The sequence below is a fragment of the Sciurus carolinensis genome, chromosome 2, assembly GCF_902686445.1.
Source record: "Sciurus carolinensis chromosome 2, mSciCar1.2, whole genome shotgun sequence".
In the NCBI taxonomy this organism is placed as follows: domain Eukaryota; kingdom Metazoa; phylum Chordata; class Mammalia; order Rodentia; family Sciuridae; genus Sciurus; species Sciurus carolinensis.
In genome coordinates, this window is record NC_062214.1 from 170326232 (window position 1) to 171409653 (window position 1083422).

At 43.2% G+C, this 1083422-nt stretch overlaps 3 protein-coding genes and 2 pseudogenes across 8 annotated transcripts; 3 read left to right on the forward strand and 2 right to left on the reverse strand.

Moving 5' to 3' along the window:
* Nucleotides 1-169456: 169456 nt before the first annotated feature.
* On the reverse strand, nucleotides 169457-170218 carry LOC124976628 (protein FAM246C). The gene has a single exon (XM_047539401.1). The coding sequence runs from the start codon at nucleotides 170216-170218 to the stop codon at nucleotides 169457-169459; it is 762 nt and encodes a 253-aa protein (XP_047395357.1).
* Nucleotides 169724-736848, forward strand: Rgs6 (regulator of G protein signaling 6). 5 transcript variants are annotated; one of them, XM_047539065.1, is made up of 19 exons: nucleotides 169724-170291; nucleotides 193810-193913; nucleotides 561894-561993; nucleotides 640817-640867; nucleotides 644711-644817; nucleotides 646375-646426; nucleotides 652695-652759; nucleotides 656236-656312; nucleotides 658635-658716; nucleotides 659920-659994; nucleotides 661940-662038; nucleotides 663315-663376; nucleotides 674103-674213; nucleotides 687948-688073; nucleotides 695490-695676; nucleotides 712009-712098; nucleotides 715776-715829; nucleotides 728173-728239; nucleotides 736663-736835. In XM_047539065.1, the coding sequence occupies exons 2-19, from the start codon at nucleotides 193830-193832 to the stop codon at nucleotides 736833-736835; spliced, it is 1662 nt and encodes a 553-aa protein (XP_047395021.1). In that variant the 5' UTR covers nucleotides 169724-170291; nucleotides 193810-193829. The 5 variants fall into 5 exon arrangements, with proteins under 5 accessions (XP_047395021.1, XP_047395016.1, XP_047395018.1 ...); XM_047539060.1 differs by lacking the exons at nucleotides 728173-728239; nucleotides 736663-736835 and adding an exon at nucleotides 731484-732804 and having other exon boundaries at nucleotides 169726-170291; XM_047539062.1 differs by lacking the exon at nucleotides 736663-736835 and having other exon boundaries at nucleotides 169726-170291; nucleotides 728173-728791.
* Nucleotides 364383-364491, forward strand: LOC124978542 (uncharacterized; annotated as a pseudogene).
* A 66763-nt stretch (nucleotides 736849-803611) lies between the features above and the next one.
* Nucleotides 803612-1049161, reverse strand: Dpf3 (double PHD fingers 3). 2 transcript variants are annotated; one of them, XM_047539004.1, is made up of 11 exons: nucleotides 1049092-1049161; nucleotides 941249-941409; nucleotides 925244-925351; nucleotides 909074-909201; nucleotides 901954-902049; nucleotides 892317-892395; nucleotides 875176-875313; nucleotides 857241-857369; nucleotides 814635-814747; nucleotides 804792-804873; nucleotides 803612-804288 (listed from the first exon to the last, which is right to left on the reverse strand). In XM_047539004.1, the coding sequence occupies exons 1-11, from the start codon at nucleotides 1049121-1049123 to the stop codon at nucleotides 804218-804220; spliced, it is 1137 nt and encodes a 378-aa protein (XP_047394960.1). In that variant the 5' UTR covers nucleotides 1049124-1049161; the 3' UTR covers nucleotides 803612-804217. The 2 variants fall into 2 exon arrangements, 1 of the variants encoding a protein (XP_047394960.1); XR_007107004.1 differs by lacking the exons at nucleotides 803612-804288; nucleotides 804792-804873; nucleotides 814635-814747 and adding exons at nucleotides 845385-845793; nucleotides 852977-854340.
* On the forward strand, nucleotides 985954-986953 carry LOC124976173 (glyceraldehyde-3-phosphate dehydrogenase-like; annotated as a pseudogene).
* Nucleotides 1049162-1083422: the final 34261 nt, after the last annotated feature.

The following is a 1083422-nucleotide window of genomic DNA, read 5'->3' on the forward strand; positions in this document are numbered from 1 at the left end:
AAAACATGATCCATTTCAATATTTTAATTTATACATTGTAATGATTTGTTTTTGATAAGTAGTAAAATAGTTTGCACTTGACATACAATTACATTTATTTTTATTGGGTCCTTGATCATATGAGAATAATTCAAGATGAGGATAAAAATAGAAAGCAGATCTTTGGACCCCAACAAGAAAAAAAAAAAAGGCTGAAAAGAGAAAAGAAAGAATCTTCAGAGAAATGAACTGCACATATTTTTAGCAGTGGACACACTCCAAGCAAGTGGGTTTGCACATCAAAAACCACTAATGCTGATGGGGTGGTGCACGCCTGTGATCCCAGCCACTTGGGAGACTGAGGCAGGAGGATCCCAAGTTTAAGGCTAGTCTCAGCAACTTAGTGAGGCCCTAAGTAATTTAGCAAGACCCTGTCTCAAAATAAAAACTAAAAAAGGGCTGAGGATGTGGCTCAGCAGTTTAGCACCCCTGGGTTCCATCCCTAGTATGCGACCCCCTAAAAAGCACTCATGCTGCTACTAACGCCCACAGTCAGGGTGGCCAGCAAACTGAGGAAATAGATGAGGAGGTCCGAAATATTTATGTGCTACTATTTAACCAGGATTGAAGCTATTTTTACTATTTACACAAAACAATGGATCATTTTAATGTTTACTAGAAGGGATTTTGAAATTTGATACCAGAGTGGTCAAAATACATCATCAGGATAAAAATTGAAGAAATAATCCTTCTCTGCAATGGAAAACTCAAAATTGTTAGCTTATGAGTAATACAGTGAGAAAATGAATAATACATATACCTAAATCAACTCTAATACGCTAGGGACAAAATTCATGCTGAAAACCTAACACTTACGATATATAACCGTTGAACTAACTGAAGAAAGCAAAGAAGTTGAAATTAATGTTTCAATTGGTTTTACACATATTGTGAACAATAATATTTTTGTTTTAAGTGAAGAACTTAAAAAAAATCTCAATTTTAGACATTGATTTAAAGGCTTTTTTTTTTTTTTCATGAAAACAGTTGAATAGGAAACAGTTTTAGTCTTTTTCAGGTCGCTAACCCTACCAGCTAATTCAAGCATGGAGAAGTCCTAGGATCATACCAGGGTTGGCATGTCCCAGGCAGAAAGCTTCAGGAAATGCCAAAAGAGACCACAGGATCCCAGCCCAGAAGGCTGGCAGGGGTCCTGTCTCCAACCCGCCCTGCCAAAGGGCCTCTGTGGACTTAGACCCTGATCTCAGCTTCTCGACATCCTGCCAGGAGATGGTGGACAAGCCTGGCACTTGCCACCTCTTGCTGTTGCTGCATAGCTCCTTTGTGAACACTCTTGGACTTCTATCGTTTGATTGGAGTCCTGTGTTTTCTCAGAGATCCATGCTATTTGACCAGATTTTTATTTTGTCGATTCAGGGTAGAAGAATTTCCTGGTTCTTACATTTTTAAGGTTTCTGTCTGTGGTCCAAATCCATCACCTTCATATTTCTGGGAGAAGGAACGTGAGAAGGAAAAGAAAAAAAGCCCTTGCAACTTCATGGGGGCGTCTGTGCCAGTCCCCCAGGCTGGCAAGCGGCAGAAGCCAGCCTTAAGTTAAAGCGAAAATGTGGGGAACCCAATGTTACTACATGTTCCAAAGCAGTTTTGTTATTTCTGTAGCAACACCAAGTCTCCTTTGGAGTCACAGAGTGGAAGGGGTGTATGTCCCATTTTTCTTCTTCTGAAGGTACGACGGACTGGCCTGGGCCAGGCGGGGCACAGAACTTCAGCGAGGAAAGGAGGAAACCCCAAGTTTGCTGCTGGTCCCCTAGCAACGGCGGCAGGAGGACTCAGCTCGGTGAAGAGGCACACATTCGCTTTCCCACTAGATAATGAAGTTGTTTTTAATCACCATAAACACTCATTGAAGCAGCTGCTAAGGAAAGCAGGAATTTTCCAGAATGAGCTCTTCTGAATTGTTGTACCTGCTGTTGTGACCAGAGAGGCAGGTGTGTGGATGTCAGGCTGCTCAGCAGCGGGACCAAATGTAAACTCGGCGGGTCTTGGTGGGCACAGTTAGCAGCCATATAAAATGGGACAGAAAAGTGGCTGAAGCAAGCTTTATTGGAATTTGGCTCTCAGGCGAAATTCCCAGACCCCCGGGGTATAGGGACCCGGAGAAAATCGCCGTGGCCCTGGCTGCCCAGGGTTTTTATAGACTAGGATGGGAGGGGGTCTTGTTGAGTGACAGGTGGGTGTGAAGGGTCAGTGGAACTTTCCATCCACCTTGCTGCGAACTTTCTGGTCACCTTTGGCGGGCTGGTCTTTGTTCCAGCCGCTCAGTTGTGACCCCTACAGTTGCCTAATTTCCGACCTAACATCCCGACCGTTTTGGTGATATAGGGCGCCGGAGTCTGTCTGTCTACTTCTTGCACGTTAGGGGGCGTCGTGGGGAGAAACAGGTTTGGGTTCTAGGTCAGTGGGGAGGCGACCATAAGAGTGTAGGAGCATCTGGTTGTAGGTCACCCTGGCAACCTTACTTATGCGGTTCCGGGCAAACCTGAGAAGACAGGGAGCAATTGTTAGTAGAAATTCTATCACAAATAGGGGGGGAAGGGTAGGGGTCAGCCAGGTGACAAGAGTGGAGTTCAGCCATCCTGGCCAGGGGTCATTTGATTCTTCTTGCTTCAGCCTTTTATTTAGATGTCTGAGAGTTTCGATGTTGCTTTCATTAGACCGATTTCATTGATGCAGCAACAACATTCTTTTAGGAAGAGGTGTGTTATCCCTTTGTCTGCCGTCAGATCTAGTGCTCGAGGGTTCTGCAAGGAAACTTGATCGATAAATGTTATTCATCTTTGCAGGGATGTCAGGGGGGCAGCAGGTGCCTCTACTGCCTTCTGGAGTTGCTGTTCTAGCTTTTGGTTGGCAGTGACTGCGTAATTAAGTCCTCTTGTTGGTATAGCCTGTGTTTAGTAGAGATCTCTATATTCCTGTGACGTAGGGCTAGATAATCATACTAGCAAGCATAGATTAAGCCTACCTATGTAGTTTAGGAGGATCAGTAGGCCTTAAACTGACCAAAATCTCCTGATTCTGGCAGTGTCTCTTGATAGTTAGCAGGTACATCTGCCTAAGAATTTCTCTCTTGTAGCTTCCAGTCTTTATTTATTTTAGGGAGGTTAACACAAGTGTACATCTTAGGTTGCATTTAACTATTGTTTCTCTTAAATGCCAAAGAATGGCTATATTTAGGTTTTAACTGTTTTGTTAGGTGTCTAAGATTAAGCTGGTCAAATTGGCCTGTTACTGACTTTTCTTGGCCTCTGCATTTAATCTCAATTTCTAAGTCTGGTCTTAACCATCCAGCAAGTTAGTCTCTGCTGGTTGGCTTCCGCTCTTATCCGAGCCCCTCCACACCCACAGGGACAGGACCAGAGGGAGGCCCCTGGGGTGACATGCACTCTCTGGGAGCACAAAAGGCCGACCTGTACCCACATGACCCTGAGAACTAGCCCCTCCTTCCGTTTAGCCCGGGGTGCCTCACCTGGTGCTCTCTAGCCCTGTGGGACAGGGCATGTGCTACTCCTGGATGTCACCATGTGAACCTGTGAGCCCAGTTACAGGTCTCTTGATTTTCTTTTTTAAAAAAAATGCAGAAATTTAGATTTTTTAAAAAATCGTTTTTGTGGGCCAAAATCTACCAGTTAAAATGTTTTTTAACTAACTTTTTTCATTCCTTTGCGACCTAGGAGGGTCAAAATTCGAAGTCCAACTCTTGGCTTCAATATTTTCAAAGCACCCTCTGGCTTAATCTTTTTTTTCACAGCCCTGACCTCAGCCAGCCATTTTTTGTGGTACTACAGATGGAACCCAGGTTTTCCTCACATGTGAGAGAAGGGCTCTACACTGAGCTACCCCCAGTCCTTCTCGTATGCTGTTGCTCGAACTAGTGATCCTCCTGCCTCGGCCTCCCAAGCGCTGGGACCACAGTTGTGTGTTACCGCACCAGGTCTCTCCTCCCTTCCAAAGCGCCCTTCAGGGTGACATGGAGAGCTGGAGGCATCAGAGGCTTTCCGGTCGCACGGCTGTCCATGAGCCTGTCCCGGCAGACACAGGGGTCAGCTCTGGAATGACTGACCCCCACTGGGTCACAGATTCCTAGTAGACAGCTGCCCTGAGGGGTGTGGCCAACCCTTGGTGACCAGGGCTTGCCCTCCGTATTCTCAGGTTGGGGGTGTCGCTCAGTGGTTCAGCAAGATCCTGGATTTGATCACCGGCACTTCCCCTCAGAAAAATGAAGAATTAACCCCAAATATCAAGAGCTGTATAAAAGATGTAAAAGATCTGTGTATTTTAAACTCATCATTCCTTTCCTCTCCAATTATCTAAATACTTTGATTTGAACATTTTGGGGATTTTTTCAAGCTTTATGCTACAATTTTGATGGAAAACGTCAGTGACTGTGAATAGCTAAGACTATTTTTAAAAAGCATAAAGAGGGGAATTGCCCATCAAATATAAAGTACATTGCAGAGTTATGAAAAAAGCAAAATTAAAAAAAAAAAGTGGCAACATTGGCACAAGAACCGTGGAATGGACCGAAGGAAGAGGGAGGAGGCTCAGAAGGATTCAGATGTTTGAGAACTTCACGTGAGATGTCTGGTGCCACAGACTGAGGAGGGCTGGTGGCTTGTCTGATAAAGGTGCGGGGGAAGGTGACCACTGTGTGCCAAGAGTGCATCCGGACGCCTACGAACAGCACAGGGAAAGACCGCCTCAAGTGAGGCAGAGCTCACGCCCCACGGTTAAACCACGGTGCTATTACGGAAGATGTGGAGATGGTGTTGGTTTTAGTTTTATTTTCTTCTTTGTTCTTTTCAGTTGTACATAACAGCGGAGTGTCTGTTGACATATTATACATACGTGGAGTATGACTGGCCCTAGTTAGGGTCCCCTTCTTGTGGTTGTCCATGATGTGGAGTTTCTCTGTTCGTGTGTTCATATATGAGCACAGGAAAGTGATGTCAGCTTCGTGCCACTGTCTGCCCTTTTCCCTCCCCTCCCTTCATTTCCCTTTGTCTAATCCAATGAACTTCTAATCCTCCCCTCCCTAACCACCCCTATCGTGGGTTAGCATCCACATACCAGAGGGGACAGATGGCCTTTGGATTTTGGGGGACTGGCTTATTTCACTTAGCGTGATATTCTCCAGTTCCATCCATTCACCTACAAATGCCATAATTTCATTCTTTAAGCCTGAATAATATTCCATTGTGTATATAAACCACATTTTCTTTATCTACTCATCTGTTGAAGGGCACCAAGGTTGGTTCCTTAGCTTGACTATTGTTAATTGAGTTGCTATAAACATTGATGTGACTGTGTTGCTGCAGTATGCTGATTTTAAGTCCTTTGGGTATATACTGAGGAGTGGGATAACTGGGTCAAATGGTGGTTCCACTCCAAGTTTTCTGAGGAATCTCCATACTGCTTTCCATAGTGGTTGCACCAATTTGCAGTCCCACCAGCAATGTATGAGTGTACATTTTCCCCCACATCCTTGCCAACATTTATTGTTGCTTGTATTCTTGATAACTGCCTTTCTGACTGGAATGAGATAGAATCTCAGTGTAGTTTTAATTTGCATTTCTCTAATTGCTAGAGATGTTGAACATTTTTTTCATGCATTTTTGACCATTTGTATTTCTTCTTCTGTGAATTGCCGGTTCAGTTCCTTAGACTATTTATTGATTGGTTTATTTGTTTTTTTGGTGTTAAGATTTTTAAGTTCTTTACATATTCTGGAAATTAGTGCTCTCTCTGAAGTGTAGGTGGCAAAGATTTTTCTTCCATTCTGTAGGTTCTCTCTTCATGTTCTTGATTGTTTCCTTTGCTGTGAAGAAGCTTTTCAGTTTAATTCTATTCCATTTATTGATTCTTTTTTTTTTTTTTTCTCTCTTTTTTTTTTTTATTTATTTATTTATTTTTTTTTACGTTTACATAGGGTAATGATGTTTATTATATTTTTCCCCTCCCCCCCACCCCTCCCACCCCTCCCACCCCTCCCACCCCTCTTTTCCCTCTACACAGTCCTTCTTTCCTTCATTCTTACTGCTCTCCTTAGCCTAACTCTAAACCTAACCCTAAACCTAATGCTAGCCCCTCCCACCCCCCATTATATGTCCTCATCCGCTTATCAGCGAGATCATTCGTCCTTTAGTTTTTTGAGATTGGCTTATCTCACTTAGCATGATATTCTCCAATTTCGACCATTTGCCTACAAATGCCATAATTTTATCATTCTTCATTGCGGAGTAATATTCCATTGTATAAATATGCCATAGTTTCTTTATCCATTCATCAACTGAAGGACATCTAGGTTGGTTCCACAATCTGGCTATGGTGAATTGAGCAGCAATGAACATTGATGTGGCTGTATCTCTGTAGTATGCTGATTTTAAGTCCTTTGGGTATAGGCCAAGGAGTGGGATAGCTGGGTCAAATGGTGTTTCCATTCCAAGCTTTCTGAGGAATCTCCACACTGCTTTCCAGAGTGGTTGCACTAATTTGCAACCCCACCAGCAATGTATGAGTGTTCCTTTTTCACCACATCCTCGCCAACACCTATTGTTGCTTGTATTCTTGATAATCGCCATTCTAATTGGGGTGAGATGAAATCTTAGGGTAGTTTTGATTTGCATTTCCCTTATTACTAGGGATGTTGAACATTTTTTCATATATCTGGTGATTACTTGTACATCTTCTTCTGTGAAGTGTCTGTTCATTTCCTTAGCCCATTTGTTGATTGGATTATTTGTATTCTTCGTGTAGAGTTTTTTGAGTTCTTTATAGATTCTGGAAATTAGCGCTCTATCTGAGGTATGGTTGGCAAAGATATTCTCCCACTCTGTAGGCTCTCTCTTCACATTTCTGATAGTTTCCTTTGCTGAGAGAAAGCTTTTTAGTTTGAATCTATCCCAGTTGTTTATTCTTGCTTTTATTTCTTGTGCTATGGGAGTCCTGTTAAGGAAATCTGATCCTGAGCCAACAAGTTGAAGATTTGGACCTACTTTTTCTTCTATAAGATGCAGGGTCTCTGGTCTGATTCCGAGGTCCTTGATCCATTTTGAGTTGAGTTTTGTGTAGGGTGAGAGATAGGGGTTTAGTTTCATTCTATTGCATATAGTTTTCCAGTTTTCCCAGCACCATTTGTTGAAGAGGCTATCTTTTCTCCATTGCATATTGTTGGAACCTTTGTCTAGTATGAGAAAATTGTATTTATTTGGGTTTGTGTCCATGTCCTCTATTCTGTACCATTGATCTACCTGTCTATTTTGGTACCAATACCATGCCGTTTTTGTTACTATTGCTTTGTAGTAGAGTTGAAGATCTGGTATTGCAATACCCCCTGCTTCGCTCTTGCTACTGAGGATTGCTTTAGCTATTCTAGGTTTTTTATTCTTCCAGATGAATTTCATAATTGCTTGCTCTATTTCTGCGAGGTACATCATTGGGATTTTAATTGGAATTGCATTGAATCTGTATAGAACTTTAGGTAGTAGAGCCATTTTGACGATATTAATTCTGCCTATCCAGGAACATGGGAGATCTTTCCATCTTCTAAGGTTTTCTTGAATTTCTTTCTTTAGTGTTCTGTAGTTCTCATTGTAGAGGTCTTTCACCTCTTTTGTGAGATTGATTCCCAAGTATTTTATTTTTTTCGATGCTATTGTGAATGGAGTAGTTTTCCTAATTTCTCTTTCTGAAGATTCATCACTTATGTATAAAAATGCATTGGATTTATGAGCATTGATCTTGTAACCTGCTACTTTACTGAATTCACTTATGAGTTCTAAAAGTTTTCTGGTGGAATTTCCAGGTTCCTCTAAATATATAATCATGTCATCAGCGAACAGGGATAGTTTGAGTTCTTCTTTTCCTATTCGTATCCCTTTAATTTCTTTGGTTTGTCTGATTGCTCTGGCTAGAGTCTCAAGGACGATGTTGAATAGAAGCGGTGAAAGAGGGCATCCCTGCCTTGTTCCAGTTTTTAGGGGGAACGCTTTCAGTTTTTCACCATTTAGAATGATATTAGCCATGGGCTTAGCGTAGATGGCCTTTATAATGTTTAGGAATGTTCCCATTACCCCAATTTTTTCTAGTGTTTTGAGCATGAAGGGATGCTGTATTTTATCAAATGCTTTTTCTGCATCTATTGAAATAATCATGTGATTCTTAACTTTAAGTCTGTTGATATGGTGAATGACATTTATTGATTTCCGAATGTTGAACCAACCTTGCATCCCTGGGATAAAACCCACTTGATCGTGGTGCACTATCTTTTTAATATATATTTGTATACGATTTGCTAAAATTTTGTTGAGAATTTTTGCATCGATGTTCATTAAGGATATTGGTCTGAAATTTTCTTTCCTTGATGTGTCTCTGTCTGGTTTAGGTATCAGGGTGATATTGGCTTCATAGAACGAGTTTGGTAGGGTTCCCTCCTCTTCTATTTCATGGAATAGTTTGAGGAGTATTGGAATGAGCTCTTCTTTAAAGGTTTTATAGAACTCGGCTGAGAACCCATCTGGTCCTGGACTTTTCTTTGTTGGTAGGCTTTTGATGACCTCTTCTATTTCATTGCTTGAAATTGGTTTATTTAAGTTGTGTATGTCCTCCTCGTTCAGTTTAGGTAGTTCATATGTCTCTAGAAATTTGTTGATGTCTTCAAGGTTTTCTGTTTTGTTGGAGTATAGATTTTCGAAATAGCTTCTAATTATGTTTTGTATTTCACTCGTGTCTGTTGTGATGTTTCCATGTTCATTCCGAATTTTAGTAATTTGAGTTTTCTCCCTTTTTCTCTTTGTTAGTGTGGCTAAGGGTTTATCAATTTTATTTATTTTTTCAAAGAACCAACTATTTATTTTATTAATTTTTCCGATTGTTTCTTTTGTTTCGATTTCGTTGATTTCGGCTCTGATTTTAACTATTTCCTGTCTTCTACTACTTTTGGTATTGGTCTGCTCTTCTTTTTCTAGCGCTTTGAGCTGTAGTGTTAACTCGTTTATTTGTTGATTTCTACTTCTTTTTTTGAATGCACCCCATGAAATAAATCTTCCTCTAAGTACTGCTTTCATAGTGTCCCAGAGATTTTGATATGATGTGTCTTTGTTCTCGTTTACTTCTAAGAATTTTTTAATTTCCCTCCTGATGTCTTCTGTTATCCATTCATCATATAATAGTGTATTATTTAGTCTCCAGGTATTGGAGAAGTTTCTGTTTTTTATTCTGTCATTTATTTCTAATTTCAATCCATTATGATCTGATAGAGTACAAGGTAGTATCTCTATCTTCTTGTATTTACTAACAGTAGCTTTGTGGCATAAAATATGGTCTATTTTAGAGAAGGATCCATGTGCTGCTGAGAAGAAAGTGTATTCGTTCTTTGTTGGATGGTATATTCTATATATGTCCGTTAAGTCTAAATTGCTGATTGTGTTGTTGAGATCTATAGTTTCTTTATTCAATTTTTGTTTGGACGATCTATCCAGTGGTGAGAGAGGTGTGTTAAAATCGCCTAGTATTATTGTGTTGTGGTCTATTTGGTTTCTGGAATTGAGAAGGATTTGTTTGACGTACGTGGATGAGCCAATGTTCGGGGCATAGATATTTATGATTGTTATGTCTTGCTGATTTATGCTTCCCTTAAGCAGCATGTAGTGTCCTTCTTTATCCCTTCTGACTAGTTTTGGTTTGAAGTCCACATTATCTGAGATGAGGATGGATACTCCAGCTTTTTTGCTGTGTCCGTGTGCATGGTATGTTTTTCCCCATCCTTTCACCTTTAGTCTATGGGTGTCTCTTTCTATGAGATGTGTCTCTTGCAGGCAGCATATTGTTGGATTTTTCTTTTTAATCCAATCTGCCAGTCTGTGTCTTTTGATTGATGAATTCAGGCCATTAACATTCAGGGTTATTATTGTGATATGATTTGTATTCCCAGTCAATTGACTCATATTTGTTTTTGACATGATTCGGTTTCTCCTTTATTTGGCTATTCCTTTAGGCTAGCGCCTCCTGTTGCTGATTTGCATCGTTGTTTTTCATCTCTTCCTCATGGAATATTTTGCTGAGAATGTTCTGTAATGCTGGCTTTCTTTTGTAAATTCCTTTAGCTTTTGTTTATCATGGAAGGATCTTATTTCATCGTCAAATTTGAAGGTAAGTTTTGCTGGGTATAAGATTCTTGGTTGGCATCCATTTTCTTTCAGGGCTTGGTATATGTTGTTCCAGGCCCTTCTAGCTTTTAGGGTCTGGATTGAAAAATCTGCTGATATTCTTATTGGTTTCCCTCTGAATGTAATTTGATTCTTTTCTCTCGCGGCCTTTAAAATTCTGTCTTTATTTTGTATGTTAGGTATTTTCATAATAATGTGCCTTGGTGTGGGTCTGTTGTAATTTTGTATGTTTGGAGTTCTATAAGCCTCTTGTACTTGGTTTTCCATTTCGTTCTTCAGATTTGGGAAATTTTCTGTTATTATTTCATTGAATAGATTGTTCATTCCTTTAGTTTGTTTCTCTAAGCCTTCCTCAATCCCAATAATTCTCAAATTTGGCCTTTTCATGATATCCCATAGTTCTTGGAGATTCTGTTCATGATTTCTTACCATCTTCTCTGTTTGTTCCACTTTGTTTTCAAGGTTAAATATTTTGTCTTCAATGTCTGAGGTTCTGTCTTCCAGGTGTTCTATCCTATTGGTTATGCTTTCTATGGAGTTTTTAACTTGGTTTATTGTTTCCTTCATTTCAAGGATTTCAGTTTGGTTTTTTTTCAGTATCTCTAACTCTTTATTGAAATGATCTCTTGCTTCCCGTATTTGGTCTTTTAACTGTTGATTGGTGCGATCATTTAATGCCTGCATTTGCTCTTTCATCTCCTCCTTCAATGCCTGCATTTGCTCTTTCATCTCCTCATTAGCTTCCCTGATCGTTTTAATTACGTACATTCTGAACTCCCTTTCTGACATTTCTTCTGCTCTGCTGTCATTGGGTTTTATTGATGTAGTATCTAGGTTTGTTTGGGACATTTTCTTCCCTTGTTTTCTCATAATGGTCAGTTGTCAGTGGGACCCTGAGATATTGCAGTTTTCCACTATTGGCTTATAGTGTCCCAGTAGATTTCCAGTGTATCACCTCCCAGCCTTCAGTAGCCTGATGTCTTGGAGGAATCTGATAAAGCAGCTCATTCGAAGAATACTGCCCCTAGCCCCCTACTGGTTCCACGTTTTGGAACTGGCTCTGTGCGGAAATGCTCTCACTGTGGGCCTGCACCGTGCAGCTGGCCGTGTGGGAAGAGCCCACTGCCGGAGTGTGGAAGACTACCTTGGGAAGACTCAAGCTGCCCTGCCCGGCTCTGCTAAGCCACCTCTATCTGGGCCTGCCACCCCGGGCTGAGCTTTACCCAGTGGGCAGACTCACCCGTGGCTCCACTTCAGTCCGAGTCTCTCAATGCCTCCCCTTCTTAACTCCTGGGTTGTGGAGCGACCGGAGGTGCAGTCTCCCTCTAGGCCGCCATCTTGGATCGCCCCGTGAAGAGAGCCCGCAGCCGGAGTGGGCAGAGCCGCCTGAAGAGGTCTCCGGCTGCCCTGCCCTTATCCCTGAGGCTGACTGCAGATCGAGGCTCTCCGCTGGTTCTTTGCAGGAGTACACTGCACTGCAGGGGCTCCGGGACTCGGAGCGTGCTCTGTTCAGACAGGCTCTCACTAGCGGGCCAGTTCCGTTCCGAGAACCTGGAGAAGCTGGCTGTGTGGGCGGGGCCCACCGCCGGAGTGCGCAGGACTGCCTGTGGATGACTCTAGCTGCCCTGCCCAGCTCCGATAAGCCACCTCTATCTGGGCCTGCCACCCGGGCCGAGCTTTACCCAGTGGGCAGACTCACCCGTGGCTCCACTTCAGTCCGAGTCTCTCAATGCCTCCCCTTCTTAACTCCTGGGTTCTGGAGCGACCGGGGGTGCAGTCTCCCTCTAGGCCGCCATCTTGGATCGCCCCGTGAAGAGAGCCCGCAGCCGGAGTGGGCAGTGCCGCCTGAAGAGGTCTCCGGCTGCCCTGCCCTTATCCCTGAGGCTGACTGCAGATCGAGGCTCTCCGCTGGTTCTTTGCAGGAGTACACTGCACTGCAGGGGCTCCGGGACTCGGAGCGTGCTCTGTTCAGACAGGCTCTCACTAGCGGGCCAGTTCCGTTCCGAGAACCTGGAGAAGCTGGCTGTCCATTTATTGATTCTTGATTTTACTTCTTGTGTTTTAGAAATCTTGTTTAGGAAGTTGGTTCCTAAGCTGACATGATGGAGAGTTGGGTCTACTTTTTCTTCTAGTAGGTGCAGGGTCTCTGGTCTAATGCCTAGGTCCTTGATCCACTTTGAGTTGACTTATGTGCAAGGTGAGAGGAGTTTAATTTCATTCTATAACATATAGATTTCCAGTTTTCCCAGCACCATTTGTTTAAGAAGCTATCTTTTCACCCATTTACCTCTAAGTATTTTTAATTTTATCCCTGATTTCTTCTGCTATTCATTGGTCATTTAATGATATATTATTTGGTCTCCAGTTGTTAGAGTAGCTTCTATTTATTTTTTATCATCAATTTCTAATTTTCTTCCATTATAATCTGATAAAATGCAAGATAATATCTCTTTTTTTTTGTATTTGCTAAGAATTTCTTTGTGGACTAAGATATGGTCTATTTTAGAGAAGGACACATGTGCTTTGAGAAGAAAATGTATATAGTCATTGATGGATGAAATATTCTATATATGTCTGTTAATTCAAAATTATTAATTATATTTTTTAGTTCTATAGCTTCTTAATTTTTTGTTTGGAAGATCCATCAAGTGGGAGAAAGGCTTGTTAATATCATCCAGTATTATTGTGTTGTGAATTATTTTATTCTTGAAATTGAGACAGGTTTGTTTGCTGTATGTAGGTCTCCATTATTTGGGGCATAATATTTAAGATTGTTATGTCTGGTTGATGTATATATATAGTTCCCTTAATCAGTATGAAATGTCCTTCTTTGTCCCTTCTGATTAACTTTGCCTTGAAATATACTTTATCTGCTATGAGCATAGAAACCCCTGCTTGTTTACAAGATCCATCTGAATGATATTTTTCCCCCCATCCTTTCACCTTCAGTCTGTGGATGTCTTTGCCTATGAGGAGAGTCTCTAGAGACAGCATATTGTTGGATCTTGTTTTTTAATGGTTTTGAGGCAGTAAAGTTTCTACCCTGTGGTCTTATAAGGTCTCTGATGGTTTCTGGTACCTCACAGCTTAGGGGGAGACATATAATAACAACAACTGATGCAAACAATTTACAGCATCCAACCAAATAGTTCCTGCTTTGGTATCTATGTTAAGATATGTTAAACAGAGATGATATGATCAGTTATTGCCCACAGTAAAAACAGTAAGTATGAAAAAGGATTTACAATTTCCAGTGATGGACAGGGAGAGAACAGATGTGATGTAGGATGTAAAGATTATGTGGGAGGAGGAGGAGAGGAGACAGAGGTAAAAAGTTAAAGGAAGAGTGAAAGAGACTGCAATAGAGACTGGCTCTTAGCAAAAGAAAAGAGAGAAAGAAAATCAAGGGAAATAGATAAGTGAAAAAAATATAAAGTAAAAATTTTAAAAAATTAAAATACAAATAAAAGAATATAAAACAAAACTGAATAATATTAATCAAACATCCTAGTTCTCCAAATGCTGATCCTTGAAAAATAACTGACTTAAAAAATGTGAGAAACAAAAGAAAAAAAACAAATATGAATATGTATAAATGTCCATGAACCGGTAAGTTCACAATTAAACAGAGAAAAGAACAAAGAAAAAAATTTTTGATGAAAAGTTAAAGAATTGTTTGTGTTGGAGAGCAAAGGATTCTGGGCTTCCCTTCTCAGCCACGCCAGCAATTGCCAGTCCACGCTGGAAGACCACACCCCAGAGATCTCCCCTGGGTTCCACGTGCGTGACAGGGGAGCCAATTCTTAGTCCACTATGTTATTGTTGGACTCAACACTTCCTGATCTCAGGTTCAGCCTCCAGACTCCATCTCTCCTTCCCCCACCCTTTCAAATTCCTGGCCAGGTGCATCTCTCCCAGCTGGTCCTACAAGCAGCAGGATTGGAGAGGGAGGGGAAGAACCAGGTGGGTTTCCACAATCAGTACTTCCCTGTGTAAACCCCTCTCCACATTTGGTCTTAGGCACAGTCTATGTCATGCAGTGTGGGTTTGCCAGGCCTGTATTTTGGGCCAAACTTGGGTTTGCCAGGAATTGGCTCCCGCAGCTCCTGGGAACCTGTACCTCGGCTGCAAAATTGTTCCTTCCTGTCTTCTGCACGCAGCTGGGAGAGATGGAACTTCTCTCCTGCACTAGGATATTGAGCCGCAGCCTTTCAGTTTAGTCGACTGTGCCTTTGATCTCTTAACTTTCTGTACTTAGACGCGCCTCAGTTCCTTTAATTCCCCTGTCCCTCCGCTTCAGTCATGGAGGGACTGCTCTGGCTGGTGCCTCCTGCTGGGGATTTCTCCCTTATTATACCCACCCTCCTGAGCCCCTGATCGGCTTTGAATGTCCAGTATTAAATTCCAGGAAATTCACCCATTTTTTTGCTGTTGTTCACCCACTTTGCTGAGAAGCCGTCTATCTGCTTTCTTGGTTGTACATCACAGAGCAGCCAGGAAATCCACCATCTTCAAAACCCCTTCTTCTGGACACAGTTATGCTGTGCATTGTGAGTTTGCCAAACCTGGTTTTTGGGTTAGCACAGTTGTCTGGATTCTGATCCCCCAGCTGCTGTTCCCCCAAACTGGAGCTGCAAGATGTGTCTGAATTCTTGGTTTCATGCCATGGAGCAACCAGGAAAGCAACCTTCTCCAATCCACCATTTGAGTATCTCTGATAATGTTTTTAATCAAGAGGAAAATCCTGAAAAGAGAAATTGTATTTGTTTCTATCAAAATGAATTATTTTTCCAATAAACCATTGATATCTTTTGATTTGATAAGAGAAGATATTTGTAATATTCAAAACTACTAGGATAGCAGTCCTTGAACTTCAATAGGCATTCCTTGGGGATCTTACTATACTTCAGGTTCTGGTTCAGTTAAGTCTGGAGAGGAGCCCTCAATTCTGACCAGTTCTTAGTTGAATGGAAAGGAATTCGACTGTATTAAAAAAATTCCTGGCATATTGTATATATATATATGGAATATTACTCTGGAATATTACTCTGCCATAAAGAATGATAAAATTATGGCATTTGCAGGCAAATGGATGAAATTGGAGAATATCATGCTAAGTGAGATAAGCCAATCTCAAAACACCAAAGAACGAATGATCTCGCTGATAAGCGGATGATGACACATAATGGGGAATGGAAGGGGTTAGTGTTAGGGTTAGGGTTAGGTTTAGGGTGAGGGTTAGAGAGGGTTGCAAGAATGGAGGAAGGAAGGACTGTATAGAGGGAAAAGAGGGGTGGGAGGGGTGAGGGGGAAGGGAAAAAATAACAGAATGAATCAAACAACATTACCCTATGTAAATGTATGATTACACAAATGGTACGCCTTTACTCCATGTACAAACAGAAACAACATGTATCCCATTTGTTTACAATAAAAAAAAAGAAAAAAATAATTATTGGTATTGAAAACAACAACAACAAAAAAATTCCCAACTCATTAAGAAAATGGCAAAAATTCCAGTGGAAAATGGACAAAGGTCTTGAGCAAGTGAGTTACAGATAAGAAACTCAAAAGTTCATCAAATATACAAAAGGTTATTCAAACTTGATGATTATCAGATAAACACAAGTTTAAACAATTACAAGATATTGTTAGGCCAGATGTTAGGCCAGATGTTAGGGGCAGTTTTGGTTCGTTGATAACTCCCAGAAAAATGCTTCGCAGACACAGGTCCCACACGAGGAACTTTTTATTTTATGTGGATGAATTGTACCCGCTGGGGGAAAGGGGAAAAGGAAAAGAAAGAAGATGGCGCAGGGTTTCTTCTCAGTTATTGGAATTTCGCGGGCTGGGAGGAACCAATCGCGAAGGAGAATTATTACAGACTGACTGATGGACCAATGACATATTAGAAGGTAATGTGGGAGGCAGGAAGCTTACGGCAACGTAAGCCGGAAATTCCTGTAACGGGAGAGGCGGGCGTAACGGCAGATTGACAGGTGGGTTGGGAGGCTGGGTTCCTGTAACGGGAGAGAAAGATGGCTTTATACCTAACAGATATAACATGTACATGGACCAGAGTGTCAAAAATTGGATAACTTAGTCAAATAAAATATTGGTATGGATTTTGGGAATAGAGAAACCTTTATGAACTGCCAGTGAGAGGGTAGATTGCCATGGCAGAGCCATCTAGCATTGCTTGGTTAATCTAAATATATTCATACCACACTTGTAGCCAGTCTAGTCCTGGTTGTATTTTCCAGAAGAATTTCTCACATGGGTTCCTAAGGAGATATAATTATTGTAAGGATGTTTATTAGCATATCATTTATGGTATACGGAGTTGGATGCTCTCTGGAGGTTCAGAGTTGAGAAAAGGATAGATGTCCATTTTAGGAAAGGCACCGGGTTCATAGATCCGAAGACAGAATGTTGTTAAGATGACAATGCTCACCTCATTGATCTACAGATTCAACCCAGTCCCCGTCACAATTCCTGTTACCTTTTTCTGCAGAAATTGACAAGCTGATCCTAATACTCTTAACGGGAATGCAAAAACCTAGAACAGCCAATTGTTGGAAATGGGCCTTTGAGCATGGCGGAGGGAGCACGTGGGTAAGCCCAACAGCTGACCTCATACCCATGGGTAAAACAAAGGATGCTTTTCCCCAAAGAGGTGCAACTGAACAAAGATGCCCTAGCTTGTCACTTTCATTTGGTATTGTTCCCAGGTTCCATTCATGGCAGCTGGACAACAGAAAGAAGCAAAAGTCATCTGGGTTGGAAAGAAAGAAGTAGCAGCAAACCATTTTCAGATGATATCATCTTGTTCATAGGAAATCCTAAAGAATTCATAGAAGAAACTGCTAGAATCCATAAAGAAGTTCCTTAAAGTTGTAGAACACAAGATCAATATGTAAAAGTCAATTACATTTCTATACACATATATTGAATATTTCAAAAATAAAGCTAAGCATACAATTTCATTTATAATGCATCAAAACAAATGGAATACTAAGGAATAATATTGATAACAAATTCATTAAATTTATTTTTATTAAATAAATGAATAATTTTAATAATACTAAGGAGTGTAAAACTTATACTCTACAAAATGTGGAACAAGTGAAAAGAACTAAATTGACAGAAAAACATTCCATGTTAATGGATAATGTTTAACATTTTAAGGTTGAAATACTCCCAAATTGATCTATGCATTCAATGCTTGTAGAGAAAGGAAGCAGGTCAGAGTTTGCTGGGGCTTGAGGTAGGAGCAGGTATGGACTATAAGCAGAACCAGTGAACCTGTCATGATGTTGAAAAATGTGTTGCTAAAAATGGGTATTTGTGATGGTTACAAAGATATATAAATTTACCCAGAGGCATTGGCCCATACACTTATACTGGATGAATTTCACTGCATGTAAATTGTAGCTCAGCAAAAGGCTTTTCCTGCAAAGCCTAGCAGGAAAAGGACTGTGACAGTTTTGATAAACCAAGACTGGCAATACAGCTGTCTCTCAGCATCTTCAGGGCATAAGGATACCTCCCTCAGATACCAAAATTGGATTCTTGCATCCCTTATATAAAATGGTATAGTATTTGTATATAATAATGCATACACTATTTACATCCTCTGGTATACCTTAAATCACTTTTAGGTTACTTATAATACCTAAGGCAATGCAAATTTGTGTAGTTATTATGCTGAATTGTTTAGGGAATGGTGAGTTTTAAATTCTGTAAGTGTTCAGTACACATGCAACATTCTTTCTTTTTGAATATATTTGATCCTCAGTTGGTTGAGTCCATAGATGTGGAAGGGTCCTGAAGATGTGGAGGGATGACTATATTTTGGTAATTGGTGAAGCTCAGTGATTGGGGATTCAAGACACTATTCCTTGTGTTTTTGATTATTTTCATAATACGGAGTTAAAAAGTAAACAAGTAGTATTCTTAAAAAAAAAAGGAGTTTTTTTCTTCTTTTTTTTTTAATGGTACTGGAGGGTCAAATCTAGGGCCTCCTGCATGTGAGGCAAGCACTCAGCCACTGAGCTATACCCACTAGACCTTTAGGAGAATTTTGCATCCAAAAAGCCGTGTGGTGGGAAGACTATTTAATGGTAAAAATACACTGAAAGGAATTGATATTGCTGTTTACCGGTGACGAGTTCTGCTCCTTCTAATGTTGAAGATTGAACAGTAGAGAAGCACGCCAAGGCAAGCATATTAAGCAGGTTTTATTTAAAGTTAATAATACAGACTTCTCCCGGCAGGAAGAAGGGGGCCATGGCTGATATTCTAAAGTCCCAAGAAGTGAGCGCACCCTACATCTTTCATAGGTTAAAGTCTCTTTTGTTCTCCAGTTCTCTCCCCCCTTATCTCTAGGCCTGGTTCTGCATAAAGTGAGATAGGCAGGGGGAGGGCCAAGGTGATTCAGCCAGGCAAGGGCCCAGGGGGCATTAATTAGCAGCTCCACGCTTGCACTCCTTGAAAAAGGCAGGCAGATTTGGTAATCAATGGACTCTGGAGATCCTTGACATTCCAATCTTCCAGGAACAATCTCCAACTTCCAGAGGCAGATGGCTTCATGGCTTCATTTCCTTGATTTGACCCGATCCCCTATTTCTACACTAACTACCTGTCCTTAATTCTGGCTTCAGAATTGCACACATCTCTATTTGTAAATTCATACTAAACATTTGAGCTATCTTTAGTTAACCACCATTTTAAAAAAAAGATGTTATAAAAACCTGTATCACAACAGCCATAGGTTTGTGTCCCAGTCCCACAATGCATCACACAATGCATCAGTGTGCAGCATCCCCTCCTACGAAGACACAAACAAGATTGTCCACTGGATGACCCCAGATGCTCTCTGCAGGTTGCCTGGCAACAAGCCATCTGGGACCAGAGGCTCTCCCTGCCCCCCAGCGTGAAGGACTCACAGTCTTGACTTCACACAGGTCTCCAGGTACCTTCAGCGTCAGTCTGCTTCCCCCCCACCCCTCACCCATGGTTGGTGTTTATCTCCAGCTGTTTTCTCCTGTGGGTCTGCGCTTCTTGTCACCCAGCAGAGCAACAAGAGAAGTGCCCAGGTGGAGCAGCTGTACCCTGACTCCTTCCTCCAGGACGATGAGAGGGTGGGGGACCTCAGATCTTCTCTTAACGACTTTCTGCTTCTAAGTTTACCTAAAAGTCTGCTTTGTATTTACATCATGTCACTTGTAGGATGTCCTCTCCCCCTGTTCCTCAGGTGGAGGGAGCACACACAACTGTTCTGATTATTGTCTTTGTAATGTACAAAACTGCTCCCCCGCCCATCAAGTGCAGTAATTTTCCCCGCCTCCCAACCACTTGTCAATCTGTGAACATCCTGGCTAGCTATCGGTTCATCAGTCAGCTTGCAAGCATCCTTCTCTGATATTGGTCCCCTGTTAGCCCAGCAGAATTCAACTGTTTACTGTAGCTTCCCGCCATCTTTTCCCATCCTTCTGTCTGTCCTTCTCACTTTCTCTATCCTCCTGGCTTTCCACTCTCTCTAGCACGCGCCCTTTCTTTTCCTTTCTCTTTTCCTCTCATTTTCTCTCTTACCCTGCAGGGAGACACTGCTTAATAAACTCCCTTATGTGATTTCCCGTGTCCGGCGTGGTTCCGTGGAAATTCCCTTACAGTGGTGCCGTGACTCAGGATGGGCTCTTCCACTGTCTCTTAAGAGAGTGGAACCCCATCTGACGCCCCAGTGCCCCCGGACACGGCTCCACCTTCCATTCTGCCCGGTCGCTCTGCTCTGCATTCATCACCAGACTTCAGGTTGGTGAGTAGGCCGGTTCCCCTAGGCCGATTTATAGTTATGGCTGGCTCCTACGGCAGGTCCCTACAGTCGGTCTTATCTGCCGGGTGGATTCCTGATTTTATGGTGGAGATCTTTCTCAGGGTTGAGGCTCATCTCGTACCCGCATTCGCACTCGAAAACCCTGATATCAGGTCCTCAACTCTTCTCGGCTTTTGCCCGGCACACACATTGGTACTTGTGTGACGACACAATTTTCTGTGTCCAAACCTAAATTAAAAGGACCTAAGCATCAAGTTTCTGCTAGAACATTTTATCCCCTTTCGGATTCAGATCTCAGTCAAATTCTATTTGTTTTTTTTGTACCGGGGATCAAACTCAGGGCCTTGTGCTTGTGAGGCAAGCACTCTACCAGCTGAGCTATCTCCTCAGATCTCAGTCAAGGCTTACATTGAAATGTAAATGGAGGGAAGGGGGGGAAGAGGGCGGGGGTTTGGAGAGCGCCAAGGGTGGGGGGCTGCCCGGTTGGGAGGTGCCCCCGGCGTGGAGGGGGTGGCAAAGCCTTGTCCAGCCACGGCGCATGCCCAGCCCCACTTCACGCCCCAGCCCAACCGACCCAGCCCTTACAGCCAATCCTTATCCCGAAGTTACGGATCCGGCTTGCCAATTTCCCTTACCTACTGGAGGAAGGCGCCGTGGGAGACCAGTTTTAAACCCAAGGAAAAAAAAAAGTGTCCATTTTAAATTTCTCCTGGGCTACAACTCAGAATACTTTTCTCCCTTTCACCTTTTCTCTCCTTCTCATTTTCTCATGCTATAATTAATGACCATTATCATTTTTCTTCTAGGACTTTTGTTTTTCTTAAATGCTGTATTTTTGAGCTCACAATTTTGATCCTACATACCTAGGTTAATAACTTTTGATCAGTTCTTTTTATCCAACTCTGGAGTTATTTTTGAACATCTGTTACATTGCAATGGAGATAAATACTACAGGCCTTTACTTTTGTGTTAATATAAGCATGCATAAAAATTAAAATTTTAAAAAATGGATCCAAATATTTTAATTCATGTGATTTAAAGAGGTTCAATTTAAATTGGGTAAACTAATAGAAGTAAAATGTCTTTAAAATTAACTCACAAGTCTCTAGGTGGTCACACTAACAAAATATTAATGTTTATAAAATGTCTAACATCAATTTTTCTAGGACTTTTCTTCAACAGGAAAGAGACAGCAAATACTGTTGGTATACTTGTCTAATATCTTGGTTTTTCCACAATAAGATGAGTGAATTAGAGTCAACATGTATGGGATTACTCAAATGTGTTTGTTAGAGACATCTAATTAATTTACAAAGTTATTCCATGGAGTAACATACTTAAAAACATTATTCTTTGTATATTAAATGTGTTCATATTTTCCAGGTAAGCCGTTAAAGCAGAAAATTTTATCAAGCTGCTATTCTCCAAATTAAACTTGTCTGTAATGGTAAACCTATCATTTAATGTTCTAGTATAGGACCTGTCATCAATAGGGTATATGTAAAATTTGTTAAATGTATTTCTAAAAGTTATTGAGAGGACAGTTGAAAGCTCTCTCAGCTTTTCTTTAATGCTTACATACATATATAAATGTTGCTGACATAACTCTTTAGATCTGCATTTCCATCAGAGAACAGAGTTCCATCTGATCTCAGCTTAATCTTCAAAATCTGTGTTTATAAACCATTATTTTCTAATATTCATTTGCCCCTCACTGAACTTGAGAATTTGGTCATGCTGGTCATAGCAAAAGAGGAAAAATTAGCTTTAGGAAAAGCCCCGCCTTACCTGAGATAAGGCTCTGCCTCACAACTCTGCTGCACGTCGGAATGGCTCCAAAGTAAGCCAGACTTTAAATCATTTAAAGTTGTGTTCAAAAGTCTGATGTTTGTTGTAAAGACTACTGTGATCTCAAACGGGAACTCAGCCAAAATTCAAGATAGCTATTGCACAAACTGAATGTTTTAGTGTTGATGATTCCATTTTGTATTTTCCTTGTAAACTCTAATTGTTGCCTGATCAATATTTTGCAGAAGTACTGCTTCAAGAGCGAACACCGTAAATTAACTTGGAATAGTAAGCCATCAGCTATAGGACAGATAATGTAAACCCCAATTATATAAAAGGGGGTAAATAACTGTAAAGTCATAGACATTGAAGTTAAAGCCCAGTACTCTTGCTTTATGACTGGTGAGACTGACTTGCTTCATGGTTAAGATCAAACTTAGAGATTGAGATTAAATACAGAGGTCAAGAAAAGTCCATATTTGGGTCTTACCCTCAAAGTCAGCCTGAACCCAGGGAACAGGAGGACTTCTCCAAGGAGCTTTGCAACTCTGGGTCACACAACCTCCTGACTAAGGAGATTGATAAGGCCACTAGAGGAAAAGCCACTCAGTGTACCTGCTGCAGAGGAGGGTCATGGAAAAAGGGAGACACCCCTAATGCTTCCAAGGGGAGCCACCTCATCGAGAAGACCCTGCCTAACCAATGGCACTGGTGGAGCTAAGAAGCTGCTCTTAAGTTCTCTATGAGTGACCCCTGTGGGAACTCAGCTGACTTTTAATAGACAGGAACAGGACACTTTGACCAGCTTCATCTTAAACACCTAGCAAAACAGTTAAAACCAAAATATAGCCATTCTTGGGCATTTAAAAGAAACAATACTTAAATGTAACTTAAGATATACACTTGCGTTAGCCCACTAGAATAAAGACTAAAAGCTACAAAAGAGAGATTCTTAGGCAAATGTGCCTAATAACTATCAAGAGAAACTGCCAGAGTCAGAAGTTTTAGTCAGTTTAAGGCCTACAGACACAGGTAGACTTAATCTATGTTTGCTAGTATCTCTACCAAATGTTGTGTTTACATTCCTGATAACCTAGACAATGTTAAAGTTCCTTTAATTTAATAAAGGCCTTGTCCTCTCCAGCCTTTGCTAGGCCTTGTTATGGGAAAAACTTAGTTCTTCCACCCCCTGGTGAGGAATTATTGACTTCTGTCATCTTTATGATATGCATTGACATGTTCCAGATTCTGCAACATTTATATTGTAGCAATCTCATTTCAGTACTCATGTCTTTTTGTTCTTCTCTCATAGAAGCACCCATCCCCAGATGCCTTTACAACCTGCTCTTCCCCAACTGGACTTCTACCTTGGACCCCTCAATTGACCCAATTTCTAAAAAGGGAACTCCAAACTGCTTACCCCATGCTGCCCCCTTTCAGCTTGAAGAAGCCAGAGCAGTCATTGACCCCCTTTCCCTACACCAAAGGAGTTCCTAGAATTAGAGGGGTGAATCAAGTCAGAATTGGGGACAGGCAGTTAGTGTAGAAATAGGGGATCAGTCAAATCAAGGAAATGAAGTCCATGAAAACCATCTGCCTTGGAAATCTGGAAGGAGAATGGACTTTTTACATCTCACCTGCAAAACCAGCCCCAGTCACTTAGGCAGGAAGGAGAGAGGCGGCTTTGGAAAGAACTGGAGAACAAAAGATTTTCTTATAAAAACAGAAATGGGGGAATGTAATGTACAAAGCTGCTCCCCCTGACCTTTCTGGTGCAGCCATTGTCCCCGCCTCCCAACCACTTGTCAATCTGTGAACATCCTGGCTAGCTATCGGTTCATCAGTCAACTTGCAAGTATCCTTCTCCGATATTGGTCCCCTGTTAGCCCGGTGGGATTCAACTGTTTACTGTAGCTTCCCGCCATCTTTTCCCATTCTTCTGTCTGTCCTACACACTTTTCTCTATCCTCCTGGCTTTCCACTCTCTCTAGCGCACGCCCTTTCTTTTCCTTTCTCTTTTCCTCTCATTTTCTCTCTTACCCTGCAGGGAGACACTGCTTAATAAACTCCCTTATGTGATTTCCCGTGTCCGGCGTGGTTTTGTGGAAATTCCCTTACAGTCTTCAGAAACAAAGTGCTCAGTTAGGTCACCCTGAGTGTTGGGGACACAACTCCTGGGGGTGACGGCAGGCACCTGGCTGAGTTGGGGCTGTCAGTCACCATGTGGTCATGAGACTTATACTCATGGACTGCAGGAGCCATGGAGTAGTGACTCTAAGCTAATAGTGATGTTGTGGAACACCAAGATGCCTATACTTCTACTCTTGTTTTTTGGAAATTCTTTCATGTTCTAAGAAAGAGACAAAAGAAGACTTTCTTAGGCCACCATCAGAGTGACTGAATCATTTTCCCCACCTAGATCTGCAATCTGGCAACTGGAGAAATTTTGTGGAGAATCAACAACAGATAAAAGTGTGAGTTTAGCTCCGTCATTACCACCAACAGCAGAGGAACCCTGAGAGGTGTTCACTCTTAGGACACGGAGGGCCTACATCAGAGAACTTCTGAGAAACCAGAGACCGATAATGGGGTGGGAAGTCGATGCTCGATCCCGGCTGTTGGATGGTCTAGAACCCATGCAATTCATTCCCAAATTGGGTGTCAGGGTGCTCGTGACACACTGGCAGAGGGAGACCTCTCTGACTCCTGGAGTATGTGGAGTTCCACTGGTGCTGTGGTCATCTGAGGTGAATCAACACCGTATTACCTTCACGTGATGATCCTGAGCATCGAGAGGAACTCCTGACGATATGCCCTTGACTTAGTCCACTGGATACATTCACACAGAGGCTTCCAGGAGAGGAATGGCCAACCCAGAACCACGCATGGATGAGGGGTGGTTTGGGGACAGTCAGAAAAGATGGGATAATGATTTCAGTTGGTATATACCAAGCTTCAAGGCAAACATGGAGATGAGTGTCAATAAGGATTTATGTTTGGCAGTGACAGAGGGACACAGTGGATGGTGAGAAAAGAGAGGGAAAGGCCAAGGACTAGACTGTGGTGAAACAGTATGGATGTGATCCAACGGGCTGCTACCAAGGAAGAAAAAGACTGGTCACCTAATCCTAGCCTGTGAAAAAGAGACAGGCAGATTTGTGAAGTCTAGGCTGCTGCGAGCTTGGGATCTTCCTTCCCATGTGGGCCTGAGTCTGGGCCCGGTCAGGGGCTGATAAGTGTCCCAAGGGGCTGTACCAATCTCAGTGCTGACCCTAGAACAGAGGAGTAGGCCACTCTTGGCCAATCCTGGACCCTGCCTACAGGCTTTAACTGAAAGCCTGCTTTGGGACCCAAAGGGAAAGGCCAGGTCAATAGAGGGGACCTTAATACTAATAACCCATAATCTCTCAACTAAAGTTGTCAACTCAATTAACATCGGCAATCACTCACCTTCACTTACTAAGGGAGATTAACAAACCAACCAACCTAGGTGCTTAAGCCACTGCTGGTTGGCTTTCCCTTTAGGCAGATCAAAACACCTTTGCTGATCCACATGGTCCAAGAAAGAACCAGTCAACATCAACCCCATGCATGGGACCGGAATGCTTGGCCAGTGGATACTGAAAAGCAAATCCATCCCAACTGTCACTGAGCAGCCATGCTGGGTCAAAGGGGAAAGCCTGAGGGGCAAAGACTGGGAGGGTGAAAAAGAGGCTGATGAAATGGAAATTGGTTTATTCTGATAGGGGGAGAGGCTTGACTCCTTGGTGAAAAGCTCTCCATTATAGTAGGACAAAATAGACTGCACAGAACGAACTTAAGAAGCCTTAAAATTCCCCTGCAGGAACACACAAAAGATAAGAACAAAGGGAAAGACACACAATTCAGATGTTAAAAATGCCAGTTCTACTTTAGATAGCTCATGCCATAATCCTGGTTAATAAAGGAATATTAACAGGATGTTAGAGGGAACTGGGCTAGTGATGGAGTTCGCAGGGGGAAGTAAAGGGGCAATGCTCGCTAAGCCATCTCCCTCCCGCCTCACAGGGCCAAGTGGAAAAGGCACATGAAGCTTCTTGTAAAGCTTGGCCGGAAGTGACTCACATCATCTGTGCTTCACTCAGTTAGCAAGAACCAGTCACCTGGCCAGACGCAGTCACTGTGGGCGGGGACTCGTTGCCTTGTGTGTTTCTTTTGATGACTGACAGGAGACTTATTATCACGCCTATTTTAGAGACTTCCCTGAACCACAGGAAGGGTTACTTGCCTGAATTCACAATTACTATCTGCCAGAATTAAGAATCAAACTACAATTGTCTCAAAGAAATGAATCCCAAGCCTGAGCTCTTTTCTCCAGAGCAGGCTAAATATTAGAGCTGGAGGGAAACTTAGAAATGGCCTAGTTGGGGGTTGGGGTTGGGGTTGTGGGTTAGTGGTAGAGAGCTTGCCTAGCATGTGTGAAGCACTGGGTTCAATTCAGCACTGCATAAAATAAACATCTCTTGACATCTGAAAGAAAAAAAAAAAGAAAAAAAAGAAATGGCCTAGCTGTACCCTAGACATTAGACCCTTTAATATCCATGTGGGCCTCTCTGGGAAGCTCCTGGAAATACTGGTTCAGTGTGTACATGTGGCCTCGTGGACAGTGGAAAGGATGGTCCTCCATGAGTGAAGTGGGTTCCCAGGCCCAAGTCCTCAACTACAAATGGCAGAACTGGGACAAGACCTGTGTCAGGTCACTGCTATCTTCTTCCTAAGCCAGGCTGCCATGGTTCCCTTCTCTCTTCCTTCTGATCTCATTCCAATCAGTGAAACCCCTGCTAACAACTAAATCCTTTATTGTTCAGGAGCAGGGCTGACGTTCTTTACAGCGGGGACCATGCAGATTTACAGTAGAAGAGCTAGTCTCGTCTTCACTCCTTCCTGCACTTTAGGAAGCATGGCCCACTGCGCTTGTCTCTTGCTGACCCCAGTTCTGGAAGAAAACAAAGTTCTTTCTCGCTTCCCTCCCTCCTTGAACTTGGCTTGGAAATTTCTCTTTTCTCCCAAATGTCACATCTGGAACTTGTTTCTCTCTCAGCTGCTTCTCTCTGAATTCTAAAGCTCTCTTTCCCTGGCATTCCTTACCTGAGATCTACCTTTGGATTAATTCCTTATACCTTCTTCCTTTGCCATAATTAACCTTTGCCATCCCAGACATAGGGAAGAATTTCCCATTGATCTGACTCTGTCCCCAGAAACCTGGGTCACATCTCCTGCCCTGTGTTATGGTTCAGATGTGAGATGTTCCCTAAAAGCTCGTGTGTGAGACAGTGCAAGAAGGTACAGAGGAGAAATGATTGGGTTGTGAGAGACTTAACCCAGTCAATGAATGAATCCCATGATAGGGATTAACTGAGTGGTAACTGAAGTGGTAGGGTATGACTGGAGGAGGTAGTAATTGGGGCATGGTTTTGGGGTACATATTTGTATCTGGCAAGTGGAGACCTCTCTCTGTGCTTCCTAGTCACCATGTGAACTGCTTCCCTCTGCCACACTCTTCCGCCATGATGTTCTGCCTCACCTCAAGCCCCAAGGAATGGAGCCAGCCTTCTAAGGACCAAGACCTCTAAAACTGTGAGCCCTTAAATAAACTTTTCCTCCTCTACAATTGTGCTGGTCAGGTCTTTTAGTCCCAGCAATGAAAAGTTGACTAAAACACCCATTCCATAGGACCACTTTGTCCTTCCCCTCACTGTTTAGTCACTGGTAAGTACATTTCTCATCTGCTAGTAATTTGTAGTTGTAGGTGACATGCACATACCTTCGCTGTTTAGATAGGCTTGTTCTTTCCTTCATTTAAAGAGACACATGAGCACTGCAGGCTAGGGGACCCAGAGCTGCTTCACTTGTGCCTGTTGGGCATAATTCTCCTGCTGTCAGGAGAGAGTTAAGTTGACATCAATCATTTAGGTACACAAAACAAACCCAGGCCAAGTCTCATCACCAGTAACTGGAGGCCCTGGAGAACTCCATTGAAATTGGCGTTCTTTTCTTTAAAGAAAATTAGGAAAGGCAGTGATATCTGCTAAGGAATCCAGTCCCACTCTAAGGTGTCCTCCAGAGCAGGGAAATTTTTGTTTAAAGAGGCCAAAGTCCTTGAAGCTTCATTTGGATGAAAAAAGAAAAGTCATAACCACATAAATTAGAAAAGTGGTTCCTCCAACTCATTTATTTGACAGTGAGAATAATAGCTTCTATTACAAGTAATACTATGTGCTGTCTTGAACCTACAGAGCTGGACATTTGGTTATGTAATTGTCGGTGTTTATCCTTATTCACCTTTGCTCAAATCTTATTTCAGAGAAAATAATAAAAATGCAAAGAACCATAACGGAAACCATGGCAGATTCTTTACAGACCAAGCTCAGTCACCACAACTGTTACCCTCCAGGATCACAGCTTCAACGTGTTTGTTCCATTGTTCCAGAGGTGGAACACCTATAAAAACTTAAATATAACACATAATGTGATTGTGTAATATATAATTATGTAACAAAATAGAATTATGATAATATTACTATTAATATAGTATACATCTGCTCTAGATTGTGATTTCCATCCTATTTTAATGTACCTGTGTCAATTTTGTTGAAATATTTGTAGAATTGAAAACTTGGGACATAATGGGTTAAACTAAGTCCTAAGCACAAAGGGCGAATCTTGAAGGACTAAACTCCATTAACCCCCAACTGTTTTTTCTACCTAAGGAAAAATTGGGGCCACACAGAAGCCTTGCAGTCAAATTGAATGTCTTTAGATTTCTTCCTGCTCACGTCCTAAGCCTCCTGATAGTTCCTCAGCCCAGGAGGGAAAGGAATCTGCTGTTCCATTGGAGAGGAAGTTGGAGTCTGACCTCCATCCCAGGTTAGCTGTCAGGGAGGAGGTTCAATGGTGACGAGAGGGAGATGGGATAGGCGGGGTGGCTGTCAATCACCTGTCCTCTACTGAGGTTGCCTATGGCTGCAGCTCAGGGCACAAGAGACCAGGGAGAAGAGGTGGAGAGAAAGGTGCCTGAGGGATGGAGCCTGGCTTGGGAACAGGAGAGGAGGACCACTCACATGGCGCCAGCTTTGAGCGCAGCACCAGAACCCCAGAGAACAACAGTACTGCCCCTTATTGGGGTATCTCAGAGACAAATGCAGGAACTGAGCAGAGAGAAGGCAGGGCCTTGAGCTGGGTCAGCCAGTTAGCAGCAGGGAAAAACATCCCGTTCCCAATCAAAGAGCCCTGGAGAGCCTCTTATGAAGGGCAGGGGGTTGTATATTTAGATTTCCAGAAACTTCTTTGACAAGTAAGTGCAGCAGGGTGTTATTTTGAGGTTGACTAGTATGTTTTTCATTCCCAGGAAATCTATGTTCCTCCCAAGGATGTCACCATCAGTGAGATGTTCTCAGGGGAGAGTGTTAGAGAGCAGAGGGCTCAGTAAACACCTCCATGATTCTGGAGTCTGAGATGTCCCTGCGGACCCTGACATTTCCAATTGGGAGAAAAATTGACTCGTAAGCCAAAGTTTGTGCCTAACACAATAGGCCTGGAAGTCGGCCGGATGCCAGTGACTGCCAGTTCTCCTGCCCTAAGCTTGATGGACAGTCTGCTGGCTGGGAACTGGTGAGGAAGTTGAGAGCCAGGTGCTGGCCGGCTACACTCTCCTCCCCACCTCTTTGGGGGTTGAGTCTGGGAGATGCAGAGGGAGAGGGGACATGTGCCCCACTACCCATCTGGTGCTCTGAGGTCTCACCAGTGTGCAGGGGGGGGTAGGAGGCTGAGATGGTGACCAGCCCCCCATGTCCCTGAACCCACAGAGGTGAGGGCAGCCAATCAAACTGCCCAGGCACCTGAGAAGGCTCTGGGGTAAGCTTGCTTGTGTTGGAGAGAAAAGGAACAGAAACGGGAATGGTAAGATGCCTGAAGCTCATCATGCAGGAGTCTGGTGACTTTTGCCTGAGGTGGGCAAAAGGTGAAAACCGTTCGGGATTTATAGCTTTCAACCTACCTCTCTTCCTGGGGTCAGGGATTCCATAAGTTCACTTGTTAAGCTTGGTTATTATTTTGATTATTCATTCATTTCCATTATTTTCAGCACCTACTGTATTTCTAGAGTTTAACTCTGATTTTTGTTGTGGAACCAGGTCTTTCTGGCTTTATGGGGTGCTCCCTGTCTCATCCTGGCATGTGGGGTGGGGACCAGGTCTGAATTGCCCTGCCCTGCCTTGCCTCTTCTCTGTCTCTCTTTCGAGGTGCTGGGAATTGAGCCCAGCTCTCTACTCCTGAGCTGCACCCCAGCCCCTTCCTGCTTCCAATACTCTGATCAGACTCTTTCGTGCAGGACTGGCCCAGTTTTTAGAAATCTCAAACCATGGACAGGAAGAACCTTTCTGTGGACATAGTGAAGAGGAGGGAAACACATAACGCTTCTCTCCAGAATTTTCCACAGCCAGAGAGTTACTTAAGACATGAAGGAGCATCTCATCTTCAGAAGTCAAAGGCACTGAGACTCTTTATCTTTCAGGCAAGTGGCCATTTAACTTCTTCATGAACCTCAAGGTCAGAAGGGCTCAGAGAAAAGTTCCAGCTTCCTTTTAACTCCAAGTCCCTTGCCTTAGTATCACTCTTCTTGGTCCTGAGCCTTTGAGCAAACTCGGGGATGATTCTGAACCAAGAATTTCTGAGGAATAAGGACTCCACACACAGGGAACTCAGGACCTGAGCCTTAGGAATTTAAGAAATCTAGGAACAAAAGAGTCACAATTGCCCGAGGCTGCCAAGAGCTGCTTTCTTAAACCCCTTTATTCTTGGGCTTCTCTAGGAGAAAGATGAGCAGTAAACAGGTTTTTAGACCATGCCTTGGGAAGATAATCAACCCTGACATTCCAGAAGAATCCATTCACATAGCAGTAGACACCGTGGACATTGCTGCCCTCTGCATGTAGGCACAAGGTTTTCTACACATCCTGAATAGTTTTCAATATTTATTTCCCTACTTAAAGAAAAAGAGAAGTGACTGAGGTATTTTGTCTGGGAAGGTTCCCTTGGGATGTCTAGACTGGTCGTTAATGGTTGGAGTCATAGAAGTGAAACTGAGGGTTTAGTCCACCCTTAAACCTGTGGACTCAGTGTCTGATCACAAATCACCCTCCTATGTGACCTGCAAATGCCAACATCAGTCATGAGGATGGGTTGAGAAGTACAGATGGCTTGCTGCACATCTATCACCCCCAGTGGGGAAGTAATGCCAAATGCATGCTGATAGCTCATTCTAGGGAGCGACAAATGGCTTCCTTTCTGGTCGTGTTGAAAGCAGAAGGTTTTTCTTATTATAAAAAGATGCTATTTAAATTATTGTTTGCTTTTGCTCTGATGTGAGAAGAGAAGAAAAAGCGGGGATTGCAAAGCCCCTTTCCTGCCGAGATGAAGCGAGACGGCCAGCCGCACGCTGGGAGGGCATCTGTGGTTTTCCTTGGCCACAGCTCCCAGGGTAGCAGAGAGACACCTTCCTTCCATTACAGGGGCAAGAAGGGAAGTGCAACAGCCTCCAAGGTCACGGGCTCTTTCTGAGAGGGAGAAAGAGCTAATGAAGGAAGCCACAGGAGATGCAGGGGAGCCATGGAAGGAATGAGTCTGTCAATAGCAATTTCCCTTTGGCCTTGGTCATGCGCAGGATGATTAGGCGACATTTAAGGCTGAGTTCTTCAAGGACAGTCATAAACAAGCAGAGCTTTTTCAAGCATCTGCGGTAGGTTCATAGATTAACTGGGTCATTGTCTCATTTGCAACTCAGCTGGTGAATGATGTCCCTTGTCCTTCAGAAATCATTTGGCACTGTGCTCTTTGGGCTTTGAGGAACCCAAGAAGAAAATTGGTGAGTTGAAAAGTGATATTCAGAGGACAGTTGGTGTTAGTGGAGGCAGGACCTCTGGGAACTCAGGCAGAGCTCAAGCCCTAGTCTGAACAGGTTCTTACATTTGATTGGCCTGTGTGTTGAGAGGTGAGGTGGCCCAAGGGACCTACGCACACTAACCAAACCCATAAGAGACAGATATTCGGCATGACTCTCTAGAGAGGTGGACTATTCTAAAGTGTACGAAGCCAGGTAGGTAAAGAAATGAACTGACCAGGTGTAAGTCAAAAGCACAATTCCCGTGATTTCCTTTCTAAAATATTCGGTCCATGTGATCTCCACCTAACTGTAGCTGTTCAGGGTTTGGAGTGTCCCAAGCTTCTGATTTTTCATAAATTGGAGATTCAGAGTTAAAGGAGAGATTCTGATTTATAAATAAAGCCAGGTGCTGCACAATGACGTTTTGGTTGACAGTGGAGTACTTTTAAGATGGTGGTCTCATAAGATTACAACACCTAGTGACTTCAATGCCATCTCAGTCTGGGGAAGTGCACTCTGCAGTATTTGTACAACACCATGACCAACTGACAGTGCATTTCCTGTTGTTATGTGATGTGACATACGATGACATTAGCAATTAATATTGCAAAGGTTTAGAAATCATCATGCAAACCAAATATGCCTGCATACTTCTTATTTGCAATTGCTGATAGCCAGAGGGTTGCTGCGAAAGCCAATTTCAGGACAAGGGGAGTTCCTTGGTTGACCTCAATGGTTCGTGTCATGGAACTATGACAGGCTGATGTACCTGTTTCCGTACTGCAGGCACATCTGTCAGGAAGGGTCCTCTGTCTCCAACTTCCTAGTTTTCATTGAAAATATCCATCCCTCTGTGAGTATACTTTCTTCATTTACATTGTAGCAATTGCCAATTAAGGCAAATACATCTTCTGGGTTTATGTTTTCAGTCTCCAGGCAGATAGTACAAATTCCCAGCTTTTTCCTAAGGATTTAAGAGCATTTGGGGGGCGAGTTACTGGGGGTTGAACTCAGAGGCGCTTGACCACTGAGCCACATCCCCAGTCTTATTTTGTATTTTATTTAGAGACAGGGTCTCACTGAGTTGCTTAGTGCCTTGTTTTTGATGAGGCTGGCTTTGAACTCCTGATCCTCCTGCCTTAGCTTCCCAAGCCACTGGGATTATAGGGGTGCGCTACTGTGCCTTGCTTTTAGTAGTATTTTTGTCCATGTAGGTACAGAGTATTCTCCATTCACAATCGATTAAGTTTCTAAAAGTAACGATGATACTAATACTCATTCAGGATGTGTTTATTGAGCATCTACCTAGAACCAGTACCAAGCTGGACATTGGGAAGGCATTGGAAAATGAGCAGAACTGAGGAAGCGTATGTTTTAGTCATTGCTGATGTTTATCAAGCTCTTTCAACATACCAAAGTCTGTGCAAAATATGTCATGTAATTATATCATCTTCAGACTAACTTGACAAAGTCAATATTATAATGATTTCTGTTTCATGGTTAGGAAAACTGTGGTTTATTGAGATCACATAATTCCCACTCCACTCACCAGAGAAGCACCATGGGTCGGATCCGTGAACCTCAGCATCTTATTAGGTACCATAGGCTCAACTCCTTACACATACGCTGTCTTAGGAGTGGACTTGGTGGGTGGCAAGTGACTGTTTCGTTTTTTGATGAAAATTACACATATGTGTTGAAGGTCTTTCAAATTTAAGAGTCAGCGATAATCACTAAGAGATGCCAAGTACTTGATCGTGCTGAGTTCTTTATAGGCATTATCAAAGTTATCATATGAAATAGGTATTATTATCTCTTTTTGAAAGAGACTAGAGTTCAAAGAAGTCAATAGCTTGCTTGAGGTTACACAGAAAGCCACTGTCCATCTCTAGGGGACTCTGATCTTGCAGACAGATCGTGGAGTTGGGCAGTGCACAATCTAGTCAGTGGGTCACAGAGTTAGTACGTGGTGGCCTGAAAACTGACCCACAGCAAAATCAACAAGATTGGAATGTAGGTGAGGAGACTGTCCATGAGGAAGAAGACCACCATGGGTGGAATCTGAGCGACCAGGGGTTGGGAGATGCCACCAACCCATGGCAACACTCTTCAACATCGTGATTTTGCCTGTAGTGGATCTGACTTCCTGGAAGAGCTGGCTCAGCTATTAACTGACCCCAAAGACAAGCACCTGGTTGCTTCACCTATGAGGTAGTAAGAGTCTTGCCTAATCACTCAACTCATTCGGTTTCTCATTGGGGAGTGGCATGGACTGTCTTGACCAAGTATTTTGACACTCTATGGACAAGGTGAAATAAACAGTTGGGTTTTGAATTCTCCAAGTCCAAATCAAAGAAGTTCTTGAACTTCTTGGTGTTCAGAAGGGTTGAAAATGTTTTATAGATCATAATGCTTTCCCTGTTCATCCTATTATCCTAGCTGGGTTGGGGAAGGAAGCATTTTCTTAAGGCTTAAACAAGTAATTAGGATGCTATCAAAAGCCATAAACTAAATGAATCCTTGGAGAACAGCCAAACAGGACTCTTATCAATGTGGGGCAGCTTTCCTGAGCAACCTGTCAAATCAGCAGGATGTCAGAATAGCTGGCAAATGGGATAAATTGTAGAATGCTAGAATATTAAGATCTGGAAGGGTCCTAGCCAGGTCATCTTTGTTTTAAAAATTAGAAAAAGACTTAGATTAATGTGTTACTCTCTAATCTGTGCACTAAATAATCTTCAATGTTTTAGATACTGTAAGTACCAAATATATGTAGATTGTCCCAATGTTTCCAAAATCTATTCTTTTATATATATATTTTTTAGTACTGGGAATTGAACCCAGGTGTGCTTAACCACCGGACCACATCCCCAGTCTTTTTTATTTTTTATTTTTGAGACAGGGTCTCACTAGGTTGCTTAGGGTTTTGTTAAGTTGCTGAGATTGGCTTTGAACTTGTGATCCTCCTGCCTCAGCCTCCTGAGCCACTGGGATTACAGGTGTGTATCACCATTGTCCAGTTAGATTTCTGGTGTATTTTAACACCTCATGTGAATATGAAGTTTGGAGGGTATATTTGGATGGTCTTAAATAAAATCGTGCCCAAATTTGACATTATAAAGAGACATTTTAGAGGCTGGGGCTGTAGCTCAGTGGCAGAGTGCCTGCCTGGCATGTGCGAGGTACTGGGTTTGATCCTCAGCACCACATAAAAATGAACACATAAAATAAAGACATTCTGTTCATCTACAACTACAAAAAAATTTTTTTTTAAAAACAGTCATTTTACCTTTGAAGTTCTCATACCTCAAAGAGATTAGGTATCACCCATCAGAGAAGCAGCAGCTCAGATCCAACAGGAAGCCTAAATGGCTTCCAGCAGGAGTGACCTACAGCAGTATGTTACACTAAGAAGCTGTGAACAGAGAAACGAAACAATGCTTTCAGTGTGAGTCCCAAGTCAAAATTCACCTTGAATTATAGGTTGATTTGCAATTGAGCTTCTTTTCTCATGAGCATATTCCTGGGACAGCTGGGCATTGGTGAGTCTCCCAAATAGTACTGGGGTAACCTGAATTTTATATAGATATGTGTACACACACACACACACAATACATGTGTATATATGTATATATACATATGTTATGTATTTTTTGTTTTTATTAGTACATTTTATTTTTATTAGTCCATTCTGGTTGTACATAAGGGTGGGGTTCATTTTGACATACAAATGCATGTAACAGCTTGCTCATTCTCAATCCCCAGTGCTTTTCCTTTCCTCCCTTTTTCCCTCCCCCTGACCCCTTCCTTTATGCTAGTGTTATGATTATATAAACTAAAAGAGAATGAAACAAATGATCCTTTAACTGTTTTGTTTATATTCAGTAAACTTGAAAAAAATCTGAGAATGTATAGCAGCTGCTGCAAACTTGTGCTACTCTGGTCAAATTCAGTCTGTAGATGGAGTTAACCTAGTTTCTCAGTCTGGGCCTATGCAGTGTGAAAAATGACAAAGAGCAGGCTGAGGCTGTGGCTCAGTGGTAGAGCGCTTGCCTAGCATGTGTGAGGTACTGGGTTCGATCCTCAGCACCGCATAAAAATAAATAAATAAAATAAAGTTATATATAGTGTATATATAAAAGATGAAATGCTGGGCAAGATAGTGAGCACTTGTAATTCCAGACACTTGGGCGGCTGAGGCAGGAGGTTTGCAAGGTTGGGGTCAGTCTCAGCAATTTAATCAAGACCCTGCCTCAAAATAAAAAAATAAAAAGGGCTGGGATTGTAGCTCTGTGGTAGAGCACTTACCTAGCATGAGTGAGGCCCTGAATTTGATCCCCAGCAAACCCTTTCCCCCGAAAATAGAAAAAGAACAAACATTTAGGAGCAGGATGGAAGCTCACAAGTACCTGGATCTCCTCAACAGCAATACCTGGCTACATAAGCCAGGGTTCCCATATGGTGACAGTGCTGGGGCTGGGTGGGGGCTGTCCCCACTGGATGGGGCTTATACTCACCAGTGCTTCACATTCCCCCTTCTCTGTTTTTGTTTTATCTGTCATCAAGTGATAGTTGCTCATCACAGTCACCCTGTTTCTTAGAGTAGCATTCAGAGGAAGTGGCATAAGTCCCTCAAAAGTAGGAGGACATCAGACGAGGGACTACAGGTTTCCAGAAATGAAAGTGTGAATTCCTTTGTGAAGAGAAAGGCTACTTCCTGTGTTTTTAACACAGAGTTCTCTTAGGCCCGCCAGCCCGCTGCACTGACGTGGCCTCTGGAGACCCTGTTAGCAGGGATGTGCAGAACCCCTGGTCAAACTGGCTTCCGGAGAATAATAATTGCCAATTTGCTGTCCTCTGCTGCAATACTCATGGCGTGGAAGGTGGGTGAACTTTACACATTCAGAGCCCCCAGTTCATTTTCCTTGTCTTGCTCTCCCTAGAGTAAAGTCTCCTTTCTCACAAAAGTTTGAAGCCAGTTGCACTAACTCCACTTCAAACGAACATAATTGTCTTTTCTGGTAGCTTTTTCTTTTCCAATCTCCCTTGAAATAATTGAGTTATTGCAGCAGAAGTGTTCCTGGTGAAGGGAGACTTAAAAGCTAATAGAGATATGAACACAGAAGACTCAGAATTCCCTTAGGAAATTACTGGGGAATCTAGTTGAAAGGGAAGATATTTAAACCAAGATAATGTTGAATGCAATTGAAAAGGAAACACTGTAGTTGGGGAAGGGGAAAGAAAGTAGTTTCAGGGATTTCTTGATTTTAAAATTCATTCTATTAAAGGGATAGTGTCAGTGTAGGAAAGGCCTTGCTCTAAGTTTTTGACAAAAAGGTTAGAAAAAGAATGAATAGCTCAAACAAACTTCAGTATGGACAGATATGGCATTATAGATCACTCCTTTTAGAGGGAAAAGAAAAGTACTTGTTTCTTGCAATGGTGGAAATAGGACTGAAAAAGATCCACATCTCTCAGGTAATGAATCTGATCTACCTGCATTCAGGATCTTAGCATGAAAATATGAAGCTCTAGAGAGTTCTAGCATTCATTCAGTTTTTATTACTATAAGGAAACATCTGAGGTAGGCTAACTTGATAAAGAAAAAGAGGTTTATGTTACTGACAGTTCTGGAGATTCAAGGGCATGGCACAGGTTTAGCTTTGGAGACCTCATAGCAGATGGCAGGAGTATGTGACAGCAAGAGATCACATTGTCAAGCAAGAAGCCAGAGAGACTGGGGTCTCACAATCCCCTCTGAGACTTCATTCCCCAATTATCTATGGATCTCCTATTAGGCCCAACCTGTTAAAGGTCCCACCACATCTGGATACTACTTACACTTGAACCTTTGGGGGACACTTTAAAACCATATCCCAACCACAACAGTCACTGAAATCATGTCCTTAGAGGACTGCTTAATGGAGTGGTGAACCAGTGAAATGAAGAAAATGAATTGCCTTCTAAGATGTGGCCAAATGTAAACATACTGGTGGCCTCACCCCAGGCCCTGACTCAAATTTTCTCTAGGCAGCTACTTTTCCTGACTCATTAATGAGATCCAGGGCAAGTCCCAGATTTCTCAGATAAGGAAAAATTTTCTGTTCATATCAAGTTACAAAATTAATCACATATCAGTAATTTGAATGCAAAGTTTCACATAACAGCCGAAACTCCAACTATATTTAGAAGGAGAATTTCTCTCCTCCCTTAGCTCATGCCTGGTCCAAGAAAAGTAGGCCTAGGATGTTAACTTGGCTGGGCCAAGGGATGCCCAGAGAGCTGTAAAACATTATTTCTCAGTGTGTTGGCGAGGTTATTTCTGTAAGAGGCTAGCAGTGGGATCAGAAGATTGAATGAAGAAGATCACCCTCACCAATGTCAGGGAGCATCCACCAATCTGTTGAGAGCCCATGTTGGACATAAAAGTGGAGGAAGGGCACAGTTGCTCTCTCCTGTTGGTTTGGGACATGTCTCTTCTCTTGCCCATGGACACTGGTGCTCCTGGTTCTTGGATCTTTGGATATGGGCTCTGCTGGTTCTCAGGCCTTTTGGTTTGGACTGGAACTTCACCATCATGTTTATTGAGCCTCCAGTTTGTGACTGAAGATCGTAGGACTCCTCAGCCTCTATAATCATACAAGACAATTTTCATAAGGTTGTGGGGGACTGACTTGCACAATTATAGAGACTGAGAGATCCCATTTTTTTTCCCCTACATCTTCTATTGATTCTATTTCTTTGAGAACCCTGACTAATACAATACAGGGACTGGTTGGAGTCTTCAAGGTTTCCCAGTTTAGCCCTTAAACAAATGCTCTCTCCTCTCCTTCCTCAGTTTGCTAACCACAATTTCTGATCATTTCAGGATGAAACAGGGAGGAGGGAGAAGTAAGATGTCAGGAGAGGTCTTATCTAAGAGCTGATAACAGGGCTGAGATTAGGACATAAAATTTAATGAGCTCCCACAATTGGTAATCAAAATAAAGAACAGTTTAATGCAAAAGTTTAAAGAAGTAAAATTAAGGCAAATCCCACAATACACAAAATGTCAAAGTTTTATATAGGATAATTTAAAATTTTTTTTTTTGGATAAGTTTAAATTAATTTAAAAAAATTACTTCAGATTGTCACTTAGTCAAGAGAAATGGTCAGACCCAGCAGTTCTCAGTTGAAAATGAGACAGACAAAGAAATTGGTTGTGAAAATATTATTGATGAGTTTGTGTTCCATTAAAGTCAGGCAATTAAAATGATAATAAATCCGTTTGGGGTATAAATAAAATATTTAAATTTAAAGTGGTTTCAATATGCCTTTCAATTTTTCCATATTTTTCAACCGTGTTAATGTTCTGGAACAAAATTAACCACTGAAATATACATTAAAAATGTATGTAGAGGACACAAGTCTTCCTTCTGCCTCAGGCGCCAATATGGCTTGGCATAACACCATTGCTTTCTTTAAAAGGTTGATACTTTGTACATCATGGATGTTTTACCTTTAATTTTAAAAATATCATTATCAATGTTATTTATCTTGATTATTGAGTTTTTTGTGTCTTACCCCAACCAAGGGCCTCATTCTCTTGCCCTCACCCCAGTCCTGGCTGGCACAGGGGGATGGTGGGCTAGGCAGGTGTTTAAGGTTGACTTTCACCTGGGTGGTTCCCTTGCAGAAGGTGTGTGCGCCCTCTGTCCTGCAGCCTTTGGCTGTCCCATAGGACACTTCCACCCTCTGCACAGTTCCTTTACAGTTCTAGCCTCTCCTGAGTGACTCTCCAGTGGAGTGCAGTCACGTCCCAGCTCACACAGCCTCCATTACTGCTGTCGGTCTCTTGCCTTTTAGATTTTTCAGGCATATGTCACCCTATTCCCCAGGGATTCATGTCAAGCTTCTGAAGTGGCCTCCTTGGAGCCCCTCTCACTAATCCTGACGTGAAGGAGAGGCAGCCCCCGGCCCATGGGAGAAATTCTCCCCTCTCATCTTCTCTTCAGCCTCCAACAAACTTCCGGTCTCTCTTCTTTTTTTCTTTTCTGATTCTGAGGATCAAACCCAGAGCTTTGAGCATGGTAAGCCAGGGCTCAGCCTCTGGGCTACATCTCCAACCCTCTCCAAATTCTTAGAGACTGCAAAGTGGTGGGTCAGCAAAGATTGCAAAACTTAAAAAAAAAGCTTCATTGAGATATAATTTGCACAGGACACAACCCACACATTTAAACTGTACAATTCAGTGGTTTTTGGTGTCGTCTTAGGGTTGTGCAACCATCACCTCAATCAGTTGTAGCACATTTTGTCAACTCCCAAAGAAATCCCATACACATTAGTTGTCACTCACACTCCTTGTCGCTAGACAAGTGCTCATCTGCCTTCCTTCTCTCTGGATTTCCCTATTTAGGACACTTCCTAGGAATGGAACCTTGCAATGAGGTCTTTGATGACTTGCTTCTTATACTTGGCATAATGGTTTCAAGCTTCATCCACGTTGTGGCATGAATCAGCACCTCATTTCATTTTATTGCCAATTCCCATTTCATTTTATGGAGAAATGAATATGCCTATTCATGTTCTTTGATCATATTTTATGAGGTTATTTCTGTATTTACAATTGTGCTTTAAGAATCCTTTCTATATTCTAGATAAAAGTCCTTATCAGGTATTTGCAAAACATTTCTCCCAGCTTTTGGCTTTTTATTTTCTTGATTGTTTCCTTTGAGTCACAAAAGTTTTGAATTCGAAGGGTATCCAATTAATCTATTCTTTTTCTTTTGTCACTTGCACTTTTTGGTATTGTGTCTAAGAAAATGTTGCCTAAATTAAGTCAACACAGATTTACTTCTATTATTTCTTCTAGGAATTTTGTGGTTTTAGTGCTTCCATTTAGGTGTTTACTTCATTTGGGCTAATTTTTATATATGGTGTAAGGAAGTGGTTCAATTTCATTCCTTTGCATGTGGATATCCGAATGTTCCAGCATCATTTGCTTATTATTAAGGTATAATTCACATATCAACACACTCACCCTATGAATTATACAATTCATAATTTTTAGAATATTCACCAAGTTGTGTGACCATTCCCATACCTAATTTCAGAATGTCTTTGTTATCCCGTAAAGAAATTTCATACCCATTAGCAGCCATTCCCGATTCCCCTTATCCCCATCTCCTGGAAATCACTAAATTATTTTCTGTCTCTACGGATTTATCTACTCTGGACATTTCATATTAATGGAATCATCTATTGATTTCATCATATGTGGTCTTTTGGTTTCTTTCACTTGCCATAATAGTTTTAAAATTTATCCATAACTTTATTATAGCTTTATTGTAGCAATGTTTAATTTCTTTTTATGGTTGACTGATCATTTTATTTTATGGAAAACTACACTTTATCCATTTATCAGTTGGTAGACATTTATTTGAATTGCTTTATCTTTTGACTATTATAAATAATAGTGCTACTAACATCTGTGTATAAATGTGTATATTTTATTTTCTTGGGTATATACTTAGGAGTGGAATTGCTGGTCATATGATAATTCTATGTTTAAGTTTTTGAAGGACTACCAACTATTTTCCATAGGGATGCACTATTTAACATTCAAACCAATACTATATTGATGGTTCTAATTTCTTTGCATATTCCCCAATAATTTTAAGTATATTTTGATTACAATTATCCTAATAACTATGACATATTTTCTCATTTTGGTTTGATAAACATTTCCCTGATAGCTAATGATGTCAAATATTATTTCATGTGCTTATTGAAAATTTGTATATCTTCCTTGGAGATGTTTCTATTCAGATCTTTGGCCTGTTTTAAAGTTGAGTTATTATTGATTTGTCAGAGTTCTTGGTATATTTTGAATACAACCCCATATTGGACACATGATTTCCAAAATTCTTCTCCCATTTCTGCATGTTATCATTTTTCTTTCCTGATGGTGTCTGGATTTTGATAGGGATCACACTTAATCTGTAAATAAATTTGGGGAGTATTTTCATATTAATAATATTGAATCTTCTTGTCCCTGAAAATGGAGTGTCTTTCCATTTATCTAGGTTTTCTTTTAATTTCCACAATATTAATATTTTTTAGAGTATATGTTTTGCACATCTTCTGTGAAATTTATCCCTATTTTATCTTTTGATGTTGTTACCAGTGGAATTGTATTTTAATTTTTACTTGAATGATCTGCAGTTTTCTTGTGTTATGTTTGGTTTTGATATCTGAATAGTACTGGCATAGTACTGATTATGGCATGGGTTGGGAATTAGTTCCCTCTTTTTTATATTTTGGAAGACTTTAAAATGCATTTATATTATTTTTTTTTAAATGTTTGGGAGAATTCATCAGTGGAGACATTGAGCCTGTGCTTTTCTTTTTGGGTATTTTCTTAAATTACTCATTCAATCTCCTTACTCATTACAGTTCTATTCAGATTTTCTATTTCTTCTTGAGTCAGTTTTGGTTGTTTGTGTCTTTTTAGGAGTTTCAGAGTTTCAATTGTGTTATATAGTTTGTTGGCATACAATTGTTTATAGTGTTCCCTTATAATTTTTAAAATTTTTTGGAAGATTGATAGTAATGTCCTCTCTTTATTCCTGATTTTAGTAACTGAGTCTTCTTTCTTTTTTTCTCTGCTTATCAAGTCAAGAGTTTGCAACTTTACTGACCTTTTCAAAGAACAAACTTTTGGGTTCTTTGATATTCTCTATTGCTTTTCCATTCTCTATTTCATTTATTTTTACTCTAATTTCTGTTATAACCTTCCTTTTGCTTGTTTTGTGGTTAATTCGCCTCCTTTTTCCTTATTGTCTTATGTGGGAGATTAGATTATTGACTTAAGTTTTTTTTTTTTAAGTAAATTTTAGTTTTAGAACTCTTAGATTTGCCTAAGTTACCACATACTTTTTTTTAAATTAATAGACTTCATGTTTTAGAACAGATTAAGATTTACAGAAAAATTAAATAGTACAGAGGGTTTCCAAATAGCTTCCACTTAATTTTCACTGTTATTGAACAGCTTACATTAGTATGGTACATTTTATTGACCTGATATCAATTCATTATTATTGACTAAAGCACAATTTACCTCATGTATATATGTGACTGCATAACCAATGTGACCCTACCATCAGAAAAGTCAGAAATTTCATTCCATTTATGTATGATTTATCAAAATGTATAAATGCATTCTACTATCATGTACAACTAATTAGAACAAATAAAAAATTAATAAAAAAGCACACAGTTTACTAATATTGTCTTATTTTGCCTAATGTCTTTCTTATGTACCAGGATCCTAACTAGATACAGCATTGTAGTTATTTGTCCTGTCTCTTGGCTATGACAATATCTCAGACTTTGTTTTTGATGATTCCAATAGTTTGAGGAATAATTACCAGGTAGGTTGTGGGAAGACCCCCTACTGAAACTTTCCTGATGTTTTTCTCATAATTACATTCAAGCTGTTGGTTTTAAGAGGAAATTTATGGAAATGTCACTTTTATCACATCATCCCATTAAGAGTACTTACCGTCAACATGATTTATGACTCTCAGTATTGTCCTTGATCACTAACTAAGGTAGCGTTTGTTAGGGTTCTCCACTGTAATGTCACTCTTTTTAAAACCCACTTCCCATTCCCTACTCTTTGGAAGGAAGTCATAATGTGCAGCCCTTACTTAAGAAATGGGGAGGTAAGCTCTACCTCCTTCAGTGTGGAATAGCTACATCATTATTTGTAAGTTTTCTACATAGGAAATTTTTCACCTATTGATTTAATAATTTATGTACATCAGATAGACTTGTACATGTTTTAAAAATTCTTTTTAAATGTGTTTATAGCTATGAAATTCCCTTTAAGCACTGCTTTACATACCTGCAAAACTGATTTTTAACACACTGCTGAGCAAGTTCATTGCAGTTTTCGCTAACTCTGTCTTGTGGCTGATCCGAAACTTAGACCAGTGCCATTTTAGCATCTAGTCCTGTGTAATAAGGTTCTTTGGCATTTTACCAACAAATTCCTCTTTTATGAGGTCCACTAAAGTTTTGCATTTATTTCTTCTTTGCATATTAAGCAAAGTCTCTGGGCAAGAAGCATCATGTGGTTGGGGACTGACAGCAGGAAGTTGGATTTCTAATTTCACAATGATTGCTTTTAGTTTAATTTAGTATGCCCTTGTGCCAGTTGTACAGCTCTAATAAAGTTAAGTGGAGTCATCAGATGTATTAGTCTGTTTTGTGCTGCTATAACATAACAGAATGGCAAGTGAGCACACACAGGACAGAGAGAAAAACTTGTGTTGAATTTACTCTTTTACCAGGAGATTATTTTTGCAATAACTGACCCATTCCTGTAGTAACGGCCATAATCCATTCACAAGGGTGGAAGAGACCTAATCTCCTCTTAAAGGTCTTAATTCTGTTACAGAATTGCCCAAGGTATTTTTCATTGTATTTATTCAACCCCAAAACTTCCCTTAGACATTAAACTTGGATGTCATTGAAAAAGATCTGAGACTTCCCATATACCTTTAATCAGGTACGAGGCCGATTTTAATTAGTGTGGGAAGAACTCTGCAAACCCTGCACAAGAACCAAGCATTTCTGAGGCCAGGCCTCCATTATGTTTTCATTCAGGGCATTTTCAGTTAACAAAACAGAGTGGCAATGAAATAGAAGCAAAGAAAATCCATTTGTACCCATTTGCATTCTCTTCACAGGGTTGTTGTGTAATTCTGGAAGCAATGGTAAAAAAATGACAACAAAGGACTCTGTTGTGATTCAGTGGGTAAACAGTACACTCCAGTTCTTTTCAATATGCCAAAGGCTGGGGATGGGGTCAAATATTATGAGATTGCAAGAGCCTTGCTTGGAAAAAGTTCCCTGAATTTGCCACCCATGTTCTACCCACTGGAATCTATTGCAATATCTTTTCTGCTACATTTCAGAGAGTGCTTTTGAGGCATAAAGCAGGAGGAGAGGAAGAAAGAGAAATAATGTCAGCCATAAATCCAGCCATTTAATTTATGCCTGGAAAAGTCCAGTGTTTGAGGCTAGGTGTGGTGGTGCCCACCTATAATCCCAGCCACTTGGGAGGCTAAGGCAGGAGCATCAGCAAGTTAGAAGTCAGCCTGGGTAACTTAGCAAGACCTTGTCTCAAGAGAAAAAATAAAAAGGGCTGGGGAGGTGGCTCAGTGGTAAAGTACTTGCCTAGCATGAGTGAGCTCCTGTGCTCAATTGCCCTGTATTACCATACAAAAAAGTCCAGTGTTAGCAATTTCTCAAGAATGACAGTATATGAGAAGAGCACTGGATTTGGAGTCAAAGGCCTGGGTTTCCTACCTGACCTCACCCTCTGGACCTTAGTCCCTTAACTGTAGCCCAGAAATCCAAACACTTGTCTTACATAATTGTTGCAAAGGTCAGAAAAATATTTGCTAAAGTGCTTGGAAAACAGCAGCAATGTGTTTTGGCCATGGTCTTAAGGAGACAATTGCATTTCAAACAAAGCAGGGTTGTTGGGAGGGGGCTACATCTGGGGGTGGTGAGGGCTTCAGGGATTTGTACCCGATCCTTTTCTCTTCCTGTAGCAATGAACTTGTAAACAGTGAGGCAGGGCCCCTGTGGGCAATTACTGCAGGGACCTGGCCATGGGAACTCAGGTTGGGAAGTTATCCGAGGACCCTGTGATGCCCGAGGGAAAAGCCGGTGGCTCAGGGAGCAGGTGCAGCCTGCTGAAAACTGGCTTCTCCCTCCTGCCAGTCAGAATAATGTGCTGAGTTAGCTGGATGTCCAAGCTGCTCCTCCCAAAAAACTGGGGGTCTGGGAGTCTAGGCCTAGAGATCTAGGAGTTGTTCTTCCTTTAGGTTAATTCGCTTCTTTCTACTAGTTGGAGGAGAACATAGGCTTGTTCTTCAGGCTTCCAGGGGGCCTTACGCCCCCAGCTTTCCTCCCTCGCTTTGACTTTCTATTCCCTGTCCCCACAGTCTTGCCTCCCTGGTTGTCTTACAACTTTCTTAGAGAACTTCATTTTCTTCTACATAATAAAGGAACTCCAACCTCATATTCCCATATCTTGCAAATTTTGACTCTTTGGTTCTCAACAGGATGTTGAGATTTCTCAACAGGATGATGAGAATTTTCCTTTGCTGACTGAATGGCGTGGGGTCTGCGGGGGCAGCAGAGGGGTAACTGGTTATGAAAAGAAAACAGAGCTGTGGACTATGATGTGGTTTTCTAATCTAGTTCAGTTTTGGTGTTACCCAAGCCCAATGGGGAAAGTTTCCTCCTAATTAACCTTCAGGGAAAAACATCCCTTGTGTGTTTCTGGGTGATATGAAGGTATGAAAATTGTGTGTGTGTGTGTGTGTGTGAGAGAGAGAGAGAGAGAGAGAGAGAGCGAGAGAGAGCGAGAGAGAGAGAGAGAGAGAGAGAGGAGTATAGATGGGGAGTAGAGAGAAAAGAAAAGAAGGGGAGAATGGGAGAGGAAGGGAGAAATCTTAATGTCATTCTATTTTTAAGTGGGATGATTTTAAATTTTAATTTTTAAATTTTCAACTGGGAGCAAGAATAGATGATTGAAAATCAAAGTGTAAAACTTTGATGTCCACAAGACAATGAGGGACATTCAGAACAAACTGGAGTAAATACTGATTACAGCAGGCTTGGTGTGGTCTTGAGGTTTCATAATGAATCTCCATAATGGATAACCACGACAGCACTGCCAAATCGCTTCCTTCTACTAGTTGGATTCTGTAATTCTGTCTGATTGGAAATTTCTTTAACTCCACCAAAAGCAGTTTGCAAATCAACACCTTTTCACCCATACATCATTTAAAATGAAGCAAACTGGGCACAATAAAATATCAATTCATTAATTGCTTTCATCTAATCAGAAGGCAAAAATGGGGTAGACTTCAGCCTCTCAGAGTTCAAGTGTCTTTTGAACATGTAAAAGTGTATCGTTTCAGGGTTGCTGTGTCTAAGCACATTCAGTCAGATCCACAGCAGAGGACTCAAACAAATTTTATCCTATTCAGTGATTTCTTTTTCTTTTCCTCTCTCTTCTCTCTCTCCCCCTCCCCAGCACTGGGGATTGAACCCAGGGGCACTTTTCCACTGAGCCACATCCCCAGCCCTTTTTATTTCTAATTTTGAGACAGAGTCTCACTGAGTTACTGAGGCTGGCCTTGAACTTGTGATCCTCCTGCCTCAGCTTCTTGGAGTAGCTGGGATCACAGTTGTGCAGCCACTTCACTGTCTTTAAGTGATTCTTAAACAGTCTTTGGAAGATCGCTTCAGGCCCTTTTTATTTGCTTTTTATTGTATTATTTCTAGTCCATGCATCATTTTTTTTAGCCATAAGAATTTCTGAGTCACTCAAAATTTGCATAATTGATTTGTAAATATCACTGCAATAATGACTGTTCAATGATCAACTTTAAAACACAAGACTTAAAAAGTTTAGGCTCATTTGCATCACCACAATAATAAAACCCAGGTTTAAAATAAGTGTATATCTTATACTTTTTAAATTGCTCAGAGTCCCTTACTGCTAACTCTCTTGTTAGGCTTCTGTCTTACCTTTTATAAGAGGGTACCTAAGTGGTAATGAGCATGCATTCAGTTAGCATAAGCATGTGCTCATGTACGCATGTGGGTGAATCTCAGGAGACAGCTCACACCAAAGCCATTGCCATGGCCACACCAGTAGTCACCATGATTATGGAGATCACCTATCCTCAGAGGGCATGAGTCTTTATCTTAGCGAGCTCCAGGGTTCTCAGCTTGCTCAGTGGTGAGAATAACACAGAATAACACTCCTGTCAAGTCCTGGTTTGAATACTGACCTTAGAGAAAGTTGAAAGCTTGTGCTAGCACATACCTGTGAACTGTGTCAGGTGGAGAAGGCCCTCAATAAAAATTTCAGGTAAAGAATTAAACTACCCTTTTTCTTTGGTGAGAAAAGGTGAGAACTGGTGGCAAAGGTCAAGGTGTGAATGAATGAATGAACAATTTCATTGTTGACCTTGAAGATAACCAGCAACTATGTTGCCTTTTACGAAGCAGTGTTCTGTTCAAGACAGAACACCCTTATTAAAAAAAAATATTCACAAACCTACACAAACACACAGCCATCCCTCATCAGGAACATAAAGTGATCCAAAGTCTTTTATTAAGATATTCTTCTTTTGTTAGTAATGTACTTTTAATCATTCCATAATATATTTACACTTCAAAACATCATATTATACATGGTAAAAGACATATGATTCTGTCAGTTAATGTAATAATAAAGAAAAGAGACAATAACTGAAACAAGATTGATAAAGAATAAAAAATATGAACTAGTCATCATTCTTAAAAAAAAAAAAAACACAGTAAGCAAAGGGAATTTTTTTGGTGGGGTTAGTGGGGACTGAACTCAGGGGCACTCAACCACTGAGCCACATCCCCAGCCCTATTTTGTATTTTATTTAGAGACAGGGTCTCACTGAGTTGCTTAGTGCCTCACTTTTGCTGAGACTGGCTTTGAACTCGGATCCTTCTGCCTCAGCCTCTGGAGCCACTGGGATTACAGGTGTGCGTCATCGCACCCAGCAAAAGGAAATATTTTTAATTTTACGTGACTTGACTAGAAGTAAAAAAGTTTGAGAGTTGGATAGAGTGGATTCTGGGGGATGAGTCATTTCAGAGTCTCTTTAGCTGCAAACAAAATTACAGCATCGATGACAAAAGCAAGAACATTGCTAGTCATCTTCTATCATGGAAAAGGCGCTCCAGGATGTTCTCTGAGATAGCACAAGAGCCCCAGTCTCCTTCAAATTAAAGTGTAGCCCCAGCAACTTGACCTCCTAACAAAGACACATTTGTTGAGTTTACCTGGACTGAGATTTAGCAGCTTGAAAACATCGTGCAGCCCTATCTTTTGGGATATTTCTGACATCTCTCCTGAGGACTTACTGTGACGCTTGTTAGGCTATTGAACAAAAAGCTGAAGCCCTGAGATTTATGTAAATCTGTGTTTATGTGTATTAGGATAAAAAGAGGGGAAAAAACCTTCAATCCTCAGCACTGCAAAAGAAAACATTAAAAAAATAAAAAACCAGACCAGGTGTCCCCTTCATGCCCAGCTGACCTGTCCAAGCTCTGCCCAAGCTCTGTCCTGCCTACGCGGTCCGCGGTGTCCACTGCTCAGCTCTGTTGTCCACGTTGCTCTCTGTGCTCTTCCAACTTGCGTGAGCAGGTCACGCGTCGGTCACTTCCTCCTCTCCAGGTGGCGAGTTCTTACTGGAGAGTTTGCCAAGTGCTCTTCGGCGTCTCACTGGACCTTACCCCCGGCCTACGTCGCGGCTACCTCAGTGCTCGCGGTCCGATGTTGTTCAGCTGCTGCACTGTGGCCTGTCCCATCCTGGACGCTCAGTCTCCAGTCCAGTGTTTCAAAGGCCTTCTTTTCGTCCTAGCACTCTCTCTGACTTGGCTGGTGTCGAGTGCCTGGCCACTTTGGTCTTTGGTACACTTTTCCCTGGTTTCCAATAAGTGAACCTTTTAAAGGTCTCTAGGCTTCCCGTGGGTTTTCTTCTTGTGTTTTAAAAATCTCATATCTCTTCCTTTATGTTTTTCCCTAATTAGTGTCTACTGGTGTCAAATTCCTCTTTTCTCACATTGGATATCTATGCAGCCCATATCCTCGGTTTTCCCTCTCCCTGTGGGTGGTGGGGTAGGATTCCAAAAGGGGTGAATGCTAAGAATATTTATTATTCACACATTCTAGACTTTGCATGGGATGGTATTTAACCCTCACAAGTGCTTATGCCTGTGATTGTAATAATAGTCAATATTTACTGCAAATTTTTCACCTAAAGACCCGATATTTTGCTAGTGATTTGTGTGCAGGATCTCACCTATGCCCACAGCAACTCTACGAGGCAGATTATATTATTCAGATTATATTATTTCCTCCAGGTCTTGTGCATGCTAAGTATGTGCTCTACCATTGAGCTACACCCCGCAGCCCTAGTTCCACATTTTAAACACAAGGAAGCTGAGGTTTAGAGGCCCAGTGATTTGCCCAAGTTTATTCGACCACTAAGTGGCAGACATGGGCTTCACAGTAGGTTCAAAACTTTGGTAGCTGTGCGCTTGAGCACACTTAAGGGCTGTGGGTGTTGTGACATGGAGGCTGAGGAGGGAGAATCTCAAGTGTGAGGCCAGCCTCAGTAACTTAGTGAGGCCCTAAGCAACTTAGTGAGAACCTATCTCAAAAATAAAATAAAATAAAATAAAATAAAATAAAATAAAATAAAATAAAATAAAATAAAATGGTTGGGAATGTAGCTTAGTGGTAAAATGCCTCCGGGTGCAACCCCCAGTTTAAAAAAAAAACCAAAAACACAAAAACAAAAAACCCTGGCGTGAGCGTGGGTCAAACCAGGTCTGCCTGACTGTCACTCAGGTTCCTTCCCCACAGCACTCCTGCCTCCCTCATCATCGCATGCTATTAATTCAACTCCAGGTGTGTAATTTAATAGTTTCGTGATTAGTGGCCCATGGTGAAAAAATAAGACCCCTACTTTGTCTCTAAAGATGTTTAAAGTCATGATATGATTGAACAATTGTAGGCAAAAATGGGTAATAAAAAAAGATGAATGATCTGTTTATATTGGATTTCAAATAGTTTACAACATATTAGATGACATTGAGAGTTATTTCCATCCTGGATGCAAAAGACTCCTCAGCTGTTTCAGCCTGTTGACCAGATTCCCAGGGGACCTTATTAACCACAGTTTTGAAGCAGAGAAGCTGAGCTTGTAAAGGACTCCAATTTGTCCATTCACCCATCCATCCATTTATTCAATAAATTTTATATTTATTAAGTTTTAATGTGCCGGGTACTATTGTAGGAGATGTGGCTATAAACTGAGCAAGACAGATAAAGTGTCTGCCTTCTTGGATCCCTCTGGCTGCTAGAAGGAGAAAGGGCAAGAGGAGAGGGAGGTAGGCTAGGTGGAGGACTTTGTGGTCATCTAGGTAAGAAGTTATGGTGGCCTGAGCCGATGGCAGTGGCGCACACCTGTAGTCCCAGTGGCTCAGGAGGCGAAGGCAGGAGGATGGTGAGTTCAAAACCAACTTCAGCCACCTAGCAAGGCCTTAAGCAACTCAGGGAGACCCTGTTGTAACAGGTTGACATATTTGACTCCGTGGAAATGTTACAGGCCAGGCTATATGGGCAATGACTACACAGACTCCATTTTGCTCTGAGACCCCGTGTTACATTGGAAATGCTTCTCCCAGGGAACACCCTGCCTCTGTACCCGTCAACAGTTGCTTAGCATGACTTGTTTGGCAATACAAAATGACAAAATGGCAATTCTTCTATAATGAAAAATTGTTCTCTTTTTGATTCCTAGTTTCCTAAACAATGTACCATGGTGGTGTCAACAGTGATTATCTAGATGTTAGTAACCATACTTTAGTTTGTACCTAAGTAAGGTCATTTTGACCCACTACCTCCTCTGCTAATGCTTTCGAATCCCGTGATATTAGTTTGTAATTTTAAATCATAGCAATAGACACTTATGATCGATGTACTGACTTATGGTATAAAAACCCCTGCAACTCTACGGTCAGAGCTGTTCTCCCAATGGCCATTTTTGGGGCTTTGTGTGAGACAGTCAGCTTAATAAAGACTCTCAAATTTGGACTTCTCCGTGGTGATCACTCTCTCCTGTCTAGGTTAGTAGCTCCAGGATGCTATTGAATAATAGTGGTGATAGTGTATTTACCTTTTCTCAACCTTAGTAAGACTGCCTTCTATGGTGTCCTATTTAACTTTGCTTCAGAAATGAAATAGATAAGTCATGTTGAGAAGTATCCACTCTGCATTACTGTTTTGCATAAAGACTAGTTTATTGATTTTTGTCAAATGCCATTTCAGAATCTACGAACATGATGATATTATTTTCTCTTGAGAGTTATTACTATGATAAATCATATTGTTTTCTTAATGTGGGTGGAGTCACCTGGGCATTCAAGGAATAAACCCTACTTGGTTATAATGCTTTAGTTTTAATTAGGCTGTTGAATTTAAAATTGATAATTATATGTCAGATTGATCTATAGTTGGTTTAATATAAGCTTCGATAGACTTAGTGATCATTGTAATACTAATTTCATAAGAAGAATTTGGACATTTGCTTCCTTTTTTTCCATGTTCTAATATAGTTTGCATCAGAATTACGATCTTTACTTTTATACTGTTGGTGGGAAGTGAATTAGTACAACCACTATGGAAATCAGTATGGAGGTTCCTCAAAAGAATAGGCATGAACTACCATTTGACCCAGTTACACCACTCCTCAGTATTTATCCTAAAGAATTAAAGTCAGCACACCGCAGTGATACATGCATATCCATGTTTATAGCAGCACAATTCACAATAGCCAAACTATGGGACCAGCCTAGATGTCCATCAACAGATGAATGGATAAAGAAAATGTGCTACATATACACAATGGAGTTTTATTCAGCCATAAAGAAAAATGAAAGTACATCATTTGCAGGAAAATGAATCGAAATAGAGACCATCATGTTAAGCAAAATAAGTCAAACTCAGAAGGTTAAGGGGTGTATGTTTTCTCTCATATGCAGAATATAGAGAGGAAAAAGGAAAAGAAATGGTTGGAGGGGCCTCATGAAAATCAAAGGGAGACGAGTAGAGTAGTGGAAAGTAACCGGGAGAGGAAGGGGGAAGTGCTGGGGAGTGACATTGGCCTAATCATATTGTTATATTGTGCTCATGTACGAATCTATAACAACAAATCCCACCATTATGCATAACTATAATGCACCAATAAAAAAATTGGGGACAAAAAAGAAAAAATAATTCTGTTCTTTGATGGTTTGAGAGAATTCTTCTCTGGAAATCCCATTGTTTTTAATTTCTAATTTTATTGCCTTTGAATAGAAAATGTTCTCTGTCCCATTCCTACTATTTAGACTTTGTTGAGGATTTCTTTGTGGACTTAATATATGGTGACAGTCCCTTTGGTACTTGGAAAGAAGACACGTTTTTAATTTTTAGGGTATACAGTTTGATGTATCTCAATTCAGATGCACCTTGTTAAATATTTAAGTATGCCATATCTTATTTATTCCTTACTTCATTTAATGCTTTTTGGCCTAAATTCTAGCTTACCTTGTGTTTAAGATGATGACTTCAACTTCTGCTTTGTTTGCACAGTGTACTTCAGCACAAACTGCCATGTCCAACCTCACTGTGTAAATTTTATTTTGTTTTTCAGTTGCGTATTTTGTGTGCTGCATAGAGGTAGGTTTTGCTCTGTATTCCAAACTGAAAATCCTTTTATTTTAATAAGGAAATTAAGTCATTTATACACTGATCTGACAGATCTGTGTGGCTTCAGTTTTGTCAATTTAATCTATACTGTTTTCAGTAAAGGAGTCTTTTTACTATATGGCCTCTTTCCTTTGCAATGGTAGTACTCCTGATATTTAGAAAAAATCTAAAACTAATTCATAATTGTAATTACATGTAATGTCCTTATTCCTTCATTTTTAGAAAATATCTACTCAGTCCTTAACATGAGACATGATAAAGTTTACATGCTTCCTTCACTTCCTCTTCCCTCGATCCCCATCACTTGACTTTTTCAATATCTTAGCATTTGTTTTGAACTATTATATATGCTTATACTTACATTACTTGTTGATTTAAATGCTATTAAATTTTTTTTTTGGTACTGTGTATTGAACCCAGGGCTTTGGGCATGTTAGGCAAACACTCTACCACTGAGGTAGCCCCGATTTAAAATTTAAGTGATATGACTGACATGGTGGCGTATACCTGTAATCTCCATGACTCAGGAGGCTAAGGCAGGAGGGTTGCAAGTTCAAGGCCAACCTCAACAACTTAGAGGCTCTAAGCAACGTAGTGAAACCCTGCCTCAAAATAAAAAAGGAAAAGCGCTGGGAGTGTAGCTCAGTGGTAAAGCACCCCTGCGTTCAATCCCCTGTACAAAAAAAAAAAAAAAAAAAAAAAAAAAAATTAAATGATTCAGCTCTCACTTTTACAGTTAAGGCCAACTGAGAATTTAATTTACCTCTCAATACCTGTTCCCTTTGTCTCTCATTCTTTCTCACATAGTTTTTACAACATCAGGAACAATGCATTTAATATTCTATCCTATAGTATTTTCCCTGACACAAGGTATGTCATTTCAATACACAAATTAAAGATTCAGGAACAGTTTCTTAAATGTTATCTTTAAATGTTCTGTTTTATCATCTTGGGATTCTTCATTCTTTCAATGGAAAGTGTGTTTCCTTCATCTGTTCTCTGTGTATCACTGTTTTCTCTAATTCTTTTAATTCCTTTGTTTCTGCTTTATTTTCTGCTCTTATTTCTGTCTTTACTGTCCTTTATTTTTCTGAGATGCCTATGTTCCCTGTACTACTTCTGGAGTTTTCCTTCTGATATTTTCCTGTGTTTTACCAGGAAATTTTGTTTCTTCCTGAAGTCTTGCCTTTTCTTCCTTGATTTTTTTTAGTTTTAATTTGGGGATTTTCCTTTGTAGAAGCAAGTACTTCACTGGGTTATTTTGTCATGGTAAGGGGGTCTGAGGAGGTCTCCCCAGAGACAGAGGAGAACTGTCCTTAGAACTTCTAGGCTCTTGACACATCCCAGAAAAGAATTTAAGGATGTGTCAGGTTTTAGCAAAGACGAAGAGCTTTATTAGAAAGTGAAAGATGTGCACTCTCAAAACACAATGTGGAATCTTGGGGTCAAGAGCTGCTTTGGGGGTCTCAGTCTTTCTTTTAAAGGAAACTTTGTGAGGGTTGGGTATGGGCAGGTATGTGGGAATGACATGGGGACTGGAAACTCAGTTCTTTGATTATTGCTCACTAGGCGTTGATGGTGGTCTGGTCTTCTTCCAGGACCTTCAGGTCGACATTGTCTCTTATCTGGGTAATATTTAAAATATGCCTACATTATGGACTTAAAAATATACATCTCCATTTGCTTTATTTAATCTGATAATACAAAGTATAGGGTATCAGCACATTTAAGCTTGAAACTGACCTGTTTAAATTGTGTATGTCTTCCTGATTCAGTTTGGGTAGGTCATATGTCTCTATTGTTGCTGTCTTCAAGGTTTTCTATTTTATTGGAGTATAAGTTTTCAAAATAGTTTCAGATTATCTTCTGTATTTCGGTCATGTCTGTTGTGATATTTCATTTTTCACCAGGAATTTTAGTAATTTGAGTTTTCTTTCTCTTTGTTAGCATGGCTAAGGGTTTATCAATTTTATTTATTTTTTCAAAGAACCAACTTTTTGTTTTGTCAATTTTTTCAATTGTTTCTTTTGTTTCAACTTCATTGATTTCAGCTGATTTAATTATTTCCTCTCTTCTAGTTTTGGTGTTGATTCATTCTTCTTTTTCTAGGGCTTTGAGATGTAACGTTAGGTCATTTATTTGTTGACTTTTAATTCTTTTAATGAATGAGCTCAGTACAATGAACTTTCCTCTTAGCACTGCCTTCATATTGTACCAGAGATTTTGATATGTTGTATTGCTATTCTCATTTACCTATAAGTATTTTTTTTATCATGTCCCTGATTTCTTCTACTATCAATTTATCATTCAGTAGCATATTATTTAGTATCTGGGTGTTAGAGTAATTTCTATTTTTTATTTCATTGTTGTTTTCTAATTTCATTCCATTATGATCCAATAGAATGCAGGGTATTCTCTCTGTCTCTCTCTCTTTTATTTTTTCGCATTTGCTAAGAGTTGCTTTGTGGCATAAAGTATGATCTATTTTAGAGAAGAATCCATGTGCTGCCAGGAAGAAAGTGTATTTGCTTGTTGATGAATGATATACTCTATATATGTCTGTTAAGTCTAAATTATTGATCGTATTATTTAGTTCTATAGCTTCTTTGTTTAATTTCTGTTTGGAAGATCAGACCAGTGGTGAGAAATGTGTGTTAAAATCACCCACTATTATTGTGTTGTGGTGTATTTGAGTCTTGAAATTGAGAAGGGTTTGTTTGATGTACATAGATGCTCCATTGTTTGGGGAAGAAATATTTATGATTATTATGTCTTGTTGATGTATAATTCCTTTAATCAGTATGAAATGTCCTTTCTTGTCCCTTCTGATTAACTTTGGCTTGAAGTCCACTTTAGGTGATAGAAGGATAGAAACCCCTGCTTGTTTACATAGTCCATATGAATGATATGTTTTTTCCCATCCTTTCACCTTCAGTCTGAGGATGTCTTTGCCTATGAGGTGAGTCTCTTGGAGACACAATATTGTTGGGTCTTATTTTTAATCCAATCTGCCAGTCTGTGTCTTTTAATTGGTGAGTTTAGGCCATTAACATTCAAGGTTATTACTGAGATATGATTTGTATTCCTGGTTTATTTCTGGTTTTTAATTTGAATTACTTTCTCCAAGTATTACTTCAGTATATTTCCTCCATTTGCTGGTTTCCACTATTTTTTAAAAAATTTTCTTCATGGAATATTTTGTTGAGAATATTCTGTAATGTGGGTTTTCTAGTTATGAATTCTTTTAACTTTTGTACATCATGGAAGGTTTTTATTTCATCTTCAAATCTGAAGCTTAATTTTGCTGAATATAGAATTCTTGGTTGGCATTCATTTTCTTTCAGAGTTTGATATATATTATTCCGGGACCTCCTGTTTTGAGGATATGGGTTGACAAATCATCTGAGATCCTAATTGGTTTCCCTGTATACATAATCTGATATTTTTCTTTCGCAGTCTTTAAAATTTTATCCTTATTCTGTATGGTAGGCATTTTTCATTATAATATGCTTTGGTGTGGGTCTAGTATAATTTTGTACATTTGGGGTCCTGTAAGCCTCTTGTATTTTCCAGTTTATTCTTTAGGTTTGAGAAATTTTCTGATATTATTTCATTGAAAAATTATGCATTCCTTTGGTTTGTACCTTCATCTATTCTGATAAAGCTTAAATTTGGTCTTTTCATGTTGTCCCATAATTCTTAGAAGTTTTATTCATGGTTTCTTAACATTTCTCCATGGTCAACTGTATTTTCAAGATTATATATTTTGTCTTTATTGCCTGAGGTTCTGCCTTCCAAGTAGTTTAGTCTGTTGGTGATGCTTTCCATTGAACTTTTAGTTTGGTTTATTGCTTCCTTCATTTTGTAGTTTTCTGCTTGATTTCTTTTCAGAATCTCTATGTCTTTATTGAAGTTATCTTTCACATCCTGAATTTTATCTCTGACTTCACTCCTTAATCATCCTTTACATCACACATCAGTTTAACTATGTACATTCTAAACTACTTCTCCGACATTTCTTCTACCATGGTGTCAATGGATTCTATTATGGGAGCATATTGGTTTGTTTAGGGTGATTTGTTCCCTTGTTTTTTCATGTTGTACCCACCTAGTGGTGTGAATCTGAGGTATTACAGTTTCTGCCCTGTAGACTTAAAGTGTCCCTGAAGTTTTCTAGTACCTTGACTTTAAGGGAGAGAAAAATAATAACAGCACCCAAAGCCAACAATATACAGCCTTAAACAAACAGCTCCTATTAAGACATCTATAGTTTCGTTTAAATAAACAGAAATGATGTATTCAAGAATTGTCTACAATATGAACAATAAGTTCACAGAAGGGATTACAATTTCAAATGGTGGACAAAGAGAGAACAGAAGTGGTATAGGATGTGATATTTAAGAGAAAGGAGAAGATAGAAGTAAAAAATTATGGGAAGAGTGAAAGAGGAATTAATAGAGGTTGACTGTTAGCAGGAGAAAAGAGAGAAAGAAAATCCAGGGAAATACCTAAGTGAGAGGAAAAATAATTTATAAAGTAAAAATTTTAAAAAGGACAAAAAATTAAAATAGAAAAAAGTCTTGTTGGTATATAAAAGAATACACACAAACATGTAATATACTTTTCAGAGATCCCAGTCCTCAATAAACTGATGCATGAGAAAACTCTTGGTTTCAAAAAAGGTAGAAATATGAGAGATAGAAAAAAATAGAGATCACCATGAAAATTTAAACAGTTGTTTCCATTGGAGTTCAAAAGTTTCTCAGCTTCCCTTCTGAGCAGTTAGGTGAGGTTGTCTAGAGTTTATTGCTAGCTCCACCCTCGGGTTGGTTGAGGTTCCTAGGGTAAGAGGGTTAGTCCTGGAGGCAGTACTCTTGGAGGCAGGGTGTAGGCTTAGGTACGTTCTGGTCTCTTCACTAGGTGCCAATTAACTCGGTGCACCTCCAGGCCAAGCAATTGCTGGTCCACATTGGAAGACTGCACCCCAGGAATCTCCTCTGGGTTCTACTTGCTTTGTATAGGATCCTGTTCTTAGCCCACTACTTCACCTGTGGACCCCACAATTCCTGGTCTCTGATTCAGTCTCTGCACTCGATCTCTCCCACCCCTGCTCTTTTGAATTCCTGGTCAGGCACTTGTCTCCCAATAAGCCCTGGAAGCAGCCAGATTGGAGGTGGAAGGGGAAGCCAGGTGGGCTTTCAAGACCCACATTCCCCTGTGTAAACCTCTGTCCATGCTTGATTTTCTCCTGGTCACTTAGGCACACTCTCTGTCACACAGTGTGGGTTTGCTCAATTTGTTTTTCTAGCCAGACTCGAGTCTGCCAGTAATCGGCTCACCAAGCTGCTGGTCCCCATGCCATAGCTGCAAAATAGCTCCATCTGTGGTCCTCTGTACACACCTCTGAGAGAGAGAGAGCTTCTCTCCTGTACACAGATACTGTGCACACTGCTCATTGTTTTTATGAACAGAGTCTGTGGTCTCTAAGCTCTCTATACCTTGACATACCTCAGTCTTCCTGAGAATGGGGATTCCTTTAATTCCTTTATTGCTTTGCTTTGTTCATGTAGGGACTGTTCTGGTTTGTGCCTACAGCAATTGTCACGACTGTGGGGCTGGAGATCTTTCCCTTTTATTATACAAGATCTCCTGGAGTATTCAGTATTAAATTCCAAAAAGTCCCTCCTAATTCTTGATCATTGACCCACCTTGTTGAAGAGCTGTCTGCTTTTCTTGGTTCATGCCACAGAGCCACTAGGGAAGCAGCCCCCCTATTCCACCATCTCTCCACACACAGACAGACTGTTTTCTGAAAACAGGATGGAATGGGGAATTTTTCTGTGTGGTCCATCTTTACTACTTCTCTGGCCCAAGCCGGATCCAGGAGGTCATCTGTCACCAGCCCTGCCTGTCCCCATTTCCATACTTTTGTTGTAAGTAAGGATAGAGTTTTGCACTTTGGGGAGCCCTTCAATTGTAGAAATACTTTGTGTTACTTTCTTAGATCTAACACCTCTGAACTCTTGCAAAAATCTCTGTATTTCTTGTCTTTACTTTCTGCTCTATGTTAAATGCTTTGGGGGCATCTTTAGCATATTTTGAAGCCCATGAATTACATTCACCACCCAGTATAGCAAAGATTGAGTTTATGTCCTCCCCCATTCCCCAATTCTCTTTATTGCTTCTTGTATAATAGCCAGGGGAAGATAAAAGATTGATTTGTATAACTGTGCTTCTACCAGAAGTTCTGAAAACTGACCTTAAAATAAAACCAGATCGTCATTACCACCTTAAAATCCTTTAGTGGCTTCATATTTCATATTGAATAGAAGCAAAATTATTATTTTTTCCTTTTTGCTACTGAGAATTGAACCCAGAGAGGTTTAACCACTTAGCCACATCCCCAGCCCTTTTTATGTTTTATTTTGAGGCAGGGTCTCACTAAGTTGCTTAGGACCTTGCTAAGTTGCTGAGGCTGGCTTTAAACGTGTGGTCCTCCTGCCTCAGCCTCTTGAGCTTCTGGGATTACAGGTGTGTGCCACTGCTCCCAGTTCAAAGTTAATTTTTGGTGTGAATATGTCTCGTGGGATGGCCTAGTCTCTGCTTATCTTGCCAGTCTCTGCTTCGGTCTCTTTCATGCACTCCACGATCCAGCTACATTGACATTCTTGGGGTTCTTGGGAAATGCCAGTTACTTGGCTCCTTAAATCTCTGTCCTTTAAGTACTTCATTTGCTTCTCCCTTCTCCCCACATACACTATTTGCTCCTTCTCATCCTTTAGATCTGAGCTTAAGTAGCACATTTTCAGATATGTCTTTTCTGATCAGCCTATTTCCGCTTTTGGCTTGCTTTTTCTCATGGCACTTAATGCAAGTTTATTTCTTTTTCTTTTTCCTTCCTATCCTCTCTTCATCTTTCCTTTTTTTCCTTCTTTCTTCTCCTTCTTTCTTCTCCCCCTTGCCTTCTTTCCTTTTTCCCTTCTGAGTAGAGTGCCTGAACTGTGATTATCTTGTTCTTTATTTTAACACCTTACACCATGTTAATAGTACATACTGAACAGCCACTTGTTAAAAAGATGAGTGCCTTAATGAATAAACAGTGAAGACGGTTTTCACACATGGGTGTCGTGTTTCAAAAGCAAACTCCATGGCGCTTTGTTTGCATTGGGGAACTGTCAGGTTGGAAGGTCTGGAGGCCATTTCTTACAAGAGTTAATTATAGGAACAAGGAATATCTCATTGTAGAAAAAGCAAAGTTTAAAGTTAGTATTAACAGCTTTCAAATATGGGTAGTTTAATCTTGTAGAAAAGTGTGTTCATTCACCACGAGAATCATCAGAGGAGCTTGTGAAAAATAGGGAATTCCAGATTCTTCTGGATACTTGATTTATAGGGTTTGGAGAGGACTAGAATGAACACACACACACACACACACACACACACACACACACCCCTTTTTTAAACAAACTTAGGTATTTAAAAATACCACAGGAACATTTTTATTAGAAAATGTTGGGAAATACCTTTTTGTAAGAGGTGTTGTTGTTACTGTGGGAAAAAGAGACTCCTGGGCTGAGGTCATAGAAAGGCAGACTTTGACTCCAAGTAAGGAAATGATCCCCAAGGAAAGGCCTCAGAGTGGATGAGACTGCCTCCCTTGCCGGTTTCCTATAGAGTCCATCAACCCCTGGGGGTCATCTTGTAGTGGGTGAGCAAGATTCCGCTGACATCTCGAGTTCAGGGAACTGCCAGGTCTTTTAAGTGCTCTGGCTGGCCGTTACTGGGAGAGAGAGGAGAGGCAGCACATAACCAGAGCAAACAAAGCAAACCAAAGGAACTCTTGGGGTCCAAAAAAAAGGAAGAAAAACAGTGGATGTAAACCAAAGGAAGTCTGACATTTTAAATACACGTGTTCTTAGTGCAACAGCATAAACAAGATTGATGACGTGAACTGTGGTCTCAGTTATTAACTAGATTAATTTAAAGCAAAGAGCCTCAGCAATTAACATGCAGAACCATCTTGCATTTGCACGTAAAAAATTATGAGGAAATGGATTGTTGAAGCGTGTCTCAAGGCTGCAGGGAGATGGACTGGCCAGAGAACAGTCATCTGTGGCCAGAAATTCCCCAGGCAGCCCTGGAGGAGGACCGAGGCCTGTGGCCGCTCTGATCCCCAGGCGACAAGTCAGTAGCAAAAGGTCTGGTTTGTTTCTGGATCCTGGCGGAAGCTGCTATGGAAACAGTGGCTGGTACCGGAAACTGGCTGTAGCCGGGCCGGAGGGAGGCTTGGAAAGGTAGCCATGATCATCATTAGAGTTTCTTAACATTTATTAAGTCACTTAGATAATATTTAATGCTCACAAAAATCCTGATAGTTTTAATCATCCCCATTTTACAACAAGGAAACTGAGCCTCTGAGAGTTTGTGGAATTTGCTCAAAAGAATGTAGCTACATTCCCGTAACCAATGCTTATAATTTCTTAAGTATCAATAATTGAAATATTTCAGATTTGAACCCATATCTGACTCCAAAGGGCACATTTTTCTCCCTTTTTAATCAAAAGCCAACTTTAATAAAAGCTAAAATGCTATTACAAACCTGCGAGAAAAATCCCAATAATGCAAAGGAGTAATAGGCAAAGGACAAGAACAGGCAGGTGGCCAAAAAAATTAATGCAAGTGAATTTAAAGGGCATGAATGGGTTGTAAAATTTTACAGATGTCACAATAAGAGGAATGCAGAGAATGAGCAATGCATATTCACAGGGGACTGTGAACAAGGGCAGTCTCTTCAAGGGACAGCTCAGCAGTATCTATGAGAAGTTTAAATGGACACTATATTTGGCTCTAGGACTTTCTGTCTCATGTGCCTACATATGTATGGACATATATATACACAGACACTGGCATATAAGCAAAGATAGATCTCTGAAGAGACTTACTTCAGTGTTGTTTTTAAAAGCAAAAGATTAGAAACAACACAAATCACCTTCAATTTGGGACCTATTAAATATGTCATGGCAAAAGATAAAATGGAATGAAATTTACAAAGCCCACGCTGAATTCCCGAATGATTCTACCCCCTCAATAATGTTGGGGAGACCCAGGCGTCGTCATGGAAACTTACAGAAAGAAGTAAAGCTGTGAACCACCCATCAATCATTTGCAAATGGACTATGTATGTGGAACCCTTCTGCAGCCCTGAGAAGCAGGCAACAGGTCTCACCCTGTTCTATAGGCAGATCAGGAAGCAGAGTCTCTGTGAGTCCAAGAGAGCTGTTCGACACGATGGATATGTAATTACCACATGTGGTATGGTAACCATCTATCTATCTGCACACAGTACTATACAGTGGCAAAAAACTGTTCAGCTCTTCTCGGTTTCTGTGCTCAGTGATGTCACAGTGATAGATTAAAATTGACCATGGTGGGAACATTTATACCATAGAAATTGGCAAGTACCACAACTGAAGCTTATCTTATTGTCTTGTTGATCTTTAGACTTAAGAAAGTTATGGGAAAGAATGTTAACAACAGGTTAAACTTAAAAATATGTCTTGTCTTGTATAATCACATTGGGAAACACAAAACATTGAGGAAATAGTCTTCCAGCATTCAAAATTATTATCTGATTCAGCAGAGAGTTCCTCCTGTTATTGACAATCAGGTCAACATCTGAGATACTTTTGTATCTTTTACTTTCATTTTCTTCATTAGCACAAATACAAATATCAACTAACATTCATATCTAAACTATAAATGCAATCATATGATAACTAGAGATATGAGTTTGGCAAAATGCAATAAAAACATCTAGTAAACAACTGGCTATTTGGAATTTACAGTATTATTCTATTTTTATAGTATATTATGTGCCACACATCCTTTACATTATTAAAATTTATTTTAAAAAACTTATGTTTATGCAAATATATAGATTTTTAAATTCTACCAGAGGGTTTTCTAACAACTCACCACTACATCCCAGGAACTTTAAATATCACTAATACCTGGAACCCACCCCCAGAGTTTCTGATATAACAATTATATCAACCACAGGCACAGCTAAGGCTGTGAAACATTGCTCCAGGGATTTTCAAAACTGAATTTCAGAAATTCTGGGTTGATCTATTGGGCCAAAACTACCTTCACAGGAGATCTGGTTCTTTTTCTTGGGTATAGATATCTCTGGGGAAGCTTTACCCTCTGAGATGAAGTCCTCTCATCTTTGAGCAAGGACATGTAAGCCCCCTGCCCTCAAAAAGATCCCAGCTAAGTCTGGAAGGGAAAGTTGACATAAATGAAATGTGAAGAATGACATAGAGCTTACAAAACAGCTCCAGATCATGGGACGAGGAGGAAAGTGTGAGGAGGGTTTGTCACAGGCAACTAGTGCAGGACAGGTTAGCAATAGTTTACTCTAAAAGATCTCGGTGAAGGAGGCCAGAACTAGCCCAGGACCTGACGTGAAGATACTTTTAACTATAATATACATCAACTGTCTACATACTGAGTCATTTCTGATTTTCCTGAAGGAGTATATGTGAATTAGAGGGGAAAAAAAGGGAAACACAACACACCCCAAGTGAATGGCAAAGGTGGAAATACAGATCTTTTAGGGGCAATTCTGTCTAAATCAGGAGGTTAATCTTTCTTATGAAGAGTTCATTTTTTAAAAATTTTTACAGACTACAGAAATTGGGTACAACTTTTCATTTCTATGGTTGTGCACAATGTAGATTCACACCATTTGTGCAATCACACATGTACACAGGGTAATGATGTCTGTCTCATTCCACCATCTTTCCTTACCCCACCTTTTCCCCTCCCCTCATTTCCCTCTACTCAATCCATTGTTCCTCCATTCTTCCCTTACCTCCTCCCCTCACACCTGCTTATGTATCAGCATCTATTTATCAGAGAAAACATTTGGCCTTTGGTTTCTTGGGATTGGCTTATTTCACTTAGCATAATATTCTCCAACTCCATCCATTTACCTGCAAATGCCATAATTCTAATCTCCAGAATTTATAAAGAACTTAAAAAACTTTATACCAAAATTACAAAGAACCCAATCAATGAGCGGACTAAGGAACTGAGCAGACACTTCACAGAAGAAGATATACAAGCGATCAACAAATACATGAAAAAATGTTCAACATCTCTAGTAATTAGAGAAATTCAAATCAAAACTACCCTAAGATCTTATCTGACTCCAATTACAATGACTATTATCAAGAATACAATATTAGGTGTTGGCGAGGATGTGGGGAAAAAGACACACTCATACATTGCTGTGGAATTGCAAATTGGTACAGCCACTCTGGAAAGCAGTATGGAGATTCCTCAGAACACTTGAAATGGAACCATCATTTGACCCAGTTATCCCACTCCTGGATTTATATCCAAAGCACTTAAAATTAGCATACTACAGTGATGCAGCCACATCAATGTTTTTAACAGCTTAATTCACAATAGCTAGATTGTGGAACCAACCTAGATGCCCTTCAATAGATGAATGGATAAAGAAACTGTGGTATAGATACACAACAGAATATTATGCAGGCATAAAGAAGAATAAAAGATCTCTTAATTTTTGCCTTTGACTTTAAACTATTCTTCTTTTAGAAACTATTTCTTCCTATCAGTTTCTTTCTCTGATCTTTTTATTGGCCTCTTACTCATTGGAAAAAAATTAGAGTATTGCCATATTCTTCCTGAGTCTCCTCAGAGCCAACAGATGGCCAAGAGACTGGCCAATTACCCAAAAGGTGAAAACCAGAGCTCAAGACTTCAGAGAGACATAAGGGAAAGGGTAAAGGCCCCACTCATGCCATGCTCTCCCCATCAGTCCCAGGTGGGAATCAGAGCTCTACAGGTGGAGTGAGGCCTATGGGGATCAGTGGACGGGGTGGCAAAAATAGTCCTCATCTGATCCACATACATCAGCTGCCCTCAGGTCCCTCACAGGGTTCTGTAGGGGTACTAGTGGAAAAGGCAGAGCAGCCTGGATTAGTCTACAGTAACCTCTGATGTTCTATAACATATTTAAACTGACTAATTTCAATTCTAGACACATCTGGGATTTGTGTGTGTGTGTGTGTGTGTGTGTGTGTGTGTGTGTGTGATTGGGGGTCACTCCCAGGGCTGCACCATGTTAGGTGATGCTCCATCACTGAGCTACATCCCCAATTCTTTGGATATTTTAAAGAGGTGAGAATTAGAGCAAGAAACTGCAAAGAGCTAAAACTAGCAATTTATGAGAGAGGTTCCCACCTATTCCCACCTGCTACGTCTTTTCTTCCTTATTAGAAAATCACCTTTTAACTGGGCAACTGACTAGATGGAATAAAAACTCCTCTGCAGGATGAGTTTGTTGAGGTCTTTTGAGGAAACTTTGTCTGATAAGGTAATAGATATGGGTTATGTGAGATTTCTAGGAACTTTCTCAAGTGAAAGGGTGATTTCCTTATCTCTTCCTCCTTGCTGGATGGATTATAGACATAAAAACCGGAATGCTGGCAATTATTTGGACCATTGAAGATGGGGAACAGCAAGGTGGAAGGAGCCAGAGTTCTAGTTTCAGGTAAGATGGAGGGGACACTCTGTACCTTGTCCCTTCCACTAGACACAGCTGTGACATCTGGACAGAGTATTTCAAACCGATATGTTAGAACTCTAGAACATAAATGACAGTAGGGCTGATTGGAGAAGAAAACAAGAATTCAAAGTATCACCCAAACAGTGATATCATTTATCTCTGTTGTTCCCAACATGACCTACTCAAGGCATCTAAAGTTGGAAAGTGGGCACCCAGGCATGTACAGAGATCCAGGGAAATGAGAAAACCATTCAAGGTATTTCAAATGGAAGGAATTTAATATAAGAGATTGGTTTAAATTTTTTAGAAATGCTAGAAGAGCAAAAAGGAGCTTAGTAATTATAGGAAGTAATTAGCATCCTCTTCCACACAGAAAATGCTAAAATGGCTTTATTCAGATCCCAGGATTCCTGTATAGCTGAGGATGCTAGAGTGTCTACTGTTGCTATGAGAACCATTACTGCTGTCTTGCTCAAACCAGTACCCTGCGCACTGACAGGTACCGTAGGAGCTCAACAACCGGAAGTCAACCACTTCTGTTGCTGCCACTCTGGAGCCAGAGCTCATAACTGTGCCACTGAGGCTTCTGGTGCATCCACTATAGTTGTTGGAGCCAGACCTATGAGAGCAGATGGCTGAGGCTGCCCAAGTACAAATACCTCTACACCCCTGCCCACAACCTCACTGCCTCGGCAGGAACAAGGAACCCATGCGAACGGTTGCTGAATTTGCCATCAGAAACAGAGGTTGGGGCAGAGGGTAGGGGGAAGAAAGGGGCTTCTTTCTTCTGTTTTATGATCTATGGTCAGAACCTTCTATTGGCAGAATATAATCTGAAACTAACTGACAAAAGATGTGAAACATGTTTTGTAGGATTGTCTGAAACAAAGTTAGTGCTCAGAATGCCTGAAACGAAGAACAGAAACTAAAAGACCATTTAAAATATGTTGTTTAAATCTTCTATAACTTTATTGATTTTTTTTGTTCTGCTTATTTTATCATTATTGAGTTAGTTGAGTTGATCTATTTCTCCTTAGAGCATGTTAATATTTTCCTTAAATATTTTGAGACTATTATTGGATGCATAACAAATTTAATATTTTTAAAAACTTCCTGGTAAATTGAACCTTTATTAAAAAATTATGGAGTGTCCCTCTTTATAAGAAGTAGGCATTTTTGCCTTCAAGTCCATTAATGGGATATTAGAGTTTGTCTTAGGTTGGGTTTCCTGAGAGTAGAGGCAGGGATTCTGATACACAGGATGTGTATAAGTCATGCTCCTGGGAGAAAGCTGGTAAGAGAAGCAGGACAGAGGAGAGGGAGGAGCAAGAATGTCTAGGCTGGAGCACGTCAGCACGATCCCACAGGAATGCTCTGGGGCGTGACTTGCAAGAGTTGATCACCTGGAAAAAGATTGGTTGGAGGAGGGGCTGGGATGCAGAGCCTATGGGCCAAAGAAGTTATTATTTGGCCAAAAGCAAAGGTGGCATCTGGGAGTTGGTAGCAGGTATGCTAGCTTTGTAAAGGGCAGCTGGTGGGACACTAATGACATAGCTACATCACTGTTTGTATCTGGGCCAGAATGTCACATCATTTCCCAATCTTTTGTTTTCATCCTTTTGAAATTTTTATGTTTTAGATGAACCTTCTAAATCTGTTTCTTCTTTTTTTAAAATTGTTTATTTTTCTTTGTGGTTTAGACAACTCTTTCTATAGAGATTGCATATTACATAGTGTGAGACGTACCAATCTCACATCCCCACCCCCTTCACCAATCCATGGTGCTAGGGATTGATCCAGGGCTTTGCACATGCTAAGCAAGTGCCTACCACGGAGCTATGTCACCCGCGTAAGTTGTACAAATTTTATGAAAGTTTTGAGAGATGTATACACCTGTATAACCAACACCTCAATCAAGATAAAGAGCATTTCTATTAAATAAGGCAGACTCTCTTAATTTAATCATTCCCTCCCACCCCTATGAGGAAACTATGGATTTTTTTGTACTATAAATTAGTGGCACTTATTTTGAACTTCATGTAAATTGAATCATAAAAATATAGTCTTTTCTACAGAACACTGAAGAAAGAGATTAAAGAAAACCTTGGAATATAGAAAGATCTCCCATGTTCTTGGATAGGCAGAATTAATATTGTCAAAATGCCACACTACCAAAAGTGTTATACAGATTGAATACAATTCCAATTAAAATCCCAATGATGTTCCTCATAGAAAGAACAATCATGAAATTCATTTGGAAAAATAAGAGACCCAGAATAACCAAAGCAATCCTTAGCAGGAAGAGTGAAGCAGGAGGTATCTCAGTATCAGACCTTAAACTATACTGCAGAGCAATAGTAACAAAAAACGACATGGTACTAGAACCAAAATAGGTAGGTAGACCAACGGTACAGAATAGAAGGCACAGAGAAAAACCCACATAAATAACAGTTATCTCATATTAGACAAAGGTGCCAAAACCATGCAATGGGGAAAAGATAGCCTCTTCAACAAATGGTGCTAGGAAAACTGGAACTCCATATGTAGCAAAATGAAATTAAACCCCTATCTCTCACCCTGCACAAAACTCAACTCAAAATAGATCAAGGACCTAGGAATTACCAGAGACCCTGCACCAAATAGAAGAACAAGTAGGCCTAAATCTTCATCATGATGGTTTCCTTAACAAGACTCCCAAAGCACAAGAAATCAAAGCAGAAATCAATAAATGGGATGGATTCACACTATAAAGCTTTTTATCAGCAAAGGAAACAAACAGTAATGTGAAGAGAGAGGCTACAGAGTGGGAGAAAATCTTTACCACATAGACTTCAGATAGAGCACTAATCTCCAGAATTCATAAAGAACTCAAAAAGCTTAACACCATAAATATAAATAACCCAATCAATAAATGGGCTAAGAGACTAGGCAGACACTTCACAGAAGATACACAACCAATAAACACATATATGTGAAAACATTGAACATCTCTGGTAATTAGAGACATGCAATTCAAAAGTACTCTAAGACTTCATCTCACCCCAATTAGAATGGCGATTATCAAGAATACAAGCAACAACAGGTGTTGGCGAGGATGTGGGGGAAAAGGTACACTCATACATTGCTGGTGGGGTTGCAAATTAGTGCAGCCACTCTGGAAAGCAGTATGGAGATTCCTTAGAAAACTTGGAATGGAACTACCATTTGACCCAGCTATCCCACTCCTTGGCCTATACCCAAAGGACTTAAAATCAGCATACTACAGAGATACAGCCACATCAATGTTCATTGCTGCTCAATTCACCATAGCCAGATTGTGGAACCAACCTAGATGCCCTTCAGTTGATGAATGGATAAAGAAACTGTGGCATATATATACAATGGAATATTACTCAGCCATAAAGAATGATAAAATTATGGCATTTGCAGGCAAATGGATGAAACTGGAGAATATCATGCTAAGCGAGATAAGCCAATCTCAAAAAACCAAAGGAAGAATGACCTCGCTGATAAGAGGATGATGATACATAATGGGGCGTGGGAGGGGTTAGTTTTAGGGTTAGAGTGAGGGTTAGGGAGGGGGGCAAGAATGGGGGAAGGAAGGACTGTATAGAGGGAAAAGAGGGATGGGAGGGGTGGGGGGAAGGGAAAAAATAACAGAATGAATCAACCAACATTACCCTATGTAAATTTATGATTACACAAATGGTATACCTTTACTCTATGTACAAACAGAGAAACAACTTGTATCCCATTTGTTTACAATTAAAAAAAAAAGAATACAAGCAACAATAAACATTGGTGAGGATGTGGGGAAATAGATACATCGTACATTGCTGGTGGGATTGCAAATTGGTGCAGCCACTCTGGAAGGCAGTATGAAGATTCCTTAGTAAACCTGGAATGGAACCACCATTTGACCCAGCTGTCCCACACCTTGGACTATACCCAAAGGACTTAAAATCAGCATACTACAGTGACACAGCCACATCAATGTTTATAGCAATTCAATTCACAATAGCTAAATTATGGAACCAACATAGATGCCCTTCAATAGGTGAATGAATAAAGAAACTGGTATATATACACAATGGAATATTACTCAACCTTAAAGAAGAATAAAATTATGGCATTTGCAGGTAAATGGATGGAGTTGGAGAATATCATGCTAAGTGAGATAAGCCAATCCCCCAAAAAACACAGGTCAAATATTTTCTCTGATAAGTGGAAGCTAATACGTAATGGGTTAGGGGGTAAGGGAAAAAATGGAGGAACTTTGGATTGTGTAGAGGAGAATGAGGGGATGGGAGGGGTCAAGGGGTGGGAAAGATGGTGGAATGAGACAGACATCATTATTCTATGTACATGTAAGATTACATGAATGGTGTGACTCTACATTGTATACAACCAGAGAAATGAAAAGGTGTACTCCATTTGTGTACAATGAATCAAAATGCATTCTACTGTTGTGTATAGCTAAATAGAACAAATTAAAAAAACATTAAAACAATGTAGTCTTTTATGTCTGGTTTCTTTTTTTACCATAATATTTTTGAGATTTATCAATGCTTTTGCATATTTTGGTATGACTTGCTTTTTAATCTTCAAAAAGAGTCCCCTTTGTAAATATGCCACAATTTATTATTATTATTTACAGAGCTTTACATCATTGTCCATTGTTTTGAAGTGCTACAAAAATTCTTATTTGAGAATAAGAATTGTAGGCATGCTTTTATTTCTTCTGAGTAAATATCTAAAATGAGCATTTCTGGGCCATAATGAAGGTGTTCATTTAACTTTACAAGAAATGCCAAACTATTTTCCAGAGTGGTCATAACATTTTGAAGCCTACCAGAAATGTATGAGTGTTTAGTTGCTTCACATCTTTGTCAACACTTGCAATTGTCAGTCTTATCAATTTTGGCCATTGTAACCAGCATGTAGTTAGTAGTAGATAACAGTGATTTAAATTTGTATTTCCCTAGTGATTAATGGTGTGAAGTACATTTTTCACACACTCATTAGCTATTTGCATATCTTCTTTTGTAAAGTGTTCAAGCCTTTTTTTTTTTTAATTATTGAGTTGTAGGAATTCATCAGATATGTGTTTTATAAGTTTTGTCACCCAGTATGTGGAATTGCCATTTTATTTTCTGGATTATATCATTTAAGTTTCAGAAATTTAAAAATTTTGATGGCATCCCACTTGTGAATGTTTTTCTTTTATGGTCTGTGCTTTTTGTGTCTGCCTTAAGAAATCTTTGCCTCACCCAAGAACATGAAACTATTTGTATATGTTTCTTCCAGAAACTTAATGATTTTGAATCTTTATGTTTAAATCTGTGTTTTTTTTTTAAAAACTAAACTGCAGACTATTTTAATATTATCAGACATTCCAATAATGCTTTTTTTCTACTCCAGGATCCAATTCAGGATCTCACATTAAATTTAGTTATAATGCCTCCTTACTCTCTCTAGTCTTTGTCTTTCATAATCCAAGCATTTTTGAAGAACTTTAGCAATCACTTTGTAGAATGCATTTCAGTGTAGGCCTGATTTTCTTGCCTTATTTTCAATTGAAGTGATATGCCCTTCTCCATGAGTAATCTATGCTCCCATTTTGGGTTAATTTTTATGAATGGTGTGAATTAGTAGTTGAAGTTTATTGTTTCCATGTTTATCCAGTTGTTGCAGCACCATTGGTTAAAAACAACAACTTAATTACCTTGTCAACTTTGTCTCCTGTGATGTATGTCTATCCTTGTGCGAATATTGAGCTGTTCTAATTACTGTAGTTTAGTAAAGTCTTGAAAGAAGATGAAGTAAATCTTCCAACTTTTCTCTTTTTCAAAATTGTTTTGACTAAAGCAGACCCTTGCATTTTCATATTAATATTGTGATCAGCCTATCTGTTTCTACATAAAAAGTCTTCGGTGATTTTCACTGGACTTGCTTGAATCTATAGGACAATTTAGAGAAAATAGACATACCCACATTGGATCTTCAAATCCATAGACATGTTATATACTTATTCTTTTGTCTTCTTTCTCTTGGCAATGTTTCAATTTTCATTGTTCAATTGCTTGTTGCTAACCAATAGAAGTATAATTGGCTTTTATATATTGACCTTGTGTACTGTGACTTTGAAGCTTGCTAAATTTACCTGTTAATTCCAGATTTCTTAAAGGTAGATTATTAGGATTTAACTCATAAAGAATAACATTGTCTTTAAATAGAAACAGCCTATCTCCTACTAGTAAGGGAATGATCCAAAAAGAAAGTATAATAATAGTGAATATTTAGGCCTCAAACTTTGGTGCACCTAATTATATAAAACAGATACTACTTGAATTAAAGACTCAGATAGACCCCAGTACAATAATTCTGGATGAGTTCAAAACACCTCTCTCACTAATAGATAGATTATCCAGGCATAAACTCTTTGGACCTGAAAATATTATAAAATCAAATGGATTTAGCAGACATTTATAGAACATTTTATCCAATAACAGTCAAATCTACTTTCTTCTCAGTGGCTCATGGAACTTTCTTCAAAATAGACCATATTTTAGGCCACAATGCAACTCTTAGCAAACACAAAAATTTTGATATAATTCCTTGCATCTTATCAGATCATAATGGAATGAAATTAGAAATCAACACCAAAAACCCTACAGAAACTATATAAATGCATGCATATTGAGAAATAAGACACTTTGAATGATGAATTGGTGACAGAAGAAATCAGGAGAGAATTTTAAAAATTATTAGAATCAAATGGGAATACTAATACAACATACCAAAATCTCTGGGACACTATGAAGGAAGTTCTAAGAGGAAAACTTATAGCTATGAGTGCCTGCATAAGAAAATCAGAAAGGTCCCAAATAACCTAATGATGAATCTCAAGGTCCTTGAAGAACAAAACAAACCAATTCCCAAACCAGTAGACAGAAGGAAATAATTAAGATCATAGCTGAAATCAATAAAATAGAAAAGAATAAAAAATACTAAGTATCAATGAAATACAGTTTGGTTCTTTGAAAAGATAAAAATTAATTGTTCTTAGCCAAACTAACCAAAAGAAAAAGAAAGAAGACCCAAATTAATAAAATTAGAGAGGAAAAAGCATAAATCACCACAGACATCACAGATATCCAGAGTATCATTAGGGATTATTTTGAAAATTTATACTCTAATAAATTGGAAAATCTAGAAGAAATGAATATATTTCTAGACAAATAAAACCTGCCAAAACTGAGTCCAGAGGACACAAAAAACCTAAATAGACCAAAAACTAGTCATGAGATAGAAGCAGTAATAAAAAGTCTTCCAACAATGAAAAACCCAGGGACAGATGAATTCTCAGTTGAATTCTGCCAGACCTTAAAGAAGAATTAATGCTTATGCTCCTCAAATTTATTCATGAAATAGAAAGGGACAAAAACCTTCCAAATTTATTCTATGAAGCCAGTATCACACTCATACCAGGTTCAGATAAGGACACATCAAGGAAAGAAAAAAACATAGACCAATATCCCTGATAAACTTAGATGCAAAAATCCTTAAAATATTAGCAAATTATATTCAACATATTCAACAACATATTCAGAAGATTGTACATCACGACCAAGTTGGTTTTATCCCAGAGATGCAAGAAAGGTTTAACATACACAAATCAATAAATGTAATTCATCACAAATAGAATTAAGAACAAAAATCACTTAGTCACATCAAAAGACGCAGAGAGGGCCTTTGACAAAATTCAACACCCATTCATGATAAAAATACTGAAGAGACTAGGGATAGAAACTTACCTCAACATTACAAAGACTATATATGACAAACCCAAACCTAACATCACAGTGAATGGGGAAAAACCAAAAGCATTTCTTTTAAAATCTGGAACAAGACAAGGATGTCCACCTCACCACTTCTATTCAATATAGTACTAGAAGTTCTAGCCAGAGCAATTAGGTAATAGAAGGAAATAAAAAGGATCAAAATAGGAAAGAAATAAGTCATCACTGTTTGCAGATGATATGATCCTATACTTAGAAGATTCCTATCTTCTGTATTTTGATTTTGAAAAGTCAACTTGATCATTGAAACAGGAGTTTTAAAATTTCCAACTATGATTGTGAATTTACTGCCTTCTTTTCTTTGAGTTCTGTCAATTTTGTTTCCTGTATTTTAAAACTCTCCTATAGTGTACATAAAAATCTAGGATTATTATGTCTTCTTAATGAACTAACCCTTTTGTGAATGTTCCTGTTTATCTCTGGCCCTGCTCCTTGTGAGTTTGCTCCCCTCTTTTTAGTACCGAGGTTCAAGGCAGCTGATTTTCCATATGGTCTCCTGATTATGAGAGGCAGGGTGGTTCACCCTACAACTAACATGTGGTTGTTTTGGATTCTGGCTCTATGAATGGTATGTGCCTTGATCTTTTTTTTTTTTTTTTTTTTTTTTTTTTTTTTTTTTGAGATGGAGAGAGCAGAGAGAGGAAGAAAATTCAGGAGGATGAATCAGAACTCAGCTGTAGACATGTTATATTTGAGTCTTAAGTACCATATAAGCATAAAGGGAGATAATTTTTCTAGCCTTTTCTAAATGACAAGCACAATTCCAAATTCTTGGCATGTGCTAACAGATTTAATGCTTGTTACAGCCCTAGGAGGAGGGTGCCATCGTCATCCTCTGTGGATGAGAAACTGAGACTGAGGTTAAACCCCTTGCAGAGCGAGCAGAGGAGGGGGCGGGGTGTGAACGCAGTGGCACGGCTCAGGGGCCGGCTTGAAGCTCCGGGGTCCGTGGGGGCCGTGGGGAACTCAAGCCAACCGCTGCATTCTGAATCTGAATGCACACCTGGTCATGGAACTTTACTGCTCAAATCATTCCCGTATCTTGTCATGGTTCTCAAGATAGAGAGCAAAATTCTCTACTCAGCCTATAAAGAAAGATCCAGCTCCCGGTCATCTGCCTATTCTCATTTTGAGTTACATTCTCCCTTGGCTTACCTCATTCATGCTATTCAGCTCTAAGATTTTCAAATATGATAAGGTTTGTCCTCCCAGGACATGACCCACACCATACCCTAAGCAGGAAATGCTCTCCTGTTTCCCCTTTGCTTCCCAGGATGCCTTCTGGATGCTCTACCCTCGTAGGTGACAGAGCCCCACCGGCTCAGGGCCACTTCTAACCCTCACCACGTTGGAACAGCTTGTTGGACACACGTCTCCTCTTCTAGACTTTAAACTCATTAAGGTCAGGGATGGTGATGGTTTCAATCACACCTGTGTCCCCACTGCTAACCAAAACGCTTGGCATGCAACAGTCCTATGACACACATATTTTAACTGTTTAAGTTCTAGAGGCAAAACTGAGATATTTTCCTCTTTCTAGGGCTGTGGCCTGTGAGGTTTTGTGTATCTTATATGTACTGCAGACACTTGAGAGGACACATACCCATGACTTAATCACTATCTGAAAACTAGGTTAGCATTCCCCTGGGATCAACCCTCAGCAGATAAGATTTCTGGGATTTTTTTTTTTTTCCTTCATAAAAACTAGAGAAGCATTTCTTCCGGTATTTTGACCTCATAGATTGCAGTCCCATCTGGAACCTAAAAATGCAAAGTCATGTATATTTATGAAGGAAAAAAGTGACCAAAGCTGTGAAATAATCTTTTTTTCCAGATTATATGTAAGTTTGCTTAAACCAATGGGAAGAGGGCACAGTGATTATTGATTGATGGGTTGTTTGAGATACTGAAGATTGAACCCAGGGTCTCATGCATGCCAGGCAAGTGCTCTACCTCTGAGCTACATCCCCAGCTGTTTTTTTTTAAATATTATTTTGAGACAGTGTCTTGCTGGTTGCCCCAGCTGGCCTTGAACTTGCCTTAGCCTCCTGACAGGGAATATTATGTAAAGAAAGCTTGATTTAAAGTATTAAATGGAAGCCAACAAATCCCCTATGCCCTAGTGGGTACATAAATTTTTATCTTTTCCATTCTGTTTGCTTAAGGATCTCACATACTTCAATCCTACCTTTATTCATTTGCAATATTCAAAAGAAAGCTCTAGTGAAGTCCTTAACATTGCCTAAAATTCTACTGGTAATATTTGTTTATTTTGGATAAAAGTAATTGCCTCTTTTAAATTTCAAGAATCACTGAGGTTGGGGGTAGTGATAAAGAACACATGATGAGCTGGTCTTAATGTTCATTGACTTGATTTCTTGCTTCAATTTTGTGTCAATATAGAGGAGGAAAAGTTTATTTGGGGGCTCATGGTTTTAGGAGTCTCAGTCCATAGAAAGCCAACTCTACTCCTCTGGGCCCAAGGTGAGGCAGAACATCATGGTGGAAGAGTGTGGTGGAGGAATACAGCTCTGAATATGGAACCAGGAAGCAGAGAAATATTCCTCTCAAGGGACAAAATACATACCCCAAAAGCACCAGGAACCCATCTCCTCCAGCCCACCCTGCCTGCCTACAGGTACCACCAAGTTAATCCTTATCAGTGAACTGATTAGGTTAAGGCTCTCATAACCCAATCATTCCACCTCTGAATTTCTAGTGATATCTCACACATGAGCTTTTGGGGGACACCTCCTATACATACCATAACACACTCTGACAAGGGTAGCTTCCCTGAGGAGGAAAAGAGAAGATAAGGAGCCTCTGCCACAATGACCTTATTGGGAATAGGATGGTGAACCTCTGTGAACAGATGAGCTGAAAACATCACATATAGCCAGCAGGGGAGGGAGATGGGTCCTACACAGGCAGAAGGAAGACTTCATGAAGAACTTGTCCCGTTCTGGTATTGTCTGGGACAGATCTCTCTTTTTCATTCAACTTTGCTTTGTGACCTCACATTTCACTAGCCTACCTTTATTCATTTGCAATAAGTAATTCTTCTTTCAAAAGATAGCTTTACTGAAGTGTATTTGATATGCAAAAAACTGCACAGCTTTAAAATGTTTAAACAAGATGCATAGCTATGAAATGGTCACCACAATCAAGCTAATAAACATCTACCACCCCTAAATGCCTTCTCGTCTGTTCTACCCTGCCTCTCCACCCCGTCTCCCTCCAGGAAACTTCTCATCTTTCTATCACTATTATTTTGAATTTCCTTGAATTTGATGTAAATGGAATCATACTGTATGCATTCCTTCCACTTGGCACAATTATTTTGTAATTCTTTTCCATGTTACATATATTCATATATTACATATATTGCTTATTGCATATATTGCTTACATATATTGTTACATATATTGCTTTTTTATTGCTGAGTACTATTCTACTGTGTGGCTATGCTAAACTTTGATTATTTAGTTATCTGTTCATGAACATTTGGATTATTTCCAGTTTGGGGCTATGGCAAATAAGTTAACTAAGAAATTTCGTGTATAAATCTCTGGGTGGACTTGTGCTTTTAGATCTCTTGGGTAAGCACCAAGGACTAGAAGGCTCGGTCATATGGTGTTTTTCTTTTTCGGAAACTGACCAATGTTTTCACTCCAACCACTAGTCCGAGAGCTCCAGTTTCTCTGTTCTAGTTATCACATGGTACGGTCACGCTGATAGATTTTGGCCATTCTAACAAGTGCCTAGTGGCATCTGCTTGTAGTTTTATTTTGCATTTCCCAGTCACTGATGATGCTGAGTATCTTTTTGTGGACTTAAGTGCCTTTCATGTACCGTCTTTGATGAAGTATCTCTTCAAATCCTTTGCCCATTTTAAGAAAACTAGACTGTTTCCTTATTTTTGAATTTTAAGAGTTCTTCAATTAGCCTGGATAATAAGTTGTTTATCAAATATAAGGTTTGCAAATACTTTTTCTCCACCTGTTAGTAGTTTTTGTTTTGTTTGCTTAGTGATGTCTTTCAAAAGGCAGATGTTTTTAAATTTGACACAGTGCAATTTATCAACCCTTCTTTTATGGGCTATTCTTTTGATATCATGGTTAAAAAAAATCTTTATTTAACTCAATGTCACAGATTTTCTTCTAAATTTGTAGTTTGGGTTTTTGTATTCAGATCTATGATCTAGTTTTAATTTTTATATATAGTGTAAGGATTCAACCTAAATTCAATATTTTGGCTTATGGGAGAGCCAATTATTCCAGAATAATTTTTTGAAAAGATTATGTTTTCTCAATTGAATTGTCTTTGTGACTTTATCAAAACACAGTTGTGCATTATCTGTACGGGGCTACTTTTAGAATCAGGCAGTGTTAACCTCCCAGTTTTGTCTCTTTATAAAGTTTTAGCTATTCCAGGTCCTTTGTAGCTCCATATGAAGTTTAAAATAAGCTTGTGAATTTCCATAAAAACAATACAAAAGAAAAAAAAAACCTGTTGGGATTTGGATATGGCCTATATGGAATCTGTAGAACAGTTCGGGAAGATCTGCCATCCATCTTCACAATTTCTTATCTTCCAAACCGTGGAAAAAGCATACATCTTCATTTACTTAGGTCTTATTTAATATTCCTCAGATATTTTTGTAGCTTCCCATATACAAGTCTAAATACCTTTGTCTGATTTATTCCTAGGTATTTCATATGTTTGACACTATTGTAAATGATAATTTTTAAAAATATAAACTTTTTATTGTTCATTGCCAATAAATAGAAATATGACTCATTTTAATACTGATCTTACATACTGATAAATCCATTTATTAATACAAATAGTTTTTAAAAATAGATCCCAGCAGATTTTCCACATGGACAATCATACAAAGTATTGTCTACAAATGAAGACAATTCTTTCTTTCCAATTTGGATGTCTTTCATTCTTTAAAAAATTTTTAAAATTTTCTAAGTTTTTTATTTGTTCTTTTTAGATAAACATGACAATAAAACGAAAAGCTGTACCCCATTTGTGTACAATGAATCAAAATGTGTCTGTAAAAATAAAAAATATTTTAATAAAAAAACATGACAGCAGAGTGTTTTTTGACATATCATACATACATGGAGTGTAACTTCCCATTCTTGTGGTTATACGTGATGTGGAGTCACCCTGGTCATGTATTCATATATGAACACAGGAAAGTGATGTCTGATTCATTCCACTGTCTTTTCTCTTTCCCTTCCCTCACTTTCCTTTATCTATCCAAAGTACTTCTGTTCTTCTCTGCCCCTGCCCCCATTGTGTGTTAGTACCGCGTATCAGAGAGAACATTTGAACTTTGTTTCTTTGGGATTGGCTCGGGTTCCCTTAGGTCATATTCTTCCCTGTTGAATTGACAGGAACCCCACAAGAATGTCAGAGCAGGCGTCCTTGTCTTGTTGCAGATCTTAGAGGAAAACATTCAGCCTTTCACCATTAAGTCTGATGTTGGCAGCAGGGTTTTCTAGGGGACCCCTTGTCTAGTTGAGAAAGTTCCCTCTAGTCCCTATTTGCTAAGGAATGTTGGATTTTTTTCCCAGTGCTTTTTTTTTTTTTTTTGGCATCTATTTTAAATATTTGTTAATAGAGTAAATTGTACAGATTGATTCTTCCCGTGTTTAACCAAATTTGCATTCATGGTGTGAATCCCTCCTGGCTATACTGAACTTTTTATATATGTTGGATTCAATTGGTTAAACTTTTGCTTAGAATGTTTGTGTGCACACCTATTAGGTATATTGGTCTGTAGTTTTTCTTTACTGTAATCTGTCTGGCTTGGGACATTTTATTTCTTTTTCAATTTTTCTGGAAGAATTCGTGCAGCATGGATATTAATTCTTCCTTAAATATTTAATAGAACTCACAGTGAAGCCATCTGGCCTGGAGTTTTCTTTTTGGGAATGTTTTTAATTACAAAGTCAAGTTCTCTCACAGATATAGAGCTATTCAGTTTATTTTTTCATGAGTGAGATTTGATATTTCATTTCCATTGGCAAACTCAGTAACATAAAGTTTTTGGTAATATTTCTTGATTACTTGTTTACTACCTGTAGAACGTGGAATGAAGTGGCCACTCTCATTATTGACACTGGTAATTTTTTTCTTTTTCTTTTAAAAAATTTTTTGGTTCCTTTTAGTTTTACCTGACAGTAGCATCAATTTTGATATAATTATACAAGCATGGAATATATATTATTCTAGTTAGATTCCATTTTTGTGGATGTACATGATGGTGGAATTCACTGGGATGTTCATATGTGTACATGGGAAATTATGTCAGATTCATTCCACTGTCTTTCCTTTTCCTATTTCACCTCCCTTCCCTCCATTCCCCATTGTCTGATCTACTGAAATTCTATTCTTCCTCCCCCCGCCCCTTATTATGGGTTAGCTTCCACATATCAGAGAAAACATTTGACCTTCAGCTTTTTGGGACTGGCTTATTTCACTTAGTATGATAGTCTCCAGATGCATCCATTAACTGGAAAATGTCATAAAGTCATTCTTCTTTGTGGCTGAGTAATACTCCATTATGTATATATTGGTAATTTTTGCTTTCTTTTTTTTTAAATTTATTTTTATTGTAAACAAATGGGATACATGTTGTTTCTGTTTGTACATGGAGTAACAGCATACCATTTGCATATTCATACATTTACATAGAGTAATGATGTTTGATTCATTCTGTTATTTTTTTCTGTCCACCCCACCCCTCCCACCTCTCTTTTCCCTCTACACAGTCCCTTCTTCCTCCATTCTTGCCCCCTCCCACCCCCCATTATGTGTCATCATCCGCTTATCAGTGAGATCATTCGTCTTTTGGATTTTTGAGATTGGCTTATCTCACTTAACATGATATTCTCCAATTTCATCCATTTGCCCGCAAATGCCGTAATTTTATTATTCTTTATGGCTGAGTAATATTCCATTGTATATATATGCCACAGTTTCTTTATCCATTCATCAATTGAAGGACATCTAGGTTGGTTCCACAGTCTGGCTATTGTGAATTGAGCAGCTATGAACATTGATGTGGCTGTTGCTCTGTAGTATGCTGATTTTAAGTCCTTCGGATATAGGCTGAGGAGTGGGATAGCTGGGTCAAATGGTAGGTCCCTTCCAAGTTTTCTAAGGAATCTCCACACTGCTTTCCAGAGTGGCTGCACTAATTTGCAGCCCCACCAGCAATGTATGAGTGTACCTTTTTCCCCACATCCTCTCCAACACCTGTTGTTGCTTGTATTCTTGATAATCGCCATTCTAATTGGGGTGAGATGGAATCTTAGTGTAGTTTTGATTTGCATTTCTCTTATTACTATAGATGGTGAACATTTTTTGATATGTTTGTTGATTGCATGTAGATCTTCTTCTGTGAAGGGTCTGTTCATATCCTTAGCCCATTTGTTGATTGGGCTATTTGTATTCTTGGTGTAGAGTTTTTTGAGTTCTTTATATATTCTGGAAATTAGTGTTCTATCTGAAGTATGAGTGGCAAAGATATTCTCCCACTCTGTAGGCTCTCTCTTCGCATTGCTGATAGTTTCCTTTGCTGAGAGAAAGCTATTTAGTTTGAATCTATCCCAGTTATTGATTCTTGCTTTTATTTCTTGTGCTATGGGAGTCCTGTTAAGGAAGTCTGATCCTAAGCCAACAAGGTGAAGATTTGGACCTACTTTTTCCTCTATAAGATGCAGGGTCTCTGGTCTGATTTCAAGGTCCTTGATCCATTGTGAGTTGATTTTTGTGCAGGGTGTGCTTTCTTTATTTTCCCCTGAAAACCCCTGCATGGTTAGGGGTTTACCAATTTTATTAATCTTCTGATAAAATTAGGTTTTAGTTCTATTGATTTTTCTCTGCTGTGTTTTTTATTTCACTGATTTTTTGCTTTAATCTTTATTATTTCAATCCTTGTACCTTTATTGGGTTTAATTTGTTCTTTTTCTAGTTTCTTATGGCAAAAATTGAGGTCATTGGTATTATACCTTAATTCTTTTCTAATTTAGGTATTTAAAGTTATAAACTTCTCCAAGTGATACTTCTGTAGGATCATCCACATTTTAATGGATTGTGTTTTCATTTTTGTTTAGAACAAAATACTTTCTAATTTCCCTTTTGATTTCTTCTCTGGCTCATGGATTATTTAGAAGTATGTTATATAATTTTAAAATAATAAGCAATTTGCCAGAGATCTTGCTAATTTATTTCTGGGGTCCATGTTCATATTTTTCAACTTATTGGGATTTATTTTTGACCCAGAATAAACTTCCTTGTATCTTTGAAAAAAACTGAATCTCGCTGTAGTTGGGCGAAGTGTTGATCAGGTCAGGTTGGTTATTTGTGTTTGTTGAGTCTTTTCTGTTTTTACTGATTTTATCTCCATTAGTTCTATTAGCTACTGAGAGGGGGGCATTAAATTCTGACTACAGTTATAGGTTTATCTATCTATTTACTTATGCACTTTGAAGCATGTTATAGATATGCACCTTTGTTACTGTTATGTCTTCTTGGTGAATTGGTCTCTTTAGCCTTATGAAATGACCTCCTGAACCACAGGCACATGCTCTGCTCTGAGTACTAATAATACTCCAGTTTTCTTTCCATTAGTAGCATTATATTTGCTTTTCCCTGCTTCTACTTTTAAACTACTCGGGTCTTTAAAGGGAATGTGTTTCTTGTAGTTATGTCTTAATTTTTTTCTTTTTAGATCAACCTGATAATTTTTGCCTTTTGACTTCAAATTATTATTAGGTCATTTAAAGTTGTCTTACAGCTCATTTGTTTTTGTTTTTTGTTTCATTTGCTAGTTTCTACTGCTTTATCTTCAAGTTCACTCATCTTTTCTTCTTAAATGTCTAATCTGCCACTAAGTTCAACCAATTTTTTTTTCATCTCAGACATTACAATCTTATGTATGCAAATCCTTTTAGGTCATTTTTATTTTGTCTATATGTCTACCTAGGTTTTTTTTTTCTTTTCTTTTCTTTTTTTTCAGTGCTTTGAGCCCAGGGTCCCATGCATGCTAAGCAAATGCTCTACCACTGAACGACATCCCCAGCCCCTACCTAACTTTTTGAACATATAGAATATAGTTGTAATGACTGTTTTTATATCCTTGTTTGCCATGACCTGCTGCTATGGTTGTTAATTCAGAAACCAGTGAGGGGTGATTGGGGATTGAGAAAAGACGAACACATAGAGAGAGCAACTGGGACCAGGTGGTACACTGTCTTCTGATGGAGGAACAGTGATCCAGAGCTAGCTCAGTACGTTTATTATGTAGGTTTTTTTCATCAAAAGTTTCTGCAAAGCAGGAAATCTGAAGGACATAGCATTGGCAAGACATTAGGGTTATCTTGTTATGCTCAGAATTCTCCATCCCTGGGAGCTGGCACCTGAGCTCAAGGTTCAGATGGCTATAACTCTGTGCCTTTGCACAGAGTTTCCTCAGGCCAGGTGTCACCATTGCAACTGGGCAATCTTGACCTACACCTTTGCACAGGAAGTTCCCAGCACAAACACAGCCATGAGGCCAATCAGAGACCATGATCCAAGTCACTGCTCTCCACACTTGTTGACTAATTCTAATATCTATGTCAGTTTTGAGCGAGTGATTATTCTTTTCATTATGGGTCATGTTTTCCTGCTTTTTTGGATGCCTGGTAATTTTTGGATTAATGGAAGACATTATGAATTTTATATTGCTGAGTGTGGGATATTCATATCTTCCTGAAAATATGGTTGAGCTTATTTTGAGGACATAATTAAATTACTTGGAAACAGTTTGATCCTTTCAGGTTGCCTTAAATAGTCTTTAGGTGGGACCTTTGGTCATCCATGCAATGCCCCATCAATTCTGAGGTTTCCACTCTTCCATCTAATCCTTTAGAGTAGTTCTTTTCATTTTTATTTTTTATTTTTTTGTTTGTCCTTTTTAGATATACATGGCAGTAGAGTATATTTGGATATATTATACATACATGGAGTAACACTTATCCTAATTAGGACTCCATTCTTGAAGCTGTACATGATGTGGAGTTTCACTGGTCACACATTCATATGTGAACATAGGAAAGTGATGTCTGATTCATTCTACTGTCTTTCCTGTTCCCACAGCGTGGTGCTTGCCCTGGCCTTGCGCAGTTCCTCACATGAATGAGATGATGAGTACATTGCTGAATTCTCATGGTCTCTGCTCTGCTAACCTGTAGGGTTTTCTCTGTGGTATTTTTTCCTTTATGTCCTGCCAACTTTAACTGCCTTGGTCTGCATCAAACCCTCAACTCAAACTCTGCAAATCAGGAGTCTGCTAGATTCTGCTTTTGGTTCTGCCTCCCTGCATTATGGCTTGAAAATTCTCTCAGGAGAGTAAGCTGGGGAAGTTGTAGCCCTCACCTTCCGAGGGGATCATGGTCCTTCGTTTTCTGATGTATGATGCCTTGAATATCCTTTCTTCATGCTCTGTCTACTTTTTTGGTTGCTTTAGGTTAGAGGGTTAATCCAGTTCCCGTTACTTTATCTAGTCGGAAAATGGGATTCAAGGAATTCTTTTTTAAACTATAAAATTAGGTAATCATACTTACATCCTCTATGAATCCCTAGAGAACAGACTGGTTGCTGTCAGATTTCAACATAAGGAAGCTTCTACACAAGATTACAAACCTTGAATTTCTGATTGAGATGAACGGAATTCTCCACAAAGGCCGGGGAAGGGTCTGTTCAAAGGGAAATTTTGAGATGAGATGCTAGAGTATTTCCAAATCAAAATCAGGAAAAAGTTTTTTGTTTTTTTTTAACTGAAATCCCCTCAATGATGACACTCAGTATGTCCAGAGTTTCTTAAATGCACATCCTGCTTCCTTCCCTACATAGATTTCTTAGCAAATACAGCAAATCAATATGAATGAGAGGATCAGAGTTACAGTTTTTTTTTTTCTCACACTTGTTCTTGACACTGCTTCTGGACTTGCCCTGATTCTCTGGCAGGGTACTGTGTCTTATTCGCTTATTTTTCTTTCCCACCACACTCTATCACTTCTTTCTCGAACTTTCCATCTCTTAATTTCTCTTCCTCACTATATTGGAACATAGGACATACCACATTTTATTCTGAGAAGTATTACTCTCCATGAAACACTGGCTAAGTCACTTCTATACCCTCTGACTTTCAACAGGAAGATGATAAGGGTTAAACTGGTAACCTCCTCTCACCCTGTTTGCTAGGAAATGGAGTAGGTAGATAGTTTCCTCAAGGGCAACAGGTTCCATCTGTTGGAATTCTGCCACATTATTAAATGCCTGCATTGGCTTAGGGCTGAATAAGTGTTATACTAGGGTATGCTGACAGAGAAAGGGCTTTGGGGGAAAAGGAGCCCCTGGTGATTTAGTCTGATCATACTATTATCTTTAAGTACAGATCTTGCTTTGGGTTCCAAAGAACAGTGGCTGGGCCCTTATAGTTGGGTAATAATCACTACAAAGAAAGTGAATTTTCATATGAACATTCATCTAACCTGGAACCTTCGGATAAAAACTGAGAAAGTTTCCAATATTTAGCTCAGTCCTGTTGGTAGTTCTTTTTATAGAGACAGTGTCTCTGTCCCAAGTGGACTTGGTAAACAGGATTTGCCTGGCTCTTCACAGCCTGTGCTTCAGTTTTTAAAGTGGAGTGAAGCAGGTTTACTAGTCCTATAAATGTGGGCAGGAAAGGAACCTCTAAGCCTCGGTTTCTTCATCTGAAACATGAGAACACCCTATCCCTCCACCCACTTGCCCGTGTGGGGATTAAATGAGATGCTGCATGTAAAATATTTGGTTCACTGCCTGGCCTATAGCAGTTGCTCAATCCTTGTGGCTGCTATCATTCAACATTCAATATTGAGTACTAGGTCTGAGGTCTTTGAGATCTGACATGCCAGTGAAGTCACTTTGATTCCAGCGGATCTCCGTATGGTTCATTTCATTGGAAACAGAAGAAAAACAATGGCTTCATGAAGGTTTTACTCCATTTCTTTAAGTAGAAGTGTCTTGAGTCTGGGGCTGGGGACCTCTGTTCAGAGATAGCCCAGACCCTCCCCAGGAGACCCCTTGTGGTGAGGGTGCAGGCAGACCTGCAGCTGGGTGGTCGGTGTTCTGCTCTGGATGCATAAAGAATGTGCACCTGGTGCCCTTGGGTTTGTACAGTGGTGGACTCCGGTGGTGAGGATTATGAATTTTTAAGTGAGCAATAGTAATGAGGAAATGCATTCCTGAGAGGATCAATGGGAAGGAATCGGGGACAATGATGGGATGGCTTTGGACCCATCTGCCAGCTCTGTGTCCTTGAGGAAGCTACCAGGTCTCTTGAGGTCTCTTTTCATCATCTGTAAAATGATTTAACCTACTCAGTTGGGTTGCTGTAAGATAGCATGCATTGCCTTGGTCTCGTTGGGAGCTGTAAGAAGTGATGAGAATATTTTAGAGTTGAATATTTTTGCAGTTGAACCTCCCCTTTTCCTAGATGGCTTGTTACTCTTATCATTCCTCAGTCCTTCACTTGTAGTACTGAATTAGGGTTGCCCAATGGTCGATCCCAAATTTTACAACTTCCCTAGCATCCCGTCTTTATTTCTCATGTTGAAAATAGCTTTTTAACAGGTGCCCTTTAACTTGGAATCTTCCTTCTTCCTGCCTGGAATGTTTTGTGATTCCTAGAGGTGCAGGAACCATACTGTCACCATGAGGATGAACCTACAACCTAAAGGTATTAGAGTAGAAAGATCGAAGGAGACTAAGGCTTGGTAGCAGCATGGGACTGTACTGAATCTCACCTTTAAAGAACACACGTTTAGAATTAAAACTTTGATTCTCTCTCTCTCTCTCCCCTAGGGATTGAACCCAGGGGTGCTGAGCCACATTCTCAGCCTTTTTATTTATTTATTTTGAGGAAGGGTCTCACTAAGTTGCTTAGGACTTTGCTGAGTTGCTGAGGCTGGCCCTGAACTTGCGATCCTCCTGCCTCAGACTCCTGAACACACTGGGATAAAGGCATGAACCACCATACCCTGCTGATTGTCCCTTATTTAAGAGAGGTAGAAAGAAAATAGGTGAGCCTTTCCACTGCCATGACTAAAGGACCCGACGAGAACAACTGTAGAGGGGGAAAGGCTTGTTTGAGGGCTTCAGGTTTCAGAGGTCTTAGTCCGTGGACAGCCAGCTTCATTCCTCCGGGCTCCAGGTGAGGCTGAACATCATGATGGGCGAGTGTGGCGGAGGGAAGCAGCTCACATGGTGATCAGAAAGCAGGGTGGGGGGCGGAGAGAAGGAAGGAGGGAGGGAGAGACAGAGACTCCACTCGCCAGATACAAATATATGACCCAAAACCACGCCCCCAATGCCCCACCTCCTCCAGCCACGCCCACCTGCCTCCTTACCAGTTAATCTCACCAGGGATTAATTCTCTGATTAGATTAAGATTATGACCCAATCATTTCTCCTCTGTGCCTTCTTGCATTGTCTCACACGTGAGTTTTTTGGGGACACCTCACATCCACACTAAAGGTGCAGAAACATGGCAGAATATTAACAAATGATGGGTCAGGGGAACAAATACATGGGTTTTTATACTTTTCTCTGTATGTGTGTGAAATTTATGTAACAAGTTAAAAGAAATTTGAACTTCAACAGATTTCCAATCTTGATTGTCATGTGAAGCACAGCTCCTAATTAAGCCTTGGAAGAGCAGAGCAGTGGTCTCCTGATGGCAGTTTCCATTGGCCACATCCATACAACCCAGGCCCACCACAAGGATCCGCTGTGCTGCTGTTCTCTATTGGTGCCGGCCACTCTGTGCCCCTAAGACTAGGTGTGTTCCACTGTGTGGAGCACTGGCTATGAGCTCCCACAACTGAAGGCTTTGAGGGAACAAGCAGTCTCTTGAATTTAAGTTGTGTTTAATACCGAATCTCCCTTCTAGCCCCCAAATTCTTAGTGCCTTCTTTTTAAAAGCACCGTGGACGCGGAAGGATACAGGAGGCATAAATGTGCCTGCCTTTGACGTTGATTTTGTGGGAATGAGGATTCATAAAATTCACTCCCTCCTAGCTGAGGCTGCATTCCTCCTTTGATGCTCAGCCTTCTGATTTCTTCAGTTCTCGGCTCGCAGATACATTCTGGGATATATTTCTAAAATCCCAGTCTTTCTGTTTTTATTTAATCTTTGGTGTTTCATGAGTGTGAAGCCAGTGAAATATTTGAAAAGAGAAAGACTATTTGAGATGGACCAGGGAGAGATGCGGGGCTGAGTGCAGGTTGCTGGAGTGGTTGACTCGGTTGGTAAGGTCTGCCCAGTTGTCAAGAGGATTATGAAATCACTCTCTCATCCCAGATCAGAATGGAAATTGTACTACCATGGAAGGTTAGCAAGAGCCTGGGGGGTGGCGGTGGTATCTTTTCAAGTTCAGACCAAGTGCATGGATCCACATTCTGCTTTCTTACTATTAGGTTATGGAGATTGTCTTGTAGGAAGGAATCTATCTTTTGTAAGCAATCCCCCCAAGTCCCCATGGCTTGCTTCCGGGTAACTAAAGACAGGATGCTGGAATCCTGTGTCCATCCAATCAGGAGCAGACAAAATTGCTTTGTGAAGGTGTCAGGTAGAGAGGCGGGGAGTCCTCATTTTGTTTATTCATACAAGGAAGGTGGTATCAAAGACAAAAGAGAATTTATAGAGATTATCTAATCCACTTTCCGTACCTTCTGGGCATGGACACGGAGGGGCACACGAGATGGGGTGTTTTCCCAGCTGACCTATTGCCCAGTCTCTGCTAGAGTAGGCACTGCAGCTTGGATATCTTTTCAAGAGCACGGGAATATTCTCCAAAATAGACCACATCCTGGATCACAAAAGAAACCTTGGTACACTTAAAAGAATTGAAATTAGTAAGAATAAGAGAATTAAAATCATACAGGTATGTTCTCTAATCATAATGGAGGTAAAGTAGAAACCAATAGCAAAAAAGATAACAGGAAAATCTCCAACACTTAAAAAATTAAACACCACATTTTAAAATACTACAACTGTCAAAGAAGTCTTAAAAAAATTAGAAAATACTTTGAATTGATTAAAAATGAAAGTACAATATGTTAAGATGTGTGGATTGCTGTGCTTAGAGTAAAATTTATGGCATTAAATAATTATACTAGAAAAGATGAAATATTTCAAATCAATAACTCAACTTCAACTTAAAGAAAAACAAAACCAAAATAATTATAGGGAAGATCAAAGCAGAATAAAGATAATAAGGATAAAAGCATAAATCAATAAAATTGAAAAAAAATACAGAAAAAGAATATCAAAAGCCAGTTCCTGGAAAATCTCAATAATATTGATAAACCTATAGCAAGACTGAGAGGGAAGGAAAGAAGGGAGAAAGAAGAAAAGAATAAGAAGGGAAAGAAAGAAATAACCAGTTTATCCTGGTTCACCTGGAACTTTCTAGTTTTAGCATCAAGAATCTCACATCTCAGGAAATTCCCCAGTCCTGAAAAATAGGTAGGATAAAAGGAAATACTGCAAAAAACTCTACACACACACACACACACACACACACATACACACACATTCAACAACTTTGATAAAAGGAACCAACTTCTTGAAAATTAGAAATTGTCAAAGCTCACCTAAAATGAAATAGATAACCTGAGTAATACCATAAATACGAAGGAAAGTGAATTCATAGTTATCAAATTTCTGAAAAAGAACTCTCTAGGCCTTGATGGTTTCACTGGCAAATTCTACTCAATCATTTTAAGAAGAAATAACACCAATTTTACATTATCTCTTCCAGAAGATAGAATAGGAAAAAAAACACTTCCCAACTCATTGTATGAAGAATGAATCACTCTGCCACCAAAACCCAATAAGATAACTACAGACCAGTATTTCCCATTAACATACATGCAAAAATTTGAACACAATATTAGCAAATTCAATCTAGTACTCTCGCTCTTGTGCATGCTTTCTCTCTCCAGATAGATGTGTCATATGGATATATATTATGTAAACACACATATATAAAAACACCAAGACCAAGTGGGTTTTATTTTGGAAATGTAAGAAGTCTGGTTTAATTTTCAAAAGTAATCCATATAATCTGCAAAATTAACAATTTAAAGAAGACAAATTATACAACTTTGCCAACGAGTGCAGAAAAAGTTTTTGACAATATTCAATATTCAACTACCACAAAAATTTTTGGTGAAGTAAGGATAACATTTCCAATGTGATAAAAAGCATATACAACAAATGTAAAGTTAACATCATACTTAATGGTGAAAGAGTAAATGTTTTTTTCCTAAGATTAGGAACAAGACTGGGATGCCCATTATCCTTACTCCTATTCAACATCATACTGAAAGTCCTAACTAGTGAAATTAGGTGACAAAAAGCCAAGGCATACATATTGGAAAGTAAGAAATAAAATGGTCTTTAGTCACAGGTGATAGAAGAAAATCTCAAAGAATCTACAAAAAAACTGAGCTCATTTAATTCTAGAAGGTTTTTTTTTTTCTTCTTTTTCTTTTTTGGTAGATTCCTTATGGGATGCAAGATCAATTCACAGTATCAGTCATATTTTTGTACTAATAATCAACAATTTGAAACACAAAACTTAAGATAATTTATAACAGAGAAAGAGTTATAAATCCAATAAAACATGTACAGATTCTGTATCTTGAAAACTATATAACTTTTATGAAGGAAGTCAATACCCCTTCCCCAAATAGACATACCATGTACATGGATTGGAAGTCTTAACATAACAAAATGTAAATTTTCCTCCAAATGTATCTACAGATTTAATATAATTCCAATAAAAATCACAGAACTTTTCATAGATGTGAACAAGCTTATTCTAAAACTTACATGGAATAACAAAGAAACATATAAACAAAATAAGTTTACAAAAAAAAAGTCTGAGGAATCATACCAAACAATTTTAAGACTTACTATAAAACTACAGAAATTGGGGCTGGGGAGATAGCTCAGGTGGTAGAGTGCTTGCCTTGTAAGCACAAGGCCCTGGGTTCGATCCCCAGCACCCAAAAAAAAACTACAGAAATTAAGACAATAGAAAATAGAACAATAGGCCAGAACAGGGAGCCAATAAATAGATCCATACAAAGATAGACAATTGATTTTGGATAGATGTTCAAAGGAAACTTAGTGGAGAAGAAATCTTTTCAACAAATAATGTCCATCACTTCGTGAATGATATCCATTCACCAAAAATAGGAATAAAAACCCTTGAACTTCTCATTTAATAAAAACCAAACTCAAATGGCAAAGCATAAAGTTGTAAAAGTTTTGAAGAAAAAAACAGGGGGAAATCTTTATGACCTGGGGTTAGGCAGAGCTTTTGGATATGACAACGACACCATGATCCACAATAGAAAATATTACTAAATTAGGCTTCTAAATTAAATACTTTTGCTCTAATAAAGATATTGTTAAGAGAATGAAAATATATACTACACCTTGTGAGAAAATATTTAAAATTACATATCGAAGTATGCAAGGCATATAAAGAGCATTCAATACTTAAGAGGAACAAAATAATGCAATTCAAAAATGAGCAAATGACTTGAACAAATACTTCACCAAATGAAGCTATAGAAGGCAAATAGGTACATGAAAAAATGTCCATCGTTAGACAGTAGGAAATGCAAATTAAATCATGGTATGATACCAGTGCACACTTACTAAATGACTACAATGAAAAACACTGACAATATCAAGTGTTGGCAAAGATATGGAACAATTGGAATTTTCGTACTTCTGGTGGATGTGCAAAATATTTTACAACTACTCTAGAAAGTGATTTGACATTTTCTTTAGTAAAGTTAAAGACACACTTAGCATAAACATTTCTTTTCCTTACCCCATGATCCAATAATCCCACTCCTGGGTAGTTACCTAGCGAAATAAAAACTTTGGTTCATAGCAACTCTATTCAAAATCTCTCCAAGATGAAAACAACCCAAATGTCCCTCAAAGGATGAATAAGTAGCAAACTGTGGCATGTTTTATACCATGGGGTCTTACTCAATAATAGAAAGGACTGAATCACTGAATACGTTCCACAAACTGGATGATTCTTCTAGGCCACTTTGAAAAAGTTATATACTGTATTCCACTTAAATGACATTTTTGAAAAGACACAAGTGCAATGACAGCAGAGGTGAATTATAGGTGTGATTACAAAGAGAACAGGAGGCACTTTTGGATGATAGAATTGCTCTGTATCCTGACTGGTGGCGGTTATAAAAATCTATACATGTGCTACAGTTCATAGAAATGTGTACCATGCTGATTTAAATAAGAAAACATTAGAATCTTAATAATAATAGACATTTATTTTTCTGAGGTAATTTCTGCAAACCCTGAGAATCAGTGATTAGAGACTAAAGGACACCTCACAGTTTTTGGAGTTCCAGGTCTGATTTTTATGGAGCAATTCCTTTTGGAAAATAGGGATTCATCTAAATTGAATTGATGGTTTACAGTACTATAATTTTTGGGCAAAAGTCTCAAATACTGGAAAGATTATAGGAAAAAAGGGTTGATTATCATGAAACAGTCATTTTCTTTCATGTGTGAGACAAGAGGATGGAAGGTAAAGAATTAGGAGTCATTCCAATCTTCTTAGATGCATTTACATGTCAGTCAGGATACACACAATGGAGACCCAACCTTCTGATTTTTTGCTCCTCTATCCTTAGCATGTAGCCTGTATCTCAAAGGCCATCTCATGGTCCATAGCTGAATGGGGGGTGACCAGTATGTGCTCCTTCCCAGGCAACAGGAAAGATGAAGGGAAAGATCTGCCAAAGGATACAGCTTGGACCAGTTCCCTTTGAGGAGTCCTCTTCAGAGTTCCATAAACACTTCCTCTCGTTAGCCAGACCTTAGTCACACAGCCATACCAATCTGCAAAGGAGATTGAACATTTAGCCTTTTAGGGGGGCCCACTGTAGCCCAGGGAAAGTTCAGGGCTTTGTGACCAAAGAAGGAGGAGAAATGAATGTGGGTTTTCAATTAGTGTCTCTGCTCTGGTGTGGCAGTAGGTACTCCCATGGGGAGAAAGTTAGCTTGATTTTAGAAGGAAGGATGGCATAAAGACAGTTTGTAGTAACCCAGAGGAGAATTTCTTTTTCAGGGGGATGACCTTATTGAACATGCTGTGAACGAATCGACCTTAGTTAAAATTCCCTCACCTGGAGGATTGTCAGTCTGACCAGGTGAAGACTCTCCAACTTGGCGGGATTTTAGAATAAAAAGTATTTTCTGTACTCATAAGATTTGAGGGCAGTGAAAACAGTCCATATAATGGTATAGTCTGTATACATTTGTCCAAACCTATGAAATATACACCACCAAGAGTAAACCCTAATGTAAACTAGGTACTCTGGTGACTGAAGTGTCAATGTAGGGTCATCACTGGTAACAAATGAGTAATTCTGGTGGGGATACTGAGAGCCTATGCAAGCATAGGGGTCAGGGGCATATGGAAAATTTCTGCCTCTTCCTCTCAATTTTTGTAAACCTAAAACTGCTCTAAGAATATAATGTCTTTTTTTTAAAAAGTGCCTTTGGTTCCTGGAAGCAAAGGAATTATATATATAGCTCCATATTGACTAGGTCTTTCTTGAGTTGAAGACCAACGTGGTAACCATCAGCCTAGCAGATGAGGTAGGGCTACCTCATGGTTGGGGCTAAAGGCTGGGGTATAATTCAGGGTCTGCACAACTGGGATCAGCACAGGATTTGAACGGCACTCCCACTGACCCTCTTCTGTGAGCCTGGAGCATCTCTCCTTGCCTCCCCAGTGTGATATGCAGCTGACCTTAGTCAGAATGGCACACATGCAAGGTGTGTCCTCAAAGTTGCCATTTCGGCACCCTTCTTCGTTCCCTCCAAGGACTCCCTCCTCAGGGTCCACAAACACTATTTTCTGGAACACAAAGGTTTTCATTGTCTTGATCTTTCTCTTTCCTAGCCGTATTTCTCTTTCCATTTGTGTCTTCATTGTGGTATTTTCTCTCCTACTCTGTTGCTGTGATGGCCCAAGGTGGTTCTAAGTAAAAGGAGAAAACACTGCATTTATTTGGCATTTGAGTGCAGCAGAGAGGGGCACTGAGAAGCCAAAGAGCTCGGTGCGGATTTGGAGGGAATTTCTTTATTTTATTTTATTTATTTATTTATTGTAAACAAATGGGATACATGTTGTTTCTCTGTTTGTACATGGCGTAAAGGCATACCATTTGTGTAGTCATAAATTTACATAGGGTAATGTTGTTTGATTCATTCTTTTTTCCCTTCCCCCCCACCCCTCCCACCCCTCTTTTCCCTCTATACAGTCCTTCCTTCCTCCATTCTTGCCCCCCTCCCTAACCCTAACTCTAACCCTAACACTAACCCCTCCACCCCCCATTATGTGTCATCATCCACTTATTAGCGATATCATTCGTCCTTTGGTTTTTTGGAATTGGCTTATCTCACTTAGCATGATATTCTCCAATTTCATCCATTTGCCTGCAAATGCCATAATTTTATCATTCTTTATAGCTGAGTAATATTCCATTGTATATATATACCTCAGTTTCTTTATCCATTCATCAATTGAAGGACATCTAGGTTGGTTCCACAATCTGGCTATTGTGAACTGAGCACCTATGAACATTGATGTGGCTGTATCTCTGTAGTATGCTGATTTTAAGTCCTTTGGGTATAGGCCACGGAGTAGGATAGCTGGGTCAAATGGTGGTTCCATTCCAAGTTTTCTAAGGAGTCTCCACACTGCTTTCCAGAGTGGCTGCACTAGTTTGCAGCCCCACCAGCAATGTATGAGTGTACCTTTCTCCCCACATCCTCGCCAACACCTGTTGTTGCTTGTATTCTTGATAATCGCCATTCTAATTGGGGTGAGATGGAATCTTAGGGTGGTTTTGATTTGCATTTCTCTTATTACTAGAGATGTTGAACATTTTTCCATATGTTTGTTGATTGCTTGTAGATCTTCTTCTGTGAAGTGTCTATTCATTTCCTTAGCCCATTTGTCGATTGGATTATTTGTATTCTTGGTGTAGAGTTTTTTGAGTTCTTTATGAATTCTGCAGATTAGTGCTCTGTCTGAAGTATGATTGGCAAAGATTTTCTCCCTAATGGTAAAACATAGTGGTAATAACAATAGCTCAACATGCAGGATTTCAGCCTCTCTAAACTTTGCCAGCCAGATCCCGCAGCAGGTGAATTTCCTGCCTATGTCCATTCCTTTTCCCACTGCAGACTTGCCACCAGTGGGAGAGGCGTTTCTTTGCCCAAGGACCTTCTCTTGCTGCTGGAGCCCACGTTACTGCCCACGTGGTAGACCAGAAGTGTCAGGGAATTTATGCTCCCCAGATGTAGCTACTGGCCAAGGACTTCTGGGAATGGGGACATAAATACCTTCAATGACCTTCCTGCTGGGTGTGGCATTCTGAGGCATGCACTTTTCACTGGCTGTCAGTCACCCCAGTGGAATTAGGCTCCCAGCATCCTCAGGGGAAACTGCCTTGAAAACAGTGTTTCCTCTCTACTGGTATCCCTTTCACCCACAAGGACACTGTCTACCCTCAAACTCTCGTCTTCAGCTCTCCTTTGTGGGGAGCTGTGAGCAAGTACATATCACCAAAGGGAAACAGCACCAATGTACCAATTTCATGAGTTTTCTTTTCTTCTTCTTTTTTTGGAAGCACACTGCTGGGTCTTATGTCAATGACTTAGCCACTATTGCTTCATACCGGTTCTAACAAAACTGGATACCTATTTTCTGAATGCAGATTAGAAGTAAGAAATCTAGAAATGTTAAAAGGGGAATCTCTTAGGCCAATTAAATTTAATGGAATTTACTTGAGCAAAGCAAAACAAAAACTACTCAAGAATCAGAACCAGAGCAAGTTCTGAGAACTCCAACCAATAACCAATGTGAACCATCTGATGTCATCTGACAGCATTTCCAGAAAAGTAGAAATAAGGCACAGTTGGCTTAACAACTCAGTTGACTACAGCTCGGTCAGTCACCGAGTTAATTGGTTATAGTTTAACTGGGGAACTGTTTACAGCATAATCAGTCACTTGGCTACAAGGCCTTCTGCAACCAGCCCAAGTTCAGTTACTGTTAAACTCTATATTGGTTCAGTCTCTTGGGCCCAGTGCAAGTGTCCATTCCAAACCCATGGCCTCGTACAAATGTTTTAACAAAAGGAGGTTGCTTTATGCTATAGGAGGGCATAAAAAGTACTAAAAAATGAACTCAAGGAAAGTACAAAACATGGTAAAAAAGGAAGTTGTCATGACTATCAATATCCACAGCAATATGGGGCCATGTCATGTAGGGCAAACAGCTCGACACACACCAGGTGACTCCCAATCAGGGTTTATAGAATTATAGATGAAACTGTCCAATTCCTAAATCCTGCTCTTGACCATGCCTAAAATCATGATCTTGACCATTCCATTGCTGAGATCCAGGTTGCTTTTATTCTTGCTGGGATCATTGCAATTGCCTTCTTCCTGGTCTCTTGGCTTCGGGCTCATCCCTCTCCTTTTTATCCTCGCTGTTGTTGCCAGAAAGATCGCATTAAAATGCGAACTAAATTATGCTTCAAATCTTTTGGTAGCAGCATTTCCCAAACAGGGAATGTCCCAGATGTTCCAGAGAGCTCTGATGCCTTAAAGGTTTTTTTTTTTTTTCCCCTTCTATTTTCTGTTTTAGTTTCTATTTTCCTGAATTTGAAATCTGAATGTTGGAATTACTTTAATTTTCCTACCTGTTAAGGCAGAAGCACTGAATTCCCCTGGAGAGGGTATGCACTGTGGTAAATGGGATCAGAAGAAGGGGCGCTCTCCTGCAGCTTTCATGCACGCAGGATATCTGGGAACCCCTCAAAGGCACTGTGGGGGTTTTAGCTGTTAAACTATTTTAAGTTGTTCTGATTTTGGTCATGTGTTCAAAAATTTATATCCAGAAGGAATTCATGACTGAAGATGAGATGCACTAAGAATTTTGTGTTTAAATACAACAAGATAATGAAAGACATAAGAAAGAACTTTCTTGGAATTCTGTTTAAGACAATTTCATCAGATCTAGAAATTGCAATTATATTGCACTCAGGATAACTGATACTTCAACAAACAGTGATCATTGCACACAATTGTGTGTCTGGTTTATTGGGTATAAAGACCATCGACACCTGTAATGTATTCTTGCTGGGAAGAGCTGGGAAAAAGAAGCCTGAAAGCCTTTTCTAAATTCATCATTTAGAAATAAACATGAATGTTTCAAAAATAAACCAGTTGGTTATTTTCTTTTAATGGCAAAGGCAAGCATTCCAACATTAGGTCAGGAAAACAGTTTTAATCTATTTTTGCTACTGTAAAATGTAGTCAAAATCATTCTATATTAGGTGTGTTCAATCTGAAAACACACCCACAATACAAGATGTTAATGTTAAATGCACTGGTTGAGAAACCATGCTTTCCCTTACATAACTAATTAAGGTAGATCGAGGTGCATATGTTGCTTATTAAAGGGAACAAAAATTGTATTTTAAAATAAACATTACTAAAGATTGTATTACAAAGTGAAACTTGTAATATAATCTATAACATACTAATCTAAAAACATTTTAACTCAAACTTTATTATATGTAACATTTAAATGACATTAGATTTTTAAATCCCCAGAGAGTAGCACAGGCTTGTCTATGATTTCTCTATAAAAGGACTTTGGAGTTATATTCAGATCCTTCAGCCTGACACGCCAACCTCTCTAAGACTTGGTCCAAATTCCTGCCATTCACCACTGCACGCTACCACCTGGCTGTCCCAAATGATTGGAAGTTCCCCTAAGCATGTCCTCAATAACTTGGGGTCTTAGGGGTATTTTTCTGGCCTGGAATGGTCTGTTGTCAGCAGTTTGAACTATTCTTAATCCTTGGCCTTGATTTATCTCCAAGGACTTCCCTTTTTGATAGCCACAGAGAGTTAGGTGTTGCTTTCTATGTTCTGGAACCATGCTTCGCATGATTCATCTTATCATCAGGACGTTGTGTAACTAGTTGACTGTTCTCTGTCCCCCCTCCCGTCTCTCAATTTTTTGTCTTGGGTTTTTTCTTGTTCCCCTTAGCACAGCAACCCCTTGGCATGCTGCCCAGGGCAACAACTGTTCTCAATGAATGCTTAAAATGATGTTCCATAGACGATCCCCATCAAGAAAAGGCTGAACTCTACTCAATACATTCTGTGCAAACCCCAGAAAATATGAAATGTACTTTGGCAAGGATTACCATCTCAGACAAAAATCTTGGTGCCTAAAAGTGTGCCCTGTCGGTTCTGTACAGCTTTGCTGCAGAACCTAGTCCTGAAGGGAACCTGGATAGAGGGGCTGGCTTGGCTGAGAAGAGCCCAGGTTTCCCTCAGGCTGAGGTACCAGTGTGATGGATGGGACTCAGGTGGTCCTTTTATCTTCAGTACTGACTTCTGCTTACCTTTGGAGAGGGCTCTGGTGCTAGAGTTAATGAGATGAAGGTAAAAAAGGGCAAAGGAGTCGGGCTGTTGCCTTCAGATGTTATTTTAGTGTCTTGCAAGGAAAGAGACCCTTGGAGAAATGGATCTATGTACATGAGCATAAGGGGTCACACTTATTTTAGCTTCAGAGAATCCCTGAGAAAAGCTGAGCAAAAGCAGCAGCAGCCCATTCTCTCTCTCTCTCCCCCCCTCTCTCTGGCCTGGGAATCAAAAGGCGTGACTCCTGAGGGCTGCCTCCTCCTAGTAACTCACTCAGGGCAGGGTCTCCTAGGCCTCCTAGTAACTCAGGGCAGGGTCTCCTAGGCCTCCTCTTTACATCTGAGGAATGGTAGAAATCTCTAATGAATATCGAGAAAATGTACTCCAAACTTTTTAGAAACCTGTTTGAGCAAAACCCAAGGCATAAATAAGATGGGCAATAAATAAGATGGGTCTTAAATGTAAACCTTTTCTTTTCTGACGGAAAGAGCCACAGTACATTCTAGCAACTTCAGCCTAACACTTCTCTAAAGAAATGGATTCAAGATGGGTCACCTGAAATGCCTTCCAGGAGAATTTAATTATTTAACTCAGCTCCAGGTGATTTGCCTGAAAGCAATTTGAGCAAAAGCAATTTGAACAAACATAGGTTGGCCAATAAGAATTTTGGTCAAAAATGAATGCTTTTCAGTCATCGATTTTTCCATTTGTTGATCATCTTGGCAGACAGTCAGGGAGGTTTTGCAGCACTTACTGCATTTGTTTGGCACCTTTTTGTCTTTCCTACCTTTTTAAAGTGCAACGGAGACTCCGCCTTAATCTTTTCATATTTTAAATTTAAAATTAATTTTCAAGCAATGATTCCAGCTCCACCCTGGGCATGATAATGAAATATTAGAAACATTCTAAATGTTTAGCAAAATGGAATTAGTTGAAATAACTCCGTGTCCAACCATAGACAGATTGCTTTAATTACAGTACATTGCAAAGTGTGAAAAATCCTCAGTTAACTCCCCAATTTAGTATTTATCAGAACTCAGAGCTAAGGGTCATGGTGTGGAACCCATTCTTATAGAAAATACATATATATGCATATAGAAAAAGAATCTAGATAATGTGTACCTTTATGATTCTTTCTGATGGGTGGACCTACAGGAGGGAGTTCTTCATGTTTGCTTTTGTTTGTCTATTTTTCCCTTTAAACAAATGTCTATTGCTGTTTCAAAATTGGTTCTTTTTAGTTATACACAACAGTAGAATCCATTTTGACATAATTATAAAAACATGGAACATATCTTGTTCTAATTAAGTCTCCAGTACCTCTCCTCCCTTTTCCCTCCTCCTTCCCCCTGTTCCTTTCTATTGATCTTTCTGTCATTTACCCGTAGTTATTTTTTAAAATCACTTTCTTGTGATGTCCACGAGGGTGAGACTCACTGTGGCGTATGCCTGTATATACATCGGAAAGTTATGTCAGACTCTTTCCACTGTCTTTCCTTTTCCTACTCCCTCCCCTTCTTTCCCCTTTGTCTACTCCACCGAATTTCTATTTCTATTGCTTTCTAATGAAGAATAAATTGGGAAACTTCCATGGTACGGTGAACTATAAAAGAGAATGGCCTGGAATGTTCATGCTTTGGGGTGGACAGGGGACCTCCAGTTGCCTACCTCACCGTCTTGCTTTTGGAGACAGCAGTGTGCTAGCCAGAGGCCACCTCTTCCCATCTGCCCTGTAAGCTGGGGGCCTTGGAACTGGGTTCTGACCTCAGTAGAGGGTTACTTGGTCCTTTCAGAACAGCTCCTGAAAAGGGGTGGCGTGGGCTCACCCCATCTTCCGTCCTGCTGCCTAGAACTGGGGTGTGGTAGCCGAGACTCCGACAGGGAAGGCCTGGCATAAGTGACTGAAAATGAACTCAATGAAAAAGAAACAGGCAGAACACCCCCATCCCCACCCCCACCCCCATCCAAAACATGAAAACACAAAAGCAGAAGAAACTTCATAGAGGCTCCAAAACCACTCGGAAAGGCCTGAGAGTGCTAATACTTAGGAAAAAAGAGTGATTGATGGAAGGATGAAGAGGTGCCAAGTGGGCATTTTTTCTTGTCGTGGTTGGAGCTGATGACACTCCTCACTGCGAAGACAAGGCCAGTGGCTCCTCACATGCAAAGTGCAGGGACAGGAATATAACCTCCAAAAACACCTGCTGGGAGGCAGCACTTCTGCAGGTCCCACACCCCCGCCGTCACCCACTCCCGGGACCCTCTGACTCCCACCCCATCGCCCATCCAGTAGAGGACTGGGAGGGACAGGAATGGAACTTTAACTGGAGAGTGGTATGAGGAGTGGCTATGTCTCACCTTTCTTTCTGTCCTCTTGGGGACAGGCAGTGAGCACCAGGACAAGTGGGAGAGTCCGGCCTGGGAAGACTCATTCCTACAATTGGGAATGTCCTCAAGACGGGAGGCTGACATCTCAACTTCTGGTTCAGACTTAAAAAGAACCCTGGGAAACATGATAAAGAGAGATGACCAGGCAAGGAGGGAGCAAGGACCGTTTGTTTCAATTTTTCCATTCCTAGAGGCACAGAAAGCAGAGTCCACTTGGGCCAGCGATTCCAGGATTGTGGGCCTCCCAGGGTTGATGGGGTTGGGGCACTGGGTTCACTGAAGACCAGCACCAGGGAGCAAAGAGCCAAGGCCTCCCAGGGGGACAGCTCAGGCTGCCCTGGGTGGCCATGCTTAAGAAATGATTGCTCCTTTTAAGGAGCCCCAGAGTCTTGTTTGAAGGTGAGTCACCCAGCTATGAGGTCTGTTGAGACCATCGCCCATCCACATGCGGATCTTAGAAACAGAGTGGTAGTTAAAACCAACTGAGGGAAGGACCATGTGTCCACTAGGCTTTATGAAGTCAGTCATTTTCCTGCTTTCTCCTCCCTGGTCAACATCAAGAAGCAAGAACACAGGAAAAAAGGAGACATGTCAGGGAGGGCTGACCATACCCCCATAACACTCCAGTCTAGCCTGGGCTTGATGGGCCATGGACAGGTGTGGAGCTTTGCACTGAATTTGCAGTTCCAATGTTGTGCCCGAAGGCTCGAGACCCCGCAAAGACCACCAGAGACCACGATCAATGCAAGCAGCAAAGAGTCATTTATTAGCAAGCTCGAGCTTGGTCCTCTGCGTCCTTAACCAGTGACGCTAAGAGAGGCCCCGCAGCCTTCGTTAGCAGGGTTTATATAATAAAAGGCAAGCAGTTATACAGTGTTCTTCCTAAATAGCTAACATATACAATTGTAAAGCAAGTTATCTTAAGTTCTGAGTTGCTCTGACCTCCGGGAGGAGGGTTATCGTTAGCAAAGTTTGTTCTCAGGTCAGCTCCCCTGGCCTTCACAGATAAGACGAGAGAGGTCTGTGTTTATACATTCTTTACCATTTTTACAACCGGGGCTGTGGGCAGTTTGGGAAAGCTTGTGTTTAAACAGGTGCGGAAGAGCAGGGCTGTGGGCAATTTGGGGAAGCCGGTGTCTCTATCTTTCATTCCCCCCTCTCCAAGAGCATTTAGAGAGCCAATCTTGGGTCTCTATTACTTTAACCCTTGCTGCGGCTTCACGGGCTGATATTGGGCCCTTAGCACCATTAGCTGTACTGTATTTATTCTTTCCTTAATAAAAGCAATTAACTTATTGACCATACAAGGTCCTATAGTTAAAGCTAGTAGCAACAATAATAGGGGTCCTACCACAGCAGACACCAGAGTAGTTAACCAAGGGGAAAAATTGAACCAGGATTCAAACCAGTTCTGACTAGCTTCCCGTTCTTTCTTTCTGTTTGCTAGTCCTTCTCTGACTTTTGCCATGTTATCCTTAATTATTCCAGAGTGATCTATATAAAAGCAACATTCTTCCCCTAGAGCCACACATAGGCCTCCTTGTTGTAAGAATACTAAGTCCAAACCTCTTCTGTTTTGCAAGACCACTTCAGCTAGGGAAGTTAAAGATTGTTCTAAATGAGAGATTGAATCTTCCAAACGCTCCATATCTGCATCTATCGCTGCTCTTAGATTGGAGTAATGTCTGTTCTGAGTAACCAAGGATGCTACTCCAGTTCCTAGCCCTTCCAAGCTAGCCCCGAGCAGCAGACTAAGAGTTAACGTGGTAATAGGTTCCCGTTTGTGTCGAATAGCGTTTTGTTTCAGGCCCCATCCTTGTTCAATCATAGTCATAAAACTTTGGTGCTCATGGTAAATTAGCCGTGGAACCAATCTGACTAGAACACAATAATCCTTTGACTGTTTTAACACATTCCAGTGGACGCAGGGGGTGAGTCCAGAGGAGCAAGCCCACCATGTATCGTTGTGGGGGATTATAAAAGAGTTTTCTTCCTCCGGTTGGATTTTCCATGTCAAACGACAGAGGGACCGGCTGGCATGGGGCACTGCTCCTAAACAGAGCCCTTGCCCTGACACTTGTTCTAGGGTTAGGGACTGTGTAGATCGCCAGCGGCAATCCTGGAGCTTGGTGGAGATAGTAACATGCGCTTGCACTGCTACTCCCTCATAATATGGGGTTAGGCCCTAATGGCTGGGTGAAAACCTTTATAATCATTCGAACAGTGAACACTACCCCCAAATCAGGTCCCTCAGCATAGAGGCGTAACCCCCATGATCGGGTTTTTATCCATTGTTTGTCCCGCTTTCCCTTATCGGTGAAGGTGATGGAGAGGGGGTTACACCTATTGTTACATGAATCTGGTTTTTTCCCTCGCTTGACTTCAATTAAGTCACGAGAGGCTTTTATCCAATAAGCCTGCCCTGTAGTTTCACATCCCCACTTAGCACAGAAATAAGATTCTTCCCCTCCACATTCTTTCTGGTGAGAATAACCAGGACACACATAGAAGGGGAGACGCTGAAGTTCCTCCCTCCCGCGGGTATAAGCACAGTTAAATTTTCTTGTTCTCCCACTAACTGTATCTGTAAGGGCCCGCTTACTTAGATGTAATTCTTCATTAACACTAATAGTACCTGTTCGCACTGAAAAAGCCCCATTTGCTAAGGTACAAAGGTCTACTTGCAGTTCAGGCCACCACGTCCATAAGGGGTGGTATTCAGTCACAGTCAAGCTGGGAACCTTTGCCGCTGGGTTAGTTACTTCCCAGGTGATTTCATAAGGCTGATATGGGCTCAAGTTGGTGGCTCCAAAAACTGGAGCCACAGCTATGGTTGTGGCAAGAATGAAAGAACAAAGTAAAAGCAAGAACATAGTCACAGTCTGCGGCGGCAAAGCTTGATCTTCAGTGGGTTGTCCTTAGACCTGTCCACTCTCCAGGCAGAGTCGTCTAGGGCAGGAAGCACGATGTCAGAAAGGGGTTCAGTCAACTTGGCATGGGTGTGATGAATCCAGGAGGCGATGCCGTCGACTTTGAGGGCGGTGGGTGTAGTCAAAATGACCATGTAGGGGCCCTTCCACCGCGGCTCCAAGTTACTCTGTCGGTGTCGCTTCACTAGGACCCAATCACCCGGGTGGAAGTTGTGAGGAACAGGAGGCGGGCCTGACTCGTACAGACTTTTGAGCTTAGGCCAGACTTCTCTGTGGGCCCTCTGCAGGGCCTGGAGGGAAGATAAAAGTTCAAAATCATCCACAGTTTCTTCTGTTAAAAGCCGCTTAGTCAGATCAGGGAGTATTGGAGGCGGGGTCCCAAACATGATTTCATAAGGGGTGAGTCCCATCTTATAGGGAGAATTACGCACCCGATATAGGGCATAGGGAAGGAGAGCCACCCAGTTACCGCCAGTCTCCAGGGTTAATTTGGTTAAGGTCTCTTTTAAAGTTCTGTTCATTCTCTCTACCTGTCCTGAGCTTTGGGGTCGATAAGCACAATGCAGTTTCCAATTTGCCCCAAGTACTGAAGCCAGCCCCTGACTTACCTGTGAAGTAAACGCTGGCCCGTTGTCAGACCCTATCATCACGGGAAATCCATACCTTGGCAGGAGGTCCTCTAAAATCTTTTTAGCCACTATCTGCGCCGTTTCCCGCTTGGTGGGGAATGCTTCAACCCATCCTGAAAAAGTATCTACAAAAACTAATAGATATTTATACCCATACCTTCCAGGTTTTACTTCAGTGAAATCAACTTCCCAATATGCCCCTGGCCTATCCCCCCTTAATCTATTTCCGGATTCCCCTTTGCTATATCCTGCATTTGTTAACTTACAAACCCTGCAACTTTTGACGATCTGTTCTATCTTATTTTGTACACCTTTAATTTTAATTCCTGCTTGCAGCATCAAGTCCTGTAATTTTCTTGTCCCCATGTGGGTGGTCTGGTGGAGCCTGCACAACACTTTCTGCCCCATCAGCTCTGGAAGTATTATCCGGTTTTCAGAGTCTTTCCACCATCCATCTGAGCATTGGGCTAGTGGTTGCTGGCGAATCCATGATAAGTCCTCTTCCGTGTAGGTTGGGTCTTTTGGGAGGGTTCGTGGGCCAGAGTCTGGGAGTTGAGCAACCGTGATCAAGTCTCTCTGGAGGGCTATTTCACGTGCCACCTTGTCTGCTAAGCAGTTGCCCCTGGATACTGGATCAGATGGTTTTTGATGCCCAGGGCAATGTACGATAGCCAATTTCTTGGGTAACCAGAGGGCGTCTATCAGGGACACAATTTCTTCCTTGTTTTTAATAGATTTCCCCTCTGCAGTTAGCATTCCCCTTTCTCTGTAAATAGCCCCATGAATATGGGCAGTTGCAAAGGCATAACGACTGTCCGTGTATACAGTCAATTTTTTGTCTTTTCCCATCATTAGGGCCTTAGTCATGGCTATCAGTTCTGCCTTCTGGGCAGAGGTGCCTATTGGTAGGGGCTCAGCCCAAATCACCTCTGTCTCAGTCACTACTGCTGCACCCGCATACCTTTGACCCTGATGTAGAAAGCTGCTCCCATCCGTGAACCATACTGCATCTGCATCAAGCAGCGGATAATCTTGCAGGTCTTCTCTGAGCCCATGAACCTGGGCTAGGATTTCCGAGCAGTCATGTATGGGTGTGTCCAGGTCAGGGTCAGGAAGCAGTGTAGCAGGGTTGAGTGCTGAGGGTGCCTGAAAATAATCCTGAGAGGGTTAAGTAATAAGCCCTGATAATGTGTGAGCCGAGCATTACTGAGCCATCGATCTGGAGGTTGTTTCAGGATTCCCTCAATAGCATGTGGAGTGACCACATGTAATTCTTGTCCCATTGTCAATTTATCAGCATCTTTTACCATTAGGGCTGTGGCTGCAATCATACGTAGGCATGGGGGCCAGCCCGCAGCCACTGGATCCAGTTTTTTGACAAGTATGCTATTGGTCTCCTCCAGGGGCCTAGGTATTGAGTCAAAACTCCTTTTGCGATCCCTTTACTTTCATCTATATAGAGGAAGAATGGTTTGACGACATCGGGAAGCCCCAGAGCTGGGGCTGACAAGAGGGCATCCTTGATTTGTTGGAATGCTGTATCTGCTTCTATTGTCCAATTAAAAGGCTGCTTGTCTTTTGTGGCCTCATACAGTGGTTTGGCTAATTCCGCAAACCCTGGGATCCAGAGTCGACAGAAGCCAGCCGATCCGAGGAATTCCCTTACTTGACGTGGGGACTGGGGCTTTGGGATTCTTAGAACAGTCTCTTTGCGGGCTTGTGTCAACCATCGTTTGCCTTCCCTTAGGAGATAGCCCAAGTATGTTACCTCAGGTCTGCAGATTTGAGCTTTCTTTGCTGACGCCCGATATCCCAAGGTGCCCAGTGTCTGGAGTAAATCTTCTGTCCCTTGGATGCATTCATCCCAGTTTTCAGCAGCTATAAGGAGATCATCTACATATTGTAACAAAGTTAGGTTGGGATGATTTTGCCTGAACTCACCCAAGTCCTCATGTAGAGCTTCGTCAAACAAGGTGGGAGAATTTTTGAATCCTTGCGGCAATCTCGTCCAGGTAAGTTGTCCATTTATACCCTCATCAATGTCTGTCCATTCAAAGGCAAATAGCTCTTGGCTCTTTGGAGCTAGAGGCAGGCTGAAAAAGGCATCTTTTAAATCCAGCACCGTATACCATTGTCTGTAAGGGGGAAGCGCACTCAGAAGTGTGTACGGATTAGGCACAGTAGGGTGTATGTCTGCCACCCTTTTGTTTACTTCTCTTAAGTCCTGAACTGGGCGGTACTCGTTTGAGTTAGGCTTCCGTATTGGAAGCAGGGGGGTGTTCCATGCCGATCGGCAAGGACGTAGTACTCCTTGGTTCAGCAGTCGCCGGATATGGGGGGTTATTCCTATTTGAGCTTCCCTGGGCATGGAGTATTGTTTAACCCTAACGGGGTTAGCTCCTGGTTTTATTTCTATATAGAGGGCGGGCCGATGTTTAGCCAACCCAATTCCCCCAGTCTCTGCCCAGGCATCTGGAAACCGCCTTACCCAGTCTTCAATGTTTTTATCAGGGGACCGCGGCTGCTGGTGTAACCGATATTCCTCCTCCAAAGTAAGAGTTAGCATAGGTAGCAATTTTCCTTGCCCATCGGTTACCTGGGCACCTTCAGGGTGAAAATTAATTTGAGCCCCGATTTTGGTTAATAAATCTCTTCCCAACAAGGGATAGGGGCTGTCAGGTATGACTAAGAACGAGTGAGACACTTTTCCCGTTCCCAAGTCTACTGTTCTTTTGGTTGTCCAAGGGCACTTTTTAATCCCTGTAGCCCCTTGCACCCATGAGGTGCTTGTTGATATCTTTCCTTGAGGGTCAGTCAAGGCTGAATATTGAGCTCCTGTATCCACCAAAAACTGCACTGGAGTCCCCTCCACTTTCAGAGTTACCCTAGGTTCGGGGAGGGGTTCCGAACCCCGTCGCCCCTAATCATGCATTTCATCTCGGGTGACCAGGACTGATGGTCTCCTAGTTGTCCATTTACCATCTCGGGTTCTATGGTTCCTCTTTTTAGGGCAATCTCTAGCCCAATGGCCTTCCTCCTTACAGTAGGCGCACTGATTCTGACCCAGATCATGCACTCTGGAGTTCCCAAGTGGTGGTCGATTACTCGGGAGTCTATTTCCTTCTTTTTCTGCTCTCCCTCCCTGCACTGCTACTGCTAATGCTTTGGTCATCTCCCTAGTAGCCCTAAGCTGCTTTTCCTCTGGTGCATCTCTGTTATTGAATACCCGCTGGGCTATTCTCATTAAGTCTTGAATACTTTTCCCTTCCAAATCCTCTATTCTTTGTAGCTTACGCCTTATGTCCGGTGCTGCCTGGTTAACAAAGCTCATTACTACTGCTGCCTGATTCTCTGGGGACTCTGGATTCATAGGAGTATACTGTCTAAATGCTTCCATCAATCTTTCTAAATAAGCTGAAGGTGATTCCTGTTTTTCTTGCATGACTGAATACACCTTGGCCAAATTAGTGGGTTTGCGAGCTGCTGCTCGGAGACCCCCCATTAGAGTCTGGCGATAAACCCGGAGTCTCTCCTTACCTTCAGCCGTATTGTAGTTCCATTCATCTTGCGGAGGCCTGGACAAGGGGAAAGAAGCATTAATTAAATCAGGGTTTACAGTGGGTTGTCCATCGTCTCCTGGGACCAACTTTCTGGCTTCCATCTGGATTCTTTCACGTTCCTCGGTTGTGAACAAAATCCGGAGTAGCTGCTGACAGTCATCCCAAGTAGGCTGATGTGTAAACATGACACTATCTAAAAGGGAAATCAAGTCTTTAGGATTGTCGGAAAATTTAGCATTTTGATTTTTCCAATTATATAAATCGCTTGTAGAGAAGGGCCAATATTGAAGCCGGGGGTTGCCAGCATTGTCTGGCGGCCCAGTTTCTCGGAGCGGCAGAGCGACCGTGGAATCTGGAGCTTCTGGTCGGGAGGGGCCGGCTGCCCGCTGAGCTCGGCTCCGCGTTCGCCTTGCCAGCCCTCCCGAGCCAGTTCTTTCTTCCTCGTTTTCAGACGTAGCCGCTTCTCTCTCTTCTGTAGCCTCCGGTCCTGGGTCCTGAGGAGGAATAGGGGCTTGCATATAAGGGGGAGGATTAACAAGAAGGGGGTCTGGATCATCCTCCGGGAGAATAGGGTGGGGAGCTGTGGGCTTTTCTGACGAATCTAACTTCTTTAGGGCAAGCATCTTAGTTGCGGGGGAGGGCGGCGGTGGTAGGAAGGGAGAAAGCCAGGTTGGAGGGTTATTATCTACCAAGTTTTCCCAGGTTAAAATGTAGGGAATTTGATCTGGGTGGCCAATTTTTCCTGATTGGAAGATTTTATCTTTGACCTTTTGGATAGTTGGGAGGTGGAAGGTTCCCTCTGGGGGCCATCCCACTTGGAAGGTGGGCCAATCTGACTTGCAAAAAGTTACAAGTTTTCTTTTACTGATTTCAACTGACAAATTACGTGCTCTGGCTTGAACCTCCTCAAAATGGCTGACCATGATAGTCAAAGGGGTACTTTGAGTTTGGCCCATCTCTATAACAATTAGATATCCAACTATTGAGAGGAGAAGAGATGTAAGGGTTAGGTAAAAAAGAAACCGAGCCAGACGACGCCGATGTGGATTGGAAATGTCGTCACAGCAGAGAGCTGCCGCTGGTCGTCTATCCGGTTGAAAACCTGTTTCCTGTATAATTCCAAAAGGATGAAATGAATTTGACCATTGATTAGTATTGCTCCTTTCTATCAGGAGACCTATAGACCCGTCTTCCTCCAGATTGGAGATGAGAAGTTTGAGAGTGAGGAACGGTGCGCAGCCGCCGCCGCTGCCGGGGGATGTGGCCAGGGGATGTGGCTGGCGCCCGCCCCGAGCCGCCACCGCTGCTGCCGCCGCCGCCACAGGAGCGCTGGAAGAGGAGCTGGGAGTGAGGAACGGTGGTGAATTGTAACAGACTAACACAATGAAGAACTTGATAGAAGGCAAGAGTAAAGACCACACAGTACAAAACACAAACAGACAGACACGTAGCGCGCTAAATCAAAAATTGGCTAGCCAACAAAAACAATTTCCGATCTCAAAGAGTTGCCCAGGCACAATACAACACCCAAATGGGACAAAGAGTTACTCAAATGCGACAAAGTCGCCCAAATGCAGCTGCCCAGATGCCAGAGTCACCAAAATGCGACAAAGTCGCCCGACGGGTCGAGGGGACGTCTCCCGAGACCCTGCTGGGGTCCTATAGTCCGCCAGGACTGTGCCAGCCCAGAACCAGAACCTGCAGGCAATCCAGACCAGAAAACACACGGCAATGCCTTACTCACCGGCTGAATGACTCTATGATCAGGTGTCTAGGTGGGTTTGGGGTATCCCGGACGAGCCCCCATATGTTGTGCCCGAAGGCTCGAGACCCCGCAAAGACCACCAGAGACCACGATCAATGCAAGCAGCAAAGAGTCATTTATTAGCAAGCTCGAGCTTGGTCCTCTGCGTCCTTAACCAGTGACGCTAAGAGAGGCCCCGCAGCCTTCGTTAGCAGGGTTTATATAATAAAAGGCAAGCAGTTATACAGTGTTCTTCCTAAATAGCTAACATATACAATTGTAAAGCAAGTTATCTTAAGTTCTGAGTTGCTCTGACCTCCGGGAGGAGGGTTATCGTTAGCAAAGTTTGTTCTCAGGTCAGCTCCCCTGGCCTTCACAGATAAGACGAGAGAGGTCTGTGTTTATACATTCTTTACCATTTTTACAACCGGGGCTGTGGGCAGTTTGGGAAAGCTTGTGTTTAAACAGGTGCGGAAGAGCAGGGCTGTGGGCAATTTGGGGAAGCCGGTGTCTCTATCTTTCACCAAGTTTCAGATAAAGAGGACTGAATTTAAAAGGGCTAAATGGGGATGGACTTGATAACTGCAGGTGGTTGACAAGCTATGGGTAATGTCATGGAAGCTCTGTCTTCCAGTGGGAAAGAGAATTCAGCAGAGGCTGGTAGAGAGAAGGTCCTGGGACATGAGTTCCAGGTTACATTCTTATGTGGGATTTCTCTTTGTTAAACCAATTCTGTTCTTTAAAAAAAAAATTGTCCAAGTGACCAAACTACTTCATACCAAAAATATGCTCACCTGAAAGCTTGATAGGACATTGTAAAGGGGGTGTCACATTGCTCAAGTAGGGAAGAAAGTTCCAGAAAGTCAGTTTTGTGGTATGTCATTGTGTTAGATACCTTTCAGGAATCATTCATGTTCTTTTCATCTCACCTGCCCCAGGACCTTTGACCTCTTGATCTACTCCAGCAAACAATTCTCAAGGACTCCAGCCCCTGGGCTTCTTGACCTACCCACTGCCTCCACCTCCTGCTCCCAGGTGTTCCTGCCGATGGGGAGCCACCACTCTGCTGTGAGACCTCTCTTGTGCCCAACACAACTCCAAAGCATGGGGACTCATAGACTGTGGGGCGAACCTTCCAGCGGCGAGAGGTGGAGCCTGGATCGCCATGCTTCCCCTTTCCTCCAGGGTGGACTGCCTTGAGGTACCAGCTGGGAGCCATCTCTGAACCAGGTGTGTGCTGAGCGACGTTCCGGCCATAGGCAGGGAAGTCACTGCCTTGGGGACTCCCAGGCCACTTCATGCTGGCACCTTGCCCTGCCCACCGCTCAAGTTTAAGCCCCGCCTCGGGGGGATGGATGTAGCATGCCAAACGCCCACCAACCTGTTCACTGCAAGACCCGGCCATGCCGAGAACCAGGCCCCGAAACCAAACTCCTCCCACTAAACCTTATCCCTGCCTTTGACGTACTCCCCCTTAAATAAAGAATTGGGCCTTTTCCGGTTGTTCAGTTCCAGTTCTCATCAGAACTGGAAGACCCAACAGGTGCTCCACTTTTTATATCTGACCTTTGACTTTGTCTCTAATCTTTTACTGATTATTTCTGACTTTTTATCTCAGGTGGCTCACACCTGAGCAGGAACCCGCTCTGTCGGGGTGCTGGCCCCCTTCGCAGGGACCTTCTCCAGCACTCCTCGTAGGCCGGCCTTTGAGACTGGATGGTGAGCCACACTTCACACCAACACTGCTGCTTGCCGGCCTCACCCTCGGTCCCCATCTCACTCCCCTGGGATTGTACCCTCTTAATCAGGAGGAGCATGTGAGCCTTTGCATCAGAATCTGCTCCTGGGAATTCAGGCTGGGACAGCTGTGAATTGCATTTTTTAAAGAATCACATTGCAAATTTACTTTTCGAATCAGCTTGAGGGCTGGGAATGAGTGCTGAAGATCAGGCAGCTAGAGGAGAGCCAGCGGGTTTCTCATCTGCCTACACCTACACCTACGGGGCCCACTTACCTATCAGGAGAAAGGGGGATTACAGATCCTCTCAGCCCCCAACCCCGTTGTGACTACCAGAACTGTGATGTCGGAGGTCCTCTCCCAGGCGGAGGACGGGAGACTGTCCTTTGCTTTGCAAAGGGAATTATGTTGAAATGACAGCAATTGGGGAAACAAAATTACTCTCAAGACATTGTTGCTATAGTCACTGCTGAGACTAAAACCAAACCTAACAAGCTTCCCGACAAAGAAAAATGACTTCTCCTTCAATGGGCTAAATTAAGAGTAAAATACCTATTTTGAAAGAGAGAAACCCATTCTAGCTATAGAATGTCTGTCAAAAAAAAAAAAAAAAAAAAAAAAAAAAAAAAAAAAAAAAAAAAAAGAAAAAAAGAAAAGAAAAGAAAAAAAAAAAAAGAAATAATGTAACACCTTTGACTAACATCCCCTTAACTTCTGGATGGGTGGATCAAAACTTGATACAACATAGTTGCTAGAATTTGAATGTTTGTCCCCTTCAAAACTCATGTGGAATTTGATTGCTATGGTAACAGTATTACGAGGTCGGACCTTTAAGATGTGATTGAGCCATAATGGCTCCACACTTGAGGACAGGATTGGTGCCATTCAAAAAGGGAAAGGTGGGCCCCTCTTGCTCTCTCTTGCCCCCTGATCTTCTGCCATATGATAAGGAAATAAGGCCCTTGTCAGATGCCAGCTCCGTGGCATTGGACTTTCCAGCCTTCAGGATGATGAACCAATAAACTTCTGTCTATTGTAAATTACCCAGTCTCGGGTATTCTGTTATAGGAACACAAAATGTACTAAAATCATAGTTTACCAAAGCATCAAGCTGCTAAGTTCCAGGTCAGCATCTTCTGGTGTCACCCCATCAATTCCCTTTGAAGCTACACAGTGACCAATTCTGTATGACCAGAAAACAAAACCATCTCGATTAAGCTCTCTCCTTTTTTCCTTTTTTTCATTCAACCACTACGCTCTAGACCAAAGAGAGCTGAGTCAGGATAACCATTTAGCTGAAGGGGATTCACCTAGAACGTGGGAGGAAAACAGAATGGACCAGTCTTCAGACTCAGTAAGGCTCAGTTATGTACATCGCTCAGTGAGGAACTTCGCTGCCTCCCTGTGATGTACCTAACGCCACCACTGGCATGGGGAGGTGGAGGGCTGTCTGTGTGAGTGTGCATGGCCCCTGGTCACTATCTGAGAAGCTGTGGCTTAGGAAGTCGGAATCTGAGTCACATCCGGAGTGAAGGGAGTCTTGGTAGACTTGGGTCTGCTCAGTGAGTCAGGAGTGAGGCACTGTCATGGCTGATACCGGCTTGGTGTCCCAGGAAGCAGGCCAAGGCTGTGAAAAGTTCTAGAAGAACTGTTCTCCAAAGGCCTGTACTGCTCAACCGCTGTCACCGCTGGGTTCTGACAGTGCCCCTGAAGGCCCTGGGACACAACATCTGGAGGGAGGCCATCTGCAGCCATGTGGTTGACAGAAGCTGAGCTGCCTTCCAAAAACACTGAAATCTCATTGCTAGTCTCCTAGCGATGTCCACGTTCTTTCTTCTTGTCTCTGCCAAGCTTCTCCCTCTGTAGACTGTACACTGTGGATTCCCAGGGTTTGGTCTTTAGCTCTTCTCTGATTTTTTTTTTCCCTCTCTTTTGAAAGCTAATTCCCAAAAAGCCCACTCCCCAGACATGACCTTTGAGGATTGCTCCACTCCTGACTTTACTCATACAGCTACTTCTGTTTCCTGGGGTCACCAACAACTCCAGAGTCCCGTCTAAGCTCTTCTTGAGCACCTGGACTCCTTCACCTGCAAGTTCAGGAGACTTCCTTCTTCCCCTCCCTTTCTGCTGTTCCCACATCTCTCACCCTGATGGAGACCTTTGTCTTAGTTCCTCTGTGCTTCTGTTACAGAACGCCACAGATGTTTATTTGTCTTATGGTTCTGGAGACTGGGCTGCCCTGGATCCAGCAGCTGCATGCATCCAGTAAGTGTCTCCTTGCTGTATCACAACATGGTGTATAAGGAGAGAGAGAGAGAGAGAGAGAGAGAGAGAGAGAGAGAGAGAGAGAGAGAGAGAGAGAGAGGCAGATTTAACTCGCAGCCTCAAGCCCTTTCATAACTGGCAACCTGGTGACCTAAACACCTCCCATTAGGCCCCGCCTCCCAACACCTTTGCACTGGGGTTAAGTTTCCAGAACCCACTTTTGTGGGGACGCATTTCAACCACTGCGATCTTCATCCCCTCACACCTGAGCTGCTGTATCCGGGGATGGAGCTGGTGAGTTCTTTCTTTCTCCGACTTATTCCACGAGTTACTGTCGGATGCCCCCTCCTTGAGCATCCTTCAATGCGTCCTGTCGCCCACTTACATCCAGACCTCCCACGGCTATTTCCTGGTGCACCAAATTGGAGCTCCGCCTGCCTGGGGGCGGAGGAGGTGGGGAAGAGCAGAGGGCGGGGAGAGGGGCCGGCCTGCCCCCCACGACGGCTCCGCAGCGCAGGCGGTGGGCAGCGCTCGCAGGGCTGGGCCGCCGGGCTGGTTCACCCTGAGGTTCGTTCAGTTCTAATTACAAGTGAGCACAATGCTACGCCCACTCCTTAGCCACGAACTCCTGTTACTCTCACTGAGAGAAGCTGAAAGATGAGCAGTTTCCCACACTGCCGCCCACGAGATGGGATAAAAGAAGAGTCGATCGAGTGACTCAGGGCTTGCTTCTCCTGCGACCGTCCCAGCCTCTGGCCCACGGTGCGCATTTCCTGGGATTAGGTTCGCGGGTGCGCACGGCGCGGTTCTGGGCTCAGGATGCGGAGGGGGACGCTGAGCGCACCGTTTCCTTCTCCCCTTGGGCGCTGCCTGCCGGCTGGAGGGCTTCTCAGAGCCGCCCTGGTGCAGGGGCTCCAGTCCTTTCGCGTGGAAGCCCCAGGGCGCTGGTGGTGTTTAAAGGGTTTAAAAATCCAATACTACCCCTTGGCTAGAACCAAGCAAAACTGAAGAAAGAATATGTGTAAATATAGAAAACGCATTCCCTGGTGTCAAGGCGTTTTCAAAGAATCCTGCAGTCGGTGTCATCCTTGCTGCTTCTCGAGGGATGCGGATGCGAGCTCTTCTTAGAGTCCTGCTGCGTCTGGTTTAGTGCCACTTAATCACGCTTATTCGGGGTGTCTCTGCCGTCCACTTCCCAGCCTGCTTTCTATGCAGGGTCCTTGTCTGGGTTCTCCGTCCTTCGATATGCTGAACCAGATGTTTATGAAAACAAAGGAAAAACTCACGAAGACTGTACCCTCTCAGCTATAAGTCTTCACGGGGGGGAAAGTCCTCATTGTGGATTGATGAGAGAAATTATTTCCATTTGCGTTCTTTGAAAGATCTTAGAGATATAACAGGCTATTCTGAAATTTGTTTTATTCAGATTTGGCTGGAATGAAGAGGAGGCAGTTGAGAGGAGTAGTTAAGAGCACAGGCTTTAAACAAAGATGGAACTGGCTCTGCTGTGTGACTTAAGGGAATTGACTTAACCACTCTAAACTTCTGTATTCTCATTTTAAAGATAAACAGGATAACTCCTCGCAGTGTTGTGACTAAGAGCCTGACGCATAGTAGCCGACAAAAATCCCACATGCCCAAACTAAAGGTGGCTCTGACAGTTGGACAGTTCCTTCCCTCCCTCCCACTTCTTCTTTCTTTCCTTCCCTCCTTTCCTTCCTTTTCGTCTCCTTCCCCTTCCGTGCTTTTTATTTTGGTAAAATAAACATAAGAAAATATAACATGCTGGTCATTTTTTAAGCGTACTGTTCAGCCACATAAAATAAGTTGACCCCACTTGTGCAAACATCACCTCCATGGTTTCCGTAACCTTTCTGTCATCCCAAATGGAAACTCCAGACCCAGTAATTGATAACCTCTCACCCTAGCCTCCCCGCAGCCTCTGATAATTCCTTGTCTACTTCCTGTTATTAATTTGCCTGTTCTGTGCTCCTTGTTTAAGTGGAATAATGTGATATTTGTCCTTTTGTGTCAGGTTTCTCACTTAACATAATATCCCCAGGTTTCATCCATTTTGTAGCAGGCATCAGAATTTCTTTCTTTTTTATGACTGAATAATATTCCCTTGGCTGTATATACCACATTTTGTTTATCTATTTGTTGATGGGGACATTTTGGTGCTTCTACCTTCTGGCAATTGTAAACCATGCTACCTGGAACATGGGTATACATATATGTGTTTGAGTCCTAGCTTTCTGGACAGCATTTTAAGAGATGTTCCTTGTTAGGAAAAATTATTCAAAACTTAGAATTAGGCAAAAAGAATTACTAGATGTCCTTTTAGCTGGGTACTGTTTAATTCAACAGATTCACCCTGAGCAGGGATGATCTGATTTTCTAAGGATGTTAAACTTTGCGTTCCTATGTTTTTCATTGATTTTGCTATTTTATAGTCAATAAAGGCAGAGCTTAGTGTGTTGAAAACTGATGGGGTTACAAATGAGTCTTGTCCAATGGCTACGCACATGATTTCTGCCCAGGAGAAAATAAAGTGAGCTCAAGGTTATAGTTAATGCCTTGTCGAGTATTTTAACAGGTTTAACAGAGCCAGTAAAATAAAGAGAAAAAAAGCTTACATAATTTTAATAATAAGGATGATTTTTGCTTCTTGGTTCTTCTTGCTGTGCTTCCCAAAGGAGCACTGTCTTTGTTTCATAGACTTGCTGTCATTTCACCTCCCAGGCATTTCTTCTAACCATCCTTCCTTTGGCCAAGAGAGTCCTATACAAAACAACACCCCACAGGCCCTGGTGGGGTGCCAGCAACTCACCAGGAGCTCCTGGTGCTGGGCTCCCGCCTGAGCGCCCCCTCCCGGGCTGGCTGGTTGGAGTCAGCCTCTCCAGAGCTTCTACACTCCAGGCCTCCTAACTGGGACCTAAGTAAGCCCAGGTAAAGGGATTTCATATTTTGTAAATCACCGTGGCAACTCAGCAGACATTAAGCACCTGCAATGCAGTTTCTTGGTTTTGTTCTGAGTGCTGTCTTGAGTTGGGAGGCTCAGTTAGAGGACCACACCACCAAGCCCATCCCTTGTCTCCCTCCCAGACTCCAGGCCACTGTGCCCCCATCCTAATCCCCTGGGGACATGTCCCAGACAATGGAGGGCAGCCTCAGAGCTCTGGAGCCTGGCAAATTATTCAAATTAGCCAATCCTCAGAGAGTCATGAAACCTAATGACCCCACCCTGATTGCCCTACAAAAGCTGTCCCTGTAGCTCTGGTGTCCTTGGGTACAACCTGAGGGTCCCTGCCTGTGTAGAGTCCATCTATTCCAGTGTCACAGCATTGTGTCCCCCTCCCAAAGAACACTTGGATCTTATCCAACAGCACCTACTCTGTGTCAGTACCTACTGTGCGTGATAGAAGGTGGGCTAAGGACAGACGGCTTCTGCTCTTGAGTTAACGGGTCATCAGGGGAAGCAGAAATCCTTACCTAAGAGGCCAAGAGAAAAACACAAAGCATTGGAAATCTCAAAGCTCGTGGGTGGGATTCAAGGAGGGAGACTATCTGGGAGACCTGATTTGGGAGTGGGTAAGGCTTTTTCTAGACTTTTGCTCAGCTTTTTGGTCAAGAACCTCGACTCCTTGATTGGAGTCTTAATTCATGGAGAATCCTGTCCTCTCCTTAACCTTCAGACATATTTTTCCTACTCTAGTTCATTTAATGACTCATACCTGGTTATTACTACTCCTGCTGTTTTTGCAGTGCAGGGGATAGAACCCAGAACTCTGAGCATGCTAAGTAAGCACTCTACCTCTGAGCTGCATGCCCAGTTCTTCTCTTAATTGTTTAGTTTGGTAGTCGGCAGGGTGTGGGACAGAGAGCAGCATAGGCAACAGGAGAAGGGAGAAGGGGACAGGCTGGGTTTCTTCTTCTTGCCTCTGGAAAACGACCCTATCTCTGCGAGGCCAAGATACACTTTGTTCTCAACAGAGCAGGAAGTCTGCTTCTTTAGAGTGGTGTGTTAGTCAGCCTTTTGTTGCTATGATCAAAATACCTGACAAGAACAGTTTGGAGGAAGAAAAGTTTAGTTTGGGCTCGTGGTTTTCAGAGGTTCAGTCCATGGTTGACCAACTTCGTTGCTCGGGGCCTGAGATGAGGCAGAATGTGGTGGACACATGGGGCGAAGAAAAGCAGCTCAACTTGTGACATCCAGGAAGTCTTAGGTGGAAAGACCTAGGAGGACCTAGAGGATGGAGCAGGGACAAGATATGATCCCAAGGGCACACCCCCAGTCGCCTACTTCTTCCAGGCAGACCCCACCAGACTATGGTTGTCACCCAGTAGTCCATTCAAGTTATTAACCCATCCAATGGAGGTTGATGAGGTTTTAGCTCTCTTGATCTAATCATCTCACTTCTGATCATTGCTGTATTGGATATCATGTTTCCAACACACGAGATTTTCCAGGGACATTTTCTATCCAAATCTTAATAAGTGATCCGTCTGTTCACTATTCACCAGTCCTGTTCCCCATCTTGTCTTGACTTAGAGAATCTACGTCTGAGTCCACTCCCATTCTTGCAGGGTCAGAACCAGGAACTAGGGTGCAGTGAGTGAGGTACTCACTCCCCACGTGGTTCAAGTGCAGGGCTGGCACCTGAGTACCTCCTTCACTCTTAAAAAGGAGAAAAAAAATCTACACTATAACAGTCATATACTATTCAAACCTCCCAGTCTTCAGTAGCCTGATGCATGAGAGGTACCTGACAATGAGCTTCCAGTCTCCACCAGGCGTCTCAGGATGGGATTTGCCCCACCTAAAGATGGCAGCTTCTGCTTCCAGGATAATCCAAGATGGCTTCACTGGCTTCCAAATGTGTTGGCGATGGGGAGCTGCAGCAGGGGTTGCAGGCACCTAGTCTGTATGGGGCAGTCTGGGGGTCCTCAAGTTGGGGCAGGGTCGGTGGGGCCAAGGGTTCTGCTGGTCCTGACTGTTGTCCCAAAATGGTGGCAGCCACATGTAACCAAACCTACAGGTACTGTGACAATGGACTTCCAGGCAATAGCTGGCAGCAGGTTATTCTCTGGTAGTCTGTGGGCAGTCTGCAGGCTCTCAGCAGATGATTGGCAGGTAGACGTCGGGCTGTGGGTGATGGGCAGGCAAGAGGCAGACAAATGGGGAGATGGTGGATGATAAGCGGCAGTCAGTGAGTGATCTGCATTCAAAAGTAGGCAATATGCTGGCAGACAGTGGGTGATTACAGTGGACAAATGGGGTAAACAGCAGGGGATCTATGAACTGCAAAGACTGCCTCATAAAGAAACAGATTTTCCTCTGCTTGAGACCCGAGTTTTGGAGCGACAAGGAAGGCAGCCTCCCTGTAGTCCGCCATCTTGGATCTCCCTCCTTCACTCTTGTGCCCTGGTTCCTCTCTTGCCTCACCCTGCTATTTTGTCCGGTGAAACTGCCAGTACTGCTATGGTAGAAACTGCCTCTCCAACACATTGTCCTGCCTCAATACCATCCTCATGGGGGCTCAGAAAGCCTCTACCCAGCACTCCTTCACTCTCCTCAGTCCTACCCATTCTTCCAACTCACCTATTGAAATAGATGATGTATTTAAACTGTGACAAATTGCTGTTTAACCAACAAACCAAAAGCAAACAAAACCAAACATTTCCACTAACAAAATCAAGTTTTATTTTTGTTTTCCTTCCTAAAGTTGTTCAAACAACTCAGGATAGAAAGACATGTAATATTAATTTCTAGAATGCCTGAGTTAGGTGGTATTACATCCATCTCTGGATTTTAGAAATTAAAAGCATTCTTCCCTTCAGTTCTTATTAGAGCCAATTCTGAGGAGTGCAGCTTGCTCTAATTCTGGAACTCCACTGGTGGAGAGAGGGCAAAACACAGGGGAATATTGGGGTTTCTCCTGGGATTTAAGAGGGCTTGGCTCAGCAATCACATCAAAGAACCCCAAGGAGATTTGAGGAATAGCCATGAGGGAGGCTGTTGGAGAGTTTGAAACAAAAACAGGATCTTCAAAATTAATAAGACAGCACATTCTTTTGAACGTAAGAATTGGAAGACTGTTCTTGTGGGTCATTAAGCAGTTCTCTTCTGTACAGTCTACTTTTAGAGAAAACCCTCCTCCTTAACCCACATCATATTCCTCTTTGGCTAATGGAAGAGGAAAGCTGTTTAATAGTGGAATAAAATTCCTTTCTCCCTTTCTTCTGTTTTTTTTTTTTTTTTCCTTCGGAAATGCATGCAGTCCTAAATCCAAGCAAAAGAAACTGGCAATGCCATCCCTTGTCAGTCATCAAAACCAAAACAAAACAGAAAAAAAACAACTCAGGACTCAGGTTGAAGTGATTAAGGTTGAAGCCATGTTGACATGACTGCAGTGAATCACACTTAAATTCAGACTTTCCTGGACACTCCAGGTAAATAGCTCCATCTCTTAGCACCCTTTCTGCTCTCAGAAACTTATTTTTCTGTTTGGGATTTGATTGTATCTCTAACTAGATGATAGAAGCTCTTTGAGGGCAGTAGGCTTTGTCTTATGGCAACATCTTCAATTAGTATCACTGTATAGATTGTGTAGTAGGCAATCAAATAATACAGTTGAATGAATGAGTGTCTGAGTTCTGCTCCAATAATGAGTAATCCAGACAAGAAGATAGTAGGGTGTGTGAGTTCTTTGATTTAGTAGGCCTCTGTCCAAGATATATGTGGATATACAGGCCAGGCAGCATGTTAGGTGCTAGGGGTAAGGCAGGGACCTGAGGAGCAGACCCATCTGACCCCTGAATTCATGGAGCTTAGAGTCTAGTAGGAAATGCACACAATAAACAAGTACTTTCAGTGTGCTACATGTTTGAAAGGTAGTTCTTTAATTTTATTCATTGGTTTAGGAGGAAAAGAACTTCACTAAAGTTTGAAGGCTACTGGGGAAACCTTGACACACTTTTGAAAAAAACAACAAAAAACCCAGGACACTTGGAGGTGCACATCAATCAGAGATTGCTTTCCCAGTAAATATTAGAATCCTGCCTATGGAAACTTAACCACATTGGGATTTACTTTTCCTTATATAACAAGGAGGTTGGTGAGGATTCTAGGGCTGCTGCAGCAACCCCTGATGGTGTCAGTGCTTCTGGATCTTTCTGTCCTCCTGCTCTGATGTTCTAGGAATTATGGCTGCAAAATGATGTTCTATCTCAGGTCCCCAAGTTCACTTTCCATTCACCTAAGAAGAAGAAGGAAGTAACAGGTAGGAATCAAAATCTTCCTGGAAGTCACCATGTTCACCCTCAGAAGCAAGGAACCTGGGGCATGTAGTTTTTTTTTTTTTTTTTTTTTTTTTCCTTAAACCTTGAGCAAAAGTTATACTGGGTTGGGAGAGAATATAAAAATGCTACCCCTTTACAAAATCCCTTTGTAAGAAAAAAGGGGATGATAAAGGATTAAGTGTGTTGGGTAGAGCCCTAGTAACTGGTAATGTCTGTCCCCGAGGGACTCTTCCCTCCTAAACTTGTCCACACAGACTGAGCTGACCTCACTTCAGCTTAGTGACTGGAAACAAGAACTTTGTGAGTCACAAAGGAGGACACAGCTTCAGAAGGCTGGAGTTTCAGCAAGTGGTGGCAAGGAGTCCAGCACCAGCAGCAAAAGCAGCAACATGGCCCACAGAGGAACCTGTTATTTTGGTGACTGCAGGGTTCCAGAGCAACCAGGACTGGGTATGTGTTATTTTAAACAGGGAACAGATTATCCTGTTATAATAAAAGACTCTCAGTTAAAGGGACTTGAACAAGATGGAAATTTATATTTTTCCCCAATGCATTGCAGGGTTACTAGAGTGACTCTCTCTTTCTTGACTTGTGGTACCCATCTTGGGACACAGATGCTGCTCCAATTTTTTCCTGTCTGTCTGCCATGATGACAGAACCTGAGATGTATGGATCAGTTCTTTTAAATGCAAGGGCCAGAAGTGGTGTACACACACACACACACACACACACACACATGTCACTTCCGCTTATACCCCATTGACCAGAATGTAGACATGTAGATACCTAGAGGCAAGAGATGCTGGGAAACACAGTTGAACTAGGCAATCATGGCTCTGCTACAACTGTACTACATGTATGAAGGTGAGAGTGGATTAGCAGACAGCAATCATTTCTGACGCTTGTTGTGAAATCCTCCGGTGTCAAGAGGTTGCCTTCTATTAATGGTGCAAGAATGTTTGGCTCTAACTCTTTCTACATAATAAGACTTTGAGGAAAACTCCAGAAAAAAGAAGGCAGACATCTATAAAGTGGGCAGGTAAGAACTCAAGAAGTGAACTTAGAAATACTCCTAGTATCTGTACTAGTGCTACTTTTACTCCAGTCTGTGAATTGGAATATCACATCTCAATAATAAAATGTGGTACCTAGTTAAGGGGACTGTTTTAAATAGAGCCTGAGGCAAGGATTAAAGTGTTAATCCTTTTTGGGGGGAAGCACAAGCACAAATGAGGGAAAGTAAAAAAATAAAAATAAAAAAGAGCGAGAAACAAAACAAGGGAGATGGGAAGCAGGGGAGAAAGGCGTGTGTGCCACCCTGGGTGACATTTCATCACGAGCCACCAAGAGACAAAGATGCAGAGGGCACGTTCAGGCAGCACTCAGGAACTTCCCCCAGAAGGGTGACAAGGAGGAGAAACCACATCCTGGAATAGATAAGAGATGAAAATGAGAAGAGAGAATGAGTCTGTCTTGCTCCTTGAGAATTGACCTGCCTTGCTCTTTTCCATTCTCCCTGATCAAGGTCTACCCCTGTAATGGTTATTCTGAATTGTCAATGTGATTGGATTAAGAGATGCCAACGATTAAGAGGCTTCTGGGTGTGTCAGTGAGGGCACTGGAATCTAGGAATGACTGGCATGTGGGATATGGAACTGAAGTAGAGACCCTCCCTAAGCATGGGTAGCTCCTTCTGATAGGTTGCAGGCTTGGATGGAATAAAAGTTAAGAACAAGGAAGCAGCAGCAGATGCAAGCTCTACTCTTCCTGAATGGGTTCTTGACTGCTGCAGTGATCACATGCGGACCTCAAACTGGCACTCCTTCACTCTTCCAAGGCAGACTCAGCTGGGGAGTTTCCAGACCTTCAGTCCAGTACTGGGACAGCATCCTTGATCCCACTTGGTTTCAGCATCTTGAACTGTGCAGCTACTGGTTTCTCCAGCTCTTCAGCCTGCAGACAGCCATTGTGGACTATCCAGCTTCTGATTGTATAGGATGACCTAATAAATCCCCCTTTTATAATCATAGCACCTGTAGATTCTGTTCCTCTAGAGAACCCTGACCGATACAACCCCACAGGAAGCAAATTCTTCTTCCTTCCATTTTGCACCTGGCAGCCTCTCAGCAGTCACCCAGATTGGCCAGACCTCAAGATCTGCAATGGAGGGTTTCATCTGAGTCCATAGTGGAGGGATAACAGCTAGGAAGACTCCATCCAAGGGAGAAAAAAAAGAAGGAAGCAGTCACGGGAATTTGAGGAAGTGCACAGGTTTCTTCTGTCTTCATTGTAGGGCATACAGGCTGCAATGGAAATATAAAGTCTTAAGAGGACATATTTTGGTCTGAAGGGTCAGCTGAGCTACCTCAACATTCTTCTCCATTTGGCTATTGGGGAACAAAAAGATTAAATCCTTAGAATTATTCCCAAGAGTTATTGCATTATTGAAAATAACAGCAAAACACTTAAATGTATCAGCTCCCTGGGAAGAAAACCAAGTCAGGAGTTTGTGACATAGATTTTCTTTTGACCACAGTATTATTGTCACCTAATACAAGCTGAGAATTTTGCCTGGCTTATCAGAAATACCAGAGATGCATGATTTTGTTTTGACCCCCACTGAGAGAAAAAAATATAAACAAATGAATAAAGTTACAACCCAGTGACATGTGAAGAGCCAAGTGAGCAATAGAGAATTCAGAAGTGGCCAGGATTACTGGAGCTCAGGAGGACACTTTATGGAGCTGGTTAGATTTGATATGAGGCCTAAAGGAGAAGTGGATTTGGGTGTATTTGAAGTAGGAGGAAGTGCATTCAGGGTTGGGTCAAGGCACAGATGAAGATATGCTTGTGGGAAAAGACATGGTCACCGCCACCAACAGGAGAGATGATGGCTGCCTTCACCTGGAGAAAGAAAGTGTAAAAAATGCTGCAGAGATGGGCTGAACTTGCTGAGAAAGAAATGGAGAAAGCAATCCTATTCAGCGCAAATAATAATAATACAATACTAGGGTTACATAAATATTGAGAATAAACTGAGCAAGTGAAAGATCTCTACAATGAAAATTACAAACACTGAAGAAAAAAATAGGAACATTAACTGGAAAGACTTCCTATGTTCATGGAGTAGAGGAATTAATATTGTGAAAATGTTCACATTGCAGTTTACAGATTCGATGCAATGTCCATTAAAACACCAAAAACATTCTTCACACATATAGAAAAAACAATCCTAAACTTCATATGGGAACCACAAAAGATCATGAATAGCCAAAGTAAGCTTGAGCAAAAAGAATAAAGCAAGAGGCATCATAAGAATAGCCTCAAACCCTGTTACAAAACTATAGTATTCCAAATAGCATGGTACTGCTATAAAAACGGACACACTGACCAATGGAACAGAATAGAGAACACCAAAACATAAGCCCATGCATTTATAGCCAACAGATCCTCAACAAAGGTGCCAAAACCTACACTGAAGAAGGATAGACTTCAATAAATGGTGCTGATAAAACTGGATCTCCATCATGCAGGAGAATGAAACAAGAGTCCTACCCTCATCCTATATAAAACTCTGAATGAATCAAAGGTGTAAATTTCAGGCTTGAAAATATGAAACTACTAAAAGAAAATATGGGGAAGCACTTCAAGACAGCCATATAGAACTTTCTGAATATGACCCCAAAACAAAGGCAATAAACACAAAACAAAACAAAAAATGGGTACATGGAATCATATCAAAAAAAACATCTACACCCAGCAGGGTGAAGAGACACCCATGGGGTGGGAAAACAAATCTGCAAACAATTCATCTAACAAGGGACCAATATCCAGAGAATTTAAGGAACTCAGAAAAAACAGGAAAACAAAAAGAACAAATCCAAATACTATATGAGCAAACCATCTGAATAGACTACAAATGGTCATTAATATGAAAAAAAAATTCTCAGTACTACTCATCCCCAGAGAAATGCAGATCAAACCCACAAGAAGATAGTAGAACAGCTATAATCAAAAAGACAAAAATTAACAAATGATGGTGAGGATATAGAGAAAGGGCAACGCTTCTACGTTGTTGGTGGAAATGTTAACGGGCACAGTGATACGGAGAAGAGCAGGGAGCTTCCTAGAAAACCGAAAATGGAATTACCACGTGGTCTAGCAATCCCACTACTGCGTGTGTCCCCAGAGGAGACGAGATCAGCATATCAAAGAGATACCTGCACTCCCAGGTTTATTGAAGCACTCTTCAACAATAGCTAATACATGGAATCTACCTAGGGGCTCATTGAGGGGTGAATGGATTAAGGAAAATATGATACATCAACAGAATGAAATATTAATCAGTCACAACAGTGAATGAAATTCTGTCATTTGCATCAACATGAATGGATCTGGAGGACAGTATATTAAGTGAGGTGAGCCAGGCACAGAAAGACAAATATGGCATGTTCTCATGCAGGTGTGGAAGCTAACAGCTGATCTCATAGTAGTAGAGCAGAAGAGTGATCACTGGAGGTTAGGAAGAGAGGGAGAGAGAGAGTTGTTGGATAATCAGTACCAAAACGCAGGAGGAATAAGTTCTAGTGTTCTACGGCACAGCAGGGTAACTAGAGCTCACAAAAGTTTATTATATATTTTATAAAGAACTGGGTGAATAGAGTTTGAAGTTTCTCATCACAAAGAAATGATCAATGAATGATGAAAATGATAATTACCCTGATTTGACCATCACACATTATATACATGTATGGAAATAACACCGTATGCTAGCCACATGTGCAATTATTACGTATCAATTAAAAATAAAATAATAAAAAAGAGGTTTGATCTTAAATTGTGGCTATTCTTAAACATGAAGATATGGAGTCTGAATGTTTCCCCCCTACAGGCCCTGGAGAGTCAGTGGAGGGACTCTTAGCACTTAGAATGGGAAACTGGAGGGTAAAAGAGTTGGGAAAATTCATGTTATAGAAACTGTCCCTTAAGAAGGTCACCCACACCTAGCTGGCCAGAGAGGGCATAGCAAAGTGGGTAAGTTCTTGGGGCAGTGCACATCAGGGGAAGTCAGGTGCAGAAAGAAAGAGAAGGGGGTCAGTGAAAAATGTTCTCTGAGGTAGTTTTGCCATGTTTCTGCTTTGAGCAAAGATTTGGTCAGCCTGATGCATGTTCAGTCATTTTGATGTTGCGTGAAAGGTAAAAAGCACAGGACAGATCTGCCACCAACAACTATGCCTATAGTGTTAGTGTGATCTTGGGGCTTGAAGATAATTTGCCATGAGCATGAGAGAGAGAGAGAGAGAGAGAGAGAGAGAGAGAGAGGCACACAGCCCTCTTGGTGAGAGGCTGAACTGGACCCCTCCTGTACCTGTTTCCTTCTAATCCCTGACAGTTCGATGGTGTCTGCCTTCCTGTGGGGCCAATCATCAGATGATCCTGATGAATGCAGACTTTCATTCTAACCCGTGATGCCTTCAACAGATGAATGGATAAGGAAACTGTGGTAGGATAGGATATTATTCAGTCATAAAGAATAATAATATTATGGCATTGGCAGATAAATGGATGAAATTGGAGAATATCATGCTAAGTGAAATAAGCCAATCTCAAAAAACTAAAGGCCGAATGTTCTCCCTGATAAGTGGATGATGCTATATAATGGGGGTAGGGGGTGGGGAGGTGAGAGAAGAATAGAAGAACTTTAGATTATGTAGAGGGAAATGAGAGGGAGGGGGAGTAAGAAAGATGGTGGAATGAGACGTCATTACCCTATGTACATCAATGACTACATGAATGGTGTGAATCTACATCGTGCACAACCATAGAAACAAAAAGATGTACCCCGTTAGTATATAATGAATCAAAATGGAGTCTTTAAAAATAAAAAAAAAAAAATTAAAAAACTCATTTTCCATTTTATTCCATTTCTCACCAGGTACTCGCTGTGAATGCTCAGCATAGTTAATTCTAGGGCTTCCTGCAGATTGTGGCATGGATGTTTTATAACTGTTAGAGTGTATTTTTCGAAATCATTGGGGATGTTTCCCCTGTAGTAACTTACCCTTCTAGAAAGTCTTTAGCTGCTGCCCACACACTGCATGAGTCACAACAGAATTTGATTCAAAGCTAGCGAAACCTTTAAGAGTAAAACTGTTATTAGTGAAAAAGATTTAGCTCAGGAATAATTAAGGAGGAGTCAACTCAACTTGCAATTAAAAACTGCAAAATACTTTCTTAGGCAAAATTTTTTTCTTTATATCTCAAATTTATATGTTTTTAGAAAACACTTAGTACTCAGTACCCAGTATTCCTGGTACAGTATGATATGAGAAAGCCAATTCCAGAATTAAGGGGTGGCAGTTTATTTGACCTCTGGGGTGTAGGGCACTATTTTAAATCTAGAAAGAAGTCTCCAGATTGGTTAAGATAGTTTGCCAGAACTCGCAAGGTTCACACTCTAATTTTTTTAAACTCTCTTCATGGAGTTCATAGAATATTGAGTTTGTAAAATTCTGACCTAGATCTTCTGTAGGTCAATGCATTGGGTGTTTTTCTGGCCACCATTGACGTAAGACAAAAACAAAACAAAACAAAACAAAACAAAACACCAGGCAGAAATTCAGGAAGGGTTCCCCGGGTAGTTCTTGCCAGACGTCTCTCATGTCATTTCAGTCAGATGTCTGCTGGGGCTATCGTCCTCTGAAGGTTCTCCTGGACTGGCTGGTGGACGCGGGCTGCTGGCCAGGAGCTCAGCTGGGGCTATGGACCAGAGAGCACTCACTTGGCCAAGCAGAGTGGTCTTAAAGTCATCTGATTTCTTACATGGCAACTGACTTCCCTTGAGAAGACATCCCAACAAAGCCAGGTGCAAGCCCAGCGTCAGAAGTGACATGGAGACAATGATGGTATTGGCTGAACCAGTCACAGGCCCACCATAGTCAAGGGGAGGAGGCAGAGATCTCACACTGAACTGGGGAATATCAGATAATATGCAGCCATTTTTTGAAAACAAACCCAAACTGCTATAGTCCTAAACGGTCTTAAGGTCTCTCTGGACATCTCTCTGGGGAATCTTACCAAGGTCACTTCTAACTCTGTTAGCCTCTGCATAGCCACCTGTAGACTGTCTTCTCTGGCTTTTCCCTAGCACCTCCCTGTCATATATCTTCCTTTTCTTTCCATCTTGGACAAATCACAATGGGGTTCTCTTCACATTTAAATACTTTCTAGCAGCTTTGGTTTGAACCAGGGAATAGACTCCTAACTTGCATGTAGAAAGTCTATCATAAAATTTTATTTTTACATTTCTTAGGAAGCAGAGATGTGAATATAATAGTTTATTCTTTTAAATATATTTCACATGACTACATTACATGTGAATTCTATCGTACATAATTTTAGGGAAGAGTCTGGCTTTCACCTTAGCAGGCATCAAATTGCCCGTCTCTTTGAAATGATACAGTGAAATTCCTCCACAACAAAATACCTTGGACAGCTTTTGGAAACAATTATAATGGACTGGGTTTCCCTTTGAAAGGGAAATCTGGGAGCTGGTTCAATGACTGAGCAATTGAATTCAGTCTAACATTGTCAAGGTATGGACCACCAACAGGGAGACTAATAAAAATACATTTTTGCTTTAAAAACTCCAAGAGATAATTGCCAATTACCTTCAGCTAGATAAGTATAGCCTTCCCTTAACCAGCTTAAATTTTCCTTTCCAGGTTTCCCAGATCATCCTTGGAATTATGCTCATATGATTTGCTTAATAATGAGTGAACTAAGATTGACAGAATGGATCCCACCAACCATTTCCCCAGTTGAGTCAAGATACAAGAGCAGTTTCTTTTCCTGCCAAGAAGTTTGGAAGGTCCGTCCTGGGGATGAAATGCAATATGCAATTCAGTTTAACCTGAGTATTTCATTGTCACCATTTCCGAGACCGTGGGCTTTGGTTTACAAACTATTTAAATGATTATCCTAGCAAACAGAAGTGGTAAATTTAGAAGGGATATCATGCCACTGAGATGATGATAGGGTTAATCAATAAACTATGAATTCTTTCTTAGAAATTAAAGGAAGTTTATAAAAAAAAACAATGGATTTTTCGGAATTAGCAAATGTTAAATTGTTTTTATAATACAATGGCATTTTATAGTGACTTCATGTTAATGTTTTATATGTAGTTTTATCTTATAGGAACAGTGTAACAAGACAATAATATTCTATTTATATAGATAAATAAGTGACCAGAGCCAGCTTCACAAAATGGCTGTGTGCTGCCTAAGGATATTTATCTGTTTAAATGTCTGCCTAAGGATATTTGTCTGTTTAAATGTCTGTAAGTTACTTTGAAAACTCTTCCATATAGATATAGTAAAATCTGTATTTAGTTGGTGTTTATCTATACTTTAGAGGCAGTTAGCTAATATTTGAAGTACTCTAATCAGAAATTATGCACCAAAGGGATTGTTAGTTAGCATCTGAAAGTTCTAAATAAAGTCTGTACTCCAAAGACTGCTAACAGTAGTGAGACCAGCATTCCTTAGAGCTGATCTACCCTAGAGGACTTGATTCAAAGAGTGAATTACATAGAATTTTGTGACTGATGAAATGAAGGTCTTCATGTGTGGATCTGCTAGAAATATTGTTTGGGAAGCACACCTGCTTTCCTATAAACAGGGTACAGTTGTTCCCAAGTCTGTCTGCTGCCTACTTGAAAGCCAATACTTTGAAGATGAGAGTTGGTGAGAAGGAAATCAGGCTTATTCAAGGACTGGCACCAAAGGGCTTTTACAGGTAGGGAAAGAGGTGCAGGAAGCAATGGACAGAAAGACTAAGTGCTGGGGGGGGGGGTCTCTGTCGTCCAGGATGTGTGTCTCCTTTTTTTCCATTTAGTCAGAACATCACAATTGACTTTGACCTCCTGGGCTCTTGCCTGTAATTTTTTAGATCAGCCTTATTTTTCTGTAAATGAAACCTCACAGCAATTGACATGCTTTTTGCTAGTTGATGCATAGGACTGGAATAAGGAGGGTGTTATGCATCTGATGTTATCTGAGGATTACCAGATGTTTTGGGTTTTATAAATCTAAAAAAAAAAATCCAACAATTAACAACTTTTTAAAAATTTTATGTTTTCTTGATTCACTGTACACAAATGAGGTACAACTTTGCATTTCTCTGGTTGTACATGATGTAGAGTCACACCATTCATGTAATCATACATGTACATAGGATAATGATGTCTGTCCATTCCATTATCTTTCTTTCCCCCCGCCCCTTCCCACTCCTCATTTCCCTCTACACAATCCAATGTTTCTTCATTCTTCCCTTACCCCCACTCCCTGTTATAGATCATCATCCACTTATCAGAGAAAACATTCTGTCTTTGGTTTTTTGGGAATGACTTATTTCACTCAGCATGATATTCTCCAACTCCATCCATTTACATGCAAATGGCATAATTTTATTCTTCTTTATGGTTGAGTAATATTCCATTGTGTATATATACCATAGTTTCTTTATCTATTGATCTATTGAAGGGCATCTAGGTTGGTTCCACAATCTAGTTGTTGTGATTGAGCTACTGTAAACATTAATGTGACTGTATCACTCTAGTCTGCTGATTTTAAGTCCTTTGGGTATAGACCAAGGAGTGGAATAGCTGGATCAACAGCAGTTAACATCTCAATCAGTTAATATCTTAATCATTTAGGTATAGTTATTCGTTTGAATTTAGAATGCTGGATGAAGCGGAGGAAAGTCAAAGGATTAACTCCACAAAGGGGCAGCACCGTACACAGTTGTGCCTCATGTCCAAAGGGGACTGGATCCCCTATACACTTCAGATACCAAAATCCAGATGTTGAAATCTCTTACATAAAACGGCAGAGTATTTGCATATAACTTATATAATCTTCCTGTATTCTTTAAGTTCTCTCTAGATTACTTGTAATACTTAATATAATACAAATTCTGTGTCAATAGGCATTACATTTTATTTTTTAGGGTGTAATCTTAAGAGAAAAAGCCCATACATGTTCAGTACAGAAGCAATTTATTTTCTGGATATTTTCAATCTGCCGTTGATTAAATCCATGGATACAGAGCCCATGGATAGGGAGGACTGGGCTGGGGAGATAGCTCAGTTGGTAGAGTGCTTGCCTTGCAAGCACAAGGCCCTGGGTTCGATCCCCAGCACCACAAAAAAAAAAAAGAAAAAAAAAAAAAAGGGATAGGGAGCCCTGACTACAGGGATCCAACAGGGTCACTGCTTCTCTTTAGGATTTTGATTCCATATTTGCCCTTGTTCACATGCTGATTGCAGGATTTCTGTGACCCTGCTTTGGCTTGACAACCGAATTCTCTTGCTAGAATATTACCACATTTGTTTTGAGTGAACTTTTCATGAGAGCTTCTATGCCAGTACCTAAAAGCACAGAAAACTGAGACTTGGTTGAACTTACAGAAGAGGAGGCTGGACACTTTTAGTGTTTACATCATTAGAGCAACTTCCCAGGCAAATGAATTGCCAGCATATATCAAAGGTAGTTTTCAAACTTGCTGCCTGGCTATGGTCAAACTAACTAATGTTTCTTTCTTGATAGAGATCTATTAGGAAAAATAAATGTATTTAGGTAAATCACCATTAGACTTTACTTTTTAGATAAAGATCATTAGACACCCAGAGAGATGGTCAAAGGCTGATAAGCAACTCCCAAGGTTGACCATCAGCGGGTGGAGGTGGAAGTCAGGTGTTGGTGGAATGCAAGTGACTCACTCAAAATGGGGGATGTGAAGACAACTACGTGAAGAGACTGTTGGTTAGGATGTGCACAGAGGTTGGATCAGTAACAGGGGTAGTGCAGATATTCCTACTCCTAGGCTTGAAAGGGCAAGGGAAGGGAGCTGGAGCTAGGACCTAAAGAAGGGAACCCCATGGAAGGAGCTCTACTAGGAGCTGAGGACTATGGTGGGAGGGCACAACCAACTGCAGCATCTCTGCAGGAAGAGAGCCGGGGGTTTATCCCCAACCCACTCTCCTGACCTTTGCCCTCAAGCCTCCTATTGTCACCTTTCATGGGCCAGACCCAACTCAAGCTAGGAGGCCAGGGAGAACATGGCCGTAGCCTGTTCAGGCAGCATCCAGGGATGGCGAAGGGCAGGCAGCAGAGCTGGAGGGGTTAGCAGGGATCTAGCATAGGAAATTTCCTACAATGAACTTCTGAGCTCATTGAAGTCCACCAGAAAATCGCTTATGCAATTTATCAGGAGCATCTGATTCCATCAGACCACACAGTTCCCTCTCAGCTCAGGAATATTTTCTTTCTCAGTACGTGTAGCAGAAATTGGTCTGATTTGCCTTTGATATGAATCACCACCTGGTAGGAGGTTTACTGTTCACCCACCTCTTGGTGGTGCTGGTTATCAGGAAGAGTTTACCTCCTTAATACAGCATCCCTGTGAGGGGTTAGGTTGGACCAGGTGGGAACATGGCCCTCTGTACTCAGCACCCTGTCCTTCCCCCTTGTCCCAGTTACTCATGTTTACTGACTTCTCTCTGGCGATCACGGTCCATGAGGTTCAAGGGACTTCTCTTAATACACACTGTCTGTCAGAAAGCCTGGCATGCAGTAGGTGCTCAATGATTATTTGTTGAATGAACTCTGGGACTGCCAGCAAAGTAGCATTAGTGAAATATGGGTTCTGGAATGTGAAAGAATTGGGTTTGAATCTTGGCTCTACTTAAAAGATATGTGACCTTAGAAAATCGCCTAATCTCCCAAAGCTTCAATTTCCTTCTTTGTATATGGGGATTATGAAACTTACTCATAGACTCCTCCAAGTTTAAATCAGATACACTATCAAATGCCTGAAAGGCTGGGAGCAAAAAGAAAGACAGCTGGGAAACAGTGACTCCTGCTGAGAGTTCCATCCACCTAGTGTTCGGTTTAGTGAGAGAATATTTACAGAAAGCAGGAACGCATTTCAAATGACTAATGCTCATTAAAAAAAAAAAAATTTTTTTTCTTGAAGGAACAACTAGAGAGTGAGTATATATTATAAAGACTTTGGCTTTTAAACTTATTTATTACTCTTTTTTTCATTGAATAAGTCTTTTTTCTCTTCCTCCTCCTTCACTGGCACAATGTAATGTTTTGATATATGTATATATTGTAAAATGATTAAATCAATCTGCTTAACATTTATCACCTCATATAGTTAACTTTATGTGATGAGAATATTTAAGATCTACTCTCCTAGCAATTTTCACGTAAGTGATGTATTATTATTAATTGTAATCATCATGCTGTAAACACATCTCCAGAACTTACCATTTCTACCTAACTGCAATTTTGTATGCTTTGACCATTATCTCCTCATTTTCTGCCCGGAGTTCCTGCTCCTGGTAATCACCTGTCCTGAGGGAGCTATGTCATGACAGACTGGACACATTTGTGTGTTATAAGGCTGGAATTTTTAATTTATTGGATAACAATAAATTCATAAGCTACATTATTTTCATGGGTTTTAATTCACCAAAAGCTCATGATTCACTTGATAGTCATGAGCAGGTCAGTCTCAAGTTCTGTTATTGCATTCCAGTCTTAGTTTCCTAATATCCATGACACCAAAGTCACATAGCACACTCCACACAATAATATATATGTTGCAGAATGGTTAAGGAAGAGTTAACGGTGGCCACAGGGTTTAAAGAGGCAGTCTCAAACCAAAGACAGAGACCTGATACAGGTGCACAAGAGTCACGGCAAGTGGCCAGATAAGATTTATCAATCAGCTGACGGGGGATGGAACCTGTCCAGGACACAGAACTTGTTCAAGGTGAGACAGTTTCAAGTGGACTGCACCAAGCAGGAAAATCAAGTTGAACTGAATCCCCAAGGATAGAGTCAGGAGTTCCTTGACTGTCAATCACATGATGCATTCACTGGATGGTCCAATGATGGGTTGGTGCCTGTGGGCATGTCCAGCGTTGAGGTCCTTGTCCTTTTGTGTGTTTCAAGTGAGAGTACTGCATCATTTGCTGTTCCGGTGTGTCTGATAAGTTCATGGGCTGGGTTTCTCTGATATGGGTTTGATACACCCATGCATCCATATGCTTCTAATTTAATACCATAAGTTCATGGGTGGTCATATTTTATTCATGTGATTTATTCATTGGTCATGTTGTGCCTTAGGCTTGTGCCATGCCACTGGGGGTTATTCTTTTCACCAAGTTCTGAATGTCTGACATCTGGTATCTACTAACCCTGACCTAACCAAGTCCTTCTGCCTTAGCTCTTGCCTTCACACTGGAATAGCTCAGGGTAACCTGAGGGCTGGACACAGCCTGAAAGCTGCTGTTCTGTACAACACGGAGCAACTCAGAGTAAGACACTGCCCTCTTCCACACCACCACTCTCCTCTTTTTTTAGGGCTTATAGAGATTACTCTTTTAAATGATCACTGAGCTCTGGTGTCTAGTGGAATGTGGTGGAAAATATGTTCAGCCTAGTCTGAAGCCCTTAACATTTTGTAGGACGGAGTATCCTACAGAATTGGTGTGGGGCTGTGGGCAACTACACAGGCACGTTTTTCTAACAAAGGACATGCTTGAAATGCATCAGAAGTATCCATCCTGTGATGAATTCCCTTCTAAAGCTAAGAGTGACTCCAATATCATTCTTTAATACAGTGTCCTTTCAGGGCTGCTGGTGTCGGAAAGTCCATATGCTGGGATGTCCTCTGACCTTTCATGTGCTTGTCAATAAAGCATACACACTTCCCACCCCAAGTTTTTTTTTTTTTTAAGTGGCCTCTAAAAATGTTTATAGAAAAGATAAGAAATACATATAAGTAAAAACAGCAAAAAATGAAAATCCTCCCCATAATCCAGCTGTTCAAAAGTTAACTTGTAGTTGCCTTTTTTGGGGTAACTTTGGGAAAGAAAATACTTCATGAGAGCTACTTTCTTTTCTAGCTGCAGGATTTCATTGCTTTCAGTGAATAGTTTTGTAAACTGAATCCCTTTTGCAAAATTTTCCCACCTTCTGGGACCAGGGGGAGGGAGGAAGGAAGGAAAAGGGTAAATACTGGGAAATGATACTGATTGAATGATTTTGTTATATTGTGTGCATGTGCAAATATTTAACAATGAATCCCATCATTATGTGTAATTACAATGTACCATTAAAAATATGGAAAAAATTTTCCCACTGACCCCCTCTAGGGAAACTTTGTTGGGGACAGACCTGTGGTTGTCTCCCCAGCATTGACTTTTACCTCTACCATCATGAGTAACCATTATAGTCAGTCCCCTCTATCTGTGAATTCTGCATCCATGGATTCAACCATCTGCGGACTGAAAATAGCTGGGAAAAACTGTACTTGTTTCTGAACACATAGGAACTTTTTCCTTTTGTAATGATCAGTTAAACAACATAGTACAACAACTATTTACATAGAACTTTTATATTTACATAGCATTGTGTTAGGTATTATAAGCAACCTAGAGATGACAAAGTATGTGGGAGGATATGCATAGATTATATGCAAACATTAAGCCTTTGCATATAAAGGACTGGAGCATCTGCAGATTTTGTTGTCTACGGGGGTCCTGGAACCCAATTCCCTGTGGCATGCGATGTTCCTAGACATCCCTTTTTCTGAAAACATTCTTCCCCAACTCCCGTAATAGATATCCAATCCTGGTGTTCCACATACTCTCTTCCTTCACTCTCCTACTCTTGGTCTCCTTCCTGGTTCTTGATTACCAAAGTCCCCTGGGTTCTCCTTTGGCCATCTTCCACTATCCACACTCCCTCAGAGATCTGAACTTAAGTGGTTCTCCATCCACCTGTAAGAGGCACAATACGTCTTTTTCAGAGTACGTAAAATGGAAGAATTTGACTGAGTCAGCCCCACAGTCCTTACATTTCTAAATTCGTGGCCTCCCCCAATCAATTCAAGGGATTAACAACCTATATCAAGATTATGGTCTTTAGAGTAAGATTGCTTTGAATTCCAGTCTTGGCTCTGCTACAAACCAGTTGCATAAATATTGGCAGTTACTTGGTTCCTTTTAGCTTCAGTTTTCATCTCTGCGATCTGTAAATTCTGTAAGTTTATACAACATTGGCACAGAATAAGCATGTCATAAGTGACTAACACAATTATTAATGTTAAAATTTCCAGTGTGACATCTTTTACCATCAATCTGACCAGTAAACCCTAGTTCAATGCCAATGGACACGGACTACCAATTGGTCTTTCTTCTTTCCAGTTAATATATGTACCTTTTAACTAAGACCTTTCAGAGAAAATATAGTCAGTTCAGATGCCAAGGAGTGGCTCCCATTCCATTGCGGAAATCCCAGACCAGTCAGAAGGTAAGTCATATGACTCCCTCAAAGTTACTGCCTTTGGTCAATACCCATTCCCACCCCCACTTCCATGTTGATTGGTTTGTCCTCATCATAGAAGCTGTTGATTCCTCCTGGCCATTCCTCTTTGCTAATAGAAATCTAATTTTGTACAGTTATTAGTCATGTGGCTGCTTTAGAGGATTGATTCTTGATTAATTCCAATGTCTATGTCAGTGATTGGTTTAGAAATAGGGGTATAATGTAAATCTGGCCAATGAAATGTGAAAAAAAGTCTTTGTAGGGCTTCTGGAAAAGAAGGTGTTTTCCCTATCAGACAAATAAAGATGGAACTTTCTGCCTTCCAGCCTTTGGGTATTGATGTACCAGGCTGTAATGTCTGGTTGCTGCAGCCACCTTTCTACCTTAATATGTGAAGCTCAAGTTGAAAGTCAACATCATCAAGAGAAAAGAACTTGGAGCGAGAACTGGATTCTCCAAGTCACTGGAGATAAGCAGAGAGACCAACCTGCTTCAGGACTTCCTGCTCTGTGGTAGATCAAATCCCTTTATTGTTTAAGTAATTTAGAACTGAGTTTTTTGTTACATGCATTAAGAAAACATCTAAATGATTTAACTGTGGGACTTGGCAAGCTGTGGAAAAACAGGAATTACTCCACTCATTTTACAGACAAAATTACCAAAGATTCTTTTGGTAAATTGCTGTTGTTATGGTCACATCAAATCTTACCAGGTTTAAAGAAAAAGCAAATTCTTTGTTTCTGTTAGGTGTGGAGACTTGGGGACCACATAGAGGCCCTTGACTGTCTCAGGACATTTTATTTCATCAGTACAGTTTTTGAAAAGTTTGAGGAATGACATATAGTTATACAGTAAGTTTTTCTTTTTTCTTTCCCTTCCTTCCTTCCTTCCTTCCTACCTTCTTTCCTTCCTTCCTTCCTTCCTTCCTTCCTTCCTTCCTTCCTTCCTTCCTGTGTTTTCCTCAGAGAAATGAAAAACTGAAAACAAGAGGTTTGAAGAAAAAAAAAAATTTTTTTTTCTTACAGACAGTTGGAGGAGAAAACTCTCAGAATTCCAACTGTAGACAAATTTGATAGAGTAAGGGAAATAGAATAGATGCAGTTTGCTGTTTCTGGGTCATATTATGACAAAAGAAATAAAAAACTTACTTGTCTTTTGAAAGGAAAAGATTGTGTACCATTTATTTAAATGCATATCAATCCCTCTCCCAGACTGAACGAGAGAGGGTTAAATTGAAATCTTAATGAGACATGAAATTGGGCATTGGCATTACTGCCTGCAAAAACTGTAGATGGACAAATAATATAGCTAGTCTGTTTACATTATTGAAAGGAGCGCTGGGCAGGTGATGTATCTGATTTTCCTAAACTGGGAATCAAATCTTTACTTCTTGTCATGTGACTTAGGTGATGGCCAGTGCATGGATCACAAGAAGAATTCATCAAGACAAGGAGAAGCAGATAAGAGAGTTTATTGGAAGAAGATATACTGCACCCTTGCAGTGGAGACAAAAGACATCTGCCCACGGACTCAGAGGGGATCTGGGCTTCTGGGTTCTTTGTTCACCTTTGGTGAGCTTTATGCTAGTAGTGGTTTATGCTAAGCAAGTTGTGATTGACAGATTCCCATGCTTTACCCATAATGCTTATTGTACACGCATCAAATGCTCATTCCTGGATTTTACATTAGATGCATAAGATGCCAGTAATATGTATGGAGTCTTAAACAAGAGCTTTCCCTTATTAGGTTACTCTAGGTCAAACTTGGGTCTCTGCATATGCTCTCGAATTTGTTCCTTTTCAAAAATTTTCAACTTTTTGAAAAACAGGATCTTGCTGTTTATACTTCTGGGAAGTCAGCTCCTCTGAGGACACACTGGGGCAGGATGAAAGGAAAGTCCTTAGGCTCACGTCTGCTAATCAAGGTGGGGTGGTATCTGGGACAAGGGTCCCTAATCCATCCTGCCTCACTTCTTGGTTTTTGTTGGCAGGGTAATCTCCTGACTAACTGGATAAACCAGGTACATTTCCATCCCCCTTTGTTTCTGCCTACAGAAGAATAATGGCATTGGTCTAGAAATGGCGGAGTTAAGCGAGATACTATGTTGAAAGAAACTCCAGGAATCTGTGGTGCAGGAAGACCAGGCCCTGTCTGTCTAACTGCCGTGCTTCCTTGAAAACTGCAGAGGGGATTGCCTCTCGAAGCAAGTGTGTCATTACCATTCTCCTCTACGTGGCGGCCAACTTTCTGGTTCCATGACCTCTTCCTGACAGGGTAAGCTCCTCCAGGACAAGGTCCTTCTCTTACAAATCTCTTTATTTCACTCTTCCTGGTGTGGTCCTGTGCACATAGCAAATGTTTGACAAATCCTAGTTGGCTGGCATCCAATCCACATTTTGAAAAGTCAGGTTCCTTTTAGTGCAGATCTAGATAAAGGTCATGGGCGATTTGTATGCACTATTAGTGTCAGACATCTAATTTGCAGGCATCAGAAAGAAGGTGGGTTTTCCACTTGGATGACGGATGTTCCAGAGACAGGGGTCCTGACATTAGACAAATCATACCCTTAGATTGTGTGAGTCTGAATGGTGCTGAGAGGGAGGAAGAGACAGCAGAGGCAGGGAGGCCAGGAGTTGGAAGAAAACATGAACTAGTGGAATTCATACCACTCTCTCGGAATTTCACTGTGATGATATGACTTCTGAGCAGAGTGAGACTGTCATTGCTAATCCACATGCTCATATGCTAAATATTGATAAAACTTATTTTAATCCCCCTAAAATTTAGGTAAGGAAAATAAATAGAAATTCTGTGGTCATCATGTGCCTCACTTTTTTACATATCCCACTTTGTAGACTGATTGCTCAAAGATAAATAAGATAAACACAGTTCCTGCCCTCAGGCAGGCTAGAATCCATGAGAAAATGTTAACAAGAAGACAGGACATTTCAATAACATAATATCCACAAATAAATATAGAACTCCATACTCACTAAACCACATAAATTTTAACCAATAGTAACAGTTATATATAATTAAAACAAACGGAATATTTCTCTGCCATTCTAGTGAACAATTGTGGTTTCTGCTAGCCAGCATCTATTTTCTTTTCTTCTGGAGGGACAGTCTTAGGATGGTATCTCCCTCGTCCCCCTGTACTTTACTTAAAAGAGTTTTTCTTTCCCCATCCCCCAACCCTCAAAGACCTAAGGGTGGAAAAATGAACCAGATCTTGGCAATATGGCATTTAAATCCCTTGACATAGAGAATATTTCAGAAGGAATAATGTAACCCAAGCTAGCCTGATATAAGGTAATCCTGGGATCTTTCTTTCTTGGACTAGCCAGGAGAAAGGACTTATCTTTTATATAGACTTGGACCCAAATATGAAAGATTAGAACTTCAGAAAGTATCTTTTTCTCAAGGGGAGAGCCTGTGAAAAGAGAACCAAGACAGAGGAAATATAACCCTCAAAAGCAAAGACAGATTGAGTTTAAATGACGTTCTTTGAGCCCCTGAATATCTTGGAGATCAGCTCTACCACTTTACCTTCCATTTTTACATGGACCAAGAAATTCTTGATAATTTTTGCTTAAGCAGGTAATTTTTGATCATTTGAAATTCTTGATAATTTTCCCTTTGCAACCAAAATTTGGTCCCTTTTTTTCTTCTTGTTCGTTATTTCCATTTACTGCTAAACTAACAGCATCTTGTCAGAGGTGTGAACGGAACTCAATTTTCTAGTAGCCAGACTTTCTCTTGGATAAATACTTTATCTGATAGTTCTCTTTTACCCCAGGAATTTTAACAATGATAATGCATACTAGACTCCTTGATCAATGTGTTCTACTGGATCTTTAGCTCTCCTACCATAGTTTTTCCCCAGGCTACTTTGGAAGCATGAAATGCTCATTTGAAATGTAAATTCCTGGGTCATAAGAAGCCATGAAAACCACATTCCCACAGATTTTGTTAAGCACTGAAGTTTTAAAATCAGAGTCTGAGCACTAGACCCTTATCTGTGAATATTTCTACTGTCCCCTAGAAGACAGATTACCCTCTATCCTTGATTAGCTTCTTTTTCCTCCTGTGGATAGAAGATGAATGAGAAACAATGGGGCTACATAAACTTTCCGATGGCCACGTGACCCTAAGCTTCCCCATCCATTCACTTAGCAAGGAAAATTTCCCAGATGAACCATCTCAAAACTCAGCTCTTTGCCCTTTGACAATTTGAACTTATATTTTCTAAGTGTGTTGACATGTAGTTTTCTGTATTGTTTTTGTTTTTGTAGTTGTAGTGTTTGAAAGGGACATAGAATTGCTAAAACCCAGCCCCAGTAAAAAAATACATTCTTGAATAGAACATCACAGATACATAAATGTTTTCTGTCTTCTTCCTCGCTCTTCGAGAGGTAGAAAAGGCTTGACCTTGCATGTCCTTTCTTCTGAAAGGTGAACTCATTTATCCTGTGGGCTTGTAAAGCAGCACCATATCCTGGTCTTTAAACAAAGATTTTAAAGGATTTCCTCAGATTTGACAGGATTGTGGATGATTGTGATACATGAGGCTGAAGGAGAAGCCAACTTTCAGCTTTACCCTTTCCCATGACCTGTGCCCCCAAAATAGTAGCTCCCTGCTGACGACCATCTGAAGCCTTGATCTCACCCTGCCCTAAGACGTTTGGCATGTGGGAGCTGACCCAGCTGTCGCAGAGCAGGCAGATAAATCATTTCCCCAGTTTTTATAGGCTTCTCTTGGACCTCTGTGCATTCTTACAGTAATTGTTATTTTTAAAAAAATTTATTTGTTCTAATTAATTGTTATTTTAAAACACTTGACAAAACTCAAGAATGTGTCAATCAGAGTTTATCCATCGCAGGTGGGGCTGGGTGTCTGAAGCCCCAGATGCCGAATGCTGCTCCTCCAGGAAATGGGGACAGGGTGCTGTCTGCACAGGTGGGACTCAGGTTTACCTCACTGCAAAGCAAATGACCGGTCCCTACATGTGTAGGAAGACCAGGTGAGGAAAGTTTGCTCACTTTCCTCATCACCTTTCCGTGACCTCCCTTTGCCTCAGAGTCCTATTGCTGATTCACCCTGTCCTTCTGCCCTCAAATTTCTTAAAGCTTCATGCAGAAACCTTCAACTCTCTTCCCTTGACACCATGAATTCTCCCCTCTCCCTTCCCTCAATCTCCTCCATGATACAAGAGTCCGCGTAAGGCTTCAGCTGATGGAGATGTTAAAATGATATCACTTAATGAGGAAAATGATAGATGAGGTTTTCCATCTGAATCAAGAAATTGAGAGAGGCAATGTGGCGTTCATTTAGGTGACCTGGTTCCAGGCGATCAGGCCAGTTTATGCTGAAAAGCGCCACACTCATGTATTCCCAAAATTCAGGAAAATCTTAGGGAAAACTTCCCCAGGTTATTGTACACAGACATTTCCCATCCAAAGAACTAAGGCAAGGCTAGTGCAAGATGGGAAATAAGGGAGTTGGGACCTGGTTCAAGCAGAGGAAAAGCTGTACTTAGATCTTTTCTGCAAGATAAGTTTGGTAAAGATGATAAAGTTTTCCTTTCTTTTGAAAAGGACCTCTGCAAAAAAGGGAGGTTTAGGTCCTCACCAAACTAGGAGATTAATGTTATTCCCTTCCACAAATATTAAATGCCTCATGTATGCCAGGCAAGGTGTTGGATGCTGAGGAAGCAGTGATGAGAAAACAGATGTGGTTCCTGCTCTCATGGAGCCACCATCTAGATGGGTAATCCTATTAACCAATTAATCATTAAATAAATATGCAAGTGCAGCTGCAAGAAGAGGTCTGTGGGGATGTGGGAGCCAATATGAGACAGGATTTGGCCTCATCTGTGACATTAGGAAAAACGTTCTTGAAAAGGAAATGACTAGATTGAGATCTAAATGATGAATAAGAATTAGATAGAGAAAGAAGGGAGGTGTTATAGTTTAGATATGAGGTGTCCCCCAAAAGCTCATGTGTGAGACAATGCAAGAAATGATTAGGTAATGAGAAGTATAACCTAATCAGTGCATTAATCCACTGACAGGGATTAACTGGATGTAATCATAGGCAGGCAGGGTATGACTGGAGGAAGTATGTCACTGGGTCATGACTTTGGGGTTTGTATTTTGTCCCTGGTGAGCGGAGCTCTCTCTGCTTCCTGCTTCCTGTCCACCATGTCCTGATCTGCTTTCTTCCACCACACCTTCCGCCATGATGTTCCGCCACATCTTGGTCTCAGAGCTATGGAGTCGGCCAACCAGAGACTGAACCTCTGAAACTGTGAACCCACAAAAACATTTTTTAGAAATAATTGTTCTTGTCACGTATTTTGGTCACAAGCAACACAAAAGCTGACTAAAGTAGGAGGGCAAAGCATGTACTGAGGCTCTGCAGAGCCCTGGGGCATGGTGGGCAGAAGGTACTGGAGTAAAGAATGAGGTTGGAACAGGGGCAACCCAATTTGGGGGAAGGTCGGAGAAGCTCTATGGCACACATCAGGGAGGTCCTTGCTTGTAGACCTTGCCAATTATTTCAGTCTTCATTATATAAGCCACTGAACAGTTTTAATTGGTGGCTGTGGTGAAAGCAATTGTTGAGGATATGTAAATTTTGTGATGGAAAAGATTATTCTAGCTACAGCATGATTAGGGATGGGTAGGGAGGCAGATTCAAGGTAGAAAGATCAGACAGGATATTTTCCCCCCATGTTCCAGGTAAGAAAATGATGGAGGCTTGGGCTAAGTTGGTGGCAGTGATGGGAAGAGAGATTGAAGAGGTGAAATCAACAGGGCTTGATGTTTGCATGCACCTTATCACCTACAAGCTTCCTCAAGTGTAAATCTGACGGGATCCGGAAGGTGGCATGTCCGTTGGTGCAGGAGGGAAGAGATCAAAGCAAAGTTCCATTTATCTGAACAAATAGCACTGATGTCGGATCCCAAGGAGGCTTTTCCAGCCCTCCTGCATCTTCAGCATGAACAGGCACTGAAAATGAAGCGTGAGAGAAGGAAGCAGGCGCCCCGGTTATTTTTAGCAAGCTAAAGGAAATAGCCAACATTCTAATTCGAATCCTTCTCATTAAAATCCAGAGCCTAACCTCAAACAGTTCTTGTTCTAATGTCTGCAAACTTCTCTTTTCCCAGAAAATTGACAATAGGCCCCCACGGAAGTCTTCTCAGCACTTCTACAAAAATTTAAGAAACATTAGGTTTGACACCATCATCATGTTTGCCAAGGCAGCAAAAATCCCAGCCAGCAAAACTTCAAGCGTGATGAAGTGGAACAGTGAGGACAGCTCGGAATGACTGATCATCTCAGGGTGTCTTCTAGGGAGAGATTCCAGGGATGGAGTTTTCCATTGTCTCTGAAGCAGGAAAAGTTGGAAGTGGCTCCTTCAGGGAAATGGCATCCTGAAGTACATTGAGTTGTCTCCTCTCTTTTCCCTGCTTTTTCTTTCTGTTCTTGAGTGGTCCTTGGGGTTGCAATTCCTTTTAAATATTTTTTCTTTTCAAAACAACAAAACCGTTTTTAAATTTAATAAGTTCAATTCATATAGATTAGTTACTGAGGGACAAGATTTAGTCTTTGCTCTGCAGATTTTTTTTTTCGTTTTATCTACCTTACAGACACTTGTAGATGTGGCGATGTCTCAGGCCTCAGCCCTCATTGGTGTTTGAAGCAGTTTCACTAAAATGAAAAATGGTGGATCAGGATCTAACTTATACAACTCTCTTTCTGGATAATCATGTGCTTGTTTCAACTGCCCATCCTGACTGGTATCCGTAAGTGAGAGCAGGTAGGTTTAAATTCCTAGAGCCAGTTCTCAACTTGAGCATGTTAAAATACTGCTGGGTCGTCCAGAGGTTCTGACTCAGTAGGTGGGATGGGGTTTGGGGGCACAAGAACTCACACTTCTAGTGCTTTGTTCCCAGGGGATGCTTTGAAAACCACTGTACTAGAGGGATATTTAATTGCATGGCATTTGCAGATAAATGGATGGAATTGGAGAATATCATGCTAAGTGAAATAAGTCAATCCCAAAAATCCAAAGGCCAAATGTTCTCCCTGATAAGTGGATGATGAAACATAATGGAGGTGGAGTGGTGAGAGAAGAATGGAGGAACTTTAGATTATGTAGAAGGAAATGAGAGGGAAGGGGGCGGGGGTATGAAAGATGGTGGAATGAGACAGACGCATTACACTATGTATGTGTATGATCACACGAATGATGTGAATCCACATCATGCACAACCATAGAAATGAAAAGCTGTACCCCATTTGTGTACAGTGAATCAAAATGCAGTCTGCAAAAATTTAAAAAACAGATTGATAAATGGTGTAGAATATCATAGACCGTCTGATGGACCACCGAGCCGTCTTCTTGCTGGTACTCTTGGCCCTCCACATGCTTGACCTGGGGCATGCCATTTTGCTCTCTGGCCTAGGATCCCCAGCCTGAGCTAGTCAGACTAGCTCAGTCATTCTCCAACTCCATTTGTCCAGGGTTACTCTTGTGATATGTTGACTTTCACTTACATTATTACTATCGCAACACCTTTTCCCTTTAAATTGACTCATTTGTTTACCTAAGTCTATTTTATTTTATTTTTTGCCTATAGTAAGTTTAACCATGTGAAATCATGGGATTGATGTGCTGATCACTTTTTTCTAATACACATAAATAAGCAGACAACTTAATACAAATTTTTTTTTTTTTGGGGGGGGTGCTGGGGATTGAACCCAGGGCCTTGTGCTTACAAGGCAAGCACTCTACCGACTGAGTTATCTCCCCAGTCCCCAAATGTTTCTTATGAATACAGTCAAATCATGCTGCATACCACTGGGAGATACATGGAGTTCACTTTGGGAAACTCTGGTGGGCAGATTTCCCAGCTCTTTCCCAGGACTAACATCTTACTGTTCACTTCTGGCTGAACCTACTCAGGCTCCTTTCCCATGACTTCTTAAAATCTAAAACTAAAACCTCAGGTTCAGCTAAATGAGTGTCTTTATTGCTCCTGGAAACTGTAAGCATATTGTTCCTACCATCCAGAATCAATGATTTAATGAGAGAAGGAAAAGTTATAGATCGGTGGATAAGCTGCCTTTGGCCAATAGACCAAGAGATCCTTAGAATAGGCAGTTGTGCATGAAGGTCAGAGTTAAAGAGTTGAGGAGTTGATATCACATGGGCTATATTCTCCTTAAAAGAGAAGGTCACTCTGCCTATTTACTGGAAAAATTTCTATGTAATCCTATACCCTCTCACAGAGAAGGAACCTGGTTTAAAACTTATTGGCGATTAGTCATTAATTGCACAGAAATTTATTAATTCCTTTATTTACAATATATGATGTATTTATTCAATGCTAGTCACTAGACATAAAAAGACAATCAAGATATTTTCTCTGCCTTCCAGGAACTAAAGTTTTGCAGGAGATGGGAAAGAAAAAAAAATTCACCAATCCCATAGCAGAAGTTCAGGACACCTTGTGGAGAGTCAGGCAAACTTTCTAGGGGATGTATCCCTCACACTGAAGCTTGACTTGCAAGCCGACTGGTGCATGGGCAGTGGAGAAGGGAATACCCTTCTAAGGGAGAGTAAAGAGGATGCAGCTTGGTAGGGATGAAACATACGCTTGGCTCCATTTGTGTGCACAGAGAGAGAGGGAGAGATTGGACTTCAGTGTCAATCAAGAAGGACCTACTGAAGGCTGTAAGCTCAGTTCTCCCAAGCAAGGTGCCCTGCACATGTTAATAAACTTGCTTTTTCTCACCCTCTTGTTAATCTGTCTTTTGTTACAGGGGTCTGTCCCAATTTCGAACTTACGAGAAATTTATTTGCTGCCTGATGAGGGTCCAGATGAGAGAGGCTGAGGGCTGCAGCAGTGTGTGTGTGTGCGTGTGTGTGTGTGTGTGTGTGTATGTGTGTGGGGAGGATTAAGGGGAATGAGTGGGAGATGTTTAGGAAGATGCCAATATTTTCAGCTTGTGTGATTGGATAATGGTCTTGTCCTCAGAGTGGGAACCCAGGGGGAAGGAATTGTGTTTCTTGGGGCCTGGACGGTGCACTGCCTGTGTGTGGAGCAGAGATGCCAGAGTTCTTTCCCTGCTCTGTTGGTGTGACCTTGTTCAACTTCACAATTTTGCTCAGCCTTGTCTCTGTCCATATGATATAGGACTTGCCTTGGCTTGATTTCCAGTCTCAAAGAGATCTATGAAAGCGCTTAGTAAATGTCTTCACAGATGTAAATATTTATGTCTTCAGGGAAGGGCAAGGTATAAAAACAGCCATCAGCACATTTAGTTTATAAATAGGCTGAGTATGTGGCTTCTTTGCATTGTGACAGGGCATACAGTAGAGATCTCTGCAAACTATCAATATCACTGCCTGTCTTCTGACCAGGATGGCTTAATTCCTAAGGTGCTAAAGAGTACCATAGTGCTTTGCTACTTAACACCCCAGTTCAAGAACCATCACACTTCTTTATTTTCTTCAAATCTTATTAAATCTTCTTTAGGACCACTTGCTAGGGTAGCAAGACACCATCTTCTGTCAAAATTGGGATTTCCATTAGATCACACAAGAGTTCTGTTTGTCATTGGTGAAATGAGTGGGGTTCAAGATGTGTAGGTACGTTAGAAATATCACATAGTAGCCCACCCTTGCATAAATGGCATACTAAATGTCCTACCCCAGGCTTAGGCAAATCCATAACACCTATTAATACACATACAGTTCTTTCAAAGTCTTTGAAATTTGTTGCTCATAGGACTAAGGAGAAGATGAATGTGGGGTCTGATTAATCACTGCTGCATCAGTCAACTTATCACCACACACAAAATACCTGTCAGTAACAACCTAGAGGAGGAAGCTTATTTTAGTCTCTTGGTTTCAAAGGTCTCAGTCCATGGTCGGCAGGCTCCAAAGTGGAAGCATCATGGCGGAAGGGTGTATAGAAGAAAGCTTCTCAGTTTATGCAACTGGGAAGCAGAGAGAAAGGCGGGGAGGGGTGCTGGGGAGAAGACAAACCCTTCCAGAGCACGCCTCCAGTGACATCCTTCTTCCACCTAGGACCCACCTTCCAGTAGTTCATTCCACTATCAATGGATTAATCCACTAATGAGGTCAGAGCCCTCATGATCCCATCACCGCCTGGAAGCCCCACATCTGAACTTTGCTACAATAGGAACATGCTTTTAACCCACGAGTTTTAGGAAGACATTCCAGATGTAAGCCACAACATGGACAAACGGAAAACACACCCAAGGCAGCTCAGATACATTATCCTCCAGACCAAAGGACCTACAGGAAGATCTGTTTTGGTTACCCTTGTGTTCTCAATTAGCTATAGAGTAATCACGTTTCTTAAAAAAGAAGAGTGCTGTAGTGTCAACAGTGTGGGGAGAGTCAAGTTGGAAGAGAACCCCAAAACTGATCAGTGAGGGAATAGGGCTGAGAGGAGGTCTAATGGCTGAGTGTATGATGGAGCTGAGGTCTACTGAAGAGGAAGAGGTAGGAAAGAAAAACTCTATCTGAAGAAGAACCTAGAAGGGAGAGAACAGGAAGATGAAAGCATTTGAAGTCAACAGAAAATAATTTAAAAAAATTCTTATAATTCATTTTTACAAATTAAAAAGAGGTCAACTTGGGGCAACCACCTTTAGTGTAAGTATTAATGACTGGTATACTTCAGATGGTAACTCGCACCCACATCTTAGAGCCAGGATTCTAGAATAGAATACATCTACCACGGTTGGCCCATGAGATGATTGTTGGAGGTAAATATATGAAAGTTCTTTGGTTTTAATAGCTGCATATTTATTTTTATTATGACTATCATCTTTGGTGAATCATCATGGTTTTGTATAAGACAGTGCAACATTTTCTTTTAAAATAAATTCATTTCTGCAAAGAAGTGAGTGGATTTAAAGGAAAAGCACTGATTTCCAAAAGGATGATAGAGTATGAAAATACAGATGATAGCCCCATGAGGACAGACTTAAAGCATTGTGACGTTAAAATTCTTTTTTATTTCTGTAGATCCTGCAAATATCTCAGTGGTGCTTCGCATAAATACAGGCACTTATTAATAGTTCTTTTTTATTGTAAACAAATGGGATACATGTTGTTTCTCTATTTGTACATGGCGTAAAGGCATACCATTTGTGTAATCATAAATTTACATAGGGTAATGTTGTTTGATTCATTCTGTTATTTTTTCCCTTCCTCCCACCCCTCCCACACCTCTTTTCCCTCTATACAGTCCTTCCTTCCTCCATTCTTGCCCCCCTCCTTAACACTAACTCTAACCCTAACACTAACCCCTCCCACCCCCCATTATGTGTCTTCATCCACTTATTAGCGATATCATTCATCCTTTGGTTTTTTGAGATTGGCTTATCTCACTTAGCATGATGTTCTCCAATTTCATCCATTTGCCTGCAAATGCCATAATTTTATCATTCTTTATGGCTGAGTAATATTCCATTGTATATATATACCTCAGTTTCTTTATCCATTCATCAATTGAAGGACATCTAGGTTGGTTCCACAGTCTGGCTATTGTGAATTGAGCAGCTATGAACATTGATGTGGCTGTATCTCTGTAGTATGTTGATTTTAAGTCCTTTGGGTATAGGCTAAGGAGTGGGATAGCTGGGTCAAATGGTGGTTCCATTCCAAGTTTTCTAAGGAATCTCCACACTGCTTTCCAGAGTGGCTGCACTAATTTGCAGCCCCACCAGCAATGTATGAGTGTACCTTTCTCCCCACATCCTCGCCAACACCTGCTGTTGCTTGTATTCTTGATAATCGCCATTCTAATTGGGGTGAGATGGAATCTTAGGGTGGTTTTGATTTGCATTTCTCTTATTACTAGAGATGTTGAACATTTTTCCATATGTTTGTTGATTGCTTGTAGATCTTCTTCTGTGAAGTGTCTATTCATTTCCTTAGCCCATTTGTCGATTGGGTTATTTTTGTAAATTCTTTTAGCTTTTGTTTATCATGGAAGGATTTTATTTCATCATCAAATTTGAAGGTAAGTTTTGCTGGGTATAAGATTCTTGATTGGCATCCATTTTCTTTCAGAGCTTGAAAAATGTTGTTCCAGGCCCTTCTAGCTTTTAGGGTCTGGATTGAAAAATCTGCTGATATCCGTATTGGTTTCCCCCTGAGTATAATTTGGTTCTTTTCTCTCACAGTCTTTAAAATTCTGTCTTTATTTTGTATGTTAGGTATTTTCATTATAATGTGCCTTGGTGTGGGTCTGTTGTAATTTTGTGTATTTGGAGTCCTATAAGCCTCTTGAACTTGATTTTCCATTTCATTCTTCAGATTTGGGAAATTTTCTGATATTATTTCATTGAATAGATTGTTCATTCCTTTGGTTTGTTTCTCTAAGCCTTCCTCAATCCCAATAATTCTTAAATTTGGCCTTTTCATGATATCCCATAGTTCTTGGAGATTCTGTTCATGATTTCTTACCATCTTCTCTGTTTGTTCAACTTTGTTTTCAAGGTTAAATATTTTGTCTTCAATATCTGAAGTTCTGTCTTCCAGCTGTTCTATCCTATTGGTTATGCTTTCTATGGAGTTCTTAATTTGGTTTATTGTTTCCTTCATTTCAAGGATTTCTGTTTGGTTTTTTTCAATATCTCTAACTCTTTATTGAAATGATCTTTTGCTTCCTGTATTTGCTCTTTAAACTGTCGATTGGTACGATCATTCAATGCCTGCATTTGCTCTTTCATCTCATCATTCAATGCCTGCATTTGCTCTTTCATCTCATTGTTTGCTTCCCTGATCATTTTAATTATGTACATTCTGAACTCCCTTTCTGTTATTTCTTCTGCCATGCTGTCATTGGATTTTATTGATGTAACATCTAGATTTTTTGGGGGCATTTTCTTCCCTTGTTTTCTCATATTGTTCAGGAATCAGTGGGTCATTAAGATATTGCAGATTTCCTCTATTGACTTATAATGTCCCTGAAGATTGCTAGTATATCCCCTCTTAGCCTTCAGTAGCCTGAAGTCTTGGAGGAAGTTGATAATGCGGTGCTCCACAAGGAAGCTGCCTCTCTAGGGGTGGTGGCCTTCAGGTGGGGTATATTCCCTGATAGTGGGCAGAGGTGCCTCCACTTGTTGACCAATGGTCATCCAAAAGGGAACTAGGCTGCGGGCTGAGGCAAGTCCTGTTTGTGCCTGTGTCTCTGGTTTTACCGTCCTTGTGGGAAAACCTCACCTGGCAGGGAAGACTCACCCGGTGGGGAGGTCTCGCTGGTCAGTTCCCCTCCTAGAGGTTCCCCTCAATCTACAACTACTGCCTGGGCTGGGCTGCCTTCCTCTGCAACGTTCCCAGGGGCCCGGACCTACCTCCTGGGCCTGGGAGCCTCACCCTTCGCAGACGAGTCTCCTTAGGCTGCCTCTCCTCAGAGAATCTGCCCGCAGTCCTGGAAACTTCGCTCCGCCCCTTGGCTTGTCTCTGTGCGGCTCTTCCACCAAGAAGCCACCTAGCTCCTGGGACCCTGCTCTGCACCTAATCGCCTGGCTATGCGGCCCCTCCTCTGAGCTGCCACCTGGAGCCCTGTACAGTCGCTCCGAGTCCCAGCGACCCACCACACACCTCTTCCTCCGGACAGCTGCTGGTGTTCTGATGCGGTCACTAGGAGTCCAAGCAACTCACTGCGCGCCTCCTCCTCCCGCCAACCACCCGTAGCCCTGGGCAGTCACTCCAAGTCCAAGTGACCCGCCTTGTTCCTCCTCCTCCTCCGGGCAGCCCCCCGGGTGTTCAGGAGCCGTCGCTCTGAGTCCAAGCGACCCGCCGCACGCCTCCTCCTGGTGCGGCCGCTCTGAGACCAACGATGACCGCGCTCCTCCTCTGGGCAGCCCCCCAGTGTTCAGGAGCAGTCGCTTTGAGTCCAAATGACTCACCACTTGCCTCCTCCTCTGGGCCACCACCCACAGCCCTGGTGCATCACTCCAAGTCCAAGCGACCTGCCTCACTCCTCCTCCTCCTCCTCTGGGCAGCCCCCCAGTGTTCAGGAGCAGTTGCTCTGAGTCCAAACAGCTTGCCGCGCAGCTCCTCCTCTGGCAACCACCTGTAGCTCTGGTGCAGTCACTCCGAGTCCAAGCGACCCACTGCTCCTCCTCCTCCTCCTCTGGGCAGGCCCCAGTGTTCAGGCGTGGTCGCTCTGAGTCCAAACGGCTCGCCACACAGCTCCTCCTCTGGGCAGCCGCCCGGAGCCCCAGTGGTTGCTCCGAGTCCAAGCGCTGTGCTGAGCTGCCTCCTCTACGATGCTCCCAGTTGTCCGAGTTCACTGCTCCAGCAGGGGGAGGGGTGTCTCGTTGGGCAACTCTACTTTACAAAGTTCCCTGCGTTCCGGGACTACTGCCCCATCTGGGACGCCTCCCCAACGGGAGAGACTCACCCGGGGGCTTTGAGTTGGTCCCAAGTCTCTCAATATCTCCTCTTTTGAATCCTGAGTCCTGGAGCAACATGAAATGCAGCCACCCTCTAGTCCGCCATCTTGAAATGCCCCAATAGTTCTTAAAAGAAAAAATGAGTAGAGTTTTATATTTATAACTGCAAATGAGGGAAAAGAGCTCAGGAGTGGAATTATATAGAACTAAGTCAGGCTCCATTTCTGTCCTTGGCTTTTTGTGTAAACTTGTTCAAGTTAAGGAACCTGTGGATGAACACGCAGGCAGCTTTTATCCTATCACCAGACTGCCTCCCCTGTTCCCTGAATGGAATCAGATAGGACAAGTACCACTTGTGGTAACTGGCAGATAAGGGAAGCTTAGTAGACGCTACTTCCTGTCTCTTTCCCATTTCTATGAAAAATCCTTTGGTAGAAAAATGTCCTGGATCAGAAGCTCAGAAACGTTATTTTTATTTTTGAAAATGCACCCAAGTATTAGAAACAGGACAACATAAAGTATCCCAAAGACACAAATCAATCCAGACATAGCTCGACCGTTCCAAGGATTAAATTGCTGCCTATTGACCCATTTGACAAGTGGTGGCTTTGACTATGTATGGTTCTGCCAGGGGAAACAGACTGGTCAAGCAGTAAGTAGAACTCGGAGAGGTGGCCCAGAGGAAAACAAAAACTCCAAATTCTGAGCCCTGAGCCACAGTTTCTCACAGTCTTTATAGGTTATTTGACGTCATCTTAGATCCATTCTATTATTGGGGCTTTTCCTCTTTTTTTATTTTTTTAATTCCTAATCTGTGCAACTTGAAGGCTGTGCGGCACCTCTGATATGAAGCAGGCTCACAGACGATAAGAAGAAACGGGCTCTTTCCACAGGCACCTGTCACATTTCGGGAGGGAGTAATCAGACTCCTAGGGCAGTTATCGACAATCCAAAGGTAGGGATCCTGGTTCATCAGGTTTCCTGGAGAAAGGCAGAGAGAGAGCGGAGCGGAACTGACCCCTTCCCCAGGCATTGGTCTCTCACCATACGTTTTCATAATTTCATTTCACAACCGCTTCTGGTTTTGCCAGCTCAGTTCCTCCATAGGAGGGCACACGGGTCCTCCACTAACTTTCTACCAGAAGGCCTGGTGTTGATCTCCTGGCAAACAGGCTTCTCTCAGGCCTGCTCCCTCTGGCGTTAGTGTGTCATATGAGAAGCCCACGGGTGCTTCTGGGAATTTGATATCTGGCTATTCATTAAACATATTTGGAATTTGTTCCTTGTTACACATTTTCTGCTAGGAGAATTTCACAGTGTCCTTCAGAGATGTGGTTGTATCTTGTGTTGGAAGGAATTGGGGAAGGGGACTTGACTGAGTGAAGGGGTCTCCCGCCCAGCACTCCTGCCTCACCCCAGCCTCTGACCTGGCAGTCAGCTCCACAAGAGCAGCTAGAAAGCCAGGCTTGAAGGAGGGTGGCCAGGGGCGTGAGCTGTGGGGCTTCTGGGTTCAGTTTTCATTGCTTAGAAAGGAGACACAGCCAGGGACAAACTCTCCACCTCTGTTCCTACTTTTTGACATTGTCATCTGTGGATTACAGAATTGGAGTCTTAATTGGATGGATAAGTCAGAAGTCCCTACCTCCCCACTTCTTGTCTAGCAATATAAAAAAAAATCCTCATTGTGTAAAAGCCTTTTAGTAGTGTATTCTGCAATATGCAGTCAAAGGCTTCCTAACCAATATTAAAATAGATGATCTGACTTACCTGCTAGAACTCAATGGTTAGAACCCACGGTTATCAAAACGACAGAAAATCTGTATGATGCTTCCTAGTGCAAGGGATACCATGTCCTGACATAAGCTGGCTCCACGTAGGGAGGTCTGTTAGCTATGGGTCAGGGAGGACAGCATTAGGGCAGGCTCCGGTGGCCTGAGTGCTGGGGCTTTGCTTCTCTGACACACCCCTTTCTGTTCTCCCTGGGGGTGCATTGAGTTCTCAGGCCAACTGACCACTAAGCTCTAGGCTTCAGGTCCCAACAAGACAAGGCCCAGTGGAAGAAGAGGCCTCATCCACTCCTGTGGTTGTTCAGGGAGGAGAGAAAAGTCACTTTTCGGGGGGTTTGTTTTGGTTATGGTTCATTTCTGCAACCTCTCCTAAATCAATCCCTGGCAACAGAAACAAAGTTGTGATTGCCATGGGCTATCGTTAGGGTGGAATGGATTGAGGGGAACCCACGCCAACCTACTCCCAAGTTTGATTATCTTATCTTTCCTTTTCCTGAAGATCTTTCATGGACCCTAGGGAGCTTGTTTCCAACTCAGAATCTCTTTGAGCATGAATTGATCTTCATGATTTCTCCTCTAGCTTGGTTTTAAGTCTTAACTCAGGTCTCTTCTAGCTGATGAGCTGCTTTAAAAAAAATTTTTTTTAGTATTATATATGACATTAAGATACATTTTGTCATCATCGCAAAAGCATGGAACGTAATTTGCTCTAATTCAGTCACCAGCACATGCCCTCTCCTCTCCTCTCTCTCCCTGTTCTCCTCCTTCCAGTCTACTGATCTTTCTGTAATTTATTTATAGTTTTGTTTTACATTAGTGTCTTGTGGATATACTTGATGGTGGGTTTCACTGCATGTGTATATATATATATATATATATATATATATATATATATATATTCATATATTCATGGATGTACACAGGAAAGTTTGGTCAGAATCATTTCACTGTTCTTCCCTTTTCCCTGTTCCTCCCTTCTCTTCCTCCATGTGGATGGGTTTTCAATTCACTGGGTGGTAAAAGAATCAGGCCTTTTGGTTTCTGGGTACTTAGCCTCTCCCCCATCCAATAAAAAAGAAGTGTTTTTTTAAAAAACAAAAAGCAGTACCAATGTCTTTGCAGTAAAAGAAAAAAAAAATCTAGACACATATCTCATTGTTTTCCTAGTAAAAACAGTTTTACTTCTATTTATTCTGCTTGAGCATATTTTTATGCTCTGAAAGAAAACAGGCACCACTCCTTAAGAGTAGTGTCTCAGTGTATTTTCTGTGGTTGGAACAGAATATCACAGACTAGATAATTTATAAACAATAGAAGTCTCATGGTTCTGAGGGCTGAGAAGCCCTAACACATGATACTAGCATCTGACAAAGGCCATCATGCTGTGTCATAACAGCAGATGGAGAGTGAGTACGTGTGTGTGTGTGTGTGTGTGTGTGTGTGTGAGAGAGAGAGAGAGAGAGAGAGAGAGAGAGAGAGAGAGAGAGAGAGAGAAGATGGGGCCCAACTCTTTTTCTAAAAATTTTTTAAAATCGGGAGTCCATTCCTGTAATAATCCATCTCAGATCACACCATTAATCTGTTCTTCTTAAAAAAATTTGTTCCTTTTAGATATACATGACATTAAGAGTGTATTTTGACATATTATACATACATGGAATATACCTCATTCTGTTAGGATTCCATTCTTGTGCTTGTGCCTGATGTGGAGTTTGACTGGTTGTACATTCATATATGAACACAGGAAAGTCACGACTGATTCATTCCACTCTCTTTCCATCCCCATCCTCCCTCCCTTCCCTTCATTCGCCTTTTTCTGAGCCAATGAACCTCTGTTCTTCCCAACCCTCAGCATTAATCCATTCTTGAGCCCTGATGACTAATCACCTCTTGAAGGTTCTACCTCTTCACGGTGTCACGATAGCAATTAAATTTCAACACGCGCTCTGGAGAGGACATTCAAACCACAGCAAGTTGATGTCTGTAGACGTTTAAACTAATACTCATTAACTAAAGGAATAAAGCAATTAAAGTGAAGTGACTTTTTGTCTGGAATAGGCTTCAAGATTTAATTTGGAGGAGAAAGTAGAGGAGAGGAACTTGTCAGGTAGGTGTCTCCTCACGTGGCGGAAGCACCGCCCTTCTGGCTCCTTCACCTGTGTTCATATGAAGATTCAATTCAGACCTTATTTCTGCTGCTTTCGCTCAGGGAGGCCTGTGAGTTTCCCGGGTGAACCGTGAGCCAGCCATGGCTCCTTGGGCAACTATTGTTGGGCACTCAGCATCCCTTTCTCTCTTTCCCCATCATAATAAGAATAGGAGTGTCCTTCCAAACAGAAGCAACTTCCGTTAATGGAGGAGGTTCATCCCTCATCCCAGCACCAGCGTGAAGTTAAGTCATTCTGCCTAACCTCATCTGCTGAAACTTTGGGACCTGGTACCTCAGAATGTGACACTATTTGGAGATAGGGCTTTTAAAGAGGCAGCTGTTAGCGTGGTCCTGATCTAATCTTGCTGGTATCCTAAGAAAGAAGACATTTGGACACAGAGCTCAGGGATGTGCCAACACAAAGTAAAGACCATGTGAGAACCAGGGGAAAAGTGACAAGCCAGGCGGAAAACAAATCTGCTAACACCTTGATTTTGGACTTCTAACTTCTAGAACTTAGAAATAAACATCTGTCACTTAAACCACCCGTCTGTGGAATTTGTTACAGCAGCACTAGCTGACTCATACAGCATGTGCTGAAATGGTCTAAGCGGGTAGACTCTCAGGATTCTTGCTTTAGTGCTGTGGCAAACTTTTTCTCTTTCCTTTTGTGGTTTGTGGTATGAAGCAGGGTGCTGCTTATTCTATGGAGGCAAAGGAGAGAGCTTGAAAACAAACAAAAAACTAGATGGAGAGGTGCTAAATCAAACCAGGCCTGAGGCCTGGCCTGGCATTGGCCCTTCCAGTTATATGGGCCAAGAAATCTCTTTATTGTTAATTGAGTTTCCATTAGCCGCAACCTAAAGGCCCCAATTGATGGGATGGCTTTGCTGTGTGTTCATGGACTGAGGAAGAAACTGTCCTCAAGAAATTTTCGTAAATAGACCTATGTGTTTTATAAATCTGTGTTTCTCAAGGCAGATGCATTTTACTGCCTGAGAAAGGAAAGGAAATAAATCCTTTGTGTTTTTAGGGTTGGAAAGAAAATTAGCCTGATTTCAAGTGTGGATTTGCAGTGTGGAGTTGCAGGCCTGAGAAGTAGCAATGCTTTAAGAATTCTCCAGAGGTTCAGCCCATGTCCACGTGGAGACAGCATTGCTGAAGTGGGGAGCTTCTGGGAAACCGGGCAAGCAGGTGCATGAAGGGACTGGGAAGCCGAGGCAACCTCGGCTGGGGGAAGTGCACAGAGTGGTGTGTGGAGGTTTCAGTAGGCCCAGGGGTGGGGCTTTTCTGTGCCTGGGTCACTTGTGCAGAGGGAAGGATGGAGGGACAGTAGAATTTGCAAAAACACACATTTTCAGGACATGGGCCAAATTGCTAAGTCAGAACCTGTGGGTGCACAACCTGGGGACAAGCATTTTAAGAAGGGTCTCAGCTGAGTCTCAGGTGAGTGTGTTTGAGAGAATGTACACAGAGGGATAAGGTAAGGAAATTAATTCCCCAGCCAGAGAATGACTGGAAAGTCAGGGGTCTGGATTCCTTCTGATCCAGAAACAGGAAACTATCTCTTTGCGTCTACACTCATGGGTGAAGCTGGTTAAAGATCCTGGGTCAGGATGGATCTCAAAAGAGTTTAATTACCAACACTTCTGGTATTAGGACCACCTTTACTATTGTTGATGACCTCAGATGATTCTCCTAACCCACTAGCTTGCCCTGCCAGCTTTGATGGTGTGGAGATGTGGGGTGATGGTATATGGACCCTGATACGTCAGAACTCCCGAGGCCTGTGTTAGGGTACCACAGACCATGTGACCAATCCCATCACAGATAGCACCCGGCAGATGCCATTTTCTTCTGTCACTTCTTATTAAAGTATATACAGAGCAGTTGAGCAGGGAAAAGACTTTTGCCACCACTGTTTACAAATGAAGCCTGGAATACTGAATAATCAGACTTCTGCCAGGTCAGGCAAGAGGGAGTTTAGGGAGTTGGGAAGCACCTAGCTCTCTCCCTGGCCCTGGGAGTCCTCAGGGTTAGGTGTCACAGCCTGTGCTGCAGATCCTCTGGTGTCCCACCTGCTTCTCCTATTGTTTTTGAAGTCCTGAACATTTCTTCATCTTAAAAAAGCAACTTGTCAAATGCCAGCAAAAACTTTGAAAACTGTCATTCCCAAGAACATAAGGCTGGAACTGGGACAACTAAATTCTATCCAGCCATCAGCTTTCCACGGCGTGAACTTGGGTCACTTCATGATTATCTCTGGGTCTATTTCCTCATCTATAAAACAGGCAGCAGAGACTTAATGCAAATGTTTTTCTTGTCAAATCAGGCATCTGTAATACAACGCCAACTTAGAAAAAACATTGAATTATTGTATGTTTTTATAACGGTGATGCTTATATTTTTTTCAGGTTCAGCATATCACATTTGGAAAACACTTCTTATATTTACCATTTAGTGAAATTGAGGGCTCCACTCACCATTTATAGACTGGTTTCCACTTGCTACATTAAATGAGTTGCTAAACCATGAACCTATGAAAGGATTCATCAGTATAGTCCTGGTTTTAGAAACCCTTTCCAAGAGACTGAAAATGAATCGTTTATTGGGATTGGGATTTGATGGCTGAATTTCTTCATTACTTGAGAGGAAAGAGATGTAAACAGAGATTTAGTTTACCCCAAACTAATTTTGTGTTCTCATTTGAGTTGATACAGTAGTTTTTTGAAAAAACAACTCTCCACTTAAAAATACTTCCTCAGTATATTTATGTGTGTATATTTTCTTAAACCTTGATCTTTTTCCATTACATGGAATAGTTTTCATTCCCACTACGCAATCCTGTCAGATAATCTATTGTCCTCGAACTTAACCATTCTAGTAATTTCTGTGGGGATTAAGTTTATAACCTTCATTTTAGTCTGTTATCCTGTTCTTTAGGGATGATTTTATTGCACCCCAAGATATACATTTAAGAGAAAAGCAAATGTTTTTGTGGCAAACATGGAGTTACTATGATAAATGTTTGTTTGAAACATATCTGACAGTACAAAACAGCTGTGGTTTCTAGGCAGGTGCATTTAAAGTATTCACATTCTTTTCTCTGTGGATAGAGCATAATTTTTGTTTTTCCAAGTGAGTACTGTTTCCAACAAAGCCACCCAGAGGCAGGGGTCCACGTCCTCCATGGTCACGTGCCTGCAGTGGCTCAGAGACTCTAGATGAGAAGTAGGTTCTGTCACCTGCAGCTCTCAACCTCCCCACAGCTTCTGATGCAAGTTCAACCGTGGAAGGGAAGAACACAGTTCACCCTTGGCTTGTCTGTACCTTTCCAGAGTAAGTGCCTGGAGGGAGGGTCGGGGCAGGTCCTCCTTCACTGGCCATCTCCAGCAGGAGTCCTCACGCTCTGGGGGATATCAGAATGACCTAAGTTACCCTCAGAGCTTGTTAGAGTGATAATTTTTAGCTCCTGTTTCCAGAGTTTCCAATTCAGCAGATCTCTTTTTGGAATGAGAAAGCTGTATTTAAACCTTCATGTCAACAAGATATAGGGTTTGTGTGTGTGTGTGTGTGTGTGTGTGTGTGTGTGTGTGTGTGTGTGTTAAGTTTAATGGACAGATAAGTATGTAGTTAATATCTGGAAAGTCCTAACCAGGAATGCCTATTCCAGGAATAGTTTGGGAATCTCTAGAGGCTCCTATCTAAAGCTCACATAGGTATTTTAAGAGTGGGAGCATATAAAATATATGCAGCTTTGACTATTTCTCCAATCGATGTCAGAGGATGTGCTACCATAAGATACACATTAGAAATCATTTTTCATTGGTAAAATGAGTGGGCTTCAAGATGCACAGGCAGGTGAGAAGTATCTCACAGGCAACCCAGCCTTGCATAAACTCATTATCCGGCTGTAGGCTCAGGGAGATCCATAACACCTGTTAATTCAGATGGAGGTTGTTGAGATTCTTGGCCCATAGGATTGAGGAGAAGATGAGCGTGAGAACTGATGGATCTGTGCTAATGGTGAACATGCCCAAGGCAGCTCAGATACTTTAACATACAGACTAGAGACCCTGCTCCAGGGTCTACTTTTATATGCTGTTGTGTTCCCAATTTGTGGTCAAATAATCACATTTCTTACAGAAGAGGAGAATTGTAGTGTCAACGGTGTAGGAGAGTCAAGATCAAAGGCAACCCCCCAAACTGCTCAGGTGAGGGAGTGGGGCTGCTAGCAGGGCTGATGACTCAGTGTATGATGGAGCTGAGGTGAACTGAAGAGGAAGCGGCAGGAAAGACTTCAGCTGAGAAAGAGGTCAGGATGGAGAGACGTAGAAATACAGAAACATTTTGTGTTAGTTGAAAAGAACTAAACCATTCTTATAATTCTTTCTTGCCAAAAAAAACCCATCTACTTGGGGCAACCATCCTTAGAATAAGCATTTCTGTTTAGGGTATTTTAAATGCTAACTGCCTGCTCATGTGTATATTAAACCTAATGGAAACACTTATATCTTGCTGGAATTCAGGTTAAAATGCATCAGTTCTGAGGCAATGATTTCTTTGGCTATGCCCTCAAAAGCACAGGCAAAAAATAGATAAATGGGTTCGCATCAAACTAAAAAGCTTAGGCACAGCAGAAGAAAGTCAACAGAGTAAGGAGACACTTCTTGGACTATTTTTGAAGAAGATACTTGCAAACCGTATATCTGATAAGAGGCTAACATCAAAATACATAAGGAACTCAAGAGCAAAATGCAAATAATACAACTTAAAAACGGATAAATAGGGAATGTGACTCAATGGTAGAAGAACTTGCCTAGAATGTGTGAGGCCCTGGGTTCCATCCCCAGCACTGCAAGCAAACAAAACCAAACACCCCCCCATACACAATAAAAAAAAAAATGGACCCAAACAGACCTTTCTCCAAAAAAGGAGGGTTTTACAAATGGCCAACGGGTGTATGCAAAAATACTCAATGTCACTAACTGTCAGGGAAATATAAGTTAAAAGATATAAGTTAAATATCACCTCCCCTCAGTTGGAACTGCTATTGTCAAAACAACCGAAGATAATAAGTGTTGGTGAGGATGTGGAGAAAAGGGAGCCCTTCATACTACTGAAGGGAATGTAAATTGGCATAGTCATGAAGGACAGCATAGTGGTTCAATGAAAAATTAAAAGTAGAATTACTAGGTGACCCAGTAATCCCTCCTCTGGAAATGAGATCAGTATGTCAAGGAGACACCTGTGTTCAAATATCCATTGCCCCATTATTCACAATAGCCAAGACATGGAAAGAACTGAAGTGTCCATTAATGGATATGGATAAAGAAAATGTGGAATGTGAACTGTATGTAGGCACACACAGGTCTGTGCACACTCGTACAATGAAATATTCATCTTTAAAAAAAGAGAGTCTGTTATTTGTCACAACATGGATAAACCTGGGGGGACAGAATTCTAAATGAAATAAACCAGACATAGAAATCCAAACACTGTAGGATCTCATTTACACATGGAACCTGAAAATGTCAAACTGTCAGAAGCAGAGTTGGCTGGCGGCTATCAAAGGCTGAGGGGTAGAGGGATAGGAGATGTTGGTCAACAGGCATGAAGTTGTAGTTATGCAACATATAAAACATTTTTTTGAAAGCATCAGCTGCTGATGCCCCAGCTCCATACTTCCTAGGAGGGACTAGAACAGGGATTGTTAGAGGGAGGGGAAGACAGTCACTGCCCCGGGAAATCCTCTAAGCTCGATGACTTCCAACCCCGCTTATTTTATATCTCTGGCCCCAGTCTCTCTCAAGGTACTAAGATGAATGTACAACGTCCTGGTAGATGTGTCAGACCCAAGAAGGCCCCGGATGTTCTGCTCTTGTCCATCAGACCTGCTCCATCTCATTGTTCCCCACCTTGACCATGGCACTATCATGTTTCCCAAAGTGTTAAGGCTGGAATCCTCCCTGATTCCATTCCGTCAACAAGTTTCATCAATCAAATTTTATCCTGTGCTCAACTGTTTCTCATTACTTCGCCTCTGTCATGTATTCCAAGTCAAAACCCACCCTCTCAAGCCACGGTCCCTGCTCTCTCTCGCTTCCGGTGTGTTCGAACCACAGGAGCTAGAATGGAAACCATAAATGGCTGCGCTAACATCCTGTTCCGAGACGCTCTACCAGCTTTCCATCTTGCTTAATAGCCAGAGCCTTCATCGTGACCAGTGAGGCCTGTGTGTCCTGATCCCAGGTGTTTCTCTGACCCCCATCTCCTCCAGTGTTTCTGCTCTTCTCTGAACACGTCAGACTCGTTTCTCTTCAGAGCCTCTGCAAAAGCTGTTGCTTCTGTCTCGGACGTGCTTATCCTAGCTATTGTCAGGCTTGCTCATATTCTTTAGGCCTCTGATTGAATATCATTTTATCAGCTAGGCCTTCAGCAACCTCCTGCTCTCAAATAATATTATCTGACTCTGTTTTTCTTTATGACATTTAGGATCTGATTATATATTTATTTGGTCCTTCCCTCCTTTTCATCCCCTCTCTCACTCTCCTTTCCTTCCTTCTTTCTTTCCATTCCTTCACCTTTCCTCACTAGAATATCAACTGTATGAAGACAGGCTTTGTTTTGTACATAAAATATCCCTAGCATCTAAACAGTGCCTAATAGTAAGAAAAAGAAAGAAAATTCATTTATTGAAGGAGTTAATAAACTCTTAGAAGTATTGTCAGCAGCTAAACTGACCCCCTTAGAGGAAAAAAAAAATTATAAAAGTCTTTAAAAATATTATATGGTCCTAAAATTACTTTTTGTTAAACTTTGTTATCATTTTAGATCTTCAGAAAAGTTGCAAGAATAGTGTAGTGTTCCCACGTACCTTTCACTTAGTCTCCTAATTGTAAGGTCTTGTAAAAACTCTCTTGGTCTGTTTTATATCTCTAAAATAAAATACTTCTGGCTGGGTACTTTATCAGTAAAGAGGGTGGTTTGGCTCAGGGTTCTGGCAGCTGGACTGACCAAACATCAAGGCACTGGTGTGGGTCCCCTGGGTTGTATCATTACACTGTGGATAGGTAGGAAGAAACTCCTGTATAAAGAAGAGACAAAGCACGTGGGTGACCTCACTTCATAACAACCTGCTCTCCTGAGAACTAAGTCACTCCTGCAAGATCAAATCCTGTCTGTAAAACCAACATTAACCCAATCTTGAGGGGAGGACTGGGGACCTAATTACCTCCCATTAGGCCCCACCTCTTAAAGGTTCCACCACCTCAACACCATCACACTGGTGGAAAGTGGGTAGGGAGAGAGTTTGATAGACAACAAACAGGGACTGTTACAGAGTCTATTTATTCTGCATATTGGTAAACTTCAAATGAGACATGGCTTCCATAGCATATCAGAAATGAGGTATTTACCAAAATATGACTGTATGAATTCAAACTTTATTCCCAAATTCATACATTGATGGAAGTTGAAGTGGGATCTTTGGGAGGCAATTGGGGTCAGATGAGGTCGTGAGGGTGCCCCCGCCAACACTGTGAGAGGATTAGTAGCTTTAGAAGAAAAGGAAGAGAGCCCAGAGTTTGTACCTGTCACTCTCACACCACGCGATGCCTTCTGCTATGTTATAATGCACCCTTCCCACGTGCTGGCGCCACACTCTTGGGCTTCTCAGTCCCCAGAACTGTGAGTCAAATAAACTTCTACTGGTTATAAATGACTTAGTCTTTGGTATTCTATTACAACAGTTGAAAACAGACTAAGACACTATCCATTCTCCATCTTCCAGGAACAGCTCCCAGTTCATACATGGAGTTTGAATACTTCCCTGTTCTCCCTGGCTCTCAGTTCATGTGATTGAGCAAGACTGCACCTCTGTCCCCACTCTATGAAAATGTTCCTTAAGTCCAAGTCAGTCAGTACATAGTGTGGCCTTAACCACATTGCCTGTCCCAGGGATGCACACAAGACTCAAGGCAGTAACAGAGTTCTTGGGGAAGCAGACTTTGTTCTTGCCTATTGGTCTTGAGCTTAAGAGTGGGAAGGACTGGAGTGTTACCACATGGAGCCTGATACTGAAGCCTTACAGAAGGCAGAGGTAAAAGGTGGAGAGCAGTCCATGCTGTTGAGTTGTTAATCTTGAAGGCAGCTGTACTTGAAGCCCGCATCTATTATGGGACTTTTCAGTTACATGTGCCAATACATTTCCTTTTGAGACAGTTTTGGTCAGGTATTTCGGTCATTCATGACCAAAAGAATCCTGCTCATACACTGGAGTCTTACTCTATGTCAAAGGAGAGCTTTCTCTAGTCATTAGTGCAGAAAATATATATCTTCTTATCCTGTTTTTAAAAATTTTAATGCTTGTCAGAACCTCCAAGATTACTTATTTATTTATTATTTGTTCTTTTTACATATACATGACAGTAGAATATAATTTGACATATCATATGCACATGGAGTATAACTTCCCATTCTTGTGATTGTACATGATGTGGAGTTACACTGGTCATGCATTCATATACGATCACAGGAAAGTGATGTCTGATTCATTCTACAGTCTTTCCATTTCCCATCCTCCTCCCTTCCCTTCATTCCCCTTTGTCTAATCCAATGACTTCTAAAGAATCTCCTGTAAAAAAATATTTTTAGTTGTTGGACCTTTGTTTATTTATATGTGGTGCTGAGAATCAAACCCAGTGCCTCATATATACTAGGCAAGTGACTCTACCACTGAGCCACAGCCCCAGTTCCAAGAATCTCCCTTTTAAAGGCTGAATAATCTCCCATTGTGTGTAATGATTTCTTTATTCACTCCTCCATAAGTGGACATTTAAGCTATTTTCTTTCTATTATTCTATTGTGAATAATGCTGCAATGAGAACTGGAGTTCGGATATCTGTTAGACACACTGAGTTCACTGACTTTGGATATAACCAGAAGAGGGATTCTTTGATCATAGATTAGTTCTATTTTTAGTGTGTTGAGTAATTGCCATACTGGTTTCCATAATTTACATCCTCCCCACCAGTGTACAAGGACTCCCTTTTCTCGACATCCTGACCAATACTTGTTATCTTTGTTGTTTGGACAGTAGCCATTCCAAGTGGAGTGAGGTGATAACTCATTGTGATTTTAATTTGCACTTCCCTGATAATTCATGATGTTGAACATTTTATCATGCACTTGAGAAATGTCTGTTCAGAACCTTTGCCTGCTTTTTTTGTGTATACACAAATGTATATATTTGTTTTACTCCTGAGTATCCTCAAACTGGAAATGACCCCAATATACTTTTTTTTGTTTTTGTTTTTGTTTTTGTTTTTTTTGGGTGCTGGGGATTGAACCCAGGGCCTTGTGCTTACAAGGCAAGCACTCTACCGACTGAGCTATCTCCCCAGCCCCATACTTTTTTATTAATAAATATTAATTGTACAAATTGATGTGTTTTACTCTGATTCTTTGTCTGCCTTTAAGTTGGGTTGTTTTCTTGCTATGTTGAGTTCCTTATCTATTTTGAACATTAGTTCCTTATCAGAAAATGATTTGCCAATATTTTCTCTTATTCTATAGGTCATATGTTTACTCTGTTGATTCTTTTGCTGTGCAGTTTGATGTAGTCCACACTTATTTAATTTTAATTTTGCTTTTGTAGTACTTACTTACTTTTGATATGAGATCTACAAAAAATTGCTTAGACCAATGTCAAGAAGCTTCTATCTTTTCCCCTAGTGGTTTTATGATTGTAGGTGTTATGTTTAGGTTTTCAGTCCATTTCAAGTTGGTTTTTTGGGTATGTTGTAAGAAAAGGATTCAATTTCATTCTTTTGCATGTGGATATTCAGTTTTCCAACATCACTTATTTAAGATATTCTTCTTTTCTGATTGTATTTTCTTGGTGCCCTTGTCAAAAATTAGTTGACCTCTGGTCTTTCTATTCTCTTCCATTAGTCCATGAGTCAGTTTTTATGCCAGTACCATACTGTTTTGATACTAGAACTCAAAAAATCAACATACAACAATTAGTTGCATTTCTTTACGCCCATGACAATCTATTTGAGAAAAAATAAGTCAATAAGACAATCTAACTTATGATGGCATCAAAAATGATAATATGCATTGGAATAAATTTAACCAAGGGAGTGAAAGCTCTATACACTGAAAATTATAAAACACTGATGAAAGAAACTGAAGAAGGCACAAATAAATGGAAAGATATCTGTGTTCATGAATTGGAAGAATTAATAGTGTTAAAGTGTCCATGCTACTCAAAGCAATCTACAGGTTTAATGCAATCACTATCAAAATGCCCATGTCATTTTTCTCATAGAAAAAAACAGTTTTTTAAAATTTATACAGAACCACAGAAGATCCTGAATAGTCAATGCACAATCTTGAGAAAGAAAAACAAAGTTTGAGGCATTACTTCTCCTGATTTCAAATTATATTACAAATTTCATTTTTGTGTTCTTTCAAATATCAACACGGAGTGAGCAAACACAAAATTCGAAAGAGGGCCAAGAATACCCTCTGAGACCAGCTGTAGTTCTTTTAGAACCCACAAAGGGATTTAAAAGAATTAAAATAAGGTTTTCCTGAAGAAGAGATCATGGTCATGTTTTACATGAGTGCTATGAATTCAATTTTAGTGTCCTTTGTTTTGGGGGCTCCCTGGGGTCTTATATGACCAGACTTTTGATTAGGGTTTGTAACCGACATATTTTGACCCATTAAAAGATCCTTCCCATGGAAGTACACTCTCTGCCTAATTACCACGGTTCTAACAAAACACACCTGTAACCAACTATGATTGCCTGTGGGAATCCCAGCACCCAGCAGGAGGGAGACCCAAGTGGGGGTGAGGAACAAATAATTTTGATTAAGGGGTCCTGTCTAGCCCTGCAAGTCACATTACACAAACAGCTGCCTATTTTGTGACAATTCTGACTCTAAGAGGACAGTGCCTAGGTGAAGAGGCTTGGTCCAAACCTTCAGTGTGAACAGCACTCCATGCTTATTTTGGGCCTGATATAGGTTTTTGAAAGCTTTGTTATTGTTAATGTCAACTTGCTCCTGCAGTATTTATACTATGTACATATACATATCCTGATTATTAAACATTGCAATTTTGTAAATATGTGTTCTAGTCTGATATGAGTTCTAAGTCTCAAAATATAATCTTCCCAGTAGCATGATAAAAACACATCCATTCTCCAGTCACTTAGTTTTCAAAATTGCAGATCAGGTGCTAATACTGGAAAGGGAAGAAATCCACTTTGATAGTAATCAGCTTGCCTACCACGCATCCCTCCTGAAAAGGAGATTATGCAGTTAGTGGTAAGGGAAATGCTGAACGTTCCATGAAGGAAGCACCCCACAGTTCACAAATATGGTTCAAAAGTAGATTTCTAAGACCCATCACTAGAAGTTTGGACTTCTTAGTTCTAGGGTGGAATTCAGGCATCATTATCACCAAGTTGTAGTAAATTCCTCAGGAACACTGATGCTGGCCTTTGAAAAGACACTTTTCTAAAGTACCTGTCAGGACTTTAATTTTCTTTCAGGACTTAAGATGATGCAAAACTGACCCAGAATCTTCTTTTATTGCCCAAATGCAAAGAACACACTCCTTAGCCTCAGAAAAAGACTGCACTAAGTGTGAGGAAGAGAAAATATGGAGGTTTGAGGAGTCATAGCATCAGCTGTAAATGTCACAAATGCATAATCCTGGGAAATGGGTCACCTGGTACCCAAGCTCATTATCCTCCCCAAATAAACTGTCAAGTACACGCATCAAAGGCACTGACACTAGCAATCTTTTTCTCCTTCACCTGTCAATGCAGTTATTAGAACTACATTGCCACTCGTTTTCATTCTTCTGTTCAATTTGTCACCCAGTTCAAGAGTTATACCACAATCAATTCTATCACACACTTTCCTTTAGCTCCTTGCCTGATAATGAAGTAGGCAAAAGATTCAGGATTATACTTAAAAACATAAGTCATTTTATACTTCAGATGAATTTCAGGATGAATTTTTTGCAAGTAGCTTGTCTTTAATAATTACTGGGTGGATGGATGAAAAGTTGGATTGAATTGAATTATTGTATATGTTCACAAATTAGTATTTTAGATCAAATCATATTTTCAGTACAGCTAATGAGTTGATTCTTAAAGGAAACCCATAGTGAACACTTGAAAAGTGAAGATGAGTTTTTCTTTTTTAGTAAGGAGAACAATTACATCACAATGTATCTTTTTTAACCTTTTATTTTGAAATCATTTTAAAATTACAAAAATCTTGCAAAAGTGACTCAAGGAGGACTGGGGATGTGGCTCAGTGGTAGAGCGTTTGCCTAGCCTGTGTGAGGCACTGCGTTCAATTTTCAGCACCACATTTAAATAAATGAGTAAAATAAAGGTCCATCAACAACTAAAAATATTTTTTAAAAAAAGTGGCTCAAAGAGCTCCTTAATGTCTTTAAGTGTTAACATTCCTGAGCTCACTGACAGTAAGCTGAAAAGGTGGTATCCCTGTGTTCGTCCGTCTTCCCTTGCTGTGACAAAGTACTTGAGACAAACAACTTAAAGGTAGGAAAGAATTATTTTGGTTCATGGTCTCAGGTCATAGTTGACCTGTTGCTTTGGGCCTGTGACTGCACATTACATTACAGCAGGAACCCAAGGCAGAGGAGGATTGTTCAACTCATCATCAGAAAAAAAATAGAAAGGGGCCAGGTCTGAATATTCCCTTCAAGGGAATGCCCCAGTGACCTAATTTCTTTCCATTGGGTCCCATGTTCTGAAGGGTCCACCACTTCCCAATAGTGCCAGGGACTGGGGATCACATTTCCAATACATGGGCCATATGGACATATTCCAGATCTAAACTACAGGCACTCTTTAACCCTTTCATACTTTAGTGTGTGCTTCCTAAAAGCAAGGACACTCTGCTGAACGACTAGAGTACAATCTCTACAAAAAAGCAACATGGATCTAATTTAATCCCTCTTATTTAGAGAATCTATTGAAACTGCACTGATTATGCCATTAATGTCATTAACAGGTCTTGGATTCGATTCAAGATTACCAGCTGCATTTAGTTGCCTTGTTCTGTCAGTCGAGGAACAATCTTTACTTTCCTGGTCTTGACATTTTTGAAAGAGTACAGGCCAGTTACTTGACTTTCTCTCCATTTGCATTTGTCTGATGTTTTCTTATGACTTATATTAATGCATAAGAAGTGGTGACAAAAGGTGCACGGTGAGAAGGAAACTTTAAAGTTTCAATCTCTGGACCCATATGAATGAAGAAAGTCCAGTTCATCCATTCTTAAAAGCATTTAGGTTATTTCAAGTTCCCTCCACCCAAGACATAATACAATTTAAGAATAAATTCTTAATACTGATAACGTTAATGTTACACACAAATCCCCTGGTTACCATCCAGTACCATAATCTTGTCCTATCTCCACCTGCAGCTTCCTTAATCTTTAAACATTAAATTTCAAAACTACCACATTGAAGAAAATGGTCAGTTCAAGCTATCCTTTCTCAGTTTGTCTTCAACTTTTTTTTCTTATTTCCCAAGAATATTTATATACATTTTCTTAGAAGCCCTTTTGCAGTATTTTAAGATAAGAACAATCACAAAAAGCTCCACAGACAGCGTGTGGTGTAAATTTTGAACAAACGAAAATGACGAGGTTAGTAACATTATCACTGACGATCACGGTGGCCCATTTTATTTAGAGGACGCCAGCTACATGTCAATGAGGGATTCAAATGCTACCAGGCACACCACCCCGGGCCAGAAATCCCTAAGATCACCTTGACACCACTAAACTTCCCCTACTAGGCCAGCTTAGAACTGATGAAAGGAGCCTCCGCCTTGTTCAATCAGTCTCTCAGTTTTCTCAGCAGCTACTAAAGTGCCAGGAACCTCCAGATTTTCTTTTCCTTTGGTGAATTCGGGTCCGCGCCTTCCGCGATCTGGAACAGGTGAGCCGAGCGGCGGCGCCCTTGGGACGCGCTCAGGTGCCTCGGCCCCGCCCCAGCCGCGAGTCCCTCCCGGCAGCGCGCGGACCCGGACCCAGGTGCCGGCGCCCAGGTGCGCAGGGCGCGGGGCTGCAGCTCCGCTCGGCACCCGACAGCGGGCGCCGCTGCAGCAGCTCGCCGGCGGCGGAGCGGAGCGGCTTCGCGAGTTGGGGCAGCTCCTCGCGCTCGGCCCTGCTCGGCGGCCAGAGCTCCGCCCGGGCGCCGGGTTCCCACAGCTGCTGGAGCCGGCGGGCGCCGAGGGGGCGGACCCACCTCTGCGCAGCCCGCCGGCCCCGGGCGGGCAGAGGCAGGCGAAGCGCAAGTGCCCGGCAGCGCGGAGAGCCAGGCCCGCCCGGAGCGCGCTGGAGACACCCCGAGCGCCCCGCGCCCTGGCACCATGCGACCCGCCGCGCCTCCTCGCGGGCCCGGGGCTGCGCTCTCCGCTCGCTGAGCCCCCGCGCTCGCCACCACGGAAAGTCGAAAAGAGGAGGCGAGACATTGGAGGGCAGCGCGGAGACGGACTAGACTTCCCCTCCGCCCCCAGGAGGTGGCGGGTTCCCGGTTCCCGGGGCTTCTCTAGCTTTATCATGACCCTGGCGCAAGCTTGGCTTTAAGAGAAATTGAGAAGCGAAGAGAGTCAAGGCAATTCTTTGGTTGCTAAGGTAATTGTAGTTGTGAGTGGAAACAAATGGGGGAAAAGATGGTTTGAAACAACACCCCCCCACACACACCCATTCATATGTGTTGATTTCATCTCCTGGGTGTGGGTGCTTGTCCATTTCAGATGCGTGACAGGTGCCGGTGTGTGTCTGCAGTTTGGGACTGTGGAAGACGAGCTTACATAAGTGGTTAGACAAGCTGGCGTGCGGACTTGTGTGGGATGGGTGCAGGTCTGCATATAAATCATGTTCCTGGATTTTTGGGTGTGAAGCGCTCACCGACCAGGACAAGGGTGCAGAACGAAGGTGCTTATAGGTACTTCCAAGTCGTCCGATTTTGTGATCCCAGGTAGGGCAATTTGCCTCAAAAGCGGACATTCATTAACTTTTTCTCTGACTAAGCTCGCCCATTTGTGATTTGGAAGAGAAGAAAGCGAGTCTCCGTGGGGAGGTGTGGAAAGCAGGGGTGGGTGGTGAGTTGTTATTTGGGACCTGCCTTAGGAAAGGAAAAGGTAGGTATTCGCTCTGAGAGGATGACAAGTAAATTGATTATGTGCAGAGACCCTGTTTACAGTCGCTGCTAGGCTGCATAAAAAGTGGCCCAGTGAGATGGGGAAAGCGACCCAGAAAATTTAATTTTGTTCAGAATGAAAGCTGCTGTATTTTGTTCTTAATTTGATGGAGTAGGAATGTTATTTTCTTTCATTGAGACAAGTGGCATTTCTAAACTACAAATTGAAGATATTTTGAGTCTTGTCGGCTTGGAGTTGTTCCTTCAGCATTATCAATGCTTAGGAGTTGGATCTGCAGGTAAGTTCTGATCAATACCTTTTAGCAACTCCAAAGTAAAACTGTAAAAACCATCAGGATGAGGTAAAACCCAACAGTGGACCCTTCTCTCTCCAGAGAGGATGAGAAGAGATGAATGAGCTTGCATCAGAATGGCATTAGAGAATGGGCTACAAGTTTGTGCATGATTTGTCAAAAATTGTTAGTCTGACTTGAAATAGTTAAGGTTTAGCTCAGTATGTTGACAAGACTTTTCTAGAATAATTTCACAGGTAGATGGGCAATTAATATGGAATGGGAACTGGGCTGTTGGTGGGAAACCTCCAAGTTGTATAGTCTTTATTCTTATTCTTAATTTCTTAATTTTGCAACGGGTAGGACTACCCTGCGAAAGAAAGAGAACTGAGGGAATTTGGAGATTTATTTTTAGAGAGACGTCTTTGTAAACCAAAGCTTGTATGCTGAACTGGCAAAACCAAGAGCACAAATTCTTTTTGAGTTCTCTGATACTACTAAGGTAAATTGTTGTGTAAATATGGTGACCTCAAGTACTATAAACTATAGGGAGAGAGTTTACTCTCAATAACTCATCCTTTCCTGAAAGAGTCTGCAAATTCTAGAAATGTCAACAATTGCAGGGTATTTTGATGAAGAACATAGCTACTGGTGTTTCCTTTCCTATATTCATTCCATTGGCTCTTAACTTTACTTCCTGTTTCCTTTAAGAAATTTCAATTAACATTCACTGAATTTGTACTGCTGACAGTTTCAGTCAAACAATGTTAGTTTTTTTTTTTTTTTCTTTTGAGGCAATTTCTCTTATTGAGTGAAACATTACAAAAAATGTCAATGCTTTTGTGGCAGAAATGTCTCTTCAGCTGAATCCTACTTATTTATCTTTGGTTTGTGGAATGACATAGCCAACGTAAATATTTTTTAAATGAGCAAACATTTCTTGAAAAAGAAAAACATAAAAGATATTTTGCATGTTGGAATTTGCCAGTGATTTCAAATGTTTTATTGCCCCTTGGGGACAGAATTTTATGTGAAAGTAGGATCATTCTGTTTCTTATCTCTCCGATCTTCTCCCATGCATTTTATCCCCTCAACTCTAGAGACTTTGCCAGGAATTGCTGAACTTTCCATTTTGTGCCAGGGCTTAAGCATCAGAGAGATACGAATAAGGAGTCGTGTGTCACATAAATGCTTTTGAAAAGGGATGTGCTCAGAGATCTCAATACTGGGATTAATTTCTTCCTTTAGCTTCACTTAGTTTGTCTTAATTCTTAGTGCTTTGAACCTAGGAATGCATTTAACCTCTTTATTTTGAGGGCTAGCTGGAAGGAATTTATTTACTGAATTTCATCTTCATTGTGACATATGGCATGATATAAATAATTACTATATACACATTATCCTGCTGTATAGAAAGAAACAGAAATATAAAACACAAAATAAATCTGCATATTGAGTGATATGGCTATAACATTTCCAAAAACAGTTTTACTGATTATAAAAATAATATCTTGCTATTGAGAAAAATTCAGGAAAATACAAAGAAAAGAAAAAAAAAAAGATTATCTGTCATTCCCACAGATGATGAGTCATTACTAACATTTCTTCAAATTGTCCATTCTTTAAGATGTTAGTCACATCTTCATTGTATTTCTACCCTTCCCCCACAAAATCTTCAAATCTTAAAAATAGAACTTGGATGTACATTAAAGGTTTGGGAAATGACTGCTAGTTTACTGGATGGTTTTGATGGATCATATTTTAATTTTTATTAGTGGTCCTATTTTCAAAGAGTACTAATTCTCTTTTTCTACTCTTTGAAAATCAGTATTTGCCTTTTGGGGTAGTAATATTTGGGCCTCCCCATGAGATTTACACAATGAAGGATCAGAAAAGAAGTGGCCATTTGGGTGTGAGACCTGAGTTCTGGTTGCAGTTTTGCCATCAACTTCTCATGTGGCCCTTGGCCATGAGGCCTGTTTCCTCGAAGGACAAGGATACTTTCGGACTGGGCTCCATAGCTCATGATAGGTTCGCTGCTCTGATGTTTAATGATGACAGTCTTTGCAGAGGGCTTATTCAGACAGACAGTTGGCCTGGAGTGGGGCCTGAGAATTTACATTTCCAACCAATCCCCAGATGATGCTGACTCTGCTGAACCTGGGCACCACTTGAGAACTAGAGAGTAAATTCCTTGAGGCTAAAAACCCTGTTTCATTTGTTTTTTCTTTTTCCATCCATCTGTCTAGTGCCCAGCAATGTACTCGTCAATAGTTATTCAGGAAACATTCATTGAATCGATATCAGTTTTCTCCATTGGGTAAGCTTTCCAAATTAGTCAAGATAAGAGAATAATCGTCCAGAAATTTGGGACCATGATGTCTGTAATAAGAGTAATTATCAGTCATGAAACCCAGTTCTTCAAACTGCAGGGAAAGCAAAAATACTTACAAGTAGACAATTAAAATGGACATTAAACCTAATGAGTTATGTTAAATAACCAGGAGTACCTGCTTGAGATGTCACAAACCACAAAGCACACCAAATGCTTCCCAGTTACCTCTCTGAGACTTATGAGAGGCCATTCATTTCTACCACAGAGAGCTGGCCCTCCAGACATGGATTCTGCATCTGCCCATTCAACCAACGAAAAATCAAAAATATTCAGAAAAATAGCACTTGTATTAAATATGTACAGACTTTCCCCTCTATCATTATTCCCTAAACAATATAATATACTACTATTTATATAACATTTGTATTAGTTGTGAATAATCTAGAGGTGATTTGGAGTGTAGGAAAGAATGTGTGTAGGCTAGATGTAAGTATGCCATTTTGTTTAAGAGATGTGAGCGTCCAGGATTTTAGTTATCTTGGGGATCCTAGAACTCATCCCCCACAGATTAGTTTACCAAAGGGTGGCTGAGCAGGGGAAGTACCATGATAATTACCCCAATTACCAAAGCATCCTGTAAAGCAACCAATGCCACTCCTGCCGTCCCCCACCCAAAATGCAAAACAATGCTTCTTAGAGCCCCAAGGCCATTCTATAAGACGGAGGAAACTTAGACACAGAGAAACAAATGAACCTGTGTAAATCCACAATGCTAGTAAGTGGCAGCATGAGAAATCAGAGCCAGGCCTGCCTGATACTGAAGGTGGGGATACTGAAGGCAGGGGGTGTTCTTTACCATGTCCCTCTACTGACATTGAGAAAGCATTTGATAGCTGGGAGATTCCAGCTGGCTGAAATGCCTCAAAATTTTTGATTATCCTGTGTGGGTACATTTTGAATAGAAAATTAATCCTTCTCTTAGATACATAGGGTAGAGAGAACATTCACTCTTATGCATGGAGATTTAAAAAAATGCAAATACTTGACTTGCACAAACTAGGTGCCCCTTTAACTGTGGCTATTAAAATGAGTCATTGGGGCTGGGGAGATAGCTCAGTTGGTAGAGTGCCTGCCTTGCAAGCACAAGGTCCTGGGTTCGATCCCCAGCACTGCCCAAAAAAAATAAAATAAAATGAGTCATGGGCACTGTCTTGGCTTCTCTAAATACTTTGGTAAAACCATCAAAGAAAAAGCTACCTTCATGTATGTCCATAGTTGAGTTCCCATACTCACTAGTATCTCCCTCCCCAAAAGGCTATTTTCTGGCTCAAGTGTGCATGACACAGAGTCTGCTGAGATGAGGTGCCCTGTGAGGATGTGAACTACTGGAGGCCTCCTCTGGAAATACCTGGGTCACCTGTGTCCCACTCTGACCCTGTAGCCCAGAGCTCAGACGGCATCACTATCATTTGCTTTCAGGTAGCAGGCATCTAAAAACCCTGTTCCTTGTGTTTCTAACACCAACTTTCTCATCTGTAAAAATAAGAATAAAAACTATACCTCTTGAATAGGTGTGCCTGTGAGGACTTGCGGTCAGTCTAGCATTTGAAGAACTCTTTTAAGTCCTTCTGAGAGAATCCTGCTCTACATTTTAAAACTCGGATTTGAGAAGCCTTGTAGAAAGTAAGTGACTGACACATTTAAGAGGAGAGGGCAAAATAGGGTAGGTCTCTGAAGGTAAAGATGCTACAAAAGCCTGAGTGTCTTTAACACCAGTGGGAAGAGAAGAGGCTACAAACAGACTCAGCTACATTGATGCTTCTTGAGCCAGATTGTGACCCATACCTGGAGCAAGCCCATGTTTTATTTTATTTTTCTCTATAACCTTGCTGTTTCTTATAATGTTGGCAATAGAAGGAGACTGGTAAATGTTGGCTGAGTCACTGATGTTCACAGTGGAGGTGGGGGAATAAATGGGAGGAAGAAGGGATTAGTGCTGGTGTGGAATGACACTAATGGGTTAAACATGCAGGGATGGGCTTGGATGTGATGCAGAGTATTATGGATAAAACTCATTGCTTGCTTGATTTTTCCTGGCTACATCCACATCAGGTCCATGATATAGTGAGTTCCTCATCCTACTTTGTAATTATGCACAAATGTTTGTCTCCCTCAATGGGCTGTGGTCCATTTGTCTATCTTTTTTTCTTTTTTGTCATAATTTGATCACCATCTCCAGTACAAGGCCACACATATACTAAATGCTTGATAAAAATTGGTGACTTACCTAAAAACTGCCTAGCCTACAAAGCTGTGGATCTGTCATAGAGTGGTGGGCTGATCTTACAAAACAACAATCAGCATCTGTACAACTTTTGTAGATAAAAACCTTTCACAGGAGTTAGGGAGCATTGTTTCCATTTGACAGGTGAGGAAACTGAAGGTGAGGAGAGGTTCGGCCACTTGCTGCAGGTTAGATCATCAAATAAAGAAACCAGCACTTAAACTTGAAGCTTATCTGTTGGCTGAGTCACTGAAAATGACTTAGTCCTTAGTCTCTCTGAAACATCACAGGGTGGGGAACAAACAGAGACAGCGTCCATCATCTTGGAGAGATGGTAGAAATAAATAGAAAATGAACAAGAAAAGGCTGTTAAGTGACTGGGAAAAATGCATGGAATTTTGTGAGTTAGATTTGGTAGCGAATAGATGCTAAAGTAAGGGTACAGTTTTGTTCAGAGAGAGAGTATGTCAGAACTGGAAGAGAAAATCTTTAGGAGTAGGAAGAAATTTCATAGGTGAAGAAAGAGATAATGGAAAAATTTTTTTAGGTGAAAAGTGTTAATAATGATTGGTTATTAAGCCAGTTGTTTGCTTCCAGAGTAAGAACTGACATAATGGACTGGGGTGTAGCTTAGTGGTAGAACTTGTGCCTAGAATACAGGAGACCCTGGGTCCAATTTCATTAACAACATTAACATCAACGACAAACCAAACAGAGAAACAAACAGAAAACCTAATATGCAGTCTCTAAAGTCATCCCAGACAACTCCAGCTGAAATGGTAACTCCTGCCTCTGCTCGTTGCTCTGTCTTTCCCAGCTCCTTTTCCATGGCTTTCCCACCAGGACTTTATGTTGTTATCATCATTTCTATATCGTCTGCCTCCTTGCTCTAGGATGTACATTCCAGCTGAGCAGGTACTGTCTTATTCCCTGCTATAATGTCAGCATCTGTTGCAGATTCTGGTTCACAGTAATTAAGAATGACCTGTGGAATGAAGGAAGGAAGGAGAAACCATTAGGAAATGACTTGCAATCGCAAGCCCGTAAGACTAGGTAGGTAAAGCAAACGAGAGAAACAAGTGTAGTTTCTTTCACGAGAGCAACTTCAGTTGTATTTTTCCTTAAACATACTTTGTGTTAAATATATAGAAAGTTTTTATTCTCAGAAAGAAACCTATTTATACCACTTTTTCCCCTTGACCATGGGGCCCTCTGACACCTTTTCTAAAGAGACATGGGTGCCCAGTAACATTTCCTTTTTTTTCTAATGGTCACCCTTGTGCGATGATGAGTGGCAGCTGGAGCTGGACCTCTGGTTTGGGAAAGCATTAGGGTTGGGTGAGGACTGTGTTAAGGCAAAGGGTATGTGGCCTATTTTAAAGAGAGTGATAAAATTATAACAATAACAGGGCTTCTCACAAAGGCCTGTTATTGTCATATTTTAATCCATTTTTAATTGTTAGCTAATTCTAATTAGAAAGACATGATGTTGATCTGCATTGACCAATCCAAGAGAAACACTTGAGTTGGCTATACTTTATCTGTCTATGACCTCGCTAGAAAAAAGGAAACAATTAGAAGCAAATCCAATGGATTTCTCTCCTAAACTGCTATGTAAGTGCTACCATGTTCAGATTCCAAACCAAGCAGGAAGGTGCCCTCATTCTGCTGACCATACATCCTCATACAAAGACTGATTCAGCAGCCGGTCAAAATAGAAAGGATGAATTCACAAAGAATAAATGTATTGATTATATTTTAGGTTTTTTTTTTTTTTTTTTTTTTTTAAGGGGAAGGCACTTTCATTTTCAGTACAACAGGTAGTGTAGGGACTTACCTGCTGGCTTCTGCCCAGAGCCAGGGGTATGTGACATGAGAAAAAATAGCTTAACAGTATTGATCTGCATTTTTCCCAGTTGCAGAATAGAATAGAGGTGGGAAATTGTGATTGCTTTGAGGGCATGCTGAAGAGCGAACCTGAAGACAGTCCCTGGAACGCATACTCTGCTCTTCATCGGCTTGGGGAGATTCCCCACCCCGGACCACAATTAGCCTATGATCTGTGCTGTTCTTCCCTGCTCCCTGTTCTGCTGGTCCACATCAGGTTATAAGTCTCACAACCACAGACCCTTGTCTAGATGATGGTTAATTGGATAGGGCTCTTGTGTTCAGGAAACTTACAGTATTTTTTTTTTAATGTTCATTTTATTTATTTATTTATTTTTTTAAATTGATTTTTATTGTAAACAAATGGGATACATCTTGTTTCTGTTTGTACATGAAGTAGAGGCATACCATTTGTGTAATCATACATTTACCTAGGGTAATGGTATTTGATTCATTCTGTTATTTTTTTTTCCTTTCCCCCCACCCCCCCCTTTTCCCCACCCACGCCTCCCACCCCTCTTTTCCCTCTATACAGTCCCTCCTTCCTCCATTCTTACTCCCCACCCACCCCCCATTATGTGTCATCATCCACTTATCAGCAAGATCATTCGTCCTTTGGTTTTTTGAGATTGGCTTATCTCACTTAGCATGATATTCTCCAATTTCATCCATTTGCCCGCAAATGCCATAATTTTATTATTTCATTATTTTTTTAAAGATAGGGAAACGGCCTGGTAAGGAATGAGGGAGATTCCTTCCCACCAAGAGTTTTCTCCAGAGATGTTGAGTGAATAAACTGGACCTTGCAGGACTGTCAGTTTTGGGGCCTATGGGTTGGGGCCTGGGGTGGCAAGGGTGTGCACAAGGCACTTCAGTGCAAATAAAAGGAAAGGAGGGATGGCACGCAAGGAGCACGCAGAGAATACTTACCATGCTCTACAGAGTGGCAGGTCCTTAACCTTTCTGGCAGAAGTCTGCGGTAATGAACTTGAAACTTGAGTGAAAACAGGGATATGGGGAACCGCGGTTGGAGGCAAAACTGCTTAATAAATACTTGCTGTTTCCTGAAAGCAAAACGAGAAAACAAAGTAGATGATGAGTGACACCTCCCTCCACTGGTGTTGGTGGCCAAGGTGTGCCACAGTGAGTCTTATGGTTTCTGGTTTCCTGAATCTCACTCCCCCTCCTAAAACACTTGCAGGTTTTTTTTTTTTTTAATTAAAAAAATTTTTTTGTTTAGTGTTTTTTTTTTTTTAATTTTGATTCATTGTACACAAATGGGGTACAACTGTTATTTCTCTGGTGGTTCGTGCAGTAGAGTCGCACCATTTGCGTAATCATACATGCACATAGGGTAATGATGTTTGTCTCATTCTGTTATTTGCACAGTTCCCAGGCACTTGTGCATGTCCCTGCACCGTGTTAGGCTCTGGCCAAAGGTTCACTGCCTTTCAGACCTGCAGACACGGAGGGGTTGACAGCTGACGCCTAGATCTCTCTGTGACTCAAGGGCAAAACAGATGAGTCGTTGGATGAGCTTGATTTAACTTACTTGGCATGACTGGTTAGGAAGTCCTCAGCTGTCTCACCCCAATGCATAGGGTATTTAGCATCATGCCAAAGCATATGCTGTCAATTCCAGGTTTGTATTTTTTTTTGGCTTCCTTTAGCTTTCAAAAACTTCTCTGTAAAAACCACTTCCCCTGCCTACCATCTGCTGTACAACCCCCTCTCCCACTTAAAAGGAATCCGTTTCTGATCCCCAGTTTCATTTATTTTCTAATACTCCTTGACAGGAATGACTAGCTGGCTTTTCAACAATATGTTTGAAAAGAGACTGGTTTAAGTTGAATTTTGCTTATTGGGAGTTCTTGGCTGGGGAAAGTTTTCTGTGGTTGAGATTAGCCATTTTGTTGGATATATGAAGATGAAAGTGATTGATAAGACTAGAAATGCAAGTTGGAGACCAGTCTATGGAGGAACGTAGGTGCCACAGACATAAGATAATGGTGGTGATTATGGCGATTCAGTGCTCTCTCAGATGCAGAACTCCCCCTGAATCCCTGCCCCCACAGAAAAAAAGAAAGAAAGAAAAAGAAAAAAGATGATATCCCAACTGAACTTAAGTAAAATTCAGATGTCTCAAAAATACATTTATCTGGCCATATATCTGAGAATTCAGGTATGGCTGGATCCAGGACTTAAATGATCCCACCAGCACTCTTACTTGATGCTTGATCTCCTTGATTTCCTCCTTTTGTGACACTAAAGAAAAAAAAAAGATGGTCATTAATGTCCCAGATCTTCCTTCTTCCAGTGTCCAGTCTCAGGGAAGGACTTTGGTCCTAATCTGTCCCATGACTAGGTTGGTCCAGTCTGTATGTCCAATGATCAAGCATATTCTGTCCAGGACAGGTCACAGCCCCATTCTTCTTTTCTAGAAGAAGAAGATTTACTGGGAAATGGAATAGTCAACCAGAAGTAGCAACTGCCTCAATCTTCAAAAATTTTTTATTGCAGGGCAGTAAAAAGTCATTAAGGATGAATGCAGAGAATTTTAGCCACTGTGGGAGCTCTGAATTTTTTTTTTTTTTTTTTTTTTTTTTTTTGAGTTAGAAGACTTTCTAACTCTTGGGAGATGTTGTGAAGCATTCTTTTAATTGTCTCCATTCCACTTCTGGCCCTCTCATTCAGTGATGGTCACATCTATACCTACCACAGGTGCTCACAGTGGTGACAGACACCACCTCTGCTCCCTCACCATCCCTCTGACCTCAGCCCTGTTCTGATACCACTTTTCCCATTGCTCTCCATGGGATGGCTCAAGTGCCACCCTGAGAAACAGACATGGTCCCCTTCTCCTAGATCTGCATTTATTTACCCTCTTTGGTTTTAAACACACAATTCTATTAAAGTATAACGTATTTACAGAAAAGTGCACAAATCATCACTTCATGAATTTTCAAACAGTAAACACATCCGTGATATGGCTCCCAGATCACAAAATAGAATATTATCATTTTTTCCCCCCAAAACCACCTCATGCACCTCCCTGTAAACATATACCCTTATTTCTCCAGTGGTGACCATTAACCTGGTTTCCAACACCACAGCTTTCTCATTTTTGAAATACATGAAATATTCATATATATCTGCTCTTTTGTCCTGGCTTGTGCAGTGTTTGAGAGATTCATTCATGTTGTGATGGGTAGCAGTAATTTATCCATTTTTATTGCTGCACAGCATTCTACTTTGTGATATTCTGCAAACGGTTATTTATAAGGGACATTTCTAGTTTAGGCATATGATGAATAGTGCTGCTATAGTCATTTTTGCATGTGTTTTATGATATACTTCGGAATGCATTTCTGTTTGGAATACCTCTGGAGAGTGGCTTGCTGGGTTATAGAACATGCTCATGTTCAGATTTAGTGGGTCCTTACAAAGGGTTTTCCTGAGTAGTTGTACTGGTTTATTCTCCTATGATTAGTTTATGAGTGTTCTGTTTCTCCATATCCTTGGTGAGACTTGGGATTGTCAAACTTTTGGATTTTAGATATTCTGGTGTGTATCGGGTGGTAGCTCATGGTTTTAATTTGCATTTCTCTGATGACTAATGATGCGCCTTTTTAATATTTCTTTTGTCATTTTTAATAATGTCTCACTAAGTTACTGAGGCTGACCTTCTGTTTGCCATCCTCCTGCCTCAGCCTCCCAGATGGCTGGGATTACAGGTGTGTGTGCCACCACTGGCTGATTGTGGACCACCCCCCATTTATTTGTCTTTTGTAATGCCTGTTCAAGTTGATTGCCTAGTTTTCTATAATTGTCTATTCTGTGGATTTGTAGGTTTCTTTTTTCTTTTCTCAATACCAGAGATGGAACCCAGGGCTCTGCTCATGCTAGGCAGTTGCTCTACCCCTGAATTAAATGTTCATCCTAGGATTCTTCTTTTTAAAAAATAAATTCCTAATATAAATATTTTTACCCATCATTTGTATTTCAAAGAACTTTTCCCATCTCTGTGGTTCGCCTTTCACTCTCTTTTGATGAATAGGAGATCTTACTATAAATATAATCCAATTTATCAGTCTCTTCCTTTATTGGTTATTATTTTCTTGGTCTGTAAAAGACAAGTCCAGAAAGCTAGTCTATTTTAATTTGCAGAAGACCTATTGTTTTGCCTTTTGGTGTCAAAAATTCCACCTGGGCTTGATGTTTGTCTATGATGTGGGAAAGACATCCATATTTATTTTGCTTTTGGATGTCCAGTTAACCCAGCCCCATGTATTTAAAGATCACTCCTTTATCTACTGCTCTGAAATGTCCCCTTTGTTATCAGACAGGTGATCACACATATGTGGGTCTGTCTCTGTGCTTTCTAGTCTGTTCTGTTTTCTCTTGGTCTATTCTAGTGCTGACACGCTGTCTTAATTATAATGAGTCCTGGTATCCAGTGGTGTGTGTCCTCCCTCCCTGTTCTTATTTAAGAATAGCTTAGTTATTCTTAGTCGTTAGCCTTACATATACATTTTATAATTGTCTTTTGATGGGATTTTGATTGAGATTGCATTAAATCTCCAGCCCAAATTGGGAGTAAATCAACACCATTACCTTGTTTACTATTTCAGTCTGTTAATATGATAATCCTCTCATTCATTTAGAGTTTTTGTTAGTATTTTCACATCCTTCTATGATGTAAAGGTATTGCACATCTTTTAAAAGATATATTCCTAGTGTTTGAAGTTATTTTTGAGTTTATAAATATTTTTATAAAGCTATCATTTTCTGAGCATTTTGAGCATTTGTTACTGATACATAAACATACAGCTGAGTTTCACATGTTTCCCTTGTATACAGTGACTTTGTTAAATTCAGTTCTTAGTTCTAGTAGTTCTGTGAAGATTTTTACTAATATTTCATGTACACAATTTAATTACCTGCAAAACAATTTACTGCTGTCACCAGCACCACCAAACTCTCGGGTCCAGTGAGGGGCGAAGGGGGATTGGAAAATAAAGATTCACGACACAGATCTTGAAGATTAAGCTGGGATCAGGTGGAGCTAAGCTCTCTGATGGAGATGCACAGCTAAAGAGTTATGCCAGCAACCTTTATTTATATATGTCTTATTATCAGGTTAGACTATGCAACCATTATTCTTTGTATTCAGGAAAGTTACAGAAACCAGGACATCTGTGTAGCTTTTCCACAGTTGCAAAGTGCAACATTAGGAGCTTTGTGTAGCTCTCAAGGAAGTTCATTGTTAAAAGTTGCTATAAGGTGGGCAGGAACTGGAGAAGCGGAGCTGGTGAAACATTGTGGTTGTCTAGCATTAAGAATTTCTTCCTTCCCAGGAGCTGTGTGCCTGAGATCAAGGTCAGAGCTGATAGGACTCTTGCACAGAGCCTCCTCATGCAGGGCAATGCCTCAGCAGCTAGGCATCCTGTGCCCGTGTACAGGAACATTCCCATGCAACGGACATGCCACAGCCATGAGGTCATCAGAGACCCCATCTCAGTCACTGCTCTCCCATCCTCTGTCAGTGCTCTCCACGATTTGCACTTTTCCCTTTCTAATTATTGTGACTTTTATTTCTTTTTCTTGCCTGTTGGATTGCCTAAGACCTTTAATATAAAGGTGCAGGGAAGTGATAGTGGGTATACTTGTTTTATTTCTGATCTCAGTGGGAAAGTTTTACAATTTGACTCTTAGATATTATGGTTGCTGTAGGTGTTTCACAAATGTCCTCTGTCAGATTAAGCAAGTTTCCCATCACTCAAAATTTTCTAAGGATATTTTCACGAATAGCTGTTGAATTCGACTGAATACCTTAAAGCAATAGTTAACGTGGGATGTCGGTCTCTCCTCTGTGCTTCCCTTTTCTTTTGGATCTTGGCCCTGTATGCCCCACTGCCCTGGGAACTCTTCCTTCTCTATTCTACCCAGCTTTTCAGGTTGTTCTTGAGGGATGGTCTAGTACAAGGTCGCCCCCATTATAGGAAGTGGTACAATTCTAATTGTACTATTTTTGTCTTCCATCTACATGGTATGAGTAAAACTATAAAACAACCCCCTAGGAACCTATTCAATTGCTATTTCTTTGACTTATATTGCTTCTGGCTGGTGAGCTTTATGAATAGATTTTTCTTTTGTTAAGTTTTGCGCTCTCAAAAAGAGGAAAAGCCTACTGCTGTTCCAAGGGTGTGTATTATAGAGTCATAGAAGAGATGCCCTCCATGTTACATTTAAATGCTTAGTTTTAAGATCTAACCATACTGATTTTACCTGTCCTTTAAATAAGGGGAGAAAACAATGAGATCCCAAGGAAAGAGCTGACATTCTTAAGGAAAAAAAAAAAAGTCAATTGGAGTGCTTTTCTGCTTGGGTCCCCTGGGAACATGTCATCCTCGTCATTTCTTAGTCATTCCCTTTTTGTGCATAAAGATTGGCAAAGCTTCTCTGTCACTCCTACTTCTTCTCTAGCAGTCATACTATCTTTCATATGAAATTGGAGAAAAATAAAATGTTACTTCTGCAATATCTATAGTCAGTAGTATTAGAAACTCTGATCTTAGAACCCAGACTTACAAAACGTAAAAAACGTTAAGAGGAGATGCATTTGATATCTCAAGACCCAAGTTCTAATGCTGTTTCTGTTACTAACTAGCAGGGAAATACTAGAATATTGCTTGACCTCACCAGGACTTAGTGTTGTCCTTTGCAAAGTAAAGTTCTTGGGCTTATTCCCCAGACAGGAAAATTTTTTATACAAAGGACTAAATAATAAATATTTTGAGCTTCATGGGCCGTACAGTTCTTGAATCCTGCTATTGCAGGGGGAAAGTAGTCATAGGTAAGGAGTAAACAAAAATAAAACTTTATTTATGAATACAAATGCAAATATCATACAATTTTCTTATGTCACAGAATGTTATTATTCTTTCAACTTTTTTTCAGTCCTCTAAAAATGTAAAATTTCTTGCAGCCAGACCACGAAACCATTTCATGCATCCAGACCATAGAAAAAACAGGCAACAGGCTAGATTTGTCCCACGGATTCTGGTTTACTGACCCCTGTGCTCCTTGAATGTCAAAGGCTACTCCAGAACTCGGCTAGGAATTGAAATGCTAGTCTTTAAATTTTTTTCTTCTGTCCCATGAACATAGTTCAAAAGGGTCTATTCCTTTCTTTGTAATCAGTGAAGAATAAGAAAACTAAAAGATGTTTGTTTTACCTTCTCTGTTCCTTCTCTGATGTTGCTCTTTCTTTGTGGAGATCCAGGTTTCTGATTTACATACATTTCTCCTGACCGAGGGATTTCTTGTAGCCTTTCTTGCATGGTAGGTCTGCTGGTGATGAATTGCCTCAGTTTTTGCTTGTCTGAGAAAGTCCTTATTTTTCCTCCACTTTGGAAGGATAATTTCACTAGATGTGGCATTTTCAGTGGGAGGTTTTTTTTTTTTTTTCCTTTCAACATTTTAAGTATTTCATTCTGCACTCTTGCGTGGTGTCTGATGAGGATTCTTCTAGAGGCAGGATCCTTGTTCTTCTATAGGTAAGGATCTGACTTCTTTCAAGATTTGTTCTTTGTCTTTGGGTATTTAACCTAATTGGTGTTTTATAATCTCCCCAAATCTGTGGTTTGCTGTATGTCATTCATTTGGGGACTTTCTCAGTCATTTTTGCTTCAGATATTTCTTCTACTCCTTCCTCTTTCTTTACCTGAAATTCCGATTACACTTATGTTGTACCTTTTGATACTGTTTCATGGTTCTTGAACACTCTTTTGTCTTTCTTCAATTCTCTCTCTCTCTCTCTCTCTCTTTTTTAGTTTGGGAATTTTTTGTTGACCTTCAAGCTCACTGTTTTTTTTTTTTTTCTTGGCCATTTTGAATGTTCTGATGAGAACACAGAAGACATTCTTCATTTGTTACGGTGTTTTTTTTTTATTTTTAGCATTTCCTTTTTAAAGTAGTTTTTGAAAAAAGAGTTCCTATCTCTCTGCTGTTGTTACCATTTCTGTTTTCTATTAGAGCCCTTGACATTTTAAATCATATTTAAATTTTCTCTCTGTTAATGGCACCGGTAATTCCAACATCTGTCACGTCTGAGTCTGATTCTGGTGACAAATTGTCTATTTAGGATGTGGTTTTCCTTGCCTTTTTTTTTTTTTTTTTTTCACGTTTACTCATTTTCTCTTTTTTTTTTTTATTGTAAACAAATGGGATACATGTTGTTTCTCTGTACATGGTGTAAAGGCATACCATCCTTGCCTTTTAACATGCATGTAAGTTTCTCTTGATGTTCACCCGTGATTTATTATATAAGAGAAACTGAGGTAAATCAACCCTCTTGTGTGGGGTTTTATTTAGTCTGGCAAGGAATTGAGCTGTGTTTAATGTTTGCTGGAGCTGAAAGGTGTAGGTACTAGAGGCTTTGAAGTCTGCTCTCGTCTGTCTTTGCCTCTTCTTTGGACTTCAGTTTCCCTAGGTACTTCTTAGGGAGCTTGTGTCTTGGAGGTCCTTTAGCTGCACAATCTACTGTCGAACTGGAGTCTTGCTGGTATGGTGGTCAGGTACCTGTGGAAACGTACTATGACCATGTTTAAGAGTAGAAATGGAAGAATATATGAGAAGTCAAGATAGAGAACATGCCGACTCAGATAAGGGTGTCTGAATCCGAGGGACTTGCCTTCAGCTGCCTTGATTTCCTCAGTGAATTTTGAAGTGAGTCTGTCAGCTGAGACTATGTGCTAAGTTGGGCAAGAAGAAGATGAGATAGTCCAGAAAGGCAGAAAGAAACTTTGTAGAAAAATATCATAGATTTTATGGACAGTGTCAATGACTCATTTAAAATGTTTGTGGTCATGAGTTGAAGATGAGCTTGTTGTGTGATTTCTTCACCCCAGAGTTCCTCTGCTTAAATGTGAACTTGGAGTTGGTGGACCTCTGGGTTCCATCATGGTTGAGGTTTTACCAGGATAGAATGAGACAGAAAGGGAGAGGTGTGGGGATGCAAAGGAGTCGTTATGGGTGATTATCACTGTGGAGCCATTGAGAGAAGAAAGTGAAGGCATAGTGAGAGGCCATGGAAAATAAAACAAGTTGTAGGTTCCCGAGGTCAGTGTCCCGGTACGTTTGAAGACTGTTTGCAGTGAGTGTTGAGTAAGTGAGCTGGCAAGAGGGAAGGTGGGCAGAGTCGGGGTACACATATTGGGGTTTGGGAGGAGGCTGTCACTGGGAATTACAAGGTTCAGGATATGGCTGTGTGGGATGGTGTCTGAAGAGCAAATAGGTTGCGAGGAGCTAAGAAGCAACTGAGAATTCAACTTTTTCAGTGGATCTTTGATGTGAAGGTCACCCAGATTGATGAAGGAATTAGGAATGGAGAAGAAAACCCTGGAGAGTTGGAAGCTGGAGATTGCAGGCAATGAAAATACATAAGTAGGAGGGAGGGGAAACAGCGGCAAGGCTGAGCAGAAGGTGGCATGGCCAGACGGTCTGAGTGTCATAAGATCAGGGATTTGAGTAGGTGGAAGGGAGGGCAATCTTTTAAGGCAGCAATGGAGAGTCGAGGGAATGTCTCCCTTGCTTCTTGGTCTTGAGATATTTGGGATGTGGGTACCGGGGCTGCAGGAGAGGGGATGTCCTCAGGGGAAGTCAGGTTTCCACTAAGATCACCAAAAGGTCAAAGTTCAGAGAGCACGTGGAAGGGCATAGTGGGCATACTATTTACAGAAGACTTGTAAGGGCAGAAAGAGTCTACAGGGAGTCTGTGGGGCTGGTGGGGTTCAGACCTTGGTATGACAGGATGCCTGGGTGAACTTGACCTGAAGCATTGATTGCAGTCACCGTGAGTGCAGGACGGTGAGAGACCCCCAGGGCCAAGTAGGCTCTGCTACGTGGTGAACTTTCCACTTCTCCCTCCCAGCTTACATTTTAAGACCTTTGTTTAACATAGGGATACAAGAACATTTTACTTTATATGCAGCTTTGGTAGACTAATTTGTGTAGGCTCTTAGGCAGCTGTGGCAACTTGGAGAAGATGATATTTATTTATGTCTTAACATTGTGTTAGCATGGAGAAGTCAACTTCCGACACCCTAGAAAGTAGACTGAAGGAAACTCAGATGAGCTGAGGACCTACTAGGTACCAGCTTTTGTGTTAAACACTTGCTGTGAGTGGTTTCACTGGAGATTGGGATTGACATGTTGGAAAGATTGGATTTAGTTCTGGGTTGGAATTTTTCGTTCCTTGGCTAAGCTGTGCAACTTTGGGCAAGTCACTTATGGTCTCAAGTCTCCATTTTCTCATCTGTAGAGTAGAAATAATACCATGCACCTGTTGAAGTTTCTGGCTGAGCTGCCCAATGAGCAGGCAAGGCTGAGAACCTCTGCTACAGGGCAATGAGCGTTTGTTCCATTTTACAGAAGAGCAGGCAGAGGCTCAGAGGGGCTACATATGCTGCTCATGTCACACAGCACGTAAGCAATGTGGCTGGGATTGAAAGCCATTTCTTTGACTCTGGGACCCTTGACTCGTTCATTACATTTAGCATCTACCTTACTACAAGGGAAGCTAAAGGAAACACACTTTAGCATGTCTGCCTAACACAAGGCAATGTGGGAGGTGAGATGAACGGATCAGGTGAATGGAATCCAGGTCATTGGTTTCCAAACCTGGCCATGCTTTCAAATCACCTGGGGAACTCTAGGACTCTGAATCTCCAGGGACTCCCCAGGCCTACTGGATCAGAGTTTCTGGAATATGAGAACCAGGAATTTGCCTATTAAATTCTCCCCCAGGTTATTCTTGAGGCTGTTAGTCTGGTTCAGGTCCTTGGACCTACTTTTGAGGACCATTGAATTTTTCAGGACTGAAGTCCTGAAATGATCAAGCATTTATATCCCAGTACAACACTGGGTGCCTGGCAGTGCCACCAGAATTGGCCTTCAGGGGTCCAGCCCTATTGCTGTACTACTGGAAACAGACACTCGATCTGTCATTGAGCATTTGAACTTTGAGTGTATAGGAAATGTCAAGTTGGCAGACTCTGCTATAACAGAGAGAGTTATTTGTTCTTTAGAGCTGTTGTTCTTGCTTCTTTCCCCTGGAGGTTCCTGCCCACTCAGTCAGATTAGAGCTATATAAACAAGCTTGTACTACTGAGCTAGCACACATCATGTAATTTTTTTTCTCAAGTGCTTAACATTGCTGATATAAAAAAAAATCCATTGGTTTTAATGGGCTGAGGCAAACAATGTGAATTTGATATAATATGGAGGACAGGAAATAACATCTGCAGGAATTTTTATTTTGCAGCATCAATATTCAGACTATATTAAAGTCAGGGTTTAATGATGTCCCCTACATGACATTTCCCTGAACAGGGTTTTGAGGACTGAGCACTAAGAGTGGCAGGCCTGATGTTGAAAGCTGTTCGTGGTGTGCCGCAATGATTTTTGTGACATTGTCATGTAATTGTAGTTGTCTTGCTCTTAGTGCTTCATCAGGATCCCTTGAAGAGGTTGTGGTATTGCTGAAGGCTCAGTCTCAGATGCCCAGGGTTGGAATATCTGAGGTTGGGGATGGGCTTCTCCAGGATTCTGAGGCAGGTGGCCTGGGAATTTCACTCATCCCAATGCTGGCCTAGAGCAACAATCAATTTCTATGATCATCCTGTGCTAGGGACTCACCCTGTTCCCTCTTCAGCGGCAGCCTTGGGCCATGGAGGGTTTTCATCTTCCAGGTAAAGAGCTGGAAGTTTGGGGTGGGGGAATCATTCACCAAAGACTTCGTGGGAGGCTTAGTGGGCCAGGGCCAAAATGGCTTCTAAGTCCCTTAACTTTTCTACATCATCAAGTTTCTTCCTTCTAACTCCGCTCAGCATTGTTTTCTGCTGGACCCTGGGCTTTGCTCTACAGCAGCTGCTATTATCTAGAAAACAGCAGGTATTTGTTGTAACCATAAATTACAAATGCATGAAAGTTTGGAGTAAATCGCAGGCACATTCCTGACTCTCCAAAGATTTGTTCATCAGTTTGTGTCCTAGATGCTTAATTGGTCTCCCTCTTGGTTATACTTACCACTCTTCCCACATAGTCCTTTTTTACCTAAATTGCTCATGAATTCCAGAGGTGGATTCCTGAGTTTGGAGCTGGCTCAGGTCCATGAGCCCTGGGGACAATCCTCATGTGTGATTGCACTTGTGGGTCTTGGTCTGTGTGCAGTTTTACTGACATCTTATCCAGATGAATGTTCAGAAGGAACACACTGCATCTTGGTGGAATCTTACCAGTTCCATCATTCATTCAGAATATTTGGGTGCCCACTCTGTACTAGATCACATTCTAGGTGTCTGGGTAGAGGGGTGAACCCCACTGACAAAGCATCTGCCCATGCAGATCTGACTTTCTGGTGGAGGAAATCCCTGATACATAAGGACACAAAATGCCCTGCATGCAGACAGGTGTGAATCCCTGTTCTCACTCTCTGCACTTGGCTGCCTCCCACTTCATTTCTTTGAGATCAAATCATCTTTGTTTTGTTCTCTCAAGTGCTTCGCACCATGCTGAGCTGCTTCTGGGGCTTCCGATGTCCAAGCCTGCAGATGGTTGTATAGACTGGAATGGCAAACCCCGCCAACCTCAGCTGCTTGTCACCCTTCCACTCCCATCTCAGCTGTCACCTCCTCCTGTTCCAGGCCATCAGAATGGAGTGCCCACTCATTACGGCATCCACTGCACCTGTCACCCCTGCTGGGCTCTGAACATCTTAAGGAGCACCTCTGTGTGTCTTTGTCTGTGTATCCCCAGGGCCCAGCAGGGAGCCTTGAGAAAGGAGAGCTCAATAATTTACCCAAGGAATACATGTAGAGTCCCTGGAGCCTAGAGGTGAGGAGGGATGCTGGGTGGAACCAGGGATGCTCTGCCCCAGTACTGTGGTGATTCTGAGTTCAGCAGGAGGGCTGTCACCCGTAGAGGAGATGGGCTAGGATAGAGGCAGGGATGACAGAAGAGAGATGGCATGGAACATTCTAGCAAGTTAGAAAATTTGAAGTTCTAAGGTTCTAGCTTGGAGCACTGAAGAGCTCTAAGGATGCTGGTTTGCATAGCTAATGTCCATCTGAGGTCTGGGGAAGATGCAGCTTGACCTGGTTTTGACTGCTAGTTACTTGCAGAGTACAGGGTAGAGGTGGGGAGCCAAGTCCCCTAGTTCAGAGGGCTTTCCACTATGCTGGGACTGTGATTTGTGACAGATAAAGGAAAAAAAAAAAAAAAAAAAAGGCACTGAGAGGTGAAGTAATGTAGCCCAGATCACACAGCTAGTAAGTGGCGAGGCTGGGTTCAGATGTGGAGCTGATGACAGGGACCAACTTGTAACCACTAAGCTACATCTTCTTGAAGTTTGTACCATGTGTTAGTTTGAGCACATTTTCAGTTTTCCTCTTTTGTTAGCTGTGTGTCATTTTAGGAAATTAATATTATTAATATGTGTTCTATTTTTTCTATTATTATGTGTTTCCAGAAAAAAACACATCTTTTGAATAGTATAATATAATGAAAGTCCCTGGATTATTTTCCTGTAAGTATACAAGTGTGATATACATATAGAAAATGGAGAAAGTTCTGTTTTTTTTGACTACCATTAAATTTAAGACATTCCTACTTATTTCTGCTGTACTTTTTAAAAAAGAGATATTTTACAGCATAGTATAACGAATGAAAATCTGGTTTTCTAATTTCATGAGCCCCAGTGTTACAGCCAGTGAATGTAATTCTGAAAGTTTTTAAAAAATGTTTTTATTTGTTCTAATTAGTTATACATGACAGCAGAATGCATTTTGATTCATTGTACACAAACAGAATACATCTTTTCATTTCTCTGAAATTCTTACTGTCATGGGTTTCACATCCGTTTCTTCCTAGCATTTGTTGACACAGGGTTGAGAAGGTAGCTATATGACTCTTTTAGAAAAGATTCTTTCTAGACACAGAAAAATTAAGTGGCTTGTCTGTGTTTCAAAATGAGTTGATAGAGGGACCAAAAATAGAAGCTTTTCTAGTGAATACTAGATTCACTCAATTTCCTAACATAGACTCTCTGCATTCACTGAGCAGTTTACAGACCGGGTCCTGGACCCCTAGCCTGTTTGAACACAGAAATGCTTCTGTGGGTGGGAGGGGTTGCTGGGGAAAGGAGAGCTGAGACGTTTGTTTCTAGGTCATTTCCAACCTTGCTATTATTGCACAGTTTTCTAGGTGGAAGAGAATAGGCTTATTAAAGAGAAAGTATTCATTTTAAAATAAAGCAATGGAGATCCAAAAGAGCTCTGTTACATAGATAAATGAGCATACATAAATGGATTCAGTTTTTGTTTTTCATGCTCTGTCATATTCTGTATTAGGGCAAAGGAGTAGGCAACTAAGTAGTTGTTTAAAAATGAAACGGCATGCTGTTCATTTAACTTTAAAAGCCACTGATTAGAATAATAATCAGTGTTTCCATGTAGTACTCTATTCATGGAAATACTGATATAACAGAGAGCGGAGGTAATACAATGATGCTCTTTATTTTTTCATGTAATCTAATTTTAAAATACATTCTAATTCACAAATGATGAAGAAAGCCGGCGACATCATTCCAATGGGATATTTTGGGCAATTAAATTCTTTGCATAAATTACAAATTCCGGTCTCTCCAACTTCCACCCAAATTTGTTTTTATGGAATGAGCTTTGGTACCAATTTATTTTATAATAGAATGTTTCCTGAGTTTGTATTTTGAATGGATAGCCTTTTTTTGTTTTGGGTTAGACATGGTATTTATAAAAGTTTCTTGGATGAAAAGCCTCTGAATTTTGTGCAAATAATTCAGGCAGGCTCTTGGATTAGTGATAACATTTGTAAAGGACTCTTATGGCTTTATGCTGTGCTTTATCACTCAGTGTTGTTTACCCTTACCTGTGAGGTATATGTGCAATTCACATTTCACTGATGTAAAGGATGGAGTCCTCATGGTTCTGAGCATACAGCAGGTGTCCAGTATGTCAATTTTAAGGAGAAATTAACAAAGAGCACCCCATGGGATATTTAACTTGCCTGAGGTCATGCGGTAGGTAGAGTGTCACACTAAGAATTGAACTTCTGCATCTTCAATTAAATAATACAGTGGTATTTAGTATATTCAGAGTATTCTACAACCATCACCTCTTTCTGGTTCCAAAATATTTTTATCATCCTGAGGAGACTCCATGTTTTTTAAGCAGTGACCCTATTCCCTCTTCCCCTTTCTCCAGCTACTAGAAACCCTCAGTCTTCTGTCTATTTGGATTTACCTGTTCAGGGTAGTCCAAATAAATGGACTTCTCAATATCTCACTTTTTCTGTCTGCCTTCTTTCGTTTAGCCTAATGGTTTCATGGTTCCCAGAACTTCACTCCTTTTCATGGTGGGATAATCTTCCATTGGATGGGTATACATGTTTTCTGGATCCATTTGCCCATCGATGGACAATCTGGGCTGCTTCCACCTTATGGTTCTTACGAATAGTGCTGCTATAAATCTTCAAGTGCAAGTATTTGAAAATTTGTTTTCAAGTTGTGGGGCTATATACTTGGAAGTGAATTTGCTAGATCGCATGGCAATTTTCTGTTTAACTGTTTTCCATTGTGACTGTACCATTTTACATTCCTACCTGCAACATATAAGGGTTCTCATTTCCCCATTTCCTTCACAAGACTTGTTGTTTGAATTTTTGATTTTTATCATTATATCCATTTTAGTGGAAATGGAGTGGTATCTCTTTGGGGTCTTGGTTTGCATTTCCAGAATTAAAGATTCATATTTTAATGCATAGAATTAATCAGAAAATTGGTTTTGGTAAGACAAAAATCAACATCCAAATAATTGACTTCATCTGTCTTTGGGAGCTTAAGATGGGCATATATCTGCTCCTAGGGTATATGCCTCTGGACTGAAAATGAAGAATGTGTTGCACTGGGGTTAGAAGAGATTGAACATAGATGGTAAAACCATCATAATTCCCTAACTTTTAAAGAAATAACTTGTAAATTAATCAGGAAAAATAAAAATTATGTTTTGTTTTCATGGTACCTGCCAAAAGATACTGAGTTCTCTGCATTTTAAAATAAAAATGTTTTAAAAAATTCTTTCATGACTTAATGGTGTATCCTTTTATTTTCACAGTGTGAGAGAAGACACTCAGGATGGCTCAGGGATCCGGGGATCAAAGAGCAGTGGGGATTGCTGACCCGGAGGAGAGTTCTCCGAACATGATAGTCTACTGCAAAGTAAGACGTCTGCTTAAACACCGAGCAGGCCAACTCTATGTGTCTGTGCTCTGTAAGGGTTGACTGATGATTGACAGCAAGCAAGACAAATGTCTTCTTCTCAAATTGCATTAAATGATAAATAAGTATTTTCTTCTCATAGCTTCTGATGATCTAATTCTCAAATTCAAGGAAGTTAGGTGTGATCATACTTTAAAACTTGGTATTAAACATTTGAAAAGTATTACTCTATTTAGTTTTGTTTAAGCCTGAAGATTGCCTAAGCAATGTCAATGAGGATGTATTCTCCTTCAGCATGAAGGTCTTTACGGTGTAATGTAAGATATCTTCATGAAAATTCGTTGAACTCATAGTATGTACAAAATATGGACTGTATGCTGTGGGGATACGGAAGTATGCCTGCATTCGTTGCTTATAGGTGGCAGGAGACAGAAAATATACACACATCTGCAATAGAGTCTTAATGTTAATTTTCCATACCAGAGGTCTGAGTGGAGTGTTACATCATCTCCAAGGAAGAGGGGACTTCTCCCAGCTTCCCAGGTCAGGATGGGCTCATGGAGGAGTGGTCTTTGGACTTGGAATTAAAAGATGTGTGGGACTGCTGAATGGGGAAAGCAGAGGGAGGAAGCATGTTGCAGGTGATTTGATCTGTTCAGCAAAGGCCAGAGTTATAGGAAGTGAACGGCCACCAGAAAAGTATTATTTTGGGCAGAGGATAAAAACAAGGAGTAAACAGAGGTGAGATTTTGCAAAACGAGGCTGGACAAAGCCAGATTTTAGAGTTCTGGGCAGTTTAATCACGAGGAACTTGTGTGCTGAGAGTTGTACAATCCAATCCACGTCTTTGGGTTTAAGAGTCTCGCTTCAGTGTGCCGAACGGATTGTTATCAAGATAGGGTGCAGGCTCTGGGAAGGGTGTTTCTGTGCCTGTGAAAAGGGCAAGGAAGACGCTAATCTAGCCCGGGCAATTCCCATTAGAATCAAGAGGCACTGATCAGAAGGAGTGAAGAGTCTGAATTAAAAATGACTTGAAACTGATTGAATATGGAATTATGAGGCAAGTTAGACGGTCAAAGATGACTAGATTTTTGACCTTGGGTGATAGACGTTGATGCTGTGAATTTAAATAGGGAATTCAGAAGAATATGTTTTTAAAAGAAGGATAAATGGTACAAGAAGTTACTTTTGCACGTTATACTTAAGGAAATTATTCCTTCACATGTTCGTGAAAATGTGACCTAATGATTCTATACATTAATAAGGGAAATGAGTTAATGTTGATTCATTTCACTAAACATCAGAGTTGCCGGCTGGGTTTCAATCATTCTGCAACTGTGTTGAATTTATGTTAATCATATGGACAATGATGAACTTGGCAATTTTTCTCTTTTCTTTGTAAAAATGGAACTTTCATGTTATCCTTTCTTTGGATATAAACTTCTGTACTTTTTTGCTTAATTTGAAAGCTGAGTTAACCCATCTTTAAAAGGATGTTTATTAAATCATAGTAAGGAAAAAATTAGATTAATGGAGCTGAGCAATCAGTGAAGCATACAGAATAATAGACGTTTATTTATTGTTTCCTTCTCCACCCCAAATCAGGAGACCCTGCACCAGGTTAATAGCAGCCTTGGCTTTGGAGTTAGGCCTGGGTTAAAATTCCAACTTTACCACATTCTGACATTGTGACCTTAAGTTATTTGATCCTCAAGGCTTTCATCTATAAAAGCAAAAAAAGGAGATGAAGGTTATTGGGAGTTGATTCACTCTGTAGATACTGTGAATGAGGTATCTTAATGCTACTTGGCCATAACGTGGTAACGTAATGAATATTTCTTTTTATCTGTGAGTTTTATAGAGACAGTGACCCTTGGAGAGAAAATAAATTTTGGAGTGTATAAATATCGATGCTGTTAATAGTTGACCAAAGGAAATTTATATAGTGTGTTTTTTTAAGACATAAGAAAACAATAAAAATATTTTCTATTATGCAGGGGATTGCAAGTCCATGGATTATTAAAGGTTAATAGGAAATATAAAGATCATAACAATTAAAACACCTTTCTGCTAAAGTGTTTGGTATTATGTTGAAAGGAAAAATCTTCTTACAGTTTTGTGATTTTCTCTCTTTGATTTTTTGAATTTAGAAACAAACATATCAATTGCTGTAGTTCTTTAGAGATATGGCCCTTAGTAATGAAAAAGTATCTTGCTTCCTTGTGGACACACTTTTGCAGGGGTATGTGTGTGTTTCTGTTCCTTGCTAAATTAATTCCTCTCTAAGCAATTCATTACATCTGTTCCATTTATTGGAAAGAAAAGTTGCACAGTGTCCAGGCCCTAGAACCATTTCAAACCTGGTTAATCTGCCTTACTGGACCTAGGGGTATACCTGAACTGTGGGATGGTCACGTGGTTTCCTACTTCCAGCGCTTCCAGGCCTTGGGCTATAACCAAGAACGTAACACCCATGGTAGGAAGTTAACCTGGAGGTATTCAATCTTGAAAGCAAAGTCAATTCAAAGCATTTTCTATGGAAGTGATAGTTTATCTCTGTGATAATTTTTTAAAATTTGTAGCCTATAAAATCAAACCCACCTTAGGTAACTGTGACTAAAATTTGCCTTTTTGAAAATTGCACTTTAATTCTTATTTTCTTTCTCTTGTTTTTTGCTTCCTTCTCTTGCCTCCAACGTTTTCAGTATGAAAGTTTTGCTTGGGCTGAGTTGTGTTGGTTCAGAGGCTAACATTTAAAAAGCCAAATTAGAGAAATAGAGCATCTGGGCAAACTTCTGAATAATAAGTGAGATGATTATGTTCATAATGTTTCATTTTTCTTATTTTTAATTGACATAATAATTGTACAAATGTGTGGGATACAATGTGATGTTTCGATATATGTACAGTTTATGAAATGCTCAAATCACGGTAATTAGCATATCCTTTATCTCGAACATTTATCATTGCTTTGTGGCAAAACATTCAAAATCCTCTCTTCCAGCTCTTTTGAAATACACAAGACGTTCTTGTCAACAGTGGCTGTTGTCACTTTCAAACACCATTTAGGATGGCGACCTTCTGACACACGAGTAATGATGGGTGGGATTCTTAGGCCCACAGTTGTCGGAACAGTCTTCATTTTCTTTTCATGTTTTCATGTCATTAACTGTGAGAAGTTGTACTTTCCCAAGGCATGATTTATTTATTGACTTGAGCAGACTTTCTCATTTAGTTTTTCATCCTTCATATTCACATTTTAGATTGGAGGTGTGTATGAAAAATGTATTGGTCACATTCATGATCTATTTAAAAAAGAAACCTTAATTATTCATTAAGACACCCAGACCTGTCAACCTTTTTCATATTCCTGGATGCTAAGGATCCTGGGTCATTGAATTGCCCAGTATAGTGACAATATCTGAAATGATCATTTAGGGGTCCTTTATAAGAGCACTAATCCTCAAAGGACCCCCCCCCCAAGGTATTTTTATTTAATAGGTCTGGGCTGAGTCATAGAAATCTGACTTTAAAGATGTCCTAGGAGAAATTTGGAGCCCAACTAAGTTTGAAAAGCACTTTTAGTTTTGTTATAATCTCTGTTATATTATGTGTCACAAAGTCATGGGGAAGTAGGTGTTTTTAATTGGATATTTTATTTCATAATTATTCATAGACCTCTTTGGGTGCAGAAGAAAGGAGCTCTTGTCATAGTGCTAGAAGCAAGGGATTTTGGTAGCTTTTTCTTATCGATTTTCTAGTTAACACCCTTGTTTTACACACTAAAAAGTATGGAGAGGATGAATAACTTGCTTCAGGCTCCCCAGCAATTGCCCAGTGAGGCCACAACCATACAGGGCGCCGACGTGCAAGGGTCAGAGTTCTTTGTAGATCCAATGGAGCCTCCTTGTTATCAGCCACAAAGTACCATGGCCACATTGTCGGAGCTCAGCAACCATTGGTTAAGTCAAATAAATGAAAATATTTTGCAGTAGATCTTTGGCTTTGATGCTAACCCTCAGGGATGTGACCTAGGTTAACGTCTCTTATCTATCATGTTGAAGTTGCAATCTACACACTGGTCTTCTTATTTCTTGGGTAAATATTTTCTAAAATATGTACTCCCTTCTATAACTAGGAATTTTTTCTTTTTGAATAAGAGTAGATTGCTTTCTGATTTTGTTTGATTTTTCTCTGAGTATTGTTAACAACGTCTCTGGACAAATTTCTAGCTAGACTGATAATTTGATTTAGTAGAACTCGGGGCTCTTAGATGGTGGATGGAAGAGAACATTATAGCTTACCTTGACCTGGTTTGGGGTCAGGAGGCAGTAGTCTGTGATGGAAAATGCTGAGCAGGGAGCTGGGGCCTTTGGGTTGTTGATCCCAGCTTTGGTTCCTACTGCTTTGGCTCTCTGATGGGGAACTTGAACTTCCTGTCCCTGTTTCTTGTTTTGTCTTTCTCCCTTCTGCATTCTTTCCCTCCTTCCTTGCCAATTATGAAATGCTTTACACAAAAAGAATACATTCAGTGTCCACATAAGGTAGAAAGAAGAATAAAATATGCACTCCATGTACCCACCACTGACCTAATAAATAAAATATTATTTCAGCTTCACTTTATCTTTTGTAATGTGAGAGAATTGATTTAAATAATGTGCAAATACCTTTCTGCAATGCTTTCAAAGTCGCATTCTATAAATTTTTAGTCTCCTCAGAAATTTATGGTTGATATCAAAACAATGCTGTGAGATGGTACACATGTCCGGAGATCATTTGAACATTTTCAGAAATATTTTAGGCAGCTATGGATAACCTAAATTGCATTGATACACAACCAGATTTAGTCAGGTATCAGAGGGAAAATAAAGTTACTTGTGATGATTTAACACTCAACAGTGAAAGTTCACCAAGCTGTTTCCTTGGTGGCAACTGGTGTCTTTGACTTACTAATAACATTTATGACATTTGTACAATTATTATGCAGTAGTAGGCTTATGTTATATAGGCAGCAGCAACAGTATTTAAGTAGCACCACTGTACATTGTCAATAACACACAGCATTGTGGATGAATTAGGGGATTTAAAAAAAGAAGAAAAAGTCAACGTTCTGATATATCATGGGATAATTCCATAGCTTTGTTTTTGATGACTTCCTTTACCTTTTAGTTTCTAATTATTGACTTCTTTTTTACTGGAATTTGAGTCTAACCTTTCTTTTGTCCTGATATCTGAAGATCTCTTTTCCTAATATTTGAGAACCCTCAAAGTCCTGGGCAGAAGCTAGTATAGATATACTTCCAGAAAGTAATGCTGTTTTAGTTTCAGAAGCAGGGGTATGTAGCAAGGAGGGGCGATGGCAGAAGTCAGAAATAAGACCATCTTAAAAATCATAGAAGGAAGCGGTAGAACTGAGTCTGGGAACCTGCGAATCCTGGTGATCAAGGCAGGATGAGAATCAGAAACCATTTAACCAGCAAATGGATATTGATGTCATCACATTGCTGGATGTTAGGAATGCAATTTAAGGGCTGAGTTTTGAATGAGTCCATAAGCCAACAGAGGAAAGATGGGTGACTAGACAATTTCAGTGTTGGCAGAGGTAAGCTAAGGAGTCTGGGAGGAGATAGAAGGGTCCTAGATCCACACCAGCATAGGAGGGTTATGTTATAGAAAACATTGGAGGATTTGGCAGTTACCTTCATTCTTAAAAGATGAACAGGGGGCTGGGGAGATAGCTCAGTTGGTTGAGTGCTTGCCTTGCAAGCACAAGACCCTGGGTTCGATCCCCAGCACCAAAAAAAAAAAAAAAAAAAAAAGATGAACAGGAATTGACATGGTGGAGAAGGGAGAAAAGTCTAAGGGGCCTAAAGATTGACACAGGCAAAGGGGCAGAGCTCTGATGTTTTATACTGAGTTCTGGGAACTTCATGTGACTCTTTCCAGGGATCTAGGCTTCTATGACAAAGGGTTGAGAAATAAAGCTGGATAGGTAGATGAGGGCCAGAGCATGAAAGACACCATGCTTCCTGCCAAGGAGTTTGGACGCTGCACAGATGTCTTTCCTTTGTGCGTCTGCGTGCTCTCATTTGCTCCAGAAAACTGAGCCATGTGTACTACATCTGCAGGGCTCCAAAAACCTCCGGTTTCCATAGACATCTGGGGAGAAGCGGGAGGGGTTTCTTGCTTTGGTGCTCTCTCTGCAAGGTCTTGTACTGGCTGTATCCCTTGACTGAAGGTCACTAGTCCTCTCAGGGTAGACCGCTCTCCTCTTCTGGTTTTTGACAGCTTTCCTTTTCCTCTACTCAACCTTTGGGCCCTCAGGTAGCCCCAGTTCATATTGGTTATCTCTTGCTGTATAACAGATTACCTCAAAATGCAGTGATTTAAGCAGAAGATCCCTTAGGTCAGTTCTGTGGGTTAGTGACACAGGTGCAGAGAGGTTCCTGTGGCTCATCATCTCTCAAAAGACTACAGTCAAGATGTCGACTGGAATCTCAGTTTCATCTGAAGTCTCAGTTGGGGAAAAGTCCACTTCTAAGCTTGCTCCTGAGGTCATTGACTGGATTCAGTTCCTCAAAAGCTATTGGAGTGATGACCCCAGTTCCACACTAACTGTTGGCTAGTGGTCACTCTCAGTTCCTTGCCACATGTCCTGTCCACAGAGTGGCTCACTCTGTGGCAACTTGTTTCATCAGTGAGAAGAGGCAGAGAAGGGGTGTGGGTGATGGCAGTCACAGTCTTTTATAAACAATCTTGGACAAGATATCCCATCTCTTGTGTTAGACACAAGTCACTGCATCCAGCCCTAGATGAGAACTAATAGCAGGATTCACTGGAATCCAGGAAATCATTGGGAACCACTGTGGAAGACTCCACTATATATGGTTCTACTTCCACTAGACGGGATTTTCTGAGTGTTCCTTTATGGTTCCTGTCTACTCTGTTCCTTCTCTATACTTGGTCCTTTTGGAAGTAAATCTTCTGTGAATTATGCTGTATTATGTCTACCATCTGTTTGCTGATAAGATTCTGACTCATGCAGGATTATCCCACAAGCAGAGGGAAACCACTGAGGCCCTGTTATTGGTATCCACTGGTGAAAGGGAGGGTATTTTTAGAGTGGGGACTTGTTCAGTGTGGTTTAATGATTGTGTCTCCTAATTTGAGGCAGGGAAGTTATATGTTCAACCTGAAGAATGGGACTTGAAGTAGGGAAGTCAATGTGGGGGGTTCATTGTGGAGGTTCATGAGGTGATCAGTGTGGATGGAGTTCAGTGTGGAAAGAGGGTAAAAGAAATGGTGGGATTATAGTCAGAAGAACATTTTCAAGATTTTATGGGAATTCAGGTAAGGACAAATCACATCTATTGTTGGTGCCAGTGGTAATATAGATGAGAGGGAATGTTTGAGAGATGTGTTGGAGGAAGAATCAGTAGGACTTAGTGACTGATAAACTGTAGGGAGGATTTGAGGTAATGAGGAGGAAAGACCAGGAGTCTTTTCACTGTGTTATTACTGGGAGTGCTCAACCTCCTGGGACAAAGTTTTGAACCACAAGCCTGTAGAGCTGATTGTCTAGCCTTCTTCTCCCTACATGTATATGAGTTAAGAGTGTTGTTCTAAGAGTACATAGCTGCACCAAGATACCTGGGTATTTACTCTGACAACACATACTAGCTCACGTTTGGCTCTGAAGTTGTTTCTACTTTTTGTTAAGTCCAACTCTGTCATTTGCAAAGGGAGGCTGGTGATCTCAAAAATATTCTTCAGTTATAACCTTCTAGGGTTTTCATAATAAAGAATAAAGAAATCTACATTATTATCTTTCTATTCTTTTTCAACCTCCTTTGTTATTCTTTTAATTCTGTTTATAATGTTAGCCCAGACAAAACTTTAAAAACAGGTAAGTCAGAATGCTTAAGACAAATGCTTCTTTGGTCTTGAATATTTATGGCTTGCTCTTTCCTTTTTTTAACATTAAATAAAATTCCCAAGAACTAACTTCAGAGGTGTTTGGGGTAACTCACTTAATTGTTCATACTGCATTTTTTAAGATTCCTTTCATTAAATTTTTTGAAGTTTAAAAAAAATTTTTTTTTATTGCCTTAGGAAAAAACTGTTCTGTTTTCCTTTTCTCCCAGGATTAGATTTGCTGGAAGAAAAGCTTCCCATCATATTATCTTGGTTGGCAGGACACAGGCAGGCAGGCAAGTCCCAGGCCAGTGGTATTGGTATCTGCAGATGAAAGGGAGGGTATTTTTAGAGTGGGGACTTGTTCGGTGTGGTTTAATATGATGTGTTTCCTTGAGTATAACTTTCTAATTTGAAAAGCCTTTGGTCTGTTTAAGGCTTCATTTCATCTTTCCAATTTTTCCCCTCTTTTCACTTCAAAGAGTGTAGGATTTTGCATATTGGCAGTTTATCTTGGTATTGACACTCCTTTTCAGGGGAGAACTTGAATGACCAAAGAGTAAGTTCCCTATTGGCACAGTTTTGAACAAGAAAAATTAAAAACCAATAGATAGCTGTGAAAGGAAAAATAAGTAAGCTTTAAAATCATGGGAAGTAGGAGGATTATTTTTAAAGATTCTGTTAGTTTGCCATACAAAGGAAAAGAGGAGATGAACAAACTTTTTGATCTGAGTTCTCAAGTTAAAAATGTATTCCAGTGAGGTGATGGAAAACATATGCAAAGAGAGAGATATAGACGTGTACCCACTACAGACGAATATCGATTGCCCCGTGGTCAATAATATCAAAAGAATGGAAAGAAATATCCACTGAAAGACAGCTAGTTAAGTAATTATAGTGGGATAGGATTCCTATTTGGAATGATGCCACAGTTTATTGGGTCTCTGTTCTGATAGATTTAATGATTGTCTTGAAAAGGAAGATGTCTACTGATATTCTGTGATATGGTCAGGGTGAAAAAAATATATTTATATTAACTTGCAAGAGTTTGTCATTTTTTAAATTAAAATTTCATTTTATCTGTTAAATATCATAGTTATATAGATTTGCTCAGAAACAATCTTTTCCATTTATTCTTTTATACACCTCAGTGCTCATATCTGGGGTCATTTTTCTTGTGTCTAAAGAACCACCTAAAGAATTTCTTTAGGGTAGATTTGCCAAAGGTAAATTTGCTCAGTTTTTGTCTAAAATGCCTGCATTTCATCTTCCTTTTTAAAAATGTTTTTTCCTTGAATCAGAATTCTACACTGTCAGTTGTTTCTTTCCATATGTTGATACCTATCATTGTTCTTGGCCTCTGTTGTTTCTGTTGGGAGATTAACTAGAAGTTTTATTGAATGTAATGAAGCTTTTTTGAATGTAATGTTTTTCCTTTTCACAGATTTTTAGATTTATTTTACTTTGTTTTCAACAATTTTACTGAGTTGTAATTTTCTTTTCCTCTCTTTCTTTCTTTCTTTTTATTTGTTCTCCTTAGAGCTCATAGCACTTTTTCATTTGGTGCTTCAAAATTTCTCAGTCACTAACTTTTAAATTTTAATATTGCTTATGCCTAGTTTTTTGTCTGTTCTTGGAACTCTATGTATATGTTATGACTTTACCTCTGAATTTCAAATTCCCCTCATGCTCTTTCTGTATTTTCAGTTCATTTGTTGTTTTGTGTTTCAATATGTGTATTTTCCAGGGACTTGTTCTCCACATCACTAATTCTACCTTCAACTGATTAGATAATCTGTAGTTAAATCCATCCCATTGAATTTGTAACCTTAGTTATTGCTTTTTAGAGTTCTAAGATTTCCATTTAATTCTTTTATTATAGCTTTCAGTTTCCTGCCAAAATTTTCTATTTTGTCACTTAATTCCTAAAACATAAAAATCATAGTTATTTTAAAGTCTCTGTTTGATACTTCAAAATCTTTGTTACTTGCTAGACTGTTAAAATTATCTCTCTCTTATTCATATTTCTAGTTACTTTTTTTGAAGTTCTGGGCATTGTTTATACAACTAACATTGGAGAGAGAATTTGAAGCTCTAAGGGAATGTTATCTTACTCCTGAAAGGATTTAGTTTTTACAAATTTATCAGTCAATTAAAATGAGAACAGATTACCTTAATCTAGTCAGGTATTGTAGCTGATCTTTAGTTCTTATTAGGACTGTATATTTCCAGGTCACCTTTTTTCTTTGTAGGAAGTCCTCTGGTTCCAATCAAAACCTAGGTGTTCATTCAGGCTTCTCTCCTTGGGGCACTCTGACCTCTAATTTTTGCTCCATGAGACTGCTAAAGTCTCGGTTCAACTTTTCAGTTATGCCTTTTGCCTAAAAATTTGGTGATACCTTTGAGAGGAAAAGACAGCTCAAATTGTCAGGCTCACCTTCCTAGTTTTCTTCTTTCAGATCATGTCCTCACAAATTCTTACTCCCTTGGTTGCTCTTGGATGCCTTCAAACATATTTAACATAATATCTTTCAGCCTTCCTGATTGCTCTGAGGAGGGAGGTTATTCTGAAGTATCTAAGTAGCTGTTACCGGAAGTAAGAATCCAAGAACATTGACTTGAAAGAAGATGGGCCTGTCTTTTACAGTCTCAGTTTGCTCTTTTAGTGTTTTAGGAGAGATATTTCCTGAACATTATTGATTTAAGGTGGTGGTGATAGAGATGAAGAAGAGTGAGAGAAACTTTAAGTATATTTAGAAAATAGAATTGGCATGTGATTAATTTTAGGTTGAGGATGAGAGAGAAGGATCAAAGGGTTATGGCCAGGATTTGTGCCTATTTGGCTGATGGTGTCAGTCACTAGGGAAAGCAGCAGAAGGAGGATGACACTGGGCATAATGTCACCACAGTAACAAGATGACATTTTATTCACTTAACCTTGTTCCACAGAACTATACAAAGGGCAAATATATCCAGGAAAACAGCTCTGGTATGAAATGGGCGTGAACAAATGCTTTACCTGGAAGAAATCTTACCTGGCTCCAGGAAGCTTTTTAGTCTGGAAAACAGGAAGTAGCTTGTATCCATCTGTGGGTACAGCATTTCTGAACACTTCTGTGTTAGTTTCCTAGGGTACTATAACAAATCACCATAAACTATGGTTCAAAGCAAGAGAAATGTGTTCTCACAGTTCAAGGTGTGGCAGGGCCTTTCTCTTTCTGAAGGTTCTAGGTAGGAATCCTTCCCTGCCCCTTCCTACCTTTTTGTAGTTGTCAGAGATCCTTAGTGTTCCTTGGCCTATAGGTTCTTTCCTTGTTCCAATCTTTGCCTTCTTCCCTGTGTATCTAACTCCATGTCTTCCTATGGACACAACCATTGGATTTGACCCCCACCACCCCAACTCCAGTACAACCTCATCTTAATTAATTAAATCCACAAAACACCATTTCCAAATAAGGTCATGCACATAGGTAACAGGGGTTAGGACTTATCATATCTTTTTGGGGAAATTGATTCACCCCATAACAATTTCTAGTCTATCTCTGCCTGAATCTTAGTGCTTCTTGCAAAAATCAAATCAACAGATAATATATTTATTGAACATTGGCTTCTCACAAAGCACCGTATGGGGAATAAAAAAATAGCATAGTATACAGTTTCTATCCTAGACAACCTTCAATGTAATTGGGGAGACCAAGAGTGCTGCAGGATTAAGGAAAAAAATAAGCATTTATGGGCCATAATAAATGTCCCAGATACTGTGGTATGTACTGTACACATATTGAACCACTTAATCACCAGAATAGCTTGTTAGGTAGATGGTGTTCCCCATATATTATAGATGAGGAAACAGAATTGCAGTGAGTAAATACTGGCATAAAGTGCTGGTATCAGTATTTAAATCTATGTTTATTTTATTCGAAGGCCTGCAGCTTTTTGGAAGAAATCAGATTATGTAAACAAAATAATATCAAAGCTGTTTATAAATAATTATCAGAGAATTGATGTGGACAGTGCAACTTACAGAGGAGGAAGAAATTTGAAGACTTGAATTGTGTCTTTTAGAAAGGGTTGGATTTGGCCCAGTGGCCCAGTGGAAATGAGCTGAGAAATCTTTCTAGGTAACAGATGCTATGTTGGGAAAGGAGTCGTATATTTATAATATAGTATATTTTATAATACAGGTGCTCATCGACTTACAGTGGGGTTATGTTCCTGTAAGGCTATTGTAAATTGAAAATATGCTAAATAAAAATGCATTCAGTGCCTCCACCCTACCGTGGGAAGGCAGCAACGCAGGGTCTCAGTTGTCCGCCCCCCTCCACCCCAGGTGGGGTGGCCGACTGGAGCTAAGGCTTGTGCTGCCTGGACCCACAGGGCAGTAGTGCTACTTGCTGCTACCCTGGGAAAAGAGCACAACTCAAAGGACGTTTTCAAATGAACATGCGCCTCTTTTACATTGTCCTAAAGTTGAAAACTCCTAAGTCAAGCCATGGTTGAGCGGGGGCTGCCTGTCCTACATATAGAAGATGCACATGGTGTAATTATAGCCTCATTCTTCACATGAGGACTCTGAAGCGAGAAAACATAAACATTTTTAGTTCTCAAACTCATATGGTAAGATATTGGTAAAGTTGAGCTTTCTGCCAACCGATTTTCTTTCTTCCTTTGCTTTGAAAAATAGTTGTTTTCCATTTAAGAGTAATAGTTAATTTTCAAAAGACTCTGAGCATAAATTGGAGAGGAAAAAAAAATCTCATACATTCCTACGATACACAGATGACTTAAGTTAGCATTTGAGTCTGTTTTCTTCCAGTCTTCTGATTTATATCAGAAGTATATGATATGCTAACCTCTTGGGTAGTCATAGTGTACATCCTATTTTATGCCTCCCTGTCATCTTTCTCCTCAGCATTAATCTGTGCCATAATATGTTGTCATTGTCAATTTTGAAGGTTGCGTAGTATTCTATGTGGATTATGTACTAGAATTTAATTACGTGGTATCTTATTTTCCATTAATAGCAAAATTTAGAATGCTTAGATCAAAAGTCATGACCTATTTCATGACTCTTAGTTTATAGTGTGTTCTAGAAGGTCAGTGTTGGTTTTTACATTCATAAACTGGGCTTCCCAGGGCTTTTGGAAAGTCTGGTGTTACTGATCTGCAGAGCATGACCGAGGGGATTCCTGAAAGCTAGGGCCAGTGTTTTCATTAATCTCCACCTGTAAACTCCACCTCCACCCCAGTCTCTGACTAGCTTTGTGGCAACACCACCCTCACCCGAGAGCTTTGTTGATGTCAGGGTATTCAGAAATTTTCAACTTGGAATTTTCCCAAACCATTGGCTCTTTTATCCTCTATTTGTTTTTCTTAAGCGGCTAACCAAATAAGAATAACATTTCAACCTCTTTCTACTCCCCACCGCGTTTTTCCTGCTGGTACCACCTCTGCCTACAATTTAACCATGGGTTGCTTCTTATATTTTAAAGCTAAATACAAAAGCACAGTTCTGAGAAGCAGCCAAGTTCTGCAGCCAAGTTTGAAGAATAAAACTTTAAAACAGCTCTTCTGTCACATACTTGAGAGGGGAGGCAGGCTTTGCTATAAATAAAGTCACATTCCATTTCTATCTCATCCTTTGCAGTCCTCTGGGGTAACGCTTTTTGTAAATGACTGCAGTGTCCTCTAAGTGCCCACTCACCCCTTTCGACCTTCCCTTTCGTACCTCGGTTCTATTTCAACGTTCTGTAGTTTTGGAGTTTCGGGACCCTGCGCAAGAGAGGAGAACGTTTCTCTCCTTTGTTCAGGGTTAGGTGTAATGAGATTGGTGACTGGCTTGTTAAAACCTGCGCTGTCTTTGCAGCCCCACCTCCAAGTTTCCTATTGCTGCTCACCACAAACTGAGTGGCTGAAAACAAAGCACACTTTCCCCCTGGCACTTCTGGAGATCAGAAATCTGCGGCCTGCCACTGGAGACTAGGGGGAAATCCAGTTCCTTCCGTTTTCCAGCTTCCAGAGGCTGCCTGCCTTCCCCAGCACACGGCCCCATCTCTCTCCAACCTGTGCCTCCACCACGCCATCTCCCCTGACTTCACCCCTCCTGCCTCTCTCTCATAGAACCCTGTGACATCATGGAACCCCCTAGATGACCCAGGCTAACCTCCCCATCCCAGAGTCCTTAACCTAACCACGCCTGCAAAGCCCTTTTACCATATAAGGTAACATATGGTACCAGGTTTGGAGGATTAGGATGGGAGATTTTTGAGGGTATCGTTCTACTCACCACACTGCACTGTCTTAGCAAAGGAAAGGAAAATGATTTTTGGCATCTTACCTCTTTTCATTTTGTTTAACTGGAGGCGAGTATGCTGCCATTTGGGGTTTCCTCTCTGTACTTACCTTGGTAGATAGGTGGCCAGCTAAATTCTGGCCGATACATCTGTTGGGATCAGCTGAAGTCCATTGGAAAGCAGGAAAGAAGAGATTCGGAGGCAGCAAGGCACATGCCAGTCTGCTTATGGACCCTGAGGAGATGTCTCTTCCTACCATTCATCGTTCTGGTGAGAAGTTGTAAGGCAGAGTTGCCAACATAAGGGGCACAGGTGATAGTGACACTGCCCAGGGGGAGTATGACCTCGGGTACCAACATGACTTGGAACAGATGAACCCCTTCAAGGAGTCGGTCCAGGAGACAGACGATGAAGCCTTACTGTTGGGGAGTGAACTTCTTTTCCCCTAAAGCCAGTTATTAGTATCGTTAACTTCAGTGCATTGCTGGGAAGGAGAGGTTAGTAGGTGGAGAGAAATCTACTGTGACCGAGGATACTGTAGGACAGCGATGAGCAGGCTACTTGCCTGTCCTTATGCCATCTTTATAACCCTCAAGCTCAGAGTGACTTCTATAGTTTGAAATTGTTGGGGAAAAAAAAAATAAAAAGAAAGCAGTCTTTCATGACATGTGAAAATCACGTGAAATTCAAATTTCAGTGTTCATAGATCAAGTTTTATTGAAACACAGCCACACCATTTGTTTATGAATTATCTATGACTTTTTTTTTTTTTTTTGAGCTTACCAAGAAGGAGTTGAGTGGTTGTGACAAGAGATTGTTCGTATAATCAGCAAAGCCTAAAATATTTACTAACTGGCTTTTTACAGAGAAGTTTGCAGCCTCTGTTTTAGGAGATTTGGAAGAGATTGAAAAAGCATCTGCAAATGTTCTTGTTGGGACAATATTTCCATAGGAACCTAGACCCAGTGATTCCGTGTAGCGCTGACTCTGTGCCAGGAACCCAGGGAGGGCCTAGCTGGGGAATGGGTATGTAAGATAATTTAGAAAGCACTGCAGATTTCTATGCTTTAAATAGTCTACAAATTCCTCCATTCACCCCTTGAATCCTATGTTTCCCTATGGGGGAGGGTCCCATAATACATATTGGTACATTATTGATGAGATTGTTCTTTGTTTGCTTCTTAAATAATAATAATTTTAAAAAGAGCATATTGAGCTGCTGGAAGCGTTGAGCTGTGTGTTCTGAAATATCCCAGGAGGATTTGCCACCTGCTGGCTGGCGACCTCCCTTTTGGATGCAGTGTCCAAGTGGCTCTCGGCAGGATGCACGTCCTGCCAGGCGCTGGGCCAGTGCTTTGGGTGTGGGAACCGCCGCCAGATTGCTGTTCTTCCTACTCAGTGTACGAGGAAAGGGGGTTACGGGGAGAACACTGCGCCCAGGGCTCCACAGCCAGTGGGAAACCAGAGTGGCTCGTGCTCAGTCTGTCTCTTCTTCTCAGCCCGGGCTCTTTCCACCAGGCCCGAAGGAAGCAGAGGCACCAGCTGGGGAGCGGCTTGCTTCTGGTCTTTTCTCTAGGGCTATCAAGGCTTCATAAGCACCGCGTTCTAGTGTTCTGTGGTACTATTGACTTCTATTTTATAGTTCCCTCAAGTACTCTCTCCTTTTGATAGCGGGCCCTCTGTGTCCGTAAGTTCTATGTCAGGATTCAACCAACCTTCAGTCCAACATATTCAGAAAAAAGGTTGCATCCATAACTGAATATGGACAGACTTTTTTTTCTTGGTCATTTTTCCCTAAATCCTATCATGTAACAACTATTTATCTAGCACTTATATTATTTTAGATAGTATAAGTAATCTAGAGATAATTTAAAATATAAGGGAGGTCATGTGCAGGTTATATGCAGATACTGTGCCATTTTTATAGAGGGGACTTGAGTAACCAACATTTGATATATAAGGGAGTTCTAGAAACAATCCCTGGTAGGTACCAAAGAATAACTATTATGTCCATAAAAGTCTTATGAATTACAGAAGGGAGATGTTATCTATTTATAAATGACAGAGGCTCAGACCTGTTAAGTGACTTGGCTAGGGTCAACCAGCTTTTAGCTACTCCTGACCTGGGGTTTGGAGTTCTGTACATTACTTCCCATGGCTTCTGCATGGAGCAGGGCCGGGCACATCACTCCAACCTATCTCAGCAGAGGACTGTGCTACAGTCCAAGAATTTTAGTGACTAAGTTCCTCCTCAGTGGGGTCACTTCTGAATTCCAGATCAATTTCACATGACAGGCATTTTTGGCATTACTTTAAAATTGTGACCGTATTGAATAGAGCATACCGCTGAATTCGGCACGCCTTGTCTCTTCTGCACCACAACTGTTGCTTGAGTCTTAGCCCCAAACCAAACAAAATGAAATGAAGCCAAAACCACATTCCCATTCATGGTTCTCCCTCCCCTGACTATGTGGCTCCAAATAAGGAAGAACAGAATGCATGTATTTGACTCAGAAAAAGACTGAAAATTTGCAGGGAAATATATCCTCAAAGGAAGTTTGCATTCTTTGGAATACAGGAATACATCATTAATCAGGAGAGTCGCTTACAGTTTGCACAGGGCGTTTACTGACACAGCTCACTTAAAGCAAATTTTCAGTACTGGAGAAGGTCATTCTTGGGCACATTTAACTGCCCCCTGTCTTGGTTTTGCCTCAGTCTTTAAACATGGCTTCTCAGTCTTCACAGGGAATACTGCCCTTGGCCCCTGACAAATCCTTGTCCCTTTTCTCTTTCATTTGCCACCCAGGGGTAGTCTATAACTCTCTGCATGGAATTTTTTGCTATCATGTTCCCTTGGTTTCTTCCTTCCTTTCCCCCCATCTTTCACATTCTTATCTGTGAGACAGGATGAGGAAGGACAAAGTAGGGAATACCCAACCTATGTTTCTCTCACCAATTAAAAATACCTTTTCATTTGGTTTGACTATTAAATGTGTTATTTGCCTGCTGCTTCTCAGTGTCTGCTTTCCTTCCCAGTTTCTTTCTTAAAAATTTCTTTTATGACAGAAATGATTCATAATTAATATTTTTAATGTTCAGAAATCAAAAATAAGCACAAAGAAGGAAATAAAATGTATAATCCCCCCTCAGACTTACGTTAACTTTTGAAGCATTTGCTTCCTTACTTTTTTTGAGGTACGTAACTCAACAAAAATACTTATTTTACTTAATGTTAGAAAACTTCGCCCAAGAGGTTGAGAATTTTTTTCCATGAAAATCAATATTCTTCTAGATAGGGACTGGAATCTTTTTCTGTAGAGGGCCAGATAATAACTATTTTGAACATTGCGCAACATACTGTTTCTGTTTCAGCTACTCAACTCTGTCAATGTAATTCAAAAATAGTCACAGACAGTATGCAAATGAATGGACATGACTATGTTCCAATAAAACTTTATCTATAAAAACAGGTGTTGGGCCAAGTTCGGCCCATAAGTGGGCGGTAGTCTATCTGTACTTCTCTAGAATATCCTAAAGATTTAATTAGAGTAATAGCTAATGCTTAGGTCTTTGCTCTGTGCTCGGTACAGTGACTAGTTTATTTATTAACTGTCTCACTTATTCTCGCCTACAACACTGAAATGTGGGTATCATTCTTTCTTTCTTACAGATGCAGAAACTCAGATCAAGAACAGGTAGATAATTTGCCTAAGTTGGCTAGTAAGTAAAAATTTAAATTTGAGTTTTAGAAGCCATGTACTTAACAGTGCACGTTGGTGTTTATTTCCTGAGAACAAATTCCTAGAATTAGTATACCAAATACATTCTAATGTTTTGATATTGCCAGGTATAGCTCAGTCCTATTTCTCAGGTGGTTTATAACAGGGTTGTGTTCCTATAACCTTATCCACAATGAAGACTTTTTAAAATTTGCTAATTTAATAGGTGAGATGAATGTCATTATTTTAAAAAAAATTACATTAAAAATTATAAATGCAGATGAACTTTTATCTTATGCATATCTCTCATTAATATTTCTTCTTAGGTGAATTTCTAATTCATGTTCTTCCCCCATGTTTCTATAAGAATGTTTGTATTTTCTGTTGATCTGTTGGAACCCTTCATAGGCATTTAAGTTGATGTTATATTGCTTGTTAGGAATATGATCCTCTAAAGAGATGTTGTCCTTACAATCACAGAGAATTAAACAGAAAAGTATTTGGTTTTAACAGTACTTGTTAGACTTCTGGACCTAAAGAAAAAAATATCCCCAAACTGTAAGAGATAACTCATTTCTGTTGTGGAACTTGTCCCTTTACTTTTTCTCTCTTAAGTCACTAGAATTTGTGTTCTGTAATTGGAACTTCTGCTTTGCTGTGGCCATGGCAACACATCTTAGCTGCCATGAGCAACACACAACTTGACAAAATATTTTTTTAAGAGAGAGTGGCTTTTAGATGAAATTCATTATTCAATTTATTCATGGAGAGTTTAGAGGAATTCATGGACCCATAATTTTATATTAATAAGTTATAAAAATAGTGAAATTAACAGTTACTCTGTACTGATCACCTGCTGTATTTTAGCTATCATGCTGTGTATTTTTATATGACTTCATCTGGCCTTCACAGTGATCCTGGGTTTTAGATATTGTTATTATCTCTATTATATACATGAAAAAACTGAAACACCAAAGAGTATGGCTTGCCTTGGGCCATACAGCTTACATGTAGTGCCAACTTGACCTTGACCTTGATTTTCTGCTGCCTGAGTCTCACAGGCTCATTGAACTTGGGGTATATGTGTAATTCATTGGTGGTGGGACGGGTGGCACTCTTGAATGTCAAAGCTAGCGTCCACACCACTAGAATGTAAGACAGTGCTGGGATCACTGGGCCATAGTGAGTCTGACTCAGGATCTCAGTACTCATGTTCAGAGTCCAGTGTCATGAGGGCCATGGGGTTTTAAGAGCCCAGAAGTCAATGGCCCCAAAACATCCTCTCTTGAATTCCTCTTGAGGACAAACTGAAAGAAGGACTCTGATGAAGAAAATGTGGAGTGTAAGGCCCCTGAAACACTAACCTAGAAGGACTACTGTTACTGGCCATCTCAATTTCTCCCAGTTGCTCAACAGTTTACATCCAAACTCCTCACCTGCCAACTAAGGGTTCTACAAACTGACCCCAAACTATAGTCGAGACTTCCCTCACATGACTCTACTCCACACACGCAGTTCTCTGAGCAGAGACCTGATCCAGATGCTCTTGTGCTGTTCCTTGTCACTCCCCGGTCAACCTATTTCAACCCGTTTGGAATGTCTTCAGTTTCTCTGCCTCACCCCCAGACCCTCCGTGTCAGAATTCCCAAATTCGTACTGTGGTCAAATACTACCTATAGATCAATCCCTGTCCGTTACAGACAAAAGTCACTTCTCTCCTCCTGTTTTACTCTGATGGTTATTGGTCATGTCGTCAAGTCAGTTACAACCTGCTTATTTGTAGGATAGTCTTCTGTGTAGAGAACTCTTTACTCCAGCTCTACTGGGAGACCCTTGGGAGTGGGATCTGATTCACGTTTGCATGCTCTGCAGGATTTGCCTGATTCCTTCAAGATAGTAATTTTCCAAAGGTAAATAATGGTGTGCCTGTTTTAGTCATCTCTTTCATTGCTGCAACCAGAAGACGAGAGAAGAACAATTTTAGAGGAGGAAAAGTTTATTTGGGGTTCATGGTGTCAGAGTGTCCATGGTCAGGTTCATGGTGTCTGTCCATAGACAACTGCTCCCTTGCTCTGGGGCCTCGGTGATGCAGAACATCATGGCAGAAGAGTATGGTGGAGGAAAGCTGTTCAGCACTTGGCACCAGAAAGCAGGGGGAGGGGGAGCATCTGCTTCCCTTACCATGGACAAAATATGTACCCCAAAGGCATGCCCTCAGTGACCCACCTCCCATAGCCATACCCTGCCTTCCTGGTTACCACCCAGTTAATCCCTATCAGTGGATTAATACACTGATTAGGTTAAAGTTCTCATGACCCACTCATTTTGCTTCTGACCCTTCTTACATTGTCTCACACATGAGTTTTGGGGGCCACCTCATACCTAAACCATAATAGTGCCTTAATTCTGTTCATGGAGATCCTGACTCTGGAGAAATGAAACCACTGCTCCGAGTCTTGTTATGGATTGAACTGTGTCCTCTTGCCCCGCCAATCCATATTTTGACATCCTACCACCCTGAACCTCAGAATGTGGTCTTAATTGGAAATATGCCTGTTGAGGTATGATGAGGTACGTTGAGGGCATACTGGAGACCCCCACTCCAGTGTACCTGGTGTCCATGTAAACAAGAAAATTTGGGCACAGATACACACATAGAAGGAACTCCATTTGGAATTTGAGTTGTGCTACTATCAGCAGCCAGGATGGAGGCCTGGACCACATCCTTTCCTGGAGCCTTCAGAGGGCTTGTGGTCTTGCCAGTACCTTGATCTCAGACTTCTAGCCTCCAGGACTGTGAGACAACACGTTTCTGTTGTTTAGTCCCCTCTGTTGTGGCAGCCTCAGGAAGCAGATGCAAGCAAGGTGTTTCCACCATCCTCAGGACCAACAAGCTGGGGAGTGTTGGATGACCCTGTCCTGCGTGGGACTGGGGGCTTAGGTAGGGTGGCCCAGTATCCAAGACACCCAGGAGCCTTCCCTGTTATCTGTCCTCTTGGTGATGGGCTCCAGCCCCAGTTTCCCTGTGGCTCTCTGGGCAACTTTAGCATCAGACATTCTCTGCTCATCAAACCAAACATGGTCCCTTTCCCCTCTCAGAAGCCCATCGCAGCTATTGGTACCAGGTCCCTCGGTGATTGTTCCTTGTTTTTATCCCAAATTAAAAAAAAAAAAAAAAAAAACTGGATTTCTTCTTCTTTCTTTTGGACAATGGGGAAGATCTGGCAACGCGAGGCTCTGGGTACTGCGAGGCAGTAAGTGGCCAGATGGTGGTGCCACCCCTGACCCAGAACTCAAGTCTGTTGGATGTCACGTGCCCAGGCCGCGTGGGTACTGGAGACTGAGCCCTGGACAGAGCGGAATGTGAACCTGCCCCTCCCTCCTGGTGATGTATGTGGAGATCTCGGGCTCTGAGGCCACTGCAGGGGGGGCATCCTGCTGTGTCGCCTACTGGCTGGAGTGCAGCCGTGGGGAGGCGCCTTCCTCTCCCTCAGTCTCCGTTTCCTAATCTATAAATGGAGATAATGATAGTGCTTACCCCAGAAGGCTACTGAGAGCATTGAACGATTTCATGCACATCAGGAGATGAGAACCTGGCACATAGCAGGTGCCCCATAAATGTTCACTCGTGTTACTGTATATTCAAGGCAATCTTGTCACTGTTTATCCAGACTGCCTTACTTTTCATGAAGAAGGGCCTGCTCAGTTTTTCTTTGCCTCTCCCCATCCCCCACCAGTTTCACACAACACTGAGAAATGTGGTGGAGTTTCCACACACACAGTCCGGGCTGGCCTAGCAGGGAATCTGGAGCAAAGCTCTTGGGATCTAACTTGGCTGAACTGAGCCTCTCCTGGCTGCAAAGTCCCCTGTGCTTCCCTGCCTTCTATGTTGTTTAGTGACCAAGGGCACAGCTTGGTGACCGGCCTCCTGAGGCCTTCTGAGTCGCCCAGGGGGTTCTGTCTAATTAGTTATACGGTTGAGCATGCAGGTATTTATCCTGCAGGCAAGAAAGGCTGCTGGGAATAGCTGCTTAACATGAAACCCAGGCAGCAATCAGGTGTCAGTTAAAAGCTCGTTACCTGCGATTTGCTGGCAGAGACCGCGCAGGTAAACAGGGAGGACTTCTCCCCAACCCCCATGGTTTCCCCGGGTCGTATTCCCCTTCTAAGGTCACTGCTCAGCCCTGCTGACTCATTCAGCTAATATTTGTTGACTCAAGTTTCATGAATCAGTAAGAATTTATTAAGCATATCTGGGTGCCAGATCCATTACAGGATAAGAGTGATAAATGATAGGTAAGACACAGGCTGCCACGAAGAGCCTACAGCCTTGGCATTGGGAGAGATCTATGAGCCAACAGGGCAGCGTTGGAAGGTTGGTTAAGGGATCCCAGCAGGCGGATCCTGACCCAGCCTGGGGTTGGGACTGGGGGCTGTCATTACTGATTGTCCCTATAAGACTACACTGTGTCAGGACAGGGATTATGACTTCACTGCTGTAGGCTTTGGTGAGTTAGGGAATTAGGTGACCCCTAAACCAGAGAGCTGAGGGATGAGGAGTTCGTGAGGAGGAGAGTATCGGGGAGGGGAGGACAGAAAGTGGTGACCAAGGAAGGATGTTAGGGAAGTGACACAGACTGTGGTTCCAGGAAATGTTCGCTCATGTGGCGGGGTCGGGGGGGCCCTTCCAGCCGGGGACCTGGGGAGGACTGAATGCTGATAACAGCAGAGAGTTCTTAGTTTTTACAGTGTGATTAGATTTGATATGCATGTTCTAAGGTGCAGAAAATAGACTAAAGAGGACAGAGGAGAGGGAGAGATGCCATTTGGTGTCTCCTGCAGCACTTTTAATGAGAGGTGGTGGTGGCTGGACACATTGCTGACACCGGAGACGGGGGATGAATAGATTCAAAAGCAACTAAGGATGTGCAATTGTCAGGACCTGGCAATTCACGGTCCATAGAGAAGAAAGGAGCCATGTCTGAATGATGCCGGCCTCTGGGGGTGCCAGAACCATGCACTTAGGGATAAGTAGGAGGAGGAGCAGAGGAAGGTTAAACTCCCACGTGGACACACTGAGTTTGAGTTGCCTGTGGGAGGGGCCAGGGCACACATCAGCCTGCACCTCGGGAGAGTGACCTGGTTTGAGATGTGGGTGTGGACACTCGTTGCCTTGTAAAACCAGGATTTCATATCCAAGAAGTCCACGGATAAAACCCACAAGGCCCATGAACTCAGAAATTGTGTTAACCCTGTAAGGCACCTGCCTCATTCTGCAGAGTTATCTTGTGTCAACCTCTCATCCTGTCATGTCCTCGATAGGTTAACCCTTGATGGATACGAGTATTGAAGCTACAAGGAGAGATGGGATTTCTCAAGTAGAACGAGAAGGGAATAGAGCCGAGGGCTGTGTGGGGAGCACTCACGTTTCAGGGATGGGGGCACTATTTTGGTTTGGATCTGGAATGTCCCCCAAAGTCCTGTGTCTGAAAGCACGGTCCTCAAAGCAGCAAGATTCAGAGGTGGACATTTTAGGCAATGATGATTGTGCGAGATTAAGTGGATTAGTCCACTTGGTAGACTAATCCATTAGTAGCTGAATGGACTACTGGGAGGTAGGACCTGGTTGGAAGAAGTAGGTCAAGGGAAAGCCCTGGAAGGGTTTATCTCCTCCCTGGCCCCTTCCTCCTTCTCCCTTGGCTTCTTGGCTGCTGTGAGCAGAGCAGCTTTCCTCTGTCATGCCCTCCCCCATGACGTCAAGCCCAGAGCAATGGAACAGCTGACCATGGACAGGAACTGTGAGCCAAAAGAAATCTTTCCTCCTTGGAGTGGTTCTTGTTAGGTATTTTAGTCATAGCAATGAAGAGCTGACTAACACAGGCCGTGTGCCAGGTCAGAGGTCGAGGTCAGAAAACAGGGAACGAGATAAAGGTAACCACGGCTCTGTCATTGATGAAGTGTTTACGTGCATTGACATTTCATCTCTCAGTCACTCAACTGGATATTTATAATTTGGCTCTGTGTCAGGGTTCAGTATAAGACACAAAAAACTTGGTTATAAGTTAAAGAAGGGATCTCAAACAGGAGTTAGGTGCTTACAAACCACTGGAAGGACAAGACCCAGGGAAAGATTTCCAGAATGATGCAGAACCAAGGTCAGAGTGCACCCCGGAACTACCATCTTGTACTCAGGAAGCAGGGATTGGAAAGCCACTGTTGCTGCTGTCACCACTAGTTGCTTCTCTACTGTCCCAAAACCAGAGAAAGGATGCTGGGTACCACTGCTTCAAAAAGACCTTTGCTCTCTGTCCCTCCTTGACAGCAGTGAACAGTCAAGAAGGTGCCAGAAGATGGCCCATCCTCTGGAGCTCCTTGCGTGTGCACCTCCTATAAAGGGAACCCAGTTCTCTCCTGCATCCCTAGATACAGAGAAGTCTGGAAAATATTTTTAACCATACCACCTCTCCACCATGGAGAGTGAAATGGAGCTAGAGAAGGCATCTCTTTGTTTAGTAAGGGGCCAGATAATAATTAGCTGAACTTCTTGTACCCACAAGTGCTGCATCCACAGAATGATCCAGCTGTGGATCGAAAACGTGGGTTGGCCCTGATGGCTGCATCTATATGAACATGTACAGACTTTTTTTTCCTCGGCATCCCTTATAAAACACAGTATAAACAAGTATTTACAGAGCATTTGCATTGTATTAGGTATTATAAGTAATCTAGAGAGATGATTTAATGCATATGGGAGGTTGTGCATACTTTATATGTAAAACATGCCATTTTATATAAGGGACTTGAGCAACTTTGGATTTTGGTGTCTGAAAGGGGTCTTGGAATCAATCCCCCATGGATAGCAAGGGACAACAGAACTTTAGTTTTAGGGAGCCTTGTGGTTTCTGTTGTAGCTCCCCAATTTTTCTGCTGTTGCTTGAAAGCACCATACAGAGCACATAAGCAAATGACCATGATTGTTTCAGAAAGACTTCAGTTATAAAAACAGAGGGTGGGCCTGATTTGGCCTGTGGCCCTAGGCTGCTGACCCCTGGGGTAAGAAGGTCTATTTGCTATAGGTCCTTTTTACAGATGAGAGAATTAAAATTCTGTTATTTAGCCAGTGCAAACAAAAACACATACTGGTTATTTTGGTTTCAAAGTTCATGTGCTTTTCAGCAAACCATGAAGCCTGGACCCTCCCCTGACAAGGCTTGTGATCTAAGAGGAGATAAAATGAGTGCTTTGTTGTTGCAGAACATGGTAAACGCTCGGAATGACGAAAATGCTTTTGAGTACAGGCATTTTCAACAGGAGAAATCAGGGTAAGTTGCATTGTGGAAGTAGTTCGCACTGATTGTTGAAGAAAGATGTAACTCAAGCAGGTGGTGATGGGTAGGAGAGGGATCAAAACAGTCTTTTAGGTGAAGCAAGAAACCTCAAGGCAAGTTTAGGAAGCCAGCCAGGAATTGAAACTCTTCAGAACACTGTGAGTTTCTAGGGTGTTAGTGGAGGTAGGGCTAGGTTATGGAGACCCTTAGATGTTAGGATAAGGAATCTAGGCTTGACAAGGAGAAACACCAACAGCTTTTGAATAGAATTGTGGTACACACATCACTTCAGGAAGAGTTATCTGGTGTTGCCATGCAGGATGCTTTGAGTCAAAAGACAGGGCCAACAGGAATTTGCTTGGGAAGTTATTGCAGTATCTTTGCATAATGATGCAAACGTAGGTGTAGGACCAGAAGGATGACTTTGACAGGAGGAGATGAGATGAATGACAGGACTCAGAAAGCTAGGAATGGGAGCTTATTTTTTTGTGGGAAGCGTGGCGGGTTCCATCTTGGATATAAGATGCTAAGGAGGAAGAACGTAAAAATGGGCAGGCAGTTGGATATGTGGTTTGATCTTCAAGCTGGAGTTGGTTGAGAGTCATCATTTCACAGGTGGACAGAGAGCCACAGGAGAGCTCAGATCTCTCAGGGAGTATGGGGAGCAGAGGATACCCATCGGAGGACCCAGGGGACTTGGGTTATCAAGGACTAGAGGGACAAGAGGTAGGAAAGTAGAGTGGGGGGAGCACATGGAGTGCCAGGGTGGGGTGTTATATCAGAGGAGACAAGGAGAGAACTGTCTCCAGGGAAAGGAATGGCCAGGAGTGTTCCATGCCACAGGGAGGTCAAGAAACACAGTCACCAGTCCCCATGGGCAGTTGGTCCCAGGACCCCGTGGATCCCAAATTTTATAGGTGTTCAAATCCCTTATATAAAATGACATAGTATTTGCACATAATCTATGACATCCTCCTGTATACTTTAAATCATCTCTAGATTACTTACAATACCTAGTACAATGTAAATGCTATATTAAAAAGTAAAGTCTGTATATATTCAGTACAGGTCTTTCTTTTTTCCCTCCCTCCCCCACTTTCTTCCATTCATTCATCCTTGGGTGGTTGGATCTGTGAACGTGGAACCCATGGGTACAGAGGGACATCTGCATTCATGGAAGGCCCCTGGACTTGGTGATCCTGGCCTCTGTGGGTGACCCCTGAGAGCTGTTTTCAGTGTGGGGACTCCCAAGGATTTCGATGTTGAAAGGAAGGAGGAGAGAAGAGGGTAGATTTAGATGTGTATTTGTTGTAAAGTTGGTTAATGTTTTGGTGCCTAAATACCCCAGGTGAGGTGACTTAGAAAATATCCTGATTTCTCCCCAAAGCTTTCTTAAAGAAAAAGCAAGTCAAAAGAGGAGCATCATTTAGTTCTCTCTGGGGTTCGGGATTCATTGTTTTGGTCATTCTGACTGGTTTGTGTCTGACTCCATCCTTCTTTTGGCTCTGTTGGTGGCCTGTCCTGGCAACCTGGGCATTTTTTAAGCAGCTACCTTCAGCCTTTGTGGCCCTACTAAATTCGCACCACATTTGAGTCCGATCTAGTCTTCATTCAGGGGGGAAAAAAGGTAACTCCCTGATTTTGAAATTTCGGGGGCTGCCCATCTGTGGAGTACGAAACTGGTGTGTTGATGGTTGTAATCTGATGTCACAGAATTCTTTAAAACTCCGCTGGAGAATTGCTATGAAGATTTAGTTCTCTCCAGGGCCTTTTCTAGAAAAAAACAAAATCAAAGCGCACATGCTTGCGCTCCAAAAGAAACTGATTAGTTTACACCAGTGCTTTCTGACATCATAAAATAGGACACAAACACACACTGCCACCACAACAAACACAAACCCCAGCAAAACAACAAGCCAGACAAATTCCAGAGTGTCAGATGGAAAAGAGTTTATCAGTCTAAGCTAAAGAAAACTCCTGTTTTCTTTCACACCTTGATTTGTGGCTTTCACACATAATCATTTTGGTTTAAAATGGGGTGCGAGACGGGTGCAAGAGGAAGTTACATGCATGAGAACCCCCCAACCCCACAGTGGAATTCTCTCCCTCACTCATATTTAAACAGTTATGTTGCACCTAAATGACACTAAACTTTAGAGATTAGACGCGCTACAGTACTTTTTCACATTTGTCAGAACTTTGGTCTTCGAAGTATTTAGACATTTATTAATCTCATTTGACCTCACAACAGTCTATGAGCCAGGCAGTCCAAGTATTATCATTAAGTCTATATTGCAGATAAAGGAACTGCGATTCAGAGTTGTTAGTTGATTAGTTCAGGGTCACACAGCACATTAGTGGTGGATTCGGGACTGAAGGTCACATTTTTTAGCTCCAAGTTTATTTTTACCACTTGCCTTTGAGTGGCAGTTTTGGCATGAGTGTTTTCTTTCATTCTCCAGTACTTCAGTGTCTAATCTTTGTGTAACATCAAGTTGGTTTCTGGAAGTACATTGATTGTGGAGGGTTCAGAAGCAGAAACCGCAGACCTTAAAGGACAGTTACCCTTCTCAGAGGTTTGGCCTTTATTGAATAGAGGTCTCTTGTCAAGGGAAGATATACATTGAGGCAAGAGGCTTGCCAGTGTTTCAGAAAGTGGGATCTCCTGGCCTCCTGAGAACGGCCAATGATGGTTATGGAGGGATTTGTAAATGGGAAGTACTTTATAAATGCTGGAGGAGGGTCGTGGACTGTTTCTGGAGAGACCTGTGACCCTCTGGACACTGCCTGCTTTGGTGTGGAGAGTCAACCCTTCCAACCGGCAGATTTGGCGTTTGTGTTTACAACCAAACTCAGATGAAAAATACTAGGGAAAAAAAATTGCATCTCTATCGAAATACACAGGCTTTCTTTCTTGCATTGTTTCCTAAACGATACGACGCAACACCAACTATTTACAACAACTCTTTACGTGGCGTTTACATTGTGTCAGGTTTTGTAGGTAAATCAAAGACGCTTTAATGCATTTGGGGGGATAGGTGTAGGTTATATGCAAATGCTATGCCATTTTATGGAAGAGACCTGAACAGCCACAGATTTTCGTCTTTCTGGAGGGTGCTGCAACTGTTCTCTTGCAGAACAGAGGGATGCTGGGACTAGGTTATATAAGAAAGCTTGTTTGTTCCCTTGTAAGAAATCAGTCTTTTCTAGTTTCGTGGTGGTTTCCTATCCTGAGCTTGCACTTCAGTTAAATGGAACACTGGCACTACTGCGCAGCTGAACTTGGGGCTGTTGCCAGTATCTTGGCCCTCAAGTAGTCCTTAAATATTCTTAACTCCGGGAGCTGGTCCAAGAAATTGCTTATTTTTTTCCCCTGTACCACTCATTATATAAATCCTGAATTCTTGCTGACAGAAGATACATAAAGTACAAATCAATAAGCATTGTGTTTCTGTATTTTAGGGAATGGGACAATGAGTGCAAGAGAGTCCCTCAACGAGGGCTTAGAAATATTATCACCATTCTGTGGATTAACAGAGCCAAGTTTCCTACTCTCCTTGTTTGCTGGCCACGTGTCATGATGCTGCACTGGAAGGATTCGTTTTAAAACTGCTTCATTGAGATATAATGCACATATTCACCCATGTAAAGTGTATGATTCAATATATTTTGTATGTTAATTTTAAAAAACCCATTGTAATGTGTAAGATTAAATTTGCCACTTTAATCATTTTTGATGTACAGTTCAGTGGGGTTCATTGTATTCACAATTTTTTTGTGACTGTCACAACTATTTTCAAAACTTTTCATCACCCCCAAAAGAAACTGTACCTACTAAACAATAAATCCTCATGACAGGGCTTTTTAATATATGTTAAACATCACCTTCAGAAACACACAGCCCATGCCTCTCCTTCAGGTGTAAGGCCTTTGAGGAAGATTTTTCTTAATCTGTTCTTTTAGGGGAAGTTTATTCTTTTAGGCATGCTCCATACTGTGTGTGACACCAGACTGGGTCCCTCAGGGAGCGGCCTTAGAGAATAACCCTGGCGGTCTGTCAGGACCAACCCTGTCGGGAGGGGAAGGAGGCAGGGTTGGGTAGGAGAGGCTGGGCAGGGTCACAGTTAGAGGGTCAGTAGTTCTGAACCTGGGATTCTTGAGTTGGGGTACTATGACTTGAATGTCCCCTCCAAAACTCATGTTGAAATGTAATTGCCATTGTGATGGTATTAAGAAGTGGCATCTCTAAGGGATGATTAGATCACAAGGACTCTGTTCTCATGAATGGATAAATTCTGTTATTTGGGCGTGAGTGAGTTCTGATGGGAGTGAGCTCCTGATGAAAGGATAAATTTGACCTTCCCCCTTTCTATCTCACTTACACTCACATGCCCTTCCGCCATGTTATGATGCCATTATGAAGGCCCTTGCCAGATACGGCTTTAGGTTCTTGGATTTCCCACTTTTCAGAACCATGAGCCAAACCAACTTCAATTGTTAGTGCATTACCCAGTCTGTGGTAATCTGTGATAGCAGCAGGAAATGGAGTAAGATATGGGGCGACGGAGGTGGGTCTTTATGCTTCCATATCATCCAATCATAGGATGCAGCTGGCTGCCCCCAGGAAGGGGCAGATCCTTGGGCTAGGCAGTCTCCTCAGTCAAGGACAAGAGAGGCTTGACCCCTGAGGAGGGTGAGTCAGCAGCACTCAAAGCCAGGAGTTCCGATGCTTACTCAGCAGTTCCTTAAACTTGCCCATTGGGATCACCTTTGCAGCCTTAAAAACATGGTGCCTGAATTCACTGGTCTGGAATAAGAACTGGGTGCTGGGCTAAGAAGTTCTACCAAGCAACCCAGACTGGGGACAGCTGCCTTCCGTCATGAAGGTGCATCAACATTGTGGGGCCATCATCTCGACTTTCTCACTAAAATAATCACTATCATGTATTGAATAGTTATGTGCCTTACCAAATGAGGGGCAGTCATTCATCAGCACCGTGGGAAATGCCTGCGTTTTGGATTCAGGCAACTCTGTGAGTCCTTTTTAAAGTTTTGCCAAGATTTTGCAACTGGGCTTTAACAAATGTGAATGGATGGTGCATCTGAGTGGAGGGTGGGGGGGCACCTCCAAATCAATTCAGAAACAATGAACACTTCCATGAAAATTTGGCAAAAACCAAGATACACAATTCATAATGATAAAATTCAGTCTTTAAACATTTGAACATATATTGTCTTACTAGTATTGGAAGAAATGAAAATTAAGACTGTTTGCTTATTATATGTCAAAGGTGGAAAAAGAATTGGTAGTACTCAGTAATGGTGAAGGTGGTGACAGAAGACATTTTTATACTTTTGGTAAAACATTTATGGTGCAACCTGTGGCAATACGCATAAAATGCTTCAAAAGGAAATGTCTTTGCATGAGGTGTATTGCTGAGTCTTGCTGGCACCAGAAAGGAAAATGAGGAGCACCATAGATGCTCATTAGTAGGGTCTTGGTTAAATAAGTTCTGGTGAGTAAAATCAGAAACAGTTAAAAATACTTGCTGTAAGGGCTGGTGATGTCTGCTTGTAATCCCAGCTACTCAGGAGGCTGATGCAGGGGGATCACAAATTCAAGGCCAGCCTTGGCAACTTAGAACTTCTCTCTAGGGGAAAAAAAAAAAAAAAATTGAAAAGTGAAAGAACTGGGGATGAAGCTCAGAGGTAGAGTGTGCCTAGCTACAGTCCCCACAACTGAAAACAAAACAAAACAAAAATCCTGCTTAAAAAAATACCGCATTGTTAATAGTAAATTGTTTTTTTCCCTGGAGTAAAAGATTACAGATGTATTTTATTTTCCATCCTATATCTTGTCATTTTATATTTATAAAAAGCATAGAGCTATTTTTAATGGTTTGCATTTCCAAAATTACTCAGTCATCTCTAGTTCCCCTCCCCCTAAATTCATCCAGCAGCCTAAAAGATAAAGTGTGTAAGCCCAAGAATAGTCTTTCCTTAAATGTGAGATCATGAGTGATTTTATTTTTTTCTTTTGATTATTTTTACTTTAATGATTTTATAATAAGATTGTATCACTCTTATAATAAGAAATAAAAAAGTATTTTTTAATGTATCAGTGTGCTTGCCTGACATATTTTCCATTCACTCTGTCATCTATTTCATGTGGAGGATCCTTTGGCTAGCATTTCTTTCTCCATATCTTTCTTCCTGCCTTTTTATTAAATAATCACTATTATGTGTTAACAGTTGTATCCTTTACCAGTTAGGGACAAATATTCTACTCTTGCGTTTATTACCCAACTGTTCCTTTTTTGCTTTATTCATCATTATTATTTTTCTTAAGTAAAGCTTACCCTCTAGATAAGGCCTTTCCAAGCATAGCATCCAGCATCCACCATTATACCTTCTTGATTCATCTATTGAATGGTAATGGGTCCTCCAAAAATGTTGATATTAAATTAAATCTGTTTCATATATGCCCCTGGGAAGACTCTGAGGCTGTAGAACTTACCAGGTGGGTAGCATGTGTGTAAAGGGAAATGCATAACAATAACTACTTCTATAGTCAGAGGCTCTTCCTGGATCTGACAAGTCTCATTTATCTCTTGGCCCCTAAATTGAACTTCCTTTGTGGCACTCATCCTGACTTTCCCAGGGAAAACTGGTGCTGACTTCTCCATATGTTTATTTCGGCTCTGGTTACATTTTACATTTTATTATAATTTGTTGTTGCTGTCTATCTTCCTGCGAGGCCTTCAAATAGCTCCCAATATGACCCCCAAGGAACCCCACTTCCTGGAATTCATGCTCTTGACCAATAGAGGATGGCAGAAGTGATCAGTGGCCATTTCTAAGATTAGGTTATAAAAGATTAAGGTTTCGTCTTGGGTGCTTTCTTGGCTCACTCTGGGGAAAGCCAGCTGCCACACTGTGAGGATGATCAGCCAGTTTATGTAGAGAGGCCCAGGTAACCACAGTCAATAAAAAACCAAAGCCGGCTCGCCCAAGTCAGCCTGGTGCAGGTCTTCTGCTCCTTGAGTCTTCAGATGCCGCAGGCCCTGCTGTCAGCTGATTGCAACCTCATGAGACACCCTGAGCCAGTCATCTGTCTAACTGGCTCCTGATTCCTGATCCTCAGAAACTGTGAGAGAATAAACGTTTGTTGTATTAAGTTCTGAGTTTTGGGATAATGTTTCACATTGTCAATAGATAACAAGTTCAGGTTTTGGCACTAGACATGGGATGCTGCTGATAGAGCATTAAAACAACAAACAAACAAACAAACAAAACAAAAGACCTAAAATGTGCTGGTGTCATCGAACAGCCATGGGCAGTGAGAAAACGGTAAAGATTGAGGAGCATTCAGGTGAAGGTTTGAATACACTGTTCTTTGAAGTTCAGACTTTGAGAAGGCAGCCAGTGAAGGCTTAAAGGAAAATGAGAAAAATCCTATTGGAAACCAGAAAAAGGAGAATCCTTGTTACATAGTGGCAAAAATAAAATAAAAATAAAATAAAATAAAAATAAGTTTAGAAATACCATCACCTGCAGTATGTGGAAAGCAGAAATGTAGCGAATGAACTAGATGATACAGTTAAGAGATTTCTAGCCATGCTGTTGAGAGTGCTGATTTTTTGCTGTTGCATTTAGTAAACTTGCAAGAAGAGAGCTGCTGAGAAAATGAAAGAGCCAGGACTTGCTGATCTCGAAGATTCCCAACCTCTGCATGTGGCACCTGATGTTAAAACTAAGTCATAGCTTCTGAGCAAAAATCATATTCAGGGCCCTTTTAGGTAACGAATTTCCAAACATAAGGCCAAGGGTATGATTGTAAAATCTTTTCCTCAGATCCTAAAAATCAAAGCTGGTGTCTTAAAGTACTATTCATTCAGACCAAAAGCCCCCCAAGGAGATTGTTTGCTCCCCAGATCCTCTGCAGAACAAGGCAGAGTGATAGGCTCTTGGAAGTTAAGGACATTGTATCTCAGTAGAAGTCCAACGTGAAGAAGGTCCTGTTACAAAGAGATTTGTGACTGTGGCCTTTGTCTAGTAAAATGAACCCTAAGAGGACTCACAGAAGTCCTACCAAGTTTAAAGAGTTAACCTTGAAGAAACACTATCGGCTCAAAGCAAAAGGGTATGGAGAGAACAAGAGCAAGCATCCTTTGGAACACTGAGTGTCAGCCCAGAGGAAGCAGGCTGAGAAAGCTACTCAGCTGAGCACATGGTACCTTCCATGAAAAGAGAGATGATGGAGAGGGTAGAACAGGAGTCCAGGGGTGCGGCTAAGAGCCACAGAGAAGGATCCCTCAGCCTCAATTAGAGACCTAGTCAACGACCTTCTGATATCTGCTTGCCAATGCTTCCCATCTCCCCGCATGAGTGGGAGTGTTTGCAGGGCTTATCTCGTGCTTGCCCCGCCTTCGTAGATTGGGTGCCTGGGACAAGATAACTTGCCTTTCTAGTTGCACATGCCTAAAGGTCAGGGGGTACCATCTTCGAGAAGCCAGATGTCAGAGATTACACTTGACAAGCCTCATCTGATCCTAGACTTGACTTAGGAGGGTCTGAGCTTGGTGCTGATGCTGTAAAGGGATGAGGATTTGGGGGGTTGTGGGAGGGGTTAGTGTATATTGCATGTAGGAGGGATGTGAATCCTTGGGAGCAAGAAGATGGGCTGTGGAGGGCAGCCTCCAAGGCAGCCTCTACCCCTGACTCCAGGGCTTCAGAGTGGCTAACCCCCTCCCCCTGTACTAGGGTTGGTCCGTGTGCAGTAGCATAAGGTGGAAGTGAGGGTATGCCATTCTCAAGATGAATGAAAGGCTGCAGCTTTGCTTGAGACATATTCCATACTCTTGGATCACTCATGGTGGGGAAAGCCAGCTGCCACATGTGAAGGACACTGCAGCAGCTTTGTAGAGGCCCATTTGGTGAAGAACTTTGAACCAGTAGCCATGCAAGCGAGCACCCTGCAGTGCCTGCCAAGGCTTCGATGATGCGGCTGGACCTGCTGTTCTGCTGCGACCTCATGAGACGCTGGGTAGGAAAGAGCTGCCATTGCACCTGGGACTGCCATCCTTAGAAAGGCCCACTTGGCTCTTGGCTGGCATCTGGGAATTGAGATTTAGAGGGGAGGGTCCCACAATTCCCTAGTGGGTAAGTAAGTGACTCTGTGTGCTTAAACGGAAAGCAAAATGATTTATGCTGGATACCTGCTAGCCATCCGGAGACCCGGAATCTGGATATGTTTGAGCCGAGGATGTGTACCTGGGGCAGCCCCCAGTGTAAATCCTGAGCCCCGACTCGAGTGAGCATCTTGGTAGACAGCACCTGCTCTATGTTGTCACAATATGACGCTGGAGGAATTAGACCCATCCTGTGCCATTCCATGGGAAGAGGATCGTTGGAAGCTTGTGGCTGGTTCCCTACTCAGCAAAGGGCCAAGGTTCTGATTTGGCTTAAGGGCCATTTGCTGTAATGAATCATGGCCATGAGTAAAACTCAGGGCCTTATAAGATATTTATATTTCCTCATTGAGTATTACCTCTTACTCTCATGTGATTACCTTGAGAAAAGTTCAGATGAATGAACTAGCCATACCTAAATCTGAGAGTGGACTTGGGAACCCCTACAGAGTCCCTCATTCAGGAGGTTCTGGACTTGCAGAAATTGAGAAAATAAATATTTGTTCTTTTAAGCCACTAAGTTTTGGGATAGTTTACTACACAGATTAGGTAACTAATCTAGGAAGCCACTCATTTCTCTCTCCCTAGCATCTCGTTTAGCATCTGGAACACAGGTGTGCTGTGGTTAGATGAGCTGAGAATCTCCCAGAAGCTCATGTGCTGAGGCTTGATCCCCTGTGTGGCCATGCCGAGGTGATAGAACCTTCTAGAAGTGGGGCCTACAAGAAGGCAACTGGGTCATAGGACCTTCACCTCATGAACGAATTAATGCAGCTCTTTGGAGTGGGTTGGATCTTGCAGGAGTGAATCCTGTTGATAGTCAGTTGGTATAAATCAAAGCCACTTCACGTGCTTGGCCCCTTCTATTTCTTTTTACACTTCTCTACCACGTTATGAGTCATCCAGGGAGGCTTTTTCAGTGCTAATTCTCTTTGAACTTTCAAGAGCCATGAACCAAATGAGTTATCTTTTCTTTATAAGATATCAGACCTTAAGTATTTTGTTATAGCAACACAAAATGGGTGAATAGAGGTGCTAAAGAAATTCATTTGTTGAATGAATTGATGATAATTCTGCTTTTGAAGAATTTTATGGTTTACCTGATTACTTTACTGGAGAAATCTAAATTCAGACTTGGTGTTACGAAGCAGATATACCGTCTTTTTCTTGTGTCTGGCAGAACCAATACTAGTGGCAGGAGCCTGCCTGAGAGTTATTGCATTCTGTCACATTCTTATTTGAATAATATCCATGGGTATAAGAATTAGTGTGTGATTGTGACTGTTCTCACTTATTCCCTTCTTTTGTCTTCTGTGTGTGTGTGTGTGTGTGTGTGTGTTTCTCCCTCTCCTATACCATGGTGGTGATTATTATTCTTACCATTGAGATACAAAGTTCTTCCTGCTGAAAAATTAATTACCAAGTGTTTCAGGGCCTTATAAGATATTTATATTTCCTCATTGAGTATTACCTCTTACTCTCATGTGATTACCTTGAGAAAAGTTCAGATGAATGAACTTTTCATTGTACATTGCGCCCGACATCCCCCACTTCTGCAAATTTTCCAGAAATAGACTTCTGTACAAATATAGCAACCAGTCAGGCTGATGACTTTAATGTGGGAAAACCCAAGGCATATGCCAGGAGTAGACTTCTTTGAGTGATTTACAATTTTTTTTTAAAAAGTAATTTCATTAGAAGTGCGCACGCACACACACACACACACCTCATACTGATTCCGGTGGCACATCCCTTGGTAGTCATTAGAACCTTTTCCCTCCTTTCCAATCTCCTTCTGTCTTTGCACATGACCTTGATTCTTAGTTTCTAGGTAATTCCATTGTGGTTGAATAAGAGATCTCTCGTTTATCTCCTAATTTTTAAAAATTTGTTTGTCCCCTGTGTCAGAGAATCACCTGTCCTTTCAAAGGGTTCCTTCTCTACTGTTTCCAGTCCTGTTTTCCATCCCGTATACCATGGACCCCACGGATCTTTCCAAAGTGACATCCTTGCCTCTGGGGGATCATTTGCAAACGTCCCAGCACGGTTTCTTAAGGGAAGGTAAACTTTGTCCACCTCCTTTCCTGCTTCCATTTTGCTCATGGTGCCCCCTTGAATCAGATTATGTGAATGGAATACAGCTTTGAAGACAATTCTATAGCCTGGAAAAGAAACAAAAGCCCAGGAGTGTTAAGACAGGTATGTGGGCATCTGTCACAGCCTCTCACCTGAGCTTCCTCATCTTGGCAGGTTTCCCCGTGGTCTTTCAGGCCCTCCTAGGGATGACCCTCCTCCTCTCTGGCCCATACAGTGCTGTGTCTTCAGTGCTTTGATGCCACAGGGTGGGGTTTATGCTTATTGTGACTCACGGTTTAGGGATGACAATCCCCTAGGATAAGAAAATATTTGAACTTTTATCGATCTTATTTTAAAAATTTTGTTTTTGTAAAATTTAAAAATGTATATAAGGTTAGAGAATTGGTAACATAGTTACATATTCATATTTATGAAGTTAATGATTTCCATTATTTGTACAATTAATATGCTTGGATAATTAGAATTAAAACAGCTTACTAAAATAAAGTACATTATATTTTTTAATATGGTAAATGAAATATTTTTTTAAATGGACAAAACACTGAGACACTTTATGAAAGATATACAAATGTATTAATAGTATGAAATTGCCCAGGGTAAGATGCAATGGGAGATAATGGATTGGATCCCAGAACAGAAAGAATAGAAAACATGGAATCAAAAAGTAGAGTTAACAGTAATGTACTAATGTTACACTCCTTAGTTCTGACAAATATACTATTCATAGAACATATTAAAATTGGGGGTTAAAAAGTAAACTCAGGGGAAACTGGAAAGTATATATGGAAACTCTACTGTCTTTACAACTTCTGAAAATTTAAAAAATTACCTCAACAGTTTATTTTTTTTTTTTTAAAGTGATCAGCATCACAGCAAATGTTGGAAAGGTTATTGTGGAACAACCAAAATTCTCATAAGTTGCAAATGAGGGCATAAAATGGTACCACTTTTCAGAAATTATTTGGCAATTTCTTAAAATTCAACATTATTGTCTATTCTATCCCATCAATTTAACTTTAAGATGTTTATTCAGAAGAAATGAAAATATACATCCAAGACATACAAGAATAGTCATAGCACTATTAATAGTAAAAAAACAGTCCAGATATCAATCAATAGAATAAATGTATATTTCATACACTGGAATTCTACTCAACAATAAAAATGAACTGCTGGGGGTATAGCCCAGCATGCACAAAGTCCTGGATTCAAACCCCAGCACGGCAAAAACAGAAAACAAAAACCTACACATACATGCAACCACATGAACAAGTCTCACAAACATGCTGAAAACAGCTAGAGGAAAATGTTGAAATATTAAAATATGCAAGATTATCCTATAATAGAAACCAGGTCAGTGTTGCTTCTCTGGGGTTGGGGGGTGTTCTACTGACCTGGAAGGGGGTAAATGAAATATTAAAGACTCCATTTTATCAGTCCTTATAGCCAGGAACCATGAACACCACAATCTCAGTGGGTGAGAATGTACAGAGTCACTGGGTAATCTTGCAGATTTAAAAGGTAAATAGGAGCCATTTTGTAGAAAGATTCACATATTGCCAAGTCAGGGGAATTAAAGTCTTGTTAGAAGAAGGTCGTCATTTATTTTGTGAGCAAAGTAGTTCATCTATCGCAGACTTGATGAGGGCAAAGACATAGCTGTTCCAGTTCACAGTTTGCACACTGGACCAGCTTTTGGCTGTAGCAGGCACTCCGTAAACAACCGTGAAATAAATAAACGTTGGTGAGCAAGCACGTCTGTGCTTTGTTGAATGTATCGCAATGTATGTTGTAAAGACAAGGAAGGTGTTGTTTGCGAGGCTGCCAATTGACAATAAAATTCTTGTCTGCAGAGTGGGATGGGATGCTTTAGGCTTTCTCCTGATTACTGTCGCATTGGAGAGGGAGCACATTCGGAAATAAGGCAGGATGCTGTGCTTGGTGATTCCCTACTCGATGCTGGTCATGTCCTTCAGATCCTCTGCTGTTCCCACGTGTGTGTTCTGTCCTTATTGTAGCTGCTGGATCTGATCTAGCTGTGAAAAGTATTTCCTTTCCACTGACCCAAGGGGTTTAGTGTTTGATTAACAAGTTTCCCATTTTCTGAGCAAAATACCTAGGTAAATCCCCCGTGGATGATACGAGGATCTGTAGTAATTTACAGCTGGCCTGTCAGCCAGGTGTTGAATGGCACTCTCTTTGTAAGGATGTGGTGTAATTTATGATGCGGGCACCGACATCCACTCTGAGCATTCTCAGCACATGCATGGACTTCGATATTGGGTGACATTGTCAGTCATGGGAGGAATGACTTTAGTTGCTGCTGTTGAATTTAAAAAAAGCATCAGATTTACAACAAATGGATTTTGCTCTCTTCAGAGTGGTGACCTCAGGATTGATGTAATTCTTTGTTGACTCTCATTGATGTTGCTATTGCTCCAAATAGTTCCTGAATTCTTTTTCAGTTGCCCTCAGAGAGTGTGGCACATTTTTGTGAATGTTCTCCAGGCCGACAAATGCTGATGCTTGGTAGAAAATTTTAGTTTTTGGAAAGAGTCAAGAGTCCCTGGCATCAAGTTCAGCAACTGAGGTGGGCGGTAGGGGCAGGGAGCACTGGTTTTGTCCAAGGATTTTTTAATTACTTTACGTGAGACCTGTACCTTTGTTCCAAACATGATCTCTTTTTGACATAATGTTTCGAATGATGACGTATTTCAAGCTTGCAGGACACCATGAGATATTATAGGACAGAGAGGCAGGTTCTAGAACCAACATAAGCAGACACTTTCATTTTGCTGTATATGTGCATGTTCTTTCAGCTTTCTTCTTTTCCTCTATTCTTTCTGGGAAAGGAAATGTGTTAGATATTCCTAAAACCCTACTCTGCCCCCTCTGTCTCCTTTGTTCACTCCTTCCTCCTGTAGTTATGTGTTGGCCAAAGTTGCTACGAGTTCATACCCAGGTATGTTTGGACCTTGTGGGGGGCGTTAAAATGAACATGGGGGCTGGGGATTTAGCTCAGTTGGTAGAGTGCTTGCCTTGCAAACACAAGGAGGCCCTGGGTTTGATCCTCAGTACCACAAAAAAAAAAAAAAAAAATGAACATGAGTTGTGTTATAAGCATCCTTTCTACACTGTTTTTGAGATTTATCCTGATTGATTTGTTTTTACTGCTCTATAGCTTTTGAGTGTATGCATAAGTCAGTTTATTCATCTATCTATCTGAGAGGCAGTTAAAATGGCTCCACTTCTTTGCTCTTACAAATAATGATGCAATACATATCTGTGCATATCTATTTAGAAACCTATACAAGATTGTCTAAAACCAATACCTGGAGGAGAAAGGGCCAGGTTCTAAGAGCATGCATGTCTTCAGTATAGTCTACTTCTAAGCTGCACTCTAAAGCACTTCTAATTAAGCTCCCATCTCTATTTCCCCATATCCTTTTGGGTTTATCTGGTTTTGATTTTTGCTGATCTGCTTGGCGTGGAATTATAGCTTATGTCTCCATTTGCATTTCTGAGTTTACTAGTGTAGTGGAGCATCTCTTCTGTACTCAATGGCCATCTGAGTTCCCTTTTTGTGAATTGCCCATTCACATCCTCTGCCAGTTTTCCTCTGGTCACCAGTCTTTATTAATGGCTTGTAAGAATCATTTATATTCCAGATATTAATTCTTTGTCAGTTTGATGGACCACAAGTATCTTCTGCTTGCCTGTGGCTTATGTTTTCGCTTTTGTATGATGTCACTTATTGAACTGAAGTACAGATTTCTGTGTGCCCATATTTATCAACGTCTCCTTTCTGCCGGGGACTTTGGGTGTGTTGTGTGAGACATCCTGCTTTACCTCAATGTCCTAAAAATAGTTTCCTGGACCTTTTTCAAAAAGTTTTGAAATGTAGTGTTTTGCCGTCACCCAGAATGGATTTTTGGGCATGTGTGACATGGACATCTACTTTTACCTTTTTTCCACATAAAGGTACAGTTGTCTCAGTTACGCATACAGTGAATCACTTCTCCACAAAGGCCACCTTCCTACATAGGTGGGGGTTTGTTTCTGGTCATTGTTGATGGTGTGTTTATCCACTTGTTCTAGCTTCCCCGTTTTAATTGCCTTGGGCTTGCAGGTTCAGGTAGCTTCACTTTCCCGTTATTTTTCTCCTTCTGATTCCTCGTGGCATCTCTAGACTCTTAATATTTTCAAATATATTTTAGGAATGTGGAAACCCTATTGGACTTTTATTAGAATTACTCAAATGTTTCACAGGTAAATTATGAGAGTTTGCCTTCTCATGTCCAACCATGGTATAATGTCTATTTAGTTCTTTCTATAAGTCTTTCAATAGACATAGTATTTGCCATATTTTTTCATTCAAATCTGTTAAATGTATCCCTAAGTATACCATATTGTTTATTTTGCTAAGGGCCTGTTTTTATTTTGTCTTTTCTGGTTACTGGTGTATAGAAATGTTGTTTTTATATATTTTGTTGAATGCTTATTTATTTCTATGTTTGCAGATGCAAGTTATGCAGATAGATATGTAATATTTTTATAATGAGAGATCTTTCTTAAGTCAAGTGACTTTCACCTTTTCTTTTTGTCTTAACATACTGACTTGGGCTTCCACTCTACCTTTTATTTTTGCAAATACAGATTTATTGAAACACAGCCACACCCATATTGTCTATGGCTCCTTTTGTGTCATAATGGCAGAGTCAAATAGCTGAGGTTGCCTCCTTGGCAAAACCTGAAGTATTTGCTATTGGGCTTTTGCCAACAGTTTTTGGATGAACTGGGGATGTAGCTCGGTGGCAAAGTGCTTGCCTCACACATGTGAAGTCTGGCATTTGATCCACACTACCATGAAAAAAAAATAGGTTTATTTTCCTCTGCCCCCGCCAAGGGAAAAACAAAACAAAACAAAACATTGAGCAGAGTCAGTGTTAGTAACTTTTCTTGTCTCATTTCTGACTTTAAAAGGAGAACTTAGACTAGTGCACCTTCAAGAATGATGCCCCCTATAGGTTGTTGGTATGTGACCTTTATTGAGTTAAGAAAACGTCCTTTTATTCCTAGATTTATAAGAAGTGTTTTCTTATTTGTTATTTAAAAAAAAAAAATGAATGTTGAATTTCTGCAAATGCAGTCTTGGCAACGGAGGTTGGCTTTTCTCTCATTTTGAGCATGCTTACTTATATTCTCTTTTAACTTGTTCTATTATTTCCCGTTCTTGGGGCTAGAGTCCTCCGTTAGTGTTCTTTTATTGTGTGAGCTTAGTGGGCTCGAGTCTCCTGTGGGAATTGTCTGCCACATGGCTGGTGGGAGCTGTGCTTCAGCTTTTCCCACATCCATCACTGGTCCAGGACCAATTTTTATGCTAATTTCCTAGGTTGGGCATTTCTGTATTGTGCAGGAAGCCTAAAATTCAATCTTCCAAATGTTCCAGAGGCAGAGGTCTGGGATTTAAATTTTGCAGGTAAGTCTTCTGTTTTCCTTCCCTGAAGACAAACAGGCTAGCAATCTGAGCTCGGGGGGCCATTTCTCAACCGTGAGATGGCTGCTCTTTGAGGGACCTCATTTTGGACAGCAGCCTTCAGCCTTGGGCAGGACCTGCAGGCTTGGTCTCTCTTCCCTACCTGCACCTGGCAATTTTTCCTTCCCCTGGTTCTGTATTTATTCACCTCTTGCCCCTCCTCCTGAACTTCCCTCCCTAAGGGCAGACACCCAGTTGATTCCTGTGCTTACTTCAGGTTTTTAGTTGCTACTTTATTTCTGGCAAGTGATCATTTCTTCTTTTCTATTGCAAATTCAACTATGAATTAAAGAAAAATTATGTGATATTTCCAGGTGCTTATAGCAGGTGTGTGCACTGTCGTCTTAGTTCATTGTCTTGCTGGAATGAGAGGCTACCCTCTAAATATAATTTCAAGATTCAAAACAAAAACCCATTCGTCTTACCTGGTAATTCTAAGAAGGGATAATGATTACGCTCTTCTGTGAGAATTTACAGCTTTGCATTAATTTAAATTCAAGAAAAAGCTGAAAAGCAGTGGTTTAGGGGTTTCCTACCCTTGAAAAAGGAGCAGGGGTACATGACTAGCAGTTCTTTGTGAGTGAAGTAGACCCCAGGGAACTAATAGGGTCACATTGTTCTCCGTGTTGGCAAGATATTAGAGAAATCTATCTTACTCCTAGGTCTACTAAGACGTGTTTTAAGGACATGTTGTCATGTGTGTGGTTTGTGGAGAGCTAGAGAGAGGTGGATTTTTATATCCTCTCTTGGTTTATCTGCTCATACTCTGAAATCAAGGCAGACCTGCAAAGATGGACTCAGTGGTCGTGATATTTTTTGATTAGGGCTGAAGTGGCTGACATTTTAATCTCAGTTAATGGGGGAAGATAGACTCTAGGGGACCTCACCACAGCTCACCCTTGTTCACAATCTAATTTAGCAACATCTTAATTTGAATTGGAAGACAGCCTTGGGAATTTGTGCTCGGTGCTTGTAAGAGTGTTCTGGAATGCCTCATGTTACCCAAAGCTACCCGAGAGAAGGTACTTGGGCATTTGTGGCTTCTTTGAGCCCTGACCTATCTGTAGGAAGCTGAGAAGTGGCATAACTTCTGTCTGTTGGCTACGTAGACCTGTGTCACTATGAAGTTTTGTTAGTGACTTAGCCAAGAATCTCCTCAGTGCACAGTGGGCACATTTGCTGGAGGAGCTGATCTTGCAATCTCAGTCTATCTAGAGCAGTCAATTATGAATCTGCTAATTAGCTTGATGTTTGGTCTCCCAGCTAAGTGAGCTCTTGTGAACTCTGTCAGAATCTGGTTTTCCAAACAGTCTGACCGGAGGACAGGGAAGGATTGGGCCAAAGAAACATTTCAGGTCAATTTTCTTTTAGTGAGAAACTTGCTGAGCCCAAGTACCTTTCTTTTCTGTTGCCAGAAAATACCATCCTTCCCCTTTCATGACTGCTAGCCTATCCCCCTTTTTTGGTTTCTGTCTTAGAACTGGGACAAGCCTATAGCCCCATGACCTGAGATGTGGCCTCTCCAGCCGGCAGGTCTCACCTCTCTGCTCTGCACAGGAGTCCACAATTTTCTAATCTGTCTGACTCCAGCAGTTCTGTGAACTCCTCCTCTTCTTCCTGGTGTGTCTGTGTGACCGTTCTCAAGGATTTGGTACTTCTCAGCAGTCTTCGTCCCTTTACCAGTTTTTAGTCTGATAAAGAAATACAAAATCTGCAAATATTGATTGGCTATGTTTCATATGCCAGACACTGTTTAAAGCACTTTAACAACAATGACTGATATGTATAAAGCACCTACTGTGTGTCAGCATGAGACATGTGCCAGAAGCAGCCAGACAATAAGACACTTCAACAACTCTTCTGTTACCTCGCTTTGGAGTACTCTGACATGTACTCTGTTAGCTTTCTGTCACTGTGACAAAATTCTTGAGAATAACGACTTAGAGGAGGAAAGATTGATTTTGGTTCCATTTCAGAAGTTTCAGTTCCCGGTTGGCTGGCTCATTGTTTCTAGGCCTGGGTGGGGAAGAGCATCATGGTGGAAGGATGTGGCGGAGCAAAGTTGCTGACCTCATGGTGGACAGGAAGGAAGTGGGGGAAGGCCTGGGGACAAGAGGGAGTCTCCAAAGGCATGCTCCCAAAGACCCGCTCTCCTCAAATCTTCACCTACCGTTTCCACCACTGCCCAGTAATGCCATCAGACTATGGATTGATCCACCGATGGGATCAGAGTCTTCACGATGCCATCACTTCTCCAAAGCCCCACCTCTGAATGTTGCCACCCTGGAGACCAAGTCACCAACATGTGAGCCTTTAGGGGATGTTCCTGATCCAAACTATAACATGCTCTGAAGGAGAAATGAAGTTGGGGTGGAGCGTGACCGAGGGGGCAGGGGCTGACCAGGTGAGGGGAGATTGGGCAGAAGAGTCCCAGGGAGGTGAAGGAGGGAGGGGGTGGGTTCCTTCAGATTCCCTTCTTCCTGGGTCTTGCTGTCACAGACCCAGCCTTCCCGGTCTGCAGCTCTTCCCACCCCACGCCTCTGCTCATGGCTCCACTTTCTCTCAGGGCCCTGGCTCCAGGCCAACACCCTGTCCATCCTCTCCTTTTTCCTTAACTGTCCAATCTCTTTGACTGACTTTCTGTCAGTCAGCCCTTCCTTTCCTCTACCTTCATAGAGAGGGAACCCCCACTTTGCCACTTGCTCCTGAATTCCAGTAGCTGCCTCCTGCCTGTTCTTGGTTCTGGATGCTCTGCTCTCCATGATCTGTTACTCCAAAATGCTGGGACACAGAGAATACTTTGTGCCAATCACTGGGTCCTCTAAAGAGACTCATGATACTATGACAATTACTCTTCCTTGGGAAACAGACTTCCCCAAGGTCATTCACGGATCCAGTAAGTGGCTAAGTCAGGATTTGAATTCAGGTGCAGGGAAATCCCTAGACTCCTGCTAGTCACTGGCTTAGGCTGTGTCTACTCTTTTGTTTAGTATAATCAAGACCCTGCTTTGATCTCTCACTCCTGTGCTCAGAATTCTTTCATGCTTCCTATCATCTGTGGGGGAAAAGGCCACACATTTTGGAGTCATAGTCAAGATCTTTTATACGTAGGCCCTACTTACCCTATCTTCTGATTTTCCCCTGAGATAACCTTTGACCACTCTCAAATGAACCATGTAGGTACATAGCTACACCTGTGATCACATGGTGAATGTTCTTTACTCCTTTCCTTAAGCTGAGTCTTGCTCTACGCCCTAGCTCAGTCTTTACCTCTTACCTTCTTCTCTGTCTGTCTGTCTATCCAACCTCCACTCTCCATGAGAAGGGATGTCCTGCCTATTTGAGGCCAAACTGACCTCAGAGGACGAACTTGGCCATCCTTGGAGCCTTGGTGGTTCTTCTGGTCCTTGTCACCAACTTTTCATTGCCACTGATTTCCTTAGGACATTTTCACATGTGGTCTTAACTACTGAGAAAACTTACACCTCAAAGTGAGCACAAGTTTTCTAAGCCGTGGGTCGTGGGAGCTCTCTTTTATTCCACTGGCGCTTGCCGGGGCTCAGAACACCTTTGCTGGAGCTCCTTTTTGTAAATTGCCTTCCAGCTACCCAAGAAAGTCAATTTCCTTTTTTTAATAGCTGCAACTCATTTTTGGACTCATGATGGTATGAAGCCAGTCCAGTCGCCTGTCTGAGCCATCTGTAGGGACTCCATTTAAAAATTGACTTTTTCTCTATGTCAGATCCATCCTCGAGGGATTCAAAACTGAATCTTCACTGGAACGTGCCATAGGAAATTCTGAAAGTGTGCAGAACGTCCAGGGTCGAAACCAGGAGCCCAGTGGGGCCTGAATGCCCCTTCATCTCTTAGTGTCCTTCACCTCTCTGCTTTTTTGTTGAAGGGTAGGAAGGACGAAGCATAAGAATGAATGGAGGAACATTCAGAGGCGGTTAAAGCCTCTGGAAAAGAAAATTAATGGCATCCTCTCCCTAATTTAAGGTTTCCTCAGGGGAAGACTGAGCAGGACATTTCATTTTTAAAATAGAATGAGACCTGGCTGGCTTCATTTGGAAAGATGGATGATGGAGGCCAGAGGAATAAGGTAGAAAGGAAGGCCATTTATTTCCAAGTAATTCTCCTCAGGTAAGGGAGGGATTTCACAGAGGTTGAATAGCGTGGTCCAAGTTAGATCGGGAACTTGGTTTTTTTTATTCTTCCTTCATCTTCTTTACTCAAAAGTTCTGCCAAGGGCTGGGGTAGTAGCTCAGTGGCAGAGCCATTGCCTAGCATGTGTGAGGCACTGGGTTCGATTCTCAGCACCACATAAAAATATGAAATAAAGGTCCATTGACAACTGAAGAAAAATAAAAAAATAAAGTTCTACTGACAGTGAGTTCATTGGAAGCCACCCCTGAGTTTTACTCTACTTTTTACATTCAGCACTGAACACTATTTTTGGCATATAATAAGAACTCAATGGTTGCTGGGAGAGGTTAAGGCTTTGTAATATCTGCACTGTCGTTTCTGGTAGTGACCACCAGGTGGTGCCCTCTTAGAGCAGGAGCAAATGAGATCTCTCTAGTGGTGAAGAACTGAAAGAGGCCCTAGGGTATCCTCAGACTCCCCCTGCCCCAACCCCACTGATGCCTGCCCTCCGGCAGGTCACCACAGTTTCTTGTTCCTAATTTGGACTGTGCATACGGAATGCAGATACATGGCTGGCACTGGTTTTCTTTACTTGGATCAAGTTCACAGGAGGCCCATGGAATTCTTTCTGGAAGATTTTCATTTATGGCAAAACCCTGGGACTTGAAACCACTTCTAGCTAAGGTCTGCACTGTATCAGTTGGGTGCCTGTCATTCCTGCTTCTCCTGTGTCCTTCAAGAGAACACATTCTCCCACTGGTTCCTTATTTTTTTCTGAAATCCTTTCACACTTAGCTCTTGCAACTGATGGGCTGAAGTATTGGTGACACCTGTGTATCTTTAAGTGGCTACCTGATGCATACCGATTCTGTGTTTGTGGTTTCTGTGTTAAAAATTCTCAGGAGTTTCTCACAAGATAGGCATAAATAAGGAAACCAGCTCGGTAGGCTTCAGCAGTGTTATGGTTTGGACGTGAAGTGTCCTGCAAAGCCTGTGTTAACGCAGGAATATTCAGAGGTGAAATGATTAATTATGAAAGCTTTATTCTGATCAGTCCATCCTAGTTTGAATGGATTTACTGGGTGGTAGCTGTAAGCAGGTGGCGTGTGGCTGGAGGAGGTGGGTCACTGGGGGCGTGCCCTGGAAGGGTGCATATCCCCTGTGCCCTCCCTCCAGCTTCCTGACTGACCTGAGTGGAGTAACATGTTTTCACCACGCCCTTTCACCATGATATTCCACCTCACCTCAGGCCCAGAGCAATGGAGGCAACCCAGCATGGACTAAACCTCTGAAACCATGAGCTAAAATAAACTTTTTCTCCTGTACGTTGTTCTTGTTAGGTATTTTGGTCTCAATGACAAAAAGTTGACTAACACAGGCAACTTTCCCAGAGTAACGCAGATAAATGAGTGGCAGAGAGAGAGAGAGAGAGAGAGGACTCAAACGTAGAGCCATCTGCCCACAGGTCATGCTGTGATCTCTATTGGTTTATGCACAGTGCAGCTCAATGTGCCCATATTAATGAGGTCCAGGGACAATAATGCAACAAAATTCAAGTACTGTGAAGCAATTTCTTGTAAAGGAAGTCGAGTGTCACTGGGTGACCAGATACATGGAGCTCTTGGCAGGTTTCAGACAGTTGTAAAGGAATAAATACTCAGCCTGAGGCTTCTTTGTGCCCACAGACCTAATTAAGGAGAGCAGAGATTCTGATTGTCCTGAGCTGGAGACGATGCTGGGTGCGACTCTCAGTGGCCTCACTTTTCTGTTTATTTGGAACAGAGTGTGTGTGTGTGTGTGTGTTGGGGAGAAAATGAGTTCAAGCCTCTGTAAATCTGGAAAGGTCCCCCATCCCACCCCCCTCTTTTTTGGCCAGGTCTAGACTTAGGCAAAACAGCAGAGTAGATAAACTTTGCCATGAACTTCTAAGCCCACAGAGCCCTCCGCTAACAGGGGCAAATCAGTGGCTGACCTCTCCTTCAAAATTTCTCTGTCTTGTGTCTTTATGTTTTAGGTTTCTGCTATTTGGCAGGTCACAATGAAATGTACAGGGTTAATCAGATCAATAGAGCAATACATGCACTTAATAAATAGTGTTTCTTTGGGGAGAAAAATGATCTAACTCACTTAACATATGCCCAGGCATGGGGGATTTAGATGCTGGGTTATCAGTGATTGGGGAGGGTGAAGAGAGCGCAAGTCTGGATGATGAGGGAGCTGTGCTTTGGGAGGATGTGAGGAAAGGCACAGAGGATTTGGGCAGGAGTACCTCCTACAGTCCTCTGTTTTTGATGTCGCTTAGTGTTCTTCTATAAGACTGCGCCTGATCATCTCCTGTGTTTATGGTTAGAAATATCTTCTTTGAGCCCTTCAGAACTTGCCGCAGTAGTTACACACTTGGCGAATGTATTTGAACATGAAATAGAGGTTCGGGAGGATCATAAACTAGTTAATGACAAAGCTACAATGCAGAACCAGGACCATATGATTGTAAAACCATACCCTCAGCCACTGTATTTCACCATGAGAGTAGAGTAGCAAACCTTAAACTAAAGCAAAGAATCATTTATTCATTCAACAGTGAGTGGGCCAGGTGCTGTAGCAGGTACTAGGGTTACAGGGTGAATAAAACAAATGAACCCGATTCATGTTTACCTTCGGAGAATAATAAAACAAAAAGTTCTCCTATACTTAGGAACAACTTGATGTTTTGCAGTCATGGTTACAAGTAGCCATAGGAACCAATTTTGAACCTGCTTATTTGGTCAACAGTTTGACTGAGTGTAAGTTGGTTTCCAAACTGATTGAACTGACCAGGAGCAAATCCTTACTTCAAGAAAGTCAGCTAGTCAGGGATGGACACTGTTCAGCCCACGGGCCTCTGGGTATCAACCCATCAGCAGCAGCCTTACCTGAGCACCCACCTGATGTCAGTCTACGAATACCTGTGAACATCTGCCAATCACAGAACTTTCCAGGACTCTGAGGATGGACTGCTGTTGCACTGGCTCTTGCTGACATCGGTATTGAATTTAAACTGTGAGATACAGGGCCAGCTTCAGTTTATGTGGGTGGGTAGGCTTCTCTTTAATCCCTCCCTGGCTGCTTGGCTCTTACGAAAGCATTAACTCATATCAGGCTAGAAATCTCTTTTTCATCACTCCCAATTACTAAACCTATTTCTTCAGCCACACCTCCAGGCTGCCTTGGAGACTTCAGGCAAGTGCTTTGTACAGATAACTCCTCCCCGCATTGGTAGCTAATTGCAGAATTACTGAGTACCAGTTACCCTGAGTAGCAGGAAATAAAAAGATAAGAGGCACAAAAGAAATTTGCCTCCGTATAATAAAGGCTCACAGCTAGCATCATGCTGGATGGGAAACGATGAAAGCTTTCTAAGATCTGGAACAAGACAAGGATGCCCACTTTCACCACTTTTATTCAACATAATACTGGAAAGCCTAGCTACAGCAATCAGGCAAGAGAAAGAAATAAAGGATATCCAGAATGGAAAAGAGGAAGTCAAATTGCCCCTGCTTGCAGATGGCATGAGTCTCTATATAGAAAACCCCAAAGACGCCTCCAAAAAACTGTTGTAAGTAGTAAATGAATTCATCAAAGTTGCAGGATACAAAATCAACATAAAAAACCCAGTAGTGTTGCTATATGCCAATAGCAAATTATCTGAAATGGAAATCAAGAAAGCAATCCATTTATAGTAGTTACCAAAAAAGATGAAATACCCATGAATACGTTTAACCAAAGAGATGAAAGATCTCTACAATGAAAAGTATAAAACATTGATAAAAGCAGTGGAAGAGGACACACAGAAATGGAAAGATATCCTGTGCCCATAGATCCGAAGAATCGATACTGTTAAAATGTCACACCATTCAAGGAGGTCTGCAGATTCAGTGCAATCGCTATCGAAATGCAAATGAATAAACAATGCTGCTAAAATTCCTGTGGAAACAGAAAAAATTGTAAATAGCCAAAGTTGTCTTGAGCCAAAATAAGCAAGTAGAAGGCATCTCACTGCCTGCCTTCAAAATAGCCCCCAAAGCTGCAGTAGTCAAGAATCAAGATGGCGTGGTCCCCGCCTGAAAACAGACACAGACCCACGGAACAGAAGAGAAAGCCCGGAAGGAAACCCATGTCCACAGCTGAGTGATCTTTGACAAAGGTCCTAGGATCCTGCACTGGGGGAAAGGACAGCCTCTTAATAAATGGAGCTGAGAAAACTGCATAGTCACCTGCAGAAGCATGAAAGCGGACCCCTGTCTCTCACCATGTAAAAAAATCAACTCAGGAAGAATTGAAGACATGAATGGAGGACCCGAACCTATGAACCTACAAGAAGGAAGCACTGGTGAAGTGCTTCAGGGTACTGACGTGGGCGAGGATTGTTTTTTGTTTGTTTGTTTGGATAAGACTTCAGAAGCATAGGACACAAGAGCAAAAATGGATAAATGGGATTATATCAAACTCAAAAGCTTCTGCACAGCAAAGGAAACAACAGAGTGAAAAACATTTGCAAAATATTAATCGAACAAGGAGCTTGTATTCAGAATACATAAGGAACCCAACTTGGTAGCAAAACAAGAAAATGAAAACCAAATTAACGATTGAAAATGGAAAATAGGCCTAAATAGAGATTTATTAAAAGAAGACATATAAATGGCCAACAGTATGTGAAAAAAAGGCTTAATGTCACTAATTGTGAGGCTAATGTAAATCAAAACTATGATGAATATCACCTCTCTCCAGTAAGTGTGCCTATTATAAAAAGATGCAAGTCCTGGTGAGGATGTGGAAGGAGAAATTAGTACAGCCATTATGGGAAACAATATGGAGAGTCCTTAAAACATTAAAAATGGAACTAGTATATGATGCCACAGTGTCCCTACTGGGTACATATTCAAAGGAAATGAAATTAGTATATTTAAGGGACATTTATATATCCATGTTTATTTTGAAGCATTATTAACAAGAGCCAAGAAATGGAAACAACCTAAGTATCCACCCACTGATAAATGATGAAGAGAACATGGTACATATATACAACAGAATACTACGCAGCCATACAAAAGGATGAAACCCTATCATTTGTGACAACATGGATGGAACTGGAGTTTATTATGTTACATGAAATAAGCCAGGCACAGGAAGACCAGCACCACCTGATCTAATAGGTGGAATTTAATAACATTGATCTCATTGAAGTTGAAAGTAAAATTGTAGTTAACCGAGGCTGGGGAGAGTAGGGGGAGGGAGGGATGGAGTGGATCAGTGGGTACTTAGTATAATGTCTTCGAGGGTCATCTATATTGTAGCATGTGACAATATTTGTTTCTTTTTAAAGCTGAATAATATTTGGTCATATATTTATATTGCATTTTCTTTATTCATTCATTCAACTGACTTTAGTTTGCTTCTACCTCTTAGCTAGTGTGAATAATGCTGTAATAAACATGGATGTGCAAATATCTCTTCAAGATCCTGTTTTCAGTTCTTTCGGATACTTATTTTTGGATACAGATCATGATTGTCAGATCATGAGAATTCTATTTTTAATTTTTGAGGAAACTCTGCTGTTTTCCATAGCAGGTATACATTTTACATTCCCACCAAGAGTTCACATTTCCAGTTTCTCTACATCTTCACCGATAATTGTTGTTTTCTCCTCCCCCTCTCCCTCTCTTCCTTCCATAGTGACTATCCTAGTCAAGTAGGATATAATATCTCATTGTGGTATTGATTTGCATTTTCCTGACATTGAGAAATTCTGAGCATCTTCATAATATTTGTTCACAATTTATTTATCTTCTTTGAAGACATGTCTTCACCCATTTTTTAACTGGGTTTTTTTGTTTGTTGTTGAATTTTAGGAGTTCTTTATGTATAATGAACATTAATCTCTAACTTGATACATGGTTTGCAAATATTTTATCCTGTTTTGTAGATTACACTTTCATCTGCGGATGGTTTCTTTTGCTGTAAATAAGTTTCTTTCTTCTTTTCTTTTCCTTCTCCCTTCTTCCCTTCCCCCTCCCTACTTTTCTAATGGATCACAAGGTCTTATGCATGCTGCGTAAGTGCTCTACCTACCACTGAGATACATCCCTACCCCTTTTTAAAATTTTATTTTGAGGGCGGGTCTCCCTAAGTTACCTTGAACTTGGGATCCTCCTGCCACCATGAGTGGACATGTGCAGAAGTTTTAAAATTTGAGGTAGTCTTGTTTGTCAGTTTTAGTTTTTGTTGTCTGTGATTTTTGTATCATATCTAAGAAATCATTGAAAATCCAATGTAGTGAAGCTTTCATCTATTTTCTTCTATGAGTTTTATAGTTTCAGGTTTTATATCTAGATCTTTAGTCTATTTTGAGTTGGCTGATGTGTATGGTATAAGGTAAGGATCCCAACTTCATCTTTTGCATATGGATATCCAGTTTTTCCAACATTATTTGTTAAAGAGACTATCATCTTCCATTTGGGTAGGGGCACTCTTATTGAAAGTCATTTCACAGTATACCTGACCTTTTAATTATGGGTTCCCTATTCTGTTCCATTGATCTCATATGTCTGTCTTCATGTCACTACTATACAGTTTTAATTGATGTAGCTTTGTAATATGTTTTGGAAATAGGAAGTGTGAGGCCTCTAGCTCTGTTTTTCTTTCTCAAGATAGTTTTTGCTATCCTAGGTGCTTTGAGGTTCCTTGTCAATTTTATGATTTTTTTTCTATTCCTTCAAAAAGAACTAGTGGATTTTTGGTAGAGATTGCATCAAATCTGTAGATTATTTGGGTAGTATGGATGTTTTATTAATGTAAAGTCTTCTGATCCAAGACTGTTTCTTTCTGTTTATTTGTGTCTTCTTTAATTTCTTTTGGCAATGTTTGGCACTTTTATCACACAAGTCTTTGCTTCCTTGGTTATGTTTATTCTCAGTTTTTTTTTTTTTCCTGTTTTGGATGCTATTGTAAGTAGGATTTTTTCCTTAATTTTTGGAATGTTTTCTTAATTTAATTTTTAGAATGTTTATTGTTAGTGTGTAGAAGCACAACTAATTTTTTCATCCTGGTTTTGTGCCCTGCTATTTTTTTGAACTGATTAATTCTAATAGATTTTTTTGTGTGAAATCTTCAGACTTTTGTATGTATAAGATCACGTTATATGTAAAGAGAGATAATTTTACTTTTGTTCCAATTTGGATGCCACTTATAGGAGTTCTCATTATCCTGTGGTCTCATTTTCTAAGGTTTTAGTTACCTATGGTCAACTGTGGTCTCAAAATATCAAATGGAAAATTCCAGAAATAAATAATTCATAAGCTTTAAATTTCATGTTTGTTACCAGGGATTGAACTCAGGAGTACTCAACCACTGAGCCACATCCCCAGCCCTATTTTGTATTTTTATTTAGAGTCAGGGACTCACTGAGTTGCTTAATACCTCACCATTGCTGAGGCTGACTTTGAACTCGAGATCCTTCTGCCTCAACCTCCAGAGACACTGGGATTAGAGGTGTGCACCACCATGCCCAGCTCATGTTGTTTTAAGTAGTGTGATAAAATCTAATGCCTTCTGTGCTTTGTCCCACCTGAGACATGAATTATTCTTTTGTAGACAAAAAATTCTTTTGTATTGTACTAGTCAATTAGTAGCTGTCTTGGTTATCAGATTAACTATCGTGGTACCATGGTACTTATGTGTAAGTAAATTATATTTCAATTTGTAATGCACCCAAAGAATAAGAGTAATGTTTAGGATATGCCAAAGAGAAGTCATAATGATTCCTTTAAGTGAAGAAAATGAAAATCTTGACTTACTAAGGAAAGAAAAAAATTATATGTTGAGGTTGCTAAGATCTATGGTAAGGCTGAATCTTCTATCTGTGAAATTGTGAAGAAGGTAAAAGTAAGTCTGTTTTTTTGCTGTCACACCTCAAACTGAAAGTGTTAGACCCACAGTGCATGATATATGCTTAGTTAAGATGGAAAAAGCATTAAATTTGTAGGTGGAAGACATGAGCAGAAAATGTGTTCTGATTGATGGCTGGGTTATGCCAGAAAGCATTGAACCAATACAAAGACTTCAGCAAGGATCCCCTAAGATAAGTGACAACAATCTATTTACTGTAAGTAAGGAGTGACTACACAGATTCAGGAATAAGTTTGGGGGGACACATGAGAGTGCACACACACATAAGCACATCTGAGCATACATATGCATTCACATAACTTTCCTTATAGTATATTGTTATAATTTTTCTGTATTATTATTTTTCATCTATTTCTATACACAATTTATAAATTAAACTTTGTCACAGGTATATTTGCAGAGAATAAAGCAGTATATGTTTGTTTTATTACTTTCTGTAGTTGCAGGCATTCCCCTGAGATCTGAGATTAAGGGGACACTGATATTATTCCTTGTCCAATTGCTGGGTCCAGGACTTCCAGTACAATGGTGACCAGAAGCTGAAAGAGTAAGCCTTCTTGTTTTATTCCTGACTTAGAGGAAAAGATTTCAGTTTTTAACACCATGATGTTAACCGTGGACTTTTCCTTTATGGTCTTTATTACGTTGAGGTAATTTCTTTCCATTCGTAGTTTGGTGTTTGTTTTTATCATGAAAGATCGTTGTATTATTTTTTTCAAGAATTTTTATTTAGACAATTATGTGAGATCTTTCTTAAAAAATTTTTAAAAATAAATCCAGCCACTCTATGTCTTTTGATTAGGTAATCTAATTCATTATCAGTTATAAATGATAGGGAAGGACTTGCTATTTTCTGTATGTGTTGTATCTATTTTGTCCCCATTTGCCTTTCTATTATTGGCTGCTTTTGTGTTTATATTTTTAGTTTTCATTTTTTTTTTGCAGTGAGATGCTTTGATTCCTCTCTCACTTTCATTTGTACATCCTCTATATACAATTTCTTTTAGTCACCATGGGCTGACATAAAACACCTTATAGTTATGAACAATCTATTTTTAAAATTTTTTTTAAAATAATTTTTAGTTGTCAAAGGATTATTTATTTATTTATCTATTTATTTATTTATATGCGGTGCTGAGGGTCAAACCCAGGGTCCCACACATGCCAGCAAGTGGTCTATCACTGAACCACATTTCCAGCCCCATAAACAATCTATTTTAAACTGATAACAACAACTTTAATCATATATACTCTGTCCTCTTACATCCCCATTCTACGTTATGTCGTCACCTCCACAAACTGTATCTTTTTGTATTGTGTATCTGTTACATAGTTTTATGGTTATCTTAAGTTTTTATTCTTAAATACTACATTGGAATTAAAAGTGATTTATGTACTACCAACACAGTATTTATAGGATTTAAATCTATCTACGTATTTGCCTTTACTGTAAAGCTTTATATTTTCATATGCTTTCATGTTGATGTCCAGCATCCTTCCATTTGAAGGATTCCTTTCGGCATTTCTTATAGATGTTGATGGACCTCTATTTTATTCATTTGCTGAGAATCAAACGCATGCCTCACACATGCTCTGCCACTGAGTCACAACCCTAGCCCCTCATAAGGTTTCTTACAAGAAATTTTCTGGCAATGTTAAGGGATCCTCCTTATACACGATGAGTCACTTTTCCTTGCTGTTTTCAAGATTCTCACTTTGTTTTTGATGTTGATAGTTTGATAATAATTCACCTCTGTAAAGGCTATTTGGAATCATCCCACTTGGTGTTTGTTGAGTTTTTTGAATTTGGATGTCCATTTCTTCTCTCTATTTGGGAAGTTCTTAGTCATTATTTTTTTCATATAAGTTCTCTGCTGATTTCTCATATTCTCTTTCTAGGACTCTCATAATGTACACATTGGTTTGCTTGGGGGTGTTTTATTCTTTTTGCTCCTCTGACTGGAAACTTTCAAAAGACCTGTGTTCAGATTCACTGATTACTTATTGCTCTTGGTGAAGTCTGCTATTGATTCCCTCTTATGGAGTTTTCAATTTAGTTATTGTATTCTTCAGGTCCAGATTTTCAGTTTATCCTTTTTTTTTCCTTGTTTTTGTCTCTGTTCATTCTTCACTTTTTTGATTTTGTTTAATTGTCTGTGTACTCTTTTAGCTTGTTAAGTTTAAGATGACTGTTTTCAATTTTTTATCAGTTCTTTCATATAACTTATTTCTGTTTCTCTGGTCAATTTTTGGAAATTTAGTCCTCTGATTGGGCCATGTTTCCTTATTTCTTAATTTACTTTTTGATTTTTTTTTTTGCTTTAATTTGGGCATTAAAACAAACAAACAAACAAACAAAACCCCCCAGTTCTTCTAGTCTTTTTGGGCTGGCTTTGTGTAGGGGAGTATCTTTACTAGTTAGCCTGGACAGAGATTCTGAGCTCCTCCCCAACCTTTGCTGGAGATGTGTTTCCTTTTGCTTTGTATGTTTAATTTCCCAATTAGAGAGGCTTGCCAAATCTTCAAGAGTTTGTAACCCCTGTTCTCCCTCTGGTATTAGTCTACAGTACTACATGTTCTCTGCTAAAGCAACAAGCCACCAACTTATCCTTTGTTGTCCATGGCCTCCAGGCATTGAAAGTACATCAGTTCCCCCATCAGAACTCTGGGTGAGGCAAGAGAGAAATCATTCCCTCATAGATCCTCCTGAAAATTACAGAATGTTGGATATATTTTCCAGTTCTTTCTTTACCTGCTAAGGGAGAAGACTTACATTTTCTCCCCAATTCCATTGAGCGGTGCCAGTAGTATGAAAGACTAACAAGAATGAAATACAATGACTTTTCTTACCTGTTTAAATTCCACTGTTCTTGGCTTTACACTTGCTTGGGGGTAATGTGTCTTCTTATCTGGTTCCTTAAGGTCTCATAAAGTCTTTTTGAACTATATGTTGTTGGTGATTCAATGTCTGTGTGGAAGGATGAGATTTGAGGCTTCTGTTCTGCCATCTTGCTTTTACTTCCTCCCAGGAACACCAGATTTTACATCTATCAGTGTTTGGCAGAGGGAAGGCCTTTGTATTGAGGGACAGTAGATAAGACTCCACATTATTTTTTATGAAATATGGTAGAACAATTGCTACATTATAAAACAAGTAAAATGCACTAGAATAGAGATTATACTATGTAGTATATAGTTTATATTTTTTGCTATAAAATCTCAAGTCATTTATTCATTAACCTCTTCCTACTCTCAGAGTTTTAAAATAAGGAAATTTGCTTTAATAGTTTTGTAATCTTCAACACAATAGTGCAGAATGTACATGTAGACTAATGCTAATATGTTCAATCTATTTAATGACAACATTTTGGATTATTTCCTTTATATTTTGTATATATCTATAAAATGCATTCAAATTTATATATCCTTAAATAGTCTCTGTTTAAACACAGTTGTTTATTCTGTGATTACCCAGTTTTATATAATAAACTTTTTATTTCATGTGAAGCATTTAGTGATGTTTCAACAGGTACATATTGTCCTAACATATGGCTGTGCCATACTTTACTTAACCATATAAACATATCCTACATTTCTATTTGGAAAAGTTATTATAAATATGGGACTATGCATGTCTTTGTAGAAATATTACATCCTTTTAAAATATGCTATTTCCTTCAAATAGATTGCTAGAAATGGAACTTATAAGTCACAGAAGGGTGTGGACATGAATGGTTTCAGAAATTTTTTGTTCTTTGCAAAGTGCTTTTGAACAATATGTGACAATATTTGTTACATTGCTCTTGTTCCTTATGAGCATTATCTTTAATTTTCTTCATCAATTTGACAGGTAAAGATTGTATTGCAGTTTATATTATATTTTTTTTGATTATTAACAAGGCTGAACAATATTTAATTTGTATATTAATTGTTCTGCATTTGTGGCTTGCTTATTCTTATTACTTTGCCCTTCCTAATGTTGGGGTATTAGAAATTTCCCCTTCAATTTGTTTTTGTTTTTACTATTTATTAAAGGTATTAATACTTTTTTTACTTTTTGGAAAATAATTCCCCCTGATTTATGGTATATATGGTTTTAAGTTTTGTCTTCTTAAAGATAAAATCTGACACACTGAACTTTTTGTCAAATTTGCACTTTTCTTTAGTAATTTCTCTTTTTTGTTTTTATGCCTATAGTTATGTTCCATTAAATATTAGATATTTTCCAGCTACAGTTTCTTTTAACATTCTTGGTCTCTAACCTATACCATTTTCCTTTTCCCTGAAGAACTTTTTTAACACAGCAAAAGGATTTATTGGCACACAGGCTTCACAAGCTTAGGGATACCATGGGGCATGCGTGTCTAGAACCACATAGCAAAAATGTCACTAGTCATCTGTTTCTCCCTCACAGACAGGAGCCCTAGAGGAAGGGGGCAGGGCAAAGGCCCAGGTCCCAGGCCTTGGCCTGCCTGTGCTGGGATACACTATGGGAACCACGTGGGAGGAGAAAGGGAACAAAATGGAAAAGCAAAGATGGCAGGCTATTTGTTTCTCCCCATTCCTGAACATTTAGATTATTTCAAATTTTTATTATACACGGTGTTAGCAAGTTTTGACCCCCAAGGTCAGGTCCCCTTTCCCTCCTAGAATTGTGGAACTAGTAGCAATGATCAGTAGGGAGACATCTCCTCTTGGCCAAGAACTGAAGTCAGGGATAAACTCACCCATCAATTTCCTGTCCCCTTGTGATCTGGAGGTTGTAGATGTGGAGTAAAGGAAATGAGGGGCCGGAGAGACTCGTAAAGAGGGGAAGAAGCCCTGTCTTTTCTGGGTAGGGGTGGAGACTTTCCCTGGGAATTTGGGCACTGCCTTTTCCTATTTATTAATTTATAATTGGTTATTTTTAGTTATGCATGAAAGTAGAATCCATTTGACTTAAGTATAAAAGCATGGAACATATCTTGTTCTAATTCAGTCCCTAGTACTTCTCCTTCCCTCCCCCGACCCCTGCAGCCTGACCTTTCTGCCACTTACCCATAGTTATTATTTTTTTTTTAAATTGGTTTCTTATGGATGTACACAATGGTGAGATTCACTGTGGTGTGTTCATATATGAGCATAGGGAAGTTATGTCAGATTCATTCCACTGTTTTTCCTTTTCCCATCCCTGCTCCCTTCCCTTCATTCCCCTTTGTTTAATCCACTGAACTTCTCTCTGAGAATTTTTTTTTTTTCTTTGTTCCAGGGATTTTACCTAGGGCATTTAACCACTGAGCCACATTCCCAACCCTTTTTGGTATTTCGTTTAGAGACAGAGTCTGGCTGAGTTGTTTAGGGCATTGCTAGTTTGCCGAACCTGGCTTTGAACTCACCATCCTCCTGCCTCAGCTTCCTGAGCTGCTGGGATTACAGGCCTGCCCCACCCCACCTGACCTCACTGGAGAACTTTTAAAAATATTTTTGAAGGACAGATCTGCTGGCAATGAGTTCCCTTAGTTTTTATTTTTCTGAAAGTCTTTAGTTTTTCTTCACTTTTGCTGAATATAGTATTTTTAGGTTGTGGGGGATCCACCCACCACCCCAAAACTTCAAATAGTTCACTTTCTTCTTGCAGTGGTTCCTGATAAGAAGTCTAGTGTAATTTTGTTCTTGTTCCTCTATAGGTTGGATGCTTCCTTGTGGCTTCTTTCAATATTTTTCTCTTTGACTTTGATTTTCAACAATTAAAATCTGAGCTTAGGTGCAGATTTTTCTCCCCCTATATTTATCCTGTTTGGTGATGTTCTTTAAGCTTCTTAGGTTGGCATTTTGGTGCCTGTCATTTCTTTTGGAAAAACTCTTGGTTATTATTACTTCAAACATTTCTTTTGCTCCATTCTTTCTTCCTCTTTTGGCATTCAATTACCAGTATGTTGTACCTTTGAAATTATTTCGTAGTTCTTGGATGTCTTTTCTTTTTCCTCCTCCCTCTTCCTCCTCCTCTTCTCTTTCCTTCCCCTCTTCTTTTTCTCCCTCTCCCCTTCTTTCTCCTGCTCTTCTTTTTATTCTTTCATCCTTCTACTCCCTGCTCATTGCTTTTCTCTCACCTTTGCATTTCCCCTCGAGAAGAGTATTGATTTATTTTCAAGCTCACTGACTCTTCCCATAGCTATGACTAATCTCAGGAGCCCATCAGAGACATGCCTTTTTTCTATTTCAATGTGTTATATTTCTGGAACTTCCTTTAGGTTCTCTCTTGGAGTTTCCATCCATTTGCTGGTATGACCCGTCTTTTCTTGCCTATGTTCTACTTCTATCAATGCTCTTGGCATGTTGTAATGGTTAATTCTTGATGTGAATTGAACTGGGTTAAAGGACACCCAGAAAGGGTTATTTCTGGGTATGTATATTAGGCTGTTGCCAGAAAAGATTGACTCTTTAGATTGATTGGTTGATGGAGTAACGAAGAGTCACCCTTACTCAATGTGAATGAGTTCTATTCAATCAGCTGAGGGTCTGGATAGAACAAAAGGGGAGAAGAAAGATAAATTCATGCACTCTGGCTTTCTCCTGTGGCTGGGACACCCATCTTTTTACCTTGGAAATCAAAAATTTAGATTTCATGGCCTTTGGATTCTGTACCTATAGCCTTCCATCCTTTAGTTTTCCAGGCCTGTGTCCTCACACTGAGAATTACACTGTTAGCGCCCTTTGTTCTCAAGCCTTTGGACTTGGACTATGCCGTATTCCATGCCTCCTTAATTCTCCAGTTTGCAAATGTCATATCATGGGATTTCTCAGCCTCTGCATTCACAGCCAGTTACTGTATAAATCCCCTGTCATCCATCCATCTGTCTGTCTGTCCATCTATCTACATATGCTATTGGTTTTGTTTCTCTGGAGAACCCTGACTAATACACACATTAATCATAGTTATTTTAAATTTCCTGCCTAATAGTTCCTGCCTGACTCAGATGATTGCTTTGTCTCAAATTGTGTTTTTCTTGCCTTTTAGCATGCCCGGTAGCTTTTATTGAAAGCTGAATAAAATGGATTAGATAATAGATCTTCAGTATGAGGTTTTATGTTAATCTTGAGTAGATTAGTCATAGACTAGAGGTGGCCTGTGCTTAGTGTTTGCTGTAGCTGCAAGTGTCAGAAGCTTCAAATTCTTCTATTGTCTTCTTTTAGTCTACTGTTATTTGGGGAATTCTCTAAGAACTCCTAGGTAGAGTCTATATCTTGCAACTCTGTCACCTATAATTTACTTAATTTATTTACATTATACTGATATGGTCTGGTGGTGCTTAGTTGTGGGGAAGGAGAAGCATTTTATAATCTTAGGATTAAATATCCATCTTTTAGTGGGTCTGCCTTCTTCACAAGTGTTTCTTAGTTTTGGTTTTTTTTTTTTTGAGTTCCCTTAGATGAGCCAGGAAGGCTCAGGAGAAATGTCCTTCCCTCAAACAGTATAAGACTCTGGTAAAGTCTATTTTGGATTCTACTCTTGAGAGTAAACCTTTATTATTGAGAATCTTCTGGAATTTCACATTGGCTACCTTTATGGATTGAATATTTATGTCCCCTAAAATTCATACATTGAAGCCCTTACCCCAGTATTATGATACTTGAACATGGGGCCTTTTTAAAGGTAACTAGGGTTAGATGAAGTCATGTGGGTGGGGCCCTGATCTGATGGGATTAGTGCCCTGATAAGAAGAGATTTCCAAGGGTTTGTATGCATGAGCTTTACCCCCACCCCCACCACACTGTTTCCATGTATGCACACAGGAGAAAAGTCTTGTGAGCACATGGTAAGATAGCCCTCTGCATGTCTAGAGGAGGACCCTCATCAGAATCTGACCATGATGGCACTCTCTTGGACTTCCAGCTTTCAGAACTGTCAGAAAATAACTTTCTGTTGCTTAACTCACCCAGTCTGTGGTGTTTTGTTATTGCAGCCTGAGTTGACTCCTTCCACTCTGTTAGAGCCATGAGGGGTTTGTGGGGTTCTTGGAGGCAAAAACCCATTAAGGTGTGAGAGTCTCCCTGAGACTGAAGCCCTCAAGAATTTCTCATGCCCAAGCTAGTGTACACTCTGCCTACATTATTTGGGAAAATTGCTCTTCACATCTTCCTGCCAGCTTGTGGCTCTAGCAGCTTCTGTTCCTGGAAGCAGATCTCCATTATGACTCACTGGATTTTTCTGCCTCTCCAGATTTTGGGGTGGCAATTTGCCTTGAAACCTCAGTTCTATGGGTCCAAAAAAGTCAGTGGAAACTTCTTGATATAAGGATGGGAGAGATGACTTTCAAGCTCTTTACGTATCAGGGCTGAAAATGGAAGTCTCTGTGTTTGGGGTTTTTTTTCCTTTGAGTTTCATAAAGTATTTAGTGCTATTCAGTAAGAAATATTTTGAATTGTCTCAGAAATTACTAATTAAATAATCCATCTCTTTCTCAGTGATGTATGATGCTTCCTTTATCACATTAAACACACATAACATTTCTTTTCATTTGTCTCAGTATTTTTCAGTGCTAACTTGTTCTGGGTTCAGTCTTTTATTTTTTTTGCCCTGAAGTTATACCATTTTAATTTTTTATTCTTCACAATATATTTTATCATGAGGCAGAACAAATAGTCCCCTGGGAGTTCTTCCTCTAAATCTTTCATTCTCCACTAAATATTAATCCAAATAAAAGAGGTCATTTTTGTTATCTTCTTTAACCTGCCTCTCCCCAAAGCAATCCTACTGGGATTTTGGTCAGAACTACATTAAGCCTATAAAATAACATGTGAATGATTGTCATGGTATTAGTAAGTCAAGTTATAAAACTTTCTTTTGCTTTTGAAAAAATATAAACTTTTTTCATACAAACTATATATTTGGACTTACAGAAAAGTTATGAAGATAGGCACAAAGAATCCCCATCTACCCAGTTTCTCTTGCTATTGATATTTTACGGTAGTCTTACAATTAGTGTACCAATATGGGCCCATACTTTATTCAGATTTCCTTAGTTTTTTCCAATGCTCTTTTTCAGTTCCTGGATCCCATTCAGCATAGTAGTACTACATTCAAACATCATTTCTCCATATTCTTCTAAACTATGGTAGTTTCTCAGACTTTCCTTGGTTGGATGACCTTGGTAGTTCTGAGGAATGCTGTGCAGATGTTTTGTGGAATTTCTCCCAAAGGGTTTTGTTTGATGTTTTTTCCCCTTGATTAGATTGGAGTCACAGATCTTTGGTAGGAAAGACCACAGAGGCATAGAGCCTTAATCACCTACCAGAAGTGCAGACTGTCAAGATGACTTCTCCCTGTTAATGTTGACCTTAATCACCTAGCAAAAGTAGTGCTTTTCAGGTTGTCTTTATACCTCCTTTCCACTGCTAAAAACTTCGGAAGGAAGTCTGTATGAGAAGCCCACACTTAAAGAGGATGGGTTTATGCTCTGCTTTCTTATTGTCAGAGTATCTACATGAATTATTTGGAAATCTTCTGCACAGGAGATTGGTTTCTTCCTCATTTATTCATTTAATTACTTAGTCATATCAGTCTGGATTCATGGATATTTATTTCATGTTTTAGGGTATAATACAATGTCACTTTATATTTTTGCTCCACTTGTTTCAGCTTTTGCCATTGGGAACTCTTTCTTTTGGTTCCCATGTTCCTTTGACCTACCTCTATCATTGGGTTTGTTTGTTGAATACTTCTTTACCTTCCTGCCTTATGAGAGGCTCCAAGATTAGCTTGTATATTTCCCGACAAGCCCTAAAATCTACCATTTCTCCAAGGAACCCTGACTCCTTTTTGTGGAGAACAATAATAGAACGAAGATATGGGCACTGGGTGTTCTATTATTGTCTTTCAAAATCCAAATTTAGCAGAAACTAGAATTTTTGGAGAAAAGTTCTTTGCCAATGGAATTTATTGCAAATCAAACATATTTATCCAACTTCTCAGGAGGTCTAAATTCCAGTAGTTGCTGAGTATCTATCCTGTGCCAACCAGCAGAGGAGGAAGTAAGAAATTTTCATGTGTGTCTGGAGGTGCAGAGGTTGTAGGAAGGAATGAATAAATAGATAATTTTGATAAGAAGTAAGCAAAAGATAAAAAGAGTAATGTAGTAGAGAATGACTTGGGATTGGTACTGCTAAATCAATGGACATTGGGAAGGTTTCCATGAAGGTTGTCTTTTGAGTCACTTGGATAATGCAAAGAAGACAACTTTGAAGATCATTGGGAAGACTGTTCCCAGCAGAAGAAATAGCAGAAGGAAAGAATTTGACAAGTTGGAGAGAAAGAAAAGAGGCCAGAACAGGACCAGCTGGAGAACAGTGATTATACCAGAGAATGAAGGGAAAGGAAAATAGAGATGGAGATAGGGCCTGGTGGTGGTGGTAGAAGGTCCCCTCCAGATATTACCATTTTCACCCAAACCCTGATTATTCTAATTTTTAGTTCCTTGGGGCATTTTTAGCTGTTGTCTGCTACATCAATCCTGGATCAGAAGGCTTGCTTGGGGCAGTGGTTGAAGAAAGGTCATAGCTTCAGATTCAGAAAATTCTGCATTTGAATTCTGTGACATCTTAGAGAATTGACTTAACCTACCAGAGCCCTATTTTTCTTAAAACCTTGTAAATATCTTTTGTGAACTAGAAGTAATATATGTCAAGTGCTTTGGAAATACAAATGAATGTAGCTTATTATTTGTAGTCAAAGTTGAATTTTACACCATGAGAAGAACTACAGTCTCTGGCACAAACTCTGTACAGTTGAATCATTTTTCCCTTAAGGACAGCTTAGGGTTCTGTTCTCAGGGTCACAATTAAGCAAATGTAATGGTTCCATTTAAATTTAGTTATCTTCTTTGTAGGAGTTGCTGGGCAGGGCTGACTTTCCAATGACCTTTCTAGCACCTTCCACTGCTTCTGTCTGGTCTTCCATTTCATCTAGATGGGAGTCTGGGTCGTCTTCTTCCAGCTGCCCATGATGAGTCTCTCCTGCCTGCCTTATGTCTTCTGTGCCCCACCTGCCTGTGCTGAGCTGAGCCAGCTCTGCTTGATTCTTGGGCTTCTATAATTCTGTGTGCTCTTTGTGATTCTGTGCAGCCACCAAGAATTTCATGGTTCAGAAACTTCACTGACAGCTGGGGCAGGAGTCACAGAGAGGGTTGCCGACGGACCTTTCTTCTTTTCCCTTGTCTCCCTGATCCTTCACGGTCTTCTTCCCATTATGTTCCAGAAACAAACCAGTTCCTCTCCATCACTTAGAATCAGGTCTTTGGAGGTCCATCATCTATCCCACATTGGCTTACCAAGCTATTTCTTCTAAATAGACACATTGACTTTCCCTAAGAAATCCTGGGGTTAACATTTTTTACATATGTTTCTCCTGAACTTGTCTTCCTGGTGTCCTGTGTGATTGTTCAAAGGTCATCTTCTAAGGAACGCCTTTCTGACCACCCTGTCCAACAGTTTCCGTTCTCTTTTCCCTCCCCCATCACTCTCACTCCCTTCTTATTTGACTCTATTTATCTTCATGATATTTATCGCTACCTGATATTATTTCATGGCATTCATTGTTTTGTGAGGCAAGAACTCGATCTTATTCACACTGTCTTCAGGACTAGACCAGTGGCAGAACATGGCAGGTCTCAACAATGTTCTGGGTCCGTGGAACATATAGGTGAACACCAACCATCAGGTGGTTCACAATTTAGCATGGAAAAAGAGACAAACAGTGCCTACTAGATGCTGTGATGGGAGCGTGTACCATAAAGACCCAAACAATAGCACAGTCAGGGTGGTGTGGGTGAAGGAGCTGAGGAAGGTACTCCTAGAGGAACTCAAGAACCTAAGTAGAAAGGCATATTCCATGCACGTATAATCTTATCAAAATGGACTCTACTGTCATGTATAACTGAAAATAACCCATAAAAAAGTAAAAAAAAATATATATTTTGAAAACAGTCATGTGGATGTGGGGCACATGCCTATGATCTCAGTTAGTTGAGAGGCCAAGTCAGGAGGATCCCAAGTTCAAGGACAGCCTCAGCAACTTAGTAAGATACTGAGAATCAAAAATAAAATAAAATAATAAAATAATTTTTTTTTTTTTTTTTTTTTTTGCCAAAAAAGAAGGAACTGAATTAAAAGAAGCCCAGGATCCCATTGGAGGAAATGCTTTCTAAATGGAGGGTGATGCCTGCCAAAAGGTATGGATGTGTCCCACCTGCATGGTGGGGAGACTGAAGCAAGCAGAACAGGTGGAAGGTCTGGCAGGAGGGCCAGATCAAACAGTTCAGGCGGGAACGTGGCTCGCTGCTCATGAGGCTGAGCTGCTTATATCAGGCACTCTCTCTAGGAAGTTTGGTCTCCTCACAACATTTTGTCTACCTGGACTTTGATGTTTAGCCCTAGACTTTCCCCTCAAAACACACTGAGAGTCTGCTCTTCCTTCACGTTTGTGTATTGCAGTCAAGGCCGCCATGTTGCACACTTCGAGGGGCCTCCTCATGGTTGCTCTGTTTCGTCCTGTTTTTATTTTCTCTTCTGCCTCCAGATCTGGACTCCCTACCTTGAATTCTGATTGTGTGTGTATGCGTGTATGTGTTGTTTCTTTTCCTATTTTATGTTCGTGTTGTGTTGGCAGGGGCATCTTGCTGCTCTTAAGCTAAAGCACATGCTGTTGTCCTAGTCCGTGGGGCCCCTGGTTCTAGGGCATGTTTTAGGAGGCCCAGTCTGCTTGCCTTTCTGAATTCATGAACATCTATGTATGTGGTGGGTTTGGGGGTAGAGGGAATGGGTTTGGGGAACTCAGATTCCTAATACTTTCAGAGTCAAGTCCTGGGAGGTCTTATGGTCCAGATGCTTACTGACATCATCCATTCGTGATTATAGAAGTCAAAGTCTTGAAGTCAACATTTTTTCCCCAAGAAGTATCTTGTTCCCCATTCTACCCCTCCCCCAAATTGCCAGGCTATTGTTTGGGAGAGATTTACTACCTGATTTTTACTTCATCATGTTTAATGTTAAAATTTTAGCTTTAGACTTTTAGACATAGCACATGCATAACACATGCACACACCTCTTATTTTCCATATTTCCATTGCTTTTTAAATGTTCCATGTCAGGTGTCTATTTTTAATCTGATGTTTGACAACCTGAAACATTTTATTTCTGAAATTAATCCTCTGATTACACAGCATCCACATGGCTTGTGATGCCATCAGTGAGACTGAGTTTATCTAGGATCCAACTCAGGGTTTTGGCTTTTCTTCAAGAGTGAGGAGGCTATTGTCAGTGTAGGAAAAGGAGATTGGCAGGTTCCAGTGTGTGGTGCCTTGTGTGCATGCAAGTCAGTAGACAGTTCCTCCTCATCCTCTTATCCCCCACTAAAGAAGTTATTCTGGCATTAGAAATGCCCCTTAATGGCTCTACTTGTCAGATGTCATTATCACTTCAGCATTTCCTAGCTGATAATGGGGGGATTCTAAGGTAAAATCATATAGGATGTGGCTCTTTAAGTCCAGACATGGCTGATATTTACCACCCTCTTTTGAAGTCATATCCATTTTCCACTGTACCAAGCAATTCATGGCTTCCCAATATGGACGAACAGTAAAACCGACTCCACACATAGCATCTTTATTTTCCTAGACTTTTGACTCTCATTTCCTTAGATGATCCAACGGGTAGAAAATGCACCACGACTAACGCTCACACAAATGCTGAATCTCCATTCTCTTTATAGTAGATGCTTTTACCCTAAATGCCAGCTCTGGCAGTCATTTGAATAGGCTGCTGTTCACATGAAATAGCGACATCATGTACACCAAGAACTATGACCAGGTAATATTCTGCTCTGGCATATCCTGGTCTCTGGAAATTCCTCCTAACTGGTTTGAGTTGATAAACCAAAGAAGCCTACAATTAAGCTATGTTGTTTCTGGAAAGAGTGCTGGGATAATAGAAATGGCTATTATTTACTGAGTGTTACATGGCAGTCCTGCACTAAAGGCTGTCTGTATGTTATTTTGTTTTATTCTCAAAGCAAACCTGAGAGACATTGTCCTCCTTTTACATGGGAAGACACTGAAGGTCAAACAGCTGAGAAGTGGAACTAGTAATTGTGACCTGTTTTAGCCACTCCCATCTGTTAGCTCCATCATTACGACACATTTTCTCAGGTTAGTTAGCCAGTCAAGAGACAGCTGAGGGAATGGGACAAGGGAAAGGTAAGTAATGATTGGCATGAAGCAGAGAAAGTTCACTTCTCTTAGGAGTGAGAATCTGGAGTTATCTGAGATAGTGCTAACAGATGTGGCCTTGACCTTGATGCAGACAAATGCAATATTTGGCCTCTGGCAACCTCAGATTGGGGGCATTGTGTGTATAATGCCGACCACTGAGGCAAGCTGTCACATAGCACCTGAATGCATACCTCAGGTTCTCCCGAACTAGGATGCCCCAGGCAAAGTGAACCAAGTCCAGCAGAATAGTGATTCAGACTTTTCCTACGTTGTTGTGCTTCTGAGCAGGTAGTCAGGTGTGTCCTTGGGTAAGTGGTTTTAATGTTTTCCCTTTAACAGAGTTACCAGTAGTGCTTTAACCCTGAATTTCTGTCAGACTTCAGAACCACAGGCTTTGCTCTTCGGATTTTTCGAGGATTATTCCAGTGAGGCCCTTAACTCACTTCTCCAGATATCAAATTTTTTTTTTTTCTTAAAAGACTTAGAGTCTTTCCATCCTTTGGGTGGAAAGTACCTATTTTCCTGTTCCTTGTTGCCTCCTGTCTCCCTTTGCAACTCAACAGAAAGAGACAAATCATGGCTCTGTATAAAATGAGGGTGATTTGTGGGCTGATTTTCTTTTTGAATCAGAGTAGAGATTTATGGTCATACCTGCTTCTCACCAGGTATTTAGCAATTTCCAGGCAATCAGTGCTTTTGTCTGTACATATGCTTTGGGAATTCCTGGGTTGGCCTTCTCTCAGTGTAGATTGCCCTTGGTCTCAGGGATTCTTTTCTTTTCTGCAGAGTTTTTTCTTCTTAAGTAGGGGATATAGAGATACAAAATTGTTTCCACAGTCTCTAACATATACATCAAGCTATAATTGTTTCTTTTGTATTTGTTAAACTTTAATTTCAACAACAATACTTGGCAATTGCAGTAATTAAAAAAAATTGTGAAAAGCTTATAAAATAATAAAATCCTCTTTAATCCCACCACCCCAAACTAAGTGCCAACACCCTGATCATACGAGTTTTATACAACTATTGCATTTTATGCTGCCTATTCATTAAAAATTGAGACTAATGTTATTTTTATTATGATGTTTGTTAATAATCACCCAGAGTTAATTCATAGAGATGTAAAATGATAGCTGTAATAGAAAGTCAGGATTTTATTTTTTCAAGTAAAGAGAGAAGAAAAAGATGTAGCAGTGATAAAAGTTTATGGAGTGCATATTTGTGTTGGGTGGTCCTCAGTGCAAGACAGAGAAAGTTCTTTAGGTTTGGCTTTCTTTATTCTTTTAAAAAAAATAATAGAATTGTTTTCCCAGCAAAACCTTAGCAGGACAAATGAAGAAGTGGGAAATGGCAAGATGATTTTAATTTGGAAACTGCCACCCTTTGGAATACAGAGCTGGTCATGGCATTGGTCCTGACGTTACTTGCCCTGGCATGGGCTTTAGATTCAAAATGAAGGAAGGATTTCAAGCCACCGGTCCGGTAGCTAGCAAAGCTTAGCAAAATGGTGTAAGTCCCTTACGGTATCTACCTTTATTTAAGCTTACTGCCTTCTTGTAATGAGAACAGATTGAATCTTCTGCAGATGCACTAAGATCCTCCCAGTAGAAAGTGAAGGAGTGGGTGAGTCAGGAGAGCAGTCAGCCAGAACTAACAAATGGGTTTAAGCATGTCATCTCCAACAGCCCACAGAGAGCAGCTGATGGTAGCATTTGCCCCAAGGATCCCCTTGGGGTTCAATATAGTTGGAGCTTTGCATCTGAGGCCCTCTTGAAGTCATCTGACACATTTTCTGATTGGTTTTTGATCTTGAAACTGAATGGGAAACTTGCTGACTCATCTAACTTTTAAGACAGGAAAGGACTAGAAATTTTATCTACCATGTGTGGTCTCTACCTTTTTAAAAAAAAAATTTTGCTGTATCAAAAAAGCAGTTTTAGAAGGTAGAAAATGTAATGACCAAAACCAAATACTGAGAGTGAAAATGAAAACATGACAGCATCACAGATCTATTCAAAATTGATCAGCAGGATAGGATGGTCTTGATGTAGGAAAGGCATTTTTTTGGGGGGGGGGGTCAATAAGAAAAAAGAAAGGCAAATGGAAATTCTTGGGAAAACAAAAATTTGCAAAGGAAATCAGAATTTAATAAGAAGTAAACTAAAATGTGACATAATCCTGAGTGTTAGTATATGAGATAAAAGAATATCCTGAAACTCGATATTTTCATTTTTCATCATTAATAAATATGCAAAGTATGGAGGGAAAATGGAAATACTCTAAAACTTGATATTGCAAAATGATGGGTTAGAACGGGCTAGAAGCTGAAGTGCAGCATAAAGGCATATACTTTCATTTTAGGATGGATAGTTGAATGGTACTCTTTAACCTTGATAAATAGAGACATGGAGATTTGGGAATACAATTACATGATAAAACTAACAGTAAAAGGTTATATACATGAAGAAGATAATAGGAAAAGAAGATAGTGCATCCCAACATGCTTTTCCTTTCTCAGCAGCACATTAATATAGATTCAAGTTCACAGAGACACAGACAGATAAGGCAAGCTCCTACTTTTTATTCTGTGCCCTTGCTTAATTTTCTTTCTTTTTAAAAGGCTCCGTATGTGCATGTTTTGAAACCGAATATAATCAGCAAAGGTGAACCCATGATCTACAAGAAACTGGGATAAGCAGTTGCACTAGTAAAACTTAACTCTCGCTATTAGAAGACACAGTCTCAAATGCAGAAAAGAATAAAGACCTCCATGTTGTTTTCAGGAAAAGTACCTGAAGAAAATGGCATTGAATTTGACAATAAAGAGAGAGCATGAATTCTAGGCAAGAGCAGCAAAAGGAAACTAGGGCTGGTAAAATTATCATGAGGCCATTTCAAGGCAAAAAAGCATGAGGTAGAGGAGGGGAGATGTTTTATAATGGTAAAAGTTTCCATCCACCAGGAAACAAATGACTATAGCCATGTATCTTTACACGTGGAAAAATAGCAATGAAAATTGCTGAAGCAAAGATTATTAGGGGAGAAAAGAATTAAAGAATGAGTTAAGAAAATGTTAGTACATGGAAAATTAGAATAACAAATGCATTAGTTTGTTTAATATCCAAAAATAAAATATTTCTTAAAAAGTCTACATTTATGAAGAAAACTTGAAAACCAGGTCTCTTGGGGATGGGGTTTTTATGGAGGTGGGAGGGAAACAGTTTATCCTAATCATAGGCTGCAGTCAATTCCTAGTAGAAGGAAGAAAAAGTTTCATTTCTGTGACATTTTCTCATGGGAAAATCCCATAAAATTGAGAACTTGGAGATAAAGGTATTATCAGGAGATACTGTCATGATTTTTAGTAGGTGAGCTATAAATTCTGTTCTTATCACTAAGTCACTGAGAACTAAGACAGGTGATTTTTTCCAATTCAGTACCACAGAGTGGTCTGACCAAAAAAATGTTCTTTTGACTATTTTTTTTCCGGGCAACCCTTCCTGCATCTAGAGCTTATAGTCTGTCCCATTAGTGGGATGACTTTTTCCTCTGTTGGAAGCCAAGGCTGGGGGCACAAAGAGGTCTGTGCTAGGTGCCTGTGCAAATGTCAGGTGGCGGGTTTGTTAGAAGGGAGGCAGGCAGGAAACTGGCAGAGATGTGCTTTGAGCATCAGGAAAACCTTTCCTAGCACTTGGGACTTGAAAGAGAAATTACATCTAAACCTGAGAGGGCCTGTTCTTTTAAAAAATCTCCTAGTATATAACTTTCTAACAGCATCTTGATTTGATTGTAATCTACGGATAGTAGAAGGCTTAGTATATTTGATTCTTACCATAGAACACCTTAATGTGCTGCTTTACCCAAAGCCTGTACAGTTGTTTATCAATGGGTTGCTAGAACGTAAGAGGTGACAGTTCTATACCCTCTTCCCTGTTTCCACTTTTCCCAATGTATGGGTTGGAAGTGTTTGTGAAATCCAGACAGACAAATTAAGTTAGTAACTTTTCCCTGATCTAATGCTGTGATAAGAAACCTTGTTCTGGGTAGTTTTTGATACCAAAGAGTAGATGAGGCTTATTTTAACATGTGGACTGAAATCAGCAGCTGAAATTTTACCTGTTCAGTTGTCCTCATCTAGTAAGATTTCAACCAGCACAGGGGATTTTTCTTATTGTTTTTTTTTTTTTTTTTTTTTAATGCCAGCTATTTGATGGTGATTTATTTGAATTCAACACCAGGAGCTTAAAAAAGAAAAAGGCAATTTTCTTATATTATTGATAGAGTTGAATTTCAGACTCCCAGAGATTCTTTCAGTGTGTACGAGTAGATGTTTATTCAGATTTCCCTTGCAAACTGTATGTTATGGTTAAGATCAGGTGTCCCCCAAAAGCTCATATGTGAGGAAATACAAGAAAGTTTAGAGATGAAATAAATGATCAGGTTGTAAGAGGTTTAACCTAATCAGTACATTGGTTCCCTGATAGGATTAACTTGGTGGTGACTGTAGGCAGGTAGGATGTGGCTGGAGGAGGTGCGTCCCTGAGGGCATGACTTTGGGGTATATGTTTTGTCCTTGTTGAGCAGAGCTCTCTCTGCTTCCTGATCATCATGTCCTGAGCTACCTCCCTCCACCACACCCTTCCCTCATGATGTCCTGCCTCACCTCAAGCCCTGAGGAATGGAGCCAGCCTTCTGTGGACTGAGACCTCTGAAATTGTGAGCCCCAAATAAACTTTTCCTCCTCTAAAATTTTTCTTGTCAGGTTATTTTGGTCACAGCAGCGAAAAGACTCATTAAAACTGTATGACAGTGTTTTCTACCAAGTGTTGTTCAGGGGTCTCTTGTATCAGAATGGCCTGAACTGCTTGTGAATCACCAGCTTCCTGATCTGAGCCTCGGGAATCTGAAATTTTTTTAGCAGGCTCAGGGGTGGGGCGTGAGTTAGGCCCCGCTACCTTGAGAACCTCTGCTCCTGGTCCTTAGGTTTCTACAGGCAAACCTGTGTTTCTGTTTTCATTTTGCATCAGACAAAGTAGGAGTTTAAGAACTTATTTTTGGTGAAGCTGGAACACTTTCTTCAAATTAATAAGAGCCTGGTTGTGTAGGAGAAATCTTCTCTTCAAAATTCCTTTATGGAAATTGATCTTAAAAAGACCTGCTGAGTCAAAAGCTAAACAAATCTGTTCCCTATCTGACTGCTGCCTGTCAGAACGGCTGACCTTACGCTTGTATATTCAAATGCTTCCTGAAAGTCAAAGCATATTTTCAAAAGTTTCTAATGGAAAAGAACTAAGCCTGTCACTTGGTTTTAAAAGGAGGAAATTGAGATAAGACAAAATGGTTCAGATAAATTTCACATCACAAAAGTAGAGATGAGAAGAAGAGAATAAAAAATTTCATAACTCTTATCAATTATCTTTTGAGCAAGGGTCTCTTGAAGTAAATAACCCTTCCCTCTCCAACCTACATGCACATGATGTACCCCTCCTACTAGTTGATTCCTACCATGTCAGAGATTATACATTAATTTCTCGTGGAAATAGAATATAGCCTTCAAGAAATTGGGAATTGTTGAGATAGGAATTGGTGACTGTAGGCAGGTAGGATGTGGCTGGGGGAGGTGTGTCCCTGAGGACGTGACTTCGGGTATATATTTGTCCTTGTTGAGCAGAGCTCTCTCTGCTTCCTGATCATCATGTCCTGAGCTGCTTCCCTCCACCACACACTTCTGTCATTATTTGTGAGATTTTTTTTTTTCCTTTTCTCATGATCTTTTGCTCTCAGTGAACTGCATCAGAGCCACCCTTGTTGGCAAGGTGAAGCAGCCACCATGCTCCGTAATGACAGATCTCTCGTCCTGACCATTTTGAGGTCCTTGCTTCTGAAGTGGGATGGAACTTGGAAGACCGAATGGTTCTAGCAACCGAAGCATTTAACTTGGGGTAGAATCCTTGAAAGTCCCTTGAATTTCCTTCTCGTTGTTACTGGATTCTGTTGTGTTTACTGACAGAATTTTCTTTTTCTTCGATCTTTGGAACTCCAGTGCACAGAATTGGAGTAATCACAATTCTTGGTACTTTCATTCTACTTATATTTAAATAAAGACCTATGGACACTTTACCTCATCTTTTAAGAATCAGAAAATTGTTTATTTTTATATCTACCTCTGCAGTTTTCCTTATTCCTTTGCTTCCCAGTCCTTCTGCCAACAGAGAGGTAACTTCCATTCTGAACATTATTAATCCTTCTTTCACTTTACCCCTCATTATCTACATGTATGTTTAACTGTGCACTGTTTCATTTTGCATGGCTTTGAACTTCATGAAGAAGTTTAATGCTTGGCTTACACAGTAGTGTCTCCAGAGGATACCTTCCAAGATGTTCTTGAGATGCCTGTAGCCACGCCTAAGACTGAACTCTATTAATACTGTTTTCTCCTCTACATTTATACACATAAAGTTTAATTTATTACTTAGGCACAATAAGAGATTAACAACAACAACTAGTAACCAAATATTTATAATAATATACTGTAATAAAAGTTATTTTAAACCTATGAATGTTTTTTTCTGGAAATTTCCATCTCATATTTTCAGAGCACAGTTGACCATTGGTAACTGAAACCATAAAAAGCAAAATCACAGATAAGGGGGGCTCCTCTCCAGTTTCTTGACACTTGGTTTTTGCTCAGCCTTATGTTACAAAGGTATACCGAGGCTGCTGAGCAATGTTTTGTTTTGTGATTGTGCTGCACTTTATCCATAAATGATGCATAATTTATACTATGATTTATCCCTAGGCCTGTTATTAGATATTTAGGTTATTTCTAACTTTTTGCCTCTATGGCCAGAGCTGCTTTTTTGGGTTTGTTTTGTTTTAGTTGTAGATGGACACAATACCTTTATTTTATATATTTATTTTTATGTGGGACTGAGGATCAAACCCAGTGCCTCACATGTGCTTGGAAAACACTTTACCACTGAGCTACAAACCCAGTCCCAAGAGCTGCTTTTAAGTAGCCAAGTGTCGGGTGTGTAGGTGCTGAGGTTTCTCCTGTGCTGTGTTGAAGAGGTACATCATCAGTAAGGGCAGCTGTATTGTGGCATGAGATTGTTCCCCTTACAAGGCAACGTGAAAGTGCTTTGCATGGTGGTCCTATCACTTGGCCCACCCCACAGCAGTGCAGAAAAGGTCCCATTATTCCGCATCTGCACTAACCTGTATCTACAGACATTGGTTTTTGCCAGTTTTGTGGGTGTAAATCTTCTGATAGACGTTTAAAGGATTTTATCTATCTCTTAGAAAAAAGGAGACAGTGTTTGGTTCCCTTCATACACAGAGGTTAGAAAGCAATTAAATGATCATGCCTGCTTAGTTTAACAGCACCCAAATTTTTCTTCCCGGTTATCTCACTGCATGTACTTGACATTCTTTTTCCATGCTTGCTAGAAATTTCAAACCTTGCCTGCACAATGAATCACTTGGGAAATTTTTTAGAATATGAATGTCTGCATCCACCTCCAGAGACTCTGATTTATTTGTCTGGGGCACAGCTTGAACATAGGGATTTTAAAAAGCTTCCCAGGTGATTCTAATGTGCAGTCAAGACTGAGAATCACTGCTTTAAATCATCAAAATCTTGATAATTACGCATAAGCTTAGGGTAACCTGATACTGATAATTATTCTTTTTCTCAGTATTATGTAATAGAGTATTTTCTTTCCACTGTGTAAAGTTTGTGTTGCTTCAGAGAATTATTTTGCCTTTAATTTCAAGTGCATCAGTCTTTGAGGGTTTTTGTTTCGTTTCTGTGGTAGAAGTAAATAGCCGTTCAGTGAAGGGCAGTACAGCTGGCAATTGGGTTTGGCTCTTATTTTATGCTTTACGTTGTAGGTCTCAGACTTCAGTGTATGTGAGAACACCTGGGAAGTGTTTTGTTTGTAATGCAGACTTTGATTCAAAAGGTCTGGACATGAGTTTAGGCATCTGAAGACTTCCAAAGTGATTACAACATAGAAGCTTGTAACTTCACTTTTGGATAAAACAACCTTTTATTAATTCTACAATGCTGGTGGTATTCTAGTTTATAGATTAGGGAGTGAAGCTCAGAGAAGTCAAGAAACCTGCATGAAGTCACACAGCTTCCTGGGGCTCAAGCCTTTACTCTGCTTAGTCTCAGTCTGCTCAGAGTGTGCCTCCACCAATTTCCTGGAACTTGGGGTTGCCTGCCAGAGTTTCAAACATGTTACCTTCTCTATACTTGCATTCTTTCCTAATCTGAAATGACTTTCTCTCCCTTCCAAAAAAATAAAGGAGAGCTTTAATCTCCTTTCAAAATCCACCCCACTCCTGTGGGTCTTCAGTGGACTGCATTACAGAAATGGCCCTGGGCTGCCTGGTGTTTTGAACAGTGTGTCTTATTCCATGGATCTGAAAGGAAAAGGAGGGGTATTCTTCTAGACTTGGAAGTACAAGTTTCACTTACCCCTGGGTTTTGATTATGTGAGAATCTCTGGGTTGCCAGGGAGAGAGCACCGACCCAGGCAGGCAAAGGCAGCTTATTGGATTATATCAAGAGCAGGGCAGGGTGCGTCTGGGGCTCAGGCACCAGTTAACATTCAGGACCCTGCCTCTGTTCCTCTCTGCAGGCTGGATTCCTCTGACTGCCTTGTCCTGCTTGGTGGCAGATGTGGCCTTTGCCAGGAGGACTGGCTTGTCCTTCATAGCTCCACCCCTGGCAGGTGAGAGCATCGTCCATTCCAGCTGAGGCGAGTGACCCTGGCTTTGGCTTGGATTTGATTACATGCTGACTCAGGATCAGTTAGCTGTGTACAGAGGTGGGCCGCTGTGCTTGTCAGCTGTGTGCTGGGGGAGAAAGGAGCAGTTTTCTTGTAAAGGGGGGGATGGGATGTGAACCAGTTAGGGGGGTTGGGGGCTGCTGAGCAGCCAGAATGTCTAATTTGTGTGTGTCCAATTTTGGAGGGACAGAGTCACTTTGCGTATTTGACTTTTCGTATGGTTAAAGTATAGAAATTTACTTATGTATGAGTAACTTTCTTTGGTTATGTCTGTCCCCAAAGATAATTAAAAAATGTTTTAAAATGTTTACTTTTCTGTTATTGTTTTGGTATTCTTAATTTTGTTTTTAAGATGGATCCTTTTTTTATTTTTGAGAAAACTGTACACAGAAAATTTCTTACTAAAAACTGAGCTTGTAAAAAAAAAGTCAAATGTGTATGATGTCAACTCTTATTTGGTCTTAAAATGATGATTTTAGTTGGCAATAGCTTCCATGCAGCCTTAAGAATTATTTCAAAACTCATATACAAGTGGATGGAATTATTTCTGTACACATTTAAAAAACATTCAGTGGATTCCCCCATCCCTGCAAATTAGGACTTTACCATGAAATCTTGACCTCTGGCCTTGATATTTTTTATTATGCTTATGTTATACTACGTCTGCAGCCATCTGTAATACAGCTGTGCAAGTCTACATGAAACATAATATGCGTGTAAGTTTTATTTTCATTTGTGAGCAGATGGTAGCTTGTCAGAGAAACTGCAGATAATGTTTATATCTATATTTTGCTTTAAAAACCTCAAAATCACTGTCAATAATTACCCTTCTCATGTTTCTGTAGTAAAAGTATTATTATAGATGCTGGCATTGTGACATTTATCCTTCCTATCTGTGTAGTGTGGATCTGAAATGTTCCCCAAAGGTCCATATGCTGAGAGCTTGGTCACCAGCCTGTGGCAGTAGTGGGAGGTGGTAGAACCTTCAGGAGGTAGGGTCCCCTTGCGGGTGTGCCTTTGTGGAGGCTATTGGGAGCCTGGCTTCTTCCTCTCTCTCTCCTTTTTATTTCCTAGATGCTGTGAGGTAGGCAATTTTCCTTTGCCACTTACTTTCACCATGATATACTGACTCGCCACAGACTCAAAAACCGCAGGTCCAAGTGATCATGGACTAAAACCTCTGAAACCATAAGCTGAAATAAACCTTATCCCTTTTTAAGTTGTTCATCTACAGTATTTTGTCACAGCAGTGGAAAGATGACTAACACAGGATGTAAATACAGCCCTTTTAAAGGTGTTTGTTTCCCTAGGCACCTATCTGTTTCATATGGTATATCAAGAGTGTATTCCAGTTTGTATCTGTACTGCTACAATAAGAGGTTTCCAGGGTCTGTGACTGCTCTCTTGCTCAATTCTCATCTGAGTGTTTAGTCCTAAGAGAGTTCATGAAGTTAAAATTTCACTGGCTGCAGAACTTCCATCTGGCTCAGCAATGAATGCTGTATTATCTCCACACGACACTCTCCAGTTCTCTTGAAGACTGTGCTAGCCTCTATTTTGGGCTCTGCCTCAGGATCACACTATCCTTGCCTGCCTTGAGGTGAGGATGACATGCATGAGAGACTGCCATGAAGTCTGCTATGGGGATTTGTTCTATCTGCTTCTCCTATGTGATGCCGGTTGTCGTCTTTCATGTATTTCCAGTGTGTAGACATCGGCTTGCAGCTGGTGCAGTAGCTGCCAATTGAACATATGTTTTGAGGTGGTTTTCTCTTAATGGGAAAAAGCATCTCCTCCACATCCTCTAGTGTTCAGGGTTTTCAGAGGGCTGGTTAGAATTGAGGGTTCCTTCTTTGGGTGTGAAATGATGATGACACAATTCTAAAATCACATGATTATACATCATCATCAAAACATGTGTATGTCCACTAACTCACTTATTTGTAAAATAGCTGCTATAGCTTGTATCATTTTTTAACAAAGTGTTATTTGAGAATATCATAAAACTTGAGAAAGGAAAATATAACCATCATCTAGTTTAATTCTTTCACTTTACAGGTGAAACTGAATTTTGAGAGACCATGTCACTTTCTTATGGTTCCATAGACTATTAGTGGCCCAACAAATTATTTACCAGTCCAACAATGGTGGCAGGTTAAACACACATTGTTGTCTGAGACCTGACTCATACTCAGATTGATGTTGTCCCAATTATCAAACATTTCTGGATCTCAATTTCTTTACCTGTATAATGGATTATTGTGATTACTTTATTATAATGCACCTTAAAATAAAAAAAAAAACTATGAATTCAGTACCTTATCAGCAAATTGTTATATTTATGTTGGCCAGTTCACACCTGCATTTATTCTCAATGCTTTTTCCTCAGGGACCTTGGAAACCACACACCATGGCAGGGTTTTTTGTTGTTTTTGTTGTTGTTTTTTTTTTCATTTTAGAATGCCTTTGTTGGGAATCTTCATATGTATGTTTTTGCACTATCATTTAAGGTTCCCCTAATGCAACTTAGAAAGATTTAGCTTGGAAGAAGAGCAGGGACATTGTTTGGGAGAGAGTGTGGTGATAATTTGTCGTGCACTGATTCCCTTTAAATCTGAATGAGATCATTCCCCCTTACTCCTGCACTGTGAAACACCCTGGCACTTAAAACAGGTGTCATGTTGTGCTTTAAACCTGGAAGTCTCCTGTTTTGAACACGTGCTTCATTATCACCCTGTCATGCCATGCGTTGCCTTTGGTTATGGACTGAATGCATTATGCCCCCTGATTCATATGTTGAAGAACTAACCCTAATTGACAGTGTTTGGAGATAGAATTTGTGGCCTTATAACAGGAGGAAGAGAGACATTTCTTTCTCTCCACAGACCCCAGAGGAAAGACTGTTGGAGGACTCAGTCAGAAGGCAACTGTCTAAGCTAGAAAGGGAGGCCTCACTAGAAACCAAACCAAGCCAGGTTTTGATCTTAGACTTTCCAGACTCCAGAGCTGTGTGAAAATAAATGTTTGTTGTTTTAAGACTCTCAGTCTGTGGCATTTTGTTAGGGGCAGCTGGAATAGATGAAGCCATCTCTGTCAGGGTGTGTGTTGGTGAGCTGTCTGCCTCCTTGTTTGCCTGCATATGCACTTTTAATATGTCTCCATGAAGGGAGAGCTAGGACTTTTGTGTTGTACTTAGGACCCTCTCTTGACTGTCCATGAGGTTCTATCTGTAAAAGGACATTGGGTCAGAACTCAAGCAAGAGCAGTCATCCAAAACCTTTCCATAAGGTCTTGGTGATTATAAGACTCCTCCTGAATGAGTCAGGAGTGGGGAGAGTGTTGATGTCTACAGGTCTGTGTAGAATGTGAAAGCTGAATGATGTTATTTTGTAGGGTATACAGTTTCCCTGTAAGTATTCATTCATTTATTTATTATTCATTTCTATAATTGCTTTTGATCTTTTAAAATTATCCTTGTTCCTTGGAGCTACCCACCCACTTATGATTTTTATTATTTTACCATCATCCACCTGCTTTTATGGAAAACCTTTCATGGAATACTGTGATAGTCCTCATTTTTGTCCTATTCCCCGTATGTGTCATTTTCTTGTGAGGTGTACTTAATTTATCATGTACAAGTCTCGATAGGGATACCATCTTTTTCTCTTTTTTTGTTTGGCTATTACTCATTAATTTTATCTTGTTCTAATCTTATCTTATTCATTAATCTTATCTTTTCTTTTCATTAATCTTATCTTTGTTCTTATCTGGGTTCTTTAACTGCCATTGAAATCATTTGAGGCTGTAGCTTGTTTTTATCCAAGTAGGTTGGGTGCAGTTAAACCTGGATTGTGGCCCAGGAAGATTTTACATCAAGTGCCCACAAAATTAGAAACATTGCCAACAGGCATCAGCAGAGTGTTTCATTTACTGGAGTTTTATTTTCAAATTTTATGTATTGGCGATGGGAGCTTTGGGTTGCCATTGGTGGAACTCTTAGGAAATGTTGTATTGTTTAATTTTATCTTTAATTTTTAATGTGAATTCTTCCCTTCTTTCCAGGGATTTGGGGGCTATCCATTGGTGGTTATCTGTGTGTTCAAACATGTGAATGGGTAAATAGTGGCAAATAGCAACCTCTTCCCCAAGATAAACAAGAATATGTTCCCCTGCTATCATGTAAGAATAATGCAGCAGTCACAAGGGCTGCACATATTCTGTCAGGAACACAGGATTGTATGTCTCTCTCCCTTTCAAGGAGCCATGTGACTTGCTTTGGCTAATGTACCGTGAGCAAATGGAATTGAAAGCTGAAAGAGCCAGTGCCTGTGCTGCCATGTTCCCATCCCTTTGCTGTGGTGATTGTGAAAGCGAGTGTGGAGATGGGCCTCAGTTTTCTGGAATCTTCTTTGACTATGATAAGCCAAATTGTAGTGCACTATACTAGATATGGATCTTAAGCAATATGTTTTCCCCGCCATATTGGGGATTGAATCCAGGGGCACTATGCCACTGAGCTGTATTCTCAGTCCTTTTAATTTTTTATTTTGAGATAAGATCTTACTAAGTTGCCTAGGCTGGCCTTGAACCTGCCATCCTCCTGCCTCAGTTTTCAAAGAGCACCACTGTGCCCAGCCAATATTATTATTATTATTATTATTACTAATTTTGGTACTGGGGATTGAACCCGGGGCACTTAACCACTGAGCCACATCCACAACCCTTTATGTATTTTATTTACAACAGGGTCTTGCTAAGTTGCTTAGGGCCTCACTAAGTTGCTGAGTCTGGCTATGAACTTGCTATCCTTCTGTCTCTCAGCCTTCTGAGCCACTGGGATTACAGGCATGCACCATAATACCTGGACCAGTCAATATTGTTTTGTTGGGACTTTGCTGGGATAAAAGATTGTAATTTGGTATATCCAGTATAACCTATCCTGTTATAATTTGGGTATCCGAGAAGTATCCTTATAGTCCAGCCTCTGTGATTTAAAAGAGTAGAGAAGATGAATTTGTGTAATGAAGAGTCAGCTACTTCACTGTACCCCAATTTAGACACATTTGTTACTGTCATGAGAAAAACTGATTTTATTGTAACATTGAACTTTTAAGTATATCCCTGAGACTCTAGTTTCATCTAGGAAAAAATGATGTTTTAATTTTTTTTCTGTGAGATTTTCAGATTACTATTTATCAAAACACCTGTGCAAGAGATTGAGATGTGCAGTTAATTAGCCAGTAGATATATCATTAATCTGAAAATGGGAATAAAAAGTCTTCCCATAACTCAGAATTGTTCTTTCTGTGTTATAATCCACATAGCAAATGGAGTGGAGATTTTTATAGCAGTGCAGATTCACTGTGACGGCATTGCGTCATCAAAATTATTTGTTATCTTTTTCATATGATGGGCAGCCTACCTGACTCAGGCTCATATTGGTTAAGTTGATCATTCATTCATTCCTTATTCCAAACACATATTGCCTGGGTGTCTGGCATAAACCAGGCACAGCTCTAGATGTTGCAGGTAGAGGAAGGGATGAGACAGTCTTTGACTTTGTGAATCTTACATTTTAATGAGGGAGCTGAATAACACACAGGTGACAAAGGCGATGAGTGCTTGGGAGACAATCAGGGAAGTGAGATCAGACTGTCGGGGTATAGGATTTAGACAGGGGTTGGAAAAGGCCTCTTTGAGAAGGTGACATGTGAATAAGAAATTAAAGGAAGTGAAGGGGAGCTGTGTGAATACCCTGGGGAAGAATACAGTTGGCCTCTGTTTCTATAGGTTTCACATCTGGAAACTCAATGAATTTCAGATCAAAAATATCTGGGAAAAAAATGCATCTGTACCAAAAATGTGCAGATTTTTTTCCTTGTCATCATTCCCTAAATAATACATTGTAGCAACTGTTTACTAGCATTTACATTGTATGAGGTATTGTAAGTAATCTAGAGGTGATTTAAAGTATACAGGAGGAGTCTAGTGTAGTGCACACTTGTAATCCCAGTGAGTCAGGAGGCTGAGGCAGGAAGTTTGCAAGTTTAAAGTCTGGCTCAGCAACTCATTGAGACCCCCCAGCAACTTAGCAAGATTTTGTCTCAAAATAAAAATACAGCTGGGCAGGTATTTATAGGCATGCCTATAATCCCAGTAGCATCGGAGGCTGAGGCAGGAGGATCACGAGTTCAAAGCCAGCCTCAGCAAAAGCAAGGTGATAAGCAACTCAGTGAGACCCTGACTCTAAATAAAATACAAAATGGGCTGGGGGTGGGGCTCAGTGGTCAAGTGCCCCTGAGTTCAATTCCTGGTACAATTAAAAAAAAAAAAAAAAAAGAAAAGAAAACAAAGGACCAGGAATGTAGCTCAGTGGTAAAGCACTCCTGGGTTCAATCCCTAATAGGCACACAAATTTTATGTAAATACAATACCACTTTATTTAAGGGACTTGAGAACTTCAGATTTTGATATACACAAGGGATTCTGGAACCAATCCCCACAGATACAGAGGAGTGACTATACTTTAGATAACAGAAATAGTCCTTGTAAAGGCCCTGAGGTTGTAGGGTATTTGGAGAATGGCCCAGTGCAGCCCTGGAGAACCAGGCCAGTGTGGTTGGAGAGGGATGACCAAGGAAGGAACAGGTAGCAGGGGAGCCAGAGAAATGGGCAGAAGCCCTACAACCCAGGCCTTGGGGCCCTACTCCACTCCTTCCTGAGTTCTGAACCTGGAAGAGTTATGATCTGCTTTGTATTTTAATGGACAGCCACAGAGTCATCTGTAGGAGGCAAGAGAGCAACAGGAAGACCAGATAAGGGACTCGTGCTTGAGTCCTGGTAGGAGGTGCGGGGTCTTGGATGCAGTAGGTAAATGGGGATTATAATGAATGGTTGATTCAGAATATATTTTTTAAGTGTTGTTGTTAGGATTGCTGATTTGATATGGACTTTGGCCAGAGAATCTGGTTGGTTGATGATGCTAGTTCCTTAGATAAGAAAAATATTTAAGATGCTGTTAGCTATATAAAAGGAAGTGGTCATTGCAAATATGAGCCTAGAGTTCATAGTTAAGGTTAGATCAGAGAAATATGTGCACTCAATGGATGGGTGGATTTAAATCCAGGATATTGAATGACATCCTCAAGGTAGTGAAGATATCTGAGGACAGAAACCTGGGGTTTGAACTCCCAGCGTTGACAGATTGAGGGACTGAAGAGGAGGAACCAGGAAAGGAGACCAAAAAGGAATCGTCATTGAGAATAGGAGGGCAACCAGGAAAGTGACATGTCCCAAAGCTCCAGAAGAGGGTGCCAAGAAAGAGGAAGGAGTGAAAAACTGTGAGAAGGCAACTGAGAGGCCGAGGACTTGGAGACTTGGATGTGGCTGTGACCAAGTGGGGATCCATGACACCAGCAGTGAGTGTCAGTGGTTGGGGGGGACAGAGCCAATCAGAATTGTTCCGGTGAGAAAGAGAGATGAGGAAACAGGAAAAGAAGATACAGGTCCTGAAAGATGAGGAGACAGGAAAAGAAGATACAGGTCCTGAGAGATTTTTTTCTCCCTATGGCGTGGGAGGTGGGGAAGAATAGCTATATAGGACTTGAGGTCAAAAAGTTTAGTTTTTCATTTTGTAAAAGATGGTCACTATTTGAATATTCTTGAAAACTGATGGGAATTACTTAATAGAGATAAAGGATTAACAGAGGGCTCTCCTTACACAGAAAAGCGGGGATGGAGATCCAGGTCATCAAGCGGCGAGTTGGCCACTTGGGAGCTCAGGTATTGCATACTCTGAATTTGTGCATACACATGTGAGGGTACATGGCTGTGGAATGATGCTATGATTGTCTTCGGTTTGCTTCTATTTTTTAAGAAAAATGAGAATCAAGGTCATCAGATGAATGTGAGGAAGGGAAGGAAGTATAAGATATTTTTCCTGCAGAACTTGTGTAAGCTGGTCCAAAAAGTGTAATAAGATTGCTGAGCAGAGCAAAAGCCCTTTGAGATTAGTGTCACATCTTTAAAGCAAAACCAGCCAATATAGTTATTTATTTTTCTCCAGGTTGGTTAGGGAGAGAATCCAAGGAGAATTAAATTTAATCATGATTGTAGTTTTGCCAGCTGAATAATGTAGAAGTAGCGATGGGCAGAGATGGACTGGGGACAGATCCAAGAGGAAGATTATTGCATGGCAATGTAGACCAGGCTGGATAAAGAGGAAGATGGAGAGATAAAGGGAAGGGTCCATAAAGAGATAGTCTAATGGATTCAGGGATCATAGAAGTTAAAGCATTGAAGTTAGGGCACTGGAGGGAATGAGCTGGAAATACCTTTGAAATGAAAAGTTGGCAGTGTTTCTCAAGCTTAATTTCAAAAGACATTTAAAAATTACTTGCTCTTGCTGCGCAGCTGGGGGAAAATGTATTTTTCAAGTATGAGTTCAACTCATTTTGTACCAGGATATTCACTGATATTCTTGGGCAAGTCATTAAATTTAGTCAACTGTTTCTGTGTCTTTAATCATAAAGGCAGATGAGTGAGGAAGCAGAACTGAATACTTAGTGATCATTAGATTCCACTGAATTTCACTGCTTTTCTGAAGTTTAATTGGCAGACAAGAATTGCAGGGCTGTCATTTCAGTTGGGCCACCAAGCCTCAAGCAAGGAGATGATGTTGGAAGATAAGTTCTTGGTTAGCATAATAAAAGAAACTTTGACATGTCACATGAGTGACCATTGGACAGATGTTTGCCTGTTTGGTTATTAAATAATAGCACAGAGGTCTGGGGATGTAGATCAGTGGTAGAGTACTTGCCTAGCACGTACGAGGTCCTGAGTCCCATCCCCAGCATGACAAAAATAAGCAACACAACAACACACAAAGAAATCTCCCTATTATAGATTTGTGGTGTACATTTGTCTTGAGACACATCAGCAAATGAAAGAAGTCTTGCTTTGTCCCCAATGCTGTGACAGTGGTAAAGTATGTTTATATATGAAATACATTTCATATCACAGGTGAATCTTGTCATTATGCTTTATAATCTCTTGGGTATTACTAGCCCAAACTATTTTACTTGTCAAATTCATTTCATATTTATTGAAAACCTACTCTATTTTCACATACATTGTGTTTTAGGGGAAATTTTACCAATGATTAACATATGTTGTGTGGAAGCAGAGCCATCTGAATTGAAACTAAAATATGATAATTATCACTTTTATTAAATAACCAGCTGGCACATTTTGAAAATGTTATCTCAGTATCTAGTGTCGATTTTATTCTGGTTTCTAGCTTCCCTATTTTTTTATTCTATAGTTTTGATCAGGCTTACATATTATATATTTCATTTTTTCCTGTATTACTTTTTTTTTTTTAATATCGTGGTTTACAGGTAAAGATTTGTGGATCTATCATGGACTTTATATCAGAACTATGGGCAGCAACTGATCCTTGAAATAATTTTAGGTTGGTTCCTACATTCATGGATGCCTCAGGGCTTCTGATGTACAATTCCTCAAGTCTTTACTCAGAAGTCATTGGGGTTAACAGGATGTCTATTTTTAGACCTTTGACAAGGCCTGTTTCCAACACCATTGGTTTTTGAATTGACCATTTTCAAAGGAGTTGGGAGCGGGGGCACTTGGCTTTTGAAAGTGGCCCTCATTATTAAATTGTGTCTCTGCCTGTTAATTAAGATGATCGCTGTCTATTCACTTCATGAACTGGGGTCAGAGTGATTACTGCAAGTATTTGGGAGTTTCTCTCTCTGCGGGTGAGGTTTAAAGCCCTCCATAAAATTGGGCTGGCACCTCAGAAGGGGCTAAGGTAGCAGTGCTTCATGTGACCCCTTCATCACCGTCCTGGAAATGCCTTTCATCTCCAAAACTGAATGAAATGACTAGGGGAGGGAAGGGTCACTGGCGATATGGCCTTTGCTATCTCTCCAGGTTCCACACTTTGAGAATCAAAGGTAGATAACAGTTTGGAGAAACCCTGTAAGAGGACAAAGATTTTTCTAAAGTTTTTTTTTTTTTTTAATATTTTTAAATCTCTCTCTATAGCTCTGTATGTTTCTACTACTTCAGGTTTAGCAACCAGCAGTTTTGTTTCACTGAAATTCTGTTTTCTTTAAATACACAAGATAATAGCACTTTAATGGGAATTCTATTTTATATGGACATATTTTATTTCATCTCATCAAAAGTTTTTTAGTTGCTCTTGAACCTACTTGGTATCTATGTCTTTGCAAAGAGTGGCATCGGGATCTGCTAGGAAAAGCTCTGCGTGGAGCATGCTCCGCGGCTGTCCACTTCAAAGCTGAAATTAGGTCACTGTTATTTTGTCTTGAGGTAACAAAATAAAATCCCAAGTGAGGAAAGACTTTGGGATTTTACTTAAGTACTTAATTTCCCCCAAAAATAGTTTTGGAGACTGAATAATGATTATACTACTGAATAATTATAATTTTCTCTACTCTTGGTGTTCTTACACTTCAGAGACAAATGTTTTTTAAAAGATCATAAAAGCTCTGATTAGTCAAAGGATCAAAGAAATACACTATGGATTTATGGTCCCTTATCTAAAACCTCTGGGGTTGGGGTATTTTGCAATTCAAGATTCTTTGGATTTTAGGAAAATAATGCATTTGGACTTCGGCAAGTTCTAATGTCGAACTTTTAAATCAAACACTGTAATGTCTGCAGTGAAACAATGAGTATTCACACTGAGATAAAGATGATAATCACTCCACATCAGTTAAGATTTTGCCTTCTGAAGAGTTAGTTTTGGCACTGACTTAAAAAACCTTAAAACCAACCAAACCAACGAAACACCTGTGTTTTCAAAACTTTGAAGTTTGGACTGGGATTGAGATCGTGGGCCTGTCCCTGCCTTTCCCTGTATTCTTTCCCTGTATTCTATTTCCCTTATCACATACTCTAATATTCTGCTACCAAAAGGCTGGTTCAGAGACCAGTGACGTCAGCATTACCTGGGAGCTTGTTAGCAATGCAGGGTTACAGGTGCCATCCTGACCTGCTGACTCAGAATCTGCATTTTAATAAAATCCCCATGTGATTCATGTGCACAACCAAGGTTGAGAAATGCTGCTTCTCAGGATTATATCATGTCTTTGTGTGTTTCCTGTGCTATAACAAATTATCAGAGACAGGGTAATTTATATAAAATGGGCATTTGTTTTTTCAGAGGCTAAGAAGTCCAAGAGCTTGGCATGGGCACTTGGTCAGCATCTGGTGAGGGCCTTCCCTGCTGTGTTGTAACATGGCGGAGGGCATCACTTGGAGAGACAGAAGGTGTCTTAGCTCACGGCTCTTCCACTTCTTATAAAGCCTCTCATGTCCACATGGCGGTCCCATCCTCATGACCTTGTCTAACCCTAATTACTTCCCAAAAGTCCTAATATCGTTAACTTAGAAATTTGGGGATTAAATTTTCAACACATGAATACGGGGAGGGGGAAGGGGCATATTCAAACCATAGGAATCGAGTTTAATTTAGATCCCAATTTTTAGAGGGCGAAGGCTAGTGTGGGAATACTTAGTTATTCAAACCCCTGGAAAATGAAGATTGCTGTTTGGTATCCTCTTCGCTGCCACCCACACCCAGTTGACCTAGTCATGAATTTTTATATTCAGTGTTTCCTGTCTTCCTATCTTCCTTCCTCCCTTTCTTCCCCTTTTCTTTTCTTTTTCTTTTTTCTCCTCTTTTTTAAAAAATTAGCCAGACAGTGTTTGATGTTAAGTGGATCATCTAATTCTTTAATTTACATTTTCAGATACTTTTGGATTGATTCTTCACTTTTTTCTTTCTTGTGTTCTTTTGGATTGATAATTTTTCTCATCCCATTTCTCCTTCTAGTAGTTTGCCATATATTCTATTTCTATGTTTGGGCAGTAATCTCAGAAATTTTAGTATGCATACTTTATTTATAAATGTCTAAATTTAATCAATCCCTTTTCCACTTCCCAAATGATAGCTCAGAACATTTTAACTCCCACTACCATCTCTGTACCATATGCCATTGTTATGGTGTATTTTGTCTGTTTTAAACAATAATTGGTTATATAAGGTGGTGTTATTATTTTAGTGGCTATTTATTTACAGTTATTCACACATTATCACAGTCTTTGCTTACTGCTCATTTTGCATTTTAGACCTTCTATTTGGGATTTTTTTTTTTTTCTTCCACAATTAAGTCTTTAGATATTCTCAAAGAAAGGGTCTCTTGATGACAAGCTCTCTTGGTTTCTGTCTGCAAATGTCTTTTTTTTTTTTTTTTTGTCCTTATTCTAACGTGTGTTAAATCTATTCATTTTGTTTTTAATTTTAATTTAATTTTATTTTTTCGTTCCTAGTATTTGAAGTATTTCCCAAATCTGCAGTTTTTGTATCTGTTTCTCCTGGTTATAACACTGCACTTTGTTTCCTAGTTTGTGTGCATGTGTGTGAATTAATTAATTAGTTGATTAAATTTTAACTGTGGGCTGCTTGTTTTTCTCATAACTTTGTGAAGATTCTTCCAGGTCTGGGTTATAGGAGGCTTCTTCCAGAAAGTCATTAAAGTGGTTTCTGCTGTATGCCTGGGTTATTATCAACTATGACCCCTAACATTAAATTTTCTGCTTCAGGTTTTAGGGACTCTGGTAGTTTTATGAATTTGTGTCACAAACTTATGAATTTTGGTTTGTTGTAATGAATTCTTAGCATTGATTTTATTACTTTCTTCTTCTATCCGTGGCCAAGATCTGAGACAAGCAAGTTCCCTGCCGTCTTCCAGGAATATGGCTTAATTTTCCTGTGACTGAGGAGGTGAACCTCCTGGTCTTGGTCAGGCCCTGGCCTTTGTTTGAGGACCCCTGAGTTATTTGGACAATGCTTCTACCAGCTCATTTGGGTTGTTGGTGGCAATTGAAAAGTTTTACTCTAGACAGAAGTGGTAAAGGAAACACAAACTAGATTCTATCGAGTTCCCTTCCTGGTCCCACCTTCTAGGCCTTAAGGCAATCTCTGGTACTGGAATTAGACAGGTGATCTTAAGACAAAAGCCAGCGTCAGTGCTTAACTTATTTCACAGACATCATAGGGGTGTATATGTGTGCATTTTGTGTGTATCTATATTTTCATGGTTATTAATTACTATCTTGTAAGCTCTTTGATGCACTAAAATAAGGCATTTAATATATTTCATTCAATACCTTTCATGGTTTTTAGCAGGGATGTGGTCAGGAGTAGGTCACCACCCATACTGAACTGGCTTTTCTTTAGATTTAATCATCCATGTGTATTATCTCTAAACATGATATTATTTAGTTTTTGTATTTTTAAAACATTATGTGAATTGAATGACTGCATAGTCTTCTGCAACTTGGTTTTTCTCAACATTTCCACATGTAGTTTTTCACTCATGTTTACTACATGTCACAATATGAATTTGTTTAACCATTGATCATAATTTGTTAATTCAAATTCCACTGTCGATGGACTGTTGTATTATTTCTAGTTTTCGTGATGATGACTAATGCTGCTGAGAACATTCTCTACATGTTCACTGGTACATATGTCCAGGATTTTCTCTGGAATATGTTTCAGAGGTAGAACTGCTGGCTCATTGGGTAAGACCATGCTCAAACTTCCCAGGTAGTTACTACCTGGGAAGTAACTAATTTTCCAAGGTGTTTTTCCCAGATTCCACTTCTCTCAGCATTAAATGAGACTTTTCGCTGTTCTCGCTCCTCACCAGCTCTTGACATTGTCAGCTTTCTCAATTCTCGTCTATTGGGTGGGTGGACTTAGTAGATTCTCATTTCAGTTCTCATAACTTGTTTGTTAAAATCCAAATGTCTATATAAAAATACATATTCATATTGGTGTGTCTTATCATATGACACATAAATCTATAACAAACTCGGAAGCTAACCTTGGCAGAATGTGTTTCACAGTCTTTGTATTGTCACATTTGAAAATAGTGATGATTGTTACAGTCACACAAATGTGAATTGCACATACAGAATAAAATGGAGTCATCCTTCAGTATCCACTTGGGATTGGTTCCAGGACCCCCGGAGGATACCAAAATCTAAGGATGCTCTAGCCCTTTTTATAAAATGGTGCAGTATTGGTATATAACCTATGCACATCCTCTTGTATACTTTCAGTCACCTCCAGATTACTTATATTACCAATACAATGAAAATTTTTAAGTTGTTATAATATATTGGTTAGGCAACAATGACAGGAAAAGTCTACAGATGTGTGAATATAGACGCACCTTTTTTTTCCTGAATATTTTTGATTCTCAGTTGGTTTAGTCCTCAGGTGTGGAACCTGTGCATACGGAGGGCCAACTGTACGTTCAAGATGCCTGATATCATCCCTCACGTTTCACAGATACTTCTCACAAGCCACATCAACTGCTTTGTAATAGCTCTTAAAGGAATTGCAGATTTATTGTTCTTCATGCCATTATTTAAATTCCTCCTCTTTAACAATAGGTTATAATAGTTTTTACAAATTCCTTTCATATTTATAATAAAAATAATAACAGTAGAAGATGCTTTTGCAGCTTTCTCTGAGGCAGGCACCGTGTTAAATGTGTGCCACATATTACCTGGTTGGATCTTCGATGGCCTTTGGGGCAGGTGCCATTAGTAACCTTCCTTTCCTGAGGAGTGAACTCAGGAGAAGGGTGTTAAGGGTCTCACAGTCTTGTTCTCAATGGACCTTCTCCTTTAACGTACAGCACTCTTTTTATTTTGGGAAGTGGATGTAGGTCTGAGGAGCTCGTATGCGTTTTAAGCTAGTAGGCGGATAGTGTTTTTGGGAATCAGAAACTCTGATCCCAGGAAGCATTCTTATTTATTATCCAAGGTTTTCAGGTAACACCAGCCTTCCGCTCAACTAGCAACTTAACGTGTTTAGTTCCAAATTGATGTTGATCTTCCTGTCAAAATATATGAAACAGTATCACATCAGAGTCAAACGCAGAGCAAGATGGCCTGGCGCTGTGGTTCTCAGAGGTGGCTGCAGGTGGGGCCAGCTGAGGAGCCCTGGAAAACACTGCCACTTGGGTATCATGCCTGTCAGTTCTGATTTGTCTCATCGGGGTGTGGTCTGGAGCCCTAGGAGTCTAAACGCTCCCTGAGAGATTCTAACGTGGAGCCGAGGCTGAAGATTGCTTGATAGTTGTTTACACAAGTGCCACTTTCAGATCTGCCGGGTTCAGATCTTGCATCTGCCACACACTAGGTGTGTTACCTTAGGCAAGTTTCTTAATGCCAGTATAGCTCAATTTTTCCAATATGGGGATGAATGAATGAATGAATGATGAAAATAGTATCTATAGAATAGTGACTGACTGCTGTGGTTTAATCTGAGTGGCCCCCAGATGTACATATGTAAAGGTCCCCAGGGTAGTGGTATTGGGAAGCACTGTGGGCTTGTAAGCGGTGGGGGTCTGTTGGGAGTTTGAGGTCATTAGGGGTGTTGTGAGACCTTGGCCCAATCTCTCTCTGCTTCCTGGCTCATGATGTGACCACTTTCTCTGACCTGGACTCCCACCATTGCTGCTGTTGCCCTCACCAGGCACTACACTGATGGGACCACCTGATATTAGATCTGAACCTCTGAAGTGGGAGCCAAATATCCCTTTTCTTTTTACAGGCTAATTGCCTTGGGTATTTTGTCATAGTAACAGAAAGTTAACTAGCAACACAGACACAAAGTAAACATTTATTGTTAGCAACTTTCAATATACTACTGATAAAAATACTATTATTGGATGTTCTCAGGTCTCAAAAGCAGTTTTGGAGACTAGGTTTTAAAATTGGCCAAGTGTGGCATAGTACCAACCCAGCTTTTATGTTTGGTTGGCTTGCTTTAGTATTTTGTCCTATGGTTTTATTGAAAAGTTAGTTGTAATCATCCTCTGAATTTAAAGTACCTGTTGGAATCATTTGGAGCGTTTATTTACAGAAAACTGCAAAAGTGAAATCAAAGTATTTGTGGAGGAATGATTGACAGCTTGTAGGTAGACTAGAGAATTATTTCTAGAAGAGAGATAGCTGGCTTAAAAGATGCTTCTACATAGATATAGATAGATATGTGTTATATATACATATATATAATGTACAAAAATGTACAAAAAGTTATATGTATGTGTGTGTGTGTGTGTGTGTGTGTGTGTGTGGTTGGCCATTCATTCAACTAACTTTGGATGGAAACTATTTGAAAAAAAAGTTATATCTGTGAGCATGTACGAACACTTCTCTTGTCATTATTCCCTAAATAATACAGTATAACTTTTGACATAGTATTCACATTGTATTAGGTATTATATGTGATAATTTAACACACACAGGAAGATGTGTGGAGTTAAATGCAAATACTATGCCATTTTTTTTATAAGGGAATTTTTGGTATCTTCAGCGGCCATGGAGCCATTTCCTTGAGGATACTGAGGAATGACACTATGGTCAAATTATCCTTTTGAAGAGTTGTACCAATTTTTTCCATCAAGTGGACATTAGAATTTCTTTTTCCCTGAGCCTCACAACACTGGTTATTTACAGTCCTTTCAGACTTTGTAATTAAGATAAATGAAAGCTTCTTATTGACTTGTAATTATTTAATGGCAAAGTCAAACATCTTTCCATCTTTATTGGACCTCTGCATATGAATTTTCTCCTCATAATTTTGCTGACTTTTCTACTGGATGCCTTTATAGTTCTGTATACAGTAAGGTCACTAATCTTTGTCTATTTTACAATAGCATTGCAAATAGTTTTTATATATATTTTTTAGTTTTAGGTGGACACAATACCTTTATTTTATTTTATTTATTTTATTTTATTTTTTATGTGGTGCTGAGGATCAAACCCAGGACCTCACGTGTGCTAGGCTGACGCTCTACCACTGAGCCACAACCCCAGCCCTGTGTTGCAAATATTAATCCTAGTTTCCCATTAGTCTTTTAACCTTAGTTTTTGTTTTCTTCCTTCAGAAATGCTAATTACATAATCATATTAGTCAGTTTTTTGCTATATTATTTTTGGCATCGATGGCATTTATTTAAAGCCCTTTTCCACCCCAGAGTTACCAAATGATTAGAAAATGATTTTGAAATGTCACTTTTAATATTTACTAAATGCTCTTGCATTATAGGTTCTTTCTGAAGTTTTCTGTTTCTTTAATCGACCTGTCTTCTCTTATGCCTGTTCCTTGCTGTCTTGAATAATACAGGATGCATATTGTATCTAACAGAACAAGCATATCTGTTATCTTCATTTTTTGAAAAAAAAACCCAACTTCCTATTGAATAATTATTCTTTCAAATAAATATTAAACATTTTGTAAAGTTTCAAGAAAGATCCCAGGGGCACTTTTATTTGTATTACATTAAATTGTTGGCAAGTTCAGGGCAGAATTGACATCTTTGTAGTGTTAAGGCATTCAGTCTCAGGGTATAGATATTGTCTGCCTTTACTCTTAATTTTTTTCAGATTCTCAAGGGTGGTATCAAAATTCTCAGATCTTTCTCTATGAAATTTCTCCCTCTATAGTCCATCAATGGCTCTCTAGGCCCATGGTGTCCCAGCCTGATGTTATAGTGAGACTTCCTTTCATTACTCTCTGAATCCAAGTTTCCAACTTCACCTTCCCATCATGGCTTTAATTTGTACTGTTGGTGTTATTTCTTCCCTATCCTATTATATTTATTTTTTAATATATTTATTATTATTTCAACTCAGAAAACAAAGTAACCCCATTAAAGGAAAACAAATAACCCTATTAAAACGCATGGGGACACTTCTCAAAAGAAGACTTACAAAAACAACCAACAGGTATATGAAGAAATGTTCAACATCACTAATTATCAGGGAAATGCAAATTAGAACCACAGTGAGGTATCAGTTCATGTCTGTTAGAATATCTATAATCAAATCTCATATTTTATGTATTAACTTATCAGATGTGTGATTTGCAAATACATTCTGTAAGTTCTCTGCACTCTGCTGATTGCCTCTTTTGCTGTGCAGAAGCTATTTAGTGTGATAAAATCACATTTGTCTCCTTTTGCTTTGTTCCCTGTGTTTTGGGGTCACATCCAAAAAAAAAAAAAAAAAAAAAAAATCATTGCCCAGACCAATGTCATGGAACTTTCCTTCCATGTTTATTTCTAGTAGTTTTACAGTTTCAAATCTCACAGTTAAGCCTTTAATCTGCTTGTAGTTGATCTTTGTGTATGATGTAAGATGAGGATCTTTGCATTTCTTTCCTGCTAAAAACACAGTAGTTTTGATGTTAATAATATCCTAGAACATTCTGAATTGAGCAGTTAAGGGTCTTCTGCAAGTCCATGCACCATTGCTTACTGTTGAGAAGTTGTCTGACTATTTCCAGCTCTGGATAGCTCATCTATAAACTGAGGAAATTGAATCATAAGACCTCACAGGTCCTACAGTTCCCCTCATCTCAGATAAAAAGAAAAAATAAACCCCTTTCTCAATTTCCAAGAGAACACATGATGTTGATGGTGGCCACAGTTAGCATTTCTCAGGCTTTGGCTGTTTTCAGTAATCAATGGCAAGTTCATCAGGTGAAGCCTCTCAGGCCTGCATGCAGCAGGTCAAATCTCATTTATTGATTTTTTTTTTCCTGCTGAAACTTCCACACATATAAAAAATGAAGGGACCAAAGTTATTTTTCACCACATTGATATATAGTATTGTGGCTGCTCATCTCCCTGAATCCTAAGATGTTCTCAAATAATAAACTAAGCTGCATAATCTTTAAAATATCTGACCAGGTGGAAAGCCTTTCTAGGAGGATAATTTGTGCACGTGATATTTAATCTTAAATCCCCTGGCCACACCTCAGATTTGTTTCCAGGGGAAATCTGCCACATCAGGAACCTACTTCCTCAGGTGACTCTATCTTCATGTCAGTGTGGACATACGGTAATTAGGTTATAATTATGTTATGTGCTTTATTTGAAATAACTGTCTTCCTCACAGGACAGTGAATACTCTCTCTACACACACACACACACACATATATGTAATAATTATCTTTGCAATGGTAAGGCATGAAAATAAGGGATCAAGAAAGCAGAAGGGCTAGATATTAACATTTATTGGATGCCTGCTGTATGACAGTCACTTAGATCTTTTATTTTAATCACATTAGGTCATCATCAATGCCTTGATTTATATGTGAAGAAATAGTTGCTCAGAGAGGTCACATAACTTGCCCAACATCCCTCAGAGTTAATTGGCAAAGCAAAGATGTCAACCCAGGGCAAAAGCATTAGCCACCTGAGCCAGGCATGACCCAGGGCCCTGGACCATCATTTCTTTAGCAAACAGACTATTCCTGAGAAGGCAGAGATTAGGGCTGTGTTTAACCAGCAGAGGATAAGCCTCAGAAGGGTTAGGTGACACTCCCAGGGGAGAGACTTCCTGCCTCATCACACGTCATCAGGCTGGCTGGCTAAGGAGGGAAGTTCGCCTTCCCTGATTCCCTCAAATTCACCTTTTTGCTCCCACCCTTCTTGGCTGAGGATGCCGAGGCTGTGGTGTTTATTTCTGCTATTTTCCTTCGAGACTACTAAAGTCACTTAAAAAAAAATGTCAGGAGTAAAATGCACTAAATGATCACTGTCAGAAGAGACTCCAATTAAGCCGCGTGCGCATCCAGAAATGCTCTGCGCTCTGCCTCCCGCGGCCTTCTGATGGGAGGCGATGGCAGATGGAGCGCGCTCGCCAGCGCTGCGGGTCCCAGAGGCCTCTCTCTACCGCAGCCAGCGCGTCCGCCATTGGTCTCAAGGTGTCAGATTTTGACTCCTGGTGTTCGGCTTTGTTATTTTGGTTTATGACAGCCAGTTGCTGGAGTTCTTTGTATTCATATCTCACTCCTGACCGCCAGGAGAAGGGAACAGAGCAGCCCTCTGGGCTGGTTTTTTCTCCTGTGTGAACTTGATGGCAGCCCCAGTGATGGTTTGGGTTGTGTTAAGACCTTCTCTCCTTCTTCTCTTGCCCCTGCATCTTCTCTTTTACCTCCTTACACTGCATCAGGGCATCTTCAAATCTTCTCTGAGCCCTGCCCAGAGGAATTTTGCAACTTTTTTTTTTTTTTTTTTTTTTTTTTTTTAAATGGAGTGCCTATTTTCTGGGCCTTTCCATTTCCTTGTTGTATCTCTACATTCTCTTCCTGTGTCCCCACCCCTAAAATCTACACCTAAAATGATGGCCAGGACATTTATGGGGTTTGTTTGAAAGTATGCTTGGACACCTGGAAAGCTGACTAGTTGCTTTGCAATTAAATGGTGAGTGGGGGGGGGGCATTTGGGCTAGAACTGCTATTTATTGTTTTATTATTAATTAATTAATTAATTAATTATTTTTGCAGTGCTGGGGATCAAACCCCAGGGCCTCGTGCATGCTAGGCAAGCACCCTACCACTGAGCCACAGTTGTGGAACTGGTTCTTCAAATAATGAAATAGTAAAATTAAGATTCTAACTGGAAGTTAAAAACCAACATTTTCCTCTTATTCAACTTCTAACCAGTTAGGTAAGTGGTGTCTGAATAGTTGTAGCTAAGATTCCCCAGTCAATTGTCCTAACTACGAAAGATTTAAACTCCATATATTTTCCCTAAAGTGTTTATTACCAGGTGTTCTTAGAATCATAATAATAAAATATTGACTCAGAATTTTTCTCTGAGTATTTCAGCCCCCTTCATCGGATAAGACAAAAATACATGTTTTTTTTTCATGCAAAACAGCAGAGAATTATGAAGTAGTGAACCATAAATAATAGACTAAAGATTCAGCATGACTGGGACTTAAAAAAGGAGGTTTCAAAAGACTACAATGAGTATCATACCCTTTTCCTAAAATTTGAAAACATGTAAAATTCAACAATACACTATTTTTTTCCAAAGAAAGAAACAAACACAAAGTTCAAGATGGTGGTTATGACAGGGTGTGAGGTGAGCACATAATATTGATAATGTTCCATTTTTTTGGATTAAATCCTAGGTTTGTGATCTTCATTGTAATATTAAAACTGATTTTTTTAAAAATGAAGGCCCATTTGAGGACCAATACTGAGATAGTTTCCGCCAATTATGAGCCATCGATTATCAACATCCAAGAGCCCTTAAAATAAGTCACATGGATGAGCTCATCCAGCCCAAATTTGGGATCTTTAAACCTTCTGCAGCTCCTGTTTGATCTTTGGATTTCTTGCTGTGATCCTCAGGGAGCAAACAGGCCTCCAACTCCTAATGGGAATACACGGTGTGTCAGATGGGGAGCTGTGTGGAGGAGTTTGCTCTGGGCTGAGCAAACAGAGTCCTTTTCAGTCATCTCCTCTGCAATGGAGGCAAGACTTAATCTTCAAAATAAAGGTAGTTGCCTACCACTCTGTGTTGCCAGCAAATCAAGCTACCTTTGGTGGTCTGGCTTTGATGAAATAACATGCTGAGCTCCTCAGTAACCTTCAGGGCAAGTTGTGTTTGTAAGAAATATGTGTGGGCACCACTCATTTGAATCAAAGCTGACATGGCCCTCTGCCTGCACTTCTCTTCCTATTATCACAGAATTGTGTTTCCAAGTGACTGGCTCCTTGATTCTGTAGGCTCTCCTGCCCACTTCAGTGGCTGGCTGGGAGATTATCTCGGTTCAACATTCATCACGTATCACTACATTTCTATTAGGGCTTCTGCTTTCTTGGCTAAACAGAAGTGGGACTTCATTTGAAATGATGTGCTACAGAGATAGTAAGGGAACCATCCTCTCTCATCTGGGCAACTCTGAGGCTTCATGCCCTACCCCACACTGTTCTAGAATGTTGTCCTCTGCTGGACACATCTGCTGAAGATTTAAATTAGGCCAGATTGTTCTCCTGCTTTAAAATCCTCTATTCATGTGCATTGTTTATGGTAACCCTGAGACTCAAATTAATTTTTACGAGTACAAGTTTCGCTTGGTGGCTCACCACTGAATTCCTGGTGCCCAGAACCCTGCCTGGCACATAGAGAGCATTCAGGAAATGGAAGCACGATTGAAGATTGAAGCTCTTTCCTAACACATATGTCCATCACACACATAACCAAATGAATGGCTTCCAGGGAGGATGTGGGAAGCCTTTACAGTTTTTGTTTGTTTGTTTGTTTTTTTGCTGGATTAATATTACAATGGATGGAAAATAAGTGCATGCAGCTGGAATGGCAGTTAATAAATGCTGTGACCCACTAATGTACATAAACAAATATTGCCAAAAGAAGTAGGCCAGCCTCAGATGCTCTGTGTTTGTATTCCTGCACATCACCTATTAGTTTCCTCATGATCAAAACTGGGTTACTTTGTCGATGATGTATATGTCCTGTTAAGGACATGAAGACCACTTGCTGCCTCCAATTTGGTTTTCTGAGCTGAAAAATCATACTTGGGTTTACAGGGCAGTTTGCCTGACTGCACTTTCCTTTCCTTTGGATAAGAATGTTTTAATGGGAAAAAATATTTACTAGAATCAGATAATTAAAATGCTGTGTATTTAGATGAGAATGCTTTATAGTTCCTGTGGGGGAGAGTTCCACAGAATAAAGCAGACAAGAAAGGAACAGTTATCATTCCTTCTCCCCGGCTCCTCCCCTGGCCAGATCACCTCCCAGCCTGGGGTTCCCTGGGGACAGACCTCCCTCTCCCTTCCCCAGATGCTATACCCACACTAGGGTGTCAACTCCCAAGTGGGCTCATGAGAAAGGAGAGTGGAAATAACTTTATAATTCATTGATACTTTTAGGAGACATGTTGTAAGATAACAGGTAAATAGAGCACATCAAAGTTTACTGGTGATTAAATTCCTTAAGAGCCTGCAATTGTGACTACATGTGAAACCTGAATCCCTTTAGATTTCCTGAAGTGTCTTCTTAGTTTCTTTATAGTATGGATCCATATTGGGCTAAGTTAATAGTTTGTTATTTATAGGCAGTTCTCCTTTAAATGGTCAGAGCTATACATGGACCAGTAAAAGGTGGGACCCTAGAGAGGGCTAAAGGGCAAGTGGGTTGGCTCCCTTTTGGGTCCGTGTCAGGCTACTATACTTGGTGGGATGGAGATGAACCCAACTTGGCCCTTCCAATGTCTCAGGTCAGCATCCTTGAAATCTACGAGGAGTTGATATCCTGCCTCTGCTGCTACACCCCATGAAAGTCCTCTCTCCTTCCAATCTCTCATTTCCAGGGGCTTAACTTTCTCCTGGTTTTTTGGGCGCAAAGTCCTGCTTCTGGTGGACCTTCTCTCATCCCACTGTCTGCTATATAAACCCCTCTTATGGAGCCTTTGTCAGTGTGGTGGACTAGAAGGTCAGTGCTGGTTTTAACACACCTGACAGATATCCTGCCTGTAGTTTAGATGGGAGGTGTCCCCCAAAGGTTCATGTGAGAGAAAGTGCAAGAAAGTTTAGAGGTGAAATGACTGGGTTATGAGATTGTTGACCTAAGCAGTACATTAATCCCCTTGTAGGAATTAACTGGGTGGTGACTGTAGGTAGGAGGGGTGTGGCTGGAGGGGTCATTGGGGGTGTGCCTTTGGGTTTTATATTTTACCCATGGTGAGGGGAGCTCTGTATGGTGATATCCTGAGCCACCTTCCTCCACCACACTCTTCCGCCATGATGTTCTGCCTTGTCTTGGACCCAGAGCAATGGAACCGGCCATCTATGGACTGAGACTTTAAAATTCTGAGTCCCCAAATAAACGTTGCTTCTTTAAAACTATTCTTTTCAAGTCTTTGGATCACAGCAGCAATTAAGTTGACTAAAACACTGCCCAAAGGAGGGGACCTTGCTCTGATTACTTCCCCACAGCTCCTCCCTGCTCTTACCAAGTCTCAAACTCTGGCCTCTCTCTATCTCTCTTTCCTACTCTCATGCTGGGCCCTTGGGTGGCTCTCCATGCTCCAGTGCCCTCCCATCACTGGGAACCTCTGCTGTGAGTGGCTAAGCTGAGGTGACGCCTTCTATAACAGGAGCCCTGGTCATTGCTGAGGTCACCTTTTCCTACCTCGCATCGTGAGGGCATTAGATGTCCTTGGCTGTGAAGAGGTACTTTGGAGGGAGTGACCTGGACCAACTCAGTGCACTTCCCACCTTGCCTAATGCATTCCTGTGACCTAAGCTCCAACCTGCTTTCTGACCTTCATTTGTGACTTTGGTCTCATTCAAAGTTGACTTTGGGTTTTCCAATTTTGATTCATTTATTCATTCATGCAGTTCTGGAGATTGAACCCAGGGACTCTCACATGCTAGAAAGCACTCTACCACTGAGCTATGTTCCCAGCCCTGTGATCCCTTTTAAATATATTGAAATCCATGTGGTGCAACCATATCTGCTGTGGAATCTATTTTTACTCTATATTACTTTAAAGAGAAAGTCAATAGTTTGGCCAGACTCCACTATGAAAATGGCCTAAAGAAGCAGGAGAGTGAAGTTGGGCAGGGAGAGGTTGGGGAGTGAAAGGAGGCTGAGACCATTAACAGCTTGCTAGAGGCCCCTGTGCTTAGAGGTAGACACTTTATGGTACTGAGATGGAATCATATTTGACTGCTGTTTAGTTCTTCCAATGAGATAGCTGGAGCCATCTGATATTTGAGAGGAATACAGCAATCCAGGGGATATATTAACTTGCTGTTATCTAAATTCTTTTCTAGAATAAGTCTGATCATGGAAAACCAGAACACTTGGGCCATATGATCTTAGCTTCTGGAAGGAAGCTTTACTAAGTTTAGTAGTTTGTTATGGCTTCTGCCTTTTTGAAGGATCAGGAGATAAGTCTACTTAAAGAATGTTTTAGGTCATTTATTTCTAAAATTGACTTATTATTTTGTTTGTTAAATGTATATGTAAAACCTGAAATTGCTAATATTATTGGGGTACCATGCAATTGATCTCTTGATACATATATACATTGTGTAATATTTAGAGCAGGTTGAGCAGATCTGTCTTTACATTTATCATTTCTTTATGGTGGAAACGTTCAGAATCCTTTCTTCTAGCTTTTGGAGATATATAGTACATCATTGTTATTTATAGTCACCGTACTGTGCAGTAGCGTGCCAGAGCTTCTTACTCCCATGAAATTGACTCATTCTTTTAGAATAGTTTTTGATTTAAAGACAAGCTGCAAGAATGGTAAAAAGAATTCCCATGGACTCTGCATCCAGTTTTCCCAATTATTATCATCTTAGAATAATACATTGTTACCATTAATGAATTGATATTGATACATTATTGTCAACTCAAGTTCACAGTTTCATATTTTCTTAGTTTTTAACTAATGTCCTTTTTTTTTTTTTTTTTTTGGTGCTGAGGATCGAACCCAGGGCCCTGTGCTTGTAAGGCAAGCACTTTACCAACTGAGCTATATCCCCAGCCCCCTAAGGTCCTTTAAAAAAAAAAAAAAAAATCAGGATCCCATCCAGGATGCCATATTGCATTCAATCATCATGTCTCCATGTCTCCTTAAGTTCCTCTGTGGCAGTTCCTCAGACTTTCCTTGTTTTATAATATGAAGCACTCCAGGCATACATAAGAACAAAAGTGTGTGCGAATGCGCCTGAAGAAGCCATATAACCACCCTCAGCCTCAGAAACAGAGCGTTACAGGTGTGATTGCAGCCCCTTGTGCACCTATCTCAATCCCATTCTTTTTTCTTCTTCAAAAATAACCAGTATCTTAAATTTGCTGTTTTCATTCTATGCATGCTTGGAAACAACCATATATAGTATTGCTTTGCAGATTCTAAAACGATATGAACATTATCCCATAAGCAGTGCTCCATAGTTGACTTTTTATCACATAACATTTTTGGTGTACGTTTCTCCAATTTACTTATTTTGAATTTCTAAATCAGATTCCATTGTATCAATTCACTCACTTGTTGATGAACATTGAGGTGTTTCCCTCTCTGTTATCCCCATAGTCATTTCAAAAAGTACTGAGCAGGCAGGTGGTGTTTCTGTGTTTTCCTCAGCTATTAGAAACCCCACATCTAAATTTCATCCCCAGCTGCAGAGCCTGGAACATCCCAACTATGTTTAGTATATTTATATTTTGGCTTTTTAAATAAAACATATTCTTCTTCTATTTGGTATACCTTGTTTTGCCTGTGTAATCCTTTTGAAAGCAACTGGAGTACAAATCTTGCAGAAAAGGTAAGATGTTGGTAAGCTGTTGGTCCCTGCAACCTGAGCTTTTCAGACAAAGGTCTTTCTTTTCCTTGCTTTTGGGGTATTGGTGGAGTGTCTTCGTGTATAAGTATGCTTGCTTGATCTCAATATAAATTCTCTAAGTTAATTTATTATTCATCAAAGAGTCAATTTGTCCTTTAAATACTTAAGTTGATGATTGCGCTTTTTAATCACTACCACCAACACACAAACAGAACTCCTCAGCAATTCCAATGGCTGCCTGCTAAATTTAGGAACATTTGTCTTTCCTTAACTACTCTCCTTTTAAAGGCATCTAGTTTTCTGTGACACTGTTTACTTTCATTATGTTTTAATTATGGGATTCTGATAACCACGGAGGAGTTGGAGAGGCAATAAAGGGGGTTTTGTGGGTGATTAAAGGCTCCAACAAAGCTGAGATGTCTGATAACCACAGCAGTTGTTTCCACAAGGATATTCCAAAGGCAGGAATATTATTGCTGTCACACAACAAGCCAGAAAGGGGAAAAAGCCTCCCACAAATCACTTTGATATTTTTCTTAACTACCATGCTTTTTTGAAAGCATCATGCTCTTTCATCTGATGTTTTTCTTTGCTGTCAGTCTGAGTAGCTGGCTCTCCCTTGGCAGAATGCTATTTAAAGGACAGGTTCTCTGTGTGAATATGTCGCTTAACTAAATGAGCCGTTGAAGTGGGCAGAAATGTGTTTCATCATCCATCATGTGAACCATGGTCTGAAGAAAAATGGCATTTGAGCAGCTGTAATTGAACTCAACATTATAAGAGCTTATTGGATTTTAACAAATAATTTAGCACTATCCAGCAGAAATGCATTTGGCTGCAGGTAATAGGAAGCGGAATCAATAGTGATGTTAACAAGTATCTCACGTGACAAGGGTAGAGATAGGCAGTTTGTAGGCTTGGTTCAGCTGCTGGCAATGCCATCAGACACCCAGGGTCTTTTATGCTTTTGTTCTGCTTGCTATGGTTTGGATTTTGATTGTCTCTCAGAGGCTCTTGTGTTAAAGGCTTAGTCACCAGGGGCTGCTGCTGCTGGGAGTAGTAAAACCCTTAAAAGGTGGAGCCTACTGGGAGGAAGTTAAGTCACTAGGGGTGTGCCTTCAAAGGGGATATTGGAATTCTCTCTCTCTCTCTCTCTCTCTCTCTCTCTCTCTCTCTCCCCCTCTCTCCCCCTCTCCCTCTCCCTACCCCCCTTCTCTCCCCCTCCCCCCTCCTTCCTGGCCACCATGAGATGAACATCTTATTCCACCACCAGTTCCCCACCATGATGTTCTGCCTTACCACAGGCCCAAAGGCAAAGGGTCCAAGCAACCATGGACTGAAACCTCAGAAATCACAGGCTAAAATAAACCATTCTGACTTATAAGTTGATTCTCTCAGGCATTTTGTCACAGTGATGGGAAGCTGTTTCACACGCCATTCTTCCTAATGTTTTAGCTTCCATCCTTTGTTCTTATTGCCTCGTGGTTGCAAGTGGCTGCTGTAACTATAGATTTTCTAGGAGGTGTGAAGTGGTGCTGGCCATAGCTCTCCCTATTTGTCTTTGTAGCAAAAGTGTCATCAGAACTCCCCTGCAGACTGTTGCTGTCTTCATTCTTAATGGCTTTATTCACATGGCTGTGCTACTTTAAAGGAAGGCTCAGAAAGCTGGGGGTTTTAGACAACACATTAAGGTTTCAAACAAAGTGAAAGATTTTAACAGGAAACGGAGAAGGAGTGAATGCTGATGGGGCAAATAACTGCCAATCATCAGTCTGTTATATATTGCGCATGAGAGTTTGCTGTCATGCATCAAATATAAAAATAAATGCCATCACCATAAAATTGGAAACCATCACAATCTTTATGTCATGCCACTTCTGAGGTTAAAATGCAAAGGTTGGCAGTGCTGACGCACTGTCCATATCAACATCTTGGTCATGGACCCTACAGCTTAAGGAATGACAGCAGAGACTGAATCTTGCATTGTTTCAGATGTTGGCTCCTGTTTTTCCCAACTAAAAACTGAACCTTGAGCATAATTAGGGATAGACAGAGACATATTGAATAGAGCTTATGAATCCTTTAGCTATTCTCAGAAAATGCATACTTTTATACCTTGATTGTCTTTGGGAGGTCACTAGGGCCAAGGGTCTGATGATAATGAAGAACTGTACTAAAAAACAAAAACAAAACACACAACCTCAAGGTGGCTGCAGATTTCCGTATCATTTATTACGTTGCTATAGGTAGAAAAGCCTCTTCCTTGATTTCAGTTTTCCTTCTCTTCCCCCCACATCCCTCTTCTGCTTATGTCTTTCTGTGGAGTAAACCACAGCTTCGTGGGTCGACGGAGCTCGGCTGGTGCTTCTCACTGGGGTCTCTCCTGCTCCTGGCCTCACGTGGCGGCTGAGGCTCGTACACGTGGCCTCTCCATATGGCTTGGGCTTCTCACCGTCTGGTGGCTCTGTTCTGAAGCAGAAGGTTCCAAGAGATCAAGGGGGATGTGGCAAAGCTTCTTTTGCAAGTCATGCAGCAGCTGCCTTCTGTAGTTGTTCAGGACAAACCAGATAAAGGGGCAGATACAGAAAGACAGGACATAGAGGGCTTTAGGTACCATCTTCGGAGACAATCTGCCACAGTGCCCTTCCTTCTCTTCCTTTGGGGATTGGAAGGACCATCAAAAGCTAGCTCGTCAAAAAGAGAAGCAGAGGGTGGGGTTTGGCTACTGCGCAGAGCAGGTCAGGAACCTGGGATGCTAAGAGTTACCACCCTGGTCCCTAGAACAGCTTTTCCCTGCCACTTAAAGTGTGACAGTGGAAGTTGTGAGTTGATATCTTCTGACTTCTACCTCTTTCGTTGTCCTTTTCAAAAGAGAAAGAAGTAAACGTAAACACTTTTAAAAGTTCCATTTAATGTTTACAGTTGCAAACAAAAACCAAAATATGCATCAACCTTAAGCTCAAATCAAACCACCCTGAGCTTTGCTGTGCGATCTCTATTCTTTATAAGTGGATATCTTTTCTTGTGTTAGAGGCTGAGCAGAGAACAACCTATTTCAAAACAAAGAGGATCAGGACTGGTTTTATTCCAGCCTTGTCTTACTTTGTGCCAAGAACACAGGGACAGTTAAAGCACATCCAAGTACCCTCCACGCGTGATATCATTCTCTCTACGTTGGGTCTTTGGTGGGTTTTCATCAACTGTTGCTGTCCCCCGTGCATGAATGGCAGTAGAGCAAGTTTTAAGCATCCTTGGGGCTCTCCAGAGATTCCTGTCTTGCTGAGACTCAGGAAGGCCGCAATTAGCAAACAGGCCCAGAATGAAGAGGAGGAAAAGAGGGCGGGTGTCTCGCTGCTGTAAACTACTAGTTTTCACCAGTCAACGCCCTGGCCTGTGTGGCTGCGGCTTCGGAACACCCTCCCTCCCCCTCCTCTGCCTGGCAGACTCCCACTCACCCCCAGATGCAGGCCAGCTGGTGGCTTCTGCTTGAAGACCTCCTCATCTTCCTGGACAGGTCACCTTCTCGTCCTCCACACCCACAGTTTCTGTGCCTGTCACCTTATTTGCATTGTCTGTTTCCTTCTCTGGATTTAGATCCCTAGGGTCAGAGACCAGCTTCTCGCCTGGTACCATCAGCCTGGTGCCCAAGCCTACAGAGGCTGGGTAAACGCTTGGAAGCAGGAATGTGAGATCAACCATGCCAGCATCTGGGTCATTTTGATGTTTGGTGACGATTGTGTTAGGTGGTTCGCACTCCTCCCTGACCCAAACAAGACAAACTTTCAAAACAACCATCTCAACCCTATAAACTTCCAAAGCCAGGGATGAGAGCGGTTAGATCCTGGCGCAGCAGGGCTGCTGCTTACTTTGCCTGTTACCCAGAATGAGCCCCTCTGCCTCCTCCCATAGCTCCCCCATCCTCACCTGCCGGTTCAGGACTCGTGTCCTCCTTGAAGTCCTCTTTGAGCCTCCTGAATCCCAGAGTCTCCCCTTCCCCCAAACTCTCTGGTGCCTCGATGTTACAACTTAACATTTGTTCTCCTTACATTTGCATCTGTCTGGCCTCTTGGCTAAGAATACTAACTCTTGTCTGAACTTTTCTCTGTCCCCTAAAAGGGGCAAAGTAGCCTCAGTATGTGGCAGGTGCTCACTACAGTTGTCCTGCCTGAAACCTGGGTCTGGAAAACATATGGCAGAGTATAAGCATTTGCTACACCAATGTTCTTTGTGTGTGTGTACCAAGGCACGGTGGGAATTCATTCTTTTGGTGGTGTGTACCACAGAGAGGTTAGGAGTGTTGTTTTTCTTCAGCTGAAAGAGCACAAACTGTCAAGAATTTGGACCAAAATTGTCACACAGACATATTTTGATTGACAGGGTTTTTAAAGACAATAGAAAGAGTAGCCACCATTTATCAATAAGGAGACTATAACTAAAAACCCAGAGTTCTAATTTCTTTAAAAATTTTGGACATTTCAACAAAACTGAGCTTTGGTTCCCATAAGTTTTAACCCAGAAGTAACTGTTCCCTTCAGACAGATGAAGCCCCTTTCCTCATCCCCTATAAAATTGTATCCCACCTTCTCTTCTGTCATTAATGTTACCTGTTTGGTTCCTAGATAAACCATTCTAGAAAATGTCAATTTTACATACTGTTGGGTTGCTAAGTGCATAGAATTCAAATTCACATGGGGCTGCCAGAAGCAAACCTGAACACCTTTTCTGTGGATTTCTTTCTTACTGTACACATTTTAAATGGCATCGTAATCTCTGTCTATGCATTCCTTAGAATTGCGTGGATTTTTTTTTCATCATTTGGTTTATTCAACAATGACCATAATAGCTCCTATTTATTAAGCATTAACTGTTTACTAGCTACTGCTCTAAGTATATATTAACTCATTAATCTCACAGCACCTTCACAAGGTAGGAGCTTTGTTGATCCCCATTTTACAGAGGTCAGACAGCCAGGATATGGTCTAGTAAGGCTTTGACCTCAGGTACAGGTGAAAGGAATTATACATCTTTTAAGATTTTATTTCCCAGACAAGGTGATTTTCTTTAAATGGCTCTTGTGGACATTTAAATGAGCTCTCCAATATAAAAATACTGATTTCGGGCAATGACTATAATAGATCCTTTGTATTGAGTGCTTACTGTTTGCTGTTACTTATCTACAGAGCTAATTCATGACCTAAAAGAAGAACATATAGATAACCATAGGCCGAAGCCATGTTTTTGTCGTTGACCAAGCTGTTCTGAAGGAAGTTGAACTCATGAGGTGGGGGAGAGGGGTTGGTGTTTAAAGTAGTTAGTTTGTCTTCAGAAGTGCCATCTTTTCTTTTTCATGAACACGAAAGAAGAATTAGCAAAATACTTGTATAGTGAGAGGTTGAGTTATAGCCTTAATCCCAGCCATGTTCCCTGCAAGGTCACCCATTTTCAGTGCAACGTCCCTAACTACTTGATTATTTTTCCCTTTCTTCTCCTCCAGGTTCTCTTCACATCCTTCACTTTCTTTCTTTTCTTTTCCTTCCCCTACTTTGCTCTTCATTTCTCCCAAATTTTTATTGAGTGTGAGTACTGATGCTACAGAGAAAAATATGAGCATGTCTAATCTCAGAGGGGTTTGTCTAGTAGGGGCAGGTGGGCAGGTAGAAAAAATTCAATTTTTAAAAAAACTTCACTTTGGAGTGCATCATTTTTTACTAGCTACATATTAAAAAAAAAAAAAAAATCCACAATAGAAACATGGCCGCCAGTGCTGGGAAAACTATAATGGAATGGGTCCTCTTATACATTATTGGTATCAGAAATTATTCTTTAAATTAAAAAAAAACTATACAGTTTTTATATTTTCAAGACTACAAATCAAAATGTCACAGATTTCAAGTATTTCCTCACTTAAACAGATGAGTGTATTGGGTTGTAGACATATTTTAATAGCCCACTCAGGAGAGGGTTCCCTGAAGAGGAAAGGGATCTCAGAATACACCTAATGGACAACTTTTATAGAGACTCCTGGACCAGTGTGAGATGTGCTGGGTGTCTGTGGACAATCCGTGTTGCTACAGAGTAGGTTCTCTACAGCAGTTCTAGAGACAAGGAAGCAGTAGCAGATGGAATAGATGGGAGGAGTGACAGAGTCCATAACAGAGCAGAAAGTGTAAGTTGCTTGGAAAATTACTGATAAGCAAACAGATATTTACACCCAAGAAACAGTATATTCTTTTAATAAAATGAGCTGATGATATTTATAAAGTGAGTTAATGGTCTATATCCAAAGCCATCAAACTACCTGTTCCTTTTGATCCAGTCATACAACTTCTAGGAATCTAGTTTGATTTTTATTACTACCACAAAAATACCTGAGGTACACAATTTACAAAGAGGTTTATTTAGTTTACAGTGCTGGGGACACTGGCATTATCTCGGCTTTGCTGAGGACCACATGACAGCATAGTGGGAGCCTGTGCAGGAAGAAGAAATCACATCTCAAAACAGGAAGCCAGAGAAGCTGGGGTCCTACAGCTCCTTCTGAGGGTGTATCCTTGATGATCTAAGGACCTCCCACTAGAGTCTAGAGGTCCTACCTCCCAACATCACCACACTAAGAACCAAGATCCCAGGACATGAATCCTTGGGGGACACAAAACATAGCATCCATATACTTGGAAAGTATTCATTGTAGTATAATTCATGCCAGTCAAAAATAGAGAATGCTATGCCCACCCACCGTAGGAGTACGTGTCAGTTAATTAAAAACATTTCCTTGCCAGATGTGGTGGCGCACACCTTTAATCCTTGCAGGTTGGGAGGCTGAGGCAGGAGGATCTCAAGTTCAAAGCCAGCCTCAGCAAAAGCAAGGCACTAAGCAACTCAGTGAGATCCTGTCTCTAAATAAAATAGAATATAGGTCTGGGGATGTGACTCAGTAGTCAAGTGCCCTAAGTTCAATCCCTGGTAAATCACCCCCCCCCCAAAAAAAGAATTCTGTAATAGAATGTTCTGCAACATTTCAATGATGTTGTAGAGTAATCTGGAAAATGCTCGAATAATCAAAAAGTAGGATGATTATCTATTATTATCAAAACTATGTAAACATGCATAGAAAGAAAAGATGGGGAGGAAATACAGGTGTTTATAATTATTATGTTAGATATGGGATTTGGGCATAAAATTATTGTTTCATTATACTAAGCCTGCTTTTATGTTGGATTTGTGATTATTTTAACTTGGAAAATGACATCAATTTAAATATCTAAAAATAGCACCATGGTAAGTGTATGATAGAGGCAGATGCAAAGCTTTCTTTGAAGGCCTTTTCTTCTACTTGATTGACTTAGTAAGTCTGTGGGTGTTCTTGGGAGATGTTCATGCCCTAGAAAAAGGTCAAAACAGGTATGTTAAGAGAGCTCTGCCATTGGTCTTGTGAGAAGCTCTCCTTCATCCTTGACAGTGACTTTGTCAAGGGTGTCTTTGGACTTCGTCCTTTTTATGAAAATGTCAGCAGTGGTAATCATGGAAGTTGTCATGCTTACCTTAGTTGAGCACTTAGAGTGTCAGGTGACATAGTAAGTACTTACAAACTTAAAGAGGAGGTGTTATTACTCTCCCTACTGTATAAATGAACACATGGAGGCTAGGCAGGTGAAGTAATTTACTCAACATTATGTAACTAGTAAGTGGCAGAGTATTCCTCTGAGCAAAGTTGGAAACAAGCTTCTTTGCTGTGTTCCTAGGAGTTCTGTTTAAATGGAATCTTCCAGCTATCCATTCAGCTCACCAGGGATGAACGTCATGTTAGAGAACAAAGCTTTTAGTAATAAACAACGTATGTCAGGCTGACTTGTCCTGGTGGCATCTCTCTTCATTCCTGGACTGTGGGGTGCTCCTGGCAGGGCAGGAACTGGGGGCTTGGAGCCTCCCAACAAGCACAGCTTAGTGTCTTGTCTCAGGGGCATTGCCAATACAGTGTGTGGAGCACCAAATATGACCCTGCTGGGGACGGGGACTTCGGGAAAGGTCTTGGACACAGGAACGCTATAGTCAGGTTGGTGTTTCATGGATTTGGCTTCTACAGCCAAGCAGAGCAGCATTAAGAAGCAAGGGAAGTTGTGGGGAATATCATGTAGAGAGAGGTTCTAGGGGATTGCACTAAAGGGATGTGGAGAGGGGGAGGTTGGAGAGGGATTCCAAGTTTGAAATGGTGGAGGAAGGGGATGATTCCCACTGTTTTTAGTTGGGAAGCAAGTAGATAAGGATATGAGAATGGATCATGGGGAAAAGGACGTGAAGAATAATGACTTCAGTTCTGAACTTAAGTTTGAAGTGCCTGTGTGATATTCTGGCAAATATTTGTTTCCTAAATGAATTCCATAGTTACTCATTAAATATTTGTCCATTAAATGAATCTATATATAAACAACTCAAGTAATATTTGCTCCTGCCATAGATCTCCATATCAGGATTTCATCTCCAGCCAATTAAATCAGAGTCTCTGAAGATTTGATATTTGTTCATTGGTGTCCACAGATGAGTCTAATATGCAGCCAGGCCTGACAGCCACTGCTTCAATTTTAATGCATCAGTAGATGAGAAGATCTACTGAATCCATTTTTTTGAGCATCTACCATAATTTGGGCTCTATGCCATTTCAAAATAAGCTTTGGTTCACCTCTTAATTCCCAGTGCCAGAGTAATATCTGGAAGTGAATAGGTGCTCAATAAACACATAGAATAAATGGATGTTTTAGAATTCTGTGCTCTAGTAACCATATTGCTAGCAGTGTCTGCAGCTGCCCACAGGAGATGTCCTGCTTTTGAGGCCTCTGAATCTGGACTGCTTGTGTTTCCCTAAAACAGAGGGGTTGCTCCCTAGGAAAGGGGAGCCCTTTGGAAAGTGAATTCAGAATTTGCTAAGTGAACACTCAGGTGCTTTTCGTGCATCTTCCTTATTCCCAAGCACTCTCTGTGCTGTGGACTGAATTGTGTTTCCTCAAAATTCATATGTTGAAGTCCTAACCCCCAATGTGATATCGTTTGGAAGTGGGGCTTTTGGGAGATGATTAGGTTTAGATGAGGGTGGGACACTCATGATGATGAACTTAATGCTCTTAAGAGGAAGAAACTGATATTTCTCAGAAGAAGAAATACAAATGGCCAACAAGTGTATGAGAAAATGTTCAATATCTTCAGCCACAAGGCACAAGTCAATCAAAACTACGTGGATGTCATCTCACTCCAGGTGGAATGGCAGTCACTGAGAATACAAATAGCAACACAGGTTGGCAAGAGTGAGGGGATAAAGGCATGCCTATTTACTGTTGGTGGGACTAAATTAGTATAACCACTGTGGAAATCAGTGTGGAGGTTCCTCAGAAGAGTAGGCATGGAATCACCATATACCCAGCTATACCACTCCTTGGTATTTATCTTAAAGAATTAAGGATTCTTAATCTACGATCTTATGTCGCCGCCCGCGGCAACAATCCTGTGGATATTTGTTACTGCCTGCAGCAACAGTCTCGCGGGTATTTATCGGAGGTGGACTGGAAATAAACTACTTCTATTCCTGAGCTGCTTCCTTGCTTGTTTGCTTATTCTCTAGCTTATAGAAAAAGATAGGCTTGCTTGATTTTAGAGGAAGAGAGGCTTTGAGAGGGAGAAAGACTTTGCTTAGAGGAAAAGAGACTTGCTACGCTTTCAGAGATCTACTTCTTCTTAGAGTTCTGCTGCTGCTTCTTAGAGGTGCGTCCTGCATCCTGTGAACTAAAGGGTGCAACCTAGAGGTGTGTTCTCAGTTCTACGCTCTACGATCTGCCTTATGCCGCTGCCTACTGCTTCTTACTGCTAGCTGCTGCTTCTCTTTGCTAGCTGCTTCTGCTTCTCTGCTAGCTGCTTCTTCTAGCTGCTTCTTCTTATTGCTAGCTGCTTTTTTTTTTTTTACCTTCCGCCTACTGCCTGCTTATATTCCCTCCAGGAGGTGAAGGGCGGGGCCACGCCAGTTGAGATCAGGTGAGGAGCCAGCTGCCCAATCACGGCAAAGGTCAAAACGAGCAGGCCCAAGCAGGAGCACTCGGGAACACATGTGCACGCGTTGTGTGTGTGGACTCACTTGAATATGGCCAATGATAAAGCACCTGAGTGTGTTTGTGTTAACCGACTTCCTCACCGCTGATGTGATCAAAACAACTTCTGGCTGGCTTCCAGGTGCCATCTTGGCGTAGTCCGCATGGCATAGCCCCCAACAGTCTTACATACATATCCATGTTTATAGCAACACATTCATCAAGAGCCAAAATATGGAACCAGCCTAGGTGTCCATAATAGATGAATGGATAAAGAAAACATTGTATATACCCAGTGGAGTTTTATTCAGCCAAAGGAGGAAATTATGTCATTTTCAGGAAAATGCATGGAACTTGAGAGCACTGTGTTAAGCAAAACAAGCCAAACTCAGAAAGTCAAGAGTCGTGTGTTTTCTCTCATATGTGTGGAAGCTAGAAAAAGCAGGGTAAGTTGGCGGGGGAGGATATTAGGAAAATAGAAGGAAGACCCTAGAGTAGATGAAGGGGAAGGGGGGAGGGAAGAGGGGAGGAATATGGGAGATATTAGGGAATAAATTGACCAAATCATGTTATGTGCATATATGAATATATAAAACAAAGCCTTAATTATAATGCACCAGTAAGAAAAGAAAATGATAAATATAAGTTGTTAATAGGAATTAAAATCTCTGGCATAAAATCAAATTGTAAAAAAAGAAAACAGAGATATCAAAACACTATAGTCCTCTCTCCCCTCCTTCCTCCCCCTCCCCACCTCATCCCCCTTGCACCTCACCCCTTCACCCACATGAAGAAACAGTGAAATGGTGGCCATATTTGAGGGAGGAAGAGAGAACTCACCAGAACCCCATTGTCTGGCACCTTGATCTTAGACTTAGAACTTCTAGAACTATGAGAATATAAATTTCTGTTGTTAAAGCCACCAAGTCTGTGATATTTTGTTAGTTCCACTGCAGTTGACTAGTATGTTCTCTGATCCCCTGAAACTGCTATTACCCTCCCACTCCTCCCTCAATCTCCTGTCCTCTAGCTGCATAGCCACGTGGGCCTCTGGTGTTGACAGTCCTTATCATACTCAGGTTGAAGACAAGATCTGTTGAAAAGGAGTTCTCCTAAGGAATGGTTGTCAGTTTCTGCTGCTTTAATATTTCCTTCTATTAGGCTTTGGAAAAGGCCGGCCTGTGTAGAGAGCATTTTCTCTTGTCACCTGGTTCTGGCAGAGGAACAGCAAGCCTGTGTGTCTGTCTCTGAGCTTGTGCATGGCGTCTCCCTTTCTGGAATGCACGTTCACAGACGATGTTCTGCTTCTGTGGATGGTTCCTTTGTACGTTGGAAAAGAACCTCATTCCTAACTGAGTGCTGCCACTGTTTTTCAAGTTAAGTTTTAATTTCTATGTTTTCTTCTTCTGCTTTACTAAAGCATTTTTACATAAACAATTTGAGTATGTTCACAGGAAATCAAATAAATAAGTGAACATTAAAAAAGCCAAAGAATTGAAGGGGAAGCTCCCAGTTCTAAGACTGATAGAGGGAAGGGTTCTTCCACACCTATTTCTTGGGGTTCTAGCATGTACTAGTCACTAAAAGGCTAAAAGGTTCTGGATATTTTTGGGGGGGGGCACCAGGGATTGAACCCAGGGGTGCTTAACCACTGAGCCACATTCCCAGCCCTTTTAATATTTTATTTAGAGACAGGGTCTCACTGAGCTGTTTAGCACCTGGCTAAATTGCTGAGGCTGACTCTGAACTTGTGATCCTCCTGCCTCAGCCTCCCAAGCTGCTGGGATTACAGACGTGTACCACCTTATCCAGCCTGGATATTTTCTTTTAATCCTGGAACTTAACAAGATAAATATTATCACTTCCAATATATAAATTAGAAAACTTAGACTCTGAAGCTCACAGTCATGTAACTATTACAAAACAGAGTCCAGAATTTAGTGCCTGACTATAAAGCACGTTACCTTGGTTCAAAAACCAATGCCAATTCCTGAGGAAGTCTTCATAGGTACACACTAGAATGAGAAAATGAACACAATGTAGGAGATTTTTCAAGAAGCAAAATACAATTAACTTTTTAAAGTATGTCCATTACTTTCAGATACCTTTGTTGGCTAAAAGTTGACCACCCAATGTCAGACTCCCAGTCATAATTATTCTTTTCTAAAAGACTCTTTGTTCATGAAATCTCAAGGTCTGACTAGGGGTTCATGATTTGACAGTGGTACAGAATGTTTGCGACTGGAAATGTTCCAGAAAATTCAGATTACAAGATTGTCATAAGGCCAAGAAGAAGAACCCAATATTTGGCTTGCTGCTCAAAGTTAGATACTGTGTACAAACTATCTCAGGAGGAAATTGATGGCTGTTATTTAAAACTAAGGGGACAGACCTTTCTTAACTCTGGTACCGTCCTCCCTGTCGTGGTGAATTAGGCCTTCTTGAACTGGTAAGAGCTGCCCAAGGAGCCATCACACTTGAACCAGAGGTCCATTCCCTCCCCGCCAAGGATCCAAGGTCCCCAAACTACAGTCTGTGGCTATCTGAGCATCAAATGTGGCATGCACTGTATTTAAACCTCACTTAGGAGCAGCAAAAATCTCAGCACTTTGAAATGATTTTTAAATTAATGTTCTGTTGGAAAATTCCTGTCTTATCTCTGCCACTTAATATCTTTTGTGCAATTTGATCCAGCTGCTCAGAAGCATGGGAAGAAGATAACCATTTTCCCTTGTCTCCTTGTCTCCCAATAGCATCAAAAGTCGAGCCAACTTCATTTTTTATTCATTTAAAAATATGTATTATTTGTTTTTATGTGATAGATTAAATGATAGGTGTCTATTTTGCACTACGTGATGTCTTGAAGTACACGTGCATTGTGGAATGGTTAAATCTAGCTAATTCACAGGTTTATTACCTCTCACAGTTATCATTTTCTCAGGAGCATTTAACATCCACTCTTTTCATCTTTCAAAAATGCTGTATATTGTCATTAACATGTCATCAAGCCAACTTCTACCTCTGTCTTATTCTTGAGAACTTGCATATTTTTGTACATGCAAAAATTTAGGGGAAAACATGTTAGAAGACTTTTCTTCTCAGTAAGAAAAATCACAGAAAATTGTAACTAGTGTGTGCCCATCAAGGTGAGAAAATCAAATTGTGAATGATTTCATTTTTCCCAGGTTGAAATGGGGAGGCCTGTGGTGGAGATGGGGTCCCTGGGAGTGTGCTGGTCATTTGTGGTCCTGACTCAGTAATGCAAATCATTCATTCTGCCATATGCCATTGGTCAAAGCAAGTCATTAAGGCCAGCTCAGGTGCAAATGGTGGAGAAAGAGATGTCCCCTAGGAGAGAAGGGTTGTGGCTATTTTTATACCAAACGAGTGACTCAGTAATAGATTATTAATTGAGTTAGACAAGTTAACTTAAGTAAAGTGCTTAGAATACCTGAGTTAACCTGTTTAACTCAATTAATAACAATTACAGAGCAATTTCCTACTTTTTGTGGTTATTTTTTGTCTAGCCATTTCCCCCAGGAAACATATCAAATATCTCTTAATCTACTGTTTTGGTTTTTGAACTAACGTCGCAGGCGTGTTTTCCTTTTCTGGCGTGACCCTCCAGGCTGATATCCTCTGCCATTCCAGGCAAGGCTTGGGGTAGCAGAGCTGTTTCATTTTCTCCCACGGGGGGGTCCCCATTTGCTCTCCCTCAACTAGGAGGTGCCGCAGTGGATTCCCAGGTGTCTGGAATGTCCCTGCTTGTCCTTTCCTTTCTGTCAAAAAGAATCCTGATCCTTGATTCTTACCAGAGTGCCATTGCTCAAGTTTGACATTTTCCTTTTTAAGGGAAGCAGTCTTGTGAGTTTGGATGTTGACTTACATTTTTTATCATAATCTTACTTCAACAGGTACAAATCTACAACATGTATCCCATTTGTTTACAATAAAAAAAAATAAAAAAAAAAACAGGTACAAATGTAAAGCTGCGTAGAAACTAACTATGCTTGCTCGTAGCTTTTTGGCAACTATAAATTTAAAATGAAGAAAGTGGAACTCGAACAGAGCAGAAGAACTTCAGAATTTCAAAATTGCAGCCCTAACCTATATGAAAGGTGACATTTTTGTTTTTTACTAAAACTTCTTCTGGACTCAGGACCAACCATGGCCTTTGGTTCTCCCACAGCTTTCTCTGGGTGACAGCAAACCTTTGGTCACACCGCGTGCACCAACACTCTTCACCTGCCTTTGGCATGAACGCATCCTTTAGATATCAGGTCCAACTCTGCTCCCTTCTCTTACCTACAGTAATTAACACGGTGCTGTCACAGGGGAAGAGGGTCGCCCAAGACGCGTCCAAGGAGCTCCCAGAGAGATGAGGGAACTCACCTCGGGACCAGCAGGGTTCTTGACTTATGTGACAGAAAAGAATTATTTCAGCACATGCCAGACATAGAGGTTTATTTAGGAAAGCAGATACACATTCAAAGGAGAATGGGGGCTATTGAGAGTGAGAGATGCAATTTGGGGTTCTGACTCTTTTTTTAAAGGAAAGTTGGTGGGGGCGGGGTATGGGAAAGTATGCAGGAATGACATCAGCCTGGGGATCTCCAGACAGCTTCTGGTGACCCAATCAATCTCTGTATCCTTAGGCTGATGTGGTCTTCCTTATCTGATCAACAGATAGACTGAAAAGTCCCCTCATTATAGCTTCCTCAAGATATCCTATCTCTTTACTTAGTCCATTTATGGGGGGGGAGGTAATTAACAGTACACAGGTAGTTGTAGAATTTTCCAGAAAAATTGGGGGATAACTGACCTGGGGGAGAGAGACTGGCTTAGGGAGTGACAGACCTGGAAAAGTATGCAGAACTTCTGTATTCAAATTTTATTTCCTGATCCTTTCTTTCTGCCTCATTTTGACCTAATTTTAAAAATTTTCTTCTATTCTACTTCAATGTCACTTACTATCAGCTGAATAATAGACACAAGTGGAGCACTGGAGTCACCTGCAGTACTTGCTTGTGACATAGCTATCTAATTCAGTGCCTTTCAGACTTACACGTGCAGATGAATCCCCTGGGGCCTTGCTGAAGTACTCACTCTGGAAGGCTGGGGTGGGGCCCAGGAGTCTGCCTTTTCAGCAGGCTCCCAGGTTATGCCTGGGTTGTTGGTCCAGGATGGTCCTTTGAGTACCAGGATCTGATGATGCCTCTATCAGAGTTTTTTAGATCATTATTTAAATGAAACATGGAAACATTTAGCAGTCAGTAGAATATATGAACATACCACTGTGAATTCCACCTTATGTATATCTATAAAGCACTAATTTTATAAAGTTAACTAAATAGAAGGAAGACTAGTAGAGGAGAGGAATGGAGAAAGTGGTAGGGCGGGGGAGGGAAAGAGGAAGTACTGGGGACTGAGGTGGAACAAATCATATTCTGTGCTTGTATGATTATGTCCAAAGGAACTCCAATAGTATATATAACTATAATGCACTAATAAAAACATAAGTCAAGGGAGTAGAAAATCATTATGTCTATGGATATGTCCCTGGCTGGTTTCTAGTTGAAGAATTACCAACTGAAACATGAAAGGCAGTTCTTTTTTTTTTTTTTTTTCCTTTGTTCTAATTGGTTATATATGACAGTAGAATGCCTTTTGGCACATTGTGCACAAATGGAGCATAACTTCTCATTCCTTTGGCTGTACATGATGCTGAGTCACAGCAGTAGTATAATCATACACATACATACGGTATTACTGTCTGTCTCAATCTACTGCCTTTCCATCCCACCACCCCACATCTCCCTTACTCCCCTCTGCATAATCCAAAGTTCCTTTATTCTTCCCTACTGTGGATCCCCTTATCAGAAAACATTCAGCTTTTGTTTTTTTGGGATTGGTTTATTTCATTTAGCATGATATTCTCTAGTTCCATTCACTTACCTGCAAATGCCATAATTTCATTCTTCTTTAAGGCTGAGTAATATTCTATTGTGTAGATGTACCACATTTTCTTTATCCATTCATCTATTGAAGGGCCTCTAGGTTGGTTCCATAGTTTAGCTATTGTGAATTGAGCTGCTAGAAACATTGATGTGACTGTGTGACTGTAGTATGCTGATTTTAAGTCCTTTGGGTATAAACCAAGAAGTGGGATAGCTGTGTCAAATGGTGGTTCCATTCCAAGTTCTCTGAGGAATCTCCGTACTGTTTTCCAGAGTGGTTGCACCAATCTGCAGTCCCACCAGCATTGTATGAGTGTACCTTTTCCCCCACACCCTTGCCAACACTTACTATTGCTGGTATTCTTGGTAATTGGAAAGGCAGCTCTTAGAGTATCATAATGGCCCTGCAGGGATCAAACCCTGATGCTAAGTATGAAGATGCACGTACTGTCTATGAGCATCAGCCAGAGCTGTAGGAGGAAGCCAGGATCGCACAGAGCACCTTGCTTGATCCCCTCCCAATTCACAGATGGGTCCTTTAGCAGCAGGGCGGGCTAGCTGTGTCTTGCCTGTAATCAATCAAATCTCTCTTTATACTCAGGCAAAATTTTTGTTTGTATCTTCCTTATATCACCACTCACATTTTGCCTCATCTTTAGTTAAAAATGTCTGTAGCTCCCCCTCCCCAAGCCCCATGTCCTGAGGGCAAGGATCATGTTCTATGTGTTCTGGTACTTGTATACAGCAGACACGTAAACATTGGTAGACTTGAACTTACTGGCTAGATAAATCTTGTGGTTGCCCTTTGACTATTTGCATAGCCCTGGTTTGACTTTTCTTAAAATTCTAGGAATTTTGCTCTTTCTGTTGTATTTTAGATATGCTGTTTTATTACTCTTTCTGCTTTTTTTTTTCTTTCTAGGAAATATTCCTAAACTTTAGATGACTAAAGTTCAGTCTGTGGTATTTGAACACACACCACATTTTTGTTCTTTGCCCTTTGGTTCTTAGGTGTGTTTTGCTTTTTATTTTGTTCTGAGGATATTGAAGAGATTAGAGACACTTCTTTAGTTGAAAACCTTTGTGACCAGAATTTTCTTAATAGTCTCAGTCATATTCTGGAGAGAAGTCCTATCAGAAGATGTGATAGAGGAGACCAGAGGAGCAGAAGATAGGGGAAGAGAGGGAAGGAAGAGGGACAGGAAGACCTGTGACTTGAAATTGACCAAATTATGCAATGTGCATGAATTGAATATACCTCAGTCAATTTCACCTTTATGTATGTTGATAAAGCATCAATTAAAAAATAATAAATAGATAGAAGGAAGACCAGTAGAATAGAGGAAGGAGAACAGGGAGGTAGGAAGGGAGGAAAGAGGAAGAATTAGGGACTGAAATGGAGCAAATTATAGTCCATACAAGTATGATTGTCACAGTGAACCCCACTAGTACATATAATGTGCTAATAAAATGGTTTTTAAAAAATGCATGCTTATAAAGAGATACCCAGAAGTAGACTGTGTATAAACTAACTTTCCTAAGAGGAAAACACAAACAAAACTCCTGGTGCCCAACCTTAGCCGTAGACCACTATTAACGTCTTTGGTGTGGGTTCCAGGTACATTCCAGCCCCTCTTTGGGACTGAGGAACTCTCAGGTAATGGTTTTGTGAGAAACACATTCACCTCTCCAAACCCTGAGAATGGGCTCAGAGACACGAGGAATGGCACATAAAAAAGCAAGACTTGAATGACAGTCTTGCAAGATCAGATGCCTGGTGGTCAAGGACCCCTGAAGGGTTACAACTAGCATTTCATCCACTAGAGTGCAAGGTCTCTCCCCTGGTTCCTCATTGGCTGAGTGCTGTGGGGCGCACAGTTTTCCCAAATGTCATCTAAGTTTTACTGTGTCCTATTGGGTTATTAAAGAAATACACTGTTAGCTGTTCTCACCTCCCTCTGTTCTCTTGTGGCAGCTTTCCTGGGGTGAGTGCATTCTGACAAGTACTCAGCTCTTACTTGTTTACCTAAATTAGTATTTCTTTTTGGGGGGAGGGTTGCCAGGGATTGAACTCAGGGGTTTGACCACTGAGCCATATCCCCAACCCTATTTTGTATTTTATTTAGAGACAGGGTCTCACTGAGTTGCTTAGCACCTTGCTTTTGCTGAGGTGGCTTTGAACTCATGATCCTCCTGCCCCAGGCTCCTAAGTCACTGGGATTACTGGTGTGTGCCACCATGCCTATCGAGGTTAGTATTTCTTAACACAGATATTTCTCTCTCAGTATTCTAGTCAGCTTATCCACTGCTGTGACTAAAAGACCAACCAGTACAATTTTAGAGAAAAGTTAAATTAGGGGGTCACAGTTGCAGAGGTCTCAGTTCATAGAAGGCTGACTCCATTCCTCCCAGGTCATGGTGAGGCTGAACATTATGGAGGAAGACTGTGGTAGAGGGAAGTAGCTCACATGATGATCAGGCAGCTGAGAGAGAAACTCCACCTGCCAGAATCAAAATGTTTACCCTAAAGGTACGCCCCCAATGACCTGCCTCCTCCAGCCACACCCTACCTGCCTTCAGTTTCCACTCAGTTAATCCCATCAGGGGATTGATTCATGCATGGGTGAAGATTCTCATAACCCAATTGTTTCTCCTCCAAACCTTCTTGCGTTGTCTCACACATGGGCTGTTAGGGGACCCCTCACATCCACCCAGAACACTTGGTTAGAAGGACCTCTTCCCCAATTCCTGTTTGACAAGGGGCTGTTCAGGTGCTTGGATTCTGGATCTGCCACACACGTAGGCTAGTGTGCGTTTGTGTGAGTTAACTGCTTGTAACTTTTCATTCTGCTCTATTTCCCCTGCACTGCTTTTCTTACATCCCAATTTTACATTTAAAGCTAAATACTGTGTTCTGAAAATGGACCACCAGACTTTCTAGTCTCACAGCTGAGAGAAAAAGATCTGGAGGTCACAGTTGGATATCTAATAACCATATAAATCAGTTGTATAGCATTTCCATGAACAAAGAGAAAGCAGGTATATTTGAAGGGTAAGGCAGTCTTCTCATGGTATAAATAAGCATTTGTTTTTCTCTTGATCTGTCTACACATCCATTTAGTCAATTGTTCATTTAACCTTTAATTGAAAAAATAAACTCAGACTCAAGAACTGCACAAAACAAGTATAGCCTACTGCAAAGATTCCCTAAGTGGGGTCTCTAGGCCCATGGCATTGGCTTTGCCCCACGACCTGTTGAAAGTTCTGGAGGAAGAAGGAAGGACAGGTTGGCGCTGCAGTGGAGACTCACTGCACAAGAGGTTATGGAGGTGCTGCAGCGTTTCAACAGGCCTTCGAGCACCTCCCCACGCACGCTCGATTTTGAGAGCCTCTGGCGTGGCCTGGACTGTCGTGAGGTGGACACTTTTGCAGGCCCCACCTAGGTCAAGGACCTTGCCAGCCACTTCCGAGGTCCCTTCCCAACCACAAGTCCTACCTTCTTCCAAAATCACCAGCCTTCTGTGTTTTCATATGTGTTCCCTGTTTCTTCACAGTGTGGTACTGAACTGTTAGGCTAAGGGTCAGTCTTCTCCGTGGAAATCCACCTGGTCCTTCAGTGTTCATGTTCCTTCATAGTCTCTCTCCCCGCTGCCCCGTGTGTGTGTGTGTGTGTGTGTGTGTGTGTGTGTGTGTGTGACAGAGAGAGAGAGAGAGAGAGAGAGAGAGAGAGAGAGAGATGCTTGGGTTAAACTCAGGGATGCTCCATCACTGAGCTAGCCCTTTTCATTTTTAGAGTTTGAGGTAGGGCCTTGCTAAGTTGCTGAGGGCCTTGCTAAGTTGCCCAGGCTGACCCAAGCAGCTGGATTACAGGTGTGCACCACCACACCCAGCATTGCTTACCTAGTCATGTTCACAGGGTGGCAGTTAAAAAAAAAAAAAAAATCATGCACTATTAGGTGTAAACATATTGGACGTGTCAAACCATCACAAATACCTTCCTACTGAAGCTCAGGTTGTCATATTGTTGGCCAGCAGGAAGGAGCCTCTTCAACTTGATTTCTTTTGATATGACTCATCCTCTTGGATTATTCCCTTTTTTTTTCCTTCTTTTGATTTCTTTGGAGGTCACAGGGACTTCTAGTCTCATCTTGGGCATTGCCTCCCTCAGACCAAGAGTCAGCCATTTCTCCAGGAAGCCTCTGTTTCTCTTAATGACAAGTTATGTCAAAACCACAAATAGGTACTCATGATGACTGACTTGGTTCTTTTTTCCTGAGTCTTCTACATGAGCAAAGCTAGGAGATATCTATATCCTTCTATCTTTTTCTTTATCTACGAGTAGGTGTAGTGTATCTCTATGCTTTTATAATAAGATATGAATTTTTATGGATTTAAAGTTAAAATATCCAAGCAGCTCGGCGGGAGACTGAGGCAGGAGGATCATGAGTTCAAAGCCAGCCTCAGCAATAGTGATGTGCTAAGCAGCTCAGTGATACCTGTCTCTAAATAAAATACAAAACAGGGCAGGGATGTGGCTCAGTTGTTTAGTGCCCCTGAGTTCAATCCCTGGCACCCCCCCAAATAAATATATAAAGTTAAAATACCTTATGAGTTTATACTGATCTTTCCAATTTAGGACTGCAGGGTATTTGCCTCTTCTCTGTGGCATCTGTATCTCCTTTTTCCCACCCAAGGATCATGGTTCCATGGACATAGAAAATGCTAGATGAGAATAGCTTATAATTACTCACTTGCTATGTTCCAAGTTATATACAATACTATTGCTACTGCCACCAATTACAATTTCTAATGCGTTTTGAAAATTGGGCCCTTGCTTTGTCTGTCTCCCCTAAGATGTTATGGTTTGATCTTCTCTGTTATCAGATAATGGCTATTACATGCGACACTCTCTCCTATTTAACCCTCATTTGTGGTTAGTTTTATATGGTTACTGCTCACCAGTGTCTCTACGTCAGCAATGCATTGGCCGTTTGATTGTCTGAAGTTTGTTCTGTAGCAGGCGACTTAGGAAGCTTGAAGGAACAGTGAGCACTAGGTTCTGTGTGTTGGACACAGTCTGTGCTCTCTGCCAGGGAGTCGGCTTATGTTTTCTTTCCTTGTGTACCCTAAATTTGTGAGATCACTTCCCTCGGGCATAAGACATTGTCAAATTCTGATTTGATTGAGTATTTTCCTTACAAGTCACATTTTCATTTTGCCTAAATGCCTGAAGGTTTTAAACAACAACAACAACAAATTTTAAAGTCTTATCATTTCATTCCCATGTATCTTTTTTTAAAACAATTGTTTTTGTCGTTGTAGATGGACAGAATGTCTGTATTTTATTTGTTTATTTTTATGTGGTGGTAAGGATGGAACCCAGTGCCTCACATGTGCAAGGCAAGAACTCTACCGCTGAGCCCCTGCCCACCAGCAGTTCTTGGTTGTTATTTTCACGTAGGTACTGTTTTTTTTCCCAACTGTATGTTAATATGAAGTTTCTAACTTTTTCATATTTCAGTAAAGTCTTTTGAGTGTCAGGTTTTTAAAAGAACTTGTTGCATTCCTTTGTTTTACTTTTGCTCTCCCTCTTCAGAGACTAGGATTATCCTTTGGTTGCATCTCACTCGCCTGTCCTCAGTGTTTTCACTTGAAGACTTTTCTTTCTCATTTCTTTTGCTTTTGCACACCTATAATCCCAGCAGCTTGGGAGGCTGAGACAGGAGGATCACAAGTTCAAGGCCAGCCTCAGCAGCGTAGCAAGACCCTGTCTCAAAATGAAAAACGAAAAGGGCTGAGAATGTGGCTCACTGGTAAAGCAGCGCTGGGTTCAATCCCTGGTCCAAAAAAAAAAGTTTCTATTCTCCCTTTCTCCCTTCTTTTTATCTGAAGGATTATTCAGTTTTTCATTCACTCTTCACTATTTTATTACTAAAACATATGCGTCTCTCCTGAGCTCTGTCACTTTGTTTCTAGTTTTGTTCTGTGAACTTAGGTTGTTCTTTGATGTCTGGTGAATTTTCTTGGTGTTTTTTTTTTTTTTTTGGAAATTTGGCAATTGTATGTTAGGCCATGATCTGGTTTGGGGCCAGTTTTCCTGATGTCCCTTTGTTGTCTGTTCCCTTACCCTCTGTCTTCATTTTAAAATAATATTATATAGAATTGGATTTCCATGCTTTCCTGTTGCTCATTTTCCTAAAGGTTTTGAAACAGGCTTGGTTTAAATAGCTTTCTTTCTTTCTTTCTTTCTTTCTTTTTTAACTGTGCAAAGCTCCTTTATTATTATTATTATTATTTTCATCTAGTGTTGGAAAAAATGACTTGCTGTGAGACATTTCCTGGTTTTCTTTCCCTGCCCACTGTCATCTGGATTGTCTCTTCTTCTCCCCTTTGTTATTCCTGTTTCGCTGTGTTTTGATTTTCCTCCCAGCTGTTTCTTTCCAGTGGTTGCTTTGTGCTGGCGGCTGGGGCTGGCTCCTCGTGGAGCTGCTGGTGGTTTGTCCTTATCTGCTTGTCTTTTGATGTTTGTGGGGGAACCTTGCTACCTCATTTATACATGTTGTCCTTAGACTTTTGGTTTTTCTATTTCATAGTTCTGTCTATATGTGGGAATTTAGGCAAATCCCCCCCCAAAACTGTGCTGCTGCGGTGTCTACCATCTCTCCTCACAATCCCTCTGTTTTTAAAAGGCTGATTCTGAATCTTTGGACTTGAGAGATATGGTATTTTTGGAGCTCGAACCAAAAACTATAAATGTAATTATGAGAAGTAATGAAAGCAGTGGACTTCTAAAATGTAATGGATGATGATGTGAGGATGGGTAAATTTATTCTCTTTTTCTTACTGAGAGCACAATTGGGATAATACAGAAGATATTAATAATAATAAGTGTGATCTGGGGCATAAGTAGGTTAATCAGCACAGTATAGGTCCTTTATTAATTTATTTCTCAAGAAAGGGAGGATATTTATATCGTGACTTACAGTGGACAGATCACTGTTTTAAGCCCTCAGTATTTAGTTGACCCTTGCCTGTCCCATACATCTCACAATGCTATTATTGTATGTCACACTTATACACACAGGACCTGTGACGTGGCAAAGAAAATGAGAGAGAAGGGACTTTCTCTATGCCACACAGGTACTTCGAGAATCAGACAACCAGCCTGAACACCTGTGACCGCCAATCCTAGATCCCCTCCACCACGGCCCGCCACCTCATCACTGAGTCACAAGAAGACGGATCTGTTAGCCAATAAAAGGAGACTTCCTGGCATGGAGTGCCTGCAGGTTTGAAGAGTAGTGTGACGTCTCCATTCTTAAACCCACCACGAGCTTTCTCTGTGCCTTCTTCCATTCAGGCTCACTCACATGCTCCAGACGTTGCCGGCTGGTTTGCACGCATGTTCTCATTTTATCCTCACCACCTGGTAAAGTATCATTACCATCCCTAGTTTCCACACGAGGGGACTTACTACGACTTAGAGAATGTTGCTCAAAATTACCCTGCTTATACACTGTGAGGCTATGGAAATAGAAACTTTCTTCTTTTATTTTTAAAGTGTTCTGGCAGCAAATAAGACTTTTCCCATCACTGTGGACACCATGGTCTGTGTGCTCCATTGCCCTCTTTTCCTGAACACACACACACACACACACACACACACACACACACACAGGGCAGGAAGGGTAATGGCGGAGGCTCTCGGAGGAGCATCCTGACTCTCTTGGGAAGGAGTCTTCTCTGTCTAATGGGTCTTGTAGGAGAGAGGCCACCACTTCTGTTTCCCTGCATTTTTCCTTTCCATTTTCTTCCCTCCTTAGCAATTAACTCATTGATCATCAGGATATACATCATTTCTCTTCCCAACTCATGCCAGCATGAAGTATGCTCTTGTGCCATTTTCTGAGTGAATTACTTCTCCTTAAAGCCTTTACAACCTATTGCTTTGGTGTGTGGGGCTATAGGATAAACCGCTGACCCCAAGGATGGTCACAACGACCATTGAGGCTGGGGAGGGGGGCACTGCTCCTATTCACTAACCAATCCAGGCTCTAAAACCCGCCTTTTCCAGGTTACTTTCCTCCCCAGAAGCCGCTGGTGTTTTCTCAGCATTCCCCAATCAAATACAAACCCCTGCGTTCACCTTCCCTTCTGTTTCCTGACCACCTTGACTAAGGTCCCTGGAGAGGAGGTTCTTGGGGACCTAAGTTTGTCATAGCTTATAAACCTGCTCTTCCTCCCACCCTGCTTTCTCTGCCCACTTTTGCTTTCATTGAGTAACAGCTTCTTTTCCACCAGTTACTGTAAAAAGAAATCGATTCTTTTTAGCTAAATTACATCCAACTCTCCTTACATGGAGGAAAGGCAGTAAAGTGCTGACAGGTACCATCTTGGGAGTGGATGGATGTTCTAGTTGTTTCCTTCCAGGACAATCAGAAACAAATTTAACTGATGAATGGCCATTCCATAGGGAAGGAAGTGGTAGCTGACGCTAAGCTAAGATGGCTCTCAATGGGAGTCACAGCATTTCCATCTAACTTCCCCTTACAAATTAAAAATCCAATAGACTCTCAAGTGAGACGTTGGGATGGGTCATAGTGTCAGTCCACATTTATGTCATCAAGATGCAATTTGAGCAATGAAGCCACACGTGCATGTTTTAACCTAGTAAATTTCTAGAACTTGGTAGAACCTCAAACATCTTGATTGCCATTCTGTAGTAGTCTCACTATCCCTAATGGGGTTCTGATAAGTGTCTTTTCCTTCAAAGGTCACCACCTCCACAGGTAAGAATACCTGGGGAGAATCACACATGCATATGTGTGGCCAGCCGCACCCACAGAGGAGCGTGTTGCTTCAGAAAGCATCAAATAGCCATTCAGTGAGGACTCAAAACAGGACCCTCAGAGAAGCATTGAGACGACTTGCTTAAATAACAGTGTGCCCATAAAACTTGGCAGATGTGGCGACCTCAACTAGTAATCCGGGAGTTAATTCAGGTCCAGCATGTTTCTTAACTGGAAATGTGGGAAAAGCAAGATGACTTGCTCTCTCTGCCAGTTTCTCAGTTTTACTTTCCTCCTTGGCTGCAGTTTCATTTGGCTCTTTTGTATGATCCCCCTGAGAGGCAAGAATCCACTGGCAGGATTCTGGGTCTTAGAGAAATAGGGCTGTAAAATGTATAAGATTTATTCTGATGGTCCTTGTCACACTGGGCAGATGGTGGCATGTACCATGTTGATCAGCAAGGAGTGCTTTGCTCTCAGCCACAGATGGGCTGGAAGGTCTTCCCATGGCAGCACCCGACCCTCTCCCATAAACACTGTGGTAGGTAGTGGCGTCCTCTCTTTGTTCCCAAAGCACTTAATGTTTGCTTGTCTTTTGTGCTACTCCTGGGTGGACTTTACAGTCATCTGCTTTGATGCTTGTTCCCTTCAAGGCTGTCAAGTCTTCCAGGGCAGGGACTTGGCTTCTGCTTCGGGATTCAGAGCTCCTACATGAAGCTCAAGGTCACAAAACTGTCAAGGGGCAGTGATGCAGGATTCTAAGCCTCATTCATCAGCTCCACAGTTCAGGCTCTTAATTAGAAGGTCTGTCACGTCTTAGACACCATCATGGTTCCTTAGGGAAAAATAATGGGCGTGAAATAGTAGACGATCCAATGATAATTACGATAGCAATTGTTTATTGGGTTTTTAGGAACCATGCTAATCATTTTATAGACATTATTTCAGTTAATTCTTCTAATAGTCCTATGCATGCATGGGTAATAGCTCCATTTCAGATGAGAACATTGAGGGCCACAGAAGCTAAATGACTTGTCACTAAGCTAGTAAGTAGCTCCACCTGAAACCCACATTGGTCTATTCCCAAAGCCTGGCTTGTCTGCTATATGTGGGTTTCCCTCTGCTGCTTTACCCTGACCCAGACTCTGTCAATCATTTGTTATCTTGAGCATTAACACACAAAAGGATAAGCCTCTGTATATGCATATATGTATCATTCTCCTGAATCAAATTGCAGAAAATAATTCTTTTATATATGGTCCCAGTCTTCATTTGAATTTAGTGGGGACCTTGGGAAGATTGTTGAAAACTGTCAGCTGTCCCCTGTCAGGATGCATACATGTGTGCACACGCACATGCATGTGCACGCACACACACACACACGCACACTTCTTGCTTAGATTATGGTGAAGGTCACGGCTCTGACAAGGCCCCTTAGCACATGGACAATTATGGTGGTGGTGGTGGTGGTGGGAACGGTACCTTATTTAATGCATCCAATATGTTTACACATGGTCCTATTTGATCTATATCAGAGGTAGGTTGAGCGGCATTATTAGTCTCTTTCCCTCATCTAGGAGGGAACTGAGTCTCACAGTGATTCAAGGGAGATTAGGTGATTTCAAACCCCGGATTTCTGTTTCCTGATCTAGTGTGCTTTCTGCCAGCGTGATAGATTACAGATTGTGGTGTATAGAGGTGCCCTACACAGTGTCATAATGAGTGGGAGCAGGGGACTCATGGACCCACATCCTGCTGCTACTGGAGCAGCTCTGCTTTCAGGGTTTTGTGTGCGATTTTGTTTCTTGGAGGGCCTGGCATTCTAACAGTTCGCTACTGCTGTGTGACAACCGCTCTCAAACCTAGCCAGCCATCCTGGCTCATGCCCACGTGGATTGCAGGGTTCAGCTGGGCTCAGCTAGCAGCTGGGTGACTGCCTTTCAGGCTCTCATCCACCTTGGGTCAGCGGGCTAAGCCAGCCATGTGCTTCACATCTGCTCTCAGGCTTAGGCTTGGAACTGGTGTGTTGTCACTTCCAAAGTGAGTCACATGGCCAAGCCCAAAGTCAGGCGGCTCATAATGAGGGTAGGACAAGGGTATGGCTGCAGAGGGGGGTGAAGAATTGGGACCAATACTGCAATCAGCCACACCTCCTTGAACAATTTTAATATCATTGTCCTCTTTAAATTGGAAAGAGATTAAGAACCTTCAAACCACATATACCCACAGGCTGTTGTAAAGGACAGGAGATCTGTACCCAGAGGGAATCAGGGCTGAGGACAGTTGCTTGTGAGCAGCTGGCAGTGTGGGTTGTCATCAGCGTTCTCACCTTTCCATTCCCTATGTATGTGTGTAAGAGAGAGCGTGTGCGTGTGTGCGTAAGAGATGTGCGTGACGCCGACCTACAACCTACCCACCTTGCCAACTTCCATCCTTATTCTGGGCACACCTTCCCCCTCCTGTCCCTGCCATTTATATGAGGTTTGTCTAAGGGTCTAGTTCCTCTCCTGCCACCATCTCCTTGGTGTTGCTCTAGCGTCACTGCGTGTCCGAGCTCTGTGTCTTCACCTGCCAAAGGCCACTGCTAGGCCAGTCTCCAGAACCTATGGCAGTTTGTACCTTATGACCCTCACCTGGCTCATTGACCTTCATAAGCGGTCAGGTTCTGCTAAGACCATTTAATTCTGTCTTCTTTGTAACGTGGGTCAAGCTAAATGGGTAAGATGGGAGAGGGAAAGACAGTGGAATGCATCTAGCACGACATTCCTGGGAACACCTATGAATACGCCACAGAGAATCTCACCATCGTGTCCATCCACACAACACTAATTTAAAAAAATATAACTATAAGTAAATAGCAGAAAGGTCAGTAGAGTAGAGGAAAGGGAATGGGCGAGGGAGGAGGGAAGTGAAAGGGGAAGTACTGGGGACTGAATTAGAACAAATAATATGCCATGCTTTTAATAACTATGTCAAAATAAATTCTATTGGCATGTGTAACTAAAAAGAACCAATACAAAAAAAAGTCCAAACAATGAGAAATCTGCCCTAGAACACAACTTGCCATCATTGCTCTACCTCAACGGTGAAAAGATGGTGCAGGCAGAATATTCCTCCACAGAATATTTATTGAAATGGACTCAGCAAGGAGTTTATAAATATGTATGCAAAATATTTAAATGCTTGGAATTACAATCACAAAACAAGCTTTAATTTTGGAGGACTGGGGCAGACAGAACTTCCTTGTCTTACTGAAGGCTGTTTATCCCAGTAATTTTAATACTTGGGTGACCATCATTAAGCTCTGCAAGTCACACATGCCAAGTGACCCAAGAGTTTTCCACCAGTGCTTGAGTGTGAAGGGGAGTAGCTCATGGGACAAATGCTTATGATAAAGAGAAACAAGAAAGTCATTGGAGGACGTGAAAAGCCACACCTCTAGTCTGTCTAGTCAAAATGCATTTCAATGACATTTTAAAAGGTGGAAAGAATCACAACTGCAGGCAGTATATAAGCATGACCACCTTACCAGATTTTACAGATCATTTATTAATTATCTGGAGTCGAAGTTGAATGTATCTACATGATAAAATCCATCTCCCTCTAACGAGATGCCTTCCACTGGGGTCTCAGTTACACAGCAGTCTGGTTGACAAGGAACAGATCTCAGAATATGGAAGAAGACAGGAAGGCCACCAAATCATCAACCCTGTGGCTCAGCCAGGGTTTGATCAGAGAAGCAGAACCACTGGGATTATTTTATAGGGTTTGTTATCTGGATTTGATTTACTGCCGTTATGGACTCTGATAAGCAGTCCATGGAAGAAAGTGGCATCTGTGTCTGATGCTGGGGCCCCAGGCAGGTCAGTGGGCCAGCAACAGGCAAGGAACAATGCATGTGAAGTCAAAACAAATGAGAACCTGGGAAGATACCCTGGAATCCAGGAAGATGGGCTTGAACCCACATTGGTCTCTTTCTGCTGTCAAGTGATTTCCATGAAGGGGGACCTCCAGGAGAAGCTGACTGCCCTTCACCATGGAGATAAGCATGCATCTGGCCAGGAGTCAGAGGAGGAAAGGAAGAGATCTGGAAAGGGCTGGACAGGCCTGTCTGCTGCACTGACAACCTGCTGGTGAGCCAGCAGATGAAGGATGGATTCCCAGAGCTGCAACAGCCCGGCGCCCCACGCTGTCAGATGCAAGTCTTCAACTGCCCCTTCCGTTCTTTCTTCCAGATCTTACTCAGAATACCTCTTGGGAGCCATGCCACCTCAGAACTGGGCAGGAGAGGGAAGTCTTGGAGACACAGTTGCAGCTAGGTTAACATGGTGTTAACAGATTGCACCTGGTCTCAGTAAGCCCATTTGTCACAAATGGCCTCTTTCCTTTAAGGTGAAGACTTAAATGTGGGAAAAAATCTGGATTGAAATGAAAGTCAAATATATCTAGTTATGTCACAGTGAACCGTGTGACTGAGGACCAGACACTTGTAAGTATAGCATTCTTTAAAATGATAAACAAGATTTCCTTCTAGATATAAAAATTTATGATCATAGAGATTTTTATGTTGTATCATGTCCATTTTTCTTAGTATAAACCTCCAGTATTCAACAGTGTAGGACATAGGAATTTAGAAAGAACTGTCCTAAAGCCAAACAGCAAGATTTGGTGCAACTGGTAGAAATCAAGAAATATAGTTTTATAAATCTACTAGGTGTGTATTAGGGAGCTATTTTTTATTTCCTAATACACTGGATGTGTAATGGGATGCTATTTTTAAGAGTGCTTGACTTCTCAGATAGTCTTTGCCTCCGTTTCCCCATTTTTAATGGGAAACTAAACAGCACAGTTTTGCCTGATAATAAACGCAGGACTGGTGCTTTGAAACCTGATGTGATGAAAATCAAACCTAGAATCAGGTGAATTAGGAGTCACCTTCTGATTTTTTTTTAATTAAAAATTATTTATTCATAACCCAAAAAAATTAACAGAAGGGTTCTTCTAAATAACAGGCCCAAATTTCAATTTTAAGGGATGTGATTTTCAAAATTTTGATCTGCAGAAAACCTTTCAGGAGTACATCATGTAAAAGAAGGACAGAGAATCCTTACTGGGAAACAAATATTTCAAGACTTTGAACCATTTAGAAGGCTCAGAGAAAAACATTCAAATGGAAATGCCTTCCAATAAACTCCATAACTAATATTCCCTGTCTCTGGTTTGCTCAAGAACTGTTTAGCCCAAACTGGCCAGAGCATGACTACCTTGGGTAATGACCAAAATGACCCCAAAATACCAGTAAGTGACATAATATGCAAAATCACAGTACATAGCATTTACCTTTAAACTGCTAACTGAGTCACCAATTGCTATCTGAAACAGAAGCTAGGTGACAGATGCTTTGTGGTCTCTTGCAGCAAAAGCACATAAGTTAGTGCTCTTACTTACTGTTTAATAATAATAAGAGCCATTTAATCTGTTTGCTGATACAGTCTCCTTTGCTTTATTATGTTGTTTATTCCATGTGAGCTTTTGATATTAGTTATAAAAATGTCATTGTGTCTGCAGCTGCGTTTTTCATCTCATAAGCTCCCAGGGATCTCATCAATTTAACCTGCCCTGCATAGCTTGCAGCAAACACTACAGGCAAAGATAGACTTAATCAAAATTTTTTCTTAATAATGAACACAATACACAGGACAGCATAGCAACGCATGAGCCTGTGATTCTAGGCAAAGACTTATTATATGAAAATCTATATTTCAATTAGAGGCTTTGCAATAGAATTCTCAAGAATCCTGTACAAGACAAATCACCACAGGATGCCTCCAAATAGCAAGTGTATCCTAGACATTTGAAATATAATTTAGTCTATGCATAGTTTACCCTTGGTTTTAAGCCATTCATTACTGGTAAAACAAAAAAAGATATGAATTCTTTAAAACAGAAATTGAAAAGCATCTGCAGCAACTGGACCTTATTGTAGCTATGTAAAAACAAAGGTAATTTTCTTTTGTATAGTTTTTGAGTGCAAACTTCTCTCTCCTTAGTACCTTTTACTCTAGAGATCTCTCTCTCTCTCTCTCTCTCTCTCTCTCTCTCTCTCTCTCTCTCTCTCTTTTGCTTACTATACATAAGTGTTTGGAACCCTTCAGTGACAGCACAGATATTGGGAATTAGGGACTGAATTGACACCAAAGCTTTGTATACCCCCAGCCCCTGTGCCCTTCTCCAACACTAAGCAGCATAAAGGCCAAAAAGTCATAAAAGGACATGAGAAGAGGAAGTGTCAGCACTGGGGACAGGAATGAGGGTCTTATATAATGAACAGACACTAGTTGACATTTTCCAAAGATTCCTAACCATAATCTTTTTCAAAGGTTCTCTTCTAGCAGTCAACAATATAAAATATGCCAACTCTCTGTTGGGCGTGGTAGCGCACTCTTGTAATCCCAGTGGCTCGGGAGGCTGAGGCAGGAGGATCACAAGTTCAAGGCCAGCCTCAGCAACTTAGCGAGGCCCTAAGCAATTCAGCAAGACCCTGTCTCTAAATAAAATATTTAAAAGGGCTGGGCAATATGTACAATCAGAAAAATGAGAAATTACACTCCATTTATTATGATTTATCAAAATGTTTAAACACATTCTACTGTCATGTACAACTAATTAGAACAAATAAAAAAAATTTAAAAAGGGCTAGGGATGTGGCTCAGTGGTTAAATGCCTCTGGGTTCAATACCTTGTGCCAAAAAAAAAAAAAAAACAGCCAACTCTCTCCAGACTCTAAATGCTTATAATAGAAGAAGAAAGTGCTCCAACCTTTCCTTCCAGATGTCCCAGGAGGGATGTCTTTGTTGGTACCCAGAGGCTGCCTCATTCTTCGCACTTTGGGAGAACAAGTGTTGCTTGGCTTCAAAAAGAGGCAGCCTAAGAGATCATACCACATATCCAGGTGCCGACAGGGGTTCCAGGCTGCAGTGACCTTGGCCAGGTAAGCACCGTGCAACTTCCGCTTCCTCAATAGTGCTGTCAAGATGCTAACTCACCAGTGGGATGCATCCGGTCTGTGTTTTCACAACTGCAAGGATGCTGACTGAGCACGTGCTGGTAGGTGGCCTTGCACAGTGAACAGTTGTCTCCAGATAATTTTAAGTTTGGGGTGGGAGTCTTCCTTCCTGTTAGTTCTGCCCTCCGAGATGGAAGTCCTCATTTTCCTTACATGCTAATTTGTTATAGTGAGTAGAGACTGATAGCAGCTTTGCCAGAAAAAGACTTGCTGGTTGGGGTTGGCCAATCTATTAGCAGGGACAGCTGAGCAGTGTTGTGGCCCATGCTCTCTGGTCAGCTCTGTTAGTTGAGGGAGAAAGCCCCTTTGAGGTTTGTGTAGACTTTAGCTCCACAGAAGCCTACCGGCTCCAGCCTCTGCTTCAAGGGCTCAGTGCCTTATAGAATTAGATTTGCTGATTCTGATCGTAACTGTCTTGCATCTTCTCATGGATTCTCTCTGCTCACATGGTGCCTTCAGTTAGGTGGCGATGCTCACTTTCCACAAAGGAGGCCCACCAATGGCTCGATGCCCTGCTGCTGAGTCCTTGAGCATTGTACTCATATATTTGGTCAGCTGACACTTTGAAATTCCTTCAGGTCTTTTGGGTAGGTGCTAGTTAGGCAATTCTTACTAAGAAAACAAGAAACACTGGAGTTCCTGGTTTTGCAAGTAGCTAATGTTAACTAAGGGCAATGGATGTGGCTGACTGGATGTAGCCAGTTCCATGAGACTCTTTTGACTGGGGGACATTTTGAACTGGCTGGGCTTATGCAGTTGAGTCTGTAAGAAAGCACATCTTTTGTTTGCTTGCTTGTCTTCTACATGACTAAATATGTATGATGAGTCCCTCGCCACCACTATTCCATGTAAGCCCCCATCCCCGGCTCCTTACCCCACATTGCTCATCTTGTCTCTCGGGTTTATCTTGTCCCATTGGTGGGGAGCTGGGGTGCATGTGTGTATTTTCTGGGAGAGAAAAAGCTGAGTACTTAAGTTGTTGTTTTTTTTTTTTTTAATTTTGTTTTGTTAAAAAAAAAAAAAAAAAAGTCCCCAAGTCAAAAGAACAGGGTTAAATCATGTTATCAGAATGTCCTGTATCTACTTTTTTTCTGGTTTAAAGAAATGCCATGAACTCTAGGGGCTGCCAGGTGAGGATCTTGAGAATATGATTTAAAGATTAAAGTGAGAAGAAAAGTGGTAAAAATAGGAAAAAATTACTTTGGTTATAAAGTTACAGACCTGTTCAACCACCTTGAGAATGGTGGGCAAAAATAGCAGTATTACTGAAAAATGTAGAAGTTGTTACCCTTACTCTGCAATCAGTATGTAAAGGAGCACTTTGTTTACTGTAGTAAATCTTTATCTTCAATTTTTAAATTATGAGATTTACGTCACCTAAGTATAACCGGAATACATTTTAACATTTAATTGTTTAATTTTTTTTTTCTTAAACTGTGGTTCAAAAACAGGGATAATTCTTAAGCGGGGTTTCATTGTTCTGGGAAACAACAGTGTATGCTAGCATGGTTTTAAAATGTACAGTAATGTAGAAGTAGTATATACCTAAAAATTTCAACAGGATTCTAATACAGAACAGATTTAATCAGGACTTTAAAAAAATTAAACTTTTAATTTTGGTAATTGTAGACTCACATGCAGTTGTAGGAAATACTGCAGAGTTCCAGTATTACCATTGACTCTGTTTTCCCCAGTAGTACCATCTTGCAAAGCTGTAGCACAGTATCACAACCTGATTATTGACATGGTGCAGTTAAATTACACAACAGTTTCATAAATGCAAGAATCCTTTCAGTTTCCCTTTCTTAGGTCCCCTCCCCATTTCTGACTCCTGGCAACTACTGATCTGTTCTCTATTTCTGTACTTTATCTTTTTAAAAATATTATATAAATGGAATCATAAATTATGTAACCTTTTAGGATAATCTTTCCCCCCCCCAACATACTTACCTCAAGATTCTCCCAAGTTGTTGCATGTATCAATAGCCTGTTCCTTTTTACTGCTGTGTAGTATTCTATGGCATGAATGTAACCAGTTTATTTATTCACCCATTGAATGACATCTGGATTATTTCCAGTTTTGCCTAAGATAAACAAAACAAAACAACCAGTTAGCCAAAAAGGACTTTTTTTGTAGAATTTATTTTGACATATTTATGCAAACATGGAGTAAGTCTTATTCTAATTAGGATCTCAGTCTTGTGAATGTACGTGAGTGGAGATTCACTGTGATGTATTCATGTATGTACATAAGGAAGTCACGTTAGATTCATTCGCTGTCTTTCTTATTCCTATTCTCTCTCCCTTCCCTTCATTTCCCTTTGTCTAATTCATTGAACTTCTTTTTCTAAAAATATGTTTTTAGTTGTTGATGGATCTTTATTTATTGATTGATTTTTATGTGGTGCTGAGAATCGAACCCAGTGCCTCACACATGCTAGGCAAGCGCTCTCCCACTGAGCCACAACCCTAGCCCTCCACTCAACTTCTTAATGACAAACTACAGAAATGTTTAGGTGCTTATTGGGACAAGATGTAATATTATAGGCTTAGAATTTTTTAGTATTAAAACACATTTTATGAATTCTGGCATTCTAACTCCAAGTAGCTCTATTTCCTGAATGTAGTTTGTTTATGATATTTATCAAATTGAATTAAACAACTGGCCAGTATTTCCCTTAGAATTTACAAACACTTATACTGTGCCCATCAGTTCATTTCAGTTCTCAACCTAAATGATCGCTCAGTATGCACTAGTAATATTAACCTTCATTAAGCATTGTTGACACATCTCATTGTGTTTGTTGAAACTGGCAGTGTGATCGCTTTTGATTGTTTTTGAGTTTTTGCTGCCAAAGTCAATTGTCGAATGTTTTAAAAACATTACTCTTATGCACTCGGGGGCTCTGATGAAGGACTTAATTAAATAAACATTTGATTATGAACAGAAGTGCCAGCTCGGGTACAGTTGGTGAAGCTTACAGCTAATTAATGGGTGGTAGGAAGTCAGTTGAGGGATGCTCAGAAACATGTGGTTATGTTGGTAGGAAGGAGAAAAAGCCTGTTTGCTGTTCCCCAGTTCCCACAAAGTATGTGAGTGCATCTGCCTGGTCCCCACTTTAGCCCTGCCAGTGACGAAAAGCAGAATGATCAGCCTCCTTTTTATCCAGCAGATGCTGGGAGCAACAGTTATTTGTTGATGCTTTTAATATGATTCACGGAATTTCTCTGTATAAACACAGTTTTAGGACTGACAATCAAATGTTACCTGCTGCTGAGTCCTTGGGCATTGTGCTCATTTATTTGGTCAGCTGACACTTTGGAATTCCTTCAGGTCTTTTGGGTAGGTGCTAGTTAGGCAATTCTTACTAAGAAAACAAGAAACACTGGAGTTCCTGGTTTTGCAAGTAGCTAATGTTAACTAAGGGCAATAAAATATTACTTGCTTCGTTAAATTTTCTTAGAAGGTTTAAAGTCTTTTAAAAAATGTTTTTTAACCTCATAATAATATTTTAGAAATATTGTTAGCTACACTTTGGGCTTTATTTTGCAATTGGAGACATTGAAATATAGAGACCAGATGAGTCTAAGAAAATTTCATGGAGGAAAGGAACTCAAGCTGAATCTTGCTTGCCCCGAAAAGTGGGAAGCTAAGGAAAGAAACAGTCCGCAGGATAAAAGGTGGTTAGCTTTATGAAAGAAGGAAAAAAATAAATGAGATGATTTGGCTAGGAACTTCCTAAAAGCAAGAATTCTCTTTCATCTGTGCTCTCTAGTACCTAGAGTCTGGCCCGAAGAAAGGATTAAGTAAATACTTGTTTAATGAATAAGTAAGCACATGGATAAGCAAACAAGCTGAAATGATTTGGATGTTGTTATTAAGGGTGCTTTTTCAGACTGTTCCTACGCCTTGCCTTATTGGTGGTGTTCACACTCAGTGTCTATGGCTGCGTAACAGGCTCTGTCAAAACTCAGTGGCTCAGACCTGCAGTTGTAGAGGTTCCCTGGGTTCCACTGGGAAGTTCTGGCTATTTGACATCACTTCTGCGGTCAGACAGCACCTGGGACTGGGTTTCTGGAGGCTCTGCTTGGCTATAAGCGGATGCAAGGCACTCCATTTTCAGGGCCTGTCCTCTCTCTGTGACCTTTCTAGCAGGGCAGCTGAACTTCTACTGTGATGTTGGCTCGGGCATCTTAAGAAGCCCAATGGTTGAAGGTTCTAGGCTTTCCAAAGGCTGAGGTCTGGAACTGCCCCTGGGTTGCTTCCTCTTTTAGTTAAGCAGTCATGGTGGCCAGAACAGATTGAAAGGGAGAAAAAACAAACTCCACCTCTTGATGGGGCTGGCTATTTTTTTTTTTTTCAATAACTTTCCAATGCCAACTGGATACCCTGCAACTTAATTCCATGTTGACACTAACAACCCAGAGTTGCTGCAAACTCCATGCCTTAGGGGTCAGTCCCACAGGACTGCCTCTGCTTCAGATGTCAGTCACTGGTAGAATACTGTATTTCACCTCATAATCACCACAGATTTTATGCCACATTTTCTTTTGCAAAAAAGTGGGATGCAACCATTATGTGAAGCTTTCTTTAAAAAAACAAATTGTGCTGGTATTACTTTAAAATAGTTTATTACTCAACTGTCTTCAGTGCAAGATTAGGATGCATGGAATACTCCTGAATGTACATTAAAATTGAATTTCCCACATTGACGCACATTTCTTTGTGACAGTTTAGCAAACATTTTTCCAAACTGAAAAAAATGTTAACATTTTAGTTGTTATTGATTTGTGCATTATAGTTGAAATATTATACTTGAGAACATTTACTACATTGTTGTGAAGTATGGACTTAACGAAATCTAATCTTCTATGTCCAACCATCCTCACTGCTGTTGTTGGCTTCGTTATTTGATCCACCATCCTCACCTCTTCTCATTTGTTTATCGTCAGCATTACAGTGCTCTAAACGAACCACACCAGTCATTGTTTGGGCGCTGAGAATCCCAGGCTTGGGACTCCAGTGTCTGAGAAGATGGATGTGCATCTGTAGGCCACTGGTGAATATGTTGCTGCTCTGTTTACCTTTTAAGCAGTGTGACAAATAGAGTTATACCATGTGACAATTATGCAATTAAAGGTTATAAACTAATTTGGACTGTAAAGCAGGGTGTGAGGACTATGCAGTGGTACAATTATGTAGTGAGGTATGGTAGTCTCCAATTGCCCTTTCTTCTTCTCAGGTGGCTACAAATCTGGGGGTTCCCCTGTGCCACCTCAGATTTGGTGACTTTAGGAAAGCTCCATACTTAACAAACACTGTTTATTATAAATGATATAATTTATGTAATTATCTTTATAATTATATAAAAATAATCATAAGCAATGGAAAAGCTGGAAGGATCCAGAAAAACTTCTGTCATGGAGCCAGGATGCACCTCCCTTCCAGTGCCTCAGTGTGCTCACCAGCCAGGAAGGTGCCAGAACCTCCGTTTCCAACTGTGTTCCTCTGGGCATCATTGCCTCGGCTTGATTGATTAACCTCACTGACCATTGATGATTAGCTCAATCTCAGTTCTCTCTTCCCTCCCCAGAGCATGGGATGAAACTGAGTGTTCCAGCCTTCAAATTATATGTGTGGCCAGTTGCTCCCTGGAAACTGTTTAAGGGCCCATCTTGAATCATCTTGATAGCCTAACTAAAGTATAGCCCAAAGGGGTTCATTATAAAAAAAACCTACAATACTCCTATCGTACAGGAAATGCCAATGGTTTTTGAAGTTGTGTGCCTGGAACAGAAAGTAGGGACCAAGACAAAATAGACTTTAAAGAAAAAATACCACAAGGATATTGATGAGGAATGTGTGGCCCATCTTTACTACATGAGGCATCTGCAGACAGTTGAACTGCTACCTTATATACAATGGGGTGGGATTCTAAAAGAGACTGTTTTCCTCTCATTTACTTGGACATCGTGACCCTATGGGTATATTCCTGTTGCCCCTAGAGCAGGTTCCTAGAAAGTCCATGTTATACCTCACATGCACATGCCGGATACATAAATGGGCAAATAAGAAAAAGTCTGTTGCCTTGATGTGTGTGTGAATGGGACAGGTGGGTGATGCAGGAGCCTCTTGTGACAGCCTCCGTGTTGGACTCTTGTTTACAACTCCTTTGGAGATGACTTTCCTGGTCCCCTAGGCTCTCGTGCTCAATCAGCCCTGCAGTAGGGAAGCTCAGATTCCCTGCTCCCTCACCCTGACCGTCTCCATCTCCGCCTTCCCCACCTTCCTTTTCTGTTCGCCCAACCCTCACTCAGTCCGTCTGGTTTTGCCTGCTTTCCTTTGCTTAAAGACTGTTCTCTTGGACCAGCTTCCTACCCCCCCAACTTAGTCATCTTAGCTGGCGTCTCAAATGTTTTTTCAATCTGGTCTTGCTAACAAGCTATTTTAGTGTCTGTGGATTTTTGGCATCATTATCTCACTAGGCTAGCTTGGAGGTTCCTCTGGGATCTCTCGCCAGAGTCTCGTCTTTAGGATTTCCCAGTCTACACTGATAACCTAGAGAAAAGGATCGCTTTGCTTTGTTTGGGGAAGAACCTTACTGTTTCCATTCAAATATTTAGCAGTCCTTTGTGTTCCCCTATCTGGAATTTGGTTTTGTAAGGGACATTTTCTCATGAGCTGCTAGCGACATCCTATCATATGAAATTCCAGATTCCCCCTCCGTTCATCAGTCATCTTTATATTTTTTTCCCCTTTCTCTCTCGCCCAAGGTTACTGTTTAACTGAAATCCTCAAGTGCAAAGAAACTGCTGTATGCCTCCCACATCCCGGAGCTAGCTTGGAGTTTGGCCCCAGGCAACAACCAACTAACTGTGCCTTGAAGATAATTCTCTGGGGAGTTAATTAGAACAGACTGAATAATTTAAGGGGCAGTTTTGGTGAATTAAAAAGAGAAGAGAATTTCAAGTGTGAGGGGTTGAAGAGCCCCTCCCTCATGATTTCAACTCTTACCTATACTTTCTTAATAGTATACATGGGAGTAAGTCTGTTGTTTAGATTTATGACTGTTTGTTAATTTGAGTGCCTACTAGGAGCCCAGCATTGGGCTGAGCTCCATGGACATTTGAATTGTGATTTATAAAGCAAGTTAAATCACACACCCACACCCACACACACACATGCACAGTAAAATCCTAGGTGATCTTCAAGACCCACTCCAGAGGCCACTATCCTAGAAGTTTAAACCAAACTCTTTTTCAGGATTAGTCATTCTCTTACCCACATCCCACATGACTTTATACCACACTATTACAATTCTTCAGACATTATCTTGTGACTGTTTAATAAAATGTCCTACCCATCTGACCTCAGCAACATGCAGATGAGCTCTGTTGGCTTTATTCACTTACCTGATCATTTTAATTAAGCATCTGATATATACCAAACACTATATAGTTGGTGCTCTGTGCTCTGTTTCCATAGGTTTCACATCCGAAGATTCAACCAAGTGCAGATCAAAAGTGTTTGGGGAGCCAGGTGTGGTGGTGTAATCCCAGTGGCTCAGGAGGCTGAGGCAGGAGGATCACAAGTTCAAAGCCAACCTCAGCAACTCCACGAGACCCTGTCTCTAAATAAAATATTTAAAAGGGTTGGGGATGTGGCTCAGTGGTTAAGAGCCCCTGGGTTCAATTCCCAGTACCAATAAATAAATAAATAAATAAATAAATAAATAAATAAATATTGAGGGGGAAAACTATCTGTACTGAACATATACAGACTTTTCAATTGTCATCGTTTTCTAAGGAATATAGAATTGCATTTATTTACTTAGCATTTTAAGTGTTAGGCATTATAAGTAATCTAGAGATGATTTAAGGCATAGGGGAGGATTTATGTAGGCTGTAGACAAACATCATGTCATTTTAAATAAAGAACTTGAGAATCCATAAAACTTGATGTTTGTGAAGCGTCCGGGAACCAGTTCCCACAAATATCCAGGCACAGCTGTATTTGGTCCCAGTAATTCAAAGAATAATGACTTTATATATATATTCTCTGTGTTAGTTGTCTGCCAGTTATTTTGCATCTACCTTTTCATTGAACACTCTTTCTCCTGTGGACAATGAAGAAAGCAGAAGTTAATCAAGCATTTCTTGACTGTGGTTGTGGTAAGGTGTTCTCTAAGCTTGCTAACACATGTTGGGTCAAAGTTTAAAAGCTAGGCGTGTCTTGTTGGTGGTCTTTTCTCTGTCAGACGTGGCCTACACCATCAGCTTCTGACAGACTCTTTGAAGTAAGAGGCTTGGCTTCATTGATCTTAGTCTCTTTGGCAGTGATTTGCTCCCAGAGCAGTTTCAGAAGGTGTTTGGCATTGGACTAAAGGAAATGTGTTCCACTCGGCATTTATATGCCTGTGGTTTATTTTCAAAGTCATATTTGTAGGTTGTTTCTCTAAAATGTGACTGACTTGAAATGTCCTGGGATGGGTTTCTCTTAGAAGAAGGAGCCTGCAGGACCACGGGGATGTGGCAGAAGCAGGAATGTGTTCCTCTCTTGTCGGGTAGCAGATCCCATTTATCTGTTCATTTATCACTATGCAGATTCCTCTTCAGCTCTTACATTAGTTGTATTTCTTTTATCATCTCTGAATTTCCAGATCTCTGGAGAATTTTTCTCCACAGTCTTTATTTATCTACCTTGCTTGTTCCTCTACATTTCCAATATTTTGAATTTTTTTCTTCTCCCCAATCTGATGTTTTATGGATTTTGTGATGTACTACAGTTACTCACCTCCTGTCAAAGCTAAGAACAGGAGGAGTGCAGCGGTCCCCACTAGGTGTACCTGAGAAAGGGGACATCAGGAGGAGCTCAATGAAGTTTTAAGCAGGAACATCAGTAAATATTGGCTATGCCGAACAGTGAAGTATATTAATATTTCTTTCTCTTTTTTAGAGCATTAACTAGACCTCTCCTTTCCCAGGCTTGGCTTCTGTCTCCTGGGTTACAATGACTTCCCTCTCCTTAAAATCCCCTACCTTACACAATAGCCTTTCCTAGATGCTCCTTCCATTCACAGGATAGGAAGGTATTACATGTTAGAGGACCACTAGGTCCCACTGGATGAATGTAACTGATATTGCCCATTCCTTTACCATGAGATGAGTCCCTGAATATGTGTTATCTCCTGCCATGAGCCACATTTTCCTATTATGGGAAGCAGATTATTCATCTTTCAATGCCAGAGCTCTATACTTACATGGTTGGTGGCCAAATTAAATTGCTGTCTTTTAAGAAGGCAACTTTCATACTAATCTTTTTATCCTTACTGGCAGTGTTATGGTCTGAACTTCATGGCGATGGCTTCTCTGTGGTGGGTCACAATATTCTGGTCTTAGTACCTTTCTCAACACAGACTTCTAGGCAACCACTTTCAGTTGACTGGAATTGTCATTCAAGATAAAGCCTGTTTGGCACCTCTAGCAGCTAGATTTCTTTTGGCTAGATTGTTCCTCTTCACATATTTCCTAACCACTTACGTCAACCCCTCGACTTTAACCTTTATAATGTTGCCATGATTTTCTTCCTTTGCCCATTTTGGTCACAGACCTCTCAAGGGAAGCTATCTGGTGACTTCCTGCTTTATCTTATTATCTCTGAATGTGTTTGCCAGCTTTAGAACGATAAGCATTTCTGTAGACACACCTCCTGCATCCACTGGATCTATCACTTTTCTCATATGTGTGGCCAATACCTCATCCTTTAGAAATGGCACTGGTCATTCTCTTTCCCAAAGCTATATAGAACTGTCCTGAAGTTGCTTGGTGTGATATTCTAACACCTCAATACTTTGCCTAAGTAAATGCTACAGAGGCATCCCAGTTTTTCTGGTTCTCTGTGCATAAACATAGTAATTCACTAGATCTTTGGGCACAGAAGTTGGGGTAGGAAAATGTCATTTAATAGGTGCATTAGTCAGGGTTCTCCAGAGAAACAGAACTATAGGATTAAATAGATTTATAAGAAATTTGTTGTGGGAAATGGTTCCCGTGATTATGGAGGCCACGAAGTCTAAGATCTGCAGTCAGCACACTGGAGAATCAGGTAAACTGGCAGTTGTCATTCAGTCCAAAAACCTAAGAATCAGGGGACCCAAAGGTGTAACTCCTGAGAATTAGGAGCTCCAAGGCTTAAAAAAAAAAAAAAAAAGTGCGTCCCAACTTCAGAAGGGAGACTGTAAAATTTATTCTTCATCCACCTTTTTGTTATATTTACCTTTTTTGTCTTTTGGCTGGTCAGGTATCGGATGATGTTGGCCCACTTTGGTGAAGATGGATGTTCTTTGTTCAGTCTACTGATTTCAAGACCGATCTCTTCCAGAAACACCCTCACAGGAACATTGGAAATAATGTTTTAATAGTTTCCTGGGTATCCCTTAACCTAGTTGAGTTGATAAATAAAATTAACCATCATAATATACTTTCCATAAGTTTTGAAATGTCTTAATATTGTGTCTGTGTTCCTTGTACTCTTGTGGTGATTGAGTCACTATTATCACTTGAGTTTGCCGGCGACTAGAGTTGACAGAGCCATTGTCTTGGGGTTCTCACACACAAAAACTGAAACCTTATCCTTAAGGTTATGAAAATGACCTTGGCCTTTTAAGGATTTTTTATTTTAAACTTCAAGGTATTTTGGTGTCTTGAAGTTTAGCTGGGCCTGTGGGGCAGAGGTTCACTTGGTATTGGCCCTGGGTCCGACTCTTAGTGACTGCTGATACAGGGTTCCCATAAAGACATGGAAACTCAACTTTCTCAGACATTAAATGTGAGGAATTGAATTAAATAACCACCAAGCCCCCTTCTAGCTCTCAATTTCTCAGAATCTCTACTCTGTATCCTCTGCTTTCTAGCATGTCCTTATTATAAATTGGTCCCCATTTTAAAAGCTGGCACAGCATGAGGAAGAGGTAAGGAATGGTTAACAAAATTTTATTCTGATCAATCCAATAACCTAATCTTTTTTTTTTTGTCTTTTCCTATTAAACTTCTCTTTCCTCCCTTTCTCCCATTTTTGGAAGGGTGTGTGGAACTGGTAGGAATTACTGATATTCAGGAAATAGACAATGTACAATTGCAAGGTTAACAATAGTCAGTTAAATGGTGCCATTTTAGGAGTACTATTAAAATAATAAACCTATTTTGCTGAATATTTTGCTGTCTCAAGTGTTTAGGCTTGTACCTGCTGCTGAAATAGGAAAAAAGGAAGGAGGAGGAGGAAGAAAGACAGTGGGGGAGGGAGGAAGAGTCAAGGAAATAATTTAGAATATTTTTGAATGATCTCTTTCCTTCTTGTCCCTTATTTGGACAGTGGTTTTTATTTGGAATTGACTATAAGAAAATTTGTTGCATCCTTTGCCTGATAGTTACCATTAACCTTAAGGGAAAACTTTCCTAAACCCTGCTTTGCTGAAGCTGCCCCCTCCCTTACCTGAGTAACCTGAATAAGTCAAGATGCAGCAGATTGACGTGCCCTCTCTCCTGGTGAGTGACATCATGCTCTGGGTATCATTCACATTCCCTCCATCCTCAGAGAAGACACACTCTCTGTATTGATAACTATGGAGAAGGACCTGAGACTGTAATCTGAGGACCTCATATCTCCAACATAGAGTGAGTTGTGGTTTATGGTAAGTATTCAATAAGCGTTTTTGGGAACTTAGCCTAAGAGAACTGAGATGAGGAAATAAAAGAAACTTAACAGTTTATTTATTGGAGAAATTTTTGAGCATTTTGGTTCTGTCTGCTGAAGCATGCTGTCCATCAAATTGTACAACAAGTGAATTATTATCCAAATATTTATGTTAATATGATTGTTTCCTTACATGCTAAATCAAGGACCTACTCCCCTGAAAGATATTGTCCCATGTAACCTCCAAGTGGAATGGGAAGAGGATGCCTTCAATTTTAACATTCAGACTGTTTTAGTCAGCCTTTTTGCTGCTGTGACTAACAGATTTCACCAAATCAGTAGTAGAGGAGGAAAAGTTTATTTGGGGGCTCACAGTTTCAGAGGTCTGTCTTATACAGCCAGCTCCATTCCTGAGGGCTCAAGGTGAGACAGAACATCATGGTGGAATAGTGTGGTGGAGGGAAGTGGCTTACATGAGGATCAGGAAGCAGAGAGGGACTCCACTTGCCAGATACAAAATCTGTAACTCAAAGGCACACCCCCAATGACCCACCTCCTCCTGCTACACCCTACCCACCTTCAGTTACCACTCAGTTAATCCTTATCAGGGAATTAATTCACTGATTGGGTTAAGGCTCTCATAATCCAATCATTTCTCCTCTAAACTCTCTTGCATTGTTTCACATGTGAGCTTTTGTTGAACATCCACATCCAAACCATAATACAAATGTCTCTTCAATATCCATTTATCTGTCTCCCTCCAACGTCACATATTTTTTAACACAGGAATGCCACTGGATTGCAGTAGCTCATGGATGTTGGTGAGGCACGATGAAACTTCATGGGATCCCTGAATTCTCAAACACCACAAACTGAGGCACAACCATTGGGGTCCAGCTCGGTGTCCTCACTGGCTTCATGACTGCAGTCTTCCACATTCACATTGGCCCTGCAGGCCTCGTGTGTCCTGTTTTGTAAAATCCTTTCTGCAGCCTGTTTTAGTCAGCTATTCCACTGCTGTGACTAAAGGATCTGACCAGCACAATTATAGAGGAAGAAAGGACTCATGGTTTCAGAGGTTTTAGTCCATTCCTTGGGGCTCTAGGTGAGGCAGAACATCATGGCGGAAGAGCATGGCAGAGGGAAGCAGCTCACATCATCAGGAAGCAGAGAGAGAGAGAGAGAGAGAGAGAGAGAGAGAGAGATACAAAATATATACCACATAGCCACGGCACAATTCCCACCTCCTCCAGCCACACCCTACCACTTCAAATAATCCCATCAGGGATGAATTCACTGATTGGGTTAAGATTCTTACAACCCAATTATTTCTCCTCTGAACCTTCCTGCATTGTCTCACATGTGAGCTTTTGGGGGACACCACACATCCAAACCATAACACAACCCTATATGGTAGGTATGAGAGTACTTACCTTGTAAGAGATAGGAAAGACTAAATTGTTTTTCATGATTTCACACACTTACCACTGTTGTCCAGCACACACCAGCTGGATGTCCTGTAATTCAGGTCAGTACTGAAATATCTACCTAGAAACAGACTCAGATCTCACAGCTGAAGGGCTTAGTCCCACAAGACTGTCCCCCTCTTCACATGACAATTCCAAGTTACAGATGATAACCTGTACTTCTGATCATCTGCACATAAATTTGGGGATTCAAGACTCACTCATTGGGTTTGATTAATTTGCTAGGGTGGCTCACAGAACTCAGGAAAACACTACTTGAGAGTGTCCATTCATTACCACGGATATTTTAAAGGACACAAATGAACATCCAGATGAAGAGATACACACGGCGAGAGGTTCTGAAGGGTCCTGAGTACAGGAGCTCCTGTCCTCAGGAAATCAAGGTGTGCCACCATCTTGGCCCAAGGATGTGTTATTGTTCATAAACTGGGAAACTCTCAGAACCCAGTCCTTTTGGATTTTTAAGGAAGCTTCATTAAGTTGTTGTAATCAATTAAATAATTGCCTGTCAGTGATCAATTTAACCTTCGGCTCCTTTCCCCTCTCCAGAGGAAAGTTCCAACCCACTAGATACATGGTTGGTTCCCCTGCAACTGTTTCTACCATCATTTGCTTTATTAGGGTACAAAAAGACACTTAGCACATTAGAGATTCTAAGAGCTTAGAAGATATATACAAGGACAAGACCAAATACACACATGTACACACACAGGCAGAGATAAATAAGTAAATACACACACACACATATACATATATACTTAAATGTTTACATTTAAATATATTTATATTTCTTATTATAAATCACAATATCATACTTATTATATCACCTAAAGTTTACACTTTAAGAATAAAAGACACAAATATATAATCTTCAAATGCCAAGAGCCTGCTAGATACTGTGAATGAGAATAGAATCTATGTCACCTGTTATTAAAAACCAGCATGCAGGTGTAGAATTGACCAGGACACCTGCCCGGATGGGAGAGTTGATACTTATCTAGCAGCATCCTAAAAATGAGTATCACAAACTCACTTAGGGAAAGGTAGAATTGGATTTGCAACCTCGTTGAAGGGAACTTACTACTCACTACAGCAGACCTGTTTGGTTGTCGTTGCTTTGTTTTTTGGAGGGAGAGTCCTATCTGCAAGCAAGGGTACTTTGCTTAGGTGTGGCCAATCACATGTTCTCACTCTGAATTTTTGGATCTGGGAGAAGTCTTGCAGAGACCAGACAACACTTGGGGAAAGTTTCAAGACATAGTGTTGATGGCCAGCGACCGGTTTGCTGCTGTGCCATATACAGAGACTCCCATGACAAGCACTGCTACCCAGCTGCTCTTAGTTTCTGCTTGATTTTCTAACACTTCTGTCCATTCCCTATTCTTAGATATTCTCCTGCAAGGTCCTAGTAGCCTAAGGTAGCCAGAAAGAACTTCCCTTGCCTGCAACCAGTGATCCTCTCCAACTCAGTGGGGCTTTCCTTAGTTACCGGGCATAAACTGCCTTCTACTCAGACAGCTTAGAGACTCTCAGGGCCATGTGATTCATTATTAATTTAACTTTTATAGTAAAAACTTGCTCCATGTAGGAAAGCATGATTATTTCGATTTCTGAATTGAATTAAGCAGAGCGCAAAGAAGAAAGCATTCTGTTTTCACTGAGCTTTACAATACCAGTAAAGTTGTTTATAGATAGTTTCAGCTAAGCACCAAAGGCTTATTCATACTGTCTGCTTATTCATTTAACAATAGTAACTAGAGAAATCCATGGCAAGGAGAAAATAAAGCAACAAGGAGGATGAAATATTGAATAAAATATTAGAATCCAGAATACTTAAATCTTTAATATTCATGATGAACTTCCCATGTCTCAGGCAGATTTCTTTTCACCAGTTGGTATTCTGTGCTTACATTTGCATATTTAAATAACAATTTTAAAATCATATAGAAGTGGTCCGTTTCCCCCACCCCACTTAACTTTCAGTTGTTTCAGTTCTCTGAGACTTGGTAAGGAAACATGTAGAGTTGTAAATACCACCAAATCATTTCAGAGTAAAGATGAGAAATTCTTTTACCAAATCCAAGTTTAAAAGATCCTGATGTTTCTTTTTTGTTGCTGTTGTTATTTGACTTAGTATTTAATTTAATTTTATTTATTTTTTTAAATTTATTTTTATTGTAAACAAATGGGTTACATCTTCTTTCTCTGTTCATGAAGTAGAGGCATTTGTGTAATCATACATTTACATAGGGTAATGGTGTTTGATTCATTCTGTTATTTTTTCCCTCCCCCCGACCCCTCTTTTCCCTCTATACAGTCCCTCTTTCCTCCATTCTTGTCCCCCTCCAACCCCCCATTATGTGTCATCATCCGCTTATCAGCAAGATCATTCGTCCTTTGATTTTTTGAGATTGGCTTATCTCACCTAGCATGATATTCTCCAATTTCATCCATTTGCCTGCAAATGCCATAATTTTCTTATTCTTTGTGGCTGGTCTGATGTTTCTTGATGGAATAGGCTCCTGTGGTCATTTACCAGTGACCATCCCACCTGTGTGCTAAGATATTCCCTGAAATGGGTATGGTTTTTGTAGAAAGCAGAAGGAAGCTTTATGCCCACCAGATGCCATAAACCACTTCTTGACAAGCAAAGCAGAGTCACATTTAGCTCAAGCACTGGGCCAGGTCTCATGTAGGAGGACAAGAAATGGTACCCCTGCTGCTATTTTAGCATAGAGTCTTTGTAGTTGAAAGATGCTGCATAATCATTTAGTGGTTTCTCACCAAAACCCCGAATGGGACATTACTGTCACCATTTTCCAAGAAAACCATGTGTCACTGAGGTGCAGTTTGTTGGGACCTATAGCAGAATCAGAATGAAGACTTACCACTGATTCCACTGCCTATTGAGCCATAAGGCTTTCTCCATTTTTAGTGACCCAGGTAAGATGGAGGGAAAGACTGATGACTGCTTGTTATGTGTATAAAGGTCAGAAATGACCTCCAAAACACCATTATGAATGTCAGCAGAGGTGAATTAATAAAGTGGGGTTCTCAGGAGACATCCCTCCCTGAAGAGGAGCATCTGATGTGTTAACCAGCTCCTAGGAGCATCAGCGTTCGCCTTGGCTCCTCACCTTTCTAGAATGGCTTTTAGTGTTAGCTTGAGATCTTAGCCTGAGAGTTTTCACATGGGCTCCAGGGCAGAGTGGAATTTTGAGCATCTTTGTCATGGGCTGTCTCCCTCATTCATTCTGAAGCAGGCCCTGGAGCTTGCTGCTCTTGATTACAGAGACATTAACTCTTTGACTCCATGTAAAATGTGCAGCATTCCTTGTCAAGGTATAACAGATGATATTTGAACATTGCTTGACCATTTACAGGTTTGTGCCATATTTTCCTAGTTAGACACCATGTTTTGTGAGAATAAAGACTGAATCATTCTTATTTACATTTTAAGTAGGCATCCAGACACTTGGTTTACATTTTGAGTCTGTATTATTGATTAAAGCCTTCACCTGGAGCTTATGGGGACCTTCTCTTACCTAGGAGTCAGTGACATTGACACAGGGAGGGAACAACCTCCAGCTAAAAAGGGTCAACATAGATTTTTAGTGCTCGTCTCCATTTTGCTGACTCATCCCTGACTCAAGGACCCCAGTCTTCTTGGAATTCTGTCACCTCAAGAACTCACTTTCAGGAATATGCTCCTCAGTTCCACCAGGTTCTCTCTCTTCCCTGCATCAGCACCAGAGCCACTGATCTGCCAGGCTCCTCTGTAGCTAAAGTCCTCCAATATCTTGCTTTGGTGAATGGCCAGTCACAGTGTCCCAGGGACACTGTGGGGACCACTGACTTTCCACACTTCTTCTAGGAGCTGATTCTCTGGTAAATCTCTGAAACTCTAAGTTGCAGACAGAAATAAACCTCTGGTAAGCCTCAGAGTCGTCATCCTGGTTTCATCCTTAGCCTGTCCTCTGCTAGACGGTGAGGAAGGGCAGGAGGCCAGCCAGAGTCCTTGACTCCCGGTGACTTCTTGTACTCCCCAAAGATGCCCTTCCCTGGTGTTCCCTTTAAAAGTCCATCAACCATTTTCACGTCCCTATGTGGGATCCTCCAGATTGCAGCATCAGTACTTAACACATCTCTGTATGTCCCTCATGGAAATTTGGAATGCATGTTAACTTTTGGGACAGAGGTAACATCAGGCACCTCTGTTTCTCATGGTTCCTTAGATTATTTCTGAGATTTTACATTTTACATTAAATTACAAAATTTTAAATTTTTCTTTAAAATTAATATGAAATTTAAATTAAATCAAATTTATTTTACCTTAAAAATAATCTTCCAAAGTATCTATTGCCAGGCTGAATCCTTGATAAATGCTTACATCCAAAAAATATGAAAGTAACTTTTTCTACTCTAATATCCATCTCCCTCTTAATCCCTACTATTTACTATTTCTACTTTTGGAAGCAAATCAGCCCAGACTTCCTGAAAGAGAAGTGATATGCTGAGTAGTTATCAGATTGTTACTTTATATTACTTTTTTTTTTTAAATCTGTTAATTGTACTAGCTTAAGGCAAAATTATATATTCCTCTTTTCATAGGGTGATGATGATGATTTTATAAATACCATTTGGATAGCACTGTAATTAATGGGCTCCAGATTCTATTTTGGTAACAATTTATTCTTATACCACATTTAAGAGGTTTCTCTTTCCTGTGGTCACAAAGAGGTAAAAAAAAAAAAAAAAAAAAAAGAAAAGAAAAAGACATCCTTTTTAATAAGGATCCCAAGCAGTCTAAGTACCTATGAATTATAAATGAAAACTTTTCAGTGATTAAAATAAATACCTGATGCAGTCCCCTGCTCTGCGTCACTGCTTCACGAGGCCCGCATGAAAATCACTCAGAGGAAGTCCCCAGGGTCTCTGAGATCACTTCCATCTGTTTCATGCATTTCTCGGATGCAAATCAGAGGAATCAAGGGCACTGCCATTTAGCTGGTTTGGGGAGAAGGACTCTGTCTTCCGGTGCAGTCGTCAGTGGCTTGCTGATGGTCAGTTGGGGGCCTGGGGTGCAGCTCTTTATAGATTGATCTTTAGAGTACTGGGCCCGTAACATTAGCCAGTCCCTGTTTTGTTCTCTCAAGAACCAGCTTACAGTATTCAAGGTTAAGCGGTGATTCCATTCCTTTCTTTATTTACCCAGGCGAGGGTTTATTTGGTAGTGACAGATGCGTGTGGATGATGGGTAGTAGAAGATTTAAGTGGCCCCTTATTGCAAGAAAGGCCCCCAAACTGAGAAATCTTGGAGTCTGGCCCTCTAAATAAGAATCAAACACCATCTCAGGTGGATATTCATTAATATTCCTAGGAATTCTTTTCTATTATTTGACTTACACCAAAACTCCTACTGACATTAGCAGCCATTGAGCAAGACATGGGTAGCAGAGAAATCTCTCTCAAGACCACAAGGAGATGCATGAGGAAAAACTGGTTAACCCTGGGAAAAGACAACTCTTTTTCTAGTTCTATGTCTTCCTCTCTATCCTTCATTTGCCTTTTATTTGATTAGTTGTTGATTAAATAATATTAATTTAATGTAGAATTGCACATAAGAGACTACTAGCCTTTTGCTGTTGAAGCTAGAAATTAAAAGTTATTGGCATTGTGGATTATCACTTCTAAAATGGCCCATTTTGTCAACATGATTAACAGTTTTTAGGGAGCAATTCATGTCAAGGCAAAGGAAGCCAATGCTTCAGTAAATTGGAATGTGGTTTCTGAACAAAGGGAATAATCACTCAACCTTTCTTAGACCTTTCTCCTACGTCATTAGAACCCAAGATCTAATACTTTCTAGCATTTTAGTCCAAATTTCTAAATTATTTAGAGTTCTGCTGACTGTGTTTAGATTATGCATCTCTCAGCAATGCATATAACAAAATAATGTAGAAAGGATAATGTTTATTAAAATCTGTGTTGAATGTTAATATTTATTACCATCACATTAGAACTATGTTAACATCAGATTAGTAAGGAGAATCTCAGTCACAGGACTTTTAGGAATGAAAGGAAAAGACTAACAAAGAAATTGAAGAAACATGTGGAATCAAAGAATTTCAATTCATTACTGAGTCTTTGACAAGACTGGGAAAATTATTTCTGAATTTTGAACTAATGATGTCCCATGACCAGACCATGTGATCATTATGTGTTTACAGAGCCTTTGTGCTTCCCAGTATATTTATTTAGAAAGCTATTACTCTCAAAATATTAGCAAAAAAATAAAACCATAGTAAATTGTTCTGAATTGCATGGATTCCTAGGCTACTATCTTTCCATTTGTTCCTGTTTAATTTTGTTTTCAAATGAAGTTTGGGAGTCAACATTGGCAAAATCCTAAACTAAAGTTATGCTGTAAAGAAAACGTTTGAAAAGTTATATCTAATGTTTTAAAAAACCCTTTCCCACAGCAGACAGAACCATAACCCTAGGAGAACCTTCTGTTTCATGAATTCATAGATAAACATTTGAAATATGATTGTATTTTTGAGCCTTGAGGTTCAACTTTTTCTCTTCTAAGTCTTTTATGCTACAAGAACCCTTTGGGGTGATATGTAATAGTATCCTCCATCCATTAATAATTTATTGAAAATCTATTTGAAGCAAGGTATTATGCTAGACTTAAAGAAGAAATAGTTTATTTGTTCAGTCAATATTTATTGTGCCTACTCTATGAGGCTAAGAACCAGGAATAAAGTGAAGAACAGAAGAAGACACCCCCACCTACCCTCCCTGAATTGAGTCTAGTTGAGCAGACATTCAGGAATCTTTTGATCACTCAAACAATGTAAAATTACCAGTGGAGTAAGTAATATGGGATATGTCAGGGGGCAAAGGGATTCCCTGAAGAAGTGAGATTTAAGGAGAGGAGATTACAGGAAGAGGAGTGATTAATTGTCAAGGGATAGGCTGCTGAACTGTATTGCAGGTGGAGGTGGCAACTCGTGCTAGTGCTCTGTGGTGAGGCAGAGCATAGACCAACCGAAAGAGTGCTCCAGGGTCACGGTGCTGGGTCCCAGAGGACAAGGAGAGCAGGGGGTGAGATGAATCTGGAGTGGGAGGTAGAGGCTGGCCACACAGGACCATAACTACCTTAAGGATTGGGGATTTTATCATAAGAATGGTGGGAAATCATGTATAGGTTTTATTCAGGAAAGGCACAGGGAACACATTTCGTGATTTGTAAAGAATTCTCTAGTGTCGCTGGAGTGGAGTGGTAACAAGATCAGCTAGGGCACTGTTGCCACCATTGAAAGATGACAGTAACTTAGGTGGACCTCATGAAGAGCAGGAGTGGTGAATGGATTCTATAGCCATGGAAGAGGCAGAACTTGGTTTTGACTGAATATGGTGGAGGGAGAGATGTTAGCATGACCCCCAGGTTTCTCACTTGCTATGGGGTGAATGATGGTACCATTTACTGAGATAGAAAGTTGGGATAAAACAAAGATTTAGAGGGAAAGCTGAGTTTTACTTAGGACATATTGAATTTGAAGTGTGGGATGATATCATAAAGTTGGATTCTTTTACATGGACTAAAAAATGAATGGATTTTAGGAAGGTCAAGACAGTTGAAGATAGTGTCCCAGGTATCTCACACTGCACAACAAGCCTCCAAATTATGGTTTAAAATATTTATTTTGCTCATGAATCTGCAATTTTGGCAGGATATGGTGTGAGCAGCTCCTCTCTGCATCACTTGGTGTCAGGTGGTATAATTTGAAGCTGAGGACAGAAGCCACCCCAAAGCCTGCTCACCCAGGTGTGTGACTGTGGATGTTGGCTGCTGGCTGGAACCTGAGCTGGGGCAATGGCTGGAACACACATGTCTTTCCACGTGACTGCTTGGCCTCTTCAGAGCTTGGTGACTGTGACCCAAGGGAATATCACAGAAGTAGAGTGGGATCTAGGCAGAGGCTCTGTCACCTTTTACAACCTAGCTTTAGAAATCATGCACCATCACATCACTTCTGTTCACTTCTAGGCCCACAGTACTCAAGGGGAGAGGAGTTAGAGGTCACCTTTTGATGGGAAGAGGGTCAAGGAATTGGAGGATATGATTTTTAAATCGCTACATGGTGTAAGATGTGGAGAGAAGAACACAATGAGCATTCCAGCTGGGGAGAATAGGCTGAAAGAGGAAAGTAGAAAGTGTTCATAAATGGGTGGAATTGGAGAATATCATGCTAAGTGAAATAAGCCAATCCCAAAGAACCAAAGGCCAAATGTTTTTCCTGATAAGTGGAGGAGGATATATAGTGCATTGGGGAGTGAGAGAAGAATGGAGGAACTTTGTGTAGAAGGAAGTGGGGGAGGGGTATGAAAAATGGTGGACTGAGACAGACATCATTACCCTATGTACATGTATGGTTTTACACGAATGGTATGAATCTACATCGTGTACAACCATAGAAACAAAATGATGTGCCCGATTTGTGTACAATGAATCAAAATGCAGTCTGTAAAAAATAAATGAATAAATGATTAAAAAAAAAAAAGAAAGCATTCAATAGAAGTGAGGTGGTTGCTGCTGACTGGATTGGAGGATGTGTGAAAGGTCATGAATCCTGGGGAAGACGGGTCAAAGAAAGTTGGGAACCAAATTATGGTGGAGTCCATATTTCCCAAAATCCATTGTTTCAACCTCCAAACAAATTGTCGGGAAGAATCCCAGATTAGATTTGTTAAATAGAAAAGTAGAGGTAACAGGTTAGTGACTAACCTGGGTCAGGAATAATTCTACTTGATGGTGAATTCTACTTTTCTGGTTCTAGTCTATAAATTTTGGATTGTGTATCCCCAAATTTAATTTGTGTCTACAAGTTTTAAGATTTATGCACAGATCCCTTCAATTGGGTTTTGTGGTTTTACCTTATGGCAGTTGAAAAATGCAAGTCAAGAAAAGCATGCCTGGGGTCTGGGGATGTAGCTCAGTGGTAGGGTGGGATAAAAAAGGCATGCCCGATTCCATTAGGAAGTGTTTCTTGAGTTGTGGCAGCATCAGCAGGTGCGTAGTTGATTGAATAGTGACCTCTCCAAATTCATGTCTACCTGGAACCCCAGGATGTCACTTTATGTGGAAATTGGATCTTTGCAGATATAACTGGGTAAGGATATTGAGATGGAATCTTCCTGGATTTAGCGTGAGCTCTAAATCCAATGACTGGTATGGCTATAAGAAAAGGACAAGAGATAGAGGCTGACGGAAGAGGCCCTGTGTGAAGGTACAGAGGCAGAGATTGGAGTTATGCACCTATAAACCAAAGAAGGCCAGGAGCTACCTGAACTGGAAGAGGCACAGAGGGATTCTCCCCTACAGCATTTGGAGGGGCTATTAACCCCTGTCTGTGCTTTGATTTTGAATTTCTGGCCTCTAGACCTTTGAGGGAATACATTTTCTCTTGTTTTAAGCAATCTAGTTTGTGGTGATTTGTTATGGTAGCCCTCAGAAACTAATACAAGAAGTTAGAACCATATGGAAAATATAGGTGTTGGTTGCCAACGGGCATTGCTTGCCAAATGCCAAACAGAAACCATTTTTGGTCTGTAGATAATCATGCATCATCTTTATCAATTCTACCTTCAGGAAATGAGGGAGTTTAGCATATTTCTTTTCTCCATGTTAGATTGGCACAGGAGGAGAAGAGTATAGGCTGGATTCCACCGAAGTGCCTTCATAAAACTTGACATTGGCCTTTTCACCTGTGCTGGTCAGTTCAAAAAAGGAAGCCCCACATGTGTAACCTGAGTGCCTAACAGGGACCATTCAGTGTGCTCTGTGCCAAGGGAGGGAGCCTGGTTCCTCATCTCTATTATGGTAACTAGAGAAGAAAGCCAACCTTCCTATGGCAACAGGGGAGTTTTAATGAAGTAAAGGAGACAGAAAAAAAGTGTCCCAATGGAGAATGAAGTGTGTCAAAAACAGATTGTGCACGTAATTACTTTCTCAGACCTTCCTGACATTATCAGCAGGACTGGTGTTTTGATGAAAAAACTTAATTAAAACTTAATTTTTTTTTAAGTGGAAAATATTCAGCATGGTTACAGGAGGATTGAAATCAGGGCACTGTGTAATTTTAATTGCCTTCAAGAGATGCACTTCATGAACACTAGTACAGGGGAGAAAAAGGAGCCAGAGGGACAGAATCAGAGGTGAGTGGCCATGTTGACTCCTCAGCATGGGCAAGAGTGGCGGTGGCCATGTGCAGGCCTGCCTCCCTCTTGTGGGGTATGGGGCTCCATGTGTAAGGGAAGGAGTGGATCTACTGTGGATTGCACCTGTCAGGCCTTACTTGGAGCACACATTGTAGAAAGTTTTGATTTGTATTCCCCCAAGATAAAGACACAGGAAGTTGAAGCAATTAAATATCACCTGAGCCAGCAGTTTTTAAATGCTGATCCCTGGATCTGTTCTATCAGAATCATCTGGTTTTGATTCACTAAATCAGTTTCAGGACTTCTGTGTTTCTATTTTTAAAATCAAGCTGCCCAGCTGATTCTGGGAGTCAGGTGTGGAAACCTCAGGTTTGTTTTGAAAGAAACATGATCTTGAACACAGAGATATGGGTCATGTCCCTTTCTCTTCTGTAGATGTGGGCTGATTGCTGAGCTTCTTCCTCCAAATGGGGATCCTGTACTTACCTGGTGGGGTTTTGTGATCTTCTTAGATAGCACAGGTGAAGTGACTGAGACACAGTTAGGTGTTCTGAAAATGATAAACTAAGAGTTGCATCAGGCTGCTTACTAAACTGAGGGAAGGAATAAGCAACTTTCTTCATATTTAAAGGGAAGCTATGGAGAAGAGGTAGTAAATTTATTTTCTGTGGATTTTAGAGATAAGACAAGTCCAGTATGTAGGAATCATAGGGAGACAAATTTCTGTGCAACTTGAAGTAGCACTTTCTAACAAATGGTCGAGGCATGACATTAACTTGCTTTGGAGGGTAGTATGTTCCAAATCACTGGAGCAATTATAGCGCCACCATAGTTTAAGGATATACTGGGCTTTGGAGGAGCAGCTCCCAAAAGAGACCTGCGTGATCGGCTCTGCAATGGCGTTTCTGGCTACCATAGAGCAGTGGCTGACATACAGTTGTTCTCCCAATAGACAACTTTTGTTTGATGAAATTTTTAGCAAAATGTATATACAAATTAGACATAGAGCTGGAATGTGCTTTCAGGTGTTCTCTACCAGGGACACAGCTGTCACCCTCCCCCTAGGCCTTACAGCCACAGATGGGAACATATTGAGGCTTCTCTTATAACTGGGGAGTGCCACTGGCCTTTCAGGGATAGGAACTAGAGCTGTAGAGTGTCCTGTAATGTAGTCAGCAGTCCCAGGCAGTGAGAAGTCACCCCACCTAAAATGCCAGTAGCTCTCAGTTGGGAAACCCTGCACCTTATTGAAGCCCATTTGGTCTCCCTGAGTCAGCCTTTAAGGGGTCTTTCTGGAGCCCAGTTTGGAAACCTCTGGTACAGAATGGTTCAGATCCCAGCCTTCCAGACTAGCATTCCCTGGTGACCAGAGTTTCAAGCAGAGCCCCAGGAAGAAGGTGGCCTGGGCCAGTCATGTAAAGCAGGGTCTAAAGCGTGGTGGGAGATGAAGGCAGTTTACTTCCTTTTCACTGAGAACCAATATTTGGATGCAGGCTGACCCACTTTGTTGCAGCCCAGTTAACTGTTTTCGCCATCTACTTCTCTTGTCACCAATGAGACATTTGGGGACCATTTGATCAGAATAAGGGGAGTGGTTAGTATTCACGGAGCTTGATCTCCCTACATGGTTCTAACCAGGCTTCATGGGCACCAGATGTCTGGCTTTGTTCTTGGCATCAGGCTTAAGACAATTGGCATGGAAGCAATTTTAATTCATTTGCTATTAGGCCTGGCTAACTCAAGTTTCCAAATCTTTCTAAATAGTTAAATGACACTAGGTTTTCCTTCTGCCTCCTTCCTTCTGCAAATGCCTACCTCCAACTGTTATCTTGTTTTCTCTGATTGCTCTTTCCCCAGGAAGTGGGAAAATCCCACATCCCTGTCCCTTCAACATCCCCAAGTGAGTCCATTTCTTATAAGGGGACCTTGATGAGTTACAATGGCATGACCATGTTCCGAAGCAGCATGCTGAGAAAAACAATTCTCAGTGCTGCCCTGAAAACCTGGAAGAAGCAATACTTGATTTGATAGTGGGCAGTAATAAGATTGAGGAAACTGGGCTGTCTATATGAAGGTGATGCAGAGTGAAATAGACGTTTCTCCCATTGCAGGGTTCACCCTGCAGGCTTCATTGCAGGCTTCCTGGGAAGTCAGTGGAAAAGGAAGGGTTCTTCTCTCCACAGTGCAGGGCCCTCTCTCACCCACATAGTCCTCCTGGCTGTCACTCTAAGTCATACCCTCAGCTTTCTGTCTCTAGTTAGCTCAGGTCCTGCAGTGATACCAAAGCCATTCTGTGACGCCGTCTGAACAGCAGGATCTCCTGTTCCCTGGCATGGTTGAACTCTGTGGGTCAGCACATTGGCCAAGACCAACAGCAGCTCATTTCCTTCCTCCATTTTCTAGAACCCTGAGTGCTTGTCACCTGGAATCAAAGACTTGCCAGAAATAAAGAGAACCTTAAAGGTCAGTTCATTCAAGCTCCCACCCAGGAAATGCCTTCTAGAACTAACCACCCACCTAGCAGATTAGTGATACTATATGTGGTTATTCAATATAATTGTGTATTTTAGGGAGAAATGACCTATTCCCAGGGTGTCGTAAAGCCCAGGTACTGAGCAGGGCTGTGATGAGGTATACTCAGATTTCCAACCATAATTATTAATGGTTTGGATTCCTTACGTTTCTGATACATTTTCAAATTCCCAATTAGAATTCACTACAAGGCAATTTTTGAATATAACATGAGCTCTGACCCACTTTCCACACACAGTGGTAAATGCCCCCAAAATGACAATTTCCCTTTCAAATATCAGCCATTCACGTCACCACATCTGCTAAGGTGTCTGGAGGGTCACTTCATCTTCATTCTCTGACTTCAGGATGATTTCCTGGAGTGGTTGCTCCCTACCCAGGTGCAGCCTGCGCCAATTAGAACTCGAGGAAGGGTCTGGAGGAGCTGTGCACAGACTCAGCTGCACATCAGAATCACCTGGGGTCCTTCCAAAAATACCCGCTCTTGGGTTCCACTCCTGGAAATTCTGATGTACTCCATCTAGGGTTCAGCCTGGCCATCTGGAATTATATAGTCTCCCTGAGTAATTCCAAAGTGAGTCGGAACTTCCAAAGCAGTGGCAAGAGGACTGGTCATGAAGGAGGGTGGTTCCAATAATGGTGACCTTGAGGTTTACAAGCAGGTAGTGACAGGAGTTCCTGTCTTCACGCTTGATATTTAATTTGGTGGTAGCAGGAGCTTCAGGAGGATGTTTATTGTTAGGTTGATGGGTGGACAGGGAGAGGATGTGGTGTTAAGTGTTAGACTGATGGCAAGGACAGGCCATCAGATTGACAGCTCTCTAGCAAATTAGTTGGAAGCTGCAGTTCCAGCAGGGAATGGTTAAGTAAGAAACCTGGACAGGAAGCCAGTGGTGCTGCAGCCCATTGGCATGCTCCCATTAGGGATGACACTCACAGGGACAGCAAGGTTGGATCCAGAGCCTGCCTCTGGTTAGCTTCTCCAGCTGAAGACTGAGCCTGCAGGAAAACAGACTGGAATTCTCAAGTTCATCCAGATCGAGACCATCAGAGACTTACAGACTTGGAACCTGGGGAGGTCTGGATGAAAAGGTGGCTCTTAGTGTGCCATATTGCCCAGGTAGCTGTTAGGACTAATTGGAAAGGTGAAGATGTTCCTTCTTGGCCCTCTCATCTTGTGATCTCCAAACTCAGGCTGACCACACCCTTCATCTCTCATTGAGGAAGTGTTAACTTAGGTAATGTCTCCAAAGAATCTGGATTCCTTAAAGAAAAATGCTATTTGAAACCTATGCATTGACAGGAGAGGAAATGCAATTGAAGCAGGTCTCACACTGTGGCATTCAGTATTCACCCCCAAGTAGAAATGATTCAACTTGAGAAGGGATGGAAACAGGGATGTAGCTTAGACTCTACAGCTCTAGAAGTTCAGGAATCTTTGGGTTCCCAAGTGCATCTGTCTGAGACTTGAAACTAGGGAAAGTCTTTGTGTAGAAAATCTGGCTTCCTGTCCCTCAGTTACCAGCAGCAACCCAGATGGTATAGGGAGGTGGAACATGTCTTCCTCTCTCTGGAGCTGAGTGCCCAGGTTTCTTTTGCCACCGCTCTGTGGATGTGCACAGCTGGGATGGTGTGTTTGTTCTCTGGCTTATAAATTATGAGATATTTTCAGGACCGTTGGGGAGGAATTTGAACTTTTTCCTTGAAGTGGTGAGGGGAGATTTGTGGACAGGTCAACAACACCCTGAAAAATATTTTAGGAAAGTGTACTTGGCAGTCAGGAGTGGGTGGGGGATAATAATACTTAACTGTTGGCGTGTAGTACAAAGTAGATGAAAATACAAGTGAAGGCAAAGGTGAAGGACCACCATCCCTTTTTCCCACACTTGCCTTCTCTGATGCCATATTCTCTTGCCTAGTGTATTAGTTTGCAGAGCTGCTGTGACAGATTAGCATCAACTAGGAATCTTAAACAACAGAGATTTCTCTCAGAAGGCTGAGATCAAGGTGTCAGTAGAATTGGGTGCTTCTCAGAGATCTGAGGGCAGGAGCCATGCCAGGCCTCCCTCCATGACTCATAGGTGTTCACCATCGCCCTGTGTCTTCACATCATTTCCTTCCATGGGATTGTTCATGTCCACATTTCCTCTTCCTTCAAGGAAATGGGTCAGGTTGATTAGGGCAACCCTAATTACCTTCTTTTAACTTCATTACCCCTGAAAAGACCCTGTCTCCCAATGTGGTCATATGTTGTACAAATAGGGTCATATGGTCAAGGGGTTAGGACTTGGACTTTTACTTTTGTGAGGGGATGCAATTCAGTCTTTCTGGAAACTCCAAAGAGGGGGGCTTTTATTTAGATAATTATGGGCTATTTTCAGGGCCACCCCTGAGGTCTTGAAGTAGCCCTGAAAATAGTCCATAATTATATTTGTCATTTTTTGTGGTACCTGGCATCACATCCCCAGAGTTTTTTGGTTGAACAAAGATGTTTTAAGGTAATTACTGCAAACATGTACTCCTTTTACATAAGGGGGGTAACAAGAGCAGCCAGTGAACTACTGGGCGAATTCATTTACCAAATTCTGTGGCAGTCTCAGTGTGTGACAAGAGTTGGGGAATCTGAGATGTGTGGCCCTGTACAACCTACTTGGAATGTCCAGCATGACATCGTGGCTTAACAGCAGGGCTCCAGAGCTGGTCCGCCTGGTTCAAACCTAGCCCTGCCCCTGCTTCTCTGGTGACCGTAGACAGGTTACTTAATCTATCTGTGATTCTTCCTTCATCTGAACATGGAGCTAATAATAACACCTACCTCACCTGGTTGTTTAGAAGATGAATGAGCCCGTACATATGAAGCATATAGCTTTTTGTCTTATCTGTGGCTGACTTTCGATAAATGTTAGTGACTCTCATTGTTCTGTTTTACAAATTACAAAATGCATCTCTATCTGTTTTCTTCTTTGCCCTGATAACAACCCTGTGGAATAGGAGGAATTAGTCCTTTTTGACAAATTAAGATATCAAGGCTCTAAGGCATTCAGTGAACCATCCTGGGACACACAACGGTGTCCCTGAATTCTATTTCACCATTGAGGATACCTATGGGAAAAGAAAAAGAACTCCAAAAATACAGACTCTTCCTCAGGAAGGTGCACCAAAATGTGGGGATGACCGTGGGCAGAATGAGGGCAACCTCTAGAAGTGAGGCCTCCAGAGCAGAGGAATGGCGGAAGAGGGCGATGAGAGTCTCTGAGAACCTGGCCTCCAGGTCGCTGAATCACAGCTGGCTGAATTTCAGGCCCTCCTTGGCTATTTGATGCCAAAGGTGATCTTCCAGTATAGTGGTTTCCTTGATCAGGTTTGGGGCACTTGGTCACCTTGGATTTCCCAGTCATCTGCTGGCTCTGCCAAGTGGACCTCCATGTGTGGTTTTGTGATATCTTTCCAGTGCTCAACGTTCGGTGTGTGATTTTTTTATTTCCTAGGACTCCACATGATGCTCTCAGAGCCACTACAGTGAAAAATAGTTCCTCCCTCTTCGCAGATGTGTGGTCTTTATGAGGGTCCTTATTGCCTTTTCAAGCATGGTCACCAAAAATAAAACTATCCTGCTACTGACAAAGAAGACAGCATTAATGTGACCATGTATCGTCAACTTGGAATCAGGCAGATTTCTGCAAACTTGACCAATCTTACTAATTTCAATATTTTAAATTCAATTTAAGGTGCTTTAAAAATATTTTTATTATATTCAATTATAGTATTTAACTATGTTCTTTAGTCCTGTGTCTTTTACCCATTAGGTTATAAGCTACCTTACCATGAATAGTAACTTAACTTTGTACCAGGTATCTCAATAAGACCTGGGAAGTAGTAGGTGTTTAATAAATGGTAAATGTTGTTCAATTGAATCCAGTTGATTACTTAGATTGTAAGATGTAATCTAAACCTCTTCTCTGAATAACTAGGAATGACCACACTGAAATGAAATGAAATGTATTGAACTTGGGTGGAAGAATGGAAGTTAATTTAAAAATCCAATATACTTTGTTAAGCATAAAATTACTGCTACTTCCTTTTCCTCCAAATTCAAGTCAGTCTATGAAATTGGACCCTAAAAAATATATATGAGAGTCATCAAATGCCATATGAGAGGACTGCTGTTTTGTTCACGTGTGATTCCTGTTGTTTAAGTGCATGTGATGAGAATGAATGGAAGTGAGGTCTCGTGGAGGAAAAACTTGGGCCCATCTGGAAACTCTTTACCTTCTCCATTGTCTTGCATTAAATTGTGTCTCTCCCAAATTTAGGTGTTAAAGTCCTCACCCCCAGAACCTCAGCAATGACTGTATTTTGGGATAGGGTCTTAAAAGAGGAATATAATTAAAATGAGGCCTTTGGGATGGGCCCTAATCCAATATGACTAGTATCTCTGAAGAAGAAGAGATTTGGACACACAGGGAGATACCAGGGATGCGCACACAGAGGAAAGACCACAGGAGAAGACAGACAGCCATCTGCAAGGCAAGGAGAGAGGCATCAGAAAAAACCAGCCCCGTTCACACCTTGACTTTGACTTCCAGCCTCCAGAACTGTGAGAAATAAAATTCTGTTGTTCATGTCACCCTGTCTGTGAAATTTTGTTAGGGCAGCCCTACCAAACTGGTACAGCCAGCCACTTTCCAGCATTTGCAGAACCCAAGAATTCAAGAAGGTAAAAGAAAGGTAGGGGAGGGCGACGCAACCTTTCCTTGCCTGGAAGAAGTGTTCTAAGTATCACAGTGGACAATGGAAGAATGTGCCAAATCCACCATATCTCTCAGGGCAGCTGTTCCTCAGTTCTGACCCCATGAACTGGAGGCTGAAAAGAGACTGTGGTAGAGCCATTCTTGGAATGTACTCATTCCATGACGTTTCTGTGGGAGCTGGGCCCTCCTGCAACCTCAGCCATTAGCCAAACTACCAGGGTGCTAACAATGCCTCCCACAGAGAATTTTGTTTATGCCCGGCCTTGCTTGAATGTAACGACTTGACCGTATTTTCCAACAAGAGTGCTGAATAATAATGGATAAGAAAAACTAAATTTGAGTTCTCTTTTATACTGTGTAATGGCGCTTCTGTTTTCTTTTTGTTCTTAAGTTCTGTGGAAAACTCATGGGAAGCAAAAGGTTCTATCCGGGGTATTTGACTTCAAATCATTCCACCTCTTTTGTTCTTCCTCTCATCTCTTCCACTATGTTTTTGTCATGTACTCAAGGGCAAGATTAGTAGCAGAGCAGAATTCTGCTTTCAAATTTGAGTGACGTGAATTCTTTATCCAAATTTCAAGAATCAAAACTGTGACTGTGATAGAGCCTGTAATTTGCACTTGTGTGCATTTTACATTGTTAATTTACATTAACCAGTGTAAAAGGCCTAACTAGTATAGCAGTGGGGGAAACGCTGAATGGGAACAAAAAGATTCAATGATTTCTCTTCTTTCTCTTTATTCGAGCGAAGGGTTGGATTTATTTCCACTCTTTGTTAAGGGAAGAAACTTTGACAGGCTTTTCGGGGTCTGAAAACAGCGAACCCTGTCCTGCCTCTGTTGCTGGCCTATCTGAAAAATGCCTCAGAACACAGGTAATGCTGATTTGCTCCGCAAAATAAAATAGGAATTTTTTGGAAATATGAGGAAGAGAGAGAATAGGGTAAGATGTGATGAGAATGATGGCTTGAGGGATGTGACATCCAGATTGGAGGAGTGTGAGATTAGGGACGGTTTGGGTTTGAGCCACTGAAAATGAATGCATTAATAGGAGCCAGGCGTAGTGGCGCATGCCTGTGTTCCCAGCACTCAGGAGGTTGGCAAGTTCAAGGCCAGCCTCAGTAACTTAGTGAGGTCCTAAGCAACTTAGTGAGATCCTGTCTCAAAAAATAAAAATAAAATAAATGCATTAATAGAACTAGAAGACGAGAACAATTAATTGGGGGAAAACCCAGACCAGAGACAAAGCAGTTGTGGATGCTTTGAAATCCCTACTGTGCAGATAACAGAGAGAGAATGTTTCTGTTCAGGTCCCATTTGAGATGTGGGCTATTGATCTTTAGACAGGGCAGGGCAGCAGGAGAAAGGTGAGCAAAGATGATGAAAGTAGTCAGTGTTTGGACAATTAGTCACACAAGAAGGTTTTAGAATGGGAAGTGGTGTTTTCTAACCAGCAAGTGGATTGTTGAACCTCCCCTTCACCACTGGCTGTGCTTTCCTTTTAGTTTGTGCATTTTGTTTTCTTTGATGCAAAAAGATTTTAAGAGAGTGAAGGAGAAACGCCGAGGCAGGCAAGGCTTCTTCTGCCTTCCAGGCACAGGGTTCCAGAACGGTGCTGCTCTGCAGAGGTAAAGGAAAGCAAGGACTTTGATTTGCATGTTGTTTGTTTTGCTCCCATATCAAGTAAAAGTCAGATGGAATATTTCATGGGACCCCTCTCTGGAGGGTCTCCGCAGCCCTTCCTGATCAGCCACGGGAAAGGGTGCAAGAGACAGTGGATGTCTGAGGAGGAAGAGAAAGAGACTGAGACGCACTGTTGGAGATCTCTGCCTCAGACGTGCTAAGGAAGTCATCTCACTGAGTCTTAGGTACCGCCCTTTGATAGAGAATGAATTATTTTCCATTTCATAATAAGGAAACTGAACCTCAGAAAGACTCAGCGAGTAGTTCTCAGAGAGCCACAAAGTGGCAGAGTGCAAGTGTGTGACTCATCAGAAGTGGAAAATTTCCTGCGCTGAGCCTCCTCCCTCCTCCTTTCTGTCTATCTGGAGATGGATATTGCTAACTCTTACTTGGTGGAGCTACAATAACTCAGGGAGGGATAAACAACAACTGACTGAAGTTTATGACCATAATTTAATTCTAGAATTCTAATGGAGATAACATTCAAAGTTATTTTTTATGCTGAGTACAGCAGCTTACACCTGTAATTCCAGAGACTCGGGAGGCTGAGGCAGGAGGATCTTAAGTTTGAATTCAGCCTCAGCAATTGAGCAAGATCTTCAGCAACTTAGAAAGACCCTGTCTCAAAATAAAAAGTGTTAAGAAAGGGTTGGAGATATAGCTTGGTGGTAGAGCACCCCTGGGTTAAATCCCTAGTACTGCAAAAATAAAGTCTGCATTCTGTTTTGCTTTTTTTTTTAAACACAAGTCTAGCAGGGTGGTATATGACTGTGACTATTATCATTGATTTTCTGTTTGTAAATTTAGGGCAAAATCTCTTCAGCGGACATGGTATCCATAACCAACCAGGGCTGAGGTGGGACCAGGAAGATGGGAAGCCGTGCTAGGTCTACCTCTTGCTTCTAAGCATCACTTACTTCACTGGAAACTCAGCTAATACTTCGTGAGTTCCAACAAGGAATCAGGCATCCTGTTCGGGATAGAAAGAGAATTCAGGGCTCTTGCTTTGAGGTGCTCAGCAAGTCTAGAACATGAGCCAAATGCGAGCGCAGCAAAGTCTCCACAATACAAGTGTCCAAGCAGCTTCTTTAGCCCAGCGTGCAGGAGCAAGGAAGCCCTCAGAGAGCACGTGCCTGCAGTGGGCTTGCTGATGGGGAGCGGGGTCTGAGAAGGAGGGGCAGGGCCGCTCAGTGGGTGCACCACCGTGAGGGAAGAGGACGCACCTCGGTAGTCCTTTGGGTGGCCGCAACCCTCATGAGTGGTATGTTCTTCTATCCCCTTTGCCATTTTGTGGCCGAAACCTTACAAAGTTGTTGCTGGGTTTCCTTTGGGGCTCTGCTTTTATTTGTTGTGGTCTGGTGGTTTATTCTGGCAAAATAGCCCACATGGATTTTTACAGCTTGCTCTGTGCTTGGGCATCTTTCCACCCAAGGAACGTGTTTATAAATGCCATCACGTTTTTCTTGAAAATACTGCTGAAAAGAGCAAATGTGTTGGGATGTGCTGTGCGTTTGCGGCGACCAGGCAGCCAGACGCCAGGATTGCCTCTTCCTGGCCGTGTTGTGCCTCAGAATCATTCATTGCTTTGCTCTGTTCCCTAGAACACTTTCTCATCCAGAGTGCTCCTACTCTCTGTTGCCATGTTGGTATCATGCAAGTGACAACCCTTTCAGGCAATCCCTTCTAGGTTTAGTCTCATAATACACTGATAAAAATTTGTCCCATGCCCCAGAAAAACCCCTTTTAATAAACTACCCGTAAGGCTGAATTTACTAAACCAGCTTAGGTGACATATTCTCAAAGGTCTTAGGGTTCATCAGTAATACCTATCTGAATGTTTTAAAATTCATCTTTGCCATGCAAATCCCTTCAAACTAGCCCTTTCCATTTTGGAAAGGAAGACAGACTGACCTGCTCTCCCTCCACCTTCTTTTTACTGGTCATCAGATGAGTCCCTCTTCTCCACTATTTCTGTTATCTCCCTGCCTTGATTTTGATTTCTTTTATTATGTTCCTTACTTTCAAAAACATGTGGTTCAGTGGACACTAGTGGGTTTCTAATTCTTGTTACAGTGTGTGCTCCTTCCTCTATTTGCTTCTCCATAGTTAATCCTGAATGCGGACTGGTAAACTTATACAACAGAGAGAATAGGGAATTACGTTGCTGTACACACTCAGGAGCCTCAGAATTCAGAAACTTTTTGGAGTGTGATGGAGAAGATCTCATTATATGGTGACACTAACCAGCCAAGGGTACTGCTGAAGCCTGTCTGCATTCGACTTGAGGAACAGACCATTTATGGAGGGAGGTTTGCAAAATCTAAGTGACGAAGTGTTGGACATGAGGTTGTTTGAGGGCAAAGAATAATTGGTAGGAGTAGGTTCATCCCACAAAAAGTGCTGCAAGGAAAAAATGTACTTTTCTATGGATCAATTGATTTCAGCAGGTGTAACAGCTGGTGGAGAGAAACAACCAGCTGACTACCGCCCCTAGCCTATTTTCTTCCTTGTCCAATGCATTCAATTTATTGTGAATGTTTTCTCTCCTAATTTGCCATAGTGATTTTTTGAGGACTTGTGGCTGGACTAATTGAATTCACATTCATTATTCTGTTCATCTCATCATTTTTGTGTGTTTTGGCCACAAACTGTTTTACATGTTGGGCATGGTTTAACATTCAATAAGTTAACCTATTTCAATTTCTTGAAGTCCAGTTGTATGTTTTGTGATATTCAGCTAAAGAGTGTCATATGAAAGGAGAGGTTAGCGCTCCCCTTGACAAGAATGGAAGAGGCCCTTGGCCTGATAGCAGGCATTGCCACCTACTTTGTGGTATCTAACCATCGTTTTAATAAAAAAAAAAATAGATCTAAATCTGTGAATGTTCAAGCATCTTTTATAAAATGGCATAGTACTTGCCTATAATCTATGCACATTCTCCTGTCTACTTTCAGTCAGTTCTAATTACTTATGATACCTAATACAATGTAAAGACTCTGTGAGTAGTTGTTACACTGTATTGTTTAGTGAATAATAACAAGGAAAAAAGTCTGTGCATGTTCAGTCCATATGCAATTTTTGAAGTATTTTTTCATCCTCAATTGATTGAATCCATTTGTGTGCAACTCGTGGATGGGGAATTCTGACCAACAGGATTATGAACTTTGAAGGTAATAAATGTAATGCATACATCAAAAAAAAAATACTAGGCTAAAGAAAATATAGCAAAGACCCTTCTCCCTGAGTCCCCATTCCTGGCCGTTCTGCTCCAGCCAGGTGGGGCAGGGGACAGGTGTCCCTCCTGGTCTAAGATTTGGGTCTGTCCTCAGAATAGAAGTTCAGGGGCCAAGTGGAGGTTCAAAGCATCATTTGAAGAAGCAAGAGGTGGATCACAGTATTTCCTTGCCAGCTTCATTTGGGACCTCTGATGAGGCACACCTGACCCCGCCCACCTGTGATCCCCACCTGTGAGGTCTCAGGGTGAACCTGGAGAGTCCCTTTCCTGCAAAGTTAATAGATTTATACTGGTTAACAATCATATCCTCATTAGGAAGGCAAGATTGTAATTCAAAAAAATCTAAATATTTTGCTGGATAGATTGTTACATGGAAGGGGGTGGTTGCCAATCTATTGTACATGTAATTCAAAATTTTTCAGTTATAAAAATAAAACATAAGCATGATAACAATGCTCGCATAGTACAAAAGGTAAAGTAAAATCTTCTTTCTCTTCCCCTAAATCCAAACTCTCTTTTTCTTAAGAGTTGAGAGTTAACCTGTTAAGAGTTTCTTCTTAGTCTAAAAATTTCTGCACATAAAATTTGTCTGTGAATTTGAGTATGCATACATATTTGTCCATTCTAAACAAAGCCACATTTGCTGACAGTGTTACCTACTATTGCTGGGTAGCAAGTTACCACAAATGTCAAAGCTTAAAACCATATGTGTGTCATGTCCCCATTGGTTGTGGGTCAGCAGTCTGGGCCTGGCTTACCTGAACCTTCTCCTTCAATGTCTGTGAAGGCACACATGAGGTGCCCACAATCAAGTCCCATCTGAAAGCTCAGCTGGGAAGGACCTACGTTCCAGCCCACCGATACAGTTGTTGGCAGGACTCAGTTCCCTCAGGGCTGTTGGACTGTGGGCTCAGGTCCTTGGTCACTGTTCCTGATGCCCCTCAGTTCCTCCAAATGGGAATCCATCATGTCAGCCTGCTTCATCAGGACAGGAAGGGAGCGTCTGCTAGCTGGGTGGAAGTTGCCATCCTATGTAATGCCATTTTAGAGGGGACATCACATCTCATTTGTCATATTCTTTTGCTTAGGAACAAGTTGTGGGGCCCCTACAATTAGGGGTAGGGTATTATACAAGGGCAGAAACACGAGGAGATGGGGATCAGTGGAGATATTGTGGATTCTGTCCTCCACGCTATCTGAACCTTGAATATTAATAGAGTCGGTACTTCCACAGGGCAGTATCCTGAGGAGGAAGGTTCTCCCTGTGCCAGATAACACCTTTTGATCTTATGGCTGTATCCTTCCCTACCTCATCTGTGGTTATTATGATCAAAACTTTAGGGCAAATCACTGCTATAATAGTATCCTTATCCCAGAAATTTAATTAACTGCCAACATGAAAGTAGGGCCGATTGTATACCATGGGTAAACAAAAACATTATCACCAGAAGAAATGGGCCAGAATGTGCAAACTGTGAGAGCCAATGTTAACTAGCTGGGGGTGAGAGTTGGGTATTGAGCAGCCTGAACAGTGGGGGCATTGATCAGCGACCGGCCCATTGGAGCCCCTGCCTAGAAGGTCTCACTGTGCCTGTATTAACCCACCAGCTGCTGAACAGCAGAGCAGAATGGTGATCACAGAGAACCCTGGAAGGTTACTATTGACCAACCATTAAAGATAGTGACTTATGGCTTTTTATGTAAAGATGCAAAAGATATTTAGGATGATTGACTCACAGCTATTTATTGAGCACCTACTGTGTGCTAGTTCCTGTTTTAGTGGCTAGACTAACTGGGAGTGAACAAAGCAATCAAGGGCAGAATTGGAATGGCAGTGCTTAATTTCTGTGGTATGAACGTGTCCAATAATCTATTTAACCCAAAACTAAGGACAAGGACTTACCTGAAACTGGCAGTCTCTACCTGATGGACCTACAGCAACCAAGTACAGAGGCATAGAACCCAAGGCGGGGAATGCAGGGGTGGTGTCCAGCATCATACAGAGGGCTCCTTGGAGCATTGCAGTCATCTGTGTTTACACTCATTTTGAAATAAAAGAATGGTATTCTCTCCTCTGCCCGGGAAGACTGCAGATTTTGCAGCTAGCTGAAGCCTTTGCTGTTGTCGTTTTTACCCATCTCAACTTCTGCCTTACTGTTTATGGGGTTGGCTCAAGATATAAACAAAAGACGGAATACCATAGGGACAAATATCTAAATATATATAAATTAAGTCAATGAAATGTATCCTGTCCCCCACCTTGACCAATGTACCTTTATAGTGACCTGCAGGCTGATTTGAACTTAGAATCCAAGGCCAGAGCCAGCTCATGGGATGGGAGGGAGTCTGCATTCTACTCTCCTGCCCCAGCTCTTTCATGAAGTATCTGACCCAATGACCCAGACTCTATGTCCAGGCACCACCCAAAGATCCCTCAAGCAACTGCTCTTTGGACCCCCTTGAGTGGCAGAGCATTGCATGGTTTGCCCTCAGGAAGCTGCACTCAGGACCTGGGGTGGACATGGAATCCTGTTAGCAGAGGATCCCAGGGTCCTGTGTCCCAGAGCATGGTCCAGAAGTGCTGTGCAGCCCAATAGCCACATGCTGGCTGGAGAGCACTTGTTGAGAGGTATACTAAATGTAAAGTGCCCACTGGATTTTGAAACCTCCATAAATATTTTTCTATTGATTATGTGCTGAAATTAAAGCATTTTTGATGCATGGGGTTAAATAAAATATATTACCAAATTAATTTTACCTAGTTCTTTCTTTCTAATGTAGCTACTAACAACTTTAAAATTCTAGATGCTACTTTCATTTGTGGCTCCCACAATATTCTGTGGGGCAGGGCTGGTCTAGAAGCAGGAGGAATGACCCTGCTGGGGAACATCCCCTAGTGCCCTGAGCTCCTTGTCCTGTGAGGGGCACCAGTCTGAGCAGAGCCCTCAAAAGCACAGGGTCGCAGGCAGGAGCTGTTTGCACCCTGACAGGGGGTGCTTTCTCTTTAAGGTCCTAATTTAATTGATCTCTTTCCTTCTTGGGGCTAAATGACCTTCAAATACCTCTCTTCTTGCTCACCTGTGATTTTACCTGAGGCAAGAAGATAGTTGTCCCCACCATGCTTCCCCTGGCCGTCACCAATTTTGAATCAATATATATGAGGCACAGAAAGTAAAATTGTTTTGGTTTAATAGTTATCTTTTGAGAAGTTGTTATTCTTTGGATAAGACAGAATCAAATCTCAAAGGCACCAATTCTCTCCCCTTCTCTGCCTTCAGTTTGGAGAACACATTTATCTTTGTGGATCAGGAATGCTGTTTTGGATCCAGAGGGTGAAAAATTTGCTATATGTATTGGGGTTAATGTCAGCTCAGTTGAATTACAGTACAGATGCTCTCTAAGAAGATATTTACTTTAATCTCTAGAGAAGGAAACTGTAGACAATCCCTTCTGACTTGCTTAAGAAATTCATGTTTATGGTATGTTGCTTTCTAATGCCTTTAAGAATCTACAATGAATCAAAATGCAGTCTATAAAAAAATTTTTAAAAATGATAATTTTTTAAAAAAAGAATCTACGATGTCTGTTTTAGATGTAGCTTCAGAGCAACAGAGACAATGGCTTACTTAGGGAGACTGTGCCTCTTGCTCCTGAATGAATTTGATCCAGGCTTACAAGTAGGAAGGATAAATGATTTAGATGTCTGGACTCTGTTTCTTGCTTCTTCCTGTGGCAGAGACTGGTTAATTGTTAATAAGACTTTTTCCTCCTGGACATTTAGCTAGATTACATTTCCCAGTCTCCTTTGTGGTTAGGTGTGGCCATGTGACTGTGACCGGCCAATGGGGTGTTGGTGGAAATGTTGTATTCTTGATCCCACAATCATCTAGCCATACACCTTGTTTTCCCCCTGCTTATGGGATGCAGAAGGTTCAGAGGCACATGGATATCACCTGGGAGCTCATTAGAAGTGCAGAACCTCTGACCTCACCCTAGACCAAAAGAATGAGAATCTACTTTAACAGGACTCCCAGGTGATCCTATGTATGTTGATTTTTGAGAAATCAAAGATGACAGAGCTACCAGGTGGAAGGAGAGTGGGTCACTGCCCTGTGGCTGGGAAGAGAGCCACCCAGGAGAGGTGTCTCTAAGAGCAGCCAACTTGGATTGATACATAAACAAGAAATCAATTTTTTTAATCATTGTTAAGCCACTGAGATTTAGGGAGTGTTACAGCAGTTAGCTTTCTCTGGATGCTGTGCTCACACAGTATTTGAAGGATATTGATCATCTGTGATATATCCCTTTCTTACCATTAGATTCTGCCCCAAAGGATTATATTTTACCCCAATATCCAAACAAATCAGTAAAGACCAAAAGTAGACCTTGTACATGATATTCATGAAGCCTTGTGAATGGAGTTCAGAAATCACAAACATTCCCAAGTGTTGATGGGAAATTTGCATTCACTCCATGAATGGTTTGTGAATTTCCCTATCTCTCCTGTCTTTCCATCCTTTTCTTCTTCAGCAGCCTCCTTTGTTTCTCAGTAGCAGTAAGATTAAGAGGGGAAACTCCCAATGTTTCTGTGAATGGGAAGAGGTCACTCATTCAAATGATCCCTATGAAAACCAAATCAAAAGTGCAAAGGTAAGCTTGTAAGTTTTCATCTCTCTTAACTTCATTTTCTTACTGCCATTTAAATATCTGTTATTTAGGTCAACATTAATTTCTGTAGCTTAATTGTACAAGTTAAAATGGTAAAAATCCCTCCTTGTTATCACAGGAAGATGATTATATATTTATCTATTCATCCATTCATTCCTAGTATGCAGAACAGTCCAACCAGGAGCAATTTGTTGCTCCTGTGATAGGTACAGAGAGTCCTTGGAGACCAGCCTGTAAGGTGTTAACAAGAGATTTACCGATTTCCCCACTACGGATCAAGAGTTGCAAGATATTAGTATGGTGGATGAGTTTATTGGGTGTGTATTTGATGTCTGGCTGTGCATGCTGTCTCCAATAATAGCTGTCGGTGTTGAACTGAGAACTAGGGGATTTTTCCCTATTTTTATTAGTTCATTTTAGTTGCACATAATGGTGGGATGTGTTGTTACATATTCACACATGCATACAATATAGTGATATAATTTGGTCATTATCACTTCCCTCTTCCCACCCCTTGGTCCCTTTCCTCTACTGATCTCCCTTTGATTTTCATTAGATCCCTGCCCCTCCCCACTTTCTTTTCCTTTTTTCTCTCTAGCTTCTGTGTCTGAGAGGAAACATATAACCTTTGACCTTCTGTAGGCCTATTTCACATAACATAATGATCTCAGGTTCCATCCACTTTCCTGCAACTGACATAATTTCATTTTTCTTTATCACGGAATTAAACTCCATTGCTTATACCTACTACATTTTCTTTATGCATTCATCTGTTGATGGACACCTTGTCTGTAGAACCAGTTTTATAACTTTCATCAGAATTCTCTATATGGAGGCATTTTTAAGAAATTTTGATAATTTTTGATTTTTGGCTTAAATTATAAGCAAAATTATTAAGCTACTACTTTGTTAAACCTCTTTGTTTTCCTTAGACCTTTACACACAAACACACACACACACACACACACACACACACATGTAAACATGCCAAAGAGGAGCAAAAGAAGAAAAATGAAGAGAAGTTAAAGGGATTGTGTGTGTTATGCATCTCCATATGTAAGACTGCACACACCCACACACACCTGTGATTGTGCCTGGATACACAAATTCCATCAATTTCTTTCCTCTTTGTTTCCAACTAGTCATGTGCAAAGAAATGGTGGGCTGGGGAGATAGCTCAGCTGGTAGAGTGCTTGCCTCATAAGCACAAGGCCCTGAGTTCGATCCCCAGTACCGCAAAAAAAAAAAAAACAAAGAAATGGTCATTTCCATTTGTTGTAAAAATTTAAGAAGAATGTCATGTGAACCACCCTTGTGGTAGAGAAAAGAGGATTCTTTGAAGCTTTTGCAGTTGATCTCTACTAGTAATTAACATGCTTTTCCCAACTAGAGGGACTGTCAAAATGTTGAAAAGATCAGGCACCACTGTGATAGAGGTTTTACCAAATACTAATTTTCCTAAAGTACCTTGTGGGTATTTGTGCTCAGAATTTTTTTAAAGGAGCTAGATGGTGGTCTTCTACTGAGGTAAGAGAAGGAGTCACTTGTCTCCTCCCTGGTGTCTATGGGAAAGTTTGATAGATGATAGCACATCTTTCTGTCCGTGTCGTTATCTTTAATGGTAGGGGACAAGAAACAGTAAATAATACCACAAATGTGAGTCCAGTTAGCTCGACCTTTCATATTAAAATATAAATAATTAACAAATGCTTTTCATGCATTTTCTTATTTAATCCTTGCACAAGTCTATGTGCTAGGTATTATTATTATTAGTATACTATTTTGTGGAGGAGACTGAGGCACAGAAAAATTAAGCAACCTGCCCAGTATCTCTTAGGATTCTCACCCAGGTCACCTGGCGCCAGAAGCTAGTCTCTTAACCACCCTGCTCCACTGCAGTGTTGTGACCATTCCCTAAGGTAGTGCTGTGTTTTGTGATTCTGGGTCTGACTCACTCATTGAAATATGGAAGCTTCATAAAGATTCAGACTGCTGGGAGATAGGAAAATGGCTCATTGGCAGGGTGGGACTTCCAAGGAAATCAATCTCATTCCTTTCCTAATGGGCTGTGCTAGTTTGCAAAAATCAAGAACTGTGATGATTTAAGATGCATTTGAACTCTTTTAGATTTCCATAGAACCTCACTCAGCAGTCCTTTTGAGATGATGTCATAGTTCTTTTGTGTAAGCTGGTAATGCCTTCCAAGGGAGAAAGCCAGGTATTTTACAAATGCTATCTTATCCTTATAACACCCTTGAGGCTTAGCAAATGGTCTTTAGTTGCCATTTGGGGGGTTGTAAAAATTAGGTTGTGGTTTTAAAATTTTATTTTTATACCATTGAGAACTAGTACATACACTCATATGCATATATTATATATATTTTTTCTATGTATTGTTACATATACAGACATATATACAAAAATTTCAGGAAACAGTACTTAACTCTTCTGTATATAATATCCTCTGGTATCATGCATTTTGTTCCAAGAAGAGTGCTGGTTGTGACCCACAAAACTGACCTCATTACCTACTAACAGGATAGAACAAGGTACTGAGGGATCACCCAGCCTTAACAGGTGTCAGTCAGCTGATGTTTTGTTGCTTCCCTTCACATATTTTGCAATTGCAAAGGTTATTGCACTTCAACTTTTTAACTATCTGAGGAGTTAGCAATTTGGCATTCGATCTGGCAGTGTGTCCTCAAGTCCCTTTCATACACTCAGTGGATTTTTATCAAGTGTCAGTGATGTGCCTGGAACTGGCATGATAGCAGTGTCCCAAATAGAGTCACTCCACTTGAGGACCTGCCTGTCGAGTTGTGGGGAGAGGGGGTGCTAGCAAGAATACAATGCTTGGGACCAGAACTGTTTCAGATTTAGGAATATTTGTATAGACATTACCAGTTGAGCCTCGCTAGTCCAAAAATGATCTGAAATCTGAAATGCTCCAAAATCTGAAACTTTTTGAGCAGGAAGGGCAGTAAGTGTTTCTGGAAAAAAAAAAAAAAGAATAATAAAGTAAGCTGAGCTATGGTGACATTTCAATAGCAGACAGGAACTATCTTCCCAGGTCTGTTATGTCAGACTCCAAATCAGTGTCTCTCAACCACAGTGAGGTTGCAATATCTAGAAACAATTCCACAACATCTGGAAATTCCACAATATCTGGAGACATTTGTGATTGTCACACCTTGAACAGAGGGTGGTCCTCTCATCTAGTGCATAGAGTCTATTTTCTACAATGTTCAAGATAGCTGCCCACACTGGAGTTACCTGGTTCAGGTGTCAATGGTGCCAAAGTGAAGAAATTCTACTCCAGAGTCACACTGCCTGGGGCTTCAGTAGACGTCCCCAAATGGGCATGGGACCCACTTTCCCCTGTGATCCCCTTTTCTGGCCCAGAAGAGCCTATGTTATGACCTGTTTTAAAAAACAGAATTTTTTTTTCTGCAGAGCATCAGCAATAATAACAAGATCAAGATCGCGTCTCCATGTTTTGTCTTGCCAAGGGTACTCACTGATAAAATGTGTACTTGAGGAGAGACCTATCATGACATGATGTCTTTTTTCCATGACACATTTTTTTCAATCCTCCTCCATTAACCTTGTCACTTGAATGGGTGATGGATGTTTCCATAGGAGCTGTCTATCTACTCTTTGGGCCTGACTCATTAATTTTATTTAAAAATGCTAAAATACCCCCAGATCTTTGAATCAAAATTACCTATTGGTACCCTCCTGTCCATTTCTCCCAACAGAATACTTATATTGAAACAGCCTCACTCCTCTCTCTTTTCATGGCTATGGCTCCAAAAGAAGATGGAAGACTTACTTCTTTTTTCTTGAAAACACTTCATACTTCTCTCTTTTGGAGCTTCTTGATAATTGGTCCTCAGCTGCCAGGATCTTCCATCCACAGAGTGATTGGAGAGGCTGCTCGAGCCATCTGTAAGAAGAAAATACTTTTAAGAGTTGGAGAGCCACAGCATCTTGCCCCAAGCAAAGAGCATGCTAAGCAGACTCCTTTCTTGCCCCCAGTGTATAGGGCCAGGGAGAGGGCAGTATGGTGGCTTCTCCCTGGGGAAGGCACTTCAGCCCTGCGTGCCTCTGCATGTCTGTGTCTCTTTGAGTCAAGCCTGGGCAGGACTTTACACAGGCTGATGCCAATCAAATGTCCTGGTCTTCTGCATTTCTTGGAAACAGGCTCTAAAGCCTCCCAGACACAGGCGGGGAGTTCAAGAGTGTTTGGGAAGTAAACTTGGGAAGGGATCTCAGAAAAATATTATTTTTGTTTGAAATTCCCCAGAATATCCCATGTAATTCGACTCTTGAGGTTACCTGGGAGCATGTCACCCTTAAAGCCTTGAGTGGACTTGGTCAGAGTGGTGGACTTTCCAAGAAGGCTGGTATCCCGGTCTTCACCCCTCCTGCAGGTCAGAATTCCTCCCAGCTACTCACAGATCAGGAGTGACTGCCACCTGGGATTTGGCTTCAGGTGACCCACCTCCCCATATACCCTCCAGAGCCAATCAACTATGTGACAAAATGACTGAGTCTGAAGGTCACAGTGCTATCAGAAGCTGGCAGCCTTAGCTTCTGGTAGCTCTTGCAGAGACACTTGTGCAGAACAGACCAGGATTCCCTCCTCTGCCTGTGAAATGGAAAGGGCTGCAGGGTGTTCAGTCGCTGCACAGAAAGCAGAGCAGTCGGGGCGGTCCAGGCAGCTGTGTTCTGCAGGGGCCGCATGGAGCCCTTGGTGTGCCCTCCCTCGTAGGGCTCCAGTGTGCTGGTGGAGGCTCTGGGCTGGGTGTCAGGGAATGGCGGGTCACCACACAGAACTTCTGTGTTCCAGCGATTACTGAATGTAATCACACCCCAAATAATTCTGTTTGCCAATTTCAAGACATACACTTGCAACTCTTATATTCGTGTGAAATATAATAGCAGACGGATGAAGAAGCAAAATGAGGCAAGAGAGCATCTCTCTCCACTCGCCATGACTTTAAGGTTTCAATCAGTCATGCTTATGTGTCATGGCTTCTAGGCCAGCCCTCAACTTTTGCTTTCTCTAGAGGCAAAGTAGAACGGTTGTCACCTGCTGTATCTGTAATGACTTGCTTCATTCATTGATGTGTTCAATAAAACTTTATTGAGCGCCTACTATGTTCTAGGCATGGGGCTGGGCTGGCCCTGTGGGAAATGTCAGGATGAAATAAACACATTCCTCCTCTCAGGTAAAGTTGAGTGCACTCGGGAAGACGTGGCATTGGCCTAGGAGACTGCACGCCATCCCAGTAAACGGCGGGGTTGAGATCAAACCAGGCAGTGTACCCATGAATGCTCCAGCCCTGGGGACTACATTAGCAGTTCCTTAGGGGTGGAGACCATGTCCAGGTGTCTCTAGATTCCCAGGGCCACTGCAGGACCTGGCGTCTGGTGTGCCTTCTCAGAATCAGCTGAAATGCCATAGCGGTATCCAGGAGAGGGCAGGGGAAGGGGAGAGGAAAGGAGTTGGGGAAACTGACCTAGGAAGATGGACAGTGCTGGCCACACTCTTCTCAAATCTGGTAGTGAAGGGAGTCTCAGCCCAGATGGTTTGGGCACATGCGTCTACAGGTTGATGACATGAAGTGTCACTTGCAGATGCCCTTCCTTCTCCTCTTCTCCACCCATCCCAGAATTTTTGGAAGGATGGTAGAATTCTGTGGAAGGAATTTTCATTTAAAAACAAAGACAATAAATTCCAGGTAGCAAGGTCCTCACTTTGGTCAGACTGAGGCAGAATTTGTGTGGGATCCTGTGGCAGTAAGGTAAATCCATTGTCTTCAGGCAGTTTTGTTGGGTTCGGGAGAAGCATGCATTTGGGAGAACTGTATTTGGGAATCCAAATATATGATATGTTGTCCCTTCTCCCACCTCCCATTGGGAGAGATGAGCCAGGCATGTTCCCTCCATGTGCTTTGGGTGTCTCTCAAGAAGACAGCCAAGAGCAGGACCTGCAGACCTGCTCTGGGGCCTTCAGAGTAAGGGGCAAGACCATAGAACTAGATGGCAACTCAAGGGGCCAGGATTCCAGTCTGCACGGGAGCCAGCTAAGGACATGGCTGGGACCACTGTGCTGTCTCCTGTTTCTCCCGGCATGCCTTTGCCCACATAATAGCCTCTTTCTTTGCTGCCAAAAAAAAGAGCAAAGAGCAATCCTGAAGATTTCTGAAAATTCAGATAGCTGGAAGGGAGGGAGGAGGCTGGGAGAGAGCAAGCTTAGGGCCACGAACATGACAAGTTAATGAAAATATTTGAATCTGCCTGAATAGAAAGATTATTTTAAGCCAGAAGAGGCTTAAAATATAAAGTGCACTAATTTTATCTGTCTCAGTCCACTTTTACACACACACACACACACACACACACACACACACACACGGGCACACACTTGCTCACACATACATGCATGTAACTATATAACCTTCATTTAGATCAAGATATAAAGTATTCCACTGCCTGGGAATTCCCTGGGCCCCTTTCCAGTTAGTATCTCCCCAAGATAACTGTTACTCTGCCTTCCATTACCATTGACCTGTTTTGCCTATCTTGAACTTGGCTTACAGGAAGTCAGGCAACACATACTCTGTATAGGCTCTGAATTTTTCCCCCTCAACATTATTTTTATTGAAATTTATTCAAGTCATTGCACGTATCAATAATTTTTTTCCTTTTATGCTGTGTATAATTCCATAGTATGAATAAAACAAAATTTGTTTATCCATTCGTTAATTTCTGATTTCTGATTCTCTTGAATGAAACTACTGTGAACACTCCCGTGCATGGCTTGTGAAGGTATCTCTACAGGTGGCATGACAGGTTCGTATCAGCAGGCCTGCACGTAGCCTCCACCTGACCTGTTCTGATCTTCTGTCCAGGGCTAGCATCATGCACAGGATCTCAGTGCACGGGAGGTTGGAAGGGTCCTCTGTGAGCAGGGTAAGCAGATGGTTTGGGCAGAACAGGATCCTGGGAAGATCTCAAAGGACACACGGTGCCGCCACATGTAGATCCAGGGAAGCTACTGTGGAAATGATTTTAAAAGATCCAAGTAAAGGGGAGGAGATGGGTCAGTCTAAGAAACTGAACAACTTTCAGTCTTGCTTCCTTCTCTTGTCCTCTAACACAGTACAGAATAATTGACCTTGGATAAACCACAGAATCTCTTAGATCCTATTTTTTCATTTGTAAAACAAAAAGTCTGGAAGGGGCAATTCCTACATGGCCTTTGAGTTTTCATCATCTTGTAAGTGTATTGATAATACTTAGTTGTCAATTACCAATTCTAGTGATAAGAGGAAAATCATATAATGATTACCAAGAAAAGCCCATGGTTTCTTCATTTTGTTATCTTTGTAGCCACCACTATATGTGAAGAGAATATGAAAATGAAATACAGTTGTCCTTCAGTATCCCTGGGGATTGGTTCCAGGGCCCTCAAAGGATATCAAAATCCCTTATATGAAATGGCCTTGGATTTGCATACAGTCTCTGAATGTCCTCTTGTATACTCTAAGTCATTTCTAGACTATTGTACCCAATACAATATAAATGTTTTATAAATAATTATACATATTGTTCAGAGAACAATGACAAGGGAAAACCTATTCATGTTCATTATAAATGCAATTTTTAAAAAAACTATTCTCCATCTGACGTTGGTTGAATCCTCAGATGCAGAACCCACAGACACAGGGCCAACTGTATACCTTTCTTAGGACTTCCTCACAGGACCCATCTAGCCAGGCAAATTGGTCCTTCATGGGCAGTGGCTGGGCCTCTTCTCCCCACTTTTCACACCCACCAGAGCGCCTTCCTCCATAGGTGCTAGTCCATTTTCTCCCTGACTCTCACATCTTGAGCCACTGTACCCCACTGGTCTGTAAGCTACTCTATATCACTTACTGGAAACCAGATCTCAGGATACACACAGGTTAGGGGACCATTTTTATTCATTTGCTCACAAATTAACTCCAATTATGGCCCCTGCAGCCAGCATGGTACCCACTGAGCTATCCCTGACCCACTTCCCGATGTTTGTCAGTGACCATACCACCCAACTCCTGCCCACACTCAGAGGCGGCACAGTCCTTACTCTCCTTTCTTGGGTCAAATCATCAAAAACAGTCAGTAGTCCTCAGGGGACACTCTTACATATGGTTGCTTCTCCCCTCGCCTTTCAGCTCAAGGACTGGAGGAAACAGTTCAACCCCAGCCTTTCTGATGCCCACTAGGGACTGTGAAATGACCTTCCCACTGAGATGGGAGCAGGCTCTGGAGAAGTAAGGTGGCACCTTTGGAGGTTGCTATTCACATGTAACTGGGGGGAGGCCACACTTGAGGAACCTCAGAAGGCTTTCTCCAAGGGACCTCAGTCTCCTGCAGGAGGGGTGCCCCCATCCCCTCAGACAGTCCCAGCCTGAAAATAGGTGCATTACCAGAGACCAGTCATTCCTGACCTCCTCCTACTCTGAGCAGTTCTATGCCTGAGTTCCAGTTTATTCTTTCTTTTTAAGAGATACACTAAAATATCTTTGCAACTTGTATTTATTATTTGCTGAAGTTTATCTCTTAATAAAGAATCATATTTATGTTAAAGTCAGGGGCAGGTCTGTTTGTCTTTCTGTTCTTGTTTCCTAGATTGATATCTGCTACATACAAAGTATTTCACGAAAATCCTTCACGGCGAATAAAAAGTGGGAAATAAGTTTTGCCAAAAGTTCCCCTTAAGGTGAAGTGCTGCTGGCGCAGTACTGCCACCTAGTGACTAATCACCTAAATTGCAGGGTAGTGGAATATGGAACAGATTAGGGTATGGATGGGAAACATCTCAGTGATTCCACAGAGCGCTGTAAGTGGAGGAAGAGTTGATATTATCTCATGTTGAGCAAAGTACCTCCCTTAGGTTTGTTAATATCTGTAAATACAGTCCTTAGGCATTTATGTACCACATTTTAGACCATGGGATCCAGTATTTCGGATCTAGTGAAATGAAACAAAGCTTGTTTTTAACACATTATCAGAAAATCAAAACAGATATTTAACCCAAGACTGCTCTTTGGAGAAGTAAGAAACTGCATTGAAACATAGAAATAGACAAATGAGCCCCTGCCCAAATGAACCAATTATTCCAAAAGTTACAAGCAAAGATTGTTTTCTTCTGTTATGCTAGTTTATTCCTTTGCTCCTTCTTTGTGGCTGAAATGTATGCTTCATTTGCTTATGAGTGAGATGAGTGGTGGGATCTACTAGGATTCCTAAAATTCAGCTGACTTGGCTAAAGATAGTTATCAGGTTAGATTTCATGTTTCAACAGTTTCTACCCAGTCATTCTGGTTTGGCAAGCACTGATCAGTTTATAATGGTACCTGCCACTTGGTAAGTCCAGTGTTTGTTAAATTAGCAGATATTCCCAACAGGTACTGGCAGCAGTGCTACTGATTAGCTGTAATAAATTCCCAAGACAGGGACAGGAAAGGTGAACCTTCTCTGAGTTCCTGCTATGGGTCTTGCATGACAGTCACAAAGGAAGTAGAGAATACTAACATTTGTACTGACCTCTGCCAGTATCAATTTTATGTGACCTAAATGTCCCCCACCCCCATCATACTGTTAACTCCGTGTTTGAAAGGACTAGTCTTTGAGATTATTTGTGACTTGAGTCAGCTCAAATAACTGGGCTTCTCCAAATGTGGTCCCTAAACTGGTGGGGTTGAGATCACCTGGAAACATGTTAGAAATGCACATTCTTGGATTCCACCCCAACCTACTGAATCAAAAGTTTTGGAGAAAAGGGCAGCAGTCAGTGTTTTAAAAATGATTCTGCTGCACGTTAAAGTTGGAGAACCACTTCCATAAAAGCACAGATCCAATGCCACTATCAGAACACAACTCATTTTGATGGGTCAGGTGCTTTCTTTGTTGGTTCTCCTGCAGATCATTTCTACTGACACTTACTTGGATTTTTAGGATTATAAGTGGGAAACTAATAGGAATTTAAGGAGGAAGTTGGGTGTTTAGTGGTAGAAGAATCAGAAGCCAGTTAGTCAACTTTCTGTCACTATAACAAAATACCTGAGGTAGTTAAAAAGAGAAAAAGTTTATTTTGGCTCACAGTTTTAGAGTGAGAGTGCCAGATGGCATTGGCAATGGCAAGGAGTGTGTGACAGGAAACTGTTCCCCCTCATGACCAGGAAACACGATAAAGAAGAAGGGACCAGCTTCCACAATCCTCTTCAAGGCATACCCCAGTGATCTAAGAACCTCTTATTAGACACCCACCTCCTAAAAATTCCACCACCTCCCTTCCTCAGGACTGACCCTTTATACTGGGACTAGGAGTGGGGAGCATTCAAGATCCAAACTTTAGCACCATTCTTGTGTGTGTGCCGCCAAGTACTACAGCAATCTGTTGAAACTTGAGTGCATTCCATCTCTACTACATCTCAGCTGCCATTTGAGTTGTAACACTAAAGTAGCAGATGTGTCCCCAAGCGAATGGAATCTTTACCACCAGAAATCTTGAATTGGACTAGACAAAGACACTTCCCCATAGAGCAGCTCCTGTGTGCATTGACTTTAAGAGGTGCTTAATCAATATTGGTTTAATTGAATAGAATGGGAAGTGGATGGCTTACTCTAAAGACTGATGAAAGCAACTTCCATTGTAGCCTTTTTGATACACATCCCTTCATACTTCCCTTAAGAAAAATCAGTCTCACTGGCACAGTGGCACATGCCTATAATCCTTGTGGCTTGGCCTGAGGCAGGAAGATCATGTGTTCAAAGCCAGCCTCAGCCAAAGCAAGGTGCTAAGCAACTCAGTGAGACCCTGTCTCTAAATAAAATACGAAATAGGGCTGGGGATGTGGCTCAGTGCCCCTGAGTTCAATCCCAGGTACAAAAAAAAAAAAAAAGAAAGAAAGAAAGAAAGAAAAGAAAAGAAAAATCAGTCTCAAATGACTACTGGCTCAATCGGCTATCATGGGAAATTCACGAATATCACCAAATCTGTTCAGCTGAAATGTACTTTGGTTCATCATCAATTTCAAAAATTGAAAATTCATCCCATGTATCTTCCATAGCCCAGATTCATGGAGTGAGGAAAGCTCCTGTGTTATACTTATCTAATTCCATTTGTATTTGATGCTCTCTTAATTCTGGAAAGCCAGGGCAGAGTTTGGAAATGGGAGCCGACCCTGTCATACCTCCTCTCAGTGTCTCTACGATGTTGCTTTAATTGAAGTCCTTTGTTTCATTTTGTCCCCATTAATTATAATTCCCATCACGGAAAGCTCTTGTGGAGACTTTTCAGTTAGTTCAGTGTGGGAAATAGGATTTCCCATCCTCGACTTTTGTGACTAGGTGAGTAGCAGATGAAATAATCTCCTTTGCTAGGTGGTTATTATGTCGCAGGGACAAGTCAGGCTCTGTTAACGGATATTTTGATTCAGAGTCTCATAATTGCTGTACAGACAGCGTTCAAAGCTAGATCCTTCCTGACCATAAGGCACTGACAGAATGCTCGGTTTCTGCCATCTCTCAGAACTCTGCAAGACACCAAATCGCGTTACTTAACTGTGTCTACCTTTGAAGACTAGAAGTCTGAGTGACACTGTTGCGTTTCCAGCCCGCAGTGGAAGGCCTTGGGGAACTTGCGTATGCCACAGTGCAGCTTTCCAGGACCCAGGGATTCCTTCTTTGTCACGTGCTACGTGCTGATCTGCACTATATGCAACCAAGCACCTTCAACCAAATTTGGATGATGGATATTTTCTTCCAAGCATCTTGTAGCAAAACAACCAGGTTCTCTATAACCTTGAATATGAGTAAGCTATTTCTTTGGCAGTCCTGGTGACAACACAAAATTTTACTTTTGTTTTAGTCCAGTACCAGGTAACCTCTCTGTGCTTAAAATAGGGTATAAGAGTAACTCAAATTTCAACCATTTGTCCATTTATTAGACACATATGCAACGGCAGCAGTAAAAAGGACTTTCAGTAATGAATGTGTGTGTACATTCACAGGGAAGGAAAATTACCTAGATTTGTTGCTTTCCTTTCCTTGTTTTGCATTATGGTCAGTTTGGATTTTCACTACTCAGAAAATTATTCCTTCCATAGAGAAATTGAGTTCGTGGGGTTTTTCCTAGTTCCCCTCCCCTTTAGAAAATGTACAGCTTACATTTTTTATTAACTCTAACAAAACACATTTGGAAATGCTATTAGTGCTGGGGATGCTGCCCTATAGTCCTGTATCTATTTAGTTCACTGACTGGGAGATGGTGGGCAGAGTGTTCTGGAAAACTAGTGTTCATGGAAATGTCTGTCCATGCTGAAAGTTGGGTGGAAACTTGGCCCAGGTGAGTGAAAATTAAAATAGGGATGATGTTTCCCAAGGAGCTAGGAATACATCAGGGAAGTGCACATGCTAGTTTCCATAAGGACAGTTTTCTAGTTTATGAGAGTGAAGATCCACTGTGGGGAAATATGAGGTGACTGTTTTTGGTTTTGACTACAATAGACAAGGCGTGGCAGAACTTGACAAAATGTGTCTTTAAGCAATTTGGGAAAATATTTAGTGTTGTCACTGATGATTTTTTTTTTTTTCCCTTCACATTTTCTCTTGTTCAGGAAGAACAATGAAATGTCAGTCCACTTCTGTACTGCCCACCCGAAGCTCGTACCTTCAACCCCCGTGGCAGGACCCCGTAGCAGTCGATAGACACCACACGGGTCAAACCTGGCTGTGGTTTTTGAAATGCATTCTTCCTGGCTTTTAGATATACGATTCATTACAGGTTCAAAAGTCCTCTTATATTTGGCCCGTAGGATAGCTTTACTTTATGTCACCTCAAAATGAGGTCAAGCTAAGTACTGCAAGACATAAAGTATTCAATGGCCGTTCTCCATTTCTGCTGGGACAGAGTGAGTCTGGCTTAGGTAATTGCATTGTAATGCTCAAACCCCGTGGAATTGCTTCTGTCCCTGCAAAGCCCTTTTCTATCTTTTACATTTGCAATGTTGTGCATCTCTCCTGTTTGTAGATCCAAGGCCAAGGGTAGCCTCTTATATAATCTGTGTGATTAATAGACTCTGGGTCTGGCTTAGCACTTAATATCGTAGGTCTATAAATTAACATAATAATATAGGCGTAAGGGCAGGTTCGTTTTTATGTCTGTCTGGTTCTGCAGTGGTTTTATCACTCATTCACCGAGAACAATTATTAATCTTCAACCCAAGACAGGATGCACAGTTCTGATTTGCTACATAAATGGTACATCAGTTTACCATACAGTGGGGGTCAGTGCTGTTGAAAGGCACAAACAATCCTCTAGACCTGCAAGCAGGGAGGGGCCATACCACAACTGGGAGGGAGAGAGAGATTGTGGAAAAGTTGAGAAACAAAGAAAAGACATGTCAAAGCAAGTGAGCTCACATCTTAAATTAGATGGAAAGAATTCTTTTGCCTCCTGTTAGGAACCTGAGCTTCCTAGTTGCCTGGGGAAGAAGAGCTATGATAACTACTGGGAATGAGGATTCTTCTTCTGGGGGGAGGTAGCCACTCCCCTTGGGGTGAACATTCTGGATGATTAATATATAGAAACCTGATAATAAGCCATTTAGGGGGTAGTCTGCTAGCAGTCTGCACAATTATAATCCTCCTTATTGGTTTATACCTTCAGCTGTTTCTGTAACATTAAATTCAAAGGTTTGCTTTCATCAGACTTTACTAACTTAAAGCAAGTTTATTGTTCTATACCTTTTCTTTCCATGGCCCAATCTTACCCATCCTTTAAGAGTTTCTTTCAGACGTTATTTCTCCTTCATAGAACTTCTTAGAAGGAATGGGTCCTCACTTCTCTTTTTACCTTCTATAGTGCTTGCCACAAATATTTATTGAATAAATGACCGACATATTCTAGAGTCTATGATGCTCACAAGTATCTTCTTGGAGCTATTTAGTAAAGCAATGAAAGTACTGACATTTAGTTATTGCCTGTGGAAATTTAGTTATTGCCTAAGGAAAGTAGCTTATTCACACACACACATCAATGGGGGTGTGGGCAATGTCAATCCAACAGTCATTAAGGGAAGCCATTAAAATGGTGTCTGTGTTAAGGGATCCTGAGTTTATAGTTAAGTTATGCTTACCCTGAATATATATTATATTTGTTACATAATATAATATACATAACATATGTTACAGATATTCCAGGTCCTAAAATGCACTGCTTGAAATAAAAAGCAGGACATGGGCACTTGGGCATATCCTGTATGTATTATTCCAGGATCTTTTACAGGTAGATACAAAAATGTCAAACTACCAGTCACTTAGTAGAATGTCTTATTTGCTTAAGCCCATGAAGATAGTTGCAAAAACTATTGCTTCTACAAATGTGAAATTCTGTTTAGCATATTTGCATGTATATTCCCATTTCTGGAAATTACATATTCTATTAAAATACCTCATAGAAAATATTTGATAACAATAATAATTACACCCAAGTCCTTTCAATGACAAATTTATCTCAATCAGTGTTTACTACTACAAAATGATAATACTGATCCTCAGAACAACCCAGTGAGCATCACTCTCTCTTCTAGTGGGATATTTGAGTCTCTCTGAGGGGATTACTTTTCCTACACTGTGCAATGGACAGGGAATTGTATCTTGGAGTCCAAGACTTTTGACTCCAAAGCTTAACAGGAAATGTCAATCACACCCGCAGACTCGCCCTTTCACATAACAAAACAAAGGTCACTAAATGATCCCATTTCTCTCAAATGGAGCCCAAGAATTCTTCTCAACATAAGCAAAAACCCACCACTTCTCTGACCTTTGTTTTCTCTAAGTGCATTTCTTAGTGCAGATGCAATATGGTCCCCGTTTGCATAAGTGCTGTGTTGTATGTCACTGTGCACCCTAACATGAGCCTGCAAATTGCCCTAGGTAGAAGGAGGTAGATTTAGCATAAAAGGATTCGATATGTTTATCTTCCCCAGAAATTTTGGTCTGCTGCCTTTGGAAGGGGAGAGATCTTCTGCTAAGTATTTACTTCCTTCATTTCTTATTGCACAAGAACTTTAGTCTAATTGGCCAACTCTGAGTGTGCTGAGCTGACCTATTTTTGTCTGGTATAACAAAAACATTCCAGATGACTGATGCCTTTTATTGGGGACAATTTGACCTGATTTTAACCCTCCTGCTCTGACTGCCAAGGAAGATGATCACTACAGACTTTAATGCTGACCTCTTTTATTTCATCTACATTGTTTTTCTTTCTTTCTTTCCTTAATATTTGCCAAAAAAATATAGCAGACTTGTCCAAGTGCATAGCTACTATGGCAATAAGTGCTATTTAAATAGCTGCCAAATACATGTGTCCCGGCTTCCATGAGTCAGTGGAAGCAGTTGGGGGATCTGATTGCATAAATGCATGGGAATAATGTCTGTCTCTGGGGCAACAGAACTCCCTCTGAGCCCTGGAGAGGACTCTGTTCAAATACAGAGAAGCTGATACAATGTGCCCACCCATTCAGGTGGAAGGTCAATTGCTCCCTGAAAGGGGGGTGTCGAAAAATGGCTATTTGGATTTTCTGCTTTGTAACCAGAGCAAATCCAAAAGAGATGGAACAGGAAAGCTCTCAAAAACTCTAAAGGGCTTGGAAAACAGAAAGTCATTATTATTAGTTTACAGTATTTATTTGCTGGAGCAAATAATCTAGCTTTTGCAAATAGATGCACTGATGTTTTAAACCCCACAACTGACATTAAGAAACTTGAACCTCAATAAATAAACACTGCCTTACTGAATACTGCTAATTTTGTCTTGAATAAGTGGAGAAACTCCATAGCTCTGTAGAATGGCAGATGCAAAACTTTATTGACACAAAGATGGCATTTTTATTTTCAAGATGTATCTACAGTGTGGCTACACATGTTTTGGGCTAACTCTACCACCCTAAAAAGCTTAGGCACACAGGGGGGTCTGTTAGTACTAGTTGGTCCTAACTAGTACTTATAACTTATGCTAGTACTCCTAACTACTGTGGCTTGATTCCTTAGGTTAGAGTCCTTCCTACTAGGCAGGACTTGAGTCTCTTTATATAAAGAGATTAGCTGTATTTTTTTTTTTTTTCTGTTTTGACAGTAAGCAAAGAAACAAGGAACAGGTTTGAAATTTCAGTCCCATGTAAGAGTAATGGTTTGGATGTGAGGTGTCACCCCAAAATCTCATGTGACAATGTAGGAATGCTCAAAGGTGAAGTGATCCGATTATGAGAGCTGTAATCTCATCAGTGGATTAATCCATTTGATAGGTTAATAATTTGAATGGATTACTGGGTGGTAACTAGGCAGGTGGTGGTGGCTAAAAGAAGTAGGTCGCTGGGGGCATGCCCTTGGGAATAATATTTTGTCTCTGCCTCCTCCTGTTCTCTCTTTGCTTCCCAACTGCCATGAGCAGCTTTCCTCTGCCACTCCCTTCTGCCCTGATATTCTGCCTCACTTCAGGCCCAGGGCAATGGAGTTGGTCAACTATGGACTGAAACCGTGTGTCCAAATACACATTTCCTCCTCTAAAGCTGTTCTTCTCGTGTATTTGGGTCTCAGCAATGAAAAACTGACCAACCAGGTAAGTTCAACATAAGGGAGACCTTCCTGATTTTAAACACCTGTCAATAGTACTTTTTTAAAAAGGGAGGGGTCTGAGAAGACTGCCCTGACCCTACCTCTTTTCCCCTCTCAACTTTTCTCTCCTTTTCCCTCCCCCTACCCCTTTTTTTCTTTTTCTTTTCCTTTCTTCAGAGATTTTCTATGTGTCGATGGGGGAAAATACAGTCAATCCTCATCCTTTACAGATCTACTATGTGTGAGTTTACTATTTGCTGAAATTCCTCAGTCACCCCCAAATCCATAGTTATGCTTTGTGGTCATTTGTAGATGTGCATAGAGCAGTGAACTCAGCATGCATGTTTCTTGTCCAAGTCAAACAAGGTGACACTACATCTCTTTGTTTCAGCCCTCAACTCTAAACAAGTGATTATATCATGGTCTACTTAGTATCACATTTTTTTTTAACATTTCTGTGTACTTTTTCTTGCTGATTTTGCTGTGTATAATGGCCCATGTACACTACCAAGGTACTAAATGCAAGGAGAGTGTGATGTAGCTGATGGAGAAAATATGTGTGTTAGATAAACTTCATGCAGGCATGAATTATAATGCCGTCAGCTAAGAATTCAGTGGTAGTGAGTCAGCAATATGTATTCAATAAACGACTTTTAAATGGAAACACATGTAAAACAAGGTTAAGCTTTGATGGGTTGATGAGAATATTGTGACCAGTGGCTTGTGGGGGGAACCCAGCCTCATATTTCCCCCAAGAGCAGTGCGCTCTTCGGTATTTGCTATTTCAGTGTCCGCGAAAGCTCTATGCAACACAACTACCGCAAATAACAGGAACAGACCCTCCCTAGGTCCCAGGGCTCCATGAGGACCACACGAGGTAATGCTTAGAAGACACACAGTGCCTCATGCTGTGCTCAGCTGTCACCATCGCCATCGTCATAAATTACAGCCTGGGAAAAGAAAAAAATTATCGATAATCCCACTCTTGTACCTCAGCAGCTGTCTTCATTTGAGGATTACGCTCAGTCTTCGACTCCTTACATTTTTATAAAAGGACATTAAAATGCACATGATTTGGAACAGTTTCTTCATGAGGATGCTGCCGTGCACACTGTTCTGTTTTGACACAGCTTTCATTGCTCTGGTCTTGCTGACTACAAACGTGGGAAACACTCTTCCTGAATGACTTAAGAGCAGCCCTTTGCAAGTATCTCATGACATGGGAAAGCCTTAATATTCTGTAATTAATTGTAAAAAAAGAAAGAAAGAAAGAAAACTAAACAAGAACTTGCCATAAGCAAAAGGAGAGTCTTAATCTCATTTATGATTCAGTCTTTTTCTCTCTTTTGGAAAACAGCGTGTTTTAGAGGAGAGGGTTTGGGTCACCAGTCACTGCAACAGGGAGATGAGGGGTAACGAGGGAAGAGTGATTCTAATCTTGATGAAGACCATGGTCTAATGCAGGGGTTGGAAAACTTTCTGTAAAGGTTCAGAGAGTTAATACAGGAGACTGTGGACCACGTGATCTCTGTTGTGAAGACTCGATTCTGGGATGGGTGCATTGGCACACGCCTGTAATCCCAGTGACTCAGGAGGCTGAGCCAGGAGGATTGTGAGTTCAAGGCCAGCTTCAGCGACTTAGTAAGGCCCTGAGCAACTTAGCGAGACCTTGTCTCTAAATAAAATATAAAAAGGACTGGGGATGTGGCTCAGTGGTACAGTGCTCCTTGGTTCAATCACTGGTACCAAAAAAAAAAAAAAAAAAAAAAGAACTCAACTCTGCCACTAAACCTGAAAGTAGCCATGGATATTAAAACAAATGTGGCTTTTTCCAATAAAACATATTTACAACTAAGGCACAATTCTGAACAGAATTTTTCTGAACATCAAAGCAGGCAGTTTGTTTATTATTAATTCCTCCACTAAGCTTCTAGTATGTCAGGCCCTATACTGGTTGGTAGTAATATCAAGAGCAGCAAAGCAAGTTTCTCATGTCTTAAGAAGTTTGCAGTCTGGAGGAACAGAGAGATCTTATTAAAATAACAACATTAATTAATATATAAAATTGGACATCTTGATAAAATGCCACAAAGGAAGAGAACAGTGGGTGTTATGGTTTCGATCTGGAATGTACCACAAAGTCTCAAATGTTAAGCCCCATGCGGTGTTCAGAGGTGGGGGTTTGGGGAAGTGATTGGTTCATGAACTCTGATCTCATAAGTGGATTAATCCAATGATAACTGAATGGACTACTGGGAAGTGCTGGAAATTATAGGCAGATGAGGCATGATTGAGGCAGTAGGTCCCTGGGAGACTGTACCTTGTCCCCAATCCCTTCCTGTCTTTCTCTCTCTCTCTCTCTCTCTGCTTTCTGGCTGCCATGAGCTGAGAGCTTTCCTCTGCCCTGTCCTTCCGCCATGATGTTTCTGCCTTAGAGTCAACTGACTGCAGACTGAACTTCTGAGACCATGAAGCAAAATAAATATTTCCTCTTCCAAGTTGTTCATGTCAGGTATTTTGATCACAGTGACAAAAAACTAACTAACATGGTGGACAATAAGTAGAGATTCAGGCATGAAGTTTAGAGAAAGGACTACACTTTGATGTTGCCACCAGAAATGCCACTCAAACTGTGGACCCTTGACCACTGTGCAATAAGTGACTTTTAGTGACAGAACTTAAGTAGGTACACACCCACCAGCAAGTATATGCCAGCTCTGAATCAATGTGTAGCGATCGATTAGACATTCAGCAGAGCTACCTTGGATTCATAATCTACAGATGACCCAATGACATTTATCCATCTCCATCCCCTGGTTTCTTATTGCAAACCTCAGACTTATTTTTAAATTTTTGTCCTTTATAGATGAGATATTCTTTCATACAGAGTAATTGCCAGCTTCACATTTGCCAACTTGGTGCTGGATTTATTATGTCAATCACTCCCTTTGTGGTTTGGTCTGTCTCTCTCTCTTATGTCTACCTTTTCTTTCTTCATATCTTGGTTTAGTATAATTGGTCTTTGTAGGAAGAGTAAATGGTGCAGGGTTAAGATGTGCAAGATTCTGGGTTATCCTTACTTGGGTGTCTTTCTTGTAACTGAAACATAAGTCAGGACCAAATATCCAAATATGACATGGGATGTAGGGCCTTATGCATAAAATGCACACCCACACTTCTGATCACCCCCTTGCCTGTTCTTCTTTAGTTCTTATGTCCCTGCAGATATTTTCCTTCCTCTTCGGACTCTCAATTTTTTTCCCTAAACTTTGTCAGACAACGCATCCTCAGCAGCCAGCTTTCTCAGCCTCCTGCACATCCCTTCTCTTCTGGGGTGCATGAGTCCCCCTTCTGCCATCTTCACCCTGGGACTGTCTGGACTGCCTGGTCCTGGGAGCCCCAAGGTTCCTCAGTGAGCCTCTTTCTCCAGAGAGAGGAGTACAATGAACTCACTGGAATGAACAGTCGTTTTCTCAAACTGGTGAAAGAAAATTCTAGTTCATTATTCACTACTGACAATCTCAGTGTTTAGTCAATCATTTCTTTAAGGAAAAGCACTGTTTTTCCATGGTTTGGTTCTATGAGTCCAGAGGAGAACAGAGAGACAAGGTCTTACAGTGTGTGTGTGTGTGTGTGTGTGTGTGTGTGAAGAGCTTTTGCTCAGGTTGCTTTTATGTCCACTCATAGGACGTTCTTTTTTTTTATTTTTATTTTTATTTTTTTTTATTGTAAACAAACGGGATACATGTTGTTTCTCTGTTTGTACGTGGTGTAAAGGCATACCATTTGTGTAATCATAAATTTACATAGGGTAATGTTGTTTGATTCATTCTGTTATTTTTTTCCCTTCCTCCCACACCTCCCACCCCTCTTTTCCCTCTTTACAGTCCTTCCTTCCTCCATTCTTGCCCCCCTCCCTAACCCTAACTCTAACCCTAACACTAACCCCTCCCACCCCTCATTATGTGTCATCATCCACTTATTAGCAATATCATTCGTCCTTTGGTTTTTTGAGATTGGCTTATCTCACTTAGCATGATATTCTCCAATTTCATCCATTTGCCTGCAAATGCCATAATTTTATCATTCTTTATGGCTGAGTAATATTCCATTGTATATATATATACCACAGTTTCTTTATCCATTCATCAATTGAAGGACATCTAGGTTGGTTCCACAATCTGGCTATTGTGAACTGAGCAGCTATGAACATTGATGTGACTGTATCGCTGTAGTATGCTGATTTTAAGTCCTTTGGGTATAGGCCAAGGAGTGGGATAGCTGGGTCAAATGGTGGTTCCATTCCAAGTTTTCTAAGGAGTCTCCACACTGCTTTCCAGAGTGGCTGCACTAGTTTGCAGCCCCACCAGCAATGTATGAGTGTACCTTTCTCCCCACATCCTCGCCAACACCTGTTGTTGCTTGTATTCTTGATAATCGCCATTCTAATTGGGGTGAGATGGAATCTTAGGGTGGTTTTGATTTGCATTTCTCTTATTACTAGAGATGTTGAACATTTTTCCATATGTTTGTTGATTGCTTGTAGATCTTCTTCTGTGAAGTGTCTATTCATTTCCTTAGCCCATTTGTCGATTGGATTATTTGCATTCTTGGTGTAGAGTTTTTTGAGTTCTTTATAGATTCTGGAGATTAGTGCTCTGTCTGAAGTATGACTGGCAAAGATTTTCTCCCACTCTGTAGGCTCTTTCTTCACATTGCTGATAGTTTCCTTTGCTGAGAGAAAGCTTTTTAGTTTGAATCTATCCCAGTTATTGATTCTTGCTTTTATTTCTTGTGCTATGGGAGTCCTGTTGAGGAAGTCTGGTCCTAAGCCGACATGTTGAAGCTCTGGACCTACTTTTACTTCTATAAGATGCAAGGTCTCTGGTCTGATTCCGAGGTCCTTAATCCATTTTGAGTTTAGTTTCGTGCATGGTAAGAGATATGGGTTTAGTTTCATTCTGTTGCATATGGATTTCCAATTCTCCCAGCACCATTTGTTGAAGAGGCTATCTTTTCTCCATTGCATATTTTTGGCCCCTTTGTCTAGTATGAGAAAATTGCATTTATTTGGGTTTGTGTCCGTGTCCTCTATTCTGTACCATTGATCCACCTTTCTATTTTGGTACCAATACCATGCTGTTTTTGTTACTATTGCTTTGTAGTAGAGTTGAAGATCTGGTATTGCAATACCCCCTGCTTCACCCTTTCTGCCAAGGATTGCTTTAGCTATTCTGTGTTTTTTATTCTTCCAGATGAATTTCATAATTGCTTGCTCTATTTCTGTAAAGTACATCATTGGGATTTTAATTGGAATTGCATTGAATCTGTATAGCACTTTTGGTAGTATGGCCATTTTGATAATATTAATTCTTCCTATCCAAGAACATGGGAGATCTTTCCATTTTCTAAGGTTTTCTTTAATTTCTTTCTTTAGTGTTCTGTAGTTCTCATTGTAGAGGTCTTTCACCTCTTTTGTGAGATTGATTCCCAAGTATTTTAATTTTTTCGATGCTATTGTGAATGGGGTAGTTTTCCTAATTTCTCTTTCTGAAGATTCATCACTTATGTATAAAAATGCCTTAGATTTATGTGCATTGATCTTATATCCTGCTACTTTACTGAATTCACTTATGAGATCTAAAAGTTTTCTGGTAGAATTTCCTGGTTCCTCTAAGTATATAATCATATCATCAGCAAATAGGGATAGTTTGAGTTCTTCTTTTCCTATTCGTATCCCTTTAATTTCTTTGGTCTGTCTAATTGCTCTGGCTAGAGTTTCAAGGATGATATTGAAAAGAAGTGGTGAAAGAGGGCATCCCTGCCTTGTTCCAGTTTTTAGGGGAAATGCTTTCAGTTTTTCACCATTTAGAATGATATTAGCCATGGGCTTAGCATAGATGGCCTTTACAATATTAAGGAATGTTCCCACTATCCCTATTTTTTCTAGTGTTCTGAGCATGAAGGGGTGCTGTATTTTATCAAATGCTTTTTCTGCATCTATTGAAATAATCATGTGATTCTTGACTTTAAGTATATTGATATGGTGAATTACATTCATTGATTTCCTGATGTTGAACCAACCTTGCATCCCTGGGATGAAACCCACTTGATCATGGTGCACTGTCTTTTTAATATGTTTTTGTATGCGATTTGCTAAAATTTTGTTGAGAATTTTTGCATCGATGTTCATTAAGGATATTGGTCTGAAATTTTCTTTCCTTGATGTGTCTCTGTCTGGTTTAGGTATCAGGGTAATATTGGCTTCATAGAATGAGTTTGGGAGGGTTCCCTCCTCTTCTATTTTCTGGAATACTTTGAGAAGTATTGGAATGAGCTCTTCTTTAAAGGTTTTGTAGAACTCGGCTGAGAACCCATCTGGTCCTGGACTTTTCTTTGTTGGTAGGCTTTTGATGACTTCTTCTATTTCATTACTTGAAATTGGTCTATTTAAATTGTGTATGTCCTCCTTGTTCAGTTTAGGCAATTCATATGTCTCTAGAAACCTGTTGATGTCTTCGAGATTTTCTCTTTTGTTGGAGTATAGATTTTCAAAATAGCTTCTAATTATGTTTTGTATTTCAGTCGTGTCTGTTGTGATATTTCCTTGTTCATTCCGAATTTTAGTGATTTGGGTTTTCTCTCGTCTTCTCTTTGTTAGTGTGGCTAAAGGTTTATCAATTTTGTTTATTTTTTCGAAGAACCAACTATTTATTTTGTCAATTTTTTGTATTGTTTCTTTTGTTTCAATTTCGTTGATTTCAGCTCTGATTTTAACTATTTCCTGTCTTCTACTACTTTTGGAGTTGGTCTGTTCTTCTTTTTCTAGGGCTTTGAGCTGTAGTGTTAGGTCGTTGATTTGTTGAGTTTTACTTCTTTTATTAAATGCGCTCCATGAAATAAATCTTCCTCTAAGTACTGCTTTCATAGTGTCCCAGAGGTTTTGATATGATGTTTATTTGTTCTCATTTACCTCTAAGAATTTTTTAATTTCCTTCCTAATATCTTCTGTTATCCATTCATCATATAATAGCATATTGTTTAATCTCCAGGTATTGGAGTAGTTTCTGTTTTTTACTCTTTCATTTGTTTCTAACTTCAATCCATTATGATCTGATAGAATACAAGGTAGTGTCTCTATCTTCTTGTATTTGCGGACATTACCTTTGTGGCATAATATATGGTCTATTTTAGAGAAGGATCCATGTGCTGCTGAGAAGAAAGTGTATTCGCTCTTGGTTGGATGGTATATTCTATAAATGTCTGTTAAGTCTAAATTATTGATTGTGTTATTGAGATCTATGGTTTCTTTGTTCAATTTTTGTTTGGAAGATCTGTCCAGTGGTGAGAGAGGCATGTTAAAATCACCTAGTATTATTGTGTTATGGTGTATTGGGTTTCTAAAATTGAGAAGGATTTGTTTGACATACATGGATGAAGCACTGTTTGGGGCATAGATGTTTATGATTGTTATATCTTGTTGATTTATGCTTCCCTTAAGCAGTATGAAATGTCCTTCTTTATCCCTTCTGACTAACTTTGGCTTGAAGTTCACATTATCTGAAATGAGGATGGATACTCCAGCTTTTTCGCTGAGTCCATGTACATGGTATGTTTTTCCCCATCCTTTCACCTTTAGTCTATGGGTATCTCTTTCTATGAGGTGAGTCTCTTGCAGGCAACATATTGTTGGATCTTTCTTTTTAATCCAATCTGCCAGTCTATGTCTTTTGATTGATGAATTCAGGCCGTTAACATTCAGGGTTATTATTGAGATATGATTTTAATTCCCGGTCATTTGGTTCATTTTTTTATTTTTATTTATTTATTTATGTATTTATTTATTTTTTTGACACACCTTGGTTCCTCCTTTATTTGACAGTTCCTTTAGGATAATTCCTGCCTTTGCTGATTTGCTTCTTTATTTTTTATCTCTTCCTCATGGAATATTTTGCTGAGAATGTTCTGTAATGCTGGCTTTCTTTTTGTAAATTCTTTTAGCTTTTGTTTATCATGGAATGATTTTATTTCATCATCAAATTTGAAGGAAGTTTTGCTGGGTATAAGATTCTTGGTTGGCATCCATTTTCTTTCAGGGCTTGAAAAATGTTGTTCCAGGCCCTTCTACCTTTTAGGGTCTGGATTGAAAAATCTGCTGATATCTGTATTGGTTTCCCCCTGAATGTAATTTGGTTCTTTTCTCTCACAGCCTTTAAAATTCTGTCTTTATTTTGTATGTTCGGTATTTTCATTATAATGTGCCTTGGTGTAGGTCTGTTGTAATTTTGTGTATTTGGAGTCCTATAAGCCTCTTGAACTTGATTTTCCATTTCCTTCTTCAGATTTGGGAAATTTTCTGATATTATTTCATTGAATAGATTGTTCATTCCTTTGGTTTGTTTCTCTAAGCCTTCCTCAATCCCAATAATTCTCAAATTTGGCCTTTTTATGATATCCCATAGTTCTTGGAGATTCTGTTCATGATTTCTTACCATCTTCTCTGTTTGTTCAACTTTGTTTTCAAGGTTAAATATTTTGTCTTCAATATCTTAGGTTCTGTCTTCCAGGTGTTCTATCCTATTGGTTATGCTTTCTATGGAGTTCTTAATTTGGTTTATTGTTTCCTTCATTTCAAGGATTTCTGTTTGGTTTTTTTTCAATATCTCTAACTCTTTATTGAAATGATCTTTTGCTTCCTGTATTTGCTCTTTTAACTGTCGATTGGTGCTATCATTCAATGCCTGCATTTGCTCTTTCATCTCATCATTCAATGCCTGCATTTGCTCTTTCATCTCATCATTTGCTTCCCTGATCATTTTAATTATGTACATTCTGACCTCCCTTTCTGTCATTTCTTCTGCCATGCTGTCGTTGGATTTTATTGATGTAACATCTAGATTTGTTTGGGGCATTGTTTTCCCTTGTTTTCTCATATTGTTCAGGAATCGGTGGGTCATTAAGATATTGCAGATTTCCTCTATTGACTTACAATGTCCCTGAAGATTGCTAGTATATCCCCTCTTAGCCTTCAGTAGCCTGAAGTCTTGGAGGAAGTTGATAATGCGGTGCTCTACAAGGAAGCTGCCTCTCTAGGGTTGGTGACCCTCAGGTGGGGTATATTCCCTGATAGTGGGCAGAGGTGCCTCCACTTGTTGACCAATGGTCATCCAAAGGGGAACTAGGCTGCGGGCTGAGGCATGGCCTGTTTGAGCCTGTGTCTCTGGTTTTACCGTCCTTGTGGGAAAACCTCACCCGGCAGGGAAGACTCACCCGGTGGGGAGGTCTCGCTGGTCAGTTCCCCTCCTAGAGGTTCCCCTCAATCTACAACTACTGCCTGGGCTGGGCTGCTTTCCTCTGCAGCATTCCCAGGGGCCCGGACCTACGTCCTGGGCCTGGGAGCTTCACCCTTCGCAGGCGAGTCTCCTTAGGCTGCCTCTCCTCAGAGAATCTGCCCGCAGTCCTGGAACCTGTGCTCCGCCCCTCAGCTTGTCTCTGTGCGGCTCTTCCACCAAGAAGCCGCCTAGATCCTGGGACCCTGCTCTGCACCTAATCGCCTGGCTATGCAGCCCCTCCTCTGAGCCACCACCTGGAGCCCCGTACAATAGCTCCAAGACCTAGAGACCTGCCATACACCTCTGCCTCCGGACAGCTGCCCGGTTTCCGACGCAGTCACTAGGAGTCCAAGCAACTCACTTTGCATCTCCTCCTCCCACCAACCGCCCGTAGCCCTAGGCAGTCACTCCAAGTCCAAGTGACCTGCCCTGTTCCTCCTCCTCCTCGGGGTAGCCCCCCCAGGTGTTCAGAAGCGGACGCTCGGAGACCAAGCGACCCACCGCGCTCCTCCTCCAGGCAGGCCACTGGTATTCAGGAGCGGTCGCTTTGAGTCCAAACAACTCACCACTCGCCTCCTCCTCTGGCAACCGCCTGTGGCTCTGATGCAGTCACTCCCAGACCAAGCGACCCGCCATGCTCCTCCTCTTTCTCCGGGCAACCCCCCTGGTGTTCAGAACCGCTCGCTCTGAGTCCAAACAGCTCGCCACGCAGCTCCTCCTCAGGCAGCCGCCCCGAGCCCCAGTGGTTGCTCCGAGTCCAAGCGCTGTGCTGAGCCGCCTCCTCTACGATGATCCCAGTTGTCCGTGTTCACCGCTCCAGTGGGGGGAGGGGCGTCTCGCCTTCACAAAGTTCCCTGCGTTCCGGGGCTTCTGCCCCATCCGGGACGCCTCCCCAATGGGAGAGACTCACCCGGCGGCTTTGAGTTGGTCCCAAGTCTCTCACTATCTCCTCTTTTGAATCCTGCGTCCTGGAGCAACGTGAAATGCAGTCGCCCCCTAGTCCACCATCTTGAAAACCCCCCCTCATAGGACTTTCTAAAGGGATTGTGGCACAGGAAGAGCCCCTGGCAGCTGCCCACCAGTGGCTGCTCAAGAATATCAAGTATTTCAAAGGCAATGAACTGGCCCTTGGATAATGCCCCAGACACCTCCCCAAATTGGTCCAAGATGGGACCTGAGCACCCTTATGGGGCTTCCTGGGATGAGATGTGTTTGTGCACAAATGTGGACAAAGCCCTCAGACCTCTACAAGTATGTGGAGGGGAATCTAGGGGACACAGTGTGTGGGCCGAGAATTTGGGATTATAGTTTGTTTTAGTTAGATTTTTTTTTTTTTTTTTTTTGCCACTATGCCCAAAAGACCTGACAAGAACAATTTTAAAGGACGAAAAGTTTATTTGGAGCTCACAGTCTCAGAGGTTTCAGTCCATAGATGGCCAATCCCATAGCTCTGGGCCCAAGGTGAGGCAGAACATCATGGCAGAAGTGTGTGGAGGAGGAAAGTAGCTCAGGACATGACAATCAGGACACAGAGAGACTTTCACTCACCAGGGACAAAATATAAACCCCAAAGGCACACGCCCAATGACCTACCTCCTTCAGACACACCCTGTCTGCCTACAGTTACCACCCAGGAAACTGATGAGGTCATAACTCTCATAATCTAATCGTTTCACCTCTGAACTTTCTCACCTTGTCTCACACATGAGCTTTTGGGGGGACATCTCATATCTAAACACACATAGTTTATTACTGTTAATGTGATCCCAGTCCTACAACAGAACCTGCAGCCCACTAGACAGAGATGTGCTGCTAACATGCAGATCCTACCGCATCTCCCTCCTAACCACTCAGCCATCTCATTAGTCCCTTTGGAATCTTCATTAAGTCCTCAGGATTAGAAATGTATGTTTTCCTATCTAGTGAACTTGTCAAACTACTACCGCATACCAGATAGAAGTAGGCATGCTTATTTTATTACTGGATTTGTTATTCTTTGCTTATTGTCTGTAGAAAGTCTTCCTCACTCCTGTATTTCAAAGTTATCAATATTATTTCAAGTGAATTACTCAGTGTCTTTTCAAGGGAAAAAATGAACCATATGATTTCCTTGCTTAAAACCATTCACAGTTTCCCAGGGGTGTTAGGATTAAGCATTGGAGCTAGGATACAAAATTTAAGGGACTGTAAAAAAGAAGAATCAATAGCCAAGATAAATAATATTTAATCTTGGTCTATTTTTTATTGTTCTAGCAAAATACCTGAGGCTGCTTATTTTGTAAAGAAAAGAGATGTGCTTAGCTTACAGTGTGGAGGTCCAAGAGCAGGGTACGGGCATCTGCTTGGCTTTGGTGAGGGTAGGGGCTTCTGGCTACATCACAACAGGGTTGAAGATGATGTCATGGTTAAAGCATATGCAAGATGGAGAGATCACATAGGGGAACAGGAAGAGAGAGCGAGAGAGAGAGAAAGAGAGAGAGAGAGAGAGAACACGTACCCAAAACAAAGATAGCCAAACTTGCTTTATAACAACCCAACCCGTTCTCATGAGAACCAATTCAGTCTCCTGAGACCTGCGTTAATCCCTTTACAACAGTGGCACCACTGTCACCTGATTACCTTTCACTAGGCCGACCCCTTTAAGGTTCTACCCCCTCAAAACCACCAGACTAGAGACCAAGCTTCCAGCACACGAAACTTTGGGGGACACGCTTCAGCCACATCCAAACCCAAGTAATGTGTAATTTTTAAAAATGGAATTGGCAAACTATGGCCCACATCTGCATTTGTAAATGAGGTTTGACCCATAGTCTTCATGGGGCCGAGAGGTGACTGCAGTGTGGACAGACTCTCTCCGGCCTCGTCGCAGTTCCTTCAACTCCCATGCTCAAGGTTGTCCATGCTGACTTTCGTGGCCACTTCCCTTTCTAGAACCGGAAATGCTTCCTCCACTTCAGGCCTTTGTGTGGCTCGTTTCCTTTCTGCACACCTCCCCGCGGCCTCTACCCATCCTGCAGAACTTGCTCGAGGGCCCCTTGCCATGTGTCAGCCCCACCCCTCTGCTCCCAGGCAGGACCAGGCTTCTCTGTTGAATGTCTGCTTAGAACTGAGTGCCAGTCTTCAGGGCATTTGGCAAATAAATGTGTGGGTTATTTTGCTCAACATCTAACTGCCCTGGTCAATTATAAGTTCCATGAGAACAGGACTGAGTTTGTTGTTGACTCTCATAGCACAGTGGCCTGCACCTTGGTGATTATGGGACAATTAACAGACATTTGATCTCGTGTGCTTTGGGTGTAGCCCATGATATTGAATCTGGGGACGCTGACTGTCCTCTTGGTAGTGGGTACGACATCACCTTTCTCACCGCTTGTGGGGTTCCTTCAAACACTGGGAAGTAGGTCAAGTTGGATCATCATCTCTGTTTATAATTGTCCTTTAGAGGGAGGAGTAAGGAGGTGAAGGATGAAGCCTTCACTCTGCAGATGGGGAAGATGAATCTTCTGGAGTTTCACTGACTCCCCAGGAAGTCTGTCGCACAGCAAGGAGCACACCTGGGTTTAGAACTCTGAGCTCCACCCTCATCCTGCTTCCCAAGTTCACTCTGTCAGGACAGGATACTGGAGGAGACGCCCCATCTCACTTTCTCACCAAAGGACAAAGGGGATTAGGGACGTTTTCTTGGCCAATTCTGGACTTCCCACTCCCATTCCTCCCTTAAAACATCTGATCCTCACCTCTCTTTCAGAGGCTATTTGATTTAAGCTCCACAGTAAATAAAAGGCAAGAAAATAAATTCATGGGCTGGGGATATAGCTCAGTTGGTATAGTGCTTGTCTTGCAAACACAAGACCCTGGGTTCAATCCCCAGCACCACAAAAAAAAAAAAAAGAAAGAAAATAAATTCATGAATGGTATCTCATGTCGCATGTAATTTTCTTTCTCTCATTCACTCTTTCAGGTTTATGTTACCCCCTCACCACGAGGGACTTAGCTGGAACCTGCTCTCTCTTGAGCTTTCAGGTTTGACTGGCTTCCATGGAGGCACTGTCTCCTACTGGCTTGATCACTGGATAGACATTCACAGATGTTTTACCAAAGGACCCAAAGTACAGTCTGGATGGTTCATGTGGCCATAGCAGACACTGTTGTCTGCTGTTTGCTCTTCTGCCTGACCCTACTGAGGTAAAAGGCCAGGTCTGGAAATGTTCCATTAGAAGTCATCACTCCTTAGAATACAAGGGCACATCCTTTCTCCTGTTGACGTGCAGACATCCATGAAAATTCAGTGCTACCCCAGGAATGGCCTTCCATTTGTTCATTCAACGAATGTCTACTGAGCCCCACTGTGAACCAGGTACTTCTGGACCTTGGGGATACAAGGCAAATGGGCTCAAAGATCCCTGCCTTCTTGCAGGTCACTGTTTCAGGAAGAAAAGAGTCCATGAACAAATCATCAAATGCATTTTACTTCTAGAAAGAAATGCTCTAGAGAAAAGTAAATTAGAACAGGCATGGCTTGTGATGACGGTGGGAAGTGACAGACCACTGGTCAAGGAAGTCCTCTCAAAAATGTGATGCTTGAACAGAGACCTGGCACAAAGTGCTGAGGGGAAAGTTTGCCAGGCAATGTTTAGGGTTGGATAAAGCACTGAATCCAGAGTAAAGCTGACTATCTAAAAACAACAAGCAAGAAGCCATGATAGCTGGAAAGCATGGAGTGAGAGCAAGATTGTAGGGAGTAAGGCCTGGGATGCAGGCAGGAGCCAAAGCACAAAGGACTTTATGCAGACCATAGTCTGTAATGGAAAGGCATTGGAGAGGTGTGTGTGGATAAGGGACATGATCTGATTTATGCTTTGAAGAGACCATCTGTCCCCATATGCAATGGAGAGTAGATTTGAGTAGCCAAGACTGACATGTGTCCGAGAGACCCTGTGAAAGGCTACTGGAATAATCCAAGTAAAAGGTGAGGTGACTTGGGCTAGGGGGTTAGCCATAGCAATAGTGAGAAGTTGTCAGGCCCTTGTGTATTTTGAAAGTACAGCTCATTCCCGATTATTGGACCCAAGGTGGCTGTAAAGAGAAGAGATGAGACAAGCCTCACATGTCAGGTTACTTACAAATACTTATTGAATACCTATGATGGACCAGCTGTTGTTCTCCGTGTTTGGTTGCAGCCATGAGTAGAACTGTCAAATATTCTTGCCCTTGTGGAGTGTCCATTCTAGCAGAAGAACAAATGAAATGCAAAAAAAGTAAATAAATGTAAAGGAAATGAGTATGCAAGTTCAAAAGATGCAATAGGTCCTGGTGGAAACTTGGAAGGGGGATGCTGGGGAGGGGATCAGTTGCAATTTTAAGTAGGGCAGTCAGGCTGGGGATCTTTAAGAGATCACCTGGGCTTGGGACCTCAGTAATTAAATGAATGATAATGCTTTTTAGAGGCATCTAAAATAATAAGGAAATACAACTGAAAGGAGGAGCAAGCTGGAGGTTAGGAGTGGAATAAAAAGTTGACCATTGTCTTTAAGTACTGAGTTTGAGCTGTCTCTTAGTGAAGAGATCAAACAGGTAATCGGATATTCAAGTCTGGAGTTTAGGGAGATGCCTAGTCTACAGATAGAAATTTCTGAATCATCAGAGTCTAGAAAGTCTTTAAAACCATGGGATCAGATGAGATTTCCAAGGATATTAGTTTTGAGAGAAAAGAAAACCCATGGCTACTGGGTCCTCTAAGTGGAGAGAAAAGAAGCAGAATTATCAAGGGACACACAAAAGGAGCCCCCAGGAAGGCAGGTGAGTAATGACGAGTGTAGGGGAAGAGTTAGAGAGAGGAGGTGCCATCAACTAGTTGATTCCAAAGAATCAGCTACCATAGGAGTGATGGGGAGAGTAAATGTGGGAGGGTTTTTACAGGCTCCTCCCAGAGCGGCAAGTGATAAAGTCCCCCTGTTGTTAGCATTCAGCAGCTGTGCTGGGTAGAGACACTGAAAGGTGTCCTCTCCCTGTACACCCACAGAAACACCCTTTGTGTTTGCCAGCACTGATGTGGTTAACTTAAGGATAAAAATTATTTTACTAGGCATTGCCTGCTACAGAATTTGCTTGCTACCGAAGGTCATACACAAAATTTTGGACTTTTTATAGGCAGTGAGGATTTAGATAAGACTTTTAAGCAAGGGAGTGACATATCATAGTCTGTTACTTATAGACATTTAGAAGAAGAGGGAATGAGTTGGAAGAAGATGTGGTGGGTGGGGAGACCAGGAAGGAAGACCCTTTCAGTAATAAGGCATGATATGGCAGAAGGCATGAGCAAAGGAGAAATGGCAAGGCTGCAAAGGGGAGGCATATTGGTCAGCTTTCTGTCACTATAACAAAATACCTGAGGTAATCAAATTGTAAAGAGAAAAGATTGATTGTGACTCACAGTTTTGAAGATTCCAGTTCATGATTGGTTGGCCTCATTGCTCTGAGTCTGTGGGAGGCAGCACAGCACAAAGGGCATGTGTGGAAGCCAAACTGCTTACCTCATGGCAGGAAGCAAGAGAGGAAGACCGCACAGGCCAGGGTCCCAAAATCTCCTGCAAGGACGTGCCCTCAATGACCTAAGGACCTCCCATCAGGTTCCACCTTCCAAAGGGTCCAGTCTCCCCGTAGCACCATTCTGGGGAACCAAGCCTTTAACAATTGGCCTTTGGGGACAATCAAGATCCAAACTATAACAGGAAGACGGATCTGAGAGACATTGAGAAGGAAGATTTAAGAGCATTTGGTAAGTGAGTGCGGGTGGGAATTGAGAGAGGAAAAATGGAAGCCGACTCGGCTTTCTTTTCCCCGAGTTGGGGGAACAGGTCACTGTGGCTTTTTATCAGGAGATGGAGAGAAGGGGCTGTCAGAGTAATCAGTGTATGGATTAATTATTAAGGAATAGCAAGGACCTGGGAGCTCCCCTCCTCACTAATTAGTTAACTGGTAATTAGGCAGTGGCTGATTAATACTATTGCCTGCCCCCTGTGGGGTGGGAGGAGAGGAACTGAGTCATCCCCAGAGTTGCTGTGGTTCATAAGGAAGGGGGCACCCAGATTCTCTGCCATTACCTCCACTCCCCCCAGAAACCCGATTCTGAAAGGCTATCCTTGATATCAGTTTTTCTCTTCCCATGCTCTTCAGATGTTCTTGCTCAATGGAGAGAAAGCACAGAAAGAGGGAAATATGTGTACCATGGAATTAGGATTCCCAGTAGTGGAGTTCTGCAAAAATGCCACGGCGACTTTCTTCTTCAAACACTTGGCATCTGTTTTTCCTGCATCTGTCAAGTGCACATCAAAGTTTAATTTTCCACTTTGGAACTATGATTTGTGTTCTGCTTCTCCCAGCCTGGGCTCCTATTTCCCTGAAAACTGCCTGTTCTACTATGAAATGAAAGTTTCCCAAGGCTGATGTAGCAGCTTACTGCGAAGTGTTGGGGAGAAACTTGAAGCTGAGTTTGGCAAAGCTTTCTGAAATCTGCAAATTCTCCTAAGTTACTTTAATCCCTGAGGTGCATTTGGACCCCCTTCTTGGTGCCATAAGAGATTGTATCTAATGGGAAGAAATGGGAAGAGTCCCTGTGTTAGTTTTTCATTGCCGTGAATAAAATACCTGGCAAGAACAACTTAGAAGAGGGGGAGTTTATTCTGACTCACAGTTTTGGAGGTCTCAGTCTATGGTCGGCTGACTCCATGGCAGGAACATCGTGGCAAAAGTGCGTGACAGAGGAAAGCTTCTCAGCTCATGGCTGCAGGGAAACAGAGTGGGGGAGGGGGCCAGAGACATACAGTCCCCAAGGGTACCCACCCCCCTTGACCTACCTCCTCCAGCAACGCAGCACCTGCTTACAGTTTCCACCCAATAGTCCATTCAAATTACTAATCCATCAAATGTGTGAATCCACTAATGAGGGTTAGGACCCTCACTATCTGGTCATTGCCTAAGAGCCTCACCTTCTTGAACCTGGCCTCCTTGGAGACCAGACTAGCAACACATGAGCCTTTAGGGAAATTTTACATCCAAACCATAGCAGTCCCCCTTTATCCCTCCAAATATTCTGATTGTTTAGTTCAGGCAGCCAGACCAAAGCACCTATCTCTGATTTCACTACAAACAGCTAGCTGCCTTGGGCAGGAGTGCTGGGTCCACATCTTTCCCCTATTCTTTGACTGACATGAGGACAGAATACTGCAAACACAGATGAAAAGACCCAGTGGTAAAGATTATCTCCCATTCTGTAGGCTCTCTCTTCACATTATTGATTGTTTCCTTTGCTGTGAAGAAGCTTTTTAGTTTGAGTCTATCTCACTTATTGATTCTTGATTTTACTTCTTGCACTTTAGGAGTCTTGTTAAGGAAGTCAGATCCTACGCTGAGATGGTGAAGATTTGGGCCTACTTTTTCTTCTATTAGGCACAAGGGTCTCTGTTCTAGTGCCTAAGTCCTTGGTCCACTTTGAGTTGAGTTTCAAGCAGGGTGGGAGAGAGGGGTTGGATTTCATTTTGGCGAGGGAAAAAGATACACTCATATACTGCTGGTGGGACTGCACATTGGTACAACTATTGTGGAAAGCAGTATGGAGATGCCTCAAAAAACTTGGAGTGGAACCACTATTTGACCCAGATATCCCACTTTGGTTTATAGCCAAAGGATTTTAAATCAGCATACTATGGTGACATAGCCACATCAATGTTTATAGCAACTCAACTAACAATAGCTAAATTATGAAACCAACCTAGGTGTCCTTCCACAGATAAATGGATAAAGAAAAGGTGGTATATATACACAATGGAACATTATTCAGCTTTAAAAAAGAATGAAATTATGGCATTTGCTGGGAAATGGATGGAACTGGAGAATATCATGCTAAGCGAAATAAGCTAATCCCAAAGAACCAAAGGCCAAATGTTTTCTCTGATATGCAGATACTAATTCATAATAAGTGGGGGGTGGGGCTAGGAAGAAATAGAGTTACTTTGAATTAGGTAGAGGGAAGTGAAGGGAGGGGAGAGGCATGGAGGTAGGAAGGATAGTAGAATGAATCTGGCATTATTAGCCTATGTGCGTATATGATTCCATGACCAGTGTGATTCTGCATTGTATACAACCAGAAGAATGAGAAGTTATGCTCCATTTACGTATGATGTGCCAATGTGCATTATACTGTCGTGTACAACTAATTAGAACAAATAAAAAAAAAAAGGAAAGGCCCAGTGGACCCTGGGTAAAATGCAGAGTGACCCAAGAGGACAATATATGGGCTGGATAGGACTTCATTCAATAGTGCTTTAAGAAATTAAAATGAAAAGTCATTTTATTTACAAATCCAGATAACTGGATCTTCCTGGAAATATCAGAAGATGTGACCTCTCAGAGCCCAAGTTTCCATCTGTCAGCAGTTGCCTGGAGGTAAACTGGTGTCCCACCAACTCAGAGTGTGTGATCCTGAGGGTCACCTTCCCACAACCTCTTACTGTTTCCACAGCTCTGAGTCCCCCAGAACTTACTGCAGGGGTTCCCCCAGACACCTTCCTTGACCCTTCACATTGGGTCACCTGCTTCCCAACACTGCTGAAGCAGCCAGGGCGACATTGTGTTTTCAGTACTGGAGATTAAACCCAGGGGTGCTCTACCACTGAGCTACAGCCCCAGGCCTTTTTATTTTTTGTTTAGGGACAGGGTCTCACTAATTTGCCTTGAATTTGTGACCCTCCTTCCTCCGTTTCCCAAGTAGCTGGGATTAAAGGTATGTCCCATTGCACCTGGAACCGTAGCAAATTCTATTACTTTATACACACAGAATAAAGTATAACTGCTTGCTGACTTATCTCAGTCCCTGGTCTGGTTTGGATCTTAAATGTACCCTAAAAGCTCATGTCTTGAAGTCTTGGTCCCCTGTGTAGCATTGTACAGAGGTAGGGCTTTGGGGAAGTAACTGGATCATGAGCTCTTATCTCATCAGTGGGTCGATCTATTGATCGCTGGATGGACTACTGGGGAGTGGTGGAAACTGTGAGCAGATGTAGCATGGCTGGAGGAAGGAGGTCACTGAGGGATGCCCTTGAGGACTATATCCTGTCCCTGGCCTATCTGTACCCCCACCTCTGTTTCTCAGCTTCCCTGAGTGGAGAAGCTTTCTTCTCCTGTGCCCTTCTACCATGATGTTTCTGCCTTATCTCAGGCCCAATGCAATGGAGTTGCCTGACCATGGACTGAAATCTTTGAAACCATGAATCAAAAAGAAATCTTTCCCCCCTTAAATTGTGCCAGGTATTTGGTCACAACAATGAAAAGCTGACTTGCATGGTCCCCTTTACTTTAATTTAGTCTCTGTAAGAATGAGTATTTTGTTGTGTTTGCTATTAATCTCCAGTGTCTTGCATAAGACTCAGCCTATAAGCAGATATTTAAATAAATACATTTGCAAAATAAGGATAGTGGTCCAAATGATCTCTGGGGTCCACTTTAGTTGGCATATTCTGTTGCTCTGATGTTTCTCTTTAAACAAACACGTATTCATGGGATTTCTACTAGGATAATATATTGTATTAGTCACTACATATACTTGGATTAGAATACTTTGGCTTAGTTCCCTTTCTTTTAGCAATAGGCAATGTAAGTGATAAACAGGAACCATGGAGTCGAATCCTCTAATTTGCAAATGGGAAAACTTAGGCTCAAAGAAGGTAAGTGACTTTCTTAAAGTTACACGGTTATAACTCAGGTTAGAACACGAGCCTCCAGAGAAGAGTCCACCTGCCTTTTTCTCTGGTCTGAAAGAACAGTGATCAATGCAGTAGGAAAGAATCAACTATATTGACATCCAATAAAAAAGAAAGGAAGACAGAGCAGGAAAGCAGTGCTAGGCAGGAATTGCCAGGTGTTACCTTAATAGTGGAACAATAAATGCTATAGAGGTTTACAGGAGGGTAGAAGTCATGCTAGAAGCATAGCTAGGATTAGGTAATCCCATGTCTATAGCAGTGGTTCTCAAACAGGGGTGCTCACGCACCTCTCAGAAGACTTCCAGTTCCCTTTGAAAATGATGAACATACACACATTCTGCATCACCTGCTGCCCAATTTCAGGATTTTTGTTTCTTATGAGTGGGTGTGACACTGTCTTGGCCAATGAAGAGGAGAAAGAAGAGGAACTGGTTTGTAAGCAAGACCCAATGACAGCATGATGATGCTCTGCAGTAGTTTGGCAGCTAGTGACATTTTTATATTGCAGGCAGTGATTTAATTGCAGCAAAATATCATTGCCCATTGCATTATTTTAATGCAGTCAGCTGTTGCTGGTTTAATTTTGACATTTATTTTGGTTTCAGAATTGTTTAAGAGCTATAAGCAAAAGCACTTCGCATTTAGGTGTGTTCATTTTATATGTATTTAAGCACCGATGCACTAGAAGTAATCCGTAAAATGCTGAAGGTCCAGAAGATTTTATCCTTCCTTTAAAAGGAGCCTATGCATTATTCAAGGTGATTGTAAACACTGACTTCCTATAGCTCTTTTATTTCAGTTATGAGAAACTATTGGCATGAGAGATGATTTAAGCAGCTGAGCTCTTGAGTGTCAGTGAGTGGGTTACTTAGGAGGAACTTGGTGTGGGAGATGTGATATGCTCTTTCCTTAGTAGGTAGCTATGCCCATAGGCAATCATAGAGTCTAAGAGGTAATTCTGACTCTTATTTTGCTGACTTCAGAACTGAATTCTTTGTAAGATGTTAAGAGGCACAAGGTCTAAAAGGAGGAAGGGTCTGTCTTCCCTTAACAAGATATAAACGAAAAGTAGGTAAACTGTAGCCCATGGACTAAATTTGGTCCGCAGACTGTTTTCTTTTTGTTTTTTTGTGAATAGTTTTATTAAAACTTAACCACACCCACTTGTTTACAAATGGTCTGTGGTAATGCCTTAGTCCAATAGTTGTGATAGACATTCCACAAATAACAGCCCACAAAGTCCCTGATTCACACAAGCTAAATATAAACCTTTTCTGCATTGTACTTTCAGTTCATACACATATTGTCTGATCCTCTAAAGTGACTTAATTAATCTGTCCTGTTTGTGTAATTAGGAAATTCTAGATGTTTGTTGCTTCAGATTTTACTAATGAGGGAATCTACTCTGTCCTTAATATCGATTGCTACTTTCTTAAAATAGTTGGGAATTGGAGATGGCGAGGTGCTGTTTTATTCAGGATGCCTAGGACAGAGCGGGCTTCAGGCTGGACTGTGAATGAGGTGCTCCTTTTCTCATCCGCAGCCCCTCCTGTCTGGGTCTCCTTCCTTTATCACATCTTTTGCTACCTTTTCACTCTTTCGCCTCACGTCCATGTCAGGGAAGATCCTCAGAGCTCGCTTGTATATCCCTCTAGGTTTGCTCAATTTGTGCCCTTTTTTCTTCATCCAAGGGTAGCCACACTTGGATCATTTTATTCCAACTGTGGAAATAAGAAGCTTTAATATTTCCTTAAAGAGGAACTGAGAGCATGTGGGAGGAGTGGGGTAGCACAGGCGGGAAGTGGGACAGGCTTTTTCCCTGATCCAGTGCACCTAAGCCCGAAGCTGCTGGGATGACCAGCCCCTTCCCTCACCTCAACAGCCGCAGATGTTCAAAGGGGTCCCAGATTCTAAACAAAAGATTCCCCATGTGTTATGGTTTGGATGTGAGATGTCCCCAAAAATCTCACATGTGAGACAAAGCAAGGTTCAGAGGAGAAATGATTGGGCTGTGAGAGTCTTAACCCAATCAGCGAATTAATCCCCTGATGGAATTAACTGAGTGGTAACTGAAGTGGTGGGATGTGGCTGGAGGGGCGTGGCTTTGGGGTATATTTGTATCTGGTGAGTGGAGTCTCTCTCTCTCTCTCTGCTTCCTGATCACCAGGTGAGCTGCTTCCCTCTGCCACACTCTTCCACCACGATGTCCTGCCTCACCTTGATCCCCAAGGAGTGGAGCCAGCCTCTTATGAACTAAGGCCTCTGAAACCCTGGGCCCATAAATAAACCTTTTCTCCTCTGCAATTGTGCTGATCGGATCTCCTAGTCACAGCAGCGAAAAAGCTGACGAAAACACCATGTATTTGATGTATGTATAGAACCACCTAAGACTCACACAGAAGGTAGAGGAGACAAATGCTCTTTGGCACCCTTGCCTGGAGTTGTGGGGGGCGCGGTGGGATGTGAGCACAGCGCCTAAAGGAGGCACTTGCTCCTGAACATGCTCTGCTTTTAAAAAGGAAGTGGGGGAAGGGAGGAATTATGTTGGGAATAACCAAAGCAATGTCAAGCCCGGGAGCCCTCTTCATCAACCTGAGTTGGCATTGCTCACCTCCAGCAAGTCAGGTCAGCCACAGCGAGCTTTCTCAGGGAAAAGAGGTCCTCAGGGACCAACAACAAAGAGGCAGGGGCAGGTGGCTTCCATGCCACTTATTGGAGCCTATGTTTTTAAAGGTAGAGAAAAGAGTCCTGCATTTTCTTCATGTTTAAATATATTGGGAGTGTTATAAGTTAATTGCTTATTATGGCAACAAACAATTTGTCACATATGATTTGTGTGTGTGTGTGTGTGTGTGTGTGTGTGTATTGGTGAGGATTGAACCCAGGACTTTGCACATGCTAGGCAAGCACTCTAGCACTGGGCTACATCCCCAGCCCTTTTAAAACTTTTATATTATTTTACTTATTTATTTATTTTGAATAGGGTTTCACTAAGTTGCCAAGTTGTGATCTTCCCTTCCTAGCTCAGCCTCCTGAGTAGCTGGAATTAAAGGTGTGTGGCACCATACCCAGCATCATATATGCTTTTTTTTTAACATTTATTAAGCAATTGTTGTGTATGAGAAGACTCATCACAGCAAGGATGAAGGTTTTTCTCCATCTTTGAGAAACTCCAGTTCTAATAAGAATGACAGACTTGTCAACAATTGCAATCTGGGCTGGAGAAACTGAGAAAACTCCCCTTAACATTGTGTTCTACTCATTCATTCACACCGATTTTGATTTTTTATGTTCAGTGTTGATTAAGCCTTAGCTGTTAAGTTTGTCAGGAAATAGTGCTCCAAGTTAATCCACAAGAATTTCAGTTGAAGGGGTGAATTTGGATATGTTCAAATTGTGACTCAGTTGAAAAACACCTTCTCTGCTATGCCCCCTCACCATTTCCACCTGCCAGATAAACTTGGAGAGATACAATAAAAGTCTAGCTTGGAAATTGGCAAACTAGAGCATAGAGGTCAAGTTATATCTGCCTCCTGCTTTTACAAATCACTTTCTGTGGGACACCGATGTGCCCATCTACTTACATAACATTTATTGTCTGTTTTAGTCACATTTTGCACTGCTGTGACTAAAAGATCTGACCAGAACAACTGGAGAGGAGGAAAAATTTATTTGGGGACTCTCAGTTTTAGAGTTCTTACTCCATAGAAGTCTGGCTTCATTCCTTGGGGCTCAAGGTGAAGCAGAACATCATGTTGGAAGAGTGTGGCAGAGAGAAGCAGTTCACATGATGATCAGCAAGCAGAGAGAGAGAGAGCAAAATATATACCCCAAAGGCACACCCCCAATGACCTTTTTTCTCCAGCCACACCCTACTGAAGACCCTACTTGTCTTCAGCTGCCACTCAGTTTATCCCATCAGGAGATTAACTCAGTGATTGAATTAAGATTCTCATAACCCAGTCATTTCTCCTCTAAACCTTTTTACATTGTCTCACACAATGAATGAAAAAACACAAGTTTTTTGGGGATACCTCATATCTAAACCATAACCATAACATTGCTCATGGCTGTCTCATGCTATTACACCAGAGCTGAGTAGTTGAGATAGAAACATATAGGTTATCAAAGTCTACTATATGTACTATCTTGTCCTTCATTCTTGATCTGCACTCTACTAAACATCTATAGAAAGTCAAAAGCTATGATATTCAGCATCTTGGGCTGGGGATATAGCTCAGTCGGTAGAGTGCCTGCCTCACAAGCACAAGGCCCTGGGTTCGATCCCCAGCACCAAAAAATAAATAAATAAATAAATAAATAAAAACATTAAAATAAATAAAATAAAAGAAGATATTCAGCACCTCTGGTTAAAAAAATAATCTTAAGAACTGGATCATTGGTATAATTTAATACTGGCTAAAAAACCAGACAGACTTGGGTTTAAATCAAATATCTCTTCTATGATGAAGGACCACATTGTTAGCTAGCTAAGAAATTTTTAGCATTCACACACTTTCAAGTCTCTGTTGACTTGTGCATATTTATGAGTATTAGGGAATACAGATACTCCTCCACTTAATGGTGGGATTATGTTCTCATGAATCCCTTGTAAGTTGAAGAACTGTAAGCAGAAAGTGCATCTGCTACGCCTAACCTGCATCATACTTAGGAGCCCAGTACTCTGTAGAGTATGGGTTTTCTCCTCAAGATCCCAAGAAGCGGGAGCTGAAGTTCGTCACTGCCGCCCAGTATGGAGAGAGAGATCCTACCACAAATTGCTAAGCCAGGAAAAGCTCAAAACTCAAAATTTAAAGTACAGTTTCTACTGAATACATATTGCTTTTACATCATCATAAAGCCAAGAAAAATATAAAACAACATTAAGTTAGGGACCATCTGAACTGAATGCTTATGAAGTAAGCCATCTCAGGAGCGTGATAAAACCCAAATCACTGAGACCAGGTGTATTAGTCAGTTTTGCATCATTGTAACAAACGACCTGACACAGGAGTCTTATGAAATAAAGAGAGGATTATTTTGGTTTATAACTCTAGAGGTTGGAGTTCAAGATCAGGTGGCCTCATTTGTTTAGGTCTCTGGTCAGGGCATCATACTGTGGCAGGAGCAGTGCCCACATTTTAAGCCAAGAAGGAGAGAGTGGAGGGGGAGGCAAAGAGAGCGAGGGAGAGAGAGAAAGAAAGACCAGTGTCCCACAGTCCTTCAAGGGCATGTGAGAACAGGGCCCCAATGAACTAAGGACCAACCACTAGACCCCACCTCTTAAAGGTCCACAGCACCTCCAGTACCACCATCCTGGGAGCAAGCCTTTACATCTGAACCTTTGGAGGTCACTCATCTGAACCATAGCACTAGCCATCACTCCCACTACCTGGTTAGAAGATAATACAGAATGACTTTGGAAAAGCGAGGCCATTAAGATCTAGAGTATGTGAAATGTGTTTCAGAGAAGTTTCTCCAGCCCTCCAAATTCCCCCGTGGACCTGCTGCAACAGGGTAGCTCTCTACATCTGAGCTGCTCAGTTCTTGTCCATCCACAGCCATTTATACTTCAGGAAACTGAAGTCTTCAGGGAACTTCAGGAAGAACTGATTCAGTCAATTTATGCCCTATATTTAACAGAACATTTAAAAATATCTGGCTCTCCTGATTCTGTAGCCAAACTCAGAATCAGCAAGGGCATTTCCTCTCAGAAGAGGAAACAGAAGCACTGCCCAGCTGTTCCTACAAAGTGTCTTTGCCTCTAAAATTGCTGCAAGATAGAAAGGCCATTTCTCCATGGGGATCCGAGATGCAGAGCCTTGGAGTAAAGGGAACTGGGAGGTCGTGTGTGATGACAGGGGCAGTCATGGAAGCCAGCGTGGCTGCAGTTGTTCACCTCTGCTTGATGTGATAGTCGGGAGTATGTAGAATGGAGCCCGTTTGTTCAGAGAAAATAGACTTCATGCAACGCTGTGTCTCTTGTCTCTGATATGGTGTCTACCTTGTATACAGGCATGAATGCATGGTTGAGTGAACGAATACTCATAAATGAGTTAAGACCTCAGACTCTGGAGACAGGCAAAATCGAGTTTAGATCCCACCTTCTCCAGTTGCCACAGCTCGGATACAGTTTTGAGTGTGCCCCAGGGTTCGTGTGTCAAAATTTAATCCCCATTGTGAGGTTTTAAGAGGCTGGAAACGTAATCCAATTGGTGTTTAGAGGTGGGGTCTTTGGGAAGTGATTGGGGTTAAATAAAGTCACTAGGGTGGAACCTAGTGGCTTTGTAAAGGAGGGAGAGACAAGACAGACAGGCACACATGCATACACATGCTCCTTATCTCTCACCACGTGATGCCATTGGGACTGGCAACAAGAAGGCCATCACCAGATGCAGGCTGTCACCTTTGGATCAGAGCCATGAACCAAAATAAACCTCTCTTCTTTATAAAATTAACAAGCCTCCAGTATTTTATTATAGTTGCAAAGAAAGAATTAAATTTGGTAATTTCTGCATAATGATGTGGCCCAGAATTTAGCAGTTTCAGTTATTTTCTCAGTTCCTGGGGGTGAGGAATCTGGATGGGGCTTCACTGAGTACCTGTGGATCAGTCTCTTCCAAGGCTGCAGTCACTCCAAGCCTTGATTGGTGGAGGGCCTGCTTCCAGGCTCACTTATGTGGCTGTGGGAAAATAGACATAACCCAAATTTTGCTATTTTTAACCATTTTAACTGTACAGTTCGGTGACTTTAGGTATATTTGTGATTTATAGCCATCCCTGATATCTCCCAAACTTTCATGAACTCGAACAACAACTTGAAGCCACAGTGTTTTAATAACCTAATCTCAATCTCATAATGGACTTCCTCCATTATGTTGGGTTCTATTTCCGGAATGTCACCAAATCTGGTCCACTGTTACGGGGAGGGTATTACACAGGGCAGGACTATCAGGAGGTGGGCATGCTTGGGACCTTCCTGGAGGATGCCTGTCATAAAGCTGTGTGACCTTACCCTGTGCAGATGACTTGACCTCACTAAAACAGGATGCCTTAGTCTGTTTGGGCTGCTATATCAAAATGCCATAAACTGAGTGGCTTACATACAACCATTTTATTTTTCATAGTGCTAGAGCCTGGGAATTTCAAGATCAAGGCAGATGCTGTGTCTCTTGAGGGCCGGCTACCTTACATACCTCCTTCTTGCCGTATCTTTACATAGTAGCAGGGACAGGTGTCTCTCAGGCGTGCTTTAAGGGCACTAGTCCCTCTTATGAGGGCACTGTCCCCATGATTCTGTGATCTAAATACCTCCCAAAGGCTCCACCTCCTAAGCACCAGCTTGGAGAGCAGGATTTCAGCATAGGAATTTGACCAAAGCAGGTGCTGTTACATAGCCCAAAAGAGCTATGTCCATATCCAGAGGAAGCACCACCAAGTTCTCTGCTCATCAGCATGACATAAAATGGTCAGGTCAGAGCCATGAAGTTCAGCCACCTTGGAGTTCAGACAGCATCTTCCTTCACAGCCTTTTGGATTCTCCGTCATGCTGCAGCAACCGCACATATCTGACCCTGAAGGAAGCAGGGGCTATCTGCAACCTGACCCATACGTCTTCTCCCTCGTACGCTCTTCATGTAGAACAGAGCTTCCTCTAAGGACAGAGAGGCCTTCAGGGGACAATGTCTCGCTAACATATTCTCGTCGTACCAACTCTAGGAATGGATCCACCTGCCTCAGCTTCTCACATTCACAACCAAGATGCCGCTCATGTTCCCATCCTGGTTTATTCTCTTTTTCTCATGCAAACTCCAAACATTCTTCAATGCTTCTCCCCTCTTTGCTGTTGAGCTATCCTGTGCAGTGAATACGAAACAGCTCCTCTGCAGCTCTTGCGTGCAATGAGCAAGCAGGCTGCTTTAAAAAATATTCTTTATAGTTCTCCAGAATGGCAGTGTATATTTCCATTCCTGTCCTCCTTCACAGGTCAACCCCAAGCAGCCCATGGGTGTGTCTGAGTCACCATATATTCTGCTATCTCTTTGTGCTTCTTTTCTATAGTTCTACAGGATGGTACCAATTCAAATCCTTCATTAATCAGCGGGGAATTAACTCAGATTATTGTAGTTTTAAGCCAAAGAGGTGAATTAATATACCACTCAAAGGTCTCCAGCAAGAAATATTTTGGAAAAAATACTAAAACATTTCAAATAAAAATAGTTTACAAGGTGATGCTAAAAAGGGTATAAATACTGAATGGTATTTTCTGAAGTATGCTCTGTGGAATGAAATGCTATCTGTTTACCCACTGACCGAAATTAAACTGATAATCTCTTGGGTTCATGAGAATATGGAGAAATGGTTGTAGACTTCTTGCTGCTAGAGTGTAAATTAGACCTGCCTCTTGGGAGGTAATTTGACAGTATCTGTCAGAATTGAAAATGTATGCACTTTTGGCCCAGCAAAAATTAACTTATTTATTAGGTCTTAACTCATTTATTACCTAACTCATTTGCTCAAATACATATTTGTGCCTATGTACATGGTAGACCCTAGGTCAGAGATAACAGTGACTCATTTACATACTGATGCATTAACAGTCCATTTTCTCTAAACAAACAGGCATTTTACATACTCCCTGACCATCATATCATAGGAGAGAAATTAATTTCAAATCATTCTTGCAAAAAAGAGTATATACATCCCATACATATCCTTTCATATCATCCTATGGGCACATGTATGTACAAGGGCTTCATTGCAGAACTGCTTTTAAATAAGAAAAAGTTGGAAATAACCTAAATAGTACAATAGGCCCTGTAAATCAATTATAGTGTGCTTCTCCTCTGGAGCCGATATTGAGTCAGATCTTTGTGAAGTCACATGGAAAGATGGACATAATATTTTGTTACCTGGAAGAGGCAAGTCCTAGAGCAGTATTTCAGTGTGATCCCTTCTGTAGGAAAACACACACACGCACACACACACACACTCATATATAAAACACACATAAACAATATATTCCCACATATAAGCCTATATACAGATATGTGTGTATACACTGTACACATATGTAAATATAATTCTTATTGTGCAATACTGTGTATGCATATATACATATACATGTATATCGTGTGACCTACATAGATATGTGTGGAAGGATACACATCAGACTGTTAAAAGTAATTATTCTTCCTCTTGGGAAAGAATAGAATTTGCTAGAGTGTGATAGGGTATCTTCCTACTTTACCATACATACTGGCTTAGTGTTTGAATTCCATATAATTAGCATATATTGCTCTTGCAGCTTTTATGAAACAATTTAAAAATTATCTCTTAAACCTATTATAGAAGTAATATATATTTATTTTTAAGGAAAGGGAGAAAGAGGAAAAAACTTGTAATACTTCCCAAAAGCAATTATCATTAATCTTCTTTTTCTACATGTCGTTTTGCAAAAAATAAAATGTAATTAGTCCGTATCGATTGTCTTGTAAGCTACTTCTTTTGTCACAACAAATGATAAATGTGATTATTCCCTAAAGAGCTACACAATAAACATGTAGTATCAGTAGATACCCAATTATCATATCATTGCTAATGGATATGATATTATGGTTTAGTTAATCAAGATTGCTGGTAACTAGAAGTTAGAAAAGTGTAAGGTAAATTCTTAATGCAATACCCTGTTTACCTGGGCATACCTGGGCACCTGCACCCAGTCCTGTCTGTCCCGCATCCACACTGTCAGTGCTTTAAATATGAGCTTCATTGGCATTTCTGATTCAGTTCCTTCTGTTTCCCAGAGTATCTCGCCCTAGGTTCTGGGTTTCTCTTTCGCTGATAGTCAACAGGTTTCTCCCTTTTCCTGACAAAATAGCACATTGTGTGTGAGAGACCTTGGACAAGGTTGAAGCTCTCAGGCTCATCACCCATCTGTAGGGCAATAATAGAGCCTACCTCCTAAGATGGTTAATTGAGGAAGTGAGGGAATCCATCTCAGTGGGTTAGGTGTGCCTGGTGCTTGAGGCAGCGGTTGCTGTTATTGGAATCACCGTTCTTTCACGCAGCCCATTTGGTTTGGTTGAGATTGGTTACACCCTCAGCTCTTGAGGTTGCTAAGGTAATTAGCTAATCTCATCCTCCTGGACTCTGTGATTGGTTTGGAAAGGGAACTTAACCTGATTCGGACCTATGAGAGTCACTCCGAATACTTTAATATTTTAGGAAGAGACACTATTTTCTCTAGGTTTGTGCATAACGTATGCTAGGCTTGCTGTTGTCGCAGGCAAGAGTTTGGGGTGTGGGTTTCTCAGCACATAAGGACAGCACAGAAGCCAATCAGGCAAAGTAGCAGGGAGGGTCATGTCCTGGTAACACTGTGTGACCTCTGTCATGAGCAGCATCTGACCAGCTCTCCCTCCACTCCTCTGTCATTTAATCCAGAATATTCCCAATTTGCTCAAACCACTTAGAGTTGGGTTTTCTGTCACTGGCAACCTACGGTTTCAAGAGATATATCCCACACCTAGCCAACGTCATCATGCCTTAGTGTGATGGTCTTTCTGTGGTCTTTTCTTCCCTGGGACCTTAAGCTTTGCAAAGACAGGGCCTAGGTCAAGTTTACCTTTGTGTCTCCAGCTCCCAGAAATAGAGCTTGATTATAGTAGGTGCTAAGTATTTGCTGAGGGAATAAAATACTTCAGAGGCCACCTTGATTACATATAATGCCAACATAGTCAACATAACCTCTTCAGTACTGCTTCTCCAGGGCTAAAATCTGCTAATGCTACCAGAAAGACAAAACAGGAAGGAGGAAGGCATTAACATTGGGAGCCCAGTGGGAGCTAGGTAAGGTGTGCGACACATTATTTTATGTTGTGTCATTTAATCTGAAACCCAATTGCTTTTCACCCTTACTGTATGGCAAGGTAAATCTATTACTTTGCTTCCAAGTGAGTAAAATATCAATGAAATAAGAACAAAATATGTGTACCTTTAGGCATCTATTAAGAAACATGAAAGGCAAATGAAAAATGTACGTATTTTATTCTTTCAAACGCGGTAATCATTTGAGTCTTTTGAATTTAAGATGCTGCATTTAATAAATTTTTACTATTATTGAAATGAGTGATGTCATTAAAATACGCCATTTCGGTAGTAAAATATTTAAATTCAAAGTCCCCTTAAGATTATAGAGAGCGACGTTTCACCCTCTCACTTTATTACCAGGGTGAAGCGATGCAGTTGTATAAATGCAGGCCAATTTGAAGCTCACAGGAATCCTGTCCCCTCTCCATGCTGCCAGTTTATTGTCCCATACTGGTGACATTTGCCTTTGGAGCTAGATGGCCAGGAGAGAAGCACTGTTCTTCACTCCAGAAGGTGTACCTGGCTTCCTGACTTCTCCCCTCACTCTCAGGGAGCACACACTAGGGAGACCCATGTCACAATGCTTGTCCTCCATCCATGGGCAACTCACATGACTTGAGGTTAGTTTTCATAAGAATGAAGACCGTGGTATGTCCCAGCTCTCCCTATGACGTTGCTCCTTATAAAGCAATCTATAAGTAAGTCATTCCTCAGTACCCTTTGTGTGCTGGTCCCAGGAGCCCCCAGACCAAAATCTGCAGGTGCTCAACTCCCTTATATAAAATGGCACAGCATTTCCATGTAGCCTGTGTAGCAAATCCTTCCATATACTTTAAATCATTTCCAGATTACATCTAATACCTAATGCAGCACAAATGCTATGTAAATATTCGTGATAATGTATGGGTCAGGGAATAATGACAAAGAGAAAATCTGTACTTATTCATTTCAGTCAGTTTTTTCCCCCCCAAATATTTCCAACCCAAGACTGGTTGAATCCACAGAAGTGTAACCCATAGATATGGAGGTCTAACTGTATATTAATGAGTTAAATATGAGGATGTCATTTAGCTATCTGTAAAATCACGTTCATCAAAACTAATCATTGCTGTCTTTATTCACTAAATATTTATAGAGCACCCTGCTGTGGACCAAACTCTTGGTGGAATACAAAGATGTTCCACTCACTCACTCGTTTGAATAAGAAGAATGTACTAGAACACAGCATCTCAAACTCAGAAGACTCAGATAATTATTGCCTTTTGAAGAATAGAACGTGTACACTTTTCATCTGCCTTTCCGTTTTCTTATTAGATGCGTTGAAGGTACTCACATTTTGTTCCTCTTTCACTGACATGTCACTCACTTGGAAGTCAAGTAATAGGCCTATATGATCCCATAGCAGAAAGGGAGGAAGAGAAATTGAGTTTCTGATTAAATGACATGGGGAACGTGAAGCATCACTCTCTTAACCCAGCTCCTAACAGGCACTCAATCCACAAAGGAGAGGAGGATCTCTTGTCTGTTTGAGCTAAACATCAAGTTGAGTTATCCCTTAATCATTTTTTCCCTTTACAGTTAGAATTTGATGGAGAAAAGCATTTCTAATAAAGTGTTCAAGAACTTGGTGGACAGGTTGAGGATGACTGTTAGTGACAGCCACAGGCAGGCTGAGCAGCAAGCTATTAGGGGGAGGGGAAACAGCCAGGACCTCTAGTGCCCTCTTGCTGTCAGAGTGGTAAGCTTTTCTGGTTTCCTGGATCAGTTGCTTCTACCTTTCTCATATTTTTGGGCTGGCTTCATTTCATCTTCAAATGTATCCACAGTTTTTTACTGTCTGGTCAGGGAAGGACATAATGCCATATTATGAGAACATTTAGGTGGAAAATCTCTGGGGGAAGTAATTTTTTATGTCATTTGAAAGCAAGAAGAGTGTTTTGTTTTTGCATCACTTCAATTCTGGGAAATTGAAGTGACTTTGCTACTTCAAGTCTTTGTCCTGATAACAGATGCAATTTCATTAAAAATTCATCTCAGTGAGAATTTTCTGGGGTGGAGGAAGCACTTCCAAGTTGTTACATCCAATAATCTAGAAAATGAGGCTAACCTAAGTCACGGAATGTCCTTTGAGCATGGATCTACTTAGTCTTCCATTTTTTCCATTCTCCATTTTATTTGGTGTTGAATTCCCAGGAACTCTTTTAAAACTATTGACTATCTTTTCCCTCTCTCCTTTCTCTGCCAGTTCCCCTCCACACACACCATCTGATAAAGGGGCAATTTTCAAAGAATGTTCTTTAATTGAGGAATAAATAATAAATGTCAGTCTATATGTATCCATATTACCAATCAAAATGCTTAATATGAAATATCAATAAAAAATGACCAAGGTCACATTTTTTATCCTCTATCAAAATCACAACCCTATTTTGCCCTTTGATTTAAAATCTATGGAAGCAGAAATTCCTAAGAAAATGCTAAATGTATCAGAGAAATTCAGGTAAATCTATGGGTAGAGAGGAGGACATGGACACTCACCTTAGTCACAACCTAAGATTTTTCAGGAGGGATAGTGTGTTAGTCAACTTTTTGTCTCTGTGACCCAAATATCTGACAAGAAAACTTGGAGAAAGAAAAGTTTATTTTGAGTTCACAGTTTCAGAGATTCAGTTCATGTTCAGATGATTCTATTGCTCTAATCCTGGGGTAAGGCAGGACAGCATGGTGGAACGGCTTAGTAGAGGAAGGTTGCTCAGTTCAGGAAGCAGAGAGAGATGGGGCAGGGGAGTACAAGTGAGAAGCCAGGGATAAAATATAAACCCAAGGGCAGTCCCTTTCCCCATGACTAACTTCCTCCAGCCACCCCCCCACACCTACCTACTATTACCACCCAGTAATCCATTCAAATTATTAATCTGTGAAATAGATTAATCCATTGATGAGCTTAAGATTCTTACAATCTAATCATTTCAACTCTGAACATCCCAGCATTGACTAACATGTAGCTTTCCAGGGGGAACATGTCTTATGTAAACCATATCAAGTATCTAGAGGCAAATCTTGGAGGTGTTGAAGGATCTGAAAGATAAGAGGAAAACATGAATCTAGAGGTGTCACAGAAGCCCAGGAACTGTTTCAAGAAGGAAGAGGTCAAAAGCATCAAGTCCTGATAAAATACCATGATTAAAAGGACTGAAAACATACCCTGGATTTAGAGACCTTAGATTATTAATGACCTCCAAAGACACTGTATTAAGAGAATCAGGGGACTAGAACTCCAGTGGACTTGTTGAAGTAGTGAGTGGGAAGTAAATGAATTGAAGTCTAGTAATGAACAGATGCTTTCTTCAAATTAACTGTGAAGGAAGTGATAGAAGAATAGCTGGAGAAATATAGGAATGTAAAGACTGAGAAATACTTTATTTTAGAGGGTAGATACTTGAACAGGTATAAAGATTGAGCTGTAAGGGAGAAATTGAATAACCAAGAGAAGGTATAAGAGATGATGTTGTATTCCAGAGACCCATGATGACCAAGGATCATCTTAGAATAGACCTGAGATACACAGTGCCCCTGGAAAAAACCCTATTTTCAGATAACTTCTAAATTTCAGAAAATTCAGATTTGCTAACTGGAGTTTGAAAAGAAGACATCTCAGTTATGATTTGCTCCACCTTTGACTCTAATGAATTCAGAATTATGTTGGATTTTACGTCAAGCCTTGGAAAATAAGGAAAAGGAGTGGGCAGTGAAGATATGTGGAAATAAAATGAAAAACTCCACATGGCCAATAAACTCACTACAGGTGAATCTAGCTTTTCCATAACCTGAGAGAGGTGGTGTGGTCCAGCAGTTAGATTTTATCTCAAGTTGGACTTCCAAATATTGAAAACTATCACCAAAAAGCCAACATGTAACTAACCCATACATTAATGACCAAGGGAAGCGAGCCTAGAGCCACAGATTTTGGTGTGTCTAAAAAAGGTCAGTAAATTCAGTACCCTGCCCAACCTCTCAATTGGACACCAATTCCTGTCCATTTTGAGGATTCTATGCTAAGATTTCTAAGGCGTGAATGCTGGGTAATGCTTTGGGAACATGGCAATACTAATTATGCTAAATACTCATGATTGGCTGTCTAGTTTTGTATTTATATGATAACTTAACCTAATCAAAGACTCACTTCAGCCAAGCTGACCTTGCTGAATTGCCTGTCTCTGCTGCCAGCAATCTCATCAGAGAGGAGGGTAATGGGGAAACAGAAGGCAGTTTGTGTTGTGATTTATGGGGCCATGCAGGCAGTGTTTATGTTGGTGGGAACTGCGAATAGATGCTCTGGGTAGCTGAATAGGGTGGAGAATTTTTTTAACTTGGCAGGCATGTTGTATTTGGAAATTCTCCAGTGACACATCAGAGATTGAATAAATTGTTGCAGTTCATGTTCTTGCTTTCTGTGACATCCCTCACCTTTATGCTTAATCAACAATTTGTTTCCCAGTATGCGTTTATCACTATTTTTAATTTTGGAAGATACAAGAAAAGCCCCAAACTAGTATATGCCCCCTAAGAGTGATCCTCTGGTCCTTTTGTTGAACACAAATCCACAAAAATAACCACCTTTGTGTATACTTACCTTGTTATTTTTCATCTCTTTTGAATAATTTTATATATACTAATAATTTGTAATATTTCAAATGTATATATTTTCAGTTTTATTGGTTTTCATATTGAATTTCAACAAGGAATTAATGTGGACAAAAATGATACTAATTACCCATTACATCTTCTCAGCATTTAAACAAAGAAAAATAAAGTCTTGTATTAACACTTAAAAAAAAAAAAAAAATCCTTTGTGGATTCATGCAAGAGTACAAGAGTTCAACTTGCCTGGTGATGTGGTAGGCCCAGTTTTAAGGGATGTCAGTTGGTCTCCTGTATTTCAAGAGCATTTTCCAGACTGTTTTCACTTTACCTTGGGAGGAGGAACCATATACAAAGCAGGTCCACACACAGGTACCTGGCCATTTGTCCCTTTTGCAAGTCTCACCTGTTAGGTCTATATACTGGTTCCATCATGAGGTAAAGAAGGAAAGTGGGAAGGTTTGGAGGGAAGACCAAAGCTAGAAAGGCCAGAATTCTCCAGTGTAGGGATCCAGTCCTCTTGCATGCTGGCCCTCTTGCATGCTGGGTGATCCCTACCCACATCCCAAATCCTATAGGATAATGAAGTCTTTAAGATAGTCAGCCCAGGGGCTGGGGAGATAGCTCAGTCTGTAGAGTGCTTGCCTTGTAAGCACAAGGCCCTGGGTTCAATCTCCAGCACCCAAAAAAAAAAAAAAAAAAAAAAAAAATAGAGATAGTCAACCCAGAATTTTGTGCTGGCCACTGATGCTCAGACAGTTTTCTTAACTGACATTTGTCATGTTAGTAGTCGAGAAAGCCCAGATACATTCTGGACAGCCACAGTCCACCTATAAGTCCCTAATAAATTGCACCCTGGGTTTGTCTGTCTCTTCCAGTTTCTTAGTACCTTCTGCCTTGGGCAGCTGGTTCTCATATACCAGAACTCAGTTTTTCCAAAATATTCTGGGTTATTTTATATTTTCTCTAGTTCATTCTGTGGGCTTATCTGTGAGGTCTGCATTTAACTGGGTTTCTCCTGGACAGAAAAAATGTCTTACTGGCATCTTTGGGCTTCTTTCCCCATTCTTTAGATGGTTCCTGTATAATCCCCACCAGAAGCTATGAAACAGGCAGATTGGCCTCTCAAAACTTTCTGTGAATGCTCCTTTGATGTTCCTCCCAGGAGCTTTGAAAATGGGTCAGGAGAGATCCCCAAAGGCCGTATTATGGACTAGGTTGTCATTCTTTTCTTTCCCATTTCAAATTGCATTCTGTTATGTCATCTACCCAAGCTTGACAGAGGGGGCCTATAAAATACCCCTAGGTAACAGCACCAGTTTATGGGAAAATAGGCCCTTCAGCCAAAAGTCATTTACCTCATCACCAAATTCTCATTAATATCCAAGAGAGACAATATGAATGGGAAGACTTTTAGATTACTCTCAAAGCCATGGTAGATTGGCACCTGCCATTGACTGACGTTAGATAGCCAATATCTCCAGGTAGGTAAGGGCTTATTAGTAAACATCAGCAGTTTTTGGTTTAGGTGGAAATTTTTCTTAGCCTCTATGTTGAGCTTACCTTGAGCCCTGTGCTCCTGGAAAACAGCTATGATTAGGAAATCCTTCCTTTGTTCTGGAAATGGCTCACTGCAAAGAATCACCATCCCCATATGCAGTGTAGAACACTCATGGGTGATCCTCTTGTTCACCACACGCACAACCTCCACATTCCTAATGTTTATTTCATAAATGACCAGCACAGCATTTGCCCCACTGATCAATTTGGACAGAGTACCCACTAAGTTGACCTGATCAAACTTCACTTGAGCTTCTCTCTTCTCCACAGGCCTTTAGACTTTAAAACATCCCTCAAGTTAAGCAAGCTGTGGAATGTAGAACATCCTCTTCTTAATGCCCCTTCCAGAGAATCTCTAGTGGCTGCAAAGAAAAACCTTCCTGCTCAATTTTCAGATGCCACTACCTGTTCATCATCTGTATTAGTCAGCTTTCTGTTACTACAACAAAATACCTGAATTAATCAAACTACAAAGAGAAAAGGTTCATTATAGCACACCATTTGGGAGTTTCTAGTGTATGATTGCTTGTCCCCATTGCTTTTGACTTGTGGCAAGGCAGTACCTCATGGCAAGAGCATGTGGTGGAACAAAATCTCTCCCCTCCTGACCAGGAAACAAAAGAAGAAGAAGAAAGGGCCATGTCTCCCAGTCCCTTCCAGGGTGCACACCCCCAGTGATTTCACATTAGGCCTCATCTCTTAGAGCTTCCACAGCCTCTTAGTCCCCTCACCCTGGGGACCACATGGGCTTTGTGGGGACAGTAATCATCTAAACTATAATGGTCCCCCAAACCTAGCCTGTTCTTCTTCCCTATTAAAAAAGAAGCCATTTCTGCCTAAGTCTCTAGCACTTATGGAACTTATGGTCAGAGGAGTCCAGCTGGAAAACTGTCCCTCTTCTTTTGAAATAGTCTTTTGTAAATAAACTCTCTCCTCACCTAAGTGCCCATCCAGACTTGCTTTTATTTGGCACTATATAAGCCACTTTGTTATTTAAAACTGAGTGTACCCCATTTGGGTACAATGAATCAAAAGCAGTCTGTAAAAATAAAAAATAAAATAAAAACAACCGAGTGTACTTTTCTTGATGACCTAGGTTTGTCCTGAACTTTGCAAACTACCACATTGTGCTTGAAAAGGTAGTTGTCAATAGTGAAGTTGATTCTGGGAGAGAAACTGACTGACCTGGCAGGAACACAGGAAACAATTTGTTTCTGGGATAGAGCACCTATTTTTCTTTCATGCAGTTTTAATTTACATGGAGTTCATATGGATTCAATAAAACAAGGACTTTTCATATGATCAGAAAAAAACCAACATCGTTTAAAAATTAATCCTAGAAATCACACTTATATCTAGCGTGTGCATGTATCTAGCATACATTTAGAAATTAACCTCAAGAATCAGGTAATGTGAGCTTATTTTCTGAAACTCTACTGAGATAGAAGGTAGTCATCTAACCACCATTTTATTTTTACCTCTGACACATGCAAATGTTGACAGAAAAAAAAAAAACTTCAAAACAGCAATTAATAGTAAAATTAATTATATGTCTAATATAATCACATGGAAGTAATGTACATATAGTATAGTGCATGGATGACGATCACGTGTTTGTGGTCAATTATCAAAAAGGGGGCAAGGAAAGAAGCCTGTAAGGATAGAAGAAAAGCATTCTCTCCTGAGACTTTACAGAGAATGTGATAAGCAGTCGATTTCCATTTACAAATGAGAAAAATAAGATTTGAGAAATTGTGATCTGCATGACTTCACCTGACCTGGAGAGCCAGGATTAGAACTCAATTATTCTGTTTTCTGGTCTAGAGGTCTCACTCCTTCTACTGAGTTCCATGCAACCAAGACCGGAGCACAGTTCCAGTTTGGGTCTGGGCTTCTCACCCCACTGTCAGACTCTGCTTCCCGCACCAGAGCCTGCTGTCGGCTCTTCTCTTCTTTGGCTCTCCTAGTCAAACGTGTGTGAGCTCATTTCTGTTTCCTGACCAATCAACCAACCAGAGGCATGATCTTCATGCTGCCACCATCTCTTTGAGGCCACGTCCCCTTCTGAGTACTTACAGCTGCTTTGCTGAAAGGTGGGACTAGAATGACAGGGACTGTGTCCATTCCTCTCTCAACTTCCCAGAGCTTCTGGAGCTCTGCCTGAGGTTCTGGAAAGCAGACAGTATCCCAGCTACCGAAATAGTGATTCTTTTCCATCCATTTGTTCCTTTTATCATCAGAAGATCTCATGGGAATCCATGGAGATATATTTTATCTTCTCTGGTGGGGCCAGATTGTCTTTGGAGAACCACATGGACTACAGGTCTAGTTTGTCCATAGAGGTGACATTTCATTTCAGAGAGGTTAGGTGTTACTCACTTGGGAAGGCACATGCCTTCCCCAGAATAAGGACCAGCCATTGGTCTAGCCAATCTTGCTGGATCCAGTATTTCAGCATAGGATATGTTTTCTATAGATGCAAAGAAGTCATGGAACCACTGATGTATTCATGCAGGCCTTCCATTTATCCTAACCAATTCCTATTAGTTACTGCAGTGATGGCAAAACAGATGTAAGGCATAGCCCCAACACGAGGAATGATCAATCCTACCATATAAGGTAAACTTTCCAAGCTCTTTGACTGTGAAATGTAATAAGATATTTAAAGATCATTTCACTAACATGTAAAGGAAAATAGAAACGTGTGTACATTAAATTGCAGGTCTCACAATTTAGGTACTAAGGAAACAATAATTACTGTAAGTTCAAAATGATACTTGCTGACTGGGAACAGTTCTGGTAAAATAATGAACCTGTAGAAATAATATTGAAGAGCTAATCAGCCTTGAAAAGCACCGAGGCATGTGTGCACAAATGCGCTCTTGCTTTCTTTCTGCCTGTCTCTCTGTGTTTGTTGTTATCTTTTGATGACTTTGATGAGACACAGAATTTTTACTTTGAGCAACAAGATTCCAATTATCTGATAACACCATACTGCAGATATATGTGTTTTTGGAGGAAAGAACCATTTATTTTACAAATGTGTGTCTTAAAAAAAACAACAAACAAAAAAAGAACTTTGACCTTGAGGTACAGAGAGCCAAGTCCTTCTTTCAGCAGTGGATAAAAGGCACCTGGGGGTGTGGGCTTCATCATACAGTGATGGTGTCTCCTAAGAAGAACATTCGTAAGGAGCATGACAAAGCTGTTGGTGCATGGAGCTGGCAGCTGGAAGACAAAGAAACTCAAGGTGCCACCTGAGGGTGAAATAGAGTGGATGGCATCTGTCATCTGGGTTGGGAAGTAACCAGTTATGAATCGATGTGTGGGAACACCCCAGACTCCAACCAAGACAATAGGGAGAGCTCATGGAAGGAGGACTGGATGATGGTTGTGTCCACCTGTAACAGCCTCATCATCTGGTTCAAGGTGATGCCATCCAGAGCTGGGTTTCCACAGTGTGGCAGTGGCACCACCAGCCTAGGAGTCTTCACCACACAAACGCTAAAAGTACTTGGGCCCACACAGTCTGCATTATGTTGAACTATATTCAACTGAAGTTTTACAGTTTCTCTTTAATTTTCTAAAAATAAATATAATAGGCACTTAATATAACTAAGAATGCAAGTATGATGAAAAGAACAGCAAATCTTACCTGACCCCTCTGTTCCTTCTACCCGAAGGTGACACTGGTCACCTGGTGAGCATCTCTCCATCCCATTCCCCACACTTGTGCAAACATATACACAGTGAATAAGACAATATTTTGTTTGCTGTTTGTTTTTGCTTCTGTCGGTTTTATAAATCAATCATATGATATGTAATATTTTTAAATTTACTTTTCTCAAGTTGTGATTAAAAATCCTTTAGGTTTCAAAAAAATGTATTAGAATGAAAGTATGTATTCACCTATGTGCGCACACACACACACACACACACACACACACACGCACAGACACACACACAGGTCTGTGTCTGCTTTCTCGGAAACATAGCTCTAAATGAAGGGAAAACTCTGGGTAAGACCAAATGTTGGCACAATCATCAACAAGTACCTTAAGGGAAAGTGGGGAGGAGAAAAAACTTTGAAGAATTACATATGTGTTTCTTTTAAATTGTCATAAAATTTTCTACGGATATATTAAAATATGTCAGCATTCTCCATCAATGAGCATTCCAATAGTTTCCTCTGGTTGTCTGAGTTGTACCTGGCCGTTTACAAATAATGCCTTTATTTGGGGGAGACATTAGCAAAGTGATGTTTCTGGATTAAAAGTTGTGTTTACTTAAAATTCTCCTAGCCCTGCAATATTATTTTCCTAAAAGTCTGAGGCAAATTAGAAACAATTATCATCATCCTGCTTAGTTACATCCTATAAATCCCCTTGAATATTGAAGTAGCAAATAATGACTCAATTGTTTTAATGTATAATACATTGTATCGATACATTAATGATGAACACTAAAGAAGATTCAGGCTTAGTCTCCAGCATGCTTCTGGCCACATTTTCAGCAACCCATCAGCACAAAACCTTGTTTTAAGACAGTTCGTTACATATTGTTGATTCACTAGGATTGAACTCACAGCCAACCATAATATATCTCGTGCCCGAGCAAAGCCTATCTAAAACATGTCTTTTCTCCAAAGGTGCCCACAGTCTTCTTTTGCTTAGAGACACTAGACAGAGCTTCAGCACTGTGCTTGGGGACCATTTCAAACAGTGAAATCACCAACAACAATGAAAAGGACAATGTAGCACCGAATTGTCTATTGTCACCTTTTTCTACTTTGGTAATGTGCCTGTTAAGTGACTCCCAACTCTTTTTGCCTCTCTGAGCATCTCCAAGAATGACCACAAATGCCTACAAAGCACTGCCAGAATTGATTGGGGGGTTACAAATAAATTTGAGTGAGTAGGCAAATTTCTAAATGTAGGAATTGCAAATAATGAAGACTGACCATCATCACCTTTGCATCCTTCATCTCCACTGAATGGTACCACTTTTTAACTCTTTGTGAATTTCTGTGAAGAATATTTCCTTGTTGCTAAGCACAAGTGAGGTCCAGCACATTTTCTTGCACTTACTATACATTTGAATGCTCTCTTTGTTCATGAAATTCTTCATATACTTTGCCCTTCTTTCTTTCTAGCAGCCCATTTTTTGTCACCCACTTGTAGAAACTTGATGTATGTTAAGGATGTCAAACCTTTTTCATATGTTATGCAAATATTTTCCCCTTCTTCTGCTCCTTTGACTTTTGATTTGGATATCTGCCATATTTTTAAATAACCAAATGTCTGTCTCTCTTTGGGAATGGAAGGACTCTTATCTTGTTCCATCTCCAAGATCACATGCATTTCACATTTTTATTCTGATATTTTATTGTAATATATATTTTGCATTTAAATCTGGAATCCACTGAAAGCATTTTTATATGTGTCGTAGGATGGGTTCTATTTTTCTGCCAGGTGAGCATTCCCCAGTGGTTCTGATACTAATGCTTAAGGACAAGCAGCTCGTGGAACAGAATAGAAACCTGTTGGACCACAAGTAGGTAGTACCCTTTTAAGTACTGACAGGGAAGAAAATGCCCAAGTTCAAAGACAGGATATGTATATTTGCTTGGTAGGTCTATCTCTTCCACCAATTAGGACTCCATGTGACAAACATTAGACACTCAAATTCAAGTGGCATAAGTAATAATATGTTCACTTGCTTCACTGGGAAATTGGCAAACCCCAGGTGGAATGGTTACTTTGATCCAGTGGCTCAATTATATTTCAAGAATTCAATTCTTTCTTTTGGTGCTCAACCTTTCTCAGTATCATCTTGAACTTAAAGTCGGCTTTCCTAGCGTTCTTCGGGTATTTGCCAATAGCAGTGAGGGCTGTATTCTTTCTTGTTTATGCACAGTGACTGTGGTGGACATCTTTCTATGTGGGCATGATTCTTCTGTGGTGGTGACCACAGACTTTCTAGGATCTACCAGCAAGCAGGGCTGGCGTCACATAATGGGCATTGACATCAGTCTGTGATGTAACTGGGTGTTGTTTGTTTGGTTTTGATTTTTTTTCCCTCTCTGGATTGTTCCTGGAACTGCAACATCCACACCTGGTTCCCAGAGAGTTTGTGAGCTACCCATTCTCTTTATTAATCCCTTTCTACTTAGCCTGGTTAAAGTAGATTATGTTTTTACATCTAAGAATAATAATTGGTGCTGGGAATGTTTGTACATAACAGACTTGTCAAGAAAATGGGAATCTGGGGTAAGTTATTTGATCTAGTTTGGTCTGAAGGTCTGTGGAGTGAAATATTTTCTTAAATGTCAGCTGTGGTTAATTGGAGTCAGTGCCTACTGAAGGCAACGTTTTGGCGAACTCAAGTGGCTACCTCTATGTAAGATTTTTAAGAAATGTACCTACGCTGGCTACATGCAATCGGGCTAGAAAGATTTTAAAAAGAAAATTAAAATAGGCCCAAGATTTTAAAATCTTGCATCGATGCAGTCTCAGAAAACAAGGGAGTTTATGGCTAGCTAAAATAATACCTCTCAGAGCCACAAGGTAATGAAGCTGAACATCAACCACATACTCTGATCCTGTGACTTATGGGATTATAATACAGACTGAATTCAAAGACTTGCAAGATTCCTTAAATAAAAGTGCAGGGAGGAGGTGATGGGAGTCTGGGAATTGGAATGGAGACATCTGGGAGGATTCAGATGACTCACAGGCCCAACCTCCCACACCTCACTACATCTGCCTTTTCAGCAGCAGCAGCAACAGCCCTTCTCTGAGGGACACAAATGTAAATGAAGGCCCTGTCAAGACTTGGCCTTGCTCCTGAGAGGATACTGAGTCCTCATCATGCATTCCTATGACCCCTCACTGCTTCCATGCATCAATTTGAAGGTAGTTCCTAGTATGTCCCAGAGAGTTCATGATAAAAATCATACCTGGGAAGAAAAATCTCTCTTCTACTGCAATTTCTTCTACTGCAATATTTACAGGCCAAAGAAATGCAACGTGTATCTTTAAGACTTGCATCATATTATCCATTACCCATCTTAGTTTTCTTCCTAGCAAGAATACCACATTTCCAATGCTCTGACTAAAATGCTACATTTCTCCAACTCCCTACCACAGAGGGGCGGCCATGTGACATAGTCAATGAAACCTAGGGTGAGTCTGCTGATTCTTTTTTTAAAAGTCTTGTTATCCTAAGTGCTGTTCTCCCTTCTTTCACTTTGCTCCTTCTTACTGTCTGGGCATGGTCATAATTCCCAGACCTGTAGAGGTCATCTCATGCCCATAGGGGAAAGGCCAGGACAGTGAGGATCTTTGATCTGACATTTTAAAGCCCCTGATCAAATGACAGGAATCACTTGCTATTTTTCTTATTACTTAAAGTAGGAAGGGAAAAAAGGGAACCTAATTTATTTAAATCGTTGCTTAACTAAATTTATTCTTACCTTAAGCCAATCACAATCATGAACAGGAAGTGGGACAAAGTGTAGTATAGATGTAGAGAGTGTTGATTTTCCCCTAGAAAAAGTAAAAATCTCTATGATTCACTAACTGGGCCAGTTTAGATCCCAGGCCAACCCTTTAACCAATTGATTTGACCAGAGCAATGCTGTGTGCTGATTGGCTCAGGACAGCAGGGCTCACTGGGAGTTGGGATCAATTCCATTAAACCCATTTGTTTGTGACTTCATGGGAGAGAAGCATTGACAGAAAAAGGAAGGGAAGGTTTGGCTATGAATGATGTAGGTGACTATATGATCTATCGCTATTGTAGGTATGGCATTAAAATTTATTGCTAATTGCTTTTATCCTATTATCATGGTCACTGAGCCATCTGCTGGTTAGATTTAACTTCCCATATAATTTACGACAGTGATAGAAACTAATCTACTGATATGAACCTTGTAGTGTGGTTGTTGGTTGGTTAAAGAATTTATATATAAGATTTTACGAGTCAGCATCTTTGAGTTTAATGAAAGTGAATCCTCCACCCGACCTCCAGGACATGCATCTGCTTTGCCCATAATGATAAACCAGGTCTTGAATTTGTAAGATTGAAGGCTAGGGCCTTCTCTAGGCAAATGGTGCCTCATGAGCCATCCTGGCTCCAGCCCACTTACCTTCTAGAGCTCTCCCTCTGTTGGACTTCTTAGCACCTAACTCAGCCCCTCAAAACCATCAGAGATCATAGGAGTGTTTCATTTTCTTTATGTTATTTGGAGTACTTGAGGAGTACTCAAGTTAGAGCGCAAGGTGGAATAGATCCAATTTGCGTCATCAAGGAAGCACAATGCTAGGGCCCTCACCCCTACAGATTGGGACCACTCAGATCAGCCCAATTCAGGTTAAGAGTACTGAGACAGATATTCTAGAATGGTACTAATGGCAGAAACAGGGCGAGTTTGCAAAACAGAAAGTCACATCGTTTCCATAAACCCTTATGCCAGTAAGATCCTTGCAGAACACCTAGACAGTAGCTAACTCGCCAATATTTATTGAGTGCTATAAAATGTACTTCTGACTGATAGAGATCTTATCAATAATAATCAAGACAAAGAGAGTTCTGGGTTGGAAGATAGGCGCCTCAGTGCTAATTTTGTTTATTATAGATGCAGCCATGAACAAATTACCTCAGTTGAATGATCTTCGAGTTTCTTTCAGCTCCAAAACTTAGTACTCATTATAGTTAAATATTTCCTCAGCGATTTTATTTATCTCATTAATTTACTTAAAAAGGCCTTTCTTCATATCACAAAGTCTAACTTTATTGTGGTTTTTGAACTAATTATAATAAATTTTATGTTTGTGCAGTCCAAATTAATGAGGTTTAACTGCATGCTAATTAAAATTTGGTAGAATTCTGTAAAGACTTTTCCTTCAAGAGTCCAGATTTGTTGATGAAATTTTCTCATTAAACTTCACAATGAGCATGGAAAACAAATGATCGACCATCAGGCCTGCAAGGTCAACCTGAGCTGCTCTTGCCTGTTTTTGCAGTGGTAGGCCTTGATAGAACAGCCTGAGGAACCTGGTCTTCCTGGTGTCTTGCAGGTGACTCATTCTCTTAAAAAGGTTCTTGTAATGATTTCAAACCAAACTGTAATGTAGCATTGAAGTTCAATTAGCAGATTCATTAACTGGGTCTTGATCACACCTCTGATTGTCACCGCTAATAGATCGGATTAAAGTTTTCATTCTCTCCAGTCATTAGTCTCTGTCTGTGATAAGGTTGTGAAGGAATCTATGTTCAACTTCTCATGAGTGAGCTAAGCAGTGTCTCTGCTTCAAACACATCCTGGAATTGACTGGGGGTGGGGGATGTGACCCATTTAGAAGCCATTTGTGAAGACGCAGTCTGGGAAGTTTGACTGAAATAGCTAAGGCAGGTGACAGTGCCTCAATTGGTAATAGACGAGAGCAATTTAGCAGACTAGGTGAGTCTGGGTGCAGCAACAGAAGGAGGGGGTTTAATCCAGGGTAGAAAGGTGATTCTTCAGCAGATCCAGGAGGCAGGGTTGTAATCAAAGGATTCTGTTAGGGTAACTTTACCCCACAAGTGACAGAAAGATCAGCTGCATCAGAATCATCCAGGACGCTTGCAAAAGATGTAAGTCTGCAGACCTCTGGGGATAGAACCCAGGAATCTGCATGGTCAATAAGCACCCCCGATTCCTCTAGGAGGTCACCTAAGTTTGAGAACCACCCCAGAAGTCACCAGTGAGAAAAGGCAGAGAAGCAAATTAGATGCAACAAAGACATCAGAGCATGTGGGAATGAAGTGTTGAGATACCATTCAGCTTGTCTTTATTGTTGAGAATTTTGTCCTCAGCAGCTGAGATCAGCTATTTGAGGGTGGGGGTCAAATGTGCAACAAGTGACTTGAGAATAATTTTGGTATTTTGAGGTTTTGAGCTTTCTTGCTCTGTGTGGTTTTATTGAATTATGTGTATTAGAGTTGACTATAGGAAATATTTTTTGTACTTTTTAATATAATCCAGGAATCATGGATGTGCCTACATCGATTTCTCCTACACTCCTGAAAATGTTGCACATTCCTAATTTTTTTTAGGGCACCTTACATTTTGAGAATCCGATAACCAGCAAGGATCCTAATTCCCACAAATCCATGTGCATCAACGTGTAGTTTTACATTTAATTTCCGGGGATTTATAGACCCATGACCTGTGGGCTCTGAGTGGGGAACCCCTGATCTGAGCACACTGCTCACAGGTCCTCCCCGCCACACAGCAAGGAGGAGGGCAGGGCATGACCTGGTGGAGCCCGAGGAAGAACGCGACTCAGAGGAATCCAGTGATCAGAGAACCTTGGTTCACACCTTGAAATCCATTCGTTTCCACAGAAATATTCACTTTCCCATGAGGGTGATAGGTTACCTGTCTAGGGCGGAAGTCCCCAGGTTCTCCCTCTTCACTCCTTAAGGTCTGATGCCATATCTAGCAAAAGAACCATGATTAAACGCATGTTTAATGACTCTATAGAATCACACTCTGCTGGTGACACGAGGCTCCAGATCAGAATGAGCCTCTATTTTTATATTTCGCCACAGTAAATGACAGTGTGTTCCCTGGCACATGAGTTTTGCAATCTAAGAGTTAATAGGGGCATGTGGAAATGGTCCTGAGTTTGGTACATGCTCATTATATGAAGATTTTTTTTTAAAAAAACTATTCACTTAGCCAAATGCGGTCTCCCTCACCTATAATCCCAGCAACCCAGGAAGCTGAGGCAGGAGGATCATAAGTTTGAGAGCAGCCTCAGCATCCTAGCAACACCTTTCTCAAAAAAAAAAAAAAAAAAAAAAAAAAAGAACAAGGTTGGGGAATGTAGCTCAGTGGTAAAGTGACCATGGATTCAGTTCCCATTACGAAAAATCAAACTGAACCAAAACATAAAACAAATAGCAACAACAAAGAAAAACTCCTGCTCACTTAAGTTCAAGGCCTGCCTCTGCAACTTAGCAAGACCCTGTCTCAGAATAAACAATAAGAGGGGCTGGGGATATAGCTCAGTTGGTAGAGTGCTTGCCTCACATGCACAAGGCCCTGGGTTCAATCCCCAGCACCACAAAAATAAATAGATACATACATACATACATACGTAAGTAAATAAATAAACAAACAAACAATAAGAAATAATAAAAGGTTGGGGATGTGGCTCAGTGGTAGAGCACTTCTGGGTTAAATTTCCATTACTCTCCCAACCCTAAAAAACTGCTCCTTGGAAAAAAGAAAAATCACATCTCCTATAACAGAACTACCAAAATCATCAATATTAATCCTAGACAGTATTCATCTAGCAAACATTCTTTACTCTTTCTCAAAATAGAATCATACTGTACTTAGTGTAATGAAATCTAATTTCTTCTCTTAATATATCTTAAATATTTACTTCAACAAATAACATCTGTCTTATCATGTTTACTGGCTGCCAGTAGTTTGTAATATTTATCTACACACTTTATTTAACAAAGTGCCCATTAATAGATACTTAGGTTCATCCATAATTAGATTTTGTAACATTTTTCTGTGCTTGTAACCATTAATATTTGGAATTTTTGCTGCTGTTATGGCTAATCATGAAGACTGAAGAAACAGGCAGTTTGTAGAGTCCAATTTTCTTGCTTAAAAGCTACACCCACACAGGGCTGAGGGTGTAACTTAATGTTAGAGCACTTGCCTAGCTTGAACAAGGTCCTAGGTTCAATCCTCAGCACTATGAAAAACAAAAAGCAAATTCTTCAGAGTCAAGGGTGTTTTGCTGTAATTTTCACTTTTCATGTCATTCTGGAAAAGTAAAAATAAGTAAAAACATATATATATGTGTGTGTGTGTGTATATGTGTGTGTGTATATATATATATACAAGCTAAACTAGGGCACACACTGGATATGTCTGTAGGATGGCTCTCTGGGAGAAAAGGGAAAACTTTATTAGCTATGGACTAGTATCATGTTTGGGTGACCCAGAGCTGTTACTTGTGTGCAAATTCTGTAGAGCCTGCTACTCAATATATATATATATATATATATATATATATTGAGAGAGAGAGAGAGAGAACCAATGTCCACTCCTCCACCAAAGGTAATCAACCTCAGTCTCTGAAATTTCAAAGGGAATAAAACTGAAAGTGCCACTGAAATAATGTGTAATCAGACATTTAACTGTTCCCACAGCAAGTTATAATTTAACCTTCCAAAGTAGTATTTTTTAAGAAAAGAACATTTTAATTGATATATTCTTGTTAAGCATATTTTATCAGATGTTAAGGTTTTAGAATCTAGATGTCATATCAAAGCATGCCAGACTAAGAGTAAGAATGTGATTCCTTTTGTCTTCTAAGAAGCTAAACTAGGGCACACACTGGATATGTCTGTAGGATGGCTCTCTGGGAGAAAAGGGAAAACTTTATTAGCTATGGACTAGTATCATGTTTGGGTGACCCAGAGCTGTTACTTGTGTGCAAATTCTGTAGAGCCTGCTACTCAAAGTGTGGTCCATGGACCAGTGTCATCGGCATCATGGGGAAGCTTGTTAGATAGAGTAGGACTGTGGGTCCCACTCCACACCTCTAAATTAGAATCTTCAGTTTAACAGGATACCCAGGTGATTCTTATATACTTTAAAAGTTTGAGAAGCACTATTGTTGAGGATACCAAATAATTCGGGCCAACCAAACATACGTATAACCTCCATCCACTTCTCCCCACTAGATAAGTAACATTTATTTCCAGGGAAATGATGATTAGTGATTTAAAATATGAAGATTGTATGTACATGTTTAGTCAAATTGACAAAGGGAATCTTATTTCTCACTTTATTTCTATGGTAGGGAGTTGGGTGAGCATCTTCTTTCTTTCCTTTGTTCTTTTTAATATCCAGTGTTTGGCATGACAGTGATCTCAAAGGCTGTGGAGCCCTTTCTCAGCGCCAGTCATTCAACAGAATACAGATGCTCCTCGGTTTATGATGGGGTCACGTCCAGATAGACCCATCATAAGTTGAAAATACAACGAGTTGAAAATGCACTCACTCTACCTAAGCTGCTGAACATCCTAACGTAATGACACCTCACAGGTAGGATAGCAATTGTTTACCCTCCTGATACCTGGGCAGACTGCTACTGCCCAACATCACAAGAGATGGTATAGCACTGCATATCACTAGTCCACAGAAAGATCAAAATTCAAAATTTGAAGTCAGATCACTTTTGCTCCATCATGAGGTTGAAAAACAATAAGTCCCACTGTCACAAGTTGGGACCATCTGTATTCATAAACACCTACTTCTGTGCCAGGAACTCTACTAGGGAGAGAGAAAACATGTCGTGTACCAATAACCTCGAAGACATGAGTGTTCTGGATAAGAGAGGGACCTATTTTGTATGAGGGAGCCAGGAAGGCCTAACCTCAGAGGACATTTGCACTGGATCTTGATGGATTAAGTAGGCTGTCCCCCAGGGAAACCAGGAGGAAACATGTCAATCACGGCAAGAATGAATATAAAAATGCAAAAGGAGATTGTCCTGTTAATAAATTTGCTCTTTTCTTGTTAGGAAGGGAGCCATTGGAGGATTAAAATCAGAGGAATGACATAAGATTCGTATTTGAAGATAATTCTGGTAGTTGAATGGAAAGAGAACAAGGTGAAGTCAGAGACGGAGACCCACTAGGAGGTTTTGCAACAGTCTGAATGACAGATGAGCTTGAACTGAGGCAAGAGTAGGGCAGGATTCTAGAAGCTGGATAGACAGGATAAGGGAGGGAGAGAAGAACTGAACCAGAGAGAGTGAAAAGACAAGAGAGACTGAAGAGTCTGCTTAGGACAGTCGGTGGCTGTATGTCACTAAATTAAAGTGGAAAATGAGGCATTTTCCTTCCTTTCTACTTTTCTTCTCCTGTGGTTGCTCCTTGTTTAAAGCTCCTCTTCCACGTAACATCATGATAGAAACTCAGACTCTTAACACACTTTTCCCCAATGGTGTCATCTCGGGGAAATGTATAACATTGTAAAACATGCCCTTCGAAAAGTTTTATAATCTATGAGCGATTTTCAGTTAAAACCTCTGTATCCTTTCATGCTGAGTTCTATAGTAGTCATTGCTGTGACCTCAGTTCCCCACAAACTGACCCCTACACACTTACCTAGTGGCTCTTAAGGTCCAGTCCCTGTCCCCATGTTCCCTGATCAAGCAGATCTTGACCCTATTGGGGAAAATCCCATCCCTGGTAGTCACTAGATACATGGTGTCCCTCTGGTTCCCCCACCCACCACCATGGTTGGGGCTGCCCTCCACAGGTGGGTACCTCCTACTGTCACCCTCCGGTCTTCCTGTAGGGACTCTGGGTTCAGCAGTGCTCTTTTTCATATTGTTAAATATGTGGCACGTCCAGGGATTTGGTCTGGCTCCAGCTCTCCCAGATGATTGACAGTGTCTTTCAGAGTCCCAGTTCCACCGTTCCGAGGAATGTGTTCCTATAATAGGACTTTGGCATGAAAGTGACAGATGCACAGACCAAATTAATTTGAGAAGCATGAACGCACTGACTCAATGAGCTGAGAGCCAGGGACAAACCTGCCTTCAGAGATTCCCGGAACTCAGACGGCATGATCAGGACTCACTCTCTCTCCCTCCCTCTCGCTCTCTCTCTCTCTCACCCCACTTTTACCTGTTTTTTGACCTCATGTTTTGCATGGTGTGGTTTCAATGGCCGTTGGAGATCTCAAGTCTTATTCTTACAGCTCAAGGTGATGTGTAAGGAAGAAGTCTTGCTTCCCCATCATTAATGCAAAACCCTGCTGAGAAAGGGCCTTGGTTAGTCTGAGTTATATCCCATGCCAATCCCAAGGACCAATCACTTGTTTAGGGGGATGAAGGACATCCCAAACTGCTTTTCATTGGATGGTCTGGGCTTAGGGTGTCAAGCTGGCAGTCTTAACAGAACCAAATGGAAATGGAGAGCGAATCTTCCAAAGGAAAGGGTGAGGCTGGGCTGGGCTGGGCAAGACAGCTAATGTCCATTCCAGTTCTGGGTGGCCCTGGTGTCTGCTCCTACGGTGAGAAGAAGGGAAGTGTCCCATGGTACCTTCTGGGACTTACGGTCAGTGTTGAGAGAAAAAAGCAGAGAGAGGTTTATAACTTGAAGTTGGAATGTGAGGAGGTCAGACCTAATGGCCTTCACTATTCATGTGACATAACAAAATGAGCTGCTGCAAGAGAGGAGGGCAGAGTGGGAGCTGGAAGAGCCAGCTGAGGGTTTGTGGAACGAGAGATGAAGGTGACCCAGGTCAACGAAAAAGAACTGTGAAGAGATACTGAGGACCCAAGGAAGGTCAAAGTCGGTGTCAGACAGGACTCTCTGGAGGAGTAGCATAGAGGCACATTGTATCTATACCCGTATGTATGTGCGCGCACACACACACACACACACACACACACACACACACATACATTATGTATGCATACACACACATTTATTTCCAGGAATTGGCTTGCCCAATTTGGTGCATGGCAAGTTTGAAATCTGTAGGGCGGGCCTCCAACCGGAGCCGGAGCCGATGCCACATTCTTTCTTCCTTAGGAAGACTTCAGTTTGGCCTGGAAGGCCTTCCAACAGACTGAATGAGGCTCCTTACCTTATCAAGAGTATCTCTTCTACCTACAGTCAGTTGATCATGGCTGCTAATCCCATCAACACAACACCCCCCAGAGCAACACCTAAAGTAGAGTTGGATTGAGTAGCTGCTCCTGTAGCCCATCCACACTGACACATTACACTTAGCATCAGAGACCATGAACTGTCCTGTTCACGCCAATCTGCGTGATATCTGATGATATTTCCTCTTCGGCTCAGCAGAGCTATGTATCTGGTAGGTAAGAGTAGAGAAGGTGGACTGTTCAGTTGATTGAAGGTGGAGGGGTTTCAGGGCAGGGACAGAGGAGTCTAAGGAGGAGACATTGACGCTTCTGTTAAGACAAAGGTCAGATGGTATTCCTTGGGGGTCACAGTTGGATTGAGAAGTTAGCTCCCCAAGTGTGAAGCGGTACTAATCAGAGTACCACATAAGTGAAAATGAATAATGCATGAAAAATACTTATTGTGCATTGAACTAAGTACCACATTCTCATTGTTGTGGTTTCCTGTAACAATCAAGGAAATGACGGTTTCCATGAAGTCAGAGTAGATTTAGTGGGAGTCAGAGGTTGAGGTAAGTGCAGTATATCAGAATCTATTATTTACTTAACCAATAGCTATTTCATAAGCATCAGTTATGACTCGAGCACTGTTTTAGGTGCAGGAGATACAACAGTAAACAGACAATCACTGCCCTCCTGGGGCTTAAGTTCTATGGGAGGGAAGAGGTGTGAGCTGATAAGAACAGTGTCGATGTCAACAAAGAAAACAAGTAGCTGGTCCAGTGCGGAAAGTGTTAGGAAGAAAAGAAAACCACCAAGAGAAGGATGGGACCAGGCAGAGCTGGGGCAGGATAATAGCTTCATAAGGAACTGGGAGAAATGAAAGTCATGAAGATAGTAGGAAGAGAGTCATCCGAGGAAAGAAGCAGGCATGTGCAAAGGCCCTGAGGCCATAACCCTTTCCTCCCAGGATAAGGAGGAAGGGGTGGGAATGAACTTGGTTAGGTGGCAAGGGATCAAGTTAGGTAGAGAAAGGCTTTCTAAGTTCTCCTGAAGTTCACTCTGAATGAGGTGGCAAGCCAGGGGAGAATTTTGAACAGAGCAGTGACATGATCTGACTTACCTTTCGCAAGAGTCACTTTGGAGGCCATGTGGAGAATTTGTGGTAGGAGGGTGAGGGTGGAAGAAGAAGGAGATCAGATAGGAAGCCGTTCCCATAATCCAGGCAAGAAGAATCTGATATTTGAGAGCACTGTTGAGTGTTAGCAGGATGTGGTCATGGGCACGCATTTCTGAGGTGGCCTGCTGGCAAAGATCAAGCTCATCCATGATCCTAGAGCAGTATTTATACTGACATGGAATTTGTTCAAGATAGGGGTAGGATGGGGAGGGATGGGAGAAGAACTATGATCCAGTTTCCCAAGACTTTTATGAGTGAGAAGGGATGATTAAGAAGGTGGTGAAGGACAGTGTCACAGGTGGATAACGAGTAGGTTCAGGTGGATCTTAGGTAGGTTCACATGGCTTCTGCCTCAGGGCCTTTGCGCATACTGCTGTCTTCTCTGAAACTTTGTCTTCCTCATATCACTGGGATTTGGTCTCTTCCAGTCTTCCTCAGGTTTCTATTTAAATAGATTGGAAGACTGTTGATCAGGGAGAAGTGCATGTAGGAACTAAGTGAACACTCTTATCTCTACCCTTCTGACACCTGGACCATGGCAGCACAAACACCTTCCACATGGAAAAAAAAAAAAAAAAGGTGATATCCTTAGGGAAGACACAGATCTGGCTTGAGGTCAGCAGAGGAGTGGATGGTGAAAGTGTAAGAACACTGGGAACTTTATTGATCATGGGCCAAGAGTTTCAGTGGGCGCCATGGGGAGTGTCTGAGGGAATCGATAGAGGAGGAAAGACCGAGGGGAGGAGGCGATGCGAGGAGCAGAGGGAACAGGTGCTGGGTGGCGCTGAGGATGCTGGGGGCAGGATCTGCCAAACTTAGACGTCCCGGCAAGATGCAGCTGGTGGTGTGTGCAGCGTGTACTTCCTGGGACCCCATGGAACACAGGTGTCCACGAGAGGGGGAGTGGGTGTGTGTGAGGGGTGACAGGTGCTGGACAGCTTCCTGCCCCAGTAGCTCTTAGAATTTTTGACCCTCCAATGAGCCGTAGCCTGGAATGGCGTGGGGGTCTGGATCCAAGCCGGGTAGCCCTGGCAGAGAGGGTGCAGGGCCCAAAGGTCCATCCTTACTAGTAACATTCTACAGATGGCCATGGTTTAAAATCCTGAGCACTGTTTCCAGTGCCCGTCTCTAGGTTCAATGTCATTGAGGTGTCTAAGCACCAAAGTCCTAGTGCTAAAGACATTGAGGTGTCTAAGCACAGCTGCTTAGGAGGGATGTGGGGGTGGGGGCTTGGCTATGGCTTGGGGACTGAACTTGAATGACCTTCATTTTCCACTTAACCTTGAGCATCTCATTCACTACTAAATATTGCCTCAGCCTTCACCTCCCCAAGGAGAGAATGCAGGCATGTCTCAGGTGTGTTCATTGTTTATGGAATGCAAGGCTTGTGGGGCTATAAAAATGGTTTCAAAATACGGAAACTGTATTAAAAATGAATTTGGATCAGCAGCTTCCACAGTCTCTGCATAGGAGATGTCACTTATGCTTAAATCTACATCCGAGGACCTGGTCGAGGACTAACGGTACGCTTGCCGTTAGTGCGCTGCTCCTAATGGCATCATCTGCCAACCCTTTCCGTGCGGGTTGGCAGGGCTGGTTATGAATCAGTGTTCCCGACGAGTGGAGAAGCTTGGTGCCACCTCTGTGGTTCTCACTAGCTAGAAGGGAGAAGTGTGTCTGTGTCGGACAGACTGCGGGCTAAAGGCCGTATCCGGGCAGGGCAGCAGAGTGATGCCCTCTGCCCACAAGGTGGGCATTGGCTGAAGTGGCCTCTGTGGACAGGAAGCCATCACTCCATCACTGTGGCTTTTGATGGGGATGGTATGAAGGACATTTCCCAAAGCATTCATGGTGCAGCGAGATTCCAACCCGACTTCAGAGCTGCTTCTGGCTTAAGGATTGTTAAGGAATGGAGAGCCAGGGTTGTGTCCACTGTCCAGAAGGGGCGAGAGCCAGGTCCCCATAGTGCCGTGTGGCTTATTCTCTTCTTGAGCATCTGTGCTCCCTCCTGACGGTAGCTTATCACACATTGGCCTTAATTTCCCCAATCATTCCATCTCTGTCTTTGAGGAAGGCAAGGAGATAAGACAGGCTGGTCCCTTGACAAAGGCACCACATAGTGAACAGACCATACCCGGGAGGTAGCTATCATCTGAGCTCTGCTTCTGTGCTATTGGATTCAAGATTCTGATTTGAGTAGCCTGATGTGAATGGGCAGGTACCCGGGCGAATTATCCTGACTCCCAAGGGACCGATGTACACACCAGCTTGTGAGGAAGAAAGAATAACCCCGTGAACCCGATCCCTGTGTTCTCTGATCCCTGCATTTTAAACCTGATGGCAAGTTTGTATGAGAACCTACATTAAGACCAGAAAGTCATCCAGTTCAGATCCCAAGACAAATGCAAAGTTCCATCCTCCACAATCCTTCCAAGTAGCTGCCCATATTAGTGCTCAGACATGGCTGAGGACAGCAAACTGGCTTCATACATTACAAGGGCAAAGAGGCTCATTGGAAACAGAGCGCTCAGGATTCTGCAGTGTGGTAGCATGAAGAATGGGACTAGTCTGCATCGTGAGGTAGGGCAGGCTGAGTGAGGTAGGGGAACTTACCAGTTGGGTCCTAGACCTGTGAGAGCCTCAACTTCAACACTGAGGCAGGATACCAGGGTTACTCTCACAGTGGTGGTGGGAGGGAACCACCACCAGTCCTAGTTTCTCTCATTCTCTCCTTGTAGGGTCTCCAACACTGATTGTGTTAGTCAGCTTTCTGTTACTGTAACAAAATAACCTGAGATAATCAAATTTAAAAGAGAGAAGGTTTATTTTGTCTCATGCTTTCAGAGGCTTCAGTTCCTGGCCCTGATGCTTTTGGGCCTGTAATGAGGCAGCACATCAGGGTGCGGAGCACATGTGGGACAAAGCCACTCACCCCGTGGCATACAGGGGTGAAAGGAAGGGCTGAAGGTCCTAGTATCTCCTTCAAGGCCATGCCCCAATGACCTAAACTTCCTACTGGCTCCACCTCCTGAAGGTCTCACCACCTCTCACCACTATGGGGACCAAGTCTTTAACACGTGGCCTTTGGGGAGCATTCCAGACCCAAAGCCTAGCAATGACCATCATCCAGTTGGGGGCTATGTCTTTCTCAGACATGTTAGCCTTCAATAAGCTGGAGCCTTGCCTTGAGAGCAGGTTCCTCTTTGTGCTGTCTTTGCCCATGGCTGCTTCAGGGCACTCTTTCTGGTTTATGACTGAAGCTCCGTGGACAAATTTTATCGCTCCATTTCCAAGTCTACAGGGAAGGATAAACACAAGAGGGGAGGGCCCCTACTGTCAAGCCCTTCTCCCACCCGAGAGAAGGTCGCATTTTGCTTTTGATGCTGAGTCGACTGGGTCACACTGATTTGTCTGTTTCATTGGCCCTGGTTCCCGTGGCCATTTCCCATAGTGTCCTCGTAGTTTGTTTGCAGTCTGCTTCTCCCACTGTGAGCACAGGACTGCACCTGTGCAGTAGGTCAGGAGGTAGAATCAACTCATGCTGGGGAAGAGGGAGCAAGCAGGCCCTTGATACCAGGCCCTCTGGCCCTCAGTGTGGTGAGGTGGAGGAGGGAAGAGAATTCAAGATGATCTGGGCCCAAATGAAAATCTAGTGAGAACTCAGGGGTGTTCTGGGGTCCTTGCATCCCCACCTCTTCTTACAGAACCAGTCTGACCTAGCAGAGACCGGCGCTGGTGACACAGAGAGACAAGAACATGGAAGGCTTTCTCCGGCATCACTGGAGTAAACCTTGATGAGCAATTTGTCCCGTTTTTAATACTTTGAAGCTACGCTCTTGGAATCAGATGCAATTTCCACCTCATCACTTCTTCCCCCTCATCATTTTTCCAGTTTCCATTTACAATGTCACATCTAAAGGTAACACCATTTACGTGGTAGCAGCCACCTGCATTTCAGGCCTTGATATCTAAGAGAAAATAAATTGGCTCAGTGGTTGCCTTTCTGCAGTCCCCTAACCCCCAGGACTTGATTACATGTCTCCAGTGCAGTCGACCAATTTGCTAGCTATTAACAGCTCACTGATAGACCTCGGTAGGAATTCTGCATACTTTTTTTTCCTGTGAATAACCCACGAAACTTTAACTCCAGTGCCTAGTATAGGGTATCAGGTACGCCTTTGATACAGGGATACACAGACTCTAGAAGCCGTGCCGTATTTGTTGATTTAGCAAGTGGAATTATTTCCCTCCGAATCTTTTTAAAGAGACATTAAACTCGTATCTTGTTCCAAATCAAATGGAAATACTTACTACTGGAGAATTTTGTACCTTCTTCAATAATTAATGAAAGCAAGCAGGATTTGTAGACAATGCAATTTTCATGATGCATTGAAAAATGTGTGTTTTGAGCAGCTGTGTTTATTGCACACTTTCATTTTCTTAATATCATAAAATCCCCTGGCAGAATAAAAGACAGAGTGGCAAGGGACCTTTCCAACATATTATTAAGACCATTTTCAAACACACAGGAAGTCTCAAGTAGTCTCGCCATGAGTACCTATGTACCCACCACCTACATTTCACAGTTAATGTTTCACTGTTTGCTTTATTGCTACCCATCTTACTTGTGATGGCTTTTCAAATTAAATTGTGAAAATCAGTACACTTGGCCACCAAACAGTTCAGCATGCTAATCATTAACTAGAGTTCAATATATTTTTAAGGCAAGACTTAACGCACAGCAACATCACAGATTTAAGTTTTCCATTGAGTTTTGAACCACGCATATACTCTTGTCAGATGCCCAATCCCCAGCCAAGTTACAGGCCTTATTTTCACCCAGAACGCTGATGCTAACTTCTCTTCCAGTCAATTCCCAACCTGCCCACACTAACACAAGCAACCAGTGTTCTGATACTTCCGAACATGGTCAATTTAACCTCTTTTAGGACTTAGTAGAGTTCCTGAATCATCTATAGTGTACTATTTGGGAGAAAGTACATATAGCATATATTAATTTCATGAGCCTCTTTCATTCATCATATTTTTCAGGACCATCCTTGTGTGTGTGTGCTGTTTCAGTAATCTGGACCCATCTCCATGCTGGGTGAGATTCTATTGCATGGATATACCACTAATTTTTTTAATCTATTCACTTATCAATGGGCCGTTTTCATTTTTTGAAGTTGTTGTAATATAACCATTATGCAAGTCTTTCTAGGCTTACTTTGTACAAAAGTAAGCCTTCTACTTACTTTTGGAATCCCTAAAATATTAACATACTCGATATTTATCACCATGGCATGAAACTTATACGATGTATTGGGTTTGCTAGTGTGGCAGACACTTTCTCTTATAAACTCTTTAAGTACCTAGTAAAGAGTCAAAAGTCAGCCACAAAATGGGAGCTGAGACATTAAGGTACTGGCTAATTAATTGCTAGAGCCAAACTAGAACCTAGGTTTTTTGGTTCCTGATCTCATGCTCTTTTGAGGGCTCTCCCTGTGACTGGTTGACATATTTGACTCCATGGAAATGTTATGGGCCAGACTATATGGACAATGACTAAACAGACTCCATTTTACCCTGAGACTCCATGGTATGTAGGAAATACTTCTCCCGTGGGAACACCCCGCCTCTGTACCCATCTTTGGTTGCTTAGTATGACCTGTTTGACAACACAAAATGGCAATTCTTGTATAATGAAAAATTGTTCTCTTTTTGATTCCTATTTTCCTAAACACTGTACCATGTCAACAGTGATGTCAACAGTGATTATCTAGATGTTAGTAAACCATTCTTTAATTTGTGCCTAAGTAAGTTCATTTTGACCCACTTCCCTCTTCTGCTTATGATTTTAGATCTCAAGATGTTAGTTTGTAGTTTTGAATCATAGCAACAGACACTTATGATTGATGTACTGACTTATGGCATAAAAAACCCTGCAACCCTATGGGTGGGGCTGTTCTCCCAGTCGCCATTTTGGGCATCGTGTGAGACAGTCAGCCGGCGGGCTAATGAAGACTCTCAAATTTGGACTTCTTAGGGGTGATCAGTCTGTTCTTAAGTTGTGCCCCACAATGCCCCAGAGCCAGTCTGAAGTTGTTCCTGCTTTCTATCCTACCTTCCCCCTAAGTCCTGGCTCTCTGTACCATGGTTCTGGTCTTTAAGAATTTGTTTTCACTTGGGCAAACCAGAAAACAAATGGCTATTCCAATCCAAGCTCCTGGTCACCGGAACTGAAGACCTTTTTCCTCCCACATCACTTTTCCTTATGTTACCCATAAGAAAGGGTAGGCACTGAGGGGCGGGTGTGGAGACGTGACCTCGGCCAATCTGGCAATCTGAGTTGATGACTCTGAGTTACCGCCCCCCAATTCCTGAAGTCAGGCATGAGGTCCCTAAGTCTCTGTCTGTTTCTCCCACCACTCCACCAGCTGCTCTGTGATGATGGAAACCATCTTCCTGACCCTGCAACACATAGAAAAGGTTATTCGCAAGGAGATGTGCGTACCACACCTGAAACACTCATCCAACCCACTGGGCAGAATCAGCGAGTCTTCATCTGTGTGTAGGCGCTCCAGGAAGCATCTGTTTTGACAGTGGCCTGATAGCAGGAGCAGATAGCTTCCTATTCAGGACAGAGTCCTCCAGGAAGTGGTGGGACAGAGGACTGAATGAAGTTCTGGAACCCAGCCCTCTTCTGAGAGTGTTAGTGAGTCTAACCCTTGTCATGCAATGCTTGAGGTTTCTAGCCAACCCATCCATCTTACATCCCTCATTTTGCCATTGAAAAAAGACTACTAATATTCCCATACTAATTCATGGACTTTATGGTGCAGATTCGGATTCTGGAGTATGATACCACCTTTAGGTGCATGAACTCCAATTGGGTCTTCCTGCCTTCTTTGAACAGAGGATTGGTCCCAGAAGCATTTTGCCTCTGAGCTACATCCTGAAGCCTGTTTAAAATTTTATTTGAGACAGGGTCATGCTAGGTTACCGAGGCTGGACTCCAACTTTCTATCCTCCTGCTTTCAGCCTCCCAATTTGCTGGGATTACACCCAATACGCCACTACTCTTGGCCCAGTTAAATCTTCCAAATGCTCATGAACACCACTGTCCTCAGATTCCTGCTCAGGATACCTTACACATTTTTAACTAGTAAGTGTTGGGGGTGGCCTACCTTTTAGAGTATTTCAATGTAAAATAGATCACATTAGGAAGGTACACAAGTCCACCCCTCCCAGGATCCCTGTCATTTCCTCAGGGATCCATGCTTCCATGGGGATCTTGACTTTTCAGTTGCAGGGAATCCTTTGCATGAGTCTAATTTTCTGCCTCCACCTTTAGTGTGGTCAGAACTCCAACTGAAGTCTTCCTCTCTCTCCTCCCCTCTTATCCTCATTGATGGTAAAATAGCAAGTTTGCTGATTGAGCTGTGGAAGGGTTTACTGGGGGATTTTCCAATGCAAGTCTGATGTTTAAAGGCAGCTCAGTGGTAGCTCTTGGCTATCAGAAGTGATTTTCATTAGTGCAGAGATACATTTCAATTCAGGACGAATGGCACGGAAACTGAGTAGTGGCACGCAGCTTTGAGTGACTTTAGGCTATTAAAATGCTACTCATTTTCTAACTATTGCTGTTAATTAAGTTAATAGCCTCATTATTAGATCCTGGCTCTGCTATTGTTATTAATTATGTTGATATAATTTCACTGGGGTAGCTGGTTCCTCGGGGAATTTAAAAAATTGTATATTAAATTATAAATAATAAATATTTAAATTTTCATATCACTATATTAGGAGTTTGGGTGCTTCATTTCCAGCATTTTGTCCATGTGGAAGGTTGTGTGATAATTTAGGAGTTGGGCTTTCAGTTGCATTTCCTTTCCTTATTAGAATGCTACCCTGTGGTTTGCAGCAGAATTTTCTATCACATATTTAACCATGTGGTTTAGTATTTAAAGGCTTAATCTATTCATGGCAACTTGTGGTTAACTCCAACCATTAAAATGATGCCTTTGTACAGTGAGGATACAGAAGAGGAAAAAAAAATTCTCCTGGTATAGAACTTTGTATGCAGTGGAACTCATATAATGTTGGTAAAGCATGGATGTCAACAAGTCCATATGTATTCTGATGAAGATCCACCCCTGACTCATACTTTATTTTTTTTAAAATACTCCCCTCTCTCCTAATCCAGCTCTCCAAGTCACATGTGCTAGCTGGGCCCACAGGTGTTAGGATATATTTGAATTCTGTGACCTGTGAATTGGTCTTTTTCTTTCTTTACTCCTATTCTAAGAAGAAAACAAAAATACCTGTTATTCTCTAGCTTACAGAAAACAACTATTTGCATTTGAAGGTATTTCCTTCTAGATTCCTTTCCAAGCATATCTATCCAACATAATTGAGCTCACAATTTTATGGTTTGATAGTACTCTTTAGTATTTTATTTAACCGATCTTTATTATCAGACATTTAAGTTTTTTGCAATTTTTGTTCTTGTAAATAATATAGTGGGTTGGATGACTCTGTAGATAAATAGAGAGCATCTTTAATTATCTCCTATTATGCCTGGAAATGAGATTTTCATGCCCGGAGGCTTGAACATTGTTACAGTTTTTTACACATATTGAGAAATTGCTTTCTAGGAAATTGTGCCAACTTGTAGTCCTCTAAAAAAAATTTCTGAGAGCCTGACTCATTGTAGCAGACCATTTAATATATCCAATAAGATAATAATGTTCACTTGTTAATTTTATAGTTTTTGAATTCAGAAACTTGATGGGTAAAATATGCCAGAGTATCAGAGTATGACCTATTTCGTTTTGCTTTTGCTGAGAGAATAAACTTTTCCTTCTCCCAACTTGGGTAGTGGTGAGGAGTCTGAAAATTAACTGAAAATAGATAGACAGGAAAGAGAAGTTTACTTACACATACATGGGAGAGTTGCTCAGGAATAGGTAACTCCCTGAGTAGCCAGAAATGAAGGGTTACATTCAAACTAAATTAAGGTGGAGAGGGACCGATTCAGGCTTTGGGGAGAAAGTAGGAAAGTTCTGTTGGACTTTTGGTTGCTAATGATAATGGATGACATGTCTCTATGGTAGCTGAATTGGCAGAAAACTCCCTTGAATGGGGGTTCTGTTAGTCCCTTGTCTGCTCAAAACAGAATACCACAGTCATGCATGGTGGCACATGCCTATAATTCCACCTACCTGGGAGACTGAGGCAGGAGTATATGGATCCTAGATCAGCTTGAACAACTCTGTGTCCAAATGAAAAATAAAAAGGGTTGGAGACACAGCTCACTGGTAGAACATTCCTGGGTTTAATCCTTAGTACTATATACACAAACAAACCAACAAAAACCACAATAATAAAAATACAAATAAATAAAAAACAGAATACCACAGACGGGTGACTTATAAACAATAAAAATTTATTTGAACTCTGGGTTCTGAAAACTGAAAAGTCCAAGAACATGAATCTAGCATCTACAAGGAACTGAATACTGTATCATGACAGGAAACAAGCACTCTTGAAATGGAGGTGTGGTGGTTAGTTCAATTTCTATTATAACAAAACACCTGAGGTGAGAACTTTATAAAGAAAAGGGTTTATTTAGTTCACAGTTCTGGAGGCTAAATATCTAAGATGGGGCAGTCCCATTGGCTCAGGCTCTAGTGAGGCCCCCTTGGCTGTATCACTACATGATGGAAAAGCAGAAAGGCATCCAGACACATGGAGAGGGGGCCAAGCAGGTAGGGCGGCCTCACTTTCACGACTCACTCTCACAAGATTAGCTTGCTGCACAGGACCAGCATCCCTTCCGAGGGCAGTGCTCCCAGTGACCAAGGCACCTAATTACCTCTCATAGGCATGCTCTCTTGAAGTTTCTGCCAACTCTTAATACTGCCACATTGGGGACCAAAACTCCAGTACACCAACCCTGGGGGGACATACTTAAATCACAGCAGGGCCAAACTTACAACAAGCCCACTCTCTGGGTGACTAACCTGTGCCCATGATGATATCATTAGTCCATCTTTGAGAGCAGAGCCCCATTCCTCCTAAAGGTGTCTCCTCTCAATATCATGATGGTGGCCAAGTTCCAACCGGAGTTTCAGAGAGGCCATTCAAACCAAAGCGCAGGTAATGGCAGCTGTGTTGGGTTAGGGGTGGGGGACATGGATTTTCTGTTTTAGGAGTTCCTCTTTATAAGGGAAATTCAGATGAGATTTCTTTCTGCAACTTTTGCAGCTCAAATATTTCACTTCCAAATACACTTTATACTAACTGCAAGGGCCTGAGTGGGTCCCTACACTTTCTGTTTTATTTTTAATAGCACAAATAAATGTGTTCAATGATGAATACCCTTTCTAACTTAAATTATGCTGATGATCAGTAAAAATGACATTATTATTTTTTGGTCATTTTTAACAGATAAATTACCAGTAAAGAGTGATATCAGAGGATAAAAGAAGAAAGAAAGAAATGTCACAGGATAATTTTTATCACAGATATGAATATATTTGCTTGGAACTTGCAACTGCTTTGGGAGACCAATTAGGCAAAAATAGACACTATTGTATGGGGCAGTACAACTGACTGTACATTTCAATTTTTAACTTATCCTTCGACATCAGGTTCTTTTATTTCAGGTTGCAGTCATGGGAAATGTTTGAAATATCTCATTGTACTCTGTGAAAAATAGTCAAAAACATAAGGAATGAAAAATTATCCTCCTTGTGTTATGGGACGCAACTTAAGAACAGACCGATCACCACTGAGAAGTTCAAATTTGAGAGTCTTTAATAACCATCCGGCTGACTGTCTCATACAATACCCCAAAAATGGCTATTGGGAGAACAGCCCCGCCCATAGGGTTGTAGGGGTTTTTATACCATAAATCAGTACATCAATCATAAGTGTCTGTTGCTATGATTTAAAATTACAAACTAACATCACAGGATTTGAAAGCATTAGCAGAGGGGGAAGTGGGTCAAAATGACCTTACTTAGGTACAAATTAAAGAATGGTTTACTAACATCTAGACAATCACTGTTGACATCACTGTTGACATGGTACCAGTGTTTAGAAAAATAGGAATCAAAAAGAGAACAGTTTTTCATTATACAAGAATTGCCATTTTGTGTTGCCAAATATGTCATGCTAAACAACTAAAGATGGGTACAGAGACGGGGTGTTCCCATAGGAGAAGTATTTCCTACATACCATGGAGTCTCAGGGTAAAATGGAGTCTGTTTAGTCATTGCCCATAACATTTCCATGGAGTCAAACGCGCCAGCACATCATGCTTGTTTTGGTCTTCCCCTAGGACATAGTTGTTTTGTAGATATTACTCAGGAAAATCTCAGTTCCTTGAATCTTGACCTCTGTAGCCCCCCTGGGTTTGAACACCCCCCAGCAGCTTTGCAGAGAATGCAGCGTGAGAGGCGCAGTGGAAAGTCCGGACGAGGGAGGGAATGGTAGCTCATCTCCAAACAGAGGCTGGGGTACTGGACCGTGCCTTTCCCTGTGGGCTCCGCCCAGCTGCTGCACTTGTTCACTGCCTCCCCACTCTTCCCAGAGCCTCGTGCTAGTCGTAAAGGCATCAATGACTTCGGTGAGAGGATTTTTCCATTTCAACCAGATAAACTCTCTCCCCTTCGTTCATGTTTAATATGAAGGCTAAATGCAAAGTCCACAGTGAAACCCCTGCTCCTTTCAACTGGAGGAAGGGGGCATTTAAGAATTTCCTCCATTCTCTGCAAAAAGCACCTCTTTTCTCAACCTTTATAACCCTGGTACCTGGTGTCACTGATGCAGCTATTCAGTCTGGGACAAAGCAGCTTTTAACTTATGGAGCTATGAGGACGCTGTAAAGGGAATGCAATTCACTCTGTCAGAGAAATCACAGCCTGGGAGCTCCGGGACCCGAAATCCTGCTCTCCAAGGTTTGCTCGAGCCTTACTTTGAATTTTATTCCTCAATATTTTTGTTGGCCCGAATCAGTGACTCTAATTATATGTAGAAGTTAGAACAGCAGATATATTTAGCAAGTTAGAAAAGTCCCCGCAGTCTACTCTAGGAACAGCAAGACATTCAGAACCTAGCAGAGACCCTGAAGCCTCAGTTTATTCCCTGAGAAATATGGACGACTGGAGACCTGAGAGCAAGGGAACAGGACAGAGCTGGAACGCCAGGCAAGGAGGGGCATCAGCAGGACCTCCAGCAGAAGTCCCAGTCCTTGTCCCATGTTTTCATTTTCCATCTGTCTAATCTTTTTTTTTTTTTTTTTTTAATTCAGAGAGGTTTTCTTTCAGACGTTTGTTACTTTCCCTGGAGATCCACCTTACCTGAGCAAATGACCTGGGCTTTAGATGCTCCTGATTTCACAGTCGAGTGCTGCCACAGGGGTGTCACCACCTTTGCTTTATGATGCTGTCTCTTCCTCGGCCTGTGCTTCCCACCTTTCACCCCCTTCCAAGGTGAGGGGAGACTGGTCGCACCTGATGTCTCCATGTTGTCCCCTCTGCCTCTCACTGGAGACTATGAAGCTGCTCCAAAGACAACCATCCAGCCACCTCAGTCACTGGCTCCTTCCCCATACCAGGAGCCAATCAGCCACAAAATAATTGGAGAACAAAAAGGCGGTGGAGGGCTTGTGCTGGGCCTAGAGCAAGCTTCCCAACCCCGCATCCCAAACTCAGAGGGTCCTCCTTGCTCCCACATCCAAGCCCGTGGTGATAAACCGGTGAGGTATGGGTACCACTGGCCCCAAGTTCAGGCAAAAAGAGCGCATTGTCCATGGAAATAACAAGAAAACAGACTCAAAGTCAGTCTCCAGTTTATTGTCACCGTGTTCCATCAATTCTAAATGATGTCAGCCTGGCGGAGGAAGACCCTCTTTTCCTTCTACCCATCTTAGGTTCGTTGGCGGGTCCTCTAACAAAAGAAAGATGAGCATGAGGAAAGCACACACTCTTGCTGAATATGAGTTGTACAGTGACACAGGAACCTTCCTCAGGAATCTTCCAGAAGAAATAGCTAAACCCGAATGCTTTTATGCTAGATTTATGATGAGTGGAGATTTGTGGGAAGTGGAATAGGATGAAGGAAACTTGGAGCCAGGAGCAGTAAACTAGGGCCAACAGCAAGCCTCGTGTGTTCAGAGTGCTCTCTGCATCCCTGTGTCTTCCAGGGTAAGGACATGCCTTCCTCCAGGGACAGGAAGGTCACTTCTCATCTGAAGGTCTTATGACCTGCTTTAGGGGAAGACCAGAAAATCCTCCCTGCACAAGCTACGTTACAAAATCCACCAAGGGACTATATTCAGTATGCCACAGTGCCTGGCTTGGGTATCATGTGTCCTGAGTCTTATTATCAGTGACATAATGCTCCTCTCCAGAAAATTCTTTTGTTGGTGAGTTCTAAACCATCACTGTAATGAGTATTGAGGTTCCTCCTCACCACCACCATCATCATCATCACCATCATCATCAAAGTAGCACATTTGTAATTTGCCCTTTAAGAAGTATTGTTCTCTCCTTTTGAGTGAATTCAGGGGACCCCAGGCCTGCCTTTTGGCTCCCTATGTGACGGTGGACCATAAACTCTTGAGGATTGGAATTCCTTGAGTTTGCTGCTGGCTGGTCCTGTGTTTGAAGAGTCGATGCAAAATAAACAACGATAACAGTCACAAGGATGAAGTGGCGGAGCATGCCAGGCTGATTCCTCGAGCTCATCTTTAACTTTGGAAGTGTTTCTTTTGTGTGTCACGTCCTCCTTACGAGAATTACTTCCATCTAGTTAAATTATTAATCCACTGCTTTCCCCCCTTTTTTGTACTATAATAACTGGTTGATTTTAAACTGGCATTATATACAAAATTTAATAGAGGAACTTTTTTATGCTTGCTCTTCTTTTCTGACCTTTATCATTACTTGCTTTGTTATAAGATCATCACTAAAGATAATTTTGGTGAATAGGGGAGGGGTTCTTAAATGATCCCTTCCTGGTGTCAGCTCTGCCGAGCCTCCTTCTCCCCTGATCTCTGCTCTCCTCCCCCTTCACTGTGCCTCTCTGGAGGCCTGGAATAACTTGTTCTAACAGCTTCTTTCGCTTTCTAGGGATTCCTCTGCATGTCACGTGGTGCAGCGTGTGGCGGTACACCAGCTTACACTTCTTTCTAATGATGCTTTTACAAAACAGAACGTGAGCTCCCTGCAAGTCTGGGCTATGCCTCATATTTTCTCTCTTATGTTCCCCTAAAGGCACCTGATAGAAGTGTCTGGTTAAGATACACAGTCTGTCGTAACCAACTCAAATCCTTCAAGACCAGCTCTTCTACCCCTAAAAACCTTCATGCTCTCTCATCACATTTTTTTTTTTGGATCAGGTTTTTCTGAAACTTTGATCTGAGTGACCAAATGCAATCACTTTTCTGAGGAAATAGAGCTTGTTTCAGACACTCATACCAAAGGAACATGAGGGAAGAGAAAGGAAATCAACATTGGCAGTTAACTTCTAGCTTTACCCCCAAATTGTGACTTTGCAACACTAAAGAAGTATTTATTGAAGAAATATTAAATAGGCTCTTATGTATGTCAATGAGAGTCATTGTGTTAGTCAGCTTTCCATTGCTATGACAAAATGCCTGAGAAAAATCAACTTAAAAGAAGGAAAGATTTGGATTATGTAGAGGGAAATAAGAGAGGGAGGAGGGATGGGAAAGATGGTGGAATGAGACAGACACCATTAACCTGTGTACTTGTACGATACACGAATGGTGTGAATCTACATCGTGCACAACCATAGAAATGAAAAGTTGTACCCCATTTGTGTACAATGAATCAAAACACAGTCTGTAAAAATTTTTTTAATTTAAAAAAAAAAGAAGGAAAGATTTATTTTAACTCATGGTTTCATTCCCTGGTTGCTTGGTCCCATTGCTTTGGGCCTGTCATGAAGCAGTACATGGTGGCAAAAGGAAAGCTGCTCACCGAGGGTAGCCAGGTACAGAGAGAGAGAAAGAGAGACACCAGGGTCCCCATATCCCTTTCAAGGACAAGTCCCCCAAGACCTGACTTCCTTCCACTTGACCCCGCCTCCTAAGGACTCCACCACATCCCACTAGTGCTACAGGCTAGAGACCGATCTTCGGAGCATGAGACTTTAGGGAACATTTAAAATCCAAACCATGACAGGCATCTTTATTTATATCCCTTATCTTGGGCCAGAATTCTCAAAATATGCTCCAGGGGCTCCCAAGTGTCCAAGAGATCTTTTCAGGGGTTCTGAGAATTCCACTGATTTTCGTAACAGTCTCTAGACATCATTTGCCTTTCACTTTCCTCTTACAAGTATAAGTTGAGGTTTTCCAGCTACTGCATGACATGTAATACCATGATAGATGGAGTGTGAAAGCAGATATGAGAATTCAGCTGCGGTGCATTAAGCCAAGCGAAGAGGTTCACAAAGACTATCTAACAGTGCCAGCCCCTACAGGAAGGCTTTGTTTAAGGAAAACCTTTACAATTCATAAAAGTATTGTTTATATTAATAAGTAATACATTCATTATTTATATTTCAAATGTAAATGAGTTTTAATTGTCATATATAGTGACTATATGACTATAGATGTAACACAAACAAACAAAAGCTCTTTGAGGCCCTCAATAAGAATGTAAAGACCAAAAAGTTTAAGAACTGCTTTGTTGCACTTGTTAAGAAACTTTTTTGTTTGTGGCTCTAGGAGGGATTGAATGCAGGAATGCTCTACCCCTGAGCTACATACCAGCCCTTTTCTTATTATTTGAGGCAGGGTCTCACTAATTTGCTGAGGCTGGCCTCTAACTTGTGAGCCTCTTGCCTCAGCCTCCTGAGCTGCTAGGATTATAGGTGCATGCCATCATGGTCCAGCTAAGAAACATATTCTTTAAGGTCTTTGGTTCCTTAATCCAAAGTCAAATCAATTCAAATGCAATTGAATCTAAAGGAAAAATTAGTTCTTATGTTAATTATTTGGACTTACTATGCAAAGCTTGATCTGTAAACCATTGACATCTATTAAAAATTCATGTTCACAGGGCTTGGCCCAGATCTGCTGAATCAGACTCTGCATTTTACAAGATCCTTGGGTGATTGCAAGGAGAAGTTCAGTAGTCAGGAGCATTGCTCAACTATGCTTTCCTGAATCTTGCTGAGATCTTTTCCCAAAGTCTCCTGGCCATGTGGATCAAACGCTCTCTTCCTTTGATTTTCTCCTCATTAGATTTTCAGCTAAATCTCAAGACTTCATCCTGGTAAACCTTACTTTTGGCATGGAGGAAAAAGAATTTTCTTCTCCACCATTCATGAATTCTTAAGTAGAACCTCCTGTGACAAAAAACAGATTAACAAGACAAAAACAAAAACTAATACACAGACCTCTTATGTCCTTAGGCAATAATCCTGAGAAATGAATAGATATCTAGTGCATATGCCAAAAATATTGTCTTAGATTTCAGGTTTAAATACCATGGTTTTCTGGAACAAAGAAAAGAAAGGTGTGGGAAAAGATCCACTTAAGACAGGAGGACAGGAAAGTTTCTTTAAACGGAAGTAAGTTGCATTAAGCAGATTTAAGCTTAGGTCTTCTGCACTGAAAAGAATCTCTAGCGATCCTCCTCCTTTTCCAGGTTCAGAGAGACAGACACTCTTAGAAATGGAGATTTCCTTTAAACATGTCAATTTCTTATGAAAGAGCTTCTCCATTTCGTGAAGTTGCTCAAAAGTAACCAGCTCAAAATAATCCTTCTGCCAAAGAGTCACATTTAGGGTGATAGATTTTGGTCTCCTGAAGTAATGTTTTGGGGTGGTGTGCCTTGAACCTCATTATTTTTTCCTGTAGTTTGAATCTGTCCCCAACATTCATGTCTTGTAAACTTAATCCCAATGCAACAGAATTGAGTAGTGGGGCCCGATAAGAGTAGATTATGTTACGGGGCCAGGGTCTGCTGAGGAGACAGACGAGGTAGCCACAGTGGTCCTTTCTCACTGGTTCTTGTGATCACGCCAGAAAGATTTCAGACATGTCGCCCAGAGTAGCAGGCATGAGTTCCTTAGAAGGGATAGGAAAAGAGAAAAGGGGGACACTCTCAAGGTAGAAAACAGGTCCTCTCAGAGAGAAAGGTGGGATACTCCTCCTGCCCTATGTTTTTATTGAGGGTCCCAGGAAAGTTTCCAGAAGAGTCCCTCCCAGGTCCACCTCTTGACTTTTGACTCACGGCAGGATTGCTTCAAACTTCCACGTTCCCACTGCACATGGTCAAGATCCAGGGCAGCTCTAGGTCACTTTGGCCCATGCTGATGGGTTCTAGTGGAAACTTGTTCTTGCGGATGTTACGGTGAGGAGAAAGTATCCTTCTCTCTCTGAGTTCTGGAATCTGGTCTGTGTGAGGGTCACAGAAGTCCTCCCCTCCAAGTAACCTTGTGTTCTTCTTGCCAGCATTTCAACCTTGCAGGGAACAGGTTGCTTGCTGAGGAATGTAACTTAAGCAGGCAGGGCTGCATGTAGGGGTCAGCAGAGTGGGCCCAGTTTATGGGAACCCTTACCCTCAGGTTCCCCCTGGCCACATCTGTGTATTACTTATCAATTAGATCTTAAGGGCTCTGCCTCATGAACGGATGAATGTCATTATTGAGGAAGTTATTGTGGGTCTGGGTTCGTTATTGCAAGAGTAGATTGTTAGAAAGTGAGGTCAGCCTGCTTCTGCTCTCTGTCACCACATCATGCCTTCTGCCACATTATGACAAGGCAAGAAAACCCTCACCAGACACAGCCCCTTGATCATGGACTTCTCATTTTCCAGAACCATGAGCCAAATAAATGATCTTTATGAACTACCCAGTCTACGGCATTCTGTTATAGCCACAAAAAACGGACTAAGACAACTTCATAATGAAAGCTGACAAACAGCTCACCCGTCTCATATTTTCATTCCCCCTGCGTGTGAATGGAGTCAGTGGCCTTTAAAAGGATCTGTGGGGTTGAGAGGTGGCAGGGCTGATACTTTGAGTCAAGGGAGGGAAACGACTACCAAAACATACTTGGTTTCTGACCAGTCTATCACAAATCCTCCTACAGCGTCTCCTTGTGGAAATTCTAGTACCCTTCTACCTTGACTTTATAAGGAAGAGACCCCACAGTGGAGAGACCTCCTTGCTCTTACGTGTAAATCAAGTGACCAAAAATCCCAAGAGATGTAAAAATATTGATAAGATTCTTCATAAGAGAATAATCTCATCGGTCAGGGATGACTATGAAGTGGAAGAAATTCCCAGGATCTGAGAAAGAGGGAAAAGCATTCGTTTTTCACAATTAAGCTATTCCTTTTATTCAGCCTTGGAGAAGTAATGCCATTGATACAGGTTTCAACCTTGAAAGTATAACACAATCATCTGTAAGCTCAAAACACACACACATAAAAAAAAAAACCACACACACACACACAAAAAAAAAAGATCAAAACACAAAATACCCCGATCTGGGCAATGGAATCAGAATTTGGTAGGGGTTAAGTACCTCGGTCTATTTTTAAAGTGTTCACAAAGTGATGCTCAGTGAGGATTAAGAATAGGTAATTTGGTCAAATATATAAGTAGATAATAAAAAAAAAGACAGTGACACTGAATAGGAGAACTTTGACTTGGTGACCACAGAAATGAAAACAAGTCAGAGTCAGGCAAGTGGATATACAGATTATACAGGCAGGGCTTCTTTCTTTAATTTTAAAATTTTTTCATTTTAGATATGCATGTCAGTAGAGTGTATTTTGACATATTATACCTATATGGAGAATCAGTTACTCTCATTAGGAGCCCATTCTTGTGGTTGAACATGATGTGGGGTTATGCTGGTGGTATATTCTTATATGAACTTAGGAAAGTTTTGTCTGATTCACTCTACAGTCCTTCCCATTCCCATGCCCCTCCCTCCCCTTCATTTCCCTCTGTCTGTTCCACTGAACTGTCCACCCCCTTGTTTTGTGTTAGCATCCACATATCACAGAGAAGCCAGGCAGGGCTTTATAGGGCTTCTACTTGGGAAGGGAGACAGCACCCAGGCTAGCTCTCCTGACAGAGAAAGAGCTAGTCTTATTTCTGGGAAGGGGCGAGAGGGGTGGGCTAGAGTTTAGGAATGTTGATGACTTTAGGTGCATTTCAAAAGGTGTGTTTCTTCCCCTTCAGCCATGAGGAAAGGTTGTCAGCTGGTCTTTGGCACCAAATGTTGTCTCTCTCATTGTTACCCCTCCTGCGTAAACACCTTTGCCCTGTGACAAGAATGAGTTGCTGTAGCTGCTAAGACAACATAGAGGAGGGAGAGGAAGAAACACATCAGGGCCAGGAAGACGCTGGGGGGCCTGGGAATGTGCTCTTTCTGCAATACCTCCATAGTTTTATCCTATGCGTTGTTTGTCCTTGGAGAGTCACCATGAGGGTTTCCTGGCTTTGGTGACACATCTGGCTTTTGAGGCCTGGAAGACAGAGAGAATGAGTGAGTAGGGACAGAAGGCACATTTCATGCTCTTGATAGCTTATAGCCGTGTGTTAAGGTCCTGGGGTAAATTGTCCTTTGTCCCTGAGGTGGTCTCTGACTGCCTCAATAGTATTTAAGTATAAGAATTCAATCTCTCTTTCTTTCTTTCTTTCTTTTTTTTTTTTTTTTTTGCCCTTAACCAAGGCTAGGACCCATCTGGAGATTTGAATTCAAGTTCTACTTGACAATTAAGTAGTTCATGACCTTATGCACTTTTTCCCCCTAATGACTGATTATTAGCCCCAGTGGGAAACTTGAGGGTGGGGGCAAGTTAAACCCAATTCCTCAAATATGGTTGACTCACTGGCTGAGCAATGTCATTGAATTGAAGACCCTGAAGTGCACTAAGGGAATGTATTGCATTAGCCTTTGTACCACAGGATGGATTTGCCTGTGTTTCTCTGGTCCAGGGATCAGAACTCCTAGACCAAAAATCCATGGAGGGTCAAGGAAATGTGGCAAGGAATGCAAATCCATAAACAATCAAGCATTATCTGTTAACTAAACTTGCAATATGATTCGCTCATGCATATACCCACTGTTCATTTTCAAATATATGTGTGGGCTTGATTGACAGAAAACATAAAAAATCATTTTAAAAGCATTAGAGGATACATGATTCCTTTTATCAGTTAGTTTATAAATAATTAATGAGCACCAACTGCAGTAAGTCCCTGGGATTCAGAAGTGAACTATACAGTCCAGCCCTAAAGCAGATAGGCACACAGATTAACAGGTGATTACCATACTGAAGTTAGTACCAATCCCATTATATCTCTCTGTCGTATGGATTTAGGTATCTATAATTCTAGAAAAACTGCCTTAAAGCCAGTATGTCTGCTCCTATTTCCCTGTTAGCCTGTACAAATCTGCTTAAATGTTAATTAGCAATCCCAGGGGAAAAAAAAAAACTGTCATTCACACTTCTCTCAAAATTGCCTTTAGATATAGTAAATGGTGGCTTACAGTTGATAAATATAACGGTTTATTTTTTAATTCAGTTTTTATTTTTTGCCGTACCAACAATTGATCCCAGGAACACCATACCATGAGCTACCTCCCCAGCCCTTTTTATTTTTTATTTTGAGACAGGCTCTTGCTAGGTTATTGAGGCTGGTCTTGAACTTGGGATCCTTTTGCCTTACCTGGAATTACAGGCATGCTCCACTGCACCTGGCAAATACAATGCTTCCAGCTGAGTGCACGTCCTCTCTCTGTAGTTACTCAGAGTAAGTCAACAGCCACAGCGCAGGGAGGGAGTGATGGACGTGCACTGGCATGAAGAGTTTGGAAATGAGGGTGCTCAATGACCTCCTCAGCCCTAAACTGTTTGGAGAGATAAGATGACTTGTTCTAGAGTCGTGTCTATCGCTTTTCACGTGGGTTTGCGGTGTGGAGCTGATGTGGCACACTTCCCGATGCTGTGCCAGCCATTGGCACCATCCACCTGCACTGCTCAGTGAGTGTCCTTGTTCCCCATTATGCTCTTTCTTCTCTAGGAGTATTCCAGACACATGCTTAGGTGGCTTGCTCAGGTGGCCTCCTCGTGGGGAAGCACAGTTTTCTACCAATGATGTCAGACTTGGCCATGTGATTTTCTTTGGTCTAAAACTAGGAGCCAAAGTGGTGTAGCTATCCACCTGCGTGCTTAAGCTTTAAGAGCCCTTATGTGACCTGGCCAGGGTCTTTGCTCTGCCTCGAGAATGGCACATTATGATAGGGAGTACTCCTTCAGTTTGTGAGAAAGACCAAAAGCAGAGACACAGCCTGCCCACCACTGACATGCAATGTGAGTGGGAAATAAACCTGGGTTTTATTATCCCCTGGGAATGTGAGATTGTCTTATTACTGCAGCATAACCTAGTGAAAGCCAGCTAGCACAGTAGGCCAGAGATCTGCCAATTTTTTTTTCTTTATTTTTCTTTTCTTTCAGTGCTGGGGATTGAACCCAGGGCACTGAATACGCTAGACAAGCACTCTACCACCGAGCTACATCCCTAGCTCCCCAACTTTTCCTAAAGGACCAGAGAGTAAATATTTTTGTCTTGTAGACCATAGTCAGTCTCTACCTTAACCACTCAACCAACCCCATGGCACAAAAACCCATAGACATATGTGAACAAATGGGTAATGGCTAGGCTCCAATAACACACAAATACAAGCAGGGCGTGGTGGCTCATGCCTGTAATCCCAGCTATTCAGGAGGCTGAGGCAGGAGCATCTCAAGTTCAAGGCCAGCCTGGGCAACTTAGCAAGGTCCTATTTCAAATAAAAAATAAAAAGATCTGGGGATGTAGCTCAGTGGTAGAACACCCTTGAATTCAATTCCCAATGCTGCAAAAACCTGGTTACAGACATTGGTGGCTGCCCCATGGCTATCATTTGCCCACGCTTGCCTTAGGATTTTACTTCCCTACCTCCTTGAAGTTGGATGGGGCCGTGGAGTTGGACGTGGCCCTGTGTGGGCTAGTGGAAACACTGTCTTAAGAACTGGTATGAATGGTTGCTACCCTGTCAGCCTGACTTACAAGACCACTGGTCAACCCATGATTATGTGCAGCGTGACTAAGAAACAAACCACATTGCTTTAAACCACTAAGTTGGGACATTTTCTATCCTGACATAATCTAACCTGCCTTTACTATCTGACATTGCCTATTGGAGAAACCCTGCTCCCTGCTGGCCCGGTGCTCCTGGGGTGGCATTCTATTAATGACTTCTTTATCATGTTTGGATTGTTGATCATGACAGAAGTTATTTAGATGGTGTTTTGATTATAGGGTCAGTGTGAGGAAAGGCTTTTCTGTTGAATCAACCTGGCTGTGACTATTTCACAAATAGATCGTTTAATTTCACCAGCTCTTGTTATTAACTATTTTCACAATTCTGACATCACCTGAGATCATCTTTGAGCTCCGATTGTGGTGGCTAAAATCTGTTGATAGTTGAAGTCACAAGATGTGTCTTTGGAAAAATACAAATTTATCTTGCTGCACTAATCTTATTCTCCCTGGCGTCAGGGTTAAGTTTGGGACTTCTGCTTGATGATGAAGATGTGTATTCATTGAAATCATCACTTTATAAACCAGCCGGCCTTCCACACTGCTGGGCTAGACCTTTTGTTTGATGACTGTCTTGGACTTGTGGCTTCTTTTGCCATTTCCGTTTGCACACATTCAGCCCCATCTGCTTCTCGGTAGTACACGCTTGAGAGCTGTCCTTTCCACAGTCCCTGTCCCTACCCAGGTCTGGTTTGGTTAATCGCTTCTCTGTGTGATATGTCAACCAGCAGCCTCAAGTTATCATCCAACTTGAGTTTTTCTCCCTTCTTCATGTTCAAGAGAGAATAAATCAGAAGAGCAATCCCTCCTTGTCTCAAACTACAAATCTTAGGTGGAGCCACAAGACAAAGTGAGATACCTCTGTTGCCCGGAGATATGTCCAGTCCCTGTGGACAGATGTTAATCAGGGGTGTAGGAGTGGAGGGCAAATTTCCCCTGCCTCTTCTGAAGGTTTACTGGAATGAGCTGATAGCAGAAAGATGAAGAGGAGAAAATTCGCACAATCTTATTAACATGTGCAGGGAAGAGTCATACCTAACGAAGTTCAGAGGCTTATGAGCCCTTTTTCCTAGGAGAAAGGAGTATGGAGAAATGTAGGCAATTTTGAGGGATAGTAAATGATTATTAGGGAGAATGAATGTCCCTGGGAGACTGAAGTGCATTTGTAAAATGATTTTCTTTGGAATTTGAATGAAACCGAGAGACAGACATTATCTTGTGACTTGAGTCCAGCCAGGTGTGGTACAGTCCTCAGTCCACTTTCTTCTATAGATAATGAGATTTCAGGGAGGTGGCAGAAGATAATTGTATTCTCTTTGGCGGGACCAGTCTTAAGGCAGATAAGAGAATGTGAGAGTAAGTCCTTCCTGTGTCTGCAGGAACGGAAGAGAGAGAAAGAAGACCCAGAGATGAAAGAGACGGGAAGTGGGGGCAGCGTCGGAGAGACCTTGATTCTAAGAGTATTTTTCCAGCTATCGTAGTACAACAAAGATGGGCACTGAAATGCAGGGTCACCTACCACAGTTATCCATGGCTGAAGGTCTGATATGAATGGTAGCAATGATGTGGGAAACATGCAATAACTTTGATGCATATTAAAGGTTTTTAATTTAATCAGTAAAATCAGTCACTTGTTCTTACGAAACAACCTTACACTATACTTTTATAATTCGTCTGAATGACTAGTAACTACAGGCAAGTATCAATTTATTGGTGTTGGGATTGGTACAAGGCCTATCATGGTGCCCTGAAACATGGGTGTGCCCTCCGGATGGGTCAGCACCTGCAGGAAGACTGCTCTTAAAGCACTTTCACGTGAAGGTGCTTTTGACTTCAGTGGGAGTTTTGCTAGTGATGTTGGAAGTTGCTGTGGAAACCAGAATTAGCTTGTACTATATTTTTGATTTGTTCTGGTGATGTTGTCATGTCCCTGGTTGATGATCATCCAGACAATTACTGGATTGACAATATGTCCTGGAAAGGAGTTGTTTTTAAGCCATGTTCTGTGGAACCCTAAGATTTTTTGAAACTGCTTTAGTGATCCCATAAACATGTAGATTCAATTAAAGCTCCTTTATCAGGTAACAGCCCAGGAGCCCTGAGGGTTAACCATGACCCAGGAGCGGGGCAGGGTCAAGCTGTCTTTACAGCAGCTCTGGTCAAAGGGCAGCCCAGCCAAGGCCAGCCCACTGCCCTCCATGTCATCCAGCCCCAGAGCACTGCAGTTCCGTGAAATGATTAGGAAAAAGGGTTCTGCTGCCTAAACAGGCTTAAAACCTTCTGCTCTAGCATTATTTATGAGAAACGAAGCTAAGAATAAGAACAATACTGAACTTGAACAACGAATTCCTTAAGACCTGGGAACATCCTGTGCTCTTATACGGTTATAATTTAATCCAAATACATTGGAACCACACTATAATTCAATTTTAGGCAAAGAACAGAGTTTGGTACACAGCAGATTCATTTTGGAGCGCTCTCCGGGGATTTGATTACAGAAAAATTCAGAGAATGTCTTTGTGCTCTCTTACTTACGAAGCTGCCCAATGGCCCAGGTTTTAGAGACAGTGCGAGGGCCTATCCAAGACAAGCCACAGGATACCCCCTTTTATCTTCCCAAGGATCCTTTGACTTTAAGTCCTTAAATGTATCCACATATTATTTGGGCACATTCTGTGGCCCAATTCTCAAACTGGGGTGCCAGGTCCAAGTCCAGGCCATTCGTTTGTTCCTGTTGTGAGCATGGTAGATTTCGATGTCTTCGGGAGGGACATCATTTGTATTGTGATCATATTGTACTCTAGGGACTTTTACCCCTTCACAATGCAGTGGCTTTGGGTCACAGCCTTTCCAGCTCCGGTAGTATCCAAGTCTAGGTTGTCTCTGAGTTTGAGATCTCTACTACATAACTGTATTATTTGTGTGTGGTGGGGGTTGTTTGGGGAAGGTGTTATGATTTAGATATGAGGTGTCCCCCAGAAGCTCCTGTGTGAGACAATGCAAGAAAGTTTAGAGGTGAAATGATTGGATGATGACAGCCTTAACCTCATCCATGCATTAATCCCTGATAGGGATTAACTGGGTGATTGACTGTAGACAGGTGGGGTGTGGCTGGAGGAGGTGGGTTATTGAGGGTGTGCCTTTAGGGTATATATTTTGTCACTGGTGAGAGAAGAACTGCCTATTTCCTGGTGCCATGTCCCCAGCTGCTTATCTCTGCCACACTCTTCCGCCATGATGTTCTGCCTCACTTCAGGCCCCCAGGAATGGAGTTAGCTGACCATGGATTGAGACCTCTGAAACAGTGAGCCACAAAATCAACTTTTCCTTCTTAAAATTTTCACCAGGTCTTTGGGTCACAGCAGGGAAAATGCTGACTAACACAAAGGGGATGCTGGGGGTTGAGCCCAGGGCCTCCTTCCTGCTAAGCATGCCCTCTACCTCTGAGCCACACCCCAGGCCCCACATCATTTTTATTAATCAACTGGGCAGCACCTGACTTGGTTGACCTGAAAAGAGAGGTTAGATCTTCATCTCATTGACTGGTTATAAGTCAGGTAACCTGTGGAACCTGGATTGATTCATTTGTCCAGTGGAACAGAGATTGTCATGAAGATCATTTACCCTCTGCTCTCCTCCAAGGAGGATTTCAAGAAGACCTGTGGATTTGTATAAAACATAGAAAGTCAATGTAAATTAAAAGTAGGCAAGAAAGAACATGAAATGGGGCCAGAAAGTTGTCCCTTCTGTGCAGATCTGTATGTTTGCTAGGAGCAAACTCTAAACCTGAATCCATGCTTTCAGGCAGACAAGGAAAAAATGGAAGACCTTTATTGGGTACTGGGGATTGAACCCTGGGGTGCTCTACCACTGAGCTACATCCCCAGCCCGTCTTACTTTTTATTTTGGGAGAAGGCCTCACTAAGTTATTGAGGTTGACCTCGAACATGTGAACCTCCTGCCTTAGCCTCCTGAGTCACTTGGATCACAGGCACACACAACACCACACCTGGCTTGATTGTTGTTTTTAACCACAGTGTCTGTGAGTCCCAGTGTCAACAACAAACTAGGAACTCAGGAAAAATATTTCTCAGCATATTCACCAAAGGAGACTATTCTTAATTAAGGTCTGCATAGAGAGGACTTTGATTAATGCAACCAACAATACTTGTTACATAGATAGGTTGCAAACTGGCATCCCACAGATGTCTGCATTTATGGTGGTTTTGTTTTGTTTTATTGGGACTTGGTATCTAAAAAACTTGATTCAATGTTTTATTTTTTTCCAGGGATTGAACACAGGGCTGATTACTCACTGAGACACACCCAAACCTTTTTATTTTATTTTATTTTTTATTTTTATTTTGAGACAAGGTCTCACTAAGTTGCTTAAGGGCCTCACTAAGTTGCTGAGGCTGGCTTTGAACTTGTGATCCTCCTGCCTCAGCCTCCTGAGCTGCTGGGATTTCAGGCATGCATACCGTGCCCAGCCTCCACTTGCTCTTTAATCAAGTAACAATTCAAGAATATTCCATGTAAGTGTTCACATAACTGTATGATTGGTAGGCTCCATTATGTGGTTATAATAGTTGTTCCTGTGAGAGTAGAATTTCTGTAAAGATGGTATTTTGTCCAGGCCCACGTCTGGCTTCCAGACTCAAGGAGTTTGGTGAGGTGTTTTCAGCCTGAGTTGCTAATTTTCCAGAAGCTTAACTTTAAGTCATGAGAATGTTGAATGGGACTTTCCCGCTTATCAGAAGGAACTGATACTCAGGAGTTGATGTTCTAACAGGTACTGCTAGACACATGGTGGGTGCAATAAAAGATGTCAAAATTGGTCTGTGCCTACCAGCCCTATTATCGCTCCAGCCTATGCAAGAGATGAGGAGTGATTCAGGAGATGCTAGACACTCGTCTGGGCAAAGGGCCCGCAGTCAGAAGAGAAGGGCTCTAATCTGGAGACCAGCTCATGCAGCAATGGGAGTTCAGCTTCTCACTTCCCACTTGGATACTGGCTCTGTGGCCTCCCAGCCCATCAGCATGGAGCACAGTGATGGGTTTGGGGGTACATGACTGTGGGAGGCAGGTGTCTGCTCCCAACATAGAGAATTTGGTAGATGTAAAGTTGTCGAACTGGCTCTTGAAAGTGAGGTAAGGGGGAAATCAACAGTTTGCAAGCTTGGCTGTCACCATTTGGCAGAAGAGATGTGTTGTTTCCATTGGACCAACCAACACCAGGAAAGGTAGAGTTTGAGCAGTTATTGCTGACTCCTGACCCAGAAAATGGCCTTTTGGGATGAGGTGATGCAGACATGAGAACTGTGAACTGCATGCTGAAGCCAGAGGTGTGTGTGGAGGTAGGGGCGGGTCCCGCAAGCCTGTTAAAACCCAACATGCATGCCATGAAGGTTCAATTTTAGGTTTCAACTGGCCCAGGCAGTGTGTGATGGCTTACCTGACACAGGCAGCTTTGGTAGCCAAGGGAGAATTGCAAACACACCAACTGATGTAAAAAGTTATCCAGCCTCTAGCCCACGGATGCTGCCGCCCCTTCTGTTGACCCTGGAGGAGCTTTAGCAATAGGGAGATGGAGAAGAGCAGCGGAAGAGGTGGGGGAGGGTAAAAGGACAGGCTGTGGATTCCCTCTCCACTACTGGCCATGAAAATGGGGATGCGGGGAGGTGGGTAGGGGAGAAACTTTGAATTGGATATGCGATTGAAGTTTCGATGTGAGACACTGGACCTTTTAGAAATGAATGAGTCTGAGTTTCCACAAAGAAGTTCATTCATGAATTAAAATGACTGAACAACATCAACTCCCGAGGATCATGGACACAGGGAATAGAGTTCTGACAGGGGATTGGGATAAGAGAAAAATGACCTGCAAATTCCTACCATTCGATAAACCAGTTACCAAACCCAGGTAACCCTGGGATGTCATTTGAGGAAATTCTAATATGACTCTTCCACAAGAAAAACCTTCTCTTGCCATCTAACATTTCACGTGACTAGTTTTTGGAGGATGATTATTCAAAATGGAAGTTTTGCGGCCAAAAATCAAAATCCTACCTTTCTATGTTTCACCTGAAGATATTTTCTCTAACAGTTAAATTCAAGCAAATTCTCTTGGTTGATTCATGTCAAAGGTGAATAATTTTGTAAGTCATGATGCCTCATAGATACTATCTGTATTTTGATTTTGATCTTCAGTCATGGTGATTTCAAATGAAATTATTAAATCACTGTAAGTTCAAGTTTCACAGAAAATGTGGAGAAATTAACCTAAAATATCCCAGATTGCTTCTTTTATTGTGTGAGAGTCACTGGTGCCTTCTAGAAGTTCCAGTTTGGGGAACAGCTCTTGTTTCCTGTCCATTCTTATTAGAGTTTTCCTTCTGCAAAGTGGTAGAGAAGACAGAACTGAAGGTGACCCTCACAATGTCAAGTTGGCTCCCTCAGAAACTATACAGGCAGTGTGTCCTTCAGCCAGGTGGGGCTGCTGCCATATCAAAATGCCACAGACCATGTGGCTTAAGCAGCAGAAATTAATGTTCCCAAGTTCTGGAGGTCAATCATCCAACATCGGGTACGATCTGGATTGGACACTCAAGGTCTGTCCTCCTGGCTTGGGGACTGCTGCCCTCTTTGTATTCTCATGTGGCCTCTTCTCTTGAACTTGGGACAGAGAGAGAGAGAGAGAGCAATCTGGAGTCTCTTCCCTTTCATATGGCACCAGTCCTGTGGGATGAGGGTCCCTCCTTCATGATCTCATTTAAATCTTACTCACTTCTCTGAAAGACCTATCTGCAAATAGAGTCACTTTGAGGGCTATCTTCAACATATGAATTTCAGAGAAGAACATAATTCAATACTCTCCAAATTGTGGACAAGAAGGAAGGGTCTTTAAAAAGGTTTTCTGTCTCAAAGTTGACATTTCTGAAAATCATGTGTATTCACCAAATTTCAGACCCTTCTAGAACCACTTGCCTAGTTGACTAAATCCCAACGCAACTCTCAAACTAGAGAGGTAAAAGCAAGCATGAATTTTTTCTTTTGCCCTCACATACCAAATACCCAGGGGTCAGCTACACGAGCTATTAGCTATAACTGGATCCAGGGTCCTTGTTGTCAGGTCTCTGGCGTCTCCCTGAATTCTCCCTGGGGTAGCACTGAAGAACTGGGGCAGCATCAGTCTGATCTGGCCCTCAACATTAACAGCTTTAAAAGAAGAGATACTCTGTCCTAAGCATGGACTCTAATTGCCCCTATTGGGGTGAGGATGCTCGGCAGCCTGGGCCCACAGCCCACCCTGGTGGTTACAAGCTGGCAGCCCCAGCACCTAGGGAGAACCAGTTATCAGCGAAGAGTCCAAGCCAATGAAGCTGAAAGGCATGTCCATAATCTTCCCCTCTTAGGCTTCTGGGTAAGACAACTTGTGTGCACTTTGCGACTGATGCAGTCATATAACTGATAGTCCAGAGTAGGTTCAGATTAAGTTCACTGCTTCATACTCTAGGACTGTCTATTTAAAGGGCACTAGAACCTTTTTAAAAGTCGATGGTGCCATGTGGGTTGGCCTTTATCAGTGTTGCTCTGAAGATCCTTCGGATTATAGTCTTATCACCACCCGGAAATTTGGCTCCAGCCCTGCTAACCATAGAACTTATGACCCTGGTCTCAGAACTTCTTCAACCTCTCCTTTCTCTGCTCTCCTAAACACCACCACTGTGGTCTGACGTCCAAGTTTCTTTCAAAGTTCACAGGTTAGAATCCTAACCTCTGAGGTGATGGTAATAGAAGTGTGGGCTTTCGGAGGTGGTCAGAGTCATGGGTGGACCTCTCAGGAATGGGATTCAGTGCCTCTACAGAAGGGGCTGGAGAGAGCCTTCTGCCTTGTGGGCACATAGAGAAAACCACCATCCACAAACCAGAACAGCCCTCGCCAGACTCCACTCTGCCAGCACCTTGATATTGGACTTCCTGGCCCTCAGAACTGTGAGAAGTCAAAGTCTTGTGTTTCAGTCATCCAATCTTTGGTATTTTTATTAGAGGAGCCCAAATGAATTAAAACACCAGGTGCCTCATGTGAGCACAGGTGCCTGATCCCTTATCTGAAACTCTTGGGGTCAGATATGTTCTGGAACTCAGTTTCTAATTTAGAAAAGGTCATATTGTGAATATATTGTACACTGACACCCCTGCAGAGTCTGGGGAAACACCCAGAAACTCATCTCACTAATATTTCTGCAGTGAAAGATGTGAATATTCCCATTACATACGATAAAGAAGATGAACAGTAGCTTTGCATCCATTCAGGTCAGGTTTTGCCACCAAATGAATCATAAGAAAGATTTGTTTGCACCAGGCACAGCAGTGCATGCTTGTAGTTCCAGCAACTCAGGAGTTGAGGCAGAAGGATCACAAGTTCAAAGCCAACCTGGGTAACTTAACAAGATTCTGTCTCAAAATTAAAAAAATAGAAAGGGCTGGGATGTAGCTCAGTGGTAAAGCACCCCTGGGTTCAATTCCTGATACCATAGTACCAAGGGGAAAAAAATTGGTTTCCAAGCCTTTTTGTATTTCAGCGTTAGAAGCAAGGAACCCTGAATCTTTATTTGATTGTACATGGTAAGTTCTTAACAATGCTCCTGTTGGAATCTCAGTAGCTCTGACTGGTCTCCATAAAATGTAAAACTTTAGAAACATTGTAACTTCAAGAATTTAGCAGAACTTTCCAATGTTAAGTATGTAACTGTGCCAATGTGAGTAGATACCTATACAGAGCAGACTTTGTGCCTGTGTCCTTGATTTGAAATATTACTGGTAGGCAACAAGTTCAAAAGCCACTATATCTGAAATTGAAAGTTTTTATTTTTTTTTTTTATTACTTTAAAGTAAAACCGAGTATCCTAGAGAAAGGAAAGCCCTCTAACCAAAAAATAGTAGTTACCCAGTGAAATTAGGTCAATGTGAAACTTGTTCTGGGATTTCTATTTCCATCAACTCTTGTGGGGTTTTTACTAAAGGATTTTCCAAATCTTCTTTCTTCATGCACAGAAATTAGAAAACCCTTGCCAGGAATGAAAGTAGTTCAGGCATCCAAAAATAAGTTAGTTTACCATTTGGAATCATGAAGTTCAAGAGAATTTTCAAGTTTGCAATGCCTGGTCTCTCCCAGGGAGATTCAGAGGGCAGAAGCAATTCTAGTTTTTGCTAATGTTCCTGCCAGCTTGTGTCAACCATTTGCCACCACAACATCTCAGTTATCCCATCTGTCAGCTCCGAGCGTCTTTGATGTATTTCAGCGAATCATGTTTTCCAGAATTACTCAATGCTCCGTTCTGATGCCTGGTAGTCCTGTATTCTCATCTTGAATGAGAAGGATGCACCTCCTGATGCCGCCGGGAGCGAGTTGGAGGAGGAGCTTAAAGGATCTTCTGATAAATCCAGATGATAAGCTGCTGTCAGCGTGGGAGAATGGAATTAAAGGTGGCTGTCTGATTGGAATGGTGGAAATTTACTCTGCTGACACTGAGTCGGAAGACTTCAGGGTCTCTAGGTGCATGCCAGAAGCCTAGTTCAGAACACACTTTGGGACTGGTGGACCCATGGTCTCCAGCACACATGGTTGGTCGGGGGTGGCACAGGACTCACGTATTTCCATGAATGAGGCTTCAGAAAACTGGCAAGCCAGGCGACACCGTCAGCAGGGCAGCATTTTGTGTCTGAGACCATTGTCCCCATGTTTATCTTTTTCCCAGCCTCATAGAGAATCCTGCCACCCGGATCTGCCATAGACCTGGTGGTTCAAACGGGGCATCCCCTGCCAGGGGCTGGTCAGCCTACCCGAGGGCAGAGAAGACCTCTTTGGGATGACAGCCTATAGGACTGTCCTCGCTTGCTTATTACAGGACAGGCCATTTTATTTCATCCCCCTGGCAGTAAAGATGGTGGAGGTAGGGCGTATAACCACCTCCTGCCCCAACACTACTGTCACTACCGGCCACTAACTAGTGAAGCTACTGAGCCACCAAAGGAACTTGCTATTCACCAAGAATTAAATGGGCTTGTCCTGTCACTACAGTGGCTTTCCTTGCTGAGAGATTTTTCCCTTTCCCTCCTTGCTGACACCCGCTCCCTTCACACACACATACCCTTCCTGTCTGGAGTTCTGTTCCCACCTACTCTCCTGCCCTTCCAATGCCACCTGGACAGAGCCTTCCTTTTCTTTTCTATTCAACCTCCAGGTCTTTTTCTTTCCTTAACTCTCCCCAACTACTCCAGCCCCTACTGACTTTTTCATTCTCTGAGTTGCAACCACACCACTTTCTTTACTGGGAAAAGGCAGGGTGAATGCGCATCTCTTCATACTTGCTGTTCTGTTTATCTAAGCTATATAGCAAACTACTTCAAAAGTTGGTGGCTTAAAATAATGAACCTTTTAACTTACCATATCTCCTGGGTTTGTGAGTCAGGAATCCCTGTGGAGCTCAGCTGGGAAATTCCTTTGCTCCTGTGGCATCGATCGAGGTCACTCTGTGGTTTCAATTGGCAGATGGTTCATTGGAGGGTCCAAGATGGCGTCATTCATGCACCTTGATGGGAAGGCTGGAAGGCATGCTCCGTTGGGACTGTCCACCCAAGGACCCACCCACACACAGTGTTCTCAGAATTGTCAGATTTCTTTATGGAAGCTGACTTCTCCAAGACCATTCAAGAGAAAGGACACGAAGCTGCCAGTCTTCTAAGCCTGGACCCAGCCTCTCCTCTGCCATATTCCAATGGTCAAGTAGTTCCCTAGTTCTCCCAGTTTTAAGGGAAAGGATGCTTTACTTTACTTCACATTATGTGGTAGAGTTTATCACTACCATTAATCTACTGTACTTGCCTTATTTTTTATCTGCTATGGTTTGAATGCCCCCTACCCCAAAGCTCATGCTGAAGACTCAGTGGTAGAGCACTTGCCTAGCATATGTGAGGCCCTGGATCCAATCCCCAGTACTTATAAATAAATAAATAAATAAATAAATAATAAATACTCATGCTGCAATTTAATTGTCCTTGTAACAATGTTTAGAGATGGAGTCTTTAAGAAGTGGCTAAGCCATGAGGGCTCTCCCTTCATGAATGGATTAATGACATTGTCTTGGGAATGCATTGGTTATCATGAAAGTGCATGGCTTTGTTATACAGGTGAGTCCTCTGCGCCACATGCAAAGCTTCCCTGGTATGCGATGCCCTCTACCATGTTATGATGCAGCAGGAAGACACTTGCTGGGTGGCAGTGCCATGCTCTTGGACTTCTCAGTTTCCAGAACTGTTAGGAGTAAACCTCTGTTCTTTATAAATTACTCAGTCTCAAGTAGTCTATTGTAGCTGCAGAAAATGGGCTAAGAGCAGGTGTGCTTGTGTACACCTGAAATCCCAGTGGTTTGGGAAGCTGAGGCAGGAGGATCACCAGCTTGAGGCTAGCCTCAGCCACTTAGCAGGGCCCTAAGCAACTTAGGGAGACTCTGCCTCAAAATAAAAAAATAAAAAGGGTTAGAGATGTGACTCAAGGGTTAAGTTCTCCTGGGTTCGATCCCCAGTATCCAAAAGAAAGAAAGAAAGAAAAAGACATTAAGACATTACTTAATATTCTGCTTCTCTAAACCTGGAATGTCTCATAAGTGTTTGGTATTTAGTGCAGGTATTAAGAAATATGATTTGAGGTGAAATGCTTCCCCCCTCTGACCACTTTCTCAGAGTGGCATCCTGGCTTTTGAGGAACCATCTTGGGACACCTCTTCTGATCTCACAGTTTAGGACTCAGAATGAAGTTGACAGTCATTTGTGGATTTCGTCCCCAGCATTGTCAGGTGAGGAGAGTTGAAGCTCTGCTCTTCTGCCCAGGATTCACCCGCCTCAAAGCCAAGGCAGGTGCAGTTCATCCTCAGGCTGAGCCAGGCCCTTTCACCCCACAGGCATAAGGTCTGGGAATGGTGGCCTGCAAATCCAGTCTGCCTCAGTACTGCCCACAAGCTGGACATGGTTTTTATATTTTTTAAGCAGTCGAGAAAAAAAATCAGAATACTTCCTGACACATGGAAATTATATGAAATTTAAATCTTAGTGTCCATAAATAAAGTTTTGTTGGGACACGGTCATGCTGATTTATGAATTGTCTGTGCCTACTCTCAAACTCTAAGGACAGGGTCAAGTGACTATGACAGGGATTATATGACCTGTAAGGCCCAAAACATGTGCTATGTCTCTCTTCATGGACAAGTGACTTTTCACTGACCCTATCTAAGACCAATTGCATCTTTCAAAACTGGACTCTGGGCTCAAGGTTACAGTAAGGAGAAGAGAAAGCACAGAATGTCCCACAAAGGCCCGGGTGGTAAAAGCCTTGTCCCCAGGTTGGCACCTTTGGGAGCTGAGCCTAGCAGGAGGCCAGGGGAGCGCATGCCCGCAGACAGCACTGTGGAACCTCAGCCTTTCTGTTTCTCAGCTATGAGGTGAGCAGTTTTGCTGTGGCACAGTCTCCCAGCACGCCCACCCACCAGAGGCCTAAAACCCAGTGGGTCTGCCCTCTCATGAATTGGAACCTCCAAACCCATGAGCCAGAATAAACCTTTTTTCTCTTTATGTGTTGGTTATCTTGGGTATTCGTTATAGTAACAGAAAGCTAAAGCAGGTGCTGAGACGATAGGGGGTAAAGATGAAAACCACAGGAGCTAAATGAGCAATAAATATACTCTTTTGTCATTCCAACTCCATGGAGCAAGTGACTTACAAAAATCCAGAGAGGAAACTAATTACCTGACCTTGGAGAAGGATGAAAGACTTTTGTTGTTAGGATGTTCCTCACAGTTGAATTCCTTCTTTCAGCCGGCTGTATCTTAGCAATTCTTCACGTAAGAGTAAAAAAGTATTTTTGTCCCCATAGTCAATTAATTTCTGCCCCAAAGCATAGGATATGATTATTTCTGTCATTATCTTTATTCCAGAGCCCCTGATGAGACAGCAAGTGATACCTACTCATACATTGACACGTGTGCGTGCACGCACACACACATGCACACACACACGCACACACAGATACGTCAGAAGGAGCAGGCTTCGCTTTCAGGCATTGCCCATCCCCCTCCGCTGCCCTGTTTATTCTACAAATGGATTCCAAAGTACTTATATTTTACGTGTGGGATCTTGCTGACATTTAAGCTTGCCTTGTAGACCCCCATTCTTGCTTCTAGCACAGCATAGGAACCATCAGACCCACTCGGGTTCCAGCTGAGCCCGTTGTTCCAGAACACCGCTGACCCCTTGCCAGCATTCTCTCTCCATTGACCTAAGAAAGATAAGCTGGTCCCTGAATGTGACTTTTCCTGAGGTCTGGCATGAAGGGCTTTCTGTTTTCCTCTTCTGTATATTTTTTGGTTGTTTTCCTTTTAAATTCCACAGGGATTTTTTTTTAGACCTCCCCACTGGCTGTGGTGGGCAAGGAGCTTTCTCCCCGGGTGTGTCTCCACCTGAGCAGCGAGCGGCAGCCACGTGGCCTTCTGTCTTCCTCCCACTTTCCGTGACAAGACACTGCGAAGGCGGCTCCCTGGATGCGCTTGGCACTGTCTGCAGCAGGCGATGCTTGAGCTCCTTTCACCTGGAATAGGATTTCATTCACCATTTACCCGGCTTGCTCGTGACTTGGCGGCAGCGGCTCGCGGACCAATCTCAGATTTTACATGGGGAAGTGGGGTTGGGAAAGGGGAGGCAGGGAGGGAGACCAGCTGGGGCAAAGTCCCACCCTAACCATGGCTGAGGTTGGAATGTGCCCCGCCATGTCCACGTGTTGGAAACCCGGTCCCCGAGGCCACCGTGCTGGGAGGTGGGTGCCTACTGAGAGGAAACTAGCTTCGTGCTGTAGTTACAGGAATAGGTTCTTTAGATGGGTGTGTTTGGTCGCTTTCCTCTGTCACTACCACTCTGGTTCTCTTATCCTCCTGCCTTCGGTCACAGGCCGATGCACCCAGAAGGCCCTCATGATGGTAGCACCTCGATGTTGGACTTCCCAGCCCCCAAAAGGGTGGGAAATAAATTTCTGTATAGATTATATAGATTATAACAATATAAAATGGACTAAGACACTAACCTTCAGTGTTACACCATTTGTACCAAGAAATATATCATCTGACACATTATCCTGGTTGAATCTTACAAGAGATCGGTATTAGACATCACCAAATAAAGAGTGAGAAACTGAGGTTCGGAGAAGTTAAGCGACTTGTCCAATGACACACAGCTGGTAATTAGACCCATTCTATACCTTTCTTCAGCCTTCTTCATTTCAGTAAATAGACTGCCCCTGTCGCCCACGCTCACGTCAAGCCTGTTGCTGGGTTTCTATTTCTCTTGTGTTTTCTTGAATCCTACTTTTAACCCAGCAGGAAATTCCTGCTGGCTTCACTTTTTTAAAGTAAACCCAGAAGTTCTCACCTCTGCCAGTCCCACAGGCTCCAAGCCATCGGCCTCTCTTCCCTGGACCATTGTGACATCTTTCTGCCTATTCTCTCTGCTTCTGCCCTTTCTTCCTGAAAGTGGATGCCCAGTACCCAGGCAGATTCCCATTCTGGGAACAGGAAGCCCATTCCCACTGGGTGATCCCACTTGATTCCAAATGTCAGTGGAAGTCCCAACAGGGTCACAGTCTCCTCCTGAGCCACAGTCTCCCTTTTCATTTCCCATCTCTTGCTGACTCTGCCGCATGGCCCCCTGCCTGGTCTTGAGTAGCCAGGGTCTTTGCACTGGCTACTCGCTGCTCAGGATACTCCTGTCCCAGGAGACTGCACGATCTACTTCCTCACCACCTTCATGTCTTTGCAGCGAAACCTACCTTGCCTGTTCCATTTTAAAAACTTCCTACTTCCTCCCCTCCCCAGTATCCCTCATTCTCTGTACCTGCTTTATTTTTTTCCTTAATGCCACTCATCATTTGATATGCTGTCTTATTTACTTGCTTGTTGACTGTGTCCCTTATGAGAATGTAAGCTCCATGAGGGTGGAATTCTGTGTCATTCAGTACCAGATCCCTAGTACTTCCACAATGCCTGGTACATAATAAATGCTCAATAAAAGTTAATGAGAAAATGAATGAATCATTCAACCTTAGGACTTGAAATTCAGCCCTTTTGCCCCTTTTCAGATCTGCTCCATGCTTCTGGTTGATTTTCTCATAATTACACAAATAGAAAAAGAGCTCATTTTAGGAAATAGCTGATAAATGCATATAAAGGGGAGGAAGTTGGTCCCTGATTTCTGAGATTGATGTGGATGTTGATATTCTACAGCTACAGATACTGATTTCATGATTTGTAATCTCAGAGGATGAGCCTCCCAGAAATGTGCCTTTGGACGATGGTTATCATCTCTTTGGTCATTAGCTTTTCTATTTGTAAAATGTGGAAGTTGGTAGACAGTCATTACTCTCCTATGCACATCAGCAATTCTATCATTTGGTTCATTGAGTTAAATAAAACAATCCGCTGCTTACTTTGTGAACTCCCTCTGAATAAATATCCATGGATTAAGCTCTCTGCAGAACAAACTTTTCTTTTTCTTAATTTATTTCCTAAGTGCACTTGAAAGTCCCCGGTGTAATGTCTTGTCCTCAGTTGTCTGTCAATATGCTTTGTTGGCCCAATTAAAGACAAATGGCATTGAACTCCGAGCTCTCACTTAGTTTAAAGTCTGTTGTTTGATGACGTAGTTCTACAAGAACTGTCCCCATTGGCAGCATCAGAGGCCACAGCACTCCTGTACATACGTAGCCATACCAGGTTCATCCACCGTCACTCAAATCGATAGATGCTTCTGTTCAGAAGGGGTCAACGCTACAGGCTGTCGAGAAATAATAGAAATATGTGGCGACCCTTAGGATTCTAAGGTTGGAGTTCAAAAGCCATCTTAAGTGTTCATCCCTTCATTAAACACTCATGCACAAGGCTGGGTTCAGCTTGTCTTGAACAGTAGCGAGTGGCTATTGTTTATTACAGAAGCTTAGAGAAAAAGTGTCAAAGATGATAAAGGGTACGCCATCTCATGTCCTAAAACCCCAGCTCGTAGTGGTTAAGTAAGGCATTTCAGGTCTGGGAAAATGTTTTAAACCCTACCCCAACTTCCAATCACTACATTCTTATTCCTTAAGATTTTTAAGGCTAGGAGACTCAGAATAGATTTGTTTTAATATCACGGTCATTTATATCAAATGTCATGTCACATTTTAGTAAGAATGAATTTCTCCATAAGCAGGAGATTTTGAAAAAAGGTATGTTATTTTAATACATGATTTTATAGGTGATATTATATAATAGGACAAAAATTGTTTTTCCTTTCAGCAGGGCACTTAAAAAACTAGTGCTCCTTCTCCCTCTTTTTATGCACACATGCATGCATGCACACACACACACATGCACACTTTATCTCAGTAAAGTGCTGAATACCTTTAACTTAGATTTAATGCATCAGATATGGGCTTAGTCCCTACTGTATAAACTGTTATGCAGAAAATTATAAGATAAAAAGATACAAGGGTATGCATGCTTTGCCCGGGCAGGTAATTTCCCTTTTGAAGGCAGGAGAAAACAAGAAGCCAGACTTCATTACAGTACACGGCATGTGCCAAAAAAGAAGTTCCAAGTCAAGCACCGTGCAAGAAGACACATTTGTCAGAAATCCAGAGTTTCCTGGAGGAGGGACTCTGAGAGGAGACCTTGATGAACGTGGAGAATTTAGGTCAGGTTCCTTTATGCCACAAGCTCCTCATTCAGAACGCTCCTGTTTGCAGATTTCAGCTCATGTGCAACTTTTCTGGCACTTGGCCATCCCCTAAAATGAACTGCATGCCCACAGTGTTGGTCCGTGAAAAAGAATGAGACTGGGTGACAGCCAGGACAAATGGAATCCTCTGGGGCAGAGAGAAAAACAGAGGAAATGAAACGGCATAATCCAGGAGCTGCCAGCAGGCGGGGTGGGAGAGAGGACAATGGCAAAGACTATGACGTGCTGTTGATTGTCGATTGTCCAGCCTTCTGGATGTCACCTGAGGACACTGCCACAATTAACATGCAACCAGACGTGCACAGTGACTACACATTTTGGCATGGTTGGCTTCATCAGTTGAGTCTTCAACAAAAGCAGTTTCAGTTGTGGATCTTGTGCCAGGCTTTCAGAGAAAGAGAATAAATGACGCTGTGGTGACAAGCTGTTCCACTGTAGCAATAATAGTTTGGACTTTCAATGCTGCCTGTCACCCCGCCTAAAATACATCTTCATTTGTTCATGTTCATTTGCAGCTGGGGAAGAAGAGTCATTAATGACTTTGGAATACATCAAAGGCCACAATTTTCTACCTTTTTGCACAGTTACACCTTACCCCAAGCCCTCAGTCTGATACCAAAACAAACACACACACACACACACACACACACACACACAATAAAAACTCTTAAATGCACTGAAAATTACAAAACATTCTTGTGTGTGTGTGTGTGTGTGTGTGTGTGTGTTGTGTGCACATTTCCATAGGAAGTACAGAAAACAGGTTCCCTAAGGCATGACTTTCAGTTATTAACCAGTCTACTGGATGCCAAGCATTGTGCTTGGTGATGGGTTTAAAATGATGAAAATGTCAAGGTTGGAAAGCCCATGACTTTTGTTCCAGCTGTTGCAATGCAAAAGAAGCAGCAGCAACCATATGACAGTATGTTTGGAGGCCAAGGGAGAGTGAGATGCGATCACCCCTACGGCCCTTAGTTCACGCCTGGCAGACATGTCCAGGAACTCATGAGAAAATGGCACCATGTCTTCCAGATCAGAGTGCAGCGTTTTAACCAGTGATGGCCTGATTTGCACGCAGTCATTCCAACTCCGTATTCATCTTCTGCTGTGATTGTGACAAATTGATGCAAACTTAGTGGCTTACTGGGCTGTGGGTGTAGCTCAGGGGTAGAGGGTGGACTTGGCATGTGCTAAGCCTTCAGTTTGATCTCTAGCACTGAGGAAGGAAGGAAGGGAGGGAGTGAGGAAGGAGGGAGGGTGGGGAAGGAGAGAGAGAAAGGAAAGAAAGAATGAATGAAAGAAAGAAAGAAAAAAGAGAGAAAGAGAGACAGAGAGAGAGAGAGAGAAAGAGAGAAAGAGAGAGAGAGAGAAAGATTACAATAACACTGTATTTTTCTGTCTCAGTTCTGAACGTGAGAAAATCTGACAAAGGTCTCACTGAGCCAAAACGAAGCTGCTGGTGGGCCCTTCTCCTTTCTGGAGGCTCTGGGATCTACTCCCTGCCTTCTTCAGCTTCTTGGGGCTGCTGCTATTCTTTGACTTGGCCTCCTCCTTCTTCAAAGCCAGCAACTGAGCTGAATCCTGCTCATATCGCATCTCTCTGACCTTTTCTCTGCCCTGTCTTCTTTTCAGAACCATTGCGACGACATTGGGCCCACCTGGATAATCCAGGATAATCTTCCTATTTTTAGGAACGACTTTTACCTGACCTATTTGCAGGCTCTGGGATTAGGATGTGGAGATGTTGGGGAGAAGAGGAGAGCATCGTGCTGCCTTCTTAGCTGGCTCCAAAACCACTGATGATGACAAATCAGATAAGGGCTAGCAGTAGCACTCAGGACTCAGGAAAGAAGGGGATTCCTGGCTTTGGCCAAGAGGGACTCCTTATCACCACCCTGGGTGCCCCTGAGGTGACTGTTAGGGAGAAAGGATTGACAGCATGTTACATAAAAACACCACTTGCCTGCTAATCCAGACCCTTGGATCTTATTTTCTCTTTCGTAAATAAACTGCTGGGTATCTGTAGGCAAATCGTTGAATAGCTCTGGACTTCCAGTTCCTCCTCTGCAAAATGGCAGTGGTGGATTAATGTTCTCAAAACCTCTTTTGTTTTGTAGATCTCCATAGCTCATTCTACAAGAGAAGGTACTGATCAAGTAGAAAGCCTGGCCTGTTTTTAAAAATGTAGTGCCGACATTCCTGCATTGAAATGCTGGGAAAATGTACCAGTGTTGTCTAATACCCAACCTAGAGTCTGTATCCCTTTCAGCTCGCACCTTGGCCCCATTATCCTGCCCCTGAGGATGGTAAATGCACATTGTCCACCCCCAATCTTTTTTCCTAAATTGGAAATTATGCCTGAAGACTGATGCCAGGGAATTAGGTGAATTAAAGATAAAATTGTGGCTCTGCAGTTGGAATAAGCCTTTAAGAAAATCATCTTGGAGATATATGAGGTCACATAAAATTGAAAGTGAGCCTGCTGAAGTGACTTGAGAAGGGTGACTCAGGCTTTCAAAGCTTGCATTGTGGGTAAGAAACTTGATCCTAAAAAGAAATTGTACGTATGTGCATCATTAGACAATTTCCTCCCTCACTACCTCTTTCTCCCTTTAATCAAAGAATTCTACATATGCAAGTAACTGAATCACCTCTCCTTCTCTCCCTTCCCTCCCCACTTTTAATCACAACTGAGAGGAAAATTTCCAGCTAGGCACTAAATTGGGTCAACAGCTAACACAGCATGAGTTCAGACAGCGGGGACGGCAAGTGGTATGTACACAGGATACCAACAACTTGGTGCCACCGGCACTGATAAGCTGTTGAACAGAGCAAGGGCCCTATTAAGATGGAAAGTAATAAAAGAGGAGAGGAAATACAGCTACCAGCAGCTGATAAACAACCTTCCTGCCTTATGAAGGCATTAGTTTCACTTAATGGCTTCTAATGCCTCGAGTATAATCTCTCATGGTACCTATATGCCCCAGAGCAGCCCTAAGGAACACTTAGGAAATGTCACCTTTGCAGTTGTGCAAAGGATAACGTTGAGTGACCATAGGCAGACCCCGAAAACATTAAGTATGGAGGGTGCAGAGAACTGCATCCATTTGCCAAGGATAGCATTGAAGGAGGCTGCAGAAAAGACGTCCTGGACCTGGTATGTGCAGAGAGAAGTGGAATTTCTTCAGGAGCAGATGCAGTAATGTGCTAGCTGCAAAAGGGCAGGTGTTCCCTGCTCCAGTGTGTCAAATGACTTGCTACTAAACAACGGGATTTCCTCACCATGAAACAGTGCTAATACCTGGTTAGGACAGTCCACACCGTTGGTGGCTAGGCCCAGATTATCCCTGGAAATTTGAGAGAGGTCATTCCTTCCTGTGCCACACCCAGGTAGGACTGTACCAGGTAGTTATTTTCTCCCAGCAAGCCTGAAGTGATGCAGGACAGTGTGGTAGGAGAGGTCCTAACATCAGTGCACATTGACCCAGACACAGCTTCCCCTCTGACCTAAGATGCAGGACCATGCTCTGCTTGAGCCTGTTAAATTGTGTGGAGTTGGGGAACTCAGGTGTTCACAGGCTCTCAAACCACAGGTGTGCGGCAGCCAGGGCTTCGGGTTCTCCTGCCATAATGACTGCAGCTCAGTCCCACCACCAAATACCACTCCAGTCCTCCCAGTGCCTCTGAGAGTGAACCCACAGGCCACAGGAATTGTCCCTCAGGCACATTAGAAAAGATAATGCCCCCAGAGATATCCACGCCCAGAACCTGTGTCTATGGCAAAAGAGACTGTATATTTAAGTTAAGATAGGAGTATAATTCTGGATTACTTAGGTGGTCCCAATGTAACCCATAAGAAGGTGACAGCAAGACCTGAGTCAGAGAAGCAGTTGTAGTTGTAATGATAGACTCAAAGGTGAGAGTGATGTGAAGCCAAAAGCCAAAGAATGTGTAGCCAGTCTCTAAATGCTGGAAAAAGCAAAGAAATTGAGTCTCTCTTTAGAAACTCCAGAAGGAACTTAGCTCTGACACCCACCTTGGACTTCTGACCTCCAGTAAAATAATAAATTCATATTTCTCTAAGTCACTAAGGTTGTGATAATTTGTTACAGCAGCAATAGGAAACTAATACAGCTACTTCATTCCCTTCTTTGGGATGACCCACGTAATGGGTTAATTAATAATAAATACATTCACTTCCTTCATCAGAAAATTTACTGTCTCACTCACCAGAGTAGAAGTTTGCCACCCTGGTTCCAACAAATGCCACAAAGTAGTATTGACTTTGGGCAGGTCACTTTGTCTGCCTTAGAATTTGCTTTCATATTATATCATCATTAACCAAATATTCCTTTGTCTTGTATTTGAAAGGTAGGATGACTATTTCTATTATTCTGATTTTCTAAAAATGTCTTTAGTGAACACATTAATTTCATGATTAAGTGGCATAATAATTACAAATTTTAAAGCAATAAAGAAATTCATTATTGCCAATGCCCTAGTGTGTATCACCTCATTGCTAATGTGTTGTTTGCCCAAGTTGAAGGTAGAAAAAGAAAAGAGTGAGACTCTAAATGAAAGCAATTAATGACCTAAAACAATGCACAAAAATGAGTGCGCCTGTTGATTTCAGGTTGTCCTGAGCTGAATGGCAGCACTCACGCAGGCAGAATGCTAAGGTGGCCCCAGGATATACATGCCCTGCACAATCTCTTGGTCCACAAGTGTGGGAGATTTTGCTTTTGTGATGAGGCACATGTCCTATTGCACAGACTTTACGACAGGTAGGTTGTTCGGGTGGGCCTGGCCATCTGATGGCCTTGTAAAAACAGAGCTTTCTCAGGCTGGTTGCAAAAGAAAAAAGTCAGATTTGAAGCATAAGGAGGATTTGATGTGGCACTGGTGGTTTAATAACAGAAGGGATCACATGTCAAGGTATATACTTGCAGGTCACAGGAGCCAGAGGAGTCCAGGAAGGGCAGGTGGGCCCAGTCCTCCAACTTCAAGGAACCAAATTCTGCCAAAGCAAAAGTGAGCTTGGAATGGATTTTTCCCCAGAAAACCCAGATGAGAACCCAGCTCACGGACACCTTGATTTTAACCTTGAGAGACCCTGAGCAGAGAACTCAAATTATGTGGTGCTGGACTTCAGGCCTATAGAACCAAGAGCTACCAGATGGATGATTTTGTAATCTGTATTTGTAGTAATTTATACAGGTACTATAAATAAAGGGTAGTTTTGGTCACTTAACATCTGTAATTCCAGCAAACTCAGGCCACCCTGTGCTAGCTCAGTTGATAGTCCTCAAAAATGAATTTTGCTTTATAAATCCTAGGATTTAGCTCACCTCGTGAGGTAATGTATTTATTTATTTACTTTTTTAAAGCTTTTTATTAGTTATATTCAGATACAATTCACACGCCATATAATTCAGCCAGTGAAAGTGTACAATTTAGTGGCTTTTTAGTATATTTGCAGATAGGTACAACTATCAAATGAGGCAATTTTGATAACAAAAGTATCTAAATGTACCACTGTAAGATTGACAGATATAACTACAGTGAAATCAGGCTACAGATTCAAAAGCTTAAGCCTAGCAGTTTACATAGCTTAGGGAATCAAGGCTTACCGTGCCAACTATGTATAAGTCACAGCCTCGATCGTTCCCGTTCTGTGGGCACAAATTCCTACCTGATCCCCAGCATCCACTGGCACAACACATTCTTAGGTGGCCGTAGCAGCGAACCTCTCATGTCCCTGTGTGTTCTGCTGCACACTACCAGGGTCTGTCCATCTCCCATGACTTCCCTATTGCTCCAATGTCCATGTGTAGGTCACCCAAGCTCTTAAGTTATCCCTTATCTCAGTAAGGAAGACTTGGGGACCTTTTACCCACAACTATACTACATTGCAGAGTCTCCACTTCCCTTGAGTGACCTCAGAGGGCACCTCAGAGGAAAGCGTTTGCTGTCAGTAGGTGGCCAGTTGGACAGCAGGCATTTCTCTACTTGGAAGCCAGTACTATCACTGTGGGGGTCACTGCTCTGGGGAATGGGCTGGGCAGCAGGGCAGGGGAATGGGGTCAAGGTGCTTTTGAGCTTTGGGCAGCTGCCATTTTTTAGAAGTCTGGACTTTATTTCAGTCTCCTGACCACTAGTGAAAATGTGCTGCTGGGTACATTTTTGCCCATAAACATTGATATGTTGCTTAGAGCCCCTATTTTTAAATAGAAAAAAACCTATGTCACCTTATCTCTCTTTTTTTTTTTTTTTTTTGACAAAATTTGATAAGGTATGAATGTTTTCTAAAAAGTGCTATCTTGGTCCCGTAGGTTAAGCTTTCCTTGCCCGTAACTACCCAAGCAGCTCACTCTGTTGAATAAATACAAGAGTCAGGTGTGTGCATTTTCAAAGGGGCAGATGACCCTACAGGAGCACAGATTTGTTCTGGGGTGGGAGCAATTAAAAAAAAAAAAATCCTACTCTTTTTGTGTCTAAACCCTAGCTATCCACACAGTGGATAGACTGATATGTAATATATTTGTGATATTCAATTTTTATTTGGAGACCGTTAGGGCAAAACATATTATAAAAGTTTCCCTAGGAGGGTGAAAATAATGTTGAAAAACTGATTTACAGTAAAAGTGAAATGATTTCTACTATTTGGGCTTTCTGTCTCTAGTAGAATCCAATTCTATGAAGGAAGGGAAGTTTGTCTCTTTTTTTCTCTGCCCTATTCTAAGTGCTGAGAATGTGCCTGGGAATTGGGAGATAGTCAATGGATGGATGGTGAACAGAACAAATGAATGAATGACTTCTCTGAGTGTCCCAGAGTCATTTTCCTCTTGGCATTGCAGTTGGCAAGTCTGAAGGTTTCCTAGCAGCACAGGAGCGGGACCCTTCCTGGTACGCACAGTAGTCTAGGGTGTCAGGTACATCTGAGGCCTTCTTCTTGAGTTGTGCATTGCAAACTCCCCTCAAATTTCCATGGTTTGCCTTTTTTAAACGCCTCTTCTATCCAATCTCCCCACCCCTAGTATCCCAGCTGCATGACCCAGGTACTTCTTTAGTTCAGTCCATCAAAATAAAGGACAGATGACAATGTACTTTGAGGAGAGACCGAGACAGAGAAAAGACAGTGTGGACACCAGCCCGCATGGCCCTGAGAGAGGGGACATTTTGTCTTTTCAAAGTCAGTTGTTGTTGCCTTCAGCATACAGACATGAATTGTGGCTCTTTGAGTGCCATTTAGTGATTCTGGTATTTTCAAAACAAGGCTCATGCTAAGGGGTTGAGGAGAAGGATGACAAGAGAACTTAAAGGAGATGGGTGTCTGGAGACATAGCTCAGGGGCCTGGGGTGTAGCTCAGCAGTAGAGCACATGCTTCCCGTGTATGAGGCTCTGGGTTCAATTCCAGCCCCATGAAAAAGAAAAAGAGAGAAGAAAAAACCCAAAACTACAACAATAACAAAAACCAACAACCTAAGCTAAAAGGGATAAAGGGAGATCAAGAAGAGATTGAGTGGACTTCGCTTTGCCTGGACTTGGGCTGTTTTTCTACAGACATCACCAGGGTGTTTTCCCTTACCACGCTGGGAATGGACACCACACGGGAGGCACCTGGCAGCTAAGACGCATTCTGTACGACTCGAGGCCTGTTTTAATAGAATCACCATCTTTACCAAAGAATGGCACTAAGAAGTGTATGTGTATTTATTTACATATTTACATGTACGCACATGCCTATGTGTTTACATGTTTTCTATTCTTACGAATAAATAAGGAGATCGACACAGGAATCGGACCTTGCACAACTGGGTGACTGGTTATAGTCTTTGTGTTTGATGCGGGATTCTGCAGGCAAGTCAGGAAGGGAAGAAGGATGTTGTCTTAGTCTGTTCCAGCTGCCGTAACAAAATACCACTGACTGAGTGACTTACACAACAGAAATCTATTTTCTCATAGTTCTAGAGGCTGAAAAGTCCAAGATCAAGGTTCAGCAGGGTTCAGTTCTGAGCGTGGCCCCTCTTGCTGGCTTGTTGGAAGTCACCTTCTCGCTGTATGCTCAGGTGACCACTTCTTTGCACACCCATATGGAGAAAGTTTGTCTCTTCTTATAAGGGCACTGATTCTATGGGACTGGGGTCCCAATCTGTAATTTCATGTAACTTTAACTACTTTGGTTAAAGGTCCTATCTCCATTTATAGTCCTATTGGGGGTTAGAGCTTCAACATAGGAATTTTTCAGGGACACAAACTTTCAGTCCATAGCAGATGTAAACCAGGGAGACAGGAACAAGCTGGAACTTTCAAGCAGAAGCTGGAACCCACAATGATGGACTTAACCTGTATCAGTGCCTAGAGTGTCTGACGTCAGTGGGTGTCCTAGAGGAGAAACCAATGTCCCCTATCAGAAAGCTAAATGCATGACTGACCCAGGTATTGGAGATACTGGAGGAAAGTCTGGGGAGGTTGGGTAGTTGTATGCCTAGCTGCTGTATGCCCCCCAAATGCTGAGCCAGCAGATAAGCAATAACATGCATGAGCTACAAATGTCGGCCATAACTTCTGCCCTCCAGATCATTCCCCTACTCACGCCCCACGAGGGCTTCTTGTGATCCACTCTAGTCAGAAACATGCAGGGCAAGGGAACTTGGGGAAATGTAGTTGAGTCCATCCAAGTTGACACATTACAAAGCCACCATCATTTCTAAAGAGAAATCGCATCTATGGTGCGGGGAGATGGGTGCCATTAGCAATACTTGGACAAACAGTTAATGGCTCAGAAACTGATCTTGAAGGGGCCAAAGGAACTCTGTTGATGACAGAGGACTGGGGTACAAAGAAAGGAAGGATGCTGGAGATGGGGTGTTGGTTCAGAGTTAAAGTCTTGAGAATGAGAACGAAGAAGTGAGGGTGGAGCTTGAACAAGTCTGTGTTAAGTAGCGAGCAGAGAAGCAGAGAAGAGAGACAGAAAAAAGCAGAGTAGAAATGTCAGCATGTATTCACACACAAGGCGAGGCAGATGTAAAGCTGAAGCGCAAGAGGCCCAACACCATTCTTGGACAAGACAGCATTGGTGGGAACTAGTCACATGCATTTCACAGATTTAGGGACATTGAGCCCCGTTGCTACAGGATACTGTGCTAAATGCCCATAAAAATTATTAACCTGAGTCTTGTCCTACATTATGTGAAGGAGAGGAGGTGAAGTCAGCACAGTTCCTACTTGCCTTTAGCCTAACTGTTAAAGATATTTACCAGGATTTTCTTTCTCAAAAAGAACAGATCTTAATCTTCTTATGGGGGCCGGAGGCAAGTCCTAAATTTGGAACCAAAGGGTTGAAACATTACAGCAAACACGAGAATAGATGAAAGGGTTTCCGAGATAGTAGGGAGTGGAGACAGAGGCAACTAATAAGGTTTGTTTTAGAATTGAGATTCTACAAGAGGTCACATGAAGGACCCTTGAAATTGAATGTAGAATTTAATTGCCTCTGATTCCCTCCAGGAAAGATTATATGCCTGGGAATCAAGTCTCAGCTGTGCCACACGGACCACTCTGTGGTAACCTCAGGATGCTCACATATGAAGTGGCGATGACAGATTCCCCTCACAGAACAATTGTAAAAACCAACTGCTAACATGGGTAGTCAACAGCTGTAGGGGGCACCAGCCATATTCCCTGCACGAGCTACACAGGAATGAAGAGAGAGGGACAATGTCCTTTCTGCCTTGGAGATTACCACATAGGAAGAAGAGACATGGGAAAGCAAATAAATAAATAAATTATCATTTAATCTCTCAGCGCCCAGTATCAGAGAGGTTATATATTCATGTTCACCCTGCGAGATAGTTATTATTTCCCTTTTACAAATGGTGATGCTGAGGTTACTTGCTCTGCTACCAAGTGTCGAAGGAAAGACTTGACCTTCACAATGGCCTCCTAGCACTTTGTATAGTTGTAGGACCTGGCTCCTTTCTGCCTTTCCACTTGCTCACCAACCCCAAACCCCAAGTCTTCTGACTCCACAAATCTCTCTTCCAACAGCAAAAATAAGCCTGCTGTTCTCACATACTTGTAAAACTGAAGTAGGGTGCATTATCTCCTGTGGACAGATGGTTACAATTTCATAAACCAAGACAAACTCTTTAGGCAGATGTTTTGTTGACAAGAAGTATAAACATGGACCTAATGAATGCATTTCCTGAAAGTTGTTGGTTGCCATTCACAGAGAGGTAGTTATGTGTGATTAATGCACCAGTAGGACATTTGAAGTGAACTGAAAAGTGAGAAATCAAATGAGATTCTTGGGGCAAGAGTAACCATTGGGGACTTGCCATATCTGGAACAAGCCACATTCTCCTTCCTGTGGATTTACATGATACTGAGTTTCTACTGCTTGAGAGATAATCACAGTAAAATAAATAAATAAATAAAATAAAATAAAATAAAATAGTTGGTGGAATTAAGTGAGTGAGGGCGGACGATTCTGGACTGGCTGCTCACTCAGGTCAGACACAGTGAGGGGGAGGCTGCTGAGGAACGGGAAGGAGGCAGGCACGTGGCCAGCTGGAGGAAGCCTCCTTTAGGAGAGGGAGCACTTGTGCAAAGGCCCAGCTGGAATGAGTGTGGTGAGCTTGGGGAACAGAATGAAGACCAGCATGGCCTGGGAATGAGAGTATGTGGGATGTGGAAAGATAGAAAGCAGCCCCATCCTGCAAGACTCAGCAGCCCACGGTGAGGAATGTGAATTTTATACAGAGTGCAGGGGAGGCCATTGGAAGATTTTAAGCAAAAGTGACATGATCTCATTTGTACTTAAAAAAAGAAGACACTGTGGCTACTCGAAAGGCACTGCTGATGGAGCACTTCCAGACTCCTCATTATTTTTAAAGATGATTGTGCACTGGATCATTCATGCATGCCAGGCTTGAAGTGTACAAGAAGGAGAAAAATGGAGAACCTCTGCAACACCAGTAAGAGCTGAGAAACGGCTAGGATGCAGGCGGTGGTGCAGACCATTGAGTCATGGCAGCCAGGAGAGATTCTGCAATGGCTCTGGGGTCCCCTGTTTGTTACTTTTCTCCATCAAACATACCTGCCCTTCTTTTGACTCTTGCCACTTCTTGGCGACTGCACACCAGTAGATTGGCATCAATTAGTCAAAGTGTTACCCTTGCCAGGAGATAGAGATCCTAAAACTGCAGATGTCCTAGTTGTCAGAAATTCTTCAATATCCGATTCCAGTAAACTTGAAATTCCCAAGTCTGTAGCATGCCAGAGGAAGAGTTAGAAGACAAGACAGACACACAGACAATGGTGGCCTCCTGCTCCGCCCTGCCTGGGCTACCCCGGTTTAAAACATGAGTTCACATTTCTCATTATCAAATAGGATAACAAGAAAAAAAGATTTTAAACAATTTTAATGATAGCTGTATCATTACATGATATATGTACAAAGTTTGATGAGTTTGGACACAGGCAACTATCAGGATACTAAAGCCACAATCTAGAATAAACGTGACCATCACCTCCAAAGATTTCCTGTGAACTTTTATTATTTCTGCTTGCTGGTTTGGTTTGTTTTAATAAGAACGCTTCGTATGAGATGTACCCACTGAACAAAATTTTCACATGTAAGGTCTTGTTAATTAAGGTACTGATGTGCAGCAGATCTCTAGAACTTTCTCATCTTGTATAACTGAATCTTTATACCTTATATATAATAGCTCCGTTTCTCCCTCCCCATAGCTGCTGGCAACTACCAATGCACTCTGCAGCTATGATTTTGACTATTGTAGAATATTCATATAAAATAGGATCATGTAGTGTTTGTCCTCCTGTGACTATCTTATTTACTTGGTATAATGTCCTGCAGGTTCATCCATGTTGTGGCATATGGCAGGATTCCCTCTTTTAGGGTTGAAAACTATTCCACGTGTATGTATACTACATTTTCTTTGTTCATGGTTTGTCCATGAGCATATTAGATTGTTTCTCTATCTTGGCTATTGTGAATGACGCTGCAGTGAACTTGGGAGTACAGATCTCTTCTCTGGATCCTGATTTCAATTCTTTTGGATAAGGGCCCAGAAATGGGATTGCTGGATCATATGGAAGTTCTATTTCTAATTTGTTTAGGAAATTCCACACTGTTTTCCACTGAATAGCATACAAGAATTCCAATTCTTCTATATCCTTGGGAACACTTATCTTTATATCTTTAAATATATATCTGTGTATATATATATATATATAAATCTTTAGATGTATATATATTCATATGTATTATATATTCTGTGTATCTAAAGATATATATCTTTATATATGTATCTTCATATACTTATATATATCAAGATAATATACATTATCTTCTTTATCTTTATTTGTATATATACTTTTTCCCCATATATATATGTGCAGTGATATCTCATTGTAGTTTTGATTTGCCTTTTCCTCATGATTGGTAATGCTGAATACTTTTCACATACCTGTTGACCATTCGTATGTCTTTTTTTGAGAAATATCTACTTAAGTCTTTCGCCCATTTGCAAATTCAGTAATTTGTTTTGTTGCTGTTGAGTTGTAAGAACCCCTTATATTTTAGGCATTAACTCCTTATCAGGTATGTGTTTTGCAAATATTTTCTCCCATTACATAGATTACATTTTCATTCCATTGATTGTTTCCTTTGTTGTGTGGAGGCTTTTTAGTTTGATATTGTTCCACTTTATTTTTACTTTTGTTGCCTATGTTTTTGTTGTCATATCCAAGAAATTTTGCCAAGGTCGACATCATAAAGCTTTTTGCTTATGCTTTCTCCTAGGAGTTTTATAGTTTCAGGTCTTTTGTTTAAGTCTTTCATCCATTTTGAGGTGATTTTTGTGAATGGTGTAAGAGAATGACTCAATCATTCTTTTGTGTGTGGAGATACCATTTTCCCAACATCTTTTGGCAAATAAGCTATCCTTTCTCTGTTATATATCCTTGGCATGCTAATTGAAGATCAGTTGACCATATGAATATGGATTTACTAATTGTCTATTTTGTTCCATTGGTCTAATCTGTCTTTATGCCAGTACCATACCAGTTTCATTATTGTAGCTTTGTTATATCGTTTGAAATCGGGTAGTATTATGCCTCCAGTTTTGTTCTTCTAAGATTGCTTTGACTACTAAGTTTCTTTTGTGGCTCTGTGAAAAATACCATTGGGAAAATTTTGATGGGGAAAACATTTAATCTGTAGATAATTTCGAGTGGTAAGGATATTTTAATAATACTAAGTCTTCTGGTCCATTAACTCTTCTTTTATAGTTTTATAGTTTTCAGTGTTCAGATCTTTCACATCCTTAGTTAAGTTCATTCCTCAATGAATTTTTAAAGCTATTGTAAATTGAATTATTTTCTTAATTTCCTTTTTTTTTTTTTGGTACTGAAGGTTGAACTCAGGGGCACTCAACCACTGCCTCATCCCCAGCCCTGTTTTGTATTTTATTTAGAGACAGGGTCTCACTGAGTTGCTTAGTGCCTTGCAGTTGCTGAGGCTGGTTTTGAACTTGTGATCCTCCTGCCTCAGCCTCATGAGCTGCTGGGAAGGCAGGCGTGCACCACTGCACCCAGCCTTAATTTCCTTTTTGAATAACCTGTTCTTAGTACAGAAATGCAACTGATTTGAGTGTATTGATTTTATATCCAGCAACTTCATTGAGTTTGTGAGTTCTAATTTTTTAGTTGTTCAGTCCTCAGGGTTTCCTACATATAAGATTATGCCATCTGCAAACAGATAATTTTACTCTTCCCTTCTGATTTGAATGTCTTTTATTTCTTTTTCTTGCCTAATTGCTCTGGCTAAGACTTCCAGTACTATGTTGAATAAAAGTGGTAAGAATGGACATCCTTGTCTTGGCTTTCTATCTTAGAGGAAAAGCATTCAACATTTTACCATTGACTATGATGTTGACTGTAGGCTTTGTAAATATGACATTTTTTATGTTAAGGTAAATTCTTTAATACCTAGTTTGTTAAGAGTTTTTATTATGAAGGGATACTGAATTTTGTCAAATGATTTTTATGCATTCTGAGATGATTGTGTAATTTTTAATCCTTCATTCTGTTAATGTGGTCTATCACATTAATTGATTTGCAGACATGAAGCCATCATTGTTTCTCAAGATAAATCCAACTTGGTCATGGTGTATGATCCTTTTAATGTGCTGTTAATTTGGTTTGCTTATATTTTGTTAAGAATTTTTGTAACTATGTTCATCAGGGCTATTGACCTGCAGTTTTCTTTCCTTGTAGTGTCTCTGTCTGACCTTGCTATCCAGGTAATGATTGCTTATAAAATGAATTTGGAAATGGTCCCCTCTCTTCACTTTTTTTGAAGAGTTAAGAGGACTGTCATTAATTCCTCTTTAAATGTTTGATAGAATTCACCGGTGAAGCATAACAGAATTATACGTGTATAGTTTTAGTCAAGAATTGTCCCTTAAAAGGTACTAGAAAGCTCAATTTAAAAAACTTTTTTTTTTTATTTTAAAAATTATTATTCTGGGGGGGCCAAGATGGCGGACTAGAGGGCGGCTGCATTTCACGCTGCTCCAGGACGCAAGATTCAAAAGAGGAGATAGTGAGAGACTTGGGACTAACTCAAAGCTGCCGGGTGAGTCTCTCCTGTTGGGGAGGCGTCCCGGATGGGGCGGTAGCCCCGGAACGCAGGGAATTTGTGAAGTGGAGTTGCTCGGCGAGACGCCCCTCCCCCCGCCGGAGCGGTAAACACGGACAACTGGGATCATCGTAGAGGAGGCGGCTCAGCATAGCGCTTGGACTCGAGCAGCCGCGGGGGCTCCCGGTGGCTGCCTGGGGAGGAGCTGCGTGGCGAGCTGTTTGGACCCAGAGTGACCGCTTCCGAACACCGGGGGGTTGCCCGGAGGAGGAGGAGAGGCCGGGCGGGTTGCTTGGGTCTAGGAGTGACTGCATCAGAGCCACGGGCGGTTGCCAGAGGAGGAGCTGCGTGGTGAGCTGTTTGAACTCAGAGTGGGCGCTCCTGAGCGCCGGGGGACTGCCCGGAGGAAGAGGAGGAGCGCGGCGGGACGCTTGGTCTGGGAGTGACTGCATCAGAACCACAGGCGGTTGCCAGAAGAGGAGCTGCGTGGTAAACTGTTTGAACTCAGAGCGAGCGCTCCTGAGTGCCGGGAGGTTGCCCGGAGGAGGAGGAGGAGCGCGGCGTGTTGCTTGACCTGGGAGTGACTGCATCAGAGCTGCGGGCGGTTGCCAAAGGAGGAGCTGCGTGACGAGCTGTTTGAACTCGGAGCAGCTGCTCCAGAACACTGGTGGCCTGCCTGGAGGAGGAGAGCGGTGGGACGCTTAGCCTGAGAGTGACTGCATCAGAACCACAGGCGGTTGCCAGAGGAGGAGGCGAGTGGTGAGCTGATTGGACTAAAAGCAACCGCTCCTGAACACCGGTGGCCTGCCTGGAGGAGGAGCGTGGTGAGTCACCTGGTCTCGGAGCCACCGTTCCTGAACACCTGGGGGGCTACCCCAAGGAGGAGGAGGAGGAACAGGGCGGGTCACTTGGACTTGGAGTGACTGCCTAGGGCTACGGGTGGTTGGCGGGAGGAGGAGACCCGAAGTGAGTTGTTTGGATTCCTAGTGACTGCGTCGGAAACCGGGCGGCTGTCCGGAGGAGGAGGTGTGTGGCGGGTCTCTGTGTCTCGGAGCTATTGTACGGGGCTCCAGGTGGTGGCTCAGGGGAGGGGCTGCATAGCCAGGTGATTGGTGCAGAGCAGGGTCCCAGGAGCTAGGTGGCTTCTTGCTGGAAGAGCCGCACAGAGACACGCCTAGGGGCAGAGCGAAGTTTCCAGGGCGGCGGGCAGATTCTCTGGGAGAGGCAGCCTAAGGAGACTCGCCTGCGAAGGGTGAGGCTCCCAGGCCCAGGACGTAGGTCCGGGCCCCCGGGATCATTGCAGAAGAAGACAGCCCAGCCCAGGTGGTAGTTGTAGATTGAGGGGAACCTCTAGGAGGGCAACTGACTAGCGAGACGTCCCCACCGAGTGACTCTTCCCGGCAGGGGGAGGTTTTCCCACAGGGACGGTAAAGCCAGAGACATAGGCACAAACAGGCCTTGCCTCAGCCCACAGTCTACTTCCCCATTGGATGACCATTGGTCAATAAGTGGAGGCACCTCCGCCCACTAGCAGGGAATATACGCCACCTGAGGGTTACCACACCTAGAGAGGCAGCTTCTTCGTGGAGCTCTGCATTATCAACCTCCTCCAAGACTTCAGGCTACTGAAGGATAAGAGGGGATATACTAGCAATCTTCAGGGACATTATAAGTCAATAGAGGAAATCTGCAATATCTTAATGACCCACTGATCCCTGAACAATATGAGAAAACAAGGGAAGAAAATGCCCCAAACAAATCTAGATGTTACATCAATAAAATCCAACGACAGCATGGCAGAAGAAATGACAGAAAGGGAGTTCAGAATGTACATAATTAAAATGATTAGGGAAGCAAACGATGAGATGAAAGAGCAAATGCAGGCATTGAACGATCGCACCAATCGACAGTTAACAGAGCAAATTCAGGAAGCAAAAGATCATTTCAATAAAGAGTTAGAGATATTGAAAAAAAACCAAACAGAAATCCTTGAAATGAAGGAAACAATAAACCAAATTAAGAACTCCATAGAAAGCATAACCAATAGGATAGAACAGCTGGAAGACAGAACTTCAGATATTGAAGACAAAATATTTAACCTCGAAAACAAAGTTGAACAAACAGAGAAGATGGTGAGAAATCATGAACAGAATCTCCAAGAACTATGGGATATCATGAAAAGGCCAAATTTGAGAATTATTGGGATTGAGGAAGGCTTAGAGAAACAAACCAAAGGAATGAACAATCTATTTGAAGAAATAATATCAGAAAATTTCCCAAATCTGAAGAATGAAATGGAAAATCAAGTCCAAGAGGCTTATAGGACTCCAAATACACAAAATTACAACAGACCCACACCAAGGCACATTATAATGAAAATACCTAACATACAAAATAAAGACAGAATTTTAAAGGCTGTGAGAGAAAAGAACCAAATTACACTCAGGGGGAAGCCAATACGGATATCAGCAGATTTTTCAATCCAGACCCTAAAAGCTAGAAGGGCCTGGAACAACATTTTTCAAGCTCTGAAAGAAAATGGATGCCAACCAAGAATCTTATACCCAGCAAAACTTACCTTCAAATTTGACGATGAAATAAGATCATTCCACGATAAACAAAAGCTAAAAGAATTTACAAAAAGAAAGCCAGCATTACAGAACATTCTCAGCAAAATATTTCATGAGGAAGAGATAAAAAACAAAGAAGCAAATCAGCAAAGGGAGGAATTATCCTAAAGGAACTGTCAAATAAAGGAGGAACCAAGATGTGTCAAAAACTTTAAATATGAACCAAATGACTGGGAATACAAATCATATCTCAATAATAACCCTGAATGTTAATGGCCTGAATTCATCAATCAAAAGACATAGACTGGCAGATTGGATTAAAAAGAAAGATCCAACAATATGTTGCCTGCAAGAGATTCACCTCATAGAAAGAGATACCCATAGACTAAAGGTGAAAGGATGGGGAAAAACATACCATGCACATGGGCTCAGCAAAAAAGCTGGAGTATCCATCCTCATTTCAGATAATGTGGACTTCAAGCCAATGTTAGTTAGAAGGGATAAAGAAGGACATTTCATACTGCTTAAGGGAAGCATAAATCAGCAAGATATAACAATCATAAACATCTATGCCCCAAACAATGGCTCATCCATGTATGTTAAACAAATCCTTCTCAATTTTAGAAACCAAATAGACCATAACACAATAATACTAGGTGATTTTAACACGCCTCTTTCACCACTGGACAGATCTTCCAAACAAAAATTGAACAAAGAAACCATAGACCTCAATAACACAATCAATAATTTAGACTTAACAGACATTTATAGAATATACCATCCAACCAAGAGCGAATACACTTTCTTCTCAGCAGCACATGGATCCTTCTCTAAAATAGACCATATATTATGCCACAAAGCTAATGTCAGCAAATACAAGAAGATAGAGACACTACCTTGTATTCTATCAGATCATAATGGATTGAAGTTACAAATTAATGAAAGAGTAAAAAACAGAAACTACTCCAACACCTGGAGATTAAACAATATGCTACTATATGATGAATGGATAACAGAAGATATTAGGAAGGAAATTAAAAAATTCTTAGAGGTAAACGAGAACAAAGAAACAACATATCAAAATCTCTGGGACACTATGAAAGCAGTACTTAGAGGAAGATTTATTTCATGGAGCGCATTTAATAAAAGAAGTAAAACTCAAAAAATAAATGACCTAACACTACAACTCAAAGCCCTAGAAAAAGAAGAACAGACCAACACCAAAAGTAGTAGAAGACAGGAAATAGTTAAAATCAGAGCTGAAATCAACGAAATTGAAACGAAAGAAACAATACAAAAAATTGACAAAATAAATAGTTGGTTCTTCGAAAAAATAAACAAAATTGATAAACCTTTAGCCACACTAACAAAGAGAAGACGAGAGAAAACCCAAATCACTAAAATTCGGAATGAACAAGGAAATATCACAACAGACACGACCGAAATACAAAACATAATTAGAAGCTATTTTGAAAATCTATACTCCAACAAAATAGAAAATTTCGAAGACATCAACAGGTTTCTAGAGACATATGAATTGCCTAAACTGAACGAGGAGGACATACACAATTTAAATAGACCAATTTCAAGTAATGAAATAGAAGAAGTCATCAAAAGCCTACCAACAAAGAAAAGTCCAGGACCAGATGGGTTCTCAGCCGAGTTCTACAAAACTTTTAAAGAAGAACTCATTCCAATACTTCTCAAAGTATTCCAGAAAATAGAAGAGGAGGGAACTCTCCCAAACTCATTCTATGAAGCCAATATTACCCTGATTCCTAAACCAGACAGAGACACATCGAGGAAAGAAAATTTCAGACTAATATCCTTAATGAACATCGACGCAAAAATTCTAAACAAAATTTTAGCAAATCGCATACAAAAACATATTAAAAAGATAGTGCACCATGATCAAGTGGGTTTCATCCCAGGGATGCAAGGTTGGTTCAACATCAGAAAATCAATAAATGTCATTCACCATATCAATAGACTTAAAGTCAAGAATCACATGATTATTTCGATAGATGCAGAAAAAGCATTTGATAAAATACAGCACCCCTTCATGCTCAAAACACTAGAAAAAATAGGAATAGTGGGAACATTCCTTAACATTGTAAAGGCCATCTATGATAAACCCATTGCTAATATCATTCTAAATGGTGAAAAACTGAAAGCATTCCCTCTAAAAACTGGAACAAGGCAGGGATGCCCTCTTTCACCACTTCTATTCAATATCATCCTTGAAACTCTAGCCAGAGCAATTAGACAGACCAAAGAAATTAAAGGGATATGAATAGGAAAAGAAGAACTCAAACTATCCCTATTTGCTGATGATATGATGGTATATTTAGAGGAACCAGGAAATTCCACCAGAAAACTTTTAGATCTCATAAGTGAATTCAGTAAAGTAGCGGGATATAAGATCAATGCACATAAATCGAAGGCATTTTTATATATAAGCGATGAATCTTCAGAAAGAGAAATTAGGAAAACTACCCCATTCACAATAGCTTCGAAAAAAATAAAGTATTTGGGAATCAATCTCACAAAAGAGGTGAAAGACCTCTACAATGAGAACTACAGAACACTAAAGAAAGAAATTCAAGAAAACCTTAGAAGATGCAAAGATCTCCCATGTTCTTGGATAGGAAGAATTAATATTGTCAAAATGGCCATACTACCAAAAGTGCTATACAGATTCAATGCAATTCCAATTAAAATCCCAATGATGTACCTTACAGAAATAGAGCAAGCAATTATGAAATTCATCTGGAAGAATAAAAAACCCAGAATAGCTAAAGCAATCCTTGGCAGAAAGAGTGAAGCAGGTGGTATCGCAATACCAGATCTTCAACTCTACTACAAAGCAATAGTAACAAAAACGGCATGGTATTGGTACCAAAATAGAAAGGTGGATCAATGGTACAGAATAGAGGACACGGACACAAACCCAAATAAATACAATTTTCTCATACTAGACAAAGGTTCCAACAATATGCAATGGAGAAAAGATAGCCTCTTCAACAAATGGTGCTGGGAGAATTGGAAATCCATATGCAACAGAATGAAACTAAACCCATATCTCTCACCATGCACGAAACTAAACTCAAAATGGATTAAGGATCTCGGAATCAGACCAGAGACCGTGCATCTTATAGAAGAAAAAGTAGGTCCAGAGCTTCAACATGTCGGCTTAGGACCAGACTTCCTCAACAGGACTCCCATAGCACAAGAAATAAAAGCAAGAATTAATAACTGGGATAGATTCAAACTAAAAAGCTTTCTCTCAGCAAAGGAAACTATCAGCAATGCAAAGAAAGAGCCTACAGAGTGGGAGAAAATCTTTGCCAATCATACTTCAGATAGAGCGCTAATCTCCAGAATCTATAAAGAACTCAAAAAACTCTACACCAAGAATGCAAATAATCCAATCAACAAATGGGCTAAGGAAATGAATAGACACTTCACAGAAGAAGATATACAAGCAATCAACAAACATATGGAAAAATGTTCAACATCTCTAGTAATAAGAGAAATGCAAATCAAAACCACCCTAAGATTCCATCTCACCCCAATTAGAATGGCAATTATCAAGAATACAAGCAACAACAGGTGTTGGCGAGGATGTGGGGAGAAAGGTACACTCTTACATTGCTGGTGGGGCTGCAAATTAGTGCAGCCACTCTGGAAAGCAGTGTGGAGATTCCTTAGAAAACTTGGAATGGAAACACCATTTGACCCAGCTATCCCACTCCTTGGCCTATACCCAAAGGACTTAAAATCAGCATATTACAGAGATACAGCCACATCAATGTTCATAGCTGCTCAGTTCACAATAGCCAGATTGTGGAACCAACCTAGATGTCCTTCAATTGATGAATGGATAAAGAAAATGTGGTATATATATACAATGGAATATTACTCAACCATAAAGAACGATAAAATTATGGCATTTGCAGGCAAATGGATGAAACTGGAGAATATCATGCTAAGTGAGATAAGCCAATCTCAAAAAACCAAAGGAAGAATGATATCGCTAATAAGTGGATGATGACACATAATGGGGGGTGGGAAGGGTTAGTGTTGGGGTTGGAGTTGGGTTTAGGGAGGGGGGCAGGAATGGAGGAAGGAAGGACTGTATAGATGGAGGGGAAGGGTGGGAGGGGAGGGGGGGAAGGGAAAAAATGGCAGAATGAATCAAACAACATTACCCTATGTAGATTTATGATTACACAAATGGTATGCCTTTACACCATGTACAGACAGAGAAACAACATGTATCCCATTTGTTTACAATTTTATAATAAAAAAAAAAATTATTATTCTGGTGTCTTGGCTTCTAAAGTAAGACAATAATACTGAAGTTCACTTTGTTATCCTAATGGATGAAAGGAATCCAAAGCTGGAAATAAGCTTTCCATTTGACCTGGGCATGTTGGCTCTGGACTGCCCTTAGAGGTAGCAGGAATCATATTGTTTTGGTTGGGATGGAAGAAGCCTGCTCCTAGTGGTCTGCTAGGAACTGTTGAGTCCAAGTAGAAAGATGCTGGTGGGGAGTCAAGGTCATAATCACAGGAAGAGAGATTGTGCTGAGCTGAAGTGACAATCTAGGACATAGCAATGGTAGACAGTGAGGGCTGCTGGTGGGAGACTTAGAGAATGAAGTAGGGAGGGGCTGGGGGGGGGGGGGGGGGTCAGGCATGTCTGAAGGCTGAGCGTCCTAAGAAGCTGGGGCCAGAGTGCCAACCAGAGTGAAGCTCTTGAAGGTGGTGCTGGGCTTTGCCCTGGACTTTGGACCTGACCAGGAGCGCCTTGTATAGAATTTGTAGAAGGGGGCAATTTTCCCCAGTTTTACTCAGAGTTACCTGAGTCTTAGATAAGGCCCATCTGGCCTAGATATTTACAAACGTCAATATCTGGGATAGCTCAAGTAAGGGCATTAATGATGGCAAAGGGCATTTTGAACCACTAACCCCTGATTTTGAAATGAAGATTATAACCAATGTATATTCAACAAACCACAAGGGACTGAAGAGTGTTCCCTAGTTCTAGCAGTCTTCTCTCTTCCAAGGAATTAGTGTTATCCTTTCATCGGCAGCTCCAGAGATTGCTTCAGTCCAGTGTGGATCCTTCTCTCTGTCTTTCCTTTACTGTCTGGTGATTGTTTTCTGCCCACTTGATCTGGCAAGTGGCAATTGAGGCCAGATCTCAAATATGTTAACCAGCATACCCTCCCTGTCTGCTTTCTTGGGCTCCAATATTCTCCCTATTGGGTTGATATTCCCCCCACCCCTCTCTCTCTCTCCCCCACACACACCATGGTGTTAAAAACTTGTTGACAGGATGAGTTCTTTACTACCTAGAACCCAATCTATCAACAAAATGTCCATTTCACAGACACATGGGTGGCAGGCTGTTTCCTGAACAACACAGCTAAATGGCATTCCCTACCCATGTCCTTGTTCCTCAGGACATTATTGTTTAATGGCTCAAGCACCCAATATCATAGCAGCTATACATTCCTATTCTTCCTGGGAGGTAGTTACTCTTTCTCTTTTACAAGTGGTCAAACAGGGGTGACTTGCTCAAGACCCCTCTGCTGGCAAGAGTCAAAGGCGAGTCTCTCTGCCCTGGTCTTCTGACTGCACATTTAGTGCTCCTTATACAACCAAATCCATCTTCTAACAGAAAAAAAAAAAAAAAAAGGATAAGCCCACAGTTCTCACATACTTATAAAACTTAAATAGCAAACATTATCTCATGTGGACAGATGGTTATGACTTTATATACTCACAAAACCTATTTGGGCAGATGTTCAGTTGAAGACAAGAAGTGTAAACACGGTCCTAATGAATGCGTTTGCTGAAAGTTACTGGTTGCTCTTTGTCAGAACTGTTGTTTTTACTGTCACTCCTCGGACTGGATTAAAAACAAAAACAAAACAAAAAAAATTAGGAAGAGAATTGGCATTTCAAACATGTCAAGACAAATAGAAGCCAGGAGAAGTGGCACAGGCCTGAAATCCCAGCCACTTAGGAGGCTAAACCAGGAGGATCTCAACTTTGAAGCCAATCTGGCAATTTAGTGAGACCCTGTCCCCAAATCAAAAATAAAAAAAAGGCTGGGATGTAGCATCCCTGGGTTCAATCTCCCATGCCACAAACAAGACTAATGGAACTTTGCTTTCAAAAAAGAATGAAAAAGTTTATTTTGGTGTGGGCAATCACGAATAAGAAAAAGGGAATTGGGAAATCCTAGGAAGATTCATCTCATCAAATCAAATGAGGGAATAAAAGATGTTACCTTGCCACGAATTCTGCAGCAGCATAAGGGCTGAGATTGGGTTGATCTCGGAGCTTGAGCATTATACTCCATATGCTGCAGAGATCCCATTCACCATTTTCCCATCTTCAGGAAGACCACATCATTCCCATCTCACCTCCACTTTACCAACCTACTAGCTTTTCAGGCAGGTTCCCCGCCCCCATTCTCAAATGACTTCTGCCTTCACGCCCTGTTCGATCCAAACCTAGCACGTGGTGATTTTCCCTTCCAACCATCTGCCCACCCCATCACTCCCCAACACCACTCCTTTTTACAACTTCAGTTTAAGATGTTGGACCTTCAACTGATCCTGGGTGAGTCAACTCCTTCCCTAGGTCTCCACTTTAAAAAGATCTTAGCCTCCCAGTTTCCCTCTTCTAGTCGACACCTTTGGGGTTGATTGGAAGAATTCCACTGCTGATAAATCAGTGCTGCCTCTGTTGCTCTTCTGCAGAAGCAAGGGGGAACAGGCATGGAGTGGAAGAAAATATGCTTAATTAGCAATCGGTCCTCATTAGGGGCGGTTCAAGGAAGTGTTCAATTTGCACCTATCGTAGCAGATCCTCACACTAGTTAATTAAAAGCAGCTACGCTCACCAGTGAAACCTTCATGGATGGGCTGGATTGTTTATAGCTGTCAAATATGTGGAAAGGGGGAAAGGAAAGAAAGTTTGAATTTTGACTATTTCAAATACAGAAGGTTCTGCTGTTTACTCTTTAGCTTCTGGGGGTTCCTCCATCTCAAGGAAGAAGGGCTATGGAAGAGCAGGTGGGTTGGCTATTCCTCCAGATGACCATGGTGCCTCCATCTTTGCCCCTTTTCTCTCCTCCCTGTTCCAGCTCAGCCCCGCCCTCCACCCCTCAGCTGGGCTGTGGCTGGATCCTTCTAGGTACTCTCCCAAGCTCCCCTTTACCAACTCCCCATGCCCCATACTGTTCAGTTCAGGCTCTTAACTGCATCCCAATTTCTCCATGATGTCCCTGTGTCAGTCTCCACCCCCTTGTCCTTCCAAGAGGCCAGCTGGCATGCCACAGTGGGCAATTATCTGTCCTCACATACCCTCTGCCCCCCGACCAACACCATCATTTCCGCCAGTCTGCCCTTTTCCTCTTCCCACCTAAGGAAATTCTATTCATTCATCATGACCGGGTTCAAATCCACCTCCTTCACCCCTTGGTAGGAGTTAATTACTCTTTTTCTAAAGCTTCTAAAGTACTCTTCTTATACAACATCCCTGCACGCACTTCATTCTGCTTTGTTATGCAAGTAATCCGGATGGCTTTTCTCCCCGCTGAATTTAAAGTTTCCAGGGGCTTGGTCTCAGTCTTACTCATCTCTGCAACCTCACAGTGCCTAATGGAGTCCTCTGTACAAAGCCAGTGTTGGGGAGTGGTTGTGGAATCAAGACTAGCAAGCCAAGCTCTCTGATGAGCTCCACAGATAGAGCTAAAAGGTGGGAAAGATTTGCTTTTCTAAAGATGAGAAGGGCAAGGCTTGCTAAAATCTTGCTCAGAGGAAGGGTTCCTTTTAGGAAGGGTTCCTTTTAGGAAGGGTTCCTGTTATGCAGCAGGCTCCAGAAGAAGCCAAGCCTAAGAGACTTGAGCACAGTAACTCAATCCAACCCACTGCCACTGAGCAGTGCCATTCAGACTGGCCTCAGCAACAGAAGCCACAGGCAGAGAACCCTTACACCAAGAGCTGGGTCGCCAATCATCCCCAGTTTAATTGCTCTTCCTGGACATCAAGCAATGACGTTAGTTCCTGCCCAAGCATCAAGCATTGCATTGATTAAGTTTATATTGGAGTCACAAGCATCACCCCGACACTTCTGTGTGGTCACCTCTGGCCGTTGTCTGCTTCGCTCTCCTCTCTTCTGGCAGAGTGGCAGGAGTCCGTATTTAGAATGCCACAGCATTTTGCTTTCCCTGACCATGGGCGGGGAGGAGTGACGGCCACATCTCCCCCTGCTGAGAATGGATAGACAGGACGAATGAAGGCTGAGCCAAGACGAGTGGAACGGTGGCATTAAGAATGACTGAGCAAGCCCATGTACTAGAAGGCCATGAGTGAGTCCTGCTAATAAAGCAGCCCTTTCTATTCCGGGTGCTGCCGACTTACATTTTCCCTATCAGACTGCTTTAACAGTGCCATCTACAGGCCATTTCCCAAACTACAGCGTTTTCCCAGTTTTATCCTCTTCCTGTTTAGTTCTTTCTTTCTGCAGGATGGGTCCAACCCAAAACTTTCTTTACATAAGCAAGATGTTACTAATTTGCAGATTCTTCAGAGCATAAATAGTGAGCCAGACCATTCCAAAGGAAGGAAAGACTCACCCTCCTGAGAGATTTCAGCAGGAACTGCAAGTCTCACCACCTCCTGAACTAGGGTAAGAGGTCAGCACCGCCCCAGCACCAGAACCACACGGACTGTAAGGAGAGGTGCATCTTCCAATTCCGTCCCCTTGCTGACAGCTCTGAACCTCAGGTGAGATGCTCTTTCTCATCCTTACAGGATGCAGAGTTCTTCCTGGTGATATTCTTCCATCCCAGAATTTCATCCCTTTATAACTCCTCTTTTGCAACATGAGGGAAGGAAGGAAAGAGAAAAGAGAAGAGAGAGAGAAAAGAAAGAAACCACTCTGGGCTTGTCAGTTTCTTTTACTCCACTTAAATAAACTAAATAAAACCCTGTACCCGGCTATATCAAAGAAACATATTCTGACTGGATCTACTGGTCAAAACCCCCATCCATCTATTGTGGCTCATTATGAGCCACCATCACATGAGAAATTCAAGAACATTGCACTTTCACTACTAATGATTAGCCACAACCCCTCTGCCTATTGTAGTTTACTGAGGTAGCAGAGAAAAATGGCCAAGCAGCAGATGAGGTCTGTTTGCAGACATTGGGAACTGGCGTGCCATGCTCCTCGAGGGGGATTGGACTGAGGTCTTGAAGCTTCCCCCTGGTGAGTTGAAGTGTTGTTTTGGTGATCTCTCTCCCCTGCTCCCCCTTCTCCCTTTTTTCCTCCCCCTTCTTTCTCATTAATAGAAATAGAATCCCGTGTATTCTTAGAGTCAATAGGACCCCAGCATTGCATTGCATTTATAAGTCAGTGCTGAGAGGGGCCTGAAATACCCTGTCATTTCCGACACCTGGCATTGTATGTTCTGTACCCAGGGATAGGTTGTTTCACTATTTTGAAGTCTGGACCTGAAGAAAATGCGTACTAGACATAGGTAAGCCATGGTCAGTGAACCTTTTCTGTAAAGATCCATGGTAAATATTTCCAGCTTTGTGGGCCTTGTGGTCCCTGTCACAACTACTCACTTTGGCTCTCGTAGCACCAAAGAAGTCACAGATGATAGTAAACACATGGGTGCAGCTGTGTTCCAGTCAACTTATCCAGAGGATGAGGTGACAAGCTGCACTTGGCCCACTCGATTGCCAACCCCTGGGCTAAGCTATTGCAGAGCTGCTATGGACAGATGGGCAGGCCATGGCTTGTGTGGCACTGTACAACAAGGGGACAAGTGGGACTTAAAAGCCAGCTCATACTCAGCTCCTCCACACCGCCTCCCACGAGGGGCACTTGGAAATCACCCAAAGTCCTATCTGCTCTCATGTGTGTCTAGGCAGAACAATCACCCCTCCCAACGTATTAGGGTTCCTTAGAGAAACAAAGCCAATAGGATATACGTTTACACACATGCACACATACACAGTAGCTCCCCTTATCCCTAAGGGATATTCCAAGACCCCAATAGATGCCTAAAACCACAGAGATTACCAAACATTATATTTCCTATGTTTTTTTCCTAAACATCCATATCTCATAAAATTTAATTTATAAATTAGGCACAGTAGATTTTTTCTTTTTTCTTTTTTTTGGTACCAGGGTGCAGGGGTTTCAGTCACATCCAGCATGGATGAGAGAAGGGTTAACTGCAATAAATCAATCAATTAATTAATAATCAAATTAATTAATAAATCAATTAATTACCAATAAACTTATCTAATCAATAAACACACAAGAGCCAATACTCTTTTCAAAAGGAGTGTGACAGATCAGGCCATACCGGTGGAGAACCCCACCTTCACTTTACTTATAGTTATACAGGTAAAGGAGGCCGGACCCGGAAGGGCTTCTTCTGTGAGAAACAGGGTGGGTTGGAGTTAGGGAAGCCTTTTCCTTAGGGAACTAGCTTATCCTCAAACGGTAAGCCACTCCTATACAGGGCCACCTATTTCCCAGCGGTCTGGAACAATCTCTCATGGCTGCCAGTTCCTGGGAGTCAGGCCTCTGTATCCCATGGCTCAACCAAGTCTGATTCTGCTAGATATGGATGGCTCCCCACACCAGTGATGGAACCCAGAGGTGCTTTACCACTGAGCTACATCCCCCAGCCCTTTTTAATATTTTATTTAGAGACAGTATTTTGCTGAGTTGCTTAGGACCTTGCTAAGTTGCTGAGGCTGGCTTTGAACTTGAGATCCTCCTGCCTTAGCCTCCCCAGCCTCTGGGATTACAGGTGTGCACACAGTGCCTAGCCCACAGTAGGAGATTAACATCAATAATTAATAATAAAATAGAACAATCATAACAATATGCTATAGCAAGTTATGTGAACATCATCTCTCTCTCAAAATAATGTATTGCACTATACTCACTCCTCCTTTTCTTAGGAGGAAGTGAGATGATATAAGATCTTGATGGGGGGACGGAGCAGGGTGAATGACGAAGCACTCATCGTGCACTGTGGCCCTAACTTCTGCAGTCTGAAGTGCGACAGCAAAGCTAGAATGAATTTCTTTTTCCTTCTTCACAATTTCACAGAAGATTCCTTCCTACCATAAGTATAAGCAGCCTCAGCATATGATTTTTTTCTTTCTTATTAAGCCAAGAACTTTCTCACCTTTTCATTTAAAGAAAGCACTTTACAGCTCCTCTTTGGCAATCTGAATTGCCGGATCACTACTCTTTTTTTTTTTTTTATATTTATCTTTTAATTTTTTACAGACTGCATTTTGATTCATTGTATACAAATGAGGTACACCATTTCGTTTCTATGGTTGTGCACGATATAGATTCATACCATTCGTGTAATCATACAGGTACGTGGGGTAATGATGTCTCATTCTGCCATTTTTCATACCCCACTCCCTCTCCTTTCCTCTACATAATCTAAAGATCCCCCATTCTTCTGTCATTCCCCACACCCCCACCCCCGTTATATATCATTCTCCACTTATCAGGGAAAACATTCGACCTTTGGTTTTTTGGGATTGGCAGATCACTGCTCTTGCACTTCGAGCCCAGTCTTAAAAGTAAGGGTTACTTGAACACATGCACTGTGATGCCCTAACAGTTGATCTTATACCCACGAGGACTAACAGGTGGGTAGCATGTGTAGCATGGATACACTGAATAAAAGGATGATTCACAGTCCCAGGTAGGATGGGGCAGGGCAGTGCCAGATTTCACCAGGATGCTCAGCTGGCATGTAATTTAAAACTTATGATGTTTACTTTGGGAATTTCCCTTTTAATATTTTTGTTCTGTGGTTTACCATGGAGTAACAGAAACCACAGAAATCAAAATCATATCTAAGGGGAAACGTGTGTGTGTGTGTGTGTGTGTGTGTGTACAAACATATGTACCTTATCTTCTGTACATAAGGTATCACATATAAATAGATGTACATCTTATCACATATATGATATGTATACACACACATTATTTATGTGTGTATGTGCAGAAAGAGAGATTTATTGGAAAGCCTCAGCTCATACAGTTATGCAGGCTGTGACAAATCCCCAAATCTGCAATGTCAGTCTTCAAACTGGAGACTTGTGGCAGCTGATGGTGTAGATCTAGTCTGAATCTAAAGGCCAAGGAGAGCCAATACTTCAAGTCCAGTCCAAACATCAGCAGGCTCAAGACCCAAGAAGAGGTGCTATTTCATCTTGAGTTGGAAGAAAGGAAAAACTCCCCCTTACTCTTGGGAGGGTCAGTTTTTTCATTCTATTCCACCCTTCAACAGATGGGAAGGGGCCTACCCACCTTGGGGAAGACAAGCTGCTGTACTCAGCCCATCAATTCAAAGGCTGATATCACCCAGAAACACCCTCACAGGTGCATCCAGAATATCTGACCAAATATGTGGGCACCTTGTGGCCCCTTCAAGTTGATACATAAATTTAACTATTACACATCATGTGCAAAATGGTACCAATGGGAAGAGAATAAAGGAAAAAAAAAAAAGACTAGTAGTGTTTGTTCACATGTGAATGAAATAATACATCAGCTATGTATTTAAAGATCTTGATAGAAGTTTTTTCAGTTCTTTCTATTGAGATATATTTACATATCATGAAATACATTGGTTTTAAGTTTTTGTTTTCATTGGTGTTGCCAAATGCATATATTTGTATAACCCACAACTCTATCCAAATCTACATTTCTGGTCCCAGAAAGTTCTCATTACCCATCCCAACAAATCCCTCCCTACCTGGAAGGAACCACAAATGTGTTCTCTATCATTTTAATTATTCTTTTCTAGAATCTTGTATAAATGGAACCATGCCATGTGCACTGTTTTGTGTCTAGTTTCTTAGCACAATATTTTGGAAATTCATCCATGTCGCAGTGTATTTGAATACTATGTTACTTTTCATGCCTGACTAGTATTCCACTGTATGAATAAATATGCCACAGTTTATTCATTCTCCTGCTGATGGACACCTGAACTGTTTCCAATATTTGGCTAGTATGAAAGGCTGTCATGAAAATTCTTGCTCAAGGCCTTCTGTGGACATATTTTTTTATGTCTCTAGGATAAATACCAAGAATAGGATTGTTGAATGATCAGGGCAAGGTATTCATTATCAAACAAACCTTCCAAGATTTTTCCAAAATGATCATACAGTGTACACACCCTTGCAATATATGAGCATCTGGTTGCTTCAGATCCTTGTCACCATTTGATATAATCAACCTTTTAAATTTCAAGCATTCTAGTAGGCATGTGGTATATCTTAATGAGTTTGTTTATTAAGTTTTTTTCTTTTTATATTTAGTTGTCAATGGACCTTTATTTTATTTATTCGTATGCGGTGTTGAGAATCAAACCCAGTGCCTCACACATGCTAGGCAAGCACTCTACCACTGTGTCACAACCCCAGCCCCTTACTGAGGTTTTATTTTGCATTTCACTTTGACTCATGATGTTTACCTTTTCAAGTATTCAATGGCCATCTGTCTATCTTTTGTGAAATGTCCACATTTTAAAACCATATCACTTCTTTATATCTTCTATTTTACATTTGTTTTTTCAGTAATATCCTTATTGAGCTAACAGTTCTCTTACCATACAGTTGATCCATTTAACATATATCATTCAATGTCAGTTTGGTATATTCAGTCAAACCATCATCACCACAATCTTAGAACATTTTTATCACCCCAACAAGAAACCATGGTACCTGTACCAGTTCCCCCTCCCCTTTTCTCCATTTCTCCAGCCCTACATTAGCCTTTATTTACTCTCTCCCTGTAGATTTGCTATGAACATTCATATATGAGTTTTTTTTCCAAAATAGGCACCTGTTTTCATTTCTCTTGGGTATATATATCTAGGGGTGAAATTGCTGAGTTATAAGGTAATTCTATGCTTAAGCTTTGGAGGGACTTTTCTACTGCTTTCCAAGATGACTGCCTCAATTTGCATTCACACCAGAAATGTATGACGGTTTCAGCTTCTCTACATCCTTGCCAATTCTTCTTATCCTTTGTCTTTATTATAGTCATTCTAATAGGTGTGAAGTAGAATCTCACTGTGGTTTTGATTTGCATTTCTCAGATAGCTAGTGATGCCAAGCTTGTTGGACATCCTCTTTAGAGAAATACCCATCCAGCCTTATTACCCTTTTAATCACTATAGAATCCATGGCAATGTTCCTTCTTACTTCCCTAATATCAGTATTCTCTTTTACTTAATTAGCCTAAATAGACATTTCTCAATTTTATTGTCTTTTTAAAGTACCAGTTTTGGATTTTAATGACTTTCCTCTACTTGTAAATTTTCTATTTCATTCATTCCTCCTCGAAAATCTTTCCTTTCTTCACTTACTCTGAGTTTAATTGCTCATTAGATCATTTCGATCAGGAATCTTCTACCATAAGAAGCTAGCTTTTTCTAGCAATGATCTATCCTAGCCAACATACCATGTGAACTTGAGAAGAGTGATGTATTGATCGTGTTTTTCCAGATCTTTTTGTCTTTTTGATTTTTTTTTTTTCTTGTACTATCAACTGATTAGAAAAAGTACTTTGGCCTAAATTTTATTCTATTCCCACAAAACTTGGAGCAGATATATTACATTTAATGTAGATGGAAAATAAAACCTGGGGCTCAGAAAGGTTAAGTTGATTGTAGGTCTGAAGTAAACCAGCAAGTGAAAGTGAGGTCGACTCCACAGTTTGGACAAGAAGACTATGCAGACAGGAAGCAAGTGGAGAAAGACAGCATGGTTCATCTGCAGACCTCTCTGTTCTGAAATAGCAAAAGCATTCTGTCTTAACTTGTCACCATACGATAAAACATATTTGGGGGAAAGCAGGGATTCTGGGGTCTCCTTGTTAGGCACCTGGACTTCCGTGGCCTAACTTTGGTTGTTGACTAAGATGGCAGAGCTGTGATGGGTTGACCATTCAAACAGCTTCAGTGAGTGGGTGTCAGAGACAGCAAAGTGACAGCCAGGATTTCAACCTAAGAAAAATGGCTACAGTGCCACTGCTTCCAAACAATAAAGAGTAAACAGAGTCGTAAAAATTTCAGGTAGGACAGAAAGCACAATCAGAAGTTAGTTGTCACTAAAGGAAGGTGTGGCTCAGTGGGAACGTGTGCTAAGGACGTGGGAGGCCCAGGCTTCAATGCTCAGCTCTTTTCCTGGCCACCCCACAAGGAGAAAGGAGAACTCAGGACAAATATTCTCACCACTAATATTTTTTCCTAACCAATGGTTATCAAACTTTTAAAGCTTATTTTCCTTTTGGAAGACATGAAAAACCCACACCTCAACTGATCCTGAGCACACACACAGAGACATACATACAACGTACTACCCTAGTCTGACCTGCCCTTAGTTTCTGGGGTATAGCCATGTGAGGCCAATATAACCTCTTCCTACTTTTTCCAGTTATTTACCCCTATGTTATGCATCCCCTACTTTATGTAAATTAAAAATACCAGTTTCCATCCTATCCCTCTATGATTTTCTAACTCCACCAGCTAATTCAATAAAGGTTTATTTTTAAGAACTATAAATTGCATATTTATTCATGGGTATTTGCAAATAATACAATATATTTCCCAGCAAAAATTGGCTCCTTTCCATCCTACCACCCAATTAAATCAGTTCCCTTTCCTATACAAATCCATTATGGTCAGATCGTGTGTGTGTGTGTGTGTGTGTGTGTGTGTGTGTGTGCATTTCTTGTTCCAGTGATATTCTATGCATAATACAGGTATAGTAGCATAAATATGCTACTTTTAGCCTCAAAAAACATACAATATACAGGGCTGGGAGATAGCTCGGTCAGTAGAGTGCTTGCCTTGCAAGCACAAGGTCCTGGGTTTGATCCCCAGCACCGAGAAAAAAGAAAAAAAATATACAATATACAGTGTTCTACAACTCTTCTTTCATTTGCTAAGAAGTCATTCCTGTATAATACAATTTCATGTGCTGCCTTGCCTTTTTTGAGTCCAAAAGGCCTAACCATGAGTTCCCTTCTTTTCTTCCTTCCTTTCTTTTCTTTCTTTCTTTCACTGGTATTCAAGCCCAGGGCCTTGCCTATGCTAGGAAAGCACTATACCCCTATATCCTCAGTTACTTCCCCTACTGTGGCCAGATATGCTCCTTCCCCTGCTGAGCCAGTATGAAAGGATCCTATTAGATCGCTTCTCTGTCGGCTGGACCGTACCCAGCCCTTGACCTAGCAGACTCTGCCCGCTGCCTGTAAGCACAAAACCACAGATGCAGACCTCAACAGATTCGGAGAAGCCTTTTATTCATTCGCAGACTCAAGCGCCATCCGGGCTCATTTTCCAGATTGGAAATGACAGTCAGTTACAGAGGGGATTTTGTTTTTATAGGGAATAGTGAGGATGGTTAAGTCATTGGAAGCTGTGGACATGCAGATTGGGCAGTCAGGGGCTGGTTGTACAGGTTAAAACTTTAATGTTAACTTTAAACTTTTTAACTTTAAAAAGGTTGAAACTCATTATTATCTGGAGAGAAAGGAGTCCAGACCCTGAGGGAGGAGTACTCAAGTCTTGCCCATTGCTTTTCTTTCTCTGAGATCTATGTTTTCCAGCGTTTCAATATTTGCTGTGCCTCCATTTAGGACTAATTTGCAATGGGGAAAGGTCAAAGTTCAGGCCCCAGCATTCAGTATCCCCCCTTTCCTTTAGGGCCCATTGTTATTAGGAAAGGATTTGCTGGGAGGTGAATCCTTGGCTAGTTTCCCCCCTCCTCCCAAGCAGCACCTCTCTCTGCTTTTCTTCCAGGGCTATCTTGTAGGAATATTATTTTCCATAACCCTTCGCTGCCAACCCATGAAGTTATTTCAAACAAGCCAACCACATCCTCCTGTAGGAACCAGGGACATCTCACCCTCTTGTTGCTACTAAGCCTCCCAGCTTCTATGGTTCGCTCTCTTCTGGAGTGTATCCCCTGTATGACCCTGAATGGTGACCAGTGTCCTTCCCATGTCAGGAGGATATCAACTAATACACTGCTGTCGATCTGATTCATCTGGTGCCACTGTAAGGGATCCCACGGAAACCACAGGAAATCACATAAAATGTAAGGGATCCCATGGAAACCATGCTGGACACGGGAAATCACATAAGGGAGTTTATTAAGCAAACAGAGTGTCTCCCTGCAGGGTAAGAGAGAAAATGAGAGGAAAAGAAAAAGAATGAGAAAGGGCGCATGCTAGAGAGAGTGGAAAGCCAGGAGGATAGAGAAAGTGAGGAAGAGAGACAGAAGATGAGAAAAGATGGCGGGGTAGCTACAGTAAACAGTTGAATTCCGCTGGGCTAACAGGGAACCAATATCGGAGAAGGATACTTGCAAGCTGACTGATGAACCAATAGCTAGCCAGGATGTTCACAGATTGACAAGTGGTTGGGAGGCGGGGAAAATGGCTACAACAGAAAGGGCAGGGAGAGCAGCTTTATACATTACAGCCACATGTTCAGCTATCTGGTACTATTTAGGGAAAGAGATCCTTCCTTCACCAACTGGGTAAATAGGAGGCAATTAGGATTCTTCCACATGAGTACATGGAGCAATACCTTATTCTCTTCAGCAGCTACACAGAATTCCATAGTACAGATACCAGCTAGTCTAGCTTGTTCCCCATTAGTAGACATTTGGCTTCCACTCCTTGGTCCTACAACCGTGGTGTTGTGGATTTTCCTGACCAAGAGTCATCTCACATCTGAAAGTATAAATGCTTACAAGTTGGAAGCATGGGTCCAATCTCTGCACATTTAAAGTTTGATAAACCTTGCCACATTGCTGCCCACAGAATGTCCCAACTTAAACTTTCACAGGCAGTGTGACAACCTGTGTCTCTACTTCCTCATCAACCCTGGATCATCACATTTTTTATCTTGTCCAAGGTAATAGGTAAAAAGTGTCAAGTCCCTGTGGTTTTAGTTGACATTCTTCTTAGAAGTGGGACTGGTCTCTTTTCACAGGCTTGAGTTATTTGTATTTCTGGCCTTTTCCTTATTGACTTGAGGATGCTTTTCCTATATTAAGTAAATTAGTCCCTTTTCCATGCTGTGTGGAGTTGGAACTTAGTGTTTACCATTTGTATTTATTTATAGTGGGTTTTGATGCCCAGATTTTTATTTGATTTTGTGTTTGTCAAGTTTATCTTCTTTCATGGATTCTGGCTTTTGAGTTATATAGAGAGAGATCTTTTCTTCTCTATTACTGTATAAAGTAATTCTCCTGATGTTTTTATCTGGATTTTAATGGTTTAATATTTTCATTTAAATCTTCAGTTCATCTGGAATTTATGCCGATACAAGGTATGAGATAAGATCACAAACTTTGTTTTTTCAGTTGACTACCTATTTGAGAATAATTCATCTAGTCTCTGCTAACATACAATGTCATCTTTATCAAATACTAACAGGTGCTTTTTTGATCTTGTTCTTTTCTATGCTCTCTATCTTCATGAACCAATATAAGAATATTTTAATTATCATTTACTTAGAATATTTTAAATAAGTATCCTTTTTCTTATTCTTGCTTATTTTGTTTGTCAAATGAATTTTAGAATCATCTCATCTACAATGCCATGAAAAAATTCTGTTGCTATTTTGGGGTTACTGCAAATTTGTATAAATTAAGGAGAACTGAATCTTTAAAATACTGAACTTTCCAACCAAAGAATCTGAAAAGAAAATTTCATTTCTTTAAAAGAGTTTATGACTCTGAATGATACTTTAAAGTTTAGTCTATACAAATTTCACACATCTCATGGTATGTATTCCTACATATTTAAATCATATTCTTTTCTTCCTTGATATTTCCTAACATTGTAATTTACAAATATGAAAACTGCTGATTTCTAGATAGGGACTTCCCTTACCCAACTAATGGACTATTTTATTATTTCTCGGTGTACATTCATATTATCTCTAAATATGATCATTTTATGTCCCTGTTTTCTGTGTTGATATCCTTGTCCTAGTCCTTGATTGTTTGAGAGCAATACTTAATGAAGGATGAAGGAAGTCTTTATCTTATTCTTGATTTTAACAGGAATGCTTTTGTGGTTTTTCAACCCCAAATGAATTGAGCATCTACTGTGTTCTGGACATAGCCAATCCAGCTGTCATTTAGCACTCAAATCAAATTGACTTTCTTCAAAAATTCCATCTGATCCTCAAATGAAATTTGTACTCACCTCCTCTGAACATTGTGGTTCCTCCCGGGTCCCTTTCTGCTTCTGACCCTGTTAGAGTTGTTACATGGACTATACTTAAACTGTTCTCAGCTCAGAGAAAGCAAGGTCTTTGCCCCATTCAGCTGTGCTCAGAATTCTGCCAGGTGCACAACAAATGTTCAACATGCTGCAACTTAATTACTAATTAATTAATTAATAAGAAGATATGCTCAAATCCACCCAAAAAAAAAAAAAGCCACGGAAACATCTGCTCAAACAAAACATGGATTTTCATATAAAGTTATTAGCCATGAATAATAAATACAAAGCTGACAAAATGACCACCTCTACAAATTCATATCCAGCACTAGCCAAAAAGTGGGGGTGTGACATTTACCTTTGAATTGTTACAGAGGGGATGAGATGGAAAGGGGAAAAACCATTCCCTTCCGAGCCTGTGAACTCTGATCAGTTCTCGAAATCTAGATGAAATGATACTAATCGTCAAGCCATTTCATGCCTTTTAGATTTAAGTGCAGAACATTTTTTCTCTCCAAAGCCTTTCTCAACAAGGATAATAGAGTGAGTGACCTCAGTACCAGAGTTTGGTTTCTGCCTAATGTGCGATTGGCTTTATCTAGTGTGGCAGGTCCTCTTGATTTTAAATTCCTATTTTTAGCTTCTCTGTGTATCGTGTTTTGTGTCCCCTCTGGCTGCCCACCCCTTCACACCAGAGATTATCCACACACACTCTTGCAAGTCTGCACCCAAATGTTTACAGCAGAATTGGTGCTGTTCCTGTCGTGAGCAGCTACCATCTCCCTCCCAATGTCCTCAGAGGCCACAGTAAGGGTGCAGGACAGAGAAGTACATCCATGTCAAGCACAAATTCAGTGCGTGGCTGGCATAAGTGAACAGGTGGACACACTGGTGTCTCCTCAGGAGATAGCTCACCAAGTGACTTTCCCTATGGGTTTTTCTAACGTTTCAGTGTGATCGAAGTTGATAGTTCGTATATTTGCTTTTGGTTTAGGAAAGTTGCCGTACAAGAGCCCTCAGGCGATCTCGTGAACTTTGGTTTGCTTACTTGATAAATATGGTTTTATTAAGAATTCATGCATTTGAAAGAACACATGCATTGAAAACAGCAGCAAATCCTTTTAAGCTCTATGCTCTTTCAAAGAGATTCTTTCCTTCATGCTCAGGGAAAAAAAAAAAAATCACCAGTGATGGTAGCAACAGACTGATCCCTCAAATCTCTGGCCATAACCCGAGGAGGAGAAGATCCATGACAGTAGGCCACCTGGATTATTGTCATTTCCATGGTCTACCAAAGTTATATTACCAGTATTAGGCTCCAAGGACATCCCTGTGGACAAAGACATATTGAGGATACTGTGGCTGTTAGCTTGTCCCAATCTTTCTTTTAAGGCACCGTCCACATTCTCTCTTCCATTTCCCTGAACATCGATGTACCCTGAGCTTGTGGGTGTGCAGCTCCCTGTGCCAGCTCCTTGTGGGACCGCTCCTCTCCTCCTCTGCCTCTCAGCCCTTTCCCTCCACCAGGTCCTCATGACATCTTAGTCATCCATTATTGATGACCCTTTGGCACCTCTTCACTCCAGGGTCCCTAAGCTCTTGCGCGCCAGTGAGCAGAGGCAGGTGCAGGGTCTAGCAGGGGTCCAGGACTGCTGCTCCAAGGCTGCCAGGGCTCTGTCCCTTCCTGGCTGGCAGAGAGGATGCCTGGCACCAGGATAGAGTGGCGGCGGCAGCAGCAGCACAGCCTGTCTTCGGGAGGGTTTGTGTCTGTCTCTAGGAAGCGAAAGGTTAAACTGTTCATTTTTAGAGACCCCCTGGGGGTCAAATACAGAGTTTTGTCTTTCTGCTGGAGTGGATTCCTGGACTCTTGACCTTTACTCCAGCACATCAGCTGCCCATTGGTTGGAGTGGTTTTCTTTGTTTTCTGTTGAGCCAGGAGGAATGGGGCTAATGTGTGCTGTAGCTTAGTTATTAGGAGCAAGCAGTGGAAGAAAAGAAAGGGATTCTCTCTTCCCCTCCTTATTCAACCAAGTGTTGGCAAGATGCAACTGGGGAGATGATTTGCATGGGGTGCCCTTTGTGAAGGCAGACTCTCTGCTTGTGAATTCTGCAGAGAAGGCTAGAGTCGCACCATGGGGACACTGGCTACCTTCACATTCGTATTATGCATAATTTACACACACACAGCTCATCCGTGGCCAGACTCCCCTGAGCCTCCCCAAGACACGGGCTGCAGCTAGAGGAAAGGTTAACAGTTCAGACCCTCCTCTTCCCCACCTGCCCCTCAGAGACTGACCCGACTCTGGCTTCTCCTAGGTCAGAAATTCCATCTGAGGATTCAGGATTCTGGGTACCAGGATCATGTTAGAAAAAGACAATCAGACGCCTCCTAGGCAGCTCCTAGAAGCTGTAGTAGGTGCTCTTCAGGCCAGAATAAGGAAGCAGGATCCTGCTCAGCCACCTGGCAACCTCATTCTTGGAGTTATTCTAGAAGTAAGGAAGTGACTTTTGCATTCTAGCTAAGGAGTACAGAGAGAAAGGAAGAAGGTCTTTTGAGTCTTGGTCTCCTTCCTGCAAGGAACAATGGACCCCTAGCTTTCCAAGCCTTGCTCTGAATCCTATGACAAGAGGAACAACCCTTTGCTCTGCAAAATATTTTAATGAGAGCAAAACAGAGACTAAGAGCTTCATGTACAACTGGTCCTAGGCTCTTTCAAATCTTCAAAGGCCTTGAATAACCTCCATTATGTGACTATGTGATTTTTATCACACAACCTCAGACTCTTACATTTTTTAAATAATTCACCAGCAAGAATCAATGTCAGAACTAAATGCTAATAAGATTTGGCCTGGGAGAGTAACATGGGAAGATTGTTAATGTTTAATGCACTCACATCAAAGTGGGATAATCCTTCTACTGAAGGTCAAGAGAGCCCTTTAAAAAAAATAGGGAAGAAAACATTATTGTATCTGTTCTCTTTTTCCCATGTAAATTAATCTAGCATAAACTTAGAGCCAAACCCAAGATCCACCTTTCCTGGCGATCTGGCAATTTCCCATGATTGTTGTTTCTGTGATAATGATGAAAAGCTTTTCTGGTCTACCCCACCACTTCAAAGAGCTGCATTCCCTGACACTCAAGACCACTTTTGGGCTTTATTTCAGTTGTTGATATGCAGAAGTCAATTTGCATCCAAAATTCTGGTTTGGTTTTAGAGTAGTGACAGCAGGGAGTTGTCCCTTGCATGGGTAAAGGAAGAATGACCTTCAGCGATGCCAGAGGAAATTGCAAGGAGTTCTGCTCCCAGTTCCTTTGCTAAATCAAAAGATTACAAGGATCAAGATTCATTTCTTCATTTACTTTAGGCAGCAAGCTGAAGAGGCCCCAGCAGAAAGCTCCAACCCTCGGATTTCTAGTAATTGAAAGAGAAATAATTCCTGGGGTAGCATGTGATACCCATAAAAGGGCACTGACTGCCAGGGGCAGCCTGAGTTCCTGGGTTGACTTCGCTCATGCTGTGCAGAAATGGCTTCCTGCAGAGGGGCCGCAGGGAGGTATGCATTCTGGTGTTCAGAATGAAACATCTTCCACCATCTGATAGACTTTCTTAGTTTGGCTGCTAATTTTTTCTTTTTTTATTTTTATTTATTTATTTTTTCTTTGGTATCCATCCCTAATTCTTTCTCCTAACTTTGAGATGAAGCTCTCCACCGAAAACTCTAGAATGAATTCTCATGCAGTCTTGTTGATCCTTTTGCCAAGAAACATTAGTGAAGAAAAGCTCTAAAGTAGCTAATCGAATTGTGGGTTTTCATTTGTTTGGCCTTTTTGTGTTTTTGTATTTTAGAAAGAGAAGGCTCCATCCAAGATGGAAAGGCCAGGGTCTGGTCTTAGCTCAGCAACTGGGTTAAGGGGTTCCTTCATGATGCAAGGGGCTGGATCTTTCTGGGAAAGAACTTCTTCATCTGTCAAATGGAGCTAATAATACCTACCCCAGCCAACCTGTAGCAGAGTAGTGAGAGTGAAGTCCAGTCACTAATGGGAGCTAGAAGGTCGCAAACTTCCAGAATGTTCAGGTGGCATTTCCTCATGGGAACAAGGAGGCCATGAGTCATGCACCCACTGCCAAAGGTAGTATTGTAAGGATTTATGGCACGTAAGTAGCACCCCATAGATGGCAGCTGGAAGACCCAGCATCAGGGGTGTTTCCCAAGCCCTTCCATGACCCCTGCCCCCTACAAAATGGGAGAATCTAAAGAGCCTTAAAAGTCATCAGTTCTGCTGGTATTCTTTGACTTGGAAGGCCTTCCTTTTTGGAGCCCTGCATTTATGCTTTCAGGACGTTCTCAGAGCTCAGCCTTCCTATCCATGAGAACCTTGCATTAGCACAGGACGACCTTGCAGTTGGAATGACCTTGGAGCTGAAGGGACTAGAGTTTGCATTTTAGCTCTGCCCCTTGCTCTGCTGGCTGCTGTATCCCGCACGCTTCCTCACTACCTTGTGCCTCAGTTTCTTCACGCTGGGATAGCATTATACCATCCCCCCCACCCAGGAGTTTCATGGGTGGAAATGACACAAACCCCACCATAAGGAAAGGCTCCCTTATTTATGCAGGGCCAGGTGCAGAATGGAGACTCAGGGCCCCACCCCCGTTCAAACATCATTAGGGTTTGCAGGATGGCGACAGCGGGGCAGTAAACCAGGCAGAGAGCCTCTGCACACAGGCTCCTGCCCGAGTCCACAGCTCACAGCCGTGGCAGCCAGGGCCTGTCTGTCACTCAGGAAGACTGCTTGCTTTCTTGCTGTTCCTTCGCCTCTTCTCCCTCCTCTCCTTGACAGCTGTCAATCCCCGGGGAGAGCTGGTTTCACTCCTAAACCTCCTGCTGCCCTTTCTCTCATAAGTCTCTCAGGGTTCTTCCCATTGATTAGACACTTCTTCTCTTTTGTCCCTGAAATCAGGGAGCTACGTGGTAGGCCTGAGAGAGGACAGGTAGTCAACACAGTCCTTCCACCTCTCTGTCCATTTCTCCAACTCTTTCAAAGGCAAGGCAAGAAAATGGAGACCCAACATCACAATGCATCAGAAGGTTCTAGAATGTGTGTATGAGGGTTGGGGAAGAAAGAATGAGGAAGAAAAACTAAAGAAGACAAAACAAGGGTGAATGAAGGCATTAGAAGATAAGGATATCATTTTGCCACCATATACCTGAGCACAACTGAAGCAGATTCATTGTAAAATCACCTTATAGCCTTCTTTCCCTGCCTTTCAGTCATTTCTACCAAGTAAACAACCAACTGTGTTCTGTGGGCTTGGTTCCCTGTCTTTGAACTTCTTATCAACAATACTTAACAAAAAATGTTGTTATGGAACTTTTTTAAGGGGTACTAGGGATTGAACTCAGGAGCACTCAACCACTGAGCCACATCCCCAGCCCTATTTTGTATTTTATTTAGAGACAGGGTCTCACTGAGTTGCTTAGGGCCTTGCTTTTGCTGAGACGGCTTTGAACTTACGATCCTTTGGCCTCAGCCTCTAGAGCTGCTGAGATTACAGGCAGGCACCAATGCACCTGACTTGTTATGGATTATTTTGTTGAGAAGTCAGAGTGTCTGAGTTTGGGCATACTATTCATATCTTCTCTTTACAGAGAAGGAGATAAAGTAACTTCCATAGTCACTGTATCAGTTGTGAACATTTCAGCTCCAACTAGCAGAAAATTTGACCAACACTGTTTGCATTCGTAAGGGCTTGGGGTCCTCCTAACAAGAGACTTGGAGGTAGACCACTGCCTCAGAAGTTGGACAGCTCACTGACATCATGACTGCTATATGCTGCTCTCTTAGATTTTTCTCTCATAGTCACAAGATGGCTGCTTTGGCTCCAGGCATCAGGACCATAGTCAATAGAAGAAGAAATGCTGGAAGGACCAGTACCAACCATGTTTCCTTTTCTCAGGAAATTTGAACTTCCTTAGACATCCCCTGGCATGTGGACTTCTGCTTATGTCTCATTGACCAGAACTATGGACGTTCTTAACTACATGAAAAGCAAGAAACAAGTGTTAAGCTTTTCCAGCCTTTCTGTGGGTGGTGAGAGAAAAGTGTTGAGACACCTCTTGGGTGAAGTACACAGCAATGTATATCATAGTGACATGTAGCAAGTGGCAGGGACTGAGCCTGAACCCAGGTCCTCTGATTCTTTTAGTGATTTTGCAATTCTGCCATATTGCTCTTCTTTTAAAAATATGTTCACCAGCATCTGAGTTGGCCACTTCCTGCTGAGACAAGCAGACAGAAGTCACTCCGCATAAATTTACTCTGCCTTTCCTTAAGTTTCTTCAGATGGAACTTCCTCCAAGTTATGTAAAACTGAGCGGTAAGGTGGCTTATAGACAGTTTATTCTTCACATGAGAAATTCTGTATGTTTGAAGTTTCATAAGACTAGTTGGAGTATATGTGGAAACAGAAAATGTGTGAGCATTGCTCTGTGCTTTGCTTCCTCCCAGGTTTAAGCTGTGCCTCCTCCCACTCTGCATTTCTTTGTCAGAACAACCTATTTATTTTTTGGTAGTAACTATTTACATATGAAGGTCATATTTGGAAGATCTTAGTGATTTATTAAATTCACTTTCCTGAAGTAAGACTAGAGTGGAAAAAAAAAAAAAAAAAAACATATAAACCTCAGCTTGAGAGATTAGAAGCAGAAGCCAAGATGGAATTTCACTACTGTAATTACCACCAACAGTTTGCACAGCGGGGAAGCTGAGATGGTAATTCAATCCAAGGTAGACAAATAACAGAATCTGGAAATGTAAATATGTTTCTGTTGGAGGTATTTGAAATCATGTTTACACCATCTCTTCCTTTTTAGCTGGGGAATGTTGTGTGAAGAATTTTTGTTGTGTTTTCCTTAAATGCTCCTGGCAGTAAATTGGAAGCAGAGGGCTCCTGCTCATGTGTAGTCAGGAGTGGAAACATTGATTAGATCATGAAATCTGGAGGTGAACGGAATAATAGCTGCCCTGGAGAGAACTGTAATTTGGTGTTGACAAAATAAATCCCCTTGCACTTTTATTTATTTATTTTTTTTCTGGGGGAAATCTTTCAATTTTAGTCAGAGTGTTTGATAGTCCTAAGTTAATTAAGAGTTTTGAGAGACTGGAGTGTTATTGAACCTAGCAGGGATGTGTAAGAACGAGTGTTGATGTGCCAGGCACCAGGCGAGGTGATTTTATAAGTAGATCACTAAATTCTCACCCATCTCTGCAGAGCTGTTAGCTCAGCTTTCCCAGATAAATAAGAAGACCCTGATAGGTGGAGTGCCCAGCCCAAGACCACACAGCTGGGAAGGAATAAAATCTTTCCCCCATTTGTTCATAAAAATAAGATCTTCCCAGCCACTGTCAACCATGAGAAGGAACTGCACAGGTAAGAGGTGAAACAAGAAAAGAAAGGAAGTCAAGTTACATTTTCAAAGTGTCGCCCTAACCCCAGACTTTCTGCCATACACAAGGAAAATAATAATCTCTTACTATATGCAGACCACGGATTGGTATTCTTTTTTTTTTTCTGATAGCCAAATATATGACCAAATCAGTAAACCTACCTTTCTGAAGTGTTCCTCTGGCAGGATTTATATAAGCCACTCCCACCTGGTGTGGTGGTACACACTTGTAATCCTAGGGACTTGGGAGACTAAAGCAGGAGGATCACAATTTTGAGGCCAGCCTCAGCAATTTATCAAGACTCTGTCTCCAAATACAATTTAAAAAGACCTGGGGGTATGGCTCAGTGGCAGAGACCCCTGGGTTTGATCTCCAGTGTTCAAAGAAAAAACTGCTTCCTTGGTGTCAATCATTGAAAAATATAATTCAGGTCAATGTTGCTTTTAAAAATAGAATGTAACCCCATTAAAATAACAATATGATCAATTATACTATAGTCAACTATTGTAACTAAAATAAAAGACATTAGAGTCAGGCAGACCTGGATTCTACTTTGGCTATTGTACTCATTGGTTATATGACCTTGAGCTAGCAAGCTAACCTTGCCAAGTCTCGGTTTCCTCGTGTATGATGGGAGATAGTAACAGTTCCAGTTCATAGAGATTTGGAAGGCATTTGATACAGCATGAGGCACATAAGAAGCACTTGGTGATGTGATTGTTAGTTACTACTAGAGTTATTCAGAACTTGCAGAGTGAGGGAACATTTATGAAATATCAAGCAACTGAAGCAAAAGTATTCTAATTTCCTTTATTTGAGTTCATTTGTTATAGTCCCATTTTAACTTAGTAACCACAGTGTCCTTCCAGAATTAAATCAATTCATCTTAGAGGACAGTGATTTTGCAACCTAGAGTCACTTCTTTGAGGTCTGGGAATGGTAGGGACATGCCCGACTACCTTTTCTGTTTGCATTGTCAGGGGTCTTAGTTATGTTACCTAATGATTCCCTGCACCTGCTTCCTGATGTTCTTAGAGACCCCAAGCCCAATATTTGGGTTTCTTTTGACTCCAGCCCCTGTGTTGTGTTGGTTTGCAAAACAACTATTGCAAATGCTGAACTGGACAGAAGTAGTTTGAGCAAAATAAACCAGCATGGTGCATGATAAATTTTAAGGTGTTATCAGAGAGGAAGCTCTTCTCATTTTCCTCTTGAAAATCATAACATAGGAAAAAATGAATAAGAAGCCTAAATTTCACTTTCAATAAAGCTGGGAGATTCTATATCCAAGAACCTCAATACCTGATATAGAGCTGAACAAATTTGGTAGAGCAGGAATTCAGGAAGAGCCAAGAGAAGATGACTGTGGCAAAGCTGTAGATTTTGGTCAATTGAGAAAAGAACTTGTCCATCAAATTTGTCCTCCAAAGTAGAAATGCCCCCAAAAGATAAAACCAACATTTTTTTGCTTCAAAAAGGACCAGAGTATTGCGAGGTTGAAGGTAAAGCCTTCCTAGACCCCACTTGGCACCATGGAAAAGAAACACAGTCATCTTAGGTCCGTAGGCAGCAGTCTGTTGGTGGGGCATTGCTGTGGACCCATGGCTGAGAAATCACAATGACTGAAATAACTCACAGACACACAACCCTTGGTGGTAAATTCAAATAGTGAATCAGGGTAAGTTTCTGCCAACCCCTATCCCGGCTCCCATCCTATGAATCTTCTGCCAAATATCTGGGTCAAGAATTCTCTACGTTCTCTACATAATGGAGAGTAATTAAAAAAAAAAAAAAAAAGAGGGGAAAGCAGCCTAGGATACTAGGTATTGCAGGAAAAATGAGAAAAAGAGCTGGAAAATTAAGGGCCAATGCACAATGGGCACTGTAGGTGATTCCAACAGGTAAATGGGAAAAAGATTGCCATGAACTCAAATGACTTCAAGGAACCACTGAAGACCTCAAACCCTCATGAAAGGATCAAGGATGACTCACGGCAAAATGAGAGTGGAAGAAACAGAAACCGGCAGAAACCCCCTGAGACTCGGAGGTGATTTTAAATCAGCGTCAAGGGGAACTGACACTGCCCTAAACAGAATTGGGTTGAGGGTGGGATTGTCCGAGCAATTAAAATGAAGCAGCATAACAGTTGAAAAGTATTAGAAAGAAAGTCACATGTTGGGGTGACAAGACCCACAAATACTTAATAAAATATCCCTGAAAAAGAGAATTAGACAATGAAAACAAGGGAACAGTCCACAAACCTTCAGAAATTAGCACATTCAAATTTACAAATTGAAGGATTCCATCGTGTTCCAGGAAAGTTTGCTACAGAACCATCAAAACTAGGCTATATTTTAGGCATATTAATAGATAGACTTTAGAGAAAAGAATCATTTGGTCAATGCAGCAGAAATATCAAGTGACTTATTAAGACCAAATTAAAAAAAAAAAAAAAAAAAAGCAGGCTGACCTAAATCTTTACAGCAACATTCAGTGACAAGAGTGAATAATGCCCTTGGCAAAGAAAGGAAGAGGTGTGTGGCCTGAGGATTTTATGCACCAACTGTCACTCAAAGGCAATGGATAAAACTTGTGTAGTACTTAACCCAGAGGAGACAATGGTCGTGCGTCATTCGTGGAAAAGCTATTAAAGGAAAGCAATGAATGGAGAAGCCCCAGCAAAAGCTCTTTCAGAGAACCCTGAATGTATTTAGCTTTTGAATCAAATCTAAAATAAATGTGGAAATTTTTGTTATAGAAAAAAAATGCATTATTAACTCTGGATATATCTAAATACTATAATATAATATCAAGGCTAGAGAAAAAATGTGGTATATACTGATTTATCCACTGTTTGTAGCTGAATATTGAAAGATCTCATTTAAACATAAATCAAGTAAACAACATGTAGGTATATTTAAACATACAAAGGTAAAACTTGTGATAACTAATATATGTGGATATATATATGTTTACATATATATTAGCTTAAAACTATATATATTTTAATACATATTACATATTAACATATATATTCATATAAAATACATATTATATATAAATACATGTTATATGTATAAATTTGTATAAAAATTTATATGTAAATTTTAATATATATAACTAATTTATATTTATCATTTATATATAAATTTGATTATGTAAATAATATATAAACCATAGGTTTACATATCATTTGTATATATATATAATTTATATATATTATTTGAACATATACACATTAAACCAAATTCAGGTAATGGAAGAAAAAGTGGAGAAGAAAAATTTTCGTTATTTTTAGTGGGAAGTGTCACTGTATCAGTAACTAGAGAATTTAAATAATTAAGATTTGGTTTTCAAGATGATCACTAGAAGAATTAACCATATTATAGATCTGCCCCAATAGTACAAGGAACACACACACAAACAAAGAAAATATAGACCAAAGGATAAAAGGTGAAAGAAAGCAGTAAACACAGAGAACAAGACACAAAACATTGTGGACCAAATCTGTCTGCCATTTTGAAAAATATAAATGGGATAAACTCACCTATCAAAAGACTCTCAAGTACAGAGTAAAGTAGAACTTAGCTCATGCTATGCAGCAGGTAAGGTGATTCAGAGACTTGGAAATAGCAGGATGAGCAAGGAAAGGCAATCAGGTGCCAGCAGTGTGGAAGCAGAGGCCACTGCCCTTGGACTCCAACAAGGCTGGACTTATTCAAGGCTGAATAAAAGGCATTAAGCCAAAGCTAAACACACTTGGTACACCATGGTAAGCAACAAGGAAGACCAAGCAGTCGCTAATATTTCTACACCAACTAATGTGGTCTGAAAAGTTATTAAGAAAAACTGCAGGAAATACAAGGAAAAATGGAAATAAAATAGGAGACTTGACAAATAAAATGAACCCAAAAAAGGTTATGATACAGATGGCATAAATAACATAATTAGCAAAGATACCTACATCAAGCTCTATCCCTGAAAACCAAGAATATCTCATCATTTTAGATGTCCATAAATTATTCCCCCAAAACTACACTGTAGACCACCAGAAAACCTAAATAAACTTCCCAAATCAAAAGTGGTAAGACAGTGTCCTTTAATCACTCTGAGTCAGAAAGGAACCAACCTGAAATTTCAGAATCTTTAAAAATTAATGAAAATGTTTATAACCAAATCCCATGTCCTATGTGATCAGCAAAAGCATTTGCTCCAAGGAAAATTTATAGACACGAGTGCTTAAATTAATGAACAACAACAAAAAAGGAATCAGCACATTTCTTTCACTCAGTGATGTTTAAAACAAGAAAAATAAAATTTACTTCAGGAAAACATAAGAAAAAAAGCGGGTAATAATTATTATGGTTCAGATATGAGGTGTCCCCCAAAAGCTCACATGTGAGACAATGCTAGAAAGTTTAGAGGTGAAATGATGGGGTTGTGAGAACCTTAACCTAATCAGTGCATTAATCTGCTGATCAACTAGGTGGTGACTGTAGGAAGGTAGGGTGGCTGGGAGGTGGGTCATTGGGGGTGTGCCTTTGGGGTATCTACTTTGTCTGTGGTGAGGGGAGTTTATCTGTCTTTCTCTCTGTTTTGTGGTACCATACTTCCAGCTGCTTTCCTCCACCACACTCGTCCGCCATGATTTTCTCCCTCACATCAAGCCCGGAGGAATGGAGCCAGCCTTAATGAACTGAGACTCTGACACTGGAGACCCCCAAATAAACTTTTCCTCAAAACTCTAATGGTTCTTATCAGGTCATTTGGTCACCACAGTGAAAAAACTGACTAAAACCACAATAAATTAGAAAAAATAGAATGAATCAATCTTAAAGTTGGTTCTTTAGGAAAAGAGCAATAAATTATTAGCAAACTAACAAAGATTGATCCAAATAAATGTTCTAGGAAAATGTAGATTGCTAAGCATGACCCTTGATAAGGAGGAAAAAAAAAAAAAACAAGGAAACTACACAGCAGAAATATTGAATATGTAGAAAAAGAAAACCATTTCAAAAAAAGTACCTATCCCCAAATGTTTTCCAGATTAGTTCTACTAAACCACAAAGAAAAAGATAGGTGCAATATTATTTAAACCTGGGAAGCTCAATGAAAGAGTGTTCAGAAATAGATAAAACTACATGTGCTAAATGTACTGTTACATATCAATAGCAAAAAGACAGTCTAATCAAAAATGCTTTGAAACAACTGATTCCTTTCCAGAAAAAAGAAATAACTTCATTCTAACCTCAAAACTTATACCAAAATATGTGCCAAATGACACAGTAATTTAAATATAAAAATTTTAAAAAACCATGAAGGCACTGGGGGAAACTTTTATTAGTCTGATGGGGGATGACTTTTCTATTTTTGACACAAAATACAAAAGCCATGAATTCAAAGACTAATAAATTCCTTTCTACTGTTAGGAAAAAACTTTTCTGCCAAGCAAGGTGGTACATGCCTGTAAGCCCAGTGACTTAGGTGGCCAAGGCAGGAAGGTCACAAGTTCAAAGCCAGCCTCAGCAATTTGGCAAGGCCCTAAGCAACTTAGTGAGATCCTGTCTCAAAACAAAACATAAAAAGGACTGGGGATGTGGGTCAGTGGTTAAGTGTCCCTGAGTTCAATCTCCAATACCAAAAAAGAAAAAAAAAAGACAAAAAGAAAGAAAAAAGAATTTCTGCATTATAGAAATATCATAAACAAAATCAAAAGAAAAATAACATACTAAGAAAAATAATTTGTAGACATAGGTCTACTCCTCTTAACTTATTAAAAAAATCTCTTAAATCAATTTAAAACAATCCAATGAAAATAAAAAGGGATCTAAATAGGATGTTTTTAAAAATGTAAACCATTGGGGGGAAAATGCTCAGTCTCACTCAAAATAAGAGAAATGCACGTGAAGACTACTGAGGGATGCAGGTTTAAAAACAACAACTACCAGATTTCGGATTGACAGGATCAGAAAAACCAGTCACATACTGTTGGCAACCCCATGGGGAAATAAGGTATCTGCATACAGTTTTGGTGGGATTGTGAATTGAAGATGGTTATTATGAACATGTTGTCAATCTTATTAAAAGGTAGTCTGCATGTATCTTCTAACTCAGAAATTCTACTTCTGGAAACTTAACCTACATTGTACTTAGGTGCCTTCCTGTGTCCTTGCACCTGTGCAATTGACGTTTGTATAAGAGTATTCTCTTCCACATAGTAAGAGCAAAAGATGACAAGCCTCTGAATGATAACTAACAGACTCATTACCCCAAAGATCTTGTCAACCAGTGCAAAGGATTCCTATGTCCATTAAGTATATGATCTTTAGAAAAGCGAAGTGCTGAGAGTACTATAGGGTATGTTAAAATAATGGCAATGGTAATAATAATAATTATATATAAAGTATGTGAATAAAATGATGCTGACATTATTCTCAAGGACTTGATGACAGTGGGTGTCTCTTGAGGGGATCTGAGTGGCTGGAGTTGGTGGTGCAAGGTCTTTTGTAATGTATTCCCTTTTCTATGTGGTAAATTTTTACCTCGTATATGCACTACATAGTCAAAAAGTTAAAATTTTAAGTTAATTTAAACTCCAAATCCTACAATGACCTAGAGTAAACTGCATGCCAGGTTCCTTCTCTGTGGAGTGGAGACAGTCATAATCTCCTCTCCCGGGTGTGATCAGAGCTACACAAGACAACCGTGCAAAAATGCCTGATGATTATATGGAATTGCTTAGTAAATGACTCCCTCCATTTACCTCCAGAATTAAAGTAAGCTGCATCTAACTCTTAGATTTAATAAGGTGCAAAATTGTGCTTTGCTGTGTTTTTAATTTTCTTTGTAATACATGGATGATTTAAATATCTGGCTTCCTTAAGCATAACTAAGAGAGAGAGAGAGAGAGAGAGAGAGAGAGAGAGAGAGAAACAGTACACATCAACAGTCAGACACACTTCTTTCCTTGTTGTAAAAGTAATGCTTTTGATTCAGTCAAGTCTAAGTACTATCCACTTCTTGGCACAACTAAAATAAGATTGAAATGATTAAAACTACTAAAGCACAATTATGTACTAGCCTTGGACTTGAGATAGGGTTCTGTCACTCCTGATTGTCAACTAGCAACCATTTGTCACTGGAGATGCTATTGTTTCACTTTCCTTCCATAGTATCACTTATAGAATGAGAATAACCACCTTGCAAAGGTGCTGGAGTAGAATTCTCCAGAGAAATGGAACCAGAGAAATGGGATATATGTTACATTTACCACTGTGTATATGTTGTATATATTTATGGAGACTTATTGGAGATAACGGAGGCTAAGAAGTCCTATGACACACTATCTTCAAATTTGGGAACCAGGAAAACTGGTGGTGTAACTCCTAGTTTAAGGTTAAAGAATCAGGAGTTCCACTGTCTTAAGTCCCAAAATCAGAAGACCGGAGAACCTATGGCTCTGATTTCCAAGGAGAGGAGATGATGGATGTCCCTGCTCATGAAGAGGAAACTCATTTCTCCACCTTTGTTCTATCAGGGCCCTCAGTGGATTGAATGATGCCTGCTCACATTGACAAGGGTGATCTCTTTTTCTAGTCAACTTGTTCAAATGCTAAACTTCCCCAGAAACACCCAGAAATAATGTTTTACCAACTATCTGGGCATCCCTTAATCTAGTCAAGTTGACACATATAATTAATTATCATAGGCATTGTCTGGATTAAAGTCAGTCAGCCTAGAAAAGCACCCAACATATAATGGGAACTCAACAAATGTTTTTTGGAAAAATATCCAACTTACTGTGTGGAAGGAACAAGAAATGGCCCACACCTGCAAAGTCCATACACATTAATAGGGAGATGAAATAATATCTCAAATAACCAGAGTACTATGCCACTGAGTGGTAGTAATGGAAATGGAAAGAGCAGACATAACTCATAAAGAGTAATTCTCTGTCCCTCTCTAAGGCATCCCCACGGAGCTGGTAACCATATTGAGTAAGGAGGAGAGAACACCATGTTGTAAGGCCCAGTACTCCACACCAATGGGGAACTCAGGAAGGTCTCAGGAACAAGATGAAAACTGGTGTGAGATATAAGGAGTAGAAATGAAAAATTTAAAAATAATAAAAGTTTTTAGCTTTTTTTTTTTTTTCCTCCTCATAGGATATTTTGCTGAGAACATTCTATAGTGCAGGTTTTCTAGTTGTGAATTCTTTTAACTTTTGTTTATCATGGAAGGTTTTTATTTCATCTTCAAATATTAAGCTTAATTTTGCAGGATATAAAATTCTTGGTTGGCATCCATTTTCTTTCAGAGCTTAATATATGTTGTTCCAGGACCTCCTGGTATTGAGGTTCTGGGTTGAGAAATCAGCTGGATCTGAACTTGTTTCCTCCTATATGTAATACTTTTCTTTCGAGGCTTTAAAAATTCTATCCTTATTCTGTATGCTAGGCATTTTCATTATATTGTGCCTTGGTGTGGGTCTGTTGTAATGTTGTATATTTGGGATCCTGTAAGACTCTTGTATTTGACTTTCCATTTCATTCTTCAAGTTTGGGAAATTTTTTGATATTATGTCATTGAAAAAGTTTGTACATTCCTTTGGTTTGTATCTCCATGCCTTCCACTATCCCAATACATCTTAAATTTGGTCTTTTCATGTTATCCCATAATTCTTGGAAGTTCATGATTTCTTGCCATTGTCTCTGTGTGGTCAACTTTATTTTCAGGATTATATGTTTTGTTTTCATTGCCTGAGGTTCTGTCTTCCAAGTGCTCTATACGTTGGTGATACTTTCCATTGAATTTTTAATTTGGCTTATTGATTCCTTCATTTCAAGGATTTCTGCTTGATTTCTTTTCATAATCTCTATCTCTTTATTGAAATGATCTTTCACCTCCTGCAATTTATCTGATTTCACTCGTTACATCATCTTTTATGTCACAAATCAGTTTAACTATGTATATTCTGAACTCCTTCTCTGATATTTCTCATTGTCAAAAGATTCAATTATTAGAGCATCTTGGTTTGTCTGGGGCACTTTGTTCCCTTGTTTTTTCATGTCATTTGTGTGTCTTCCCATCTAGCAGTGTGGATCTGAGGCAGCATAGTTTCTACCCTATACACTTATAGTGTCCCTGAATGTTTCCAGTACCTCACCTTTAAGTGGGAGATCAATATTAACAACACCCAAGGCAAACAATACACAGCCTTAAACCAAATAGCTCTTATTAAGACATAAAGCACTTCTTCCCAGGGGGTCCTCAGGGCTGAGTGCTGGGACCTGTATCAGGTGGATCAGGAGCAGGTGCTGAGAGCTGCAGGCCAGTCACATAGCTGTGAGCGCTGGACCAGGTTAGTGGCTAGGGAGGGGTTAGGAGACTGGGGGTTGGGGAGCCATAAGGCCCTGTTGAGTGTCAGACTAATGCTGGACCTGGCAGGACCAGGAGATTGGTGGATGCTGGACTGGTAAGGGAGTCGGGGACCAGTAAGGTGCTAGGAACCCAGCTGGTACTGAGGTTCAGCGAGTTCAGCCTGAGTGGGCCCTGGGAACTCAGTGGGTGCCAGACCAGCTGGCTGGATGAACTGAGAGCAAGATGCCCTCACCCCCTCTTCCAGCCTTCCAACCCACTGTAGCCAGCTCTGTCCATACCGGTGTGCTTCTGGACTCAGGGAGTTGGGGAGAACCTGACCCTCTCCTGCCTCTGCAGCAAGATGGTGGCTACTAGCACACCCAGCAAGAAGACCTCAGGTGTCATCAAACCTGCAGGCACCTTGATAATGAAATTCAGGTGCTGGCTGGTGTCCCTACATGGAGGTGACTGTGTCCTGAAATGATGGTGGCAGGTAGCATAGTGGCATCTGAAGGTGGCTGCATTCACCACTTCAGCTGCCACCAAAGAGATGGATATTCCATGACGAGAAAATGAAAAAAAAAAAAAAAAAAAAAAAGTGAAAACCAGCAAAGGGAGGAACTACACTAAAGGAAAACACAATCAAAGGAGAAACTAAGTCAAATTAAAAACTAGAAATAAACCACAGTGAATGGGAATATAATTTATATAATAATCCTGAATGTTAATGACCTAAACTCATCAATCAAAAGACATAGACTGGCATATTGGATTAAAAAAAAAAAAAAACAACAATATGCTATCTTCAAGTGATTCACCTCCTAGGAAGAGATGTCCACAGACTGAAGGTGAAAAGATGGGAAAAATCATTCATATGGACTGAGTAAACAAGCAGGGATTTCCATCTTCATATCAGATAAAGTGAACTTCAAGCCAAAGTTAGATAGAAGGGACAAAGAAGGACATTTCATACTGCACAACAGAATTTTACATCAACAAGACACAACATTCAAATATTTATGTACCAAACAATGGAGCATCTATGCACATCAAACAAACCCTTCTCAATTTCAAGAACCAAATAAACCAGAACACAATAATACTAGGTGATGTTAACACACTTCACTTATTACTGGATAGATCTTCCAAACAAAACCTAAACAAAGAAACTATAGAACTAAATAATAAAATCAATAATTTGAACTTAACATACACATATAGAATATTTCATCCATCAATGAGCAAATACATGTTCTTCTCAGCAGCACATGGATCCTTCTCTAAAATAGACCATACAGTATGCCACAAAGCAACTCTTAGCAAATACAAAAAAAAAAAAAAAATTACTACCCTGTATTCTATCAGATCATAAAGCAACTAAATTAGAAATCAACAATAAAATAAAAAATAGAAGCTACTTCAACACCTGGAGACTAAATAATATGCTATTGAATGATGAATGGGTAGCAGAAGAAATCAGAGATGAAATTTTAAAAAAATAATTAGAGGTAAATGAGAACACCAATATATCAGAATCTCTGGTACACTATACGGCAGTGCTAACAGGAAAGTTCACTGCATTGATCTCATTCATTAAAAGAATAGAAAGTCAACAAATAACTGATCTAACATTACTTCTCAAAGCCCTAGAAAAAGAAGAACAAATCAACACCACAAGCAGTAGAAGACAGGAAATAATTAAAATCAGAGCTGAAATCAATGAAATTGAAACAAACAAAAAAAAACAATCTAAAAAATTGGCAAAACGAAAGTTGGTTCTTTGAAAAAATAAACAAAATTGATAAACCCTTAGCCATGCTAATGAAGAGAAGAGAGAGAAAACTCAAATTACTAAAATTTGTGATGGAAAAAGAAATATCACAACGGACACTACTGAAATACAGAAGATAATTAGAAAATATTTTGAGAATTTATATTCCAATAAAATAAAAAATCTTGAATACATTGACAAATTTCTAGAGACATAGACCTACCCAAACTGAATCAGGAGGACATACACAATTTAAACAGATCAATTTCAAACACTGAAATAGAAAACTACATCAAAAGCCAAGAAAAACCCAGAAACAGATTCTCAGCCGAGTTCTACAAGATCTTCAAAGAAGAATTAACACCAATACTCCTCAAATTATCCATGAAATAGAAAAGGAGGGAACACTTCAAAACTCATTCTATGAGGCTACTAACACTTTGATACCAAAACCAGACAAAGACACATCAAGGAAAGAAAACTTCAGTCCAATATCCCTGAAGAACATATATGTAAAAATTCTCAATAAAATTCTGACAAATCGCATACAAAAACATATTAAAAAGATAGTGCACCATGATCAAGTGGGGTTCATCCCAGGGATGCAAGATTGGTTTAACATATGGAAATCAATAAATGTAATTCATCACATCAATAGACTTAAAGACAAGAATCATATAATTATCTCAATAGATGCAAAAAAAGCATTTGACAAAATACAGCACCACTTCATGTTCAAAACACTGGAAAAGCTAGGGATAGTAGGAACATACCTCAACATTGTAAAAGCTATCTAAACCCAAGGCCAACATCATTCTAAATGAAGAAAAATTGAAAGCATTCCCTCTAAAAACTGGAAAAAGCCAAGAATACCCTCTTTAGCCACTTTTATTCAACATTGTCCTTGAAACTCTAGCCAGAGCAATTAGAGAGACAAAAGAAATTAAAGGGATATGATTAGGAAAAGAAGAACTCAAACTATCCCTATTTGCTGACAACATGATTCTTTATTTAAAAGATCCAAAAAATTCCACCAGAAATGTTCTAAAATGTTCTAGAACTGATAAATGAATTCAGCAAAGTAGCAGAATATAAAATCAATACAAATAAATCAAATGTGTTCCCATACATCAGTGATGAATCCACTGAAAGAGAAATTAGAAAAACTACCCCATTCACAATAACCTTAGAAAAATATAAAATACTTGGGAATCAGTCTAACAAAAGAGGTGAAAGACCTCTACAATGAACAATAAAGAAAGAAATTAAAGAAAACCTTAGAAGATGAAAAGATCTTCCATGTTCTTGGGTAGGCAGAATTAATATTGTCAAAATGGCCATACTACCAAAAGCATTATACAGATCCAATGCAATTTCAATTAAAATTCCAATGATGTTCCTCATAAAAATAGAGAAAGCAATCATGAAATTCATTTGGAAAAATAAGAGACTGAGAATAGTCAAAGCAATCCTTAGCAGGAAGAGTGAAGCAGGAGGCATCACAGTGTCAGACCTTAAACTATACTATAGAGCAATAGTAACAAAAACAGCATGGTATTGGCACCAAAACAGGCAAGTACACCATTGGTACAGAATAGAAGACACAGACAAACCCACATAAATACAGTTATCTCAAACTAGACAAAGGAGCCAAAAACATTCATGGGAGAAAAGAGAGCCTCTTCAAGAAATGGTACTGGGAAAACTGGAAATCCATATGTAATGAAATGAAATTAAACCCCTATCTCTCACCCTGCACAAAACTTAACTCAAAGTGAGTCAAAGATGCAGGCACTAGAACAGAGACCCTGTGCCTAATAGCAGAAAAAGTAGGTCCAAATGTTCACCGTGTCAGCTTAGCACCTGACTCCCTTAACAAGACTCCTAAGGCACAAGTAGTAAAATCAACAATCAGTAAATGGAATGGATTCAAACTAAAAAGCTTCTTCACAGCAAAGGAAACAATCAAGAACATTAAGAGAGAGCCTATAGAATAGGAGAAAGTCAAATTCAACCATTAATGGTAATTCGGTGAAATCCTAATGAGGACCAAAAAATAAAAATAAAAATAAACTAAAAAATAAAACAGGTAAAACCTCCAACCACTCTTCTGCGCTAGGTCTCTCGGGACCCTGGCTTGCGAGGCTGGCCAGGCAGCAGACTAGTGGACATAGCATTGCCTGCTGGGAGAGAATATTTGTGGAAAACATGGGTCAGGGGATGTCCCCTAAATAGTGCCCTAAGAACAGCTGCTAGGGGATGCCTTAGGACAATCTTGCTGTCATCCCTCAGCAGTGAAGCATACTACAGATTCCTGAGTGGTCAACCCACTCCTTCAATGGTATTGCACCCATGTTTATGTTTTCCACACTATCTGGACACAGGAGATTTGTGGCAGGAAGTCTTACAAGGATCTACCATTGGGATCCCAGGAGGATAATTTGAAGCTTTCCAGTCTACTTTTCCCTCCAGTCATCAGTCATTTGTCCTTGACAATGAAAGCCTTAAATAGGAGAAGCAACACTTCTACAAAGGAGCAGATTTTTCCAAGCCTGCCTTATCCTTCCTGAGCATCCATGATGTGGGCACCTCTCACTGTACTCCTTTGATAAAAGCAGTAGACTAAGAAGGGCCTGAGAATCTACGTGAGTCCTTAGAATGCAGCACCCTGAACATTTGTCTTAGTCTGCTTTTCTATTGCTGTAACAGAATGCCACAGACTTGGAAATTTATAAAGCAAAGTAGTTTACTTACCTCATGGTTCTGGAGGCTGAGAAATCCAAGGGGATGGTGCTGGCATCTGGCAAGGGTCTTCATGCTGCATTATAACATGGCAGAAAGCGAAAAGGCAAGCAAATGCATACAAAAGAGGAAACATAAGGGTTTGAATTGTGTTATAAGAACAATTACTAACCCACTCCCGTGGTTATGACACTGATCCATTCATGAGGGCTCTCCCTCAAGACCCAGCCACCTCTTTTTGTCCCTACCTCCCAACACATTGCATTGAGGATTAAGTTTCCAACACATGAGTTTGGGGAACATATTTAAATCATAAAAACTCATCACCTGGGGGATGTGGGAGGCCCAATATCCTCTTAGCATATACTTCCCTCCTGTGTGCCAGGGAGATCATTGTCAGATTGAAAAATAAGACTTTTGCCACATGTCTTTCTGAGTTTGATTCCTCTATAGGGCATTAAGTTTCCATATACCTCATCTAAGTGGGATGTAGGATCCACGTTAGTGAGAGGATATTTAATTTCAGATCCACAGGGCCCTCATCTAAACTTAATATCGCATGCTTGTCACAATAAATTACAAACCCTCTCCCAGCAGGCAACACGAGAGACCTATAAGTTCCAGGTCAGATGAGGGTGCTGGGGGGTTCTGTCCCAGCTTTAATCTATACCTGCAGGAGTCTCTTTTTCTGAGCTATCATTTTTAGAGTTTTTGGTGTGCCTTATTTTTCCAAGCAAGATGCAACTTTCTGTCACCTCGTTTTCTTTGCAGAGCTCAGTGCTCTGCTGGGTACCTTGAGGCGGGGCCTCCTCTGCTCCAGTTGGTTTGTCAATCTTTGCCAATGCAGAAGGGGCTGCTGGCCCAGGTCAGTGAGGGCTGTCCTCGGAGCCCATCTAGAGGGTCAGGCTGCAGAGGAATGTGATCTCGTGTGCCTGTGCAGACTCACCCAGGATTCTGCTAGACACAGAGAGGAGGGTACTGCCAAAGGTGAAGGTCAGAAAGACTCAAGGCAAGGTATGGGTCACCTCTTTATTTCCCCATAGCACTGGCCTGCTGCCATAAACTGTCATCAGGATTAAAACCACCCTGTCATTCAAGAAAAAATGAACTATTTTCTCCTATGGCGCATGGTAGTTCATTAAAGAAGTGAACAGGCATTCAGACGTCATTGGTAGGCTGGGGGTGCATCTCAGTGGAAGAGTGCTTGCCCAGCATGTGCCAGGCCCTGGGTTTGATGCCCAGAATTGAATTAAAAAAAAGTTTCTATATCCTCTTTCTTATAATATGGGATCTCCCAACTAACTTTTAATTGTAAGGATTGACTTCAATGAAACATTTATTGAAGGTGATTGTCCTAGGGAAGGCAGTCCACATAGCCACAACTGCCCTTCCACCTACGTTGGTTAAGGACTGCCTTTTGAGACCAAGTTTCCAGAATCAAGGTGTACCTTCTTTCCTCTTGTCCTCTCGTTATCATATTTCTCTCTCTCTCTCTCTCTCTCTCTCTCTCTCTCTCTCTCTCTCTCTCTCTCTCTCTCTCTCTCTCTCTCCCCCCCCACCCCACCATCTCTCACCGTCATCCCCCCCATTTCTTTCACCGCTTCCAGGCACTTTCTTGAGAGCAGAGTTCAAGTGTTCCCTCCCCTTGGCCTTGGACATGCTTCTTTAGGGGCACTCACCCTGCGTGGGGAAGAAGGGAAGTTGTGTCTGATTCCCTATTGCAACAAAAGCTCAGTTTTTCTCCTGAGCTAACCAGACCAGTGCTTCTTTTGCTGCTCAGGTTTGCAACATTTTATTCCTTTGAGAAGAAAGCAGTTTACAAATGTGAAATTATTCCAATTATCTAATCTCTGTTGCATTCCTGGGCACTGCAAAGAGTTAAATGATGCATGAAGTCACCTGCCAGCCTGCATTAGATGGGGCTGTGTTCACACACCCAGAGGCGGCCCGAGGATTATTTATCCAAAGGGGCTCCTGGCTCACATCTGGCTGGACACAGCTGAGCCCCAGTTACTCAGGAGGTGCACTTCGTGGCCCCTGAGCTTCGCCCTGGCTGAGGAAACTGTCTGAAAGACAGACACCGTGGGCTGCTTCCTGAACCAGGTCTCCTTGACAACAGCTTGAACTAAGTTCCTACAGGCTCCAGATGGCACGCAAACTAGAGAGGAGGTGTGCAGAGTCCTGGAAGCTTAGCCAAAGAGAGAGTTGGCAACATTTCAATCTGGGCGGTAAGTTAGCCTCCATGCTGTGAAATCAAGGGTTATGGGTAGGAATTTGGAGAGTCCATTTAATAACACACCTGGTTCCCATCTGAACTTGGAACCAACAAGATAGAGAAAGGTAGACGAGTCAGGCAGATAGAAATCAGAATGTCACCTTTATTACCCATTGGCCTATCAGGAAACATGGCGGAACAGTGCCATTGGCTATCCTGATTTGCAGCCCCGGAGCTGGAAACCATAGCCTCACCCAGTGGGCCAGGATCTCAGTTCTCTATACCCTGGAGCTGAGAACCAAGGTGCCCTGGACTATTTCTGCAAGTTGAACTCCTCAGAGAGGAAGACAAGAGTCAGTTCCTCGGCGGCTCCTGGGCTCGTACTTACCTTTCAGGTGAGTTGCTCCCTGCTCCTCTGAGAGCAGAGTGGAGGCTATGGCCACAGCCAGGAGCATCTGGGGAGCAACTTCCTCAGAGAAACGGCATCTGAACAGCCCTTTGGAGATGCAGCAAGTTGCTTTGGAGGAGGGAGTCGTGGAGTCTGTAGGAGGTGGAGAGCACTCTAAAAGGCATTGATTCCCTTTCCTTGGCAGAAGGAAACTGAGGCACAGAAGCATTGGGGACTGACTTTCTTGTTTTTTGTTTTTGAACTAGGAATTGAACCCAGGGGTGCTCTACTGCTGAGCTACATCCTCAGCCCTATTTAAATTTGTATTTTTGAGATAGGATCTCTCTAAAAGTGCCTAGACTAGCCTCGAACTTGTGAACTTCCTGCCTCGGCCTCTCAAGTTGCTGAGATTACAGGTGTGCACTACAGTGACTGGCAGGCCCGACTTTCTGGTGCCACTTCACGGTTTCCAAGCTCTGCTGCTCACACATTGTGGTGTGAAGAATGCCTTTGCCAGGGTACAACAGTGAGCTTGTCACCCCCACAATCCCACTGTGGTGGTCAGACTGCCTCCTGGCCCATGGGGCTATCTCACCATGTAGGTCTGAGGCCATATTCCCACCCCCACCTCATTAGCACCCCCCCCCCCAATTTGGGTGCAGGATATGCTTAGAGGATACACAGTTTTGGACTATTACTCATAGAAAATGATAAGTTATGAAAAATTGTATCATCAAATCAAGTCAAACTAGGACACTTTGTTGATGCTTCTGTCTGAGCATTCTGAACACTTGGCAGAGTTCGGAAGGCAGTCAGCTCCTGCCTGAGCCACAGGGCAGGCCAGCAACTTGGGAAGAAGCTGGGGGTGAGGGATCCTGAATTAGCAGGTCCCTGGTGTCGATGCACATCACTGCCAAACCTGCGTCTGCAAATGCTCAACTCCAGGAGGCTCTTCGGCCCTCTTCCTTCTGGTCAGTGGACAGGACCCCTGCCATTGTGTTTCCCCCACTGGCACATTCATGGCCAAAGTTGTGTCTCTCCCAGCTGCCCACTGCCACACCGGAGCTGCTGTCTGCCTGCTCTTCAGCTGGAGCCGTGGGTCAAGCCCTGAAGGGCTTTGGTCTGGGCCCCTCCAGAGGCCCCACACCTTGTGGTGGAGAAGGCAGGAGAGGGCCCTTCCTACCACGCTGGTCACCTCGGGGAGGTCGACACCTTTGTCATCACAGCCTCTCCCTGCCACAGAAACTGCTGCACTCTGAACACCCACCAATGAGTGGTAATAAGGGCACACACACACACACACACACACACACACACACACAACCAGGTTTGCATTTCCATCAAATCTCTATACCAAGAGGGCCTACCTGTGGACAAAGGCTTTTTAACTGTCAGAAGTTGTTAACATACGTAAGTGGCTCCTCTCCCCGGCTGTACCTGCACTGTCATTAGCACAGTTTGAAGTGGGGGGATTCCATCTTTCCCACCACCTCCCCAAAACTTCTGCATCCAACACCCCAGAGTCTTGAAGGCCCGGGAGAATGAGTCAGCATATAATTGGTGTCCGAAAGGAGACCCCGGGAACAAAGGATGTTTGGGAGAAACTTGGCCTAATTCTAATGGTGCTTCCCTGCAGGGCTCAGTAAGGCAAAGCCAGGCCCCCACCTTGAGTGTTATGCTGACCTCCACTTTTCTCAGGGCAAGTGGGCCCTGGAGTCAGGCTAAGCACACCCCCTCTTGAAAGAGCTCTCCTCTTGTCTCATTGGAACCTCACAATGACCTGGGCAAACTGGCAAGGTTGGTGGCTAAGAGGTTAAGGCCACAGAATAGGCAAGCCACAGCTCTCCTCCTCCCGCCTCCCTCCTTCCTCTCTTCACCCCTCCCCCACGGAGCCATCATTCACCTAACTGGCAGGAAGTAGGAAATGTACTGGGCAGGAGTCACTGGAAATACCCAGATACCTAAGTAGTACTCGCTGAGACACTTGGATCTCAGAGCAATGAGGAATGTCTGTCTCAAACATTTTCTGCAAAAATTTTTTTCTATGATGGAGCTCCTCCAATTCATTCACAAAGAGACCGAGAACCTCGGTGGGGGTGGGATGCCCTCGTGACCTAGCAAGTGTCAGAGCCACACACAGGAAAGCTCTCACAGGGCTTTGTGAGATGACAGCTCACTCCACCCCCTAGTGTCTGACCCTCCTGATTTTGATCGGGTCTGTGAATCCAGCATCCATGTCCATCCTCTGAGACAGAGAGTTGGCTTTCAGAAAACCAGAGTTTCAAAGTGGCATGCTGCAGCGAAAAGGACCGTAATCAAGAAGTCATATTAGTCAATTTGGCACAGGGAATGCTGTCTGATTTGGAAATAATTGAGCATCATCTCCTGAGAGAGAAGTAGGTGTGTGTGTGTGTGTGTGTGTGTGTGTGTGTGTGTGTGTGTAAGGAGAGGGAGTGGGGGAGGGAAAGAGAGGCAGTACGGAGAGGAGGGTGAGAGGAAATAGTTTTCATTTTGTGTTAGAAACAACTGGAAGGAATTTCTCCAATCTACAAAGTCATTTCAGCGACTTGGCTAGGGATGCCCTAACAAGGTGTCAGAGTGGGTGGCCTGAACAGAATTTATTGTCTGACAGATCTAGAGGCTGGAAGTTCAAGGTCATGTGCTCAGGGTTCTTCTTCGGTCTTCGATCTGCTCCAAGTCTCTTTGCTGGGCTTGTAGTTGACCATCTTCTTCCTGAGTCTTTCCATCATCTTTCCTATATGCAGGTCTGTCTCTGCACCCAAATTTTCCCTTTGTATAAGACACCAGTCCTATTGGATTAGGGTCCATACTAATGATCTCATTTAACATCATTATCTCTGTAAAGACACCCCCCTCCAAGGAAGGTCATGTTCTAAGGTATTGGGGTTAGGACTCCAGTGTGTGGGTTTTGGAGGACGCAATTCAACCCCATAAGTAGGGGTTTCAAAAAGTTGGAATAAGACCAACACAAATCAGCAAGGAGATCTGGCGAGCAGGTAGAACCACCATTGTGGAGGTTACGGGTGAGACGTGGCTTGCTCGTGTGATCCAGGTCTGGAGTTGGTCCTCCCCCACCACCAACTTATCTCCTCCAAGTATTTTAGTCCCTTGTGAAACTTCCCAAAGTCCTGGGGAGCACCTACCCACTTACAAACTATTGTGGTCAGTGTTTCAAGTCTAGCGCTTTGTCGACTTTGCCTCCCACCTCCCACCAGGGCCCAGGATATACCCCCCATAGGTGGGACCTGGGCACCCAGAGGTTCTGCCAGGTCTGGCTGGCTGGCCTGCAGGCCCCCCTCATTCTCGCTTGCCTTCCTTCTACAGAAGAGCTGCAGGGAGATGAGCTACAAAAGCCACTTAATCTGTGTGATTAACGGAATTAATTGGTAAATGGCCCTGCCACTCTCCCGAGGGGCATGCAGAGTTTATTTTCAGATATTGGTATTTATCCCACTGACTTTCAGTGTGCAGTCTGCAGTCCATCAAATGCTTCCCAGGGTTGCTCAGGTACTATCTTAGTCAGATTAAAGTAGAATTAAATCAGGCAGATACTACTTTATTAAATCTCTTTCTTGGGATAGAAAAAAATAAGTTTCTTTTGTGGCCCATGGTTTAAAGAGCAGGAAGCAAAGGACTTAGAAATTTAAAAACAACTTTTCCAGGGCTTGTGAAACTCATCTTTCCTCAAGACAGACATGGGCCTCCTCCTTAGCAAAGTGCTACCATTGGGCAGAAAAGTCCTGCTACTTACTTATCCTGCCATGTAGTGGGACTTGGGGCACAAGGCAGTGTATTAGTCTGTTTTATGTTGCTGTAACAAAATACCAAAGGCAGGGTTATATATAAAGAAAAGAGTTTTATTTAGATCATGGTTTTCGAGGATCAAGAGTATGGTGCCAGCAACTGGCAAGAGCCTCATGGCAGATGGCATCATATGGCAGGAACATGTGTGAGAGGAATCACAGGGTGAGATAGGAAACCAGGGAAGATTCGGGGACCAGACTTACTATTTTTTTTTTAATTTTTTAATAACAATATTTTTTTAGGAACTAACTAGGGTTCTCTGAGAACTACCTTAACCCTTTCCAAGTGCCTTTAATGACCTGATTACCTTCCACTAGGCCCCACCTCCCTGAGGACCGCATTGAGTACCAGCCTCCAATACCTAAACCTTTAAGGGGCACATAAAAACCAAACCACACCAAGTAATTTAAAAAAAAAAAATGAGACTGCCTTAGGGAGCCCAGAGTTAATGCAGAGCTCGCTTCTGTGTAGCTGGAGACGTATACAACGGGAGGCCGATGTGGAAGTGACTTTTTGTGGCACTGCTTTGGAAAGTGTGGCTCACCGGTCCCAGCTGTTGTCCTCTGAGGCTTCAGCCAGGAACGGCACAAAGGCAAGTCCAACCACACTTCTTTGAAGGGAGCAGTAGACTCTTCTGTGGCTCCTCATCTGCTTCAAAGAGAGGAGAAATTAAAATCGATTTTGGAGGAAAGGGAATGAGCGTTGCTTGCAGAGTGAATAACCACGCCAGCTCGGCACCGAGAGCTCCGGCCGACGTGCTCGCTGAGATTTTAGAAATAAACCATTGGCCTTTCAGATCAATAAAAATCAGTTTATGGATATCAGAGACATTTGGGGGAATATTATAAAGGATAGTGAAGAAAAAATTACCCATTTGCTCCCATCAGGGTATTTGCGTTTCCTGGAGTCCCGTATGTTGAAAACAACCCCAAGGTGATGGTACGGAGAGCTGATAAGCCCTGGGGGCTCTGAGTGGGATTGGGGCTCTTAGGATGACAGCAGCTCAGGAGAGCCCTGCTGGCTTGTGAGGACACAGAGGAGGCACCATCTTCAGTGACCATCTGAGACTTCCAGTCTCTGGAAATGTGAGAGTGGATTGCTGCTGTCTGTAAGCTACCCAGTCTAAGGTGTTTTGTGACAGCAGCCTTAATGAACAAAGACACCATCATTCCTTGGTCAAAGAGCCAGGCAGGGAGGGACCAGCCCATCCAGAAAGACCAGGGCCTCTTGCTTCCTTCCAGATCAGGAGTATCTGATCAGGAGATCAGAGGGCATTTGATGATGTGGGAATGAGACTGGGGACATGAGGTCTCAGGCTCTGGACAGTCAGAGCAGGGCAGCACTCTGGTGTCACTTGGAGACGGGTCCCTGGAAGCAGCAGTGCATGACCTGGTGGATTCACGGGCAGCATTACATATTGGCAGGAGAGGCACAAGCCATCCAGCCACCAAGGGAATCTTTGCTGCTATTCCTGGGTCACAGGGGGTCATCCCGGGCCTGCCCCAAGGGGGTCCAGCAGGTCCTCAGGGTGCTGCTGGGCTGTGGATCAGGGAGGCTTTACCTGAAGGCAGCCATGTCACTGCTCCTGCTTCTGGGCAGCCCCCTTGGGGACTGTTTGCCTTCATCCTTGGACTTGTTTAAAATCCCTGAGGGGCTCCTCGGCGGACAGCTGAGTGCCAAGGAAAGAGCCCTGCCGCCCGGTTTCCCAGCACCCGGCCCCTGAGCCAGGGCTCCTCTGTTTGGAATAGGTGACGATTCTTCTGTTTCTCCTTTGTACTGACCTTGATGCTCATTCCTACCTGATTTTGCCCATATGGAAGTGGGGACGGGTCCCTCCCACTGTAATTTGTCTCAGTCACCCTCTCCCACCCTAAGGGTGACTCTCATGTGCTCACTGCCACAGCTTAGGACTCAGACAGGAAGGATGACAGAACCAGAGAGGACAGTGTCCATGGCAGAACGCAGTTGGGCTGCATCAAGAGGAGGGTGAAGAGCATGGGACAGGTCTGGAAGGGACAGATGGACCCCAAATGCACAGGATCACAGCCAACTGAGCTGTGCTGCAGAGAGGCTGGATCTCTAGAGACAAGGGTGGTGGCCAGACGACTGGCCCAAAGAGCCCCTCCAGCTCTCCCCAGCCCCACGTGCTGCTGCAGAGCACAGGGGCCAGCGTGGCTCTGGGAGCAGGTCGGCTGGAGGGAGCCCCGAGGATCATTTGGAAGATAGGTGCAGAGTGAAAGGAACGGGGGGGGGGGGGGGGGGGGGCGCTGAGGGATGGCCATCTCCCTTTCTCTTCTAGCCCTCGAAGCTTCTTAAGGCTCTTTCAAATGCTGAAGGAGCTTCGTCCGGTTCTTCTTGGCCCTTCTGGAAATGTTCTTCTCTCGGGAGACTTGAAGGGCTCTCCCATTTCCTGAAATATCTTTAAAGGAACGAGCGTGGCCCTCTCGGTTCTCTAATTCCTTTCGAGGCAGCCAGGTGTGGAAGACCAGTGGTGCAAGCGGTATGTCCTTCTAGAAAGTCACATTCTAGGAGAAAGAGGCAGGACCTCCGGTCAGAGAGGGTGGAACTCTGTCAACAGACCCGGGTGGCCCTTACCACCCAAGCAGAAGGAAAAACTATTGTGGTTCTTGCCTCACGTTCTCAGAACAGAAAAAGGGAATAAAAAATATAGATGTTCATAATACACATGGGTGCGTGCACTGGAAACATCCCCAGGAGTTTTCCTAGAGGTGGTAGCTTTTGAGCAGGACCTGGAAGCAGGACCAGGGCTGGGTTTGGTGGCTGACTTGCAGGAGGAGCGGCAGGAGGAACCTCTGCAGTGAGGAGCAGGGCTGGGCGGGTTGATGTTGCACAGGGACCTGGTGCCAGATGATAGACGGAGAACCTTGAATGCCATAGCGGGAAACTTGGCAGTGGGAAGACACAGCAGGTTTTCCAGGAGGTAATTTACATAAATTACCCCAAGCCTCTGGCTCTGCTCCCTTGCGTTGGTTCTGTCATTCAGTGTGGGCTGGGGAAGGTGTTGAGAAAGGGTCAGAAAGGAAGTGAGCAGGAAGGGGTGAGTGGTTCCAAAGCCCAGTGGGTCCCTGGGGCCAGAGGGAGGACATGGTTGAATGCTCCTTGCTCCTTTCAAGAAGGAAGAAATTGCAGTGAGATTCTAGGACATGAGTTGAACTCACTTGTCTTTGAAAACAAGGACATTGACCCCTCTGCAGTGGTAAGGGAAAGATGGTATACACGTTAGGACTTGGAATATTTCCCTAGAAACTCCATATAAATGTGTTCAAATATGAAGTTCAAATATGTGTTCAAGTATGGAGTACTCCACAGCGCTGGCCCAGTGATCCGAGCTCTGTTGCTGGGTGACATTCCAAATGCAATTCTCTCTGGTGTGACAGGTTGGAATATGGGACTGGGTAAAACTTGAGATGAGAAATTAAAAAGGATCTTTGTTTTTGCCTGTGTAGAATGTGATGCTGGGGTTAATAAATGGGCTACTGTGACCCACTTAAGAAACTCCCGGAATTCACCTCTGGGCCACCCATCTAATTGGTTCCAGGTAGACCAAAAAGGAAGCATTGAAAATGCCACAGAGCTATGGCTTCCAGTTGTGGACAGACATCCTCCTTGACATCTTCCCCGGCCAGGCTGCCCCAGTTCCTGGCTGACCATTGGTTTCACCATTAAACAGTTCAGAAGGAGCAGAGAGCAATGTGGGGAATCCACCCACTACCTGCCCTATTTTGGAAGCAATGCAGACTCTTGATTAGCCACACTGCGTGTGTGTGTGTGTGTGTGTGTGTAGGGGTCACTTTGTGTATTTGTCTTCTATTGTGGATGTAACAACAAGCTTGGTGTCTTGAAGTAAAGTTGATCATAACTGTATCGTCTCACAGTGGCGAAGGTCGGGAATCTGGGCTAGGCTCACGGGCCCAGCATCAATGTGCCTGCAGGTTGGGTTCTTTCTAGAGGCTCTGAGGGAGAGTCTGTTTCCTTGCCTTCCAGAGGTTGCCAACACTCTTGGCCTGCAGCCCCTTCCTCCATCTTCAAAAGTGGCTTTCCTCTTTTTCCATCATCACATCTCTCTCCAACCAACCATCAGTGGGAAAATCTGCTTTCAAGGACTCCTGTGAGAGACTGGAAAATCCAGGGTGATCTCCCACCTCAATGTCCTTTCCCTTAATCACATGCACACAGTCCCTTTTGCCTTATAAGGGACTTATTCACTGGTCCCTAGAGTGTGGTCATCTGTTCTGGAGGTGGGCATTTTCCTGCCTTCCATGCCTGTTAAACTTCCGTGCGTCTGATGTGACCCGTTCTCTGCATCTTCCTCCACTAAAGCCTTAGGTGAACCCCAGCCTCCCTGGCATGTGCCCTGGCCAGCTGGTATAGAGCTCCCCTGCCAGCCCTAGAGCAAGACTGCCTGCATTGTATCAGTAATCTCATTTCATCAATGGTCTCCTTTGTCCTTGAACAATTTACCCTCCCGAAATATCTGTAAAGAGGGGGATGGTTCCCAACAAGAAGCATCTGACACACTCAAATTAGGATAATTCGAGATGATAATGAAGGAACTTCGGGTCTTCTGAAGTTGCTGGAATGTTTCTTTGGCCAGCGTTTGCTGTCCTCGCTTGCTCTGCAGCCGGCCTTCTGTGGCCAGAGATCCCTCAGTGCATGGCCTGCGAGGGACCTGCTGGCCTCGACATTCACAGCAACAGCAGATCCTTACACAAGGAAGATGAGGCCATCTGAGGCTTGACTATTCCAACCAAACTCCGGGAAGGCATTGTCCCTGAAGTATCATCGAGGAACCATTCGTTCCCTGCCCTAGTACGTCAGTCTCGCTCACCTTCCTCTTCACATAAAGGGAGAAAGGGTTTTCCAACCCGGCCTTGGTGGTGCACACCTGTAATCCAGAGGCTGAAGCAGGAGGATCATGATTTCAAGCTAGTCTTGGCAACTTGGCAAGGCCCTAAGCAACTCAGCGAGACCCTGTCTCTAAATAAAATTTTTTAAAAGAGCTGGGGATGTGCTCAGTGGTTAAGCACCCCTGGGTTCAATCCCTGGTACCAAAACAAAAAATGTGTTCCATACATGGTGATATTAAAACCATAATAGTAAGTTTCCGGGGGACAAAATAAATAATGGTGCCTTATCCACCTGCCCTGGCGTGGCCCCACATCAGTCATGATTTGTTGGGGAACTGACTCCAAGCTCCATTGGCATCTGGGTACCTGTGTAGCTCTCCCTTGGGTGTCGCTGCTCGAGTTCATGAAATCTTAAGGTGTCTGTTTATGGAACCCATCCCTGAAACAAAATGATCTTTAATGTAAACACCAAACTTACTTAAAATTGCAGATGTCACTACTCCCACAACTCTTATATATATTGAGTCCCAATCAATGCTGAATCCAAGATAAAGTTCTTTAAAAATACATCACTCATGTCCTTCATTCATTTATTATTGTATTGATTCATTTATTCATTCAATAATTATTTACTGAGCACCTAACATTAGGACTCAACAGTGAGCAAAAGAGTCTAACAGGAGGTACAAACACAAATTAAAGTGATAATGGATGTGGAGAAAAAGATAGAGGGTCCTACAAGAGCTTAGCACAGGACCAGCCCTGGGACACCACAGACAGATTTTTAAGAGGAAGAATCAAATGATCATATTTTCCCTTTCAGAAGCATCATGTAGTCTGCCATGTAGAAATCAGGTCAGAGAGGAGTCAGGCCCTACCTAGCCATCCTTCACGAATCTTCTTTATTATTACAGAGCCTTCGTAGCAGACAGTGTTTTTTGGTTAATCCAACCCCATATCCACTCCCCTCTTCCCCTGCTTCCATGTCATACTGAGGCTGGAAAAGCCAAGTGCCCTCTTCCCATCCTGCTTAACAACTCGATATAGCCATGTGACCTTGGTCTGGCTGGGACTTGAGCAGCAAACTGGTGGGATCTTCCAGAAAGGAATATGCTTTTCCCAATGAAAGGAACAAGTGCAAAGCCTTCCCCTTTCCTCTCACCATTAATAGAGAAGTGAAGCTGCAGTTGGGGCAGGCTTCTGGCCACCATGAAGGAGAGATCAAGATGGCGGCTCTCAGAGAATGGAGCCACTGCAGCGGCGTTAGCAGTCACCCAACTCAGTCACTTACTGGGTAGAAAAAGTAAGTCTGGAGGGTGGATTGTTGTTCCATTACATGCAACCAAAAGCATTCCAGATGAACACAGTGATTCAAAATTAAGTTTAACCTAAAACTAATTAACAGGCATTGTGATCAAGATCATAGTTAGCGTGTGGAATCCCAAAGTTCCCTTCAGGCCATTGAAAACAACAGTCTTGAATTAGGATTGTGAGAGGGAGAGGCGATCTTGAAGTGCACTCCATGGCCCCCCTAAAGTGGAATTCCTTCATGTTGTGCCTCCAGCCTTCTCTGGGACCCATGCCTCTGCTGTCTCCAGCACATCCATCATGATGAGCCTGGACCCATGAACCATTCAGAAATTCAGAAGGGGAAGAGATTCTTCTACCTGCTTTAACTGTAGGAACTAGTATAGGGCCTGTAACTTTCTAGGCGCTCAACAAATGTGCAGTAAAGCAATCAGAGAAACTGGATGCATTTAAAAGTTGAGAAGAGTGATGTGTTATGTCTTTAAAATTTTTTTTTTTAAAAAGAGAAATGGCTGGATCTTCTGGGGCCTGTTGTGAGACAGAGCATGCTCAGTGAAGCATGCACACTTTGGATTAAAAAATATGATTATCATTGACCAACTCTGATTCCCGTCTCCAGGCTGATAAGGTGGTATCCAAGGAATCACTTTCATTACAGACACCAAAAGAGGAGGGTCTTTAATGAAATGAGGGAGCTGAAGTGACAGTCATTAGTAGCTAGAAATGGGCGACTGATTGCAGAGTCAAGATGAAACCCTTCAATAAACAGACCTTCCTGCCCGAGGCACACTGACTTCCTTTACTGAAGTTGTGTAGTATTTTTTAATAATCATACCATCATTTGCCTGTACCTGAAGTTTTTTAATCCTCCGCTGAGGAAACACTGGAGGAGCTAAATCAATTGGTTCATTGGATCATTAATTCATACAAACAAAACTAATATGGGCCCTTTATCATTTCTGTTAGGGATGCCATCACACAAGCAGAGATGGGCTGGCCAGGAGTAAGTGTCAGGACCTCTTGGTGGTGTCTGTCTGGCTTCTGATGCCCTTGTCCTGTGTAGTTTCTGAAAACATCAGAAACTCCTTGGACCTGTCCAGGACGCTTCTCCCAACTTGACGTCTTAGCACAGGGAAGCGTTCCACCGGAATCCACCGGAGAGGCGAGGGCATGGAGAAGAGCCCAGAAGCTTGGTTGCTTGTCTTGCTCACGCCTCACGATTTTGCATTTGTCAGGAAAAGAGAAGCTTCTCGGATTTTCAAACTAGAGATCTTAGTATAGCAAAGGCACCTGTCACTGCAGAGATAAGGAAAGTGAAGTCCAGAGAGTGTAAGTAACTTGTCCAAGGTCAGCACAGCACACTGGTGAAGCTGAGGCCAGCAGGTCTCTCTGGACCTCAGTCCAGTGTGCTTCCTACTGTCCCACTGAGACTTCCATTTCTAAAGAAAGGATTGCTTGTCCTCTCTCCTCTCTTACACGCTGAGATGACGCCAGTGAATTCTGTCTGCCTTTTTGTAATATTTCTCATTTTAAAGATACCCCGCTCTGGGGTGTACTGGTTCCCACCTCCCTGCTGTTTGGGAGTGTGTTCTACCTGTGTCAGTGCTGAGCTCTGAGTACCTCGGAGAAGGGCATTGTCGTTTCCCATCCAGGCAGAACCAGCCAAGCCAGCCAAGGGCTTCTCTGCCTCACTTGGCTGTCAGATAAGGGCCACCTGCTTATTGATTGGCACAGCAGCACTTAGGTCCAAACATGCTCCCTAATGACACAGAGCTTCATATTAGAGGATGTCAGGGAATTGATTTTGCTCTTCCCTAGGAACAAAAGGTGGCAGAAGTCAGATAGAACAGAACAGTCAAGAAAATATAAGTGTACACCTTCCTTCCCGTGTCCCCGTCCCCACCCGGGAGCTGTGGTCTACCAGTGGGAGACGAAGCCAGCCAAACCCACGGGACAAGAGAGTCCTGAGCTGCGAGACAGCTGCGAATCAGTCCTCAGACAGCTGAGAATCTGGCTGCCGGGACTGATCTCCAGCATCCTCCTCTGCCCCTCGAGGGCTGCACTAAACTTCCCCTCAATGCAAATGGCATTAAGTGTCTTGTGTCTGGCTGTTGGCAGACACTGGCTGCGATGACTCTCAGTTCCCTTCTCTAGAAAATGGGAATATAATAATCTGCTTGAGAATTAAATGAATTTGCAGACATAGTTTTTAGCATGGTGCCTGCCCCAGAGTTAATACTAAACAAATATTGGCTAAGAAAATCAAAGCGAAAGCCCAGGTAGAGTCCTTGCCCACAGAAGAGTTTGACTCTAAGGAGGGAGATGAGAGACTATATATAAATGTCTCTGTTCATCATCATGATTAGCAAATAAGGCCAGAAAGGGTAAAGAAATAATCCTCTTAAAAGATTATAAAGTTTACTCATTAGCAAGGAAAAACATGAATGGAAAATATTAGAAGTGGGATTTTTTTTTTTTTTTTTTTTTTTGTGCCAGGGTTTGAACCCAGGGGAACTGAACCACTGAGCCACATCCCCAACCCTTTTTTTTTTTAATATTTTATTTAGAGACTGGGTCTCACTGAGTGGCTTAGGATCCTGCTGAGTTGCTGAGGCTGGCTTTGAACTCACAATCCTCCTGCCTTGGCCTCCCAAGTTGTTGGGATTACAGGCATGCACCACCACTCCCCACAAGGTAGAAACATTTTAAAACCTTGGAGTCCACCAAGTGGTGCTTAATCTAAAAGCTTTTGTTGGGTGTCATGTTTATCTTGAGATTTAATGGATTGCATAGTGTAAGGGGCAATACCAGCCTCTGCTGGAAAATACCCTGGGACCCACAAAAAGCAAAGTTCTAACCTTGGCATATGGCACTGGCAGAGTGAGATTCTAAGGGATCAATCTGATCTGGGAAACTCACAGGTTCATGCCTCTGATAATTACCTTTCAGAATCTGACCCCTTTACTGAACCCATTAATCATACAACTCAGAGAAGGGTCATAGCCATATTCTAAATATCAGAGAAGTAGAAGATGAACTTTAGATTGATAAGTAATAATTACACAATGTACCTTCCAAGTTCAGTAAGAATCCTGGCTTTGACACTTATTAGTTGTGTGACTTTAGATAAATCACTTAACCTTTCTGATTCTTGATTTTAGCATCTTTATTAAATATCTTTTAAAAAATATTTTTAGTTGTAAATGGACACAATACCATTATTTTATTTATTCTTTTCTGTGTGTGTGGTGCTGAAGACTGAACCCAGTGCCTCACACATGCTAGGCAAGCACTTTGCCACTGAGCCACAACCCCAACCCCTATTAAATATCTTTTAAGATTAAGAAGTAAGTTAGGTAATTGTTTAAACTACCTAGGGAGATATTTTTAAATAGGTTAAAAATGCTCGTCATTATTTTTATAAATGCCTAGGAGCATCCTTGTAAACTCCTAAAATTTTTCTAGAAAGTGTAATAAGGAATTTCAGAGACTGTTATTTGTTGATGTTGTTGTGGACATGCTCCAGAATCAAACACAGCTGTCAAAAATGTGTCTGACACAACAATGGAATAAGCCACCTACAATAGTATAGTCCCTAAGAGCTTTTAGGTAGATGGTGGGTGGTGTAAATTGAATATCTACCTTCTTACCAAAAATAAAAAATAAATAAAAGGTTGGCTCCAAAGATACCCCAATTCTAAAATTCATTAATTCCAATTGTCAACTGTTCGTTGTGGCTTCAGCTATTTTTGATAAATGCATTTTTTCAGAGCTCTGTTATCATAATTTTGCCACAGAGAGCAAAGCACCCCAAACTTAGTGACATACAGTAATGAACTTTTGGTTCTCACTCACGAGCCCACAGGTAGCTGAGGTTTGGCTGTCTTGCTATGTCCAGGCCCATTTTCTCCAGGTGCCTTTTGCCGTCATTGGGAAAATAACTGTCGGAGGCACATTCTTCTCGTGGCAAAAGGCGGGGGACAAGCAAAGAAGTTGAGCACAACCACGCAGGTGCAGGGAGAGCCTCAGCTCACATTGCATTCATAGCGTCCCAGGAGCCAGGAAGGTCATACGGCCAGGACCCAAAGCAGCAGACTCTGCCCACCTTCAACCAGGGCAGAGGTTACAGAGTATGGGAATACTATGGAGCAGTCAGGACATGGGGACCTGTAGTTCCACCTTCCTCCCATGATGCTGTGAACTATTCCTGGAGTGACCATAATCCCCTTTCTAGCCAGTTGAGGGGGTGTCCTTTTGATCTGGCCTTAACCAGATAAGTGGTAAGTACCCCGTAAATGGTAAGTACATTGTGGACCAAGGCAAGAAGGTAGGGCTGCCTCATAGTCAATAAGTCTTTTTAAGATTCAGTCATGTGATGAAGCAGCTAAATTGAGCTGAGGAGAAGGAAGTCCTGGAGAAGTCCCCTATAGTAAATCCTTCAAATCCAGCCCATGGCAGCAGAGACTGGAAATTATTACCATCTAACCCCACTCGGAGGTCTAACTGAAGTGAATTATTGGTTTCTTTCCAATTCTCAATGGGTTTTCTGGCCCTTTCATAGAAACCATCAATGTAACGGATACATCTGGCTTCAAATAATACAGTTGATCAAAAGTATGGATTACATTGCAAATGTGCCCCTTTTGCTAGAAATAGGTCTCCTTGACTATCTATAAGTCATAATCAAACTCCTCTAAATCATTGGGTTGAGTTTGGGAGACAGAAGCAGGTATCAACTAAGGGAAATAATATGAATGAGGATTAAAATCTTTCTTACACTGTCATTTAACAGAATGCATGTCTTCAGAGGATGACCCTTCTTTCTCAGAGGCTCTTGTCCACTGCCTGAGGGGCAGAGGATTCATGTTCATGCTCAGTACTTTTCAGGGAAACCCAGAAATACCCAGGGGAGAATGGTTTCTCTGCTTGACAGGTTCCTAGGAATCTTATTGGCAGGCAGGGGTTAGAAGCACAAGCTTTGGAGTCTGGGTGTGTGTTCAAACTTGGCTTCAAAATTAGTGAGCTTTGTGACCTTGTGAAACTTGTGAAGGTTCTCTAGCAACCCTTCATGTTGGCCATGGATATTCAGTTTCCCTCTCCCCTAGCACCCAGAGTCCCCTGGCTTCTCTGTGCTTGGGTGGGGCCATGTGACTAATCCAAGCAAAGAATTTTGACCAATATGTTATGACACTTCTGGGCTGTACCACTTAATGCCCAGAGAGAGACTGTCCAGAATTCTCTCTTGTCACTCTGGCACAGTGACCAACAACATTCAAGACGGTGGCTGCTCCATCAGCCCAGACCCCAGAGTAACTATGATGAGCAGAGTCCACACTGACCTGTGATAGGCATGTAGTATGAACAGGAGATAAGTTTGGTGGTGTTAAGTCACCAACATTCTGTGGGTTATTTCCTTCCACAGCATAACCTACTCTACCCTGATTGATGTACCTCACTAAATCTTAATTTCTTTATCTGGCAAAATGAGGATAATATTAGAATCTACTTTATAAAGTAAACATGAGGATTAAGCTGTATAGGGTATTTGTAATACTTAGAATAGTGCCTGGAACATAATATATTCCCTAAATATATTTTGGCGATGATGGCGGTGATGATGTTTTACTGTGTCTAGCTTTGTCTTTATCAGGATATCTAGTTCTGTCAGACTAGTTGTTAGTCATGTGACTTTTGAGAAAAATCAACCTCAAATTTCAATGGTAATATGTTAAATGAGATGAGTTATGGTTTAAGTTTCTAGCTTTAAGAGTATGTGACTCCACTAAGGGCTTACTCAGAGAATCCATCCTGATGTTTTGAAGATATTTCTGTTGCTTAGGGAAACAAAATATATGATAATGCTAAACATTCTCTTCTTCCCTTTGCCAGTGGTTCCCTCTTTCCCAAACAGAAAGTTCTAGGTATTGGTAACAGATTGTTCTATATACTATTCTGAAGATTTCTGCCCAGGAAATTACATGTGGCTGGCAAATTGGTTTACCAGTTTCAACACCTATATCCCCATTAGTCCATCCCCATTCCCTGTTCTGTGGTCACCAATAAGATGTCATCTGACTCCAGCCCACAACCCTCAGCCCACAGTGGTCTTTCTCCTGATTACATGAACTTCCTTAGTCCAGAAGGAGAGGATCTTGTCCTTAACCCACTTAGTCCTGGTTCACGGTGTCTCTCCTCACACCACTACTCAGGACTTCCAAGGCCTGTTTTCCAACTTCTCCAAATTAGGAGAATTTATAGTCTGTGCCTTGATTTATAGTCTTTGTCTCTTCTTCCATGTGACTGGCTGGGTCCTTCTAGTTCCAAAGGCAGGCAGCCCTTCCTGCACTTCCTAATAATACATGTTAAAAGTTTAGGTTGAACAATGGGAAATTGCAATTTTAAGGGATTTTTTAAAATTTATTTTTATTGTAAACAAATGGGATACATGTTGTTTCTGTTTGTACATGGAGTAACAACATACCATTCGCATATTCATACATTTACATAGAGTAATGATGTTTGATTCATTCCGTTTTTTCCTTCCCCCCCACCCCTCCCACCCCTCTTTTCCTTCTATACAGTCCCTCTTTCCTCCATTCATGCCCCCCTCCCACCCCCCATTATGTGTCATCATCCGCTTATCAGTGAGATCATTCATCTTTTGGATTTTTGAGATTTGCTTATCTCACTTAACATGATATTCTCCAATTTCATCCATTTGCCTGCAAATGCCATAATTTTATTACTCTTTATAGCTGAGTAATATTCCATTGTATATATATACCACAGTTTCTTTATCCATTCATCAATTGAAGGACATCTAGGTTGGTTCCACAGTCTGGCTATTGTGAATTGAGCAGCTATGAACATTGATGTGGATGTATCTCTTTAGTATGCTGATTTTAAGTCCTTTGGGTATAGGCCGAGGAGTGGGATAGCTGGGTCAAATGGTAGGTCCATTCCAAGTTTTCTAAGAAATCTCCACACTGCTTTCCAGAGTGGCTGCACTAATTTGCAGCCCCACCAGCAATGTATGAGTGTACCTTTTTCCCCACATCCTCGCCAACACCTGTTGTTGCTTGTATTCTTGATAATCGCCATTCTAATTGGGGTGAGATGGAATCTTAGTGTAGTTTTGATTTGCATTTCTCTTATTACTAAAGATGGTGAACATTTTTTTATATGTTTGTTGATTGCTTGTAGATCTTCTGTGAAGTGTGTGTGTTCATATCCTTAGCCCATTTGTTGATTGGATTATTTGTATTCTTTGTGTAGAGTTTTTTGAGTTCTTTATATATTCTGGAAATTAATGCTCTATCTGAAGTATGAGTGGCAAAGATATTCTCCCATCTGTAGGCTCTCTCTTCGCATTGCTGATAGTTTCCTTTGCTGAGAGAAAGCTATTTAGTTTGAATCTATCCCAGTTATTAATTCTTGCTTTTATTTCTTGTGCTATGGGAGTCCTGTTAAGGAAATCTGATCCTAAGCCAACAAGTTGAAGATTTGGACCTACTTTTTCTTCTATAAGATGCAGGGTCTCTGGTCTGATTTCAAGGTCCTTGATCCATTGCGAGTTGATTTTTGTGCAGGGTGAGAGATAGGGGTTTAGTTTCATTCTGTTGCATATGGATTTCCAGTTTTCCCAGCACCATTTGTTGAAGAGGCTATCTTTTCTCCATTGCATATTTTTGGCACCTTTGTCTAGTATGAGAAAATTGTATTTATTTGGGTTTGTGTCCGTGTCCTCTATTCTGTACCATTGATCTACCTGTCTATTTTGGTGCCAATACCATGCTGTTTTTGTTACTATTGCTTTGTAGTATAGTTGAAGTTCTGGTATTGCGATACCCCCTGCTTCACTCTTTCTGCCAAGGATTGCTTTAGCTATTCTGTGTTTTTTATTCTTCCAGATGAATTTCATAATTGCGTGCTCTATTTCTGTAAGGTACATCATTGGGATTTTAATTGGAATTGCATTAAATCTGTATAGCACTTTAGGTAGTATGGCCATTTTGACAATATTAATTCTGCCTATCCAAGAACATGGGAGATCTTTGCATCTTCTAAGGTTTTCTTTAATTTCTTTCTTTAGTGTTTTGTAGTTCTCATTGTAGAGGTCTTTCACCTCTTTTGTGAGATTGATTCCCAAGTATTTTATTTTTTTCGATGCTATTGTGAATGGGGTAGTTTTCCTATTTTCTCTTTCTGAAGATTCATCACTTATGTATAAAAAATGCATTGGATTTATGAGCAATGATCTTGTAACCTGCTACTTGGAACGAGTTCTTCTTTGAAGGTCTTGTAGAACTCAGCTGAGAATCCGTCTAGTCCTGGGCTTTTCTTGGATGGTAGATTTTTAATAGCTTCTTCTATTTCATTGCTTGATATTGATCTGTTTAAATTGTGTATGTCCTCCTGGTTCAGTTTGGGAGGAGCATATGTCTCTAGAAATTTGTCAATGTCTTTGGTAGTTTCTATTTTGTTGGAATACAGTTCAAAGTAGCTTCTCATTATGTTCTGTATCTCAGTGGTGTCTGTCGTGATATTTCCTTTTGCATCATGTATTTTAGTAATTTGAGTCTTCTTTCTTCTTCTCTTTGTTAGTGTGGCTAAGGGTTTGTCTATTTTGTTTACTTTCTCAAAGAACCAACTTTTTGTTTTGTCAATTTTTTGAATTGTTTCTTTTGTTTCAATTTCATTGATTTCAACTCTGATTTTAATTATTTCCTATCTTCTACTACTTTTGCTGTTATTCTGTTCTTCTTTTTCTAGGGCTTTGAGCTGTAATGTTAGGTCATTTAGTTGTTGACTCTTCATTCTTTTCTGGAATGCGCTCCATGCAATGAATTTTCCTCTTAGTACCGCTTTCATAGTGTCCCAGAGATTTTGATATGTTGTATCGTCGTTCTTATTGACCTCTAAGAATTTTTTAATCTCCTTCCTGATGTTTTTTGTTATCCATGTTTCATTCAATAGCATATTATTTAGTCTCCAGGTGTTGGAGTAATTTCTCTTTTTTATTTTGTCATTGATTTCTACTCTCAGTCCATTATGATCTGATAGAACACAAGGCACTATCTCTATTTTTTTGCATTTCCTAAGGGCTGCTTTGTGGCATAACATATGGTCTATTTTCGAGAAGGTTCCATGTGCTGCTGAGAAGAAAGTGAATCCACTCGTTGATGGATGGAATATTCAGTATATGTCTATTAAGTCTAGATTATTGATTGTGTTATTGAGTTCTATGGTTTCTTTGGTTGGATTTTGTTTGGAAGATCTATCTAGTGGTGACAGCGGTGTGATAAAGTCACCCAGAATTATTGTGTTGTGGTCTATGTGATTCCTGAAATTGAGAAGGATTTGTTTGATGTACAGGGATACACCATTGTTTGGGGCATAAATATTTACTATCATTATGTCTTCCTGATTTATGGTTCCCTTAACCAGTATGAAATGTCCTTCTTTATCCCTTCTGACTAACTTTGGCTTGAAGTTCACTTTATCTGATATAAGGATGGAAAACCCCGCTTTTTTACTGAGTACATGTGCGTGGTAGGATTTTTCCCATCCTTTCACCTTTAGTCTGTGGATGTCTTTTTCTATGAGATGAATCTCTTGCAGGCAACATATTGTTGGGTCTTTCTTTTTAATCCATTCTGCCAGTCTGTCTTTTGATTGATGAGTTTAGGCCATTAACATTCAGGGTTATTATTGAGATATGATTTGTATTCCCAGTCATTTGGCTTATTTTTGGTTTTTAAGTTGGCTTGGTTTCTCCTTTGAGTGGTTTTTCTCTAAGGTAGTTCCTCCCTTTGCTGACCTACATTGTTGTTTTTCATTTCCTCCTCATGGAATATTTTGTTGAGAACATTCTGTAGTGCAGGCTTTCTATTTGTAAATTCTTTTAACTTTTGTTTATCATGGAAGGATTTTATTTCATTTTCAAATCTGAAGGTTAGTTTTGCTGGGTACAGGATTCTTGGTTGGCAACCATGTTCTTTCAGAGCTTGAAGTATGTTGGTCCAGGCCCTTCTAGCTTTTAGAGTCTGGGTTGAGAAGTCGACTGCTATCCGTATTGGTCTCCCCCTATATGTAATCTGATGCTTTTCTCTCGCAGCCTTCAAAATCCTATCTTTATTTTGAATGTTAGGCATTTTCATTATAATGTGCCTTGGTGTGGATCTGTTGTGATTCTGTGCATTTGGTGTTCTGTAAGCCTTGTATTTGATTTTCCATTTCATTCTTCAGGTTTGGGAAATTTTCTGATATTGTTTCATTGAATAGGTTGTTCATTCCTTTGGTTTGTATCTCTGTGCCTTCCTCAATCCCAATAATTCTTAAATTTGGTCTTTTCATGATGTCCCATAGTTCTTGGAGATTGTGTTCATGATTTCTTACCATCTTCTCTGCTTGTGCAACTTTATTTTCAAGATTAAATATTTTGTCTTCATTGTCTGAGGTTCTGTCTTCCAAGTGGTCTAGTCTTTTGGTGATGCTTTCCATTGATTTTTTTATTTAGTTTATTGTCTCCTTCATTTCAAGGATTTCCATTTGTTTTTTTTTTTTTGTTTGTTTTGTTTTTTTTGAGAATCTCTATCTCTTTGTTGAATGATCTTTTGCTTCCTGCAGGTGCTCTTTCAGCTTATTGGTATTATCATTCATTGCCTGCATTTGCTCTCTTATCTCATCCTTTGCTTCGTGAATCATCTTAATCATGTATAATTTGAAGTCCTTTTCTGACATTTCTTCTAACATACTGACATTGGATTCTATTAATATAGAATCTAGATTTGTTTGGATCATTTTCTTCCCTTGTTTTTTCATGTTGTTCATGTATCTTCCCCTCTTGCAGTGCAGATCTGGGGTATTGCAGATTTCCCCCTATAGGTTTATAGTGACCCTATAGGTTTCCAAAACTCTTTCTTTAAGGGGAGATCAATATTAGCAGTGCACAAATCAGACAGTATGCAATCCTAGACCAAATAGCCCCTAGGGGGACAATAACAAAATTGTCATAGTAAACAAAATGAGTTCAAATATTATCTTCAGTAAAACAAACAGGTTTGCAATAAGGTCTGCAGTTTCTAATGGACGACGAAGAGGATGCAGAGGGATGTAGAATGTGGCTGTTAATGGGATAAGAAAAGAATATACAGAAGTTCTAGAAAATAGAAAGGGTGAGAGTGTAATCAAAAGAAATCGAATGTTAGCATGCAAAAAAGGGAGAAAGAGACTCTGAGGGAACAGGTAAACAAAAGGAAAAGAGAGCAAGAAAAGTAAAGAAATAAAAACTTAAATTTTTTTAAAAAGGAGAAAAAAGAAAATCCACTGTATAAGAGTCATATACTAATGAAACCTCCCAGTGTTCAGTAGCCTGATGCATGAGAGGTACCTGACAATGAACTTCAAGCCTCCAGCAGGCATCGCAGGATGGGATTTGCCCCACCCAAAGATCAGAGCTACGGCTTCCAGGATTATCCAAGATGGCTGCTCTGGCTTCAAAATGTGTTGGCAAATGGGGAGCTGCAGCTCAGGGGTGGACGTGGTCAGCTGGAGGTCCTGGAGACGGGATGTGGTTGGTCTGGCAGGGGTCCTGGAGGTCCGGTGTGTTTGGTGTGGTTGTGGGATCCTGGAGGCCAGGTGCAATCAGTCGGTTTGGGGTCCCAGTGATAGGGCACAGTCAGTTGGTCTGGGGGTCCTGGCAGCAGGGAGCAGTCAGTCAATGTGAGGACCCCAGAGGCAGGGAGTGATCAGTTGGGCTGAGGTATCCTGAAGACGGGGCTCAGTCAGTATAGCCAGGGGTCCTATGGGGCCTGGCTGTTAAGGGATTTGAATATGGCAATTTCCTATGGTTCAACCTGTATATAAATCCAATTTGGATAAGAGAAGGAATTGCACTGTGTACATATTTAATTCCATGTTGGGTCCCATCGAGGATCCTCATGTATTTCTCCCTCCTTACCTTGTTCCTGTAGAACTGCTCCTCTATACCCTCCTCTGGCCTCCACACCCAGCACTTGGTCAGCAGCAGATGTGGACACTATGTTTATTGACTGACCAGTTGAAGGCCTTTAGTGATATCTAGTATCAGTGTCTGGGTTATACAGATTTGGACTGTTTATAAAGGCACCATTTACTACTCTCGGGTGGGAGAAAGTAACATTCCTCTAACCTCTTTCAGATTGAAGACATCATCACAAAGATGCAAGATGACAAGACAGGGGGTGTGCCCGTCAGAACAGTCAAGAGCTTTCTCTCCAAAATCCCCAGTGTCGTCACAGGTAATGTACTCTCACAGGTGCTGGTGACCACCAGAAGTGGCTACTGATGAATCATGTGTCCAGATTGTGACCTGGGGTGCCTAAGAATCTGTGAATACTCAAAATGAAGCATTCATTGTGTTTTTGGCTCAAGTCCCATTGTGGTCTTGGTTTCTAGGAAAGAGCTACTCTTTGCCAATCTTTAAGAATGTCCATGACCAGACCTTCAGGTGTGTGTAGGTTGAGACCTCTGGGAATAAAGAAGCTTATTAATAACTAGATATATTAGCAGTTTGGCCTGTGAGACCTAAACAATCACAGAAATATTAAAGAAACAAATATTAAATGGGTTTTAAAGACAGTTTTATGTTTAAAAATGCTTTATGCCCAAATTCTACATGAAACTTTTTAAGTTTTTGAACTCACTATACTTGAACTCCTGAAAAAGAAGTTTTAAAATATTGTGTTGCATTTCTTTCTGTGTTTTTTTGTGATCAATTCGTTTAATATTTTTTATTGTGAAATGTCTTAAACACGAGGGTATCACTGAAAGAATTGTAACGTACCACATAATATGCAACCACTATTTGGCTTTGCAAATGACACGTTATCTGTATCTTAGAGTCCCTTTGTGTACCTAGTAGATCGAATCTCCTTGTCCATCCACAAATTTTATGCTAATCAATTCTTTGCTTTTCTTCAAAGTTTTACTTGCTATCCAAATGAGTAAGTAAACAAATTTAAATTTTAGATAATTCTCTTAGTCTTAAAATTGGGCTATTTGTTTTCCAAAACTCAGGAACCAACAAAAGTTAGTTTCTACTCTACACCTTTTAGCATGGGTGAATTGAAAATATATTGACAATTCCAAGTGCTGCTGAGTATGGAGTGGCACTCTCATATAGTGCTCATGGGAATGCAACATGGTGCTGCTACTTTGGAAAACAGCTTTGCAGTTTCTTAAAAAGTTAAATATATGCTTAGCACACGACCCAGCAATCTTACTCGAGGTATTTACCCAAGAGGTATGAAAACTTGTGCTTGCACAGAAACTCACATGCAAGTGTCTATAGCAACTTGATTCTTAATCTCTACCTGCTGGAAAAAACCCAGATGTCCGTCAGTGGATAAGGGGATAAACTCTGCTCTGTCATACTCAGCAGTAAAAACGAGTGAGCTATTGATACATGCAGCAACTTGGATTAATCTCAACATCTTTTTCCTGAGTGCAAGAAACCATCTCAAAAGGTTATATACTGTCAATGGTTACCAGCCTTGGACCCTGGGGAGGTAGGATGTGACTACGAGTGATAGCAGAAGGGAGTTTCATGAGGTGATACAGCTGTTCCATATCCTGACCGTGGTGGTGGTAACATGAATTTATAGGGGTCAAATTCATAAGACAGTACACACACAGAAAGAGTCAGTATGACTATATTTGAACTGAAAAAGCAAATAAACCCAGCTGAAGTACCCATGAGTAAGTAGTGCAACTCCTTATCTATACAGTTACTGTGTGAACTCAAATACTGTCTTATCTTGGGTTACTATAGCAAAATACCAGACTGGGTATAATATAGACTGGGAGGTTTATAAACAATAGAAATGTATTTCTCATGGTTCTGGAGGTTCAAAGTTGAGATCAGGGTGCCATGATGGTCAGGTTCTGGTGCAGGCCGCTTCCAAGTTGCAGACTTCCAACTTCTGCTTGTGTCCCCTCGTGGCAGAAAGAGAGTGAAATAACTCACTGGCTTCGGCTTTAAGGCTTGCCCTTGTAAATCACCTCCCAAAGCCCCACCACTCAGTATCATATTAGGGATCAGATTCCAACACATGAATTTTGGAGAGGCACATTCAGTCCTCAATATACACATATTGTATTTTTAGTGTTCTCTAATTTTAAAATTTATCTACGTATCATTATACTATGTATATTGGCTCTGAAATATGTTTTTTTACATTACTGGATTTTTTTTGCATAATATGTTTAGGATTTTCATATCTATTTTCATGAAAAAAAAATTGGTCTGTTGTTTTTCTTACCTTCTTTGCTGATTTGGGTGTCAAATTTATGCCAGCCTCGTAAGAGGAACCATGAAGTATATCTTTGGTGGATATTCTGATGTTCTCTGAAAAATAAGCTTCTCTTTATCTAGCCAAGAGTTAAATTTCAATTATTTTTTGTTTCTAATTTCCATCTTCTTCTTTTCCCAATATGTTTAGTCATTTAACTATCATTTGTTTAATCATTTACATATTTGTTGGAAGCTTACTATTTTCTAAGCAGTGTTAGGCAGTAGAGATTCATAAGTCAATGAAACAGATACAGATTCCTATTCTTGTGGAATTTATATTCTTTCCCAGAGACAATGGATGAGATTAATAAGGAAATATGTAGGATTTTACACAGTGATAAAACCAGGGAGAAGAATTAAGTATGTGAAAAAGGTAGAAAATATTAGAGTGTTGTAACTTGGGGAAAGGTGGTTGATGAAGAACTCTCTAAGAAGGTAACATTTGAATAAAAGTAGAAAGGAGGTGAAGGATAGAAGCATGTGGATATTGAAGGAGAGAGCACTCCAGACAGTCATTCCTGCGTCCCCTGGGCAGGAGCCTTCCTGGTATACTGAGGACCTGTGACAAGGCAACCAGCGTAGCTAGAGTAAGGAAGATAAAGAGAGTCTGTTGTAAAAATGGCGACTCAGATTAGACCTCAGTATTAGAGGTGTGTGAAGTGGTCAGTTTCACACTCAAGTTCAAGGGTAAAATAGACAATATTCAGGGTTAGCTCAGATGCAGAATGTGAGAGAGGGAAAGTTTGAATCAATGATGATCGCACACTTTTTGGCTTGAGCAACTGGAAGACTGGAGTTCCCATTAATTTCAATGGGGAAGACTGTAGGGTGATAGGAGATTTGTTTGTTTGGTTGGTTGTTTAGCTGGAAAGTAAGAAATCAAAAGATCAGTTTTAAACAGGTTAAGTTTTGGAGGGCCTTAGACATTAAATTTGAGGTTTAGGCATATGGATCTACTAGGCATTTAGGTATATGGCTCTAGATCTTAAGGGAGTATCTGAGCTGAGGACATAGTCATCAGCATATAAATGGCATTTAGAGCCATGGGATTAATAAGTTCACCAAGGTAGTGAGTATAAACAGAACATATAGACCAAGTCCTAAAACTTGGAATACCCAATGTATAAGGAGGTCAGGGAGAGAAGGAGAAATCAGCAAAGGAAATTGAGAAGTCCCTAGAGACAAAGAAGAAAATCAGAAGGACAGATTTCTTGAAAACCAAATTTTCTAGAAAGCATTTGAAGAATGAGTGGAATGATCTGTTAAATACTATTGATAACCAAGTAAGCTAAGGACTGAGAATTAACCATTGAGGTTAGCAACACTGAATTCCTTGCTGACCTTGATAAACCCACATCCCACGAAGAAATGGTGATAGAAAGCCTTCTTGGAGTGGGTTTAAGTCAGAATGGGAGGAGAGTAAACTGAGTAGTAAGTATAGTTAATCTTTAGATTTTCCTTTTTAAAAAAGAAATGCAGTAGTATCTTTAGGGCTACATTAGGTCAGAACATGTAGGTTTTCAAATAATATGACAGTGACCATATGTTTTTATGATAATAGAAAAGAGTCAAAGGGCAAAACGATGGTGCAAAAGAAAGAAAATTCAAGGAGTGAGATCAATGAGTAGCTCAGGGGAGATTGAGTTAATATGCACATAGGTGGGTAACTTCAGCTGGAAACACATGCAGTTTATTCGTAAAAGGAAGAGAGGCAGAAGGAAGGGAGGTAGTGGGGTGTGTAGAACTGGCCTCCCAATTATCTCTATTTTCTTAGTAACAGGGGAAGTGAAGGGGGTGGAAAGTTGGAGGGGGATTTAAAAACCATTCATCATTCATCAACTAGGAGAGTCAAGACAATGACTAAACTAGGAAAATCAAGTTTTGATTGCTAGGTAGCTTGGGACTCTTGTGGGATTTTTAGTATTTATGAATTTAGAAAGAGAGAATTATTTCTCTGGTCACCTTTAGCTCTGTGAATCTGGGTCTATATCAGGTAGGAAGTTGGACATAATTAATTCTAGAGCAAGTATTAGGGTATGATGAATCACGAGACAGGTGAGAGAACAGCTAAGGTGACCATTACATCATAACAAAGAGGTCGTGGTGCACACCTATAATCCCAGTGGCTCAGGAGGCTGAGGGAGGAGGATCATGTGTTCAAAGTCAGCCTCAGAAACAGCAAGGCGCTAAGCAACTCAGTGAGACCCTGTCTCTAAATAAAATACAAAATAGGGCTGGGGATGTGGCTCAGTGTTTGAGTGCCGCTGAGTTCAATCCCCAGTACCCCCCTAAAAAAATTATAACAAAAAGAAGTGAGAACATGAGAAGTGGTGAGGAACCATGAAGAGGGGTAATTACAATAAATTGTAATTCCGGTAGCAAAGGAATTTTAAAATTCAAAGCAAAAATAAGGGAATTGAAAATATAGGAGGTTTTAGATAGTGATTAAATAGATCCATAGATTAGATAGATAGTGCAATGTTTGAAACTGCAATCATGGAGAGGTTGAAATTATTGGTGGTGATAAGATCTAAGGAATGACCATCCAAGGTCCCACTGAGATAGGATGCAGGTCAAGAACCCAGAGGCTGTGATTGGAAGACTGGCCTATATGGATATTGAAATTACTCCTGGGGGAACATTCTAGAGGGTGGTTGTGAGTCCCATTAAACTCTTTGTGTAACGAGAGACCCAGGGATCAGAAGATGACCTTCATAGCAAGGGGCATAGCCATGAGAAGCAAGGTGATCACGTATCTGACTTCAAACCCTAGGGTGCATGAGGCATAGGGGGAAATACCCACCATCTAAGATGCCTACATGGAAATAGGGCTATAGGAGTAGAACAGGAAGACGAAGGAAATATTAACTGATTTTACTTATTGCTGACTACGAGTATCAAAGTCAAGTGAAAGTCTTTCAGGAGCTGGTAAGTATGTGACCTGGGTAGTAAGCATCCATGGTTTCTATGTTCCAGGCACTAGCGTAGTCACAGGAGATATAAAGATAATATCTTTTAAAAGATAGTTTAGTACAAGCTGGGGCAGTCAATGCCTCATTCTCCAGGTGTGCTGATTTATAAGAGACTCATGGAGAATTGTCTCCCAACATACAGATAGTATCAGCAAAATTTAGGAATTTGGGCTGGGGTTGTAGCTCAGTGGTAAAGCACTTGCCTAGCATGTGTGAGGCACTGGGTTCAATTCTCAGCACCACATATAAACAAACAAACAAATAAATAAAAGTCCTTCTACAACTAAAAAATATGTATATTTTTTAATTTAGGGATCTGAAAAGCAAATGGGTAAGTAGTATCTAGCAGCAACTCTGAGAAAACCTAGCCAATCCTTGTTAGCAAGGAAGCTAGGAAACAACTTTGTATTTATATGATCAAATCCTCAAAAGGCTCAGGAACTAGAAACAAGCAGATTGTTCTATCTAGTTAGGGATGCCTCTTGCCAACATATTCACATGCTTCATTACGGCATATGTCAATCACTAGCTCAGTGTCTACTGCCTGGCAATATGGAGTCAATTCTCTGCTAGTGGGGCTCAGGCTGGTGTTGAGGTGGAACCTAAGACTAGTCAAAGGACAGAAGATAAATCTTGTGCTCAACCTGCTTACGGTATGTTTGCATGATATGCAGCCAGCAGTCGTCATGGCAGAGGGAGTAGTCAGCAACTGGAACACAAGAAATCTACTCAACAATGGCAACCAACACATGGAACTTCAGTCAGCTCAGTGGGTACTCAGCAGCCATAGACTGAAATACAGATTTCAGCTGCAAAGTTGTCAGATGGGGCCACAGTGACAGTCAACCCCGTGATGGGGATGTTGAGATCACCAGCCAGAGCCCTGGTACCAGCACACCAGCCCCAAGCTTTCTCTCCCCCCAGGATCTTCAAAGAGAAGCCCTGGAATGATATTTCAGGAAAGTCATATTCCTCTTCACCTCCTTGCTGGTACTAGGGTAGAGAGCTGCCTACAGAGAAGATTCAGATCACCGAGACCCCCGGGGACCAAACCTCAGATGAAATCCTTGAATGTGTGGCTGCTCCTATTGCACAGATAGAGGCTGTGTCTGCACAGAACGGTGACTATCCCACGTTGCAGCCTCTCCTCCAGCACCACAGCCTCCATTCACAGAACGGTGACCATCCCACATTGCAGCCTCTCCTGCAGCACCACAGCCTCCATTCACAGAACGGTAACCATCCCACGTTGCAGCCTCTCCTCCAGCACCAAAGCCTCCATTCGACTTTCTGAGCTTTAGTGAAAAAATCAGTCTCCCATCACAAACCAGCAGGCAGCTGTCCAACCTCTTAGGAGTTTTTCTCACCAGTGTTGGGGCTCCCCCTCCAACAGCAACCACTGGGGAAGTAGTCCTTCTTTCTGAGGACCCCACTTCCTTAGTAGAAACTGAAAGAAAAGAGGAAATGATGATTGACATGGTGAGGCTGGTTTCACCAGCTGCTTTGCTGGACAACCAACTCCACACCTACAGGTGACTCGGTGGGAGGAGGTGAGTAGATGGAAACCAGCGGCGTGTGCAGCCTCCTCCCAGAGGCTGTGTTGATGAGGAGCGTGTGAATCGACCCCAGAGTCCCAGACCCTGCCGCTGTCAGAAGCCTCAGGAAACAGCGTATCACCACTTTCTCATCAGCACAGTGAAAATTAAAGAAGAAGTAATGTTAATTTGCAGAAGTCGCCCTGAGAAAGAAGCATCCTACAGCAAGGCCCTTCTCTGTGTTCTCCAGCTATTATACCAAATTGAAAATCAGTATATCCAAATCATCCCAAAGGCAGAGAAGGAGAAGAAAGTGTCAGTGACCTATACCAAATAAATAAACACGCTGAAATATGCATCGAGTAATCAACTCTGAACTGAAGGTTTTTGAATATAAGGAGACGGTTTCAGAATGAAAATGTACAGATGGCCCTGACTTATGCTAGTTCAATTTATAATTTTTCAACTTCACAACTTGACAATGGTGTGAAAGTGATCTGCATTCAGTAGAAACCGTGCTTCAACTTGTGAACTTTGATCCCCTCCTGGGCTGGCAGCATGCAGTACCCTACTCTCCTGTGACACTGGGCTGCAGCTCCCAGTCAGCCTCACAATCTCCAGGGGAGCCGACCCAGCTCCTGCCAGCACTGTGTCGTGAGGCTGGAATGTGGGAGTGGTTAGGTGTATTCAATGCATCTTCCTCTTTACAACATTTTCATCTCGCGATAAACTTATCAGGATATAACTCCATCTTAAATCAAGGAGCATCTATATTTGCCAAAACAACCATAAATCAAAATAGGAATTTTGTAAGGGAAACCACATAAACCTGGGAATATGAATTTTAAAAAGAGAATTTGTGAGGGACAACAGGAGGAGTGGAGGAGAAGATATAGTTAAAAGCAAAGTAGAAAATTGAAAGTTTTCTAGGTTTCACAGGTGACATCGAAGGGTTCCATGGCACCAAGTGATAGACACACACAAAAAAAATCAAGTTGAATGGATATTATTTCTTTTAGATGGGTCCTCTTAAGCAGGCTCCGTGGTACATTCATTTACAAACTTGCTTATGTGTTGATGTCTACCAGTTGGGGTAAGGACACAAATGCCCCAAATTTTGAGACCATTCAGTCTTACAAATTACATTTATCTGGTGAATTCCTGCAGGACCCATACAGACCCTGAACTGAAAGCACCTATTTGGATTATCTCTGCTGAAATTAAGAATCTTTCATGTTACTCTCTTTGTCTTTCTGGTCTTCAAAGGTCTGATCCAGCTTTATTGGTTAGATCCCTATTAATAAATATATTAATACATATGTATTTGAAATAAACACATTTAAATAAATACACTTAAATAAAATGAAGATAACTTGTATTGATCTAACCTACATTAGTTAGAGGAGGTTCTTTTACCCTATGTGAGGACTTGAGAAAGTTACAGGTTTGGGAGAGAAGATATGAGATCAGTCTAAGTCATGCTGAGTTTGAGGTTTTGAAGGGGCATTCAGGCAGTGCTGTCCAGGACAGAGTTGGAACTGAGGGACTGAAGTGCTGGAGAACATTTCATAAAGAAGGTATGGATTGGGGAGTCAGCAGAGCCTCAGTGGCAGAGGACCCAGTGCATGGCTGGGTACTATAAATTTCATATCTTCATCTAGAAGCTATGTATCAGTTTGCCCCCTGCCAAGCTAGGAGGTAAGATGTTAACCCATCCCCACCTTGTATGATTGTTGAGTTTGAAACTTCCCTGTTGACATGTAAAAAAAATTATCTTCACTCCTCATATCAGGAACTCAAGGGTGAATTTGTAGACGTTGCTCCAATAAGACAGTGAAGAGATGCCTGCTGATCCACCTGTGGTTAGACATTTTGGAACCAAGAAACCCAGTCCAGGAAGGCGAAGTGCTGATATAAAGGATGGATATAGATAGATAGATAGATAGATAGATAGATAGATAGATAACAGATAAGAGAGAGCCATTAGGACACAATCTCTCTCTCAAAAAATGAAAAATTAAGATCTATAAGGGATGAAGTTTAGCAAACAGATGTTCCTAAGGGAAAATAGATTGGTAACTGGAGAAGGAAGAAGGAAATGGGGTAGAAAGGAAAACCCAGCAGTAGATCCAAGCTGAGACTCAGTCATAAGAACTGCAAATCCATGTCAAACCGTCTCACCTTCGAGAGACTCGAAACTTCTGAGCAAGATGCCCACAGGAAGGACATCCTAGCTCTCCCTTTACAGAGCAGCAGATCAACCTCTGCAGATCTTCCCTTCTGAAGAGTAAGTAGGTAACAAAGATGATAGTTGGAGTGAGGATGGTGAGGCTTCTGAGTGTCCAACTTCCAGCATGCCAGCCCTCCACTCCCCACCTGCCCCATGTACAACAGACATTTCCTGGGCACAGTGCCTGCTAACTCCAGGAAAGTAGCCAGGTGGCACAGTCTTTCCCAGCTGTCATTCCATTCTAGACGTCATTCCAGAATAATTCTCCATCACCTGAATGTCATGAAGAATTTTCCAGGGACTTTGGAGATTAATTTCTTCCAGGCCACTCTCAGACACACAAATTCCTAGCATGTAAGAACCATGAAATACATCTAGTCTGGCTTACCCTTGAAGACAGGAAAATTGAGTCCCAGAGACGTGATGTAATACAGACTCAAAAATCACACAGTTTGTTAGGGACAGAATCAAAACTAGAATCTGGATTCCTTGCTACCATTGCAAACTGTTTCCATCACTTCAGACAGAAAATTATACTCTTGAATTGCAACACTTCCTTAAAGGTGTCTGATGCATACCCCCTGAATGGGAGACTCACTTGTATACCTTGTTTAAAATATAAATCCCAGGACATCTTCATGGGTCCAGACTCAGGAATCTCTTTTTCCAGCATCTTCCCTGGTTGTCTCTACAGCCTGTCTGAATTCAAAATCAATATAACCCCTGCTAACTGCTCTCCAGCCTGTTTTAATAACCTCCAATGATGAATGTCATAATTTCTCATTCCATCTTTGGACAACTTTGACCTTTGAAAACTTCCTTATAATGAATGAATACCTACTGGCCTCCCTGTTGCTTCAATTCATTAGTCCCAGTTCTACCTCCTTCCCACAATCAAAGAACAAAGGAATGAAGTTGATTAAAATTGCACCTACCTAGCTCTTCCTTGTGAATTTTTATTGTGCAAATAATTTTCAGAAAATTTCCTAGGTCTACACATGCATTTTTATCTTGCTTATCTCAACCCATTTTTTGGTGAATATTTCTCTTTTCACAGCCCACAAATTTATGACTTTATGTTGACATAACTTTTATAAGTTTTTGTTGATGATGATGATTCCTGGAAGTATAATTTGGAAAAAAAAAAAGTCTGGTTAAAAGTTGTTTCTGTGACTTGAGCTGGTAACTTCATGACCTTACGCTAGTCATCAGTTTCTTCAGACCTGGATTAAATGTTTGTGGTCCATTTTGGCTTTGACCTTCCATGACTCTTCACAGGGTATTATGAAGGCTGTCTGAAGTTCATGTTTTCCCCCTTTCCTCTAGATAGATGTTCTATCTGCACCTACTCCTGGGTTAATGTGAGTCACCAGTTTTCTCTTATGCGGTGATACTCCAGATCAAAAAACCAGAGAACCAGGTTGGAAAACCTGAGAATCACCCCAGATCAGTCAACATTCTCTCCTTTGTTCCTCTCCTTCTGCTTTTATATCACTGAAAGGTAAAGGAACTACAAAAGTGAAGCAAAACAGAGGTAATTTGTATGATACCCCTAGTAGGTAATACCCACCAAAGGTATCAGGCCCTACATTATTAAAACTGTAAATGTTATGTTGTAAAAGTATCTTTGCAGTTGAGATTAAGGATCTTGAGATGAGGAGATTATCCTGGATTCTTGGGGCAGGTCCTAAATGCAATCTATATATTCTTATAAAAGAATCAGAAGAATATTTGATACAAACAGAAGAGAAAAAGGCTATGTGCCCTCAGAGACAGAGGTTGCAGTGATGTGCCACAAGCCAAGGAATGCCAGAAGCTTCCAGAGGGCATGTGCCCTTGTCAGAACCTTAATTTTGGCCCAATGAAACTGATTTTGTACTTCTGACCTGTATAATTATAAGAGATTAAATTTCTGTTGTTCTAAGACATGAGGTTTGTGGTAGTTTGTTACAGCAGTCATAGAAAACTATATACATAGCAATTACACTACTAAATCCATTGTAGGGTGAAGGAAGACAGAAGACTTTTAATAGAAATTGAAGAACTAAGTATGTATAAATAACCAAAAATAAGAATACAGTGCATGATTTTAAAAACATTAAATACAACTGAAAAAAAAGAATTGTCTTCAAAGAAAGATAATTCAGAAAAAAATAATATAAAATAAAGATTCAAAAGGATTAAAAATTGAGAAGGGTAAAAGACTTAGGACATATGAGAATAGTGAACAAATGCTGAATGGAGCCCCCTCGGACGTCCCCAAGATCCCTGCCATGGCCCCAGTACATGCCCTGATAATAGCCTCCTATGTCGCCACATCGATTATTTCCATACTTAATCCCCATGTGAGAACCTCCCAGTCTTCCTCTTGGGCCATCTGGTTTAGGGGCCTTACACTGTTGTGTTGATTTCTCCAAGAAGAGGAATGAGATAGAAGCAACGTTTGCAGAGAAACTAACAAGTCTCTTTCCAAAACTAATGAAAGATACCAACCTACAAAGTTACTAAGCCCAAAATTCTTAAGCAGAAAAAAATATATATCTGGATACCTCATGGGAAAATTACAGGAAACCAAAGACAAAGATAAACATTGAAAAGGCAGCAAAAGAAAATTAAATTCCCAAGAAGTTACAATAAGGCTAACAACTGATTTTTCTTGAGAAACAGTGGAAGCCTAAAGACAATGGACTAAAAGAAAATAATTGTCAAAACTGCAAAAATATCTTTATGCCAATAAATTTAGAAGCTTATATGAAATAGGTAAGTCCTTGAAACACAAGTTACCCAAACTGACATACAAAAATTAACTGAAAAGAACTATACTTTTTAAAAGGAATTAAATTCATAGTTTAAAAATTCCTTCTAAATACAACTATAGTCCCAGTTGTCATCCTAGGTGCTTTCTATTAAAGATTTCAAGGAAGAAATCAAATCATTTCCACACTGGTTTAGGAGTAATACTTCCCAACACATTTTAAGAAGCTAAGAATACTCTGATAGTAAAAAAAAAAATATATATATATATATATATATATATAAAAAAAAAAAGAAGAAAAAAAACTACAATCCAATGTCTCTCATGGAAATAAATGCAAAACGTTTAGGCAAAATAATAGCAAATTGAATCAAGTAATTTATCTAAGTTAGAGGTCAACAATTTTTTAATAAGGTCCAAATGGTAAAAACTTTAGGCTTTCTAAGCCTTACAGTCTCTGTTGCAATTACTCAATTCTGCAATTATAATGTAGAAGCAGCTGTAAATCATATGTACACAAATGAGTGTGACTGTATTCATGTAAAACTGTGATTAAAAAGTAGTTGATAAGTCATAGTCTGTCTACCCTTTCCTTAGAAGTGTCCACAAATAATATCTTGACCAACAGAAAATGGAAGTTGAAGGATATACACTGTATGATTCCACTTACATAAAATTCAAAGAACAGGAACCGTGAAGCAATGGTATTGAGGGATGTATATCTAGATGGCAAAATTGATAAGGAAAAGTGTGGAAATGTTATGATTTTACTGTTATGGTTTCTTTCTAATTTTATCTTGAAGTCTCTCTGTTGAGAATAGTCACAAACTAGATAACCACAAAACAGATAACCACGCTCTAGGAGAGCCCCGACCAGGAGGAAAGTTAAGGTCAGGTGTGTGTCACATGCCACACAGTGAGGAGGTGAAACCAACACATGTGAAACCATGTTGCTGCCCACACAGAGGTGAGGAGTACTGACAGAGACCAACAGGAAGTCTGGAGGCAGCAGAAAACACAACCAGTGGGTGGGGAGTGAAAGTGAGATGGAGCAAGAAAGAGGACTGTGGGTCTGTGGGATGTGCCTTTATTAAGGCCCATGGGAATTATCCATCAGGTTCTCTTTGGAATCAGTGGATTGGGGGGGACTTATTTACCTGACTCCAGTATGGGTTTTACCTTGGTCGGCAGCAGTGGGTTATGTTGGGATTGGGGTCAGTGAGGCGAGGAACAAGTAGGCTGTGTCATGAGCACAGAGGGAGGGGCCCTCATAACCAGACCAAAGGTGTGGGTACAGCTGGGTTCAAATAACAGGTCAGGCCCATCTCTGCTGAGGCACCAACTCTGTTCAACAAATTTAGGATGGAAAGTAACTATTGTTTACAACTAAGGGGCAGAGGGAGTATATTCTGACTGGAATGTAAAGTACTATTGGAATATTGAAAAAAATTTTATTTTACTTTATTTGTTCTTTTTAGATATACATGATAGAATGTATTTTGGCATATTATACAGATGTGGAATATAATTTATTCTAATTAAGATCCTATTCTTGTGGTCATCCATGATGCAGTTAACCTGGTGATGTATTCAAATGCAAGGATAGGAAAGTTATGTCCAATTAGTTCTACTGTCCTTTCTACTTCCCTCCCCTTCCCTTCCCTTCATTTCCCTCTGTCTATTCCAGTGGACTTCTATTCGTTCCCTCTCCATCCACCCTTGTTGTGGATTAGCATCCACATATCAGAGAGAACATTGGTCTTTGATTTTGGGGACTGGTTTATTTCACTTAGCATGATATTCTCCAGTTTCATCCATTTACCAGCAAATGCCATAATTTCATTCTTCTGTATGGCTGGGTAATATTCCATTTTGTAAATGTACCACATTTTCTTTATCCACTCATCTGTTGAAGGACACCTAGGTTGGTTCCATAGCTTGGCTATTGTGAATTGAGCTGCTCTAAGCATTGATGTAGCTGTATCACTATAGTACGCTGATTTTAAGTCCTTTGGGTATAAACTGAGGAGTGGGATAGCTTGGTCAAATGGTGGTTCCATTCCATGTTTTCTAAGGAATCTCCATTCTGCTTTCCATAATGGTTGCACCAATTTTCAGTCCCACCAATAACATTTGAGAGTATCTCTCTCCCCACATCCTTGCCAACATTTACTGTTACTTATATTCTTTATAATTGCCATTCTGACTGGAATGAGATAGAATCTCAGTGTAGTTTTAATTTGCATTTCTCTAATTGCTAGAGATGTTGAACACTTTGAAAAAAATTTAATGTCAATTATGGTAAGAAGAATTTCTTAAGAATAATATAAACTCCATCTGTTTGTTTCAAGCACTTTTCTGTGTGTATATTATTTCACTGAAAATGTGACTCGCCTCTTTTTTATTTTTTTCATTCTGTTTCAGAAAATGTAATTTGACATCAGTTTGGTGAACAGGCTCTGTAATCAAACAGGGAAATGCCCAATTTTGGTTAAATAAGGTGTGACTCTGCCAAGTAAAGTTAATTTTCTTGTCCTTATAAACTGATTCATTGTAAGTTTTTTTTCCAAGGAGAACTTTTAAAAACGTTTGTAAACAGCCAATATCCATGGAAAGAAGGGTGTGGCTTCTGCTGGACCAACTCTGAGAAAGATGACAATTAAATATTGGGTATACTATGGTTGCCCTCACAAATAAACTTCACCATAGCATAGTTTCTTTAAATATCTGTATTTTTACTTTCTTTTGTTTGAGGTTCATTTTAGTAATAGCATCTGGAAATGCCATCAGATTATAATTGTGAAGGTAAAAGGCATAACTCTGGTGTTCTTGGCCTTTGTGTCATTAAAATCTTACTCTAAATGTCACATTAATTCATCGTTCCACATTTTTCCTTGTTTAATTTTTTCCCCCCTCTGAGAAGAAATGCTAAGTGAAATGAAGGAAAGAAAAGACAGCTCATTTATTAGAAGTGACTGTCCACATACAACTCACTAATTGTATTATCAATTTTATTTTTAAACATTTCTAAAAAATATTGTGTTTGGGAGTAAGATGAAATTTGAGAAGACACTCAAATCCACATTTATTATAACTGACCCAGAGCCACTGAGTCTTTTTTAAAGAAAGGATCAGGACAGTAATGGGCACCATACTCTGTAACGGGGGGTATAAGCAGCAATCGACCATTGATTTCATTGAGTTCACTGCTATAACACTGAATTCTATGTGCTAAAATTACTGGGTGGTTGCTGGGGAGGAGGACTCAGCAAAATCGGTGCTAGCACAAAGCCTATGCAAAGACTGCAAACAGAGACCATTAATTTTCAGCTTAGCTCCTTGTGCTGCTGATTTTGGCATTATGTCCTACTGGAGCCAGTGGTATCAGGTAAACCATTAAGTCGTGAAAAAGCAAATTATTTACTAGCATGTTAAAACAATTACAGATTCCGGCCATTCAGCACTAGGATTCACTCTCTCTTTCTGTAGTCCCCATTTCCTCTGCTGTGGGGGTGCTGAAGATCCCCAGGGAGCAGGTCTGGTTTTTGAGAACCAGGAAATGTGGTATGGATTGAACTCAGTGCCTCACACATGCTAGAATGTACCTTCAAGCGATCCAAGATGGCGGCCTAGAGGGAGACTGCACCCCCAGTCGCTCCAGAACCCAGGAGTTAAGAAGGGGAGGCATTGAGAGACTCGGACTGAAATAGAGCCACGGGTGAGTCTACCCACTGGGTAAAGCTCGGCCCGGGTGGCAGGCCCAGATAGAGGTGGCTTATCGGAGCCGGGCAGGGCAGCTAGAGTCATTCACAGGCAGCCCTGCGCACTCCGGCGGTGGGCCCCGCCCACACAGCCAGCTTCTCCAGGTTCTCGGAACGGAACTGGCCCGCTAGTGAGAGCCTTTCTGACCAGAACAAGCTCCGAGTCCCGGAGCCACTGCAGCGCAGCGTACTCCGGCAACGAACCAGTGGAGAGCCGCGATCCGCAAACAGCCTCTGGGATTAGGGCAGGGCAGCCAGAGACCTCTTCAGGCGGCTCTGCCCACTCCGGCTGCAGGCTCTCTTCACGGGGCGATCCAAGATGGCGGCCTAGAGGGAGACTGCACCCCTAGTCGCTCCAGAACCCAGGAGTTAAGAAGGGGAGGCATTGAGAGACTCGGACTGAAATAGAGCCACAGGTGAGTCTGCCCACTGGGTAAAGCTCGGCCCGGGTGGCAGGCCCAGATAGAGGTGGCTTATTGGAGCCGGGCAGGGCAGCTAGAGTCTTCCCAAGGTAGCCTTCCACACTCCGGCAGTGGGCTCCTCCCACATGGCCAGCTGCACGGCGCAGGCCCACAGTGAGAGCATTTCCGCACAGAGCCAGTTCCAAACCGTGGAACCAGTAGGGGGCTAGGGGCAGTTTTCTTCGGATGAGCTGCTTTATCAGATTCCTCCAAGACATCAGGCTACTGAAGGCTGGGAGGTGATACACTGGAAATCTACCGGGACACTATAAGCCAGTAGCGGAAAACTGCAATATCTCAGGGTCCCACTGACAACTGACCAATATGAGAAAACAAGGGAAGAAAATGTCCCAAACAAACCTAGATACTACATCAATAAAACCCAATGACAGCACAGCAGAAGAAATGTCAGAAAGGGAGTTCAGAATGTACGTAATTAAAACGATCAGGGAAGCTAATGAGGAGATGAAAGAGCAAATGCAGGCATTGAAGGAGGAGATGAAAGAGCAAATGCAGGCATTAAATGATCGCACCAATCAACAGTTAATAGAGCAAATACGGGAAGCAAGAGATCATTTCAATAAAGAGTTAGAGATACTGAAAAAAAAAACAAACTGAAATACTTGAAATGAAGGAAACAATAAACCAAGTTAAAAACTCCATAGAAAGCATAACCAATAGGATAGAACACCTGGAAGACAGAACCTCAGACATTGAAGACAAATTATTTAATCTTGAAAGCAAAGTTGGCCAAACAGAAAAGATGGTAAGAAATCATGAACAGAATCTACAAGAATTATGGGATATCATGAAAAGGCCAAATTTAAGAATTATTGGGATTGAGGAAGGCTTAGAGAAACAAACCAAAGGAATGAACAATCTATTCAATGAAATAATATCAGAAAATTTCCCAAATCTGAAGAATGAAATGGAAAACCAAGTACAAGAGGCTTATAGAACTCCAAACATACAAAATTACAACAGACCCACACCAAGGCACATTATTATGAAAATACCTAACATACAAAATAAAGACAGAATTTTAAAGGCCGCAAGAGAAAAGAATCAAATTACATTCAGAGGGAAACCAATAAGAATATCAGCAGATTTTTCAATCCAGACCCTAAAAGCTAGAAGGGCCTGGAACAACATATACCAAGCCCTGAAAGAAAACGGATGCCAACCAAGAATCTTATACCCAGCAAAACTTACCTTCAAATTTGACGATGAAATAAGATCCTTCCATGATAAACAAAAGCTAAAGGAATTTACAAAAAGAAAGCCAGCATTACAGAACATTCTCAGCAAAATATTCCATGAGGAAGAGATGAAAAACAACGATGCAAATCAGCAACACGAGGCGCTAACCTAAAGGAATAGCCAAATAAAGGAGAAACCAAATCATGTCAAAAACAAATATGAGTCAATTGACTGGGAATACAAATCATATCACAATAATAACCCTGAATGTTAATGGCCTGAATTCATCAATCAAAAGACACAGACTGGCAGATTGGATTAAAAAGAAAAATCCAACAATATGCTGCCTGCAAGAGACTCACCTCATAGAAAGAGACACCCATAGACTAAAGGTGAAAGGATGGGGAAAAACATACCATGCACACGGACACAGCAAAAAAGCTGGAGTATCCATCCTCATCTCAGATAATGTGGACTTCAAACCAAAACTAATCAGAAGGGATAAAGAAGGACATTACATGCTGCTTAAGGGAAGCATAAATCAGCAAGACATAACAATCATAAATATCTATGCCCCGAACATTGGCTCATCCACGTACGTCAAACAAATCCTTCTCAATTCCAGAATTCAAATAGACCACAACACAATAGTACTAGGCGATTTTAACACACCTCACTCACCACTGGATAGATCGTCCAAACAAAAATTGAATAAAGAAACTATAGATCTCAACAACACAATCAGCAATTTAGACTTAACGGACATATATAGAATATACCATCCAACAAAGAATGAATACACTTTCTTCTCAGCAGCACATGGATCCTTCTCTAAAATAGACCATATTTTATGCCACAAAGCTACTGTTAGCAAATACAAGAAGATAGAGATTCTACCTTGTACTCTATCAGATCATAATGGATTGAAATTAGAAATAAATGACAGAATAAAAAACAGAAACTTCTCCAATACCTGGAGACTAAATAATACACTATTATATGATGAATGGATAACAGAAGACATCAGGAGGGAAATAAAAAAATTCTTAGAAGTAAACGAGAACAAAGACACATCATATCAAAATCTCTGGGACACTATGAAAGCAGTACTTAGAGGAAGATTTATTTCATGGGGTGCATTCAAAAAAGAAGTAGAAATCAACAAATAAACGACTTAACACTATAGCTCAAAGCACTAGAAAAAGAAGAGCAGACCAATACCAAAAGTAGTAGAAGACAGGAAATAGTTAAAATCAGAGCCGAAATCAACGAAATCGAAACAAAAGAAACAATTGGAAAAATTAACAAAATAAATAGCTGGTTCTTTGAAAAAATAAATAAAATTGATAAACCCTTAGCCACACTAACAAAGAGAAAGAGGGAGAAAACTCAAATTACTAAAATTCGGAATGAACATGGAAACATCACAACAGACACGAGTGAAATACAAAACATAATTAGAAGCTATTTCGAAAATCTATACTCCAACAAAACAGAAAACCTCGAAGACATCAACAAATTTCTAGAGACATATGAACTACCTAAACTGAACGAGGAGGACATACACAACTTAAATAAACCAATTTCAAGCAATGAAATAGAAGAGGTCATCAAAAGCCTACCAACAAAGAAAAGTCCAGGACCAGATGGGTTCTCAGCCGAGTTCTAAAAAACCTTTAAAGAAGAGCTCATTCCAATACTTCTCAAACTATTCCATGAAATACAAGAGGAGGGAACCCTACCAAACTCGTTCTATGAAGCCAATATCACCCTGATACCTAAACCAGACAGAGACACATCGAGGAAAGAAAATTTCAGAGCAATATCCTTAATGAATATCGATGCAAAAATTCTCAACAAAATTTTAGCAAATCACATACAAATATATATTAAAAAGATAGTGCACCACAATCAAGTGGGTTTTATCCCAGGGATGCAAGGTTGGTTCAACATTTGGAAATCAATAAATGTCATTCACCATATCAACAGACTTAAAGTTAAGAATCACATGATTATTTCAATAGATGCAGAAAAAGCATTTGATAAAATACAGCATCCCTTCATGCTCAAAACACTAGAAAAAATTGGGGTAGTGGGAACATTCCTAAACATTATAAAGGCAATCTACGCTAAGCCCATGGCTAATATCATTCTAAATGGTGAAAAACTGAAAGCGTTCCCCCTAAAAACTGGAACAAGGCAGGGATGCCCTCTTTCACCACTTCTATTCAACATCGTCCTTGAGACTCTAGCCAGAGCAATCAGACAAACCAAAGAAATTAAAGGGATACGAATAGGAAAAGAAGAACTCAAACTATCCCTGTTCGCTGATGACATGATTATATATTTAGAGGAACCTGGAAATTCCACCAGAAAACTCTTAGAACTCATAAGTGAATTCAGTAAAGTAGCAGGTTACAAGATCAATGCTCATAAATCCAATGCATTTTTATACATAAGTGATGAATCTTCAGAAAGAGAAATTAGGAAAACTACCCCATTCACAATAGCATCGAAAAAAATAAAATACTTGGGAATCAATCTCACAAAAGAGGTGAAAGACCTCTACAATGAGAACTACAGAACACTAAAGAAAGAAATTAAAGAAAACCTTAGAAGATGCAAAGATCTCCCATGTTCCTGGATAGGCAGAATTAATATCGTCAAAATGGCTATACTACCTAAAGTGCTATACAGATTCAATGCAATTCCAATTAAAATCCCAATGATGTACCTTGCAGAAATAGAGCAAGCAATTATGAAATTCATCTGGAAGAATAAAAAACCTAGAATAGCTAAAGCAATCCTCAGTAGCAAGAGCGAAGCAGGGGGTATTGCAATACCAGATCTTCAACTCTACTACAAAGCAATAGTAACAAAAACGGCATGGTATTCGTACCAAAATAAACAGGTAGATCAATGGTACAGAATAGAGGACATGGACACAAACCCAAATAAATACAATTTTCTCATACTAGACAAAGGTTCCAACAATATGCAATGGAGAAAAGATAGCCTCTTCAACAAATGGTGCTGGGAAAACTGGAAAACCATATGCAATAGAATGAAATTAAACCCCTATCTCTCACCCTACACAAAACTCAACTCAAAATGGATCAAGGACCTCGGAATCAGACCAGAGACCCTGCATCTTATAGAAGAAAAAGTAGGTCCAAATCTTCAACTTGTTGGCTCAGGATCAGATTTCCTTAACAGGACTCCCATAGCACAAGAAATAAAAGCAAGAATCAACAACTGGGATAGATTCAAACTTAAAAGCTTTCTCTCAGCAAAGGAAACTATCAGAAATGTGAAGAGAGAGCCTACAGAGTGGGAGAATATCTTTGCCAACCATACCTCAGATAGAGCGCTAATTTCCAGAATCTATAAAGAACTCAAAAAACTCTACACGAAGAATACAAATAATCCAATCAACAAATGGGCTAAGGAAATGAACAGACACTTCACAGAAGAAGATGTACAAGTAATCACCAGATATATGAAAAAATGTTCAACATCCCTAGTAATAAGGGAAATGCAAATCAAAACTACCCTAAGATTTCATCTCACCCCAATTAGAATGGCGATTATCAAGAATACAAGCAACAATAGGTGTTGGCGAGGATGTGGTGAAAAAGGAACACTCATACATTGCTGGTGGGGTTGCAAATTAGTGCAGCCACTCTGGAAAGCAGTGTGGAGATTCCTCAGAAAGCTTGGAATGGAAACACCATTTGACCCAGCTATCCCACTCCTTGGCCTATACCCAAAGGACTTAAAATCAGCATACTACAGAGATACAGCCACATCAATGTTCATTGCTGCTCAATTCACCATAGCCAGATTGTGGAACCAACCTAGATGCCCTTCAGTTGATGAATGGATAAAGAAACTGTGGCATATTTATACAATGGAATATTACTCCGCAATGAAGAATGATAAAATTATGGCATTTGTAGACAAATGGTCGAAATTGGAGAATATCATGCTAAGTGAGATAAGCCAATCTCAAAAAACTAAAGGACGAATGATCTCGCTGATAAGCGGATGAGGACATATAATGGGGGGTGGGAGGGGCTAGCATTAGGTTTAGGGTTAGGTTTAGAGTTAGGCTAAGGAGAGCGGCAAGAATGAAGGAAAGAAGGACTGTGTAGAGGGAAAAGAGCGGTGGGAGGGGTGGGGGGAGGGGAAAAATAAAATAAACATCATTACCCTATGTAAATGTAAAAAAATAAATAAATAAATAAAAAAAAAAAGAATGTACCTTCAACCCTCTCCAATGTCATTAGGTATTTATTTTTAATTTTTTACTATTACAGGTCATGCTATATTAAATGCCTAGGGATTAAAATTTTGTGTTGCTTTAAAATAAAGAAATGAGCATGTTTTCCTGTATTTGATATAGTAATAACATTAAAAATTACATACATGAAATATCTGAAAATTATTCTCAGACTTTAAAGAGTGTTTTTTACTTTTCTTTTTTTTTTTTTTTTTTTTTTTTTTTTTTGGTGGTCCTGTGGGAGGCTTCTGCATGGGAGGCAAGCACTCAACCAATTGATCTGTATCCCCAGCCCCTGAAAGTCTTATTTTCAGAAAAGAAAATATAAATGAAATATTGGATATAAAAAAAAAAAACAATTACAGCATGTATTATACACACAAAATTTTAAAAAACTAAATCTAGAAGTTGTCCTGGTATACTCTATACAGTCTTCCCTCTTTTTTTCTTTAAATGTGTTGACATTAATAAGGGATGTTTTGCACAAATTCCCCAGAGGAAATTTGAGTTATTTTCATATAAAAATAGTTGTAACCAGAGGAAATTTGAGGTTATTTTTATATAAAACATATTATAATACTTATCCTGGTTTTTTGGTTCTAAGACATCATTTTCTAGATCCAAGAACAGTTTCTTTGGCTCAAGATCTTCCACAGAATTCTATTCTGTATATTCTGCAAATCTGTCACTAGATTGTTACTTTTCCTGAGAATTAACAATAACAGAAACAGATGCTGAGCTTACCATAGATAACATTTTTTGACTATCAGTATTGTCTAAAACATCGCCACTTTCATTCTAACAAACTGGGGTAGAGGATGGACTAGGTAGTCCAAAACGGACACTACAGAGTTGCTGTCTTCATCCATTTTCTGTTGCTATAACAGAATGAGATTGGATACATCGAATGTTTAAAAAAAGGCTTATTCTGGCTCATAGTCCTAGGGCCTGGAAACTCCCAGCACGTGAAGTTGGCACCTGCTCAGCTTCTGGTGAGGGCTTTATGATGCTCATGACAGTACTCATGCTCATGAGGAAGAGGAAGAGGAAGGGCACCAAAGTCCCACTATTCCTAAACCATCCCCATGAGAATGGCATTCATCTCTTCGTGAGGGACCCCTCCTCATCACCCAAGCACCGCCATTAGTACCTCACAACACTGCTGTCTGGAGGCATTAAGACTCACCATGAGGTCTGAGAGGGACAAACCGTGTTTAAACCATAGCAGAGCAATTGCTATTCATAGGTTTTTCTAAACAACATCCCCTAAATCCAAGTATTTCCTCCCACTAAGCCAAATGAGGAAGTTTCCAAGAGAATCACTGACAATGACTAGGGGTGCCATGAGAAGTGGGTATCAACCCCTCACCCTAAGTGGATTCTTGCTGAGCTACTGAAACCCTAGCTCTTCCCCACTTCTGCTGCCAAAAAAGAAAATATGGAAAAGTCCACAGGAAGCTTGTCAGGTATCTCTTGGGTTTTGTGAATGTATGTGAACTGAGATGACTAGAATACCAAAGGGTCTCCCCTTGATGTCATTACATAAAAATGAAGGAGATTTGACTTTTCATGTTTGAGGACAGTAATTAGGGAAAAGTAATATCATTTTACATCATGTAAAATGCATTCATAGAGTTTAATAAATGGGATATAATCCTTAGTGGCTAAAGGAGGCTAGGACATTGATTTCTGGTCACAGAGTCACCTAGTGTCACCTAGTGTCAGAAGAATATCCTTTGGTGTGTAACAGTGAACTGACAAGAAAGTAAGGGAAATCTTTAGAGGCCTTGGACTGGAAAGTGAAAAACCAGAAAACTAAGTTAGTATTGGATTAGCCTTTTCTCAGAGGACATCCATCCATCCCAAGTAGCCTAGGGCCTATGTATATGAGTGTCAAGAAAAAATGAATAGGGGAGCAGTCAGTTCAGACACTCCTGAGGAATAATGCCAGTGAAGCAGGTGGCATGGGGTAGGTGACTTTAGAGAGGGAAATGATGACAACTCTTTTGGCTTAGGCTGGTAACAGAGGGAACAAGGAGGAGAAAAAGTCTCCCTTGATAATTCCTAATTCCAGATTCTGGATAGTGTGGCTCACTAAACCCTACATAGCCTCAAAACTCCCAATAAATAATTTAAAATCTCTCCAGTAAAGCCTTTAGGTACCTGGCAGAAGCAAACACATTTTAAGAATGGAATCTTTAGAAATGAAAAGTATAATAACTGAGCTTAAAAAGTTAATAGAAACATTAAACAGCAGATTTGACACAGCTAAAAAGAGAATTAGTAAAATAGAAAGTAGAGAAGATGAACGTGCTTAGAATGTAGCAGGCAAAGACAGAAATATAAACAGTATGAAAGAGAGGTTAAAAAAGACTTTTAGAAAAGAGAAGTTCTAATACCAAGTCAAATGTTCTAGAAGGAAATAGGGAGAAAATATAAAGGGTAGTTCTTTCCCATTGTCTCTATTATTTCCTTTTCAGTTGAAAGCTATCATAGTTAGCAATTTTCTAGAGTTGATTAAAAGCATTAGTCCTCAGATTCTAGAAGCCAAACAAATTCCAAGTAAAGTGAAATGAAATGTCATCCATATCTAGCTATAGTGACGTTTAATTACAGAGCACTAAACACACTTAAAAAAAGATCATTGAAATAACTTCAGAGAAAAGACAGATTGCTTATCTGAAAAATTATTGGCATGATTCTCTATAAAAATGAAAGCTATAATGCAGTAGAAATAATCTTCCTAGTGCTTTAAAGAAAATAATTAATGCAGAAAGTACCTTTCAACAGTAAGAGCAAAATGATCATATAAAAATGAAAGGATAAACACATCAATATGCTAAACAGTTTTGAACTCTTTTGTACTTGAATATGAGCTATTTTGTGGTAACAAAAAGTCATAAGATCAATTTTCATTCATATATAAATTTGTTGGCATGAACCCAACTATGATGTATAACCATAAAACTCTAATAAAGAAATTTTAAAATTAAAAAATGAAAGGAATGTATTTTTAACCTATGTTTATCAAAGGAATTGCTACATAATATCTTTCAGAAAGGAGGAAGATCAGTCCAGAAAGAAATTTTGAGATGTCAAAGGAATAGTTAATAAAGAATGTAATAAGCATGAATTAATCTAAACAGTCATGGGCCGTATAAAGCAGAACAGCACCTCTTGTTAAGAGTTAATTTAAAAAAACAATGAATTCTAAGGACTGGAAAATAAAAGCATGTAAATTAATAGGGGTGATCAGTTAATGTGTATAAAAGTCCTGTATTATTTGGGAAAAGGGGAAAGATATATAGTAGTTCTAAGCTGGCACTGTCCAATGAGGTAGCCAATAGCCCCATGGAGCTTCTTAAAGTGATGGTAAGTGGAATAAAATATTAAAATTCACTTGGCCCTCACTAATAGATTAAGGATTCCTGCTCATCAGAAGACACTATAAAAAAAGGGAAATGAAGTCACAAACTAGGGAACCATATACTCTGTTCCAACAAAGCAGTAGGAGCATGAGCATATATGAAGGTCTCTGAAAATTAAGAAAATAGAGCTAGGAGTTGTGGCTCAGTGGTAGCGTGCTTGCCTAGCATGTGCGAAGTCCTTAGTTCAATCCCCAACACCTGCCCCCCTAAAAAAAAATGAAAAGAATAACACTTTTTTTAAAATTAAGAAAATAAACAGCCTGGCATTGAAGAGGAAATATGGACGAAGGGTCAATAAGCCTATGATAGTTGTTCAGTGTCACCAGTAATCATAGACATGCAAATTAAACCTATAATGAGATACCATTTCAACTCACCAAATTGGGAAAAATGGAAGATCCTAACCATGCCAAGTACTTGCAAGTGAATGGGGCAAAGGAGATGCTAATCTAGTGCTGGCAGGGAGGGTAGATTGGCAAACCACATTGGAAACACCGTGACTGTGGCTGTTCAAGTTGAACTCGTACATATTTTATGACTTGCTATTCCAAATAGCATAGTCTAGTGTATTCTATAATATACTAGAAATATAGACTAGAGAAGCCCTTGAGCAAGTGCTAGTAGGTCCTCTTCTTAGCAACATTGTTCATATTAGCAAACATCTGAAATAACCTGGGTGTGGCCGTTAGCTCTGGAAAGCAAATAGAAAGCATGTTCTAGTAAGGCCAGAGAGTTATAAACAGCCACGGAAATCAGTCTGCTTCCATTTTTAACAGGGGTACAATTTAAAACCTCAGCAACTCAGCAAGGCCCTAAGCAACTCAGCAAGACCCTGTCTCTAATGAAATACAAAAGAAAAAAACAAAAACACTGGGATGTGGTTCAGTGGTTAAGCACCCTTGAGTTCAGTCCCTGGTACCAAAAAAAAAAAAAAGAAAGAAATGGGAGGTGGGTGTTAAGAATGATGTTCTCTTGGGGATATAGCTCAGTTGGTAGAGTGCTTGCCTTGTAAGCACAAAGCCCCGGGTTCAATCCCCAACACCACCACCAAAAAAAAAAAAAAAAAAAAAGAGATAAAAGAAAATGCTGTTCTCAGTGTCAAACACATAGTTATACCCTGTAATTCTCTCTTTCAGTTCCCCAGGGTATCAGAATCTAGAATAGGAGAAGAAGTCCAAAACAATGGACTTTAAACTTGAGGGACATGGTTTGGATATTTTAAGTAAAATACGTAGTTTTAACTTGTGCATATTGTATCTCCTAAACCAGCTCTGCCTGGGAACACACTTTGCTTGCCATGTAGTTTCTATAGCAGTCATTTTCTATAAACTGAGTGATTTAAATCTCCATGATGATGTCAAAAATATATTTAAAGCTTGGGTACAATATACATTACATCTGAAATTACATCCTTTGCAGCCATTTCAACATGTTTAAAAATGTTTAGATGTTCTATTAAAAATATGTTCAGAGGGTGCCTTGTTCTTCTGATTTCTTTTATGTATCACACAAGGAAGAAAAATTTTTGAAGACAGCTTCTGTAAAATTGTTATCAGACAGCATGCACATTTTGGGATCGTCAGCAGTCAGTAGCCCAATCTCCTATGGAAAGAATTCTTGAGGAAGAAACCAGGCAATTGGGATGGATCTTTAAATATGTATTAGGGTATGAGAAACCAATATCATGGGGAGTTTCCTATTGGTTAATTAGTGCTTAGTATAGGTTTTGTTTTGGAAAACTCCAGCCATGTGAGGCATGGATACATGGGGGACCCTTTTCATGAAGGTGAACGTGAGGTTAAGGAAGGTGACTTGCGCTGCCCAGGGTCACCAGTCTGGTGGGCGATAGAGTTGCAATATTAGTCCAGCATAGTTAGTTCTGAACCCCATGGAAGATACCGCTCCCACTCTTTGTTCTGGTTTTAGACTCAGTTTTGATCTTCAATATAATGCTGGGCAAAGAATTCCTACAGGATAAGCCAGCCCATTGCTGATCTGCTCTTTGATTTATAAACCCAGCCAAAATCTATTTTCAATCTGGTAACACTTTTAGCCATGAATGAGGGTGGAGAAGAGCTTGGGTTACAAGCTGACCTTTTGGTTTGCCACCAAGAGGCTTTCCTTGAATGTTCTAAAGGAGAACATGTTCCTGCCAGGGGGCTTGGCAACCTTAGGAATTTCATGCTCTTGGATGAGTGTCTCCCTGATAAGAGAATTGTCCCTGGGGTTTTCTTACTCAGAATCACAGGCATGCGCAGGATGTGGATCGAGGGAAGAAAATCAGCATTGTAGGCAGCGAGGGCTGTCTGCCTTCTATTTCTAGTCCTGGCGCCGACTTCGAGTACATCCCTCATCATTTGGTCTCACTTCCTCCCATCTGAAAATATTTGCAGAATCATAGCTGATGGCAACCTACTTTCATAGGCAATAATGCTTGGAGAGTTTTCTGAGGGCACTGAGAAGTAGCTGCACATGAGCAAAGTCTGTGAGCATAGAGTCAAGGTCATCCTGGTCGGGGCAGGAACTGAGCCTCAGCCTGTACTCATGGGCTCAACCCCCTCTGCCTCACATAGGGATCAGATGTTGGAGCTGCTTCCTCATCTATAGAACAAGGGTGATAGAGCCTACTGCACAGAGTTGCCATGAAGGGTGTAGAAGATATGCCCACCAATCCTGGCATGGAGGACTTACTAAATAAGAACTGCTTATGAGGTCATTGTCACCATCTCCAACATGGGATTTGGAGTGATCCCTCTTCCATCCACTTGGGAGGAAGAAGCATAAGAAGTTTTCCTAACAGCCCAGGAATCCAGCTCCTGGGTTGCTCTTCATCCAGGCTAAAACATTTCTCCAAACCCAGGCTCTCCCCCTGCCTCCCCGACCCTTCCCCATTTACACGTACAGTGAGAAAAGAAAGGAACTTAATTTTTGTTCAAACATTGATCAACTTTAAAACCCAAACCTTAGTGTAGCTCTTCAGTCTTGACACCATTTTTTAATTCCCAAGATGTCCTGGCACTCTTGGGGCAATGTCTTTGTGGACAGTAAATACCAGGGAGCTGTCTCCTCTGGGCAACAACTGGTTTTAAATCCTCATGCATTATGATTGTAAAGAGAACAGGCCCCTCGTTCACTGCCTGGAAGTGTGCTGGGTGCTTCATATACATCATGACAGTCTTCTGCTGCTCCCTGAGGGTGGCTGGTGGCACAGCACTTCATGCATGAGTCTTCTGCTCTGCTCCCTGTGACGAGTGACAGAGCTGCGATTTGAACACAAGCTCATCTGATCCCTATCCAATTCCTCTTCACCATCCCAGCCTGTTGTGCATTTTCCTTTTATATCCCATACCTAAAAGTATAATCATGCAATATAAAGAAAGTGAGATCTTACTCTTGTAGTTAAAACTAATCTCAAAAAATCATCAGACATTCCATTTTCTGCTGTTCTTTTTAGAAAGGCAAAACAATGGTAACAGAAGACAGTTCAGTGGGTACCTGGGGGGTAGGAGGTGGTCATGGTGGGAAGAGAATCATCAACTTTTTAAGTTGAAAGAGGTCTTGTATTCTGATTGTGGTGGCGGTTATGCAGCAGTGTACAACCAACATCATCAAAGGGTACATTGAAAATAGTGAACAGACAATAGCTTAATGCGTATATGTGTGGTCTTTTACAATTTAAAGAAAATGTATATACAACACCACCTTCGAACTTCTCTCCCCCAAATGTGGGTCTGAAAAAAGTCTGGCCAATGGAAACCCGTGGGGAGTAGGAATGGTCAGAGATGGCACATTAGTTTCCTACTGCTGTAATGACAAGGCACCACAGACTCGGTGGCTTAAACAGAGACATTTATTTCCTTACCATTCTGCAAGTGGGAGTCAAGGATCCAAGTGTTGGCAGGGCTGGTTCCTTCTGAGGTCTCTCTCCCTGACTGGTAGCTGGCTGTCTTCTCCAGGTACCTTCACATGATCTTCCTTCCGTGTGTGTCTGTGTCTAAATGACCTCTTCCTAGGGGACACCAGTCACGTTGGATTCAGGCACACCCTGATGAACTCATTTTAACTTGATTACTTCCTTGAAAGCCCTGTCTTCAAATACAGTCACATGCTGAGGTTCCTGGGATCAGGACTTCAACATAATGAATTTTTGAGAGGATGCAATTCACACTATAACAAATGGGAAATGACATTTGATTATTTACTCATTTCCTCACTTTAGTTTTATTTGATGTTTTTACCAGGAGTGTAGGTTTTATAATTTAAAGAATTCATATAGGAGAAATATACATATATATTCAATCAAGAAAGAGATAATCTATAAAACCAATTACACACTGATGGCTTCCCATTGGCCATGATTTATCACTTCTATTACTTTCCATACCAACTCCCTAATGAGGACAGTCCTCATGCACAATGGCATAAGAATTACAACTTCATTGTCCTTTGACTACACTGTATTTTTGTTGTGGGTCTCTCTGTTCTGAGTTGCATCGAAGTTTGGCGGGTGGAGGTGTATGTGAGTTCAAGCAAGGAAGGTCAGCAGCCCTGCAGCACCTGGGCCAGAATGCACAATCGTTTTTCCAGGATGGTGTCCCTTCACCTTGTTCCTATCTGACCACTTCACATGTGTCATTGTGGCTTCCTCTCAAGTTCTGACTCTGGAACTGCACTTTCTGTGTGGGAATCTGAACCCCACTCATTACTGGCTGCCTGCCTTGACCATTTCACTTAAGTGGGCATCCCTCTCTATAAATTAGAGCTATTAATAATACACACTTCAGATGATTGGTAGAAGGAACAAGTGAATTAATATGTAAAAATATATGAAGTAGTATCTGCCTCATAGTAAGAGCAGTGAGCGGTAGGTGATTCCTGGGATTAGCCTTAGCAGTGGTATTTTTACTGTTGTATCATGAGCCTCATTGATGCTTTTTTGGGAAGCAGATAAAATACTCAATTTACCTTCCTTACCTGTGAGACATTCTGCTGGATGTCCCAGGCTATCTGCTGGACTCATTCATTCTGCTCAACACCATACTGAGAATACAGATTGTGGTTCTGATGTAGGGAAGAGGCATTTTTCTGACTCCTTGCATTTTTTCGAGATGTGGAAGGGCAAAAACCATCTCTGTCCTGATTGCGCAGATCTTTGTCTTATGATAGTGGCAGGTACCCTCAGGGGTGCCCCCCACCCCCACAGCTTCCTTTCTCTTCTGTCCCCTGCCTCTGTTGTTCACTAGACTGCTTCGTGTGGAGGCTCTGAGAGAATGAATGGCCTTTGACATTCAAATGCCAAGGACCGAGTGTTGGTCTTTTGCTTGTCCTGGGTCACTCCTCAAAGGCAGTAATTACCGGTCACCCTGCTGGGAAGGACAGGACTCGCACTGGTGACAGAAGTGTGAGGAGCAAAAATCACCTGAATGGATTCATCAAAATCCATTGATAAAGGCCCCTCAGCATCTGAGAGACAGAGAGCTACATTTCCCTTGATCCATCATCAAATTCCCAGAGTGTGACCCATCGTCCAGAGAACGCTTGGAAAATGTTATGAATAGTAACATCCCAAGTGATATGATTGTCTGCCTCCCAAGAGCCACAATAACTGTGGTTAGCTATTTGGGTTTTGTTTTTTTGTTTTTTTCTCAGTCTGTTTTTCAAGATGAAGGGGAAAACCACCCCAAAACTCTGATTAGCTTCTATTCAAGTTCAAATGCTTCATGTAAATTAATGAAGGTGAAGTCCATCCCATGTGAATAAAAATCTTGCTGTCATGTTAATTAATGATGTCTCAGATTAATTTTCATAAATTCTTCAGATTCAGTTGCATACCCCAAAATTAATGTTTAAAGTCAAATGAGAATTTAAAGTTTGGTCCAAGGAAAGCTCATGCTGAATACACAGACTTGTGTTAGTTGAAGACTCAACAACAGATGTGGGTAACAGCAAAGTGTAGAAAACTGGAAAATAGTCTTAAAAAAATAAAAGGGTCCTTAAAATGGATGAATACCAAATAAAACAGAAGAGTATATAGAGCTGTGTTCTTGGGAGAAAGTGAAGCTTTTCCTACAATCTGCAGTTGTGTCTGCAAAAGGCCTAAGTAGAGCTGTAATGAGAAGGTTTTGTGGGGAAAGGGCGAATATTGGCACCATTTTGAAAAGTTTTAATGTAAATCTTAATTGTCCTGTGAAATGAAGGTTACAGGAATTTTCATTACACATTAAACTCAGATTTTAAATGTTCATGTGGGAAATGTTCAGAGGGAGGAAAAAATACTAGAGGAAATTTGAGATATATAGTGATTTCATAAATTCAGGAATTACACTGATCTTTCTAAGTCATTGTGTTTGTCTAATAAAAACAACAATTGCTACCAGAGAGGGTAAACTTAAGAATCACAATATATAAGTTTAAAGGTCTTTTATGATCTCTGGTCCAAAGGATTCATTTGACAGGCAAAGGAATGGGGCCTGAGAAAAGTTGCTTAGTTATGTCTCCAAGATCTTATTGATAGAGTTAGTGGTGGAAACGAGCTCAGTCAGGTTTCCTTACTCCAGGGCTGAGATGCAGCAACCTGACCCTTTAAAATCACTGGCCACTCACTTTTGGAACCACAAACAAGCATGGATCATCTAGAACCTTCTAATTAAATTTCATGCTCCAGGGTTCTGTCGAGGGCTTAGAAGGGTCTCATCTTCCTAGGCTGGAAGAAAAGACTGTGAAATCCAGGCATACCTTGGCAAATGCAAGCACATAGATCAATCAAGTCACGTCGGCACAGGAAGCTTTGCTTATATAAATTACCCTTGGAAAGAAAGGTGAAAACTGAACCATAATTCAAGAATGTGTTAATTGTTTTTCTCTTCCACAGACACCCACTAATTTATTCTGAAGGAAATGCTACGTTTCCAAATTCTACTTTTACTTTAAAGAAATTTAAACTTCAAGAAAAAAGTTGAACACTATATTGTGATTGCTCCAACGGTTAAGAATAACTGCTGTCGTGACTGAAAAGCCATTAGCAATAATTGGTCTGGGAAAAGGGGAGTCTGTCTAGTTGTCAGCAAGCATTTGTTTTATGTAAGTTAGTAGTTCGTGATCTCTTGTAGGATAAAAGACAGAAATTCACTGGGTCCTGTTGGGATTGACTTTGCCCCCAATGGCTGATGGACTTCCAGGACTCCAGGAGGCAAGATATCAAGCATCCAATTCCTTCACATCTGTCCCCTCGGTCATTTCCTGGTGCTTCTCCTCCTCCAGTCCTTTGTCTCTCTAGCATCTTTGATTTTATTCACTTATTCAACTGATATTTGGGGTGCTAAGGAGAAAAGTAAATTGCCTGCTGTGGAAGATAATGGGTGAGTGAAGAATAAGAATGGCCCAGCCCTTACTTCCCTTCCAGAGCTTAGAATCCAGTGGAGGAAAGAAGAAACGTTAGACAAGAAATCACACAAAGAAATGATCAATCCAGCATGTGACAGCATTCAGAGGAGACGTACACACTGATATTAGAAATCCCCGAAGGAGAACTTGCCAAGCTGACGCATAGCTGAGATATGAAAGATGAGTTGGCATTAACCAGGGAAAGATGGCTGCAAAGAGAGATCCGGGCTGCGGGAACAGCAGGGAACAGCATGTACAATATCCCTTTTGTGGAAGAGAGTATAGCAAATAGGATAAGGGACTAAAATACGGTGGTGGTGTCTGGAGTAGAGAGGGGAGCCAGAGGGACGTGGTATGGTGTGAGGCTTTGGTCTTAAAAGAAGTGGTTTTTAATGGAAATGACATGATCAGATAGAAATTTCCAAAAGGTTACTGCATCATTGAGGGTTTAACCAGAAAAGCAGATATAGCATATAGCATATAGCATATGTGTGTGTGTGTGTGTGTGTGTGTGTGTGTGTTTAAATAAAAAGAAGAGGGTCTGCAAACTTCTATAAGGTTTGGCGGGCATGGGTGTGGTACAGCAATCATGCCCTCCTATATTCCAGAATTACATGAATCTTATTAATATAACTAGTTCAACTTAGTTCCTTGTGTACATATGATACCATTAGAGTAATAAATGACTTGGATAATAACTTCTGCCTGCCTATCACCATTCTTACCTGGAATGTATCACAAAATGAGTGATGACCAATCAACAAGCTGCTATCCTTGTTGACCAGTGCAATTTTAACAACCCATTTGCTGCAACCTGCATCTCGTTCTTTTTTAATCTATAAAACCAAAGTCCTCAGATGCCATTTTAAAACACTTATTCTGGGCAACTAGATTATGTGGTCTCAGGTGGCCATCCTCACAAGTTTATTCAAAGTTTGAATAAACTTTGTCCTCTCACTCAGTGTACTTCAACTTGTCTTTTAGTTGGCAATATCCATTTGTCACAGGGAGTTGACCTTATGTGATTGTGGTTGCTAGGTAAGCAGGGTCTGTAAGGCCAATGGCTTCACATCTGAGCATGGGCTATTGGAACTTGAAGTCTCCAGAAGACTGGATCCCAGTTCTCACTGCCTCCCTTGATTGTGGAGTTGTCTTGCAGGGAACACTGGCTTTCATCATCATAGGGGAAAACACACATTTGGCCTAGGAGTCAAAAGAGCCAGAGGAAAAATCCAAGAATCCAGCTGTAATCCCCTGTTACATCCAACAAAACAAGCAGCAGATTAGCATCAGCATGTGTGAGCTATAAAATGGCAGCCACTTCCCTTCCACCCTCCAAATTTCATGTACAAACATTTAAGAAAGGGAATCTGGAAAAGGTGGTTCAGCCTAGCCATGCCAACACTCCAAGCCACACTGGAGAACTTGCCTCAGCATGGAGAATGTATGTGCAAAGCCTTCCCTCTTCCTCCTGGCAGTTCCCACCTTAGTCTCTGGGGTTCAAGTCCTCTGCACCTTCTGAGAATGTTGTCTTTCCACTTTGCTCACTAGTTGTACTGGGAAAAAAAATTAGAATTCCAAAATGATCTGCCAAAGGTTGAAAAACAGCCACTAATAACATTACAAGTCCATTTGGCATCAATGCAAACTTTCACCATCACAATTAGGTAAAGAGACTCTCTTACTGGCCAAATCAAATAAAAAGTGACAGGTTCCTGAAGATAATACTGAACCCTATGTGGCATACTAAGGAAACAAACAGTCTGATGTCATTCTGTCCCTGACTTTTCTGTCTTCTCCTACCTGAGAGCTCCAAGCCACCAGCAGTGCATGTGAAGATCTGACACATTTTGGCTTCCATTTTTCTCAGAGTGGTGGGGATTCAGAAAGGAACCTGCAGTGAGGTAACTTCTGACATAAAATGGAATTTAGGAATAAAGTTATGTTGGTAATCAAGTCGCTCATTGGACCTTAACCTGACTGTACATTACAGGCATATTGGAGAAGTTTACAACATTTCCAAGGTCCACACTCCCAGGAGAATTTGGGGGTGGGAACAAGACATCACTAGTTGGTAAAGCTCCCAAGGTGCAACCAGGATCTAAAACCAGGGATCTAATTTAATCCTCTTGTTTTCAGAGAATGAAACTTAGAGAAGTCCGGTGTGCTAGCCTGCAGTTTACTCAGAGAATGGAACCCCAGTCTCCTGGCTCTGAAACTCATTCCTCTCCAAAAACTCATTCCTCTCCAATGTGCACACTGCTATTACCCTGTTAAAAACAGTCAGACACAGAAAGAGCGTGATGATTTGGAACATACCTGTGATTTTTGGAAGACAGTGAGACTGATGCTTGGTCATTCAGCCACACTCGTAAAGCCTCTAGACACGCCAGCACACTGCAATCCGCGCCTCCCAGCAGTCTGATTCTTTCAGTTTCAGTCCGTGAGTGAGAATGGGAAAGCAAAATGAATGGGTCTAGGCAGGTATTCTTCAGCAGAATGCATTTCAGATCGATCCCATAAACTATAGAAGAGCCTTAATAGCCAATAATTGGGTCTCCTAAGAAAGGAGCCATTGTAACTAGCATATGGTCACATGAGCAATCTGAAATAGACTTGAGCCAGGAGTCTCTGTGACAGTATGCTTGAGGAAAGAAAGTGGGGGCAGAGGGGGGGTTCTATCACGAAAACCTTCGGTAGTAACAAGGCAACGTTAAACTTACAATCTGTACACATACTATCATTATTCCTTTTTATTTTTTTAACATCAGAAAAAGTGGAACTTAAGTTCAAAACATAAAAGACCAAAGGGAAATTATATTCTGTTATGCAAACTACAAATAATTAACTATATATTAATGTATGCATTAACTACACACACACAAAACTGATCTTTGTTGAGATAAGTCAACCATTGTGCACAGAAAATTTAACCTATCTCTGATAAATCAGGCAGAAATGGATACAAAATGTAGAACACTTGAATAACATGGTCAACAAACTTGAATTAAGAGATATAGAAATAACGTTCTATCTAAAAGGCAGAAAATGCACACATGACATTTACAAAAATTGACAATGGTCCTGACTCAATATCTTTATTTCTTTTTAAAAAACAAAATCAAATTATTGGACATTTTCAATCCATGGCTATAAAGATATACTAGAATCTACTTTCACATCTTTACTTTTAAAAAGCACTAATGAAAAATTACAGACTTCATGCTCATTTTGAAGAATTTGAGGGTTGCAAAAGAGCATAAGGATAAAAGTAAAATCATCTTCCAAATCTCACCATCTCAAAAATAACAGTGTTGAGCGTTAGGTGAACATCATTTCAGAATCTTCCAAAGAATATGTACGCATGTACGTGTGTATGTATACATAGGCATAAATAAATATATATGAGGGAGAGGGAAAGAAAGAAACTAGCGTAATGCCTTTTTTAATTTAAAAAATATATATTTGATCAATTTTATTTACATACAGAAGTAAAAGAAACTGAAGTAACTACTGGGGGAATTCTCACCACAATATGATATTGTTTCCTTCCAGATGCCTTAACAAAAGAGACACTAAAATTCATTAGTCATAATACTTTCATTCATTAATTTGCGTTTCCATTTTTATGGTATCAGCTGACTCCCTGCTGTGAAAGAAGAGGATGTTAGTACTTCTTCCCTTTTTAGACCTCCCACCTCCCAATTTTTCTAGAACATTCTCTTTCATGCAGCTAGTCGGTGTTTAGGGTCTACTTTTGTGCAAGGGACTTTGGAGGTGCCGACTGGGCTGAGAGCTTGAAGCAGTAGGCAGAATGGACAAAATTCCCACCAGTAATGGTCCTTACATTTTAACAGAGAGAAAAAGACTCTCCTGACATTGTGGGGATTCTGTTCACTAGCTATAAGACTTGTAATTGTTCGGTATTATTTCTATACTTGAATTCCTTCCATGCATATATATAAGGAGAAGTCTGGCAGACAAGAGATAACCACGCTCTTATGAAAATAAGATGGTGTTGTAAATTTATTTCCATCATTGAAAATCTGCCTGTCCTTCCCGTACCTTTGTATCTTTGGTTCTCCCCAGCGCCCTTCCCCACTTCTCCCTCTCTAGAAGTCAAAACTCTTTCCCTTCCAGGTGCACAGGGAAAATATCCCCTCGTGCTTACTCCCAGGTTTCTTTTGAGGAGTAGGGAGGGGTTCAGGGTGACAGTTCTGGGCTGGGCCTTTCTTTGTTGCTTCTGGGCAGAATTTCCTTGACTGTTGGAAGTACAGGGCATCAGCTTGTCCCTTTCCTTGTTTAGTTGCTGCTGATAAAAACACTGACTCGTTTCACTCTATTGATGCTGTCATTCATTTTGTCAAATATTGCAACACTAGAGAAATGAAATGATCAATCTTTTCTCCCTTTCTTGACCCACATCCTAATTCTTTAAAATGCTGTTAGGAACAGAAATCCCTGATGTCAAAGTAAGATCTAATGTGTTTCCTGGAGTAGAAGTAAGCAAACTGTGTCAGCTGAATTTTCTTTGTTTGCTTCCTGTTGGATGCAAAAGTAATTTTTTCAAGAACAATTTTGACTCAGTTTCTTAAGTTTTCCTAACCTTGGCTTGTTCTGCTAAAAAGCCTCAAATCAGACAAGAGAATCTCTGTCAGCTGGCAAGGTCCGTGCTTCATGGTTGCAAACACATGCCACCATTTGTGAGGTATCACAATGACTTCATTCCTAGAAATAGAGTCAAAATTCCCCAATGGCTGAATACATTCGATAGGTTGCCCAAGAAAAGAGGACACGGAATGACAACAGCTGGATTAGCGACTTTCCCAGTAACTTCCAAATGAGTTTCTATGGGAGTTTGGTATTTCCAAACGTTTCTACAGAGAAAAAGGAAAAATTAAATAAATCAGAAAACAACATAGGCAGCTTTCTGAAGAGTGGAATTTTTAAAGAAACCATAAATTCAGCAAGAAAGACAAGGAGAAATAAAAGGAAGTATCCAAAGCTGAAAGAATAATTTTGAAACAGGTTAAGGCTGAGGAAGATTGTAGTCTTAGGAAATATGTGGAGGTCATTCACCACCACAACAAAAAGTTTTACTTGAAATGACAAGAACAATGATGTTTCCATGAAGGTCTGAGAGGGAACAGATGACTGACTGAAGAGGTTTGAGGACATTTTAATAAAAGACTATTTTTCCAAGTGACTGGAGTACAAGGTAGGGAACAAGAGATGGACAAACTGGAACCTCAAAAGAGAAATTTCAGGGGAGGGGACATATAACAGAAGTGGGGAGAGCAGGGGTTCTCAGTGGACCCCAGCCAGTCCTGAAATCAAAGAAGTGAAACGACCCACTGTCTTTCTGCTCTGCCGCCTCCTGGTGCTGACTCTCATTGGCTGAACCAATCAGAAACCAGGGGGTAACAGAATGCATTGGTCCAGTCCATCCAGGTTAGCTTCTCATGGCTCAGGACAGGGTGGAGAAAGGTGGTGTTTCTGTAGGGACAAGAGAAGATAGGACTCAGAGGGAACAGGCATGCTTACCACTTCAAGGAATTGAGTGTTACGGTAGTCAACATTAAGGAAGCAGATGAATTTAGTAATGATTCCACATTTAACTTTCCTACCGAAGATGATTACCTAACTGGGAACATAATAATTGGCAGGATTGAAGGCTCATGTCAAAATGGTCAAATCAGTAAACTAACTCTTCAAACAGGTCATTGATGGTCCTGTGTGTATTATATCTCCAAGTGCTGAAAACATTATGTTCAATGTCCAGAAAGGGTCAAAATAATAACCTACAATAAAGAAACTGAAATTAAAAGAGATGTTACAGATCTCGGGTATCTTAGTTTCAGGAAGTTATTTAATGGGGCTTCTTGGCTGGTAATGAATAAGATGGAGAAATGCTGGCTGTGCATCCAGTTGGGCTTAGCCCTGGCCAACAGTTACAGAACTGTGCGCTGAGCTCGTACGTGATAACAAACAACTACCTTAGTGCTGTGTGCCTTTACTATCCTGTACTTTCGTCGTTATTTCGGGGTGGGCTTCTTCTACTCATACATTCAAGACTCCCACCATAGAAGAGAATGCCGCGCTCCTCTGCAGTAACCCCTCACGTCTCACGTCGGCCCATCTCTTGATCGTACCATGATGCTTGATACAATCTTGTGTGGTTTGCTCATTAGGCCCCAGGAGCAGTGGGTGGTAACACACACATGGGTCACAGACCTAGGCCTGTGGCAGGATAGACCCTCGAGGTCTGTTGAAGCACACTGTGTGATGTCCACACAGTGACCAAATCCCTCCATGACGCAGTTCTCAGAAGGTATGGTCATTGCTAAGTGTTGTGTGACTGTGTGTAGCACACACACAAACCTGAGAAACATTAGGAATGGTGATGTCACCGGGCATCTGAAGGAAGTAGATAGAGCTTTCCAGAGATGCCCACCAGCGGAGTCTCATCACCGCAAGACGGTTCTCTGAGCAAGTGCTGGGCAAGAGTAAGACTTACTGTAAGGGCAGCGGAGCAGAAGGGAGAAGGAGGAGAAGAACAAGGAGGAGGAGGAGGAGGAGGAGGAGGAGAGGAGAGAAGAAGGAGAAGAAGAAGCCTGTTTGATGACATTTCTCCGAAATGCCCTGGATGGAAACAGACCCAGATGCAGGCTGCTCTTCTGCCTGGACTAGCGCTGCCTCTGAACTTCAAGTTCCAGCTTGTACATGTCCCTTCAGCGCCCCGCCAGGACAACCCTGTTGCCTGTCCCTCTGCCACCAGCTACCACGTGCTCAGCACTGTCAGCAGGAATGCAGAGACCCTGCAGGTGGCCCTGCAGGCTCAGGACTCTGTATGGCCCACAGGACCAGCATGACAAAGAGACCAAGTGACAGAATTTAAAATGATCTCTACTAAGGGAACAAACTAAAGGAAATATTATGCGATGGAATTTTATGGAGCTAATTTATCTATCACATGCTAAATATTGGGCAGAATAAAGGCCAAAAGAGTGTCAGTGCCATTCATTGCCACAGGTAGAATGACAGTGTCTAGCCTGAGGGAAGTGACAGTCCTCTGGCATTCTGACAGCAGGAGCTGTCTCTCTGTACACAGAGGCACCTGTTACCAAAGAAGAGTGTCTAACCTCGGTTCCTCCCTGGGAGAGTCCAGCAAGGTGATGAGTCTGGAAAATTCACCGGATGGGGAACAGTGAAAGGAAATGGGGAACCTGGGGAAGAGAAAAACCTACAGGATTCGCAACATGGGGAAGAAGCCCACACTAAGCAAGAGGAGGTTGCAGGCAAACTGATTCTAAGATCAGGGTAAGGGCGAAAGTCCTTGATGACCAGGAAGGCTTTGAAACAGAGTCAGCAGCTTTATGGCGTCAGGTGACCGGAGTCAGTCTGTAAGGGGAGGGTGAGGGGCACCTGGCAAGAAAGTTAGGATGTGTTCCTGCAAGGTCTTTGCAGCCTTCCAAACCCTCTTGTTTGTGATCCTGGAAATCATGAGCAAAAGTGGAAGATAGCATTGGACAGAGAGGGAAGAGGACCTTGTTGCAATATTTCCATCTTTTCTTTTCCCTAGAGTGACTGGGTCACACTAGGGAAGCACACTGACCACTAAATCATCATCATCGCCACCATCCTTATGATTATTTAACTATTTAAATAGCTAAATAGCCTTAATGAAGCAAAGAGTCACTAGCTTACTTTTAGAACTGGGTTCTGAGGGTGACTCCACTTATACCTAACAGCGTCACCTTGGATAGTCATGTCAGATTTAACTTCCATCTCTGTCCACCTAGTTGGCTGTTGAGACTTAGACATGATGGCATATGCAATCTTTGTGTATGCACGTGTGCGTGTGAATAGACGCCCGTGTGCGTGTGTACAGACCTCTAAACCCTGCAGCCTTCTATCATCACACCGAAGTTCACATAAGCTCCCAGCAACCAGAGTTTCAGGAAAGCACAAACCTCAGGTTTCCTTGCCTGTCCCGTTAGCTGGAGGAATCACAGGCAGGGACTTCTTTTTATGATCAAAATTTAATTCTTTTCCCAGAAATATAATCAGCTTTCACTTCCAATTGTGGTTGCTCCCTTGTCCCTTCTTTCAAAAAATCAGAGACGCCTTGGTTTTTCAGGGCTCTTGTCTCTGTACAGGATGATCCTCTTTTTCCACGATACCCTTCAAGGTTACTGAAGATGTCTGAATCCAGAGTTTAATGTTACCATGTCACCTGGGGCAGTGTCATGGCCTTAACTTAAATGGGACCACCCTCAATAAATGGGAGGGGGAAGAAATGGGGATGTTAAAGATTTTCTAGTTGGCTGGGCAAAAGGCTCTTGGTTGACCGCAAAAGAGAAAATAAGAAACTGGTATTTAGAAAAACATCAAATAAGCAATTAGCACATCAGAGTGCTTAGTGCTGCGCATACTGAGGCACAGGCAGCTGTGTGTGAGTGTTGGTGAGCACAGCCTGAAACTGCAAGAAGCTGTGGGGGCTCCTGAAGGTTGTCACTTGTTTATGGAGGGAGTCGAGGCTGGAGGTGGGGTGTGTGCATTTCCCCCACCAGCTATCAGTTTGTTCCTAAAAATGAAAAAAGCTCTGTTTATAGCAACAGGTTCAGTTTCATCTTGTCTTTATCTGATGATGTCTGTTCTTTCCTTGCTATGTCTGTGCAACAATATGGGTGGACTCATCTCAGTATTTAGGGGCCAAGACTAAAAACTGACCTCCATGCAAAGTTTTCTTTCTTTCTTTCTTCTTTCCTTCCTTCCTTCCTTCCTTCCATCCTTCCTTTCTTTCTTTCTTCCTTCCTTTCTTCCTTTCTTCCTTCCTTTCTTTCTTTCTTCCTTCCTTCCTTTCTTTCTTTCTTCCTTCCTTTCTTTCTTCCTTCCTTTCTTTCTTTTTTAACTAGAGATTGAATCCAGGGGCTCTTGATCACTGAGCCACACCCCCAGCCCTTTTTATTTTTTATTTTGAGGCAGAGTCTCGCTAAATTACCAGACTGGCTTTGAACTTGCAATCCTCCTGTCTCACCTCCTGAGCCTCTGGGATTACAGGGGTGGGCCACTGTGGCCAGCCCATGCAAAACTTTCTACTGGTTGCAGGTCATAGGCTCCAAGGGAAACCAACCCCGAGGGCTATATTTGGGAAGGAGGATGAGGGTGGGCGTGGTCGCAGCCTTGGTCTTGCTCACTGGGTTCTGCCCAGTCCTGAGCTCGGCAGTCAGGCTGGTCCATGCTCTTCAGAGATCTAAGTGTAACACTAGCTCAGACTATAAAAATAAAGAATAGCTTAAGACTACATTTGATCATGAAAACTCTACACAATTTTCTTCAGTTACCTCAATGCTGTTATATTCTGAATACAGATATGGATTTGTATTGGAAGCTGCCTTATCATACAGCAGGCTACAATACTAAGTCCTCGGGTACTCCTTTCACAAACACTGGTGATCACCCTTAATTCACCTGGAAATAAACACCGATAGTTCTGGAATGATCTGGGTCCTAGGCATTACTGCCTTACACCGCCTATGCTAGAGTGCCTACTTTTATTTTTTCTCCATGACTTTCATAGCTGAGTCTCAGTCTTTCTTAGGCACTCGTTCAGAGAACCATCTTGCAGTATTGTGTCCTAACTGATCGATGTCTACGCAAAGCTCTGATTCTTTCTGGATGATCTGTGGTATTGCTGTACCTAATGTCTTTCTAATAAAATGTGTGCAGGAGTGTGTGTACACACACATATACATATATAAAATGATGTTTTATAAAGAATTGGCTCATGCCATTACTGGAGGCTAAGTCCCAAGAGGTACAGTCACTCTGGGCTCCCCAGACACTTGGTCACACATTATTACGAGTGCTCTTTAGCTGCCACTTTCACTCCTATGAGGTCAGTGTTATTTCAGGCAGTGAACTGGGACAGGCTTTTAAACCCCCTTTATCTTTAAAATCCAACCTTATGGGAAACATAGGTGCCATGATGTTTCCATTGCATAACATTAAAATTCTCCCTCGGGGGTTGACACACAAGTGAAATAGCCCATTGCTATGATGACTGGGTCACATCAGGGTTTCCCAGCTCAAGAGTGACATCACAATCCTTGCTTTTTAAACTCGTGCCTCAATACATGTGGTATTGCAACATTTTCAACAGTTCGTGTTAAATAAGGAGGTAGACCAGTGTACTAAAAGGAGCACCAGCTTTGAAACAGGAGCGTCAACTGTGAAGTCTCCAGTCTTCCTTGGCCTTTGGGTTCTGAGCAGCCTCCTCCTCCACTCCATGGGAGAGAAATAGGCTTGGGCTCTTGCTTTCTATGAAATGTATACTCCCAAAAGAGCTGTGTTTTAATCAAGTTTTAACAAAGTGACTCATGCTTATTAACCCTCTAATACTACATACTACTTAAAGGAAATGTTGAAGAGTCCCCTTTTTATTATGCCAGCAAAGTTGGCAAAGCCATATCTTCTGAAGTCTGACTTGAACCAAGCACTTTTAGAGCAAATAGAATCTATTTATACTAAGATCTATGGATCCCTGGTGGTTCTCAAATGACTGGAGGTTGCTAATTTTTTAAGTGCTAATTTTTTAAATTCTGTGTTTTCATTTTTTATGATAAACTTTTCCACTCTTATGATCATCTGTATAATGTTGATGATAATTCTATGTATATATAACCTAGATGACCACGTACAACTAAGTACAGCAATGAGATTTCAGTGCCTATGTTCTCAGTCCTCCTGGTAGCCTAGGCACAGTGAAAAATGACAACAATCTTCTGAAATGTTTGCTAGGCATATCTGGCTATCTTTTGATTGACAACATTTATTTGTGCTCATTTTGGACCATGTTGAACTCTATCACGCAGCATAAAACAATACTTCTCATTTGCCATGGTTGTTCACCATTGAATGACATTTTTTTATAGACCAAGAGTTTAGTTTCTTAGAGTAGATATTAAGTTGATTTGGCATCATGGAAATGGCATATTGCATCAAAGTCATGTCCTATGTCAAGTGTCACAGTCCAATGATAAAGGACAGAAAAGGGCATCTTAGGTAATTGATACATTTCTACTAAGTAAAGTCATGGCAGGCTGAAAACCAGAAGTTTTGCAACAATTTGGCAGGATAGAAAGAAGAATGGAGGAACTTTAGATTACGTAGAGGGACATGGGGGGAGCGTATGAAAAATGGTGGAATGAGACAGACATCATTACCCTATGTATATGTATGATTATACGAATGATATGAATCTGTATCGTACACAACTGTAGAAACAAAAAGATATACCCCATTTGTGTACAATGAATCAAAATGCAGTCTGTAAAAATTATAAGAAAGAAAGAAAGAAAGAAAGAAAGAAAGAAAGAAAGAAAGAAAGAAAGAAAATGATTTAAAAACTGAGTCACACAGGATGCCTGACCTGTAGCACACACTTGTGATCCACCTCGCTGGCTGGTGGCGTCTTCATTGGGTTCCATCTTGGTATATACAAGGTTGTAATTATTCAATAGTAGAAAGCAGAGGATAAAATTCAAAAGGAATCTTATCTGGATGAAACAAAGTTTCTAAAGTTTAAAATCATATATGTTAGGGTACACTTGTTTGGTTCTACAAAAACTAATACTTTCTCTTAAAATAATATTAACAGAGAGTCCAGTGAGGGACCTCTCTTGTTCAGAGTCAAAAAAAAAAAGTCAATAAAGATGAAACATATAATCTAATATGTTAAAACTTTATGGAAATATGAATTTAACTAAGATGAGCATTAGAAGATTCATGAGTCAGGCAATAATCAGAACCAAAAGAGGTTCAGAGAGCTGTACCCAGCAGCATGGGTAGCAAAGATTTATAGGCTGAATGTGGAAGTAAAGCAAAGAAAATGAGCTGGGCACGGTGGCACATGCCTGTAATCCCAGTGACTCGGGAGGCTGAGGCAGGAGGATTGCAAGTTCAAAGCCAGCCTCAGCAAAAGCAAGGTGCTAAGCAACTCAGTGAGACCCTGTCTCTAAATGAAGTACAAAATAGGGCTGGGGATGTGACTCAGTGGTCGAGTGCCCTGAGTTCAAATCCTGGTCCATGCCCCATCCCCCCCCAAAAAAAGAAAATGTATTTGATTGATTCGAGTACAAAATCCCTAGTAAGAGGTTAGCTGAAGAGTCTAGTGAAGTCTCTAGTATTGTTTTCTCCTTTCATTGGGTTTTCATTTTCTCCTGTAGAAACATAAAGCACTGTAGCCACTCCAGTCTAGTGACCTTCCAATTTTTTTAAAAAACTTAACATCACTATTATTTCTGACCAAAATGGTAACTGCTTGTGGTTTGAACTAAGAAGCCCATCAGTAATTCAGTGTCAGCAAAGCAACATTCATTATTAGAATTAATGCTTCTTAGTTTGAATTTCACTCATCTATGTCTCAGTATACATGTGTGTACTTACTTGGTTTGTATACTTGTAGACAAACTAAAAGCATAAAAAGTTTATTTCTAGTTTTGTGTTTCTAACATGGAAATAAAAAATAGTATCAATAAATACTAGTGCATCATGAGAATTTATACACTACTCTAGCCCTTACAGACCCTGTGTCCTGGCAACAGGCATTTTTGTTCTTGTTACCTGTTCTCAGCTCTAAATGGGAAAAGTTTGGCAAATATGTGGATATTTTGCATTAAGCCTCAGACTCATAAAATGTGAAGTGTCTTAACTATAATTCCTCAAAGTTTTTTTCAGCCAAATAAGTTAACCTCAAACTCTAAGGGGACCCACCCCTAAATTAAGCTCAGGTCACCTGTTCAGAGCCTCGAGCCTTGTGGCTAAGCGCCTCAGCTCTTCTGAGGAAGGAGGAGCAATCACCTGGCTTTAAGTCCTGGCTCTGTGTGTCAGTAACTCTCACTGCCAACAGGAAATGACCAGACTCAGACTCAGGAGGGGACGTGCACCCCTCACGCTGAGCTCTCAGGCAGCACCAGAGTGTGGTGAAGAGGACGGACCTTGACTGGCGATCCTCGTCCCACCCCTGACACCACTATGTGACTTTGGGCCAGTGGGGTAAGCATGTTAATGGCTAGATCACTACGCCATCACGCCCGCTGGCGGAGCCGTTGCTGCGGCACGCAGGGCACAGGGACCCAACCCACCCATCTCTGCTCCCTGACGGTGTCATCTCACAATCTCTGCTCCCTGATGGTGTCATCTCACAAAGGACAGAGTGGAACTGTGGGCAGCAGTGCTCTGGTGTCGGGGACACTCGCTCCCTGCCTGCTGAGTTGTGGGGTAAACCCCAGACTCTGAAAGAACTGGAAAGATTTACAGAGCTATTGATTATGTCACTGTCAAACATTCCCAGGCTATTGAAGGCTGTAGACAGGGACAGACACCCCCAGGCGAGCTTGGGAGGATTCAGTCCTTCCTTTCCTTCATCGATTCCCTCGCATCCTTCTTTCGCTCCACCATCAGTTGACCAGATCCTGGTGCACTGGGGAGAAGGAGGCATCTGAGCCGGAAGGGAAGTTTGGCATCCGATGGAAAGGAGTGGAAAGCCAGGCTGAAGGTTTGGGACTCTATTTTTTTCCCAGTCTGAAGTTGGAGACCAGAAACCCTTCCAGACCCCCTGACCCCCTATATACAAGGCAACAATCTACAGCTCACTCCAGGAGGCAGCTGAACAACTTCAAGAGCAAGGACTTGGAGCTGGCTCTGGGTTCTGATCCCAATTGTGCCACTCACTGGATGGATGGCCTTGGACTGGTGACTTAGCAAGCCCCTACCTCTCTTTCCTCACACACAGAAAAAGAACAAAATAGTAGTCTGTGCCTGCAGAGCTGTTCTGAGACTGACATGAATTCTTCGGTGTGAAGCGCATAGCACAGCGCCTGACATGTAAGCAGAGCTGGGTGTTAACTATTATTCTTTTCTTCCCTTCCGAACCTTGTTTCCACATAGGTAACAAGAAGCAATTGAAGTGCATAATTTTGCATCTTTTTCCACTCAGGTTTGGATCAGGAGCGCTAACACTATACTTTGAGCTGCCTGTGGCTGTGGTTTACAGGGTGTCTAGGTGAAGGAAAGAGCCCTTGAAGGCGGCAAGACAGGGGAGGAGGTGCCTGTTCCCACCAGTCTCCTGCCTGTCCTCCACCCCTAGACCTGTAAGGACAAACATGCAGAGAATCCGTGGCCCCACTTCACCAGATCCAGGGAAAAGTCAGTGGGACAGACATAACCTCATCTTTTAGTGCCCAGGTCTAACTTCAAAGGAACTTCATTACAGGACACAGAACCGGGAGGGGGTAGAAGTAAATTAGAGGGAGATCATGAAAATAGAAAAACGAGTTTTCTCTGAAATCGTAGCACAGTTGGGTACATTGATAAAGAGGCACGTCTAGCACTGACCTCCAGGTCAGAGAACGCTCTGCCTGGAAGAGGCTTTGAACTATATTCATGCTGCCAAGTTGTTCCTTCTCACCCGTCTTCATCTCTTTCTGTCCTTGAATCCCAGTAGATAAAAGGGCAAATCTGCTGAGAGGGGACATGTCACAAGTGGTCAGGTGACTTGCAGCCATCACACCATGTAAATAAGAAGCAAGGCTGGCGCCTGGGCAGGCCCAAGAGGAGGCAGGAGGACACATGCCATATCGAATTGTGCAATCTAGCAAATGGCCAGTGGCAGGCTGAAACCATAGCAAGCTAATCTGTTTTCCGTGCACTTCAGGCTTCTGTCAAGCAAAGGTTCCCTCTGAGGACCCAGTGCTGGAGCCTGCTCAGGAGCTGGCTGGCCTGGATTGCAAATCTCGGTCCCCTGCCGTGGATGGCAGTATTTACTGGTGTGAATGGGCGTAACAATAGACACAAGGAGATTTGTTTTCTCTCTCACTATGAAAGATACTGCTAACTGGAAAGAAATCCTGAGGTTTTTGCATATTAATGAGTAATAGTAAAAACACTACTCACTGGAAGCTAGCACTTCTTGAGAGCTTGCTTTGCACTGGGTACTTTTTCAAGCACCTCACAGCATCCCTACGAAGTGGATACTGTCATTATCTTTATTGTATAGGTGGCCAATCAGGCACAGAGAAGTTTAGGAACTTGCCAAGTTCCCAGAGCTGGTAAGTGGCACAGCCAGGCTAGGTGCTCAGGTCATCTGCTCCAGAGTCTGAGTTCTGACCACTGCAGAGAGAGCCTGCCTGAGTTGTAAGATGCAGACAGTGTGAGTGCACCGGGGGCTGAGTGTCTTGTTTCAGTGAAGCCCGGATGCTCTGCATAAAGCTGGGTGTGTATGGGCACATGTGACTGTTAATTCAATCAAGCTGCCTCATGGTTCCTGCTGTGCACTGGCCACGGAGCTGGAGCCTGTGAGGGGGGTGAATCAGATAGATGCTAATCACAGCCCATGAGAGGCATAAGTAAAGTGCTATAAAATTATAAAGGACAGGGAGACTCTGTGCCTGTGGTGTAGGGACTGTCTTCTTGCAGCAGGTGGTCTTTGCCTTGCAACTTGAAGTAGGAATAAAAACTTTGAAGTGTAATAGAGGAGGAAGAAGGACATTTGAGGCTGAAAGAAATAGAGCAAAAGTGGGCCGAGATAGGGGAGGGAGGCTCTGTCCAGGTTCTAGTAAATGATCCAATTGGGCCACCTAAGGGTGTGAGACCCAGAGATAACTGAAAGACCAGGAAGGCTGCTGGGATGGGCAGGGACAGGAGATGTGTTTATCAGAATCAGAAGGGATTTAGAGGGAAGCTTAGCCAAATGCTTCGATTTTCAGATGGAAGGAAGGAATATGGCAGATAAGCAACTTGCTCGATGCAACAGCGAGGTAGGGACAGAATGAAGTCTCAAACCCAGGGCTTGTGCCAAATTTGCTTTGCAATGCTCACGGGCATGAGGACATGGGTAACAGGACTTCCTCAAGACCAGATGATCATTATCTTTTCTATAACCGATTCTCTTGGAGGGTCTCTAAACATATAGGCTGTATTTGGAGTTACATACCTGAAGTTAGTATCAGCCAAATATGAACCCTGTCTGCTGGCCGAAAATAGCACTCATTTTACAGTGGGAAAAGCTGAAGATTTGGGGATCAGGATTTTCTACAGACACTCCGAGGAACTGCTGGCTTAGTAACTCTTCTTTAATAACAGCCATTGGGGCTGTGGCATTCCCAAGGCCTGGTTCTGCTTGTCTCTGCCAATTCTGCTTCCCCTTCCTGCTAGCCTCTGATACATCTAAAACTTTTCTTTCCTGCCCACCTATGATTTTTTTTTTCCTTTTTATCTTTTTGACTTCCACAACTAATGTGTTAATTTAACCCCTATAACCCAAAGATCCAGGAACACTTGTAAACTCATGAAAAAAAATCTTCATAGGTAACTTTATAACCAAAGGTTTCTCTTGGCTTTCATTATTGACCTCTGGAAAATGTGATGAATGACATCAAACAGGCTTCAGATCTGTACCTCTAGAAGTAAGAAATTAAGCAGTGTTCAGAACATCAATGATAATTAATTTAAAGGAAAAAAAAAAAATCAATATTAACAATCTTGGATCCCAGAAGTTTGGTTTAACCAGACAGCAGCCTGCGAAAGTGTGTGGCTTTCAAGAGCAACAGTGCCCCTCTGTGGTGATCTTGTGCATTGCACCCTGAGAGCAGTTGAATATAAGGTTTGAGAAAAGAACCTGAAGCAAGGACCCCTCTGCTCAACCCCAGATTACCACAGGCTGTCTGTGCCAAAAAGATGATCCAGTTAGATTTTTTGTGTGTGTACTCAGATTCTGTGAACCCAGGAGAAGGGCAGTGAACAACATAGGTTGGTTGGAGTATTTCCAGAGTCAGCGTGGGGCTAGAGGAAGGAGCTGCAGGAGGAGCCAGGATCAGCACAGAGACCAGGAGCACATACTGTGGGCTGGGAGACAGGGAGCAGAGAAGGCTAGCGTAAGATGTACCTGGTTATCAAAATGAGAGGAAACGTGGTCGTTTGCATGTTTTAACTAAATCAAAAACATTGAGATGTCTTGCACCAGAGCGAGAGACAGCCCAAGAGCGGAACTCCCAGCTCTGACCTGATGCCTTTGGTGGCTGCTGACCCAACATGAGCACTTGAGAAAAGTTTTTCTGACTGTGAGCCAACTATGTGAGATCCTGCCCCTCCAGAGGCCTCTACGTCACCTCTGCCCTGGCCCCTGACTAGAGGGAGAGGTGAACGTGGCCAGAATTCAGAACCCCAAGCCTGGGTTCCATTCCCAGAATCAGTGGGGCACCAAGGGAAGAGGGAACTCGCCACCAATATCCTCTGCTGCTGTTAAGCTTTCTGTGGAGAGGGCACCTTTACTGCCTGTGTCCTGTGTACCCGCAGCCCTCGCCTGGGGCCACACTCTTGTTTACTTGCTGTGCTACAGTAGAGGCAGGTGCCAGTTTCCTCATCTGAAAAGTGAGGAATCATCCTTCCCACCAAACTCACAGAATTCTTTGATGGATTAAGTGGGATTTAAGAATAAAATTCACGTATCATTGTAGCTACAATGTGCAGCTTTACATCCAAGTTCTACGATGATGAAATAAATATGCATAATCTCAAGATGTCGCAGGGCTTGGGGTAGAGAACTTGCCTAGCCTGCATGGGGCCCTGTGTTCAATCCCCAGTACCAGGGAAAAAAAAAAAAAGATGTCCAGAATTTTTTTTTTTTTCAGGTACCAGGGATTGAACTCAGGGGCACTTGACCACTGAGCCACATCCCCAGCCCTATTTTGTATATTATTTAGAGGCAGGATCTTGCTGAGTTGCTTAGTGCCTCACTTCTGCTGAGGCTGGTTTTGAACTCATGATCCTCCTGCCTCAGCCTCCTGGGCCGCTGGGATTATGGGTGTGCCAATATTTTTATCATATATCATAATACAGAGATGAGATGATCTAGCAATTTCTGGTTGGTATCTACATTCTTAGGGAAAACACATCTAGAGAAATAGGAAGTCTGAGATGGAGCTGTGAGGTGATGGCCCTGGGCCTTAAGTTAAGCAAAGAGAGAATGAAGTCTCAGTTTTCTTTCTCCAGGAAAACTCGGTCCGGGACAGTTGGCTGGCCCTGGAGCTGGAAGCACCCCCACATCCTTGGTAGAGCAGATTCAACAGGAACCAGGTTCCTGTTTGAGAACAAGAGTAGGTGACCACAGCATGTGCATGTCCCCATGAGGGTGGCTGGGGTCACACTTGAGGAGCATTGAAGGTACTGGATTAGTAAGAATGTGAAGGGGACAGAGAGAGGAGGGTCACGTTGCATGAAGGCAGAGCCTGGCCTGACAGCCACAAGTCAGGAGCATCAGGGTTGCTGAGAGACGCAAGGGATAATTCTCCCCTGGGTCCTCCAGGAAGAACCAACTCTCCTGACATTTTGATTCCCTACTTCTGGCCTTCAGAATAAATTTCCATTTATTAACTCACCAAAAAAACTTTTTCAAGTCTACAAAGAGCAGAAAGGCCTGGCATGTGGCCTCATGGTGGGTGGGGCAAATGGTTGAGTCCCATGGGACAGAGGCTTGAAAATGCTTCCTGAAGAAGGGGATTCTTCAGCAGTGACAGCGATGCGAGCGGGAATGACTCCTTTTAGAGAAGGTTAGTGTCAGGGACGGTGGCAGACAGCTTGCGAAGTGGGCAGAAACATGTCCCATGAGAGGACCTTTTCTTTTCTACCCATCTTTCTGCCTTGCGGTCTTGACCTGGCCCTCCCCCTCATGGTGGATGGCTGCCTTTCTCCTCAAAAAAGCAAATGACTGGTTTCTAGAAAAATCCGAGACACAAGATGAGGTACAAGTAGCTGTTAACAATTCGTTCATTCCAAAATCATTTATTACATACGAGTCATGAGCCAGGGTCCCCGCCCCGCCCCCATGGAGTGCCACCCAGTCATTCATTCAGTGCTAGGCTGGGGTCATATGAGAGAAAGTAGGCCTTCTCCACCTGTGGCTTCCAGTGTCCTGGGGACATTCACTCAGAGGATGAAGCCATGAAGGTGGCGTTTCAGACGCAAATCAGTTTCAGTAAGAAAAGCCGGAGGTCTCCTGGGGGTGTTCCTAGTAAGGCGTGGCGCGCTGCCTGTACCTAGGGGAGCCCATGTCCCCTCTCCCAGGGCAGTAAGGCAGGCCGACTGTGCTGTCCTGTTTCGGTCTTTGCTAGAATACCTAAGTGCCATGGGCTAGAGTCTTTTGGAATTATTTTTGCGGGGCACTTACTTTTGGGGTGAGTTTTCTGAAAATGTATTATGTTTCAGTTCAAAAAAGTATGGAATGCAAAAAAGTCAATAATCAGGGGCTTGTTGAGCCTGGGGCCAGCAAACTAAGGGCATTGCAGCTCCCGTGGAGGTGACAGGTATCCAGCCCAGAGTCAGTACTCAGAGATGCTATTTCTTCACTGTGGGCCTTTGGGGTGGACACCCTCCAAGGGAGGATAGTGCTTCCTCGCTGGGTGCTTTGATTCAGAGGGTTGTAAAAGAGTCCTGGGGGACAGATAAGATCCATATTAGCTTCCTAATGAAATGCAAAGAAAGCTGTGTCATTGATGATCGCTCGTCTTTGACTGACAGGGGATAAGATGCTGTTCATACTTGTTTAGTGTCACCGTGAGCCTTCGCACTCACAGACTTTACTGTTTTCTTTGCATCATTCTATTTATTTCTTTAAATTTTTTCATCTGTTCTAATTAGTTGTACATGACAGTGGAATGCATTTGTACATTCTGGTAGGTCATACATAAGTGGAGTGCAATCTCTCATTTTTCAGATTGTACTATGGCAGGGTCACACGGGTCACACAGTCATACGTGTACATGAGGAAATAATGTCCGGTTCCCTCCACTCCCATTCCTCCCCCACGCCCCTTCCCCTGCCGTCACTCTCCTCTACCTAGTCTAAAGTAACTCTGTTCGTCCCTCTACCCCGCTTATTGTGAATTATATTTAAATAGATTTGACTCCTTGTACAATGCCCTGAGGTCCAGGGGTCTAAGTTCTGGGTGGCCTCCGTGCAGTCCCTGCTCAGGACCAGAACGAGCCATGCACAGCCGGTCTTCCCACCGAGTGGAATGTGTTTGGGGTTCACACTTGATTCAGTGCACGGACTCTTCAGGGATGGTCGGTGGCAGGTGCCCGCAGGAGGAGCCCACTCACCTGTGGCTCTCAGGATGTGGAGAAAGAGGGGAAGAGACTGGCATCCTGACACACCCCTCCAGGACACCTGTGGCAACCTAACTTCCTCCCCCAGACCTCACCTTCTCCCCAGCGCACCGCAGGCTCGCAACCACGGGCCTTTGCCCACATGGGCCTTCGAAGGCCATTCCAGATCCAAACTACAGAAGGCACCTTAAGCATAAAGAGCAGAGTGGAGAAGCAATTCATGAGCATAAATTTTGGATGAAGTGCTATGTCCTTAATACTTCATGAGTTCCTGTTAATCAATATAAAAATTTGAATACTCCCATAGAAGAAATACAGATGGTCAGTAATATGTTAGACCCATTTAGATCTCACTTATTTTTTTTAAAAAAATAGCTATTTTCCCCCCCTTAATCGATGAATGGATAAAGAAACTGTGGTATATATATACACAATGGAATATTACTCAGCCATAAAGAATAATAAAATTATGGCATTTGCAGGCAAATGGATGAAATTGGAGACTATCATGTTAAGTGAGATAAGCCAATCTCAAAAAACCAAAGGACAAATGATCTCGCTGATAAGTGGATGATGATACAAAATGGGGGGTGGGAGGGAGGTGAGAATGGAGGAAGGAGGGACTGTACAGAGGGAAAAGAGGGGTGGGAGGGGTAGGGGGAAGGAAAAAATAACAGAATGAATCAAACACCATTACCCTATGTAAATGTATGATTACACAAATGGTATGCCTCTACTTCATGTACAAACAGAGAAACAAGTTGTACCTCATTTGTTTACAATAAAAAAAATTAAAAATACAAAATAGCTGTTTTCCTAAGTAAGCTATTATTTTCTCCCAATCAGATTGGCAAAAATAAGCAAGAATGTAAACATGCACTAAATCAGGAAAGGAGCGCACAGGCACACTTTCAGAGGGAGGGCAGTCTGGTCCAGCATGGTTTGAAGGTCAGTGGGCAGTAAGTTGCCAAGCTTTGAAAATGACCCAGAAGCTCCATCTCTAGAAATCTGTCTTAAGAAAATCATGGAACGTATGAGAAGTTGCAACTGCTTATTGCTGTATCACTTACCATTGCAAAAAAATTGGAGAACTATTCTTCAGTTAAAGAGGGATGGATATGATATAATACTAGAAGGTTAAACATAAAGAGGACAGGAGGAAGAGAAAGAGAATTCAAGGGGGAGTTGTGGGTGACTTTTCTTTCTCTTTGTTTAGCCATATTTTCTAAACTTTTTAATTAAAATAGTCATTTTTGTACAGACAAAAATTATTTTTTTCTAAAACAAAAAGTCATGACCACTTAAATAATTAATATATATAAATAATTAATGTATATAATATATATTATACTATTTTATGTTGCAAAGCATGTTAAATTCACCAAGTGACCTAACCTCTATAATAAATTTGCACCATAATTTATGGAATTAAACAAGACAGGTGATATTATTCTTTCAGAGCAAAACTGAGATCTGAAGTTAAATGACTTGTTCACTATCTTGCCATTGATAAAAGGCAGGACTGGTCATAATGTCCAGGGTGCCACATCCACAGTTAATTGCTCCCTCCCTTAGGGTCTGTTATTTTAGAACAAAAATCCTAATGATTATTAGACCACTGTTGGCCTGCTGAGAGACAGCTCACTGTTTGGGGTGCACTTACTCAGGATTATCCTATTAAATTATTAGTGCCGAGCAGGCAGGGTCAGTGGATTATTCTCATTTTATAGATGGAGAAACTGAGGCTCACAACAGTGATCTTCCCAAGGTCATACGCAGTATGTAGTGGAGTTAGGATTTAAACAAATCCTTTGTTCTATCTACTTCAGTTTGGTGTAATAAATCTGTGACATCTCCCATTTTGTCTCCTTGGATTCCTGAAGGTTTGTGATCCATTTAAGTCCCTCTTCAGTGCCCTTTCCACATGAGTGACGTGGATTTCCGAGACTCTGAAGGCTAACTTGGTGTGGCAGATTGCTTTCCCAAAAGATGTCTAGAATAACATTTCCTATCTCACGTGCTCTTATGGAACTGTCGCTCCTCCATCCCTAAAGTTGAAGCCAGTTGAGTATGGCAGTAGTAACACTTCATGACTGCCAGGACCAAATCATAAAGCATCCCTGCATCTCCACCTTACTCTCCTGCGCTGTATGCAGTTGGAATTTAGCCTCCATGCTGTGAGGAAGCTCAAGCAGCCCATGAGAAGGCCCACATGGAAAGGAAACTGAAGCCCTTCCTCTCACCCCTGGTTGAGCTCCCAGGTACCAACAATAACTATCAGCCATGCGATTCATTTTAAAAGTAGATCCTCCTGCCCCTCATCAACACACCCAGCATGGCAACCAATTGAGTTGAACCCATCCACCTGCCCAAATGGCAAATTCCTATGCCAAAAAAGGGATTGTTGATTGAGGGCAGTTTGTTCTACTCATTTGCCTTTCTAACCCCAAATTAGGCAGACAGATGGCAGAACCACCCTGCCAACTCTCTGTTTTAAATTCCTTCTCCTTCATGGAAGCCTCTGGCAGCTGGATCACAATCTTCCTCCTCACCGCCATTATCTTTGCAGCATCATTATCCATGCAGAAGACTCATTTAATGTGTCAGCTTCGCAATTCCCTATCCTCTACTCCAGTGACCCTCAGATCCAATCCATCTTCCTCTTTCTGTTTATAAATGGCTTGAAGGAGTAGAGAGGAACCTGGTAGGATACACAAGCCTCAAACGATCAGAAATGTTTACTTGAGAGAAAGGAGAAACATCATGAACGCCATCAGAGAGCAAGAAAGATGCTAATTTTTCTCCTATTCCCAAATTAAAGTAGCAGGATTGAGGGAGAGTGGAGAAAGAACAAAGGGCATTGGAAAAGTCTGCAGAGGAAACCAGTGAAGACTGAGAGATGGTCCAGAGGTGGGCATGGGGAGAGGGGAAGGAGAAGATTAAGGGAAAAGAAAGCTTGAGCAACATAGAGATGAGCCAGCACAGTGGCACACGCCTGTAATCCCAGCAACTCAGGAGGCTGATGCAGGAAAATCAGAAGTTCAAGGCCAGTCTGGGCAGCTTAATGAGGTCCTGTCTCAAAATTTAAAAAATAATAATAATAAAATAAAGAGGGCTTGAAATGTGTCTGAGGGGCAAAACTCCCCTGGGTTCAATCCCCAGTAACCAAAACAACAATCACATAGAGACGAGACTGTCAAGTAGCAGCTCCAGAGGCACCCGGATTTACTCACTGACTAAGGATAATAGGGAATTATCCAGTCTCAACTTTTCTAATGGCACAAGTTATAGATAATCTAATACATATTTGTGAGTTAGTTGGGCAGATGGATGGAGGGAGGAAGGGATGAAAGAATGGAAGAAGGGATGAATGGAGAGATTGATGGAAGGAGAGAAGGATGGATGGATGGAAGGAGGGATGGAAAGATGGATAGAGGGACGAACGGAGGGATGGTGGAAGGATGGATGGATGAATGGATGATGGATAGATGGAGGGATGGACAGGTAGATTGACAGGTGGGAGATTTATTCCCACCCAGGAGTGGTAGTGTTTCTGAAAAAACCCTAGCAGGATTTGATATTCCTATGCCTTCTCTGTATAATGGAAGAAGTGGAGACAAAGGAGGGCTCCGTGAACACTCTGTCCTCTCTGGATCGACCTGTCACTGAGCCTGCGGGCATCCACAGCAGAGCTCCCTTCCTCGGTGGCCAGGAGACCCCCATTGCCCTCTCATGATGGCTGCTGGAGCCACTAGTTAAACTCCATGTAACTGTTGATGTGTACCCCAGCTGCAGCAAATAGAAAGAGCCCTTTTCTCTGATTCAAAGGGACTACTCAGTGGGCACAACCTAGACCTCTTTCAACACCTTAGACATACAAATTGCAATGTTATTGCTAAAAAGGAGTCGACTCTTTCAAACCTTTTTCCCTGACCATTGATTGTCAACTTGACTAGCACTTATTTAAACGCAAGTGCCTGGGCCTTCACTGTAGAGTTTGTGATTCTGTAGGACTGGGCAGGCCTGAGAATATGCATTTCTAACAAATTCCCATTGTTAGGACCACACTTTGGGAGACACCTCCATTCTGTGTGATTAGGTTGAAATTAGAAATTCTTAACTTCACCTTAATGTGACAGGGTGAGATGATATTTAGGGACTCAGGTGTATCCTTGAGAAACAAAAGGGAGCCTGTGCTCAGTTAATTAATTAATCTGCTGAGGTCATGGGTTAGCTTTGGAAGGCCAGGTTCTTCGCTGACTGAGGTCCTCACGGAGTCCCTGATGGAGAGAGTGCTGGAGAGGTTGGGGAAAGCAGGATGAAGCTGGTCCTGAAAGAGAAACACTGGAAGTGATGGAGAATTAGAGGAAAACATATCATTCATCAGAACTTGGATCTGTGTTTTTAGGGACGATGCTATAATATGCTCACCTGGCCTCCAAGTGTGCACAGGTGGCATAGAGTAGGAGTAGCCCAGGAGGCTCTGCATAGATGGGTTACACAAATATGAAGGCTTAGAGCTGTGTTAAAGACAGTTGTCCATGCAAACTAAAGAAAACACAAAATGCCTAGGGTTTTAAAACTTGATGAAGGGGATCTATTTATCTAGACAAGGTTTCTTCAAAATAGCCAAAGAAATGATACGTACTTGAAGGTGATAGAGATGCTGATCGCTCTTTGTAGCTTTACATGGTATATATCAAAATATCACTTTGTGCCCCATAAATATATGCAACTATTGTTTGGAAATTAAAAATAAAATTAGGAAGAATAGCCTTTTCCCCTTCTCCCATCTACTTTACTCACACACTGTAGCTATAACTTCTCTGTCATTCTGCCTTAAACAGAATGAAACACAATGCCCCCCAGTCATTACTTAAACTTGCCTCTTTCTTTATTCTCCCCTGCCCCCACTGTCTTCTCAGTTCACGTTCACAAAAGCCCAAGAATGTGATGGTGTATGAAGGACCTTCCTCTCATTTTTGTTTGCTGCATAGTAACTCTGTTTGCTCCAAACCATGGTCTCCAGCAGGGACACCCTCCATCTTTCTCAGCAAAATTGCCACCTGCTCCGAGTTATATAGCCCTTTTCTCCTAGAGCCTCGATGTGTGTCTAGTACCTCCTCTCTCCTTCTCTCTTTCTCTCCCCACCCCTGTCCCTCACCAGGATTGAGTAGAATCATATGTAGTTGCTTTTTTGTGATCTCCTACATTATTTATTTTCTCTTGTCTCACACATGTTGATTACTCATGGGCATGCTTCTTGAGAGAAGGATACTAGAACAGCTAGTATCTGTGGTCTGCAGAGCCCAGAAAATATTGTTTAATCAAGAATACATTCCTTTGTTCGGCTCTGCTTATTTAGGCCTCTCCTGAGTCTTCTCCTTCCCCTGCTGGTTGTCTTCTCCTGTTTGATTGGTGGCAAGGAGTTCAGAAGCCCCCCCTGGTGACTTCCTGGACAATGGATATGCAAGTATTACATCATGCATGGACAAACATCAAGCACTTTCACTGTGCATGGTTATTAGGTTATAAAAAGGAATTAGAGGGTAAGGCCATACGTCCTAGGACATTAGTCTAGCTGAAAGCAGCTGGATGTTAGGATCTTTCACGTAGACCAAATGTCTGCTCTCTGCGGCAGCCAGCATCTTTAGCATGGAACATACACCACCCTGGGTTTAGCATGTTCCAGAACCACCCTGGGGAATTATGAAAATGCAGATTCCAGGGCTCATCATACAACTGCTAAGATAGGGTCCAAATATCTGTGATCTTAACAAGCACCCAGTTGCTTCTGCTCTTTCTATCCAAGGGCCCTGCTTCTCTCCCCAGTGAGAGAGGGTGCAAGCCTGGGGAAGGTTGGAGAGACTGCTGCTACTCTGCTTGTGAGCTTTAATCTATGTCTCCAGCACCCTCCACTGGGGTTCTGGCATCTCTCTTTTGCTGAATTCTTGCCAGGCTTCATGGTTCCCTCTGAGCCTCCCTTTTCTGTGTTGTCCTTGACTCTTAAACCCTGATGTGTCTCTCACCTTCCACTTGGGTTTTTGCCACTGTTTTCTGTTTCCCCTTTGCCTCTGGTTTCAGATTATCTGTTCCACTTGACTCAAGTGTTCTTGAACTTGGCCTTAACAATTCTGGAACTATCCTTGCCTGTGCGTCTCAGCTGAACATCTTGCTCTGTTTAGTCATGACTGAGCATTTAATCATTGAGATATCATTGTTACAAGGAAACATTAAAAATGACATATGATAGTGTCTGTGTCCCCTTTCTGGAGCAGCCCACAATCTTGGGAAGGGTGTTTGGGGGACAGGTTTGTCATGAGAATGGTACCCACTGGAGAAACCCCTTGGATGTCCTCACGGGAGGCCGATGTGGGGCATTCCAATGGAGGGAGCCCCTTGAGAAGAAACACAAGGGGAGGCAGGAAGTCCCAGATACACTGACGAACTAGCACAGCGTCTGCTCATGGGCCCAGGTGGGGACCAAGCTGCAGCAGCGAACCAAGGGCATGTTGTGAAGGAATATGACTCGCTAAGAAATTGGTGCCTACAGCTTTGCAATTCATTTGGCTGTTAATGTAGGCAAGTTGCTATGTTAAAATATTTGACACAAGTTACTGTCTTAGTTCAGGCGGCTGCACTGAAAATACCACAGACAGGACGGCTTAACAGCACTATTTCCAGTTCCAGAGGCTGCTAAGGCCAGGATCAAAGCACGGCCAGCAGATCCCGTATCTGGTGGGGACCCTCTTCCCAGCTTAGAGGCAGCCAGCCTCTCACTATGTCCTCACCTGGCTGAGAGAGAGCGCTAGTCTCCTTCTCATTCTTACGGGAACACCAGTCTACCCTCACGACCTCATCAAAACCTAATTACCTCCCAAAGGCCCTACCTCCTAATGCCATTATATTAAGAGTCAGGGTTTCAACATGTGAATTTGAAGGGATATAAACCTGGCAATCCATAATAGTTACTATGAATTTCTTTTGAGAAGACTGCGAATACTTTGCGGGCAGAAATTCTACTCTTCTTTGGTCTTAATTAACCTCTAGTCTAGGGCTTCTATTATGACATTTTTCATATGCTGCACAGTACTATAGAAAGCTTCTTGCTTATCTTTCTTCCCTGCTAGATATTAGCTCTTTGAATATCATCCTACTTCTGTCTAAGGTCCCTGAACCCACTTCCAAGTCCCCAAGGGTATGTGCAGGGAGAGATCTCTGTCTGGTTCTCCAAATGACCATCCAGGTTGGGCCACATTTTCTCCTTTTATAATAGTGATGGGCCAGGAAATTTTTCTGCCTTCCTTCCCTTGACTTCCCTGGTCTTGGTCTTGGAATTTCCCCAAGTTTGGAAAGAAAGCATAGGGGACATTTGTTATTTGCTTTCTCTATCCAGATTTGAACATCTTGCTGAGATTAGGAAAATTCCAGGTAGAGTATTGTGGGGGCATAGGCCACTCCCAGCAATGGGAGCTGGGATACCATCTTGCCCAGCTCTGCGTGTGGCCAGGACACAGGATATGGCTCAGGAACTGCCAATCACAAGTGCCCCTCTGCCCCCGTCTTTGACTCTGAAGTATTTTCTTCCCCAGAACCAGTCCTGGGCCATGTTGATGGGTGTTTTCCACTTGCTTTGTACCACAACTCTCTTCTAGACCTCGCGCATGGCAGGCTCTGTTCTGGTAACTAAAAACTGCATGATCAAAGGAACTGGGTGATGTCATTTAAAGAGAGAGAAAGAGAACCTTTGCCCTAGACACTCACCTCTAGGGCTGAAGGCAAGGCCCCAGCAATGGGCAGCTCCATGCAGTTTTCACAACTGCATATACATGAGAAAAGATAGTGGAGAATATGAGACATCAAGGAGGACAATGGAAAGAAGACAGGAGCATCTGCTTTAACCAGATCTATTTGCAAAGTTTGCTTCTTGCCAAAAGCACTGTCCCTCCTTAGTACCAGAAGTTTGTGATGCACCCCTGAGAGTCCCACCTTGCCCTGGCTGCTGTCTACCCCGCCTCCTCTGGGCAGGAAGGGCAGAAGTGTCTTCATCTCACCTGTTTCCCAGGAGCTTGGATGTGACCCTGGGAAGACGATTACAAGCTTCCCTGGCTGGGTTTTGGTGGTTGTTTATCTTAAAAAATAATAATAAAAATAAAAATTCTGTGACACCTGGAACATGCTTCTAGTAGCCACTTGCAATAGAAGACAACATTAAGCCACAGTCTCCACAGTCACAGCCAGTGTCATCTGGCAGCCGCCAGCAGCTTGCTGTAGAAGAGAGGATGTCTGTCACCATTCCAGTGAGGAGGAGCACTTGTCTGAAGAGCCAGTCAGTCCAGCGGCTCACCTCATCTGGGGAATGGAAGTCACAGGGTAGAAATGATTGTTATTCTTTTCTTAGCCCTTCAGATGACCGAGCACATCTTGACTGACAACAGGAAGGGTTTGGGAAGGTTGGGATGGAGTCAAATATGATGGGCGATTTCCTGCCACGCAAAGAATTCCCATGCTCTGCCTAATTGTGTTTTTCATTGGCCTGTCCCCAGATGTTGCCCCCTAACAGGTTAAAACTGCCTCTCCCAGGCAGCTAGGGCACTGACTGCTATATTTCTTGAGGATAATCCAGAAATGCCCCACTATGGTGGTACACGCCTATAATCCCAGCTGAGGCAGGAGGCTCATGAGTTCAAGGCCAGCCTCAGCAACTTAGTGAGGTGCTGGGCAACTTAGGAAGACCCTGTCTCTAAGTAAAATACAAAAAAGCCTGGAGTTGTAGGGATGTGGCTCTGGTTAAATGCCCCGGGGCTCAATACCCAGTACCAAGAAAAAAGAAAAGGTTCTTTTTAAGGAAAAGAGCATCTTAGGTGGGATTCAGAGAAAGCTCACCCACCTAAAATCCTTTCACGGTCCCCCGGAGTCTTCAAGCTCTTGCTTTGCTTGTCTCCTTGATCCTCCCCTCTGCTGCTCTCCAAGCCGTCTCTTAGCCATGCAAAATGACAGACTCTAAGCTCTGACTCTGGGTTTGAATCCCAACTTTGTCACCTCGATCCCTGTCTTCATCTGTAAAATGGGATACTGACAGTACCTGTTCGGCCAGGTGGCTGTGCATATAAATGAGTTCTTATGTAGAGAGGGCTTGGAACAGTGCCTGGCAAACATTAAGTCCCATATAAATGTTTGCTGATATTGTGTCCCATGATTTTGTGACTTTGTAGATGCCATTCTCATCCTGGAATGCTGCCTTAGCTTACATGACTAATTCCAATGGTTCTTTAAGGTTCAGTTCAAGGAACACTCCTGCAGGTCTGTAGGGCTGCCATCCATGGGCTTAAGCTCCAGGCAAAGATATCCATTATGGTGCAGTGTGCTGAAGGATGGTCTTGCTTTACTAGACTGTCTGCCCCAAGTTGTGAACCCTTTGAATGTTGGACTTTGTAGCAGTTAACATAGTCATAGAACACAGAAAGCTCTCTTGTCACATGACTGGTAAAAACTGACTGAAATGCACTAAGTTTACATGTTCATTTGTTCCCCCTTTCATTCTTCCTCTCATTCAGAAAGTATCTATGGAGCTGGGTGCAGAGGCGCACACCTGTAATCCCATGGCTCAGAAGTTGAGGCAGGAGGGTCATGAGTTCAAGATCAGCCTCAGCAACTTAGCAACTTAGCAAGGCCCTAAAGCAACTCAGTGAGACCCTGTTTCTAAATAAAATATAAAAATGGGCTGGAGATGTGGGGTCAATTCTCTATACCAAAAAAAAAAAAAAAAAAAAAAAAAAAAATATATATATATATATATATATATATATATATATATATATATATATAGCTGGGTTGTGGCTCAGTGATAGAGCGCTTGCCTAGTACATGTGGGACACTGGGTTTGATCCTCAGCACCACATAAAAATAAATAAATAAAATAAAGGTATTGTGTTCATCTACAACTAAAATTATTTCTTTAAAAAAATATATAATTATATGTGTGTGTGTGTATATATATATATTTATGTATATTTTGCACCTATCATGTACCAAGTTCTTTTTCATGGTGGTCTGTGGGTTGACTCTGTATCAGGCCTTACATTTCTCTAGGACAAAGAGAGAAGGTAGGTTCTGAGCTACCTTACCCACAGCCTGTCTTTAACAAGAGATATTTCAGAGACCAACAGACTTGCCCATAACCAGTGAGTCGTTTCTCTAAAATTCAGAGCCCTATTTTAGACTCCAAACTTTGCAACTGGTCTCAGCCAATCCTACAGGCACAGTAGATCTGATGAGTAACTTTCAGCTAAAATAAGTCCAGAAAATGTCCTGCCAAAAGAATTGTTTGGATCCTTTTTGAATCCGTTGCCACAATGTTTTATGAAGATTTTTATGCAAACTTCTTAGGTATGTTTCCTCAAGATGGATTTGAAGACACAGTGTTGCCAGTCCTATTTTGAGAGGAATACTTTTCTGCTCAGCATGTTGTTGCCCCAAATAAAAGACCACTTTCTCAGCTTCTCTTGTAGCGAGATGTGGTCAAGTAACTAAGTTCTGGCCAAAGATGTATCAGTTTCCTGTTGCTGCTGCAACAACCTGAGGCGGCTTGAAACAGTTCCAATATATCTCATATTTCTCAGGCTCAGAGGTCTGGCCTGGTTGCATGGCTCTTTCCTCTCTTCAAAGCCAGCAGCTCTCTGGAGTTTTTGTTTTCCTCTCTCTTTCTGCCTTCTCTGCTTCTGTCATCACATCCTCTTCTCTCTCTCTCTGACCATCCTACCTCTCTCTCATAAGGACCCTTGTGATTACATTGGGCCTCCCTGGATAAACTCTCCCTCTTGCAATCCTTAACATAATCACAACTGAAAAATTCCTTTTGTTGTATAAAGTGGTATTTTCATGATTCCAGAGATTAGGACATACATGTCTTTGAGGAGTTATATTCCATCTATCACAATGTATAAATAGAATACAGAACTTTCAGGAAATACACTGAAGGGAGCTATATCAACTGGGAAAGGCAAGCTTTTGCCCTTCTGTCTTTCTTTCTCTCCTTCCTGAAGCTGGAATGTGATGGCTAATATTTCTGCAGCCATTTGGAACCATGAGGCGACCTTGGAAATGGAAGACAACCACTCAAATGGTAGAAGAGAAACATTAAAGCATGGTTCCTGATGACACTCATGGAACCACCTCCAAATTTATTCAATCAAATGCACATTCATCTTATTTAAGCCACTCTTATTTTTGTTTTGTTTTCCTAGAATGTATAATTGGACCTAAACCAAATTCCTCAAAATGATACACAGCTCTTTTCTTAATAAACCACAAGTCTGTGTCCCACAGTCTCCATCTCTACCTCAGGAACAGATAGACAGCCATCATGGATATGGCAGGCACTGAGAACATGTTTTACAAAAGTGAACCGTGTGTTCAACATGAAACCATGAGCCATCAGCCTTTAGATCTGCCCGTAAGCTGAGTCATACAATCTCAATGTTAATCTGGGCTTTTACTCTTTGGAAACTTTCATCTTATTCCACCATCTCACTGCCAGGAGAACCAAGGTGGGCATGAATGGGTGTCTTAGTCAGCTATTTCGCTGCTGTGACTGAATGATCTGACCAGCACAATTATAGAGGAGGAACGGTTTATTTGAGGGATCGTGGTTTCAGAGGTCTTAGTCCATAGAAGGCCAACTCCATTCCTTGGGGCTCGAGGTGAGGCAGAACATCATGGTAGAAGAGCATGGCGGAGGGAAGAAGCTTGCATCATCAGGAAGCAGAGAGACTGACAAACTCCACTCTCCAGATACAAAATATATACCCCAAAGACATGACGCCAATGAGCCACTCCCTCCAGCCACACCCCACCTGCCTCCAGTTACGACCCAGTTAATCCCATCAGGGATTGATTCAGTGATTAGGTTAAGACTCTCACAACCCAATCATTTCCCCTCCGAACTTTCTTGCATTGTCTCACACGTGAGCTATTGGAGGACAACTCACATCCAAGCCATAACAATGGGTTACTGACGTATCAAGTCATAATTTGTCTTATTTAAAATAGGGTTGCATATTGGCCCCTTCTTTAACATGGCTGTGAGCGATCAGCATAGCAAAATAACTTTCTACACTAGAAACTGGCCTATCTATCAAAATGCACAAGTGGCTCTAAGAAGCAATCAAAAAACATCAAAGCTACTGTCCTTAAGAAAAAGCAGCACAGTTCCTAGCAACACCAAAATGCCAATCACTGATTTTGGCCAACGTTCTTTACATGTTCATCAGACACTCATTGTGCTGTGAGGTCTCATGTGCTGTGACCTCAGGTGACAGGTACCCCTCTCCCTAAGGACCTCATCACTTTAGTGGAAGGAGAGGTCAAGAAATGCAGGCAGCAGAGTTTGTTGTTTGGTTTTATTTTGAACAGCTCAGTTCTGTGATCACAGCAGCTGCCCTTCACCAGGGACTCCTCCTCATACAGCTCTGCCCCATCTTGTTATTTGAATCCTGTTGTATTCTCTTTATTAATTTTGGCAATTCCTTTTTCTGAACCCAGGGTCTTGTGCATTCTAGGCAGGTGCTTTAACAACTGAGCTACATCTCTGGATCTTTTTAAAAGTTTTTTTTTTTTTTTTTTTTTAATTTTGAGACAGTCCCTCACTAAATTACCCTGGTGGCCTTGAACTTGAGATCCTCCTGCCTCAGTTGCCCAAGTAGCTGGGATTACAGGTGTTCTATGTCTTTCGTTATTTGCTGTTTCAAATCCAATCCAATAACCAACCGCTGGCCCAAGCATGATGATGAGGAAGGGGCAGAGGACAGTTGTGATGGGCTTTGTGTTCACTGTCCCTCACCCAGTTACTGGGTTTCCCCATGGGGGAGGGTTGTCAGCCTGTCCTCTGAGCCACGCCGTTTCTCTCGGTCTGTGGTTGATGGGTGTGACAGAAGGACAGCATATTAGAAGCTGCCTGGCTCTGGTGACTTCTAACATAGTAGCATCCAGGCTTGAAGTCACTTCTCCAGACACACGACTGTGTCCACTGGGAACAGTGTCCACCAGCTCCCAGGTCACACGTGATGCGTCAGGGTGTCCGCTGAGATTTAATGATAGAGAAGCCAGAACACAAGCTCAACCTTGTTATGAATTGAGGGAACTCAGAAATTCTTAGCTGTTTGGCATGGTGTGGGGCAGAGGCCTCAGATGCCATGGAGGCTGGTAAGGGTAGATTTCTCCCGAATGGAGACAGGAGCAGGGAAAGCCGGTGGCGATAGCAGGCCAGTTCCAGGAGGGCCTGGCAGATGACTCCATTGTCTGAGCTCGTTTTTCTTGCTTTGTCCTGAGATAGGACATGGACTGCCGTGGTCATAGCTCAAGACCCAGAAGCTTGAAGCTCCAGCACTTTCGGGTGATGGGAAACTTCCAGATTGAGAACAGACAGGCACAGGTTCCCCGGCCCGCTGTGCTGCTTACCAGCCAAGGACATGCCTCCAAGGCCCCTTTTCATCCTTCATTTTCTCCCGGGTGACCTTGACCAGCCCATCTGCTTGAGTGCTTGAGGTCTGTTCTTATACACCAGGGACTCCCAAATAACAGTCCAGCCTGCCTCTCCCCAAAATCCAGACTCTTGTGTCCAATAGCCGCTAGACACCTTCCTTTGAACTTCCTGTTGCTCCTAGAGTCCGACAGGTCCTCAGAGGGTCCAGCCCCTCCCTGTTCCGTCCTGGGTCTCCAGTCTCTTCGCCCAGCCCGCCTCCTGCTCTCTGGATGGATCAAGCTTGATCCCCACTTGGGGCTTTAGCAGCTGCTGTCCCTCTTTTGGGAACGCTCTTCCTCCATTTATTCACACGAGGCGTCCTTCCTGTCACTCGGGTCCCTGGGTGAATGTCATGAGCTCACTGCTCAGTCTCAGGGGCCCCCAGTCACCCTCTCCCCATTACCCCATGTGACCTCCATCATTGCACCACTGCTCTTGTTAATGGACTCCTCCTTCAGGGTGAGAGCTTGCAGAGGGCAGGGACCACGTCCCTCTTGTTCTCCACTACAGCACGAAGAACGATAGAACTTGACAAATGTCCTATTAAATGAATAAGTGAGGGAGGAAGGCAGAAGGCTTTCTGAGCGTTGGTTTCCACAGCTATAAAATGGGACCATCTTGTGAGGTCTCAGGACAGCATGACTGTGACAGGAGAGATGATGCATGTGAGAGCCCTTATGACCTCCATCTCCTCAGAAGGTGTCACTCTGACAGTAACCAAGGCAAAACCTTGGTAGGTAGTAAGACCCTGAGCAACACTTCGTGGATTGGTCTGTCTAATAAATGCCTTCTCTCCTGCATGTCTCCACTGGATCTTCTCCATTCCACCCTCCAAAGGGTCTCTCCACCTTTCTCACCTGACAGGTGATGAAGCTTGCAGATCACAGTGCAGGAGAGGGAAGTCACACTATATGTTTCCTGATGAACCTTGTCCTGAAGGCTCTGGCTCCTATCTGACCACTGTCCCTGCTGAGACCACATTCCCTGGGTTACCAAATGCTACCTCTTGCCGCCCCACTGGGCCTAATACCACAGCCCCTCTAACTCTTGCTCCCCGCTCTCAGCCCACCCAGACGTCACCCACAGTCCCCTCCTGCACTTGCTAACGTGGCATTTAGCCAGCATCGCCTGAGGCTGCTTTCTGAGCTGCGTGCACCTGCCTATGGTGAAAACTGAGCTTCCTCTCTTTCCTTCCTTCCCATCTGATACCCCAACCTTCTACCCCTCAGCTCCAAGACCACCCCTTAACCACAGAGGACCAAAATCATGGAGAAACTTGAAAGAGGACATGTGCTTGGCATCTAGAAATGGATGCAGCCAGCTCAGGGAGCTGCCTCCCCTCCTGGGCCCTGTTCAGACCCTCTTTTTTCTCTGCGTTCCTGCAGGCGGGCGGTACAGGTCACTCAGCAGATGCATGCAGAGCAGCTGGGCGTGTGAGTGGTGTCGAGCTTTGACCTGTGCTTCTAGCTTCCTAGCAGGAAAAAAAAAAAATAGAAAGCAGTTCTTTCCTCAAACTTTGTTCTTAGCCTGAGCTGCTCTTTGTCTTATTTCGGAATTTTAGGGGGGTGGGCATATTGCAGAAGCAATTAGGTGAGTGTGAGTCCGTGTGCTCGTGTGAGTTGTGTGTGCGTGTGTGTGGGTGTGAATGTGTGTGCGTGAGCATCGGTATGGGCAGATGGGCAGGGGGCTGGAGAGGATGCCTGTCCCTCAGGGAGGTGGCGGGCTGGAGTGAGGGAGTGAAGGAGAGGAAGCCTTGCCTCGCTCCCCTCCCCTCCCCTCGGGTGTCCTTGCTCTCCCTGTGGGGAGCCTATTACTGGTCTGAGAACCTGTCCAGCAGAAAGAGCAGGCAGCCATGTGGAGGCCTGAAGTGCAGCTTCTGAAAGCTCCCCTGGTCTCCAGTGGCTGGCTTCACTCTTCTCTCAAGCCCAGCTAAGGCAGGCCTCGATCCCTACGTCAATGCCCAAAGAAGAAACCAAATCAGGGATCCTAGGAGGAAGGCGAGGCCGAGGGAAGGTACCTATCTGACCCCGTCACTACCAGCCCCCATGCGCAGTGCCCTGGCTTCTTATGGATTACCAGGGACATGAACACCGTACTGCCAGCAGGATCCAGTCACACTGCCTCTGACTGGCTCCTGTCACTCCTTCCACTGCTTCTGTTCCATGGCCATCAACAACTCCTGCCCTCAGGCTGGCCAGCTCTCTGCCCCAGCACTTGGGCTGTCCTGCCTTGGCAGAGCCAAGGGGAAGGGTCCTGGAGAGGTGAGAGGTCAGCAGGGCCCAGAGCAGCCTGAAGCCACTGGCTGTCCCTGGAAGCTTCCAAGGAAGGGAAATATTGGCGTCACTGTCCTGCCCACACAGCCCTTCTGGGTTGGGGGACTTCACTGAAGCAACAGTGACTAGCAGCAGAGGGGTGTGGGCTGCTGATTGGCACTGCCTGATGCCCCAGCTCCTGGTGTGCAGACTGACGCAGGCAGAGACTGCAGGGCCCGCTCTCCAGAGGCTGTGGGTCAAGAGCTGGGCTGGAAGGAAAGCCCACATCCCAGAGCTGGGGAAGTATAAAGTCAGCTCTCGCCCTTGAGGTGACCCCCGGAGCTCTTCCGCTGGCTTCTTCGCTCCTGTCCCGCCTGTGAGTCTCCACCCAGGGTCTGCCGTGGGGCTCTACCCACAGGTGATGCGGAGCCGGCTGGTGACGTCGCCTCCCCAGGGCTCCCTTCCTTTTCACGGAGACTGACTGTGCAACCCACCTTGACCTGAGGCGTCACAGAGTCTGGTTAGCAGACTCCACATCCAAAACTTCCCTGCCAGTTGATTTTCTCACTAATTGCCACTGATCGTAATGTGTCATTCTCTGTGAACCTTTTCCAGACCCTGGTCAGCTGGAACTAAGTACCTGCCCAACCGTGGCCTCATTGCACCCACAAAGACCCCTGGGAGCCCTTGCAACACTCTCATGCGCCTTTTTGTTTAGAACCGAGCCGGGCTTCATCATTGCAAGAAAATGAGTGAACATGTCCAAGTCAGTCATAATAGTCCTAATAACAATGAAGTCAGTATTACGATGGTTTGCTGAAGGAAACACAGGTCTCTGTCTTGTGCAGGCATTATCTTCGTGTCTACCCTCTCAGACTGGGCTTCGATCAGATCTTATAGAAGCTGAAGCCTCGAAAGAGCAGGCAGGTCCCCAAGGTCACAGCGCTGGTAGGAGTGGAAACCAGGACTCACATCTAGGCCACTTGCCTCCTGCCCCTCCTGCAGGAGAAAGGGTTGGCTCTGCTGGGTTGGAGAAAGACAGATCATGAGGTTCTGAGGCTTTGCCTCAAGAACTTGAAGTGGATCTGGGAGTGGATGCTATGCGGATGGAGGAGACCCTGGACTGGCTTTGAAAGGGTGGGTTCCTCTATTTGAATAAAACAGGGAAGCTTGAAAGAGCCAAGCTGGACCAGTCTCTGAACTGTCCAGGTCCAGGAGGCCTGCAACCCAGGCCTGGGGAGGAGGGGCCCGAAGGCTAGATTGTAAGTTAAAATCTCTGCCCAGATCAGCTCTAAGACAGATTCCAATTTGGGCAGATGGAGGGGTATGTATTAGTGATAGGTGGAAAAGGAAGGGGTCATTATGATTTGAATCTTAAATGTCCTCCATTATGATTTGGATCTTAAATGTCCATTAAATTATGATTTTGATCTTAAATATGTTAAAGGCTGGGTCACCAGCCTGTGGCACAATTAGGAGGTGGGGCCTAGGGGAGGAAGTTATGTCATTGGGGGTGTGTCCTTGACGGGGATATTGGGACAACAACCCTTCCTCTCTCTCTTTCTCTCTCTTTGCTTTCTGGCTGCCATAAAGTGAGCAGTTTGCTCCACCATGCACTCCTGTCATGATATGCTACCTCCCACAGGCCCCAAAACAGTGGAGCCTGCTGACCATGGACTGACACCCCTGAAACCATGAACTTTATGAGTTGCTCATCTCAGGTAACTTTGTCATAGCAATGGAAATCTGACTAACATGGGAAGTGGGTGGATGCAGTTCCCAGGAACCACACCAAAAGTCTACCTGCATCTCATTTGAACCCCTATATGGCAGAATCACAGGTGGATACTACAATTGGACCCATTCTGCAAATGGGTAAACCGGGGCTCAGAGTGCAACATCAGTGAAATCTTCGCCCAAGAACCTGTGTGTCCCCAACTATGCATGGAACCTCACTGGCCACACATGGTAAAGGGCACATCTCCTTGCTTCCCAGTTGGTAGCAGACTCCAGTGCACTTTGCAGATCTTCAGCCCTGGAGCGTGCTGTGGGAGTGTGCTCAGTCACGTTGCTCCAACAGTGTGGCTGGGCAGGTCAGATTCCTAATTGAGCGATTGCAGCCCGCAGCCCAAGGTCTAAGAGGGTAGCTGTGGCCCTCCTTTCCTGCTTCCTTCAAGAAAGGCTTAGCCTCCCCAAATTAATTGAAATAAAAAATCTTCACAAACCCTTTTCCAGATTCAAATTTGCACAGGCCAGGTGACCGTTAGACACCCCTGCAAGGCAGTGGCACCCCAGCCCCCAGGTCCCTTCCGGTCGTCCCTCGCAGCAGCCCTTAGGACATTCATGATGCTTTCTGATGGCAGGCACCTGGCACCTGGCATCAGATCGCTGTCTCCCAAAGCGGCTCGCTTATTTGTTTTTCATTCTGCCTTTTAGTAGGCGGCAGTCATCAGAGGCAGCCACCCTCCGGGAGCGGGAGATCCGCCCACAGCGGCCTTGAGCCTCCATTTCCCTGCGCTGAGGCCTAATCAATGCAGCCAGAGCCAGCCTTGCCTTTAATAAGCTGATCCTGGAGCTAAATCCTGCGTGCTCTCTGCCTCGCCCTGGATACTTTTGATTGACAAAACTAATCTCTCCTCCACCCCCACCTCCACCGCTGCCCGCATCCTCTTGCAAATCATGTACTCAGCTGCTGACAATTAGATATAAGACTTGGGATTCAGCGCAGGAGGGTTATGAGGTGATGAATCAATCGTGGGGGCTCGGGTGAGATAACAAACCGGGGGCCCATCTCAGGCACCCCCACAGCCCTCAGAGCCTCCTGCTTGATTTATGAGTTGGTAATAACCTCGCCTGGTCTCCTGCCCCTATTATTTTTCATAATGCACAGGGAAGCTTTAAATTCAGAGAGTGGGGAGGCGCAGAGAACGGAGGTGGGGGCGGCACTGGGGGAACCCTGCCCAGGGTTTCCCCACAGCCAATTGTCTTTTCTGCTTGTGAGCAGTGGGTCACCAAGGGATGCAGCTGTCACATGCTCATGGAGGCCAGCAAGCTGGTTTGCAGGACTCCAGGGAGGTGGTCCTGGCAGACCCTGGTTTAGGTCTGCATATGGCAGAGACCTGGGTATCACTGGGTCCAAAATCATTATCACTGTGTCTGAATTTTATTCCTCCAATCTGTTCAAAACCAAGTTGGTGTGACTCAGAGGTCTTCCAGATAGGGGAAAAGCACACACTGAACCCAAGTCAGAAGAAGGCAGCCCTGACCTGCAGTCTGGAAGCCAGTGAGGGGAGGGGACAAGCCAGAGAGGTGGGAGGGGCCATGTCTTCTAACCCAGAGGTAGAGTTGAAGACAGGCTGTGTTTATTAAGGAAAAAGAAGACTCTGAATTGCTACCTAACCTTTTTTAAGCATCAATTTGTTGAGACTTCTTTTTTGAGAAAAGATGTGATTTTACTAAAAAAAAAAAAGAGGAGGAAGAACAAAGAAAATATGTGACTTTTGGAAAAGTAACTGTGTTAACAGAATGAATGGAAAACCTTTAATTTTTCATCTGAAACAGTGATTGTAAAATGCCCATCTGAGGCCTGGTATTGGTTTATTTTTTTTCTCCACATTTTTTTTTTAATTGGAGCATTACAGTTGTTACATAATGATGCGATTTGTTGTTATATGTCCATATATGCACAAAATACTGTAATAGAATTTGGCCAATATCATTCCCCAGCACTGGCTCCTCTCTCCCTGCCTCCCACCCCTTGGTTGGTGTTGGTGTATGAAGTTTTTCATCACCAAAAATTCAGAAAAAATAATTTTAAGGGGATGAATATGTATGATATGATGTACATTAATACAACTATTGATGGATTCGCTTTTATTAAACTCCAACTCTGTACCAGGTGGTTGCTCCATGCCAGAGATGGAACAGTGTGGCTGAGTTCTAGCCACTCAGAGCTATAGTTCAGTGGGTGTTATGTGTTAAATTGCATCCCATGCCCCCAAATTCATGGGTTGAAGTCCTATTCCTCAGAACCTCAAAATGTGGCCTTATTTGGAAATACAGTCCTTGCAGATATAATTAGTTAAGCTGAAATAATTAGGGTGGGCCCGAATCCAGCATGAATGGTGTCCTTATAAAAAGGGGAAATTTGGACAATGAGACGTGTGTGCAGGAAGAAAGCCATTTGAAAGCGAAGGCGGAAATCGGGGTGGCGTTTCTACAGACTCAGGACACCACATTCTGCCAGGCAACCATCAGAGGCTGGGCCAGCACGTTGGTCTCCGAGTCCAACCTCCAGAACTGTGAGAGAGCAAATTTCCGGTGCCTTGGCCACCCAGTTGGTGGCACTTGGTTTTGGTAGTGCGGGCAAGGTACCACAGACAGGATGCAGACATGCCCCACTGGGATGAGCCGGGAAGCTGAGTGTTGCCTGCAGTGGGTGGAGCGAGCGTGGTGCATTCTGGGAATGGAAGGGTGGTCCAAGGTGGCTCAAGAGGGAAGAGGATAGAAAGGCAGGATGTAGGGATGGACAGGGACCAGAGCACTCCAAACCGGAAAGATGCTGACTTCATTATTTTCAGTCGAACTACACTGTGGTGAGGGCGCCTCCTTCGCTTTCCTTCCTCCCTAACTTCCAAGAAGATGTACTGGAGGAGCAGCAAGGTCAAGGCCCCAAGCAAGGGGCCCAGTCACTCTGTGAGGCTTCTCCAGGCTCCTAAAGTTCACCTGCTAGGACTCCCTCCTTTTTCCCCTCTCTAACACACTGGGTCTCTGCAGACCCTTCTTAAAAGTATCAGAAGATATTTTGAGATTTTCCAAGGCCTTAAATGAAGAAGCAGGCAAGTTAGCACAGGGATTCCAAGTTGCTCCCAGCCACACAGATGACTCGGTTAACAAGGGGCTCCAACGAGGTCCAGAAACACGGACTCTGCCATAGCTAACGTGTTAGTGCCCCTGCGGGCCAGACACTGTGCTAAATCCACATGTATAACAGTTCATGCGATCCCCACAGCCCCTGTGACGGGTCCCATTATTACTCTCCTCTTTTTCCTATGACAAAACAGAGGTACAGAGCAGATAAAAGACCTGTGAATTTATAGGCCATTGCAGCAAAACCATGAGCCAGGCTTTGTGAAGAGGGTTTTGTGGACATAAACTTGTTTTATCCTGCAGGTAGGTGTAGGTATTTCCTACAGCTGACCTATGAAGAAATGGAGATTGGAACAGAGGTTGGTGGAGGGACCTTCCAAGGTTCCCAGTTTATAAGTGACATACTACAAGTAGCACTCAAGTCTGCCTAGATTAATAATCACTGTGCATTATTGTTTGGTGTGCTTGTAAGTGAGCATTAAATTTGTCATGACTTTCCTTTGGAACATTTCAAGCCCATTGACCAAACAATGCTACTCAAAATCACACCATTATTTCTTCCACCTCTCTTTCTTCCTTCTTGCCAGCTTTCATTAGTACCCATTCTCCAAATCTCAGTTTCACATTCCTCTTCAATTAAGCTTTCTTTGCTAGCTGACTGTTGCAATTTTTATTGTTTTTTTTTTAACTAAGTCATGAAAGAACACCAAAACTATAAAGACTGCCCTACTTAGAATATCCTTCCATTCATTTGCAAAGTAGAGATAATAATAATCTATTTACATCATAAAATTGTTATGGTAGGATTATTCCTGGAATACAGAAAGTGCTCAATAAATTATTAGTTCAATAGCTAATAATAGTGGTAATTATTATTACTATTAAATTAATGCCTCTGCATCAGAAAATAATTTGATCCAGAATATCAGTTTTATGAATATTTTTCTCATACACTACTTGGAAAGTCATTAAGAGATAAGGAAGGTGGAGTGGTAAAATGAAAATAATATTAGGCATGAAAAGGCTTGGATTCCAACCCTGGTAATTGTATGTCTCAGCCTAATTTTTAAGAGGACTATGATAATGATCTATTTTATATAATCACTGTCATATTTTACATAATTACCTGATATGTGATAACAAGGTCAAGTGCCGGGCTCTGCCCTGGTATACAATGGGCTCTCAGGAATGGTCACCATCCCCCTTCATAAGCACTGGCCCCGTGTGATTGATGAGTGCCATGAACTGACTGTCCTCTCTGCAAGGAGGAACCACAGAGGCCTTGCCAGGTATGTGAAAATCCCAAGGCAGATGCGGTCATGACCTTGACCGAGGAGTAGGGTGAGCTCACTCCCTGCTGAAGCTGTCATAACTTCCCTTGGACTCCAGAAACATTTTACTCAAAGGAAATGGTCAGGATGGACAATTAGCTTATCAATTTCTCCGGTTGTCAGTATTGTGATGTATGTAATCTACCAGGTTTCCAGTAACTTGAAATTTGCAGATGATGGCAATCTGTCTTTTGTCAGCTTTGCATAATTTGATTCAGGCTCATATTGATCCACTCCTTTGGAAAGAATGGGTTAGTTTCACACTAGGACCTCCTTGGTTTCAGACTTATGAGTATCCTCATCCAATGCCAAGCCGTTGAAGGAGCTTAGAACACCTGTAGGCACAATTCAGAATTTTCTAATTAGGGTTCTCCCCCTAATTCAGAATCAGAACCCCCCTAAATATTAGAGATCTTTCCAGCTTACTCAAATCTGGTTTTATTGATCTAGGGGAAATATGATGTGAAAACCCACCAGGAGGAGATAACTGTTACTCTACCCAAGTAAACAAGTAAACAAACACAAGAAAAGGGTTCAGATTGTCATCTGTGGGGGTCATCTATGGCACCAGAGTCTACCTAAGTCCACTCAGAGGCTCCAGGGGAAGCAGTGGTGGAGATAGGGACCAGCTCAAAGTCCATGTCCAGGATCACAGCAGCCTCCCTCTGCTCACCCTTGGAGAATGCCACCTCATTCCCCTCTGCCCTTTCTCCAGAAAGAACCCAGGGCCTGAGTGGGGGGCAGGGGGAATGAGGGGCTCAAATTTCCCATGCTCTCTCCAATTCTCTCTGCTCTTTAAAATAAAAAGTATTTTTTTCAGTGCAACCTATCATCTAAATGCTCTATAAACTTCAAATAATACAGAAGCAAAGAAAAAAAAAAAAAAAAAAAACTAGAAATTTCCCATAATGTAATGCCTTGTGCAGCCCAAGATAACCTAAATTTAACAATTTAAATTAACAATTTAAAGACACTGCCAGGACTTTTCTTCATTTCTGTATATATTTATACACACATAATTAATAGAATATAAATATAAATATTTTTCTGTTGTAAAAATGTAATTTTACAATATGCTATGTTCTTAACATACTCTCCCACTTACCATAGTAGGTGTTCACTAAAAATTTATTGTGTGAATGAGCCATGATTTATTTATTCAATTCGCTGTTAGAGAACTTTTAGGTTGTTTACAGCCATTCGATAAACATGATTATATATAAAAGATATGGTTGGAATGCGTGCAACACATATAGAAATCAATGCATAGCTGCATTAATAATTACATATGTAACTATACTGATAAAACACAAGTGTCATGGAGAGGTGATTTGCATCCTCTGGTGTATTTCATGAATATCCCTGGAATACCCTAATAAATTAGCCTCAAAAAGACAACTTTCAGACAAGTGTCTGGGGACTTGGGAATAAGGGGTAGTTCTCCCCCATTGTACAATATAACACATTGTTAAGGTGTTATATTGCCTTTAAGAGCTCAGCAAGGCAGCTCAGCTAAGATCCCAAATCCAACAGTTCTGACAAAGGGCAACAGTTCATTTTATATAGAACAGAAAAGAAAATCTGCTTCAAATTCTTTTTAGGACAGGAAGAAAAGAATCATTGGGAGTTGGTGTGGGACGCAGAGAAGTAGGCAGCAAGGAAGAAGAAAACAGAAAATGCAAAATGCTTTCTCCTCCTGGTTATTTGGACTGAACTTGTCAGATTCCATGGGGTGGAATGGTAGGGCTTTTCAAAGACATAATATTATGGCAGATTTACCTTCCTCACTTGTTCCTGGGACTGAACACACAGTGGTCCACCTCCTACCACAGGCCTGAAGGTTGGCCACTCCTGGATCAGTCCTGAAACACCCCACAGCAGGAAAGCAAGAACACACCCCTGTCCCCAGGCCTCGCCACCAGGTTTGCGGAAGTCTACCAAACAGTGCCCGCGGCATGCAAGGGACAGCAATAGAGTTGACACCTTCCAGGTTGAGCTTGGTGGCTCATGACAGCCCTGGGGAGCAGTTTGAGCCTTGCCTGGGCCTGGGGACGGTCACACCAGTCCCCAGATGAGACTGAGTGTCATGGCAGCGACACCAGGGACAAGAAACCCAGCTCTGTGGCCCCCATGATGCCAGGGGAAACAGGAAAGGGCTATTGTGACGTCCCCTTCTGTGCAAAAACAAAAGTGCTTAAATGGGACCCAGCAGGTCTGTGAACACAGACGGGGCTCTGGTGGCCTGGGCAGGACAATAGGCCAGAGACAGAGTGCAGAATGCCAAGAGGGACAGAAACCCAGACAGCGGTGCTGGAGACCGGGGTTGGGGTGGCAGGGGAGCGATACCATAGCAAGGAAGGAGTTTCAATGTAAATGAATACTAATTAGTGACATGGATATTAATGATGACAGTAATTAACAGGGGAGAGGAAGGGCTGTCATTGTCCCAGGGTGAGTAATCAATCTTGGCAGGTGATAAATAATGGTTCAGCAAGCTCAGCAGAAAGATAATCCGCTGGCCCCAGGGAGAGCCAGAGGGACGCTGGCAACCTCGCAGTTTCCAGGCAACCCACAAAAAAGAACTATTTTTCTTTTGAGGGAAAAAAAAACAGGTTAGAGCCTCTCCCCCACCCCCAACTTGGGATTACAGTTCGTATTTGATTTCTGCTTTGTTCTTCATTTCCTAGGACAAATGTTGAACTTGTGTAATTTGGAGGAAATGAACACACACACACACGCATGCGCACACGCACGCACATGCACACACACACACACACACACACACACACAGGCAAATTCTTTGTGTCAAAATGTGAATGAATAGGAGTGTTTCTGGTCCAAGGTTTAGCTCATAGATGCCATCCGGAAGCAGGGGTGGGGAGAAGCTTAGAAGTCCCTCTTTTGAGGTTGAAATGCAGGGACGTCATAAGGACCGGCTAGTGGACGCAGGACCTGGGGAGAGGCCAGGAAGAGTGGGACAGGCCCTGGCAGCCGGACAGAGCAGTTAGGCCACCTCCCTCAGAGCCAGGGAGAAACAGAGGTCCAGACTCCAGAGCCTGCACTGGTCCCTCTTCTGGACACCAGTCAAATCGCTGAGAAGTTTGATTTCTGGGAAAAGGGAAATGCTTGTTAAGTCCCTCTGCTGGATCTCAGTGGGCCAGCAGGGAGTCTGACCCCAGAGATCGACCGGCAGACCCTCTCTCCCACGCCAAGGCCTCAGACCCTGGCAGGACTCGGATAGCTGGAGATGACACCCCTTTCAGGCTGTTTTCCATCAAGCATTCCATGCTGAGGTGACAGAACCCTATTCAATGGTCTGCTCACTCTAAAGTGAGATCTTTGGGGGACAAATTATTATCAGACCTTCCAGAAAATTGGACTCTTCCTTTGTTCTGTGCTGTGTTGCTCTTAGAATGTGGGTGCTAAGTGTATGTCTCCAAAGGGAGGCCAAGGACTATGACCAAAATGGTGAGCAGCTCCAGGTCAGGCAAGTCCACCCCCCAGGCACGTTTCCCCTGGAGGGAGTCTTTGGTGGTTCACCAGGATGGTCCAATAGCCAAATGACTGGTCTCACACGGTGGTTAGGTCTGGGTTCGGGTTTGCTTTTCTCTCATCAACTAAGGCCAAAGGAGGGAAGTGAGAGAGGGGGACAACTTTCCATTCAGAGAAATCAAGGACCACTTACCTGGAGCAGCCTGGCTTCTGGGGCATGTGTGAGTTCCCAGGCGCTAGGTTTTTCTAAATGCGGGTTACAGCCCCCGTTATCCAGGCTGTTTTGAGAGGGGCAAGGGTCAGGGTAGTCAAGTCCTGCTGACTCGAGATTTTATATTTGTTAAGATAGCGCCAAAGGCCACAGCAGATAAACCCCTAAATTTCAGGGGCTTAATGCAGTGAGGTTTATTTCTAGATCAAGTAAGAGCCCCAAATGAGCATTCATTTTCATGGTTGGAACCAGAGCTCCTTCCATATTGTGGCTCTGCCGTCCCTAAGTTCTTGGGTCCTCTCCATCCAGCCGGTGGGGAAGGGGAGGGGCTGGAGGGATGGAGGGCTACTGAGGTTGGGAAGTGGCACCTGTCCTTTTTATTCACATTCTGTTGGTAGAATATGGTCCACACCCAACTTCAGGGGAATCTGGAAAAATAGTCATGAGGCCCAGTGGTCGAAGAAAGAGGTTTTGGTGAACACATGGAAATTTCTGCCACTGACCCAGGGGCACGTTGATGCAAGATGGGCCCATGCCAGAAGAGATGAGGGAGTTTTGCAACTCCTGTGTCAGGCCACCCTTGTCAGTAAAGGTAGGGAGCTGAAGAGTCCTCAGGGGCCCCCCGATGAAGCCTCACCTGTCTGGAGGAGTCGACATCTTTATTCCCAGAAAGTCTATAATTTCTCCCTAGAAATGTGGATCTAACCTGAGTCATCCAAAGTGAAACTTTTTGGGAAAAGCAAGTAACTGAAAATGTACCAATGAAAGGAAAGGGTTGGGTAAGGATGGACAATCTTCAGTATAATCTGCTTCTTAGGTTGGCTGATTTAGAACTCAGATTCTCTTAGGTAAACATGTTTCTTCTGCCACAGGTTTAAACACCCCTGAGGTCTTCAGTCAAAACTGCTTTGTCGTTGCAGGTACTGACATCGTGCAGTGGCTCATGAAGAACCTTTCCATCGAGGACCCAGGTACTTGACCCTTGACCCCTGCCTCCCATAACCAGCTTGCAAACTGGGCTCTCCTGCCATCTCGGGAACGGGGCTTACCGATGTGAATTGCAGAATGTGCGTGAAATCTCTCTATTTACAAATAAAATTAATACACTTTCTCTGCTGAATATCTATCTTCAAATTTAAATCACCCTTTGAGGAAATGAGCAACTCTTTAGAATGCCAAAGAGCTTGATACATGAGCGTGTGGAACGAGATGAATTCTCGTTAGCCCCAGCAATTAAAGATAAGTTGTAGCATGTCACTGAACAGCCTTCTAGAGCCAGCACTTAAAATTAGATTGCCTGATCCACAATTAAGATGTTTAATTATTTGCTAAGACTCCTTCTGTTTTCTGCTTCTGCAGGAAGTGAAGGAATTGTGGGTTTTTTGGTTGTTTTTTTTTTTTCTGTAATTGTGCAATTCAATTAGGAAAACCTCACCAGAACAACAACAAACCCTGGCTAATAAGACAGTTTCCAAATCTGTCCTCCCACCAGGAAAGAAACAGGAAAATTTATTTTCAAAGCATAATTAGGAAATGGAAAGAGAGCTCCAGAAAAATGAAAATTCTAGATAAGTAGAGTTGATTATCCATGTGCTATTCGTTAAGACTTTTTGAATTTATCATGCATTTCTTGGTCTTGCTTATCTGGATATTCTTGATGCCTAAAGGTCATACTTATGAAGATTCACCCATGTGAATCCAGTCTGATGATCTTGATGGACGCTGGCATTGATTGGAACCATTTGCTCCAATTTAAGTGGCCCTCAATCGTCATACTTTCTGAGAATTTTTTTAATTGCCCACCCTCAGCGTCTGACCTTCAGATGAGATTCCTTGCTGGGATCAGTATGTCAGCTCAGTGTTCTCACATTTTAACCCAACAGTCCTCATCTACTGTTGACCATGAAACAATTTATATACAGATCAATTGAATACAGTTGCTGGAAATCTGAGTGCCAAAAAAGCAGGTCATTTGTGGAAGTGACCCTAGGCCTCTCACATTATTCAGTGTCCACTCTCACAACTCGCAAAATCCTTCATTCTGGTCAAATTCTTAGTTCACCAGAGAAAAACTATAAATCAAGTCCTTTTAAAGGGTAGAATCCACCCAGGTGCTTCCCCTCTGCAGCTTGGACTTCTGATTATGCACTCATGAAACCCGGACTAGATAAGCATCCACCAGTTTGGTTACATTTATTTGCTATCAATGGTTCTTTTGATTATGAGGCTAAATTAAGGAACATGATGGTCTTTTCAAAGAGCACTATTTTTTTTAAGTAGTTGTTTATTTAGCTGGAACTACAGACCAAAGGAGACTTTAGAAAAAATGAAGATTTGAATAAATCTTAACTCTAGTCAGACTTAGTTTTCTTTCAAGCAATTAAAAATATAAGGAAATCAGCAGAAAATAGTCTTGATAACATTAAAACACCTTTGTTCTTTTTTTTTAAATTTGTTCTTTTAAGGTATACATAACAATAGAGTGTATTTTGACATATTATACATACCTGGAATATAACTTCCCATTCATGTGGTTGCACATGATGTGGATTTACACTAGTCGTGAATTCATATCTGAACATAGGAAAGTGATGTCTTTCCTATTCCCATCCCCCCTCTCTTCCTCCCTTCCCCCCACTCTGCCCTGTCCAGTCTGGTGAACCTCCAACTCCCCCCTGACCCCCACCATTGCAAGTCAGCACCCACTTATCAGAGAGAACATTCAGCCTTTGGTTTTGGGGGATTGACTTATTTCACTTAGCATGATAGTCTCCAGTTCATTCCATTTATGGGCAAATGCCATAATTTCATTCTTCTTTATGACTGAGTAATATTCCATTCCATTTTCTTATGCATTCATCTGTTGAAGGGCACTAGATTGGTCCATAGCTTAGCTATTAGAGCACTGGTTTCTTTACCCTTCTAAAATAATCATTGTATTTCTGGCACATATTTTATTGTATTATTATTATTATTATTATTATTATTATTATTATTATTATTTTGAGAACCTTAAGCCAGGTAGTAGTAAGTAAGAATGCCTGGCATGAGGAGTTTCTGTGAAAGGTCTGGTTGAAGATGGTCATGTCTGTGACGGTCTGCTATACTCGAATGCCCAGAGGACTTCAAAGTATTGGGACTGGTTTGGGCTTCTGAGAAGTCACTGACTAGGAGGAGCTAAGAAGGATTTGCCAGCTGGGTACAGAAGGGGACAGATGAGGCGAAGCAGGGCCCTGGGAAGCCAGGCATGTCCAACACCTGCCTGCAGCTCCTTCCTTTCTTCTCTAAGTAAAACCATTTTTCTTCAAAGAATAAAGCATTTAAGCTCCAATACTTGTGGTACAAAGGTCACCTTCTTCCTGTATCTTTTATTTCTGTCCCCGGGAAAGGAGCAGTTGCAGATGAGGAAACTCCCCTTCTTCCTGGACCCATGATTCTTGAAGCCCACAGCGGGCCCTCCATTTCTCTGGGTCCACATCTGCAAATTCAACCAACCTTGGTGGAAAATATTGGGGAGGGGAAATAGCATGTGCACTCAACATGTGCAGACTTTTCTTTTTGTCATTATTCCTTAAGCCTCACAGTCTGACAACTAGTTGCATAATATTGACATTGCATTTGGCATTATAAGTAATCCAGAGATGATTTAAAGTATAGCGAGAATGTGCATAGGTTATGCACAAATATCAGGCCATTTTATACAAGAGTCTTGAGCACCCAGGGTTTTTGGTATCTGTTGAAGTCCTGGAATGATTCCCCCATGGTTACCAAGGGACAGCTGTATAGAGCTTAAAAAGCAAACTGGTCATCCCTAAGCAAGTAAAATAAAGTTCCATCCATTTTGAATCCACCAGTTATAAGTGTACACTTCTCCAAAGAGGAGTAGGTGATTCCTAGTAAGTAAAGCATTTGGATTAGAGCCAACCTCTTGCAGAGTTTACAAGTAAAGCCAAAACAAGTCACTGTTAAAAATTTGGAGCTTAGGAAATTAACAATTACTGAGAGACTCGCTGAACATGTCAATCATTTCCATGCCCAGATATAGCTTTTTAACCAATGAAAGTACTTTGAGATTTGTAGGCAATTCTTATGTGCGGTAGGGGCATTTAGGTTTGGGTTTTTCCTTAGCTCTGCTTGAGATAAAACATAAATTCTTAACTATCAATATGAATCTAGTAATGGCCAATGCTAAAGTAATAAGAGGTGAATCACAGCAAATCATATTTCTTTCAGTTTGACCTCCCTACGTCACTACCCAGCCTATTGTTCTTCTTCCAATTTTCTAAGAAAGTGAATTTTTATCTACACTCACACAAGAAGGGAAAACCTTTCTCACCACCGATGGGAGTGTTGTTTGGGGGACGGCAAGGGGAATCTGAGTCCCTGTGGGCAGTGGGGCTGCGTCCTCCCGGCCGAGGATGATAAAACAAGATGAAATGAGACCATGAATCAGGGCTGCCAGCTCTTATTGAATATTTGCCCTGTACCAGACACCGCTAAGCACTTCATGTGAAATATCTCACTTAATTAAATACGAGTTTATCTATGCCAGCGCTGCTGTTCTTATCCATGAAGCAAGACCTGGCTTCCTTCTGGAAGGCTCAGAACTGTCAGATTCTCAGAGCCAGGACCCAGCTCCTGTCAGCCCTTCCATCTCTGGGCATCTCCCCTCCCCACCCACCACCAGCCGGTGCCATCACAGCACGGACACAGTCCCCTGGGGGTGAGGACACTTGACTGCGGGTGGCCTTGTTGCTCTGCAGCATGAGCTTCAGCTAACTCGAGGCTTCCTGACTCTTTCTGTCTCTCCGCAGTTGAAGCAATACACCTGGGAAGCCTGATTGCTGCCCAGGGCTACATCTTTCCCATCTCGGACCACGTTCTCGCCATGAAGGACGATGGTACATTTTATCGTTTCCAGGTAGGCCCAGCAGCGCCTCCGCCTCAAGAGACCATTTCTGAACTCAGATTAGAACCACCTGGAAAGGCAAAGGGTGTTCAAGGAAGCGGCACTGGGAAACCCAAGAGAGCATCCATCGGGGTCACGGTTGGTCCAGTTGAGTAGGAGTAAAAGGCGCCTGTTGAGAGGCACCGCCTAAGCCCCTTGGAACACCACACACCGGGCAGCTCAGAAACACAAGCAATTGTTTCTCCTAGTTCTGGGGCCTGGGAAACCCAAGATCAAGGATCCAGCAGGTTTGCTGCCTGGAGAGGACCCACGGTTTTACAGAGGACACCTTCCAGCTGTGTCCTCGTTTGGTGGAAGGGACAAGGGGTCTCTTCCAGGCTTCTTCTGGAAGGGCACTAACCCCACTCCTAAGGGCTCCACCCTCATGGCCTCAGCACCTCCCAAAGTCCCCCTGTACCGTCACTTGGGGATTAAGTTTCATTAATGGCAGAAGATGGGCGCCAACACTCAGACCACAGCAGACACTCTGCGTGTTTCCTCACTTATTCTGAGGAACGAACTGTTGGTGGAGGGATAAATATTGCCCATTTTACGGATGAGAAAACTGGAGGTGCCTAGAGAATTGATGTGGCATTAGTGCCTCTCGGAGGCAGCCTCCACTTGGGCCTAGGTGACCTGGCTCCTCTCATGCTGGGGTGAAGTTTTACTAACACTGCTTCCCCCCAACCCTGCCCTACAGGGAATTGTGGCAGGGATTGTGTTAAAGGTCTTCAGTGGATTAAAGGGGAAAAGGAACCCAGGCTCTGCGCCCAGGAAACTGCCAGCCTCTGTCTGTTATTAGACACCGCTTGTTTCCGCATAAGGATTCTTCACCTCATCCTGTCTCATAAGGCAAATGTGTTTAAAAGACAGTATATGGGAAATTATTTGGAAATATAAAGTGATATTAAATGTGAATCATTGTGCTAGTTTTCTCCCTTTTTGGAGAGATCCACCATCCAGGTCTTATGGCCAAAGAAGGAATTAATTTAGTGATATAGATCTGTTCATAATACAACTTCTGCGATGTGTTCTGCATACCCTCTCATGATGTTAAATAACATAAAATAGAATAAGTAAATAAATTTTGTGTACTGTGGCATGAGGTTGCCAAATTTAGAAGATTAAACATACAGATATACAGTTTAATTTTTAATTCCACATAAACAGTAAATATTTTTAAATATAAGGATACCCCATATAATATTCAAATTTAAATAGGCAGATGTCCTGTATTTTATGTGGCAAGGGTACTTTGCATCAATAAACAATCTAAAGCCTTTTTTTAAAAAAAAGAAAAAGAATTGTTTGCCTCATAAAAAAAAAAAATCTTGCTTTTGCATTTATTTTGCTGAGCTTGGTTTTTATTTCTGAACAACTCGATGAAAATGTTGACTGACCTCAGCTGTGTCAAAGGATTGGCTATGGAGTCAGTCAGAAGATGGGCAGAGAGCCTGCTGTGGGAAAGGTCTCTCATGGGTGCAGAGAGTCTTGTTCCTATAGGTACTGATGCTTAGTACTCTCTTGCAGGCTCCTTATTTCTGGCCTTCCAACTGCTGGGAACCTGAAAACACTGACTATGGTAAGAACTGAAGCTTCGTCCCCACTTCCAGTTACTCCCAGAGTGCAAAAGACAAGTACTTGGCACCTGGAGACCACAGTGCCTGGGAAGGAAGGGTTTTCGCCCTGCTTAGCCCTTTCCGATGTTGCTGACATTGAACACACTGCAAGACGCAGTCCTTGGAAGAAAAGTTAGATGGAGGGTTGTCAATATGTTCATTCTGTGGGTCCGTGGGAACTAGGGCCCAGGGCAACATGACCTGACAGGAACTTTCAATCAGTCCTTCCAGGAGCAGGATTTCAGGGAGGGCTGGATCAAGGAGCCGACTTTCCCTGTCCCCTCCTGTTCTCACAGGTCTGTTGAGACTTACTGAGAGCTCATCAGTGGTTTCATAGTTGGAAGTGAAAGGAAGACAAACCAAAGGCAGGTGTACAGATGTCACCTTGGACTACGGAAATAAAAAGAGGGTGAAGTCAGAAGCTGAGATAAGTAAGGAGCCATATCTATCTAGGTGGGGACCTATCCAGCTCAGTAGAGGCTAATGAATATTTCTATGCACCAAATTTCTGAAGAAATTATACTGTCCCTATACTTAAGATAAAGAATGGGAGGCCCAGAAAGCCCATGTCCCGCACAGTCATATTTGCCTGACGACCCAGTTGACTTTAAGCCAATGAGAGCGGAGCCTGGCCCCTCATCCACTCTCACGTCCCCCAAGCCTGGCGCAGTTGGAGCTCAGTGAACATTGCCGATGGGCCTGGTTCTCATTGAAGCCCATCCTCACCCCTCACCAGCGGCATCCAAGCCCTAGGCGACTTCGGGTCTCGTGGCCCTGACACCCGGGCCCTTCACCGCCCTGTGCGTGGTGTGCCTGAAGCCACTGCACCAGCACTCACTTGGCATCGCACCCTGTGACTGCTGTGGCATGAGACCCACCACTTCTCCCGGGTTCTTGGCAGGATCGTGTGCAACAGGAAGGCAGATAGAGTGCAGCAAGCAGAGGGAGCCGGGCTGCAGGCTCTGAAGCGCAGGAGTGCGGTGGGGGGCCAGCCTGGGAACAGCCATCGCCTGACGAGCCTGCGCCTGTTCTAGCCTGGGGACCCTCACGGGATGGCCAAGGCCCTCAGGCTGTCTGCTTGGCTGTCCACAGACACCTCCACGGCCTTGAGACCCCCGTGCATGGTCAATGTGAAGGTGGGACCGGCAGGGCCTCCAGCTCAGAGCAAGCCTGCCTTTGGCCACTCACAGAGCAAGCGCTTCTGGGGCTGGAAGACTCGCGACAGCCCAACTTGGAATTTGAATGATCACTGCCGAGTTCCACGCAGCAGCCTGCGCGCTTGCGAAGGCAGAACCCAACATTCTTCCCTGCGTGGAGAGGGTGGGCCACAGCCACACCTCTTACACCCCAATGTGAACATTATTTCCCTTTCTGTACCTGTTTTCCCCATTTCATAGTCAAGTGGGTATGAACAGGGATAGAAGTGACAGTTTATTTCAGGCTCTCATTAAAACTAGATCATTTTGAATCATGTGTATCAATAGATAGCAAATCAGGGGAAGCTGAGGTGTGGGATGCAGAAGCACTCGCCGATATTTCCAGATCAATTTAACCAGAATATCAGTCAGGATTTACCAAGTGAGAATTCAGCACGGCAGGCCGCAGGATCAACCTGCTCCACTCGCTGTGTGATCTTGGCAAGTTACCTGACTCCTCTGTGCCTCAGAAACCTCATATCTAAGTCAGAGGAAGACTATGGCTTGTCTCCCAGTGCTGTCTTGTCAGGGTTAAATGAAATGCCTGTGAGGTTGGCACGTGGCTCCTGGGAGGAGCCAGTGCTGCCCTGGTGGTGGGTATTGTCACTGCAGTGGTGGCCGTGGTTGGTGTGATTGTTCCTGAGTGGTGCAATAATATTACTGCCCTAAGGGTCCTCCCGTCAGTCAGGAGGTGAAACTGAAGTGCAGATTTCAGAATAGGAGTGATTCGATTGACGAAAACCAGAAACTTTTATTCATTCAACAAACATTTGCTTATCACTGATGATTTCTGTCATAGATTGGACCAAGTTACAGTCTTGCCTGCCCAGCGGGTCAGGCAGGGAAGAAGGGAGAGGGGCTGGGCTGGTCTGAGCATCCTAAAGCTGCACAGTGATGAGGCAGGGTCGGGGGGGGAGGAGAGGGGCAGGCGATACCAAGCCTCGGTCGTGGAAGGGATGATTAGGATGGACACCGAAGCTCGGGAGGCCGTGGTGGGTCCCCAGCAAGGAGGGAGGACTTGAAACACTCCCTTGTTTGTAAAATGGGGATGGTCACTGAACACCCTCACAGCGTCGTCATGAGGATTACATGAGTGGACATTTGGCAAGTCCCCAGGTCTGGGCCAGACTTTCCGCACTCAGTCCAAGCAGTGCTATTATCACACAGTGGCCTCACAGCTCCTGAGACAGTGCCTGGCAGAAGGAGACTCGTGTGTGTGTGTGTGTGTGTGTGTGTGTGTGTGTGTGTGAATCCCAGGGTGCTCTACCACTCAGCCCCAGCCCCAGCCCTTTTTATTTTTTATTTTCAGACAGGGTCATGCTAAGTGGCTCAGGACCTTGCCAAATTGCTGAGGCTGACCTCTAGCTTCGATCCTCTTGCCTCGGCCTCCTGAATCTTGGGAATGACAGGCATATGCCACTGAGCCCAGCCACAGTACAGTTTTCATGAGTGAGTGGATGGATACATTAATGAGTAAATGGGTCAGAGAATGTCACAATGAAAGTCCAAACGTGACCTCAATTCTCATCCCAGCTGTCACTCACCAGCCTCTGGGTGAATCTCTTCTCTTCTCTGCGCTTTGGTTTTCCCCATCTGTAAGTGAGGAATGTACAGTTGGTGGCTGCCAAGCTATTTCCAATGCTTAAATTGTGTTCTTCTAAAATAACTAGAGGATAAGGAAAATAGAGAATTAAGTGATTTGTGTTTCTCCAGTTTAGGAGATAAACAGTGATGTCACAAGTCAAGACAGAAAGATTGCAAAGGGGTCTGTTGTTTAAGTACACTGAAATCCAATGAGTTCAGTATTTTTTGTATCTTAATTTAACACATAGCACATGAATCTGTCCCCTTTACAACATTTTTATCTTGGGGACATGTGGCGAACCCGAGGCAGAAATGGGTTCATCCCAGCGGGACTCCAAGGGAAGGACCGTGGTAGGGCAGACAAGCCCCAGGGGAGGTCGGCACCAAGGACCCTCCCTCCCCAACAGACACCCTAACGTGTGACATCGACCACAGGGAAGTGGGCTGGAAGCTGTGACCAGGGTGCACTGTGACCAGCGAGGCACCAGCTTTGCATCCCTGTGCCTCACTTCCCCACCTGGCTGGCCCATTTTGTCCCAGATGGGTTGGAAATGTCCTGGGATGACTCTAGCTTCATAGTCCAAATTTGGGTTCGCTTTTTGTTTTAGTCAGCTTTTTTTCACCGCCGTGACCAAAACACCCAACAAGAGCAACTCAGAGGAGGAAAAGTTTGTTTAGGGCTCACAGTTCTGGATGTCTCAGTCCGGAGACAGCCAGCTCCCTGGCTCTTGGCCTGAGATGAGGCAGAACATTATGGCGTGAAGGAGGAAAACAGCTCAGGACACGGCCACCAGGGAGCAGAGAGCCCTCCTCTCACCAGAGACGAAATATATACCCCAAAGGCACAACCCCAGTGACCCACCTTCTCCATCCACACTGGATTAACCCAGTTAGTTAATCCATTCAAGTGAATTCAGGTTCGGAGTAGGCTAAGGCTCTCATAACCCCATCCTTTCACCTCTCAACTTTCCTGCATTGTCTCACACCTGAGCTTTTTGGGAACACCTCACATCTAAATCACAATACCTTTTCTGAGATTGACATTTAGCTACTGGAAAACACCATCCACCATGGGCAGCTTTGTTAAAGCAGCTGCCATTTGCACTGACCTACGCTGCTCTGCTCGCAGCTACCGAGACCAGGGCTGCAGGGCAGGCGAGGGGCCAAGCTTCCAACTTGAGGTTGCTCCCAAATCCACAGACTGCCAGAGGCTGCAGGAGGTGCTTTGTGAAGGGCAGAAGCCCCTTCACCAGACACTGTGCAGAGCAGGCGCTGCTCAGTTCACTGGGAAAGTTGGAGAACAGAAAATCACATTAGAAACGAGACCTTAAGCTCCTTATAGGAATGTGAGGTATGCAAAGGTGTATGATGCGCCAGTCTTTGAGGCAGGACCACAACTTCTCTTCCACTGTGGATGCCAAGAATTAGAGCTTCTTTCTCAAATAAGCCACACTCAAATCACCCAGCTGGGGTATTGTGAAGTGCATCAAGAATCACAAGACACTTTTGAAGCTTCCTGAATACTCTCCTAGATTTTCCTTATTTTTTTCATGTATTTTTCCAGCCATCTCATCTGTGCCAAATTCACCAGCAGTTGCCTTCACTGATTTCTCCTTTATTAGTTAAGTTGTTCTGACCACTCAGCTGAGTCCTCATAGGAACGATGACCCTCTCTTTTCACATCAAGTTCATTGGTAGAGATGCCCTTCAACTTATGGAGGGGCTGCGCCCTGATAAACCCAAGATATGCTGAAAACATCAAATGCTGAAGGTACATTCAGTACATCTCACCCACCGAACATCAGGGCTCAGCAACCGACACACACCCCAGACCCTGGAGCCCAGGTCTGACCGGGAGCTGTGACTCTCCACCACTGCCTGGCATCTCCAGAGTGGCAAACGGCAGAGCACTAGCCCGGGAAGAGATCCAAATTTGAAAGTATGGTTTCTATCAGGTGCATATGGCTTTCACATTGTTGTAAAGACAAAATAATCATTAAGTAGAACCAACGTTCTGAGACTGTGTGTATATATAATATTTAGTGAACTTACATTGTCAAAATGTGACAATGTGACATAAGCAGATTTAGGAGCAACCACAGCTGTGCCCCGTCAGCACGCGGTTCAGTAGGAAGCAGGCATGTGGGCATCCCAGAGAGCAGGCTGCTAGCTGCGAAGCGCCGGGGGTCACAGGCTGCTGTCAGTCAATACTTCAGAGCAAATGGAGGAAGTTGGTTGAGCCAGAAAGGAGCAGACTACCGATCTCTTGGAGTCATTTTTTTTTTTTTTTTTTTTTTTTGCGGTGCTGAGGATTTGAACCCAGGGCCTTGGCCTTGCAAGGTCTTGGAGTCATTAAGTTCAAACAGCTTCATAGTTACGGGTCCTGCATGACCTTCTCTCCTGCTCATCCAATTACTCACATGCTGTTCACCCATTTCCCTGGATACTTCCAAATGGCACCAGGAGAAAGACCCCAAGAAGCAGAGTTAGAGAGAGGAGATGATGGAGGCCATGCTTCCGTAACCTGAGCAGAGAGCCCCACCTTGTCCTCCCTTTCCCCTGCTCTTTCCACCTGGCAGGACAGGTTCAGGTGCTAGGGGCAGGGTTAGTGCTGAATTAGACATAGCCTTGTCCCTAAAGAACCTTCAGCATAGAGCAATGGACAGTCAGGAAACACAGGAGTTCAGGGCAGTGGACTTAGGTTGCAGGTGGAGGTTGCACAGATGAGCTCTGGAACCCTGAGCAGGTGTCAGAGACTAGCAGGAGGTCACCAGCCAGAGGGAGAGGGGAGAGAAGAGAGAGGCCATCCATGTAGGGACACGTGCAGAGGAGGGAAACGAAGTAGCTGGAAATGCGGTGGCCTTGTAATCCCTGGATGAGGGATTACAGAGGGTGACAGACAAGGTTGGCAGGCAAGCAGAGACTGGATCCTAAGGAACTGCATTGGCCTCCCTGGGGATCCTGGCCTTTCTTCTGAAGCCACTGAGGATTCATGCAGGTCTTAGTCACAGGGCAACACGGTCTACTTGTAAAAGAAAGATCTCTGCGTGGAGGGTGTCCGGGTGCAGCAGATGAAGGGGAAGCAGAGGAGTGGCCAGGATTGGCAGATGGGTCCTCAGGGATCCTGGCTACAGAGAGCCTCCCAGAGGTCAGGTGGCATGACTTCTCCTTAGGACAAACATTCTTCACAGGATGGAGGGGACACAGTGAGGGCCAGCTGGCTGAATGCATGGAAAAATGGATGCATGATGCATGGATGGATGGATGGATGGATGGATGGATGGACAGATGGATGATGGATAGATGGAGGGATGAAAGGAGGGATGGAGGGATGGATGGATGGATAGAGGGATGGAGGGATGGATAGAGGGATGGAGGGATGGGTAGGTGGCTGGGTTTATGGTTCCCCTGCCCTGTGGCCTGACCCAGCTGCCCTTGCTCTTCCTCGCAGCCATCTATCTCTGTAAGAGGACCATGCAGAACAAAGCGAGGCTGGAACTGGCTGATTATGAAGCCGTAAGTGTGGCGGTTTCGCACAGGTGTGGGAGGGTCTCCAAGCGCTAAGTTTGTGTGTTCCCTTTCTTCCCCTCCAGTCGCTTTCTGACAGGGGGGCAGGGTCTCTTCTATTTACTCTCCTCCTCAGCTTCTCTCACATCACAATAAAATTGCATTTTATATAAATAACACTTAAAACTCAGCCACAAAAGAATAAACAACTCAACATAAAAATGGACAAAGTACTTAAACAGATATTTCACCAAAGAGGACACAGAGATGGCAAGGAAGCACATAGAAAGATGGCCAATGTCATTAGCCCTCTGGGAAGCACATGGACTCCATGGTGAGGTACCACCCCAGACCTTTTAAAATGGCTAGAATAAAAAATACTGGCATTACCAAGTGCTAGTGAGCATGTGGAACAGCTGGAACCAGCCTGTATGACTGGTGGTGGCAAAACGGTACAGCCACTCTGGAAAATGTTTTGGCAGTCTCTTATAAACATACACTTACCATATAACCTGGTAATCTCACTGTTACATACATATGCAAGATAAATTAGAACTTTTGTTCACAGGACAGCCTGTACACTAAGGTCCACACCAGCTTTATATGTAATAACTAAAAACTGAAAACCATCCAAATGTGTGTTAACAGGTCCCTGGCTAAAGTGTGATGATATATCCATTCAATGGAATACTGTTCTGCAGGAAAAAAGGAACGAACTATTGACATACAGTCACTTGGCTGAGTATCAAAGACATTATGTTGAATGGAAGGAGTCAGTCTCAAGCCAGTCTGTCCATTTATATGTCATTCTTATAAAGAAAAAACTATCATGAGGGAAAAAAAAATCAGTGACTTTAGCTATGGGTGGGGTAGGATGTGACTATAAAGTGATAGCTGGAGAGATCCTAGGAGGGTGAGGAACTATTTTGTATCCTGATTGTGGTTACATGAACCTGTGCATGTGTCCAAATTCACAGAAGTGTTAACTGTTGCAAAAGTTAACAAGTCAAATTTACTATACAGTAATCTTTTAAAGTGAAATGTAAAATTGTGTCTTTATACCCACACTCCTGCATAATCTAAGGACAAAATTCAATCCAGAAAATAAGATATATATCACCCAGCTATCTCCTTTTCCTGCTTTCTTACCTTCCTCCCCCATCTTCCTTCTTAAGATGTGATTCCTTGCAAGAACAAGAGGTCCCCCGACCATGCTCCTAACCATTTTCATCTGACAGGGCCTGGCCACCAAAGCACAGAGAACCTGAAGAAAGAGCTTCAGACATATTTTTAACTTTTGGTGGCAGAATCTTTCCCCCAAACTGAACTTTATATGTGGCACAGACAATCAGGAATATTGGCTAACCTTCTGAACTTTCCACTTCCCAGTCCCTACATAACCTCCAGCAGAGGTATTGCTGAGCCATGAGAAGACTGAGGGACCAGCCACTGTGGGAGGAGAGGGGACACTGGGGGCAGGGGACCACGCTTCCTTGGAAGGTCCGGCATTCACATCTTCAGACCCGCTCACCTTCCAAACGCCCTCCCACCTGCACTGTCCCCGTCTCCCAGAATAATGAGGTCCCTCCGCCAGGCCCCGCCTCCCCTGAGGACCTGTGCCCAAGCTCACCGAGCTACCTATACCCTCGATCCCTCAAGCAAATAAATGTGTGTGCCAAGGGAGAGCACGACCTGTGGACGGCTCCCCTCCCTCTCTGATCTCTCTGGCATCATGCACCTGTGACTGAGAGGAGAGAGTGGAGGAGGACGCAGGGCAGGAGCTGGTCCAGAGACCTGGCTAAGTCTGCATGTCCGATCGTGGGATGGAATGCTGCCTAGGATCTTCCCCAGCAAACCTGGCAGGGTGGCTCTGATATTCTAGAAGTCGCATCGCCCTTCTTTCCTAAGACGGCTGTTTACTCCGTATGTAACCAGGACAAGAAACTTTAACACGATACATCGCTGCCCTAACACAGCCTTTAGGAAAGATCCAGACTGCGAGGGATGGGGCCCCTCCCCGCTGTTTCTCTTCCCCCATATAGAAAAAAAGTCCTGCCCAGAAGTAAAACTGCACCAGCTCCTGATGCATTTTATTGGGTTTTCTCTTCTGTCACACTAAACTATTCTGCTCTGGTATTTGTAAAGAATATGACATGTTTTTTCAGGTGGAGGTCCTGCACAAAAATCATTAGAAACAAACAAACAAGAAAAGAGCATTTCATTTCTAAAATGCAGTAATTTTATTTAATTTTTCTGGTTATATTTTCTTTGTAGAAAACAAAAATTCAAATAGCAAGAAAGGAGAGATAATAGCCTATATTACCTATATTACCTATGATTTTCCCCTACCACAGTTTTTCTATACATACATCTTCTTTCCTTACCAAAAAAAAAAAAAAATAGAATTATACCAGAAAGATTATTGTGCTTCTCTCCCAGTCCTATACAGTACTATCTGGGAAACCTTTCCATGCCAGTAATACTAATCTACAGTATCATTTTTAATGACTGCCTAGTATTCCATGGTGTGACTTTGTCATAGTTCATATAACTACTCCCTAATTGACTGACACTTAGTCATCAGCAGCTTGGATTCCTAGGAACAGTGGAAAGTCAAAAGGACAGATTTTTAGATGTACTTGCACACCAAGCTTTGGTAATAGCTGTGAGTTCATGTTTGATGCTCTTCAGTTGAAGCTCCCTTTGTATTAATAATCCACTAATGAGGGTAATCAATTAGCATTGGCATGAGTTCTATGAAAATACATAGCATAATGTGGGTTCTGGCCTTGCATTAATCAGAATTAGGAGGATCATTAGGGGGCCTGTCAAACTCCCCTCCTCACCGTCCTAATGTTCCACTAGCTAAGTCTGCAGACTTAGAAAAAATACTTCTCCACTTTTTTTTCCTAAAAGCAATCCTTGATGACTTCCTTTCTCCTGTTTTGGGGCTTTACATTCATGAAAATCACAAATAGAGGCACTCCCTTTGGTGCACTTTTGAATCCTGACATTAAAAATCACTCATGCCAAGTCTTCCTGGTTCTCCCCTGCGAACTTCCCAGATCCCTGCTGAAAGACTTGTCCTGGATTGGTTCATCCTTAGTTTTGCTCTTGGAGAGACCCAACAGGTTGCAAAGACCCTGTCATCCCTTCCCCAATAGCCACAAACCATGATGCTCAGTAGCCTTTATAACAAGTGCTATGTGAGTTGTGCTCTTATAAAACACACAAGAAGAGCGGTATCAGGTGAACCACAGAGACTTCGAGCTTAATGGATGTGCAAATGAATATTAATAGTTCGGCTCTGTACAAGCAGAGTGTGGTGCAAAGTCAAATTGTGTTCATGTCCAGCGGACTTAATGTGGGGCCCTGCTGTTTGGTTGGGAGTAACCAAAATGGATGGCTGCCTTGTAATAAGCACGGGTGTCAATGCGTTCACTTACGATGATTAATGCCTTTTTGTTGATTTCATTTCTCCCTAGGAGAACTTAGCGAGACTCCAGAGGGCGTTCGCCAGGAAGTGGGAATTCATCTTTATGCAAGCAGAAGCTCAAGTAAAGTAGGTGAACATGATAGAGACCCTCCAAGGGAGAAAAAGGAACATCTCCTCTGAAACAGGAGATGGTGTGAGGGTGGGATTGCTGAAGCCAGGTTTCCCGCTGCCATTCGCCTCTTTACTCTCTCGGGAGAGCAGCTGCGTAGAAAGTGGGGTCAGGATGGATAGGTCTCATCCTTGGAACCCACATAGCTCTAAAATAGTTTCAAAAGAAGGTGCCTCAGTAGGCAAGGGGATCTTCCAAAGGCAGACCTCTGCTTGTAAGGTGTAGTTATTTGCCCACGATTTCCAAGTGTCCCTCCAACCCAGTAGGGTTGGAGATTTGATCATCATAGGAAAACATGTTGAAGTTTTAGGGGGACAAGTAACCACTCTCCCCTTTATCTCTAAAGGGGAGGAGTTTAAAACCTATTATAAGACATAGAAATCAAACATTTGGAGCCCATTAATTGAAAGATTATCAAGCATGGCTTTGTATCTGTGGTCTTGAGTCCAAATTAAATTTGTACTTCCCAGGCAAAAACAGGTATCTGAGCTGACCCATCCATTGCATGCAGAGAAGGGATATCCTGAGGACAGCTGACCCAGACAGGGACGGAGAGGATCACCCTAAGTGTTCTCAATATACCCTTTCAAATTTACCAGTAAGCAAAGTCATTCTTCCTCCACAAAAAACAAGAAATGAAAAGAAGAAAAAGGTTGGAAGGATTTTTTCCATATTTTTCCCTCCCTGAATATATAGTAGAAATCTCTTCTCTAAGGAGATATGAAGGATGAGGAATGAATGTCCCCGAGCCCACAAACATGGTTATCAACCAGATCCATGTAATTCTGGACATGGCATTGCAGTGGTAGGGTCTCCCTTGTCCTGTCCAGTGGGATCTGCTTCCGCCAGCAGTGTTGCTAGGAAAAGTGGTATAAAGCAGGGGTGGGACAGGGATGTGGAGCGGGACAGCGCAAGCCCCCTTTCCCCTGGGCCCCACTTGCATGCGGGCAGGCCCCGTGGACTTTCACACTCTACGGGCGGCATCGTGCTTCCCCTAGAGCTGGGTCTCAGTCCGCATGGTGAGGATGGATCTCAGCTGTGGACACAGGTGGAAATGACCTAAGGTCACCTGGTCCAGTGCACTATACGCAGTCATTGCCGTCCTCCTCTGCAGTCTCTGCCTGTCCCCTGCCCAGGCTGCCAGCCACCTGCCGATTACCCATTGCTCCTGGCAGTCCCAGAGGAAGGTGGGCACCAGGCTGGCGTTGAGCTGCAGCAGGAGCCTCTGGGGAAACAGAAGGTGGGAGAGCCAGTGGGTCGGAGGCTGGGATTTGGATGGGCTGTGGGAGAAAGGAACCTGTGTCCTCAGAAGCCACTGGGAAGCAGAGAGGAGAGCACATTCACTCTTGCACAATCAAACAGCATCACGTTATAAGGGGAGGGGACATTGGCACTTTGTACATATATGGTGTTTCTCCATTAACTTTTTTGATTAACTCTGTGATTACATTATAATTGTGGGCCATTTAAGTACACAGTAATTATCACAAAAATCATGGGGTGATTACGGGTTTATTTCAGTCCAGTAAACTAAAGTGCTCCCAAGAGAGCTGAGAGCCAGAAGTTACACGGCAATTAATCCGAGTTGCTTTTTACTTAGACACCATGAAATAACACATGCTTTAAAAAAAAAAAAAAAAAAAAAGTCTCTTATCTGAGCTGCTGATTGGGACATAAATAATCTGTCTTTGTCACCTGTAATTTCTCTTTTGTAATTTCTGTCTCCCCCACCTGAGGCTGGTGACGTTTACCTTCTAAATCATGTCACATGCTAGGGCCATTATTCTGCCTTTAGAAAACCAGTTGGCTTAAGTGACTTTTAAAATACCTACCTGCAGCATTTTAAAGACATTTCTATGAGGCTCTGAAACTAAAGTAAACTTTCAAATTTGAGATGGAACACTGCCAACCCAGCAGTTATATTCCTTATTCTAGACGTGTGTGGGCACCTTCCCTTCAAAGGGCAGGGGTGTGTCAATGGGTGATTCAGTTCTCAGTAATCCAGATCGTAACACTTTGGATGGGCAACTTCATCCTCTCGTCTTCCCTTGGGTTCATCGTGTTTGTAGCACCTCTATGGCAATCTATGATCCAGTCTGAAACATGTTATCTTGCCACGTGTGGAATCTGGTTTCCCGGAGGGAACTGTACACCTGCAGTGAGCAGGGACCACTCGGGTGCCAACATCCTTGTGTGCAGCTAAGCTTCTAGAAATGAGAGAAGAGAACTAGAGTCAGGGAGGAAAACAATATGAAAGCCTCTTATTTCCTCTCTTTCAGGATCGATCGGAAAAAGGACAAGACAGAAAGAAAAATTTTGGATAGTCAGGAACGGGCCTTTTGGGATGTCCACAGACCAGTGGTGAGAAAGCTCTACTTAGTTTTCAGGGGGGTATATATTTATACACATGTATAAATATATATACATATGTATATATTTAATTTTCCTGTTTTCTTCTTTACAAAGAAAAACTGTCTCTGGTGATCAGGTGTCTCATTCTTAAGAAAATTTCTGCACTTTGTACAACTAGTTTTGCCATTCATTCCTAAAATCTCAGCAGATATTCCAGAATATATGTCCGTTTCCACCTTTTATCCATCCATGAAAATATGGAAATAGAAACGGGGGAGTGATAAGAATTCTATCAGGAAAACTTTGAACCCCAGAAGTCTACATTTCCCCCCAATTAACAATTTCCATTGTCTTTCAACTCTGAACTTAAACCGTTGTCTTTCGAATATAGTTAGTTCTTGTCATTCACAGTAGTGATGTTCTGTAAGGTACCTGTGAACACTGAATTAACGAATATGGAAGCATGGACTCTAGAAAAGTGCAGGGTTGGGTTCCTGTGAGCCTCTGGTTACATTTTTGTCAACTGATCAATATGAAACTTTGTTGAAAGTCTGTTTCTATATAAAAATGCCCTCTTTAACATCAACTGTTGGTTCATTAACATTGAACACTCAGCCAGCGACGCTATAACCCATGCCAGAGTGAAGCTCATCTAACACATATTTTCTCCTCAGGGCACATCCCAGCCTTCTTGCACCTAGGAACACCCGACAGCACTATTGCACTCTGCTTGGGGACCATGTAAACAGAAAAACTACCAACAAAAGCCCAGAAATGCAAAAAACGTGGTGCTCCATAAACCCTAAGTAGTCTGGCTTACAGTATGAGACCTGAAACAAGAAGGCAGAACAGCACTTGTTCATCTTGGTCTGGGCTCATGCATGCGGGCAGCTCAATATTTTTGCATCCTATCCCTATCTGTTAAATCATTGAAAACACTGATTCAGGTTACAGATACATTTTAGGAACTGGCAATCTTGTCACTTGAATAATAAGTTTGCTCTTAGAAACTGTACACTATTCCCGCTACATATTATCCTTTCCATAAGGTCAGAATTCCTGAGGGGTTCTCACAGCGACATAAGAGCATTTGTTATAGCAAAATGAAAACCATCATGCATTATCGTAATGGGGAAGCTAAAGATTGGTTCTGATGCACTAAATGGGATGAACAATTTTCACTTCATAATCTGTATGATTTTCCTCTCTCAGCCAGGCTGTGTGAACACAACAGAAATGGACATCAGAAAATGTCGGCGTTTGAAGAATCCACAAAAGGTTAAAAAGGTTCGCTCGTTTAGCTGAATTAAAACTTCTCGGTACAAATAGCCCTTCCATTTCTGGTCTTCTCCACATAATAATTTTCCCTTTGGAATTCTATCATATTTTATCTTTTGAAACCATTCTATTCATAAATTCTAGAGGTATGTTTTGAGTGACGTGGGTGCTGGGCACCATGTTTGCTGCTGGGATTCAGGTTCTCATGGAGTTGGGTGGGTGGAAAGGAAACCAGTCAACAGGCAACCGGGCCAGGAGGGCTGTCTTAGGGGAAGGACGGGCTGGGTCAGGAGCCCCCAGGAGGCCAGACTGGGGCTTCCCAAGGGCATCCTGAAATCAGGGTCAAGTGAGATGAAGGGCAAAGCCCATGGCTCTGAGGAGGTGGCAGCAAGGAAAGAGAACTAAGGGCGCAAAAAGTGCGAGAGCCCCCTCCCCGGGGTGACAGTGAGCTTGACACTTGGCACTTGGCACTTGGCAAATGAAAGAGTTTTAGTGTAGCCAGATTGTTCAAACTCAATCACCATCTTGCCCAACTATAGATGATTCAGTGGTCACTTGAATTTCACTTTAAAAGGAGAGTGGCCAGAGCTCAGCCAGGGGTACCACATCCATCCATACCTCCACCCTAGCACAGTACCAAGGACAGGGTTGTGACTGTTCTCCATAATGTTACTTTCAAAAGCTTTGAGGTTTGTCCCCAACAGCCCTACTTCTTATAATGACCAATTTTCTCTGTCTCTCTAACACACACACACAGATTGAGTATCCCCTATCCAAAATGCTCCGGACCAGAAATGTTTCTGATTTTGGATTATGTTTTTCAGAGTTTGGAATATTTGCATATACATACTGAGATATCTTGGGAATGGGACCCAAGCCTGAACACAAAATTTATTTATGTATCATAGACACACAGCCTGAAAGTAATTTTACACAGTTTTTTAGTGAGCCTGTATTTTGACTGCAACCTGTCACATGAGGTCAGGTATGAAATTTCCCACTGAGGGCATCAGGTGGATACTTAAACAGTTTCAAATTTTGGAGGATTTCAGGCTAGGGGTGACTTCTGTGTGTGCATGCACGTACACACATACACACAACTTTTGAATCTACTGTGTATTGGGTTTGTCACTGAGACAACAAGCCTGCTGTATTATACTTTCAATTATTAGTCTTGTCTTGGATGTTCTCATTTAATCTTTAAGAGCCCCTAATTCTAATTCTATTATTCTAGAATTTCATGAAGTCACCTGTACCTTATCTGAACCCTTCTCAATTTTACAGATTTCAGTTACACCCTGCATGTCCTTCAGGGCTTTGTTTCTTTCCTAACACAAAGGAGACTTTGAGTCTCTTCACAGCACTAGGAACAGTTTTCAAAGAGTCACAGCTATCGACGAGCAGAGAAACTGAGGCCAGGAATCTATTGCACTTAAAAGAGAAAACCTGAAATGCTGCTTCTCAATTTTGTGCCAGATGGACCTGTCATCTGCTGCCAAGTAGAAAATTTAGAAAGGAACTTTTGCAATAACCTTTAGCATTTGTTCTTGAACTTTCTTTAGCCTCAGAATCACCTGGGACGTTTGATAAAAGTGCAGATCCCAAACCCACTCACAGTAGGTCTGGGGTGAGCTCCACAAGATGTATCTTTACCAAGTGCTCCCAGGTGATTCTTCGCAGATGGCTCATGGACCATATCCGGAAAAACAGTGACATGCAAGGAGGTCATTTCAACTTGACAAAAGGAAGAATTTTCAGGCAGTTATAAACCCAAAATGGGATGAGATGCCCCAAGAGGTAGCGTTCCCATCATTTGAGAAATTTAAGCAAAGGTTTGTCACTCTTGTGTGGATTTCATAGAGGGGATGGGAAGAATCTGATGAGAGGTTGAACTAACTGACCCCCGGCCGCCCCTCAACTCTGAAGGACATGATCTTATTCTTGCTCCTTCTAGTCCGTGTATGGTGTGACGGAAGAGTCCCAGTCACAGAGTCCTGTGCACATACCCAGTCAGCCAATCAGGAAAACTACAAAAGAGGACATTCGGAAACAGGTGAATGCATGCCACCGCTGTGCTTCCAGGAGGAGACATGGCTGGTTTAAAATCCCCTTTAGTGCTCACGTCTGAAGACCGAGAAAGCTTTGAGTTCTTGGAAACCACTGTGGAATCCAGCGATGGGAGACTTTGGGTGCATCATGAACGACCTATGGAAGCCTGGGAGGAAGATTCTCCAGGAGCAGTTCTTAAAGAAGTGCAAAACGAGAAGTTCCGATGCTGGGGCTGAATCCCACAGATGGCTGTAGGAGTTGGGAGAAGGAGGGTATCATGTCCCAGGACCCTAAAAAGTATAATGCGTTTCCAGAGACCACTACCAATGCTATTGCTATGGTTCAGAAGGAAAGCTTAAGAATAGCTGGGCATGGCGGCACACACCTGTAATCCAGAGGACTCACGAGGCTGAGGCAGGAGGATTACAAGTTTGAGGTCAGCCTCAGCAACTCAGCAAGGCCCTGAGCAACTTAGTGAGACCCTGTCTCAAAATACAAAATAAAAAGGGATGGGATGTAGCTCAGTGGTAAAGCATCCCTGGGTTCAATCCTCAGTACCAAAAATATTTAAAAATAAAAGAATAAAGTAAGCCCTATCCCAATGCCATTTGAGTGTGATTTGATTTAATGTCATTTTCTTAACATTTTGAGAAGCCCAGATCAACAGAGCACACTTAATTATATCACTCTCTTCTGATATTTACTGGTACCGAGGCAACTTGAGGACCTTCTCTTTACATCATGCTTTCCCAGCCTCTGAAGAGGGATGGGTTTAAGAGTAAACTTTTGGGTGTCTTCCTATGGCACATTGATTACTAGTTAGGGAAGAGGAAACAGACATCTGCAATATAGCTCTTTGATGATCAATTTAAACATGCCAAGCACATAGATTCCTACATGTGTAAAAAAGGTGGGCAGAGGGATGGTCACTGGAATTCAAACAAAATAGGTTTTCACGGTGCACATATTAACCCTGTGCTATTACTGAGCTTTGTAGAATATATGTTGCCTTTAAGTTTTAGGAATAGCTTTTGGGAATCAAGACTTAAATTATAACACAGGTATATGCCCTAGGCTGACTTATAGAGTAAGAATCCTGGGTACAGTAGGATTTTCCAAAAGGGGTAAGTAGTTGCTGGAGCATAATGCTGGAGGGCAGGAGAGTCTTGCCAGAGGTTGTTCAGATCTTGGTGGAAATGGAGGATCTGGGTTTATGGAATAAAGGGAGGAAACAAAGAATTCTGTTTTGGTCTCAACATCTCTGCTCTCTCTTTCCCCAGATAACATTTTTGAATGCACAGATTGATAGACACTGTTTGAAAATGTCCAAAGTGGCTGAAAGGTATGTTTCCCGTCAATAATTTTACTGCTTTCTTCTTATTTTATAGGGGAGAAATGTTACAGGGTTATAGTTAAAAGTGTGTTCAACTTGGAGAGTTAGATTGTAGTTACTCCTAAGCTGATACATTAAAAACCCCAGACTCCATGTGAGTGTAGCTAAGATAACAGGCCTCCCTTGAGTGATGTCAAGAAATGTCCTATGGCAAAGCTTCTTAGGGGGTGGCCCCAGGACCTTGTCAATCGGGGAAGAATGTCCTTAAAAGCCCCATCATGCTTCTTTGCCTTCTGCCTCTTGGTGAATTCAAATGGAATCACTCCCTTTCCCGCTGTAAAATGCCCAGATTCACTTTATAGGGGAAAGAAATCATGTGTGCCCTTTGAGGTGCTGGCCACGTAAACAGGAGGGTATTGGATCCTCGGGAGGCATTCCGCTTCCACACACCATCAACCACTGAACTGCATCGAATCAACTGTTAAGAAAATATCTGGCCCCTCCAGCCTGGCTTCCGAGGGAGCATTTGTGCTACAATCTGCACCAGTGGCTGGTTCCACTCCGTTAACTTGTGGGAGATTCAATTTTATCAACTAAATGGTGTGTTTTTGAACTCTTCAGCGAAGACAGGAGACCACCTGGGGAATCTGTATGGAATAAATCTAATCAGGCAGTCCAGAACTGAACATGTGTTCATCCAAATGCTGCTGTTAAACCAGGGACCAATTTCTGGAGGAATCAAGGGCTTAAATGGGGTCTTAGCCTTTATTGGACATTAGATAAACTGGGTCCTTTAAGCCCCGTTTGTTTAGGGATCTGTGCAGTCCACCTGTAAGCCTTTCTCTGCTGTCTCCTGGGCTGATCCATGTCTTTAGATAAATAATGACAAATGGAAGCTAAGAAAATTCCATTCCCAAATCTAAAGCCTGAATTAACACTCTGCCTTCAAGGACCAAGGACATCTGTGGGTTTGGGCTCATGTCTTTGGTGGCATCTTGTATCTATTCCAGGGTTTCTTGATAATGGCACCATTGACATTCTGGGCCAGATAATTGTTTGTTGTGTTTATAACATCCAATACATGATAGGATATTTCACAATATCCCTGACCCCTACCTGCTAGAGCCCAGGCGTTCCCGCGCCCACAGTTGTAACAACCAAAACTACCTCCAGATGTTGCCAGATGTCCGGGGGAGGGGGTGCAAAATCACCCCATTGAGAATCATGGGTATTCCTACTTTCCCTAATGCAAATGCTTCCGGAGGCTGCTAATGACTGGAGCCCCACTTACAGTCAAAGCCACCGGCTCCAGAATGACAGTCATAGCTCACTGTGGGCTACGGAGCCACCACACACCCCATCACCATAATGCAGGGCTCTGGTCAGAGCACCAGACCCTGAAAGTGGTTTTTATGTCTCACTCTGGTGCCTTTGCCCCTAAAGAGTGGCTGAGAAGGAATCAGCTGCGTGACCTGCGCTTCACGGGTTCAGAGCTCTGAGGAACCACAGCCTCTTTCACTGTGAAACAGGGACAGAAGCGGCTGTGCTGACACACTGTGAGGTCAGCGCTAGCAGTGCTAAGTCTGGCCTTGGAAGGGCTCCTTAGAGTTCGCAGGCACAGGAGCAGCGTTTGCAGGAGACTCTTCCCCCCGCCTAGTGGCCCAGGTCCAGTGATCTGAGCACCACAATCCAGGTGAGGAAAGGGATTAAACAATGGAACTTCCCAAGCCTCAGCCCCAGCGATGGGGATTCTCTGGTTTGAGGGTAGACCCAAGGAACCTGCATTTTGGATGATCTTCAAGTTCACTCATCCGTCTCTGAGGATCTGGTAAAGCCATTGGCAGCTACTAAATCTCATACTGACCCAAGAGTTCACATCAGGAGGGTTGCCAGCTTTGTCTCATCTTTGAGGTGTGGAGGAAGAGCCTGAGCCAGTCGACAAGAGGTATGCAACTACCTCACAGGTGTGCTAAGGCCAGGGAAGGGAGAAAGCCCAGGTGGGGTGGGGGCGGGGCCTGGAACATCCTGTTGTTTGTTTGTTTATCTGCTCTCAGGGAGGAGCCCCGCCTGGTATGTCTAATTATGCTTGAGAGATTATTCCAACCGCAATGCCTCGATCCCCAGCTTCCAAGAGTCTGACCCCAGCAGAGGCTGGATTTTATTCCCAGCAGCAATAACTGGCAACTTTTCAAGATGACAGGAGGTTTTTCATTAGACCCACAAGGAAACTCCCAGAGAGGGAGGAGCGGAGAGAGGAAGCCGGGTGTTAGCAGGAGATAAAGCATCCCAGAGCCAGTCTGTCAGCGGCTGGGCTCTGCTGAGGTGAGGCCAGGGAGGTGGTCCTGGCAACTGGCCAGAGGGGAAAGCTGAGCTCACTCAGGTGGGCCACACAGCTGGGCCTGCTCCAGGTGATAAGTGGTAATTATTCAGGACTGCATCCCCCGGAGAAAAGTTCCCCATATTTTTTTTTCCATTTAGTCCCCTGAGTGATAGCAAAGGCCCTGTTCTGAAAAGACAAATCAGGGTGGGGTTAAGGGCACAGTTGGACCTAATCAGGAGGGAATAAGGAAGCTTTGCAAACTACAGCAGCAGAGCAGACCACCATTCAGAGGATGGGGCCAGCTGTGGAGGTTTGACTCCCCCACTCAGCCTTTTCCTGTTTCCTAAAAGCAGGGACACATGGCTTCATCTCTCTGTGCCTCCTTTCCACCTCTTTAAAGGGGAGAGGGTAGTGGTGCTTAGTTGTCAAAGTGAGTTAGTACATTGTTTTGGGGCTCAGCTTAAGAATAGACGGATCACCTGAGAAGTCCAAATTTGAGAGTGTTTATTAACCGGCCGGCTGACTGTCTCACACAATACTCCAAAAATGACCACTGGGAGAACAGCCCCGCCCATAGGGTTGCAGGGGTTTTTATACCATAAGTCAGTACATCAATCATAAGTGTCTGTTGCAATGATTCAAAATTACAAACTAACATCATGAGATCTAAAATCATTAGCAGAAGGGGGAAGTGGGTCAAAATGACCTTGCTTAGGTACAAATTAAAGAACGGTTACTAACATCTTGACAATCGCTGTTGACATCACTGTTGACATGGTACATTGTTCAGGAAACTAGACATCAAAAAGAGAACAATTTTTCATTATACAAGAATTGCATTTCATCATTTTGTATTGCCAACCATGTCATGCTAAGCAACTGTTGATGGGTACAGAGCGGGGGTGTTCCCATGGGAGAAGCTAAGCAACTGATGATGGGTACAGAGGCAGGGTGTTCCCACGGGAGAAGCATTTCCTACTTAACAGGGAGTCTCAGAGCAAAATGGAGTCTGTTTATTCATTGCCCATATAGCCTGGCCTATAACTTTTCCATGGAGTCAAATTTGTCAGCCCGTCACACACATGCCAAGAGCTTGGTCTGGTGCTTGGCCCTCAGTACCCTCACAGTGAATGTGAAGGGTTATTATTTTCCGGGTGGTGACTAATGGTGTTTTGGAAAGGAGCAGAATTCAGGTGTATGAGATGGAATGAACCGAGTATATGGTGCTCAGAAGAGCACATGTATGTTAGCTTTTCATCTCTGTGACAAATACCTGAGAAGATCAACTTAGAGGAGGAAAGCTTTATTTTGGCTCACAGTTTCAGAGGGTTTAGTCCATGGTCGGCTGGCTCCATTGTTCTGGGTCTAACCCAACAGCAGAACATCATGAGAGAAGAGGTTGACAGAGGACAGCCACTAACTCCATGGTGTCCAGGAAGTAGAGAGGGGACAGGGCAAGGGACAAGATAGACCCTTCCAGGGCACACCTCCAGTAACCTTCTTCCAACTAGGCTTTACCGCCTACAGTTTCCACCGCTTCCCAACAATGCCTTCCAATATGAATTCCTCGACAGATTGATCCCCTGATGGGTTCAAGCCCTCATGACCCATGACCTCCCCGAGTCCCCACCTCTGAACATTGCTGCATTGGGAGGTCAAGCCTTCAACACGTGAGCCTCTAGGGGACAGTGGAGAAGCAAACCATTAACAACAGAACAGGCTAACACAATCCTTCCCACCCACCCTCTCTTCTCTGTCTCCCACTCAGAAAGCCCTGCAGGTAGCCAGAGGCTGGTATGCAGCCCACAATCCAGGTGGCTTCCTCCTCTGCTTCCACAGCACTGCTAATCAGGAGCCTCTGGGGAGGGAGGGATCTCACTTGAGGAGACTGACTCTTCTGCACCATTTTCTCAGATCATCCCAATTTCAAATATTCTGTCCATTGTCCCCACAAGTGTTTAAATGCCCCCGAAATACCAGCATCACGGGGACTTAACTGCATTTCCTAGGCTGCCTTCTGTACCCAGAAGCAGCACAAAAGCCCACATGAGGTATCACCCAGTTTTTGTTTCACACACAAATGAACTTTCCAGATAAATACTGCTGAATCCTTTAAGCTTTTTATTTTAGCTATTTTAAATGAAAATATCTCTTAAAGATCATTTGCTTACTTACCTTCCTAAAGAAAGGATGCTACATTTCAGTTACTTCTGGATGCCATGGGCCAGTGTCCTTATATTGTGCCTTAAAATTCAGTCAATGATCAGGATCTTAGGAGGTTCCACAATCTGCTTTCTCTTTCCTGAATGGCCCCAGGCCATTCTGTTCTTTGAGTCCCTGATTTTAGAGGTGGCTTGTTTTCTTCTTCCTATCTACCAGCTTGTCTCTAGCATCCCTTCCTTTCTAACCGACATCCCCTTCTAATCTGTGGCTGACTGGTTAGTTATGGCTAACTAGCAAAGCACTCCAAAACACAGTGGTTTAAAGTTACAGTACTCTCCCCTTATCCACAAGGGATACATTCCAAGACCTCCAGTGGATGCCTGAAACTGCAGACAGTACTATGTACTCTCTATACTGTTTTTTCTTATATATACATACCTGTAGTAAAGTTTAACTTATAAATTAGGCACAGTAAGAGATTTAAATAACCAATAATAAAGTGGAACAATTCTAACAATATACTGTAAGAAAAGTTACATGGATGTGTTCTCTTTAAATAATTTTTACTACTTTTACCTTTTCACTTGAAGTACTTTATGGCTTCTTTTTGGCCCCTCTGAATTACCATCATCACTACTCTGACCCGTTGGGGTCATTTTTAAGTAAAACAAGGACTACTCAACCACAAGGATTGCAATGCCATGACAGTGGATCCGATAACCCAGAAGGGTATTAAGTGACTAACGGGCAGGTAGCATATATAACATAGACACACTGCACAAAGACATGATTCATGACCTGGGTGGAGCAAGAGACTCGAGATTTCATTATACTATTCAAACTAGCAAGCAATTTAAAACTTATGACTTTTTTATTCCTAGAATTTTCCATTTAATATTTCCAGACTACAGTTGACTGTGGATAACTGAAACTGCAGAAAGAAAAACAATTGATAAGGGAGGGCATTTTTTATTACTCATATATCCACGGACTAATTGGTTGCATGGGCTCAGCTCTGTGTGTGTGTGTGTGTGTGTGTGTGTGTGTGTGTGTGTGTGCTGCTATGGATTACATAAGCTACTCTGCTGATCTTGACTGGGCTTTCTCACGTGTTTGGCTTCTGTGGGTTTAGAATGGCCTCAGCTGGGACAATTGGGCTCTGCTTCACATGCACTCTAATAGGCTGACTTGATTCTGTCCATATGGGGAGAGTGGGATTATAAGAGGGAGAGAAAAGAAGCAAGCAAAATCTCTTGAGGCTTGGGCTGGCCCTCTGTCACTTTCTGCTGAATTTTATTGGGTAAAGCAAGTCATAAGCCAGACTTGATTCAAAGTCTGGGGCAATAGGATCCAGTTTTGAAATTTGAACCTTACACACCAGGAAACCAAATAACCAAGTATTAACCTTGATCCTAAAGCCAGAACAAAGAGTCTTCTCTGTGAGGTATGGATGCTATGTGAATGACAGGCAATGAACTTTGAGGCATGAAGTTTATGTCCCCTATAGACTCTCCTAAGAGGCCCCTTGGTCACTTGTCTATGTTCTCTGGATAGTCAAAGGTACCAAATAAATGAGGTCTTCCTCCTCTTTGCAAGAGTCCCCAATGGAGTCTCTTTTCTACACACCCAAGCTTAACAACACTTGACAGACTGACTTCAAGAATACAGAATCCATACATTTTAGTTCCAAACTGTCCAATGTGTTCTCGAGTTCCCCAGATGACTTCTTCCCATGCACAGTGGTGCTGAGCTACACCATGGCCACCATCACCCAGATACCCCGTCACACTGCCTGCACAGGGAGAGATCAAGCTGTTTCATTTGAGTCTGCATCTGTGCTTGGCTCATCCTTGCCCATTACTGGAAGCCATTTGTGAGTCACAGCTGACTGCTGCAGTGATTTTTTTTGAACATCATCTTGCTTGCCCATCTCTGAGATTGCCCCTGCTCTCTGAAATTGGGTGCTGGTTCCTCCTCTGCCTCCTGACCCACAGTGATCATGAAATGTAATTAACAGAATGAGATAAGACAGCAAGGAACTGAGTACCCTAAGGCTCTATTAAAAACCTGCTAGGGTGATAGAGGTCCGTGAACTTAATGTCTAATGCTAGATTCAAGGGAGGAGGAAAAAGGAGGCCAAAGAAGTCATTACGACTTTGCTCTTATGTGATTCCAGAAACTGTGCGGTCCTTGCTCCTCCTTTCTCCCAGTCCATCTTAGGAGACAAGAAAAAAGATCAGAGGTAACATTTATAGCCAGGGTCACCGTGTCCAGATCAAGATCTGGAATCTGTAGCATACAGGCATTTGCTTTCTGAGGGACCCAATTCACCTTCACGTCCCTTCACCCATCCCAAGTTTCTCTGTTGAATATATTTCTTCTGGGTTAAGAAATTAACCCAGTTAAGAAATCCTTTCTTTCTTTCATTCTTTTTTGTTGTTGTTGTTGAGAGGTGATAACCAGGGATTGAACCCAGGGGCACTTAACCACTGAGCCACATCCCCAGCCCTTTTTATATTTAATTTAAAGACAAGGTCTATTTAGCTAAGTTGCTTAGAGTCTTGCTAAGTTGCTGAGGCTGGCTTTGAACTCATGATCCTTCTGCCTCAGCCTCCTGAGCCACTGGGAAGGGAGCTCTTTCTTTGTTCTCTCTCCTTCCCACTTTCTCCAACGTGAAAAACCTTAATTAGTTGATGGGAACCAGACTTCCTGCCCCTCTGCAGTGCTGTTCTGCTTTCCCTTCTTCCCGACCTGGTCCCCCTTCTGTGCCGGCTCCCTTTCACGTATCAGTTTAGAAACTGCACGTCCCAAGGAGAAGGTGAAACATGTCCTCCCGCCCCTGGTACTCTCAGCGTCTGGTTTCCTGCTCATTTGGAGGCTCTGACTTCAGGAGCGCCTTGGCACCTTTCCACTGTGCTGCTGAAGTGGAACGATGGTCACTGCGACACAGCGTTTTCGCTCCATGCCTCCTTCACCCTTGGATCATAACCATGTCAGCATCTCTTCATCTTCTCTCCAACCCACTCTGTAAACCCAACTCCACATATGTGCGCTGAGCTCTTGGGGTTCCTTCCTCCATGTCCCTCCACCCAGGTGGGCCACATCTCTTCTTCCTCCATCTCAACTGCCAAATTTTTCTATATGTCAAGTCACCAAGTCATGTCATTGTTTTTTGATTCAAGAAGAGAGGCTGACATTTAAAACTTCTTTCCAGACTTTTCCAAGTGGTTGGACTAAACATGTTCTAAACTCCCTTTCATTATTTCTTCTTCAAGTTTATCCAAGGTACACCCTAATTACATTCCAAATCGAGAAGATTTTGAATTAATAACCGCCTAGCACCCTGTGACTGGTTAATGGAGTTGGAAACTGACTTTGCTGTTAGCTCGGTGCTAGCATCTTCCCGTGACCCAGAGAGCTGTTTGCCGTTTAATGGCGTCAGTGGTGCTGAATGCTGCCTTCCAAACAGCCGACTGACCACAGAGTGTCTCCATGGCAGCATCTGGCAGATTCGTGCCAGCTACTCCAGGGAGCGGGGACAGGAGTATGTAGACAAAGGAGCCTTCTCCACCCAAGAGCCATTTCAAGGCCCCAGTGATGGTGGGTGGCACATTTGCCAAAGTTGGTGGGTTAGCATCTTCTAATGATGTGAGAACTTGAAAATAAGAAAACCAGGAAGTAATCAGAAGGAGCCAGGGACAAGGGCACAAGAATTTTTAAAGAAGTTCAATGAGTGATATTGTTGCTAATGAGCTTCCTCTGGATTTCTCACAGTTATTTTCTATTGTCCGTCTCCTCTCAACTCTGCTTTGGGACCACATACATCCCTGTGCATGGGGGGCCATCCCACAAAGCCCTTTACATGCCTCTGTTGTATCTTTCCTGACACTTTTGCTGTCCTTCCCCGGATCTTTCTGTGGCCATTAGTATTGACTTTGAATACAAAGAGCATTGTGTGTTGATCACTGCCGTCTCCTTCATTGCCTGCCTGGCCTTTCCTTTGTCCTGTGCCTGAGCAGACGGAAGTCTGTGCACCCCCAGGAAGCGCACATTCTTGGCGTCAGGGAGCCTCCCTGGCCAGTGCTACCAAAGGAGCATGGGCATGCCTTCATATTTCCCCCACTCTCACCCCCCTTTCCATGTACTAATTAGGTTTCAAGCCAAACAATCCCAGTTTGAACTTGGTTCAACAAAAAGGAGCCTATGTAGACTCCTGGAATGCAAGGAGGGGCTGCAGATTGAACTCTGGGGTGGAGAGCGACGCCTACTTCACCGCAGACATGTGTTAGGAAACGGGACCAGCCCTAGCCCCTGTATTTGTGACTATACAGCTTCCGCTGCTGAGGCCGGATAGAGAGAACCTTGAACCTACCTGAGGCAGGTGTCTGTTTCTGAGCAAATCAACCAGGGCCAGGAACGGCACTTACAAACTGGTCCATGACGGCCCCTAAATCTTCCCTGTGAGCACGTCATGGTGCAATTATCAGCAGATGAGTAGAACCAAGCGAAAACCCAGAAGAGCCTTCTGTGCCTGCTCGCCCATACCCTGTGCTCTCAACTTGGGTGGCTACCACATCCTGCCTTGGACCCACAACCACATTTTCTTGAACCAAGATCACCATTAAATCTCACCACCCCTTCTCCACCCAGTTCTCTAAAGATACTCCCAAATTTCTCTAAAGGAGGCCTGGCCAGGAGCCTGTGTGTCGTTGTGGTTTGAGTCGACAGGCAGCACTTCCTACTTCGTTAGTTGCTCTCTGGCCTTTTAAGATTCATTGAGAGGGGTTGAAGGGCCTGGAGATTTACAGGACGGATGATTTGCCTCTACTGTGTATGGTGGTTTCAATCATATATGTTATGATTAGGGAGGACTTCAAGATTCTTTTGAAGTACTTTCCCTTTTGTTTTTTTTACTGCAATGCTCAACAAGGCTATTAAATGGCATATGGTAAACTTGATAAGATTAATTCAATGTCTTAACCAAGAACTAAGTCTAAGGTCTTCCAACTTGGACCAGTACTCCCGCAGGGGTGGTGTCCCCCATAACTTGTAAGTGCATCCTTTGTTAGAAAACTACTAAAGGATGTGCTTCCACATTCAGAGAGTAAAACCAAGAGGCAGACTTGGAATCCTGGAAACAAGCATTCAGTAGAAGTAAAGGAAGTCTCAGGATGATGATTTTGCATCAGGTCTATGGAGACAACAGTCTGGGTTGGAGCAAGAGGACTAAAGACTGGAGAAGAGGACCTCCAGGAGATAGGGGAGAAGATCTCTGGGGGATAGGGACAGAAATGATTATCTCATATGTCTAAGAGACCTAAGATGTGTTTGACTAAGTTGCTAAGTATTTTACAGGTTTGTTAAGACACTTAGAAAAAAGTAGTAAGCTACTAGGCTAAGAAATAATTTTATCCAGTTTAATAATGTGGACACTGACCATTGGTTTCACAAAAATTGTTATGTTCGTCTGTTTGGAAGAACACTGAAGGGGTGGGCAGTGGTGGACTGGGATACGTGAGTAGAAAGTTAAATCTTGTCTAAAATTGATAAATTGAGAACAGCTAAAAAAGTACATAATTCTAAAATATAGGTAAACTCTAGGTAAAAGCTACGAGGAACAGAAGATAGAACACAGATGCCTCTGTAAGAAAGGATAGAAGAAAACAATGATTGCTTTTTAGGGGGTGCATAGAACCATTTAGTACTACTTGATTGATTTACATTATATATTAGATGAATATATCTATTAGGTTGTAATTATAGCTAGGAAAACCAAGTGGTTTTTTGGAAAAATGCTTCTATGAACACCTTGTGGTCGGTCAGGACTTAAAAGACTTTCCCATAAGAAAGTCCCCTGTTTGTGAATGCTGGGCCAGCAGCCGGGCACAATACTGGTAGTGACTTCTGTGCGCTCCAGATGCCTTGAGACCTGTAGTCTTTGTGGGAAGGCGATTCAAGCAGGTTTGGACCAGTGCATCAGTAAGGCTAGCGCAAGCAGGGCAAGATGGGAGCACTAAGCTTCAGGTAAGGCCCTAAGGGGGAGGGGGAGGTCTTCAAATGCCTCTGTGTACTATGTCTGCAACCACACGGCGCTAATGTTCATGACAAGAAGGGAACAAGAACAACTGAAAACAGTTTGGTTTGTCAGAACTGGGAGTAGGAAGTGTTTTTTTAAATTTTAGAGTTATAGGAAGACTGCTCTCATACCATTTTTCCAGGAAATCAGTGGTGTTCTTTGCTTCCCTCCTGCAGTTTAATTGCTTACACGGAACAGTATGTGGAATATGATCCTTTCATAACACCAGCAGAGCCATCTAATCCTTGGATCAGCGATGACATCGCCTTATGGGACGTAGAGATGAGGTAAAAAAGCGTTTTAAGGTCTGAGAGCGGGAGGGTTATCAGAAAAATAAAAAACCCTATGAGATCACATTATTCCCTATCTTAATTTGACTTGTTTTATTGCTAGAAAAGAAACCCTGCCAGGAACCCCTGGACTAGTTCCGCTTACTCGTGCTTTCTACCTCCTTATAGCTTTGAGCTGTAGGTGATCCTTATGGCTTCCCTCTGACCTCCCTCTGACCCCTTGTGCATCACGATATCTGGGGCAGTCAGTCACCATTCCCTAACCCTGCTTGCGGTAAGGAAAGAACCTGCCAGCCTGTTTGTTTTCTTCCTAGTCAGTCATGACAGCAGTGTTCGCTGGCCCTTGCTCTGAACTGGCCAGATCACACAGTAGGTGTCTTCAATTCCCTCAACAGGTAAACATTATTAAACATTATTATTCTTGCCATGGAACCAATGAGGAAACTCAGGCACAGCAGAGTTAATGAACTTCTCCAAGGTCACACAGCTAGTAAGCCGCAGGGTTAGGATTACAACCCAGGCGGAGGGTTCCAGGGCTGTGAATTTCGTCACTCCGCTTTTCTGGAATACCTGGCAGCAGTAATTCCATCACTCAGGAGCTCCTGCCCTGTGAGGGAAACAGGTGTGCCTACTTAGTAGCTGAACAACCCAAACCCAGAGGCACTGGACCACTTTCAAAATTACAGGTGATACATGGACAATTCTGTGCCGGGTGCTTTCACAACCTCTGCCCCTCAACTGATGACATTTCTTTTCTCATTTTTCTGTCACATCATGTTCTCTTTCACTTTTGTTTTCTTTCTGGAATCTTCTCTTAAAATGGAGAAACCTTATAAAAACTAATAAAAGTCATAAATGCTTATGATGAAAATCTGGAAGTATCCATATGTGCCTAAAGAAGAAAAGCCTCTCTTCCTCTCACCCAATATCATTTTCTGGGAAGAACCTCTGTTTAGAGCCTGATGCCCTCTTTTCCAAACCAGGGGGCACTGTAGGGAGCTTCCAGGGTTACCAGGGACTAAGTGGTTGATGGAAACAGGGATGTTTGACAGATGTCAGAGACTGAGTCAACTGCGGGCTTAGGGTGGCTCCGTGTCAACACCCGAGCACATTCTATTCTTCTCAGTGATCTCACATCTTGGCAAACCTAGATTTTTTTGCAGAACAGTGGCTATGATAAAAAGCTAACACGGCCTAAAAATCAACATGGAATAAGAAAAGAGGGTGGTAGAGGTCAATCTGATTCCAAAGTTTAGAAAGCATGCATTGCCCAACTGGTGTACATTGTGGCTGTTTAAGAATGAAATAAATATTTTTTTCTTTCAATTAATGTGTATTTCATGTAACTACATAAATATAAATACAAGTTGACTGGACCTGAACTTAATAACTGTTAGGAATTTTTCTGGCCCAGGGGACCATAAAAAATTTAAGTCACTAAAGGGTTTCATGAACTCAGAAAGTTTGGGAACCACTGAGTTGGTGTCTATCCCTTTACATTTTTATGCATATAAAATATCCTACTCTTTAGTATAATTAGGTTCATTATCTATATACATTGTTCAATATTTTTAATTAGCAATGTAACATGGCAATCTTTCCATGTAAACACATGTGGAGTCGCCTTATCCTTTTTAAATATCTGCATTAATATCCCCTGGCATGAGTGAAGTAAAATATATTTAAGCAATCCCTGGGTCATGCATATTTAAGTCATGTCTTTTTTTATAACATTAACAATGATTCAAGGAACATCACTGTACACAAGTCCATTTATTTCTTTAATACAATTTTTTCCAGAAGTAGAATTTCTAGGAATGGTACACATATTTTAATTTTAGTTTATGTACCTAGATTCCTCTTGAGTAGAAATAATTTCTTCATACCCTCATTTTAAAGTGCTCATTTCCCCCACATTCTTACTGTAAGCTCAGGGGCATGATTAGCAGTGGCCGAATAAAATCATACAGAAAGTGGCTGAAGCAAGCTTTATTGGAATTTGGCTCTCAGGTGAAATTCCCAGACCCCCAGGGTACAGCTCAAGTAGGGACCCAGAGAAAATCGCACGTGGCCCTGGATGCCCAGGATTTTTATAGGCTGGAATGGGAGAGGGTCCTGCTGAGTGACAGGTGAATGTTAAGGGTCAGTGGAATTTTCTAGCCCACTTGATCGGTCACCATTTGTTGGGCTGGCCTTTGTTTCAGCTGCTCTGCCCCCTATAGTCGCCTTAATTCCAACCTAACACTTACAAACCCAAGCATTTTACATTTGCAAATCCAATAGGTTGGGGAAAAAGTCTCATTTAACTAGAACCATTTCTTTATTAAGATACTCAACAGTCTTCACCAGGTTATCAGATGTCCATTCTTTTGTTACTTGCCATTTCTAATGTCCTTTAATCATTTTTCTAGTGTTGTTTTGCTTTGGATATTGGGACATAAAACCGCCAAATTTACTTTGATCATTTATTGTCTCTTTTTCCTGATAACTTTGTTTTCTGAATCTCATTCTTTCTTCTTACTTCTTTTCCTCTTCCCTGACTTGTGCTTCACTAATCAAGTTTTTTTTAAACTCTAGTTTGTATTCCAGTCATAGTAACTTTGAAATGTTTCAATTTAAAATGTCACCAAAATATATGCATAGAGTGAATACGTAAAATTAAAAGCAGAAGTTTTCCTTCACCTCTTCCACATCCCATTCTTTTCCAGATGTATGTGAACTTGACACATTTTGGAACTTCTATCAACATCGAAAGAATCAATTATATCTCAATGAACATCTCCATCTTTTTATTTATGTTTCTGACATGACTCAGATTGTTTCATTCATTCCGATCCAAGACTCTTTTGTCTTTCTCCTTTTTTATTGTTCAATTACTGCTGCTCTTGTTTCCATTCTATTCTATCTTTTTAGGAAATCCTTTGGTAGGAATTCCAGACCTCTGGAATGGAGTTGCCATCTCTCTTATCTTTCCCCAATCATAATTTCCATCCCTTAGTCTTTTTATTCTATATTTAAAGGACAGAACCTCTGGAGTTGCTCCACAAGAGTCCTCAGTCTGGGTTTTGGTGGTGTCCATTCTGTGGTTTTATGCTTTGGTGAGTTTTTCTTTTCCCACTGAGTATTGGGAGGGGTGGTAACAATCACGCTTTTCATTTCTAAGACGTCCTGATGGTTCTCGTTGGGTTTTGTTCTTAGCAGCCTGCTCTCCTCTCTTCATGTCTATCCTCAAATCCCCCTGAGAGCATGATACACATTTTTTCCCCTTATTTCATATTCTTATATCTCCACTCTATTTCTGCCCCCTCGTCTGTATCCCTGGGGATCACTGATCAGAGCATCATTGTTTGGTAGCTTCAATCACTGCTTGGAGCAGAAGATCCCAGTGATTTGAAGGATTGCTCACTTTCATAAATGAAGTTCTTTACTTTCAGCCCTGGCCATACATTAGAACCACCTGGGAATTAATAAAAAATAACAGTGTCCGGTGCTCACCCCAGGTCAATTAATTCAGAATATCTGGCAATAGAACATTGATTTTATGTGTATATATATATATGGAATTTTTACTTATGTAAATATATATGTAAATATATATATAAATATGTAAATATATATATATATATATATATATATATATATATATATATATAGAGAGAGAGAGAGAGAGAGAGAGAGAGAGAGAGAGAGAGAGATTTTTTTAAATCTCCCCAGGTAGTCTTGGGTCTTGGTTTAGAAAATGATATCAGTAGGTGCTGAGAGCTCACTCAGCAACTGTGCCAATCAATGGTTCTCAAACTGTGAGCATTAAAAATAAACATGCCCTGTGACTCTGGACATCTTAATCTCTTTTCCCCTTTCGGTGCTGGGGCTTGAACCCAGGACCTTGCATAGGCTAGACAGGTACTTTACCACAGAGCTCCACACCCAGCCCTTGGGTGTCTGGCTTTTCAGGAAGCATGGAGGAGATTCTGGGACTCCTGGTGTGGTTCCCTGAGTTGCCCTGGCAGCTGTCCTCTGAGCAGTAGGGTTTCACCTGTGTGTCTTAGTGGGTGGGCACAGGTAAATTGTCGGGGTTCCCCTCTGAATGCAGAGCAGGCTGAAAGACCGGATTCTCTCTCAAGCTCTAGGACTAGGGCCCCACCTTCTTTAGCATGACATGTGCTCTGCTCTGTGTCAGACCCAGATGGAGGTTCTGATGCCCCTTAGCTCCCTCCCGGGTGCTCCCCAACAAGTCCACTCTTGTCCCTCTGTGAGGGGCCCTGGGGAGCCCCGTCAGCTCTGAGCAAGGGGAGGCAGCAGGACACGGATTGTCTGTAGAGGTCTCTGCGCTGCCAGGTGACTTTCCCCCTGTGCTTGCTGTAGCTCTCCGAGGCTCGCAGAGGCACCGCCCTCTGCTCTCATTACTTGTGTTAGAAGCTGGACAAAACCACACCCCTTCACTTAGCAACCCCTTCTTCCATATGCAGCTTATCCGTACTTCTGGGTTTCTTCCCTCTGTCCCTGTCCAATGCCCACCCATGGCCTCCATTCCCAGTCCTGCTCTCAGAGCTTGGCATTTTCCCAGGCTTCTTTTGGGAATGCCAGGCTATGGCCTTTTTTTGGCGGGGGAGGGTGCGTGTTAGGCAAGCACTCTACCACTGAGCTCTGTCCCCAGCCCCTGCCCAGCTACTATCTTTGTTGACTCCATGGCCTCATAGACTGCTCTTGCTCCGCTTTGTCATGAATTTGATTCATCTGCTTTATACCTTTCTGAAATTCCTCAACTTATCATCTGCTGGTAGGAAACTTATTTATTCCTACATACTATGCTGGGGGGTGTTGGTTTTTGTTGTTTGTTTGTTTTTGTTTTTAAATACTAAACTTCACTGAACTTCAGAGTCTTGCCGGTTCCCCCTCCTGAACCAATCTTCCAGGGCTGGCTTTCCTTCTCATTCAAGTCTCCTTTCATTGGTGACCTTTCCTCAAAGAATCTTTCTGTGACTGTCCAGTTTAAAGCAGCTGCTCCTTCCCCAGTGAGTTAGGAGGAGGATGTGATATTCAACAACTCACCAAAGCAGAAAATCGCTTACAATTATTTTAGCATCTAAATCTCCACCTGGCACTCAGTAGGCACTCAAAAGTATAGGTTGGATGGAAGATGGATAAGTGAGTGACTCTTCCTTGGGTCATTTCATTGGTATTTAGAAAAGAAGGAGAACTAAATGCCTAATTCACTGTGATAAAATGAATTTCCTCCTTTGTTCTTAAGTCAGCAAAGAAGCATGTCATACTTTGGGGAAATCATGGTCACCTGGCTACCTGGTTGATCCAAACCTACTCAGCGCTTTACCCCGGGGTGCTGCAGGGCCGTTCAAGCGCTCCTGGTCTGCTCTTGACATTCAGCCTTCTCATCTAATGGCTAACCTAAGACAGCTGCAGGTCCCGCCCTCCTACAAGCAGAATCGAGAGGCCAGAGAAAATGTCGCCCTGATTCTCGTCCCCAACTCGGATGCTGGCAGTGGTGTGGGGAGAAACACAAAGTGTGGGACCCATGCCAACATCACACTTCAGCCCAGGGATGGCTCCCATCCACGAGGAAGAGGCTAAATATGACCAATAAGACAATCAAAAGTCACTTTTTCTCTCAGTTTAATGCAACACATATGTCCTGAAACCTACTTTGTGCTGTGTTCTGAGCAAAAAGTTCTCAGAACACACAGGTAGCAAGGTCAACAAAACCTGCTCTGCTACCACCTGGCTCTAGGATTCCTCCTTGCTTGGCAAAGGGCATTAAGCCACTAGGGACAGAAAATCGTCCCTGCGGGGAGGGGTGTTGGCAGATTCAAACAACAAAGGGAGAGAGCGCTGTGCCAAGGGAGAAAACAAGAGGAGAGTGTCTTCTGTTCCTGAGAGGCAGGAGGGAAGGGAGCTGGGATGACGGTAGAAACCAGGTCTCTGGGCAAGGCCAGGAAAATTCTAGCATCCAGTGACCAAGGGCTTTTCAAGAACAGGAGTGGTGAGTATGTGACTTTTTAAACTGTCGGCTGCCTGTAGTGTGATGTGTGGCCCCTTCTTGAGACCCAGGAATGTCAGTAAAGAATCCTACCCTCCCAGATACTTCAGGTGAAGGAGGGCACTGGTGGGGGGCGCGAGGAGGCGGTGCCGGATGTGTGGACTAGGAGAGACGGCGTGTGAGAAAACCACTCCATCTGGAATCCGGGTTCATCTGAGAGAAGCTTGAGCTTCCCCTGAGCTGCAAAGGGTCCCCTGGGACATCCAGGGCAGAGGACATCGCAGACAGTGTCCAGATTCTACAGAGATGAAGGACACACTGTATCTACTGAGAGAAGCTTCCAGTCAGCCCAGCAAAGGACAACCACCCCAGTTTAACTGAATAACAGACAAATTAGTGCAGGATGTGGCATAAACAGGAGGAAAATGTTCTTGGATCCCATCTCCTTCTCAGAGAAGCTATTAGATCAAAAACCCAAGAATAAGAAAGCATATATTCTGAGAGCAATAAAAAGCTATCTTTTTTTGGGTAGGGGTGACTAGAGATTGAACCTAGGGGTGCGATACCACTGAGCTACCTTTCCAATCCTTTTTTATTTTTTATTTTGAGATGGTGTCTTGCTAAGTTGCTGAGGCTGACCTCAAACTTGTGATCCTCCTGCCTCAGCCTCCCAAGTCGCTGGGATTACAGGCACACACCACCATGCCCAGCAAGGCTATCACTTTAAAGCACCAGCAAACTATACCTCAAGTCTATCCAATGAAAATTCTGAGAAATAAAGTTTAATTAAAGGAAATAGTGATAGCCAGAGCTTATCATTGAAGAAAGATCAGCCAAAAGTTAGCAGATGGCAACTGGAGAGAACTTTTCAGTCTAAACACCACCAGAAGAACATCCCAGAGAGGCCTATGGGAAGCATTTTGGATAGTGCCATTAACCAGATGGTGGGTCTAATGAAAACCTGGTGTTGCCAGCAGAATTGTGGTTTGCAATTTGCTCTCTGCAATTGACAGTTTTCACTCTCCCTCTCTGTTGGATATCAGGCACTTCAGCAAAGAGCTATAAGGAAGCTGACTTGTCTTGCTTGGCCAAAGGCTTCACTCCCAGCAGCCTGACCTGCTGAGAGGTAGAGATCATGGAGAAGCTACCCAGGCACAACGAGTTTGGCAGAACTATTAATCCAGGATTTTAGTCAAGCCCCTTTCTTATGGTAGTCAGTTCCTGAATATGGCCCCAGGGATGACTTCCCTCTTTGTATGCATGTGCTGGTCCTTATATTAAGAGAGGACCCGTCCTTTTCTTTTCATCTGGACCCATCCTGGTGTCTTATTCAAGACCACAGCACAAGCGACATTCTAAGAACCAGTCATACAGAACCCCTATGACTTCTACCTTGGTCATATGAAATATTTGCTCTGGAGACATTCCTTCTTGGAACCCATGTGCCATGCTATGAAAAGCCATTGGGGAGGCCATGTGTAGACATTGCAGTCAATGGCCTCAGCTGAGCTCTTGACCAGAAATCAATATCAACTGCCATGTGTTGAGCCATTTGGATGTCCAGCCTATTTCAACCTTCAGATGACCCTTTCTGACTTCTGACTACATCTCTATGAAAGACCATAAAGGGGGACTTCCCAACAGAGTCCAGTCAATCTGTAGGATAGTGAGAACAAGTAATAAATTGCTGTTTTAAAGCCTCTGGGTTTCAGGATAGTTTGTTTTTACAGCAATAGATAACTGGACCAGTCCCCATTGGAGTGTTCAGGTGTCTCCCATTATACTTGGGTATTAATAAAATTGTGATTCTTTCTTCATAGTGTTGGCCCTCAGATGGGGGTAGTATATATTTTTTCCTTAAGGAATTATCTCTCATTTCATAATTTTTCTAATAACTTGTCTTAATCCATTCAGACTGGTATAACAAAAGCACAAAGATGTGTGTAGTTTATATGCAAAAGAAATGTATTGCTCATAGTTCTGGAAGCTGGAGAGTCTCAGATCAAGACACCAGACAATTGGTGTCTGGTGAGGGCCCACTTCCGAGTTCATGATGGCAGTCTTCTCCCTGTGACCTCATACAGCTGAGAGCTCTCTGGGGTTTCTTTGACAAGGATGCTAATCCCATTTCTCCTGACCTAATTACCTCCCAAAGCCTCTCCCTCTGAATACCATCATATTAGGGATCAGGGTTTCAACATATAAATTTTGGAGAGACCCAAAATCTAAAACACTCCACCCTGACTCCCCAAAACTTATGAAATCTAGCACATAAAATACATTTGTCCGATCTTACGAGCCTCCAAAAGTCTTATTCTAATATCAACTCTAAGGTCTAAAGTCCAAAGTCTCATACACATATCATCTAAATCAGATGTGGGCGAGACTCAAGATACAATTAATCCTGAGGTGTATCTTATAAATTCCCCTCTAGCTGTGAACCTGTGAAACCAGCAAGTTATACACTTCCAAATTCCAATGGTAGGACATTTCCTTTCCAATAAGAGAGAAATAGGAAAGAAGAAAGGGGTAATAGATCCTAAGTAAGTTCAAAATATAACATTGAACCTGAACACTCAGGAGTAATCCTCTTTGGCTCAATGTTCTGCCTTCTAGACCCACTGAGACAGTGGTCTCACCTCCTCAGTGCTCCCTGCTGTATACCCCTGGCTTTCCTGGCTGACACTCTACCATTCGGGACTGCTTGGGTGGCATCCATAGCTCAGTGGGACACCCCCACAGCAACTCTCTGCTAGGAGCTCTTTTGGGTGTGGCCCACATGCAAATCTCTGCAAGGCCCCACCCTGGAGGCACTGAGCAAGGGCATCCAGACCTGCCTGTACTGGAGGTGACTGTCCTTGACATTGTCCTCCCCACTACGCCTCATGGCCCTGGTACTCTGGGCCTGTGGTAGGAGTGGCAGCCCTAACGGCCTCTGAATTCCCTTCATGGTCATTCTTCCATTGTCATCTGTTCAGATGGCTAATTCACATCAACCTCCTTATCAAGTGGTCATTTGGTCAGAACAGGAGTGGCCTCATTTTTGCAATACTGGTAGGCTGAGAATTTTCCAAATCTTTAGGTTCTAGCTCCTTTCTGCTTAACAATTCTAAGTCATTTTGTTCGTGTGACATTGTACTTCGAACAATCGGGAACCGAGCTCCACCTTCAACACATTGCTCAGACGTTTCCTCTGCCAACCTTCCGGTTTTATCACTTAAAAGCTCTGTGTTCCACAGGACACTAGAACACAAACACAATTTCGCCAAGTTCTTTATGACAAGAATCTCCTTTGCTCTGATTTCCAATAACGCATTCCTCATTTCCCTCTGAAATGTCATAAGAATGGCCTCTCTATCCTTATCCTACATGCCTACCTTCCTTTCAGGATCACTCAGATATTGCTGAAGGAAATGGAGACTTTCTCTGCAGCTATTCTATTTTCTTTCTGAGCACTCAACAGAGTCCCAGCAAACACCTCTAAACTTACAGCCTCTCCATCCTCCAATCCTGAAGCCACCTTCGCATTTGTAGGTATTTGTTAGATCAGCATCCCACTCTCAGTATCAATTTCTCTCTTAGTTCATTAGGACTGTTAATAAAAATCCTGTAGACTGCGTGGCCTACACACACCATACATTTATTTCTCATAGTTCTGGGACTTAGGAAGCCCAAGATCAAGGCCCCAGCAGAGTCAGTGTCTAGTGAGGGCCCACATCCCAGTTTGTAGATGGCCGTCTTCTTGCTGTGTCCTCCTCCATGGTGGAAGAGTGAGCGTGCTCGCTGGGTCTCTGTAAGAACATTAATTCTGCTCATAACCCAACCACCTCCTAAGTTCCCACCTCCCAAAATCATCACATGGGAGGTTCGACTTCAACATGTGAGTTTGAGGAAGGACACAAACATTCAGTCCATAACTCAGAACCTTTTGAAGACAGCTTATGTTTTTCCCCAGTTTTGACATCAAATGAGGGAATTAGAGTAGAAGGCAAAGTAGTAAAGGTGTGGGGTGGGGGATAGACTTTGGAGGCAGTCAGACCTGGGTTCTAATTCCAGAGTGTTACAGCTCTGTGACCTTGAGCAATCGGATGTCTTGTGAACTCTGGACATTTAAGTATCTACTTCCTTGGTTTATACTGAGATGCAAATGGGGCTCTGTAAAGTCTTTGCACTGCACCTAGTACTAGGCAGACCCCGCAGAAATGAGTGTTTTCATAGATGGCTGCTTCCTCTGAATCTGGTCTTCTCATTTCCAGTTTGGGAAATTTCCTCTATGGTCATTAGCTGGGAGATCAGCTGGAAGGAAATTCAGGCTCCCTTGGAGAGCCACCTGTCTTCTCCATGTGTTGGTTTGAGATGTCCAATGGGAAGAAGAAATTTGATGAGAATCACAGAGGACAAATAAAAGTTAGAAGAAAGGCATCCAGCTAGTGATTAGAAAATGCTGTCAGGATAAGGACACCTCGACCACATCACTATATGCATTTTTTTTATTGATTTCCTTTTAGTGTTGAATACTTGCCACATGCAAAGTACTAAGGGAGAATACAAAGACACAGAGGACTCAGTATAGCTAGAGAGACAATGGCATAAGCCCTTAAAAAGCTAAATGACAATACAAAGCCGTAATAAAAACTAGGTCACAGGGAAGCATTTCTACACAACAGATGTGGAGTTGTGGATGACTTGCTTGAGTTTGTCCATGTGCAAGTTATTGTACCAGTTATCTGGGACTGGATGTCAAGAGATATTTAAATTTTTAGAATTATAACCGTAAGAGACCATTCAGTGATAGCAGTGTGTTCAAATTTATTCTTGAGCCTTAAAATGGAAGATGTAGGAAATACCCAAGTGAAAAAGAAAAGATATGCATAGGGAAATTGGATCCAAGAAATGATTAATAGAATAAAATCCCAATGGTCAGATATTACTGGCAGGGGGTGGTGGGACAGAAAGGAGCAGATGTGGAATCCTAGAAATAGGATTGAGAATAATGGAGAGTTGAGGGAACTCAGGTATGCCAGGTTGAACAGTATCACCCAAATTCCATGTCTTTCCTAGAACCTCAGCCTATGACCTTATTGTAAAGAAGGTTGTTGCAGATGAATTAAGATGAGGTCATGCTGGGGTGGCGCGGGCCCCTAACTCAATATGACTGGCATCTGCATAAGAAGAGAAAACAGAGATGCAAACACACGCAGAGCAGATGTCATGTAAAGACACAGAAACACGGGAAGGATGCTGAGTGGTGGCAGAGGCATGAGAGGCATCTACAAGTGAAGGAATGCCAAGGACTGCTGGCAGCATCCACAGTGGAGGGAAAGGCACGGAACAGATTTTCCCGTCAAGTCTTCAGAGAGCACACAGCCTGCCAACACCTCGATTTTAGGTTTCTAGCCTCCAGGACTGTGCGATGATAAATTTCTGCTGTTTTAAGGTTGTTAGCACTTTGCTCTGACAGTCCGAGGAAGCTAATAAACCAGACCCTCTGGCTTCTCCTAAGGAATGACCTTGAGCCTTTCTAGACATCTCTGATTTCTCGTCCTTGCTCTGGGTCTATATCTATCATGACAGTCTGAGATTTCTGAACTACTCCCAAAACTGTCCTTTTCCCACCCACCACCAAGGAATCTGGTGGGGTGCGTGTGGACTCCCTGTTTTGGTATCAGACAGTGGTGACTCTGGTGGTGGGTGTGCATCCATGGGACAGTCACTGTGAAGGCTGAGTCACTTTCCACTTCTGGTTTCTGGGCACAGCCTTTGATGAGGGTGCAGCCGCCACCAGCATCATCCTGCAGAGCCCTGACTCCTCGGCTGGCAAAGAGCAGATAATTGTGTCCAGCCCAGGTCCTGGCATGACTTGGGCAGAAGGACATGTTGTCCTGCAGCTTTCTGGGGCATAAATTTGTTGTTAGTGTCAACCCCAGGGGTGTTTCTCTAGAAAAAGTATTTTGTGACCTTCAACGTTATTGAGTTTGATTAGTTCTGTGGCTCTCATTTGAGAGAATCCAGGAGCTGTCCTCAAGTCTTATAAAAGGCCCAGCCTGGTTCTTTGATGGAATGCCCCCATTGTTTGCAACCCTGATGGGCTTAGTCTACCATCAGGGCCCTATTGAGCTATGCCCAGAATTGCAAAGTTCACAGCAAGAGCCTCGCTGATCCCCAAGTATACGATTGATTGGTCACCGTCCTTAGAAGACACTACCAGTTACATCTATCGATACAGAAGTAGTTGGGTTCGGATGACTTACATGTAGAGCTAGGTACCCACACATTAACCACTAGCCACATGTGGCTATTTAAGTTTAAACCTTAATTATTTAAAATAAGTACAGCTTAAAATTTAGTTCATCCATCATACCAGCCACTTTTCAAGTACTTAATGTTACCCGTTGCTAGTGGCTACCAGGTCAGAAAGTGCAGCTATGGAAGATCTCCACCATCACAGCAAATTTTCTAGAACTAGTCTGGAGTTATTTGCTTTCCCAAACCTTCCAACAAAAACTCCCTTCCTCCTTTTTGCTACCTGAAATTTTCTTTGATAAATATTGAGAATATGTCAACTCCATAGTAAGAGGAAAGAGATTTGATTCACTTAATGTTAGAGGTCATAAAATATATGGGTCTATTTCTAAAAAGAGGAAAACTATTTATTGGCCAACCAATGTTTGCCAAGTGTTATTGTGGTTGTACATCACCTAGGGAGCTTGTTAAACTGTAGCTTCTGATTCAGCAGGTTGGGGTGCGGGCATACAATTCTGCTTCTGGTCTGTAGACCACACCTTGAATGGTGGGGATTTAGAGCATGTGACTTGTAAATTAGGACCCTCTTGCTATAAGAAGAGTTGAGAGTAAATAAACATTACATGGCAAGACAGATGCTGAAGGAAATATTATCATGGCCCAACACCAAAAGAGTAAGACTAGTCATGGCTCCTTTAGCGTGAATGTGAACAATACAGCAAAGCTGAGCTATCTAGTAGAGCAGAGTTAAGGACACACTCAGGAACCACACTCTAGATTTGATTCTTGACTCCAACACTTAACCATGTATCCTGAGGCAAATTATCACTGGACCTTGGTTCCCTATGTGGAAAATGGAAATAATGCTAGTACATATTTCATAGAGAAGTTGTAAAAGTTCACTGCATTTGCAAATGTAAAATGCTTAGAACAGTTTCTAGCCTATCGTGAACACTGTGCACCACTCTGCTTCTAAACAAGTGAATATGGTTTATTGTGGATGAGTCAAAGCATTTCTGACCAATTGTCCCTCACTCAACTCTAAAACAGATGCTCATTTCTCCTTTGTGGATTGAGGAAAGGACAGGAGGTAGAGGATAATATTTTGATGAAAGACTGAATTCACAGAGCATCCTGGGTTGTAGTAGTGAAAGTGAAAAAAATATGGAACCAAAAGTTGGACCCGTGATTGACAGGAGTGGTCCAGGGAGGGCCAATCAATGGTGATGTTACATCTCCAGACAACAGCAGCCACTTGGTGGGCACCCAGGTGACCCTCACTGCACACTGCCCTTTCCCCATACCTCCTTTAAAGGAACTTTACTGTGGTTACTGTTGTTGTATGAAAGTCTGCATTTGGAAATTGTGCAAGTCTCACAGAATCTGTCACTTAAATACATCCCTTCAATGTGCGGAACAAATGAATTTAAGTTGTTGAACTAACTTTTACCTGATATTGACCATTTTTTAAATCTTCTCTTCCCACCCCAAAGCAAAGAGCCCAGCCAGCAACGAGTAAAAAGATGGGGCTTCTCTTTCGATGAGATACTGAAGGACCAGGTGGGGCGGGACCAGTTCCTACGGTTCCTGGAATCCGAATTCAGTTCAGAAAACCTCAGGTAAATCTCTCAAAAGTTTGAACTATACCGCCAAATGTGTTTGATAGAATTGGCATAATCAGTCTCTCCACCTCTTTTTCTCAATAAAACATTATTGGGGTTCGAGTTCAAATTCCAGCTGATCTGGCTTAGGTTAAAATGGAGAAGAAAAAATAAAACATGCAACTTTGTTATCACCATAATAGCATCTACCAACAAGAGAATTTTTTAGTTATTTAAATTTGATGACATTTGTTCAACTATCTGGAAACCTGTCTTTGATAATAATTAAATCCTCCAATGGATTTGATGATACCATTGATTAAGAAAACCATAGAACCAAGGAGTTTCAGAGTAGACAGGCAACTTCAATGACCTCTTCAAAACTTCCCATCCCAGGCCAAAGCCCGGAAACTCTGAAAAGTTACATTAAAGAAAGGAGTCAAGGGGCTTGTTTTAGAATTTCAAAAAGCCAAAGTAAATATCATTTAATAACTGGAGACATAACTGTACAGTCTAATTAAAATATGCTTTTTTCCCCCTCTGGGGGAGAATTCTCTCAATTCCCTGTGGTGTTTGCTCTGATCTGATGTCGCTGAGAATATCTGATTGTTTCTATTGGTCTCCAACTAATACTTTGTGTGGAAAATGGGTTAATAATTCCTATTTAATAGAAGAAAAAACTAAAACATCCCAAACATGGAGTCTAATGTGAGAGGAAGAGAAGGGAATGCATTAAAAGAAAGAGGGTTCTTGATCATGAAAAATCGGGGATTGTTTTGTTTATCCCACCTTTTATTGCATTAGATCAAGAATCATAAAGTTGCCAGGTGCGGTGGAGCACACCTATAATCCCTGTGACTTGGGGGCTGAGGCAGGAGGATCACGAGTTCTAAACCAGCCTCAGCAAAAGTGAGATGCTAAGGAACTCAGTGAGACCCTGTCTCTAAATAAAATACAGAATAGGACTGGGACATGGCTCAGTGGTCAAGTGCCCCTGAGTTCTATCCCTGGTACCCAAGGGAGGGAAAAAAGAAAAGAATCAGAAAGACTCATGTGAATTATCTGAGACCCCTGAATGATTTTAGCAAACTGGTGACTTCTCCATGGGTAAGATGGAAATCAATCAATCTCTTTCTCTTTTTTTTTCTTCATATCAAGTTCTTCTTAATTAAAGGTTTATTTCCAATATTCCAGTGTTATTTTCTGAAAAAGAGTTTAGCTAATTTCTGGGTTTTTTGTTTGTTTGTTTGTTTTTACTTTAAACTCAGAGCATATGCTGTGGGCAAATGATTGCCCTCTTCAATATTAATGTGCAAAATCCATGTTGTTTATTTGAAGTGAGAGACCACTTCGTCTCTTACATCAATCAGGTGACATTTATGACACATGTACACCACAACAAGCCCCACCAGAGTCTGCTGAGGGATGCAAGACAGCCAAGATGTGTTATCTTTGTCTGCAACGACCTTGTAGGTCCTTGAGGAAAAAGACACAAGGAATGATTAAATCATTAAATGGATATAAATAAGTGTAAACTCGAAGACCATTTTACAGGTGTCTAAAGGAGAGAAGAATTGATGCAGACCAGATTAGGCAAATCATAAGCTAGACTCTGAAGCACACACAAGATATCCATAGACAAAGAAGAGGCAGGGAGAATATTCTAAACTGGGGGTCTGGATTATCCAAGGGTGGCAGTGTGATTGCCCACACGGTGACGTCCTGGATCAACAGATGCCACCCGCTGTAAGCATGATGTCTTTCCGGGCAGCTCTGTGCCCGCTAGGAGTCAGGTAAGGTCGAATACCTTGTTTTCAGGTTATGACACAAGAGGGCCACCTACACCCTTACGGAGACTTTGAAGAATGATCACAGGGGTCCTGGTCATCGTGAGGGTCCCAAGAGCATCTGCTTGCTCAGCTGCTGCCTGGTCCAGTCTGGAGCATTCACAATGAACAACCAGAGTATGACAAATCAGAAGAGCTTCACCAAATACGCGTGACACTCAGGGCCCTGAGCGCACCCAGGCGTGTGCCCCTGGCAGGTGTTCAGTGCTTCCTCCCTCCATTATCACTTGTGCCTCTACCAGCTCCTTCCTCAACGCCAGGAAGGCTACATTTAATCTTGGGTGAAGGAGTGTGCGTGTACGTGAGGGATTTTGCTGGCCCCCAGCATGCATGCATAAATCCAGACTTAAAGAGGGTCCCCTCTGATCCACGACAGGAGAGAGGATAAGGAAAATAGAACAGCAGAGAGAAAAAGTCCAGCCCAAGAGCTTCTAAAATCCTCTCTGGTGGCCCAAATTCCTTTTTTATGATATTCAGCATAATTGGATACAGAGAGGAAAGCTCAGTTTTAAATCACACAACCTTAGGACCCTGTAGTCACTTACCACAAAACAGTTTCTTCTCCTTCCCTCTGTGTTCATTCCTTCAGCCATGGATACTGTCCTAGCACCTCCCATGACCTAGGACTCAAAGATTCAGAGCCAACCACATTTTACCCCTTGCGTGGGTAACGCCACTTGGAGATACTGCCCATCTGTTTCGTGCACTGTGCTGGGTTTTTCCCTTTTCCCAGAACTGGTGGAGAGCCAGGTTACTGGCATCTGAGCAGGCAAGGAAAGAGAGGGACTGACCAGAACCCAACTGGGCAACATTGCAAAAAAGCACCTCTCCACGTCCATCTTCCCGGGCTCACACGCATCTGTCCAGCAGAAGACGCACTCGGATCCTCACACTGACACAGCTCATGGAGTGCCAGCTAAGTAGCCAAGTGTTGAATTTGTATCCATTTCAGAACGAGGAACAAAGGAGCCCCAAAGTGTCACCAGTGACTGCACGATGCAACGGAAATTTCCTCTGGTCACTTTCTTCTGGGTGAGGCTATGAGATGAGCGGGGGCTATCACCTCCAGAGGACAGGGAAAAGGACATGACCAGCAGCACTTTTTGCTATGGCCCTCTGTGGCAGGGGCTGCTTCCCTTTCTCCTTTTCTAACCCACCCTGAGCTGAGTCCAGAGCTCCATTTGCACAGGCTAGACCCCTGGAGAGAGCTGCCTGCTGGGTGCCTTTGGACTGTGTGTAGCTTCCCACCCACTAGGTGGGGTCCTCAAATCTCTCAGGTAGGGAGCACCCTTAAGTGGATGGCCCTGTCCTTTCTCCCTGTTCCATGCATTTTCTCACAGTGGGTGGCCACCTGTCTGGGCCCCACTCAATCTCCCTGACACAAATCTTTGTCCTCCCTGTCTTGACACCTCTGCTGCTCGGCAGGGCATGAGTTAAAAAATCAAAACCTGCAGCAAAGAGCGTCCCCCGTACATTTTTTATGAGCTGTAACGTCTCCTGAGAGAACGTAGTTGTTCTTCTAACCTGCAGATTGATGATCCGCGTTCCACACCGTGGCGGCTGAAGGGAGAAGCAATTAAAAGAAAGCACGGGGGGCTGCCAGGTTTGCCTCCAGAGCTCTGTCACCAGCAGTTGCCCCAAGTCCTAGGAAGACCTGGGAAGGTTCACTAGGGCCAGCGGGATGCCCCACTCCCCAAACGCATAAGTCGCACCCAGTGACTAGTGACGGCTGATGGGTTGGCGATGTGGGCGCCCCATCTCAACCCAGCCAAGGAACTGAGCTTGAAGTTCAATCCGTTGTTCCGAGCCCCTGGTTGACCAGCAGAGGGCACAGAAACACTTCCTTCTGCCGTGGAGTTCGCTTTTCTCTGGGAACGCACCCAAAGCTGTGTTTTCCAACGCATGAAAATTCTAGTTTGTAAAAAGATAGGTAAGCAGGAAACTGCGGTCTGCCGGGGCAGGACGGAAAGGGATCAGCAACTCAAGGTTCCTCCCCCCAGCCGGCCTCCAGGGGAGATCCCACCCCTTGTCAGCATCTAGGGAGAAAGGCGGCCACCTGAGGCGGCCCCGGGACCGCCCTGCGTCCCATCCATCCACCGCGTGGCTTCGCCCCGGTGGTTTCCGAGCCCGGCTGCCTCTCCCCCAAGGCTGCCCCTCTCCCCCGCCTGCGTTCCTTTCTAAGCCTCTGCCATGGATCGAATGCCGGCACACGGATCGAATGCACAGGACGGCCTCCTGCTGCTCTGGCGACTGGCAGCGACGAGGGGCGAGGCAGGACAGGTGGTCTCCCTGATACCCTGGAGCCCTTGTGGCCTGCCAGTCATGACGGCCCTTCTGCTGCCAGCCGCGGGGGCTTAGTGAAGGATGGGTGGATTTGACGCTGCTGCTGGCATTTGACTCCCTGCTGCGTCCTCCGAGGAGCGGTACCTGCAGGCTTTTGATAAGAGCAGCCGCTTCGCAAGCCTCAATGGGCCTCCCTTCCTCAGGCGGTGGATGTGCAGACAGAAGCTTTTGTGGCTCTTTGCCGGGAGGGGGGAGTGTGGCCTGAGCTGGGAGCTGTGGGGTGGGAAGATGGCAAACACCAACCAAAGCCTGTTCTGAATTTCAAATTGACACAAAGGTTCTTCGAAGCCATGATGGTAAACACATACGGGATGTCAGGATGCTGTTGTGACAGCATTTTCTCTGTCACCTGGGAGGGACAAGGCAGGTCATCTCTCCAAGGCAGGCAGAAGGCTGGGCTGCATCCCTGTGTATGCAGGCGGAGAAAACTGCTGTCTCGGGATGTCACCCCCACGCCCTACCCCTCCCCTCCTCTCTCTCCCTCCTCTCCCTCTCCCCTTCCCCCACCTCTCCCACTGCCTCTCCTCCCCCTCTCTGAACAGGCTGTTGTTTCTTCTTGTGCTTTTTAAAAACAATTCTTGATTCTCTCTGATGGAGGGAACCTTTTCTTTTTTTATATATAAAAGTTGATTAAATTTGATTCTGACATTTGCACTGATATCAGCTCCAGACCTTCTTTATACCCATCTGAGTGATGGCATTGATGTGGCACTCACATAATTCTGCAAAAGGGACCTGATGTCCCCAGGAACTACAGGGAGCCTGTGGAACTCAAGCTGCTGGAGTCCTCGGGGCCTCCCCAGAAGGGCCCCATAGCTCTTCCTCATGGAAGACTGCAGCAAGGGACAGAGGTGACAGAAGGAGACATCCCACATGACATTGATGGAGGAGGCAAAAAATCACCCCTGTGTCATCCATTTGTGTGAGAAACTGCAGAGCTGTAGGGGAGGGAAGGGGGCTGACCCAGAAGGTTGCTTGCAGCCAGGATTCAGCCAGAGGTGCTCCAGGCTGGTTCTCCACCTGCCCCAGTCTGTGCTTGCGGCCCCCCTGACTTGGTCTTTGAGTTACCTGTTCTCCTCCTTCCAGTTCTTCAAAAAGCTAACCCTGACCTCCAGCATCCAGGGCTTCCAGCATTGCTCACTTGCTGCTCAGAGAAAACCTCCTAGGGCTCTTGTCGCCAGATGATCATGTTTACCTCTAGGTATCCTGGCTGTCCCCCTCACCTCATGGTAGACCTTAGAGATGGACGGAAATCCCTGAGGAAGCCCCAGAATAGGCCTGAGGAGTGGAGGAGATGGAGGAGTTCCAGGGGTCCACCTGAGCAGTGGGCAGGTTAACACTCCTTGCAAAGCTCTCTGGACTCTGGGTAAAGAATCACTATTGTTCTCCTCTCCTCTGGCAACCAGACGACATGAGCACCAAGGACCAGTGGCAAAAAGGAGGGCTGGTGTTGAAGAACAGGTGACTGTAGATTGCATCAACCACAGCCCTGGAAAGCTGCTAAGTAGGCCACCCCAGTTGAAATGCAAGGGATCAAACAGTCCGTGCAGCCTCACCTGCCCCTCCTGTGCCCCCCACCCACGAGCCTGAAAGTATTTCACAGTTAAGCCTGGATCAAAAGTTCTTCAGACCTTTGCCACATTTCTCACCACACACTTTGTGCCCATTTCACAGATGAGAAAAGAGACACCTGGAAAGGTACAACAATTCAAGACAAAGGCATAACCTGGATAACAGAACAGGGCTTCCTCTTCTGCTGAGCAAGAGGTTATCTCCCTCCTGGACTTTCTCTTGGTTCTTCAGGATCAATGAGGGAACCATGAGGGTTTTCTTTAAGGAGATCAATAAAATCCTAAATGGCAAATCAGGGCAAGAGTTGGAGCCCAGCATTCCTGTGGCATACGCACACCCCTGTCCTTGTGGGAATGGGGCTGCATTACCCCAATAGGCCACCGGGTGGCGCCTTTGAGCCACACACTTGGCTCCTAAGACATTTCTCTGAATAACAGAAAAACATGTTTAACCTTTTAAAAAAAAAAAAAAAAAAAAAAAAAAAAAAAAAAAAAAAAACCAAGTACATCTTACTTTGGATGAAATTCGATGACAGATTGAATGCACTTTTCATCATGTTGCGGTTCAGATTTTTTTGTCCTCCCCTTTCATAGACTAGAGTACGTGTGATATTCCCATGACTGTGGAACCCCCAGAGCATGGGACCTGTCCTCCTATCTCATTGCTGGGGAAACTGGCCTGTCCCCTTCACGGAGCAAAGAGTGTGCTGCTCAGCTCTGGGTTCCTTTGAAAGGCTGCCTTGGGACCCGTCCTCAGGACCTGGGAGCTGCTGTTCAGGCATTGGCTCAGATTGCTGCTGCTCTCAGCAGGAAAGAGCTCACAGGCGGCACTGCCAACGGCTACTCCCCTGCCGATGCTGAGGGATTATGGAGAGGCAAATGGAAGTGAGCAGGAGATTGTTCTCTTTGGCACTCCCTGGAGAATCTTTTGGCAAAGAGGTCCCCCCATGTATGCCCCTTCCGCTTTGTTCCAGACGAGCCTACCTTCAATCTGAAAGTTCTGAGTTGAGTACCTCCTATATGCCAAGCACCACGTTGAATGCTGGTGTGAACTGCTTAATTTCTCCATTTCTAACATGAACGGCTGGCTCACTCCAACTCAGATATTATTTATGATTCCAGGATTCTGCCTGCTTCTCTGATCTTTTCTTCATTTTGATGCCTCCAGTTGAACCCAGCCAGATTTGACAGAGGGACTCACATGGTATAGGTGTACCTCACTGGGGGTGATTTGACCTCCTGGGGAACATTTGGTAATGCCTGGAAACATTTTTGTTTGTCCTAACTTGGGGAGTGCTATTGACATCTAGTGGGTCGAGGCCAAAATTGCTGCTTAACATTCGACAAGGCAGAGGACAGTCCCCTGCTTCCACAAAGAAGCATCCAACCTAAAACAGGAATAGTGCTGAGGTTGAGGAATCTGCTATAGAGGGAGAGGCATCTCTTGTTGGTCACCATAAGCTCACTGATCCTCTAACAGGGCCTTCTTTTCTGTTCTCTTCGATGGTGGAACACCCTTTGTATTTTCCACAGTTCCCATGGTCCTTGTGACCCATGTGGCAGCATCAGGGCTGGCTGGAGGAATCCAACAGGATGAGTTTCATGCGACATGAGCTCCGAGACGGTCTCCATCAGGGTCCAGATGGAACTGACTGTTTCTGCTTTTGCTTCAGGTTCTGGCTGGCTGTGCAAGATCTCAAGAAACAACCCCTACAGGACGTGGCCAAGAGGGTAGAAGAAATCTGGCAAGAGTTTCTAGCTCCAGGAGCCTCAAGCGCCATCAACCTGGATTCCCACAGCTATGAGATAACCAGTCAGAATGTCAAGGATGGAGGGAGATACACCTTTGAAGATGCCCAGGTTTGCTAATTGACAATGGTTGTGCTCTAAGGGTTCTGTTTGGTGGTCCACCTCGCCACTGGGCGCTTTGAACACAAGTCCAAGGCATTGTAGGCAGTTAGAATTTGGAGTTTCATTATATATAAGTCCTTCAACTGAAGCCATTCCAGACAGGTGCACAACAAAACTCAAAAACTGTTTTCCTCGATTAATTACGTCATTACATAGACAGAAATGTACGGCGACAGATGCCCCTCAGCTTACAACGGATGAGGTTACGTCCTGGTAAACCCATCGTAAATTGAAATATCATAAGTTGAAAATGCATTTGATACACCTATCAAAGCTCAGCATACACTACGTCACAGAGCGCTGGGTTTTTCCTCTCCTGAGCACATGGCTGATGGGAGCTGTGGCTCACTGCCACTGCCCAGCATCTCCAGAGAGGATTGTACTGCGTATCGCTAACCCGGGAAAAGGTCCAAATTTGAAGTACAGCTTCTACTGAATGCCTATCATTTATGCACTATTGTAAAGTCAAAAAATCATAAGTCAAAACACCATCAGCTGGGGACTCTCTGTACATGTTTATCTTTTCCAGGAAAATCTCGAAGTGTTTTATAAAATCTGAAGTCTTGGACTAGGTCAGTAGTAGAATCTGGAAACCATAATGCAGCCTGAGTAAGGTGACATCGTGAGCTGACAGGGCCCACGTCTGTCTAGCTGTGATGTTCACACTCAAAACCACCCCACTGCATGACTTCCCTGGTGGCTCCCAACTACACAGTTAGTACTTTTTGACCCCCTCTGTGCCAGGCCCTGAGCTCTGTGAAGAGACAACGCGAGATACAGAAAAAAGTCCCTGTCCTCAACGAGGTCATGGGCTAATTTGCAGGTAGACCAGTAAACAGGCAGTTCCAGCAGTGAGAAAAGGGCCCCAAAGGGGTGGACAGGGTTGAAGCAAGCCCACGGGAGGGACTCCCAGCCTGCGGGCCACAGCTAGGGTGTTCGCAGACGATGGTGGGGCTGGTGGAGAAACAGAAACCACAGAATCCACCTAAACAGCTGGCTTAACCTTGAGGGCTGGGGTGTGTCATTTCTAAAGATACATATCAGATCAGTTTCTCACTTCCTGCCCCCTAATTTTTAGTCCTTCCCGCCATCCCACACCCAGAGGCAGGGCTCAACAGTGTACTGTTTTCTTGACCCCACTCATTTCTCTCACCTGTGGGGTCCCCAGAGGGAATTTGGGTGGTTTGCACTTCTGCAGACCTTATTATCTTGTTTAGGAAACTTGGTCTTGTTGCACCAATGCAAGTAATGGCACAACCAGTGTCCCTGGTCATTTGCCCCGAATTTCAGATGGAAACATCTGTCAACCTGAATACCATACCTATCCCTGTACTCCCCTGGGGTGGATGCCATCGAATGCCTGTGCCAGGCAGATTTGATTCTCTGTCTCTGTGAAATCGTGAGTCTCCTATGCCCTTTGAAGCTTTGAGGCAAAATATTTGAGTCATGGGCACTCTTATATTTCCGATGTACTTTTGTATAAGTATGTGTATGTGATCCCCAGCGCGATATTGACATGGCCCAGTAAGGAGGAGGTGGAGAAGTTCCATGGGGTTCTTGACGTGGTTGATCTAAAACACGAGGCTCAACTCTGCATTATTCATGAAACATCAGAAGAGGGATTCTGGTGGGAAACCATGATGTCCCCAGCCAGTGTTATCACTCTGGCCTTGACATCAGGAAGAATATACCCTAATATTTTATTATGGAAACTTTTAGACAGAAAAGTGGGAAGAACAGAACCACAAACCTTTATGGGCCCTTATTCAGCCTTAACCCTCATCAGGACATGATCGATCTCTGTGCCTACCTACTTTTTCACCTGCCCCTGACCCTTCTTTTGTGTTAATGTTATCACAGTTCCAAAATCACAACTTAACAAGTTTGCAAGAATCTCTTAATATCATCAAACATCAGGCAAGTGTTTGGACTTACAGTAGTCCCATAAATGCCTTTTGAAAAATCTTTATTTAAAATCAGAATCCTTATACTATAGTAGATCAACATTTAAGTTTCCTTTAATCTACAGGTTCCCTTTATCTCTCTTTCCCTCCCTCTCCCCCTGTGCAATGTGTTTGTTGAAGGAATTGAACCCTTTATCCTACAAAGATTGTTACAGTGTGGATTTTTCTGATTACAGCCCAGTGGTGCTATATAACATGTTCTTCTATCATCTGTATTTTCTATAAATCTGTTGCCTGCTTTAGATATTTAATCAGATTAAGGTTTGATTTTTGTGGACAAAATTGCTGTGTGGATTGTGTGGTGTTCTCTTGTCAGGAGCACATAATGTCTGGCTCTCTTTTTGTGTGATTTTAGCAGCTTCTGATGTTTATTGCTTTGATCCATGAGTTAATTAGGGGTTACAAAACGATGATGTTCTCATTGTATCTTTCTTTCTTCACTTATTAGCTGGAATACTTTCTTTTAAAAAGAAAAACTTCTCTCAACTATTTCATTAATTGGGAGTACAGTACATATAAGGAGGGTGGGAAAATGTTTGATTCTTTCCATTTATTTGCTAATTTTCAACACCATGAGTGATTTACTATCTTCTTCCTTGTGAGTTTTCTGTTCTGCTTTTAGTATCTTTGCAAATCATGAATTCAAGCCTATTTGATGTGTTTCATCTCTTTTGCTTGTAATTTTTATTAATGCTTGGATTGTCCTATCTCTGGCCAGTTGGGTGCTCCTGATATGACCCTCATTGTCTTCGATGTCATCTAAATAGCAAGGAGACTAAGATGTTCCAGGCTCTGCCCCAGACCTGGAAGAAGTAATTTCTCTAAGGATTCCTCTTAGTGGGAAATAATTTTAGGAACCACAGTCTGGACACCGGAGTGCCCATTGTTCCTGGGTTGTTCATCATTAATAGACCTTTTTGAGTGAATGGAGCTAAGTAGAAAACAGATTACTATCGTTTGTAATAAAAATACATCAAGTAATAAAAGTACATACTATACTTTCAATTTAAATTCAGAACTAAAGGGCATTTTGTTTAACCTCTTCTGTGTTAGTCAGCTTTTCATTGCTGTGACAAAAATACCTGGCAAAACAACTTAGTGGGGAAAAAAAGTTGATTTTGGCTTACAGTTCCAGAGGTCCAGTTCATGGTCATCTGGTTTCATTGCTATGGGCTTGAGGTGAAGCAGAACATCATGCAGAAGGGTGTGGCAGAGGAAAGCTGCTCAGCTTATGGCAGCCAGGAAGCAGAGAAAGAGAACAAGGCACCAGGGCCAAAATATGAAACACCAAAGCCATGCCCCAGTGATCAACTTCCTCTAGTCACACCCTACCTACCTACAGTTATCCCCAGTTCAGTAGTTTTTTTCAAACTATTAATCCATTTAGTGGATTAATTCATTTCATCCCTGAACATTCCTGCATTGTCTCACACATGAGTTTTGGGGGAACATCACGTATCCAAACCATTGTATCTTCTTATGCTTCTGCCTCCTTTCTCTATGCTGAGAATCTGGTTCTCAAAGACACCATGGATGACAGCTTATTACTCATTTTCTGTATTGTACATTAGCCAGAGAAATCTGAAAGCTGCATTGCCGATGCTGGCGGAGTGGTGAGATTAATGTCTGGTTCCATGACTGTTGCAAAGCGTTCCTTTGTTGGAAGCACTGTAGTTCAGTCAATCAGTCCTTCTTCTTGGACACTTAGGTTGTTTCTAACCCAAGAAAGATTTCGTGGGAGAACTTGAGCGTCAGCACATCATGACTTGGCAAGGTTTCGAATACCGAACCTTCATCACTACAGTGCTCTGCAATCTTTCAGGTACTTTCAAATACATTATATCTCATTTTCAAAGCAATCTTGCGAGGTGGACCAAATATGAACATCTGTCTAGATCTATTTTCCTCAAGATCTGGAAGAGCAGTCTTCCATGAACTCAAATAAATACCCTTCCTCAACTAATTTTCAGCCCGTTCCCTATTGTTTCTTATGTTTTCACCATAAATACACAAAGTGTTTCTTATGAGCAGAGTGACCTGGGGCAAGTTATGTAAATCCTCTGGAGTCTTCCTTTCCTCACCTATAGAAGACAGATATAGCAGAACCTATGCGGGTTTTGAAATGGGAACCAGGGGAAAGGAGGCATACTGACCACTAACAGTGACTGGCCCACAGTAAGACAGGGAACATATTTACTACTTTATTTTCCTAATGCCATGAGTAGTCTTTTAAAAATACTTTTATGCATAACATACTTGAAGAAAAATTCAAATAATTGCTTGCAACATGAGTCCCCAGAGATAACCCCTATTTTGATACATAGATACTCCTTAGCTTACAATGGGGTGGGGTGGCATCCTGATAAACTCATGGTAAGTTAAAAGTATTACAAGTTAAAAAAGCATTTAATACACCTAAGCTACCAAACCTCACAGGTTAACAACACAGCACACTGTAGAGTATCAGTGGTTTCCCTTTGTGATTACAAGGCTGTCGTGGAGCTGAGGTTCACCACCCAGTATTACAACACTGAAATACCACATGAAACGAGTCTGAGAAAAGATCAAAACTCAAAGTTCAAAGTCTAGTTCTACTAAATGCACATAGCTTTCATACCACCATAAAGTAAACAAGTTGTAAATTGACCCATCCATTCCAAGTTGGAGACCTCTGTATTTTCTTCCTCCATTTTTGTATAGAGGTATATGTTAGTCTGCTCAGGCTGCTATAACAAAAATATCACAGACTGGGTGGCTTAGACAGGATACATTTACTTATCACCATTCTCAAACCTGGGAAACCCAAGATGAGGTTTCCAGCAGATTTGCTTCCTGATGAGGATCCTTTTCCTGTCTTGTAGAAGGTCACACCTTCTTGCTGTGTTCTCCAAGGTAGTAAAGAGAAAGAACTCTGGTCTCTCTTCCTCCTTTTACAAGAACACTAATCCCATCATGGGGTCCCACCCTTATGACCTTATCTAAACCTCACTACCTCCCAAAGGCTCCACCTAGGAGACCCTGGTGGTTAGGCCTTCAACAGTATGAAATCTTTAGTCCATAACAGGGTAATTATGCAAATAAAGTGATTCTACCTTTTACATTAAACCAGGGGCAGTTAGAGAATGAAACTCTTTCTGAAGGGAGATAGTATAAATTTGAGGCTTTGTGGGTCATATGGTCAATGTGACAGTGTTCAATCCTACTAGACAAAGCAGCTACAATGTGATAATATAAACAACAAAATGGTTGAGTATGGCTGTGTGCCCCATACAACTTTATTTGTGGACAATGAAATTCCATTTTTTTTTTTAACAAAGCAAGTTCTTTTAATTTTTTTCAACTATTTGAAAACACAAAAGCCATTCTTAGCTCCAAGAATGGATTTGAAACAAAGGCTGTAGCTGTGGCCCCTTGTCAATCAACAGATCATGAATATCATTTGAAATACTTCCAGAAGCCCAGAAAGGTACAGGAGAGTGGTTGGGAATGATTAATCGCCAAGCTTCTATGAGGAGGGAGGTTAGAGAAGACTTGGTTTGGGTACAGTCACAGCAACACAGCAATCTCAAGCATGTTTCTGAGTGGGATTGAAAAGTACAGAGAAGTCGGCCAGCTCACACCATCTTCCTGGTCAGCACTGATTGCCTGGCCAGGCAGAGCGGGTGTAGAACAGAACTTTCCAGCTAAGAAAAGCAGGTTAGAATTCGCAGTAGCCCTTGACCAGCAAGGCTTTGCCTTCACGTCTCCCAACTTACTCCCAAGAGTCTGCAGCTCAGATCACACTGTCCCTTGATTGTTAGTGCTGTGGGCCTGGTGTCCCCTGAGACTTAGAGGAACTCTGATCCCTAGAAGAGGGCCCAGAGCCAGAAGGTAGGCCCTGGTCCTGTTTTCTGCCCTACACTTTTTCTAACTTAATCTTTCTTCCCTCAGTTGTCCATCTGCTAAGGGGGAACAGTGACACCTAAGTCCTTTCAATTCCCCCTCAAGATCAGGAGCTAAGAATGGCCACCTTAGCCTGTCATGACGGTTCTCAGATGCCCTCCACAGTGGTTGCAAAACCTTCAGAAGCAAGAGCATGTGCCATGGCAGTCAGTAGCCTTCGTGGAGGCCCAAGGAGATTCTGTATTCCCTGGAAGTGGGAACTGGGGGTGGGGTGTGGCTTCTCTCTGAGGATTCCATTTTTCTTTTGCCCCATGCATTGTTACAGCAAGGTTAACGGCCTGTGTTTGCTTCCTGTGGAAATATTCCACAAGACACCCTGTCAGCCGGGGCCCAGCATTTGCACTTGTGTTTTGCTGATCTGTTTGGCTCTTTTGAAAATTTGGGCCAAGACCAAATCCTCCATAAAGGTCTGTGGGCTGTGACCAGAGCCGTCAGCTGTTAGCTGTGTTGTTCCAATTTCATAGATTTAGCCTTGTGAGGGGAAGGGGAAAAATGGGCCATAATTTTTTTTTTTTTTTTTTTTTTCTTAAGGACTTAGTTCTTTCTGCTAGGAACTGAATTCCCTGTTCTCAACCATAGTACATCGGAAAACCTGCACCATTACCTACTGGCTATGTGGTCTCAGACTAGCACCTTGAGCTTTTGTACTTTAGTTTCCTCATCTGTAAATTGAGGGTGTCTTCTCCACATCATACTAAGATTTTGGAAAAACTCAGATGAGCTAATAGCGCTGAGAATTCCTTTAAACAGCAAAAGGTGATATTTATTTGTAAAAGCAAACTTACAAAAGTAATAGCTTAAGTATTCGTCCGGGTCTCCCTTCCAAGTTAAGATCAAAAAGAAATTGTTTTGAGTAGATGTATGCTCTTGCAGGGAAAAAAAATGCGGGGGTCCTTGAGTGGACACCTAAGGAGCCTCAACTTTCTCATCCTAAAGACAGTGGAAAAGAGTTGAAGGTCTCAAGCTGGAAGAGGGTGAATCAGACGGTGGTGGCTGTGAGCTAGGGCCAGGGCAGAGATCGAAATCTTGGAGCTTAGAGTCTCAAGCTTTGCTGGAAGTTTTTGGAGAGGAGAATGAAAGCACAGGAAGTATTGAGGACCTGAGGCTTCCTCTTAGGACATTCGCCTCTTTGCAGAGCCTCCAAAGGAAAGCAAGAGGCAGGTAGCTGGCACAGTGCCAGTTGGCTTCAAGGTTAAAAGCTTTGGAGAATCCAAGGATGATCCAAAGTCTGTGTCCCTGGGTCCTTTCGGTCCTTTGTTCATCTGCCCACCCAACCATTTCATGAACATTCTTTCTTCCATTTGAGTTGGGAGACCTTGACCTATGGTGCGTGAAGTTCTATGCTGAAGGAATCACACAGGAAATAGGAGGCTTGGATTCTCTTTGCCATTGGGCAGAACTTGTCTAAGAGCACATCATTCTTTACAAGGAAAACAAACCAGGTCGCTGAGATTGGATTGCATTGGAAATCTGTCCTTCAAAGGGATTGGCAACTGAATCGGGAAGACCAGCTCTACCCCTTGGCTTTGGTCCCTGCAGGTTCCCACCTAGTTTTGCTGATTGTCCACGCTCGGCTCCTTTCCTGATCTGTTCAATACTTGGAGTATCTTCAAGACCTCTAGATTTGAAAGTTATTTGATAGAAGCAAAAATATGTTCTTCTTTACCCTTTGTAAGTCCCTACAACACTAAGGTAATGCTCTGTTTCAGTTGAGGCACTCTGAAGCAATTTCTTGACAATCTAGAATTATAACACTCTCAGATATGCCTATCATTTCAAATAGAGGGGTGGGGGGAGGAACAGTTTGTCCCTTAGCTTTAAACTTTGAAGATTCTTGAGGAGTTCACATAGCGAACAATAAAGATTGGTTAAATTGAATTTCTAAATATTCCAATTCAGCAATACTAGAAATACCCACTAAGTGCCAGATGCTCTAGGCTCCGGAAATATAAGATGTCTAGTTTGGTCTCTTCTCTCAAGTAGCCCTCAACCGAAGTTTCCAGAATTCTACACACTCATCATCAATTCATAGAATGATCAAATGCCAACCTCAAGGCTAGGAGGAGGTCTGGGTGATAAAAGAGCTGAGAAAGACACCACGGCGTCCACACCGACCACGAAGCCTCTGTTGAAAAGTTTCTTTTATTATCTAAACTTAGATGTTTAAAGGCAGCTTGATTAAGGAATGAAAGATTTCTAACATTTACTTTGTTTGAAAGCCAAAGCCCAGGGGATTTGATGTTTGCCCCGGATTACTCAGAAGTAGAAGTCTTCCCAGGCAGGCAGACGCTTCATCTTGGCTCCGGTAGAGAAGGAGGTGACATTGTATGCAAGCATCACAAGACTGCACCAAGCTTCCTGGTATTAATCCCCGATTGGAGGGCATTTCCTGGTAGACTCCCATGCAGCCATACTTCACTAAAGAACGCACGGCACTGCTTGCTCCGGGAGTTACTCATTTGATTCTGTGGGTGGTGCTATTTTAGGGAGATGAACAGCAGAGGGAGGGATGCATTTTAGAGAGAGCAAATCAGTTGTCTGTGATCTGCTTCTGTTTATTATTACAGCAACTAGTAGTTCCTAGAGAGGGGGAATCAGAGAATTTAATTCCAAAATGTCTTTCTTGCTACTTCCCAGCAAAGATTTCTTGTGCCAAACCCCATGATCTTGAAGAGGGAAAAGAAAACAATTTTCTAAGTTAAAGCCCATGGTATTTGGGTAGGTAAAAGCCAATCCACGAAGCTGTCTTCTAAGATAGTCTTATCTGAGTGCAGGGATTGAACAACATGAGAATACAGTGCCCTTTGACCAGTTAAATTGAGGGTGTCTGTGTGGATGTTTTACAGGGTAAAGGCAAAATATCTTTTTTTTTATTATTGTAAACAAATGGAGTACAACTTGTTTCTCTATTTGTACATGAAGTAGAGGCATACCATTTGTGTAGTCATACATTTACATAGGGTAATGGTGTTTGCTTCATTCTGTTATTTTTTCCTCCCCCCCACCCCTCCCACCCCTCTTTTTCCTCTATGCAGTCCCTCCTTCCTCCATTCTCGACTCCCTCCCACCCCCCATTATGTATCATCTGCTTATCAATGAGATCATTTGTCCTTTGGTTTTTTGAGATTGGCTTATCTCACTTAGAATGATATTCTCCAATTTCATCCATTTGCCTGCAAATGCCATAATTTTATTCTTCTTTATGGCTGAGTCATATTCCATTGTGTGTGTGTATATATATATATATATATATATACACTACAGTTTCTTTATCCATTCATCAGTTGAGGGGCATCTAGGTTGGTTCCACAATCTGGCTATTGTGAATTGAGCAGCTATGAACATTGATGTGGCTGCATCTCTGTAGTATGCTGATTTTAAAGCCTTTGGGTATAGGCTGAGGAGTGGGATAACTGTTGGCGAGGATGTGGGGAAAAAGGCACACTCATATGTTGCTGGTGGGGTTGCAAATTAGTGCAGCCACTCTGGAAAGCAGTGTGGAGATTCCTTAGAAAACTTGGAATGGCAAAGCATCTTTTATTCTTATAGTCTCTCTTGATCTTGAATGATGCCTTATGTGGAAACAAGGAGCCCCCATTTCCTGCCTAGGAGACTAAGGAAATCCAAATAGGGTCTTCTCACTTAGGACCTACACAATCCTAAAACGATCATCCAAAGCTGCATCCATGAGGCACAGTGAACTGTCTTTCGCTTACACAGATGCCATGTTGCTCTGGTGTCTTTTCTGTTGCCTCATCTATGTTTACTAAGCAGGTGTTGATTTATGACCCATTTCAGGTCCTTCCCACCGTACGAACCTCTGTCCTGCAGGACTCGGGTTGAGACAGAATTTGATTTTCCCTGGCTTCAGCTAGCCCCGCCTAAGGTCTGACAAGCTCTGGTTGAAGACATCAGGAGACAGGCTGGCTCCACATAACTTCCTAAGGACCATGCGTCCTCCACGTTTTGCCAGGTTGACACCTTGTTTCTAAATGATGTTCACAGCTTCCTTCAAGTATGGAAGGCAAGTTGTGTGTGGCCTGCTGTTAGGTGAGAAACAGGGAGAGCCTGGTTGTGCCTGCCGTCTTCGGCATCACCATCACTAATGGCGGTGGTTGTGAATGGTTCCTAAATGCTTCACCACGGTGGCTGCCTCTACTTCTGTGGTGACTCCTCAGAGTCAGAACTGGAGAAGAGGCCCCTCACATCCCACAGCCTCACCTGCAGGGGCTTAGTCTGGCTCAGCCATGAGACACTGACTCCCTTTGGAATCCAAGTCAAGGACAAGGAACAGCAGCACATCAGAGAGGGACAAATCAGCTCTGGGTTCCAATGCTGCTCTGTACTTGCCATGAGCAAGTCATCTCAGTACCCTCATGCATGAGGCGGGTTGGCCACCCCGCGCGCTGCCTCAGAGTGAGCGGCACCCACAGCCAAAGTCGTGTGGACTCTGCCCCTGATCCTCTTTGCTTTCCTTTCTTCCTTTCTCTGGTATCTTCCACCCCTCTGTCCATCCATGTGACATCTCTCACGAGGACAGCCACTCAGGAGGTGGTGATCATCACCTGGCAGCTGTCGTCATTTTTGTAGTGCTCCCGCTTACATTTCTGCACTTAAGGTACAATTGACAGAGCTGGAAAGGGCCAAGGGGGACCGGCATCCAAGTCTTTGACTTCCAGCCCAGTCCCTTCCGCATCATCCCGCACAGCACAGCACAGCACGTCACACTCTCCTTCCAGTGACTGCGAGGCACCCAACGGCCCCCAAAGTCTGGATGCTGTTCCAGGAAGCTTAGGAATGGACGGCAACCATGAGACACGCACACCCGCAAAAAGAAAAACACGGCACTTGAAAATCGTAAGAGGAGCCCTCAGCTCCGTGTGCGGCTCTGGCCGAGTTCCCCATCTGGGAGGATGTTGCAAGCCGGGAAGGAGGTCTTGGCTGTTGTAGGGACCCGCAAAGGAGAGGACACAGGGTACTCTCACTGCTCAGCTGCCCCAGCACGCTCGTGGTCTGGTTACCTTCCCCACCCCTTGTGAGAGTCACTGTGTTTTGTCTAAAAAGAAAAGTTTCCAAATGAGGACTCGCACGGCAAAACGCTGATTGGTAGCAGGTGTGGCGTTGAGACAGCTTGAACCCCTCGCTCACGCCAGCTCCCACGTGCGTCCCAGACCCAACTGATCCCGCTTGTTTTTGCCTCTGCCTTAGCCTCCCAAGCAAGCAGTGCACCCCTGTAGCAGGTGGTGTGTCTCATCAGGGTGGCACCCCTGTACAGTGACTGTCACCTGGTACAGGGTGTGATGCCCTCCCACCACTAAGAAGCGTGGCTAAGACAGTCGGTGTGATTTAGGGCCCTCCAGCACCGGCTTCTCGACATGTGGAGAACCACGCTCACCCTCCCGGGAGGGGATCCTCTCCACTGGGTCCAGAAGCTGGTGCGACCTCAGGGAGCTTCGCTTGTTTATAATCAACTCGATCGTCTCAAACTAGGAGCAGATAGAGAAAGGCGTGGGCAGGAAAGGAGGAAGGGAAGAGGAAGATAAGACAAGAAAAAGCAGAAGAAGCAGAGAGAAAACTTCTTTCTCTCTAGCCCCTCAGGAATTCCCTCTCAGCGGGGGCATGGCTGGTCTTGCCAGTGGCTCTCTTGCACTTTTGCAGATTCTGGGTATACATTTCCCTTAAGACTGGTTGTCTGCAGAACAGGGAAACAAACCAGAACCCCTCATAAATCAGTAGAGGTCATTGCCAAGAGCTTTGTACACTTGCTGTCCCTGGCAGTGATCGACTCATTGCATTTGGGAAATGGCCAAAGACCCTGAGTCTGATCTTAATTCTCATTCCCAGAAAAATCTCAGCTCTCCGCTCACCCACCCCCTGTTTACTGTCTTTGTGTTTCCTAGACAAAGCTGGCAAGGAGGAAGGAACACAGTTCCATAACTGGGGACATCAAAGGCTGCGGTTCTTTGCTTGGGGGAGGAGGAGCAGGACAGGGAAGAGTCAGGAATCCCTAGGCCATGGGGAAGGAGGTGGAGTCAGGGGCCCTGCAGGGGGCGTGGGAGTTCTGCCGCTGCTCAGGTTCTGAGCCTCAGATCTGCCTGACTGCTTTGGTTTTGTTCCTTTAGGGGTGATTGGAGACTCATGGTCTTGAAGGGCTAGCAATGGGGTGGTACCCACCCTCCAAATGCTGGGGCCCTTACTCCTGCTCTCTCCACACACCGTCCTTGGCTTTGGAGTTGGCTGTGTGACATAGAGAAGGTGACAGGGGTACTGAAACTGTTCCTTGGACCCACACCAACCCCTTGGAATATGGACCCCACTCTCCACTGCTCTTCCCTCCTTATGTCTGATTATCCTTCCTGCTCCGATTGCTCCAACTGTAAACCTGCCACCCCAGACTTTCCTCTCCCAGTTCCCAGAGAATGGGGAGACACATTGCTCTGCTCTGCTCAGATCTTCCTACCTTGAAAAGGCATTTTCTGGTTGATCGACGGTCATTCCCTGCCTCTGGCAGGGTTGGTCATCCCTCCTTACATCCATTCATAGCACTTGTACTTGTTCTTCTTGGCAGCTGTTAGTCCAATCAGCTGTGAACATGACCTTGCCAAGTCTGCCTGGCCTATAGAATGTAGCAATGTGACAAGGGTCCTGTTTGTCTTGTTCAGGCTGCAATCTCAGGCCCGGCACAATGACTGGCACATAGTAGATGCTCACTAAATATTTGCTGAACGTTGTTGTGTTTAAATGTTTAGGCGTTTGCTTTATCCTGCTCTAGTTCAGTTAACAAGATCTTTCTTTTAGTGGACCAGACTCTTCTTGCCCACCATGAGGCTGTAGGAATTAGCTGGATCAGGAGTGATATATGTTGCCAGTGCCAGAAGGGTCAGATTAGAAGAGGTTTCCTTACTCCTCTAAGGAGTCGGGGGATATTATGAGATGTGTACTGGGGATTAGATCCCTCTGAGAGGACAGAACAAGGAGCAGCACCCATTGCTTTGAGAAGGAGTTTGGAGAGAGTCCAAATATTAGGACAGGCCTTTCCAGATGACTCAGGAGCCACCTGGCTCTGTCAGCCAGACAGAAGCCATGCCTGACACAGAAGGAGACAGTGAGTCATTTTTACTCTGGGTTAACATTTGTACCTAAGATTTAAAAGTTAGAACAATTAAAAAAACAACAGATGAAAGCAAAGACCAATGATGTCCCTCAGTCTGGACTCTGAGCCTATCAGGGACAGGTGAGCCAAAATGCTCATACTCCTTTGAGCAGAGTACAACCCTCATCTCCTTCCATACAGAGCCGGATTGTGATCCACTCATAAACCATAGCAAGCACAGAGCCTGCAAGCTTGCTGAATGCGAAATTCAAATAACATTAAATTTCAGTGAACCAAGAAACTGCGTATATTTAAGCATTTTTTGTAACTATAACAAGATAACTGAGGTTGGATGGTTTATAAAAAGGTTTATCTAGCTCACAGTTTTGGAGGTGGAAAGTCTAAGATAAAGATCTCTGTCTCTTGTGCCTCAGGTGAAGGCCCCCCTGGCTGCATCACAATATGGTAGATGGCATCATGATGGTAGTATGTATGGAGAGGGAGTGATCACATTATGAGACAGGTAACAAGAGAGATTCAGGGGCCAGGCTGCTTCTTTTGATAACAACTCACTCTCATGGGAATTATTAATTGGCATCCTGCAAGAATTATATTAATCCTTTCTGAGGGTGATTCCCCATCCCCCAGTGATCTAACTATCTCCCAGTAAGCCTCACCTCTTAAAGGTTCTCCCACCTCTCAGCACTCTGGGGATGATTGGGATATACACTCAAACTATATCCAAAGCATAGCACTATGTAAATTCAGTGAATGTTTAAAACTGTGCTGTATACTATGCACCTTTGAAAGATAAAAACTTACTATTCCCACCCTCAAGGAACCTAAACTAGAGGGAATGAACTTCTGTATAGTTTCCAGAAAAACATTTCATGCAGTATGTTCACACTTGTTAAATCAGAACATATCTGGATCATCCAAATGGTCTCAGAACCAAGCCACTATTTAATTCCACTTGATTCCTTGTAGTGAGTCTCTTCTCATTGGTGGGGTTACCACCCTGCCTTTGAACAGAGGGGAGCATCTTCAGAAGAGTGAAGCTGGTTCCAGATAGGACTCTGGGATCCAAATGAAGATGGGGTGCAAAGGGTCCTGCAGGGGACCTAGACATTTCTTGCTTTCTGCTTTCACTTTCTTTGATTTTAATTTTTTTTAAGTAACAAAAAAAAACTTATATATCTATGGTATGTGTGCACATATGCTTGTATACAGGTAGCTCGAGCTATGTAATATATGTATCACCTCACATGCTTTCTTTCTTTTTTTTTTTTTTACTGAGAATGCTTAAAATCTACTCTTAGCAACTTTCAAGTATACAGTATGTTAAGAACTACAGTTGTCATGATGTGTGTTAGCTGGAACTTATTCCTCCTGTCTAGCAGAAATGCTCTATCCTTTGACCAAATTTCTCCAATCCTCATGGACCCCAGCAGCCTCAGCAACCACCACTTGACTCTCTGCTTCCGTGGCTCTGATGGTTTTGGATTTACATAAGTGATATCACGCCATACTTGTCTTCCTGTGCCTGGCTTACTTCACCTAACCTATCGCACTCTGGTTCATTCATGTTATGGTCCATGACAAGATTTCCTTCTCTTCTAAGGCTGAATAGTTCTCTGTTAAATGTTTATAACAGAATGTAAATATAAGTATATATGAGACAGTTCCTTTCTCCACACAGCTGCTGATAGATCAGCCTAAGTCAACTCCATATCTTGGTTATTATCTTCACTTTCTTTTGATCTGGGAAGAGAGAGTCTTAGCAAGGCTTGGCCATGACTCCAGCGTCCTCTGGCCAAACACTGATGGAAGGTCTCAGCCTTTTCCTTCTATGTCCTCCTCTGGGAAGAGGAGCCAAGGAAAAGGTCCCTAATAACCAGTCCTGCTCTCAGCTGGGCACCCTCCCCTCAGTCACCGGCTCTGCATGCCTCCTGAGCGCTGGAACCTTTGCCCAGCTTCGCAGGATAACAGTGAGCACCATGGGAAAGATGCTTCTTCTCCTAGGCCAACTGCTACCAATCCCTCCCTCCCTAGAGAAGGCCCACCCTTCCTCCTAACAGGTCCTCTCTTGGGACAATCAAGTTTTCCCATGCAGCAGGACTAAATTCCACTTCAATGGATAAATAATCCTTTTTTCTACCAACAACTCTGTTTTCAAGGGTCAGGATTTTCCCGTCCTTTATGAGGATAAATCTGCTAGCAAGGACCAGGCACCTATAGGATTTAGTTGGAGGACAGGTGAAATTTACTGCCAAGGCCAGAATGTAGATGCCTCTAGGCGCCCAGGAGAAGCTGCAGTACAATCCCTCCACACCTGCTCCTCCTGGATACCACCCTCAGGTCTGGCATATGTGCCCACATGACCCAAGATCTGGTTGCCAAGAGTTCCCTTCCAGGATAAGATAGTGGCCATAACATGCACAAATTGACCCAATTGTATCATTGCCTGGGGGTTTTTTTAATTAACTTTTTATTTAGAGACACTTAGAGATTCACATGCAGTTGTGAGAAACAATGCAGAGATGTCCATTTATCCAGTTCCCCCTTGGTGACTTCTTGCACAACCATGATACTGACATATGCAATCTACGGACATTATTTAGAGTCCCCAGTTTTACTCGTACTGATATATCTGTGTGTGTATTTAATTCTGCACAACATTATCACATGTGAAAGAGGTAAGAACCACCCATCAACGACAAAGATCCCTCCTGTCATCTTTTAGAACCTCCCTTTTTTTCCTTCCACTCTCACAACCATTAACCTGTTCTATAATTTATCATTTTAAGACAAATTCTACATGGGATCATGTAGCATATAACCTGGGGATTGACTTTTTCACTCATCATAACTCCTTTGCAATTCTTCCAAGTTCGTTGGGTGTATCCGTAGCTTATCTCCTCTTCTCGTTGTGCCTGTGATTTTAATCATTACACACCACAACGTGACACCCAGACTCAACTACAAATCCTTTGGGACATGATCCTCAAGGATCTTTTGCTCTAAGAGAAAAGTATGATTTACTTATTTATTTTTGATTTTATTATTTTATTTATTTACTTATCTATTTATTTTATTTTATTTTTGATATTTCTGAGTATGCATGTGGAAGGGGAGGAAGCTTTGCAACGTTTCCTTAGGTTCGTCACACATACCTAGGCTCCTTAGTTTCTTGCCCCAGACAAGTGATCATTTGGGTTATAATTTGCTTCAGTGTTGACTGACAGTTCTCTCTTGTGTCTCCCTGCCTCCATCCTCCCCCAGGAGCATATCTACAAGCTGATGAAAAGTGACAGTTACGCCCGCTTCCTCCGGTCCAATGCTTACCAGGACATGCTGCTGGCCAGGAAGAAGGTATCTCTGGGAAGGACAGGCTTGCCCTGCCTGAGCACTATCGACTCTTGCCTGCTGCTTGCTGCTGGTGTGAAATGAGAATATCATCCCTTGGGTTTTTATTTATTTTTTCTTTTCTTCTTTCTCTTCTCTTCTCGATTGCTCCCCTCCAACAGTTAGGATGGTCACCCCCCAGCCCTCCTCCAAGGTCCAGGATGTAGCATCCTGCCTCCCTGTCCCCATCACCTCTCTCTGCATGGTTTGCCCATCAGGAGGGAAGTGTGCCCAAATACCAGTGCCACAGGGGCTCAGCACAGGAGTGCTGAGCTGGCAGAGAGGCAGAAAATCCCTTAGCATGTCAAAGAGAGCCCTTTACCGCAAAGTCCTGCTCCCTCCCCACAGACCTTCTCTCCCGACCAGCCTAGAGATGAGTGTGAGGCAAGGATTGGGGCAGCCAACTGAGCAGTAAACCTGCCTGGTCAGTTTAGGGGGGTCACTTGGCATCTGACACCAGCCCTGGGGACTGGTGTCTCCTCGACACGCCCTTCTTTGCCTTCACCTGCCCCACGATGTTTCCCTGTTCTTTCAACCAAGAAGTAACTGCATCCCAGCTCCTTCCTCCTGCTCCACCTAGACCGAGTCAGGACCCCCTGTGGCCCTTGGAGTCAGGGATCTGGGGGGCCAACCCAGGGACCCTCAGCATGCAGGTGGCGAGGGTCACTGAGCAGAGGTGAATTCAACTGGGTTTCTGGGAAGAGGGAAGGAAGAGCAAGGAGGGTCATGAGGCTGGGAGGGGGAGGCAAGAGACAGGGCTCATGGTTCTAGAATGCCTGCCCACCCTCTGTGCTGTCCACCGGAGCTGAGGCCCACGTGGTTAAGTGGGCTTGACATGCACCACATTCTGGATTTCTTTGCCTTGCCACGTAGGAGCACATGCACCTCGGTCTCACCCCCTCCCAGCCTCCCAACCCTGTCCCCAAACGAGGGGCCATCCATCCACAGACTCTCTGTCAGGCTGCCTTTCAGTCACAGCCCCTTCTCTGTGTACCATCAACCTCATGTGCCAGGGTCCTCTCTCGTGTATGGTTGGTACCACATAACTCCGGAGTCTAGGGGAGCTTCATAGTCTGCCTCTGACCCTCGGCAATTCTCAGAAGAGCCCCGATGGCCCGAGAAGGAGAAAAGGCCTTCCACCACGGCCAGAACGTCAGAAGCACAGCTCTATGGGGTCCTGCTTTCCTCCCTCCGGTGTCCCTGAAGGCAGAACCTGGCCTTTGGCCTACTCCCTTGCTGAAAGATGTCAGTGAAGGGGCTCCGTGGGAGGGGGCCGACACCCCACACGTGGCTCTGATGCCCATTGTTTTCAAGAACTGAAAGAGAAAGGTCGTGGAGACTTTGGGTATCTCCAGTCCAAATCTCATGGGAGAAAGTCAAAGTAAGTTTTTCTCATTTGTTGAGGCCCAAGTCACCTAAACTGATCACAATCTGGGGACATTCTAAGACCCATGTGGGTCTGTCTCTACATCTCGGGGAAAGTCAGAGGCGGTCCGGTCTCCCTGTGGGTATAACCACAAAGGGAAGATGCGCCTGAAACAGGAAGTGAGCTGATCTGCCTGAGCTCGCAGATCCTCCCTACAAGAGGAAAGCTCTGAGGGAGTCATCAGCGTAGGGAAGAAACGAGCACCTTCCCAGAAACATGGCACTGCCCTCCCAGCCTTCAGACTGAGGGAGGCGCTTAAGGCAGAAAGCCCTTTCAGATGCCAACACCCTCTTAAAATTGAGAAGTTGTTTCCTGAAACAGTGACAAAACCTACTTTTCCTTCCATTTCCTTCTAAGAGGCTCCAGACGGATCAGATTTGTAACTTGGCACCCTCAGGTAGGCCTAGAGGATCTTCTGGTTCCAAAGGTGGGCTCCAGTGTAATATTACCTCCAGGTCATAATAGGCATGTGAGGCTCACAACCGTCAGCCAAGATGGGGAACAGGTTAGCCTCATGTTTCTGCTGAGAGCAACCCCTGATGGAGTCTGGAGGCACCGCCTCTTGATCCTTCTTCCCTAGTTCTTCCTCTTTTCTAATATTTGCAAAAAAAATTAAAAAGAGAAGTTGTTCTGAAGAACCAGATTCTCAAGGGGTAGGGTAGGAGCAGGCAAATGGGGTTTTGAGGGCTACTCCAGAACATTTAATTACCAAAGATTATGGGGCTCCAGGGTAGCTCAGGGATGTTGTTCAAGGCAGAGCCAAAGAAGTCAGGCTGCCCTCTGTAAGAACTCAGTGGCCAGGGGACAGGAATGATAGGCACAAGTGCTGGAGCTGGGATCAGCCCGACTTGAACTAAAGGTATTCCACCTGGGCCATGGTATTAAAGCTGAGCCTGGCCATCCCCAGAGTAGGGTCCTGATTTGGTTCCCAGAGCCAAGCATGGGTCCTTCAGTTCCTTGTACGAGAAGAAAGCCCAACCCAACTCTGTGGTGGCATGTCCCTTGTGGTTTTTTTTTTTCTTTCTGCAATCTCATATCTGTCTTCCGGCAGCTGGCTGCGCAGGCGGGGGCACGGCTGCCAAGGAAGCCCTCGGACTTTATCCACCCTGACAGATGGCTGCCTTGGCCTGCCCCCCCACGCTCTGCTTTCAGTACATCTTGAAGACCCACAGGCACCTGACTGCTTCCTCTGCAACCCAGCTTCAATTATTTGCTGGGTGTAGGTGTGTGTCCACTGGAGAGTGTGTCCTCTCTGAATTCCCCAGCCTGGGGCTCAGGACCCTGGAATGGGGCTCTAGCATAAACCAGTAGGTATTGGGGATGGAATTCTACTCTTCCCAGGTAGGAAACCTGGGGAGAGGGCCAGGCACACCCACACCTCTCCTCCTGTAGTAGAGAGCAGTGAGGCTTGGGAGCATGTTCACAGGCCCCTTCCTGGGAACCTCAGTTAAGAGTTCCCTAAGAGGTTCCTGCTGCCAGTAGCACTTGGTGAGTGTACCTTGAAAGCACCACCTGCCAGGGTACAGAGAGAGCATTTTCTGTCCAGAACGCTCCCCATGGTGTTGTCTTCTGAGGTCCCAGGCCCTTTGAAATTGCTGAGGACATGAATAGACCCTCCTGTTCTAAGGATAAGAATGAGGGTCATTAGGAAGTCACTGAAGTCAGCCGACTTTCCTTTGATCAGAAAATTCTCAAGAGAGAGAACAGTCCTGACCCAGACTCACAGATGAGTTGATGGCTTCACCTCCCCATGCCATCAGCACCCCCCACACACATGCCCCACGGTCCACAGAGCTACTCTATTCTGTGTCACTACTTGGAGCCCCAGCCTCCCGGCCACAAGCACCCAGGGCGCCTGCTCATGGGAGTGGTCAGGAGAAGCAGTGAGCAAGAGGCTCAAGATGAGCAACCGCCACACTGCCACCCTGTGCAAAGCCAGGGCTCCTGGTCCCTGGTCTCCTGGTCCAAGCCCCTCGGGAAGCCAACTCCCCTCTCCTGACTGCTGCAAGGAGGCAGTGCGGTTGCTCCTGGGCTTGTTTCCTGATTCTCCCATCAGCTGCCAACAGCTTTGGCTGCTTCTCTTTTCCCGTTTTTCGCCCCATTTGGCTTTGGTTTTTGTTCTTTAGCTGTGGCTGCTGCTGTTTGGAAACCACGTGTAAGCTGAAGACTTTTTTTTTTCTGTATTTTTCTCCCTACCTTTTTTTTTTCCCCCCTAAAGCCAGAAAGTGAGCAAGGTCGTAGAACCTCCCTAGAAAAGTTCACTCGCAGTGTGGTAAGTTGAGACGGTTTTCTTCCCTCAGCGTTTCTTCTGGTTTGGGTTTTGGTTTTTTGGACTTTTTCTTTTAAATTTGTCCTTTTTTTGGTTGTCGTCTTCTTTGGGGTGGGAGGGATTCCAACGCTTTCCCCTCAACTCACCCCTTTTCTTTTGCGAGTGTCTGCAGCTTCTCTTCTAGGGATGGATTTGTAAAAGAGCAGGCAGCTCCCTCTGCAGAAATTGCACTGCCAACCGCCCAGCCTCAGCCTGGGTGTGTGATCTCTGTTCAGGGCTTTGAGGAGGAAGGGCCCACTCCTGTTGGGACTGTGCGGTTTGTGCATCTTCTGCAGCAGCCCAGGGAGAAAGCCATCGAACGTTCCTTGAAGCAAATTGGCTCAGAACCATCACGCATCTCAAAAAAAAAAAAAAAAAAAATCTAAATTTCCCTCTGTGAACTCTGACAGTCATGCTGGTGCGGGTCGCAAGCTGGTGTTGCTATGTAGATGGCTTTTGCTGTGTGCAGACAGTGGCCATGCTGCATGGGTTCTGGCAATGTGATCTAGCTGGTGTGTGTGTTAGTGGTCTCTGCATGAGTTCCTATGTCCCTTGCAGCCCTCTGTCAGCCTCATTTGCATAGTATGACTGGGAGAGGAGGGCAGTAGCCAAGTCCCTGCCTTGTCCCTGGTACTCCCCCAGGGAACGGCCCTGCCAAGCTCCCCAGGCCCTGATTCTGACAGTGAGTAAAAACAGGCTAGAGGTTCACTGCCCTGTAGGGAAGTGACCTTCCCCCATGCACACCCATCTTAGACAGATAGAGACCCAGACAGTGACACAGCAGAGAACCCACAGTAACAGGTGGGAATAGTTGATGATCAGGGGTCTTGCTGTGGAGCACAGTGGGGATTCTACACCATGGTCTATAGAACAGTGCAGATCCATCTCCCCTTTCCATGTTGGGCAAGATTTGACTATAGGACTTGGTGCACAGGAAGCACTCTATCCTGCTCATTCACAGACTCATCAAAAACAAGCCACTGAGTTCACGGTGCCCAAACTGCACCACTAACATCAAACTAGAGAGAACCAAGATGGCAGCCAGGGAACCGGGATTCTGCACATGGAACTGGTCACATTTCCCTTCCCAAAGAGTGAAACCCCAATGATGCTAATTTCCCACCTCTAAGAGGAAAGTCCTTGTAAAACACAGCTACTGTATATGATTAGTGTCCTTATTTCATCCTTTTAACTTAAATTCCAAGAACCCTGGGTTGAAAGCAACCTAGTCATGTGCCTGTCATAGCTAAATGCATTTTAACTGCATTTAAACCTTATTTTGAATTCACTAGGTGCAAACATCACAATAACTCTGGTAGATGGTAATTAAAATATGGGTGCTCATCTCTTCTGTTCTTTGGTTTTTCCCTCTCTGTGGTCTTTCCCCATGAGAAATCAGAATATGCAGAACGCAAGGCCTGTTGGTCCCTTATCTGTCCTCATAGATGGTTTTCCAAGGTCATGGGGTTTCCCATACCAAGAAGGTGCAACAGCCATTGAGGCAAGGCCTGTGGGACTTCTTTGCCCCCACAGTGGCTTAATAGAAAGTAGTGGGCGCCTCTGTGTCTTTTGAAGCCTAGCTGCTGTGGCTAGAGAATGTTCAGGGATTTGGTTAAGTTGAGAGTGGACTGTGTGGGCAACATGGACTCTTAGGTGCAAAGTGAAGAGGAAAAGCAGAGTATTTCTGGGCAGGAAAGCAGTGCTTTTCAGGTTGACTGTGTGGGCTGAGGAAAGAGAGGCGTCCTGGTACTTGGATAAGATGTACAAACATCTTTAGGCTGCTTTTCCTGAGAAGTGGGTATCAGAAAAGGCAAGAATGGCTTCAGTGAAGCCCTGTGAGGAGCATTTATTGATGTTCCTTCATCCCAGAAGTGGTGTTGGCTCAGTGGTTCTCCAAGGTCTGTTAACAAAGCAGAACAAGAAAACACCAGCCACCTTCCAAGAGTCTGAGGAGCACGCATAGGAGAATTTACAGAGATGTTGTCAGGGTGGGCTGGAAAAGAAAAATACCCTAAGCTCCTGAGATTTGGGGAATTTATATGATAAAAGACCCAAACTTCAAAAAATATAGTCCTAAATTCCCTGCTTCTCTTTCATGAACAGAAGACCATACTGGGTGGTATACTCATATTTTTGGGTTCTAGTGATGGAGATGGATTTCCATTGATCTAACCATGCTTCTTGTGTTCTTGGAGTAACACCACAAACCCAAGGATGTGTCTAAGTACAGCAATGTGGCCCATACCTATAGAACATTGTCATCTCTCATACTACTCAAGGCTGGAACCCAAGAATTTGATCTCAACTTTCCAGTGCTCTAATCCAACATAACCAACCAACCAATGTGCCTTACAATTTGATATCAGTGTTCAATTTCTCTAAAAGAAAATTTGCATGACTGTTTCATCTGTAAACTGTCAAACTAAATGAAGGGCTAGTTAATAGCATTTGCCTGTTGCCAGGAAAAATGTATAAGGAGACCACCCACATCATAGGGCTAATAATGGGGAAGTGGGAGAGGGAAGCAAAGTAGCTCACAGGTCAAGGACATGAGACCGACTCATTTAGGACTAATAAATGACAAAAAAAAAAAAAAAAAAAAAAAGTGGTGATCCAGGTGGTTGGACAGCTCAGTCAGTTAGTCAAGACTGAATCTGGATCTAGAACACCCCCTCCTGCAGAAAATGCCAATACCCATTCTTTTCTTGGTAAAGGAGAACAATTGGAAAGAACACATTGTCCTTTCCAAGTCTCCTCAAAGTGTATCATGATATGGAGGGATCATCTGTGGATGAGATCCTAAGGAGTAGTTTGAGTGTTTTGCTGAAGCTTCTAGGGCTATGCTACTTTGGGTACAGAAGGGGTCTGTCCCTCCCTAGCAGAAGGGGTCTGTCCCTCTCCAGTAGAGGTAGTGCTATGGGAGTTTCTCCTTCCCATAGAAATTTCCTTCTAAGTCATCCAGGACTTGAATATGCCAAGAAAATGTCTGAGAATGCTGTGCCAAGCATTGCATCATTTGGCAGACTAGAACCATAGAACCTGCTTAAAACACTCTTTTCTGATGGTGAAGGATTAAATGGCTGAAAGTCCATGGCTAGGTGCAAGTAGCCCATAGTATACTTTCATTCAAACAGAAAATAGGACTCCAGCCCCATTGGTACCTGGCTGGCCAAGCAAAACACAGGCTGGATTTCAGTCCCTACTTGACCTTCAGCTGTCCTTGTGCAGGAATAACCCACACCACTATACATGGTGGACCTTATTATATTTCAGAAAGAGCTGTAACACACAGTAACTTCTCAAGGTAGCCCCCAGACATAGCCTCAGGCCACCTGAACTTGTTTGGGGAAAATCTGGTATACAAGAACTGGCATCAAAGACAGAAGGTGCCAGGAGATCAAAGAAAGAGATGAATAAATCTAGGATTGCACAGAGTGCAATTTATTAGGGATTTATGGACAGTGTCTTGGGTGACATACATCTCACACCTAAGAGCAGGAGAAAAGGGTTTGTATACTAAGCTAGACAGAGGTGGCCTTGATTAACTGGAATGTACCTAGGCTTTCTCAAAAACTATTAACATGTCAAATATTAGTTAAGAAACAGTCCAAACGTCAGTAGCCAGTGCAAAATGCTTGACTGACTATCTTAACAACTTTGTTTATCCTGTTGGGTTTGGAATGTGTGTTAGTCACCAGGCATGCAAGATGGTGGTAACAACCAAGATGGTGGTAACAACCAAGATGGCTATAGTCAAGTTGAGCTGGATTCCTTCATTAACCAGAGCCTGCCTCTCCTTAATCCTGCTTACTGGCAAGTTTCCTTTTATAGTGTCATAAAATATGAAAACCCCAGCAGTGAACCCCTGGCTAGTCATTGCGAGTTGCCTTTACATCACCCTTCATCTTGTCTTCAGGTTCTTTAGTAGGCATTACTGACTGGACAGAGTGTACTTTTCAAACTAAGACCCACTTCCTGCTGCTCTGTCAGTGCCAACCAGCCTGCCAATCTCTGCCATCTTCCTGGTTTGTGGTTGACAGATGACACTGGGGACATGGAAAACCAGAACTGAAAAGCTCACCATCCTGGTCTCTCTTAGATTGTTTCTAGATTCCACAAGATTCAGCAAAGGCTGTGGGCTGGGGCCTCCCCAGGGCCTGACTCTGGAGAGAGGACCACCTCCCTGGATACCTCCCCCTCAATGCTCAGTTGAAACCCAGCTGCCCTGTTGAGAGATTTTCAGTTCTAGTCTTGGGATACAAAGATGGGAAACAGAGTTGATGGTGCCTAAGCACATTCTGGAGGCCATGGAGGAGAGAGGTGATGAGAATCAGGTGTTCGTTCACCTCTTAGCAGAACATAGAGGTTTGTCTTTGCCACGAGGCTCCTTGGAAGTGCAGCAGTGAGGGCCAGCAACTAAGGGAGCCTCAGCACATGACCAGTGGCATCTCTGTCCTGCCTGCCAAGGAAGCAGCAATAAAATCAGATGGAGACAGGAAGCTGCGAGAACCAGCAGCCGCTCCCTCCCTCCTAGACTAAAGCCAAGGAACAAGCACTGAGAGCCCAGAGGTCCACAGCTCACCCATCCACCCCAGGCAACTCTGCAGGAAGAAACTTCCAGCTCCGGGCTGGGAGCTGACCAGAAGTAGAAGTCTGGAGCGTCTGGCAGGGGGGAAGGGAGACGAACAGGGCAATGAACCCAGCCTCAGCTCCTTCCCCAGAGGTTGTTTCCCCTCCTCCTCAGGATGTCATGGGGAAGGAAGCCCTGGTGGAATGTTTTCACACACCTCCAGGCAGCAGAGCCCCCAGAGGCTTTGACCTCAGTTGAAAAAAAAAAAAAAATCTTTTTCAGCAGCAACGGACCAATGGCTAAAAATTTTTACACAGGATTGATTTTGATGCCAACAATCCTTGTATCTCTTTGGGATCATAGATATTAGTGCCAACCTCTCCCATCCAGCCAGCTGCACTGAACGCTGACCCTGGCTAGTGATGGAGATGGACCCCCACCTTAAAATTCAGGAAGTAGCCCCCCAGGCAGAGTGACTTTCAGCCTTTGCTGGCGAGCTCTGTGGCCTCAGGCAGATCACCAGCCCTCTCTGAAAACTGCTTTTGTCCTCTGTATAATGACGTGGATTCGATAAGCTTGGTAGTCCCTTCCTTTTGGGGAGATCTGCAGGTCTGTGCTTCTCTCTGCCCTGGGATTTCTGAGTTGAATGAGTCATCCCTTAAGAACCGGGGAGAAGCTGCCTTCCCGCCCAGTTAGCTGCCTGATTCAGAAATGTCTGCCGGGCTTTGAGGCTGGGAGATAAGCCATGGCTAGAAGAGAGAGAGCTGGGTCTATTTACAAACCCTAGACAAGCATCTGCACAAGAACCAATGCCACAGGCTCCCTGCCCTCCAGGACAGGCCCCACCCCTGAGTTGAAAGTAGCTGGAGGACAGGAAGGGGACACAAAGAACAGGATAAGTGACACTGGCCTACCAACCTTGCCAGTGCTGGTCCCCACCCCTGTGGTCTGGATGCCAGTGTTGTGGGTGGGTGGAGGGGTGGGCCCCAGGGTGGCTTCTGCAGAAGCACCCCATGCATCATGGGGCCTGGGGGTCCTATGAGGATGGGAAGGAATGAAATGAGAGCTTTGGAGCCTCGGCCTTGCTGCCGCTTACCTGCTACCACCCTTGCGGCTCCCCGGGGAGCCGAGGCCAGCTTGTGGCCGTCCTGCGCTAGACATGGGAAAGATTATGGGAGACAGCGCCCACACAGCACCCACATGATCAGTGCTCGGCCGAGGCTCCCCCAGTCTCTAGCCCTCTCTGTGTATCCTGGTTGCATGTGAGGCTTGAAAAACACATTTACTATTTCAGTTTTGTAGCTGAAAGATGAAAACACGAAAGTCGATTTTTCACAAATGAACTCTTAGATGTGAAGGCAGAATCGCGTGGCGGGTAGAACCCGTGATGAAGGGATGCTCCGTGTTGGCGGGGGGGGCGAGATTTTGATTTATCAGAAAAGATCAGAGTTTGGTTGTCCTTTGGGGAAAACCAGCTCTCCATCCTGCCCTTCCTCTTGGAAGGAGGAACCCCCAGCTGTTGCAGTTGATGGCTCATCCTATCAGCCAAAAGCAACCCGAACTGCCTTTTCCATGGAGAGGCCACCCAGAGAAAAAGCCAGCGGCGATCCAGCCCCCTCCACCCGGGACGCACAGCCTCTGCGGGGGCAGCTGCCCCTGCCTCCCCTTGCTGGCCCTTCCTTGCCCCCCGCCCAGGCCCACTCCTGCCTTCCCTAGACCCCAATGTGCCAAGCAGTCAAGTGAAAATCAAACTCCTCTGAGGCAGAAAGGCACAGCTGTGTGTTTACAGCCGCTGATTCAGATCCAAATCGCGTACCCTGCCAGTCTCCCGGCGAGGCAGGCTGGGGGCAAACTGTGAGCGTGCGCCAGGCGGGGATCTATTTCGGGAGGTGACCCGCAGACCTTTGCTATCCATTGCCTCCTCCCCACCCCCACTCAGGAAAGACATCCTTCTAGAAGGAGCGCTCTCTTTAGAAGTGGCCGGCAGGGTCGTGGGATTTCAGCCTGCAGTCACTCTGGCACCTGTCCCCATGCGGTCACACAGGAACGTGTGGGCTCCCATCTGGCCAGTGACAAGGCGAAGGATGAAGGTGAATGCAGGATTAACAGCAGGAAATGCAGAACACTCAGGAGACAGGACAGCCACCTCTGCAGAGGACAGAGGACAGAATCCGCCTGAGTCCTGCCAGAGGAGCAGGACACAACAAAGGGAGTGAGGGAGAGGCTCCCCCGGCTGAGCAATCGCAGATCCTAAGAAGGGACAACACTGCAACGTCAAACTCAAGAGGAGACCCAGCTCTGCCTCTCGCCCAAACTGGAGAGTTGAGAGAGAAGTCAGAGAGGTCCAGGTCAAAGGACGGGGAAGTTCAAGACCCCTGTGAAGTTTCCCGCAAATGAACACCCAGTGAAAACAACTAGAGATGCTTCCTCTAATTAAAGCAGCTAATGGGTCTCCCTGGATCAGGTGGAGTTGGGAACGCCGACATTCTGGAAGAAGGACAGGATCTGTCTCCATCTGTAGAAATGATTTGTAAGATGCTGCTCTGAGGCAGAAGCGGCTGAGCAGACGCTGCTGAGGAGAGCTGAGCGCAGTGGGATTTCCAGCTCTGTGAGGCTTTCCAGAAGGCCCGGGAGAGAAAGGACTCTGGGGGTTTGCTCGTGGCTCCTTAATGGATGGGAAGATGGGACAGGAGAGGGTGTGTGCAGCTACCCCGGCAATGTCAGGCCTAGATAACTGTGGTTCTTCAATGCTCCCTAACCACTCAGATTCTTTTGGTCTGAGAAGTGGCAGTTCTGTGCCAAATGGGAATGGCTCTTCTTGGTGTCATATTTGGGCAGGAACTCTCCACCCGCCCGCCCCCCCCCCCGCCTGTCTTACTATAGGATGGCACCCCGAATAATCATATCCCTACTCCAGAAAATTTTCTTCTTACCTGTCATCAGTGCAATAAGATTGAAAATAACGTCTCCCCCTACCCACCTCTACTGCCCTGCATTTGCCCACATACAGGTAAAGAAGAATATTCATGGTGCTTCATGGTCAGGAGAGGATGAGTTAATCAACGTGTGTCAGCCAAAAAGGTGATCTCTGAGAGTGGACCACAGGGGCCCACAGCCATGGTCCTGACTTCTCCGACATCCTCTTTTGATGACTTGGATAAAAATACAAATATACCAAACCTATTCCAAGATCCATGTCTGGAAGGTATTGCTCATGAGGTAGAGAATGAGATTATATTTGAAAAGTATCTCTTTCAGTTGACCCATCAGGTCAAAAACAATTAGGTAAAAGTTAACCAGATGAAATTGATGCTTAAAAATAATTCAACTAGACAATTATAGGATGGCGTTTGTAGCCTTCACTTTCACCGTAATCCAAGTTAAAAAATCAGGGGGTTGTAGTTGACTACAAGCTTAATACAAGCAAAAGCAGGATGTGACCGCCTTTAAAAAAAAAAAAAAAAAAAAAAAAAGCAATTTAGGCTATAATAACAAAAGCAGAAGAGAAGCTTGGCCCCTGTTCTGCACTGATCTAAGCTATGTGGAGTCTTGGTTCTAAGTCCCCCCCTGCCCTGCATCTTTTTTCTACCAAGGACTTTAGTAAACTACAAAAATAGCTGAGCATGGTGGTGCACGACTGTAATCCCCGCAGCCTGGGAGGCTGAGGCAGAAGGATCATGAGTTCAAAGCCAGCCTCAGCAATGGCGAGGCACTAAGCAACTCAGCGAGACCCTGTCTCTAAATAAAATACAAAATAGGGCTGGCATGTGGCTCAGTGGTCAAGTGCCCCTGAGTTCATCCCCAGCACCCCTAGCCCCAAAACAAAAACAAACAACTAAATAAACTACAAAAACACAGAAGTGAATAACTGGAGTGAGAAAGGACTGTGGAAGCCAGGTCAGAAGACACAGGAGGAGACAAAGATGTCCAGCCACCAAGCAAGCTGAATACTCCCATGAGGTCTATTTGCATTTGTCTTCCAGAGTGAGCAGACACTTCTGGATTGTCCCAGAGAGCAAGATTATAACAAACGTGTAGATAATATGAGGAAAGTCACTCTATTAAAGAATGTTCTAACAGTAGCAAGTGCTATCCTAGTGGCAGTGGAATATGCCACCCAAGGAGCAGTGAGGTCCCTGGTCTAACATTTAGAAGCTGAGTGGTCAAAGGTATTGTCAAGTAGCTTTCTGCTCTGGATTCCGTTCTCTCTTCCGAATGGAATTCTAATCTGCATTAAATATTTTGTTCAGTGCTTCACAAGGTATGGAAAAGGAGAACCGATTCTATGGAGGGAGTTGGCTGAGACTGGAGGAAGGGCACCCGGAGGATGCAGATTAGACTCTGCCCTCAGGGAGCAAAACCAGATGACGTCACACCGGAAGCAGGGGAAACTGTCGAGAAGTGGAATTACTGCCCTTCACATGTCATCCTTGCCTTTCTCTCTCTCTTTTTAAAAGTCATTTGCTGCTGCTGCAGCTGAGCCCTGGGTAACAGGGCTCTTTCCCCTGCATGTCTTAAAGGAGGTCAGCAAATAAAGGACACAGGCATTCATTGGCACATGGAGACTGACCTGGCCATGTACGTGGGGCATCCTGGTGCTGGGTCCGAGGAAGCCTGGCCTGTCACAGTTGCCATCCAGAAGGTTATTCTGTTGAAAGCACAAAGATGACCAAAGTCATTTGCCTTTTACCCCGTGCCACTTGCAGATTCCAGGTGGACAGGCTGGCATATCAACCACCTCAGCCTGGCCAGGAACAGAACCTGCCTCAGGGGCCTCAGCCCAAAGAGGACCTGCCCTCCCTGCCCTCCGCTCCTCCTGGAGTCTGCCTTGGGAACTCATCTTCAACCCAACCCAGGGACAGGGAGTAAGGGCTTTCATGTCATATTCTCTTCAGCTGTCCTAGGAACCAGCTTGATCGCAGATGACACTCCTGCCTCTCTCAGGCTTCACCAGGGCGGCTTTCAGCTCAGAGTGGGGTTGTATAATTATGGTGATTACAGCGTATGGCTTTTTTCTCTCTGCATCTTTTGCTTTCAAATTCGTTGAGGCCTCTTATTAAACATGGCGATCTTGGTAAAGTCAGCAAAGTTTTAATAAGCCATTTTTTAAAACTAAAGAAAGCCCAGTCAGAGTTGATGGTTACTGTGCTCTCTCAGACATTCCTTTAAAGCCCTGTCAGATGCAGTTAGTGACTGGGTCTAGGAAGTGGAGGAGAGGGAGATTCAGTGGCCCAGGGGACACCTGTACTTCTCTGGAGGGCTGCAGAACCCTCGTACACCATGCCTCTGACCTTTCTCTTTTGCACCAAGAGCATGGTGCATGGAACCCCCATGCCTAATGGGAACAGACAGACTGTCAAGCAAGGACAGGACACCCGGCCTTACCATCATGGCAGATTAAGTTGAGAAATTATGATGAAGCATCCAATATAAAACTCAACCCAACCTTGTAATCTACAGCATGAGTCATAGGTAAATTTTCTCCTGGATGATGCTTGACATTTCTAGGGCTTCCATTTCCATGGTTCTACTACATACAGGATTCAACCAGCAGCATATGTGAGTCAGGATTCAAGGGTCCTATGCTTGACGCAGGCTTCCTTGGTAATGATATGGCTTTAGACCCCATTATTATTTACTAGTCCTCAATCATAGCTTTCCTGAATAATTCCTAGGTCTATAGGACATCATGAGGACCACCAAGGAGTGTGGGTTGGACAATAGCCACCAGAGCCCCCTGCCATGTGCCCCTCAGCAACTTTATCCAGGTTGGGTGTCAGAGTTCCCATCATGTCCATGTTCCCGGGGATGAAAGAGGTGACCACACAGTGAGGGCATCTTGTTCCAGTAGGAGTGTATGTCTGAGACACCCTATTAGCCTCTCCTGGCTAGCTGCCCTGAGCCACCCGGGTTGCTCCTTACGCTGGTGGTAGCCAGTTATCTGCAGTTCACATCACTGAAGAGAAAGGAACTGGGTTGTGACGGAACTGCCCTAACCACCTCCAGTCAAAAGTCAAAAACGTGACTACGATATCCCCAAACTACAGTTATCTCCATTGCTAAAAATGACCTGCTTGCTTTGCCTCTTGACAACATTGTCCTTTTCATGCCCACAGAAATGCAGAGAGGTGAGCTAGGTTAGAGATAAGCAGCCCCAGTGGAATCCCTATTTGTCCACCTGATATTGGTTTGAGACCCTGGGGACAAGTCACCCACATGTCTACTGCATGGAATAGATGCTGGTACTCAAACAGTACATGACAGTGCTGGCTGTCACCTCTCAGGAGCTCGCAGGGTTAGACCGTGTCTTCTGGGCTTATGGTTCCTTTATTTTTTTTGGTGCAGTGGTGCTGGGCTGTATCCCCACCTAGTTGTACAACATGAGCGATTTCTTGAAGCTTCAGTTTCCTCATCCATAAAAGGGACATCGAGTAAATGACGATGTGGGAAAAAATTACACAATGTGCTTAGCAGACTCTGCAGTGCATGTGCTCAGCGAGTGTGGCTCCTAGTCTCATTTTCATCATTATGACGTCACTTGCAACCCAGTTTAGTTCTCCATTTATTACCCTATTACCAGTACTCGGTGAGGTAGGTACCATTGTGTTCATTTTTGCAGTTGAGGGTGGGTGAGTGGGTATCTCATTATGACAATGTGTGCAAAGTGCATTTATTACAATGATTGACGTGGTGACTACTCAGTATACGAGAGCCATTATTACTGTTCTAGTTTACAGTTGACTCAGAGAGCTAGTCTGCTTTGCTCAGGAATGGAGGGATGGTGGTGCCCAGCAGGCCAGCTTCTGTGCTATGACTGATTTCTCATGGTCCCTAAGCATGTCCCAGGTAGCCCTGGGAGCTGTAGATCCTATTGACCTGGAAAATGGAAGAACCACAGGTAAAACGTTAGAATGTTGCCAGAAACTGGTATTTGGCCTCCTACTTAGGTTCAGGACTCTGGGATACCTCCTGCTTCCAGATGCAGACCATGGCTCTACCCACCATAAGAGTATAAAATCCAGTTTTCCATTCCAGCCCCATTCCCAGGAATAGCGCCTCTCAGCCGTCTGCCTGCCTAGGGCCACCCTGGGCAAGGCCACCTCACCAAGTCCAGTTGTGCCCTTTGCCAGATAAACAGGTTTCTGTGTTTTAACCACTTATTACATAGCGAGGTCATTGGAGGAATCTGAAACAAGTGACAGGGGATGCTTTGAAAACTCTCCACAAGCCAGACCCCTGGGTGCGTGCTCCTACTGCTAGTAGCACTGACAGAAAGGGCAGAGAGGCCATTTGCACTGACATGAATGGCTTTTTCCTGGGGAGAATTTAGTTTTTGTCTAAGTATTTTAAGGTCCATGCTTTAAGTTTGCAGTACTTGTCAAAGATCGTAGAGGCTGATATAAAACCCCACAGCCAATCACGTGGCTGCTTAGCCAACTTGCATGACATGCTTACGTGAGTGCCTGTGGTATGAACATGCACATGAGTGTACACCGGTGTATACACAGGTACACAGGTGTATGCACAGGTGCATATGCCACCTGCCTGATGCACACCTGGGTGCTCAGTGTATGGGAGGTGTGTAGCCATACACTGCAGAACCGCATGTGCCTCTGCTTGGACTGCATGCCACTGCAGCCGTGTGCCAGGGCAGGGGCTCCTCTAAAGCCACAGGTCTTCATGGTTTCAGCTGGATAAGTTTTCTTCACTTCCCTTCCCCAAAACACAATTGCCTAGTGCTGCTGGCGCAGAGTCAGAATGGCCGCTGCATTTCACCCCCGAGGTGGCTTCCTTCCAGCAGTGGGTGAGTGATCCCGGCGTCCGCACGCTCTCTAACCTCGGGGATCCTTCTGCATATAGAAGGTGCTCCAAAATCCAGCAGAGATGATCTGTCTGTCTGTGGCCTTGGCTGTACCCACCACTCCTGTTCTCATACCATGGTCCCACAGACAGTCAGCGGTACCCGTTTCTTGGTGTTCCTATTTTTTCTGCCCATTTTTACATTCATGATTTTTCCTATGGAAGAAATAAGGAGCTGAGGGGTCCCCAAATGAGACTGAGATGAGTCCCTGTCCTAGGAGCAGTGCACAAAAAGCATCCTTAGTTATCGATCCTGTTGATCACGTCATTAGATTCCCATTCGCTAGCAGGAGACAGAAATGCCCACTTGCATTGAAGATGTTTTTAAATCTAACAGCAGCATCCTTAGGCTGCATCTCCCAGCTAAATCTTCCACAGCCCTTGCTCTGAGAGCCCTAGGTCAAGTCCTGCAGGAAACCTCACATTTCTATATATTAGATCACCAGGGGGGAAGCAAGCTGGGTAACTGCCCATCCACTTTCCCACAGGGACCTAAAGCATCTTGGCAACATGTGGAAAGGATCTGTAGGGAATAGGGAAACAAGCAGGTTCTCTCTGCAGCCAGGAATTCCAATGACTCAGACCCAAGTTTTGGTCCAGGCATCTCAAAAATGCTGCTCAACCTGTTCCCTGCTGCACTTTTTCAGTTACAAATGCATGTCTCCTAACTGCCTGCTGAATGCACCCTGGTGGTAGGAAGGAGAGGGAAATAAGCCAGTGTTCTTTGCATATGCATCCAATGACCATGAGCATTCACTTAAGTATTATGCCTTTGGGGAGGGCAGTGGGCAGGGAGGGTCAGCAAGTTGACTGCCTGTGCTTTCTAGCTCTGCCTTAGCAGCTAGCTTAACCAGGGGCCCACCCAATGAACATGTTTATGCGAGACGGTAGTTTTAGAGTCCTCATAGGTCCCTTGGAGAATTGTAGGCTTCCAAACAAGTAAATACCTACATTGTTCACAATGTCAAATAACTAAACTTCAGCTGCATACTCCCCTATAGTCATAGTCAAGGGTTACTTAGTTGGGAAAAAGTAGCATCAAGTTGTTGCCAATAGCAACACAATCATGTCCCTGTTTCCTTGAGTCTTTTTGCCTTGCCTAATTTGGAGTGAACCAGCAGTTAGATACCAAAGCACATTTGGGGAGGAGAGAGGAAGAGAGAGGAAGAGGCAGGCATTGTGTAGGCCACATGTAGGCATGCTACTGAGGGGCTTTGCAAGCAAAATGCACCCCTCAGCTCCCAAGGGTGCTACATATTGACTGCAAGCTGAGTGTAGAAATGGCCACAGGGTTTGTGCAGTTGGGACGAGTGAAAAGAGAGAAGAGAGATCTGGTGGAAAAGTGAGCATTTTCACTGCAGGCAATGCAGAATAGCAGGGAAATAAAAATGCACAACTTGGGAAGGAGGCCTGGGAGACTGACTGGGCACTCTGCCACCAAAGTAGGGCTCAGCTGCTGAGCCCTTGTCACTTCTGGCATCCCTGCCTGGTTCCAGATTTGTCCCTGCACAGCTGGAGAGACCATGGAAGAAGGTCTCCCATAATTGACCCAAACTGACAGGCAGAAGCTGACCTCTGCAAAATGTCCTGTGAGTGGTGAGCCTGAGAGGGGAAGGAGTCAGGGGTCAGGAACACCACCCTGGGATCCTGTCCCAGAATTAGGCACTTGACAGAGAATGGTTTGATACTGGATTCGTTGTAGTTGCAATAAGGCCACTCTGCCTGGCCCACTTTAGAAAGGTAAACATCATACCTGCTTTCTGTCCTGCCTGGGAGGGGTGACTAGGGAAGATCTCAGAGGCAGTGACGCTGATAACACAAGGTCATAAACAACAGCAGCTTTACCTGGCCTGCCCAGCAGTCTCTGCTAAAGATCTACATGCACTCAGCTATGGTGACCTGCAACCCAGCTCAGTACTGCAACCAAAAGCTCCTTTCACCAGGCTCATCAGCCAGAAGAGGGCACCTCCCCTGTCACAGGATTCCCAAATGTGATGAGGAGAAGCCCCAAGCAGAGCAGAAGCTGCCTGAGATGGGCAAGTAAGCTCCAGAGTTGAAATCTTTTTCTCGCCCTGCACTGCCCGAGAGCTGGCACAGTCCAGGGCATGGAGAAGTCCTTAGTCCCCTAGTGTTCCATCTTCCTCCTCCCTCAAGTCACAGCCCATGCAAAGCAGGTGACAGAATTCACAAAGGCCAGCCACCTCAGCTCTGCCACCGACTAACTGTCTGCTCTCAGGCAAATTACTCGAGGTCTATTTGAGTCTGTTTCTCAGGCACTTAGGATTAAAGGAATATTTAAATAGCAGGGATGTTGTGGACATTAGTGCAACTACTGTCAAATGCCTTTTTGCTTGACATGCAATAGCAGCTCAGAGGTCAGTCAGCTGGCACCTGTCAGCTAACCTGTGTTCTTGGTGATAGAACCATTTCCATTCTGTTGTCATCAAGGTTTAGAAGGTTTGAAAAGAACACTTGTGAAGGGAGGATATCATGGGATATCAATGCCACCCAGTTGGGAAAGAGTAAGAGATTTTTAAAAATAGGCCCTGAGAGATAAGGAGATATATTGGCCCTTTTACATTAATTCAGATAGGAAGGCGGGCAACTTGCTTTTTCTAAATTCAAAATTTTTAAAATAAAAAAAATTCACTGGTAGGAGTTGGAGTAAGGTATCTAAACCTGCTAAGGGTCCCAGTGACATGTTGTGGAAATTGCTTTCAGATTATATGACTTCTGGGCAAATTCCATATTCCTATCAGTTATATGGCAAAACCCAGTTGTTTATACCACTGTACGTATGACTAGCCGTTTCAAAAACACCCCTTGTGTTTTATCCTGATCCTCTTCCTTATTTTTTAAAACAGATTCAGGTTTAAGTATGCGTGAATGTATAGTAATTTTTTTCAGCCAGTGAAGTTTCTGTTATTAATTCAATTTTCACCTATCCCTTGATTTTTTTTTAAAATGGGTGTTGTTTTATGTTTGTGATACATCTTCTTATAAAAACTCAAATAAAGAGAATATTTTAAAACAAAATAAAATGCCCTTCAGCCCCTAAGAGAGATCAGAAAGCTTGGTGAGGACCCAGGAGAAATCCAGACCCAAGGAATGAATCTTGCCACAGGGCTTCCGCCCTGACTCCCCGCTGAAGGGCGAGACAGCCAGAAACAGCCCCTCTTCCTCCTCAGGCTGCTCTGGCCAAGCTCTGCTGTGGATTAGCTGTGCATCATGTCCGACTTGTCCTATTACCCAGTTTTCCCATTTCATCCACGCCACCTTGCTTCACAAAGTGAGTAGGGGGTGACGGGAAATGGAGAGTTGAATGTGTTTTGAAACGATTCTGTATTAAGCATGGATGTTCCTGCCACCCCCTGCCAGACTTCCGTAGACCCCTAAACCATTCCAAACGCATGTCCCTCTCTCTCCCCAGTCTTAAGCACGATGGAGGAAGGAGATGCCATGGGCCTTGGACTTACCATTTAAAGCATTCTTCTGCCTTGCTCAGCAGGGAAGGGACACCAGGAGCACCAACCCCCAGGGAGTCACCTAATGAAGTCAGGCAGGGCTTTGGCTTCACCTGCTGAACTCAAGCCAGGACTTCTTACCTTCTTTCCGCTGGCTCTTGAGTTCTAGACTGCTCTCCTCGGCAAGCCCCCCGTAGGCCTGTACTCCTGCCTGTGCACATCCTTTATGAATGTGAGCATGATCTATCCACTCATAGATGACCTTCAAACTCCCTGAAAGGACAACCCATCTCGGGGCCTCCCAAGGCTTGCCTGATGACGTCACTCGGTGAGCCCTACTCTGAAAACACCATTTTTCGTTAGCAAGTGTGAAGATGCCTGGGTCTCACACCAGGGGGCTCTGTGTGGATCGGTGGAGGCTAGAAATAGTGTTCCAAATTAGTTTAGTTTCAAGTTCCAGTTCCTATAGCAGAGGAATCTGGGTTACTCCCATGCTGGAGGAGAAAGCACTGAATTTCTCCAAAGGCAAAGATGGGCTCAGCAATTGAAAAAGAGTAAGAAGTGGGAAATTCCCAGGCAGAGATTTGACAGCTGGAATTCCGCCCCCCACCCCAATCTTTCTTTCTTCCTTTTGAGGTGTAATTACATTCGGTAAAATGCACAGATCTGAAATGTATGGTTCACTGAATTTGACAAATGTATACACCCATGTAATCTACACCCTATCGCCCTAGAAAGTTTCCTCCTGCCCCTTTCAAATCAGCTCCATCCCTCTTCCCCAGAAGCAACCACCGTTGATTTCTAGCCTCACAGTAGCTCAGATTTTGACTTGATGCTTTTGAGACCTGTCGCTTTGGTCTTGGGTCATCTGAACAAATCAGCAAGAGAATCTCTTCAGCAGTTCAAGTATCTTTATTCCCTTAGCATTGAAAAGAGTTCTCTCTGAGCCCCTAGTGCTTGACTCTGCTGCCCCCAGTATGCCATCTGACCCCAGGGTTCCTCTCTGAGCACAGTCTTTGTCCCAGTTCAAGAGTTTAGCACCAGCCTCACAGGTAAGTAAGTGGCGAAAGCTCTTGGTAACCGGGATTATGCATGCTTTGTTGACTAATATCTGAAAGCGCAACGCACAGGGCCACAGCATGTCCAGCAGCATGTTGAGTTTCCTTAAAGCACTGCACAAAAGGGAGCAATTCCTTTTGTGTATTTCTTTCCAGAAACAAAGGATTCCATGATCACCTTCTTCCAGGCTTCTAGCCATCAAGATGGCCACAGAGCTGAAATGATTAGTCAGAGTGGAGGGTGGGAATTGAATGTGTGGGTGTTTGTAAGCCTAGCACTAAGCCCTGTGGTCCATGAAATTGAAGGATCCCAGCTTCTATTGGATTACACTTTGCCAAATGTCTCAAAGGTGAAAAGCACTTTGACTGTATGCAAAGATTTGGTGTCACTGGAATGTACCTTCTGCAGCTCGGTTCTTAATCACTGTATATTTTTTCGCTTGGACAAAGGCTGCTGCTAATAGCTTTTTTCCACCATACTCAGCTGCTTCGTTCAGCTACGCCAAGGCCCCAGGCTGAGCTGGCTGCAGTTTCCTGGCACCATGACCCATTCCCAACTGACCAACACTGAGGAGCATCACACATTCACACCCTGAAAAAAAAAAATGCTCCCTCTGTAGCTGTGCTAGTGCCAGGCACAGGCAGAGTGACCACTCCCCTTCCTGAGCAGTTCCTTCAGAATCATCCAAACCAAAGGCAGGGATGGAAGAGAGAGAGGGAGGAAAAAGACCGAGGGGTGCAGGCCAGAACTCCCCCATCTCTGGGCAGAGCAGGTGCCTCAAGAGCTGCCTGCAAGCCCCCAGGGACATATCGGTTGGTGCAGCTCATCTCTGAGCACAGGTAGCCTCTGCTCAGATTTCACTTTGATCCCTGTACACTACAGGAGACGCAGGCTGCTGCTGAGCTAGTGGGATTGCAGGATCTCTTCCCCAAAGCCCTGGGCCAGGCATCTAGCCATGCCTGCGTCCTGCATGATTAACTGCCTCCCAGCCCCAGCCTGCCCTCACTCACCCAGGAGGTCACAGTGTAGCCAGTAGATTGCAGCTGGGCTGAGCTGCTTCCCAAGCTGCCTGGAACCCTCATGACCTCCATCTTTAGCAGCAGAACTGGCATTTGGTAAATGTGTGAGTGCAACAGTGGGGAGAGGGAGACAGAAATGCCAAGCAACACAACCCGGATTGATGAGAGGTTGGGAGCAATCTCAGGAGTGGCCCCTGGGCTGGTCATCTGCACAATTCACCCCCGAAGTCCTGGGAAATAGAAATGTGGGGGTTGGGGAGAGGAGGGGCAGGCAGCAGCAGGCTGGCCACAGGTCTTTGGAGTCAGCTGTGAGGCATAGCTCCTGGACTATGGTAGGAAGAGATTAATTAGCAACTCCAAGCCCAGCAGAGCCCTTTCTGTAGAGCTGGGAGGGGTTAAGGGGGGCGTGCCTCAAGGCCAGATTCACCTAGAACAAATAGACACACCATCCCTCAGAAATAAAATATCCAACCCCCCTCAGCCTACAGCCTCCTCTCCAGCCAAAATGACCTCACTAATGAGGACAGAGCTGTAATGAGGGTTTGGGCAACTAGTAAACCTTACCTTCTTTGTCTCTGGGCTTCAAACACACATATTGGCAAAAGACTCTTATTCAGAAGAGTTAGAAATTTTTTTCCCCCACATCTGTTAGTTAACTCAGAGCCACAAATGCCATGTGTAGCCACCCAGGACATATATATTTGGGTACACAGTGTGTTGTTTGTGGTCCTGGTGGAAGACAGTTGGGAGAAGGAGCAGCTGGTATTAGGTGTGTAGTTACCACAGCAATAAGCAGCGCCCAAGAGGAAAGCAGATTCTTTGGTTCCTTTCACAGGAGCAGGGATAGAATGAGTGACAGGGATGGAGGAGCTCACACCAGGAGATCCTTAGATTCACTTTGTCCCAAAAAGGACCCCATACACATTCCCATGCTTCCTGCCTTCAGGCCTGCACCAAGAAGGTATGCCTCACTCCATACTCCATGTAAGAAAGGTCACTCTAGGAGTGACAGCGAGGTGTGTGCCATTGAATTCAGGGACTAGAGGGGAGGCTTTCAAAGCCAGCCCCTGCCTTCTAAGAGCTTTCGTGGTACCTAACCTGCTGTAGACAAAGAAGTAGCAATCCTGCTTAAAGATTCTCAAAGACTGACACAGAAACCCTCTAGGATTTTTTTTTTTAAATCTGATTTAAAAATCCTTAGCCTAGTATAAACGTATCCTGCTACAGGCTAAGTTTAGTGTATTTGGAGATTCAGATAAGGTTATTGATGGGGAGTGTGTGCAAGTTTTTTTAAAGATAGGTTGAAAAATGAAAAGTTTTTGTCTCAATAGTAAAAATGGGGAATGAAAGAAAGGGGAAAAAAAGAAGGGGAGGTAGATGCAGACTTCTCTGCAGCTCCAGAGCACAGTTCTGGTCCTAAGCACCCATTCATGCCATCAGACTTCTCAACCAGGCTGACTGGATCCCTCCATGGAGACCTAAGCCAGGTGACATGTCCTGAATCCAGCTAACTCCAAGCCTGGGTTGTTCATTTTTAGATATACCCATTATCCATCAATTCATCAATCTGCAGGTTTATCGAGTACCCCACCAGGCTTCACAAACCTGATCAATTTTTTTTAATTACATCCAGCTTACAAGCAACCAAGCCCAGTAAACTAGATGAGCCTCCACACCCTGCTTGGAAATGAACATGAGGAACTGCCGGCCCCCGCAATGTCACTACCAAGCCCCGCAGCCCTTCCTGACGGGGGATCATCTGCTACCCTTTGCAGATGGCAATGGTGTCGCTGACCTGTTGTCAATACTAGGATGAGTTTTGAGTATTCTCCTAGACACGTGATCCATCTGCTTGGCTCCAGCCACACTCTCTGGACCCCTGCCCAATGAGATATGGATTTCTGAAGAGGGTGGGCCAGGGAACCGGTATGAACTATGTCAGCTGAGCCTCGCTCATCTGCTCAGCCTCCCCTTGGTGCCCTGTCCTGAATCCACTCCCAGATCAGAAGCTCCTCAACAAGCTCCCCAGGATATATAGATAGTTGGACTCTCTGGGACATCTGTGCCTCACGCACTGGGCCTTATCATCCGGTGCCTTATCAGTATTTGAAAGGAATTGCCACATAGGTTGTAAGCAGAGACTCAACTTCCTGACGTGAAGTCAGCAAACTCAGCCTCTGGGTATCACAGATAGGGAGTCAAGAACAACGGGAGACAGCAGGAGTGCACTGTCCTGGGACATCCAGTGGTTCTGAGCCTCAGCAAATGCCCCTGTCACTTTCCCAGTCCCAGAACCCATCCCCAAGAGGACCCAAGTCTTGTGTCTATACTGCTTTTCAAGCAGGATTCACAGATCTTCTATGCTCCCAAGGCTAGTTAATTTATTTGTTTCTCATCACCCAGATCCTTAACCACCATTTATTTGGATCAACCCAGCCCCCCTGACCTCAGTACTCCCTCATCTCCCTTTTCCTCCTACCCTGCTTGAATAAAATCAAGTTCAGGGGCAACCCACAGGCATTAAGAGATGCTCTACCTCCGGGTTTAAATGCCCGGTTCTTTGGTAAGTAAAACTCCTACACTCCAAAGATTACCAGCCACACACTGTCGCTCCATTAACCTTCCCAGCAGTCCTCGTTTTTCCAACTGTCCCCAGTTAGGGTTCCCGGGCTAGAGACCCCGGTATCAAGCTGGTCAGTCGGGGTGGTGAGTTGTTTGACCTCTCTGACTCGTGCAGCAATTAATTCACCTGTCTGGCTCTCTGTCTCTGTCCCTCTGTGTGTGCGTGTGCACCTGTGCGTGCCTCTGTGGCTGTCTCTCTGCAGGGAAAGTCGCTGGCGGGCAAGCGCCTCACCGGCCTGATGCAGTCCTCCTGAGTGTCCCCACCGCAGGGCCAGGGCCCGGGCCCGCAGAGCACACGGGCCGGCGGCGGCGCTCCACATCTGCGGACAGAGTTTCCTTGCGGGGAGATTTGGTCACTGTGAAGGAGAAGGAGTGAGGGCCATGGAGGGCGATGGTGGGGAGACGTGGTGGGTGAACGGGGACACCAGGAAAGTCCACAGAGCCTGGGCCAGCCGGGAGAGGCTCCTGTTCACACGCTCTTCCTTGTACAGTTGTGCGCCAACACTCCGTCGACTCAGAGGCCCTGTTTCTAACTCAGTCAGGAGAGGGCATCTCGTGGGATTCCTGTCTGACTGTCACTTGAGATTATGTTCTTATTATCCTCACGCCTCCTGCTGCATGGGGGAACCACACCCTCCAGAAAACTCAAGAGGAGCATGTGGACCCCGGGCACGTCCAGTGTTATGCATCACCCCTCTCTGGTGCACCCTCAGGGTGCACCTTCGTCACAGCCACCATGACCCACCCACCCCCACTCTGTGGCCACCTGGGTATGACCAGCCAACACCAGGCACAGTTCTCACATAAATTGTCCAAATCATGTTTTCAGTGCTAAGGCGACCCCACCTCACGTTCTTTCCTCCCCCTTTGAGACCAACTTTCAAAGAGGTCTCCACAGGTATGGTGGCTGCCCTCAGGTCCTGTCAAATGTCTCAAGGACCCAACCCTGGAGGATCAGAGAGCCCTGGTGCAGATGAAAGAGCGTGTTGCTTAACAACCATGGAGGTCTGATGACCAACTTCTTAAAAAATTGTTCTTTCATTTATCCTGTCTTTGCACCCTTGCTCCTGGTTTGTTCCCTAACGTTTTACTCAAAGTAAACATGACCGTGAACTTTGGGGGCCATTGCAATTCTCCCCTCTGGCAGCCCCAGGTGGAAGCTGGGAGGGCCCTGGCTTGGGAGGTGGCCAGATTGCAGAGCTGGCAGCCCCTAGATGGTGGCGTCCTGCTAGGCACGGCCAGACCCTTACTGGGTCCAATGTCAGTTGTTCCTGAAGCTGGGGCAGAGTGTGCTGTGGCAGGTCCAGGCCAGGGCCACGTGGTTCCCTTCCCAGTCTCAATTGGAGGGCCAGCCAGAGCACCCTGTTAAACAAAGCCTGTCATCTAGAAGAAAGCAAAGTCTGTGAAAGACCCCCTGAGTTCCCTGTGTGAGTGTGCACGTGTGTGTGTGTGTGAAAATGACTCGCCAACTTGGCTGTAAGGACATGTATATAGAGCACCACATCAGGTGCCTGACACAGAGTAGGTGCTTAGCAAATGGTAGCTAATACTGTCATCGTCATCACTGTTGTTATGTGATACCCATGAGACCTCGGACAGAGCTGTATTAAGCAAGATGTTTTTGAATTCAGACACTGAACCACCCCCACCTGCTATGACTATCCTCCTTTGATCTATTTTTGGCCACAGGTGAAAAATCTCCCTTGGGAGTGCATAAACAGAAAACATAGAAGGAAAAAGTGATCCTTGGTGTTTCTTTACTTATGCAGGAAAAATCACCAGCTGGTGACCAAAGGCCTATATGATTGCCATCCCAGCCTTCTGGGTGCTTCCCCATGACTCATCTTTCCAACCCCTGCCCTCCAAGTTCTGTCTATATCTGCTTCCACACAACCCTGTCCCCAGACCACCAGTCTCCATCCCTCATAGTGAAGCCACCATGAACATCAGGAGTGTCCATTATGATTGTATCTTCATGGGCTCCGAGCACCATGTCTATTTTAGTTTTTCTCTCTTCAAGATACAGTGGAAGTTATTAGAAAGACCATGTGTGAGGTCCTGAGAAAGTTTTCAAAGGGGCAAAACAGCCCAGATTCTCGGTGGACGCTCCCACACTTTCAGTACACAGCTTGGTATTTTGCAGATACTTAATAACTACCTAAGTAAATGAACACAACAGGGTCTCAGAAGGTTCCTCTCCTCTTTCCAGTTTTTTTTTTAAATCTCCTTCTCTTTATACACACCTCCTGTTTCAGAACAAAGTTATGGTCCAAGTTCATTTGCACCCAACGTTGTCCAAAGGAAGCTCTTCCCTTGGACTGTGCTGAGGGAAGCATGTGGAGGAGGAGTGTTCCCAAGCAATGGGCACCTTTGTACCCACAGTTATTCAGGGGAAGGGGTCTGGCTGCCTTCTGCCTCTCCCACAGGCTACAGAGGACAATTCTTTTTTTTTTTTTTTTTTTGGCGGGGGGGTGCTGGGGATCGAACTCAGGGCCTTGTGCTTGCAAGGCAAGCACTCTACCGACTGAGCTATCTCCCCAGCCCCCAGAGGGCATTCTAAGTCAGACTGTAGACAAGGCAGGGTCGGCTTCCTGGCCATGACTTCTGTGCCCCTTTCTTCCTCCCAGTTCTTAACTGCTGCTCCTGAGCTATGCTGGCCTGAGATTGGCCTTCACCATGGAGGTCCCTGAAGGGCCCATCCAGAGCCAGATGGACTGTGGCCCTGAGATGGAACAAGCTAAAGGTTTCCAGTCATCTCTGGGGACGTCCAGAGGGCAGAACAGTGTCAACAGAGGCTCAGTAGAGGTGAGGACACCTCAGATGGATTCTAACCCAGAGCAATAACCCCTTCATCCTCACTCCTTGCAGAGGCAGCATGATTCTGTGACCACCACCACATGCTCCTCAGTAGATCAAACAGGGGAAGGAAGGAAGTGGGACAGGCTGCTGCACCCAACTTTGCTAGTCCAAGGCCAGCCTACCATTCAGACCTTTTAATGCAAGGATTTGGAAAATCTGATCTTGGCCAGTTCCCCATTGGTCTGGTCTACACAGACAAAATTCCAGACTAGGTTAGAGGTTTGAAGGCAGTTCTGCAGCAAAGCAGATTCTTCTGTCCCATTCTGTCCCCTAAAAGCCATCTGAGCTTCCCTGACTAGGCATGACCTCTGGGTCTGATACTCTTCCCCCTGCGGGTTCACAGGGCAAATATCAATTTGACAGCCCATGGCCAAAGTATCAGGGCAGCCTCAGCAAGTGATCACCAACCTTCCAGGCAAGACACACAGGACCCAGGCATGGGACATTTGACTAAATTAACCTTCCCTCCCTGGGAGGTATGTTGCATGTATAAATGCCCACTGGCAACCAGATGGCCTGACCTAAGCAACTGGAACTCTCTAGGGTGGGAGAAGGCTCCCGCTCTCCCAGAAAGTGATGTCTCAACTTTGTCCTCCTGGGAAGGTGTTACTGTACCCCAGGGGTCCAGCTGCCAATGCAGTTGACCAGGCCTGGGTTCCAGGTTCTCCACTGCAGAGTGGTCAGGTACCAGGTCAACACCTCAGAAGGGCCTCTTGCAACTCTGAGTTGCTAACTGGACTAGTTGAACACATAGAGACATGGTCAGAGGGGCTCCCCTATCAGGATTCCTGGTATGTTCAAACTACCTCATCAACAGGACACTGACCCAGGAGCCTGCCTCCCATCTGGCTCACTCGCTGGTTTTTGGAAATGGATATTTTTCCTAAAATGCATCCCTCCTGTTCTGTTCCAAATGCACAGGCTTCGAAAGCCGCCATCAGAAAGCCTTCCCAAGAGGTAGAAAGGCTTGAGGGCTATTGGTCTTTGTTGAGGGCTTTGGTCTTTGTTGAGGGCTTTGGGCTTTGGGTCTTGCAGAATGTAGAAGCTGAAAAACCCCGGGTTGGGGGAAGATAATGTGCCACCAACCTCTAAAAGGATCTGACTGAGATGAATGTGTAGAAAGGACCATGAAATAGTCAAACAGTGGCCAAATTAATCACTAATAACTCGCCACAGGACCCTCTGAAGGGTGGCCTGTGCTCATGTAACCATGGCAACAGCAGATGCCAGCAACTTACTCATTAGTGCCACCCAGTAATAAGGCATCCCCTGGGCAAGACCAGGGGCCATAAAGTAGCAAAGTAGCAAATGTAGCAATAAGGGGCCCAGGGCCCCAAAGGGGTAGGGCCTAAATGACCAGGGCTCAACCCTCTCCCTAGCCCCAGGGAGGGCTCCGAGCCAGCTGCTGCCAGCTGTCTGGGGAGAGGAGGCCCTGTGCACACCAGGGCTCCTGTCCCATATCCTGTGCCCACTCACCGCATGATCACGGACACGTCGGAATGGCCTCCTCGTAGTGCATGTGGTTCTCATTAGTTTATTTTTCTGGAATTTGGGGGTTGGACCCCAGAACCAAACATGCTGGTAATAGTTTTAAAATAAATGACTTGAACCCACTACAATCCAGCTAACTCTGTGTGACTCCTTGGTTTGGCTGTTCACTGGGCAGGATTTAGTTCCAGAGGAGAAATCTACCACTCCTCCCCACCCTCTACAGAGCCCCATTATCACACGTGTGTGCATGTGCAAAAAGACACACACACACACACACACACACACACACACACAAATTCTGTTTCCCTCTCACTCCCAAGGATGTTAGGCAGCTCAGAGAAGCCAGATCATTCTGGTAGGTTGGGATAGCAGTGTCATCAGAAGGCTGAAACCCCTGCTTCCTCCAGGATGTCCGTCCGTGGCTGGGTGGTTTCCATGTCCCACGATCTGTGCTCAGGCACAAAACCCAGTGGCTGCTCTGATACCACCTTGAATAAAGTCCCAGGATTGAAGTCCATTGCATACAGACGGTGCTCTTTATGGGGAGTCTTGGTTTCCTGAGCGACAGACAATCTCATTTCCTGCTAACACCAAAGCAGCAGGACTCCGAGAGCCTGAGAGTCAGACTGACAAGAGGAGGAAGAGAACAAAGTAAAAAGGACTCTCTATTAATGACGAGGCTGGCACCTAGCAGCACGCTTCAGTGGCAGAAAATTTTGCTCCCGGAGGTAGAAATGATTTCAGAGGCATAGAAATGGGTCTTCAATCACATCTGGATGGGAGCCAAACTCTCTCAATCCCAAGACACTTCCTTGAGCAGGATTTCCTGCTCTACAAGGTCAAGTTCAAGGTCACACCTGCCTGGAGTCTGTAATGTATCCCACCGTTAGGTCCTGGTCCATCCGCAAAAGAGCTATGTTTCCCTGTCCTCCTGGCAATGGCCACCCCTCCGGGGAACCTGGAGCTCCTCCTACCCAGCCAGACCATCTGGCTTATTTCCAGAATCTTTGTTTAGCAAGCTGTCACTGTGTGTGCACACAATCCTACAGACCACCAAGGACAGAGATCTGCTTTTAGGTCAAGGGTAGTGGAGGAGATTTAGGGCTGCCAGTACCAACCCAAGGGTGTCTGGGAGCCACCTTCACTGCTTCCTCTCTCCCTATACCCTCTTGGGGACTTTTGACCGAATAGGCATGAGGCTGTCCTTCCCCTGATGCCAGCTTCCAATTGTTCTTTGAGTCCCAGCCTCTGAAGGACCTCCAGGGCCTCAGATCCTAGGGGTCTCCTGGCACGTGGCAGCCTCTAAACCCAGGTGACCCTCAGACAGGCAGGTCCCCTCCTGGACCAACAGAGCTCTGTCCTCCTCAGCAGAAGCACCCACAGGAACTCCTGGCTTCGCTCAGTGCAGCTACCCAAGCCTGCTGCTAGGAACTTTTCCCTTCACCCAGCCCTCCAGCACCTGTAGTGGCGGTTACAGGATGTCCCAGACCCCACACCCTGAGGGAGAGCCCCTCCCATCCCCACTCTCGAGAAGCTGCAGAGTCTGGTTTATTTTAGAGGGGCCTGGGGTGCAGGGTACAGCTCAACATGAGCTCCATTTAGAGCACAGCTCCATGGTACACTGCTGCTCCAGCCCCTCAGAAGCCTGGGCCACCCTGGCCAGGTCTGGCTTATTTCAAAATGCCTACAAAATGACAAAATGGAGAAACAGCCCCTGATGGCAGAGACCGAGCCATACACCCTCAGTCTGAGGGTTTGTTTACTCACTTGTAAAACAGAAATAAGAATTTTGAAATCTTACAGTAGCTATGAATTATACAGAGGGCTTAACCCATGTCTGGCACATGGCATTCCTGAATTGACGCTGGTATTAACTAGTGCCAGGTCTGAGCTAGGCATTGGGAGTTGGTAAAGGTAGAATACCTCAGACAATCTGCCAGTCAGACAGAGATTGCACCATGACCAACCGGAAGTGGTGGGCCCTTTTTTGGCCTGTGCAGTCAGCAGCCTCCAGGTCTTGCCTGTGACAAGCCCCTGACTCTCTCTTCCCAATGAGGGCCTGGCTCTCTCACTGTCACTAGGATAGCTTCCATAATGCCCCTACAGTAGGCCTCAGTAACAGCAGAGTGGGAGACTGGCCCCCATGGCAGTGGGCACAGCAGGGCTCACCATTCACCCTCTGGATGCCTCCTTGTCCCACTGGTTTTGTCCCAACACTTTGCTGGATCTGGATTATGAGTTCTTGGTCATAAATATTCCATTCAGGCCAGGTACTGAGACCAGGAACCAGGATCTGGGCAAAGCCTTAGTCCTAAGAATGTCCAGGGTCCATATGGATACCTCCACAGAAGGAGATCCCTCATTCCTGTAATTACCAACCCAGCAAATGAAGCCTATTTTTCCTCTTTGTCAAAACCATCATGGAAGGATGGTTTTGAGTTGGGAAAGGTTGGCAGGATCAGTGAAGGAAAATTCAAAAAGTGAGTCAGGACCCTATATTCCTCCTGCTGCTGCCTTTCCCTGTGGTCAGACCCTCAAGAAGGAATCAGTGCATATCAGCACTGAGAGGGACCTCCAAGATTTTTTTGGTCCAACTGAGTGAGTATGTGTGTGATACATTTTTTGTTGGTTGTTTATTGAGCTATAACTTATTTATAGTAAAATTTATCCTTTATACATAAGGTGCTACCAATTTTGACAAACTCATTCAATGACGTAACAACACCAAATGCTCCCTTGCTCCCCCTTATGGTTAATCCCTTCCCCCGCCCTTCTGCTCCTGACAGCTATTGATCTGTCTTCTGACCTCAGAGTTTTGTTTTGTTTTTGTTTGTCTTTGTTTTGTTTGTTTTTGTTTTTGTTTTTGTTTTGTTTTGTTTTGTTTTTTTTAGAAAACTGCGTAAAGGGAAACACAGAACACAACATAGGCAACCTTTGAGTCTGGCTTTTCTTACTTAACTCAGTGCCCATCAGGACTGCATAGGTAGGACATTCCTCATTATTTTGTTTTTATGCAGAAAGAAACTGAGGCCCAGAGCAGAGCAGATGGGTCTGGAGCAACAAGGTTCAGAGAGCACAGGTCTCAGCTACTACGCAGCCCTTCAGCTCAAGGGCCACACCTCAGCAAAAGTCATCTTTTTAACCCCCTGAAATCTGTGAGTCACTCTTTGAGAAAGCACATGATCCTAGAACATGCACACTGCAGAGAATACACACTTTATTCATCTCACAGAAGCCTCTTGCTTGGAAACAAAGGGAAGCAATGATGCATATCAGATGGGGGTGCTGAAGGATTAACTATAAAGGGGCCTGGGGAAATGTTTCAGGATGAAGGAATTGTTCTCTATCCTGATTTTTGTGTGGGTACATGATTACAGAAGCAATGGTACAGTGCTTGCTGCAACTCTGGTGGGTGGACTCCTACCAACAACCCTGGAGCTCCTCATGCCTTCTCCAAACAGATTGATGAAGAGTAACAATGTGATGAAAGCTAACTGACAGCATAGTGCTGGAACAGAGCCCAGGAACAGAGGGATTCAGGTAGAGAGATGTAGCCATGAAAGCCAGGCCATGTGAGGAGATAACCTGGGGGGTTCTCTCAGAGATCTCAAAATCCAAATAATTAGAGTTTTTAAGGCAGTATGAGGAACTCATGAATTTAAATATATCTGATGTATTTCAATCCATCACATTTATTACCCTTATTGATGTCTAAAGTGCCTCATCTTTGGCCAGTGAGAGACTGAATTCTTTAGTTATGACCTTGACAGTCTTTGATAACTTCATTGCTATCTGGCATGACAAGATAATCCAGAACAGTCTTGCGTATCTCTTGTCCCATTCCTAAATTCCCAGTGAGTGAAAGTCTGTGAATGCTATACCATAAAATCATGGGGTCTTGCAATGGACTTGGCCTATAAACTGAATCTCCCATGTCTCCAGAATATTAGAACTGAAAACCAACTGGCTAATAGAATTTTACAACCAAGTAACTCAAAGCCTCCATTCTACAGAATGGGAAATGGAAGCCCAGAAATATCAAGTGACTTATATAAGTTTACACAGGGCTATGGCAGGGCAAGGGTTAAACACTAAGTTCCCTGATTCCTGATTTATGTGCTTCCCATGGGCCTTCCTTTTCTTACATGTCCTCAGTCCATCTAGTCAGTCTTCCCACCCAGCCACATCCCAGCCTTTTTTGTGTGTACCACAAGATTGACATGAAGTGTGAAAAGACCCAATTTCAAAACTTGTGATGAAACTACAGTAATCAAGACAGTGTAATATTGGTATAAGGATAGACATAGAAATTAATGAAATAGAATTGAAAGTCTAGAAATAAACCCATACGTTTACCATCAATACATTTTTTAACAAGAATGCCAAAAGAATTCAGTGGGAGAGGGGATAGTCTTTCTAAAAAATGGTGCCAAGATACCTAAATAAAATTGAAGTTTAAGAATGAAATTAGATCCCTACCTCACACCATATGCAAAAGCTTACTGAAAATGAATCAAAAAGCTCTGTAAAACATAGAAAAGCATATAACTGAGAGGCACTTACATGTAGGATATCTTTAGAACTCCTAAACTCAATAATGAAATATGCAGTTATAAGATGAGCAAAGGATCTGTCTAGACATGTCTCCAAAGAAGATATACAAATGAACGACAAACACAGGAAAAGATGCTGAACATCATTAACCACTGGGGAAATACAAATTGAACCTGCAGTGAGATGCCACTTCACACCTGCTAAGATGTCAGTAACAACACTGAATGTCAAGTATCCATGAGGATATGGAGAAATTAGAGCTCTCCTATGATGTAAAGAACACCAGAATGTTAAATGGTGGGAATGTAAAATCCTGCAGCCATTTTGGGAACCTTTTCTCAAAAGACTCAGCTTGGAGTTACCATATGACCCAGCAATTCCACTCTTTACATACACTCCTAGAGAAATGAAAACACACGGTCATAAAAAAATATGAATACTAGTACTCATAGAAGCATTATTCACAGCAACCCCGAATGGAAATAACCCAAATGTCTGTCAAGTGATAAACAAACAAACAAAATGTGGCATCTCCATAGAATGGAACATTTTTGGAACAAGAAGGAATAAAGTACTGATCCAGGCTACAACCTGGATGGATCCTGAAAACATTTTACTAAGTGAAAGACGTCAGTCACAAAAGACTGTGTATGTATGATTCCACTTATACAGAACATCTGGAAGAGGCAAGCTGTAGAGACAGAAAGCAGATGAGTTGTGGCCCAGGGCTAAGGAGATTGGAGGGTGGAAATGAAAAGTCACTGCTAATGGATATAGAGTTTCTTGGGGGTGTAATGAAAAGTTCTAAAGTTGATTGTGGTGATGCTTGCACAAGCCTGTGGGTAGACTTAAAACCACTGACACAAACTCTGAGTGAATTGTATGATTTGTGAATCGTATTTCAGCAAAGCCGCTAAAAATAAAAAAGGGAAAAGAGAGAAGGAAAGAAGGAGAAAGGGGATGGAAAAATAAAGGAGAGAGAGGAAAAGAGAGAGAGGAGGGGAAGGAGAGAAAGAATAAAGAAGGAAGGAAAGGAAAGGAAATGGGGAGGAAAGTGGTGAGAGAAAAACCAAAGAGAGGGAGGGGCAGGGGAAAGGAGATGGCTACAGACCAGGAAGAAATCCCAGCCTATTTTTTCTAAGTCCTCAAGAGAACTGTGCTGGACGGGAAGGGAGCGAGTGAAGGTAGACACAGAGGACTTTGCAATTCTGCCTAGTACCAAAGACAGGCTCAGGAGCTGCCAAGTTATCCCAGAGCAAGTGGTCCATTTCAGCTGACTCTGCCCACTCTAGAAATAAAAACCCTGAGGCTCCACCCCATGTAGGAAACTAATGTGATCAGATGGATCAGTGGTCTGCACCATAAGAGAGCCACTCAACAGACTCTTTCTATCCAACATAAAGCTCGTTTCCCAAAGCTCCAAGCCCCAGGACACTTGGGCTGTAAGAAGAAATGTCCTAGATGGAGAATCAGAAGACTTGGGTTCCAGTTTTAGACCTGCCACCACTAGCCACTAGCTGTGGCTCATGACATACCTCACCTGAGGCAAATGTTGCCCATCTCCAGAGGTTACAAATTATGAGGTTTGAGGAGAACCCCTGGAATCCACACTTTCATCAAGTGATCCTAGGTGGTTATGGTGCTTACAGGTAGGAAGCACTAGACTAGAGCTGATGACCTCTTTTCTTTGAGCATGAGGACTAAGTGATTCTGAGAACACAGATTAATTGAAGTCCAGCATAGACACATTCCTCTTATCTGCCTCTTCTTTAACCAAAATGGCCACCCCAATCCCCGCCAGGTTGCCTTGAACCAGTCTGTTAGCATCCAGTCCAGCAGCATCCAGAATTTCCCTATAGCAGTTCCAACCCCCTAAGCTGGCTCTCTGCTTTCCAACCTTATAAAGCCAAGTTCTACAGCAACCAGTACTGTGTTCCCCTCCTGGGAGGGAGGCCTTCATTTAAGGGTTAAGGAAGCTGGATTCATGTGTGTGTATGCACACACACATCTGCAAGACTCTGAGCTTATCTATTAAGTTAAATGTTTCTATTCATGCAAGACTTTGCCAAGGTGAATTCACTGAGCCCTCAGATAAATGCATCAAGTCAGAAACAAAGGGAAAACATTGGGATCAAACCAAAAGATAAATTACAAATCGGATTAGTGGATCTTCCCCTTGCTCTGCCATGGAAGCATGCTATTAGCTATCTAGACATGCCCAGTGGCTTGCAACACCCACACAGGAACATACAGGCAACATCCACAGTGCCTCTCCCTGATCTGGCACAAAGCAGAGGTGACCTTGACACTTCTCACTCCTAAGCCTCTAGCACTCAGGCTCATGGCTGCTGTTAGGATTCTCAGCTTTGGACAGGAAAAAATGAACTTTCCCTTTGGCTCTCCCCCATGGTGCCAGCTGGCGAGCCCACAGACCTTCTGCCAGTTCATGAACACAGTGTTCTGTGACATTCCCTAGTCCCTGCTGCCTCCTGCCACCCCCTTCACATCCCTGCCTTATGTTATGGCAAACTAGAAATGACCAACCAGCAATTGGCATTGCCAGGAGGACAGGAGAGCTGGCAGGAAGCAGGAGTGCATTTCTTCCCAGAAAAACAGACAGGAATGAGGCTGGGCCTGACCATGAGCCAGGGTGCAGGTGCCGTGGGAGGTAAATCCGGGGAACTTTAAGTCTGCATTGTTTATTGAGATGAGCCATGTGGCAAGCATTGTGCTAGTTGTCAGGCTTACAGAATTGAGTGCAAGTGTTCTTGTCTTCAAAGACCACACTTTCTAGAAGATACAGATATGTTATAAACCCGTGTGGCACAAGAAGGGAGACATAGGTACAGACAAGATGGCCACTATAAGGGGTAACAAATGCTACCCAGGAAGGGAAGGGGAAGGACGCAGCACGGAAATTCCTGACCTGTTCCTAGAACTGTGTGGAGTCTTGCTAAGAGCTAGGGGTCCAAACAGGGACAAAGGCAGAACTGACAGAGTGAAAGCAAGTTAGCTGGGAAGAAAGGAAGTAAGGGGAGCCGAGAACATGGCAGGCGGTATTCAGAAATGCCATTTCAGAATCCATTATTCCAGAGGTGGAGTGACATCGAGGCATCCAGGGCTACAGTGACAGGGGTAGCTGAACTGGAGAGGAACGGGTAGATGGGAGAGGAGGAGGTGAGGGTCTTACAAGTTAGGAATTGCACAGGTCATTGTGTGAGTGTTGGGGTCACTTGGAATAACAGCAGGAGGAATGAGGAAGAGGCTGGCAGTTAGGGGCCAGAGTCCTTGTGCTAGGAAAACGTGAGAGATGATGTGACCATGTGACGGTGCTGAGGATGAGGAGAGGATGAAAAGTCCATCCAGGGCTCCCTCCAAAGGAGACAGGCTCCTGGACAGAGTTAACATAAGCCAGCAGCCTCAGGCAGCCACAACAGAGGGGAGATGGATATGCCTACTTCCAGCACCACCCAGTTTGCCCTCAAGGGTATGTATAGGGAACAAACCTTTCTCCACTACCTCCATCGGCTCTGGAGACAGAGGCCCATGCCATTGGTAAACGGAGGCTGTGTGTGGCTCAACTTCTGCCTCTGGCCTCACCAATGCTGCACCTCTCTGGGATCCCCTCCTAGAATGGCAAGAGTTGAAGTGGCCATCCCTGACTTCAAGGACTATCTCACAGAACTGCTGCATTAGCAAAACAATCTAATAACGCCATCCCTTTGATTTCCCAGTCATTAGATCTTTCTGTGGAGTTCAAGGTAAACCGCCTCACATCACATTTCTCTCTCCGTGGACACAAGTGAGGAACGCTTTCCTGTCATCTTTTACTTTTTTTTCCCCACAAGCAGCACACATTCTCTTCTCCTGGGTTTTCTATTAAGACATTTCCTCCAGGTCTTAGAATGCCAGTTCAGATAGGTTTGTTTAGCCACATAAAGATGGACGTGTTACACACAAGTCCACCTGTCTACAAAGTTTGCAATGATGAGACCAGATTCTATTGTTCTCCACCAAAATGGTGCAGCCGGAATCCTCATTCGATAATAGAATAGAAATAAATCTGTACTAGAAATAAATGGTGGCAATTTGCAGTAAAAGGACCCAGGTCTCCAACACGATAATATCATTCCTTTAATGTACTATTGGCAGCAGACAGATTAGGACACATCTGTAATCTCATAGAATGCTTTCAGCTCCTTGAAGCATGACCTTTTTGTCTGTTCATTTTGGCTATTTGGAACAGAACCATCTGCAAAAATGTCATCAAAATGAGTATCTGTTATGATATCACTTTGTGATACAGACATGTGATACATGTCCTTAGAGCTCTGCTGTCCCATGATGCACACAGACTTTAGAAGCCATAATCTGTCTCTCTTTTCTCTCAGTCAGGAATTCTCTGCATGATGATTCTGTCTGTCATTCCCCAGCCCTCAGTGCTCCGAACCTGCTGCCCTCTATACCTTAGGAAGAATGAATGATTTTATAGAGAAGATCCAGAATATTAGTAATATTAATGCTATTAATGAAATATTAATAACATTCATTGACACCAAATTCTGAATCTAGGTTCAGGTTCGAGATGCCTCATACCTTTCAGATGAAGTGAGTACAGGGGTTGGCCACAGCATTTGCCTCTGTTCAGAGAAGCCCTCCCTTTTATTTCTGGAATCATCAGTGCAATCTGAATAGTGAGGCTGCTGGGAGAAGGCCCCAGGCACAGGAGGCTGTGCCCTGTCTTGTCTTCTGAAGTCATCTTCATGCGTACCTGCACTGAGGTTCCCCAAGGGGGCTATAACAGGCAGGTGTATTATTTGGCAGTAACAATGGAGCCCTGAATTTTTTTCCATTACATCTAACTCCTGAGCAATATAATGTTATCAATAATTTTCTTTTGCCCAGATTGTCTGTACTTGTGAAATTCCTACCTATAGGAAAATTTTCTGAGCACATAAGTTGAAACTTTGACATGTGATCTGCTAAGGGTGGTCCACTGTGGCTAAATTCTGGACACTGGAGCAAAAACACTCTGAGAGGAAGTAGAGTTCTTGGTTTAAACACAGCTGGAGTTCTATGTTCCTGTTACTTCGCCAGCTCTTAGCACCAACCTCTGACCTCTTTCTTGTTCTTTCTACCTCTTTTGTTGGCCCCTTTTTATTCCACCTCTAGAAAACACCCACCTTTAGAGCAGCTCCAGCTCTTGACCATCTTGACCTGGTAATAGCTGAAATGTCACCAGAAGACATCAAGAAGACTCTAATTTGAAGGAAGCTGGATTCGGTTATTCGTATAGGTAATAAATGTGCATCTAGGAGAAGTGGATCCACACACCACATAGCTGAATCATGACACGGGAGTTCCAGGTATGCATGCCAGGAAGCCCCACCTACACATCCGGCTACTCAGGGCTGAAGGTAAATTACTATCCTGGTGTCCTTGGAAGGAGCCCAGTGCAGCCCCCATAAGAGAAAGTCACTTCCTCATGTCACCAAGCTGCTATTTCCAGATCTGAGGGATACAGGAAGAGCCAGATTAGTAGAGATCCAACCTGAGCCGTCAGCCCCAGTAACAGATGGACTTCAAAATCCAGAACACACCTGCTATACACTGGAAAAAGTCAGACTTAAGACTCAGGGAGGGTCACCTCCAACGAGGTGCAGAGGCTGCATGAGTTGCCTGGATGGTATTAGATAAAGGGCTTTCCTCTCCTTCCAGGGGCTCAGACCCAGTGTCCTCTAAAATGCCCTTGCAGTAAGTGACTGGTATTAGTTGATCTTCCCCTACACCTGTATTCTGACTCAAGACTTACCTACTTTCCTCATTAGGCCAGAATGTAACCAATCTACCTGTGCTGACCATTTGAATTTAGTTTCCCTCATTTGAAAGATCTTGTTTTACTAATTTGAGAAATGAAATGCTATTCATATCTTTCTTTGACTTCAGAGAACTTTCACCATCTTCTGGGACACACATCCCCCCACTCCTAGATGAGATGCCTCCCTCAGTGGTACTCCATGGGCCTCGCCTGCTAAAGTAGGAGCCTGGGAGTCAACCTCTAATGCACGCCCCTTGACCTCCACACCCACCTGATATCACATCCTGCCAATCTGCTTTTGCTCCACCCCTTCCCTCTGCCTCCACCTCAGCTGAGATGCAGAACCTGACCTGAACTGTTTGTAGTAATAGCTCTCTCTCTCCAGTCAAAAGTCACCAAAACTGGCAAAATAGATACATTTCCTCTTAAAACATCTCAGTGGCTCTCTATTGCCCTCAGAATTCACTTAGTCCAAGACTGCAATGCATCTGGCACTAGGCTAATTCTGGAGGTGCCAAGGTGAGGGCCTGGCCTGAGCCCCTGAAGAGTCCACAGTGAGATGGGCACAGAAGGAAGATGGGGGTCACAGGAAAAGGACTACAGAGAAAGGCACCACAAAACACTCAGAATTCTTGGGGTCAGGGGTTGGAAACTATAGAAGATGGTGACATTGGAACTGTGGTTTAATGGCTAAGTGGTCATTTGTCAAGTAGGTACTGATAAAAGAGAAAGGAAATGGCTTGTAGTCATCTGTGGCATTTGGAGGATAAGAAAATGGGCCGGTGGGGGAACCTGGAGAATGAGACCCAAGATGAGGTCAGATCTGGATTCCTAAAGGAAAAATATCAACCTGTGTTTACCATCTGCTTCAGCCCGCGTCCCTGTTCCACCTCTAGGGACCCTTTCCATCTCTGCCCAGCTCCAGAAATCTCTCTCTCTCTCTTGCTCTCCTCTGCTTCTCTCTTCTGTCTCTGCTCCCCATTCCCCCTGCCTTCTGTCCCTCGGATCTAACTGACTGGGTTCTCGATCTGTGTTTGACTCCTGAAGAACAGATAACCCTAGTGTGACCACCAAAAGCAATCTGAGAAGAGCAAGCCCCACATCCTCTGTTAACCACCCTACAGAGACCCCTTGTGGTTCAGGACCTTTGAAGATAATCATTGCCCCTGGTCTTACTGTCATGTGCCATAAGGACCATCCTTGGTAAAACACCATCAAAACTAGGCCTGAGGACAACACTCTGTCCTGGTTATTATACCAGGCATCCAAACAACAAACCCAATTCAGAAGACAGCCTCTTCCAGCACATCTCTCCAGGGGTTGTGGAAGAGGACGACACTTCCAGCCCTGTTGCCCAGAGACAGTAAAGGGAAGCCTGTGGCCCTGTCTTCAATGGCATCTCTCTTGGGATGAGACTTTCTCATAGCCCTACCCAGTATATCACAACATCCAGTGACAACGCCCAACCTCACTGAGCATCATGGAGATCCATCCCTTACAATGGTGGTCACTCAGCAGTAAGTGACATAGGAAACCAGCAACTGACAGCAAAAGGCACCTGGCCTGATTCACAAGCTTAGTGGAAAGTTGATACCCAGGCAGAACAAGTAAGCACAGCAGCATATAATTACAGGCCCACCTGCAGGTCATGGTGGTAACTGAGCTCTTCAGACAGTAAAGATCATGTTAGTGTGGACTAAAGCCCTCAGCAATGGATTCAAGGAGAGAGTGGGTTGGAGCAGGAGCTACACCATTGATATTGGGTGGGATCTGGACAATAAAGAAGGGGAACAAAGTACAACCCTGGGAACACCATCTGCTAAGGCATGAACTAGGACAGCAAGGTTTGATGCCCATCCATTCCAATTCCCAACCACTGCAAAAATCCTGCAGTTCCTTGATCTAAACTCTTAATTGGGTGCTGTCAGGACAATAGCAAGAATTGAATAAAGGGACCCTATGACAGACACAAATACTTCTCCATGCGGTCTCTCTTGATAGTGACACCTTTCTCCAAGTGGTCAGCATCCCAAATTTTAAAATGTCTTACCATGGGCTGGGGAGATAGCTCAGCTGGTAGAGTGCTTGCCTCGCAAGCACAAGGCCCTGAGTTCGATCCCCAGTACCGCAAAAAAAAAAAAAAAAAAAAAAAAAGTCTTACCTTGTGACTCGAAGGACCACCCTTGCCCCTGACCTTGTATCTTAGCAAAAATATCCTCCCTGCCCAGGTGGCAGCTCTGCCCTGCAGGACAGAAGCAATCAGCCTCCATCCTCAGCATCCATATTCATGGGGAATTGTTTATGCTCTGACCTGTAGCCCTGAGTGGGACGTCCGCCTGGGAGCTGCGGCTGATGGTCCCCAGAAGTATACTTCAGGAATGAGCCTACCACCATCTGCCTCTCCTCCAAGTAACTCAGGGCCTGGGAGGAATTCACAGCTGTTGTCATTGCCGTCCTGGAGAAGCATGAAATAGGGCAAGGAGGAAGGGAGGCAGCATCTTTCAGAGCCAAGGCTGCTCCTGAGAGTGTTTGAAGGTCATTAGTGTGGCTGTAATCAGGCTATTAGCCAAATGCAGGTGGAGAATGAAGTGGCTTTGAAATTGCTTTTCAGAAAAAGCAGAGCCTGTGTCAGGATAATCTATGCATATGATCTCTTTCAAGTAGCTCTTCAACTTCCTACACGACCAAGACAGGACTCAGATCTCCAGCTGACTACAGTCACAACTATACTTTGCTGGGAGTGAGGTCTTCCAGGCAAAGCCCTGTCCTCTATCCGTTCCTGCCCTGTGTGAATAGATACAGGCCACCACTCCCTTCTCAGATTCAGAGTCAGGTTCCAGAAGCCTGTGTCGCTGGTTGTTCACAGATAGATGACCTCATTGCACCCCAGGGAGAGCAGAATGCAGTGCCCAATGCCCAGTGAAGCCATCCCGTTCCCTTCAGGCTTTCCAAGAGGACTCAACAGCAGTCTAATTTTGGGGGGAAGCCTCTTGAGGAGAAAGGGAAGCCTCCTGCTCAGTCATTCCAAGGCACTTGGTGGATTCAGGCCTTCCTCAGAGGCTGTAGAAAGAGGAAGTCATGCTCCCACCTTCTCCTCCCTGGCAGTCCTTGTCTCGGTTCATGATACCCCTACATATCACCACCCTGAAGCTGAGACGTAGACCTCATCCTTCCTCTCATCTTCTTCCACATCCAACATCTCTCTCATCTGAACCTTTTTTCTCCTTCCTCATGGCCGCTTGACTTATCTCTGGCTCCCAACAAAGGACCCACTGAATGTACTCCAACACCTCTCCAGCCCATTTTCCACACTGCAGCCAGAATCATCTTCCAGAAATTTTAGGTCTCATTCCATAATGCCTCTGATCGTCCTTCTATAGCTTTCATTGTTCTCAGAATTGTGTCCAAATGCCTCCACTGGTCCCTTACCCCCATGAACCTATGCCATGGGCATAATGAAACTTTCAAAGACTCCAGTGATTCTTTCTGTCAGTAGCAGCCTTGAGTAGTCTGCTGCCCTTGCCTGGCTTTCCCTTCTCCTCCCTGCTACACCAAATTCTAATCCTCCTCCAGAACTTGACTCCAGGAGCCTTCTCTCTTCAGGATATTTCTCTGATTCCTCTATTCCCCAAGCTTGGGGTAAAGGTCCCCTATCATGGATCCAAGATGGCGGACTAGAGGGTGACTGCATCTCCAGTCGCTCCAGAACCCAGGATTCAAGAAGGGGAGGCATTGAGAGACTCAGACTAAAATAGAACCACAGGGTGAGTCTCCCCCACCGGGTGAAGCTCAGCCTGGGCGGCAGGCACGGATAGGGGCAGCTTATCAGAGTAGGGCAGGGCAGCTAGAGTCTTCCCCAGGCAGCCCTGCGCACTCCGGTGGTGGGCTCCTCCAACAGGGCCAGCTTCTTGGTGCAGGCCCCCAGTGAGAGCCTTTCCACACAGAGCCAGCTCCAAGCCCTGGAACCAGTAGCGGGGTAGGGGCAGCTTTGTTCAGAAGCACTGCATTTTCAAGTTCCTCCAAGACTTCAGGCTTCTGAAGGCTGGGAGGTGATACACTGGAAATCTACAGGGACACTATAAGCCATTAGAGGAAATCTGCAATATCTCAGAGTCCCATTGACATCTGACCAATATGAGAAAACATATTGAAGAAAATGTCCCAAACAAACCTAGATACTATATCAATAAAACCCAATGACAGCACAGCAGAAGAAATGTCAGAAAGGGAATTCAGAATGTATATAATTAAAACAATCAGGGAAGCAAACAAGGAGATGAAAGAGCAAATGCAGGCATTGAAGGAGGAGATGAAAGACCAAATGCAGGCATTAAATGATCACACCAATCAACAGTTAAAAGAGCAAATACGGGAAGCAAGAGATCATTTCAATAAAGAGTTAGAGATACTGAAAAAAAAAACAAACAGAAATCCTTGAAATGAAGGAAACAATAAACCAAGTTTAAAACTCCATAGAAAGCATAACCAATAGGATAGAACACCTGGAAGACAGAACCTCAGACATTGAAGACAAAATATTTAATCTTGAAATCAAAGTTGACCAAACAGAGAAGATGGTAAGAAATGAACAGAATCTACAAGAATTATGGGATATCATGAAAAGGTCAAATTTAAGTATTATTGGGATTGAGGAAGGCTTAGAGAAACAAACCAAAGGAATGAACAATCTATTCAAAGAAATCATATCAGAAAATTTCCCAAATCTGAAGAATGAAATGGAAAACCAAGTACAAGAGGCTTATAGGACTCCAAATATACAAAATTACAACAGACCCACACCAAGGCACATTATTATGAAAATACCTAACATACAAAATAAAGACAGACTTTTAAAGGCCACGAGAGAAAAGAATCAAATTACATGCAGGGGGAAACCAATAAGAATATCAGCAGATTTTTCAATCCAGACCCTAAAAGCTAGAAGGGCCTGGAACAACATTTACCAAGCCCTGAAAGAAAACGAATGCCAACCAAGAATCTTATACCCAGCAAAACTTACTTTCAGATTTGACAACGAAGTAAGATCCTTCCATGATAAAAAAAGCTAAAGGAATTTACAAAAAGAAAGCCGGCATTTCAGAACATTCTCAGCAAATATTCCATGAGGAAGAGATGAAAAACAATGATGCAAATCAGCAATGGGAGGAACTAGCCTAAAGGAATAGCCATATAAAGGAGAAACCAAATCATGTCAAAAAACAAAAATGAGTCAAATGACTGGGAATACAAATCATATCACAATAATAACCCTGAATGTTAATGGCCTGAACTCATCAATCAAAAGACATAGACTGGCAGATTGGATTAAAAAGAAAAATCCAACAATATGCTGCCTGCAAGAGACTCATCTCATAGAAAGAGATACCCATAGACTAAAGGTGAAAGGATGGGAAAAAACATACCATGTACACGGACACAGCAAAAAAGCTGGAGTATCCATCCTCATTTCAGATAATGTGGACTTCAAGCCAAAACTAGTCAGAAGGGATAAAGAAGGACATTACATACTGCTTAAGGGAAGCATAAATCAGCAAGACCTAACAATCATAGATATCTATGCCCCGAACATTGGCTCATCCATGTACGTCAAACAAATCCTTCTCAATTCCAGAAATCAAATAGACCACAACACAATAATACTAGGTGATTTTAACATACCTCTCTCACCACTGGATAGATCATCCAAACAAAAATTGAATAAAGAAACCATAGATCTCAATAACACAATCAACAATTTAGACTTAATGAACATATATAGAATATACCATCCAACGAATACACTTTCTTCTCAACAGCACATGGATCCTTCTCTAAAATAGACCATATTTTATGCCACAAAGGTACAAATACAAGAAGATAGAGATACTACCTTGTATTCTATCAGATCATAATGGATTGAAATTAGAAATAAATGACAGAATAAAAAACAGAAACTTCTCCAATACCTGGAGATTAAATAATACTCTATTATATGATGAATGGATAACAGAAGACATCAGGAGGGAAATAAAAAAATTCTTAGAAGTAAATGAGAACAAAGACACATCATATCAAAATCTCTGGGACACTATGAAAGCAGTACTTAGAGGAACATTTATTTCATGGGGCGCATTCAACAAAAGAAGTAGAAATCAACAAATAAACGACTTAACACTACAACTCAAAGCCCTAGAAAAAGAAGAGCAGACCAACACCAAAAGTAGTAGAAGACAGGAAATAGTTAAAATCAGAGCCGAAATCAACGAAATTGAAACAAAAGAAACAATCGGAAAAATTAACAAAATAAATAGTTGGTTCTTTGAAAAAATAAACAAAATTGATAAACCCTTAGCCACACTAACAAAGAGAAAGAGGGAGAAAACTCAAATTACTAAAATTCGAAATGAACAAGGAAATATCACAACAGACACGAGTGAAATACAAACATAATTAGAAGCTATTTTGAAAATCTATACTCCAACAAAACAGAAAACCTCGAAGACATCAACAAGTTTCTAGAGACATATGAATTACCTAAACTGAATGAGGAGGACATACACGACTTAAATAAATCAATTTCAAGCAATGAAATAGAAGAGGTCATCAAAAGCCTACCAACAAAGAAAAGTCCGGGACCAGATGGGTTCTCAGCCGAGTTCTACAAAACCTTTAAAGAAGAGCTCATTCCAATACTTCTCAAAGTATTCCATGAAACAGAAGAGGAGGGAACCCTACCAAACTCGTTCTATGAAGCCAATATCACCCTGATACCTAAACCAGACAGAGACACATCGAGGAAAGAAAATTTCAGACCAATATCCTTAATGAACATCGACGCAAAAATTCTCAACAAAATTTTAGCAAATCGCATACAAAAATATATTTAAAAGATAGTGCACCACGATCAAGTGGGTTTTATCCCTGGAATGCAAGGTTGATTCAACATCCGGAAATCAATAAATGTCATTCACCATATCAGTAGACTTAAAGTTAAGAATCACATGATTATTTCAATAGATGCAGAAAAAGCATTCGATAAAATACAGCATCCCTTCATGCTCAAAACACTAGAAAAAATTGGGGTAGTGGGAACATTCCTTACATTGTAAAGGCCATCTACACTAAACCCATGGTCAATATCATTCTAAATGGTGAAAAACTGAAAGCATTCCCCCTAAAAACTGGAACAAGGCAGGGATGCCCTCTTTCACCACTCCTATTCAACATCGTCCATGAGACTCTAGCCAGAGCAATTAGACAAACCAAAGAAATTAAAGGGATACGAATTGGAAAAGAAGAACTCAAACTATCCCTGTTCACTGATGACATGATTATATATTTAGAGGAACCTGGAAATTCCACCAGAAAACATTTAGAACTCATAAGTGAATTCAGTAAAGTAGCAGGTTACAAGATCAATGCTCATAAATCCAATGCATTTTTATACATGTGATGAATCTTCAGAAAGAGAAATTAGGAAAACTACCCCATTCACAATAGTATTGAAAAAATAAAATACTTGGGACTCATTCTCACAAAAGAGGTGAAAGACCTCTACAATGAGAACTGCAGAACACTAAAGAAAGAAATTAAAGAAAACCTTAGAAGATGGAAAGATCTCCCATGTTCTTGGATAGGCAGAATTAATATTGTCAAAATGGCCATACTACCTAAAGTGCTATACAGAGTCAATGCAATTCCAATTAAAATCCCAATGATGTACCTTACAGAAATAGAGCAAGCAATTATGAAATTCATCTGGAAGAATAAGAAACCTAGAATAACTAAAGCAATCCTCAGTAGAAAGAGCGAAGCAGAGGGTATCGCAATACCAGATCTTCAACTCTACTTCAAAGCAATAGTAACAAAAACGGCATGGTATTGGTACCAAAATAGAAAGGTGGATCAATGGTACAGAATAGAGGACACGGACACAAACCCAAATAAATACAATTTTCTCATACTAGACCAAGGGTCCAAAAATATGCAATGGAGAAAAGATAGCCTCTTCAACAAATGGTGCTGGGAAAACTGGAAAACCATATGCAACAGAATGAAATTAAACCCCTATCTCTCACCCTGCACAAAACTCAACTCAGAATGGATCAAGGACCTCGGAATCAGACCAGAGACCCTGCATCTTATAGAAGAAAAAGTAGGTCCAAACCTTCAACTTGTTGGCTCAGGATCAGACTTCCTTAACAGGACTCCCATAGCACAAGAAATAAAAGCAAGAATCAACAACTGGGATAGATTCAAACTAAATAGCTTTCTCTCAGCAAAGGAAACTATCAGTAATGTGAAGAGAGAGCCTACAGAGTGGGAGAATATCTTTGCCACTCATACTTCATATAGAGCGCTAATTTCCAGAATCTATAAAGAACTCAAAAAACTCTACACCAAGAATACAAATAACCCAGTCAACAAATGGGCTAAGGAAATGAACAGACACTTCACAGAAGAAGATATACAAGCAATCAACAGATATATGAAAAAATGTTCAACATCTCTAGTAATAAGAGAAATGCAAATCAAAACTACCCTAAGATTTCATCTCACCCCAATTAGAATGGCGATTATCAAGAACACAAGCAACAATAGGTGCTGGCGAGAATGTGGGGGAAAAGGTACACTCATACATTGCTGGTGGGGTTGCAAATAAGTGCAGCCACTCTGGAAAGCAGTATGGAATTCCTCAGAAAGCTTGGAATGGAACCACCATTTGACCCAGCTATCCCACTCCTTGGCCTATGCCCAAAGGACTTAAAATCAGCATACTACAGAGATACAGCCACATCAATGATCACTACTGCTCAATTCACCATAGCCAGATTGTGGAACCCTAGATGCCCTTCAGTTGATGAATGGATAAAGAAACTGTGGCATATATATACAATGGAATATTACTCTGCCATGAAGAATGATAAAATTATGGCATTTGTAGGCAAATGGATGAAATTGGAGAATATCATGCTAAGTGAGATAAGCCAATCTCAAAAAACTGAAGGACGAATGATCTCGCTGATAAGCAGATGAGGACATATAATGGGGGGTGGGAGGGGTTAGCGTTAGGGTTAGGGTTAGGTTTAGGGTTAGGGATAAGCAGGGTGGTAAGAATGGAGGAAGGAAGGACTGTATAGAGGGAAAAGAGGGATGGGAGGGGTGGGAAGGGTGGGGGGGAAGGGAAAAAAATAACAGTATGACTCAAACAACATTACCCTATGTAAATTTATGATTACATAAATGGTATGCCTTGACTCCATGTACAAATAGAGAAACAACATGTATCCCATTTGTTTACAATAATAAAAAAATAAAATAAAATAAAATAGAACCCTCAAAAAAGAAAAAAAAGGTCCCTATCATGAGCTAATGCAGCATATTACAGTATATAACAATGACCACTTTGAAAATGGAAGAACAAATATCATAATGGGTCCGTAAGTCACCCAATGGGTCAATAACTTGGGGTGAGCATAAGTGAGGTTAAAATGCAAAATAGGTGGCAGAACCATACATGAAAATCACATCAGCAAAACTAAGGAATGTTTTCAAATGAAGTGTCTTCAGCCCAGAGTTTCATCTACGATTTTTTTTTTTTTTTAATTTTGTTTTAGTTGTAGGTGGACACAGTACTTTTATTTTATTTTTATGTGGTGCTGGGGATCGAACTGGGCTCTAAAGCATCCACTAGCGCTCTGATCACAGCCTCCCCACTGTGTAGTTCTCCTCCAGTGCTGTGATGGTTAATGTGTCAACTTGACTGCATGAAGGGATACAGAGCACAGGTAAAGCATTATTCCTGGGTGTATCTGTGAGGGTGTTTCCTAAAGACACTGGCACTTAAATCAGTAAGCTAGGTAAGGAAGACCCGCCCTCACCCAGTATGAGTGGGTGCCATCTAACTTGCTGAAGACCCAGGTAGAACAAAAAAGCAAAGAAAAGGCAAATGAATTCTCTCTCTCTCTCTCTCTCTCTCTCTCTCATCCTCTCTCTCTCTCTCTCTCTCTCTCTTTCTCTCTCTCTCTCTCTCTGTCTCTTTCTCTGCTAGAGCAGGAACCCCCTTCTCCTTTCCTTAGACATCACACTCCCAGGTTCTCTGACCTTTATAGGATTTGCACCAGTGTCCCCCAGAATTCTGAAGCCTTCAGATTCAGATTGAGCCTTGCTACCAGCTTCCTTGATTTTCCAGTTTGCAGATGGCATATTAAGGACTCGTCAGTCTCTCTAATGGTGTGAACCAATTTCCCTAATAAATCCCCTCTCATCTATCTATTGGCCAATCTATCCATCAGTTGAGAGATCCTTTTGGTTCTGTTTCTCTGGAGAACATTGACGAATATACCTAAGAACATTGCTGCTGTGACAGGATGCACTTGTCAGTCGTGGTTGGGGTACATTAACCTTTGACACACTGTTGACTCTTCAGAGTGGTTCGTGGGAGTGATGTAAGAACGCCATCTTCTGAACTGACATTTTCTGGTTTCATGAAGAAGTGAAGAAAGGCCAATTAAATTATAACTGACTCACAAAGTGAAAACTGCTTCCCTCTGGCTCCAGCCTTCTTCTTGGGCCAGTTTGTATGCCAGTCCTTGATGCCTGCAGGCCTCCCCGGGTCTCTTTCATTAGCTGGCAGATGTGTTCAATGCAATGCTGGCAAAATGTCATACAGGTGGCCACCCATATGGTGCCAGTTTGGATCTGACTCCTGGAGAAAGTTCTGGGAGCCCACTCAGCCATGAAGGACACCTGCCAGCTTCCTGTACAGGGTCCAGAGCTGACTGCTCATGGAGACACAGGTGAAAAGCAGGTGTTTCACATAAATGGACCACCCTCTGCTAATCACCACCAATCATGCCAGTGGTTCAGGAGAAAACAAAACAAGGAAGAATCATCATGCAAAAGTTGAAATGAACTGGTGGCCAATAGGAAGGGAATGCTTCTGGATTCTTATATAACATACATGTTCTTATTTCAGGCATGCTGAAAACTCAGAGACTGAAGATATGGGAACTTCAGATTTGATTCCAGTTAATACAATATCTGGGGGTGTTCAGTCTAATAAACTCAATCTAATAAAGGTCACAACAACCAAAGATCAGATTCATTCATTCAACCAAAGATTCAATGTTTATTGAACACCAAACATGTGCTAGGTCACTTTATGGGTACTGGGGACAGAATGTTGAATACTTTTCACAAGACCCTTCTTTTTTGACACTTACAGAAAGATAAACAAATATGAAAATGCTAGATAGGAATGAGTGTTATGCAGAAAAGTAAAAATGGGAGATGTGATAGGAATTGGGTGGCTACATTGGGTTGGATGATCAGGGAAGTCCTCTCTAAAAAGCTGACACTTGAAAGTGAATGAAAACCTTAATGATAAGGAGGACCTAACTAACTATACAGGCACTGGGAGAAGAGCTAATGCAAAGGCTTGAGATAAAACAGGTTGATGCTCAAAGATAGTTGGGATAACAGTGTCCAACAATGGAGGAGCCTATAAAAGTTTGAAGGCATCACTACCCACAACTGACAGAGTTCAGGGAAGACAGGGATTGGGAGTGACCAGCTCAACAATATTAACCACTGGGATGCTTGGAATTAAGAGGGATTCACACGGGGACTAAGCTTCACTTTGATGAAGCCTAACTCTAAGTTTGGTGGAGTTGAGTCAAGGCTAAAAATGAAGCTGGAAAATACAGGAGAGGGTAGAGCTGAGGGATGTCTGGAGGATGGGATTGAACCAAACCCAGGATCAGAGCATAGGTGAACAAGGATAGAGGCTGGAATAACCCAGTGAACCTAGGATGTAGTCAGGTGGTATATGTAAAGACAAAGACAAAGAGACCCAAGGATCATGGCATTTCCATTTCCAAGAAATTTGGATTATGCTTCCATGTTTGTCAGCTTTTCATCACTGTGACCAAAATACCTGACAAGAGGCAGAGACAAAGTTGCACACCTGTATCCCAAAGACTCAGGAGGCTGAGGCAGGAGGATCGCACATTCAAAGTCAGCCTCTGCTACTTAGGCCCTAAGCAACTTAGTGAGATCCTATCTCAAAATAAAAGAAAGAAGTGGGGGTAGGGGGCTGGGGATGTGGCTTAGTGGCTAAGCAACCCTGGATTCAATCTCTGGTTTAAAAAAAAAAAAAAAAAAAACCCTGGCAAGAATAACTTAAGTTTATTTTGACTCATGATTTCAGAAAAGGTCTTAGTCCACAGTTGGTCAGCTCCATTGCTTTGTATACGAAGTGAGGCATAATATCACAGCAGAATGTGGTGGAAGAAATCTCAGCTTATGGCAGCTGGGAAGCAAAGAGAGTGAAAGAAGCCAGGGACAGACACAATTCAAGGTCACACCCTCAATGACCTACATGTAGGCCTCCTGCCATGCTCCACCTGCCTTCAATTACCACACAGTAGTCTGTTCAGCTATCAATGGATTAATGGATTGATCCATTGATGAGGCTATTGCTCTCATCATTGCCTAAAAGGCGACTTCTGAACCTTGCTGCACTGGGGATCATGCTTTCAACACATGAGCTTGTCAGGGGACATTCCAGATCCAAACCACAAGGACTTCCAGTTGGAATAGGGCCAATCAGAAATTTGACAAACCTCAAAATTACTAATCACTCCCAAATCTATACTTACAGCCTATGCATTTTTTGAACTTTAGTGTCAATTCTCTAATGTCTCAAGAAGTTCCAACTCAACTTTTCCAAAATCAAACTCATGGTCTCCCTCCATTCACTCCGACTTTGTTCCTCTTTCTGGATTCTACACATCAGGAGCATGGTCACTGCAAGCACGAGTTTCTCAAGAAACAGACTCTGAGATGGAGATGGACTTAGGAGAGGTATGAGAAAGTGATCTTGAGATCCCCACCCATGGAAGGGAAGGCACAAGGTAAGAGTAGAAGGAGGAAGACGCTAAGCTACGGTAAGACCCCAACCAAGCGTCAGCAGCTGCTTGGGAACTCTAAAGCTGTGAAAGTTCAGGTTGGGATGATGGGGCTCGTATGTAGCTTTTGTACCCAAATAATGGCCTTTGGATGCAGCCTGTCCAGGGGGTAGTATAACAAGATAGCTGTCTTCAGCCAGGGGCAGGTCTCTCAGAAGCTAGAGTGATGAGTCCTCCATATATGGAGTTCCCAGTGGCATGTCTAAGCATCCACTTGATCACTCTTATCTTCTGTTCCCTTTGTTTCGTCCCCAGCACCCCATGAGAGACAAGTCCTGAGTGTCCACCTTCTGTACGTCCCTTCCGCCCACCCTGTTCTCTTATTCCACCTTGACAGTAGTTCAGGTCCCCAAACTTCTCACCTGGACAAGGTCTTGAACCTGTTCTCCCTGGCCCTCCTTACTCTATACTCCACATGACTGCAAGAATTATCTTTAAAATATACAGTCTGTACCCATTAGGGTTTTCAATTCTTCACTGGTTAGCTTCAGAATTCTTTTCAGGATGAAATCTGAACGTCAGATCACAGCATTTCAAACCCTTCACGACCTGGTCCCTGATGACTCCCCTGTCGCCACGTTTCCTTACTCCCATCCCTTGACTCTGAGTAGACTTTTGCATGACTTAGTGCTCCCTGGTACTTTGGACATGTGCCTCTGTGGTCCAAAAGGCCTCCTCAATCCCTACCCAATCCCATTTAGGAACCAATGAAGCATATCTATCCCGAAAGGATACATTCAATAGAATCCAGCCTACTTTGCCCCAGGACATCTTGGTCTTCAGCTCTCTTGTTTGGTGTCTTTTCCACCTTCACTATGAGACAACAAGATCCTTGCAAACAGAGCCTGTAAGAAGTGCTAGGCACTGAGCAACAGAATTGAATTTGAAAATAATAATAATAATAATAACAATAATAATAAGAAGAAGATGCAGCCTCTGTTTTTAGGAAAGTGGACAGTTTTGACCAGTAAGAAAGAGCAGTGCTTGTTCAGGCGTCTAGCAGAAGGTTCTAGAACCTGGGGAATCTCTGGCTAGAAAAGTGGTTGCACCAGAAAGAGAAGGCCATGTTTGTGACCTCAAGTGCAACTCTCCCTGGCAACTCCAAGGAATGTTGGTCATATTGAGATACCAGTGTCAACACTACTTAAGACCTCCATAACTGAGGGGGAGGGGATTCTCATCTGACATGAGACACTGCCCTGAGAGTTTCCAGAAGACTTGTTAGTGAGGATATCCTATGGGATTACTTAGGGACTCCCGTAAATATTGTAAAAAAGGCCCTCATTTGTGGGCATATGTGGGTCACACCTGGAAAGATCTGGGAGAGACTGTCAGTCATGAGCTTTTGAGAAACACCTCTGAGACTCGTGTATGGGTACTTATTATGAGACTATGTGAGACATTCCTGGGCTCAAAACATTTGGGGGCCCCTTTGCAGGAGTTAGACATGCCACATGATCACTTCAGGGCAAGATCTTCTAAAACTTGAGAACTTTTTTTTACCCACAGACCCTTGGGCACTGTTTTTTGTTTTTGTTGTTTTGTTTGTTGGTTCATTTTTCATTTTGCAGTGCAAGGGATCTAACCCAGGGTGTGGTGTGCATTTGTACATTCATCTTGATTACCGGGAACCATACCTCTTCCCTACACCTGAATGACAAGCTTATTATTTGGGTCTGTGATTCTTTTGTTGAAGTTATTGTCAAAACTTGCCTGGGAGCACTATTTTGACTGTCTGGTGGCCTTGCATATCACAGTGGGGCTCCCTTAGGCAACAAATCACGTAACTCTTAGAAGCAAGTTTCTGTTCTTAATTTTTGGGGACCTCATTCTTTTTGTCCCCTAGATGTTTACAGAAAGCAACAAACTGGTTGACCTAGGTGAAAAAGGGGTGTTCAGCGGTGCATGTACCGACCATCATGTGCAGGGGCCCTAGGCATCCTGGGCACATCCTCTCTCTGGTCAGCAGCCGGCACATTTCTCTCTCCCTGATTCCAATACCAAACATGTCCACCTGTTGCAGCTTCTTTGCAGGGTTGGGAAGTGTGACTCGGAACCCCATTTAAAACAAAAGATATGAATAAACAATTCATAGAAGAGGAAAAATAAAAGACTACTAAACACTTGGAAGGATGTTCAACTATACTAATAATTTATAAAATGCAGTTTAATACCTATCACCATTTCTATCCATTAAATCAGCATTCAAAAAAAATACTAAGGATATCAGAATGGGCAATGGTGGTAAAAGGGGAGTTTTCATCTGCAACTGGTGACATTTTAAATTGATATAAACTTCTTAGGAAGAAGTTTGGCACCAAACCCTAAAAATGTTCTGCCTTTTCGCCTTGTTACTTTGCTCTTAGGAATCTATCCTAAAGAACAAATCAGACTTATGTGAAAACATATGCATTGAACTGTTATTAGAGCAATCACAAAAGAGAAGTGGAAGCAATCCAATGGACTTAGAAGTCCACTGGACTAGACAAAGGGGAACGAAGGGAAGGGAGGGGTGATGGGAATAGGAAAGACAGTGGAATGAGTCAGACATAACTTTCCAATCCTTATATATGAATACATGACTAGGGTAACTCCACATCATGTACAACCACAAGAGTAGGATTCTAATTAGAATAAGTTATACTCCACATATGTATAATATGTCAAAATATACTCTACTGTCATGTATATCTGAAAAGAACAAATTTTTTAAAATTTTTTAAAAAAGAAGTAGAAGCAATCATATTTAACAAAAAGATAATTATTAAATAAGTGAGTCACAAATATGATGGAATGTTAACTAATATTAAATGTTTCAAACAGTTATTACATGAAGAATTGCTTAGAATGCAACATTAAGTGGGGGAAACACAGGGTCCAAAAACACACAAAGAGATTATCTGAAAAAAGACCTGACTCCAAACCATAAAGCAATCTCGCAACTGAATAAAAAGATAATCCAATTAAAATAGGCAAAAGATCTAAATAGACACTTCACAAAAGAAGATATGCACATGGCCATTAAGCGCAGAAAAAGATGTTCACCCTCAACAGTCATCAGGGAAATGCAAATTAAATTAGTGAGATGCCACTACACACCCACTAGAATGTCTGAAAATGAAAAGATGAACAACACCAAATATTACAAAATGTGGAGCAACTGGAAATCTCATTGAATGCAGGTAGAAGTTTAAAATTGTCCAACAACTTTGGAGAATAGCTTGGCAGGTTGTCATGAAGTTAAATACATTCTTACCACATAACTCATCCATCCCATTCCTAGATATTCAACCGATAGAAATTACAAAACATAGGTCCACAAAAAAATTCTTAAATATGAACAGCTTTATTCATAGTAACCCAAAACTGTCAGCAGCTCAAACATTCACCAACAGATGAGTGGGTTAACAAAGTGAGGTTCCAACAAAGAATGGATTATTACTCAACAATCAAAGGAATAAGACAACAACATGGAAGAATCTCAAAAATATCACACTAAGAAAAAGAAGCTGCACATACATTATATGGCTATGTCCATCTATATAAAATCATGGAACAAACTATAATAGTGCTTACCTGGGGTTGGGTGAAGAAGGGTAACAAAGATCAGCTGGGGAGGAACTTTCTGGAGTGCAAAAATGTTATCTATCTTGGCTGTGATGTCATTAAAACTTGGTGAATTACACATTTAAAGGAGTTGCATTTTATTTTATTTGATCTCAAAGTTTTTTTTTTAAGTTTTAAAAATGATACAGAAACTCTCAGTAAAAGATGTCATATCAATGGTGTGCACTTTTCATAGGATGCTGCTAAATGATAGTGAAGGAAAAAAGGGGGACCTGATTTTGAAGATGTGGGCAAGCAGGAAATCAGAAGCAAATTCAATAACTCACCCAGTGGAGTGATGGGGTTCCTAAGAGTATATTCACTAGGTATTTGGCCATAAAAGGAAGGCTGGGGACTCAGACTGGCCAAATGTGAGCAAGGGAAGGAGTGAGGTGGTAGGAGTGCAGGGACTACAAAATAATCAATTGCTAATTCTTGTAGGTGGAATGGTCTATTCCTATGCCCCACTACACTGTGAAATTATCAAAGAAATAATATCTGCTGAATAGAAGAACCCATAAATGACTTAGGACAATGACTAAAAACATAGCCTGACCTTGGCACCTTATTGTAAAATTTCAGAATACTATGGATGAAGATAAATCCTAAAAGCTTCCAGTGAGTGAAAAATAAGTCATCTACAAGGGAACCAGAATCAGTTTGACCTCTGACTTCTCATAAGCAATGCAAGTGATGATTAGCTCAATGTTCTGAGAGCAAATAACCCTAAACCTAGAATACTATACCTGACAAAAGTATCAATGGTGTTACAGTTGAATATGTAAGGACTCGAAAAATTTACCTCCTTCACACAAGGTTGTTGGAAGACACTTGATGCGCTGTAACCAAACAGAAATCTGGAAAAAGTGGAACGTGGGATCTACAAAAGAAGAAGAAGAAGAAGAAGAAGAAGAAGAAGAAGAAGAAGAAGGAGGAGGAGGAGGAGGAGGAGGAGGAGAAGAAGAAGAAGAAGAAGAAGAAGAAGGAGAAGAAGGAGAAGAAGGAGAAGAAGGAGAAGAAGAGAAAAGAAAAGAAAAGAAAAGAAAAGAAAAGGAAAAAAAAAAGAAAAGAAAAGAAAAGAAAGAGAGGAGGCAAGTTCTGTGTAGCAAGACCAGGAACAAGAAGTCTAGATTGGAGTAGACAAAGACCCTGGGAGGAAGGAAAGTCTCAGGAATCAATAATTTCAAAACTTCAACTGATCAGATGGAAAAGTTGGGGTGCAATAGAAAATTTGATAAAGACAAAGAAAAAAAAAAAAAAAAACCAGGCAAATGTACAGAGAGCTGTTCAAGACATCCTTACAACTCTGGTTGACTAAGTCATGATGCAGGGACAATGAAAAAATTGCCATTCATTGATATTTAACTTTTCACATGAACCTGTGTGAAAAATGGAAAACTTAATTGCTACAGAACAGCACGTAAATATTGACATTTAAAAAGTCAAAGCACCATTGACAGAAGTTGATCTGGGGAATGTGGGAAGGTTGAAAAACATGTGGGGGTGTCTATATCCTCCATGTAGAAAATGAAGTGCCACAATAATGGTGCAGAGTTTATGGAACAAGGTTTTTAAAAAGATAAAAATTTGTTACAGCAAAAAGTAACCAGCAGAGGAATTACAACTACAAGGGAGGTGAAGACAGAGGAACCTTACCATGACAGCAGGAAGTCTAGTGTATAATGTCCAACATTGATAAGCAGGAAATGGTGGTAGACCTGGGTCATATGGAGCTACAGACTGACATAACCACCAGAAGAAAATACCAGAAGTGGAGAGGTATTCAAGATGACATATTAGAGGAGGTTGCTTTCCTGGCTGCTCTGTGGTATAAAACCAAGAAAGCAAAAAAAAAAAAAAAAAAAAAAAAAAAAACCAGAATGAATCAAACATCATTGTCCTATGTAAATGTATGATTATGCAAGTGATATGCTGTTATTTCATGTACAAACAGAAACAACATGTATCCCATTTGTTTACAATAAAAATAAATTTAAAAAATAAAAAAAATTTAAAAATTAAAAAAAAAAGAAAGCAGACAGGCAGTTTCTCAACAAGTGAGGGACTGGAAACCTTCAGGGATACTATAAGTCCACAGGGTAGAAACTCTACTGTCTCAGATCTATACTGTTAGATGAGTAGACACTCAAACAACATGAAAAGGCAAGAGACTAAATTGTTCCAAACTAACCAAGATACTCCAGTAACAGAATCCGCCAACACATAAGTGGAAGAAACGTCAGAGAAGGAGTTTAGAATGTACATAGTTAAACTGATCTGCAAAATAAAGGACAGTATAAGAATGAAATCAGAGAGAAAATACAGGAAGTGAAAGATCACTTCAATAAAGAGATAGACATTCTGAAAAACAAAACAAGCAGAAATCCTCTAAATGAAGGTACCAAGAAACTAAATTAAAAATTCAATTGAAAGCATCACCAACAGATTAGATCACTTGGAAAATAAAGTTTCAGGCAATGAAGACAAAATTTTTAATCTTGAAAATGAAGTTGACTATGGAGAAAAGATAAGAATTTCCAAGAAGCACAGGACAACCTGAAAAGACCAAATTTAAGATTTATTGGAATAGATTAAGGCTTGGAGATATAAACGAAAGGAACGCACAATATTTCAATAAAATAATATCAGAAAATTTTCCAAACTTAAACAATGAAATGGAAAAACAAATACAGGATGACTACAAGACCCCAAATATACAAAATTACAACAGACCCACACCAAGGCACATTATTATGAAAATGCCTAACATACAGAATAAGAATAGGATTTTAAAACCTGCTAGAGGAAAATAGCAAGTAACATTTTGAAGGAAAACAATCTAGATTTCAGCTGATCTCTCAACCCAGGCTCTCAAAGCTAGGAGGTCTTGAAATAATATGTACTAATCTTCAAAAGAAAATGGATAACAATCAAGAATAATATACACAGCAAAATTAAGTTTCATAATTGATGACAAAATAAAAATCTTCCATGATAAACAAAAGTTACAAGAATTCACAACTATAAAACCTGTACTACAGAACATAGTCAATAAGATATTTCATGAAGAAGAAATGAAAAATAAAAAGGAAAATCAGCAAAGGAAGGAACTACATTGAAAGAACAGTGAATCAATGGTGAAACAAATTCAAATTAAAAACCATAAATAAATCAAATGACAGGGAATAAAAATCATATCTTAATAATAACATTGAATGTAAATGGCTCAAATTCATCAATCAAAAGACATAGATTGGCAGATTGGATTAAAAAACAAGACTCAACAATATGCTGTTTCCAAGAGACTCTCCTCATAGGCAAAAACATCCACAGACTGAAGGTAAAAGGATGGGAAAAACCATATCATTCCATGGATCTCATAAACATGCAGGAGTTTCTATCCTCCTATAAGATGAAGTTGATTTTAAGTCAAAGTTAATCTGAAGGGACAAAGAAGGACATCTCATACTGCTTAAGGGAATTATACAAGAACAAGAAATAACAATCATAAATATTTATGCTCCAAACAATGGAGCATCTACACACATCAAACAAACCCTTCTCAATTTCAAGAAGCAAATAGACCACAGCACAATAATACTGGGTGACTTTAACACACTCCCTCACCATTGGATAGATCCTCCAAACAAAAACTAAATAAAGAAGCTATAGAACAAAAAAAAATATGATTAATAATTTAGACTTAACAGACATACATAGAATATTTCATCCATCAAGGACTGAATAAGCTTTCTTCTCAGTAGCATATGTATCCTTCTCAAAAATAGACTATATCTTAGGCCACAAAACAACTCTTAGCAAATACCAAAAAATAGAGATAATAACTTGCATCCTAACAGCTCAAAATGGAATGAAATTAGAAATTAATGATAAAATTAAAAATAGAAACTAACATCTGGAGATTAATAATACACTATTAAATGATGAATGGATAGCAGAATAAATCAGAGATGAAATAAAAAATACTTAGAGGTAAATGAGAATAGTGATGCAACATATCAAAATCTCTGGGACACTAGAAGGCAGTGCTAAGAGGAAAGTTCATTGCACTGAGCTCATTCATTTAAAGAATAGAGAGTCAACAAATAAATAACCTAACATTACATCTCAAAACCCTAGAAAAAGAAGAACAAATCAATACCAAAAGCAGTAGAAGACAGGAAATAATTAAATGAGAGCTGAAATCAATGAAATTGAAACAAAAGAAACAATCCAAAAAATTGACAAAACAAAAAGTTGGTTCTTTGAAAATATCAATAAAATTGATGAACCTTAGCCAAGTTAACAAAAAGAGTGTGAAAACTCAAATTACTACAATTCTCAATGAAAAAGGAAATATCATAATGAACACTACTGAAATACAGATAATAATTAGAACCTATTTTGAAAATTTATACTCTAACAAAATAGAATATATTGAAGACATCAACAAATTTCTAGAGACATATAACCTACCAAAATTGAATCAGGAGAACAGAAAATTTAAACAGATCCATTTCAAGCAATGAAATTGAAGACACCATCAAAAACCTACAAAGAAAGAAAAGCCCAGGACCAGATGGATCTCAGCTGAGTTCTACCAGACCTTCAAAGAAGAACTAATACCAATCCTTCTCAAGTTATTACATGAAATAGAAAAGGAGGAAACTGTTCTAAACTCATTCCAAAACCAGACAAAGACACATCAAGGAAAGAAAATTTCAGACCAAAATCCCTGAGGAACATGGATGCAAAAATTCTTAATAAAATACTGGCAAATCACATACAAAAACATTAAAAAGAGTGCACCATGATCAAGTGGGGTTCATCCCAGGGATGCAAGGTTCAACATGTGGAAATCAATAAATGTAATTCATCACATCAATAGATGCATAAAAAGCATTTGACAAAATACAACATTCATTCATTTTCAAAACACTAGAAAAACTAGGGATAGTAGGAACGTACCTCAACATTTAAAAGCTATATATGTTAAACCCAAGACCAGTATCATTCTAAATGGAGAAAAAATGAAAGCATTCCCTCTAAAAACTGGAACAAGTCAGGGATGCCCTTTCACTGCTTTTATTCAACATAGTCCTGGAAACTCTAGCCAGAGCACTTAGACAGAAGGAAGAAATTAAAGGGATACAAATAGGAAAAGAAGATCTCAAATTATCCCTATTTGCCAATGACATCATTCTATTTTTAGAAGACCCAAAAAAACTCCCCCCAAAACTTCTGCAATTCATAAATAAATTCAGCAAAGTAGCAGGATATAAAATCAACACCCACAAATCAAACATGTTCCTGTACAGCAGTGATGAATCAACTGAACAAGAAATTAAGAAAACTATCCCATTCACAATAGCCTCAAAGAAAATAAAATATTTGGGAATCAATCTAACAAAAGAGCTAAAAGACCTCTACAATGAAAACTACAGACCACTAAAGAAAGAAATTGAAGACCTTAGACAATAGAAAGATCTCCCATGCTCTTGGATATGTGGAATTTAATATTGTCAAAATAGCCATACTTCCAAGAGCACTATACATATTTAATACAATTCCTATTAAGGTTCTGATGACATGTTTCACAGAAATAGAAAAGGCATTCATGAAATTCATTTGGGAAAATAAGAAGCCCAGAATTGCCAAAGCAATCTTCAGCAAGAAAAGTGAAACAGGAGGCATCACAATACCAGACCTTAAATTATACTACAGAACTATAATAACAAAAACAGCATGGTATTGGCACAAAAACAAACATGAAGACCAAAGTTACAAAATAGAAGACACGGAGACAAACCCACATAAATACAGTTATCCCATATTAGACAAAAGTGCCATAAACATACATTGGAGAAAAGATAGCCTCTTCAACAAATGGTGCTGGGAAAACTGGAAATCCAAATGTAGCAAAATGAAATTAAACCCCCATCTCTCACCCTGCATAAAACTCAACTCAAAGTGGGTCAAGGACCTAGGTATTAGACCAGAGACCCTGTGCCTACTAGAAGAAAATATTGGCCCAAATCTATATCATGTTGGCTTCAGAACTGAGTTCTTCAATAAGTCTCCTAAAGCACAAGAAGTAAAATCAAGAATCAATAGGATGGCATCAAACTAAAAAGTTTCTTCACAGCAAAGGAAACAATCAAGAACAATGTAAACAGAGAGCCTAAAGAATGGGAGAAAATCTTTGCCACCTGCACTTCAGATAAAGTATTAATCTCCAGGATACATAAAGAACACAAAAAACTTAACATAGCACAAAGAAAACAAATAACCCAATTAATAAATGGGCAAAGGAACTGAACAGAACTTCACAGGAGAAGAAATACAAATGGTCAACAAATACTTGAAAAAATATTCAACATCATTAGCAATTAGAGAAAGGCAATTTAAAACTACACTGTGATTTCATCTCACTCCAGTCAGAATGGCAACTATCAAGAATACAACTAATAATAAATGTTTGTGAGGATGTGGAGGAAAAGGTACATTCATACATTGATGCTGGGACTGCAAAATGGTGCAACCACTCTGGAAAATGGTAAGTGATTCCTCAGAAAACTTGGAATGGAATCACCATTTGACCCAGCCATCCCACTCCTCAGTTTATACCCAAAGGACTTAAAATTAGCATACTACAGAGATACAGCCACATCAAAGTTTACAGCAGTTCGATTCACAATATCTAAGCTATGGAACCAATCTAGGTACCCTCCAATAGATGAATGGATAAAGAAAATGTGGTACATATACACAATAGAATATTACTCAGCCATAAGAAGGATGAAATAAAGGCATTCACCAGTGAAAGGATGGATCTGGAGACTATCGTGCTAAGTGAAATAAGCTTATCCCAAAAAGCCAAAGATCAAATGTTCTCTCCGATATGTGGGTGCTGACTCACAATAGACAGAGGAGGAGGGAGGACTGGAGGTTCACTGGATTGGGGCAGGGGGAACAGAGGGAAGGGAGGGGAAATGGGAATGGGAAAGACAGTAGAATGAATGGGACATACCTTTCCTGTGTTCTTATATGGATACACGACCAGTGTAACTCCACATCAGTACAACCACAAGATGGGAAATTAAACACCACATATGTATGATGTATCAAAATACACTCTACTGACATGTATTACTAAAAAGAACAAATAAAAAAGAAAATAAATTTTTTTAAAAAAGAAGAAAATACCAGAAGCACTAAAAGCAGATGCCTCTGAGCATGAGGACTGGGGATAGAAGGAGGGAGGCGACAGGCTGCTTCTCGTCCCAAGTCCTCTGTGCTTGGCATTTTTATTAACCATGTGCACAGTGTATTACTTCACTAAACCTAAAAACACATTGAAAACAACTGTGCACAGCATATGGTTCCTGATATTGTAGAACAAATAGAAATAAATTTATAGAAAAAAAGACTTGAAGGAAAAACAGTAGTTATGTCTGGGTGCAGGTTTTACGATGCTATTTACCCTCTTCTTTACACCCTTCCATTTTTCCAAATTTCCCACAATAAGCATACATTATTTTTATGAACAAGGGGATAATGTCATATATAAAAAATCAGAAGCATATTTAGGAACATGTTGTAAATTTTTAGACATGAAATGAAGGAAACAAAATTGGATATAAACATAGATTCAATTAAGCGTGTACATGAAAGAGAAAGAGTTAAGAAAATATTAACAATGATTATCTTGATGGTGAAATCATAGGTGATTTTTTTTTCCCATCTTATCTTTCCTTTCCTTCCAATTGTTTTTTCCTTAATAAGAATGCATTAAATCAGGTTTGGCTGCAGAACTAAATCTGATCTCTCTATTGGCTTCAGATCAAAATAATTAGGTAATGGCTCCGTATGGTGCCAGGCACCTAGAAAGCCCTCAGTGAACACTTGTGGCTTTAACGGAACTGAATGTAATGAGGTTTGCTGGTGGCTGCTTCCAACTGAGCCCGTTCAGCTTCAGTCACTCAATCAACATTTACGAGTGCCTGCTGTGTCTAGTGACCTGCACCAGAGACTTAGCGTGGGTGTTAGATGTGGAGGATGCATCTGACTTTATTGTGTGGCAGCCCAGTTTGCTGAAGAGAAGGGACACCCACATATGAAAACAGGTGGATGACGTGCCCAAGCTGCATCAAATGGCTCCCTCTAGGCTGAAGGAATGGCCAACTCCACCCTAGAAATCCTTGGTGGAGTCCTAGTTGGCAGCCTCTCCTATCTGTTCCTGCTCCTCTTTCCATCTCCCCATGTCCACTGGCCATACAGCCAGGCTAATGCCAACAGAGTTCCCAGAAGCTAGCTCCCCCCTTCCCCAGTCCCAGGAGGTGAGGGTCTTCCAAAATGTCCCAGATGAGGATGAATGGTAACAATCACCTCAGGTTCTTTATCATTCAACTACACTTGACTTTAGGAGAGCACCTGAGCTCTCTCCGAAATGCTGTCCAAAGGAAGGATGGAGAATTAGAACTGGGTTCTCTGGACAAGCAATCCATCTCTCCATCATTGGATAAAAGAGAAACAAGCCACAAGAATTTCTGGCTGTCCAGCCAAATTTGCTAATTCCCAAAAGACCATCAAAAACAAGAAATGCCTGGCACATGCATGGATGCTTAGCGGTCTGTATGTCAAGCTTCAGAACATGGCCCGGCTGTCCCTATCTCCACCCACGATTACATCAGAACCAAAGTAAATCCAATAGCAAGATGTTACATTGAAATCTTTGTCTGAGGCACCATGACACAGTAGACATGATAGGAAAGAGTATTGTGAATGTGCTGAAGGAGTAACCTTGGGTGAGAAAGTCGCTAGAGAGGGCAGGCAGAGAGCCCCCTAAAGACCTACAGCCACGCCCAGGAGAGAGCACCAGCAACCAAGAGGGCATCTTCCCAGACTGTCAATCCAGTAAGAGCTTCCCTGCCTCTCTCATCTCTTCTCACCTGCCTGCTGCAACTCCAAAGAGGTGCAATTCTGACTGAGGAGCCAAAGGAAGAGGAATTGATTAAAAGGAAAAGGAGGTGGAGGAAGAAGAGGAAGAGGAAGAGAAGGAAGAGGAGGAGGAGGAGGAAGAGGAAGAGAAGGAGGAGGAGGGGAAACCTACCAGCCCATCCCTTCACCAACCGCAGGCTTCCAGCTCACAGTATCCCTAGCTATTGGGTTGTAGAGTTTTGATATTGCATGGGCTTGAGCATTCTAATTTCCAGATTCAGATAATGTTTGTCGACTCAAGAGTGACTGTAGGACTCTTTTATCACTTAAGAGTGAACAGAAAAGTCATGGAACTGGAGGAGTTTATATCCAGGGGGTAGGGAGGGACTTTCCTCCACAAATACATTTGAAAATTAACACACAAATTCATGGAAATGAAAATAGTATTGCTTTATAATTGCATCTCAGAGGTCTTGATTATTCAGTCAATACCATCTGCTCTGCTGTAGGAGCCGCTGCCCTTCCAAAACCTTCACTGCACTCAGTTCCAACCTCTATACAGAGGCATAGGCTGGCCAGTGAAAACGCTCAAAGGAACAGACAAAGATATTCCAGAGATAGTGAGAAGCATCATAAATGCAGGAAACTCTACCAAAAAAGGCATAAGGTCATTTGACCAGCCATGTCTGTGCTCAGGACATGGATATTCTGCAATACCAAAACAGGAGTTTCAGAAAGTTCTACCAGCTGTACCAGCTGCACCAAAAGGAAATAATTATGGATAAAATCATGGTTTGGGGATGGAGGTGATGAAATGAATCTTTTCCTGACTACTTCCCCTGTGACAGTAACTTTTACACACCTCATCTCATTTCATCTTTGCCACTTGATATCATGCAAGGCAATGCCATTATACCCATTTACAGATGGGACACTGGTACTCATAAGAGTTAAGTGCGTTAGGTCAGGGTTTGCTTGTAGTGTCCATCCGCCTCCCACCACACAGGGCTGCCTCCCTATATTGCTAAATATTTAGATGGTGACTAAATGGGCAATGTGCTCTCAGGGATTGTGAGTGGCTTAGCTGATAGTTCGACAAGGGACACCAGAAAACCAGTTGATGAGGATAGTGTGCTAGGCAGCCAAATCCAGAACACAGTTCCCAGCCAAGGGACTCCTACCCATAGCCCCTTGCTGAAGAGAACAGGTCCCAGACCCCTGCCCTCACCCTCAACCAGAGTACTGATTGATCAAGGGCTCCCCACCTGTATGTGAGCCAGAGACCTAGGAAGGAATTGGGAACAAAATCTGTACCAAATGGGAACAACGGGGATTAACCAAAGCAATCGGGTTCTCTCCCAGTGCAGGGCCAGAGGTAGAAAATAGTTGTGGGAGTAGAAACTAAAAGAAGCACACCGGAAGAGTCCCTGTGCAGATGCAGGAGTAGGCAGATCCTGGAGAGAGGAGAAGCCACGAGATGGAGAGAAGAGGTCTGCAAAAGAAGGCGTCAGTTCTCGGCAGTAGAAGCGACAGAAGTGTAAACAGAGGAGTTGAATCTCCAAACTGGCAAAGAGTCAGACACAACAGGCTATCAGGTCCTAAAGCTCCACAGAGCTTCCAGTCCCTCAACCCTAACCCAACGCCCAGGAGGCCTGGCAATCCTGCTGTTCTCACCTTGACATGAGATGCCTGCCTTCCTTTAAAGCAAGCCACAAACTGTCACCCATGGATCACACCCAGCCTGTGCCTGTTCTTATAAATAAAACTCTAATCAACAAATTTATTTATTTATTTTATTTATTTATTTATTTATTTTTTTGCAGTGCTGGGGATTGAACCCAGGGCCTTGTGCTTGCAAGGCAAGCACTCTACCAACTGAGCTATCTCCCCAGCCCGCCTAATCAACAATTTTAAAATTGCAATAACAACACGGTCAAAATCATCCAATTACAATATTGTCTATAGCTACTTTTGCACCACAATGACCAAGTCCAATAGCTGGGACAGATATCATAACCAAGAAAATCTCAAATAATTGCTATCTGATTCTTTACAGAATAAGTTTGTCATCAGATAACACTGAGACTAAGCTCTTTCAATAAGCCACTGTTCTCAATCCTTGACCCGCAAAAATCTCACTTAACTCTCACAAATGCCCCTGGGAGAATGACCCAGTTCTCTCACTGTCCAAATTTTACAGACGAGGCAGGAAAAAGGCCTAGAAAGGTTAAAATAATTTGCTCTAGGTCATAAGTGGTAAGGAGAATTCGAACTCAGAACCTGAGCATGGAGTGTGTTCTAGGGAGTCCAGAGCTGCAGCCCCCATTCACTCCATGGACCAGGATAATAAACACCTGGTGAGAGTACAAACGCTTTTATGTCAGAAACATAAAAACCCAAAAAAGATGGTTCTGAAAGGATTGACTTTACATTTTTTACCTGTAATATTAATATCAAGAAGTTTTCAGCCATGTCAAGTATGTGTGGTACAGTGATCCACTGGGCTGTGATTGATTGGCAGGTGGTGACTCGCTGATTCAGGCAGAGCCGTACAGAGGATGGTGGGCATCTCGGAGGTTGTGATCCTTGGCAGGAATGTCAGCGCCAGCAGAGCTTCTCCTATATTGAGATGAGCTAAAGAGCCACTCCTTAGAACCAAGACTATGACACAGATATCCTGGGAAGGAATGAGCAGTCCTCTCCACCACCTGGGGGAAAGCAGGAGTTAGCTACTAAGATCAAAGCACAGTCGGGGAAAAATGAGGAGGTTCATGAGTTCTTGATTTCTACTTTCTCTTACAAGATCCATCAGTCTAAGGTTTGATTCTTGTTTAAATCAGGGGACGCATAAGTGACAAGCAAGTATTTTACAGTTGATGGCACAGATACTAGTCAGACAGAAGAGGTGCCTGGCCATAGCAAACATAGAAGGTCCTGGAGATCCCTGGTCAGGTGTTAACCCTCCAGTGACCAGGTCATGCCAAAGTAGGACAGGTGTAGGACTAAGTAGGACTAAGTGTGTTAGTCAGGTTTTAGTTACTGTAATAAATGCCTGAAATAATAAACTTATAACAAGAAAAGGTTATTTGGGGCTCAGAGTTTTATAAGTTTCAGTCCATGATCAGTTGGGCCTGTTGCTTTTAGGCCGGTGGTGAGGCAGCACATCATGGCTGGAGCACAGGGTAGAGCAAAGTTATCCACAGCAAGCCAAAGGGCAAAAGAAAAAAAAAAGAGGAAGAGACAAGGGTCCCAGAACTTCTCTTGAGAGCACAACTCCAGTGACCCAAGACCTCCCAATAGGCCCCAACTCTAAAAGATTTCATCCCTTCCTAATAGTGCCAAGCTGGCAACCAAGCCTTAACACATGGGCCTTTGGAAGATACTCCGAATCTGAATATAGCAGAGGGAACCAAGGAGGCTGATAGCAGCCACCTACCAGCTGGATGAATGGACTCCCTCCCCCACAACCCCCTACCCACTACCCCTACCACACTTTTTCTTTTTCAGTGGTGCTGGGGATCAAACTCAGGGCCTCATGCTTGCTAGGCAAGCACTCTACTACCAAGCCATGCCCCTAGTTCTTTTAATTTTATTCTAAGACTGGGTCTCACTAAGTTGCCCAGGCTGGCCTCAAACATGCAATCCTCCTGCCTTAGCCTCCTGAGCAGCTGGGTTACAGGCGTGCATCACTACATCTGGCCCAGGATGTCACATTTTTTACTTACAGTATGGTCAGACCTGTGTGTCTCAGGTGAACATCAACTCTGAGTGGAAATACTCATCCTCTTTGACCCTGAAGATCCTCTAGACTCGTGTTTGGCAGACACACCCCATCATACAGACACACACTCCCGATCATCTGAATCACCTCAGGTGCTGGTTTAAGATGCCCCTTTCTGGCCTCCTCGCTAGAGTCCTGCATTTTCACAGTCCTCATAACCCTTGTGACCTGAAAGGGTCAGGAGGTAGGCATCCAGCCCAGGCTTCCCAAACATCTCAGCAATAAGAAACAATGCCTGAGCCCGCCCTGGCCCTTCTGAGGCAGAACCTCCAAGACAGCAGCGCTGGCACCTGGATTGCCCAGGGGACACTGGTCATCGGCAGAGTGTGGGCACACCCGTTCCATGTTAGAGGAAAGTGAAGGCTTACAGAGAGGAGGTGGCTTTCCAAAGCCCCACAGTGGGGAAAGTGGGACCAAGATCTCCCACCCCTCAGGAAACCAGTGCCCATGAGATAGTGCGGATTTATCAACCCCCCACTAACCCTCCTCACAGGTAAGCATTTGTGAGGGGAGTACTTTGACTCTTACTTTACGAGGAGCCCGGAACAGGTAAAGTGACTTCTCCAGGGTCCACCAGCTCACACCCGGTAGAGCAAAGATTCAAAGCAGGGCCCTTCTGCCCCCAGCTGCAGGCTTCCACTTCCTCTGCTGCCCCAGAATCTCTCCCAGCAGGTTCCCGGCACGATTCAAACTCACCTGAGAGAAGTGAGTATGTTTCCCCTTAGTTACTGACGTAAAAATAAGAAGCCTGGTCAAACTACACCCTTGGGCAAACTCCTGCACGATTCCTTAGTTTCCTCCCGCCTTCTAGAAGGGTCTTCACAGTTTCTATTTATAGTTGACCCAGAGAGCACTGATTCTCTTCCTCTTTGGGCTCCTGACACCCCTATCATTAGACTATCCTGACTCTGATACTGAGTGTGGGTATGGTGGGGATTAAAAAACTTTCTGCTGGTTACCCCAAAAGCCTTGATAACATCACACCATCTTTCACTGGCCGTGCTAAGAGAAAACCACTTCCTCTCCTCTCTCCTGAGCTGCTCACATATTTAAAAGAAAAATGCCAGACCTCAGCTGTGTTGAATTCATTGCCTCTTCAGCTGATCTCTTCTCCTCCAGTCCATGGTGGGAATGGCAAAGGCAACCAGTCATTCTGTGCCAAAAGTAAGGTCCCTTCTCAGGTAAGACACCCTCACAGTATGGGTACCACCACACCCGCACGGTGATTTCTGAAGGCCACCCCCTTGGGCTCAGTCTCTTTCATCCTGAAGGCTGAAATCCTTTCAGTGTGTCCAGACCCACCTCTGTGGTCAGTGGTCATGCTTGAAAGCCATCTAGAAATAGTGCCTGAATTGCCCTTAACAGCCATATTCTCATAGTCTTCGCTAAGCATGATATCTTCCATAAATGATTCATGGGAGAATCCTAAGTGCATTTTATTTTCTAATAACCATCTCTCTCTGCCAGTCCATTATAGATGAACTAAGATATGGAAGAATGGTGAACTCTCATGAAAGATTATCCTCTGTGTGCCCAAAATGACCACCCTGACCTTAGCGATATTAATCCCTGGCCCCGTGTTGTTGAACATGTCATAGACATCCTCAGGTCACTGGAACTAAATACACTGGCTCAGTGTAATTTTGTATCTGCATTAAGCAACCTGTATGTATGGTTTAATCATGAGTAAGAACATGCAGACATAAATCAGAACTTTTGTATGCCAGAATTAAAAGGCCAATGAACTATCCAAAGGTCATCTAATCCCTTCCAAAGGCATTCCAGGCAGATTCAAATGCAACCTCTTGCTGGAAAAAAATATGTATATATCACCCCCAGAAACATGCCAAGCTTTTTCGGTCCGTTAATTGATGTTTAGCAGGTCCTAGGAAGGTCCTCACACTGTTGTGATGGATTTCCTTCTTTTTCTTTAGTGCAGATAGAGAACAGGCCACCAACTGAATAAACTGGTCTGCCATCAGTAAATTATAAGACCCTGCCTGTGTTTACACTTCTATTCTCCATCAAGGGATCTGTTTATTTAATTGATGGCCTCTGCCTTTTTTAAAGGTTACCCTGGTATTTAGCAGGGTGTTCATAGAGCCTGATAAATTATAGCTGCGTGTACTCTGCTCCCCCCTGCCACACCATCATACAGGTGCAAACCCCTGCAGCCTAGACTCCTTTCACTCTGCTCAGCCTAAATTGCTTACCGCCACAGAAAGTCACCTGTGAGCTGCTAATTGACAAATTTGATGATCTCATCTTTGTTCTGATATGGCTTGAACTCCTGAAGACATTTATCTGAGAGGCTCTTGAAGGAACCAGGGATGTACAGCCCAGAGGAAAATATGCCCGAGGGAACAGAAGTCTGGTTTCGGGGATTGGATTTGCTTGGAATGCCCCTGTATCCGTCCTATGCCACAGTGGCTTCAGACAACACACATTTATTATTTTTCAGTTCTGGGTCAGACCTCCCTAAATCAAGGATCCTCAAGACCTCTCTCGGGGCTCTAGGGGAAAATCCGTTTTCCTGCCTTTTCCAGCATCTGGTGGCACCTGCATTCCATGGCTTGTGGCCCCTTCCATGTTCAAAGTCAGCAATGGCCGGTCAAGTCCTTCTCACAGTGTATCACTGACACTGATTCTTTTCCTTCCCTCTTCCATCTCTCAAGGACTTTTGTGACTATGTTGGAGTCACTGATATAATCCAGATTAATCTCCCTATTTTAAAGTCATCTTGGAAGTGACCTTAATTCCATCTGCACCTTTAACTTCCCCTTTCCATGTAGCACAACATATTTTAAGGGTTAGAATGAGGACATTTTTGAGAAACCATGACTACAACCCCTAACTGTAGGGTTTAGGGCCTTTAGAAGTTACTGAGAGTCCAATTCCAATCCAGTCCAAAAGTTCAGAAAATAAAGAACTTTTTAATAGTTACAGCTGCCTAAAGGTAGAACTCAGGAGTCTGAGGCAGGAGGATCATGTGTTCAAAACCAACCTCAGCAACTTAGCAAGGCCCTAAGCAACTCAGCAAGACCCTGTTTCTAAATATAATATTTTTTAAAAGGCTGGGAATGTGACTCAGTGGTTAAACGCCCCTGGGTTCAATCCCTAGTACAAAATAAATAAATAAATAAATACTGTATTCCGGGTTCTCAGAGGGCTTCAAGAATACACCAAAGAGCCACTTCATCCTAAACACACGTCAAGCACCGGGGTAAGCACTTGTGATTTCTTATGTCAATCTCCACAAGAGTCCTACTAAACAAAAGTTATAATTTTAGAGGAGAGCAATGTAATACACCCAGGTGAAAATCCCACTTCTGCCTGATAGTTGCTGCATGATCTCAGGCAGGTTACTTAGCCTCACCATCTCGGTTCCCCCATCTGTGAAATGGGTAGAACAATGGATATGGGCCCCTCAAGGGATCGTTATGAAGATTAAACGTGACAACGGCAGCATCAAATTCATTGGTTTGTTGAATATTGTATGAAATGAGTCTGCTCATTATAAAATTCCAGACCTCTCCCTATAGTTCAGCTTAGCAGGATATAGTGGGCTCCTCAGCTCTCTGTCCAGCACCTGGAAGCCTCCTCCAGAAGCCAGGGTTCTGGGTATCAGGCAGCCATATTTTCCCTTGTCCCTGACCTCTTGGCCATGACTGAACCAGAAGTGGCCCCCTGACTAGCTGCACTGATAGATGTTAGCTCCTGTCATTTGGAACCAGGCCCCTGACAGACATTTGAGCTCAGTCTCAGTGGGCTGTTTGTCTTGGACTGGGTGCTGTGGGGCATTCACTCTGCGATATGCACTAAAGAGCAGGAAAAAAAAAAAAAAAACAGTCTTGAGAGAGAAGATGCAGCAGAGGCCCAGAAGGGATATGAGGAGAGAAGGAGAGACCAGGCCGCTCTCCCAGTCATCCCTCCCCTCCTGAACCTGCCCCAATCCCATTCAATGGTGTCCTTGAAACACCTTGTGTCCCTCTGTTTCAGTGGCCATGAGTGGCTACTTGCAGGCTGTGGGAGCTGGAAGAGACCTTCATCTCCTCTTTTCACCCAAGACTTGCTCGGGTACTGAGCTATGGCAGAGCCAGGACCAGTACCCAGAATCTTCTGTCTGCCCAGGTTGAACTCCACCTCCCCACCTGGCCATCTCCAAATGGGTTTCTCCAGCTCCAGTCCCGAGAGTTTGAGAGCTAGGACGACTAGAAATGGGGAGGGAATTGGGGACTGGGAAGAGTCCCAGGGTCTTGGAAGGAGTGCAAATGAATTTTCACATTGGGAAACCAAAACACCCATTCAAGAGGCTAGTTTCTGTACGGGATCTGGAACTCTTCCAACAGCACCTGGATCTGCCTGGATGATGCAGGAAAACGATGAGCCAGGCATCATTTGCATATATGCAAATGAAGCCTTCCACAGCTGTCCAGAAGCCACTTCTGCTCAGAGCACCCAGCTCAGCAGGCTAAGGGCCTGCTTTTATCTGTCTATTTGGCCTTGGGAGAAAAAGAGATAGGCTTGCCCCAGCTTCCCACCAAGCTGACAAGGACAGTCATCCCAACCCACGGGGCTGGAGAAGCAAAGAGCTTCAACCTTCAGAGTAAGAAATGTGTACCCCCTACACATCCACACACCCCCGACGCTTCCTCCCAAACCTGTGGCAGTCTCTGCTAGGCAGGAGCAGAAGGCCAGACCCGGATCCAGAACTCTCCAGGGGGCCATGAGGAGGACCTCTCCACCTTCCTGGGGACTCTCCCTATCTTTTCTTCCCTGACCTCAAAACCCACCTAGGTTCCCTTGCCCCTCCCATTCTTGGGGTGAAAGAAGAGACCAGACAGTCATTCTGGGAGTTGGAAAGCCTGAACTGAGACCCATCTCAGCCATGGAGTTCCTAAATCTCAGCCTCAGTTTTCCTGTAAATTCGCAGGAGCAGGGCAGGGGGATCAGAATCTGTGTTTTAGTCAAGTGACACTTTCCCATCAAACTCTTAGAACACCAACCAATGCAAGTGGTGCTGCTCTGGGGTTCGGGGTCCGTCAGCCCCTCATCCCTTCACCCACCTTTACTCCTTAGCAACCTGATGCCATCAGAGCACATTCTAGTAATCACTGGGTCCACTAGTCCCTCAGGGCCCTTCCTGCTGCCAGAATCTGATTCCAAAGTCACCTGACAAGAGAGGCCAGGGAACAGAGGGCTGAGGTGGGGCTAATGAGATTTTTGGGGGAGGGGGTACTGGGGATTGAACCCAGGGGTGCTTAACCACTGCACCACATCCCCAGTCCTTTTTTATATTTTATTTAGAGACAGAGTCTCACTAAGTTACTGAGGCTGGCTTTGAACTTGCACTCCTCCTGCCTCAGCCTCCCGAGTTGCTGGGATTACAGGAATGTCCCACTGCACCTGGTGCTAATGAGATTTTTAATGGCAAGCTACAAGACCAGCCTCCAAGTCCTGTGGGTTAACACACACTTAGCCCTCAAGTTCATGCTCCTGAAACTGCCCTTAGGAAAATTCTGATAAAGGCCTTTGGCTCCTTTCATGCCTATCCCGGCCCCAAAACCTCAGGAAGACTTCACAGGCCTAAAGAGCTCCCCTCTGCAGGCAGGGAAGAAGGGCTCGCCCCACCTGTGTGCCCTTAGCCTCTCTCTCTGCCCGTCTGCCATGTGCCATGTGCTGTCTCTCCATCTCTGTCTCTGTCTCTCACAACAACAGAGTCAACTTGTTACTGCCTTCAGTCCCCCACCCCACCCACTGCCCAATCCAGCCCAGGCCGATCCTGGGAAAGTGCACGAACAATACCTGGAGAAGGGGATCAGGTGTCCAGGTTGGGGGACCGGCCCCTACCAAACACACAGATGGTTAATCCCCAGGCAATTCGGGCTCTCTTTTCTCCCCGCCTCTCCCTCTCCGCTCTGTTTCCAGCCCTGGGCCGGCTCCCAGCACCCCGCTCTCCTGACACCATCCTTCTCTTCTGCTTTGGCCAGGACAGCAGTTAACCCAGCAAACCACTCTCCCTCTCTAGGCCTCGATTTTCTCTGAAAGATGAAGGTCTGAGCCCACAAGCTGTGTTTAAGCTTCCGAGCTGTCACAGGCCCTTCTGATGGAAGCCAGAAAATGCAGGCCTGTGGGCGTGCACCCCTCCCCACACACAACACACACAATTCCGTAAAGCAGTTGAAGGACCCAGGAAGCCCATCCGTGGTCTAGAAAACGGCTCTGCAGGGTTCTTGTCCATGCTCACGTGCCGAGTCTAGGACCCTGGGCTTAGCTCCTCCACCCTCGTGGCTGCACCTTCTCACACCCTGGGCTGTAGATACCGCAGACACAAGAGTGTGCAGGTAGGCCAAGTGGCCACTGGCACTGACCATTCCAGGTTCCTGGCCTCTCTCCGTTCCCCTCCTGGCCACTGGCTGCGGGGCCCTGCTGAGGTCACCCCGCTACACCCACACACATTCAGCTGCACAAAAGAGGAGAGAAGGGCAGGAAAGGATGGGAGGAGGAAGGGGAGTGGTTCCTCAGTAGACAGGGTGCGGAGCAAAGGGGCTGTGGCCTCTAGCCCCTTCATCTTAAGCCCAAAGAAGGCCCAGCCTGGCCCGGAGAGTGCGGTCTGCCGTGTACTCGCCTATACACCCTGGGCATCTGGTCAGCCAGGCTAGGCAAGTCCAGTCCCCTGCAATCATCAGCAGCCAGGGTCCAAGTGACAGGGCCATGGCCTGATAGCCAGGGGCCTGCTGCAACCCCTCCTCCAATCCAGCTCACTCAGCACAGCTTACAACACCCCTCCCCCCAATCAGGAACCTTCAGTGACTCTCCATTGCTTCCAACCAAAACCACCAACCCCTCAAGGCTGTCCGGGTCAGTCCCCAAGCCCAGAGCTCCCTGCCTCATCCTCTAAAGCTCTCCGGCATGTGGGCGAGCCAGGACCACATTTCTTGTTTCTGTATGTGTGTCTGGAGTCCTCTGTCCCCACTCCTCCTGTCAATGTCCACAGGACTTCATACGTCACCTTGACTCTTTGGTCTTCCTAGCTTTCTCTGCAGCTGAATCCTCTCCTCACCGCACTCTCATGGCGTGTGTCCTACTATTCTCGAAGCTTTGCCACTTTCTCCTCAATTTCCACAGGGAAACTCCACATGAGGGGACAATGGTACTCTTTAGTTGGAGCCTCTTTTGTGCCAGGTTCAGAGCCAAGAGCTTTACTTTCCTAATTTATCTCATTACATCTTCCCACCAATGCAAAGTACAGGCATTCACTCCATGAAGACCCTGCCCTATTCTTCCACCTAAGACTATTGAGAGAATTTATATGCTGAAGGCAGGATCTTATTCACCTTTCAGCCTAAAATCAAGCTATTGATATATCTGTCATTAAATGGTGGTGATGTGGGTGGTCAGAGAAGTTCAAGAGAGGCGGAACAGTATGTGCCAGGTACTATATACTTCAGATCGTATTTCATTCTCACAGAAGCCCTATGCAGTAGGTGCCATCATCCCCATTCTACAGATGAGGAAACTGAGGCTTAAGGAAGTTAAGTGATATGTCCACTACCAGTCAATCATCCAGCCCATGAGTGGCATGGAGAGCCTTCCCTCCAAGTGTTCTCCCAAAGTCCTCTCCATTGATGACCCTGTCATGGGTGTGCAGCAGAGATGCTGCTTTCCTGATCCCTCCTTCCAGTCAGCAAATGGATGCTTAAATGTGAAAGTCCAATGATTTTTGTAATTGAAAGTATTTTCTTACTGACTTCCATTATGTAATTGGAAACGTATTCCCAAGGGCAATAATTTTGGCCTCAAGACATAATTAAAAGCATACAGAAGTGCAGTGTATATTTTTAAATGGCACAACTTGAGGAAAACTAATGATTCTATGACACAACAAAAACACAACTAAAAGATCACCCCAGAAACTGCATTCTGCCCCAGCCAAAGCTGGATCCTTGGAGAAAGGGCAGGCCTTGATTCCCACCTAGACCTTTAAATCAAAGGGTAGTTATAAAGCACCAGTTTTAAACCCTGTACTTTCAGCTGCTCTTTATAGTCTGTGAATGCCTGTTTAGGGACTAAGCTAATAATATATTTTTTCAGGGTCCTTTATGAGATTTCTAAGGAGAAAGCTGTTCTTTTTTTCCCCAGAGAAGCATGAAGATCATTTTCATAATTTATTATATCTTTTTTTTTTTTTTTTTTTTTTTTTTGGTACCAGGGATTGAACTCAGGGGCACTCAACCCCTGAGCCACGTCCCCAGCCCTTCTTATATTTTATTTAGAAACAGGGTCTCACTGAGTTGCTTAGGGCCTTGCTAGTTGCTGAGGCTGGCTTCAAACTTATGATCCTCCTGCCTCAGCCTCTCAAGCTGCTGGGTTTACAGGTGTGCGCCACCGTGCTCAGCTCATTTATCATTTCTTTAAGTGCATAGTGGATTTCCTTTAAGAGGAACACAGGGTAGCCCACTTTAAAAAGATCCCACTTAATAACACAGTGGGACTTGAAAGACTTGAGTTTTCAGTGGCCTGTAGTAACCCAGGAGAGAAAGAAGGGTGACATCCCAGCTGCCCCGTCCATTTCAGCCAACAAAGCTGCCTTCCCCTACAGGGGCCGGGGAGACGTGCCGCTGATTGTGCCAAGGCCATGCCCAAGAGGAGAAGCCCTGGGTCTGCGAGGCATCTGTGCTCCACTCCCTCACCCGCCGTGTCCCTGGTTTCCTCATTCATTCATTCATTCGCTACTCAATCATTTGTTCAAACGTTTGTGTATCCATCCATCTATTCGTTGGTTGAACATATACCAGGACAATCAGGATTCAGCAGTGAACTAGACACAGTCCTTGCCCTGTAAGAGCTCATTCTGATGGGACAGGCCAGCAAGAAAGTTGAATAATAATCATGCAGGGAGTGCCAGATGCTGTAAAGGCGGCACAGACAGAACAGGAAGGAGCTCTGGAAAGAGCAGGTGCGGCTTGGGCAAGTCAGGAGAGGCTCCGAAGGACAGAAACTGAGATGCCACTTTAAAGTGTTCGTAGGTAGAGAGAGAGCCTGTGTGTGTGTGTGAGATAACAGGAGCTCAGGGGTGGGGGTGGCATTCTAGATAGGAGAACACAATTCAAACACATGGACGATAGACAAAATAGAAGGCAAAAATGGTTCGTTTTGGGACATGAAGTTTGTAAGAAACCACTTTAAAAGGATTCAGAGGAAGGTTAAGAAGCTGAGACTTGCTGAAGGGCTAACTTTCAGAATACATAGAATGTGGGGAGGGGAAATAAAGGTTCCAGTTGGGCAGGATCCAAACCCACAAATCAAACAAAATGGCAGGCGAGTTGCTGGAACATCTCAGGCATATTTCTCACAGGTTAAAGACTCTGAGAGCCCCTGACATCAACTCTCAGCTGCAGAAAGCAGCCTTTGGTGCCGCCCAGCCTCCCGGGAAAGTTTTCCCTAGATCTAGAATACAACCCAGGTTTCAGTGTCCAAGTCAAATGTCCCAGGTCAGCCCAGACCAACATCCCTAGAATAAATGAGGGCCTTTGATTTCATTACCCTGTCCACTCGGGAAGATCAAATCACGACTTTCAAAGTCCCATGTCTTCATGTCTCTCTTTCAGTGCACCTTCCCATGAAACCATTCTGGAGATTTTCCTTCCTGCATACCTATGAGACCCCATGTCTGTCACTCCATCCTGAATTAAAGTCATCGTGTGTGCTGTCCCAATGCTTCCACGGGGATAGTCTCATGTTGATACCAAGCTTTACGTATCCTCCAAGTCTGTAGCCACATGAGACAGTCAAGTTATATCCATCAACAAGGGCTTGGAAGACCTCTCTGGGCATCTCTCAGGACACAGAGGACGTGGGGGTTTAAGAGAAACAGGGAGGGAAGACAACTGAGGATCACACCCTCCCTCACTCCCCCAACCCCCAGGGAAGCTCTCTGGAATTGTATTTTCCCTCTGTTTTGGGTTGAGCCTGTGTTTAGTCCCTGGAGGGGCAGCCATTACTTTCCCCAAGGTTCCAAGGGGGTTGAGGAGCTTCTCGTATTTCTCTGTTTGGCAAATAGTGAGTCCCCTGCCTCCCCTCCCAGGAATCAGGAATCCCAGAAATTAAAGCCAGTGGGACTCAGGTTTCTTTCTGAGGAGGGGGTCACTGCAGCAGATGCCAGTTGAGCCCAGGAGGGGGTACACCAGGTCTTGGATTTTCTTAGGAGGAAGGAGGGTACAAGCCCTAGATACAATGCCCTAATATGGCAGAAGCTGGCTCAGATTCCCTGGCCATATCAGAGAACCCTTTCTTTCAAAGCTGCATTGGAATCAAGACCAGCAGCAGCCATTGTGCTCTCCGCAGTGGGCACGTTTCTCTTTGGGTGAGGGAAGAAAGCGGGAGGCAGCTTTCCACTCTGGAGAAGGGGTAGGAAGGAGCGAGTCCCAGCTGAGAGAAGCAGACCCAGCCCAGATGCCAGCAGACAGGGAGCGGGAGCAGGAGGAGGGAATGGGAAGGAGCCAGGCTTCTGAACACAGGCTTGGAGATGGCAGGCAGACGCTTACAGGAAGAGCAGGCTGACACCTGAATCTCGCCTGCTTCCCCCTGGAGAACACTTTAATGAGGCTCACAGCTGTAATATCACAGAACGAGCATTAACAATGCTAATTACCTAAAGTTTAGCCTGAACATTCTCAACCCACCCGCCTTGGGGACACACTTTTGTTCTGGCCCTGCTGGGCTCAGGCTTATGACAAAGCTGTGACAGCTGAGCATTAGGGTAGGCCAGGGTGGGGGTGGAAGGCTAGTGAGCACTGCAGGCTGCAGGGACTCCAGGAGAGGATGGAGAAAGACCTGGTGATGACATCAGTGTCCCTCCACTCTGATAAGAGAAACCCAAGAAGGAAGCCCTGGTGAGGGTCAGCACCCCCACCTTGGAGAAAGCTGAGAATGGCCTGCATCCATTTGTACCTGGCAGAGGATCGTGGGCCGATCTCATCATCACGCTGCCTTCTGCAGCCTCAAGGGACACCCCTTGTGCCCCTCCCACTCTCTAGCACCAAAGATGGTTTCAAACCATAGTTTTTTTGTTTTTTGTTTTTTTAAAGCAACAGAACCACCAAAAAAAAAAAAAAAAAGAAAGAAAAATAAAAGACAAGATCAAATCAGAGCTATGCTGGTCAATGATTTGAGTTGAAAATTAGAGCTCAAGAAACTTCTTTCTACCTCTGTCTCCAGGTCATCTCCAAAGTCCATCCCCAAATCCTAGGCTTCTGCAGAATTAACTTGGAAAATCAGTGTTCCAGAACAACCTGAGCCTCTGGCACCCTGTGTCTCATGCCACACCACAGGGATGAGTAGAGATAGTTTCTGTTGGGTGCCCCAGAGGGCCTCTGACAGGGGAGATCCGGGAGCTGAAGGACAGGCATGGTCCTCGTGTGCATGTAACCTTGATCTGCATGGCTCCTTACCCACACCTGCCTGAATTTAGAGCTGGATTTATCAAACCTCATGCCTGTACCTATCAAAGTCACCCAGCTAGATAATATAAGACCTAGAACTTGTGTCTCCTCTCACAGTATCTTTTCTAGTAACCCAACGGGGAAGGAAACCATGTTCTATCCCTATCAGAATCCTTCAACTGTCCCTGCCATGAGATCAACCTCTTATCTCTGGTCCCTTCTTCTTAAAGGTTCTCCCCTCCTGTCCCTACTACCACTCCATACCTTTGCCCCTCCCCAAGGGCAGAGCAGAGGAAGTCCATTCTGCTCCATATCTCCTTGAACATTAGCTGATGTCTTCAGTTTTCCCCTCCCTTATAAATAATGGAAATTTATTTCCAACAGTTTGGAAAGATGAGAAGTTTAAAATCATGGTGCCACTGATTGGTGCCTGGTGAGGTCCCCAGTCCTCATATCCTTCATCACATGCTAACTTCACATGGTAAAAGGGTATGGGGTCTCTTTAGAGTTCCCTTTTGTAAGGCCACTAATACCATTTATGAGAGTTGCTTTCATGACCTAAACACTTCCTAAAGGCCCCACCTGCTAATACCATGACCTGCAGGTGGGTGAATTAGGGGGGACCTAATATTTTGATCATATCAGACTGGGATGCAATGCTGGGGTCCCAGGAGTTAGAGCAGAAACAAGCCCAGCCCTCCGTGCAGATGAAAGCCTGCATGTGGGCATTTGCAGGATCTTTTTCTGTCTGGCTTTTATGAGCCTAAGTCCCCAGCTGCTGGAATCAGCAGTTCAGCATTGCAAGCCCAGCTGTCACACAAGGCCACTTTGGGTAAAAAGGCCTGGCCTTTCTCCTTTGGCCCCTGGATGCAGAGAGGGCTAAAACCTGCTCGATGGCCCACATCTGCAGCAACAATTAGCAGCTCCTCTGCTAAAATAACAGGCCTACATTATGCTGAGACAAGCAAAGACTGAAGACATGTGAATGGCTTCTTAAAGTACGGTGGAGCACACGGTAGCAAGCGGCTCAGGGGAAGAGCTAAACTGACTCGCTCTCTCTCCATGGCCACGCCACCTACATGTTACAGAAAAGCACAAGTACATTCCCATCAAAAGCTTGTTGACTAAGACCTGCTCTTCTTGCTCCTCCAATCCCCCCCAACCTGGCCCATCATACACCATATTATTGCCTGTTCGGTGCCTGCCTCCTGGGCAAGACTGCAGGACCCCCAGAGCTGTTCCTTTAAGGTCATTGCTAAGCAGATTCTGGAGGCTCTTAGTGTAGGTGTATCTTCTGTGAGGCCTCCTGCTTCTTGCCCGGCGAAGCCATCTCCCTGCCTTTTATGGAAGGCAGTTTCTGACTGAGATGGAACCAGCTGGTTTCTAGAAAATCCCCATTTACAGGCCTCTTCCCCACTCCCTCTGCCATGTTTCCCACCTCCACCATGAGTCATCTCTGAATCATTGGCCTCCCCTCTCCCAGAAATTGCTATGGGCTCCCTTTGGAATGCCCTGCGATCTTCTCAGAGGGGTCTCTTAAAAATGAGTCATTGCGTGCCTGCAAATGAAGCTCTCTTGGTTGAAACTGTGCCCCCTGCTATGCCCATGAAAGGTGCCCTGATGGTGGCTTCCCAGGAGCTTAGGTGTGATGGGGTCAGAATTCCACCACCAGGCAGCAATGGAGCTCTGCAAGATGTGGTTCCTGGAGTCTCCTTGCAAACATGTAAGAACCAGGTGCTTCCCTGGAACCGGATACATGTGCCACACACCCAACACAGTCCCACTGTATACCCCAACATGGAATTTTGGGTGTGCACGATTTATGCATTGTGTACCCCACACGATTTATACATTTGCTGTTGATGTTCTAAAGACCAGGAGGAAAATAACCAAGAGCTCCCAAGAGTTTTGAAGTCTTTTATTTGTTTACACATTCTCTAAATTGCAGACAAAAGATTTGCTACATGGGTAGTCAACACTGCTAACCAATCACAGAACAAGATACTAACCACAGTAAGAAAGAGACAGGGCGCTTGTGACTCAGTCTTCATGAACGTGCAAGAGTCCACTGAGGGACTGAGACATCCAGTGGCTCCAAAGATAAAAGCTGCTTGACACCCACATTGCATCTTGACCCCTCCAAGGCTCAGCTGCTGGAACTGGATCAAGACAGGAAGAAGGGCAGGCAGCTGGTTCATGGGCAGCCCTTCCAGCCAGCCTTGCGAATGAGGAGCAGGCATTTCTCCCTCCAGGCAAGTCCTTGTTCTGCGGGCCAAAATTCAGATGTGGGCTATTTCCAACCTGTAGATTCTCCTGGACATTCACAATATGCCAGCTCTCTGGCAAGTCACCAAACCAGGGTATCCCCTTAGTTTGGTGGGAGATGTGGCACAGCCTCATTCCCAATACTGAAACACCAAGAGATCTCAATACATCCCTTAGACGGGGCAGAACATCACTGCACTTCACATTTGGAGCTACGAAGGAGTGGGAATTGACACAGGAGAAAGGAGCATCCCTAGAAGACAGAGGACCAGAGTGGCACACACATACCTATAGACTGAGACTACAATCACATCACACCTGAAAGAGGAGGAGAGCTGGCAGAGTGAGGGATGGGGGCTTCCTGTTTGTTTGTTGCTGTGGTTGCTTTTTAGAGAAGCCAAAGCAAGCCAAATGGAAATATCGTCTCCAGACCATTACACACAACTTCCCAAATCTGCAGTCCTTTTCTCTAACCTCATGAAAGCTGTTCAGCCTCAGTCCTGCACTCTGTAGCAAGCAGCTCAAGGCAAAACGTCTAGGTTGTTCAGTCAGCAAGAGGCAACGTGGCGTTAGGTCCTGAGGTCCAATGGGAGAGTGACCAAGGGGATACAAGGAGGAGCCTCACTCACTGGCATTTCTAGGGCTGGAGAAATGACTCTTTGAGTCATTCCTTTATGACTAGGAGTTTCAGAAGGAGTTGTAGGGGTGGTAAAAGAAAAGAAAGCCTGTGGGAGCCAAGGGGGTAGAATCCTGCAATGGCTCCCGGCTCTCGTACCCCAACCTGGAAGAAGGTGGTATCGCATCTACAAGTACACTGATACCAATGGAGACCCAGTGATTGCAGATCATCAGAACACTTCCAGGGTTCCCAAATGCACCTCACTCACCTGACTCAGCCCAAGGGCTTCCATGCCTTGTGCAGACATGTGCTTCCTCACTGGACAGTAGGACAGGTTTCTCCCCATAAGGGACCTTCCTACCCTTCCTGTCAGTGTCTACCCAGGGGAACCCCAGGGTTCATAAGCAGGGGCAGACCTCACCAAAGTTACAGAACCAGCCTCTTAGAAGAGATGCAGTGGCTCAGGCAACTAGAAGAGCCAATTTCTTTTGATATCCTGAGAGACTCAACCTGTTTTGGCCAGTGAAGGGAGCGAGTTATCAAAATCAGGCTTTAAGACAGTCCTCGGCCCTGAGAGGAGCAAAGCAGGTTAAGGACTAGTTCCGGATCTTTCTTGAATCAACTGTGTGATATGGACAGGTCAGTCACTCCTTAGATCTCCAGTCAGCCAGTTTCAGACTGGGAAGGCGCCATGAGTGCCTCCAAGTGGAACAGGGAAAGGGGACCCTCTCAAGCTCAGCCCCCTGGGCTCTCTGGCTCCCAGATCCATCCCTCATGGAGCAGAGGACCCATGGGCTCAGGGTCCACTGCCCACTGCTTAGGGGCAATACTTCCCAGTCTGAACTGGTAAGATCCAACTTAAATGACTTTCCCTCTCCTCTCCGGCTAACAACAATGACAGGGGAAGGCTGGACATTCGAAGGAGGTTTGTTTCCAAAGAACCTTGCCCACAGGCTTTGAAACGAACAGGTGGATCAAACCCCAGAACACACTTCAGGCTCTCAAGCCCTTTAGAATTAGACTCACAGCCCAGTCCCATGTCTCTGATGCTCCACAGAAATCACCAAAATCACCTTGCTGACAGCCAGGTGCCATCCAGGTTCCCAGAAGAGTCTTCCCTGTGCCTCCCCACAGAAAACCCACAGGTCACTTTAGGCCAGCCCCGAGCTGACCTCTCCAGGTGAGCAGGTGCAAGCTTTCCCCAAGCCAGGCATTTCACTTGCAAGTGAGCCTGGTGTGGCTTCTTCGGGGAATAGCTAAAAGCTGAAACCTAGCGGTAACACATGAAGAGAAAATGGAGAAGAAAGAAATGGTTTTTCCCTGATGCTGTCAATACAGGTAACTGGGAGTCAAACACACCCTGAAGCCAGGCGTCGATGAGCACCCAGCCAAAGGCAGGAGGTTAACAGAAATCCTCTCTGATGCTGGGCTTCATCTACACACCCACCAGCCATGCCAAAGGCAGGCTCCTCAAGGCTGAGTCAACCTCCATGGGGTCTCTGTGGGAGACCACCCAATCTGGGTGGGAATCTGCACTCCCCACCCCTTCCTACCCTCTCTGATTTCTCTAGCAGGGACTGGACAAAACCATCATGTGGGCCACTTTCCACCTCTGATCAGGTCCTGCCAATTGCAGCTCCTCACACTCTACCAGGAATTTGAAAGCAGCACTAGAGACCAGCCTCACGCTCTCTGGCTGTCTGGCACTCTCCAAACAGGTGTCTTCATGACCTTACTAACTCCGATGCTAAGGATGTTTATCTTCCAAGGGCAACCAGCACTTGAAAAGACCAAAAAGTCACTAGGCTGAGGTCATCTGTGTTTTTCTCCCCAACTAGTGTGGAAATAACTAGATGTTTTCACCTGCTACCCTTCTACAGATGAACAGGCATCCAAAGACCTAGATACACACAAACCTTCCCTCTTGGCACAATACTTCAAATGTGATCAGGATTCTTTGGGAAAGCTAAGTTTTATAGCTGAAAAGCAACTTGGAGGCTGAGCCAGGATGTGGTTTTATTTTTCCAGCAGACTGTATAGGTCCTAGCACAAGGCTTTGCACACATTCGGGGCTCTGACAAATATCCTAGCCAGTACCCGCCTGCCCAGCAGTCCCTCTCAGAGGGCAAAAGCTGTGCTTATTTGCTTTCAGAGGAAACACACCCAGGGTGGACCAACATGGCAGATGAGTGGTGGACAGCTAGGATGCACACTCTCCCTTCCCTGACCAGAGGAGTACAGGTGAAAATGTGTGATCTGCCTGCCTTCCCAAATGCCAGGTGGTCTAGATGCACTGGTAAGCCCAGACCCCTGCCTACTCAACCCACCTTCTTCCTACCGGCTCCGCTCAGAGATACTCATTCTACATTTTCATGCTCTTACTCACATATTATCTAGCAATATTTCTTTTGCTTTTTTCCAGTCCCTAATTTCATTCTCTTCAACTCCATGTTGAAAACACACAGGGGTATATTTTGTTTTCCTTTTATGCCACCCCACACTTTAGCATCTAGCATGGCAGGAGGGAAGGGAGGGGAAGGCATGGGGAAGGGAGAAGGCAGGAAAAGAAGAGAGCAAATGTCTCAGTGGGGAATAAACAGGAAAGGGCAAAGTCAATAAAACCCAACCCCGATTCTAGCCATAAAGACTTTGCATCCCTTTGATAGCACAATCAAGATTTGGTTTTTCGTGGGGTTGTTTTTTTTCCAAGTCCTCGATGATTGCCAAACATCCCTCCCAAAGAAGCGGAGGTAAGTGAGGGGATACATAGAGTTGATGGAGTCAATGGTTTTTCAAGCACAAGGTCCCCCGTGTGACCCCTGTAGCTGTTCAGGGTCTGGGGCTGGGAGCTGGAGTTACTGACTGGAGAAGGCCCCGGGGGTCATGTGTCTAGTCTGGCAGCTGCTGGCTCTTCCCCTCATCCTGGAGCAACACCAAGGGCTCCTTTTAGTTCATCAAGCAGGGTGTGTGTGTGTGTGTGTGTGTGTGTGTGTGTGTACACACGTATGTCCCTGTTCTCATCAATATTAATGATATATCACAAAATTACAGAAATGCAGAGAGGCAAGCTAATGAAATGCAGAGGGTGTAAATATAACCTGGGGGTCCTCCGCTGTGTTGCTGAGGGAGTATACCGACCCCAGGGACTTGGAGGTCTCCCCCTTTGCCTACAGGGACCTCCTTCCCGCCACAGCAGAGCTTATATACCAGACTGGGGAGGTGCTGACCTGAACAGCCATCTTCCTTGCGGCCTGGACTAGAGGTCATTATTAGTAATTATATCTCTGTCCAAGAGGGTTCTGGCTGCCTGCCAGTCCCGGCCCTGCCTTCCTCTGGCTTGCCCTGGGAAATGTCACCATCAGCACAATGCTCCTTTCTCATGGTGGGGCCAAAGAGGGGAAAACCCTGAAAGCCCCCCGTCAAGGCCGCTGGCCCCACAACGTGAGGCTGGGGCTGGAGCAAAGAAAGTGATAAAGAGGCTGAAACCAAGGGGCACCCCCTGCTCTGACCCTGTGAGACCTTCAGGGCAGGTGGGGACCCCCGCACCAGCCTGAGGGGCACAGTGGGACTCACCCGGAACCCAGAGGGAGGCTCTGGAAAATCCACTCACTTCCACCTCTCTCTCCTCACAGGGGGAGCTCCCTGGCCCTTCTGGGAATGCACTGAACAAAGAACTGGTGGGACCATTCCCGCCCCTCGGGGTTTCCTGGAGGGCCTTCCTTTAGGCCTCCCTTCCCAGCTGAGTGTGGAGAGGGAGCTCGGCAGCCACGCACTTCTGAGAACAGTTGCCGAGATGCTCCTCGGAGCTCCCCCTCTGTCTGCATCTGCAAGGGGGCTCTGTTCACCCTCCACGTGAGGGTGCTGAGCAGTTGGCACCCACATCCTCCCCTCTCCTCCTCCCTCCCAGAGCAAGTAGCCCAGCTGTCCCTCCACATCCACCAGAGGCTCTTCAGCCTCCTTAAAAAAGGACTCCCAGGGCTGGGGTTGTGGCTCAGTGGTAGAGCGCTTGCCTGGCATGTGTGAGGCCTGGGTTCAATTCTTAGCACCACAAATAAATAAAATTAAAAAGATCCATTGACAATTTAAAAAATTTTTTTTTTTTTTTAAAAGGATTCCAAGGTCTCAAAGTTCTCAACCAATCCATCTCAGTGTCTACTGTGAGCAAAGCTTTGGGGGTTTTGTTGGGGGGTTTTTTGTTTTTGTTTTTCTGCACTTAGGGCCGGTGATGGTGGCTTCTGGTCAAGAACCATAAACAGACCTCAAGCCCTGGGCATGTTTACAAATGGGGAAGAAGCCCCGACTCGCAATCACAGGGCCCACCTTTCTGATCTTGGATAAATTAGACCCAAGGGCAGTTGAGGTTTGGGTGGGGAGATGTGCAGGTCTGAGAAACATTGAAAGATCTGCTCCTTGGCAGCATCCTCCCATTCCTCACCTGACATGCAGATGAACTGAGCTCCACGGAAACCAGAAGCATCCTTTGGGGGTGGGGGCAAAATTCCCAAAAGGGTAACACAAGTAGGGAGCAGCTGGGCGGCAGCAGAGCTGGCCAGGCCCCCTCCCTTCGCAGCCGCTGGCCTCCTGGGCTTGAGGCCCTGCCTGGAACCCTCCACCCCCAAGCCTGCAGGCCAGATCTAGCCCACCCTCTTCTGCTTCTGTCTTCACACCCCGGCCAGCCAATCTAGAGGGTCTTCCGCGGCTGATCTCAGAAAGTCAGAATGACACTTGTCTGCGGGGGGTGGAGAAATGCCTGGGGATCAGCCAGGAGGTCCCCCACCACTGGGTGGATGGGGGGTGCTGCTCCTGCCCGCTGTGCCCTCAGAAGCCTGCCATCCAACAGGGAGCCAGAGACCAGGGGCCTTGAACAGGGGCTGGCTCAATGTCGACTGCGGGCAAAGGTTTGGGTTTTTTGTTTGTTTGGGGTATTTTGTTTTTGTTTAGGATCACAAGGAGAAAAAAAATGGGTTTTGGTGATTCTTCACCCTACCCCGGGCTCTCTGGTTATTTGCTCCAGGATTTGTCCCCACCCAGTGCTCCCCCCGGTTCTGTCGCAGGCCTCCCTTCTCCTTATTAGGCTTACCTCCTCTCCTCCTTCCTCCAGGATCCCCGTCCTCCCTCCCTCCCTCCTTCTCCAGGGACGCCAGCCCACTAAAGGTGACACCAACATGCTGCTCCTTAAAGGAGCCGACCAGGCCTAGTGGCATCTCAGTGGAGTGTGAGTGTGACTCTGGCCGGGTCAGCCCAAGTCGCCCCTGGGCTGTGACTTTGAGACTCCCTAAGGGGGAGATGAGGGAGGACATCCAGGGAGGAAGGGGAAGGAATGTCCTCTCAGCACCTTCAGAACAGGCTCAGGGCCAACCTGGGGCACAGGCCAGGAGGTCCTCAGGACCCTGCCCCGGGCCACCAGCCAAGCGCTGCCCCTCACGCGGGGCTCCAAGAGGAGACTAAGCGCCCCCTTTCTCCGCATCCTGGAGCCTGAGGTCGTCGATGATCTTCCTCCCACACAGAGGAGCACAGGTGTCTTAAACTTGCCCTTAAAGGAAGAGTAATCACAATCCTGTCATTTGTCTTCCTTGAAATATCTGGACTTTTTAAGGGGAAGAGCTAGAAGGAATCGTGCTGCCTTAGAATAGGAAGACAAAACTGCACCCGGAGTGTAACTCCCCGGGGAGCCATGGCGCCTTCACTGTGGACCCCCATCTTCCCAGCTCTGCAGGCCTCTGGCCTGCCGCGCACCCACAGCCGTCTGGGCCCGCACCTCAGGAGGAGACTGCTCTCTGCAGCCTGCCGGGCGTCCTACCTGGTCCTGAGGCGGCAGCAGCAGAGCAGGGGAGCTTCGGCACCCGCTGGCTGCTGCCTCAGTGGCTGCAGGCCGGGGTTTGGCAGGGAAGCCGGGATGGAAATACCCTAGCGGAGGTTTCGATTCTGTCTCCTCACAAAGTTGCCTGTTCTGGATTTTCCTGCAGGACCCAAAAGCAGGGTTTCCAAAATGTCTAGAAAGGAGCAGGATTTCTTCTTCCAGCTCGGATCCTGTAGTCTCACCTCTCCGGTCTGCTGGAGCTGCAGGAGAGGGGTGACTGGAGCAAGGGGGCCCTTTCTGTTCCAGGGATTTGAGCAGGAGGCAAGAGCGTCACCATCTCTACTCTGTGGCCTCTGCACCAAACGACAGTGGCTTCCACAGCGAGGGGACCTTCTTTCTACCAGGCCCACATCAGTATCTTTTTCAGTGGTGTCCTAATCCCCACAATGACCTGGCTGGATAGACGATTGACACCCACCTTCCACCTGGGCCAATGAGACTCAGAGAAGTCAAGCCACTTTCCCAAAGTCAACCAGCTAAAAAGAAGCACAGCTGGACTTCACATCAAGGTACAAGTGAGGGTTATACCTGAGCTGAAATAAGCGACGCCCTCTGCAAAAGCTAGCCAGCTATTCCAAGCAGGTGGACCTTATGGGGGCAGGGCAAGGGTCTTTGGACTTCATCATTAAGTCCTGAACCCCAAGGCAAATCCTTACCCCCACACAGCTCAAGCAGCCCACAGTCTCCCTGGTCAAGTCTCAGCCTAGTGGCCCTGACCACAGGCAGCCTGGTTCCTGAAACCGAAATCCCCTCTGGTCAAGAGGGAGATTCAAGAAGGCCTCTAACTTTGGCTACCACACAAGGCAAACACGGAAGGCATTTGGAGTTCCGCTCAGACAAGCTCAGTTCTGCAGTAGCCTTTAAATAAATAGTATTATGGTTTTTAAGACAGTGTGGCTGTGGAATAGGCAGGGTAAGAGTTGTCACCCCCATTTTACGGGGGTGGAGGGACTGCCGTTCAGAGATGTTAAGTGACTTGCCCCAGGTTGCACAGCTATTTAACAACAGAGACAAAACTAAAACCCTGATCCTTCACATGCACCCTATGATTCCAGTTTGTTCTCAGGGACTCAAAGAATGAGACCAATTTGAAGTTTACCAACACCTTCCTTTTTCCAGTGTAGAAAGTGGTAAATGTGACTCTGGAGACTTCTGTCTAACGGTGCGACCTGCTTTGCTATCCCCACTTTCTGGATGGACAAAGTGAGGCCTCCAAAGAGGAGGGGGCTGGGTCCATTCTGCAGAAAGTAATAAAATGAGTAGGGAGCTCTGGGGCCTTCCTAAAGGGTCCCCAGAGCCTGACCAGACCAGCACCCTCAGGCAAGCTCCAGTGCCCTGCCCTGGCTTGAGAGATCTGTGTACCCTCCACTTCTGTGGGCAGAGCAACTGTGGCAGGAGATAGAACAGGGCACGCTTCATTTGCATTTCCACAGGGAGCAGATTTGCACATGCTCCAAAAGAGGACCTGTCAAGTCACGGAACTACAATTTTTGGTTTTGGATTTACTTTTTTAACTTTCAAGTCATGGTGGCATTTGGGAACATTGAGGAACTTTTTTTCCCCTTAAAATTAGTTTAAAATGAATCTCAAAGCCAATCATCAGCATTGAAGGACACCCTGCTTTGGATTTTGTGGGAGGAGAGAGAGCCGGAGTAGTCAGAACAAGAAATATGCCTCTTCACTGTGATGGGACCCTCTCAAAACCTCCCAGGGCCTTCCGAATCCAGATAGGCTCAGCAGCCAGCAGGAGGAAGAAAATAGCTTTGGAGAAGATGGAAATCCCATCTGGACAGAGGCCCTTTAAATGAGATCATTATGAATGCATGTAACTCACCCTGAGGCCAGGGGGCCTGCAGGAGAGTGACCCCTAAGTCACTCTGCAAAGGAGTGGGGGAGACTCACACTGCCTGGCCCCACGCCACGCTGCCCAGGGTCCACTGACCAAGAGCAATTACCCGGGGAAGGAAGGCTCCTGCCAAGTCCCAGAGTGAACACTGCAGCAGGGTAGAAGTGGCCCAACCAGCCCAAGTCTCTGGGGGCTTCTTCGGGAGCTGAAGGACTAAAAATAACCTGGGTCTTTGTTGTAAGCTGCTGGACCACAGAGATGCAGCGGGTTTCAGGGAAGCCGAGCATGCGCGAGGGTCCCACTGACTGAGACCTGCCCTTTGGGTAAATGATTTTTCCAGAAATGTGTCAGTTATTGTGCTGTTGCTGCCATTCAAAGACAGTCCGATCCACTCCAGCCCATGGGGCTGTATTCCAACAGACAGTTCTCAGAATCTAGGCCTCCCCACCTCTTTCTTCTAGAAACATGTTTGTTTTATAAAACGAGTCCAACTCATATGGGGGAGCTTAGGAGACGAGAACAGCCCATAAGCTGAGGGTTCTGAACCATTGCCACCCGATCACAAATAATCACGTCACCCTCATTATCTTCTGGAGTAACAACCTTCTCTCCTCCATCCTAAAATTTCCAGTCAGGTCTCAGTAGACAAGAACAAACATACACCACAGGGAAGGAAGAAATTACTTGGGAAAGGAATTGGTCGTGTGGCATCAATACTGAAGGGGTTCTCAAAGCTGCGGTCCCTCGGAGCCAACATTTGGACAGTGGACGGGGTAGGCTTTGATCGCCTTCCCAGTGCTTGAGTCCCACCAGGGGAAACAAAGCTAGGCCTCCACACCAGCTTGGTTTGGAGGCAGAGTCTTGACCATTTTTCTTTGCCCATAGACTGTGGCTTGTCACCTCACAATGCCTCGTTTCTGAAGGTCAAGGAACAAGCCCGATCCCTTGCAGTCTCTCCTGATGGATAACCAATACTGACTGGCATGGCAGCGCCCTAGCACCATTTTCCCAATGTTTTCTCCCATCTCTCAGTCCCCCGCCCCCACCCCCCATCAAGCAATAACACAGTGGATGAAGGACTCCCACCCCGACTGTGGATGCCACTGCTGGGGTTCTAGAAAGGAACGCTTCCTCTTCACAGAGACCAAGGAACAAGAAGGCAAGGTTGAGCCTCCATCTTCAAGATGGCTTCCAGGATCCAAGTCTAGTGAGGCTTGTGATTAAGCAACAACTCCTCCACAGCACTTCTTTCCTCCGATGAGAATTTGGGTGAAGAGTCTAAGCTGGGGGTGAGGAGGTTGTGCATGGATTTCTTGGAATACAATAGATAAAAAAAACACCAAATACACATGAGTGGTTGATAAGTGGCCACAAAATGGCTTCCCTTAAACTGGAAACCAGTGAGAGGGTCGCAGTGCTCAGGTAAAAGTGAGAGGGTTCCATAGGGCTGGGGCTGGGGTTGTTCTTCAAAAGTGCAAGATCTTTCTGGTAGCAACAAGGAGGTGCTGGCCGAAGTGCCATCTGTGGGGCAGGAGGTAAGTGGATACCTCACCCTCTTGGTTCCCTATGTCCGTGCCCTTCTGGGACTATTCATTTTCCTCTCCATTGGTTGGTCTGGATGTATGGGAGGAGGGCTCCATCTGGTTTGAACTGGGCTCTGGCTCAGCCTCTCCAGCAGCAAGTCACATTCTGTGACCTGGGGCTCTAGGCCTGGCAGCCAAAGGCTGAGGCTTTCTCTTTGAGCAGTTCCCAGCATAAGTGGCAGCTCCAACTTCCTAGAAGACACAAGATGGCGTTAGTAGCATCCCCTCTCTAACTTTTGAGGCCCAGCCCAGTGGCCCTAACTTCTTGCAAACCCTGTTTTCCTTCAACTTTCACAAGCAAAAGACCCAGTCTTAGTCCTGAAAACAAGCTGGAGTCTATTGCTCAGCAGAAAGTACACACTCAGAGATGATCTGCTGAACTGTCATAAAGACCCTCACTTCTTGGTCATGCCTCTTAATCAGCATCTCTGGGCCTCGGCCATTTTCCCTGGATGCTTATACCTCCCCATCATCTCAACCACATGTCTCAACCTCTTTGATCCTTACGTTGAAATACCAGCTGCCTTGTGCCTCAGTTTCCTCAAGTGTAACATGCTAGTAGTCACACCTACCTCACGGGGTTGTGATGATTAAATGAGACAAGACATGAAAAGCCCTTAGCACAAGGCCTGCACCGCAGTAAGGGCTCAGTAAGTGGTAGGAGCAGTAGCTGTTGTTGACCTCATTGTCATTACCTTCTGGGGGCTCTGCCACTGGGGGATTTAAACAGTACATGTGATAGCCACGGTCACAGTCATCGCAGAAGAGTAGCTGGTCCTGGCAGAATACAGAGCAGGCAGAAGGGAGGAGAGAGATTCAATTATTTGGGGCCAATATCTGGCCCCCACTTATCCCTCCAGCCATGTTTCCAGAGATCAACCTCGCTGGATGCCCCTTCCCAGGCCCCTTTGAAGTCCTCATTGTTTGTGCTTTGCCCATATCTAGATTTCCCCTCTGACTCCCAAGCTATACACATCTTATTCCCACCCTAGGGTCCTGCTCAACTCATGCCTCAACTATCCACTCACATCCAAGTTTAAAGGGATTCCTTATTCTTGTAAATGCCTATAGCAAATAGCTCTGTTTCTAAAGTGCAGAAAACTAATTTTATGCATTTTTGTATTCCCCATGATGATTGCCTAGTAAATAGAAAGTACTTTAAATATTTGAAATTTTTTATTGAATTCCTCCAGTCTCCATTCTTGCCATCTGTTAAGTAGGCAACAGCTCTACTTGGTGGTAAGAACCAGGAAAACACAAAACCTCTTCAGTGTTTCATTATGTGAATGTAGGAAAAACCAAGCAGTGCCATTCTTTGACTTCCAAAAGCCTTCTCCAGGCTGGAGGCTGGAGCTCAGGTGAGATCAGGGGAGAGGGTGGTTCTTGAGGCCAGGAGACCAGTTAGAAGTTTGCTATCGCCACCAAAGTGAGAGATGATGGTGGCTTGAGGTAAGATTGTGGCATGGAAGAAAGAAATGAGTCTTGCTCCATTTAAGAGTCATTAATTAGATGTGGAGAGTGATAGTGAAGGAATCAAGAATGTCTTCCAGGTTGTGACTTAGTCAGCAAGTCAACTGATAGAGTACCCACTAAGACATGGGCTGAAGAGTGAACCCATAGGAGGGAGAGGGAAACATCAGCTACAAATCTACTGATCACCTAGTAAGGAGGCCTCTGGAGTCTGTAGATAAGTCTGGACCAGGAATATGGATTTGGGAGTCACTGATAAAGAACATAGGTGGCAAATGAAGGTCCTAGAAGAAGCCCAGAGTGGATGAGAGCACATGTCTTTGAATTTTTGCTCATAGAAGGGTATCCATGAACCCTTTGAAATGACATGCAAAATTTTGTTTATAGGTAGAAATGTACTTTTTTTCCCCTTGAGGAAAGAGTAAATCTATAGATTTCATTGAATTATCTGAAAAAAACAAGGACCCAGAGAGATTGCTGAGAAGGACAAGTTGGAAATGCCAACTTTAAGAGTCAAGAAGAGAACAAAGAAACTAAGAAGCACAGTCTGAGAAGAAGGATAAAAAACCAGGGCATGATGGTTTACTCCCCAAAAGTTGTATCATTATGTCAGAGCTGAAGAAAGCTATATGATGATATGGTTAAGGGATAATATGAAGAGAAGTTAGGATGGAGACAAAAAATAGCAAGGGATTTGGCAGGAACAGTATTACTGAAGTCCTAAAGACATCAATAATCCCTATAGTGATCATATGAGAACCACAAGAAGACAGAATACCCTGGATTGGACTTGCCCAGAGGAAAAGCAGGTCTCTGGCAGTTTAAATGCATTTTTCACAGGTTAATAATTGACTAGCACCATTTTCTCTTCTTTTCCATTTTCTTTTCAGGATAATTCCCCATCAAAACCACCAAGAACCCCCAGTTCATGCTAACTCCCATGAAAAACACAATTTAAGGACATCTTACTATCATGTATCAAATAACTAGGGTCCACCTATGGGTAAACTTTCAGCAGAATGGGAATCTCATTCTGGGATATGTAGGGGAAATTCCTGACCATGTAAGAGAGGCCCTAATGGTCAAGAAACCTCCTGACTCCAGATTCTTCCCCTGACCCCTTTCCTAAGACTCTGCCAAGTCAACAACAACAACAAAATCTCATTAGCAAGTTTGTAAAGTCAAAGACCAGAATCAACCTAAATGTCTGTCAATAAAGGACTGGTTGAATAAACTGACGAAGAACTAACTATGCAGCTGTAAGAATGAAGAATATGTCTACATATTGCTCTGGAATAATCTCCAGGATAGTCAGTGGAAAAAAAGCAGGGTAGAGAAAACATATATCTTCTTGTGGATTCATATGTATGCATATATACTTACACTCAAACAAAATGGAAAGATAAACCATACATTTTTATAAGTGGTCACCTATAAGCAGAGTGAGGGAATAGCATAGAATAGTTAAGGATAGAAGCTAGACTTTTATGATGATATTTTTCTTCAGAGATTTGATTCTAAAACCAGTAAATATTTTACACAGACATTAAGCAAAATTTAAATTGTAATATGTTCCTAAAAAACAAAACAAAACAAAAAGCAAAATGAGTAAATGCATATCCAGTTGGTGGTGTAACCACACAGAAACTGTTCCAAGTGACTTTAAAACAAGTAATTTGACTATACTTCCTTAGTAGAATATTTGTTAAAAACAAAAATAAATGCAAAATGCACTTTTTCCAGTAATTTTGCTTTTGGTGATGATGTTCTAAAACTTTTGTATGTGTATCAAATGAGTAGTTATATTAGTATCATTGAGAAGCAAGATTTTTTTATATGGTTGAAGAAAAATACAGATGTAAGATCAATGAGGTTAAATAGAATCTCCACAATTAGTACTAGAGATGAACTGCAAGGATTAACATGTGTACTTCATCTTTAAAACACACACAAAAATATTTTCTAGCTCCATTCATTGAAAATGCCCCTGAGTAATGGATAAACAAAGTAAAAATTAGCACCTCCAAGAACCATATTATGTTCTCTATAGACCACTGCCCACTGAAAGGACCTGTAGTCTTTGGAGAACTGACTAATTTCAGATCTGGTAGGATGAGATGTACCAATATCTGTACATATTAGAAAGCAAGGAAGCTATCAAATGCTATTAGGATTATGTCAAAAGAACTTAGTTTCTATCCTGAATATGTTCACACTGGCCAAAGAGTTTAACTGTAATGGATTGAAGCAAACAAAATATTTTTAATCCTTGAGTTCATAAAGATGGCATTTTTAAACAGTCTCCTTTTGGAGGTGTTAGGGAAACATCACACTATTTATTTTTTATTTCGTTATTTCGGATTTTAGACTTAGGAAAATGTTGCAAAAAAATGGTAGGGTTTCTGTACACATTTTACTCAACTTCCCCTAATTTTATCATCTTACATTACCATAGTAGAAGAACTCAACAGGAAATGACCAGTATGATACCGGTCTATTATTTTAATAACATCAGTTTTCTCATTTGTGTTGTGTCCCTTTTCCTGGGATTCAACCCAGGATCCCACATTGCTTTTATTTGTGTTTTCTTATTTTCATTCAATCTGTGACAGTTCTTTAGTTTCTGTGTCTTTCATGACATTGGTACTTTGAAGGGTGCAGGTCAATGCTTCTGTAGATGTCACTCAATTTGAACTGGATCTTTTCTCATAAGATTGAAATATACATGCATTTTTTGACAAAAACACCATTGCAGTTACGCTGCGCCCTTCTTGGTGCCTCAGATGCTAGTATCTTGTTACTTGTAATGTTAACTGTGATTGTATAGTTGAGGTAGTGATTGCCAGCTTTTTCATGTAAAGCTAATGTTTTCCCCCTCATAATATATTAATAAGTAATCTTGTTGGAGAGGTATTTTGAGATTATGCACATATCCCATTTCTCATCATGCTTCTGCCCACTAATTTTTATCAATGAATGGTTATTGCTTACAATAACCACAAATGTGATGTTTCCCTAATGATGATTTCCCTCTTCCTTCTACATTTATTCATTGGAATTCTGCTCTGAGGAAGAGCTTATCTTCTTTCCACTTATTTATTTATTCAACTTTTTAAAACATAAGTATGGGTATTTATTTTATTCTTCATTTTATAACCCAAAAACATCATTATCAAGTTTCTCAAATTTTACTATATTTGACCATTAGGAATTCCTCCAGGTTGTCTCCTGTGTCCTTTAGATACGTCCTATCTGTTTTGAACATTTCCTTACTTCAGGCTCATCCTGTGTCTTTTTCCCCAGCCCTGGTAGGAGCCACTTCTCCAGGGATGTCTGGTTCCTTTTATTAAAGAATGTTCTTTAGAACCAACATCCGGGTGCTATACATTCTCATTGCTTCTGAGCTGTGATTGCTTCTAGGTTCTTGCTATGAACTGAATATGGACAATGCTCCCCAAAGGTCTATGTGTTAAAGTATTGGTCCCAGGCTGAGGACATTGGGAGATGCTGTGGACCTTTAGGAGACAGAATCTGGTGGAATATCCTTAGGTCACTGGAGACAAGCCTTCAAAAGTGATTGCGGGACCTTGTTATTTTCTGTGCTGTCTCTACTTTCTGGCTCATGATGTAAGTGGTTTGCTCCAAAATGCATTCCCTGCCATTGCCATCCAGCACCTTACTAGAGGCCCAAAGCAATGAGGGCCACTTGGTCTGAGACTGGAACTTCCACAACTATGAACTAAATAAATTTTTTCTCTTTATAAGTTAATGGCCTCAGGTATTTTGTTGTAGTAACATGAAGCTAATACAGTCTTCATTTCCAGGACTGTATTAGGAAATAAAGATATGTGAAGGTATATCGTATGCATCTGTATATACATATAGGTAACTAGATATATTTTATATATCATATTTAAAAACATGAGTTTATATTGATACTTCCTATTCCAATCCAATGCCACAGGGTTCAATCTAGACTTCATCCTTGTTATTCTTTCTCTGACATTTAGAAATCTGACTCTCATTGGCCACAATATTCAGTTATTAGTTCAAACCGAGCATGCACAAAGAGTAGTTTTATGATTTCTAATTCATATACCCATGAAAACAAATCTTCTAACTAGACTATAACATTCGTGTGCAGTTATTTTGTCTTTAGCCTTACCATACAGAGTCACAATACTATTTTCAAAAATTACTTCATTTAGTTCTTTTCCTCCCAGCACTTTAGTATGGCTATGTTATATATTTATATTATAGTTGGATTTGTTTGTTACAGTTTTTATTACATTTTAGTTTTTTCCACATCCTGGTTGACTTTATTTATCTTTTGGGGAGTTGTATGAAAATCTTATCTTGATTCTAAGAGTCAGAGCTACACAAGAAGGTATTCTCAAAGAAATGTTGTTCCTCCCCTATCCCTAGTACCTCTTCCCATTTACCATTTTTTTTCTCTGCCCCATTTTCTTGTGGATAACCACTCTCATCAGCTTCTTGTTTATTCTCCCTGTATTTCTTTTACACAAGTGCATAGATGTATGTTTTCTTACATCTACTTTTTTCTTATAATAAAGGCAGATACTATAGATATTGGATTTTACTTTGATTTTTTTTCACTTAACAATCTAACCTGAAAGTCATTCCATACCAATTCATAGGCATCCTCCTTATCTTTTTTACAATTGCATAGTGCTTTATCATATGCCTGGGCCATGGTTTATTCAACCGTTCTTATGTGTATGGTCATTGAGGTTGTGTCCAAATATTTGTAATTATAAAAAATGCTACCATAAATCACCTTTTGCATATGTTTTTCCATTCTGTTGGGGGTTGAGTCCTGTGAGTGGGACTGCTGAGTCAGAGTTGAGTGCACAGTGGTTTTGTTAAACATTACCAAATTTTCCTCCAGAAGGGTCATCCCAGCTTCTATTTCCTTCAATAGTAAGTGAGGTACCTGTCTGAAATACTTCCAAGAGAATATATGATCATACTTTAAAAAATTTTTTGCCCACTAGATGAGTAAGAAGTTGTATCTTAATTTTGTTTTAATTTGAGTTTCTTTGAATATATCTGAACATTTATTTCGCATGTTTCAGGGCCATTTTAATATTGTTCATAAATAGTCCTTTGCATTTTTGTTGTTGTTGTTGTTGATGATGTTTTTCTCATTTTCTATCAGGTCCCTAGTCCTTTATTCTTCATTTTTTTTTTTTTAATTTTGATTCATTGTACACAAATGGGGTACAACTATCATTTCTCTGGTTGTACACAAAGCAGAGTCATACCACTTGTGTAATCATACATGTACACAGGGTAATCGATCTTCATTTTTAAGAGTTCTTTATCTACTGGAGACATTCGCCCTTTATTCTTGGTACAGAGATCACAAATACTTCCTTCCAGTTTGTCGGCTATCTTTTTTTTAAATTATTTTTTTAATTTATCTTTTAATTTTTTACAGACTGCATCTGGATTCATTGTACACAAATGGGGTACATCATTTCATTTCTATGGTTGTACACGATGTAGATTCATACCATTCGTGTAATCATACATGTACATAGGGTAATGATGTCTGTCTCATTCCACCATTTTTCATACCCCCCTCCCTCTCATTTCCTTCTACATAATCTAAAGCTCCCCCATTCTTCTCTCACTCCCCACCCCTGCAACCCCCATTATATATCATTCTCCACTTATCAGGGAAAACATTTGACCTTTGGTTTTTTGGGCTATCTTTTGACTTAATCATATTTTTGACTTTGCAAATGTTTCATGGAGCTGAGTTGATCAATATTTTATTTCATTGTTTCTAGATTTTAAGTCACAGTTAGAAAACCTTTCCCTATATTTAGAATAAAGAGGAATCACTCATGTTTTCTTCTAGTACTGATATGGTTTTCCTTTTTACATTTAGATTCCCAATCTATTTGTAGACTGTTCTTATGTCTGGTGTGAGATATGAACCTAATTTTGTCTTTTCCCAAATGGTTACCTCATTGTCCCAGCACCATTCATTAAAAAGTCTATCTTTGACGTGGAAATTTTAGATGCAACCTTTATCCTATACTCCATTTCCATATGTAGGTGGGTCTATTTATGTGCTTTCTATTCTATTCCAGCTGGTCTATTTGTCTACTCACGCATTAGTACAACACTGTTTCCACTGCAGAGACTTTCTCCTAGGTTTCCACGTCTGGTAGAGCCAGTTTCCGCTATAAGTTGTTTACCAATATTTTCCTGTGTATTCTTATGTTTGTTTTTCCATATGAATTTAAGTGTCAGCTTATCTAACCCCATAAAAAAGTTTGTTGGCCCTAAACTAAAACAAAATCATAAATTACCTTAAGAATAATTGACATCTTAAGAATGTTGAGTCATTCTATCCAAGATCACAATATATCTTGACATTTGTTCTTTGTGTCTTTTCAAAAGTGTCTAAATTGTCTCTTCATATAGGTTTTACATATTTGTTTTAAACATATTCCTCTGCATTTTTTATTGTTGCCCTCATAAATGTAATTATGCTTTCTAACTGGTTATTATTGATATATGAAGACTCCTAGTTATGTATGTTAATTTATATCCTGTTACTTTTTGTGCTCGAGTTAGCTTTATCATTGATTCTCTAACATTTTCCAGATATACTATCACATCATATGAAAGTAGAGTTTTACTACAGGTTGAGTAGCCTTTATTTGAAATACTCAGGACCAGAAGTGTTTGAGATTTGGAACTTTTTTCAGATTTGAGACTTTTTCAGATTTTGTAATATTTGCATGTATATAATGAGCTACCTCGGGAATGGGACCTAAGTCTGAGGGCAAAATTCATTTACACTTCATATGTGTTTCAGCTTATATACAATAAGCCGATGGTAATTTTATGCAATATTTTGATAATTTTATGCATGAAACAAAGTTTTGTGGCATAGAATTTTCCACTTGTGTCACATTGGTACTACAAAGTTTCATGTTTCAAGTTTCAAAATTTGGAGAATTTTGACTTTTCAGATTAGCGATGCTCAGCTTGTACTTTGTTATCCATTCTTAGGCCTCTAATTGATTTCTCCTGTCCACCTGTGCTAGCTAATGCCTTTAGAATAATTTTGAAAGGTAGAATAGTGAACATCCTCATCTGATTCCTAATCTTGGTGGAAATGCCCCTAGTTTTTTCCCATAAGATACTGGCTTTTTAGTTCTAAGTTTAAATATTTTCTCATGTTAAGAAGGTGTTCCATAATTTCTATTTTCTTTAGTGTTTTATGAATTGATATTTTAACAACCACATTATTTTAAAAACTGGTAAAGGTAAAGAAGCAAGCATTTATCCTGCCTTTTCTATATGTTTTATACCCAAGAGTAACCAAATTCGAGCTTGGGTTAGTTCTCTTTGTAGAAACTACTCCAGCTAATATACAAAGAAGAAATAATCAAATAATAATTTCACTATTTGTAACCCCTAATGAAATGGTCAGTCTGAGAATCACAAATAGACTCACCTTCACAAAAGGAAAAGCTATTACATAGCTCCTGATAAAAGCACACATCATCATCTATAAAGTAGTCTTGCCAGAAAAGAGAGAGACAGGGAGACAGACACAGAAAGAGATGGTGAGGGGAGAGAGGGACAAAGACAGAGAGAGAGAACATGAATTAAGCCTCTAGCTCTACCAATTTACAAGAAATACAAGAGACAGAGGGAAATGTCAAACAACTCCACAAGGATGCATTCAGGAAAATACAGTTATGAGAACTCTGTTGAACAAATTATATAATTTTTTCAACAAAGAATTTAAGGCAGGGAAGAGAGAGCAAGATAGAGGGTGTTACGGTTTGGATATGAGTGGTCTGCCAAAAGCTCCATGTTAATACAGAAATGTTCAAAGGTGAAATGTGTAGATGGTGAGAGCTGCGATCTAATCAGACCCTTCTAGGTTGAACGGACGGACTGAATGGAACTGTAGGCAGGTGAGGGGTATGGCCACCCCACTCTCTGCTTCCTGGCTGCCAGGAACAGAACAGTCCTTCCACCATGATGCCCTGCCTCACCTTGGACCCAGAGCAATGGAGTTGACCCGCCATGGATTAAACCTCCATGAGTCGAAGTAAACTATTTGTCCTCTAAGTTGTTCTTCTTGAGTATTTCGGTCACAGTGACAAAATATGACTAACAGAGGGAAAAATCTATATAGTATTTTTAAAATATGTGTATGTATATGTGTTTATATATAATATGTATATGTATGTGTATATATATATATATATATATATATATATCAGGAGGATTAACCCAGGGGTGCTTTACCACTGAGGTACATACATCCCTAGAGCCCTTTTTATTTTTTATTTTAAGACAAGGTCTTGCTAATTTTTAAACGAAATCTCAAAGATATATCAACTAATAGCAAAGCATGGACCTTCTTTGGATCCCAATTCAAATAAAAATACTTATAAGGCAACTTAATGGATGTTTAATTATTTTAAGGAATTATTGGTTTTTTTAGATATATATGACATATTGGCAAGTGAACAGATATTATAACTGACTAAGCAGAAGGCAGTAGTATTTTTAAAACAAGATTGGACATCTATTGACCATTTTTGAAGCTGGTATTGGGGGTACATCAGTATCATTATTCTACTTTTGTATGTTTTAAAGTGTTAATAACAAAAAAAAGTGTTTTTGAAATTTCTGCATTATTATATTTACTATGTAGACCAAATGAGATCATACACCATGGAATGTGGTGGAAACAACAAGTGCATTCCAACCATAAGCAATGGTCACCCCTGTCAGTCACTAAGCCCTCGAGGGCTCATGGCCAGGTTGCTCCCAAGGGCAAATGGCCATCCAGGCAGCCACTGCCAGCACGTCCTGCATCTCCCTGCACAGGCACAAAGAGCACCACAGTCCCTGTATTACAAGGGTCCCCAGGGTTGTAGAGGCAAAGAACAAGATCGACTGACATTTTCCTCAAGTGCTGAGAGTTCTGTCTTCCTCTCCATCCTCCAAAGGACTCCTGGCCCCTTGGATTTCTCCCTCCCTCAGGAAAAGCCCAAACTCACGTCATTCTCCGAGGTCCCACAGAGGATGCAGGATTTGCATTCTATGCACTGCCACTTATAGGTCTTGACCGCCTCGGTCATGTTCAGGGTGAACTGCAGGCAGGTTGGGTGACCTGAAGGAAACCAGAAGCAGCAGCATTAGGGCCACAGGCTCTGACCTGTCCCCCTACCCCCCGCACACCACCAGCCAAAAACACATCAAGGCCCAGCGTGGAGAAAGGCTGGGGAAACACAGGCTAGAAAACAGGGCCCTCCCCACTCCCCTCACTGCCCCTCCCCGCATTATATCAGATGGAGGCCCAAAGAGAGAAATGAGCATTAATCCCCTCACCAGGGGTAGATGCCATCCAACTCCCCTTACTCAAGCAAACACGTCCCCCGGTAAGCAGCTCAGTTGATGAGAGCAGAAAGTGGTTATTGGAGAGAGCAAAACACACAGCCCTTTCAGACACCAGCTTTTTCTCCCAAGCCCCAGCTTCAGTTATGGCAGAAGGAACACATAAATGGTTAGGTGGGGCTTCCTGTTGGAATCCAGGGGAGGTCAGAAGATCATATAAAGGTTTCCAGGGATAGTGCTCAAGGGCAGTTAAGTGGAATTACACTGTTATCTAGAGTATCTGTGCTCACAGCCATGAGACCAGCAAAAGACCAAGACTTGAACAGCCACAGGGACTACAGAAGGAAGTGACCTGGCAGGGAGGGCAAAAGAATGGAGCAGCACAGCAAATGGCCAAGTCTACCCTGAAAGAGCCAGTCCTAAATCTTTTCTCCTTCCCAGTATCATGTTAGCTAGACCAATAGCCAGATCAGGGAAGCTGTGACCTTAGAGCGCACAGCCCAGAAGAACTCTAGAGGAAATAGACTGTTCTCAGCCCCACTCACCCGGAAGAGAGCTGCCAGCAGGAGAAGACAGCTGTGAGCTATCGAGGGAGAAGATGTCGGCCTTCTAAATGGCAGGGAACAGAAACAAAGATGCTGTCCCCAGGTTTCCCAGTGCTGTGAAGTAGATGTGAATCTGCCCAGAGAACCCAGAGGAAAGCCCATTACTGCTTCTGCCACAAAAGAATTGACAGCTTTGACTGATGCTTGGGGTTGGGGGTCACCCTTCACCAGAGCTTCCAACTCTGCCAACCCCACTGGAGGGTGCATCGGGTTGTCTCTTTCATGTGAGGGATTTGGGTCCTTAAAGGATATTATAGACAGGGACAGCAATTAGGATTAGCTCCACCTAGTGCCTTCCACAGACAAGATCCCCTGAGGGACCACTACCCTTGGTAAAACCATGTCCCATCAGAAGGTCCCCAAGTCCTCCTTTCAAACCTTCACAGAATGGTAATTCTCTCTGAACTCTAAACCTATGTGTTCCACTACATACTGGACCATTCTGCTGGATATCTCACCGATTTCCCAAATTGAACACACTCAAAAACAGAATGACTCTTCTCTATTCTCTCTGTCTCTGTCTCTCTCTCTCTCTCTCTCTCTCTCTCTCTCTCTCTCTCTCTCTCTCTCTCTGTCTCTCTCTCTGTCTCTCTCTCTCTCTTTCTATAGTATTCCTCGTCTGAGAAAGCTTCATTGCAATCTACCTAATTTCTTGGGTGGGACGCTGAGAATATTTCTCATTCCTTTTCAACATTCCCAACATTCAAACAGATCAACTCTTGTCACTTATTTCTTTATTGTTTTTCAAACTCCCATCCTAGTCTAATTATCTTTGTCTCTCTCCTAGTGGGTGGAACAGCCTCCTGATCAGTTCCGTGGCAAAAATCTTTGCATCTCTGCATCCACCCACCTTACAACACAGTTTTTGCCTGAAAAGGGGTCCCTCCCTCCCTCCCCTCCTTCCTTTCTTCCTCCCTACCTCCTCTCCTTCCTCCTTCCTTCCTTCCTCCTTTCCTTCCCCTTCTTTCCTCCCTACCTCCTCTCCTTCCTTCCTTGCTTCCTTCCTTTCCTCCTTTCTTCCTGAAGATTTACATTTTATTTGTGTTTCCTTATTTATTAAAGATCTTTTCACCTATCCACTTGGAAATAATGATAGCTTTGTAGGAAATTACAAAATATATTGCAGACTAGAGGTAGACATTTTGGGAGTGTTTGCTAAATAAGTGGTAATTGAAAACATGAGAATCAATGAAACTGGGAAAAAGAGAACAGGGGGAGGAAAGGAAAGAAGAAAGGAGAAGAGAGAAAAAGGTCTAGGACTGAGCCTTGGGGAACTCAACTATTTAAAGATCAAAGGAAAGAACCAGCAAAGGAAACGGAATGATGGTCAGAGGTAAGAAGCAAACTAGGCAAGTATGGAGTGACTGTAGCTAAAAGAAGAGATTTCAAGAAGCAGGGGTTGACTAGCTGTGTTCCTGCCACAGGTTCGTGAGCTCCAGAAAGTCCCCGAGTGAGGGAGTGTTGACAGATCAGAGTAAACACACTCAACTAATAATAACACTCTCCAAAAGTGCAATCATCCCAAGGAAGGAAGGTCAGCACATTCCAGAGCATGGCAGAGAACCCAGCAGCCTGCTGTGCATCTGGAGCTAGCTCTGTGGGGGGATGGGCCAGGTGTGTGTGCTTCATGCACTCACCAACAGTCCACAGATACTTGTTGAGACCCAATTCTGTGTCCAAGTTCTTGTAGACTATGCTGTCCTCTGAAGGCATTGTCTGGGATCCAGGTGGACAGAATGGAGAAAATGGTAGCAAGCAGGTTTGGAAATTCCTTGAACATCTCTGAAAAATTCCCATGGACTTTTTTTGTGCAGCTATCTTAAGAAACTGGGCTCTGGCTGTAGAGCTCCTGCTTCTTAGAACTTAAGACATCACACAAGTGTGAGAGGAAAGAAGGGAATGGAAAGAATATTGCAACTTCTCAATAGGTAGGTAAGATTTCTTACCTACCATGGAAATGACTTAACAATGCTACTATTAGATAAAAGAAAAATTTTCTAAGGAAAGTGGTAGAAGCTCATTTCTAAGTTTCACTGCTAGAACTCTTTATTTTTGCCCTGAACTAATTCCTGAAGTCCTTGGAAGTAAGAGAATAACAGATACAGAATTTCCAATGCAAAGGTGGAAGAAAAAGAGGTACATTGCTGTAAAGTAGTTCACTTATGGATTCCTAGCTTGATCTCTTTTGTAAGTTAATCATCATTCTCTCATGTACTGACTTGGAAATTTCAATTTTCCATGTCTTCAGTTTTCTTAAAGAAAGGAATACCTATATTGCTATTTAAATAATCCAATGTATGGAAAAGGGAGACAACTCTTCCCAGGTCCCTCTGGGTGCAATGATTCAACAGAACATTTATAAGATTCCAATTCTAAAATGAATTTAGAAGGTGATGCAATGTACTTGATTCATCCTAATCACATTGTTAAACACACACACACACACACACACACACACACACACACACACACAATCCATTCCTCAGAGCTCCTCCAAAATTTTTTAATCAGGAAGATTCAGCAAATCTCCTGCCCAATTGCCTAGTTGATCCAATAATGAACTTGGTGTAAGGAATCATTCCTCATCCAGCCCTAACCCCTTCCAAAACTGACCTCGATCCTCCTTAGAGTTGAAACAGGAAATGTCACCTATGGCCGAAACAGGAAATGTCACCTATGGCCATTATATACAGAAAACCTAACTCCTGGGCTGGACTTTTGGGGTAATAGGGATTTGACTTTGTGGTGTCATTTCAGAAGATGGAAAGAAAAGGGAAACTGTAGGATTTGGGAAACTTTTCAGACAGAAGACAGGCTGTGAGGCTGGAATACAGATGTTTGGGGCACTATAGTCAACTGAGCTTGATAAAAAGAAGATGGGCTTCTAGGAGCAATGACTGCAACCTCGCCACTCAAAGAACACACGTGCACAGATGTTGAGAATGTTCCAGGGGCAGCAAGTGAGATTTGGGGGCATTGTGGGGAGAAGGCACAGAAGTAAGTATTCACACAAAACTAGGGTTAGTGCTACATTCATGGATGCCTGTGTGTCCATACCCAGCTGCCCACACACATGGATGCATTCAACCTTTTAGGGAGGTAAAAACCTACATATACCTTGTTGATTAAGCTCACGTTACTGTGGTGACTTGGCGGCTAACATAGCACACTAAACAGTCAACCTCACCCATAAACACTTGATACAGTGAGAGAAGCATCATTTTCAATAAACCCTGGACAAAACCAAACATACAAACTGCTATGATGTGTCTCTTATATTATGACCCTTATTAAAAGAGTTTTTCATTTCATTATTGCCAGTATTTAATTTGGACTAGGCTCAGTCACATCACTGATTAAATTAGAGGTCTAGGGGGGAAAAATTATCTTGCTAGGTTTGTGCTGAAAATATAAATAAAATAGATACAAATAATTGTGAAACTAGCACAGTCTATTATTTATTCATTGTGAAATTATAAACATCTAATTATATTTTATTACCTTATTTATCAATGTTGATCTCCCCCAAAAAAACTAATTTCTTAGGAAAGGAGTACCTAAATATCCATGGTCTCAGGCAAATAAGTACAAAATTCAAGTTGTGCTCTAGAAATCATATTATACAAAATATACCGCATCAATTTCAAGCTGAAATAGCACCAAAACAAAGTTTCCATGTGCATTCATTAGAAAATAATTTGGCAAATTTCTAACAGTTTTCTCCATTCATACATGTGTAAAATTGTTAATATTAACATATTGCAAATATATATGAAGCTTTAGCTAAAGTATTCATTCAAAGTACAGTTAACTGCATCATCATGCTAAAGAGTAATTTGAGGAGAAAAAACATTACTAGCTCACTTTTGGAAGACAACTCATTCAATCAGATCCATGCTCATTTGTATTCTGCCCCCCATCCATTCCTCTCCCCACACCCTCCATTTCAGACCCAGAAAGAAGGTTCTGAGTCATTATGCCACTACATTTAATCTGTAAAGATGCATCCCAATTCTAAGCAATCAAGAATCCAAACTATTTACACATATATTATGACAAGCACGTTAACAGTCTCTGCTTCTTGTATATTATTTCTCAAGCCTACTCTGTAAACCTTCAGCAGTGGTCTGCAGGCTCACCTCTGTCTGCCCCAGAAGTTACTTATGCTTCAGACACCCGCAGATTGATAACCACAATGGCAGTCAGTCCAGAGTCACCTGAATGGCTCCCTTTTTTCTCACCATTTTTTTTTTTATGTACTTCAAAGAGGACAAAGAAGAGAAAGAGAGTGGAAAGGACAAAGACCAAACAAACAAAAACACATTAAAAATAAATGATGGTGTGAGCTGCGGCTGCCTTTTACTTGGGCAGAACACCTTACCGTGCAGCAAGTTCAATACATCTTTGAGGTCTGCTTATGCTCCCTCTCAAGCTGTCAAGCTCTCTGACACCCAGGTATCACGTGGCATGCAAACCACAGGGGTTCTTGCACCAATCGTTATTCTAAGTAGCCACGCACAGCACACTATGCAAGAGTAGCAGGGCACTTTTGATGGACTAGACAGCTAAGGGCTGGTGGCACCATTCTCAAATGGCCCTAGAAATTTCCTATTTTCATTGGTCGAATATGGTCCAAAATAGAGTCTTCTGGAAATGGATCCACCCATCTATAAATGTGAGGACATCGTGACTGGTCCTCTTACAGTGAAAGAATGGAATGGGGAAGCCTTGACCTAGATTTATGACTTACTTGATGGTCATATAAATATGACTGAGGCCAAAGCATAACACTAGAAAGATGTCAAGAGTAACATTAATGACTCCAAAGTTCTCAACTCATCACTGTAGCTGAGGATCAAAGATAATTTATTCGCTTATCCATTCCTTTGACAGTGTTTGTTGAATAAAATACATGTGGCAGATACTGGGGACACAGCAGTAGGAAAGACCAAGCCCCTGTCCCACTGGAACTACTGCCACAATTTGAGATATATTGCAGCATCTGAGTCCTTTGGACGAGTCATTTCACCTCTCTGGGCACTAGTTTTCCAAATATATTAAATTATAGGATGAAACTATGTTATTCATGAAGCTGTGGCTCTATCAATGCCACCCATAATTGGTATTAGAGATACTACCAATCCCAAATTGCCTATCTGCTGGTAGTATAAACATATCTTCTAAAATTTTCCAGGTAAAACTCAAAGTGAAAAAAAAAAAATCAAAGAAGACATTAAAATAGCCAATAAGTCCTTCTAGAATTCATGTCAATCTTTCCCATGTTGACTAGCTTGTCTAGCCCAACATCAACACCAAAATATGACCATGGCAGAAACCAATAGAAATCTAATGCACCTGTCATCAACCACTCCACCCATCCCATGCCATATGTTGAGCCCATAAAGATGAGTTTTCATGAATCTTCAGGCAAACAGAGGCCTTGGGTAAGGTTCCTACCATGAGGAATATTAGCTCTGGGTTGAACTAGTTATGTGACAGCAGGAAGATAATGCCAGCCAGGGAGTGAGAGAAAAGGGTCATCCATAGGAGCAATTCAGTCAACTCTTCTTTTAAATTCTTAGCTGGAACTGTAGATTGTTGGCTACCATCTGCCAAAGTGATGTCTGTCCCACAGCAGTGTATAAAGGCCACCCTGAGTCATTGTCCAGAGTTCGACACCAATCTGGGATGCAAATTCCTGACCTGGCTGTGCACGGTAGGCCTCTCCAGACATCAGGAGCACCCAGCCATGGGCTCTGGATTTTCTCCAGGAAAGTGAGCAGAGGAGGACACTGTCATCCTCGTGCTTCCTTCTGTCCTGAGTGGGTCCAGCCGAGTTTCGTGATGTTGTAATTGATGTGTAGTTGGTGGAAAACAGCAGTAATTTGTCATCACTCAATAGCCTGTGATCATCCAACTGTCCACCTTCCCTGAATTAGAAGATGAATCCAAGGGCAGTTTAAGTTCTTGAGTTGTCTGAGGACCTTTGAGATACTATTTCCATTTTTTCCTTTCAGAGAAATTTCTTGGAGTTGTACTAAGTCAGGAAAAGGATGCTTTCTTGTCTTTTTCTAGGTAAGAATGGAGAGCAATCATAGAAGTGCCTAGAAGTAGTACACAACACTCATACACTTTGTTTTCTATTTCTAAATCATTTTTAAATCTAATATTAAGATTTCTTCTGACTTTGCAATCTACTTGATTGTGATCAGATTCTTATAAAAAATAACTCCATTTAATTTAACCAAATTCATTTGACCATTACATTTCCTGCTCTTCTATCTCCCTATAAGGCTCTTCTCTCTCTCTCTCTCTCTCTCTCTCTCTCTCTCTCTCTCTCTCTCTCTCTCTCTCTCTCTTTCTCTCTCTCTCTCTGTCTTTCTCTATCATCTATCTATCATCTATCAAGAGAGAAGAGAGCATGATATATATACATTTTTTTCACTAAGAAAACTCCTATTTATCCTTCAAGGCCCCCTCAAATGCTATCTCCTCCCAAGAGCCTCACCAACATTGTTTATTGCTTCCTTCTCTGTAACAACTGTATTCATTCCTCCATTATGGCATCTACTAACTACCAGGAACTATATTAGATGCTAAAGTTCCAAAGATGAATGAGACATAAATCTATCCTTGAGGAGCTCAGTTTAGTAGGTATGGTTGGTAGCCTATGGGATGACCACCAATGGTCCCCACCTTCTGCTGCCCACACCCTGTGTAATTGTAAGTATGGACTGTACTTCATGACCTCTAACAAGCAGAATATGACAGCCAAGTTCAGGGATTCACAAACAAAAGTGATAGCATGTTACTTCTGATATTAGGTTAAAAAAAAATTCTATGGTTTTGATCTTGAGTACTCTACCTTGTAATTTGTTTGTGTGTGTGCATTGTATTTTGAGGTGCTAAGGATTGAACCCAGGACCTTTCACATGCTGGCAAGTGCTCTACTACTGGGCTATATTCCCAGCCCTCTCTTGTCTTTTCTTACTTATATGGGGAGTGCCCATATGGCAATAAATGAAAAGAAGTCTTGGTCCAGTAAAAGCCAGGAAGAACTCAATCCTGCACAAACCCACATAAGTAGGCTTAGAATCAAATCCTCTCCCAGCCAAACCTTCAGGTATTACCACAGCTTTGGCTGATGACTTGACTGCAACCTCATGAGACACCTTTAGTCAGAGACATCCAGCTAAGCCACGGAAACTGGGATAATGAGTGTTTGTTGTTTTAAGCTATTAGGTTTTAGAGTAATTTGTTTGCAATAACCAATAAACAGTATGGGGAAATACAATTTTTAAAAATGACTTTAACACAATGTGATAAATGACATAATGGAGGAACGAATACAGTTGTTACAGAGGAGGAAGCAATAAACAACATTGGTGAGGCTCTTGGGAGGAGATAGCATTTGAGGGGGCCTTGAAGGATAAATAGGAGTTTCTTAGTGAAAAATATATATATATCATGCTCTCCTCTCTCTCAATAGGTGATAGATAGATAGATGATAAATAGAGAGACAAACAGACAGACAGAGAGAAGAGCATTAGGGAGATAGAAGAGCAGGAAATGTAATGGTCCACTTAGCCAAAACTGAGCAGTTCCAGAAAAGCAGGGTGAAATGAGAATGGCAGGAAATGATGTTAGAAAGGCCAGGGAAAGATTATGAAGGGCCTCATATGTAGGCACAAAGATTTGAACTTGCATCTGAACAGTGAGGACTCCTTGGAGGTGTTTAAAGCAAGGACCGATTTGCTTGTATTAATGCATTAGAGAGATGACTCCAGTGGTAGGGTGGAGAGTAGGTATAGTGGAGGTGGCTGGGGAGGGTCACCAGTTGCACCACTGTTGGGAGAAATCCTAGTTCTTGGCTGGCAGCAGTGAATGTCTCAAGTGTGTAAGGAAAACTTGCAGGGAGGAGTATTCCGCTTTGGCTACCTAGGAAAGTAAACAACTGCCCCAAGTTGACTCAGTGTTACCAAGGGAACCCGTATAGGAGCCCCCAGTGGTCTGATCCCCCGTGGCACATTGTGATTGGACAAGAAACCTATAAAACGTATAGCTGTTCCTGCAATAAATGAGTTTGCAGGCTGCTCGCCACAAGCCTGCTTCCACCCAACTCCCGCAGTCTGGGTCTTGACTCCGCACCCTTACCCCGCGTACGAGCTAGCCTGGCACAAGAGAAAAACTACACATCACCCATTATGTTCTAGTGGGGTCATGAGTGTCAGACAGGCCTAGAAATAGTGAAGATAAAAGTAGGAATGTGAGAGGTGGAACTGGTCAACAGGCATGATATCAACCTCGACATGCGTGTAAGGAGGAGAGAGGAGTCAAAAATGATGCCAAGATGGGCCACAGAGTAGATGTTAACCTGTTAGCTGAGATGGAGATGGAAGGCTCGCAGGGTATGATCACGCTCCTCATCATGATATTTCAGTCATTGATGAATGGCATGTATGGTGGTGGTCCTATTGCCTACAGATGTCATAGCCATCTTTGTTTGTGTACGTACACTCTATGATGTTCACACAATGAAATCGCCTAATGATATATTTCCTAGCATATACCCATCATTAAGTGACACATGAGTGTGAGATAATGGATTCCATCTGAGCACCATGCATTTGTCATGAAAATGACTCATTCGAAGGAGATGTACAGAAATCAGTAAGAAAATATGAGTCTAAGTCTACAGTCAGGAGAGAATAACAGGATAGAGATGTTAATTTGGAAATCATCAGGTTTGGATGGCAGAGGAAACCTTGGAATTTGGTGAGACACTCAGGGTGAGGCCACAGAGCAAAATTTAGAAAGGACTTAGTTGGGAGTAGGGAGACAGGTCCCATTGGAAATGAAAGCATTAAAGGGCATCAAGAAAAAAAAAAAAAAAATCCACTGGGAAAGATGGGAACAATATGGTCAGAAAGGAGAACCTCGAGAAGGTATGTGATGGTGTCCAAGGGACAGGAGGGGTGGCACCACCACCTAGTGAACCATGAAGTAAGATAAGAATTGACCTGGACAAGCCACTGGGAGTTACAACTAAAGCCAGTTCCAGGAGGAATGCACCCTCATGGCTCTCTGGATGACTGGATGCTTCTACGTTGTCAAGGGAAGAATTCATGTGCAGATGGTCTCACAAGACACTCCTCCAGCCATAGGCTTTGTCCTCCACATTCAAGCTTGGAAGCACCATGTGAAATAGTCATAGGAATGTTATCTGACTCCATTCATTAATAGCAAGGTCATTTTTGATGCAGTTTCCATGGCCAGCGCTAGGCCCTTGCAGCCTCAATTTCTGTTCTTCATCAGGAGATGAATCAAGTCCCACTGGAAGCCATTTCTTTCCTCTAGAGCTTGAATTAAGGTTGCTCAGTCCTAGAGGCCTGATATCTGCCCACAACATGTAGGGTAGGTCTTGGTAGAGGTTCCTTCCCCAGCTCTAGAGTCTGGGCCAGCGGGAGTCACTCAAATTTTCCAGAAGGACAGGTGAGCCAATCTGGATGTGAGGGAAGGATGGAATGATTGCTGGGCAGCGTTGTTGGAGGCCCTGGTGCTCTTTTAAAATGCCCACAAATTCTTTGATCCTCTTCTTTTAATTTTCAAGAGGTGGTGGATATTCCTCTTCTTGAACAGAGGCTGAACTTAATGACTTTCTTTTAGCAAATATAATAAAGAGGAGGTGATGATATGCAATTTAGGGAACTAAATTATAAAAGGACACTGTGGGTTCCATTTTTTTCTCTCCTATCTCATCACTCACTGTGGAGGAAGACAGCTGCTATGTTGTAAGTTGTAAGAAATGAGGACCGCTCTGCCAAACACCCTAAAAAGAACTGAGGCACCCATGAATGATTAAGGCCACCAACATATGAGTTAGCATAAAAGCAATCCCAAGTTGCTTGAGCCTTGAGATAGCTGTAGACCCAAGAGACACCCTAGGAGAGGCCACCCACCCAGCTAAGCCATTCCCAGACCCCTGACCCTTAGAAACTGTGAGATAATAAATATAGATTTAAGCTGACAAGTTGGAGGGTACATTGTCACACAGCAATGGCTAATAAATACAGTGGAAAAGGAGGTACAGTAAGAAATATGGTTGCAAAGCTCTAGAAGATCAGACATTTGACAAAACGTTGAGGCAGAGTCTGGCTTGTGTTCCCAGCCATGGTGAGTCCCAGTGCTTGGCTGAAAAACTGAGTGGCAGAAGCAGGTTTGAGAATTTTTTTTTTAATCATTTCTTCTCCTCCATGGATGGCAATTAATTTTTGTTGTTTGTTTTTAATGAATCTTCCTAAAAGATCTAATCGTGGGAACATAGCTGATTAAGGACAGTGCAAAATGAATCAAATAAGAAGTGAATGGATGTGACCCATCACAATCTATAGCAACCAAAGTGCATCCACCTTCAGTTTCTTGGACAACCCTTTTCCACAGTATGGCCCCAGGAAACTCACTCCACCAAAGAGGCTGCCATAATTAGCCTCTGGTCTTGTCCTGCCTCAAACTCACTCTCTCTCCTTCATCCCACCTGAAGCCTGTCTCTCGCCTCCAACAAGCTTTCCACTCAATCCTCAGTATTAAAAATCCAAGCACTTCCTACCAGCTTGGTCAAACTGATATGAGCAGAGCAAGAATCCATGACCTATATTTTGACCTGAAAAAAATAGTGCTTGAATACCTTCATGGTCATTACTACTAACATGTCCAAGTAAGCACTTTACATTCACCAATTTTGTTTGATTTTTCACAATAATCCTGCAAGGTAGGCAAGATAGATTTTTGATTGACAAATGAAGAAACAGAGGCTCAGGGTGCTCAGAGCAAGAATCCAGGTCTTCATATGCTAGTCCTTCGGGGTTGGAGTTGTAGCTCAGTGGTAGAGCACTTGCCTAACATGTGTAAGGCACTGGGTTCCATTTCGGCACCACAGAAAAATAAATAAAATAAAGGTAAAAAAAATTCTAGCTCTTTGGTCTCTCTACCTCGTGTTCCATTATGGCCAAACCAAATATGGTGTCCCATCCTTGTTTTAACTCCTTTAAGCTGCTCAATATAGTAAGGTTTTCCCCTTTTCTGCACGAGAAGTTTGCTAAGGCACAGTAATATAGGTCATTGAATTTCCCTGTGCCTCAGTTTCTTCAATGTTATCACACAAGGGTGTACTAACTGTCACCTAAGGTCCTTGTGGTCCTCAAGGCTCCATGCTTCTAGTAAAATCCCCCAGGAAGCAGTGCTTGCTTGTATGAGGTAGGACATCAAGTCCTCACCATCTGGCAGTGACTAATCCTGGAAAGCCCTGGGGAAGAGCTGTCCAGGAGTGAGCCAGTCTGGCCCACACAAAGCAGCTGTGGAGACTGCAGGAAGTAGGTCAGCGGCCTATGGTGGCATTACTGGGCTTCAGCTCCTGAGAACCTCAATAGAGGTGCCCTGACCCCATTGTCCACAGAAAATAGTTTCAGTCAGGAGATGTCATTTCCCTCTCCCCACCTCAGTCCTACTTAGTCTTGCCGGGTCACATGAAGCCAGTTATCCAGGACCTCTCTGGGACCATCCCAAGTGACTGCCCATCACGGCTCCCTCTGTGAAGCCTCTGAGAGGAGCACAAAAAGATGTCCGGCATCCCACAGCTGATGCCACCTCAGCCCCAAACACCTCATCTTCACTGTCAGTCAAAAAAGGACCAGAATGTTCCTCACTGACCTTACTTAGAACAAAAGAGCCAACAGTAAGGGTCCTCTTTTTTGCAGTCACCAAACAGTAGTGCAGTCAAGATGCCTATAACTGCACACTCCCATACATACACCCGAAGGCCCAACAAAGGTTTACAAGTTCACTGGCTCTTTTTAATCCTTTTTCCATTTCACTTTATACCTCCCACTTCCCCCAAGTCACCAATTCACTTTCTCAACTGCAAAGGCAGGAGAATGGTAAATGCAGATGGTTATGGCAGAAACCAGTTTCCCTAGAGTCTGTTGCCCAGACTTCTTGGAGCCCCTAAGGTCCCACGAGTCCTTCAACAACCATCAACAAGAGGAAAACAAAATCATGCTGAGCCAACACTGCTAGAGAAGAAACATCCTTGCGCTCCTTGGAAACCATCAAAACCCAGCCCCATCTGGTCTTGCATTACCTCTGCATCAGCTTCTGAACCCCAATCTTCTGGCAGCCCCAGATCTGCACACATATCCTGTATATTTGTATCTGGGTGCATCGATAATTTAGTCCAACTGATAGATCAGTTCCACTGGCCAAATTTTCATCTAAGATTAACCCAACTTTTCTTGACAATCAAACAAATATTTATCCAACAGATTCATGAATGAGAATTGATCCTGCTGTTTACTTAGAAAGCTAGAGGAGTTGACTTTTTACATGGCTTTATTTTTTTCCTCCAGAGAAATTAGAGAGTTTGGATAGCACAAGAGAAAGCAAATCAATGGCTATTTCCAGATACCAGCATCTGTCTTCAGATTTAATAGAAATGATGCCCTAAGTCACGCAGTCTACTCAGTCTGTTCAGTACAAAGACACCCATCGATATTGGAGTAATGCAGAAGGAGAGCTTTTGCTAGTACTTTGTAAATGTAGACATTAGCCCAAGATTCACAGAGTCCTTCTGGATAAGTAGTGATCAACTCTAGTCTGTAATCAGGGAAATAAAAGCACCAACTATCTCTGAAATGACTTTGGTCTACCTGGGGGTAGGTGTGAAAGAATTAGGAATACATCAGAAATCTGATCTCCTTTCAGGAAAAGCTAAATATAGAACACAGAGACCACCATTCTGTCCCATACTCATGGCAGACATTACTAATCAATTTGGTATTCTCTTCCAACCCACATGGATAAGACCTAGGGACCCTTCTCAGCACTCCAAACAGTCATCACCAGTCTGAGTTTGCACACAAGAAGAATCCTCTGGCTACCTCTGAGCTAGGAAGTATTGAGATTAATAGGTTAAATGCTTCTTATGAGAATTAAAGATTCAAGCTTTTTAAACAGGTCACTGATCACATTGGTAACTCCTGTTTCCCCTCCCATGAGTCAGAACCCCTATCAAAATAACCAGTTCCACAAACCAAAGGGTGGCCTTGTTTTGTGGTTGGTCTGGCCGACAGTATTCCTACAGCCACACGTTCTTGTTTCACAGAAAACAATCCAATGGACACTTTCTAGAAAGGAACTTACAAAACAGTGGTTATTATTATTTTTTTTAATTTATCAGCCAGGCGATATCAACCCACCCATCTTTAAGTAATTCCTCCGTCTCCCATTGCCTGCAGCGTCAGGTAAGCTTCTTAGCCTGGCAAGCCTCTTTGCTGTCTGGTCATCACTGCCTTTTATAGATCCATGTCCTTTCCCCACCGCTGACCCCAACCACCACCACATCCTAGTCAACAATCACACAGAAAAGTATTTGCCATGTCCCCCCAAAACGTACTGCTCCATTTGCCATTTCACTTTTGTACACAAAGGTCTCTCTGTCCTAACTCTCAGCTCCCATTCACAGCCAGAGTTGTCAAACAGGTTGTCTACATTCAGACTACACAAAGTATGGTCCCTGGGCCATTAGCAGGAGCACCGTCTGGGAGCTTGTTAGAAATGCCTACCCCAGACCTACTGAATCTAAATCTGCATTTTAACAAGATCCCCAGATGCTTCGAGTGCATAGTGAATTCTGAGAGGCACTGCCCTAAATTCACTCCTTCCCTTTCTGGGATACCCACTCAGGCCTTATTCTTCCTAATCTGACGTCTCTCCTCATCCTTTCACAAAAAACTTTTCATTGAGTAAGTGAATCCATCAATAAATAGAAGAATATGTGAACAACCGCTTCCACTCTTTGCCTGGTTTTAGGACTTCTATTCATTCTTCAAGTTCACTCCAAACGGTCCCACTTCCGTGAAGCCTCTTCTGCTCTCCACTGCAGATAAGCAAACCGAAATGCTGGGAGGATGGGAACCTGCTTGAAGTTGCACCCCTACCAAGTACAGTCACCTGACCCCAAACCTATTGGTGCTCCCAATGCCCTCAGTGTACTGCCTTGAAGAATGGCATCCGGAAGGGTGCCCCTGGCCTCCCATAGGAGCCTCGGGCCACTCCCAGGGACAGGAACTCCTAGCTGAAACTGGTCAGACAAGTCTCCAGTTGCTTTGTGGATGAAACTGAGGTCCTTAATCACTGGTACCCACTCCGTATCTCCATCTCCTAAACCCTGATGATCTTTCTCTCTTTTCTTCTTTAAACACACATCACACGTGCATCTTTCATTCTCATTTTCTTGATGAGGAGTTTTCCTCTGGATCACAAAAGGACCTCAGGGTGGAAATGTCAGACATTTGTCTTCCCATTTCTCCAAGCCATAACTAGGCCTTCCTGGTGACCCAGTGGCTCTCAGAAATTCTTACTGTACTTAGGAATAAGCAAAAAGGATATTTTAAATATACAGATACCCTGGCCCCAAAGCTTCTAATTCACCAGCCTCAGAATGAATGAGAATCTGCCTATTTAGCTAGTACCCTGAGGTAGCTCTGATGCAGATGGTCCTCTGGCCACACTGGGAGACCCTCTGCCTCCAAGCACAGAGGTTCCTGAAGAACAGCAATGCCGACCACTCTGATCCTGGATACCTTGGTCAGCGAGGGCTTGAAACCCTTTCCTGTCTACCTTGTTTTTTTATTGTAAGGAATGAGTCAAGAGGGTATTACTGCTTTGTTAAACTGAAAAGCACTTAAAAAAAAAAGACAGTTTTACCATTCCTCTAGTTTTTTGTTTTTTTGGTTTTATTTTGTTTCGTTTGGGCACCACCAAACCACTGACCCCATTCCCAGAAAGTCCGTATTGCTCTCCACCGCAGAGCCTACTGTCAACATACTCTTGTTTCAGAAGACCTGTGATTGCAAAGGACATGGCTGCATACTGACCAGAGGCCAGGCACAAGCCATCTTCCTACGAACAGTTTCTTTCCCAGAGACCTGTGGGTCCCGCCCATAGAGAAGGCCCGTGCTTCCTCTCAGTAGCTTGACAGGGGCAACATCTACCCTCTCCCCAAGACCAGGCCTTTTAGATGATAAAGCACTTAGAGCATTTCTTTTGCATTATTAAAAACAAACACAAATACCCATTCCAATCCTTGTGGAACTGATCCACCTGGGGTGGGAAAGAAGCAAGACAGAGTTGAGATAGTTTCCTTTGCTGTGTCATTTTGAAACTTTGAATATCTTTGCAACCTAATTAAATGGTATTCATTAAACAATGAATGAATCAAACAGACCCCACACAGACATTTCTTTTTTCCCTTTTCTATCTTAGTGGCTATTCAACTATTTTAAGAGGACTATACCTGGACCAAAATCAAAAGGGGACCTCTAGTAATAACCAGCTTAGCCCTAACTTACTGAGGACAGTCAGGCAGAGCCCCTGATCTCAGATCTCACCAGGAGCTCCAATCCACCGAACCTAACCTTTCTCACCTCTCACTACCCCCGCAGCACCGACCTCTTGCACCCTCTTGGATTCCACATTCATCCCTAAAATCACATCCCTGTGTGTTTCTATTCACCCTCTCCCTCTTTCCTGCTTACCCCAGCTATTTAAGTCAAGCTCTCCACCTACCCTGCATCTGTGCCAAGCAGAGAAAAGCACACCACTGGGCTGGCCACTCTGATACATGGAGACAACAAATCTTAGCAGGGTCCCCCTAAGAGAAACAGTGATCTGTTTCTCCAAACAGATCTCCCCCCATCTCTCCCTCCTAAGTCCCCATCCTTCATATCCCTTCCTCACACTCTCCCTATTTAAATGGCAAATATATAGTAATCAGAATAAGACCATCTCATCCTCTCCCAGTCTTATCCACCCAGCTCCCTGCCCCTGAACCCCTCTATTTGTCTCCTTTCTATTTCCAGGAGCTGTTCCAGCTCCCCCACCGCCAATCCCCCACTTGAGCCAAGATCCCAACTCATTACCTTGAGAAACTGGTTCCTATTATTACTCCCTCTTGTGCCATCAATTTCTCTCTACATACAATGGACCATCTACAAAAGTTCCTGTCCTTCAGAGACACTCTCTGACTGAGCATCCCCACACCATTACCCCCCACTTCCTTTACTCACCCTTGAGCACAACTCGGAAGGGCCAGTGCCCCCCATGCCCTCCTTCCTGCGTTCCCTCTCCTCCACACACTCCCCTGGTCCTCCTCCCACCTCCCAGCTCCCCTTCTCAGTTGCCTTGGCTGGTCCTCCTCCTCCCTCTTCCTCCCAACTCTTTTTTATCTGTCTACACTCAGTTCCCCTCAATATCATCTATACACTTGTCCTTTCTGAACTTGTAACTCGAGGATGAACCACTCACTCATACCAGACTCATCTATCTACTTGCTATGGTGTTGAGAATCCAAAGAATAGAAAGTAAAAAAGATCCAAGATGTCAAAGGATCATAGTGGGAAAATCCCCATCTTAAGGGGCAATGGGGACCCTGCCAGAAAGGAGGGGAGCCTTTGGTTGGGGTGCTGTGCAATCTTGCTGGAGGTAGGAGGCAGAACTCACTGCAAGCAGAAAGTGAGGTGGATGGCATCAGTGGCAGGAACTGCCAGGTTGCACTTTGGGTCATGAATAAGTAAAGAGGTCATCACAGGTTCCAGAATAATGAGAGCAGAGAGGAGAGAGAAAGTGAGAAGAGGAAGGAAGGAGACAATGAAGATGGGAAACAAAGAAGGAAGCGGGAAGGAATGAGTAAAAGAAAAAGAACCAGGAAAAAAGAGTTGGGGTCCTTGCTTATTCTGAAGACACAGCAAGAATTCTGATCAAATTCTCAAAAAGATACAGAAACTCAACTCCCTGACACATTACTAGAAGGGTGTTAGCATCATTAATACTAATAGTTATAATTTAATGAGGTGTTTCCTATGCACTAGGTGCTTTGAACACATATCCTCCTTTAACTCTTGAAGCAATCTGTGGCTCAGGTGTTCTTATCCCCACATAATGGACAAAGAAGCTGAGTCTCAGAACAGTAACACTCCGGGACACCCAGCAAGGGGTTGGCAGAGGCAGAGGCAAACCCACACCTGATTCTGACATCCACGTGGGTAGTCATCACACCACGTGGCCACAGGAAACAGTCAGTGGGAAAGCCCTTCCCCAACACAAGGAGCCAAGGGGCTATGAACAGCCCTCCAGAGAACACAGGCCTCTGATCATCTGGGGGCCTCCCAAGTCACGTGCTCAACTGCATCGACATCCTGCTTTCCCCTCCATGACCCCGCTGTCCCTGTCCACGCTCCACGATGCCTTTGAGGGAAAAGTGAGGACTCAGAGGGTAGCATGGGGACGAGAGAGAACAGCCCATCACAGCCCTTGCAGCTAACCTAGCATCCCAGATGACAGGTACTCCCATAGTTAATCCAGGCAAAACAAGTCAAGGCCACCTCCAAACCCCACCCCAATGGAATTAAAGGTGAGAAATGGAAATGACTTAAAAGGAAAAGAAGTTCAGTAGCTCCTTGAAACAAAGGCAAAATGCAAAGCCTGGATTAAGAAGTTGGCTGGAGGAGGAGGAGGCACCCACAAGAAAGAGGGCACTCAACTTCTGGAAGTCCAGAACTCGGGCTACACAGTCCCTGAGGAAGTCTTGAGATCTTGGCAATGACTCTCCTGTGTTCATTTCCTCTTTTATCAGATCAGCCCTAGGGCCTCTTCTTTGCACCCAACAGCCAATGTCAGGGCAGCACCCACAGCCATCACTGCCTCATCTGGATTGGGTCCAGACTGCAGAATGATGGAGCCAGAAGTGGGAGAGGCCAACGTCTCTTCAGGTATGCAGCCCACAGGGGCCCTGGATCCATCCAAACAGATGTCCCATCTAATTCCAGCTGTGCTGGTTCTCCCCCTGACTCCTCAATCAGGGCAAGAAGTGGATGGAGCCAGCAGGCAACTTGGAGGGAGTCCAAGGTATGGTGGATGAGAAGATGGAGGAGGCATCTGCCTCCAAGACATGAGTAGTTGGGAGGGGGGTGTTATAAAATGCCATCATTCTTCCACAGATCCTGTAACAGTGCCTGAAACTTCCACCACTGAAGCTATTCCAGTGGCTTAAAAACCAAACTTCCCCAAATCTCCAGTTAAAATGCAAATGAGTTTCTGGAAAGGAGAGCACCATCATGATTCCTGATTTGCGCAACACAGCGAACCTCGGAGACCACTGAGTTCAACCCCCTTCTTTAAGCAGAGGAGGAATCTGAGCTCCCACAGGTGAAGTGACCTGGCCCTTGGTCACAGGGAATGGTGACAGCAGACCTGGGACCCTAAACAAGACTGCCAGTCTTTCCATAATGTGGCACTGGGCCCCAAGGGAGCATGGCTCTGGATGGGATGAACAAGGGTCTAGAATCTTGGCATCCTGCCCCTGGGGCTGCTCTTTCTCCTACCTAGCCACCATAGCTCACCAGAGCCTTTGAGACCTCAGAAGACTGACTCCTCCCAAGCCCCGCCTTCCAGCAGGATGAGTGTCCATCAAAGCCCCAGGGCCAAATTAGACCTGGGCACCATCTGCTCTACACCTAACTCTCTTTTCTCCAAACTTCTGGGAGGGAGAACTTTCCAGAAGGCACAGACAGCTCTAAAGTATTTTACAGAAAGGAGCCTCTGTAAGAAACACGCCTCTTATTGGGCTTTGGGGGTAAGGCAAGAAGAGACAGGGATGGAAAAAGAACACAATTTTTTAAAAAAATCACATTCTTATAAAAATGGTGTCCTGGAACATTCAACATCATCTAATACCAGTTTGGATTCATTATTTACAAAGATGGAGACTAAATTTCTTTTGAAGCAGATCAACCACATGATGCCTGAGGCCTTAAAATGTGTTCATGAGAAGCAAAGAATTTGGAGAAAGTTATAGTATCCTTCCTGGGAGAGAGAAGGTCCTTTGCTCCCTGGTTTTCAGACTCAGTCACCTAAAGAGGACCTGCAGAGTTGCCCAGCTTTGGGGAACCTGGCCAGGGCAGCAGGCTCTTTGCAGATCAGCAGTTGACCCTTCCTGGAAAACCCAGGCTCATTCTCACACTGGCTTTACCCCCAGGGCTCAGCAGCAATGGGCAACAGCACTCAGAGCCTAGATGGACTCTCCAGGGGCCAGCAGGACTCCAACTAGTAAAGTTCCCCAGAGGAAAGGGGTGAGAGAAAACAAGAACGAACAGAAGTTCAGAGCCCGTGTTCTAAGGCGGAAGAGGAAGGTGCAGGAGGGTCCCTTTCCCCAGGCAGTGGCAGAAAGAGATGAAAGAGAGAAAGAAGCCATCTTTTACATCAAGTAGACTGTGCACTTATCTGGTCTTCAGCAAGTTATTAACCTTTCTTGGCATCGGTTCCCCAGCTGTCAAATGAGACCAACCTCTACCTCTTAGCGTAGCTGAAGGAGACAAGGGTAGAGCGCCTGGGATAGCCTGGGCACAGTTGGCTTTCAGCAAGCCTGGTTCCCTTACAATATGGAGCACCTGGTCCAGAGGCAAAACCCAGGGGAAAACTCTCTCCCAACAAGCCCTGGAACAAGGCAGAAGGGCCTTCTGGGGAAAGCTTTCCAGGGGCAGAGCGAGTCCCCAGGGCCATCAGTGGCAGTGGGTTGACTCATTTGGACACCGCTCTTAATTTCCCTCTTTGCATTTTGGAAGCCCTGGAGTGCTCTTCCCCCAAATGAGGCACGCAGCAGAAATGAGCTGTGATTAGCACAGCAGAGCCACCAGAAGGACCGGGTCGCAGAGAGCAGCAATCTGCAGAGACTTTCCTGGAATTAATGCACGAGGAGCAGGCGGGGGCAAGATTTCTCTCCCTTTGACAATCAGCAGGCAGGGGTTTCCTTTAAAGCCAATCTTCTCAACCTCGGCGGGGCAAAGCAACTCTGAAGCTGCCTGCTATACACCTAATAGAGCCATAAGAGGCGCCTGGGTGTTTTCTGCAAGGCCTGCCGTGAAACTTCAAGCCAGCATGTAGGTGATACAGGTGGGTGCACAGTTAGCACTAGGCCCCAGAGTGCAGACTGGACCAGATCTACATAAACATCAGAGTCTGAAGGCAGATGAAGGAAAGAGGGAGTTTGCAAGGCTTTGGTGAGATCTGTACAGAGCCGAGGTGCTACACAGATGTTGGGGGGAGGGGTCAACCAGAGGCCTCTATCCTACTATTTTCCTTAGAGGGAAGTGACTATTATTGTGTTGCAGGCTTTAGTTGAAAGCTGTCCAATAACCTTTTTGGCCCAATGCTCTGCCACTTCTGGTCCAAGCCAAGACAATCATCATGGAACATTTCTAGGCAAGTAACGTGCAATGGCAGGGGCACCAATGCAAACAGAAAAGACAACCTGGGGTCTGGACCAGTCCTCCCAAACTCTGTGCAGTTTGGGCAGTTGCTTAACCCTTCCGAGTGTCGGTCTATTTGACTGCTCAGTGGGACAACAGTTTCTGACAGGGCAGCTAGGAAGACCACACTGAGACCACCATGGCGATTATTTAGCATGTCAGAATCGTCAGTCCCTCTTGCCACTGTGGAGAAGCTGGCCCATATTCTCTGGACTCACAAGCCACCCTCCTCACACATGGCTGCACCTCCTTCAGCCTGAAGGGTCTGTGAGAAACCTACTGGCAAGGTAAAGTGAACAGGTGGTAGGAACAGAAGTGAGGACCCAGAGACCACAAGCTCAGGACTCTGCTCCCCTCGAAGAGGCAAATCAGTCAAGGACACCAGAACAACAAGACCTCCCGGAGCATCTGCACCTGACTAGAGGCCACAGCTGGCATCTGAGCCTGGCTTTGTCTCTTCTTCACATGGCATCCAGTGACCCACAGTCTAAAGGGTACTTCTCCAAACGAGCCTTTTTAACCAACTAGATTAGGAAGACCATCATAGATTTTAATCCCAAATTTAAAATGGCCTCTCAGTCGAATGTTCTCCATGATACGCCAATGCTGACTCACAATAAGGGGGAAGGGGAGAAGTGGAGGTTCATCATATTGGACAGCGGGAGGTTGGGGGACTGGGAATGGGAAGGACAGTAGAATGAATCAGACATAACTCTCCTTTGTTCTTATATGAATCCAAGACCAGTGTAACTCCACATCATGTACCACCACAAGAATGGGAAGTTATACTCCATGTATGTATGATATGCCAAAATACATTTTACTGTCATGTATAACTAAAAAGAACAAAATCAGTAAAATAAAATAAAATAGCCTCTCAGATACATATCTCTCTGGGCCCACTGGCCAACCAGCCTCCTAAATAATCCTATATTTCTCCAAGTGCATTAAAACCCTGTAGATAGTGTAACTGCTATTTCCCTGGTTTCAGAGTAATAGTTGGTGGGGAATACCCTTGAAATCATTAGCCACCAGCTTTGACATTCAGGAAGAGGAACATTTCAGCACTTGGACAAGTGTCACGCCGAAGACAGGAGACAGTGGGGTTCTGTTACAAGTCCTCTGGAAGGAACGCTGATCACTGCTTTTCCCCACAAAGACTAGGATCCTACAACCACAGCAGGATAGAGGCAGTCTGGTAAGGAAGAGTGGACAAACCCAAACTCTTCAACATGCCCAGTTGAACTGTCCATGCAAAGCCATCCTAAATGCCACACCCACCCTGGTTGTAAGCTCATCCTACTGTTCCAAGTTCTTTGCTGGGAATCAAGCCTCACCGGACCAATGCCAGTAACATGCCCATGACTCCTCACCACACCTCACTCCATTCTGGCTCCTCTCTGTTCAGATCTACCAAATCTGTCACACCTCAGAGCCTTTGCTCAGGTTTTTCTTACTGATATTTTTAGAGACCTGCCTTCTTTTTTCCCACCCCAATGCCATTTGTCTTTCCACAAAGACGCCTCTGCTACTTTAACCTGTACTGTGGTTCCCCTTGCTGAGTCTGCCCAGCCCTCACGTTTTGCACCAAGTTGGCACTTAATGATAAATGGTCTTGTCTTGAATAATTTGCTAACCACCTGTCTCTCCTCTTCAAGAATAGAACAATATCCCACACACTGGAGAAAATTCTCACTTGGAAAAATCAGACCTTACCAGTTGTCACTACTACCTTTGTCCACTTACTCTCCCTGAGCCTCAGTTTTCATTTCTCTAAAATAGGAATAATAATATTAACCCAAAAGCATTGTGTAGCTTTAACAAACTAATATCTGTAAAAAGCAGAGACTCGGTAACTAGTGCTAGCACATAGGAAGTATCCCCCAAAGTTTGTCCCAGTCCCCCTTTGCTATTCTATTATGTCCTTCAAAACCTAGCACAGTATTGCAACACAGCAGGCATTCAATAAGTTATTGATCAATTGATTAGTAGCACAAAGCAAACCTATAACTGGAGAGTCATTATATAAAGTTAACAGCATGTGGCCAAAACATATTGATCTATTTTTCAACTATGAACATAAGACTGATATTTATGGAGGAAAAACAACCTACATTAACTAAAGAAGTTTTCAGGATTATAAGCTACTGGTTTCTCTGAACCAATAATTCAGCCAAACAGAAGTTTCAGCATAAATGTTCATGCTAACAATTCATCTTTCACCCTCTTAGACCAGTTATCTCCATTCCCAACCTGCCATATTCATGATCCACAGAGAAGTCACTTCACACACTAAACATAACACAATCCTTGCTACTTCTTTAAACCAAATACATACCAAAAGTTTTTATATAGGAATTATTCTCTAAATTATTCAAGTTATTTAGAAAGAATGCTGATAACTTCTTTTCCCAAGAAGAATTTTGTATGTATAATAAACTTTGTCTTTTAATAAGACCTTTCTACCCCTCAGTTGGGGAGAAGCTAGTAGGCAATTCTGAATATTGGTGACATCATTCAAGCAAAATCAAGCTGAGAAAAATATCCAGATCCTATGAGCAATCATGAAATCCATGAGCTAAGGATGATTTGGATGTGGTGGAGTCCAATGGAATGAGAACCAAAGAACTTGGGTGGGCTTCAGCAGAACCCTCTTCACCTGATGGCCTCTTGGCCTTACGGTCCTTTTCAGTTGCTTCTCACTGTTCATTTTTCACATACTGGGTGTTTCTCTGGAAGAAAATGTCTCTTGAGCCTGCATTCACTTTCCACCTGGTGTCTCATGCTATCAAAACAATGGAAGTCATCAAATGGCTTGGGACATTGCTTCATATGAATAGAACAAGCCTGGAAACGCAATTTTAGTTCATGACCATAAAGTATGTTCTTGAAGCTAATTCTTCCCATGTTTCGCTTTTCTGGTGGTGAATTAGGTTTTCAGGTTACCCAGCTATAATTCAAAGAAATACAGAACTAGATAGGACCTCAAGAGGTCATCTAGCTCATGCCTATAATGCCACACAGCACATAGGAGAAATGTTTGGTTATTGGTGAACTCCAGATTCCTCTTAGGAATCTAAAATTCTTTTTCTTTTTTCTTTCTTTCTTTCTTTCTTTTTTTTTTTTTTTTTTTTTTTTTTTTCTTTCTTTTTTGATGCTGGGCTTTGAACCCAGGATCTATACATGCTATGTACACACTCTACCACTGAGCTTTAGCCCCAACCCCAAAAGTCTAAATTTCTTGATGTCAAAAGAAGTGTGTCTATTTGTTCTAAGCCCCAGTCCTCTCTGGAAATCAAAACCAAATGGCCAGTGTCTTTTTCTAATGATTCATATACCAGATATTAAGGAACCCCTAATTCTCTTCTCCAAGTTAAACAATCCCAAATCCTTAATCCTTTCCTTAAAGAGTATGTTGTTCTTTCTGTTAAACATATTAATAGTCTTTCTGTGTCTTTTGGATTTTCCACAATCTTCAGCTCAGTTAAACATCATGGTGTCAATTATTACAGAAGATTGGAGAATTACTTCCCAATCCTTGCATACTACTCCTAATTTTACACAGCGTGGTATCATGCTTACCAAAAAATAACACAGTACCCGCTTCAGCTAGGTTTCCACTGAGACTTCCAGATACTTCTCAGCTATAATTATGCCTTGTCAGACGATGACTAATTATAGTCAACTTAACTCGATCCACTGGTCAGTGCTAAACCATTAATGAATGACCACTGTCAACACCTCTTAGCAAAGTATTTCTTTCCCTAGTGTGAGGAAAGACCAGGTAACAAAGGGATATGAGCTGCTCACACCACATTTTTGTAAAACACAAAACATGAGATTCTCTTTCTCTGAAGAGTCTTTCTCCTTCTAGTCTATGCCTAAAAACTGAATTCTGGGTGACCTCAGATGTGAGCTCCCCAGGGTGAGCTTGGAGAAATGGAGCAGATATTTAACATGCTGATCCCAACCACTGTCCCTCTTCAGAAAACATGGAGGTAACTAGGAGAACTTCACAATAGACTCCACTAAAAGATACTTTGAGGTCTGAGACGTCACTGATTCTCTTGAAACATTCCAGTGTCTTCTAGCAATGGCTGAAAAGCATGTCTTCAGTAATTTTGGGCCTGGACACTGCTTCCTAGCATCACTAGCTTATAGGCCAACCTTCAGGACCCTCCCATGTTTAGTAAGGTTATTTCCACCCACTAGTTGGTCTTATGTCAGGAATCTTCTCTATTATCCAGGGAGCAAAGTTTTTCCTTACAGATTGTTTTGGGAGGTGATGCAAGAAGTTGTGGAATGTTTTGTGACTGAATATGACCAGAATCTGAGTTATTGGGAAGAAATATCTCAGCAACATCTCAGTATCCATGGTTAACAGCATCAGGAAGCACAGTCATGGGGGCACCAATGCCCACCAGAAAGAGACCAGCTCCTTAACTGCTGCATCTCCAGGCCTCCCCCATGGGCACGATTCACCACCTCACACAGACGCAACTCAGTGTTCCCTTCACCCACAGGAGCCATTGCCTTTTTTCATACTTAAAAACAACTTAAATTGCTAGAGATGAATGACATTTAATATCATGTCCCCAGGGTGTCACTGCCATGTATGGCTGGATTACTCACAGTTGCTTTGGTAAACACTGCACTATTGTGGTTTGGGCTCAGCGCTAGAAGAGCTGGTCAAGAGCTTTCTGAAACCTCATGAGGAGACTTTTTGACTCTGAAACATTTTTGTAGAGTTCTTAAAACAGCGTGATGAAATGCACCTCTAGCCCTTCCCCTGGTGATGTCAGATTCTTCTCTTAATCCTAAGTCTTAGAAAATGTCCTAAATATGCACCACCACAGCCTACAAATTAACACTGTAATACTCCTCTGAATCAGTGATCAGCAAAATTATGTCCTGTGAACCAAATCCAGTGCTACCCATTTTTATAAATAAAGTTTTATTGAATCACAGCCACACACAATCATGTATATATTGTACATGGCTATTTTCATACTACAACCCCAGAATTGGGTAGTTGCAGAAAGTGTCTGGCCTATAAAGTCTGAGATGTTTACTATCTGGGTCTTTACAACAAAATCTTTCCAATGCCCTTATAAATCTTAATAAAATGCATTGCTTATCAGAATAACCTTCTCCCCCCACGCATGTGAGAACCACTCTAATCCTCTGAAATAAGATTCATATAAGATGTAAAATAGTCCAAAGACACATTTGAGTAACAAAAATCCTGGAGAAATCTCTCTACATAAACATAGACATATAGATCTCCCTGGATATCTCTCTCTCTCTCTCTCTCTCTCTCTCTCTCTCTCTGTGTGTGTGTGTGTGTGTGTGTGTGTGTGTATTTAAACCAAAGAAAGTTCTTAATTTGCTGGTTGGGGGATAGGATAAAATTCAAATTCAGGTCTACTCACATGGAGTGATTTGGGGCTCTTAGAAAGAAGGGCAGAGGAACATGACGTACTATGTAACTGGCCAGCAATAAGAAGACAGTAAATGAAAACATTATCTCTAAACTATACAACTTCACCCAGCATTTTAAAGTGAAGATCTTTCATGTGCATGTAGAGCAAAGGGACTAGATTGTGGGGGAGGGGTTCTACTGGAACCCTATCCTGAATCCCTAATGTGTGCTGAATAATGACCTAGTTCCATCCAGAGACTAATTCAGTGCCCCATTTCCACCACCTAACAATTCTAAGTCAGGATACCACAAAGATAAAATGAGGATCTGCTGTTATAAATGCCTTGGGCAAGGCATTCCAATCTAAATTTCAACCTTGCCCAGAAAATTTGCCCTAAGTCCATCAAAATGTATCTGATATGAAGTCGCATTTAGTTTACTCCATATAAGGTTGATCTTTGGTGTTTTTAATTTACTGCTACCATTTTTAAATGGGGACATCTCACCAAAGTTTCTGTATGGTTAGCCTCTCTTGAAAAGCCAGACGACGCCGGGTATTGCATGTCTGTAATCCCAGTGGCTCAGGAGGCTGAGGCAGGAAGATCACAAGTTCAAAGCCAGCCTCAGCAACTTAGTGAGGTTCTCAGCAACTTACCAAGGCCCTGTCTCAAAACATAAAAATAAAAAGGGCTTGGGATGTGGCTAAGAGGTTGAGCACTCCTGGGTTCAATCCCTGGTACCAAAAAACAAAAGTGCCAGAAGACCTGGGAACCCTGGGTCCTCAACACTGTAGGCAGCGCCCTGAGCTGAGTAGCAACTGCCCCGTTCAGAGGAGGAACTCTGCTCAGTACACTCCCTGCCACTCCTGTTGTCTCCCTGTGACCGAGACTGAGCACCAAGGTCTCTTCTCCACCTCCTAGCACTGGTTATTTTCCTCACACCTGACCTGCCTCACTTACTGAAGATACCTGTGCTGTAGACATCTGAATTTCAACCCCAGAGCTACCCTTTTCTGAGACTAATATGTATTCAGAGAGCAAAGGAAAGTGATTTCTTTTTTTCTCTCCCATGCCGGGGCTCACATGTACACTTTCCCCCTCCCTCTTGGCTATTGCCATTTACAGATATAAAGCATATGTATTCTTAACCAACAGTTCACCATCGGACATTTGAAAAAGGTAACCCTGCCCTTGTGGCCCACCACTGAGGACATTTGATTATCCTGGGTCTCTCCTCTACTCTCGGCTACTTACGTTGATACTACAACTCCACAGCATACCTCAATCTTAGAAGCAGCCCCAAGATAATACCTACAAAGAATACTTTTGTCATGAGAAAAGACATATGTAGGCAGTGAATGTTTACTTCTAGAATGCAGATTGGAGGGACGATTTCAAATGAAATCACTTCTCTCCAAAAAAGATAGGTGACCTCTGGCTTGAGTCTAAAGTTACACATTTTGAGATACTGTAGGAAATAAGAGCTGATAATAATTGTGTGAAACTTCCTTTTTACTCCAAGTGTTCATCAGAGGAATGGATAAAGAAAATATGGTTTGAGCATACAATGAAAGATCATTCAGCCTCAAACAGGAAGAAAATTTTGATACATCTACCACACAGATAACCCTTGAAGATATGATGTGAGATGAAGTGAGGGGGTGACAAAAGGACAAATGCTGTTGATTCCACCCATTGAGGGACCTAGAATAGTCAGATTCACAGGAAGTAGAAGGGCAGCTTCCAGGCACTGAGGGAGCAGAAAACAGAGAGTTCATGTTTAATGAGTTCAGAGTTTCAGGTGGAGAAGATGAAAGCATTCCAGAGATGATGGGGTGATGGTTACACAACAAAGTAAATGTATTTCTGCCACAGAACTGTACACTAAAGACAGTGATAAAGTGGTAAATTTTATCTCGTTTATATTTTATGACAATAAAAAGGGGGGAAACCTAAAGGAGGGTACCATACTGGACCAAAAAAAGCAACTTTCTTTTTACTGCTTGGGAAATTTGTCAAGTCCATAATGACAGTCTGATGTGACATTCGTTCTAGTAGAAGACAGAGTCCACTGGCAGCAGCATTGCAGTGTCACATTCCATCTCTGCCTGGTCCCAGAGGGGGCTGGTCATATTCAGAGGGAAAGACCAGGCCGACAGGCTGATCTGTTTTATCCGACCTGGAGGATCTATCAGACAAGAGTCCATCTTCACACAAGGAAAAGCCTACCAGAGGAGGTCTAGCTTACAGCTGTACCAATAGCACCTTGTAGGCAATGGAAATCTTAACTTCCCATCTCTTTCTAAGCATATGCTAAATCTTGTATTTTTGTGCAAAACTTCTATTCTTGGCACAGGTATAACAAGAACAGAAAACAGGTATTTTAAGTTTATATGCAAAACCAGTATTTCAGTACACCTGGGGTGACCATGGAGACAGTGATGATGGTAGTTTGATGGTGGATGGGTGACAGCAACTCTGAGCTCCAGGACTGGTGGCCGGCACCAATCTTGGGCATTGTTCACTTTCCATGCCACCACCCGGCAGCCAAGTCAGTGGCAAGTACAGTCCCAGACTGTGCTTCTAAATAAAACAACAGGACTCAACAAACCTTGGGCATGCAAGTGAGCAGAATCCTTCCAGGAGTCCCTTCCACATGACGGTGTGAAAGTGGAACTCCTGTAGGATGAGATTGGTCAAGCAAATTTTACAGGAGGTATAGGAGCATTGGAAACAGACTTTTATTTAACAGAAACTTACACAAACTTTATACAAACCCTACATTATGCAAAGCTTTATCACAATTCTACATGTTGTAACTTTGGGAGTGGGCTGGAGGGCAGATTAGTAGCATTTTGACAAGGGACATTTTCTATCAGAAAATGTCACAGAAAAAGGGCTACAAAATGATACAAAAGATGCTCTTGGTGATAGCCACCCCACCCCAGGGACTGGCCTTGATGGGGAACCTGAAGGAAGTTCAGGAACTGGCAGGAAGTCTGTGCCCTCCCACCTTCCTCTTTCACAGATAAAAGAGCTTCTCGAGTTGGGGAACACAGCAGCCACCCGGTGACTCCAGGGCTCTCCCAAGGAGAACACCCAGCGTTAGACTGTACAGATGGTGTCATGGCTCCGTTTACAAGTCGGGGGGGACCTAAGAGTGTTAACTGCAAAAGACCCAGTGACCTGCCAGTCAACCACCCTCCTTGGCTAGGCCACAGACACTGCGCTGAATTCCACTTCATGGGCCATATCGCTCACTTCCACACACGGCCGTAAAGGATGTGTTAGAGCACTCGCCTTCCCCCTCAGCCACCACAAGCAACTGACTTTGAGGTCTCCATCACCCGGGTGGACCTTCCTAGCCCTTGAGGACAGCTCTAGAATCTCAGGTCCCTGAAGCCAGCCCAGTAGAAGGTTCCCTTGGCCAACCCCCCTGAGGAGTTGTGACTGCACTGATACCATCTCAGCTGATGCTCCATTTTTGCTGTTTTCTTTTTTCACTGCATTATTTTAGACCAAGTTGTCTCTGTTGAACCTGCTGAGAAATATCCAATCACTAAATGGAATTCCTTTCTGAACCAGACCTCGTCGGCCATGATCAGCAGGAGATGGGCTGTTGCTTCTCCCCAACCAGATAAATGGGGCTTGCCTGGGGTGAGGGGCAGTGGGGCAGGGAAACTGCTGGATGGTGGCTGATACATTTCAGCCAAGTCTTAACACAAATCATTTAACGTCACCGACACTTTCAACAGATGTTTCAAGAAAAAAGGGGGTCACCGATCACTCCTCACTTACCACATCCAACTCGCAGAGACAAAAGTACCTAAAGAACATACATGAATGGCTTTTTTAAAAGCCCGAGAGAGCAGAGTTGATCTTATTTTCTTATTAAAAACGTGGGGTATTTTCCTTAGAGTTAATATGCAGTCTTTATTTTACAGTAAGTACTCTTTTGATTTCATGTCTTCACAAAATTGCTTTTAACTTTTGATGTAGGAGGTACTTTAAACAAAAATACTGTGCACTGTCAGCACTTTTTTCTTTTAAATATTGAAATAAATAAAATAGTTAGCTCTTTTTTTTTTTTTTTTTTCAGTTTGTTTGTGTTCAGTTATTTCTATTGTAGAGCAATTCCAGTCTGACCTGGGTGCTTTCTCACAGACACTCAAAGAAAAAGTAATGATGAGTTTTAAAAAGGAAAAAAAAAAAATCTTCTTATTGCACAAACTTAGGCCATTGCTGAGACTTCGCTGAGCTGAGTTGTGCTGACGGATATTCCACAATCCAGGCTCTGGTGTCGGCTGAAACACGCGCACAGGAGGGGGCCGGGCAAGGAAAGAGGAAGAGGAGGAGGAGGAGGAGGTGGTGGCTTCTTTTCACCTTCTTCAGAAATGGCTTGCTTGAAGGATGCTGGAGTTCCCAGGCCAGAGTGTTGACTGCAGAGGGAAAGGCAACGAAAGATAAAACAAAAAACAACAGCACAGAACAACTACCTAAGAAAGAAAGATGGACATTAAGGGGGCAGCGAAGATGACATGAATTGAAAAGAAAACCAAAGAAAGAAAACCACCAACAGTGATTGACCACACTCATGAAGCTATGGCTATGGGCGATGAAAACCAGGCTGGGCTCTCTGGTGCCTTGAATGTCAGTGGCACAAAATCAGCTGGGAACAGGGCAGGTCAGGTGCTGCATAGACCAAGAGACAGAAAACACAGCTGGATTTTCAATTCCTACGGAGGTGTAGCAGGGCAAAACTGGGTGTTCACAAAGCAAAAAACGAAACCAACCAAAAAGGTTCTCCTGTACTTGGAAACAAACTGAAGCTTTTTAAAGTTAAAACAGCCCCCAAAGGACTATTGTGATGTCATCTGTCAGTCACCTACGTGGAAATGAGTGGTTCCAGCTGCAGTCACAAAAAGCCCCAACTGACCCAAGGCCAGAAGGATACTGCTTCACACACACAAACACACACTCATCTCCAATCCTGACCCAAGTAATTTGAGGGTGTCCCAGTTACTAGCAGAAAGGACCAAACCGAGAGGTTGTCGGTTCCTGTCCTCTGCTGGCCTGGTGACCCCAAGCCTTGGAAGTCAGTGGCTCTTCAAGCCAGGTGGGTCCTTTAGGCTGGATGGGTGCCAACCAGGCATAGACTGCTTCTAGCTGAAAGGGTATCTGCTCAGTTGTTGTGGTCTTTGGTACAGAGGAGCTGGTACAAGGAGTAGGCATTAAAGGAAGGGTGCTCACATCCTTTAAATGCCTTCTCCTTGTACCAGCTGGGTGCTCCACAGAGCCCCATCACACTGAGCTCAGTGGGGAGGGGCCGAAATGGAAAATGGCCAAAGCAGCAGGAAATAAAGTTCAAAACCAATGAGCAGCTCAGCATCTTCCAAGTTGAACTTTCCAAAAGATGCCCCCCGAATCTTTCTTTTCAGTGCCCAAGGTACTGTGCACAGGCCTAGATTAGATGCCCTTCCAAGGCCAAGACACCATCCATCGACTTATGCTTTTAAAGGAAGGTTGAGAAGGACCCCACTTCTCCCGACCAAGTCCTCCCTCCACGTCTGCTCCTATTCCCCTCCCTCTACCCAGGCCCATCCCACCATCGCCTCTCTGACCTGCTGTTCTGATGCCCGACCCTGGCTTCCCTCCTCTTCCCCGCTCCCCTTCATCTCCTCCTGACCACTGCACCTCCCTTCTGCCTCTTCACTTAAGAGATAAACCGGTGTGGTCTTTCTTGTGCCTCCCACAGAGTGCCTGCCAACTGTCCTCTTAAGATTTCACCCCCTTCCACCCGCAAGTCTTTCTGTCCCTTCCCCAAATCCTCCAACCCTTTTGCTTGGATGTCACCTGCCACTTTGTTGGAGTCTCTCTCACAACCACACCATCAGGTCCTTTCAGTTTTCACAAATTTCCACCCCTGACCTCCCCCAACATGCACACTCACCCACGCACACACACACACACACACTCACCCCCACACACATGCACACTCACCCACGCACACACATATGCACACACACACACACTCACACACAACACACATGCACACTCACCCACGCACACACATATGCACACACACACACACGCACACTCACCCACACGCGCGCGCGCGCACACACACACACACACACACACACACACACACTTTTCTTCCTTTGCCCTAGTAAGCCATCTAAAAAATACCTGGTTAGTTGCCAACTTTGCGCCTTAACATCCAACTTCTCTCATTGCCTCTGGCTTGGCCACCTGCGGGCCACAGTCTATGTCCTGCTGTGTCCTCGGGCTCCTGCACTCGATCCCCTCCGAGGAGGCTCAGTTTTTCCTCCCTCCACCCACTTTCCCCCACCCCTGCCTTCACATCCTCCTTCCCTCCCAAGGCGTCACTGCCCTTGACTCTCATGCAGCCCCTCTGACTTGAACAAGGGCCCCTGCATTCAGAGATGACTCCTCTGGCTTCTCCGTCAACGGTATTTATCTACTATTCCCTAGGTACAAAATGAGATTTAATGATATTTCCACTGATTGCTTGGTTCTCAGTCTATTTCAGCAAATAACTCTGGCACCATGGTGTTGGGCGATCTCTGAGAAATATAAGTGATGTCACCTTTGCCTTCAAGGAGCACGTCATGTGTTAGAGGAGAAAGACTAATAGCAGGAACAAAATGATACAGGATGATCCTTAAGCATGTCTGCATATTGTGATTTTTGCCATTTTTCATGGATCAGATTGTGATTTCCAGTTCTGTTTTTTGTTCAGCTCTATCTCCATTCTGTCAGACAATGGACATTCCTGCCTATTAAACAGTGACTGTCAGTCAGGAGCTCTTTGTTGATCTGGATGACTCCCTCCAAAAAAATTCCTCTCACTACTGTGATCCACAACAAAAATAATCACTTATACTCCACAACAACACCTACACATTAACTATCTGTGAATACCTAGACTGCCCAAGTAAATTGCAAATAAATCCATCGACCAATAAATCCACTGGACCATACTTAATTGCATCGTATCCTTTACAGGGCTGAGTTGTCACATGCATACTCTTATTACTCAGTCTGCAGTCACCGAATGAACGAAGGTATATCTGAATGAAAATATTAGCATTCCAGGTCTGTAAGCACACTAGTCTGAAACTTCAGCTCAAAAGCCAAATGGGGTAAATCAGTCATGCACCTCCTGATACAATGCACTGGGAAGGATACGACACCATTTCTGGGATATTCCTACCAAAAGTCACAATTTCATTTTAATCATTAGCAAACAGCACCCAACCTAAAGTGAACAGCTTTCTATGAAGTGATTAGCCAATACTCTTCAAAAATATCAAGATTATAAGAAACAAAGACAGACTGGGGTACTATTTTGGGTTAAAGGACTTTAAGAGAATAAGACAAATACATGCAACATGTGATTCTGGGTCAGAAAAAGGACATTAGTGAGACAACTGGCAGAAGTTGAATAAGGTCTGTAGACTGTAGTGTTGTATCGATGCTGATTTCCTGATTGTGATCATAGCACTGTGGTTATTTGGAGGATCTGGGGGAAGAACATATGGGAATTCTTTGTTACTATTTTTGTAAGTATTCTGTATGTATGCATTTATTTCAAAATTTAAAATGTTTTATAGTCTTAACTATTGGCTGAGGACCAATGTTTAGATAATTTGTCAATGTTTTTAACTAATAATTCAGTTTTGACTGGGACCTTCCATCTCTCAGTTGTTTTGTAAATCAATCAAGCAGAATGGCTTTTCCTATACTGTTATTTTGAGTAGATGGTCAGAAATCACTTTTATTAAGCACATTTGTGTCATATAATTCACTGTTTTCATGTAGAAGCACTTGGGTGTGTGACCAAAACAGTGCCCCAAGTGTTCACTCGCTGCCACCTTACCACCAAGACACTGCCCTTAAGGAAGCTCAACCTTGGTACTGTCAGAAAGTTCCTGAGGTCTCAGATCCAGCTTTTTCTCAGCAGGATTCTACTCTGCAATGGGTTGGTTTTATTGTTCTGTTTTTGTTTTTGTTTGAGAGAACCAAATACCTCCTCTCAACCCAAAGAGGTGTTAAATAAAAGACCTCAAAGCCTTTCACTGATTTTAGTCCCGAAATCTTTGAAATGCAATCTTTGGGGAAATCAGTATAGACAGAAGAAAGAGAATTAGAAAACCGAGATGCCGACTACTAACCCTGGAACTTTGGACCAAACATCTAATCTGACTGAACCTCAGTTTCCTCACCAGTAAGGTGGGAAAAAATGACATCCATCCCACCTCACTGTTGTTTTAATAATCATTATGAGGTAATGTAGATTACATACTATGGTTGGGAAAGAGCTAGAACTAGAGAAACTGAGACAGAGCCCCATGGCAACAAAGTCAAGACCAGAGCATCTCATTTCTACCCTAGGTTTCTACTCACTAGCTCAAAAATGCCTCAGTCCAAAAACACACACCTAAGCTACTCCACCTCCAACACTAAACAAAATCCCCTGCGGAAAAATTCCTAACACATGAGTCTGCTCAAACTTTAAGTACATGTTCAAGATCATATTCATCAGTTGCAACAGGAGGCATATTGGGATAAAATTAATTAATTTTATTCCACCATGAAGCGAGAACCTCCAAACAGCCTTTAGTTCTCTCCCCAAGTAATGATCTTGTGTTCCCTCAAGTGCTATAAAGACAATATCAGGCTGCAGCCCATTAGATGCATGGAGAGCAGGAAGACTTAAAGGGATACTATTGATGTGAACATCGTATTTTTTATTAAATCCTGCTCTCTAAAATACCAGCAGCAAATTGGATTATTGGCTTTAAAGTACCTTTAAAAAATTAAATGCATATTTCTCATTCCAGTGTTGTAGTGATTATAGTATCTGATCTCTACATAGTTTCAGTAACGGATACAAAGAATTAGATTATTCTGGATTGGCAAAAAACACCAGATAGTCACCTATCACAACAACAATAGTCACCTCCACATCAACATTTTCCCCTGGAGGATTTGAATGCTGTAACAAACTTAGAAAGTTCTGTACCTTTAGTTCCCCTATGTTTAGGCAAGGACTCAGAAAATTAGGTGACGTTTCTGAAACATTGTGGAACTTTACTGAGCTAAGACAAAGGAAACAGGTCAGATCATTTTCATCATCATGATCCTATTTCCTTTTCATTTTAAAATTTGAGTCATGATCCTTATTTAACAAAAGCAACCACAAAAAGTTATGTGTGCCCATGGGTCACACAGCTCCTGTAGTTCCTGGGGTCACAATAAAAGATCTCTTTGTCTCCAATAGGCATTGGGAGAGAATGTCTAGAAATGATGGTTTGGAAAATGAGCTATCTTTAATATTCTGCACAGAATCTTGATTAAAATTTTCTTTTATAGGACCTAGTTGTTTACTCTCTGGTTGTTGAAGTTGCTTTTAAGAAGGTTGACTTTTAAAGCTATGTTCATTACAAATACTCTTTTCCTCAGCTGAAACTGAGCAAAGTATACATGTATTTATATAAATGTGCATACATATATATATATATTCCCTAACTGAAAGCCTTCCAAGGGTCAGCTAGACAATGGTAGAATATATAGATTTGAGGTTGCTAGGAATCAGAACCTGGTCCCTTACTGTCTGTGGGGACTTAGGTATACTTTTAACCTTATTACTAAGCCTCAGCTTGTTCATCTGTAAAATGGGGATAACATTTATCTCAAAGGGAGCTTAAGGGAATTAAATGAACCATTCCAAGGAAAGTACCCAGAACAGTGCTTAACACATAAACATTGAGGGTTGTTACCTAGAGAAAGGTAGGGAAAGGCAGCATCAACCTTGGAGGCTCCTGGAAATCCAGGACAGCCAGTGCCCTCCTCCTCTGCCTTCTCTCTCAGAGTTCCCTTGCTTTGCCTTAAGACATTTGCCTCCAAAGCAACATTCATTCCACTCTCTCAAACAACTCAGTCTCTCCAGGCTGATCTTCCTCAATTAAAAGTGAAACATTTGAACTTGGTCATCTTTAAAGTTTCTTCCAGATCTTTTTTCTTTTCTTTTCTTTTCCTTTCTTTCTTAAGACTATAAATTCTGAGTCCGTTGAGAGATGTTATAAGCAAGGTGAGACGAGAAGTTCAGGCAATGCTAAGTGACACTGCTGTGCTCACATTGGCTGAGAAAGGTGAGGTGACTGCTATCCTTACTAAGTGAAATTGAAAATCAAGTTGTACTAGTAAAAATAAATTAGATAAATTAGATAAGCAAGACCTATCCTCAGATAGATGTTTCCCTAGGAATTTGTCTTGGTAGACAGTTCTAAACTGTTGGTTCCCCATTAGAACAACAAGTTAGACCTTTTTATAATTCGTTTTAATTATGTGGATCTTTTTAAAATCTTGAGTTCAAAGCCAAGTTTTCATTGATAATTCCAGGACCATGAACAACTAGACAGTTCTCAAATGAGAGCATGGATTGAATGTACTTTTATTAACATGAAAGCTCACATTTCATCAGTAAGGCACGTCATAAGGCTATGAATCCAACATCTGAGTCAAAGGAATAAAGTAGAGAAGTGGAAATTGACAGCAAGTCTAGCTTGTATCCTCTTAGCTGAAACCTACCAGAACCAACTGTGTTGGCACATTCACAGATGTGAGCATGCAGGAATATTACAACCCTGGAGGTTTATGCCATGTTCCCTAGGGACAGAACCACATACAGATTAGACAGAACATCCCAAAAGTGGGTGGGGTTGTTACTTTTGTTCTCTCAAAACAGAACAAACGCCCAGGCAAGCATATACCCCTTTGAAACCAGAGAAAAACAGAAGCCCTCTCCCTGTCAGGCTACCAGGGAAGCACCAAAGTGTCCATTGTGGGTTTGTCTGTTTGACCGGGCACTTGTTGGGTTGATTTGTTATTTTAATGAGTGATCTCATTCAGGAGATCTGCAAAGGCTGGATCTGCAAAGTGGATCTCCTCAGACACTTACAAGCAACCCGATAGCAGGACAGCCACTTGGATCTCCCAACCCAAGTCAAATGGCACTGCTCATGTCTCTCAGAGAAAACCTGTCATGAGGGTTCAAAATCTTCAAAACAGTCCTGTTGTGTGTTGTGCCTAATCAAGGGTCTTCTTTAATCTGGGATCATTCCCTGGGCAGTGAAACTGGTACCCGGAGTTAGGAATGCCACCCAGACATGCAGGGCCCTGAAGCTGCACCTCTTCACTCCTACCCAAGTCCAGCCACCAACTCCAAACTCAGTACCCTGGACTCCACTTCCACCGCAGCCAAGGGAGGCAGAGTCTGCCAAGCATTCCCCCAGCCACTTCTCTTGCAGTTGAAGCCAGAAGCTCCCCATTCTCCACACACAGCCCCTCCACAGTCCAAGCAAGCTCAGCCCCACATCTGCACCCAGGCCCGCACAGTCCACATGCACACACACAGACCACCGCTGGCCAGGTGGAAGACACTCCAGGAACCACTCCCACACTAAGGAAGGGGGACCTAGAAAAGCAAAAGAGCAAGCCAAGGGGACAAAAGGAAAAAAGAAAGACAAAACCAAACCAAACAAAAAAAATATGATGGTGTTGCCCTGGTGGTAAGACAGGTCGGCCAAGACTTACCTTTTGAGTAGGGCCTTGCAGCTGGTCACTGTTGGGACTGCCAGTGAGGTGAACAGGTCTTCTCCATCCAGCCTTGAGCAAGTGTTGCTTTGGTTTGTTTCAGGAGGTGCTATTGGAAACATAAAACAAAGTGCCCGGCAGGCACTATAAAAAAAAAAAAAAAAAGAAGAAGTAATACGGGAGGCTTGATCATCCAGTGGGCAGTAACTTTTAAACAGGGGCAAGGGGAGGGGAGATATACTGTGAGGTATCGTTCTTCAACCAGCCTGGTGGCCTCGGGTCGCTTTGTCACTGCTGAGCCCATGACTTTTGCTTATATTCCATTCCTGCATTTGGAAGTTGCTCTTCGCCAGGAGGAAAGTGAGGAAAAACCAGCAGCAAGGAAACGGCAGCTCTGCTGAACGGAGGAGGAGCCGAGGAGGTGGCTGCTGGTCAGGGCCGGTGCTGGACGGAGGCCAGGTGCCTGGCAGGCCTTCTCTGGGACTGCTGCCATTTTCCCGAAAGCAGAGAGGAGGATGGAAAGGTCGGGGAGGAGACATGGGGAGGGGGTCTGCGGTGGGGAGCCACGGACTCCGTGGGGCGCAGAGAGGTGCAATCCTCTCCCATTGAGGAAACTCTCCCCCCAGTGGCTCGCTTCTAAACAGGATATTACTGAGATGCCTTTGATTTCCCTTCTCTCACTTTCTCAAAAAAAAAGTCCGACTCTAATAATAGCTAGCATATATAAATAATAATTTTAATGTTATTGACTCTTTGTTTCCAAACCCAGCGTTCCTCTTTCTCTTCATTTTGCCAATACATATGAAAACCGAGGAAATCAACTCTGCTCATGTCAAAAAGATGCCCTCCCTGCCAAAAGAGAGAACCACCTAACTTCCTATTTCTAGGGTACATAAATAATACAGCGCGATGCCATCTCTCTGAAGAACTCTCATTCTGCTCTTTTGTCTTGGTTTTGTTTTGTTTTCAGTAGTTTGTGCTTTTGTTGTACAAACCCAAAACAGAGGGATGGCGAGGGGAAAGGACTCATGGAAGATGGGAGGAAAAAGCAAGGATCAGGGGGAAAACTAAGTCGTCTTTCGTTTAAAAATATATATATCAGAACCGGAACAACGACCAGAGTCAGAGGGGGTGGCTGAGCGCCCAGTCCGCTCCGCAGGCTTAGCAACTGCCCTTTTTATCTGCTGTGGGCGAGCCCCGGCCACTGCGGCGTCCTCGACAGGAGCGAGGCTCTTCCAAATCGTCCTCATCAAAGCCGTGGAAAGTTGAGGTGTCACTTTCTGACGTGGAACCGAATAAGTCCTCCGTGGTGCGTGCTGCGGCCGCTGCCTCCTTCTCCTTCCTGCCTTCTCCTCCCAAATGAGCTGACACGTATGATGAATATATCAGCACATGGGTTAAGCAACAGACAGCATTATTAATATTCTCATTACGTTATTACCATGTTATTCTTAAAAGCAAGATAATAAACCATTGTCACACCAAAAGGGATTAACCGGGTACATCACCTGCTGACGGGGATTTGGGCAAAGCACACACTTCCAGGAAAGAGGATTCCCACCTCCCCGAAAAAGGCATGGTCCCTACCATAAGAGCCACGTCCACTGCTCCTGACAGCGAGAGATGCCAGCGCGACCTCTCCCCGTCCGCACGCACAGACGCGCACGCTCACTCCACCCTGCCCCAGACAAGGATTTTGTTTTCCCCCGTGGTTTTTTAAGCCTGGATGGTATTTCTTTGGTGTTTTCGGTTGATGTTTCTTTGAACAATGTTTGTCCGTCACTTTGACAGTCAGCTTTACAAAGGTATTACTGTCAGATAACCCATTCAATGTGGTTAATCCTCTGTCCGCTTTATTTTTATTTTTACCTGCTTCTAATCCCATTCTTTGGGAACCCTTTCAATTCTACCCTTACACCATGGAGTTCATTTGCACTGAAAGCGAGAAGAAGTTGGGGGGGAAAAAAAAGAAGTGGTAGGTAATAAAACAGTTTCTCGTTTTCTTTAACCACTGGAAGAAATTTCTGTGATCCGTACCCACACTCAGGCACGTGAGCGCGTGCGCGCGAACACAAACACACACGCCCCGCCACTGACCATGCCCAAGTCTTTCTTTCTTAGTCCAGAAAGTTCAGGCTGTGAACTCTAACTCAGAAGGTGAAAAGTAGGGTAAATCAAGCTAATAAAGCACAGTATCCTGAAATCTGCAAAACTCATTTTTAAACTTCTTCACATAGTTCCGGGCCCCAGGACTGCCCCGGATTATGGTGGTAATATATCCCTCTTACAGCGCCAGTTTGAGGCATCCCACTTTCCCCCAGGAAACAGAAATAGTGGGGTAGGCGGGCAGGGAAAGGCAACTCCTGCAGGCTTCATACGTCTCTGGAAGGTCCCTGGGGAGGCTCCAGAAAAGTACTTGCCCACCTGCTTTAACAGGCACGTCCCCGTGGGCTAACGCCGCCTGTGTATTCCCAAGATATCAACTATTTCAGGAACATCAGAGTCAGACCTTGACTAAGTGATCCACCAAAATTAATCCTAGGCAATTGCAATGAGAATATCTAGGCTGGTATAAATGGCCCCCTGAGTCACATAGCAGACAAAACCTGGGAAAGAAAAACTGCATGAAGGTTGTGAAAAGAGAGGCTTGGTATAGATAAAATCAGCTTCCCACTTCTGATGCCCCATGGATCAGATTCAAGTAACCCAATTTTTGTAGGAAAGAAAAGGGAGAAATTATAGCAGTTTGCAATGAGAGCTCTGAAGCTGCCCTCTCTACCCTGTCCAAACCTATAGCAGTCCATAATATCCTGCTTAGAGCATTACTCCACCAAGTGACCTTGCTTCTGGCAGTAGAGATTTTGTCTGATTGCTTGCTCCCCCCGCCCCCAAAAAAAGAAGCACAGTTGAATTTCATTCATTTTTTTTTTTATTTCTTTTTAAGTGTCTAAAAGCCAGAATATACTACCACAAGGGTCCTGTCTCCTAAGCTAGCATAAGTATAATAAAAAGTTCAACATATTGCATCATGTTTGGATCATAAATGAATTGACAGAATTGCACAAAAGGGCTACCCTGGCAGGTCTCCTGAGAGTTAAATGTTGAGGGTTGTGTGCAACAGAAACTAAGTCCTTTTTTAATGACTGATTTGTCATTCAAGGCAATCTTGAGCCCTAAACAACCCTGGCATCAAAATATAAAAGATCTAAAGTATAGATTTACAGACATAGCAAGGAAGAACTGAGTGGTAAACCAAGATATGGTCATCTCAGGCCTTCCCTTGTGACTGAGAATGGAAACAATACTGGATTTAAAAGGCAGTAGGGAAAAATAACTTGCACCCAGCCAAATTGCTTCACCCACTAGTGAGTAGTTGGTAAGACTAAAGATGGTCTGCGATCCTCTTTCCTCTCTGCCTTATTGTCTGTCTATAGTTATGATATCATAGGAAAAATAGGTAGCACCAACCAACTATGATCAACCCAAAATAATGCTTTGATTAGAACTAAAAACCAAAATAAGAGCAAAGGCCTGATCTCATTTTAAGAATGAAGGAATAAGACCAAAAATCTTTTCCTGATATTTTAGTCTTTGGTTAGAAATAAAAACAAAACAACAACAACAAAGAAACCAATAACAACAACAAATACAAGTCAACTCCAAATAAACCCCAGGATGTCTGCCTTTTGCCTCCTTGATTTATAAGGGTTTATTTTTTCTATTCCATATGAGAAAATGAGATGAGTGATCAATGGAGGTGATGTGTTTGCAGCTACCCAGGAGCCCAGGGCTCTCCCACAATTCATAAAGTGACTGCTTTCCCAGTGTTCATATATCCATACTCTCCAAAGTCATCCCAGGTATTTCCACAGAACAAATACATCTTTTTATTACATATGCATCATCCAGTCAAGAAAGCATGCTGCCTGGGTCTCCAAGTGTTTCCACTCTACCTCGCTATCATCCACAACACAAAGTAAAGTCATGTAAACTTTACTTTTCCCTTTCCTCATGGAAAAGCCAGACACAAGTCAAAAGTTCCTCCTTTTCCTTCTCTCCAGAACCAGAACATAACTTTTGGTTCTTAAGACCCAAAGAAGAAAAATTTCAAAATGACATGAAAACCCCTCTCCACTCGAAATCATCACCAGCATCACTTCTTTGTTGCATTCCCCCACCCCCCACCACCAAAAGATGGCAGAGGAATGGAGGTGGAAGAGTTCCTGATCTATGGGCACACGATGCAGGAAGGGGCCACACTCACCAGAGCGTCCACAGTCTGCACAGGACACCAGCTCTTCAGGTCGCCCGCTCTTCTTGTTCATGTTAGAACCCCCCAAGCAGAAGTCACAGTAGTTATTGGGAATTACTGTTCCATCTGGTCCTTTCTGGGCTGTGGAAACATTTAAAAATTCCAATGTTAGGCTGAGATGTATTCCTACTATTCCCTTTTCCTCCCGCAGTGTGGCAGAATCCACTCCAGAAAGATGATGAAGTTTGGAATGTAAAGTTTTATTACAACCCAGTTGTGATGCTGGGCTAGGTTTTCTTTTGGATTCTTCTTGGTTCAATAGTACAAAGTCCTGCAAGTCTTCCAGAGTTGAATTTTTGCGATCATTTCCAGTTCTATAGAAACTACCTTGCTCCTCTGGATGAGCAAACCACCCAGAAGGATGGTAAAGGAACTTCTCTTAACCCTGAGCAATCAGTTTTCCAAGTCAAGGCCCCAAACAGCAGATGGAAACCATAAAGATTCATGACTAGAAGAAGAGAAATGGTCAGTGCCTGGGCCTTGCTTTTGAGAAAGATGTTCTTATTTAGGAGAGATTCCTCCTGTCCCTGAAAAGGAAAACAAAGAAACATCGGTGGCTGGTCATTACCAGGAAGCAATTAGAGATGTTCTTGGGGACTTTGAGTAACATCTTGGCAGGTACACAGGTATCTGTTCTTCTTCAGCTTCATCTCCCTGAAGTCCCGACTCATTGATCATAGAAAGCACTCAGGACAAGTCAATCTGCAAACCCCAAATGCCTAGAATCACACTGGACACAGGTTTACCAGGTGCTAAGATCACCCTCACGCCAGGGTTGGGCCAAATGGTGAGTCAGTGAGCATGTGTTTAAGCTTGAGACCTTCACAGTAACTGAGAGTTCTTAAATGAAGGCAAAGAAAAATCTTTGGGACATGACCTCAAAAACAAAACTTCATGAGAACCGTACATCTTTGAGAACAGAAATCATCCTCAGTCTCTAGGGACTGGTTGAAAATCTTGGGCAGGTTCTCTGGACGAGAGAAATATCTCCATTTTCCTGTTTCTCTCTTCCTATTGTGGGAATTTCTTTATCACATTGACACTCCCTATTTGCGACTAAGAAGAAAAGTCTCTCTTTGTGGGATCAGCCTTAACCACGGGGTATCTTCCCCCTCGGCACCCCCAATGTCTGTTGCTATCTTCATTATTCACTGGCTAGCATTAATCAGGGTCCCATAGGGTATAAATCTGTAAAAGGAAGAAGATATGTGAGCAGAAATACCAGCCAGACAGTAAGTGATAAACGGATTCACCCGCTTTAATATGATTCCCTCTGGCCTTCACTTCGTCCATGCCTCTGCTTTGCCTCCAGGAATAGAAAACTTACCTGGGGAAGGCGGAAGACAAAAGCTAGCAGAATTATATTACAGAGGGTTAATCCATTTATCAGTTGCTATTTGGACTGTTTAATCAGTTTCTAAGTCATTGATTTCCATCTTCGGGAGGCAGACAATTCTCTGCTAGGAAAGTGTTGGTCTTTGAGGGAGGCAGAGAAGTTGGTGGCCTTTTGTGGTCTGCTGAGTACGGGCTTTTCCCTCAGCCACTGGATCTCCAAGACATCCACGTGGCATATGAAGTGGTTTTGCAAATAATCTCCAAAACCCAGTACATCTGCAAAAATATTACTCTGCCTATAAAATGCGGTTGGCCCAAATCCAGAAGTACCAGCATCCTTTTCTTCCTTCTACTTCAGTTGCCATCTTTCCATTTTTAGAATTCTCTTAAGAAAATCCAAGCATGTCTAGGAAGCAAATAAATTTTTTTTCTCATCAAGAAACAGAAATCCATCAAGTGATAAACAAATTGAGGTAGGGCACATAAAATGTAGGGGCTGGGGGTAAATCAAAGATAAGTTTCATGATTGATATGAACTAGATACAAAATGTACAAATGCCAATCACAAATTAGGTAACTTCCTACAGAAAGGCAGTCAAAGAATCCAATGTATTATCATCTCCCAAAAAAAACTCTCAAAAGGCCCAGTCTCCTTATCTGTCTCTCTTATAGTCTTAAGAACTTCCCATAATGTCTGATTTCCTCCCCATTTACAAAATTTTTAAGCAACCTGAGAATCTGATTGTCTCCAACACATGTGTGTCCCCTGTGGTGTAGGAGGATAAAGAAGTAAAATAAAGAGTGTAAGAACTTACAGATAATTCTTTATGGTGTTTGTCACCAACAGATCACTGGTAGAATACCCTACTGAATCAAGAACTCCAATGTTGTAAGAAATTTTTTTAAAAAATCAAAAATGACCTAGTACAGCAAAGCAGATAATGATGGAGGAAATGACCCTATATAAAAAGGCCAAAGGAGCTGAATTTAATTTATCTAAAGAGAAGTTTCCAATGAGATGGAGTCAGAGCAAAGTCCCCGTGTGTGTGTGTGTGTGTGTGTGTGTGTGTGTATGTGTGTGTGTTGTCTGTTGGTCATACAAAGTGCCTGTCCAAGGGAAGGAGCGGGTGCTAAAATCTCACTCCCTGGTCCTGATGTATCCGAGGCCAGCAGGGATAAGATGTGCATTTGGTCTAGTAATGGTCCAGTATAGAAAGTGACAGTGAACAGCTATGCTTTATTTTCAAACAAATCCCTTTTGCTTCAGTTCCTACTCTCCTCTTGCAACCGTGAGCTCAAAGCATTCTTCATAGTAAAGTGGCACGGGACAGACTAATACCGTAAGCTTCTGGTTCTCTTCCATTTTCTGGTGTTTCAGATTGGTTTTGGAATGAGGCTTCTTCCATGGAACTCTCTCCCAATTCCCAGCTAGAAATGACCAGTCACACATTGGGGAGGGCATTCTGTTGGTATCACTACTATGACCCTTCTCTTATTGATTTATGTGCACACCCACCTCATCTCCTCAAGCTAAATGGTCTACTCCTTCAGGTCCAGGACCATGTGTAACTCATTGCTGGAGCATCTACGTGCCTTGCACACTGGAAAGAGTTGCTAGCAATCTGTGGGATGAATGGCTTAGAAGGGGATGGCAGAGATGTAAACAGGTGTCACTGTGATTCCCCTGGGATCTCCTCCTTATGGGGACAGAATACTGTGTTTGCTTTCCCTGTGGCAGAGTTATCTGTCGCTCTGAATATCACTCACTGCCCTTGGTTTATTTCCCAGCTCCTCAAAGAGAAGAACTGGTCTGTGTCCAAATGGATGGGTGGGTCATCTGACCTGGACTAACGGCCAGCTCCCCGAGCACAGGGCCGTAAGGGATTGGTGTTGCTGGAAGAATTACAATGTACACAATCACACAGGAAAACATAAGACCATAATTCACTGTCTCTTGAGAAGTGGATGCCAGGTCACCCCCACCCAGTCAGCCTCCCTTTTGCTCAATTGCTTACTGAGAAGAAAAAGAAGCAGTGTAGTACACTACAAAAGTGAGGTGGAGCTTACACCGGAGGCTTTACATACACTATTTCATGGATTCTTACAGAGTCTTTGTAAAGTAGGATTATTTGACAGATGAGGTAACTGAAATCCAAAGAAACCAAAGTGCTGGCTCCGAGTCAGCCAGTAAGAGAAGAGCAGGGTGCAGTCCCCCTTTGTCTGTGTCCCAAGATCCTGGCTCTAATCACACTTCTCTGCCTTCTGGAAAGTCCAGAAGCAAACACTTGCTAGCCATACCCTGCATATCAAGTATTTCATAAATTTCTTTAGAGTCAACTTGATTCACTCCATATGTTATTTACGAAGCCCAAAACCATAAAAATTATTGAGATTGGCCTGATAAAAGCAGGAATTCCTTTTGAACTTAAATTTAATGTCCCTTCCACAGTAATCCATCCTGGGTAACCCTGTTTATTGTCATATACCCTGTGAAAACCCTTCTCTAGAGAATTCCAGAGGCTCATGACGGGATGTTTTTAAGACAAGCTCACACCATGGCCAGATTGGCCTATGGCCTGACCCAGCCGTGAGCAATTTCCTGGTACTGTATATGAGATCATTATAAAAAGGATTTTACTATAAATAGGAAGCTCACCCAAACCTTGCAAGCAGGATTTAAATAGAGATTCTGCTTCTGCTTATGGGAAATTGAGTCTCACTTTATAGAATAAGATGACAGGGAGGGCAAAGACCTGAGGTATCTTGATGGCAGTGTCCACAATGATGGATTTGGTTTACTGTTGATAAATGTTCATGGGCTGAGATCATAGAAGAGATATAAACAAACTGTAGAGAAAATAAAGTGGACCTTAAGAGTTTAGGAATTTACCTAAGGGTGGTAACTCTCAAAAAGCTCAAAGGAAAAAAATGGAAATCAGGAGCAAAGTTCATAAAGAAATGCAGAAAAAAATAACAGAAGGCAGGAGGGAGTATTGACATAATTTGATGCAAAAAAAGAAAAAGAAAGAAAAGCCAAGCCTCAAAGAAGAAGCTTGCCACCAGACTCAGGTAAGGGAGAGCAGGCACCCTAAAAGGGCACGAGTGCACGCTGTCAGGGTTTTTAGTTCAATCAGGCTTTGTATCGATGGCAAAAGGCCCCGAATCTTCCATAAAATGATCACACAGACAGCGCTGTCTTTCCTGCTTTCAGTCCGATCTCTGCTGCCACTCATGAAAGCAATTAATGGTGGGGACAGTCTGGCCACCAGCAACGGCCCCTCACCTGGGTTCTGCAGAGACTAGAGCTGCATCCCAGAGGTCCTGGGGAAACAGGAAGCAGGCCAGAAGTTGAGGCTCCTCCTTGGCACACACGGAGGCATGGCCTCACATTCTGAGCAGATGCTTGGACTGCCTGCCAGGCTTGGTGTGCACAAGCACGCGGCCATGCTCAGCGTCCACCAGCCAGCCCCCAGTTCAGCGGCTGTTTTTCTGGGGCCTGCTCGGTTGGGGTATGCAGCCTTTGGGGAATTTAGGGGCCGTGAGTAGAGCCTTCCAGAAAGAGATGTGCCTCTCTTCACCCCTCTGAATTGTTCCCCCAACACCTTCCATGGCTGACAGTCCCTGTGTCCCTCCACAGGTCTGACATGTTTCCATGGCAACCGAAATCCTGGGCTCCAGCAGTCTCTGCTCTTGCCACCTGTTATTACTTCATCTCTCAAGTGTAAAGCATCCTAGCCCAGTGCCACTTGGCTGTGCAGAGCGCATCTTTAGAAGATGGAGTAAAGAAAAGGGGAGAGGAAAAGAGTCCACATGGAAAGGCAGCCCCGGGCTGGCCATGTAAGACACACTGGACAGACCAGGCTGGAGAAGGCCGCTTCAGAGACAGGGAGGGTGTAAACCCACGTGCCTTCCCTTCAGAATCAGTGAGCAGGCCTCAGCTGGAGGCCACCGCCACATCCTGCTACCTTCTCCCCAGCCTTAATTGAGGGATGTGGGAGGGGTGGAGAGTCAGGCAGCAGGCTAGGGAAGAGAAGGCAGCTGGGCAGAGACCCGAGCCAGCCCAATGTGGAGCAGAGCCAGGAGAGGGTTAAAAGTGGCGTGATCAAGACTGTGGGGAAGGCTGGACCAGAGGGCAAGCAGCATCAAAGCCTGGATAAATGGCCTTAATTCTCATGCTCTGGCTCACCCTACTCCTTACGTGTTTACTCATATAAATTATCCCTAAGGCCTGACACCTTTTTTCACTGCTTCCCGAGAACTGATGAAAAAATAAATCCCACAGATCCAAGGAATAAAAGTGTTGGGACTCCATTCCGGCTGGTTCTTGGCCATATCCTAGTGATCGGGGCCTGCCCCAGGGCGGCAAGAGAAAGGTGAAGGGCGATTTCCACCCCAAATGTGGAGAAGCAGGGAATCCAGGAGCCCAACAGATGAACACCAAGGTCCACTCACTTCAGACCATCAGGAGTCCTCAATGGCAGAGAACGCACTCCTCCTCCTGTGTCTTTTGACCACAATGAGGACAATGTGAATGTAGGATAGGGATGGGAGGGTGCTGGTGCCGAATCATTCCAGGGACTGAGATTAGTTGCTGAGGAAGGCCGAGGCCTGATTTCATAAGTCTTCCAAGTTTATGGATGAGACTGATAAATTGCCACACGCTGTATTGTCAAGGACAGCATGAGACAAAACGAGTTGAAATGGCAGCATATGCCACAGGAAAGCTAGAAATGAGTGAGAGGACCTGGCTGCACAAAGGGAAGGGTCCCCTAGGCCCGGTTGTTTGAGTTCATGCCTATCTAGAGGCAAGAGAATATGCTAGATGGTAACTTAAGTTCCCTCTCAGGTCTGTTATTTGAAGACTACAACAGGGTAAAAGAAAAAGCAGAAAAGCAAAGTTTTCCAAACCCAAAGGAACTCTTCCTTTCATTGTCGCTTTATGTTAGTGTTGGAGTCTCTTCCCTGATTAGCTATGAGCTCCCTGAGGGCAGGAGCCATGTCCTTTATCTCCTTGTCCCTGGCACCCGACACGTGGATTGGCACAGAGTTAGGACTAAATGTTTAATGAAAGGATGAACAAATCTTCACAGATGGGTTTTAAGAAAACAAACAAACAAAACTGGTCAAGCAAAGGGAAGTAAAAAACTAAGAACTGAGTGAATGTAAAATTCCCTCAGTCCAGAGTGACCCCATCATACTGCCACCACAAGATGCCCAGCCCTTTCATATGAGGAACAGAGTCAGGAGGAGGAGCAATGGACCCGTCAGAGTGAAGAAAGCTGTGGTGTGGGAGAGCTTGGGTCTCCCCCAGGAGGCATTTCTTGGTAAACCAGAACAGAAGGAATTCAGACTTCCAGACTCAGTGGCCCCAGAGTCTTGGGGCAGTGGTAGCCAGTGAGAAGGTAGGCCCCATCTTGCTATGTGTTTTGCTATGGTGTCAGTTCTCCCCTCCCCATGTCTGCCTCCTTTTCCTCCATGTTTATCAAATAAACAACTCACACCTTTGGATACAAACCTTGAATTCACTCCTAAAAACTCTGCTGTAAAAACAAGCAACACACATCTGCTCACATTGATGTCTCCATCTGGATGAACATACAGGTTGAGTATTTCTAATCCAAAAATCCAATATCTGAATTTCTCCAAAATCTGAAACTTTTTGAGCACTGATGTAATGCTACCCACACCTGACCTCATGTGACATGTCACATTCAAAATATAGGCCCACTAAAATACTGTCTAAAGTAACTGTCAAGCTAGGTGTAGAAGAAACAAATAAATTTCATGTTTGGACTTGGATCCCATCCCTCAAGATATCATCTATATGCAAATATTCCAAAATCAAAAAAAAAAAAAAAGGTCAAAATCCATAACACTTCTGGTCCAAGCATTTCCAATAAGGGATGCTCAACCTGTATCTGGTTAGAGTTGCAATTTGCAGTTGGACAAAATGTTGCAACAGTTTTCCAGGAGTTTGAACACCATGCCACCAATTCTGGGGCCAGAGAGACTACAGTTAAGTTCTTTGTGTTCCAGCCTTGGGTAGCAACCTCAGTCTTCCATTGATGCTTCAGAAAAGACCAAGTAAAAGCTCACAAATGTGGGTCATGACCTGGAGCAGCAACTTGGGATTGCCACCCAATGAGTTCCTTGAAGGAGAAAATATTAATTCAAGAATAAGTGTATCAACAGGGTTCTGAACAAAGTGGTCTCATTTCCCTTCAAGGATTTCAGGGCATCTCGGTGTGTCAGCGCTGGATGAGCCTGGTCTTCTGAAGTTGTCAGGACATCATTACTACAATGATTTAGATTCAGAAGTCACCACCTCTTTTGCCTGACCCTGCCTCTCTCCAGCTCTCCTCACCAACCCCTCCAAAACTCAGTTCACAAATGGACCCACATTTTCGGGGACCTTCAGACAGAAAGTGTATTTAAGAAAAGAAAAAGGCTGAGTCTCTCATACTGAACACCTGAAGGTTAGGAAAGGGTCAAGAGCTCATGGGACTGAGGGGCAGCACAGCACAGGGATGAGGGCCCAGGCAGAGAGCCGCATCCAAAGGGCAGGCCAGGCAGCAGGTGCTGGGAACCAGAAAGGTTTGTCCTACATCAGACAGAGACTGAGAAAAGTTGATCTCATAGAAGGTGAGAGTAAAAATGACGATTGGCAAAGGTTGAGGAGGGGCTGGGAAGAGGAGGAACGGGAAGAGGTGGATCGACAGGTACCAAGTTACTAGTTAGATGGGAGAAATAGGTTCTAGTGTGTTATTTGCATGTAGTATGACCATAGATAAGAAAAATGTATTGTGCATTTCAAGAAAATCTTGTAAAAAGGGTTTTTAATGATTTCACAAAGAAATGATAACTGAGGAGACAGATATGCCTACCCTGATGTGTATGTTATGCAATATATACATATCTCAAAACATTATAAATATGTACAATTACTGTGTCAATTTTTTAAAATAAAAACATTTAAAAAAAAAAAAAAAAAAGAATGCAAACTGAGTCTACCTCCTGAGATGTAACAGTACAGCCTGAATCCTGGCCAGTTACCTGATTCAGTGCATCCCAAAGAAAAAAGAAGAAGAAGAAATAGATTGGACATCAGTCTTCAAATTTCTCTAAGGTAGTGGTTCACCTGGGAACTTGTTAAGAATGCAAATTCAAGGCCCACTTCAGACCTACAGAATCAGAAGCTCTGAGAGTAGACCCAGGAGTCTGTTGTAACAAACCCTCCTGGTGAGTCTGATGTGCCCTCGAGCTTGAGAACCAGTGTGTTAATCAGGTTTCCACTGCTGTAACAAATAATCAACTTAAGAAGAGGAAACAATCAACTTAAAAAGACGAAAGGTTTATATTGGTTCAAGTTTCAGAGGTTCCAGTCCATGATTAGCTGGCCCTATTACTTTGGGACTGTGGTGACACAGTACCTCATGGCAGGAATGGTTGGCAGAGGAAAGCTGTTCACCTCATGGTGATCAAGTATGAAAGAAAGGAAGAGGAGGGGTGTGGGGCTCCAATATCCCCTTCAAGGGCACACTGACCTAAATTCCTTCCATTAGATCTCACCTCCTAAAGTTTTATCACATCCCAACCATACTTTGAGCTGGGGACAAAGTGTTCAACACATGGGTCTTTGAGGGACATCTAAGATCTAAACTATAACTCATGACTCTAACAGGACATGTGACTGTCAAATCACCTCATATCCCTCATGTTTTCTGTTGGTGCTATGCTTTATATGAATTAAATTATTTCATCTTTGCCATAACCTAAGAGATAGATGCCATTCATCTTTGGATTGTGTACAGGTGACCCTCTAGGTACAAGGAGCCTGAGCAATCAGTCTAAGGTCTAATATTAGTAAGTGGCAATCTGGGCTCTGAACCCAGGCAGTGTGCTGCTTAGCCAGCCCACTGGATGCTACCTTACCATGAGCACACGCAACCACATACCTGAGAGAAGTCAGGTCCAAGAAGTTGGCGGGGCCTAAGAACACAGGACCTTATAGGCCAAGACTTTCCAATTTTTGCTGTGCAAATCACTTAGGGATCTCACTAAAATTCAAATTGAAATTAATACATCAGAAGTAGGCTTTGAGATTCCACATCTTACAAGCTCCCAGTAAGTCAGCCAAGCACTCAGGTTTGCCTGTGACCAAGAGGTTCTCGGGGCAAGACTTTCAGCACTCTACTAGGCAAACCTGACCAAGCCGGTCACCTGGATCCCAGGTGATGCTGATATTGCTGACTACAATCTGAGAAGCAAAACTGCAGGCCTTCATGGTGAGGAGTGTGGGGTATACCATGTGATAAAGGCATTGTGAACGCAGGTGTCCTATGACCTATTTTATACCTTTAAAAAGACCACTTCAGCTTCTCCATGGAGAACAGACTATAAGAGGCGAGAATAGAGGCATGAAGGCCAATCAGAGGTGGTAGTAACCCAGGCAGACCAGGAGACAGAGAGAGGGAGATAGACCTTTGGTCTATTTAGGAAGGGGTGCTGATGCGGGCAATAAAGGAAAACAAAGAGCCAAGAATGAATCCTAAGACTTTCACTTCGGGCATAAAAAAGCATTATTTTAAAAAAAATTAACAAAAGACAAGCAAGTTTATAAAAGAGAGGAGAGCTAGGAAAGATGAGACTGAGAATGAGAGAGAAAGATGCAGGAAAATTATTGAATAAAGTAATGTATAATTTTTTTCTATAGTAAAATTGATTTGCCAATTAAAATCTCAATGAGAATTTGTAAGGCTGGGGATGGGTCCATATAAACCTTCGCAAACAGCAAAAGTTAGTAGAGTTTCATTATGGTTTAGATAGGAGTTATCCCCCTAAAGCTCATGTGAGACAATGCAAGAAAGTTTATAGGTGATATGGATTATGGGTTTTAACCTAACAGTGCATTAATCAATCCCCTGATAAGGATTAACTGGGTGATAACTGTAGGCAGGTAGGGTGTTAGTTGGGGCAGGAGGGTCATTGGGGTTGTGCCTTTGTAGTGTATTTTGTCCTGTTGAACAGAACTCTCTCTCTCTCTCTCTCCTTCCTGGTGCCATGTCCTGAGCTGCTTTCCTCCACCACATTCTTTTCCCACTATGCTCTGCCTCACCTCAGGCCCTAAAGAATAGAGTCGGCCATCTATGGACTGAACCTCTGAAACCATGACCCCAAAATAAACTTTTCCTCCTCTAATAGTTCTTGTCAGGTATTTTAGTCACCACAGTGAAAAAGCTAACTAAAACAAGTTTTGAAGGGTAAATGCACCTGCTATCTGTTGAAGTGTATCCCCACATCCCCAAAATTCGTATGTTGAAGTCCTAAGCCCCAACATGATATTATTTGAAATGAGACCTTTGGGAGGTAATTAGGTCTGGTGAGATCACAAGGGTGGGGCCACCACGATGGGATTAGTGTCCTCATGAGTCACCAGTGAGCTTGCTTCTCTTTCTCTCCACCCACACACACTGAATAAAGGCTATATAAGGACACAGTAAGGTGGCTGCCTACAACCCAAGGGAAGAGCCCTTACTAGCCACCAACTCTGCTGGCACTTTGATCTTGGACTTCCACCTCCAGAACTGTAAGAAACAAATTTCTTTTATTTAAGCCACCCATCCTGGAATTTTGTTACAGCAGCCCCAAGCTAAATGCCTGTTAACACATTCATCTTTTTTTGAAAAGTCACTATGTAATATGATGCACTTGACAGTTGGCTGATAGACAAAAATTAAGGGACATCAGTATGAAAAAGATCCAAGCCTAGACCTAGGACAGCACCGATAGAGTCCAGTGGGGTCCAACTCAAGCCCATTCACATCTCAGCTTCCTTCTGCACTGTGTAACTCAGGACAAATCACTCAAACTTCTCTAAGCCTCAGTTTCCTCATCAGTAAAATGAAAACAATAGCACATGCTCATGGACTTGGGAACATTACATAAGATGTGTGAAAAGTGCCCGGCACCTAGTAGGTGTTCCATTGTGTCTTTCCCTCTTTTCTGTCCTATATGCAATATACTTGTACGTCTGATAGAGCAGGAAAAAGTCAATGGCCAAGTAAATAAGCTTTCCCAAGAAAGGGCACATAGCTTTTGAATCCACATTCAGGCCCCATGACCGTGGGTACATCACCTGGTCTTTGTGCACCTTGGTCTCCTCTAGGAGACACACTGTGAGGAACAAATGAGAGAAATATGGCATGCTTAGTGCAGTATCTGACACATTCTAGAAAGGTTGGATTATTATTGGTATTATTGCCATCACCATTGCTGCTCTATAGGCAGAACTCTTCAATCCTGAATATTCTAGGTAATTAAATGAAATCAAAGTGGTATAGAGAAAGCCAAGAGACATGTGGGTACTGACTGGGGAAATGGCATGGTAAATAAGGGAGAGCTGCACTTGCCAGACTCTGCCCCACAGCTGGTTTATGTGTCCCCATCTTACTTCCCCATTACCCCAGAAGTCCTCCAAGGATAATGACCACAAGTTATATGTCTTCTTGAAGGCTCAATGACACTCAGTCCCACACTAGGCATAGATATAGCAAGTGCTCAATAAATGCTCAGAATTAGCCTTTACAGAAGGACCATTGTCCCACATCTAAGACTTAGAAAAGGATGTGCTGGGGCCAGGTCAGGTTCTGACCATTAACACCTGCTGCCAATGAGTCCTCAGGTAGAGTTAACTTCAGAGTGATAAGAAAAGTACCTTCATGTTGCCTCAGGGGGAGCCCCTGACTCATTAGCCATCTGTGTGGTCAACTACACGCTATGTTAGTCTAAATGGGACAGAGATGGCATATCGACACTCAAAATGTGTAGGCATGTGCCAACCCCCCTTTGTCTCAGGACAGTCTCATGAGGTCATAAGATTATTATCTCCCTTTTACAGAAGAAGCAACTAAGGAGCAGAGACGTTTAAGTAACTGACCCACATTTCCACAGCTAGAACCTGGTAGGGCAGTAGGGTCATGAGTTACCCTGGGCTGAACAATCCCAAAGTCATTCTCTGAGCTCTAAGTCAAGGGTGTGGATGACGGTCAGCAGGGAGGGGGCAAGAAAATCGCCTCCAAATATTGTGCATCTCCAAGGACCAGAGCAATGCCTCAGGTTCTTTACCTGGTAATCTGTAAACTATTTAGTTAAATAATAACTCATGTAAAGAACATCTGTTGCTAGTGTCCAGATTTGCTTTTTGAGAGGCCAGAAGCAACTCACTTCTCCAAAAAGAGCCCTGAATCTGAATTTTCCTCTCTCCCCAGGACCAAGGCTGACTTACTGGTGTCCAGGCTGGGTAAGTGGTTGGCTGAGTGGCCTTGTGACTTTTAAGAGGGATCTAAGTTTCTCAAACATGTTTCAAAGATAATTGTCACTCTATCTAAAAGCACACTAGTTGCCCTGACCGTATGTTAGAGGACAAGAGATGTCAGAAGACTAACATCTGTTAGATCCTCCCCATCAGTGTGGCAATGACATCATATGCTGGTTTTAGATAATTTTTACATTATCAGACTAATTTTCAGATTATCTAATCAGCAGACATTACCCTTAATCAATTCGGTTCTCTCCTTTCAGTTCTGCAGAATACAAAAAGGCCCAAAGGCTGGGCCTCTTTTTATTCTCTCTCTCAAGAGCAATAGGAAGCCTAACTTTGTACAGGCAAACCGCCACTACACAGAAGGCTAAACGAAACCTCCAGGGACCCAGGACGACTCCCGCCTTCAAGTCCATCCACCTGAAAAATAAGCTTGAGATAAATTTTATAGAACCATGTTTTCAAGACAACTTCCCTCTTAGGAGCTCCTAGTATGTTATTGAAAAGCATGATATATTTATTTATGCTATTAAATAAAAGAGATACGTCATTTAAGAATTAATAAGATTCTAAATGGGTTTCTTTATAAATCATTTGTTCTTGCCTTCTAGTAATGGCTATTATGTCTCCCCATTTCCTATAGTAAAGATTATACAACATGACATGGAAGATGTCTTTTGACTGTGGCTCCACCTATAATCCCATCTTTCCTCCGCATCCCCTAAATTCAGCACTAGCATCAGAACCAACTACTACCAACTGTCTGAACATACGGTGCTATTTCATACCTCCCTGCCTTCTACAAACAGCTCCCTCCTGAGACCCAGGAAACTCTCTCTCTCTCCTAAAAATCCCTCCTTGTTCTCCAAGGGCTAATTTGAATGTCACCTCCTCAGTGAAGCCTGTGCAAATCTTCCAGTGCAGTGGGTTTTGCTGCACCACAGCATGCTGGTCCCCTCTCTTAGAATCTCTGTTTCAAAAGAGCTGATGAGCCCTGAGAGTCTGCATTTCCAATGAGTCCCCCAGGAGATACTGAGGTCACACTCAGCACCAGAGACAGAGCGAGGATGCACCCTCGAGCCCTTAGCACTTTCACCCTTCCGTACACACCTCTTTACACACTTCTGCTCGACAGTGTGAGCTCCTCCAGGGTGAAGCCGAGTCTTATTCATGGTGTATTTCCCAGGTCCAATATGTAGTCAGTATTCAATGCGTGGTTAGCACACCATGGATGGGTGCATGCATGGATGGACAGACAGATGGGTGGCATGGGCTTTATTGACACAATCATTTCAGCCAAGTCTAAGACTTGGTAAATGTCCAATCCCACTCCAAAATATATCTTGAAAACATCATCTATAATAGATGATCACTGTGTAGAGAAAATAAAAAGAAATTCAAGGAGAGTTCTGACATGGCGAGCCTGAGTTGGGGTGTTGAATCTAGCCCCGTTCACTGCAGTCTCACCTACGAATCATGCAGATGCCTCACAGTGGCACCCCATGCCACCCATCTGCATGCGTGTGTAACTACATACAGGTCACGCATGGTAATGCCATTCATAGAAGGTAGATGAAGGAGAAATGGAGGGAGAAAGAAGAATCCAGCCTCATGGGAGGAGAGCAAGGCCAGCAGGCCAAGGGAGGGCGATCCCAGCAGAAAGGACTACCCAAGGGGGAGGGTCTGCGCTCAAGCACCCCTGGGCTGCCTGCGGTTGAGGCAGAGAACCCAGAGCACAGAGGGCAGGGGACAAATCTACAGGGAACACAGAAATGGAGAGACTGGGACAGAAACAAAGGTGAGAGAGTGCAGTGCCTGCTGGGAGGGGCGGGCAGACGGAGGAGGGCAGGCAACTGCTGAGCTGGCAGCTCAGGGCAGCGTGGGCGCGGGAGGGAAGGTCATGCCGGCTCCAGCTGGCCACTCTGCCCTTTCTGCAGCAACAGCAGTAGGTACAGGGACGAGCGCTGAGCTCTGAAGATACAGTTGGAGGGGATGGAGCAAGGGACAGCAGGGGGACCAAAGTCGAAAGGTCTCTACTGCTGCAGGTGGTGCAACCAGCTGCCCGTGGACCTGCAGACTCGGGTCACCCTGCAGCTCTGCTGAGGGGGGAAGTCAGCATTTCCACTGCGCTAGCACTAGCGTCCAGACCTTCTCCAGGGGGAGCCCCAGATTAGCCTCCTGGATTAAGTGCTCCTGCCCCCTCCCCCACTCCCAAAGCCTTGCATGGGAGAATGTGAGGCAGAGACCTCAGGACGCTGCTGAGCTGTCACGTTCAATTCACCACACAGTCCCAGTGGCATTTAGGGGCAGGATGGATGAGAGCCCACCCCAAGCCCCAAACAGTGGGAGCAGCTAATGACTGGGTATTAATGATGCTGGCAATTAGTGCTCACAGGAAAATGGCGGGGGGCTGCTCACCAGGGGAATGTGGGAGGAAACAGAGCGCACATTCAGAGCAGCAACCAAAGCAGTGGTCTGTGTGGGGCACAGAACCCAGGGAGAGCCACTGCCTCGGGGACAGCAGGGAAGGATGACTTCTCTGGACACTGAGAACCTTTCTGTGGGACCCTCCTGAAATTGGGATTAATCACAGGGTTGTGAGAGAAGGTGCTCTACGAAGATGTCACAAAAAAAGATGTTTGTGAGGGTTCTGGAACCTTCTTCATGTGAGGTGGCCCCAGATCAGCCCAGGTATGGCTATTCTATGAGGTTTAAAATCCTTGGTCAGTCAAATGATCGATTGTGAAGAGCCCGTTTCTCATCAGTGGGGTGAAAAAGAAAAAGGGACAGAAAAGGTCGGGATGCATGTGCTAACCCACAGGCCCACAGAAGGATGGGGACAAGGACTGGACGACATTTCTCGGGGAGGCGTCTCCATGTAGGAAAAAGACAGGCACCACTTCCTTACCAAGCAAGGTTGTGTGGTCTCACAAGGAGGACACCCACCAATGAAAGAGGATGAAAAGGTCCTGGTGGACCAAGTAAAATGTGCCTGTGACAGCCTCGGGAGCCAACAGCCAACTTGGAGGGGACCACAGGAACAGTGGGGAGGAGGTGCCTCCTTCCACTTAGGCTCTGCAGTGTGCCCTCCTCTGTGTGGCCAAGACTGTGCACGCGTGAACAAATGAGCACACACGTGCACACACACAGGCACTCACACCACTGCAGTGAGACTTCTGAGAACCAGGGAAATCAAAACAGAAGCAGGCCGAACCCCACAGCGTGAGGACTGCACCTTCACACCGAAATGACCAGCACTGAGGAGAGATGAGGAGATAAGCCAGCCCTGGGGGAGCGAGAAATAATACCATGCTAATAAACACTTGAGAGAGAGCAGCAATCGCTAATAACGGCTTTCTAGATAGCGCCCAAAATCAAAGCAGATTATTCTCAGCCTCTTGCCGGTAGGAGGTGACAGCTCCTGGGACTTCTTGATCACTTAGACCAGAGCAGGAGAAAGAGAGACAGGGAAACCAAGTATCGGCTGCCCGGGTACAGGGCAATGAATTTTCCTTTCCAAAAGTCACGGGTGACGGGACGGAGGAAACCTCTCTCCGAGGGAAGACAGAGACCCTGTGGTTGGAGCCACTCAGGAGCTGGCAGGGAGAGGGCTCAAAGCCATCAGAGACTCCTGCCCTGCTCTTCAGGTTCTGCCCAGGTGATAGTAGGAGGTGAGAAAACAAGGGTCAGTCACACTCAAGGCTTGAACCCTGAAAGTAAAAATTAAAGAAGGTGCTATGGATTGAATTGTGTCCCCCACTGCAAATTCTTATGTTGACACTTCACCCCTAGAGCCTCAGAATGTAAATATATCTGGAGATGGGGTCCTGGAAGAGGTAAAGAGGTGAAGTAAAAATCAGGCCATGAGCCTGGTGACCCCAGAGCATGTGTGCAGAGAGGAAAGAGGCAGTCAGAGAGTGGTCCTCTGCAAGTCAAGGAGAAAGACATCAGGGGCGACCAGCCCTGCCAGCACCTTGATCTTGAACCGTTAGCCTCCAGAAGTGTGAGAGAATAAATTTCTGTTGTTGAAACACCCAGTCTGTGAAATTTTGTTACAGCGGCCCTGGTGGAAGGCAATGTTGTAAGAGGAAAGTGGGATGGGATGAGGGAAAGACACACCCAAATCCAAAGACTGGTCTTAGCCACAGGTGTGTTAATTATTTCAAATACTCAGTAAAGGTGCCCAGCTGACATCCGTCAACTAAGCTGACCGACTGAAACACATTAGCATCATCTTTAAATTCTAGACTCTGAATGTTCTTAAAGTTCTAATCCCTTTATTTGCATTAAACTGTTCACTCAAACTGCACCTACCCCCAAATCTTGCGAACAAAATAAACTCATTGCACGTCCACAAACACTCTTCACCAAGTGATCTCAGCATCCCCAAATCTTGAAGCAAGCTCGAGAGATTTCATTATCCCACTCCATTTCAAGGTGCTGCAGACCCGGGGACCATAATGGATGTTATAGAGGGAAGTCAAGGTGGTAGATGCTACTAAGTTCCTTTTTGATTCCCTAATTCATAACCAGAAGTTGAGGAAGAAAAAGAAAGAGCAGAAATGGAAATACAGATCTTCAGGATCATTTTGGGCCTTCAGAGCTGATTATTCCAAATAGCAAATCCACCCAGATCCCATTGACCATTTGAACATGGAGCTCCAACCATATCACTAAGGCAGAAGAGCACTGTACCCCAAATCATGATTCCCCCATAACAAAACCCAGCAATAGATTAACAAATATTATACGTCAGTTAAAAGAAAGAAAGAAAGAAAGAAAGAAAGAAAGAAAGAAAGAAAGAAAGAAAGAAAGAAAGAAAGAAAGGAAGGAAGAAAGAAAGGAAGAAAGAAAGAAAGAGAAAATACGAAGGCTCTTAGTGTTCAGACAGTGGGGATATCTGCCTGACACCCCCAAAGGCTATGTCCATCCCCATCTCACAGCTGTGAGTGGGTCCTCTGCAAGCTGAGGGGTGAATAGCATTTGACAGTGGCCACGGAAAGACCCTCCCTTCTTCCTTCCACAGGGCTGTGCTGGCCCTGCCCCGCTCACTCAAAGCTGGAGGCCGAGGCACGGGGCAGTGGCTGGCTGGCGGAAGGAGCCCACTCACAACGGAACATTGAGATCCGGGGCCCAGAGTGTACCTAATTCCTTCCAGATTCTCCTGGACGTTTTGTTTTGGCCCTGCCCTCCCCACTCCTCACTCCCCCAACCTCACGAGTGGCGACTCACGTCTGTGGTTCTCATTTCTGTGGTTGGGTGGGGACCGGGTCTCCTGATCTTGGGCTTCGTCCCCCTCCTCACTGGCCAGATGGGTGTGAGCGTAGTGGTAGCTCAGTCCCGGTCGGTTCTTGTAGCGCTTGCCGCAGACTAGAGAGGAAGAGAGGAAAGTGGGGAGATGGTGACATCAGCACTTCCTGTGGCCACTGCTCTCATTCCCCCAGAGCCAGCCTTCCCTTAAAAAGTGATCTCCATCCCCAAGGTCACTTCTCAGCTCCTGATGGACCCAATACCACTGTGACAAGGCAGTCGTGTGAAGAAAAACCATCAAAGGAGAACAGAGATTAAGAGCTATGTGAGCGCAAGTCACTTAACCACTCTGTGCCTCAGCTGCTTCGGAGACAACGTGGGGATGATAATAGCACTTACCTCGCCGGCTGTTGTGACAGGTGAACCCCTATGCAAAGCACTTAGCACGGCGCGGGGCAATGGTAAGGGTGACTATTACTGTGACTTTGAATTCAAAGGGCACTGGTACTTCTCCCGTCCAACATCCCAGGGCACTTTTGAGACAAGTGAGGCCCTGGAACGCTAAGTGACTTGCCTGGGAACACACGGTTGGGACAGAGCCTCCAGAACCCAGGCCTCCTGGATTCCTCAGCAGTGCTCCTTCCACTGCCAACGGCGGGCTCTGTGTGAAGGAGGAAAGCTGTGTGTGGACAGTATTTTTGATGTATCATCACCCAGTGACTTTGTGGCAGAAAAACATGTTTCACTTCTACCATGAAAACCAGGAAGCTAAAGCATCCTTAGTGGACATGGCGGCCAAGAGCCTGTAAACTCAATGCCCTGGGCAGCCTTTGATGCCCCCATCCATGGAAGGTGTTCTCAGAAGTACTCCCCTCTCCAGTGGGACAGGTGAGACAAAGACAGAGGCAACAGGAATATGACAGAGCCAAGCAGAAAGGAGGCAGCTCCATGGGCTGGCTCTCAGTGCCTGGGAAGCAGAAGCCTGGCTAAAGGGCCCAACACCAAACCACCACCATTCAGCCCAATCTCAGCCTCTGGGGGATGGGACTGCCCGCAGCAGCAGTCTCCAGTTCTGCACAGAAAACCAGAGCTGCTCAGCTTGAGGGTTACAAGCTCTAAGGGCCTCTCTCTCCCACTGGTCCTGACAGCGATGGTTTAGACCAGGGAGCAGAAAGGCTTCCCAAGTGTGGAGAACACTACTGGTTGAAATCCAGTTCCAGTTGCCCAAGTTCAGCAGCTGTGTGACCCTGACTGTCTAGAGAAGGCTGTTAAGCCTCCCATCTGACCCAATACCCTTATGACTTCTCTTAGGGTTTCTTTTCCTTCTAGATTCTCCTGGACATTTTGTTTTGGCAAACAATTGTGGGCAAAAATAGGTAACATCACATCTTCTTTCCCACATTTACATAAACTATTTTATGTTAGCTTGATTCATTTTGAATAATCACGCAGACCATATTTTTAAATAGCAAAATAAACTATTTCCCTATGTTAATGAAATTGGATTTAATGCTTCACTGTTTAGAATGATAGGTAGCTAATTTTCAGTCTTTATCAAATTTAAGTCATTTCTCTGGTTCCTGTTTTAGAGTTTTATTGTAGAAGAATTTTATCAAAAGTCCTTTCAGCATCTGTTAATGTATAGCTCTTCTTTAGTTCATTGATATAGTAAATTATATTGATTTCTTAATATTTCCTATTATTGAACCATTCTTGCATTCCTAGAATACACTGCATTCTGGTCAGAGTTGGTTATTCATTGATATACTGCTGCATTCAATTTGCTAATAATGCATCTGTACTCAGACTTGACGTAGATCTATAATTTGGGGGCTGTTTCTATCAGCTTTCAATTTTATGGTTATGTCAACTTCCAAAAATAAATCTAAGAGTTTTGCTCTGTGAAATTGGACAAGACATAAAATCTCTCTATGCCTCTTCCTAGAAAATGTGGATAATGATACTTTACCTTGAAGGAGAGTTAAAGGGATTATAAATAGCATTTGCAAAACATCTCACTCAGCACCCAGCATGTAATAGATGCTTAATAAATGGTAAGAGAAGGACAAGGGGGCATCATCTATGTTTGTCACATCTTAGGTGCATGACTCTCTGAAAGAGGATCTTTGGTTCGTACTATGGAGTCTGGCAATTGGTTGAATTTCCTTCATAAGGTTAAGATGAGAGTCTGAAATTCACGTTGGTGACCTAGCAACCATAAATTTAAGGCGCTCTCTCTCCCTCTTTCTTGCTCACTCTCTCTCTCATAAATATTGCAAAACATAAAGTAAAATGGCACCATGCATCTCAATTCCATGTGATTCAGGAAGCTGGGCCCTAAGAGGCCCCTGAGGTACACTCTGGGCCTGCTTGTGGCTTTTTCCATTTAACCTTTTAAATGATATGAGGTCAATAAGCAGTGAATTATCAGGTCATTGAATATAAATCCATTTACTCACCAAGCATAATGTTGTGAGGAGTAAATGTCTATTAAAAGTAGTAATATTATCAGTATTTACACCAGGTAGCCTCCGCTGCCTCTGCAGATCAACACATTACAAACTCCACAGTATTTCCTTTGTGCCATTTGTTATGTCAATCATCACTCTTTTCCTTACTCACAGAATTTCAAGATCTTAATGGTCACTTGGTATCCAATTGTTTTGTTCCCACTAACCTTCTAGAAGCCTGTTCTGGAACAGCTCCGGGGATGGGGAACTCACTGCCCATCAGAGCAGGCATCTCTCCTTTGGACTTCTTGAGTTATGGTTATGTCTGCACCAGAGGCCTCCCTTAAGGACAGTTTCATATCGATTTCATCTTGACATCAACAACTCCACCTCATCTGTTGCCATGCACATACTACAAACGGTATTTGTTGAGTGACTGATGAATGAACACAGAAACACCTCACGGGAAAGCCAGGAGGCAGGGGTGGAGGTAGGTTTGTAGAATCTGATCCATCTATCCACATTAATCTCATACTAATCGTTCTTAAAGCCTACAAAGCCAAACCCAAGCAAAAAGCTCCCTCTTTCTCCTTCCCCGACACTGTAGAGAGCAAGAATTTTTGGAGCAAATCCCTTTTGTTAGAATGGAGATTCTCAAAGTATAGTCCCCAGACCACCACCATCAACAACACCTGGGTACTTGTTACAGAAGCAAATTCTCAGGCTCCACCTCAACCCTGCTGAATCAAAGACTCTGGATGTGGGAATCAGTCATAAATAGTATAAACAATGTGACAAATAGCCAGTGCCCCTTCCGCTCACTGTTTATTAAGCATCTATTATATGCTAGTTACTAAGTAAGAGATTTTACTATGTATAACTATAGTCCAACAAACCAGGTGACCCAGATGACTCTGAGGTGCGCTCAAGTTTGAGAACTACTATGCCGGAAGAGCGAATCTATCTAAGCCTGTCTCCACTGTGTCTACCTGCCCTCCTACTGGGTAGGCTTGGCAGGTGGAGGCAGCTCTGAGACTTGTGAGGAGTCATTTGAAGAATCCAACCCAGACAGCACAGGGAGGTCCTGGAAGCCAGATCCCCTCAAGAAAAGCCCTCTAGAAGGAGTTTCATCTTTTGCCTCCTGCTGATGTAAACTCATTCCTTCACCACTAGATCTTCAATTCAACAAAATGATTATCAAGCACCTAATATGTACCAGGCCTGTGGCAACAGAAGAACAAGGATAAATGAGCCCCAGACCCTCCCCTCAAGGAGCTCACAGTCTAACCGAGCAGATGTGCCTGTAAATAACAGTGGGGGGCAAGTGGTGGGGGCCTTACAGAAGCATCACGGGCCAAGAGCGGAATACAGGGGGAGGAGGGGGCAGCAAGTGGCTTGAGCTGGGGGAGCTGGTTTCTCAGACAGAGAAGGAGCCCCTACACTGTGGTGCACGATATGAGAAAGACTTCACCAGTGGACAAAGGAAATCAGGGCAACCAGGGACCAGCACACATTCAGGCGACCACGCAGGGGCCAGGAGAAGTTCAAGAAAGCCAGAGCAAGGAGGGGTTGGGGTTGGGGTGGGTGTGAGGTGGAGTGACCAGAGAGGTCCCTGGGCAGGGCTTTAATTGACAATGGGAGAGCCAGAGAGGATTTTACCCAGAGGACCAACTTAATCAGATGTACAGTAGTTAGAATCCTGCTTAAGATTGTAAGGCAGAAGATGAATTTGAAGTTAGCAAGAGGCTGTTTGCATCATCCATGGGCGAAACAATAAAGACTTAGTGATGGAGAGGAAGAATGGGAGAGGGGTTAGCAAGAATCGGGTGGAAAGGGGTGCATATAGGAAAGCACGAAGGAACTGAGAAAGACTAACTATGGACTTCCCAGGCGTTCACCATTAGCCCTGCCTCATTTGACACCATGGCCGACTCCTTCTCAGTCCTCCTGGCCTTTCCATCTCTTAAACAGTTTTCTTCCCACCACAGATCCTGCACGCAAGGTCTTCCCTCTGCCTGGCATGTCCTCCATCCTCAATTTGCCTGGGAACATCTAATCATCCTTCAGATCCTAGTTCAAATGTTCTTCCCCAGGAAGTCTTTCCAATCAAAATCAAGACTCTGATTTTTTACCTTCCTCGGACTAATCATGCATCAATGCACGTGTCTCTCCCACCAGCGGCAAGCTTGGCAGGTCCCTGGTGTGTGTGTGCACGAGCTGCATCTCCAGTGACCTGCACAGGGCCTGGCTTGTGACAGGCATCTGATATCAGCTAAGGGAAGCAAGGATGACACCACATTCCCGACTCAGACAACTGGCTAGAAGAATGTAGGAGAAAAGCAAGATTTAAGTAAGGAAGAGAACGAGTTCAGTTGGGTTTATTCTCCAGGAGTTTGGGAAAGAGATGTGGATTTGGGAAATGGCAGGGAAGTTACAGAAAGAGGTGCCCAGAGAGATGTGGCATAGAATAGAACTAAGAAAACATCAATATCTTAAGAGACTGGAGAAAGAAGGGAAGTGGATTTTTAAAAATTTGTTAAGGAAGACTCACATGAGAGAAAGTAACATAAGCCAAGGGAGTAGGATTCTGAGATGGCCACCATGCTGCCATCAGTCACAGCCCCTGGCGACAGTTACTGAGTCTTACCATGGGCCAGGACACGTCCAGGGCGTCTAGGAGACACTCAGGGCAACCCACGTCCCCATCTTAAAGATGAGGAGAGCTGGCGGTCACAGAGGCAATACCACCATACTATCAGATGCCGACGAAGGGCCAAGACGGATGGGGATCGAGGAGAGACCCCTGCATGTGGCAAATAGGAAGCCACCTTGGCAAGAAGAGAAACTAAGACCTCACGGAGGACAAGCCAATTCTGTAAAGGGCTAGAATTTTCCCAGAAATGAGGAAGCAGTGATGAGGCCAAGGACTCCTCCCTCCAGTGTGTCCGTGGGAGGAGACTGAGGCTGGAAGATGGAGGGACCACAGAGTCAGGGCACAACCTGTGCTTTATCGGGGGGACACACAAGCAGGTTCTCAGGTTGGAGGTGAGGCAACTGGAGGAAGGGCAGTTTGAATGACAGGATTAGTCGGGACCGGAGTTAATGGAGCAGATGCCAACCCCCAAACAAACCTAACCCCAAGACCTAGGCTTTCGAATGACTTCATCACAGGAGCAAGAAAGAGAGTCAAGACTTCCAAGATTTATTTTGGTTGAATTGCATCAGGATTAAACTGCTATGTTTTGATGAAAAGAAATGCTTTGGAAATCTTGCTTCCACTGGTGTGGAAAAACTAGAAACGCCAGCACTGTTTCTCCTCCTGTATTGAATCCTATCTTCCTGTCACTTGAATCACTAGGGGCTGTCTTCTCGAGCACGTGACCTGGGCATTGGGACCCGCTTTGCTTCGACGTTCAGATAGGCCTCGCATTGACACCGTCATGATCAGGGGCCCCCACTTTACGATTTTCTCTGCACCCCACAAATCAAGTAGCTGATCCTGGAAATCTACTGGGACTGGGGGTAGAGATCTGGAACTCAGTTACTCCAACTGACAGCACAAGACCCACCAAGGTAAACCCAGGTCCCCGGCGGTTGGTAATGCAGTCCCCTTCTGAGATAACCTTGAAAGGCGGGCTACAGTAGTTAGCCACTCAGTCATTGTTCCAGTTCCCTCCACTGCTCTGGCCCTGCTTCTGGTCAGCCCTACCTTCAGAGAGGCAGGACCTGTAATAGTGGCTTCCTCCGGACGTAGCTGGGTCCCCACCCCCACTCTGCTGCTGACTATGTGTGTGATCTTGGGTGAGTTGCTAACCCTCTCGGTGCCCAGGCGTTCTCTCTGGGCCGATGGTGACAGCACACCCACCTCACGGTGGCAGGAGTGACATGAGGGAATGCATTTAAATCAGGGCTCGTGCTGAGTCGGAGCCACCATCAGCTGTCATCATCACCACTGCCATCAAAGGTCTCAGCAAAGAGAATAAACTCAAAAGGGGGGGAAATCTAGTCATTTCTCCTCTGAAGTCTGGGGTGGAGGATAGCAAGGAAAAGAGGTGTGTGGGGGGGTACATTCTGAAAATAAAGTATTGGAACCATCTGCTATCCTTTTATCATGTCAGCAATCTCACTCTGGAAATATCTGTCATGTGGAATCAGACTGAGCCCCAAGACTGCTGAAGCATGCAGAGAGGGCCGCGCCCCCATCTTCCTATTCCCGCGTCCTTCCCCAGGGCACGGCTCCTTTGCGTCACACACCTCTGAAGCCACGGCCCCTGGGGCCAGTCAGCCCTGCCTGTGCACAGCCTAAGGTCCTTCCTTTCACCTTGGCAAGTGAGCACCTGGATTTCGTGTTCCTGGCACGGTGTGCTTGGAGAACAACGGCTGTGACAATAAGGGACGTCCAGCTTGCCTCCCTCTCTTTCTCCTTCCCCCTGGGGCGGATCCATCTGTCAAGCTGCAGAAATAGCATTTGCCCGCATCCCAATCCAGAGCTGGATTCGCCATGCAGGACCTCCCGGCTGGAGTTACAAATGCCTTCACTGTTGCCCCAGAATATTTACAGCATGTCCCCTGCCCCCCTTAACCTGAGTGCGCTCACTCCTTGTCTGGGGCGGGGGTGGGGAGGAAGAGGAGGAGGGGGGGGCCTCCGGCAGTTCGTGTGAACAAAGCCAGGCTGCAGCAGACAGCAGAATCCTTCCTGCCGGGGAGAAGCGGCCGCCTTCCCCACTGATAACTTAATGACTCTGGCACATTTTCATCAGCCCAACTTGGAGCACGCAGTGGGTATCTGAGCCAGTGGTTTCCCAGAGACTGAAAGCAACAACTGAAAGCTATTAGGAAATGAGTGTCCAAGAGACAAAGCCTGGGCTTGGGGGTCACCTGCCGCATCTCATTCCCGGCTCTGCTCAGTGGCACTTCCGCACAACCCAGAGGGACATCGTCACCCCTTCTCTCTGAAGCTCCACCCTCTAGATCATCTGAGACACTGACCAGCAGCACCCGTCACCCACTGGTGTCTCCGGGCCATCACACCTGCAGACAGTTAGGCAGCCCAACACCCCTACACAGAAGCTCGCCACAGTTCATGAGGCCCGGACCCCATGTCACAGATGAGGAGACAGCGGGAGGGAGTTTGGAACCCAGGTCTGCCAGCCACCATGCCCACCCCACCTCTCCCAGCCTCCCTTTGGCCTGTCCACTCTGGAGCTCGCTCACTCTCGGCTTCTGGTGGAGTTTGGCCAGGAGGAGGCAGCAGCAGGGAAACGGAGGTGAGCGGACAGGAGAAGTGGGGTTCGTGCTGCGCCCGCTCAGCCCTTCCCTGCTTGGGCACTGTGCTGGTGCAGGCGCTGCCCTTGTCCTGGGCCCCGAGAGTCACGTGGGGATGGCCGCTCCCCCTTGGCCTACCTTTACCCTGCTTACCCCTCCATAATCATTCTGTCATCAAGTTCTCTTCCATTCATCCCTCCTGAATGGAACCCTGGGGCCTGCAGAGCTCAACAGCTACCTTCCTGTTAGAAGACTCACACACCCCCAGGCTGGAAATGGGGAAATCCGGGGCTCCCCACACCTTCCCAACACCCCTCCTTCTCTCTGCAGCACTATCTGGGGGGAGGAGGAATGCTTATGACCAGCTCCCTTGACAGGGGAGCCACTCGAAGCGAGAAAAGCTCCTGAACTCTCAGACTCACACTCGAACTGGAACCAAACCCAAGAGAGACTTCAAAAGCCAGCAGCCCAGACTTATGTGCTCAAGGTGGGGTCGTTAATCCCTGAGACCATTTTAAACAGACAGGCTTTTCTCAAGATGGCTCCACAGCGGTTAGAGTGATAAAGGTCACGGATTCAAGGTTGGTCCAGGTCCTGCCGTGCTTAGGCCTGCTCTTTCTGAGTGATGAGAGGCCCCTCTTCGCCAAGTCCAGGGCTCGCAGCAGGTGGGCGTCCCTTCCCCCACTTTAGAGCCTGGACATCAGCTGAGGGGGTGGCCTTTGAGAGACTTGGGTCTGGTCCTGGCTCTGATATTAACCCTTTATGTTCCCATGCCTTTCTGGCCTTGGTTTCCCTATCTGTTAAACGTAGGGGTTAGATCAGATGATCCCTAAGTCCCCTCCATTGCTCTGTTTTTTTCTGGGACTTTGAAGGTCTGTCTGCTTCCTGAGGCCATCATTCCCTCAACTTGATAGAAGACTGATGTAGCTCCTGACACAGAATCTGCCCCAGGGCTGGTGACACCCTTCGCCCCACCCACCGAGCAAGGCCTGCCTCTGCCTTCCTGTGGCATCATTTCTTCTTTCATGTCACTCTTGATGCTTATTTTAGACTCAACCCTTCTGGATAGAAACACAGGGGAGGTGTGGGGTGTGTCGCATCCTGATTTTTAACAGCCACATTCCTCAGGCCTAGCATTGACCTTTGTATTAGAAGTGAGCCCACACCCAGGCTCCACCAGACTCCATTGACCAGTCAAGTCCTGTCTTCACCAGAGAAGGGTATTCCACTTAATTTAGAAGTGTACTATTTGTGAATGTGACTCCCCTTAACAACTCCTCATGAGAAGGATGGAGACATGCAACAAGCCCTTCATTTCAAAATATGATACAACCTGATTCTAGACTCCCAGCAGAGAAATACAGAAGCCCCCAGAACCAAGGCATTGAATACGTTGGTGGGATGATTTCCCATCCTGTTAAGAAGCAGGATAGCAGAACGTTGGCAAACTTGGGGGTCAGACTTCCTGGACCAGCTAGATATGTCATCGTGAGTAAGTGACTTAATCTCCCCAAGCCTCAGTTTTCTTGTCTATAAAATGTAGTTAATGATCTTTTGCACATCATACAGGTATTGTGAGAACTGGATGAACTCATCCTTGCAAAGCGCCTGGAGCACAGCACAAGTTCAGCAAACACGAGCAATTTTTACTAATTCATTTAACTTTATCAGACTCCTTCCCTAGACCCTGACAACCCCAACAGCTAGTGCACAAGACACAACGGGTACTTAGCCAAAGTATTCAATACGTGCCCTTTTTTGATTTGGTATTAAGGAAAATATTAATTGAGAACACTTATGGGGCATGATGACACACTCTTATAATCCCAGTGACTCAGGAGGCTGAGGCAGGAGGATCACAAGTTCAAGGCCAGCCTCAGGAACGTTTATGAACTAAGCAGAGAACTAATTGTTCTTACACACTGTCTCGCTTAGTCCTTTTAGAAACCCTCTGAAGTTCACATTATTGTCCTCACTTGGCAAAGAAACCAGGGCTCAAAGAGATTTTGTGATATGTCTGAGGTCATGGCTAGGAAGTGGTGCGGCAAAGATTCAAATCCCAGGCTCCTGATTCCGGAGACAGCTTCTTGTGACCATCTTCCCTCATAAGGCAGTGTCTTTGACTTAGAAATTCTTTTCTTTCTTGCAAGGAAATTCTTGGAATAATAAATGTAATTGTCAACACTTCTGAGGAAGGTAAACAAAGAAAAGTAAAAACTCAGACTCAGTCACCATAAGGTGTGGCAGTCCCCACATGCTTCCCTCAAGACCTCCATACACCTGCGGGGCTAGCTGGACATCTGACAGGTACACACTGGGATCCGGATGCAGAGCAGACTTTCTTAGTGAGTCCCAGGTCATCTAGGGTGATTCATCGGCCTTACCTGAGGCAGCCCCCTTCCACCTAGTCAGTGTGAGTTCCTTTAAGGAAACAAATGCCCTTTAGCATTTGTCAGTCTTTCCTGCCTGAATGTACTGTCATTTCCATGTCCCATGTCAAAGCTTCATTGCTTCCCTAAAATTACCTCTCCCTTCAGAATACTCTAGTTAAGCCTCTCTTCCTGTCTCAACTACACAAGTCCAAGATGCCAAGAGTCGCTGATGCCACCCATCTCCTCTCTCCTGCACCCTGCGTCCTCTCGTCACCTACCAGAGTCTGTGGGGCCTATTGTTGTTAATAGTGAACAAAAATTTTTTTTAATAGTGAACAAATTTTAAACATCTAAACACGTACCTAGTAGTATACTAATTGCACAAACTGGGTCACAGCCATAAACTATGGCACAGCCACATATGAAATGCTATATAGCCCTAAAAAGGATGTTGTAAAAATGTATTTATTGTTGGGTGTCGAGGTGCAGACCTGTAATCCCAGTGACTCAAGAGGCTGAGGCAGGAAGATCATGAGTTCAAGGTCAGCCTCAACAACCTAAATCTAGCAAGACCTCACCTCAAAAAAAAATTGTATTTATTGACACGCAAAGATATTCCTCATGTATTCTTGAGGGGGAAGGCACTAGGAGGGAATGAATCCTAGAAGTAAATACAGCAAACACAAGGTAAGTTATCTTTGAGGAGTAAGAAAATGGGTAATTTTTATTTTTCCCTTTTTCCAGGGGTGGGTAACCAGGGATTGAACTCAGGGGCACTGAACCACTAAGTTGCATGCCCAGCCCTATTTTGTATTTTACTTAGAGACAGGGTCTCACTGAGTTGTTTAGTGCCTCGTGAAGTTGCTGAGTCTGGCTTTGAACTCGCGACCCTCCTGCCTCAGCCTCCCAAGCCGCTGGGATTACAGGCACATGCCACTGCACCCGGCTTATTTTTCCCTTTTTGTATGTCTGTACACTTTTTTTAAATACATATTATCTTTTTTATACTTCTTATACACATTTTAAAAGTGCTTTTTCTGCAGGAACAAATACTATTTCCACAGGAGAAAAAAATTATTTTTAAAAATAAAAAGAACCTCTGCAAATGTTAACACTTACCCTATTATAGGTCCTACATCTCTTAATAGGAATTATTTGTCACAAAGTTTCCGTTAAGTAACAGCTAGTGAGAGCAAGGCTTCAAATGATTCTCAAGGGCGCAGGCCACAGCCCAGGCTGCGTTTGGTGGCAGGGAAGGGAAAAGCAAGATAGAGCCCTAGAGGGGCGGGGTGGTGGGCAGTGGGTGGCAAGGACCAGGAGGAAGCAGGAGTGTCTGAGGGTGTCAAAGAGGAACCTGGGCCTCTCCCAGTCCTGCCAGGACACGGCAAGCTGTATTCGTGACACCATGGCATTTAAACAGGTAGGTCTCTGCTTTGCCAGAACAGATGCGCTCATTCTCCAGGGATCCGTCCCATGCCACAGGCCCTGCTCCACAAATCAAGTTTCTGGGGCACTGAGCCTTCCCCACACCCCACCCCACCCCATCCAAGGGCCTGCAAGGTAAAGGCAGAGAGGACTGAGTGATGAGCCTGGCTTCCCTTCAGTGATGAGGACGGCGGACCTGAAGGCCACATTATTGGCTTTCCGTCTGCAGTTGGAAGCTCAGAGCACATGAGCCTTAGAGAACGTGGGCCTTTGTGCCCTCCAATTTTTTTTTTTTTTTTTTAACTAAAGCCACAATAACAGTCACTTGATTGTCTCTGCTGCACTCAGGTATAGGTGAAACCAGGGCAGTGTGAAGGAGCAGATCTCCCGGGACGGCAGTGGGTTTGGGCTGTGTCTGCCCCATCCACTGATCCACCCATCCCACAGCTCCCCTGGGCCTGTGACACAGTTTTTGTGATGTCCCAAGATCTGCTCCTGCTCCCTGTTCTGGAGACAGTGTGTCTCCAGAGTTAAGAATCACATGGTTAAACTGCTGCCCGGGAGAGAAGGAGCCCACAGTGCAGAGGAGAGGTGCTGATCAGGGAGTCCTGGGGCTTAAGACGGGAGCCACCTCCTCATCAGCGAATGCACAAGCAGGTGCCACCGACCTTGAGTGGCAGAACCAGGCCTGGATCTGCACTAGCTTGATACCCTTCACCCTCCAGTAAGCCCCCAGGAGGCCAGCTTCCAGGGCAGGAAGGAACACCGGACCCTGCTAGGACCCTGCCCTGCTGGACAAAGCTAAACCCTCACCGCCAGGTTTCTAGAAGAGAGACAACCACGATGCCTAGTCACGTCTCAGGTGACAGGTCACCAGATAGAAATGCAAGTGAGTGGGTGTGAGGGGTAAGAGTGGTGGAGACAAGGATGTCACTGAAACAGAGGTGGGGCTCAGGCAACCCCTCCTGATGTGTGAACCCCCGACAGGTGCAGAGGTGAGTCAGGCTCCTAGGACAACCTCCATCACCTCTGTCTGTCTTTTGTGACTAATCCACCCCAATGCCCCAGTTGGGGGAGTAGAGGGAGTGATTTTAATAGATTTAAATTTAAAAGGCTCAATATCACATAATCTATTCCATTCCACTTCAATTATAATTACTACCTGACTCCAGTTTGTCAACCTGACACCTAGAAGTCATCTGTCAATAGTGGAAAGGCCTTCACCTCATAAATTAGGTACATGGGCTGATCAATTAACTTTTAAAACTCAGTTTTTCCTTCAAGTCTCAGTAGAATTCCAAGGTAGGAAAGCACATTGAACCAGTAGTTTATTCGGTAGATGTTCTGAGGTGTGTCAGTCCTGGAGTTGAAGAAACAGATTCATATCCCAGTGTTAGCATTAACCATCTGTGTGACCTCGGACAAGTCCCGGACCTCTCTGAACCTTCAGCTTCTTCACATAAAGTGAGATATCTGTCTCTGTATCTCAAGATTACAGACAATCTAAGCAAAATGTTAGGCATTGTGCTATACATGCTGTGACACCAATAAACAGGAATTATTATTACAATTTAAAAAAAAAAAAAAACTTGGGGGTGTTGATAAAGCTTCACACGTTGCTTCCACTCTGCCCAGTAAAAATTCAGGCCTTGCTCTGCTCCTCCCTGAAAGACTCAATCTTAAAGACAGAATTTTTTCCATGAACATCACCCCATCTACCCCATCACCACCATCTTTTCTATCATGTTCCATGAACAATCAAAGAAAAGTGGGTCTCTCACCAGGAGTCTGCCTGACGATGCTAACAGAACACTTCAGCACTGGGAGGAACCAGGAAGAGGAAAAGCAAACTCTCGAAATGACTTGAGGAGCCCAAACCCAAGGATTCCTTTTTCACAGGTCTGTCTCCAATTATCAACCCACCTATAAAATGGACTGATGAGACTATTAGGATTTAAAACTATGAAGTAAATTGAAATCAAGTGCTGGACTGCTGAGTTTTATCATTGCTGAAAGAACTAGGGAAGCAAGATCTAAGAGGCCAGGCCAACTAAAAGACTGATGCCAGCCATCAGTCTGGAGATTGATTCTCCATCTGCCTAGAAAATCCTGAAGCATCGAGAACTTCAGGCAAAAAGTAGAGACTGGGCATCCCCAGACCAGGAGCCTTGGAGTTTCATCTAAGGGGACCAGTCAGTCTCCAACACCAGTGGACATAAGACTGCCCGCTAAGGAACACTCAGAAAATGCAGGTGGTGGGACTTCCCCTGTGATTCGGATCAAGAGGTGTGGCACGAGGCCCGGGAGTCTGCATTTCGATTAGCAGCTGGGTCACTTCTGAGCAGGTGGTCCAGGTCCGCACTTCCAACAGTCACCAACACCTTGCCCACAACGTCCTATTCTGTTGCTTTGTTTGTGGGTGATGAACACATCTCCTTTGGCAAGAGACCAAAAGGGAAGAAATAGAACTTTAATCCTCAAGCTTGGAAACTTGCAAGATAACTAATAGAGATGGGTTACTTGCTGGAAAATGAAGTATTCATATACACGCCACAGATTGGGTAAAAAAATAAATTACATTCAGGTGATTTAATATTTCTGAGATGGAATAAATTCAATGGCTGAGTGAAAGGCAAGAAGCAAACTATCTATCACTTGAAGTTAGCAGCTTAGATAATATTTCAACCACCCATCGTGAAAGGGAAGCTTGGACCAACGACACAACAGGATGGCTGGATCCAGGAAGGGTTAAATACAATTGCATCTGAAAAATGGCTTATTACCACTCCACAGAAACTCAGAGAGAGGGGTCAGGGTCCAAGGTGACCTTATATTTTCATAAATAACTCAAAAGATGGAGTGGGAATTATGCAAATCAAACCACAGATGATACAAAAATGGCAGGGATTGCAAATCTGTGAAGAATGAAATTTAACTACTGGGCAATGTCTTTAAATTTGCCGTGATTGAATCTTGTATATTGAAGTCACATGTTATTGTATCTGTTTATTGAGACTCAATAGGGCCAAATGTAGAGTGATTTATGGAAGGAGAGATAATCACTTGCATAAATAGAGAAGTGCACACACCTGGAGAGACCCTGGTACCGGCCAGGATGGGCACTAACAGGGAAGTGGCTGAGATGGTGCACAGGACAACCAGAATGTTCTCTGCCCACGCGAGTTGGGCCAGGAGCTGGTGTGTAAAACCAACAAGGAAATGTGTCTGTGACTCTTGGAGTCACTTGGTCTGGATGCTACTTCCAATGGGGGTGCCGTGCTTAAATGTAGACCCAGATGGAAATTCAGAGTAGGACGGCCCAGAGAGTGTGGGTGGAAGCTTAGGTCAACCGAGACCACAAGGGAGGGAAGTAAGGAAACGCTGACTGTGCCTATCTGTTGGGTGAAGGTGCACAGAAGACAAAGGGACCTGTAGGAGAGAACAATTTCAACTCTTATTAGGGAGAAACGATCATTCAAAGCACAGCTGGAATCATGAAAAAAGGGCAGCTTATGGTAACTCCATCCCTGGGGATGTTCTAGAAAGGCGACCAGACACCTCTCTACTTAGGATGCATTAGAGATTATTAAAAGCATTCCTTGCCCAGTTCAGGGGTGGGGGGTGAGCCTCCTGACCTCTCCAAAGGTCATTTCTATCCCAAAGGATCACATGTCTGAAGGGCACCGGATAAAAATAAAGTCTATTAATCACTAAGCTGCCACACAACGTCCTAGGAGAGTCAGAATAGAGAAGGGCAATCTACAGTGGACCTCGCTCCACTGAGGGAGGAAGAGGGAGGCTGCGCATGTCCAGGCAGAGCCCAGAAAGCTCTGCAGGATAAGCAGGAGGGACAGACCCTGTAGAAAAGGGGACCGGAACACAGTCAGTGGCACTAAGAGCCCCTGAACAAAGCCAGGCTCTTTGGAGGCGAGGTTTGACACTAGTACTTTGTGCAGAAAGAGAAGGCTTGGGGGAGGTAATCAGCAAGGAGGCAGATGTCAGAAGAGGGGACAGGGAGGTGAGTGAAGCAAGAGAAAGGGCGCACGAGGGTGTGGCCGGGAATATGTGGGACTGTTATTGCCTGGGATTCCACCAAACGCTATAGAGGGCGAGTTAAAAGCTAATCCCAGGATCTATGAGAGCAGAAAATCACATAATGAAAATAAAGCCTTTAAAGAGGAATAGAGTGGCAAGGCCCCGGTTCTGCAGCAGCTGTTGGCATTCTTGATGGATGGGCTGCGCCAGCCAGACACAGCTGGAAAGCCTGCTCCGTGGGGGGCCTGGGGACCCCGCCCAGTCCCCCTCCCAGCCCTCGGCCCAGAACCAGTCTCCCCAGAGCAACAATACGTGGTTGGACCCAAACCGATTCCCATCCAGGAAGCAAGACCCAGGCCAAATCAGGCACCTGCTGGATTGCCCAGCATTGGTCCCATGCCCTGCTTCTTCCTCATCCTGGATGCAATTGCCTTGGGGTGGGGATGTTACCTGCAGGAGGCGGCTCAGGAATTTCATCTGCACGGTGTATTAAACAGCCAAATGGGGGTCATAGAGTTTGAGTTCTTCTAGCAAAATGTTCTCCAAACAGCTGTCACCCCACCAGGCACAGAGTAACTTTTTGAAATCAAAAGAAGCCAGTGATAAGGGAGGAAATGGCCCTACCCCCGGGGTCCCCTCTACCCTGGCTCACCCTCTGCCTTCAGGGAGACTGCAGCCCCCGGCAAGATAAATGGAGCACCCAGAGGGAGCCCCATGCCAAGTCCTGCCCCAGCTGCTTCCCTGCCATCACAGAAGCCCCTTCTCCCCATGGCAGGGCTCTGGGAAATCAGAGGAGCCGGCAGGAAGGGAAGATCTTCAGGGGTGTCGGCTGCAGGGCTGCCTTGCCAGGGAACGAACAGATGGTGCCTGATACGGTGAGAAGGCAACTGGGGCAGCTTTTCAACCACTGCCCCCCGCTCCAGAAAGTGAGGAAGACAAAGCTGCTGTCTGCTGCTGACCACTGTCGCTCCTCAAGCCAAAGGTCTCTCGAGGAGCACGGTGACCAGGGCTCCCTGCCACTCCTCTCCCCAACCCCGTCCCAGCTCTGGCTGCAGACCCTAACCCAGGGGCCAGGCAGTCACTGGTCCAGAAGATGTTTCCGAAGCAGCAAGAAAGGCTGGAGATGGATGGAGGGGCGTTTATTAAAGGAAGTCATAGAAGATTCAGAGGCCGCCCTCCCTAGGACAAGGAAGAGAGAAAGGAAGTTAAAGAGAAACCAGTGAAAAGCCACAGAGCCCTTTTTGGGAGTGGAGGGGGTTGAGTTATGCTTTGGTTTGTAACTCTCTGAAATGGAGAAAGAAAGAGAGGATGAACCTTACAAGAGATGGAGAGAGTGGAGAGAGCGGGAGGAAGGCCGCCAAGAAGGCACTGCCAGGGGGAAGCAGGGCACCGGGCCGCAGGCCTCCCCGACGGGTTTCCCTGAGCACAGACACCCCAGCTGCGGCGGCAGCAGGAGGGGAGACCATGGCGGAGGTGCAGGCGGCCAAGCAGGGTGCAGGCCCAGGAGCGGTGGGCGGCAGCCAAGGGAGCAGAGGGCCGCGTGGGCTGGGGCAGGGGCGGAGGAGCCCATACTTACTGTCGCAGACGTAAGGCTTGTCGTGGTCTTCCTGAGAGGCAGCGTCGTGCCTCCTCCTGCCACCCGCAGAGCCGCGAGCCTGGGGAGACATGGTACGGATGCTTGTTATTGTGATGGTCACGTCACACGGCTCCGGGCCTGTGCCCCAGGCCCTGTGTGCCTCCCCGGCACCTCCTCCACACGTCATCTTCGTCACGGCCCCAGTGCCAATGCCAACCTGGCTCTACAGGTGAGGAAACTGAGACCCAGAGAGGCTAGGGAACTTGCCCGAATCACTCGGCCCCCCATCTGGGACATCTCCTGAAGTCCCAGCAACTCCAAGAAGGAGGGAGCATCAGCATCCCCGTTTTACAGATTAAGGAACTTAGGCAATGGAGAGGCTCAGTAACCAGCCCAAGGTCACAAAAAACAGAGCCGGGACACAAACTCCGGACAGTCTGAGGGAAAAGCCCAGGCCTACCAAATTCCCACCCGCTACTGGCTATCCCACCTGCTATCCCATGGGGGCCTCCCTCACTGACACCGTGGGAAGATGCCAATCCCGATCCCTGCACTCATCAGCTGCCTGGCGTACTGGGAGCGAATCCTGGTGGGACAGGAAGTGCAACTGCAGTTGTCGCTCCACTTCCCACTCCTCAAGTGTCCCAAGAGAAGCCAGGCCTAGCGTCAGGCCCAGGGCACAAGCCCAGGCACAGGGGAGCTCCTGCCCCTTGATGCTTGACCTTGAGTTGGGGCGGCTTGGGCTAAGGCCTCCCTGGGTGGTCTGCCTGAGGCCTCCAGCCAGCGACTAAAACCTCGACCCTCACAGTCTCCTGAAATCGCCCTGCTGTGTGCATCTCCCAGGAAGGGACAGACAGCATGATAAGGGCAGGGGAATGACTCTACCTTCAGGAGAAAACCAGCCAAGAGGTCACTAGCAGCTCGCAGTCCAGGACAGTGGCTACAAGAATGCAGCGAGTTTATTTTTAAACCTCTGTAAGTCCCACACTGGTCACGTGGATAGCACCCTACCTCCTCCAGGTCATTCTTTGGTAATGAGTAGCAGTAAACTCCCAGCCAAGGAAAAGGCCGGCTGAGGTCTTTGGGGACAGAGAGGAAGGGGCAGCAGATGAGAAATAAGACAAGGCAGCAGCCTGGGGGGCAGGGGAAATGCAGCAGTCTCACGGCCTGGCCTGAAAAATGGCCCTGGGGACTCAGGGCGGGTGGCAAGGCCTGGACCCGGGCCTCAGCCCTCACACACTCACAAAACACACCCGCTTCACGATCAACCCCACCTGCTGGGCTACAGCCTCTGCCACCTCCTGGACTAGTCTCTCTCCAAAACAAACTCCACCTCCCTCCCTCCAGTCTCCTCTCCGCTCCCCGCCCCCACCCCTCCCAGGCTGACAGCCAGCAGCCCTCCTCCCCTCGCCCTCATTACTCAGAGTTGACCCCAAGAGGGAGCTGCGAGGTGCTGGCAGTCGCCCCAGGGCACTGACAGGCACCCGTGCCCAGGATGCCAAGGGTGGTCGCCCTCCCTGCCTGCACCCCCACATGCCACCTCGGTGAAGCCAGGGACAGCTTGACGTGTACAGCCCACAGCCCTGTCACAGCCGCCGCTGAGCAGGTGAAGGCAAGTCAAGCGGAATGCCAAGAAGAGCGGCTGGGGAAGGGGCTCCCCGGGGAGAAATACCTCCCGGGAAGAGGAGACAGAGAACGGGGAGCGCCAGGGCTTCTAGGGGAGCTGTGGGCTTGCATTCCCCGTGGGCTGACTCCCTGGGCCTCGGTGTTCTTAGCTGCAAGATGGGGATCCTGGTCGTCGGGCACTCGAGGGACGTGTGAGATATTCGGAGGAGCAGCACTCACAGTCCTCTGGAAGATCTCAGGCTTGGCAACTTGGAATCTACCTGTCCTGCTCAAACGTCGCCTCCTCTAAGAAGCCCTCCCTGACCCCCTTCCGTGTCTCCATCCTGATCATGCTTTGTCACGGCACTCGCGCTGGCTGGCATATAATACACACACGCATTGCTTTACTTGTTGACTTTCTGTCTGTCCCGCATGAGGTGGAGATCAGTCTATCTGGACCACCACTAGTCCCAGAACCAGGCACAGAGCCCTTCAACATTTGCCAAAAAAAAATGCCTCGATCAATCTGGCGAGTCAATTATTTTTGGTCTCCATTCTCTGTGTCCACATGCTACTGATTCTTCCTTCAAAGATCATCGCGGGCTTCACAATGCCTTTCCATTCCATACCCTGACCCAGGCACTCATCAACTGAACCCTGAACTGCTCAAAGAACCCGCCAGCTGGGCTGTTCAGCCCAGTCCCTCCTGCATGATTACCAAACCATGTAGACAAAAGGGAGAAGGGACAGGAGCCCATGGTCATTCATTCACTCGCACATTTTTTCATTGCCATCTATGACCCACTTACACATCCGAGAGCAGCCTAGTACAGATCCCATCGGTTTACCCCAACTCGACTATATCCACGTTTTTATTTTCATTGGTCCCTGTCATGGCCAGTCTCTCCTCTACCTGGCCACATCCAATGTTTTAGCCCTGCTAACATCCCATTCTTCAAAAAATTTTCCTCTTGCCACATTACAAAGTAAAGAGCATCACTTTATAAAGTCAGGTGGGCATAGGTTTGAACACCAGCTGTATTAACCAAAATATTAACAGCTGTATTAACAAAATACCTGAGGCAGTCTGCTTTATAAAGAAAAGAAGTTAATTTTGGTTCATGGTTCTGAAGGAGCAAGGTCTAGGAGCCTCATCTGGCAATGGTCTTCTTGCTTGTAGGCTTGAGGTAGCACAGAGCATCATATGGCAAGCAACAAGGAGCACATGTACGTGTCACTCAAGGGAGCGCCACCCTTATCAAATGACCTTATCTAATTCTAATCACCTCCCAAAGGTTCCACCCTCTAAATACCATAGTCATATCAAGTTTTTTACCCTCTTAGTACCTCACAATTGGGATGGAATTCCAACACATAAAGCCTTGGAGGACACTCAAACTGTAGTACCACTCATGTGACTTACACTAGTTACTTCTCAAAGCTCTGGCTTCCTCATCTGTATACCAGGCACATCAATACCTCTAGAGCAAGTTGTTGGGAGGGTTAGGGCTAAGGGGTGTGAAACCACAGGGGCAGTGCTAAGTCCATAAGAAGTGCTTGAAAAATTATTTTCTCCTCCTTACCTACATTGATCTGTCTCCTCTGGACTTCCCCCCCAACCTTTGATACCAGGAATTGAACCCAGGGGCACTTAACCACTGAGCCACATCCCCAGTTCTTATTTTAAATGTTTTTCTCTTTTGAGACAAGGTCTCACTAAGTTGCTTAGGGTCTCACTAAGTTGCTGAGGCTGTCTTTGAACTGGGGATCCTCCTGCCTCAGCCTCCTGAGTCACAGGGATCCTCTGGACTCTGGTTGCTTCTCCTTAGCACACTATCAGGAACCTGCTGTGTTCCAATTGCATCCTAAATTTTAGCATCTTCTCCCCAATCTGATTCTGAGGTCCTTGAGGGCAGAGATGGCACTTTGTACTTTCTTATGAATCACGAACACTTGGCATTATGCTAGGTTCACAGCATGCAAAGCTCTCTCCTGTGTATTAGTTCAGTTAATTCTTAAAATAACCTTTTGAATTAGCCCAGTAGTAGTATTGCTCCTATTTATCATTTGATGAAGCAGGCTCTGAGAGGGTTCATGACCTGCCCACAGTCACCAGACCAGTAAAAGAAGCAGGACCTAGGTTTCCAGACTCTGCTATGAAATCTTTAAAATGCATTCTCCAAAAGAAACCTGTCCATACTCTCCGAGAGCTGCCCACCCCATTCCACTCCTCCCCACCTCACCTCCCATTCACTTACAGGTGGGCCATGGCAGCCATGATTGTACCATATGGCCCTGACCCACAGGCCATGGTTGATTGGCTGATTCAGGATTAGTCACATGATTACTGGGCCAATCAGAGTCCAGCTCCATGCTGAGCCAATCAGAGTCTACCTCCTCCAAGGGACTTGGAATTGGGAAATAGTGACAGCAGTTAGTACAGGCCACTTAACTATGGGGACCCATATATCCAGGAGCTAAGGGCACAGAAGAGGAAAGTCAACGAAGAATGACTTTCCTGGGTCTGGGATTGTGGCTCAGTGGTAGAGCATTTACCTAGCACGTGTGAGGCACTGGGTTTGATCCTCACCACCACATAAAAATAAATAAATAAAAAGTAAAGGTATCGTGTTCACCTACAACTAATATATATATATTTAAAAGAAAAGAATGAAGGAGGGAGACAAAAAAGCCAGACGAGACCTGGGATCTTTTCTCCTCCCCAGTTCTCAGTCCCTGCCTCTTTCCTGTCCTTCCTGTGGTTTGGATCTTCAAAGACTCCTCAAATTTGGGGCAATGGCCCAGCAACTTTTCAAATCCTCCCCATTTTCGCTTAAGCCATCCAGTTTCCTGCAACTAAAAGACCCTTAACTAGGACAGACAGTCCAAGCCAAGGGCTAGTTCTTCTATAACAGTTGTTCTCAAATAGTGGTCCAGGGATCATTGTCAAAACTATTTTCATAATAATACTAAAACACTATTTGCCTTTTCCCCTCTCATTTTCTCAAAAATGTATAATGGAGTTTCTCAGAGGCTGTAGGATGTGTGATGATGCTTTTTTTAAGTTTTTTTTTTTTTTTTTTAAGTTTTGTTTTCATTTCTAATACAGCAAGTCATTAGTGAAATAAGTCTCACTGGTTATAACCAGAACAATACCTTCTGGGGGACTGTCAGTCATTTTTAAGAGTGTAATGAATTGCTTAGACCAAAAAAATTCAGAAGCATTACCCAAAACCTTTGCTACTGAAAGTGTGGTCTTGGATCAGCAGCACCAACAGCACCCAGGGTCCTATGTACAAGGTAGGAGCTCAGCCCACACCTTCCAGACCTGATGCATCAGAATCTGTACTTTACCAAGATCTTTGGGTGCATCATATGCACACTCAAGTTTGAGAAGCACCAGACTGCACCACAGTGCATCAAAAAATACTGATCAGTGGATAGATTCATTGCTAATACTCAAATGGATGAATTACAATAATTTCATGAACTTTAACAAGCTTTGATTTCTCCAGGCTAAAATCATAAACATAATTATTCATTGTTGGATTTGAACTGCCCTCACCCTTCAGGGAATATACGTTATCAGAACTCCCAGAGTTAATCCCCTTGCTTGTACCCTCCCTCCTAGTACCTAACCTTTATTAAGCACCCAAAATTGGTGTGCTATTATTACCATTTTATTGAAGAAGGAACTGAGACCCAGAGTACTTTTAAAAATTGGTCACGGTCACAGAATTTATCTAATTTACCCAAGGAATAGTAGGTGGTGGAGCAGGGGTTTGAATTCATGGGTTTGAAGTTCAAATAAGGCAGAACCCATCTTGTAATCTCTACCTCAGCTTTGACCTCCTCCATGTGTACACGGAGCACCTGAACGTCTTCTCAACCCGTGACCCTAATTCAGTCCATCTAGGGCAGAGGTTGGGCTTCTACCTTCCTAACAAGCTCCAGGGTAATACCAAGATCACAGTTGAGGACCACACATGGAGGAGCCAGGCCTAGACTACCCACAGAAATGGGAGTAGTTATTGGTCAGTAGCCAGCAGCAGCTGGAGTAGGCCCCTTCAAAGGATGGGCAGCTTAACTGATACTGTAGGTGAAACACAAAAAGACCCACCCACACCTTTCTGGGTCCTTCCATGGCTCCCATTATGAGAGATATGTGCACAAGGTCATTGTACAACATGGAGCCAGTAGCTGCTAATTGGTCACCATTGACTGGACCCCAAGCTAGTCTTAGCCCATGGAGTCCCCTCACTATTTCTATGACTATGACTAAGAATATGACTATTCTTTCTGTTTTCCATCACTCAGTCATTCATTCAGCAAGCTGGGTACTGGCTACATGCTGAGCATTGGACCAGGCAAACTCCGTGGAAAACACACAGACCTGTATTTGAATCCTGGATTCTTCCTGACAAGGTTGAGTGAACCTGACCAAGTTATTTAATCCTTCCGGGAGCAAAAATACCAACTTAAAGGAATGAAAGAAAAAGTTCTGATCAATAGAAATATAACATGAACCACACTTGTCCTTTCAAATTTTCCAGTAGCTACATTTAAAATAAGATGGAATGGTTGCTGGGGTATAGCTCAGTGGTACAGTGCATGCTTAGCATGCTCAAAGCCCCGGATTCAATCCCTGGCACTCAAAAAAATTTTTAAATGAGGCAAAAAAAAATTTTATAAAGGTGCATTTAATTTTACTAATATATTTTACTTAGCCCAGTCTATCCAAAATATTATAATTTCAAAAATTAATCAATATAAAAATTGACAATGAGGCGTTCGGCACTCCCATCTTCATCCTAAGCCTTTGAAAGTTGGGGCGTATTTCACATTCACAGCACTTCTCAACTTAGACCAGCCACACTGCAAGGGCTCAGTAGCCATGTGTGACCAGCAGCCGCTGCAGGGGACAGTCAGAAATAGAGAATACAGCATAGAGTACCTGGCACAAAGCCATCACTCTGCGCAGTAGCTCTTATTGTAAAGAGCCCACCACGTTGCCTGGTTAGAGTAAGCACGTTGGAATTACAAATGTCTGTGGCTGTTCTGTTGCTATTGATGGTCTCACAGCGCAGACCCCCAATTCCTAGTCACTGCCTGGGAGTCCCATCTTCGGATTTATATTGGGAGTGTTAAGAGGACCAATTTCTACAGTCTACTCTAGTAAGTTTGGTTCAGGGGACAGGAAGCAGGTCAGGAGGTACACAGGCCTTAATGTTCACAGGAAGTTCAAGCTCCAAAGCCTTCTTCCACGATGGAATTAGACACCCATTATTTTGTAGACAACCCCACCGCACCCACCAAAGGAAGTAATGAGTCTAGGCAAGTCCATCCCTGGCCACAAAAATCACTAGGGAAAACTTGTTAAGGAAATTCATAAACAAGGGATCAGACTGAAAACACGTAAGTTTGTTGACCAATTTGAATACTACTAAAAGCAGAAGCACTAGACAACCTGTGCCCCTAGGGCAACGCAATAAAAGTACATCTCAGCCGGAGGCGGTGGCGCACACCTGTAATCCCAGCGGCTGGGGGCACTGAGGCAGGAGGACTGTGAGTTCAAAGTCAACCTCAGCAAAAGCAAGGCACTAAGCAACTCAGGGAACCCTGTCTCTAAATAAAATAGAAAATAGGGCTGGGGATGTGGCTCAGTGGTTGAGTGCCCCTGAGTTCAATCCCCTGTATCCAAAAAAAAAAAAAAAAAAACAACAAAATAAATATTTATAGATACATAAACACATAAACACACACACACACACACACACACACACACGCACACAAATATCCTGAATCTATTCAAGTCTCTAATCAAACAGCAGTGGTATCCTTTATCCACAGGGAATATGTTCCGAGACTCCCCATGGATGCCTGAAACCCTAGATAGTACCCAATCCTATAATTTAATGCCTTTTCCATCTTAACTAAGCACTTATCATGCACTGCAGCCACAACTTTTACAGTTTGAGGTGCGACAGCAAAGCTAGCAGGAATTTCTTTTTTCTTCTTCACAATGTCACAGATAAAAGATTCTTTCTTACTGTTGATCTTAGCAACCTCAGCATCTGATCGTTTTTCTCTCTTTAAGTCAAGAACTTTCACCTGTTCACTTGAGGGGAATACTTAGGGCTTCTCTTTGGCAAATCCAAATTGCCAGCATCGCTACCTTTGCACTGTGGGGCCACTGGGTAAAATAAGAGCTACTTGAACACAGGGCTACAAAACGGGCACAGTCTATCTGGTAACCTAGACAACTGCAATGTGACGATCGGGTGGGTGGCATATATAGTGTGGATACGCTGGATAAAGGTATCCACTTTCCTTTCCAGGCATGCACTTTCCAGGCATGACAGATCTGGACGACACAAGATGGCACCACCCTACTCAGAATGGGGCACAATCTTAAATGTAGGAACCAGATCTTTCTGGAATTTCCATTTAATATTTTCAAATCAGGGTCGACCACAGGAAACTAGAACAATGGAAACCAAAACCATAGAAAGAGAAGACAACTATACTAGTTTCCAGTAAATACAATGGCTAGAGGAGGACATAAAAGCACCACTACTCCACCAAATCGTGAATGTGAGAAATTCTACAAGCCCAGCCAAGTTTTCAACAGATCAATGGGGGTTTAAAAAAAAACATGTTTGTGGTAGGTTGTCATGAGAAAGAGGTATGTGTGGAATAAAGGAGACGTAGACTTCAAATCGACCAACCATAACTGGACATTTTTTGAGAAATTAAGGGGAAATGAACAGAACCTGGACAGTTATTAGAATGATGGTCATTTTTACTGAGTACAAATCCTATTAGAGTTACACACTAATGTCTACGATTGGCTCCCTCACCCTTATCCTGGAGGAAATATCAAACAAACACATAAACCAAGGAAAAGTAGGAAAAAAGAATAGATGAGACAAAACAGTTAAAGCACTGGCAACTGACGAAGCTGGTGACAGCTATATAAGGTGCACCATCAGACAGCTGGCCTGCCCTCCCTGACAGGTCCCTGCTCCCGTCAGCAGGTCCAAGCCCCTGAGGCCACAGTGGGCAGTGCTGAACCACATGAGAACTCGCTTATAATACGCTTCAAGGCCCTATCCCAGAACCACTAAATCAGAATTTCTGACCACAGGTCCTGGAAATCTATATCTCATAAGCTCTCTCAGGGATACTGCTGTTCACTAAAGCATGGGGCCGTGAGAGTAGGGAGACTTGCTATAATTATTAGGGGACCCAAACCCATGGGGCAAGCTTCTTATGGGGTGCGCAGTGCACGGGTTCCTGCCTGGAGCCTGTAGGAGCCAGACCTTCAGGTCTAAGAGAAGAAATCCTCCAGTAGGGAGCCTCAGTTTACTCCTGAAGGGCCCTCTCCATCTCATTACTATCCAATGCCCTTGCAGGCTGCAGAAAGCCCCTCTGGACTTGTACATGAGGCCTCTGGAGAACCAACCTGATGCTTGGAAGCACGGCCCTGGCTTGGCTCTCTCCCCATCAGGGGCCAATGCCTTGTTTTCATTCCTTGTCCCAGGGTTTCCCTCTGCCCAGCCCCAGCTCTGGCCCCTTCCTTGCCCCATCCCATGACTCCAAAGCTCAGGCCAGACCCATTTGGGGACCATCAGCTGCATCCCTCCTTCTTCCCCTTCCTACTCCTGGTTTGGGGAAGCACACCCCAAAGCTTGTGTCCTGACTCTGTCATTCTGGGACGACCCTGGGAAACTTTCGACCTTTATTCACGAATGAGTGATGAGCCCCAAAGACACACTCTCCTCATCCTCCTCCCTCCCCCTCCCCCCAGAGCACTTCCTGCCTCCTGTCCTCCCTCTTGCCAGCTTGGAACTCCTCCAGGCTCTGACGGGATCCGAGCCCCTCTGGAGTGTTCCTCTCTGAGTACTCTCTAAGCCAGTCCACGGGTGTGACATCCATCTCGCTGCACTGGGACCTGGAATCAGCCCAGGGATCGATTATTGGCTTGACCTCAGTCCCACACTCTTTCCTCCCTGGTGACATCCCCACTTACCCGTCCTCTGGTCCTGTTCTTTCGCTTGGGAATATCCTCTTCTAAATCCTCTTCTTCATTCCCTTCTTCTACATTCTCATCATTTTCCAAAACCCTCTGGAATGATAAGAAAATCAGTAGAAGACTTGAGAAACTAAATGCAAAGGAGAAAATCATCTGAAGGCGTTCCCTTTTTTTTCTTTTGTTTTGATTTTTAGGTTTCTGTTGTTGTTGTTGTTGTTGTTGTTGTTGTTGTTGTTCTAACAAAATGAAGATGCTGTTCCCCCTGCTTGGGAAGTGGAGCCCCTGAAACGCTGCCCCAGAGTTCAACACTCCCCAAGCCCAAGCCCCTTCCAGAACACTGAGCTTCCCCACTCTTTGTGCCCAAGAAGAGTTTTCTAACAAGAGAATACTCTGACAGTGTTATGGTTTGGATGTGAGGTGTCCCCCAAAAGCTCAAGTGTAAGACAATGCAAGGAGGTTTGGAGGAGAAATGACTGGGCTGTGAGAGCCTTAACCAATCACTGAATTAATCCCCTGATGGGATTAACTGAGTGGTAACTGAAGGTGAGTAGGATGTGGCTGGAGGAGGTGGGTACCTGGGGGTGGGCCTTTGGTATAGATTTTGTATCTGGGCAGTGGAGTCTCTCTCTCTCTCTCTCTCTCTGCCTCCTGATCATCACGTGAGCTGCTTCCCTCCACCACACTCTTCCACCATGATATTCTGCCTCACCTGAAGGCCCAGAGAATGGGCTGTCCTCTGAACTGAGACCCTGAAACTGTGAGTCCCCAAATAAACTTTTCCTCCTCTACAATTGTTCTGGTCAAATCTTTTCGTTATAGCAGTGAAAAGGCTTATTAAAACAGGCTGGAAAGATTTTCTATGGGGGCCAAGTCATTTTATCAAAACTTACTTTCTTTAATGTCATACTTCCTTTTGTTCCCAAAAAGGGTCACCTCAGAAACATGAAAATGTGTTTCTCCTTTCCCTGTCATTCTTGTTTGAAGAAAACAAGTAACTTCCTGTTCATCTGACCAGAATGTAACATTAATGTGCTGCTCATAATAATCCTTTTTTTTTTTTAAGAAAAATACATTTTCATGACAGTTCATGACTTTTAATAAAACTTAAAGATCATGAATTCAAATTCTCTCTCTTCTATACCCCTGTGAGTCACATAGAATCCAGTTTCCATTTTACAGGTGAATTAAAACTGAGGCTGAAAACAATTTTGATGGTTCAAGATCACACACGGAGGGCATGAGAATAAGGTCAGGTTCATAAGTTCAACTTCTCACTGGTTTCTCAGACCTTGGAACTGAGAACTCCAAGGTTCACCACAGCATACTCTTCATGGAGGGAGCTGAGCTGTTCATTCCCTTAGAAGAAGGGAGGCAAGAGGTGGAATATGTTCCCCCAGATGAAAGGGAAGGATAAAAGATCATGGCAGGAGACCTATGCCTTCACCATGGGAGTAGGAAAAGAGGGAACAGGCTTGGAGCTCACTGAACTCCTTGTCAGGGCCCTGTGAATTCCTTATGGGCTCACTGTGTGACTCAGTTCCCCCAGTTATAAAACAGAAATCAATTCAATCTACAAACATGTATCTAGTGCTGACTACATGGCAGCTGCTGCACGGAGGAAAGCTACATCATGGCTGGAGTCTTGGCCCCAAATCGGCTTCACAGTCTAGAGAAGAAAGGACAGATTTAAACAATACGCATAACCACATAACTCCAGCTGTCATAAAGGCAAGTTCAGGGTGCACAGGAGGGCATTAGAAGGGAATGTTACCTAATTCGAGGGGTGGGGGAGGCTTCCTGAGGACAAAGGGAGATGAGAGATGGAGAGTGAGCAAAGACTTGCCTTGGGAATGGAGACAGAGAAGAGGCAGGAAGCGAGGGAAGAGGTACTAAGCAGGGAGGTCAACATGAACAAAGTCCCTGAGGCAGGAAGAGGACCCTGGCTTGGCCAAGTAGCAGGAAGAGGCTGGCGTGACCAAAGTTTGGTGGTTCCAGGAGAGAGGTGGCTAAGATAAAGCCAGAAGAGTGGGCAGGATACACATTATACAGGATGACACCACAATCCTTGGAGAGATGGTACAAAAATAAAATAAAATAAAAACCAACTACAGAAAGTCTTAGAAAGTAGCACACACCACACGGACACCTGATGTGACCATCACTGTTCAAGTGGCCTCCTAGACAACACTACTGACCTGTCCTCCAAACAGGAAGCCCAGGAGTGGGTTACTAGTGATCTTCTGCTCCTGCCTTCCTGTCAGAGTGCTCTGCTGCAATCATAGCAGCCAGGATACCCCCGTCACGTAATCCTGCCAAAGAGCTCCAAATGGTTCTAGTGAATTCTTCTCCAATTTCCCTACTAGTGTTATTTACCCACTAGCTGACAGTACTTTTAGATCTCTGGGTCAGCCTCCACCATCTAATAGAAACAGCCGAGTCTACTGGACATGACCTCTGGCCCATAGCTGGGAAATGTTGGCTCAGGTCTGGAGCAGGCCCCTGGGCTTCCTGACCTGCAGGTGGGACCACTAGTGAAATCCAAGCAAAACAATGGCAAATGCTCTGCAGCCTTCAGTGAAAAAATGTAGTATAAATAGACAGTAGAGCGATTGCGACTACCGTTGCTGATCACACAGCTGTCTTGCAAACCTTCTGAGTTTTGAAGTCATTTAATCATGGTAAGTTCCAAGTGTCTGGAATTTAAAGGTCATTGCCTATGGCATCTCAGTATAGTTCTGACTCCCCTGTCATTTTTCATGATAAGGGTATTTATTGTCCACAATATGGACTCTGGGTTGGAAGGTGAAAGATGGGTGAAGGCAGCTGAGCTGGTCCCTAGAGAGTCACACAGCCTCACTGTCCAAGAGGTGAACTGACTTCTCCTCTCCTAAGGCTCTGTCCCTCATCTCCCCTCCAGCTCCCTTGTGACTCTGGAAGCTCCAGTCTATGCCCCAGGCCTACATGATGCCCCCACGTGTCTGCATTTTTCTGAATGTGGCCCTGACGCCAGAAGTGCGACTCGGAACTCAGAAGGAGCCAACACATCCTAAAGAACAAAGCTCATTTCAGGCCTCAGGAAGCAGAGGGGGAGTCCTGTCTGAGAAGTGAAGGACAGGGGTGGTCCAACTGTAGAATCAGCTGATCCCCCGTAACATACTGGCAGTCCCTGTCCAAGGACATCGTCTGCAAAATAAACACATTTTAAAATAACTTTTCTCTCTGTTACTCTAAACAGTCTTTACAGTGATGATAACAGTGGTTTGTGGTTATGTTATAAAAAAAGAGAGAGAGGGGGAAAAAATTCCTTTCAAAGATTCCATTATCTCTGGCCAGGAATACGACAAAATCTAACCAATGTCACTCTGTTGGCCCCACATCCAGTCTCCTCTCCATGCAGAACCAGAGGGATCGTTATCAAATAAAAATCCACTGCCCTGATTAAAATCCTCCAATTGGCTTCCTTTTTTATTTTACGTGAAACCAAAAGCCACTTCCACGTCCCATGAGGCTGAGGTCTGGCTCCTGGCCACCTGTCCAACTCCACCCTGGGCTCTTCTGTCCCTGGCACCATGCTACGGCCACATGGGCCTTCTGTCTGTTCCAGCAACACAAGCTCTGACCTACCTCAGGGCCTTCAGCACACTGTTCCTCTTCCCAGAAAGCTCGTTAACTGAGGTTAAACCCCTTGTCTCCCTTAGGACACTACCTAGAATCAGCCCTTCTCTTCTCCTGAATCTTCGTCTTGTGCATTCTTCTCACAGCACTTATCCAAAAACATGACACTGTATTTGTTTTACTTGTTTTCTGTCTGTATGTCACACCAGACTAGGAGTGGAGGGGAGAGGTCTCCCCTGGTCGCTATCTGCAGGACCTAACCCAGCTCCTCCTCAGAGGAAGCCTTCATGCTACTTTGGTCAAATGAATGAAATTGAAAGAAAAACTATAGCCCATTTACTACCTACGGATTTTAGTAATGTGAAGCCAAGAAAAACATGTGAATTCATTTGGCTTAGGGTGCTCCTTCAGCTTCTAGCACAGGAGAAAAAGCCCCATGCGCTGCACATGGTTTCATGGGGGCCCTGATGGGGATGATGGTGACACGGTGACTCATATACTATCCCAGAGCTTCATGAGAACAACTCAAACACACCTCCAGCTCTGAAGGAAAAGGGCCACACGTCACTAGATATCAAGGCTTCTGGGCAATAGGTCTGTCCCATTCGCTGATTCTGTCAAAGTACACCTTGTAACCAACGCTACTCTAAGGGGTCACATAGAGACGACAAACCTTGCCTTCAAAATCCAAAAGTCAAAAAATGGAGGGAATAGGTAACTAGCCAAACACACAAGGAAGAAAGCAGCAGGTGCCCTAAACACCTAAGGCAAAAAGAGAGCCCGTGGCTACGGAGACCAAGAAAGGCTTGATGGGCAGCAGGCACTGAGGTTGAACCTGCGCACGTGGAGGGGGAGGAAAGGCATGCCACACAAAGGACACAGCAGGACCAAAGGCAGAGAGGGAAGAAGGCCGAGGAACGGGGAGGAAAGGAGTCACAGAAGACAAGCCTGAAAACTAGCTGGAGAGCAGAGGGGGAGGCCCAGGAAGGTCCCGCCACCACTCTGGAATTATTTAGCGGAAAGCACAAGATTTCTTTTAACAAGGTGTGGCCGGGGGAGGGGACACTGACAGAGCTGTGCTTCAGGACAAAAGGTAACTAGCAAAGTAGGACATGCGGGAGGGGGAAGGATGGGGTGGGTAACCATCTGATCTGGTCACTCGTGCATTCACTCAACAAATATTTACTGTGGGTCTCCTACGTGCCAAGCAGTGTTGGGGTGCTTGAGATGTATCAGTGAGCAGACCAAAGTCTCCTGCCTCCGGGAGTTTACATTCTATTGGGAGAAAACAGACAATAAGCAGTAACATAATAAATAAACCGATTTCAAAGTACGTTAGATGTTGAGAAGAGAAATGGGGAAAAGAAAAAAAAACGAAAGCAGAGGGAAGAGAGAGGCAGGGCAGGAAGGGTGGAGGACATGGCGTTAAATGCAACCATCAGGGCACGTGCCTTGAGCAGAAGGCGTGGGACACAAGAAGGCCCTGAAGGGCAGAGGGCAGGAGCTGGGAAGGACTTCTCAGGCAGAGGAAATGGCCAGAGCAAAAGCCCCAAGGCAGGAGCAGGCGGGGCGTGTTCTAGGGGCAGCAAAAAGAGGTCGCTGCTTGCCTGGAACAGAGTGAGCGAGGGAAAGAGGAAGGAGCCCCTCAGAGAGGTGGGAGGGGCCTGTTTCATGCTGAACAACGATGGCCACTAAAGGCTTTGCACTCAGGAACGACAGGTACCAATTTAACTTTAAAAAGCTCCTTCTCCTATGGTCCATCCAATCGATGGAATACTATTCAGCACTAAAAAGAAATTAGCTCTCAAGACATGAAGGAAGCTTACACATGGATTCCTAAGGGAAAGCAGCCCTTCCAAAGACTCCAGCTGAAGGACATTCTGGAAAAGTCAAAACTGTGCACACTGTAAAACCCATTGGTTGCCAGGGGTTATGAGGGAGGGTTACCCCACAGAGGCCAGAGGATTTTAATGCATAATACCCTAAGGGTGGATGCTTGTCATTAGACAGGTGTCCAAACCCACAGACTATACATCACCAAGAGTAAACGCTAATGTAAAGTATGGGCTCTGGGTGATAGTGACATAGTGTGTAGGGTTCCACGATTGTAACCAATGTGGCGGGAGCATGTTACCCTGGGGGAGCCTGTGCATGTATGTGGGCACAGGGGATATAGAGGAAATCTCTGTACCTGCCTCTCAATCTTGCCATGAACCAAAAACCACCATTTTTAAGTGGTCTTTTAAAGACTTCTGGGGTACTAGCAGGGAAGACAGTCACAGCACTTCCGACAAGAGGTAAGTGTGGCCGGGACCCAGGCAGCCACAGAGGATGTGGAGAAAAGGGTCATGCTCTGGATTTGTGTCAACTGGATTCCTGATGCATGAGACATTGAACTTGAGAGAAAGACAAAGAGGACTCCAAGTTCCATTCGACAACTAACAGAGTTAATGAAAATCTCTAGTAGGCGCTTGTGGAGGTAGAGGAGGGAACGAACAGGTCAGGTAGCCATAACTAAGTAGAAAAGACTTGACCATTCGTCTTAACACAGGAGTGGCAGTGGAAGAGGTCAGATTCACTGATTCACTCAGCATCTTTATTGAAACCCAACTCTGAACCAGGTACAGTGGATACGGGGGAGACAAGCAGCATGGGTCCTGACTCCACGGAACTCACAGGCCAGTGAGACTTACTAAACAAGCCAGAAAGGTATTATTATCAACTATCATTTCAGTAAATTAATGAATTAATAATTAAATAGTGAATCGAATATAAAATTATTAATATGTAACATAACAAGAGTATAAAATTTTAATACAGGATGTAAATTTAATAAAATATAATTTAATTATATTTAATTATTAACACCACTATTTACATTAGCATTAGTTAATATTATTACAATACTCTATGTCCAGCGTTGTATCAGATAACCTGGATTCAAGGCAAATGACAAACAGGAAACGGTGGGCACACACCAAAATAATCCAGCGCCTGAGAGTTTTAGTTGTGTGAATGCTAGCGGGACAGACGAACTAGCCCTGCAGGGAGAGGGACCCCTCGGCTAGCCTTGCAGGATGAGTGAGTTAATGAGCATCTCCACCAGGACCAGAGCACTGGGACAAAAGAACCAGAAGTCTGGGGAGCAGGAGCTTAGCCTGCAGGGTGAGGAAGGGAGCAGGGATGAGTCAGGGACTCGCTTGGTGCAGCCCACACCAGGAAGTCTAGAGCTTGAACTGTGGGCTGTTTATTCCACAAGGACGAGGGCTCAGTCTGCTTTGCTCACCACCATGTTCCCAGGACCTAGCACAGTACCCACTGCCCAACAGGCTCAGTAAATACATTTGGAATGAAGAGATGAAGGAATCAGGGAGAGGAACAGATTCAAGGGGTGCACTGAATTGGAAAAGCATCAGGAGGCCTCTAGACTGGCTGCAGCCCCTGAGAGGAGAGCCAGAGCCCGGGGGCAGTGCTGAGGGCGCCCGGGCGGTGCTGGGAGTACCTGTATTTCCTGGATGCTCTCCTCCTCCCGGGAGTCCACCTTCTTCTCCACCCCCTCACCGCGGAGCAAGGCTTCCAGTGTGGTGCTTTCTGAGGTGAACCCATCTTTCTTCAGGGGCAGCTCCACTTCTGAAAAACACACACAGAAAGGCAGGTCAGGCCACTAGAAGAGGTGGGACAGGAAGGATGGTCCTTAAGGACGTGTGGCCACCAGAGCTCCTGGGTAGAACTCAGAACGGCCTGTGCTCGCTCCTCCAGTTGGAGTTGAGTGCAGCTTTTCCAGCTCGTTTTGGAATCCCAGACATAGATCGTGATCCTCACGGAAAGCCGAGGCCACGCAGAAAAGGTGCCAGGTGGACATGAGCTCACATTGTCTGAGCCTCGTCAGTCTTGCTTCTGCCGGTCTCTGACCATGTGACTGGACAAGGCACTGGAGGAGGCTGAAGCCTCTTTTTCTATCTACAAAGGTGCATAATGATGTCCAACACCACAGGGTTGTTTTGTGGGTCAGAAAAGTGTTGATTTAAAGTATTTTGAAACTCTCAAGCAGTACAGCAACTTGGCCTCATTATTATTATCCTCTCCCTCTATCCCAACTCTTGACAGGCAACTCATGGCCTCTCCTTAGTCAGGCTGGCTGCCCACCTCTGCTTTGCTCCATGAAAAGCTAATTCAGCCAAGAGAGGCCGTTCTCTCGCTCTCAGAGGGGATGTGAGGCCTTGAAAGCCAGGGAAAAGGAGGAGAAAGGGCAGATGGCCAGCAGTCCCCAGAGAGGGTGGGAGCTGAGGGCACTGTTTCTGAAGATGTGGGGAGTTTGATCAGCTGTTGGACAGGTAGGTCACTGGGTGCTATAATTTTGATGCTGAATATCTCCCAAAGGCCCACTGTCATAGGCTGGTCCCCAGGGTAGGTGGTCCTAAGGAGAGGTGGTGGAACCTCTGGAAGGCGGGGACTCCTGCGAGGTCCTTAGGGGCATTCGCCTGAAGGGAATTGTGCCTCAGTCTCTTCCTCTCCCTCTCTGGCTTCCTGTCCATGAGGGGAACAGGACACTCTGCACTGCCATGACCAGAAACCCAAAGCAGTGAGTCTGCCTGAGCATGGACAGGAACCACTAAAACTTTCCTCTTTATAAGTGAATTAGCTGAGGAATTTTGTTATAGTGATGGAAAACTAACACACTAAGCTAAGTATAAAGGCAACTAGAGACAGTCCTGCTCCTGAGAAAGAACAGAGTGGAGCGGAACCCCTTCTCAAGGTGTCCTTCAAAGTCCAACTTTACAGAGGGTTTTAAAAATAAAAATAGAAACCCAAGGTACAAGTGATCATATTTTGATTTACTGTAAAATTGTCCTCTGGTCCTGAACCTGATAACCCCTCCCCTCCCACCACCCCCACCCTGACACACGATTAGATGTGTGGTCTACCACTATCTCAGATCACATGGATCCAAGAACACAATGCAGTGTGCCCTACAAACAGGGGAAACAAATGGCCCACTCCTATGGGGGAACTGAAGGTTTAGTGGAGGGACAATTAACAGAGGTGTAGGTAGGGTAAAGGGAACCGGCAAGGAATGGTGAGGTGCCCCAGGGGAGCCATTTCCCCTGCTACTCCTGGAGGGACAGGGAGAAAGGGTTTGCAAGAACCTGGAGACAGGGCGGGACAGGAGCTGTGCCTTGGCACAAGATCCCAGAGGCCAAGAAACAAGGGAACCCACATATCACCCGAGCACTCTTTTCTCTTTTTTTCTTTTATTTTTTTTTAATTGTTTGTTCTATTTAGTTTACATGACAGCAGACTGCATGTTGATTCATTGTGCACAAATGAACCAAGCACTCTTTCTGCCTACCCTCCATCTTCCTGCCGTGCCCTCTCTCACTGGCCAACCTTGACCGGAAGCCTGAGAACAGAGGGCCTGTTTGATGCAACCCACCAGGGTCCACTTCCTGGAGCACAGAGCAATGTGAAGGGCGAAGGGCGAGTGGAGAGAAGCACACCATGGAGCCCTGCTCCACCAGACTCTCCTCACTCCGCGGAACCCCATCTGCCGGCTCAGCTGCTGCACCCAGGCCAACCAGTCCCCGTGGAAGGGGCTCTGGGGCATGCCGTTACAAGTGAAGAAATGCACCACGGTGACCACTCCCAGAAAAAGAAGGTGGGAAGGAGGAACCGTATCTGAAGTCTCTTGAGAGACAAGGTCTCTGGGATTTTTTTTTTTTTTTTTTTTTTTAACCAAAAAAGAGAATGGAGGACCCACCTCTATCCAGAAGCATGCCACAAAATCTACCATCTCTGGAATATGTCCATCAATCTATCTGTCCAACAGCCATTTACTGAGCACCTGCCATGGGACAACTGCTGTGCTGGGGCTAGGGACACAGGAGGTGACCAAATACAGACAGACCCAGGCTTTGGGTGGTTTACCGTTTAAAGAGACAAGCCAAAAATGTTAAATACAAAATAAAAATGTAATTATGAACAGTCCAAAGTGCTATACAGGAAAACAACTAGGGAACAGGAAAGAATACAGGAGGAAACCCACTTTAGATCAGTCAGGGAATGCCCGTGAGTGTCAGAGAAAGAGTCAACTGTCTGCCTTAGTGACTTCAGGCCATGCAACTCCACAGCCTGCTCTGTTGACATATTTCTTTCTCCTCCAAGTCAGGAAAGTCTTCCAAATGTCTAATCTCAAACAATTAAAGTGTGTTGTCTCATGTCCTGTCCTCAGTCCAAAAGGAACAGCTGGTCACAATCACTCAAATTTATAATAATCATATGTATATATTTGAAGTTCATTTCCTAGTCTTCCCAACACTAAATAAATCCAATTTCCAGAACCACACACAGCATTTGGAACAAGAGAGGGGGGCCTTATGGATCATAAAAGTCAATCATTTTACTTTACAAATAGTCACCCTAAGCTCAGAGAAGGTAAGTAATTTTACCAACACTACACAGCAGGACAAGAATGCAGCTGAATGATTTTTCCAAGATGCCATTGAGATCGTGGCAAGACCCTCATTCACTGTAATCTTATTAGTAGCTGCCAAGCCAGGCTAGCCCTAACGGGGCTCTGGTGCACTTGTATACCTGCAGAAGACTTGGTACACAGAAGCATTCACAATGCAGCAGCTGTTATTGCTATGTGTCACTTAATCCCCGACACACCCAAGAGCACAGTCATTATCCCATTTTACAGATGATAACAGTGCAACTTGGGATGCTTACAACTTGCTTAATATCACACAACTGGTAAGGGGCAAATTCTGCCCTCCAATTCAACTGCCTGCAGAAGCCACCACCTCCTTAGGCTGAAGGGCTCTACCTGCCTGTCTTTGGTCCGCCCTTGAAAGGTCTTTTTCCGGTTTGTGCATTTCCAGTGCACGCCTCAACTCTCTCCACAGATTTTGCATTTCAAGATAAAAGGCACATCTCTGATGAGCTGAGGGCAGTTTGCAGCAAGGCGCTGGGCTCCGCTCTGTATGAACATCCCCTGTGGCTCACTTCCCAAAACGCTCTTGACACTATACAGAATTTTCCATCAGCTGTGAACTTCCTCCTCCTGCTCCTCCTTCCTTCCTTCCCTGCTGAAAATACCTCTGTCCTGCTTTCCCATATTTCAATCTTCTCTCTTAGTCCCCTTGAACCAGACTTTACCAGGTAGGCACACTGCAAAAATCAAGAGGGAAAATAGAATCCATGATAGGAAAACTTCAGTGGGTTCTCCTGCCTGCAAAGAGCTCGAGGGGGTCTCCACCAGCACCCAGAGTCCAGACCCTTAACAGGGAAAGTGAAACACAGAAAGACAGAGAGCCTTTCCCCGGAACACAGCAAAACACAGTGACATCGTTCTTCCCTGATTACCCAAATATTTAATTGGCTCGTACAGGTTCTGCTTTCAGACAGCCCTGGAGCCAAACCCTCACCTTGTCATTTATTAGTAGGGGAGCAGCCAAGGGCTAGTCACTTAACCCAAGTCTCCATTTCCTTACGTTAAATGGGGGTGATCATAGTATCTATTTCACAGTGTTGGTGTGAGAATCAGTAATGCAGTGCATGAAGGAACTCCAAAGGAACCCACCAAAAAACAACAGCAACAAAAAAAAAAAAAAAAAAAACCCAAACAAAAACTGTGAGACACAGGCTAAAAAATGAGGCTTATCAATTTTTATTTGTTTTATTCTATTCAAAACTTGGATTCAAAATCAGATCATACATGCAAAGAACCTGGGATGTTGTAAGCGCCCTACAAATGCTGGATGTTATTATTATCAAAGTTTGAAGCATACTGATTTTAATGACACAGCTACACCATCCTGTAGAACTATAATGCAAGCCACTGGTATCATTTTAAACTTTCTAGTAGCCACATCTTGAAAAGTAAAGGGAAACAGGTGCAATTAATTTTATATTTCCTCAAACCCCATATTTCCAAAGCATAACCGTTTCAACATGAAATTCATATAAGAAAAACATCAATGCGATAGTTGATATTCTTGTATTCACGTCAAGACTTCCAAATCGGGTGCATAGTTTATTTACTGATGGCCACATCTCAAGACAGACTCTCCATGTTTCAAGAGCCCCATAGCCACATGTAACCAGCCAATGGCTGCTGCATTGGACAATACCGGTTTATAACATTAAAAGAAGTGTTAATTGTGATTTTGCTTCTGAGAAATGGCAGGAATTTAAACATGGTTCTTAATGCTACCTACTTAACACCCAGCCTGCCACTCGAGGAACAGTGTTCTACCTGTCCTCTGGCAAACCCTGGTTGCAAAGCACTGTGGGTAAAGCTTGGAAGGTCAGAATGAAAGAGTCACCACCCCTGCCAAAAAGCCAGCAGAGGTACATCCTCTACCTCCTGACCATAGGGGCTCCCAGAGTGAAGGGGAATAAAGGGTAACAGGTCCCAGTTCTTGCACAGTATACCTCCTAGACACGCTCCTTAGGGATTTCACTGACTCAGTTTTATTCTAATGTAGCTCATCTGGATATATATGGTCCTTAATAGGATTTAGTAATTCTTTAAAAATCCACTTATTTTGTACCTCACACAAATTTGGGTCCACATAACCTGACAGAAGTCATGACATATTACACGTTCAAAGAAAACAATCCAAAACACACACATACACACACACGCACATAATTCATCTTTAAATTAGCCTGATTTTATACACATGGATATAAACCTACAGATCGTTACTTTCTCCAGAGCGGCAGCAGCTGTCACCCAAGCCAGTCGCCTCCCTAGGCCCCCGTAAGCAGCTCTGCCTCCACTTCTAATTGGGAACAGAGATACTCCTTGGGTGACTTCCAGCACGATCCATCACACCAGAGACAGCTTCTGTGCAAACCGAAGCAAATCGGTCTCCAAACAAGAAAAAACCTCTTAGACAAACAAGGATTGAAGCATAGAAAGTCTTCTTTAAAAAAATAAAAAAAAAATAAAAGGCACAAATAAAAGCAAAAAAAAAAAAAAAAAAAAAAATTGCCAGTGAAAAGCAATGGCTTCCCCCCAGGTTCCGGACAGGACAGCCATCCTCTCGGGTACAGATCAAAGCCACCAGCTTTTGACACAGGTGCCCCAAGTCTGCCACCCAACGCACTGAAAGAAAAGCTTCCACTGGGCTGTTGGAGCCACCGAGCTCATTAACAGGATGCGGACGAGATGAGTCTGAAAGTAACATGGGAGCAGAGTGAGTAATTAAATCCCAGGTCATTTAAAAATGCAAACGCCATGGATGTCACAGGCTCACGGAGCCTCTGACTCCTACTCCTTCGTTATTAGGCTCAGGATGGAGGACTGGGAACCCGCAAGTCATATATGGATTATAATAAAATATGCCATATAAAAGAGATTAAGACTGTTCTTCTTTGGGGAAATATACAAAGAGAGGAGGTGTCTGTTAGCTGTCGAGTTTGCAAGAGATACCATCTTCCGGGAGGCTGGGTTCTGCCAACAGACAGCCTGCCCCAAGGGAAATTGTGGTGAAACACCCCGACAGGGCGCATCCATCCGTCCATCCATCACGGGCTCCCTCCGACGCAGGGGCCTGGAGATAGAGTTATGGCCCAAACGGGAGGGAGCAATCCCACAGACAATGGCAAAGAATTCTCCTGCTAGATCGTGAGTGCTCAGATTTTTTTTTAACCTGCCTCTAGTTTTTCTTTAAAAATACAAATGTGCAGTTTTCTCTTCTGGGTGCTTATTATTTTGAGGCTATAAGCTCATCATATGTCCTTGGATTTATACATCAACTTACACTGAGGAGCAAGGAGCTTAAGAATCATGATTTCATTTATCCCCATCAGACTCTCAGGCTCATGGAGGGAGAAGGGAGGGGGTACTGTTATCTCTCACCTCGCAGGGGAAGAGAATGGAGGAGACCAGAGACCTGATTTCCTACATGGTGGCAAGCCCAGGAATCCGTCTGTTCATTCCCTAGGGGAGCCGTTTTCTTGGCTGCATTGACTCCCTGGTTTTTTGACTCATAAAACTCAAAATAGATGAGGTTCATATTGAAGACCCATCACCCAGCTGGATCCTGCAGGCCCTGGTTGACACTTGTTTGAGAATTCCAATATATTCACACGACAGGAGGACGATCCCTGCTAAGTAGCCAGGCAAGGATGGGTTCCAGAATCTGAACTCGGAACACAGATAAGTATTTCCCCATCCCTGAGACACAGAAAAATCCCCACATTATCAAAGGAAGTCACCACTGGGCTGGCCCACAGACCAAGTAAACGCAGCTCAGTGGGATGGAGAGGGCAGGCAAGGACAATGGGAATGGATTGAAGGCTGAAATGTTTACAGAGGCAGGTGGGGGAGAAGTGTTGGTGATGAGTACAAAGTTTCAGTTAGGATGAATGCATTCTGGAGACCTACTGTATGGCATGGTGACTGCAATTAAATTGTAGTAGTGAAAATTACTAGGAGAAGATCTTCAATGTTTTCACCCAAAAAGAAAAAAAGTGATAAGTATGTGAGGTGATAGATATGTGCATTAGCTTCATTGAATCATTTCACAATGTATGCATACATCGCAATATCATAGTATGTATATATACATATGTATATATATATCATGTTTATCAATTACACCTTCATAATGCTAGGGGGGAAAATAAAATAAAAATAAATAGTTCAAGGGAATACAGACAACTGGAAAGTATTGGAAGCTGCTCTGGGGTGAAATCTCAGCTCTACTACCCTAAACCACACACTTGGCCTTGACCTCCTCATCTATAAAATTGGGAGAACAAAACCCACTTTCCACTGTTGTTATGAGGCCAAATGAGATAATGAATTTAAAGTGTCTAGCACAAGTAGGGTGCTCAATAAATGTGAGCCTCATCCTTTCAACCTTCTTATGCTGCTCGGTCAAAACTCCTGGCATTCACAGGCCACCAGACACAGGGAGCCCAGCTTTCCCCAGATGGGCATGGCCCAGGGGGGTTGGCAGCAACCAGGCAGAACCTGGGGCAGTCAAGCAGATAGAAGAGACAGAGCATAGAAGAGAAGAGATGCTGGGGCGCTGGCCCTGTTTCAATGCCAGGGTGGGCACACCTCCTGAAGCTTTAGGGGAAACCATGGTAGAAACACCGTGGAAAATGCCCTGATTTTTTCATTTCCTTAAAAATAATAATTGAGCACTTATTATGTGCTGGGCTATGTTCTAGGTGCTAGGGAAGCAGCTGTGAACAACAGAGAAAGCTGTGCCCTCACAGAACTTACATTCTAGCTCATCAGAAACAATACATGCAGGAAATAGACAAGTAAAACCTACAGTCTGACATTTGGTAACCAGTGCTTTGGAGAAATAAACAGCGCAGAGGCAGGGAATCTGGAATACGGGGGTGACAGGAGGGTGGTTACATTTTTGATGTGGCCAAGAAAGCACAAACCTGGAAAAGGAGTAAGAGGGGACCGTAATGATATCCAAGCAAGGACATTCCAGGCCATCCTTGCAAGGGCGCTGAAGCTGACCAGCCTGCCTGGAGCACATTGAGTTGGGAACTAACAGGAGATCAGCTCAGAGAGTTACAGGGCGGCGCGACACTGAAGGCAGCTGGAGAATGTCGGCTTCCACCTGAATGCAATGGCAAGCCACTGGAGCAAGAGTGACAGCAGGATGCCTATTTTGTAACAGGCTCACTCTGAAAGAGGGTGAGGGCAGAAACAGGAGGACCAGGTAGAAGTTTTTGCAATGTGTATGGAGCCCCACCAATGACCGTGGAGCCTGGGAGGGCACTGTGCACAACATGGACAAAACTGTGTCCCTGTGGCACTCTCATTATCAGATACCCGGTGCAGCAGTGTGCACTGGGGAGAAGCCCTCTGGTCCCTGAGTGGGGGCTGCCACACACAGGGAACCAGGGTAGCTGCCAGGTGTCAAGACCAAGTGTCCGATGCTAAAAGGGGGCAAGGTATGGAGCTACACCAGAGGACATCCACGGAGGAATGATTCTCCAAGAACCAGCCTACGTTAAAGGCAGAAGGAAAGACACCGGCAGATGGGCCTGGCCTCACATAACCCAGGATGGCAGGTGTAGTAGAAGCAGAGAGGAGGCCTTGCAGGTTCCTCTGTGTGCCTGGGCCATGGATGCTGGAGGGCTGAGTTCTGGGCCCAGGGGACACGGTCATGCAAACCATGGTGCTGGGAAAGGCAGGCTCCACAGCCAGACATCAGGTCTTCCCTCCTGGTGCTAGATTAGAGGCTTCTAAAAGAGCCTTAAAGCAGAATCTGTTCCCTTCTGGGCCAGACAGCACACACTTGCCCTTGGGGCAGCCAGCTGTCTGTAGCAGCACCCTCACTGCTGGTACAAGGACTGGAGCAGCCTTAGCTGAGACCGCCCCCCAGGTCCACCCTGCAGTGTGATGTGAAGGTGGCTTGACGATACCTTCTCACACAAGTCCCCCATTCTCCCTCCCACAAGGCCCTTAGCATAATTCCCTGAAATAACCATGATCCACGGTTTACAAATGAAGGTTCAAGACTAGACTGGAGCACTTAGGAAATTGCCCAAAATCATAAAACCAAGTCCAGGTGGAAGGGTCTGGACTTGACCCCAGGCCTTGGGATCCCTGTTCAGTGCCTTTTCTCCTCCAGAGCACAGCTGTTTGGCACAGGGAAGACCTCTTCAGTCAAAGACAAGCAAGAGGGTAGAACTCAGGGCCTACGGGCCGGCTAGGAACTGGAAGGGAAGCCCAGCTCCCATCCGAGGCTTCTCCTCTCTGGCTCAGTCTCCCTCATCTGCACACCAGCAATGATGTGAGCGCAGTTGTGCTCTCCAAGCTTGAGATCAAGCACGAACACATTTCCTTCCTTCATCCCTTTATTCATGTCTTTGTCCATCTACGACATGCCAAGCCTCATGCTGGGTGCTAGAGATGATGATGAAAAGAGGCCCTCGAAGCCCGTGCCTTCAACTGGGAGAGACAGAGGTGGAGGGCAAGAGCATGACCTGCTGAATCCTCAGGCTCACAAGGCCTGCTCCACACGTGGCTCTGCGGGCCTGGCCGCGGAATGAAAACTGCAGCGGCCCAAGCTCCCCGAGCCCTGGAGGACATTAGCAGTGCCGAGGACACCCAGACTCAGTCACCCAGCCCCAGCTCCTTCCTGAGACAGCAGGAGACCAAAGAAGAGGCCCCTGGAGTACAGGCGTTCGGGGCACCAAGCCTCATGGAAGGGGCCTGCCCGCTCTCCCTGGCTCCCCTGCTCATGAGGCCAACAAGAGCAGAAGAGGCTGCCGTTGCAGGCCTCCAGGATGGATGGCTGCAGGCTCTGACACTGCAGGAAAGAGATAAATGACTGGTCATTTCCCCCTGATGCACTTGAAGGCATCCATTCTCCCAGCTGTACCAAGCTCAGGCGACCCCCCCGCACAGAGACAGATAAGCACTGACAGACGGGGCTGGGAGCCGCAGCGTCCTTCCCCCTCGGAAGGACACAGCCAGACTCCTCTGCAGGCCTGCAGAAGGTCACGCTGTCCACCGGCTCGCACCTGGCTCGAGGCTCCGTGGGTCCCTTCCTCCGCGTCCCCCATCGTGCCCACCCCCGCCTGGCTCATCCATCTGAGGAGCGCATGGCAGAGGGGGAGGCTGGGGGCACGAGGGCCCGCTGACAGCCTCATCAATCTCAGGCTACATGCTTGGCACATCGGCGTTCCTTAAGTTGTTCCCGGACGGGAGGGTGTCAGAGGAGCCGGGGGGACTGTCTTGGGGAGAAGAGAAATCGCACCGAACATCAGAGAGCAAATGGTGGAAGAAGCCTGGAGACTATTAAAATGTGGGCCATGTACAAAAGCAGTGGGGAACTAATTAAGATGCAGGATTTTCAAAAGCTGGGGAAGTTGGCCGCAGCCTGCTCCCATCTGTAGAGTGCTGGCGGTTCCGCAGCAGGGCCAGCACCCCAGGCGGCCAAGCAGGCAGGACGCGGCCCCTCTGCCTGCACTGCCCCCTTGTGGGACACCCCGCCCCCTCCTCAACCACCCCTCAGAGGGTCCCTTCGGGCCCACTCACAGTCCCCTCTGCTCTGGGACATCTCAGGCTATGGTCTCCTTCGGGGGCCCTGCCCTCCTGTCATTTTCCCCAACAAGGTGCCCTGGGGATGGGGGGTTATCCTGGTCATTCATCCCCAGTCATTGAGGGACTGCCAAAATGGGGGGGGGGGGGCAAGAGAAAGAACCAGAACCCTACTCCCGACTGCCTTCTCTCCCATCACCCTTGGACTTCAGCAAGTAGGACCACGGCAGAAAGTGACGGACAGTCCCTTGGGTGCCCAGGGAGCAGGAACACCCGCCACCAAGTCCTTCCAGTCTGATGACTTTGGTATGATAGCACCAGGACCAATGCGTATGTCGGGTCTTGGAGGAAACGGTGCCAGTTCTGACTGTCTCCCCTTAGGGTTCTTTCCTTGGCTTCACCATTGACACCCCTGGGAAATTAACTTGCTACTCGGCACCACAGTTTCCAAACCTCTAAAATGAAGACAATATCTGCCTAAGACCACAGGGACCAAAGGTCTGGGGTTGAAAGATACTAAATTGATCTAAGTAGACTATCTGAGCATTTAATCCAGAGGGACATAAGCAAAAGTTTGTTCTCAGACTTTTTCTTTGCTTCATTCCAAAAAAAAAAAGGCAAGGGTAAAGTCCCCTTTTTTTTAATCAGCTGACTTTTGCCAACATCTGCTTGCTTCAGGGCCTTCTAGTGGATATTTACTATCCACCTTTCTCCCCTGCCAGCTTGGCTCCCTTCTCAAGGACAGAACTCGACTCTCGGGGACGTGTGCCCAGGGTGGGCCCCCTCGCTGGCCCCAGGCCCTTGCTCCAGTCTTCACATTGTAGGGATTATGATATCTGCCCTGTGAAACACCTTGCGTCGCCTCTGTGGCCAAGTGCAAGCTGCAGCGAACACTGAACTCAATTGTTAGTCAGCCGAGAGAAATAATGTTGTATGTGTTGTCCTTCAGACGCCCAGGCAAGTAGGAGGTTGTGAGATGTTTATTCAAGACTGATTGGAGGGGTGATGTTTGGCGTGAGAAACGCATAGGTCCAGGGACACTGAGAATGCTTTCAGACTCCTAAGAACTCTCCCCGGCTCGCGGCCCTTTCCCACCCCATCACACATTTTTCTTTCCAACGAGTAGTGAAGAAACAGAGAAGGAATGGAGTATGCACAGTGAGGGAGAAGGGTTGGGGACAGCAGGACTGGGGAGTCCCTCCATCAGGGTATAATTTAGCCCAGGAATCAAAGACTTAATGGCAACCAAGATCCACCTCCCCTCTCCCCGCCCTGGAATGCCTCCTCACCCCAGAGAGCTCGGTGCTCCAGGGGCTAAGCCGGAAGTGAGAGTTCCACAGCCCTGTCTGACATCCCTCCAAGCTCCTCCTCCCTCGGCCCTGACCTGGTTTCCTAACTTGGCAGCACCGACCCAGGGCCAGGGATAACTCTAACCTTGCAACACCCTGGCCTTTGTTGGTGGAAGTTGTCCATCACTATGGGACTCAGGCAGGGACAAAAAGGCAGACAGGAAGGACAAGTTGAGCGTTGGTGTGATACACTGCTGTGCACCTCCTCCCTGCCCACGGAAGATAGGACCTGCAGGACACTCACACCTTGAAGCCATCAGCTCCAGACAGTGCCCCTCAGTTTTCCACAGGCCAGGGGACCCCTCTGCCTTCCCCACAGGGAGAGGAGAGCATCTCATGGTGGTGCTGATGGTGGACCAGGGGGGACATCAGGAGTCCTGGAACATGTCAAAGGGAGCTCAGGGGAGCACACCCCAGGATGCTGGGAGGGAAGGGAGAAGAAAGGTGGGTGTCCTAAGGGGTTGGAATTGGACGATGCCAAGTGTGGGTGGGGGTTTGGGTTGACTGACTCTCTTCCAACATAAACTCAGTTGTCTAATTTCCATAAATTTAAAGATTCATCCCAGGACGGACAAATTGATTATTGATTTTCAGCAAGTTTTGTCCAAAGAGAATTATACATAATGTTGTACAATTTGCCTTTTTCCCCCCACTTGGCAATATATCTTAGACATCTTTCCATTTTTTTTCTATTCACTCTTTTTAAAAGACAAAAGAGTAATTCATTTTATGAATGTTCTATGTATTTAACTTGTCTCTCATCGATGGACTTTCTGGTAGTTTCCATTCTTTGTTGTTATTATAAACAATGCCACAATGTCTAAATGTATGTTTGTTTATATTTTAGATGTATGTATCTAAAACGATATTAACTATGTTAAACTATATTAAATTATAGATCATATACATGATAAATTCCTACTAGAATTTCTAGGTCAAAGGACATGTGCTTTTTTAAAAAAACACTGATAGGTGCTATTCAGTGTCCCTCAAAAATGTCCTGCCCATTCCATTGCTAGGGTGAAAGGGAACACACCCCGTGCCCTCTCCTTCCCAGTGACCCCTATGACTCCGCTGTGCCTGGGAAGGTCCACCTCGGCCTCCTGACTGCCTGCCCCCACCCACCTGGTAGGAATTTGCAGCAGTGTCTCCAGGACTGTGCCAGTGACTCCACCCTGGGTCACACTGAACAGTATCAACCAAAACAACTGCGCCTTCCTTGAGCCCAAATCAAATGGAATAAAAATGAGAGAGTTGTTTAAAAACACTGTCCAAGTCAACCCTGTGCTTAGGAAGGACAGGCCCAAAAGAGGGAAGAGGTTCCCTCAAGTGGAAACTGCATTTGAGGAATGACAAGAACAGAGCTGCTGAAAGGTGTGCAGGTGGCACCCACGCAGGGCAGGGCCAAGGACACGGGAGGGACTGAGCGCCAGCCTGGACTCCACAACCCACCGGAAGGGCACCGCCGACAGGAGTCCACCCCGAGGGGGCGCCACCTCCTACTCTGCACGAAGGTGCCATATGGACGAGCTGAGGCTCGGGATGAAGTCGTTTGCCTGAAATTTTGGCTAGTGTGAAGAATTCTAAAGCAGATCTGTCGCCTCTGGGAAGGGCTGGTATGCTTCTCGGTCACACTGTCTCACATTCCCTAAATGGGCCCTGGCTGCTGTGAAGTAGGAGGCTGTGCCGCCTCGTCTCCGGACCCAGGGCACTGCTGTGGCATCTTTGTTCACCTGCCATTGCAGGATGGCGTGGGGGGCATGTGCCGAGCACTAGGCCTGGGCCCAGAGGTACAGATTCAGAACAGGATGGAGAAATGACAGGCATTCAGCTAAAGGGCTTGGTTTAGGTTTTGGTTTTAGTACGCTTAATAGTAGGTCTGATTACCCGAAAAGGAGTTCTTCGGAGAAGGGGCTCTGCCCTTTGAAAACTTACTTATCCCAGTCCTAGGCCGTTCCTTGTCGTGTACCTTGGTGTTGGAGAGGAAGATAAGCCAGCCTGGGGGAGCTCAGCTCTTCCCACCTGGGAATACGGCCAAGGGTCCATCTTCAGAAGGACTGGTGCTTGTCTCTCTTCTGGGGCAGAGTCACCTAAAACCTGGGACAGCCAGCTGAGCCTCAAGCTTGGGGCAGAGGCTGCACTTCACAGACAGAGCCACTGTACGCTGGAGGGGACGTGGCTCTACAAAACCACCAGCCCCAGCTTCCTCCTTTTCCCTGCCCACGCATGTCATGGCAGGCCATGACAGGTCCCCAGCCAGCTCTGAAGGCAGCTGCTCCCCATTCAGCCACAGGCAGTGTGCGAACCTTGGGAGGCGAGATGCCCAAAGGAAACCTCCGTGGACAGAGGACCAGATGCTCTGAGAACAGTTTCTTGCCTCCCAGGCAGGGGTCTGCTCTTCCTCAGGTGCATGAGCCACACCCTGAGTCCTCCCTGGCTCTGTCCACAGCCAATTTCTCACCTATAAAATGGGTTGACACTTTACCCCTTCCAGTGTTCTAGAGGGAGGCACAGCGCCCTCTACAGTTGTGTGCACCTGAATGCAGCTATGCCCTAAGCCCCGTGGAACCTGGGATTGACTGTTACATAGACCTTCTTTGGCTTAGGCTAGTTGAAGATGAGCTTCCAGCATTTATGACTGAAGGAAAACCAACTATCTATTGCTGCATTTTAATAACTAATATGTTAATTTTATAATCATAAAACCATTTTTAAGGGAAAAGCCCTTGTTAAAGATTTTTTTAAATTAGTATACCTACCAACAGCATGAAGAAGCAGAAAACCATTTAAAGAGAACTTTAGACAACCTGGATTCTCTGCTGGATCCACAGGAATCACTTAATCTATATGGATCTCAATAAAATAAGAACTTCAAGTTAATAATTATCAAAGGTATACCACACTGCCCAATATGGCGCCCTGTCCCCAAGCATCACTGAGCACTTGAAGTGTGGCAAGTTCAAAATGAGATGTGGGGAAGTAAAAAACACATGCCAGAATTCAAAAACAGTACCCAAGAAGAAAGTAAAAGAATTCATTCGTCATCTTTATACTGATGACATGGTGAAATGATAATATTTTTGACAAGTTGGGTTAAATGGAATATATTATTAAAATCCATTTCCCCGACTTCTTTTTCCTCTTTCTTAATGTGGCTCCTAGAAAATGCAAAATGACCCATTATATCTCCATGGGGTTGTCACTCTAGGAGACTTGAGTCTCCTCCTGCCTGCATCAAGGGAGGGGGACAATTGGAACAACCTCAGCCATCACCCTGTAGTAGTTTCAAAAGTCTGGAAATGATGTAAGGAAGATTTGATTTGGAAGGAGCACAATGCAGAATCCAGCTCCCATCCCCCGCTCACAAATGAATCTGCTCCACAGTGAAATCAGGGTTAAAACAGATCACCACAACTGTCTTACTCACGGAACTGGGAATAGAAACACTCAAAAAATAATAATAACAAATAAATAGGTGGGGACCTTGTGGTACAAATGCAATCTAAGGGGTGAGTGTGGAAAGTAAGGAGTAAGGTAGCTGCCAGGTGACCAGCAAAGCCTTGGTGACAGTGGAAGCAATCTTGTCAACTCTGTACCACTGGGCAGGGCTGTTCCCACCACCCTGAGTCACATCCCCACCCACATCCCCCAAAACAGAGGTTCCCTTAACACCAAGGACCCCAGCAATCCCTTGCCCCTGCCGTGACCCAGCCAGACACAGGTCTGGGGATGGCAGACAGTCTGCAGCGTCACAATAGGTGCATCAAGATAGTCCCAACTGAGGGTCCTGCAGGTCACAAAGCAATCTGCAAACCCTCGAGCTAAGTTTTGAACCTCAACTCTCCCCAAGTGCCAAGGCAGGTTCTATTTTTAATGACCTGACCCCTTCCAAGTTAGAAGCCCCAGGATGCCACGTGAGTATGAGGGGACAGGGTGCAGAGAGCATCTCCAAAACACACAACCTGGAACAGGGCATCTCCACGGGAGGCCACAGGATGGTCACCCTGGGTGGGACCCCTGCGTCTGCCTGCTTTACTTCCTTCGGGTGGCAAGAGGGAAGACAAAGAAGGTATAAGACACCAGAAGCGCAGAAGGACACCGGCGTGTTCAAACCCAGAGCGGGCACAGAGACAGCTCTGAGCACCACGTGGGCACATTTGCTCTCCTCCCAGGACTCAGCTCTGTGGACAAAGGAGCCAGCCAGCCTTGCCTTGGACCCAGCCCAGATCCCCTCCACCATCGCCTCTCCCCACGTGGGCCCAGCCGAGCTCCAGAAGGCACTCACCAGGTTTTATTTCCAGCAGCCGCAGCTTTGGGTCCTCAGGTGGATGCAATCGTCTCTTCTTGCGCCAGCAGCGGGCAGGGTATGTGTACAGCTGGCCCGGAGCAAGGCCTGTGGATGGAGATGATGTAAAACTTAAAGGCTTCAGGTTGGCAGAGGCCTTGGAAATTACCCTGACTAACCCTGTCATTCACAGTGAGAGGCAATTCAAGCCCAGAGAGGTGAAGTGATTTGTCAAGGTCACACAGCAGGTTGATGCCAGAACCAACACTGAATCAAGGTCACATGATCCCAGGCCTTAGCTCCATCTGCTCCACCATGCAGTTCAGGAAGCCTAGGCCAGAAAGAGCTATCACCTTTACCAAAACCAGATCTGCATGCCAGCCCAAGGAGAACATCAGAGAATGCCAGAAGAGCCTTTCCGAGTGAATCTCACCACAGCCCTTGCTGCTCTGTCCAGGTCCAGATTAAGCAAGTGGAGCAGCAAGAGTTAGTGGGCCTACCTTGGGGACAGCCTGGATTGAGAAGCATTCAAAAGAGCCAGAGCCACTTACTGGCTTCTCCTACCCACTGCAAGGCACTGGAAGCTCGTAGAGGCCAAGGGAGCCCTAGCAACCTCCACAGGAATACAGACTACTCGGGGAGACAGGGCTCCAGGGCCTGCACAGCCAGCATTACTGGACATCCCTGCCCACCTGCCCGGGCCTTACAGAAAGAAACAGGCAGGAGTCCAGTGGGTACACTAGCACCACACTGTCCCCCTGCGGGAGCCCCTATTTATATCTGACCCCAGATACCACCAGAATCATCGTCATGCCAAACACCCTATCAGGAGCCTTGCTGTTATCAGATAACACTCCTGTGACTCCTGGGGCACACAGTGTGGCAACCAGAGGCCTTCGAGGGGCATGAATGTTCCCTACTAGACCAATGGAGTCCATTCCTGGAGAAAAGGGTCGGGTGGGGGGAGGCAAGGAGAGGAAGGTGCTTAAGACAGGTGACTCAGCCTGCTTTTTGCAGTCTAAAAAGACTGTCTGGTGTCCCTCCAAATAAACCAGCAAACCAGCCCGCCTACCCCCACTGGAGCAAAAAGCCCAGTGAGGACAGGACCTCTTTGTGTGGCTCTTGTTAGAATCCCCAGAAAACTGGAACTGTGCCTGACACATAAAAGAACCCAAATACGTATTTGTCGAATGAATGAATGAATGAATAAACTTGTTCCAGCTTCACCCTAAAGTCACAACTGTCTTCTGGAGATAAATGTGGCAACAGCAGCAGGCAACCCCACAGGAGATTGTGACTCCTACACTTAGGACCATGGGGCTCAGAAAACATCAGGCTCCAATTCCCATCTGCCATCTTCATTTTAGGGCCCTTAGTTAGGAGGGGAACTGCCTTCATTTGTGCCTTTACAGAGAAAAAAACTCTATAAAGTTCAATTGCTATATATTCATTCACTCTTTTTCTCACTTTTACCAGTCATCTTTACCCATTCATTAGGTTGGGTCCCAAGCAGAGGCAACTATCTTAGTATTAGAGGAGCCAAAATGTTCAGTACCTTTATGTGCAAAGAATCATTTTAATCACAAGGTTGTTCCCAGGTTGCAAGACTGTGAGCAAGTTGGAGGTGTGATCCCTCCCCTTTGATTCTCAGAAGCTCTTTGGGTCAGAGTCTAGGGGGCTCCTGCTTCCTGGGCTTCCCCACAGTGGAGGGATCCTGCAGCTCTGAGCTCCCTGAACACAAGCTCATGAGCACCAGACTCAGGTTAATTATAGAGAAGACCAAAAAATCAAAGTAAGAAAGCTCTCCCGACCATGGGAAGTCCCATTGTGACTTCTCTTTGAAGGAAAGCATGATCAAACATTAAGAAATAGCTCAATATTTCTTGTGTGGCTCACCTCAGGACCACGTCACTTCTGATCCTATCATTCCTGAATAGATGCATTGATTCTGGGTCCCTTCCAGATGTTCAGGACACCTCTGAGGTGGTAACCCCCAGGATTTCAGGGAAGACCACATACTGACTACTCGACATCCCAGAAGTGGTCACACCAATCTCCATTCATTTCAGGTTACTGATACTTAATTCAGATTGAAACCAAACTCATCTAGAGAACTTCTCAAAATGCAAGTGCCACAAATTCATGCCAAACCTATCTAACCTGAATGTAGGTAGGCAAGGAAATTGGGAAACTATTTTTTCTAAGAACTTTATAGACTGCTCTGATGTCTGATTGCACCTCTGGATGTCTAGGCAGTATCTAGTATCTGCATGTTTTCTTGTTGTACCAAGACAGTTTTAATGCCTTTCCTGTAGGATCCCAAGGATCCTTGTTTTAATTGCCAGGTACTGTAATTAATTGCCAGCTTACCTGACTGTCTCCCCTACTGGCTTTATAAGATCCAGGATGGCAGGAATCATAACCACCTCTAGTATCTCCAACACTTAGCACACTGGGCTTACCATGCATATAAAGGAGGCGTTACCAAGGAAATTCACCCAGAACTAAATCAGACTCAGAAATACAAGAAGCAAATGACCGTTGCTGCTGCTGTTCCTGCTGACTCATTCACCAAGATAAACCATTCAAGAGGCACTCCAGAAGGTGGACTCAGAACTGAGCCCAGAGCCCACCATCTCCACCCCAGCATGACAGTCTCCGTGCCTCAGGTGTCCTTCCTGTCATTTCCAACCTGACCAAAAGCAGGTAAGCAAGAAGAGACAGGTCCGGGCCAGGTCTTCCAAAGGTCTAAGTGGCAAGAGTTGAAACCTGTCCACACTTGTCCGGGTCCTGTAGCCCTCCTGAGAGTATAGTCCCTGCACTGGCAGGTCAGTAGCACAGAAGCAGCCTCAGGCCACTCTGCTCGTAACTGCAGGCCCCCCCTCCTGGACAGTCAAATTGAGTAAGGAGTTGACTGCCCAGAAGAGGGGACTGGTTTTGTTTCATTCTTTCTCTGGTAGATTGGAGAAATCCCATGATGCAGAGGAAGAGCATATGTCTCCTGGACAATATCCCAACACCTGTCTGAGCCTGTTCCTTAGCAAAAGATAAAACCACCTGTAACTTCTAACGTAGGGGACTGTCATGGGGATTCACGGGTACTCAAGAGGAAGCTCTCCATACCCGTGTCAACTTGACAAATGTCAGTCATCAGTTATGATGAGTTAGCTGACTCAGATGAGTCTTAGACTCTATGCCCAAGTGGTATGACAAGGCTCCCACCCTATCTGCCCAGGTCGCTCTTTGTTCCTCTGGCCATGAGGGTGGAAATAGGCTTCTCTTTGATGTCTGTTTTGAATCCACCTCATCTCAACAAGCAAACGGCCCCAGGAGCTCCCGTGGGGCTCCTTGCCCACTTTCTTGCCCTCCTCACTAAGCTGACAGGCTCCAGGGTTCCTTCATAGGCCAACGCATTCGGCCTGGAGTTCCACTTATGGAGGGAAGAGCAGAGCCTCATGAGACTTATGTTGTTTATCTCATTAGAACAGGAGGCACATAACTCAAAAGCCCGAGTGTGTGGAAGATGGAGGAGGGAGGAGGAGGAGGATGGAGTCACAGCTGCTGTCAGGGAAATTAACCTTGAGGAGTGAGCCTGAGGCTAGGGGTGGATATGGAGGAGGGGAAGCGGGAGGCAGGAGACTAGAGGGGGGACCAGTCCTCCCTGGTAACCAAGGCCACGGCTACCCTTCCACTCACACACCCCACTGAGCAAGCTGCTTTTCTGTTGCCTTCAGCTGCAACTCTACTGCCTGTGCAAAAGCACAGGGATGACAGGGACAGACAGAGAGGGAGAGAAATGTGCACCCTTGCTGGGAGAACCGGTTCCACAGAAAAATTTGGTTTGATGGACTTGATGCCTAAATGGTCAGCAGATTCCAGACAAATATCTTGTTACACGTGTTGGTCAAGTTTGGCAGGTGGGTTCTGACAGAGAAAGCGTGAGCTATGAAGGATTCAGAAGATGAAATGGCATAGGAAAGAGAAGGAAGAATGATCTGTGGAAGAGGAACAGCAATTGAAGTGGAGAAGAAATATACTGGAGTGGCTTCCTCTTCCCCCAGTCAGAGTCGAACTGTGGAAGTTCAAGTCCACTGCAGGGAAGGGCTCTCCCTCCAACATCCCAGAGAGGTGACTCCACAGCTGCCACAGAACCTTCCCTACAATGGAAAACCCAATACGCCACAGGAGCCTGTGCCACTGTTGGCCAACACTTAGGACAGAGATTCATTCCCTCTGCCCTTATCATGAATCAAAATCTACCTTCCTGAACTTAGGCCAATTTGTCCACCCTGTGTCCCAAGAGTACATGGAAATCATCTGCATCCCAACCCTCCATCCCATGTATACCCACTTGAGTTTGAAGAGGAGCCAAACAAGAAGCTTCAGAACTAGAAAGGAATGGGAATGGGACAAAGAGGCAGCAGTGACTCCACCTGCTTAGAACCAGGTGACAGGATCAAAGCTCCAAATTAAGAATGCAAATGCTGCTATCCTTTCATCATCCGTCCCCAGACCCAGCCCATCCCATACAGGAATGGGGTGGCCCAGGAAACTCCTTTCCAGGCCATCAGAGCCATTTAAAGAGCTTCTCCAAGTCTCACTCCCACCATGTGTCACCACAGTGGGTCATTAACAACCTCCATGTGTATAAAGAGATAAATAACCTACGCTGGCGATTCTTCACCAAGACTGGGCATACGAACAGCATATGTAGTTACTGAACTACAAAACGCTGAACCAGAATATCAGAGACGCCGGTTGTCGTGGAGAAAACTCCCACATGGGGAACTTTGCACCAGAGCAAATCTTATATTTATATTCTCGGGACTTACTTGCCTGGCACATAATAGGTGCTGTCGGTGTTTGTGACTGAAAACACCAATTTGAACCAACTCTAGAGAGCTGAAGGGATGAGTCACGGGCCCTAGGTAGGGCTTGCAGAGTGCGCAAGATTATTTCACAAGCACTCACATGGGGGGCATTTCCCTGAGCACTGTCCTCCCCTCTTCTCTCAGCTTATCTAAGAGTTACCCTGCCTTCAAGGGCCATCTCTTCTGTGAAGCCTTCTGGAACCATCCCCAGACTGACTGAAGTCTAGGCCCATGGCACCACATTCCTGGACTCCGCTGTCTCCTTTTCTGGCTCTCCAACCATCGTCCCCTTCCTGCCTACTCTCTCTCTCCGCTCCCCCTTAGTAGCTCTCTTGATCTACAATTCAGTTCCAGGGTCTCTTGTGCCAAGACTGCCCTGGCAAGGTGGACCGCTGCCTCTTCTGGCCCAGAGGTTCTCAAGCCCTCAATGGTCCCATTACACCCAAAACCAACACAGCGACAATGGCTAACATTTACTGAGCTCTTACTCGGTACAAGGTTAGCACCTCAAACACTCTTACCTCATCGTGGTGGAATCCCACGAGACATTGAAAGGCTGAGGAGAGGAAGGCTGGGGTGGCCAAGTCATACAGCTCCTAAAGGGCGTCTCGTCCACAGCCCTTGCACAGAACCTACCCACTACCCAACCTAAGTTCTCACTGAGCCATCCCATTGTTTGCCTAGAAATGACAGAGTCCTGCCCTTGTAGTAAAACAGTTTCCCACACCAAAGCCACCAGGAAAACAGTCTCCAATCTACATACCCACCCTCCCAAACCAATTCTCACAACACATCACATCACATCACTTCACCAACTTCACCAACTGTAATTGCTTAGAGAGAAATGCACCTTGGTAATACAGAAGCACTGTAATAAGGCAGAAGCAGAAAAACCACCAGGACCTACTTTCTAAATTCATCAGAGGAATTTTTTAAAGAATAATAGGATTATAATATGAGCTTAAAAGTTATTGAGTCTGAGCCCTACCTGATACAAGAATCACCTCTATAACATCCCTGGTAAGAGCCCCCCACCTGGTTCTCTGTTTTGATAATTCCAGTTCTCACCTTGACATGAAACCGCCTACTATAATGTTGAAATATTCTGATGTTAGAAATATGCCTACCAATCTCATCCACTGCTGGTGGGAATGCAAAGGGCACGGCACCATGAAGAAGAATTTGGCATATCTAGCAAAACTACGTAAGTATTTCCCTCTTTGATCTAGCAATTCCACTTCTGGGAATCTCTATCACAGATTCACATGCAAAAATATGAAAGTATGTATTCATTGTATATTTTATACTCTAAAAAGACTGGAAACAATCCAAATATCCATCTATAGGAGGCTGGTTAAATAAACAATAGGATACATACACAATGGATTATTAAGAAACTGCTGGGGGTGGGAGAGGAAGGAAGGAAGGGATTAAGGAAGGCAGGCAAGCTCGTGGGAGGGAGGAAGACAGGCAGGCGGTACTCATTTGGGCACCTACATTCTTTGGTTCATGGGCTGCTATGATTTGGATATGGCTTGAGTGTCTTCCCCAAAGTTTTCTGTGCTAGAAGCTTAGTCCTCAGTGTGGTACTGTTGAGAAGTGGTAGAACTTTTAAGGGGGGGGGGGGGGGGGGGGGGCGCGTTGTCTAGTGGAAGGTGGTGAGGTCATTGAGGATACCCTCAGAAAGGAATGACATAGTTCTCCTGGGACCCCACTTAGTTCCTACAGGAACAAGTTGTTATAAAAAGAACAGGGTGCCTGAATCCATCTTACTTCCTGACTCGCCAAGTCCTGTCTTCCTCTCACACAGTCTCCCACAATGATGTCATTAGCTGTGTTGTGATGTAGCCAGAAGGTCTTCACAGAGCTGAACAGATGCTGGCAACATTTTCTTGAATCTCCAGAATAGGGAGCTAAATAGACCTCTTTTCTTTATAAATACCCAGCCCCAGGTATTTTTATTTTATAACAACAACAACAAAATACTAATACATAGCTCCTACATCTATTGCATCTCATTGACCTCTGCTTCCATCATTACACTTCCTGGCCAACCCTGACTCCCAATTCCCTCTTATGAGGACTCTTGTGATTACATTGGGGCACCTAGGTAATCCAGTATAACCTCACCATCTCAAGATCTTTAACTTAATCATATCTACAAAGTTCCTTTTTATATGATGTTAACATGTGTACACATTTCATGCATTTAAATGTGAATGTCAGGAAGGGAGAACATTATTTTGTTTATGATGATGAATCCAAGCCTTTGTCCAGAGAAGCAAAGCAGTGACCTGGGTGGGTTGGGAGTGCTCGTGCCAAGCACAGGCTGTAGCTGAGGAGCCTGCCATGTGAATAGGGGCCTGTCACAGGACAAGCCAGGGTCAAGAATGCCTCGCAGTGCAGCCCTGTACCTCAAGCATCCTCCATCTGATCTGAAGACCTCAACCTCCCAGTTACCCACACATGGCAGGAAAACCAAAGTGGCCCAGACTGAATGGAATTGCAGGGCTAACCAATAGCTTTGGTACTTTTCCAAACCCGACATGAACGTGAAACAATAGCACTGACCCAAGGGCTATATAAACCCCTAGACTAGCACACTCCAGTGGTAACCCTACCAGGGACTCCTCTAGCGCTTGCAAGAGTTCTGTTTCTACTCTTCACACTTGAATAAACCCTACTCTCTTCACTCTTGCCTTCCATTGTCCTGTAATTTCATTCTTTAGATTTGTGAGAATGTGGCGATGAGTTGCTGGAGTCTATTGCAATGCTGCAGGGTACAGCCCACATGAAGAGCTGCAACACACCACTCAGTAAGAGCGGGGAAGACTCAGTCTTTGCAGGTTGGACCCTCTGAGCTGATGCCAGTAGGCATCCCCTGCTGTGATTAGCTACTAACACTAAACCCAGTTTTCTGGGTTTTTGGGCTGCAGAGACCCACAAGTTACACAGACTCCACCCACCAACAGAAGCTGAGAATGGAGTTTCATCTCCAAATCCAGTTTCAATGATACTATTGAACAGTTCTTATGCTTTTCATGAAGTAGAACAATATCATGTAAAGGTTAACTGCAATAAAGGTGTATCCTATAAGCACTAAGTAATCACTAGAATAATGAAACAAGAGTTTCATTGAGATAAAATGGAATAATAAATTCAACTGACTAGAAGGCAGAAAAACATGATAATGAGAACAAATAGAATAAATAGAAAAAAATTATAGATTTAAACTAATTATAATAATAATTATATTAAATGTAAATGGTCTAAATAACCAATTTAAATGGGCTGTCAAGTTACATTTAAAAAGCAAGACAACTGGGCATGGTGATGCATGTCTGTAATCCCAGCAACCTGGGAAGCTAAGGCAAGAGGATCACAAGTTCGAGGCCAACCTCAGCAACTTAGCAAGGCTCTAAACAACTTAGTGAGACCCTGTCTCGAAATTAAAAATAAAAAAGGGCTGAGTATGTGGCTAGTGGTTAAGTGCCCCTGGGTTAAATCCCCAGTACCAAAAAGAAAGAAAGAAAGACACAACTACAGCCTGCAAAAAATATTTGCATCCTATTTTGGTTCATGGTTTCATCAGTTCCAGTTCATAGTTGCTTGGCCCCATCACTGCGGGTTTGTGGTGAGTCAGAACATCGTGACAGGAAGTGTGTGGTGGAGCAGAAAGCAGAGAGAAAGAAAGAGAGGAAGGGTCCTGGGACAAATTATAATCTTCAAAGGCAAACTCCCAAGTAGGCATGGTAGCACATGCCTGTAATCCCAGCTACTGAAGAGGCTAAGGCAAGAGAATCACAAGTTTGAAGCCAGCCTGGGCAACTTAGCAAGACTCTGTCTCAAAATAAAATTTAAAAGGCTGAGTGTAGCTCAGGAGTAGAGCACTTGCTTAGCCTACAAAAGGCCCCAAATTTGATCTATAGTACCGGAAAAATAACTCTATAGTTCACTGTTAGAGCACTTGTTTGCATGAGGCCCTAATAAAACTTCAACAACATAAACTCAACAGTATAGAAAAAGGATAATACATCACGCTAAAGTGGGGTTTATTCCTAGGAATGTAATGTTAGCTTAACATCCAAAACCCAATCAATGTAGCTCATCATATTAACAAACCACCAAAAAAAAACATATGATCACCTCAATAGAAATAGAAAATCCAATAACTATTCCAGATAAAAACTCTAAAACTAGAAATAGAAGGGAGATCCCTCAATTTGATAAGAAGAATCCACAAACAATCTATAAATAACATCATACTTATTTAAAGAAAGAATGCTTCATCCCTAAAAATTAGGAAGAGCATAAGGATGTCCACTCTCTCCATTTTTGCCTAATACTATACTGGATGGTCTAGACAGTGTAATAGACAAGTAAATAAAGGTCACCATATTAAAAAGAAGTAAGTTTTCTTAACTCATTTGTGATCTACTATGCAGAAAATACTATAGAATCTACAGAACTGAAAAGTTCAACAGGGTCAGAGGATATGAGATAAATACACAAAATCAATTGCATGTCTGTATACCAGAAAATAAAAACCAGAAATTGAAATTTTTAAAAATTCCTTTGTCATTTAAGTACTGGGTTGGGAATATAATTCAGTAGTAGAGCACTTGCCTAGCATATGCAAGACCCTGAGTTCAATTCCTAACTCCATGAAAAAAAGAAAATTAATCCTATTAATAAATGGAGGATATGCCATATTCATGGGTTGGAAGACTCAACTATGAGAATTGTCAGTTTTCCCCAGAAGGATTTATAGATTCAACACAATCCTAAACTGCCAACAGATTTTTGGTAGAAAATAATAATTTGTAAAATCCACTTAGAGGTGCAAAGCCTTAGAATAGTCAAAATAACTTACAAAAACAAGAACAAATTTGGAGGTATAACATCACCTGATTTTAAGATGGATTATAAAACTACAATAATCAGATATTTTGATAAGAGTGTGAAGAGGGGCAAATAGATCAATGAAACAAAATTGAGTCCAGAAAGAGACGTACATACGTGTGGACATCTAATTTTTTTTTTTAGTTGTTGATGGACTTTTATTTATTTATTTATTTATTTACTTATATACAGTGCTGAGAATCAAACCCAGTGCCTCACACATGCTAGGCAAGCACTCTACCACTGAGCCACAACCCCAGCCCTCTAATTTTTGATAAAGGAACAAAGGAAATTCAATGGAGAAAGGCTAGACTTTTCAATGAATTATGAATATCCATCTGCAAAAAAATAAACTAACTCCTACCTCACACCATATACAAAATCAATTTAAAATGCAAACCTAAATAAAAACTAAAATTTGGAGCTGGGTTTGTGGCTTAGTGGTAGAGTACTTGTCTAGCATGCATGAGGCACTGGGTTTGATTCTCAGCACCACATATAAATAAATGAATAAAATAAAGGTCTATCAACATCTAAAATAATATTTTTTTAAAAAAACTAGAATTAGAAAATTTCTAGGAAAAACAAAAGTGAGAGAAAACCCTTACGTTGCATTAGGCAGTAAATTCTAAGATATACCAAAAGCACATTTCATAAAACAACAAAGTGATAAATTGGATTTCATCAAAATTAAAAATTCTGCTTCTTAAAAGAAATTATAAAGGTAATGAAAATGTAAGCCCCAGACAGACTAGGGGAAAATATTTGCAAAGCATATGTCAGATAAAGGTCTTATACCAAGAATATACAAAGCACTACTGAAATTTAATAATAAAAGAAACAACTCAATTTAAAAATGGACAAAAGAATTGAGTACTTTACCAGAGAATATATGAATGGATGGTATTATGGTTTGAGTATGAGAAAAGCTCATGTATTAATGCAGGAGGTAAAATGATGAGAATGTGAGAGCAGTAACCTAAGCAGTGGGTTAACTCATTTAATGGATTAACAATCTGAATGGATTACTGGGTGGTAACTGTAAGCAGGTGGAGCATGACTTGAAGGAAGTGGTCAGCATGGGTGTGCTCTGGAAATTATATATTTTGTCCCTGGAGCACACATGTCTGTCTGTCTCTCTCTCTCTCTCTCTCTCTCTCTCTCTCTCTCTCTCTCTCCTCTCTCTCTCCTCTCTCTCTCTCTCTCACACACACACACACACAAACACATCCTCCCCACCATGATGTTCTGCCTCACCTCTGGTCCAAAGCAATGGAGTCAGCCCACCATGGACTGAACATCTGAACCCTTGAGCCCCAAATAAACTTTTCCTCTCTAAGTTGTTCTTGTAGAAATGAAAGCAAGGTCCATAAAAAAAAAAAAAAAGACTTATATACAAGCATAGTAACTTTATTTATAATAGCCAAAGCCTAGAAACAAATCAAAATGCCCATCAACAGGTGAATGGATAAGCAGAGCTACAGTCATGCAGTAAAAGAGCTCTCAGCATAAAAAGAAATCAATTATTGATACATGCTAGAACCTGGATGAGTCTCAAAATAATTATACTAAGTGAAAGAAGCCAGCTGCTCTTTCGCCCCTTCAAAAAGAAGCATGTAGTATATGTATGATTCCAGCACAGAGAGCAGGTCAGTAATCGCCTCAGGGGAAGGAGTAAGAAGAGAGGGAGCTGATTACAAGAGATAAAAGATATCACCCTGGATATGTGGATATGTTCATTATCTTGGTTGTGGTAATGGTTTCACAGGTGTATACCTTTAAAAATTTATCAAACAGTACATATTAAATACATACAGTTTATTGCATATAAATATACAAATTGAATATCCTGTCTGAAATGTTTGGGACCAGAAATGTTTCAGACTTGAGTTTTTCAGATTTTTAATTATTTATATAGACTTTTTGAGTAACACTAATCCAAAAATCCAAAATGCTCTCAAAGCCAAAACTCAAAAGTTTGAATCATTTTTTTTAAATAAAAAATCAATTTCAGGAACTTTTGCTTCTGAAAACATAGATAAGCTTTTCCATATTCCTCCCCTAAGCCCAACTACATATCCTGGACATTATTCATACAACAAACATAAGGAAATACTGAAAGCGTAGGGTCCAAGACTTAGCTAGGGACCCTGAGACCTGAGGAACAATAGGATGGTAGGTTCCCTGAATATTCTTTTTGCATCATATAACCGGAACCGGGTACTGGAAAAGTTGATAATCTGAAAACACCCATAAATGCAGGTCAAAAAATGCCCCAAGAAAACCCTGCTTGCTCGCTCTCTAACTAAAGGATAAGGAAAGAGACCAAGATAACCAGGCATCTCAAACCTTTACTGGGCCAATGTCAGCAAAGGCCAAGAGAGAAGCAGACACACCGAGGTGTCACTTGGGGTCTAGCAGGAAGCTTGAACTCATGTCTCCAACCAGCAATGACAAGGCACCCCCCGACACTGAGGTCCAACAGAGACCACGTGAAGAGCCTGGACTTCCACTCCCATCTACAACCACAAGGAGCACCTCCTCTTCCCCGCCCAGCACAGCATCAGAGAAAGTCTACTAAAACAGAAGATTTAAATAACTTCTAGAGTCTCGTAGCCTAATGGCCGAAATGTCCAGGACTCAATCAAAATCATTCATCATGTGAAGAACCAGGAAGATCTCAAACGAGAAAAGACACAGATTCCAACTAATGCAGTGGACTTGAATGAAGAAGCAGTGAAGTTGAAGAGAAAATGATAGAAATCACCCAGTCTAAGCATCAGAGAGAGAAGAGACAGAAAAAGATGAATACAGTATCAGGGACTTGGCAACAAAAATCTGACATTGGTTGTGTTGGAGTCTCAGAAGGAGAAAGAAAATAGAGTAGGGTTGAAGCTATGTATATGGGGAAAAATCACTAAAACTTTCCCAAATGTGGCAAAATGTGTGTGTGTGTGCGTGTGTGTGTGTGTGTGTATTCACAAAGCTGAAATATTTCAAATAGGGTGAACCCAAAGAAATCTATGCCAAGACACATCAAAATCAAATTTATCAGCCAGGCTGGTGGCGCACACCTGTATTGTCCGCTACTCAGGAGGCTGAGGTAGGAGGAAGGCAAGTTTGAGGCCAACCTAAGCAACTTCGTGAGGACCCTGTCTCAGAATAAAATAAAAAGGGCTAGAATGTAGCTCCATGGTAGACAAGCGCTTGGTTAAAATCCCCAGTAAATGTTGAAAACAATGAGAGCACATTGTGGACTGCAGACTGTGCCCGGCTCTGCGTTACTCCATGATGAACAGAACAGTAGTTTTTAGGCTGTGCCTAACTCTGAGTTACTCCATTTTACAATGTGGTATTTTGCCATGAGTTACTCCATTTTGAGTCCAAGTGCTGAGGTAGAATGACTCTACACTTTGTACAAGTAAACAACCACCATCTGCCTAGCCATGACCATAAGGCACAAACTGATATATAAATTAATTTTGCTAATAAAAATGACCACCTGTGAACTTATCAAATGAATCAGAAGCAAATAGATACATGGGCGTATTAGACTCATTTCAGAAAAATCAGACCCATGAACTTATCTAACACACCAGACCGCCAAATGAAGCCAATCTCTTACCCAAGGCCCATAAAAGGAGGAGCACCCCAAGAGTGGACATGGTGACACTAACCCCCATCACCTGGTCACTCATCAGGAGGCTTACCCAGAAAAATCACCTTGATGATGAAACTCCAAATCCCTATCCCTGAACCTGAGCAGAGCATGGTTTCTTCTGCCCACGATAACCATGCACAGCCCACTTCAAGCTGACATCTGAAGCTGACACTCTGAAATGACCATCACTTTGACAGTTCTGGACCCTCAACAAGTTCTTTGGCTGGTTCATAATATTATCTGACCACAGTGACTCTTTGCATTTGCTATTTGTCTGCTCTTGCTCTCAGTTCAGCCTCCTGAATCCCTGTGGTCATCTTAATCCTTTCTTCTTTCTTTCTTTTTTTTCTTTTTTTTTTTTTTTTTTTTTGAGGGGGGGTACCAAGCGTTGAACCCCGGGGCACTTAACCACTGAGCCACATCCCCAGCCCCTTTTTCTTATGTTTTATTTTGAGACGGGGTTTCCCTAAGCCGTTTAGGGACTTGCTAAATTGCTAAGATGGCTTTGAACCTCCTGCCTCTGCCTCCCCAGCCACTGGGAGACAGGCATGCACCACCACACCCAGCTACCCAGTATTTTTTGATGTGGGAGAAAAGAGACCCAAACTGAAAATTGCTAAATATAAACTGTGTAAAACTGAATTGAATGGGAAATATCAGTATGATTTCATAATGTTTTCCCTGTTCAAAAGAGAAAAATATTTCTTAGTTCTGCTGGCTGAGAAGACCTAGAAACAGTGACCATCCCAGAAGCAAACAAATGCCACAGTCCACGGTCTCTAGTAACATTTCCTACACAAAGGAACTGGGGTTTCTTAGAGAAATTGCTGATTCCAGGTCTGCGGCAGGAAGTACACAGGCGAGCTAGAAATATTTTGTCCAGATACTAGGGGAGCTGGGAGGCTATCAGAAACTACTGGGGGTCTTTCAAACCACCAGCACTGACCAAAACCCCTCCTGGACAAAGAAGGGACAACATAAGCATCAATCAGAAGAATGGCAGCCATGGATTCAAATACATCAAATATGCGTAAGTCTTAGTTCTCCGAGGTGCTCCAAATAACTTTATTGATCGCCTTTGAAGACTATCAGGGAGCCTACTCATTATTCTGAAAACTGGTAAATAAAGGGAAAATCAGTTATTCTGATTTTCTTATGTCAACCGTACCTCATAATAGCCAAAATTTTAATGAGGGGATGTTTTTCTTTATAAAAGCTGTAGCGCTAATAAATGAAGAAATAACAATGGCCTCAAATTGAATGTCACCTTTTTTGCAACTCTTAATGGGATAAGGAATCTAGACAATTATCATTGAGGGCTGCTAACATCAGTAAAAGAGAGATAACCAGACCTTATGAGCCTCCTGATGACAGTACACTCTACCACTTAGGAATTGTTCTTGCAAAAAAAAAAAAAAAAAAAAAAAAGAGCCTGAATAAGATTCTAGACCTAATTACCAATTCACGGGAATAACACCATAGGGATGCCATCAGCGAATCCAGGTTCTGGGAAACCCTACCGTGCAAACAACCCAGTTTCTTCAACAAATAACGTGAAAAGAGGAAGGAGAGACAGAGACAGAAACCTCCAGATTTTAAGAGACTTAAGAGACATGTTGGCCAATTGCAACATAGGATTCTACTTGGGTCCTGACTTAAACTAGAGGGGGAAATAAATGTTGACCAAATATTTGATGATATTAAAGTATCATCAAATTGGAAAGTATCATGGAATTGGAACGCAATCGTGGGTTGATCTGGGTTTTTTAAGTCCTTAACATTTAGAGCTACGTTAAAAAAAAGATTATGAATGACATAATAATATCCCACATTTGCTTCAAAATAATCTGAAGTCAGAAAGGAAGGTGGCAGGTATGTATGAATGAAATGAAATTGGCCCCCAGTTGGTCACTGGGTTACATAGGAGATTCATTTTACCATTGGCTCCATTTTTATATGGGTGTAAAGTTTTGCAAAATAAAAAGTTTTTTTAGATAGACCCATTTAAAACCAGAAAACTACATTCCTGTATTGCTTCCCTAATCTCCAAAAATGGGTCTTTATTCTGTTCTCCAGAGACTAGAAGACTAGTGTCATGGTAATAATAATACAGGAACATCGACAATAATATCCTACATTTCTGGAGGACATACCATGTCATGAGTTTTCTTAAACCTGTTCATTGATTCTTGACAAAACCCTGAACAGTAAATGCTAATGTTATCCATTAAGGAACTTAAGGGTCAGAGTTTTGGTGAGAAGCCCAGTGTCCCATCCATATCCACCTGCCGATTTTCACTTGTAACCAACACCAAGTGTGAAAGATGAAGATTGCTCTTGTGTACTGTCTTGCCTTCTTTCACTCCCAGCCCCACAACCTCGGTGGCCCACACCAGCCTCGTCTCCTTCCTTGCAACACCTTCCAGGGGCTATAAAAGCAGCTGAGTGCCTTGAAAGCAGGTGCAGCTTGTCTCTGGGACCCTTCTCCGCTGCATGGACACCCAGAATTTGGGTCCTCCCTCCAGACTGGGAACCCACGTGCACGCATGTCCCAGAAGTGGCATGGCTCACCTGGGCCTCGGTGCCTCTTCTCCATCCAGATGTAGCAGTTGTTCTGGGCCACCCCCGTCTGTGAGTCCAGGAAAGGGAGACGCACGCTGCGCTCTGCACACAGCCTCGAGTTGTAACTCCGGCAGTGCTCGATGGCTTCCTTGTAGAATTGGTCCCCAAGCCTGCCGGGAGATAGAAAACAAAGGACTGAAGCCAGGAAACACCAAAACACACCCAGAGGGAAACTGGTGTCCCCTCCTCCCTCTCTGGGAAGAATCTGCTATAGTATTTTTGGTTTGAAGGGGGGTGGGTACCAGGGATTGAACTCAGGGGCACTCGATCACTGAGCCACATCCCCTGCCCTATTTTGTATTTTATTTAGAGTCAGGGTCTCACTGAGTTGCTTAGCACCTCACTTTTGCTGAGGCTGGTTTTGAACTTGCGATCCTCCTGTCTCAGCCTCCCCAGTCACTAGAATGACAGGCATGAGCCACCATGCCCCCAGCAAATCTACTGTTTTGATGACCAACACAATGAGCACCAAGAGCCTGGCCAAGAGGAAGAAGGTAACAGCATCAGGTCTCTACCAGATTCTGTTTCCCAACCCAAATCTACTAGGTAACTTAGAAACCCCTATTAACACACAGCAAAGGGTCCCAGGAATAAGCCAGAGGGGAAAATTGCAGTTCCTGCTCTAAGAGGCACAAGGTCCCGCTCCACAATGGAGGTAGCTCTGGAACTACCTTCTGCATGGGGCCTACAGGACATCTAGCTTCTAGAATCTTCTCTCTAACGTCTCCCATTAGCCACCTTTTGTTCTCAGTCCCCAACAAAGACACACTAGATGAACCCAAACCACCAGCAAAGGTACCCAGATTCCCATTACAATAGAAGAGAAATGTTCTATATAAACAAAAACTAGGGGGACAGAGAAAACAGCCTGGAAAAATAAGAGCTATTTATTATAAGGAGAAAGGGGTGGAAAGAGACAAGCACCAATCTTTTTAAACCCCAGAGTTAAATGACTTTCCCTAATAGAAAACAAAAGAAGCATTTCAAATAATACTTGAACTCCAAATAATTCAACTCCCAGAGTTGGAGACACAAATAGAAGGCCTTTATGGTTTGCAGGAGCTGTTACCTGATTAAGCACAGTAAATTTCATGTTCCTGAATATTTGGACACCTGGTAATGCTACTAACTTAACAATAGTGTCTTTTTCAAAGACCAAAAATATAACACTGATATAATTGATCAAACGTAAAAGACAAACTTAATCAGTGAAATCAAACACCTAACAAATAAAACATAGGCACACGGTAGAAACTGGAAAGGAAATACAAATGTAATAACACAACCTCTGCCAGGCTCTCCCTGAGCTCTGGGAGGGTGAGGAGGGCAGGAAGAAGAGGAGTCACAGGGGCAAAGGAAGAATCCAGACGCTCGTTTGGAAGCAACAGTATGAATGTCCCTTTGTTTTGGTTCTACGTAGATTTGAGGAAGCCAAAATCTGGGAGAGAATGTCTCTTAAGTTAAAAATAATTTATTTCTTTACCAAAATATTCGGAGAAATAAAGAAAGTAAAGTTGTGGGTTGTTACGGTTTGGGTCTGTCATGTCCCCCAAAAGGTTGGTGTGTTGAAGGCACTCATGTTCAGAGGTGGGGCTTTGGGGAAGAGATTGGATCATGAGTGGATTAATCCACTGAGAGCTTCATAATTTGATGGCATTATTAAGAGGTGGTAGAAACTGTAAGAGGTGGGGCCTCATTGGAGGAAGTGGGTTACAGGCTGGGGGTGCCTCTCTCCGCCACACCTTTCCACCATGGTGTACTGCCTCACACAGGCCCAGAAGCAATGGAGCCAGCCAACCATGAACTGAAACCTCTGAAACTGTGAGCCAAATAAATCTTTCCTCCTCTCAGTTGACTTTCCCAAGTATTTTGTCACAGTGATGAAATACTGACTAATACAGGGGCTTTTTTGCCAATTTTTTAAATTGCGGTACAGTACACATAACATAAAATTCACCACCTTAAACGCTTTTAAGTGTACAGCTCAGTGGTATCAAGGACAGTCCTAGTCCATCCATTTCCAGAACTTTTTTCTTTTTGCAAAACTGAAACTACTTTCCCATTAAACAATAACTTCCTTATCCTGCCTTTCTCCAATCCTGGCAAACACCATCCTACTTTCTGTCTCTGATTTTTGACTCCTGTAAGTTCCTCATAGAAGTCATATACATAAGACATACACAGTATTTGTCTTTCTGAGATGGACATATTTCACTTCGTATAATATCTTCAAGGTTCATCATGTTATAGCATGTGTCAGAATTTCCTTCCTTTTAAGGCTGAATAATATTCCTGTGTGTGTGTGTGTGTGTGTGTGTGTGTACACACCATATTTTGCTTATCCATTCATTGATCAATGGAACCCTGGGTTGCCTCCATGTTTTAGCTACTGTGAATAATGTTACAATGAACCCGAGTGTACAAATGTCTCTTCAAGCCCTTGCTTTCGATTCTTTGGGGTATATACCCAGGAGTGCAATTGCTGGGTCATATGGTAATTTCTATTCTTACTTTTTTGAAGAACAACTGTACCGTTGTTCATAGTGGCCACACCATTGTACAGTCCCACCAACTGTGCACAAGAGTTTCAACTGATACACATCTCCCCCACCACTTTTTAGGAACCAAAATTTTTAATAGTCCTTTTCATATGACTTTTTAAAAGTCGGTGGGTTAAATTCTAACAAAGAATTCAGAGAAAATATCTTCAGATGGGAGAATATGACCATGGACATCTCTGAGACATCATTTGGAAATTAATTGTTGCATCTGGAAAAATAAAAAAATTAAAACCTTTGCTTCTTCACCTCTAAAGATGGTCACCCTCACAGGGAAGGCAGAGCATGCTCAGAAAGTGTTCTGGCAGTTACAAAAACGAACTATCATCAAAGTATAATAGTCGCACCACTGGAAATAAATTGGGGAGGGGAGATGAAACCCATTAAGATGCTATAAAATGGGCCAGGTGCAGTGGCACACGCCTGTAATCCCAGCGGCTCAGGAGGCTGAGGCAGGAGGATCGTGAGTTCCAAAACCAGTCTCAGCAACTTAGTAAGACCCTAAGCAACTCAGTGAGACCCTGTCTCTAAATAAAATACACAAAAGGGCTGGGGATGTGGTTCAGTGGTTAAGTGTTCCTTGGTTCAATTCCCCAAGGGAGCGGGGAGAAGATGCTACAAAATGGAACAGCACATAAGCTGATATAATCTAAGTTGGTAACTAGGATCACAAGAGTGACCAAAAATGAAGACCTCTTTTCAACAAAGTATTCGCCTGTGACACACCAGGTTGAATGCATCCTTCTGACAAGATGATGTAACACATGGAACAGAACTTTTATAGGCAGCTCTGCAGCTCTGCCCAGGCAAGGTGACATGGCTCATCCAGGGCTTCCTGGATGCTCCACAGCCTTCCACGAAACAGCAGCCAGTCACACCAGCCACGTCACATGGATGGGAACTGGCGAGGGCACCTAATGGACAGACTTCCCATGATCTTTTGGCAGACTACTAAAAAGATGTTAACCTCAGAAACTCTGCTGAGAGAGTGTGTGTGTGGGAGAGAAAGAGAGAGAGAGAGAGAGAGAGAGAGAGACAGAGAGAGAGAGAGACAGAGAAATTGTCCACCAAAGCTCATGTAGAACAAAGGGTTTCCATTTGCTGGAAACTCACTCCCAACAGCTTCGGCCCAGATGAGAGGAATAAGAAAGCAAACTTGCAAAAAAGGAAAAGTGAGGCTGGCCAATATTTGTGCCTCACACCAAATGAAACAAGAAAGTCAAACAAAGTGGCACACCAGGCAAAAATTAATTTCATCTTAAATACTTTCCACTTTCATAGTACACAGTATTATTAGTAACAAGGCATGCCAGGGTAGATGTATGTTTTTAAATATAATCTTTGTGTGAATGATTCCTCTCTTAGATAAACAGAAAAGATTTCTGCACACTGAAACAACTGTCTTAAAGACTAAGGTTGCAAAAAGGTGACATCCAACAGTCCCTCTTCTATCGTCTCCAGAGAAGTCACTTTTGAACAGATCGGGTGTTGGCAGAAATTCGGAAACAAAAGTTAAAAGCCTTTTTCAAGATGTGGGAGGGGAAAAAAAAAAAGACTTCAACCTCCTTGATAAATCCAAGCACTTCTCCAAAAGTTAATTAGCCAAAATCTTCACAGGGCTTACTGCACTCTCTAGAAGAAAATCAATGGCCAGGTCTCCTGAACCCGTGGAAAGCAATTTAAACAGGAGAAAGGACAAATGTCCTTTCTAATATGGTATTTCTTTAAGGAAAAAAAAAAAAAAAAAGAATCCCACAAGGATAGGATCCCAGGGTGACATTTGCATTAAAGTTGCAAGGGGCACAGGGAGCAGGGACAGGCTGGCAGCAAATGACTCGTTTTTGTGGAGTTGTGACCAGCATGCCCCAGGCTGGGTCAGGGGAGGACCAACCCCCGCCATCACCTGTCGGCACCAAACTGAGGGGGCCAGATTACCAGGGGGTGATGGATGTCCTGGGCTTGAGGAAGCTGGCACGAGGCAGGGTAGAATGATGTCCTCATCAACAACTGACTGCAGGCTACTCAAGGCTGCAATCAGAAATGTGAAAGGCAGGGGGACAAATTGCTGGGCCCTGCACTGCCTGCTGGTTGGAGCAGCAGCAGCTGCCTGGATCTAGCAGGCTTTGTTAGGGGTGGGTCCCTTCATAATCCCACCCGGAGTGAGGGAGACATCCTAGCCCTGAGAGTTGGATGTTCCTGTGAGACATTTCCAGCGACCCTCCTTGAGCATACCTGTGGGGAGATGGGTTCCATGGGGCCAAAGACGACTCAGAGTGGGGGAAAAAAAGAAACTTCTCCAAAACGATTGACCACTAGGCTCCATACATGATTTTTCAGAGCCTATCACAATCCCCTCTGGGACCCTCTGATCTTCCGACCTCCCGCTCTGGCGACAGCACTGCTCGCTCAGCTTCCGAGTCCACTATCCTGAGATGCCAACCAGACACCGGGTTCCTCCCTTTCACGGTCCCTTTGGTTGTGTCCAGATCCAAAGGCAGGTATCCCGACATTTCAAATAGCAAATTTCTCACCTCCTGCCAGCAGCCTGTTCCCTCCCTGAGACTCCACTCCTCTGGGGTGGGGGTGGGGCACCTGGGGAACACTGCTCCCCATCCACCCAGCAAGCTGTCCCTGACCCTCCCTTGACCTTCACCCCATCAAACACTGAGTTCTTTCATTTTCTCTCCATTCCCACGGTAAGTCATGAGCCCCCTTTTGCTGTAAAAACAGGACCTTGGCCTGCCATTCGTGCACATGAACAGAGATAAGCAGAGATAAAGAGAAACCTGGGCCTGTGGCAAGATTTCTGGTCCCTCCCTCCCCTGGTGGTGCCTCTTCTTCTCTGTGGGCACCTGACTTTCCTGCCATCTCTCCCAGCTGCCCACATTTCCACAGCCACCCACAAACACACATTAAAGCTCATCCACATCAATATGCTCACTTCCTGCTATTTGTATTTAAACACGGTTAACTGTAACTGTGGCATGAAAGGCTTTGTGTCCTGTTCAGATTTTTATAACTGGCAAGCTAGAGGCAATATTGGCAAGATGGGGGAAACTTTTTAGTTTCTTGAAGATACACTGTTCCTAAAGTGACCCTTGAAAAGAAACCCAAGTTTGAGGACATAGCCTTCCTGATAGGATGAGGGCTCAAATAAGAAGACACTTTCTCCCTCCTGCCCCTTGCCCCCACCTCTCTCTCTCTCTCTCTCTCTCTCTCTCTCTCTCTCTCTCTCTCTCTCTCTCTCTCTCTCTCTCTTTCTCTCTCTCTTTCTCTCACAGCCATATGCAAGTGATGGGGAAAGAGCTCTCACCAGAAACGTGACCATGACCATGACCGTGCCGGCATCCTGAACTTCCCAGCTTCCAGAACTATGAAAATTAAATGTTGTTTAATCCACCTAGACTATGAAATCTTGATGCAACATCCACACTTAGGGTTTCCAGATGTTCCAAATAGGTAAGGCTAAGAAGGATAGGGGAGACAGGGGAGGGATTCCTCCCCCATCTTATCTTCTTCCAACAAAGACAATAACACTACTACAAATGTCAGATTCAACTCAATTCAATGGTTAATATGTGTCTTCCCTCCTAGACTCTAAGCCCCATGAGGGCAGACACCACACCTGCTAGGCTACTGCACACAGCCACTCAGGCTGTGCACCAAACATCTCCAGGGGTGCCATGCACATCAACCCCGGTGTGAACAGCACTCCTGGAGTGGTATAGCCCAGCAGCCTTGCAGACCTGAGCTTTTTACTGATTCACCCCAGCATCCAGCACAGAGCCTAGCACATAGCTGATACCAAATAAGTTTTGTTGCATTGAACTTGACAGCAACTCATAACCCACTCCCCTAAGGGTAGGCATTTCAACCAGAGCCATAAAGCATATGCGACACGCATGTGCAGTCTTCAGTGTCTGTTGCTCGTGCACACTGGTGATTTAGAGCACATGGCTGTCTGCTGCAACTTGGGTGGGGGATGTCTGCAGTCTCTCTAGTTTAATCCTCATCACCCAGCGCCTGGGTTATTGCAGCCATCTCCTGTCGGCAATCACTATAGCTCTCCTCTTATCCAACCTGGCAAAAAGAAATCTCCCTCAAACACAGTTATTAGTTTTTCACTCCTCAGTAGACAACTCAAGATGGCTCTCAAGGATGCCCCAATTCCTCTGCCAGGCTGCTGAGGCTCTCAGAGAACTGACACAGCAGGATAGGACAGAGAGGAAAGACTGGGTATCAGGCAGGTCTGAGTCCAGCTCTGCCACCTATAGGCTGCACAACCCTGAGCCAGGTCCTTGGGTAACATCGCCTCTACATCAGGTCTGTGTAAGGATTTAATGAGATGGACCCTCTGGCACTCAGACATGGATGCTTACATCAACAGTCATTCCTTTCTCCTTCCCACGAAGAACGGTATTTTCTGCCACATGCGGCAATGACTCTGTCCAGGTAGGTTGGTCCTCTCCATGTGGCACACATCCGTGAAACATTCACCATGGCAGTGACTTTGAGGCTATCAGAAACCCCACTCAAACCTCTGTCCCAAGGCAGCCAGATCACCAGGGCTGAACCTTAGGCATCAGAGAGCAGAAGGGCTGGAACATGACAACCCCAGCCGTCCCCGCAAAGTCTTCCCTAAGTGCAGAGATGGCGTCTGGCTCAATTGCTGCTCTATCCCAAAATCCAGCACAGAGTTTGCCATATTGGGTTGAGTGATGAGTGAGTGATGATGAATGACTCAACTTATCATTTCTCATCTGATTTCCCACATGTATGAAGCAGATGCTCCTGCCCTTGAACCCCAACAAAATACTTTTCCCATGTCATCCTCCCACCTGGAATCCCTGCCTTGTGTCCTAAGCCTGGCTGATCTAGACTGGTTAAGCCTAGCTGAAGTCCTGCCTCTTCCGGGGAGCCTCCTGGGTTCTCCCTGCCAGGGGAATTTGCTCTCTGTCTTCTGTGAGCTACCTTACTAACCCCCATGCTTTGCCAGACTCTGCCATCCCCCTCATCTCTCCCTAGTCAGTTAGACTGTGAGTGTCTGGAGGACAGGGACTGAGAGTTATATATCTACCTGCACCCCAACCACACTGCCCTGGGAGTAGAGTCCTACGATAAATATGGCTGATTGAGATGTCACCCATCCCTAGCAAACCAATGGAAGAGTCACCATTGAGAGCTGCATGAGACCCTCTTTTTCCATAAGAGCATGGGGTGTGTCCATCTGGCTTCTCCAGATGCCCTACAGATCACATTCCCCTGTATTTCCCCATCTCCTTCAACCCAGTCTGGTGGCACATGCTTGCAATCCCAGCAGCTGAGGAAGCTGAGGCAGGAGGATCACAAGTTGAGAGCCAACCTCAACAGCTTAGCAAGGCCCTAAGCAACTTCGTGAGATCCTGTCTCAAAAAAAGAGGGGTAGCTGGGTGTGGGGGGGGCTCAGTGGTTAAGCATCCCTGGGTTCAATGCCCAATACCAAAAAATAAAATAAAATAATTTTTAAATATTTTAAAAGGTCACTTTAGCTCTCACAATTTTTCTTTCTCCATCTACACCATTCATGGCACCCCAAGAGATGTCACAGAACAACCAGTTCCCCTTCTCTGAAAGCCTCTGCTGATGCAGGAAACACTCCTCTGTGCTTGTCAAGAATGCCACCACCCCACTCTCCAAAAGACTGAAATAGGCAGTGACTTTTGAGAGAAATCAACAGGGGTTGGGCACCTGTGAGATTCAGATTCTGGACGTTCAGAATATGATCGTGACATCACAGATGGCCCAGTGACTCACTGCTCTAAGGAGAACCCCCTACCTTCTACAATAAGGGCATCAGCAAGAGGTCCTTGTCATGTTCTTCGGCTGCCATGTTTTCATGGCAGAGCTGGCAAGTCCAGTTAGCTGACTTGGTTTAATTCAGCTGGTTTTGTTCCTGTTGGAAAACCTTCAGGCAGCTGGCATGGATTAAACTGGCAACACCAGCCTAACCTGCAGACGAATCTCTCAGGAGTTCTCACGCCTGGTACAGTGTCCAAGAGGCCTGGTCGAGGCACATGCACGGAGAAGGCCCTGACATCCCTGGAGTGCACATTCTGTCCCTAACTGGGACTTTCATAATATCCCAGGAAGGGCATGTTGAGTTATCCCTTGTGAAAGCCACGTCAGACAAAGAATTTGAACCCGAAAACTCCCATCATGACTCCAGTGCTACTCAGCCTGATGTTCAGGCCCCCTAGCCCCAATAAATCCCTTTTCCGGCATCTACTCTGGTGAAGACTTTTCAGGGACTTATTATGCAAAGCTGCCTAAGCAAGACAGAATTTATATTGAACCTGGTCATGATTTCCGAGCTGCCACTGGGTGTACTGATGACATACGCATCTCGGGGTTGAAGTCAAGGGGCTGCCAAGGACAGGAGACAGGAGGCAAGAGAAAAGCAGTGTGATTCCTCCCAGTAAATAATGGAGTGTGAGGGCCGGCAAAGGGGGATGTTCCGGGGAGGAAGGAGACTGTGGCTTCTCTTGTATTCAAGGTTTGCCTCTCAAATGGCATCCAGGCATGACAAAATAAATCTCTCCAGTGGAGGCTAACGAAGGTATAGAACGCAGCAAAGTTCCAAAAAAGGAAAACAAAACAAAAAATATATATTCTACTTTATCTAAGGTGACTCATACCTAGAAGGAAAACACCCACCCACCACAGAAGCTTCACCGACTGAGAAAGTATTTTTAGTTTCCCTGGTTCACAGACCAAATCCTTTCTGAAATCGGAGCCACGAGCACCCAGAGGTTGTCCCCTGAGTGTGATCACCATAGAAGCAGGCCGTTGATTGGAGAAGATTCTTGGACAAACAGCCTCAGTCCCCATCTTTGCGGCTAGAATACACGGGCCTCAGTACTGCTCTCCTGCTAAAGGGAATATTGGTCTGGCATTTAACACAGCCACAAAGAACATGTTCTCCTATAGTCAATTCTCTGTGCAGCAGCCCAGGTGATCTTTTTAAAATAAAAATTGGACCATGGCATTCTCTCTTCCTTAAATCCGTCCCAATATCTTCTCAAACTCCTTCCCACGCTATACACCCATGGATATCTTTCCTCCTCCATCTTGTCACCTGGCCCCTTGCCCATGGGGGCCACTGCACTTCTTTCTGTTCCTCTCCTAACCCAAGGTGACCTCACCACAGGACATTGGCCTATGTCATCTCTACCCGCCATGCACGCCTCCAGGATCATCCTCTGGCCGACTTACCAGAGAACTCTTCCTATCTAGAGGAACCTACCCTGTGCCACTCTTGCCCTGTCCCTTCCTATCTCATATCCTATTTTATTTTTTTTAATACTTACCTCTAACAAAAAGTTTCTCTCTGCCTGATGATCGTCTCTACACAACTAAATCGCGAATTCCCTGAGACCAGTGTCCTCGTCCCAACAGACCCCCTTCCACCCAATACAAGATTTGTTACCTAAGAAATGCTCAACAGATATCATTGAAAAACATCCAAAAGGTCTAGGTAGCTCTACCCACAATGGGCGGTTTGAATGGTGCCAGAGGCTGGCCCTCTGAAGGCCCCCAGCAAAGGGAGGAGTCCACAGCTGCCGCCTCTCTTCTGACCCTCCCCGCCCCACACACCCAGAGCAGCAGGTTAGCGGCCCATTCCACAGTCCATATGGGAATCTTGCTAATGGCTCCACAACGCCACCCACGTACCTCAAAACCTAGAAACGGGGTGAGGTCAAGTAGATTAAACAGTGCCATCCATGATATTAGTCACTCCTTTCTCTACCCAAAAGGGTCGTTCCTGTCCTGACGTTGGCACTGTAAACTAGCAGTGCCAGAAGAAAGACAGTCTCCAATGTGACCCATTCCATTTCCCTTTCAAGGGCCTCTCACCAAATTAACCTCCTTTGCAGGTTCTTTCCCAGAGAGCTGATCCATGTCCTCTTGCAGAGTCCTGGACCTCTGGGTAGTGCCAGGGGCAGCAGCAGGCTGGGGGTGGGGAAGCTGCTTGACAGGAAATCAATGGGAACTTGAAGGTCATCCGGAGGGCACTGTCTCCCCATCAGGCACCTGCTGGGATGGGATTTGTGGTCCTGACCTCGCTTGGGGGCCTCTGCCCTCCTGTCAGAGTTGGTTAAAATCAGCCTGCAGAAGCAAATGCCCTGCACACCCAGTGATCTCCAGGCCGCCCTTCCAAGGGACATCCAGTCAAACAAAGAAGCACAGTCTCATCTAACATGCCACCAGGTTGAGCATCACCAATTTCTCTTGGAAGGCCTCTGAGAACACTGTCTCTGGCCTACTGCTTTGAATGCACAAACATGTAAATCTCAAAACCTACCAGGGAGCTCAGCTGAATTTAGAACCTGACTCCCCTCCCTAGCACCCATTCTCCCATGTTTCTGGGCTCCCTCCCCTTACCTGCCTTTACCCACCACCATCTTCCTTCCCAACGCTTCTACCTCATCAAGAGTCACTTAACATACAGGTCAGAGGCATTCATTCCAAGTCTCCAATCCCAAACCTGAACATTCATCTGAAATAAAAATAAGGTAGAGACAGACCCAACATAGTTTTAGAAGGGTGATAGAAAGTGGCGGTGATAATAATAGTGGCAGAGCTAACACTGACTGGGCACTTACTCTGTGTGCCAGGCACTGTTTGAAACACTGTCCATGTATTATCTGATTTATTCTCATACAATCCCACACCATGACCCGCCCCCCATTATATAGATCTGCAAAGTGATTTGCCTAGGGAGGTACAAGACCCGGTTAAGATGCAAATCCAGACAAAAGAATTAAAATAACCTGAATAACACTACTTTTCTTGGAAGCATGATCTGCTGGATAATCTTAGCTATTTCTCTTCTTTGGGCCTCAGATTCTCATACTGACAAACAGCCCAGAGATAAACTTTCCAATCTCAGAGTCACCTCTCAGTAAGTCAGGAAGAGGGTTGATGGTGGAACTTCCTGAAAAGACACTGTCAGAGAAAAACAAAATGTATTTAGAATGCAAAAAGTAGTTTAGAAACCAATTCCATCCCAAGTGTGAGCATGGGGCACCAGGCTCTAGGGACCCTGTTTTTCTGAACTTCTACTCAAAAGAGAAGAGAAATGTCAGACTGTCATAAGCTGAAGAGTCAGACTGAAGTGTCCAAGCATTTAGAGACTGTCTAATATGATGCCTGGTTTAGTACAAAGAAAATCAATTATTAGGGAGGTAATGTGATTTCCCCTAGTCACACAAAGGTAGAACTGGAATTGGATCCTCAATCTAGCTCCTTGTTCAGGGGTTTCTCTACCATGTATAGCAGGTATCTGCAAACTATGGTCCTGAGCCAAAATCAGACTCACCGCAAATTTTTGTCAATAAAGTTTTATTGGAAGATAGCTCTGTCCATTCATTCACATATTGTCTGTGGCTGCTTTCATGCTTCAATGGCAAAACTGAGTACAACAGTCCCCCTTATCATCTGTGGTTTTGCTTTTGATGGTCAATGATGGTCCAAAAATAGTCAAAGAAAATTCCAAGAGCAAACAATGCACACGTTTTAAATTTCACACCAAGATGAAATCTCAGGTTGACTGCTCCAGTCTCCCCTTTGTCCAACATATCCCCTCTGTACATGCCACCAGCCTGGAGCTTATAGCCATTACATGTAATAGCATTACTTAGTAGCCATCTCGATTATCTGATAGTCACGGTATCTGAATATTGTTATAATTGTTTTACTTTATTATTAGTAATTGTTGTTAATCTCTTTGCCTAATTAATAAATTCAACTTTATCTAAGTACACATAGGAGCAAACATACATCGGGTTCAGTCCTAGCCACAGTTTCAGGCACCCACTGGGGAGCTTGGAATGCAACCCCAAGAATAAGGGGGGATGACTGTAGTTCCAACAGAGACCACATGACCTGCAAAGCATTCACTATCTGGACATTTACAGAAGTTTGCCAACTCCCAGCTTACCGCATAAGCCTTGAATAATGAAAACACTCCACCTTTGGAATGAAAAAAAAAAAAAAAAAGAATAGGAGACCTAAGAGTCACACAGCTTAAGCAGATAGTTTTACAATTATCTCAGCTTGGTACAACTTAATAAAAACCCATAAATACAGCTAATAATAAGGAAAACAAGCACAAGCTTACCCTACCTATTTAATAATTATTGTTAACTACAGCAAGCACAACTCATCACTGAAAATTAATTTTTTCTTAGGCTCCCTGGAAAGCCCTCCTTCATTTAGGAAATGCTGTCAGCCAGTGTGTAAGACGAGGCTTCCTACGGTGGCACAGCCCTAATTTCCTCCTGTTGAGTTAAAGGCTGTTCCTGAGGCAGCTGCTCTGCCGTCTCCCCAGGGTGTCCTCTGAGAGCCAGTGCCTTCTGTCAAGGTGCTGCCCATACCCTCCATGCCCCCCACACTCCAAATAGAGTCCTGGGGAAGAACCTGGCAGAGGAGGGTCCTGGCACAGGCTACTCTCCCTCCTGGGCCTCCCCACCTTGCCTGGTCACATCCCTCCCCCTCCAGAGAGTGATCGGGAAACGTACCAGGCTCACAGAAGCAGCCAGCCCACTCATGACTCTATCAGCCCGTGGACTGGAGCACAGAGGCTTGTCCCCAATCAGCCCAGGTAGGAATCAAGAGACTTGAGTTCCAGGTTGAAGTCAGAGCTTAGTCAATCTGGTCTTCAGCAAGTCTCTCAACCTTGCTGGGCCCCAGGATGCAATCTGTCAAGTGCTCACTTGTTACAAATGAAGGAATGCACGGAGTCAAATCCAGGGGTGAGGCAGGCCAGCCAGGGGGTGCCCAGGGCCAATCATACTGAACCATCACCAGGAACACAAAAAGCTGGTGAGCCTGATTCTCAGCATCACTCAAGATGGAACTTTAATAAACAGGACTCACTTTGCATCCTGGTTCATATCAAGGTGCCCATATAGTGGGACTACAAATTGGTGCAGCCACTATGGAAAGCAGTGTGAAGATTCCTTAGATAACTTGGAATGGAACCACCATTTGACCCAGTTATCCTACTCCTCAGCTTATACCCAGAGGACTTCAAATCAGCATACTACAGTGACACAGCCACATCAATGTTCATAGCAGCTCAATTCACAACAGTCAAACTATGGAACCAATCTAGGTGCCCTTCAACAGATGAATGGATAAAGAAAATGTGGTCTATAAACACAATGGAACAGTACTCAGTCATAAAGAAGAATGAAATTATGGCATTTGCCGGTAAACGGATGGAACTAGAGAAACTATCTTGCTAAGTGAAATAAGCCAATCCCAAAAAACCAAACAACAAATGTTCTCTCTGATATGTGGATGCTAACATACAACAAGGGAGGGTACGGAGGGGAAGAAAAGAAGTTCATTGGATGAGACAAAGGGAAATGAAGGGAAGGGAGAGAGGATGGGAATAGGAAAGACAGTGGAATCTGACATAACTTTCTTATGCTCATATATGAATACACAACCAGTGTAACACCACATGATGTATAAGCACAAGAATGGGATCAAAATTGGAATGGGTTGCACTTGATGTATGAATAATGTGTCAAAATACACCCTCCTGTCATGTATATCTAAAAACAACAAATAAAAGCAGCAACAGCACAACCTCATTATTTTGTTGCTTAAAATGTGCCAAAAATAAAACCCAGCAGGTGAGATGAGTTAGCTTAGAATAAGCTCCCTCTCTGGGAATTTTCACGTGTGTTAAATAATGTATTTAACAGCAAAAGATTGGAGAAACCTAAATGATCATTAATAGGAAACTAGTTAAATAAAAATCAGCACATTCACAATGAAAAAAAAAAAAAAAGGCCAGCCTAAGTATGATTTCCCCTTCCCTCTCAAAAGGGCCCTGGCTTGGCTTATAAACAATAAGGTCATCTCATTGGTAGGCTGTTCGGGGTCACAGTGAGGTGACGCACAGACTGGGCAGTAATGGCAATAAGTGGGCTTCTAAGGGAGACAGGTCCGGTTTGGTCAAGAGCTGGGTGCAGGGCCAGGGTCAGAATTGAATTTTTCAGGACAAGATAGGAAAAGCCACCTCTGGTGGCCCTGCCTCTCCATTAGCCCACAAGCAGCCCTCTGTCCCTCCCTATACTTGGCAAACAAATATTTAGAGAGTATCAGCACAAGTGTGGGCTCCCTGGGAGGCCGAGAGGCTCTGGAGAGAGAAGAAGCCTCCAGAAAGGACCGTAAGCAGAGAGAGTTGTGACAACAGGCGCCTGCCACCTGCCCGCCCACACTGAGCGCGCGACATTCCCTCCGTCTCTAGAACCAGGGACAGGCCCCGACCCCACAGTGCCGGACCCTGACTGACACGCACTTGGGAAGCGTTCGTTCTGGGGACCCAGCCAAGCGGGATCAGGCCTCCTGTCTTCAGGCATCTCCTCCCTTACGGGCTGCTCCTCGACCACCCATCCTGCTGGACCACAGCGCCGCCAGAGAGCCACGCCACGTTCTGGACCTCGGTCGCTGAGAAAGCTGAGAGGCGAGCAAACAGAAAGCTCCAGAAGAGTTGGTGGGAGTGGGAGCTGCGGCCTGTGCAGCGGGGAGGGCGAAGGCAGAGCAGGGCGCTGGAGGGGCCTGGAGACAGGAGTCAATACCAGGGAGGAGCGCAGCCCCACACGCGCCCCAGCCATCAATATCTCTCCCCAGGACAGGTTATCTGGGGAATTTATGCTCTCTAATAATTACCTTGCAGAGGGTTCCACTTATCTTACCCAAAGAATCTGCCAGTTACCAGACACACAGGGTTCTAGTTAATTCCATCGACGCTGCCCTCTGCCTCTGCTGTACCCCTAGCTAACCAGCTGCTTCCCTCCTAGCAGCCCCTGGCTTCTGCCCTCTGCCTGCCTCTGACTTCTCACCTGCCTTGGCCTCTCTGGCCTAGCGGGTCAGGACAGGCAGAAGGGTCTCAACAACTTCCAACAGGCCACAGGGCTCTGTAGTGCTGACAAGGCAGCAGGGGGTGTCCCTGAGGGATAGACCTGAGAGGTAAGGATCTCCCCACAGTTGAGGACGGGTCTGGGCAAGTCTGGACTGCTTCAAAGGCGGTGTGGGCAGGGCAGAAGCAATGCTTTGGGGCACACGAACTTGACTCTCTTTGTTTTTGCCTGACTAATGCCGTCAGATCTGATGGGCGCTGATTTTATTTTCTCATCTCCTCGTCCTCCCTCAAAGTCCCCTGTCCCTACTGCAGCCCTGTGGAGGAGTCAGAGGATGCCTCTGATGCTGGGACCTCTACACGCCTGTCCCAGGGGTGGCTGCGAGCCCCTTGGGAGCAGAGTGCTGGCTCACACCTCTGCTCAGAGCACATCCACTGCAGAGCCTCAGAGTAATAAGCCACTCAAGCCACCTCACAGTGGGGCCTTTCTCTTAAATAATAACTTTTATTAAAGTCATAATAAAATAGCCAACAGCTAACCGTCATTGGGCATGGACAGGTTCCACTTAGTAATGCCACCCACTCCAGGGGGAGAAGCCATCAGTAGCTCTATTCTGCAGCTTCTGAACCACTTCTTGGTCCCACCAAGACCAGCCTCCTTCTTGCGCAGGGCCTTTGCGCCTGCAGCTCCCTGGAGCAGGCGCACTCTTCTCTTGTCTTTACAGAGCTGGCTCCTTAGGGTTCTGCTGGCTGCCACCTCCTCCCAACCCACTACCTACAGCACCTATTCTTTATCCATCTCTCTGCTTGATGGTCTTTTTAGCAGTCTTCCAACTAACAAAAACTATTTTATTTGTACATTTACTTACTATTTGTCTTTCCCCATAAATATGTAAGCCCCCTGGGAGAAAGAATGGTCTAGTTTGTTCACCCTACATTCTCAGTACCTAAAACTGCATTACCAGTACCAATCCCTGGCTATACCATGGGCCCTTGAGAAGTATTAGTTGGATAAATGAATTATTTTGTGTCCCCACTGAGCTTTCCCTAGTACAAACTGGCTACTCGGACAGTTTCTTTCAGGTAAACCCTTCTATCTGTTCTTCCTTTATTTATCGAGACTTTTCTGGGTGTACCAGAAACCCTGATGAGTAGCTGTGGCTTTCATCGTACTCTACTATGAGGTACAGAATTGTCTTTATCATTCTTACTTTAGAGATAAGGAAATTGGGGCTCAGGGGGTTTACACAGCTTGCCCAAGACCATACAGAAAAAGGGAAAGAGCACCCCCCATTCTCCCTCCTGAGTCCATGGCATTAATGATTCAGTTCCGTTGCCTCAGGCGGGGTCCTCTCGGGAACTCAGCTCCCTTGGTCCATGAATCCCTAAAACGTCCCCAGCCTCCGTTCTCCCCTCTGAGCCCATCACCTCTTCCCCCACCTCTGTGCCGGGTCCCCCAGGGCTCCTTCAGATCTCCAGCGTTCCTCCCCCTGTGCAATGTCACAGCAGCCTGTACTGCAGCTTCAGCCACCTGCGCCTTTCCCTCTGCTTCTGGTGGCCTGGGCCAGGGCAGACGCCAGCAGCAGATCAGAGGAGGAAGAGAGGGACGGGGCGTTATTCCCAGCCCCCGCGTTGCTAGGTCATGTGGGGCGCCTGCACCCATCTACTGACGGTCACAGCTCCCTTGGACGGCCCCTCTCCATGCAGCCACCTGTGCGGTCCCAGTAGTGACCTTCCTCTCCCCTTGACCCGGCCCTCGGGCTCCCCACGCCCACGGGTATGTTTCCCTGCCCCAGTTACAATAGTGCTGTTATTCCACGCTCCTGGGTTCATTCCATCCAAATCTGCCGCTTTCTGCTGACACCCTGACTCTCCAACATGCTACAGTCGCCTGGCCTCTTCCCCTCTCCAGGCCCCCCACACTGCCGCTGGCTTCTTCTCACTGCAACTCACTCCCCTGGGCCCTTCTCTGCTCCCTGGGGCCACCATGTCATCTCCAAAACCCATCAATAAATGTTGATTTGCTAGCTTGAAGGTTGGCCCTGGCAGTCTCTGTCTTTGCCCAGGCCCTACCAAACCCCAGGGGGAACTGGTGTTCTACGGAAGCCTGCATGGACCACAGCAACCTCTCTGTTCATGACTAGAATGGAAGCAGAGGCTTCAGGGCTGATTCAGGATCTCCTATGCTGGGGTCTTCTATGCAGGGTGTTGGGGGGCCCCTCAGATGGTGTACCAGAAGCTCATGCAAAGTTAAATTCACAACTTCAATAATCACAGTACCATCTGTCGAGCTGCTACCATGTGGCAGTTCCATCCTGGGCCACCATTTGCATTCATTCAAATCTTCATAGGTGAGGAAACAAGGGTCAAAGAGGTGAAGAAGTTTTACCAAAGTCACAAAGCCAACAGAGTGGCAGAGGTAAGAACAGAACACAGGTCGGCGGGGTCCACAGACCCTATTGTCCCACCATGACATGCCACACTGTGGCTGGTCCCCTCATTCTGCTGGAGGGCCACAGCCTGGAACCCAATGCAGGCAGGCGCCTCAGAGATGCCACCACCCACAACCAGGAAGTCAGGTGGAACAGTGCGAAGATGAGGAAAGGAAGGTGACGGGCTCTGTGCTGCCCAGAGAGCCACGTTGTCCAGGGGGCATGTACTGTTGGGCCACGGTGAGTGCTGGCCAGCTGGCGCGCCCCGCCGCTCCTTCCTGCCGAGCCAGCCAGGGCCATGTGCTTGTCCTTGGGCACACACCAGCACTTCGACCACACACACCTGCAACCAGGGACCCCTCCCGTCACGCCCGCGATAGTCACAAGGAAACTCTGAAGGGGAGGGTGAGGATAAGGTGACACAAAAAGGAGAGAGACTTCCTTCAGCGGGACCTGGAGCCAGACTGTTCCCAGGTCCTCCCTGAAGCCACAGTGATTTCCTCGGTTGGCACCAGTCAAGGCCCCGGACCTTCTGCTTTTGCCCTTTTAGAAGGCAGTGGCAAAAATGGGACATTTCTAATGTTGAAAGTGATCCTCGGAGGTACTTGTGATTGTGTGTGCACGCACACACACACACACACACACACACACACACACCACAGCACAGCACTGCCACCACACAGCCCAAAATAGTTCATACTTCGGCCCTGGCTCTCGTGGGCTCCTGGAGAACCCAGCTCAGCACAGACTCCTGACCTTGGCCCACATGACCGCTGGCTGGCTCTGGTTCCCCAGGGTAACCAAGCACTCCCAGGCCCCAGCAGCGGCAGCGTCTGCTCCTACAGACCATTCCACCCTACCCAGCCCTGTCTGCTGTGTCCGGAAAGGACAAGGCAAATCAGCAGAGGCCATTTCCAGTGACCCTGTCGGAGATGGTGTCAGACCCCAGAGCTGCCCTGAACCTCCCACCCCTGAGCTCCTCCAAATCTTAGATCACCAAGGGAACGTCTATAGGGGAATAGCTCTCCCACAGTAATGTATAGACTGAGGGGAAAACAACAGAGAATATTCGGGTGTGTGTGTGTGTGTGTGTGTGTGTGTGTGTGTGTGTATTGCTGAAAACCAGACGTGGGTGTCAGCTCAAAGTCTCTACGCTACTAGGATCTGAACACTCCAACCAAAACTGTTCTTTCCCTCCCTTTAAACCCTGAAAGTTTAATCCCCTCCCCCAAATATAGGATGGCGCACATGATTAGACCCAATTAATTTATAGAGAAACCAAGAACAAAAGAAGGAAAATCAATAGAATTGCCCTGCTCTGACCAGTGCTGCAAATGAAGTCATAACTTGAGGGCGATTTCAGAAGGAAGGAAACCAAAAGTGTCACACAGCAGCCGAGAGGCAATTTAATAAGGCAGCATCGTCCCATATGGACTGGCTGGGTGAAGAAGATCACTAAAGCTGACAAGACACTCCCGGGGACAGAGGGACACAGGGAGGGGAGAGACGGCTGGGGTCACTTGCTTTCTATTCATTATATGGCATGAGGCTCATCGGTGGTAAATTCTCATCTCTTGCAAAAGCAAGACAGGAAGGAAAGCGAAGGGCAGGAAGCGCAGGAGCTGCCGGTGCATTAAGGACACTGGCGATTTCCAGGCAGGCCAAGGCCACATGGGCTCCCCCTGCGGCTTCACACTGATTTTAACTCCATCCTCATGCTCTACCCCAATCTGTCTCCCGTGAAACTCAGAGAGAAAGAGAGGAAATGAAGGAGCCTGCACCCAGCATCTGTCCTAGGTCCCCAGCTGGGCCCTTCAGAGCATCGAAGAGGGTGTGAGAGAAGCCCCAGGAGGAAAGAGACACATTGAGAGATCCCCATCCCAAGCATGTGCGCGTGCGCAAACACACACACACACACTCACACTCACACACACACACACACACACACACACCACACACATCACACACCACACACACCACACACCACACACACCACAACCACCACAACACACACACACACACACACCACACACACAACACACACACACACACACTCACACACACACACCACACACATCACACACCACAACCACAACACACACACACCCACACACACACACACACTCACACACACACACCACACACATCACACACCACAACCACAACACACACACACATACACCACACATCACACACACCACAACCACAACACCCACACCCACACACACTCACACACACACACCACACACATCACACACCACACACACCACAACCACAACACACATACACACACACACACACACCACACACATCACACACCACACACACCACAACCACAACACACACACACACTCACACACACATACACCACACACATCACACACCACAACCACAACACACACACACACACACACACACACACACACACACACTCGTGGCAAGGAAAATGCAGGCAAATTCAACAAGATCGAAGCTGGGCCTGCCGTGGGTCCAGCTGCGGGAGCTAGGCAGCACAGTCGGCGCCAGATCTCCGCCATCACAGAAGCAAAGGCCTTGCTATCCAGCTGGATTCCCTTCAGCCCACCCTGCCTCATCTAGATGGAGGTTCATATGGCCGCCTGGCCTCTGACTCGTTCATTCACCTCTCCAATAAATGTTGAAGGACTGCAGACTCCAAGCAACTCCATGCCGCTCAGCCCCACGTGGGGGACAGCAAAGCACTTCAGGGAAGGGCGGGGCGCTGGCATTGGGAAACCAGGTTTGAGTCCTGACTCCTCATTTTCTTCCTGCCTGATCCGTTGACCTCTGTGAGCCTCACTTTTCTCACCTGTAAAATGGGGATGACTTTACATCCCCAGGAAAGGGAACCCTCCTCTTAGGCTCACTGACGAGAGCCAATGAGATGACCTTGCTGTGAGTGATCAGCAAATATTAGCTGCTGTTACTATGATGCGGCGTCCCACCTTCGGTTCACTGCCAGCAACCGTGGCAAAAATGGCAACTCCTGAGTTAACTCCCAGACAGCACTGTCTGCTTCAGAGACCTCTCTGTCCACAAGGACAAGCAGGAGCAGGATGTACCAAAAAAGAAAAGAGCCAATGCCATTGGGGCAGATTGCCCACCAGTCAACTGGTGAGCTAGTTAGCCAATGAGGTCGGGGATCAGACAGCCTGGCATGCGTGAGTGATTCAGCGTGAAGCACCCCACCATCAGAGACCTAACTCGCCACACAGACCCTCCCAGAAGTGAGTCAAGGACATCTGTTGCCTTTGTTTAAAAGAGGCGTCTTTACAAGTTGAAAATACGGAAGACTCAACAGTACGCGTAGAGAGGTGGTATATTGGTTTCCTATAGCTGCTGTAACAAATTACCCCAAACCTAACAGCTTAAGACAACACAAATTTATTAGCTTATAGTTCTGGAGTTCCAAAATCCATAATGAGTCTTACAGGGCTAAAATCAAGGTTTCAGCACAGAGGCATTCCTTCTGGAAGCTCTAAGAAGAACCCACTCCTGTGCCCTTTCCAGCTTCCAGAAGCCACTATGTTTCTTGGTGTGGCCCCTCCTCCAGGGCATCGTTTCCGCCTCTGTTTCCAACATCAAGTCACCTGAACCTCCTGCCTTCCTCTCACAAGGAACCTTGTCATTACATTGGGCCACCCACATAATCCAGAATCATCTCCCCAGCTCAAAATCCCTAACATGATCACATCTGAAAGATCCCTTTTACCACAACAGGTAACATAGCCGGTTCTAAAGATGAGGGGTGGGCATCTTGGAGGGGGTCTTCCATCCACCAAAGGTGGGTTCTGTTGCAAAGTACACTTGAATACTGTCAAAGTCATGGTGAGGAATTGGGGGAAATAGGAGTCTTCTGCTCTAGTGCTCAAGGATTTGGAAGCAGTCCTACTTTGTGACAAAAATGTATATAGCACAGGGTGCCTCAGAGCATGGGCTTTGGAGCCACACCCCTCTAGGTTCAATTGTCAGCTCCACCACTTAGGATCTGGGTGAGCTTCCATTTCCCCAGCTAGAAGTTCTAACTCTGCAGGGCCCAAGCAGCATCAGGAATACAGAATAAAATGCAACCGAACCCTTTGCTCCATCCTGGCCCGTGGTAAACATTTAGTAAAGAGCACCTCATGAACCACCCCGGCTCTGTTGTCTGTTACCTTGTTCTGCCAGGCCCCATCCCTAAATCAACCTGCTTGACGTGAACTACTTGGCTGTCAGCAAATACCATGGTACCCTGCCAAACCCCAGGAACCAAAGGAGCTATGTGGCCCAATGCAGATTGACCCCTTCATCCTGAGGTCTGAGGGATCCCAGCAGAGAAAGTCAAAGATTTAGCAATATGATCAAAATTTCCTAGTCACTCTATGATTCAGAAACAGAGATCTCAGTTTACTTTCTGCAGAAAGGAGACAAGCTGATACCCAAGCATGCTTTTCTTCCACACACTCAGGTTCCATTCCCCTGTACATCATCTTTCTCTTATCAACGGTTCCAAAAATAAAACAAAGGTCATTTCTGATACTTTCTTTTAAAAAAATGATAATTTAAAGTTGTCATAATTGTATTGTAATAACTTTGGGCTAGCAGTTACAATCAATAATTCCCATCATGAATCTTTCTGCCTTCCAATTTTGTAGATGAGCAAACTGAGGCAGGGAGCAAAGGAACGGGGATTTTTATCTTACTACAACAATACCGTGAGTCATTGGATTTCTTCACTAAAGTATCTCAGATGATGTTTAAAAAGTAGATCTTAGAATTTGGATCTCAGATCTTCCGCTCGTAAGTTGAGTGACTTCAGGAAATTACATCACTTATCTGAACATTTGCTTTCTCAGCTGTAAACAGGGACAGAAAAAGTTGCCTCTCAAGAATATAGCATGCATTAAACATCACATAATACTCCAGGCATGTTGGATTTATATAGCACATACTGTAACTCAGATACTAAGTCAAGTATCACACGTGTGTTAATTCATTTAATTCTAACAACTCCATGAAGTAGGCCCTGTTTATTATTTCCATTTTTCTAGTAAGTAGGCATTTTGAGGGTAGGAATTTATTTTGCATCTTCAGTCCCTAATTCAAGTATTCTGCTCACGATCGATGCCATCTACAGGTATTGCCAGTAAAAAGAGTTCAGTTGAGTCAGGAATCACCCCAGAAGGTTTCATAAAGGTGGAGCCTATAATGGACAAAGATTTAGAGACAAGGAAGGCGAGGGGCAGGTCTCCCCAGTGTGGTAAGGTGGGACATGGAGAAGTGACAGGAGAAGTAGTTCCTGGAGGGACAGAACTAAGCCCCATGCACGGAGAGGAGACTGAATTACTGCCTTCCTGTCACTGAGGACCAGAGTACACTCACTGACTTGCTTTGGCCAATAGAACAGGGAGAAATCAGGTTATGCCAGTTCCAAGTCCAGGCCTCGAGAGGCCCTGCAGCTTCCTCCCCGCTCTGCCGGAACCCAGCGCCTGCTTGTCTGGCCTGGGGAGGAGCATGCGCTAGCCTGCTGGAGAGAGCAGAGGGAAGCTGCCTGCCTAAAGCTCTTCTGGACCAGTCAGTCCACCCCCTGCCCAGCAGCTGACTGCAGACTGCTAAGTGAGCCCAGCCAAGATCAGAAGAACCACCCAGCCGAGCCTAGATCCAATCACCAGCCCACAGCATAGTAAGCAAAATAAACAGCTGCTATCTGAAGCCACTATACTTTGGTGTGTTTGGGTAAACAGTAAAACATACAAATAGAAGTTGGGCACATAATGTAATCCCAGCTTCCTGGGAGACTGAGGCAGAGAATCAAAAGTTTCGGCCAGCCTGGGAAACTTAGCAAGACCCTGTCTCAAAATAAAAAGGGCTTGGGATGTAGCTCAGCAGTAGAATATCCCTGGGTTCAATCCCCAGTAGCAGGTTTGGGGGGAAAAAAACTAACAGACACAAGCAGGAATCAGCATCTCTTTCATCTTTTTATCTTCAACCCCCAATAATGACCTAGTATATAATAGTTACACAATAAATGTTTCATGAATAAAGTATGGAATCAATGAATCAATAAAACTGAATTAATGAATAGCACATGCTAGAAAGCTGAAATTATATAAGATTGCATTGTTCTAATGAGATACTTTGGTTTAAGGATATTTTAGATTGAGTACCAGACACCTAATTTAAAAATCCATTTTCTTGGTTCTTCCTAGTGAATATTCTTTTTCACCAAGTTTAATCAGGTAAAAAAGAAAGTTTCAGTGAACTTGAGATGTAAGGCACAATAATTAAAATTACACTAGTTGCTTAAAAATCTGAGTTCTAGATTCAACTCTCCCAATAACTGGGAGACCTTACTATTCCTTCTTTTTTCTTCTTTTTTTAATTTGTTCTTTTTAGATATACATGACAGTAGAGTGTATTTTGACATATTATACATACATGAAGTATAACTTCCCATTCTTATGGTTGTACATGATGTGGAGTTTCACTGGTTGTGAATTCATATATGAACATAGGAAAGTTATGTCCAATTCATTCCACTGTCTTTCCTATTCCCATCCTCCTCCCTTCCCTTCATTCCCCTTTGTCTAATCCAATGAACTTCTATTCTTCCCTCCCCTGTCCCCCCAACTACTGTGTGTTAGCATTCACATATCAGAGAGAACATCTGATCTTTGGTTTTCTCAGACTGGCTTATTTCACTTAGCATGATATTCTCCAGTTCCATCCATTTACTGTCAAATGCCATAATTTCATTCTTCTTTATGACTGAGTAATATTCCATTGTGTATATAGACCACATTTTCTTTATCCATTCATCTGTTGAAGGACACCTAGTTTGGTTCCATTGCTTTCACTATTCTCTTAGTTACTATTTTTATATTTCTAAAATAGATACTAAAAGAAAAATATCCTTCCCTCTCTCAACCTCACTGGGTTGTTATAGCAAGTAAGATAGATATGAAGGCTCCTGGCTGCTTTCCACCAATGATAATTTTATTTCCTCTATACACAGAGTTTTACTTTTGGATGGTTTCTAGTGTTTTTATTATATATTCTCCTCTGAGCTCCATTTTTCCCTTTTGCTATCTTCCTTTTAATATTCTGCATCAAGGTAGCCATGTTTCAACAATAATAACAAATGCAAACAAAGGAGGAAACAATTAAAATTATCCTAAATAGCAGAGAAAGCTGTCGCTCACTCTGGAAAGAGTGTGGCCCCAAGGATGGCACAATGACAGGTCAGGCCTGATAACTGCACACTTATTCTCTGGACCAGAGTTCCTGCGAGAGCTCTGGGTCTCACCAGGCTGCACCGGGGACTGCCAGCTGCTGAGGAGGCAGCCTGGTCCCTCTCCCCTTCCAGCAACTCCTGCTTAGATGAGAAGTCAGAGGTTCCAAATTCCAAGTATGGCTCTTGCATGGCCTCAGTTCCTGCCTCAGGCAGGTCATGGGATCAGCAGATCTGAATTCTGAGCCAGGTCAGGCATTGCTAAAAGGAAGCCCTCTATTTTGGCCACTCCCCCATGGTTGAACAGGTTGGAGGTTCACTGAGTACCCCAAGCACATCGGGATACTCTTGGATTACCATCCTCTTCCAAAACTCCAAGGCCTTTGAAAGTCACAATGCTGGTATCAGATCCAAGCAACCGGAGTGCGTGAGAACCTGGGCCCACCAGCCAGAGTGTTGTCCTCACCCTGTGGATGATGGCGCTGCACAGAACTTGTCAGGGGAGACAGCTACCCAAGCTGGGAGCACGGAATGGGGCTGAGAGGATGTGAAGTTCTGGCCCTGCTCAGACTCTGGGCCTTGCTTCTCAGTGCTAGTCTAAGAGCCCAGTCCTAGCACAAGCCATTCGCCCTGTGGTGCATATGGGTTGCCCAGCTGCCATTATTGTTAATAATAATACCTCCACCTTCTTCTGGGAAACACCTGTCCCTCATCATCAGTTATGCAAAGTTGACCCCATTCTACCCCCAACTTCAGAGATAGGCTTATAACCAGTCCTGGCCAATGAGCAAACCACCTCCCAGGCCTTACTGATCGGTTAAGGGTGAACATGTGGTCCGGGGCAGGCAAATTAGTCAGCCCTGGAACTTCTGGAGGAAAGAGGCACTTTCTTTCTCTTGGCCTAGAAAAGTTGAGTAAAACGAAAACTAGAAGCTGCTGGGAGGCACCCCTGAAGCAGGCCTGTCTACAAAGGAAGCCAACATAAAAGAAATGAAGTCACAAGATGAAGGGAGGTGGAGGTGCTGGGTTAACCTTGACCTAGCCAAGACTAAAGCAGATGCACTGATGAGGTTTTAGTTTCGTGAGCCCATACATTCCTCTGTGCTGAAGCAATTTTAATCTCTTGCCATTTGCAACCTTAGACAGCCCCGGCTGAAGTTCATTCCAAGTTTGATTTTAACAATACAGTCTACGTGACAGAGGCCCCATCCAAATAAGATAGTTCACTGTGGTTGTCAGACATCAAATCTGAAAGGAAACTGAGGCAGGGAACACTATAGATGGAAGCTCAGGGAACTGCTCTATCCAGCTTGCCATAGTCTCCACCACTCCCTATTGTCTTTACCAAGCTCGTTTTCCTCATTTACTTTACCTCCCTGTCCCTTTAAATAGTTGTTTACCATCCCTTTTGGATGCATAGATGGACAGATAAATCAATGGATGAATGGATGGACGAATTAATGGATGGATAGATGGAATGGGCGGACAGGCAAGTGGTTATATATTTGCAAGTTGAGCCTACACACAAATAGGCATGACACATCTAAAGAATGAAAACCTCAGACCACCGCAGTCAGGGGACCATTTGATAATACAGGAAAAGAGAAACCTTAGACTTATTTCTGCATGGGGCCAAGTCTCTGGGTAGAACTTACCCCCAGCTTCTCTCCTCCCTCCCAAAACAGGGTAGTTAACACAATCTCACCAATAAGACAGCACAAGGAGAAACCGTTCCTGTCATTCATGGGGAGCTACTTCAGATGAGGAGCAGGCCCTAGAAAGCAGCCTGTCCTCCATCCCCAGTGTCCACTCAGACCTGGGCTGCAGCCACGGGAATCTAAAAAAGCTACAGAAGATGCAGGTGCTGTGTGTTCATGTCTAGACGCGGAATAATTGCAAGGACACAGCCACAAAGGTATCCAGGAGGTTCTGGCCACAAAGGTATCAAGACGTAAGGAGTCCAGGGTGGCCAGGAAGGGACACTAAGTCACTCAAAGAACTGAGAAAAAATAAAACAAAACACAGCAGCAATAGAGACCAGGGTCAGACGAGGCCTGCCCCCAGCCCCCGAGCTGAGACATCACCACGGCCTCGGGGAGTCACTGGTGATTCACCCAGAAACATGCCAAACTCTTCCTAAGGTCATGTCAGCCCCCAGTTCAGTCAGTTGCTTAGAAAACCGTGTATGGTTCTCTCCACTATGAATCATCTCCCTCCTCTTGTTCCCTTTGTGAAGCATCCCAAAATCCTGAGCGAAAGAATCCTTCCGGGGATTGCCAAGGAGCGATACCGCAGCCAGGTGGGCTCAACTGTCTCTCTGCTCGGTATGTGGTGTCCAGTGGGGACAGATCGGGAAAGCAGCCCCATGGTGAGTGGCGCCTGGACACAGCCCATCATGCTCGGGAATGCGGCCCTGGACCCGAGGCACAAACCCAGAGCTGCATCTCATGTCTCCCTGCAGCCAGGGACTGAAGTCATATGACAGTAGGAGAAAATAAAGTTGCACACACACATTTTCCAAGGACATCAAAGAAGGGTGCTTCTGCCAAGTGGTCAGAAGCACAGCCGTCCCTCCGTATCCCCAGGGGAATTGGTTCCGGGATGTCTCCTTTGGATACCAAGATTTAGAATGCCTTCTGTCAAGTGGCATAGCGTTTGCGCAGAATCTGTGCTCACCCTCCTATATAGGTAAATTATCTCTAAATGACTTATAATGCCTAATACAATGTAAGTGCTGTGTAAAACTATCTTGCTTGGGGAACGATATCTAGCAAAAATGTCTGTACATGTTCCATAAGATACAATCGTTTGGGGTTTTTTTCCAGAATTTTCCATGCACTGTTGGTTAAGTCCACAGATGTGGAACCCAGAGGTGCAGAGGGCCGACCCTACTAGCTTCTTAGCTGATCAACCTTCCCGGCTTCTGCCAGCCTCGTGAGGCATCCGCCTTCAGGGTGACTCAGTCTCAGAGCCAAGGGAACACAAGCACGGGGTGAGCCGTGGAAAATAAATTCCTGCTGAGTAGCAGAGAGAGTGGCTCCAACAAATGGCTGCGTGTGAGTGCCAGCACACAAATGCCAGCGGAGGGACAGCTGGGGGTGTGGGTCATCACCTGACCCAGGACACCACAGCACAGTTGGCACTCCTGGTCTCTGCCCTCAACATGCCTCTACTTGAAAGCAGCAGTAAGACCAACGAATGAGTGCGGGTCACAATAAACCACGAACAGCCCGGGAGTCAGAGAACCTGGAGTCTCCTCCTGCTGTCACTATGGGGCCTTGAAGCCCATTGCTAAGTCTCCTGGGCTTCGGTTCTCTCAGCCACAAAGAGGGACCCCTCACAACCTAAGTTCTGAATCCCTGCTTTTCACACCGGCCAATCTTCAGAGCCTTGCCTGGCACTCACCCCTGTGCCCTTGAGAGTCACCCAGGTATGGAGCTCAGCATCCACCCCTAGGATTGGGAGCAAGATGCTGAGCCCCCAGTGCTCACGTCAGCGCACACCGGGCAGGCCCCAGGCTGCCCCAGACCTGTGGCACACTCTGCTCCTCTCTCAATATATGGATTTTCTGTTCTGGGTATTTGTTTTAACTTAACAGGAGGAAAGAATTTGGATTCCTTTAAAATGTATACACAAAGGGTTGCGTTTGTTTATTTGACAGAAGGTATTTTCAGACGCAGAGTGGGTGACGGTGAGGCTAAAAACCATTCTCTTCTCTGGGTTCACACAGGTGTCTGTCCTACGTGCTGACCACAAAGGTCACAAAGGAGAGAGATTTGTAATCCCTGGTCTTGGAGGCCAACTCGGTTTGTGGTCCTGGATGTGGAGATTTCTCAAGCCACACTTCAGGACCTCAGCGCTCTAATGAACACATTCTGCCATCACCACACCTGTGGGGTACAGGGTCCCTGCCCCTCCACACGCCTCCCTACCCAGCCACGCTATGGAAGGTAGACGGATGAAATTCAGGACTCCCGGGGAGACGTGAGCACCGAAGAACAATGTTGAAGCACAGCATTTGCCTTCTCTGGCAGCGCGGGAGGCAGGCCCTTCCCAAGGACTGAAAGATGTCCTCTCCTTCAAGATTATGCTCATAGAGACTCAGTCAAGTGGCTTCTATATCCCCTGGCTTTGATGAAACCCAGCACCTCAGGGTGAAGGCCGCAGCCTCTGAGGCCAGTGGTAACACAGAACCATCTCATTCAGATGGCAACAGTGCCAGGTGGAAAAAGCTGCTTATGGCTGAAGTCGAAAACACACTCTGCCCCAGTGTGGAAGAGTCTGCGAAGATGGGGAAATGAGAGGCAGGAGAGATCTCGGTCTAAGAAATCTCACCGCAAAAACATACAATAAAAACAAATGTGTTGCCTAGTGACACAAAGACCTAGTTCTAATGCCAGCATGTCTCCCAGTCCTGGATTCCACAGAGGTGAATCTAATACCTATAAATCTTTGCCCTGCCGAGTAGATAACTGAAGTGGAAGATCCACAAGGACAAGAAGGGTGTCTTTTCTTCCCCTCTAATCACTAGAGATTCACCATTTAGTTCCAGAACCTAGTTCCCTAATGAGCACTCGATAAGCTTATGGTGAATGAATGAATGAATGAATGAGAGGGTGAATGAATGCCTAGGTTATCCAGTATGTCCCGGAAACTATCATGAGCTTTGTAGTGCAAAGACTCTGAGCAACTCAAACAAGAAACTCAACATGTCAAGTGAAAGGGGATGACCTGGATGACCTCTGAGGTCATCTGCAATACATGAGCCCTTGAGCCTGTCATACCAGGCAAATAACTTCACTCAAAGAATTTTAAACACTTCCTCCAACACCCCAGCTCAGCCTCTGAGGTTGAAGTCACTGTGCCCAGCCCTTGGTGATAACCCCAGAAAGGAAGGGACGGAGAAGCCAAAAAGAGTAACTTAGAGAGGACAGGGAGGATCAAACCATGGGGAAATAGAGCATGAGTGGGTAGGGACCCAAAGAGGGAACAAGAAGGAATTCGAGATGCAGCATGGCTGCCCAGGACGCACAGAGACAAAGATTCCCCTTCCAGATCCTCACTGCGCGTCCCCCTCAGCCCCTGCCCATCATCCTATGATAGGGCCTCTTTGTGGACCAGAACAATAGGTACATTATGCCAACCTATAATTACCAGAGGAGAAGCGAGAGCGAAGTCAAGGCATTGGTGAGCATCGGAACACTGGAGACCATCCCACAAGCAGCAAACAACAACAAAAACAAGCCACCAAGTCGCTCATTTAAATAAAGACTGAAGGCTGCCCAGCCAGTCCCCTTTCACATGAATAGGAGGGTGGGATTTCTCCTCCGCGTGATTATTTAAGCACAAGGCCAGCTTTCACTGCCAGCTTCCATTGGAGTTGATGGAGTACTGGGGGGAGGGGTTGGGAGGTCTTTTTGTTTGTTTGTTTGTTTGTTTAATAAGAAGTAAAAAGTAGGAGAAGAAGGAGTGCCAAGGCTAGGGTATGGCACCTAGGAAGCCCTCCACGCTGATCCCACTGGGTGAATCCATCCCGTTAATAAAGAGGTTCCTATTCGCCACACAGTGAAACAAGTTTCCATGGACTGCGGTATAAAATATGCAGGAGTCTGAGTGGTGTCAGGGAAAAGACAGTGACAAGGAATCAGAATATCTGAGTGCAGTATCACCACCACTAACTAGCTGTCTTCCTTGATTGATTCAAGAGATGTGCGCACTGAACAAGCAACCAAGAAAAATAATGCAGCAGCCACTTTTGTCTGAGCCTCAGTTTCCTTGAAGGCAAAATGAGGGGAGGCCACCAGCCCTGGGCAGACACACACACACACACACACACACACACACACACACACACACGCTTCTCAACTTGAGGTGCAGTCCCAGCCTCGCCTGGGATCTGTCTCCTCAGACCCAAGACAGGGAAAACCTGCTGCTCCTAAAACTGAACTGAAGTCCAAACTCCCAGGCAGGGTAGGGGAACAGGAATAGCAAGCCAGGCAGGCACAGGGCCATCTTTGTGTGAGCCGGAAATGGCGAGGGGTGGACACAGGATCACATTTCCCAACATGTCTCTAGCTTCTAAGGAAAAGAGTTCCCTCCACTCAAAAGGGGATCCCCCCTCCTCTGGCATGGGTTCTGCCTCTTCTGGAAGCAGGTTGGGGCCTCTTCCTTCCTTCTGCCTCTGCACTCCTCCCCTTACTTCCTTCCGCCTCCCCACATGCTAACACAGGGACTTCACGCCAGTTCCTTCGCGTTGTTAAAGGACCCGTCTAGTGGCGATTCAGCCTCACTCCTTAGGTGCACTACTGAAAACTCCTCAAATGCATGATCCTCCCATGGGCCCCTTCCCTTCAACACTCAACCACCCTTCCTTGGAAGCCACTCTGCCGTGGTTATTTATTTCTTCCTTCTTGCCACCACTGCAGGGTGGCCATGCTGCTTGACCAATGTCTGAGAGTCTTTCCAGGCCCTCCTTGAGCCCTTCAAACCTTGACCACTCACACATTCAGTTCTGTCCACAAAAGTCCTCTGAGCCAGTGCTGGCTGGTGTGGATTAGGCAATAAGCAAGACCCAGTCCCTGTCCCTCTCTTCTTTCCACACCTACTAACCGTGACATCCCATCTGATGTCAGCCGAAGACTTTAAAGACTCAAAGCACAGATGGGCGTGGTAGTGCATGCCTGTAATCCCAGCCACTCGGGAGGTTGAGGCAGGACAATGTGAGTTCAAAACCAGCCTCAGCAACTTAGTGAGGCCCCAGCAACTCAGCGAGACCCTGTCTCAAAATAAAACTCAAAAAGGACTGGGGATGTGGCTCAGTGGTTAAGCACCCTTGGGGTCAATGTCTGGTACTAAAAATAAAAATAGTACCCACACCCTCATTACCTCTTCTAATAACAAGACTCAGTTCTGCGAACTCTGGTAAAACACTTTACATCAAAACATTTTTTTTCCACTGGGGAAAAAGAGAGCCTATTCTTACAACCAAACTATCCTGAAATGTGGAAGACCTCTGACGGAAGTAAGACCAAATGATGCCTAGAATATGACAAGCTTTTGCATCGTTCCCGTCCCTAAATTCTCCCCTCTCTGCCCCATTCTCCCTTGGCACTTTACTTCTCTACGTAGAACAGGGTTCACTCTCAGTCTCCCCAAGTTAGGAGCTTCTGGAGGCTTGAAGGGCTTCTCAGGGCTCAAATGTTGGTGAAATGCAGCAAGATCAGGATGTCATTCAGCGTCCCCTGCACCTGCTCCAGGGAACCTCATCTCTGCCCCTCCCCTCTGGCTCGGGAATGTAGGCTTTTAAAACTCTTCCACAGGTTGTTTCCCACATGGCCCAAGGGAGGGCTTGCCCACTGCGGGGGTCAAGGAGGTGAGCTTTCTCTGACCTTGGGCATTGCAGAGACCACCATCAGACCACACTGAAACATCTGAACAGACTCACAAGCTGGACATCCAGGGACCTCAAAGCAAACCCCTCACCTATTCGGGACATGATCTAAACAAGCTTGTGTCACTTAGTCATTCTGCAATTGCCTTAGTCACAGAATGCCCCTGGGGCAAACCCCTTCAGATATTTGTTCCTGTTTTCCTACCAATGAAATAAGAATTGAAATACTTGTCTCTCAGGATTATTGTGAGGTTTTGACAAATGAGCACAAGGGAACGTGCCTAGTGCTGTGTCCGGTATGTAGCAGGCCCGGTGATAACATCGTCATCTTCACCATCATCACCATCATCATTTTTTATCGTATCATTATTGACAAGTTAAAAAGAGTGAAAATATTATCTCCATCTCGACTTCAATACCGTCCCTTCGACCTGGCTAGTTTGACAGAAGGGCCTTTTCACAAGATCTAGAAAACAACTATGAAATGTTCAGGTTTCACAAACTACCAAGTAATGAAAGAAGCAAATGCCTTCATTCCCTTGCTGAGGGTCACCTCACCCTGACCTCAGGGAAGGTAAAAGATAAGCTCAGAGATGGGGTCAGGAATGTGGTGGGAGTCAGGAAAGGGGAAAAGGTCAGGGATGGAGTAAGAATCAGGAAAGGGAAGGATCAAAGATGGATTCAAGGTCTGGAAGGCGGAAGCTCTGAAATGGACTAAGTCAGGGTTGAAGGCAACAGAAAGAAATGAGATTTAGAACTATCTGATGGTCACATTAAGAATTTTAATTTCTCTCTACTGCCCACCCCCCACTACAGCATCAAAATGCTTTGTGAAGGCCTGGGGGGGAGAAAGGGAAGAAGAAGACTGAGCATTTTAAAACAAACAAGGCATTTTTTAACTCAAATGGTAAAGGCACAATTCTGACAAAGTTGCACCAGGCCTTGCTACAATCTTCTAAGCAGGTTTCACAATGGGACCTGCAAGAAGGTCCTAAACTCCAGCTCACCACACTAGACATAAAACGCCTGCTGAACTGTGCACTCCAACGATAGGCGTTTTTTGAGTTAAAATGTTAGCAGCCTGTGAGGATAGTTCACCATTTACTCTTAGGCTGAGGTAGTGTTCAGAACGTTGGTCAGGAAACCAAAGGCAGCATTTTCAGGGATGCTGCCTATTCTGAGTGGGGAAATAAACAGCTTATGACTTCTATCCCGATCCACCAAGAATATGGACACAGAAAGAGAGGGGTCTGAATAGCTTCTTCTACCAGGGAACCAGCCAGATGTCTCTGGGCTTGAAAAGTTGTGCATTTTCAGAAGCCTCAGCCTAGATTTTAGCACACTTGGGTGTCCTACAATTCTACTGATTTGAGTTCTAGCCCCAAACACACCACCTACCTGCTGGCAAACTCATTGTTAGGATTTGAATGTGGCATGTCCCCTCTGAAATTCATACTGGAATATACTCACCATTGTGAAGGGTTAAGGGAGGGTGGAAATTTAATCCAACTACTGTTTAGAGGTAATGCCGTTAGGAGGTTATTAGGATTACAAAATGTCATGGGGGTGGAGCTCCCATGAATGAATACCTGTGTCTTTATAAAAAGAGGGAGAAAGACCCCAGACAACACACACGTTCTCCTGGACTTTTGCCATGTGGTACCCTGCGCCTTCTTGGGATTCTACCAGCAAGAAGGCCATGACCATAATGCATCCCCTTGACCTTGGACCAGACCATGAGTCCAAAACAAAACAAGGAAAAATAAAAACATGGTTTTCCATAATCTACTCAATCTTTGGTATTGTGTTTTTAGCAATAGAAAATGGACTAAGACACAGTGATCTGATCTCTCTATGCCTCTGTCTGGTCCTTCCAAACAAGACTGACTTGGTATGTTATGTGCATGTTATGACTTGGTATGTTATGTGCATGTATAAATATATCTCAAATAATCCCACTATTATGTATAATTATAATGTACCAATAAAAATTTAAATTTTATCAACATACTACAGAGATACAGCTACATCAATGTTCATAGCTGCTCAATTCACAATAGCCAGACTATGGAACCAACCTAGATGTCCTTCAATTGATGAATGGATAAAGAAACTGTGGTATAAAAAAAAAAAAAAAAAAAAAAAAAAAAAAATATATATATATATATATATATATATATATATATATATACACACACACAATGGAATATTACTCAGCTATAAAGAATAATAAAATTATGGCATTTGCAGGCAAATGGATGAAATTGGAGAACATCATGCTAAGTGAGATAAGCCAGTCTCAAAAATCCAAAAGGTGAATGATCTCACTGATAAGCGGATGATGACACATAATGAGGGGTGGGAGGGGGGCAAGAATGGAGGAAGGAGGGACTGTATAGAGGGAAAAGAGGGATGGGAGGGGTGGGGGGGAGAAAAAAATAACAATGAATCAAACATCATTACCCTATGTGAATGTATGATTACACAAATGGTATGCTGTTACTCCATGTACAAACAAAAACAACATGTATCCCATTTGTTTACAATAAAAAATAAATAAATAAATAAATTTTAAAAGAATTTAAATTTTAAAAAATGAAAGAAAAAAAAAGACTCGCTTGGCAGTGTCCTTCGGGTAACTGAGCGCCTCCGCATGCCAACACCATTCTAGACACTGAGGGGACAGCGGGTTTCTGCCTTCGCTAGGTTAACATTCTAGATCCAGGGTCCTGAGACTCCTGAGAGCCTGTGACAACTAGGCCCTCAGAATGTGCAGACGTAGCTCATAAAAGGAGATGGGCAGGGGTTTCGTCAGACAGAATTTAAAGCTTATGGATGATCAAGTAACCTTAGTGCCCAGTCAGTAAATAGCATATAGGACAACAGTACTTGTTCCTTCAGAGTTTTTTGAACTTTTTAATTTTGTCTTTTTGTTTTGGTTTTTGGTTGCTGGAATGGACTGGGTTTTTAGGAATGGGGAGGTTTATTTGTTTGGTTTAGGGTGTGGGTTTGGGGGGGTTTTTGTTCATTTGTTTGTTTGCTTGTTTTCCCAAATGAGAGGGTTCAAAATGGAACCATAGGGACAGGAGAGAATGAAGGAGAGGAAGGCAGGATGAGGCAGAGGACCACGGAGCAGGGGAGAGGGCGCGTGGCTCTCAGTGGCCGCCTCTCAGGAGCCTTGCTTCTGCTGGGATCACCAAGATTTCCCTCCTGAATACTAACTGCCACGCAGTCACGAGGATGTTTCCACATTGCCATCGCCTGGATGTCAGACCTGCCCTGCCCTGCCTTTTTCAGGGCCTACTGGTACCAGGCCAGGTCCCACCCCAGGACCTAAGGCAAGCAGAACAGGGGAGGGTCGGGGCTCTAAGGAAAGGGTGAGAAGTCAGCAGGCCAGCACAGCCATACATGCTACCCTCTCCCGCCATGCCCAGGCCTGATCGCCTGCCCTCTAGCAGACCCAGGGCCACTATACCAGAGAGAAAGGGGGCCGCAGGGAGCCCTGGAAACGGCAGGGAGCTAGTCACAGGTGCCCTTTGTTTCAGAACCCTATCTGTGGCCAATGTCAGGTTCTCAGCAACCTGGGTGCAACTGGAAGGAAGGTGGCACTGGAAGGAGCCTGTCCCCTGGGAGGTGGGCTCAATGGGCAGTGGGTCCTCCTGCCTTTGTGTGAGTCACTGGGAAAATGGGTCAAATTACAAATTGCTGGGCCCCACCCCACTCTCTTGTGATTCAGTAGATCAGGGAGGACACCTGACTTTTTACACATAGCTCTCCAGGAACTCTGATGCCAGTGAGCCATTGCTCATGCTTTGGGGAACCCTGAGGAAAGAAGAGTGGAACTCAGAGTTCTAGAAATAGAGGCTGGGGAGATAGCTCAGTCGGTAGAGTGCTTGCCTTGTAAGCACAAGGCCCTGGGTTCGATCCCCAGCACGCCCCTCAAAAAAAAAAAAAAAAGTTCTAGAAATAAGTTTAAGTCCCTCACTAGCTGAGTGACTTCAGGCAGCTTACATTTATTTATATTCAAAACCTCAGCTTATTGGGCATGGTGTCACATGCTAAAAATTCCTTTAGCTCTGGAGGCTGAGGCAGGAGGAATGTAAGTTCAAAGCCAGCCTCAGCAATTTAGCAAGGCCCTAAGCAACAAAGCAAGACCCTGTCTCAAAAGAAAAAAAATGTGGCTCAATGGCTAAGCACCCCCGGGTTCAATCCCTGGTACCAAAAAAAAAAAAAAAAAAAAAAAACTCAACTGACTGTTCGTAAAATGAGGATAATGAGACAATGAAAGTAGCTGTTTCTTAGGATTTTTGAGACAAATAAATGAGAAAAGGGATGGAAAGCACTTAGCATTGTTCCTGGTACAGAAGGAATTCAGTAGATCCCCTCTTATTGTTCAGAGGTGACATACCAATGCTGTCTTCCACATCCAAACCTTACTAAACTGAAGCATCTAATGGAATGACAAAAACAGACAGTGATTGACACCTCAGATACAGAGGGTATTGTGCCAGGGCACCTCCGTGCCCTCGCATGACATCACTGGTGCTGTGGTCCAGCAATCACCTGCTCTGGATCCCTCCAACCCAGAAGAGGCTTGCTCACATGCCAGCACCCACGTCAAATGGGAACACGCACCAGGGAGGAGAACATGAATCATTCTCGTGCCAAAGGGCAACCCACCTTGGCAACTGTGGACCAAGTTTCCGAGCTATCAAGGAGGCTCGAGAGAACGAGGGGCAAGCACGACGAGTGGGGTAAGAGTAAGACAGATAATGAACTGGGATCTGGGCATCTAAAACACAGAGAGATTCTACCTCATGGAAAACACTCAGGAAAGAACAAAACTAACTCTCCAAAGAGAAAGGCCCTCCAAAAAAAAAAAAAAAAAAAAAAAAATCCAAGGATGGGGGTAGAAAATAGGGCCCCTCACTCAACAAATACCCATATCAGTGTTGGAGCAGAAGAACCTTGTTATCCCAGACAGGCCTGACTCCCTGCCTTGACCTTTCCGAGTTGACCCCTGAGCTCAGAAGACCCTGTATCGTTTTTAGAAAAACGATCATTGCAAATACATTTAATAAAGATGAAGTCATTCTGGAGTAAGGTGAGCCTGGTATCCTTATAAAAAAGGAAAATTTGGACACAGAGGCATGAACACAGGGGAACTATCACATGAAGATAAAGATGAAGGTCCTGGTGATGCTTCTACAAGCCGGGGAGTGCCACATTGCCAGTAAGCGCCAGAGGCTGGGAGTGAGGCATAAAGCAGATTCTCCTTTGGCTCTCAAAAGGAACCCATCCTACTGGCACCTTGATCTTGGATTCCTAGCCTCCAGACGGTGACTGAATAGACTTCTGTTGTCTAAAACACCCAGTCTACGGTACTTTGTTACAGCAGTCATAACAAATTAACACACCCAGATATCCTTACTATACTGCAACACACAGATCACCAATGGGGCAAGTGGAAACTTCCAGAAAGTCACTGCATTTACTTTTTTATCCAAAAAACTAGACATCACAGAGGAATCTGCAGATAAACAAGACAGTCCCTCCCCTCCAGGAGCTCCCAGGTAGACCAATGTTCGTCATTTTATGCTTTAACCAAACACCTCCACATGCATTGTCTCTTGTGGGTCTTATGTAGAGATATGAAGGGAGGCAATGTTATTCCCAGCCTGTAGATGAGAACACCAAGTTTCAGCGAGTTGGTGATTTGCTCCAGGGCTTCCAGCTACAAAGTGACAGAGAAGGAGCCACAGCAAAGTCCCCTAAGTCCAAGGCTCTCTGATGTGGCCGTTTTCCTCCAGCCTGTCTTGCTGCCTCTCTGGCAGTCTTGGAGTCTCTGTCTTCCCTGCAAGAAGCTGCTGCTGCTGCACCAAAGCAACTGTGGAAAAAAGTTGCTGGTATCCAAGTTCTGTTCCAAGTGAGCTCAGAAGGCCAAGGGCAGCCCGCCAGGTGGGCCCGCTGAAGATGAACGAGGTCAAAGCAGAATGGGAGGCTGGCGTGGCAGCCCACCCTCTCTCAGGTCCCTTACCTGCTTGTGCCCAGACCCCCCACCCCCATTTCCTTCGGCCCACCCTCTCCCCAGGTCCCCAGTCCCTCCCACCTGCAGGGCAGGTTCCTGGTAACGGTGCTACTCAGTGTTGTCAAAATAGTGAGGAGCTGGAAAGAATTCTAGAATGAAATCTATGTGCTTCTGCAGCCTCCGAAATGCCTGCCACTGTGGCGGCTAAACCCGCTAATGTGCTAAGCATTTTCTGGCAGGGCCAGGAGGCAGGGCTGGTATTTTAGGAGTTGGGAGGGGCTTGGAAGCGTCATCCCTGGCAAGTCTGGGAAGGAGGTGGAGGCAAAGAGAACCAACCCAGAACATTTCCCATGAAGTCACGGGGAGCCACCCGCGCTGGCTTTCAGGATTCCTGAAGCGCGGCTCTGCAGGTAGACAGAGAGCGAGCTCACCGGGTAGACAGGGCTCCGCAGGGCAGGGAGGCCTGCAGGCTGGGGGCTGGGGGACAGAGGGCACTCTAGAATGCCACTTGTGGGGGATACTTTTTCTGCTGACACAGAGCAGTGTGTAATGCTGTCCGGGAGGCTGGGCTGCCAGGACTTGGCCCTGGCTCTGTTCACATGAGTTGGCCAGGGCAGGGCCCACAGTGACCAAATACAGGACTAGAAGCCAAATGCCCAGAGGCAGCAGGCGACACTCCCCTGTCCCTCAAAGGGGACCAAGGAGAAGGGTACAAGTGAGGGGTCGGGAGACGCAGAGGGGCGGGAATAGGATGGGGGACAGTGGGAATTTTTGTGTTCCTTTGTTCCCCAGCTGTGTGCCATCTCCTCACAGCATGGCTCTTCCATGGTATCCTGGTTTTTCAGGGGCCCTTTGAACAATGTTTCAAAACATGAGACCAGGAAGGGGAACAACCCCCCAGCCTGAGATCAAACAAGTTTCCGGTGTTCTCTTGTCCCTCTTGGGCTCAACCCCACACCTTAGACCAGAAGGCTGTGAGAGGGGGCTGGGGGGGGTTGCAGATCAAAAGGCAGGCTGGTGAATTTCCTTCCATGAGCCTTTTGGTGACAGTAAGTATGGTGACAGAGTGGTGTTACTCAGGTGAGGGGGAAGTGGGGTCATTCTGGGAACACATAAGCCCATAAAACCCTGACAGGATTCAATCTGGAGGGGGGAAAAATCCAACTGATAGAAACTGCTGAGAGCTTGCAGCTTTTAAAGCCCCTCTAGTGAAAGCATCTTTGGAAGCTTTGCAAACCGGACCATGCAGCCAGTCAGCCACCTCCTGGCCCCTGGCGCTGAGAGTGCTTCTGCTACATCAGAACAAACCCACTCACGAATATCTAGTCCTGACCCTGCCCTGGCGCTGTCCCTCTCCTGCCTCTGTGCCTGCCTTCCTCAGAAAAGAAGTTCCCTGGCGGGGAGGGGGTGGGGCACGGGAGGCCAGTAGCCTGGACTATAATCTCCACCTGGCTACTCGTTAGTGGTATTTACCCTTTTTGAGTCTTAGGTTTTAATCTGCAAAGATGGAAATAATAAAGCTGCTCTTACAGAGTTGGTAGGAAGACAAAATGAGATGCCAGATGCCAATCCTGGGCACAAAGACAGGGGGCTCCATGAGGGCTGGTCCCTACCTTCCCTCCTCCCTGGGGACCTCCAGCACCATATCAATGCAGGAAGGATGCAGATCAGTGGGAGTTCGGTTAAGAACTTGGGGAGACATGGGCATACCTACATACGACGACCTGTGCTGAGGTTAGTAGAATCCCCTCTAACCAGGACTTGGGTTGCTGTCTACCCTGCTCAGCTTCCCCCACCTCTACCAGATGATTCTGTCTCCACCCGGCAGACCCTTGTTTACAGGGCCACTTCGTTTTACCGCTCCAGATGGGCACTACTCAGCTGCATTGCATGTGCCCTAGAGGCAGCACCGTTCAATAGCCGATCACAGGAATGACGCCCCCCCACAGTGGGCATTGAAGCCCTACTAAGCCCTTCCTTTACTGTTATTGCTTTAATTAAACTTTTCCGGGGCTCCCCAGGGCTTCTCCCTTCTTTGGCAGCCCACAGCAGTTCATCTGCGCTTCTCTTATGACCTCATCAAATTTGGACTCTCTCTTACTCAGAGTATGTGTCTGTCTTTCTATGTAAGATTCCAGGGATTGGATCTTACCTGTCTGTTCTCTGCACTACTTAGAACAATGCTAATTCGTTTTATGAAGCTGGCATTACCCAGTTAAAGGAATTATTAAAAAAAAAAAAAAAGCTTTTTCAATTGTAAAAACTTTAACCCTTACCTCAAAATGGATCATAGAGCTAAATGTAAGAGCTAAAACTATAAAGCTTCTAGAAGAAAATCCTTTTGAATTTAGGTTAAACAAAAATGTGTGAACTAGGACCCAAAAAGCATGAGTCATAAAAGAAAAGAAATTAATGTGTTGGGTTTCATCAATATTTAAGACATCTGCTCTCTGAAAGGCACTAATATAAAAATAAAAACGCAAACCACAAACTGTGAGAAAATATTTGCAAAACATCTATCTGATAAAGGATGTCTAGTCAGAATATATAAAGAACTCCTAAAACTCAATAATAAGACAAATGACCCAATTTTTTTTAAATGGGCAAAAGAATTGAGCAGACATTTCACAAAGGAAGAGCTACAGATGGCCAAAAAGCATGTGGAAAAAATGTTCAACATCATTAGTCATTAGGGAAATGCAATTAAAATCACAATGCAATACCATTAAACATCTATTATAATGGCTAAAATTAAAAAGACTGACAACGCCAAGCGCTGGCAAGGATATAGAGTAACTATAACTCTCATACATGGCTGGTAGGAATGCTAAATGGGACAGCCACTTTGGAAAGCAATCTGGCAGTTTCTTACAAAGTTAAATATGCACTCATGACCCAGCGATCCCACTCCCAGGCATCTGCCCAAGAGAAATGAAAACATATGTCCACACAAAGACCTATATGTGAATGTTCATAACAGCTTTATTCATAATGGCCAAAACTGGGAAACAATCCAAATTTTCATCAGCTGCTAAATGAATAAGCAAGTTGCGATATATCCATACAGCAGAAGACATTCATACATGCAATAATACAGGTGAATCTTAAAGGCAATGTCATTGTATGAGTTTCTTATTGCTGCTATAACAAATCGCCACAAACTTAAAGGCTTAAAACAACACAAACATATTATCTTACAGTTCTTAAGGTCACAATAACACAGTCAGTCTCACTGGGATAAGATCAAGGTATTAGCAGGTCTGGTTTCTTCTGAGAAGAAAGTTTGTTTCTTTATCTAGAGGCTACCTGCATTCCTTGGTTAATGGCCCCTCTCTCCAAAGCCCAGCAATGCTTCATCTTCCAATCTTTCTTTCTCCTAACCTCTACTTAAAGGAGCGGGAGTTTGGTCAAAGGCACAGAGGTATGGTGAGTTTGAGAACTTTACAAGTAGTTCCATATTTCCAGGGTGTATAAAGTGACATTTCAAAGGTAAGTAAATTGAGATTCAGGGAAATCAAGTATCTCACCCAAGATTCAAGACATGGTGAAATTGTGTTCAACCCCAAGGTCTCTGAGTTCAAGTCCAGAGTTTTACCTAGTAAGCCCGCGCCCCCGGATTTCTCTGCCTTGACCTTGGAGGTCTCAGGCTAGAGGGGCAAATGAGAATCTTACCCCTATACCACCCCTTACACCACAGTACCTATTAACTCAGAAAACAGAACTCAGCCACACCCCAGCCCTAGCAGAACCTTGCCTTCCTCATCTGTAAGATGGGCAATCTGGAAAATCTGTCCTGCCTGTCACATCAGTAAATTAAAAGAGAATAGAAGCAGCATGTAACAGCACTTTGGAAATTTTAAAATGCTTTATCAAAACATGAGGAATTGCTCTGATTACACTCTCAAGGAAGAGCACAACTTTTCTCCAGAAGTGAATAATTTTTATTTCTTTTAAACTTCATCTCCTTGAAAGTCAAAGTCAATCTCTCGAGCTGGGGTTCTGACTCAGTGGTAGCACGCTCGCCTAGCATGTGTGAAGCCCTGGGTTTGATCCTCAGCACCACGTTAAATAAATAAATAAAGGCATTGTATCCACCAACAACTAAAAAATTAAAAAAAGAAAAAAAGAAAGTCAGTCTCTCCTCCTGTAACCTTTCTTTCTGGTTAAAATAGAGTGGTTCTACTCAACCTTTCAACTTGAACCTCAAGGTCAATCTTTAATTCCTCCTTTCTGCTCTACCTATTTTGAAATCAAGAACTGCGAATTCCCCACCTCACTTCACCGCCATCCCATCCCAGTATCTCTACAATCAGTCCCTCTTTTTTTTTTTTTTTTTTTTTTTTTTTTTGCGGTACTGGGGATCGAACTCAGGGTCTTGTGCTTGCAAGGCAAGCACTCTACCAGCTGAGCTATCTCCCCAGCCCCAATCAGTCCCTCTTTAAAGCCAGAAATTGCCAGTACCTGCTGTCAATCCTCAGCCCTCTGTCAGTCCAATCAGAAGTAACTACATGATACTGAAGAGCTCCAAGTTCTCTCTGGAGCCTCATGATCCCCCAGGGGACAGAGACAGGGCTCCTTCCTCTGTGCCTGCCCCACTGGCCTCTCCAGCTCTCCCCTCAGGACTCCTCCACCCCAGGCAAGCCCAAGCAGCCGATGTCTTAATAGTTCTGCCCCTTCCCATTTTTACCCCCATTATATCTGGGAACTCTTTTTCCCACCATTCAATGAGCTAGGGGGGCGGGTATCAAATTACACTCTCAACTCTTACGTAAACCCAAACATATTCCAAATGAATCAAAGAAATAAGTTTAAAAAACTAATAATAATAAAACTTTTAAACAATCCAGTAGAGGGATTTGGAGGTGTAGCTCAGTGGTAGAGCTTGCCTAGAATGCATAACACCCTGGTTCCACTCCCAACATTGGGGAAAAAAAATAGTGGATTATATTAATCTGATAGCTGATTAGGGGTTGGAATTTCCAAGGTACATAGCAAGGGAATAAATCCAGAGGATAATAATAAAAATGTCTAATAGCTAACAATTACTTATTTTAACTCTTTGCTTATTTATTTTAAGCAGATATCCATATTACAAAATGAACACCTCAAACTTTACTTCATGCCATACCCAAAAAAAAACAACTCAAAATGGATCCTGGAATTAAAGTAAATGCTAAAATTATAATACTTCCATAAGAAAGCACATGGAGGGATGATCCCTCCATCTGGATGCAGGCAAAAATTCTCAGGACACAAAAATTAAGAAACAAAAAAGAGAAAAAAATAATTCAGACATCACCAAAATTTAAAATTTCTACTCTTTCAAAGACACTGTTAGAGACAGGATAATGGTTGCACAATAGTGTGAGCATAATTAACACCACTAAAATTAAAACAGTTAAAATGACTTTTTTTTTTTTAATGGTGTGGGGGTTGGAACCCAGTGCCTTAACAAGCTAGGTAAGCAGCTACCTCTGAGTCACACCTGAATCCAAAAATGGCATCTTTCATGTTATATATTTTTTACCACAATTTTTAAAGAAACTGTAAAGATGAACAGGCAAGCCACAGAAAGGGAAAACGTATTCACAGTGTATCTATATGTACATAATACAATGCCTCATGGAACACACATATAATACTTAAATGGGAACACGTACATGGTACATGTGTGGTACATATGTGTACCCACCTCTTTTGACAAAGGACATACATCCAGAATATATTAAAAACCCTAGCAACTCAGTAATAAGCAAACAGTCCAGTAAGAAATAATGGTCAAAGATTTGAACAGACACTTCACAAAAGAAGACAGACAAAAATATGCTCAGTATCATTAGGTATTAGCAAAATGTATATTAAAACGGCAATAAGATACCATTCACACCCACTAAAATTGCTAAAATTAAGAAGACTGGATCAACCACTAATAAGGATGTATAACATCCAAAATGCTCATACTTTGCTGATGTAGATATAAAAAGGTACAATCACTTGGGAAAAAAATATGGCAATTGCTTATAAAGAATCTTGCGGCTCTCCGCTCCTCCCCATTTGACAGACAGCCACTTCTCAACTCCTGCAGTGCCAGCCTAGGACACTATGGTGAAGGTCAGAGTGAACGGATTTGGCCGTATTGGGCGTCTGGTCACCAGTGCTGTTTTTAGCTCTGGCAAAGTGGATATTATTGTCAACAATGACCCCTTTATTGACCTCAACTACATGGTCTACCAGTTCCAGTGTGATTCTACCCATGGTAAATTCCATGGCACAGTCAAGGCTGAGAATGGGAAGCTTGTCATCAATGGAAAGTCCATCTCCACATTCCAGGAGCAAGATCCCACCAACATCAAAGGGGGTGATGCTGGGACTGAGTATGTTGTGGGGTCCCCTGGTGTCTTCACTACCGTGGAGAAAGCCGGGCTCATAGGAAGGATGGTGACAAAAGGGTCATCATCTCTGCCCCTTCTGCTGATGCCCCCATGTTGGTGATGGGCGTGAACCATGAGAAGTATGACAACCCCTTCAAGATCATCAGCAGTGCCTCCTGTACCACCAACTGCTTAGCCCCCCTGGCCAAGGTCATCCATGACAACTTTGGCGTTGTGGAAGGACTCATGACCGCAGTCCATGCCATCACTGCTACTCAGAAGACTGTGGAAGGCCCCTCTGGGAAACTGTGGCATGATGGCCATGGGGCTGCCCAGAATATCATCCCTGCATCCACTGGCACTGCCAAGGCTGTGGACAAGGTCATTCCTGAACTGCATGGGAAGCTCACTGGCATGGTTTTCCATGTGCCCACACTCAACGTGTCAGTTATAGATCTGACCTGTCACCTGAGAAAGCTGCCAAATACGATGACATCAAGAAGGTGGTGGAGCAGGCATCAGAAGGACCCCTCAAGGGCATCCTGGGCAACACAGAGGACCAGGTCATCTCCTGTGACTTTAACAGTGACACCCACTCTTCCACCTTCAAGGCTGGGGTCGGCGTTGCCCTCAACAACCACTTTGTCAAGCTCATTTCTTGGTATGACAGTGAACTTGGCTACAGTAACAGGGTGGTTGACCTTATGGTCCACATGGCCTCCAAGGAGTAAGAGCCCCTGGATCACCTGCCCCAGCAAGAACACAGAGAAAGACAGAGGCCCTCAGCTGCTGGGGAATCCCTGCCCCTAACTCAGTCCCTCAACATGCTGAGAATCTCCCCTCCTCCCAATCTCCATCCCAGATCCCCTGAAGAAGGAGAGGTGCTTAGGGAGCCCTATTGTCACATACCATCAATAAAGTTCACTGCACCCAAAAAAAGAATCATGCCACTTGCCTCATGAGTGAGAAATTTCCCTCTAAGTAGGTCCCCCCAAAATACTTATACACAGATGCTAATACAACTTTACGCATAATATTCCAAAACTGGAAACAATTCACATGTCCATCACGGATGAACAGATAAAAAAAATTGTGATTTATTCATAAAATGGAATACTCTCATCAATAAAAAGAACAAGCTACTAATACAGCAAGGATAAATCTTTTAAAAAAGAGACTGAGTAAAATAAGTTAGATTCAAAAAAGTACATATCGTATGATTCTGTTTATATGAAATTTTCAAACCAGCAAAACTCATCTGTGGTGACAGAAAGCAGATCAATGCTTGCCTGAGGCCGCAGATGGCGTTGACTGCAAAGAGGCACAGGGGAACGTTTGGGGATAATAAAAGTATTCTGTTGTGGTTACATAGGTAACACAGGTTTGAACATTTGTCAAAACTCATGGAACTGTGTACTTAAAATGAATGTTTTCTGGTGAATGTACGCTATACCATATTAAAGTTGGTTTTAAAAGAACTTTTTAAAGTCAAACACAAATTGGTAAAAAAAAAAATCTGCCATATGTGTGAGAGATATGACAATTAATATTCTTAATCTATACAGGGGCCATGAAAATTGATATAAAATGCAAAAAGACATTAATAAATAAATGGCCAAAGGATACACACAAGCCACAAAGAGGAAAAAAGAAGTGTTAAACCAGTGTTATGGTTTAGATATGAGCTGTCCCCAAAAGCTCACATGTTAAGATAGTGCAAGAAAGTCTAGAGCTGAAATGATTGGGTTATGGGAACCTTAACATAATCAGAGTTTTAATCCACTTGAATGGATTGACTGAGTATTAACTGTGGGCAGGTAGGGAAGAGTATGGGTGGAGGGGATGGGTCTCTGGGGGCGTGCCTCTGGGGTTTATATTTTGTCCCTAATAAGTGGGCATTTCTGCAAACGCTCTCTCTACATCCAGATTGTCACATCCAGAGCTGCTTTCCTCCGTGAGGCCCTTCTGCCTTGATGTTCTACCTCACCTCTGGCCCAGAGCGATGGAATCAACTGTCTATGGACTGAGACCTCTGAAACTGTAAGCCCCAAATAAACTTTTCCTCCTCTATATTGTTCTTGTCAGGTCTTTGGATCACAGTGGTGAAAAAGCTGACTAAAACAATAAGCAAAATAGCTAAATGATTTTTAAAAATTAAAACAATGAAATTCCATATTTCATGTACCAAATTAGCAGAGTTCTTTTATGTGTTTTTATATTAATGAAATTAAACAACATTATGGGGAAAGATGGGCTTTCTGCTGGCAAATGATACACTTCTGGAATACAATTAAGTAATAAGGTCCAGAGCCTTTTTTGACCCTTTTATAGGAACCTATGGTAAGGAATAGTCAAAGTTGAATAAGCAAATTATTGTGCAAGAATTAATGTGCAAGAATTTTTGTTACTGGCTTTTTTATACCAATAAGAAATAATCCAGGATGAACCATTGGGCAGAGTAAACACTGAGAGATCAATATGATGAAATATCAAATATTTGTTCATAGTAAGAACTTAGTAAATATTCTTTACTGCATTTAATTTATATACTGTTTAGGAACTTTAAGAAAGAGTAGAATGTCTAAATGGTTTATATTCACAGGCAGACAAAAGTATATGCAATTTTTTTTTAATACTGGGGGTTGAACCCAGGGTACTTAACCACTGAGCAATACTCCCAGGTCCCCCACCATTTTTTTTTTTTTTTTTTTGAGATAGAGTCTCACTAAATTGTTTAGAGCCTTTCTAAGTTGCTGAAGCTAACCTTGAACTTGCGCTCCTCCTGCCTCAGCCTCCTAAATCACCGAGATTACAGGTGTAGGTGTGCACAACCACATCCAGCAATACAAATTTTTCATTGTAGCCAAGATTGGAAATGATCTAATTGTACATCAAGAGAGGTGAAATTAAATAAATCAAGGTATATCTAAATAATGAATACTGTGTATCTATTACGAAATAGGACAGATGTATACCTGTTGCTGAAGAATGATCTCTGAGCTATATTTAAATTTTAAAAAGCAAGGTAAGAAAAAGGCATTTGGAATGCAACTCTTTGAAAGGAGAAGAGAATAAAAGGATAGATATACATTTGTGTCCATAGACTATCACCAGAAAGATTCAAAGAAGAAATAAAATGGATAACACTGCATTGAGAGATCAGGGTCTGAGGACATGGGAACAGCGAAGGGAGGGAAACTTAGACTTAATTTTCTCTCCCACTGTACTCTTTACTTAATATGTGAATTTCTTTCCACATGTAGGTCCTTCTTAAAAAAAAAAAAAAAAAAAAAAAAGGTTAAAAGGTTTACAAGTTGAATTTTGTCCTTCCTGTGTTGAAATCCTAACATCTAGTGCCTCATAACATGATTTTATTCAGAAATGGGATCGTCATAGATATAATTAATTAAGATGAGGTCATTAGAGTAAGTCCCAATCCAATATATCTAGTTTCCTTATAAGTAGGGGAAATTTGAACACAGACACAAACACCATGTGCAGATGAAGAAAAGATTATAGTGTTGCTTCTAGAAGCCAATGAATGACAAAGATTGCCAGGAAGTACCAGAAGCTGGGAGAGGGACCTGGAACAGACTCTTCCTCACTGCCCTCAAAACAAACCCATCCTGCTGATATTTTAGACTTGACTTGGACTTCTGGCCCCCAGAATCAGGAGACAATATTTTTCTATTGTTTAAGCCACCGAGTTTCTGTAGTTCCATCAACCACTAGGGATTCTATGGGGTGCCTAACTAGAGGCCCAACAGAGATGACACCAGAGCAATGAGAGAAGGATTTGACACCACTTCCATCCACTCCTCCAGCACAGCTCCAGATCCCCAGCAGGACCTCACCGTATTTCCCAGAAGCCCTTACTCCCATCAGGTTAGAAGCTTCTTTCCAGAGGCCTTTCCTTTTCTCATCCTTACTGCTACCATGACAAAAAGCAACACCAAAGTCTTGGTCATAAAAACTAAGTCAGCTAGGAGGAAAGAGAGCATGTAAGGAAGTTTTTAAGCTCACAAGACCCTGTAGCTGAGCTTTCAAAATGGCAGCTGGGTAAACAAACTTTGGTCTAAACCCACTCACCCAAACCTCCCTCCCACTCTTCAGGGGTGTCCATAATCACGAGCTTAGCCATCTGCAAATGTGGAATTTGGGACTTCCTTCTTTCAAAGATTAGGGAGGTGAGACCAGAAGGATTAGCCCCCAATGCCAGAGAAAAGGTTAGGAGAGAGGGAAGAGGGGGAGACAGGAGACCTTCACTGCAGCAGGCAAGGACATGGCGGACTCACCCCAGCCCCTATCTCAGCTATTATGCATTCCCAACTGGCTTGGCCAACATCCAGAGAGACTCCAGGCTGGTGAGTCTGTGAATGTGAGACAGAGATAAGCCAGGCGGCAAGGGGGAGCTCGCCCGCAGTTATATATGGGCTGCGGCGCTGCTGTAGTGAGGAGTCGGGGGAATCTTCCATTTCCAAGGCATTTGCTGCACTCCATCCTGCTCCCCAAGATTAAGAATCCTCTTTCTTGGCTTCCTCCCACTCCCTGGATTGTAACTAAGCAGTTACCTTGAGAACATGAAAAACTCAAGGGTTGGGGGGTTGTGTGATTTTTTAATGTAATGTGTTAAAATCACCTTGACTCTGGATACTTATTTGTAATAAAACAGAGGAGGAACTTTCGGTCTTTTTTAGCTATGGGACAGCCACCCAGGGCATGCACTGAGAGTTAGGAAGGGCCAGTCTCCAGCTGTGCCCTCAGCAGGGGACATGCTCTGGATGCTCAGAAAACAGTGTGCTTACTTCCAACTGGAGGGAAGAGAGATGCATTTGGATAATCAGAAATGGAAGGAAGGGCATCTAGAAGGAGAGCAGCGTGAATGGGAAGGAGGGATTCTTTGTCCTGGCAATAAGGAAGCTGAGGGAAGGACAAAGAAGTATCTTAAAGAAGCTGAAGGATCTGGTCCTGGAAGCTTGTCTACCTTCCCAACTCCAAGGCGCCCCTAAGTTTGTCCCATGCAACTCTCCAAGGAGAGCAAAATCCACCCACCCACACCACACAGGGCACTAGCAAAGTCTGAAAGAATGGAATGTCTGCCCCAAGACTTGCCCCAGGGTCAGACGCCTGGAAAAAATTCCTGGGATTATTTGGTGTTGTCTAAGATGGATTTGGAGCCACCCTGACTGGAAGAGCAATGTGGCTTTGGACTAGGGCTGCCAGGACTAGTCTGTGGCAAGTTAAGGGCTCTTTCAGGTCTAAATACTTTTGTCCTTGCTGTTCACCAGCTGGCACTCCTCCCCCTCCTTGATCCCTGTTCAATGAAATCCTCAAAACCATCCCCATGAAGCTCTCCTGATCCCTACATTCTGAACTCGCCAGTGCTCCTTGCGCTCCCTCAGCAAGGTCCTCCCGTCTCTATTTCCATCATGCCTCCCGCCTTGTCTTGTAATTAGTCTCGCTCTCCTCTAAATGTACTTTCTCAGATGTACAGAACCAGGTCTTACCTGGCTTTTTGACACCATTCTACAACGCCCCCCCTGCCACCCCAACCCTTTTCCAGGGCAGACAGTAAATAAAATACTAAATTTGATACACAAGGAGAGACCGGTACTGGCTGACACTCCCGATTCCTACATCCATTCATTCATTTGTTCATCAAACATGTGAAACCGACTATCTGCCAAGCTGGCTCATCCTGTGCAGCAGAGCACACTCAGACTCTTTAGTCAATCACCTAAAAGTCAGCTCAGTGTCAATTGGCTAGCAAAAAGCTGACCACAGCAGGTCAGCCTCCATCCCTTGTCTGTACTTGTCCAGATGGAGAGTCACACCCTCAAGATGGCACCTGAGGGAGACAGGTTTTCTGGGGTGTGAGTGAAGGTCTCCAAGGACTCTGCCAGCCCACCCACCAGGGGAGCCTGAAACACACCTATCACAGAGGATGGCAGAGATCAGAGAACTCCCACATGCACAGTACTTGGTGGATACTAAGTAAAGAGCTAGTGACTTGGAACAGAGTGAAGGGAGCTCCCAAGAAGTCTTCTCCGCAGAGGACAAGATATGGTCATGGAGGAGGGAGGATTAACTGAAGGTCATGAGAAAAGTCTGCCCAACTGGAAGATCAATAAGTGCAAATTACTTGAGAAGCTAGTGTGTCCATGAACTGCTCTGCTATGAAAGAAAAATACAGATGGAGGTAGGGTAGGAGAGGGATAAGACATGCATCAAAGCAGCTTGCTGCCGGCTGCCCAGCCTGGGAAGATGATAATGGGTTTTAATGGCCTGTAAACAATAGCACCAGCCTCTGTAATAAAGTTTAGCCAATTAATCCTTTAGGCTTCATCCCTGCCGTCTGCCGCTCCAGCACCCTGTTCTGTGCCAAGGCAACTCTCAGAGGTCTGAGAAGCAGAGGGATCCAATCCCAAGGCTCAATGCCGCGAGTCCTCAGGTGTCCAGAGAATGAAACCCATGGGGTGACATGGAGGGTTCCCCAGAAGGAATGTCCAGGAAGAATGGTCTCTACCACGATCTAGGTACAAGGAGGAAGGAGCACTTTAGTAAGAGAGAGAGAGAGAGAGAGAGAGAGAGAGGAGCATGGCGCACCAAGGAATTGGTGCAAGAGGTAAAGTCCATTCTTACTCAGTGAGCTCATTCGTTCATTTAACAAACAGTTATGCTATGTACAGACACTGAAGAGGCTGAAGAAGTATACAAAGAAATCACCTGCCCTCAGTGGAATTACAGCCTGGGGGTGGTGATGGGAATAAGATACAGGGACTGGGGGTGTTGCTCACTGGTAGAGCATGTGCTTAGCATGCTCCAGGGCCTGGGATCAACTCACAGCACCACAAAAAACACAAAGATACCATCACAGCTGTCAATCACAAATATTATCACAGACAGTACTTGCAAAAGATTACACAAGTCTCATCATCTCTTTCCACTTCGTTTCTTCTTTCTTTCATGTAACATGTTCTATTTGGGATGATCGGGGCAGGCAATATTCAGAAAATAATCAGAAAGAGGAGAGAGAAGATGAAACACACAAGAGAAAGAGACCCGAGGCCCTCCCTCCCGTCGCAGCTCTACCTTCAGCCCTATTTCTGGAAAAGAAAAAGATGCATTGTCACTACAGGCCTTTGGGCAGACTGAGGCCACAGAGTCACAATTCAAGTCGTGTTTGCTTCCTGCACCAACAAGATATGTTTGTGCCAAATCATGCAAAATTCTGGACACCTGGGCTTTTCCACTTGGTATTCCCAGTACTCGACAATCATTTCCCGAGTGTATAGTAGTGATAAAATGGAGGAAATTCTACAGTTTTTCACCCATAGTTCAAAGGTTAGTAATCTCTACTTTGGAAACAATGATGAATACCTTGCATCTGTGGGACCTCACATTCTTTCAAAGTTCTTCAATAAATAATACCTCATGTTCATGCCTCAGGCAACCTTGGATGGTAAAAAGGATGAACAGTATTACCTCCTATTATAGTTTGGATGTGAGGTGTCCCCCAAAAGCTCACGTGTGAGACAATACAAGAAGGTTTGGAGGAGAAATGATCAGGTTGTGAGAGTCTTAACCCAATCACTGAATTAATCCCCTGATGGGATTAACTGAGTGGTAACTAAAGGTGGATAGGGTGTGGCTGGAGAGGTGGGCATTGGGGGCTGGCTTTGGGGTATATATTTTGACTCTCTCTCTCTCTCTCCTGTGTGCTTTCTGATCATCATGTGAGCTGCTTCACTCTGCCACATTCCTCCACCATGATGTTCTGCCTCACCTCAAGCCCTGAGGAATGGAGCCCAGCCTTCTATGCACTCAGACCTCTAAAACTGTGAGCCCCTAAATAAACTTTTCTTCCCTTAAAATTGTTCTGATCAGGACTTTTAGTCACAGCAGTGAAAAAGCTGATTAAAACACCTCCACGTTAAATTTTCCCTCTTTCATCCAATTTTTTTTCCTACTCAACAAAAAATGATTGAGCACATACCGCATGCTAAGCCCCATGCTGGGTGTGAGGGATCCAAGACAGACCCACACAAGCACAAGCCCCGCCTTCAACAGGTCCACAGAACAGTGAGGAAGACAGAGGGGGAGTGGACTCTGTCTCGAGAACCCAGAGAAGCTTCCAGAGATGATTCAGAGAAGACTTAAAAGATTGGTTTGATTCTGCCAGGTAGAAAAGAAAAGAAAGAAGACTCCAGGGAGGTGGGTCGGCAATTTGTGCTCAGAGAAGAGTAAGCCAGGCCATGGGGTGAGTGGCAGTGAAGGACAAAGACTGAGAAGAGACTGAGAGGTAGGCCGGGCCCCACAATAGAGCCAAGAATGCCTTGCCAAGGAGTTCGGACTTCACCCTCTGGGCAATGAGGAAGCCACTGAAGGTTTTACACAGAGGTAGGCGACATGATCAGATTTATGTTTTAGCAAGATTATTCTGGCTGCTGGGTGGCGAATGCCCTGGAATGGGAAGAGACTGGGCTGACTCCAGAAACATTTCCAAAATAGAATCAACAGGACTGGGTGGCCCAATGGAGGGAAGAGGAAAGGGAAGCATCAGAGACAGCTGTCTCCCTGTGGCCTGTGAGGCCCTCATCCAAGATGAGAAAGTCAGAGTCAGAAAAATTAAGTGCCTTGCCTAAGGTCATGTAAGTTCCCCAGTGACAGACTCTAGTCAGGAACCTTAAATTCTTTCAAATAGAAATCCCTTGTTTTATCACAATTTCATCTACCAGTGAATAAATTTAAACATCTTTTTCTTTCTTTCTTCCTTTTTTTTTTTTTTTTTTTTTTCCAAACTGGGGACTAAACCCAAAGCTGCTTTACTACTGTGCTATATCCCCTTGTTCTTTTTATTTTATTTTATTTTTTTATTTTGAGATAGGGTCTGACTAAGTTGCTGAGATTGGCCTCCAACTGGTGATCCTCCTGCCTCCGCCTTCCAAGGGGCCAGGATTACAGGATTACCACCCCATCCGGCAATTTCACCATCTTCTGCCAGGCTTTCCTTGCTCCCTACTTCATGATTATTCACTTTCCATCCTATGGAGATCATTCAGATCATCAGGGGAAAATTCCTTTTGACCTCTCAACAAGCCCTGACAATACTGGCCTCGTACTCCAAAGAACTAGGCAATAAGTGACCAATGATTATCATTAACTCAAACTCCAGGAGACCCAAGTAAGGTCACCTTACTTGCAACATGAGACCTTTCCTTCTTTAATTCCCACTAATTGCATTTTTTATGTAATTCTTAGTTCAAGTAATTCCTAGAGTTTGGATTACAGAGTCCAAGAAATTTCTAATGATAGTGACTAAAAATTTGAGAAATCAAAAATAGTCTTGCCAACTTTTTTTTTTTTTTTTTTTTTTTTTAATGTCATGGTTTCTTTTAAAAAGGAGGTTTGCAGCATCATGGATGGATTTTGGAGGACGTGTGTTAAGTGAAATAAATCAGGAATAGAAAGACAAATGCCACGTGTTCCTGCTCATAGGTGAAAACTAAGAAAGTTTAATTCACAGTTTAGAGTAGAATAGTGGTCACTAGATGTTAAAGAAGGATAACGGGAGAGAGGACAGACGGAGGTGAGCTCAAGTACCACAATAAAGTTAGGACAAATAGGACTGATGTTCTACAGCAATAGAGGGTGACTCTTACTACCATTTTACAAAGCATTAAAAGAAAGGAGTTCAGGGTCTCCCAATACAAGGAAATGATAAATGTTTAAGGAAGTAGACATATTAATTACCCCGATTTGAGCATTACCATCATATACACGAATCAAATTATCATATTATATCCCATAAATACATGTACAATTATTACATGTCAACAAAAATATTTGTTGACAAAAAAAAAGAACTTTTAATACATACCTTCAGAGTCAGAATAACATAAGATTAAGGATAATCTTTCAAATTAAATCAGAGTTCCTCAACCTCTGGACCGGATCATTCCAGCGGGGTTGGGGTTGGACAATGGGTGACTGGCCTATGCACCATAGGAAGGTTAACAGGATTCCTGGCCATTAGTCATTGTATGTCAGTAACACTTGCCATTTATAACACTAAATTAAAAAAAAAAAAAAAAAATCTCACAGCATTTCCAAATGTCCCTCAGGTAAAGTTGGCCCAGTTGAGGACCTCTGTATAAAATGAAATGATCTTTATTAGAAATCTACTTACACCATCCTTATATTTTGAAACAATGGAAATGATCATCAGGTGGTATCAGTCCAGAGAAGAGCTTTTGGAAGCAACAGACTCAGAGGTGAAGAGTGTGGAATTTGAAATCACACTTGATCTCAAATCCCAGCCCTGCCTCTACCCCTTGTCTGACCTTGGATAAGTGACTCCTCAAAGTAACCCTTCCCTCTCCTGCAGAGTGAGGATGACACAGCCTTATCAGCCTGTTGGGAACATAAGATGGAATAGCCATAACACACTTAGCATGTGATGTTGGAGGAGGTTCAACGACTATCATACCATTTCCACTTCTATAACATACAGCACAGTATCCGGCACATATTAATGATGGCTACCCAAATTTAAGACTTTCTAGGTATTAGGAGCTAGAACCTATTGTGATGGGTCTTCAATAAACAATTATTAAATGAATAAATGAATCCCCAATCACCCTGCTCTCACAAGTTCCTTTCCTCAATTCTGACACACCAAAATCCTTTTCTCTTTTACCAGCATGTTCTCAAATTATACTCATGGGAAATAAACCCATAAAATGAGTCTGGCCAGTCCAGGACCTCTGCCCTTCAGACTCTGGGTGGGACACTGTGGAAGGAAGCCTCCAGTAGACAGTATTGGTACCTGACTCCCTGCCTGGACTTTGACTAATCCTCATTCCCATCTGTGAAAAGTGCAGCCTGGTTTTAAGTCCAGCCATGAAAGTCGCTCGTGCCCTCAGTATCTTCAGGTTGCTGCTGTCTGTCCTAGATATTTAACCTGGAGGTGGGCCAGGGACAGAAAAAGGAGGTGGCAAGATCCTTGAACAAAAGTAGCCATAAAAGGGTGTGGGGGAGAAGTCAGGCAAATGGCAAGTTAAACAAGCTGGTGACTCAAAGAACCGTGGCGGGGGAGGGGAATGTGGAGCGTCTCTGTGCTGTTGACTTGGCGGCTAGCAGGTCAGAGTTCCTGCTGCTTGTCTCTCCCCATCAAGCCCACCTCCCCGCCTCCATAGACAAAGTGCTGGTAGCTCTTAGAAGGTAAAAAAACGATCCTTGTTATAAACCAGATGCAGTCCTGGCCAAAGCCCAGCCAGCAATAAATTTCTGGGGTTCATCTCACAAGTACATTAAGTATCTTCTGACAATTTCCCAAAGGACTGGGTTTTTTCTGGCCATCTCAGGGCTACAGAACGTTCAGTATAAGGAGGGGCCTTAAAGAGCAGATGGCCCATGCCTTCAGTGTGTGGATGGGGAAACTGAGGCTTGGAAAGAGGAAGGAACTGACTCAGGATCATCACTTGTGCTCATTCAGGGCAGCACAGAGCCAGGAGCTCAAGCCTTCGGTTTTGGCACTGAGTTTTGCCAGAGAGGATTGAAAACATACCAAGAAGAGGAAGATGTACTGTGAACTAAATCTCACCCTTCCTGAAAACAGAGATGATCACATTGGCAGCCTCAAAAGAGGAGGGGATGAACCAGTTCTCAGAAGGGCCATGGATCTAGTCCATCTCCATCCATCTGGAAACTGTAAGAAAATAAATCACCTTTCACAGGAGAATTCAGCAACTTCTTTCTCTGTCCCATCCATGTCACCTTTCTTCTCTAGATTATTTGATACAATGACCTAAATACAAGGAGAACCATAAAGAGCATCTAGGGAGGGGCTGGGGTTGTGGCTCAGTGGTAGAGCACTTGCCTAGCAAGTGTGAGGCACTGGGTTCCGTCCTCAGTTCCGCATAAAAATAAATAAATAAAAGGTATTGTATCTACCTACGACTAAAAAACAAAAAAAATTTTAAAGACCATTTGGGGACTATGGGGGTGCACTGGCACATACACACATGCAGGAGCTCACACAGAAGCACACGTGAATGAAGGACAAGGAACAAGATGAAACGCATGGCAGAGTGCTAGTAAATGGTGAGTCTAAGCGAAGTGGACAGGGTGTCCATTATACTATTTTCACAACTCATCAGGAGGTCTGAAATTTTTCTAAGTAAAAATTTGAGGGAGAAAGAGAAAGCAGTAAGTAACAATATGAGGTAAATTAAATTCGTTAAAACATATAGAAAGGGCCAGGAATTGCTTCTTTAGTTCCATTCACTTTCTCTAAAGGACTAACACCCTTATAAAAAGTTATAAGATATCCCAGAGTTAAAGGTGTAGGATTCCAAATGACTATGTGATGCTGGTGTTCACAATAGTCAGTAGCTATGGCAACCCTGGGATCCAAATCTGATTTCAAATATTCTGTCCCATCAGCTCCCAAAATACACATAGGCTTGTCACACCATGTAACCTGTTGTTGGTTCAGAAGGTAGCAAAGTAGCTATAGACTATGCATGGGGAAAATGTCAGAATATTTCCAAAAGAATCTATCACCTTTGCAATGCAATTGACTGATAAATACAATAAAAGGCAACTTAATTTCCATGCAGTTTGACCTTATTTCACATAAACAAATTATTGAAAGAAAATCCACATCCAATCTATATTTACCATGTTCTCTATTCACAGTAGTACTTAGTTTGGGTCTTATTGGGTCCATACTTCAGCCCGGGAAATCTACTCTTGGCCATGTATATAAAATTTATACCAATGCATGGCATTTAAGACATGGCAGTTGATAGAACACAACCCAGTCAAGAAACCTCAAGGAATTCCTATGGCTGAAGTAGGTGCCAAGGAAAGAATGATCAGAGAAATATAAGAGATTGGAATAGCTCAAATGTAGGAGGGCCTGAATGCTCAACAAGAGTTGAAGTTTACCCTTCGGGCAACAGGGAGTCACTGAAGGGTTTTAAGATGGCAGCGATATCATTGGATCGCTTGGGCAGAGTATGAATGGATGCAAGTAACCCAACATTAGGAAGAGTCCAGTTAGAATGACAAGAACCTGCACTAAGGCAGTCAGCTGGCGGAGGCAAATTAGAAAAGGTTGATGAAAAAGAGCGAGTGGACAGGATCTGGTGGGAAGAGGGCGGATGTGCCTGAGAGAAAGGAGTCCAGGTTGGCTTCCTTGGGCTAACTGAGTAGACGCTGATGCTCATCCAGATGGGAAGTCCAGGAGGCAGCAAAGGCTTAGGAAAGGAGTGCTAAGTTTTAAACACGTCAAGGTTCCGATTGGGCATGTAAATATGAAGCTTTGGAGAGAAGTCCAGTTGGATATATGCATTCAGGAGTAATCAGCAGACATCTGCTGACGGCTGCCATGAATGCAGATGAGGTTAGCTGGGGACAAACTGAGAATAAAAATAGAATTGAGTCAAGGACAGAAACCGGGGGCAGGGGGGAATTTAAGGGTAGTCAAGGAAGAGGAGGGCCCACCCTTCAAGAACATCAAGGAGAAGCCTAAAAGGCAAAGACTTAAGCCCAGTTTTGTTTTTGTTTTTGTTTTTGTTTTTGTTTTTGTTTGGGGGGGGGGGGTTGGTTTGTTTTTTTTGGCAGGGCGGGTGGGTACTGGGGACTAAACTCAGGGACACTTGATCACTGAGCCCCATCCCCAGCCCTACTTTGTATTTTCTTCAGAGACAGGGTCTCACTGAGTTGCTCAGCGACTCACTTTTGCTGAGGCTGGCTTTGAACTGGTGATCCTCCTGCCTCAGCCTCCTAAGCCGCTTGGATTACAGCCATGCACCACAGCACCTGGCCTTAAGCTTATTTTTAAGTGATCCACTAGACACCTTCATTTCCACAAGTTCATCAAGCTATGTTGGAATGGGGGAAGGAACAAAGATGTGTTAACAAACAACTCAATTGGGTTGAAGTATTTAAATGGGTGAAGTGTTTAAATAGACATTTCTCAAAATGGGTGAAGTATTTAAATAGACATTTCTCTAAAGAAGATATAAATGGCCAATAGACCCATGAAAACATATTCTGCATTATTACTCATTAGGGAAATGCAAATCAAAGCCACAATGAGATACCACTTCAAAAAGACAGAGAATCACAAGTGTCGGCAAGGGTGCAGAGAAATTTGACCTTCATGTACATTTTTAAATGGTGCAGTCACTGTGGAAAATAATTTGGCAGTTTCTCCAAAATTAAAACACAGAGTTAGCATATGACTCAGCAATTCTACACCTAGAAAACATGTCTTCACCAAGATGAATACATGAATGTTCTTGTTAGTATTGTCCATAATAGTCCACAAGTAGAAATAACCCAAATCTCCACCAACCAATGAATGGATAAATAAAATGTAAATGTGTTCACCCAATGGAATATTATTCAGCCATAAGCAGGAGTATTGGCACATCCTCCAACATGGCTACAACATGGCTGAACACTGAAAACATCATGTTAAGTTAAAAAAAACAGTCACAAAAGGCCACATTTATATGAAATATCCAGAATAGGGAAAAACCCCTTAGATCCAGGAAGTGAATTTGTAGTTGCTAGGGGTTGAGGGGCCAGGGAATGAGGAATGTCTGTTTAATGAGTATGGGATTTTGGGGGGGAGGTGGGGGGCTAATAGAAATGTCCAGGAATGAGATGGCAGTGATGGTTGTATACTATCATAAACAGACCAAAACTCACCAACTTTTATACTTTAAAATCATTTCAGTGGTGTATCTTATGTCATGTAAAAATTATCTCTATAAAAAAATTAAAGCTAGCTTGAGTGGCATGTGCCGATAGTCCCCGCTACTGGGAGGCTGAAGCAGGAGGATCCCTTGAGCCCAGAAATTTTGAGACCAGCCAGGACAATGGAGCGAAGTGCCACCTCTAAAATAAATAAATAAAAAATAAATTCCCTTGACAAAGTTATCCATAGCCAAGAGGAGCTGGGGGACCCGTTTCTCCAGCTGGCAAGAGGAGCTCCATGCAGGGACTACAGAAGCAGAAGGATGCTCCTCAGGAGACCCCGAAACGTCTTCACGTGCCTCAGTGGGGGGCTGGACCAGGGGGCTCTGCCCAAGGGTAGCATCTGGATCGTCAGTCTCATGACCACTCCTCACTCTTGGTCAGGCCACCTGGCTCACTCCTAAGAAAGCAAACTGCCAGGGTGGCAGGGAGACACCGAGCAACTCTGGTTAAACCTATCGAGAGACGGCAACCAGGCCTGCCCCAAGCACGGTCACCCATATGGAGAGGAAAGAGAAATGATTTCTGGGTCCAGAGCACCAGAAGCCCCAGAACACCAACCCCACGGTTCATGCCCCTCATTCAACTCTTCAACACCTAAACCCTTGCACTGTGTTCGAGACACACCTGCCAAGACCAATTCCCGGCGGACCCCGGTTGGCATTCTCCCCACGGCTTCTGTACATCCACACGGTGCCTCCAGAAGTTGTCCAGAAACTTTAGTCTCCTTTGGTTAGAGATAAGAAAGCCTTGGAAATTAGCCCAACTTACATGGTTCACACCCAGCTGGACACAGTCTGCAGCAGAACTCCAGGCCCAAAGAAGGCAGGGGGGCACAGGAGGCCGACATTGATCAGAGGGGGTCGGAGTCCCCAGGGGAGAAGGAACCAAGATGGAGCTCAGGAGTTCCACAGAACCTCCAGAAAACCATCTCCTGTCTCCTTCGACCCTTTTTGCTCCCTCTCTCATGCCACGCTCCCAGGACCATCCTGGATACTAAGTGACAGGATACAAATGCTTCCAGGTGGCACTCCACCGCTGGGGGAGATTGTCAGAGAGAGATCCTGAGCCCCAGGGCTGCTCTGGCCAATGGTGCACCGCCATTCTCTCCAAAGGGAAAAGGAGAGTGGTCCCCCTTGGGGTTGCGACCACCTCGTGGGAAGATTCTGGTTACCCCTGGTTACCCCTGTTGCCATATCTATTGTGATGTCATTCCTTCTATCGTTCCATCTGAGTGGACTTATTTCTTTTCTTTGAAGGATGCTCTCCTATGCATACCTGGGAGTCCACTGGGAGCCCCAGGCCTTGTCATCCCTGGATCTGGGTAAACTACACTGTCGTGGACCTCAGAAGACTCAGTAGTCCTCATGGGAACAACTCCCAGGATATCTAGGAAAGCTCTCTCCCAAGCTGGTCAACTTACTAGATTGAAGAAGAACCAACAAAACCCATTTCGCCATCCCCGGTCATAATGCAAACAGGAGAGGCATGTGTGGTAGGACCTATCAGCTCTACTCACCTGGTCAGAAGGAAATTGCTTTTTAAGAAAAGTAAATGCCAAGAGGAAATGAATGGGGGGGGGGGGATGTTGTACAGACCCCACACTTTACAATGCAAAGAGAAATGCAAAGGAAGAAAGGAAAATAATAGCTAATGACTACTTTTCATGCCATAGAGCTCTAGGAGGTTCCATGCCAGTGAAAGCCTCTCTCTGGGGTCCTCCGACACACTGGGCACTGTGCCAGGTGCTAGGAACCTAGTGCCAGCCTTTAAGAACCTAATCATAAGATCCCTGCTCCTGTGTAGATCATGACATCTACACAGGCTCATTAAAAAGAACTTCACCCCTCCAGGAAGGTAAACGGAGGCTCTGGAAAACCAGGCAGCGTGTCTCTGGTCAGGAAGCTCAGTCTACGATCTGAGGACAGAGAGCAACAGTGCTGGATGTTGCCACAAATCCTCAAGTGGGACCTCAAGCCTGCTTCCCAAGTCGACCTCATTCTGCCCCTCTCCCCAGGATCTGTGGAGATGCCTACAGGAAGGCAGCCGGCGGTGGCTCCAATGCCAGCTGGGGCAACCCCACCAGGGGAATGGCAGGGGGAGCCAGGGAAGGCCAGCCCCGCAGCCAGCTGACCTCTGCAGTCAACGGAACCCTTATGAAAGAGGCACGCTCCTGGAAGTCATCAATGCCATTGTTAAAACACAGAGTCCTATAGAAGAGTGGTCCAGCCACACGGGAAACATCCAGATTCATTAAATAAAAAGGGTGATTACTCTTGGTGATAGCAGCACTGTTGTTTTCAGCCAAAATCTTGCACAGAGAACTGGCCTTGACTTTCTGGTATATAGCAAGTCTACATCTATATATCTTTTAGTAGCAAGAAGGAAAAAGTCATATTTCCATTTTATGAATGAGGAAACCAAGGTAAAGAAAAGGGAAGGAGTCATCCCAAGTGACATCAATTTGCAGAACTGTGATTTTTATATTAATTACTCACTTTGGGATACTTTGGGTGACAGCAAAGGCACTCAGTGATTTGTGTGGATGTCACACTACCAGGTCCCCAAATAAGCCACTATCATTAGTTGTTCTATGGTTAGTGGGACCAGGAGTGTTGCAAGCAGAGGTGGGACCCCAAGAAAGAGAACCCCAAGAAATCCAGGAACTTGTGCCCCAAGTGGCCAGTGAGACAGCTCTGGGGCCAGATGTCAGAGTCAGTAAAACTGTCCTCCTTTTTAACAGGCCATCTGCCTGTCACCTGTCCTGAGGCAGGACCACAAGATGCCCTACTTTGCTGTGCAGCTCTGGTCCCCTGGGCACCGAGGACTGAATAGCCTTCTCTCTCTTCACGCAGAAGCTTTGCCATCCAAAACCCAAAACAAGGCCTGCAAGTAGATACAGGAAACAGTCCCTGGCTGGTGGCTCAGTTAGTTTTAATAACAAAACTCACACCTGTGAGCACCCTGCGGCAGTCTCAGCTTGGACTCAAGCAGGCCAATACCACTCCCTTTAGAGACCAGCTCTCAGCAGTGACCAGACAATCATGGCAGAACCAATGGACAGAAGCTTTGCAATCAAACACACCTAGGCTTGACTCAGCCCCACTCACTCACTGTGTGGCCTTAAATTACCTGCACCTGTTTTTCCTCATCCATAAAATGGAGATTAAAATATCCACCTCTGAGAAATTAGGACAATGCCAGCACTAGCCTGCACTTCAGAGGTGGTGGCTGTGGTTATTGGTTTACTGTGCTCAGCCACCTGCTTCTGACCAACGTCCTTTGCTGGCAACATAACTAACCGGGAGAGAAAAGCCTTCAGCTGCACATGGAGCACTTGCCCTCACCAAGTTATCTGACTCATAAGGGGCTCAGAGTCTTATTAAAGTTGCACTTTTGTTTCTTTGACTGTTTAAAATTTATACACATATTTTATGCATGCTTTTATGCATATTCACATATGTGCAACTATGTAATTTATTCAAGTGGTATTAGATCACATATGCTATTTTCCTATAACCCACCCTCCCACATCAGCTTCCCCAGGTAGTTCATTGCTATAGTTTGAATCTTCAGTGTTCCCCAAAGACCCATGTATTAAAGGCTTGGTCCCCTGCCCTTGGTGCTACTGAGAAGTGGTGAAAATTGTAAGAGCAGATCCTAGTGGGAGGAAGATAGGTCACCAGAAGTGTGCCTCGTCTTCCTCTTTTCACACCCAGACACTATGAGATGAACGAGCCTTGTCTACTAAGTGCTCCCACCATGAGGCACACAGCAGCCACAGGCCCAAAGCAACAAGGCCCATCAGTCATGGGCTGAAGCCTCCAAAGCTGTGAGCAAAAATAAATCTTTCCTCTTTATCAGTTGATTTATCTCAGATATTCGTTACAGTCATGGAAATCTGACTAACACACATGTGAACATCTTAGCTCATACCTTTCAACACTTTTCTCCATATTGATACAATTTTACACAAAATCACATGAATAGTGGGGTTTTCTGGGGTTGGCTATTATTTAACAAAAATGGAATTATATATTATACATGATCTTCTCCATCTTTTTTTAAATTTTATAATCATTTGCCAAAATCCTTTCAATGTTTATATTATGGGTCATGGTAATAAGGTATGGTGGCTATTGAGCCATTCCCCTACAGATTTACTCAGTTTCAATTTTTGGCCACTACAAACAAAAAAGCAATAAATTCCTCCACAATATGTCCTTACCAAAGACCATTTTCTAGCCAGCAAAAAGCCAAGGACTGGGATGCAAATATCACCCATCAAACGGACCTCCTGTTAAACTAATATAGCCCAAAGTCCTTAAAATGTTCCTCAGAAACAAAACCCTCTGCTACTCAAGGTACAAACCCCAAGGCATGGGTCTAGCTTCCAAATTCTCGCAGGATCTCCATAGGTCAAGTCAACCAGGTCCTCATTTCCCATCTGTAAAATAAAATAATAACTGCGCCAGGCTGCAGAAGTTAAGAGTGCTTTGGCAAGAGATTTTTACAAGGGAGCAGCATTTGAAATAATAGTTTTGCTGGTTTTCTGTAGGATGTTTTATTTCAAGCTTGTTGTTTGGAGGTCAAAGAAGAGAGGCAGGCCAAAACTATTAGATTCGATTAAATTCCCTCTGAGACTTAGGGGTCCCTATTTACAAGGTACCTGGACTGGTTGGGAAGGCCCTTCATCTCTCTGCATTTCTGAAGCACCTTGATTTGTGGTCATTTATGAGGGAAAGTTAGGACCTGGACAGAGGAACTTTTGACCCTCTATTTACCCAACTTCATCTAATTTCAAAGAGGGGCAACTATAATTGAAGTTATGAGCAGAACGATCCAATCATTGAATCTTAGAAAATCAGCAATCTCATGGGTGTTTGATTTTCACTCAAAAATTCCCTAATCTGTAAATTTCATTTGCAAAAGTTGTGTGTAGGAAGGGCAGAAGGATTTCTTTTGCAGGCAGTGTGGCAACTGTATTTTTTTTTCTTGGAGTGGAGTGGGGAAAGCAGGGTGAGGGAGAGGAATCTGAAAATTTCCATTTCGAGGATAGTTCTAGAAATCTTTCAAGAACCTCCCCAAAAAAGAAGCAGTTTCAGCAATTTGAATGAATGTATCTGTTTACCATATAGTTCATAGGCATGAAAGGAGAGTTTGAGAAAAGGAAACACCAACACAATCAGTGCTGGTATTCTTTTAAACTTCAAATCAAATCTAGATATAGAATAATTTTCTTCTTCAAAATCCAGATAATGATAGGCACCCCAACTTTGGAAAAATATTTGGTAACATCTACAGAACAAAAGCGTACCCCGTGACCCAGCAATTCCACCAACTATACATACTTAAGGTCTCCAAAAGACATACACCAGCACATCCACAGCAGCAACGCTCACAGACATCCCAAATCAAAAACTACTGCCTGTCCATCAAAAGTAAAATGGGCAAACAAATCATGGTAAAACACAATGGTACAGAATACTGTAGAATATAGTGGAATATAGAATAGTAACAGAATATTATACAATAACAAGAATGGAAAAGCTAATACAACCAAAACTTGGGAAAGCCTCACAAATTCAATGTTGAAGAGGAAATCCAGACATTAACATAGACATAGTAGAAGGTTCCTCTCAATGGGGTAGAAGCAGGAGAGCTGCCCTTGGTGTGACTGGAGATTGGGCAGAGGGTGTTGGAGCAACAGGAAGGGGCACAGCTGGGCTTCTGTAGTCTGTAACCTGGGTGTTGGTGACACAAACATGTTCAACTTGTGAAAATGTATTGGCTGAACATATGTGTACTCTTCTGTATGGATTTCAACTTCTTAAGTTTAAAAGTCAATAAAAAATAAATAAACACAATTGGGAATGAAGTCATGGAGCAGATAAGGCTCTTGGGGCCAGGTTTTGTCTGGTGTATGTCATTCCAGGGAGCTCTCCCCTGTCACCCAGAGATTCGTGCAGCATGGAGGAAGAACGTTCTGTGAGAAGAGATGAAAAAGAACAGAGAAACTGACGCTTTCTTTGGAAAAGAGCAATTTCCAAAATCTAGATGTGCAGTCTCCATGCGGGGTAATTAATCCCTCCCGCTTCCATTACAACTAGACACAGGTTCACTGCAGAAACATCTGGGATTATTGTTTTGGGTTTTGGGGGGGTTGTTGGTTTTTGGGGGGTTTGAGGGGAGTTTTTTTGCTTTTTTTTTTTTTTTTTTTCTTTTTTTGCTTTTGTTTCCCTTTTTAAAAATGAGGGGGAAAAGGCCTAATTATTTTCTATGGAAATCAAATCTATTTTCACCAAGAAAGACTGGAGAAGAGATCTGATCATTGGTAACAAAATGGAAGGTGGAAATGGAAAAAAAAAAAAAATCACTATTGGGTTCTAGCACCTCAGATAAACTTGGATTTCCATTTGGTTTATCAATAATTTAATAATAATTAATGCTTATGTAGGGTTTGCATTTCTCAGAGAAATTTCTCTAAGAGCCCACATATATTAACTCATTCAATCCCCATCTATGAAGGATATAATCCTCACTATACAATAGGACTGAGGCCCAGATAGAGTAAGCAACTTGCCCAAAGTCACACAGCTAATAAGTGATAGAACTAGGCAGTCTGATTTCGAAGTCTGAACTCTTAAACCATTATACCATATTGCTTCCTAATAAATAGGTATCAAGTCCCTACTATGTGCTGGGTACTATGTTAGACAAGAGAGGTACAGAGATTTATAAAACACTCTGTGGATTATAGGGTTATAGTCCATGTAGTGATGAGGATCACACAGGCATCCAGGCTTCTAATTTCAGAATGACTACCTAGACATGAAATTTTCAGTGACTAAAAGACAGTGCCATTTTCTCACTGATGCTCTTCTCTAGAGTGTAAGTTGTACACCAAGCATCCTTGACACCCTGCCCAGCCTGGGTCATAAGACTCAGTAGAGCTTCCTTCATTGTGATTGGGAGAGAAATAACACCCTATAAATATGTGCACTTATCTTCCCTGAATTGCCCTCTTGTGTAAAATCTGCTTGCCACAGATTCAGCAAGCTTGAATTCAGGTTCCCTCTCAGGGTGAGAGAGGCCCAGGTGTCCAGGTTATTTTTTAAATGAAGTAATACAGAGCAGGATTATAACATTTACAGCACGTGAGAGATGTGCACATTTAACAACTTCGCACTTTTTACACACGTGCACGCACACACACACAAACTCAAAAACAGTGAAAAACAATTACAATCTCAAAAGAGTTACAGGATCTATTTTTGTTCTCCAGTTCTCTCCCCCTTTCAACTGTGTATTTTAAACTTTTTTTTTTTTTTTTTGCGGTGCTGGAGATCGAACCCAGGGCCTTGTGCCTGCAAGGCAAGCACTCTACCAACTGAGCTATCTCCCCAGCCCTAGGATCTATTTTTGTTTCATATGGATTCAGAATGCCCCAGAGCTGGCGTGGGTTAGGCACTAACTATACATTTGACATTTTGTGATGGGCAATTTGGTGAATACCAATAAAACCTGATGCAGAGATAATGTCAATTTTTCATTTAAAGCTGGGTATGGTGGTTCACACCTGTAATCCCAGTCACTTGGGTGGCTGAGGCAGGAGGATCACAAGTTTAAGGTCAATGTGGGCAACTTAGTGAGGCCCAGCCTCAAAATAAAAAATAAAAAGAACTGGGGATATGACTCAGTGGTAGAGTGCCCCTGGGTTCAATCCCCAGTACTAAAAAGAAGGAAAAAAGAGTCTCATTTGATGGCCTTCATGGATGGGAAGCCCAGATCTCATCAGCCCCCACGGCCACCCAAACCCCATGAGAAGATTGAGCCCAGGGGTGATAAAGGCCCAGGAGGAAACCATGATAGAGAAGAAATGAGGCACACAAGCTGGAAATGTGGTGAGAACCCTGGACCATAGCCACCAACAGACCCAGGCTGGCCAGTGTAGATCTCTGTGACACCTAGAGGTCAAGAGTCAGGCAGGAACAAAAATGGCTGCCTCCTTGCCCATGAGTTCATCCCACCCAGGCCCTCAGATGCTGTGCCCATGCCTGGTGGATCTCGGCTGGCCTCTGCGCAGGCGTGGGGTGGGGGGTCTCAAACACAAACAAGTCTTCCCACACATGCTGCCTTCTTTCATGTCCATCCCATTTCCTGGAAGTCAATTAGATGGTGGGTGGTTTTAGGGAGTCTGAAATGGCACCCATGGTAACACGGCCCCCAGTGCTATTTGCCTGAGTAGCATGGAGTCTGATTCTAAGTCTTGGGGGGAAGGGTATTAAAACTTCTCGGACCCTAGAGGATGAGATGGGGCAGAGAGCTGTGGAAACCATTTCCAGCATGTATTTCTTTTTCTACTAAAACCTACTCACTGTGTTAGCTCCCAGGAAAGTTCTTGTTCTGAAGCAAGGAAGGTTCTCTGTCCACATGACACCAGCAGAAGATGGAAAATGCGATACTTTCTGCATATCACAGGACACCTGGCTCCCTGTAAGAGGACACCCCAACTCCTACCAGCACAGCACCCCGTGTGGGCAGCCTTTGCAAGGTTCTCCCCTTGCTGAAGGGACCCTACAAAGGCCACCGGGGCTTTCCCCAAGAGTGAAGTTCTCCCGAGCCCCCCATGAGGCCTTGCTTCCCACCATTCCTTATATTTAGCTAAATGGCAGAGTTTTCAAATGATTTCTAAATCCCTTTATCTGGGGACACACCCAAGAAAAGAGACTCTGACTCTTGCCACAGAGGTCTGTACCCCATCAACTAAATTCGTTTGCTCTGACTGGAACTATAGAAAGCTGAGCAGGACCTTAAAACATGCTCTCTAAATTCTTTACCCAGTTCCAATCTAGGCAAACACGAATGGATTGTTTTATTTTGTTTTTGTTTTGTTTGTTTTGTTTTGTTTTGTTTCGTTTTCAGGACAACAGCCCCTACAAATGGCCTGGTTTATCTTCATTAAGATTTCCCAATGATAAGAGGATCCAAGGGTCCAGGGCCCGCTGCTGTATCCATGGAGACAAGGGCTGTGGGAAATTGAAAACTGAAGAAGGTAGTGAACCCCCGAGAGATTCCCCAGATCTGTTTGAGTCAGTTCACTTTCTTGAATACATCCTGCCCTCTCTCCTGAACAGTAACAGTTTACATTTCACGACCATTTACTCTGGGCCAGACCGTGTCCTCACACCAAACCTGTGGGGAAGGTACCAGACATAAATGTCAGAGCTGGGACTTGAACACACAGGTTAGATTCCAAAGCCCAAGCTTTTATGAGAGTCACAACAAACTTCCCTGCTTAAGGGTTCAGCTGGTGTTCTTGAGAGGAATCTTACCTAGCTGTATTAAAAGTACCAATTTGCTTCTCTGTCTTCAAAAGCATAATCTGCTCACTGTGCCTCAGTATTCAAACTTCTGATTCTGTTCATAACCCCTATCCCCAGTTTCAAATGCATGGGTATATCTCCATTTCCCAGCATCCCTTGTGGCTAGGTGTGGTCTAAATTAACCAATAGGATATGAGCAGTGCTCCTTAATAAGTTTCTTGCCTTGGACATCCTCCCTCCTATCTCCTACATCCTGAAACACAGACCTAGAGATGCAAATTAAAAAAAAAAAAAAAAAAAAAAAATTCTGTTTGCCAATCTGGTGCACTAGACCTAGGACTTAACTTGAGAGATAAATAAACCCCTGTCTTATTTAGCTGTTCTCTCTGGGGATTTATGTTAACAGCAGCTTAACCTACATGCTTGATTCAACACTTTACTGTGCTCAACATCCCCAAAATCCTGTATCAGGGCTTGGAACATAGTAGTTGCTCAGTAAATATTTGTTAGCTGAATGAAAAATGTGGTTATGTAATACAGGTGGAACCAGGGCCAAACAAACTTGGCCAAACAAACTTACCCAAACTCTGTAGATGACCCTTATTCAGGTGAATACAATGTCTCCTGCTCCTAGCAAACAGGAGCTGAAGCCAGAAAGTTTTAGGAAAGTGTTTGCCATTGGGGGAAGGGACTTCTACTGCATCTGCTGTCAGCTCTCAGCTGAGACAATGGATTTTGTGTTTAACCACACGTTAGCTGAGGCTACTGCTTGTCTCACAGTGAGCTCAGTTTGAGCACTTTCTATGTGCCAGGTTCTGAACTAAGCACTTCCCATAAGGATAGCATTCGTTATCACTTAATCCTCACCATAAACCTACAAGTAGATAGGCATTATTATAATCCCCCAATGAGCCAATCAGGCCCCCTACAAAGGTAAGTAGCTTGGTCCAGCCACAGGGTTAGTAAATGACAAAGGTTAAAATTCACTCCAAAGATATCTGAGCCCAAACTTTTCCTCTTCTTAACCACTATGCTGCTCTGCTTCTCTCCATGTAAGACAGGCTTATATCCTAACTAGGATAGCACCTTTGGAGGGCTGGGACCAAGTTTGCACTTATCCCAGTGACAACGCATGCACAGGGCTTCTACTGGTGACTGTGGTGCTTTTCCTAGTGACAGTTGATGGCGGGTACGCACATCCAACAGGCTCAAGAGGGCGCAGGGCAAACGCCTCGGCCTCAGGGTCCATGCCAGCTTGCTCTTGCCCTCTCCTGTTCCCTGGGCTGTCCCTGCTCCCTCCCTGACCTCTGCACCGACCTGCCCACGCAGCTGCCGCCCACAGCCTGCACACTTTCCCCTCCCTGGACTCGCCTACCTGCCTCCATGCACAGTACCTGTAACTCCCCTGACTGAAGCCAACGGGATCCAGACCGGTCGATCTAGCCTGGCAAGGATGTGGTCCGAGTTTCACATCCCACCTTCACCCCAACTTAGTCCTCAGAACCATCCTTCAGTCACAACAGCTCCTTGGTCCTCATGCCCAGGGCTCAGCAAAGCAGAGGCATTTTCCAGGTAGGGAAGCTTTATCCAAAGGTTACAAACCTACGTCTAGATCATATATGGTCCCAGGATTTGCTTTCTTGGATTTATACTGTGTTTTTGAAAACAGTTTGCATTGAAAGTTGTCAGAGTTCATCTATAAATTCTAATTGCAAATCTCTGTTGAAAATTTAGGAGCCCTGCAGACATTGAGCTCCCCTGCCCATATGAAAAATGGGAGATGAATTTGGACATCTCCCTGGGCCCACAGGAACTGCCCAGGTGCCACAGCCCCCACCACTCCCTCTGCCTCTCCCATCCGGACCTGCTTTTCTTTGTGAACATGGCTTGCCTGACCCTCGGGAGATTTGGGTTTGCAACACCTGCTGGAGTGTCTCCATTTAGCTGATAAGCAAACTGAGAGAGGAAGAAGACAAATTAGTCCTGGGATCTCAGAGTTAAGTTCATGAGCAAGTCCAAGCTGGCTATTCTTAGATAATATTTATCAAGCTCCTGGATGTCACAGACCCCGTGTGGGGCATCACAGAGGCTGAAATACAGGGCCCTCCAGTCAGTCTCTCTACAGTTCCACACTCATCCATGACACTGCTCCAAAGCCACGGGCATGCCAGAGGCCCTTCATTTTTTAAACACACGGGTCACAAACATCTTTTATTGCACACCATGATAATCTGATTCTCCTCACCTCACCCCCAGATTAACTCTTCTCAAATCTGTTGTTCAGATTACATACCCTCAACCTGCTGAGGGGTGACCTTTCTATAAGGTTAATCCCCTCTGGGCCTGGATCCGGTACTTGTCCGCTCACTCATGCATACACTCCTGCATGTGCTTCTAAATCAACACTCTTTCTTCTCATTACCTTCTCAGACAGGTGAGAAGTCAATATTTGTCCAAGTTGGTGAACCAGAAAGTGGCGATCCCACCACCCTATATAAACAAGCAGTAGCAGCTGATGGTCGCTTTGGTCGAATGAAGATTCGGGGTTGCCAAATCTTTTGGTTTTTCAAGAAGCCAGGAATATAATTTAGAAGAGAGGAACAATGGTCTCAATTAATAAGACCTGTGCCGGGAAACAAGCCCCCTAAGTGCTTGAGAGACTTTATGAGGATCGGATGCCAGAGGGCGCATACAAATGTCAGGAAGTGAAGGCTGCCCCGTTGCAAAGGTCAACCTGGGTCCTCCATCCCGCCTCACGTCCTGATGCCCAGCCAAGGCCCCGGAGGAGAGCTCCCCTGTGCTTGGTGGGCTTGGCACTCCAACCTGGTGCTCCACAATAACAAGGCAGAATGTCTCTGACCAATTTTTTTTTTTTTTATTCTATTTGGTGTGTCCTCAAAACAGACCTTTCTCTCTCTTATCCATCTTCTCCTTAGAACCCTCAGGTTCTTAACTCACACTGCATTATCTGGATCTTTCCAATAAGTAGGTTGCCAATTCCATTTCTTAATGCTAACAAAGAATTCGTTGAGAGGAAAGTGCTTATCTTGAAGCAGGTATCATCCTTCTCCTCCCCAAACCACACAAAATTAACATATAAATGGCCTGCTAAAGGGACTTCTTTGAGAGGTGGCAGATCATAACTACTCTTGCCCCTAAACTTACAAAGCTTTTAGAAAGGAGAGAACAATTTTCCAAATGAGAAAATGTCACAGATGGCCAACAAACTAACTTCCCAGGGGGAATGATCATTTTGATGCAAATATTCCTTTTCCCAGTTTAAAAAAAAAAAAAAAAAAAAAGTGTACAAGGTACAAAATGTCCACCTGACGATTTGCTCCTCCCTTTTGGGGCAGTTGCCCTTCTACACTGGGTAATGAGGAGGCACGAGATATGCCCAGAAAGGCGGCCAGGAAGAGGACAGCTCTCCCGTGTCCCCATTGGCCGGGCCTGGCACCAGCTGGAACCAGGGCAAGCTTTGAGGACAGCAGAGCAACTTGACAGGATTCTCTCTCTCTCTCTTCAAAGCACAGAGCAGACATCAATTAATCCTCAAAAGACGCTTTCAAGGAGAACATTATCCCTTTTAGAGACGGAAGCTAAGAGGTGCTGCAGGTAGCTGGAGGGAGGACAGAGGAGGGGATAAAAGGAGCGCTGGACCCCAGATCTGGTTCTCCGGGGAGCGTCAAGTTGCAGAAGAAGGAACCTGCAGAAGCGGTACAAAGGAGGAGGTGGCCGCGAAGTCGCGGCTAGCCCGGGCGTCCCTCAAGGCTTCTTCCGAGAGCGCCAAGGAGGTCACAAAGCAAAACAGGGTCAGGAGACACAGCTCCATGTGCACCAAGCCGGGAACAGAGAAAGCGTTCCGGTGCCTGGGCTTGCGCTCACAAACCCTTCCTTAGCTCCACGGCCACCAAGTCGGTGGGCGGAGGAAACGCTGGAATCTGGATCCAGCCGCCGGTCTTTCGTGCCACTTCCCCGCCCCGCTCCCCTACGCTGGGGAGGAGATGGGGTTCGGCCTGCCGTGTAAACAGAGTGCCCTGCCTGACCGGTCTTTGCGTCTCAGGAGAACCGATCCAGAGCTTCCTAGAGCTCAGGCTCAGCAGATCACCGCCTGTCAGTGCGTTTGCCCGTAAACGTCACACATTCTCACGTTACACATTTATTTTGCTCGGAGTTTCCTGGAAAAGTGTTGCGTCCACTGGTCAAATATTATAAAAACAGTCCATAATCTCTTCTCGGCTCACACAGGCGGTGTTTCTCCCTTACGCAGATTGCCGTGTTGAATGTTTTCAGTCTGCATTTTGTTTAACACTTAAGACTAACTTTGCCACACGCTGGGTACTGTTTGCCTCATTAAACAGACCGTGCCATGTGACGCACTGTAAGCTTCTTGGAGATATTGAAGTGTTTATGGGAAGGGTTTTCCTAAAGGATCTGAATGGGATTTCTCTCAATTTACCAGCAGTCAAAGAACTAAGAGAAATTGCCTTACAACTGATTGCTTTTTAATTCAATTACCGACAGCTATTCTGACTTAGCCTTGCATACACGTACACGTTCTTGCAAAGTCAGAGAAAATATCTGGAAGGATACACACACACACACACACACACACACACACACACACACAAAAGAACTGTCCTCAACTGTAGGGACCAAAATGGGCAACAGAGATGAAGTCTCTTCTTTCTCCTTCTTTGTTTCCCCCGCTTTGTTTTATGCCCTTCCGTAATCTGCACTTTTTTATGATGTGTTGCTTTTTAAATATCTAAAATCACAAAATGAAAATAATACTCTAGAATCATGTACTTTTCACCAATTGTGGCATTTTTGTCTCTATCCCATGCAAAATAAGCCAGTAGGTTTGGGGACACCTGGCTATCTTTTACACACACATAAGCTGCAAACTTTCATCACAATACCATCGACACTTGGTGGCTTCACCTGGAAGTATCACACTAAGAAAGGCAATATCCTCAAATTCCCCTATAGAAAGAAGGTTGAGCTCGGTGGCCGCAGTGGTACATAACTAATACCAGTGGCTCAGGAGGCTGAGACAGGAGGATCACAAGTTCGAGGTCAGCCTCAGCAATTTAGCAAGGTCCTAAGCAACTTCGAGAGTCCCTGTCTCAAAATAAAAAATAAAAAAAGGACTGAGGATATGCATAAGTGCCCCTGGGTCCAATCCCTGAAACAAAAAAAAAAAAAAAAAAAAAAAAAAGGGAGGCTGAAGCTGCATTTGGTAGGACACTAAGTGAGATAGAAGCCTCCAATGTTTGCCAAAGAACCCATCTTCTTGAGTTGACTTCCTTAAGGTTACCTTGAGAAACCTGACTAGACAGCTGTCCCTCTCTACTCTCATCCATCACAAGTTGTATGGGGCTCCTGTTCCCCATCCCTGGACCCAACACATTGCAGGAACACATAAACTTGCAAACCCAACCAATGAACTGGAATCCCTCCAATTATTAAAATCATCTTTTTCTTAAAGAATGAACTTTGGGGATTGAGGCTATGGCTCAGTGGTAGAGAGCTCCCCTAGCAGGTATGAGGTCCTACCTGGGTTCAATCCCCAGTACCGCAAAAAAAAAAAAAAAAAAAAAGACTTTTCAAGAGACATCAACCTGTTTGGTTATTTACGTGTTTACTTAGAGAACATTTCAGTTGGAAGCTTCAGAAATGGAGACCCAACCTCCTTGTCAATAAGAAAATCCAATTTTTTACCAAGTTTGCACTTATTTTTCTCATGAATACAGCTAGATTCGTTATCAGCAAATCAGTGATTTGGAATCTGAAATGAAGGTAAATGTGCGTTTTGGGTCCCTTGGATTCCTGGTATCTGGCAGAGCTAGACAGCAAGATCAAATTGTCAGTTTCAGCCTGACCCCCAAATCAAAACCCTCTAATCATCACAAGGGTAGTGCAGCTGATCAGCCACTGTTCCCACTTGTCATCACTGTCCTTAAAGTCAACAGGGAAGCCCAAATTTGCAACAACCCAGAATGCACTCCTTTTGGGGAACAAATGTCCTTCCGGTTCTACTTATGCCCTCTCCTTTCCAAGACTGATTTAGAAACGAAGGAAAGTAGGCTAAGAAAATGCTCACCTTTAATATTAATAAGAATCATGCAGTCCCCGGATGATCAGAGCCCAGACTACATAGGACTTGAAAGAACGATTGAGACTTTGATATGGAATATGAAAAAAATAACAGGCAAGAGGAGTGGAGAGACCAAACTGGGAGGCCCAGGGCCCAGCTTCTGCCAGTTCCATCACTGACTTACAGTGACCATCTCTCCTATTTATAAGCCACCATCGTGAGTCTCCACTTACCTCTCTATCATTTCTGTGAGAGGAGCAAAATGAAATCCCAAATGGTCTATATACCCTGACAATTTTTTTAAAAATCAGTAAGAATGAGGAAGCTAGGAAATGAGCCCACCCCTTATCCTTTCTTCAAAGAGACTCCCTGGGGAGATAGTAGACTATTATTATTGGCCCCATTTTACAGAAAAAGTAACTGAGTGGTGACTGACAAGGCAGCATGGTTTGAAGAAGCTGCATTGATCCATTTAATCCATTGCAATGTATTCCATGGATATTGGTCTGTGAAAACCTCCCTGGGTGTCTAGAAGTCTCAGGCACATGGTAGGAGCCAGAACCCTGACCTCCTCCAGTCTCCTCCTCTGCAGCTTAGTTTAGCAGGGAGCCTTTTAGTTAAGCCAAACTCAGAAACTGACTGGCCAAGGGGGTGTCAGGGTTGGGGAGAGGAGAGACTCAACTGAGCCAGTACATAACTCATATAAATATAGCCCAAAAAAATGTGCATAATCCTGCTTTGCCAGGACTGTAGAAAGGATAGTATCAGGGTGCTGTTAGGAGGGACCTCGTACCTCAGGGGTCTTTCATGGCTTAAGGCAGAGGTGATCCGCAAGAGCCCCATGATCCCTGTATTCAGGTGTCATTTCTATTCTTGGGCAGAGAATGTCAGGAAACTTAAATTCCAGAGTCTAGATCAACCACTGCTCCCCAAAAGCAGCATGAATTGGAAAGAAAAAATAAGCAAGCGTTCAGTGGGGGTGGCCTCACTAAGTACTCCTATCACTGATCAGGCCTTCACAGAGTTTGTCCCAGGTGATGGCTTTGGGCAAGGCACAACTGCTCTGGACTCTCTTCATCTGGACAACAGAGAGGATGCTGTCTGCAGTTCCTTCTACCCCAGACACAATGGCAGCCCCTGCCCCCCACCCCCCATGAGAGTCCAAGTTCTCACGTCCTAGGGAACCACAGGATGCTGCTGTGGGTTCTCTGATCCCACAAATCCTTCCCCGGACCCTCTCCTATGAAGCAGAATCACTTCCTTCCCTCTTCTCTGAGCATCCCTACTGCAGTCTGCAGGACCCTCAGTCAGAATACTCTCAATTTACTCAGGGATCCAGGAGGCAACTTTTGGGGTAGACAGGAGGGGTCAGGGGAAGAAAGGAAGAGGAAGGCTGAAGTGGAGGCCTGGCACTTCCGGAAGCAAGTCATTTCCCCACCTGCTTCCGGAAGACCTCCAAACCCTGCACAGGTCTAGGGAACAAAACCGCCTTCCAGGAAGGCAGGAGACCTGACGGAGTTGAAGGCATATGCATCCCACACTGCAGGAGATAGTCTCTTGGGAACAGCACACCTTTACCCAGGAGGAAGAAATGCCCTTGTCCAGGCTAAGAGCATAGCTGCTTCCTCTCCCTGCCCCCTCTTCCCAGCCGACTTGGAATAAGTGGTTAAGCCAACCCAAACCCAGCAAGGTGAATAATGCATGAGGTTGGCTCTCAGCCTCCCACTCAGGAGGGTACAGCAGGCCACAGAGCAGGACTTGTCACCCATGGGCCACAGTTTGGCCCTGGTGGGGCTGAGATTGCAGTGCTGCCTCTGTGCTGCTCAATAACCACGCAAGTGAGTCTCCCCAGGAAAGGTATGAAATGTGGGGAGTGGATGGGAAGTGCCAGCCATCCTGGGGAAGACACCAACAACTGGAGTGATTTGTTAGCCCTTTTTTCATGAGTTAATTTGCTTCCAGCAGATTCCATTAGTGACCCGACAGACCCAGGACCTGGAGGAAGGCCCTGGAACAGCTGCTGAATCAGCAGATGGAAGTGGCGACAGGGAAGGCCAGACATCTTGCACCCAGCCCTTTGCCCAGGGTTTCTATTTGAAGAGCTTAGAATAACTATTTGCTAAGCTCTTGCTAGGCAGCTCCTGTACACCACGTATAGGGAGAAGATAGGTGAACCTTGACCACTGCACATAAATGACCAACCAGAAGTCAGCGCAATGCAGGAAAAGGATTCCCACATAAAATAATCTTTGTCTTCCCAGTGGCAGGAAGGAAGCAAAAGTCAAAGTCATAAACTTGGTCCTATCTGCGATTGGGAACTTGAGTGGGGGCGGGGTGGGGGAGGGGCATCGAACTTTCTTTGTGTTCCTGTTGACCATCCCTACAGAATAGGAAAATAATGATACTGTTACCACCCTGCTATTATTAGGACAAATAGTAATAGTAATACAATTAACATTTCTTGGGCACCTGGTGCAGGCCAGGAAATGTACAGTGAGTTCTGTATGCACGATGTCATTCACTCTTCTGGGCAAGTAAACTGTGGGGAAGAGAAGTCACACAGCTGCTAAGTCACAGAAGAGAGTCAGGCAGAATCTAACCCAGCTGGGCGTGACTCAAGCTCGTGCACTGCACTGCTCTACAACGTGGTTATATCCCATGAACTGCAGAAACGGCACTGAAATAAGGAAGACTCCCAAGAGGGCTCTGCTCCACAAGTAGCCTGCCTCGCTGGGGGAGCTCAATGAGGAATTTCAACTCCTCGACCATAAGGTGATTAATCAGCAATCGGGGGGCTAAGGCAGCAGGATTGCAAGTTCAAGGCCAGCCTCAGCTACTTAGCAAGGCCCTAAGCAACTTAGAGAGACCCTGTCTCAAAAATAAAAAATAGAAAGGGCTGGGGATGTGGCTCAGGGGTTAAGCAACCCTGAGTTCAGTCCCTAGCACCAAAAATAAATAAATAAATAAATAAATAAATAAATAAAAAATAAATTAATCGGCTTCCAGTTAAACCATAGCTCTTGACCAGCCCCGAGGGGCAGGCACTGTTGGCGTCCGAAGTTAGAAGTAACTAGGGCACAGTGCCCCGCTTCCAGGAATTGACCATCTACCTGCCTGAAGCAAAAGCTAAAGGACCTCAGCCCATAAAATACTACTGGGAGATTCCTTTTGAACATAAGTATATCTGACAGCATTTATGTTCATCTTCTATTTATTCTGTGTGGACTTGTGTCCGAAATGATGTTCATCTGATAGACATGGGATGATGTGTTCACTCTCATCCTTTTACTGCTGTGTTGCTCAAATTCTTAGTAACAAGTACACATCATTTCTATAAAAACAAAGGCATTGTGATATTCTGCAAACGGTATCGTGTAGTACACTATACACCCATATATTCAGACATATATATTTTAAGGAATTTTCTAATACCAAGGAACTAACTCAGATGAAAGTGTGACCACGTTTTTTAAAAGAATTCTTATTTTTTGAAGACACAAAGTGAAACATTTACAGACAAAATTATCCCTGAGATTTATTTTGAAATAATCCCCAGGGTAAGGCTGAATGTAAGTCGCCAATTGTTGAAACCAGATGATGGATATGCAAGGATCTGTCATACAATATGTGTTTGAAACTTTCCATACAACACAATTTTAAAAAGGAACCCCTCTCAGGGTTGGGGTTGCGGCTCAGTGGTAAAGCACTTGCCTGGCGTATGTGAGGCACTGGGTTCTATTCTCAGCACTGCATATAAATAAATAAAATAAAGGTCCATCAAAGACTTAAAAAAATTTTTAAATAAATTTAAAAAAAAAAAAAAAAAAGAAAACAAGGAACCCCTTTTGAGGCCAACTGGTAAGAAGTATTTCCCCAAAGCAGAGCCAAGCACCCAGCTGGTCGCTTTCGTACCTGGGCCTTTCATGACCTTTGGTTTCCTTTACCCCTGACTATAATGAACTGCGTGTTTTCTCTGTAGTTTCCACCCATATCCACACCATCTCCCCAAACCTACTAGAATCACGTCACATCTTTTTATTTTATTTTTTTTTATTTTTTTATTTTTTGGAACTGGGGGTTGAACCCAGGGCTTTGCGAATGCAAGGCAGACGCTTTGCCACTGAGCTACATCCCAGCCCACATGTCACATCCTGTTGGTACATGCTGGTACCCAGGTCATCCCCATTCCCCCTAACCCATGCTCCAGGGAAAAGAAGGTATGACCTGAGCAATAATACCCCTCCACACAGCTCTTTCAAAGTCAGCCACCATCAGAGACAGAACCATTTGGTGGGTGGGGGAAGAGGGGGGCACATACCACCCTTGCCCTCGACTTACACCTGCCAGTCACCCACTTTGTGGAAGGCACTGAGCCAGGTGCTGGGAAGCCAGAGACGAACAAGACAAAATTGCCACCTTGGGGATTTTCATACTAGAGAAGGAGATGCTGTCGATGCCAACTCCCCAGCAGATTTAGTGTGGAGGGGGTGTTTTCCAGGATACCCCCCGAATCATCTGGGGTCTCGTCCTAACTAAAGAATTTTAACCTGAAAGACATAATCTGATGCCAAGAGCTAGAATACCACCCACCTCCCCACCCCAATCCAGTTCCCCAGGTCCTGGAACACAAAGACCAAAATGATGGAAGTCCACCATGTGAGTAAACTTGGCACAGAAGTCCAGGCCTACCAGGTGCCGGGCTCATCGGAGATTTTACAGCCTTCGCTGTCGCTTTGACAAAATTTCTCACCCACTTTTTTTCAATTGCTTTAACTTTATTAACATTTTTTCTTTAATGTTGCAAGGCTTGTTATACAAACTCGGGGTCCACAGCAGTTTTGTTCTCTAAATTGATGATTTTTTCATTTACATTAACTATGTTTTTAACTGTTATTTCTTAACTTTTCCATCCTATTTTATCATCATCCCAGTAGGGAAGAGTGGCTTCCCATTCTCTTACCTCTCCTTTCCCCTTCACCTGTCTCCGCCACACACATGCACTTCCTTTCTCTCCATTCTGCTTTTTTCCATTTGCCTGTCTGAAATCTGTCCTCTCCCTGTCTATCTCCCTCCCTCCCCCTGCCTCTGTGCATGGGTATATTTTTGAACAGATATGTTTATTTTCTCAATGATTGCTGTTTATATAAGTGTGATTATGTAAACGACTCCGAGCTGAGATGTGTAGTATTCTCTGATTACATTTCCTCCCCTGTATAACTTGTATTCCCTGGCATTAATAATTGTCTTGGAATTATATGTACTCAACACTAATTCAAACCCTTAGCTCTCGTTGTACATATCCTCCCTCAAAATGTTCAGAACGTTTTTCTCACCCATCTTTGAGCATGAATTAGGTAAATTTGCACTAGTATGCATGACTGTAGCAGTTTCCCTACCGGGGAAAACTTATTTGATCTTGATGACGTCACCAGTCATCAAGAATGCTTGATGGGGGCTGGGGTTGTGGCTCAGTGGTAAAACACTTGCCTAGCATGTGTGAGGCACTGGGTTCGATTCTCAGCACCACATATAAATAAATAAAATAAATATCCATGGACAACTAAAAAAAGAAAAAAAGAATGCTTGATGGTAGGAGAAACACTGAGCCTCCTTCAGTAAATCTTGTGCTCGGTGCACAAGGGCTTCCAAATCTCATTTCTCAGCAAAAGAAAAAGAAATTACTTTGGAAAAACCACATTTTTTAAATTTTCTTACTTTATTCGAATAATGGAAATAGAATGTGTGAATAAAGATTTGAATCGATTCACCCAGGCAAAGGGTCTGTTTCCTGTTCGTGGAAGGTTCTGAGGCGGATTGGAGAACACTTTGCATGGTTTTGCCTGAAGACGGGAAGCTCCAGGAAGGGAAACCAGCTCAGCCCTGCTGTTGTGCTCGCTCCTCAGCACAGTGCCTGCACATAATCGCGTATGTTCATCGTGCATACAGTGGGTGCTAGTAAACATTTCTTGGACTGATTCCCAACAGGCTTTAATACATTTTTCTCATTGAAGCTCAGTGGCACATGCCCAGAGTTAGTTCCCTGTGACTTTAGGGCAACCAGTTTGCATGCAAGTCCTAGTGAGACCCACTAGACAAGGTGGGCCTGACAACACAGCCACCTAGGGGACATTTCCACCTGGATGTTGAATGGGCATCTCGAGCTTTCCAAGTGCGAAGCTAAGGCCACACACCCCTGCTGCCCCTCAGGCCTCGCCCTCTGAGCAGTCCACCAGCTCATCTTCCACTTGCTCTGACCAAATCCTTCGGGGTCATCTGCAGTGCCTCTCTTGCTGTCATGCTCATCCAGTTCCTTCAAAATCCAGCCACTTCTCATGACCTTTACGATCACTGTTATCACCTCATCTCCTTCCTGATCTCCCTGCTCTTCCCCTGCCTCTTCCATCTACTCTCAGTTCAGCAGCCAAGATGACAGGGCTGTTGAAGCCCTCCCGTGGGTTCCCCACTCCAAAGGTAAGCTCCTCTCCCTCTCTCTCACTCTGCTCCACTCACACTGGCCTCCTTGCTATTCTGCAAAACATCAGGCACACTTCTACCTCAGGACCTTTGCCTTGGCTCCTCTTCTCGCAGATGACCCTCAAAGGTCATTGTCATTGAGGTCCTCCCTGGCCACCTGATTTCAACTTGTCCTTCTCTAACATTTCCTGTCCCAACTCCCTGCTCTAATTACCTCCTAATCTTTCTACCACCTCATGTATTTACTCACTTAGATTCTCTTCTGAGAGCCCCCACTAGACTGTAAGCTCCAATAAGGCAGGGATCTTGCCCATTTTGTTCACAGATCTATGTCAGGTACCCAGAATAGCACTGGGTGCTCAACTGGGTGTGTTAAATTAATAAATTAATCTCAAGACTTCTGGAAATAATTTTGTATTCCCATTGGGAAGAAGGAAATTACAGAAACTTCTTAAAGATATATGATTCAGAGCCAGCTACTGTGGCACATGCCTATAGTCCCAGTTATTCAGGAGGCCAAGGCAGGAGGATCTCAAATTGGAGGCCAGACTCAGCAACTTAGCAAAACTCTACCTCAAAATTTTAAAACTTTAAAAAAAAAAAATTTTTTTTTTTAATTTTTTTTTTTTTTTTTTTTTTTGTACCAGGGATTGACCCCAAGGGCCCTCAACCACATTCCCAGCCCTTTTTATTATTTTTTTATATTGAGACAGGGTTTCACTAAGTTTCTTAGGGTGTCACCAAGTTGCTGAGGTCCTCAAACTTGTGACTCTCCTGCCTCAGCCTCCTGAGTTTCAAATTACAGGTGTGCACCACTGTGCCTGAATCAAAATAAAATTTTAACAAGGGATGAGGATATAGCTCAGTGAATGAGTACCTGGGTTCAACCCCCAGTACCACTATATGTGTGTGTGCGTGTGTGTGTGTATGCACATATATGTACACACACACACACACACACACACACATATATATATTATATATATGATTCAGTTCATAGCAAATATATGTATGTTCTTAGACTTTTCTCAAACAAACGAATAAGCTATAATAAATTTCGAGAGGGATAGAAATCTCACTTCATTTTAACCCACTCTCGCCCATCTCGAGTCAGGGACCACCTCCCTGCTCCCAGGCCCAGAGCTCAGTGGATGCAGCGGGTACAGGTCACCACCTGAGGACCATTACCTCCCACAAGTTGGAAGGGAAGAGAATTGAGACGGGAAAGAAAAATTAGCACATAGATGAGAAACACATGTTTAAAAACTCCTTCTCAGGCCCTGAGTCAGTTGAGTGACACTGGCAACAGAGTGACAAATTAATTTCGTGACCCTGTGGCTTTCATTGGGACTCTTTGAAAAAAATCAACTGATGTGTAGAGAAGGGGCATGTGTGTGTGCCCGCGTATCCACATGGGCGGCCTGGCAACAAAGGAACTTGCTTTGTTTTGGGTACTGAGAATTGAACCCAGGGGTGCTTCACCACTGAGCCACACCCCCAGTCCTTTTTACATTTTATTTTGAGACAGGGTCTTGCTAAGTTATTGACGGTCTCCTAAATTGCTAAGGCTGGTCGCGAATTTGCAACTCTCCTGCCTCAGTCACCAGTCACTGGGATAACAGGCAGGCACCACCAGTCAATTAGGAACTTGCTTTGAATGTGCACCTACTGTGTGCCCCAAGACCAGGGGATTCCTTCTCTCCAGGGGCTCCAACAGGTGGAAGTGACCAGCACAGGCACCACTCCCCGAAGTCACTGTGCTAAGTGGCATGAACTAAGCCCAGTGAGACCCGCAGAGAGGGCAGCTGGTTCTGCCTGAAGAAGGCTCAGGCCCTGAAGGGTTCATCAGATAGAGGGGCGGGGAATCAGAGGAGGAAGTCCTGGCTGAGAAGGTCACAGAAGCAAAGGCCTGAATGTGGGAAGTCCATGGTCAGGTGGGGTTAAAGTTCAGAGTCCAGGGAGAGGTGGTGAAAGGGGAGAACCAACTGTGATATTGGATTGGGGAGTTTGGTGTTCTCCCCTGAGAAGTGTCTCCAGCCCCTCTGGTAGAAATGATCCCTCCCTTCCTCCCATCCCTGCACACACACTCCATTCTGCTCTCTCAGCCGGGAGTCTTGGTACAAGGCATCTGCTGTCCCCTCTGCTTTTAATGCTTCTTCCCCACATATCTGTACAGGTCACTCCTCCCATCTGCAGGTCTCTTCTCAATCATCACCATCTCAGCGATGCATCTCTGAACACCCTCTGTCTACAAGGGGACAGACACACACACACACACACACACACACACCTGCTTCTTACCTTGCTTTCTTTTTCTCCATAGCATTTATTCTGTATATTTGACCATTGTTGGTCTCCCCCAGTAAAATGTGAGTTCCGTGGCAGGGACGATGTTTTATTGACTGCTCTCTGCCCAGCACCTGCGGTGCTCAGCACATAGTGGGAGTTCAATAAATAATTGAGGGATAAATGAATAAAAAGTACCTGTAATGCTTGAGTGGTTTGGGTTGTTTATTTCTGTCCCCTCCTACAAGATTAAAAATTAATATGAGAGCAAAGATTGTGCTTTTAGCTCTCCATCCCAGCACCTCGCACATGGCTGCACAAGGTTCGCACTCAGTAAATAGCAGATGGATAGGTGGATGGATGGACAGACAGACAGAGTCTATAATCAGGAGGAATCATCAAAGGTACACAGAAACTGAACTGTGTAAAGCTCTCCCCGTGGACTGGGGAGATGTAGGGAAGACATTGCATCCGTGGGAACTCAGTTAGGAAGCTCCTGCCACTGTCCCCATGAACCATACTGGGGCCCCAATGAGAGGCGAACAGAGTTTGGGACAGAATTCAGAGACGTGGTCGAAGTTTAGTCAATAGGACTAGGGGCTAGGGAGGAACCAAAGATGACCCTAAGATCTTTGTTTGGTGAACCCCAGGGGAATAAGCAGCTTTGAGGATATCAGTTTGAAAGGGGACATCCCTGCAGTAGAACAGCCAGGAGGAAAGAGGAAGATTGAATCATGGGCACCGACTGAAGCCAAGGGAATTCACTCATTCATTCACCTTACAAGCACCTTCCATGTCACAGGCGCTTACCATGCACTAAGGACCAGGCTGGCCACGGTGTCCAGGACAGGCCACTTCTGTACTCTCATGGAACTTAATTCCAAAAGAAAAGCAGACAAACGACAGGTGAACAGACACACACACAAATATGACTTCTGATATCGTGTGCACGGTGAAGAACCTAAGACAGGATAATGGGGACGTGAGGCAGGGGCCATATTATTAGATGGGGAGGACCAGGAGGGCCTCCCTGGAGAGCTGGCTTTTGCCCTAATGAGGCAGAGGACAGGGGCGAAAAGGAAGTTCCTGCTTCACAGCTTGGATTTTTCTTGAGCACATCTGGCATGAAATCATCCGCTGACAGCGAGGAGGTGGAGAAGGTTCTCAGGAAAATAGGAAAATACCGAGTAACTGCCGTAGGGAAGAAATGAAAGGTGGGAGAAGAGAGATTAGGCTGGGGCACCACCCTGAGGGCCAAGGCCATACGTGTGTAAGGGACCCAATCAAAGCAGAGCATGTGCATATTTTACAAATATTACATATTGATGAAGCGTCATGTCCCTGCAGCTAGATAGAAGCCAGCACTAATGCCCTAGTACTGATCTGGAGCCTCAATCCCTGCTTGGTATGATATGGGCTAGTTGCAGTGTTTATTTGATTTTAATTAAGTGTGATGGGCTGTGCAGGCTTTCATTACTTGGTGTGACCAGGCACGGTCCCACCTCCTTTTCCCATAGACCCCAATCACTTCATCTGTGTTTCAGGTACAGTCTCCCGACTCGAGCCACCCTGCAAACTAATCACCCCCAAGACCACCCTGCCACACCTTCAATAACCTCCCAGCACCGGTGGGATCAGTGCCAAACTTCTCACACGGGTGTTTATGACCAGGTCCTTCACTGCTGCACAGTTCCCTGCCTCCCGACCCCCAGGCTGGCTGGTACTCTCACTTCCTTTTCTGAACCTAAGCTTATTTGGACGGACAGACGGTTTCACTCCTCAGGTCCACCTCTGCCAGCTGTGGGGTCTCAGGCAAGTGGCTTAAACTTGGAGTTTTCGTATCTATGATAAAGTGAATCCCATTGCTTCCTAGGGCTCAGGAGGATCAAATGAGTTCAGTGTGTCGCACCCAGCACAAGGCTACTGAGCAAAGTATAGGTGTTCAGGTATCAGAGCTGGAACCAGGGTGATTATTGTCTACAGGGCTGTTGTAGTTAGGGTGTGACTCAGTGGTAGAATACATGCTTAGCATGTGCAAAACCCTGGGCTGGATTCCCAGACTTCCCTACCCGCCACTCCCACCCCTGCAAAAAAGACTGGGCTGTGTACTAGCTAAGCTATGGAACCAACCCAGGTGCCCTTCATCAGATAAAGAAACTGTGGTACAAACACACAATGGAATATTACCCAGCCATAAAGAAGAATGAAATTATGGCATTTGCTGGTAAATGAATAGAACTGGAGACTATCATGCTAAGTGAAATAAGTCAATCCCAAAAAAACCAAAGGCCAAAAGTTCTCTCTGATATGTAGATGCTGACTCACAATAGGTGGTGGGGAGGGAGGATGGAGGTTCACTGGATTGTAGGTTGGGGGGAGTTGGGGTGAAGGGAAGGGGGATGTGAATGGGAAAGACAGGAGAATGAAAGGACATCGCTTTCCTATGTCCTTACATGAAGACACAACCATGGTAACTCCACATCATGTACAACCACAAGAATGGAAAATTATATTCCATATATGTATGTCAAAATATATTCTATTGTCATGTATAACTAAAAAGATCAAATAAAAAAATTTTAAGACTGCTGTGTCCTGATGCATGTATTACAACCAAGCACAGGGCCACACACACGGAAGACATCGACGACGCGTGCCCTTTAATACTGTTGCTGTGTTCTACTTGATGACTCACCTCTTGCAATCTACCTTGGCTTATCTTAAAAGTCAGCTTACATCTTTTAGTCTTACAGTCTTCAATTTATGTTAGTATTCAACGTATGTCTTGTCCCTCAACCAGAGAGAAAGTTCCTAGAGAACAGAAATTGTATCCTTTATTTTGAGTGTCCCCCACAGCAGGAAGTACAGAGCCTTCCACTTGCTGAGGTGCTAAATAGTTTCTGGGTGGTATGCTGGGCTGAGGATTGGTCCCTCCCTTCAGAGGGAAAAGCTCCCGCTCCTCAGCTCCCTAACTACTGTCCATGTCAAGGCCCCTTGAGCCCAGTCTCCCCAGGGAGCTAGCCAGCGAAATCTACTTCTTCCCCTGAAATTCCATGGCATTCGCTGAACCAGCACTCTGTCACAGGCTGCCTTGGAGCCTCTAGACCTTCACGGCAGGCAGAACTAAAGGGGACAAGTACATGACCCACTTTTACTCCACTGGGTCTCATTTTGTAAGTCCACTCTCTTCTAGCCAGACTGCAAGCTCCAGGCTACACTCGAGGTCTTTCCCACTAAAAGGAGGCAAAGGCCTGTGAGGCCAAATACTGGGACTTCCACCACTGCAGCCTGGGAGGGCTTTGCATGGTCCTATCTCCTGCAGCTTCACGCTAGAGAACACCAGGGTGGGTAAGGTCCAGACTCTCTGGGATGGGGAAGGGAGTCGGGGCTCAAGTCATGGAGGACCAGGATCCCCAGGCCAATTCCACCTCTTGTCAACTGTGTGAGACCGTCAGGCCTCTTGTGTCCAGGATGGAGGAGATGGCAGTGCTCTTGAGGGCATTTCCTAGATGCACCATCCCAGCTCTACCCTTGCAGACAAAGAAGTCAGGATTTCCTCCCTCTCTGGTCAGCAGCTGGTAGGAGGAGCCTGAAAGCTTCCCTGTGCCCTCTGCCCACTCTCCCCTCAGCTATTTCAATCAATGGACCTGAAGACAAGCGCATCACAGTGCAAAATCTGAACCATTGAAAAGATGCCCCATGGTGCTGGGGTTGTGGCTCAGTGGTGGAGCGCTTGCCTGGCACGTGTGAGGCACTGGGTGCGATTCTCAGCACCACATATAAATACATGAATAAAATAAAGGTCTGTCAACTTCTAAAAATATATTTAAAAAAAAAAAGAAAAAAAAAATAGATGCCCCACGTATGGTTGGGGGTTGGTGAAGGATTCCACAGAGTTCCTTATATATTCCACCTACTTTTATATCGGTTTGATATCTTCCATAATCTGAAGTTATAACAATAGTAACAGTAAACGCACTTGATTCCACCGTTTCATGTACTCACTGGATACCCACTTTTCTGATGGCTCTCATGAGCCCTGAAAAGGTATCGATCTTTTTTAAAGAAGAAAAACTATATCTGGAAATTGTATGAATTCAGTATTTTTTAACTTGCACACAGGAGAAAAGGGATGTGAAGAAATAAGAGCACCCTCAGTGTCTGCAGGCTATTCGTTCCATGATCCTCATGGACACCAAAGCCTGTGGGTGCCAAGCGCCTCCCACAAGACGGCATCGTATTTGCGTAAACCCACACACATCCTCCTGTGTGCTTTACATCATCACTAGTTTACCTGCAATGCCTAAGACAGTATAAATGCTATGTAAATAGTTGTTACGCTGAACTGTTTACAACATAATGGCAAGAAAAAAGTCTGCGCCATTCCATGTGAATAATAATCTTCTGAATATTTTCTATCCACAACAGGTTGAAACCATGAAGGTAAAACCTGTGGATATGGAGGTCAGGCTGTACTTGGAGTCAAATATCTGACTTTGAACTCTCTCCTCCACAGACTCTGACACTTTGTAACTTTTGACTTGGGACACCCAGGTTCCCAGGACTTTATAGACTATTCGATTGTGTTATTGCACAGCCCATAGGAGACTACCTGGGTCTCAAAAGGACTTGGCACGCCTAACACCCACCCACCCACACACACACGCACACACACACACGCACGCACACACACTTAAAGCATCTTTATATTTGTTGCATGAACAGGGCTGAGAAGAACTTGTTCTCAACCTCCCCAGGGCATAAGAATGAGATTGCATGGCATTCTGGGAGTCTGGGGTGAAGCCCAGGAATCTACTTCTCCCTCAGTCTCAGGTACCTCAGACCACACCTAGGGAACCTAACGGAACCAGTGGAGCAGGCGCAGTGACAGTGGAGGGAGGTAAACTGCACAACTCTACCTGGGAGGAAAATTAATCAACACACAGCAGCAAAAACTGCCCAAGGAGGGGGAAGGTGTCTCAGTTCATTCCAACTACCAAGGTCCAGAAGAGGGAGGCAGTGGGAGGGAAGCTCTAGCATCAAAACCTTTCTTTGCTAACACCTGGTCCTTTGTGCCTGTACTTGTGTCTCACTTGTATTTTCCACACAGCCTGGAAATGACTCCCTAGAACTCACTCATCCTGTCCTTCCCAGGCTCCATCACTAAATCTCCCTGTAGCCAGGGGTGGAATTGGTGGACTATGAACTGGATCAAGTCACTTCCTAACTTAAATCCTTCTGTGGCCGTTTATTGCTTTTGGGATAAAGCACACAGTCCTTAAAACAATCCACCAAGTCCCTGAGTATTCTGGCCTCTCCTGTCCTCTCTTAGCATGTCATGAGCCAGGTTTCCCTCCCTGTCTAGTACTCCAACCACAGCAGCCTTCCTAGTCTTCCAACAGACCACAAGACCTCTGCACATGCTATTCCATCTGCCTGGCATGAACTGTTTCCTCTTCAAGGAAACTTTCCCTCAACACACTAGACCAAAATATCCCCCTACTATTCTCTCTGATATCTTCCTGGGTTTTTCAACACAATATGGATCTCACTTTCATTTACGCATTTGTGTAGTTATGTGATTATGTCTATCTCTCCAAGTGAACCATAAGTTTCAAGAAGATAGGGCCGCATCGGTGTGCTCACTACTGCATACTACAGAGTGGTGGCTGGTACATTGTACATGCTCAACCAATGCCTAGTGCACTACTGTTTGAGAGACATGGAAAAAGGAAACTGAGACACAAGCTGTAGAAATTCATGATGCACGTGACAGCCAGTGAGAGATGGGACACTTTCCTAGATGTGGGCAACTGAAAATCCTCTCTATTGTCACAAAGAGGGCAGTCCCTGGACACCCCAGATCTCTTGTGCTCTCTTATAGAAATGCAGCTCTCTGGGATGGTCCCCAGAGGACAATGAGAAAGTGGCCTTCCCTCTTGGGGAAAGAGGGAGAGTGGGAGAGAGAGAGCGCCAACCTTCTCAATGCCTTTTCTTTTATCTCCCTGAAAATGCAGCTTTGTCCCTCGCTATCGGGACTGAGAGAGAGGCGGGGAGGAGAAGGTCACAGACAGCAACGATCTTCCTCCCACTATCTGGAGCCACAGAAACAGGGAGCTGGGGTTATCTCTGAGCTCCCTCTTTCCCTGGAGATGAGTGGGGGGTGGAGCGGGCAGGAAGATTTAGGACAGTGGGTTCAGAAAGCAGGGTGTCTTTCTTCTGTATTATCAGACACATGCCCATTCAAGGGATGTAAAACAAGCTGAAGTTTAGGTTCTCCAACTAGGCTATTGAGTCCCATCAATTACACCACGTGGAAAAAACTTTGGACAGTTAAAAATAACATAGGGGTCTGGTGTTTGGAAGATCTGGCGTTTGGAATGCCAGCCTGTCAAGCACAGAGCCCTGCCTACCACAAGGGTGTTCTGGGAACTCAGGCCCCCACCAGCCAGCACAGGACTGAGGATGCGTAAAGCAACCAGCCTGCCACCTACCTGACCCTGACATGTCGGTCAGTTTGGGAGACACACTCCCCAACCAATTCTCCACCCTCACTCCTCCTGGTCTGAAGGACTTCCAGCCCTTCTCTGGCTCTAGGAAGGAAGGGCAGCGCTCATCCATGCAGGAAAGCTTCTCCTCCCCCTTGCAAGAGGCAGCAGGACATGGAAGCAGGAGCCAGGAGTCCAGCTGTGGCAAAGCCCCACTTCCCTCTGTGCTGTGCTTCAGTGCCTGAGAAATGAAGGCATCTGTAGCATTCTTGTTCTTTTCCAGAAAGCCCTGATATCAGCAGGTAACCATCAGCTCCCAGACAAAGCATCCCACAGACAAGTCTTTCTCAGTCTCTCTAGCACATTTATTCTAAGATTTTTTAAAAATTAATTTTAATAATAATGATGCCAATTATTAGTCTATTGCCTGAATTTCTTTCTCCTACACAAATTAGAATTTCTCCTACATATTATTTCATTTTCCTTAAGATGCCAACATGGCAGGGTCAGCTAATATTTCTTCCCATTTTACAGATGGAAAAACAGGTCACCACAAACATCTATTAAGAGAGTGATATGCACCAACTCTCCCAAAGACTTTACAATTATTAACATTTAATTCTTCCAACAACATATACAGATAGAAACGATCATTCCACTTTATGGATGAGAAAACTGAGGCACAGAGGTTTGGAAGCCTACCCAAGGACATAAGTCTTGGACTAGAACCCAGACTCTGGCTCCAGAGCCTGCATCCAAGCCACAGGTCACACAACAGTGGGTCACCACACTCCTGGTTCCCCCAGGGGTGGGGGATCTGAGCTTCCCAAGACTGTGGGGCTCAAGGAACCCAAGGACTTGGGTCAACCTCTGCCTGAAAACTAGCGCTCTGCAGGAGGACATGGCCAGCAGGCAGCTGGACAACAGGGTGGGTGGCGGGGACACCTGTGTGCCTGGGGTGGGACACAGAAGCACCACCTTCAGAATAGGACTGCCAACGCAGTCCCCTCAGGAGGAAACACACTGTCTTAGAGACCTACAAACCCGCTATCTCCCATTCGAGCCATGAACCTTGTCCTTGGGACACCAGGCTTTGAACTACAAAGATCAATATTTATGCTTTCCTCCCTAGATGAGATCGGTATACTGTTTTTGTTTCTGTATTTATTTATTTACCATTTGTGAGTTGTAATTGTCATTGAAGAAAAGGAGTGGCCATTAAAGCATAGAAGGGGAAGGCAACATATGGAGCTGCCACCTGAATGGCTGCACCCCACAAGTGTGCCCACAGTCACCCACGTGACCGGACAGGATTGATGTCAGGTCCACACAAGGCAGGCCCCAGGGCATATCTCCCTCACCCCGACCACCTCTGTAAGGTACCCAAGAAAGTACCAGGACACGACGCAGGAAACCAAGACCAGGATTCGATTTGCCCCTCAGTGAGGGGGACAGCCTGGGGGGGGACAACCCTCCTTTAGTGGAGGACAGAGGACCACAGCCACAAACCACCCTCCCCTCAGCTGCTCTTTTGGACCCTGAAGTGTTCGAGTACTTCCCAGGAATTTGGTGCCAAACTGGGGCACCACTCCGAGCAACGTGGCCCCGGGCACACTTCCCATTTTTTACTCTCTGTTTGCTGAAACTTCCAGCCAAACAGATCTGTCCTCTTCACATTTCTTTCCACCTGAGTTTCCTCTCCCCAGTAAAGAAAGGGGTTTTCTAAGGAGTCACCCAATAATGCTTTCTCAGTCTTCATTCGCTTGCCTTTCCTGTGTGAACTTGCCCAGCCTCGCCTCTCCCGAGGCTGCCCAGTGCCCATCTCCTCCAGGAAGCCCTCCCCTCCCATCCACTGCATCTCCTTCTGATTTCGCGGCCCCCTCTTGGCCTGGGCCAATCGTTCCGAGCAGTTATGTGCCATGGTGGAACTTAGGCACCCTTTTCTTCTCTTCTCTCACAGATGCTGTGTATAAATTTCTCTTTCCCTCCTTCCCTCCCTACTCCCATATTTATGAGATCCAGTGGGCCCTTCTTGGGAGGAAAGCAGAACACTCTTCTCTTCCTTCCATGCCCCTTCAGTGTTTTTCAATCAATACACTATCCATGGAGGAAAGAAGAAAGATGTCAATGGGAAAGAGATGAAGGGGACAAGGGGACGGGGGTCAGAAGGAAACCGAGGCTGGAGGTATAAACCTTGACATTAAGCGTTAAGTGGATTATTTCTCTATCCAGGGCTCAGAGCGCCTTGGGGCAGCTTATCTCTGAATAAATAAGAAACAGAAAGCAAAAGCAAAATAAAAGGGTTACCATGGACTTTTTCTTCTCGGGATTTTGAAAGACTACCATAGAGCCTAGATGAGAGATGCCAGACAAAGCTGTCCAAGGCTGCTGGCCTGAGACTATGGAGTTGTTCAGAATGTGCAGGACGTGGTGGTATATGCCTGTAATCCCAGCAACCCGAGAGGCTAAGGCGAGAGGATCGCAAGTTCGAGGCCAATATTGGCAACTTAGTGAGACCCTGTCTCAAAAGAAAAAATAAAAAGGGCTGGGGTATAGCACAGTGGTAAAGCACACCTGGGTTCAAATCACAAAAAGAGAAAAGAAGGGGAAAAAATAAAGTTATGTTGTCCAAACCAGTTCATCCGGGTAGCAAAGGAGACAGGCACTTGGGGCAATTGTTTCATCAATCAGAGCCTCTTTTGTTCTGTATTTCTCAGTAAAGAGAAATTCTAAGCAGGTAAAGAGTGAGAAAGAATGTTGTCCAGAGAGATCAATACTACGGGGCCCTCTCAGTTTGGCAGAACCTTAAATAATAAAACAAGAGTCCTATTGCTTCAAGGATATCAAGAGTTAGCTAGGTCTCAGAAAGGTAATGAAATTAAGACTCACGCACCAGCCAGGCTCCATCCCTCTCCTGACACTGGCTAGGACTCCAGCCCTCAAGATGGCCAGTCATGTCCCCTCGTGTGCTCTGGGCCAGGGAACTCTGGGAACTTTCCAAATTTCACAGAACTCCATAGACCCATGTTCATCCCAGTTACCCTGTGCATAACTGACCTAAAATTGAATGGTCCAAACCTGTTTCCCATCCCCCAGAGATGTGTGTAATTAGACAAAATGAGGACAGAATATGTATAAGTATCTGTTATACTGGGATGGCTGCCCAGAAAGGAAATGAGCACGGGGAACCGGACAGCCCTGTGCGCACCCTCCATGCTGAAGGATTATGTGCTGGGACTGGGGAGAGTTACCTCTGAGAATAGGTGCTCACGCAACCTGACCTTTCTGAACTGACAAACGTATTCGTACAGTTCTGCTACTCCAGCCCATATTTTGTGCTGCGTCAGCAGTTTTCCTTTTCCCTCTGGCTTTCCACATTGAAGGAGACCTAGCAGACCAGGATCTAAAATGTAACTCTCCTTCTCAGGTGTTCCTCTTCCTTCAGACAGAGAACCAGGCCTTTCCAGAGTGGTACCTTCTTCCAAATAGTCCCCCGCCCAGAAAGGGTTGGAGGGTGATATAGCACAGAAAGAGGACATGAAGAGATTATGGTGACAGACCAGTGTCCCTCCCAAAATGAGAAAGAAAGGTACTGTTGTGACCCCAGGACATGTTTTTTATTTCATTGTCCAATGAAGCTGTCTGCATTAGACATGCAGGTCTTCTCTACCTTAAAAAACAAAAACAGGGTTGGGGATAAAGCTCAGTAGTAGAGTGCTTGCCTAGCATGCACAAGGCTCTGGGTTTGATCCCCAGCATTACAAAAAGAGATAAATGTAGTTAATTTATGGGTAGCCATTTTCAAACCCTAGGTTACTTATTCCCTAACAGAAGGCAAAGAAAAAGGGTTTGTCTTTACTTCTCAAGACCAAAGGGGAAAGCCAAGCTGTTTCAATCTACAAGGATGAAATGGTCAAGAAACAAGGGGTTAGGCAGAGCGCGGTGGGGCACACCTGTAATCCCAGCGGCTTGGGAGGCTGAGGCAGGAGGGTCATGAGTTCAAAGCCAACCTCAGCAACTTAGCGAGACCCTTTCTCAAAATAAAATATAAACAAGGGCTGGGGATGTGGCTCAGTGGTTAAGCGTCCCTGGGGTCCATCCCTGGTACCAAAGGAAAGAAAGAAACAAGTGGTCAGCATGAGTGACGTTGTCTGTACCACAGCTGTGCGTCCTAAACGCAGGTAAGTTTTCTGACACCTGAAATTGAAGAATCTTTGGGGAGAAATTTTGCTGCCTTTTTCCAAATTCCTGCCATTAAAGGAGAGAATGAGAAGCATGTCAACCCTAAGGACAAATTTCGGAGTGCAGAGCCGTGTGCCTGCCTGCTGGCTTCATTCACTCGGTCACTCCACACATATTTATTAAATGTCTCCTAGGTTAGGCCCTAGGGAGAGAAAGGCACAGGTGCCACTGCCCTGCTTTCCAGAGCCTTCCGCTGTAACCAACCACAGTCAAGCACTTCTGTACTTAAGAGAAGAGTTCGCCCAGACTGCAGGGCCAGGGCAGCTGTGACCAGTACTGCCTGAGGGTCAGCAAGGGCTGCACCCGGGAGATGTCTGGAGATGAGTAGCAGATGTGTATCCAGGGGTCAGGCTGGGGCTGCAGGTCACTCAAACCACCCGCCTATGGGAGTCACAGGCACTTCAGTGAGACGACATGCAAAGGATAAGTGTTCTACCTCTGAGCAGGGAGATGAAGCATCCTTTCAGAATGACAAATTCATCCACATCTCTCACACTCAGGTGCTTGCCCTGGAGTTGGGCACCTGTAGGGCACCCACAGGTGGGCTTCTCGAGGGCTGTGTCGAGGTTCGTACCTAAGTGCCCTTTTTTTTTTTTTTTGGTACCAGGGATTGAACCCAGGGGCACTCAACCACTGAACCACATCCCCGCCCTTTTTTATATTGTACTTAGAGACAGGGTCTCAATGAGTTGCTCAGGACCTCGCTAAATTGTTGAGTCTGGCTTTGAACTCGCGATCCTCCTGCTTCAGCCTCCAGAGCCACTGGGATACAGACATACACCACCACACCCAGCCCTAGGAATATTTTTTGTTCTGGGAGATGATCCACAACTTTTATAAGTTTTATGAAGGGGTCTGGGATTGCTGAAAAAGTAACATCCAATAGCACAGTGAACACTGGAGTGCACTGTAGAAACCATCCCCCCACAAACCCCTGGTCTCCTGCATGTAACTCAGTACCAACCCAGACAGGGTATGTAGGTTTCCAGGTCTTCATCACCCAAACAAACATCTGTGGGTTCTGACTGTGCGCCAGGCACCGGGCCAGATTTTAAAAACCAATACTTCTCTCCCTAGGGCACAGAGAAGAACGTCTTTCCAGCCTCCTGTTCCCAGAGCCAATACTGCAAATTGAAGTCCTTAAATGTGGATACAAGTCACTGAGGGCAATTCACTGCGGTCCCCAGATAGGGCTCAAACTTTAGTTGGCAGTTGCCTAGCAACAGGTAACCCTGAAGACACATCACCAAACCAAGATGCCAAAAGGGCATTTTGTGGACATGTTGGCTCTGAAAACTGGCTCCCACGTAAGCCAGTCTTCTGGACCTCTCTGGAACTGCTGGGGAAAAGCACAGACTTTGCGAACCAAAAGAGGCCAGGAGGGGAAGTTGGCTGGGCAGGGGTGCCATATGCCTGCCACTGAGAAGAAGGCAGGAGAGGGGAACTGAGGGCTGAAGGAGAGGCAGCTTCAGGGAGCCCCTTCGCTTCCTCTTTTAGATCATGCCAACAGGTACACTTCCAAGTAGTTGCGGAGCAGATCCCAGTCCTACCCACAGACACTGAGAGCGGCATGAAGACTTGCCATCCAGCTCTGCCTTAAAGCCACCATTGCACAGCAGCTCCAGAAAGCCCACTGTGCCCGGCATAGTGGTGCTCACCTACAGTCCCAGTTACTCAGGAGGCTGAGGCAGGAGGATTGCTTGAGCCTCACTGGTTTAGGCCAGCCTGGGTAACCTAGCAAGACTCATTCAATAAATAAATAAACAAACAGACAGAAAGACAAAACCTTTGGATTTTAAGGTTGGGATGAGCAGGATGGTAGACCTCTTTTAACCAACTCTCAGGGCAGCACACTCCTTGACGTCTGCAAACACAAAAAGAGGCACAGAGGCCTCAGTTTCTAAAATTCAGATTTTTTTTTTTTTTTAATGAAAAGCTCAGAAACTCCTTCAGCCAAGAGTCAGATGAGACTGGGTTTCCTATGACAATGTTTCCAACCCAAACCATCACATAAGCCAACACTGGGCAGGTGAAGAAGCTTGGGAAGATGGCCTTCTTGGGACTCCATCACCCCTTCTCTGGAAAGGTCTTGGGGGCAAGGGAAGAGGCAAATAAATATATCAGTATGGAAGCAATTCAGGAAGAACAAATGCGGAAGTCAAACAACAAATAAGGCGGATATAAATCCAGATAAAATATTAAAATCATTAAATGGCTGCTGCTCCCTGAAGATTGGGAAAAATGAAGAGAGTTAATTAAAAGCAATCTCCATGCACTGCTGAGCGGCCAGCCCTGATATATCAACAGCTGGGGCTGCTGCGGAGGGCAGGCCAGGGGCTCCGGGAGGGGCAGGCTGGCCGGGGAGGGGGTTCCGCCACAGAGGTGGCTGTGACGGGAACTGAACACAGTGACTGAAGTTTCATGTTTTATTAAATATTTTATGACTTGAATAAAGTTGTTCTTTGTAGAGGGAGAAAATGATCAGCTGGGCAGATGGAAGAGCAGGAAAGAATAAGGATGAAGAGGTATCATGTTTAAGTTCACCCAGGTTCGGGGCTGCCGCGTCCAGCATCTCTGATATACCACCACCAAATGAGAAGCTTCTGGGCTTTTTCTCTGTACCTGATCTGCAAAGGTAGATGCATCTTTGACTGCTAAAATCTCTCTCCAAAAGCTTGGTTTTTATTGGGGGTAGCAGGGAACTGGGAAAACAGTGCTCATCAGGGAAAGGAATAGAGAAGACCTTCAACATTTCCATTGCTGATCCACACCAGACTGTTAACACAAAACTGAAAGGTCAGCAAAAATGGGGACACTTTTTTTTTTCCTTTCCTTATTTTTCTACAATCAAATAAAGTTTGGGTTTTTAATTTAAATGAAAAGCAGCTCAGAATTTGGGGGTCCCATCTAAGTAAAAGAGGGAAAAAAGGATTTTTAGAAATGGTCAAAGAGCGTATCCTTCTCTAGTCGAAGGGAAACCCTCAGTTCTTCCTTGATGAAAACATAATCAAGAGAAATGTTTGGGAGAAAGTGGGTTTTTTTCTCCTCTATAGAATTGGGATTGGAAGGGGAGTGTGTGCATGGGCAAACATAAGGAATTATGCATTTGGATATGCATTTTAATTAGGTGGACAGAAGCAGCCGCCTGTTAATTTTTCTTGCTTGTTTTCCACTTAGCATTCATCACAGGCAGAACCACCATAGAGCGCTCCCACGATAATAGATGGTTCTGCATTGGCTAAGTCCTCAGGGAAAATAATTAGCAGGAGAGAATATATTCTCTCCACTCCCACTGCCCCATCCACCCTGCCCTCCCCCATCTCCAGCACAACGGTGCCTCCCCCTCCCCACCCCCTCCCAAACACAGTGGTTTCCCTGGGAGAGGCCTAGGGAGCAGTCCACCTCCCTGGTTTACAAGCACTTGCTTTGCCCTGCCAAAGAGCAAGGGTCTAGAAAGAGAAATTGACAGACTAGTGGCCTCTCTGGGAGTAGAAGCTTCTAGATGCAGGAAGGGAGGTTACTTCTAGGTTCTGAGGGGCAGGAAGTTCCAAAGTGGCCTCAACTGCCTGCAAATAAAGAGGTGAAGAGAGTTGTTGGTTGAGGATTACAGGGGATGGCTGGCTTTTTGCTACATCCGCCTCCTAAAGTAAAGGAGTATTGTCACTTTGTAGCAAGATTGAATCGGAAGCATTTCCAAAGCTGGCAACCAAGACATGACCTGGTAATTCCCAGGTCTGAGCCCCACCAGAATGTTCTCCATAGTCTACTTTTCTATAAAGAATCCAGTCTCGCCACTGGCCTCCGTTAGTCAACAGTTCACACTCCTCGTTCATTAGCAGATCCAAACTCCAGTTCACCTTGGTCATCTTGGTGCAAGGACAAGTCAGAGACTGGCAGCGGATCCAAGCTCAAGTTCACATAGAAACATTTCTCTCTGCCCCTTGAGCTTCTCCTTGTGGACTCAGCTCAGGGCTGACGTGGGAAGTAAAATGAGGGATTCCCTAGAGCTTGTCTGCTCACCTATTTCCAACCCAAGCAATGGGAAAATCCCCCTGAAATCCCAGAGCTATTGACACGTGGCTGGGTGAGCAGTTTTGCATTTCCTGAGAAACCATGACTGGACCTGATATGTGATGCCAGAAATGTTTCATTTATTTTCATTTCAATCTTTAAAATAATGTTTAATAGATTAGGTTTCAGTGACTCTCCAAAAAGGTCTCAGTCAGCTACAGAAAACTTTTTTAGTTCTCCCAGTCACTTCACATTTGTAGTTTTCCTCCTTCTGAATTGTTTTTGCATGTCTTATTTCTTTTGAGCCTTGAGTAAACAGGGCTTGGGCAGGGTAAAAAAGAAGGAAGGAAAGGCAGGCTCTCCTCACTGTGTGGAAAGACAAACCTGGCCTCAGGTATTCTCCCGTATTGCGCTGGACTCAAGCTATCCTGACATCCCAAGTAGTCCCACCCTCCTGCCCCTATTGCCAGGTAACACGCCTCCGTGTGGACAGGGAACCTCACTCCAAGCTCACCAGGTAAACTACCAATGCTTAACCCCCGGGACCTCCCCAGCCAAGCCCTGAACCCCACAAGAAGTCCTCGCCCTCATGGAAAGGTGGGCCAAGGGGAAAAGCAATCCTTATGTCTGAGGATAGGAGAGTCTCTGGGTTCCCATTTCCTGGCATATTTACCCCCCCCAAAAACAGTGATACATCAGAAGGGATGGTGAAGAAGTTGAATTCTATAATGCTATTAGCACTATTTTAATTTTATATGGTGGGGGTTAATGTACTATTTAGAATTTTAACCTCTAAATTTTAGAGTTCAAAAATGAAGTGAACCTACACCTCTACCCAAAAGAATTGAAAACAGACTCAGATACTTGTACATCAATATTCATAGCAACTTTATTCACGATGGCCATAAGGTGGAATTGACCCAAGTGTCCATTAATAGATAAACAAAATGTGGTATACACAAACACACACACACACACACACACACACACACACACACACAAGGGCTATGAAAAGAAATGAAGCTTTGATATGTGCTACAATATGACTCTTGAAGATATTGTGCTAAATGAAATAAGCCAGACACAAAGGACAAATATTGTAGGATTCCACTAATATGAAATACTGGGATTAGGCAAAGTCACAGACAGAAAGCAAAATGGTGCTTACTAGGGGCTGTGGGAAATAGAGAATGGGGAAGTTTTTGTTTGTTTGCTTACTTGTTTTTGGTGCTGGGAGTCAAACACAAGCCTCATGCACGCTAAGCACTTTCTCTACCACTGAGTTACACCCTCAGCCCAGGGAGTTGTTGTTTCATGAGTATATACAGAGCTTCCGTTTGGAATGATGAAAATGCTTTAGACATGAACTGGGCGCATGCACATCTGTAATCCTGGCTGCTGGGGAGGCTGAGGTAGGAGGATCACAAGTTCAAGACTAGCCTGGGCAACTTAGGAAGACCCTGCCTCAAAAATAACGTTTAACAGGATGGGTGGACTGGGGATGTAGCACAATGATAGAGCACTTGCATAGCACACACAAGGCCCTGGATTGGATCCCCAGTACCTAAATAAATAAATAAATAAATAAATATTCTAGAAATACTGGTGATGGTTGCACCACATTACAAGTCTATTTAATGCTACTGAATTGTACACTTAAAATGGCTAAAATGGTACATTTTGTGTTATGCATATCTTACCAAGATTCTTTTAAATGAAGGGGATGCCTCTTTCTGCCAAAGAGCAGGGTGACCATTGTGGTTTCTCTTTAGGTGTAAGTCTCAGCAATTACACACCGGCTTCTGTGCATTCTCTGATGGATTTTGCAATCCCGTCTTCCTTCTTTAGACTTGCATAAAATTGCCAAGGGAGTTTTCAAGCAAAGAAAAGACTGATAATAATCCCTCAGTGGAATCTGGGATGTTCTGGAGGCATGTCAATGAAGGGGCGGCAGTGATTTCCAATCTAGACACTGCAGATACTGACGCAAGTGCTAGGGAGCCCCTGTGTCTGCTGGGTGCCTTCATTTCTCCAGCAATAGCACAGGGTACCTTAGAGGATGCTCAGTGAGACATCATTACAGGTCAACTAACTTCAGCTCATTCAACAGCCAGGATCATGCAGCTTCCCAAATAGAAGATAAATAAGCATTTTATTTCTGCATTAACTGGGATAGGTATCACAATGAAAGAGGAAGCCAGAGAGATTGTAGCTAAATGAAATCTAGAAGATTGGCTAGACTTCAGTTCCCTTCTCCCTCCACACATGCTAGGCAAGTACTCTACCACTGAGCTACACCCCAGTTCCCTCCCCAAATGCTTGAAGAAGAAGGAAGAGGAGGAGGAAGAAGACAAATGTCCTCAGTAATCCCAGTCTTTTTCACAACTAAAAACACTATCTGAGTACTTTTAAACATCAAAATAGGCCAACTGGCCTTGCGACTCCTCTATCTTCTCTCACCAGACTCTGGCTGGGGTGCTAATGAGAAAGGAAGAATCAAAAGAAAAGCCCACATTCTAAAAAGAATCTGCCATCTGGTTCAGGAATTTCCATCCAGGTTAGAACCCCAAGTGGGAGCATCATGTGGCAAGACTGGAGCAGACAAGAGGAAACTGCAAGAGTCCCCCAGTCTTATAACTTCCCTTGAGAGCCACACTTTTACAATAAGAATAAGGGGTTGGAGATAAAGCTTGTGGCACAGCATTTGCCTAGCATGCACAAGGCCCTGGATTCAATACCCAACACCATAAGGAAAAAAGAAAAAGAAAAGAAAACAGAAAGAATAGAAAAAATTAGAACTCTGACAGCTAACTGTCCTCCCTGTCCTAATCAACCACAAAAACAGCCAGGAAGTTTTTGACTTGAAAGGAAGTTTGGCAATCAAAGTACATCCTCTTCATCTATCCACTCTACCATTCATATACACAGTACTGGGATTGCACCGAGTTACACCCCACAACCCTTTTTATTTTGTTTCCTAAGTTGCTGAGGCTGGCCTCGAACTTGCAATCCTCTTGCCTCAGAGTCACTTACTGGATCATAGGTGTGCACCACCATACCTGGTTCATTCTCCTCATCTTAAAGACAAGGAATATACAAAGCTCAGACAATCCAAAATCCCAGAGCAAGTCGGCAGTAGGGCTAGGAGCAGGTCTCCAGGCTCTGGACTCCTCTCCCTGAACTGTTTCTCCTCCGTTACTCCCAAGTCACCACAGCTACAAGAGACCAGCTGCTGATGAGAAATGAACCCAGAAGGGGAACAGGGTTTGAGACAGGAACCCGCTGGTGGCAGGTGAAAGTTTAAGGATGGAAAATACTTTCTGGTAGAGCTTTCAATAGCAGATAATACAAACAGCAGATTTTCAAGGTGAATAACAACAAAAACTCATCATTTCACAGCAACCTGAGATGACCACAGTCCCCAGATTCAGGGAGGGAGGAGAAGGGGTAAAAGGGAGATTGGACATGTGCCATTATTGTTCCCCAGGTTCATAACCAAGGCCTGGGTGGTGGAAGACTCAATGTGGGCTATTCGAACCCCATTATTAGGAGCTCTGAGCCTAATCCCCTTGTCCCTCCCTGCTTCCAAACATAGCCCCTGAAGCTCAGCCTTCCCAAGCACCTCAAGCCTCCCTCTCCTCCCTTGCCACTAACCCGCCACTACTACTATTCACAAACACACACCCGAGAAATTCTCCACACTCTGGATGTCCTTCCCCCACCCCTCCCCCACCAACACCTTTAAACCACTGCTTTTCAAACTCTAATGCAAATCACAGGCTTCAAAAACTTTCCCTCGGTGACAGTTTTATGATGCCAGCCCCATTCATCCATATGGTTTGACAGACTGTGAAACACCAGTAACTGGACCACTAAGAAAAACAAATCACGAAAACACTACCACACCTCCTCTCCCCTCCATCACTCCGACCACTAGAAAACTTTGGAACTTGTCAGGGGTCATAATATCAGCCTCTTCTGCAGTTAAACAATCATCTTTTCAGCGTTTCAGGCCACACAGTGGTTTTATCCACTCATCCATCCTCCCTCCCCACCCCCCAGGCCACTCTTTTATCTTTTCTTGTTAAATACCTTCTTATTTAAAGACTACTTAAAACTAGGGTCATGCTTACATAAGACTCCTGATGGAAAATCGTGGTTGGGTAAAAAATATTTCAGTTGGTTGTGGGATTTTCTTGGCCAGAGGTTTGCCACATTTGGCTCCGTTTCTGTCTTCTAGTGACTTTCAAAACACTCAAAAACCACAAAAGTTACTTTGCAGAGGTTGGAATAATAAACAGACCTGGATTCTGGAACCTTTTTAGGACCCAGACCCCACGACCACCACGCATTCAGCACCACAGCACTTCAAAACACGAAACATCAGCCTCAGTTTCCATTCTCAAAACAAAACATGCTGACTTTGTTTTCGTTTTTTTGTTTTTTGTTTTTTTCTTTTTTGGATTGATGTGAACAGAAGGCTCTGAAACAGCTTGAGACATTGTGGTCTTTCTCAGATGTATCCAAAATCCAGCTACCTGCATGATTCCAAAAAGTCAGAGGAGGATGAGACATGTCCAGCAAAAGTCGCCCCTGAATTCCAGCCCACCTTTTGGGTCTGGGCCGCTCCCATTCCACTGGCAATCTCATATGTCGCCCAGGAGGTCTGCAGGCGAGGCTATTTCGGAGGTCTTCTCTGTGACAATTCCTCCACTCGGGTCCTAGCAGAAATTAATCTCCTTTATGGGTATCGCATCAAAACAAGATATTCATCCCGTGGAAAAAATAATGTGTGCTAATAAAGTTTAGAGAACTGAGGGCTTTTTTACTGTGGCAACCTGAAGCAGATGGAGAAGGTGGTTCCCAGGCATCTGTTGGTTTGAAATATCTGAGGGTCCTTTCCCATAAAGAGCTAAAAAAAAATGTGCATAAAAGACTACAAGTTCACAAAGTCCCGATCCCACTGCTCTCCAGCTAGGACCTACCCACAATACTCATCCCAAACAGCCAAGAGATTAGGACCAGGAATGTGGACCCTACCCCTTCCTCTGGGAAGATCTAAACTGGTTGCCACAGCAAGAATGAGGTCCATTTTCTAACTTTCATATGCATAAAAAACACTCTAGCTTAGAATACACTGTATCCAGATGAGTGAATGGATGAAGAGATGAAGAGTTGAGGTCCAGCCACACACGTGACTAGCTCTGATCTTGGCTAAGTAAGTATATTTACTCCTCTCAAAGCTGGCTCCTCAATAACAAAACAGGGATATCAACACATACCTCCAAGTAAGGGTGACTCTTTACAAAAAATAGTGTGGGTGAAATTAGGTTTATGTATTTCACAGTTACAAACCTGACCAAATAGCTTTCTTGTCTCATTCTTTATAAAGAAATACTTAACTTGAAGTAAACCCCTATTGGTTCCTACAGAATAATTAAATCATAATCACAGTTATTCTTTCCTAAGCAGGCACTTATAATAATAGATACATATGTGCATAATCAAATCTGGCAGAAGGTGGCAGACATTCCCAGTTAAGTGCATACAAACCAGAGTTTTGATAACTTACTAAAAGAGTAAGTTGTTTAAAGTGCTGTCTACAGATTTGGGGGAAGGTGATTCTCCTAAACTAGAATACAAAGATTAAAACTTATATTGAAAGCATTGTTCCTTGGTATGCAGAAATCAATCAGAATACAACATGCTATGCCACTAACTTATACACAAACCTTTGTCAAATTCATATTCATGTTACCTACCTGTGTTCATTTCTTTATATATCTCTTGCCTGCTTATGTGTGTAAGAAGTGAGGTTGACTCACACATCTTTGCTCAGATAATGTAGTTGCTAAATTAAATAACACGTCATACACATTTACACATCATACGTGTCCATTGGTGCTTTTAAATTCTATTTGTCCAGATGTGACCGCCTGGTTATGGGGCCACCTGCTGCGTCCCCTTTGTGATCTGATCAGTCCAGGCAGCTCCTTTTTCTGCCTCTAACACCCTGTTGGGCAGTAATAAGATGTTAAAGGCACAACAGAAAGAGCAGCTAGGCTGTCAGCTTCAGAGAGCAAGGGGGTGCAGGGTACAACAAGGAGGAGAAAGAAAGGGAGTTGAGGGGAGATCAAAGACAGCCAGGAAGAAAAACCAAACTGCTAAAAAAATAAAAATTAAAAAAAAGGAGATGTAGCTTCAGGAGCTTGGGGCCTTAAGGAAGACCCCCCCAAAGCTAAGGGGGTCAAATTGTGCCATCCAACTGCCCCCAGATCATTATATTATTGAATGTCCCACATGGAAAAAGCTAGTATAATGAAAAATAGTCCATACTTAGAGTAGACAGAGCTCTACATAGGTGTTGCAGGAAACCTGAGCACGTCTCTCGCTGACACTGTAACTAACACTACTTTATCCCGATCCTAGAAAAAACCTTTGTGTGACCAGTTTCTGCAGGGGGCGACGGTGGTATTGGGCTTTTTTTTTTTTTTTTTTTTTTTTTTTCCTTTAAAGGAGGGGGAGACTCAGAAGGCACACAGAGAAAATGCTAATGTCGTTGAGCTCTGTTTCATTGTCAGGAGGGACACATGAGGATAAAAACATAGCGCTCCAAACCATCCTCCCGGCTCCCCCTCCTCCCTGCACCACCATCCATCCCTTCGGCTTGATGTGTCTCTGCGCTTTGTTCTAATTTATCCCATGCATAATTTATTCACGTGTGTTTTGTTTCCTGATCAGCAACTTCTAAAAACAAATGAAAAATATAAGATGTTTTATTAAACAAGTTGTTTTTATAAAATAAAGGCAGATGGTGTTGGTCTCCCAATAACAACGTGTGTGCTCCTACGTAAGGAGTTTAAAAACCGTTCAGGGCGCAAAAAGCTGGGCTGTGGGGGTGGTGGTATTGTTTACACCCCTCACCCCCAGGGAAAGGGGTTGGGACGCAAAAAGGGACAGCTAATTATAAATGACCACTCAACTCCCACCTAGAAAAAGCAGGCAGGGGTGTTGTGTGTGCGCTAGCGTGTGTCAATACAGAATTACAAATACATCACACAGCAACTGTTTCTAATTATACAAAGTACAAGTATAATTCAGAACTAATCCCACTAACCGGCCAGGATCTGGCCACCTTCTTCCCGCTTCTCCGTTCCTTACTCCACCCTCCCCAAACACGCACCCTTCTGTGGTCCAAAAAAAAAAAAAAAAAAAAAAGTGGAGCGAGCAAGGGAACACTGGAGCGTAGAGATATTGCGCCCGCCCGCGCGTAAAGCCGGCTCCCGGGCAACAAGGGTATGGCTTTCCCAGTAGGAAACACGGCGCACATGCGAAATAGATCTAACTTGAGTTTACCAGGTAGCACTAGCCCGACTTTTGATTTCGGCTGGAAATATGGGAATTGCAAATCAACTGTGGATTCGGTAGAAACTCACAGCATCAGCGGTGAGGCAGCGCGAGCGACCAGGAGCAAGGATGCGGCGAAGTTACGCCCATTTATTCTGCCATAAAACATTTTCTTTCCTGGGCGAAACGCTGTGGCGTTCAAGTGCAGTGTATCTGAGCTTCGAACGAGAACAGAAGCCAGGAGCTCCCCTCTGATCAGCCTCAGCTTCCAATGTCCTCTTAATACTCCGAGACCTGGGACATTCCTACTCCGTTCCTTATCACTAGTGGGAGATAAGCTGGTGTAAACACGTCCGATTCTCCCTAAGCGTTCTTTCGCGTTAGGAATGCCCCCTACCGCCGCCCCGGTGCGAATCTGATTTTCAACTCCAGTAGGATCCCGGGGTTAGGACGCGGATGCGCGGAGTTAAAAGAAGCAGGGTCAACAACCGCCACACACAAGGGAAGAATTCGGCACCAAACACCCATCCGCACCTCCCCCTCGCCTCGCCAGAGGCTTTCATCCGGCGGGGAAGCCCTGGTCCAAGGGGCGCTGACCCGGGAGCCCACATAGCGCCGCGATTCAGTGGGAGCCACCCTCTGCCAACCTCCCTGCCAATAGCACCCCTTTCACAGCGACATTAGTTTTCCGAAGCCGCCCCTGACTCCGCGATCGCAAGAGGACTTGGTGGCTTAACAGTTCCCCCGACTGGAAGGAAGGAAGGAAGCCAGGATGAAAAGCAGGAGGAAGGAAAGCAAGCAGGAATTGGCTATAGGGACCCGGGGACTGGCCCCCGCGAGTCCTCGCCCAGCCCGCCCCCCTCTGTCCGGGATCTGGGCGTCCGCTCAAAGTCTCCCCGAGGCGGCCAGAGGCACCTGCCCCTAGTTCTGGCCGGGAGCAGACGTTGCCTGCTCGGATGGGGAACCCCAAACCGCCTCTCCGCCGGCCTCGGCTTTTCACCTAGAGGAGGCAAGAACACCATTCATAAGACCTGCAGCTTCCCTGCCTCCAAATCAACCCCAAGTTAACCCGAGTCGTTAATTTACTACAGCCAGTTCGTCCACAAATACGCAGACACACCGGCGACCGCCCGGAGCGCCTCCACGATCCAGGAACACCAGGGCAGAAAAGCCCGGGGCAACCACCTGGGCCCCAGGGCTCCCGGGACTCACTGCTCCCCCCGCGGTCCTCCCAACTCCGGAAGGTTTGCACAAACTCCCCGCCAGAGATCTGAAGGCAGAGAGCGCCCTGCAAACTCCGGAGCCGCCGCGGTTTGTCCGCTCGCCCCGGCAGTCCGAGCAGCGGGGCGGGGGCCTCGAGCTCCGGAGGCCAGGGCTCAGCCAAGTGCACCGAGACAGCCCCTGCCCGGCGCTCGGTCCCCGCTCGACCGTCGCCCGCGCGGCACTCGTCGCCCGGCGAGCTAGGGGACTCGAGGGACCGTGCAATCCCCGAGCTGCCCAAGACCCCCCGAGCTGTAGAGCGCTGGAGCGCCTGGCTCTCCTGCTGGTAACCCCTCTCTCGCTCTCAGTCTTGGTCCCCCAATTAAGTAGAACACAATTGTAACAATTTTCTTTTTGTTAATTGCATCTCCTGACATTTCTGCGCGCTGGGAGAAAAAAAAAGAAGATGAAGAAGTAAGAGCAGAAAGAAAAGAGAGAAGCCCCGCCGCAGCTAGAAGCGCCTACAAGCGCCGAGCATTGGCAGCGCTCGGCACGCAGAAGGCGCCTTTTTTTTCATATTGAAACCACGCGGAATATGTACATTTTTTAGTCTTACTTACGCTTTCAGGGGGTTGTGAATGACAGTCGCCATTTTGCTACAATGTAACAGAATATTGTCTGTCTCAGAGTTCTAAAGGTTCGCTCAGGGGAAGCGGCGGGCCAATCAGAGCACGGGATACCGGCCCGCCGGCCAATCGGCGCGGCTGGTCGCCAGGTGGGCGGGGCCTTCGCGGTGGTAGTTATTAGGGGAGCTGTCAAAGCCCAGAGGTCACTCCCTTTTGTAGAGCCCGAGAGCTAGCAGGTCTTAAAGGGGAAGTACAGCGCTAGCAGCTCCTTTTCCGACTGGGACTAGTGGAAATGCACGGGAGAGTATTCGAGATTGGTTTGAGTCTCTACTTGTCTAAATAACTGCAGAGAGTTTGCGCTCCTGGACAGAAATATTTACAAATTGCCAACAAACCAATGAATCCCATTCATTAGCATTTGGCTCGGCATATCACCGCTTTTAATCCCCCGAAGGGTAAATCCCCGTGTTCCAGTGCAAAAGTTGGAAGGCTGCCGTTTCCTCTAACAAATTACTACACGTGTCCTGCCGTTTGCTAATGCACTGGGTCCAGCGGCTTTTTAATATTCTTGTTCCCGAAGTGTTTTCTTTCTCTCAGCCACCTTCCTCTCTCGATTTCTTGGAACTGCTGCCACTGTTCCTGGCGACTCCAGGACAGCAACTCCCCTCCCCCTGGAATGTCTCAATGTTAGGCTCTGTCTCTTCTGCAGCCAGAGATTTCGTTACGTAATTCACGGTGGTCACTCTGCGTGGTCCCCTGCTACCACCACTTAAGTTCCCCAATCTCCCCAGAAACTTCCGAAATGATCAGACTCCGACCCGCGGGAGAGCTGGCTGGGATCTGGCGCTCTGACCTTTAGGTTTAGGGACAAGGAAGATTTAAGGCAACTCTAGAAACGCTCTACTAAGAAAGCGAGGAACTAGGCAGAAGTTGTAGAACCTGGGCTGGGTGTTGCCAGAGTCCCTTTCAGGGGAGTGGCACTAGAGATTCTCGCGTCACCTTTCACTACTTAGATAGAAGGTGAAAAGAATTTGCTAATGAATAATCCTACGTGACTCCAGGCATCCAAAGAGCCTGTCTGCTTCAAGTCAGTGACAACTCTTCACTGGCGACCCCTTGACAAAATTGGAAGACTCCTGCGAAGTCAGTCTTCCAGGGGCCACGGTGCCCCGAAAAGTCCCGAATGGGGCTTCTAAAGCACTAAATCACTGTGCAGGGGCCTCCTGAGCATATAGAAGTCTGGCTACCATCCCAAAGCTGTTTAATCGGGTCAAATAGTTAAGATCATGGGGGGAGGGGTGAAAAGAGGAGCTGCCAAATTGCCAGTTCTGCACAGCTCTGCCTTCTTGCTTCCTTTTGTTCCTCTCAAGGCAATGAATAAAATAATTCCAGAATTTTCAGGGTTCCACTCGGTACATTAGGGTAACAGATCAGCAAAATGAGACGTGAGTCAGTATGTTTCTCACAGACTTGAAGTTTGTCATTCCTTCTCTCTGCTTAGTTAATAGTAGAGCCAGGTTCAACAGATTTCTTTGTAAATTCTCTGTACACCCTCCCAAAGATTACAGTTTGGAAAAGTTATCTCATTTTCTAAAATTAAAGTTTGAAAAACTCCTTCCTCATTAATTTGTCAAGAGATGGGTTCGAAAGCCTGTACTTTGTCTAGGATGGGCCTAACATCATTAAAAAGGCAAGCACTATATTCCAGCACAAGAAGTATGAGTTTAAAGCATCGGTCAGAACTCCCACCAACCTCTGAAAGATATCAAGGCACAGCAAGTCAGATGGGAAGATGAAAGCAGGTTTCAATACATATTAAAATAAGAAGGAAGGAGGAAATGTAGAGGCTGCCCTGAACAAGGTTTACAATTTAATGGGCAACGAGAGAAAAACAAATTTATATTACATATTAAATAAAAAATACATACTCTAAGAATGCTCATAATTTTTAGTATTAAAACCCTGATGAAGAAACTAAAATGATCCCTAACAACCTGGCACACTTGAAAATGGCAGGTAGGTGATAAAGCATAAACCTAGTATGTGCCAGGCCCTGGGTTCAATCCAGCACCAAAAAAAAAAAAAAAAAAATCACCTCAAGAAATGTTAATGTAGAACTTAAAACATTTAACTGTTAAGAGTTTCAATATGAATTGGAAAATAATGCATTAAAGATAGTAAATTTTGCACATGTAGCAGCACGGACAGACCTGTAATCCCAGGGACTCTGGAGGCTGAGGCAGGAGATTTGCAAGTTTGAGGCTAGCCTCAGCAATTTAGTTCTTTTTAGTCCTAAAAAGGACTGGGGATAGAATATCATTTTAACTATCAATACAAGAATGACTTTTAAATCCACCCAATGTCAATTCTGAGACATAAAAGTTATTATTTTAACTTTCGTTTTTATATCATAGATCAAAAGGACACAAACTGTCTTGCCAGAATGCTCAAAAATAGAGTAAATATGTTTAAAGGATACAGGAGCCTTGAACAGTTTTAGAGGATATTAGATTCTATAATTTAACAGTGCTGTCTATGGTAGAAGTATAGGCTCTGAAATCTAACTGCCTGAGCCCACCACCTACCAGCAGGGTTACCTTGGGGCAAATTTACTTAGCAATTTGAATATCTCCATTTCCTCCTCTGAAAAATGGCAATAAAAGGGCTGGGATTGTAGATCAGTGGTGGAGCACTTGCCTAGCAATGTATGAGGCACTGGGTTGGATCCTTAGCACCATATAAAAATAAATGAATAAAATAAAGATATTGTGTTCACCTACAACTAAAAAAAAACTTTTAAAGGCAATAATAATAATAATAATAATAATAAACTCTACTTCACATGGCTATTACAGGATTGAATGGGGTAATACATGTCAAGTGTCCCATGGATAGCAAGTTCTCAAAACTTATTAATAAAAAATTAATTAATCAAACATTAATAAAAATTATTAATCAAAAAATAATAAAAATTCTTCATTTTTATAGAAAGAGTTAATTTCCTGATGGCATAAGGAATGCGGGGAATCTGAATAAGAGGACACAACAAAAAGTAAAATTGTCTACCCCATTTCATTTTTAAACTCATTAATCCAAGAAAAATAGGCAAACAAATGACCTTGATGAGAATAGAAGTGTTTCAGAGAAGGACTGTATAACTCCAGAAACCTGAAAAATCCTCTTGCTGATTGTGATATCAAAACACTTTTCAAATAAATCATATTTGTGTGACGAGGGGTGTGTTCAGTGGTAGAGTACTTGCCTAGAGCCCATGTTGAGGATCTGGGTTCTGGGTTCAATTTCTAACACCACAAATGAATAAATGAATAAATAGGAGCATATTTCTAGATATACCCTTTGCCCTGAAACTATGATATTTTACATTTACTGGATTAAATAAAATGTTATTAAAATTAATTTCACCTATTTCTTTTCACATTTTTTTTCAGTGTGGCTACTAGGAAATTTCAAATTATACATGTGGCTCTGGTTGTATTTCTATTATTTGACACTGCACTAGACAGTGTGTGTGACTAGGGGGAAATGGATAGGGGTCATTTGTCCTTTGTTGCTTTCTCTAATTCAGTCTTGACAACAGTTAGCAAAAGTTATTAGCCCAGTTCATGTGTGTGCCCAATGCCACTCATCTAAAGGAACATTTAGAGGCAAACAGGGACCTAAGAATCAGAACCACAAGGGGTTACTTTGTTCAGAGGCTATTTCAATAGACAAACTCAAAAGATATGAGGAAATGCCCACTCATGAGCATAGGAAGTACCCATCTTGCTGGTCCATCTTTGTTTTGGTGGGCGGGGGAACCAGGGATTGAACACAGGGGCACTCAAGCACTGAGCCACATCCCCAGCCCTATTTTGTATTTTATTTAGAAACAGGGTCTCACTGAGTTGCTTAGTGCCTCACTGTTGTTGAGGCTGGCTTTGAATTTACAATCCTCCTACCTCAGCCTCCTGAGCTGCTGGGATTACAGGCCTGTGTCATTGCACCCAACCCTTCCAGCACATCTTTTTAAAGGTAAAACTAAGTGTGAGAAAGCAGAGACAGAAGGAGGCACAGGTCTCCCAAGCAGCCAAAGCGTTTGTTTGAAAGAGGAAGAGTGCCACAAAAGCCATCCAAAATAAATGCATTTCCTAGAGGGCTCCAGGAACTGTAGTTTTAGGTCCTGTGGGTTTAAAAAAAAAAAAAAAAAAAAAAAAAAAAACAAGAATAAGGTCACTCTCAATCCCTCCACTCATCCACAGCACAGCCAGCAGCTGGTTGGCCATGGCTGATTCCCCACAATCCAGAACCAGCTCCAGTATGGTCTGGTTAGTACATGGAAAAGGAATCTTTTGAAGAAAGTGAGGTGTTAACTGGAAATAATGGTGCACACCTGTAATTCCAGCTACTTGGAAAGCTGAAGCAGAAGAATCACAAGTTCAAGCCCAGCCTGTGCAATTTAGTGAGACCCTGTCTCAAAATAAAATTTAAAACAATTAAAAGGAATGGGGACAGAACCTGCTGGGTTCAATCCCCAGTTCTGCCAAAAAAAAAAAAAAAAAAATGAGGAGGAGGAGGAAGAGAAAATAGATCATCAAAACTGTGGCTTGAGACTTGGGTTGAAGCTCAGTTGTAAAACACTGGCTCAGCATGCATGAGGCCCTGTGTTTGATCTCCAGCACCTCCCAACAACAACAACAAACTGCAACCTGGTTTTCTCTTGCCTTGGGGGATGTGGGCAGAGAGGTTCTTACTTCCTTCACAGTATCTAACAGAATACCCCACCCCAAGTTCTAAGAACAGGAGCTGCTCTTAGGGCCCAAACTATGAAACCTTCTATTTCCGACTAGAGGCAAATGGAAAAAATGCTCCCAGCTTCCCACTAACAGTTCATTCATTTATTCAACCTTCAGAGGGTCTCTCTGGGGGAGGTATTGTGCTAGGCACAGGTGGCAAAATAAAAATAAACCAGACATGGAAACAACCCTCAAAAAAGCAATTTTCATCCATCTGGAGAGAGAATAAAGATAGTAGGCCCAGCCCTCCAAGCCAGCGCAGGAATTAGTTGTTGTGATTTAGGAGGAAAAACAATCCCTAGCAGGTCTCTGTCAAGGCTGATGCCCACCCACAATCCCAACAGACGCGCCCTTGAGCATTTGTTGGGTAGATTTACTCCTTTGAATTTTCAAGGTTTCAAGGTACTGAGATTTTCATACATTAGAATAAAACAAAGGAGAAGTGACATATGTTAAAGAACCTCAGTGGGAGGAGGAAGTCTTCTAACGTTGGGAGCCGGAAAGGTTTCATGGAGAAAATCACATTTAGTGTGGGCCTTGCTTGGGGAGGCCCTAGAAATGATCCAAGGGGTGAAAGGCCTTCCAGACCTAAAACATAACCTAGCAACAGCTAATTCATACAGCAAATATTTGTAAATTCCCTACTGCTGAGCCTTGGGGATACAAAGAGACCTAAGACAATCCTCACCTTTAAAGGGATTGTATTTGAAAGGTGAGGGAGGGGTAAGCCGGCAGTTACCATGCAGAGCCTCAGGCACTGTGGAGCCACCGGAAGCACCAACCAGACCAGAAGGTCAGGGCTGTGCCCTTAAAAGAAGGGATGCCAGACCGAGTCCCAAATGACTTCTGTTGCTGCAGAGATAGCAGCCCCTTCAGAGAAGTGGGAAAGGACATTGTGGTTTCAGGGGATCCTTCTGGTAGAACAGTAACTGCAGGAGTTAACTGAGACAGAAAAAGCTGGAGAGACATGGAGGGGGTGTCAATATTAAGAAATGTGGCATGTTATCTGAGGGACAATCAGTCAACACTGAAAGCGTTTAAGCTCAGGGTGAAAATGAAGAGATTTGCTTTTTTTGGAAGTTCATTTCAGAAGCAATGTCACCAGAGACGGGGGAAGGCTGGCCTGGAGGCCGCAGGGCAACAATAAGGGGCAGAAGTCGTGATTTCTGGGGAAGTAGAACTTTTGGGACTTGGTCACAGGTGGCTGTGGGCTAGAGAGGCCCAGGACAATGCTTCTAGGAATGGACATCAGTCAGCTCTGCTTGACTGAAGAAGCATGAGGTCAAGGCCAAGGCTGGAGGACTGGAGAGGGGCTTTCCCTGAGGCAGTGGTGAGCTGGGTGGGGATTCTCCTGAATCCCCCAGCCTGTCCCTTTCTCTAGGGACTCTACTTTTATGGAAGCCCTTTTCCAAAGCCCCTCCTATTAATCCCCACTCTTTCCCTCTTTCCCTCATGCTCTGCAAAAGCTTGTTTCCTCCTGGATAGCTGCATTCTAAGAGGGGATTCTAGGACACCCCAAAACTCTCCCAAGGAAGAGATCAAGACCTCATGAGATGTGTGTGTGCGCACACACACACACAAACACACACACACACTCTGCCCAGGCAGAAGCAGTGATTTGACTAGAGTCTCAGGCACCAGGAAAGGCAGCAGATGGGATATTTTTACCCAAGAGCTTTCTCCACTCACATCACACCAAGTAATCCCAGGCTCCTCTGAGGACCGGCCCCAGCCCCTTTTCTGCCTCACAAAGGCCAGGCTAGGCCAGACTCTCACAAGCGGCCTTGGTTCTTCTTCCTGAACACTTGTTGCAGAATTCTCACAGTGCCTATCTTTTAAAAATAGCTAACTCCTCTCTCTTTACCCTCCTCTACCTGCCAAGTCTGAATTGGCCAAGTCTTGCCTTGGCCCATCCACATGGACACCATGTGGATGAAATCCTGGTAGCTCTTAAGTCCTAAGTCAAAGCAACTGGCAAGGCCTCCTGCAGAGAGGGACAGAACGGAACAGGGCAGAAACTGTCCATCGATACCACCATGGAGAGTGACGAAGACATATATGAACCAAAATTCACCTAACGCTGTACACACATGTGAGATGCAAATGCACCCCCTTGGCGTTTATCTGCAAAGGTGGCCGCCCTGAGGGCCACCAAAGAGGGCTTTCTGGGGGGTGTTGCTTTAAGTGTGGTGACACTCCCAAGCACCTGTTTCCCTCACTCACCCCACTTGCATGACCTCGGGCTTCGACTCTGTGGTTAGGCAGGAACCATCCAGGAGAGGTCAACAAGCCAAACACAGGAGGGCATATTAAGTCTCGTTGTTCTGCAGATATTTACACCAGCCTATAAAAATAGGTGTCCGCAAGCAGGAGAGATGGACAGAAGCCACAAGACCTAAAATGTCCCACACCCTGGCAAAGACGGGATCAGAGGCTGCTGATTTAAAGCAGGTGTTTTCTATTCTCTGACAGCTCCAAGCAATGAACTCTGGCCTGCATAGCCGCAAAAGAACCTCAATCTCCTGTTTATTTCACTCGGAGGAAAAAAGAAGGTGAGAAGACATTCCCAGAGTGGACAGAAGAAGGCCCAGTGCATTTAAATACATCTAAGCCTAGGGAGAGGCCAGCCATCCAGAGGATAGCACTCTGGTTCTGGGACAGAGACACAACCCCAGAGGGTCCAGATTCCCAAAGGAAACAACAAATAAGAATGGAGCAGGGGAAATCTGTGAGGTTTCCGGGACAGGAGACGGAAGTTGAAGATCAAAAATCCACAAAACAGAGCTATTGAGGACCTAGGCAAGCTGGGATCAGTGGCAGACACTGTAATCCCGGTGACTTCGGAAGCTGAGGCAGGCTGATGGCAAATATGAGGTTAATCTCAGCAACTGAGAGAGACTGGGTCTCAAAATTAAAAATAAAAAGGACTTAGGATGAAGCTCAGTAGTAGAGTGTTGCTGAGTTCAGTCCCTAGTACCTCTAAAAAGAAGAAGAAAAAAGACAGGAGACAGACAGCAAAGGAAATTAATTTTAAATTCCTGATTCCCAAAGTCATCAGATGTCATCTGTTCTCAACAAAGGATGACACAACTTGTTTTAACCCTGTACAAGAGACAAAAATTTGTACAGTTGCCATATTATAAAGATTGGAACTCTTGACAATTCTGAATACCACGACTCTTTTCTAGACACAAGTGGGCTCACCAACATTGATTCTGAAAGCTGTCATGTTTCTAGAAGGCTTTTTATAAAGCTGACAGTAAATGTTTTAATCTTACTCATTTGGCAGCTTGAACTTAAACCTGCTGGGGTTAAATGGATCTCAAGTTAGTCACTTGCTTCTTTGCGCTTTTGCTGAGTTTTATCCACAGCTCTGTTAAATACCCACATTTTCTGTTTCCCTATTCCACAAAATACTGAGGGCAGGCAGAACAGAGCCTAGCCCAGGCTTAGTAAAGAGAGGGTTAGTAATTGGTAGTTGAAAAAAATAAATAATTAAATAATTAAATCTAGTGATATAAATCCCACCCTGTTGAAAAAAGAAGTATCTACTCCACACCTGTTAGGATGACTACATCAAAAAATCAGGTAACAAATACCGTGGGGGACGTGGGGAAACCAGAAGCCACACACTGATGGTGAGATGGTCCAGCTGTTTGGGAAAATAGCCTGGTAATTCGCAGACAATTAAATATAGTTACCATGTAAGTCAGCAATTCTCCTGAGTATATCCAAGAGAAACGAAAACATGTTCAGCACACGCCTAATCCCAGCTATTTGGGAGGCTGAGACAGGAGGATCTCAAGTTCAAGACCAGTCTCAGCAACTTAGCCAGACCCTGTCTCAAAATAAAAAATAAAAATAAAAATAAAAAAAAAAAAACCCGACTGATGTTGTAGCTCAATGATAGAGCACTTGCTTATCAAGTGCAAGACCGTGGGTTCAATCCCCAGCACCACATACACACACACAAAGTCCATACAGAAATATGTACTTGACTGTGGAAAACAGTGTTATTCATAATACCCAAAAGATGGAAAGAATTCAGCCATCGATAAGGAAATGGATGAACAAAAAGTAATGGATCTATATAATACAATATTAATCAGTCATAATAAAAGCACAGAGTACAGTTACATGCCATAATATGGATGGAAAAAAAGTGAAATAAGCCAGTCATAGGAGCATACAGTATATGATTCCATTCACATAAAATTCCAGATCAAGGAAATACACAAAGATAGAAAGTACATTCAAGGTTACTTAGGGTTGGAGGAGGCAGGTGTGTGGGAATAATAGGGTACCAGCTAAAGGATTCAAATTTTCTTCAATAGGAAATTAAAATGTCCTAAAATCTGACTGAGTTAACAGTCACACATATCTCTGAATATACCAAAAGTCATTGAACTGTACAATTTGAACAGGTGTATCGTACGATACACGAATTATATCTCAAAAAAACTGGAGGCAGGGTTTATCTCTACTCATAAAAAATGTCAGAAGCCCACTAACCCAGAAATTTGTATGGCTGCTTTCTCCTTAGAATTGCACGGGTCATGTAGATAATGCAGACTATTGCTGGTAATTTGACTTTCAGTGTGGTGGTTCTACACTCATGTTAGCCTCGTGCTTCATACCAACTGACATAGGGGGAAATTCTGTACCTGAAAAACTTGGAGTCTTGAAGTCATAACTGGGATCAAACAAGTGTGCTCATTAACAGTGATTCCAGAGGTCTCTGCGTTTCTAGGAAGTCTCTCTACAAAACCAAATAAAAGTTATTTTAATCTTACACTTTAGCCACTCTGGAGGGACTCCTAGGTGACATAATGCAAGAGCCAGACAAGAACCTTTTTTCCTGAGTAACCAAAGCTACTCCCATTCCAAATTATGGCTTCTTTTTAATTCTGAGATATAAAGAAGGATAGAGTCCTGGACCTCAATTCATTCATCTGTAAAATCTGGTGGGGGCGGGGGGGGGGACACCAACTTCCACCAGTGAAATATGAGAGATGTAAAGAAGAGTAACTGATGTATAGTAAACATTTGACAAACACTTCTCCCTGTTCCTTAGAGAACAGAAGATTGAACACTGGTGGGTGCTGAAGAGACTCAAAAAGAGGAAACAACAGAACACAAGGAATGGAGGAATTATGGGGAGTCAGCAGTTAACAGATTGTGAGTCAGTACATCAGCTGAAACCAGAGAATCCTGGGCCAAAATGGGAGCTAAGTGTCACTTGTGTTGGAGAAAAATGTGCCTTAGACCAAACAGAAAGCAAAGTGAGAGCTGAATTGACCTGTCTGTAAACCCCTTGAGGTTTAGGAAGAAACCAGTTCCTTCAAGAGTTTCCTTTGGGGGTGCCATGGAATGAGATGTGGAAGTGGTAGATGAGATTAAATGTAACATCCAGGATAAACAGTTAATAGCCAGTTACTCACAGAGAACAACGATATTTCAAAAGCCTACTTTCAAGTGGGAAAAGACTTGATGAAAACTAATAGCTAGCCTTTGTTAGAGTGTCACCTCTTCCTACAGCTCACTGAGAAAAGGATGGAGTTGACGGCTCTTCTTTCCTTAAGAGTGAAAACCAGTCCTGAACTAGTTACTGGCAATTGAGCGCCCTCTAGTGTCAGTTAATGGGTATGACGCCTTGGGAAAGCCACAGTAGAGAAACAGCACCTGGTTCCAGCCCTACAAGAAACTGCCAAACAGCAATATTTACATGGATACCTGGAAGGGAGAAAAAAATTCAAAAAGCACAAACATGATCAAAATGAGTCCTTCTGAGATGAAGTCTAAAACATAGTAGGTATTCGCAAGATGTTTGCTGAAGGAGTGAGTAGCATTAGGTCCATGGCATCCGATCCTGAATTAACGCCACATGAGGAGGTTGACATATAATGAATACACCACCTGTCAAGTCAATGCAGCAATGGAAAACTTGACTGCTCCGATTTTAGCATACTTTCTGAGTGATACAGCTGGGTAAGAACCACAGCTAGGTCACCTGGCTGAAATTAAAGATCAGCTCTACTGGGTCAACCAGAATGTACACGCTGCCATAGAAGCAAATCATCTTTTCCTTGCCAAGCTTTGGTGAATCCATCTGCAAAGTTGTGGGGAGTAGGGAGCATGGCTTGCCTCAGAAAAGAGTACCTGTGACCCCACAGACCCTGAGAGCAGTAAAACATACTCGATGTATTTATCACCCGTGCTGACTCAGGAGGAAAAAACTCTCCTGGCGCCATAGCTGGAGTTGTGCTGGCATCAATCTGTTATTGGTTGACAGGGGAAGAAAAGATTAACCAGAGAGACTTACCTCAGATTACTCACCAGTCCAGTTCTTTGGTGACTGGAAACTTATAGTCAATGGATTCAACAATATATGGAGTAAGTCTATCCTGGCTATTCCACTTTTGCCTGGAAAGGAAAAGCAAAGCAAAGCAAAGAACACAAATTTTTAAAAAAGAGAAAAAACAACCCTAACATACGAAGATCCACTTTGAGTCAGGCACACTGGTGCACACCTGTAATCCCAGACTCGGGAATCTGAGGAAGGAGGATCACAAGTTACAAGCCAGCCTAGGCAACTTAGTAAGACCCTGTCTCAAATTTATTTATTTATTTATCTATCTATTTATTTATTTTTTATTTATTTATTTATTTATTTTTTTGGTGATACTGGGAAGTGAACCCAGGACCTTGTGCTTTCAAGGTAAGCACACATCCCCAACTCTCAAAATTTTTAAAAATAAAATAAAAAAAAAATAAAGAGCTGGGGATGTAGCTCAGTGGTAGAGCGCTTGCCTACCGTGGATGAGGCCCTGGGTTTGAAGCCCAGTACCACACCACAAAAGAAGAAAAGAAAGATTCACTTTGAGCAGCGTGCCTGGATTGTTGGGACAGCCAGTAGTGCACTGGGACCTGCCTCTCCCTGCTTCCAGAACTAAGAGAGACATGCTCTGTGTCACTTCAGTGAAAAGGTATGACCTACACAGTAGAACTTTCTTCACACATGAAACCTACAACACCCTCTGCTTGTACCTAGGCGAATGTCATGTACCATAACCTACATTGAAGGACCTGCATGGTCCACTACCTAAAACCGAACACTCAGAAAAATGACCTGAGATTGATTTTACAGTTGAGTCCTGCTCTGCCTTCCAGAAAAGTTCCAAAGGTGATACCTAGGGATGGTTGACACAGATGACTTTTCATTTGACCTGGAAGTCATCGACAGGTTTACACCTCAGACGCTTCGCAGAGAGGTCCCCAGAGCACAGAATCTATGAAAACTAAAATGATTGTTCCCAATCATCTTTCCAGGACCAAGAGAATAAAAGAAGAGCAGAACGCTTAAGTGGATCAAGAGCACTTGGCGCTGCTGGAAAAAGGATACAAATCTGACTCCTAGACAAAGTCCTTTAGGAGAGGTGCCAGAACAGACTGGAATTTACTCCCTGTTTCTAAAGTGAGGCAGCTGGGTGAGCCTCAGAGTAAAACGTTAGACCCCCAACTGGCCTCCACATTTGACTGGTTTCTGTTTTAAGGAGGGATCACAAGAAGGAGGTGGGAGACAGGCAGAATCCTTGTTTACTCTGCACTTACACTGTCACTACTCACCAGGGCACTTTGAGACTCCGGAGCCCTGCAGGGGGATTCCTTCTCAGACTCACAGCTAATGCAAAGGAATGGGGCCTTCTCTCTTCCTGACTTCTTTTCAGGGCCCCTGACTTTCCAACACCAAGAGTGCTCCCCAGTGGGTGGCTCAGCTAGCTTATCCAGAAACCGAGGTGGGAGGCAGAGGGAGGGAGTAATGGCATCTGAAGAAACTGATCTCAGAACTATGGAGGTCATATAGGTGGTGGGACATCACAAGAAAATGAGATGAAACACCAAACACAATGGCAAAACTCTTTTGTTCCTCCTCATAGCGTGATATCTTGAGTGGTTCTATTTTTAATTACTAGAAAAAGACATCCTTCATGAAATTGTCTAGATAAGCCATACAGCTAAACTTTCTATGTGTTATCCAAAACAGAGCATCTATAATGCCCAATTTTATTGTAAAACACATTTATTCGAAGACATAAAAAGTAATTTAACATCTTATTAAATCCTTGAATCTCTTTGTAAGTTGACTACATGGAACCACTGATTGACTTTTATCATCAAATAGAACTTGAGTGCCCTCAATTTTACAGTGTTGGTTGAAGTAACAAAGCGATTCTTTAAAGTTTTTCTTTTTTTTCTTTTTTTTCTTTTTTTTTTTTTTTTTTTTTTGTGTGTGTGTGTGTGTTGGGAATTGAACTCAGGTGTGCTCTCTGTCACTGATCTATACCTCCAGTCCTTCTCATTTTTTAATTTGAAACAGGTTCTCATTAAGTTGCTGAGGCTGGTCTTGAACTTGCAATCCTCCTGCCTCAGCCTCCTGAGTCACTGGGATAATAGGCTCGTACCACTGCACCCAGCTATAATTCAAATAGTATTTCAGAATCTTAAACTTCATCAATGCTTTATTTTATAAGCCATTACAACAAGAAAAAAGTTGTAAGTGCTTCCAATAAAAAAGGATGAATAACAATAAGGAGATCCACACCTGGACAGTGCTTACCAAGTACAGGCACTGTTCTGGAGCCCTTTATCCCTGTAAGCCCCTTTAAGCGACGCTAAACAACTCCCCAGACTTGGTCACAACTTCATCCTTCTACAAGCAAGAAAGATTTCTCTGGTTTTCTCTGTTTGCAAAAGAATAACAGGAAAAACAAACCCATTCTAACTGGCAGCCTCAACTTCAAACTCGATGAACAAGTTTTCCTGTCTTGAAATTCCAATCCAAATAACTCAATTTGCAAGTTCAAAACACAAAAATGAATTTTACTCTCAGGTCCAAAACTTGCAACACTGGGTTTGTAGCATCATATAATGCTATTTTCATTAGCTACGTGAAAAGCAGGGAAGAAACTTCTCTCTCAAACTGACAGTCTATGTATCTTCGGAGCAGTGGGCAACATGGAGCAGGGCCCCCAACCATCTGAGAGTCCTCCCCACCTTTTGCTTATCCTCTCACAGCCACTCTGCCACCTCTCCCACCTCTCTGTCCCCTTCCGAGGACTTTGGGGAATTTCCAAACCCGTTTTCTATAGTACTTAGCCCACAAGGAAAAAAACAGGTGGGGACCAAAATATCAAAGTTCTAAAAGTTTTTTAAAGTTTACCAAAAGCAGCCAATAATTCTGCTGACACAGTAAAGCCATCAAAAAGATATGCTGTAACAAATATACGTGTGACCTTAAACATTTTCCCAACTGCCTCATAATTTGCAATGGAGGTAATACTTCGGAGCAATCGGAGTTCCCTTTTTTCATTCTTTTCCATTCCTTTTTCAAGCTGAGTCCCCTCAGGGCAACAATAAATAAGAATGTATGCGTTACTGAGTCATGTTAGTATTATGACTTTGGGGTTTATTTGTTTTTTGTTGTTATTTTATTTTCAAAGTGAAAATAACTTCATCTTTTCCTTGGCTATAAAAATAATGCATGTCCATTATAAAGAATTGGAACAACACATAAAGATACAATCATGAAAAAAAAAGGTCCCCCAAAATCTCACCATCCTCACCAGCAACAATGAGGTAAACATCCTTCAATGCAAGAATGTACACCCCTATGTATGCACGTGTACACACAACTACTCAGATATTCCCACAAGTTACATTAATGGTTTCACATTATGCTTGCTGTTTTTATCATGTTTTTATCTTTCCTCCCTCACCATTAAAAACTAGAGTGTGTCCATATATGTATTCCTTTGTAATCACACACACACACACATACACACACACACGTTTTCATACACACCAACATATATACGGGGAGGGTTTTTGTTATTTTTAAAATATGGGGCTGGGATTGTGTCTCGGTGGTACAGAACTTGCCTCGCACGTGTGAGGCACTGGGTTAGATTCTCAGCACCACATATAAATAAATGAATAAAATATGTCCATCAACAACTAAAATAAAATAAAAATTAAAAATAAAATAAAATAAAATAAAATGATAGAATCACACTACGCTCACTTTACTTTTCTCATTCACCGGTATCTCATGGAAATTTCTCTCAGACATCTGGTAAGGCTATAATTCATTCCATTTAATGGTCATATAATATTCTATGGAGTAATATACTTTAATTTTTCAGCCATTCCCTGATTAATGGCCATTCACCATGTTTTCAGTCCTTGGCAGCTACAAACAATGCTGCAATAAACATTCTTGCACACATGTCCTTACAAATTGGCACTTTTATTTTTATGGAGTAGATTCCTAAGAGTAGGATTCTGAGGTCAAGAGGAATATGTATTTTTAATTTTAATAGATATTGCCAGATTGCCTTCCAAAAGAGGCGGGGATGCTTTACAACTCCACCAGCAGTAGATGAGCACACATTACTCCACATCCCTCCTGGCAACAGGAATTACAGCTCTTCTTTTTTTTTTTTTTTTTTTTTTTTTTGCCAGTTTAATGGACAGAAAGTAACATTTCATTGTTCACGTGCATTTCTCTGAGAGCCCACTGGGTATACTGTGCCATTTGTGCATAGGGTGATGAAAGTAAAACCCAGCTCACCAATGACTTGCAAAACCAAACATCCTGACTGTACTCAGTACAGAGGAAGGGCCCAACCTTTTCTAGTTTATAGAAAGGTGCTGCCAAGGCCCCTTCTGGATAGCCAAGAAATCTGACCATCATTGTGTATGACTATTGGACATTTGGACTTGCTCTTCTGTGAATTTCCTCTTCTTATGTGACCCATTTTTTCTATTGGGATACAACAGAAAATTCTCTGTTGACCATGTTAAGCAATTTTCTTGTCAATTTATAAGAGCTAAAATTGGTAAGATTAAGTTTAAAGAAATGGGGGCTGGGGAGATAGCTCAGTTGGTAGACTGCTTGCATTGCAAGCACAAGGCCCTGGGTTCCATCCCCAGCACTGCAAAAAAAAAAAAAAAAAAAAAAGTTTAAAGAAATGAACTTGGGTGATGGGGGTGCAGCTCAATGATAGAGCACTTGTCTAGCATGTGTGAGACCCTGGGTTCCACCCCCAGCTCCAGGGACGGGGAAGAAGTGAACTCTCACTTCCATTATAGACATCATTTGCCCATCACTTAATAGCATTATTTATAATAAAAAATTTTATTTTATTAGTAGGTTGCTTGGTTGGTTTTTGGTACAGGGGTTGAACCCAGGGGCACTTCACCACTGAACTACATCCCCAGCCCTTTTTATTTTTATTTTCAGACAAGGTCTTGAGTCTTGCTGAGTTGCTTAGAGCATCACTAAGTTGCTGAGGCCGGCCTTGAGTTTTCAATCCTCCTGCCTCAGCCTTGACAGTTGCTGAGATTACAGGCATGCGCCAACACAACTGACAGGAATCAACATTTTAAATGTCTTCTTATTTGAAAACATGGTTTCAGATCTTCCTTTGTGTTTTCATTATAATATTTTATAGTTTTCTCTATAGAAGTGCCATGTCTTGATAAATTTTTATCAGTGTTTCACTAGTTTTATTGATACTCTACATAACAGTACTTTTTCCATTGCCACATTTAGTAGAAATGGTCTTCATACTTATTTCAAATTCATTCCCATTATTGAATTCTTATTAATTTGATACCTTTTGAAAAAAATGGTAGTCTCTCATCAAACATACCGGCACACACCTGTAATCCCAGCCACTCAGGAGGCTGAGACAGGAGATTGCAGGTTGGAGGCCAGCTTCAGCAACTCAGAAAGACCCTATCTTGAAATAAAAATAGAAGTAAAAAAATAAAAAGGGCTGGGGAGGGTTGGGTATGTCTCTCAGTGAAGAAACCCTTGCCTAACGTGTGAGACTCTGGGTTCAATCCCTAGTATCCACAAAAAAATAAAATAAAATAAAAAATAAAGAAATTAGGAATGTAGCTCAGTTGTAAAGCACACTTGAGTTCAGTCCCTAGTCCTGAACTAACTTTCATTTTTTTTAATTTCCATTATGATTTCTTCCTCGACTCACAGGTTATTTAGAAACGTATTTCTTTTTTTTTTTCCAGCCAGTAAGGATTTCAAAATTGTTTTTAATTGGTGTATTAAAATTGGGGGGGTATGAAAAATGGTGGAATGAGACAGACATCATTACCCTATGTACACGTATGATTACACGAATGGTATGAATCTACATTGTGTACAACCATAGAAACGAAATGATGTACCCCATTTGTGTATCATGAATCAACATGCAGCCTGTAAAAAATTTAAAAATAAATAAATAATTGAAAAAAGAAATAAGAACTTACTTCAGTAAATGATGCTAATAAATGAAAAAAATCATACAGAATAGAGGGATTTGTTATGACATATACATACATGCACATAACTTAATTTGGTCAATTTCATTCCCTAGTACCTCCCCCTTTTCCTTTCCTCCTCCTTTCCTCCTTCCTCTACTGACTTCCCTTCCACTTACACTGCTTTTTTTTTTTTTTTTTTTTTTTTTTTTTTTTGCCTTTTCCCCTCTAGCATCTACATATAAGAGAAAAACATATGACCCTTGACTTTCTGAGTCTGGTTTGTTTCATTTAACATAATGCTCTCAAGTTCCATCTTCCTGCAAATGACACTTTCCTCAAGTTGTCATTTTCCTGCTAATGACATTATTTGCCAGAACGTATTTCTTGACGCAGACTATTTTTCTCACTTATTCACTTCCTCCTAATCTGTAAGAGGATTATTCACTGTCTACCCCATTGACTTGGCACCCCATAGACGCAGGCATGTGACTTTCTTGGGCTAGTGGACTATGAACTGATGTGTGTCACATTGGAACACTGTCTTCCATTGGTTTGTGTGGTTTGCCTGGGCCTTTTACACTCCAGTACCTGCCTTGGGAAAGGCATTTCTCACCTGGTGGTTGCTCCTTCAGCCTGGAACCCAAAATAAAAAAACACAGAAAGCAGACCTGAAGCTGAGGCTAACTGAAAATTGAGCAGCAGCAGCATCAACATTAACATGAATGAGAAAAAAATATGCATTGTAAGTCCAGGAAAGTCTGAGATGGTTGTTTGCAGGATAAACTAACCAAGGCAAGGGGGTTTATTTTCCAGTTATCTTTTTATTACTGACTTCTGGTATAATGGCATTGGAGTCACAAAACATACACTTTATGATTTCGATCATTTGAAATTTGTCTGGAATTGCTTTCTATAGGTGAGGCCGGTAAAGGGACAGGGGGGTGGTTGCAGAGCTGGGGATGGAACGCAGGTGTGCTTTGCCACTGACCTACATACCCAGCCCTTTCTTGTTCTTGTTGTTATTGTTGTTTTGTTGTTGTTGTTGTTTTAAGATGCTGATATACCTTTATTTTACTCATGTATTTATATGTGGTGCTGAGAATTGAACCCAGTGCCTCACACATGCTAAGCAAGTGCTCTACCACTGAGCTACAACCCCAGACCTCTTGTTTTGCTTTTGTTTTGCTACTGGGGATTGAATCAGGGGCACTTTACCACTTTTTTTTTAAACAGGGTCTCACTAAGTTGCCAAGGGTTTCACTCAAACTTTCCATCCTCCTGCCTCAGCCTCCTGAGTCACTGAGCCACTGCACCCAACTGTTTTGTTTTTTATCCAGTCTGACAATCTCTGTCTTTTAACTATATCACTTAGTCTATATGTAGTTCATTTAAATCCTGATGTTTGGATTAAAATCTACTGGGTGCTTTCTACGTGTTTCATGTTTTATATTTCTTTTTCCTCTCCTTTTTGCCTTCTTTATCAACTGAGCATATTTTATTCCCTTACCCTTTTTGAAGTTATGTATTATTCCATTCTTTTAGCATGTACATTAAAAATTACAATATGCATTCTTGACTTGTCCAAATCCAATATCAACAGTACATCTACCTTCCTCCCAGAAAATGCAAGAAAATCTTAGAACATTTAACTCAACATATTCTTCTCCCAACTTTTGCTATTATCATCATGTATTTTATTGTAAAACTCTACAATTCATGTGCTTCTACATTATCTGTTTATTTACTTTTTTCTCTAGTCCTTATTCCTTCATCTCCAATCTTTCATCTAAGATCATTTTCAATCAGCCTGGGGGAAATAAATGCTTTCTAATGACCTCTCATGGATTTGCTGCAGGTGAACTCTCAGTTTTTGTTTGTCCAATAAAATATCTTTATTTTGCCTTCTTTTTTTTTTTTTTTGCAGTGCTGGGGATTAAACCCCAGGACCTTGTTGCTTGCAAGGCAAGCACTCTACCAACTGAGCTATATCCCCAGCCCTAAAAATTTTTTAATGTAAAGAAATGTGGAAGAATTACAAAACAATCCCTAATTCTCCTGAACCATGACCCTTAAAAACTTTAGTAAGTGGACACTGTGCTGCACACCATGGTGCACACCTGTAATCCCAGTGATTCAAAGCGCTGAGGCAGGAGGATCCCAAGTTCTGGGCCAGCTTCAGGAACTTAGTGATACCCTGTTCCAGAATAAAAAGAATAAAAAGACACAGTTCAACAGTAAAGTGCCCCTGGGTTCAATTCCCAGAACCAAAAAAGAAAAACAAAATCGGGAAATTAACACTGTATATTATTACCTTCTAATCTAGAGACCCATTCAAGTTTTGCAAATTGTCCAAAGAATATCCTCCAGGACACAAATGTGCAATTAGGGAATGCTGCATAAAGTCGTCTGTCTCTTTCTTTAGTCTCCTTCAGCCTGGAACGGGCCCTCAAACTTTCCTTATCTTTCATGACCCTGACACTTATGGAGATTACAGGACAGCTGTTTTTCAGGAAGACCCTTGAAATGGGTGTGTCTGATATTTTCTTGTGGTTAGATTCCAGTGATGTGTCTTGGCAGGGATATCACAAAAATATCACAAAAGCAATACTGCGTTCCTCTCGCAGTGCACCATCAGAGGGCACTCAATCTAGACTTGACTAAGGTGGCACCTGCCAGCTTCCTCCACTGTATAGTTATCCTTTCCCCCTTTGTAATTGATAAGTATTTTAGGAGCTATTTTGAAACTATGTATATATCCTTACCTCATCAAACTTCTGCCCTACAGTTTCAGCACCACTAATGTTTCTTGGCTGAATTATTACTTTGATGACTGCCAAAGAGCGACTTTGCTAACTCCAGCATCTCTTCTCCATTTATCCACTGAGGTTCTACCAGACATAGTACAAGAAAGTTTTCTCCCTCCTCCTCAATTTACTCACTTAACTATAGCAGTATGTCTCAGTGGTTTCTACTTATTCCATAGATTATATTCCATCACTATCATCATTCACTTTGATTCTCAAATGGAGCCTCCTCAAAATAGATATTCCAGACTCATCTTAGAATTTCTCTGCCTTACTCCTGGAATCAGTCAGGCATTTCTCAAACCACAAAACAATTTTTTTTAAGTGTTTCATTTGGAAAATACTGATTAGGAGCCAAGATCTGAATGCAATGTGTGCTTATTACTGTTGGGACATTGCTGCCCCTGAACTCTGCCAGAGGCCAGGGATAGGAACTATGTACATATGTACACACACTTATTTATATCAGTGAATGTGATATAGCTAGATAGATAACTGTGATATAATTGTAATATATATTTATTTCGCTTTTTATTATAGTTATTAACACTTTAATTGTACAGATTAATGGGATCCACTGTGATATTCCAATACATGCATATATGCATCACTCTATGATTTCACTTTAGTACCTCAGTTCCTAGTTTGCTTTCTACATTTATAGGTTCCTTCCCCGACAGTCAGAACCCTGTTTCCCATTACTTTCAATATATTTACTTATAGCTAAGTGTGGTGGTGCATGCCTGTAATCCCAGCAACTCAGGAGGCTGAGGCAGGAGGATGAAAAGTTCAAGGATAACTTAGACAACTTAGTGAGACTCTATCTCAAAATTTTTTAAAAATGATTGAGGGGAGGGGCTGGGGCTGGGGATGTAGCTCAGTGGTAGAGCACCCCTGGTTCAATCCCTAGTACCAAAAAATAGATAGATATATAAATAGATAGATAGATAGACACACAAAAATATATATACAAGAAATATGTATACTATATACATACAAAAATATATATAAATGAAGGCTATATATATATGTGTGTATATATATATATATATATTTACACACACACACACACACACACACACATCCAGAAAGCAAATATAAACGTATCATTTGTGAGCTGAATTGTGCACATCTCCCAAAATTTAGGGAAGTCCTAATCCCCAGAACATCAGAATATGATTGCATTTGGAGATAAGGCCCTTAAAGAGATGATAAAATTAAAAGGAAGTCATTAGGATGGGCCCTAATCCAATTTGCTTGTTGTCCTTATAAGAAAAGGAAATTTGAATTCAAAGAGAAACACCAGGGATGTCTGGGCACAGAGAAAAGGCCATCTGTAAGCCAAGGAGAGGGACCTCAGAAGAAACCGAGCTTGCCAGCAGGTTGGTCTTGGACTCCTAGCCTCCCTAACTGTGAGAAAACAAATTTCTATTGTTCAAAGCCACGCAGTCTGTGATATTTTGTTACGGCATTCTAGAAAATTAATCCAGATCCATCCAGCCCAAAGCAAGCTCACCTAAAACCAACACTGGCAAATGTTTGAGAACAGTCTAGCCAGCCTTAAGCAAGTCCAAGTGCACCCATTTCTGTAGCAATCTCCTGTTCCATATTAACTCGGTATTCTCTGCCAACGAATTGGCTATCGCAATCTCAGTGTTTGCAGACTTGTCTGGTCTCACAGTGAAGGAGCCAGTGGATTCTGTCACAACCTACACTCTGTGCATGTTGTAATGTTTGGAACCCTATTCATTCCGATGATGTCCACCATGGCTCAGCCAACCTGCAGCACCTACGATCATAGTATTGAGCAACAGTCTGACAAGGAAACCAGCTCAGAGCTTAGTTTCTTCCTTAATAGGCCATTGCTCAAACTGCTACCCCGTTGCAAAGTGCGTTTTAAACTGCACTACCACATGAATTTATTCAAAATTTCAGAAATCTAAAAAAAAAAAAAAAATGACTCTAACTCATAGACCTCCAAATCCTTTCTCTCACCCTCTATTCCTCTTGGAATTTGTGTCCTGACTTCACAGGTCTGAGACTGATTGCTCTGGCTGCCTCAACTGCACAGTCTGCTGGGCGCTGGCAGCCCCAGCTGTGCTTTCTCTGCCTCTGACACCTCCCCTGGCAATAAACAGAACTCTATCAGGGCCTCCCTAATGACTCCTGCAGCAACGGGCAACCTGCAGCTCATTAAGGGTGGCACTCACACTAGGGGGTTGGTGGGAACAAATGTTTATTTAGTTCCAGAAAATGAGCCAACCCCCCACCACCACCACACATACCCACACATACACACACACTGTTCACAAAAGAGTAAGGAGAAGAAGAAGCCATACTAGAAAAAGAAAATTATTTTTCTGAAACCTCCACAATTAGATGGGGTGGTTGAAGTTTCTGCAGCAGCAACAGCCCATGGCTCCATCTTGGCCGTGTTTGAAGGAGGGAACCACCCGAGCCTCAGGATGCAAAAACAGAGGCCTGGAATCTCCCTCTGAAATTCTCCTTTATCTTCCTAGTTTTTTCTCAAGCTTTTTCTGCTGGGGTTTCTACTGTGTCTGTGAAGGAAGGGTATCATGCTCCATTTGGGATTCAGTTTCAGGGAATTCCCAAGAGCTCAGTGTGGGTCAGGCACTGTTCCAAGTGTTGTGCATGATTCAAAGTGCATTTAATCCTCACTTTGAGGTTGATATCCTTATTGTCCTCACCTTTTGCAGTTCAGGGAGGTCAAGTAACATGCCCAGGGTCCAACAGCTAAGCTGTGAAGGAACAGGAATTTCAGCACAAGTCCAGCTCAGCTGACTCCATAGGACATGATCTTAACCTCTCTAGACTGTATTTTTTTTTTATTTTTTGGATGACAGTTAACCAAAATAAGCAACATTTATAAAGTGTCTTCAATTCAGTACACAAAACACTTCCAAATGGGTAGTTTCATTTAACCATAGTATTATGCTTTTCTAATCTTTCTAATCTGGAGAGGTGAGGTTTCAGTGCCTCAGATGACCTCCTTGAACACATAACAGCAGACTAGGTAGTCAAATCTGAACAGAAATAAGGAAGAAATGCTTTTTTTCAATAGCCCATGGATGTTGGCTCACTTGAGAGATAGGACCAGGGATGGGGGCACCATATGGGGTCAAAGAGCTTCTTTATTTATCTATTTGGTAGCAGGGATTGAACCCAGGGGCACTTAACCTCTGAGCCACATCCCCAGCCCTTTTTTGTATTTTATTTAGAGACAGGGTCTCACTGAGTTGCTTAGGGCCTCACTAAGTTGCTGAGGCTGGCTTTGAACTCACGATCCTCCTGCCTCAGCCTCCCAAGTTGCTGGGATTGCAGGTGTGCGCCACCACGCCTGGCGTCCTTACTTGAGCTTCTTGGTCTCCCTGCTTTTACACAGGTGATTCCAGAAAGCACAACAGAAAGCCTCCTTCCCGTCCTCCGTGCCCTCTCCAGCAACAATATTCCCATCAGATGTTTTTAAAAGCCTCCGCAGGTGCTCGTGCCTACCAGCTTCTTGATGAATTCAGTTCTACTTCAAGGGCTTCTGTAGTTTCCTAGGGCCCGACGGACCAGGACTCTCCCCACTCGCGTCCTCAGGTCCCCTTCAGGCGATCCTCCGATCAGCGTTAACCAGAAATTCAGATGCAGAAGAATCCTGGGAAGCAGTAAGACCTGGAATAATTACACGCTTCCATTTTTCCCGACCCGTTGTGCAGGATTCCCCCCTTCTACCTGCTGCTTTTCATGTCGATGACGCTACTGATGCTGATAAAGTCCATCACAGCACACAGTGCACATCCTTTGTACTGTTCTTCTGTCTTGCGGAGGAAACGAATGATGCTCATGGAAGCCACAAGGAGTTATTTTCTTCCTGTTTGCCCCTCCTCATTATCTAGACAAGTCTTAGAAGAACCCAGGCTTAAAAATGCTTAACAGAGATGGGAAAAGTGTTTTTAAAAGTATTTGAAGGCCGGGCACTGGTGCACATCTGTCATCCCAGCGGCTCCGAGACTGAGGCAGAAGATCGGGATTTCAAAGCCAGACTCAGCAACTTAGTGAGGCCCAAAGCAATTCAGCGAGACCCATCCCTAAATAAAATATTCTTTAAAAGGCTGGGGATGTGGCTCAATGGATAAAGCACCTATGGGTTCAATCCCTGGTACCAAAAAAAAAAAAAAAAAAAAAAAAATTCTTTGATAAAAGCACGATTTGGGGCACCAACCCCTGCAAGAGGGCCTCATGGATTCCTAATGACCGAGATCTCTTTCTATGGCAAGGAGTAGATAAGTACGCAGTTAAGAATGAAGCCTGATGAACAATACAATTCTCTACCACAAAGAAGCCCACTTAAAATCAGCATGCTACAGTGATGCAGCCACATCAATGTTCATAGCTGCTCAATTCACAATAACTAGATTGTGGAACCAACCAAGATGCCCTTAAATTGATGAATGGATAAAGACACTGTGGTATATATACATAATGGAATATTACTCAGCCATAAAGAAGAATAAAATTATGGGTACTTGCTGGTAAATGGATGAAGTTGGAAAATATCATGTTAAGTGAAATAGACCAAGCCCAAAAAACCAAAGGCCAAATGTTTTCTCTGATAAGTGGATGACGATACATAACAAGGTGGGTGGGGGGAATGAAGGAACTTTGGATGGTGTAGAGGAAAATGGGGTGGGGGAGGAGGAAAGATAGTAGAATGAGACAGACAGTGTTACCCTATGTATATGTATGATTACATGGATAGTGTGAATCTACTTGTGTACAATCATAGAAATGAAAAGTTGTACCCCATTTGTGTACAATAGATCTAAATGCAGTCTGTAAAAATAAAAATAAAAAATTTAATTAAAAAAAAAAAAAAGCCAAAAGCACCCCGCATGGTGGTGCTTACCTGTAATCCCAGCAACCTGGGAGGCTGAGACAAGAGAATTGCAAGTTCGGGGACAGTCTAGGCAACTTAGCAAGGCCCTAAGCAACTTAATGAGATCCTCTCTCAAAATAAAAAAGAGCTGGGGATATAGCTCAGTGGTAAAGCACCTGGGTTAAATCTCCAGAACCAAAAAAGAAAAGAAAAGAAAAGAAGCCCCAAAGGCTTGGATAATCTTCAGACCTGGGGAGGTACAATCATAACCGTGTGCAGGCTACTTCTTTATTGCACAACTTAAGATATCTGGCCCTTAGGTGGGGCAGGACAAGAAGGTAATCCAGAAAAAAAAGCTTGGAAATATTTTCCTTTTTAAATGTTATTATTATTTTCGTACAGGGGATTGAATTTGGGGGCACTTTACCACTGAGCTACACCACCATCCTTTTTTATTTTTACATCTTGAGACAGGGTCTCCCCTAAGTTGCCCAGCCTGGCCTTGAGCTTACATTTCTCCTGCCTCGGTCTCTAGAATATTCCCCTTTTTAAACTAAACAGACTTTTGCAAATCATTGTTCCCTTTAAATATTGTATAAGAATATATAATGAACTAAAAAAAATAGTTAACAATAAATTGTCTAAACAAAACAAAAAAGTCATTTCCTCCAAGAACCCTCTTCTGAAAAGAATCTAACGTGGGTGTTTCAAGAGACTTTACTGAAGGGACTATTAACAGAGGAGTAGGAGGGGTCAAGGGAAACCCGACTATTGGGGCTTCTAGGGATAATCAGGAGTGGGACCCTATGACCACCAGAAGGCTTGAAGGAGCAAGGGGAAGACATGGAATTTCTGGAGACTAGAAGTGGGGCCCACAGCTAGAAAACAGGTCCCAAAGCACTCTTCCCACCCACCTCCCAGTGGTTGAAATCAACCAGAAGGCTGGTGACACAGCCTGGGAATGCATTTCGAAGAAGCAGCCAGCAGGCCCAAGGAGACTGGGGAGTAGATGGGGAGGGGAGGAGCAAAGAGAGAATAGTGAACACAACTCCCCAAGTTCAAGTAGCTCCCAGGTCCTCTTAGCACATTATCCTGTTTTTTGTTTGTTTGTTCGTTTTTTTTTTGGGTGCTGGGGATTGAACCCAGGGCCTTGTGCTTACAAGGCAAGCACTCTACCGACTGAGCTATCTCCCCAGCCCCCATTATCCTGTTTTATTATCACACTTTACATCATTCCCGGATGTTTTATTTCTTTGTCCTTCCTCCACCACCATTGGAATACAAGTTCCTTGAAAGCAAGTAATTTATCTGTCTTGTTAAAAACCAGATCTCTGTACAAAGCACTGGAGCTCGAGAGGAGTGAGGAAGGCATCCTCAGGGGTGGAGGGGACAGGCACGGCCCAGCACAGGTTTGTAGAGCCCAAGTGCGGGGAGGAGGGCTTCTGCATTGGGGACGGGGGCAAAGACAAAGGTGGCTACATACAAGGGACTGATCAAACAAGGGAATAAATTAAAGACAATCAAGCCAGGCGCAGTGGCACATTCCTATAACCCCAGTCGTTTGGGAGGCTGAGGCAGGAGGATCGCCAGTTAGAAGCCAGCCTCAGCAAATGTGGGGCGCTAAGCAACTCAGTGAGACTCTGTCTCTAAATAAGATACAAAATAGAGCTGAGGATGTGGCTCAGTGGTCAAGTGCCCCTGAATTCAATCCCCAGTATCCTCAACCCCCGCAAAAAACAGACAATCAGATCTGGGCACGGTGATGCACAGCTGTAATCCCAGCTACTCAAGAGGCTGAGGCAGGAGCATGGCAAGTTCGAGGCCAGCCTCAGCAATTTAGCAAGACCTTGCCTAAAAAAAATTTTTTTAAAGAACTGGGGTTGTAGCTCTGTGTTGGAGCACACTGGGTTCAATCTCCAGGACCCCCCCCCCAAAAAAAAAAAAAGTTGATGAAGCTAGATAAATGGTAAAGTGGACTTCTCTATACTATCTTTTTAAAAATTTGTTTTAATTAGTTATACATGACAGTAGAATCTATACTATATAATTTTCTGTGAGTGTAGAATTATTTCAAGTTTTTAAAGTAAAAATATAAAGAAGCTGAGTGTGGTGGTGTATGCTTATAATCCCAGTGCCCTGGGAAACTGAGGCAGGAGAATTGCGGGTTCGATCCCCAGCACCCCCACCCCACCCCCAAAAAAAGATACAAATAAATGACTAGGGATGTGTCTCAGTGGTTAAGTGCCCCTGGGTTCCATTCATGATTTAAAAAAGAAAGAAGGGAAAAAGTTACATCAGAGAAGCCTAGCCAAACATCGCCTTAATGAAGAAGTCGAAGTTAACATAACCCCATAACAGGACACATCAAAGTCATGTGCCACCCACCAGTAGATTGCAGGGCCACTTCTATGATTTTCCTGCTGAAGATGCAGTAAGAGACTAGTCATGAGAAAACCCTGGGCAATCCCAAAAATGAGGGTCCAAACTGAGGGACATTCTACAAATTAACTTCTCTGTAATGTTCAAAAGCTTCGGGAAGCTGCTTCATGAACTTCTGAAGAGTACATGTCGTTTGTCCCGCTGGTCGGTGGCAAGCGGAAGCGGCGGCAAGCGACAGAACAGATCTTTTAAATTTAATACCTCATATAGACAGGATCTGATGCAAGAGATTATGTAGGTATACATGTAAACATTATCTGTTCTGTTTATCTGTACAAATTGATGAAATATATTTACTGTGTATATTGAAATAAATCTGTGATTTCCCCTTATTATGTTAGTATAATAGATGATCAATAATTTTAAATGAGGGCTGGGGAGATAGCTCAGTTGGTAGAGTGCTTGCCTTGCAAGCACGAAGCCCTGGGTTCGATCCCCAGCACTGCAAAAAAAAAAAAAAAAAAAAAAAATTTTAAATGATATGCCAACCTAAGATTCCTCGAATAAATATGTTTGTTTTATAAAAAAAAAAAAAAAAAAAAAAAAAAGCTTCAAGGTCATGGAAATCATAAAAAGTTCTAGGACCTGTTCTGGACTGAAGGAAATTCAAGAAACATAACTTAATGCCACATGTGATCTGAAACTGGAACCATTTGCCATAAAGAAAAATTTAGGAACAACAGGAGACACTGCATTGGGCTGTGGATTAGATGTCAGAGGTACATAAATGTTAATTTTTTAAAATTTTGCTGGTTATATTTTGAATATGTAGAATGCCATGTCCGTAGAAAATATAAACTAAGGTATTCTAGAGTGATGGGCCACCAAGTTTTACTCTTAGGAAAAAAAAAAAAAAACAAGTTCTGTAAGTTGGAATTTTGGAATTTTCTGATTAGTTTGTAATTGTTTCAAAAAATTTTTTCTTGAGCTGGGGAGATAGCTCAACTGGTAGAGTGCTTGCCTCCCAAGCACAAGGCCCTGAGTTTGATCCTCAGTACAGCAAAAAAAAAAAAAAAAAAAATTTTTTCTTAATTAAAAACAATACAATTACATCCCCAGCATCTAGAAACAGGGCTGGCATTCCAAGAGCTCAATTAATATTTGTTAAATGAACTAATTAACAATATAAACATGTACAATAAACACATCTTAGAAAAAAAGACACTCAAATATTAACAGCATTTGTTTGGAGGGATGGATTTATCCCAAGTAATTTGAATATTTTTTTTCACTTCATACTTTTCTGTTTCTTCAGTTTTCTGTATCAAGTATGCATAATTAATTGTTAAATGGATCTGGCTGTGAACCTGATATTAACAAGCAAATATTATTTAGTTTCCAGGTAAGACTAATATTTTAGAGGCATATTTTTGAGTTTATAGTTTCCAGCATTTTAAGTCATCAGTTATTTGGATAAGATCCTTGAAAACACCTTTAGCCTACATGTACGTAGAATGTCAATGCCACCAGCTAATTATCACATCCAGAATACTCTTGTTCATTACCCAGGACTTCCTCTCTTCAAGAATCCCACCAGGGCTGGGGCTGTAGCTCAGTGGTAGGGCACTTGCCTAGCATGTGTGAGGCACTGGGTTCCATCCTCAGCACCACATAAAAATAAATAAATAAAATAAAGGTACTGATCCATCTAAAACAAAACAAAACAAAAAAATAAAAATAATTCCACCAGTGGAACTAGGTATCAGCAGTTTGGTGAACATGCTGAAGGAGGTCACCCTAAATAGGATGCTGTGGTATGTGAATTATTTTACACAGATGATGCTTGGAGATCAGCAGATGCTGGAAGAAGTCTTTCTCAGAAATTCCCTTATTTACCTAAAACATGGATCTATCAAAAAGGGGACACAATTTTTTTTCAGTTCCCTTCCTGTTATGTCATCAATAAGGAAGCTGAGACATCACAAAAGCAGAGACTCAGCCAGATGGTGGTACGTGCCTGTGATCCCAGATACTTGGGAGGCTGAGGGTGGAAGAGGGCAAGTTTAAGGCCAGCCTGACTCTTCCTCAAAATAAAAAAATAAAAAGGGCTGGGATATAGCTCAGCGCAAAGCGACACACAGAAGACTGAAAGTCAATCACCACACCCTGATGGACCTGTGTCATTTGCTATTCTGAGGGTTTCCATTCATCTTTCCAGAAATCATTTACTCTCCTTCCCTAGACTCTGTGAGGGGAGTACATAAGTTTCTAGGTCACAGCGGGTTCTTGGGTTCACTTTTCCTTTATGTTAATACCCCTGTGCACACAATAAATTTGTAAACCTTTTCTCCTGATAATCTGTCGATTGTCAGTTCATTTTCACAGACTTGGATTAAACCAAACCTTCAGAGGGTGGAGGGAAAATTCCCATCCCCACAGTGTAATCTTACAGAGTTTGGAGAGCTTTGTGGGTTATTTTATTAAGTTTCAAGAAGGGACTAGACAATTATTCTAGATCCAGATTTCCAATGACCAAGACACTCACAGTCCTTGGATCCGACTGAATAAACACTGACATTCTGATGAAAAGGATGCTTTTTTCTGGGTTCTGGGGAACCTGTTGCCATGTGATGGACATGTTAATTCAGTTACACTTTTCTTGTATTGATGCTGTTTTGGATTAGTTGTCTCCATGACAGGATTTTACAGGCATCCCGGGTCCTTTAGCAACACATGTACAAGACTTCTCTTTAAATGGACAACCTTCTGCAGTTGGTTGTGTACCTACTATGCTGATTTGTTTAAATTAACATTTAATTTTTATATTTTAATAAGTAATATATTCATATAGTCAAAATTCAAAAGGCACAAGGTGTATAATGGAAAGCCTCCCATCCCTGTCTCTTTATCCCTAGGTCCCCTCCTTAGAGGTAATAAATGCTACCAGTTTATGTGTACCTTTCAAAGGAGACACACACACATATCATCTTATACATTACAATACTTCACACAATGTTCTTCACCTTGCTTTTTTCACCAAGAATCTGTCATGAAGGTTATTTCGTACCATCTTTTTTTTTTTTTTAACTGAACTCCTATTAATAGACATTAAAATTGCTTCCAAATTTTTGCTTTTTTTTTTTTTTTTTGCAATATTGGGGATTCAGGGCTGGGCAGATAGCTCAGTCGGTAGAGTGTTTGCCTTGCAAGCACAAGGCCCTGGGTTCGATCCCCAGCACCGCAAAAAAAAAAATATATATATATATATTGGGGATTCAACTCAGGGCCTGGCACATGCTAGAGAAGTGTTCTGCCACATCCCTTTTTGTTTTGAGACAGAATCTCACTAAACTGCGGAGTCTGGTCTCAAACTTGTGATCCTCTCATTTCAGCGTCCTGATTGGCTGGGATTAGATGTACACCACCCCACTTTACTCAAACATTTGCTATTATCAGCAACACTCAATATATCTAAGTCACTTTGTAGATAAGCAAAGATATTTTTAGGATAAATTTCTAACAGTATAATTGCTGTGCCAAAGCTATGCACATTTAAAATTTTTGATAAATATTCATATATTGCCAAATTGTGTCTCTTGGAGATTATATGAGGGTTTTACTGAGTATTATTAAACTTATTAGATAGGCATAAACACTAGACTGTGCCTAGTGACTATGAAAAAGAGTATGTCGGAGGAGTGTTAAAGCACACTCTTTATATTTAGTGAGGTTTAGCATCATTTCATCTTTCTTTCTTTCTTCTTCTTGTTTTTTGCAGACAAGTCCTTGCTGTGTTGCCGAAGCTGAACTTAAACTCCTGGGCACAAAGGATGCTCCTGCCCTCAGCCTCCTGACAGCTGTGACTACAGGTGCCTCCATGCTCGGCTTTTTCTGTATATTGTGTTTGTAGTCGTTGCTCATTTTTTTATCAAGCTTATTGCAAGAAGCACTTCATACGTTAGGAAAATTACACCTGTCCTGTGATATGAAATGCAACTATTTAATACCAAGTTGGTGTTTGCATTTCAACTCTCCGCATGATAGTTTTTGCCTTGAGAGCAAACTCTGGAAACAGAAGGCCCAAGTTTGAGTCCTGACTTCTCACTCAAGTGCTGCGTGACCTTGCACGAGTTCCTTAACCCCTCTGTCACTCAATTCATGACTGAAGTGGTGATATTAATAGTATGACTCTCACCAAGTAGTTGTAATTTAAAAAAAAAAATGGATATATTAAAAGAATTTAGAAAATACCTGGCTCAAGGCAAGAACTAAACAAGAATTATTTTTTCTGTTGACAAATTTAATGATTTATTCTAGATCTGATTTCAAAGAGAAAAACTTATTTGACTTGGCTTCAAATTCTGGAGATGTAATGAAAAAAAAAAAAAAAGGAATTATTTTTACTTTTGGGTAATCTAGATACCACGCCATATTCATAACAGAGGGAGCTGGGGACCAAGTACAGGGAGGAGGTACTTGACCCAGTTTCACAACACCCTTTTTCAGTAGGTATCCCACCCTCATTTTACCGGCAGGGGAAACTGGTTGAGCGGCCTTATGACTTGCCCCAGGCCAAGCTTCCTTTGCACATTGATTTGCAAATGTTCTTTAATCTTTTCCGGAGTGTCCCTTACAGGTCCCCAGTGCATATCGGTGCCTACCCCTCCATTCCTTTGGTGGATTTTCAGTACCCCCTGCTGGTTGGCCATTTGCCATTCATTCACTCCGCAAGCCCCAAGCCAACTCCCCCTCCCCACTTCCTCCAGGACCCCAGTTCTTTAGCATAGAATCCTCCTTTTTTGTTTCTTTAGGGGGAAGGGTTGATTTTTGCCTCTGGGTGTGTGTATGTGCTGAGAATTCAACCCAGGGGTGCTTTACCACTGAGCGACAGCCCCAGTTCTTTTTCTTTTTTGAGGCCAGGTCTCACTAAATTGCCAAGGGTCTGGTTTAAATGCCACAGCTGGCCTCCAACTTGCCATCCTCCTGCCTCAGTCTCCCAGGTAGCCACGTTTAGAGTGTGCACCACCTCACCTGGCATAGAAGTCTGCTTTCCTCCTCTCAAAGTTCGAGTTTTGCAGATTCTCCCTCTGGAATGTGTCTCTCCTCGACGCCTCCTTTTCTGTCCAGGTTGCCACCTCCCTGGTTTGGCTGTGACAAGGATGACTGCTGCTGCCCAGGTGACTTCCCCAAAGCACAGCTCTGCCATTTCCCTACTCTCTGCTGCCTACTCTTTACCTGGCTCCAGAGGTCCTGCATGATCCAGCCCGAAAAACCTGGACCACTTTGCTTCCCTCTCAACCAAGTCCTGAACAGTCTTCCAGCCATGTTGTTCCTTCAGCTTAGAACTTCCCTCTGGCTCCTATGCGAGGCCATTCGAGATCCCTGAAGCTGGCCCTTCCCTGATTACACCCTCTTCTCTCATTTCCTCATCATTTAGTCTTAGAGGCCTAAGTGACATACCTAGAGACAAACTCCTACATTAACACAGCTTCAAAGTTGTCCTTTCGCTTTGTTTCTGCTAAAATTCTTTGGGGAAAATTTTCAAAGAATCAGCCAAGGTCACAAGTTACTCTGACTTCTTTCTTCTAGACAACCTAGAGTAAATTTGATCCATTATAATATGGAGCTGAGCATGCCCAGAATGTTCCTGACCAACATCTTTCCCTTCTGAACATGTGCTGTAGGACCTTAGCCTGAGCATGCCTAGAAATGTGTCCTCTTCTTTTTGACTGACCTTAAACTGAGCTCAGAATTTGCCCATCTCAGTACCTGCTTTCCTATATGAATATGTGTAGGCTCCCCAATAGAATCCCCATGCTTCCTTTCTTGATCAAAAGAATGGCATGGTAAATAACCTACTTACTCACTGCAGGTAATAAATCTTTCTCCATTCTTTTATCTTCTGGTTGTGCTGACTGGATTTGTACTTGCCAACAGGAGAATCCCAACTGGGGTTGTGGCTCAGTGGTAGAGTGCTTGCCTGGCACGTGTGAAGCACTGGGTTCACTCCTCAGCACCACATAAACATAAATAAATAAAATAAAGGTATTGTGTCCATCCATAACCAAAAAAATATTTTTAAAAAAGAGAATACCTTGTGTTTAGTTAAAACTTCACACCCTGCATGTATTCGTAAATTTCTCAAGTGCCAAAATTCTACACCTTGCCATTTTTTACTGAAATGCCTTCACCCATGGGTACAATCAATAAACCCCACAACCTAGTTCCTAATGGATCCAACCATTCACAAAGGTCTGGGTTAACAGGGGACATGGTCATGTCAGGGCTGCTGCCTCCATTAAGTCTGGCCTATTTTAAACCTGGCTCTCCTCACAGAACTGTCAATTCTGACCAAGTGTCCATCCCAGGCTTCCATTGTCTTTGTACAGGGTATCATGACTACCAGTTGATACATGTAACAGGCATAACATACATAGATCATTCTAGAAATACTAGTTGTATAAACAAACTTTTGAGTTGGAGAGGGCATCAGAACATTACATCAACTTTCTTGTTACAACAAAAGAAATCAAAACTCTGAGACGAGGACACTCATCCTTGGTGGCACAGTAAGTAGGAAACAACCAGACCTAGAACTGAGGCCACCTGACTTCTAATTCAGGGTATGGTTCTCTGAACTTTGGAGATTCAGACCCAGAGTCAGCAACCTCAGGCACCTGAGGTCACTGTCAATCACCATCATCTTTTTCATATCTCTCTCATCTCAGAGCTTCCTTTGCCCTTTCCACAACAAAATCTTTCCTTCTTCCCCAAATCTCAGCTTTAGTTTCTGTTTTTTTGATTGTTTGCTTGCTTATACTCTCCCCACCAGCAAACCCTCTATCCCTACCCCATGGGATTGAACCCAGGGGTGCTCCACCGCTAAGCTGTATCCCAAGACCTTTAATTAAATTAATTAATTAATTTTTATTTCGAGACAGGGTTTCCCTCAGTTACTTCGGGGTTCATTAGGTTGCTGAGGCTGGCCTGGAACTTGTGGTCCTCCTGCCTCAGCTTCCCCAGCCGCTGGAAATACAGTTGTGCACCACCTCCCTGGGCCATCCCCAGCCCTTTTTTATTTATTTATTTATTTATTTTTTTGCGGTGCTGGGGATTGAACCCAGGGCCTTGTGCTTA

What these genes read in the sequence shown, in the direction of transcription:
- LOC124976628 (XM_047539401.1), bottom strand. Translation starts at nt 170,218, where the DNA reads ATGATAAAGCTAGAGAAGCCCCGGGAACCGGGAACCCGCCACCTCCTG.
- Rgs6 (XM_047539065.1), top strand. Translation starts at nt 193,830, where the DNA reads ATGGCTCAGGGATCCGGGGATCAAAGAGCAGTGGGGATTGCTGACCCG. An exon ending in ACATGATAGTCTACTGCAAA is followed by an intron (nt 193,914 to 561,893) that starts GTAAGACGTCTG and finishes AACCTCTTTCAG; the next exon opens with ATTGAAGACATCATCACAAA. An exon ending in ATGTCCAAAGTGGCTGAAAG is followed by an intron (nt 663,377 to 674,102) that starts GTATGTTTCCCG and finishes TCCCTCCTGCAG; the next exon opens with TTTAATTGCTTACACGGAAC.
- Dpf3 (XM_047539004.1), bottom strand. Translation starts at nt 1,049,123, where the DNA reads ATGGCGACTGTCATTCACAACCCCCTGAAAGC. An exon ending in CAGAAATGAGAACCACAGAC is followed by an intron (nt 857,370 to 875,175) that starts GTGAGTCGCCAC and finishes ATGTTTCCACAG; the next exon opens with CCCAGAAAGGACCAGATGGA. An exon ending in TGCAGACTGTGGACGCTCTG is followed by an intron (nt 814,748 to 857,240) that starts GTGAGTGTGGCC and finishes GGTTTCCTTCAG; the next exon opens with GTCACCCAACCTGCCTGCAG.